Source organism: Eleutherodactylus coqui, chromosome 5 (genome assembly GCF_035609145.1).
Source record: "Eleutherodactylus coqui strain aEleCoq1 chromosome 5, aEleCoq1.hap1, whole genome shotgun sequence".
Lineage (NCBI taxonomy): Eukaryota > Metazoa > Chordata > Amphibia > Anura > Eleutherodactylidae > Eleutherodactylus > Eleutherodactylus coqui.
In genome coordinates, this window is record NC_089841.1 from 7,140,816 (window position 1) to 8,266,606 (window position 1,125,791).

A 1,125,791-nucleotide genomic window follows, 5' to 3' on the forward strand; every position below is an offset into this window, starting at 1 on the left:
CCCCTTTAGCACAGGGTTAGTTGCATGGATTACATTTTGGGTCCCATTTGTACATACTAACATATCATTAGGGCCACAATGGGTACATTTCTGAAAACAATACAAACAGGGGTATCCATTTTGGGGTGTCAGTGCACATGAAAATGATGATTTTTGGTGGAAAAAAAACTTAGAATAGCACATTAGCCGAAATAAAGCCATATTATAATTTTTTTTTTATCATAATTCCATTAATTCCTGAAAATGTGGGATCTAAATACTCCTGACACCACTCAGTGAACACAAAGGGGTGTACTTTGTAAAATAGGGTCATTTTAGGGGGTATGTATTCTGACACCCACGAGCCTTTGCAATCTTGGCTCGGTGGAGGAAAAAGGATTTAGCAAAATGAGGAAAAATGAGGTTCAACTTGAATGTCTCCAAAATGGTTCCAAACAAAGGATGTTTTTGCAAATGTGCGTCTAGAATAAAGTGAACAGATGGAAATATATGTTGGCAAGGATTTGTAGAGTATGCTGCACATATGAGATATAACAGTTGTAAATGTTAAAAAATTACAATGTCTTCAAAACTGTCAATATTAATTTTAATTAATATACACAACTTCTAACTGCCCATTTTTACCGCTTAAACGAAGTACAACAAGGCACAGAAAAAACAATGTAAGAATCACTTCGATTTGCAAACATGCCCATCTTGAAAGCGTCCTACTGAGCCAACATCTAGGACCGTCAGTCTCTCTGCTGCTTCAACCATGATTGTGAGCAAACGCAGTGTGGTAATCTAGAAATACCTTAGATAACCTGTAAAGAAGAAAGAAAAAAGTTTGCAAGAAAATAAATAAAAGCTTAGTCTATCCAAAAATACCCCCCCCCCCCAAAAAAAAAAGGTGAGTCACCGGCAAAAAGCAGTCCATAAAACGAAGGGGTTCAAGATTGCTGAACGTCGAGGGTCTCTTCACTGTCGGACAGCCTTCCCATTCTCAAGGACGTCAGATCTGCAGGAAATGATGAAAAATCAGCAGGTTAACAGTCACATCACACCAGTATGACTGATCCCTAGATCCGCTCCACCCACTTACATTGACCACTACTCCCCCAACCTGGTCAGAAGAATCAAGAATCTTATTTTTATATATTATATATACACACACACACACACACACACACACACACACACACACACACACACACACACGCGTGCGTACATACAGATGCAAGCGAAAACCTGCAAATATGCGCAAAATAAGCACGTATGAGCAGATGCACGCAATGAAAATTTTAGCAGATGCAGCATCTTACCTCGACGAGTTATGTCAGCTTGTGTGCAAGCGAAGCGAAATTCTTCTCAAAACGCGTCCAAACGTCAGGATCCTCTCCACACGCAAGTTTGCAAAAAAGCTCACAAATCTCGGGTGGCCGCGTCTCCACACGTAGTGCACAAATCTGCCAAAAAAGACAGGTTTCGTCAGGTGGCGTCGCGCAAATCTCAGGTAGGTACTCACCACACAGCGCATCAATCCCAGGTAGGTACTCACCACACGTACCACACAGCGCATCAATCCCAGGTAGGTACTCAGCACACGTACCACACAGCGCATCAATCTCAGGTAGGCACACAGCACACAGCGCATCAATCTCAGGTAGGCACTCAGCACACAGCGCATCAATCTCAGGTAGGCACTCAGCACACAGCGCATCAATCTCAGGTAGGCACTCAGCACACAGCGCATCAATCTCAGGTAGGCACTCAGCACACAGCGCATCAATCTCAGGTAGGCACTCAGCACACAGCGCATCAATCTCAGGTAGGCACTCAGCACACAGCGCATCAATCTCAGGTAGGCACTCAGCACACAGCGCATCAATCTCAGGTAGGCACTCAGCACACAGCGCATCAATCTCAGGTAGGCACTCAGCACACAGCGCATCAATCTCAGGTAGGCACTCAGCACACAGCGCATCAATCTCAGGTAGGCACTCAGCACACAGCGCATCAATCTCAGGTAGGCACTCAGCACACAGCGCATCAATCTCAGGTAGGCACTCAGCACACAGCGCATCAATCTCAGGTAGGCACTCAGCACACAGCGCATCAATCTCAGGTAGGCACTCAGCACACAGCGCATCAATCTCAGGTAGGCACTCAGCACACAGCGCATCAATCTCAGGTAGGCACTCAGCACACAGCGCATCAATCTCAGGTAGGCACTCAGCACACAGCGCATCAATCTCAGGTAGGCACTCAGCACACAGCGCATCAATCTCAGGTAGGTACTCAGCACACAGCGCATCAATCTCAGGTAGGTACTCAGCACACAGCGCATCAATCTCAGGTAGGTACTCAGCACACAGCGCATCAATCTCAGGTAGGTACTCAGCACACAGCGCATCAATCTCAGGTAGGTACTCAGCACACAGCGCATCAATCTCAGGTAGGTACTCACCACACGTAGCGCACAGCGCATCAATCTCAGGTAGGTACTCAGCACACAGCGCATCAATCTCAGGTAGGTACTCACCACACAGCGCATCAATCTCAGGTAGGTACTCACCACACAGCGCATCAATCTCAGGTAGGTACTCACCACACAGCGCATCAATCTCAGGTAGGTACTCACCACACAGCGCATCAATCTCAGGTAGGTACTCAGCACACAGCGCATCAATCTCAGGTAGGTACTCAGCACACAGCGCATCAATCTCAGGTAGGTACTCACCACACAGCGCATCAATCTCAGGTAGGTACTCACCACACAGCGCATTAATCTCAGGTAGGTACTCACCACACGTAGCGCACAGCGCATCAATCTCAGGTAGGTACTCAGCACACAGCGCATCAATCTCAGGTAGGTACTCAGCACACAGCGCATCAATCTCAGGTAGGTACTCAGCACACAGCGCATCAATCTCAGGTAGGTACTCAGCACACAGCGCATCAATCTCAGGTAGGTACTCAGCACACAGCGCATCAATCTCAGGTAGGTACTCAGCACACAGCGCATCAATCTCAGGTAGGTACTCAGCACACACCGCATCAATCTCAGGTAGGTACTCAGCACACAGCGCATCAATCTCAGGTAGGTACTCAGCACACAGCGCATCAATCTCAGGTAGGTACTCAGCACACAGCGCATCAATCTCAGGTAGGTACTCACCACACAGCGCATCAATCTCAGGTAGGTACTCAGCACAAAGCGCATCAATCTCAGGTAGGCACTCAGCACACAGCGCATCAATCTCAGGTAGGTACTCAGCACACACCGCATCAATCTCAGGTAGGTACTCAGCACACAGCGCATCAATCTCAGGTAGGTACCCAGCACACAGCGCATCAATCTCAGGTAGGTACTCACCACACAGCGCATTAATCTTCCTCTCCCACGTTGAAAGTAGTATAAAAGGCTCCAACCATCAGCTTCCTCTGTAGATGCCAGCGCTCGGAATTCGCGGGCAAATTCAAGTATCGGTGACGTCACCGGTCACGTGAGGCGCGGGCACAGCTCTCATCGTGCACGGCAGCTGAACTGTACTGCTCGTGCACAATGGGAAGTCACATGGTGCCGATTCCAGCCACCTCATTGGCTGGAATCGGCAGCAGGAATAACTGAAGCGTAAACTACTAATATGCACCCCCTCATGGTCACATGATGATGACATCACCGCAGGTCCGGGTTGGTGGTTGTGCTGTTGTGTTCCGTGATCTCTGGTTCTCTCTGTTATCAGCCAGCAGATCCTCCATTATTGTAGCTTTCCTCTCTCATGTTATTTGTTGGCCATCGTACCGGCCTCCTTACGTGCGGCTCACAAGCTATAAAGCGCGGGGCGCCCCTCTGGCTGGCAAGAATATAAGCCGCATTGCCGCCTCCGGCCAGTAGGTGAGCCGCCGCCGCTGCGATAACTTTGGTTGTGTTTGCTTGTGTTCACATCTTCGTAAACTCCCCATCTTTGGAGGCCGCGGTGAGATCGCACGGATCGGGCGCGCTTCACTGTGACTGGTGTCCGTGTTACATGCGTGTTATCGTACACGGCACACGTATTGCCGGACGTCTCCAGACCGTAAAGTGTCTTTACCGGGGGGCTGTAGCTGAAGGGCTCTGGACGGGCTCATGGGGGCGCACCTTGCTGTGGATTTGGCGCAGATTTTCCCTCCGCATCACAGAGAGGGAAAGTAGCGCTGAAAGTCTGCAGCAACGTGCGACATTGTGAGATCCACCATCTGCACCGCGGGGCCATCTAGATGTGGGACATTGTGTGAGATCCACCGTCTGCACCGCGGGTCCATCTACATGTGGGACATTGTGTGAGATCCACCGTCCGCACCGCGGGGCCATCTACATGTGGGACATTGTGTGAGATCCACCGTCTGCACCGCGGGGCCATCTACATGTGGGACATTGTGTGAGATCCACCGTCTGCACCGCGGGGCCATCTAGATGTGGGACATTGTGTGAGATCCACCATCTGCACCGCGGGGCCATCTAGATGTGGGACATTGTGTGAGATCCACCGTCTGCACCGCGGGGCCATCTAGATGTGCGACATTGTGTGAGATCCACCGTCTGCACCGCGGGGCCATCTAGATGTGGGACATTGTGAGATCCACCGTCTGCACCGCGGGGCCATCCAGATGTGGGACATTGTGTGAGATCCACCGTCCGCACCGCAGGGCCATCTAGATGTGGGACATTGTGTGAGATCCACCGTCTGCACCGCGGGGCCATCTAGATGTGGGACATTGTGTGAGATCCACCGTCCGCACCGCGGGGCCATCTAGATGTGGGACATTGTGTGAGATCCACCGTCTGCACCGCGGGGCCATCTAGATGTGGGACATTGTGTGAGATCCACTGTCTGCACCGCGGGGCCATCTAGATGTGGGACATTGTGTGAGATCCACCGTCCGCACCGCGGGGCCATCTAGATGTGGGACATTGTGTGAGATCCACCGTCCGCACCGCGGGGCCATCTAGATGTGGGACATTGTGTGAGATCCACCGTCTGCACCGCGGGGCCATCTAGATGTGCGACATTGTGTGAGATCCACCGTCTGCACCGCGGGGCCATCTAGATGTGGGACATTGTGAGATCCACCGTCTGCACCGCGGGGCCATCCAGATGTGGGACATTGTGTGAGATCCACCGTCCGCACCGCAGGGCCATCTAGATGTGGGACATTGTGTGAGATCCACCGTCTGCACCGCGGGGCCATCTAGATGTGGGACATTGTGTGAGATCCACCGTCCGCACCGCGGGGCCATCTAGATGTGGGACATTGTGTGAGATCCACCGTCTGCACCGCGGGGCCATCTAGATGTGGGACATTGTGTGAGATCCACTGTCTGCACCGCGGGGCCATCTAGATGTGGGACATTGTGTGAGATCCACCGTCCGCACCGCGGGGCCATCTAGATGTGGGACATTGTGTGAGATCCACCGTCCGCACCGCGGGGCCATCTAGATGTGGGACATTGTGTGAGATCCACCGTCTGCACCGCGGGGCCATCTAGATGTGGGACATTGTGTGAGATCCACCGTCTGCACCGCGGGGCCATCTAGATGTGCGACATTGTGAGATCCACCGTCTGCACCACGGGGCCATCCAGATGTGGGACATTGTGTGAGATCCACCGTCTGCACCGCGGGGCCATCTACATGTGGGACATTGTGTGAGATCCACCGTCTGCACCGCGGGGCCATCTACATGTGGGACATTGTGTGAGATCCACCGTCTGCACCGCGGGGCCATCTACATGTGGGACATTGTGTGAGATCCACCGTCTGCACCGCGGGGCCATCTACATGTGGGACATTGTGTGAGATCCACCGTCTGCACCGCGGGGCCATCCAGATGTGGGACATATCCGCAGAGTGTAGAGGATCAGGTAAGACATCACATCCTGAGAACCTTCTTATGTTACGGCATCACCGCGCGGCATCATAACGGTATTTACATACAGAGCATCACGACTGCAGCGGCTCCAAATGTGCGCAGAGCTTGTATTTCCTAGCCCCAATACATGGCCCCCTCTCCATGTGGAACGGGGGTCAGAGAAGACTCATACTCCTCTCACAGGCACATTCCTGGCATGGGCCTCCAACTATCAGCCATGTGTGGGGCGTCCTGTGAGACCCCCATCTGTCAGCCATGTGTGGGGCATCCTGTGAGACCCCCATCTGTCAGCCATGTGTGGGGCGTCCTGTGAGACCCCCATCTGTCAGCCATGTGTGGGGCGTCCTGTGAGACCCCCATCTGTCAGCCATGTGTGGGGCGTCCTGTGAGACCCCCATCTGTCAGCCATGTGTGGGGCGTCCTGTGAGACCCCCATCTGTCAGCCATGTGTGGGGCGTCCTGTGAGACCCCCATCTGTCAGCCATGTGTGGGGCGTCCTGTGAGACCCCCATCTGTCAGCCATGTGTGGGGCGTCCTGTGAGACCCCCATCTGTCAGCCATGTGTGGGGCGTCCTGTGAGACCCCCATCTGTCAGCCATGTGTGGGGCGTCCTGTGAGACCCCCATCTGTCAGCCATGTGTGGGGCGTCCTGTGAGACCCCCATCTGTCAGCCATGTGTGGGGCGTCCTGTGAGACCCCCATCTGTCAGCCATGTGTGGGGCGTCCTGTGAGACCCCCATCTGTCAGCCATGTGTGGGGCGTCCTGTGAGACCCCCATCTGTCAGCCATGTGTGGGGCGTCCTGTGAGACCCCCATCTGTCAGCCATGTGTGGGGCGTCCTGTGAGACCCCCATCTGTCAGCCATGTGTGGGGCGTCCTGTGAGACCCCCATCTGTCAGCCATGTGTGGGGCGTCCTGTGAGACCCCCATCTGTCAGCCATGTGTGGGGCGTCCTGTGAGACCCCCATCTGTCAGCCATGTGTGGGGCGTCCTGTGAGACCCCCATCTGTCAGCCATGTGTGGGGCGTCCTGTGAGACCCCCATCTGTCAGCCATGTGTGGGGCATCCTGTGAGACCCCCATCTATCAGCCATATGTGGGGCATCCTCTGGATGGGAATCCTCCTCTAATCCATGGGGTGATGGAGAACCTGCGTCTCTCAGCGCTCTATAAGTGACTTCTGTATGTCCCCTATGATGTCCCTGTATGATTACAGCCGCTCCTCTCTTCATAAAGGTTCCCGCACCACCAGATCCTCCACATCAGCCAGTTTTCTCCTGAATGACCCACCAAGGATGGACAAGGAGCGGAATGAGATTACCGAGATCCTACTGAACGCCGCCTTGGAGATCATCTACCTGCTGACCGGAGAGGTGAGCGGCTCTAGATCTCTGCCTCTGTATTGTAGTATGTAATAAGTGATGGGAAGGATCCAGGGTCCTGTATAAGAGCTTCCAAGTGATGGAGAAGATTTGAACAGCAGAAGGCATGGAGATTGTTCATATAATACATAACTGACTGTAAGAAGTTCAATGTGCCAATACTAGTCATGGGGACAGGAGAACAGTAATTAGGCACGTTGTAATCAGGAGGACAACACCAGAAACCTAGAATATGCTGGCAAATGGTCCATCTAGTCTGATATCTATATAGAGACATAGAAGATGACGGCAGGAGGAGAGCACATGGCCCATCTAGTCTGATATCTATATAGAGACATGGAAGATGATGGCAGGAGGAGAGCACATGGTCCACCTAGTCTGATATCTATATAGAGACATAGAAGATGATGGCAGGTGGAGAGCACATGGTCCATGTAGTCTGATATCTATATAGAGACATAGAAGATGATGGCAGGAGGAGAGCACATGGTCCATCTAGTCTGATATCTTTATAGGGACATAGAAGATGATGGTAGGAGGAGAGCACATGGTCCATCTAGTCTGATATCTATATAGAGACATAGATGATGATGGCAGGGGTAGAGCACATGGCCCATCTAGTCTGATATCTATATAGAGACATAGAAGATGATGGCAGGGGGAGAGCACATGGCCCATCTAGTCTGATATCTATATAGAGACATAGAAGATGATGGCAGGAGGAGAGCACATGGTCCATCTAGTCTGATATCTATATAGAGACATAGAAGATGATGGCAGGGGGAGAGCACATGGCCCATCTAGTCTGATATCTATATAGAGACACAGAAGATGATGGCAGGTGGAGGAGAGCACATGGTCCATCTAGTCTGATATCTATATAGAGACATAGAAGATGATGGCAGGAGGAAAGCACATGGTCCATCTAGTCTGAGATCTATATAGAGACATAGAAGATGATGGCAGGAGGAGAGAACATGGTCCATCTAGTCTGATATCTATATAGAGACATAGAAGATGATGGCAGGAGGAGAGAACATGGTCCATCTAGTCTGATATCTATATAGAGACATAGAAGATGACGGCAGGAGGAGAGCACATGGTCCATCTAGTCTGATATCTATATAGAGACAAAGAAGATGACGGCAGGAGGAGACCTCATGGTCCATCTAGTCTGATAGCTATATAGAGACATAGGAGATGATGGCAGGGGGAGAGCACATGGTCCATCTAGTCTGATATCTAGAGACATAGAAGATGATGGAAGGAGGAGAGCACATGGTTCATCTAGTCTGATATCTATATAGAGACATAGAAGATGATGGCAGGAGGAGAACACATGGTCCATCTAGTCTGATATCTATATAGAGACATAGAAGATGATGGCAGGAGGAGACCTCATGGTCCATCTAGTCTGATATCTATATAGAGACATAGGAGATGATGGCAGGGGGAGAGCACATGGTCCATCTAGTCTGATATCTAGAGACATAGAAGATGATGGAAGGAGGAGAGCACATGGTCCATCTAGTCTGATATCTATATAGAGACATAGAAGATGATGGCAGGAGGAGAACACATGGCCCATCTAGTCTGATATCTATATAGAGACATAGAAGATGATGGCAGGAGGAGAGAACATGGTCCATCTAGTCTGATATCTATATAGAGACATAGAAGATGATGGCAGGAGGAGAGCACATGGTCCATCTAGTCTGATATCTATATAGAGACATAGAAGATGATGGCAGGAGGAGAGCACATGCTCCATCTAGTCTGATATCTATATAGAGACATAGAAGATGACTTCAGGGAGAGAGCACGTGGTCCATCTAGTCTGATATCTATATAGAGACATAGAAGATGATGGCAGGAGGAGAGCACATGGTCCATCTCGTCTGATATCTATATAGAGCCATAGAAGATGATGGCAGGAGGAGAGCACATGGTTCATCTAGTCTGATATCTATATAGAGACAAAGAAGATGATGGCAGGGGGAGAGCACATGGCCCATCTAGTCTGATATCTATATAGAGACACAGAAGATGATGGCAGGTGGAGAGCACATGGTCCATCTAGTCTGATATCTATATAGAGACACAGAAGATAATGGCAGGAGGAAAGCACATGGTCCATCTAGTCTGACCTCTATATAGAGACATAGAGGATGATGGCAGGAGGAGAGCACATGGTCCATCTAGTCTGATATCTATATAGAGACATAGAAGATGATGGCAGGTGGAGAGCACATGGTCCATCTAGTCTGATATCTATATAGAGACACAGAAGATAATGGCAGGAGGAAAGCACATGGTCCATCTAGTCTGATATCTATATAAAGACATAGAAGATGATGGCAGGAGGAGAGCACATGGTCCATCTAGTCTGATATCTATATAGAGACATAGAAGATGATGGCAGGAGGAGAGCACATGGTCCATCTAGTCTGATATCTATATAGAGACATAGAAGATGATGGCAGGGGGAGAGCACATGGTCCATCTAGTCTGATATCTATATAGAGACATAGAAGATGATGGCAGGGGGAGAGCACATGGTCCATTTAGTCTGATATCTATATAGAGAAATAGAAGATGATGGCAGGGGGAGAGCACATGGTCCATTTAGTCTGATATCTATATAGAGACATAGAAGATGATGGCAGGGGGAGAGCACATGGTCCATCTAGTCTGATATCTATATAGAGACATAGAAGATGATGGCAGGAGGAGAGCACATGGTCCATCTAGTCTGATATCTATATAGAGACATAGAAGATGATGGCAGGGGGAGAGCACATGGTCCATCTAGTCTGATATCTATATAGAGACATAGAACATGATGGCAGGAGGAGAGCACATGGTCCATCTAGTCTGATATCTATATAGAGACATAGAAGATGATGGCAGGAGGAGAGCACATGGTCCATCTAGTCTGATATCTATATAGAGACATAGAAGATGATGGCAGGAGGAGAGCACATGGTCCATCTAGTCTGATATCTATATAGAGACATAGAAGATGATGGCAGGGGGAGAGCACATGGTCCATCTAGTCTTTTTTCTATATAGAGACATGGCAGATGGTGGCAGGAGGAGAGCACATGGTCCATCTAGTCTGATATCTATATAGAGACATAGAAGATGATGGCAGGAGGAGAGCACATGGTCCATCTAGTCTGATATCTATATAGAGACATAGAAGATGATGGCAGGAGGAGAGCACATGGTCCATCTAGTCTGATATCTATATAGAGACATAGAAGATGATGACAGGAGGAGAGCACATGGTCCATCTAGTCTGATATCTATATAGAGACATAGAAGATGATGGCAGGGGGAGAGCACATGCTCCATCTCGTCTGATATCTATATAGAGACATAGAAGATGATGGCAGGGGGAGAGCACATGCTCCATCTCGTCTGATATCTATATAGAGCCATAGAAGATGATAGCAGGGGGAGAGCACATGGTCCATCTCGTCTGATATCTATATAGAGCCATAGAAGATGATGGCAGGAGGAGAGCACATGGTCCATCTAGTCTGATATCTATATAGAGACATAGAAGATGATGGCAGGAGGAGAGCAAATGGCCCATCTAGTCTGATATCTATATAGAGACATAGAAGATGACGGCAGGAGGAGAGCACATGGCCCATCTAGTCTGATATCTATATAGAGACATGGAAGATGATGGCAGGAGGAGAGCACATGGTCCACCTAGTCTGATATCTATATAGAGACATAGAAGATGATGGCAGGTGGAGAGCACATGGTCCATGTAGTCTGATATCTATATAGAGACATAGAAGATGATGGCAGGAGGAGAGCACATGGTCCATCTAGTCTGATATCTTTATAGGGACATAGAAGATGATGGTAGGAGGAGAGCACATGGTCCATCTAGTCTGATATCTATATAGAGACATAGATGATGATGGCAGGGGTAGAGCACATGGCCCATCTAGTCTGATATCTATATAGAGACATAGAAGATGATGGCAGGGGGAGAGCACATGGCCCATCTAGTCTGATATCTATATAGAGACATAGAAGATGATGGCAGGAGGAGAGCACATGGTCCATCTAGTCTGATATCTATATAGAGACATAGAAGATGATGGCAGGGGGAGAGCACATGGCCCATCTAGTCTGATATCTATATAGAGACACAGAAGATGATGGCAGGTGGAGGAGAGCACATGGTCCATCTAGTCTGATATCTATATAGAGACATAGAAGATGATGGCAGGAGGAAAGCACATGGTCCATCTAGTCTGAGATCTATATAGAGACATAGAAGATGATGGCAGGAGGAGAGAACATGGTCCATCTAGTCTGATATCTATATAGAGACATAGAAGATGATGGCAGGAGGAGAGAACATGGTCCATCTAGTCTGATATCTATATAGAGACATAGAAGATGACGGCAGGAGGAGAGCACATGGTCCATCTAGTCTGATATCTATATAGAGACAAAGAAGATGACGGCAGGAGGAGACCTCATGGTCCATCTAGTCTGATAGCTATATAGAGACATAGGAGATGATGGCAGGGGGAGAGCACATGGTCCATCTAGTCTGATATCTAGAGACATAGAAGATGATGGAAGGAGGAGAGCACATGGTTCATCTAGTCTGATATCTATATAGAGACATAGAAGATGATGGCAGGAGGAGAACACATGGTCCATCTAGTCTGATATCTATATAGAGACATAGAAGATGATGGCAGGAGGAGACCTCATGGTCCATCTAGTCTGATATCTATATAGAGACATAGGAGATGATGGCAGGGGGAGAGCACATGGTCCATCTAGTCTGATATCTAGAGACATAGAAGATGATGGAAGGAGGAGAGCACATGGTCCATCTAGTCTGATATCTATATAGAGACATAGAAGATGATGGCAGGAGGAGAACACATGGTCCATCTAGTCTGATATCTATATAGAGACATAGAAGATGATGGCAGGAGGAGAGCACATGCTCCATCTAGTCTGATATCTATATAGAGACATAGAAGATGACTTCAGGGAGAGAGCACGTGGTCCATCTAGTCTGATATCTATATAGAGACATAGAAGATGATGGCAGGAGGAGAGCACATGGTCCATCTCGTCTGATATCTATATAGAGCCATAGAAGATGATGGCAGGAGGAGAGCACATGGTTCATCTAGTCTGATATCTATATAGAGACATAGAAGATGATGGCAGGGGGAGAGCACATGGCCCATCTAGTCTGATATCTATATAGAGACATAGAAGATGATGGCAGGAGGAAAGCACATGGTCCATCTAGTCTGAGATCTATATAGAGACATAGAAGATGATGGCAGGAGGAGAGAACATGGTCCATCTAGTCTGATATCTATATAGAGACATAGAAGATGATGGCAGGAGGAGAGAACATGGTCCATCTAGTCTGATATCTATATAGAGACATAGAAGATGACGGCAGGAGGAGAGCACATGGTCCACCTAGTCTGATATCTATATAGAGACATAGAAGATGATGGCAGGTGGAGAGCACATGGTCCATGTAGTCTGATATCTATATAGAGACATAGAAGATGATGGCAGGAGGAGAGCACATGGTCCATCTAGTCTGATATCTTTATAGGGACATAGAAGATGATGGTAGGAGGAGAGCACATGGTCCATCTAGTCTGATATCTATATAGAGACATAGATGATGATGGCAGGGGTAGAGCACATGGCCCATCTAGTCTGATATCTATATAGAGACATAGAAGATGATGGCAGGGGGAGAGCACATGGCCCATCTAGTCTGATATCTATATAGAGACATAGAAGATGATGGCAGGAGGAGAGCACATGGTCCATCTAGTCTGATATCTATATAGAGACATAGAAGATGATGGCAGGGGGAGAGCACATGGCCCATCTAGTCTGATATCTATATAGAGACACAGAAGATGATGGCAGGTGGAGGAGAGCACATGGTCCATCTAGTCTGATATCTATATAGAGACATAGAAGATGATGGCAGGAGGAAAGCACATGGTCCATCTAGTCTGAGATCTATATAGAGACATAGAAGATGATGGCAGGAGGAGAGAACATGGTCCATCTAGTCTGATATCTATATAGAGACATAGAAGATGATGGCAGGAGGAGAGAACATGGTCCATCTAGTCTGATATCTATATAGAGACATAGAAGATGACGGCAGGAGGAGAGCACATGGTCCATCTAGTCTGATATCTATATAGAGACAAAGAAGATGACGGCAGGAGGAGACCTCATGGTCCATCTAGTCTGATAGCTATATAGAGACATAGGAGATGATGGCAGGGGGAGAGCACATGGTCCATCTAGTCTGATATCTAGAGACATAGAAGATGATGGAAGGAGGAGAGCACATGGTTCATCTAGTCTGATATCTATATAGAGACATAGAAGATGATGGCAGGAGGAGAACACATGGTCCATCTAGTCTGATATCTATATAGAGACATAGAAGATGATGGCAGGAGGAGACCTCATGGTCCATCTAGTCTGATATCTATATAGAGACATAGGAGATGATGGCAGGGGGAGAGCACATGGTCCATCTAGTCTGATATCTAGAGACATAGAAGATGATGGAAGGAGGAGAGCACATGGTCCATCTAGTCTGATATCTATATAGAGACATAGAAGATGATGGCAGGAGGAGAACACATGGCCCATCTAGTCTGATATCTATATAGAGACATAGAAGATGATGGCAGGAGGAGAGAACATGGTCCATCTAGTCTGATATCTATATAGAGACATAGAAGATGATGGCAGGAGGAGAGCACATGGTCCATCTAGTCTGATATCTATATAGAGACATAGAAGATGATGGCAGGAGGAGAGCACATGCTCCATCTAGTCTGATATCTATATAGAGACATAGAAGATGACTTCAGGGAGAGAGCACGTGGTCCATCTAGTCTGATATCTATATAGAGACATAGAAGATGATGGCAGGAGGAGAGCACATGGTCCATCTCGTCTGATATCTATATAGAGCCATAGAAGATGATGGCAGGAGGAGAGCACATGGTTCATCTAGTCTGATATCTATATAGAGACATAGAAGATGATGGCAGGGGGAGAGCACATGGCCCATCTAGTCTGATATCTATATAGAGACACAGAAGATGATGGCAGGTGGAGAGCACATGGTCCATCTAGTCTGATATCTATATAGAGACACAGAAGATAATGGCAGGAGGAAAGCACATGGTCCATCTAGTCTGACCTCTATATAGAGACATAGAGGATGATGGCAGGAGGAGAGCACATGGTCCATCTAGTCTGATATCTATATAGAGACATAGAAGATGATGGCAGGTGGAGAGCACATGGTCCATCTAGTCTGATATCTATATAGAGACATAGAAGATGATGGCAGGGGGAGAGCACATGGTCCATTTAGTCTGATATCTATATAGAGAAATAGAAGATGATGGCAGGGGGAGAGCACATGGTCCATTTAGTCTGATATCTATATAGAGACATAGAAGATGATGGCAGGGGGAGAGCACATGGTCCATCTAGTCTGATATCTATATAGAGACATAGAAGATGATGGCAGGAGGAGAGCACATGGTCCATCTAGTCTGATATCTATATAGAGACATAGAAGATGATGGCAGGGGGAGAGCACATGGTCCATCTAGTCTGATATCTATATAGAGACATAGAACATGATGGCAGGAGGAGAGCACATGGTCCATCTAGTCTGATATCTATATAGAGACATAGAAGATGATGGCAGGAGGAGAGCACATGGTCCATCTAGTCTGATATCTATATAGAGACATAGAAGATGATGGCAGGAGGAGAGCACATGGTCCATCTAGTCTGATATCTATATAGAGACATAGAAGATGATGGCAGGAGGAGACCTCATGGTCCATCTAGTCTGATATCTATATAGAGACATAGGAGATGATGGCAGGAGGAGAGCACATGGTCCATCTAGTCTGATATCTATATAGAGACATAGAAGATGATGACAGGAGGAGAGCACATGGTCCATCTAGTCTGATATCTATATAGAGACATAGAAGATGATGGCAGGGGGAGAGCACATGCTCCATCTCGTCTGATATCTATATAGAGACATAGAAGATGATGGCAGGGGGAGAGCACATGCTCCATCTCGTCTGATATCTATATAGAGCCATAGAAGATGATAGCAGGGGGAGAGCACATGGTCCATCTCGTCTGATATCTATATAGAGCCATAGAAGATGATGGCAGGAGGAGAGCACATGGTCCATCTAGTCTGATATCTATATAGAGACATAGAAGATGATGGCAGGAGGAGAGCAAATGGTCCATCTAGTCTGATATCTATATAGAGACATAGAAGATGACGGCAGGAGGAGAGCACATGGCCCATCTAGTCTGATATCTATATAGAGACATGGAAGATGATGGCAGGAGGAGAGCACATGGTCCACCTAGTCTGATATCTATATAGAGACATAGAAGATGATGGCAGGTGGAGAGCACATGGTCCATGTAGTCTGATATCTATATAGAGACATAGAAGATGATGGCAGGAGGAGAGCACATGGTCCATCTAGTCTGATATCTTTATAGGGACATAGAAGATGATGGTAGGAGGAGAGCACATGGTCCATCTAGTCTGATATCTATATAGAGACATAGATGATGATGGCAGGGGTAGAGCACATGGCCCATCTAGTCTGATATCTATATAGAGACATAGAAGATGATGGCAGGGGGAGAGCACATGGCCCATCTAGTCTGATATCTATATAGAGACATAGAAGATGATGGCAGGAGGAGAGCACATGGTCCATCTAGTCTGATATCTATATAGAGACATAGAAGATGATGGCAGGGGGAGAGCACATGGCCCATCTAGTCTGATATCTATATAGAGACACAGAAGATGATGGCAGGTGGAGGAGAGCACATGGTCCATCTAGTCTGATATCTATATAGAGACATAGAAGATGATGGCAGGAGGAAAGCACATGGTCCATCTAGTCTGAGATCTATATAGAGACATAGAAGATGATGGCAGGAGGAGAGAACATGGTCCATCTAGTCTGATATCTATATAGAGACATAGAAGATGATGGCAGGAGGAGAGAACATGGTCCATCTAGTCTGATATCTATATAGAGACATAGAAGATGACGGCAGGAGGAGAGCACATGGTCCATCTAGTCTGATATCTATATAGAGACAAAGAAGATGACGGCAGGAGGAGACCTCATGGTCCATCTAGTCTGATAGCTATATAGAGACATAGGAGATGATGGCAGGGGGAGAGCACATGGTCCATCTAGTCTGATATCTAGAGACATAGAAGATGATGGAAGGAGGAGAGCACATGGTTCATCTAGTCTGATATCTATATAGAGACATAGAAGATGATGGCAGGAGGAGAACACATGGTCCATCTAGTCTGATATCTATATAGAGACATAGAAGATGATGGCAGGAGGAGACCTCATGGTCCATCTAGTCTGATATCTATATAGAGACATAGGAGATGATGGCAGGGGGAGAGCACATGGTCCATCTAGTCTGATATCTAGAGACATAGAAGATGATGGAAGGAGGAGAGCACATGGTCCATCTAGTCTGATATCTATATAGAGACATAGAAGATGATGGCAGGAGGAGAACACATGGCCCATCTAGTCTGATATCTATATAGAGACATAGAAGATGATGGCAGGAGGAGAGAACATGGTCCATCTAGTCTGATATCTATATAGAGACATAGAAGATGATGGCAGGAGGAGAGCACATGGTCCATCTAGTCTGATATCTATATAGAGACATAGAAGATGATGGCAGGAGGAGAGCACATGCTCCATCTAGTCTGATATCTATATAGAGACATAGAAGATGACTTCAGGGAGAGAGCACGTGGTCCATCTAGTCTGATATCTATATAGAGACATAGAAGATGATGGCAGGAGGAGAGCACATGGTCCATCTCGTCTGATATCTATATAGAGCCATAGAAGATGATGGCAGGAGGAGAGCACATGGTTCATCTAGTCTGATATCTATATAGAGACATAGAAGATGATGGCAGGGGGAGAGCACATGGCCCATCTAGTCTGATATCTATATAGAGACATAGAAGATGATGGCAGGAGGAAAGCACATGGTCCATCTAGTCTGAGATCTATATAGAGACATAGAAGATGATGGCAGGAGGAGAGAACATGGTCCATCTAGTCTGATATCTATATAGAGACATAGAAGATGATGGCAGGAGGAGAGCACATGGTCCATCTAGTCTGATATCTTTATAGGGACATAGAAGATGATGGTAGGAGGAGAGCACATGGTCCATCTAGTCTGATATCTATATAGAGACATAGATGATGATGGCAGGGGTAGAGCACATGGCCCATCTAGTCTGATATCTATATAGAGACATAGAAGATGATGGCAGGGGGAGAGCACATGGCCCATCTAGTCTGATATCTATATAGAGACATAGAAGATGATGGCAGGAGGAGAGCACATGGTCCATCTAGTCTGATATCTATATAGAGACATAGAAGATGATGGCAGGGGGAGAGCACATGGCCCATCTAGTCTGATATCTATATAGAGACACAGAAGATGATGGCAGGTGGAGGAGAGCACATGGTCCATCTAGTCTGATATCTATATAGAGACATAGAAGATGATGGCAGGAGGAAAGCACATGGTCCATCTAGTCTGAGATCTATATAGAGACATAGAAGATGATGGCAGGAGGAGAGAACATGGTCCATCTAGTCTGATATCTATATAGAGACATAGAAGATGATGGCAGGAGGAGAGAACATGGTCCATCTAGTCTGATATCTATATAGAGACATAGAAGATGACGGCAGGAGGAGAGCACATGGTCCATCTAGTCTGATATCTATATAGAGACAAAGAAGATGACGGCAGGAGGAGACCTCATGGTCCATCTAGTCTGATAGCTATATAGAGACATAGGAGATGATGGCAGGGGGAGAGCACATGGTCCATCTAGTCTGATATCTAGAGACATAGAAGATGATGGAAGGAGGAGAGCACATGGTTCATCTAGTCTGATATCTATATAGAGACATAGAAGATGATGGCAGGAGGAGAACACATGGTCCATCTAGTCTGATATCTATATAGAGACATAGAAGATGATGGCAGGAGGAGACCTCATGGTCCATCTAGTCTGATATCTATATAGAGACATAGGAGATGATGGCAGGGGGAGAGCACATGGTCCATCTAGTCTGATATCTAGAGACATAGAAGATGATGGAAGGAGGAGAGCACATGGTCCATCTAGTCTGATATCTATATAGAGACATAGAAGATGATGGCAGGAGGAGAACACATGGCCCATCTAGTCTGATATCTATATAGAGACATAGAAGATGATGGCAGGAGGAGAGAACATGGTCCATCTAGTCTGATATCTATATAGAGACATAGAAGATGATGGCAGGAGGAGAGCACATGGTCCATCTAGTCTGATATCTATATAGAGACATAGAAGATGATGGCAGGAGGAGAGCACATGCTCCATCTAGTCTGATATCTATATAGAGACATAGAAGATGACTTCAGGGAGAGAGCACGTGGTCCATCTAGTCTGATATCTATATAGAGACATAGAAGATGATGGCAGGAGGAGAGCACATGGTCCATCTCGTCTGATATCTATATAGAGCCATAGAAGATGATGGCAGGAGGAGAGCACATGGTTCATCTAGTCTGATATCTATATAGAGACATAGAAGATGATGGCAGGGGGAGAGCACATGGCCCATCTAGTCTGATATCTATATAGAGACACAGAAGATGATGGCAGGTGGAGAGCACATGGTCCATCTAGTCTGATATCTATATAGAGACACAGAAGATAATGGCAGGAGGAAAGCACATGGTCCATCTAGTCTGACCTCTATATAGAGACATAGAGGATGATGGCAGGAGGAGAGCACATGGTCCATCTAGTCTGATATCTATATAGAGACATAGAAGATGATGGCAGGTGGAGAGCACATGGTCCATCTAGTCTGATATCTATATAGAGACATAGAAGATGATGGCAGGGGGAGAGCACATGGTCCATTTAGTCTGATATCTATATAGAGAAATAGAAGATGATGGCAGGGGGAGAGCACATGGTCCATTTAGTCTGATATCTATATAGAGACATAGAAGATGATGGCAGGGGGAGAGCACATGGTCCATCTAGTCTGATATCTATATAGAGACATAGAAGATGATGGCAGGAGGAGAGCACATGGTCCATCTAGTCTGATATCTATATAGAGACATAGAAGATGATGGCAGGGGGAGAGCACATGGTCCATCTAGTCTGATATCTATATAGAGACATAGAACATGATGGCAGGAGGAGAGCACATGGTCCATCTAGTCTGATATCTATATAGAGACATAGAAGATGATGGCAGGAGGAGAGCACATGGTCCATCTAGTCTGATATCTATATAGAGACATAGAAGATGATGGCAGGAGGAGAGCACATGGTCCATCTAGTCTGATATCTATATAGAGACATAGAAGATGATGGCAGGGGGAGAGCACATGGTCCATCTAGTCTTTTTTCTATATAGAGACATGGCAGATGGTGGCAGGAGGAGAGCACATGGTCCATCTAGTCTGATATCTATATAGAGACATAGAAGATGATGGCAGGAGGAGAGCACATGGTCCATCTAGTCTGATATCTATATAGAGACATAGAAGATGATGGCAGGAGGAGAGCACATGGTCCATCTAGTCTGATATCTATATAGAGACATAGAAGATGATGACAGGAGGAGAGCACATGGTCCATCTAGTCTGATATCTATATAGAGACATAGAAGATGATGGCAGGGGGAGAGCACATGCTCCATCTCGTCTGATATCTATATAGAGACATAGAAGATGATGGCAGGGGGAGAGCACATGCTCCATCTCGTCTGATATCTATATAGAGCCATAGAAGATGATAGCAGGGGGAGAGCACATGGTCCATCTCGTCTGATATCTATATAGAGCCATAGAAGATGATGGCAGGAGGAGAGCACATGGTCCATCTAGTCTGATATCTATATAGAGACATAGAAGATGATGGCAGGAGGAGAGCAAATGGTCCATCTAGTCTGATATCTATATAGAGACATAGAAGATGATGGCAGGGGGAGAGCACATGGTCCATCTCGTCTGATATCTATATAGAGACATAGAAGATGATGGCAGCAGGAGAGCACATGGTCCATCTAGTCTGATATCTATATAGAGACATAGAAGATGATGACAGGAGGAGAGCACATGGTCCATCTCGTCTGATATCTATATAGAGACATAGAAGATGATGGCAGGGGGAGAGCACATGGTCCATCTCGTCTGATATCTATATAGAGCCATAGAAGATGATGGCAGGGGGAGAACACTTGACTGGAGAGGTGAACTTTTCTATCTTTTAGTGTTCTTTCTGCCAGCTGTTTAACCCCTTCCTGCTCCAGGACGTACCGGTATGTCCTGGGGATAGCGTGAGATCACATAAGATCCTGCGCTATCCCGCAGCGGGAGCTGGCTGTCAGTCACAGCCGGCGTCCTGCTGCTACAGCGGGAGGGCATCGGAGATGCGCCCCCCGCTGTCAACCCCTTCCCTGCCGCGATCTAAGTAGATCGCGGCAGGGAAAGAGTTCCCAAAGGGAGCGGACTCCCTCTGTGTCTCCGGCCGGCTCTCACGATGTCCTTGCAAGAGCCCGGCCTGTCACCATAGCAACAGGACGCCAGACACTGGCGTCCTGTATTGCCTGTGCCTATAATCGCTGTGTAAGCGATAAGACATGGCAGAGCAGTAGCTCTGCCATGCCTTATGACAGCGATCATAGGTACAGTGCTGCAAGTCCCTCAGAGGGACTCGAAAAGTGTAAAAAAAGGAAAAATGTAAAGAAAAACCACTTTTTTATGCTTTTTCTAATATTAGCATAAAAAAAGGGGAAAAAAATTAAAACCCCACATATTGGGTATTGACGCGTCCGTAACGACGTGTACAAAAAGTTGAACATGCTTTTTATTTTGTACGACAAAAAGCGTAAAAAAAAACGCTAAAAAAGCTTCCCAAAAAATGCAATAAAAGTGATCAAAAAAGCCGTACATTCCCCAAAATGGTACCAATAAAAACTACAGCTCGTCTCGCAGAAAATAAGCCCTCATAGAGCTCCGTGGATAGAAAAGTAAAAAAGTTACAGGACTTTGAATGCAGCTATAGAGAAAAAAAAATTTCCAAAAAAAAGGGGGTTTTATTGCAAAAAAGTGTAAAAATCTAAAAAAATATAACAATTTTGGTATCGTTGTAACCGTACCGACCCGCGGAAAAAATTTAGTGTGTCATTTATGCTGCATGATTAACGCTGTAAAAAAAAAAAAAATCTATGGCAGAATTGATGCGTTTTCTCTCCCTGTTATCATAAAAAAAAAAAAAAAAAAAAATTTTACGATATAGCCTATGTACCCAAAAGTGGCACCGATAAAAACTACAGATCACCACGCAGAAAACAAGCCCTCACACGGCCGCGTCCACGGAAAAATAAAAAAGTTATGGCTTTTGAAAAATGGAGATGGAAAAATACCAAAAAAGCGCTTGGTCCTCAACGCCAAAATAGGCCGTGTCATTAAGGGGTTAAATATGCCACAACGCTCCTGTTAGTATACACTTTGTCCGGTGACCTCATATTCCTTCATCATGTTGTTGTCAGTTGAATGAGAGTGAATTGCTATATTGGCTGCAGCTGCTAGAGAGTGAATGACACTGTGCCTGGTATACAGAGAAAACTCCACGCCGTATACCTGGTTGGCAGGGATTGCAAACAGCGGACCCACAAATCTGATGTTTATGTCCTGAGAATAGATCATCAATATTCTAGTCCTAGAAATCTCTCATTGACATGCATGAAGGGACGGAGCACCTGTGCAAACTCCAGTCTATTCTCTTGGAGACGAACCGCAGCACCATTCTCAGGATCGTGGGGGTCCTAGCAGTCGGTCTCCCACTGATCTATCAGTTTTCAACTATCCAGTGGATGTTTCTCTGGAACACCCCATTAGGTTTGTTCTGATAAGGATTAGTGTAAAGTAAAGAATGCGCCTTATGAAACAATTATTTTTACCATTGATATGTTACAACAGGGAATGGAAGGGGAATGTAGACTCACCTGGTGCTCAAAGGGTTAACCCTGGCTAGGGACAACCCTCCGGCACCCTTTGTCCAGGATAGCGTGTAGTAATCACTCTTAGTCCGGAATCCACCGTGGTTGTGGAGAGTCGTCTGGGGTATACAAGCTACCTGGATAACCAGGAGCTCGCGATGAAGGGACCACGTATAAAGAAAAAAGAACTCCCCCGCGCTGCAGGGACCGGGAGGGAAGGACTTCTCAGGGTTGGAAAGCAATATAGGTTTATTAAAGCCACGCGTTTCGGCACAATTCAGAATGAGCAGCATGTTGGAGAGAATGAGATTGATGAGGTCAAAGGGCATCATACGATGCCGCTGATGGACGCCTCGCTGTGACTAGTCTTTATGTATATTTATCTGGATATGTTAAATGTATTTTAAGCTGGATAAAGGCACAGAATTGTGCCAAAACGCGTGGCTTTAATAAACCTAGATTGATTTCCAACCCTGAGAAGTCCTTCCCTCCCGGTCTGTGCCGCGCGGGGGAGTTCTTTTTTCTGATAAGGGTTTACGTCATCCTACCTGCTCTGGAGTGTAATGGCACAATGGGGCATATCACATCTTTACCTGTCCATGTGCCAGAAAATCCACTAAATTGAACTAAACTGTAATTCTAGCAATTTCTGAACATTAGCCTAGATTTGTTCACTAAGCTGCGCCCTTTCATTTCCACTTTTCAGAAGTAAGAAGATAAGATAAGTAACATCTTAATACTTTACAAATACAAAAAGGGGACAAAATAGACAAATAGACTTCTTGGTTTTCTAAACTATACTGAATTTGTCTGTCCACTAAGCCCCACCCCTTTTCTTGCAACTTTTTAAAAGTGCGAAAGAAGGTAAAAGTGGCAAATTTCAGTTTTAATCTAGTGGGAAATAAACATTTCAACTTTTATAAACCAGAAAACTGTCATGAACCATCTAAGAACTTTCCCCACTGTGCTCAGTCACCTGATTCTCTCCATCCACAGGATTACACAGTAGTGAAGACATCCGGTGACTCTGTGACTCCCATCACCCATCTCCAGGAGTCAGGAGGATGGAGCCGGACCCCGGGCCCCATCACAGAGCCTCCCCCGCACCTCCTGACCAATAAGGAGAAGATCCTAGAGCTCACCAAGAAGATGACGGAGCTGCTGACCGGAGAGGTGACGCTGCGGGGAATGTGGGGGACATTATACAGTAACAGGAGGGTCTGGGTGATGACTGTATATTGTGTTGTCAGGTTCCTATAAGGTGTCAGGATGTCACCGTCTATTTCTCCATGGAGGAGTGGGAGTATTTAGGAGGACATCGGGATCTGTACAAGGACGCCCTGATGGAGGACCACCGGCTAAGTACATCAGCGGGTGAGAAGAGAGCTCAGTTTATTTCGCATTCTTTTGTGTTACCCCGCTCTCACTCTTTTGCAGTCTTGTTTCTGATTACCGAAAGCTCTTCTCGTTGTATTGAAGCCTTCATATCAGCGTGTGCCTTGTTTATCTTATCTAATATGCATGGGTTATAATGTAAAAAAGAACTCACTAATGTCCTAATACCTGTACATCACTGCTTGTTGCTCAAAAGAAATGGAAGTTGCTGCTTGTCTTTGTGCTGGCAGCAAGCAGTTCCCACATCACTGTGATTGCCCGTTCTGCGCCCGTTACTTCTTGGTATGTTGAGTATGATGGCTCCTGCTTCCAATGATTCTCCAATGAGTGGAAAGCTTTTGTATTTTCTGGCTCATTGACAAGTACTGTCCTCTTCATACTCACTGTCTTTAGACTCAGTATCACTACCACTGGGTAGTGGATCGTAAGATGTTGACGCTGAACCAAGAAGTTTTAGTCTTTTGGATGGGTAAATTGTTTCCTCACTTGCAGCTGGACCTGTTGAGTCCCCACTTCTCCGTTGCTTTCCACTAGTAGATAGTAAAGTTCCTCTTCTTAAGTGGATAACCATTGGCCGTTAACTTTTGTAACATCAAACGTTCCATTGACTACATCATATTTTCCCCTCCAGACACCTTCATGATCAGTCTTCAGCACTTTGTCAAGTTTTGTATTACTTGATCCGACACACGTGGAAAATCCAATTAATTGTGCCATAATTTCTAAACTTCCTTGGATATTTCCACTATTGATTTCTGCTCCAAGAAAATAGTACCATCCAATAATTTGCAATTGGAGTGCCAGTCTGCATTTTTCTTATAGTAATGATTCTTCAAAATGCACACTTCCTCTTCTTCTATGTGACCGCTGATATCTCATAAAATTACTCTTCCAGATATCATAGAATGGTAGAGTTGGATAGGACCTTCCGGGGTCATCAGGACCTCCAGGGTCATCAGGTCCAACCCCCTGCTCAGTGCAGGACCACTAAACCATCCCAGACAGATGTCTGTCCAGCCTTTGTTTTTGAACACTTCCATCGAAGGGGAACTCCCCCACCTCCCGTGGCAACCTCCTCCACTCATATCCTTGTTCTTCTGTACTGTAGTATAACTGATCTTGTGCAACATTATATATTGCTCCTGAAAAAATATAAACAAGTAGGAAGTTGAATTGTTTTCTCAAAATAGTTTTATATACACTTTTGAAAAGTTCTATAAAGCTGAAGCAAGTAATATAAAGCTTCACAAAGTTCTAAAATGTGTTGGGGAGTGACAGATCTTCTGAGTAGTTATCTTACTTAAATTGTGATGCCATTCTTTTTTCTCGGGTCGACGTGTTTTAAAAATTTAGAGGAATTAAGTATTTTTCAGTGTTTTTATACAAAAGTTCATCCATTTATGATACAGGGAATCATTTATTTCAAAAAAGTCAAAAGGTTTTACCCCTAAGGGATACTGTTAAAATAAAAAATAACTAGAACCTTCTAAGCTGTATTGTGACTAACATTAGAAGCCTGACGGAGGAGGGGTTGTAACGCTAGAAGCCTGACCAATCAAGTAGACGAACGGGAAGTAATAATGTCTGAGGAAAACTATGACATGGCGGGAATAACTGAGACCTGGTTGGATGAAAGCTGTGACTGGGAAGTAAATTTACAGAGTTACAGTCTGTTCAGATGGAATCCTAAAACAGGGAATGGGAAGGGGTTTTTCTTTATGTAAAAATCCTGTTTAATGCCCACATTACGGGAAGATATATGTGAGGGAGATGAACATGTGGAGTCTCTATGGGTGGAAATACATGGAGGAAAAAACAGCAATAAAATCCTCCTAGGGTTTTGCTATAGACACCAAGTATAACAGAAGCTGCTGAAAATCTATTACTGAGGCAAATAGATGAAGTAGCAAATCACAACGAGGTAATTATTATGGGGGACTTTAACTATCCGGATATAATATGGGAAGCCGAAACCTGCGGCTCTCATAAAGGTAACAACTTCCTGTCAATAACTAAAGATAATTACCATCCCCAACTTATACAAGACCGACTAGAGGGACGGCCATTGGGGACTTAATATTAGCCAACAGACCTGGCAGAATAACGGGGGTGCAGGGGGAGGGGCATCTGGGAAATAGGGACCAGAATATAATACATTGCAATTTGTCTTTCAAAAGAGAGTTTTATAGGGGAGCTACAAAAATACTTAACTTTAGGGAGGCCGAGTTCCATCAGCTTAGAGATGCTCTTAACCTTATTGACTGGATAATGTCCTCAAAAATAAGAGAATAGGCAATAAATGGGAAACGTTTAAAAACATCCTAATAGCAGTTCATCCCTTACAGGAATAAAATACTTAGTAATAAACAGTAAAAAAAGAAAGCATTTAAACTACTAAAACAGGAAGGCAGCGAAGAAACACTAAAAACCTATAAGGAAAAAAGTAAATTATGTAAAAATCAGATAAAAACAGCAAAAATAGAGACAGAGAGACATATTGTCAAAGAAAGTAAAACTAACCCTAAACTGTTCTTTAACTATGGGAATAGCAAAAAGATTAATACAGAAAGACTTGGCCCTTTAATAAATAATATAGGAAAACCTATAGAGGCTGATGAGGAGAAAACAAATCTATGAAATAGCTTTTGTCCAATGTATTTACAGAACAAAAGGCAGAGTTATAATGTAAGCCCTCCACTAAATGTCACTAGTCCAACTCAGGTAGAGATGCAGAGCGGTCTTAAAAAGATTAAAATAGACTAATCTGGAGGACCTCAAGGAAAATGGACGTATAACTCTGTATCAGCATGGGTTTATAAGGGGTCGCTCCTGTCAAACCAACCTGATCAGCTTCTACGAGGAGGTAAGTTTTAGACTACATCTGGAATATCTGGACTTTTCTAAAGCGTTTGATGTTGTGCCACATATAAAATGAGAATGCTTGGTCTGGGTGAAAATGTCTGTAAGTGGGTAAGTAAATGGTCAGTGATAGAAAGCAGAGGGGGGTTATAAATGGTACATCCTCTGTGTCATTATTACTAGTGGGGTAATAATAATCATCTTTATTTGTAAAGCCCCAACTTATTCCGCAGTGCTTTCGAGGCACATGGGAAACACAAACAATATAAAAACTACAAAAGTTACATGTGGTATTCAATTATTTAGAGACAAAAGGGGTGGGGTAATGCAGAAGGTACGGAGGCAGATGGCAGAGCAAGGGGGAACACAGCAATGCGACAATAATGTGATATACAGTTTTTAGTACACAAACGGGGTGGGGGTAGTACAGGCGGTAAGGGGAGGAAGTGTACATGATAGGCAAAAGTGGAAAGCCCTAAGGGGGGCAGGAGGCATATCGTGGGGGACTAGATCGGGAGGTCTGGTATGCCTCTATGAAGAGGTGCGTCTTTAAAGCGTGTCTGAAGTTCAGTGTGTCAGGAAATCTCTGTAACAGGGCCCCTAACTATAATGCTTTATTCATAGTACTGGACTCCCTAGATGAAGAAGAGAGGCCTTGTGGGCCCCCTAAGGCCCCTGGGCCTGGGTGCAACTGTGTCCCCTATAGTTACGCCCCTGGGTCTGACTTAGGAAGAGTAGAGGGGGATAATGACCTCACGTGATCTAGACTCTATGCTTCTCTTAATACATCCCAGAATTGTGTTTGCCTTTTTGGCTGCTGCATCACATTGTTGACTCATGTTCAGTCTACGATCTATTCGTATACCCAAGTCTTTTTCACATGTGCTGCTGCTTAGACCAATTCCTCCCATTCTGTATGTGCTTTCTTTATTTTTCTTGTCCAGATGTAGGACTTTGCATTTCTCCTTGTTAAATACTATTCTATTACTCGCCGCCCACTGTTTAAGCTTTTCTAGATCTTTTTAAATACTCTCTCTCTCTTCCCTACTGTTAGCTTTCTCCCCTAGCTTTGTGTCGTCGGCAAATTTGATCAGTTTTGCAGCAGTACTGAGATCGCTGCCGGATTAACGTCTGATTAAAGTCTGATGCAGGTTTTAGATTTGGTTCTGCACCTTCTAGCTCAGTAGGCGGGACGTAATGTAGTCACATCTGTGGGTAATTAGCTAGGTATTTATCTGGGCTGATACTGAGCTATGTGCTGTGTATTGTCAGTTGCTCACTGACTGAGCTGGCAGTCAGTAGCTCCCGTGGTCAGTGTGGTGTCCACTGCTCCTTACTATGGACAGCTCAGTGTGCTACAGCTTATTCTACTAAAGCTAAGTGCTGTGTTTTGTTTTGTCCCTTATCAGTTTGCCAAGTAGGGTTACTTAGGTCCCAGGAACGGGTGCAGGCCCGCATCTATCGACGCGATCAGTCTTCCGTGGTAGGCAGGGCTCTCTCCCTCGCTCGTTACGTATTTAGGGAAAGACTTCCTGTTTATTATTTGTCAGTTTGTTTTGGCCGCTTCGCTGTGAGCAATTATTGCGTTTGTCTGCAAGTGCTTGTCCAGCATGTCCTGTGCAGACCTAACAGAATACACATCCGTACTTACTCAGTGGGATATAGTTTACCTTTGTTAAGATGAATCCCATTGAGGTGTTATCTAGTCAGCTAAAGGCGCTGGCATTGGAGGTTGCAGAGAATAAACAGCAACAACCTGTCTTGGAGGCTTATATTAAGGAGCCAGTTTGGTTTTTCCTTTCGGTCTGACCATTTGACTGGGGGTGAAATGCTGAGGATAGATTTACAGTGATGCCCAGGGCTGTGCAAAAGTTCTTCCAAAATTTTGATGTAAACTGTACCCCCCTGTCAGAAACTACATTATCTCTGCTATTCCATGCAGTCTGAAAACTTCTCTGATCACTGGTTTTGCAGTATACGCCGCTGCTGAGATCCCTTTGATGGGGATTAAATAGGCCATCTTAGTAAGCCAGTCTACCACCACTAGAATAGTGGTCATCTCTTTCCCGGTTGATAAGAGACAATAAAGTTGAATCTCAAAAGGAATATGGCCCATCATGCTTGTCTTGCTGATAGTCTCTTGGCAGTATGGAGAAACTCTAGATTTCTACGGTCTGTGAGAACAGCCTCCGGTTGATGAGCTGCCTCCATAAGGTGTCTCCATTCAGAGAAAACCATCTTGATGGATAGAAGTTCCTTATTCCCAATATCCTAGTTTTTTCTGTGGCCGATAAGATGGAAGACAGAAATGCACAAGGATGTAGCAGCATTTTGTCTCCGACTCGTTGTGAGAAGATCACACCTACTGCCGAATTGAATGCGGCAATTTCAATGACAAAAGGCAATTCTGGATTTGGGTGGATCTGTGCTGACGTAAAGATAGTCTTTAATCTTTCAAAGGCATCCTATGCCTCTGGGACCATCAAAATACTTGAGCTTTCTTTGTGAGTGTGGTGATAGGCAGGATGTTTTTTTGAAAAGGCTTTTATGAATTTCCTGTAAAAATTTACAAATCCGACAAAGCATTGAACCTCTTAAGTTCTTGGGAACAACTCAATCTACAACAGCCTTAATCTTGGTAGGGTCCATACTTAAATATTCCTGAATGGCTTTTAATTGAGGTTCCGAAAGACACCCAAAAAGAACAGAAGACCCAGGAAGAGGCTCAATAGGACAATCATATGGCCAATGAGGGGGCAGTTGATCAGTGTTCTTTTTTGCTGCAAACGTTGTTGAATGACTGGTATTGTGATGGCAACTTCTTCTAGGGGAGCATTCATGGGGTCTTGCCCCTGACTAAACATGAGCAGCTTGGGTTGGCAATTCACCTTACAATGAGGGAAAGGTGATAGTTCTTGGTTCCCAGTTTATGACCGGGTTGTGAGTAAAGAACCAAGGGATTCCTATGATGACTGGAAATTTTGGAGGAGAGATTAGATGAAAATTGATTGTCTCATGATGATCTGGGTCTATGTGAATATCCAGGTCACTTGTCTCCTGTGTGACGGGCCCCGAAACCAGAGGGGATCCATCCACCATTTCCATGTCACTGGGTTTGATTTTAGCTCTGGATGCAATATGATTGTCAAGAGCATATTGGCAGTCCATGAAATTCCCTCCTGCTCCTGAGTCCAACATGCTAGTGCTTAGGATGTTGCGGCTCCCCATAGTTATCTTGATAGGGATAAGGAAATGGGGTGATGCCTCTCCTTGTCTTCTCGGGTAACAGATGGAATGGCTGGCAGAGTGAATTATGGTCTTAGCATGTGTGAGGGCGATAGTCCTCTGGAACTTATTAGGACAGTTCGTAGCATAAGGACGGGACCCTCCGCCCCCCTGAGCAGGTTTATATGCGGAGGTACTGAGCACAATAAATCAGTGAGGGTGGAGCTAATCAGGAGCTGGGTTGCAGGAGCCAGGAACTAGGCCAGGTTAATCAGGGAGCTGTCCAGCAGGCTGAATAGCTCAATAGGGAGGGCTACTGCCCAGGGTGCAGGAGGCCGCAGGCTTGAATTTTGAAGGTTTGACTACATTTCCTAGTAGTGGTTGTTATGTATAATCTTGGCAGTAATTGCAGATCTCTGTCTTTGTCTTGGTTTCTTGCATTGTCATGAGATTCGCATGCGAGTGCGATCCATTAATAAAGGATTTTACCACTGGAACCAAGTCTGATTATAATACTCTTGGAATACGATGTAAGTCTGATGTAAATTGCACTTTTTCCAAACAAAAACACATCACACAAGCAGGAAAATCTCAGCGAAATTACAGGTAAAATGGTTAAATTTTCATTAACCCACATCATGCTCTGTAGGTGTGTTTGCAGTTAATAAGAATGTCATATTTTTCCTATTTTGTGGTTAAAGAAGTAACAATCCATTTTTAATTCTAACAGAAAATCGGTTGGAGGGAAACTTCACATTAACTGTAAATAATGAAGTAGAAATTGAAGATACCCTGCAGCTCTCTTCAGGAGAACACCTCATTACCCTTGATGTACCTCTAGGACTTCACAGTACAGATCTGTCCTATAATCCGCTTACCCAAGAGGAACCTTCTCCTGACCAATCACAGATTATTAACCCAAGGAAAAGTCTGAAAGGGGGTGAAAGGTTTCAATGTGGTAAACGATTTACAAACAGCTCAGATCTTACACCTAGAAGAATTCACACAGGGGAGAAGCCATATTTCTGCTCAGAATGTGGGAAGTCCTTTGCAACAAAATCAAGTCTACTTACACATGTGAGAATTCACACAGGAGAGAAGCCATATTCATGTTCACTGTGTGGGAAGTGTTTTACAGATATATCAAATCTTATTGGACATGAAAGAACTCACACGGGGGAGAAGCCATTTACATGTTCAATATGCGGGAAATGCTTTGCACAAAAATCAAATCTTGTTAGACATGAAAGAAGTCATACTGGAGAGAAGCCATATTCATGTTCAGAATGTGGGAAATGTTTCACTACTAATGCAAAACTTAGAGATCATCAAAGAATCCACACAGGAGAGAAGCCGTATTCATGTTCAGAATGCAAGAAATGCTTTATTACTAATGCAAAACTTAGAGATCATCAAAGAATTCACACAGGAGAGAAGCCGTATTCATGTTCAGAATGTGGGAAATGTTTTAAAGAGAAATCGGTTCTGATTACACATGGGAGCCGTCACAGAGGAGAGAAGCCATATTCATGTTCAGAATGTGGGAAGTGCTTTATTAGTAAACCCAAACTTAGGGATCATCAAAGAGTTCACACAGGAGAAAAGCCATTGTTGTGCCCACTGTGTGGGAAGTGCTTTACAAATTATTCAAGTCTTGTTACACATAAGAGAAGTCACACAGGGGAGAAGCCATATTCATGTTCAGACTGTGGAAAATGTTTTTCAAAGAAATCAAGTCTTGTTACACATGAGAGAACTCACACAGGAAGGGAGACATATTCATGTGCCAAATGTGGGAAATGTTTTACCCAGAAATCAAATCTTGTTACACATGAGAGAAGTCACACAGGTTAAAAGTGGCATTCTTGTTCGGAATGTGGGAAGTATTTTAAATGGAAATGAAATATCATTACATATGAGAGAATTCACACAGGGTGAAGACGTATTTATGTTCAGAATGTAGAAAATGTTTTATTTTTATAGCTCATTTTAAATATCAGAGAAATCATTCTGGCATTCAATATGTGGAAAATGTTATTTTAGGAACTCAAATTCTAAAACTCATCAGAAAATTCACACAAAGAACAAATCAGATTGTGTTTGAAATGTTGGCTATGTAATTACAAAGATTAACACATTGGATAATCATAGACAGAATTAACCTTTGTATGGTAAACAGCCAAATTGTATTTCTCAGAGGTCACCTGTGATCGGTATTCATGGAGGAAAAGTATAGAAACCCCAGAAACAAACAGCTCCATCAAAAGGACCTATTTTATTAGTATAAATCAAGTTTAAATTACATGCGATAACAGTCCGCACAAACTGTTGTGCCCATGTATGCAAGTTTCAAAGCACAAGACATCTTGTTGACATCATAGGAAGTTAGGCATCATGGTCAGTATATAAAACAAAAATGGACCAATCCAATGAAATCAACATTGAAGGGGTTGTCTGATTGTAAACTGTTCATGGCCTATCCTCAGCATAAGTCATCAACAGTAGATTAGTAAGGGTTCATTGTCTGGGCCCCCTACCAATCAGCTGTTTGCTGGGCCAGTACAGTCTTGTACTGAACTGAATTCTGCAGAAAGTAGACAACTCTGTACCCATTTTAGAGTTTAGGCTTATTATTGCAGGCTTTGAAATAAATGGGAACTTTGCCTGCAATACCAAGCTTGGCCACTGCAGGGGAAATGGAGCTGTCTGTTTCCTGCAGAAATGATAGCAATGCACAAGTATGCCAGCCTAGTAAATAGGTGAGCGGTGAGGTCCCTATCTTACCAATTTACAATCTTACTATTGATGACTTATCCTGAAGATAGTTTACAACTGGACAACCCTTCAATGAACATCACAATCATATCACATTCTAAACATCAAGAAATATAGAGCAAATCAAAGATGTTTTCCACTCTTTAAAATCCAGTGTGCATCACTATTCAGTACAAATGTCCTCCAGTCCCCTCCGCCTGAAGGTGGGGTAAGGAAACAAAAGTATTAAGGATAAGAAGAGTCTTTGTTATGGTAGCAGTGATGCCAACTTCTTATTACTTCACCCATAAAGTCACCCACACTGCAGGAAAATCCAGAGGAGGGGGGGGGAGTAAGAACACCCCTGTAAACTTTTAGTTTTTAACCCGTTTAGGGCCAGGCACTGTAAATTTATGGAGCCTGGTCCCAGGCTTAAAGCCCAGCCGTATGTAAAATTTATGGTGGGGATTTAAGCCTCCTACTCTGCAATCAATCAAAGACAGGACAGGTTATCAACTGTAAGTGACAGCTGGTAACCCAGAGGAGAAGGCAGGAGGGTTTTTCAACCCTTTCTGTTTTCTCCTTCCCCGAGTACACAGCGCTCAATGAAAGTGGAAGTGTAACTTTCACTATGGGAGCCCGGGGCTCAAGTGACCGCCAGGATTTCCTGCTACAGTAGAGCTACAGAGTCCCAGCAGACCCTGATCACCTCTGCCAGTGACTAATGTCACTACAGGGGATTTTTTTCCCCTGTAACTTGGGCTCCTATGAATGCCCTGCTACAGTGAAAAAATGTCAAATATAAAAAAGCAAAAACCACGTGAATGTCCCCCAGAGGTCTCATATGACGTCACGGGGGACATAAATAGTAAAAAAACATGATTACATACATCAGTAAATAAAAATTACAGAATACAACAACAATACGTACATGAGAAAGAAAATATCCCAAAGCCGACGCCAACCAAAACCGTCGCCGTATGCATTCTGTAAACCAAAACCATTCATACTATGTATCAAAACGTACAAAACAAAATATTTTAGTGTAAATATACAAATTTTCAAAAATTACTAGGAATGTTAAAAAAAATCTTTTTTAGCTTTTTACCCCCAATACAACTAAAAAAATGGGGAAAAAATTTAGTGAAAAAGATATTTAAAAATCACCCTATACGTCACAGGAAAAAAAACGCAGCAAAAATCATTTTGGTAGCTGAAGAAAAAAAATAGAGCAGTAAAACCACCACGTGGGTAACATCCCTAAAAAGTGTCTGGTCCTTAAAGGGGTTGTCCCGCGGCAGCAAGTGGGTCTATACACTTCTGTATGGCCATATTAATGCACTTTGTAATGTACATTGTGCATTAATTATGAGCCATACAGAAGTTATACACTTACCCCCTCCGGTGCTGGTGTCCCCGTCTCCATGGTGCCGACTAACGCTGTCTTCTCCTTCCATTAGACGCGCTTGCGCTGTGCGGTCTTCTGCTCTGTTGAATGGGGCCGCTCCGGCGTGCTCGCGCCGCACATGTCTTCTGCGCATGCGCAGACCAGCTCTCCGGCGTGAGCACGCCGGAGCGGCCCCATTCAACAGAGCAGAAGACCGCACAGCGCAAGCGCGTCTAATGGAAGGAGAAGACAGCGTTAGTCGGTGCCATGGAGACGAGGACGCCAGCACCGGAGCAGGTAAGTGAATAACTTCTGTATGGCTCATATTTAATGCACGATGCATATTACAAAGTGCATTAATATGGCCATACAGAAGTGTATAACCCCACTTGCTGCCGCGGGACAACCCCTTTAAGGTACAAAGCAGCCTGGTTCTTGAGGGGTTAAAGTTTGGGGACCATCATCACCATCAGTTCTTCAGGGACATCGTGTTCCTGCCCTCATAACCGGTTTTGCATATACAGTATAGATGTTGTACCAATAAGCATGAGAATTGGTAATTGCTAATATCACGGACTCATCCCCAGACGTCCCCATTACTGAATATCACTAAAGTTGTGATACGTTGATGTGTTAACCCTTTACGGACGCAGCCCTTTTTTTAATTTACCCATTGCTGTAGCTGTCTGAGGACCGTGATGCTATGCCGTGTACCATATAACATACTGGAATTCTGAGGGGAATGAAATGCGGAAAAAAGGCTATTCTGCCATCCTTGGGGGCGTCTTCTTTCTACAGTGTGGCCAAAATGACGTGACTATATTCTGTGGGTCAGTAGGATTATGATGATACAAAAATGTATCTAGTAGTTATTTGCTATACTCCCAATCACTGAGGAATCCCTAAAACGGAACCTTTATGTGTAAAAAGACAAACTAACATATCCAGTCTTCCATCAAACGTCCCAGACCACTAAAATAACGGCTCCAGGGCAGGAGAAGACAAACAGCCATAATAATGACTAAAAAGGATACATTCGGGCCGGGGTGTCTGATTGGTACATCGGGAACTACGAGGGGATCCGTTCTCAGCCAGACATTAATATAACCTGTATCCAGAAGATAATATCACACGTGCCTCATCCAATCAGATGGAATGAACTTTGTATATGGGCAGTCAGATAACGGTGATAGACTACGGCCACCACCCCACCAGATGGGTAAATAGTAACTCCAAGGAAACTTCGAGACATATATAATCCCCCCCTCACTACTCGGGGCTAAGGATAGAACAGTGGAGAAATAGGACTCCTATAAATGGCCCAACTGGTAGGGCTATACATAGCACAGGTAGAAAACCTCTAATTACCCCTGACTGTCTCAACGCGTTTCAGTAGCCCCAGTTGGTGGCCATATCATCAGGAGTACTCTGGACTAATCTCTAGTCTAAATTGAAAGGGATATCAAAAAGCCCTACTTCAGATAATGAAGTAAAAAAAGATAAGCGTTACGTTGGGGATCCCCATGACCTGCGCGGCTGACATTGGGGAGTCACATGACCTGCCAGTAGAATGACAGTCCAAGTTGCTCATCCATCATCCTGAGTGGGTGATGATAATATAGAAGATCACACAGCTGTTAATGCTTCACTACAAGGCAGTACATCCCTACTTCTATGTTCTGGTTACATTAGAGGCCGCACGTTGGCTCGGCACTTCTTGATCACATTCCAAAAGGTGTACAATCAGACATCCATAACTGCGGGGCAGGCACAGGGCACTTTAATTCCATAAGTGTCATTCCCAGTGAAGGGTGTATACATATCATGTAGATAGAGATTAATACATAAATGTCTCATACATATCTCGCCGCAGACCATGCATCTCCTTTGTACCTTATTAGCCTGACAATTTCATCTAGAAGATCTGGCGCCCTAAACGCGTGGAAAGAGACCACAAAAATGGAGCAAAAGAAAGGATCTTAATAATGCCTTCTGAGTAACAGTTGTCAAGCCTAAATAGCCATGTTACCCCTTTCCAAAGAGCTTATCTGTCACCACCTTGGCCATGGCACCTAATGAGCTCCATGCCCTGAAAGTGCAATAAGGTAGGGTCATTGTTTTAAAATCCCTCATTGTAGGCAAGGATGAGCCAAAGCCCATGGGCATGAGTGGACATGGGCATGTAGGCAGGAAAAGATATATTGGGAAGGACCGTTAATAAAACCCTTGTTCCCATAAATCCTACCAGCTGACAATAGGGGCGCTCCTCTGAATATATTGGCATGCCTTGCAGCCTGAGCATCTGAATGTGCCACTTGACGTATTTGAATGCGACCGCATGTTTGGGTTGATACTGGGGGAAGACGGCTGTGCACTAAACGGTCCCTAAAGTCCTCCCTCTCCTATACACAAACAATATATAAACAAAATATGCTTAATAAAGGCGTCAGTTGACGCAGAAACGCGTTGCTTATCTTCTGAACCCACTTTTATTTTGTTGTATGTCTTTTGGGGAATAAAATGTAGCTTACTATTAACCCCTTAGTGACGGAGCTTTTTTGCTTTTTTCCATTTTTGTTTTTTCCTACTCCCTTTTAAAAAATCGTAGCTCCTTTATTTATCCATCGACGTCGCTGTATGAGGGCTTGTTTTTTGCGGGACGAGTTGTATTTTTCAATGGCACTATTTATTGTACCATATAATTTACTGAAAAACTTTTTAAAAACTCTAAGCGGAGAGAAATGGAGAAAAAACGACATTCCACCATCTTTCGGTGCGTCCTGTTTCTACAGCACACAAACTGCAACAAAAACGACCTGATATTTTTATTCTATGGGTCAGTACGATTACTACGATACCAAACTTGTATAGTATTGTTTTTGCTGTAGTACTTCTATTTTTTTTTTTTTTTAAGATATTTCATTTTTTTCAATTATTTTCTGCGGTCATTTTGTGCGCGCGATAACTTTTTTATTTTTCCGTCGACGTAGTTGAGCAAGGGCTCATTTTTTGCGGGATGTCCTGTAGCTTCCGATAGTATCAATTTGGAATACATACAACTTTTTGATCGCTTTTTATTGCGTTTTTTCTGGGAGACAGGGTAACTTAAAAAAGTGTATTTCTGGCATTCTTTTTTTTTTTTTTCAGACGACGTTCACTGTGCGGGAAAAATAATGCACTACTTTGATAGATCGGACTTTTACGGACGCGGCGATACCAAATACATATTTTTATTTTATGATTTTGATTTTTTAATAATAGATATGGCAAAAGGGGGGTGATTTAAACTTTTATAACTTTTTTTTTTTTTAACAATTAAAAAAACTTTATTGATTATTTTTTTTACATTACTTTGAAGTCCCCCTGGGGGACTTTAACATGCGATGCTTTGATCGCTCCTGCAGTATGACGTAATGCTATAGCATTACGTCATACTGCTTTTTGACAGGCAGTCTATCAAGCCACCCTGTGTGGATGGCTTGATAGGCAGTCTGTTAAGGCAGCCCTGGGGCCATTCATTAGGCCCCCGGCTGCCATGACACCTGCACGGCTCCCCCGATCTCAACGGCATTGACAGTGGCATTTAAAGGGTTAATAGCCGCGAACGGCCGAGCGTGGCTATTGCCCGCGGGTGTCAGCTGTATTAAACAGCTGATGCCCGCGCTGTATGGAGGGAGATAGCGCCGCTACCTCCCTTCATACACGTCCTGCAACAGCAGGACGTAGTTTTACCATAGCGCCGTCACTAAGGGGTTAACAAGTGTTTTTAGTAGCTTATTCCCTATATATCATTGGAGGGTCTGTATTGAAGCGCAGCTGGAAAAAGTTTTTTTCTTTTGTTTATATATTTTTTCGTTAGAACTTTGGGGCACCTTTTCTGGCTGCTGCTCTCCAAAAGGACATGATTGTGTAGTCATCAGATGCACATATATATACGTTTTTTTGGATATTACAGAAGGTCCCTCACTAAAGATACTCCTTAAAGGCTAACTTGGATTCCAGGTGTAGGCGGGACACAAAGGCTTTTTGTTGCCCCGCTTAACACCCGGTAAGTAGTATTACCGGAATTATTCATTGTATTTTTCCATGGACATGGCGCTCTCCCTAAGGCCGCCTGCACACGAACGGAATTTCTAGCGCGTTATTTTAGGCACATTATCTGCCCCAGACCGCAGCCAATATACTCCTATGAGGATCCGCAGTTGTCCCCAGACGGACGGATTTGTATCGCGTTTTTTCACGCGCTTGAAAAAATCTGCGACCTGTTCTAATTTGGGTCGGATTCTGCGCGTGAAGCCTCCAACACAAGTGAATGGGTGCGTTTTTTCACGCAGTACATCCGCAGTGCAGCTGCGGATGGAGTCACTGCTTGCTATGACGACAGGAAGTAGGCATGGTAGGAGGCGTCCCAACACACAGCACAGAGCTTCACAGGCAAATTTCAGCAGCAGCACTGTCCTTCCAGTCACCTAATCCACCAGACAGCAGCCACAAGCCACCAGCCTGCCACAAGCCATCAGCCACCAGGCGTAACGAATAATGATCGACATGGGCAAACTTGTCGCAATGATGCAGGACTTCCCTAGCATATGGGACAGTAACTGCCCAGAGTACTTAAACAAGAATCGAAAGGAACAATCCTGGCTTCAACTCTCCGCTCAGGTTTATGGGGATGCCTGGACGAACGCAATTGAAGCGGAAAAGAAGAACTTGCGTGAGTATTATTCGCTATTGCGTCAAATGTCCTTTTTTTTTCATTTTAACCCCTTAGTGGCCAGGCAGTTTTACTTTTGTTTTTATTGTGCTTTTTTCCATCCCCAGTTTTAACGCTTTAGTGACAGAGCTTTTTTGCTTTTTTCCTTTTTTTCCCCCTACTCCCTAAAAAAAAATCGTAGTTCCTTTATTTATCCATCGACGTCGCTGTATAAGGGCTGTTTTTTTTGCGGGATGAGTTGTATTTTGCAATGGCACTATTTATTGTACCATATAATTTACTGAAAAACCTTTAAAAAATTGTAATCGGAGAGAAAAAAAAAAGACATTCCACCATCTTTCGGTGCGTCCTGTTTCTGCAGCGCGCAAAGTGCAACAAAAACGACCTGATATTTTTATTCTATGGGTCAGTACGATTACTACGATACCAAACTTATATAGTATTTTTTTTGCTGTAGTACTTGTATTTTTTTTTTTTAAGATATTACATTTTTTAAAATTATTTTCTGTGTCCATTTTCTGCGTGCAATAACTTTTTTATTTCTTTGGTGACATAGTTGTGTGAGGGCTCGTTTTGTGCGGTATGTCCTGACGTTTCTGTTGGTACCATTTTTGCGTACAGTTGACTTTTTGATCGCCTTTTATTACATTTTTTCTCGGAAATAGGGTGACCGAAAAAGTGCATTTCGGGCGTAGTTTCTTTATTTTTTGTGACCACATTCACCGTGCAGGGTAAATCATACATTACTTTGATAGATCAGACTTTTACGGATGCAGCGATACCAAAACGGTCACACTGCAGGACGGGCGACTCTCCGCAACTCTGGCAGAAAAGAGCACATGACTGGCTCCATTGCCGGACTTGTGTTCTTTCCTCCAGCTCTGTGGAAAGACGTCCATCCTGCATTGCGGCCGTCTTGTGCCGGAAGACGGGTGCATCAGCCGCCAGGATGCACCCAAGTTACTAAGCCCTCCCTGTTTGTTTTTTGCGGGAACAGTTGTATTTTCCACTGGTGCCACTGAAGCGGCATTTATTGGGTTAATAGCCTTGTTCAGCAGACACCCGCCATGTGTAGAGGGAGATAGGTAGTATTTCTTGCCAATGCAGGATGTAAGAATGCAAAATCTGTAGTAATGAATTCCTCTTGTGAATTTTTTTGCAGTGACTGAAATAAAGTCACGCTGGAGAAGCGCCTGAAAAAAGTTACATGGATCAACCATGCCCACAAAGACATCTGCTCACCGGGCGAAAGCATGTTGGCAGAATAATGTACCGGTGCTCGCACAAGCAAGAGGGACAAAACGGAGTCTGGGTGTTGGTTTTTAAGCTGTTTTCCAAGGAATGGGCAGTTCTCTAGGGGTTGGGTTTACAATAAGGGGTGTCTGCTGGTTTTTCTGCGCGTTTTTTTCCGCAACACATCCGCGTATATCCGCGCGTGATTTTTAACACATCCGCACCTATCCGCAAGCACATTTAGGTACCATACGCGCGTAAAAATCCGCTACCAGAATCCGGAACGCTCGTGTGCAGGCGGCCTAACTTGTGTTTCTATACATAAACAACGGACCTATTGCTAAAACCTGGTCTCTTCACAGAATGTCCCAATATTTTCCAAAAGTCTTACGTATCACACTGGCCTTGGTATCAAATGTACCAATCATCCTGATGTACTACTTATAAAGAATAAAATATCTTGGTGGTCCAGCACAGGAAGAGGACGCCCGCTTCTTTGCTCTGCCATGCAGACCCTGTTTTTTGCTCAAGCAGACGAAAACCCCAACAAGACTGCCAGCATTTCATCCGAGCGTCCACCCAGTCTCTGGAGTACACATCTGGAAGTTTTCGCTGCTGCAGAGAGGGACAAAACCACGGCCCAGCACAACTGTGGGCGCTCGTGACCTGGTCTGACGGGGCCCGCATCCAGAGGCATCCGACGGGATCTTCCTTGGAGGTCCACGCAGGGGAGAGCGGCTTAAGGTAACTCCCCCCCCCCCCCCCCCCCCCCCCCACGTGCTCCAACACCTTTCAGAACTCCCGTCACACTCACCACCGCTGGCAGCCCACAACCCAGTACAGCACATACTCACCAGGGGTGATACCTCCCGCCAGGTCAGGTCCTCAGGCATCAGCTCCATCCTTGCCGCTCTCTGGAGGCAGCGACAGCGGGGCATCGTGGGCAGAGCATGCATCCAGACCAGCGGCAGCTCCTGCTCCTCTATAAGGCAGCAACCATCTTGCTTTTAAAGTGGCAATCCATCTGCTGCAAGCAAGTCAGGACATTTAATACTGCCCTTGGGTTGTACAAGAGAGGGAGCAGCGAGGAACCTACAATAAGCTCCCAGTACCCTCACATATAAACACAGGAGGGGGGAATCTATGTGAAACCCTCATCCCTGCTTTACTGCAGCAGTGATTTTAGCTGAAGCCCACCAAAGGATTGGGATAATCTTTTTAGGCCATTCATGCTACAACTAAGTTCACTGGAGTATCACAGCACCATCTAGTGGCCAAAAACAATGTTGGCACCTGAATCTGTATTCACCCCTTTTTCAGATTATGTTAAATTTGGAAATCCAGTCTTTCCTCCGCAGACAGGGAACGTTCTGGACTTATAAGCCTACCTCTCAAATAGAGGAATACAGCCGCCCTGCTTCCCTCTACAATAAGGACCGTTCGGCTGCAACGGTGGTTTTTTCCACAAAGCAGCTGCTAGATAACACTCTACCAATGTGAACAAAGATTTCCCTCCTCCCAACGGAGTGACATTAGAAAGCAGATCAAATATATAGAAACTTGTAACAAGAAAAATGTCTCACTTTAATATGAAAAACAACTATTTACCCTGCGCACCAAGTTATAAGAGCTTTTAAATCAAAAATCCAAAAAATATATAGATTTTGCAAGATACAAGCATTATGCTTTCTCGGATAAGTGGGGGAAAAGCTTGCAGCCCTAATTAAAACACAGGAAGAAAAAGCTTTCATTCCTAAAAATACATAAAAATGATGTGATCCAAAACAGCAGAGATCGCAACTATTTTCCATGCGTTCTTCTCTGACTTCTATAATATTCAAAACCCCACAGAGTCTATCAATTAAACAGCAAAAGATACCCGACTTCCAAGACTCGGTCAAACTTCCTAGTGCATCTACAACCCCTCCCCGAACCCGTCTCCCCTCGGGTGGTTCAAGGAGGCATCCAGTCAGCCCCGAACGGGAAAAGTCCGGGTCCAGATGGCTTTGGATCCCTATATTTTAAACTTTCAAAGAGTTCCTTACTCCATATCTAGTTAATTGTTTTAACTCCATCACTGCTGGAAACCCTTTCAAAAAGGAGGCATTAACGGCACATATTACATTAATATCCAAGAAAGGAAAAGACTCCTCTCTATGCAGTAGCTATAGACCCATATCCTGAATCAAAATATATGCCAAAATCCTGGCTAACAGAATAAAAGTGATCAACTCTGAGCAAGTGGGCTTTGTACCAAGTAGAGAAGCAAGAGATAACACCTTAAATGACTTAACCTGATACAATACAAGGATCTCTCCCATGATCTGTTTATACCCAGCACTACGACGGTAACAAGAGAGCATCCGCTACGATTAGAGGAAAGCAGGTTTCATCACCAACATAGAAAGGGGTTCTTTACTGTAAGAGCAGTGAGACTGTGGAACTCTCTGCCTGAGGATGTGGTGATGGCAAAATCCATAGAGGAGTTTAAGAGGGACTAGATGTCTTTCTGGAGTGGAAGAATATTACAGGATATAAATCTTAGGTTAATTGTTAATCTGGGTATACAGGCAGGTAGGAACTATTAGGGGTTGATCCAGGAATTAGTCTGATTGCCATTAGGGAGTCGGGAAGGAATTTTTTCCCCAGAAGGGCTAATTGGCTTCTGCTCTTGGGGTTTTTCGCCTTCCTCTGGATCAACAAAACAGGAGGCTAGACAGGCTGGACTAGATGGACATTGTCTTCATTCAGCCTCACGAACTATGTTATGTTACTATGATACATTTTGCTCATCATTAGGCATTTGATGGAGTTGACTGGTTATTTTTGCGAATGTCCCTTTAAAAATTTGGTTTCCCAGAAATCTTCATTGATAGGATCTTGGCCTTGTATTCCTTCTCTTCGGCTAGAATAAAATTAATTCCGATCATTCCTCTACGGTTTGAATTAGTAATAGAACCAGACAGGGCTGCCCTCCATCCCTTCTGTTATTTATTTCAACTATGGAAACCTTTCTGGAAAAAATCAGACAAAATTGCAGGTATGAAATGTGGCTCCAGGGAACAAAAACCGGCCTCATATGTAGACAACATGCTGTTCTTCCTCACAGATCCCAAAACCGCAATCCCCCATATCCTGCAGGATTTCAAGAATTTTGGTCAGATTTCCAACTTTAAATTAAATCTCTCAAAATTGGAATTCCTAAGTATAAACATTAAACATGACTGTCAGAAATTTAAAAAATGTCACCATTCAAAAACTCAAGCAAACAAATGACATATTATGGGGCAAGAATATCTCGGAACAGGGCGGATCTGTACAATTTAAATTTTGTGCCTCTACTTGAGAGACTAGAGAAAGATCTCATTTCCTGGAGCTCTCAGCCGATCTCTTGGTTTGGCAGAAACAACCCAATTAAAATGATTTACCTGCCATAAATACTGTATGTGCTCCAAACACTTCCAATAGAGGTCCTGCAGATCTTCTTTGCCAAACTTAAAAGCCTCGTAGCAAAGTTTATATGGCAGAGAAAGGGACATAGGGTTAATCGTGCAACCCATGCAACCCTTGTCAAAAACAAAAAAAAGATGTGGCGGAATAGGGCTCCCAGATTTTGAACTGTATTGGATCGCATCACACCTGAACCGCATGGTGGACTTGACCCGCCAAACAAGTCCTAAACTCTGGGTGGAATTGGAAGTTCTCTCACTAAACAGAGAAATGATCAGAAATTTTTGCTCCTGTGCCCCCATATAACAAAGTTAAATAGAAGGAAATTAGAGATGAGCGAGCGTACTCGGTAAGGACAGATACTTGAGTATCATCCTTACCGAGTACCTGCCTGCTCGCCCGCAAAGATTCGGGTGCCGGCGGGGAGCAGTGGGGGAGAGAAGGGGAGAATGGGAGGGAGATCTCTCTCTCCCCCCTGCTCCCTCCCGCAACACAGCGCTCACCCACGCCGGCACCCGAATCTTTGTGGGCGAGTAGGCAGGTACTCGGTAAAGATGATACTCGCTCGAGTATCAGTCCTTACCGAGTACGCTCGCTCATCTCTAAAGGAAATCCAAAACCCTTTCGCTCAACTAACCCTAAGTTTATGGCATAAAGCAAACAAGAAGCATAAACTAGTACCTCGGATTAGTACCTCTACTCCTTTTCTCACATTAATCCCTAATAAATTCAGAGCGCTCAAACAGGAAATCATGAGATAGTTCTTTTGAGCCTGGATGCTCCAGGCCTTCTAACTAAATACAAGTCCACTCTCCCGCTTCTCATAAATGCAGCTAAGATTTTAATCCCCAAATACTGGAGAGACCGCACAGCCCCCTCCATCTTGGAATGGTACAAAGAGTTAAACACTATCTGCTCTTCTGAGAGAGTCAGAGCTAGGCGAGTAGGAGACTCAGAGAAGTTCACAAATCTTTGGAACGCCTGGCTCCCCTTCGCACGTGGAGGCCATAGCTCACCCCTACAACTTGTCGTTGCCCTCTAATCGATGCGTTTTTTCTTCCTTTGCCTCCTTATCCGGTCACTCTACACTAGGAACTTCCCTTTACATGTTTAATTTTTTTTAATCGGCTGTTCCTCACCGTATTTTCAACAGAGATGTCATTGTTTCTTTTTTTGTTAAGTACAAGATTGATTGTTTTATTTTGTGATTTATCCACTGATTTTTTTTTTAAACTTTTATTGTAACCCCTCCCCCTTTTTTCACTAATTGAAAAATAAAGAATATATACAAAAAAAAATTATGTTTGAAAAAAATAAAACCATCGTAACATTTTTTTTCATCGGCATAGTTGTGTAAGCGGTCTTTTCTGTGGGACATCCTGTAGTTTCTATCAGTTCCATACAATTTTTTGATAGTTTTTTTATTACCTTTTTTCTTTGAGACAAGGTGACCAAAATGATACAATTATGACATTGTGTATTTTTTTTCTGATGAGTCACTGTGCACAATAATTAATGTGTTTGCTTGATTTAGTGAGCTTTTACCAATGCAACGATAGCAAATATGTTTATTTTTATTTAGATTTATTAAAATTTTAAATATGGATAAAGGGGGGGGGGGGTGTTAAACCTTAAGTACCTTAATTTTTTTTTTAATTAATAAAATCTTGTACTAATTTTAAAATTTTTTTTAGTCGCCACAGATGGCTTGAACGTGCGATGGTTTGATCGCTGCTGCAATATGATGTAACATAGTTTGTAAGGCTGAATGAAGACAATGTCCATCTAGTCCAGCCTGTTTATCCTCATATGTTGTTGATCCAGAGGAAGGCAAAAAAAAACTAAGAGGCAGAAGCCAATTAGCCCTTTTGGGGGAAAATTCCTTCCCGACTCCCTAATGGCAATCAGACTGTTCCCTGGACCAACCCCTAATAGTTCCTACCTGCCTGTATACCCGGATTAACAAATAACCTAAGATTTATATCCTGTAATATCCTTCCGCTCCAGAAAGACATCAAGTCCCTCTTAAACTCCTCTATGGATCCTGCCATCACCACGTCCTCAGGCAGAGAGTTCCACAGTCTAACTGCTCTTACCGTAAAGAACCCTTTTCTGTGTTGGCGATGAAACCTGCTTTCTTCTAAACGTAGCGGATGCCCTCTTGTTACCGTCGCAGTCCTGGGTATAAACAGATCATGGGAGAGATCCTTGTATTGTCCCCTCATGTATTTATACATAGTTATTTGGTCGCCCCTTAGACGTCTTTTTTCTGGGGTGAATAATCCCAGTTTTGGTGCCTCTCTGGGTAGTCCGGTCCCGTCATTCCATGTATTAGTTTAGTTGCTCTTCTTTGTACCCCTCCAGCACTGTGACATCTTTCCTGAGCTCCGGTGACCAGAACTGTACGCAGTATTCCATGTGAGGCCTGACTAGTGCCTTATATAGTGGGAGGATAATGTTCTCATCCCTCGCCCCTATACCTCTTTTAATGCACCCCAAGACTGTATTTGCCTTTGCAGCAGCTGACTGGCATTGGTTACTCCAGTTTAGTCTACAGCCCACTAGTACCCCCAGGTCTTTTCCCTAGCGGTACCCCATTTAGTGTATATTGGTGACATCCGTTTCTCCTGCCCATTTGCATAACCTTACATTTATCAACATTGAACTTCATTTCCCATTTTTCTCCCCGATCCCCCGGCTTATCCAGGTCCGTTTGTAGCCGCACATTGTCCTCCGTTGTATTAATTATATTGTATAATTTTGTGTCATCTGCAAATATTGATATTTTGCTGTGCAGCCCCTCTATCAGGTCACTGATAAATATATTGAACAGAGTGGGGCCTAATACTGAACCCTGTGGCACCCCGCTAGCGACTGTGGTCCAATCAGAGTATGAGCCATTTATTACCACCCTCTGCTTTCTATCTCTGAGCCAATTCTTTACCCAGATACACACGTTTTCACCCAATCAGGTATTAGCTGATGCCACGACACAGACATGTCTTCAGATACAATCTGGTAGCCCTGGCAATCTGGCAAGCAATGGCAGCCTTGGGGACCTTCAATAGGCCCCTGACTACCGTGGAACTGAACAGCACCCCGTGATCTCTTCATGGCAGCTGTTCGGGAACCCAAACTCCAATCAGGGAATTTTACCCATGTGATGGTTTTACTGCCCTATTTCTTCCTTTTAAAGTACTGGACCGGGTTCCTCTATTTGTTTTAGATGTTTTGATATATATTATGTACGGTTTTGGATTACAGGGCGCACTCATCGATGGTTTTGGTTGGCGTCGGCTTTGGGTTATTTTCTTTTTTATGTATATATCGTTATTTTATACTGTAATTTTGTTTTATTTATGTAATTATTATATGTCCCCCATGACATCATATAAGACCTCTGGGGATCCCATCACCCTTTTCCAGTAGATGTGTTTCCTGCAATAAGGCTATATTGGGGCGCAGTTCTTTAAGGTACCATGATGTTTCTTCTGTGAGGGCAGCCTTGTCCCTTGACGTTCCACGACACGACCTGCATTGTTGTGATTTGTTGATTGCTTGCGCATTTTTATGCATATTGTTGCTTTGATGATACCTCTAAGTTTAGTACTTCAAGTGGCTTCCAGGTCCACATATAAAGGGGGAGGGCCAGAATCGGGGCGATATACTGGACTTCCACACAATGCTTGTTATAAGCCGCTATGATGATGCGTGTACGGCTGAGGTTTATTCCAGCAGAAGGTCTCGGTCAATAACTTAGTAACAGGAATAAAACTAGAACAGAACTATTCAAGTAGAGATGTGGCCTGGATTCATCTCTAACTGTTGGTCCGACTCTCTTTATACTGGAGCCTTGAGTTATCTCTGCCACATATACAGTTCTGGGAGTGAGATAAACTAGACTATATATCAGAGCAATGCTCCTAGTATTAGTTATGGGACTTCTGTTTTTCTGGCATGTAGTGCCGCAGTTACCTCGGCCTGCTAATTATGTTAACATTGTAAAATCTGTTTAACCCCTTCCCGCTCCAGGACGTACCGGTACGTCATGGGAGCCTGGTACTTCGCGCAAAATGACGTACCGGTACGTCATCGGGATAGCGCGAGATCATGACTGACCTCGCGCTATCCCGCAGCGGGAGCCGGCTGTCAGTCACAGCCGGCGTCCCGCTGCAACAGAGGGGGGGCATCGGAGATGCGCCCCCGCTGTTAACCCCTTCCCTGCCGCTATCTAAGTAGATCGCGGCAGGGAAAGAGTTCACAGAGGGATCGCGTTCCCTCTGTGTCTCCGGCCGGCTCTCGCGATGTCATCGCGAGAGCCCGGCCTGTCACCATGGCAACAGGACACCAGACACTGGCGTCCTGTATTGCCTATGCCTATGCTCGCTGTATAAGTGATAAGGCATGGCAGAGCAGTAGCTCTGCCATGCCTTATCACAGCGATCATAGGCACAATGCTGCAAGTCCCTCAGAGGGACTCAAATTGTGTAAAAAAAAAGAAAAGAAAAATGTAAAAAAAAAGCCTTTATGCTTTTTCTAATATTAGCATAAAAAAAGTAAAGAAAAATTACCACATATTTGGTATTGACGCGTCCATAATGACGTGTACAAAAAGTTGAACACGCTTTTTATTTTGTACAACAAAAAGCGTTAAAAAAACGCTAAAAAACAGGCAAAATGCTAATTTTTAGCATTTTGCCTCACAAAAAATGCAATAAAAGTGATCAAAAAAGCTGTAAATTCCCCAAAATGGTACCAATAAAAACTACAGCTCGTCTCGCAAAAAATAAGCCCTTATAGAGCTCCGTACATAGAAAAATTAAAAAGTTACAGGACTTTGAATGTAGCGATAGAGAAAAAAAAAAGATTTCCAGAAAAAAGGCTTTTTATTGCAAAAAAGTGTAACCGTATCGACCCGCAGAAAAAATTTAGTGTGTCATGTATGCTGCATGATTAACGCTGTAAAAAAAAAAAAAATCTATGTCAGAATTGTTGCGTTTTCTCTCCCTGTTATCATAAAAAAAATAATAAAAGTTTTACGATATAGTCTGTGTACCCAAATGTGGCACAGATAAAAACTACAGCTCGCCACGCAAAAAACAAGCCCTTATACGGCCGCGTCCACGGAAAAATAAAAAAGTTATGGCTTTTGAAAAATGGAGATGGAAAAATACCAAAAATCGCTTGGTCCTCAACGCCAAAATAGGCCGTGTCATTAAGGGGTTAAAGCATGATCCAACTTGGTAGAATTTTTCCCCTTGAGTTGGGGCTTCCAGGTGAAGTCTGTGGGGTCAGTTCTTGTCATGTAGTAAGTCCCGGTGTGGTGCGTAGGTTGTGTATGCATTGTTGTACACATACTCCGTCCTTCCTTCAGGTCTGGCACGTGGGTGAAGAGCGCTCATCAGGGGGAGTGCGTGTCTCTTGTGACTGCTGTGTAGTGGAGCGCGCTGCGTTCATCGGTCTTGGTTGACTGTTCGCAGTCTTCTCTCCTGCGCTGTTTGTAGGCCGCCGTGGAGGTACACCATCTTGGTGCTGGTATGTCCCCAGTCTGCTTCTGCTGATACAGGTGATCTGTATATCTTGAAGGTGCCGTCATCCTGGAATACTTTGAGGAGCGCTGGGTATTGTAGTTGGAAACATATTTTTTCTGTATAGCATGGTGCAGATATTGCTGAAGGACCGTCTTTTTTTTTTTTGCTACTTTTGCCGAGAAGTCCTCCAACAGCAGGATTTCATGATTTCTGATGTAGATCGGTGGTCTCTGCTTCGAAAGGCTTTTAGGAGAGCTTTTATCATTGAAGTCCAGCAGTCGCATTATTATTTGCCGTGGCCTTTGTTGCGCTGCTTTTTCTTTCGGAGGGACTCTAGTCATTTGCAATTCTGGTCCCACTCTGTGCCCCCGTTCCACCCTGCAGTAATGTTCAATGCCCGGCGCTTATGGGAGCTCCTTCTCGCATATTGTGAATAAATCTGATTGCCGGATGGTTTCGGGCAGTCGGACTAATCTTCCAGGTTATCAATTTTATTGGCCATAGCCTGCGTAGTATCAGCCTGCTCCTGGATCGATTGTTGTAGTGTTTCCACCTTGCTTTGCTGCTCTTTTAAAGGGGTTTTGTCATTTAAAAAAACTATCTAAACTTACCTATTCCTTCCCTGTCTGTCTCCTTATCACATCTTCTCCTGGTTGAGCTTCTCCAGTGCCCCAGGTCAGCTCACATTCAGGCTTGGCCCAGCTTGTTATGAGGGCTGGTTATCACAAATTCCTTCCTGCTGGGTCAGTGAAGGTCACATCCCTGTGCTGTAGCTTCACTGCCTGGGAAGGAATTGTAATCTATTTTAGAGACAGCTCACATGGGCAATCTCTGAAGAAGATAGGCAGTCCCCCTGCTGGCCTGTGAGCTGTGGCATAACATTCATTGGTTGGCAGGCAGAAGACTGCCAACCAGATGTATGTAACCTCACAGGAAGGAGAGGAATCAGGCAGCTGGAGGTGAAGTGAGCCCCCGGACTACAGGAGACAGGAGAAGATAGGGGAGGTGAAGATCTGGTAAGTTGACTGATAGGGGAGGAATAGATAAGTATAGAATTTTTCTTTTTTAGTGACAGAACCCCTTTAATGATTTCTCAGTCTCGTCCATGAGCTTAGCGTGTTATGTCAACTCAGTGTTGATAAATTACAATATCTGGAGAAAGTGACAGCATATCAGGTGCACATAAACAATCCTTCTTTATTCCTCCATTGTTGCGACGTTTCGACCGGCTCGGTGTCTCTGTTAAGCTTGACAAAGACCCCGAATAAAGAAGGATTGTATATGTGCACCCGATATGCTGTCACAGTCTCAGCCTCAGACTCTCTAGTGACGTGCATCTAGGATCTGAATGATGTGGCCATTGAAGCATATGCCAAAGGAGTGCTGTGGTCTAACAATGTTTGAATAGCTCAGCGTGGATATGCATGAGAGAAGCTTGCAGCGCCTGTTCCAGAGTTTTCTGTATATCTGGCATTATGCGCCGAGCTACTTCTGATACAATTTGATGGAAGTCCATAGAAGAACATGTGGGCAGTTTGTCCGTTATTGGTTGTGCTGCTGGCATGTTAGGGTCATGGGCTTGTGGTTCCTGTGTCAGTGATTCTTCAGTAGGACTTTGGAGCGATGGCATTTTGGGTATATGTTCTCGAGTCAGCAGTTGGGGCACAGATGAAGCGGGTTTCTGGGCACTCCGCAATAAATACGGTTCCATAGGGTGCTCCGTTATGGTTTGGGGTGTACTTTATATCTTCATTGCAGTTTTCCTTCTCTATCTGTAGGCAGCCGGGCTCTGTGCAGATGTCCAATGTCTGTGAGTTTATTCTGGCATGGGGTGGTAGTTATCAGTCTCCCTGTCTCCCTGGGAATGATGGGTGTTACAGAGGTGACTTTTCACTGTTCCCGGCTGACTGCACTCTGATGTTCAGTGCTACTTTCAGCAGTTTCTGTGTCCCATTGAGGGCTGATCAGTCCCTCTTGCTGGTTACAACAGCTTTATGATTTTATTGCACTGAAATCTGCCTTTTTAGCAGTGTGCTCCCGTTATTGCTGCCTTGCACTGCAGTCTGCCTTCTAGCAGAGCCTGTGTGCTCTCGTCCTCACTGAGGCAGGGGGCGTGGCTTCACCTCCTGCTATGGCTGGGCTGGTGGCAGAAGCTGGAGATGCAGGGGCTGAGGGCCCGATACCAGCTGTTCTCTCTCCTGTCGGTGAGTCCCTCTGCTGATAGAGGTGCCTATCAAGGTGGGCTGATGGTCAGCTCGGTGTCCGTGCTCAGGCACATGTCGTTTAACCCCCTGCCTTAGTGTCTAAGTGGAGCTGGTGTGAGGAGGCTCCCGATGACTGCACAGACACTTACAGTGGGGCTGGGATGGGTCAGATGGGCGCCCGTTGTGTTATGGGTCGTCCCTGCTCTGTTTGCTGGATGTTGCTCTCTGAGGCCGGGGGTGCAGCAGGAGCTCACCTATCTGCAGCCCTCCATGCTCAGCGCCAGAACTGGAAGTCCATGGCTCTGGAATGTTGGTGGTATCTGCTGGAGGGAGCTTCTCATCTCATTGTAATTTACATAGACTATAACAATCTGACATATCTTTAGACCGCACAGCGGCTTAATCTCCGACACGTTCGGGGGTCCTTGTTTTTTGCACAGTTTGATTTCATTTTATATTTTTGCCCTACCGATCAGAACATTAAGGCTGATGCACTAGTCAGGGCATTTGAATGTAATAACACTGAGGAGATTCCACAATTTATCATCGAAACTGACAAATTCGTAACTATAGCGCCTGTTTGGATTAAGGATATCCTGCCGGGGAAGTAGTTTGTACAAGAGAAAAAGTGTCTTGTCCTGGGGTCATTGTTCCAAATTAGGTGGTCATTCTGGGCAACACAAGACTAGCATGTTAATTCTTCAGGGGTACTGGTAGCTGTCCATGGTGAGGGATATCTGTAATATCATGTCTTCCAAAACTTCCTGTGCCCAGTATAACCCACAGAGACTGAGACCCGCAGGTCTGTTATCCATTACCCATACCTGAGGCTCCATAGCAGCACATTGCCATAGACTTTATTACAGATTTACCTCCGTCCAGAGGTTGTACTGTTATATGGGTAGTAGTGGACCGATTTTCTAAATTGGCCCGTTTTGTGGGTCTGCACAGTTTGCTGTCCACCAGTCAACTTGCTGAGAAATTCATTGATCACATTTTCTGCCCCTATGGCTTTCCTAAGCCCTTTGGTCAGTGCAGCATGGGCATATTGTGTCGAATAGAGGAGTGCAATTTATGTCTACATTTTGGAGATCTCTGTAAATTGATGGATGTATCTTGGACTTGTCCTCGGCCTATCAGCAACAGCATACCAACCAAATCCTGACCGGATACCTTTGTCATTTTACCAATGCCCACCAGGATGATTTGGTCAGCCTCCTACCTTCTTCATAGTATATGGGCCTCAACCTAGAGTTCCCCTGCCAGTCTCCACCACTTCTGAGGTTCCAGCAGCAGCTTGGTCAGCAGACAATTTTGCCAAAATTTGGCAGGAGACCAAGGTATTTCACTTCCATAAAGAGGCTTGCTGATTGTAGGCTTCAGTCCTCTCCGCAGTTTGTCCCAGGGGATAAAGTTTGGCTCTCCTCCAAACATATCGGGCTTGGAGTTCCGTCTTATAAGCTGGCTCCATGTTTTTTGGGCCCGTTAGAGGTTTTGGAGAGAATTAATTCTGTTTGTTACAGGCTGCGACTCCCCCCTCCCTGCGTATCCCAACGCCTTCCATGTCTCCATTGCCACTCGGGTCAATTCAGAAAACATGTTTGGGGTGAAGAATATGCTTGATGTTAAGAAGGTCAGGAACAAAACTTTTTTCCTAGTGGATTGGAAATTTTATGGTCTGGAGGAGAAGTCATGAGAGCCATCTGAAGACATCAACACCCCACGTCGGATTCAGGAATTTCTGCGGAGAACCAGCAAGAGGGGAAGGGAGCATAGGGAGGTTCTGTTGGGTGCACTGTTCAGACCAAACCTCTGCGTCTAGCTGATGCGGGCATCACCCTGCTCTCCCTGTTCCCTGAGCTTATACTTATTCTCTTCCAGCACTCCTGTGGTTAATTGCTTCTGGGTCTCCTGCTCAGCTGATGCACTTTTTCCAATCACTGCCCTATATAGATATCCTGGGCCTTCTATGCATTGCTTCGGTGTTGGTACTTGCTATTTTCCAGTGCTTTGTGTTTTATTGTTCCTCCGTTCGTGTATCCTGCTGTCTGTTATCCTTGTGAATCTGTTCCTCTGTTTATCCTTGTCAGCCTGTTCCTCCTTTGTTTCCGTACTCCCCAGTATTGCTCGGTCTCTTGTTTTATAGGTGGTCTGTCACGTCCACCCAGGACATGTTGGAACCGTAACCTGCAGATCTTGCACATAAACACACAAACTGCCTGAACAGGCAGGCAATTTGCCCTGACATGGACGTACCTGACCCTGTACCTTAGCCCTTAGTTAACCCTATGAGGTATGATTATAAAAACTCAGGTCACCTGATGTTCGCCTCACACGCAGGCTGGATTAGCTGAGGGACAGAGCGGCTGTCAATCAGGGAGAGTGTTAGTGTAGGTTAGAATGAGCGTTTAGGCAGGGATCCATCTTCAAAGAACCCAACAGCCCTTTTAAGGACTACAACTCCACTTTTGTACATCATCAGTTTGGCTGCCTGGGACCAGTAGTGCGCCAAAGCATTCAGAAGCATCCCGGCTGTATACTGCATACTGTTACCGGTTCTATACAGAATACTGCAATGGAGCAGACAGATCTGTGGCTTTCGCCGCTGAACCTCCAATCAGGCATGGTCATGTGTGACAATGGGTGTAACCTGGTGGCAGCTCTGCAGCTTGGCAGACTAACACATGTGCCATGCTTGGCCCACGTGTTCAATCTGGTGGTTCAGTGCTTTCAGGACACTGCAACAGCGCTTCCAGCTGCCAGTTCACCGACTGTTGTGCGACGTGCCCACGTGCTGGAATTCAACTTTGTCCATGTTAGCCTGGCTTTACGAGCAGCATAGAACCATTGTTGAATACCAGCTGCAACATTGCCGTCGGAGTGGTAGTCAGCCTCCGCAGTTATTCACAGAGGAGTGGGCATGGATGTGTGACATCTGTCAGGTGTTAGGAAACTTTGAGGAGTCAAGGCAAATGGTAAGCAGCGATTCCACCATTATCAGCGTAACCATCCTGCTGCTTTGCCTGCTGAGAAAGTCCCTGCTAAGCATTAAGGCCGACGCTTTGCGCATAGAACAGGAGATGGGAAATGACAATACGTCGCTTGATAGCAGACCACCCTCAGGTCTGTTTCTCAGCATGTATTGGAGGAGGAGGAGGGGGAAGAGACTGCTGCCCACACTGCAGAGGGTACACATGCTACTTCCTTCACATCTGTTCAGCGTGTATGGGCTTAAGAGGAGGAGGAGAAGGAGACAGAGTCATCCTCCTAGTGAGGACAGCGATGTGTTGCGTACTAGGACTCTGGCACACATGGCTGACTTCATGTTAATCTGCCTTTCCCGTGACCCTCGCGTTAGACACATTCTGGCCAACACGGATTATTGGGTGTTCACCCTTCTTGACCCTCGGTATAAGGAGAACCTTTCCACTCTCATTCCCAAAGAGGAAAGAAGTACGAGAGTGATGCAATACCACAAGGCCCTGGTGGAGAAGCTGATACTAAACTTCCCATCTGACAAAGCTAGCGGTAGAGGACTTAGTCCAGTGGGCCAACTAGCAGGGGAGACGAGGGGAACAGGCAGCATGTCCAGCGCAGGCAGGGGAACACTCTCCAAGTCCTTTGCTAGTTTTATGGCACCCCAGCCAGACTGTGTCACCAGTCCCCAGTCTAGGCTGAGTAGGAGGAAACAGTGTAAAAAGATGGCGAGGGAGTAAATAGCCAACCGTACCAATGTCCTCCATGATCCCTCTGCTCCATACAACTATTGGGTGTCAAAGCTGGACACGTGGCACGAACTTGCACTGTACGCCTTGGAGGTGCTGGCCTACCCTGCCACTAGTGTGTTATCAAAGAGGGGTATAATGCTGCTGGGGGAATTATCACGGATAAGCGGACCTGCCTGTCAACCGACAGTGCCGACAGGCTTACACTTATTAAGATGAACAAAGCCTGGATTTCCCCAGACTTCTCTTCTCCACTGGTGGAAAGCAGCTTAACATAAAGTATCTTTAAACTGGAACTGGAGAACCATGCACCCTCTATCACCCCCAAAAGGGGAAGAAACAACTTGGTCTATCTTTCTCTGATCTTCCTCCTCCTCCTCCTCCTCCTCCTCCTCCTCCTAAACCAGCATGTCAGCACGCTGAACAGTCAATTTTTCAGAGGGCTGCCTCCATGCTCTGTCAAAACAATTTTTTTCAGAGGGCTGCCTCCAGGCTCTGTCAAAACAATTTTTTCTGAAGGCCGCCTCCAGGTTCTCACCCCCAATTTTGAAGAGGTTCACCACTAGAGTTCAGCAAACGTGCTGGTTCCAGCTTCATACGCCCACAAATGTATCCCAGTGCAGTGTCCAGCTATCTGACATCGAGACAGAATGAATTGTCCTGGTTTGGCCACTCGAATTTCTTCATAGTACATGCTGGCTTTTCCTGGGGCACTGGTTAAAAAGTCCCTCGGGGAGAGGCAGGGGCTGGGACAGGCGGTAGCTTGCCTGTCAGTGGACCACCACCTGGATCCCATTAAGCAAGTACGAGCTCTATGTTAAAAAAAATATTTCAGGGGTTCACCTGCCCTCTGGGTAAACAAATCTTTTAGGGGTTCGCCTATACTCTTGGCAAACAATTACCCTGCACTCTTGCTCAAAAACTCTTTCAGGTTCTCACCTGCAAACTTGGTAACAAAAAATATCTTCTTTTTAAAATGGGTTGTTTTCTTCATGAAAAATCTAGAAGTTAATGAAAAATCTAGAAGGCTAATGAAAAGCTGTGATGGAGGTGGCATGAGATTTGTCAGCTATGAAGCACAATTTTAAAAGGGTCACATGGCGTACGAAAACGTATCCCAGCACGATGTCCATCATTGGCCACTAATTTCTTTACAGTTCATGCAGTCTTTTCCTGGGGCACTGGTTAACAAGCCCCTCGGGCAGAGGCAGAGGCTGGGACAGGCGCTAGCTTGCCTGTCGGTGGACCACCACCTGAATCCCATTAAGCAAGTACGTGCTGTCGCTCAAAAAATCTTTCAGGTTTTTACCTGCACTCTTGGTAAACAAATCCTTTTAGGGGTTCACCTATACTCTTGGTAAACAAATCTTTCAAGGGTTCACCTGCACTCTGGGTAATAAAATCTTTTGTTTTAGAATGGGTTGTTGAATTGTGGAGATGTGTAGAAGTACTGGCAACAGAGTCCCCTTTATGCCCACGTTTGTGGCTCATGAAATTTTGTGACGGAGGTGGCATGGGATTGGAATTATGATCATATGTTAATTTATCAGCAATTCTCATCAGCACTGAGGGCTATCCCTCACAATTTCAAAGAGGGTCGCTGGCAGGCCCTGCCAACCATCTGCAGTGTGTGTCTCCTGTTCCTCCTCATCCAATACGCACTTAAAATAGACATGAGGGTGGTGTGGCTATCAAGCGACCGTGTGACATGAAGACAGCTGGACGCTGTACTGGGGAAAATTTCAGTACGCCATGGACTACTGAATAGGTGAAGGGGTGCGCCTTACCCTGTCTGGGATGTGGACAGCTGGACGCTGCACTGGGAAAAGTTTCAGTACGCTGTGGATGCAGGCTCGTGCCTGCGTCCTGGGGGGTTGGACAGCAATGCCAGCATGTAACCCAGGAGAAGAGGCAGTGGTGTCACCTGCAGGCGGGCATTGTCTTTCGTTGCACCTAGTGTGGTGCTTAGCTAAGATGTGCCAGCGTGTGTGCCTTGCTGATTATGGTCTGGCCCAACTAAATTGTTAGGGAGGTGACCACCAGGCTCTTGCCCACAATTTAGCTTAATAGTGTGACGTGGGAGCCTCAGATGCATCCATGCATGCTCCCCCTGCCGTTCCCCATCCATTTCTGTGGTGTTTTCATCACTTTCTGATGTTTTCAGGTGAATCACACACCTTGAAAAATGCTTCAGTCTCCCATTGACTTCAATGGGGTTCGTTACTCAAAACGAGCTCTCGAGCATTCGAAAAAGCTTGGCTCGAGTAACGAGCACCCGAGCATTTTGGTGCTCGCTCATCTCTAATAGTGACACTTTTTCCTGAACAAATGAGATGGCATGATGATCCCCAGTTCATGAGAACTAACCAGGGGTCACCGAGCCATGTGCAACCATTTTTGGAAATATATTCACATACATAAGCACATTAAAAAAATAGTTTGTATATATTTGTTTTAACACACATATTGTCTCAATTATGTTCTAACATATTATTCTAAACTCATGGTACTATAATCCTAACTTAAAAGACATGCAAAGTCTAGCAGACATTTGATTCTTTCGGATGGAGGCTCACCGCATACAGGGGTTGGCATTGACCCAATTATCTTTTCTTTTCAATTTGACTGAAGTGGCAGTTGTCAACTGGATCTGGTACGGTCCATCAAAACTGCGTTCCAAACCTTTTCCCGACATGTCCTTCTGAGGACAACTCAGTCATCTTACAACACAACTTTAAGTCTGGATCTGGAAATCGAGGAAATCACATTTATGAGCGACAATTGACTCTTATAAAACAATCACATTGGAAGTGAGATTCTCCTGCCAGGACTGGAGTAAAATGTACATGCGATATTGTAGATATGAGACCTTCTAAGGGGTAACAAAAAGAACAAAAGGAACTAGATTCCATACTGTAGAATGAAAAATGCCAAAATTAAAATTCATATACTTCATCTTTGAATTCAGGGTGTCGAAAATTCTATTATGTCATTAACGAAATAATAAATAATCTAAAGCCATTTTTCCTTTTCCTTCCCATAAATACATCAGAAGATATCACCATACCCCAACCAACACCCTATCAGGGATATCAAGAAGCAATAAGAGAGATACTGCAACCTACGGCAGCAGAGAGCGGAGAGTCGCACAAAGGCTCATTGATGAGCTTCATTAGCACACATTCTTCCCCCTTTTTAAATTCTAGCAGAAAGAAGCTGAATTTGGAACTACAGAAATAATTTAATTCTGATGGTTTTATTAATTTAAAAGTGGAAAAGCTATAACAAGGCAAAATAATCCACAAACATCTATCCACATTGGTAATGTGATGTCCTAAGCAAATTCATTATTAATCTGATCCTGCCTGCAATGTCTCATCAGATTTGAGAAAAAACTTTTTTTTGACAGCCCAAGATTCTCACCCCCTCCTTTGCGGACAAGAGAGAGGTGACCCATTATGTATTTTTACATCATCTAGCTCCACCCCTTTGATTCTGGCCAGTTGTCTGCTTCTTCTTGCTCTCATTTAACAGTTACTAGCTCTGTGTTCGCATCTCCTATACAACACATACACTCATACTGCGCATAAGAAAACTTTCCCCCCCGACCCCGGGAGGAATCAACAAATTGTATTCCCATCGCACAGACATTCTAAAACCATCTAATTCATGTCCTCCATTTTCCAATGTCTCACCTCCACAATCCACCCATATAACATGCCTTTTCCTTTGTACTACTGCAGTATCTCCCTGTATGCTGATACTAAATTAGATTAAACCTTTTACATGGCAATGACAGTCTCACCATATACATCACACAAACAGCTCTGTTATTGTGCACACAGTCAAAATACCGCATAGTTCTAAAACCATTTCACTGACTAGACGCCTAAAATAATGAATTTTATTAGATACTAGCTGATATACCTGGCTTCGTCCGAGTTAATTTGGTACTGGTGTTTATCAGGTGTTCACACGGAAATCTTATGAAGTCGTGGTTACTTTAGAGATACTGAGGAAAACCATATGTTCACCATTTGGCATAGTTCTCTGCGTTACCCAGGAAACACCACGTGGAGGTAACCATGCGACGTTTCCTTCATATAAAATGACATCAGGAAGTGAGAGAGTTAGATTACGTACATAAAATTTGGACACGAATTCTTTTGCGCTTAGAATTGAATAATCGAGTTGGGACCCATTAACTTTTCATATTTATGACACAATCAATGCTCGTGCCAAATTTCATGTTTCTATGACATTGGGAAGTGAGAGATTTGGATTATGTACGTAAAATTTGGACGCTAATTCTTTTGCGCATAGAATTGAATAATGGAGTTGGGACCCATAAGCTTTTCCTATTTATGACATAATCAATGCTCGTGCCAAATTTCCCGTTTCTATGACACCGGAAAGTGAGAAAATTACATACCGCACGTAAAATTTGGATGCTAATTCTTTTGCGCATAGAATTGAATAATGGAGTTGGGACCCATTCACTTTTCCTATTTATGACATAATCAATGCTCGTGCCAAATTTCCCGTTTCAATGACACCGGAAAGTGAGAAAATTACATACCGCACGTAAAATTTGGATGCTAATTCTTTTGCGCATAGAATTGAATAATGGAGTTGGGACCCATTCACTTTTCCTATTTATGACATAATCAATGCTGGTGCCAAATTTCACGTTTCTATGACATTGGGAAGTGAGAGAATTACATTCCGTACGTAAAATTTGGACGCTAATTCTTTTGCGCATAGAATTGAATAATCGAGTTGGGACCCATTAGCTTTTCCTATATGACATAATCAATGCTCGTGCCAAATTTCCCGTTTCTATGACACTGGAAAGTAAAGAAATTACATTCCGCATGTAAAATTCAGACGCCAATTCTTTTGCGCTAGAATTGAATAATCGAGTTGGGACCCATTAACTTTTCATATTTATGACACAATCAATGCTCGTGCCAAATTTCATGTTTCTATGACATTGGGAAGTGAGAGATTTGGATTATGTACGTAAAATTCAGACGCCAATTCTTTTGCGCTAGAATTGAATAATCGAGGTGGGACCCATTAACTTTTCATATTTATGACATAATCAATGCTCGTGCCAAATTTCATGTTTCTATGACACCGGAAAGTGAGAAAATTAGATTCTGTACGTAACATTTGGACGATAATTCTTTTGCGCATAGAATTGAATAATCGAGTTGGGACCCATTAGATTTTCCTATATGACATAATCAATGCCCGTGCCAAATTTCCCGTTTCTATGACACCGGAAAGTGAGAAAATTACATTCCGTACGTAAAATTTGGACGCTAATTCTTTTGCGCTAGAATTGAATACTCGAGTTGGGATCCATTAGCTTTTCCTATTTATGTCATAATCAATGCTCGTGCCAAATTTCACGTTTCTATGACATTGGGAAGTGAGTGATTTAGATTATGTATGTTAAATTTCGACGCCAATTCTTTTGCGCTAGAATTGAATAATCGAGTTGGGACCCAATTACTTTTCCTATTTTGGAGATAATCTATGCTTGCGCCAAATTTCATGTTTCTACGACATCGGGAAGTTGGAGAACTTTTGGCGAGTCAGTCAGTCAGTCAGTCAGTCAGTCAGTCAGTCAGTCAGTGAGTCAGTGAGTCAGTCAGTCAGTGAGTCAGTCAGTCAGTCAGTCAGTCAGTCAGTCAGTCAGTCAGTCAGTCAGTCAGTCAGTCAGTCAGTCAGTCAGTCAGTGAGTGAGTCAGTCAGTCAGTCAGTGAGGGCTTTCAGCTTTATATATATAGAAGACTGAAAAGATGGGAATAATGGAAAAATCACCCATCCATGGACGAACAAACATATAAAGCAACCAGAAAAAAAGACCAATGTTATGAACAATGATCCCTATGCATAATTCAGCAATAGAGCCAATATGCCGAAGAGGAAAGAGGAGATGGATAGATTCTCTGTCAGTTAAATAACTGGAACAACCATTAGTGCACTGCTGGGTCTGCGGTACCGGCCAGCAAGGTATTGGACTAGAAAATTCTGGCACTTAGTTTTCCTGTAATTTTGCACAAATTAGGTCCACTATTCATGCCCCCTATATTTTGGGCTGAAGTGGTCCCATCTTGGCTACTAACACTAATGGTCCAACGCGTTTCAATAGAGGTATAATCTTCAGGGACCTAAATACTCTCATACAGTGTTAGAGTAATAGCCTGACCGTGGTAGGTCCCGGATATAAATGGGTATCATACGCCACGATCAGGAAAGATTGTATCACTTAGAGCCCCCTACTTAAAGGAGTTGTCCCGCGGCAGCAAGTGGGGTTATGCACTTCCGTATGGCCATAATAATGCACTTTGTAATATACATCGTGCATTAATTATGAGCCATACAGAAGTTATTCACTTACCTGTTCCGTTGCTGGCGTCCCCGTCTCCATGGCTCCGTCTAATTTCAGCGTCTAATCGCCCGATTAGACACGCTTGCGCAGAAGGGTCTTCTCCCTTCTGGTCAGTCCGGGCACGAGCGGCATTCTGGCTCCGCCCCCTTCTACGCGTCATCGCGTAGCTCCGCCCCATCACGTGTGCCGATTCCAGCCGATCAGGAGGCTGGAATCGGCAATGGACCGCACAGAGCCCACGGTGCACCATGGGAGAAGACCTGCGGTGCATCGTGGGTGAAGATCCCGGCGGCCATCTTGGAGGAAAAGAAGGAAGAAGTTGCAGAGAGGGGATTCGGGTAAGTAAAATGTTTTTTTTTTTTTATTTCAACAAATCCATTGGGTTTGTCCTGCGCTGAATGGGGGGCCTATGCAAAAAAAAAAACGTTTCAGCGCGGTACAACCCCTTTAAATAATAGGTGGACTAACTACCATCTAGATAAAACCCATACTCTCTTTCAGGAGCTTCTAGTGCAATCTTATCAAAAAGAAGCTCTGTATTCTGGCATCAGCAAAATAGTTGCACACAAGATTGTTAAGAGATAAAATATCAGATAGTGCCAAAACAATCAGAAAATAAATCAAATGAAAGATGGTGGATTGTCAGTGCAACTGAGCTGTTCCATTCTGTCTCCTTTTATACCAAAGGTGTAGCCTCCTGAGGGGGTCCCAAGTGGCCAATTGGTGTTACTCTCCATGAGGACATCCCTCCTAGCCACCTCCTCATCATGTGATATGCACATTAGTTGTAGTCATAGAAACTACCTATTTCTACACCCACTACAGTTGTCATAATCCGTTTGTGGGTGACTTACTCAGGTTCATTCTCACCCACAACTATTTCATGTTCGGAGGTCAGTTCTTCCACCAGCTCAGGGGGACTGCGATGGGGAGCCCCTGTGCCTTGTCGTATGCCAACCTGCTCCTGGGCTGGTGGGAGGAGCAACATGTGTTCACTGAGGAAAATTCGGAGTGGGTTGGCAATATCACACTTTGGATAAGGTATATCGATGATATCCTACTGTTGTGGTCTGGAGACAAAGTATCGTTCCAGACTTTTATCGATAGACTTAATATGAATGGTCTAAATCTTAGATTTCCCTCTGAGTCCAGCATGACCAATATTTTGTTCTTGGATATACAAATCAGGAAGGAACATGATGAAGTCAGTAGTCAGCAGCACCCACCAGTGTAAATAAATGCACGCCAGTATCCGCGGACTGGATCCAAATGTCCCGAATCACGGATGAAACCGAGAGGAATGTCAGGCAGCATCCATCCTATTAATTCAGCTCTCCAGAGCCGTCTTTATTGTTGTCCAAACATAAGCACAAAATGACAGCAACGTTTCGATCCTATCAGAGGATCTTTCTCAAGCTACCATTCCACCAAAAACACCAGCATTAAATGCACATTGTAGAAGGTGTACCCCCCCACCATCAGCCAATCCCACATCACGGCTCATTAGATGTAATAGGCAGCTCCATATACTCAGATGTACTTACCCCGGTAATGGGGAATCCTCACAAACAGTGCAGCGTCCTAAGTCGCCCATTACGCATGTCCCAGAGTGTTTTGTCCATATCTGGTCTCCGTACATGTACCGCACATGCGCAGAGCGGCTCAGTTGCCGCGATCACATGACTTTCCCCACTAGTCACATGATCGGTACCTCACATAGGAATGCCATTATCGGCATGTCACTGGGCGTGCGCATAGATATTCTATGCTCTCCGGGGTCCCGGTCATGTGTCCTTGTACTCCGGTCATGTGTCTGTACAAGCCGATCATGTGATAGATCAGTGGCGAGTAGAGAGCACCTCAGTTCAGGTTCTATGTACACACGATACGTGTTGACGTCACGTTGCGCTGACTGCGTCCCGGATGCGCGTGATTTTACGTGATAACGTCACGCGCCTCTGACATGTTGGCTTCATGTCGCGCGACTACTTTGATGGCACATCTATATCTGGATGTACTTAATCGCACATTCATTGTACATCATCTACGCGTTGATGTCATGTTGCACATGCGTGTTGACATCTCGGACCGGCAATTGCCATAATATGAAACAATTGAATTATCATGTGATCCGATAGACCGTGAGCTGCTTGCTGATATGGGGAGTGGTCCCATGAATGGGAGGTCTTGTGGTTGTGACGCCATTGGACGTTTAGTATATAAGCATTTGAGGATCGGTGATGGCGGGCATCCGGATCATGGATCTACTGCTCTGTGTTCTACAGCTAGCGGTATGTATTGTACCTCTTGGTTTTATCTAGTGTTATATGTGATATATGGTATGCATTGTACTTTCTGATTTTATTCTTTGTTATGTGTGATTTATGATGTCTTTTTACTTAATGTATGTTGCCTGGTGTTGTCTATAGGCCTGATGAAGACCTAAATAGTTGAAACGTTGCCTTTTCGTCTACTTATGGAACAATAAAAGCTTTTTTTCTTAAAAAGCTGTCTGCACCATTCATGCTGCCATGCTCCCCACTGTATATATTTGATTAAATGACAAGCAAACACTGGCAGGCTCAGAGAGGACCATACATGATTAACTTCTCAGAATACAAAGATATGTTAATTATAAACAATAAGTGTTTATAGAAACACAGAACAGGGCGCAATTACCCGAGACATTCAATCTAGGGCCTAGGAATGTTCTGATCATCGAGGTCCCTTCCTATTCTTCAATACATTTTAGCAAATCTCATAGAAGGAAAAGTACAAATATCTGACACAGAAGATGGCTATGCATAGGATAGAACATGGAGTCATATTCATTTCACTATCACCCTTCTCTAGTGTTAAGCAGTTCAGTCGAAGCTCATTGGGAGTTTTTATATGTTGTTTCCCGGGCATTGATTGTAGATATTAAAATTGTAATTTGGTTGGAATTTTTTCACCTCAATAGTGACCAGTGTTTAATAAAGACCCGCCCATATAATGCATCTGAAGGCTTCCCGTTGTGTTGGGAGGAGTAGAAAGTCAGAAGAGTGGTGAAGTCGATAATCCAAAATCATACCCTTGATGTCCTAGCCGCACACGGAATCTTGAAAGAGATTATCATTCACCCTCCAGGTCCAGGCCCCAGTAGGAGCCTCAGAAAAGAATTGGGACATGATTGGACCAAAGCGTGTTACCAATGGAGGCCCTGGGGCTTAAGGTTAGGACATGAACTCAGAAAAAATACATCAATACGGTGTGTGTGTGTGTGGTGTGTGGTGGGGGGGTGGGGGGTGGAATAAGCTCTCTCCTGTGGATTTAAGATACGCCAGACATTGATCAACTGGAGTTGCTTAAGGGTCCGATTGAACTGGGAAGAAGGGAGATGACTTCTTTGTCTAGACCAGGGGTGGGCAATTAATTTTCCCATGGGGCCACATGAGAAATTGGAATGGTTTTAGAGGGCCAGACCAACATACGAAGGCTCCATGCACATTGCCTTAATGGGGCCGTATTCCAGCCGCCCGATTTGCGGCCAGAATACGGCCGCCATTGAAAATGAATGGCGCTGTAATATCTAGCAAATCTTCAGATACCCGTGCCCGCTCTGCCTCCGTCAAGTTCTTGTATTTCTCTCCGTGTTTAGTCTCATAATGGCGATGCAAATTGTAATCTTTAAATACAGCTATCTGCTCTCCACAAACTAAACACACAGCTTTACCTTTGGTTTCAGTAAATAGATATTTAGAAGTCCATTCTTTGTTAAAAACTCGGCATTCTGCATCAATTTTTCTTTTTTTAATGTTAGCCGCCATATTTAAGGGTTAACAGCTAACCTCGGAAAATAGATTTTTTTAATACACAGTAGTATGCTCCTAGGAGAGGGCACAGAGAGCTGCCCCAAGAAGAGAGATTAAAAAGGGAATATTATTAGTATTAGGGAAAAGTCCTGACACTTACCAATGACGAGCGTGGAACGATTGTCCTGGCACTCCCCAAGGTCCGCAACGAGCATCCTGGCACTCAGAAGTTACAGTGGCATCACTTACTCAGCATCGGGAAGCAGTGAAACTACAAACTCCGAAGCCTTGTCCATTTTGTTAACTTATGTGCTGTTTAATAAAGTTATTCAAGCCTACGTCATTGGTAGAGGTGCTTGAATAAGTAAGGCCTGAATGACTATTAGCACAGCACAGAAGTGAACAAAATGGACAAGGCTTCGGAGTGCATAGTTTCGCTGCTTCCCGTTGCTGACACCGGACTCATTGGTGAGTCACCAGGACACTCTTTGCGGGCCGGTCCGAGCTATTCAGCGGGCCGGATGTGGCCCGCGGGCCGTGCTTTGCCCAGGTCTGGTCTAGAGCTATCCACAAAGGGATCCAAAGAGAAGTTGAGGTCCCCCACTACAATAATGCCTTCTGCAAATTCTGACAGGGTAAGGAGGAGGGAGCGGTCTGTCTCTATTTGTCCGAGGTTGGGGAGATACCAATTTACCAAAGTGAAAAGCTTATTCCAAGTTCCGAACAGTAAAAGCATATAAGCAACACCCCCACCCCAGGCAATGGAGTGAGTTCAGCAGATGAAGGGCTCATAACTTCGGAAGACTTCCAAACCCTGCAATTACAAGCTCATCTGGGGTGAGGAGAGGTTGGTCCCTGGGAAGGCCAGGTGGTAAGTCCGACCAAAAACAGTTCTTCTTTATTTGTTAATCCATTAAAAGAGCAATCTGCCTGCAAACATTGGATGCGAAAATGCTGAACGCGTTTCGGCCAACTGGCCTTTGTCAACCGCAATAAAAATGTGAAACATACATATAGACCGATTAAACGTCAGAGTGTACCTGTGAGCCGTTGGCTGGACTCCACACAGAATTACCCAACTGCTGTGCAGTAACTCCAGACTCCCATCAGGCAGAACAAGATCATGGCACCATCTCTAACAAAATCCTATGATTTAAGCCACATAGAAATGCAAAAAGATGTTCTTCTAATGAATCCAGATCCAAGATAATACCAGTAATCAGTATAGATATCAATATAATACGGACGTATCAAACAGAAATGACTGAATATATGGTAATATGACAACTTTAGGAGTGTGCATTCTATTACTCTCTATTATCAGCTAACTAGATGAATGTATACTCTATTACTTCCCGTTGTCAGCCCTTTCAGGCCATTGCTTGTCTGACTAGATAAGTAGGCATTCTGTTGTTCTCTGTTAACAGCCCTTTCAGGCTGTTGTTCTTTGTTATCAGCTATTTCTACCTATTACTGGACTATCTAGGCAAGTATATATTTTATTTCTCCCTATCAGTCGTTTCAGACTGTTACTGGGCTGACTAGGTGAGCATGCATACTGTTGCTCTCTATTATCAGCCATACCTGCCATTTTTTTTCTTTGGACTTCAACTACAGCCGATAGCCGATAGCACTTTGAGGATTCAGCTCCCATTGCATGCTTCTCAAACTACCAAGACACTGCAAAAGAGGTAAGCCCATATCTTCATTTTGAATTTTATTACCGGTAAGTCTGATCAATCCTAAATTGCGAGAAGTGGAAGGCCTAAGGCAGATAGGAATCCTGGGAGGTCAACAGGGGATCAAAGTCTATGGACCATGCTGGCATGATGCACCTGCAAGTGAAAAGGGAAACCCCACTTATAGTTCATGTTATGATTTTTAGAGACACGAAGAGGGTCAATAGAGTTGACTCTGAACCACGCTGTGTCCACATCTCTAAGCTTTCGGGAGAGGGCCTGTACATAGCGATGTACGCTGCAGACTACATCTCGGGGTTGGTTAGGATATATCGACCTGGGGCCCAAGGCCCTCTGAGCTTTGTCTAACTCTAAAGGTGTATCCAGTGGGACTCCCAGAACGTTGTTAAAGATGACTTGTAGCGTGTTTAGCAGATCCCTGGGCTCCATCATCTCCGGCAGACCTCGTACTTGAAGGTTAATGCGTCGTCCAGCATACCGCAAGGTAGCAGAGTTGGATTGAGTGGGCGTCTAGGGCTGCCTGGACAGCATCAACTCTGTTGCTGGAGTTTTGGATCTCGGATTCAACAGATTGCACTCTGCGTTCCACCTGTTGAAACTCTGATCAAAGAGTAGATAACTGAAGCATGTAATTAAGGCCCCTTATATCACTACTAAAAGTTGCCTTTAAAAGCATTTATATCCCCAAAAAATGTCCGTGGACGAGTCGCTCATGAGTTTTAAAGGCTGTTTATCATTTTGCCAATTCATTCTCTCGAAACGCGCCAGATATGGCGTCAAGCTGTATAAAATCTGTGAGCGCGACAGGTTATACCTGCAACTTTTTTATTTATGAGGGCTGGGATCAACAATTAAATCCCCCCAACTGTCCTGAAGATATTGGCGTTAACGGGAAAATGGTGTGGAGCTCGTGGGCCCATTTTTAAATAAAGGGTACCACATATATACTGACAATTATTACACCAGCATCCCCCGTTATAGAGCGTTACACGCCGCAGGTACAGGGGCCTGCGGGACTAAAAATAGGGTAGGGTTCCCACAATCCCTTGTATCCAGGCGTGTAGACATGGGCGCGTCTTACGCACTGGCCTATGACCCCTTGCTTGCCGTAAAATGGTGTGACAGAAAGGACGTCTTTACGCTGTCCACCGCGCACGCAGACACCTCCGTTACAGTTAGGGAGGGGGGGGCTGCAGCGGAGAAAACTAAACCGGTCTGCGTCACAGAATATAATAAATTCATGGGGGGCGTCGATCTGTCCAACCAGGCGCTACAGCCCTGGCAAAACGCAAAACAAGAGCTCTATCTGATACAGACCGCTACCTATGACGCACATGTTATTTATAAGTTATCCGGGCGCACGCTGAGCTCCCTCCAGTTTCAGGAGCAGCATGTAGAGAATCTTTTATTTGAGACCGCCGCACCTCAGGATCCATTACAGTCCGGGGAGGTGTGAAGGCTCACAGAGCGCCATTTTCTGCATCCCATTACTGAGACTGCGGGCAACCCCCCCCCCCCCCCCCCCAAAAAAAAAGTGTCGCATCTGCAGTAAGCAAGGGAGGAGGAGGGATACGCGATTTTATTGCCCCACCCAGGCCTTTGTAATTACCCCTGCTGTGAAGCTTACCATACCACTTTACATTATTATTTCACATATAAGAAACACCAAAAAGAGGGTGTGTGTGTGTGGGGAGGGGGTATTTTTAGGGAGTCCATTTTATTTTTATTAGTGCGTCTCTACAGTTTTTCCTGCTTGAAACAAAGAGAACGGTCCTAAAAGGGACAAATTTGGTGAAAAAAAATGAAATCGCACTTATATTTCACTCGCATTATGATTATTAAAAAAAATAAAAAAGGTAGCGTCAGAATGCTCAGTGCACCCCGAGATAAATGAGCTAAGGGGTCTGGATGTCAGAATTGGGTCCCTTGTGAGGGGCGTTCTATTATTTTGGCAGTTTATTGTCTCTACTAGTGGGCAATGGGGCCTGGAATGTATTCAGTTGTGCCCTAAAATCAAAGGGTGTTCCCTCCATTATAGGCCTAGCCATGGGTCCTCTAAGAAGATTGGGGCTACAACAGTATGTTTCTGAGCACAGGACAAACAGGGGTATCCATTTTGGGGTGAAAGTCTTCATTTATATGTGTGCTGTACAAAAAAACTGCTTTTAAAATGACAGAATTACCCAAAAAATGAAAATCATAATTTTTTCCTTCTGCTTGCCTTAGATTTATTAAAAAACTGTGAAGTCAAAAAAGTCGTCATACCCCTAGATAAATTCATTAAGGGGTCTAGTTTTCAAAATGGGGTCACTTGTGGGGGTTCTCCATCGTTTTGGTCACTCAAGGGCTCTACAAGTGTGCAATGGGGACTAAATTTCCTTCAAGCAAAATTTCTGTTCCGAAAGCCACCGGTTGCTCCTTTCATTTTGGGCCCCATTATGCTTACAGATGTAATGCTAGGGCCACAATGGGTATGTTTCTGAGCACAGGACAAACAGGGGAATCCATTTTGGGGTGTTACTCCTTATTCCCATGTATACTATAGAAAAAAATCCTGTCTTTAAAATGACATATTTGCAAAAATATGAAATTTTAGTTTTTCTCTTCTAAATTGCATTGACCCCTGAAAAAAAAACTGTGGGGTTAAAATACTCATGACCCCCCTCAGTGAATACGTTAAGGGGTGTAGTTTTTAAAATGAGGTGACGTGTGTGTATCTATCATTCTGACACCTATGAGCCTTTGCGATCTTGGCTTGGTGTAGGAAAACAAAGTGTTCCTCAAAATGCTGAAAAGTAATGTTAAATTTGTACGTCTCCTAAATCAGTGGTCCCCAACCTTTTTGGCACCAGGGACCAGCTTCAAGCAAGACCATTTTTGCAAGGCCCGGCAGGGTTGGGCGGGACATGGGCGGGGTTTTGGTTATATATATGGGGCGGGGCTCTGAAGGGGGTTGGAGTTTAGTGCATTCTTATTTAATTATGACATTTAGAATGTCCTGGCAGTACACACATAGGGCAGTATAATATATCCCCCCCCCCCCCGCCTGGCAGCACACACATAGGGCAGTATATAACCTGCCTCCCCCTCCCCAGCACACACATAGGGCAGCATATCATTTATCTCCGACAGCCCCCACCCCTCAGTAATAGACAGCCCCCACCCCCCAGTAATGGGCAGCCTTCCCCAGTAATAAGTAGCCCCCACCCCCCTAGTAATAAGAAGCAATCCCCCCAGTAATAAGCAGGTCCCCCCAGTAATAGGCAGCCCCCCCGAGTAATAGGCAGCCCCTCCCCCCAGTAATAGGCAGCCCCTTCCCCTGTAATAAGTAGCCCCCATCCCCCCAGTAATAAGCAGCCACCCCCTTAAGCTTCCCCCCCAGTAATAAGCAGGTCCCCCCGCCCCCAGTAATAGGCAGCCCCTTCCCCTGTAATAAGTAGCCCCCACTCCCCCACCCCCAGTAATAAGCAGCCCCCCCAGTAATAAGCAGCCCCTTCCCCTGTAATAAATAGCCCCCACCCACCCCCCCAGTAATAAGCAGCCGCCCCAGTAAGCAACCCCCCCAGTAGTAAGCAGCCCCCCAACCCATATACTTACCTCCTCCCTGCTGTCAGCGTCTCTCTCTGCCATGACGTCAGTGTGCAGCCCGGAATGCTTCCTCCCCGAGTCCTCTCCTGCGGAACTAATGAGCAGGGGACTCGGAGAGGAAGCGTTCCGGGCTGCACACGTTAGTGTGCGCCGGGATCAGCGCGATTACCAGCGGGGAGCTGCGGCGCCCCCGCTGGTAATCGCTTCAGTGGTGAGCGGCGTCGGCACACCGCGAGCCACATAACACAAGGCAGCGGGCCGGATTTGGCCCGTGGGCCTTGTGTTTAGAGCAAAAGTTCCCGGCGGTGCCGCGGACCGGCGCTAAACACCCAACGGCCCGGTCCGCGACCCGGTGGTTGGGGACCCCTGTCCTAAATGGTTAAAAAAAATGAAAGTTTTTCCAATGTGCGCCCAAAATAAAGTAAACGGGTGGAAATATATATCTTAGCCAAAATTTCTACATTATGTTTGCACATATTTGAGATATTGCAGTTGGAAATGTGAAAAAATGACGATTTTTTCAAAATGTTCCCAATTTTGGCGCTTTTAATAAATGAACACAAATTCTCTCGGTCTATTTTTTCCGCCTAAATGAAGTACAACATGTGGCGAAAAAACAGTCAGAATCGCTTGGATATGCAAAACCTTTCTGGTGTTTTTCCATGTTAAAGTGACACGTGTCAGATTTGCAAAATTTGGTCTGGTCATTAAGGCGCAAACAGGCTTGGTCACTAAGGGGTTAAAGTGTGTGCACATTAATAAGCATTTCATGGAGAATTTCCTATCCGTGATGTAAGAAAATAATTAAAGTGAGATAATGAAGCCTAGCGAGAGTACGTGTAGTCCATCAGCTAAAGATAATGGCGGTACATATGGGGGCAGGGTTACAAGTACGTTCATTGTAAAGTGCTGACTTGTTGCTTTATGAGCTGTGATGAGGAGGAGCATGTAATACAACATCCGGGTGATTTTTACATTTGCGTGCATGTAGCAGAGCTGTGTGTGTTGTGTGCAGTGTGGCAAGGGGGTTTCTCGCTTGCCGGTCCCCAGCCTCTCCATCTGGGAGATGGTGCACATAAGTGTAAGCAGGCTCCAGGAGACTTGAATTTCTTTTAAAATCTGGCACGTGCCTGTTTTTATTGCACACAGCAAACAGCATAGTCCATTTATAATCTTTGGTTCACAACCCACTGCGTCGCCATCACCAACCCCACCCAGGGGTTGGGTCCTCCTCCGTCAAACCAGGTGACGGCCCAAATAGATCCACACAGGATCTCGGGCTAGCAGCCCTTTCAGATCCGCTGAGCTATCACCTCTCCCCCCTGAGTCTGGCAGGAACTGATTTTGATCTAAATCCTGGTAGACCACAGCTGTTAACCCTCTAATTTTCTTTTTTTTACCCTAGTATCAGAATACCTGTCTAGCACCCTCTGCAGGACATTCTGATACTGCAGCATGTATAATTTGTGTGCTGTGCTGTGTATAACGTGAACTTCTTTGCTTGCACCTTTATCTGTTCATCTCATTTTCTATACTAGGGCACCAACGTTAATTGCCAAGTAATACATTTATTGAGGTTGGCCTTACTTAAAAGACACCCTGTATTCCTGTAGTTCTTGCAATGGTACAGAGAAAGCAGCACATATGTGTGCAGGAAAATCAACTTTCCTACAGCTGAAACATGGATAGTCCACAAATTACATGGAGTGATATTGCTTTTCCACCATTGTCCCTCTGGATTCTCCTGCAGTGTGGGTGACTTTATGGGGGCAGTACGAAGAAGAGAGGGTCATAGTGACAATTTAGCATCACTGCTATGATAATAAACAAGGCTCTCCTTATCTTCCTTATATCCACAATACACTTCCTCCAGGGATCCTGATCACAGAGGACCTCAAGTAGAATTTGGCTTCTGTCCAAAAAAAACCCCAAAAACTGTCCTCTTATTGGCTGTGATGTCTGTGAATAACCTGAGTTAAAAAAATTTCTTTGCTCTCATAAGATTTCACACATTACAAAAAACAATCTGATTTCTTCTGTGTAAATTCTGATTAGTTTCAAAATGTAATCAATCTCCTTAGAAAATATTTACCGCATATAGAAGATCACAATGGCTTCTCTCCTTTGTGACTTTTTTGATGAGAACTTAGATAGGCTGCATTAACAAAACATTTCCCACACTCTGTACATGAATACGGCTTCTCCCCTGTATGATTTCTCTCATGTGTAACAAGATTTAATTTCGAAGCAAAACATTTCCCACATTCTGAACATGAATACTGCTTCTCTCCTTTGTGAATTCTCTCATGTAAACGAAGATATGATTTTGAAGCAAGATGTTTCCCACATTCTGTACATGAATACTTCATTCCTGTGTGAATTCTCTCGTGCGTAACAAGATTTGATTTCTGATTAAAACATTTTCCACATTTTGAACATGAGTACGGCTTCTCTCCTGTGTGAATTCTCTCATGTGCAGCAAGATTTCCTTTGTGATTAAAAAGTTTTCCACATGTTGTACATAGAAGCGACTTCTCTCCTGTGTGACGTCCATCATCTGTAATAAGTTCTGTTTTGCAAACAAAAATGTTCCCATATTTTGAGTGCAGTTCAGGATTAAGGTCATCATAGGACAGATCTGTAGTGTGCAGTCCAGGATGTACGCCAAGGGTAATGCCGTTTTCTCCTGGAGAGAGCTGCGGGATATCTTCATCCTCTACTTCATCATTTATAGATAACGTGACATTAACCTCTGAATGATTTTCTGTTAAAAATAATAATAATCATACAATTTGTTATCCTAACACAAAGTAGGAAAAGTTTACATTCTTCTTAAGCTGCAAACACAACTACAGTTTGTGGTACATTTTTTCTTTTAACTAAAGCCAGAAGTGGATCCAGAAAGAGGACAGTGCCAGTCCATGCTCTATACTGTATATTGTAGACTCCAACCCTGCATTTGGGTCACAGCTCTGCATCAGAGACGGTGCGTGTGATGCCGGACTGATGGGGCACATTGATTAGAGGTTATCAATATGAATCTGTAATGGAGCTTCTGATCTTCCCTCAACTAATCACAGATTCTACTCCCTTGTTCTAGTGTTAGACGTCCTAATAAATATACTTCCTTCCTGAACCTTAATTATACCCGTGATTTATAAAAAAAAGGTTTCCATTATGTTCCCCCCATACATCTCTGACCTAATATCCCGATACCCCCACATGTAATCTATATACAACCTGTCCCCCCATACATCTCTGACCTAATATCCTGATACCCCCACATGTAATGTATATACAACCTGCCCCCCCCATACATCTCTGACCTAATATCCTGATCCCCCCACATGTAATCTATATACAACCTGTCCCCCCATACATCTCTGACCTAATATCCCGATACCCTCACATGTAATCTATATACAACCTGTCCCCTCATACATCTGACCTAATATCCTGATACCCCCCCCACATGTAATCTATATACAACCTGTCCCCCCATACATCTGACCTAATATCCTGATACCCCCACATGTAATCTATATACAACCTGTCCCCCCATACATCTCTGACCTAATATCCTGATACCCGCCACATGTAATCTATATACAACCTGTCCCCCCATACATCTCTGACCTAATATCCTGATACCCGCCACATGTAATCTATATACAACCTGCCCCCCATTGATCTCTCACCTAATATCCTGATACCCCCCACATGTAATCTATATACAACCTGTCCCCCCATACATCTCTGACCTAATATCCTGATACCCCCACATGTAATCTATATACAGCCTGTCCCCCCATACATCTCTGACCTAATATCCTGATACCCCCACATGTAATCTATATACAACCTGTCCCCCCATACATCTCTGACCTAATATCCTGATACCCCCACATGTAATCTATATACAGCCTGTCCCCCCATACATCTGACCTAATATCCTGATACCCCCACATGTAATCTATATACAACCTGTCCCCCCATACATCTCTGACCTAATATCCTGATACCCGCCACATGTAATCTATATACAACCTGTCCCCCCATACATCTCTGACCTAATATCCTGATACCCGCCACATGTAATCTATATACAACCTGCCCCCCATTGATCTCTCACCTAATATCCTGATACCCCCCACATGTAATCTATATACAACCTGTCCCTCCATACATCTCTGACCTAATATCCTGATACCCCCACATGTAATCTATATACAGCCTGTCCCCCCATACATCTCTGACCTAATATCCTGATACCCCCACATGTAATCTATATACAACCTGTCCCCTCCATACATCACTGACCTAATATCCTGATACCCCCACATGTAATCTATATACAACCTGTCGCCTCCATACATCTCTGACCTAATATCCTGATACCCCCACATGTAATCTATATACAACCTGTCCCCCCATACATCTGACCTAATATGCTGATATCCCCACATGTAATCTATATACAACCTGCCCCCCATACATCTCTGACCTAATTTCCTGATACCCCCACATGTAATCTATATACAACCTGTCCCCCATACATCTGACCTAATATCCTGATACCCCCACATGTAATCTATATACAACCTGTCGCCTCCATACATCTCTGACCTAATATCCTGATACCCCTACATATAATCTATATACAACCTGTCCCCCATACATCTCTGACCTAATATCCTGATACCCCCCACATGTAATCTATTTACAACCTGTCGCCTCCATACATCTCTGACCTAATATCCTGATACCCCTACATATAATCTATATACAACCTCTACCCCCCCCATACATCTCTGACCTAATATCCTGATACCCCCACATGTAATCTATATACAACCTGTCCCCCATACATCTCTGACCTAATATCCTGATACCCCCCACATATAATCTATATACAACCTGTCCCCCATACATCTCTGACCTAATATCCTGATACCCCCCCCCCATGTAATCTATATACGACCTGTCCCCCCATACATCTGACCTAATATCCTGATACCCCCACATGTAATCTATATACAACCTGTCCCCCATACATCTCTGACCCGATATCCCGATACCCCCCCCATGTAATCTATATACGACCTGTCCCCCCATACATCTGACCTAATATGCTGATACCCCCACATGTAATCTATATACAACCTGTCCCCTCCATACATCTCTAACCTAATATCCTGATACCCCCACATGTAATCTATGTACAAGCTGTCCCCCATACATCTCTGACCTAATATGCTGATACCCCCACATGTAATCTATATACAACCTGTCCCCTCCATACATCTCTGCCCCGATATCCCGATACCCCCACATGTTGCATACCTGTGGTAACATCTACTGGAATTTCTTCCTCCACTTCACTCTTACACAGGTAATCTCCCGTCATCCACTCTTCTTGCTCCATTTTAATAGCGGTGAGATCTTCCCCCTGCTCATATGTAATAATTCAGTACAATAAAACACACAAATCAAACATCACCAGAAGAAGCCACCAAGATCTCTGAGAACATCTGTGACTGCAGGACCCCCGATATACACTATGTTGATAAAATTATTGGGACAAACATAGAAGGTGAAACATATTCCAATATGTTGTTGCACTGCCTTTGGTTTTAATGATTGCAGTAACCCTCCTTCACCGCTTTCCACAAAATTGCAATAGATGTTTGTAGTCCTTTGCCTCCACTCCTATAGGAGCTTCAGATAGTGATGCGGTAGATGATGGGTGTGTTGGGCGCCCGGATCTAGTGGTCTAATTCATCCCAAAGATGCTCAGTAGAAGAATGAGACTAGCGCTCCAATGTGATAAAGCTTGATAAAGGCTGATGTTTCAGCCGAAACGCGTTGCACCCTGTGAATAAAGAACCTTTTCTCGTCATAACTTGGACAAGATTTATTTCTACGAGCTGACCTGGATTTTCAGGGGTGTCAATTGCACTGACACCCCTGCTGAGTAAGTTCTTTCTGCCTTCTCATTTCACCTATCCGATTACTAAAGATGCTCAGTGGGATGGAGGTTCAGACTTTGGGCTGCCCAATAAAGTTTGCAGATGTGGTCCTACTCAAATCTCCACACTGCATGCCGTATGACATGGTGCTCGGCCATGTTGGTGGAGACACTGAGCTGTACCCGAGTATTACCATAGGGAAGTTAATGCCACATTGTCCGGGATGCTTCTGTGCCCATTGGTGTTGAGGGAGGACTTCACAATAACCAATGTCCCTAGACCTTCCCAGCAGAACTCCCCCGCCACCCCCACCCTACACACACACCATAACAGGTCCTCCTCCAAACTTCACTGTTGGGACGATGCCGTCACATAGACATCGCTCTCCAACAACTGAAGTGCTACCATCTGATTGGAAGATGGTGTCCTGTGATTCATCTGTCCACAACATCTGCTTCCACTCACAGTCCTCACCACAGACACGTTAAAGACACTTGTTGTCTGCCTCATCCACTCCCAACTCAACTACTGCAACTCGCTGCTCATTGGCCTTCCCCACTTCAGATTCCCCCCTCTCCAATCCATACTAAATGCAGCAGCTAGACTCATCTTCCTATCCAGCTGTTTCTCATACACCTCCGCAATATACCAGTCGCTGCACTGGCTGCCCATCCGCTGCAGAACTAAATTTAAACTCCTCACCTGCAAAGCTCTCCATGGCACTGCGCCACCGTACATCGCTTCCCTCCTGTCTGTACACTACCCAACCCTCTCACTCCGATCTGCTAACACACTCAGACTAAACACCCGTCTAATACTAGCCTCATATGCTTGCCTCCAGGACTTCTCTAGAGCAGCACCAATCCTCTGGAACGCTCTACACGAAGGCATCCTGACAATCCTCGATGCACAGAACCTCAGACGCACCCTTAAACTGCACCTCTTCAGGGAGGCATACCAAATCTCCTGACCTAGTCCCCCTGCCCCTTTCCATGGCTCCCAACACCTTCCACCCTGCCTATTGCATACAATTTCTACCCATGCACCTCCATACCACCCCCACCCAGTTTCCTTCCTAATAACTGATTTCCACATGTAATTCCCTTACTGCCTGTGTTCCCTTGTGCCTTATCTCCCCACCACCACCACCGTATCTCCTGCATCACCCCCTACCACTATGTTTAAAATTGATAGTATATCTGGTCATTGTTGTATTGCCTGTGTTCTCCCATGCTTGAAAGCACAGCGGAATAATTTGGCGCTACACAAATAAAGATTACTATTAGTACAGTCCGTCGCTCCGAGCCTCATTACAGGCGCCACTGTGCAGTCACTGCTGTGTGCAGCCGCTCGTCCATGGTAATCCTTCACATGCCCTTCCATATGGATTGCTCTGGTGCTAATGGTGTGAGACCTCCTAAGCAAGTGTTTTGGCAGATGTTGTGCATGTTGCCTTCACGGATCACGTTCTGTCAGTTTATGAGGTCTCCCCATACATCGCCGCACTGCACACACCAGACGGTTTCCATTTCCCAATAACTTTGCCAGTAATGGACTTTGGAAGGTCCTAAAGTGTTGTGATGTTCCGTACTGCTTGCTCCGGTGACATCTCCCCACCAGACCCCGCTGAAGGTCTGTCAGTGCTGCACCTCGTGGGATTCTAATGGCTTCTATACTGAGATATGCCTGTGTGATATGCTCCTTTATACCTAAGGCTCACACCTTTGATTTTTAGCTCAGGATTGGTAGAGGTCCCAATAATTTTGTAACAGTGTAGATGAACTACAGGGCTCAGCATCATCTACCTGATGGCTCTCTGGGACATTGAATTCTTCCACTAGACAGTCCTGAGAATACAGAGGATCGGGACGCCTCTCCGGGGAATTTCCTCCAATAAGTGCATCTGCAGAAAACACAGTGATTGAATGGATTGTATGTGATGAGATGATGTGAGCATCTAGCAGACCCTCAATGAAAGCCCCCCCCCCCTTCCTTACACAGATGATCGATTCTTTTGTCCGTCTTTTCTGCCTCATCTTTAAGTTCAATCTTAATATTAATCAGTTTTTCACTCTAAATAAGACAAGAAAAATGTGAAATGTACTTTTGGTTTCATCACTTTATAGTCTTATCCTGATGAGACTTTACAGTCATCTACCTGCTGGTTCTCCAGGACATTGGGGTCTTCCTCTAGACAGTCCTGTGGATACAGATGGGGATGTCTCTCCAGGGGATTTCTCTTATTGGCTCCATCTGTGGAGACACATAGTGATGGAATACATGAGCTCTTGTATCTGTATATCATACACTTCGCTCATCACTTCCAGGGTTATCTATGAGTACCTGATAATGATGTTGTGCTCCTCACCACCAGCCCTGAGGTCCCAGTGCCTCATCACCCACAAGTATCAAGTGCCCTATAGCCCCAAGAGAGAATGGTTGAGCGGAAATCTGACAGCTGCCTGATCTGCTATAATATTCAAATGTATGCGCAATCTAAGGACATGAATATAGGGGACAGCGGGAGAGCAGAGGATGAGGAGGACCCCAATATCCTCCTGAATATATAGATCCGTAACATTAATACCAGTGATAGTGGAATGGAATAATAAGGACTATCTGGTGACAATAGCGCCCTTCAGGATAGGATATATTAGGCAGCACACGATCAGTCAGTTCTGGAAGTTGATGTTGGAAGCAGTAAAAATAGAGACGTGTTAGGATGTGAGCGACTGCAACAAGGGCCAAATTGTGATGTGTAGATGACTGGTCAGAGCCTCTCCAGAACTTGGAGTGTTCCCGGTTTGTAGGGGTTAGTGCCAACCAAATGTGGTCCAAGGATGGAGAAGCAGTCACCTGACAACAGGGTCATGAATACTCAATGCTCATTGATGTGCTTGGGGAACAGAAGAGTCAGACTGTAGACATTCATTAATACTTATCAGTCAATTACCGCTTTATTATAGCACTAAATAGCATTTTTTAATCAGAATGTGAGATCTTGTGCTTAGCTCATGTAATCTCATTGTCACCTTGGAATTACTTGTCTCTCTGTTCTCTCCAAGAGTCACTATTTTAGTCATCAGCACTTCGTGTGTAATGAAACTGCATGGACTGTACCACACAGTCTCTTCATAGAAGGCGAAGGAAACTACTATCACCGACTGGGTTGATCAGGGAAATGCGGTGGATATAGTATATCTTGACCTTAGTAAAGTATTTGACAAAGTATCTCATACCATACTTATTGAAAAAATGACCAAATCTGGGATTGACAAGGCAAATGTTAGGTGGATTCACAACTGGCTGAGTGATCGTACTCCGAGTGGTCATAAATGGCTGCACATCCAAGTGGAAGAATGTATCAAGTGGGGACCACAAGGCTCTGTCCTAGGCCCAGTGTTGGTCAACATTGTTATAAATGATCTGGAGGAGGGAATTGATGGGAAACTGATGAAATTTGTGGACGACACAAAGATAGGAAGCAATTCACTGTGACAGAGGGATGTAAAGTAACCCAAAATTCCTTTCACAGAAAATAGAAATTTCTTATATTTAAAACATAACTTTTAATAATAGTTAAAGCCCCAGGACTAAGAGCCAACACATATATACTTAAACAGACAAAGGCTGTATGTATTAGTCTGTTTCTGTGGAGTAGAAATTATCCCTGCAATAGTGGGATTGGTCCCTACAAATGCACATCTGGGGGTAATCTATCATAAGTATATATGTATTGGCTCTTAGTCCTGGAGTTTTAACAATTAATTATTAAAAGTTATGTTTTAAATATAAGGGATCTCAATTTTCCATAAAAGGAAAGCTAGGAAGTAGATGCAGAGTAGGAAAAATGGTGGAGCAGAAACCCGTATGGTTGGCCGTAGAAGTTCGGATTGTGCAAGATTATAATAGAGGTGCTGCCAACCAGAGGCTGCTCCCCTTAACTTGGTGTGGGTCAATGGAGGGATACAACTAGAAAATGTCATGTGTCAGTGATTTGTGTACACAATTTCTCATATAATTTGGACCAGGCAATGAACACACTAAGAAATCTCTGATGATTTCCCTAACAAACTAGCGCCCGAACAGGGACGAGAGAGAAGGATTTATTTGTCCAACCGCATAGGTTTGAGGCACAGATGATAGAACAATCGGAGAAACTGCAGTGGTGAGGCAAGTCATATGATTCATATGTACTATATACCTCCACTCCATATATTGTTTCTCGTCTATCTTAATAACTTTGGTCAGGTAAGTTGAATCCGTACATGGATTCTTTGTATAATTTATAGCCTCTCTCCCTTAGCAAATAAGAGCCCTAATGTGTTTCATTGTACTGGGGAATGGCTGGGTGCTGTGTTATTTGTATAGCGCCAACTTATTCCGCAGCGCTTTCAGGTAAATATGACTTATTACCCCCCACCAAGCTGGGTTCTCATTTTACCAACCTCGGAAGGATGGAAGACTGAGTCAACCTTGAGCCGGCTACCTGAATCACGCGGGGATCGAACTTGCAACCTTTAGGTCGTAGGCGAGAGCTTACACTCTGCGCCACACGAGGCTCATTTGTATTGTTTGTTTGTCTGGGTTTTCCAGTGTTTGATGAGACACTGATGGTATGCTGAGCGTAGTCTTAAAGGTTTTTATAAAATAGTTATTCCTAGCAAAGTTGCGCGTCTCTGCTGAATAACAAAAATAATCTAGGAGTAGCCCGGTAATTGTGCAGCATATATAGTGTAGTAGTGCAGTACACAGAAGGGCCTGTAGAGGGCCAGAGACAGGACTTCTGGTGCGAGGGTTAACCAAGGGGTGGAGCAGGAACCAGATAAAAAAGCCAGTTCCTACCAAAGAGAGAGAGGAACAGCGCAGCATAGGAAGGTGCTGCAGGCTGGTGGCCTGAAAAGGCAAGAGTCTGACAGGGATGATGCCCCTGGACTCCCACCCAAGTTGGGGTGCTTACTGACATTGTGTGATTTGCTGTGCTGTGATGTGCTGTAAAATAAACGCTGGCAGGAGCCAGACAAAGAGATACACTATTCCTGAGCCGTGCTTACCCGTGTGGTGCACCATTTCTGGTATGAGAGGTCAGCGATCCCGAGGCAAGAGTACCCCCCTTGCTACAACAGGTCTTTAAGTGGATATTGTAGGCAGAAACTGGATGGATGTTGAAAATGTTACACAGCACCACAGATTGTATCTCATATAGAAGAAAAAAAAGAATGTGAACAAGTTGAAGAAGTTTGATATTGATTACAGAATGTAACTCAAGAGGTAAGCTAAACGAGCCTGGAAGAATGTGATGATAGCAGGCAAAAAAAAATTGGCATTGGAATGAAAATGATGGATTCATATCTAGTTATAGTTTCCCGGAGAAGGAGGAGGTGGCTTCTTCCATCTCTATGATGAGAGGTTAAATGGTGACGCTGCCCCCTCTGATGAGGAGGCAGCACATGCTGAACTTGCTCCTATTGCACTGGCCCCACCATATACAAGCCCTCTGGATGGACTTGTTGGCATTGCAAACAAAGAAATAAGGCATGGCGAGATGCTTGCCTGGCTTGATAGTCCTCATAGACACCGCCCCTTTACCAGCATCCAGTCAGGCCATGCTCCTGGTGGCCATTTTAGTGCCAGTCATGGCCTGCGGCCATTTTAAAATCTGCTGTAACAATACCTTTGCCTGCCAACCAAGTCCCATCTTAGCTCCATAGTAGGCACAGTCTGGCTTCTCACCTCCCATAGATGTACCTTTTACCTAAGTAGGTAAACCAACACCAATGATGAGTGCCTTCTCTGAATTGCATAGGAATAGTGAGAACCTCTTCATCCCATGTCCTCTGTGTCTGAATGATATGTTGTTTATCCCAGGTGTGTGCTATAAGATAAGGTCAGTATGATACTGTTGGATACTTAGTCGTAGCAGAGGAATATGTATGGGTTCCTTAAGACAAGTGTCCGGTAGTGTCCGCACTGAGGGGACAGGTTGCTTTGGGTGACAGTAGCACTGACAATGACCAGGGATAGTATGCAGCAGTACAGACTTTTTCAGAGAAAGAAGGGATGATTATGTAATGCAGATAGTCCTGGGACAAGACAGTGAAGGAATAAAAGTTTACAGTAGTATTAAATGAACTTGACAGGCAATGGCTTGATGGGTGCTGGCACTGTGTGGTATGGTTAGCTTACAAATGGTTAAACATTTTTTTTCCATTTGAATGCTTGGTCCTTGTGAAGCTGCGTTCTTCCTTCGCCCCCCTTCCTCCCAGCCTCACAGAATTTGTTGTATATTTGAAACACAGAGAGGGGGGGGGGGCGGAGAGTGTGACTGACCTTGTAATGTAGGAGTCAAGGAGCGGTACTCTGCTTGCGTGAAATGAATGGAGATGTGTAATGAAGATGAACATGATGAAGTGAATTACAGTGTCTTAGTATAAGTTTGTGCAAATAGGAAAGGTACAGAAATCTTAAGGTACATTCTTGCTGTTATTTGGGTAAATGTACGTTAAGTGATTGGTTTGCAGCGAGTTTAATTGTTAAATGTGTTACTGTTGTGTTTTCAGTGTCATAATGTCATGTAAGAGGAAACAAGCTGTTGATAACCTCTATGTGAGACCTGAGTGTTTCTATGGGAAAAATATTACAATGATACTAAGGTTAGCTGTAGGATTCTAAAAAACAGTTAAGTTTTGTTTATTTCTTTTTACCTTCTCTCCCTGATGAGAGGAATTGTTTAGGTTGGGGGATCAAGCGAGTCCGCAGATGAGGGGAATAGTAGTAGTTGCGTGAATGTTTATGCTATGCAGTAAGCATTGTGTGTAGAGAATTATATGGTTATTCATATTTATATGAGAGAGAAAGACTTGACTACACGGATGGTTGACAAGTCTTCAAGCTGTGATTAATGTAAAATGTGTGATGAAGATATTGACTGGGGATAAAAATTTCTAAAAGACTTTACTGGCCACTCAGTGTGGGATGTGAATTTCATCAACATTTTTGTTTTCCATTTTCTAGGCCTTTGCATGTGTATGTGTCACTGTACGCTGCAGTTCTGGCATGATATTCATGAACTCAGAAATTCAGGATTAGCACTAATAAACACCACGCTGAAGTGCACTTCTTTGTAGATGAATGCCTATGCAGTAATTCTTTCTGCTCCACTGACCAAGCATTGCAAGAAGAAAAAAAAACAAGCACTAAATTTTACACACCTTGTAAATTGAGGTCTAGTTTTTTTTATCTCTCAGCCCTGGGAATACCAAGCCTTTTAAATATTGCTTATGGTGCACCCTCTTGTGTTAGAAACAGTAGCAGCAGCTGGAAGAAAAAGTTTTGAGATTGGTTTCAAATTTCCTGTGACCGTATTAGGCCCCATAAAGTCATGGCCAATACTGGCACAGGTTCCGCTCATACTTTGGTTCACCTAACGTCACCTTCGCTTACTGTGCACTCTGTTCATGTCATTCTACATGTCAGTGCTGTAACACCCTCAACCCAGCTACCTTGCTGCATCTGGAAAAGGAGGGAGAGGCATAATTATGTGATAGTTTTCCCTTCAGTCTGATGCACAAGCTAGTGGCCCAGGAGACAGGGGATTCAGTCATGTCGTTGATCGGTCATTAGACAACTCTGATTTTGCACTCTTTGTGGATGGATCGAGGTATGGTATAGAAGGCAGGTTCTACACAGGTTATGTTGTGCTCTCCTTACAGGATGTGGTTAAAGCCGAACCCCTTCCATCTCTCATGTTAGCCCAAGAAGCCAAAATGCGAGCCCTGGAAGAAGAATGCAAGCATGCTCACGAGAACACGGCTAACACATACATGGACTCATGCTATGTCTATGGCATTGCTCAGGACTATAGTCCCATCTGAAGAGCGAGGTCATTCTTCAAAACAAATGAAAAAGCAATTAAAAACAGGAAAGATGTACAGGCACTGATGGAAGCTCTCTTGCTGCCCGAGAGGGTGGCCTGAAAAAATAACAAAAGGCCACTCCAAGGATGGCACGAAACAGGCAACCGTAAATCACCGGCTGATCAGGCTATGAAGACAGCCACACAGAAGCCCAGACTTGATCCTCCAGGGGTTGGGACGGTACAGGTACCCCCTCAGACATCACCCCCGGTGGATTATGACATGTTGATTCAGTTACAAAATCAGGCAATCAAGGGGGAAAAAGGAACAATGGGAACCAGCAGTGGGGCAGAGACACCTGGAGATATATGGATGGAATCCAACAAGCCTTGTCTCCCACAGGCCCCTATCCCGTCATGGCTCCGGCCTCCCATGCAAATACATACCTGTCAAAACCAGCTATGACAATTGTGGTTACTAGTCACTGGTCTGCACCAGGATTTAGCATCACAGCAGCTAAACACACACAGGGCTGCCTGATTTGTGCACAGAACAATGTAGATAGGTCTGTACAGACGCCCATGCAGTGCACCCCTTTTCCAGACTACCCATTCCAGCCTCTTTAAGTAGACTACTTCCAACTGCCAAAGGTGAGCAGGTAAGAGTATGTTTTGGTCTGCCCAGACCTGTTTTCAGGGTGACCAGTCTGGCCTACCTGCTCACAAATGCCACTCCAAGAACTGATCTCTGAGGTAGTATATAGATACAGTGTACCAGAGACAATTGAGAGTGACCGAGGCACTCCCATCATGGGAGAAGTGATGCAGGAAGCAGGGGGCTGGACCAGATGACCATGTGAAGCACTGAGCAGGGGGTTGGACCAGATAACCCTGGAGGTTCCTTCCAAATCTACCATTCTATGATTCTAAGTAATGAAAGTATTGTGGGTAGAACACGCCTTTTATGCTTCGTACCATCCGCAAAGCAGTGGTAGAGCAGAGATTAAATGGTATCTTAGAAACCACGATTCAGAAGCCCATGGCAGAGCTCAAGAGACCATGGACCGAGTGCCCCCCCCCCCCCCCCCGGCACTCTTCTCTTTAAGGTACACACCTAAAATAATAGGTCTCAGTCAACATGAGGTACTTTTTGGGTCAGCCCCAAGGTTGGGATTGTATTTTCCATGATAACTCCAGATGCAGCATCGTAGCTTGACAAACTATATTATTACTGTCAAGAAACGCTTAACTAGAATATATTTTCGAGTGTTTGCTTCCCTTCCAGATCCTTACAGCTTAGAAGGAACTCATTCTGTGCAACTAGGATATTGGGTGGTTACCAAAAGACACATCCGTAACCTAGACGTGATGATCCATAACTCAGACTTGATCGTCCATAACAAATGTTCCTAACTACCACTACAGATGCTTAGCTGGAAGGACAAAATCCAATTGGATACACGTATCTCATAGCAAGAGAGTCTCACCACTATGACAGTATCACAGACTGGGTTGATCATGAAAATATGGTGGATATAGTTCATCTTGACCTTAGTAAAGTATTTGACAAAAGTATCTTAAACTATACTTTTTGAAAAAAATGGCCAAATACAGGATTGACAAGGCAACAGTTAGGTGGATTCACAACTGGCTGAGTGATCGTACTCCGAGTGGTCATAAATGGCTGCACATCTAAGTGGAAGAATATATCAAGTGGGAACCACAAGGCTCTGTCCTAGGCCCAGTGTTGGTCAACATTGTTATAAATGATCTGGAGGAGGGAATTGATAGGAAACTGATCAAATTTGCAGACGAAACAAAGCTAGGAGGGATAGCTAGCAATGGGAGAGAGAGTATTCAAAAAGATCTAGAAAAGCTTGAACAGTGGGCAGCGACTAACAGAATGATATTTAACAAAGAGAAATGCAAAGTCCTACATCTGGGCAAGAAAAATTAAAAAAAGTCCATACAGAATAGAAGGAATTTGGCTAAGCAGCACATGTGAAATAGACTTGGGTATACTAATAGATCATAGACTGAACATGAGTCAACAATGTGATGCAGCAGCCGAAAAGGCAAACACAATTCTGGGATGTATTAGAAGAAGCATAGAGTCTCGATCATGTGAGGTCATTATCCCCTCTACTCTTCCTTAGTCAGACCTCAGCTGGAATACTGGGTCCAGTTCTGGGCATCCCACTTTAAAAAAAAGACAGACAAACTGTAGCAAGTTCAGAGGAGAGTTACCAAGATGGCGAGCGGTCTGCAAATCATGTCCTATGAGGAACGGTTAAAGGATCTGGGAATATTTAACTTGTAAAAAGGAAGGCAGAAGGCTGAGGAGAAGTACTGAAGGGCTGTCACAGTGCAGAGGGATCAGACCTGTTCTCATCTGCACAAGGAAAGACTAGAAGCAATGGGATGAAACTGAAAGGGAGGAGACACAGATTAAATATCAGAAAAAAAACTTTCTGACAGTGAGGGGGATCAATGAGTGGAACAGGTTACCATGGGAGGTGGCGAGTTCTCCTTCAATGGAAGTGTTCAAACAAAGGCTGGACAGACATCTGTCTGGGATGATTTAGTAAATCCTGCACTGAGCAGGGAGTTGGACCCGATGACCCCGGAGGTCCCTTCCAACTCTATGATTCTATGATAGACATATGCTTTCTCCTATGTTGGTCAATCCCTGTTTACAACTATGGTTCCAAAACTAAGACTGAATGGTCTAACTAGCCTCTCTAATGAACTAGTAGCAAATTCTGGCATCTCCAACCCCTTTGGTGACTGGTGGACTGATACTTTCGGATGATGGAGCCACTGGGTTTCATTTCTTTGCTAGAACTTTAGTGACTATTCTTGCTACTATTGCTTTTATTGACTGCTGCACTATTCCGTGCCTTTGAGGATTTATCTCTAAGACTATTGACAAAGCGATCTCTGGTATATATTATGAGGTTTTAGCTACTGACTAAATCTCCATTCCTACAGCCCTATTCCGAGATACTTTGTCTTGTGAGTGCAGGTGGGGCATCAGTCGGGGAATTCGGGGAAGTTGTGTAGGAATTCCGGCTTATGTCACTAGGGCATTTGCAAGTACCTGGCTCGCTGTTTTACTAGCTGCTCTAAGAAACAAAAGGAGGGACTATTATAGTAATAATATACATATTCTATGGTGTATAAATGTTTCTTACATTAGCCTAGGCAAACATGTGTATGTGTGTACATATGTAGATACTGGTATATCATCCTTCTTAGTGGATAACTAGTATCTAAATGTTTAACTCAGTTCATGTTGTACACTGGTATGTAGATGCAGGCTCATAATCCCCTATGTCCTTTTCTTAGCTTAGGAATGTCTAGAGATAGCAGTTTTTAACCCTCTCCATTCATATAGAAACTACTAGAACAGTAAATACAGAATCTAGTTTCAGGTTTCTAGGAATGACGTATTTAGTAATAACACACCTCAAGGCGTTAACATATGTTAAACCATTCGCACCTAGAGCCAATCATGAGTTCTTACGATTACGGGGGGGGGGGGGGGGGGTGCGTGTATTTCTGATGATACGTAAGTGAGCTTATATATACATTGTCTGCCTTGTAATAAACTCAGAAGAGCATCATTGTCAGATGATACAGACTGTGATGTGCCAGTAATTTGTGTACACAACTTCCCATATAATTCAGACCAGGAAATGAAACACGCTAAGAAACCTCTGATGATTTCTCCCAAAAAACTGAAAAGGGAGGACACACAGATTAGATATTAGACAGTGAGGGGATCAATGAGTGGAACACGTTGCCACAGGAGAGAGTGAGTTCTCCCTCAATGGAAGCCTTCAGAGGCAGGACAGACATCTGTCTGGGATGATTTAGTGATCCTGCACTGAGCAGGGGGTCGGACCCGATGACCCTGGTGGTCCCTTCCAACTCTACAATTTTATGATTTAATGACATAACTGATGATGCTTAGAGGCTCCAATCACACAGTTATAAGAAAAGTGATGACAGTTCATCGTCCTGACTAGATACTTGTAGCTTATTTAGGTAAATATAAAGGGTAATAATAATCACACTGTCCTCCCAGCAGACAGAGATGGTACTAGTTCTGGCTAGATGTACTGCATGCAAGCTGAGTATAATGTATATAGGAGACCTCCTGAGTGTGACAGACTATCAGGTGAGGGGGGAGGTAGAAATGGAAAAATGCGTTTTAGCTGGAGCAGCCCTCGAAGGCTTACATAAGTACAATGTTTTATATTTAATTTTTAATTGCACAAGTCTGTCAAAAAATAGTTTTTAAAAGATAGCGCCCCTGACACATTGGCACTGAGGCTTCACAGCTAGAACACTTTGTCCGTATATCTATTGCTAGCATCGCACGTCCGGGGTGAAGCACACGGTGATCCAACCATCTCCTCCAGTCACGTATAACCAGCTGCTGCTTCCAGAGCGACAGGAGACTCCGAGACACGAAGGGAAGAACTACTGGAGGCCGATATGTTGGAGTCTCGCTATGAATAGAAGGATTTGTTCATACCACGTTGATCCTTCATCGGAGGAATGTCAGGAGGGTTTGCCCATGTAGAAGCTCTGATCTCCGCTGATGGCGCTCTACATTCTTAGTCACATACATCGCCCATTGGCTTCCATGCTGAGAAGCATACAGGCCATAGCATTCTTTATAGGGGGACACCTCTGCATAGTATGGGGTCGTCTACTCTACCAGCACAACAGATGCCAATAGGAAACACGTTTAGCATCCGTCATGTGAACGGAGCTCAATGGGAATGTACGGCCTATATGGCAGTCATAGGGCTTTGATGTGATGTGAATGGAGCCTGAAATCAGGGGGCTCCTATATTACATGTCATTGGAGGCACATCTATATACATCGTACATGATGGTATTAAAGCTTCAAAGTGGTTGCCAGTGCTAGAATGAACCTACAGTAAGGGGCAACAAGACTGCTTACAAATATATCAGTCTCTTCTTACCTGCTGATGTCAGTGGCTGGTGGTCGTCCATCATGGCATCCTTGTACAGATCCCGGTGTCCTCCTATATACTCCCACTCCTCCATGGAAAAATAGATGGTGACATCCTGACACCTTATAGGAACCTGACAACACAATATACAGTCATCACCCCGACCCCCCTGTTACTGTATAGTGTCCCCCACATTCCCCGCAGCGTCACCTCTCCGGTCAGCAGCTCCGTCATCTTCTTGGTGAGCTCTAGGATCTTCTCCTTATTGGTCAAGAGGTGTGGGGGAGGCTCTGTGATGGGGCCCGGGGTCTGGCTCCATCCTCCTGACTCCTGGAGATGGATGATGGGAGTCACAGAGTCACCGGACGTCTTCTTCACTGCAGTGTAATCCTGTGGATGGAGAGACATTCAGGAAAAAACTCCTCACCGACTCCAAGTCTAGTAATCAGAATGAATCCTTAAATCAAATCCCATATCTAGTAATTGGTGACAAAACACATAATATTATGACTTCCCTACTACTGTCATTATCCATGTCTCTCTATATATGTCAATATGGATGGACCATGTGCTCTCCCCCTGCCATCATCTTCTATGCCTCTATATAGATATCAGACTAGATGGACCATGTGCTCTCCTCCTGCCATCATCTTCTATATCCCTATATAGATATTACACAAGATGGACCATGTGCTCTCCTCTTGCTGTCATCTTCTATGTCTCTACATATAGATAGACTAGATGGACCATGCACTCTTCTCTTGCCGTCATCTTCTATGTCTCTATATAGATATCAGACTAGATGGACCATGTGCTCTCCTCCTGCCATCATCTTCTATGTCTCTATATAGACATCAGACTAGATGGACCATGTGCTCTCCTCCTGCCGTCATCTTCTATGTCTCTATATAGATATCCGACTAGATGGACCATGCACTCTCCTCTTGCCGTCATCTTCTATGTCTCTATATAGATATCAGACTAGATGGACCATGTGCTCTCCTCCTGCTGTCATCTTCTATGTCTGTATATAGATATCAGACTAGATGGACCATGTGCTCTCCTCCTGCCTCCTCAGCTATTTAGGTCTTCTCCGTCACTTGGAACATCTTATACAGGACGCTGTACCCTTATTACATACTACAATACAGTGATAGAAACCTAGAGACGTTCACCTCTCCGGTCAGCAGGTAGATCATTTCCAAGGCGGCGTTCAGTAGGATCTCGGTAATCTCATTCTGCTCCTTGTCCATCCTTGGTGGGTCATTCAGGAGTAGAAAACTGGCTGATGTGGAGGATCTCGTCCTGTGGGAACCTTTATGAAGAGAGGAGCGGCTGTAATCATACAGGGGACATCATAGGGGACATATAGAAGTCAATTATAGAGCGCTGAGAGACGCAGGTTCTCCATCACCCCATGGCTGACAGATGGAGGTCTCACAGGATGCCCCACACATGGCTGACAGATGGAGGTCTCACAGGGCGCCCCACACATGGCTGACAGATGGAGGTCTCACAGGGCGCCCCACACATGGCTGACAGATGGAGGTCTCACAGGGCGCCCCACACATGGCTGACAGATGGAGGTCTCACAGGGCGCCCCACACATGGCTGACAGATGGAGGTCTCACAGGGCGCCCCACACATGGCTGACAGATGGAGGTCTCACAGGGCGCCCCACACATGGCTGACAGATGGAGGTCTCACAGGGCGCCCCACACATGGCTGACAGATGGAGGTCTCACAGGGCGCCCCACACATGGCTGACAGATAGAGGTCTCACAGGGCGCCCCACACATGGCTGACAGATGGAGGTCTCACAGGATGCTCCACACATGGCTGACAGATGGAGGTCTCACAGGATGCTCCACACATGGCTGACAGATGGAGGTCTCACAGGGCGCCCCACACATGGCTGACAGATGGAGGTCTCACAGGGCGCCCCACACATGGCTGACAGATGGAGGTCTCACAGGATGCTCCACACATGGCTGACAGATGGAGGTCTCACAGGGCGCCCCACACATGGCTGACAGATGGAGGTCTCACAGGGCGCCCCACACATGGCTGACAGATGGAGGTCTCACAGGGCGCCCCACACATGGCTGACAGATGGAGGTCTCACAGGGCGCCCCACACATGGCTGACAGATGGAGGTCTCACAGGATGCTCCACACATGGCTGACAGATGGAGGTCTCACAGGGCGCCCCACACATGGCTGACAGATGGAGGTCTCACAGGGCGCCCCACACATGGCTGACAGATGGAGGTCTCACAGGGCGCCCCACACATGGCTGACAGATGGAGGTCTCACAGGGCGCCCCACACATGGCTGACAGATGGAGGTCTCACAGGGCGCCCCACACATGGCTGACAGATGGAGGTCTCACAGGGCGCCCCACACATGGCTGACAGATGGAGGTCTCACAGGGCGCCCCACACATGGCTGACAGATGGAGGTCTCACAGGGCGCCCCACACATGGCTGACAGATGGAGGTCTCACAGGATGCTCCACACATGGCTGTTAGATGGGGGTCTCACAGAATGCCCCACACATGGCTGACAGATAGGAGTCTCCCCTCTGAGGGGCTCTGCTGTTCCTATAGAAGTGACTGGAGAGCCGCAGACATGTGTTGTCACCTCTAAATGCATGCAGAGACTGAATGACTAGCCCTTCAGTGTAAACAGCAGATGTTCAGTTCTGAATGACTGTCTGCTTAACTGGTCGGCGGACGGTCAGTAAGAATCTCTCCCAGCGTGTGATGTCAGATACAAAGAGGAGCCTGGAGGGCGCTGCACATTTATCCTCCCGTCTGCGCCGCAGGTTTTATGATTTTCAATGTATAAGTCATGTGACATATTTTCGTCAGAATCTACTTCAAAATCCATGTTGGAATCTGCACCATTTTTGTAATGTTACGCAAATCCAGTGTCAGAAAATATTAGCTCGTCATGTAAATCCACATCAGTAAAATGTGACCCCCTCTGTCACTTTACGGCTGAACTCAGACGGTCGTATGTGAGCTGCGTCCGAGAATCCGGGGTGCAACTCACATCGGCAGCGCAGGCACCAGTGCTTGTGGCGTACAATCCGTGCGGACAGCGCACACCGCGCGTCCTACTGTCCTCTGTGATACGGATATAAACAGGACATGTGTGTACCGCCTGATAGTGCGGCCGGCCCAGCGCTCTACATGGATACACCGACAGCACGACCACCAAATATACGGCTGCCTGACTGCGTACCAGGACAGCTAAAGGGGCAGCTGGCGTAGAAGCGATCTGACACCGAGGCCTCGTTCACACGGCGGTTAATGTGGCAGCCGGCGTAGGACCGATCTGACACCGAGGCCTCGTTCACACGGCGGTTAATGTGTCAGCTGGCGTAGGACCGATCTGACACCGAGGCCTCGTTCACACAGCCGTTAATGTGGCAGCTGGCGTAGGGCCGATCTGACACCGAGGCCTCGTTCACACGGCAGTTAATGTGGCAGCCGGCGTAGGACCGATCTGACACCGAGGCCTCGTTCACACGGCGGTTAATGTGGCAGCTGGCGTAGGACCGATCTGACACCGAGGCCTCGTTCACACGGCGGTTAATGTGGCAGCCGGCGTAGGACCGATCTGACACCGAGGCCTCGTTCACACGGCGGTTAATGTGGCAGCTGGCGTAGGACCGATCTGACACCGAGGCCTCGTTCACACGGCGGTTAATGTGGCAGCTGATGTAGGACCGATCTGACACCGAGGCCTCGTTCACAAGGAGGTTAATGTGGCAGCCGGCGTAGGACCGATCTGACACCGAGGCCTCGTTCACACGGCAGTTAATGTGGCAGCTGACGTAGGACCGATCTGACACCGAGGCCTCGTTCACACGAAGGTTAATGTGGCAGCCGGCGTAGGACCGATCTGACACCGAGGCCTCGTTCACACGGCGGTTAATGTGGCAGCCGGCATAGGACCGATCTGACACCGAAGCCCTGTTCACACGACGGTTAATGTGGCAGCGGGCGTAGGACCGATCTGACAGCGAGGCCTTGTTCACACCGCGGTTAATGTGGCAGCTGACGTAGGACCGATCTGACACCGAGGCCTCGTTCACACGGAGGTTAATGTGGCAGCCGGCGTAGGAGCGATCTCACACCGAGGCCTCGTTCACACGGCGGTTAATGTGGCAGCCGGCGTAGGACCGATCTGACACCGAGGCCTCGTTCACACGGCGGTTAATGTGGCAGCCGGCATAGGACCGATCTGACACCGAGGCCTCGTTCACACGGCGGGTAATGTGGCAGCCGGCGTAGGACCGATCTGACACCGAGGCCTCGTTCACACGGCGGTTAATGTGGCAGCCGGCGTAGGAGCGATCTGACACCGAGGCCTCGTTCACACGGCGGGTAATGTGGCAGCCGGCGTAGGACCGATCTGACACCGAGGCCTCGTTCACAGGGCGGTTAATGTGGCAGCTGGAGTAGGACCGATCTGACACTAAGGCCTCGTTCACACGGCGGTTAATGTGGCAGCCGGCGTAGGACCGATCTGACACCGAGGCCTCGTTCACACGGCGGGTAATGTGGCTGCTGGCGTAGGACCGATCTGACACCGAGGCCTCGTTCACACGGCGGTTAATGTGGCAGCCGGCGTAGGACCGATCTGACTCTGAGGCCTCGTTCACACGGCGGTTAATGTGGCAGCTGGAGTAGGACCGATCTGACACTAAGGCCTCGTTCACACGGCGGTTAATGTGGCAGCCGGCGTAGGACCGATCTGACACCGAGGCCTCGTTCACACGGCGGTTAATGTGGCAGCCGGCGTAGGACCGATCTGACACCGAGGCCTCGTTCACACGGTGGTTAATGTGGCAGCTGGCGTAGGACCGATCTGACACCGAGGCCTCGTTCACAGGGCAGTTAAAGTGGCAGCCGGCGTAGGACCGATCTGACACCGAGGCCTCGTTCACACGGAGGTTAATGTGGGAGCCGGCGTAGGAGCGATCTGACACCGAGGCCTCGTTCACACGGCGGTTAATGTGGCAGCCGGCGTAGGACCGATCTGACACCGAGGCCTCGTTCACAGGGCGGTTAATGTGGCAGCTGACGTAGGACCGATCTGACACCGAGGCCTCGTTCACACGGCGGGTAATGTGGCTGCTGGCGTAGGACCGATCTGACACCGAGGCCTCGTTCACACGGCGGTTAATGTGGCAGCCGGCGTAGGACCGATCTGACTCTGAGGCCTCGTTCACACGGCGGTTAATGTGGCAGCTGGCGTAGGACCGATCTGACACCGAGGCCTCGTTCACACGGCGGTTAATGTGGCAGCTGGCGTAGGACCGATCTGACACCGAGGCCTCGTTCACACGGAGGTTAATGTGGCAGCTGGCGGAGGACCGATCTGACACCGAGGCCTCGTTCACACGGCAGTTAATGTGGCAGCCGGCGTAGGACCGATCTGACACCGAGGCCTCGTTCACACGGCGGTTAATGTGGCAGCTGACGTAGGACCGATCTGACACCGAGGCCTCGTTCACACGGAGGTTAATGTGGCAGCTGGCGTAGGACCGATCTGACACCGAGGCCTCGTTCACACGGCGGTTACAGCCGGCGTAGGACCGATCTGACACCGAGGCCTCGTTTACACGGCCATTAATGTGGCAGCTGGCGTACGACCGATCTGACACCGAGGCCTCGTTCACACGGCCGTTAATGTGGCAGCCGGCGTAGGACCGATCTGACACCGAGGCCTCGTTCACACGGCGGTTAATGTGGCAGCCGGCGTAGGACCGATCTGACACCGAGGCCTCGTTCACACGGCGGTTAATGTGGCAGCTGGCGTAGGACCGATCTGACACCGAGGCCTCGTTCACACGGCCATTAATGTGGCAGCCGGCGTAGGACCGATCTGACACCGAGGCCTCGTTCACACGGCCATTAATGTGGCAGCTGGCGTAGGACCGATCTGACACCGAGGCCTCGTTCACACGGAGGTTAATGTGGCAGCCGACGTAGGACCGATCTGACACCGAGGCCTCGTTCACACGGCGGTTAATGTGGCAGCTGGCGTAGGACCGATCTGACACCGAGGCCTCGTTCACACGGCGGTTAATGTGGCAGCTGGCGTAGGACCGATCTGACACCGAGGCCTCGTTCACACGGCCGTTAATGTGGCAGCTGGCATAGGACCGATCTGACACCGAGGCCTCGTTCACACGGAGGTTAATGTGGCAGCTGGCGTAGGACCGATCTGACACCGAGGCCTCGTTCACACGCCGGTTAATGTGGCAGCCGGCGTAGGACCGATCTGACACCGAGGCCTCGTTCACACGGCCGTTAATGTGGCAGCTGATGTAGGACCGATCTGACACCAAGGCCTCGTTCACACGGCGGGTAATGTGGCAGCCGGCGTAGGAGCGATCTGACACCGAGGCCTCGTTCACACGGTGGCTAATGTGGCAGCTGGCGTAGGAGCGATCTGACACCAAGGCCTCGTTCACACGGCGGTTAATGTGGCAGCCGGTGTAGGACCGATCTGACACCGAGGCCTCGTTCACACGGCGGTTAATGTGGCAGCCGGCGTAGGAGCGATCTGACACCGAGGCCTCGTTCACAGGGCAGTTAATGGGGCAGCTGGCGTAGGACCGATCTGACACCGAGGCCTCGTTCACACGGCCGTTAATGTGGCAGCCGGCGTAGGACCGATCTGACACCGAGGCCTCGTTCACACGGCGGTTAATGTGGCAGCCGGCGTAGGACCGATCTGACACCGAGGCCTCGTTCACAGGGCGGTTAATGTGGCAGCCGGCGTAGGACCGATCTGACACCGAGGCCTCGTTCACACGGCGGTTAATGTGGCAGCTGGCGTAGGACCGATCTGACACCGAGGCCTCGTTCACACGGCGGGTAATGTGGCAGCCGGCGTAGGACCGATCTGACACCGAGGCCTCGTTCACATGCGGTTAATGTGGCAGCTGGTGTAGGACCGATCTGACACCGAGGCCTCGTTCACACGGCGGTTAATGTGGCAGCCGGCGTAGGACCGATCTGACACCGAGGCCTCGTTCACACGGCGGTTAATGTGGCAGCCGGCGTAGGACCGATCTGACACCGAGGCCTCGTTCACACGGCCATTAATGTGGCAGCCGGCGTAGGACCGATCTGACACCGAGGCCTCGTTCACACGGCAGTTAATGGGGCAGCCGGCGTAGGACCGATCTGACACCGAGGCCTCGTTCACACTGCGGTTAATGTGGCAGCCGGCGTCGGACCGATCTGACACCGAGGCATCGTTCACACGGCGGTTAATGTGGCAGCCGGCGTAGGACCGATCTGACACCGAGGCCTCGTTCACACGGCCGTTAATGTGGCAGCCGGCGTAGGACCGATCTGACACTGAGGCCTCGTTCACACGGCGGTTAATGTGGCAGCCGGCGTAGGACTGATCTGACACCGAGGCCTCGTTCACAGGGCGGTTAATGTGGCAGCTGGCGTAGGACCGATCTGACACCGAGGCCTCGTTCACACGGCCATTAATGTGGCAGCTGGCGTAGGACCGATCTGACACCGAGGCCTCGTTCACACGGCGGGTAATGTGGCAGCCGGCGTAGGACCGATCTGACACCGAGGCCTCGTTCACACGGCCGTTAATGTGGCAGCCGGCGTAGGACCGATCTGACACCGAGGCCTCGTTCACAGGGCGGTTAATGTGGCAGCTGGCGTAGGACCGATCTGACACCGAGGCCTCGTTCACACGGCCATTAATGTGGCAGCTGGCGTAGGACCGATCTGACACCGAGGCCTCGTTCACACGGCGGGTAATGTGGCAGCCGGCGTAGGACCGATCTGACACCGAGGCCTCGTTCACAGGGCGGTTAATGTGGCAGCCGGCGTAGGACCGATCTGACACCGAGGCCTCGTTCACACGGCGGGTAATGTGGCAGCCGGCGTAGGACCGATCTGACACCGAGGCCTCGTTCACACGGCGGTTAATGTGGCAGCCGGCGTAGGACCGATCTGACACCGAGGCCTCGTTCACAAGGAGGTTAATGTGGCAGCTGGCGTAGGACCGATCTGACACCGAGGCCTCGTTCACACGGCAGTTAATGGGGCAGCCGGCGTACGACCGATCTGACACCGAGGCCTCGTTCACACGGCGGTTAATGTGGCAGCCGGCGTAGGACCGATCTGACACCGAGGCCTCGTTCACACGGCAGTTAATGTGGCAGCTGGCGTAGGACCGATCTGACACCGAGGCCTCGTTCACACGGCGGTTAATGTGGCAGCCGGCGTAGGACCGATCTGACACCGAGGCCTCGTTCACACGGCCATTAATGTGGCAGCCGGCGTAGGACCGATCTGACACCGAGGCCTCGTTCACACGGCAGTTAATGGGGCAGCCGGCGTAGGACCGATCTGACACCGAGGCCTCGTTCACACTGCGGTTAATGTGGCAGCCGGCGTCGGACCGATCTGACACCGAGGCCTCGTTCACACGGCCGTTAATGTGGCAGCCGGCGTAGGACCGATCTGACACTGAGGCCTCGTTCACACGGCGGTTAATGTGGCAGCCGGCGTAGGACTGATCTGACACCGAGGCCTCGTTCACAGGGCGGTTAATGTGGCAGCTGGCGTAGGACCGATCTGACACCGAGGCCTCGTTCACACGGCGGTTAATGTGGCAGCTGGCGTAGGACCGATCTGATACCGAGGCCTCGTTCACAGGGCGGGTAATGTGGCAGCCGGCGTAGGACCGATCTGACACCGAGGCCTCGTTCACACGGCCGTTAATGTGGCAGCCGGCGTAGGACCGATCTGACACCGAGGCCTCGTTCACAGGGCGGTTAACCCCTTAACGACCAGCCCATAGTGTTTTTACGTCCTCCCGAAGTGGGCTCTATTCTCTGAGGACGTAAAAACATGCTTCCTGCAGAGAATAGTGCCTCTCGGGCTGTGGACGTGACAGCTCCATGCTGTCGGTGTCCGCAGGTAGCTGACAGCATGGAGCTGTCATCCCGGGCTGTTCGGAGCCCCCCCCGGCATTGCGATCGGCGCTATGCAATGTATAGCGCCGATCGCAAAAAAAGTAAATAAAAGTACATAAAGGTTAAAGATTCAGCTGCTCTGATGGATCGGATCCATCGGAGCAGCTGAAATTACTCACCCAGGTCCTGCACGCTGCTCCCCGCTCTCCTGCCGCTCCGGGGCCCGAAGCCGGTCTTCTGCGCATGCGCGCCAGGCGGCATTACGTCAGCCGCATGCGCAGAAGGCCCGGCGGCGCGGGAGATTTAAAATCTCCTGGCTCCCGGCTCCTGTAGGTAGCCGGGAGGCAGGAGATGTCAGCGGGGACTGCGGTGAGCGGTCCCCGGTACCGCGATCGCCGTTATCCAATGGTTAGCGGCGATCGCGAAAAAGTTAAAAAAAAGTTTTAAAAAAGTCAGTTTCACCTCCCCTCATGGATCGGATCCATGAGGGGAGGTGAAAATACTCACCCCCAGTCCTCAGCGGTGTCCCGATGTCCCGGGACCCGAATCCCCGTCTGCGCATGCGCGCCCGATGATTGACATCGGGCGCGTGCACAGACGGGCTCGAGCCCCGGGGAATTTAAAATCCCTCTGCTTCTGGCTGCCATGTGTAGCTAGGAGCAGAGAGATTATACCGGGGACATGATCACTGTCATCCAATGGATGACAGTGATCATGTAAAGTGAAAAAAAAGTGTAAAAAAGTAAAAAAAAAAAAAGTAAAAAAAAGTTTTTAAACGTTTAAAAAGCGTACGTTTCATCTCCCCTCATGGATCATATCCGTGAGGGAGGATGAAAGTACGTACCTAAGGCCCCCAGATTTATCCGCGGACCTTACCACAGCTTCTGCACACGCGCCCGTCGCCAAAATGGCGGGCGCATGCGCAAAAGCTGTGGATTGCCAGGATAATTTAAATTCTCCCTGCTCCTGGCTACAAAACGTAGCCAAGAGCATGGAGATTTAATGGGGGTCCGCGGTGAGCGGTTCCTGGTCACGTGTTCGCCATTATCCAATAATGGCGATCACGTAAAAGTAAAAAAAAAAATTTGAAGTTTCATCTCCCCTCACTGATGCGATCGGTGAGAGGAGATGAATCTTTTTACCGGAGGCCTGCGTATTTGAATCCCGACGCGATCCTCCTCCGTGGACCTTCCAGGATTCTGCACATGCGATTGCCGGCAAAAAGCCGGACACATGCGCAGGAGTCGGGGAGCCCAGGAAACTTAAAATCTCCTTGCTCCCAGCGACCAACGGTCGCCGAGAGCCTGGAGCAGTGACGGGTGGCCTCGTTGAGCGGTCCCCGGTCACGTGATAAAAAGGTAGCGATCTACCATAGGCCGGTCTCACATGACCGGATAGGAATGACGGATTCCGCATGCTTCTGATCCGCGGTAATACGCAGATCAATCGCATTGGATTACACAATTCCGCTCACATTAGCGGGTCAGAATTGCGTAATCCACTCGCAGAAAAGAGAACGCAGCAGGTTCTATTTTACTGCGGAATCGGCAACATAGAGCCCATTGTGCTCCATGGTCGCGGATATACCCGCTGCCCATACGCAACTACCTTGTATACGGGCTGCGGGTACCCGTGTCATCGCTAAGCGACGGTGCGGGAAATACAAACAAAGGTGTACTGTGCATGACCGCCTGTGTGAGTAGGCAGTTATGCGCAGTACATTACGCAGCCGTACGCAGGGTCACAGCCGGGCTCACAGATGGGATCCGCCGGGCCCTCCGCAAGCGGATTCCGCCTGCACCCGCGTGAGCCCGGCGTTATTCAGACAGCTACCTGTGATACGTATTTTACAAGAAGCCCCGGGAACGCTCGCTTTCCTGCAGTTCCAGGAGCACCTTGTTGAGCGCCTTCTGTGTGAGACCGCCGCACCTCATCAAGCTTACGGAGACTCACGGAACGCCACTTTTTACACCCCATACCCGCCACTGAGGTCATGAAATACCCCCAAAAAGCATGAGAGGGGGGGGGGGATACCCGGTTTTATTGCCCCATGGGCCCATTCCAACCAGCCTCCGTAATTACCCCTGTCTTCGGAAATACTACACAGTTCACATTTTTACTTTTATCTAAGATTTGCGAACGCCAAAAAGGGCGTGGAGGGGGAGGGGGGGAATTTTTAGGGAGTCAATCTTTATTCTGTACAAATAAGCAATGGGGCCTGGAATGTATTCAGTTGTGCCCTAAAATCCAACGGGTGTTCCGTCCTTTATAGGCCTTGCCATGCGTCCTGTAAGTAGATTAGGGCCACAATGGGTATGTTTCTGAACTCGGGACAAACGGGGGTATCCATTTTGGGGTGAACGTCTTCATTCCTATGTACACTGTACAAAAAAACTGTTTTTAAATTGAAAAAATTGCCAAAAAAATTGAAAATCGTAACTTTTTCCTTCTGCTTTGCTTAGATTCATTCAAATACTGTGGGGTCAAAATACGCAGTACACCCCTAGATGAATTCGTTAAGGGGTCTAGTTTTCAAAATGGGGTCATTTGAGGGGGTTCTTTATAGTTTTGGCCGCTCAATGGCTCGATAAGTGGGCAATGGGGCCTGGAATTTATTCAGTGGTACCCTGAAATCCAACGGGTATTCCTTTCATTGTAGGCCTAGCCATGGGTCCTGTAAGTCTATTAGGGCCACAATGGGTATGTTTCTGAACACGGGACAAACAGGGGTATCCATTTTGGGGTGAAAGCCTTCATTTATATGTGTGCTGTACAAAAAAAACTGTTTTTAAATTGACACAATAGCCCAAAAAATGAAAATCCTATTTTTTTCCTTTTGCTTTGCTTGAATTTATTCAAAAACTGTGGGGTCAAAATATGCAGTACATCCCTAGATAAATTCGTTAAGGGGTCTAGTTTTCAAAATGGGGTCATTTGTGGGGGTTCTATATGGTTTTGGGCGCTCAAGAACTCTACAAGTGGGCAATGGGGCCTAAAAGGACTTCAAGCAAAATCTATGTTCTGAAAGCCACCGATTACTCCTTTTATTTTGGGCCCCGTTGTGCATGCGGACATAAGATTAGGGCCACAATGGGTATATTTCTGAAAACGGCACAAACAGGGGTATCCATTTTGGGGTGTAAGTCTTCCTTCATATGTGTGCTGTACAAAAAAAGCTGTTTTTAAAATGACAAAATTGCCAAAAAAACAAAAATCCAAATTTTTTCCTTTTGCTTTGCTTGAATTTATTCAAAAACTGTGGGGTCAAAATGCGCAGTACACCCCTAGATAAATTCGTTAAGGAGTCTAGTTTTCAAAATGGGGTCATTTGTGGGGGTTCTCTATGGTTTTGGGCGCTCAAGAACTCTACAAGTGGGCAATGGGGCCTAAAAGGACTTCAAGCAAAATTTGTGTTCCGAAAGCCACCGGTCGCTCCTTTCATTTTGGGCTCCGTTGTGTATCCAGACATAAGATTAGGGCCACAATGGGTATGTCTCTGAACACGGGACAAACAGGGGTATCCATTTTTTGGTGCAAGTCTTCCTTCATATGTGTGCTGTACAAAAAAAGCTGTTTTTAAAATGACAGAATTGCCGAAAAAACGAAAATCACAATTTTTTCCTTTTGCTTGATTTGAATTCATTCAAAAACTGTGGGGTCAAAATATGCAGTACACCCCTAGATAAATTCCTTAAGGGGTCTAGTTTTCAAAATGGGGTCATTTGTGGGGGTTTTCTATGGTTTTGGGCGCTCAAGAACTCTACATGTGTGCTATGGGGCCTAAAAGGACTTCAAGCAAAATTTCTGTTTTGAAAGACACTGACTACTCCTTTCATTTTGGGCCCCGTTGTGGACTCAGATATAACAATAGGGCCACAATGGGTATATTTCTGAACACGGGAGAAATAGGGGTATCCATTTTGGGGTGTAAATCCTGATTTTCATGTAAACTATAGGAAAAAAATATGTCTTTAAAATGACAGATTTGCAAAAATATGAAATTTTACTTTTTCTCCTCTAAATTGAATTAATTCCTGAAAAAAAACTGTGGGGTCAAAATACTCATGACACCCCTCAGTGAATACATTAAGGGGTGTAGTTTTTAAAATGAGGTCATTTGGGGGGGTATCTATTATTCTGACACTCATGAGCCTTTCCAATCTCGGCTTGGTATAGGAAAACAAAGTGTTCCTCAAAATGCTAAAAAGTAATGTTAAATTTGTACGTCTCCTAAATAGTTAAAAAAAAACGAAAGTTTTTCCAATGTGCGCCCAAAATAAAGTAAACGGGTGGAAATATAAATCTTAGCAAAAATTTCTATATTATGTTTGCACATATTTAAGATATTGCAGTTGGAAATGTGAAAAAATGACGATTTTTTCAAAATTTTCCCAATTTTGGCGCTTTTAATAAATAAACACAATTTCTATCGGTCTATTTTTTCCGCCTAAATGAAGCACAACATGTGGCGAAAAAACAATGTCAGAATCGCTTGGATATGCAAAACCTTTCTGGTGTTTTTCCATGTTAAAGTGACACATGTCAGATTTGCAAAATTTGGCCTGGTCATTAAGGCGCAAACAGGCTTGGTCACTAAGGGGTTAATGTGGCAGCCGGCGTAGGACCGATCTGACACCGAGGCCTCGTTCACACGGCAGTTAATGGGGCAGCCGGCGTACGACCGATCTGACACCGAGGCCTCGTTCACACGGCGGTTAATGTGGCAGCCGGCGTAGGACCGATCTGACACCGAGGCCTCGTTCACAAGGAGGTTAATGTGGCAGCCGGCGTAGGACCGATCTGACACCGAGGCCTCGTTCACACGGCGGGTAATGTGGCTGCTGGCGTAGGACCGATCTGACACCGAGGCCTCGTTCACACGGCCGTTAATGTGGCAGCCGGCGTAGGACCGATCTGACAACGAGGCCTCGTTCACACGGCGGTTAATGTGGCAGCCGGCGTAGGACCGATCTGACACCGAGGCCTCGTTCACACGGCGGTTAATGTGGCAGCCGGTGTAGGACCGATCTGACACCGAGGCCTCGTTCACAGGGCGGTTAATGTGGCAGCTGGCGTAGGACCGATCTGACACCGAGGCCTCGTTCACACGGCGTTTAATGTGGCAGCCGGCGTAGGACCGATCTGACACCGAGGCCTCGTTCACACGGCGGTTAATGTGGCAGCAGGCGTAGGACCGATCTGACACCGAGGCCTCGTTCACACGCGGATTTACTTAGTGAACTCAGAGGACACCTAAAAACACGGGACCTGCGTGCAGAAAACACGGGCGCAAGAAGACAACAATCTGGGGGGGCTGCGCGGGGGAACCCAACAAGGCCAAAGTCATGGCCGAGCCTCGGAGCTGCGCTGGGGGTCACCCGCTGTCATCGGCTAGATCCACACCTACACCGACTACAAAATCTGCTCCGCATGAAGTGCGAACCTGAGTCATGGAGTGACCTGCAGAACCGCCAGCAGACTCCTCATGAGGAGACCAGCACAGAAATCATCTGCTACTCCCATCTTACCACAGAAAACCAGAAGTCACCCGCTGGCTGATAACAGAGAGAACCAGACAGCTGAAGGAGCTATTTCCAAGGGAGCTAAAGGACCTGTGATGACATCACAGCAATGTGACAGACTCTTAGGCTGTGATGGTTGAAGGACCTGTGATGACGTCACGAGTAAAAGATCCTCACACAAGCTTTAGTCACAACCTATAGCACTGCCGAGCTCCAGGCTCGGTCACATAACAGTGACATCATCACAGGTCCTTCAGTCACAACTTCCATTCTCCACAGCTCAGCTCTGCCCCTCATGGCACATAATTGTGACATCATCCCAGAACCTTCAGCCATCATTTCCCCTCTCCACAGTTAAGCCCCGCCCTATGTGTCACATGACAGTGACATCATCACAGGTCCTTCAGTCACAAGAAAACATTTTTTTCCACATTTTCCACTGTAGTATCTCAGCTCTGAGCGAACATCCGGTACAGATTTTTATATGAAAACATAAATCTTCTGTTTACTTTTTTCTGGAAGCACATTTGAAAAGCTTTAGTTTTTTTTAACCATTTAGGAGACGTATAAATTTAACATTACTAACATTTTGAGAACCACTTTGTTTTCCTGCACCAAACCAAGATTGCAGCGGCTCATGGGTGTCAGAATGGTAGATACCCCCATAAGTGACCCCATTTTGTAAACTACACCCCTTAATATATTCACTGGGGGGGGGGGGGTATTTTGTCCCCACAGTTTGTATTCAGGGGTTAATGTAATCTAGAGGAGAAAAAATAAAATTTCATATTTTTGCAAATATGTCATTTTAACCCCTTCCCGCTGGCATATTAGCCTTTTACTCCCCATTTCTACATGAGCCAACCTAAACAACCAATCACCGGGAATCAGCCAAACCAAACAACCAATCACCGGGAATGAGTAAATCCAAACAACCAATCAGGTTGCGAATGGTGCGGATTTGGTGGGTAATATAGCTATATGCATCCGGCTCTGCAGGGCGTACATTTATGTTCTGGAGCAGCGGGGTATGTATGAAGAGAGGCCCCGGGGCTGTCTTTGCAGACTGCCTATCAAGCTGTCCCAGTGGGATGGCATTACATCATACTGCAGGAGCGATCAAGGCATCACTAGTTGTGGTCCCCTAGGAGGGCTAAAAAATAAAGTAAAAATAATCTCAATAAAGTTTTACTAATTGTGAGGAAATAAAGTAATAAAAGTTTAAATCCCCCCCCCCCCCTTTTGCCATATCTATAATAAAAAAAAACCCCAAAAACAAAAATTCATATTTGGTATCGCCGTGTCTGTAAAGTCCGATCTATGAAAGAAGCGCATTATTTACCGCCACGGTGAACGTCGTCCGGGAAAAAAAATAAAGAACACCACAAATGCTCTTTTTTAGTTACCCTGTCTCCCAGAAAAAATGCAATAAAAAGCGATCAAAAAGTCATATGTATTCCGATGTGGTACCAACGTAAACAACAGGAGGCCCCGCAAAAAATGACCTCAACTACGTCAACGGAAAAATAAAAAGGTATTGCGCACAGAAGATGGCGGCAAAAAATTGTTTTAAAAATTAAATGTCTTTGAAAAAAAAATGAAAAGTAGTGCAGCAAAAACACCTCTACAGGTTTGGTATCGCAGTAATCGCACCGACCCGTAGAATGAAGGTATCAGGTCATGCTTGTTGCAGTTTGTGCGCCGTAGAAACAAGACGCACCGAAAGATGGTGGAATGCCATTTTTTTCATTTTACTCTACTTAGAATTTTTCAAACGTTCTTCAGTCCATTATATGGTACCGTAAATGGCACATTGAAAACTACAAAAACAGCAAGCCCTCCTACAGCGGGGGGGGGGGGGGGATAAAGGAGTTGTGATTTATTAAAAGGGGGAGGAAAAAAGAAAAATGGGGGAAAAAAGGGCCGCTTCATTAAGGGGTTAAATACATTTTTTTTTCTATAGTGCACATGAAAATAAGAATTTACACCCCAAAATAGATCCCCCTGTTTGTCCCGTGTTCAGAAACATACCCATTGTGGCCCTAATCTTATGTCTGAATGCACAACGGGGCCCAAACCAAAAGGAGCAGCCAGTGGCTTTCAGAACAGACATTCTGCATGAAGGTGATTCAGGCCCCATTGCCCACTTGTAGAGCCCTGAGTGGCCAAAACAATGCAGAACCCCCACAAATGACCCCATTTTGAAAACTGGACCCCTTTACACATTTATGTAGGGGTGTGCTGTGTATTTTGTCCCCATAGTTTTTGAATGAATCTAAACAAAGCAGAAGAAAAAAAAAATTACCATTTTCATTTTTTGGGCAATTTTGTCATTTTAAAAACTTTTATTTTTTACAGCACAGATAGGAATGAAGACTTTTACCCCAAAATGCATCCCCCTGTTTGTCCCGAGTTTAGTGACATACACATTGTGGCCCTAATCTTATGCCTGTATGCATAATATGGCCAAAACCAAAAGCAGCACTAAACTTCAACTTTTTTGTAACTTTTACGTGATCGCCATTCGCCATTGGATGCCCGTATGTCCACCATTTTACAAACAGGCACATGTGCCGAAGTTGGGGAAGGGTTCACGGATAAAGATCCCACCAGGGAACATCACCAGAGGCCTTGGGTAAGTAATTTCACCTCGCCTCACGGACCGGATTCGTGACGGGAGGTGAAATATTAACCTTTTTTTACCTCTACGTGATCAGCGTTATCCATTAGATAGCAGCAATCACATGACCAGGGGCCACATACCGCAACCCCCGGTAAAATCTCCAGGATCAAGGTTGCATTTGGTAGCCAGGAGCATGAAGATTTTAAATTACCCTGGCAATCCGCGGCTTTTTCGCATGCAGCCACCATTTTGGTCCATGGATAAACCTGCGGGCTTTAGGTATGTAATTTTGCAGCGTCCCGTAGGGTGATCCCGGATACATGGCACACGCTGATGAGCTGGGAGGGCAAGGTGCTGGCTTGTCATGGCAGCACTTACCATGCTCCCTCTTGGAGGGATGCACGTAGCCAAGGCCAGGGCAGTACTGAGCCTCTTCTGCACACCCCCGGCATGGAGATGCCCAATAAACAGGATAACAGGTGTAGAGGGATTTTTCATAGGCGACACCACTGTTCCAGTACCCCCCGACAAGACCATCAGCAGGGAAAAATAAATGAGCCACAGACAGTTTAAGTACCTCCGGTAGTCGGGAACAGTCAGGGCATGGAAATCACTTTACTCGAAAACTTCAACAATACAAGACACACTTAGAAGAAGAGACAGTGCAGGCAAATTCAATAAACTTGACAGTACTACCTCCACACAGTGATCCAGACTTCAGATCAACCCGTGCGTGACCAAATAAAAACACGTACCGCCACTCATCGGGATTCAGACTTCTATTTGCTTGAGTGTGAAAAATGACAGTAGAGTACCTCCACCAGGCGGTCCCAGACTTCAGGACACGCTGTGTGTAAAACAATTGAGTACCCCTGCATTGGGGCTTGATACGCACTTGCTCACAACTGCTCTTGCTCTCACTCTCCCTCTCTGGGGCACACTTACAATTTATGTAGGTTCTCACACATTGGAAACCTCTCCTCTTCTTCCATCTTCAATACATGAGGGCTGAAGGTGCCCCCATGTGCTTCTGTGGTGTGCCTCCAGATGGGACTTCAAATCCAGGCCCCTTCATGACAGCTTCAGGTTGTCGGCTACCTCTGGGAGCCCACAGCATGGAGCTGTCTAATGCACAGACCCTTCAGAAGTTATAAGCCCCTTCTTGTTATAGAGTGTACATTTACGTCCTGCAGCGTCAGGGTATGTATGATGGGAGATCACGTGGCAATCTCCCATCCTCCACCACGGGTGCCAGCTGTTTCTTACAGCTGACACCAGGTGGCAACAGCTCTGATCAGCCGCAGGGCTAAACAAAGCCATTAACCCTTTAAACGCCGCTGTCACTTCTGACAGCAGCATTTAAATCCCCCAAACAATGAGATCGCAGGGAGCCATGCGGTTGTCATGGCAGCTGGGGGCCTTCTGAAAGGCTTGATAGACTGCCTCACCAATCGCAGTATGATGTAAGGTCATGGCATTACATCATACTGCAAGAGCGATCAAAGCATCACAAGTTGTGGTTCCCTCTGGGGACTAAAAAATAAAGTAAAAGCAAGATCAGTAAAGTTTTGGCAATTATAAAAAAAAAAAGCTCATCCCTGCAATAAAAAGCGATCAAACAGTCACATCTATTCCAAAATTGTGCCAACACAAACTTCAAGATGTCCCGCAAAAAATGAGCCCTCTCACAACTACGTCGATGGAAAAATAAAAAAGTTGTTGCATGCCGAAGATGGCGGCAGAAAATAATATTAAAAAATTAAATGTCTTTGACAAAAAATAAAAGTAGTACAGCAAAAAAAAAAAAACTAACATAAGTTTGGTATCTCAGTAATCGTACTGACCCCCAGAATAACGTTATCAGGTCATTTGTGTTGCAGTTTGTGCGCCATGGAAACAAAATCGCAAGTTTGTGCACCTCAAACCCAATAAAATTGCTCAAATTTCTATAGTACATTATATAAATATAGACCTCCACAAAAGCCATCAGACCCCTACGACTTTCTTAAAAATACACCCCTACTGGTACTCAATAGTGCCCATAGGGAGCAACTTAGCCAGCCTATTACAAGGGAGGAAGTGGAAGACACAATAAAAAATTTAAAGCCAGGTAAAGCCCCTGGCCCGGCCAGATTTACAGCAATATACTACAAAAAATTCATCATCTCCCCGTCCGGTCCATTGACACACTTTAACAACGAGATAAGGGCAGGTAACACGGCTCCTGAGGAATTCCTAAGAGCCCATATTACAATCATCCCTAAAGCCCAACTTCTCCAAAGAATTACCGACCAAAATCCTTATTACACTTGGACTACAACACACTGACAAGTATTTTAGCCAGACGTATTAATAGCTTCCTACCTGCACTTATACATAAAGACCGTTTATCCCCTTCCAACAGGCCCTGGACAATGTGAGAAAAGTCCTTGATACAGATCTCAAAAACACAAAAAACACCACTCGTGGTCTTAGCTTTAGATATAGAAAAGGCCTTTCATAGCCGGTCTTGGGACTATCTCTAGGGAGATGAGGAATAAGAAGAGAGTCTGTGACCGCGCTACGTGCCCTCTATTCTAGCCCCTCAGCCCAGTTGAAAATTCCTTCGTCTGCTCCTAAATCTATAGCCATTCAGAGAGGTACGACGCAGTGATGCCCCTTGTCCCTGGCCTTGTTTGCATAAGCTATGCAACTTTAAGTTTCAAGCCCACCCACACTTCATCACTTATTTAGGGCTCACTTATAAAAAGTGGGAGCAATTTAACTAATCGTGGATTGGATGGATTAATTCGGTTAGGAGGACTTTACTACCCAAATCCTATATTTGTTCAGATGCCTTTCCGTTGATGTCCCCATAGCTGATATGCAAGATCTTCAGCAGACTACTTTCCAATTCATATGGAAAATTAATAGACCTAAAATTAAGCAGAAAATAATATATTACCATAGAAGGGTAGGCGGTCTGTCAGTCCCCAATCTACTGAAATACTAGACAGCTGCCCAATTATCTCAACTTACGCCATTTTTGCAGGAGCCGGAGCACCATAATGGGTTGAGATAGAAGCCACCTTGGTGAAACCAAATTCCCTTAATGCCATTTTTTGGGACAAAAACTTAAATATCGCAAATTCTCAACAAATAGCACTCCTAACATATCACTTAGTTTCAATTTGGAGGAAAAACAAATTCTAATATTCATTAATATCAAATTTAACTCCTCTATTGCCTATTATCCCCAACTCAGCCTTTCCACCAAGCTTACAACAAGGGGGATGCTTCTGGTGGAGAAATATGGGTTATTCTGCAGAGACAGTCTCTCAGGACACGAGGCTTACGCTGAGGAGCTGGGAGGGTAAAGCTGTCACTTGTCATGGAGGCACTTACCAGACTTCTCCTCAGAGGGACACACGCAGCCTCGGCCTCAATATCACTGGGCCTCTTCCTGACACCCCTAGGATAGGGATGGCCTAAATACATGTAGTGGACGTTAGACTTGTCACGCGTGATGCCACCGTTCCTTATTCACCGGAATGAACTGTGGCGATAACAAAGAGAGTCCACATGTCTTAATGTTTAAGTACCTCAGTCCCTGGGAACAGTCAGGGCCTGGTAAAACTTAATTTGAAAAACTTTGACACTTTACAAATTAAGAACACACTGATGCAGGCAAGACAGAATAAGGTGGTCAGGGAGGAACTCAGGATGACATCGGCCCTACAGTCCTTGGTATCTGTATGGTGCCGCTCCTGGAAGGGGAAGGGGCAGACTCTCCACAGACACTCAATTACTGAAATACCTCTGCACAGTGGTCTTGACTTTCTTCACTCTCTCTCTCTCTCTCTCTCTCTCTCTCTCTCTCTCTCTCTCTCTCACTTACTGTCTAATGGATCCTGGTGTTGGGAACTCAGGAAACCATCCTTCCTCTTCACCACATGAGTGTTGAAGGTACCCCCATGTGGCTGGCACTCAACTCTACCATTGAAGATCATGGACTTACTGCCACACCCAAATCACTCATACTTATAGTCACTAGCATTCCATGTGATAGGACATAAATTGATACTTTGATAGACATATCCGAGCCTTATGCAGACATTAACTCTTCATTTGCTGCAGCTGTGCAATACACATAACAAGAGACAAGACACTTTGCACAGTGCATCCACACAAAAGACATTACATGTATGGCATTTATGAAGGGGCCAGGAAGAGGTGTTCTGGGCCACTACAATTCCGTTCTACATCATTTTCTAATACAGAATAGACTCCCCTCACCAAAACAACTCAAAGAAAACCTGTCAGTACCCAATCACTTATGGTAGGAACTAAACTAGATTTTCTCCTTCATACATACCCTAATACCTACTACTCAGACCAGATGCAACACCTTGGCATTTGAGAGAAGAGGTCTATGGAACCAATTACTCCCAGGCACTATTTCCCTTTTATATTCCATAATGAATAGACCCCCAGAAGGTGTCAAATTGCCATTTATGTTGCAATGGGAGGAGGATTTGAATAGGCCACTTTCCATGGAGCGACGGCAGCATTGCTGCAACTTCATATCAAAGGGCAGTCATCAAGTCACTATGGCGGAAACTTCATTCAAACTTTTACACAGAGCCTACCTAGTCCCAGCTAGAACTCGCAAGTTCCACCCAGATACATCCCTTGATTGCTTTAGAGGATGCAACATATTGGGAACAATGTAACACATATGGCGGACATGCCTTACAGCACAGTCCTTCTGGAAGTAGGTGGTGAGGATCATATCTAGAGTGATAGGCAAAACATTTCCTCTATCTGCTATGGCATGGCTGTTGGCCCACAAACCTATAGGGTATAATAACAAGCAACATAAATTGTCCCAGTACATCTGCATGGAGGCCAGAACATATTTGGCCTCACAATGGTTGTCAGCTGCTCTACATATTAGACCAGTCATTGACAGGATCTGTAAGATAATGCTGTATGAAAAGCTTTCAGCAATGAGGGATTATACAATGAAAGGGTTCCTTGGTCTCCATGGTCCAGTTATCTTGACTTGCCAGGACTCCCGTGGTTTAGGGTGACAACAAATTAGAAAGAGGATAGCTTAATAGGAGAGGTACTGGAGGAGGAGGGAACTCCAGCCAGTTTAGACACCAACTACTATCAGCCATTTCTATACTGATACTTGCAGTTTTTCATATTTTCAGTAGCTGTGGATGGCCTATATAACAGTTATTGTTGTTATATGATTGGATATACTAAGACTATATTCTGTTATACCCCATGCGGGGGGAATCACCAGCATAAAAGGCATATGTAATTTCCTTTAAAATAAATAAAAATCCTTTTAAAATTAAAAATAGGGCCCCAAACTACCTCCTTTGGTACCCCATTAGTAATGGTCACCCAATTAGAGTATGCACCATTTAAAACCCCCCTCTGCTTTCTGTCACTGACCAGTTACTTACTCACTTGCACACATTCTCCCCCAGACTAAGCATTCTCATTCTATAGACCAACCTTTTATGTGGCTCAGTATCAAACACTTTGGAAAAGTCCAGATACACAAGATCCAATGATTCCCCGCTCCAGTCTAGAACTTACCTCCTCGTAGAAGCTGATCAGGTTGGTGTGACTGGAGCAAACTCTCACAAACCCATGCTGATACGGAGTTATACAGCTATTTTCCTTGAGGTCCTCCAGGATAGCATCTCTTAGAAACCCTTCAAACTTTTTACCCACAATAGAAGTAAGAATTTCCGGCCTGTGGTTTCCGGGATCACTTTTTGACCCTTTTTTGGAGGGAAGAGATATATGATGTCATAGGCATCGTGGAAACTTGGTGGGATGATACACATGATTGGAATACAAGGCTTGAAGGATACAACTTATTTATAGGAAACAGACCTAATAAAAGGGGAGGAGGTGTTGTGTTGTATGTTAGAAAAACATTCATCTCCATGGAGATTCAAGCTTCAGAGCTGGGAGTTCTGTAGAAACTGTTTCGGTAAGAATACAAGGAGAGAACAACAGAAAGGACACCATTGTAGGCATTTACTATAGGCCGACTGGACAAGCAGAAGATATGGAGGAACCCTTTCTACATCAGATGGCCAAGCTCTCAAAAAAGCCCAACTAGTGATCATGGGAGATTTTAACTATCCAGGCATTTTGGGAATCTCTCAGGTAAAAGTAATGGATCCAACAGATTCTTATCCGCTCTTGCTGACAACTTTATCTTCAGAAGGCAGAAGAGAAAACAAGGGGATCTGCTATCTTGGACCTAATTCTTACCAACAGGGAGGGAATGGTTGAGGTCGTAAGGGTGGCTGGGACCTTAGGAGGCAGTGATCATGATATCCTTGGATGTTGGATAACAAGGGGGGGAGGAAGACCTGAGAAGACTCAGACCTCAAGGTTGGATTTCAGAAAGGCAGATTTTAATGGACTCAGAAAGAGAAGAGGAAGAATCCAATGGCTGGATGTTCTTAAGGACACAAATGTCCAAGAAGGTTGGGAAATATTGTGAAATGAAATTCTCAAAGCACAATCGTTACCAATCCCTAAAAGATGGAAGAATGGGAAGCATTTAAGGAGACCCGGATGGATGAACACAGAACTTGTACACATGTTAAAGAGGAAGAAAATATGTTTATCAAATGGAAAGAGGGGGAATATCTAAAGATATTCAATCATGTGTAGTCAATTACCACCCAATTCCACAGGTGCAATGAACATACAAGTGTTTAAAATACACCCCTAAGTTAGATCGTACCATATATCAGTTGTGATTCCATCTATGAGTGCCCCATCCTCCATTTTATAGCATCTTGTGTGATAACTGTGTGCTCTATAGCTAATAATAAAGCACATCTAACAGCATGCATGGTGCATGCGCGAGATTCTCAAAAGTCTTGCGATAACCTGGTCTCCTGATGTCATTCACAAGCAGATGAACAAAAATATACGGCAGTGCCTGATGTGGACAGCGCGTGCGCGTAGTTTGGAATTCATATTGCGGTATTGTGACCTCCTCTTGTCTAGTGGCATATAGTGTCCTAAATTATAGATGGTGCATTGGCAGGTTATTAAGTCTAAATGTCCCTTCATTACTCTCCTTGCTTCAAAGGTAGCTGAGGGCCTGAAGCTGTCCTCAGGGGCTGCGGTGTGCAGCCCACAGGCAAAATAGTGTACTCATGCACAGAAATCAGGGAGGGCCTGGGAAATGTAAAGTTTTCCTATTTCTGGCAACCAAAGGTAGCGAGAGCTTAGAGCAGTGACCAGAGGTCCCAGTGAGCGTCCCCAGTGAGCAAAGAAGGGAGGAAAATGAGGGGAGAGAGAGGGAGGCAGGGGTAGGGGGTCACTAGATATCTTCATCCTCTTCTCCATCAAGTTATTGTGGTCGCTCTAGGCCATGTGTGTCTGAGATGATCCGATCCCTAAATCTCTGAAATGTTTGCATCTACACCCATGGTTGCCAGGTGGCACAGAACCCAGGATACTTGTTTCCATCTTCAGCTCTCATTTCTTTTTTTTCCAGGGTTCTGTAACATTGGGTTAGGATCCTATAATTAAGCTCCTGTAATCTACAGTATGCCACCACCTTGTGTGACAAGAGGAAGCCCTTATGCCAGAGCTCTCTATATGACTCAGAATAAGAGACCGTACCTGCCTAGAGCAGATGTCCCATCCTGATAAGAACGCATCCAACCCACGATCCTCCGCCACTTACAGTCCCTATCTGGAACAGAAGTATACAACGAAGTAAGTATACAATTACCACCAATAACCACAGTATCCTAGATTGAGATGAGCAGGAAAAAACAAGAGACCAAGATCCAGCTCTGATTCCAACAACCATCAGATGAAGACTGAGAATAATAAGCACAGGTCCATAGCCAAGACAGGAATATAAGCCCTCCATAATTGCTAAGCAGGTGAAACAAGTAGCAGAACACTCCCATAGGCACTCCCACCAGTGCTACAGAAAGTTTAGAGGAAAATCCAAAACAGCACTAGAATAAACCAGACCTTCGTGAACCAAAATCAAAACCTGCCGCAACATAAATAATCACAATCGGCATATTCCTGACAGCAGACCACATAGTCCATGTATTTACTACTTCCCGGTCCTGCACTCATGCAAGATGGAGCCCAAATCACACCATGCACAACTTAGCTTGCCCCAACACACCTTGCTGCCAGCACTAACAGGTAGGTCAGCCACCTCGGTTTTCAGCAGCTCACACACAGCACACTTTGGGGTTTTCAATCACTTAAAGCTTTCAAGAATGACTAAGAAAGTTTTAAGCTTTTTTCTAAAAAGTATTAGCAGTGCTTAGATAAAAATATACAAAATGAGAGATTTACAAAAAGTGTAGGAGCGTACCAATACACACAAACTGTATGGAAACATAAAGGAATAAAATAGAACATGGCAGTCTATGCAGTTGTTACACATAGTCCTGGGGTGAGGAACATGTGGAATGGGGGACAGCACGGGGGATATATGGCTGTGAGGTCACAGCCTTTATTAACAGGTTTTCTGTGGTAGTATTGACTATGGCACCGGCTTCCACAGTAATACTTCTGTCAGAACTAGGCGCTTGACATTGCACTGACTCACTCACCTCAGGTGACTATACCTGGCCTCAGGTTTTTGGGGGCTTTACCTCTCAGTTACAGGCTCACTGTGGACTCTGTCTGGAAGAAGCGCTCCTCCACTTCCTTCCTGCACAGCTGCTCTCTGGCTGTGGGATTTTTCCACTGTCCACTCACCGTCTTCTCCTCACCGCTGCTCTCACTAACTCTCCTCACGCACATCTGCTCTGCTCTCCATGCACTGGCTAATTAGACTCCTCCAATGGACTATTTAACTGACTTCCCATGCAGGACTTTCCCATTGCTCTCTCCTCCAATCACAGGCTCCCTCTCATTTGTCACACAACTGTCTGCTATCTAATCCTAAAATTCTTCTCTTAGTGGAGACTGGCCAATGAGAATCAGGACTGCTGGCTAATGAAAATAGGCTGGTTGCCAGGCAGATTGCGCCTAATCCTGTTACTGGGCACGAACCTGTGCTTAACCATTTATGGTCCAGAAGAGTGTCTGACCTACCTCAAAACAGTGTCACCATTAAGTAGGGCCCTTTTGAGGTCACTACAATAAGCGCTCAGGAGTGTTATACCATCTGCTCGATAGTTTGAAGCTGTTCTCCCAAAAGCGAAAACAACACAAGAGCCCATGTGAGAACATTAGTATGTGCTGTGGTGCACAGTCTGTTGATGACAAACCTAAGGAGGAGAGGAGATAAGGGGATCTGCTCAAACAAGTTCATGATTTTCCTAGACCGAGAGGGATTTCAAACTCAGATAGGGCCTATTACTGCTAAATAAATTCAAGGATCGAGCAAGCAACACTAAAATGTTGAAAAAATGCAATCAGGCCAAGTACCTCTTAGGAAAAAAAGGTAGGTTCATCGGGGATTTTTCTATCTCCAAGAAACTCCTGAACATTATAGGTACGGTGAGTCCAAATACTCTTCAAACCTTTTCCCTTTTTTACATTTTGTTATGTTGTGGCCTTGTGTTTCCCCTCATTCTGTACTTAATACCACATAATGATAGTGACAACAAAATGCTAGAAATCTGTGTTAGTGGAAAACTCTCATTTTACATTGACATAAGAATTGACACCCTTTGGTATGACACTTATAATTTGGCTCTCGCATTTTTCTTGATCATCTGTCAGATGTTTCCACACCATGATTGGAGTCACATGTGGTAAATTCAGCTGATTGGACATAACAGACCTCCCCTCCCCAGTGTCTATATGAGGTTTCACAGCTCACTATGCCAAAACTAAGCCATGAAGAGGAAAGAACTGCCTACAAAGCTCAGAGACAGGATTGTGTGGAGGCATAGATATAGAGAAGGCTACATAAAAATTTCTACTGCACTGAAACTTCCCAAGAACCCAGTGGCCTCCATAATTTTTACATGGAAGAACAACCAGGACTCTTCCTAGAGCTGCCAACCCAACAACTAAGGGGGAGAAGGGCCTTGGTAAGTGACGCGACCAAGAACCCAATGGTCAGTCTGGCTGGGCTCCAAAGATCCTGTGTGCAGATGGGAGAATCTTCCAGGTGGTCAACCATCACTGCAGCTTCCACCAATCTGGGCTTTATGGTGAAGTCAGCAAAAAGAATCCTCTTATCAGTAAGGCACATGAAAACTGCTTGAAGTTTACCAAAAAGCACCAAAAGGACCCTCAGACTGCGAGAAACAAGATTTTCTGCTCTGATGGCACTAAGATGAAAGGTTTTGGCCTCTAAGCGTTTTGTTTGGAGGAAACCAGTACCTAGCTGCTCATCACCTGTCTAATACCATCCCTATAGTGAAGCCTGGTGGTGGCAGCCTTATGCTGGGGGACAGGGTGACCAGTCTGGGTTGATGGAAAGCTGAATGGAGTAAAGTACAGGGATAGTGAAAACCTGATCTAGAGCTCAAGGGATCTACGGAATGGGCAGAAGGTTCACTTTCCAGCAAGACAATGACCCTAAGCAAATAAGGGAGATGGAATAAATCCTCCACAGTGCCACCTACTGAAAGGCAGCATTCCTTCGAGTCAAAGTTGGACTTTTTATACAAGTCTTGCTACAATGACTGGGAATCAAAAGCAAAGCCAGACCCCATGTACATACAGCTGTTTCCGGGTTATTGCCCATCATCAGTGTACAGTAGGAGTCTGGCTTTTGCTAGTGAGAGGCCAGGGACAGTCCCACTTTGACTCGAAGGAATGCTGCCTTTCAGTAGGTGGCACTGTGGAGGATTTATTCCATCTCCCTTATTTGCATATTACCCAGAGGAGCGTGCGTGGCCATTTGAGTCTCCTCACTTATTTATAGTATATAGTTGCTCTCCCTAAGGAGAAAAGAGCGTTTCTGACCCCTGTCCCTGGCCTCTCACTAGCAAAAGCCAGACTCCTACTGTACACTGATGATGGGCAATAACCCGGAAACAGCTGTATGTACATGGGGTCTGGCTTTGCTTTTGATTCCCAGTCATTGTAGCAAGACTTGTATAAAAAGTCCCACTTTGACTCGAAGGAATGCTGCCTTTCAGTAGGTGGCACTGTGGAGGATTTATTCCATCTCCCTTATTTGCATATTACCCAGAGGAGCGTGCGTGGCCATTTGAGTCTCCTCACTTATTTATAGTATATAGTTGCTCTCCCTAAGGAGAAAAGAGCGTTTCTGACCAATGACCCTAAGCACACAGCCAAGACAACACAAGAGTGGTTTAGGTACAACTCTGTGAATGTCCTTGAGTGGCCCAGCCAGAGCCCTAACTTGAACCCCATGGAACATCTCTGAAAAGACCTGAAAATAGCTGTCCACAGACTGCTTCCATGCAACCTAACAGAGGGAAGAAAATCCCCAAATCCAGGGGTGAAAACCTTATGGCATCATAACCAAGAAGACTAGAGACTGGAATCACTGCCAAAGGTGCTGAGTACAGGGTGTGAATACTTATGTCACTGCAAAATGTTAGTTTTTAATTTTTTTTTTAATTTACAAAGATTTATAACATTCTATTGTCACTTTGTCATTATCGGACATTAAAGGGGTTGTCCCGCGGCAGCAAGTGGGTCTATACACTTCTGTATGGCCATATTAATGCACTTTGTAATGTACATTGTGCATTAATTATGAGCCATACAGAAGTTATAAAAAGTTTTTCACTTACCTGCTCCGCTGCTGGCGTCCTCGTCTCCATGGTTGCCGTCTAATTTTCGCCATCTAAAATGGCCTAATGGCCAAATTAGACGCGCTTGCGCAGTCCAGGTCTTCTCCTGTTCTCTATGGGGCTCCGTGTAGCTCCGTGTAGCTCCGCCCCGTCACGTGCCGATTCCAGCCAATCAGGAGGCTGGAATCGGCAATGGACCGCACAGAAGAGCTGCGGTCCACGGAGGTAGAGGATCCCGGCGGCCATCTTCACCGGTAAGTATAGAAGTCACCGGAGCACGGGGATTCAGGTAAGCGCTGTGCTGTTCTTTTTTTCAGTCCCTGCATCGGGGTTGTCTCGCGCCGAACGGGAGGGGGGGGTTGAAAAAAAAAAAAAACGTTTCGGCGCGGGACAACCCCTTTAAGTGCAGAATGAGGGGGAATAACTAGATTTTTTTAAATTTACTCAAGGCCACAACAAAAGAAAATGTAACAAAAAGTGAAAGGGTCTGAAGACATTTTTCGGACCCACTGCACTCATGGAGTCCCATCACACATCATAACCTGGAGTATAAAGTGGGAAGAGTCCCACTGGAAGTACTGGGGACGGACTAAGGGACAAATCAGATGGTTTGGAATTACAAACTTTGTAAGTGCCACTTAACAGTGGGCCGAAATGAGACATTTTATACTATTCATGGTTGGATGGTCTAATATCTCTTAGAAATAACAAACCACACAATTCCTCCACTAGTGTATTTATCTCATGATTCTTAGAGGGAAAGGGCCATTACAGCTTTTTAAGTGGCTAGTGGTATAATAGCGTCAGATGTCATAAAGCCCAAGGCCACCAGTTATCTCTAACAAGAATGCTGTGCACTGTGATTTGTTATGCTTTCAGAGATACTTTGTGAATTAATTGCGTATGGATTTAGAGAAGGACGAGGGAGTGCATTGAGAACCATTTGTAACAGCTACAGAATTTTAGGCAATATGTAACTGTTTAGGAAGATCCTCCTTCCCATCCAGGATATCAATGGCAGATCAAATGTTTTCAATAAGCGATCAATCTCAGTCAACATAGGAGCATAACTGAACCAAAACAAGGCAGGGAGGTTTTTGGTGATGTGAATCCCAGGTACTTGATTGAAACAGTGGTCCAGAGTAAGGGAGAAGAGGCCTGGATATTAGTAAGCTCGGATTCCTTTAATGTTATTTTCAAAATCTCTGATTTACTAAAATTAACTCTGAAGTTGGACAGGCTGGAGATGTGCACAATATGGCAGGGTGGAGAGTGTGGGATGCTATGCACATAAACAATGGTCAGACATTAAGCTGTATGGTGGCTGAATCGGTGTGACTGCTGATGGCGGTTGATGTTGGGTAGCAGGGGTTGCAGTCACTAGGACAGGGAGCATGTCATCAGGTAGAGTACAGAGGGTTTTTTTAAGGGTGTATGGTATGCCTCCCTGAAGAGGTGCGTTTTTAGAGCACGCCTGAAGTTTTGTAAATCAGGGATTGCGTGTATAGTTTTGGGTAGCACGTTCCAGAGGGCCGGTGCTGCTCTGGAGAAGTCTTGCAGGCGGAAATGAGAGGTTCAAATTAATGTGGCACTCAGTCTGATTTCATTAGCAGAGTGTAGGGCCCGGGCTGGGTGATGGATTGAGATGAGGGAGGCAATGTAGGGCGGCGCAATGCTATGGAGAGCTTTATGGATGATGGTGGTGAGTTTAAATTGAATTCTGTGTTTGACGGGCAGCCAGTGCAGTGACCGGCACAGGGCAGAGGCGTCCAAGTAGCGGCTGGAGAGGAAGATGAGCCTGGCTGCTGCATTCAGGATAGATTAGAGGGGGGAGAGTCTGGAGCAGGGGAGGCCAATCAACAGCGAGTTGCAATAATCGAGGCAAGAGTGGATGAGGGCAATAATGAGAATTTTTAGCATGGGCAGATTCTTGCAATGTTCTTGAGGTGCAGCTGATATGTTCAGGCCACAGATTGGATGTGGGGGGTAAAGGAGAGATCAAATACCATATATACCGGCGTATAAGACGACTTTTGAACCCCGAAAAATCTGCTCTGAAGTCGGGGGTCGTCTTATACGCCGGTAATACAAAAAAAAAAATCATTGCTCACCTCCCCCGGCATTCTGTCGCGCTCCGGCAGGCTGTCGCTCCCTCCTGGTCCCCGGCAGAGCATTGCTTTCTGAATGCGGGGCTTGAAATCCCCGCCTCCAGAAAGCTAATGCACACGCCGTCAGCCAATCACACTATTCAATGACATCATTGAATGACTGTGATTGGCTGAAGGCGCACGTGTGTTAGCAATCACACCCATTCAATGATGTCATTGAATAGTGTGATTGGCTGAAGCCACGTCACCCCCACCAAGCTGGGTACTCATTTTACCGACCTCGGAAGGATGGAAGGCTGAGTCGACCTTGAGCCGGCTACCTGAACCATTCAGGGTTTGAACTTGCAACCTTCAGGTCGTGAGTGAGAGCTTACACTCTGCGCCACACGAGAGTAGAATATGACCCCAAGGCAGCGGGCGTGCTCTCTGGGAGTTATGGTGGTGCCACACACTGAGATGGAGATGTTAGGATGAGGTCGATTAGTAGAGGGTGGAAACACCAGTAGGTCAGTTTTTGAGAGGTTTAGTTTTAGGTAGAGAGAGGACATAGTGTTAGAGACAGCGGACAGACAGTTAGTGATGTTTAGTAGGAAAGGTGAAGAGATGTCACGAGAAGAGGTGACAAGGGTAGATGACCTACTGAAAAGAGTAGGTCATTGACTTCTAGATCTACCTGCTTTCAAACCTTTAATAGATAGTAATAGTCTCCATTGATAGAACAAAAAAGGTGGGTGAGAACGGACATCCCTGTCTCGTACCATTGGTGATTGAGAACACTGGGGAAAATGCGACTGTGGTATAAGGATTGATGCAAAATCAATCATCTGCTGTTCAGGACACTAGGAAAGCTGAACTGACATCCTCTCCCTCACAACAGGGGAGGTGTGTTCTGGGGAAACCTTTAAGAACCAGGGGCTCATAGAGAACAAGTTGTCAAACTTCGGAGATACGTTATTGCATAAGGCTTTCACATTTGCTTCCGTGACTCAGCATGAATGAGAAACATGGCGAATATCCCAAATCTTGCATCTTTCTTTATTTTCTCCTTGCTTTATTTTAAAATACTGCCTGTTGTGGATGCTTTTAACCTTATCTCCATTCTAACATCCTTTTCTGTATATTTTTGTATACATATAGATATTTAGCACTGCTAATCTTTTTTTAGAATCAATCTGCAATTTATTAGTCAAGCCCTGTCCGTTTTAAAATGATCCGTAACTTCGATAACTGTGTTCATAATTCATAGTCTGGGTTCCAGCTTACCGGTCACATACAAGCTAATGGTGGAAATGAGTGTATATGGCTATTGTAGAGTGCTGTAGAAATTAGACTGACCAGGAGGTGATTTGAACTGGGAAAGCTGGGTACAAATCCACCTGTATTCTAATGATTCTGTACTTACAACCCCACTAGAGTTATGTTATGGATTGATGCTCTGCTGTGACAATTGGTAGCGGCGAGTGCGCTAAAAGTAGTTGACCTGTGAAAAATCGGTCACAGAGGCGGCATCAGTCGTGGTCCCCCTGCTCTCCCTAACAGTTTAGCATGCGGATGGGCAGATAGAAGAGTCGCACTGACCATGGCAACTACAGGCTTAAACTGAAGAGATCAGAGTTGGATGTTAGTGGAGGAGCCTAGCTGACTTTTGACAGCTGCGTTTCTGCTGGCACAGGACATCTTGCCAGGCTTCTGAGCTGTAAAAAGGCGCATGCATCAGAAGAAAACTCATTAGTGACTGCTATAAAAAGGGTTATTGGTAGTCACTAACAGGTTAAAGGGAACCTGCCAGCTCATATATGCCCCATACACTAAAGTTTTGACTCACAGAATAGAGGGTGCTGGTTCTGGGGGTGTGAGCCTCTGTTGTCAACCCGTAAATCCACCACTCAGTGTATACAGCAGACACTTTCAGCACTTGCGCCAGCATGCTGCATACACCTAGCAGTAGCTTTGCAGCCAGTGAACAGGGAGATAGGCGAATATAAAAAAAAAATCATACCCTTGGACTCTTAAGGGAGTCCGTAACTTTAGCTTATGGTGCTCATAGGAGCTGACAGGTTTCCTTTAGAAAAATGTACCTAACTCTTGCTATTGGCTATTATTATTCATTCAGAAGTATAACAAACAGTAATCAATCACTAGGTGCCAAGTTGCATTCGCTTAAAACATCAATGTATCATAACTTCAATAATAGCCAATAATATTTACTAGCAAAAGTGTGAATGATTCAACAATGTTAGCAATTGACAATTTTCATATTGATTGGTGCAAACAGTGTATTAGCTTGGAGTCAAAGGCCATGCATCTGAACACCAACCAATCGGCAGCCAGTATACATAGCCGGCTCTATTAGTACAGTTGCAAATAAACAAAAAATAAAAATAACTCAGAAGCAAAAGAAAAGCCTGAGCTGTCCAACACTAATAGAAAGTAGATTCCTCTCTACTCTCTGGGGGGCTTCTCTCTGCCCACTTACAAAATAATAACCAGTTTTCTTTGTTCCCTGGGTAGAGCAGCTACTAGCCTGTTTAGCTGCTCCTTATGTATCCATCTACTGGCTTACCTGACTAAATCAGCCAGCAGGCTAGAAGAGATATACCTCCCCTCTATGACCATACCTGTATTGTTTATCATATATAACATATAATATAGTTCTTGGTCCAGTGACAACAGTCTTGTGTATACAAAATACAACCTTCCTGAAGATAAAATAAAGAAATAAATCTTGGTATTTGTATAGCGCCAACTTATTCCACAGCGCTTTCAAGTAATTAAATTATTACCCTCCACCAAGCTGGGTACTTATTTAACCGACCTCAGAAGGATTGAAGTCCGAGTCGACCTTGAGCCGGATACCTGAACCCTGCGAGGATTGAACTCCCAACCTTCAGGTCATGAATGATAGCTTAGGACTGCATTCTGTTTCCTTAGCTCTACACAAGGCTCTCCATGAGGATCAAATGATGATGGTCCACATATTTTAAATGATGAGCATTCATATGGGGTGTCCTTACTTCCCCCTCTATATTCTCCTACAGTGTGAGTGCAGTGTCACTGCTGACACAAATCAGATTTTTATGCTTTAGCAGCCATTGTTCCCTGGTCTGCCTAATTGACACAGGGAACCCACGATTAATGGCTGCTAAAGAATAAAAATCTTACACTTACCTTTTATGCAGGTGTTGTGCAGTGGGGTCATCTACCAGCAGGCTCTTCTTCTTCCTCCGACGTGCCGCCCCCCCCTCCGGCAATCCGCGCGTGCGCAGAAGAGAGGTACCCTCTGACAGGAGTCAGGACAGGCCGTCTCTCCACTGCGCATGCACAGCACTCGGGATTTCAGCTAGGACGGACAGGCCGCCCACAGCAAGCACTGCTTGTGACGTGCTTGCTGTGGGCGGGCCGTCCGTTCACCCCAGAAGTGGCTGATGGACGGAGCAGAGCAGGAAGCGGTCATTTTGACTGCTCCTGCTCTGCTTCAAGAAGCCACAGAAGCGGATCCCGGATGGAGGGGACATGTCTGGCGATCGTTCTTGGCCAGGCAAGGTAAGTAAAAACATTTTTTTCCATGTCAGAACCCCTTTAATAAACATGGCTTTCCTTTTCTTCCTTATCTACAATACTTTTCCTCCGTGGATCTTGATCACAAATGACCTGAGGGAAATAGAATTTGTCTTCTGTCCATAAAATAAGCCCTTTTATTGGCTGTAATGTCTGTGAATAATCATATCTATTAAAAATATTTTTGCTCTTATAACGTTTCCCATGCTTCAAATAAAAATCCAAATTCTTCCGTGTAACTTCTCTCATGACTTTCAAAATTTCAATAAAAAAAAAAAAAAAAAAAGCTTTCACATTTAGAAGATCAGAATTACTTCTCTGCTGTGTGACTATTCTGATAATGACGCTTAAGATTGCCTCTGTGCATAAAACATTTCCCACATTCTGAACATGAATACGGCTTCACTCCTGTGTGAATTTTCTTATGTGTAACAAGAGTTGATTTATACGTAAACCATTTCCCACATTCCGAACATGAATATGGCTTCTCCCCAGTGTGATTTCTATTGTGTATAACAAGACTTGATTTATGAGTGAAATATTTCCCACATTCTGAACATGAATACGGCTTTTCCCCGGTGTGACTTCTCTCGTGTATAACAAGACTTGATTTAAGAGTGAAACATTTCCCACATTCTGAACATGAAAATGGCTTCTCTCCTGTGTGACTGCTCTGATGTTTTGCAAGACTTGATTTTTGAGTGAAACATTTCCCACATTCTGAACATGAATAAGGCTTCTGTCCTGTGTGACTTCTCTGATGTGCAACAAGATTTGATTTTCCTGCAAAGCATTTCCCACATTCTGAACATGAATATGGCTTCTCTCCTGTGTGAATTCTCTCATGAGCAACAAGAAGTGATTTCTCTGTGAAACATTTCCCACATTCTGGACATGAATATGGCTTTTCTCCTGTGTGAAGTCTCTCATGTCTAACAAGAGTTGATTTCACAGCAAAACATTTCCCACATTGTGCACATGAATATGGCTTCTCTCCTGAAGAGAGCTGGGTGATATCTTCATCTTCCAATGATGTGAAGTTTCCCTCGAAGTTATTTTCTGTTAGGATTAAAAATAGATTCAGTGATTTTTTTTTTTACAACAAAGTAACAAATATATAACATTCTTATTAGACTGCAAACACACAGTTTATGATGAAGGTTGAGGTACAGGTATTTTTTGCGTTAAAGTCAGAAATGGATCCAGCAAGAAGGAGCACTGTAAGTCCTTTCTTTATAGTTTGCCTTATTTTTTAATCAATCCTTGATTTTGGCTCAAAAATCTACATCAAAAACTGCATGTGTGATTCCAGACTTATAATAGACGACCTTTAGGATGTACTAGAATAGCCAGAGTGTGAGATTATTGATCAGAATCTGGAATAGAGGTTTCTGGTATGTTTCTGTATCATTTTCACCAATAATTCAGGCTCTTCTAAAGGAGAAGAAGGTCCTATCAAGTAATGAGAAAGTGGAGCTGATGAAGCGGCCTCAGAGTGCAGATATATTTTGAAAAACTTCACTCAATTTATTTTAGTATTGCTTTGTTAGTACCCATAAGGCATTGGATCTTGTGATCACCTGATCTCTTGCACAATATACTTCAGTACTTTAGCAGTATATTGTGCATCTATTAGTGTTAGTGTATTAAAACTTGCATGGGCAGGACTTAATAGTATGCACAGCAGGTTTTTAAAAGGTTTTTAAACATTTCCCATTTATTGTCTGTAGTCTTCTTTCTGAGGGCATTGTTGCAGTCTACAAGGTTAAGAACATCTCTAAGCTAATCAAACTTTGCCTTCTAAAGTTTAGTATTTTCGTAGCTCTCCGATAAAACTCCCCTTTGAAAGACCAGTGAAAATTTATCATATTATGGTCAGTATTATCCAGGTGTCCCCCACCCTGCACCCGTTATTCTGTCAGGTCTGCTGATTAATATTCAATTCAAAATGGCCATCCCTCTAGTCGGTCCTGTACAAGTTGGGTAAGGTAATTATCTTTAGTTATTGACATAAACTTGCTACCATAATGAGATCTGCAGGTTTCAGCTTCCCAGTTTATATCCGGATAGTTAAAGTTCCCCATAATGATGACCTCATTGTAATTTTGCTATTTCATCTATGTTCATCAGTAATAGATTTTCTGTGGCTTCTGTTATTTGGTGGCCTATGGAAAACCATAATGAGGATTTTTTATTTATTTTTTCCTCCAGGTATTTGTACTCAGAGACTCCACAGGTTCATTTCCCTCACATATAATCATCCCCTAGTGTGGGCTTTAAAAAGGATTATTCATAAAGACAACCCTTTCCCCTTTTTCCAGTTTTTACGATCCCTTATGAACTGTAGCCCTGTAGTTTCACCACCCAGTCACAACTTTCATCCAACCAGGTCTCAGTTATTCCCACTATGTCGTAGTTTTCCTCAGACATTATTACTTTCAGTTTGTCAACTTCATTGGTCAGATTTCTAGTATTAGTCATAGAGTTTTATGCAAACCATCAGCCTGCCTATCCCTGATGCCACAAGTGGGAGGTCAGAAATGTGACTGGGACATGGTAATGTAGATCAAAGTTCATGTATTAGAATTCCAGGGGACTGCATGTGGATGCAGGAACTGTCCATTTACCCCCACTTGTCTCCCCGTAACCCAGCTTCAAACTGATGCAATTCATAGGAACTGGTATTTATTTTAATTCCTTTTATTTTCAGAACCATCTTGTGAATATTGCATGTTCCTTTCTTTGTAAGTGATCCTCTTTTTGTAAGCTCTGATACTTGTGGTAATAAGGTTTTATAGGTTTATTAGTCAAGTCCTTGCCCAACAGGCCACGATAAGTGCTCTCATTTTGGCTGCTGGAGAGCCAAAAGGGTCTGCATCCAGTCAGTGAGCAGAGTCTAGGTGGCTGACTTGCCTTGCAGTAAAACAGTTAGTGGTGGCAGCAGATATTTTTGAGGCATGCAGGACTTATGTTCCAATTTGCAATGAATGTAGGAGTGAAGGAGTGGAATAAGTCAATCCCTGTAATTGTTGGATCCTATCTAACATGCCGAGAACGCTGGTGTTCACGATACTGCCATTTTCCTTAAAACCTTAATCCACATCCTCCTAATAAAGTAGAAAAAAGAAGTATGCCTCTCCAGGAATTTAAAGGGAACCTGTTACCTCCGTAAGGCACCATAAAATAAATTCTGGGTGACTGTCAGTCTGTGGCCAGACGGCCCCAACAGGCCACTGAGAAGTCGCTCAGTAACACTTCACCACCACGTACCAGCGGCTTCATGAAGCCATGTCCTAGATATCTATCAATTGGGAACTGAGAGGCATGAGTGGAAGAAAAATCATCCCCTAGTGGTTGAGAACCCCATGGTACAAATGTCTTTGTCCCCAAGCTTTTTCAGGTAGAGGAATTCAACGTATCCGAGATGTATTTTACAAGTCCTGCACTTCTACAACTAATTCATTTACTTGGATCTGACTTTTTGTCCCCAAAGGATGATAATAAGCTTATGAAATTCCGAGATCTGGAAAGCATGCGGAGACAAAGCAGATGCTGCCCCACCGGATTCCCTATTGGCCTGAGTATTACGTAACAACGTTGGTTCTTGGGGTTGGAATCCAATGGTGGAGTGAGCTTTATTCAGATATAGGCAGAGTTTGGTACAAAAGGGATTGCAGATCAGCCACAATCAGTTAGACACAGAATTCAGTACGCAAAGATTGGGGATCAGAATAGGGATGAGCACGATGGATTGGACAAGCCAGAATAATCAGGCACAGGAAGTCCAAGGCTGAGGATGTGAACTGCGCAAAAACAACAGTGATTGACCACAGAATAGGTAGAATCAATAATTAATCCAAGGATGCATGAAGCCATAGGCGTACCGCCAGGAGTCGCAATGGCAACCTGACCCCTTTGCTGAGGGGGCCCAGATGCTGCCCTCCACCCTATACAAGTGAACATGCAGTGCATTCCCGGACAGCCAACCGTATTATTGCTGTAGTGCGGCAGACAGAGCGACCAGCCGAAGAAGGAGGGGGAGGAAGGCAGATGGCACTGCAAGGCAGGGAGCTGAGCAGGGTGGTGTCATCACCCTGCTGCTCTCCTCACACAGAGAAGTGGTCTGGTATGTATCTCTCTCTCTCTCATATCTATCGGTCTCTCTCATCTATCTAAAGCTCTCATCTATATATCTATCTCGCTCATCTACCTATCTATTTATCTGTCTATCTCATCTAGCTCTCTCTCTATCCCATCTATCTCATAACTATTTCTCTCATCTCTCTCTCTGTTTATCTTGCTCTCTCTCATCTATCTCTCTTATCTATATTTCTCTCTCTCATCTAGCTCTCTGTCTTCTATCTATCTCATCTATCTAACTCTCTCATATCTATCTATCTCTCTAATATCCATCCATCTATCAACTATCAGTATGTATATCCATCCATTGCTGGTTTAAGTTCTATATCTCCCTGTATATAATTACACACAATTAAATAATGCATCCAAAACACATGCGGTTTTTAATAGTGTGTGCAGTTTCTTAAAAACGTATCAGGTCTTTGAATATCGCATGCAGTTTTTTCATGTGTTTTTCTTAACTGTGGTTCAAAAGTTCAACAAAAACCATAAACACACCGAGGCCACTCTCATACGTGTTCAGAAATGCAGCTCAAAATCGTGGCATTTTTACTGCAATTTTGAACAGCCGTTTTTGAACATATGGTACAGAGTTTGATAGCACTTTTTAATGCACCCAATCATTGTGATGGGTGGGGAGGTGCATTACAAAAATGCAAAAACGCAAAAATTAAACAGACAGCTCTCAAAAAACGCGGTGTTAGAAACACCACGTATGAGCGCAGGTATGAGTAACCCAATTAAAATCAACAAGAGCGTTGTACCGTGGGTAGTATGGCGATTGGGACGCCACTCTAATAGTGGTAAAAAGCGATGTGTGCGCGAGAGAGTGGCCTACAGGGCTACAAACAAATGTTCATGTAATGCAGTAAATGAGTCATGTTTACAAAGATTACGCCAAGGGGCCAGATCATGTAAATAAATTTGTTTTGCAGCTGTATGCAGTACGGTTTAGGTATGGGTACGGGGGAAGGGGATGGGGGTGGGGGTGACTCGCGCTGAACTTTTGCACCCAGGCCCCTCAGCTTTTAGGTACGCCCCTGCATTAAGCGCACCACTAGAGAACGTGAAGAACTACAAAGCTTTGAGTGCCACGATGGTTACTCAAAGCTTTCACAACGGAACAGATCAGGGTTCAAGTCCCGCCATCTTCGCTTCCTGACACACCCGCTTCAGACATCTAGTGTTTGAGCTCAAAAATGTGCAGCAACCAGAATTGTATCCAGAAAGTGAACGGGACTGAGCAGGACTGAGCGGGACTGAGCAGGACTATCCCAGGCCTCTGCACGGAGCTGTGCTGGTACTAGTGCACAGTGGTTCTGTCATACAGATGTTTGGTGAGGTTCCACATGTTGGACCCCCACCAATTTGATACTTTTAGTCTACTAGGTACTGACCAATCCAACCAGAAGGAAAAGAAAAGAAAGAGATAACATTATTCTAAGTTAATTATTACATACCTGCAGTAACATCTACTGGAGTCTCCTCCTCCACTTCACTCTTACAGGGGTGATCGCCCATCACCCGCTCTTCTGCCTTCATGTTACTATTGGTGTGATCTTCCCTCTGATTTGTCATATGTAATAATTCAGTACAACAGTGCGGAGGGCAAAGAATCTAACAATCACCAAAACAGACCCTCAACATCTATGAAGCAACCTTTTATATATCAGATTTTTACCCTAAAGAGACAAGAAAACGTGAGATGCACTCGGGTGTAATTACTTTAGTCTCATATTCTGGTGAGACTTTACAGCCATCTACCTGCTGGTTCTCCGGGACATCGGGGTCTTCCTCTGGACAGTCCTGTGGATACAGACAGGGTCGTCTCTCCGGGGGATTTCTCCTACTGGCTCCATCTGTGGAGACACACAGTGACGGAACACATGAGCTCCTGTATATATAGGTATCAGAAACTTCTCTCATCACTTCCAGGGTTATCCATCAGGATTAGATGACGTTGTGCTCCTCACCGCCTGCACAAGGGTCCCGGCACCCCGTTGGACGCAGTGGTGACGTGCCCTGTGCCGCTAAGATTGGAGGGGTGGGAGGTTTCTGGTGTGTAGTGATGAGTACCTATGAAAAGTAGCCCAAGGAAGGAGAAGGAGTCGCCTGACAACAGGGTCATGGACACCCAATGCTCGTTGACACGCTTGGGGAACAGAAGAGTCTCGCCATGGACAGTTCTTAATTAGAGATGAGCGAGCGTACTCGGTTCGGGTGTTTTTGAACTCGAGCACCGCTTTTTCTAAGTAACTGACTACTCGGATGAAAAGATTTCGGGGGGCGCCGGGGGTGAGCGGGGGGTTGCAGAGGGGAACAGGGGGGAGCTCTCTCTCTCTCTCCCCCCCACTCCCCTCTGCAACCCCCCGCTCATCCCCGGCACCCCTTAAATCTTTTCATCCGAGTAGTCAGTTACTCGGAAAAAGCGGTGCTCGAGTGCAAAAACACCCGAACCGAGTACGCTCGCTCATCTCTATTATTAATCCCTATCTGTCAGATTCCAGCTGTAGGCGCTCTCACACAAAGTGTTGTTTTGTTCCGTATTACACGCTCATGCAAAGTACGCAGTACCAACCTCTGTTTATGTGAATGGGGCTTCTCACACCAACGTTTTTGCGCTGTATGAACGCACGCACCACTGCCTGCAGCAGCTCCTATTATCGGTGTTTTACTGCAGATTTCATGCACTAAATTGCCTATTGAAATGAATGCGGTGCGTAAACCATAAATCGGCGATTACACGAGTTGTACCGCGCTTTATATGCAGGTTACTATGCCACCGGGAAGGGAAAAACATGTAACATCGCCGTACGTGTCTGCACACAAATACGCAGTGAATCGCAGGCAAATACGCACAGAAGCGCAGCTCTGCACGCAGTAACACACTACGCCTCCATCCGCTGTGTGAGAACGGCCCTATCACAGTAACAGGTACCGCGGTCTTTATATAATCCGGGCGCGGGATCCTGCAGGAATCTGTGAGATCTCCCATCCTGTCCGGAGGATGAAAACCAGAAGTGCCTGCCGGAGTCCCTCAGGAAAGTCGGGGGAGTTAGACAGCAGGATGGGCGGCTTTTAGTAAGTCCGGGTTTGTAAAACGTCGATTCTGGGGTCTCTACAAAATAAACATGTGAACAGGTGGAAGGGACGGGTCCTCTAAAGGGGTTTTCCAAGCGCTTTTATTAATGGCCTCCAGACAGTTGATTACTCAGAACTCTACTGATCAGCTGTTCCGGCACCCGCTGTTACCGATGGGACGCAGAGGGCAGTAGAAGCGGATCGCTGCGCCCCGGTGAACAGGGCTGATAACGGCAGGCGCAGCTCTCACTGATTTTAATGAAAGCTGTGCCTGCAATTACCAGCGCCAGCCACTAGGCAGGGGTCCTAGCGATCTGCTTCGGCTCCCTACCTCAGCGGATTTTACCTGCCTTCCTCCATATTATTGCTGCTATCTATCACCATCATTGTAATGAGATCACCTTGTAGCGGCAGCAAACGTGCACTGGCTTCCTCTGGTAGTCACGACTCTTAAAGGGCCGCTATGCTGATTTTTTTTCCATCACTGTGTAGTTAGCCCCCCAGTGTATATAGGTTGGCTTGTATGACCTTGTTATTTCTCAATATCTGAAACTTTTTGGAATTCTTCTCTTCCGGGGTTCATGGACTTCCCAGATGCTCACAATGAGATCACTTGTCTCTCTGTTCTCTCCAGGAGTCACTAGTTCGGACATCAGCACTTCCTGTGTGATGAAACTGCATGGACTGTACCACACAATCTCTTTATAGGTGGAGAGAAAAACTCCCATCACATTACAGATGATGAAGGCATAAGGAAGATGACGGTTCATCATGATAATCACACTGTCCTCCCAGCAGACAGAGATGGTACTGGTCTGGCGTGAATTGCACAGTAAATCCAGCTTCTCCTCCAGTCACGTATAACATGCTGCTGCTTCCAGAGCAACTGGAGCCCCCGAGACACGAAGGGAAGAACTACTGGAGGCCGATATGTTGGAGTCTCGCTATGAATAGAAGTATTTGTTCATACCACGTCGGAGGAATGTCAGGAGGGTTCCCCCATGTAGAAGCTCTGATCTCCGCTGATGGCGCTCTACATTCTTAGTCACATACATTGCCCATTACCCTCCATGCTGAGAAGCATACAGGCCATAGCATACTGTATTGGGGGACACCTCTGCATAGTATGGGGTCGTCTACTCTACCAGCACAACAGATGCCAATAGGAAACACGTTTAGCATCTGTCATGTGAACGGAGCTCTACGGGAATGTATGACCTACATGGTAGTCATAAGGCTTTGATGTGATGTGAATGGAGCCAGAAATCAGGGAGCTCCTATATTACATGTCATTGCAGGCACATCTATATACATCGTACATGATGGTATTAAAGCTTCAACGTGGCTGCCAGTGCTAGACCGTACCTACAGTAAGGGGCAACAGGACTACTTACAAATATATCAGTCTCTTTTTACCTGCTGATGTACTTTGCCGGTGGTCCTCCATCACGACGTCCTTGTACAGATCCCAGTGTCCTCCTATATACTCCCACTCCTCCATGGAGAAATAGACGGTGACATCCTGACACCTTATAGGAACCTGACAACACAATATACAGTCATCACCCAGACCCTCCTGTTACTGTATAGTGTCCCCCACATTCCCCGCAGCGTCACCTCTCCGGTCAGCAGCTCCGTCATCTTCTTGGTGAGCTCTAGGATCTTCTCCTTATTGGTCAGGAGGTGCGGGGGAGGCTCTGTGATGGGGCTCGGGGTCCGGCTCCATCCTCCTGACTCCTGGAGGTGGATGATGGGAGTCACAGAGTCACTCGATGTCTTCACTGCAGTGTAATCCTGTGGATGATGAGACACTCAGGAGAAAAACTCTTCACCGACTCCAAATCTAGTAATCAGAATAAATCCTTAAATCATCTCCCATAACTAGTAATCGGTGACAAAACACGTAATATTATGACTTCCCTACTACTGTCATTATCTATGTCTCTATATAGAAGTCAATATGGATGGACCATGTGCTCTCCCCCTGCCATCATCTTCTATGTCTCTATATAGATATCAGACTAGATGGACCATGTGCTCTCCCCCTGCCATCATCTTCTATGTCTCTATATAGATATCAGACTAGATGGACCATGTGCTCTCCCCCTGCCATCATCTTCTATGTCTCTATATAGATATCAGACTAGATGGACCATGTGCTCTCCCCCTGCCATCATCTTCTATGTCTCTATATAGATATCAGGCTAGATGGACCATGTGCTCTCCTCCTGCCATCATCTTCTAAGTCTCTATATGGATATCAGACTAGATGGACCATGTGCTCTCCTCCTGCCATCATCCTCTATGTCTCTATATGGATATCAGACTAGATGGACCATGTGCTCTCCCCCTGCCATCATCTTCTATGTCATCTATATAGATATCAGTCTAGATGGACCATGTGCTCTCCTCCTGCCATCATCTTCTATGTCTCTATATAGATATCAGACTAGATGGACCATGTGTTCTCCTCCTGCCATCATCTTCTATGTCTCTATATAGATATCAGACTAGATGGACCATGTGCTCTCCCCCTGCTGTCATCTTCTATGTCTCTATATAGGTATCAGACTAGATGGTCCATGTGCTCTCCACCTGCCATCATCTTCTATTTTCCTGGTCCTTTTCTCCTTATTACAATGTGCCTACTTACCGATAAAAACCTAGAGCCGTTCACCTCTCCGGTCAGCAGGTAGATGATCTCCAAGGCGGCGTTCAGTAGGATCTCGGTAATCTCATTCCGCTCCTTATCCATCCTTGGTGGTCATTCAGTAGGAGACAACAGGATGATGTGGAGGATCTTGTCCTGCGGGAACCTTTATGAAGAGAGGAGCGGCTGTAATCATACAGGGGACATCATAGGGGACATACAGAAGTCACTTATAGAGCGCTGAGAGATGCAGGTTCTCTATCAACCCATGGATTAGAGGAGGATTCCCATCCACAGGATGCCCCACACATGGCTGACAGATGGGGGTCTCACAGGATGCCCCACACATGGCTGATAGATGGGGGTTTCGCCTCTGGGGGGCTCCGCTATTCCTGTAGCTCTTATAGCAGTGACTGGAGAGCCGTGGACGTGTGGTCACCTCTCCATTCATTCTCTGCTGTAATGCAGCAGCTGTTTCCCCCGGCAGTCAGAAGACCTCAGTTCTGTAAAGGGGTACCGGTCCCAGTGGTGGTCCCCATCTATCATACATATACAGTATATCCTGTGGATACGCCCTGGGTGGGAATACCCCTTTATGTTACATCTGTGGTGGAAAACCTTGTGGAAGCGCGGGGTTCTGAACAACTCTTAACGATAATTTTCTCGTGTAAAAGGGCCTTAAGAGCACAGGAGCAAGCTTCACTAGCTTGCTTTGTCTGGCATCGTTTGCCCGACATTTCGTTCCATGTAAAAGGGCCCTTAGAGGGGTTCTCAGACACTTCGCTTAGGATCGCTATGGCTATCTGCTTCCATCACTGTCTGCAGGGATTAGCTGATCAGTGGGGGTGCTGAGTAGTGAACCTCCCCCCGATGATCTACTGATGACCCTGGCTGAACAGAAGTGATGAATAGTGAAAGTCCTGGAGGATCGCTTTTAACCTCTTCCTGAGCTGCACATTTACGATGCTGCTGAAAAGTACTGTGAATGTACGCCACGAGGACGGCGCAGACTCAGGAGCGGTTCCCATGCCGTCCGCAGTGGGCGTGACATACAGCCGGCCTGGCAGGAGATCACAGATGCCGGCAGTTTACCTCCTTCACTACTGTCGGTGGCAGCCGAATGTCTGGGAGGGGCTCCCCAGCTGAGGAGTGCGGTGCGCCGGCGGATCACCAACTTCATCATATACAGAAAGAATTCAATACAAATCCTTCTCCATTATCACTGGTGGCGACAGTCGCTGCGCAGCCCCAGCCTCCTCCACGATCTAACTGGTCAGCTGATGGTCAGTAAGTATAACCCCCAGCGTGTGAGGTCAGATACAAGGAGGAGCCTGGGGGGCGCTGCACATTTATACCGTCTGCATCGGAATATAAAAATCACATGATGTATTTTCAACAGAATCTATTTCGAAAATCCAGTGTCAGGAAAAAATATATTAGCTCCTCATGTAAATCTGCGACAAACGTGTGAGGTTCGGCCTTGGAGTTCGGCAATGCATCAAGTGTCAGATCCACATCAGTAAAATGTGACACCATCTGTCACTTTACGGCTGAACACAGACGGTCGTATGTGAGCTGCGTCCGAGAATCCGGGGTACAACTCACATCGGCAGCGCAGACACCAGTGCTTGTGGCGTACAATCCACGCAGACAGCACACCGCGTGTCCTACTATCCTCTGTGATATGGATATAAACAGGACATGTGTGTACCGCCTGATAGTGCGGCGGGCCCAGCGCTCTACATGGATACACCAACGGCACGACCGCCAAATATACGGCTGCCTGACTGCGTACCAGGGTAGTTAATGTGGCAGCTGGCGTAGGACCGATCTGACACCGAGGCCTCGTTCACACGGCGGTTAATGTGGCAGCCGGCGTAGGACCGATCTGACACCGAGGCCTCGTTCACAGGGCGGTTAATGTGGCAGCCGGCGTAGGACCGATCTGACACCGAGGCCTCGTTCACACGGCGGTTAATGTGGCAGCCGGCGTAGGACCGATCTGACACCGAGGCCTCGTTCACACGGCGGTTACAGCTGGCGTAGGACCGATCTCACACCGAGGCCTCGTTCACACGGCGGTTAATGTGGCAGTCGGCGTAGGACCGATCTGACACCGAGGCCTCGTTCACACGGCGGTTAATGTGGCAGCCGGCGTGGGACCGATCTGACACCGAGGCCTCGTTCACACGGCGGTTAATGTGGCAGCCGGCGTAGGACCGATCTGACACCGAGGCCTCGTTCACCGGGCAGTTAATGTGGCAGCCGGCGTAGGACCGATCTGACACCGAGGCCTTGTTCACATGGAGGTTAATGTGGCAGCCGGCGTGGGACCGATCTGACACCGAGGCCTCGTTCACCGGGCAGTTAATGTGGCAGCCGGCGTAGGACCGATCTGACACCGAGGCCTCGTTCACACGGCGGTTAATGTGGCAGCTGGCGTAGGACCGATCTGACACCGAGGCCTCGTTCACACGGCGGTTAATGTGGCAGCGGGCGGAGGACCGATCTGACACCGAGGCCTCGTTCACACGGCGGTTAATGTGGCAACTGGCGTAGGACCGATCTGACACCGAGGCCTCGTTCACATGGCGGTTAATGTGGCAGCCGGCGTAGGACCGATCTGACACTGAGGCCTCGTTCACACGGCAGTTAATGTGGCAGCCGGCGTAGGACCGATCTGACACCGAGGCCTCGTTCACATGGCGGTTAATGTGGCAGCTGGCGTAGGACCGATCTGACCCCGAGGCCTCGTTCACAGGGCAGTTAATGTGGCAGCTGGCGTAGGACCGATCTGACACTGAGGCCTCGTTCACACGGCGGTTAATGTGGCAGCCGGCGGAGGACCGATCTGACACCGAGGCCTCGTTCACACGGCAGTTAATGTGGCAGCCGGCGTAGGACCGATCTGACACCGAGGCCTCGTTCACACAGCGGTTAATGTGGCAGCTGGCGTAGGACCGATCTGACACCGAGGCCTCGTTCACACGCGGATTTACTTAGTGAACTCCTAATGACACCTAAAAACACCGGACCTGCGTGCAGAAAACACGGGCGCAAGAAGACAACAATCTGGGGGGGAACCCAACAAGGCCACAGTCATGGCTGAGCCTCGGAGCTGCGCTGGGGTCACCCGCTGTCATCGGCTAGATCCACACCTACAACGACTACAAAATCTGATCCGTATGAAGTGCGAACCTGAGCGCCAAATACTGCAGATTCCAACTGGGAGTCATCTAGTGACCGGCGGAACCGCCAGCAGACTCCTCATGAAGAGGCCAGCACAGAAATCATCTGCTACTCCCATCTTACCACAGAAAACCAGAAGTCACCCGCTGGCTGATAACAGAGAGAACCAGACAGCTGAAGGAGCTATTTCCAAGGGAGCTAAAGGACCTGTGATGACATCACACCCATGTGACCAACTCTTAGGCTGTGATGGTTGAAGGACCTGTGATGACATAACCAGTAAAACATCCTCACACAAGCTTTAGCCACAACCTACCTCACTGCCGAGCTCTGGCAGCGGTCGCATAACAGTGACGTCATCACAGGTCCTTCAGTCACAACCTCCACTCTCCACAGCTAAGCTCCGCCCCTCGGGTCACATGACCATCACTGGTTCTCGCTGCTACAGCCTGGTTTCCCGCTCTTTCTGTGGTGAGGTCAGGTGATTTCTGTGAGGATCCGTGTGGAGGTCTCATCCCTCATACTGACTCATGTGCTTGTCTAATGGCGGCCATGTTTCTATTCCTCTTCGTTGCAGTCTCATTCCGGACGCTTCGATCATCCTTTTGACTTCCGGCGTTAGAGATATTAGACTTTGTGTCATTCTCTCCAGCCGCTCTCTTCTCTCATGCGTTTTCTATCATCTTCAGGCCATTTATTAGCCGCCAGTTGCAGCATTTTCCACACCGATTCACAATACAATTGTGTCAGATGTTCACAATGCTTTATCACTGACGGTCCCCTCACCGCGACGCTTTATCACTGACGGTCCCCTCACCGCGACGCTTTATCACTGACGGTCCCCTCACCGCGACGCTTTATCACTGACGGTCCCGTCACCGCGACGCTTTATCACTGACGGTCCCCTCACCGCGACGCTTTATCACTGACGGTCCCCTCACCGCGACGCTTTATCACCGACGGTCCCCTCACCGCGACGCTTTATCACCGACGGTCCCCTCACCGCGACGCTTTATCACCGACGGTCCCCTCACCGCGACGCTTTATCACCGACGGTCCCCTCACCGCGACGCTTTATCACCGACGGTCCCCTCACCGCGACGCTTTATCACCGACGGTCCCCTCACCGCGACGCATTATCACCGACGGTCCCCTCACCGCGACGCTTTATCACTGACGGTCCCCTCACCGCGACGCTTTATCACTGACGGTCCCCTCACCGCGACGCTTTATCACTGACGGTCCCCTCACCGCGACGCTTTATCACTGACGGTCCCCTCACCGCGACGCTTTATCACTGACGGTCCCCTCACCGCGACGCTTTATCACTGACGGTCCCCTCACCGCGACGCTTTATCACCGACGGTCCCCTCACCGCGACGCTTTATCACCGACGGTCCCCTCACCGCGACGCTTTATCACCGACGGTCCCCTCACCGCGACGCTTTATCACCGACGGTCCCCTCACCGCGACGCTTTATCACCGACGGTCCCCTCACCGCGACGCTTTATCACCGACGGTCCCCTCACCGCGACGCTTTATCACCGACGGTCCCCTCACCGCGACGCTTTATCACCGACGGTCCCCTCACTGCGACGCTTTATCACTGACGGTTTCCTTACTGCGAAGCTTAATCACCGACGGTCCCCTTACTGCGACGCTTTATCACTGACGGTCCCCTCACTGCGAAGCTTTATCACCGACGGTCCCCTCACTGCGACGCTTTATCACCGACGGCCCCCTCACTGCGAAGCTTTATCACCGACGGCCCCCTTACTGCGACGCTTTATCACCGACGGTCCCCTCACTGCGAAGCTTTATCACCGACGGCCCCCTCACTGCGAAGCTTTATCACCGACGGCCCCCTTACTGCGACGCTTTATCACCGACGGTCCCCTTACTGCGACGCTTTATCACCGACGGTCCCCTTACTGCGACGCTTTTTCACTGACGGTTTCCTTACCGCGACGCTTTATCACCGACGGTCCCCTTACCGCGACGCTTTATCACCGACGGTCCCCTTACCGCGACGCTTTATCACCGACGGTCCCCTTACCGCGACGCTTTATCACCGACGGTCCCCTCACTGCGACGCTTTATCACCGACGGTCCCCTTACCGCGACGCTTTATCACCGACGGTCCCCTTACCGCGAAGCTTTATCACCGACGGTCCCCTCACTGCGAAGCTTTATCACCGACGATCCCCTCACTGCGAAGCTTTATCACCGACGGTCCCCTCACTGCGAAGCTTTATCACCGACGGTCCCCTCACTGCGACGCTTTATCACCGACGGTCCCCTCACTGCGACGCTTTATCACCGACGGCCCCCTTACTGCGACGCTTTATCACCGACGGTCCCCTCACTGCGACGCTTTATCACCGACGGTCCCCTCACTGCGAAGCTTTATCACCGACGGCCCCCTTACTGCGAAGCTTTATCACCGACGGCCCCCTTACTGCGACGCTTTATCACCGACGGTCCCCTTACTGCGACGCTTTTTCACTGACGGTTTCCTTACCGCGACGCTTTATCACCGACGGTCCCCTTACTGCGACGCTTTATCACCGACGGTCCCCTTACTGCGACGCTTTATCACCGACGGTCCCCTTACTGCGAAGCTTTATCACCGACGGTCTCCTCACTGCGACGCTTTATCACCGACGGTCCCCTTACCGCGATGCTTTATCACCGACGGTCCCCTTACCGCGACGCTTTATCACCGACGGTCCTCTTACCGCGACGCTTTATCACCGACGGTCCTCTTACCGCGACGCTTTATCACCGACGGTTCCCTCACTGCGACGCTTTATCACCGACGGTCCCCTCACTGCGACGCTTTATCACCGACGGTCCCCTCACTGCGACGCTTTATCACCGACGGTCCCCTCACTGCGACGCTTTATCACCGACGGTCCCCTCACTGCGACGCTTTATCTGCGACGGTCCCCTTACTGTGATGCTTTATCACCGACGGTCCCCTTACTGCGACGCTTTATCACCGACAGTCCCCTCACTGCGACGCTTTATCACCGACGGTCCCCTCACTGCGACGCTTTATCACCGATGGTCCCCTCACTGCGACGCTTTATCACCGACGGTCCCCTTACCGCGACGCTTTATCACCGACGGTCCCCTTACCGCGACGCTTTATCACCGACGGTCCCCTTACCGCGACGCTTTATCACCGACGGTCCCCTTACCGCGACGCTTTATCACTGACGGTCTCCTCACTGCGACGCTTTATCACCGACGGTCCCCTTACTGTGACGCTTTATCACCGACGGCCCCCTTACCGTGACGCTTTATCACCGACGGTCCCCTTACCGTGACGCTTTATCACCGACGGTCCCCTTACCGTGACGCTTTATCACCGACGGTCCCCTTACTGTGACGCTTTATCACCGACGGTCCCCTTACTGCGAAGCTTTATCACCGAAGGTCCCCTTACTGCGAAGCTTTATCACCGACGGTCCCCTTACTGCGACGCTTTATCACCGACGGTCCCCTTACTGCGACGCTTTATCACCGACGGTCCCCTTACTGCGACGCTTTATCACCGACGGTCCCCTTACTGCGACGCTTTATCACCGACGGTCCCCTTACTGCGACGCTTTATCACCGACGGTCCCCTTACTGCGAAGCTTTATCACCGACGGTCCCCTTACTGCTGTAGTGGAAACCCAATATATCTATATTCTGGACTGTGGGCCTTTGGTAATGGACAATGAACCTGTTTTTATTCTGTATACTAAATGCCAGTACTTTTCCACTGCGACGCTTTATCACCGACGGTCCCCTTACTGCGACGCTTTATCACCGACGGCCCCCTTACTGCGACGCTTTATCACCGACGGTCCCCTTACTGTGATGCTTTATCACCGACGGTCCCCTTACTGCGACGCTTTATCACCGACGGTCCCCTCACTGCGACGCTTTATCACCGACGGTCCCCTCACTGTGACGCTTTATCACCGACGGTCTCCTCACTGCGACGCTTTATCACCGACGGTCTCCTCACTGCGACGCTTTATCACCGACGGTCTCCTCACTGCGACGCTTTATCACCGACGGTCTCCTCACTGCGACGCTTTATCACCGACGGTCCCCTTACCGCGACGCTTTATCACCGACGGTCCCCTTACCGCGAAGCTTTAGCACCGACGGTCTCCTCACTGCGACGCTTTATCACCGACGGTCTCCTCACTGCGACGCTTTATCACCGACGGTCCCCTTACCGCGACGCTTTATCACCGACGGTCCCCTTACTGCGAAGCTTTAGCACCGACGGTCCCCTCACTGCGACGCTTTATCACCGACGGTCTCCTCACTGCGACGCTTTATCACCGACGGTTCCCTTACTGCGACGCTTTATCTGCGACGGTCCCCTTACTGTGATGCTTTATCACCGACGGTCCCCTTACTGCGACGCTTTATCTGCGACGTTCCCCTTACTGCGAAGCTTTATCACCGACGGTCCCCTTACTGTGACGCTTTATCACCGACGGTCCCCTTACCGCGACGCTTTATCACCGACGGTCTCCTCACTGCGACGCTTTATCACCGACGGTCCCCTTACTGTGACGCTTTATCACCGACGGCCCCCTTACTGCGACGCTTTATCACCGACGGTCCCCTTACTGTGACGCTTTATCACCGACGGTCCCCTTACCGTGACGCTTTATCACCGACGGTCCCCTTACTGTGACGCTTTATCACCGACGGTCCCCTTACTGTGAAACTTTATCACCGAAGGTCCCCTTACTGCGAAGCTTTATCACCGAGGGTCCCCTTACTGCGAAGCTTTATCACCGACGGTCCCCTTACTGCTGTAGTGGAAACCCAATATATCTATATTCTGGACTGTGGGCCTTTGGTAATGGACAATGAACCTGTTTTTATTCTGTATACTAAATGCCAGTACTTTTCCATTACTGTTACAAATATAGATATGCCTTCTTTCATGTATCCAATGTATCTACTTCCTCATATGAAAATATCTGTTCTATAACTGCTGACATGGGGAAGCCAACATGAAACCAATCTATAGATATATCTGTTTGTCCAGCTGCTTGTGCATTTAGAAGAAGTAAAGAGTAGACAGTTAACCGCATTTGAGACAAGGTACTGCTTTCAGATACCGCAATAATTCCCCCAGCAATTTTACTGGAAACAGACGCGAATAACATGGGAGGTCTATGCTATTATTAACTCATGATGTAACATCCAATCATATCGAAGGAACCACACGTGGGTCCAAGACAACCCACTCATCTAATCCACCACCTGATGGCCAATCACAGATGACCGGAGGATGGAAGAATTGCAAGATGCTCATCCAATAATTAAACAATACATTGTATCTATGTAATCTTTTGACCTGCCCATATGTTAAACTCTTAAAAGAGGCTACGCGCCCAACATTAAAGGTAGAATTGAGGAAGCTTATACATGCTGAACCTGTGTCAGTGTGAAAACTTCTTATGCGCATATAATCAATTCAGAATTAATATGGAAGGGTGTAAACATTCCAAATTGATCAAGTCAGTGGACACAAAATGAATTCCACGACAGCTGGTTGCCCGTACGGGGAGTGATCGATAGGTTCCATAGAGCTCGGACAGAAGACACGGACATATGCGACCTTGGACTTGGCGGGCCCAATAAAATCATCAGAACACGGTAAGATAAATTAATTATCTATACCTGTGTGGCTAACTCCAGGCTCGCCTATGTGCCATGTCAAGGCTGAACGATTTGGATTCGCACGACAGGTATTTTTAAGACTCGATAAGAACCTGTCATAAGATATAAAAGGAATGTTTACATGCCTGTTGTCTTGAGAGTACTGGTCGATTGGCGAGGTCAGTGAATTGCCCTAAGGGGGAGGAAGACCCTGTACAGGTGCCCCTTGCTCGGGTCAGGTTTGGTGACGAAAACCTTAGAGTAAGGGACCTGTCGGGGTAGTTTGACTAAGGTGTCCCTGCTCGGGTCAGGTTTGGTGATGAAAACCTTAGAGTCAGGGAACTGTCAAATGTCTGGACAGGCACCGCTGCTCCGGTAGAGTCTGGTAAGAGACCTAGTAGAGAGGGGACTGCCAGACAGCATCCCGAGGGGCAGTTTAGACCAAACCAGCCGTACTGGTGTTCTGTCTATTTGTCTGTCTAGTTGTGTGGGTACACCACCCATGTCTTGCCCAAATTGCCAAAAAGGATTGTTATTGACGATAAGTACCCTCGGATGGGAGATCTGTAGTCAGAATAATCCCTATCCCCCACCCACCAGTGTGGTTATGGTCCACTGCTTGAGGGTGACAATCCATAAAAATTTGTTTATCATTTGAACGTTCATGAGTAGATCCCTCCATCTGAGGGTAGATTACTAAACTGTGTAGCGACAGAAATGCTAGAGACTCTAGGGCGGGACATACTGTGTCCGGCGTCTGAAGAGACTTCTATAATCATGAATCTGGCAGCCATGATTGAAATTGAAAGGCAACAAATATTGTACCAAGGTCAATTCTTACACCCTCCAGAAAAGTGTGGAAGTGGTGGAGAGTCAAGTTATCATTGATTAATCAAGCAATCTTTCTGTGTGTGTCCTACCTGTCTTTTATATAAAGTTAGTGTGGTTGTCTGTTGTGTAGAGCTAATCCTGCTGAGTTGTTATTTAGAAATAGTCTGTTTGTCTATCAAATAGAATTAGTATCAGTCCTACTCAACTGTAAGAAGGGATTGTCGGCAGTGAGAACGCATTGGCTGGGTTATAGCCAAGATTAATACACCGTACACAGCGGCGCGCTGTGAGTTCGGACTTTATAGGTTAGATGTTTATGACTGGATCCCTTCTAGTAAGGCAGACTACTAAACTGTGTCGCCTTTGAATTGTTAAACGTTAAAAGTATAGGCTTGTGCCCGTAAGTGAAAGTATAATTGTTTAGGGAAAGAAAAAAAAAAAAAGGCTACTAACTACATTTAAAAAGAGGAAGTGTGTAACTCTGAATAGAAGCGAAGCAATTCATGTGCTGTAACAAATAACTACTACGGATGTCTTGTTATGTAATCTAATCCTTGTTATACGTCCGTCATACAAATATAAAAAGTTATATGCCACTCACATCCTGAGGGGGCTCTTAAGAATACAAACTGTAACAAACTGCGTAGCCCACCATGCCCACAAGAAAATGCATCTATGTTTGCCAAGTCCCCAACTGGTGCTGATAATGCCAATTGTAACCACATACAATGTTAGGTGGTCACCGCTGTGAAAAGTTACAACATAATGTCAGTAAGAGGAAGAGAAGGTGGGCTGGAATGGCGTCAGTATCAACACATGCCAAGGACGCCAGCGTTCAATATAACAGTTGAGTTGTATAACAGTTCAGTAAATAGGGAGAATTGCAGTACATTACCAATCAGATGGAGATGCCCGGCATCTAAGACTGCATCTGCCCGGTCGCCGGAAGGACGACCAGGAACGAGTCTGGGACAAAAACTGTTGTAAAAGTAAAATTAGCCACGTTCTCCCTTGTAATCCTGTCTCTGGGCTGTCACGGGAGGGAGAGATTGTAAAAAGAGGAAGTTACTAGCCCTGTAGTGCCAGCACCAGTAAAGTACATTCGCAGACAATATAAAATAAATAAATAAATAAACTACAGGGAGTAAGATCTAGGTTAAGCAGAAAAACCGAGGTTGCTGCAGAGAAGCCAAAGAATGGGAAACAAGCAGGTAACGATAAGGCCAGGTATCCACAGGAGGAACGGGGCAGATTGACCCGTAATTTGTAAAATGTAAATTGTGTGATGCATAAGACTTTATCTTTATTGTGTTGTGATGTGTATCCGAGGACTGCCAACGTTGAATGAGAAAATAAGGGAGTAGGTATACAGCCACACTCAGAGGGGTGGAGCTAGATGATGCAAGTATATGTAATGGGACATCCCTTAGATAAGGGAGGGGGGTAAGCCTCATAGATAGCCAGGAAGAAAAAGTTTTGTTTTTTCTCCTGTCTCAAACTCAGCTTTCCACGGTTCCTGACACCCACAAGACAGGCATAAGGAAATTAAATATATACCCACCATGATAATATATACGAGACCCAGATACACACCCCTGGGTCAAACAAAAAAAAAAAAGGGAAAGGGGTGAAGGGTCAGCCACACATGTTAGGTGCTGTGTGCTGATGCTTTGGAAAAACTGCCGACCGGCCACAATTTCACAGTTAATTTCCCTTGTAGAAGGCCTGGAGGCATCCAAAGACTAACCAAGTTCTGCAAAAAAGGTTGTTCTCCTGGCCAGGCCATACCTGTACATACATCAGTTGCCAAATTCGGCACCTTTTTGGGCCTTGTTTCATACTGCCGCCCATACGACAGTATTGACACAAAAGCACGGAGGACAACCACAGCCACTGGGATACTACTCCATGAGGTTAGATCCAGTGACTCGAGGAGCTCCCTCATCTGCTTGTGCGGTGGCAGCAGTACAGGCAATGGTTGACAAATCTTCTAAGTTGGTTATGGACTACCCCCTAGTGGTCCACACCCCAAATGACATCCAGAACATACTCATGCAAGTGCAACCCAAGCACTTATCTCTAGTCTATTAGATCCGGCTACAATGTGCTCTTTCCATGCCTCCCCCAATATTGCTTCCCAATGTTGTAATACCTTGAACCCGGCTACTCTTCTTTTAATCAGGTATTCCGGTTCAAACGGGGGAGGTGAGGCATAGGTGATCTGAGTATGGCAGATCAGATATTTTTTTTAAATTGTTTAACATTCTGTGCAACAAGATTCTGACATTATTGTAGTGATGTACACACTGTTAATGATGCATATTTTGAGTTTTCTTTTGTAGATGGTATCAGGGTGAGGATTGATGACTCCGAACCAGATATGCAGAGGTCACACAACAAGATGTCCTAAACGCAGAAGCTCTGCCTCCGCATGTCTCAGGGCAAGAAGCGGAACCGGAGGCCCTCACTGAGGCGTGTGGAGTGGTAGAAGGTAAGACGGCAACTCTTTACACTGACTTCTGGAATGCATTTGGCATAGCTCATGATTATGGCCCAATATGGAAGGCCAGACAGCTTGTTATCTCAGTAGGACAGCCAATTAAGAATGGTGCAGAGGTGCAGAGTCTCATGGAAACCCTACTACTACTACCTGGCAATGGAGAATTCACACCGATTTCTACAATGGAGAAGCGAGAGATGACACCCTCGCCAACAGCACAGCAAAGGCAGCGGCCCTCAAGCCGTGGAAGAAAGAAGAATAGATACTGACAGCATGCGTCAGTGGCAAAGACTTTGGACTTTGATAAAGACTTTGGACTTTGATAAAGACTTTGGACTTTGATAAAGACTTTGGACTTTGATATGTCAAGGACTTTACAGTTACAAGTCAACGAGGAAGGAAAGCAAATGGGCTAAAAGACGGGAGCAACAGAACAGGACGGCGTATGGCGAACAATCAACAGAACTTGCCTACAGAGGTCCCTGTCCCCCATGATGGCCCAACTGGTACACAGAATCAAAAGCAGCAATGACGTCGACACTGAACAAGAATGGGTGACACCTAGGTTCTCTGTAGCTGCTGCATCATTTGTCCAGTTAGCATGATCTTTGCCATATGCGAGTCGGGACAGAAGTAAGGTGGCCATATAACACTTGCCTGGACCACTCTACCCATTTCAGAGATTGCCAATTTGACCACATTCAGCTCACACCTGTTGGGGAGTATGAATATGTGCTTGTTGTTGCTCGAGTCTTTTTCAGGTTGAAGGTCCACCCTGATACTAAGGTAAATGAGCAGATAACCACACAGAAGCTCATGAATGAGGTAATCTGCAGATACAGGGTACCGGAAGTGAATGAGGTAAACGAAGGTACACACTTCATAGGTGAAATAATGTGACATCATATCTGGAAAGTAATTGGACAGGGGAGTGTGCCTTAGTAAAGCCCTTATGCTCCTCCACATCCTGTCAGACAGCATTGAGGATAATGAGGTTACCCCCAATAGTTAATTTATCTCGATCCAACTCTGCTGTGTTCTGTAGTTATCCTGTCATGTTGGTCTACCCTTGTTTTCTGCATAGGTACGACGGCTCTTTCCAGTCTTGTCACTAGGTAGTGTAGGGTCAGGGTAGGCGGCCTGGACGTGTTCACCATCAGGACTATCTCCAGGAGGGACATTGGTGTGGGTGAAGATCAGGGAGTCCCAATCCGTGCGTACCTGTGCATACTACTAGTATTGTAACAGCACACTAGACTGAGAAGAGAGGCTCCTGGTGATAGTTTTGACCTACACGTGTACATTGACGTCATAAGACAGCCAAGGGGGGTACCTGACGAGTTTTTAAAAAACTTCCCTGATTATTATGGTAAATAAAATGTTGACTGGATTAATTATGTTTATTATAATTAGAAGCAATTTATAAGTTATACTAGAGATGCCTTACAGGGACTAGTCGACCAATAGAACCTACCTCGACTATGACTTTTCAAAATAGAATGGCACTAGGTACGATTTTAGCCAAAAAAGGGAGTGTCTGTAAGATGATAGGGGAGACTTGTACCTACATTCCAAACAAAACGTGACCCGCAGGTAAAGACGCAGTTGCCATTAAGAAGCTGACCGCACTAACTAAAAAGAGCTAACCTTAGTCTGTTTTCCTCAGTAAGGTACCTAACAGGAGAAGGGAAAAATATAGAAAAAATAAGTTTTCAAACATTGTGTATTTAGAACACTGTGATAGGTTTTCGCTAAGATTTTGCTTTATTTTATCTGCAGTGCACTCTGCTTATGTCCACGCAACATACCAGTGTTACAACGCCCCTGGTCCTGTTACCTTGCCGCCTCTGGAAAAGGGAAGTGGGAATAATCACCTTGTAGCTCTTTCCTTCCAGACTAATATATATGATAATGCACTTACTAATGAGACAAAGGTTCAGTCATATTGATCAGTCATTAGATAGTCCTTATTTTGCACTCTTGTTGATGAATCGAGGTAACGTCAAGAAGGCGGGGTTTTACCTGAAATAGTAAAAGCCGCACCTCTCCTAACCTAATGTCTCGAGATCCCAGGTGATAGCCTAGACCTCCACATGTACCAAAGACCCGATTGCCATGAACCCACAACCTTTGAATTAGAACCCACACCTAGGTATCAGAGGGGCATTTGCAGCCTAGGCGACAGTTGTGAAAGACCGCCACTCTACTGAGTTTTCAGGACATTCTACACTAGATTTTATCCTGATAAAGAAGTTATTAATTATATTTGTCACCTTTATAGTCATCCTAATTTCTGTTTGTTGTTGCATACAGTGTATTCCGACCCTGATGACTACCTGGTCCACCTGTCTCACTATGATGTCTAACAAAAAGCCCACTGTCAGCGCAAACGTCGTCATCATGGATCCAGAATACGATGATGTCGAACCATCCTATACCCCCATGGCAGGGGTAGCCCCAGTCGTCTACAACACAATGCGAGTCTAGGGACAGCGGTGGGGGATTGGGGTGGGACGGAGTAGGGTGAGTTTAGTGAAACAGATAGTTTCAAGGGGGGTCTGTAGTGGAAACCCAATATATCTATATTCTGGACTGTGGGCCTTTGGTAATGGACAATGAACCTGTTTTTATTCTGTATACTAAATGCCAGTACTTTTCCATTACTGTTACAAATATAGATATGCCTTCTTTCATGTATCCAATGTATCTACTTCCTCATGTGAAAATATCTGTTCTATAACTCTGCTGACATGGGGAAGCCAACATGAAACCAATCTATAGATATATCTGTTTGTCCAGCTGCTTGTGCATTTAGAAGAAGTAAAGAGTAGACAGTTAACCGCATTTGAGACAAAGTACCGCTTTTAGATACCGCAATAATTCCCCCAGCAATTTTACTGGAAACAGACGCGAATAACATGGGAGGTCTATGCTATTATTAACTCATGATGTAACATCCAATCATATCGAAGGAACCACACGTGGGTCCAAGACAACCCACTCATCTAATCCACCACCTGATGGCCAATCACAGATGACCGGAGGATGGAAGAATTGCAAGATGCTCATCCAATAATTAAACAATACGTTGTATCTATGTAATCTTTTGACCTGCCCATATGTTAAACTCTTAAAAGAGGCTACGCGCCCAACATTAAAGGTAGAATTGAGGAAGCTTATACATGCTGAACCTGTGTCAGTGTGAAAACTTCTTATGCGCATATAATCAATTCAGAATTAATATGGAAGGGTGTAAACATTCCAAATTGATCAAGTCAGTGGACATAAAAGGAATTCCACAACACTGCGACGCTTTATCACCGACGGTCCCCTTACTGCGACGCTTAATCACCGACGGTCCCCTTACTGCGACGCTTTATCACCGACGGTCCCCCACTGCGACGCTGACGGTCCCCTCACTGCGACGCTTTAGCACCGACGGTCCCCTCACTGCGACGCTTTAGCACCGACGGTCCCCTCACTGCGACGCTTTAGCACCGACGGTCCCCTCACTGCGACGCCTTAGCACCGACGGTCCCCTCACTGCGACGCCTTAGCACCGACGGTCCCCTCACTGCGACGCTTTAGCACCGACGGTCCCCTCACTGCGACGCTTTAGCACCGACGGTCCCCTCACTGCGACGCTTTAGCACCGACGGTCCCCTCACTGCGACGCTTTAGCACCGACGGTCCCCTCACTGCGACGCTTTAGCACCGACGGTCCCCTCACTGCGACGCTTTAGCACCGACGGGCCCCTCACTGCGACCCTTTAGCACCGACGGGCCCCTCACTGCGACCCTTTAGCACCGACGGGCCCCTCACTGCGACGCTTTAGCACCGACGGGCCCCTCACTGCGACGCTTTAGCACCGACGGGCCCCTCACTGCGACGCTTTATCACCGACGGTCCCCCACTGCGACGCTGACGGTCCCCTCACTGTGACGCTTTAGCACCGACGGTCCCCTCACTGCGACGCCTTAGCACCGACGGTCCCCTCACTGCGACGCCATAGCACCGACGGTCCCCTCACTGCGACGCCTTAGCACCGACGGTCCCCTCACTGCGACGCCTTAGCACCGACGGTCCCCTCACTGCGACGCTTTAGCACCGACGGTCCCCTCACTGCGACGCTTTAGCACCGACGGTCCCCTCACTGCGACGCTTTAGCACCGACGGTCCCCTCACTGCGACGCTTTAGCACCGACGGTCCCCTCACTGCGACGCTTTAGCACCGACGGTCCCCTCACTGCGACGCTTTAGCACCGACGGTCCCCTCACTGCGACGCTTTAGCACCGACGGTCCCCTCACTGCGACGCTTTAGCACCGACGGTCCCCTCACTGCGACGCTTTAGCACCGACGGTCCCCTCACTGCGACGCTTTAGCACCGACGGTCCCCTCACTGCGACGCTTTAGCACCGACGGTCCCCTCACTGCGACGCTTTAGCACCGACGGTCCCCTCACTGCGACGCTTTAGCACCGACGGTCCCCTCACTGCGACGCTTTAGCACCGACGGTCCCCTCACTGCGACGCTTTAGCACCGACGGTCCCCTCACTGCGACGCTTTAGCACCGACGGTCCCCTCACTGCGACGCTTTAGCACCGACGGGCCCCTCACTGCGACGCTTAAGCACTGACGGCGAGTCCCCCTACTGCGATGCTTCGCCGCACCTATTTTTTAGTTGTACATCACAGTGATTTTAGTATTCCAAGATGGCAGCGCCAGTGCAGCACCCGGTGACGGCAGACTCTTGTTCCTGGTACGTTGGTGCTTCCTGTCGTCCATTTTTTGCAGGTTTTCTTTGGAGGCAAAATTAAAAATGTAATTTTCTTTACAGCGATTGCCGTGCTGGATGCAAGGCATGTCAAATTAATTGTACAGGTCTTAATGAATGCAACGATACCAAAAGTGTGGATTTTTAATCTTTTTCTTAAATACAGAGAAAAAGTCCCCCAAAAAGTTTTTTTATTACTTTTATTTCCCAGGTCGTCTCCACGACAGCACTGTAGTGGAAACCCAATATTTCTATATTTTGGACTTTGATCCTTTGGTAGTGGACATTAGTGAATTTAACATTCTGTATAACCAGATGTCATGTTTGCCTTCTGTTCTTACATTTACGCAATATGCAATACATCCTCTTATGAAACTTCTGTTCTCAAAACGCTGACAAGATAATATATAGTATAAACACGTTACATTTTCCATCTGTTTTGCAACTTTGAAAGACAGTATAACTCAGACATGGACAACCGCAGTCTGAAACAGCTACCGCAGAAATTACCCAAGCAATTTTACTGGAAACGTATGCAAATAACATGGGAGGTCTATGCTATTACTAACTCATGATGTAACCCAATTATATCGAAGGAACCACACGTGGGCCTAAGACAACCCAGTCATTTCATCCACCACCTGATGGCCAATCACAGATGACCGGAGGATGGAAGAATTGCAAGATGCTTATCCAATAATTAAACAATACGTTGTATCTATGTAATCTTTTGACCTGCCCAGATGTTAAACTCTTAAAAGAGGCTACACGCCCAACATTAAAGTTAGAATTGAGGAAGCTATACATGCTGAACCTCGTGTCAGTGTGAAAACTTCTTATGCGCATTATCAATTCAGAATTAATATGGAAGGGTGTAAACATTCCAAATTGAGTAAGCCGTGGTTCCACAAAGGAATTCTACGACAGCACCACCTGAGATCGCCTCCTCCTGATAGGACAGGAACACACCAAGAGTTTAAAATCCCCCCCCCCCGGTCCTCCCCTCCTCAGTGTTTTCCTGTCCTGCCAGGAGGCAGGATCACCGAGAGGGGCTGGCGGAGACGCCAGCCTGAAGATCTCACCGGCGGATCGGAGGGCAGTGGTCCAGCCTGTCCTCCCTTCCTGCAGAGTGACTCCCGGGACGCCACATAGGGTGGTTCCCCCGGGCCAGGTTCCTCCCACGGCGGTCCATGGGGGGTTCAAAGCGGGGCTCCAGCTCTCCTCAGACGCCGGCTTAGGACCGAGCGCGGCGCTTCCTGCTTCTCATTAACGAGAGTGGAGGGGGCCGGGCGCTGCGCCATGTGACTAGCGCGATGACGTCATCGCGGCAGGCTCGGCCGGCGCTTGGAGGGGGTGGAGCTTAAAATTAAAGGCGCCAAATTCAAAAAATTAAAAAAGGAGCCTGAGAGAAGATGGCACAGAGCAAGTAAAGGCCATTCAGTGAGTATTTGGCTTACTGCAACAAGAGTGTCAGCAGCACCCGTAACAAGATATGAGTGCTCCAGCACCAGAGGTTGCGGAATGTTCAGCCGCAGCAGGAACCGTAAGTAGCCAGTGGGGCAAAACAAGTCATGCATATTCGTGTACGTTATTTGTGAATGTTGCATCCTTACACGCAAAAATTTTGTTTATCTGCCAGGGGGATAAAAAGGATGCCCCTCCCAGAACCAAAGCGAAAAAATGCGCAGAATGCGGCGCAAGACTGCCGGTTTCGCATGTGAGGTCATTATGCAAAACATGCATAGCCAAGCTAGTCAACGAGGAATCGGGGTGATTCCTCGAGGACGTCAGGAAGCTAGTCCGAGAGGAGGTGCGGTCAGCCCTGACGACTCCAAAAACGCCACCAACGGGGGCATCAGGGGCGAAACGCCGGAGAAAGGCGTATAGCCCAGAGGAGCACTCAGACTCTGAAGAGAGTTCGGGATCAGAACCAGAAGAGCTGGTGCTCGAGGAGTCCTCAGAAGAAGAGGACTACAAAAAGTACCTCTTCCACAGAGAAGACCTAATGGAACTTATCAAATCCGTTAGAGCCACGCTAAAGATGGAAGAACCCAAGGAACCCCGCACCATACAAGACAATATCTTTGGGGGATTAGGGGAGAGGCGGAAGCATACCTTCCCGGTCCACAACAATATATCCAAGATGATACACAAAGAGTGGAAGAAACCCGACACGGGATCCTTCTCCTCTAGGGGGGTTAAGAGCCGCTATCCGTTTGAGGAGGAGGTATGCGCGAATTGGGAAGAAATACCCAGAGTGGACGTCCCAGTGGCTAAGGTGGCTAAGAGGACAACCTTGCCCTTTGAAGACTCCACACAGCTGAGAGATCCAATGGATTGGAAGGCGGAGGGCCTATTAAGAAGATCCTGGGAGGCAGCCGCCAGTACGCTCAGACCAGGGGTCGCAGCGACGTGTGTTTCTAGAACCCTGGGGGTATGGCTAGAGCAGCTGGAGCTGCATATCTCAAACAAAACACCGAGGGAACAAATCATAGATTCTCTCCCTATACTAAAAATAGCCACCAATTTTTTGGGGGGACACAGCAGCGGAGTCGGTGAAACTCTTGGCGAAAACAACGGCCCTAACCAACTCTGCCAGAAGAGTCCTGTGGCTGAAGTCATGGTCAGGTGACCTGGTATCAAAAAATGCTCGCTCCCTTTTCATGGTCCGTTCCTCTTTGGTCCGGATCTGAACAAGATCCTAGAAAAGGCATCAGATAAAAAGAAAGGATTCCCGGAAGAGAAACAGCGTAAAGGGAAGACCTTCTTCCGGGCCCCAGCACAACAGCCGGAACTGTATAGGGGCAAGGGCAAGACTGGCCGCTGGAGTTACCCCAAGGGGGGCAGAGGGAGGAACTTCCTCTTCAACCCTCACCAGGGGGATCCAGCCAAGCAGAAGCCCTGACGCCATCCCAGTGGGGGCGAGGCTGCAGAGCTTCGCGGATCGATGGGCCTCGGTTTGCAGGAGCCCGTGGATCCCAGAGATCCTGCAGCAGGGATACCGAATCGAGCTGGTGTCCCTCCCCAGGAGAAGATACATTACCACCAGAGGTCCAGTGCAACAACTGCACCCACTCCAGCAGGCGGTTCGGGACCTTCAACGTCTAAAAGCAGTGTCCTTCATGCCACAGAGAGAAGAGACCTGGGGGCATTACTCCAGACTCTTCCTAATAAAAAAAACTGGCGGAGGCTCAAGCATGATAATAAATCTAAAACCCCTGAACATCTTTGTCAAATATCGAAAGTTCAGGATGGAATCAATCACGTCAGCAGTGAGGTTGATCCCCAAGGGAGCCTACATGGCATCGATCGACCTGAAGGATGCCTATTTTCACGTACCAATCCACAAGGACTCACGAAAGTACCTAAGGTTTGCGCTAGAGATGGGCAAGAGGACAAGACATCTCCAATTCAGATGCCTGCCCTTTGGAATCTCCTCAGCACCCCGCATCTTCACAAAAGTCATGGCGGAGGTCGCAGCCTACCTGAGGCAGAGGTCGATTCTGATTAGTCCCCTATTTGGACGACATCTTAATCATAGCCAAGTCCAGAGAACTCCTAGCAGAAAACCTGGCAACGGTGCTCAACCTACTACAGTTTTTAGGATGGATAATAAATTGGGAGAAGTCCAGCCTAGACCCCAGCAGGGAGAATGTGTTTTTTAGGCATAACACTCGATTCAGAAGCTCAATGCTCCTTCCTCCCCGAGTCAAAAGTGCAGAAGATCCGACAGTTAGTAGAATCCTTCCTTCGGAGACGGTCATGCTCAATCCGGGAGGCTATGTCCCTCCTAGGAAGCCTAACATCATGCATCCTAGGGGTAGCATGGGCTCAGGTGCATACCAGACCTCTGCAAGCAGCAGTTCTCTCAGCATGGGGCGGCAAGCAATCCTCACTAGAAAGGAGAATGCAGATAAGGAACTTGGCGAAAATATCTTTGCGCTGGTGGACGTCCCCAGGAAATCTGCGAAGGGGGGTCCACTGGATATTGAATCCGGCCGTGCAGGTCACAACAGACGCAAGCTCCTGAGGGTCTGGGGCGCACATCGGAGACAAGCTCCTACAGGGCCCATGGCCGCTGGGGACAAAACACCAGTCCTCAAACTACAGAGAACTACAGGCGATCTGGAAGGCCCTACAGCACCTGGGGGACACAGTAAAAAACCAGCACATAAGAGTGCTATCAGACAATACCACGGCAGTGGCCCATATTCGGCACCAGGGGGGCACGAGGTTGCCAGCTCTACAGAGCATCACGCAAAGTATCTTTCGCTGGGCGGAGGGCCGCATCCTCTCATTATCAGCAGTACACTTGAAGGGATCCCTGAATCAGAGGGTAGACTTCCTCAGCCGAAGGTGTATAGACCCAGGAGAATGGTCTCTATCCCAGGAAGCATTCCGGATTGTGACGGACAAATGCGGTCTCCCACAACTGGACCTGTTCGCATCCAGACAAAACGCCAAGGTGGAGAACAACTTCTCCCTCAGACGAGAGGACCGGCCAACAGCGGTGGGCGCCCTGAGCCAGGATTGGGGAGGAGAACTGGCGTACGCCTTTCCCCCAATTCCATTAATCCCAAGGGTGTTGCAGCACTTCAGGTCACAGGCATGCACCCTGATCCTGGTGGCTCTCTTTTGGCCAAGGAGGAGCTGGTTCAGCCTTCTAAGAAACCTGAGCATCCAGGAGCCAGTCACCCTTCCGGCTCAAGCGAATCTCCTAACACAGGGGCCCTTGAACTACCCCGACATAAGCAGACTCCATTTAACAGCCTGGTTACTGAAGAATCCATACTGAGGGACAGGGGGTTCTCGGACAAAGTAGTCAGGACGCTAATGTCGAGTAGAAAAGAGACAACCAACCGCATCTACCAAAAAATCTGGAAGAGGTTTATCCCTTGGAGACATGGGAAGGACTCCTCGAGCAGCGGCGCTGACATCCCATTGATCCTGGACTTCATGCAGGAGGGCCTGGATATGGGCCTCTCCCCGAGCACCCTAAGGGTCCAGACAGCAGCCCTTAGTGCCCTATTCGACACTAAGCTAGCAGGGGACAGGTGGATCAGTAGATTCCTGACAGCGGCAGATAGGTTGCGACCTAGATCTACCAACATATGCCCAGACTGGAATCTGAATTTGGTCTTGGGGGCCATGTCAGGGGAACCCTTCGAACCAATTGAGGGGCTCTCAAAAAAATGCTCACAATTAAGACAATCTTCCTAGTGGCCATTTCCTCAGCTAGACGGGTCAGCGAGCTACAAGCCCTATCCATCCGCCACCCGCTCCTTAAGATAACGGACACCAAATTAGTCTTCAAAACGGACCCGACCTTCTTGCCTAAGGTATTGTCCCCATTCCATAGGGCCCAGAACATAGTAATCCCCTCATTCTATAATCACCCAAAAGACGAGAGAGAGCGAGCCCTGAATTGCTTAGATGTCAGGAGAGCGGTCCTGAGGTACATCAACGCCATAGGCCCATGGAGGCAGGACGACAACCTGTTTGTCCAGTTCTCAGGCCCTAACAAGGGGGAAAAAGCAGCTAAAAGCTCTATAGCCAGGTGGATCCGCCTGGCCATTAGCGAATCATATAAGACATTGGGGAAGGAGGCCCCCTCGGCTCTTAAAGCCCATTCCACAAGGGTAATAGCGACTTCATGGGCCGAGCATAGCTCGGCATCCGTAGAGCAGATATGCAAGGCAGCAGTGTGGAAAAAGCCACACACTTTTGTCCAACATTATAGGGTAAAGGTGCAGCTAGACGAGGACATGACCTTCGGTTGTAAGGTCATATCGGCGGCAATCCCACTCCAAAATAACTTTAGTTGATACGTCTCAGGTGGTGCTGTCGTGGAGATGACCTGGGAAAAGGGTGAAATACCTACCCGATAATCGGGTTTCCAGGAGTCTCCACGACAGCACCCGTACATTCCCTCCCTAAAAAAAAAAAAGAGAGAGAAAAGGGAAAAAAAAGAAATACCAGATAGGTAAAAAAGTTTTAGCTAGCTCCTACCCCGGCAGTTTCGTTATAATACACTGAGGAGGGGAGGACGGGGGGGGGGGGGGGGATTTTAACCTCTCAGTGTGTTCCTGTCCTATCAGGAGGAGGCGATCTCAGGTGGTGCTGTCGTGGAGACTCCTGGAAAGGTAGGTATAATCGCCCTTTTTTCTGATATTTTTATGTCCCTGTAGGGGAGTTAAACCTGCAATTCTATGACCGTAATGATAATACATTAAGAGTACATCTGTACTGCAATGTATTATTGCTAATAACAGCGATCCTAGGCCATGGCAACCCATCAGCCCTTCATGATTAAATAGCGAAGGACCGATGGTGTCACAAAGAGAACGCTCACCGTATGTGAACCCTTTACATGCAGTGGTAGGAGGGACAATGACAGCTCAGCGATATATTCAGGACATCCTGCAGCCACATGTGTTCTTCTCATGGCGGCTTCCAAGAGGCAGCAGAATAATGATCTTCCGCACACACAAGGGAGTCAGAGGAAAGCCTTTAATACAAAAAAATGTTGGCAATATAGTCTCTTTAAATCATATAACATCGTATCTTTATAATAGGGTACTGCTAGGGAAAAGTGATATGGAAAAGGATCTGGGGGTATTAGTGGACTGTAGACTTAACTGGAGCAATCGATGCCAGTCAGCTGCTGCAAAAGCAAATAGTCCTGGGGTGCATTAAAAGAGGTATAGGGGCGAGGGACGAGAACATTATTCTTCCACTATATAAGGCACTTGTCAGGCCTCACATGGAATACTGCGTACAGTTCTGGTCACCGGTGCTCAGGAAAGATGTTACAGTGCTGGAGGGGGTTCAAAGAAGGGCAACTAAACTAATAAATGGAATGGGAGGACTGGAATACCCAGAGAGGCACCAAAACTGGGATTATTTACCCTGGAAAACAGACGGCTAAGGGGCGACCAAATAACTATGTACAAATACATGAGGGGACAATACAAGGATCTCTCCTATTATCTGTTTATATCCAGGACTGCGATGGTAACAAGAGGGCATCTGTTGCATCTAGAAGAAAGCAGGTTTCATCGCCAACACAGAAGGGGGTTCTTTACTGTAAGAGCAGTGAGACTGTGGAACTCTCTGCCTGAGGACGTGGTGATGGCAGAATCCATAGAGGAGTTTAAGAGGGACTAGATGTCTTTCTAGAGCGCTATGATATTACAGGATATAGACATTAGGTGACCAGCGGGGTTGTTGATCTTAAATGTTGATCCAGGGATTGCTCTGGCTGCCATTATGGAGTCAGGAAGGATTTTTTTTCCTCCATAGGAGCTAATTGGCTCGCTGTTTTTTTTTCCTCTGGACCAACAAAGGGAAGGTTAAAACAGGCTGAACTAGATGGACATTGTCTTCATTCAGCCTAACACAGTATGTTACAGTAAAGAACCCCCTTCTATGTTGGTGTAGAAACCTTCTTTCCTCTACCGTGTTTCCCCAAAAATAAGACAGTGTCTTATATTAATTTTTGTTCAAAAAGGTTTAACTTTTTTACATGTATAGCTGCCTGGACACTATTTAAATTGACTTTTTTAATTAACTGTTAGCAGGGCTTAATTTTGGAGTATGGCTTATAATTCAAGCATCCTCAAAAAGCCTGAAAAATCATTTTCCATCCTCAAAAATTCTGGAAAATCATGCTATGTCTTATTTTCAAGGAAACATGGTAGATGTAGAGGGTGCCCTGTGCATAACTTTATGTTTATCAGTGTTAAATCTCATTTGCCACTTTTCAGCCTCCAACTTATCCAGATCCTCTTACAACCGCCTTGTGCCCTCTCTTGTTTTAATTTCTGTATATAGTTTTGTATCACTTGCAAATATTGACATTTTACTGCACAATCCTTCTACCAGGTCATTAATAAATATATTAATAATTGGGCCCAAAACTGACGTCTATGATACCCCACTAGTAACGGTAACCCAATCTGAGTATGTACCATTTATAACCACTTTCAGCTTTCTATCCCACTTACTCTGACCAGTTGCTTACCCACTTATACACATTCTCCCCCAGACCAAACATTCTTATTTTATAGACCAACCTTTTATGTGGCACAGTATCAAACACTTTGGAAAAGTCCAGATACATGAGATCCAGTGACTCTCCCAGGTCCAGTCTAGAACTTCTCCTCCTCGAAGTTGATCAGGTTGGTGTGACAGGAGTGATCTCTCATAAACCCATGCTGATACAGAGTTATACAGCTATTTTTGTCGTGGTGCTACAGGTTAGCATCTCTTAGAAACTCTTCAAACATATTACCCACAAGAGAAGTAAGACCTACTGACCTGTAGTTTCCAGGTTTACTTTTTGATCCCTTTTTTGAATATCAACACCACATTCGCTATGCACCAATCCAGATCATAAATAGCTGCACATCCAATTGGAAGAAAGTGTCAAGAGGCGTACCACAAGGCTTTGGGCTCTGTCCAGGGCCCAGTGTTGGTCAACAGGTCTTGGCAAGAAAAATGAAAAAAAAAAGCACATACAGAATAGGAGAAATTGGGCTAAGCAGCAGCACATGTACAAAAGACTTTAGTATAGATCACAGACTGAACATGAGTCAACAATGTGATGCAGCAGAAAAGGCAAACACAATTCCGGGATGTATTAAAAGAAGCACAGAGTCTAAATCATGTGAAGCAACTATTGTCAGGGTAATTCTAAGTACAGCACCAATCGGGCCCACCCCACTTGCCCCGTTGCCGGCGGTAAGAAGAAAACACCACACAGAGGTCTGGTATCATTCCTCACACGGGACATGGCTCTGCGCTGTGCTTTATTACAGATTACATGAGATCTTATACCCTTTGTCCCATCACCAGCAAGGGGTGATGGGCTCATAACCATATATGGGAAGTCCGGATTTCCGGCCTGAGACAGTGAAAACAGTCGATATCTTGCTATGGCGCCTCTGGCTTATGTACAGAAAATCATGTATTCAATTAACTCCAGTGCAAAGAATCACCCACTCAATTCTAAGAAAGCGGCCAAGCATGCATTCTCCATATATGGGAAGTCCGGATTTCCGGCCTGGGACAGTGAAAGTTATGTACATTTGAACATCTTGATATTGCGCTTCTGGGAAAACAGCCAAGTACGCGTCCTTCGTGTCTGGTTCGGTATCATCTCTGAATTTCTGGACACATTTCTCTCTCAGCCTTGCAAAGCCTTGGAATATCTGATGTTAAGGCGACAGATTAAGTTTTTTCTTATTTGGAATTGAATAGAACTTGCATATAGGTATAAAAGTATAAAGAACATATGGCAATATATATATATATACCCTCACAAACCCCCCTAAAAAACTTAATATGGAGATCAAGTACCAGGCCTCGCACTCTTCCTCGGTCGTCTCTCCCTTGCGTCAGGGTTTCTCCACTGCCCGTAAGTCCCTACTCCTAAAAGGGAGGGATCCCTACCTCACCTCAGAAGGAGGCCATGGATTCCCTGGGCTTATTTCCGGGCATCCATACCCTCTATCTGTACGAGTTAACACCCCGCAGGGTGTGCCCTCGCCGGAACCTAAGGTCTTCTGCACTTTCCCTAGGCAAATGGGAAGTCCACTGACAGTACATCTTATGAGACCAGGACAGGCGCAGTACTAGTACATTTCTCCATTCTTCTGGTAACGTATCCGGTTGGCACTATCGGAACTGTCTCTTCATCTTTTTTCAAACAAAGGAAATGTTGGTGTCACATTATCCAGTCCCTTACTCATACTCTTTTATCAAAGGGATAATACACGTACAGGAAGTTACATACCCCACCTCTTTCTGCTAAAATCATATCCAGGGCCACTCTATTTTGGAACGCCATGGATGCAGTGGGCCCTAACTGGTCAGCTAACCCTGGCAAAGCATCTCTGGTGTAGTTTACAAACCTCTGCTGATTGTAATAGATATAATTCATCCAATCTACATTATTATTAACAGTGACAAAAGCAAATAAGGACTCAAAACCTGCTTTAACCTGATCTCTAGAATTAAATTAGTCTGGCACCCCCCTTGGCACTCCTATTACATCTATGTATACATGTGGATCAAAGTTACCACGTGGAGCGTCAACGTCTCTCTTAGCACGATGCGGTGTTGGATTCTCACCCTCAGTGTAGGCTTCATATTGCACATTTGATTGTATTAATTTGTTCTGAAACAGGGGGCTAGTGTACAGTAGTCAAAGGTGTGTGTTAGAGGAATTGTACCACATTATAGCATGTAAAGGATATGCAGGATCATGAGTTTTTTCAGTGCGAAGTGTGGATCCAAGTGGGCTTTCCTTCGAGCTTGACTGCAGTTGGGGTGGTGAGCAACATCTGGTAAGGACCTTTAAACTGGGTTCCTCGCTCAAACTTTTTCACATAGACCCTGTCACCTGGTTTCAGATTGTGACACTCATCTGTAGGACCTGGGAGAAAAGCAGAGACTGCAGAATACATTATTGACAATTCCTTGGAGAGGCCTATGACAAAATTAACAAGAAAATCATTCCCCAAATGCAGCTACTGTGGCATGTATCCTCCTAAGAAAAAGAAAAACTAATGAAAGACACTCAATTCAAGATTTACCTGTTTCCTCTATTGTCTTTTGTATCTACTTTCCCACTACTCCGCGGATGGTAGGGTGTGTGAAAAGCCTGGAATATACCCAAAGCAAACATGATGTGTTGCATTATTTCACCTGTGAAGTTTGTACCTTTGTTTGACTCAATTACTTTCGGTACCCCGTATCTGCGGATTACCTCATTCATGAGCTTCTGTGCGGTTACCTGCTTATTTACTTTAGTAACAGGGTAGGTCTCCAACCTGAAAAACATCAACAACAACAAGCACATATTCATGCTTCCCAACAAGTAGGAGCTGAGTGTAGTCAATTTGCAATCCCTGAAATGGGTAGAGTGGTCTAGGCAAGTGTGATGTGGCAAATTTTACTTCTGCCCTGTTGCTTTACGGCAAAGATCATGCAAAACTGGACAAATGATGCAGCAGCTACAGAAAACCAAGGAGCCACCCGTCCTTGTTCAAGTGTTGACATCATTGCTGCTTTGAGAGGTGCGTCTTTTGGTGTGTCAGCTGGGCCATCATGGGGCACAGGGACCGTGGTGGGCAAGTGCTGTTGACTGTTCACCATATGCCGTCCCTTTTTAGTCCATTTTTCCTTTTCTTCCTTGCTGGCTCGTAACTGTAAAGTCTTTAGCATATCAAAGTCCTTATCAAAGTCCAAGTTCATATCAAAGTCCAAGTTCATATCAAAGTCCAAGTTCATATCAAAGTCCAAGTTTTGTCAAAGACCAAATTTTTATCAAAGTCCAAAGTTATTGTTAAATTCTTCTTTTCTTCCACGGCTTGAGGGCCGCTGCCTTTGCTGTGTGGCCTGTGATCGCGTTGCCTCTCGCTTCTCCGGTGTAGGAATTGGTGTGAGCTTTCCACCTTGTCAGGTAGAAGTAGGGCCTCCATGAGACTCTGCACCGCTGCAACATTCTTAATTGGCTGTCCTGCTGAGGTAAAAAACTGTCTGGCCTTCCATGTTGGGCCGTAATCATGAGCTATGCCAAATGCATACCGGGAGTCAGTGTAAATGTTTACCGTCTTACCTTCTACCACTCCACACGCCTCAGCGAGTGCTTTTAGTTCCGCTTCTTGTACTGCGACATGCAGAGGCATTCTGCTTTTAGGACATCTTGTTGTGTAACCACTGCATATCCAGTGTGGAGTCGTCAATCACCCTGGTACCATCTATAAAAAACAACTCAAAATATGCATTATTAACAAGGGCTTTCAGTAACTTTTTAAAACTTAAATTTTCTTGTTGCATCAATGCTAGACAATCAGGCTGGTATTATATTTCAAAAAGATCAGAATCTTATTGCAAAAAATTAAAAAATGGCTTGCAAAAAATTTAAAAATGGCTGACTTGCAATACCTAGATCACCTATGCCTTCTCCTCCCCCCCTTTGAAACAGGGTACTCAATTGGAACAAGAGTAGCCGGTTTCAAGGTAGTATAACATTGTAAAAAGATTTGATGGATGCAGATAAGGCCTGTAAGATGTTAGCACCTATAACAGAAACATGAGTTACACCGGGGCAGAATAATCTACAAACATCTACTAATATTTGAAATGTGATATCCCTTTAAGTGAATTCATTATTAGTCTGATCCTGCCTGCAATATCTTATCAAATCTGAGACAGGAGAAAAAACAAAACAAAAAACTTTTACTAGCTGCTCAAGCTCCTCACTCCTCCCTTGTGGACAAGAGGGATGAAACATTACGTACTATTACATCATCTAGCTCCCCCCCTTCGATATTGGCTCCGTGCGTCTTTCTTCCCAACTTAATTTCAGCGTAACAGTCTACACGTCCACATCTCAACCAAGCAAAGTCCCATGCATGGGGAGGACTTTTATCCCCAGTCATTACCTGCATCACACATTCCACACAGCCCGAACACGGGTCACTAACTCACATCCATCCATGCGCTCAAGTCTGCTCCGTCACCCCCTTTGAAGGTGTACCAGTACATACAGATGCACAGACAAAAAAAGTTTGACAAACAAACATACATCAGTTGAAAAACATTGAGGTGAGTGCTATAATGTACATGATTCTATTGAGATGAGATTGTGAGCGCTATCTTTAACAAATTATGTGAAAAAAAATTTGCTGAGTGACTGAGACATTCTATATTTCTTATCTACTAAAACTATTATATGCTATATTAAACGCTGAAGTGTTTTAGAATCTGTGGGTATTTTTCAGCCCCCCCTTGTCTCTCTTTCTCTGTATTTGACCCTGAGCTAAGAGTCAAGTCTGAAAGCCCCCACCAATTTTAAAACAAACTGTTATCTCTCTACGAATATGAAACACAGACTGAATTGTTTTAGCGTAAACTATTGCCTGCATTTGAACTCATAATTAACACATATCCTGAAACCTTGCAACATTCATTTTCAACCCCTGTATAAGTAAGAATATAACTTAGAAATTGCTATATTTCTTGCCTACTAAGACAGTATAACTAATTAAATTCATTTCAATTCATTTTAAGCAAGCAGAGATATTTTCCAGGGTCAGTATTTCCTTTTCTCTCGCTTTTATCTTCCGACCTTGAAAAGCTTACACAGACTCGCAGCTACATGTCAACAAACCCTTCTCCCCTAAAAGCAAGCTCAGTTAACTATTTGCACATACAGTATATACATATATACACACATATATATTCATATCTATTATCTATCTTGTATTACACACATTTTCTTCTTTCTTTGCCAACAAATCACATGCATTGTAACTTTCTTCTCGACTTGCTTGTTTCTCATACTTCTCTCCCTTACCTAGCTGCCAATATAACCTTCAATAGACACTCTCCTGACGCCCTCTTGATCACTTACTGTACTTTTCAACATTTCACTTACGGATACTTTCTTAAACAAATAATGTGTACATACGTAACTTTCTCTGACTGTCTCTCTCTCTCTCCTCCTCCTCCAGCACTGTCTAGCAAACCTTGATCTTCCAAGGCACCTCTCAGTCCTAAATACCTCCCTCCCAGACACCATTTTTGTAATCTACCGTGCGGGTCGGTGTCACACATTTTCATAAGTTTTCTTACATTCTACAAATTCATCCACACGGCGGCAGCCCTTGAGGGGCTCTGTCTTCTTTAATAAGATCTTACGCATATTAGAACAACAATAATAATAATAACACGCTCCATAGAATGCATCCCTCTTAATTTTCAAATTGTCAGCCCCTTATATACCGGCAAAACAACCGAGGGTCCCTTCTCCTTATGGAACCAGCCCCATAAAATGCATCTCTCTGAAATCAAATCGTTAGCCCCATATATAAGGCAAAACAACCGAGAGTCCCTTCTCCTATGAAGCCTATCTCACAAAATGCATCCCTCTTAATTTTCAAATTGTTAGTCCCTTATATACTGGAAAAACAACCGAGGGTCCCTTCTCTTGTGAGACTAAATGAAAAGAAAGAGAAAAAAAAACTTCTGCAGATACAACAATCTCCACTATTATTAAAACGTTAAAACTTCAAAGTACAAATAGACTACAGACTAGTTTCTGGGTGACCGATTGGTGCGCATATCACGGTCAGTGGTCCATGACGGCAAACCCGGAGCCCACACGAGTTACCGTGTAGAACTCTTAACCCAACCCGTCCGGTCACAAACCACAGATAGTCAGTCCCGCTGCAAGACTCGCAGTGTAAAACACAACATAAATATATGCTGGCCTTACCTGGAGTTCTGTGAGTTGATCAGGCTCGGTTTGCAGCAGGACGGCTTCCCCGTAGCGTGGATCCGGGTGAATTGCGCTGTAAGCTCCTGGTTTTACCGCCCCACGTTCGAGCGCCATTTGTCAGGGTAATTCTAAGTACAGCACCAATCGGGCCCACCCCACTTGCCCCGTTGCCGGCGGTAAGAAGAAAACACCACACAGAGGTCTGGTATCATTCCTCACACGGGACATGGCTCTGCGCTGTGCTTTATTACAGATTACATGAGATCTTATACCCTTTGTCCCATCACCAGCAAGGGGTGATGGGCTCATAACCATATATGGGAAGTCCGGATTTCCGGCCTGAGACAGTGAAAACAGTCGATATCTTGCTATGGCGCCTCTGGCTTATGTACAGAAAATCACGTATTCAATTAACTCCAGTGCAAAGAATCACCCACTCAATTCTAAGAAAGCGGCCAAGCATGCATTCTCCATATATGGGAAGTCCGGATTTCCGGCCTGGGACAGTGAAAGTTATGTACATTTGAACATCTTGATATTGCGCTTCTGGGAAAACAGCCAAGTACGCGTCCTTCGTGTCTGGTTCGGTATCATCTCTGAATTTCTGGACACATTTCTCTCTCAGCCTTCTAAAGCCTTGGAATATCTGATGTTAAGGCGACAGATTAATTTTTTTCTTATTTGGAATTGAATAGAACTTGCATATAGGTATAAAAGTATAAAGAACATATGGCAATATATATATATACCCTCACACTATCACCCTTTACTCTTCCTTAGGTTGCCTTCACACTTGCAATTGCAATATTGCTGTGTTTTTTAACGCAAATGTCAATAGCGCTTTCTAATGTTTTTAAACACATCGCACAAAAACCACAAGTTTGTGCAATGCGTTTATAACATTAGAAAGTTCTATTGACATTTGCGTTAAAAAAATGCAGCAATATCGCGATTGCAAGTATGAAGGCACGCTTAGTCAGACCTCATCTAGAATACTGTGTCCAGTTCTGGGCTCCAATTTAAAAAAGACATTGACAAACTGGCCCAAGTTCAGAGAAGAGTTACCAAGATGGTGAGCGGTCTGCAAATCATGTCCAATGAGGAACGGTTAAAGGATCTGGGAATGTTTAGCTTGCGGAAGAGAAGGCTGAGAGGAGACTTAATAGCTATCTACAAATATCTGAAGGGCTGTCACAGTGCAGAGGGATCAGCCCTATTCTCATCTGTACAAGGAAAGGCCAGAAGCAATGGGATGAAACTGAAAGGGAGGAGAAACAAATTAGATATTAGACAGTGAGGGGGATCAATAAGTGGAACCGGTTACCACAGGAGGTGGTACTACTTCAATGGAAGTCTTCAAAACAGTGGCTGGACAGACACATGTCTGGGATGATTTAGTGAATCCTGCACTGAGCAGAGGGTTGGACTTGATGACCATGGAGGTCCCTTCTAACTTTACCATTCTAGGATTCTATGACCCTGTCACTATTGAGTCCTTATATATAAGAAACAAGGGTCGGTGTATCACATTACTTAATTCCCTTAAAACCCAGTGATCTGTCTATTTCAATCTTTTTATGACGGCTCTGCATTTCTTCCTGGAGAGTTTACATTATCACTTTGTATCTCGTCTGACATATTTTTTTTTCTTTGAATGCACTGGAGATAAACTATTTAATAGATTTACTTTCTCCTCATCACCCTCTACAATTTCTCCTACATTTATTAAAGGGTTAACTCTTTCAGTATTAATCTTTTTACTATTTATATAGTTGAACGGTTTAGCAGTAGTTTTACTCTCTTTGGCAATCAATCTCTGTGTCTCCGTCTTTGCTGCTTTTATCTGATTTTTACATAATTTACTTTTTTCCTTATAGGTTTTTAGTTCTTCTTCACTGCCTTCATGTTTTAGTAGTTTAAACACTTTCTTTCTGCCAGTTATTGTCCCTTTACATCTTTATTAAGCCACATTGGTTTTATCCTATTATTAAAGGGGTTGTCCCGCGGCAGCAAGTGGGTCTATACACTTCTGTATGGCCATAATAATGCACTTTGTAATGTACATTGTGCATTAATTATGAGCCATACAGAAGTTATAAAAAGTTTTATACTTACCTGCTCCGTTGCTGGCGTCCTCGTTCCCATGGAGCCGACTAATTTTCGCCCTCCGATGGCCAAATTAGCCGCGCTTGCGCAGTCCAGGTCTTCTGCAGTCTTCTATGGGGCCGCTCGTGTAGAATGCCGGCTCCGTGTAGCTCCGCCCCGTCACGTGCCGATTCCAGCCAATCAGGAGGCTGGAATCGGCAATGGACCGCACAGAAGCCCTGCGGTCCACGGAGACAGAGGATCCCGGCGGCCATCTTCAGCAGGTAAGTATGAAGACGCCGGACCGCCGGGATTCAGGTAAGCGCTGTGCGGGTTGTTTTTTTAACCCCTGCATCGGGGTTGTCTCGCGCCGAACGGGGGGGGGGGGGGGGGTTAAAAAAAAAAAAACCCGTTTCAGCGCGGGACAACCCCTTTAAGTGTTTTATTCCTCTAAGGTATGAACCGCTCCCAGTAAGTACTTAGGAGGTTTCTAAATGTTTCCCATTTATTGTGACATTGTCCAGTCAATAAGGTTACGAGCATCTCTAAGCTGATTGAACTTGGCCTTCCTAAAGTTTAGTATTTTTGTAGCTCCCCTCTAAAACTCTCTCATAAAAGACAAGTTGAAGTTTATTATGTTATGGTCACTATTTCCCAGGTGGCCCCCAACGTACACCCCTGTTTCTTAATATTAACCAATAGACCTAACCTGTCAGGTCTGTTGGTTAATATTAAGGCCACAATGGCCGTCCCTCTAGTTAGGTTCTGTACAAGTTGGGTGAGGTTATTATCTTTCGTAACTAACAGAAAGTTGTTACCTTTATGAGATACGCAGGTTTCGGGTTCCCAGTTTATATCCGAACAGTTAAAGTTCTCCAATAATAATGACTGCATTGTGAATTGCTAATTCATCTATTTGCCTCAGTAATAGCAGGTCTCCCAATCCAGCTTGGTGCTACGATCGTGTGGGAAAACTAAGCACGGGGCCCACACAATCGTGACCAAAAAAGAGACAGGTACTCACAAGGTTTCAAGCAACTGGCCCTGTGCTACACGGGATGATGACAAGGCCCTACCTAAAGGGCGGCCCAGCAGTCTTCGGATCTGGGCCCTAGCTGATCCTAGGGACCACGCACCAGGACAGGATACATACACATGCCACATGACAGGGACAGAACAACAGGACATACGGAGAAGAGAACACAACATACAGCAGCCAGAATGCAAACACTAATAGCAGATGATAAGCTGAATATAAATACCAGGTATTAGTTGACATTTTGTACAAAACATGAAAGCTAGCAGGCCACTTCACGGCTCCTGGTTGTACTGCTAGTCCCTACACTAACCAGGAGTCCAGCAGCACCAGACACAGTTCACACAGCAAGCTTGCAATAGGGCAGAACAGGTCACAGATCACATAGCAAGCTTGCAACAGGACAGAACAGAGCACAGGTCACAGATCACACAGCAAGCTTGCAACAGGACAGACAACCAGGGCACGGACTCTACATATAGTGAAAAATCACACAGACTCCACCCAGAGCTCACATGAATACAGATGAAACTCACAGCAAGTCTATGTGTCCTCATACAGGAGGGATAGACAGTCAGCCACCGAGCTGACATAGGGAAGTGTGTCAGGGATCCACCAACTGAGACACAGAGGAAGACATAAGATGTTTGGAAGGCCGCACCTGTACAAGGGAAGGGAAAAGGAAGCTGAATGTACTGCAGACCAGGACTACAGGTGTCCAAACCGTCTCTTGAGGGAAGCAGAGAGACACAGCCGACCTACATGCAACACAGATCTGAGTGGGAACAAGCTGCACAGAACTGCTAAGTTGCACAGCACAGAACAAACAGCAAGTTGAACAGAAGTAACATGACTGCTCACCCTGGAACCCAGACAGACACTGCGAGGAGCTGGGTTTATATGTGAGCTCAGAACCAGGGGATTGGCTAGCAGGAGATCACCACACCCAGCTAGCCCAATTAACCCTCAATCACCAGTAGCTGTGCTGCTAGGAAGCTTAGAACTACAGATCCCAGCAGCACACGTAACCCTTGGTGCTTTACCTGAAACTTTTTTAGTGAAGAGTAAATCTTCAAAATCTCCAGAAAGTTCAAATAACTGCCTGGTAAGAGCGACTCAATGTGACAAAGTTTAATAATTTTGGCTCCTTTAACAATATTATGAACTGTCAAGGAATTGAGTTTTGTCCATGGGTTTATTGTTTTCATCAGCTTGTTAGTCAAGATAGAGGGAACTAGAAATGCAGGTGTCATTGATGCCTATTTGTGTTGCTCACTACCTTCTGCCCTAATGAAGCACATAACTTTGATTGTGCCTCTTATAAATCGGGCTAAGTCCTTGTGTCTTATATTGGGAGTGATTACTGGTTCAAAGGAGGAATTGTCCTTTTTGGACTATTAGGCCGGCTTTTCACGAGCGTGACGGGCTCCGCCGCGGAAGCCCGTCACGGCGCCCCCCAGAGACCCCATACTTACCAGCGGAAGATAGCGTGAAGACGCTTCCCCGCTCACCGTGTCACATGACGCGGCCGGCCGTGTCACGTGGCGCGCCGGCCGCGTCATATGACGCGGCGGCGGTAGGTGGGAAAGCGTTTTCACGCTATCTTCCGCTGTGTTACAGCGGGAGATAGCGTGAACAGACAGCTTCCATTGACTGCAATGGAAGCCGTCAGCGCGTACACCCGCGGCAAATAGAGCATGCCGCGGGTGAGGACGGGAGATTTCACGGTGCGGAATTCCACGGTGGAATTCCGCATCGTGAGCATTGTGCTATTAGGTTCAATAGAACCTAATAGCAGCGGGCAACGCAGTGGATTTTCGCCGCGAATTACGCGGCGTAAATCCGTTCGTGGGAAGGAGGCCTAAGAGTTGTCCCAAAGTTGAGTGAGGGGGATTCCAGTCTATGGTTAACCAAGTTAATCCACCTAGCTATATGGGTCGCTTTACAATACAGGAGTATGTTTGGGAGACCAAAACCTCCATGTGTCTTCTTTTGTGATAAATAAGAAAATGCGAGCCGTGGCTTTTGTTTATTCCAAATGAATTTATGGAAAACCCAATGCAAGCTGGAAAAGAAGTGGCCAGAGACTTCTATTGGGACTGTAAAGTGTATAAAAATGTATGGAAGAACATAGGTAGAAATCAGCTTTTCTCTTCCTAACCATAATAAGAAGGCAGTATTAATATGTTGCAAATGGTTTTGTACTTTTTGGAGGAGAGGGCAACAGTTTGCTTCAAAAAGGAGAGAGGGGTCAGATGTTAGGGTGGCGCCTAAATATTTAATGCTAGATGCAGGCCATTTAAAGGGGAGTTCCTTTTTTATATGCCTAATTGTATTGATTTGTGTTGAACGGTTTAGTGCTTCTGACTTCTCATAATTAACTTTAAAGTTAGAAATTTTGCACTAGTAGGTCATCTGCAAATGCAGCTGCAATAGGCGTAAGATTCCCAATTTTTAACCCCAAGATACTGGGATGTTGTCTAATTCGTTGTAGCAGTAGTTCCATGACCAAAACAAAAAAGGTGGAGGAAAGTGGGCAACCCTGCCTGGTCCCATTCGTGATAAAGAAAGGCTCTGAGAGAGTTCCATTTATATGAATTCTGGCTGTGGGGGTTGAGTACATAGTGAATATGGCCGCTGTGAATTGGTTCGGGAAGCCAAACTTTAGCAGTGCGTTTCTCATAAAATCCCAGCTCACTCTGTCAAAAGCCTTTTCGGCATCTGTTCCCAATGGGACCAGTGGTATTTAATTATATTTAGCATAATGGATGGCATTAATAATGCGGGATGTATTGAGCTTCCCTCCTCTGCCTGTTACAAATCCCACCTGATCTGGGTGAATTAATTTAGGAAATAAAGGTTAAATGCGTTGAGATAAAAGTTTTGCCCGGATTGTAAGATCTGCGTTTACCTAGTTGATAGGTCTGTAGTTGCCTCACTGTTCTGGCTCTTTCCATTTCTTTTGGAATCAGAGTGATAAATGCCTCCAGAGCTTGTTTGGGGAGGTTTTCCCCTGACAGGAGTGAGTTACTTAGATTTGTGAAGACTGGGAGAAGTACTTTAGAGAAAGATTAGTAGTATAGAATTGGTAGACCGTCTGGCCCCGGTCTCTACCCATTGGGAGTGGATTTAAGAATGTTTTCTACCTCGGAGGGAGTAAATGGGATTAATAAGTTATCTTTTTCATCCTCAGGTTAGGTAATTTAAGGGTCTTTATGAAAGCTTACATTATATTGTCAGCATGTTTGTGTCCTTCCTTCTGGGTGTTATTGGGAAATTTGTATAGGTTTTTGTAGAATTTTTCAAATTCCGTGGCAATATTGGCCATGGATTCTACAGCGCTGCCTGATGTGGTTTTTATTTTGTGAATAAATGCCTTTTCTTTTTCTTTCTTAAGGTCCTTTTACACAGGACGAAAGTCAGGCAAACGATGCCCAACACTCGTCCCTGTGTCTCCTCGCTCCTGCACGGGAGCTAGCAGAACAGGCTGGTTCACGGAGTGGCCAGCAGGGGGGCGGGGCAGTGCAGGAGATTTCTCTCCTCTCGCTCCTCTGCCCCCTCCATTCACATAATACAGTTGCCGTTCACTACTGAATGGCGGATGTTTAAACTGCGAGATGAGCTGATCGCCCATCGTTTATGCAGCATGAAAGATCAGCGATTTAAGCTCATTGGGCATTGTGCAGTTAAAACAGCCTCCGCTCAGTAGTGAACAGCCGCTGTATTATGTGAATGGAGGGGGCGGGGGAGCGAGAAGAGAGAAATCTTCTGCGTTGCCCCACCCCTGGCTGGCCGATCCGTGAACCAGCCTGTTCTGCTAGCTCCCGTACAGGAGCGCAGAGACACAGGGATGAGTGTTGGGCATCGTTTGCCCGACATTGATGAGGTTAGGAAGTTTCTTGAGCCTTTATTACCATGCATATATATTTTATATTTGGAGGTAAAGAAGTCTTTGCTGCTTTTATGTTAAGGATATCTTTAAGTTTGTCTCTAAGACTTTTCAATTCCTGGGGTGTATCGCTTAATTAGTGTTTATGAATTTGTTCTAGGCTAGATATCTGTGCTAGCAGGGAATCAATCTCCTTCTCTCTTTGTTTCTTTACCCTCGTACCCCAAGCTATCAGTTCACCGCTGATAAAAGCTGTGTTTGCTTCCCAAAGGATTGACATAGAAATGTCTGGAGTGTCATTTATCTTAAAGAATTCTGTCAATTTTTCCGATAGTGCAGAGTAATGTTGTTTGTTACTTATTAGAGATGAGCGAACGTACTCGTTTTGAGTAATTACTCAATCGAGCACCGCGATTTTCGAGTACTTCAGTACTCGGGTGAAAAGATTCAGGGGGCGCCGGGGGCGGGGGGAGGCATGGCGGCGCAGGGGGTAGCAGCGGGGAACAGGGGGGAGCCCTCTTTCTCTCCCTCCCCCCCCCCCCACTGCAACCCCCACTCACCCACGGCGCCCCCCGAATCTTTTCGCCCGAATACGGAAGTACTCGAAAATCACGGTACTCGGGTGAAAAAGGGGCATGGCCGAGTACGCTCGCTCATCTCTATTACTTATCAATGTGCAATTAAATCGCTGATAGAGAGGCTGTGCAGGGGGATCGAAACCGAGACTGGCACGTGATCTGAGATTGGAGCTCCGTTAGGATGTCCTTTAATCTATGTATGTGCTTGCCAGGAACTGAAGGCACAGTTGATGTGGTGTCTTTGAAAGAATCCAATACTAAATTAAAATCTCCCCTTCCCACTACCAATCCCTCAGCAAAGTCTGTGAATCTTGACAAAGTGTGAATGAGCCACAGGACCCGATTGCGATTTGGGGCGTGAAGATTGGCAAAAGACATCTTGCTGTTAGCGACTGTACCTTTTAGGAAGATGTATCTGCCATAAGGGTCTACTTTCTGAAGCTTTGGGATAAATGGGATACTTTTTCCTATTGTGATAGATACTCCTCTTGAAGCAGAAGAGTATGTGCTATGAAACCATTGGTTGTATGCATGGTTGGGGAGTTTGGCTACATGATTGTGTTTTAAGTGAGTCTCCTGGAGGAACACCACTTCAGATTTTAGTTTTTTTAGAAGGAAAAATATTTGACTTCTTTTTTGAGGAGTATTCATCCCTCTTACATTGAAGGATGTGTACCTAATGTTAGCCATGGTATATTTATGTTACGTTTTTAAGTGTTTAATTCCTACTCGTGATGCTTCAGATATTGGACATCCCAGCTCGCTGACCAAAAAGAAACTATTTACAGGTCTAGTCAGATTATGTGGCGAGATGAACAATTTACGGAAACCCAGGTGGTAGGGGAGCCAGCATACAAAAGATGAATCCCTCGGTGCCTGAACTAAGCCACATCTAATGAAAGCTTGTCTAAGGTGACTGTTCCCACCTGCATGTTTGGGGGGTAGTCGGACGTACTCCATGGGTTTTTAGTAGACCACTGAGACTTTGTGTAGTATGAAGGTTTGTCTCTACTAGAAACGTAGTAGTAGGCAATTTAACGAATGTTACCAAACTTTATCAAACACAGACCAACCATAATTCTTCATGGGTACCCTTATGTATCAGAAACTGACATTATTTCTTTATCAGCCAAGACTGTTTAAACAATATTGACAATATCAGCCTGACAGGATGCCCTGCCCACCTGAATGTGAAAACTTTAGGCTAATTAGTTGTTGAGGGGTTGGATACTTTTATATGATTTAAACTTGGAGCTGATCTTCCAGCCCTTTGGTTTTGTGAGCTGAGATATCAGTCGGTGACTCTGTACTGACAGCCAAGAAGGAATGTCGATTGGAGAGATATCGATCTTCTTCCATGCACTTTTCAGGTCCTTCTAGGGTTCTGATACTAATTTGTTGTCCCTTTTTAAATGTAGCGAGGCCAAAGGGGAATAGCCATTTCATTGTGAGTTTTGTCACCCTCATGGCCTCTGAAAGAGGCCTCAATATGCACCTCTTAGCTAATGTACTTTGTGCAATGTCTTGGAAGAACAGTAATTTGTTGTTTTCAAATAGGATTTCTTTGACTTCTCGCGCTTTTTGAAGGATAGCTGTGGTATCCACATAACTAAGTAGCCCACATATAACATCTCGTGGGGGGAGCTGAGGTAGCAGTTCTGGGGCGAAGAGCTCTATGTATATGATCGATGGTGATATTTCCTAGTCTCTCTTCGCCTAGTAGGGTTTTGAATAATTTGTGCAGCCGCCGACTTAAGGACCTCAGTTGCGTTAGATTCCGGGGGGCCTAATTTTAACATTCTTTCTCCTGCTCCCATGTTCGGCTAATAAGTTGCTCTGTATTGCTTGGCTATGCTGAAATATCTCCTGTTAGGAGTTTTCAAGTTCCTCCACCCTGCGGCCTATGTGCTTGACATCCGTTTTGATATCAGCAAGTTCCTGTAAAACTGGGGAGATTTGGACAGTATTTTTTTGCTGAAAGATTGAGAAATTGGACCTTTGTCTCGGTCAGAGTTCACTGATCCGCAGTCCCTATCAGACTCAACCAGGTCTTGGTCAGGCAGAGTTTCATATGTTGCTTTAGGTTTTTGTGCCGCAGGCGACTGGTATTTCTTCTTTCAGTATTTGTCCATGTCTATTTGGTTTTTATTAAGTGTTGGGGTTTCTGCTGCATCTCTGCTCGTCTCTGTTAGTCTTAACGATCTTGGGTTGGTCTGTGTACTACAATTTGCTGAGGTCTCGATGGTGTCTACGTAATTGTTAGTTAAGCATAATTCTCTTCTGGCAGTGTCTTTGGGAGAATGGCATTGTAAGGATTTTTGGTATAGGAAGGATAGGACATTAGCACTAGTTGTGTGTCTGCTTCAGGACTCTTGTACTAAAAATTGTAATAATTGCTCTGCATGGGTTTGGCAATTTGGGTTTTACTTGTGACTCATATAATCTGAATGCCAAATTACTGAACCTTCTTGCAGCGTCTCTGTGAATATCTCCTGTGCAGTGTTCAGATGGGGGGGGGGGGTCAGAGAACCCATGGAGGGTTCTCCACACAAAGTTCGCGCTTTTTCCTTAAAAAGTAAGCCCCTTATCATAGGGTGAAGCAGTTTAGCCAGGCAATCTCTTTCTGTGACCTAAGTTTAATCATAGGTTTTCTAACAGTCACTTCCCTCCCCTGCCTCCTGTATTCCGTCCTTTTTCTCCCCTCTGTTAATTCCACTCTAACTGTACTAGGGGAATAAGTAGCTGTAATCCTCTCTCCTCCAGCCCTAAAATGGTGCCTCTACAGAGGAAGATGGATGTCTCTATGGGCTCTGGAGGCTGTGTGTTCTGTACTGTGCGACCTGCTAGAGGAGTGTTATGCCTGTGAGCAGGGAGGGCCAGATGGGACAAAGGGGTTACCAGCTGCTGGATGAGTCTATCTGCATTTACAGATGCAGTGCTGTGCACCTGACTGTTGCCGGCAGGCTGATGTGGAGTGTGTCTCCGTGGGTCACGGACTTACCATGGCCCACAGTGTCCAGTTGGAGATAGGGCGCCCTCCACTGTCCTGTGCCATCTTAGGTGGTAAGGGGAGGTGCAGCTGTGCTCCCTTGCAGTCACGGTTTTAGGTGCGCGTGGGTCCCGGACTTACCTAAGCAGCTCGTGGTCAGCAGCATCTGGGCTGAGATGGAGTTCCCCCTGCTGTCCCAGGCGGTGAGGAGAGCTGCAGCTGGGCTCCCCCGCAGTCGCTGACATGGGCACGCTTGGGTCCTGGACTTACCGTGGCTCGCAGTCGGCAGCGTTCGGGTAGTTATGGAGGTGCAGCTGGGCTTTCCAACGGTCACTGTCTTTTTGGGTTCACGGTCCGGCACTTTAGATCGAAGGTGAGGAAGCCGCACTAGGCTGCAATGTCTTTTTTGCTGTATGGAGCACAGAGGCACTCCAAACCACTCCGGGTGCTGTTAATGCTAGCTGGTAGCTGAGAGATGGATGTCTATGTCGTTTAAAAGCTGAAATGCCGCAATTTTAGAGGAACTTTCTGAGGAGCTGTGAAGAGCACGTCCTCGATGTTCACAAGCAAGGCCACGTCCCCACCCAGTCCCTAGTTTAAACACTCCTCCAACCTTCTAGCCATCTTCTCCCTCAGCACAGCTGCACCCTCTCTATTGAGATGTATCCCATTGCTACGGTAGAATGTGTAGCCAACAGCAAAGTCAGACCAGTTCTCCAGGACCCCAAACCCCTCTGTGCTGAACCAACTCTGGAGCCACTTATTTATCTCCATGGTCTTCTACTGCCTTTCTGGGGTGGTACCGGTAGTATTTCAGAAGATATTACTTTGAAAGTCCTTGCTCTAAGCTTACATCCTAGTTCCCTGAAATCATTTTAAGGACCTACCACATACAACTAACTTTGTCTTTAGTGCCAATTTGTACCAAGACCACTGGATCCTCACCAGCCCCTCCCAGTTATCTGTCAATCGGAACCGCGATGTGTTGAACTCTAGTGCCAGGAAGACAATACAATGTTCAACAATCTTGCTCTTTGTGACAGATGGCCCTGTCTGTCCCCCTAATAATTGAGACCCCAGTACTAGGACCCGTCTAGCCTGCCCTGCGCTCCTATTCCCCTTCTTACTGGAGCAGACATCCCCCTAGTAGTCAGAGGGCATGTCATGCTCAGGCAGTGCTGGTCCTGTAATGGCATTCCCCTCATCTGACAACTTTGCAAACTTGTTGGGGTATTCCAGTTCAGGACTAGTCTCCCTGGTTCTCTACCCTCTATCCCTCCCCCTGTCACCCAGCAAGCTGCTGGCTCATACCGCTTTCCCAAACTACCATCCACCCCCACATCTACCCCAGGGAGTGTTTAGTGAGCAGCAAATTCCTTTCCATATTGCCAATGGAGCTCAGTGTCTCCTGTGCAAAACGCTCACTGCTTTTGTACAGCAGTATGCACCCGGCTGTTCAAGGACTGCATAAATGGCACAAGATGACAGCATTGTCAGTCATGGAGTACATTCTAAATGGGGAATCGTACAGATCCCATGATGCTCTTTGCACTGAAGTTTCTTGGGCTGACTCCAAGGTGGCTGCCACTAAGTCAGCCAGTAGGCAAGACCATGGTGCTAAAAAGTCTTCCCCCACCCATCTCAGTGTTATATAAAGTTTCCTACTTATCGCTCCTTTCATTCAAAAGATATTCTGGGTGGCCCCGACCTTTGAATCACTGTGTGCTTACATATATACCATATATACAGGGTGCATATGCTGTATTTTTCTCGGCTATAAGATGCAGTTTTCAACTAAATAAAATGTTGCTGAAAATTGTATTCACCTTACTGTTTAAAGGCAGGAGGGTTTGATAGATCCAGAGCCCCCTGACCATTGCCTTAAATGGATTCTCCCACTACTAGCGGTTCAGCTTCCTATTCTTGGATGTTGCTCCAAGTAATAAATTGTTAAATTATTAAAGTGGGGCTTACTTTAGAGACACCCTGTATATAATAGTAAATACATGCATTCATATACGCAAACACACAAAGTAGTCCTTGCAATGGTACAGAGAAAGCAGCACGTATGTGTACAGGTACATCAACTTTCTGACAAATAAAACACTAATAATCCACATATTAAAAATAAAGGTTTGTGGGGTTGTAGCAGGAATGCAAATTTCCTAGTAAAGATATTATATGGGTCATCTGATACATTTGTGTATCTGCTAGGCTTCTATATACTGACTTCACATGCGCCCTGGAAGAGAGCACCACACTACAAGATTTCAAGGACTAAAAAAAAAAAAACAAAAACAAAAAAAATCTATATTTAAGGACACTATGTAATGAGAGAAATAACACACCTACTATGCTTACTGCATATAATGTTTCATGTTTATTTACCCGTTAGGATTGCGAGAGGTAGGAAGGGGTTTAGAAATGTATGTTTAGGTTTTCAAACAAAAAAGACAAGGCTTTTAATAAAAATCACTTAACTTAAAAAATAAATAAATAAATAAAAAGTTTACATGAGGTGTTCTTACTTTTCCACCTCTGTCCCTCTGGATTCTCCTGCAGTGCGGGTGACTTTAGGACTGCAGTGATAAGTAGTAAGGTTCATGGCAACAGTTCAGCATCACTGCTATGATAATAAACAAGGCTCTTCTCTTCCTCATATCTACAATACTTTTCCTCTGTGGATCCCGATCACAGTGGACGTCGGGGAAGAAGAAATTGGCTTCTGTCCAAAAAGAAATTAGTCCTCTTATTGGCTCTGTTGTCTTTGAATAACCGGATGGGTTATCTTTTTGCTCTAAGAAGATTTCACACATTACAAAAAAATAAAAAAAATCAGATTTCTTCTCTGTATGAATTCTCTGATGAGTTTCAAAATTTTCATCTCATTAGAAAACATTTTCCCTATATAGAAGATCAAAATGGCCTCTCTCCTGAGTGACTTCTTTGATGAGAATTAAGATTGACTGCACTAATAAAACATTTCCCACACTCTGAACATGAATATGGCTTCACTCCTGTGTGAATTCTCTCATGCGTAACAAGATATGACTTCCGAATAAAACATTTCCCACACTCTGTACATGAATATGGCTTCTCTGTTTTATGAATTCTCTCATGTGTAACAAGATGTGATTTCCCAATAAAACATTTCCCACATTCGGAACATGAATACGGCTTCTCTCCTGTGTGAATTCGCTCATGTAAAAGAAGATATGATTTTGAAACAAAATGTTTCCCACATTCTGAACATGAATACGGCTTCACTCCTGTGTGAGATCTCTCGTGCGTAACAAGATTTGATTTCTGATTAAAACATTTTCCACATTCTGAACATGAATACGGTTTCTCTCCTGTGTGAATTCTCTCATGTGCAACAAGATTTCCTTTGTGATTAAAACTTTTTCCACATGTTGTGCATAAATGCAACTTCTTTCCTGTGTGACATCTCCCATGTGTAATAAGTTCTGTTTTGCAAACAAAAATTTTCCCATATTTTGAGTGCAGCTCCAGATTAAGGTCATCATAGGACAGATCTGTACTGTGCAGTCCAGGATGAATGTTAAGGGTAGTGCAGTTTTCTCCTGGAGAGAGCTGTGGGATATCTTCATCCTCTACCTTATCATTTATAGACAACATGAAGTTAACCTCAGAGCGATTTTCTGTTAAAAAAAAATTATCATACAATTTGTTATCCTAATACAAAGTAGGAAAAATTTACATTCTTCTTAAACTGCAAACACAACTAGTTTGTGGTACTTTTTTTTTTTAAAACTAAAGCCAGAAGTGGATCCAGAAAGAGGACAGTGCCAGTCCATGCTTTATACTGTATATTTTTGAATCCAACCCTGCATTTGGCTCACAGCTCTGCATCAGAGACGGTGCGTGTGATGCCAGACTGATAGGGCACATTGATTAGAACAGACAGAATGAGGTCATCAATATGAATCTGTAATGGAGCTTTAAAATAACTTGATTGATCCTTTCCACTAAGAATTTAGAATAAAGGAAAAGAAGGTGCTATCATGTACGAACAATGAGAATGTTACTCTGTGCGGCCACTGACTCACCTCTACTATAAACCTGCAGAGCAGCAGAAAAATGACTTGTTAGGTCATAAAAAACTATGAGCCTTCCTCTTCTCAGTGATGTCGGATTGTGGACCTCTCTTATTTACTTTGTAATAAAATCCCCAAACCTGCTGCTTCTTGATGACTAGCCCTGTATTTAATCACATAACCTTGCTCCTGCTGGACTCTCCTGAACAGAGCGTCGGCAGCTGCTGCAGGTGAGGCAGTAAGAAGGGGCTGAATAAAGCTTGTGCGTAGTAAAACAGTAAACAAAGCAGAAATAGCTTTAGAGCATGAGATACGGTACAGTGTGTAATGATCTGTCTCGGTTCTTTTTCTGAGAACCAAGTCTGGACGCAGTTGTTATCAAAAGAAGCCCTCCCACACCTCCATTCGGAGACTTGGACAAAGGAACTGACTGTACTACAGCCGCCTAAATCACAAAGTGGATACAAGGGAGGACCAGATAACGCTGGGAGAAACAGACACTTGAAGAACATTACATATATATTCTCACACAACGCTGATTGCTGAACAATGCATGATTCTTAATGTTTTTCTAACCCAATGAGATTAACGGCGTGACTAATGATGCATTCCTTTATTAGAAGTATACCAAAGTCAATAAACACTCAGTGTATGGGCCTTAAGCAGAGTGAGCTGTATATCTGCCATGGCTCATCTCTACGTATCTGAGGAAACTGATAACTATCTCAAAGTTTAGTTCTTGGTTTTCCCTGGTGCACCCAGATACGAACTAATTTGGACCTTAAGACTTGAAAGGTTATGTGACCGTGTAGCGGTCCTTAACAACTGGCGTAGTCGTCAGGATTTTTATCAGTCGGGACTATTAACAGACATTGGACGGTGAGGAATTCTTATATCCATTGTGCCAGAATCAAGGACTGATCACCCTTTCATACAGCCCGGTAAGTATCATATTTATAATATGATGTCTGCCGCTGGTCTGTTCTGGCACAGTTGATTGTTGGTCTTTCTGGTCGGTCAGGTGTCTGATGTCCATATTATTAAATCACCGCTGGTAAAGAAGTTGACCTCAGGTCTTGAGTGGGCTATGACACCAGGGGACAGAATCTTTTAGAACGTTATAAATTGTATTGTCGAGCATACTTCTCAGGGACTTCTGATCCCGGTTGAGAGACGGCTTCGAGAGGTTTAGTTTATCGAACATACTTCTCAGGGACTTCAGATCCTGGTTGAGAGACAGCTTCGAGAGGTTTAGTTTATTGAGCATACTTCAAAGGCAGTGATTGAGCAGACGGCATCAGACGTGACAATTGTGATTACGTGATTGAGCATACGGCTTCAGACTCCCGGTTGAGAGACGGCTCAGAGTTTAGTTTTGCAACATGTTTAAATTAAGGTATCTGACAGTTACGTCACCGTGACAGGCGAATATCCCAATTAATAGCAAAACTCAAATCACCGATGGGAATCACTAGAAAATTAAAATATAACTTTTAATGTGTTCATTAAAACATGCGCGATCCACACTATTAAAAATAGTGCCTCTTGTTAGGTAGAATAGCACTGATACATTATGCCTACTGCATTAATATTTGTGTCCTCATATCACCTCTGACACTGGAGATAGTCTTTGTCACACTTGAGTCCCTTCAGGGATCATCTAGTGTATAGTTTAAGTTCCAATTGTGGATTGGTGGTCCCATGCAATGGACACTTAATCTCACACTCCAAGACAAAACACGTGTGTCACTTGATCAATGATCAGTGGTTTTTCGAGATACTCTAATTCAAACACACTGCTATCACACACAGAGACCGTTTTCGCCAGGTCGAGTTTGAAAATATTGGACACTCTAGATCCGGGCACTCTCTGTCATGGGGCTGCGCTATTGATTCAGGTACGGCGCACGATCCCCGTTCTAATATGAGAGTCCACTATTTGTTCATTTAATCCATGATGAACACACACCACTCAGTAGGTTCACAGGGGACAGTGAATGTACATTTCTTTTAGATCCACCCTCTGTTTGTTGAGTGTGAGTCTCTGTCACCATATATCTACTGCATAGGTGTTGATCACCACTCCTCTACAGAGGCTATCTAGATGTTGTGGTGGTCTATGAATATCCACTGACGAACATCTCAGTGCCCCTCAACTTTTTCACCACTGCAGTACAGAGGTCACTCAGTACGATTTATAACATGACCCCTGTGCTGCACTAGGAGCTGGCCTCAGGATTACTGACTAGAGGCTCACAGCTCTTGTCTATCACTGCCGTTATATCCCTGAGAGGGCAGGAAAGGGGCAGGAAAGGAGGGAAAGTGGAACCCCGGTCCGGAGAATATGAAGGGGAAGTGACATTGTGGTACAATTCCTCTAACACACACAAGTAGCCACATACACCTTTGACTACTGTACACTAGCCCCCTGTTTCAGGGATCAGTACAAATTAATACAATCAATAAGACTACACTGAGGGTGAGAACCCAACACTGCATCGTGCTAAGAGAGAAATAGACGCTCCATGTAGCAGTTTTGATCCACATGTATATATAGATGCAATAAGAGTGCCAAGGGGGGGTGCCAGATGATACGCCTATAATACAACAGAGCAATTTGTCCCCCAAATGGAGCTGTCTGAACAGAAGCAGGGGTGACCACTCTAGTTTTCCAGCCATTAGAATAGAATAGCATGTGTGTTGTAGATCCCTTCTGTGTCTACTAGGTCTTCGCGTTTAGTTAGTTAGGATTAATCGGCGGGGAAGGGATTAGCCCTTGAATAGCTGACAAACAATGATAGGTAGGGCATAGATCATAAACTAGAGATAGGGAAAGCAAACCTTACCCCGTCTTGTAGAAGTAATAAAGGTATTGTTTATTTTGAGACAGTTTCTAGGGGGAATTGAGAAGGTACAGGCTCATAATATGGAAGAATCTGTCTCAAAATGGCCGCTAGATACAAAATGGAGCATTATATGATGCGAATAAAGCAGAAATAGCTTTAGAGCATGAGATACGGTACAGTGTGTAATGATTTGTCTCTGTTCTTTTTCTGAGAACCAAGTCTGGACGCAGTTATCAAAAGAAGCCCTCCCACACCTCCATTCGGAGACTTGGACAAAGGAACTGACTGTACTACAGCCGCCTAAATCACAAAGTGAATACAAGGGGGGAGGACCAGATAACGCTGGGAGAAACAGACATTTGAAGAACATTACATATATATTCTCACACTACGCTGATTGCTGAACAATGCATGATTCGTAATGTTTTTCTAACCCAATGAGATTAACGCCGTGACTAATGACGCATTCCTTTCCTGTATTAGAACTATACCAAAGCTGTATATCTGCCATAGCTCATCTCTACGTATCTGAGGAAACTGATAACTATCTCAAAGTTTAGTTCTTGGTTTTCCCTGGTGCACCCAGATACGAACTAATTTGAACATCAAGACTTGAAAGGTTATGTGACCGTGTAGCGGTCTTTAACACTGTATTATCAGATGCCTCACAATGTGTATGTGGAATCTGTTAGCATACATAATGATCCTGGATCAAATTCATTGACTATTATCCTTCAATCACGTCTGCTGGGAGTTTGTTCCAAGGATCTACTACTCTTCCAGCAATGTTATATTTCCTGACATTGCTTCTGATCTTCCCTCAACTAATCACAGATTCTACTCCCTTGTTCTAGTGTTAAGCGTCCTAATAAATATACTTCCTTCCTGCACCTTAATTATACCTGTGATTTATATAAAAGGTTTCCATTATGTCCCCTCCATACATCTCTGCCCTAATATCCTGATACCCCCCACATGTAATCTATATACAACCTGTCCCCCCTCCATACATCTCTGCCCTAATATCCTGATACCCCCACATCTATTCTATATACAACCTGTCCCTCCATACATCTCTGACCTAATATCGTGATACCCCCACATGTAATCTATATACAACCTGTCCCCTCCATACATCTCTGCCCTAATATACTGATACCCCCCACATGTAATCTATATACAACCTGTCCCCTCCACACATCTCTGACCTGATACCCCCAAATATTGCATACCTGTGTTAGCATCTGCTGTAATTTCCTTCTCCGCTTCACTCTTACACAGGTAATCTCCCGTCATCCGCTCTTCTTGCTCCATTTTAATAGCGGTCAGATCTTCCCCCTGCTCATATGTAATAATTCAGTACATTACAACACATGAGAGGGAAAAAAAAATCAAACATCACTGGAAGAGGCCACCAAGATCTCTGAGATCATCTGTGACTGCAGGACCCGCATTGTCTCTGTACTGATTGGTGTTGAGGGTGACTTCACTATAACCAATGGTCCTCGTTCTTCGCAGCAGAACCTCCCTACCCCCATAACACCCAAGAACCGCCATCCGATTGGAAGATGAAGTACTGTGATTCATCTGTCCATAACACTTGCGTCCACTCACTTACAGTCCGTTGCTCCAAGCCCCATCACAGGTGCCCCTGTGCAGTCACTGCTGTGATGTTGTGTGCAGCTGCTCATCTATGGTAACCCTTCACATGCAGTTCCCTGTGGATTATTCTGGTGCTAATGCCTGTGTCAATGGCGTGATACCTCCTGAGTGAGTGTTTCAGCAGAGGAGCATGATGCCTTCATAGCTCATACAAGGCTTTGTTCTCCATGTTCTGTCAGTTTATGAGGTCTCCCCTTACATAGCTGCACCGCACACACCGGTCGGTTTCCATTTCCCAAGGAAATTGACAATAATGTACTTTGGAAGGTCCTAAAGCATTGCGATGTCCCGTACTATACTTGGATATGCCTGTGTGATACCCCCCTTTATACCTAAGGATTGCACATCTGATTTTTGTAACATAGTGTAGAGGAACTACAGGGCTCAGCATCATCTACCTGATGGCTCTCTAGAACAGTGGACTCTTCTTCTAGACAGTCCTGAGAATACAGAGGATGGGGACATCTCTCCAGGGGATTTCTTCCAAGAAGAGCACCTGTAGGAAACACACAGTGATGGAATGGATTGTATGTGATGAGATGATGGGAGTATCTAGGTGACCCTCCATGAAAGCCCCCCTCCTTACACGGGTGATTAATTCTTTTATCTGCCTCTGATGCTTCATCTTTAAATTCAACCTTAACAACTAGTTTTTCACCCTAAGTAAGAAAAAAAAATCCAAATTCATTTGGGTGTAATGTACTTTTGGTTCCATCATTTTATGGGCTTATCCTGGTGAGACTTTATAGCCATCTACCTGCTGGTTCTCTGGGACATCGTGGTCTTCCTCTGGACAGTCCTGTGGATACAGACAGGGTCGCCTCTCCAGGGAATTTATCCTACCGGCTCCATCTGTGGAGACACACAGTGACGGAATACATGAGCTCCTGTATATTACATATCATACACTTCGTTCATCACTTCCAGGGTTATCTATGAGTACCTGATAACGATGTTGTGCTCCTCACCGCCTGCACTGAGGTCCCAGTGCTTCATCGGCCGCAAGTATAAAGTGCCCTATAGCCCCAAGAGAGCAGTTTTACCGTATCATGCCACACTCAGTCACCTGCACCCCAACGCACATTTTGCAATAGCTTCCTCAAGGGAATCTCCCTGTGCAATCACACGGTAAAACTAGTTTATGATGATTGGAGTATGGTCCCAGTGTTCTTTTGATATGTATTTTAATTATTCGATGTTACCTTTATTTGAACATTGTGGATCTCTCACTTCAACATAAAGATTATGGCGAGTGGTTCAGAGGTAATTGCTGAACCAGTTGCCATAATCTTTGAAAATTCCTAAAGAACAGGAGAAGTCCCAGAAGATTGGAAAAGGGCAAATATTGTCCCTATCTTAAAAAAAAGGGAAGAAGGTGGATCCCAGAAACTACAGGCCTGTGAGCCTGACTTCTATACCGGGAAAGATCTCTGAACAAATTATTAAACAGCATGTATGCAAGTACTTGGATAAGAATGGAGTAAATAACCAGACCCACCATGGGTTTATAACAAACAAGTCATGCCAGACTGATCTAATGTTCTTCTATGACAGAATCACTGACTTGGTTGATCAGGGAAATGCGATGGTTATAGTATATCTTGACTTTAGTAAAGCATTTGACAAAGTATCTCATAGCATACTTATTGAAAAAAAATGACCAAATCTGTGATTGACAAGGCAACTGTTAGGTGGATTAATAAACTGGCTGAGTGGTCATACTCAAAGAGTGGTCATAAATGGCTGCACATCCAAGTGGAAGAATGTATGAAGTGGGGTACCACAAGGCTCTGTCCTAGGCCCAGTGTTGGTCAACATTTTTATAAATGATCTGGAGGAGGGAATTAATGGGAAACTGATCAAATTTGCCAACGACACAAAGCTAGGAGGGATAGCTAACACTAGGGAAGAGAGGGCGAATATTCAAAAAGATCTAGAAAAGCTTGAACAGTGGCCCGCGCCTAACAAAATGGTATTTAACAAGGAGAAATGCAAAGCTCTACATCTGGGCAAGAAAAATGAAGAAAGCACATACAGAATGGGAGGAATTGGGCTAAGTAGCACATGTGAAAAAGACTTGGGTATACTAATAGATCATAGACTGAACATGAGTCAACAATGTGATGCAGCAGCCAAATAGGAAAACACAATTCTAGGATGTATTAAGAGAAGCATAGAGTCTAGATCACGTGAGGTCATTATCCCCCTCTACGCTTCTTTAGTCAGACCTCATCTGGAATACTGTGTCCAGTTCTGGGCATCCCACTTTAAAAAGACAGACAAACTGGAACAAGTTCAGAGAAGAGTTACCAACATGGTGAGCGATATGCAAATCATGTCCTATAAGGAACTGTTAAAGGATCTGGCAATGTTTAGCTTGCAGAAGAGAAGGCTGAGAGGCGACTTTATAGCGGTCTACAAGTATCTGAAGGGTGTCACAGTGCAGAGGGATCAGTCCTATTCTCATCTACACAAGGAAAGAATAGAAGCAATGGGATGAAACTGAAAGGCAGGAGACTAGTGATTAGCGAGCGCTAAAATGCTCGGGAGCTCGTTTCAAGTAACAAACCCCATTGGAGTCAATGGGAGACATTTTTCAAGGTGACCGATGCTCTGCATAGGGGAGGGTGTGCGATTCACCTGAAAACATCAGAAAGTGATGGAAACACCACAGAAATGGATAAGGAACAGCAGGGGCAGCATGCATGGATGCATCTGAGGCTCCCAGGTCGCACTATAAAGCCAAATTGTGGGCAAGAGCCTGGTGGTCACCCCCTTAACAATTTAGTTGGGCCAGACCATAATCAGCAAGGCACATGCGCTGGCACATCGTAGCTAAGCACCACACTAGGTGGAACGAAGGCCAATCATCGCCTGCAGGTGACACCACTGCCTCTTCTGTGTTACATGCTGGCATTTCTGTCCAATCCCACCCAGGACACAGGCACGAGCCTGCATCCACAGCGTACTGACATTTTTCCCAGTGCAGTGTCCAGCTGTCCCTATCCAAAACGGGGTAAGGCGCACCCCTTCGCCTACTCAGTAGTTCACAGCGTACTGAAATTTTTACCAGCGCAACGTTCAGCTGTCCTCATGCCACACCACCCTCATGTCTATTTATAAGTGCGTATTGGATAAGGAGGAACAGGAGACACACACTGCAGATGGTTGGCAGGGCCTGCCAGCGACCCTCTTTGAAATTGTGGGCGATAGCGTACAATGTTGATGAGAATTGCTGATAAATAACGTATGATCATAATTCCAATCCCATGCGACCTCCGTCACTAAATTTCATGAGCCACAAACGTGGGCATAAAGGGGACTCAAATGCCAGTACTTCTACACATCTCCACAATTCAACAACCTATTCGAAAACAAAAGATTTTTTTACTCAGAGTGCAGGTGAACCCTTGAAACATTTGTTTACCAAGAGTATAGGCGAACCCCTGAAACAATTGCTCTACCAAGAGTATAGGCGAACCCTTGAAACAATTGCTTTACCAAGAGTATAGGCGAACCCCTGAAACAATTGCTTTACCAAGAGTATAGGCAAACCCCTGAAACATTTGTTTACCAAGAGTATAGGCGAACCCCTGAAACAATTGCTTTACCAAGAGTATAGGCAAACCCCTGAAACATTTGTTTACCAAGAGTATAGGCGAACCCCTGAAACATTTGGTTACCAAGAGTATAGGCGAGCCCCTGAAACATTTGTGTACCAAGAGTATAGGCGAGCCCCTGAAAGATTTGTGTACCAAGAGTATAGGCGAACCCCTGAAAGATTTGTGTACCAAGAGTATAGGCGAATCCCTGAAACATTTGGTTACCAAGAGTATAGGCGAGCCCCTGAAACATTTGTGTACCAAGAGTATAGGCGAGCCCCTGAAAGATTTGTGTACCAAGAGTATAGGCGAACCCCTGAAAGATTTGTGTACCAAGAGTATAGGCGAACCCCTGAAAGATTTGTGTACCAAGAGTATAGGCGAACCCCTGAAAGATTTGTGTACCAAGAGTATAGGCGAACCCCTGAAAGATTTGTGTACCAAGAGTATAGGCGAACCCCTGAAAAATTTGTGTACCAAGAGTATAGGTGTATCCCTGAATGATTTGTTTACCCAGAGTGCAGGTAAACCCCTGAAATATTTTTTTTAACATAGAGCTCGTACTTGCTTAATGGGATCCAGGTGGCGGTCCACAGACAGGCAAGCTACCGCCTGTCCCAGCCCCTGCCACTCCCCGGGGTTTTTTTTAACCAGTGCCCCAGGGAAAGACAGCATGTACTATGAAGAAATTAGAGTGGCCAAACCAGGACAATTCATTCTGTCTCGGTGTCAGATAGCTGGACACTGCACTGGGATACATTTGTGGACTCTGTGGGCATATGAAGCTGGACCAGCAAATTTGCTGAACTCTAGTGGTGAACCTCTTCAAAATTGGGGGTGAGAATCTGGAGGCGGCCCCAGAAAAAATTGTTTTGACAGAGCCTGGAGGCAGCCCTCCGAAAAAAATAGTTTACACAGAGCCTTTTAGCCCTCTGAAGAATTGGCTGCTCAGCGTGCTGACATGCTGGTTTAGGAGGGGGAAGAGGAAGATCAGAGAAGGATAGACCAAGCTACTTCTGCCCTTTTTTAGGGTGATAGAGGGTGCATGGTTCTCCAGTTACAGCTTCAAGATACTTTATGTTAAGCTGCTTTCCACCGGTGGAGAAGAGAAGTCTGGGGAAATCCAGGCTTTGTTCATCTTAATAAGTGTAAGCCTGTCGGCGCTGTCAGTTGACAGGCGGGTACGCTTATCCGTAATAATCTCCCCAGCAGTACTGAACACCCTCTCTGATAACACGCTAGCGGCAGGGCAGGCCAGCACCTCCAAGGCGTACAGCGCAAGTTCGTGCCATGTGTCCAGCTTTGACACCCAATAGTTGTATGGAGCAGAGGGATCACGAAGGATATTGGTACAGTCGGCTATGTACTCCCTTACCATATTTTTACACTGTTCCCTCCTACTCAGCCTAGACTGGAGAGTGGTGACACAGTCTGGCTGGGGTGCCATAAAACTGGCAAAGGCCTTGAAGAGTGTTCCCCTGCTACTAGGCCCTCGGAACTGCGCCTTCTGCCACTAGTGCTGTCAGATGGAAAGTTTAGCATCACTTTGTCCACCAGGGCCCTGTAGTATTGCATCACTCTCATACTCCTTTCCTCATTGGGAATGAGAGTGGAAAGGTTCTCCTTATACCGTGGGTCGAGAAGGGTGAACACTCAGTAATCCATGTTGGCCAGAATCCGTCTAACGTGAGGGTCACGGGAAAGGCAGCTTAACATAAAGTCAGCCATGTGTGCCAGAGTCCCAGTACGCAACATATCGCTGTCCTCACTAGGAGGATGACTCTCAGTCTCCTCCTCCTCCTCTTCAGCCCATACACGCTGAACAAATGTGAAGGAAGTAGGATGAGTACCGTCTGCAAAGTGGGCAGCAGTCTCTTCCGCCTCCTCCAATACGCACTGAGAAACAGACCTGAGGGTGGTCTGGCTATCAAGCGATGTATTGTCATCCCCCATCTCCTGTTCTATCCACAACGCATCGGCCTTAATGCTTAGCAACGACCTTCTTAGCAGGCAAAGCAGCAGGATGGTTACGCTGATAATGACCGCATCGCCGCTCACCATTTGTGTTGACTCCTCAAAGTTTCCCAAGACCCGACAGATGTCACACATCCATGCCCACTCCTCTGTGAAAAAGTGCAGAGGCAGACTACCACTCCGGCGGCCATGTTGCAGCTGGTATTCAACAATGGCTCTACGCTGCTCTTAAACCCTGGCCAACATGTGCAAAGCTGAATTCCAGAGCATGGGCACGTCGCACAACAGTCGGTGCACTGGCACCTGGAAGCGCTGTTGCAGTGTCCTAAGGATGGCAGCATCTGTGGTGGACTTTCTGAAATGTGCACACACACGACGCACCTTGCGGAGCAGCTCAGACAAATTGGGGTAGTTTTTAAGAAAGCGCTAAACCACCAGATTGAACACGTGGGACAGGCATGGCACGTGTGTTAGTCTGCCAAGCTGCAGAGCTGCTATGAGGTTACACCCATTATCACACATGACCATGCCTGGTTGGAGGTTCAGCTGCGAAAGCCAAAGATCAGTCTGCTCCGTCAAACCCTGTAACAGCTTTTGGGCGGTGTGCCTCTTGTCACCTAAGCTCAGTAGTGTCAGCACGGCTTCCCCACGGCAGTGCTGCAGTGCCTCGACCTACCGACTGAAGGCAACGTGCTCACAGATGATAATTGAGAGGTGAAGGAGGAGGAGTGGGGGGGGGGGGGGTGGAGGAGGTGGCATAACAAGCTGGAGAAACCATGACTAAGGTAGGACCCGCAATCCTTGGTGTGGTTAGAACGTGAGCGGACCCAGGGGGGGTCAGACTCGGTCCCAGCCTTCACCAGGTGAACCCAATGTGCCATCAGGGAGACGTAGTGTCCCTGCCCGCCAGCACTTGTCCACGTGTCAGTGGTTAAGTGGACCTTCCCAGTAACCGCGTTGGTGAGGGCACAGTTGATATTCCGTGACACGTGCTGGTGTAGGGCGGGGACGGCACAGCGGGAAAAAATTGTGGCGACTGGGGACCAAGTAGCGAGGGACGGCAGCCAACATGAGGTTGCGGAAAGCCTGTTTCTACCAGCATCTCCAGGCTCAGCATTTTGGAGATATGCAAGTTTAGTGATTGTGCATGCAGGTAGGTGGCTGCATATTTGTGCTTTTGCTCTAATGTTTGTGTTATGGACAGCTGAACGCTGGGACACATTGGTGGAGGCAGTGGAGGACCGTGCAGGTGAAGGGGTGGGTGCAGTGCGGAAGATGCTCGTGCCTGCGTCCTGGGAGGGGGATTGCATCTCAGTGCCAGCATGTGACACACGGGAAGAGGCAGTGGTGTGACTCGCTGGCGGTGAATGGCCTTCGTTCCACCTTGTCAGGTGCTTAGCTATCATATGCTTACACATGCTGGTGGTGTTCAGGCTGGTAGTGGTGGCTCCCCTGCTGATCTTGGGGCAGCACAGGTTGCATACCAGTGTTTTTCGGTCATCCGCGCTCTCATTAAAAAACCTCCAGACCGTCAAACACCTAGCCCTCTGCATGGGAGCTTGCAGTGAGGAGGTGCTGTGGGGAACAGTTGTGGGATTACTTGCTCTGGCCATGCTTCACCCTCTGGCCACCCCACTGCCTCTTCCAGCCTGTTCTTGCGCTGCACTTGCCTCCCCCTCTGAAGCCCTGTCTTCAGTATGCCTACCAACCCAGGTCGGGTCAGTCACCTCATCATCCACCAACTCTTCCTCTGAATCCTCAGTCTGCTCCTCCCTCGGACTTACTGCCCTAACAACAACCTCACTGACAGACAACTGTGTCTCATCATCATCAACAAATACCTCTTAGAAGTCCCCACCCTCATCACGCTGAAACTGTGAAAGTTCCACATTTTGGGCATCGGTCACGACAAACTCCTCAGGTTGCTCATGAACTGTTGTTTGCCACTCAAGAAAGGGACCCGAGAACAGTTCCTGTGAGTATGCCTGTTCTGAATCTCTCTTTTTCGTGGAGTGACCAGGCTGGGGAAGGAGGATCAGCATCAGGATACACAGGTCCAGTCCCTTGGCTAGCGTGAGTGGACTGCATGGAAGACTGGGTGGTGGATAAATTACTGGACGCGTTATCCGCTATCCACGTAATCACCCGATCGCACTGTTGTGGTTTTTATAATGGTGTACCACGCAGACCTGCAAACTATGAGATGAAGCTAGGGAGCGTAGATACACGGCGTTCTACTTCTCCCTCAGCAGCAGGCACTGTTTCATCCCGCCCAGGACCTCTGCCTCTGCCTACACCCTCATTTGGACGCCCACATCCACGTCCTCGACTCTTACCCCTAGCGTTTATCATGTTGTATAATGCACTGCGTCAAAATGCTACGCCAACTGCAAGGTATTTTGCGTATGCTTTAAGCCAAAAATAGACAGTGTAAACTGCGTACAGTCTTGTTATATAGTGTGGATCGACAGGACGCACACAGGGGCATTTGGCGTATGCTTTAAGCCAAAAAGAAATTTAAAAAAATGAAAAATGAGGAGTTTTGTTAGTTCCTATATAGTCTGTGTACACCAGTAGCAGTATACTGTATAGAATCAGTAACTGTATGCAGTATACAGCCGGGATGCTTGCGAATGCTTTGTGCGCACTACTGGTCCGAGCCAGCCAAACTGATGATGTACAAAAGTGGAGTTGTAGTCCTAAAAAGGGCTGTTGGGTTCTTTGCAGATGGTTCCCTGCCTAAATGCTCCTTCTAACCTACACGAACTCTCTCCCTCATTCACAGCAGCTCTGTCCCTCATATAATCCAGCCTCCGTGTGAGGCGAGCATCAGGTGACCTGAGTTTTTATGCTCCTAGGTCACATGTTCTGGTCAGCCAGTCACTGCTATAGACGTGCACAGGGTTGGCACGTCATAGCAGGAGTTTCCAAAGCCTTCCCTGCATGTTTATTGGCTAAAAAGCCGCTAAACATGTGGGGAGGAGAGGGTGAAATTTTCTCGAACACCGCGTGGTGCTCGCTCGAGTAACAAGTACCTTTGAGTATGCTAATGCTCAAACGAGCATCAAGCTCAGACGAGCATGCTCGCTCATCTCTAGAGGAGACAGATTAGATATTAGATAGTGAGGGGGATCAATGAGTGGAACAGGGTGCCACTGGAGGTGAGAAGTTCCCCTTCAATGGATGTCTTCAAACAAAGGCTGGACAGACATCTGTCTGGGATGATTTAGTGATCCTGCATTGAGCAGGGGGTTGGACCCGATGACCCTGGAGGTCCCTTCCAACTATACAATTTTTTGATTTAATGACATAACTGATGATTAGAGACTCCAATCACAGTCATAATCAAAGTGATGACTGTTCATCCTACTGACTGTATACTGTAGCATTATTTAGTAGACCATAGTGGGTAATGATAATCACACTGTCCTCCCAACAGACAGAGATGGTACTGGTTCTAGCTAGTTGCACTTGTTTGGTTCACAAACACCGTGGCTCAGCCAATCACAGCCATCCCTTACTGGAGGGATTTTGATCTTCCAATCCAGGAAGGGCTGACAGAAGACGAGTGTCAGGGAAGGGAAGAAGACATGCTTGAGATGACAGCGCCTCTTAGGTGATGTATTATTTTTAGTTTTTTTAGTGCATCTAGGGCTTATTTTTGATGTAAGGCTTATATTTCAAGCCAACTCCCGAAAAATCTATGCACGTGGTGCTACAGAGTTGTGCGACTTTGTGCCAACATAAAATGGCATTATCGCCACCAGAAAACGCAGCAATATTACACGGACCACCGATGCGATATCTCTGAGATTTTCTCGTGATGAAATCGCATCACCTGTGTGGATGCACCCTAGTATGCATAGTCTGTCACACTCTGGAGGTCTAATATAAGGTGAGGGGGAGGCAGGAATGGAAAAATGTGTTTTAGCTCGAGTAGCCCTTTAGGCTTACATAAGTACAAGGTTTTATATTTAATTTTTAATTGCACAAAGCTGTCAAAATAAGTAAAAGAAAGCTATAAAAAAACAAAAACAAAAAAAACATGAATATAGATAATTTAAAAGAAAGCGCCCCGACATGTTCCTACTTTGTCCGTATATCATTTTGCTAGCATCGCACATCTGGTGTGAAGAGCATACATGTTGCGTCCTATGAACGTGCAACCTCAATAACATAAATCAAAGGCACAATCGTGCATAAAAAACACAAAATAAAAGGGGGAATTCTCTCCCTATACTCCCCTAGCCCGGGAGGGGGCCCTGCCTGCTCGGCAGACCGACCGCACTGATAAGTGCGAGCCTGCACTCGTGCCTGGGCCACTGACCAGTCCCTATCTGAGAGCCCTAGCACAAAACAAAAAGAGAAACAAAAACCAAACCAAACAGCAAAGCACTTAGCTTAAAATGAAGAGCTTCCACCACTCTGTGTTGCACCGTCGCTGTCCAACATAGAACTGAAGTGATTGACCAGCACAGGGGTCAATGCTAGCACAGTTTAAATAGCAGCTGAGCTAGTCAGCACCAGGTGCTGAATGACATTACTCTTCCCACTACCACACCCCTCAGCTCCGGGAGGAGCAAGGGCACACCCAAAACCTGGTCTGGCTTGTAAGCAGGGTGCAGGCCTCAGAACGGCTGCAACAATACAGGCCATAGCATACTTTATTGGGGGACACCTCTGCATAGTATGGGGTCGTCTACTCTACCAGCACAACAGCTGCCAATAGTAAAACACGTTTAGCATCAGTCATGTGAACGGAGCTCCACGGGAATGTCCGACCTACATGGCAGTCATAGGGCTTTGATGTGATGTGAATGGAGCCCGAAATCAGGGGGCTCCTATATTACATGTCATTGCAGGCACATCCATATACATCGTACATGATGGTATTAAAGCTTCAACATGGCTGCCAGTGCTAGACCGTACCTACAGTAAGGGGCAACAAGACTGCCTATAAATATATCAGTCTCTTCTTACCTTGTGATGTGAGCGGCCGGTGGTCCTCCATCATGGCGTCCTTGTACAGATCCCGGTGTCCTCCTATATACTCCCACTCCTCCATGGAGAAATAGACGGTGACATCCTGACACCTTATAGGAACCTGACAACACAACATACAGTCATCACCCAGGCCCTCCTGTTACTGTATAATGTCCCCCACATTCCCCGCAGCGTCACCTCTCCGGTCAGCAGCTCCGTCATCTTCTTGGTGAGCTCTAGGATCTTCTCCTTATTGGTCAGTGGGTGCGGGGGAGGCTCTGTGATGGGGCCCGGGGTCCGGCTCCATCCTCCTGACTCCTGGAGATGGATGATGGGAGTCACAGAGTCACCGGATGTCTTCTTCACTGCAGTGTAATCCTGTGTATGGAGAGATAATCAGGGGAAAAATCCTTCTTCACTCCAAATGTGGTAATCAAAATAAATCATCCATCTTTAGTAATCAGACTAGATGGACCATGTGCTCTCCACCTGCCATCATCTTCTATGTCTCTATATAGGTATCAGACTAAATGAACCATGTGCTCTCCTCCTGCCATCATCTTCTATGTCTCTATATGGATATCAGACTAGATGGACCATGTGCTCTCCCCCTGCCATCATCTTCTATGTCACTATATAGATATCAGTCTAGATGGACCATGTGCTCTCCCCCTGCCATCATCTTCTATGTCTCTATATAGATGTCAGACTGGATGGTCCATGTGCTCTCCCCCTGCCATCATCTTCTATATCACTATATAGATATCAGACTAGATGAACCATGTGCTCTCCTCCTGCCGTCATCTTCTATGTCTCTATATAGACATCAGACTAGATGGTCCATGTGCTCTCCTCTGTACATCATCTTCTATGTCTGTATATAGATATCAGTCTAGATGGACCATGTGCTCTCCTCCTGCCGTCATCTTCTATGTCTCTATATAGATATCAGTCTAGATGGACCATGTGCTCTCCTCCTGCCATCATCTTCTATGTCTCTATATAGATATCAGTCTAGATGGACCATGTGCTCTCCCCCTGCCATCATCTTCTATGTCTCTATATAGATATCAGACTGGATGGTCCATGTGCTCTCCTCCTGCCGTCATCTTCTATGTCACTATATAGATATCAGACTAGATGAACCATGTGCTCTCCTCCTGCCGTCATCTTCTATGTCTCTATATAGATATCAGACTAGATGGACCATGTGCTCTCCCTCCTGCCGTCATCTTCTATGTCTCTATATAGAGGTCAGACTGGACGTACCATCTGCTCTCCCCCTGCCATCATCTTCTATGTCTCTATATAGATATCAGACTAGATGGACCATCTGCTCTCCTCCTGCCATCATCTCCTATGTCTCTATATAGATATCAGACTAGATGAACCATGTGCTCTCCTCCTGTCATCATCTTCTATGTCTCTATATAGATATCAGACTAGATGGACCATGTGCTCTTCTCCTGCCTTCATCTTCTATGTCTCTATATAGATATCAGACTAGATGGACCATGTGCTCTCCTCCTGCCATCATCTTCTATGTCTGTATATAGATATCAGACTAGATGGACCATGTGCTCTCCTCCTGTCATCATCTTCTATGTCTCTATATAGATATCAGACTAGATGGACCACGTGCTCTCCTCCTGCCGTCATCTTCTATGTCTCTATATAGATATCAGACTAGATGGACCATGTGCTCTCCTCCTGCCATCATCTTCTATGTCTCTATATAGATATCAGACTAGATGGACCATATGCTCTCCCCCTGCCATCATCTTCTATGTCTCTATATAGATATCAGACTAGATGGACAATGTGCTCTCCTCCTGCCATCATCTTCTATGTCTCTATATAGATATCAGACTAGATGGACCATGTGCTCTCCTCCTGCCATCATCTTCTATGTCTGTATATAGATATCAGACTAGATGGACCATGTGCTCTCCTCCTGCCATCATCTTCTATGTCTCTATATAGATATCAGACTAGATGAACCATGTGCTCTCCTCCTGCCATCATCTTCTATGTCTCTATATAGATATCAGACTAGATGGACCATGTGCTCTCCTCCTGCCATCATCTTCTATGTCTCTATATAGATATCAGACTAGATGGACCATGTGCTCTCCCCCGGCCATCATCTTCTATGTCTCTATATAGATATCAGACTAGATGGGCCATGTGCTCTCCTCCTGCCATCATCTTCTATCCCTCTATATAGATATCAGACTAGATGAACCATGTGCTCTCCTCCTGCCATCCTCTTCTATGTCTCTATACAGATATCAGACTAGATGGAGCATGTGCTCTCCTCCTGCCATCATCTTCTATGTCTCTATATAGATATCAGACTAGACGGACCGTGTGCTCTCCTCCTGCCATCATCTTCTATGTCTCTATATAGATATCAGACTAGATGGACCATGTGCTCTCCTCCTGCCGTCATCTTCTATGTCTCTATATAGATATCAGACTAGATGGACCATGTGCTCTCCCCCTGTCATCACATTCTACATCTCTGGTCCTTTCCTCCTGGATACAATGTTCCTATTTACGGTTCTACTCTTTGCTATATCACTACTATTGGCACATTGTTCCCATCATACATAACTGACCATATTGCGGCCGATCTCCATGTCTTCTGCTGTTCTGGTCTTCTCTGTTACATGGAAGGTCTGGAAGCTCTTATACAGGACACTGAATTCTTCCCATCACTTATTACATACTACAATACAGAGATAGAGATCTAGAGCCGTTCACCTCTCCGGTCAGCAGGTAGATGATCTCCAAGGCGGCGTTCAGTAGGATCTCGGTAATCTCATTCCGCTCCTTGTCCATCCTGGGTGGTCATTCAGGAGAAAACTGTCTGATGTGGAGGATCTGGTCCTGCGGGAACCTTTATGAAGAGAGGAGTGGCTGTAATCATACAGGGGACATCATAGGGGACATACAGAAGTCACTTATAGAGCGCTGAGAGGCGCAGGTTCTCTGTCACCCCAAGAATTAGAGGAATTCCATTCATGGCTAACAGATGGGGGTCCCACCTCCAGGTGGCATTTCCACTGCTTCTGTAGCTCCTATAGATAGAAGTGACTGGAGAGCCGCGGACATGTGTGGTCACCTCTCCATTCATTCGCTCTGCCTGGATGCAGTGACTTCAGCATGATGGTCGGATGACCCCAGTTCTGTATAGGGATGCAGGTCCTAGTCGTGGTCCCTGTCACGTACAGGAGGGAGAGGAGACGGGACAATAGCTATTGATCTTGCCTCTGTCCCTAATTACTCACGGATCGACTATTCCAAGCGCACTTGCCGCCACCAACCATCATGGCAGCTTAATCACTCTAGCAAGATTGCAAGTTTGAAGTTGTTAGAATACAGGCTGTCTTATATCCAGCTTTCCCGGACTTCTGCAAGCGTACAAAACTGAAGCTCAAACCACGACCTGATCCAATCCAACGCTCTACAGTGCCGCGTATAATACACACGCTGTCACCACCAGCTTGTAACAATATCACCGGTAAGCTGGAACCCCGACTATGAATTATGACACAATCTTCAGAGTTATGATTCATTTTAAAATGAACAAGGTTGAACTAATGAATTGTTGGGGACACGTTTTGAGGGTGTTCTGTTTACCTTGTATGTGTGCATTTTTTTCAGCTGGGCTGCCTGATTCTGAAAGTATATTTCATATCGGGCTGCGACCTTTATAGTCTAGTAATCTTTATTAACCGATTTTCCCTTGTATTTAACTGGCGGGGCCTAAATGGCTGGGATATTCAGCCGTAGATGAAGGAGCTTCCTGAGATTCATTAACAAGAGCACGGTCATACAATATAGTATCTTCATGCAGTGGGGAGAAGAAAGAAAGGGGGTTATTTACATCACAGTCCAGCTCTTGTCCAGGGAAGGGGAGATAATGGCCGTTTCTAAATATGAATATCAACAGGCGGGGGAACTAAGAAGCCTCTATCACTGCATCCCAACTATTCAGGGCCGGCAGGGGATAAAAAAAACTGGATGCTGAATATAGGTCTAAGGCCGGACATACAGACCAACATGGCTGACGGCCTAACAGTCTCTATGTCACAGTCCCCATCTATCAGACATATACAGTATATCCTGTGGATACGCCCTGGGTGGGAATACTCCTTTATGTTACATCTGTGGTGGGAAACCTGCTGCGTCCGGTGAGAACTTCCAACCTAGAATAGTAAAATGAAGAGCTGACAGAAGGCTGACACCAGGGAGACATTGCTGGCATCTCAGAAGGCTAAGATTCAGAATAAGAATAAGTATAGCCCCCAGCGTGTGAGGTCAGATACAAGGAGGAGCCTGGAGGGCGCTGCACATTCATCCTGTCTGCGCCGCAGGGTTCACGATTTCTAATATAAAACTGTCTTTTCGCATGGCGTATTTTAAGCATGAATTCCACCTCCATGTTGGAATCTGCGCCATTTTTGTAACCTTACAGAAATACACAGTATCGGATAAAATAGTTTGGCTCGTCATGTAAATCTGCGACAAACGTGCGAGGTTCAGCCTTGGAGTTCAGCAATGCATCAAGTGTCAGATCCACATCGGTAAAATGTGACCCCCACTGTCACTTTACGGCTGAACACAGACGGTCGTATGTGAGCTGCGTCCGAGAATCCGGGGTACAACTCACATCGGCAGCGCAGACACCAGTGCTTGTGGCGTACAATCCGGGCACAGCGCACCGCGTGTCCTACTGTCCTCTGTGATACGGATATAAACAGGACATGTGTGTACCGCCTGATAGTGCGGCGGGCCCAGCGCTCTACATGGATACACCGACGGCGCGACCGCCAAATATATGGCTGCCTGACTGCGTACCAGGGCAGTTAAAGGGGCAGCTGGGGTAACGACCGATCTGACACCGAGGCCTCGTTCACACGGCGGTTAATGTGGTAGTGAACTTGTCTAAACATGGTGTATTCGTACGATACTCGTGTAATCACTGTGTATTTACACATGAAATCAACGGGACCAGGTGGCGCACGAATAATGGAGAGAATATGTGCACAAAAACCCCACAACCGCAGCCCGGGGCAAAGACCACAGCCAGGGACGGAGAGCACGGAGACCGCAGCAGGGGCGGAGACCGCAGCCAGGGACGGAGAGCGCGGAGACCGCAGCCGGGGCGGAGAGCGCGGAGACCGCAGCCAGGGCGGAGACCGCAGCCAGGGACGGAGAGCGCGGAGACCGCAGCCGGGGCGGAGACCGCAGCCAGGGACGGAGAGCGCGGAGACCGCAGCCGGGGCGGAGAGCGCGGAGACCGCAGCCGGGGCGGAGACCGCAGCCAGGGACGGAGAGCGCGGAGACCGCAGCCGGGGCGGAGACCGCAGCCAGGGGCGGAGAGCGCAGAGACCGCAGCTGGGGCGGAGACCGCAGCCAGGGACGGAGAGCGCGGAGACCGCAGCCGGGGCGGAGAGCGCGGAGACCGCAGCCGGGGCGGAGAGCGCAGAGACCGCAGCCAGGGACGGGAGCGCGGAGACCGCAGCCGGGGCGGAGACCGCAGCCAGGGACGGAGAGCGCGGAGACCGCAGCCGGGGCGGAGACCGCAGCCAGGGGCGGAGAGCGCGGAGACCGCAGCTGGGGCGGAGACCGCAGCCAGGGACGGAGAGCGCGGAGACCGCAGCTGGGGCGGAGACCGCAGCCAGGGACGGAGAGCGCGGAGACCGCAGCCTGGGGCGGAGACCGCAGCCAGGGACGGAGACCGCAGCCAGGGACGGAGACCGCAGCCAGGGATGGAGAGCGCGGAGACCGCAGCCAGGGGCGGAGAGCGCGGAGACCGCAGCCCAGGGCAAAGACCGCAGCCAGGGACGGAGACCGCAGCCAGAGACGGAGAGCGCGGAGACTGCAGCCCGGGGCGGAGAGAGCGGAGACCGCAGCCTGAGGCGGAGACCGCAGCCAGGGACGGAGAGAGCGGAAAGAGCGGAGACCGCAGCCCGGGGCGGAGAGAGCGGAGACCACAGCCCGGGACAAAGACCGCAGCCAGGAACGGAGAGTGCGGAGACCGCAGCCAGGGATGGAGAGCGCGGAGACCGCAGCCAGGAACGGAGAGCGCGGAGACCGCAGCCAGGAACGGAGAGTGCGGAGACCGCAGCCAGGAACGGAGAGTGCGGAGACCGCAGCCAGGAACGGAGAGTGCGGAGACCGCAGCCAGGGATGGAGAGCGCGGAGACCACAGCCAGAAACAGAGAGCGCGGAGACCGCAGCCAGGAACGGAGAGCGCCAAGACCGCAGCCAGGGATGGAGGCGCAGAGAGCGCAGCCAGGGGCGGCTATGCTGGGGATACGCAGAGTTCCGGTTTGTGAGTTCGCTGTGTATTATTGGGCATACACTAACCCCGTGTGAACAGCCCTCAGTCTGCGGTACCACAGTCATGGCCGAGCCTCGGAGCTGCGCTGGGGGTCACCCGCTGTCATCGGCTAGATCCACACCTTCACCGACTACAAAATCTGCTCCGTATGAAGTGCGAACCTGAGCGCCAAATACTGCAGATTCCAACTGGGAGGCATTTAGTGACCTGCAGAACCGCCAGCAGACTCCTCATGAGGAGGCCAGCACAGAAATCATCTGCTACTCCCATCTTACCACAGAAAGCCAGAAGTCACCTGCTGGCTGATAACAGAGAGAACCAGACAGCTGAAGGAGCTATTTCCAAGGGAGCTAAAGGACCTGTGATGACATCACACCCATATGACCAACTCTTAGGCTGTGATGGTTGAAGGACCTGTGATGACGTCACCAGTAAAACATCCTCACACGAGCTTTAGCCACAACCAATCGACAGTGACATCATCGCAGGTCCTTCAGTCACAACTTCCCACTCGCATATATCTATATTACTCCGCAAATCCACATCATTCATAATCTGATTGGTTGTTTAGATTTACTCATTCCCGGTGATTGGTTATTTGGGTTGGCTGATTCATGCTCCAGCTCTTCCCAGCCCAGCTCCTCGTGTCACATGACAATGACATCATCACAGGTCCATCAGTCACCACTTTCACTCTCCGCAGTTAAGCTCCGCCCCTGGTGTCACATGACAGTGAGCAGTTTTGGGGCTCCCCTCCACATTTGAGGGTTTGGAAGGCTTTCCCCTTCTGCCCGTTATCAGTGTCGCTCTGCTGGGAGAGGATGAACCCCGGAGTGATGGCCTCCTGGGTGATTCATGGGTCAGGTTATTCTCTCGGACTGCAGCGAGTCAGATGGTCGGTTTATCTGTTTGAGTTGGGGAGGTGAGCGCCTCCTAATGCTGGGACAGGTTAGTTGTTACGGAGGGAGGTAAGTCACGGGCGCAGGCCACAGTCAGCGCAGGATCTGCTGCTTGGGGTTGTGAAGAGGTAATACATCTGGTTTGCCCCTCTCCTTTAACCCCTTCAGCGGCTGGCAACGTGGAGCGGCTGGTGTGCGGCGGCGTGGGCGTGTCCGCCCGTAGGGCGCCGCCCGCACTCCTCCACCTCTCTTGTGCAGTAGTGGGGGGGCTGGCTCCTCCCACTCTCCGCCCCCTGGGCGGAGTCTTTTAGTTATAAGGTTGGCAGTGACCTGAGCTCACTGCCAGTTATTGGTTCTGCCTGCGTCTAGTTAGTCTGTCTGCAGCCTGTCTCAGCAGCTCCTAGTTTGCCTGTCAGCTTCCTCCAGCCTGTCTTTAGCTCAGTCTTTGTCTGTTGGTCTTTTCCATCTGCCTCTTCTGTCGGCACTCTGTCCCCTTATTAGTTAGATCCATCTTGTCAGTCGCCAGGTCCCTAGCCAGAGTAGGGACCGCCGCCCAGTTGTCCGCCTGGGGTTAGCCAGGGCCGAGGCAAGTAGGCAGGGACAGTGGGGTGCGGGAAGATCAGGGCACCCCACCTGGCGCTCAGGGGGGCAGAGTGCTGTAACAACATACAGATGGGGTGAGGGGGTGGACACCCCGGGGGGCGGGTGAGGGGGTACACCCGGGGGGGGGGGGGGTTGGTTGGCTCGCTCCTCTTGATCTAAATAAATGTCCACACAGAAATTTGAGACTTAAACAAACACCAATCTAACCAAAGACACAGATGCTTAATCAGTCCACTGAGCTGAGGAATGTGACAGTTTTATGATGTCTCTTATCTTTACTTGAACTGCACATGGAAGGAGATGGAAACACTAGCTCTGCAGCACCACCTACTGGATGGCAACATTATTACACTCAACTTCACTGAAGAATTTGGGAGTATAAGTCTATGGCCGTGTTTGATACCCTCAAGAATGGAATGAACCTCAGCCCGGGATTCTTGCATAAGTGGGGAATTTGAAAGATCTGCAGGAGGTCAAGACAGGCGTCCTTTTCCCAACCATCATCTGATTCACTACCAGAAGGAGACTGCTAAAATAATTGAACCGCACAGAGCCAATGTGAGAAGGAAATACAAACCCTCCCCAATAACCCCAGGTGCGCCCCCACAGCAACACTCCAAAAACCACTCCCACCAGAGTATAATGCATAGAAAACCCGAAACCCCAGCATAGTGCCTCACACCCACACAACAGGGGCCTGGAATTTATGCAGTTGTGTTCTAAAAGTCAAAGGGTGTTCCCTCCATTACAAGCCTAGCCCTGTGCCCTGTAAGCAGATTGGGGCAACAGTGGGGGTATTGCTGAACACAGTAGAACTAATGCTATAAAAGTTGGGGTGCGTCTTTCCAATTTTTTCTGCTTGAAACAAAGAAAACCGTCATAAAAGTGACATATTTATGGGGAAAAAAAATTAAATTTTATGTATTTTTCATCGGCTTTATAATTTTTGCAAAAAACTGTGGGGTCAAAATGCTCAGTACAGACCTAGATAAATGGGCTAAGGGGTCCAGATTTCAAAATAGATTCACTTGTGGGGGCCGTTCTATCTTTTGGCAGCTTGATGGCTCTACAAATGAGCAATGGGGCCTGGAATTTATTCCGTTGTGCCCTCAAAGCCAACGGGTGTTCCCTGCATTACAGGCCTTGCCATGTGTCCTGTAAGTAGATTGGGGTCACAATGGGTATGTTTCTGAACACAGGACAAACAGGAGGATCCATTTTTGGGTGAAAGTCTTCATTCACATGTGAGCTGTACAAAAAAAACGTTAAAAGGATACAATTGCCAAAAAAACAAAAATCATAATTTTTTTCCTTCTGCTTTGTTTTGATTCATTCAAAAACTGGGGTAAAAACACACAGTACACCCCTAGAGGAATTTGTTAAGGGGTCTAGTTTTCAAACTATCATTTGTGGGGGTTCTCTATGGTTTTGGCCGCTCAAGGGCTTTACAAGTGGGCAATGGGGCCTAAATTACCTTCATGCTAAATGTCTGTTCTGAAAGCCACCGGCTGCTCCTTTGATTTGGGCCCCGTTGTGCATCTAGACAAAAGATTAGGGCCACAATGGGTATGTTTCCGAACACGGGACAAACAGGGGGATCCATTTTGAGGTGCAAATTCTCATTTTCATTTGAATTATAGAAAAAACAATCTTTAAAATTACATATTTGCAAATAAATGAAATTTTATTTTTTTTCTCCCCTAAATTGCATTAACTCCTAAAAAAAACTGTCATCAAAATCCTCCTGCCCCCCCCCCCTCCCCTCAGTAAATACATTAAGGGGTGTAGTTTTTTTAAATGGGGTCATTTGTGGGAGATCTATCATTCTGACACCTATGAGCCTTCTCAATCTTGGCTTGGTGTAGGCAAATAAAATGTTCCTCCTGTAATTAAATGATATTGGTAGATCGTCTCTCATGGCTGCATGTCAATCTGCCACCTTTCTGGTCTGGGAAACAGTTAGTGGATGTAGGCAGATGTTTAAGTGCATTTCCTGCCAAGCAGAGCTTATTAATATTCATTCAACTGCTTTTCAAACCTACACTGGAGGGGCTTTGATTGAATTAGCCACTTGCAGAAGATCCCATTGTCTCCCTGCACCTTCAATACGCATCCTCCAGACTTCCTGACTGTAATTTCCCTCCACTGAGATGGAACAAAGAAAAAAACTAATAACGGGGATTATGGATCATCCAAAGGACCCAGCCCAGCAGCGGTTATATTTGAGTACCGTGATTGCAGTGCATTTACTCCTGTTCCTTTGCGGTCTCCAGAACCTACAGAATTACACTTCTACTTAGCTAATCATCTGTCGCATATCATGTCAAGAGGAAGGACAGCCGAGATGTGACTTAAAGAACAAAGGGGTTCCCTTTTCGAAATGGTTAAACCCAAGAGTAACATCTAAGTGCCGGTCTGTCCCCCATTCCACACGTTCCTCACCCCCGGACTATGTGTGACAACTGCATAGACTGGCATGTTCTATTTTATTCCTTTCTGTTTCCATACAGTTTGTGTGTATTGGTACACTCACTCCTCCTGTAAATCTCTCATTATGTATATTTTATCTAAGCACTGTTAATCCTTTTTAGAATAAAGCTTAAAACTTTATTAGTCATCCTTGAAAGTTTTAGGTGATTCAAAACCCCAAACTGTGTTGTGTGTGAGCTGCTGGAAACCAAGGTGGCTGATCTACCTGTTAGTGTTGGCAGTGAAGTGTGTTGGGGCATGCTAGGTTGTGAATGGTGTGATTTGGGCTCCATCTTGTATGAGTGCAGTACCCAAGAAATAATAATAATAATCTTAATTTGTCTTCCTGTCTTGGCTGTGGACCTGTGCTGATTATTCTCAGTCTTCATCTGATGGTTGTTGGAATCAGATCAATTGTGTAAACATAGCCCGGGAACTGTTCAGGAGACCGGTTTGGGTACATTCTGGTCAGACAAGACATAATAATCAGCCAATACATTTTCTCTGTAGGATATTATTTAGTTTTTTTCTATGCATCCCATAGACAGATTATCTAACCAGCTTAGAGTACTGGCTGTTAAGGTCACTGAGGTCAAGTGGCAGTGTCTGGTCTAAACGAAATCAGTAAAAGAACCTAAACCCGAGTTACCCGATCTTTTTTCTGGAAAAAGGCAGGAGTTTGTGTCATTTAAAGAGTCCTGTAAATTATATTTTAAAACTGTGACCCATAATCTCGGGAGATCAGTCTCATAAGGTCGAGATGGTTATTTCTAGATTGCAGAAAGATCCTCAGGCCTGGGCCTTTTCCTTTACCAGAAACTACTGAAGCTTTATTTTCTGTGGATAACTTTTTTCTCCATTGGGTTTGATCCATGACCACCCTATGTCCTACTTGTAATACAAATATGCTCTTTGTAGGTGGGACTCGTCTGTCCCCTAAAATATTGAAGGCTGTTTCTCTAGAGTCTTCGGTAACACTTTGGGCCTCTTTACTTGATACCTATATGGCGAAGTCTTTAAAATCCAGTAATGAGGAATTAGGGTTCTGTACAGAAAGCATCTTTAGTTGTCTACACAAGATATTGTTAAAGAAGTCAACAGATCAGGTAAAATGAATAATTAGGAGTCCCATACGACCACACCCTTAACAATAATTCAGACAACACAGATCTGAATTGTATTGCAAGGTGGCAAGCTCTAGCGTGAACTGCCCCTCGTCATCCTCTATAACAGATAAGAGTGGGTGTTACAAAAATGTACTGAAATAGGATGGCTTACAAGTATGACAAAATCAAGCTATAGGACTACATACATTCATGGCAATAAAATAATCTTCCCAAACTAAAGAATGGGACGTGACTGGCGAGAGGAGGAAGCTAAACCTTTGTCACAGCGGCTATTACCAGTAGTTCACAAATAGCAGCGTCTTTAGTGGAGTAAATGGCTAATGATGACTTGTGATGTAATTGTCGTGACGCCAGTACTATACAGCACAATAGTTAGTAGTGACGGGATCATGCAGAAACTGAGAGTGCTAGTAAGGTAACCGAGATGTGAACACTTTACATGGTTTTTAAATGTTTCTCCTTTTTTTTAATTTGCAGCACAAAGGCTTTCTTCACTGTCATACAGGAGTTACACAGATGTCTTAAACAAATGCAGTGAGGTGACAGGATGACTTGGGGATATATAGCAGTGAGGTGACAGGATGACTTGGGGATATATAGCTGTGAGGTGACAGGATGACTTGGGGATATCTGGCTGTGAGGTGACAGGATGACTTGGGGATATCTGGCTGTGAGATGACAGCCTTTGTTAAACAGGTTTTCTGTGGTAGTATTGACTATGGTGCTGGCTTCTACAGTAATACTTCTGTCAGAACTAGGCGCTTGACGTTGCACTGACTCACTCACCTCAGGTGACTATACCTGGCCTCAGGCTCTTTGGGGCTTTACCTCTCGGTTACAGGCTCCTCCACTTCCTTCCTCACAACTGCTCTCCGGCAGGATTTCTGTACTGTTCACTTCTTGCTATGTCTACACTCACCATCTTCCCCTCTTTGCTGCTCTCACTAACTCTCATCACACACATCTGCTCTGCGCTCAATCCACTGGCTAATTAGACTCGTCGAACGGACTATTTAACTGACTTCCCATGCGGGACTTTCCCATTGCTCTCTCCTCCAATCACAGGCTCCTTCTCCTTTGTCACCCAACTGTCTGCTCTCTAATCCTAAAATTCTTCTCTTAGTGGAGACTGGCCAATGAGAATCAGGACTGCTGGCTAATGAAAATAGGCTGGTTGCTAGGCAGATTGCGCCTAATCCTGTTACTGGGCAGGAACCTATGATTAATCATTTATGGTCCAGAAGAGTGTCTGACCTACCTCAAAACAGTGTCACCATTAAGTAGGACCCTTTGAGGTCACCACAATAAGCGCTCAGGAGTGTTATACCATCTGCTCGATAGTTTGAAGCAGTTCTTCCAAAAGCGAAAACACCACAAGAGCCCATGTGAGAACATTAGTATGTGCTGTGGTGCACAGTCTGTTGCTGAAAAACCTAGTTCCAGCAGTGATAAGGTTAATTCCTCCAGAGTTTCTCTACTCAGCTATAGGCTCTTTGTCAATCTCCTTCCTATATAGCTGAGCTGGGACGCCCCACAATTGCTGCAGAGTGTCTGAAGTCCAACTCTCTGGCTCCCAGTTTGCTCTTGTTTGTGGAAGTATCCTATTTGCATTCTGTGTCTTGTGCTTTGCCATCCAATCTGTTTTTGTACTCCTCTGTATATACTTTGCACCTGTTCCTCTGTTTCCTTGCAAGCCTGTCTCTTCGCCAGTCTCTTGATACCTTCTAGTCCTGGTCTGTCTTTTGTCACATAGATGTTCTCTCCTGTCAGAGTCAGGCAGTGTCTAGAGGAAGACCGCAGGGTTGTTCTTATCAGGATGACAGCCCTGCTTACAGGCAAGGTCTTCCCTCTCCTGTCTACTAGTTCAGGGCTAGGTACCTTCCCTAGTATGCATTCCCAGACTGGGCCACAGTCATCTGGTATCTCATCTCTGCAAGCTAGAGGATCAGCTGTCGATCTTGTCAGATCAGGTCATCACATATCGGGTAGGTTGACATAGTGGATCTACTTCCCTAACAGTACTCTGCAGCCATGGATCCCACTGACTTTAACCATGGAGGACTTCCTGAATTGTTTCGGGAGATGGTTCAGCAACGGGAGGGCTATGAGTAAGTCCTGGCATAGCTTTGCAATATGACTACCCACCTAAGCAGCATCCCTTCCGCTGCAGCGGTACCGCAGCCCTCTGCAGTTGCGATACATGATGTAACAGCCCCACTAGCAGTATCCGCTTTTGGGACTGGACCTCGTCTGGCTGCGCAGCTATGCTGCGCCACCACGCTATGAGTGGGACCCCAGACAATGCTGGGGTTTCATAAACCAGTGTACATTACATTTTGAGCTCATCATACCTGTTCCTCTCGGATCGTGTAAAAATTGCTTTTATGATGTCCCACCTCGCTAGTCAGGCCCTGGCATGGATCAATCCTTTCTGAGAACAGAATGACCCACCAGTTAATGATCTTGGTCTGTTCATGCAGACCTTCTGGAGGGTTTTGGACGAACCCAGTCATGCATCCTCAGCTGCCTCTGTTCTCCTAAGCCTCCGCCAGCATAACCTTACAGTGGCCAATACGCTATCCAGTTTTGCATCATAGCTTCAGATCTGGGGTGGAACAATGAAGCTGGGGTAGCAGCATTTTGGGAGGGTCTAGCATCAAGGATGAATTAGCTGGTAGCGAAGTTCTGACTTCTCTGGACGCCTTGATTTCCCTGGCCACAAGAACTAACCTGCAGTTTCAGGAGAGATCCAGGAGATTACGCAAGAGAGGAGATCGCATCTCCTAGCTCCAAGATTCCAGATACCATTGACTCTTCCCATGACCTCCTCTCTCTTAAGCAACCCTGAGACCATGCAGGCGGAATAGCTCTGGCTTTCTGAGGAGGAACACACACACAGGCATGTAAGGAATCTGTGTATGTATTGTGAAATACCAGGTCATCAGGTTCACGCTTGTTCCCACAAACCAGGAAACTCCTCCACCTTGGATCAGTAAGAGGAGCTATCCTAGGTGAGGATTACTCTGCTCCAAGGCTGAACTTACTAGTAACCTTGACTCTTGCCAGTGCCCAAGTCTCCGTGCTGGCCTTCCTGGATTCTGGCACAGCTGGGAACTTCATACAACAAGCCTTGGTGGATTGCCACCCGATTTCTGCCTGGCGCCTCGAGAGATCCCTTGTGGTGACCACGGTCAATGGGAGTTTTCTTTCGGAGACTGTCCAATTTGTCATGGAGCCGTTGGAGCTTAGGAAAGGCACCCTTCATTATGAGATTTCCCTCCTGGCCCTTCCAGGGGCAACCAGCCCTTTACTTCTGGGTTTGCTATGGCTCAATTTACACAACCCTACCCTGGACTGGAGCACGGGTGAGGTTTTAAGTTGGGGTACCGCCTGCTATGTTAAGTGCTTGCATCTAATTTGTCCAGTTCCCCAGGTTATAGTGCCTCAGAACCTTCAAAAGCCTTATCATGAGTTTGTGAAAATATTTGATAAGAAAGAGGGTGAATGTCTGCCTCCACATCGTGCCTACGACTGTCCCATTAAGCTTGTGCATGGTTCCATATCCCCTCAGGGCAGAGTATATTCCTCCGTCTCTACCCAGGACCCAGGCCATGGCCAAGTATGCTAAGGACAACCTGGATAAAGGGTTCATCCATAAATCAGTCTCCCCTGCCAGGGATGGATTTTTCTTTGTTAAAAAGAAGGACGGTTCGCTTCGACCCTGCATCGACTATCAGGGTCTGAATGCGATTACGGTTGTGAAACCTGTCTAAAGAAGTACGCCGGATCAGGTAAAATTAATAAGTATAAGTCACTAGTGACTATGCCCTTAACAGAAACTTAGACAAATGGATCTGAAGTTCAGTCATTGGTGGCAGGCTCTTAACAAACCCACATCCGTTTTTCCTTTAACCCATAACACCTCTGGAATGTATATCCTGTTTCCGTATTATCAATCGGCCAGCCCCCATATCAATCATGAATCTTTGTTTGTTCCCATAGGGAAGCATCAATTCAACACTAGCATGTGGTCCTGGTGTAGGCAGAACAAACAAAGTGGGGCTGCCAATTTACTAGCCTGAATGGGGGGGGGGGGGGGGGAGCTTGGGCCAAACATCTGCATGTATGTCTGACTTCTCTGGGACGAATAATCTCACTTCATGTGCCCCCTCCCTCCACAACCAAAGCACATGACTGCCTTCCTCAGATGCTCCCTCCTTGGCTGTGGATGAGGTGCATGTGTCATAGCCCCTCCCTCTCCTCTAAGCCACCTCACTCCCACCTTGGATTTTCCCTCCTTGGGGTGGGGATATTACAAGTTATGGTGGGGTGGCTACAAGAGTCTGTTTCTGACTTTTTCTTAATTTCTTCTTGTTTAATTTGTCTTCTATGCTTCTGGAAATGACCAAAGTCTGCTCAAGTGGCACATACATACATACATTCTGGTGGCTCATTGGCTGGGTTTGGAAAACTGATGAATTTCCTTATCAGCATATCCCTTCTCACATGTTGTATAAACCTGATACATCTGATGAGAAGGTACACTTTGCTTACACTCACTGGGCCTGGAAAGCAGGTGCAGTTTTGGGTGGAGCCATAAGCATGATGTTCAATACATTGAGAAATACACATATGATAATATCACTGATACCACTGGCCCTGGAATACATCCAAGTGGCGTATCCGCATACCTGGTTATAATTTACATGCCATGTTTGGTGTCGATGAATAGATGACCAGGAATAAGCCGGGCATATATTCCCGATCGGAGAACCTTCTGTAGAGATATTGCCAATATGAGGATTTATCATTTTTCCAGTTAACTACGCCTCTACCCCCACCCTTCCCTGAATAACCTCAGAGAGGGCAGGAGAGGGGTGTTCTGGGGAAACCTTTAAGAACCAGGGGCTCACAGAGACCCAGTTGCCAGACTTCGGAGATATGCTACTACGTAAGGCTTTCCCATTTGCTTCAGTGACTCCACATGAATCAGAGCCTTGGCGAATATCCAAAATCTGGTATCTTTCTTTATTTTCTCCTTGCTATATTTTAAAATACTGCCTGTTGTGTGTGCCTATAAACCTCATCTCCATTGTAACCTCTTTTTATGTATATTTTGCATACCGTATATACCGGCGTATAAGGCGACGGGGCGTATAAGACGACCCCCCAACTGTCACCTTATACGCCGGTATACAGTGGAGAAAAAAAAAAAAAATTCATTACTCACCTCCCCCGGTGTTCTGTCGCGCTCCGGCAGGATGTCGCTCGCTCCGGCAGGATGTCGCTCGCTCCTCGTCCCCGGCGCAGCATAGCTTTCTGAATGCGGGGCTTGAAATCCCCGCTTCCAGAAAGCTAATACACACGCCGGCAGCCATGACATCATTGAATGGCTGTGATTGGCTAAAGCACACGTGGCTTCAGCCAATCACACTATTCAATGACATCATTGAATGGGTGTGATTGCTAACACGTGCGCCTTCAGCCAATCACAGCCATTCAATGCTGTCATGGCTGCCGGCGTGTGTATTAGCTTTCTGGAAGCGGGGATTTAAAGCCCCGCATTCAGAAAGCTATGCTGCGCCGGGGACGAGGAGCGAGCGACAGCCTGCCGGAGCGAGCGACATCCTGCCGGAGCGCGACAGAACGCCGGGGCAGGTGAGTAATGAATTTTTTTTTTTTACACTTTTTTTTTTTTTGTATTACCGGCGCATAAGACGACCCCCGACTGCAGAGCAGATTTTTCGGGGTTCAAAAGTCGTCTTATACGCCGGTATATACGGTACATATAGATATTTAGCATTGCTAGTCATTTTTAGAACAATTCTGCAATTTATTAGTCATGCTTTGTCCGTAATAAAACGAACCACAACTTTGAAAATTGTGTGAAGATCAAATGATGATGGTCCATATATTTTAAGAGTTCACATGGGATGTCCTTACTTTTCCCCCTCTATATTTTCCTGCAGTGTAAGTGACTTTATGAGTACAGTAATAAAAAGCAGGGCTCATGGTGACAATTCAGCATCACTGCTGATAAAAAAAACAAAGCACTCCTTTTCTTCCTTATCTACAATACTTTTACTTCATGAATCTTGATCACAGATGACATGAGGCAAATAGAATTTGGTTTCTGTCCATTAAATAAGCCCTTTACTGGCTGAAATGTCTGTGAATAACCATATATCCAATATTTCAAAAACAAATCTGAATTCTTCTCTGTGTGACGTCTGTGATGACTTTCAAAGCTTAATTTTTTAAAAAACACTTTCATATTTAGAAGATCAGAATTACTTCTTTCCTGTGTGACTTCTCTGATAATGACGCTTAAGATTTGCTCTGTAAATAAAACAATTCCCACATTCTGAACATGAATATGGCTTTTCTCCTGTGTGAATTTTCTTATGTGTAACAAGACTTGATTTCACAGAAAAACATTTCCCACATTCTGAACATGAAAATGGCTTCTCTCTGGTGTGGCTTCTCTCGTGTTTAACCAGATCTGATTTATGTGTAAAACATTTCCCACATATTGAACATGAATATGGCTTCTCCCCCGTGTGACTTCTCTCATGCCTAACAAAACTTGATTTATGAGTGAAACATTTCCCACATTCTGAACATGAAAATGGCTTCTCTTCTGTATGACTGCTCTGATGGTTTACAAGACTCGATTTATGAGAGAAACATTTCCCACATTCTGAACATAAATATGGTTTCTCTCCTGTGTGACTTCTCTGATGTGAAACAAGATTTGATTTTTCTGCAAAACATTTCCCACATTCTAAACATGAATACGGCTTCTCTCCTGTGTGAATTCTCTCATGAGCAACAAGAAGTGATTTCTCAGTAAAACATTTCCCACATTCTGGACATGAATATGGCTTCTCTCCTATGTGAATTTTTGTATGCTTAACAACAGCTGATTTCACCGTAAAACATTTCCCACATTCTGCACATGAATACGGCTTCTCATCTGAGTGGCTTCTACCATGTCTAAAAAGATTTGATTTATCTGATAAGCATTTCACATAATCTGAACATGAATATTGCTTCTCTCCTGTGTGACTTATCTCATGTGCAACAAGAATTGATTTATAGCTAAAGCATTTCCCACATTCTGAGCAGGAGTATGGCTTCTCCCCTGTGTGGCTTCTCTCATGCCTAACAAAACTTGATTTATGATTGAAACATTTTCCACATTCTGAACATGAATATGGCTTCTCTCCTGTGTGACTTCTCTGATGATTTACAAGACTTGATTTCTGAATAAAACATTTCCCACATTCTGAACATGAATACGGCTTCTCTCCTGTGTGACTTCTCTGGTGTGTAACAAGATTTGATTTTTCTGCAAAGCATTTCCCACATTCTGAACATAAATACGGCTTCTCCCCTGTGTGAGTTCTCTCATGAACAACAAGAAGTGATTTCTGAGTAAAACATTTTCCACATTCTGCACAAGAATACGGCTTCTCTCCTGTGTGACTTCTCTCATGTGCAACAAGAATTGATTTATAGCTAAAGCATTTCCCACATTCTGAGCAGCAGTGCGGCTTCTCTCTTGTTTGACTTCCTCTGTGTGTAGCGAGACTTGAGGCTTTTGTAAGTTGTTTTCCATATTCCCCACACTGAAACCTTTCACCCGTTTCCAAACTGGTACTTGGTACAACAATCTGTGGCCGGTGAAACGAAGTTTCCATCTGATTATTGGGATTACAGTACAGATCTGTACTGTGAAGTCCTGATTGCACATCAAGGGTAATGAGATTTTCTTCTAACGAGAGCGGTGGGATATCTTCATCTTCCACTTTATAATTTACCAATGATGTGAAGTTTCCCTCCAAGTGATTTTCTGTTAGGATTAAAAAAGGATTCTGTGATTTTTTTTTAACCAAAAAGTAACACACACACATTTTATATATATATTTTAGACTGCAAAAACACTTAATAGTTTATGATGAAGGTTGAGCTACAGGAATTTTGTTTGTTAAAGCCAGAAATGGTTCCAGCAGGAAGGAGCCATATAAGCCCCTCCTTTATAGTTTACAATTTTTTTTAAATCCATCCTTGGTTTTGGCTCAAAAATCTACAGCAAAAACTGCATGTGTGATTCCAGACTTATAATAGAAGAGCTTTAGGATGTAATAGAATAGCCGAGTGTGAGATTATCGATCAGAATCTGGAATAGAGGTTTCTGGTATGTTTCTGTATCATTTTCACCAATAATTTAGGCTCTTCTAAAGGAGAAGAAAGTCCTATCAAGTAATGAGAAAGTGGAGCTGATGAAGCGGCCTCAGAGTGCAGATACATTTTGAAAAATTTCACAAAATTTATTGAAGATATCAGCACTATCCACTGGCTTTATAGTTTTTAGCTCCGATGCAGAGCGTCTCACAAAACCCTTTACCTGGGGGGGGGGGGGGGGGGGGGTAGCCGCAGTTATCAGCACTATCCACTGGGTTAATAGTTTTCTGCCACTCCATACAGCCTCTCTTATCTACAAGTCTCTGTGAGCGGTAAATTACCCCTAAGTATTAGCGCAAGGCAGCAGTTAAATTTTTTCCGGTCACAGCATAGAGCCTCCGCTATCTACAAGTCTCTGTGTGTGGTGAATTAGCCCCAGTTCTCAGCGCTGTAGAGGGGAGTAATTTATTTGGGCCCTGCTCTATCCTTAATCCGACATGATGAGCAGTAGGGGTAAGCAGCATCCAAGTGAGGGTGTGGGCACAGGCCAAGGTCCTGGGCGGGGTGAATCACAGCCAGCTGCTGAGGGATTAGCAGAGAGCCAAGTCTCTACGCTCCCCAGCTGCATATCAAAATTTGCGGGTCCCTGTGGTAGACCTTTATTACATGCAGAGCAGTGCGAGCAGGTCCTGTCCCAGAGGCAGATAACGCATCCAGCAATGTGTCGAACCCCCTGTCTTCTACGCAGTCACTACTCCCGGCCTAGGGCCTGCACCTCTGAATCCTCTGGCTGCTCCTCCTTCCTCCCAGCCTCCTCACACCATGAAAATGACAGATTCTGAGCAGGCAGACTCCCAGGAACTGTTCTCGGGTCCCTGCCTCTTCTGCTGTGCCACAACCTGCCACACAGATCCAATCCCCCTCACAGGACACAGGCACGAGCGCCTCCCAGCCTGCACCCACACCCTAACGTCCATGGTCCTCCACTCCATCCAGCAGTGTCTCTCAGTGCAGCGTTCAACTGTCACTAACACAAGCGTTGGAGCGAAAGTGGAAATACACCACCCACCCGCATGCACAAGCTTTAAACGTGCACATTGCCAAATTAATCAGCCTGGAGATGCTGCCGTACAGGCTTGTGGAAACAGATACTTTCAAAAACATGATGGCGGCGGGGGTCCAGTGCTACTCGGTCCCCAGTCGCCACTATTTTTCCCGGTGTGCCGTCCCCGCCCTACACCAGCACGTCTCGCACAACTTAAACAGTGTCCTCACCAACGCGGCTACTGGGAAGGTCCACTTAACGATGGACACGTGGACAAGTACTGGTGGGCAGGGAAACTATATCTCCCTGACGGCACATTGGGTGAACTTGGTGGAGGCTGGGACCAAGTCAGAGCCTGGGACCGCTCACGTGCTACCCACACCAAGGATAGTGGGTCCTACCTCGGTAATAGTTTCTGCGGCGTATTATGCCACTTCCTCCAAAGCCCCCCTCCACCTCTCAATTAAGAAGTGTGAGCACGTCACCAGCAGTAGGTAGCGCGCGGCAGCACAGCGGTGGGAAAGCGTCAGCAAGCTGTGCTGAAACTACTCAGCTTAGGTGACAAGAGGCACATGGCCCCCGAGCTGTCACAGAGTCTGACAGAGCAAACTGACCTCTGGCTTTTGCCGCTGAGCCTCCAACCGGGCATGGTCGTGTGTGACAACGGCCGTAACCTAGTGGCGGCTCTGCAGCTTGGCAGCCTCACACACGTGCCATGCCTGGCACACGTCTTCAATCTGGTGGTTCAGCGGTTTCTGAAAAACTACTCCCACTTGTCTGACCTGCTCGGCAAGGTGCGCCGCGTATGTGCACATTTCCGCAAGTCCACCACAGATGCTGCCACCCTCAGGACACTGCAACGTCGGTTTCAGCTGCCAGAGCACGGGCTGCTGTGCGACGTGCCCACATGCTGGAATTCTACGCTGCACATGTTGGTCAGGCTGTATGAGCAGCGTAGAGCAATAGTGGAATACCAACTCCAACATGGGCGGCGTAGTGGTAGTCTCCTCAATTCTTTACCAAGGAGTAGGCCTGGATGGCAGATATCTGCCAGGTCCTCGGAAACTTTGAGGAGTCTACCCAAATTGTGAACGGTGATACGGCCATCACTAGCATTACCATCCCGCTGCTTTGCCTGCTGAGAAGTTTGCTGCTAAGCATAAAGGCCGACGCTTTATATTAGAACAGGAGATGGAGGATGACAGTATGTCGCTTGATAGCCAGACCACCCTCACGTCTATATCTCAGCATGTTTTGGAGAAGGAGGATAGGGAGGGGGAGGAGGAGGGGGAAGAGACTGCTGGCCACACAGCAGAGGGTACCCATGCTGCTTGCCTCTCATCTATTCAGCGTGTTTGGGCTGAAGAGGAGGAGAATCCTGAAAGTCATACTCCTAGTGAGGACAGCAATGTGTTGTGTACTGGGACTCTGGAACACATGGCTGACTTCATGTTAGGCTGCCTTTCCCGTGACCCTCGAGTTAGATGCATTCTGGCCAACACAAATTACTGGGTGCACATCCTTCTCGACCCACGGCATAAGGAGAACCTTTCCACTCTCATTCCTGAAGAGGAAAGGGGTACGAGAGTGATGCAATACCACAGGGACCTGGTGGAAAAAGTGATGCTAAACTTCCCATCTGACAGCGCTAGCAGCAGAAGACGCAGTTCAGAGGGCCAACTAGCAGGGGAGGCGTGGGGATCAGGCAGGCAGGGGAGCACTCTCCAAAGCCTTTGCCAGTTTTATGGCTCCCCAGCAAGACTGTGTCACCACTCCCCAGTCAAGGCTGAGTCGGAGGGAGCACTGTAAAAAGATGGTGAGGGAGTACATAGCCGATCGTACCACTGTCCTTCGTGATGCCTCTGCTCCATACAATTATTGGGTGTCAAAGCGCGACATATGGCATGAACTTGCACTGTACACCCTGGAGGTGCTGGCCTGCCCTGCCACTAGCGTCTTATCAGAGAGGGTGTTTAGTGCTGCTGGGGGGGGGGGCGGGGATCATCACGGATAAGCGTACCCGCCTGTCAAATGACAGCGCAGACATGCTTACACTCATAAAGATGAACAAAGGCTAGACTTCCACAGACTTCTCTTCTCCACCAGTGGAAAGCAGCGGATCCTAAAGATTCTTTTAGCTGCAACAGGAGAAATATGCATCCTCTATCACCCCAAAAAAGGGGAGAAGTAGCTTGGTTTATCCCTCTCAGATATTACTCCTCCTCCTCAAGCAGCAGGTCATCACGCTGAACCGCCAATTTTTCTGCGGGCCAAAAAGGCTCTGTTAAAACCAATGTTTTGGGAGAGCTGCCTTCAGGTTCTGTTACAAATTAAGCAATGAGCTGTATCTTTAAAAAATGTTATGGGTTTCACCTGCCCTCAGGGTTAAGCAATTTTTCAGGGGTACACTTGTACTCTTGGTACATCAATTTTTCCGGCCTTCGCCTACACTCTTGGCAAACAAATTTTTTCAGGTGTTCGCCTATACTCTTGCTACAGAAATGTTTCAGGGGTCCACCAATACACTTGCTACAGAAATGTTTCAGGGGTCCGCCTATACTCTTGCCACAGGAAGGTTTGAGGGGTTCACCTATACTCTTGCTACAGGAAGGTTTGAGGGGTTCGCCTATACACTTGCTACAGGAAGGTTTGAGGGGTTCGCCTATGCTCTTGCTACAGGAAGGTTTGAGGGGGTTCACCTATATTCTTGCTACAGGAAGGTTTGAGGGGTTCGCCTATACTGTGGGTGCACAAAGATTTCCCATAGCGGTGTTTTAGCTATCTGGCACAAATATACTAAATGACTTGGGTAGGGCGCAGAAGGCTTTCCCATTGCGGTGTTCAGCTATCTGACGCATACAAAGAATGAATTGGGCAGAAGTGTGGGCAGAGGCTGAGGTCCTTGATGGGGTGAAACTCTGCTATGTGTGGGCACTCTGATTTCTTCATATTTAATACTGACCCTGGGTTGCAGGGGCTCACCTATGCTGTGGGTGCACAAAGACTTGCAATTGTGGTGTTTTACCTATCTAGCACACGGCTTTCCCATTGCGTTTTTCAGCTATATGACAATTACACAGAATGAATTGTGTGGGGACACATGGATTTCCCATTGCTATGTAACTCACGGCACCTTGGGTCACACAAGGTGGAGACTGGGACCAAGCCTGATCCTGGGCCCGCTCATGTGCTTCCCACGCAGAGTATTGCGGGTCCTACCTCGGTCATGGTTTCTTGGGCTTATTATGCCACCTCCTCCTCCTGCTTTGGGCCTGGGGATCTGCGCTGGTCAACATGTATTTGCTCTCATGCTTCCACAGTTATCTGAGACACTGGTTTGGACCAATCAAAAGAAGCATAACTGAATAAATGAGACCTTCACAGCTGTACTAGCATCCGAGTCTGCCCTATGCCCACGATTGCTGATGATGTGAGCAGAGGCTGAGGTCCTGAGAGGGGATGTCATTGCACCATGTTTGGCCTGTGGAACCTCCAGTCTTTGGAGCGATGAAAGCAATCGTAACTGATTTAGGCGTTTGAGGGGTTCACCTATACACTTGCTACAGAAAGGCTGGAGGGGGTCCGCCTGTACCCTTGCTACAGAAAGGCTGGAGGGGGTCCGCCTGTACCCTTGCTACAGAAAGGCTGGAGGGGGTCCGCCTGTACCCTTGCTACAGAAAGGCTGGAGGGGGTCCGCCTGTACCCTTGCTACAGAAAGGCTGGAGGGGGTCCGCCTGTACCCTTGCTACAGAAAGGCTGGAGGGGGTCCGCCTGTACCCTTGCTACAGAAAGGCTGGAGGGGGTCCGCCTGTACCCTTGCTACAGAAAGGCTGGAGGGGGTCCGCCTGTACCCTTGCTACAGAAAGGCTGGAGGGGGTCCGCCTGTACCCTTGCTACAGAAAGGCTGGAGGGGGTCCGCCTGTACCCTTGCTACAGAAAGGCTGGAGGGGGTCCGCCTGTACCCTTGCTACAGAAAGGCTGGAGGGGGTCCGCCTGTACCCTTGCTACAGAAAGGCTGGAGGGGGTCCGCCTGTACCCTTGCTACAGAAAGGCTGGAGGGGGTCCGCCTGTACCCTTGCTACAGAAAGGCTGGAGGGGGTCCGCCTGTACCCTTGCTACAGAAAGGCTGGAGGGGGTCCGCCTGTACCCTTGCTACAGAAAGGCTGGAGGGGGTCCGCCTGTACCCTTGCTACAGAAAGGCTGGAGGGGGTCCGCCTGTACCCTTGCTACAGAAAGGCTGGAGGGGGTCCGCCTGTACCCTTGCTACAGAAAGGCTGGAGGGGGTCCGCCTGTACCCTTGCTACAGAAAGGCTGGAGGGGGTCCGCCTGTACCCTTGCTACAGAAAGGCTGGAGGGGGTCCGCCTGTACCCTTGCTACAGAAAGGCTGGAGGGGGTCCGCCTGTACCCTTGCTACAGAAAGGCTGGAGGGGGTCCGCCTGTACCCTTGCTACAGAAAGGCTGGAGGGGGTCCGCCTGTACCCTTGCTACAGAAAGGCTGGAGGGGGTCCGCCTGTACCCTTGCTACAGAAAGGCTGGAGGGGGTCCGCCTGTACCCTTGCTACAGAAAGGCTGGAGGGGGTCCGCCTGTACCCTTGCTACAGAAAGGCTGGAGGGGGTCCGCCTGTACCCTTGCTACAGAAAGGCTGGAGGGGGTCTGCCTGTACCCTTGCTACAGAAAGGCTGGAGGGGTCCGCCTGTACCCTTGCTACAGAAAGGCTGGAGGGGTCCGCCTGTACTCTTGCTACAGAAAGGCTGGAGGGGTCCGCCTGTACCCTTGCTACAGAAAGGCTGGAGGGGTCCGCCTGTACTCTTGCTACAGAAAGGCTGGAGGGGTCCGCCTATACTCTTGCTACAGAAAGGCTGGAGGGGTCCGCCTATACTCTTGCTACAGAAAGGCTGGAGGGGGTCCGCCTGTACTGTAGGTGCACAAAGATTTCCCATTGCGGTGTTTTAGCTATCTGGCACATATACACTGAATGACTTGGGTAGGGCGCAGAGTGCACACGGCTTTCCCATTGCGTTGTTCAGCTATCTGATACATACACCGAATGGATTGTGTGGGGACACATGGATTTCCCATTGCTATGTAACTCACGGCACCTTGGGTCAACCAGGTTTAGGCTGGGACCAAGCCTGACCCTGGGCCCGCTCACGTGCTTCCCACTCAGAGCATTGCGGGTCCTACCTCAGTCACGGTTTCTCAGGCTTATTATGCCACCTCCTCCTTGGGGTCTGGGGATCAGCGTTGGTCGGCGTGTATTATCTCTGATGCTACAAATTACCACAGTTATCCGAGATACTGGATTCGAGCGTTCATAGGAAGCGAAATAGATTTCATGAGACTTTCACAGGGTCACTGGATACCTGTGGTGGCTACTTTTGCGACAGCTGCTTCAAACCAATCTTTGGTGTTAGTATGTGCTGCTGCATTGTGGGGATGTGTAGAAGTACTGGCACCTGAGTCCCCTTTATGCCCACGTTTGCGGCTCCTGACAATTTTGTGACAGAGGTGGCACGGGATCGAAATGATGATCGTACGTCAATCTATCATCAATTCTCATCAGCATTGTGGGCTATCGTCCATACTTTCAAGGAGGGTCGCTGTCTGGCCCTGCCAATCCTCTGCAGTGTGTGTCTCCGGTTCCTCATCGCAGACGCAGTTAGAAATTGACATGAGGGTGATGTGGCTATGAAGCGAGCGTGTGGCATGAGGGCAGCTGAACGCTGTGCAGGGAAAATGTTGTGTGCGCTAAGGATGCAAGCTCGTGCGGGGGGTTGGACAGCAATGCCAGCATGTAACCCAGGAGAAGAGGCAATGTTATCACCCGCAGGCGGCGATTGGCCTTGGTTGCAGCTAGTGTGGTGCTTAGCTAAGATGTGTCAGCGCGTGTGCCGTGCTGCTTATGGTCTGTCCCAAGTAAATTGTTAGAGGGGTGACCACCAGGCTCTTGCCCCCAATTTGGCTTAATAGTTGGACCTGGGAGCCTCAGATGCACCCATGCATGCTGCCTCTGCCATTCCCTATCCGTTTCTGTGGTGTTTCCATGACTTTCTGATGTTTTTAGGTGTTTCACACAACCTCCCCCATGCGGAGCATCGGTCAGCTTGAAAAATGCTTGAACCTTCCCTTGACTTTAATGGGGTTAGTTACTCAAAACGAGCTCTCGAGCATTACGAAAAGTTCGACTCTAGTAACGAGCACCCGAGCATTTTGGTATTCGCTCATCTCTCATTTCTACTCATAGGGACTCCATAAGTTCATTTCCCTCACATATATCTTCCCATAGTGTGGGCTTTAAACAGGATTATACATAAAGACAACCCTCTACCCCTTTCCAGTTTTTACGTTCCCTTCTGAACAAACTGTAAACCTGTAAGTTCACCACCCAGTCACAGCTTTCATCCAACCAGGTCTCAGTTATTCCTGCTATGTCGTAGTTTTCCTCAGACATTATTGCTTCTAGTTTGTCAGCCTTATTGATCAGACTTCTAGCATTAGTCCCCTTATTGGTCAGATTTCTAGCATTAGGGCCCATTAAGACGGGACGAATCTCGGGCAAACGATGTCCGACACTCGTCCCCACTAGTACCCACTCACATGCTTTTGCACAGGAGCACAGATCCTTGCTTTACAGCGGGGCGGCTGCAGGAAATTTCTCTCCTCGCACTCCCCCGCCCCTCTCCATTCACTTAACACCGCGACCGTTCAGTACTGAACGGCTGCTATTTAGACTGAACGCTCATTGTTCAGAATTTTATGCAGCTTAAAATTGTGAATGATGAGCGATCCAGGTTAGTCAGTTTATTATTAAGAGGAGGTCCTGCGAAGATATAGGGAGATTAGGAATAAAATTGGGATGAAAATATGGCTTACAAAAAAAGACTCTGCGGAGCAGAGTGATGCTGAAAGCTGCTATAAGCAAATTCTGCAATAGGCAGGAAGTCAACCCAATCATTCTGGAGATAGCTCATGTAACACCAAAAATACTATTCCAAATTTCGTTTGGTACACTCCATCTGATCATCAGACTGGATGGGAAACAGACAATAAGCTCACTTCAATCCTCAAGGAGGCCAAAATCTCTTCCAGAATGAAGACGAAAACTAACACCACCAACAGAAACCACGTTGTCAGGCATGACATGTAAGCAGAAAACTTGCATGGCAGTTCTGCAGCTTCTTCAGCGCTGGTATAAACTGAGCCATCTTGGTAAGATAATCAACTATTACTAAAATAGTGTTCATGTTCTTAGAAGATGGTAGTTCCACGATAAAATCCATAGAAAAAGAATCCCAAGGACAAGAATCAATAAAAAGTGGTTGAAGTAACCCTGAGGGTGAGGTACAGGGGGTCTTGTTTCTAGCACACAAGAAGAAAAAAAACTCTCTCTGTGCACCAATTTAGTATCTTGGCCACCAAAACAAATGAGATAAAAGAAACTTGGTTTTATGTACTCCCATGTAAACTGCAGGTCTAGAGACACGAGGTAGATGTGAAACCTCCAGTAAAGCAATCTGAGGAACATACAGACAATCAGAAAAGGTCCAGACTTAATCTTTGAAAGGTAAATATGTGTCTTTGAAAATATTATTATCTCCATTATAATCAAACATGTTTGATGCGCTGTAGTACATCGTTGGGAAAGGTCGCCCCCCACAAAGTGTTAGGCAAGTAGAATGGCGGTCTCTGATATACAATCTTGTGAGGTCTCCAACAACATCCTAGACAGAGCATCTGCCTTTGCGTTATGTGATCCGGGTCTGTAAGAAATAATAAAATGACATTTTACATAAAATAAAGCCCAAAGTGCCCGTCTGCCCCGAAGTCCATTAGCTGATCTAATAAATTCAGGATTTCAGGTGAGAAGCTCCTTCAAGAAGTCTCCAATCTTTCTTTATCACAAGTAATTCCTTGCTTCCAGTATCATAGTTTGTATAATCTTTGCCAAGAGAAATAGCCAGATGGGTGAAGTAGCTGCTCCTCACTAATGGGACAACACCGCCATCACTGCTGAATCCGATGCATCCACTTCAACAACAAGTAGTAAGTCGGGACTGGGATGAACCAAGCAGCACATTTGGACTAATACTTTTTTAGAAGTTTCTAATATGTGTAGTAGAAATTGGCAAAGCCTACATTTTTTCAAACCTCCTTCACATTATTGGGTCTTGGCCAGTCTAATAATGAAGTTTTCTGGTTGTTCTGGATTCTTTCCATTTGTCTCCTTTAGCACTGGTGGGAGTTGTTGTGGGTGTGTTTTACTGTTGGAGGACACCGGAGGGCATTTAGGGAGCGTTTTTATTACCACCCTGCCTTGGTTCTGTGCCGGTCAATTTATGCCGTCTCCTCCAGCTGGTGAAGGTGAACATTGCTGGATCAGGGTTCTGTGATTCTCCCAGCAACTCATAAGATAAATACTGCCGTTTGTTTTGTAGAGTTTATTGCTCAGCGGTAATCATTTGTTATAGGTTGAAGGGATTGTCCCAGGAATGAGGGTGAATGTGTCCTTATCAGCGCGGGTCATTCACCTTTAGGTAGGGACTGTCATCATCTAGTGGCCAGTAGGGAAATTCTCCTCGTCTTTTGTTTTCTTTACCACCTATAACTAGTTTTCCTGGTCCTGTGGTGTGAACAGTTATAGTACATTTGAAGCGGACGTGACACCAGTGTTCCCCTGTGCCTGTCACTGCGGGAGTTGCTTTTTCCCAACCAGTGATAGGCACCAGAGCGTGCGCGGTCAGCGCTCTATTCATTTCAATCACTAATTCACTGAGGCAGAGGAAACCCAAATGTAAATACGGCTGCTTAGCTTTGTGGGACATTGCTACGAGCACCGCATCAGCCATTGGTAGTAGATGATGGGCGAATATTTCTCCTTAGGTGTTACCGCCCTCCACTCCTATGTGTATATCCCTGATTGGTTGCATGGGAGGTGTGTATTCAGGGTGGGCATTTGATTGTAGGGGCAACCAATAGATGCCTCTGGATTGATAAGTGCCAACAATCATCCAATCTCCTTTGGAGGCAGGATCATTGACATCATCTGATATCCGTCTTTAGGGCTAGACTTTACCTAGCATGGGCTATATAAGACCAGCTATAACACCAGTATTTTTAGGAGGAGGAGATTGTGCCTCCAGGGATCACACTCCTTGTTTTGGGTGGGTAATTCTGAACCTTAATCGCCAGTCCAAAGGGCAGTCTTTTGATATGAAGTATATGATCTTGTAGCAATTGAATCCATCTTTATTAAGACAATTAGGTTCCTGATGAGTTATAGGTCCAACAGAAACGTGCTGAATCCACTTGAACCTCCACATTAAGTTTGTCTTTGGCTCAACCATTTTGAGTCCGGGATTTATTCCTGAACTTCTATCCATTCCTATATAGTGTATTAATTGTGTTTTATCATAATAATTATCTCTGCTTGGATTGGTGTGAGGGTATATGTATATTGCGCCATATGTTTTTTATGCTTTTATACCTGTGTGCAAGTTCTCTGCAATGCTAAAATGAGACTTAATATGTAGACTTAAAAATCTTATCAGATATGCCAAGGCTTTGCAAGGCTGAGAGAGATGTGTCCACAAATTCAGAGATGATACAGAACCGGACGCGAAGGCCGCGTGCTTGGCTGTTTTCCCAGAAGCGCCGTATCTAGATAACGACTGTTTAACTACATATATGACTAACACTGCTTCAGGCGGAACTGCGGACATCACATATATGGTTATGCAGTGAATTTGAGCCAGTGAGACCATTACCCATTCCTAGTGACGTGACCAAAGGGTATAAGACCCCATGTAATCTGTAATAAAGTGCGCAGTTATGTCCCCGTGTGAGGAACTATACCAGACCTCCGTGTGTGGTGTTTCTTCTTTACCGCCGGCAACGGGGCATTGGGGTGGGCCTGATTGAAGCTGTACGCAGAATTTCCATGACATTGGGGTGACTCAATATTCAAGCCGAGTCAATCCACAAAACAGACATTAATAGGGAATTGGAAACACCTGATTTATTCCTACATAAATTCTGGATACTGGCACCTTTGCTTTCAGAATTAACACCAATACCTAGCGCACAGCCACATTCCAGTAGGACACCTCTTTGGCATGAGGGTTAGAGACAATCCAGCCAGGGAGGTCTTTTTGCTTGGGGTTTTCCTCCTATTCCTTGGAGCTATATACTCCCATCTAGGGATCCCTCCATAGGGAAGGTTATGGAGGATGGGTTCTCTAACTGTGATACTTATTTATATGTTGTGCTTTATCTGTTTTATCAGTTAGTCTGTAGCCATTAGTTTTAATTTGATATCAATTAAGGTTCAATTTTAGGGCACTCATCTGTGAATGGGCTATTCATTTCAATGAGGCGGCCAGGCATGCTGCTCAGCTATCTCCACAGTCCCACTGAAAGTGAATGGATAGGGGATAACTAGCCGATCGGTGGGTGTCTCACTGCTAAGACCACAGCTGATCTCAAGAATTACTACACTCCATCCCACCCCTCAGTAAGGAGGAAGGGGGATCTGGGAGTCCTAGTCTACAGATCAGCAGGGGACGGAGTGGTGACACTCCCACCAATCAGCAAGTTATCTTCTATCCTGCAGAAATCTTGTGGATAGGGGATGACTTGTAATCTTGGTACAACCCCTTTAATGATGTATGAAACCCTTAGCTAAATTAACTTTTATAAAATTCATCGAGAGCCTTAAAGGGGTTGTCCCGCGAAAGCAAGTGGGTCTATACACTTCTGTATGGCCATATTAATGCACTTTGTAATGTACATCGTGCATTAATTATGAGCCAAACAGAAGTTATTCACTTACCTGCTCCATTGCTAGCGTCCTCGTTTCCATGGTGCCGTCTAATTTTCAGCGTCTAATCGCCGGATTAGACGCGCTTGCGCAGTCCGGTCGTCTTCTTTTCTGAATGGGGCCGCTCGTGCCGGAGAGCGGCTCCTCGTAGCTCCGCCCCGTCACGTGCCGATTCCAGCCAATCAGGAGGCTGGAATCGGCAATGGACCGCACAGAAGCCCTGCGGTCCACTGAGGGTGAAGATCCCGGCGGCCATCTTCACCGGGTAAGTAAGAAGTCACCGGAGCGCGGGGATTCAGGTAAGCACTACCCGGTTTTCTGTTTTAACCCCTGCATCGGGTTTGTCTCGCGCCGAACGGGGGGGCTATTGAAAAAAAAAAAAAAACGTTTCGGCGCGGGACAACCCCTTTAAGTTCTGACTGAGAAAGATTATTAATTCCAGCTCAATAGCTTCATTAGCAATAGGGCCAAGACTTCAAGGTGATACGTCAACAGTTACTATTTCAACCAGTGAAGATTGTGGACTTGTCTCAACATGATTACCAAGAGCAAATTTAGTAGGGGCAGTCACCAAACACAGGGAATCACCATGGAAACGTGAAGCAGAATCCTGTTTCTGTTCTGTCAACAGCTGACCCTTGTGGTCTAATAGGGAAGGTTAAGAATAAAATATCCAGATTATCTGCAATAAAGGCACAATCTTTTCACAAAGCGTGAACATCTCTCTCTAGTAGAAACTGCTTCCCGGGTTTCATCTACCCGCTTCAGTTTGAGAGGACACTTCGGTTCTAGTGAGTGAGGGAGGGCTCTAAAGCCATAACAAAACTACATTTCTTCCTTCCTTTCCAAAAGTCTTTACTGACTACGAACAGAACGGAATAGAGTCCTCAAGATTTGCAGGAAGATCTGCTTTACAAGCTCATCTTTCATCGGTTCCAAAGGAGCTTCACAGATACTTCATGGAACTCTTCTGCGCTGAAATGGTGTATGAGGAGTCCAGCAGCAAAACTCTGCGGTATATGCAGCGACTAAACGCCTTCCCAGGCGAAAATTATGTAAAGCCCCTCTGCAGGGTCGCAGTTAGGGCCACAAACACTAGATTCATTGCTGCAGTGTAGTTCTTCAAGTCATCCACAATGGCGTGATCTTGTTTCAGATGAGGAGAAGCCCAATCGTGCACATCTATTAAACACGGACCGACAGTCACCCCAGTAATTGCTGTAATGAGCAAAGTTTGGGTGACTGTCAGTCTGTGGCCAGACGGCCCCAACAGTAACACACTACGCCTCCATCCGCTGTGTGAGAACGGCCCTATCACAGTAACAGGTACCGCGGTCTTTATATAATCCGGCCGCGAGATCCTGCAGGAATCTGTGAGATCTCCCATCCTGTCGGGAGGATGAAAACCAGAAGTGCCTGCCGGAGTCCTTCAGGAAAGTCGGGGGAGTTAGACAGCAGGATGGGCGGCTTTTAGTAAGTCCGGGTTTGTAAAACGTCTATTCTGGGGTCTCTACAAAATACACATGTGAACAGGTGGAAGTGACGGGTCCGCAATCCACTTCTATTAACTTACAGCACACTTCTGGATATTTAAACCCGGTAGAAAAGACTAACAAGTCTGTAGAATGCACGCCAAATATAGGGGTCAGAGCCGCCAAAGCCCCAAACAGTATATTCCAATGTCTCAGCAACAGAATGGCAGCATCCCAGACGTATTGCAAAATAGTGATTTATTCCTCCATATAACTGCTACGTTTCGACCCTCTTGGGGTCTTTGTCAAGAGGGTCGAAACATAGCAGTTATATGGAGGAATAAATCACTATTTTGCAATACGTCTGGGATTCTGCCGTTCTGTTGCTGAGACATTGGAAGTGACGGGTCCTCCAAAGGGGTTGTCTAGGCATTTTTTTTAATGGCCTCCAGACAGTTGATCGCTCAGAACTCTACTGATTAGTTGTTCCGGCACCCGCTGTTACCGATGGGACGCAGAGGGCAGTAGAAGCAGATCGCTGCGCCCCGGTGAACAGGGCTGATAACGGCAGGCGCAGCTCTCACCGATTTTAATGGAAGCTGCACCTGCAATTACCAGCGCCAGCCACTAGGCAGGGGTCCTAGCGATCTGTTTCGGCTCCCTACCTCAGCGGATTTTACCTGCCTTCCTCCATATTATTGCTGCTATCTATCACCATCATTGTAATGAGATCACCTTGTAGCAGCAGCAAACGTGCACTGGCTTCCTCTGGTAGTCACGACTTTTAGGCCCCCCGTCCACGGTTGAGGCGGACTAGCGATATTCCGCAGCAGGGGAGGAGAGAGGAGCGCTGACAGGTCTCAGAGATGAGCCTAGCTAATAGATAGGCTCACCGCAGCAATCACAGCGTGCCGCGATTTAAATCCCGTGAGCAGAGAATCGCTATGATTCTCTGCTCATGGACGCCGGCGCTGCGCTTTCCATAGCAATCCTATGGAAAGCTTTACAGAGTGTGATCCGCCCATGGACAGGCAGCCTTAAAGTGCCGCTAGTATGATTTTTTTTCCATCACTGTGTAGTTAGCCCCCCAGTGTATATAGGTCGGCTTGTATGACCTTGTTATTCCACAATATCTGAAACTTTTTGGAATTCTTCTCTTCCGGGGGTTCATGGACTTCCCAGATGCTCACAATGAGATCACTTGTCTCCCTGTTCTCTCCAGGAGTCACTAGTTCGGACATCAGCACTACCTGTGTGCTGAAACTGCATGGACTGTACCACACAATCTCTTTATAGGTGGAGAGAAAAACTCCCATCACATTACAGATGATGAAGGCATAATGAAGATGACGGTTCATCATGATAATCACACTGTCCTCCCAGCAGACAGAGATGGTACTGGTCTGGTGTGAATTGCACAGTAAATCTAGCTTCTCCTCCAGTCACGTATAACATGGTGCTGCTTCCAGAACGACTGGAGACTCCGAGACACGAAGGGAAGAACTACTGGAGGCCGATATGTTGGAGTCTCGCTATGAATAGAAGGATTTGTTCATACCACGTCGGAGGAATGTCAGGAGGGTTCCCCATGTAGAAGCTCTGATCTCCGCTGATGGCGCTCTACATTCTTAGTCACATACATCGCCCATTGGCTTCCATGCTGAGAAGCATACAGGCCATAGCATTCTTTATAGGGGGACACCTCTGCATAGTATAGGGTCGTCTACTCTACCAGCACAACAGATGCCGATAGGAAACACGTTTAGCATCCGTCATGTGAACGGAGCTCAATGGGAATGTACGACCTACATGGCAGTCATAGGGCTTTGATGTGACGTGAATGGAGCCCGAAATCAGGGGGCTCCTATATTACATGTCATTGTAGGCACGTCTATATACATCGTACATGATGGTATTAAAGCTTCAACATGGCTGCCAGTGCTAGAATGAACCTACAGTAAGGGGCAACAAGACTGCTTACAAATATATCAGTCTCTTCTTACCTGCTGATGTGAGGGGCCGGTGGTCCTCCATCATGACGTCCTTGTACAGATCCCGGTGTCCTCCTATATACTCCCACTCCTCCATGGAGAAATAGACGGTGACATCCTGACACCTTATAGGAACCTGACAACACAATATACAGTCATCACCCCGACCCTCCTGTTACTGTATAATGTCCCCCACATTCCCCGCAGCGTCACCTCTCCGGTCAGCAGCTCCGTCATCTTCTTGGTGAGCTCTAGGATCTTCTCCTTATTGGTCAGGAGGTGCGGGGGAGGCTCTGTGATGGGGCCCAGGGTCCGGCTCCATCCTCCTGACTCCTGGAGATGGATGATGGGAGTCACAGAGTCACCGGATGTCTTCAATGTGGTGTAATCCTGCGGATGGGAAGAGACACTCAGGGGAAAAAAATACTTAACAACTCCAAGTCTGGCAGTAAGAATAACTCCTTGAATCATCACTCATCTCTAGTAATCAGTGAAAGTTATTACTCTTGTATGGTGGCCATTATCTATGTCTGTATATACATATCAGAAGATGATGGCAGGAGGAGAGAACATGGTCCATCTAGTCTGATATCTATATAGAGACATAGAAGATGATGGCTGGAGGAGAGCACATGCTCCATCTAGTCTGATATCTATATAGAGACATAGAGGAAGATGGTAGGAGGAGAGCACATGGCCCATCTAGTCTGATATCTATATAGAGACATAGAGGAAGATGGTAGGAGGAGAGCACATGGCCCATCTAGTCTGATATCTATATAGAGACATAGAGGAAGATGGTAGGAGGAGAGCACATGGCCCATCTAGTCTGATATCTATATAGAGACATAGAAGATGATGGTAGGAGGAGAGCACATGGTCCATCTAGTCTGATATCTATATACAGACATAGAAGATGATGGCAGGAGGAGAGCACATGGTTCATCTAGTCTGATATCTATATAGAGACATAGAAGATGATGGCAGGAGGAGAGCACATGGTCCATCTAGTCTGATATCTATATACAGACATAGAAGATGATGGCAGGCGGAGAGCACATGGTCCATCTAGTCTGATATCTATATAGAGACATAGAAGATGATGGTAGGAGGAGAGCACATGGTCCATCTAGTCTGATATCTATATAGAGACATAGAAGATGATGGCAGGAGGAGAGCACATGGTCCATCTAGTCTGATATCTATATAGAGACATAGAAGATGATGGCAGGAGGAGAGCACATGGTCCATCTTGTGTAATATCTATATAAAGACATAGAAGATGATGGCAGGAGGAGAGCACATGATCCATCTAGTCTGATATCTATATAGAGACATAGAAGATGATGGCAGGAGGAGAACACATGGTCCATCTAGTTTGATATCTATATAGAGACATAGAAGATGATGGCAGGAGGAGAGCACATGGTCCATCTTGTCTGATATCTATATAGAGACATAGAAGATGATGGCAGGAGGAGAGTACATGGTCCATCTAGTCTGATATCTATATAGAGACATAGAAGATGATGGTAGGAGGAGAGCACATGGTCCATCTAGTCTGATATCTATATAGAGACATAGAAGATGATGGCAGGAGGAGAGCACATGGTCCATCTAGTCTGATATCTATATAGAGACATAGAAGATGATGGCAGGAGGAGAGCACATGGTCCATCTTGTGTAATATCTATATAAAGACATAGAAGATGATGGCAGGAGGAGAGCACATGATCCATCTAGTCTGATATCTATATAGAGACATAGAAGATGATGGCAGGAGGAGAGCACATGATCCATCTAGTCTGATATCTATATAGAGACATAGAAGATGATGGCAGGAGGAGAACACATGGTCCATCTAGTCTGATATCTATATAGAGACATAGAAGATGAGAGCAGGGGGAGAGCACATGGTCCATCCAGTCTGATATCTATATAGAGACATAGAAGATGATGGCAGGAGGAGAGCACATGGACCATCTACTCTGATATCTATATACAGACATAGATGATGATGGCAGGAGGAGAGCACATGGACCATCTAGTCTGATATCTATATACAGACATAGTTGATGATGGCAGGAGGAGAGCACATGGTCCATATACTCTGACCTCCATATAGAGACATAGAAGATAATTGCAGGGGGAGAGCACATGGTCCATATACTCTGACCTCCATATAGAGACATAGAAGATGACGGCAGGAGGAGAGCACATGGTCCATCTAGTCTGATATCTATATAGGGACATAGAAGATGATGGCAGGAGGAGAGCAAATGGCCCATCCAGTCTGATATCTATATAGAGACATAGAAGATGATGGCAGGAGGAGAGCACATGATCCATCTAGTCTAATGTCTATATAGAGACATAGAAGATGATGGCAGGGGGAGAGCACATGGTCCATCTAGTCTGATATCTATATAGAGACATAGAAGATGATGGCAGGAGGAGAGCACATGATCCATCTAGTCTAATGTCTATATAGAGACATAGAAGATGATGGCAGGGGGAGAGCACATGGTCCATCTAGTCTGATATCTATATAGGGACATAGAAGATGATGGCAGGGGGAGAGCACATGGTCCATATAGTCTGATATCTATATAGAGACATAGAAGATGATGGCAGGAGGAGAGCACATGATCCATCTAGTCTAATGTCTATATAGAGACATAGAAGATAATGGCAGGGGGAGAGCACATGGTTCATCTAGTCTAATATCTATATAGGGACATAGAAGATGACGGCAGGGGGAGAGCACATGGTCCATCTAGTCTGATATCTATATAGAGACATAGAAGATGACGGCAGGAGGAGAGCACATGGTTCATCTAGTCTAATATCTATATAGGGACATAGAAGATGACGGCAGGGGGAGAGCACATGGTCCATCTAGTCTGATATCTTAATAGAGACATACAAGATGATGACAGGAGGAGAGCACATGGTCCATCTAGTCTGATATCTATATACAGACATAGAAGATGATGGCAGGAGGAGAGCACATGGTCCATCTAGTCTGATATCTATATAGAGACATAGAAGATGATGGCAGGAGGAGAGCACATGGTCCATCTAGTCTGATATCTATATAGAGACATAGAAGATGATGGCAGGAGGAGAGCTGCCATCATCTTCTATTTTCCTGGTCCTTTTCTCCTTGTTACAATGTGCCTACTTACCGATAAAAACCTAGAGCCGCTCACCTCTCCGGTCAGCAGGTAGATGATCTCCAAGGCGGCGTTCAGTAGGATCTCGGTAATCTCATTCCGCTCTTTGTCCATCCTTGGTGGGTCATTCAGGAGAAAACTGGCTGATGTGGAGGATCTGGTCCTGCGGGAACCTTTATGAAGAGAGGAGCGGCTGTAATCATACAGGGGACATCATAGGGGACATACAGAAGTCACTTATAGAGCGCTGAGAGACGCAGGTTCTCCATCACTTCATGGATTAGAGGAGGATTCTCATCCACAGGATGCCCCACATATGGCTGACAGATGGGGGTCTCACAGGATGCCCCACACATGGCTGATAGATGGGGGTCTCACAGGATGCCCAACACATGGCTGACAGATGGGGGTCTCACAGGATGCCCCACATATGGCTGACAGATGGGGGTCTCACAGGATGCCCCACACATGGCTGATAGATGGGGGTCTCACAGGATGCCCCACATATGGCTGACAGATGGGGGTCTCACAGGATGCCCCACACATGGCTGACAGATGGGGCTCTCACAGGATGCCCCACACATGGCTGATAGATGGGGCTCTCACAGGATGCCCCACACATGGCTGATAGATGGGGGTCTCACAGGATGCCCCACATATGGCTGACAGATGGGGGTCTCACAGGATGCTCCACACATGGCTGATAGATGGGGGTCTCACAGGATGCCCCACACAGGGCTGATAGATGGGGGGGGGGGTCTCACCTCCAGGCGGGGGCTCTGCTGTTCCTGTAGTCTCTATAGAAGTGGAGAGCCGCAGACATGTGTGGTCACCTATAGATTCATTCTCAGTCTGGATGCAGCGGCTGCTTCCCCAGGACGGTCGGGGGACCCCAGTTCTGTATAGGGGTGCTGCTCCCAGTGGTGGTCCCCAATGTATTAGGCATTAAGGGCTCACTCACCCAGGCACAGCCTCTTTGCTCAGGGAAATACACTACGTAGTTACACGACTGAGTTTTGCTCATTCCAGCGTGTTTTGGATGTTTCTCACATGTAGACCGCAAGAGCTGCAGCTTTCTCCTTCCCGTGTGAATAGGCGTGTATCGCGTATCAACACCCTACAGACCTCGGCTCATAATATAGACCATAACACGCCATGCTGCGAATTGTTTCACGTGTCTGAGAACTGCATGTATGAACGCCCCAATACGAGTCTACGAGGTCCGTGCGTATAGAATATGTGCGCAATACGGACACAGAATACGCCTGCGTGAGACACCGATACAGTATGTCTTGCGGATATGTGCGGGGGGGCACTCTGTACGTTACTTCTGTAGTGGGGAAGCCATGGGACCGGGCTGATGTGTCTGTATAGAGAGGAAAACACCACAGGAAGCGCAAGAAAAGCGAACAGCAGCCATCAGCAGGGCGTCCGCACGGCCCCGGCAGGTGCGACTCACCAGGCATCCGGCGCACGCTGAGGGCTGACAGCTCCATAGGCCTGGATCCCCGTATATAGTGAGAACGTATTCGGCAGCCGTCGCCAACGGCTAAATGTCTCCAAGCAGCGGTCACAGACCGCTAAAAGAAACGTGTCCGTCCCCACAGAATAATATAATAATACCTTATAATGATGTAATATAATACGTTATGATTAGAGATGAGCGAACGTACTCGTAATGAGTACTTACGCACCCGAGTACCGCCATTTTTGAGTACTTCAGTACTCGGGTGAAAAGATTCGGGGGGCGCCGGGGGGCGGGGAGAGGCGTGGCGGTGCGGGGGGGAGCAGCGGGGAACAGGGGGGAGCCCTCTCTCTCTCCCTCTCCCCCCCACTCCCCACTGCTACCCCCCGTGCCCCCACGGCGCCCCCCGAATTTTTTCACCCGAGTACGGAAGTACTCGGAATTCGCGGTATTCGGGTGAAAAAGGGGCGTGGCCGAGCACGTTCGCTCATCTCTAGTTATGATATAATAATACCTTATAATGATATAATATAATAAGTTGTGATGTAATATAATATGTTATGATATAATACTTTATAATGATGTAATATAACATAATGATGTAATAATACGTTATAATGATGTAATATAATACGCTTGTCAATCTCACTAAGACTTCCACAAACGTATGAACAGTCTGCCTGCATCTACACAGTTACAGCCCCGGGTCCGGGCAATGCTACACCGTCATCTGTCTGCAGGAGATACCTGTGCGCTCCACAGGTGAACAGATCAGTGCGGACCGCAGGGAGAACCGGACATCATCCGCTGGCTGATAACAGAAAGAACTAGAGAGCTGTAGCCGCTGGTCACTAGTGAGGTGAAGGACCTGTGATGATGTCATCAGTAGAACTTCCTAACAGGACCTTTAGCCACAACCTATCACAGTCCATCGTGCTGAGCCCCTCCCCCTCATATGACCGGTCACATGAGGATGATGTCATCGCAGGTCCTTCAGTCACCATTTACGCTTTTCACAGCCCATAATGTCACATGACCATCATCTTAATAGTTAAGGAAGTACGGGTGGCTGGGACCTTAGGAGGCGGCGATCATGAAGGGAGTTAGACCTGAGAAGACTCAGACCTCAAGGTTGGATTTCAGAAAGGCAGATTTCAATGAACTCAGAAAGAGGAGAGGAAGAATCCAATGGCCGGATGTTCTTAAGGACAGAAATGTCCAAGAAGGTTGGGAAATATTGTGAAATGAGATTCTCAAAGCCCAATCGTTACCAATCCCTAAAAGAAGGAAGAATGGGAAGCATTTAAAGAGACCAGGATGGATGAACACAGAACTTGTACACATGTTAAGGAGGAAGAAAAATCTGTTTATCAAATGGAAAGAGGGGGAATATCTAAAGAAGAATATAATGGGGTCTGCAGAAACTGTAGGGCAAGTGTCAGAAAAGATAAAGCTGATAATGAACTGAGGCTTGTAAGAGAGGCCAAAAGCAATAAAAAAAGATTTGGGGGTCAAAAGCAAAAGAAAAGTCCAAGATGCTATTGGATGCTTACAAGATGGAAATGGGGAATTGGTTAAGAATGATGTTGAGAAGGACAAACTTTTACATTCCTATTTTCTATCCGTTTTCTCTCAGAAAGTAGATGGAACTGATCTTCCCTGTGCTATTGGGGGAATAAAAGAATGCAGGCTATCTGTAAGCAGAGAGATGGTGAGGGAACACTTAGCTAACTTACATGAATTCAAGTCTCAAGGTCCAGATGAATTACATCCTAGGATACTAAAGGAAGCAGCGGAGGTAGTTGCTGAACCACTCGCCAAAATCTGTGAAAATTCCTAGAGAACAGGAGAAGTCCCAGAAGATTGGAAAGGGCAAATGTTGTCCCTATTTTCAAAAAAGGGAAGAAGGTGGATCCAGGAAACTACAGGCCTGTGAGTCTGACTTCTATACTGGGAAAGATCTGTGAACAAATTATTAAACAGCATGTATGCAAGTACTTGGATGAGAATGGAGTAATTAACCAGAGCCAGCATGGGTTTGTACAAACAAGTCATGTCTGACTAATCTAATGTCCTTCTATGACAGAATCAGTGACTGGGTTGATCAGGGAAATGCGGTGGATATAGTATATCTTGACCTTTAGTAAAGCATTTGACAAAGTATCTCATACCAGACTTATTGAAAAAATGACCAAATCTGGGATTGACGAGGCAAATGTTAGGTGGATTCACAACTGGCTGAGTGATCGTACTCAGAGAGCGGTCATAAATGGCTGCACATCCAAGGGGAAGAATGTATCAAGTGGGGACCACAAGGCTCTGTCCTAGGCCCAGTGTTGGTCACAGTGGAATAGGTTGCCAACAGAAGTGAACAAGCATCTGTCTGGGATGATTTAGTGATCCTGCACTGAGCAGGGGGTTAGATCCGATGACCCTGGAGGTCCGATAACCCTGGAGGTCCCTTCCAACTCTACCATTCTGATTCTAAATCCATATAATTCATGACTTCCATGGATGCTTTTATCTCAAGATATCTAAAACACTCCTTAAGCCATATTATCTTAAAGGAGTTGTCCAGTTGTAAACTATTGATAGCTTATCCTCAGGATAGGTCAGCAATAGTAGATGATGGGGGTCCATCATGCGGGACGCCTGCTGATCATCTATTTACTAGGCCAGTGTCCTTGTGCACAGAGTTGATTTATGCAGGAAGCAGGCAGTGGTGAAGGTTGGTATTGCAGGCATAGTTTCCCTTAACTTCAATTCTTGTAATACCAAGCCTGGCCACTGCAGTGAGAATGGAGCTGTCTGCTTCCTGTAGTAATTAACTCATTATAGGAGCATAGCGGACGGGAGAATGGCTAATCCTAGAGGGTCGCAGGCGGTGGACTCCCCCCAATCTACTATTGATGACTTATCCTGATGAGAAGCTATCAGTAGTTTACAACTGGACAATCCCTTTAAGACCGAATACTTCAGGCATAATTCTACCTAGATACACCAGGGCGGATTTGTTCTCCTGCCTCACCGCTCTCGAACCCCAGGCCCATGGGCCAAATCTGGCCTGACCCGTTATGTTATGTGGCCCGTGATGGCATCTGGACACAGAAAGAGAAGCTCTCCACTTTTCCCGCAGGACACAGCCAGCACATTGCTCGGGGGCCATTTTGGATTCTGAGCTCCAGCGCACGCCTGCATACGACTCTGTTCAGTAACTGGCAGATGGTGGCAGAGCCACCCCACTGCAAATCAATGGTGCTCAATCGGCCGCCATTACATGTGTAAAGATACCTGCATAAAACTTGCATATTCACTGCGTACATATGCAAGAAATTGATGGTTTTTCTTGCAGCTTTTATGCGCATAAATCAAGACAGATGGACTGAAATTCCCAGGCAGTAGGGGATGTTCGGTCTGTAAATACATAGCATATTTATGCAACCAAAAAATGCTTATGCTTGTTCCGGACAGCGAGTGTGATCCCACGGTGCCAACTAACCGGTTTAGCTTTGGGCCAATCCTAAGGGAGTTATCCTGATGGTTCTTCGGTTTTCACCCTTTAACCCCTGTACAGGGATCTGGGCTTCACTGCAGGAAATCAAGCAGGCCACTACCACCTGGAGTAGTCTTGCTGTAGTTGGCACCTGACCCACAGAAGGGAGAGACTCTGGTGCAACGCACCTCAAACAATCTGAACTAAAATCAAAATCCGTTCCACTGTCAGAGCAGGCAGAGTACAATCGTAAGCCAGGTAGTAAGTCCCAGAATCAGGGCTGACACAGGGGTCAGAAGCAGAAGATCTTTGCAAAGCGACTGAGACAAACTCACACCAACACTCAGGCAAAGAGGAGCATCCCTAGCCCAGCTATATAGGAGGGAAATAGCCTATTACCCTGCAGGTGGGCTGAGAACTGGGGAGGAGTAACTCCTACAGTGCTGATGGAAAGTACACAGCTATGAGCCTATTCACATAGGAGGGGCAGACGATAAGATAGATAGAAAATTGCCAGCGCTCCAGTGTGGGTAAATGTAGGGGGCAAGGAATGCAATAATGATTATGATGACCAATCTCCACTTACTTCACAGGGGTGCTGTCTCCGTGGCACCCCTGTGAAGTAAGTGGAGATTGGTCATCATAATCATTATTGCATTCCTTGCCCCCAACATTTACCCACACTGTTGCGCTGGCAATTTTCTATCTCTCTTATCGTCTTCTGTTCCATTCCTGGGTTGTTGTTTTTCACCTTTGGAACTTGCCATGACGCTCTCCTGAGGATGTTGTAACCTGACGGCGTTTTGACATTACATGCAGATTGGAGCTATACGTTGTTCTGGATTGTGATGAACCGGAGCCCCTAAAAAGGCCCGGTGTCATCGGGTGAGTCTATTTCTTGTTACCTTACTTCTATCAAATAAAAATCTTTCCATTTCGTGGAGCGCTGCCCACATTTCACTGTATAGGAGGGGCAGAGCGACACCCGTGTCTGCCTGGAAAAGCAAGAGGGCAGCAGGTCTAAAATTGAATGAGCTCTTAAGGCATGTTAAACCAGCCACACTGCTGCCTTTCAAACTTGGGGTTTTGGTGTGTGTAAGCAATCAGTTTTTATAGGAGCAAGTTCTGTTAACCATGGTTGCTGTTTCACCCAGAAAGCGGATTCGAGAACTCTTCCAGTTTTGTGTTATGACAAACTTAGCGAAGATGCAGGAATCTGAGTCTTCAGATCCCTTTAAATTTTATGTTGTGGACTTGTGTTTCCCCATAATGACAAAGTGACCACAGAATGATAGTTTTTCAAAATGTACAAAGATTTCTAAGATTTTGCATTGATGTATGTATTCCCCTCCCTTGGTATAACAGTTGAAGTTTAGCTCTAGGAGCCTCCCATTTCTCTTCCTAAGTGAAGGAGAAAGCATTTCTTTACGCCAAACCAAGAAGACCTCGCTGTCGCTCTATCGTAACCAGAGTCAGAAACAGATCTGCCAAAGAAGAAGTCTACAGATCAAAAATGTAGGGTGCTTTCACCTCCGGTCAGAGGTTCTGGCACAGATGGGGCTGCAAATATCGGGAAAAATGCGATACTTGCCGCACTTTTTTTCTCACCCCAAAACCGGGCAGCTGGACGGAAAGCAGGCGGACCCCCTTATAGTCAATGGGGTCCACCCATTGCTGTTCGGTTCTTTCCACACACGGAACAGTTTGGCTGTGGGAATTACCCATTCCTGCTCCCTGGAAGGAGTACGAAAGCATAATCCCCACTGCAGGTGTGAAAGCAGCCTTCCACTTATGATGCCAAGCCTACCATACCGACAGTGGAGCCAGGCTTTCCAACTTCTTTCAAATATGGTTTCCTACTTCCTATTGTGATAGACATGATGATTAGTCAGTGTAAAATGTCTATTGATTTGTACTAAACTAGAGGTATTACGCAGCTGTAGTGACTTTAACTCTTAGAGGCTAATGACTGCATAATTTCATTATAGTAATTGCTGGACAATGGTGAAAAGATATGTGTTTTGTGACTTCAGCCTAATGTGGAACTCTGCTGCATAAGGAAAGAGTTAAATCACAGTGTTATATGTTATTGCTTGTGTTCATCTTGAGTGTTTTCCCAGTCCTTTCCCATCCCCCCACACAGAATCTTCTTCAACAAAGAGATACTTACTTTCAGTTTCAGGTTTGAGCACATGTTTGTAAGACAAAGACTTGCTTATACATTGGAGTTGAGAGAAGGTGGGCAGGAAGGAGGGGGGATTCTATATGATCCGACAAATGAGAATCCTATATGTTACTGATGTAATCTGTTGCACGCCCATTAAAGAGCAGGTGTTATGCTTTACAATAAAAGGGGCTGTCTGGGTGTTTCTGCCCAGAGAGCCATTTTGGATATTAGACTGATAGCTTGTGTCTGATCTGGTCGATGATGTGTGCACACTATACAATTTGGAAGCTACAAAATACCCTGAAACCTGCTGGAGAAAACCAATGTCCAGCTCACTATGATACTTTTATCTCTTCCATAATTGAAAAAAAAGTCTTCTTCATGGGACTGGCATCTATCTGCCCAGATCACTTCATCCTAAATACAAGCAAAAATCTTATCTTCATGAAAATAAGGGCACGTCTGACGGAGCGATAACTATAATCATTCAGTGTGAACACGGCCAAAGACTGAACAATGAAAAGACAATTCTTTGCTTATCATTCGGCCATTGTAGGCAGGCAGAGAATCATTGTTGGCTTGTATAATGTAAACGGCGATCGTTCAGTCGATCACATTCACCGATACAATCACTATAACTGAATGGAAATGTAGCAATTTATCAGCACATATAAACTGCCTCCATGAGCGAACTCATCATTGTTCCTTTGTGATAAAGATTTCCAATCAGTGTAAACCAGCCTCAGGCCTCAGGCACACGGGAGGAGTTTTGCTGTGGAATCCGCCTCCAGGTTTTGTAGCAATAACCCTCCATAGCATCCAATGGAAAACGATTCTTCATGCTGACGAGCGGAAGCCAATTTCAGTTTCCGCTCGTGGATGAAATATTGCAGCATGCTCCATTTTCCTGTGGTTCTCGCACAGACTGCTTCCGTTGAATTCAATGGAAGCATTCCAACCTGTGGCCCGTCTGCAATTGACATTGCAGACGGGCCGCGAATTCTGTGGGAAAAGAAGGAGTTTGGGGTAAAAAAAAAATCAGTACTGCGTGTATCCGACGGTGAGCCGCGCAGACCATCAACAGTACAGATGAAGATTCAAGAAAGCAGGTAAGCACGGATGCTGCTGACTGACCTACTTAAATTCTTACACAAGAAAAAGAAGTTCACCATCGAGATGATTTGGTCAGTAGCAAACATTTTCTCCCAGTAATAGATTGGACAGATGCCTATCCTCAGGTTCTGATTCTCTCTGCTCGCAGGAGGTTCCTCAGTTTAGGCATTCGAGCAGACTCCCAGATATCGGCTCCAGTTCTGTCGTCTTCCTTTAGGTCCTCATGTATTAGCCAGTGGTCCTCTTACTAGCCCTCAGGTTAGATATTGTTGTAACCCAAGAACTAGATGGCTGGCCGTTGAAGACCTCATTAGAACCGGAAGTAACTCATCTATTGGCCCTCACAGTTTTCTCATAAACTCCAAGAAATCTCATCTTTAATCAGGGAGAAGAATTTCTGGGGATTTCAAATCCATATCCTATGCATGAATATCCGGCAGAATCCACAACCAAATCCACAGTGTCTCCATCCATATTCCTGAATCTTGAGTAGTGAGGTCTTGCAGTGAGAGTCCTTTGACTTCTCAGATACACGATGGCTGCAGTCTCGTTGTCGACAGCACATTTCTGTCTTCTTCAAAACAACATATTAGCAGCCTGGATGGTTTTATTGAATACGAGACGGGATCTCAGCGGGTGGCTCTCCCCCAGCATCTGAGTGACATTTCTCTCAGTCATCAACATCCAGTAGTTCTGATCTTGGATGCCTCAGACTTAATGGGGTTGTGCAGTTGTAAAGTATTGCTGGCCACCAGTAGTAGATTGGAGGAGATCTGCCTCTGGGAACCGCTTTTCTCAGCTCTTCAGCAGATTAGTGTGTTTTCATACTGTGCCGATTTCTTCCCTGTGAGGAAGACTGACTTACATGAACTTACAAGTGACTATGTGCCGATTTCTAACTGCCACCACAGAAAGCCCCCCGAGGGGGCGTTTATCATAATTTCCATGCTGGGAAATGTGCCACCCACAGCATGCGCCTTCTGAGCAGGCTAGGAGTGGGACTCAGTTGATTTTGCCAGCACAACACAGCGTCCAAAGGAGGAATGACCCAGCAGACTGTGACTGACTGAGATGAGGATATCCCTCGGAAAGAAAGTTTATGTAGGGTGTCCTTACTTTTGCACGTATTACTCCGGATTCTCCTGCAGTGTGGGTGATGTTAGGAACGCCATGATAAGAAGCAAGGTTCATAATGACAATTCATCTTGATTGCTAGATTATAAAGAAGGTTCTCCTTTTCTTCCTTGGGCTAGGGCTATGCCGCAACGTCTGGATGGGATACGGGTCATGCAAGCAAAGATCACTGCGTATACCTGCAACCCTATTGACAGCACAAGGTCCCGGGGCTGCACAGTAAAAAGTCGTCATGCAGTCCTAGTCTCATACCCACAAAACTTTTCCTCTGTAAACCTGATCACAGAGGACCCCAGAGAAAGATACATTTGGCAGATACAAGCTAATTTGACCCAAAAGTAAACACTGCTATTGGCTGTAATGTTTGTGTAGAACCGGATGTGTTAATTCTTTATTACATTTTTTTGCGCTTATAACATTTATCACATTTCAAGAACTTGAATGAGTTTTTCTCTTTATGTGAATTCTCTGATGAGTTTAAAACTTTGACCTTGTATTTACAGTATTTGACACATTTATATTGCATGTACATCACTTGATGTCCCCATTGGGGCTCACAGTCTAAGTTCGCCTTATCGTATTTTTTTTTTGCAGTGTTGGGGAGAAACAGGAATCTTTGGAGGAAACCAATGCAAATACAGGGAGAACATACAAACTCCATGCAGATATTGTCCTACGTGGGATTTGAACCCAGGACCCCAGCGCTGCAAGGCAAGAGTAATGAAAACATTTTCCACATGTAAAATATTATCCTCACTAAGAGGGGAAAATAATCTTGTAGACAGGAGACCTTTTAATGGTTAAAAAAACAAAATCATGCTGCAGCAGCAAGCTTTCAAGACAACTGGCCCTATTTTTCATGTTAAGAACAGGAGACAGCTGAAGAAAAAAATATATATACATACATATTATATATACACACATACATACATACATACATACACACCTTAACACCTGCTTTAGGATGCAGCCCAGGTTTAGAAAAGAGGAAAAACTACAAGATTATTTGGTTTCTCCTGCTGAGAACAATAACATTTTATTCTACTAGCGAACTTTACTGGTACCAAACTTTTTTCTATTTTCCACATACGGAACATGAAAACAGCTCTCCTGTGTGACTTCTTTGATGATCCCCAAGTCTGGCTTTAGTAGTAAAGCACTTCCTACATTCTGAACATGAATACGGTTTCTCCCCGGTGTGATTCCTCTCATGTGAAACAAGATTTGATTTATTTGTAAAAGATTTCCCACATTCTGAACATGAATACGGCTTTTCTCCTGTGTGAATTCTCTCATGCCTAGCAAGGTGGGATTTATCTGTAAAGGACTTCCCACATAGTGAACATGAAAATGGCTTCTCTCCTGTGTGAATTCTCCTATGTTTAACAAGATGTGATTTATCTGTGAAGCACCTGTTACATTGAGAACATGAAAATGGCTTCTCTCCTGTGTGGCTTCGTTCATGTTTAACAAGATGAGATTTGTTCGTAAAACACTTTCCACATTCTGAACATGAATACGGCTTCTCTCCCGTGTGAATTCTCTCATGTCTAACAAGACTGGATTTATCTGCAAAACACTTTCCACACAGAGAACACGAATACGGCCTCTCTCCTGTGTGAACTCTTACATGTATAAGAAGACCTGATTTACCTGTAAAGCACTTCCCACATTCTGGGCAGCAGTACGGCTTCTCTCCTGCATGTCTTCTTCTTGGACCTGAGTTTTTTGTAAACCGTTTAGTATACTGAAACCTTTCACCCACTTCCAGACCTGTACTTGGGGTAACAATCAGTGATCTGTCAGGAGGTTCCTCATGATTAGGGGGATTATAGGACAGATCTGTAGTGTTAAGTCCTGGAGGCACATCAAGGGTAAAGAGGTTTTGTCCTGAAGAGGGCTGCAGAATATCTTCCTCTTTATCATTTGCAGATAACATGAAGTTTCCCTCAAAACGATGTTCTGTTAAGATTAAAAATGAAAATTGTAATTTTTTATTTTTTCAAACCAAAAAGTGGGAAATGTATAACAGTCTGAGCCTGCTGTCACAGGGCAGAGAAAATCACGGGAGATTTATGCGTTGCGATACACACAAATTTTGCACGAATATTGAATGGGATCGCACTTATGAGCGATTTTTTTCCCCCCTGTATTGCATCGCGGTGAGGGGAGAAAAAAATAAATAAATATCGCAGCATGCCCTATCTTTCACCGTTCCCCTGAAACGCGTCACCCATTGTTTTCACTGGGGCTGACAAAGCATTGCGCGATGTGAGAGGTGCATGAGAGTGCTGCGCGATGCAAGTCGCAGTGGAGGATTGCTGCTTCCCTAAAGTGATGTGAGGTGTTTTTGAAACCCCCCAAAAAAGTCTTGGATCCGCAGGAACATCACGCGTTGGCAAGCACAAATTTGGGCCCCATTTTACGACCCCACATGCAAAATTAGCCTAAAGCTTCCTTCACACAGAGCCTTTCTGTGGCTTTTTTTGGACTTTAATAAAAAAATTTAAAAAAAAACTATGAATTTCACACATTTTTTTACGTGGCTTTTTATACACATACACACACACACACACACACACACACACACACACAGTTTTTTCCTATAGACAATTCAGAGAATCCCTGAGTAAAAAATTATTTTAAAAAAAGCCAAAAGTTTGGTGCACTTCGAAGGAAAAAAAAAGGCCAGAAACACAAGACAAGAAACAAATGTCACAAAACAGAGAACATGCAGTGAGTTCAGAACTTACTGTCAACCTACAGCTAATATCTGTTTACCTGAAAATAAGACCTACTCTGAAAATAAGCCCAGCATGATTTTTCTGGAATTTTGAGGATGCTTAAAATATAAGCCCTACTCTAAAAATAAACCATAGTTACAGTTAATTTTTAAAAGTCAATTGAAATAGTATCCAGACAGCTATACATGTGAAAAAGAGTTAAATATTTTTAAGCAAAAAATTAATATAAAAGCCCCTGTCTTATTTTCAGGGTATCTGACTATAATTTTGCTGTGTGGCAGGGTAGTTCACATAAAGGCCTGCTGAGGACATGAACCCAAGCCTTCTAATAATAACAACAATGATCGTCTTAAAGGAGAATAAGCGCCTCAGAAGACTAGCCTAAGCTGAAGCCAATCACAGGGTGTTGCTGGAAGAGCAAGCCGCTCAGTGTGAACAAGGCTAAGAATTGAGAAAAAGAAATAGGAGGGATATCTTCCAAAAGCCCGTGAAGAGATACAAGACCACAGTAGTGCAGTCCGAGATTAGGCTGATTGTAGATTTTGTCTGGAAGTGCAATCTGCGCAGTGTGAACAGGACTTTAAGGAAATGCAAATAAAAGCCCAAGAGTTAGAGATGACAAAGTGTTGCAAGTTAGAAGGAGATTCTACAGACTTACATAATCAAATAGCAGAGTTGCAAACACAAACGGCGGACTTGAAAATGCAGTTGGCTACAGAGAAAGGAGAATGATTACAGCTCGGTCGAAAGTAGAGGAAGTGTCTGCACACCAGACTGTCACTCATAAGAAAATTGGGGAATTGGAGTCTCAGAGAAGTGAACTCCAGGAAAACTTTAAAATGTTTGTCACCAGGCGGAAAAACCAAATAAGGATCCTGGATGATATACCGGACGTCGAAGAGGCGCATGAAAAGCTTAGTAGAAAAAGCGACGGTACATGAAGATCACATCCGGGAGCTTAAATAGCATCTTGCTCTAGTTATAGAGGAACTGTCCAAACAGTTGGGGCAAACTGGGCCGGCTCTGAAAAGGGAGGGCAGGGAGTTGATCAGTGAGATAAAGATACTTCTGCAAGACAAGAGTGACTGAAGACCAGAGGAAAACGGTAGAGACGTGGCTTCAAGAGCTACAAGCAAAAGCTGTAGAAGGCGATGGGTTACAGACAGAGCGGTCTGAGAAGGCAAGCCGACTGCGGGTGGAAATGGAATCACAGATCCAAGACTCTCAGAAATTAGTCAGAAGCTTGACCTTCGTGCACACCTGAGGAGAAGGGAGGATGAGAGACATGTGTTCTTCCAGCAGTTAGAGGGAGATGCAGAAAGAAAGAAAGAAATAACGGTTAATGCAGATTTCAATACTTCAGACTATGGCTGCAGATATGCCAAAGAAAATGGAGGAGAGCCCCGAGTGATGGGTCTCTGCTGAAGAGCAAAACCCTAGAAGAAGTGGAAGCTAGAAATCAACGGCATGAAGAAAACGCAGCCGTCTATGATCAATTAGAGAAATGTAAAACCAGTCTTCAGCAGGAATTAGAAGATATCAGTGTGGAGCGCGGCCACCACCATCAGATGGTGTTACAGACTCCACAATATCCAGAAATAGACAGCACCCCCTAGGGATCCATTCATGTATGACATCCACAGATACATGCAATGTGTGGGACGATGTCCTGCCCCTTCCTTCTCTTGATACTTCTTTTTCAATGCTTTAATTTCCATCTCTCTCTTTTATGCGCTACTTTTCTCCACCCTTATTCTTAATATCTGACCAATCCAGAAGCATATTTACTCTTCATCTTCGCTTCCCTCTCCCCTCCTCTTGCGTTCTATGTCGTGTTCTTCAGTGGAATGCAGTTCCACTTTAGGCCATGTCGCTTCCAGCCATGAGTGATGCACATGGTGTCACTTTCAGTGTGTTGTGACGCGCCTGTAGCAGGCCTCAGTCCCACCTTCTGACTACTGTATTCCCCAGTGGAACGCAACTCAGTTTTGGACCATGTCACTTCCAGTCCCAATAGATGCTTGCTGCGTCGCACCCAGCGTGCTGTGATGGACCCGTAGCCGGCCCAGGTTCTGCCTTCTATTTACAGTGGCTACACCCTTGGGCTCTTGGCTCATGTGAGGCATGTTTTCTCATTGGGTAATTTTGCATTTAAATCCTCTATAATTCAACCCCTAAACCCCAACCCTAACCCTAACCCCAAACCCCCACGGGTCTCGTGAAGTAGTACTGGTGCAGATCTCCAAAGAGGGATGTGTACCCAACAACCAATGAGGTCGCTGGAATCGCTCACCACTACTGAAGTGCGGCTGAAATACAATATATGCGCACAGGACATAAGGTCCCGCCCTGTTGTCTTATGTACCATGCAGCCAGGATGTAAACTTACTTCCTGTATTGTTAAGATGTTAACAAAGCCTAATAAATAAGACTATTAGAAATCCATTTTTAAAATATTTTTTTTAAACACAAAAAAGGTAAAAATGTCTCCAGCACACCGGTCCTATAACCCTAACTTAGCACTGATCAACATTCTCTTCCACTACCCCTAACCATTTCTATGTAATTGCTCCTCTAACCCTAGCTCTACCCTTAAAAGAAAATGAGAGAGAACAGGGGGTTAGTCCTACTTACAGCAGACAAGAATTAATCATCCAGCAACTATCACTTTCTCACTAGTCGCCCTGTTAGTGGCTATGTCTGCAACTGGCATTTATACTTGCTTAGGCAACTATTTGAGTTGACTATAGTTGAGTCTTGTAGAGCCGCCCTACTTACACATTTTAAATTTTATATGAAACAAACACAGCAGATGGCACATGGGTGGAAGGATGTAGGTGGTGTACTGGAGTGATGACAGGAGTGGAAGGACGTAGGTGCTGTACTGAAGCGATGACAGTGGTAGAAGGACATAGGTGGCGTACTGGAGCGATGACAGGAGTGGAAGGATGTAGGTGGTGTACTGGAGCGATGACAGGAGTGGAAGGACGTAGGTGGTGTACTGGAGCGATGACAGGAGTGGAAGGACGTAGGTGGTGTACTGGAGCGATGACAGGAGTGGAAGGACGTAGGTGGTGTACTGAAGCAATGACAGTGGTGGAAGGACATAGGTGGTGTACTGGAGCGATGACAGTGGTGGAAGGACATAGGTGGTGTACTGGAACGATGACAGGGGTGGAAGGACATAGGTGGTGTACTGGAGCGATGACGGGTGGAAGGACATAATAGTGTACTGGAGTGATGACAGGAGTGGAAGGACATAGGTGGTGTACTGGAGCGATGACGGGTGGAAGAATGTAGGTGGTGTACTGGAGTGATGACAAGGGTGGAAGGATGTAGGGGGTGTACTGGAGCGATGACAGTAGTGGAAGGACATAGGTGGTGTACTGGAGCGATGACAAGGGTGGAAGGACATGGGTGGAAGGACGTAGGTGGTGTACTCGAGCGATGATGGGTGGAAGGATGTACCTACCGTTCAAAAGTTTGGGGTCACCCAAACAATTTTGTGTTTTCCATGAAAAGTCACACTTATTCACCACCATGCGTTGTGAAATGAATAGAAAATAGAGTCAAGACATTGACAAGGTTAGAAATAATGATTTGTATTTGAAATAACATTGTTTTTACATCAAACTTTGCTTTCGTGAAAGAATCCTCCTTTTGCAGCAATTACAGCATTGCACACCTTTGACATTCTAGCTGTTAATTTGCTGAGGTAAGCTTGTGAAATTGCACCCCACACTTCTAGAAGCATCTCCCACAAGTTGGATTGGTTGGATGGGCACTTCTGGCGTACCATACGGTCAAGCTGCTCCCACAACAGCTCAATGGGGTTCAGATCTGGTGACTGCGCTGGCCACTCCATTACCGATAGAATACCAGCTGCCTGCTTCTGCTGTAAATAGTTCTTGCACAATTTGGAGGTGTGTTTAGGGTCATTGTCCTGTTGTAGGATGAAATTGGTTCCAATCAAGCGCTGTCCACTGGGTATGGCATGGCGTTGCAAAATGGAGTGATAGCCTTCCTTATTCAGAATCCCTTTTACCCTGTACAAATCTCCCACCTTACCAGCACCAAAGCAACCCCAGACCATCACATTACCTCCACCATGCTTCACAGATGGCGTCAGGCATTCTTCCAGCATCTTTTCATTTGTTCTGCGTCTCACAAACGTTCTTCTTTGTGATCCAAACACCTCAAACTTGGATTCATCCGTCCACAACACTTTTTTCCAGTCTTCCTCTGTCCAATGTCTGTGTTCTTTTGCCCATCTTAATCTTTTTCTTTTATTGGCCAGTCTCAGATATGGCTTTTTCTTTGCCACTCTGCCCTGAAGCCCAAAATCCCGCAGCCGCCTCTTCACTGTAGATGTTGACACTGGTGTTTTGCGGGTACTATTTAATGAAGATGCCAGTTGGGTACCTGTGAGGCGTCTGTTTCTCAAACTAGAGACTCTAATGTGCTTATCTTCTTGCTTAGTTGTGCAACGCGGCCTCCCACTTCTTTTTCTACTCTGGTTAGAGCCTGTTTGTGCTGTCCTCTGAAGGGAGTAGTACACACCGTTGTAGGAAATCTTCAATTTCTTAGCAATTTCTCGCATGGAATAGCCTTCATTTCTAAGAACAAGAATAGACTGTCGAGTTTCAGATGAAAGTTCTCTTTTTCTGGCCATTTTGAGCGTTTAATTGACCCCACAAATGTGATGCTCCAGAAACTCAATCTGCTCACAGGAAGGTCAGTTTTGTAGCTTCTGTAACGAGCTAGACTGTTTTCAGATGTGTGAACATGATTGCACAAGGGTTTTCTAATCATCAATTAGCCTTCTGAGCCAATGAGTAAACACATTGTACCATTAGAACACTGGAGTGATAGTTGCTGGAAATGGGCCTCTATTCACCTTTGTAGATTTTGCACAAAAAACCAGGCATTTGCAGCTAGAATAAACATTTACCACATTAGCAATGTATAGAGTGCATTTGTTTAAAGTTAGGACTAGTTTAAAGTTATCTTCATTGAAAAGTACAGTGCTTTTCCTTCAAAAATAAGGACATTTCAATGTGACCCCAAACTTTTGAACGGTAGTGTAGGTGGTGTACTCGAGTAATGATGGGTGGAAGGATGTAGGTGGTGTACTCGAGCGATGATGGGTGGAAGGACGTAGGTGGTGTACTGGAGCGATGACAGGGGTGGAAGGACATAGGTGGTGTACTGGAGCAATGACGGGAGGAAGCACGTAGGTGGTGTACTGGAGCGATGACAGGGGTGGAAGGATGTAGGGGGTGTACTGGAGCAATGACAAGGGGGGGAAGGAGGTAGTTGGTGTACTGAAGCGATGACAGTGGTGGAATGACATAGGTGGTGTACTGGAGCGATGACAGGGGTGGAATGACATAGGTGGTGTACTGGAGCGATGACAGGGGTGGAATGACATAGGTGGTGTACTGGAGCGATGACAGGGGTGAAAGGACATAGGTGGTGTACTGGAGCGATGACAGGGGTGGAAGGACATAGGTGGTGTACTCGAGCAATGATGGGTGGAAGGACGTAGGTGGTGTACTCGAGCGATGATGGGTGGAAGGACGTAGGTGGTGTACTAGAGCGATGACAGGGGCGGAAGAACATAGGTGGTGTACTAGAGCGATGACAGGGGCGGAAGAACATAGGTGGTGTACTAGAGCGATGACAGGGGCGGAAGAACATAGGTGGTGTACTGGAGCGATGACAGGGGCGGAAGAACATAGGTGGTGTACTGGAGCGATGACAGGGGCGGAAGAACATAGGTGGTGTACTGGAGCGATGACAGGGGCGGAAGAACATAGGTGGTGTACTGGAGCGATGACAGGGGCGGAAGAACATAGGTGGTATACTGGAGCGATGACAGGGGCGGAAGAACATAGGTGGTGTACTGGAGCGATGACAGGGGCGGAAGAACATAGGTGGTGTACTGGAGCGATGGCAGGGGTGGAAGGACATAGGTGGTGTACTCGAGCGATGACGGGTGGAAGGACGTAGGTGGTGTACTGGAGCGATGACAGGGGTGGAAGGACGTAGGTGGTGTACTGGAGCGATGACAGGGGTGGAATGACATAGGTGGTGTACTGGAGCGATGACAGGGGTGGAATGACATAGGTGGTGTACTGGAGCGATGACAGGGGTGAAAGGACATAGGTGGTGTACTGGAGCGATGACAGGGGTGGAAGGACATAGGTGGTGTACTCGAGCAATGATGGGTGGAAGGACGTAGGTGGTGTACTCGAGCGATGATGGGTGGAAGAACATAGGTGGTGTACTAGAGCGATGACAGGGGCGGAAGAACATAGGTGGTGTACTGGAGCGATGACGGGGGCGGAAGAACATAGGTGGTGTACTGGAGCGATGACAGGGGCGGAAGAACATAGGTGGTGTACTGGAGCGATGACAGGGGTGGAATGACATAGGTGGTGTACTGGAGCGATGATGGGTGGAAGGATGTAGGGGGGTGTACTGGAGCAATGACAGGGGTGGAAGGAGGTAGTTGGTGTACTAAAGCGATGACAGTGGTGGAATGACATAGGTGGTGTACTGGAGCGATGACGGGTGGAATGACATAGGTGGTGTACTGGAGCGATGATGGGTGGAAGGACGTAGGTGGTGTACTCGAGCGATGATGGGTGGAAGGACGTAGGTGGTGTACTGGAGCGATGACAGGGGTGGAAGGACATAGGTGGTGTACTGGAGCGATGACAGGGGTGGAAGGACATAGGTGGTGTACTGGAGCGATGACAGGGGCGGAAGAACATAGGTGGTGTACTGGAGCGATGACAGGGGCGGAAGAACATAGGTGGTGTACTGGAGTGATGACAGGGGTGGAAGGAGATAGGTGGTGTACTGGAGCGATGACAGGGGCGGAAGAAAATAGGTGGTGTACTGGAGCGATGACAGGGGCGGAAGAACATAGGTGGTGTACTGGAGCGATGACAGGGGCGGAAGAACATAGGTGGTGTACTGGAGCGATGACAGGGGCGGAAGAACATAGGTGGTGTACTGGAGCGATGACAGGTGCGGAAGAACATAGGTGGTGTACTCGAGTAATGATGGGTGGAAGGACGTAGGTGGTGTACTCGAGCGATGATGGGTGGAAGGACGTAGGTGGTGTACTGGAGCGATGACAGGGGTGGAAGGACATAGGTGGTGTACTGGAGCAATGACGGGCGGAAGAACATAGGTGGTGTACTGGAGTGATGACAGGGGTGGAAGGAGATAGGTGGTGTACTCGAGCGATGACGGGTGGAAGGACGTAGGTGGTGTACTCAAGCGATGACAGGACTGAAAGGAAGTAGGTGGTGTACTGGAGCGATGACGGGAGGAAGGACGCAGGTGGTGTACTGGAGCGATGACAGGGGTGGAAGGATGTAGGGGGTGTACTGGAGCAATGACAGGGGTGGAAGGAGGTAGTTGGTGTACTGAAGCGATGACAGTGGTGGAATGACATAGGTGGTGTACTGGAGCGATGACAGGGGTGGAATGACATAGGTGGTGTACTGGAGCGATGACAGGGGTGGAATGACATAGGTGGTGTACTGGAGCGATGACAGGGGTGAAAGGACATAGGTGGTGTACTCGAGTAATGATGGGTGGAAGGACGTAGGTGGTGTACTCGAGCGATGATGGGTGGAAGGACGTAGGTGGTGTACTGGAGCGATGACAGGGGTGGAAGGACAAAGGTGGTGTACTCGAGCGATGATGGGTGGAAGGACGTAGGTGGAGTACTCGAGCGATGACGGGTGGAAGGACGTAGGTGGTGTACTCGAGCGATGACAGGGGTGGAATGACATAGGTGGTGTACTGGAGCGATGACAGGGGTGGAATGACATAGGTGGTGTACTGGAGCGATGACAGGGGTGAAAGGACATAGGTGGTGTACTCGAGTAATGATGGGTGGAAGGACGTAGGTGGTGTACTGGAGCGATGACGGGTGGAAGGACGTAGGTGGTGTACTGGAGCGATGACAGGGGTGGAAGGACATAGGTGGTGTACTGGAGCGATGACAGGGGCGGAAGAACATAGGTGGTGTACTGGAGCGATGACAGGGGCGGAAGAACATAGGTGGTGTACTGGAGCGATGACAGGGGTGGAAGGAGATAGGTGGTGTACTGGAGCGATGACAGGGGTGGAAGGACATAGGTGGTGTACTCGAGCGATGACGGGTGGAAGGACGTAGGTGGTGTACTCGAGCGATGATGGGTGGAAGGACGTAGGTGGTGTACTGGAGCGATGACAGGGGTGGAAGGACATAGGTGGTGTACTGGAGCGATGACAGGGGCGGAAGAACATAGGTGGTGTACTGGAGCGATGACAGGGGCGGAAGAACATAGGTGGTGTACTCGAGTAATGATGGGTGGAAGGACGTAGGTGGTGTACTCGAGCAATGATGGGTGGAAGGACGTAGGTGGTGTACTGGAGCGATGACAGGGGTGGAAGGACATAGGTGGTGTACTGGAGCAATGACAGGGGCGGAAGAACATAGGTGGTGTACTGGAGCGATGACAGGGGCGGAAGAACATAGGTGGTGTACTGGAGCGATGACAGGGGCGGAAGGACATAGGTGGTGTACTGGAGCGATGACAAGGGTGGAAGGACATAGGTGGTGTACTCGAGTCATGATGGGTGGAAGGACGTAGGTGGTGTACTCGAGCGATGATGGGTGGAAGGACGTAGGTGGTGTACTCGAGTAATGATGGGTGGAAGGATGTAGGTGGTGTACTCGAGCGATGATGGGTGGAAGGACATAGGTGGTGTACTGAAGCGATGACGGGAGGAAGGACGTAGGTGGTGTACTGGAGCGATGACGGGTGGAAGGACGTAGGTGCAGTACTGGAGCGATGACAGGAGCGGAAGGACGTAGGTGGTCTACTGGAGCGATGACAGGGGTGGAAGGACGTAGGTGGTGTACTGGAGCGATGACAGGGGTGGAAGGATGTAGGGGGTGTACTGGAGCGATGACAGGGGTGGAAGGATGTAGGGGGTGTACTGGAGCGATGACAGGGGTAGAAGGACGTAGGTGCAGTACTGGAGCGATGACAGAAGTGGAAGGACGTAGGTGGTGTACTGGAACGATGACAAGGGTGGAAGGACGTAGTTGGTGTACTGGAATAACAACAGGGGTGGAAGGATGTAGGTGCAGGACTGGAGCGATGACGGGTGGAAAGACATAGGTGGTGTACTGGAGTGACGACAGGGGTGAAAGGACGTAGGTGGTGTACTGGAGCGATGACAGGGGAGGAAGGACATAGGTGGTGTACTGGAGCGATGACAAGGTTGGAAGGATGTAGGGGTGTACTGGAGCGATGACAGGGGTGGAAGGACGTAGTTGGTGTACTCGAGCGATGACAGGAGTGGAAAGACATAGGTGGTGTACTGGAGTGATGACAGGGGTAGAAGGACGTAGTTGGTGTTCTGTAGTGACGACAGGGGTGGAAGGATGTAGGTGGTGTACTCGAGCGATGACAGGAGTGGAAGGATGTAGGTGGTGTACTAGGGTGACAACAGGGGTGTCAGTCACACTAGAGCAGACTGATGAGACGGGATCTGTGCAGGCAATTACAGATTTTCTGACAAAATGGCGTCAACAAAAAAATCTAAAATAAACGAGGCTTTGTACAACGATATGGAATGAAAAATAAAAACTGTGGCTAGGAGAAGGTGGTGGCAGAACTCGTTTTTTTTATTGCTGTTCTGCTATTAAAAATATCTTTGAAAAAAATTAATATAAAAATTATTAAAATCCTTGTAATCGTACTGAGACACAGGACAAAGTTATCAGGGCATTTTTGCTGCTGTGTGTATGCCATAGAAACAAGACCCCTTAAAGGAGATGTCCCGAGGCAGCAAGTGGGTCTATACACTTCTGTATGGCCATAATAATGCACTTTGTAATGTACATTGTGCATTAATTATGAGCCATACAGAAGTTATAAGAAGTTTTTTTACTTACCTGCTCCGTTGCTGGCGTCCTCGTCTCCATGGAGCCGACTAATTTTTGGCCTCCGATGGCCAAATTAGCCGCGCTTGCGCAGTCCGGGTCTTCTGCAGTCTTCTATGGGGCTCCGTGTAGCTCCGCCCCGTCACGTGCCGATTCCAGCCAATCAGGAGGCTGGAATCGGCAGTGGACCGCACAGAAGAGCTGCGGTCCACGGAGGAAGAGGCCATCTTCAGCGGTGAGTAGAGAAGTCACCGGAGCGCGGGGATTAAGGTAAGCGCTCCGGTGAGCTTTCTTTACCTCCCTGCATCGGGGTTGTCTCGCGCCGAACGGGGGGGGGGTTGAAAAAAAAAAAAACCCGTTTCGGCGCGGGACAACCCCTTTAACCACCCGCTCCCCAAACACAGTGGAGCTGCACTGACTTTCCTAATTTCACTTAGAAATTTTTAAAACTTTTTTAGTACGTTATATGTACATTAAATAGTGACAAAAAAAAGGAAAAACCCTCTTCTTTCAATCCAAAAATATCCACACAATTATAAATAGTCGTTACTGTGTGACACCAAGTCTATGGCAGACGCGTTTCCAAAGATACTTATTTCTTGATCACCGCTAACCAACTCACACGGTGCCCCGTTATAATCAGTAACGGACCAATCACTGTACTTGTGTGCGCACTCCACGAGCCCGATAGAAATACAGCAAATCATTTGTAAGGTTTAGGTCCGCTGGTAAAAGAGTTCCCAACTTCAATACCCAGAATGCCTCTCTGCTGTGGACAAACCGTCTCCAATCTCCTTTTCTTCAAGGTTTTTTCCTTCTTCAGTACTGCAGGATCGGAATGACTTTAGTGACCCGAATGATGTGCCAAAAAATGGCTGCAACTTCTGAGGCGTTTCTGTTCCCGGTCATCACTTTGCCCCATAATATGGGTTTTTAACCCAAATAGTGCCGCCTGGCACATTTTATTACAATCTGAGCAAATTCTAAACATGGTTACTGTGACAACTGATAGATATTTTACAAATAAACTCTAAAAAATGTCAAAAGTGAAGATGGAAAATGAGTTGTAGTCCCACCTCTACAAGCTGCACATCCAGCGCTATCACATGTAAGAGAGTCCCATCTGGGACAACCAACACCGAGGATTATACCCCGATGGGAAATACCATGGAGATAGCGTGTTTGTTGAAGTTCTATTTCTTTTTGGAACACGTTGCCCTTTCCAATATTTTAGAATTTTGTCCGGTTTCGGATCGGTGGAGACGAGGAACACCGTTTGTTCACAGTTTGTAAAGGTCTACTATAAGCGTTGGAGAATACCCGTCCGTTCTTCACTTGACCATCCAATCCTCATACAAGACCTTCCTGCCCATCTTATTAACCCTTTTTGTAGCTCTCTTCAGCATCCCGTCTTTGTATCCCCGATGGTTTAGTGGCTTGTGCAGATCAGCTTCAGCTTATTTAGGCACACATACGCTTGGATCTAATTAATTCTCCTACCGGTGTCGCGTTAACGGCCTGAGACGGGTGACAACTCTTGGCTTGTAATAATACATATGTGCTCATGCAGTACTGGTGAGAGACATTTTAGTGACACTTACTTGAGGAAGGGGAGGGGTGGTTACTGAAAGCCATTAACATATCTTTTGGGCCGAAGGGAGGGACTCTGCCTTATTTTCCAGCTAAAGGAGATCTCCGCTCCCCCTTCCTCAAGTAAACGTCACTAAAATGTCTCTTACCAGTACCGCATGGGCGCATATGTATTATCCTAACCCATCTTTTTTACCCCCTTTTATTTCCAGTTTGTTTTTTCTCTGTTCTATATGCTGCTCTCCATGCGGGGACACAAGAGGGTCTCCTCGGATTCCCACTGCATCACCATACAGCTGCCCTTCTTGCATCATGGCGCTGTCCTCCACCTGCTGTGGAACATTCGGCTAGTAGAATAGGATTATCTGCATAACATTTCCTAAAAATGGAAGTTTCCACTTTTAAAGTGGTTTTATTCCCATAGAGAGTGAGATGAAGAAAGGCTGCAGTCACATCCTCTGACCGGCTGGTGAACTTCAAGTCATATCGATGATCATTGAGATACTCTACGAAGTCCTGTGCGGTCCCATATAAGAATGATCTCATCTAATATATATATGGGTTAGAATGAGAGTAAATACATAGTTCCTCCCACCAAGCCATCATCACATTAGCCATCGCCGGAGAGAACCTCCACCCCATGGCGCCCCCGTCATCTGTAGGTAAAAATTACCAGCAAACATGAAAAAAAAGTGTTCTAAAAGATTCTGAAAGCTCATTATGATAAACTCTTGTAGCTTCTGACTGTATCCTGTGTTTAAGATGGAACCTAACAGCAACGATGGCTAAATGATGTGGAATACAGGAATATAAACATTCTACATCCCATTAACCACACATACCCATGTGTTTTACCACATCCTTACTATCTCTAATATCCAGGAATGCGCTGAACTAGTGGCTGCCAGGCCCCCAGTTACAGTCCTGGGTATAATAGATGATGGGAGAGATCTCTGTACTGACCCCTGATATATCTATACATAGTTATTAGAGCGCCACCTTGTTACAGTCCTGGGTATAATAGATGATGAGAGAGATCTCTGTACTGACCCCTGATATATCTATACATAGTTATTAGAGCGCCCCCTTGTTACAGTCCTGGTATAATAGATGATGGGAGAGATCTCTGTACTGACCCCTGATATATCTATACATAGTTATTAGAGCGCCCCCTTGTTACAGTCCTTGGTATAATAGATGATGGGAGAGATCTCTGTACTGACCCCTGATATAATATACATAGTTATTAGAGCGCCACCTTGTTACAGTCCTGGGTATAATAGATGATGAGAGAGATCTCTGTACTGACCCCTGATATATCTATACATAGTTATTAGAGCGCCACCTTGTTACAGTCCTGGGTATAATAGATGATGAGAGAGATCTCTGTACTGACCCCTGATATATCTATATATAGTTATTAGAGCGCCACCTTGTTACAGTCCTGGGTATAATAGATGATGGGAGAGATCTCTGTACTGACCCCTGATATATCTATACATAGTTATTAGAGCACCCCCTTGTTACAGTCCTGGGTATAATAGATGATGGGAGAGATCTCTGTACTGACCCCTGATATATCTATACATAGTTATTAGAGCGCCCCCTTGTTACAGTCCTGGGTATAATAGATGATGGGAGAGATCTCTGTACTGACCCCTGATATATCTATACATAGTTATTGGCGCGCCCCCTTGTTACAGTCCTGGGTATAATAGATGATGGGAGAGATCTCTGTACTGACCCCTGATATATCTATACATAGTTATTAGAATGCTCCCATGTTACAGTCCTTGGTATAATAGATGATGGGAGAGATCTCTGTACTGACCCCTGATATAATATACATAGTTATTAGAGTGCCCCCTTGTTACAGTCCTGGTATAATAGATGATGAGAGAGATCTCTGTACTGACCCCTGATATATCTATACATAGTTATTAGAGCGCCACCTTGTTACAGTCCTGGGTATAATAGATGATGGGAGAGATCTCTGTACTGACCCCTGATATATCTATACATAGTTATTAGAGCGCCCCCTTGTTACAGTCCTTGGTATAATAGATGATGGGAGAGATCTCTGTACTGACCCCTGATATAATATACATAGTTATTAGAGTGCCCCCTTGTTACAGTCCTGGTATAATAGATGATGAGAGAGATCTCTGTACTGACCCCTGATATATCTATACATAGTTATTAGAGCGCCCCCTTGTTACAGTCCTGGTATAATAGATGATGGGAGAGATCTCTGTACTGACCCCTGATATATCTATACATAGTTATTAGAGCGCCCCCTTGTTACAGTCCTTGGTATAATAGATGATGGGAGAGATCTCTGTACTGACCCCTGATATAATATACATAGTTATTAGAGCGCCACCTTGTTACAGTCCTGGGTATAATAGATGATGAGAGAGATCTCTGTACTGACCCCTGATATATCTATACATAGTTATTAGAGCGCCACCTTGTTACAGTCCTGGGTATAATAGATGATGAGAGAGATCTCTGTACTGACCCCTGATATATCTATATATAGTTATTAGAGCGCCACCTTGTTACAGTCCTGGGTATAATAGATGATGGGAGAGATCTCTGTACTGACCCCTGATATATCTATACATAGTTATTAGAGCACCCCCTTGTTACAGTCCTGGGTATAATAGATGATGGGAGAGATCTCTGTACTGACCCCTGATATATCTATACATAGTTATTAGAGCGCCCCCTTGTTACAGTCCTGGGTATAATAGATGATGGGAGAGATCTCTGTACTGACCCCTGATATATCTATACATAGTTATTGGCGCGCCCCCTTGTTACAGTCCTGGGTATAATAGATGATGGGAGAGATCTCTGTACTGACCCCTGATATATCTATACATAGTTATTAGAATGCTCCCATGTTACAGTCCTTGGTATAATAGATGATGGGAGAGATCTCTGTACTGACCCCTGATATAATATACATAGTTATTAGAGTGCCCCCTTGTTACAGTCCTGGTATAATAGATGATGGGAGAGATCTCTGTACTGACCCCTGATATAATATACATAGTTATTAGAGCGCCACCTTGTTACAGTCCTGGGTATAATAGATGATGAGAGAGATCTCTGTACTGACCCCTGATATATCTATACATAGTTATTAGAGCGCCACCTTGTTACAGTCCTGGGTATAATAGATGATGAGAGAGATCTCTGTACTAACCCCTGATATATCTATACATAGTTATTAGAGCGCCACCTTGTTACAGTCCTGGGTATAATAGATGATGAGAGAGATCTCTGTACTGACCCCTGATATATCTATATATAGTTATTAGAGCGCCACCTTGTTACAGTCCTGGGTATAATAGATGATGGGAGAGATCTCTGTACTGACCCCTGATATATCTATACATAGTTATTAGAGCGCCCCCTTGTTACAGTCCTGGGTATAATAGATGATGGGAGAGATCTCTGTACTGACCCCTGATATATCTATACATAGTTATTGGAGCGCCCCCTTGTTACAGTCCTGGGTATAATAGATGATGGGAGAGATCTCTGTACTGACCCCTGATATATCTATACATAGTTATTAGAATGCTCCCATGTTACAGTCCTGGGTATAATAGATGATGGGAGAGATCTCTGTACTAACCCCTGATATATTATACATAGTTATTAGAGCGCCCCCTTGTTACAGTCCTGGGTATAATAGATGATGGGAGAGATCTCTGTACTGACCCCTGATATATCTATACATAGTTATTGGAGCACCCCCTTGTTACAGTCCTGGGTATAATAGATGATGGGAGACATCTCTGTACTGACCCCTGATATATCTATACATAGTTATTAGAGCGCCCTCTTGTTACAGTCCTGGTTATAATAGATGATGGGAGAGATCTCTGTACTGACCCCTGATATATCCATACATAGTTATTAGAGCGCCCCCTTGTTACAGTCCTGGTTATAATAGATGATGGGAGAGATCTCTGTACTGACCCCTGATATATCCATACATAGTTATTAGAGCGCCCCCTTGTTACAGTCCTGGTTATAATAGATGATGGGAGAGATCTCTGTACTGACCCCTGATATATCTATACTTAGTTATTAGCGCGCCCCTCAGCTGTCCTTTTCTAAACTAAACAAGCACAATTTTGATAACCTCTCTGGGTATTGTAGTCTGCCCATTCCATTTATTACTTTAGTTGCCTCCTTTGTGCCCGCTCAAACTCTGCTATTTCCTTCTTGAGTACCGGTGCCCAAAACTGTATACAATATTCCATGTGTGGTTTGACCAGTAACTTGTAAAGAGGAAGAACAATGTTCTCATCATGGGCCTCTAGACCTCTCCTGATGCCCCCCATGATCCTATTTGCCTTGGCAGCAGCTGCCTGACACTGGTTGCTCCAGTTAAGCCTACAGTTACCTAAGATCCCCAAGTTGTTACCAGGTCAGTGTTATGGGCCATTTACGTGTAACAATTATCGCTCAAAATTAGTTCAAGTTAACGAATTTGATGGATAATCGCACAGTGTAAATGCCAAGAAAAATGGCTCACTATTAGTTTACTATCGCTGGCTTCTCGTTACGTGTAATTGCTCCCCAATCAGCGCTTTATATAGAATATGAAGCACTGAGTGAGAAGCCTGCGATCCAGCGAGAAGTCGCTCCGTGTGAATGCCTGCAGGAGCGCTGACGACCTTAGTGGTGACATCAGTGCTCATGCAGTCATTTAAACGACTGTTGGCCCATGTGAAAGGCCATTACCCAATAATCTCCCACTTAGTGTGCAATGGTGACATGGATTTCATTTACATTTATTAGTGTTAAACCTCATTTATCACTTTTCTGCAACCTCCTTGCATCCTCTCGTGTCTTTACGTAGTTTTGTATCATCTGCAAATATAGATATTTTACTGTTCAATCCTCCTCCAATACTGCCCCTTGTGGTACTCCACTAGTAACAGTGACTCCTCCAATACTGCCCCTTGTGGTACCCCACTAGTAACGGTGACCCCCTCCCATACTGCCCCTTGTGGTACTCCACTAGTAACGGTGACCCCCTCCAATACTACCCCTTGTGGTACTCCACTAGTAACTGTGACCCCTCCAATACTGCCCCTGTGGTACCCCACTAGTAACAGTGACTCCTCCAATACTGCCCCTTGTGGTACTCCACTAGTAACAGTGACTCCTCCAATACTGCCCCTTGTGGTACCCCACTAGTAACAGTGACCCCCTCCCATACTGCCCCTTGTGGTACTCCACTAGTAACGGTGACCCCCTCCCATACTGCCCCTTGTGGTACTCCACTAGTAACGGTGACCCCCTCCCATACTGCCCCTGGTGGTACTCCACTAGTAACGGTGACCCCCTCCCATACTACCCCTTGTGGTACCCCACTAGTAACAGTGACCCCCTCCCATACTGCCCCTTGTGGTACTCCACTAGTAACGGTGACCCCCTCCAATACTACCCCTTGTGGTACTCCACTAGTAACTGTGACCCCCTCCAATACTGCCCCCGTGGTACCCCATTAGTAATGATGACCCAATCAGGGTATACACCATTTATAACCCGCCTCTCCTTTCTATCACTGACTCATTACTTACCCGCTTACACACATTTTCACCCGGACCGAACATTCTCATTTTATATACCAACCTTTTATGTGGCACAGTATCAAACACTTTGGAAAAGTCCAGATACACAAGATCCAGTGACTCCCCGGGCCAGTCTAGAACTTACCTCCTCATAGAAGCTAATCAGGTTGGTGTGATTGGAGCGACCTCTTATAAACCCATGCTGATACATTGTTATACAGCTATTTTCCTTGAGGTCCTCCAGGTTAGCATCTCTTAGAAACCCTTTCAAACATTCAAGTTCAAGTAAGACTTACCAGCCTGTAGTTTCCAGGTTCAGTTTTTGACTCCTTTTTGAATATCGGCACCATATTGGCTATGCGCCAATCTAGTGAAACTCACCCTGTCACTATAGAGCCCTTAAATGTAAGAAACAAGGGCTTATGTATCACATTACTTAATTACCTTAAAACCCGGAAGTCTATGTCATTGGGAACCAGCGATTTGTCTATTATAATCTTTTTAACACAGCTCTGCACTTCTTCCTGGGTTAGATTGGTGACATTTAGTGGAGAGTTTACTTTATCACCCTGTATCTCATCTGACATTTCATTTTCCTTTGAATACACTGGAGAAAAAGCTATTTAATAGATTTGTTTTCTCCTCATCACCCTATACAATTTTTCCTACATTATTTATTAAACGGCCAACACTTTCAGTATTAATCTTTTTACCATTTATATAGTTGAACAGTTTAGGGTTACTTTTACTTTCTTTGACAATACGGGTCTTTGTCTTCATCTTTGCGGCTTTTATCTGATTTTTACATCATTTATATCTCTCCCCATAGGTTTTTAGTGTTATTTCGCTGCCTTCTTGTTTTAGTAGTTTAAATGCTTCTTTTGCTGTTTATTGTCCCCTTTACATCTTTATTAAAGGGGTTGTCCCGCACCGAAACGGGTTTTGTTTTTTTTCAATAGCCCCCCGTTTGTCGCGAGACAAACCCAATGCATGTGTTAAAAAAAAAAAACGTTTAGTACTTACCCGAATCCCCGCGCTGCGGCGACTTCTTCCTTACCTTAGTAAGATGGCCGCCGGGATCTTCACCCACGATGCACCGCGAGTCTTCTCCCATGGTGCACCGTGGGCTCTGTGCGTTCCATTGCCGATTTCAGCCTCCTGATTGGCTGGAATCGGCACACGTGACGGGGCGGAGCTATGAGGACCAGCTCTCCCGCACGAGCGGCCCCATTCACCAGGGAGAAGACCGGACTGTGCAAGCGCGTCTAATCGGGCGATTAGACGCTGAAATTAGACGGCACCATGGAGACGAGGACGCTAGCAACGGAGCAGGTAAGTGAATAACTTCTGTATGGCTCATATTTAATGCACGATGTACATTACAAAGTGCATTAATATGGCCATACAGAAGTGTATAACCCCACTTGCTTTCGCGGGACAACCCCCGTAAGTCAAACTGGTTTTCTCCTTTTCTTAACCCTTTTTTTCTGTAAAAGTATGAACCTTTCCCAGTAACAATTAAAGATGTTTTTAAACATTTCTCATTTCTTGTCCGTATTATTTTTGAGGACATTGTCCAAGTCAATAAGGTTAAGAGCATCTCTAAGCTGATGGAACTTGGCCATCAGGGAAAAACTGGGAAAAATTTCAGTACGCTGTGGATGCAGGCTCGTGCCTGCGTCCTGGGGGGGATTGCACAGCAATGCCAGCATGTAACACAGGAGAAGAGGCAGTGGTGTCACCCACAGGCGGTGATTGGCCTTCTTTGCACCTAGTGTGGTGCTTAGCTAAGATGTGCCAGAGCGTGTGCCTTGCTGATTATGGTCTGTCCCAAGTGTCAATTTGGCTTAATAGTGCGACCTGGGAGCCTCAGATGCACCCATGCATGCTGCCCCTGCTGTTCCCTATCCATTTCTGTGGTGTTTCCATCACTTTCTCATGTTTTCAGATGTTTCACACAACCTCCCCTATGCGGAGCATTGGTCAGCTTGAAAAATGCTTGAGTCTCCCATTGACTACAATGGGGTTTATTATTCGAAATGAGCTCGCGAGCATTACGAAAAGTTCGACTCGAGCATTTTGGTGCTCGCTCATCTCTTCTTATAAGGTTCTGAAGTAATCCAGCCAAGAGGTAGAGAAAAAAAATATATAATTAATTCAGAATAATGTTATTACATACCTGCGATAACATCTACTGGAATCTCCTCCTCCACTTCACTCTTACACGGGGGATCGCCTGTCATCCAAACTTCTTCCTCCAATTTAATGTCAGTCAGATCTTCCTCCTGATTTGTCACATGTCATAATTCAGTATACATACGGTGGACAGGAGGAAAATCTAACAATCACCAATAGGGAACACCAAGATCTATGAATGCAGGACTGTAGAGGTACTACAGGGCTCAACATCATCTACCTGCTGGTCCTCCGGGACATTGGGGTCTTCCTCTGGACATTTCTCAAGGGGATTTCTTCCTAGAAGTGCATCTGTAGGAAACACAGTGATGGAATACATTGCTCTAGATACAATAGATGATGAGATGATGGGAGGATGTAGGTGACCCTCAAAGAAGACCTCCCCCCCTCCCGTTCTTACACGGATGGTCGGCTCTTATGTCCGTCTCTTCTGCTCCATATTTAACTTCAACCTTAATATTAATCAGATTTTCATCCTAAACAGACAAGAAAAATCTAAAAAATGTGAAATGCTCTGTTGGTTCCATCACTTTATGGAGATATTTTGGTGAGACTTTACTGTCATCTACCTGCTGGCTCTCCGGGACATCGGGGTCTTCCTCTGGACAGTCCTGTGGGTACAGACGGGGTCGTCTCTCCGGGGGATTTCTCCTACTGGCCCCATCTGTGGAGACACACAGTGACGGAATACATGAGCTCCTGTATATATGTATATCATACACTTTGCTCATCACCTGCAGGGTTATCCATCAGGAAATAAAGTACAACATGGCTTTCACCCCCTGTACTGAGGTCCCGGGACCTTGTAGGCTACACGTTTGAAGTTCCTTGTACCCTCACGACTGAATGGAGGAGTGGGAGACAGCGGCTTGCTCCGCCGTAGTAACAAACTATATATATGTGACTTGGGGACGTGAATACAGCGGCAGAGCAGAGGGTGGAGGTGACTCCCAAAATACTCCTGATCAGAGTGTCTCCAGAGCAGCCGGCCTTGTTGGGTGTTCCTGATATGTAGTGGTTAGTAACTACCAAATGTGGTCCAAGGGAGGACAACCAGCGATTAGCGACAGAGTCATGGATACTCAACACTCATTGGGGAGCTTAGAAAACAAAAAACAGGTGAACAGAAAAGTCAGACTGTGGGGATTCATCAATGCTCATCAGTCAACTGCTGCTTTATTAGAGCAGTAAAGGTGCGTTCACACCTGCCTTAAGGTGTTACATTTTGCTGCTCCGTATGGCAGCAGGAAAACAAGATTTTTGTACTTACTGTGGATATAGCTACTGCCAGTAGGAGGCAGACACTAAGCAGAAAAAAGTGTTAGCTCCTCCTACTTCGCTATACCCTTCCTGCAGAGACTATCAGTTTGTATACAAACAATAGGAGGAGGCAAGCAGGCATGCCAACTACAACGCCCCGACGGAAATATATCTTAGAATGGCGCCATGAGCAACAACAAAGGGAATACGCGAACGAGAAGGAAAAGAATGTAAAGGAATTAACAATCTTGGGAGTCTTTTGGGACGTCCCAGAGCAGTCCTCCGGGAGTGGGAACATATATTATAATGTATGTGGTCAGTTTACAGATGCCTATAAAACCCAGCAGCTGAGGGAGGCGTCCACAGATGCTAAAGTATGCACTTGGTAAAACTTTGAAAAGGTGTGCAGAAAAAAAAACATGTAGCGCCTTGGTGCACCGGCATAGCTGAGGCCCCGTTAAATTCTGCCCACAAGGCTCCGACTGCCCAAGTAGAATGTGCCAGAACACGGCATAGAGATGTCCTGCCTCTGGCACGATAGTGTTACGGCACTCTGCCCCCCGAGCGCCAGGTGGGGTGCCCTGATCTTCCCGCACCCCACTGTCCCTGCCTACTTGCCTCGGCCCTGGCTAACCCCAGGCGGACAACTGGGTGGCGGTCCCTGCGCTGGCTAGGGACCTGGCGACTACCTAGATGGAACTACTAACGGGACAGAGTGCCGACAGAAGAGGCAGGTGGAACAGACCAACAGAACTTACAAAGCAGAGTAAGGCTGGAGATGGAGCTCACAGGCAAACTGGAAGGATACTGAGTAGCAACTAGAGCAGACGGAGACAGACCTGACTAGAGGCTAGCAGAACCAATAACTGGCAGTGAGCTCAGGTCACTGCCAGCTTTTTAACTTAAAGCCTCCGCCCAGGGGCGGAGAGTGGGAGAAGCCAACTCTCCCACTGTTGCATATGGAAGGTGGAGGAGAGCGGGCGGCACCCTACGGGCGGACACGCCCACGCCGCTGCACGCTGGCTGCTCCACGCCGCCGGGAGAGCCCCGACAGCAGAGCTCCGGGACGCCGGAGCCGACATCGGAGCGGCGCGCGCCGGCGGTGGGACCCAGCGCCGCCCTGCATGGTAACATTACCCCCCTTCTGACGGGGGACCTCCGGGCCCCCGGAAACTCGACCAGGCTTATCCGGAAAACGACGGTGGAACCGCTGTACCAACACGGGAGCATGAACATCACGTGCGGCCACCCAGGAGTGATCTTCTGGTCGAAACCCCTTCCAGGCCACCAAATATTGTAGGGTTCCTCGACACCAACGAGAATCCAGTATCTCCTGGACCTCGTATTCAACTTCATCCCGGACCAGGGTGGGTGGAGGGGGACCGGAGGTGGGCATCACCGAAGGGACAAAAGGTTTCAATAGCGACTTATGGAATACCCTGTGAACCCTCCATGTGGCTGGCAACCCCAGCTCGTAGGCGAGTGGGTTCACCACACGTGTGATGGCAAACGGCCCCACGTAACGTGGCGCCAGCTTCAAGGACGGGACCCGCAATTTGAGATTTTTAGAAGACAAGTATACCTTCTGTCCCACCCTGTAAGGTTCAGACACAGACAGACTCTTCCCACTACGCAACTGCATACGGGCCCCCGCTGCCTCCAAGTTTCTCTGTACCTCTTTCCATACTCCCCGAAGCGTATCTGTGGCGACATCAGCTGCAGGACAGACCGACGGAGTAGGGACTGCTGTAAGGAAGCGAGGATGCTGACCGTATACACAAAAGAATGGAGACACCCCAGTGGAAGAACAAAGGCGGTTGTTTAGTGCAAACTCTGCCAACGGCAGGAACTCTGCCCACTGATGAGCCTTTTCGCTAGCAAACAACCGTAAATATTGCACTAAATCTTGGTTCTTCCACTCAGTCTGACCATTAGTCTGCGGGTGGAACGCTGAAGAGAAGGAAAGCGACGTTCCCAGGTTTCTGCAGAAGGAACGCCAAAACTGCGACACAAACTGAACCCTGCGATCAGATACAATATTTTGGGGAACCCCATGTAGGCGAATTATTTCCTTTACAAAAATCGTGGCGAATTCTTTTGCCGAGGGTAGCTTTTTTAACGCCACAAAATGTGCCATCTTTGAGAACCGGTCGACCACCACTAAGATAGTGGTGCACTTCTGGGATTCTGGTAGGTCAGTGATGAAATCTACTGATCGGTGCGACCATGGACTGGAAGGAACCGGTAGCGGTCTCAGAGGACCCTCCGGAGGACGCCGCCGACTCATTGCGAGCACAGACCGAGCAACCCCTCACAAAGTTGCGGATCTCCTGAGACATGCCTGGCCACCAGAAGTGTCTGGAACAAAGCTCCAGGGTCCCCTGGAACCCTGGATGCCCGGCGAGAACCGACGAGTGAGAGGCATCCATGACTCTAGGGCGTAGAGTCTCTGGCACAAACCATCTGCCCTCCGGCACCCCCGAAGGAGCGTCCTGCTGAGCATCCTGTAGTTGAGGGACGAAGTTAGACTCTACAGCTGCCACCACCACGCTGGGGGCTAAGATCTTATCGGGAGTCATGGTCTCACTATCCGGTACCCCGAAACTCCGTGACAGGGCGTCCGCCTTCACGTTCTTCTTTCCTGGGATATATGTCACGACGAAATTAAACCTGGCGAAGAACAACGCCCACCTGGCTTGACGAGCTGTGAGTCTTTTCGCATTGGCGAGATATACCAGATTCTTGTGATCAGTATATACGGTAATTGGGTGTCTAGCACCCTCAAGATGGTGTCGCCACTCTTCCAGAGCCCATTTGATAGCCAATAATTCGCGGTTACCCACGTCGTAGTTGCGCTCTGCTGAATTGAACTTCCGCGAAAAGAACGCACATGGGCTATACCCAGACCTCCCACTGACTTCCTGCGACAATACTGCTCCTGTCCCCACTTCAGACGCGTCTACCTCAATAAAAAAGGGTAGTTGTGCGTCCGGCTGTATTAGCACTGGGGCAGTCGTGAATGCCTTTTTTAGACGGCTAAAGGCCTCAAGGGCTGCAGGCGACCACTTACCCAAGTCGGCCCCCTTCTTAGTCACGTCGGTCAGAGGTTGAGCAATAACTGAGTAATTCCCAATGAATTTGCGGTAAAAATTTGCAAAACCTAAGAACCGCTGGAGAGCCTTGAGGTTGTCTGGTCTGACCCATTGGGAGATTTCCGCTACTTTATCAGACTCCATCTGAATCTCCGTGGGTGAGATTACATAACCAAGGAAGGATACTTGTTTAGAACCAAATGTACATTTCTCTAACTTGACAAAAAGTTGATACTCGCGCAAACAGGTCAGGACCAACCTCAGGTGCTGCACATGTGAGTCCCAGTCAGGCGAGTACACAAGAATGTCTTCAAGATAGATGACCAGAAATACCCCCAGGAAGTCGTGGAAGACCGCGTTCATAAAACCCTGAAACACAGCGGGGACATTACAAAGTCCAAAAGGCATGACCAGACATTCAAAATGTCCTAACGGGGTGTTGAATGCCGTCTTCCATTCATCTCCCTCTCTAATGCGAATTAAATTGTAAGCCCCCCGCAAGTCCAGTTTGGAGAACCAGTGGGCCCCTACCACCTGATTCAACAAGTCAGGAATTAGGGGCAAGGAGCACTGGTTCTTCACAGTGATTTTATTCAAGGCCCGATAATCCACACAAGGCCTTAGTGTCCCGTCCTTCTTCTCTACAAAGAAGAGACCTGCCCCGGCAGGGGACCTGGACGGCCGGATATGTCGGTTGGCCAGAGCCTCCAAGACATAGGACTTGAGAGCTTCATGCTCACGGCCTGACAAATTGAAAATGGCTCCCTTAGGGATGGGAATGTCGGGAATCAGATCAATACCACAGTCCCACTCCCTATGCGGAGGCAGAGCCTTAGACAGTTTTTTGGAGAATACATCCTGAAAGTCTGACAAATACTCCAGAATGAGCACCGTATCTGTGGAGCACACAGCTATGGTAGACAGGCGATTATGACAGGATGATCCCCAATGAGTCAATTCCCGGGTGGACCAATCAAATTGGGGATTGTGCAGTGCCAACCAGGGCATACCAAGCACCACATCAACCGACATTTTTTCCATAACCAGGAAAGACAGTTCTTCCGAGTGGAGGATCCCCACCGTGAACTGTAATCTTGGGGTCCTCCATCGTACCAGGCCTGTAGAGAGGGGGGTAGCATCAATACTGGTAAAATGAATTGGCGTCTTCAGCGCCACAAATTCCGCCATCAGGGAACGGACAAAACACAGACTTATCAAGTTGGCGGCTGCTCCGGAATCAATAAACGCCCGCCCTGATCGGGAAAAATCCCGGAATCTAACATGACACGGTACCAAAAGTTTAGGAAGTACCTGAAGTCCTAGGCGATCCTCCCTGCAATCGCCTAGGACTCGGAGTTTTCCGCCGGTTCCGGCTGCGAGCGTTGAGACCTCAGTGGGCAGGTTATCACTCGATGTCCAGCTTTCCCGCAGTAGAGGCAGAGACGGTGCAACAAACGGATCCGGCGTCGCTCTTTGGGGTCCAGCGGATCCACTTCCATCGGCTCGGGCACAGAGACTGGTAAGGAGGAAGAGGGACCAGGGCAACCGAACTCCCTGACTCTACGGGTCTGCCTGTCCTGCTTCCTAGACCTGAGCCTCCTATCTGCCTTCACCGCTAGCTCCATAGCCTCCCTTAAGGACCCGGGAACGGGATGGGAAATTAACAGGTCTTTAACTGCGTCCGAGAGGCCCTGCAGAAAAACGTCTTTCAGCGCGCTATCGTTCCATGTCGTATCCCCCGCATAGCGTCTGAAGTTGGAGCAATAATCCTCCACACAAGACGACCCCTGCCGCAGCGCCAACAACCGCGAAAACCGCCAACCCCGCTCGGTCCGGTTCGTCGAAGATACCCCCGAGTTCCTGAAAAAAGGAGTCCGCAGACTGCAGGCAGGAGGAACCCTCCGGGATGGAAAAGGCCCGCAGCAGGGACATTATCAGCCTGACCCTCTGAGCCTCCGACCCGGAAGAACGGGGACGCATCCGAAAAAACAGGCGACACGCCTGTCGGAAAACAAAAAACTTGTTCCTCTCCCCAGAAAACACCTCGGGAAGAGGGCACTTGGGTTCGGGGCTGGTTGAGGCGTCCGACCCCTGCGACACCCCCCGCTACTCCTGGGCCACCATGCGGGCGGATAAATCCTGGATCACAGGCACCAGGGCTTGCAGCTGGTTCATGAGGGAACTGATTGCCTCCATGACAAATGGTTTTTAATGGCCAGTTATTATGTTACGGCACTCTGCCCCCCGAGCGCCAGGTGGGCTGCCCTGATCTTCCCGCACCCCACTGTCCCTGCCTACTTGCCTCGGCCCTGGCTAACCCCAGGCGGACAACTGGGCGGCGGTCCCTGTACTGGCTAGGGACCTGGCGACTACCTAGATGGAACTACTAACAGGGGACAGAGTGCCGACAGAAGAGGCAGGTGGAACAGACCAACAGAACTACAAAGCAAAGTAAGGCTGGAGATGGAGCTCACAGGCAAACTGACAGGATACTGACGAGCAACTAGAGCAGACTGAGACAGACCTGACTAGAGGCTAGCAGAACCAATAACTGGCAGTGAGCTCAGGTCACTGCCAGCCTTTTAACTTAACGCCTCCGCCCAGGGGCGGAGAGTGGGAGGAGCCGACTCTCCCACTGTTGCATATGGAAGGTGGAGGAGAGCGGGCGGCACCCTACGGGCGGCCACGCCCACGACGCTGCACGCTGGCTGCTCCACGCCGCCGGGAGAGCCCCGACAGCAGAGCTCCGGGACGCCGGAGCCGACATTGGAGCGGCGCGCGCCGGCCGTGGGACCCAGCGCCGCCCTGCATGGTAACAGATAGGCTTCTACCACCGTGGACCGAATCTAGCGGTACTAGAAGGTGAACTTTGGCCCAGGCCAGGACCTTCACCGCTTCCGCCTTGACTCTCAAGCAGTGGGTCCCGCCTTAGTGATTTATGTATGTGACCGTCATTGCATTGTCAGTCTGGACCTGAACTGAATGACCAGTCAGTCAGTTGTGGAGCAAAGTGTTGAAGCATTAAGAGAATGGTCTGAAGTTCCAACACATTTATTGGTAGTGTGGACTCTTGCCTGGCCCAAGAGGCCTTAGAGAGTACCCACCCTACAGCTGGAGAGTCTGGCATCCGTGCTGAGCACCTGTAATTGGAAGGTCAGAAAAGAGCGCCTTACCTGGATCTGTGGGGAATCCAGCCACCAATGAAGGGAGTGTTGAGTCTGCAGAGATACCCGGATCTTACGATCCAAGGAGCTAGGAAACCTGTACCACCTAGAGAGGATGGACCACTGAAGAGGCCAAGTGTGAAATTGGCTGAACAGAATCCCCTTAAAGGAGAACATTAACTCTATAGTGTTGTGCAGTGCCAAATAGACACAGGATTCTGAATGTGCAGAGTGTTTCTGCCTCTGGAGGTAAAGCGGCTCCCCCAGTGCATGGGCCTGAGCCATGTGGAAGGATAGGCGCAGAATAAAAAAAACTGGTTGGAATAGAACCAGGCAAAGAGTTGAGAAGGGGGAACCAGAACAATGACGCCTTGAGAGGGTAGGCTGTGTATTACCAACAGCCGGGAGCACCAGGTTACGTTGTGAAAGTATCCTGCTTTAATTTATAGTGCTTGCTTAGAGGATATACATGGAGCCGGAGTACGGGTTACTGCTCACACAGAGCCTTGGTCACCTCACCGACCCCTCGGTTTACTTCCTTTAAAAACCCTTCTAATGAAAAACCTGAAATTTAAAGGGGTTGTCCCGCGCCAAAACGGGTTTTTGCTTTTTTTCAATAGCCCCCCCGTTCGGCGCGAGACAAACCCGATGCATGTGTTGAAAAAAAAAAAACGGATAGTACTTACCAGAATCCCCGCGCTCCGGTGACTTCTTACTTACCTTGCGAAGATGGCCGCTGGGATCTTCACCCTCGGTGGACCGCAGGTCTTCTGTGCGGTCCATTGCCGATTCCAGCCTCCTGATTGGCTGGAATCGGCACACGTGACGGGGCGGAGCTACGAGGAGCAGCTCTCCAGCACGAGCAGCCCCATTCAACACAGAGAAGACCGGACTGCGCAAGCGCGTGTAATCGGGCGATTAGACGCTGAAAATTAGACGGCACCATGGAGACGAGGACGCTAGCAACGGAGCAGGTAAGTGAATAACTTCTGTATGGCTCATAATTAATGCACAATGTACATTACAAAGTGCATTAATATGGCCATACAGAAGTGCTTACCCCAACTTTGTTTCGCGGGACAACCCCTTTAACTCCTGCATGTTCTACTTGGCAAAGACTGTCTGAGCTGCTTGGCTCCCTCTAGCAAAGCCCCAGTACAACGTGTGCCTTATGTTAGATTGATCTGGACACGGAGCGAGAGCGCTTAATACTGACCTTCATCATTCATTATTCCGACATTAGCCTTAGATTGTTTTAAAATGCCTATTTATAATAACATGTAAATGATTTGTATGTAATACCTATTGTATTTGCTGCTTTCCCTACTTATTTAACCCCTTAATGACGCGGCCCCCTTTTTCTTTTTCCATTTTGGTTTCCCACCCCCCCTTAAAAAAAAACGTAACTCCTTTATTGATCCATCGACGTCACTGTATGAGGGCTTGTTTTTTGCGGGCCGAGTTGTATTTTTCAATGGTGCTATTTAAAGTACCATATAATGTACTGAAAAACTTTTAAAAAATTCTAAATCGAGTAAAATGAAGAAAAAAAACTATATTCCGCCATCTTTTAGTGCGTCTTGTTTCTACGGCGCACAAACTGCAACAAAAGCGACATGATAACTTTATTCTGTGGGTCGGTACGATTACTACGATACCAAACTTGTAGAGGTTTTTCTTACTGTACTATTTTTTTTTTCAAAGACATTAAATTTTTTTCAATTATTTTCTGCGGTCATTTTGTGCGCGCGATGACTTTTATTTTTCTGTTGACGTAGTTGAGCGAGGGCTCATTTTTTGCGGGATGTCCTGTAGTTTCTGATAGTACCAATTCGGAATACCTACGACTTTTTGATCGCTTTTTACTGCGCTTTTTCTGGGAGACAGGGTAACTGAAAAAGTGCATTTCTGGGGTTTTTTTTTTTTTTTTTTGGACAACGTTCACCGTGTGGGAAAAATAATGTGCTACTTTGATAGATCTGACTTTTACGGACGCGGCGATACCAAATATGTATTTTTATTTTAGGATTTAGATTTTTTAATTAGAGATATGGCATAAAAAAAAAACTGATTTTTTTTTTACTTTACTTTAAAGTCCCCCTGGGGGACCACAACCAGTGATGCTTTGATCGCTCCTGCAGTATGACGTAATGCTATAGCATTACGTCATACTGCCATTTAACAGGCAGTCTATCAAGCCATCCCACGGGAATGGCTTGACAGGCAATCTGCTAAAGCAGCCCTGGGGCCCCTGGCTGCCATGACACCTGCACGGCTCCCCTGATCTCACTGCGGGGGGCCATACGGGACCCCTGAACTTCGTTTGGGGGATTTGATTGCCGCTGTCAGAAGTGACAGCGGCATTTAAATGGTTAATAGCCGCAATCGGCCGATAGCGGCTATTGCCCGCGTGTCAGCTGTAATAAACAGCTGACGCCTGCGCTGTATGAAGAGAGGTCGTCCCGCGACCTCTCTTCATACCTACCCCGCTGCTCCATGACGTGCCCTTACGTCCTGGAGTGGGAAGGGGTTAATGCTAATATAGTAATTCATTCTCTGTGTTTATCAATAGTTCTAATAAATACTATTACTTTTATTCTACTCTAAAATCTATTTGGTCGTGCTATTTAGTATGTTTTACATCTAGTTTTTTTTGCTTATGTTCTATTCTCTCATAATTTCTTTATCTGCAATGTATCCTATGAATACTATACGGAACAGTCGATCATAAGTAGCCTTTTAATTCATTTTAACCCATTATTCCATATTTATATTAACGGTTTATTTTTTACTAGATGTTCATTATTTTCTGGAATTGATTCACATGAGCCGATATAGTCACAATGTGCCCCATGAATGCTGTATAGCACCATTTATTGAATACCAGGAATGAGGAGATTTAGTAGATAAACAACAAATCTGTCTTTGTGTTCATTCCTACTGGGAATCTACTATTTAATGTGAGAATCCAGCGAGCTTCTCTTCTGAGAACCATTTCTCTACTTGTCTTACACCTTCTAGAACTCTTCACCTTCTCACTACCAAACAACGCAAAACTTTCACTATTACCTGCATGAACTTCCAAAAAATGTCTGGCTGCACCCAAAACCACTCGGGTCGAAACATTTATCTGTCTCACGTGTTCCGAGATCCGAGTTCTGATCTTTCTCATGGTGCAGCCCACATAGTACTTACCGTGTTTCCCCCGAAAATAAGGCACCCCCTGAAATTTGCAGAAGTCCCAAATATAAGGCACCCCCCGATAGTAAGGCATAGTAAAGTGTGCAGGCAAGTCAAGAGGCCTGTCCCCTGCTGCCATCCCCGTTGTCTCCTACCTCCAGATGTATAGGTAGATCTGCAGAGAGTCTGCTGTTATCCTGTCCCTGCTGTGCTGTACGAGTGTGCTGTTGTGAGCTTGCTGGCTGGAAAAGTCCATACTGTACGTTCTGTTCCTGCTGTACACGTCTGCTGTGATGAGCTCCCCCTGGTGGCCGGAAGCTGCAATACCATCCCTGCTTACAAGTGGTACAGGAACTTCTGTCTGCAGACAGGTACGTTACTTTACAGCCCTTATTTTTTATGGTTCTGTGTGTGAGTCAGGCACCCTGTGTGATTCTTAAGGCTGGGTTCTCACAGAGCGTATTTCTAGCGGAAATCTCGCAATTTGGCCACAGCGATAAACAGCGAGATTTCCACTGGGAAAGCGCTGATTCAAAACCCACGGCACTCAGCCGCTTGTTTTGAAGCGACCTGGCTGCACGCTTTTCCGTTTCTGTGGCCGGTGAATCCGCACCACAACACCGGCTTCTCCCAGCTTTGCTGTGACAGATTTGCTGTACCATGTGGAGATTTCTGAGAAATTTCATCCACAAAACTGGCCAATTGAGGGATTAGCGGCCACAGACTGATTTACCATGGCGAAAAGAGACACCCCCTGAAAATAAGACGTAGCGCATATTTGGGAGCAAAAAGTAATATAAGACCCGTCTTATTTTCGGAAAACCGGTATTACACACAGTGCATGTGATAAGATACACTATGTTCTCAGATAAAATCATTGATCTTAAATTCTCCACCTCCATCACTACCAATGAATTTGTCTTTTTTGTACCCAAATGGCACACACTGCACCAAGACTTTCCACATTTGAAGAAACCCTTGAATGACAACCATGGGTTGTTTTTTTCTTTTGATACTATGAGGGGCTGCTGATAAGTCTTTGGCTGTTACAGTGCGGCGGCTGTGGGTCTTCCCGGGGGGGGGGGGGGGGGCGGGGCGCGCCCCCTCGGCTTGTTGTCCAGCTGCCGGGGGCGCGGGTGGCTGTTCGGAATGGTGCTGTTGGTGCGCGCGCACCTGTAGTCAGCCCCGTGCATTAGCACCTTTTAAATTGGTGCTGTGGGTGTGTGTTTCTCCCTCTCTCTGCCCCTGGGTGGAGGCTTGTGTTTTTAAGGCTGGCAGTGATTTGGTTTCCTTCAGCGTGCTAGCATCCTGCCTCTGTTGGTCTCCAGCATTGTCAGCTTGTTCTGTCATTTCTGTCAGGTTCTCCTATCCGCCTCTGTCTGCTTGTATTTTTCTGCTGGTTGTATCATCTGCCCATCCTGTCGGTATTCTACCTTGTTACATCTTCGTACGCCAGTGTCCCCTCTCGTTCCCTAGTGAAACTAGGGACCACCACCCAGTTGCCCACCTGGGGTTAGCCAGGAGTGGAGGCAAGTAGGCAGGGACAGGGGGTTGCGGGCAAGTTCTAGGGCAACCCGGGCTGGCGTACTGGTGGGTATGATACCGTAACATTGGCTTTACCCTGAAAAAAAAAAAAAAAGAGATAGGAAGATTAAGCTTTATATTTCTTCCACATCCTCTCCACTGATGCCAACACACTTCTTACATCGGAATTCCAAGTTCTCTAAGCCTTGCAAAAAGAAGGATTTCAGTTGTGCCTCAAACCAGTCATCCATAGCAGCCATGGCATCAGGAATGGTGGGACATTTGGTCCCCCTGAGGTGTTTCTTCAGGTTTGTAAACAGATGATAGTCGGAGGGAGCTAGATCTGGTGAATAAGGTGGGTGGTCAACCAGCTGGAAGCCGAGCTCCACCAGTTTTGTCATGATCGCTTGTGCAGTGTGAGCGAAGGCGTTGTCTTGCAGGAACAAGATTCCTTTGGACAGCTTGCCGTGCTTTTTGGCCTTCAGAGCTGCCTTCAATTGGTCCAAAAGTTCAATGCAATACCTTGTATTGATGGTGGAACCATTGTGAAGGTCGTCCACTAGCAGCACGCCCTCCTTATCCCAGAACACAGACGCCATCACCTTAGTTGCTGACCTTCTTTGGGCGAGGAGAACCACTGTGCCTTCACTCTTCTGACTGCTCCTTGGTTTCAAGGTCATACAAATAAATTCAGGTCTCATCCATAGTGACCAGTCGATCCAGGAACGCTGACAAATGGACAGGGAAGTTTTCACTCCATGCTATTCTGATCTGTTGTCAAACATTTGGGGACCTGCTTTGCAGATAGCTTCTTCATGGATAATGACACAAACACTTTCACCAGAAATCCCCATGATGTCGGCTATTCCTGCAGCTGAAATTGGCCCATTCTCCAGTATTAGGTTGTGTGCAGCATCGACGATCTCCGGAACAACAACCTCTCTCGGTCGTCCAGGACGCTCCTCATCATTGGCGTTGAAGTGGCCCCCAGTTCATAACTGTAGAATATGAAGGGCATTGATCCCCCAAGGTCTGCCACATATCACCATGAATATCCTTCGTGGACTTTCCTTGCAGAAACAAGAATTTTATCACTCCTCTGCTCCCATTTGCTGTGAATATCGCCTTAGACTCCACCATTTTGTTTTACTCCGTGCCGAGATCACTGTTGCCATAAGCTACAAACACAACATTTTGAAAACCCATATTAGACACATAAGGCTTTCATGTGATGTAACATTAGTTACCATAGAAACAAAAAAAAGAACACAAAGTCCATCTAGTTCAGAATGTTTCCACCCCCTTGGTTGATCCAGAGGAAGGCAACCTTCCTGACTCTACAATGGCAGCCAGAGTAATCCCTGGAACATTTGAAATCACCAACCCTGCTGGTCTCCTAATGTCTATATCCCGTAATATCATAGCGCTCTAGGAAGACATCTAGTCCCTCTTAAACTCCTCTATGGATCCTGCCATCACCACATCCTCAGGCAGAGTTCCACAGTCTCACTGCTCTTACAGTAAAGAACCCCCTTCTACGTTGGTGATGAAACCTGCTTTCCTCTAGACGTAGCGGATGCCCTCTTGTTACTGTTGCAGTCCTGGGTATAAACAGATCCTGGCAGAGATCCTTGTATCGTCCCCTCATGTATTTATACATAGTTATTTGGTCGCCCCTTAGCCGTCTTTTTCCAGGGTAAATAGTCCCAGTTTTGGTGCCTCTCTGGGTATTCCAGTCCTTCATCCCGTTTATTAGTTTAGTTGCCCTTCTTTGAACCCCCTCCAGCACTGTAACATCTTTCCTGAGCCCCGGTGACCAGAACTGTGCGCAGTATTCCATGTGAGGCCTGACAAGTGCCTTATATAATGGAAGGATAATGTTCTCGTCCCTCGCCCCTATACCTCTTTTAATGCACCCCAAGACTTTATTAGCTTTTGCAGCAGCTGACTAGCATTGGTTGCTCCAGTTAAGTCTATAGTCCACTAGTACCCCCAGGTCTTTTCCCTAGCAGTACCCCATTTAGTGTATATTGGTGACATCCGTTACTCCTGCCCATGTGCAGAACCTTACATTTATCAACACTGAACTTCATTTCTCATTTCCCATTCCCCCCCCCCCCCCCCCCAAGCCCCGGGCTTATCTCGGTCCATTTGTAGCCGCACATTGTCCTCTGTTGCATTAATTATATTGTATAATGTTGTATCATCTGCAAATATTGATATTTTGCTGTGCAGCCCCTCTATCAGGTCGTTGATAAATAAATTGAACAGAATGGGCCCAATACTGAACCCTGTGGCCCCCACTAGTGATGGTGGCTCAATCAGAGTATGAACCTTTTACCACCCCCCTCTGCTTTCTATCTCTGAGCCAATTGTTCACCCAGATACACACGTTTTCACCCAATCCGAGCTTCTCATTTTATATATCAGCCTATTATGTGGCACGGTGTCAAATGCTCTACAGAAGTCCAGATATACGAGATCAACAGACTCTCCCAGGTCCAGCCTAGAGCTTACATTGTCGTAGAAACTGATTAAATTGGTCTGACATGAATGACTCCTCATGCACCCATGCTGATGAGGGGCTATACTGTTGTTTTCCTTGAGGTATTCTAGGATGGCGTCTCTCAGAAACCCCTCGAATATTTTTCCAGTTATTGAAGTGAGACTTACCGGCCTGTAGTTACCAGGCTCTCTTTTTGACCCCTTTTTGTACATTGGAACCACATTGGCAATGCGCCAATCTAGTGGTACAACCCCGGTCTCTATAGTGCCCATAAATATAAGAAATAGCAGTCTAGCTATCACATCACTTATTTCCCTTAGAACCCTTGGGTGTATTCCATCTGGGCCCGGCGATTTATTGATTTTAATCCTCTTTAACTGGTTCTGCGCTTTGTCCTGTGTTAGGCATGCAATATTTAGTGGGGGGTCGTTTTATCCCCCTGCATCTCGTGTGACATTTCTTTTTCATTTGTGAATACACAAATAAAATAGAAACTACTAGATTTGCCTTCCCTCCATCATCTTCAATGATTTCTCCTGCATTATTTGTTAAAGGGCCAGCGCTCTCGGTGCAAATCCTTTTGCTGTTAATATCGCTGAAGAATAGTTTCGGGTTGTTTTTGCTCTCTTTGGCGATCAGTCTTCCTGCCTCCTCCTTGGCAATTTTACACTTTCCTTTACATATTTTGTATTTTTCCCTGTATGATTTTAGCACTTCTTCGCTGCCTTCTTGCTTTAGTAGTTTGAACGCTTTCTTTTTTCATTTATTGCCCCCCTTACAGTCTTGTCGAGCTACATTGGTTTCCTTCTGCTTGTAATTCTTTTTTTTTTTAAGGGTATGAACTGCTCACACGAGGCGATTAGAATGTTTTTAAACTTTTCCCATTTGTCCTCTGTACTGATATTTTTGAGGATGTTGTCCCAATTAATGTTACCGATAGTAGTTCTAAGCTCATCAAATTTTGCTTTACTAAAGTTCAGTTTTTTTGTTGCTCCCTGATAAGGCTTCTTATTGAATAATTAGTTTCCAGCTGTCATATTGTGGTCACTATTTCCCAAGTGTCCCTAAACCTGCACCCTCATGATTCTGACCAGTTTGTTGTTTAATAATAAGTCCAGAGTGGCCCTCCCTCTAGTTGGCTCCTGCACCAGTTGGGTAAGGTAGTTGTCTTTAATTGTTCTTAAGAACTTATCACCCTTGTGAGATTTGCAGGTTTTGTCTTCCCATATTATATACGGCTAATTAAAGTCCCCATAATAATAAGTTCATTGCGGTTTGACACCTCTTCTATTTGCCTTAATAATAAAGTTTCCGTTTCTTCTGTTACTTTTGGTGGTCTATAGAAAACCCCTATCAGGATTTTGTTATTTTTTTCTCCCGGTATTTCTACCCACAGAGATTCCACACTTTTATTTCCTGCACCTATATCTTCTTGTTGGCATTAGGTGTGATTTATTGTACAGACAAACCCCTCCCCCTTTCTGTTCCCCACGGTCTCGTCTGAAGAGATTGTAACCCTGTAAATTCACCGCCCAATCGCACTTATCATGCCATGTTTCCGTTATTCCCACTATGTCGTAGTTTTCATCAGTCATTCTTGCTTCAAACTCAGCCACTTTACCGATCAGACTTCATGCATTCGTGGTCATACAATTTATATGGTTGCTGTTGATTTTTATATTCATTTTGCTACTAATGGTACTATTGGCTGTTCTGTTAGTTCTAACTGTACTAACCCCACCCCCTGCTGGACGCCCATTCCCATTACTTGGTCCCAGGTCGCTGTCTACACTGTCTACCCCCCTACTTCTCTTCCCCCCCCCCCCAGTCCCTAGTTTAAACACTCCTCCAACCTTCTAGCCATCTTATCCCCCAGCACAGCTGCACCCTCCCCATTAAGATGCAGCCCGTCCCTATGGTAGAACTTGTAGCTGACAGCAAAGTCAGCCAAGTTCTCCAGGAACCCAAACCCCTCCTTACAGCATCTCCGGAGCCACTTGTTTACCTTCCTAAGATCCTGCTGCCTTTCTAGTGTGGCTTTAGGTGCAGGCAGTATTTCCGAGAAAACTACCCTGGAGGTCCTCACCCTAAGCTTGGCCCCTAAGTCCCTGAAACCATTTTTGAGGGCCCTCTATTGACCTCTAATTTGTTCATTGGTGCCAACGTGCACCATGACTGCTGGATCCTCACCAGCCCCTCCCAGTAATCTGTCAATCCGATCCGCGATGTGTCGAACTCGAGCGCCAGGAAGATAACACACCGTTCGACGATCCCGGTCTTTATGGCAGATTGCCCTATCTGTCCCCCTTATAATTAAGTCCCCCACCACTAGGACCTGTCTAGCCTGCCCTGCGCTCCCCATCCCCATCTCACTGGAGCAGTCAGATCCCTGGCATTCAGAGGGCATGTCGTGCTGCAGCGGTGCTGGCTCTGTAATGGCATCCCCCTCATTTGCCAACTTTGCAAACTTGTTGGGTTGGGCCAGTTCAGGACTAGCCTCTCTGGCTCTCTTTCCTTTACCCCTTCTGTTACCCAGCTGGCTGCCTGCGCCCCCTTGCTCTTCCATACTACCATCTGCCCCCGCCTCTACCCCAGCGAGTGCCTGCTTAGTGAGCAGCAAACTCCTTTCCATATTGTCAATAGCTCTCAGCGTTGCCAGTCGCTCATCTAGATCCACGATTTGGGCTTCCAAATATGCAACGTGCACGCATCTTGCACAACAGTCTGCACCCTCGATCGGCTGATAAAGGACCGCATACATTGCACAAGTAGTATATGGGATGGCACAGACACTTCCTGACAGGCACACACACAGTATATACACTTATCAGCCAGCAGTAGCAGACTCATCAGCAACAGCAGCAGACTCCTCTTCAGCAGCAGCCGATGACGTCACCCTCAGGTTCCGCGTCGGGACCTCTCTCCGTGCGGCCGCACCTCTGCTCGCTGGACGGATCCTTCAGCGGGCAATCCTCTAGCGGCTCCCTCGGTCTCCTGGCGATGGTTCCTGTGCCGCTCTGATGTCCCCCTTCCGCCCTGATACTTTCTGACACGGCCGCTCAACTAGCAAGTAGCAAGCCCAGGTGATCTCACTGTGATCACCTGGGAATTACCTAACGATCTTTTCTTTCCGGGGATCAATATTTAAGTCACCAGCATTCTTGTATCATGAAATTGCATGGACTGAACCACGCAGGCTCTTCACGGGAAGGCAAACTGCTATCACAGTTACTGCTGAGGATTAGTAGGCTTCTAACATAATTTGAATTGAGCCTCAATTGAGGAGCTCCAATGCAACATGTCATTGCAGGCACATCTATATACACCGTACATAGTATTAAAGCTTCAACATGGCTACCAGTAAGGCACAGCAAGACCCCTTAAAAATATATCTCTCTTCCTACCCAGTGATGTGAGGGGTCGGTGGTCCTCCATCATGCCGTCCTTGAACAGATCCCAGTGTCCTCCTATATACTCCCACTCCTCCATGGAGAAATAGACGGTGACATCCTGACACCTTATAGGAACCTGACAACACAATATACAGTCATCACCCAGACCCTCCTGTTACTGTATAATGTCCCCCACATTCCCCGCAGCGTCACCTCTCCGGTCAGCAGCTCCGTCATCTTCTTGGTGAGCTCTAGGATCTTCTCCTTATTGGTCAGGAGGTGCAGGGGAGGCTCTGTGATGGGGCCCGGGGTCCGGCTCCATCCTCCTGACTCCTGGAGATGGATGATGGGAGTCACAGAGTCACCAGATGTCTTCTTCACTACGGTGTAATCCTGTGTATATAGAGACATAGAAGATGTTGGCAGGAAAAGATGGACAGACACTGAGGGGAAAACAGATCCCTCCTTATTCTGGTAATCAATCACCCACCCTTCTGAGTAATCAAAGATATAAGATGTAACATTATTACACTCCAGGCCCCTCTTTTACTCTATTAAGTAGTTCGCATTCACCACATCCTCAGACAGAGAGTTCCATAGTCTCAATGCTCTTACGGCAAAGAGCCCCTTCTATGTTGTGTAGATCTCCAGAACTGAACAATGTATTCCTACCAACAGAAAGGGGAACATTTTGATCCAACTGGATCCAGTTATAGTAAAACGACATCTGGAATACAAAAGTCCGAAACTACAAAGAGATGCGGATGAAGTTGAACAAATCCAAAGATGAAAGTGGAAAAAAAATGTAGAAAGTCTCAAACACAAAACATATCAGGAAAGACTTAAAGAAATTCCTTTTTATAGCCAGGAGGTAAAAAAAAGAGAAGAGGGGACACGATGGAAACCTTTATATACAGTGAAGGAAGGTGGGGAGATCTCCTTCAATGGAAGTCTTCAGAGGCCGGACAGACATCTGTCTGGGATGATTTAGTGAATCCTGCACTGAGCAGGGGGTTGGACACGATGACCCTGGTGGGCCCGATCACCCTGGAGATCCCTTCCAACTCTACCATTCTAGGACTCCATGAACGGCCACTTTATTAGACCCCTATATAGTAGCATGCTGGACCTCCTTTGGCCTTCAGAACCACAGCAATTTGTCGTGGCATACATTTCACTAGGCCCTTGTAGTTGCTGCAGATTGGATGGCAGTGCTGACATTTTCTGACCAGCTGATAAGATGGGGTAATTAATTCATGGTACTTGTGCCAAATTCTGACCTCCCATCAGCACGGAGCAGAAGGAATCTGGATCCATCTGACCAATCTGATCAATCCCATCATTCCCGATATGCTCTCCACGCCATTGCACAAGAATACCCCACACAGTTGGCGGTGAGGCCCCGAATAGTCTAGCACAGCTGACCAGGCCTCGTTCGGAGCTGCTCAGGCCAATGGAGTTTCCCTTTAATGTGGATTCATAGTGAAACTCATTCACAGAAAACTTTTCACATGAGCTTATGCTGCAGAGGTATAATTTCAATACTGTGGAGCGCCAATCCTGAGAGGGCCAGGGGCTCTAATAAAGGGTCAGAGTATCTTAAAAGTGAAAAAATGCTCAGGATGGAAAAAACTAAAAAGACGACAACAAAGGAGCACAATCTAAAAACGGTTGATGAGAGATTAAAAGCTGTATCCAATAAATCATTTTAAAGAAAATAAAAGTAAAGCACCTGGGAACAAACTTCCAGCAGATGTGGTTGGAAAATCAACTGTAAAGCTGCCGGAATTCAAAATATATATCATAAGACAAAAATATTATAAGGGTAGACAAGATATCACACTAGATGGACCATGTGCTCTCCTCCTGCTGTCATCATCCTTTATGTCTCTATATAGATATCACACTAGATGGCCCATGTGCTCTCCTCCTGCCATCATCTTCTATGTCTCTCTATAGATGTCAGACTAGATGGCCCATGTGCTCTCCTCCTGCCATCATCTTCTATGTCTCTATATAGATATCAGACTAGATGGACCATGTGCTCTCCTCCTGCCGTCATCTTCTATGTCTCTATATAGATATCAGATTGGATGGTCCATGTGCTCTCCTCCTGCCATCATCTTCTATGTCTCTATATAGATATCAGACTAGATGGACCATGTGCTCTCCTCCTGCCGTCATCTTCTATGTCTCTATATAGATATCAGACTAGATGGACCATGCGCTCTCCTCCTGCTGTCATCTTCTATATCCCTATATAGATATCAGACTAGATGGACCATGTGCGCTCCTCCTGCTGTCATCATCCTTTATGTCTCTATATAGATATCAGACTAGATGGACCATGTGCTCTCCTCCTGCCTTCATCTTCTATGTTTCTAAATATATATCAGACTAGATGGACCATGTGCTCTCCTCCTGCCAGCATCCTCTATGTCTCTATATAGATATCAGACTAGATGGACCATGTGCTCTCCTCCTGCCATCATCTTCTATGTCTCTATATAGATATCAGCCTAGATGGACCATGTCCTCTCCTCCTGCCATCATCTTCTATGTCTCTATATAGATATCAGACTAGATGGGCCATGTGCTCTCCACCTGCCATCATCTTCTATGTCTCTATATAGATATCAGACTAGATGGACCATGTGCTCTCCTCCTGCCGTCATCTTCTATATCCCTATATAGATATCAGACTAGATGGACCATGTGCTCTCCTCCTGCCTTCATCTTCTATGTTTCTAAATATATATCAGACTAGATGGACCATGAGCTCTCCTCCTGCTGTCATCTTCTATGTCTCTATATAGATATCAGACTAGATGGACTATGTGCTCTCCTCCTGCCATCATCTTCTATGTCTCTATATAGATATCATACTAGATGGACCATGTGCTCTCCTCCTGCCGTCATCTTCTATGTCTCTATATAGATATCAGACTAGATGGACCATGTGCTCTCCTCCTGCTGTCATCTTCTATGTCTCTATATAGATATCAGACTGGATGGTCCATGTGTTCTCCTGCTGCCGTCATCTTCTATGTCTCTATATAGATATCAGACTAGATGGACCATGTGCTCTCCTCCTGCCGTCATCTTCTATGTCTCTATATAGATATCAGACTAGATGGACCATGTGCTCTCCTCCTGCCAGCATCCTCTATGTCTCTATATAGATATCAGACTAGATGGACTATGTGCTTTCCTCCTGCCAGCATCCTCTATGTCTCTATATAGATATCAGACTAGATGGACCATGTGCTCTCCTCCTGCCAGCATCCTCTATGTCTCTATATAGATATCAGACTAGATGGACCATGTGCTCTCCCCCTGCCATCATCTTCTATGTCTCTATATAGATATCAGACTAGATGGACTATGTGCTTTCCTCCTGCCATCATCTTCTATGTCTCTATATAGATATCAGACTAGATGGACCATGTGCTCTTCTCCTGCCATCATCTTCTATGTCTCTATACAGATATCAGACTAGATGGACCATGTGCTCTCCTCCTGTCATCATCTTCTTTGTCTCTATATAGATATCAGACTAGATGGACCATGTGCTCTCCTCCTGCCGCCATCGTCTATGTCTGTATATAGATATCAGACTAGATGGGCCATGTGCTCTCCTCCTGCCATCATCTTCTATGTCTCTATATAGATATCAGACTAGATGGAGCATGTGCTCTCCTCCTGCCATCATCTTCTATGTCTCTATATAGATATCAGACTCGATGGACCATGTGCTCTCCTCCCTCCTGCCGTCATCTTCTATGTCTCTATATAGATATCAGTCTAGATGGACCATGTGCTCTCCTTCTGCCATCATCTTCTATGTCTCTATATAGATATCAGACTAGATGGTCCATGTGCTCTCCCCCTGCCATCATCTTCTATGTCTCTATATAGATATCAGACTAGATGGTCCATGTGCTCTCCCCCTGCCATCATCTTCTATTTTCATGGTCCTTTTCTCCTTGTTACAATATGCCTACTTACCGATAGAAATCTAGAGCCGCTCACCTCTCCAGTCAGCAGGTAGATGATCTCCAAGGCGGCGTTCAGTAGGATCTCGGTAATCTCATTCCGCTCCTTGTCCATCCCCGGGGGTAATTCAGGAGGAGAAAACTGGCTGATGTGGAGGATCTCGTCCTGCGGGAACCTTTATGAAGAGAAGAGCGGCTGTAATCATACAGGGGACATACAGAAGTCACTTTTAGAACTCTGCGAGATACAGGTTCTTCGTCACCCCATGGATTAGAGGAGGATAACCATCCACAGGATGCCCCACACATGGCTGATAGATGGGGGTCTCACAGGATGCTTCACACATGGCTGATAGATGGGGGTCTCCACTCATAGGGGCTCTGCTGTTCCTGTAGCTCCTATAGAAGCGACTGAAAAGCCGTGGACATGTGTGGTCACCTCTGCATTCATCCTCAGCCTGGATGCAGCGGCCGCTACCCCAGGATGGTCAGTGGACCCCAGTTCTATATAGGGGTGCCGGTCCCAGTGGTGGTCCCCATCTATCAGACATATACAGTTTATCCAATGGATACGTCCTGGGTGGGAATACCCCTTTATGTTACATCTGTGGTGAAAAACTTGGTGCATCCAGTGAAAATTTTCATTTTAAGTTTGTGAAGGTCAATAATACTTAGCAAACCATCGTTAGAACCCTCGTTACCTGATAAATGTCGGAGTAATCAGCGCAGAAACCAACCAATGAACAATGCCCATTAGACAGCCGATCACATCTTTTGTGCGGCCAGAAAACGGATCATTCTCTGCAGTCGACACCCTGAGGGAGTGCGGACAGCCGGCAGATAGGGAACAGGAACAGGGACGAAAGACTGTATGAACGTCATGACTACTCCTCCCCTCACCATATATACAACCCCCGCCATCACCACTAATCCTCCCCTCACCATATATACAAGCCCCATCACAACCACTAGTATTCCCCTGATCACATATACAACCCCCGTCGTTACCACTACTACTCCTCTCATCACATATATAACCCCCGTCACCACTACTACTACTCCCCTCATCACATATACAACCCGTCACCACCACTACTACTACTACTCCCCTCATCACATATACAACCCGTCACCACTACTACTACTCCCCTCATCACATATATAACCCCCGTCACCACCACTACTACTACTCCCCTCATCACATATACAACCCCGTCACCACTACTACTACCGCCCTCATCACATATACAACCCCCATCACCACCACTACTACTACTACTACCCTCATCACATATACAACCTCCGCCACCATTACTACTACTACTCCCCTCATCACATATACAACCCCTCTCACCACCGCCATTACTCTCCTCATCAGATATACAACCGCAGTCACCACTACTACTACTCCCCTTATTATATATAAAACCCCCGTCACCACCACTACTATTACTACTCCCCTCATCACATATACAACCCCCGTCACCATCACTACTACTCCCCTCATCACATATAGAACCAGTCACCATCACTACTACTCCCCTCATCGTATATACAACCCCCGTCACCATCACTACTACTCGCCCATCACATATACAATCCGTCACCACCACTACTACTACTACTACCCCCCTCATCACATATACAACCCCTGTCGCCATCACTACTACTCCCCTCATCACATATACAACCCCGTCACCACCACCACTTACTACTGCCCTCATCATATATACAACCTGTCACCACCCCCACTACTCCCCTCATCAGATATACAACCCCAGTCACCACCACTACTACTCCCCTTATTACATATAAAACCCCCATCACCACCAAGACCACCACTACTATTATTACTACTCCCCTCATCACATATACAACCCCCGTCACCACCACCACTACTACTCCCCTCATCATATATACAACCAATATTACTACTACTACTACTCCTATCATCACATATACAACCCCAGTCACCAACACTACTACTACTCCCAGTATTATATATAAAACCCCCATCACCACACCCACTATTACTACTGCCCTCATCATATATACAACCTGTCACCACCACCACTACTCCCCTCATCAGATATACAACCCCAGTCCCCACCACTACTACTCCCCTTATTACATATAAAACCCCCGTCATCACCACTACTATTATTACTACTCCCCTCATCACATATACAACCCTAGTCACCACCACTACTACTCCCCTCATCACATATACAACCCTAGTCACCACCACTACTACTCCCCTCATCACATATACAACCCCGTCACCATCACTACTACTCCCCTCATCACATATACAACCCTCGTCACCACCACTACTACTACCCCCATCACATATACAACCCCCGTCACCACCACTACTACTACTACTCCCCTCATTACATATACAACCCTCGTCACCACCACTACTACTACCCCCATCACATATACAACCCCCGTCACCACCACCACCACCACTACTCCCCTCATCAGATATACAACTCCAGTCACCAGCATTACTACTCCCCTTACTATATATAAAAATCCCGTCACCACCGCGACCACCACTACTATAACTACTCCCCTCATCACATATACAGCACCCGTCACCACTACTCCCATCATCACATATAAAACCCCAGACACTACCACTACTACTCCCCTTATTATATATAAAACCCCCATCACCACCACTATTACTACTGCCTACATGCCATATACAGCCCCCGTCACCAGTACTACTACTCCTCTCATCACATATACAGCCCCGTTACCACTACTTCTACTACTCCCCTCGTCACATATACAACCCGTCACCACCACCACTACTAGTACCCTCATCACATATACAACCCCCGTCACCACTACTACTACTACTCCCCTCATCACATATACAACCCCTGTCACCACCACTACTACTACTCCCCTCATCACATACACAACCCGTCACCACCACTACTACTACTACCCCCCGCATCACATATACAACCCCCGTCACCACCACTACTACTACTCCCCTCATCACATATACAACCCCTGTCACCACCACCACCAGTACTACTACTCCCCTCATCACATATACAACCCGTCACCAACACCACTACTACTACTCCCCTCATCACATACACAGCCCGTCACCACTACTACTACTACTCCCCTCATCACATATACAACCCCTGTCACCACCACTACTACTACTACTCCCCTCATCACATATACAACCCCTGTCACCACCCCCACTACTACTCCCCTCATCACAGATACAGCCCCCGTCACCAGTACTACTACTACTCCCCTCATCACATATACAATCCCTGTCACCACCACAACTACTACTCCCCTCATCACATATACAACCCCTGTCACCACCACTACTACTACTCCCCTCATCACATATACAACCCCGTCACCACCACTACTACTACTCCCCTCATCACATATACAACCCCCGTCACCACCACTACTACTACTCCCCTCATCACATATACAACCCCCGTCACCACCAGTACTACTACTCCCCTCATCACATATACAACCCCCGTCACCACCACTACTACTACTCCCCTCATCACATATACAACCCCCGTCACCACCACTACTACTACTCCCCTCATCACATATACAACCCCCGTCACCACCACTACTACTACTCCCCTCATCACATATACAACCCCCGTCACCACCACTACTACTACTCCCCTCATCACATATACAACCCGTCACCACCACTACTCCCCTCATCACATATACAGCCCCCGTTACCAGTACTACTACTACTACTACTCCCCTCATCACATATACAACCCGTCACCACCACTACTACTACTCCCCTCATCACATATACAACCCCCGTCACCACCACTACTACTACTCCCCTCATCACATATACAACCCGTCACCACCACCACCACTACTACTCCCCTCATCACAGATACAGCCCCCGTCACCACTACTACTACTACTACTACTCCCCTCATCACATATACAACCCGTCACCACCACCACTACTACTACTCCCCTCATCACATATACAACCCCTGTCAACACCACTACTACTACTACTCCCTGCATCACATATACAACCCCTGTCACCACCACCACTACTACTACTACTCCCCTCATCACATATACAACCCGTCACCACCACCACTACTACTACTCCCCTCATCACATATACAACCCGTCACCAACACCACTACTACTCCCCTCATCACAGATACAGCCCCCGTCACCACTACTACTACTACTACTCCCCTCATCACATATACAACCCGTCACCACCACCACTACTACTACTCCCCTCATCACAGATACAGCCCCCGTCACCACTACTACTACTCCCCTCATCACATATACAACCCCTGTCACCACCACCACTACTACTACTCCCCGCATCACATATACAACCCCTGTCACCACCACCACTACTACTACTACTCCCCTCATCACATATACAACCCCTGTCACCACCACCACTACTACTACTCCCCTCATCACATATACAACCCGTCACCACCACTACTACTACTACTCCCCGCATCACATATACAACCCCTGTCACCAACCCCACTACTACTACTCCCCTCATCACATATACAACCCGTCACCACCACCACTACTACTCCCCTCATCACATATACAACCCCTGTCAACACCACTACTACTACTCCCCTCATCACATATACAACCCCTGTCACCAGTACTACTACTCCCCTCATCACATATGCAGCCCCCGTCACCACTACTACTACTCCCCGCATCACATATACAACCCCCGTCACCACCACCACTACCACTCCCCTCATCACATATACAACCCCCGTCACCACCACCACTACTACTCCCCTCATCACATATACAACCCGTCACCACCACCACTACTACTCCCCTCATCACATATACAACCCGTCACCAACACCACTACTACTCTCCTCATCACATATACAACCCCATCACCACTACTACTACTCCCCTCATCACAGATACAGCCCCCGTCACCACTACTACTACTACTACTCCCCTCATCACATATACAACCCCTGTCACCACCAATACTACTACTACTCCCTGCATCACATATACAACCCCCGTCACCACCACAACTACTCCCCTCATCACAGATACAGCCCCCGTCACCACTACTACTACTACTCCCCTCATCACATATACAACCCCTGTCACCACCAATACTACTACTACTCCCTGCATCACATATACAACCCCTGTCACCACCACCACTACTACTACTCCCCTCATCACATATACAACCCGTCACCACCACTACTACTCCCCTCATCACATATACAACCCCTGTCACCACCACCACTACTACTCCCCTCATCACTTATACAACCCGTCACCACCACCACTACTACTCCCCTCATCACATATACAGCCCCCGTTACCAGTACTACTACTCCCCTCACATATATAGCCCCCGTCACCACCACTACTACTATTCCCCTCATCACATATACAACCCCTGTCACCACCACTACTACTACTCCCCTCATCACATATACAACCCCTGTCACCACCACCACTACTACTCCCCTCATCACATATACAGCCCCCGTTACCAGTACTACTACTCCCCTCACATATATAGCCCCCGTCACCACCACCACTACCACTACTCCCCTCACATATATAGCCCCCGTCACCACCACTACTACTATTCCCCTCATCACATATACAACCCCTGTCACCACCACCACTACTACTCCCCTCATCACATATACAACCCCTGTCACCACCACTACTACTCCCCTCATCACATATACAACCCGTCACCAACACCACTACTACTCCCCTCATCACAGATACAGCCCCCGTCACCAGTACTACTACTACTCCCCTCATCACATATACAATCCCTGTCACCACCACTACTACTACTCCCCTCATCACATATACAACCCGTCACCACCACTACTACTACTCCCCTCATCACATATACAACCCGTCACCACTACTACTACTCCCCTCATCACATATACAACCCCCGTCACCACCACTACTACTACTCCCCACATCACATATACAACCCCTGTCACCACCACTACTACTACTCCCCTCATCACATATACAACCCCCGTCACCACCAATACTACTACTACCCCCCTCATCACATATACAACCCCCGTCACCACCAGTACTACTACTCCCCTCATCACATATACAACCCCCGTCACCACCACTACTACTACTCCCCTCATCACATATACAACCCCCGTCACCACCACTACTACTACTCCCCTCATCACATATACAACCCTCGTCACCACCACTACTACTACTCCCCTCATCACATATACAACCCTCGTCACCACCACTACTACTACTCCCCTCATCACATATACAACCCGTCACCACCACTACTACTACTCCCCTCATCACATATACAACCCGTCACCACTACTACTCCCCTCATCACATATACAGCCCCTGTTACCAGTACTACTACTACTACTACTCCCCTCATCACATATACAACCCCTGTCACCACCACTACTACTACTACTCCCCTCATCACATATACAACCCGTCACCACCACTACTACTACTCCCCTCATCACATATACAACCCGTCACCAACACCACTACTACTCCCCTCATCACAGATACAGCCCCCGTCACCACTACTACTACTACTCCCCTCATCACATATACAACCCGTCACCACCACCACTACTACTACTCCCCTCATCACATATACAACCCCTGTCACCACTACTACTACTACTACTACTCCCCTCATCACAGATACAGCCCCCGTCACCACTACTACTACTACTCCCCTCATCACATATACAACCCGTCACCACCACCACTACTACTCCCCTCATCACATATACAACCCGTCACCATCACCACTACTACTACTCCCCTCATCACAGATACAGCCCCTGTCACCACTACTACTACTCCCCTCATCACATATACAACCCCTGTCACCACCACCACTACTACTACTACTCCCCTCATCACATATACAACCCCTGTCACCACCACCACTACTACTACTCCCCTCATCACATATACAACCCGTCACCACCACCACCACTACTACTACTACTCCCCGCATCACATATACAACCCCTGTCACCACCACCACTACTACTACTACTCCCCTCATCACATATACAACCCGTCACCACCCCCACTACTACTACTACTCCCCTCATCACATATACAGCCCGTCACCACCACTACTACTACTCCCCTCATCACATATACAACCCCTGTCACCACCACCACCACTACTACTACTACTCCCCGCATCACATATACAACCCCTGTCACCACCACCACTACTAATACTCCCCTCATCACATATACAACCGCTGTCACCACCACCACCACTACTACTACTCCCCTCATCACATATACAACCCCCGTCACCACCACTACTACTACTCCCCTCATCACATATACAACCCCCGTCACCACCACTACTACTACTCCCCTCATCACATATACAACCCTCGTCACCACCACTACTACTACTCCCCTCATCACATATACAACCCTCGTCACCACCACTACTACTACTCCCCTCATCACATATACAACCCGTCACCACCACTACTACTACTCCCCTCATCACATATACAACCCGTCACCACTACTACTCCCCTCATCACATATACAGCCCCTGTTACCAGTACTACTACTACTACTACTACTACTCCCCTCATCACATATACAACCCCTGTCACCACCACTACTACTACTACTCCCCTCATCACATATACAACCCGTCACCACCACTACTACTACTCCCCTCATCACATATACAACCCGTCACCAACACCACTACTACTCCCCTCATCACAGATACAGCCCCCGTCACCACTACTACTACTACTCCCCTCATCACATATACAACCCGTCACCACCACCACTACTACTACTCCCCTCATCACATATACAACCCCTGTCACCACTACTACTACTACTACTACTCCCCTCATCACATATACAACCCGTCACCAGTACTACTACTACTCCCCTCATCACAGATACAGCCCCCGTCACCACTACTACTACTACTCCCCTCATCACATATACAACCCGTCACCACCACCACTACTACTCCCCTCATCACATATACAACCCGTCACCACCACCACTACTACTACTCCCCTCATCACAGATACAGCCCCTGTCACCACTACTACTACTCCCCTCATCACATATACAACCCCTGTCACCACCACCACTACTACTACTACTCCCCTCATCACATATACAACCCCTGTCACCACCACCACTACTACTACTCCCCTCATCACATATACAACCCGTCACCACCACCACCACTACTACTACTACTCCCCGCATCACATATACAACCCCTGTCACCACCACCACTACTACTACTACTCCCCTCATCACATATACAACCCCTGTCACCACCCCCACTACTACTACTACTCCCCTCATCACATATACAGCCCGTCACCACCACTACTACTACTCCCCTCATCACATATACAACCCCTGTCACCACCACCACCACTACTACTACTACTCCCCGCATCACATATACAACCCCTGTCACCACCACCACTACTAATACTCCCCTCATCACATATACAACCCCTGTCAACACCACTACTACTACTCCCCTCATCACATATACAACCCCCGTCACCACTACTACTACTTCCCGCATCACATATACAACCCCCGTCACCACTACTACTACTTCCCGCATCACATATACAACCCCTGTCAACACCACTACTACCACTACTACTACTACTACTCCCCGCATCACATATACAACCCCCGTCACCACTACTACTACTCCCCTCATCACATATACAACCCCCGTCACCACTACTACCACTCCCCTCATCACATATACAACCCCCGTCAACACCACCACTACTACTCCCTTCATCACATATACAACCCCCGTCACCACCACCACTACTACTCCCCTCATCACATATACAACCCGTCACCACCACCACAACTACTCCCCTCATCACAGATACAGCCCCCGTCACCACTACTACTACTACTCCCCTCATCGCATATACAACCCCTGTCACCACCACCACTACTACTACTACTCCCTTCATCACATATACAACCCCTGTCAACACCACCACCACTACTCCCCTCATCACATATACAACCCGTCACCACCACTACTACTCCCCTCATCACATATACAACCCCTGTCACCACCACCACTACTACTACTCCCCTCATCACATATACAACCCCTGTCACCACCACCACTACTACTACTACTCCCTTCATCACATATACAACCCCTGTCAACACCACCACCACTACTCCCCTCATCACATATACAACCCCTGTCACCACCACCACTACTACTCCCCGCATCACATATACAACCACTGTCACCACCACCACCACTACTACTACTCCCCGCATCACATATACAACCCCTGTCACCACTACCACTACTACTCCCCTCATCACATATACAACCCCTGTCACCACCACCACTACCACTACTACTCCCCTCATCACATATACAACCCCTGTCACCACCACCACCACTACTACTACTACTACTCCCCGCATCACATATACAACCCCTGTCACCACCAGCACCACTACTACTCCCCTCATCACATATACAACCCCTGTCACCACCACCACCACTACTACTACTCCCCTCATCACATATACAACCCGTCAGCACCACCACTACTACTCCCCTCATCACATATACAGCCCCCGTTACCACTACTACTACTACTACTACTACTCCCCGCATCACATATACAACCCCTGTCAACACCACTACTACTACTACTACTACTCCCCTCATCACATACACATCCCTTGTCACCACCCCCACTACTACTACTACTCCCCTCACATATATAGCCCCCGTCACCACCACCACTACTACTACTCCCCTCATCACATATACAGCCCCCATCACCAGTACTACTACTCCCCTCACATATACAACCCCTGTCACCACCACCACAACTACTCCCCTCATCACAGATACAGCCCCCGTCACCACCACTACTACTACTACTCCCCTCATCGCATATACAACCCCTGTCACCACCACCACTACTACTACTACTCCCCGCATCACATATACAACCCGTCACCACCACCACTACCACTCCCCTCATCACATATACAACCCGTCACCACCACCACTACCACTACTACTCCCCTCATCACATATACAACCCCTGTCACCACCACCACTACTACTACTACTCCCCGCATCACATATACAACCCCTGTCACCACCACCACCACTACTACTCCCCTCATCACATATACAACCCCTGTCACCACCACCACTACTACTACTACTCCCCGCATCACATATACAACCCCTGTCACCACCACCACTACTACTACTACTCCCCGCATCACATATACAACCCCTGTCACCACCACCACTACTACTACTCCCCTCATCACATATACAACCCCTGTCACCACCACCACTACTACTACTACTCCCCTCATCACATATACAACCCCTGTCACCACCACCACTACTACTACTCCCCTCATCACATATACAACCCCTGTCACCACCACCACCACTACTACTACTCCCCTCATCACATATACAACCCGTCAGCACCACCACTACTACTCCCCTCATCACATATACAGCCCCCGTTACCACTACTACTACTACTACTACTCCCCGCATCACATATACAACCCCTGTCAACACCACTACTACTACTACTACTACTACTACTCCCCTCATCACATACACAACCCTTGTCACCACCCCCACTACTACTACTACTCCCCTCACATATGCAGCCCACGTCAGCAGTACTACTACTCCCCTCATCACATACACATCCCTTGTCACCACCCCCACTACTACTACTACTCCCCTCACATATATAGCCCCCGTCACCACCACCACTACTACTACTCCCCTCATCACAGATACAGCCCCCGTCACCACTACTACTACTACTCCCCTCATCGCATATACAACCCCTGTCACCACCACTACTACTACTACTCCCTGCATCACATATACAACACCTGTCACCACCACCACTACTACTACTCCCCTCATCACATATACAACCCGTCACCACCACTACTACTCCCCTCATCACATATACAACCCCTGTCACCACCACCACTACTACTACTACTCCCCTCATCACATATACAACCCGTCACCACCACTACTACTCCCCTCATCACATATACAACCCCTGTCACCACCACCACTACTACTACTACTCCCCTCATCACATATACAACCCCTGTCACCACCACCACTACTACTCCCCGCATCACATATACAACCCCCGTCACCACCACTACTACTACTCCCCTCATCACATATACAACCCCCGTCACCACCACTACTACTACTCCCCTCATCACATATACAACCCGTCACCACCACTACTCCCCTCATCACATATACAAACCCCGTCACCACCACCACTACCACTCCCCTCATCCCATATACAACCCCCGTCAACACCACCACTACTACTACTACTCCCTTCATCACATATACAACCCGTCAACACCACCACCACTACTACTCCCCTCATCACATATACAACCCCTGTCACCACCACCACTACTACTACTACTCCCCGCATCACATATACAACCCGTCACCACCACCACCACTACTACTCCCCGCATCACATATACAACCACTGTCACCACCACTACTACTCCCCTCATCACATATACAACCCCCGTCACCACCACTACTACTACTCCCCTCATCACATATACAGCCCGTCACCACCACCACTACCACTCCCCTCATCACATATACAACCCCTGTCACCACCACCACTACCACTACTACTCCCCGCATCACATATACAACCCCTGTCACCACCACCACCACTACTACTCCCCTCATCACATATACAACCCCTGTCACCACCACCACTACTACTACTACTCCCCTCATCACATATACAACCCCTGTCACCACCACCACTACTACTACTCCCCTCATCACATATACAGCCCGTCACCACCACCACTACCACTACCACTCCCCTCATCACATATACAACCCCTGTCACCACCACCACTACCACTACTACTCCCCGCATCACATATACAACCCCTGTCACCACCACCACCACTACTACTCCCCTCATCACATATACAACCCCTGTCACCACCACCACCACTACTACTACTCCCCTCATCACATATACAACCCCTGTCACCACCACCACCACTACTACTACTCCCCTCATCACATATACAACCCCTGTCAGCACCACTACTACTACTCCCCTCATCACATATACAGCCCCCGTTACCACCACCACTACTACTACTACTACTCCCCTCATCACATACACATCCCTTGTTACCACCCCCACTACTACTACTACTCCCCTCACATATGCAGCCCACGTCAGCAGTACTACTACTCCCCTCATCACATACACATCCCTTGTCACCACCCCCACTACTACTACTACTCCCCTCACATATATAGCCCCCGTCACCACCACCACTACTACTACTCCCCTCATCACATATACAGCCCCCATCACCAGTACTACTACTCCCCTCACATATATAGCCCCCGTCACCACCACCACTACTACCACTACTCCCCTCACATATATAGCCCCCGTCACCACCACTACTACTATTCCCCTCATCACATATACAACCCCTGTCACCACCACTACTACTCCCCTCATCACATACACAACCCCTGTCACCACCACTACTACTCCCCTCATCACATACACAACCCCCGTCACCACCACTACTACTACTCCCCTCATCACATATACAGCCCCCGTCACCACCACTACTACTACTCCCCTCATCACATACACAACCCCCGTCACCACCACTACTACTACTCCCCTCATCACATATACAGCCCCTGTCACCACTACTTCTACTACCCCCCATCACATATACAATCCCCGTCACCAGTACTACTACTACTCCCCTCATCACATACACAACCCCCGTCACCACCACTACTACTACTCCCCTCATCACATATACAGCCCGTCACCACCACTACTACTCCCCCCATCACATACACAACCCCCGTCACCACCACTACTACTACTCCCCCATCACATACACAACCCCCGTCACCACCACTACTACTACTACCCCCCATCACATATACAATCCCCGTCACCAGTGCTACTACTACTCCCCTCATCACATACACAACCCCCGTCACCACCACTACTACTACTCCCCTCATCACATATACAGCCCGTCACCACCACTACTACTGCCCCCATCACATATACAACCCCCGTCACCACCACTACTACTACTCCCCTCATCACATATACAGCCCGTCACCACTACTACTACTACTCCCCTCATCACATATACAACCCGTCACCACCACCACCACTACTACTACTACTACTACTCCCCTCATCACATATACAATCCCCGTCACCACCACTACTACTACTCCCCTCATCACATATACAACCCGTCACCACCACCACTACTACTACTCCCCTCATCACATATACAGCCCGTCACCACCACCACTACTACTACTCCCCTCATCACATATACAACCCCTGTCACCACTACTACTACTACTACTACTACTCCCCTCATCACATATACAGCCCCTGTCACCACTACTTCTACTACCCCCCATCACATATACAATCCCCGTCACCAGTACTACTACTACTCCCCTCATCACATACACAACCCCCGTCACCACCACTACTACTACTCCCCTCATCACATATACAGCCCGTCACCACCACTACTACTCCCCCCATCACATACACAACCCCCGTCACCACCACTACTACTACTCCCCCATCACATACACAACCCCCGTCACCACCACTACTACTACTCCCCTCATCACATATACAGCCCGTCACCACCACCACTACTACTACTCCCCTCATCACATATACAACCCCTGTCACCACTACTACTACTACTACTACTACTCCCCTCATCACATATACAACCCCTGTCACCACTACTACTACTCCCCTCATCACATATACAATCCCCGTCACCAGTACTACTACTACTACCCCCTGCATCACATATACAACCCCTGTCACCACCACTACTACTACTCCCCTCATCACATATACAACCCCCGTCACCACCACTACTACTACTCCCCTCATCACATATACAGCCCGTCACCACTACTACTACTCCCCTCATCACATACACAACCCCCGTCACCACCACTACTACTACTCCCCTCATCACATATACAGCCCGTCACCACCACTACTACTCCCCCCATCACATACACAACCCCCGTCACCACCACTACTACTACTACCCCCCATCACATATACAATCCCCGTCACCAGTGCTACTACTACTCCCCTCATCACATACACAACCCCTGTCACCACCACTACTACTCCCCTCATCACATACACAACCCCTGTCACCACCACTACTACTCCCTTCATCACATATACAACCCCCGTCACCACCACCACTACTACTCCCCTCATCACATATACAACCCGTCACCACCACCACAACTACTCCCCTCATCACAGATACAGCCCCCGTCACCACTACTACTACTACTCCCCTCATCGCATATACAACCCCTGTCACCACCACCACTACTACTACTACTCCCTTCATCACATATACAACCCCTGTCAACACCACCACCACTACTCCCCTCATCACATATACAACCCGTCACCACCACTACTACTCCCCTCATCACATATACAACCCCTGTCACCACCACCACTACTACTACTCCCCTCATCACATATACAACCCCTGTCACCACCACCACTACTACTACTACTCCCTTCATCACATATACAACCCCTGTCAACACCACCACCACTACTCCCCTCATCACATATACAACCCCTGTCACCACCACCACTACTACTCCCCGCATCACATATACAACCACTGTCACCACCACCACCACTACTACTACTCCCCGCATCACATATACAACCCCTGTCACCACTACCACTACTACTCCCCTCATCACATATACAACCCCTGTCACCACCACCACTACCACTACTACTCCCCTCATCACATATACAACCCCTGTCACCACCACCACCACTACTACTACTACTACTCCCCGCATCACATATACAACCCCTGTCACCACCAGCACCACTACTACTCCCCTCATCACATATACAACCCCTGTCACCACCACCACCACTACTACTACTCCCCTCATCACATATACAACCCGTCAGCACCACCACTACTACTCCCCTCATCACATATACAGCCCCCGTTACCACTACTACTACTACTACTACTACTCCCCGCATCACATATACAACCCCTGTCAACACCACTACTACTACTACTACTCCCCTCATCACATACACATCCCTTGTCACCACCCCCACTACTACTACTACTCCCCTCACATATATAGCCCCCGTCACCACCACCACTACTACTACTCCCCTCATCACATATACAGCCCCCATCACCAGTACTACTACTCCCCTCACATATACAACCCCTGTCACCACCACCACAACTACTCCCCTCATCACAGATACAGCCCCCGTCACCACCACTACTACTACTACTCCCCTCATCGCATATACAACCCCTGTCACCACCACCACTACTACTACTACTCCCCGCATCACATATACAACCCGTCACCACCACCACTACCACTCCCCTCATCACATATACAACCCGTCACCACCACCACTACCACTACTACTCCCCTCATCACATATACAACCCCTGTCACCACCACCACTACTACTACTACTCCCCGCATCACATATACAACCCCTGTCACCACCACCACCACTACTACTCCCCTCATCACATATACAACCCCTGTCACCACCACCACTACTACTACTACTCCCCGCATCACATATACAACCCCTGTCACCACCACCACTACTACTACTACTCCCCGCATCACATATACAACCCCTGTCACCACCACCACTACTACTACTCCCCTCATCACATATACAACCCCTGTCACCACCACCACTACTACTACTACTCCCCTCATCACATATACAACCCCTGTCACCACCACCACTACTACTACTCCCCTCATCACATATACAACCCCTGTCACCACCACCACCACTACTACTACTCCCCTCATCACATATACAACCCGTCAGCACCACCACTACTACTCCCCTCATCACATATACAGCCCCCGTTACCACTACTACTACTACTACTACTCCCCGCATCACATATACAACCCCTGTCAACACCACTACTACTACTACTACTACTACTACTCCCCTCATCACATACACAACCCTTGTCACCACCCCCACTACTACTACTACTCCCCTCACATATGCAGCCCACGTCAGCAGTACTACTACTCCCCTCATCACATACACATCCCTTGTCACCACCCCCACTACTACTACTACTCCCCTCACATATATAGCCCCCGTCACCACCACCACTACTACTACTCCCCTCATCACAGATACAGCCCCCGTCACCACTACTACTACTACTCCCCTCATCGCATATACAACCCCTGTCACCACCACTACTACTACTACTCCCTGCATCACATATACAACACCTGTCACCACCACCACTACTACTACTCCCCTCATCACATATACAACCCGTCACCACCACTACTACTCCCCTCATCACATATACAACCCCTGTCACCACCACCACTACTACTACTACTCCCCTCATCACATATACAACCCGTCACCACCACTACTACTCCCCTCATCACATATACAACCCCTGTCACCACCACCACTACTACTACTACTCCCCTCATCACATATACAACCCCTGTCACCACCACCACTACTACTCCCCGCATCACATATACAACCCCCGTCACCACCACTACTACTACTCCCCTCATCACATATACAACCCCCGTCACCACCACTACTACTACTCCCCTCATCACATATACAACCCGTCACCACCACTACTCCCCTCATCACATATACAAACCCCGTCACCACCACCACTACCACTCCCCTCATCCCATATACAACCCCCGTCAACACCACCACTACTACTACTACTCCCTTCATCACATATACAACCCGTCAACACCACCACCACTACTACTCCCCTCATCACATATACAACCCCTGTCACCACCACCACTACTACTACTACTCCCCGCATCACATATACAACCCGTCACCACCACCACCACTACTACTCCCCGCATCACATATACAACCACTGTCACCACCACTACTACTCCCCTCATCACATATACAACCCCCGTCACCACCACTACTACTACTCCCCTCATCACATATACAGCCCGTCACCACCACCACTACCACTCCCCTCATCACATATACAACCCCTGTCACCACCACCACTACCACTACTACTCCCCGCATCACATATACAACCCCTGTCACCACCACCACCACTACTACTCCCCTCATCACATATACAACCCCTGTCACCACCACCACTACTACTACTACTCCCCTCATCACATATACAACCCCTGTCACCACCACCACTACTACTACTCCCCTCATCACATATACAGCCCGTCACCACCACCACTACCACTACCACTCCCCTCATCACATATACAACCCCTGTCACCACCACCACTACCACTACTACTCCCCGCATCACATATACAACCCCTGTCACCACCACCACCACTACTACTCCCCTCATCACATATACAACCCCTGTCACCACCACCACCACTACTACTACTCCCCTCATCACATATACAACCCCTGTCACCACCACCACCACTACTACTACTCCCCTCATCACATATACAACCCCTGTCAGCACCACTACTACTACTCCCCTCATCACATATACAGCCCCCGTTACCACCACCACTACTACTACTACTACTCCCCTCATCACATACACATCCCTTGTTACCACCCCCACTACTACTACTACTCCCCTCACATATGCAGCCCACGTCAGCAGTACTACTACTCCCCTCATCACATACACATCCCTTGTCACCACCCCCACTACTACTACTACTCCCCTCACATATATAGCCCCCGTCACCACCACCACTACTACTACTCCCCTCATCACATATACAGCCCCCATCACCAGTACTACTACTCCCCTCACATATATAGCCCCCGTCACCACCACCACTACTACCACTACTCCCCTCACATATATAGCCCCCGTCACCACCACTACTACTATTCCCCTCATCACATATACAACCCCTGTCACCACCACTACTACTCCCCTCATCACATACACAACCCCTGTCACCACCACTACTACTCCCCTCATCACATACACAACCCCCGTCACCACCACTACTACTACTCCCCTCATCACATATACAGCCCCCGTCACCACCACTACTACTACTCCCCTCATCACATACACAACCCCCGTCACCACCACTACTACTACTCCCCTCATCACATATACAGCCCCTGTCACCACTACTTCTACTACCCCCCATCACATATACAATCCCCGTCACCAGTACTACTACTACTCCCCTCATCACATACACAACCCCCGTCACCACCACTACTACTACTCCCCTCATCACATATACAGCCCGTCACCACCACTACTACTCCCCCCATCACATACACAACCCCCGTCACCACCACTACTACTACTCCCCCATCACATACACAACCCCCGTCACCACCACTACTACTACTACCCCCCATCACATATACAATCCCCGTCACCAGTGCTACTACTACTCCCCTCATCACATACACAACCCCCGTCACCACCACTACTACTACTCCCCTCATCACATATACAGCCCGTCACCACCACTACTACTGCCCCCATCACATATACAACCCCCGTCACCACCACTACTACTACTCCCCTCATCACATATACAGCCCGTCACCACTACTACTACTACTCCCCTCATCACATATACAACCCGTCACCACCACCACCACTACTACTACTACTACTACTCCCCTCATCACATATACAATCCCCGTCACCACCACTACTACTACTCCCCTCATCACATATACAACCCGTCACCACCACCACTACTACTACTCCCCTCATCACATATACAGCCCGTCACCACCACCACTACTACTACTCCCCTCATCACATATACAACCCCTGTCACCACTACTACTACTACTACTACTACTCCCCTCATCACATATACAGCCCCTGTCACCACTACTTCTACTACCCCCCATCACATATACAATCCCCGTCACCAGTACTACTACTACTCCCCTCATCACATACACAACCCCCGTCACCACCACTACTACTACTCCCCTCATCACATATACAGCCCGTCACCACCACTACTACTCCCCCCATCACATACACAACCCCCGTCACCACCACTACTACTACTCCCCCATCACATACACAACCCCCGTCACCACCACTACTACTACTCCCCTCATCACATATACAGCCCGTCACCACCACCACTACTACTACTCCCCTCATCACATATACAACCCCTGTCACCACTACTACTACTACTACTACTACTCCCCTCATCACATATACAACCCCTGTCACCACTACTACTACTCCCCTCATCACATATACAATCCCCGTCACCAGTACTACTACTACTACCCCCTGCATCACATATACAACCCCTGTCACCACCACTACTACTACTCCCCTCATCACATATACAACCCCCGTCACCACCACTACTACTACTCCCCTCATCACATATACAGCCCGTCACCACTACTACTACTCCCCTCATCACATACACAACCCCCGTCACCACCACTACTACTACTCCCCTCATCACATATACAGCCCGTCACCACCACTACTACTCCCCCCATCACATACACAACCCCCGTCACCACCACTACTACTACTACCCCCCATCACATATACAATCCCCGTCACCAGTGCTACTACTACTCCCCTCATCACATACACAACCCCTGTCACCACCACTACTACTCCCCTCATCACATACACAACCCCTGTCACCACCACTACTACTCCCCTCATCACATACACAACCCCCGTCACCACCACTACTACTACTCCCCTCATCACATATACAGCCCCCGTCACCACCACTACTACTACTCCCCTCATCACATACACAACCCCCGTCACCACCACTACTACTACTCCCCTCATCACATATACAGCCCCTGTCACCACTACTTCTACTACCCCCCATCACATATACAATCCCCGTCACCAGTACTACTACTACTCCCCTCATCACATACACAACCCCCGTCACCACCACTACTACTACTCCCCTCATCACATATACAGCCCGTCACCACCACTACTACTCCCCCCATCACATACACAACCCCCGTCACCACCACTACTACTACTCCCCCATCACATACACAACCCCCGTCACCACCACTACTACTACTACCCCCCATCACATATACAATCCCCGTCACCAGTGCTACTACTACTCCCCTCATCACATACACAACCCCCGTCACCACCACTACTACTACTCCCCTCATCACATATACAGCCCGTCACCACCACTACTACTGCCCCCATCACATATACAACCCCCGTCACCACCACTACTACTACTCCCCTCATCACATATACAGCCCGTCACCACTACTACTACTACTCCCCTCATCACATATACAACCCGTCACCACCACCACCACTACTACTACTACTACTACTCCCCTCATCACATATACAATCCCCGTCACCACCACTACTACTACTCCCCTCATCACATATACAACCCGTCACCACCACCACTACTACTACTCCCCTCATCACATATACAGCCCGTCACCACCACCACTACTACTACTCCCCTCATCACATATACAACCCCTGTCACCACTACTACTACTACTACTACTACTCCCCTCATCACATATACAACCCCTGTCACCACCACCACTACTACTACTCCCCTCATCACATATACAACCCCTGTCACCACCACCACCACTACTACTACTCCCCTCATCACATATACAGCCCGTCACCACCACTACTACTGCCCCCATCACATATACAACCCCTGTCACCACTACTACTACTCCCCTCATCACATATACAACCCCCGTCACCACCACTACTACTACTCCCCTCATCACATATACAGCCCGTCACCACCACTACTACTACTACTCCCCTCATCACATATACAATCCCCGTCACCACCACTACTACTACTCCCCTCATCACATATACAACCCGTCACCACCACCACTACTACTACTCCCCTCATCACATATACAACCCCTGTCACCACTACTACTACTACTACTACTCCCCTCATCACATATACAACCCGTCACCACTACTACTACTCCCCTCATCACATATACAATCCCCGTCACCAGTACTACTACTACTACCCCCTGCATCACATATACAACCCCTGTCACCACCACTACTACTACTCCCCTCATCACATATACAACCCCCGTCACCACCACTACTACTACTCCCCTCATCACATATACAGCCCGTCACCACTACCACTACTACTCCCCTCATCACATATACAATCCCCGTCACCAGTACTACTACTACTCCCCTCATCACATACACAACCCCCGTCACCACTACTACTACTACTACCCCCTGCATCACATATACAACCCCTGTCACCACCACTACTACTACTCCCCTCATCACATATACAACCCCCGTCACCACTACTTCTACTACCCCCCATCACATATACAACCCGTCACCACCACTACTCCCCTCATCACATATACAACCCGTCACCACCACCACTACCACTCCCCTCATCACATATACAACCCCTGTCACCACCACCACTACCACTACTACTCCCCTCATCACATATACAACCCCTGTCACCACCACCACTACTACTCCCCGCATCACATATACAACCCCTGTCACCACCACCACCACTACTACTCCCCTCATCACATATACAACCCCTGTCACCACCACCACTACTACTACTACTCCCCTCATCACATATACAACCCCCGTCACCACCACTACTACTACTCCCCTCATCACATACACAACCCCCGTCACCACCACTACTACTACTACCCCCTGCATCACATATACAACCCCTGTCACCACCACTACTACTACTACTCCCCTCATCACATATACAACCCCCGTCACCACTACTTCTACTACCCCCCATCACATATACAACCCGTCACCACCACTACTCCCCTCATCACATATACAACCCGTCACCACCACCACTACCACTCCCCTCATCACATATACAACCCCTGTCACCACCACCACTACCACTACTACTCCCCTCATCACATATACAACCCCTGTCACCACCACCACTACTACTCCCCGCATCACATATACAACCCCTGTCACCACCACCACCACTACTACTCCCCTCATCACATATACAACCCCTGTCACCACCACCACTACTACTACTACTCCCCTCATCACATATACAACCCCTGTCACCACCACCACCACTACTACTACTCCCCTCATCACATATACAACCCCTGTCACCACCACCACCACTACTACTCCCCTCATCACATATACAACCCCTGTCACCACCACCACCAGTACTACTACTCCCCTCATCACATATACAACCCGTCACCACCACCACCACCACTACTACTCCCCTCATCACATATACAACCCCTGTCAGCACCACTACTACTACTCCCCTCATCACATATACAGCCCCCGTTACCACCACCACTACTACTACTACTCCCCTCATCACATACACATCCCTTGTCACCACCCCCACTACTACTACTACTCCCCTCACATATATAGCCCCCGTCACCACCACCACTACTACTACTCCCCTCATCACATATACAGCCCCCATCACCAGTACTACTACTCCCCTCACATATATAGCCCCCGTCACCACCACCACTACCACTACTCCCCTCACATATATAGCCCCCGTCACCACCACTACTACTATTCCCCTCATCACATATACAACCCCTGTCACCACCACTACTACTCCCCTCATCACATACACAACCCCCGTCACCACCACTACTACTCCCCTCATCACATACACAACCCCCGTCACCACCACTACTACTCCCCTCATCACATACACAACCCCCGTCACCACCACTACTACTACTCCCCTCATCGCATATACAGCCCGTCACCACCACTACTACTCCCCTCATCACATACACAACCCCCGTCACCACCACTACTACTACTCCCCTCATCACATATACAGCCCCCGTCACCACCACTACTACTACTCCCCTCATCACATACACAAACCCCGTCACCACCACTACTACTACTCCCCTCATCACATATACAGCCCGTCACCACCACTACTACTCCCCCCATCACATACACAACCCCCGTTAACCACCACTACTACTACTCCCCCCATCACATACACAACCCCCGTCACCACCACTACTACTACTACCCCCCATCACATATACAATCCCCGTCACCACCACCACCACTACTACTCCCTTCATCACATATACAGCCCGTCACCACCACTACTACTGCCCCCATCACATATACAACCCCTGTCACCACTACTACTACTCCCCTCATCACATATACAACCCCCGTCACCACCACTACTACTACTCCCCTCATCACATATACAGCCCGTCACCACTACTACTACTACTCCCCTCATCACATATACAACCCCCGTCACCACCACTACTACTACTCCCCTCATCACATATACAGCCCGTCACCACTACTACTACTCCCCTCATCACATATACAACCCGTCACCACCACCACTACTACTACTCCCCTCATCACATATACAGCCCGTCACCACCACTACTACTACTCCCCTCATCACATATACAGCCCCTGTCACCACCACTACTACTACTCCCCTCATCACATATACAACCCCCGTCACCACCACTACTACTACTCCCCTCATCACATATACAGCCCGTCACCACTACTACTACTCCCCTCATCACATATACAACCCCCGTCACCACCACTACTACTACTCCCCTCATCACATATACAGCCCGTCACCACTACTACTACTCCCCTCATCACATATACAATCCCCGTCACCAGTACTACTACCCCCCATCACATACACAACCCCCGTCACCACCACTACTACTACTCCCCTCATCACATATACAGCCCCCGTCACCACCACTACTACTACTCCCCTCATCACATACACAACCCCCGTCACCACCACTACTACTACTCCCCTCATCACATATACAACCCCTGTCACCACCACCACCACTACTACTCCCCTCATCACATATACAACCCCTGTCACCACCACCACTACTACTACTACTCCCCTCATCACATATACAACCCCTGTCACCACCACCACTACTACTACTCCCCTCATCACATATACAACCCCTGTCACCACCACCACCACTACTACTCCCCTCATCACATATACAACCCGTCACCACCACCACCACTACTACTACTCCCCGCATCACATATACAACCACTGTCACCACCACTACTACTCCCCTCATCACATATACAACCCCCGTCACCACCACTACTACTACTCCCCTCATCACATATACAGCCCGTCACCACCACCACCACTCCCCTCATCACATATACAACCCCTGTCACCACCACCACTACCACTACTACTCCCCGCATCACATATACAACCCCTGTCACCACCACCACCACTACTACTCCCCTCATCACATATACAACCCCTGTCACCACCACCACTACTACTCCCCTCATCACATATACAACCCCTGTCACCACCACCACTACTACTACTCCCCTCATCACATGTACAACCCCTGTCACCACCACCACCACTACTACTCCCCTCATCACATATACAACCCCTGTCACCACCACCACCACTACTACTACTCCCCTCATCACATATACAACCCGTCACCACCACCACCACTACTACTACTCCCCTCATCACATATACAACCCCTGTCAGCACCACTACTACTACTCCCCTCATCACATATACAGCCCCCGTTACCACCACCACTACTACTACTACTACTCCCCTCATCACATACACATCCCTTGTTACCACCCCCACTACTACTACTACTCCCCTCACATATGCAGCCCACGTCAGCAGTACTACTACTCCCCTCATCACATACACATCCCTTGTCACCACCCCCACTACTACTACTACTCCCCTCACATATATAGCCCCCGTCACCACCACCACTACTACTACTCCCCTCATCACATATACAGCCCCCATCACCAGTACTACTACTCCCCTCACATATATAGCCCCCGTCACCACCACCACTACTACCACTACTCCCCTCACATATATAGCCCCCGTCATCACCACTACTACTATTCCCCTCATCACATACACAACCCGTCACCACCACTACTACTCCCCTCATCACATACACAACCCCCGTCACCACCACTACTACTACTCCCCTCATCACATATACAGCCCCCGTCACCACCACTACTACTACTCCCCTCATCACATATACAGCCCCCGTCACCACCACTACTACTACTCCCCTCATCACATACACAACCCCCGTCACCACCACTACTACTACTCCCCTCATCACATATACAACCCCTGTCACCACCACCACCACTACTACTCCCCTCATCACATATACAACCCCTGTCACCACCACCACTACTACTACTACTCCCCTCATCACATATACAACCCCTGTCACCACCACCACTACTACTACTCCCCTCATCACATATACAACCCCTGTCACCACCACCACCACTACTACTCCCCTCATCACATATACAACCCCTGTCACCACCACCACCACTACTACTACTCCCCTCATCACATATACAACCCGTCACCACCACCACCACTACTACTACTCCCCTCATCACATATACAACCCCTGTCAGCACCACTACTACTACTCCCCTCATCACATATACAGCCCCCGTTACCACCACCACTACTACTACTACTACTCCCCTCATCACATACACATCCCTTGTTACCACCCCCACTACTACTACTACTCCCCTCACATATGCAGCCCACGTCAGCAGTACTACTACTCCCCTCATCACATACACATCCCTTGTCACCACCCCCACTACTACTACTACTCCCCTCACATATATAGCCCCCGTCACCACCACCACTACTACTACTCCCCTCATCACATATACAGCCCCCATCACCAGTACTACTACTCCCCTCACATATATAGCCCCCGTCACCACCACCACTACTACCACTACTCCCCTCACATATATAGCCCCCGTCACCACCACTACTACTATTCCCCTCATCACATACACAACCCCCGTCACCACCACTACTACTCCCCTCATCACATACACAACCCCCGTCACCACCACTACTACTACTCCCCTCATCACATATACAGCCCCCGTCACCACCACTACTACTACTCCCCTCATCACATACACAACCCCCGTCACCACCACTACTACTACTCCCCTCATCACATATACAGCCCCTGTCACCACTACTTCTACTACCCCCCATCACATATACAATCCCCGTCACCAGTACTACTACTACTCCCCTCATCACATACACAACCCCCGTCACCACCACTACTACTACTCCCCTCATCACATATACAGCCCGTCACCACCACTACTACTCCCCCCATCACATACACAACCCCCGTCACCACCACTACTACTACTCCCCCATCACATACACAACCCCCGTCACCACCACTACTACTACTACCCCCCATCACATATACAATCCCCGTCACCAGTACTACTACTACTCCCCTCATCACATACACAACCCCCGTCACCACCACTACTACTACTCCCCTCATCACATATACAGCCCGTCACCACCACTACTACTGCCCCCATCACATATACAACCCCTGTCACCACTACTACTACTCCCCTCATCACATATACAACCCCCGTCACCACCACTACTACTACTCCCCTCATCACATATACAGCCCGTCACCACTACTACTACTACTCCCCTCATCACATATACAACCCGTCACCACCACCACCACTACTACTACTACTACTACTACTCCCCTCATCACATATACAATCCCCGTCACCACCACTACTACTACTCCCCTCATCACATATACAACCCGTCACCACCACCACTACTACTACTCCCCTCATCACATATACAGCCCGTCACCACTACTACTACTCCCCTCATCACATATACAATCCCCGTCACCAGTACTACTACTACTACCCCCTGCATCACATATACAACCCCTGTCACCACCACTACTACTACTCCCCTCATCACATATACAACCCCCGTCACCACCACTACTACTACTCCCCTCATCACATATACAGCCCGTCACCACTACCACTACTACTCCCCTCATCACATATACAATACCCGTCACCAGTACTACTACTACTCCCCTCATCACATACACAACCCCCGTCACCACCACTACTACTACTACCCCCTGCATCACATATACAACCCCTGTCACCACCACTACTACTACTCCCCTCATCACATATACAACCCCCGTCACCACTACTTCTACTACCCCCCATCACATATACAACCCGTCACCACCACTACTCCCCTCATCACATATACAACCCGTCACCACCACCACTACCACTCCCCTCATCACATATACAACCCGTCACCACCACCACTACCACTACTACTCCCCTCATCACATATACAACCCCTGTCACCACCACCACTACTACTCCCCGCATCACATATACAACCCCTGTCACCACCACCACCACTACTACTCCCCTCATCACATATACAACCCCTGTCACCACCACCACTACTACTACTACTCTCCTCATCACATATACAACCCCCGTCACCACCACTACTACTACTCCCCTCATCACATATACAATCCCCGTCACCAGTACTACTACTACTCCCCTCATCACATACACAACCCCCGTCACCACCACTACTACTACTACCCCCTGCATCACATATACAACCCCTGTCACCACCACTACTACTACTACTCCCCTCATCACATATACAACCCCCGTCACCACTACTTCTACTACCCCCCATCACATATACAACCCGTCACCACCACTACTCCCCTCATCACATATACAACCCGTCACCACCACCACTACCACTCCCCTCATCACATATACAACCCCTGTCACCACCACCACTACCACTACTACTCCCCTCATCACATATACAACCCCTGTCACCACCACCACCACTACTACTACTACTCCCCGCATCACATATACAACCCCTGTCACCACCACCACTACTACTCCCCGCATCACATATACAACCCCTGTCACCACCACCACCACTACTACTCCCCTCATCACATATACAACCCCTGTCACCACCACCACTACTACTACTACTCCCCTCATCACATATACAACCCCTGTCACCACCACCACCACTACTACTACTCCCCTCATCACATATACAACCCCTGTCACCACCACCACCACTACTACTCCCCTCATCACATATACAACCCCTGTCACCACCACCACCAGTACTACTACTCCCCTCATCACATATACAACCCCTGTCACCACCACCACCACCACTACTACTCCCCTCATCACATATACAACCCCTGTCAGCACCACCACTACTACTACTCCCCTCATCACATATACAATCCCTGTCACCACCACCACCAGTACTACTACTCCCCTCATCACATATACAACCCCTGTCACCACCACTACTACTACTCCCCTCATCACATATACAGCCCCCGTTACCACCACCACTACTACTACTACTCCCCTCATCACATACACATCCCTTGTCACCACCCCCACTACTACTACTACTCCCCTCACATATGCAGCCCACGTCAGCAGTACTACTACTCCCCTCATCACATACACATCCCTTGTCACCACCCCCACTACTACTACTACTCCCCTCACATATATAGCCCCCGTCACCACCACCACTACTACTACTCCCCTCATCACATATACAGCCCCCATCACCAGTACTACTACTCCCCTCACATATATAGCCCCCGTCACCACCACCACTACCACTACTCCCCTCACATATATAGCCCCCGTCACCACCACTACTACTATTCCCCTCATCACATATACAACCCCTGTCACCACCACTACTACTCCCCTCATCACATACACAACCCCTGTCACCACCACTACTACTCCCCTCATCACATACACAACCCCCGTCACCACCACTACTACTCCCCTCATCACATACACAACCCCCGTCACCACCACTACTACTACTCCCCTCATCACATATACAACCCCCGTCACCACCACTACTACTACTCCCCTCATCACATATACAGCCCCCGTCACCACCACTACTACTACTCCCCTCATCACATACACAACCCCCGTCACCACCACTACTACTACTCCCCTCATCACATATACAGCCCCCGTCACCACCACTACTACTACTCCCCTCCATCACATACACAACCCCCGTCACCACCACTACTACTACTCCCCTCATCACATATACAGCCCGTCACCACCACTACTACTCCCCCCATCACATACACAACCCCCGTCACCACCACTACTACTACTCCCCCCATCACATACACAACCCCCGTCACCACCACTACTACTACTCCCCTCATCACATATACAACCCCTGTCACCACCACCACTACCACTACTACTCCCCTCATCACATATACAACCCCTGTCACCACCACCACCACTACTACTACTACTACTCCCCGCATCACATATACAACCCCTGTCACCACCAGCACCACTACTACTCCCCTCATCACATACACATCCCTTGTCACCACCACTACAACTACTACTACTCCCCTCATCACATACACAACCCCCGTCACCACCACTACTACTACTCCCCTCATCACATACACAACCCCCGTCACCACCACTACTACTACTCCCCTCATCACATACACATCCCTTGTCACCACCACTACAACTACTACTACTCCCCTCATCGCATATACAACCCCTGTCACCACCAGTACTACTACTCCCCTCATCGCATATACAGCCCCCATCACCAGTACTACTACTACTCCCCTCATCACATATACAACCCCCGTTACCAATACTTCTACTACTCCCCTCATCACATACACATCCCCTGTGACCACTACTACCCTCTTCATTTTATATACAACCCCCGTCCCCACTACTACCGCCGAGCCTCCATGCACATCATGTCCCCCACCGCACAGCCCCAGCGGAACCTCAGAAACCAGCTGATGTTATCTTACCGCAGGAGGAGTCCGGCTGATAACAGCGACCAGTAGAGATCCCCCAGCAGCAGCGACAAGGACCTGTGGTGATGTCAAGTGACAGGGGGCGGAGATAAGCAGTGGCGAGACTAAAGGACCTGTGATGATGTCACTGTCATGTGACGGGGAGGAGCTCAGCTCTGCGGGGTGTGACTGAAGGTCTTTTGTGACGTATGCATCACATGCTAGTGACGTCATGCAGGTCCTGATCCCTCGTTCTGCCTCCGCAGGCATATTAACTTTTTCTTCCCCACTTCTACCCTAATCAGCAATTCCAGGAACCTGATTGGTTGTTTGGGTTGGCTGATTGACAGTGATTGGTTGTTTGGGTTGGCTGATTGACAGTGATTGGTTGTTTGGGTTGGCTGATTGACAGTGATTGGTTGTTTGGGTTGGCTGGCTGTAGCCGTCAGTGATCGGTTATGCAGTACGTACGGTGTGTTGTGTGGACATGTGTGTATGCAGATATGTGTGTTAGGCCACTGCGTGGTGTTGTGTTAGCGTGTGCTCATGGTGTGTGTGTTGTGTTGGCGTGTGCTCATGGTGTGTGTGTTGTGTTAGCGTGTGCTCATGGTGTATGTGTTGTGTTAGCGTGTGCTCATGGTGTGTGTGTTGTGTTGGCGTGTGCTCATGGTGTGTGTGTTGTGTTGGCGTGTGCTCATGGTGTATGTGTTGTGTTGGCGTGTGCTCATGGTGCACGTGGTGTGTTGGCGTGTGCTCATGGTGTATGTGTTGTGTTGGCGTGTGCTCATGGTGTATGTGTTGTGTTGGCGTGTGCTCATGGTGCACGTGGTGTGTTGGCGTGTGCTCATGGTGCACGTGGTGTGTTGGCGTGTGCTCATGGTGCACGTGGTGTGTTGGCGTGTGCTCATGGTGTATGTGTTGTGTTGGCGTGTGCTCATGGTGCACGTGGTGTGTTGGCGTGTGCTCATGGTGTATGTGTTGTGTTGGCGTGTGCTCATGGTGTATGTGTTGTGTTGGCGTGTGCTCATGGTGCACGTGGTGTGTTGGCGTGTGCTCATGGTGCACGTGGTGTGTTGGCGTGTGCTCATGGTGCACGTGGTGTGTTGGCGTGTGCTCATGGTGCACGTGGTGTGTTGGCGTGTGCTCATGGTGCACGTGGGGTGTTGGCGTGTGCTCATGGTGCACGTGGTGTGTTGGCGTGTGCTCATGGTGCACGTGGGGTGTTGGCGTGTGCTCATGGTGCACGTGGGGTGTTGGCGCGTGCTCATGGTGCACGTGGGGTGTTGGCGCGTGCTCATGGTGCACGTGGGGTGTTGGCGCGTGCTCATGGTGCACGTGGGGTGTTGGCGCGTGCTCATGGTGCACGTGGGGTGTTGGCGCGTGCTCATGGTGCACGTGGGGTGTTGGCGCGTGCTCATGGTGCACGTGGGGTGTTGGCGCGTGCTCATGGTGCACGTGGGGTGTTGGCGCGTGCTCATGGTGCACGTGGGGTGTTGGCGCGTGCTCATGGTGCACGTGGGGTGTTGGCGCGTGCTCATGGTGCACGTGGGGTGTTGGCGCGTGCTCATGGTGCACGTGGGGTGTTGGCGCGTGCTCATGGTGCACGTGGGGTGTTGGCGCGTGCTCATGGTGCACGTGGGGTGTTGGCGCGTGCTCATGGTGCACGTGGGGTGTTGGCGCGTGCTCATGGTGCAAGGAGATATTAAGTTTCCTGGGCTCCCCGACTCCTGCGCATGTGTCCGGTGTTTTGCCGGCGGTCGCATGCGCAGAATACGGGAAAGTTCACGGAAGAAGATTGCGTCGGGGTGCAAATATGGAGGCCTCTGGTAAAAAGTTTTATCTCCTCTCACCGATCGCATCAGTGAGGGGAGATGAACCTTCCCCTTTTTTTAACTTTTACGTGATCGCCATTATTCTTTGGATAACGGCGAACACGTTATCAGGAACCGCTCACCGCGGCCCCCCGTGAAATCTCCAGGCTCTCGGCTAAGTTTTGTAGCCAGGAGCAGGGAGATTTTAAAAAACCACGGCTTTTGCGCATGCGCCTGCCACATTGGCGACGGGCGCGTGCGCAGAAGCTGGGGTGAGGTCCGCGGATAAATCCGCAGGTCTTAGGTACGTCATTTCATCCTCCCTCACGGATATGATCCGTGGGGGGAGATGAAACGCAAGCTTTTTTTAACTTTTTAAAACTTTTTTTTTTACTTTTTGCACTATTTTTTTTTTACCTTTTACCCCCTTTTTTTTTTTTTTTACTTTTTGCACTTTTTTTTTACTTTACATGATCACTGTCATCCAATGGATGACAGTGATCATGTCCCTGGTGACATCCCTCTGCTCTTGGCTACACATGGCAGCCAGGAGCAGAGCAATTTTGAATTCTCCGGGGCTCGAGCCCCTCTGTGCACGCGCCCGATGCGCAGACGGGGATTTCGGGTCCCGGGACATCGCAGAGGACCGGGGGTGAGTATCTTCACCTCCCCTCATGGATCCGATCCATGAGGGGAGGTGAAACTTTACTTTTGTTTTACTTTTTCAACTTTTTCGCGATCACCGCTATCGCAATGGATAGCGGTGATCGCGGGCCCACTCACAGTGGTCCCCGGTAACACCTCCTGGTTCCCGGCTACCTTCAGGAGCCGGGAGCCAGGAGATTTTAAATTTGCCGGGAACACCCGGGCTTCTGCGCGTGCACGTGATGTCATCGGCTGGCACGCATGCGCAGAAGGCCGCCGGCGGGTCCGGGAGGACCAGATCTCCGGGGGACACCGCCGACAAGCCGTGTGAGTATTTTCAGCTGCCGTGATGGATCCGATCCATCATAGCAGCTGAATTACTACTTTTTTTACACTGTTTTATTTACTTTTTTGCAATCGGCGCTATTCATTTTATAGCGCCGATCGCAATACCGGGGGGGGACTGCCCGCATCCTGGGATGACAGCTCCATGCTGTCGCCTACCTGTGGTCACTGACAGCATGGAGCTGTCACGTCCTCAGGCCAGTGGGCATCAATCCAAAGAGGATGCATAAAACTACGTCCTCTAGGATTAAGGCCCACTTTCTGAGGACGTAGTTTCCCGATGGGGCGGTCGTTAAGGGGTTAAACATGTTGCCGTATCTGTATTAGAAGTCATCTCTTGGCTAGTCCGGTGCTGCCAACTACTGACCCGTCTCTAACTTCCCCTTCATCTCCAACCTCCTGGAACATTTGGTCTACTCTCACCTTTAAACCTCTCTCTCAAATTATTCTTTTCTTGACCTTTTACAGTCTGATTTTTGCTTTGTATATTCTACACAAACCACTTTTACTAAAGCATCATACGATCTCCTGATGGCTAATTTGAATGGTGACCATTCTCTACTGAATCTTCTGGATCTCTCTGCGGCGTTCAATACTGTAGATCACCAACTCCTCAATATTCTCTGCTCTGTTGGCGTTAAGAATACTGCACTCCTGGTTTTTCTCCTACTTCTCTGACCGCTCATTCAGTGAATCACTATTGCTGGTTCTACTTTTTTCCTTTTCCCCTTACTGTTGCGGTTCCTCAGAGTTTGACCCTCTTGCTGTTGCAGTTCCTCAAGGTTTGGTCCTCTTCCTCTTTGTCAGGGAGAGAGGAAGGGGACCCCAACCAATCCCGCCTCTGTTGCCGATTTGTGACGGATCGACTAATCTGAGCGCACTCGCTGCTCAGATAATCCCGGGGGTGGTCTGGGACCTTCACACGACTAACTTGAGATGAGCGAGCACCAAAATGCTCGGGTGCTCGAGTCAAGCTTTTCGCAATGCTCGAGAGCTCGTTTCGAGTAACGAACGCCATTGAAGTCAATGGGAGACTCAAGCATTTTTCAAGATGACCCATGCTCCGCATAGGGGAGGTTGTGTGAATCACCTGAAAACATCAGAAAGGGATGGAAACACTACAAAAATGGATAGGGAACAGCAGGGGAAGCATGCATAGATGTATCTGAGGCTCCCAAGTTGCACTATTAAGCCAAATTGTGGGCAAGAGCCTGGTGGTCACCCCCCTAACAATTTACTTGGGACAGACCATAATCAGCAAGGCACACAGGCTGGCACATCTTAGCTTAGCACCACACTAGGTGCAACAAAGGGTGACACCACTGCCTTTTCTCCTGTGTTACATGCTGGCATTGCGGTCCAATCCCCTGCACGAGCCTGCGTCCACAGCGTACTCTTAGTTTTTCCCAGCGCAGGGTTCAGCTGTTCTCATGCCACACACTCGCTAGACACCACCCTCATGTCTATTTATAAGTGTGTATTGGATGAGGAGGAACAGGAGACACACACTGCAGAGGGTTAGCAGGGCTTGCCAACGACCCTCTTTGAAATTGTGGGCGATAGCCCACAATGCTGATGAGAATTGCTAAAAAATTAACGTACAATCATAATTAAAATCCCATGCCACCTTCATCACGAAATTGTCAAGAGCCACAAATGTGGCCATAAAGCGGACCCCGATGCTAGTACTTCTAACCATCTTCACAATTCAGCAACGCATTCTAAATCAAAAGATTTCTTTTAAGCAGGAGGTGTCGCAAAAGATGCCATCACAGGTATACAGTGAAACGGTCAATGTCTCATGAAATCAGTTACGCTTCCTTTGATCACTACAAGGACAGCATAAACAATGAATAAATTTGAGTCTCATGAAATCAGTTACGCTTCCTTTGATCGCTACAAGGACAGCATAAACAATGAATAAACCAGGCACAGTTGCACCCCGCCCAGGCCCTCGTCCTTTGCCCACACCCTAATTCGGGCGCCCACATCCTCTTCCTCGACCCTCACCCCTAGTCTTCATCATGTTGTATAATGCACTCCGTCAAAATGCTACGCAAACTGCGAGGTATACGCTTTCAGCCAAAAATAGACAGTGTAAAATGTGTACAGTCTTGTGTGTCCTCTCGATCTGCACTATATAACCCTTGGGCCTGTTATGCAAACGATTTTAGCCAAAAACAACTAAAAAAATGAAAAATGAGTTTTGTTAGTTTCTATATAGTCTGTGTACACCCGTAGCAGTATACTGTATAGAAGCGGTAACAGTATGCAGTATATAGCCGGGATGCTTGAGAATGTTTTGTGTGCACTACTGGTCCCAGGCAGCCAAACTGATGATGCACACAATGAGAGGAGTTGTAGTCCTAGAAAGGACTGTTGGGTTCCAATAATTCCAATCCCATGCCACCTCCGTCACAAAATTCTCAGGAGCCACAAACGTGGCCATAAAGTAGACTCGGATGCCAGTACTTCTAACCATCTGCACAATTCAGAAACACATTCTAAAACCAAAAGATTGGTTTGAAGCAGGAGGTGCCGCAAAAGTAGCCACCACAGGTATACAGTGACCCTGTGAAAGTCTCATTAAATCAGTTATGCTTTCTGTGAACGCTCCAATCCAGTATCTCGGATAACTGTGGTAAAACGAGAGATAATACATGGCGACTAGCGCTGACCCTCAGACCCCCAGGGATGCGTGCATTTATCAGACCCAAACTAAACCGGCTGTTTACCACTCAGGGTATTTTATGACCGCTTAAATCTATAAATACACAGTGTACAATGAGTTCTGTCTTGCTATCCAGTGCCCAAGCCACTTCCATCACAAAATTGTCAAGAGCCACAAACGTGGCCATAAAGCGGACTCGGATGCTAGTACTTCTAACCATCTGCACAATTCAACAATGCATTCTAAAACAAAAGATTTCTTTTAAGCAGGAGGTGTCAAAAAAGATGCCACCACAGATCTACAGTGAAACTGTCAATGTCTCATTAAATCATATACGCTTCCTTTGATCGCTACAAGGAGAGCATAAACCATGAAGAAATTTGAGTGGCCAAAGCAGGACAATTCATTCTGTCTATGTGTCAGATAGCTGAACACCTCGCTGGGAAACCTTTGTGTACCAAGAGTATAGGCGAACCCGAAAGATTTGTTGACCAAGAGTATAGGCAAACCTCTGATAGATTTGTTGACCAAGAGTATAAGTGAACCCCTGAAACATTTGTGTACCAAGAGTATAGGCAAACCCCTGAAACATTGGTGTACCAAGAGTATAGGCGAACCCCTGAAACATTTGTGGACCAAGAGTATAGGCGAACCCCTGAAACAATTGCTTTACCAAGAGTATAGGCGAACCCCTGAAACATTGGTTTACCAAGAGTAAAGGCAAACTCCTGAAACATTTGTTGACCAAGAGTATAGACGAACCCCTGAAAAATTGGTGTACCAAGAGTATAGGTGAACCCCTGAAACATGTGTACCAAGAGTATTGGCGAACCCCTGAAAAATTGGTGTACCAAGAGTATAGGTGAACCCCTGAAATAATTGCTTTACCAAGAGTATAGGCAAACCCCTGAAACATTTGTTTACCAAGAGTATAGGCGAACCCCTGGAACATTGGTTTAGCAAGAGTATAGGCTAACCCCTGATAGAATTGTTGACCAAGAGTATAGGCGAACCCCTAGAACATTGGTTTACCAAGAGTTTAGGCGAACCCCTGAAATTTTGTGTACCTAGAGTATAGGCAAACCCCTGAAAAATTTGTTTACTAAGAGTATAGTCGAAGCCTGGAAAAAATTTGTGTACCAAGAGTATAAGTGTACCCCTGAAATATTTGTTTACCCGGAGTGCAGGTGGAACTCAGAAAAGTTTTTTTTTTTTAAATACAGCTCGTACTTGCTTAATTTGCTAACAGAGCCTGGAGGCAGCCCTCCGAAAAAATTAGTTTTTACAAAGCCTTTTGGCCCTCCGAAGAATTGGCTGTTCAGCGTGTTGACATGCTGGTTAAGGAGGAGGAGGAAGATCAGAGAAGGACAGACCAAGCTACTTCTACCCTTTTTTGGTGTGATAGAGGGTGCATGGTTCTCCCGTTCCAGCTGAAAGAATCTTTATGTTCCGCTGCTTTCCACCAGTGAAGAGAAGTCAGGGGAAATCCAGGCTTTGTTCATCTTAATAAGTGTAAGTCTGTCGGCGCTGTCAGTTGACAGGTGGGTACGCTTATCCATAATAATCCCCCCAGCAGCACTAAACACCCTCTCTGATAACACGCTAGCAGCAGGGCAGGCCAGCACCTCCAAGGCGCACAGCGCAAGTTCGTGCCACATGTCCAGCTTTGACACCCAATAGTTGTATGTAGCAGAGGGATCACGGAAGATGTTGGTACGGTCGGCTATGTGCTCCCTCACCATCTTTTTACACTGTTCCCTCCTACTCAGCCTAGACTGGGAAGTGGTGACACAGTCTGGCTGGGGAGCCATAAAACTGGCAAAGACCTTGGAGAGTGTTCCCCTGCCTGCGCTGGACATGCTGCCTGTTCCCCGCGTCTTCCCTGCTAGTTGGCCCACTGAAGTACGTCCTCTACCGCGAAAGCATTATCAGATGGGAACTTTAGCATCAGCTTTTCCACCAGGGCCTTGTGGCATTGCATCACTCTTGTACTCCTTTCCTCTTTGGGAATGAGAGTGGAAAGGTTCTCCTTGTTCCGTGGGTCGAGAAGGGTAAACACCCAATAATCTGTGTTGGCCAGAATGCGTCTAACGCGAGGGTCATGGGAAAGGCAGCTTAACAGGAAGTCAGCCATGTGTGCCAGAATCCCAGTACACAACACATCACTGTCCTCACTAGGAGGAAGACTCTCAGTCTCCTCTTCTTCAGCTCATACATGCTGAACAGATGTGAAGAAAGTAGCATGTGTATCCTCTGCAGTATGAGCAGCAGTCTCTTCTGCCCCCTCCTCCTCCTCCTCCAATACACGCTGAGAAACAGACATGAGGGTTGTTTGGCTATCAAGCAACGTATTGTCATCCCCCATTTCCTGTTCTATCCGCAAAGCGTCGGCCTTAATGCTTAGCAGTGACCTTCTCCTCAGGCAAAGCAGCGGGATGGTTACGTTGATAATGGCCGCATCGCCGCTCACCATTTGTGTAGACTTCTCAAAGTTTCCTAAGAACTGACAGATGTCAGACATCCATGCCCACTCCTCTGTGAAGAAGTGCGGAGTCTGACTACCACTCCGCCGGCCATGTTGCAGCTGGTATTCAACAATGGCTCTACACTGCTCATAAAACCTGGCCAACATGTGCAACGTTGAATTCCAGCGCGTGGGCACATCACACAACAGTCGGTGCTCTGGCAGTTGGAAGCCATGTTGCAGTGTTCTGAGGGTAGCAGCATCTGTAGTGGACTTTCTGAAATGTGCACACATGCAACGCACCTTGCTGAGCAGGTCAGACAAATTGGGCCAGATTGAACACGTGGGCCAGGCATGGCACATGCGTTCGTCTGCCAAGATTCAGAGCCGCCACCATGTTACGCCCATTGTTACACATGACCATGCCTGGTTGGAAGTTCATTGGCGAAAGCCACAGATCAGTCTGCTCCATCAAACCCTGTAACAGATCTTGGGCGGTGTGCCTCTTGTCACCTAAGCTCAGGAGTTTCAGCATGGCTACCGACTGAAGGCGACGTGCTCACACATGGTAATTGAGAGGTGGAGGAGGGGGGGGGGTTGTTTGGAGGAGGTAACCTAATAAGCCGGAGAAACCATGACCGAGGTAGGACTCGCAATCCTCAGGGTGGGTAGCATGTGAGCGAACCCAGAGTCAAACTCGGTCCCAGCCTCCACAAGGTTAACCAAATGTGCCATCAGGGAGATGTAGTGTCCCTGACCATCAGCACTTGTTCACTTGTCTACGTGTCGGTGGTTAAGTGGACCTTCCCAGTAACCTCATTGGTCAGGGCACGGTTTAAGTTCCATGAGACGTGCTGGTGTAGGGCGGGGACGGCGCAGCCGAAAAAAAATGGCGGCTAGGGACCAAGTACCGAGGGACCGCCGCCATCAGGTTGTGGATAGATTCAGTTTCTACTAGCCTATACAGCAGCATCTCCAGGCTGAGTAATTTTGAAATATGCGCATTTAAAGATTGTGCATGCGTGTATTTCTGCTTGCGTTCCAATGCTTAGGTTATCGACACATTGGTGGAGGCAATGGAGGACCGTGGAGGTGAGGGTCTGGGTGCAGGCCAGGAGACGCTCGTGCCTGCGTCCTGGGAGGGGGATTGCATCTCTGTGCTAGGATGTGACACGGGAAGTAGCAGTCGTGTAACCTGCAGGCAGGGAATGGTCTTCGTTCCACCTGGTTGAGTGCTTAGCCATCATATGCCTGCGCATGTTGGTGGTGGTCAGGCTGGTAGTGGTGGCTCCCGTGATCTTTGTGCGGCATAGGTTGCACACCACTGTTCGTCGGTCGTCCGTGCTCTCATTGAAAAACCTGCAGACCTTCAAACACCTAGCCCTCTGCACGGGAGCTTGCCGCGAGGAGGTGCTGTGGGGAACAGTTGAGGGATTACTTGCTTTGGCGATTTTTGTGAGTCGATTCAGCACAAGAATAGTAGTCATTTCTTTAGAAGGGGGAAGACCCACAATAAAATCATTGATATGAATTGCCAAGACCTGGATGGGACTGGAAGTGGTTGGAGAAGTCCTAACGGAGGAGATCATGGTGTCTTATTTTGCAAACGTTACACAAGAGGTGACATATTTTGTGACATTGTTTTTACAATTAGGCCAACAAAACAAACAAAGCAATATTTCAACAGCTTTCCTGATTCAAAAATACAAGGTTAGACTCATGGACCAGTTTAAAGTCAAACAGGATGAGGAACAAATAGTCTGTTTTCCTGTATCCAAAACCCCTTTTCTTAACCCTCTGCAATCCAATTTTGGATTCAGGGTTTCCTAGGGAGCTCTCTCTTTCTGCCATTACATCAATCTGCATTGGCTAAAGAACAATTTCAGTCCTTTGCTCGCTGTCTGAAATAATAGGCATGGTGATTCCCAAAAACCCACAGCCTCTCCTTTCGTTCTGTAAATCTCTGATCAATTCGAATACGTAACCGTATAATAAAGTGCTCCAAATTGTCAGGGGTCTCAATTCTGACAAGCTCATCTTTCACTGGCTCTGATAATCCTCTTTGGAACTGACTGTTCTGGGCAGCTAGGTTTCATGTGGTATCAGGCACCCAGCGACAAAATTCTGCCATACATTCGGCAACAGAGCATTGCCCTCGTCTCAGGTTATGTAACCTACCCTCTGCTGTGGCACAGCAATTCAGGTTATCAAAAACTTGATCCATAGTGGTAGTGAAGGCATCTAGATTGTCATAGAGGTTATTATTGGTTTCCACATACAGCGAGGCCCATGCAAGCGCCTCATTTGTGAGGAGGTTGACAATAAATAATACCTTTTTTGCGTCATTGGTAAATGGAGTAAGTTGCATCTGGAAGTAGACACAGCACTAGTTAAGGAACCCTCAATATTGGAGATGATCTATCTTTGTTGTTCAGAAACTTTTCCCTGGTAGGTAGCACAAAACTCTTGGAGCTCAGTAACCGGTTATCTTAGAGTGGCAACAACGGACTCTATTTTCGGAGAGGTTATTTTGTAACCATCTCGTTCTGGGTTGAAGTCTCGTTGCGAGTGGTCAGGGAATGCCAGAAGTCGGTACACAGGTAGTATCAGTTCGCAGTACAAAAGCAGGCAGGTAGTATAGCCAGAGGTTGAGAAGTGGGTAGTTTCGGTTGGCAGTACAAGAGGAGCAGGCAGGTAGCGTAGCCAGAGGTCGGGAAACCGGTAGTATCAGTTCACAATATGGAGGAGTAGGTAGATGGTGAAGCTTAACTATTGGCTCGGTGCACAATAATCTTGCAGTAAGGAAGTGGAAGGGTCATGCTGTTATAAAACTCCAATCAGGAACATGGTGGAACCAAAACCAGGAACTAGACCAAAAGCAAGGAAACATGGACAAGGTGATGAAAGGTGGCTATCCACCTCTCTGAATAGCTCAGCAGGAAGAGCCACCACCGAGAGCACAGGAGCTTCTGGATTAGAGTCCTGATAGATGTTACAATCACTTACTTATATGAATGTTGCAATTACTCATCGAAAGCTTCACTCCATCCAACAACTACTCTAAAGCAAGGGAATGTTTTTGACCGTAAGTGTATACCAGAAATGATGATACAAACATATAAGTTGTCTAGTCTGACAAGTTTGGGTCGAATCATTGTTCGAGAGGACATCATGCATTCCTTCGAAAACTCAGGAGGGAAGGGGAGTAAGTTGTGACCGAATACACGGTGCGGTTATATATCCATACCAGTTGAGCAGTGCAGTCCAGTCATCTCCCCTTCTGTTATTACAGTGTTCTCAGAGGCTACACCAGTCTGATTCTGGCTCTCACAAGCCCAATTTCCTTTCGGTGATTAAATGTTGTGCACGTCTTTTATTCTAATATAGCCAACACAAATCTTCAATCAGTGGGCTTTGAATACAAGCCCCTTAGTTCAAGTACAATTGGACTGGACAGAAAAATTGTTCCATAGAGCATGTGCTACTGACTTTGTGGTCCAATCTTGAATAGAGATCGCAATAAAAAAAAATTCAACAAATGATCTACAATGACAAATTATTTGTTATCTCGTAGGGATTCTTCGCATTGGGATGTGGGTGCATTTATTAACAGTCTTCCCTCAGGCTTAGTCAATCAATGCTCATCTTTATTTTGAGCAAAACAAAAATTGAAAAAGACATCCAGAAAATTAGGTGTTAAATTGGTGCTAACGTAGGTTCAAGTAGCACCACAATGGTCAGCTCACACACTCTGAACTAAAGTTTGTACACTATTAGATCTTCTCCAGGTGCTTTTTAACACAAAATATTCTAGTACCCATAATTCTACAGTCTTAAAGTGAATGTCCAGTTGTACACTACTGATGGCCTACCTGCAGTTTAGGCCATCAATAGTAGACCAGTGGGAGCCTGCCACCCAGGACTCCCTTCGATCAGCTGTTTGCGGAGCTGGTGCCCTCAGTACACTGAGCTGACATCTGCAGGAAGCAGATAGCTCCATATTCCCAATGCAATGGCCAAGCATTGTACTACAGGAAAGATCCCATTGAAGTGAATGGCCTGCCATACCAAGCCTGGCTACTGCAGAGAAAATGTTGTAGTCTGCTTCCTGTAGAAATCAGCTCAGCGTATTGAGTGCGCACTGGCCTGGCGAACAGTCAATCGGAAGAAGAAAATGGGATGGTGGACCGCCGCCAATCTACTATTGACGGTCCATCTTAAGAATAGACCATCAATAGTTTAAAACCCCTATAAAAGGGACACAAATTTTGGGTTGAAAACATAAATGTTACAAACCGTACTATCTCCTATAAAAGTAAAAAGGAGCTTACAATCTTCATACATACCACGAAACAACCAAGTCTTACAAGAAAACAATAGTGGGCAAAGGGAAAGGTTTTCTGGCCAGTAAGTAAAAGATAGCAGAGGGCAACACATATGCACAAACTAATACACTAATCAGCTTACAACAGTACGTCCATTAGAACTAATTGCAAGGGATACGAAGGCTAGATGTTGTCTACTGGCGTCTGCTATTCTCCGGCTCGGTTCAGGATATAACGTTGACAGCTTCCACAGATCTCAAGAGCCGCTCTCTGAAGATGGGGGTGAAAACAGAACTGCTTCAACCTGGCAAACATTTTTAAAGGTCTCTATTGCCTATTCTGCGATCTGCTGATGAGGCTTGGGATTGGCTGCCGTCTGTGAGGTTACGTGTATAGACTAACTGCACCATGTAAACAGAGCGCCATAGGAATACATGGGAGGTGTGGAACAGAAGTTGTGCTGGTCCAGGACCGGTGAGTACATGTTCTTTTAATGACTGTTACCCATGGCCCTCAATTTTTTTTTCTTTATTAACTCTTGAAGTTTTCAGATATTTTTCATGAAGAGGTTTTCTTGGGGAAAAGCAATATTTGTTAAAAAAATCTGTCTTCTATTCTTACGTTTTTATTCTGTTTCTATAAGAGGAGTGTGGTCTAGGTGACGGTTTTGCTCTAGTTTCTGTTACTTTAGCCAAATCCTGTAACCTATATAAAAAGTTTCCATCATGTTCCCCTCTCCCTTCTCTCCTCCTGTAACATATATGAAGGTTTCCATCATGTCCTCCCCTCCCTTCTCTCCTCCTGTAACATATATGAAGGTTTCCATCATGTCCTCCCTCTCCCTTCTCTCCTCTTGTAACATATATGAAGGTTTCCATCATGTCCTCCCTCTCCCTTCTCTCCTCTTGTAACATATATGAAGGTTTCCATCATGTCCCCCTCTCCCTTCTCTCCTCCTGTAACATATATGAAGGTTTCCATCATGTCTCCCTCTCCCTTTTCACCTCTTGTAACATATATAAAGGTTTCCATCATGTCCTCCCTCTCCCTTCTTGTAACATATATGAAGGCTTCCATCATATCCTCCCTCTCCCTTCTCTCCTCTTGTAACATATATGAAGGTTTCCATCATGTCCTCCCTCTCCCTTCTCTCCTCCTGTAACATATATAAAGGTTTCCATCATGTCCCTCCTCTTTCTTCTCTACTCCTGTAACATATATAATGGTTTCCATCATGTCCTCCTCTCCCTTCTCTCCTCCAGTAACATATATAAAGGTTTCCATCATGTCCTCCTCTCCCTTCTCTCCTCCTGTAAAATATATAAAGGTTTCCATCATGTCCTCCTCTCCCTTCTCTCCTCTTGTAACATATATAAAGGTTTCCATCATGTCCTCCCTCTCCCTTCTCTCCTCTTGTAACATATATAAAGGTTTCCATCATGTCCTCCCTCTCCCTTCTCTCCTCTTGTAACATATATAAAGGTTTCCATCATGTCCCTCCTCTCCTCCTGTAACATATATCAGGGTTTCCATTATGTTCCACCCTCTCCCTTCTCTCTTCCAAAGTATGCAAATTAAACAGGTATTCTGGAGGCCAGGCAAATATTCAAAAGGTCCCTAATGTTTCCATTTATTGCCATTATTCCAAAAGTCCATCAAACTAAACTACACTACCTTTTTTGCCAACCTGCACCACCATTGCTTTACACACAGCTTCAGATTTCCACATTGTTATTCAAAATGGCTGCCAGGAAGTACAAAAACGACATCTCCCATAATGCTCCACTGCCAGTTACTGACCAGTGTGCATACAAAACTGTAGAAATATGTCATCATTACAGAATCTGAAGGTACTGAGCATGCCTGACCAGTAAAACAGCAGAGCAACGAGGTCGCAACCACTGGATACCAATGGAGAACTAAGCCGAGGGAAGACCACAGATAAAGGAAGATCTATGCAGCTTTGTAAAACAAGTTCTAAACATTATATTGCAAAATTACAGGTTATGGCCTTATGAAGCATATAACTTTCACTTCAAATAACCAAAATACCCTCAAAGTTCTTTAAATGTTTCCTGCTAAGTTTTTATCTTGAGAGATTCCACAATTTGTGCATCAGTCTTTGAACTCGTTCTTTATCAAAGTCTTTCTGTAGGTCTCCGAACTGAACACAGTATTAAAGATGTGATCTCACCAGAGCTCTAAACCCTGGGATCACAATCTCCCTCTTTCTACTGGATATACCTCTACCTACGCAACAGCACAACCTACTTGCTTTCTCTACTGCTTCATGGCATTGTGCGCTCATTTTGAAGCAGTCAGTAATCACAATATTTAACTGCAATTTTCATTGTTTTGACCATTTATCCAGTAAGGCTGAATTATTCTTCATGGTCAAGACACCAGAAGTAGCATCAACCCTTAAATGACATAAAAATAGTCTTTGGTTTGACCCAGCGGACTAAGTCAGGACAGCAGTGATGGAGACATCTTGAAGCTCGGTCTGCAGTGGTGAGTCTAGCATGTGGCCTGAGAACTGTTGGACCATGGGGACCCTTGCTTTCTCGGTCCTGTCGGATTTGAGGAGCTGTTTTCCAGGTGTTGAAATGTGTGTCATGTTCCGTAGTGTGGAATTACTGGCTAGCACCCTAGACTTAATTTTCATGTTACTGTGGTGGGATATAGTAACCTTAGAAGGTTATGTTTGGACTTGAATGTGCCTGGAAGAGTTTTGTGGAGTCGTTTCCAAGTGAGCTCTTCAAGTTTACTTGATATTGCACCAGTCCCTAACCTGTGTGCTCTCAGTTAATTACTCATAGTAAATACTTCTAATTAAAGTTGTACCTAAATAGCAAGTTATCCCCTTATCCACAGGATAGAGGATAACTGGCTGATCAATAGGGATCTCACTGCTGTGCCCCTCACCAAACTCGAGAAAGAAGATCCCATATCCCTCACCCTCCTCACTGTGGTGTTACTGCACCCCATGCAGTGAGGAGACGACCGAATGGAGTGCTGATCGTATAAGCGCACTAGCACTTCCTTCACTTTGAATGGGACTTTCGTCAGCCCCATTGAAGTGAATGGAGCGTTGACAGGTAGGGTCTGAATAGTTTTAAATTATAAAGTTTCTAGCACCGTACTCTTAAAAAAGTATCATACTTTGTTTCTGGTGTAAAACTGCCTATAAGGTTTGCCAAATGTCTTCTGGTCCTGCGGATAAACAACTGTTTGATTCTTTTTCTAAGTAGATTTTTTCAGAGGTCTTGTTTGCGCAGTTCTTCATGTGTAAACTATTTCGCCCACATGTTTTTCTGGATTGCCAAAGTTTTTTTTTCACACCCCAGAGCAGGTTTAGTTTCTGCAGATAATTGGCAATGGTGTACACCAAGAGTGGTGAAAAGTACTTGTAGGTCCTGTAAATAAACTCTTTCAAGCCTTTGTCTCAGCAAGATGAGCTTGAGAGAAGATTACTGGCTGGGCCTGTTGGCAGCTGTCTGAGACCTCCACTTGTGGATGGGTCTCTGCACAGCTGAATAATTGCTATTGGACCGGTTTGTACATCTTCCCTTCGACAACCTTTTAGTTGGCCTTTTAGAGTCCCCTACATCTAGGCATGGTGACACATCTGATACTTTTGTGATTGTTTTCATACAAAGCGAGGAATGGATTCTAATGGAATGGGAAATATAAGAGAAAGGCTTCTGCTGGTCCTTCCTGCAGGATCCACAAAATGCAAGAAAATACCCTGTTGTCTCCAGCCTAAGGGTAGATTTCACAAAACTGCTTTATTACTGAAATGTTGGCAACTGTGTCCTTCATCAGAATATAGTAGAAGAGGCGCAAAAAAGCTAGGAGTCCGGTGCAAACCACACACGGAAGGCGAAATGAAAGAAGGGAAGATGATGACATGTGAGACTAGCTTTACTTTTAGCCAGCAAGGAACACATTTCGAGGCGATGTGCCTCTTTTACACAGTTGGACATTAATTACTCAACATGCAAGTAATAAATATAAGAAATTAGTAGGAAAAAAAAAGAAGCTAATGATTGGCCTCTGAGCAGCTTGTGGAGCTTTTTTAAATTTATTGACGTGCTTTTTGAGAAATCCTTTGTTTTATTATTAATGCTACTTTTATCATCTGGCCTCGTAAACATTTCTTGTTTTGCTGATACATTTCCACTAAATTGAAGAATATATAGTTTTATTACTAATTTTTATCGCATCTGAATAGTCCTTTGGTATTTTACACAAATTCGTGCTGTCTAGAGATGAGCGAGTATATTCGCTAAGGCACATCACTCGAGCGAGTAGTGCCTTAGCCGAGTATCTCCCCGCTCATTTCTAAAGATTCGGGGACCGGCGCCGGTGACAGGTGAGTTGCGGCGGGGAGCAGGGGGAGAGCGAGATCTCCCCTCTGTTACTCTCCGCTCTTCCCCGCCGGCCCCCGAATCTTTAGGGACGAGCGGGGAGATACTCGGCTAAGGCACTACTCGCTCATCTCTAGTGCTGTCATATGAAATATTGTGTTATCTGCTTTTAATCGTGGTCCATATGTAATAAAAGGGGTGTTCGTATCTTGGGACATAGCAAAATAACGCAGTCACCCCTAACACGGTTATGTACAAATGGCTCCGTTCCCCAGATATTAATTCCTCTGGTTGTTTAATGCCAGTTTCCAGGGAAACAGACCAGATCTTCTATGGAAAGAAATAGCGGACGAGGCCGGTGCTGTGCCACTTCTTTCATCTATATCCGGTGGCTGGGATTTCAGGAGCGCGTGGCCACTAGATTTTGGCTCAGACACCAGCTACCGTTGTGATCTGCTATTTTCTTCCATAGAAGAGGCAACGAACCGTAAACCTCCAGAGGGCAGTGGAATCAATATCTGCAACATCTGGAGAATGGAGCATTTTGGAAAAAATGGGTGAGCACATGGTTCTGTGATTTTGAACCCACTGAAATCAGATTCTTGTGATGGGAACACCTCTTTACTGTAGATTACTGCCCAGCTGCTGGAACAAGAGGCACATCGCCTCGAAACGCATCAATAAAGCCAACTTCACATTTCGTTATCTTTATATTCCGTGAGTGCGATTTGTGCCTAAGGGCTCAGGTCCATGACTGTGTCTCCACGGCGTATCACGCCTGCGTTGCTCACACACAATACATGGTGAATGGAGACAATGAAAGTAAATCAACCAAAGTACGTCACACGAGCGTGTGGACACTGCGTATTGATACGCAAGAGAAATCGCAGCATGCTCTATTCCTCTGTGTATCATATGCAGCCCTTGTATGAGCTGTGTAGGATATGCTGTCCATACACTATATTGTTGTACGGGAAGCGTTTCCAAACACATCCCCGCTCTGAACAAAGCAGGTCATTTAGGGGAAAAAAACCACTGCGCATGTCCGTGACGCGATACGCCGCCATGAGCAGTGCCATACTCAGACCATACGGGGTCTCTGCCGGCAGAGCATATGGGCTGTAATGCGTAAAACGCTGTGGGAGACCCAAGTCCTAGTTTTTTTACACCACTTCTACTACATGTACTTGCCACCACTGTGGCCTATAAGTCACTAGGATGGCAGAAACCTCCTTGAAGTAGCATTCAAGTCACCATCATGGCCGCCTCGCGCAGAGCTCTGCCTAGTCCACTGTCCCTTGGTGGCTTAAAGAATCCCCATCCAGACTTCAGAAACCTCCTCACCCAGAGGAATGAACTTCTGATCCTTTGACCCAAACCAGGAGCTCCCGATTCCAGTTCTCGGTCTTTACTGTAGTGATAAATATTTTTACCTCATTTCCTTTTCCGGAAAAAAAAAAGAACTGTAATTTTTCTTGAATAATTGCCGTTAGTCCACTTGTCAGTTTTTCTTCTGTCTCATCACTTTTATCATTTTATAGTGTTTAAGTTCACAATTAATGTTATGTCCTCATCCACAGGTTAAACTAGAAGTTTACATGATGTGCCCTTACTTCTTCCTCCACCTGTCCCTCTGGATTCTCCTGCAGTGTGGGGGACTTTATGGGTGCAGTACTAAGAAGAGAGGTTCTTGGTGACCTTCAGCATCACTGCTATGATAATAAACAAGGCTCTCCTTATCTTCCTTATATCCACAATACTTTTCCTCCATGGATCCTCATCACAGATCACCGTCAAGTAGAATTTGGGCATTTGGCAGATTCGGGTTACATTATTGGCTGTAATGTCTGTAAATAACCGGATGTGTTAAAATCTTTCCGCCCTTTTAACATTTCCCACATTCCAAGAAATAAATATTTAATTAGTAAAATTTTAATTTATGTGAATCCTCTGATGTTTTTCAAAATTTGATTTCCTTGTAAAATGTTCTCCACGTATCAAACATCAAAACAGCTTCTCCCCTATGTGACTTGTCTGATGATCTCTAAGCTTGCCTTTTGTAATAAAACATTTTCCACATTCTGAACATGAATACGGCTTTTCATCTGTGTGAATCCTCTGATGTATAACAAGACTAGATTTATCTGTAAAACATTTCCCACATTCTGAGCATGAATACGGCTTCTCTCCTGTGTGACTTCTCTCATGTTTAACAAGGCTCGATTTATTTGTAAAAGCTCTGCCGCATAGGGTACATGAATAGGGCTTCTCTCCTGTGTGAATTCTTTGATGCATTACAAGATTTGATTTATCGGCAAAACATTTCCCACATTCCGAACATGAATACGGCTTCTCCCCTGTGTGAATTCTCTGATGTATAACAAGACTTGATTTATCTGTAAAACATTTCCCACATTCTGAACATGAATATGGCTTCTCTCCTTTGTGAATTCTCTGATGTATAACAAAACTTGATCGATCTGTAAAACACTTTCCACACAGTGTACAGGAATACGGCTTCTCTCCTGTGTGAATTCTCACATGTTTAACGAGATGTGATTGATTGGTAAAGCATCTCCCACACAGTGAACATAGAAATGGCTTCTCACCTGTGTGAATTCTCTCATGTCTGATCAGACTTGATTTATCTGAAAAGCACTTCTCACACAGTGAACATGCAAACGGCTTCTCTCCTGTGTGAATTCTCTCATGTCTAACAAGACTTGATTTATCTCTAAAGCATTTGCCACAATCTGAACAGGAGTACGGCTTCACTCCTGAGCGAATTCTTTTGGGTGCAGAAATCCCTGAGTTCTTTGTATATGGATAACCACATTGAGTCATTTTATCCCCTTTCAGAGCTGTACTTGGGGTAACAATCTGTGATTGGTCAGAAGAAGGTTCTCCGGGATTATAGGATACAGCTATACTGTGAAATGCTGGATGCACATTAAATGGAACCAGATTTCTTGCCGAGTTCTTCGTGATTTCTTCATCTTCCACTTTATAATTTAGCAATGATATTAAGTTTTCCTCAGAGATCTTACCAGGAGTTTCTGTGAAGATAGAAATGGAGTTTGGGATTTTGTTTCTCCAAATCAAAGTACAGCAATGCATAACATTCCTATTAGGCTGGAAAACCATGGAGACTTTAATGCAGTTTCAGATTTTTAACCTGTTGGCAGCCCCCCCACAGTAAATTTACGTCGCTGGTGCCTGGGCTCTGTGCAGCAGCTATGTAAATTTAAGTTCTGCTGTCAGCAGGTGATCGCAACCCGCCACAGCTAATAAAACCCAACCTGTGTGGGTGCCGTTATCAGGACCTGGTTGATTCGGGTCCTGATGACGGCATCAGTGTCAGCCAATCACAGCGCTGGCTGGGAAAATGTGATTGAGTAACAAACTCTTCCAGCATGTCAGTGCTTCCCTTCTGCTCTCCCTCTGTTTGAGATAGGAGGAGATAAGGAAAGCATCGGTGTAAAGCATTAACCCCTTCTATTACAATCATTACACTATTCAGTTATTACAGGAAGGTGTACGGGTCAGTTTTAATAATTTAGCCAGAAATAAATCAGCTCTACAAGGGTGCGTTTACACGTAACGGAGTTCGGGGCAGATCTGAAAATAATATATTCTCTTGGTCCAAAAAATGTCTTGGCCAAAAAGATTGAACAAAAAAAAAAAATTTGTCAAAATGTTGTATGTAACCCAAAATGTACCAATAAAAATGGAGCTCGCCCCACAGAAATCGACAGAACAATAATAATGATGGATGTCAAAATGAGGAGACACAAAGCAATTTTCTATTTTAAGAGGTTTTGACATAATTTTTTAAGTAGTAACACATTATAAGGTGCTGTGATCCTGCTGATCCACAGGAGTTCGGGGGGGGGGGGGTGTTCCAAGTTATGTCTTGTTATTATTAAATCCATGTTCTACATCTGTTATTACATACCTGCAGTAACATCTACTGGCATCCCCTCCTCACTCTTACACGGGTGATCGCCCGTCATCCTCTTTCCTCCTCCTACTTCCATTTTAACACCCGTCACACATTTAACCTGATTTGACATACAAAATAATTTAGTACACAGCAGTTGAGGGAAAAATCTATCCGGACCAAAAAGCTTCATTCCGCCCTACATAGATGTACTACACGGCTCAGTGTCAGCTACCTGATGGCTCTCCGGGACATCGGGGTCTTCCTCTGGAGAGTAATGGTAATACAGAGGACGGGAACTCTTTGGGGGATTTCTTCCAATCAGTCGATCTGTAAAACACACAGTGATGGAATAGCTTGTATGTGATGAGATGATTGCAGTAGTATCTAGGTGACCCTCAATGAAAGCCCCCTCCTTACACGGATGATCCGTCTCTACTGCTTCATCTTTAACTTCAACCTTAATCTTAATCAGATTCTCACCCTAAAGAAACAAGAAAACATGAGATGCACTCGGGTGTAATTACTTTAGTCTCATATTCTGGTGAGACTTTACAGCCATCTACCTGCTGGTTCTCCGGGACATCGGGGTCTTCCTCTGGACAGTCCTGTGGATACAGACAGGGTCGTCTCTCCGAGAGATTTCTCCTACCGGCTCCATCTGTGGAGACACACAGTTACGGAATACATGAGCTCCTTCATATATATATCATACACGTCACTCATCATTTCCAGATGTATCCATCAAGGCAGAATATGCAATCTAGTTCTCACCAACTGTACCGAGGTCCCAGCGCCTTGTAGATGTGACGTGCCCTACGGTACATGAGAGTCAATATGTGACCACATGAATAGAGTTGGATGTAGCAGGATGCAGATCTGCCAAGCAAAATTGTACCATGGTATCTCCCCGACCCATTCAGGCAAGAGGAGACACTCGATTATAAGGGAATTCTCAAGAATGGACACCCATAGTGAAGACCTTCATCAATACAAGAAAGTAGTTGCACTAAAGAAAATAACTGCTTCAAGTTTCCTCCCCACCAGGGATAAGTAGGCACTGAGATGTTGGAGAAGTCCACACCACCAGTGTGTACAGAGACATTCTGGACGACGGTAATTACCCATCCTGTGGTAATACTTTGGTACAGCTCCGTGTCTCTACGAACATGACTGAGCGCCATGTCATACAGCATGCAGTGTTATGGCTTGGTCCAAGGAGCAGAATGTCTACAAACGTCATTGGCCGCCCAAAGTCGGGATCTCGATTTCATCGAGCATCTTTAGAGATGAAGTAGAATGTTGTATCTGTGCATGCCCAACACGTCCATCATCCAACACAGTTCTCCTCGAGGAATGGAGGCAAATCCCTGCGTGCATCTAGGAGAATTTGCTGGAAAGCAGCTTAGGAGGGTTACTGCAGTCATTGAGGCCAAGGGCGGCCCAACACCGGATGGAAAACTGAACAAATCCAATTTCATGACCTTCTATGTGCGTCCCAATACTTCTGTCAACATAGTGCATAAGGACAGCAATGCCCCCCTCAATATATACACTGACTAGCCATAAGACTATAATACCACTGACAGGTGAAGGGAATAACAAGGATTACCTGGTGATAATGGCGCCTGTAGGCGAGGATATATTAGGCAGAAGGTAATCAGTCAGTTCTTGAAGTTGATGAGTTGGAAACAGGAACATGTGTAATGATCTGAACAACGGTGATAAGTCGACGATGGGATCAGAGCTGTTCCAGAACAGACAGTCTTGTGGGGTGTTCCCAGGATGTAGTAGTTATTACCTACCAAAAGTGGTCTAAATAAGGACAACCAGTAATCGGGGACAGGGTCATGGATGCCCAAGGTTCACTTATGTGTGGGGAGTGAAGTTACTGCCAGCTAAGATAGAAAAGGTCAGAACACACAGGGAATCGAAGTTCTGTGTGCGGGTTGGCACAGATCAAGGCCAGTTAGAATGGCCATGCTGACCCCTGTCTCCTGCCAAATGTGCCTACATTGGGCATATGAGCATCAGAACTGCACCATGGCATGGAGTAATGAAAGAAGGTACGTGGTCTAATAAATCACATTTTACATCAAGAGGATGGTTGGGAAGGTCACTTACCTGAAGAAGAAATGGAACCAGGATGCATTTTAGGAAGAAGAGCCGGTGAAGAACGTGTGATGAGGAATGTGCTGCTGAGTACTTGGGTACTAGCATCATGTGGACAGCTAGTTGTGACACTAACCTGGAGAAGAAACACTATCTTTTCTCCTCAGGGAGAGCACCTAGATGGTGAGTGAGGAGACTCAAAAGGCCATTCATGCTCCTCTGGGTAATATGCAAATAAGGGAGATGGATAAAATACATCCACAGTGCCAGACTAGCAAAGCCAGACTCCTACTGTACACTGATGAAGGGCAAATACCCTGAAACAGCTGTCTGTGCATGGAGTCTGGCTTTGCTTTGAATTCCCAGTCATTGTTGCAAGACTGGTAAAAAAAATCTGGCTTTGGCTTGAAGGAATGCTGCCTTCCAATAGGTGGCGCTGTGGAGGTATTATTACCTGGAGAAGAGATGGCACCAGGATTGGAAGACAAGCTGGTGGGGCTGGTGTAATGTTCTGCTGGATGCCCGGGTCCTAGCATCATGAAGATGTGACACATACATCTTATCCAATATTGTACAGACAAGTCTCTCCTTAATATCAAAGGGGTTTCCTAATGGCGGTGTAGTCATTTAGTGTGGAGCCTCAGGTGTAGTAGCTGCAGGTCTGAAGAGTAGTCGGGAGGAAGCTGGAGGTGGTCAACAGGTAGTCACGGTTTGCAGTACAAATGGAGGCAGGTAGCGTAGTCAGAAAGGAAGCCAGTAGTCAGCAATGGGAGGTCTAGGTTTGCAGTACAGATGGATGAAGCGGGTAGAGTAGTTGAGAGGGAAGCCAAAAGTCGGTATCAGGAGGTCTTGTAGAAATAGCAGAGGAAGAGGCAAGTGGAGCTGATCCAACAGTGCTGTGGAGCAGAATAATTAGGCCCTTTTATAGGAAGTGCAATCAAGACAGAGGCGGGGTCAGGACAAGGAGGCGAGAACTAGGTAACTGGGATCGTTCAGTAGCGAGACTTCTCCCACATCTCATCTGAACAAGAGAAACCCGTTTGATCCATGGAGGCCGTACCAATGAACGTACAGGATCTGCTGCTAACATCTTGTCCAAATGCCACAAAACACTTCTGGGAAAGCATTAAGATGACCTGTGTTACACTTGTATCCACAACTCCTTGGAATCCGGGAGGGGTGTGAGCATGTCCTGGAGTACATCTATGATCATTACATCCAAATGTTTGTACTTATCAATAATAAGCGTGTGCAAGCCTCATATTCCGAATGATCAAACTGTTCATAATGATGTGATCTTATCGCACTGCAGCGGGGTAACGTCCGGCGTTGTCCAATTTTGATAGGTCTATTATAGAGTCCTTTGTTCAACTTTTTGAAAATAAAAACCCTCTTTCGAAGAAGATCTAATTGCTCCGGGTTGTGTTTTTCCCTGATGCACCGTACAGACAATTGGGCAGGCCTGGTTGATGAGGCTTCGATACCCCTCGAGTATCAACTAAATTAGGCGATTACTCCAATACTTCACAGGTCTTGTGGCGTCCGGCCTCGATGGTTCAGATCTGCTTTGGTGGAAGGAGGGAGACCTTCACTGTAGTAAGTAGGTGGTTTTAATGTTATGGTAATCAGTATCTACTAGATCAGGTTTCTCCAACCTAATCTCATACAAGCCAGATAACCCTTTATGATAGAAGAGACCCAAATTGGCTATTAAGTGGACAACAAATCCTTTCTGATTCCTGCTGGCATTCGGACAGATCCTTGGATCCACACTCTACATACCAGTGACCTGGATATTGTGTTGGACAAGGATGGTATCTAACCATTTCGTCAATCCATCCATGCGATCAGCCATTACCGATCCTCTGGGTCTTCCATAACGTTACTTCGCACAAGATGTGCGGCTTTTGAACTTTGTGATAACATTGCACTTCCTTGGACCGTAAGCAGGAACATCTCATTCTCTGTTGGGTCCACAAAAAGAAGAAGCCTCGAATTCCTGCCGTGGAATACATGGCATAGAATGGCATTTTAGTTTTTATATGGTCATACCCTTAGGAGGATGAAGCGACTCTTTATGTCCCCCTCATAACAGCCCGATGGATGCCAAAAGGGTAGTCTATCAGCATCCATCAGGTGGCTGGAGTTCTCTGGGGGCGCTTCACTTTTACTGCAAAGGTAGGGCTTTAAGATGATGGGAAAAGAACCGAAAACGAGGAGCTTCTCCATTACATCATGATGGTATTAAGGACACACGTGTCACCCTATATTTGTGCACATGTGTGTGTATATGACAGGATGAGGCCATGTCTGGATGCACCTGTTCAACGAGGTGTAGCAATAAGAAAATTCACTTCCAATATATGACAGTATTAAGTGGGAGGGAAGCTGTATTTTTTGGTGGAGGAGAGGTTTTCGGCGGCCATTTTGAACTCCATCATATTGAATTCAGCTCAGCTTATTCACATGGGAGGTGGCTCATGTGACTTATCAATCTTTGCCAGAATTGACTTAGCAGAGTTCAAAACGGCCACTGAAACATTTCCTCCACCAAAAAAATGCAGCCTCTCTCCCAATTAACATTTTCACACATTGGAAGTCAATTTTCTGATTATTATATCTGTTAAACAGGTGTGTCCAGTCTTTTGCCTCACACTGTATATATGTAAAATTTTTCTTACCATGTAAAATTAAAGGCTGGTGGTCCTCCATCATGACGTCCTTGTACAGATCCCGGTGTCCTCCTATATACTCCCACTCCTCCATGGAGAAATAGACGGTGACATCCTGACACCTTATAGGAACCTGACAACACAATATACAGTCATCACCCCGACCCTCCTGTTACTGTATAATGTCCCCCACATTCCCCGCAGCGTCACCTCTCCGGTCAGCAGCTCCGTCATCTTCTTGGTGAGCTCTAGGATCTTCTCCTTATTGGTCAGGAGGTGCGGGGGAGGCTCTGTGATGGGGCCCGGGGTCCGGCTCCATCCTCCTGACTCCTGGAGATGGATGATGGGAGTCACAGAGTCACCGGACGTCTTCACTGCGGTGTAATCCTGTGGATGGAGAGACATTCAGGAAAAAACTCCAAATGTGGTAATCAGAAGAAATTCCCGCATGAAAGACCCATCTCTAGTAATCAGTGATATAACCTGTATATTACACATTAAGCCCCATCTCTAGTAATCAGTGATATAACCTGTATATTACACATTAAGCCCCATCTCTAGTAATCAGTGATATAACCTGTATATTACACATTAAGCACCATCTCTAGTAATCAGTGATATAACCTGTATATTACACATTAAGCACCATCTCTGGTAATCAGTGATATAACCTGTATAATACACATTAAGCACCATCTCTAGTAATCAGTGATATAACCTGTATATTACACATTAAGCACCATCTCTGGTAATCAGTGATATAACCTGTATATTACACATTAAGCCCCATCTCTAGTAATCAGTGATATAACCTGTATATTACACATTAAGCACCATCTCTGGTAATCAGTGATATAACCTGTATATTACACATTAAGCCCCATCTCTAGTAATCAGTGATATAACCTGTATATTACACATTAAGCCCCATCTCTAGTAATCAGTGATATAACCTGTATATTACACATTAAGCACCATCTCTAGTAATCAGTGATATAACCTGTATATTACACATTAAGCACCATCTCTGGTAATCAGTGATATAACCTGTATAATACACATTAAGCACCATCTCTAGTAATCAGTGATATAACCTGTATATTACACATTAAGCACCATCTCTGGTAATCAGTGATATAACCTGTATATTACACATTAAGCACCATCTCTGGTAATCAGTGATATAACCTGTATATTACACATTAAGCCCCATCTCTAGTAATCAGTGATATAACCTGTATATTACACATTAAGCACCATCTCTAGTAATCAGTGATATAACCTGTATATTACACATTAAGCACCATCTCTGGTAATCAGTGATATAACCTGTATATTACACATTAAGCACCATCTCTGGTAATCAATGATATAACCTGTATATTACACATTAAGCACCATCTCTAGTAATCAGTGATATAACCTGTATATTACACATTAAGCACCATCTCTGGTAATCAGTGATATAACCTGTATATTACACATTAAGCCCCATCTCTAGTAATCAGTGATATAACCTGTATATTACACATTAAGCACCATCTCTGGTAATCAATGATATAACCTGTATATTACACATTAAGCACCATCTCTAGTAATCAGTGATATAACCTGTATATTACACATTAAGCACCATCTCTGGTAATCAGTGATATAACCTGTATATTACACATTAAGCCCCATCTCTAGTAATCAGTGATATAACCTGTATATTACACATTAAGCCCCATCTCTAGTAATCAGTGATATAACCTGTATATTACACATTAAGCACCATCTCTGGTAATCAATGATATAACCTGAATATTACGCATTAAGCCCCCTCTCTAGTAATCAGTGATATAACCTGTATATTACACATTAAGCCCCATCTCTAGTAATCAGTGATATAACCTGTATATTACACATTAAGCCCCATCTCTAGTAATCAGTGATATAACCTGTATATTACACATTAAGCCCCATCTCTAGTAATCAGTGATATAACCTGTATATTACACATTAAGCACCATCTCCAGTAATCAGTGATATAACCTGTATATTACACATTAAGCCCCATCTCTGGTAATCAGTGATATAACCTGTATATTACACATTAAGCCCCATCTCTAGTAATCAGTGATATAACCTTTATATTACACATTAAGCCCCATCTCTAGTAATCAGTGATATAACCTGTATATTACACATTAAGCCCCATCTCTAGTAATCAGTGATATAACCTGTATATTACACATTAAGCACCATCTCTGGTAATCAATGATATAACCTGTATATTACACATTAAGCCCCATCTCTAGTAATCAGTGATATAACCTGTATATTACACATTAAGCCCCATCTCTAGTCATCAGTGATATAACCTGTATATTACACATTAAGCTCCATCTCTAGTAATCAGTGATATAACCTGTATATTACACATTAAGCCCCATCTCTAGTAATCAGTGATATAACCTGTATATTACACATTAAGCCCCATCTCTAGTAATCAGTGATATAACCTGTATATTACACATTAAGCACCATCTCCAGTAATCAGTGATATAACCTGTATATTACACATTAAGCCCCATCTCTGGTAATCAGTGATATAACCTGTATATTACACATTAAGCCCCATCTCTAGTAATCAGTGATATAACCTTTATATTACACATTAAGCCCCATCTCTAGTAATCAGTGATATAACCTGTATATTACACATTAAGCCCCATCTCTAGTAATCAGTGATATAACCTGTATATTACACATTAAGCACCATCTCTAGTAATCAATGATATAACCTGTATATTACACATTAAGCTCCATCTCTGGTAATCAGTGATATAACCTGTATATTACACATTAAGCACCATCTCTGGTAATCAGTGATATAACCTGTATATTACACATTAAGCACCATCTCTGGTAATCAGTGATATAACCTGTATATTACACATTAAGCCCCATCTCTAGTAATCAGTGATATAACCTGTATATTACACATTAAGCACCATCTCTGGTAATCAGTGATATAACCTGTATATTACACATTAAGCCCCATCTCTGGTAATCAGTGATATAACCTGTATATTACACATTAAGCCCCATCTCTAGTAATCAGTGATATAACCTGTATATTACACATTAAGCACCATCTCTGGTAATCAGTGATATAACCTGTATATTACACATTAAGCACCATCTCTGGTAATCAATGATATAACCTGTATATTACACATTAAGCACCATCTCTAGTAATCAGTGATATAACCTGTATATTACACATTAAGCACCATCTCTGGTAATCAGTGATATAACCTGTATATTACACATTAAGCCCCATCTCTAGTAATCAGTGATATAACCTGTATATTACACATTAAGCACCATCTCTGGTAATCAATGATATAACCTGTATATTACACATTAAGCACCATCTCTAGTAATCAGTGATATAACCTGTATATTACACATTAAGCACCATCTCTGGTAATCAGTGATATAACCTGTATATTACACATTAAGCCCCATCTCTAGTAATCAGTGATATAACCTGTATATTACACATTAAGCCCCATCTCTAGTAATCAGTGATATAACCTGTATATTACACATTAAGCACCATCTCTGGTAATCAATGATATAACCTGAATATTACGCATTAAGCCCCCTCTCTAGTAATCAGTGATATAACCTGTATATTACACATTAAGCCCCATCTCTAGTAATCAGTGATATAACCTGTATATTACACATTAAGCCCCATCTCTAGTAATCAGTGATATAACCTGTATATTACACATTAAGCCCCATCTCTAGTAATCAGTGATATAACCTGTATATTACACATTAAGCACCATCTCCAGTAATCAGTGATATAACCTGTATATTACACATTAAGCCCCATCTCTGGTAATCAGTGATATAACCTGTATATTACACATTAAGCCCCATCTCTAGTAATCAGTGATATAACCTTTATATTACACATTAAGCCCCATCTCTAGTAATCAGTGATATAACCTGTATATTACACATTAAGCCCCATCTCTAGTAATCAGTGATATAACCTGTATATTACACATTAAGCACCATCTCTGGTAATCAATGATATAACCTGTATATTACACATTAAGCCCCATCTCTAGTAATCAGTGATATAACCTGTATATTACACATTAAGCCCCATCTCTAGTCATCAGTGATATAACCTGTATATTACACATTAAGCTCCATCTCTAGTAATCAGTGATATAACCTGTATATTACACATTAAGCCCCATCTCTAGTAATCAGTGATATAACCTGTATATTACACATTAAGCCCCATCTCTAGTAATCAGTGATATAACCTGTATATTACACATTAAGCACCATCTCCAGTAATCAGTGATATAACCTGTATATTACACATTAAGCCCCATCTCTGGTAATCAGTGATATAACCTGTATATTACACATTAAGCCCCATCTCTAGTAATCAGTGATATAACCTTTATATTACACATTAAGCCCCATCTCTAGTAATCAGTGATATAACCTGTATATTACACATTAAGCCCCATCTCTAGTAATCAGTGATATAACCTGTATATTACACATTAAGCACCATCTCTAGTAATCAATGATATAACCTGTATATTACACATTAAGCTCCATCTCTGGTAATCAGTGATATAACCTGTATATTACACATTAAGCACCATCTCTGGTAATCAGTGATATAACCTGTATATTACACATTAAGCACCATCTCTGGTAATCAGTGATATAACCTGTATATTACACATTAAGCCCCATCTCTAGTAATCAGTGATATAACCTGTATATTACACATTAAGCACCATCTCTGGTAATCAGTGATATAACCTGTATATTACACATTAAGCCCCATCTCTGGTAATCAGTGATATAACCTGTATATTACACATTAAGCCCCATCTCTAGTAATCAGTGATATAACCTGTATATTACACATTTAGGCCTCCTTCCCACGAACGGATTTCCGCCGCATAATTCGCGGCGAAAATCCGCTGCGTTGCCCGCAGCTATTAGGTTCTATTGAACCTAATAGCTCCATGCTCACGATGCGTAATTCCACCGCGGAATTACGCATCGCGATTTCTCCCGTCCTCACCCGCAGCATGCTCTATTTTCTGCGGGTGAGGACGGGCTGTACGCGCTGACGGCTTCCATTGAAGTCAATGGAAGCCGTCCGTTCACGCTATCTCCCGCTGTAACCAGCGGGAGATAGCGTGAAAAAACGCTTTCCCGCCCACCGCCGCGCGTCATATGACGTCATATGACGCGCCCGGCCGCGTCACGTGACACGGCCGGCCGCGGCACGTGACACGGCTGGTGACGTGGCGGCGGTGGGCGGTGACGGGCGGTGACGCGGCGGCGGTGGGCGGGGAAGCGATTTCACGCTATCTCCCGCAGGTAAGTATAGGGTCTCTGGGGGGCGCCGTGACGGGCTTCGCAGCGGAATATTACGCGGCGGAGCCCGTCACGCTCGTGGGAAGGAGGCCTAAGACCCATCTCTAGTAATCAGTGATATAACCTGTATATTACGCATTTAGGCCTCATGTCCACGGGGAAAATCAGATCCGCTGCAGATTCTACATGTAGAATCTGCAGCGGGTCCCTCCTGCCCCGCGGACATGAGTGCTTAAAATAGGAATTTAAAAGCATTTACCTGTCCGTAGCGGGCGCTGAAGCTCTGCTGTTCCTCACGGCCGGATCTTCTTTTTCGGCCGGCGGATGAATTCCTGACGCCGGCGGCACGTCGACGTGCCGCGCGCATGCGCCGGGCACATCTGCCGAGCCGAAGCAAGGGAGATGCGGCCGTGAGGAAGAGCAGAGCTTCAGCGCCCGCTCCGGGTGAGTAATTCTTTTAAATTCCTATTTTAGGTCTCCCGCGGATCCGGACGGCTTCCATAGGCTTCAATAGAAGCCCGCGGGAGCCGTCCCCGCGGGAGACCCGCATGAAAATGGAGCATGGTCCAGATTTTTTCATGCTCCATTTTTTTTTAAATCTCTTTTATTGACGATCCGCGGGTATTTATCTACCCGCGGGTGGTCAATGCATCCCTATGGGGTGCGGATCCGCGCGCGGGAGATCCGCTGCGGATTTTAAATCACATTTTGCCCGTGGACATGAGCCCTAAGCCCCGTCTCTAGTAATCAGTGATATAACCTGTATATTACACATTAAGCCCCATCTCTGGTAATCAGTGATATAACCTGTATATTACACATTAAGCCTCATCTCTAGTAATCAGTGATATAACCTGTATATTACACATTAAGCCCCATCTCTAGTAATCAGTGATATAACCTGTATATTACACATTAAGCCCCATCTCTGGTAATCAGTGATATAACCTGTATATTACACATTAAGCCCCATCTCTGGTAATCAGTGATATAACCTGTATATTACACATTAAGCCCCATCTCTGGTAATCAGTGATATAACCTGTATATTACACATTAAGCCTCATCTCTAGTAATCAGTGATATAACCTGTATATTACACATTAAGCCCCATCTCTAGTAATCAGTGATATAACCTGTATATTACACATTAAGCCCCATCTCTGGTAATCAGTGATATAACCTGTATATTACACATTAAGCCCCATCTCTGGTAATCAGTGATATAACCTGTATATTACACATTAAGCACCATCTCTGGTAATCAATGATATAACCTGTATATTACACATTAAGCCCCATCTCTAGTAATCAGTGATATAACCTGTATATTACACATTAAGCCTCATCTCTAGTAATCAGTGATATAACCTGTATATTACACATTAAGCACCATCTCTAGTAATCAGTGATATAACCTGTATATTACACATTAAGCACCATCTCTAGTAATCAGTGATATAACTTGTATATTACACATTAAGCCCCATCTCTGGTAATCAGTGATATAACCTGTATATTACACATTAAGCCCCATCTCTGGTAATCAGTGATATAACCTGTATATTACACATTAAGCACCATCTCTGGTAATCAGTGATATAACCTGTATATTACACATTAAGCACCATCTCTGGTAATCAATGATATAACCTGAATATTACACATTAAGCACCATCTCTAGTAATCAGTGATATAACCTGTATATTACACATTAAGCCACATCTCTAGTAATCAGTGATATAACCTGTATATTACACATTAAGCACCATCTCTGGTAATCAATGATATAACCTGAATATTACACATTAAGCACCATCTCTGGTAATCAGTGATATAACCTGTATATTACACATTAAGCACCATCTCTGGTAATCAGTGATATAACCTGTATATTACACATTAAGCACCATCTCTAGTAATCAGTGATATAACCTGTATATTACACATTAAGCACCATCTCTAGTAATCAGTGATATAACCTGTATATTACACATTAAGCCCCATCTCTGGTAATCAGTGATATAACCTGTATATTACACATTAAGCACCATCTCCAGTAATCAGTGATATAACCTGTATATTACACATTAAGCACCATCTCTGGTAATCAATGATATAACCTGAATATTACACATTAAGCACCATCTCTAGTAATCAGTGATATAACCTGTATATTACACATTAAGCCCCATCTCTAGTAATCAGTGATATAACCTGTATATTACACATTAAGCACCATCTCTGGTAATCAGTGATATAACCTGTATATTACACATTAAGCTCCATCTCTAGTAATCAGTGATATAACCTGTATATTACACATTAAGCCCCATCTCTGGTAATCAGTGATATAACCTGTATATTACACATTAAGCACCATCTCTAGTAATCAGTGATATAACCTGTATATTACACATTAAGACCCATCTCTGGTAATCAGTGATATAACCTGTATATTACACATTAAGCCCCATCTCTGGTAATCAGTGATATAACCTGTATATTACACATTAAGCCCCATCTCTGGTAATCAGTGATATAACCTGTATATTACACATTAAGCCCCATCTCTGGTAATCAGTGATATAACCTGTATATTACACATTAAGCCCCATCTCTAGTAATCAGTGATATAACCTGTATATTACACATTAAGCCCCATCTCTGGTAATCAGTGATATAACCTGTATATTACACATTAAGCCCCATCTCTAGTAATCAGTGATATAACCTGTATATTACACATTAAGCCCCATCTCTGGTAATCAGTGATATAACCTGTATATTACACATTAAGCTCCATCTCTAGTAATCAGTGATATAACCTGTATATTACACATTAAGCACCATCTCTGGTAATCAGTGATATAACCTGTATATTACACATTAAGCCCCATCTCTAGTAATCAGTGATATAACCTGTATATTACACATTAAGCCCCATCTCTGGTAATCAGTGATATAACCTGTATATTACACATTAAGCACCATCTCCGGTAATCAGTGATATAACCTGTATATTACACATTAAGCACCATCTCTGGTAATCAGTGATATAACCTGTATATTACACATTAAGCCCCATCTCTAGTAATCAGTGATATAACCTGTATATTACACATTAAGCCCCATCTCTAGTCATCAGTGATATAACCTGTATATTACACATTAAGCTCCATCTCTAGTAATCAGTGATATAACCTGTATATTACACATTAAGCCCCATCTCTGGTAATCAGTGATATAACCTGTATATTACACATTAAGCCCCATCTCTGGTAATCAGTGATATAACCTGTATATTACACATTAAGACCCATCTCTGGTAATCAGTGATATAACCTGTATATTACACATTAAGCACCATCTCTGGTAATCAGTGATATAACCTGTATATTACACATTAAGCCCCATCTCTGGTAATCAGTGATATAACCTGTATATTACACATTAAGCTCCATCTCTAGTAATCAGTGATATAACCTGTATATTACACATTAAGCCTCATCTCTGGTAATCTAGTGGCCATACTTCTATTAGTACACTCAAGACAGACATTTGAGACCTTTATTACGCTTTTTAATGAGCTCTGTAGAGAGTCCTGAGCGTTGTGGTTTATTAGGATAGAGACCAGCCACACGTGATGTGCAGATAGGTGTTATGGTCACTAGCCACGGGTGACAGCATCTCTTACCTACTCTTGCCATTGGTCATGGGCATGGCCATGGTCCCAGTGTCACCTGGCGCCGGGTCCCCTTTCCTTGCATCCCAGCTGTTACTCCTGCCTGAAGGGTGCATGCCTACATCTAGCCAATTAGGAACGGTTCCAATCTAAGGCGCCCTACCCCATTGGAGGCTGCCTGAGCAATTGGCCTCCTACTGTGTAAAGGAGCTAAAAGTATTTCCATCTGATCTCCTAGTTTTTGACCCATGCCTGTTCTACTCTGCTATCCTCATTTCGGCTAGATAATGGATGTAACTTCTTCTGCCTGCCATCTTTCCTGACCGCTGTTTGTTCCTCGACTACATCTCCGTTTACACCCTCCAATACCGCGTCACAATATTCCTGACCAAGGGGTTTCAGCTACCACTTAACCAAAGACCAGATCCCAAGTGGTGGGGTTAAAGGGTGAATACCAGGGATGCCCATGGGCAGCCGTCAGATCCAGCTCCATGTCAGATCACCTTAGAGGCGCAGCGGATCTACATCCACTGGAGTGACAGTATTATCGATAGCAAACTCTGGGACTGACCAAATAAGAAGAATTACAATAAGTAATGACAAGAGGTCCCAGAGGAAGACACAATGTCGGAGGTATAAGACACGGCGAGGTCTACAGAATATTCTGGAATCCATTAATATGGCACATTAACAAAAATAATACTGCACCCAGATAGACGTGTCGTATCGCTGTAAAGGATTACAGCGGGGGTCCGATTAGACACCGGCTCTTGCCACCAGGGACCATAGTGCTTCTAAAAAGGCTCTCAGAGGCCACTCTTGTGTAGAGACCCCTGGACTGCTGCAGACTCCAACCGTATCATCTATGGCGAAGATTCAAGGATCTGTTTGAGAGTTGTGTCCGAGTTTGGAGACCTCGGAGTAAGCGCCTCAAGCCTGCCTTTGCTGTGGAGCAGCACGCTGCCCCCTGCTGGTGTGATGATCTAGGCAGCCATCATATTTAACACTAACTGCTCAACTATATATGCCAGAAATCCTGGCATACTTCCTTGGCCTGCCGGTCGGCAGATTTATCACTGATCTAGTATTCATGGGACTAGCCAAGATGCCAGCTTCAGCAGCCTGCAAGGCAGGATCTAGTGGTCCAGCTGTGACATTTGTGGGCAAATGTGCTGCAAGATAACATACGGAGCCTGTGTGCCTTCATATCCCATCTTGTACAGAAGCTAGAGGAGGCCCAACGGGGTACTAGAGCCTTCATAACCACGTATCACATCTTGTATCCAAGATAGAGGTGGCCCAACAAGGTACTAGAGCCTCCATGCCTGCCCAACAGGGTACTAGAGCCTCCATGCCTGCCCAACAGGGTACTAGAGCCTCCATGTCTGCCCAACAGACAGTTTTCCCCAGTAAACTGATGCTTTTGTTGTAAATCACTTCCATATATCATCACTACATTCACAAATATAAAGTTTCATTCGATTCCAACAACTCCTTCTTAGTGCATTACTTTTTTGTCAGTGAGTGTATATAGCGAATACTCCAGAATAATATGAAGCTAGTATAACAAACACGTGCTAAGTATATAGCATCTGTAAATGGGGAACTGGAGATCGTCCTGGTACCTGTTAGATATACAGTGTAATAATAGGGGTGACCGGAGGTGGAGTCATACAGATAAGCCAACACAAAATCAATAATGCACAACGATATCAGCTGTCCACAAGCAGAACTGCCAGATACCGAAATGTGTAAGGAACGGAATAAACACTCTACACTGCCCTGCGCTGACTGCTGTGCAAATGTGGAGGCATAAAGTCTTCACTAAGAGGAAGTGACGCGGGTACTGTTGTATCTAGTCTCCACCAGAAGAATGGGTGGAGACAAGCTGCATGCCCACAACCTGTATGGCTGGGCCGGAGAATCTGCCGTTTTGTGCTCCTAGCCCCGCTGTCATAATTGCCCCGGTAAGGTATGCTTGACAAAGGCACGCTTGTTTTAAGTGCCGAAAAGTGTGCATCAGGAATAAAATTCTACTGGACTCCACCATCATGCACTAGTGCTACTTTTGGCCCCAAGTAGCGCGGCGCCATGTTTTTGCTATAAGTTATATTTAGTGAGCATCTGTTATCATCAGACTGCCCAACGGCTCTGGACGTCTCTACGGACACCACTGGGGTAAAAGACATCTCTACACACTAACCAGGACGTAGGGTGCCGATGGGATACCACTTGCCGGGGTTAACCCACCGTGCGCCGGGTGAGTAATCTCACTATTTGATTCTGATTTGAATCCTCATTATATATTTCTCATAATTCCCCCGGCAACCTTCTTCCCTTTCGGCTTCGGCGGTTTAAGTTTCATCATCCATTGCATTCCCCCGGTGTCAATATTCCCGGGCTCGTAGGTCTGCAGTGATACTTTTCTCGGCGACCTTCCCTGCCAGCGTTGGCGCTGCATTCCCCCCACCCTCCGCTGCATTCCACCGCTGTCACTGCCCCCAGTGCTCTGCCTTCTTCTCCTGTCCCTGCTCTGGCGAAGTTGGTCACCCGCTGTCAGTCTCCTCGCCGGCGTCACATAATCCTTACAATATGTAACGGCATCGAGGAGACCGGCAGAGCAGGATCCCTGAAGGGAAGGAGGGAGAGCGGCGGAGTGTCACTAGCCCCCGGCACTCTGCCTTCTCCTGTCCTTGCTCCGGCGCAGTCTAGTGCAGAAGCTGGTAAGGGCACAAGGCAGAGAGGCCATAGGGTCAGTGGCACAACGAGACAGGAGGGGACATAATGGAAACCCATTCTCCGGCCCAGCCAATGAAGTTGTGGGCGTGCAGCTTGTCTCCACCCATTCTTCTGATACAACAGTACCAGTGATGCGACTCCAGACACTATAGACAGCGCTTGCTATTCCTGTCTGGTCTGACCGTTTAAGCGCCCACTCCCAGAGGTTGCAGCATGTGACTTGCGGTTGCGTGACCAACTGTGTGAGAGAGAATGCAATACAGGTATGACTGGAGGTTCATATGTCAAGGACTGGTAGAGGGTTTGGAGACCAGTGGCTGAAACAATCTGCATGGGTGTTGTCAATGAAGCAAGTGTAGTCAACAGTCTAGGATCAGTACACAGATAACCAGCAGTAAACTGTAGTGTGAGGTAGGAACATAGGGTTATCATCAGGAATTCTCCTGCCGATTCATCATCTTGTCGACTAGCTTGGTGTTTGTGCAGTTGCTATGCAACTGTCCCACAGCAAATAAATTACAGTGAGTCAGCTGACCACACTGCTGCAGTCTAGCCTCTTCTGATTGGTTAGCCTCTCTTTAAATTTTCCTTGCTTCTGCAATGTGTTGCTGGTTATAGTGTAAACCATGTACTTTTATAGCCAGTATTTCTAGTATTTATCTTGTTTTTTGTTAGTGTAGTCTTGTTCCCGTGGTTACTTCAGGTCCAGTTCTTGCTTCTAGCCTTGTAGCTTTTGTTTGTATCACTTCTTAGTTCAGCTCTGCTCAGTTTTGTTGTCTCTGGGTCTTTGTGCGTTCCCATGGTCAGGGTCAGTGTTAAAATAGGGTTTGCATTAGGCAGATCTTCATGGACACTCACATCAGTAGTATCTGGTGTCGGGGTCAGGGATAGATTAGGAAAACATAGGTTGGGGTCAGTTATCTGCTCATTATCCAATCATCGTCTGATCACCATTCTGTCATCTACTGCAGAGCTCCTTGCCTTCATTCTTGTTACCTACTAGTGTTGATCCGCGCCTCAGATTATTGGTCATTTGACTACCCAGTTGGCTTTACTGTAAGTCCTGGGAGTATTTGAAGGGTTTGGAGAGGGCTCCCTTCCACAATGAGATCACGGAGCGCTGATGGTAGCCATAGCGGTAACAGGCTGTACTGATGACCTGACGGTGTCACAGAATGCAGTGTAGTACATATGTACTGCAGTGTATCATCCAAGCCATCAAAGGATCTCATCTTCAAGTCGCCTCGTGAGATGAACAATTATAGGAGAAGCATTAGAAAGTTAGTACCACTTAAAGTGACACGTCAGGAGGGCCAAAAGTGTCCGCAGGGGAAGGGGTTAAATCCTATCCAATCTGGTTAATAATGGAGATCCTACACCTCAATCACCGCATCTTATCAGGACAGTGTGTGATCGTACATTATACATATATAATAATCTCTGCCAGCGATTGATAAAGGTCCTGCCTGAAGCACCACACGTACGGCCCGCGCCCATCATAATCAGCCGATTGTGCAGAGCCCTATGCCTGGATGTAAGGAGTCGGACCCTCCTCCAGCCCCGATGACACTTCAGAGTGTTCCTGGGCCTTGCGCCGCTCCGGGGCCCTACGCCGCGCCGCCGCTCCAGGGCCCTATGCCGCGCCGCCGCTCCAGGGCCCTACGCAGGAGCAATAGTTATTCAGGTGAATGGAATGGTTCCGGCTGCCTCCAGTCACAGTAAACAAATACTACAAGTCCCAGCAGTCACTTGGCTTTTACTAATGCTAAAAACCAAGGAGCTCCGAGAAGTGAGCGATCTGTCGCTGGCGGCCGGAATACGTTGGACAATTAGCACCCAAATTAGCTGTTTCCACCGGGGTAATTATCGCCCCGTGTAAGAGTAGCTCGATGTGACTGCTCCCAGCAAGAGGAAGCAGGTGATCTCCTAGATCTGATACAAACAGGATGTTACCCCTCACAAGGTTCATCCTCACACACAATTATTACTCCTTTGGCACACAGATATTCCTGCAGCTCACCGGGACCGCCGGGCAGTAAAATGGCACCGCAGTATGCCAACCTTGTCAAGGCAAAACTGGAGTGTGACTTTCTGGCCTCCTGCCCCAAGAAACCGCTGGCCTACTTCTGCTACATCGATGACATCATAATCATCTGGATAAACACCAAGCGGGCCGCTAGTCTTCTGCATCCAGCTGTTCCCTGCTCAGAGCGCCCGGCTGTTATACAGAGGATACAGAAGACAAGCGGGGTGGCCCCACTTGTCTTCTGCACGGAGCTCTCAGCTGGTATACAGCCAAGCGAGGTATGGAGTACACAGTCTACATGGCCTTCAGTATCTACTGCTCATCCTGTTCTGGGATTCTTTTAAGTGCCAAGTAATCCCCCCATGTCTGCCTCGTCATATATATATATATATGGGTGTATATTAATTATATGCCTCTTTGGAACCACTTCATGATGGCTGAGGAAGGCCCCCGAGGGGGTGGAAGCCGCTGTAACACCATGTCTTTATGGGGCCAGTAAGATGCATCCTATCTACAGGACCGCCGGGCTGCTCTCACTGACAACCATCACACTTCTCTCACTGACAACCATCACACTTCTCTCACTGACAACCATCACACTTCTCTCACTGACAACCATCACACTTCTCTCACTGACAACCATCACACTTCGCTCTACTGGCCACACCGGGACAAACCATCACACGTCCGGAGCGCCGGAGACCGAACCAACAACAAAAACCGACCGAAGAGGAGATACAGGAGCACCACAATACAGAGGCAGAGATCTAGAGCCGCTCACCTCTCCGGTCAGCAGGTAGATGATCTCCAAGGCGGCCTTCAGTAGGATCTCCGTAATCTCATTCCGCTCCTTGTCCATCCTTGGTGGTCATTCAGGAGAAAACTGGCTGATGTGGAGGATCTCGTCCTGCAGGAACCTTTATGAGGAGAGGAGCGGCTGTAATCATACAGGGGACATCATAGGGGACATACAGAAGTCACTTACTGTAGACTAATAGATCATAGACTGAACATGAGTCAACAATGTGATGCAGCAGCCAAAAAGGCAAACACAATTGTGGGATGTATTAAGAGAAGCATAGAGTCTAGATCATGTGAGGTCATTATCCCCCTCTACTCTTCCTCAGTCAGACCTCATCTGGTATACTGGGTCCAGTTCTGGGCACCCCACTTTAAAAAAAGACACAGACAAACCGGAGCAAGTTCAGAGAAGAGTTACCAAGATGGTGAGCGGTCTGCAAATCATGTCCTATGAGGAACGGTTAAAGGATCTGGGAATGTTTAGCAGAAGAGAAGGCTGAGAGGAGACTTAATAGCTGTCTACAAATATCTGAAGGGCTGTCACAGTGCGGAGGGATCAGCCCTATTCTCATCTGTACAAGGAAAGACCAGAAGCAATGGGATGAAACTGAAAGGGAGGAGACACAGATTAGATATTAGACAGTGAGGGGATCAATGAGTGGAACAGGCTGTCACAGGAGGCGGAGAGTTCTCCTTCAATGGAAGTGTTCAGAGGCTGGACAAATATCGGTCTGGGATGATTTAGTGATCCTGCACTGAGCAGGGGTTGGACCCGATGACCCCTCAGGCTCCACCCCTCTGTGGCTCCTCCCCTCTGTGGCGCAGTGTCTGCTATAGACTGGAGATGTTGATGCAGACTTTGACTTGACATGATCAGTGACTCCACAGCGGATGTCTGAGGACGTGGCGCCCCCTGGAGTCTCTCCGCTGTCAGCGCTCCCCGGTGGTCTGTAGTGAGCGCTGCTGGTCAGGTGATGCATTATGTGACCCCGGGGGAGCGCTGACAGTGTGCGGCCTCCGGGGGGCGCCGTGTCTTCTGACATCCGCTGTGGAGTCACGGATAATTTTGAGGCAAGCTCTGCATCAGCGGCCGATTCTGACTCAGTAGGGCTGATGGTCACCGCGGGGTGTGAGCGCCCCCTGAGGCAGCGCTCCCTCACCTTCAGGCCACAGCCGTGGAGCCCCTCTTCTGGCGGGCTGAGACCCTCGCCTCGTCCTCACTACGTGGCCAGTAAACGGTGTGACAAGGATAGTATGACGTCAGCAGGGTGCCGGGGGCGGTATGACGTCAGGGGGTGATGGGGACAGCCTGACGTCAGCAGGCTGCCGGGGGCGGTGTGACGTCAGGCGGTTGCAGAGGACACTATGACGTCAGGAGGGTGATGGGGACAACGTGACGTCAGCCTGGTGCCGAGGATGGTATGACGTCAGGGGGTTATGGACAGCCTGACGCCAGCCGCAGCCGAGGCCCTACACATGGAGCCGTGCACTCCTGCTGCCCGCAGACACTCCGCACACAAGAGCCGCCGACTGAATGAGCCCCCAGACTCCTCCCCTCTCTGCTCTCTACACTGTGATGATTGAAGGACCTGTGTTGATGTCAGCATCACGTGACCAGCACCGCACACAGGGCCCTCACCTACAACCTATTCCATCTAGAGCTCCGCCCTGTCACGTGACCGTGACATCATCACAGGTCCTTCAGTCACCTGCACTGTTGAGCTCCGCCCCGGTCACCTGACATCACGCAGGTCCTTGTCGGCGGCCGCTGCTGTGTGGGATCTCTAGTTGTCGCTGTTGTCAGCCGGGCTCCTCCACCGGTAAGGGGGCTCTGTTCGGGGAGGCACCGAGAGCCACAGCCGTCTGCCCCATAGAGAGCCGGCGGCCGGTGTTGCTGGGGGGTCCGCGCGCCCCCTGCTGGTCACACACTAGGTCGGCGGCATTGAGATAGTAAATCCCTCTGGCTCCACGCGCCGCGGCCGCTTCTCCCTTCTTGCGGCAATAATTGTGGTTTTCATTCGCGGAGGAAAAATAGCAGCGCTCTCCATGATGGTGCGGATTACAGAGTGTACATAACGTACGGATCCGCGTCCTCACCTGGCGGCGGCGCGGGATACACAAATAGTGCCGCAGATCCGCATCCTCACCTGGCGGCGGCGCAGGATACACAAGTAGTGCCGCAGATCCGCATCCTCACCTGGCGGCGACGAAGGATACACAAGTAGTGCCGCAGATCCGCATCGTCACCTGGCGGCGGCGCGGGATACACAAATAGTGCCGCAGATCCGCATCCTCACCTGGCGGCGGCGCAGGATACACAAGTAGTGCCGCAGATCCGCATCCTCACCTGGCGGCGGCGCAGGATACACAAGTAGTGCCGCAGATCCGCGTCCTCACCTGGCGGCGGCGCAGGATACACAAGTAGTGCCGCAGATCCGCATCCTCACCTGGCGGCGGCGCAGGATACACAAGTAGTGCCGCAGATCCGCGTCCTCACTTGGCGGCGGCGCAGGATACACAAGTAGTGCCGCAGATCCGCATCCTCACCTGGCGGCGGCGCAGGATACACAAGTAGTGCCGCAGATCCGCGTCCTCACCTGGCGGGGGCGCAGGATACACAAGTAGTGCCGCAGATCTATGTCCTCACCTGGCGGCGGTACAGGATACACAAGTAGTGCCGCAGATCCGCGTCCTCACCTGGCGGCGGCGCAGGATACACAAGTAGTGCCGCAGATCCGCGTCCTCACCTGGCGGCGGCGGCGCAGGATACACAAGTAGTGCCGCAGATCCGCATCGTCACCTGGAGGGGGCGCAGGATACACAAGTAGTGCCGCAGATCCATGTCCTCACCTGGCGGCGGCGCAGGATACACAAGTAGTGCCGCAGATCCGCGTCCTCACTTGGCGGCGGCGCAGGATACACAAGTAGTGCCGCAGATCCGCGTCCTCACCTGGCGGCGGCGCAGGATACACAAGTAGTGCCGCAGATCCATGTCCTCACCTGGCGGCGGCGCAGGATACACAAGTAGTGCCGCAGATCCACGTCCTCACCTGGCGGCGGCGCAGGATACACAAGTAGTGCCGCAGATCCGCGTCCTCACCTGGCGGGGGCGCAGGATACCCAAGTAGTGCCGCAGATCCACGTCCTCACCTGGCGGCGGCGCAGGATACACAAGTAGTGCCGCAGAGCCGCATCGTCACCTGGTGGCGGCGCAGGATACATAAGTAGTGCCACAGATCCGCATCGTCACCTGGCGGCGGCGCAGGATACACAAGTAGTGCCGCAGATCCACGTCCTCACCTGGCGGCGGCGCAGGATACACAAGTAGTGCCGCAGATCCGCGTCCTCACCTGGCGGGGGCGCAGGATACACAAGTAGTGCCGCAGATCCCCGTCCTCACCTGGCGGCGGCGCAGGATACACAAGTAGTGCCGCAGATCCACATTGTCACTTGGCGGCGGCGCAGGATACACAAGTAGTGCCGCAGATCCGCGTCCTCACCTGGCGGCGCAGGATACACAAGTAGTGCCACAGAGCCGCATCGTCACCTGGTGGCGGCGCAGGATACACAAGTAGTGCCGCAGATCCGCATCGTCACCTGGCGGCGGCGCAGGATACACAAGTAGTGCCGCAGATCCGCATCGTCACCTGGCGGCGGCGCAGGATACATAAGTAGTGCCGCAGATCCGCGTCCTCACCTGGCGGTGGCGCAGGATACACAAGTAGTGCTGCAGATCCACATTGTCACTTGGCGGCGGCGCAGGATACACAAGTAGTGCCGCAGATCCGCGTCCTCACCTGGCGGCGCAGGATACACAAGTAGTGCCACAGAGCCGCATCGTCACCTGGTGGCGGCGCAGGATACACAAGTAGTGCCGCAGATCCGCATCGTCACCTGGCGGCGGCGCAGGATACACAAGTAGTGCCGCAGATCCGCATCGTCACCTGGCGGCGGCGCAGGATACATAAGTAGTGCCGCAGATCCATGTCCTCACCTGGCGGTGGCGCAGGATACACAAGTAGTGCTGCAGATCCACGTCCTCACCTGGCGGCAGCACAGGATGCGCAAGTAGTGCCGCAGATCCGCGTCCTCACCTGGCGGCAGCACAGGATACACAAGTAGTGCCGCAGATCCATGTCCTCACCTGGCGGCAGCGCAGGATACACAAGTAGTGCCGCAGATCCGCGTCCTCACCTGGCGGCAGCGCAGGATACACAAGTAGTGCCACAGATCCGCGTCCTCACCTGGCGGCAGCACAGGATACACAAGTAGTGCCGCAGATCCGCGTCCTCACCTGGCGGCAGCGCAGGATACTCAAGTAGTGCCGCGGATCCGCGTCCTCACCTGGCGGCAGCGCAGGATACGCAAGTAGTGCCGCGGATCCGCGTCCTCACCTGGCGGCAGCACAGGATACGCAAGTAGTGCCGCGGATCCATGTCCTCACTTGGCGGCGGCGCAGGATACAGAAGTAGTGCCGCAGATGCGCATCCCCACCTGGCGATGGCGCAGGATACACAAGTAGTGCCGCAGAGCCGCATTGTCACCTGGCGGCGGCGCAGGATACACAAGTAGTGCCGCGGATCCGCATCCTCACCTGGCGGCGCGCAGGATACACAAGTAGTGCCGCAGATCCGCATCGTCACCTGGTGGCGGCGCAGGATACACAAGTAGTGCCACAGATCCGCGTCCCCACCTGGTGGCGGCGCAGGATACACAAGTAGTGCCGCGGATCCGCATCGTCACCTGGCGGCGGTGCAGGATACACAAGTAGTGCCGCAGATCCGCGTCCTCACCTGGCGGCGGCGCAGAATACACAAGTAGTGCCGCAGATCCATGTCCTCACCTGGCGGCAGCGCAGGATACACAAGTAGTGCCGCAGATCCGCGTCCTCACCTGGCGGCAGCACAGGATACACAAGTAGTGCCGCAGATCCGCGTCTTCACCTGGCGGCGGCGCAGGATACACAAGTAGTGCCGCAGATCCATGTCCTCACCTGGCGACAGCGCAGGATACACAAGTAGTGCCGCAGAGCCGCATTGTCACCTGGCGGCGGTGCAGGATACACAAGTAGTGCCGCAGATCCGCGTCCTCACCTGGCGGCGGCGCAGGATACACAAGTAGTGCCGCAGATCCATGTCCTCACCTGGCGGCGGCGCAGGATACACAAGTAGTGCCGCAGATCCACGTCCTCACCTGGCGGCGGCGCAGGATACACAAGTAGTGCCGCAGAGCCGCATTGTCACCTGGCGGCGGTGCAGGATACACAAGTAGTGCCGCAGATCCGCGTCCTCACCTGGCGGCGGCGCAGGATACACAAGTAGTGCCGCAGATCCGCGTCCTCACCTGGCGGCGGCGCAGGATACATAAGTAGTGCCGCAGATCCATGTCCTCACCTGGCGGTGGCGCAGGATACACAAGTAGTGCTGCAGATCCACGTCCTCACCTGGCGGCAGCACAGGATGCGCAAGTAGTGCCGCAGATCCGCGTCCTCACCTGGCGGCAGCACAGGATACACAAGTAGTGCCGCAGATCCATGTCCTCACCTGGCGGCGGCGCAGGATACATAAGTAGTGCCGCAGATCCATGTCCTCACCTGGCGGTGGCGCAGGATACACAAGTAGTGCTGCAGATCCACGTCCTCACCTGGCGGCAGCACAGGATGCGCAAGTAGTGCCGCAGATCCGCGTCCTCACCTGGCGGCAGCACAGGATACACAAGTAGTGCCGCAGATCCATGTCCTCACCTGGCGGCAGCGCAGGATACACAAGTAGTGCCGCAGATCCGCGTCCTCACCTGGCGGCAGCGCAGGATACACAAGTAGTGCCACAGATCCGCGTCCTCACCTGGCGGCAGCACAGGATACACAAGTAGTGCCGCAGATCCGCGTCCTCACCTGGCGGCAGCGCAGGATACTCAAGTAGTGCCGCGGATCCGCGTCCTCACGTGGCGGCAGCGCAGGATACGCAAGTAGTGCCGCGGATCCGCGTCCTCACCTGGCGGCAGCACAGGATACGCAAGTAGTGCCGCGGATCCATGTCCTCACTTGGCGGCGGCGCAGGATACAGAAGTAGTGCCGCAGATGCGCATCCCCACCTGGCGATGGCGCAGGATACACAAGTAGTGCCGCAGAGCCGCATTGTCACCTGGCGGCGGCGCAGGATACACAAGTAGTGCCGCAGATCCGCGTCCTCACCTGGTGGCGGCGCAGGATACACAAGTAGTGCCGCAGAGCCGCATTGTCACCTGGCGGCGGCGCAGGATACACAAGTAGTGCCGCAGATCCGCGTCCTCACCTGGTGGCGGCGCAGGATACACAAGTAGTGCCGCGGATACACAAGTAGTGCCGCAGATCCGCATCCCCACCTGGCGATGGCGCAGGATACACAAAACCCTTCTATCACTCAAGTAATGTCATCACAAGTAGCCCCGCCCCCTGGAAACCCTTCTTTCACTCAGCTAATGACATCACAAGTAGCCCCGCCCCCTGGGACCTCCTTCTATCAGGTGACATTCCCTGGTGCCATGGCGTCAGCTTCAGGATGGATGCTGCTCTCCCGGCTTGTGGAGGTGGCCGGCAGTGCTGCTCCCCGGACTCCACCCTGCATCATCCACCCACAGCTTCCTGCTTCTTTTATACCATTTGTATCCGGTCTCCTAGCAACAACTGTGAATCAATGGAGCCGCGGCAAAATGCAGCGTGTTGCGGTTTATCTTCAACTCACAAAATCCGCAATTCCTACCCACAAGTGCGAGCGAAGTGGCCAGAATCCATGCATGTCAATGCGGTCGTATTACCGCGTATCGGCCACACGGACGGCGATCGCAGAACCTGCAATGCAAATCCATTCCTGGGGGCCCGGCCTTACCGGATAGCAGATACATTTAACCTCTTACCTACCAGACATGTTTTAGGATTCCGTTTTTTTGATCCTCCCTTCCAAGAACCTTATGGACCGCCTCTAGCTTGGATACAAGATGTGATACAGACGGGCATGGCGGCTCTAGTACCCTGTAGTACCACCCATAGCTTGGATACAAGATGTGATACGGGGGGCATGGCGGCTCTAGTACCCTGTTGTACCGCCTCTAGCTTGGATACAAGATGTGATACGGGGGGCATGGAGGCTCTAGTACCCTGTTGTACCGCCTCTAGCTTGGATACAAGATGTGATACGGGGGGCATGGAGGCTCTAGTACCCTGTTGTACCGCCTCTAGCTTGCAAAAGTGGAAACTCCTAAACAATCTCCCATTATTGTGGTGGTGATCCTGCAGAACATTTATCTTGTCATTTTTGCTGTATTATATTATAATGTCAGAATTAATGTATTTTTTCTCTCCGCCTCCAAAAGCAAGTTTAAAAGTTATATATTAAATGCAGACAAAAATGATACCAATAAAAGCTTCAGCTCGCCATGCAAAAAAACCAACACGGCCGCGTCGACGGAAAAAGAAAAAAAATGTATTTTAAAAAGTGGAGATGAAAACCTTCAAAATCTGTTGTTTACTGGGGTCCAAAGTAGGCCTGGTCACTGAGGGGTTAAACTATGGGCAGGGCCTAATATGGTGAAGAATATGTCCGCCCTTCGAGTCTTCACAAGGCCCAGGGTGCCATGTCAGCCATTGTCACCCCGTTGCCTGTTGGTCAATCGGCTTAGCTGCCACGGTTAGGGCTGGGAGGAAGCTGTCCAACAGCCGTGAGCGAAGTCAGCGGCAATCAGCTGTTGTGGCGGATGTCATCTGTTTCTACCAGTTGGCTCCAAGTCCGCCTCCTATGCCACGCACTCCGCTGTAGCCTATGTGTACCTCAGGGGGACGGGGCTGACCCGGGCGCTGCCCGTCAGTGTATAAGGGCACAGTATACATTTGGCGTTGCGTCCTCCTCTCTGGCCCGTTTGTTCCCGTGGCGCAGAGATCTTTAAATCCCCAGAAAGGTCTGTTGGTGTATAGCGGTGTATCATCTCCGTGTGCGGACAGTGCAGCCACGGCGCAGCCTGAGGTACCGCAGCTGGATTACCTCTCTGCAAGGAGAGACATGCCTGGCAGGGAAGAGGTTAAACTGCTCCCAACTTTGGGCTATATACTGTACTGATTGGGGCAGGTCTCACCTCTGTAAATATAAACTGGGGTCCCCGACCATCCTGGTGAAGTGGCCGCTGATGGAGAGGTGACCACACATGTCCACGGCTTTCCAGTCACTTCTGTAGGGGCTACAGGAACAGCAGAGACCCCCCCAGAGGGGAGACCCCCATCTATCAGCCACGTGTGGGGCGTCCTGTACGACCCCATCTGTCAGCCATCTGTGGAGCATCCTGTGAGACCCCCATCTGTCAGCCATGTGTGGGGCATCCTGTGAGACCCCCATCTGTCAGCCATGTGTGGGGCGTCCTGTGAGACCCCCGTCTATCAGCCATGTGTGGGGCATCCTGTGAGACCTCCATCTGTCAGCCATGTGTGGGGCGCCCTGTGAGACCCCCATCTGTCAGCCACGTGTGGGGCATCCTGTGAGACCCCCATCTATCAGCCATGTGTGGGGCATCCTGTGAGACCCCCATCTATCAGCCATGTGTGGGACATCCTGTGAGACCCCCATCTATCAGCCATGTGTGGGGCATCCTGTGAGACCCCCATCTATCAGCCATGTGTGGGGCATCCTGTGAGACCCCCATCTATCAGCCATGTGTGGGGCATCTTGTGAGACCCCCATCTATCACCCACGTGTGGGGCGTCCTGTGAGACCCCCATCTGTCAGCCATGTGTGGGGCATCCTGTGAGACCTCCATCTGTCAGCCATGTGTGGGGCGCCCTGTGAGACCCCCATCTGTCAGCCACGTGTGGGGCATCCTGTGAGACCCCCATCAATCAGCCATGTGTGGGGCATCCTGTGAGACCCCCATCTATCAGCCATGTGTGGGGCATCCTGTGAGACCCCCATCTATCAGCCATGTGTGGGGCATCCTGTGAGACCCCCATCTATCAGCCATGTGTGGGGCATCCTGTGAGACCCCCATCTATCAGCCATGTGTGGGGCATCCTGTGAGACCCCCATCTATCAGCCATGTGTGGGGCATCCTGTGAGACCCCCATCTATCAGCCATGTGTGGGGCATCCTGTGAGACCCCCATCTATCAGCCATGTGTGGGGCATCCTGTGAGACCCCCATCTATCAGCCATGTGTGAGGCATCCTGTGAGACCCCCATCTATCAGCCACGTGTGGGGCATCCTGTGAGACCCCCATCTATCAGCCACGTGTGGGGCATCCTGTGAGACCCCCATCTATCAGCCATGTGTGAGGCATCCTGTGAGACCCCCATCTATCAGCCACGTGTGGGGCATCCTGTGAGACCCCCATCTATCAGCCATGTGTGGGGCATCCTGTGAGAGCCCCATCTATCAGCCACATGTGGGGCATCCTGTTCGACCCCCCCCCCATCTATCAGCCATGTGTGGGGCATCCTGTGGGACCCCTATTTATCAGCCAAGTGTGGGGTGTGCTGTGGGACCCCCATTTATCAGCCAAGTGTGGGGCGTGCTGTGGGACCCCCATTTATCAGCCAAGTGTGGGGCGTGCTGTGGGACCCCCATTTATCAGCCAAGTGTGGGGCGTGCTGTGGGACCCCCATTTATCAGCCATGTGTGGGGCGTCCTGTGAGATCCCCATCTGTCAGCCTTGTGTGGGGCGTCCTGTGAGACCCCCATCTATCAGCCATGTGTGGGGCATCCTGTGAGACCCCCATCTATCAGCCACGTGTGGAGCGTCCTGTACGACCCCCATCTATCAGCCACGTGTGGGGCATCCTGTGAGACCCCCATCTATCAGCCATGTGTGGGGCATCCTGTGAGACCCCCATCTATCAGCCACGTGTGGAGCATCCTGTGAGACCCCCATCTATCAGCCATGTGTGGGGCATCCTGTGAGAGCCCCATCTATCAGCCACATGTGGGGCATCCTGTTCGACCCCCCCCCCCATCTATCAGCCATGTGTGGGGCATCCTGTGGGACCCCCATTTATCAGCCAAGTGTGGGGCATGCTGTGGGACCCCCATTTATCAGCCAAGTGTGGGGCGTGCTGTGGGACCCCCATTTATCAGCCAAGTGTAGGGCATGCTGTGGGACCCCCATTTATCAGCCAAGTGTGGGGCGTGCTGTGGGACCCCCATTTATCAGCCAAGTGTGGGGCGTGCTGTGGGACCCCCATTTATCAGCCAAGTGTGGGGCGTGCTGTGGGACCCCCATTTATCAGCCAAGTGTGGGGCGTGCTGTGGGACCCCCATTTATCAGCCAAGTGTGGGACCCCCATTTATCAGCCACGTGTGGGGCGTGCTGTGGGACCCCCATTTATCAGCCACGTGTGGGGCGTCCTGTGAGACCCCCATCTGTCAGCCATGTGTGGGGCGTCCTGTGAGACCCCCATCTGTCAGCCATGTGTGGGGCGTCCTGTGAGACCCCCATCTGTCAGCCATGTGTGGGGCATCCTGTGAGAGCCCCATCTGTCAGCCATGTGTGGGGCATCCCGTGAGACCCCCATCTGTCAGCCATGTGTGGGGCGTCCTCCTCCTCTAATCCATGGGGTGATGGAGAACCTGCATCTCTTAGCTCTCTATAAGTGACTTCTGTATGTCCCCTATGATGTCCCCTGTATGATTACAGCCGCTCCTCTCTTCATAAAGGTTCCCGCAGGACCAGATCCTCCACATCAGCCAGTTTTCTCCTGAATGACCACCAAGGATGGACAAGGAGCGGAATGAGATTACGGAGATCCTACTGAACGCCGCCTTGGAGATCATCTACCTGCTGACCGGAGAGGTGAGCGGCTCTAGATCTCTACCTCTGTATTGTAGTATGTAATAAGTGATGGGAAGGATCTTGTATGCGGGTTTATTTGCGCAGCGTATTATGCAGATGATACAACTCGCTGATCTCAGTGGGTTCTCCCATTGGGCGTATGTCTTTCCCGCGATGTTCGGTTTTGGTGGTTACTATGGACCGCTGTCGGCCATTGAAGTGTATGGGCCAGCGTGGATACAGGGGAGCCCTGCGTATTCACCGGGTATTTGCACCGCAGTATAACGGGCCTTCTGTGTATTGTTGCGCTTGCCTATATACGCAGCATAGTTACGCACACAAGACCCCGCAGGAACGGCCACAATAATTGGGGAGTCTCAGGGCTCCCCCCCCCCCCCCACTGGCGGTAGATTTTCCAGCTTGACATCAATGATTTTCAGTGGTTTCATTCTCATTTGTTTTCACTCCAAGTTGTTATAAAATATATGTGATATCGCTGATTGTTTTCAGTGGGGTCCGCAGCAGCTCCGGCCCCATGGAAATCAATGGGAGAAGATTGTGGGAGAGCCTCAGAATCCCCCATAGTGAGGAGAGAGAGGGGGCGGAGCTACAGGGGATCTCCTACATTGGGATAGGGGGGCAGAGCTAGAGGACTTTCCCAGGGCTTCCCCGAGGCGGCAGAGCTAGAGGACTGATCCCTTTAACCCCACCCCCTCTCTAGCCCCCCCTCCCCCTTCACTCTCGGAGAAGCCCTGATATTACAGACGGCCCCCTGATGTGACCCCTCGTAACTCCATATAATGACACGCAGAGAAAGAAAATTAGTGATCAGTGGAAAGAGAAACTCAAAAAGTCTTGTTGCACCACATTAAAATTGTCCTCGCCCCCAGATCAGTGCTCCCCCTTCACCCCCCAGTGGTGATCGGCGCTCGCCCTCCACCCCCCAGTGGTGATCGGTGCGCCCCCCAAACTGCCACCCTCCCCCCCCCCCCCGCAGGGATCGGTGCTCCCCACCCCCCTTAGCGGTGATTGGCGCTTGCGCCCCCTTCAGCAGTGATCGGTGCGGCCCCCTAGCAGTGTCAGTGTGGCTCCTTTGTCTCTGGACGCACATGGAGCCTGGAGTCGCATTCCTGCCGTACATGTTGTGGATCATGACTGACGGATGCAATGACTTCTGGGAAGCCATCAGTTTGGTGGTCGCCGCTCACTTCTGACTGTCCTGGTGGGATTTCCTGCCCCGACTGCGGCAGAAGCCATATCCGTAGCGTCCAGATATAAAACCCCCGGGATTGTTTCCTCGTGGATGAAGGAGGGGCCGGACGCTTCCTGCAGGTTATAGCGCTAAACACATTGACCGCGGGGGGAGGCGCTCATACGCTCCACGTGGCCAAAAACTGGAAGGCGGCTTCATCAGTAAACAGTAAAGGCGGCGGTTCGCTTGGATCTTTGTCGCTCTGACGGTGGATTTCATGTGATCTTTGCCGGACGCTCCGCTGTTTCCGCGCTTCCTGGCGGCCAGCTTCCTGATTTTCGTTTACACATTGTGCGCCCGCTGGGCGGAGCTTCACCAAGGGGTTGGAAAATGACGTTGCGCAGTAATACCTACTGGTAGATGTGACAATCGGGACACAACGCTCTCCGGTCCTCACTGGCCGCCATGTTGTCTCCTCTCCTCCTGGCGACGACAATAGCAGAAAGAAAACTATTTTCATCTCATTTAAGCTAAACTGTCTGACAACAAGACCGCCCTTCTTGCCCCAGCAACCAATCACAGTGCAGCGTTCATCTTACATCAGCAGGTTGAGAAATTAATGCTGCGCTATGATTGGTTGCTAGGGGCAACAGTGATGTCCTACTGGAGAAAGTTTTGGTAAATGGAACTTTTTTCTGTTTCCATTGACATGTATCTGAGTGCCTTTAGCCGTGAGTTGTGGGGGGGGAGGGGTCACATTGGGGGGGATCACCTGTAATAACCCGGTATATACAGTGCAGTCTCTGAGATCAATCGGTGGGTCTGGACTGACCACTTAGCGTGGCCAACTATCGTCTGGAAGGTGGCTGAAAGTAGCGGTTTTGACCAGTAGTCATCTCATGTGAACACCAACGGGGTGCGGAGGGATCGCTCATTAGTCCCCGGTTGCTTTGCTTCAGCCTCCTGATATGAAGCAACTTCAGCTCTGTGTGAACAGGCAGTCGCTGATACAACTGCCTGTTCACAGGGAATGGAGGCGGGGAGCTGGAAGCCATCTCTGAGACAACTAGCAGTCCTGTGTGAAAGCAAAGGACCGCCATTGGGACCAGCGGGAGGCGTTGCTGCACCCGACAGCCGTTCCATGTAAAGCCACCCGTACTGAGCCATGATCATTCACGGTTCTTGCTGGATCGCCCGATTGGTCCGTGTGAATGCCGGCAGCGACTGAACTGTGAATGATGGCTCATTTGTAGCTCAGTTTCTGCAGGTATAATGATTAACTACGATCGGCCCGTGTAAACAGGTCATCACTCCTCTATGAGCGACTGCCTGTTGACTGTGACTGGAGGTGGGCTGGACCCATCCCTGATGGCTCCGCCCCCATTCACTGATTGATGATAGCTCCTGTGTAAAGGCCATGGGCATTATCTCTGGGTCAGTACCGAGATCTCTCCCATCATCTATTTATACCCAGGACCGTAACAAGGGGGGCGCTCTAATAACTATGTATAGATATATCAGGGGTCAGTACAGAGATCTCTCCCATCATCTATTATACCCAGGACTGTAACAAGGGGGCGCTCTAATAACTATGTATAGATATATCAGGGGTCAGTACAGAGATCTCCCATCATCTAATATACCCAGGACTGTAACAAGGGACGCTCTAATAACTATGTATAGATATATCATGGGACAGTACAGAGATCTCTCCCATCATCTATTATACCCAGGACTGTAACAAGGGACGCTCTAATAACTATGTATAATATATCAGGGGTCAGTACAGAGATCTCTCCCATCATCTATTATACCCAGGACTGTAACAAGGGGGCGCTCTAATAACTATGTATAGATATATCAGGGGTCAGTACAGAGATCTCTCCCATCATCTATTATAACCAGGACTGTAACAAGGGGGTGCTCTAATAACTATGTATAGATATATCAGGGGTCAGTACAGAGATCTCTCCCATCATCTAATATACCCAGGACTGTAACAAGGGGCGCTCTAATAACTATGTATAGATATATCAGGGGTCAGTACAGAGATCTCTCCCATCATCTAATATACCCAGGACTGTAACAAGGGACGCTCTAATAACTATGTATAGATATATCAAGGGTCAGTACAGAGATCTCTCCCATCATCTATTATACCCAGGACTGTAACAAGGGGGCGCTCTAATAACTATGTATAGATATATCAGGGGTCAGTACAGAGATCTCTCCCATCATCTATTATACCCAGGACTGTAACAAGGGACGCTCTAATAACTATGTATAATATATCAGGGGTCAGTACAGAGATCTCTCCCATCATCTATTATACCCAGGACTGTAACAAGGGACGCTCTAATAACTATGTATAGATATATCAGGGGTCAATACAGAGATCTCACCCATCATCTATACCCAGGACTGTAACAGGGGGGCGCTCTAATAACCATGTATAGATATATCAGGGGTCAGTACAGAGATCTCTCCCATCATCTATTATACCCAGGACTGTAACAAGGGGACGCTCTAATAACTATGTATAGATATATCAGGGGTCAGTACAGAGATCTCTCCCATCATCTATTATACCCAGGACTGTAACAAGGGGGCGCTCTAATAACTATGTATAGATATATCAGGGGTCAGTACAGAGATCTCTCCCATCATCTATTATACACTGGACTGTAACAAGGGGGTGCTCTAATAACTATGTACAGATATATCAAGGGTCAGTACAGAGATCTCTCCCATCATCTATTATACCCAGGACTGTAACAAGGGGGCACTCTAATAACTATGTATAGAAATATCAAGGGTCAGTACAGAGATCTCTCCCATCATCTATTATACCCAGGACTGTAACAAGGGGGCGCTCTAATAACTATGTATAGATATATCAGGGGTCAGTACAGAGATCTCTCCCATCATCTATTATACCCTGGACTGTAACAAGGGGGTGCTCTAATAACTATGTATAGATATATCAGGGGTCAGTACAGAGATCTCTCCCATCATCTATTATACCCAGGACTGTAACAAGGGAGGACTCTAATAACTATGTATAGATATATCAGGGGTCAGTACAGAGATCTCTCCTATCATGTATTATACCCAGGACTGTAACAAGAGGGCACTCTAATAACTATGTATAGATATATCAGGGGTCAGTACAGAGATCTCTCCTATCATGTATTATACCCAGGACTGTAACAAGGGGGCGCTCTAATAACTATGTATAGATATATCAGGGGACAGTACAGAGATCTCTCCCATCATCTATTTATACCCAGGACTGTAACAAGGGGGGCGCTCTAATAACTATGTATATATATATATCAGGGGTCAGTACAGAGATCTCTCCCATCATCTATTATACCCAGGACTGTAACAAGGGGGGCGCTCTAATAGCTATGTATATATATATCAGGGGTCAGTACAGAGATATCTCCCATCATCTATTATACCCAGAACTGTAACAAGTGGGCGCTCTAATAACTATGTATAGATATGTCAGGGGTCAGTACAGAGATCTCTCCCATCATCTATTTATACCCAGGACTGTAACAAGGGGGGCGCTCTAATAACTATGTATATATATATCAGGGGTCAGTACAGAGATATCTCCCATCATCTATTATACCCAGAACTGTAACAAGGGGGTGCTCTAATAACTATGTATAAATATATCAAGGGTCAGTACAGAGATATCTCCCATCATCTATTATACCCAGAACTGTAACAAGGGGGCGCTCTAATAACTATGTATAGATATATCAGAGGTCAGTACAGAGATCTCACCCATCATCTTTTTTTATACCCAGAACTGTAACAAGGGGGCGCTCTAATAACTATGTATAAATATATCAAGGGTCTTAACAGAGATCTCTCCCATCATCTATAATACCCAGGACTGTAACAAGGGGGCGCTCTAATAACTATGTATAATATGTCAGAGGTCAGTACAGAGATCTCTCCCATCATCTATAATACCCAGGACTGTAACAAGGGGGCGCTCTAATAACTATGTATAATATGTCAGAGGTCAGTACAGAGATCTCTCCCATCATCTATAATACCCAGGACTGTAACAAGGGGGCGCTCTAATAACTATGTATAATATATCAGTGGACAATACAGAGATCTCTCTCATGATCTGTTAATACCCAGGACTGTAACAAGGGGGCACTCTTTACATTTAGAGGAAGGAAGGTTTCTATTTAACACAGAAGGGGGTTCTTTACTGTAAGAGCAGTGAGACTCTGGAACTCTCTGCCTGAGGACGTGGTGATGGAGCCTGGAGTATAATAATATTATAGGTACCACATTTGTAGTGAAGACATCTGGTGACTCTGTGACTCCCATCATCCATCTCCAGGAGTCAGGAGGATGGAGCCGGACCCCGGGCCCCATCACAGAGCCTCCCCCGCACCTCCTGACCAATAAGGAGAAGATCCTAGAGCTCACCAAGAAGATGACGGAGCTGCTGACCGGAGAGGTGATGCTGCGGGGAATGTGGGGGACATTATACAGTAACAGGAGGGTCTGGGTGATGACTGTATATTGTGTTGTCAGGTTCCTATAAGGTGTCAGGATGTCACCGTCTATTTCTCCATGGAGGAGTGGGAGTATATAGGAGGACACCGGGATCTGTACAAGGAGGCCATGATGGAGGACCACCGGCCGCTGACATCACCAGGTAAGACTGATATGATTTGTAAGTCCTGTTTCCCATCCCTACAGGCACCGGCGGCGGTGTGCAGCCATAATACAGTCATGTACATTGTCAACCACGGGCCTCAGCAGTCTTGTTCCATGCACCGCCACGGCCGGGTTCCCGTGTGTCCAGGCCTCCGTCTTGTTTCCGTCGGCCGCGGGGTTCTCGCACTCTTGTTTTTGCAAATTCAAAGCTTATTATTTTTCAAAACCGAAAATCATGAACCTAAAAGAAGAACAAACCACGGGCAGAGATACGTATAATAGAAGAGAAGACGGCTGGGGGGCTGCAAGCTGTGAAGAACAGTGGAGGAATGGAAGGTGTCCTGAACGAAGACCCCCAACACCATCCAGGGTCTATGAACCGTGGCACCTGGAGAAAGGGGAGGAGGAATAGAAGAAAGGTGAACAACCAAGGGTGGAAGGAAGGGACATGTTGGTACCGTGGAGGAACGGGGGCCCGGTCCAGGTGAAATGAAGCCACAACACTGTTAACAGTAGAGATGGCGGACAGCTCTTATCATAGGTGCACCGATAAAATGAGATAAGGGGCAATGAGCACTACAGGACGGCTGAAGAACCAGATGGAACAATCTAGTCTTTAGCCCAACGGAGTACAGAAAGTATCAGAAACCCTTAAAGCATCCCAGTGTTACCAAGGATTTGCATAGCGAGCGGAAGCTTCTGGGCGATCAGGTACTCCATACTTTGCGTTAATGCTATTTTCGCAAACCAGCCTCCAAGCCCAGGGGATCTCTGGACTTCCATCTATATGGGATTACTGCATGGCATGTAAGAGAGCGCCGATACCTGGATAAGGGCACTGTAAGTATGAAGAGTAAGGCTGCCTCCGGGAGAATGACACCAGTGACCTCATCTATGGTTTTGAGGACAGATCCCTACATTGTTGCAGGGTGGGGCAGTTCCTCTGTATGTGTAACATAGTCCCACCCAGGTCACTGCAACGCCAGCAAACATCCGGGACTGAGGGAAACCACCTGTAAAGGGATGAGGCGACTCGATGCCACCTGTAAAGTAGTGAGGCGACCCGATGCCGCCTGTAAAGGGATGAGGCGACCCGATGCCACCTGTAAAGGGATGAGGCGACCCGATGCCGCCTGTAAAGGGATGAGGCGACTCGATATCGCCTGTAAAGGGATGAGGCGACTCGATATCGCCTGTAAAGGGATGAGGCGACTCGATATCGCCTGTAAAGGGATGAGGCGACCCGATGCCGCCTGTAAAGGGATGAGGCGACTCGATATCGCCTGTAAAGGGATGAGGCGACTCGATATCGCCCGAAAAGGGATGAGGCGACCCGATAACGCCCGTAAAGGGGATGAGGCGGCCCGATAACGCCCGTAAAGGGGATGAGGCGGCCCGATAACGCCCGTAAAGGGGATGAGGCGGCCCGATAACGCCCGTAAAGGGGATGAGGCGGCCCGATATCGCCCGTAAAGGGGATGAGGCGGCCCGATATCGCCCGTAAAGGGGATGAGGCGGCCCGATATCGCCCGTAAAGGGCATGAGGCGGCCCGACATCGCCCGTAAAGGGCATGAGGCGGCCCGACATCGCCCGTAAAGGGCATGAGGCGGCCCGACATCGCCCGTAAAGGGCATGAGGCGGCCCGGCATCGCCCGTAAAGGGCATGAGGCGGCCCGGCATCGCCCGTAAAGGGCATGAGGCGGCCCGGCATCGCCCGTAAAGGGCATGAGGCGGCCCGGCATCGCCCGTAAAGGGCATGAGGCGGCCCGGCATCGCCCGTAAAGGGCATGAGGCGGCCCGGCATCGCCCGTAAAGGGCATGAGGCGGCCCGGCATCGCCCGTAAAGGGCATGAGGCGGCCCGGCATCGCCCGTAAAGGGCATGAGGCGGCCCGACATCGCCCGTAAAGGGCATGAGGCGGCCCGACATCGCCTGCGCAGTATTTTGAAACAGGTCTCTTGAGCCTTAGTGGCAATAACTGCCTTATGGGTAAGGTGAAAGCAGCGAGCCCACTGCGTCTCTGTGGACTGTTTGCTTAACTCCCTCTCCCAAGCCCCGAAATATGAGGGAAAGCTTTAGATACAGTATAAAAGTGCTTGCTTTGGTCAAATTCAAAGATGAGGCGAGTAGAAGGACTGGGGCCAGCACTAACTCTTTAAGTGAAAGCAGGGAAGAAAGTGACAAAACATAAGAGGAGCGTAGAGGATGAGGAGGAATGAGCCGCGCAAGCCAGAAATGGTGCCTGAGGCCAGGAGCCAAGTCCATATTGTCAGTGATGGGGAGGCTTGGTTCCTTGAGGTCTAGAAGGGAGGGCTTCGAACCCGAGGAACGTGTTATTAGCAGTGTGTGATGAACACTGAAGGTGGTCTCGGGCTGTATCATCCCCCATGTCCAGGCCCATGGAGCGAGGTCGGAGTGTGCGAGCCCAGTGTTTGTGCAAGACGAACCCACAGCTTGGAATGAGAATTCTGGACTCTATTCCCTTACTGAACCTGGACAACAAAGGGGGCGTTATTGTGAAAGAATAGGTAATGGTCAGAGGGTATCCTAGTGCCTAAATATGTAATGATGGGGTTGGGGGCAAGCAAATAGAAAGTTGGCTTTAGAGAGGTGACCATCGATTTGGGAAGGGAAATATTAAGATATCCGAGAAGGAAGGGAGACATGTGGGTTAGTGAGGTAGACCGGAGGGTCATCAGCAAAGGCTGAACATTTGTACTACACTCCATTTATGACAATACCTCCTATGTCCTTATCGACACCAGCAGCCTCCCCATCACAAGAACATAGAGGAGAGGGACCGGGCAGCCTTGGCCACTACCATTATGGATGGTGAAAAGGAGTCGTTTACTTTAAGTTGAGCAGGAGGGGATTCATAAAGGACTTGGAGATTGTTGCAATGAAGGAAGGGCCCAATCCGATTTTGTGAAGTGTCCTGATGGGCAGGCCATACTATTCTATCAAAGCAGGGTTCATGTGTGTCATGGGAAACCTGGAAATGGCATGGAATGTATGTTTTTTGTCATGGAGTTTTTTCTGAGTGTTGCTAAGAGTGCAATCGGTGCTTTTTTCACCCAAATCTCTGAGAGATTACTTTTTCTTGTATTTAAGTTAATTGACTGCAGTTCGTTCGCTAAATATGGGGGAACGGCAGAATTAAGGAAGTCGGTTTGTCAAGATATCCCCAGTTTTCTATCTGAGGGTAAAGTCTGTTGAAAAAAACAACTTTTGACAAACGATCTTAATTGAATTTTTTTAATTACATTTAATATAACGTTTAGTTGCCCAAAATGCTTAGTTAGTATAGTTTAATAATAGATTGTCCCTTGGCCGTCCCTCATCCAGAAGCCATCACCAGACCCCATGCCTATTTCAGGAGTGTGGCTCGCTCTTAAAGGGGTTGTCCCGCGCCGAAACGGGTTTTTTTTTTTTCAATAGCCCCCCCGTTTGGCGCGAGACAAACCCGATGCATGTGTTGAAAAAAAAAAACGGATAGTACTTACCCGAATCCCCGCTCTCCGGTGACTTCTTACCTACCTTGCGAAGATGGCCGCCGGGATCTTCACCCTCGGTGGACCGCAGGTCTTCTGTGCGGTCCATTGCCGATTCCAGCCTCCTGATTGGCTGGAATCGGCACACGTGACGGGGCGGAGCTACGAGGAGCAGCTCTCCAGCACGAGCAGCCCCATTCAACACGGAGAAGACCGGACTGCGCAAGCGCGTCTAATCGGGCGATTAGACCCTGAAAATTAGACGGCACCATGGAGACGGGGACGCCAGCAACGGAACAGGTAAGTGAATAACTTCTGTATGGCTCATAATTAATGCACAATGTACATTACAAAGTGCATTAATATGGCCATACAGAAGTGTATAACCCAACTTTGTTTCGCGGGAGAACCCCTTTAATGTTCATTTTATATCTTTCATCTCAGTTGACGGTTTTATCAAAAGCTCATTTTGCAAAAAGAAATCTTATGTTTTATATAATAATAATGATTTTTGAGATTCTTGTGTGTTTTTAGTTCTGTTTGTCCAAAACCGTTTCTTTCTTCCATTACGGTCCAGTCTTGTGTTTAACACTCGAGGCCAAAGGAATACAGAGAATGTTTTGGACAAACAGAACTAAAAACACACAAGAATCTCAATACTCAGTCTTGGGGTGAATGCACACGGGCGGAAATACCCGGCTGAGGAAGGACCGCGATGTGGACCGATGTGGAACCAGGAGGGAAGGGTGTGTCTGTAAGGAGAATTTATGCGTTTATCAAAGAGAAGACCCTCCCAGATCTCATGCAGAAGTCTGGGCCCAGGAGAAATACATATCACACCAGCCTGTGCGGTATCAGATGATTTCTAATTTATTCTAAGGTGTTCGAAGCTTATGTACCATAAATGACATCACAGCAAAAGTATATACCTCCAAGATTAATAAGAATACATAATAGGCTGAAACTAAAATGATTAACATAAGTTACACCTTCTAAGGTGTATCTATTACATACAATAAAACCGTTATGAGTTCAGGAAAAGGAATGCAAGGGAAGGCGTCTTCTAGTCTATACCGTTTCCTGTGTACATTATCTATAAACATGCATACATGGGTGGTCTAGTAGACTGTCTTATCCCTAATCTGTCTTCCTCAGGAAAACATGCAGGCCTATAGAAGGGTTTCGTTTAACCCCTTCACTACTTATACTAGTATCATGCTATATATTCCTAGTCTACAATGCAATATAGAATAATTAACTGATACATTGATCTACAATTTTCTTAACAGTGTCTGCCGATACAGAGTTCAGAGGGTAGAAGGACACGGAATAATTGGTTTGTCAGTCTTGTAGAATGAAGCCGTCTGGTCCGAGGCTCTTCCCCATTGGGAGATCTTTAATCACTTCCAGGAGTTCAGAATCTGTGAACTCCTCCTCCAACCCCGCAGACGTCTTCAATGGTAGACAAGAAAGCTGAGGGAGAGGAGATGGAATGGGGAGCGATGATAAAAACTATGAAAGGGGGCAGAAGTTTCAGTGGTAGCATGTATCCTAGAGCCTGGAGAGGGTTTGATGCACGGGATTGAGGTGATACCAGTTCTAAGGGCTTTGACAAGCTTTCACTTGTTTTATGAGGACCCCCCCCCCCTCCCCCAAAGGACACATTTGAGAGTTTCCCATTGTACAATAGGAGAAGTAGGGTCAAGGCCATGGTCAGAAATAGTGCCCAAGGGTCTGTATCAGATCAGCCACGCAAACGGCATCAAGTCATCGGGATTCGTTGAGTAAGGAAAACGAACTTCAGGTGCAAAACATGGGGCGTCATGAGACCGGAGTATGTTACCGATGTAAGAAGAGGATGCCGAGGGAAGAGCGCTCTGCTGGAGCACGATATAATCCAGGCGACTGGAGGTGCCGCGCGGAGAAGAGTAAAGGCGGTAATCTCTGCACCCGGATGCTCGATACGCCATGCATCACAGGGGTAAAGTTGTGGAAAAAGTGCACCTAACCCATTTGATAGCGCCATAACTCAGAGAAGAGCGACCTGAGGAGTTATCTAAGGTCCGGTCCAGGGTAAGGATAAAGTCCCCACAAAGCATCACAGTCACCCGGATCAAAGGGATGGCCGAGTCAATGAGCCCAAGCAGAAAAGAGACCCTGATTGGGACGTGGGCATCGATCATCGTAAACTCTGGACCCCCTATAGAAAAGGGTAATATAGCGGACCTCGGGGGCAGACGTACACGAATACATTAATGCTACCTGCCTTGTATTGGGCGAGATGTATCTAAGGGGTCTAAAGGATATATCCCTTTCCTTGTTGCCCCTAGCAACAGCTGTGCTAATATGAAAGCTGCTCTGCGATTGGTTGTTAGGGGCACCAAGGACCGTTTTCTTTTACCCCGTGCTGATAATGGAGGCCCCGTGTGTAGGCGTCCCCTACGGTGCACTCATATGTAGCGGAAATAGATGCGGAGCTGTGTGTTTATTCCGCATCGTAAACAGCGCCATTTTGACAGATTCAGGTGCGGATTAGCAGGTGATTTTGTTACCTCACGGACCTAACGGGAGCACATAGACACGCCTACAAATGGCCGCTCACTGCCTGCACATACTGGCCCTCCGAATACTGAGCACTCGCTGCAGCACCATTATTTTCCCGTCGATAGGGTGATGGATAACCCTGGAAGTGATGAGAGAAGTGTGTGATATACACACAGAAGCTCATGTATTCCGTCACTGTGTGTCTCCACAGATGGAGCCGGTAGGAGAAATCCCACGGAGGGACGACCCTGTCTGTATCCACAGGACTGTCCAGAGGAAGACCCCGATGTCCCGGAGAACCAGCAGGTAGATGACCCTGAGACGTGTAGTACATCTATATAGGGGGTCCTGGAGTCACAGGTCTCGGTGGTCTCTGTTGGTGATTGTTAGATTCTCCGCCCTCCGCTGTGTTGTACTGAATTATTACATCTGACAATTCAGGGGGAAGATCTGACCAATATTAAAGCGGCGGGAGAAGAAGAGTGGGTGATGGCCGATCACCCCTGTAAGCGTGAAGTGAAGGAAGAAAGTCCAGTTGATGTTTCCACAGGTATGCAATGATGAACTCTTTGGTTGAGTCCTATTCAAGTGAACGGGACTGAGCTTGCAGTACCAATCTGGGCCACTGTACAGTGTGTGGAGCTGTCTGCTTCCTGCAACAAAGCAGCTACAAGTGGGACAACCCCTTTAAGTCAGGAATGCATGACTGTATTTCAGCTGCATTTTTGCATCTGTAATACTGAAGTCTTCTGACTCAAATGCTGAGCATCTTAGGAATGTACAATGCCTGCAGTTTGTCAGGAGCCCGGTGGTCAGGCCAGCGTATACTGTATACTGTACCGACACAGAAAGGCGGCCGAAATACAGTTGTGTACTTCCATCCTTAAAGGCGTAACTTACTCTCCTCTCCCACCAATTCCTTCATAGGTCCTTCTTTTCTATTTTGCTCCATTTCTGTGATGCCAGCGCTGGTCATGTGACCGCCAGCAGTGCCGTTTTGCCTTTTCCGCCAATGTTGCATACATTCCTGAGCTTTGTTGCCAGCCTGAACGGTGAATGCAATGTCACAGAGCGTACAGCCGCGGCCGTCTGCATTACCTGTCAGGGGTTCCTTGTTTCTTGGATCCAGCGCAGATGGAAATCCCATGTGCAGTTCTGAGCCAGGAGTGAATGCAGAAGCCTTCTAAGTAAACCAGCTCCATAAAAGCAACCAGCTGTTGCGCGGGCACCGAGTCGTGTGGGTACAGCGGGTCTGCAAAGTCTTCAGAGTCTTCAGACCTCTGTTTTTTGTTTTTTTTTACATTTTGTTATATTGTGGCCTTTTGCAAATATCAAAAATTTCAAGTTTTCTTGGCTGTGTCATTGGGCAACATAGCTGAAGACTTTGAGAATCGCTCCAGCCACTAAGCAAAGGATCAGCCTGGATTTTGATGCCATGGCATCTGGCTCTTCCCCTCCAGGGGAGGTAAGTATGAGGGTTCCCACTACACTTATGACCAGCTCCCTTGCAGTCCCAGTGGTAGATGAACTCACGCATGCGGTAACCTTGGAGGTGGCAGGGACGATGTCTTTCTTCTTGCAAGTGGCTTTCCCCGGGCTGCAGCACATTTTTGGAAGTTTCGACCCCTCCATGGGCCCGAAGATCATTCCAATCGCTTCCTGTCACCGTGACTACATAATGAATTTCAGTGGCACGGTGCCCGTGCTTCTCCAATCAACTCCCCTTTTGGCACTTCCGCACTTTTTCGGTTGCTGCCCCTTCTAGTCTGCCCACGCTCTTTCAGTTGCCACCCCCTTTCGGTCTGCCCATACTTCACCTCCCCTCACGGTCTATCTTCGCTGAGTCATGAGGAAGATGCTTTTCCCTTGCATTTGCGCAGAGAATGTGCACGCCAATGATAGGTGCTCAAATTCGGAGACATACTTTTGGGGGTGGGATTTCAGCTACTAGCAATCAGTCCCACCTCCAGTTTCCCACGTCTCTCATTCTGGGCACCATTTCTCTGTGGCTTCTCTGTTCCACAGGTATGGGTGACCACCTTGACCCGGGTAAGACCTGCCCTAGGCAGCTCCTCACAACCCTAGCCCACCTGTAGCTTTCAGCTATCACATCTACACTGTGCACACATTGCAGTTAGGCATTATTTCCTCTGCACATACAACTACAATCTTGGACTTTAGTGGGAAACCCAGTAAACAGAGCACGGTCATTACCACACACTTGCATGCTCCCGTTGTTGCACCAAATTTTCATGCAGTCAGCAGTAGTCCCTTTGCATGAACTTCCTGCTTCTGAGACTATCCAGTGAACCGGTCCCAGGAACGTCCACCACCGTGCCTCACAGGTTCCTGAACCCAAATGGACACGCGCTCTCTCTGTGGTGGTTGTGGACCTTACAAAATCCTCCAGGTCCATTGTGGAGATGCTGGGAAGGGCATCCAGCCAGAGCCTGACTGAAGGGTCAGCTGCTGAGGAATCGTCCCTACTGGAATGCTTGCAGAATCCTTCACCTTCTGACATCCTAGACATTCACGTAAGACATTCCTCACTCGTGTGGTATTTAAGGAGGTCATAGCTAAAGATTAGTCTGCCCCAGATAAGCATTCCTTCAAGTCTAAGCACGTGGACGTTATGTATCCAATCCCTTCGCCCCCTCTTTGCTTCACCCACATTTGCATAGTCTACATTTGATGGCGTGGCTGTTTGAATCTGCAGTCTTGAAACCGTAGGGATTCACATTCTTTGTTGTTTGGCCCATACTTGGGGCCAGGAAACCACCTTTTTCTCACATCTATCATGGGGTGTGGAAGTCCTTCTTCAGATGAGCGAGCAGCATCTTTTTCAACCCATGTATTTTTTCTGTTCCCAGCCATGTAGGAGTCATTACTATACTCCGGTCCCAAACCTGGATAAATGGGGAGGGTTAGGGAACGACCTGGTGACCTACCCTGTAAAAACCTCGCCTTGGAAAGCCTCTGCTCTCCAATGATTCAGTTATGGTATCCGATGGCTGGCCCCCCAGGCCAAAGGATTCTCTAAATGTGACTGGGGAAGAGCGAAGTCTGAATACAAGTAGTCAGGGTTTTCCTCCTGATGCAACTAGGGGAAAGCCCTCAGGAAGCTGCTGATGCGCCTCATGATGGAAGGAAAGAACTGTGCTGTATCAAAGCTTACATACTAGCAACATGGGATGTGCGGGCACGAGGCTAGGGAGATTGGACATTTTGAAACGCGAAAGACTTGAAACTATTGAAGATTTTTGTGCCGACGTCCAGAAAACTAAACAGAGTGCCAAAGAAGGAGATCATTTACATCAATTCCAAAGTTGACAGCCAGCCAGAAGCAACCATCACAGGAAGATTTGGGTTTGGTGAAAGAAATGTAGCCGGTGATCGCCTGGTACAGATCTGCCAAGATAATCGGCTCAGGATAGGAAACGCATAGTTTATGCAACACACACACTGACGGTACACGTGGACATCCCCCCAAATACTGACTGTACACGTGGACATCCCCCCAAACGCTTACTGTACACGTGGGCATCCCCCAAACGTCGACTGTACACGTGGGCATCCCCCAAACGTCGACTGTACACGTGGGCATCCCCCAAACGCCGACTGTACAAGTGGGCATCCCCCAAACGCCGACTGTACACGTGGGCATCTCCCAATGGCCTCCATGAAAATCAGATTGATTACATCCTGTATAATCCTCCTTGGCAAAGTTCAGTCATTGCAGTAAAACCTTTCCTGGCGCTGACAGCAGCACTGATCATGAACTCCTTGCAGCCAAGATCAAGATTAAATTCTGTAGCATTAAGAAAGGTGCTTCATTCAGATAATTCGACATTTCTAAAATCCTTCAATAATACACTCTTGAGGTAGCAAACAGATTCTAACTGCTTGACACATCAGAGACGCATCCAGAGGAGCTACGGCACGATATACAGTCCGCGGTTATGGAAACAGCCAGTGAGCATCTCACCTATAAGAAGCGGGAAATACGACTCTATTGGTTGTCCGAGCAAACCCTCAGAATAGCCGATAACAGAAGAGCAGCAAAGGCGGCCGGCCACAAAGGTGAAGTTCGGCAACTAAATGCCAAATTTCAGCGAGCGGCAAAGAAAGACAAGGAAATGGACTGAAATGAGCGCTGCAAAGCTGGAACTGGAAGCAGAAGTCATGAAAGGCCGTATGTGAGGCCGATTCTCACAGGTCAAGATGGCCCGAAAACCTTTCATGGGACACAACGGCACAATCAAATGCAAAAATGGGAAGGAACTGAATGACCAACAGAGCATCAAGAATAGGTGAAGGGAATACTCAGGGGAACTATATGCCTGCAGCCACATACCTGGACCATTGCATGAGGTGGAGCCGGTGGACTTGGAGCCTCCATTATGGAGTCAGAAGTGGTTATGGCTATTAAACAACTAGCCAACAATAAAGCGCCGCGCATAGATAACATACCGGCAGAGTTATTGCTGCCAGTACCAGTAAAAACTATCACCGCGCTGTGCCAGGCAGTATGGGCATCCACACAATGGCCACAGGACTGGGGAGGATCTGTCTGCATCCCTCTACCCAAGAAAGGTGACTCCCAGAATTATTCCAACTACCAAACAACAGCCCTCATTCCGCATGCAAGCAAGATGCTTCTCAAAGTCATACAGGAGAGGCTGAGATCAGTAGTTGAAGCTGCGCTCCCTGCTGCGCAGGCAGGATCCAGCGAGGACGTGGAACCCGACGCCATATTGTAAACCTGCGATGGACCATGGGAAAACCTCAAGAATACCAAATGAATATCTACATGTGCTTCATCAACTGCATCAAGGCAGGGGCGTAGCAAGGTCAGGTGGTACCCGGGGCGGAAATTTTTTGTCACACCCTCCCCACCTCCCCCAAATTTTGAAATTTATTAAAAGAAGGAAAGACAAGATACTAACAGTTGCAAGTGTCATTTTCTGGCTTATATACATTGTGGGCGTAAACACTTAAAATCCTTTGTCTCCTGACTTAGTTCTCTGAAAATGTTGAAATCGCATCATCAAAATCAATTCCTTTTGCTAGTTTGTTTTGAATTGACAAGATGGCTAAGCCAGAGAGCCAGGCCAGACTCTTCGTGGACCTATGAGAGCCGGGCCGCACTCATCGTGGACCTAAGAGAGCTGGACCGCACTCATCGTGGACCTAAGAGAGCCGGGCCGCACTCATCGTGGACCTAAGAGAGCCGGGCCGCACTCATCGTGGACCTAAGAGAGCCGGGCCGCACTCATCGTGGACCTAAGAGAGCCGGGCCGCACTCATCGTGGACCTAAGAGAGCCGGGCCGCACTCATCGTGGACCTAAGAGAGCCGGGCCGCACTCATCGTGGACCTAAGAGAGCCGGGCCGCACTCATCGTGGACCTAAGAGAGCCGGGCCGCACTCATCGTGGACCTAAGAGAGCCGGGCCGCACTCATCGTGGACCTAAGAGAGCCGGGCCGCACTCATCGTGGACCTAAGAGAGCCGGGCCGCACTCATCGTGGACCTAAGAGAGCCGGGCCGCACTCATCGTGGACCTAAGAGAGCCGGGCCGCACTCATCGTGGACCTAAGAGAGCCGGGCCGCACTCATCGTGGACCTAAGAGAGCCGGGCCGCACTCATCGTGGACCTAAGAGAGACGGGCCGCACTCATCGTGGACCTAAGAGAGCCGGGCCGCACTCATCGTGGACCTAAGAGAGCCGGGCCGCACTCATCGTGGACCTAAAAGAGCCGGGCCGCACTCATCGTGGACCTAAGAGAGCCGGGCCGCACTCATCGTGGACCTAAGAGAGCCGGGCCGCACTCATGGTGGACCTAAGAGAGCCGGGCCGCACTCATCGTGGACCTAAGAGAGCCGGGCCGCACTCATCGTGGACCTAAGAGAGCCGGGCCGCACTCATCGTGGACCTAAGAGAGGACCTACCCAGGTTATACCAGCATGTTCCATATCACTATATGTAGGAGATATACATCCCCTGTATATAGTAATGCTGATATAACCTGGATATGCCCTGTACATAATTATATGTACAGCTGGTATAACGTATACCACCTAAACATACAAGATTACGTGCAGTACATGGTACATACCTCATTGTACCACAATTGCTGCTCTTCTGCTCTCATCCTTGGATCCTGACACTATCACTGCAGGGCTGGCCGGACATCTATCCTGATCTCCAGACATCACACACACAGCTCCGCAACCTCCATCCTGATCCCCAGACATCACACACACAGTTTCACTACATCCATCCTGATCCCCAGCCATCACACACACAGCTCCGCTACATCCATCCTGATCCCCACAGCTCCACTTTATCCATTCATCCTGACCCCCACAGCTCCACTCCATCCATCCTGACTCCCACAGCTTCAACACATACACAGAACACAGCAAAATCCTGCATCCACTGATTTCCCCCATGGTCATGTGATCCCTGACTCCTCCCACACAGGGTATCACATGATGTGACATCACCACAGCTCCTGGAAGCTGCAGCTCTGTGTGTCCCCTCATGTTAGGACTGCCGGAGGAGGATTAACCGGCGCTAGGAGGCAGTGCAGTCTCTGTGAGGGACTTCTAGCAGACTGGGGTGTACGGAGAAGCTCCTCTGCGGCCAGTCAGTCACACGTGGCCCCTAGGTATAGAGCACACACAGGGAGGCCGGCAGGCTCTGGTTCTCCTGTAGCAGCTCTAATAGTAGCTCCTCCAATTGCTGCTGCTGCCCAGTTGTGAGCCAGGACTAGAGCTGACTGGCTGAGCTGTCACCCCCCTCACTCACAGCACCCGAGGCCGTCCGCACCCACCTTGCTACGCCACTGCATCACGGCCTTTGACTGCATTGACCATGACAAGCTATAGCAGCCCCTACAAGAGCTGGGCACATCTAGTTAAGCTGATAAAATCATCTTTTTATACAAATTAAGAAGCCACTGTGAGAACACAGTGTGGGGACACAAATTGGTTTGGGATGGGCAAAGGTGTCCAACAGGGCTGCACCCTCTCGCCCTTCTTGTTTAACTTTGTATACAAACGTGATCATGTGGAAAATGAACTTACACGATTTAAAAACCCGGGTTAGAATAGGTGGAAGAAACATCAACAATCTCCATTATGCAGATGACAACTCTTATCTGCAGAAACAGAAGCCGGTCTGAAGCCACTGATATAAAAGATTAAAACTGAAAGTGAAAAAAATGGGCCTCTACCTGAATGTAAAGAAAACTAAAATTATGGCAACTGCAAAGAATGGCCAAATTAAAATTAAAATTGACAATGAGGTCATAGAATGTGTGCGAGACTTCATCTTCCTCGGTTCGAAAATTGACCAGGATGCAAAATCCATGCCAGAGATAAAATGTAGGATAGCAAAGGCCGAAGCGCGACGCTAAACATGGACAAAATCTGCAAAAGTAAGATATCAGTATAGCAACTAAATGCAGGATAGTGCAAACCACCGTTTTCCCGATAGCCATGTATGGATGTGAAAGCTGGACTGTGAGGGAAGCTGATAGACGGGCGATTCATGTATTTGATCTGCTGGTGAAAGCTACTGTGTATATCCTGGACGGCGAGAGGAACAAACAGAGAAGTCCTGAATCATATAAGACCTGATATTTCACTGGAGGACAAGACGGCCAGACTCAGACTCACGTATTTTGGGCATGTAATGCAAGCAGAGTCGCTGGAAATTTCTATAATGCTTGTACAGATCAGTGGCAAAAGAAGACTCGGCGCCAAAGAACATGATAGCTGATACTGTCAGAACAGATACTGGGAAGGAGATCACAGAATGGAAAGAAGCAGTGCAAAACCGAAAACATGGAGGGAGCTCGCTTTTAGGGTCGCCGAGGGTCGTGAATGACTAACAACATTTGATGGCGTGGCAAGCATTCACATTCTCTGTTGTCTGGCCCATACTTGGAGCTAGGAAACCACCTTCTTCTCACATCTACCATAGGTTGTGAAAGTCCTTCAGTGAGCGAGAAGCATCATTTTCAAGCCATGTATTTTTCTATTCCTTACTTTCCTCCAATCAGACATTGATATGGGCTTGAGCATCAGCTCCTTTATAGGGTCAAGTATCTGCCCTATAAGTCATTTTTCCAACATCCCCTGGCTTCCAAAATCATGTGCGTCCTTTCCTTCAGGGAGTGGTACATACTGCCCCTCCTTACCATCTCCCAACATCAGATTGGGGCCTCAGTTTGGTCTTGGATGCATTACAGTTGTTTACCTATGAGCCAATGCGTGACATTTCCCTTCATCTATTATCTTTGAAGGTCGCCTTCCTGGTAGCTATCACTTGGATCTTCCATGTTTTCTTACAGATCCCCCTTTCTTGTGCTTCATTCGGACAAGGCTGACCTCTTCCCTGTTCCATCCTTTCTTCCCAAAGTGGTCTCGTCCTTCCACATCAACGAGGATATCATGCGGCCCTCCTTCTGGCTGGAGCCTTTACCCCCTTACGGAACGTCGTCTGCACAAACTTGATGTCGTTCATACACTGCAAATCTTTCCTGTACAGAATCCTTCCACTGTTCAGAGTCTCTCTTTCTCATCCCTGACAACCATTGTTGGGGTCTGGCATGCCAAGGGCAGGACAATGCCACTTTGGGTGACTGCTCACTCCACACGCATGGTTGGTGCATCCTGGGTGGTTTCCCCTAACTCTTCCGCTCTCCAGGTTTGCAAGGCTGTGACCTGGTCTTCTTTGCATATGTTCAAAGTTGTACAGTGTACATACCTTTGCATCTTCTGATGCTGTTCTTGGTCACAGGATTCTGCAAAACACATCATTAGTATATTTGGCCCACCCCTAGGGACAGTTTTTGAACAACCCAAAGTCTTCAGCCATGTCCTCAAATGACATAGCTGAAAAACTCCTTTTCTCGGTTGTTCATTGGGGAATACAGCACTCACTCACTGTTCAGGGAGACCAGCTGTTTCTCTATTCTCAGCTCCCCCCTTCATTTCTTTGTATAGTTGTATGTGGTTTTTCAGTTATATAGTCAGTTAGCCTCTTAGGCTGTTGCTCTCTTACTGCTTGTGTACAAACTGATTTAGCTGCTTTGCTATAGGGGGTTATAGCTGGTAGGAGTCAACTCTTCCTTTGCTTAGTGTTGCCTCTTAGTGCCAGGAGCTATACCCAAGGTCTTCACTCCCCCCCCCCCCCCCCACCACCACCACCACACACACACACACACACACACACACACACACACACCAGCACCACCACCAATGAACATGCGATTAAAAAAAAGGATTTTACGGTAAGTAAGAAAAAAATCCATTTTTTCCCCCCTCTTATTCTGCACTTAATAGCCCACAAAGACCCCCACTACCCCAAACTGAAGAGAAAATGTTAGAAATCATTTTGTAAATTCTTTAAAAATTAAAAAACATTTTGAATTGACATAATGATATGAAAAAAACTTTAATGTGCACAAGACCACAACATTAAAAAATGTAAAAAAGAAAGGAAAGAAAAGGGTCTGGAAACTTTTTGGACCCACTGTAAATCGCAATTTTTTTTACGTTTTTTATTGATATGTAATGAAGATGATTCTTTTATGGAGCTGTATTTGTGCCTGCTGGGCCCTATATATCTGTTCACCAAGGAGTCTTCAGCTGGATACTACAGAGTTAATCAAGTCGGTTAGCAGCTATTTTGTTTTTTCTGTGTTATGTGAATTCAGAAGGAATGACTTCTATTACTAAATCCACTTCTAGTTCTGACTCAAACTACAACTCAACTTGCGTCCATTATAATAGGAATGTTATACATTTTTAACTTTGTCGTTTGGGTGGAAAAATTTTTGAAAACCCATTTTTAATCCTAACAGAAAATCACCCGGAGGGAAACTTTACATTATTGATAAATTATAAAGCAGAAGATGAAGATATCCCACCGCTCTCCTCAGGAGAAAACCTCATGACTCTTGATGTACCTCCAGGACTTCACAGTACTGATCTGTCCTGTAATCCCCCTAAGCAGGAGGAACCTTCTCATGACCGATCACAGATTGTTACCCCAAGTACAGGTCTGGAAGGGGGCGAAAGGTTTACATGTGGTAAACAATTCACAAAAAGCTCAGGTCTTAAAAATAGAAGAATCTGTACGGGAGAGAAGCAATACTCCTGTTCCGAATGTGGCAAGTGTTTTATTAAAAAAGCAAGTCTTGTTATACATGAGAGAAGTCACACAGGGGAGAAGCCATATTCATGTTCACTGTGTGGGAAGTGTTTTACAAATAAATCATGTCTTGATAGACATGAGAAAATTCACACGGGAGAGAAGCCATTTTCATGCTTAGATTGTGGAAAATGTTTTGCAGATAAATCAAGCCTTGTTACACATGGAAGAATTCACACAGGGGAGAAGCCATATTCATGTTCTGAATGTGGGAAGTGTTTTACAATGAAATTGAGTCTGGTTATACATGAAAGAATTCACAGAGGAGAAAAGCCATACCCATGTTCAGTGTGTGGGAAGAGCTTTACAAATAAATCAGGTCTTTCTGCACATGGGCGAATTCATACAGGAGAGAAGCCGTATTCATGTCCTGAATGCGGGAAATGCTTTATAAATAAATCAAATCTTGTTATACATGTAAGAATTCACACAGGAGAAAAGCCGTATTCATGTTCCAGATGTAGCAAGTGTTTTACATATAAATCATATCTTGATAAACATGACAGAATTCACACAGGAGAGAAGCCATTTTCATGTTCAGAGTGTGGGAAGTGCTTTAGAAATAAATCAAATCTTGTTACACATGAAAGAAGCCACACAGGAGAGAAACCACATTCATGTTCGGAATGTGGGAAGGGTTTTATTACTAAAGCCAGACTTAGGGGTCATCAGAGAATTCACACAGGAGAGAAGCCATTTTCATGCTTACTATGTGGAAAATGCTTTACAGAGAAATCTACTCTTCTTAGACATAAGAGAATTCATACAGGGAAGAAGCTATTTTTGTGTTCTGAATGAGGGAAATGTTTATTACCAAAGCCAGACCTGGGTATCATCAGAGGAATCACACAGGGGAACAATTTTATTATTCAAGGAATCAAATTTTTAAAATTCGTCAAAGAATTCAGATAGAAGAAATTAATAGTTTTGTTTGGCATGCGGACAATGTTATAAGAGCAGAAAAACATTTTAGTGTATCCAGTTATTCACAGACATTACAGCCAATAGGAATGGTTCGGTTTGGGATGGAATTAGCTAGAATCTGCTAAATGCCAAAATTATACTGACCTGAAGTGATCTGTGATCAGGATCCATGGTGGAAAAATATTGTGGATATAAGGGAGAAAAGAAGAGCTTACTTATGAAAACAATGGCATTGAATTGTCACCAGAAACCTTGCTTCTTATTATATTCATCACGTTACCCACACTGCAGGAAAATCCAGCATGACAGTGGGGAAAAGAATGGATTCCCCATGTAGACCATTTTTTTGCCCTTTCACTCATGGCAGCAGCCTTAGAGAGGACCTCCCACTGCTGGATAGGAAACCAGAGCCGCACCTTTCCACAACTCAGTTCAGCGCATGGGATCCTGCTAGAGGGCTCCTGGAGTCATCCTTAGATTAAAGGATCTACCTGTTTTTGGGCAGTGGTTCCCCTTTTACTTACTGTGGATTTCTGGGATCTCTCCAAAAGGTCTACGCTTCTCTTGACAGCTGCCTTCAATCAGGTGGGAGGTCCCCCTTCTTGGCCATGGCCCTACCTCCCACTGAACAGGTTGCTCCGTGCCAGCTGCAGCACCCCTGTGGGAAAGAGATCTTTCTGTATCCAGTATGTTGCGAAAGGTGAAATGTTGGTGTGGTGTCTGTGGGTACGGTGAGCGTGTAGCACACTACTGTTCTGCCGGTGGTGCTTCTGGTCCCGTAATGCATCAATGTGTGACACGGACATTCCCAGGAAGCAGTGGCCGACATTCCACATGGGAGGACGGGCTTCACAGTTTTCATTAACAGGGAGCCTCCACCAGCTAGTCTACAAACTATTTAGGCTCGAATTACGTATCGGTTCATCTCTCCCTCACACTTTATCATGGCCGCATGTCAGAAGGATCAGGACCCATACATTAGGACTTGACATTCTAATCTGGTACCTAGCACTTAGTGGGGTGATGGTTTTCCGTCAGGTAGGGCGTATCATTTTCTAACCTATTATTACTGTTGTAGAGTTCTATAAAGGTTTCCAAGAAGGCCATCTCTAAAGTCAGCAACAGAGAATGTGCAATCTGTAAAAAAAAGTTTTATACTCTTCGCACCCTAAATTCTTATGTCCCACATGCATTGATAATATAGTTACCGAGTAATCACCTCTTTAGCAGATGCCATTAAACAAATGATTAAGGAACACGTGAAGAACTCTCTTAAAAGCCTTAGAAAAATGTATGAGGATCCAAGCTCCTCTTCTAGATGCACAGGATTATCAGGCTCCTCTAATGAGCATTAGGATCCTCGAGAAGAACTTTTTTCTTTGGATGATACTTCCACAGATGATGATATGGGGGAAAATTACTTATCCAGCAGAAGATCCCAACCAATTAAAGGGGCTATACCAGAATTAACTCTGATAACCTATATGTACGGTAGGATAAATTATAAAAGTTTGATAGGTGGAGACCATGCGATTTGGAGAATGGTGGTCACATGTTCCCTTCTTCTTGCCATTGCGGGGTTGCTTCTCCCACCCGCAGTAATGTCAGATTCAATGGTGCAGTAAACACCCATCCATTTATTCATTCAAAGCTGACAAAAATAGCTTAGGGCTTGTACTTGGCTATCTCCGGCAGTCCTATTGAAAATTAATGGAGCAACACGACGCATGCGCAACCGCTGTTTCATTCAATCTCCTCATCAGTGCAGGAAGTGCAGAGAGCCTGCAGTGAGGAGAAGACAGGGACATGGGACTCCATTCTCGGGAGCGATGAGGATCTCAGGGGTAAGTCTTCCACAAGCCACAGTTTTATCACCTATCATAGGGATAGTTGACAAAAGTCTATTCTGGTACCCCTTTAAGGCTCTCTGTCATTTCCCCATTACTAAAGAAACCATCTCTTGACTTGACCTGTGCTGCCAACTACTGACCGCTCTCTAATCTCCCCTTTGCTTCTAAACATTTTGAACTTCTGGTCTATTCTCACTAGTAAGCCATCTCTCAGATAACTCTATTCTTGACCTCTCATGGTCTGGTTTTCTTACTATACATTCTACAGCCAACTTCCCCTATAAAAGTGGCATACGATGTCTTGACGGCAAAAACTAATGGTCACTACTCTCTATGGATTCTTTTGGATCTCTGCAGCATTTGATGCATTAGATCACCAACTCCTCGGTGTGCTTCTCTCTTTTGGCCCTTTCCTGGTTTTCCTCCTACCTCTGTGACTGCTTGTTCAGAGTATCATTTGCCAGCTTTACTTCAACACCTACTAATCCACCTAAACCGATCTCTTCATCCCCGTCTGTGATGCTACCATATCTCCTAGGCAGCACGCCTGCTGTCTTGGAGCCATTTTTGACTCCTATCTTTTCTTCCCGCCCAATATTCAATCACTTGCATGCTCATGCCATCTGCACCTCAAAAACATCTCCAGAATCCACCCTTTTCGGTTGTTGCCCTGATGCACTCTTGGCTTGACTACTGCTACTCACTATTAATCAGTCTTTCCCTCACTGAAGTCTCCCCTCTCTAATCATTATTGGATGCAGCAGCCGGGTTTATCTTTTTCTCCAGCTGATACACTGATGCCTCCATCTTTTGCCAGTCTCTGCACTGATGCCTCCACCTTGTGCCAGTCTCTGCACTCCATTGGTTGCCTATCTAATATAGAATACAAATTAAACTCCGCACTCTAATCCATAAGGCTCTCCATTGTGCTGTCCCACCCTATATCTATTCCCTCATCTTTGTGAACCACCCTAGTCGTACTTTCAGCTCTGCTAATGACCTTAGACTAAAGGCCCATTTAGACCCAACGTTTCTCGCTCAAAAATCGCTCAAAGCGGTCTTTTGAGTGAGAATCGTTGTGTCTAACTGCACGGACATTGTGTAGTTTTTGGCAGCGAATCTCTGATCATTCTCTTGCAGCATGCTTTCAGCATCAGGAGTTCACAGCGGGATACCGCTGATACTATTGTTTCAGCTGTATCCCGCTCCATGAACACAGCCAGGGTATGAAGAACACAGCGGTCCAGCTGTGTTCTTCATACTCCGCATGGAGCGCACAGCTGTATACCAGCTGAGCGCTCTGTAAACAGCCGGGGTATGAAGAACACAGTGGTCCAGCTGTGTTCTGCATACCCCGCTCAGAGTGCTCAGCTGGTTAACAGCTGAATGCAGAAGACAAGCGGCCCCACTTGTCTTCTGCATACCCTGCTCGGAGCGCAAAGTGATTGCTCAAAACCTGAGCGATCACCTTGTATAAATGCACACAACGATTATCGCTCAAAAGACATCTTTTGAGTGATAATCGTTATGTTCAAACCAGGCATAGGTTCTCATGTCTCCTGAGATTTTTCTCGCGCTGCTTCAGTCCTCAGGAATGCACTACCCCAGTCAATGAGGTTTATTCTCAACACTCACAGTTTTACACGTGCCCTGAAAACACACGTTTTTAGGGCGACCTACTATGTTCCCTAATCTATGGCTTCTCCATTAACTCCGCTTCTATACTTCCTCCTTGGGTATCCCCCATACACCCTAAGGCACTTCATAATTGTATATACGTAGATACGGGCTGGTGACTGGTTCATACAGCCTCCTGTATACAACCCTAGTTTAAAGGTGCCCCTATTTCCGTGTTGTCTGTAAGCTCTTGCAGCAGGACCCTCCCCCCTATTGTTTGAACTGTCTGTTGGCTTAATCCTGTATATAATGTTGTGTTAAGGCTGGTCCCTCGGACTTGTAAAGCGCTGCTAATATGTTAGTACTAAAGAAATAAAATAAAGATGATTACAATACTAAATCTTTTCAGGATACATTTTTTACCTTCTTTCTATCCATGAACATTCGGAGTTGTCTGTACCTTCCTTATGCCCAGTACGTCACTTCATGCCCTCATCTAAAAGGAGTTCCCAAGAATATACATAACCTTACGTTCCATACCTGGCGCAGGCTCAGAAGCTAAGCCCGCATCCTCTACGGCGGGGGACAGCCAACCTCCCAACAGTGGGGAGCGGGGAGAACACCGATCCCTGCTGTTAACCCCTTACATACTGCTATCAATGTTGATTGTGGATTGTAAAATGTTCACAAAGGGAGGATGCGCTCTCTGTGATGTAATCGACCCTGTGCCATGTAAACATGGAAGGCTGATGGGCTGCTAGGGTAACTGGATGCCGAACAGTGATGTCTGGGTCTGCCATGGCCTGTGATCGCTGCTATTAATGATAGTACGTTACAGTACAGAAGTACTGAAGTGTATTATCATAGTATTGCAGGCTCAAGCCCTCTACAGGGAGATAAAACTATTGTAATAAAACTTTTGAGCACTTTCCCCTCTTTGATTAAAAAAATGTATTAACAGCAAACACTGTAAAAAGAAAAAAAAAGGCTTAAAACGGAGACAAAATGCTTTTTTCAATTGTTTTGCCTTGGAAAAAAATAAGGCATGTGTGCCCCTAAATGGTGGCACTAAAAACTACAGCTTGTCACAACAAACAAGCCCCCACAGAGCTGCGTCAAAATGGCCATGTCAATGGAAAATTATAAAAGCAGATGAAGACCCCCTATTAATTGTTGTGTCCTTATGGTCATAGCAGGCCGTGTCACTACGGAGGTATAAGGGAGGGACAGAGAATCCTGCCAGGAGATTGTTCAAGGCTTCCTAAAGTGTTCCTTTGAAGAAAACGCTTTGGGGACAAGGCCCTACAGTAGAAGCTCCTGAGCTCCCGGCTCTTTGGGAAGTTGGGACGTCTTCCAGATCTCGTTGGCCGTAAACATGAGATGCATCTGTGGCTTCATGTGGAGTTCGTTCTCTTAGAGTTTGGCTTAGCCAGTTAGAGGCTAACATTAAAGGGGTTGTCCCGCGCCGAAACGGGTTTTTTTTTTTTTTAACCCCCCCCCCCCCCGTTCGGCGCGAGACAACCCCGATGCAGGGGTTAAAAAAACAACCCACACAGCGCTTACCTGAATCCCGGCGGTCCGGCGTCTTCATACTTACCTGCTGAAGATGGCCGCCGGGATCCTCTGTCTCCGTGGACCGCAGGGCTTCTGTGCGGTCCATTGCCGATTCCAGCCTCCTGATTGGCTGGAATCGGCACGTGACGGGGCGGAGCTACACGGAGCCGGCATTCTACACGAGCGGCCCCATAGAAGACTGCAGAAGACCCGGACTGCGCAAGCGCGGCTAATTTGGCCATCGGAGGGCGAAAATTAGTCGGCTCCATGGGAACGAGGACGCCAGCAACGGAGCAGGTAAGTATAAAACTTTTTATAACTTCTGTATGGCTCATAATTAATGCACAATGTACATTACAAAGTGCATTAATATGGCCATACAGAAGTGTATAGACCCACTTGCTGCCGCGGGACAACCCCTTTAAGGATTAAACTCTCCAAGAGCTGGTGAGAGGCCTGGGGTGTGTGTCAGAAGTGGTGTCATGTCTCTCTAAGGAGAGCACCTAAAAAGTGTGTGGAGACACCTAGGGATGAGTGGGTCGAAGATGGCATAGTCGCTCCCCAAGGAGAGCACCCAAAAGGGGTGTGGGGACACCTAGAAGGTGAGTAAGGAGACTTATAAGGCCATGCTAGCTCCTCTGGGTAATTTATGCAAATTCGGAAGATGGAATTACTTAGGGACCTTTCACACTGGGACGGAATTACACTGCACGATGCAGCCAAATCCGCAACTGCAAATTCCACACGTCTAAATGCGGATTTTGATGCGGACTTGGAGGCACGTTTTAAGCCATTTTCAATTCTGCATCGCAATCTGCAGATAGTCTATGGATTTTGGTGCAGACTTTACTGCAGCTTGTGATGCATCGTGCGGCCTATTCCTTCCCATGTGAGGTGTCCCTTTACCATACGGTCACAGCCATAGGGCTCCGGCACACTTACGATAAGATCGATGAGAGAGTGAATAAAAGCACAGAATCATGAAACTAATGATTTTCAATGGCTTCCTTCACATTTGCGATGTTTTCACTGATGTGACATGGAGTGAAAACTAAAAATCGCAGTATGTCCTATCTTGCTGCATTTTTGCTTTTTTTTATCTCCCATGTTTCACTATGGTGCCTCCTTTTTATTGCATCACAAAGAAGGAACAAGCGATGCATTTTTAACATTAAGAAGGCCTATTAATTTTCGCTCTAAAAAATCATGGCAAAATCGCAATTGGCAGTGATGTTTTTGCGAAAAAGGCACGAAGGAGCCCTAAATGTATGCTGTGACAGCTATGTGACCAATACAGGTTCATGCGGCTGGCTAATGAGTTAAGTGGTGCTTTTAGGCAAACCATATGGCCATTAACAACCTGCAGCTGCTGAACACATCATTCATTGACCTCTTAACGACCACCCACACGTTTCTTCACTGCGGCCATCAAGGGGCTTTATTCTGATAAAAGTAATAACAATAAAAATGGCAAATACCACCTTTTCCCCCCCTTACGATGTAAAAGAAATTTAAAAAAAAAAAAAAAAAAATCACACATGCGTTTGTAATGACTTTATTTAACCCCAAAGCGTTCGCCATGAAGAAGATACAAAAAACATGGCGAAAATATCTGGATTTGCCTATGTTGCAGGGGGAGAGCACATGGTCCATCTAATCTGATATCTATATAGAGACATAGAAGATCATGGCAGGAGGAGAGCCCATGGTCCATCCAGTCTGATACCTATAGAGAGATAGAAGATGATGGCAGGAGGAGAGCACATGGTTCATCTAGTCTGATATCTATATAGAGACATAGAAGATGATGGCAGGAGGAGAGCACATGGTTCATCTAGTCTGATATCTATATAGAGACATAGAAGATGATGGCAGGAGGAGAGCACATGGTCCATCTAGTCTGATATCTATATAGAGACATAGAAGATGACAGCAGGAGGAGAGCACATGGTCCATCTAGTCTGATATCTATATAGAGACATAGAAGATGACAGCAGGAGGAGAGCACATGGTCCATCTAGTCTGATATCTATATAGAGACATAGAAGATGACGGCAGGAGGAGAGCACATGGTCCATCTAGTCTGATATCTATATAGAGACATAGAAGATGACGGCAGGAGGAGAGCACATGGTCCATCTAGTCTGATATCTATATACAGAGACATAGAAGATGATGGCAGGAGGAAAGCACATGGTCCATCTAGTCTGATATCTATATAGAGACATAGAAGATGATGGCAGGAGGAGAGAACATGGTCCATCTAGTCTGATATCTATATAGAGACATAGAAGATGATGGCAGGAGGAGAGAACATGGTCCATCTAGTCTGATATCTATATAGAGACATAGAAGATGATGGCAGGAGGAGAACACATGGTCCATCTAGTCTGATATCTATATAGAGGCATAGAAGATGATGGCAGGATGAGAGCGCATGGTCCATCTAGTCTGATATCTGTATACAGAGACATAGAAGATGATGGCAGGAGGAGAGCACATGGTCCATCTAGTCTGATATCTATATAGAGACATAGAAGATGATGGCAGGAGGAGAGCACATGGTCCATCTAGTCTGATATCTATATAGAGACATAGAAGATGATGGCAGGAGGAGAGCACATGGTCCATCTAGTCTGATATCTATATAGAGACATAGAAGATGATGGCAGGAGGAGAGCACATGGTCCATCTAGTCTGATATCTATATAGAGGCATAGAAGATGATGGCAGGAGGAGAGCACATGGTCCATCTAGTCTGATATCTATATAGAGGCATAGAAGATGATGGCAGGAGGAGAGCACATGGCCCATCTAGTCTGATATCTATATAGAGACATAGAAGATGGCAGCAGGAGGAGAGCACATGGTCCATCTAGTCTGATATCTATATAGAGGCATAAAAGATGACGGCAGGAGGAGAGCACATGGTCCATCTAGTCTGATATCTATATAGAGACATAGAAGATGACGGCAGGAGGAGAGCACATGGTCCATCTAGTCTGATATCTATATAGAGGCATAGAAGATGACGGCAGGAGGAGAGCACATGGTCCATCTAGTCTGATATCTATATATGAGACATAGAAGATGATGGCAGGGGGAGAGCACATGGTCCATCTAGTCTGATATATATAGAGACATAGAAGATGATGGCAGGAGGAGAGCACATGGTCCATCTAGTTTGATATCTATATAGAGACATAGAAGATGACAGCAGGGGGAGAGCACATGGTTCATCTAGTCTGATATCTATATAGTAACATAGTAGATTATGGCAGGAGGAGAGCACATGGACCATCTAGTCTGAAATCTATATAGAGACATAAAAGATGATGGCAGGAGGAGAGCACATGGTCCATCTAGTCTGATATCTATATAGAGACATAGAAGATGACGGCAGGGGGAGAGCACATGGTCCATCTAGTCTGATATCTATATAGAGACATAGAAGATGATGGCAGGGGGAGAGCACATGGTCCATCTAGTCTGATATCTATATATAGACATAGAAGATAATGGCAGGAGGAGAGCACATGGTTCATCTAATCTGATATCTATATAGACACATAGAAGATGATGGCAGGAGGAAAGCACATGGTTCATCTAGTCTGATATCTATATAGTAACATAGTAGATTATGGCAGGAGGAGAGCACATGGTCCATCTAATCTGATATCTATATAGAGACATAGAAGATGATGGCAGGAGGAGAGCACATGATTCATCTAGTTTGATATATATAGAGACATAGAAGATGATGGCAGGAGGAGAGCACATGGTCCATCTAGTCTGATATCTATATATAGACATAGAAGATAATGGCAGGAGGAGAGCACATGGTTCATCTAATCTGATATCTATATAGACACATAGAAGATGATGGCAGGAGGAAAGCACATGGTTCATCTAGTCTGATATCTATATAGTAACATAGTTACTGCCATCCTGCCATCATCTATATAGTAACATAGTAGATTATGGCAGGAGGAGAGCACATGGTTCATCTAGTTTGATATATATAGAGACATAGAAGATGATGGCAGGAGAGCACATGGTCCATCTAGTCAGATATCTATATAGAGACATAGAAGATGAAGGCAGGAGGAGAGCACATGGTCCATCTAGTCTGATATCTATATAGAGACATAGAACATGATGGCAGGAGGAGAACACATGGTCCATCTAGTCTGATATCTATATAGAGACATAGAAGATGATGGCAGGAGGAGAGCACATGGTCCATCTAGTCTGATATCTATATAGAGACATAGAAGATGATGGCAGGAGGAGAGCACATGGCCCATCTAGTCTGATATCTATATAGTAACATAGTAGATTATGGCAGGAGGAGAGCACATGGTCCATCTAATCTGATATCTATATAGAGACATAGAAGATGATGGCAGGAGGAGAGCACATGGTCCATCTAGTTTGATATCTATATAGAGACATAGAAGATGACAGCAGGGGGAGAGCACATGGTTCATCTAGTCTGATATCTATATAGTAACATAGTAGATTATGGCAGGAGGAGAGCACATGGACCATCTAGTCTGATATCTATATAGAGACATAGAAGATGATGGCAGGAGGAGAGCACATGGTCCATCTAGTCTGATATCTATATAGAGACATAGAAGATGACGGCAGGGGGAGAGCACATGGTCCATCTAGTCTGATATCTATATAGAGACATAGAAGATGATGGCAGGGGGAGAGCACATGGTCCATCTAGTCTGATATCTATATAGAGACATAGAAGATGATGGCAGGAGGAGAGCGCATGGTCCATCTAGTCTGATATCTATATAGAGACATAGAAGATGATGGTAGGAGGAGAGCACATGGTCAATCTAGTCTGATATCTATATAGAGACATAGAAGATGATAGCAGGAGGAGAGCACATGGTCCATCTAGTCTGATATCTATATAGAGACATAGAAGATGATGGCAGGAGGGAAGCACATGGTTCATCTAGTCTGATATCTATATAGTAACATAGTAGATTATGGCAGGAGGAGAGCACATGATTCATCTAGTTTGATATCTATATAGAGACATAGAAGATGATGGCAGGAGGAGAGCACATGGTCCATCTAGTCTGATATCTATATATAGACATAGAAGATAATGGCAGGAGGAGAGCACATGGTTCATCTAATCTGATATCTATATAGACACATAGAAGATGATGGCAGAAGGAGAGCACATGGTCCATCTAGTCTGATATCTATATAGAGACATAGAAGATGATGGCAGGAGGAGAGCACATGGTCCATCTAGTCTGATATCTATATAGAGACATAGAAGATGATGGCAGGAGGAGAGCACATGGTCCATCTAGTCTGATATCTATATAGAGACATAGAAGATGACAGCAGGGGGAGAGCACATGGTTCATCTAGTCTGATATCTATATAGTAACATAGTAGATTATGGCAGGAGGAGAGCACATGGACCATCTAGTCTGATATCTATATAGAGACATAGAAGATGATGGCAGGGGGAGAGCACATGGTCCATCTAGTCTGATATCTATATAGAGACATAGAAGATGATGGCAGGGGGAGAGCACATGGTCCATCTAGTCTGATATCTATATAGAGACATAGAAGATGATGGCAGGAGGAGAGCGCATGGTCCATCTAGTCTGATATCTATATAGAGACATAGAAGATGATGGTAGGAGGAGAGCACATGGTCCATCTAGTCTGATATCTATATAGAGACATAGAAGATAATGGCAGGAGGAGAGCACATGGTTCATCTAATCTGATATCTATATAGAGACATAGAAGATGATGGCAGAAGGAAAGCACATGGTTCATCTAGTCTGATATCTATATAGTAACATAGTAGATTATGGCAGGAGGAGAGCACATGATTCATCTAGTTTGATATATATAGAGACATAGAAGATGATGGCACGAGGAGAGCACATGGTTCATCTAATCTGATATCTATATAGAGACATAGAAGATGATGGCAGGAGGAGAGCACATGGTTCATCTAGTCTGATATCTATATAGTAACATAGTAGATTATGGCAGGAGGAGAGCACATGGTCCATCTAATCTGATATCTATATCGAGACATAGAAGATGACGGCAGGAGGAGAACACATGGTCCATCTAGTATGATATCTATATCGAGACATAGAAGATGACGGCAGGAGGAGAACACATGGTCCATCTAGTCTGATATCTTTATAGAGACATAGAAGATGACGGCAGGAGGGGAGCACATGGTCCCTCTAGTCTGATATCTATATAGAGACATAGAAGATGATGGCAGGAGGAGAGCACATGGTCCATCCAGTCTGATATCTATAGAGAGATAGAAGATGATGGCAGGAGGAGAGTGCATGGTCCATCTAGTCTGATATCTATATAGAGACATAGAAGATGATGGCAGGGGGAGAGCACATGGTCCATCGAGTCTGATATCTATAGAGAGATAGAAGATGTTGGCAGGAGGAGAGCACATGGTCCATCTAATCTGATATCTATATAGAGACATAGAAGATGATGGCAGGAGGAGAGCACATGGTTCATCTAGTTTGATATATATAAAGACATAGATGGCAGCAGCAGGAGAGCACATAGTCCATCTAGTCTGATATCTATATAGAGATATAGAAGATGACAGCAGGAGGAGAGCACATGGTCCATCTAGTCTGATATCTATATAGAGACATAGAAGATGATGGCAGGAGGAGAGCACATGGTCCATCCAGTCTGATATCTATAGAGAGATAGAAGATGATGGCAGGAGGAGAGCGCATGGTCCATCTAGTCTGATATCTATATAGAGACATAGGAGATGATGACAGGAGGAGAGCACATGGTCCATCTAATCTGATATCTATATAGAGACATAGAAGATGATGGCAGGAGGAGAGCACATGGTCCATCTAGTATGATATCTATATAGAGACATAGAAGATGACGGCAGGAGGAGAACACATGGTCCATCTAGTGTGATATCTATATAGAGACATAGAAGATGATGGCAGGAGGAGAGCACATTGTCCATCCAGTCTGATATCTATAGAGAGATAGAAGATGGTGGCAGGAGGAGAGTGCATGGTCTATCTAGTCTGATATCTATATAGAGACATAGGAGATGATGGCAGGAGGAGAGCATATGGACCATCTAGTTTGATATCTATATAGAGACATAGAGATGATGGCAGGAGGAGAGCTCATAGTCCATCTAGTCTGATATCTATATAAAGACATAGAAGATGATGGCAGGAGGAAAGCACATGGTTCATCTAGTCTGATATCTATATAGTAACATAGAATATTATGGCAGGAGGAGAGCACATGATTCATCTAGTTTGATATATATAGAGACATAGAAGATGATGGCAGGAGGAGAGCACATGGTCCATCCAGTCTGATATCTATAGAGAGATAGAAGATGGTGGCAGGAGGAGAGTGCATGGTCTATCTAGTCTGATATCTATATAGAGACATAGGAGATGATGGCAGGAGGAGAGCACATGGTCCATCTAGTCTGATATCTATATAGAGACATAGAAGATGATGGCAGGAGGAGAGCACATGGTTCATCTAGTCTGATATCTATATAGAGACATAGAAGATGATGGCAGGAGGAAAGCACATGGTTCATCTAGTCTGATATCTATATAGTAACATAGTAGATTATGGCAGGAGGAGAGCACATGGTTCATCTAGTTTGATATATATAGAGACATAGAAGATGATGGCAGGAGAGCACATGGTCCATCTAGTCAGATATCTATATAGAGACATAGAAGATGAAGGCAGGAGGAGAGCACATGGTCCATCTAGTCTGATATCTATATAGAGACATAGAACATGATGGCAGGAGGAGAACACATGGTCCATCTAGTCTGATATCTATATAGAGACATAGAAGATGATGGCAGGAGGAGAGCACATGGCCCATCTAGTCTGATATCTATATAGTAACATAGTAGATTATGGCAGGAGGAGAGCACATGGTCCATCTAGTTTGATATATATAGAGACATAGAAGATGATGGCAGGAGGAAAGCACATGGTCCATCTAGTCTGATATCTATATAGAGACATAGAAGATGATGGCAGGAGGAGAGCACATGGTTCATCTAGTCTGATATCTATATAGTAACATAGTAGATTATGGCAGGAGGAGAGCACATGGTTCATCTAGTTTGATATATATAGAGACATAGAAGATGATGGCAGGAGAGCACATGGTCCATCTAGTCAGATATCTATATAGAGACATAGAAGATGAAGGCAGGAGGAGAGCACATGGTCCATCTAGTCTGATATCTATATAGAGACATAGAAGATGATGGCAGGAGGAGAGCACATGGTCCATCTCGTCTGATATCTATATAGAGACATAGAAGATGATGGCAGGAGAGCACATGGTGCATCTAGTCTGATATCTATATAGAGACATAGAAGATGACGGCAGGAGGAGAGCACATGGTCCATCTAGTCTGATATCGATATAGAGACATAGAAGATGAAGGCAGGAGGAGAGCACATGGTCCATCTAGTCTGATATCTATATAGAGACATAGAAGATGATGGCAGGAGGAGAGCACATGGTCCATCTCGTCTGATATCTATATAGAGACATAGAAGATGATGGCAGGAGAGCACATGGTCCATCTAGTCTGATATCTATATAGAGACATAGAAGATGATGGCAGGAGGAAAGCACATGGTTCATCTAGTCTGATATCTATATAGTAACATAGTAGATTATGGCAGGAGGAGAGCACATGGTTCATCTAGTTTGATATATATAGAGACATAGAAGATGATGGCAGGAGAGCACATGGTCCATCTAGTCAGATATCTATATAGAGACATAGAAGATGAAGGCAGGAGGAGAACACATGGTCCATCTAGTCTGATATCTATATAGAGACATAGAAGATGATGGCAGGAGGAGAGCACATGGTGCATCTAGTCTGATATCTATATAGAGACATAGAAGATGAAAGCAGGAGAGGCCCATCTAGTCCAGAATCAGCGCCCCGTTGGTCAATAAGTTGGGACTAATATTACATCTCATCCTCTTTTAAATGAATAGAGCTGAACTACAATGCTAAACCCATACAAGAACAGACGTGTTTATGTTACTGGAAAAACATCAGACCCTGCGGCCGCTTATCCCATGATTAGCCAGCCATGTGGACGAGATTTCTCAGAAATCTTGTCCACACGAGACAGCAAATCCGCCGCGGCTAAGCTGGCAGAAGCCGGCACGGATTAGCCGGCCGCAGCATGCTCATTCTTTTTCTTCCTCGGCTGCGGACGCGCTCTCCTCTATGGAAGCATCGGCCGCAGCGGAAGAGTGAGCATCCGGGCCAGTTCAAAACCCGCGGCTAAGTGCGAGATTTCCGCCGGGATTCCGCTGTGTGGGAACCCAGGCTTACTATTCCTGGACAAACCTCTTTAACTTCTTTAAGTTCCTCCTGATAATGAGACTCACATCATCCATCTCCAGGAGTCAGGAGGGTGGAGCCGGACCCCGGGCCCCATCACAGAGCCTCCCCCGCACCTCCTGACCAATAAGGAGAAGATCCTAGAGCTCACCAAGAAGATGACTCATGTTCCAATAAGTTGTCAGGATGTCACTGTCTATTTCTCCATGGAGGAGTGGGAGTATATAGGAGGACACCGGGATCTGTACAAGGACATCATTAAGGGGGACTACCGGCCGCTCACATCTCCAGGTAAGAAGAAATCCCTTCGTGTTTCTCTCTTTTTTTTCTAAGGGTCTTGTTGCCCATCATTGTGGACACTTTTGGCCCCATTGAAGTTTTAATACCATCGGGTGGTCCAGTATATGTTGTACCTTTCTGTGCTGTACAGAACAACTCAGTAGACTGACTACACTATTCTATGCAGGAGCATTCTGTGAAAAAAGTATCATGAAATGGATAAGATGGGCCTCTATCGGCTCCTTCTGTCAAAGGTCCACATGTGGAATCGGTCCTGACAAATACTTTCCAAACAGAGGAGGAGCAGAAGTATTTCAGATAAGAGCTATATAAAAGTATAAGTGAGCGTGCATGACGTCTTCTAAGTGTGCGACTTGGGATTAGTGACTTTGGATTCGGGGACTTTGGAAGAGTCACTTGTATTTCTTTTCTGCTTATCTATTTGAATTTTTACATATATCTTTTTACCTTATCTATTTGCATGATCCCTATTTAGAATATGCTCCATGACTGACAATACTGTCCAGTGTACATCTTATGCCATGTATACAGTCCTGGTACAGCCATTCGAAGGTGCATACTGCGGTACGAGATGTCAGCGTGTTGTGCACTTGGAAGCCCAGATCCTGGATCTAATTGAGCAGCTTGCAACACTGAGATCCATTGGCACCATAGAAAATAGTTTGCTGCTCACTAAGGGTAGATGTGGGGGTGAATGGTAGTATAAGAGTGCAGGATGAGCAGGCAGGTAGCTGGGTGACAGATAGATGGAGGAGTAGAGGGAAGAGAACCAGGGAGGCTAGTCCTGAACTGGCACAACCCAACAAGTGTGCAAAGTTGGTGTCAGGACAGTGTCCGGGATATGGGGGTCCCTGGGATATCCCGCAACCCCTGTCCCTGCCTACTTGCCCCCCTGGGCTAACCCCCAGGGCGACAACTGGGCGACGGTCCCTACCCTCACTAGGGAAGCGGGACACGGGAGACAAACAGACACTGAGACAAGCAACGGTAGAATGGTCAGACAATCCGGGTCGGCAACAAGAGGGTACGCAGTACGGAGGGGTCAGGCAAAAACGTAGTCAAGTCCAAAAGCAGGTGTCAGAAAAGCCGAGGTCACAAGAGCAGTCAGGATAAACGCGGGTGCAGCTGGAGAACCAAACTAACACTGGCGAGGCCTGAGAGGAAAACACACCTATTTAAATGCTGTCAGCGCTCCCGCCCCAGAAGCTGATTGGGGCGGGGAGCCTGACAGCAGCAGGGCTAATCAGGGCGGTGCTGGGGACACGCCCCCAGTCTAGCTGCACAGACAGTTACTAGGGAAGCCAGCCTGGTAGTCAGGACACTAGAAGCACCAGCTGCCTCCCTAGCAACCCGGCGGCGACCAGTCTTACAGCGGCCCGGGGAGATCACAAGAACCGGGGTACCTCTGCGCCGCGCTCCTGCACCCCGGGTGGCCGGACCGGTGGTGCGGGCACGGCGGCCCCGAGAGTTGCCGGTTCTGACAGTACCCCCCCTTCTACGGGGGTACACCGGACCCCCATGGCCAGGTGCGGGCTTAAGCGGGAAAGCCCTGTGGAATGCCTGGACTAGGCGTGGCGCATGAACGTCCCTGGCAGGGACCCACGTCCTATCCTCAGGGCCAAATCCTCTCCAGTGGACCAGGTACTGCAGCCCACCTCTAACCCGTCGGGCATCCACAAGCCTTTCTACTTCATACTCCAGTTCCCCCTGTACCAGAGAGGGAGGAGGCGGGTTCTGGGTGGGGAGAACTGGAGTCACATACTTCTTAAGCAAGTTCTTGTGAAAAACCTTGTGGACCTTCCAGGGGTCAGGAAGTGCCAACTTATATGACACCGGGTTGATAACCTGAGAAACCGTAAATGGGCCAATGAACCGAGGAGCAAGTTTCAGGGAGGGAACCTTAAGTCTCAGATTCTTAGATGATAATAAAACCTGCTCCCCGACCACAAAAGGTGCAGAGATAGTACGTCTTTTATTTGCGTATTTACGCAGTTTCTCTTGGGAACCCTGAAGGTTCTTACGAACCTGGGCCCAAACTGTGCACAGTTCTTCGGCGGATATGTCGGCGGCCGGATTGTTCGAGACCAAAGGAGTAGAAAGCGAGAACCGGGGATGGAACCCATAGTTACAAAAAAAAGGTGACAGTTGGGTCGACGAGTTACCATGGTTGTTAATAGCAAATTCGGCGAGAGGTAAGTAGTTGGCCCACTGATGCTGGTTATCCGAGACAAACAGTCGCAGATACTGGATAAGTTCTTGGTTCATCCGTTCCGTTTGTCCGTTACTCTCGGGATGGAAAGCGGAGGAAAAGGACAAATTAACGTTTAGATTTTTACAGAAGGCTCGCCAGAAGCGAGCGACGAACTGAACCCCTCTATCAGACACAATATCCTCGGGGATCCCATGTAACCGAACAATCTCCTTGATGAACATCTCAGACAAAAGTTTGGCGTTAGGCAACTTGCCAAGTGGAACAAAATGAGACATTTTGGAGAAACGGTCAACTATTACCCAAATGACCGTATTCCCCAGCGAGGATGGCAGATCAGTAATAAAATCCATGGACAACTGGGACCATGGCCTGGACGGAATGGGCAAGGGCAGAAGAGGCCCCTCAGGACGTCTCCTGAGGTTCTTCCCCCTTGCGCAAACCGGGCACGCGGACACAAATACCCGTACATCCTTGGCCATGTGCGGCCACCAATAGAGTCTGGCCGCTAACTCCAGAGTACCCCTGATACCGGGGTGTCCAGCTAGGACTGAAGCATGTGTCTCCTCTAACACTTTCAATCTCAGTGACAACGGGACAAATAATTTGCCTTCCGGAAGGGCTTCAGGAGCAGATTGTTGAGCGGCGTGAATGAGAGGTGAAAGGTCGGAGGAGACAGCAGCGAGGACCACCCCAGGGGAGAGAATGCTCTCAGGCTCGGGCTCGGAAGGTTCCGGAGAACCAAAACTCCTAGACAGGGCATCAGCCTTGACATTCTTAGAACCGGGTCTATAGGTAACAACAAAATTGAACCGAGAGAAAAACAAGGCCCAGCGGGCTTGCCGAGCATTTAACCTCTTAGCGGAATCTAGATAAGTGAGGTTTTTATGGTCAGTGAGTACCGTAATCTGGTGATGGGCTCCTTCCAAAAAATGCCTCCACTCTTCAAAAGCCCACTTAATCGCCAGCAATTCCCGGTTGCCTATATCATAGTTCCGTTCGGTGGACGAAAACTTCCTAGAAAAATAGGCACACGGTCTAAGGTTGGTGAGAGTGGAGGGACCTTGGGACAGTACCGCTCCCACACCAAACTCAGAGGCATCTACCTCCACCACAAAAGGACTGGACAGATCCGGTTGTACTAGGACAGGTGCAGACGAGAACGCCGCCTTTAGGGTATTGAAGGCCCTCAGCGCCTCAGAAGACCAGGTCCTCACATCTGCCCCCTTTCTGGTGAGGTCCGTTAGAGGTTTAGCCACCACGGAGAAGTCTTTAATGAATTTGCGATAGTAGTTGGCGAAGCCGAGGAAGCGTTGAAGGGCTTTCAACGACCCTGGCTGGGCCCACTCCGTGATGGCCTTCACCTTTTCAGGATCCATCTGGAAGTCGCATGGCGTGATGATATACCCCAAAAATGATATCCTTTGTACCCCGAAAACACATTTCTCGAGTTTAGCAAACAGCTTGTTATGTCTGAGTCGAGCTAGCACAGTCTGAACGTGAGTATGGTGACTCGGCAAGTCGGAGGAAAAAATCAAAATGTCGTCTAGATATACAACCACGAACACCCCCATGATATCCTGAAACACTGAGTTCATGTACCCCTGAAAAATGGCGGGGGCGTTACACAATCCAAAAGGCATAACTAGGTATTCAAAATGCCCGAGGGGCGTATTGAAGGCGGTTTTCCACTCATCCCCCTCCCGAATGCGGATGAGGTTGTATGCTCCCCTGAGATCAAGTTTGGAAAACCATCGGGCACCAGCGACCTGGTTGAGGAGGTCAGGAATGAGTGGAAGAGCATACTGGTTTCGGACTGTGATTTTATTTAGCTCTCTATAGTCAATACAGGGCCGGAGACCCCCATCCTTCTTCTCAACGAAGAAAAACCCGGCACCCACCGGGGATTCTGAGGGCCGGATGTGCCCCTTGGCCAGGCTGTCCTGGATGTAGTCCCTCATGGATTCTCTCTCTGGAACCGTAACGTTATAAATGCGGCCCTTAGGAAGTTTGGCCCCAGGAATCAAGTCTATTTTACAGTCCCATTCCCTATGAGGGGGCAGAGCTTCAGATAATTGTTTGGAGAACACGTCAGAAAACTCGGAGAGGTATTCTGGTAGGGGGCTCCCCTCGCAGGTGGAGATTCCCACCTTCACCGCACGAAGGTGGTTGGCACAGCGGGGACCCCACTTTACCAGTTCCAACGTGTCCCAATTTACTACCGGGTTGTGCTCCCGGAGCCAGGGGAGGCCTAGGACGACGTCCACAGACAAATCTCTCATCACTAGAAAGGTGCAGGTTTCCACGTGTAAGGCTCCTATAGTAAACCTTACTTCAGGGGTCACCAGATTAACCACCCCTGCTTGCAAAGGAGTGGAGTCCACTCCTGAAACCAGAATCGGAGTTTCTAAACGTAACAAAACCCCGGACAGTTGAGCAACGAAATTAAAGTTAACGAAATTAGCCGCAGCCCCCGAATCAACAAAGGCTTGCCCAGTACGGTGGAAAGCATGAAATTCTAGGGTGCAAGGCACTAACATTTTGGACAACACAGGGAGTACCTTGGCTCCTAGACAGTCCCCCCGACAACTGCCTAGGAGCGGGAGTTCTTCCTGCCGTGGCTTCTTAGCGCAGGTAGCAATGCGGTGACCCGGCTCCCCACAGTAGAAGCAGAGGTTCTTCTTCAGGCGGTGTTCCCGTCGTTGCTCGGGGTTCACGGCTCCCAGCTCCATGGCCTCGGTGGTGGGAGGGTAACAGGTCGGGTCAGTCGAAGAAGTAGACGTGGGGAGTGGGGTGGTCCGAGCGGCGTGTCTGGCCCTCAAACGTCGGTCGGCTCGAATAGCCAGCGACATGGCTTGCTCCAGGGTTTTAGGCTCTGGGTGGGCCACAAGTAGGTCCTTGAGACCCTCAGACAGACCGGTCAAAAATAAGTCTTTTAGGGCGGCATCGTTCCACCGGGATTCCGTACAATGTTGACGGAATTGGGAACAGTAGTCCTCCGCCATCTTACAACCCTGGCGCAGGGCCAGAAGTTTGGAGACTGCGTAGCCCGCCCGGTCGGGTTCGTCATAAATTTGACCCAGGGCGGAAAAAAAGGCGTCAAGGGATAGTCGGGCTGGAGAGCCAGCTGGTAGCGAGAAAGCCCAATTTTGGGGCTCTCCCCTCAGGCGGGTAATTACGATTCCCACTTTCTGGTATTCCGTACCAGAGGAGTGGGGGCGGAGATCAAAGTAGAGCTTGCAGCTCTCTCTAAATGCAAAAAACTGATCTCTCTCTCCGGAGAAGCAATCCGGAAGCGTGGCTCGAGGTTCTGACATCGTTCCTGGAGCGGACGAGGGCTGCATGGGACCTGCAGCTGCCACTTGTTCCCGTGGCTGCAAGCGGGCTGTTAGGTCCTGGGCAAGGGTCGTAAGGACCTGGACCTGGTTCGCTACAGCCGCCACGGCCTCCATCGAGGGGCTCAAAGTTGCCGGGCGGATGCAAGGGTCTGACCTTAGTTCGGCCAGTGTTACTGTCAGGACAGTGTCCGGGATATGGGGGTCCCTGGGATATCCCGCAACCCCTGTCCCTGCCTACTTGCCCCCCTGGGCTAACCCCCAGGGCGACAACTGGGCGACGGTCCCTACCCTCACTAGGGAAGCGGGACACGGGAGACAAACAGACACTGAGACAAGCAACGGTAGAATGGTCAGACAATCCGGGTCGGCAACAAGAGGGTACGCAGTACGGAGGGGTCAGGCAAAAACGTAGTCAAGTCCAAAAGCAGGTGTCAGAAAAGCCGAGGTCACAAGAGCAGTCAGGATAAACGCGGGTGCAGCTGGAGAACCAAACTAACACTGGCGAGGCCTGAGAGGAAAACACACCTATTTAAATGCTGTCAGCGCTCCCGCCCCAGAAGCTGATTGGGGCGGGGAGCCTGACAGCAGCAGGGCTAATCAGGGCGGTGCTGGGGACACGCCCCCAGTCTAGCTGCACAGACAGTTACTAGGGAAGCCAGCCTGGTAGTCAGGACACTAGAAGCACCAGCTGCCTCCCTAGCAACCCGGCGGCGACCAGTCTTACAGCGGCCCGGGGAGATCACAAGAACCGGGGTACCTCTGCGCCGCGCTCCTGCACCCCGGGTGGCCGGACCGGTGGTGCGGGCACGGCGGCCCCGAGAGTTGCCGGTTCTGACAGTACCCCCCCTTCTACGGGGGTACACCGGACCCCCATGGCCAGGTGCGGGCTTAAGCGGGAAAGCCCTGTGGAATGCCTGGACTAGGCGTGGCGCATGAACGTCCCTGGCAGGGACCCACGTCCTATCCTCAGGGCCAAATCCTCTCCAGTGGACCAGGTACTGCAGCCCACCTCTAACCCGTCGGGCATCCACAAGCCTTTCTACTTCATACTCCAGTTCCCCCTGTACCAGAGAGGGAGGAGGCGGGTTCTGGGTGGGGAGAACTGGAGTCACATACTTCTTAAGCAAGTTCTTGTGAAAAACCTTGTGGACCTTCCAGGGGTCAGGAAGTGCCAACTTATATGACACCGGGTTGATAACCTGAGAAACCGTAAATGGGCCAATGAACCGAGGAGCAAGTTTCAGGGAGGGAACCTTAAGTCTCAGATTCTTAGATGATAATAAAACCTGCTCCCCGACCACAAAAGGTGCAGAGATAGTACGTCTTTTATTTGCGTATTTACGCAGTTTCTCTTGGGAACCCTGAAGGTTCTTACGAACCTGGGCCCAAACTGTGCACAGTTCTTCGGCGGATATGTCGGCGGCCGGATTGTTCGAGACCAAAGGAGTAGAAAGCGAGAACCGGGGATGGAACCCATAGTTACAAAAAAAAGGTGACAGTTGGGTCGACGAGTTACCATGGTTGTTAATAGCAAATTCGGCGAGAGGTAAGTAGTTGGCCCACTGATGCTGGTTATCCGAGACAAACAGTCGCAGATACTGGATAAGTTCTTGGTTCATCCGTTCCGTTTGTCCGTTACTCTCGGGATGGAAAGCGGAGGAAAAGGACAAATTAACGTTTAGATTTTTACAGAAGGCTCGCCAGAAGCGAGCGACGAACTGAACCCCTCTATCAGACACAATATCCTCGGGGATCCCATGTAACCGAACAATCTCCTTGATGAACATCTCAGACAAAAGTTTGGCGTTAGGCAACTTGCCAAGTGGAACAAAATGAGACATTTTGGAGAAACGGTCAACTATTACCCAAATGACCGTATTCCCCAGCGAGGATGGCAGATCAGTAATAAAATCCATGGACAACTGGGACCATGGCCTGGACGGAATGGGCAAGGGCAGAAGAGGCCCCTCAGGACGTCTCCTGAGGTTCTTCCCCCTTGCGCAAACCGGGCACGCGGACACAAATACCCGTACATCCTTGGCCATGTGCGGCCACCAATAGAGTCTGGCCGCTAACTCCAGAGTACCCCTGATACCGGGGTGTCCAGCTAGGACTGAAGCATGTGTCTCCTCTAACACTTTCAATCTCAGTGACAACGGGACAAATAATTTGCCTTCCGGAAGGGCTTCAGGAGCAGATTGTTGAGCGGCGTGAATGAGAGGTGAAAGGTCGGAGGAGACAGCAGCGAGGACCACCCCAGGGGAGAGAATGCTCTCAGGCTCGGGCTCGGAAGGTTCCGGAGAACCAAAACTCCTAGACAGGGCATCAGCCTTGACATTCTTAGAACCGGGTCTATAGGTAACAACAAAATTGAACCGAGAGAAAAACAAGGCCCAGCGGGCTTGCCGAGCATTTAACCTCTTAGCGGAATCTAGATAAGTGAGGTTTTTATGGTCAGTGAGTACCGTAATCTGGTGATGGGCTCCTTCCAAAAAATGCCTCCACTCTTCAAAAGCCCACTTAATCGCCAGCAATTCCCGGTTGCCTATATCATAGTTCCGTTCGGTGGACGAAAACTTCCTAGAAAAATAGGCACACGGTCTAAGGTTGGTGAGAGTGGAGGGACCTTGGGACAGTACCGCTCCCACACCAAACTCAGAGGCATCTACCTCCACCACAAAAGGACTGGACAGATCCGGTTGTACTAGGACAGGTGCAGACGAGAACGCCGCCTTTAGGGTATTGAAGGCCCTCAGCGCCTCAGAAGACCAGGTCCTCACATCTGCCCCCTTTCTGGTGAGGTCCGTTAGAGGTTTAGCCACCACGGAGAAGTCTTTAATGAATTTGCGATAGTAGTTGGCGAAGCCGAGGAAGCGTTGAAGGGCTTTCAACGACCCTGGCTGGGCCCACTCCGTGATGGCCTTCACCTTTTCAGGATCCATCTGGAAGTCGCATGGCGTGATGATATACCCCAAAAATGATATCCTTTGTACCCCGAAAACACATTTCTCGAGTTTAGCAAACAGCTTGTTATGTCTGAGTCGAGCTAGCACAGTCTGAACGTGAGTATGGTGACTCGGCAAGTCGGAGGAAAAAATCAAAATGTCGTCTAGATATACAACCACGAACACCCCCATGATATCCTGAAACACTGAGTTCATGTACCCCTGAAAAATGGCGGGGGCGTTACACAATCCAAAAGGCATAACTAGGTATTCAAAATGCCCGAGGGGCGTATTGAAGGCGGTTTTCCACTCATCCCCCTCCCGAATGCGGATGAGGTTGTATGCTCCCCTGAGATCAAGTTTGGAAAACCATCGGGCACCAGCGACCTGGTTGAGGAGGTCAGGAATGAGTGGAAGAGCATACTGGTTTCGGACTGTGATTTTATTTAGCTCTCTATAGTCAATACAGGGCCGGAGACCCCCATCCTTCTTCTCAACGAAGAAAAACCCGGCACCCACCGGGGATTCTGAGGGCCGGATGTGCCCCTTGGCCAGGCTGTCCTGGATGTAGTCCCTCATGGATTCTCTCTCTGGAACCGTAACGTTATAAATGCGGCCCTTAGGAAGTTTGGCCCCAGGAATCAAGTCTATTTTACAGTCCCATTCCCTATGAGGGGGCAGAGCTTCAGATAATTGTTTGGAGAACACGTCAGAAAACTCGGAGAGGTATTCTGGTAGGGGGCTCCCCTCGCAGGTGGAGATTCCCACCTTCACCGCACGAAGGTGGTTGGCACAGCGGGGACCCCACTTTACCAGTTCCAACGTGTCCCAATTTACTACCGGGTTGTGCTCCCGGAGCCAGGGGAGGCCTAGGACGACGTCCACAGACAAATCTCTCATCACTAGAAAGGTGCAGGTTTCCACGTGTAAGGCTCCTATAGTAAACCTTACTTCAGGGGTCACCAGATTAACCACCCCTGCTTGCAAAGGAGTGGAGTCCACTCCTGAAACCAGAATCGGAGTTTCTAAACGTAACAAAACCCCGGACAGTTGAGCAACGAAATTAAAGTTAACGAAATTAGCCGCAGCCCCCGAATCAACAAAGGCTTGCCCAGTACGGTGGAAAGCATGAAATTCTAGGGTGCAAGGCACTAACATTTTGGACAACACAGGGAGTACCTTGGCTCCTAGACAGTCCCCCCGACAACTGCCTAGGAGCGGGAGTTCTTCCTGCCGTGGCTTCTTAGCGCAGGTAGCAATGCGGTGACCCGGCTCCCCACAGTAGAAGCAGAGGTTCTTCTTCAGGTGGTGTTCCCGTCGTTGCTCGGGGTTCACGGCTCCCAGCTCCATGGCCTCGGTGGTGGGAGGGTAACAGGTCGGGTCAGTCGAAGAAGTAGACGTGGGGAGTGGGGTGGTCCGAGCGGCGTGTCTGGCCCTCAAACGTCGGTCGGCTCGAATAGCCAGCGACATGGCTTGCTCCAGGGTTTTAGGCTCTGGGTGGGCCACAAGTAGGTCCTTGAGACCCTCAGACAGACCGGTCAAAAATAAGTCTTTTAGGGCGGCATCGTTCCACCGGGATTCCGTACAATGTTGACGGAATTGGGAACAGTAGTCCTCCGCCATCTTACAACCCTGGCGCAGGGCCAGAAGTTTGGAGACTGCGTAGCCCGCCCGGTCGGGTTCGTCATAAATTTGACCCAGGGCGGAAAAAAAGGCGTCAAGGGATAGTCGGGCTGGAGAGCCAGCTGGTAGCGAGAAAGCCCAATTTTGGGGCTCTCCCCTCAGGCGGGTAATTACGATTCCCACTTTCTGGTATTCCGTACCAGAGGAGTGGGGGCGGAGATCAAAGTAGAGCTTGCAGCTCTCTCTAAATGCAAAAAACTGATCTCTCTCTCCGGAGAAGCAATCCGGAAGCGTGGCTCGAGGTTCTGACATCGTTCCTGGAGCGGACGAGGGCTGCATGGGACCTGCAGCTGCCACTTGTTCCCGTGGCTGCAAGCGGGCTGTTAGGTCCTGGGCAAGGGTCGTAAGGACCTGGACCTGGTTCGCTACAGCCGCCACGGCCTCCATCGAGGGGCTCAAAGTTGCCGGGCGGATGCAAGGGTCTGACCTTAGTTCGGCCAGTGTTACTGTCAGGACAGTGTCCGGGATATGGGGGTCCCTGGGATATCCCGCAACCCCTGTCCCTGCCTACTTGCCCCCCTGGGCTAACCCCCAGGGCGACAACTGGGCGACGGTCCCTACCCTCACTAGGGAAGCGGGACACGGGAGACAAACAGACACTGAGACAAACAACAGTAGAATGGTCAGACAATCCGGGTCGGCAACAAGAGGGTACGCAGTACGGAGGGGTCAGGCAAAAACGTAGTCAAGTCCAAAAGCAGGTGTCAGAAAAGCCGAGGTCACAAGAGCAGTCAGGATAAACGCGGGTGCAGCTGGAGAACCAAACTAACACTGGCGAGGCCTGAGAGGAAAACACACCTATTTAAATGCTGTCAGCGCTCCCGCCCCAGAAGCTGATTGGGGCGGGGAGCCTGACAGCAGCAGGGCTAATCAGGGCGGTGCTGGGGACACGCCCCCAGTCTAGCTGCACAGACAGTTACTAGGGAAGCCAGCCTGGTAGTCAGGACACTAGAAGCACCAGCTGCCTCCCTAGCAACCCGGCGGCGACCAGTCTTACAGCGGCCCGGGGAGATCACAAGAACCGGGGTACCTCTGCGCCGCGCTCCTGCACCCCGGGTGGCCGGACCGGTGGTGCGGGCACGGCGGCCCCGAGAGTTGCCGGTTCTGACAGTTGGCAGATGAGGGGGATGCCATTACAGAACCAGCACCGCTGCAGCACGACAGGCCCTCTGAACGCCAGGGAGATGACTGCTCCAGTGAGACAGGGATGGGGAGCGTAGGGCAGGCTAGACAGGTACTGGTAGTGGGAGACTCCATTATAAGGGCAATCTGCCACAAAGACCGAGATCAGGTGTGTTGTCTTCCTGGCACTCGAGTTCGACACATCGCGGATCGGGCTGACAGATTACTGGGAGGGGCTGGTGAGGATCCAGCGGTCATGGTGCACGTTGGCACCAATGACAAAGTTAGAGGTAGGTGGAAGGAGCTTAAAATGATATCAGGGAACTGGGATGTAAGCTTAAAGCAAGGACATCCAAAGTAGTATTTTCTGAAATGCTACCTGTACCACGAGCCACAACAGAAAGGCAGCAGGATCTTAGGGAGGTAAACAAATGGCTCAAGTTGGTGCAGAAAGGAGGGATTTGGGTTCCTGGAGAACTGGGCTGACTTTGCTGTCGGCTACAGGCTCTACCGTAGGGACCGGCTGCATCTTAATGGGGAGGGTGCAGCTGTGCTGGGGGAGAAGATGGCTAGAAGGCTGGAGGAGTGTTTAAACTAGGGACTGGGGGGAGGGGAAAAAGAGAGACAAAGAGGAAGATAGTGTAGACAGTGATCAAATAATAAGAGTGGGTGTGGAGTGGTGAGAGGGCTTATTACAGTTAGAACTAGCAGAACAGTAAGTAAGGATAAACTTAAAAAATAACCAAAACCGGATGGTGATTAATGCTGGAAGTCTGATCAATAAGGGAATACTGGACGTATGACCAATAATATGACTAATGCTAGAACTCTTACCAACAAGGGGACCCGTGCCAGACGTCTGACCAACAAGGGGACCCGTGCCAGACGTCTGACCAACAAGGGGACCCCTGCCAGACGTCTGACCAACAAGGGGACCCCTGCCAGACGTCTGACCAACAAGGGGACCCCTGCCAGACGTCTGACCAACAAGGGGGACCAGTGCCAGACGTCTGACCAACAAGGGGACCCCTGCCAGACGTCTGACCAACAAGGGGACCCCTGCCAGACGTCTGACCAACAAGGGGACCCGTGCCAGACGTCTCACAAACAAGGGGACCAGTGCCAGACGTCTCACAAACAAGGGGACCAGTGCCAGACGTCTGACCAACAAGGGGACCCGTGCCAGACGTCTGACCAGCGAGGGGACCCGTGCCAGACGTCTGACCAACAAGGGGACCCCTGCCAGACATCTGACCAACAAGGGGACCCGTGCCAGACGCCTCACAAACAAGGGGACCAGTGCCAGACGTCTGACCAGCAAGGGGACCAGTAGTGTTAGTAGTCTGACCAATAAGGGCACTAATGCTTGAAGTCTGACTAATAACGCTGACGAACTGGAAGTAATAATGTCTGAGGAGAACTACAACACAATGGAAATGACTTAGACCTCATTGGATGAAATCTGTGACCGGGTGGTGAATCTACAGGGTTACAGTATGTTCAGAAGGGATTGTAAAACCATAAAGGGGGAGGGGTTTGTCTTTATGTAAAATCCTGTTTAACCCATTTAGCACCAGACACTGTAACTTTACGGCGCTAAGCCTAGCCGTATGTAAAAATACAGCAGGGCTTTAAACGTCGGGCGTGCGCACACAAGTGCCCGCGAATTCCCGTGCGGCACTGCCCGAGCTGTCATTCCAACTAAAAGGGCGCGTTATGGAGGGAAGCTATAGAAACTTTGTGAAAGTGAGACAGGGTATACCACCGCTTTTAGACTTTATGAGGGTAGGGACAGTAAAATCAGTCCTCCACAGTGTCCCCCTAATCTGTCCATAAGTGGTAAAATTGTCTGTTTTCATGTGTGCTGTCTGAAAAAAAAAGACTTTAAAATGACACATTTGTCAAAAAATTCAAAATCTGAATTTTTTCCAATTGGTTTGGATAAAATCACTCAAAACCAGTGGGGTCAAAATGCTCCCTATTGCCCCAGCTGAATGCGGAAGGTTGTCTAGTTTTCAAAATGGGGTTTGGTCTTGTTTTAGCAGTGCAGCGCCTCTACGAGCGTGCCATGGGGCCTGAAGGATTCCCCAACACAATGTGTGTTCTGAACGCTCCCGGGTGCCGGGTGTCCCCACATAGGATTAGGGCCACAATAGGTAGATTTCTGAGCACTGGAGAAACAGGGGGATCAATTTTGTGGCGTATTCCTCAATTTTCAAGTGCTCTGCACAAAAACAACTGCTTTCAAAAGGACACATTTGTGAAAAGGACATTTTAATATTTTACACATGATTTGCATTAAAGGGGTTGTCTCGCGAAAGCAAGTGGGGTTATACACTTCTGTATGGCCATATTAATGCACTTTGTAATATACATCGTGCATTAAATATGAGCCATACAGAAGTTATTCACTTACCTGCTCCGTTGCTAGCGTCCCCGTTGCCATGGCTGCGTCTAACTTCGGTGTCTTCTTGCTTTTTTAGACGCGCTTGCGCAGATCTATCTTCTCCATTCGGCTCGGCTCGGCATCACCGGCATTTTGGCTCCGCCCCCTTGTACGCGTCATCGCGAAGCTCCGCCCCCGTCACATGTGCCGATTCCAGCCAATCAGAGGCTGGAACCGGCACATGTGACGGGGGCGGAGCTTCGCGATGACGCGTACAAGGGGGGCGGAGCCAAAATGCTGGTGATGCCGAGCCGAATGGAGAAGATAGATCTGCGCAAGCGCGTCTAAAAAAGCAAGAAGACACCGAAGTTAGACGCAGCCATGGCAACGGGGACGCTAGCAACGGAGCAGGTAAGTGAATAACTTCTGTATGGCTCATATTTAATGCACGATGTACATTACAAAGTGCATTAATATGGCCATACAGAAGTGTATAACCCCACTTGCTGCCGCGGGACAACCCCTTTAACCTGCAACCTTCAGGTCGTGAGCAAGAGCTTAGGACTGCATACTGCTGCCTTAACACTGCGTCACACAAGGCCATCTAAAGATGTAAGAGGGACAACAAACAGCAAAAAGAAAGCATTTGAAGTACTAAAACAAGAAGCCAACGAAGAAGCACTAAAAACCTAAAGGGAAAAAATAAATGATGGAAGAAGCAGATAAAAGCAGAAAAAGCTGGACTCATTCCCAGGGATAGTAAAACCAACCCTAACTGGTCTTCAAATATCAATATATATTACACACGCACATATATTAGATGGAATATTTTATATATACCGTTTCCCCGAAAATAAGACGTGTCTTATATTAATTTTTGCTCCCAAATATACGCTACGTCTGTGGCCGCTAATCCCTCAATTGGCCAGCTTTGTGGACAAAATTTCTCAGAAATCTTGTCCACATGGGACAGCGAATCTGTCACGGCAAAGCTGGGAGAAGCCGGTGTTGTGGTGCGGATTCACTGGCCACAGAAACGGAAAAGCGTGCGGCGAGGTAGCTTCAAAACCCGCGGCTAAGTGCCGTGGGTTGTGAAGCAGCGCTTTCCCGGCGGATATCTCGCTGTTTATCGCTGTGGCCAAACTGCGAGATTTCCTCTGGAAATACGCTCTGTGAGAACCCAGCCTTAAGAATCACACAGGGTGCCTGACTCACACACAGAACCATAAAAATATAAGGGCTGTAAAGTAACGTACCTGTCTGCAGACAGAAGTTCCTGTACCACTTGTAATCAGAGATGGTATTGCAGCTTTCGGCCACCAGGGGGAGCTCATCACAGCAGACATGTACAGCAGGAACAGAACGTACAGTATGGACTTTTCCGGCCAGCAGGGGGAGCTTACAACAGCACACTCGTACAGCACAGCAGGGACAGGATAACAGCAGACTGTCTGCAGATCTACCTATACATCTGGCAGTAGGAGACAACGGGGATGGCAACAGGGGACAGGCCTCTTGACATGCCTGCACATTTACAAGTGATGGCCGCGGAAGGGAACATCGGGATCGGTGGCAGGTGACTGTCTTCATGTCCTGTATGCAGCTGCTCTGCAACGGACAGTGAAAGTAGGGGACAGCGGCGGCGGGCTAAAAAGCATCACAGCTGCATGCTCTGGTGTTCTGTTCGGCGGGCGTGCTTACATACAAACACACCTTACTATGCCTTACTATCGGGGGGTGCCTTATATTTGGGACTTCTTCAAATGTCTTACTTTCAGGGGGTGCCCTATTTTCAGGGAAACGGTATATATATATATATATATATATACATATATACACACACACGGACAAAAGTATTTGGACGCTGCATGTTTTTCAGAAGGGTGCTTTATTACTCTATTTAGTAAGGTGTCGGCCCTCCTTTTGCTTGTATTGCAGCGGCAACATGTTGAAGCATATTCTCTGCAAGTCTGGGCAGGACTTGTGCAAGGCTGTGAGAAGAGATTGTTGTGCAGATGGGCGTGGGGGGGTTGTTGTTTCTGAACTAATACTTGGTGTTTTTGAGAACGGCTGGATGTCAGTAGTATGCTCCCCTTTAATGATGTTGGACTGCTATTATTTTGAAACATATTGTATATTGCAATCGAATGGAATTTGCACATGAACACGGCTTGTGTGAACACCCCCTTAGGGCCTGTGTGCTGGATCGGGCGGGCAGCCCAGAAGCACAGACTTAGGCCCAATGTCCACGACACGCACGGATTCTAAGTGCAGCATCCCGTACAGAATCGGGTACCTACCGGTACGGGCCCATTGTAGCGACTCGGCCCTATCAAGTACAAGGCCTGCTCCTGCGGGTACGGGCCCATTGTAGAGACTCTGCCCTATCAAGTACAAGGCCTGCTCCTGCGGGTACAGGCCCATTGTAGCGACTCTGCCCTATCAAGTACAAGGCCTGCTCCTGCGGGTACGGGCCCATTGTAGAGACTCTGCCCTATCAAGTACAAGGCCTGCTCCTGCGGGTACAGGCCCATTGTAGCGACTCTGCCCTATCAAGTACAAGGCCTGCTCCTGCGGGTACGGGCCCATTGTAGCGACTCTGCCCTATCAAGTACAAGGCCTGCTCCTGTGGGTACGGGCCCATTGTAGTGACTCGGCCCTATTAAGTACAAGGCCTGCTCCTGCGGGTACAGGCCCATTGTAGCGACTCGGCCCTATCAAGTACAAGGCCTGCTCCTGCGGGTACGGGCCCATTGTAGTGACTCGGCCCTATTAAGTACAAGGCCTGCTCCTGCGGGTACGGGCCCATTGTAGAGACTCTGCCCTATCAAGTACAAGGCCTGCTCCTGCGGGTACGGGCCCATTGTAGCGACTCGGCCCTATCAAGTACAAGGCCTGCTCCTGCGGTTACGGGCCCATTGTAGAGACTCTGCCCTATCAAAGTACAAGGCCTGCTCCTGCGGGTACGGGCCCATTGTAGCGACTCTGCCCTATCAAGTACAAGGCCTGCTCCTGCGGGTACGGGCCCATTGTAGAGACTCTGCCCTATCAAGTACAAGGCCTGCTCCTGCGGGTACGGGCCCATTGTAGAGACTCTGCCCTATCAAGTACAAGGCCTGCTCCTGCGGGTACGGGCCCATTGTAGAGACTCTGCCCTATCAAGTACAAGGCCTGCTCCTGCGGGTACAGGCCCATTGTAGCGACTCGGCCCTATTAAGTATAACCCTGCATCTGTGAGATCGTTTTTAGAGTCAGGAGATTGACTTTTCAGAATTTAGGAAAATTCCTTTATTTTCTCTGTTCACATTGGATCGCAGCGTTGTATAAAAATATTTACTGACAATAAATTGCTGAAACTTTCCTGAACCTGTAAAATATGCATCCGGACATCAGACATCCCTGGAGGGCAAATAAATGTCATTAAACACATGATAATAACCTCTAACAGTGCAGTTTTCCTCCTCTTCCTCTTGTGGGTTCGGTCACTTTCTCTCATTCTTCCCCAGATATGGTCACCAGGCATTCGCTCATTATACGGTCCTTGGGACCTCCTTTCAGACTCTTTAATGTCTTGGTGGAATCTTTCCCCTGTTCCTCTGAAGATGCACCCATGTTTGACTTGAACACTTCTAGATGTGAGTGGAGAACATGTAACCTGAGGGACATTCTGCATCCCATCTTGTGGTGGTTGTTAAGACGATTCTGAACCACATTTCTGTAATTCTTCACCTTGTGATTGCCCAAAAACCATCTACAACATTGATGAAGCTCTTCCATGCTTTCCTTTCAGTTGGTAGCAGCCTCTCCATGAATTCGTCATCATGCATTCATTTCCTCACCCGTGGGCCCACAAGAATTCCACCTCTGATCTTCGCTTCTGAAGGTTGTGGAAAAACAGTCTTTAGGTGTTGGAAAGCTTCGGACTTCGGGTCTAATGCTGACTAATTGTTTAATGAGCCCCGGTGTTATGTGAAGAGGAGGCACTAAGATCTTCACACTTGTTGTTCTCACCAACCACAAGATCATTCCACTCAAGAGTTTATAGTGCCTGGCAGTATCCCTACCATCCCATAAACATGGATACTTTGTACATCCACCAAGAATGGGGTCATTTTGAAGTCCCCTATGATGAATTGATGTTCCTCGCACTGTAACACCCGAAGGATGGACTGGACATTTCTATAGTCTTCTATCGCCATTATAAAGGAGAACTGCTGTCAAACGTTTGCTAGAACTGTTGATAAAGAGTCGCCAGTCCTTCAGATCATAAGTAGAGATGAGTGAGCATTGCCCTTAGCGAGTACCTGCCCGCTCGGAAGAAAAGATTCGGCTGCCGGGGCGGGGGAGCGGTGAGTTGCAGTAGTGAGCAGGAGGGGGGGGGGGGGGGGGGGGGTGGGAGAGGGAGAGAGAGAGATCTCCCCTGCGTTCCCCCCGCTGCTGCTCACCGCCCGCACCCGAATCTTTTATTCTGAGCGGGCAGGTACTCGCTAAGGGCAATGCTTGCTCATCTCTAATCATAAGGAAACCCAATTTCTCCAGACGAGCTCCTCACATTGTGGCCGCAGCGCCGCTGATCCATAAGAATAAACCGCTGTTTGATGCCGTTTTCGCTGCTTAGATACATTGTAGCTTTTATCCAACAGATCCCATTCCTTCAGCCTTGATGTTAATATCTCTGCGTATGATTGGTTAGTCCAAGTTCTCGGATTAAATCATTTAAGTCTCGTTGATTTGGGAGATAAGGTTGGAATCTGCATCTTCAGAGAACTCATCTTGCACATTTTCACATTCTGAGGAGTCCCTATCATGGTCATTCTGTCTTGGAGCAGAAGGAACAGGAATCTCAAGGCTGTGCAGCAGGCCTTAAGGACGATGGAATGTCTGGATAGTCCAACCTGTGTTCTTCCCTTTTCGGTGAGGAGACCCAGCAATGACACAGTAATAGGGGTTTTTAAGATGATCTGTTGGTTCATGCCAGATACGAGGCACCCCGAACATCATCCGCCAACTCTCTCCTTTATATCATGCCTCAAGATTGGACCTGCAACTACCACAAACTACGTGGGGAGCCTATTTCTTGTCTTGATCCCCCATTGGCATGCTAAAATAGGCCTTGTAGGCTGTACAGAAGTTGGTAGCACCTTTGGTTCTCTGCTTGACTGCTTTGGCACTCAGAAAGACCCCACAGACGTAGCAGAGGGAGTCTGGATCATGCTGCAGGTTGGAAAAGTTACATCACTGAATTAATGAACTCCTGACTGACTGCTACAAATTAACTTCACAGAGAAAGGAAAGAAGCTGCCCTCTCTGTTCCCAGACGGGGGTGGTAAGCCAAGGAACTCGGATGACAAAGCACTTTTCCCCATTGAAATGCATTAAACTAACTGCGAGAAAAAAAAGTCACTCCTCACCGACCGCCGGCGTTCGCCGATGATCTGTGGCGCTGCTGACATCACTGAATGGCTGTGATTGGTTAACCCAGCGCTGGTATTCATTGGCTGATGCGGCGCTGAGTTAACCAATCAGAGCTTAGCTTGCTGGAGGCGGGGCATTCAAGCCTCACATCCAGAAAGCAATGCTCTGTGTCGGTGTGGAGAAGAGAGCGACAGCCTGCAGCAGCACCGCAGACCATCGCGAGGACGAAGCGCCGGCGACTGGTGAGTATAGACCCCCCCCTGAGCCTCAGCTTGTGAGGTTTTTGACTTGTAAGCAGGCTCACACGGCAAGTTTTTGCTCATAAATCAGAGCAAAAATTCGAGACAGAGCCTCCTCGCAAGTCAAAAACCTGGCAAGCGGAGGCGCTGGCGTGCAGAGGTACCGCTGCACCAATACGATATGTAAAGCGAACCTCGCAGTGAGAACGGTTTGGCGCAGGAGTGAAAGCGCAATAAATCAGATCAGATGAACTCCATAAAAACAAAAAACTCCCTTAAACACAAAGTAGTTTTTTGTTGCCAGCGTTATCACGGGGTCCGCTGGAGTCTGCCATGCCCGTCGGCTCGGTCATCTGGAATGTTCTGCGCGAGCCTCTGGCGCCGATGTGAGCAGCCTCTTATGTGTTTACGCCGGGTTCTCACACCATTTCTGGCATCAGACCTAACAGGACGTCACTCGCCCCGCCGGCAGCAGCACAGTCTACGACCGCTGACCCCTTCCCCTGGCATCTGCGTGCGCCACCCTCTATGCAGGGCAGATGCCAAGGGGGAGACTCTGCAGCAACTGCCGGACCAGAGCTCCAGTTGGTGGAATGCCTATAGAAATGCTGCCCAGCCAGAGATCAATAGGGGGGATGCTACTACTACTGGGACAACTATGCGGGGGTCACTATTATTACTGGGGCTACTATAGGGGTCACTAATTACTACTGGGGCCACTATGGGGGTCACTTATTACTGGGGCTACTATAGGGGTCACTAATTACTACTGGAGCCACTATGGGGGTCACTTATTACTGGGGCTACTATAGGGGTCACTAATTACTACTGGGACAACTATGGGGGGTCAGTATTATTACTGGGGCCACTATAGGGGTCACTAATTACTATTTGGGCATACATAGGGGCCAATATTACTACTAGGGCCACCAATTACTACCGGGGCCACTGCTACTACTAGGGCTCCTATAGGGGCCACTGCTATGGGTTGTTCACATGGGTGTAGGTACATGTCATTCCTGCAGATACGCTGCGTATTCACGCACAGACGACCGCAGTCCGGTTAGCCTGAGCGCAGGTTTCCACCCCTCGTGGTGTCTGGAGGGCGGAGTAGTGCGGATCACGTCCTCCAGGACAGACGGGAGCTGCAGCCGTGCGGCGGATGACGGCCAGGATGTTGGGGATTCAGATGGAGCCCCAGGACTGACAGGCACACGGGGGAGCAGCGTGGCCCCCCGCCATACTCTGCTCCGGCACCCACACTGCTGTGGGTTTAACCCCTAATGGCACAGGACACACACCTACCTCCTGCAGTGCCCTCCCCAAAACGTAAGCTTACATCCTATGAATGGCTCAGAAGCCAACCAGCGGCGTCCGCAGCGGCAGTAACCCCTTACATGCCACAGTCAACGATGATTGTAGCACAGGAAGGGTTCACGGAGGTAGGACACGCCCTCCGTGACATCATCGGCCCTCCGTGACATCATCGGCCCTCGACACTGTAATAGTGGAGGGCTGATGGGATGCCACGGCCTGCGGCCGCTACGATCAGTGATAGTACAGTGCAGAGCATTATTACAGTGATCGCAGGTTCAAGTCCCCCCAGTGCCTCCCCCCCCCCCCCCCAGTCCCGGCATATTGAAAAAATAAAATCCCTTTTTTTCACACTTTCCTGTTTGTAACGACCCGTAAAATAACCTGGAGACACGTTTTATCTCGCAGGACGAACGCCGAAGCAGAAATAATAGAATGGAGCCGATGAAAACGAAATAAAAGTGATCAAAAAGCCGTCTGCACCCTAAAACGGAAGCAATACAAACTGCAGCGCGTCACCCCCCCCCAGCATGCAGTCCCATGTAAGAGGATACCCCCTCCTCTTAGCATGCAGTCCCATGTGAGAGGACCCCCCTCCTCTTAGCATGCAGTCCCATGTGAGAGGACAACCCACTCCCAGCATGCAGTTCCATGTAAGAGGACAACCCTCCTCCCAGCATGCAGTCCCATGTAAGAGGACAACCCCCTCCCAGCATGCAGTCCCATCTAAGAGAACACCCCCTCCTCTCAGCATGCAGTCCAATGTAAGACACCCCCTCCTCCCAGCATGCAGTCCCATGTAAGAGGACAACCCCCTCCAGCATGCAGTCCCATGTAAGAGGACAACCCACTCCCCAGCATGTAGTCCCATTTACGGGAACACCCCCCTCCCAGCACGCAGTCCCATGTAAGAGGACCCCCCTCCAAGCACACCGTCACATGTAAGAGAACACCCTCCTCCTCTCAGCATGCAGTCCCATGTAAGAGAACACACATTCTCCAGCATGCAGTCCCGTGTAAGAGAACCCATCCCAGCATGCAGTCCCACATCCAGTCCCCTCTTCTCTCTTGAGCCGCAGCTCCCTGTAGGCCCCGCCCAGCCTGTGACATCACACCTACCAGGAGACACTCCATTCTAGCCCTCTACCTCTGCCAGTGTGTCATGTGACCGGAGAATACCACCTGACCTGTGACGTCACCCCTCCGTCCTGACGCTCCGCCCCCTCTGCGAGGAGTTCTCAGGTTCTCTGTGGAGAATTGTCCCCGCTGCTGCTGGCTCCTCCCACCTGCTCGGGGCTCCTCCTCCTCCTGGCTCCTCCCACCTCCCCAGAGTTTCCCCTTCTCCGTTAGTTGCTGAGGGCTCCTCTGGCGCGCGTATCCCGGCTGCAGGTGAGCGCGGGAGCGGCGGAAGTGTCTGCAGGGTGGGAGTGATGAGTTTACAGTTCAGCCGCTGGGGGCGCTAGACATCTCTTGTGTGGGAGCACGTGCGTCTGTGAGGAGGCTGCAGGTCTGCACGGGGTCCTGCGGCTCATCGCTCCTCTAGATGGTGGAGGCCCGTGGGATGACCTGGTGATCCATCTGGTGGCGGGCAGGGTGACCATGCTGTGGGGGCTCCTGGGGCCCCCGTGCGTGCGGCCGAGCATTAACCTGCTGGAGGAACCCAGGAGGCTGCAGGACGTCCTGAACATATCATCGCGGACCGGTCACTGTACCCCCTAGTGGTGGGAGGAGGGACAGACTGTCGTATGTGATGGCCCCCAGTAGGGGGCAGTGTGCGCACATGACCCCCCCCCCCCCCCCCCAGACCGTCACACCAGTAGGGGGCAGTGTGCACACATGACCCCTCAGACCGTGACACCAGCAGGGGGCAGTGTGAACACATCACCCCCAGACCGTCACACCTGCAGGGGGCAGCGTGCGCACATGACCCCCCAGACCGTGACACCAGCAGGGGGCAGTGTGCGCACATGACCCCCCCCCCAGACCGTCACACCTGCAGGGGGCAGTGTGCGCACATGACCCCCCAGACCGTCACACCAGCAGGGGGCAGTGTGCGCACATGACCCCCCAGACCGTCACACCAGCAGGGGGCAGTGTGCGCACATGACCCCCCAGACCGTCACACCAGCAGGGGGCAGTGTGCGCACATGACCCCCCAGACCGTCACACCAGCAGGGGGCAGTGTGCGCACATGGCCCCCCCAGACCGTCACACCAGCAGGGGGCAGTGTGCGCACATGACCCCCCAGACCGTGACACCAGCAGGGGGCAGTGTGCGCACATGACCCCCCAGACCGTGACACCAGCAGGGGGCAGTGTGCGCACATGACCCCCCAGACCGTCACACCAGCAGGGGGCAGTGTGCGCACATGACCCCCCAGACCGTGACACCTGCAGGGGGCAGTGTGCGCACATGACCCCCCAGACCGTGACACCTGCAGGGGGCAGTGTGCGCACATGACCCCCCAGACCGTGACACCTGCAGGGGGCAGTGTGCGCACATGACCCCCCCAGACCGTGACACCTGCAGGGGGCAGTGTGCCGCTCTAAAGGCAGGACTGAGGCACTCCAGTTTCATCGTCCATGACATGACTGCAAACGGAGGTGATGGTGGGGGTCAGGGGCCGTACATATAATAGGGGCAACTGTGGGGATCAGAGGCCATACATGTAACGGGGCGACGGCGGGGACCAGAGGCCATACATGTAACGGGGCGACGGCGGGGACCAGAGGCCGTACGCGTAGCGGGGGCGACGGCGGGGACCAGAGGCCGTACGCGTAACGGGGGCGACGGCGGGGACCAGAGGCCGTACGCGTAACGGGGGCGACGGCGGGGTCCAGAGGCCGTACGCGTAACGGGGGCGACGGCGGGGTCCAGAGGCCGTACGCGTAACGGGGGCGACGGCGGGGTCCAGAGGCCGTACGCGTAACGGGGGCGACGGCGGGGTCCAGAGGCCGTACGCGTAACGGGGGCGGCGGCGGGGTCCAGAGGCCGTACGCGTAACGGGGGCGGCGGCGGGGTCCAGAGGCCGTACGCGTAACGGGGGCGAAGGCGGGGTCCAGAGGCCGTACGCGTAGCGGGGGCGGCGGCCGGGACCAGAGGCCGTACGCGTAGCGGGGGCGGCGGCCGGGACCAGAGGCCGTACGCGTAGCGGGGGCGGCAGCCGGGACCAGAGGCCGTACGCGTAACGGGGGCGACGGCGGGGTCCAGAGGCCGTACGCGTAACGGGGGCGACGGCGGGGTCCAGAGGCCGTACGCGTAACGGGGGCGACGGCGGGGTCCAGAGGCCGTACGCGTAACGGGGGCGACGGCGGGGTCCAGAGGCCGTACGCGTAACGGGGGCGACGGCGGGGTCCAGAGGCCGTACGCGTAACGGGGGCGACGGCGGGGTCCAGAGGCCGTACGCGTAACGGGGGCGACGGCGGGGTCCAGAGGCCGTACGCGTAACGGGGGCGACGGCGGGGTCCAGAGGCCGTACGCGTAACGGGGGCGACGGCGGGGAGCAGAGGCCGTACGGGGGCGACGGCGGGGGTCACCTTGTGTGCCCTCACATACCCACTAATCCCAGCACCTCCTAATAGTCTGGTCAGACGCTCCTCTCTACTGGTGGTCTGTAGGGGGCGTCCTGAGCCCGGTCACCTTGTGTGCCCCCATCCACTGGTCCCAGCACCTCCTAACAGTCTGGTCAGACGCTCCTTTCTACTGGTGGTCTGTAGGGGGCGTCCTGAGCCCAGTCACCTTGTGTGCCCCCGTCCACTGGCCCAACACCTCCTAACAGTCTGGTCAGAACATTCGGTGGGGGACAATTCATGTATACGACCATCCAGCTTCTCACATCCCAATAATGCGCCCCCCTCTGGTAACGGGGTGAAATCTCTTCTCTGCTTTGTAGAGGCGTCTAGTGACCAACAAGCTCTACAAGTGGAAGAAGAGGTGACTACACACAAGGAGCCTCCGAGAGCCTCTTATAGGCCAAGGGGGGAACCACTAATAGGGCCTCCAGTGACAAGACCGTTCATCTAATCACCACAACTCTCATCATCTACAGATCTGCCTGAGATGGAGCCGCATGTCGGGGTCTACAAAGTTTTATAGTTGAACCTTTTTCCTTCTTTAGACCAGGGTTTCCCAAAAGTGTGCTCTGCGGTTTGAGGGGGCTCTGATGGGGGGTTTAGGTCCTCCCTTCTCATCACTGTAGCAGCGTCTGGATAGTCTGTACCAAGAATATCGGCATATAAGACCTGTGGTCAGCTTGGCAATGTGAGCACATGAGTCGGCTCTGGTCATGTGATCCGCTTTCCATGCCCGCCGCAGGCCCTGCATGCTGATTTCCTCGACACACCGCTACAAGGTTGAGCAGAGCCGGGAGCCAATCCCGTCCACTTGGCTGCTTTACCCCGAAAAAAACAATTATCGGCAGAACTTCTGTGCAGAAAGCCTGCCCCGTGTGACCCCGGCTGAGGAGGATGGGGCGCCCGGGGTCTGCTTATTACTTCTTGCTACTTTTGTTTCAATTTAATTTTAATGCAGCTCTATATAAGGCCTCTTGCAGACGGCCGGGTCGGATGCCCGAAGAGAATTCTCACAGCAGGATCCAACCCGCATGCCTGCAGGGACCAGTGCAGGTCTCACCCGCTCCCATGGCTCCGGCTCTCTGATGTGCCGGCTGCTGCGCAGAGCGGACCCAGTGTGCTGGGAGTGACATAGAGCATGCCGCCACTTGTTTTCCGCGTGCATTTTCACGCATACAAATCGCGGCCGTCTGCCTAGGATTACGTTTTGTAATGCCATCCTAAACAGTGCGGCACGAGCGGAAATTCTGTGGGAAATCCCGCTGCGGAATTTCCGCCCGTGTGCAGGGGGCCTAAGGGGGCTCTTTCTTGTTATGCAGGATGACTTGTTTTTCATTGACATCACTCTTGATAGGGAAATCCTCAGAGGGATCTCATAGTGTTTTATTGCCTGGTCCGAATTATATGAGAAGTTGTGTACCCGAATCACTGATACATGACAGTCTGTATCATCTGACAATGATGCTCTTCTGAGTTTATTACAAGGCAGACAATGTATATACAAGTTCACTTACGTATCATCAGAAATACCCCCCCCCCCCCCGTAATCGTAAGAACTCATGATCGGCTCTAGGTGCCAATGGTTTAACATATCTTCACTCCTTCAGGTGTGTTATTACTAAATACGTCATTCCTAGGAACCAGAGACTAGATTCTGTATTCACTGTTCTAGTAGTTTCTATATAAATGGAGAGGGTTAAAAACTGCTATCTGTAGACATTCTAAGCCGGGGAAGGATATGGGGGAGTATGAGCCGGCATCTAATACATACCAGTGCATAGCAGATACACAAACCTGTATATGCTGACAAGTCACTAAGAAGGTAGATAAGTGAATATATTACACACCCGTGTTTGCCTAGGCTGATGTAATAAACATATACACAATAGTATATCATTACTAGAACACTCTCGTACGCACAGAATCATAAAGAAAGCAGCAATTCTGATGTATTTACATTTTTCACATTTTTCCTTTTGCCGTGTTCCCCACTCCGTGTGCACATCACCAACACGGCAGCAATGCCAAATATTTATAGATCTAATTAGCCCTGACACGTGAGCACCTCTCTGTTCACTGTCTATTTTGGCACGGGGGTCAGAGAACCTACTCCACTCACAAGCAAGTTCCTGGCATGGGCCCCCATCTCTCAGCCATGTGTGGGGCATCCTGTGAGACCCCCATCTGTCAGCCATGTGTGGAGCATCCTGTGAGACCCCCATCTGTCAGCCATGTGTGGAGCATCCTGTGAGACCCCCATCTATCAGCCATGTGTGGGGCGTCCTGTGAGACCCCCATCTGTCAGCCATGTGCGGGGCATCCTGTGAGATCCCCATCTATCAGCCATGTGTGGGGCATCCTGTGAGACCCCCATCTGTCAGCCATGTGTGGGGCGCCCTGTGAGACCCCCACCTGTCAGCCATGTGTGGAGCATCCTGTGAAACCCCCATCTGTCAGCCATGCGCGGGGCATCCCGTGAGACCCCCCATCTGTCAGCCTTGCGCGGGGCATCCCGTGAGACCCCCCATCTGTCAGCCATGCGCGGGGCATCCCGTGAGACCCCCCCCATCTGTCAGCCATGCGCGGGGCATCCCGTGAGACCCCCCCATCTGTCAGCCATGCGCGGGGCATCCTCTAGATGGGAATCTTCCTCTACTCCATGGGGTGATGGAGAACCTGCATCTCTCAGGGCTCTATAAGTGACTTCTGTATGTCCCCTATGATGTCCCCTGTATGATTACAGCCGCTCCTCTCTTCATAAAGGTTCCCGCAGGACGAGATCCTCCACATCAGCCAGTTTTCTCCTGAATGACCACCAAGGATGGACAAGGAGCGGAATGAGATTACCGAGATCCTACTGAACGCCGCCTTGGAGATCATCTACCTGCTGACCGGAGAGGTGAGCGGCTCTAGGTTTCTATCGGTAAGTAGGCACATTGTAACAAGCAAGAAAATAGAAAATGATGATGGCAGGAGGAGAGCCCATAGTCCATCTAGTCTGATATCTATATAGAGACATAGATGATGACGGCAGGAGGAGAGCCCATGGTCCATCTAGTCTGATATCTATATAGAGAGATAGAAGATGATGGCAGGAGGACAGCACGTGGTCCATCTAGTCTGATATCTATATAGAGACATAGAAGATGAGTCAGGAGGAGAGCACATGGTCCATCTAGTCTGATATCTATATAGAGACATAGAAGATGATGGCAGGAGGAGAGCACATGGTCCATCTAGTCTGATATCTATATAGAGACATAGAAGATGATGGCAGGGGGAGAGCACATGGTCCATCTAGTCTGATATCTATATAGAGACAGAGAAGATGATCGCAGGAGGAGAGCACATGGTCCATCTAGTCTGATATCTATATAGAGACAGAGAAGATGATGGCAGGGGGAGAGCACATGGTCCATCTAGTCTGATATCTATATAGAGACATAGAAGATGATGGCAGGGGGAGAGCACATGGTCCATCTAATCTGATATCTATATAGAGACATAGAAGATGATGGCAGGAGGAGAGCACATGGTCCATCTAGTCTGATATCTATATAGAGACATAGAAGATGATGGCAGGAGGAGAGCACATGGTCCATCTAGTCTGATATCTATATAGAGACATAGAAGATGATGGCAGGAGGAGAGCACATGGTCCATCTAGTCTGATATCTATATAGAGACATAGAAGATGATGGCAGGAGGACAGCACGTGGTCCATCTAGTCTGATATCTATATAGAGACATAGAAGATGAGTCAGGAGGAGAGCACATGGTCCATCTAGTCTGATATCTATATAGAGACAGAGAAGATGATGGCAGGGGGAGAGCACATGGTCCATCTAGTCTGATATCTATATAGAGACATAGACGATGATGGCAGGAGGAGAGCATATGGTCCATCTAGTCTGATATCTATATAGAGACATAGAAGATGAGTCAGGAGGAGAGCACATGGTCCATCTAGTCTGATATCTATATAGAGACATAGAAGATGATGGCAGGTGGAGAGTACATGGCCCATCTTGTTCGCCTTGTTTTCCTCTTAGTACAGATATGTTTCTCCCCGATAGGTTTATAGTCACTTACCTTGGATTTCCTAAGAACATTTGCTGAAAGTTTGTTGCAAGTTTTCCCTTCAGTAAAATATTTCCTACCATTGCTCTGATTGTCCTATAGAACAAGGAGCACGAAGTAATTAATGTTTAGATTTCACCTCCTGTAACATATATAAAGACTTCCATCTTGTCCCCCTCGTCCGTCGTTCCTGCAGGCTGCACACATTAAAGGGATTTGTCAAGAAAATAAATGCTTTGTTGTTTATCTAGAATTAGCGCAGTGTCAGTCGTCCATTATTATCAGAAGTGAATCGAGCTGAACTGCAGTCCTATAATCAGCACCTTCAGGGGGTGTGACTGTTATATACCTTCCCTCCTCCATCTTCACTGTGCGTCCGGTCTCACTAGCCAATTAGAATGGCCCCCAGACTGATGGGTTAACGCCCTACAGACAGCCCCCACATCACAGTAACGGCCCGTCAGGCGCAATAATTCTATATCATCAGCTTCTACGTGACCTGTCATGTGATGTTCAGAATTAACGGGCTTGTCTGCTTACTGGAGGACCCCCCCCACTTCAGTAGGACCCCCATGTGAAAATAATAAACAGAGATATGGCAGCCCCCCGGGGTTCGTTGTGATAGATGATGTCACCGGAGATCATGTGACCACCGTAGCGTCTCGTTCTTGAACTCCTGGCGTCATAGCGCTGGTGGCAGCAGAACAGACGGTCACACTGCAGTATATGATTGGCTGCATCGGTCACCTGATTTCCTATGTCATCATCTGTCACAGGAATCCCCAGGGCCGCAGAGGGGCAAGTATGTCTCTGTTTATTATGTTCACATAAGGAGTCCTATTTAACATGAACTACAATACCAATTATTGTATTATAGAGATGCGGCGTTTCTGGAACAACACCAGACCGGTTTTAGTATTCCCGGACAAACCCCTTTAAGCTCTCTTTCTCCCAATGACTGCTGTGCTTCCACCACTTTGTCTCTCGTCTCTCGCCCCGTTCCGTCTGATTGAGGTCTCTGTAAGTTCAGTCTGTATTACAGGTGAGGTGTGACTCGAGCGCTCTAAAGAGACGGATCACAATCTCTCGCTTTCTACTGACTGCGGAATGATGGAAGAGGTTTGATAAGTCTGGCGTTTCCTTTGGCAGCCTTAATCCTACTCGCCCTGGAGTCTGATGGGACGGTTACAGAGAGTCGCACACCCCTTAATAAATCTGTCATGTCTTTAGCTGTCCATTAGCCAGAATATCCCATCCTCTGTGAGCGGGCGTGGATCTGAACTACAATGTCCGCCAGTCTCTGGTTTAGGCTATAGTACATTTGTCTATGCACAGGATCCACGTCCCTCTATTGTGACCCGACCCGTTAATCCCCACTATTCAAAAGTATCTGCACCACATCTTCTACTGTTATACTCCACAGAAGTGACCGATGGTCTAATACCTCCCCCTCCCCATCCCGTATATTAGGCTGTTGTTCCCCACTTCTACACGAGCCAACGTAAACAACCAATCACCGTGTATCGGCCAACTCAAATAACCAATCACCGTGAATGAGTAAATCAAAACAACCAATCAGGTTGCGAATGGTGCAGATTTGGGGAGTAATATAGATATATGCCCCCACCCCACACACACCAACTGTTTTTAAGTCTCCTGAGTGTCTCATCATCCACAGGATTACACCGCAGTGAAGACATCCGGTGACTCTGTGACTCCCATCATCCATCTCCAGGAGTCAGGAGGATGGAGCCGGACCCCGGGCCCCATCACTGAGCCTCCCCCGCACCCCCTGACCAATAAGGAGAAGATCCTAGAGCTCACCAAGAAGATGACGGAGCTGCTGACCGGAGAGGTGACGCTGCGGGGAATGTGGGGGACATTATACAGTAACAGGAGGGTCTGGGTGATGACTATATTTCTCGGTCGTGTCATTGGGGGACACAGCAAAGACTGTGGGATTATAGCTACTGCCACTAGAAGGCGACACTAAGCACAAAAGTGTTAGCTCCGCCTGCTGGCTATATCTCTCCCTGCTGACGCCCTGCTAATCAGTTTTCAGCTTAGTGTCCGTAGGAGGCGGATGGTCTCGCCCGCAAGGGCTGAATGGATGGGCCAGGGCTAACGGGGAGGTTTAACGCTCTCTTTTAACCCAACCGAGGAGGCGAACAGAAGTCGAACAATCCTTCTGTTGTCGGCCTGGAAAAAGGAGGACCACTCGGGTACTCCTGCGTTTGTCCTGCCAGCCATAGAGCACCCCCATTTGTCCGGATCAGCATCCCCTCCCCGCGCAGGGCAGGCAATGTTTGGGGTGAGTGCTCTGCTGGAAGTGATGGCTGGCTGACCCCAAGGGCACTAGGACCCGCCAGCTGCTCTGTCCTGTTCATGGTTGCCTCCTGGGTCACGCTGTTGACAGGCTGTGTATTTATTGCATGGGGTATTTGCCGCCACGCAGTGTGTTGTGTTACGCCTTCACTGGCCGCTTTGGGCCATATTAGAGCTTGCTGATGGGATCTGCTGTGTCTTAGAGGCTCGGCTGGCCGGGTGGGGTTGGTAGGGCTGGCCGGGTGGGGTTGGTAGGGCTGGCCGGGTGGGGTTGGTAGGGCTGGCCGGGTGGGGTTGGTAGGGCTGGCCGGGTGGGGTTGGTAGGGCTGGCCGGGTGGGGTTGGTAGGGCTGGCCGGGTGGGGCTGGTAGGGCTGGCCGGGTGGGGTTGGTAGGGCTGGCCAGGTGGGGTTGGTAGGGCTGGCCAGGTGGGGTTGGTAGGGCTGGCCAGGTGGGGTTGGTAGGGCTGGCCGGGTGGGGTTGGTAGGGCTGGCCGGGTGGGGTTGGTAGGGCTGGCCGGGTGGGGTTGGTAGGGCTGGCCGGGTGGGGTTGGTAGGGCTGGCCGGGTGGGGTTGGTAGGGCTGGCCGGGTGGGGTTGGTAGGGCTGGCCGGGTGGGGTTGGTAGGGCTGGCCGGGTGGGGTTGGTAGGGCTGGCCGGGTGGGGTTGGTAGGGCTGGCCGGGTGGGGTTGGTTGGGCTGGGGCAGCAGTCAGCCAAGGGAGCTCCTTGTCAGTGTGTGCTGGTTCTCCTCCGGGGCAGTCGTATGTAGGTGGCCCGTCTGCACTGTCCTTGCAGGCAGCTTTAGCCCTTTCCTCACTTACAGCAGTAGACACGGGCCGCGCCGCCCGGAGCCGCATACTATGTGCACTCTTGCCGCTAGGTGGGATTGACATCCAGTCAGGATATCTCCTCTTATCTAAGTATAGTGGTAGGCTGGGGGGTTCCTCCTCCAACAGGGGGCCTGGGGGGCGGTAGATCCATCTACCAGCTCCCCTCTGGTCTGCTCTGACATGCTTAATCACTATGGGCCCGGTCCTTCTCCTGGCGGCCTCGCAACCAAACCAGCATCCGTTGCTTTCTAGGAGGACTGGGGCGGCAGGCTCAGGCAGCCGTGTCAATGCGGACGTGGGTCACTCATGTTGAATGAGCCTCGCATTCTCCCTTATTAGGCATGTCAGGGCTGCTGCCGTTGGGAGTAATCTATAGTCAGAGCGGTCTGCGACTTCGCTCCTACAGCATCTCTCCACGTAGCCTTCCTACGCAGGTAAGAGCGCCGTCGGAGAGACAAAGCATTTAATCAGACGGAGTTAGCACGCTGCGATCGTCCTGCACTATTACCTCCTGCGGGATTGTTAGCGGGAGACCGTGAGATGGTATGCACTAATACTGTTTTCAATTCTTAGCACTCGCCCTCCCGACTCCGGAGGATTTTGCGAAAAGACCAGCGGAGCTCACATCCGGTAATTAGGTCACCTGTCCAGGGGCCTCAGCTCTTTAGTTCCATCCCCTCTTTCTGATGGTGCTAATGTCACGTTCGGCTCACCCGTCTGCTCGTCTCTACTAAGCAGGATGCGCTATTGGCGGAGGTTCTTCGGTCTCCCTGGCGCTCCGCTGTTGCTCCTAACACTGATGGAGTCTTGCTGTTCCGTGGTGGTTTCCTCGCACTGGCGCCGCTTCGCAGCAGTGCAGGGTTACTGGGCCACAGACACCATATGTTCAGGCTGTGTTACAGCACATATTTCCAGAAGGAGTGTCTCATTGGAAGCTCTTAGTTGGGAGCCCCCTTTTTCTCGGTGGTGGGCTGGTTCTCGGGCCCTCTTTTTAGCATGCGGGATGCCTAGGCACCTATTTGCGGTTAAAGAGCTGATATCGCTTCTTTACACATGCGGCTTTTTATATATTCCCACCCCTTGGGTACTGCTCTTGAACGTCTCGGGGTCGAAGCCATGTCCTCCAATGATACAGGTGGGAAAGAGATTTTAGGTAAGTTCCTTACAAAATCTGGTGTTTTTGGACCCAGTCATCCAAACGATGTTTAAGGCTAGGAAGCCGTCCTCATCGAGGGTGTATCATCGTATGTGGAGAGCGTTCATCCTTTGGTGTGAGCGGAGGGGTTTTCACCTTTATGCGGTTCTCCTTGACCCGCCTTCTGTCCTTCCTCCAGGAGGGGCTGGTGATGGGGCTCAGCCTCAGTTTCCTCAAGTGACAAATTTCCGCCTTGTCTGTCCTTTTTTAGCGCCCCTTGGCATCCAGGTCGGCTGTGCACACTTTCTTGCTGGGAGTCGCTCCCCCCCCCCCATGTTTCGCTCCTCGTTACCACCTTGGAATTTGAATCTGGTCTTGGACGCTCTACATTCGAACCATTAGCAAGGATACCATGGCGGTTATTGTCCTGGAAGGTAGCCTTCATGCTGGCCGAAGGGTCTCCGAGGTCACGGTGAAGCCACCCTTAAAGTGTTCCACCAGGATGGGGTTGTGTTGCGTCCGCTTCCTTCTTTCGTCTTCAAGGTGGTGTCGTCTTTCCATATCAATTAGGACCTTGTGCTGCCATCGCTCTATCTGGTGGCAGCCCACCCAAGGGGACAGGCTCTGCACGCTTTAGACCTACTTCAAGCTCTGAAGATCTATTTGGAACAGACTTCGTCATTCCGACGCATTTTTTATTCGTGATACCGGGGACTGCTGTGGGACGTCCCATGGTCTTTGCTGTGTCCCCCAATGACATGACCAAGAAAAGAAGATTTTTACTCACCGTAAAATCTCTTTCTCGTCTTGTCATTGGGGGACACAGCACCCACTCTTTCTTCCTTTCTATATGACACCGTGTTTTGTCAAGACCAGGACCCCGGTTCTGTAAGTTGCACATGGTGCTGTGTTTTCATTGCAGTTCGAACCTTTGTGTCATATTGCCAACTATTGTTGTTTTTTCAGTTCCCGCATGGCTGCTCCTACTGCTGGCATACAAACTGATTAGCCGGGCGTCGGTAGGGAGGGATATAGCCAGCGGGGAAGCTAACACTTTTGTGCTTCGTGCCGCCTCCTAGTGGCAGTAGCTATATCCCTCGGTCTTTGCTGTGTCCCCCCTATGACGATACGAGAAAGAGATTTTATGGTGAGTAAAAAATCTTATTCTGTTGTCAGGTTCCTATAAGGTGTCAGGATGTCACCGTCTATTTCTCCATGGAGGAGTGGGAGTATATAGGAGGACACCGGGATCTGTACAAGGACGTCATGATGGACGACCACCGGCCCCTCACATCATCAGGTACTAAGAAATCTCTCTTTCTCACTATTACGATCCAGTTCAGGGTTGGATTCTCTTGTTGTAACCGGTATGGATTGGTAGCGTGGTCAGGGAAAGCCAGAGGTCAGTACGCGGTTAGGTATCAGTTCGTGGTACAGAGGAGCAGGCAGCGTAGTCAGGGAAGCCATAATTCGGTACATAGGTATGTCAGGTATCTGTATGGAGGAGCAGCAGATAAGAGCTTGACTATGGCTGGGAGCACAATAATCACACACTGAGGGAGGTGCAGGGCCAGGTTTATATGAAGTGTCTAATCAGGGTGCGGGGTGGAGCTAATCAGGAGCTGGGTTGCAGGAGCAAGAAACTGGGCAAGGTTGTGCAGGGGAGCTGGCCAGCAGGCCGAACAGCTCACCAGGGAGAGACATTGCCTGGACCATGGGAGTACCCAGCTTTGAGCCCTGACACTCAGCATTTTGTTGCCTATTACCATAGATACCTGCAGCCCTGTAGCAGTTTTAATACCCTTAGATTCGTTAGTTGGTCTTGTAAGTGCAGCGAGATAAAAGTATGTAGCTTCAAAAACTGCAGTAGTTTGAAAGCAGCAGAAGTTTGGTTTTTACAGAGTCCATAGTTCTTACTGATAGGATGTCTTGGTTGGTACACTGCAATACTTGTCCGTCGGCTGTCCCCTTGGAGTTAGGGATGCTGTCCAGTATATAGGTGGCTGTCTGCTTTATATGGTGATCTCTCCAGGCTCCAGACTTCAGTCTGAGGATATAAGGCTATCCCAGACCCTGAGTGCTGTAATCAGCCACCTCTCCATCAAGACATTCGGGAACAGAGGAGAATCTACAAGAGTTGTGGAACATAAAATGCAAATTTTGGGCTATCAGTATATAATTGTTTCTGAGCTTGATGGTGGATGGCAGATGAGCCTCTTGGACCTTCCACTGGTTCTGTATCACACAAAGCTTAAAGGCCATCTCTGCTCCACAACGTGCCGGGGCGGGTCCACCAAAGCTGAGGCTGCCTGCTACTTCATGCCCGGGCAGGTCCACCAGAGCTGAGGCTGCCTGCCACTTCATGCCGGGGCGGCTCCACCAGAGCTGAGGCTGCCTGCCACTTCATGCCGGGACGGCTCCACCAGAGCTGAGGCTGCCTGTCACTTCATGCCGGGGCGGCTCCACCAGAGCTGAGGCTGCCTGTCACTTCATGCCGGGGCGGCTCCACCAGAGCTGAGGCTGCCTGCCACTTCATGCCGGGGCGGCTCCACCAGAGCTGAGGCTGCCTGTCCCTTCATGCCGGGGCGGCTCCACCAGAGCTGAGGCTGCCTGCCACTTCATGCCGGGGCGGCTCCACCAGAGCTGAGGCTGCCTGCCACTTCATGCCGGGACGGCTCCACCAGAGCTGAGGCTGCCTGTCACTTCATGCCGGGGCGGCTCCACCAGAGCTGAGGCTGCCTGTCACTTCATGCCGGGGCGGCTCCACCAGAGCTGAGGCTGCCTGTCACTTCATGCCGGGGCGGCTCCACCAGAGCTGAGGCTGCCTGTCACTTCATGCCGGGGCGGCTCCACCAGAGCTGAGGCTGCCTGTCACTTCATGCCGGGGCGGCTCCACCAGAGCTGAGGCTGCCTGCCACTTAATGCCGGGGCGGCTCCACCAGAGCTGAGGCTGCCTGCCACTTCATGCCGGGGCGGCTCCACCAGAGCTGAGGCTGCCTGTCCCTTCATGCCGGGGCGGCTCCACCAGAGCTGAGGCTGCCTGTCCCTTCATGCCGGGGCGGCTCCACCAGAGCTGAGGCTGCCTGTCCCTTCATGCCGGGGCGGCTCCACCAGAGCTGAGGCTGCCTGCCACTTCATGCTGGGACGGCTCCACCAGAGCTGAGGCTGCCTGTCCCTTCATGCCGGGGCGGCTCCACCAGAGCTGAGGCTGCCTGCCACTTCATGCTGGGACGGCTCCACCAGAGCTGAGGCTGCCTGTCCCTTCATGCCGGGGCGGCTCCACCAGAGCTGAGGCTGCCTGTCACTTCATGCCGGGGCGGCTCCACCAGAGCTGAGGCTGCCTGTCACTTCATGCCGGGGCGGCTCCACCAGAGCTGAGGCTGCCTGTCACTTCATGCCGGGGCGGCTCCACCAGAGCTGAGGCTGCCTGTCACTTCATGCTAGGGCGGCTCCACCAGAGCTGAGGCTGCCTGTCACTTCATGCCGGGGCGGCTCCACCAGAGCTGAGGCTGCCTGTCCCTTCATGCCGGGGCGGCTCCACCAGAGCTGAGGCTGCCTGTCCCTTCAGTTCATTTCCTGGGGTACGTTCACACAGGGCAGAATTGGTGCAGATTTTCCGCTGTGGAAATCTAAGTTACAGTCCACATCAAATACTGCATCAAATACTGCATCAAATAGTGCCGCACTGCTGCTGATTTGGACATGTATTGTGATGCTGATCCACAGTTGAAATTGAAAGGGTGAATCTGTTGTGGAAAAAAAATATGAAGAAACTATAAATGTGCCAACCCCATAGTGGTGGTGATTGACGGATCACAGTTAGCATGGGGTTTATGCTGTATACTGACCACCGGAAAGAAAGGCAATGGGGACATTTTTCTATTCCACCCTCAAAAAAAAAAAAAGTTTAATAAAAGTTTTGGGGAAACAATATACCATGTTTACCCCAAAATAAGACCTACCCCAATAATAATAAACCCTACCCTGATTTTTGGAGGGGATGGGGGCTTGAAATATAAGCTCTCCCCTGAAAATAAGCCCTAGCTATACTACATGAAAAAAAAGCACAGCAATACTCAGCTTTCTGGCGGCATCCCGATGCCTCACACTGGTCTCCGGCGCTGCTGACGGCTGCTGTGTCCTTCACACTGACAGCACTCTCTTCCTGGTGGAATACCCCCCCTCCAGTAGGCAAGTGCTGTGATTGGCTGAGCTAGCAGCGCTTGTTATCCAATCAAAGCTGGCGCTCGATCATTCAGTGAATTACAACATTGAATGGTTGTGATTGACTCATCGAGCGCCAGCTGTGATTGGGTGAGGCTGCAGTCCTGAGCCAATCACAGCATTATCTTGCTGGAGGCGGGGTATTCAACCCATGTTACTAGAAAGAGAATGCTCTGTCACCTCTGAGGATGACAAGGACAGCAGGCACCCGAGTGCACACAGCATGGAGGCAACAGGCACCCGAGAGCACGCAGTTTGGGCAGCATGAATCTGATTAGAGAATCCCTTTTAAGATGCAATAGCAAGCAGATTATTAACTCTACATTATAATCTAGAATTTAAGCTCTCTTGGAATATGTCTTTTCCTGCTTCTAACTGTTTTGTTGCAGGAAGCAGACAGCTCCATACATTGCACAGTGGCCCAGATTGGTACTGCAGGCTGAGTTCTATTCACTTGAACTGGACTCAGCCTACAGTACCAGCCCGGACAACGGCACAATGTGTAGAGCTGCTTGCAGCAAAACAGCTAGAAGTGGGACAATCCCTTTAAAGTGTTACTAAATGTTTTAAAGACTTCTGATATGTCATGATAACCTGTCAGAAGATTTGATTAATGGGGGTCCAGATGCCGAGATCTCCACCGGCCGCTAAAACAAACAGGTAGAAGTGCTGTGCTCATTGGGCTGTCCTCAGCGAGCGGTGTACAGATTCCACAGACTACCTATACACTTCTCTGGACAATGCTGGAAGCAGTTGCATGGGCTCAGTGCTCGGTGAACACGTCTGCCTCCTCGTTTTATCACTTAAGTTTGTTGGAAGTTTTTAAAAACTTTTATAAGGGCCCTTTTACATGGAACGATCTTTCGGGCGCAGATGCTCTACAGGTCGTCCCAGCAATAATCGTTCCAGTACTTCTACACAGGAACAAGCATCACTCAGTGAATGGAGGCGGAGCCAACCGGGGATCATTCCGGGCCGCCCTCCTCCATTCACCGTAAACAGGTAGTCGATCATAATTGATACTGCCTGTTCACACGGGCCAATCCGTCGTTCAGATTTCTACATGTAGAAACTGAACAGCAAACGAGAAGCAAATGAATTATTTTCTGGTTCAGTCGGCGACATTTACATCAACTATAACACGATTTATCGGCCCGGGTAAAAGGGTCCTTAGACTGTGACACCCCCGAACAGTCACATTAAAATTGGAACAACCTTCCCAAAATTGTCATATTTTTATTGTAGAGTTTTAATTTTAATGGAAGTATATCTGGCACAGAACTCGATTAGCCTTATTGCTTTTTTAACCCCTTAATGACGTAACTAACTTTAGCCTTAAGAACCAATAACTCCTTCCCTTTTTTGTGTTCCAGCATACTAGCTGTATTTTTCTGATCAGTGTAGTTATATGGCATCTTGTATGTTGTGGGACAAGTTCAATATATCGAATAACTTTTATTACTTTTTAGCAGAATGGCAGTGGGGGAAAAAAGCTATTTCACCATTGTTTCGGGGGATTTGTTTCTCAATGTGTGACAGTATAACGATTATAACTTTTTTTTAAATTTTACAGGTCATTAAAATAACACCAAATTTAGAGAGGTTTCATGTCTTATTGCATAGCGCTCACTGAACGAAGACGTCAACCTCAACTTGAGGCTGCCTTCAGACGACCGTATATCGGCCGGGTATTCACACCCAGCCGATATACGGCGTCCCTCTCTGCAGGGGGAGGAGGCTGGAAGAGCCAGGAGCAGTGCTCTGAGCTCCCGACTCCTCTCCATCCCTCTGCACTGTTTGCAATGAGAGGAGGCGGGGCAGGGGTGGAGCTAAATTATGTGACTTGGCTCCGCCCCGCCCTTCCCATTGCAAATGGTGGTGAGGGGGTGGGAGCTCAGTGCTCTACTCCCAGCTCTTCCAGCCTCCTCCCTCTGCAGAGAGGGATGCCGTATATCGGCCGAGCGTGAATACCCGGCTGATATACGGTCGTCTGAATGCAGCCTAAAGTAAACAGGCAGTTGTTCATAGATTGATAGCTGCCTGTTTATACCAAGTAACTATGAATTTCTTACATGTGCATAAAAAGAATACGTGAATGATGTATTTTTAATTGTTCTATCTTTGGCCCTGTTTACACTGATCAATTATTAAGTTTCGCACGATTTAACGATTACTTTCACAGTAAGCATTCTGTGTAAAAGGGCCTTGAGGTCTTCATAGGACCTTCTTTTCCCTTAGAGCAGCCTGAATTCACTCTCTATATCCTGAAGACCCGCTGTAATAAGGCTGGACTCACACAAAGCCGGTTTTGATGCAAAGTTTTGAGTGAAAACTAGAGTTGGATTAAAAAAATCATGTAAACTATAAAGGAAGGACTCGTGCTGCTCCCTCCTGCTGGATCCACTTCTGGGTTCATTAAAGGATACCTGCAGCTCAGACTTCCTCATACACTGTAGGTGTGTCTGCAGGCTGATACTGTTATACGTTTCTTATTTTGTGGTTTAGAGAGAAAAAAAATCACAGAATCTGTTCTTAATCCTAACAGAAAATCGCTCCGAGGCAAATGTCAGGCTATTGGTCAATAATGAAGTAAAAGGTGAAGATATCCCGCAGCTCTCTACAAGAGGAAACCTCATTACCCTTGATGTACCTCCAGGACTTCATAGTTCACATTTGTCTTCTAATCTCCCTAATCAGAAGGGACCTTCTCCTCACCGACCACAGATTGTTACCCCAAGTAAAGGTCTGGAAGGGGGCGAAAGGTTTCAGTGTGATTTATGTGGAAATCATTTTACAAGAAAGTCCAGTCTTTTTATACATAAAAGAATTCACACAGGAGAGCGGCCGTTCACCTGCTCAGAATGTGGGAAAAGTTTTAGGTATAAATTATGTCTTCATCAGCATAAGAGAATGCACACCGGAGAGAAGCCCTATTCATGTTCAGAATGTGGGAAATGTTTTACAAGGAAATCAACTCTTTCTATACATGAAAGAATTCACAAAGGAGAGAAGCCGTATTCATGTTCAGAATGTGGGAAATGTTTCGTAAATAAATCAGAACTAGCTAAACATGAGAGACGTCACACAGGAGAGAAGCCGTATTCATGTACAGAATGTGGGAAGTGCTTTAAAGAAAAATCAAATCTTGTTACACATGAGAGAATTCACACAGGAGAGAAGCCGTATTCATGTACACAATGTGGGAAGTGTTTTATTAGTAAAGCCCATCTTACATATCACGTGAAAAGTCACACGCAAGAAAAATCGTTTTGATATTCTATATGTGGAAAATACATTTCGAAACTCATCAGAAAATTCACACAGAAGAAACCAGATTCTGGTTTGGAATGTGGGACATATCATAAGAGCAAAAAAATTAACACATCCTGTTCGTCACAGGAATCACAGCCAATGAGTGGGCTTATTTTATGGACAGAAGCCAAATTTACTTACGTGATATCCTCCATGGCTTTCATCAGAGATGACAAGTATTGTGGATATAAGGAGTCTGGAGGTAGCTGAGTGGGATATGTCAATGGGGATGTTGAAGTTGTCCATGATGATGGTAAGGATATTGGTGGACAGGAAGTGTAAGAGCCTGGGGGTAAAGTGCTTGTGGAAGGCGGTGGCAAGGCCTGGTGGGCGGTAGATGACAGCCACTTGGAGGATAGAGGGAGAGGAGTAGATGCAGACAAGGGAACATCAAAAGAGGGCAGGGGGAAGGAGGGTAATAAAATAATAGGTCCAATAATCAGTACAAAGGTATCAGTGAACAGTCTGGACGCATCTTTTCATTCGATGGTTAGTTTTTTTTAATTCTCCACAATATATTGTAGATTCATATTGAAGACGTAAGAACTATGAAGGAACACACATGGATTTAAGTAGTAAACAAAAAAGTGCTAAATCAAAATATGTTTTATATTGTAAATTCTTAATAGTAGCCCCCTTATGCTTTGATGACCGCTTTGTGCAGTCTTGGCATTCTCTCAGTCGTCTTCATGAGGGCGTCACCTGGACAGGTGTGCATTCTCAAGAATTAATTTGTGGAATTTCCTGCCTTCTTTAATGTTTTTAGATCATCAGTTGTGTTTAGCCCTATTCAACTACTGTTGTAATCCACATAATGGCAAGAACTACTCAACTAAGTAAAGAGAAACGATGGTCCATTATGGATTTAACCCCTTAGTGACTCAGCCAAATTTTGGAAATCTGACATGTCGTTCAACATAGCATAACTCCGTAAAGGCTTTGCATATCCCAGTGACTCTGACATTGTTTTTTTCGCCACATGTTGTACTTCATTTAGGTTGTAAAAATAGACTGATAGAATTTTTGTATATTTATTAAAAGTGACAATATTGGAAATATTTTGGAAAAATTGTCTTTTTTTCACATTTTCAACTGTAATATCTCAAATATGTGTGAACATCCGGTACAGATTTTTGATAGGATATAGATTTCCATCTGTTTACTTTATTCTGGACACACATTTGAAAAACTTTTTTTTTTTTTTTTTTTTTTTTTAACCATTTAGATGACGTACAAAATACTTTCCAGCATTTTGAGGAACACTTTATTTTCCGGCACCAAGCCAAGTTTGCAAAGGCTCGTGAGTGTCAGAATGATAGATACCCCCCAAATGAACCCATTTTAAAAACTACAACCCTTAATGTATTTACTGAGGGGTGTCATTAGTATTTTGACCCCACGTTTTTTTTTTTCAGGAATTAATTCAATTTAGAGGAGAAAAAATAAAATTTCATATTTTTGCAAATATGTAATTTTAAAGACATTATTTTTTCCTATAGTGCACATGAAAATGAGGATTGACACCCCAAAATGGATACCTCTGTTTCTCCCGTGGCCCTAATCTTATATCTGGATGCACAACGGGGCCCAAAACGAAAGGAGTAGTCAGTGTCTTTCAGAACATAAATTTTGCTTGAAGGCCTTTAGGCCCCATAGCACACTTGTAGAGCTCTTGAGCGGCCAAAACCATAGAGAACCCCCACAAATGACCCCATTTTGAAAACTTGACCCCTTAACGAATACATCTAGGGGTGTACTCCCTGTTTTGACCCCCACAGTTTTTGAATGAATTCAAGCAAAGGAAAAAATTGTGATTTTCGGTTTTTTGGCAATTCTGTCATTTTAAAAACAGCTTTTTTTGTACAGCACACACATGAATGAAGACTTGCACCCCAAAATGGATACCCCTGTTTGTCCCGTGTTCAGAGACATCCCCATTGTGGCCCTAATCTTTTGTCTGGATGCACAAAGGGGCCCAAAATGTAAGGAGTAGTTGGTGGCTTTCACAACTGAAATTTAGCATGAAGGTGATTTAGGCCCCATTTCCCACTTGTAGAGCTCTTGAGCGGCCAAAACGACAGAACCCCCACAAATGACCCCATTTTGAAAACTAGACCCCTTAACGTGTTCATCTAGGGGTGTACTGTGTATTTTTACCCTACAATTTTTGAATAAATCTAAGCAAAGCAGAAGGTAAAAATTACAATTTTCATTTTTTGGCAGTTGTGTCAATTTAAAAACTTGGGTTTTTTTTGTACAGCACACAAATGAATGAAGACTTTTACCCCAAAATGGATACCCCTGTTTGTCCCATGTTCAGAGACATACCCCCTGTGGCCCTAATCTACTTATAGGACACATGGCTAGGCCTATAATGGAAGGAGCACCCGTTTGGATTTCAGGGTACAACTAAATAAAGTCCAGGCCCCATTGCCCACTTGTAGAGCCATTGAGCGTCCAAAACGATAAAGAACCCCCACAAATGACCCCATTTTGAAAACTAGACCCCTTAACTAATTCATCTAGGGGTGTACTGCGTATTTTGACCCCACAGTATTTGAATAAATCTAAGCAAAGCAGAAGGAAAATATTACGATTTTCAAATTTTGTCAATTTAAAAACTTTTTTTTGTACAGTGTACATAGGAATGAAGACGTTTACCCCAAAATGGATACCCCCGTTTGTCCCGTGTTCAGAAACATACCCATTGTGGCCCTAATCTACTTACAGGACACACGGCTAGGCCTGTAATGGAGGGACATCCGTTAGATTGCAGGGCACAACGGAATACATTCCAGGCCCCATTGCTGACTTGTATGGAATCAAAATTAACATGTTAAAAAGAGGATGTATGTTTTTACGTCCTCTAGGATTAAAGCCGACTTAGTGAGGACATAAAAAGGCAATGGGGCCATCACTAAGGGGTTAAGACAGGAAAGTCAGTCTGTCCGGAGAATTTCAAGAACTTTGAAGGTATCCTCCCTGGGTATCTTACCAGAACTCTTTTGAGGCTCACAAGCAACACTATCTTTCCTAATGGCCCCATTTCCTCAGGGATCCAATACTAGTGGCTCAGAGGAGGTCCCAACTAACTGGCCATCCAATCCGTCAACCTCATGTCCCAAGAATGAAGCTCTAACTGCTTTGGAGATATCTCTCTGCAGCCATATTGAAAAGATGTTTTGAGGTGAATTACAATCAGCGAGCTGCGAAATTTTTAAGCAAATCTCTCATTTAGGTCAACACTAGAGATGAGCGAACATACTCGGTAAGGGCGATTTCGCAATCGAGCACCGCGATTTTCGAGTACTTCACTACTCGGGTGAAAAGTACTCGGGTGCGCGGGGGGTTGCAGAGGGGAGTGGGGGGGAGAGGGAGAGAGAGAGGGCTCCCCACTGCTACTCCCCGCTCTGCCGCCCCCCCCCCCCCCCCCCGGCGCACCTGAGTACTTTTCACCCAAGTAGTGAAGTACTCGAAAATCGCGGTGCTCGATTGCGAAATCGCCCTTACCGAGTACGTTCGCTCATCTCTAGTCAACACATGACAAACCCTGAATGCAAACAAGTTACTAAGAACAGGCTTGTACTTGCCCCTTCATCCGGGGGTGATATTACTTTTATATAGTTGTATGAAGCAACTTCCGCCTATTGTGAAACTACACTTCATGCAGTGTTGGGAGCGGGACCTCAGTATCTGTCTCTCCTTAGATGCCTTCATTGCTGTACTTTTATATCTGAGGGTAGCTATTAGTTTTCTTTGAGTGAATCCTCTATATTACGTAGAACTTATCTCGCCCCCATGAGAATTTATGACATCCCCGAACTCTCATTATGTATGTTTCCCATTGAAACCTGTTGCACACCCTGTGGGAAGATTATATTGGCATCATAGCCTAACATGTAATGCATAAAACATCCAATAAAATGTTTAATACTAGAAACCAATGAAGGGAGAATTGTAGTGGGAGATATGGAGAAAGCAGATCAATTAAATATTTTTTCTCCACTATATCCAGAGAAGAGAATGAGCTGTCAGGTGACATGCAGGGTGATTAAATCTCTCCAGTCTAACTCAGGAAGAAATGCAGAGATGAAAAAGTACATAAATCACCAAGTCTAGATGGCATAAACCTCAGGGTTCTAAGGGAATTGAGTCATATGTTAGACCATTGTAAAACGAAAAAAAAGTTTTGTACCGTGTTAGCCAGTAGAACAAAATGTGATTGTTCTCAGTAAGGAAAACCAAGTAATCTTGTAGATATGAGACCTTTTAATATGAGAAATCTGGAGCAGAGATAACACGCTGGCCTGGTGACCCCCTAACACCAACTCAGAAACCATAAAACCTTCACATTCCTTATCAGTGCACTAATTAAGTATTTACTGCTCTACTCATTTTGTTCTGGTATTGTTTTAAGTGCAAATTAATCACACCATGTCTGTTCCTTGCCATATATGTGTGTGTGTAATATATCTATATATATAATATATAGTGTGCGTGTATGTATATGTGTATGTGTGTGTGTATATGTATGTATGTGTGTATATATATATATATATATATATATAATATATATAGAGTGTGTGTGTGTATACATACATACATACATACATACACACACTAGCTGATATACCCGGCTTCGCCCGAGTTAATTTGGTACTGGTGTTCACACGGACAATCTTCTGAAGTCGTGGTTACTTTAGAGATACCGGAAAAACATATGTTCACCATTTTGCATAGTTCTCTGCGTTACCCAGGAAACACCACGGGGAGGTAACCATGCGGTTTCCTTTATATAAAATGACATCAGGAAGTGAGAGAGTTAAATTCCATACGTAAAATTTGGACGCTAACTCTTTTGCACTTAGAATTGAATAATCGAGTTGGGACCCATTAACTTTTCCTATTTATGACATAATCAATGCTCGTGCCAAATTTCAAGTTTCTATGACATCGGGAAGTGAGAGAATTAGATTTCGTACGTAAAATGTGGACGCTAATTCTTTTGCGCTTAGAATTGAACAATCGAGGTGGGACCCATTAACTTTTCCTATTTATGACATAATCAATGCTCGTGCCAAATTTCATGTTTCTATGACACCAAGAAGTGAGAAAATTACATTCCGTACGTAAAATTTGGACGCTAATTCGTTTGCGCATAGAATTGAATAATCGAGTTTGGATCCATTAGCTTTTCCTATTTATGACATAATCAATGCTCCTGCCAAATTTCGAGTTTCTATGACACCGGGAAGTGAGAGAATTAGATTCCGTACGTAAAATTTGGATGCTAATTCTTTTGCGCATAGAATTGAATAATTGAGTTGGGACCCATTAACTTTTCCTATTTAGGACATATTCAATGCCCGTGCCAAATTTTAAGTTTCTATGACATTAGGAAGTGAGAGATTTAGATTATGTACGTTAAATTTCGACGCTAATTCTTTTGCGCTAGAATTGAATAATGGAGTTGGGACCCAATTACTTTTCCTATTTTGGAGATAATCTATGCTTGCGCCAAAATTCATGTTTCTACGACATCGGGAAGTTGGAGAACTTTTGGCGAGTCAGTCAGTGAGTCAGTGAGGGCTTTCGTCTTTTTTATATATATATATATATATATATATATATATATATATATATATATATAGATAGATAGATACATAGTGTGTAAAGAAGAACTCTGAGAGGTTGGTAAGCTCGCTATAACATCATGTATTTTTGTTAGCTATTAAAAGGTCTCATATCTACAAGATGACTTGGTTTCTCCTGCTGAGAACAATCACACTATAGACCATTGTTTCATACCTTATAAGGGCTGTATAGTGATGGGGTCTGCTCCACAGGATTGGTGCATAGCAAATGTAGTGCCAATATTGAAAAAGTCAACCTGGAATCTATAACCGGCTTCATACGTCCTGGAAAACCTGGAATTTGATGAAAGTCATGGAAAACCTGGAAATGTCATGGAATTTTTTGATTTGTCACTGAGTTTTTTCTGAGTCTTGCTAAGAGTTGATTCGGTGCTTTTTTCACCCATATGAGAGAAGACTTTTTCTTGTATTCACATTAATTGACTGCAGTTCATGCGCTACAGATGGGAGGACGGTTGGCTGATCGACAGAATCAAAGAAGCCGGTTTGTCAAAATATTCCAAGTTGTTTCTATCTGAGGGTAAAGTCTGTTAAAAAAAACTTTTGCTAATTATCTTAATTTAATTCTGTTGTAAAAATGTAGCAGTTCTGTGGATTTAAGGAGATTTTTTCCAGTCTTCTGATTCGTCTCCAGTGGATTGCCATTAACTATCTTGTGAACGTTTGTAACTTACCTAAAACAGGCAGTTTCATAGTAGTTAATAAGTTTTATACAAGAATCTTTTTTTACTTGTTCTTATTTATTATTCGGTTTTTATTACATTTATTATAATGTTTTATTTTCCCCCAAATATTTAGTTTGTACGGTAAAATTTTTTAAAATAAACTTTGACTTGGCCGTACCTCATCTCAGAACAAGATGTCAATGACCAAACCCTATTGCCTCCCTCACACTTACCGCTTTTAAAATGCAGCGAAGCGCCGCGTTTACAATTGCCGCATTTCACTTGCGTTTTCTACCACAGCGACGCTGCAGCCGACTCCGACTTTTAGGACTCCTTATCATTGATGAGAGCGAACCGCTCCAAAATAGAACATGCACCACTCCAAGATCGAGCGGCCGTCTGAGCAGACCCATTGCAAACAATAGGAGCGTTACACCGTGATTAATCGCGGTACAAAAAAGTCTGTGTGAGTGGGCCTATGTAGTTTAGGTTTCCGCCTAATTTTCATTTTATGTTTTTGTAAAACTCTCGGTTGATGTTTTTGAAAGTTCATTTTGCAAAAAAATATGTTAATAATAATTTCTGAGATTCTTGTGTGTTTTTAGTTCTGTTTGTCCAAAACAGTTTATTTTTTATTCCTTTGGCCTCTAGTGTTAAACACAAGACTGGACCGTAATGGAAGAAAGAAATTGTTTTGGATAAACAGAACCAAAAACACACAAGAATCTCAATACTCAGTCTTAAAAATACAAAAAATTCTTCAGCTTGTAAAGTGTGTTGAAGTTTTGTTCTTAACCGGCCGCTCATGCTTGGGGATTTTTAATATAAAAATAATGATTTAACTGGAAGCAGCCTGACTTGGCGGGGGGGGGGGGGGGGGCGTCGCTTATTATTTTTGTATATAAAACAATAAAAAAAAAACCTTTGTGTGTATTTTGCGTTCCGTGAGCGTCATTGAAAATCAAGATTTTGTCATGGAAATTTTTTTTAAAACCTGCATGAACCCTGTATAAGCATTCCTCCAGTCTCAGCAGCAGCGCTCAAGAAGAGTCAACACTCAAGAAGTGAATCCCCCCCCACAGCTTGAGTGACATCCTGAGGATTACTCCGGACCAATCGTCGTGTTGGGATGCATGACTGGATTCTGTATAATCTTACTGGATAGAAAGGATGCCTGCTTAGAGGAACGGCAATGGCGAGTCACGAATGGATGAATATATGTCCTGGCCTGTGCAGAATCTGCTATGTACTCTGATGTATGGGCTGGCTAGGGGCTGCTCCTAATGAGCCTGAATTAATTAGCTAGCTAGATAGATATATTTGTGATAATTCAGTAAAATTATCAATGGGTGGGAAGTGTGAAAAAATGAAATCTTGTTCTATACTCCATTTTGTAACAAGGTCTAATTCTCCAGTGAAATTCTTTGTTTCCAAAAAGGCAAACCCAATTCTGGGATGTATTAAGAGAAGCACAGAGTCTAGATCACATGAGGTCATTATCCCCTCTACTCTTCCTCAGTCAGACCTCGTCTGGATTACTGTGCCTAGTTCTGGGCACCCCACTTTAAAAAAGACATAGACAAACTGGAGCAAGTGCAGAGAAAAGTTACCAAGATGGTGAGCGGTCTGCAAATCATATCCTATGAGGAACGGTTAAAGGATCTGGGAATGTTTAGCAGAAGAGAAGGCTGAGAGGAGACTTAATAGCGGTCTACAAATATCTGAAGGGCTGTCACAGTGCAGAGGGATCAGCCCTTTTCTCATCTGCACAAGGAAAGACTAGAAGCAATGGGATGAAACTGAAAGGGAGGAGACACAGATTAGATATTAGACAGTGAGGGGGATCAATGAGTGGAACGGGCTGCCACGGGAGGTGGGGAGTTCTCCTTCAATGGAAGTCTTCAGAGGCCGGACAGACATCTGTCTGGGATGATTTAGTGATCCTGCATTGAGCAGGGGGTTGGACCCGATGACCCTGGGGGTCCCTTCCCACTCTACCATTCTATGTAAGAGGATTGTATATAAAGATCAGATGAGCAGTGTGGATCTACATTAGATGGGAAAATCCAATGACCTGAGCAACTTCCAAGGCCTGGCCATCAATGCTAGACTAGCCGGGGACTAACGGCGTGCATCTGAAACCCCGCCCACCAATAGTAGCACGAACTTTCCGATAATACTAGCAAGATAGTGCTGCCATGCGTGGGCAGGGTTTCAGCTGCATGCTGTTACTACATCTTAGGGCCACATCATTCGGGTACAGTTCCACAAAGTAGAATTGCAATGGCGATGAGCCTAAAACCCCTCATGGCGATGTCAGGGTAACACCTCGTACAGCACCAATCAGGCCAACCCTTATGCCCCTTAGCCGGCGGTAAAGAAAAACACCACACACAGAGGTCTGGTATAGCTCCTCACAACGGGAGTTACTGCGCACTTTATTGTAGATTACATGATGTTTTATACCGCTGGTCACGTCACTAGGAATATGTGACTCTCCCATTGGCTCAAATCCATCGCATAACCATATATGTAAGGTCCGCAGTTCCACCTGAAGCAGTGGTAGGCATATAAGCAGTTAAAGAGTCCTCGTCTAGATGAGGCGTCTGGTTCCTAATTTTCTGTGCAAAGAATCACATAGTCCATTCTGGGAAAGCAGCCGTGCGATCTGTGTATCTTGTTCTTCTTTATCATCTCTCAGTTTTTAGACACATCTCTCTCTGCCTTGCAAAGCCTTGGCATAATATGTAATCAAGCTTCAGTAAAGTCCATATTAAGTTTTTTTTGTTTTTTTTTGCATTATAGCATTGCATAGAATTAGCATACGTATAAAAAAGAAAGACATATAGTAATATATATATATATATTCATATTCATATCTGTATTTTCTACTTACATACACATATTTCCCTTTCAAACCCCCCTAAAAACTTAATATGGAGATCAAGCACCAGACCTCGCACTCTCCCTCGGTCTCTCTTCCTTTATGTCAGGGCTTCCCCACTGCCCGCAAGACCCTATTCTTAGAAGGGGAGTTCCCTACCTCAGAAGAAGGCCATGGATTCCCTGGGATCGTCTTCCAGGCATCCATACCCTCACTCTGTACAAGTTGACACACCACAGGGTGCCCTCTCACTGAAACCTATGGTCTTCTACACTATCCCTGGGCAAATGGGAAATGCACTGACGATCCATCTAGGAGACCGGGGCGGGCGCAGTCCTTGTCCATCTCTCGATTCCTTTGATAACGTACTATAGTTGGCATTATCGGGACTGGCTCTTCATCTGTTTCTAACAAAGGAAATGTTGGTGTTACATTGTCCAGTCCCTTACTCATACCCTTTTTGATCAAGGGGATAATACAGGAAATCAGCAGAACTAACAAAACGATGCCCAGAATTATACCCACTTGAATCAGGACTTTCTGCCATCCCTTCAGCCATGAAAAGTATTGGTCCCAGGGATCTGCAACCCCTGAATTCCTTTTAAGTTCTTCTGACAGACTGGTTAATTTTTTGATAGCGACAGTCACTTTACCTGTAGGTCCGGTGTTATCGGAAATGTAAGTGCATCAAGTTTTACCAATCATCTTACATACTCCACCTTTTTCCACTAGGATCATATCCAGGGCCATTCTATTCTGGAACGTCATGGATGCAGTGGGCCCTAACTGGTCAGCTAACCCTTGCAAAGCATCTGTGGTGTAATTTACAAACCTCTGCTGAATATAATACATATAATTTATCCAGTCTACATTCTTGTGAATGGTGACAATAGCAAATAGGGATTCAAAGCCCGCTTTAACCTGATCTCTAGCTATGATTTCATCTGGCAGCCCCCTTGGCACTCCTATTGCATGCATGTGTATATATATATATAATATGTGGATCAAAACTACCCCCTGGAGCGTTAATTTCTCACTTGGTATGATGTGGTGTGAGATTTTTATCTTCAGTATGATCTGCTGGTAGTATGTGTAGGGGCATTATGGCTTTGGCTGTGGCACATGCCCCAGCAATCATCTGTGACACGTATATACATTTCTCCCTGAGTATAGAATTCATATTGCCTATTTGCTTGTATGCGCTTGTCCCGATCCTTGAAACGGGGCTAGAGTACAGTAGTCAAAGGTGTATGTGGCTACGTGTGTTAGAGGAATTATACTACAATGTCACCTCCCCTTCGTATTCCCCAGACCAGGGGTTCCAGTTTCCCCCCTTTCCTGCCCCTGACCGTATGACAGCCACTTCCGCCCAGGCCCCCTACCCTGCGCATAACATGGAAAGGATATGCAGGATCATGAGTTCTGTGCTCCGGGACCCAGGGCCTTTTTGCAGTGCGAAGCATGGATCCAATTGGACTGTCCTTCGAGCTTGACTGCAGTTGGGGTGGTGAGCAACACCTGGTAGGGGTCTTCAAACCGGGTCTCTAGACCTTCTCTCGAACTTTTTCACATAAAACCGGTCACCTGGTTTCAGATCATGACCTTCGTCTGTGGGACCTGGGAGAGAAGCAGAGACTGCAGAATGTGTTACTGACAATTTCTTGGAGAGGCCTATGACAAAATTAACAAGAGAATCATTCCCCAAGCTCAGCTGCTGTGGTATGTACCCTCCTAAGAAAAAAATCTAATGAAAGGCACTCAATCCAAGATTTGCCCGTTTCCTCCATTGCCTTTTGTATCTTAAATTTCAGGATACCGTTCATCCTTTCTAACTTTCCCCTACTCCGTGGATAGTAGGGTGTGTGAAAGGCCTGGGATATACCCAGAGCAGACATGATGTGTTGCATTATTTTACCTGTGAAGTGTGTACCTTTGTTTGACTCAATCACTTCCGATCCCCCATATCTGCGGATTACCTCATTCATGAGCTTCTGTGCGGTTACCTGCTCATTTACCTCAGTTACAGGGTAGGCCTCCAACCTAAAAAGACATTAGCAACAACAAGCACATATCCATACTTCCCAACAAGTAGAAGCTGAATATAGTCAATTTGCAATCTCTGAAATGGGTAGAGTGGCCAGGCAAGTGTTATGTGGCCAATCTACTTCTGCCCTGTTGCCTATGACACAGATCATGCAAAATTGGACAAATGATGCAGCAGCTGCAAAGACCCCAGGTGCCACCCGTCCTCTTTCAAGTGTTGACGTCATTGCTGCTTTTGATAGGTGCGTTTTTCCGTGCATCAGCTGGGCCATCGTATGACACAGGGACCGTGGTAGGCAAGTTCTGTTGACTGTTTGCCATACGCTGACCTGTTGCTTCCATTTTTAATCCATTTTTCCTTTTCTTCCTTGCTGGCTTGTAACTGTAAAGTCCTTAGCATATTAATGTGCAAAGTTTGTCAATGTCCAAAGTTTTTGTCTCTGACTTATGCTGTCAGTCTTTTCTTTTCTTCCATGGCTTGAGGGCCGCTGCCTTTGCTGTGCTCTCTACAATGGTGTTGCCTCTTGCTTCTCCAGTGTAGGAATTGGTGTGAGCTCTTAACTTTGTCAGGTAGAAGTAGGGCCTCCATGAGACTCTGCACCGCTGCACCATTCTTAATTGGTTGTCCTGCTGAGGTAAGAAACTGTCTGGCCTTCCATATTGGGCCGTAATCATAAGCTATGCCAAATGCTTACCAGGAATCAGTGTAAATGTTTGCCGTCTTACCTTCTACACGCCTCAGTGAGGGCCTTCAGTTCTGCTTCTTGTACTGAGACATGCGGAGGCAGAGCTTCTGCTTTTAGGACCTCTTGTTGTGTGACCACTGCATATCTGGTGTGGAGTCGTCCATCCTCACCCTGGTACCATCTATAAAAAATTCAAAATATGCATTGTCAAGAGGGGTTCCAGTTACTATTTTTGAAACCTGAATTTTCTTATTGCATCAATGCTAGACAATCATGCTGATAATAATTTTAAAAGAATTTTAAAAATAGCTGATCTGCAATACCTAGATGACGTATTCCTTCTCCTCCCCCATTTGAACCTGGATACTCAATTGGAAGAAAAGTAGCCGGGTTCAAGATAGTACAACATTGGAAAAATATGCTATGAGGCAAGAAGAGGGCTGGATCTGACAGGCCAGAGATAAGTGCTTGGGTTGCACTTGTGTGCATATGCTCTGGATGTCATGAGGTGGGAGGACCACTAGGGGGTAGTCCAGACCCGTAATCTTGTTCCCTTCGCGGAGGCCATGGACCATGCGGTAGGTATCTATATGGACACCTCTTTGTGTCTTTTCTTGACTAGAAAGAAGGGTCTTTTCTGGAGGGCGTATCTCGCGCAAAACCCCCATTGGAACCAAGTCTCCCGCTTATCCCCCAACAACAATTTTTTGTGGGAAACTAAAGGGATACTGTTTGACTCAGGGGTGTGTATCCTGGCTTCAAACATACCATCATAGGGGGTACATTTAATTTCCCTATGTCTGTCTTGGAAGTGGCCAACAATTTGTCAGGACCTGCGGAAAACTGAGTTTCTGCAGTAGCTGTCAGGACAAACACATGAGCTGGATCCACCAAGCATTTAGTTTACAAAACTTCTGAACTAGCACCTGAGGTCTCAACCCGTACCGATCCATCCGGTGAGAATTTGATGGATGCAGATAAGGCTTGTAAGATGTCAGAGCCAATAACAGAGACATGAATTACAACAAGGCAGAATAATCTACAAACATTTATCCATATTTGAAATGTGATATCCTTTAAGTAAATTCATTATTAATCTGATCTTGCCTGCAATGTCTCATCAAATTTGGGGAAGAAAAAAAAATCTTTTCCTGACTGCCGAAGATTCTTAACCCCCTCCTTTTTGGTCAAGAGAGGCATCACCCATTACGTACTTTTACATCATCTAGCTCCACTCCTTTGATTCTGTACGTTTGAAGACTTCTTCATGCTTTCATTTGAAATTTAGTCTGCATATGTAGAGGGGAGAGAAAAACTTTTATCCTCAGTCAATATTTGTATCACACATTTTACATTCATCACAGCCTGAACACGGGTCATTAACTCTCATCCATCCATGTGGTGAAGTCTGGCTCTCTCATTCAAATGTTAATAACCCTATGATTCGCCCCACACACAATGTTTACTGTTGTTATGGAGTTCAGGAAATTGTGGATACACTGCACTAACCAGACTAGCTGAGGACAGTCCCTGAGTATTAATAGCCGACTCCTCTGATAGATGGACTTTAGACAGGGAAAGTGGAACTGACCCTTGGCTGCAGAGAGAATGGCAGACCCCTACTTATAAGCAGAGTGACCACCCTCATAAGAGTAGCCCTGCGCTGGAACCTCGGGTCTGACTATCCCTAAAGGGGTGAAACTCTGAACTGGTGACCATGCCAGCTCAAAAAGCTGAGTCACATAAGTATGGAATAGTTCACATAGGACACATTAGGATGCACACCGTTCACACCAGGACATAAAGCGTATGTTGCACAGCAGGGCATACAGATATGCCTGAACACAGGGAAGGCTGAGTGTGATAAACAAACATGAATTGAAAGGCATTAAAGTGCATCAGTTCAGCTTAAATAGGGGTGTAATGGCTAATGAACCCCTCAGGTGAGTGTTATAATGTTATAAAGTACATGATTCTATTGAGATAAGATTGTGAATAAGTGCTATTTATGACAAATTATGTGAAAAAGTTTTCTGAGTGACTGAGATATTATTCTATCTCCCTTATTTACTGAAGCTGTTATATGCTATATTAAACGCTGGTGTCCTTAGAATGCGTGGGTGGTCTTTCAGCCCTCTTCTCTCCTCTGTCTGTGACCCTGAACAAAGAGTGAAGTCCGAGAAAGACAGCCCCCACCTTTGCAAAATAATGCTGACTGTTATCTATCTGTGAATATGAAACACAGACTGAACAAAGTTGTTTTAGTTTAACTATTCCCTGCATTTAACCTCATAAAGAATACATATGCTAGGAGCTTCTGACAATGTAACATTTTCTGCATTTTCAACCCTTGTATTCTTAAAAGCCCCCACAGGATGTGAGTGGGGTATAACTTTCTTACATTTGTATGAAAGAGACCAAGACATGTCCATTTGTGACCTCAGACCACAGCAAGAATGTACCTTAAAATTCCTATCTTTCTTGTCTTCTAAAATAGTATAATTCATTGGATTCATTACAAGCTTCTATTCCATTAAAGCAAACAAAGCTACTTTCCAAGGTTAGTATCACATTCCTCTCTCCATTCTTATCTCATGGCCTTGAAAAGAAGAAGACGACAGAGGCAAGGAGGGGGAAGGGCTTGTCTCACCCCGCAGCTTCAAGTAAACAATCTTTATCTCGCTAAAAGCAAGCTCAGTTAACAATTTTGTGTTTGTATATATATATATATACACACGCACACATACATCCATATCTATCTACCTAGTATTATACACCTTTTCCTATATATTGTGAAACAGTGACTGACAAAGTGCTGGAGGGTGGATACGTGCCACCGAGCGGCCTGGGCTCGGTGGAGGAAGCCAGCATTTCTGTGTCAGTAACGCTATGTTACTGACACATAGTTTTTGTAAGTGGCTCCAAGCCGCATAGTCCGGGCCGGCTTTCCGGGAGTGGTCAAAGTGAAGGGTGAGATGGCCACTCCCACGTACCAGGTGAGGCTGGTACCAGGTCTTATAAAGCCTGGGTCTGCAGGTCAGAGAGAGCGCATCTGGCTGAGAGCCAGAGAGGGAGCATCTGGCTGAGGGCCAGAGAGGGAGCATCTGGCTGAGGGCCAGAGAGAGAGCATCTGGCTGAGGGCCAGAGAGAGAGCATCTGGCTGAGGGCCAGAGAGAGAGCATCTGGCTGAGGGCCAGAGAGAGAGCGTCTGGCTGAGGGCCAGAGAGAGAGCGTCTGGCTGAGGGCCAGAGAGAGAGCGTCTGGCTGAGGGCCAGAGAGAGAGCGTCTGGCTGAGAGCCAGAGAGAGGGCTCTGTGGAGCAAGGAGCCCGGCTAGCCCAGCGTGTGGGCTGTGAGAGAGCCAAAGGCGAGGTTGACAGGGTGACGCCCCTAACCTCAACACCCAGGAGGGTGTGGTGAGACCTCCACAGGTCTGAGGACTGGACTGGCTGTGTGCAGCAAGCAAGAAGTATTCTGACAGTGAGTAGTCAGGAACAAGCATATGTATAGTGAGCGCTCAGACGAGCAGGTGTTTATTTCCGTTTTGGTTTTGTTTCTGCTGCAATAAACCCAGGCAAAGCCTGGACTAAAGAACGTTGTTGCCCGGTGTCACTGTCTCTGGCCGCGGATGCCCACGCTGCTACTGCCCCTAAACGCTAATCCCTCACATATGGTGTTTGGATGCGGGCAGCGGTCTTAAAGAGACATACACCAATTAATGGACATTTTGCTGCAGCAGCTGGTGAACCGTTGCTAAGGGCAACCGCCCAAGAGAGATTGACTGGAGAGTGCCATAACCCCATGTCCCGAGTGGACGCTGCAACGGCGCAGCAACCAGATACAGCCAGTATGGAGGAATGGCTGAAGCAATGGATGCCAGAGATAGTGCTGCAACAGGAGACCATAGCTCAGCAGCAGAAAGCACAACAGGAGGCCATGGCTCAGCAGCTTAAAGCCCATGGAGAGGCTATGCGGGTGCAGCAGGAGGACAGGCAATGCCTAATAAAGCAGTTGGCTACACTGACAGAGTCACGCAAGACTACAGGGAATGAGCCCCTTATACGACAAACTGAAACGGATCACACAGCTGTGTTGGGAGAACAAGCCCCTAAGGGTGAAAAGTTGAAAACACAGTTTGAGAAAGAAAGTAGTCTTCAAGAGGTGGAGCAGCTGAAAACAAAAAGTGCAGCTCTCTTAAAGGAGAAGGAGCATTTTGAGAGGTTGGCTAAGGAGGAAGCTGATCGCCGAGTGTTGCTGCAACAGATGAATGTTCAGTATGAACAGCGCTTAAAAGAGATGAGAAGCAAGAAAGACATAGTAGAGATGCAGCTTCAAGAGCTACAAATAAAGATAACGAAAGGTGACAGTGTGCAGACAGCATTGTCTGAGCAGGTGAGCCGGCTGCAGGAGAAGCTGGAAGCTCAGAGTGAAGAGTCTCAGAAGTTACTGCAAGAACAGAAGCAGCAGAAGCTTGGTCTCAGTGCACACCTGAAGGCTATGCAGGATGAGAAAAATGTGCTCCTCAAGCAAGTAGGGGAGGATGCAAAAGCTATCAGAGCAGATTGCAACACTTCAGGCTGAGGTGGTGGATCTGGAAGATAGACTGGAGAAGAGTGCTTTGTGTCTGGTTTCTGTGAAAGAGCAGAAAAGAGAAATACAAGGAGAATTAGAAACTACAAGGCAGCAGTGTAAAGAGAAGACAGCTGCCTGTGATAAGCTCGAGAAGGTTAAAGTACATCTTCAGCAAGAGATAGAAGGTGCTTCTGTGAAGCTTGGTCTCCAAAAGGACCTTGTGTCCAAACTAAGAAAGACGCAGCAACTATGTGAACAGCAGCTTACAGAGGAGAAAATCAGGTCGGCAAGATATGTCACTGAATGTGAGCGCGCTGAAGAAAGGGTCTGTATGAAAGAGACCGAAGTGTTAACTTTAACACACACCCTGAAAATGATCTCAGAGAAGGAAGGAAACTGTATGAGAACCCTGCATGCTGGGTCACGGTTGAAGAGCAAGACAGTGAAATCCTAGAAGTGGAAGCGCTAAATCAGCTGTTTTGTCTTCAAACTGATGTCTATGATGAACTTGAGAAGTTTACAGTGAGTCTTCAGCAGGAAGTAGAAGACATTAGTGTGGAGTTTGGTCACCAATGTCAGGTGGCATCCAACTGGGAGAAGAAACAAAAGATGTGTGAACAGTGGCTTACTGAGGAGAAGTCAGTGCTTCCTAAAGTTGCAAAAGAAAGGCGTAACAAGCTTGTGCGCACTGAAATGCAAGGCTGGACAAGCACCAAGACAGATGCTGAAAAGAGAACCCTGATACGGGGAAAGCTAATCGGTGTGTTCCAACGACCGGTAGCAGAAATGGAGATCCTGCTGGAGAATATTAAGAAAGAGACTGAAGCGCTAACCCTGAAGCGCCCCCTGAAGGTAGTGTCAGGCAAAGCAGAGCTTCAGCAGTTCTCAGAGAAGTTGTGCACGAAGATAAAATGCTGTAAATCAGATAGCCAAGCGGCTGAAAGAAGTGTTCTGAGACCAGACATGTCTAAAACCCAGTTCAGACAGAAAAGAAAAAAGGGGATTTTGTTAAAGAATCTGAAAAAGTTACAAGTAGTAAAGAATGCCAAATTATGTTTACAAAGGGAGACTACTGAAGCTCAGAAGGTCTCACAAGTGGACGCAGAAGTCTTGAAAGAACTGCAGCAAAAGAATAGTGACGTACAAAAGCAAACCCCAAAAGTGAAGAAACTGTTTGTCCAAGTGGTAGAAGCCTATCACAGGGATGCTGGCTCCAAGGACCAGCTCATCAGTGAACTGAATACTACCAAGAAAAAGCCAGAGTCAGAGGTAAAGGAACTGGAAGAACACAGAGACAAGGTTCTTGCACTATAAAGAGGCCCCCGAGCCTTGTGCTTTGACCCTGGAGGGCCAAGAAGAAAAGACTTTGAGCGTGGGACCAAGGCCCAACACCCAGGCCTCGTCAAGGACGCATTTCAGGACAGCTAAGTGTCCGAACCCACGGGCTCGAACAGAGGGGGAGGGTATGTGAGACAGTGACTGACAAAGTGCTGGAGGGTGGATACGTGCCACCGAGCGGCCTGGGCTCGGTGGAGGAAGCCAGCATTTCTGTGTCAGTAACGCTATGTTACTGACACGTTGTAGTTTTTGTAAGTGGCTCCAAGCCGCATAGTCCGGGCTGGCTTTCCGGGAGTGGTCAAAGTGAAGGGTGGGATGGCCACTCCCACGTACCAGGTGAGGCTGGTACCAGGTCTTATAAAGCCTGGGCCTGCAGGTCAGAGAGAGCGCGTCTGGCTGAGAGCCAGAGAGGGAGCATCTGGCTGAGGGCCAGAGAGAGAGAGCGTCTGGCTGAGAGCCAGAGAGAGGGCTCTGTGGAGCAAGGAGCCCGGCTAGCCCAGCGTGTGGGCTGTGAGAGAGCCAAAGGCGAGGTTGACAGGGTGACGCCCCTAACCTCAACACCCAGGAGGGTGTGGTGAGACCTCCACAGGTCTGAGGACTGGATTGGCTGTGTTCAGCAAGCAAGAAGTATTCTGACAGTGAGTAGTCAGGAACAAGCAGATGTATAGTGAGCGCTCAGACGAGCAGGTGTTTATTTCCATTTTGGTTTTGTTTCTGCTGCAATAAACCCAGGCAAAGCCTGGACTAAAGAACGTTGTTGCCCGGTGTCACTGTCTCTGGCTGCGGATGCCTACGCTGCTACTGCCCCTAAACGCTAATCCCTCACAATATCTATTGCACTGTATCCATATCTATTATCACATATTGATCCTGTTACCATGCAGGGCGGCGCTGGGTCCTGCAGCCGGCGCGCACCACTCTGATGTCGGCTTCGGCGTCCCGGAGCTCTGTAGTCGGGGCTCTCCCGGCGGCGTGGGGCAGCCAGCGTGCGGCGGCGTGGGCGTGTCCGCCCGTAGGGTGCCGCCCGCTCTCCCCCACCTTCCTTATGCACAGTGGGAGAGTCGGCTCCTCCCACTCTCCGCCCCCGGGCGGAGGCTTGAAGTTAAAAGGCTGGCAGTGACCTGAGCTCACTGCCAGTTATTGGTTCTGCTAGCCTCTAGTCAGGTCTGTTCCAGTCTGCCCTAGTTGCTTGTCAGTATCCTTTCGTTTGCCTGTGAGCTCCACCTCCAGCCTTGATTTACCTAGTAAGTTTTGTTGGTCTGTTACACCTGCCTCTTCTGTCGGCACTCTGTCCCCCGTTAGTTAGTTCCATCGTGGTAGTCGCCAGGTCCCTAGCCAGTACAGGGACCGCCGCCCAGTTGTCCGCCTGGGGTTAGCCAGGGCCGAGGCAAGTAGGCAGGGACAGTGGGGTGCGGGAAGTTCAGGGCACCCCACCTGGCGCTCGGGGGGCAGAGTGCCGTAACAGATCCTCTCTCTCTGCCACCAAATCACATGCCTTGTAACCTTTCTCTCCACTATGTTTGTTCCCCACCTGACCATCAATGTAACGTTCATCAGACACTCTCCCGATGCCAGGCACAATATATCACATACTGTACTTTCAGCAGCAACACAGTTTAGCAATCTGCCTTTACTAGAAGGGATCCAATAATGCACATTTAACCTATACACTTTGATCTGAGGACAGTCCTCTACCAGTGGGCCAAACCCACAATGAGCGGCTGTCTACGATGCATCAATCTTGGCTATAACCCAACCAATTCGTACTTATTGGCAACAACACTCCCTTCTTACAGTTTTGAGCAGGACATACATACACATGGATGGAGCACTTGTACAATCGGGGGCGTCTCACTGCCAGGCTGGGAGTGATCAGGTTGACTTATTTCAACCCTAACACCATCAGGCAGCACCCTCTATCTCCCCGGAGTCAACTATCGCTCCCCTGGAGCGGCCATTCACTTACAGATACTTTCTTAGGCAAATAATACATGTACATACTTAACTTTCCCTGACTGTCCCTTTGTTCCTCTTCTACCCATCCCTCTTTAGCAATTGCAGCTGCCATTTTCCCACACATTTCAGCACTTTCTAGTAAAACTTTGTCTTTCAAGGCACCCTTTTTGGTCCTAAGGACCTCTTCCCAGCCACTATACTGTAATCTACGGTGCCGGTCCATGTCACACATTTTCATAAGGGTTTTCTTACATTTTACTAACTGGGACCCTTGTCTCTCCGCCACCAATTCATCCGCCCAACAACGGCCCTTAAGGGGTTCCGTCCTTTTGAACACAGACTTAAACATGCTAAAATAACACCTCTCACACAGAATTTCCCTCTAGCCCAAATTATCTGCTCTCCATGGCGAGATAACCGAAGGTCTCTGCTTCTGTGAGACTAACAACCTCTGCAGATATAACAAACCTACTCCCGTTACTGCTAAAGCACAGCAGGCTTCAGAGTACAACAAAACTATAAACTAGGCTCTGGTGGGTTATTGATGCGCTTATCACGGTTGGTGGTCCGTGACAGCAACCCGAAGCCCACGAGTTACCGTGTAGAACTCTTAACCCAACCCGTCTGGTCAAAAAAGCACAGATAGTCCCTCCTGCTGCAAGACTTTAAGCGTAATACTCAACATAAGAAAATATGCTGGTCTTATCTTGAGTTCTGTGAGTTGATCAGACTCGGTTGCAGCAGGACGGCTTCTCTGTGGCGTGGATCCAGGCAGTGCGGGTTGTATGGCTTTGGTTTTGCCGCCCACTCCTGGGACGCCAGTTGTCAGGGTAACACCTCGTACAGCACCAATCAGGCCCACCCTTATGCCCCTTAGCCGGCGGTAAAGAAAAACACCACACACGGAGGTCTGGTATAGCTCCTCACAACGGGAGTTACTGCGCACTTTATTGTAGATTACATGATGTTTTATACCCCTGGTCACGTCACTAGGAATATGTAACTGTCCCATTGGCTCAAATCCATCGCATAACCATATATGTAAGGTCCGCAGTTCCGCCTGAAGCAGTGGTAGGCATATAAGCAGTTAAAGAGTCCTCGTCTAGATGAGGCGTCTGGTTCCTAATTTTCTGTGCAAAGAATCACATAGTCCATTCTGGGAAAGCAGCCGTGCGATCTGTGTATCTTGTTCTTCTTTATCATCTCTCAGTTTTTAGACACATCTCTCTCTGCCTTGCAAAGCTTTGGCATAATATGTAATCAAGCTTCAGTAAAGTCCATATTAAGGTTTTTTTGTTTTTTTTTGCATTATAGCATTGCATAGAATTAGCATACGTATAAAAAAGAAAGACATATAGCAATATATATATATACATATCTGTATTTTCTACCTACATCCACATATATTTCCCTTTCAGCGATACAGGTTCATGCAGCTGGTTAGTGCAGCCGCTAACAACCCACCGCTACTGAACACTCACTACTATCATTTATCGCACGGGTGAATGCTGAGAAGAAAGAAAAGTTCCAGAATTGCCGTTTTTTTCTTCGACTCGACTGCAGAAATCTGATTAAAAAGTTATATTTAGCTCAAAACAATAAAATATGGCGCTTCCTGCAAAAAGCAACAAGTGGTCACACAGCTGTCTGTGTCACGTTTAGGGCTAATTCCCATGGACGGATTTCTGCCGCGTTCCCCGCAGTGGAATAACGCAGCTACTAGGGTCTATTGATCCTAATGGCTCAGTCCTCACATGCGTGGGAAAAAAATCACGGCATGTTCTATTTTACGGATTTTTCCATGGCGGAAGTATCTATTAATATAGTATCAATGGAGACCGCGGAAAAACGTGCGTTTTCCTGTGATCGCCAGTGTGGACTTCTTTGTTAATCCCGCGGGATTTCTGCAGCGTAACAATGCGTGTGTGTCCGGCTCCGTCCGTGGGCAGGAGGCCATAGACGTCATTACTCTCCATACATCGGCGCACAAAAATGTTTAAAAACGTGTGTGTGCGCTCACCGTAACCATTCCGCCCCACAGAATACAGGCAGCGCATTATTTGTGCCACACGATTGGTTATATACATCTAAAAGGGTGGAGCTGAAAATGACGTCTCATCTCACAAACCTCCTACAGATGCTTCAAGAGGGAATGTTAGGAGCAGCTCACTAACCGGAAATACTGCGATTTGCCGAGTGCCCGTCTCCGCGGTGTGCGCGCATACGATGGGCTGCCACCCATAGATAAAAAAACTATCTAAAGTAAAAAATGTATTTTATTAATATACTAAAAATACTACCACGGGAGTCCTGACCACGGCGGGGCTCTGGCAGTATACCTCACCGCCCGCCACCAGTTGTTGGAATATACAACAGTAGCCAATGAGAACATTCACATAAACACACAAAATAACACCCTCATTAGGCTGGGTTCACACAGGGCGGTTTTGCTGCTGCAGATCCGCCCGCGGCAAATTCACCCACGGCCGCTAATCTCGGGATTAGCCAGCCATGTGGATGAGATTTCTCAAAAATCTCGTCCACACGGGACGGCAAATCCGCTGCGGTAAACCTGTCTGAAACCGTGGCTGCGTTTCAAAAGAAGCAGCATGTCTAGTTACCTTTTCTTTTTTGTTTTTTTTTCGTCGCGGCCGCGCTCTCCTCTATGGGAGCGCCGGCCGCAATGGAAAAGCAAGCGGCTGGGCCACTTCTAAACCGCGGCGGTTCTCCCGGCGGAAATCTCACGGTTTTTGCTGCGGCCAAACTGCGAGATTTCCGACGGGAATCCACCCTGTGTGAACCCAGCCTTAAACTGCTGGATTCCATCCGACCCGTCTGCGCCGACCATCTACTTGTGTCACGATAGACCTCCACCACATACCGGCACGCACCCACCGCACACAGATCAGCGTCTTCCCCGGACCCTGTAACTCTGTGTGCCAGTGATGAGTAGGGACTTCAGACAATCACTGTGCGATGTCCGCAGGATCTCCTCCAGCAGATCCACAATAACTCTCTGAAGTCCCTACTCCCCACCAGCGCATGTTGGGAACAGTTGGGTACCCTTCACACCGGACGAAGTGGGCTGCACAACACTCCAGAATCCACGGGCTACGTGACAATTTGAAAATGGCTTTGGGCTTGTTCACGTAAGCAGATTCCATTCGAGGAGCAGTAGAACAGCACCCCTGGCCGAACGGGTCCTTTTCATGATGGAACATAGCAGTGCAGAACGGCTATTGACTACTATGGGGGTCCGTCGATTTCTGGCCGGCAGTCTGGCATTTTGTCAGAGTTTCTAGAACAAAATAGCGCAGCTTGCTGCACTACGCTGACCTGTCTTCTAGCAGAAATCAGTCAGTAGAGGGATTGTTTCTACTTAAGGAGACATCTAGAAGGTGAGTGAGGAGGCTTATAAGGCCATGCAAGCTCCTCTGCGTGATATGTAAATACTCTGTAGCGCCACCTACCGGATGGAGGTGTAAGCCAAGCCAGAATCTATACACAGACAGCTGTTTTGGGGTCTTTGCCCCCCATCAGTCTGCAGTAGGATCTTGGCTTGGCTAGAGAGAGGCGTACAATTCCCAATCATTGCTCTACAGACCTGTATAAAGGGTCAGACATTGATTTGCAGGAATGCTGCTATCCAGTTGGTGGCGCTACAGAGGTATTATTCCATCTTCCTTACTAGCGGACATCGGTGACATGTTTGGAATGAGGGTTTGCTCACATCAGCGTCGGAGGCTTACGGATGTGTTCACAATGCTGCAGAATTACCACAGCAGAAAATTCCACAGCATCCCCCTCCCCCTCCTTCCCCGTGTGAACGCACCCCAAAACCTGCCTGCAATTCATAGTTAGACCTGCAGACTTTGATGTGGACCTCCACTGCTGTGGACTTGGTTCCATGCTGCCATGTAATTCCGTCCCACGTTAAAGTCCCTACAGGTTCCGGGAAGACATCTGCCAGGTGTGATCCGCTATGTTGGGGTTGAGGAGACGCGGAGACAGTGTGACAAGAGTGCTGATCTGTGTGCCACAAGATGTCAGAGGTGCTCGGAGCGGTCGGGGGGTGATGTCATCCAGCAGGGAAAAAAGGAGGAAAATCTTAAGAACAAGGTCATTTTTTGTGTTTATGTGAATGTTCGCATCGTGTACTATTGTGTATTCACACAAGTAGTCCCTGGGGGGCGCTATACTACGATAAGATCTGTAAGGGGGCTGATCGCTGCACTAATGATGTGATCCTCCTGCTGTTTTCAGTGGTGAGGAATCCCTATTTATACTCTGCTGAGCTCCACCCCCTCATGTGACTTATCACATGACAGTGACATCACCGCAGGTCCTTCAGTCACTACCCTCCGCCCCCTCCATCCTGGTCACACAGGTCCTGTGCGGTGGTCCCTGCTGTTGTGTTCCCCCCCTCCCCGCAGACTTGTCCCCCTCCCTCCGGCTCGCTCTCCTCTCCTGTTATTTGTAGGGTCTGACGAGGCTCCGGCCTGCAGGTGAGCTCCCGCCTGACGCTCCTCACCGCTTCTTGTTGTTGTTGTTGGTGGTTTCTTTTTTTTACATCTGTCTGTTTTGGTGAAGCTCCCCTTTTTGGCGGCGGCGGCGGTGTGGAGAGTCCGGGCGGCTCACAGCCCAGGCAGCTCCGCCGTCCTATGACAACGCGTCTTTGTGTGTTTGTGGGGCCGCCGGCCGGTTTCACACGTTTGTGTTCTTTTTTAGATTTGAAGCTAAGTTTGTTTTCCACGTAAAGTTTGTCTGCTGAATAAAGTTTTGTAGTTGAACATTGAGGATACAATTATACGGGGTACGGCTGGCGGCCGCCGCCGCTTCGTGTTTCCTATCGGCTGTTATGGTAAAGAAACAAACCCCTCTGTGCGTTCTTTTTTGCGTGGTGGAAATGGCGCACTTCTGAGTCCTGTTTAACCACTTCTAGTCTACAGCAGGGGCCAAACTCACAATCACCGAGGGCCACATCAGCATTGCGGTTGCCTTCATAGGGGCGTTTATAAGGGCTCCTTCCCACGGGCACATTGGCGCTACGTGTTATCGACATGGATCTAATTGCAGCACGCCCTATTGTGGTCCGTATTAAGGTCAGTGGCATCACATGACTGCTCAGTGTATACGTATCATATACATGGATATTCACCGCGGAGGCGCCAGACATTCTTAGGACCTTCCGTTTTGGTTTTTTTGGACACATGAAAGGACGCAGCGAATACTTCGTTTCGGACCATGAAAACACTGCATATTTATGGACTTAGACTGTATCCACCAGTGTGAATGAGCCCTAAACGTAACCACTCCTTACCGCGGCGGTGGCGCTCTCTGCACTATGTGCGGGTGTCTTCCCTTCCACATCTTTAGCTCTGAGCTTCCTACCTTGGAGGGAGGCTATGGTGCCCAGGTCAGGCTATCAGATGAGCCACCACTAGTGAGCGGCTGCACAGAGTAATGTGGAAGCTACGCCGGTGCCCAGAATGTCAGCTGCCAAGTGTTGGCTGCCTCCTCCAGGGAAAGTGGAGAGATGGGCCCTCTACATTCAGATCTTTGCACAGGCCACCTCTCTTCCTTGGTGCAGAGGTCACCTCAATCCGTGAGACAGGGTCAGGAACACCACATTCCCCACTACTACTGGTTTCTGTGAGACCCCCATCTATCAGCCATGTGTGGGGCATCCTGTGAGACCCCCATCTATCAGCCATGTGTGGGGCATCCTGTGAGACCCCCATCTATCAGCCATGTGTGGGGCGTCCTGTGAGACCCCCCATCTGTCAGCCATGTGTGGGGCGTCCTGTGAGACCCCCCATCTGTCAGCCATGTGTGGGGCGTCCTGTGAGACCCCCCATCTGTCAGCCATGTGTGGGGCGTCCTGTGAGACCCCCATCTGTCAGCCATGTGTGGGGCGTCCTGTGAGACCCCCATCTGTCAGCCATGTGTGGGGCCTCCTGTGAGGCCCCCCATCTGTCAGCCATGTGTGGGGCCTCCTGTGAGACCCCCATCTGTCAGCCATGTGTGGGGCCTCCTGTGAGACCCCCATCTGTCAGCCATGTGTGGGGCCTCCTGTGAGACCCCCATCTGTCAGCCATGTGTGGGGCGTCCTGTGAGACCCCCATCTGTCAGCCATGTGTGGGGCATCCTGTGAGACCCCCATCTATCAGCCATGTGTGGGGCGCCCTGTGAGACCCCCATCTGTCAGCCATGTGTGGGGCCTCCTGTGAGGCCCCCCATCTGTCAGCCATGTGTGGGGCCTCCTGTGAGACCCCCATCTGTCAGCCATGTGTGGGGCCTCCTGTGAGACCCCCATCTGTCAGCCATGTGTGGGGCCTCCTGTGAGACCCCCATCTGTCAGCCATGTGTGGGGCGTCCTGTGAGACCCCCATCTGTCAGCCATGTGTGGGGCATCCTGTGAGACCCCCATCTATCAGCCATGTGTGGAGCATCCTGTGGATGGGAATCCTCCTCTAATCCATGGGGTGATTGAAAACCTGCATCTCTCAGCGCTCTATAAGTGACTTCTGTATGTCCCCTATGATGTCCCCTGTATGATTACAGCCGCTCCTCTCCTCATAAAGGTTCCCGCAGGACGAGATCCTCCACATCATCCAGTTTTCTCCTGAATGACCCACCAAGGATGGACAAGGAGCGGAATGAGATTACGGAGATCCTACTGAACGCCGCCTTGGAGATCATCTACCTGCTGACCGGAGAGGTGAGCGGCTCTAGATCTCTATCTCTGTATTGTAGTATGTAATAAGTGATGGGAAGGATCCAGTGTCCTGTATTAGAGCTTCCAGACCTTCCAAGTAATGGCGAAGACCTGAACAGCAGAAGACATGGAGGTCGGCCGCAGTACAGTCAGTTATGTATGATGGGAACAATGCGGCAATAGAAATTATGTAGGAGACAGGAGAACGGTAAGGCCTCCTGTCCGCAATGTATCGGTAAAACACTGCGGGTCTTACTGATATTTGTAAACAATGGGTCTGTTGGAAGAGACTGCATATACCTGCGAGTGCACTGCACATGCCCGCGTAACACAAGGACATGCGCAGGGGGACTTACTAAAAAAAATTTCATTTCATAACGGGGATGTGTATGAAAACGCCGCAATAGGCATTTCATACTCTGCCTATACCAATCTATAAGGCTCACGCTGCATGGAACACAGAGGAATACAGCATGCTATGATCTATTTCTTGTGCATATTGCTACACAGAGTCGACATGTCCATGGATCAATGAAAGTCCATTGACTCCACTCACCACATATCATGCAGTCCTGCAAAGCACACATAATAAGCGGGGAAAACATGGTAGTGGATATGAGCCCTAAGTAGGCACATTGTAACCAGAAGGAAAATGCCAGGAGACATAGAATATGAGGGCAGGAGGAGAGCACAAGGCCCATCTAATTTGATATATATATAGAGACATAGAAGATAATGGCAGGAGGAGAGCACATGGCCCATCAAATCTGATATCTATATAGAGACATAGAAGATGATGGCAGGAGGAGAGCACATGGCCCATCAAATCTGATATCTATATAGAGACATAGAAGATGACGGCAGGAGGAGAGCACATGGTCCATTTAGTCTGATATCTATATAGAGACATAGAAGATGACGGCAGGAGGAGAGCACATGGTCCATCTAGTCTGATATCTATATAGAGAACTAGCAGATGATGGCAGGGGGAGAGCACATGGTCCATCTAGTCTAATATCTATATAGAGACATAGAAGATGATGGCAGGAGGAGAGCACATGGTCCATCTAGTCTGATATCTATATAGAGACATAAAACATGATGGCAGGAGGAGAGCAGATGGTCCATCTAGTCTGATATCTATATAGAGACATAGAAGATGATGGCAGGAGGAGAACACATGGCCCATCTAGTCTGATATCTATATAGAGACATAGAAGATGATGGCAGGAGGAGAGCACATGGTCCATCTAGTCTGATATCTATATAGAGACATAGAAGATGATGGCAGGAGGAGAGCACATGGTCCATCTAGTCTGATATCTATATAGAGACATAGAAGATGATGGCAGGAGGAGAGCACATGGTCCATCTAGTCTGATATCTATATAGAGACATAGAAGATGATGGCAGGAGGAGAGCACATTGTCCATCTAGTCTGATATCTATATAGAGACATAGAAGATGGCAGCAGGAGGAGAGCACATGGTCCATCTAGTCTGATATCTATATAGAGACATAGAAGATGGCAGCAGGAGGAGAGCACATGGTCCATCTAGTCTGATATCTATATAGAGACATAGAAGATGATGGCAGGGGGAGAGCACATGGTCCATTTAGTCTGATATCTATATAGAGACATAGAAGATGACGGCAGGAGGAGAGCACATGGTCCATCTAGTCTGATATCTATATAGAGAACTAGCAGATGATGGCAGGGGGAGAGCACATGGTCCATCTAGTCTGATATCTATATAGAGACATAGAAGATGATGGCAGGAGGAGAGCAGATGGTCCATCTAGTCTGATATCTATATAGAGACATAGAAGATGATGGCAGGAGGAGAACACATGGCCCATCTAGTCTGATATCTATATAGAGACATAGAAGATGATGGCAGGAGGAGAGCACATGGTCCATCTAGTCTGATATCTATATAGAGACATAGAAGATGATGGCAGGAGGAGAGCACATGGTCCATCTAGTCTGATATCTATATAGAGACATAGAAGATGATGGCAGGAGAAGAGCACATGGTCCATTTAGTCTGATATCTATATAGAGACATAGAAGATGGCAGCAGGAGGAGAGCACATGGTCCATCTAGTCTGATATCTATATAGAGACATAGAAGATGGCAGCAGGGGGAGAGCACATGGTCCATCTAGTCTGATATCTATATAGAGACATAGAAGATGATGGCAGGAGGAGAGCACATGGTCCATCTAGTCTGATATCTATATAGAGACATAGAAGATGATGGCAGGAGGAGAGCACATGGTCCATCTAGTCTGATATCTATATAGAGACATAGAAGATGGCAGCAGGAGGAGAGCACATGGTCCATCTAGTCTGATATCTATATAGAGACATAGAAGATGATGGCAGGAGGAGAGCACATGGTCCATCTAGTCTGATATCTATATAGAGACATAGAAGATGATGGCGGGAGGAGAGCACATGGTCCATCTAGTCTGATATCTATATAGAGATATAGATGATGATGGCAGGAGGAGAGCATATGGTCCATCTAGTCTGACCTTACATTACGTTTTTCTTACGTGTTTTATCTACGGGTTTACAGTCACTTGCTGTGCTTTTTCCAACTATGTCTGCTGGCAGTTTATTCCAAGCACCTACTACTCTTGCATTAAAATATTTAATGCTTGGTTTAAATCTTTCACCCAATTAACTTTACATTAATAATACGGTAGCAATAATCTTTTTTTTATATAGCGCCAACATATTCCACAGTGCTTAAAGACAAGGGGAATAAAAACAAAACCACAGGTACATGAAGTAATCAATTGATGGAAACATTAGGGTTGAGGGCCCTGCTCCAAGGAGCTTCCATACGACAGATAATGGGGTAATACAAACGTGCACGGTATGGCAGGGTTAAGAGTGAGGGAGGCTCTACACATGGACAGTAGTCAAATTGGGGTGTATAGAGGCTGCATCGGTATAACTACAGGGGTTGGTTGATTACATCTAGCAGGGATTGCAACCTTGGGCCCAGTTGTTTTTTTATTCTTTTTAAGATACTTCCCCCATTTAATATAAAAGGTATCCATCATGCCCTCCTCTCCCTTCTCTCCTCCTATAACATATATAAAGGTTTCCAGCATGTCCTCCTCTCCCTTCTCTCCTCCTATAACATATATAGAGGTTTCCATCATGTCCTCCTCTCCCTTCTCTCCTCCTGTAACATATATAAAGGTTTCCATCATGTCCACCTCTCCCTTCTCTCCTCCTGTAACATATATAAAGGTTTCCATCATGTCCCCCTCTCCCTTCTCTTCTCCCGTAACATATATAAAGGTTTCCATCATGTCCCTCCTCTCCCTTCTCTCCTCCTGTAACATATATAAAGGTTTCCATCATGTCCCTCCTCTCCCTTCTCTCCTCCTGTAACATATATAAAGGTTTCTATCATGTCCCCCTCTCCCTTCTCTCCTCCTGTAACATATATAAAGGTTTCCATCATGTCCCCCTCTCCCTTCTCTCCTCCTGTAACATATATAAAGGTTTCCATCATGTCCCTCCTCTCCCTTCTCTCCTCCTGTAACATATATAAAGGTTTCCATCATGTCCTCCCTCTCCTCTTGTAACATATATACAGGTTTCCATCATGTCCTCCTCTCCCTTCTCTTCTCTTTTCCTGTAACATACATAAAGGTTTCTATCATGTCCTCCTCTCCCTTCTCTTCACCTGTAACATATATAAAGGTTTCCATCATGTCCCCCTCTCTCTTCTCTCCCCCTGTAACATATATAAAGGTTACCATCATGTCCCCTCTCCCTTCTCTCCCCCTTTAACATATATAAAGGTTACCATCATGTCCTCCTCTCCCTTCTCTCCCCCTGTAACATATATAAAGGTTACCATCATGTCCTCCTCTCCCTTCTCTCCCCCTGTAACATATATATAAAGGTTTCCATCATGTCCTCCTCTCCCTTCTCTCCTCCTGTAACATAAATAAAGGTTTCCATCATGTCCACCTCTCCCTTCTCTCCCCCTTTAACATATATAAAGGTTACCATCATGTCCTCCTCTCCCTTCTCTCCCCCTGTAACATATATAAAGGTTACCATCATGTCCTCCTCTCCCTTCTCTCCCCCTGTAACATATATATAAAGGTTTCCATCATGTCCTCCTCTCCCTTCTCTCCTCCTGTAACATATATAAAGGTTTCCATCATGTCCTCCTCTCTCTTTTATCCTCCTGTAACATATATAGAGATTTCCATCATGTCCTCCTCTCCCTTCTCTCCTCCTGTAACATATATAAAGGTTTCCATCATGTCCCCCTCTCCCTTCTCTCCTCCTGTAATATATATAAAGGTTACCATCATGTCCTCCTCTCCCTTCTCTCCTCCTGTAACATACATAAAGGTTTCCATCATGTCTCCCTCTCCCTTATCTCCTCTTGTAACATATATAAAGGTTTCCATCATGTCCCTCCTCTCCCTTCTCTCCTCCTGTAACATATATAAAGGTTTCTATCATGTCCCTCCTCTCCCTTCTCTCCTCCTGTAACATATATAAAGGTTTCCATCATGTCCTCCTCTCCCTTTTCTTATCCTGTAACATATATAAAGGTTTATATCATGTTCTCCTCTCCCTTCTCTTCTCCTGTAACATATATAAAGGTTTATATCATGTTCTCCTCTCCCTTCTCTTCTCCTGTAACATATATAAAGGTTTCCATCATGTCCTCCTCTCCCTTCTCTCCTCCTGTAACATATATATAGGTTTCCATCATGTCCTCCTCTCCCTTCTCTCCCCCTGTAACATATATAAAAGTTACCATCATGTCCTCCTCTCCCTTCTCTCCCCCTGTAACATATATATAAAGGTTTCCATCATGTCCTCCTCTCCCTTCTCTCCTCCTGTAACATATATAAAGGTTTCCATCATGTCCTCCCTCTCCCTTCTCTCCTCCTGTAACATATATAAAGGTTTCCATCATGTCCTCCCTCTCCCTTCTCTCCTCCTGTAACATTTATAAAGGTTTCCATCATGTCCCCCTCTCCCTTCTCTCCTCCTGTAACATATATAAAGGTTTCCATCATGTCCTTCTCTCCCTTCTCTCCTCCTGTAACATATATAAATGTTTCCATCATGTCCCCCTTTCCCTTCTCTCCTCCTGTAACATACATAAAGGTTTCCATCATGTCTCCCTCTCCCTTATCTCCTCTTGTAACATATATAAAGGTTTCTATCATGTCCCTCCTCTCCCTTCTCTCCTCCTGTAACATATATAAAGGTTTCCATCATGTCCTCCTCTCCCTTTTCTTCTCCTGTAACATATATAAAGGTTTATATCATGCCCTCCTCTCCCTTCTCTCCTCCTGTAACATATATAAAGGTTTCCATCATGTCCTCCTCTCCCTTCTCTCCTCCTGTAACATATATAAAGGTTTCCATCATGTCCTCCTCTCCCTTCTCTCCTCCTGTAACATATATAAAGGTTTCCATCATGTCCTCCTCTCCCTTCTCTTCTCCTGTAACATATATAAAGGTTCCCATCATGTTCTCCTCTCCCTTCTCTTCTCCTGTAACATATATAAAGGTTTATATCATCATCTCTCCTCCTGTAACATATATATAGGTTTCCATCATGTCCTCCTCTCCCTTCTCTCCTCCTGTAACATATATAAAGGTTTCCATCATGTCCTCCTCTCCCTTCTCTCCTCCTGTAACATATATAAAGGTTTCCATCATGTCCCTCCTCTCCCTTCTCTCCTCCTGTAACACATATAAAGGTTTCCATCATGTCCTTCTCTCCCTTCTCTTCTCCTGTAGCATATATAAAGGTTTCCATCTTGTTCCCCTCTCCCTTCTCTCCTCCTGAAACATATATAAAGGTTTCCATCATATCCCCCCTCTCCCTTCCTCCCTCTGTAACTTATGTAAAGGTTTCCATCATGTCTGTCCTCTCCCTTCTCGCCTCCTGTAACATATATAAAGGTTTCCATCATGTCCCCCTCTCCCTTCTCTCCTCCTGTGACATATATAAAGGTTTCCATCATGTCCTCCTCTCCCTTCTCTCCTCCTGTAACATATATAAAGGTTTCCATCATGTCTGTCCTCTCCCTTCTCGCCTCCTGTAACATATATAATGCTTTCAATCATGTCCTCCTCTCTCTTTTATCCTCCTGTAACATATATAGAGATTTCCATCATGTCCTCCTCTCCCTTCTCTCCTCCTGTAACATATATAAAGGTTTCCATCATGTCCTCCTCTCCCTTCTCTGCTCCTATAACATATATAAAGGTTTCCATCATGTCCTCCCTCTCCTTTCTCTTCTCCTGTAACATATATAAAGGTCTCCATCATGTCCTCCTCTCCCTTCTCTCCTCCTGTAACATATATAAAGGTTTCCATCATGCCCTTCTCTCCCTTCTCTCCTCCTGTAACACATATAAAGGCTTCCATCATGTCCCCTTCTCCCTTCTCTCCTCCTGTAACACATATAAAGGCTTCCATCATGTCCCTCCTGTCCCTTCTCTCCTCCTGTAACATATATAAAGGTTTCCTACATGTCCCTCCTCTCCCTTCTCTTCTCCTGTAACATATATAAAGGTTTCCATCATGTCCCTCCTGTCCCTTCTCTCCTCCTGTAACATATATAAAGGTTTCCTACATGTCCCTCCTCTCTCCTCCTGTAACATATATAAATGTTTCCATCATGTCCTCTTCTCCCTTTTCTCCTCCTGTAACATATATAAAGGTTTCCATCATGTCCCCCTCTCCCTTCTCTCCTCCTGTAATATATATAAAGGTTTCCATCATGTCCCCCTCTCCCTTCTCTTCTCCTGTAATATATATAAAGGTTTCCATCATGTCCTCCTCTCCCTTCTCTCCTCCTGTAACATACATAAAGGTTTCCATCATGTCCTCCTCTCCCTTCTCTCCTCCTGTAACATATATAAAGGTTTCCATCATGTCCTCCTCTCCCTTCTCTTCTCCTGTAACATATATAAAGGTTTCCATCATGTCCTCCTCTCCCTTCTCTTCTCCTGTAACATACATAAAGGTTTCCATCATGTCCTCCTCTCCCTTCTCTTCTCCTGTAACATATATAAAGGTTTCCATCATGTCCTCCTCTCCCTTCTCTTCTCCTGTAACATATATAAAGGTTTCCATCATGTCCTCCTCTCCCTTCTCTCCTCCTGTAACATATATAAAGCTTTCCATCATGTCCCCCTCTCCCTTCTCTCCTCCTGTAACATATATAAAGGTTTCCATCATGTCCTCCTCTCCCTTCTCTCCTCCTGTAACATATATAAAGGTTTCCTACATGTCCCTCCTCTCCCTTCTCTTCTCCTGTAACATATATAAAGGTTACCATCATGTCCTCCTCTCCCTTCTCTCCCCCTGTAACATATATAAAGGTTTCCATCATGTCCCTTCTCTCCCTTCTCTCCTCCTGTAACATATATAAAGGTTTCCATCATGTCCCTCCTCTCCCTTCTCTCCTCCTGTAACATATATGAAGGTTTCCATCATGTTCTCCTCTCCCTTCTCTTCTCCTGTAGCATATATAAAGGTTTCCATCTTGTTCCCCTCTCCCTTCTCTCTTCCTGTAACATATATAAAGGTTTCCATCATGTCCTCCTCTCCCTTCTCTCCTCCTGTAACATATATAAAGGTTTCCTACATGTCCCTCCTCTCCCTTCTCTTCTCCTGTAACATATATAAAGGTTACCATCATGTCCTCCTCTCCCTTCTCTCCCCCTGTAACATATATAAAGGTTTCCATCATGTCCCTTCTCTCCCTTCTCTCCTCCTGTAACATATATAAAGGTTTCCATCATGTCCCTCCTCTCCCTTCTCTCCTCCTGTAACATATATGAAGGTTTCCATCATGTTCTCCTCTCCCTTCTCTTCTCCTGTAGCATATATAAAGGTTTCCATCTTGTTCCCCTCTCCCTTCTCTCTTCCTGTAACATATATAAAGGTTTCCATCATGTCCTCCTCTCCCTTCTCTCCCCCTGTAACATATATAAAGGTTTCCATCATGTCCCTTCTCTCCCTTCTCTCCTCCTGTAACATATATAAAGGTTTCCATCATGTCCCTTCTCTCCCTTCTCTCCTCCTGTAACATATATAAAGGTTTCCATCATGTTCTCCTCTCCCTTCTCTTCTCCTGTAGCATATATAAAGGTTTCCATCTTGTTCCCCTCTCCCTTCTCTCTTCCTGTAACATATATAAAGGTTTCCATCATGTCCTCCTCTCCCTTCTCTCCTCCTGTAACATATATAAAGGTTTCTATCATGTCCCTCCTCTCCCTTCTCTCCTCCTGTAACATATATAAAGGTTTCTATCATGTCCCTCCTCTCCCTTCTCTCCTCCTGTAACATATATAAAGGTTTCTATCATGTCCCTCCTCTCCCTTCTCTCCTCCTGTAACATATATAAAGGTTTCCATCATGTCCTCCTCTCCCTTCTCTCCTCCTGTAACATATATAAAGGTTTCCATCATGTCCTCCCTCTCCTCTTGTAACATATATACAGGTTTCCATCATGTCCTCCTCTCCCTTCTCTTCTCTTTTCCTGTAACATACATAAAGGTTTCTATCATGTCCTCCTCTCCCTTCTCTTCTCCTGTAACATATATAAAGGTTTCCATCATGTCCCCCTCTCTCTTCTCTCCCCCTGTAACATATATAAAGGTTACCATCATGTCCTCCTCTCCCTTCTCTCCCCCTGTAACATATATAAAGGTTACCATCATGTCCTCCTCTCCCTTCTCTCCCCCTGTAACATATATATAAAGGTTTCCATCATGTCCTCCTCTCCCTTCTCTCCTCCTGTAACATATATAAAGGTTTCCATCATGTCCTCCCTCTCCCTTCTCTCCTCCTGTAACATATATAAAGGTTTCCATCATGTCCTCCCTCTCCCTTCTCTCCTCCTGTAACATATATAAAGGTTTCCATCATGTCCTCCCTCTCCCTTCTCTCCTCCTGTAACATATATAAAGGTTTCCATCATGTCCCCCTCTCCCTTCTCTCCTCCTGTGACATATATAAAGGTTTCCATCATGTCCTCCTGTCCCTTCTCTCCTCCTGTAACATATATAAAGGTTTCCATCATGTCCTCCTGTCCCTTCTCTCCTCCTGTAACATATATAAATGTTTCCATCATGTCCTCCTTTCCCTTCTCTCCTCCTGTAACATACATAAAGGTTTCCATCATGTCTCCCTCTCCCTTATCTCCTCTTGTAACATATATAAAGGTTTCTATCATGTCCCTCCTCTCCCTTCTCTCCTCCTGTAACATATATAAAGGTTTCCATCATGTCCCCCTCTCCCTTCTCTCCTCCTGTAACATATATAAAGGTTTCCATCATGTCCTTCTCTCCCTTCTCTTCTCCTGTAGCATATATAAAGGTTTCCATCTTGTTCCCCTCTCCCTTCTCTCCTCCTGAAACATATATAAAGGTTTCCATCATATCCCCCCTCTCCCTTCCTCCCTCTGTAACTTATGTAAAGGTTTCCATCATGTCCTCCTCTCCCTTCTCTGCTCCTATAACATATATAAAGGTTTCCATCATGTCCTCCTCTCCCTTCTCTCCTCCTGTAACATATATAAAGGTTTCCATCATGTCCTCCTCTCCCTTCTCTTCTCCTGTAACATATATAAAGGTTCCCATCATGTTCTCCTCTCCCTTCTCTTCTCCTGTAACATATATAAAGGTTTATATCATCATCTCTCCTCCTGTAACATATATATAGGTTTCCATCATGTCCTCCTCTCCCTTCTCTCCTCCTGTAACATATATAAAGGTTTCCATCATGTCCTCCTCTCCCTTCTCTCCTCCTGTAACATATATAAAGGTTTCCATCATGTCCCTCCTCTCCCTTCTCTCCTCCTGTAACACATATAAAGGTTTCCATCATGTCCTTCTCTCCCTTCTCTTCTCCTGTAGCATATATAAAGGTTTCCATCTTGTTCCCCTCTCCCTTCTCTCCTCCTGAAACATATATAAAGGTTTCCATCATATCCCCCCTCTCCCTTCCTCCCTCTGTAACTTATGTAAAGGTTTCCATCATGTCTGTCCTCTCCCTTCTCGCCTCCTGTAACATATATAAAGGTTTCCATCATGTCCCCCTCTCCCTTCTCTCCTCCTGTGACATATATAAAGGTTTCCATCATGTCCTCCTCTCCCTTCTCTCCTCCTGTAACATATATAAAGGTTTCCATCATGTCTGTCCTCTCCCTTCTCGCCTCCTGTAACATATATAATGCTTTCAATCATGTCCTCCTCTCTCTTTTATCCTCCTGTAACATATATAGAGATTTCCATCATGTCCTCCTCTCCCTTCTCTCCTCCTATAACATATATAAAGGTTTCCATCATGTCCTCCCTCTCCTTTCTCTTCTCCTGTAACATATATAAAGGTCTCCATCATGTCCTCCTCTCCCTTCTCTCCTCCTGTAACATATATAAAGGTTTCCATCATGCCCTTCTCTCCCTTCTCTCCTCCTGTAACACATATAAAGGCTTCCATCATGTCCCCTTCTCCCTTCTCTCCTCCTGTAACACATATAAAGGCTTCCATCATGTCCCTCCTGTCCCTTCTCTCCTCCTGTAACATATATAAAGGTTTCCTACATGTCCCTCCTCTCCCTTCTCTTCTCCTGTAACATATATAAAGGTTTCCATCATGTCCCTCCTGTCCCTTCTCTCCTCCTGTAACATATATAAAGGTTTCCTACATGTCCCTCCTCTCTCCTCCTGTAACATATATAAATGTTTCCATCATGTCCTCTTCTCCCTTTTCTCCTCCTGTAACATATATAAAGGTTTCCATCATGTCCCCCTCTCCCTTCTCTCCTCCTGTAATATATATAAAGGTTTCCATCATGTCCCCCTCTCCCTTCTCTTCTCCTGTAATATATATAAAGGTTTCCATCATGTCCTCCTCTCCCTTCTCTCCTCCTGTAACATACATAAAGGTTTCCATCATGTCCTCCTCTCCCTTCTCTCCTCCTGTAACATATATAAAGGTTTCCATCATGTCCTCCTCTCCCTTCTCTTCTCCTGTAACATATATAAAGGTTTCCATCATGTCCTCCTCTCCCTTCTCTTCTCCTGTAACATACATAAAGGTTTCCATCATGTCCTCCTCTCCCTTCTCTTCTCCTGTAACATATATAAAGGTTTCCATCATGTCCTCCTCTCCCTTCTCTTCTCCTGTAACATATATAAAGGTTTCCATCATGTCCTCCTCTCCCTTCTCTCCTCCTGTAACATATATAAAGCTTTCCATCATGTCCCCCTCTCCCTTCTCTCCTCCTGTAACATATATAAAGGTTTCCATCATGTCCTCCTCTCCCTTCTCTCCTCCTGTAACATATATAAAGGTTTCCTACATGTCCCTCCTCTCCCTTCTCTTCTCCTGTAACATATATAAAGGTTACCATCATGTCCTCCTCTCCCTTCTCTCCCCCTGTAACATATATAAAGGTTTCCATCATGTCCCTTCTCTCCCTTCTCTCCTCCTGTAACATATATAAAGGTTTCCATCATGTCCCTCCTCTCCCTTCTTTCCTCCTGTAACATATATGAAGGTTTCCATCATGTTCTCCTCTCCCTTCTCTTCTCCTGTAGCATATATAAAGGTTTCCATCTTGTTCCCCTCTCCATTCTCTCTTCCTGTAACATATATAAAGGTTTCCATCATGTCCTCCTCTCCCTTCTCTCCTCCTGTAACATATATAAAGGTTTCCTACATGTCCCTCCTCTCCCTTCTCTTCTCCTGTAACATATATAAAGGTTACCATCATGTCCTCCTCTCCCTTCTCTCCCCCTGTAACATATATAAAGGTTTCCATCATGTCCCTTCTCTCCCTTCTCTCCTCCTGTAACATATATAAAGGTTTCCATCATGTCCCTCCTCTCCCTTCTCTCCTCCTGTAACATATATGAAGGTTTCCATCATGTTCTCCTCTCCCTTCTCTTCTCCTGTAGCATATATAAAGGTTTCCATCTTGTTCCCCTCTCCCTTCTCTCTTCCTGTAACATATATAAAGGTTTCCATCATGTCCTCCTCTCCCTTCTCTCCCCCTGTAACATATATAAAGGTTTCCATCATGTCCCTTCTCTCCCTTCTCTCCCCCTGTAACATATATATAAAGGTTTCCATCATGTCCTCCTCTCCCTTCTCTCCTCCTGTAACATAAATAAAGGTTTCCATCATGTCCACCTCTCCCTTCTCTCCCCCTTTAACATATATAAAGGTTACCATCATGTCCTCCTCTCCCTTCTCTCCCCCTGTAACATATATAAAGGTTACCATCATGTCCTCCTCTCCCTTCTCTCCCCCTGTAACATATATATAAAGGTTTCCATCATGTCCTCCTCTCCCTTCTCTCCTCCTGTAACATATATAAAGGTTTCCATCATGTCCTCCTCTCTCTTTTATCCTCCTGTAACATATATAGAGATTTCCATCATGTCCTCCTCTCCCTTCTCTCCTCCTGTAACATATATAAAGGTTTCCATCATGTCCCCCTCTCCCTTCTCTCCTCCTGTAATATATATAAAGGTTACCATCATGTCCTCCTCTCCCTTCTCTCCTCCTGTAACATACATAAAGGTTTCCATCATGTCTCCCTCTCCCTTATCTCCTCTTGTAACATATATAAAGGTTTCCATCATGTCCCTCCTCTCCCTTCTCTCCTCCTGTAACATATATAAAGGTTTCTATCATGTCCCTCCTCTCCCTTCTCTCCTCCTGTAACATATATAAAGGTTTCCATCATGTCCTCCTCTCCCTTTTCTTATCCTGTAACATATATAAAGGTTTATATCATGTTCTCCTCTCCCTTCTCTTCTCCTGTAACATATATAAAGGTTTATATCATGTTCTCCTCTCCCTTCTCTTCTCCTGTAACATATATAAAGGTTTCCATCATGTCCTCCTCTCCCTTCTCTCCTCCTGTAACATATATATAGGTTTCCATCATGTCCTCCTCTCCCTTCTCTCCCCCTGTAACATATATAAAAGTTACCATCATGTCCTCCTCTCCCTTCTCTCCCCCTGTAACATATATATAAAGGTTTCCATCATGTCCTCCTCTCCCTTCTCTCCTCCTGTAACATATATAAAGGTTTCCATCATGTCCTCCCTCTCCCTTCTCTCCTCCTGTAACATATATAAAGGTTTCCATCATGTCCTCCCTCTCCCTTCTCTCCTCCTGTAACATTTATAAAGGTTTCCATCATGTCCCCCTCTCCCTTCTCTCCTCCTGTAACATATATAAAGGTTTCCATCATGTCCTTCTCTCCCTTCTCTCCTCCTGTAACATATATAAATGTTTCCATCATGTCCCCCTTTCCCTTCTCTCCTCCTGTAACATACATAAAGGTTTCCATCATGTCTCCCTCTCCCTTATCTCCTCTTGTAACATATATAAAGGTTTCTATCATGTCCCTCCTCTCCCTTCTCTCCTCCTGTAACATATATAAAGGTTTCCATCATGTCCTCCTCTCCCTTTTCTTCTCCTGTAACATATATAAAGGTTTATATCATGCCCTCCTCTCCCTTCTCTCCTCCTGTAACATATATAAAGGTTTCCATCATGTCCTCCTCTCCCTTCTCTCCTCCTGTAACATATATAAAGGTTTCCATCATGTCCTCCTCTCCCTTCTCTCCTCCTGTAACATATATAAAGGTTTCCATCATGTCCTCCTCTCCCTTCTCTTCTCCTGTAACATATATAAAGGTTCCCATCATGTTCTCCTCTCCCTTCTCTTCTCCTGTAACATATATAAAGGTTTATATCATCATCTCTCCTCCTGTAACATATATATAGGTTTCCATCATGTCCTCCTCTCCCTTCTCTCCTCCTGTAACATATATAAAGGTTTCCATCATGTCCTCCTCTCCCTTCTCTCCTCCTGTAACATATATAAAGGTTTCCATCATGTCCCTCCTCTCCCTTCTCTCCTCCTGTAACACATATAAAGGTTTCCATCATGTCCTTCTCTCCCTTCTCTTCTCCTGTAGCATATATAAAGGTTTCCATCTTGTTCCCCTCTCCCTTCTCTCCTCCTGAAACATATATAAAGGTTTCCATCATATCCCCCCTCTCCCTTCCTCCCTCTGTAACTTATGTAAAGGTTTCCATCATGTCTGTCCTCTCCCTTCTCGCCTCCTGTAACATATATAAAGGTTTCCATCATGTCCCCCTCTCCCTTCTCTCCTCCTGTGACATATATAAAGGTTTCCATCATGTCCTCCTCTCCCTTCTCTCCTCCTGTAACATATATAAAGGTTTCCATCATGTCTGTCCTCTCCCTTCTCGCCTCCTGTAACATATATAATGCTTTCAATCATGTCCTCCTCTCTCTTTTATCCTCCTGTAACATATATAGAGATTTCCATCATGTCCTCCTCTCCCTTCTCTCCTCCTGTAACATATATAAAGGTTTCCATCATGTCCTCCTCTCCCTTCTCTGCTCCTATAACATATATAAAGGTTTCCATCATGTCCTCCCTCTCCTTTCTCTTCTCCTGTAACATATATAAAGGTCTCCATCATGTCCTCCTCTCCCTTCTCTCCTCCTGTAACATATATAAAGGTTTCCATCATGCCCTTCTCTCCCTTCTCTCCTCCTGTAACACATATAAAGGCTTCCATCATGTCCCCTTCTCCCTTCTCTCCTCCTGTAACACATATAAAGGCTTCCATCATGTCCCTCCTGTCCCTTCTCTCCTCCTGTAACATATATAAAGGTTTCCTACATGTCCCTCCTCTCCCTTCTCTTCTCCTGTAACATATATAAAGGTTTCCATCATGTCCCTCCTGTCCCTTCTCTCCTCCTGTAACATATATAAAGGTTTCCTACATGTCCCTCCTCTCTCCTCCTGTAACATATATAAATGTTTCCATCATGTCCTCTTCTCCCTTTTCTCCTCCTGTAACATATATAAAGGTTTCCATCATGTCCCCCTCTCCCTTCTCTCCTCCTGTAATATATATAAAGGTTTCCATCATGTCCCCCTCTCCCTTCTCTTCTCCTGTAATATATATAAAGGTTTCCATCATGTCCTCCTCTCCCTTCTCTCCTCCTGTAACATACATAAAGGTTTCCATCATGTCCTCCTCTCCCTTCTCTCCTCCTGTAACATATATAAAGGTTTCCATCATGTCCTCCTCTCCCTTCTCTTCTCCTGTAACATATATAAAGGTTTCCATCATGTCCTCCTCTCCCTTCTCTTCTCCTGTAACATACATAAAGGTTTCCATCATGTCCTCCTCTCCCTTCTCTTCTCCTGTAACATATATAAAGGTTTCCATCATGTCCTCCTCTCCCTTCTCTTCTCCTGTAACATATATAAAGGTTTCCATCATGTCCTCCTCTCCCTTCTCTCCTCCTGTAACATATATAAAGCTTTCCATCATGTCCCCCTCTCCCTTCTCTCCTCCTGTAACATATATAAAGGTTTCCATCATGTCCTCCTCTCCCTTCTCTCCTCCTGTAACATATATAAAGGTTTCCTACATGTCCCTCCTCTCCCTTCTCTTCTCCTGTAACATATATAAAGGTTACCATCATGTCCTCCTCTCCCTTCTCTCCCCCTGTAACATATATAAAGGTTTCCATCATGTCCCTTCTCTCTCTTCTCTCCTCCTGTAACATATATAAAGGTTTCCATCATGTCCCTCCTCTCCCTTCTCTCCTCCTGTAACATATATGAAGGTTTCCATCATGTTCTCCTCTCCCTTCTCTTCTCCTGTAGCATATATAAAGGTTTCCATCTTGTTCCCCTCTCCCTTCTCTCTTCCTGTAACATATATAAAGGTTTCCATCATGTCCTCCTCTCCCTTCTCTCCTCCTGTAACATATATAAAGGTTTCCTACATGTCCCTCCTCTCCCTTCTCTTCTCCTGTAACATATATAAAGGTTACCATCATGTCCTCCTCTCCCTTCTCTCCCCCTGTAACATATATAAAGGTTTCCATCATGTCCCTTCTCTCCCTTCTCTCCTCCTGTAACATATATAAAGGTTTCCATCATGTCCCTCCTCTCCCTTCTCTCCTCCTGTAACATATATGAAGGTTTCCATCATGTTCTCCTCTCCCTTCTCTTCTCCTGTAGCATATATAAAGGTTTCCATCTTGTTCCCCTCTCCCTTCTCTCTTCCTGTAACATATATAAAGGTTTCCATCATGTCCTCCTCTCCCTTCTCTCCCCCTGTAACATATATAAAGGTTTCCATCATGTCCCTTCTCTCCCTTCTCTCCTCCTGTAACATATATAAAGGTTTCCATCATGTCCCTTCTCTCCCTTCTCTCCTCCTGTAACATATATAAAGGTTTCCATCATGTTCTCCTCTCCCTTCTCTTCTCCTGTAGCATATATAAAGGTTTCCATCTTGTTCCCCTCTCCCTTCTCTCTTCCTGTAACATATATAAAGGTTTCCATCATGTCCTCCTCTCCCTTCTCTCCTCCTGTAACATATATAAAGGTTTCTATCATGTCCCTCCTCTCCCTTCTCTCCTCCTGTAACATATATAAAGGTTTCTATCATGTCCCTCCTCTCCCTTCTCTCCTCCTGTAACATATATAAAGGTTTCTATCATGTCCCTCCTCTCCCTTCTCTCCTCCTGTAACATATATAAAGGTTTCCATCATGTCCTCCTCTCCCTTCTCTCCTCCTGTAACATATATAAAGGTTTCCATCATGTCCTCCCTCTCCTCTTGTAACATATATACAGGTTTCCATCATGTCCTCCTCTCCCTTCTCTTCTCTTTTCCTGTAACATACATAAAGGTTTCTATCATGTCCTCCTCTCCCTTCTCTTCTCCTATAACATATATAAAGGTTTCCATCATGTCCCCCTCTCTCTTCTCTCCCCCTGTAACATATATAAAGGTTACCATCATGTCCTCCTCTCCCTTCTCTCCCCCTGTAACATATATAAAGGTTACCATCATGTCCTCCTCTCCCTTCTCTCCCCCTGTAACATATATATAAAGGTTTCCATCATGTCCTCCTCTCCCTTCTCTCCTCCTGTAACATATATAAAGGTTTCCATCATGTCCTCCCTCTCCCTTCTCTCCTCCTGTAACATATATAAAGGTTTCCATCATGTCCTCCCTCTCCCTTCTCTCCTCCTGTAACATATATAAAGGTTTCCATCATGTCCTCCCTCTCCCTTCTCTCCTCCTGTAACATATATAAAGGTTTCCATCATGTCCCCCTCTCCCTTCTCTCCTCCTGTGACATATATAAAGGTTTCCATCATGTCCTCCTGTCCCTTCTCTCCTCCTGTAACATATATAAAGGTTTCCATCATGTCCTCCTGTCCCTTCTCTCCTCCTGTAACATATATAAATGTTTCCATCATGTCCTCCTTTCCCTTCTCTCCTCCTGTAACATACATAAAGGTTTCCATCATGTCTCCCTCTCCCTTATCTCCTCTTGTAACATATATAAAGGTTTCTATCATGTCCCTCCTCTCCCTTCTCTCCTCCTGTAACATATATAAAGGTTTCCATCATGTCCCCCTCTCCCTTCTCTCCTCCTGTAACATATATAAAGGTTTCCATCATGTCCTTCTCTCCCTTCTCTTCTCCTGTAGCATATATAAAGGTTTCCATCTTGTTCCCCTCTCCCTTCTCTCCTCCTGAAACATATATAAAGGTTTCCATCATATCCCCCCTCTCCCTTCCTCCCTCTGTAACTTATGTAAAGGTTTCCATCATGTCCTCCTCTCCCTTCTCTGCTCCTATAACATATATAAAGGTTTCCATCATGTCCTCCTCTCCCTTCTCTCCTCCTGTAACATATATAAAGGTTTCCATCATGTCCTCCTCTCCCTTCTCTTCTCCTGTAACATATATAAAGGTTCCCATCATGTTCTCCTCTCCCTTCTCTTCTCCTGTAACATATATAAAGGTTTATATCATCATCTCTCCTCCTGTAACATATATATAGGTTTCCATCATGTCCTCCTCTCCCTTCTCTCCTCCTGTAACATATATAAAGGTTTCCATCATGTCCTCCTCTCCCTTCTCTCCTCCTGTAACATATATAAAGGTTTCCATCATGTCCCTCCTCTCCCTTCTCTCCTCCTGTAACACATATAAAGGTTTCCATCATGTCCTTCTCTCCCTTCTCTTCTCCTGTAGCATATATAAAGGTTTCCATCTTGTTCCCCTCTCCCTTCTCTCCTCCTGAAACATATATAAAGGTTTCCATCATATCCCCCCTCTCCCTTCCTCCCTCTGTAACTTATGTAAAGGTTTCCATCATGTCTGTCCTCTCCCTTCTCGCCTCCTGTAACATATATAAAGGTTTCCATCATGTCCCCCTCTCCCTTCTCTCCTCCTGTGACATATATAAAGGTTTCCATCATGTCCTCCTCTCCCTTCTCTCCTCCTGTAACATATATAAAGGTTTCCATCATGTCTGTCCTCTCCCTTCTCGCCTCCTGTAACATATATAATGCTTTCAATCATGTCCTCCTCTCTCTTTTATCCTCCTGTAACATATATAGAGATTTCCATCATGTCCTCCTCTCCCTTCTCTCCTCCTGTAACATATATAAAGGTTTCCATCATGTCCTCCTCTCCCTTCTCTGCTCCTATAACATATATAAAGGTTTCCATCATGTCCTCCCTCTCCTTTCTCTTCTCCTGTAACATATATAAAGGTCTCCATCATGTCCTCCTCTCCCTTCTCTCCTCCTGTAACATATATAAAGGTTTCCATCATGCCCTTCTCTCCCTTCTCTCCTCCTGTAACACATATAAAGGCTTCCATCATGTCCCCTTCTCCCTTCTCTCCTCCTGTAACACATATAAAGGCTTCCATCATGTCCCTCCTGTCCCTTCTCTCCTCCTGTAACATATATAAAGGTTTCCTACATGTCCCTCCTCTCCCTTCTCTTCTCCTGTAACATATATAAAGGTTTCCATCATGTCCCTCCTGTCCCTTCTCTCCTCCTGTAACATATATAAAGGTTTCCTACATGTCCCTCCTCTCTCCTCCTGTAACATATATAAATGTTTCCATCATGTCCTCTTCTCCCTTTTCTCCTCCTGTAACATATATAAAGGTTTCCATCATGTCCCCCTCTCCCTTCTCTCCTCCTGTAATATATATAAAGGTTTCCATCATGTCCCCCTCTCCCTTCTCTTCTCCTGTAATATATATAAAGGTTTCCATCATGTCCTCCTCTCCCTTCTCTCCTCCTGTAACATACATAAAGGTTTCCATCATGTCCTCCTCTCCCTTCTCTCCTCCTGTAACATATATAAAGGTTTCCATCATGTCCTCCTCTCCCTTCTCTTCTCCTGTAACATATATAAAGGTTTCCATCATGTCCTCCTCTCCCTTCTCTTCTCCTGTAACATACATAAAGGTTTCCATCATGTCCTCCTCTCCCTTCTCTTCTCCTGTAACATATATAAAGGTTTCCATCATGTCCTCCTCTCCCTTCTCTTCTCCTGTAACATATATAAAGGTTTCCATCATGTCCTCCTCTCCCTTCTCTCCTCCTGTAACATATATAAAGCTTTCCATCATGTCCCCCTCTCCCTTCTCTCCTCCTGTAACATATATAAAGGTTTCCATCATGTCCTCCTCTCCCTTCTCTCCTCCTGTAACATATATAAAGGTTTCCTACATGTCCCTCCTCTCCCTTCTCTTCTCCTGTAACATATATAAAGGTTACCATCATGTCCTCCTCTCCCTTCTCTCCCCCTGTAACATATATAAAGGTTTCCATCATGTCCCTTCTCTCCCTTCTCTCCTCCTGTAACATATATAAAGGTTTCCATCATGTCCCTCCTCTCCCTTCTCTCCTCCTGTAACATATATGAAGGTTTCCATCATGTTCTCCTCTCCCTTCTCTTCTCCTGTAGCATATATAAAGGTTTCCATCTTGTTCCCCTCTCCATTCTCTCTTCCTGTAACATATATAAAGGTTTCCATCATGTCCTCCTCTCCCTTCTCTCCTCCTGTAACATATATAAAGGTTTCCTACATGTCCCTCCTCTCCCTTCTCTTCTCCTGTAACATATATAAAGGTTACCATCATGTCCTCCTCTCCCTTCTCTCCCCCTGTAACATATATAAAGGTTTCCATCATGTCCCTTCTCTCCCTTCTCTCCTCCTGTAACATATATAAAGGTTTCCATCATGTCCCTCCTCTCCCTTCTCTCCTCCTGTAACATATATGAAGGTTTCCATCATGTTCTCCTCTCCCTTCTCTTCTCCTGTAGCATATATAAAGGTTTCCATCTTGTTCCCCTCTCCCTTCTCTCTTCCTGTAACATATATAAAGGTTTCCATCATGTCCTCCTCTCCCTTCTCTCCCCCTGTAACATATATAAAGGTTTCCATCATGTCCCTTCTCTCCCTTCTCTCCTCCTGTAACATATATAAAGGTTTCCATCATGTCCCTTCTCTCCCTTCTCTCCTCCTGTAACATATATAAAGGTTTCCATCATGTTCTCCTCTCCCTTCTCTTCTCCTGTAGCATATATAAAGGTTTCCATCTTGTTCCCCTCTCCCTTCTCTCTTCCTGTAACATATATAAAGGTTTCCATCATGTCCTCCTCTCCCTTCTCTCCTCCTGTAACATATATAAAGGTTTCTATCATGTCCCTCCTCTCCCTTCTCTCCTCCTGTAACATATATAAAGGTTTCTATCATGTCCCTCCTCTCCCTTCTCTCCTCCTGTAACATATATAAAGGTTTCTATCATGTCCCTCCTCTCCCTTCTCTCCTCCTGTAACATATATAAAGGTTTCCATCATGTCCTCCTCTCCCTTCTCTCCTCCTGTAACATATATAAAGGTTTCCATCATGTCCTCCCTCTCCTCTTGTAACATATATACAGGTTTCCATCATGTCCTCCTCTCCCTTCTCTTCTCTTTTCCTGTAACATACATAAAGGTTTCTATCATGTCCTCCTCTCCCTTCTCTTCTCCTGTAACATATATAAAGGTTTCCATCATGTCCCCCTCTCTCTTCTCTCCCCCTGTAACATATATAAAGGTTACCATCATGTCCTCCTCTCCCTTCTCTCCCCCTGTAACATATATAAAGGTTACCATCATGTCCTCCTCTCCCTTCTCTCCCCCTGTAACATATATATATAAAGGTTTCCATCATGTCCTCCTCTCCCTTCTCTCCTCCTGTAACATATATAAAGGTTTCCATCATGTCCTCCCTCTCCCTTCTCTCCTCCTGTAACATATATAAAGGTTTCCATCATGTCCTCCCTCTCCCTTCTCTCCTCCTGTAACATATATAAAGGTTTCCATCATGTCCTCCCTCTCCCTTCTCTCCTCCTGTAACATATATAAAGGTTTCCATCATGTCCCCCTCTCCCTTCTCTCCTCCTGTGACATATATAAAGGTTTCCATCATGTCCTCCTGTCCCTTCTCTCCTCCTGTAACATATATAAAGGTTTCCATCATGTCCTCCTGTCCCTTCTCTCCTCCTGTAACATATATAAATGTTTCCATCATGTCCTCCTTTCCCTTCTCTCCTCCTGTAACATACATAAAGGTTTCCATCATGTCTCCCTCTCCCTTATCTCCTCTTGTAACATATATAAAGGTTTCTATCATGTCCCTCCTCTCCCTTCTCTCCTCCTGTAACATATATAAAGGTTTCCATCATGTCCCCCTCTCCCTTCTCTCCTCCTGTAACATATATAAAGGTTTCCATCATGTCCCTCCTCTCCCTTCTCTCCTCCTGTAACATATATAAAGGTTTCCATCATGTCCTTCTCTCCCTTCTCTTCTCCTGTAGCATATATAAAGGTTTCCATCATGTCCTTCTCTCCCTTCTCTCCTCCTGTAACATATATAAAGGTTTCCATCATGTCCTTCTCTCCCTTCTCTCCTCCTGCAACATATATAAAGGTTTCCATCATGTCCTCCTCTCCCTTCTCTCCTCCTGTAACATATATAAATGTTTCCATCATGTCCTCCTCTCCCTTCTCTCCTCCTGTAACATATATAAAGGTTCCCATCATGTCCTCCTCTCCCTTCTCTCCTCCTGTAACATATATAAAGGTTTCCATCATGTCCCTCCTCTCCCTTCTCTCCTCCTGTAACATATATAAAGGTTCCCATCATGTCCTCCTCTCCCTTCTCTCCTCCTGTAACATATATAAAGGTTTCCATCATGTCCTCCTCTCCCTTCTCTCCTCCTGTAACATATATAAAGGTTTCCATCTTGTTCCCCTCTCCCTTCTCTCCTCCTGAAACATATATAAAGGTTTCCATCATATCCCCCCTCTCCCTTCCTCCCTCTGTAACTTATGTAAAGGTTTCCATCATGTCCCTCCTCTCCCTTCTCTCCTCCTGTAACATATATAAAGGTTTCCATCATGTCCTCCTCTCCCTTCTCTCCTCCTGTAACATATATAAAGGTTTCCATCATGTCTGTCCTCTCCCTTCTCGCCTCCTGTAACATATATAATGCTTTCAATCATGTCCTCCTCTCTCTTTTATCCTCCTGTAACATATATAGAGATTTCCATCATGTCCTCCTCTCCCTTCTCTCCTCCTGTAACATATATAAAGGTTTCCATCATGTCCTCCTCTCCCTTCTCTGCTCCTATAACATATATAAAGGTTTCCATCATGTCCTCCCTCTCCTTTCCCTTCTCCTGTAACATATATAAAGGTCTCCATCATGTCCTCCTCTCCCTTCTCTGCTCCTATAACATATATAAAGGTTTCCATCATGTCCTCCTCTCCTTTCTCTCCTCCTGTAACATATATAAATGTTTCCATCATGCCCTTCTCTCCCTTCTCTCCTCCTGTAATACATATAAAGGCTTCCATCATGTCCCCTTCTCCCTTCTCTCCTCCTGTAACACATATAAAGGCTTCCATCATGTCCCTCCTGTCCCTTCTCTCCTCCTGTAACATATATAAAGGTTTCCTACATGTCCCTCCTCTCCCTTCTCTTCTCCTGTAACATATATAAAGGTTTCCATCATGTCCCTCCTGTCCCTTCTCTCCTCCTGTAACATATATAAAGGTTTCCTACATGTCCCTCCTCTCCCTTCTCTTCTCCTGTAACATATATAAAGGTTTCCATCATGTCCCTCCTCTCTCCTCTCTCCTCCTGTAACATATATAAAGGTTTCCATCATGTCCTCTTCTCCCTTTTCTCCTCCTGTAACATATATGAAGGTTTCCATCATGTCCTCCCTCTCCCTTCTCTTCTCCTGTAACATATATAAAGGTTTCCATCATGTCCTCCTCTTCCTTCTCTCCTCCTGTAACATATATAAAGGTTTCCATCATGTCCTCCTCTCCCTTCTCTCCTCCTGTAACATATATAAGGGTTTCCATCATGTCCTCTTCTCCCTTTTCTCCTCTTGTAACATATATGAAGGTTTCCATCATGTCCTCCCTCTCCCTTCTCTCCTCCTGTAACATACAGTATATAAAGGTTTCCATCATGTCCTTCTTCTCCCTTCTCTCCTCCTGTAACATATATAAAGGTTTCCATCATGTCCTCTTCTCCCTTTTCTCCTCCTGTAACATATATGAAGGTTTCCATCATGTCCTCCCTCTCCCTTCTCTCCTCCTGTAACATATATAAAGGTTTCCATCATGTCCTCTTCTCCCTTTTCTCCTTCTGTAACATATATGAAGGTTTCCATCATGTCCTCCCTCTCCCTTCTCTCCTCCTGTAACATACATAATGGTTTCCATCATGTCCTCCTCTCTCTTCTATTCTCCTGTAACATATATAAAGGTTTCCATCATGTCCCCCTCTCCCTTCTCTCCTCCGGTAACATATATAAAGGTTTCCATCATGTCCTCCTCTCCCTTCTCTCCTCCTGTAACATATATAAAGGTTTCCATCATGTCCTCCTCTCCCTTCTCTCCTCCTGTAACATATATAAAGGTCTCCATCATGTCCTCCTCTCCCTTCTCTCCTCCTGTAACATATATAAAGGTTTCCATCACGTCCTCCTCTCCCTTCTCTCCTCCTGTAACATATATAAAGGTTTCCATCATGTCCCCCTCTCCCTTCTCTCCTACTGTAACATATATAAAGGTTTCCATCATGTCCTCCTCTCCCTTCTCTCCTCCTGTAACATATATAAAGGTTTCCATCATGTCCTCTCTCCCTTCTCCCATCCTGTAACATATATAAAGGTTTCCATCATGTCCTCCTCTCCCTTCTCTCCTCCTGTAACATATATAAAGGTTTCCATCATGTCCTCCTCTCCCTTCTCTCCTCCTGTAACATATATAAAGGTTTCCATCATGTCCTCTTCTCCCTTTTCTCCTTCTGTAACATATATGAAGTAGAGATGAGCGAATGTACTCGGTAAAGCACTACTCGTCCGAGTAATGTGCTTTATCCGAGTATCGCTCTACTCGTTCTGAAAGATTCGGGAGCTGCCGCTGCTGACAGGTGAGTCGCAGCGGGGAGCAGGGGAGAGCGGGCGGGAGAGAAGGAGAGAAAGATCTCCCCTCCGTTCCTCCCGGCTCTCCCCTGCAGCTCCCCGCTCCGCAGCGCTCCCCGAATCTTTCAGAACGAGTAGAGCGATACTCGGATAAAGCACATTACTCGGACGAGTAGTGCTTTACCGAGTACGTTCGCTCATCTCTAATATGAAGGTTTCCATCATGTCCTCCTCTCCCTTCTCTCCTCCTGTAACATACATAATGGTTTCCATCATGTCCTCCTCTCTCTTCGATTCTCCTATAACGTATATAAAGGTTTCCATCATGTCCTCCTCTCCCTTCTCTCCTCCTGTAACATATATAAAGGTTTCCATCATGTCCTCCTCTCCCTTCTCTCCTCCTGTAACATATATAAAGGTTTCCATCATGTCCTCCTCTCCCTTCTCTCCTCCTGTAACAGATATAAAGGTTTCCATCATGTCCTCCTCTCCCTTCTCTCCTCCTGTAACATATATAAAGGTTTCCATCATGTCCTCTTCTCCCTTTTCTCCTCCTGTAACAGATATAAAGGTTTCCATCATGTCCTCCTCTTCCTTCTCTCCTCCTGTAACATATATAAAGGTTTCCATCATGTCCTCTTCTCCCTTTTCTCCTCCTGTAACATACATAAAGGTTTCCATCATGTCCTCCTCTCCCTTCTCTCCTCCTGTAACATATATAAAGGTTTCCATCATGTCCTCCTCTCCCTTCTCTCCTCCTATAACATATATAAAGGTTTCCATCATGTCCTCCTCTCCCTTCACTCCTCCTATAACATATATAAAGGTTTCCATCATGTCCTCCCTCTCCCTTCTCTCCTCCTGTAACATACATAATGGTTTCCATCATGTCCCTCCTCTCCCTTCTCTCCCCCTTTAACATATATAAAGGTTTCCATCATGTCCCCCTCTCCCTTCTCTCCTCCTGTAACATATATAAAGGTTTCTATCATGTCCTCCCCTCTCCCTTCTCTCCTCCTGTAACATATATAAAGGTTTCCATCATGTCCCCTCTCCCTTCTCTCCTCCTATAACTTATATAAAGGTTTCCATCATGTCCCTCCTCTGCCTTTTCTCCTCCTGTACATATATAAAGGTTTCCATCCTGTCCTCCTCTCCCTTCTCTCCTCCTATATCTTATATAAAGGTTTCCATCATGTCCCTCCTCTGCCTTTTCTCCTCCTGTACATATATAAAGGTTTCCATCATGTCCTCCTCTCCCTTCTCTCCTCCTGTATTATATATACAGGTTTCCATCATGTCCTCCTCTCCTTTCTCTCCTCCTGTAACATATATAAAGGTTTCCATCATGCCCTCCCTCTCTCTTCTCTCCTCCTGTAATATATATAAAGGTTTCCATCATGTCCCTCCTCTCCCTTCTCTCCTCCTATAACATATATAAAAGTTTCCATCATGCCCTCCCTCTTGCTTCTCTCTTCCTGTAACATATATAAAGGTTTCCATCATGCCCTCCCTCTCTCTTCTCTCCTCTTGTAACCTATATAAAGGTTTCCGTCATGTCCTCCCTCTTGCTTCTCTCTTCCTGTAACATATATAAAGGTTTCCATCATGTCCTCCTTTTTCTCCAGTAGCAAAAAAACACTGTACTGTATGATTACTGTATACAGGGAATGCCTGCTCCTCTGTATCAGTGTGGGGATCCTAGACACAGGGGAAGGGGCTTTATACTGGATCAGTGCTGGGATCCTGGTCACAGGGGGAGGGGCTTTATTCTGTTTCAGTGCTGGGATCCCGGTCACAGGGGGAGGGGCTTTATTCTGTTTCAGTGCTGGGCTCCCGGTCACAGGGGGAGGGGCTTCTTTCTCTCCCTTTTAGAGCAGCACACATTGATGACATTACAGACACCATCTGCTCATCAAATTTGAAAGCCTGCGGTGGCGATCGATGACTTTTAGCAGATAAATCTCAAAAACCGATTTTTATTTTGTTAAATTGTAAAACCCCTCTGTGCCCAACGAGATGTTGTAGCCGGAAGCATGACCTCTGAGAATAAAATACAACCGCTACCCGTGGGGATCGACGATGCTGACAATATCTGAACCAATTTCACATAATAAACCGAATCCATCCTCTGTGACTCAGTACTCGCACTGTGCACATGACCTAGTAGCCCTGCTGACAGAAATTCTTGTATTCAAGCTTGCATTAACCCTTTCCTAGGCTTCTTTTCTTCATTATGTTTTACAACTTATAAACCCCTATTATTTATTTGCTGTATATGGCAAAAATGAGATATTGGGTGCGGGAGGTTTTTACATGACCAAAAAAAAATAACACCGGAAAACTGTCACACAGGCAAATGTTCATGAAATGCAACATCAGTGCAACAAAAAGTTAAAAAGTCATAACCCTAATAATGCATCACCAAAGCTGTAACGTTTCTGTCCCTCTTCTTTTCTTCTCTTCCCCTTCCATTATTTAAAGGGGGAGCGCCCCTTATTATTCATCATAGTAATGGCTATTTATGACCCTCCTCCCTCCAAAAAAGGAACAACCTAACCAACTTACTAAACTATTCATATACCTAATTTAAAGATAGATCTCCATCTTTTCAGTACATGTAGGTACCTTGTTACAGAAGAGTTGGTCAATTTACAGTCTTTACTATCAAAGTTACATTTCTAAGTATCTCATGAAGCCGCAGAAAACCGTTTTCATTGTTCAGTTCTACACAACAGAAATGTGGCATAAATGGTCTAATAATCCCCTGAGTGTCTCTCCATCCACAGGATTACACTGCAGTGAAGAAGACATCCGGTGACTCTGTGACTCCCATCATCCACCTCGAGGAGTCAGGAGGATGGAGCCGGACCCTGGGCCCCATCACAGAGCCTCCCCCGCACCTCCTGACCAATAAGGAGAAGATCCTAGAGCTCACCAAGAAGATGACGGAGCTGCTGACCGGAGAGGTGACGCTGCGGGGAATGTGGGGGACATTATACAGTAACAGGAGGGTCTGGGTGATGACTGTATATTGTGTTGTCAGGTTCCTATAAGGTGTCAGGATGTCACCGTCTATTTCTCCATGGAGGAGTGGGAGTATATAGGAGGACACTGGGATCTGTACAAGGACGTCATGATGGAGGACCACCAGCAAAGTACATCACCAGGTACAAAGAAATCTCCCTCTCTTTCTTGCTCTACCATTTTCTTCTAAGGGTCTTGTTGCCCATCACTGTAGACAGTGGCAGTGCTGTTTAAGTTTTACTCCCATCAGATGCATCACTTGGTGTGGTACATGTTGTACCTTTTTTGCTGTATAGAATACAGTAGACTACACTATTCTGTGCAAAGGCATCCTGCAAAAAAGTAAAACAGGATTTTATGGGCTACATGTGCCGCTGCCTTCTGTCAAAGGTCTTTATGAGAAAAAACCCAAGATTTACTTCAGACAAGGCTGAAACAAAATATCAACAGATTCTATATTTCATAGCGAGAGTCTCGGAATCTCTAGTCAAACTGCTAACGATCACTTGTTCGTTAGTATGTATGTGAGTGCTTCTGATGCTCCACCCCTGGTGACGTTATCGCTTCGCTTTTGGTGATGTCATCAAAGGTCCTACAACAGATATAAAACACAGAGCCTGACTGACAGAAGAACACCACAGTTAGGGCTCTTGAAAAGGGGAGGACAAAAATAACAAAATGAGAATACAACAGCTGTTATTATCTCAGATACAACTCAGCGGTCTTGACAGGAGACACCGACCTACCGCCACCACAGAGATTCAGTGGGCTAAAGGACCTGCGGTCATGTCACTGCTGTAGGAGGAGCCATTGTGCAGTTTGGTAGAAACTACTGTATACTGGATAAGCTGACAGCAGCTACCAGGACCTATGATAGCATCACCGTCATGTGATCACCTGTGTGGGTGGAGTCAGGAATCACAAGATTAGGATCTCATCAGCGGTTTGTGTGTAATCTGTGGAGTCAAGATGAATGTAGTAGAGCTGTGTGTGTAATGTGCTGTGTGTGTGGGAATCAGGATGGATGTAGTTTCTATTTTAAAATCATTTACCCCCAATAAAACTAAAAAATGGAAAAAAAGTCAGTGAAAAAGATATAAATGTCACAGGAAAAAAAAACGCAGCAAAAATAATTTTTTGCCAGCTGAAGGGGAAAAAAAGGGCAGTTAAACCACCACATGGGTAAAATCCCTAAAAAGTGTCAGGTCTAGAGATGAGCGAACGTACTCGTTTTGAGTAATTACTCGATCGAGTACCGCCATTTTCGAGTACTTCAGTACTCGAGTGAAAAGTACTCGGGGGCGCCGTGGGTGAGTGGGGGGTAGCAGCGGGGAACAGGGGGGAGCCCTCTCCCCCCCCACTCACCCACAGCGCCACCCGAATTTTTTTCGCCCGAGTACGGAAGTACTCGAAAATCGCGGTACTCGGGCGAAAAAGGGGCGTGGCCGAGCACGGTCGCTCATCTCTAGTCAGGTCCTTAAGGGGTTAAAAAGCCTGAGCTATTGATGAAAATAATTCATAGAGATGCCAGAAAGCTTTATTCTAGATTCTGATTGATATCTGTACTCTCTCTATTCCACTAAAGCCCCTCCATAAGAAAGCTGGAATTGTAAGAGCAGGTCTGATGCAAATCTTTGAGCCAAAGCCAGGGTTGGAGTAAAAAGATAACCTAAAGCCAAGCCTTCTCCTGCTCCTTCCTGCTGGAATACTTGTGCCTCAAACTTCATCCCAAACTGCTGGTGTTTTTGCAGTCTAACAAGAATGTTATAGATTTGTTAATTCAATCCTTTTTTATTCCTAACAGAAAATCACTTGAAGGAAAACTTTGTGTCATCGGTAAATTATAAAGCAGAAGATGAAGATATCCCACCGCTCTCCTCAGGAGAAAACCTCATTACCCTTGATGTACCGCCAGGACTTTACAGTACAGATCTGTCCTATAATCCCCCTAAGCAGGAGGAACCTTCTTATGACCGATCACAGATTGTTACCCCAAGTACAGGTCTGGAAGGGGGCGAAAGGTTGCAATATGATGAATGTGGAAAACCATTTACAAAAACCCCAAGTCTTTTTATACACGGAGGAAAAAGTCATGCAGGAGAGAAGCCGCACTCCTGCTCAGAATGTGGGAAATGTTTTCGCTATAAATCAAATCTTATTACACATGAGAGAAGTCACACAGGAGAGAAACTATATTCATGTTCAGAATGTACGAAATGCTTTGCAGAAAAATCAAATCTTGTTAGACATGATAGAAGCCACACAGGGAAAAGGCCGTATTCATGTGCAGAATGTGGGAAAGGTTTTACTCAGAAATCACATCTTGTTGTTCATAAAAGAATTCACACAGGAGAGAAGCCGTATTCATGTGCAGAATGTGGGAAAGGCTTTGCAGAAAAATCAAGTCTTATTAGACATGAGAGAAGTCACACAGGGGAGAAGCCGTATTCATGTGCAGAATGTGGGAAATGTTTTTCTCTTAAATCAAGTCTCGTTACACATGAGAGAATTCATACAGGAGAGAAGCCGTATTCATGCCCAGAATGTGGGAAATGTTTTGCAGAAAAATCAAATCTTGTTACACATCACAGAAGTCACACAGGAGAAAAGCCATATTCATGTTCAGAATGTGGGAAATGTTTTACTCAGAAATCAGATGTTCTTGCTCATGAGAGAAGCCACACGGGAGAGATGCCGTATTCATGTTCAGAATGTGGGAAACACTTTCCAGAAAAATCAGGTCTTGTGAGACATGAGAGAAGTCACACAGGGAAGAAGCCGTTTTCATGTTCAGAATGTGGGAAATGTTTTACTCGGAAATCGACTCTTGCTACACATGAGAGAATTCACACAGGAGAGAAGCCGTATTCATGTTCAGAATGTGGGAAACGTTTTACTCAGAAATCAACTCTTGCTACACATGAGAGAATTCACACAGGGAAGAAGCCGTATCCATGTTCAGAATGTGGGAAATGTTTTATTAGTAGAGCCCATCTTAAGTGTCATCAGAGAAGTCATTTCGATCTTCTATATGTGGAAAACATTTTCTAAGGAAAATACCTTTAGTAATTCACCAGAGAACTCACACAAAGAAGAAATCAGATTCTTGTTTGGAATGTAGGAAATGTTTTATAAGCGCAAAAAGATTTTTAACACACCGAATTATTCAGACATCACAGCCAATAAGAGTTGAGTTTTTAGACTGCATTGTGTGTGTGAAATGTTTGCACCAATAATTGTGAGACTTGTTAATTGTTAATATTGAACCATTTACAGATGTTACTTTCATTAGTAAATATTGGCTTTTACTAAAGTTATCATTAATTGATGTTTTAAAGGGACGGTATCACCAATTTTTTCATAGTGAAACATTTTTCATTTTCCTAATGTTTTTGTCTTCTGAGTGTAGAATATTTTTACTATGTTGTCTGTACAGGACTATGTTGTCGGCCATCTTGTTTGTACATGACTGTGGGGGTGGCTATCTTTCCTGAGCTATATTTATCAGCTTTTAGAGATATGCTTTATAGGATCCTCATGGGCCATTCACTCAATCAACAGGAGGGGATCCATTGACTTGTATGGGAGACTGTTCTAGACATGCTCTATGACCAATGCCGAGGTCATTGTGCAGGGAGGAGAGTAGATAGTCACAGCTGATCACCAATTGTGATTGATAGACCCTGTGTTATCTATACGTATAGGTGTCCCCTCTCAGTGTAATCCTACCTGTGATGATAAAGAAATGCCTGAAAAGTTCTACAGAACAGGAAGTGTCAGACTATTATTAGGCTTAGTGGTCAGTGTACAGGGAGTAGAGGAGGTGAGCTGTGACTATTGTGAATAGTGGATCCTGTGTTATCTATATATAGATGTCACCTCTCAGTGTAATCCTGCCTGTGATGATAAAGAGATGACGGCTGAGTTTTCTCTACAGAACAGGAAGTGTCGGACTAGTATCGGGCTCTGTTGTCCGTGTGAGGACTGCAGGACTTTAGAATTATTATTTATTATTATTTAATATAAATTGTGAACAAAATTCTCAAAATTCGTAAAGTTCACAGAAAAATATGATTTATGTAATGGGTCATTTTCTGATTACAAATTCACTTACCAAGAATGCACCTTGGCTGATTGGTTACTAATGTTCGTCATACTTCTGAATGAATAATAGTAGCCAATCATAAGATTTTAAGGTGCATCCCTTAACCCCTCCCCCTGCACCCAGTTTTGGCCTTCCTCACCAGGCCCCATGTTTCTAATCTGACTTTGCAATGCTTGTACTTATCCAGCTGATCCTGAGATTGGTTTCCGTGACGAGTTGTACTTTATGTCAGTGGTGAATGTTAATCGATACATTTGGCAGATATATAATCCTAAATTTACAGAAAACTTTGAAAACCCTGTGATCTTCAAACTTAGAATTTTTCTACTTGTAAGACAAATTATCACCCCACGTCAGACAGCTGATCAATACGGTGTACCGCATGAGCGCTGATGTTGGTACCATTTTGCGCAATTTTCTCGCATTTCGACAATGCTACAGATCACATGTATGTTAGGCCCATGCCTTCTTATGGGTTCCTTCACATTAGCGCTGCGGAATAAGTCGGTGCTGTACAAATAAAGATTATTATTAGTGATGTTTTGTAACCTGTGACACTGCGAGTCAAACGCCTCGCGGGCTTCACAATATGGCCACTACTTGCAATGTCAAAGCCCTAAACTAAGCCCTGGCTGCAGGGAAAAAACACATCACCACCTAAGAAGTGCTCTCAGCTCTGCCGCGTCTTCTCCCTAGTCCCCAGCGGTTGTCTTCTGGCCGGGGATTGGCCAGGAGACATGCCTGAAGCCAACTGCCGGGGACCGGGGGAAAGATGCAGCCAAGATGGACAGCGCTTCTTAGGTGATTGTATGGTTGTTTTTTTTTTGTCTGCAGCTAGGACTTAGTTTTGGGGTAGGGCTTATATTTCAAGCCCCAGAAAATCCTCGCACGTGGTGCTGCAAAGTCACACGACTTTGTAGCACCACAAAAATGCTCCATTGCACGGACCTCCGAGGTGATGTTTCTCATGGTGATATCGCGTCCTCCGCGTGCAACAGGACTTCACTTCTTAGGTGTTTGACAGAAACTAAAGCAAAGTGGAGGATAAAGTTGTACATTTTTTTTATTTTTGCAGATTTTCAATAGTAATTTTTTTCTGTAACACAACAGAAGTTACCAGATAAACAAAACTCCATTACTGTGACCCTGAAGGCTTTAGAAATCCCCCAACACGACTCGGACGCCGGCCTCAGCCATCACAGAGCGCCTCGTGGTTCTGGCGCCTCTGCCAGGGTTGGTTTTTGCGGGATGAGCGGAGGTTTTCATTGGTGACATTTTGGGCTTCCGAAGCCTTTGTGATCGGTTTATCCTACTGTGTTAGGAGAGGATCGGCTCTAGACCACCCAGTACTGGCGTTGTATATTGTTTCATCCGTCCGGCGTGCGCTATAACCGGATTCTGCGGAGCAATACCCCATTTATACGTATATATGGGTTTTTTAGTACTTTTGTCCAATAGGAGCCTTTTTCCTAGAATGTCCTTCACATCACCGTATTCGCAGCACATAACTTTTTGCTCCATCGGTGCAGCTGCCTGTGTTTTGCCGGATGCGGTCACCGCTCTGGGGGGGGGCGTGGCTTTGTCATCATTTCATGTGTTTTGGTGTGAATTCTGCCATGTTTTTATTTATTTGCACACGCCGTTGACCTGTAATAAAGTTGAGATGTTGTCCTCATTCTGTGGGTCATTATAATTCCAGCGATACCAAATTTTATCTTTTTTTTTCCAGACTTTGGAACAATAAAAGCATTTTTCATAGAATTTTCACTGCATTCAGAGTCTGAATTTGTCATTGATTCTTCCCGGCGCTGCATGAGGGTTTCTGTGGGATAAGCTGAAGTTCGTGTTTCTCCCATTTTTGGGTGCATCAGACTTGGATCGCTTTTCCTTTTTTATGAGGCAGGATGATCAAACGTGTTTTTTGTTTATATGTTCGCCATACGGGCTAAATAACAATTTTATAGTACCGATCGTTACAAATGAGTCAATACTAGATTCGTGTGGTTTTTTAAAATTTATTTGCATTTTTCTAATGGCTTGAGGCCATTTTCACTCGGTCAAGAAAATCGCGTGAGATTTGTGCATTACGAGACGCGAGAATCTCGCATGAATATGAACCCCACTCTTTTCACATTTTTTTTTTTTTTTGCAACATTGCACTGCGATGCGGGAAACAAATTGTGGCAAGTCCTATTACTCATTGTTCTCAATGGGGCTGGCGGCAGCATCGCACTCTGTGCTGGGTGCAGCCGTGCTGTGCAATGCTTCCTCATTGACAACCGTAGGAGTAACTCCACCATCTTCCCCTGCGCCGGAGGATCGCTACTTCCCCTAAGTGGTGCAAGGCAGTTTTGGGATAAAAATGCCTTGCATCTGCAGGGAAATCCCATGCTAGCACTGACCCTGTGAGACTGGCCTAATCGGGTTATTGGAATCTTTTTTTCTCCTTAACTACATTGGTTTGTCCCACAATTCAACTTGAAGATGCGACTATATAATCGCTTAGATAAAACCCTGTAAAGGCCCATTTGCACACAACGATTATCACTCAAAATTCGTTCAAACAAATGGACTTGCGCGACAATCGTTACATGTAAACGCGAAGCCATCGTGCGCTATTTGTTCACTTGCCGTTTATTGCTGAGTTTCAGCCGGCATAAAAATAGTCGTTTATTCACTTTTCGTTTTGGTTTATATGACATTTGTTCAGTCCCTTTAAAAAAAACTAAACCACTTGCAGGGAGGGGTGATTGTTTGCACTTGTTTACTTATGCCACAGAAGACGATGGCTTTTCTTCACACTCATTAAAAACCTGCTGGCCAGAGATTCCTCGCATAAACACTCACCTGTGCAAACAACAGATACAGGTTTACTTGAGATAAGGAAAGAAGTAGGGAGGACTTCAAATGATTTTCGTGAAGTGTAAATATATGCAAAAAAGTTGTTAATTTGTTTATTCAAATGACAATCCTGTATAAATGGGGCTTAACTGGTCTAGTTGCCTTGGCAATCATCGGTGTCCTATGAACTGTCCATGGGGAGAAAGAGCGAGCCCTCCCCAAACACCATGGACGTCCCTGTCTGCACTGGCATCGGCATCTAAAGGGTTAACTCACTGGGATCTGTACTAAGCTCCATCTAGTAGCTGCAGCGGTGATCCTGCTCGAATTATTGTGTGCTCAGTTTCTGTGCTCCCTGGTAATCAGCGCTGTACGTATATACGGCGCGATACGGGAACTACTGGTGCGCTGTGCTGAACGTGTACAGAGCGTGTTTGCCGTTGTCACTTCAGGCAGACATTGTGGAGGAACAACCTGCTTTACTGGATCCACACGTGTGGAGTCAAAGAGATAAAGTTTACATGGAGGAAGAAGAGGAAGAACCAGCGAGTATACAGCAGTACAGCAAAAACAATTCAATACCCGGGAGACTATATATAAGTATTAGTGACAGCGCCATCTAATGTTCTGTTAATAAACTGCAGTCCCTCCAGCAATGTACATGACGAGCTGAAGCTGTTGTATCTCCAACATCTGCAAGAAGGTAGAGGTAATCTGACAGTTCTGTTAGTCCTATAAGCTAAAGTCATGGACTCCCAGGAGCCGGGACACGGAGTCCGAGGGTGGGAATTTTATATTTGCCTACCTCTCTATTCACTGGCTCCAAAGCTGCTGCGAGGTGTATGCAGCATGTTGGTGCATGTGGGCAATTGAAAGAGCCTACTACATGTACTGAGTGGTGCATTTGCAGGTGAACAACAGGGACTTACACCCCCAGGACCAGCACCCCTCTCTTCTGTAAGTCATAACCTTCATTTATGGGGATCATGGGAGCTGACTGGTTCCCTTAAATCTGACCACCCACACCCCTTTTTCCAGCAGTCATTGGTGTCCCAAGCCAGTGGGTGCCAGTGGGTATAGCAGGGCCTTGATTGTCAAAGGTCTGCTGGGCTCCTGCAGTAACATTCACCAGTGATCCCTGCTGTAGAGGCCGCGGTCAGTGTGACACTTCTATCTGTTCATCCACGTTACACTGAAATTATCCTCAATGTTCTCCGCTACCAATGGTGCGAGTCAGGGATGCCCGCTCTCGCCCACATTTTTTTGTTTTATCAGTGGAGACTCTATTACAATCTACTACAGGTTTAATGTCAGGTAAATCTTAAAGTCATCTGCATTTAAAAATGACCTACTGTTTTTGAGCGCAAACCTGAAGGAGGGCATCCCTCTTCTGACCCAACTATTGGAAAACCTTGACAAACTGTCCAACTTCAAGCTTAATTTTAGTAAATCCTAGATTTTGAATATAACATTAAGGCCCAATGTCCACGAGGAAAATAGATTCATTAAATCCGCATGGGTCCCCCGCGGGCATGATCCACATATAAAATTGCCCATAGGGTATCATTGACCACCGGCGGATAATTAAATAACACCAAAATCATTGTCCCATTGTGCCAAGTCTCTTAAAAGGGCCTTCCCAATTGCTGCCCAAGGTTCAATATTCCTAAATGTTCTGATCATAACCAAAGCACTGTTCACAAATTAGGAAAGGTTTGGTGGTGTAACATAGGATGTTAGGCTGGAAGAAGACAATGTCCATCCAATTCAGACTGCTTTGACCCCCTTGTTGATCCAGGGGAAGGCAAAAAAAAATTGAGGCAGAAGACAATGTAGCCCATTGTGGGGGGAAAAATTCCTTCCTGACTCCATAATGGCAGTCGGAATAACTGACTGCCAAGACATGAATCAACAACCCCTCTGGTTATTTAAGGTCTATATCCTGTAATATCGTAGCCCTCTAAAAAGACATCTAGTCCCTCTTAAACTCCTCTAAGGATTTTGCCATCACCACGTCCTCAGGCAGAGAGTTCCACAGTCTCACTGCTCTTACAGTAAAGAACCCCCTTCTGTGTTGGTGATGAAACCTGCTTTCTTCTAGACGTAGCGGATGTCCTCTTGTTACCGTCGCAGTCCTGGGTATAAACAGATCATGGCAGAGATCCTTGTATCGTCCCCTCATGGATTTATACACAGTTATTTGGTCGCCCCTTAGCCGTCTTTTTTCCGGGGTGAATAATCCCAGTTTTGGTGCCTCTCTGGGTATTCCAGTCCCTTCATTCCATGTATTACTTTAGTTGCTCTTCTTTGAACCCCCTCCAGCACTGTGACATCTTTCCTGAGCACCGGTGACCAGAACTGTGTGCAGTATTCCATGTGAGGCCTGACAAGTGCCTTATATAATGGGAGGATAATGTGATCTCAGATCTGCTTCGGGTTATGGATTCATTTTCTAGTCTCAGTCTATGTGATGCTGTTATATGGATCTAAATGGTGCAATTGATAGTATGAAAAGTAAGCAATTTTTCATTTACTGGTAAGGAGAGAAGAGTGGGATCTCCCAGTTAATCCCACCTTAGAGATCAAGGAGAACCTTTAAATGGCTTATTCCAGATGTTCCAGGTTAATACAACCCCAATTCCCAAAAAGGTGGGTCACTGCGTAAAATGTAGAGAAATGTTAAGAATAAAAGAATGCAATGATTTGGAAATCTCATCTAACCACATTTTCTTCACACTTTTAACATAGAACACGAATCAGACGGGACTGGGGGAGGGGGAAAGACATTTAAACTCATTTAGCAACACATCACACAAATGTTGGGACAGGGCTAACAAAAGGCTGGAAAAGTAAGTGATGCTAATGGAAAACAGCTGGAGGGTCAATTTTCTAAGTCGCAAGACTGTATAGAAAGAGCGGCATGTTAGAGAGGCAGAGTCTCTGAAGCAACGATGGTCAGAGGTCACAGATCTGTGAAAAACTGCGTCTAAAAATTGTGGAACAACTTCAGAAAAATGTTCCTCAATGTAAAATTGCAAAGACTGAATATTCTACCATCTACACTCCATAATATCATCAAGAGATTCAAACATCTGGAGAAATTCATGTGTACAAGGAGCAAGGCTGACGGTCAATATTGGATGCTGGAGGTCTACGGGACCTCAGGCGGCGCTGCATTGAAAGCAGGCATGATTCTGTAATGTAATCATTGCATGGGCTCAGGAATACTGCCAGAAATCACTCTGTGAACACAGTTCACCCTGCAACCACAAATGCAAGTTACAGTGAAATCCTGCAAAGAAGAAGCCATATACCAACACCATCCAGAAATGCCAACATCTTCTATGGGCCAAACCTCATCTAAACTAGACTGAGGCAGAATGGAAAACTGTTCTGTGGTCCAATGAATCACAATTTGAAATTATTTTTGGAAACCATGGACCCAGTGTCCTGTGGGCTCAAGAGGAGCTGGACCATCCAGCTTGTTATCAGCGCTCACTCCTGCATCTCGGATGTTATGGGGTTGCATTAGATGATGTAATACTATATTACATTATACTGCGATCTGACAGGCAATCGATCAAGCCATACCACAAGAATGCTTTGATAGGTAATCTACCATGGTAGCCCTGGGGGCTTTTAGAAGGCCCCTGGCTGCTGTGGCAACTGCACGGCACGCTGTGATCTCATTGCGGGGGGCCGTTCAGGCGCTTCAAATATCGATCGGGGCATTTAGATGCTGCTGTCAGAATTGACAGCAGCATTTAAAGGGTAACAGTTTCCCTCAGCGGCGCTGCTGATTGGAGCTGTTGCAAATGGGTGTCAGCTGTAAGAAATAGCCCCTGCAGTGAGTCGCTGGGCCGATCAGGTGACCGCCGAGTACTTAAAGCGATCCCGCCCGCGACTCGCCTCAGACACACGCTGGCAGAGATTAGGGACAGCGCTGCTGCAGATATAGGGAAAGTGTTAGTGTAGGTCATGTCTTCAAGAACCCCAACGGTCCTTCTCAGGGCCACATCTGACCATGTGTATTACTGTTGTGGCTGGCTGGGAGCAGTAGTGCACCATTTTCTTTTTCATCTCGACCTCTGCAGGCCATTACAGCTAAAGTGTTCTCAGTCTGCAGTGTATTATACAGAGTATAGGGAAGGTGCTGCTGAGATAGGGAAAATGTTAGCATAGGTCCTGTCTTCAAAAACCCCAAAGCTCCTTCGTTGGGCTACATCTGACTGTGTGCATTTTACTTGGGGCCTGCTGGGAGTTGTAGTGCTTTCATTTTTGTATTACGCAGCTAGGCTTGTTTGCAGCCTCTCGTAATATTTTTTTCAGGCTGCAGTACCGTACAATACCGCTCTCACCGTGAAAGTGCACGCAAATAATTCTTAGCCTGCTGCGAACTACCTCATTTATACCGTTCTGTGTCTGCAGTGCATTAGACAGAGGTCTCACCGCTAAACAGTACTGTAATATTTCCCGGGCCACTGCAAAGTATTTCAGCTCAGCCGCTGTGCAGAGCGTCTCACAATACCCTTTCCTTGGTGGGGTTGAGATCGCCGCAGTTACCAGCACTATCCACTGGCTTTAGAGTCTTATCCCCCTCCACACAGCCTCTATTATCTACAAGTCTCTGCGAGCGGTAAATTACCCCTAGGTATCAGCGCAAGACACAAGTCACAGCATAGAGCCTCCGCTATCTACAAGTCTCTGTGTGCGGTGAATTAAGCCACAGTTGTCAGTGCTGTACAGTGGGGTAATTTATTTGGGCCCTGCTCTATTCTTAATCTGCCATGATGAGGAGTAGGGGTAAGGGTCGAGGACGTGGATGTCCAAGTGAGGCTGTGGGCACAGGCCGAGTTCCTGGTCCAGTTGAATCACAGCCGGCTGCTGCGGGATTAGGAGAGAGGCAAGTTTCTGGGGTCCCCAGCTTCATATCCCAATTTACGGGTCCGCGTGGTAGACCTTTATTACAAACAGAGCAGTGTGAGCAGGTCCTGTCGTGGATGGGTGAAAATGCATCCAGCAGTGTATCGACCACCCAGTCTTCTATGCAGTCCACTACTCCCGGACTAAGGACTGCAACTCTGAATCCTCTGGCTGCTGCTCCTCCTTCCTCCCAGCCTCCTCACTCCATGAAAATGACATATTCTGAGCAGGCAGACTCCCAGGAACTGTTCTCGGGTCCCTGCCATGAGTGGGAAAAACTGGTTCCTCTCTCACCTGAGGAGTTTGTCATGACCGATTCCCAACCTTTGGAAAGTTCCCAGAGTCCGGGTGATGAGGCTGGGGACTTCCGGCAACTGTCTCAAGAGCTTTTTGTGCGTGAGGAGGATGATGATGATGAGACACAGTTGTCTGTCAGTGAGGTAGTAGTAAGGGCACTAAGTCCGAGGGAGGAACGCACAGAGGATTCGGAGGAAGAGCAGTTGGCCGATGAGGTGACTGACCCCACCTGGTTTGCTAAGCCTACTGAGGACAGGGCCTCAGAGGGGGAGGCAAGTGAAGCAGCAGGACAGGTTGGAAGAGGCAGTGGGGTGGCTAGGGGGAGAGGCAGGGCCAGAATGAAGAATCCCCCAACTGTTTCCCAAAGCATCACCACGCGGCAAGCCTCTGTGCAGAGGCCTAGGTGTTCAAAGGTGTGGATGTTTTTCAGTGAAAGCGCGGACGACCGACAAACAGTGGTGTGCAACCTGTGTCGCACCAAGATCAGCTGTGGAACCCCCACTACCAGCCTCACCAGCACCAGCATGCGCAGGCATATGATGGCCAAGCACCCCACGAGGTGGGACAAAGGCCGTTCACCGCCTCCGGGTTGCACCACTGCCTCTCCCCCTGTGCCCCAACCTACCACACAGATCCAATCCCCCTCCCAGGACACAGGCACTAACGCCTCCCAGCCTGCACCCACACCCTCACCTCCGCTGTCCTCCACTCCATCCAGCAATGTCTCTCAGCACAGCGTTCAGCTGTCGCTAACACAAGCATTGGAGCAAATACGCCGCCACACACCCGCATGCACAAGCTTTAAACGTGCACATTGCCAAATTAATCAGCCAGGAGATGCTGCCGTACAGGCTTGTGGAAACGGAGGCTTTCAAAAACATGATGGCTGCGGTGGTCCCGCGCTACTCGGTCCCCAGTCGCCACTATTGTTCCCGGTTTGCCGCCCCAGCCCTACACCAGCACATCTCCCGCAACATAAATCGTGCCCTCACCAATGCGGTTACTGGGAAGGTCCACTTAACCACGGACAATTGGACAAGTACTGGCGGGCAGGGCCACTATATCTCCCTGACGGCACATTGGGTGAATTTGGTGGAGGCTGGGACCGAGTCAGAGCCTGGGACCGCTCACATCCTACACACACTCAGAATAGCGGGTCCTACCTCGGTGCTGGTATCTGCGGCGTTTTATGCCACCTCCTCCAAACCCTCTCCCTCCTCCGCCACCTCTACCTCTCAATTAAAAAGTGTGAGCACGTCGCCAGCAGTCAGTATCGCGTGGCAGCACAGCGGTGGGCAAGCGTCAGCAGGCCGTGCTGAAACTACTCAGCTTAGGTGACAAGAGGCACACGGCCCCCAAACTGTTGCAGGGTCTGACAGAGCAGACCAACCTCTGGCTTTCGCCGCTGAGCCTCCAACTGGGCATGGTCGTGTGTGACAACGGCCGTAACCCGGTGGCGGCTCTGCAGCCTCACACACGGACCATGCCTGGCCCACGTCTTCAATCTGGTGGTTCAAAGTTTCTTAAAAGCTACCCCCACTTGTCTGACCTACTCGGCAAGGTGCGCCGCATCTGCGCACATTTCCGCAAGTGCACCATGGACGCTGCCACCCTGAGGACCCTGCAACATCGGTTTAATCTGCCAGAGCACCGACTGCTGTGTGACGTGCCCACTCACTGGAACTCTACACTGCACATGTTGGCCAGGCTCTATGAGCAGCGTAGAGCAATAGTGGAATACCAGCTGCAACATGGGCGGCGTAGTGGGAGTCAGCCTCCCCAATTCTTTACTGAGGAGTGGGCCTGGATGGCAGATATCTGCCAGGTCCTCAGAAACTGAGGAGTCAACCTAGATAGTGAGCGGCGATGCAGCAATCATTAGCATTACCATCCCGCTGCTTTGCCTGCTGAGAAGTTCGCTGCAAAGCATAAAGGCCGACGCTTTGCGGTTGGAACAGGAGACGGGGGGGGATGACAGTATGTCACTTGATAGCCAGACCACCCTCATGTCTATATCTCAGCGCATTTTAGAGGAGGAGGAGGTGGAGGGGCAGGAGGAGGAGGGGGAAGAGAAAGCTGGGCACACTGCAGAGGGTACCCATGCTGCTTGTCTCTCATCTGTTCAGCGTGTATGGGCTGAAGAGGAGGAGGAAGAGGATCCTGAAAGTCATCTTTCTAGTGAGGACAGCGAAGTGTTGCGTACTGGTACCCTGGCACACATGACTGACTTCATGTTAGGCTGCCTTTCTCGTGACCCTCGCGTTAGATGCATTCTGGCCAACACAGATTACTGGGTGTACACCCTTCTCGACCCACGGTATAAGGAAAACCTTTCCACTCTCATTCCCGAAGAGGAAAGGGGTACGAGAGTGATGCAATACCATGGGGCCCTGGTGGGAAAAGTGATGCTAAACTTCCCGTCTGACAGCGCTAGTGGCAGAAGACGCATGCAGTTCCGAGGGCCAACTAGCAGGGGAGGCGCGGGGATCAGGCAGCATGTCCAGCGCAGGAAGGGGAACACTCTCCAGTCAAGGCTGAGTCAGAGGGAGCACTGTAAAAAGATGGTGAAGGAGTACATAGCCGATCGTACCACCGTCCTCCGTGATGCCTCTGCTCCATACAACTAGTGGGTTTCAAAGCTGGACACGTGGCAAGAACTTGCGCTGTACTCCCTGGAGGTGCTGGCCTGCCTGCCACTAGTAACTTGTCAGAGAGGGTGTTTAGTGCAGCTGGGGGGGGATCATCACAGATAAGTGTACCCGTCTGTCAACTGCCAGTGCCGACATGCTTACACTCAAATATTTGTGACCTGGGCGGTTTGTCTTGGCTTACTTCCAGTGATGGACTCGCTGTGCTCGGACTGCCACGCTCACCCCCAGGCGAGCCAAAATCTCAGTTTTTAGCTTGGGGCATCCTGTTGGGGCAAGTCATAATATGCCTGTTGCGGCTCCCCAGTGAGATAGGGGGCTATAACTTCCGCCCATTGTTCTGGTTGCAGTTTTTCCCTTGCTGCCAGGTAAGCTTCTATATCATCCTCTGGGGTCATTTTTTGTAACGACCCCCTTACGGTCTTTAATATGTCCATACTAGTGGATGACTTCTCTTTTTTTTAAATCTCCATTAGGATCGCCATCTGACGAGTCAGAAGTCAATTTGTTTCTTGTTGCATCTGTAATGCTTCTGCATGGTTCTTTTGCTGCTGAAACAATGCTTTCTGCTGCTGTGTGCTAGTTGCCGCTAGCTGTTTTATTAACTCCTCCATGGCTATGGCAACAGTTTGTTTTTCTCAGGGAGTCTACTACTGCCTGCGCATCCTCCACCACTTCTAATGCCACGGGGGTTAATGAGTACGCCAAATAGTCACTTTTACTTCTTTGTTGGCTTATTCATATACGTTTTAGCAGAACATAAACGACTGGGTCTCCAGAGAAATGATAAAGTTTGCAAAAGTCCTTTCAATTTAACCCTCCACAGTCCACAGGGGGAGCAGTTAAGCCCACAGCTGAGGGAAACAGTAATAAGTCAGTTTGTTTTCACAGACCTGTAGTTGTCCAGAGCACAGCTAGTCTTTAAGTCGTAGTGTCTCCAGACCCCAGTCCTAGGGCAGGTGTTCCCCAGGTGTCCTACTGGACAATGTAGCTCTTTGTCCACAGCGTCTCTCTGCTCACAACAGAAGTCAGGTTACAACTAAAGTCTGGTTCTCCCAGACACACACACCTTGTCCTCACTTCCACCTGTCTCCTTACATTGCTTACTTATTTAGGTGTAAGATCTGGCCTGGAGTAAAATTGGACCGATCTACATCACAGAAGCTAACAACCTCTGTGACATATACCTTCCATTCCAGACCACACCTCTCACCCTGTTACAGCACACACATACTTATGACAAGACACGTTGGGATTAATTCACACTCAAAACAATACCAGAACAGGATGAGAAGAGGAGTAAATACTTAGTTAGTCCATTGATAAGGAATGGGAAAGTTTTATGGTCTCCAGATTAGCGTTAGCGGGTCAACAGACCAGCGTGTTATCTATATATATAAAATTGAATGTATGTCTGTATGCGTGCGTGCGTGTCTGTGTGTCTGTCTGTTTGTCCTTTATGCGCTACTACACCATTCATCCGATCGCCATGAAACTTTGGGAAGTTGTTGACTACACTCCTGGGAAGATTATAGGCATAGTACAACTATCCTACAATAAATGGTGCGCGCGCGAGCGTCGTCGAAAGTTACGCCCCCCCCCCCACGTAGATCGTTTGATTTCCATCACTGGATGTCTGACAGTTAAAGCTGCATTGTGATGTCATTAAGGCTCTATTATGACACGTACAGAGCCACGTAGATCGTTCGATTTCCATCATTGCCACTAATTCTCTCACTTCCCGATGTCGTAGAAACATGAAATTTGGCACGAGCATTGACTATGTCATAAATAGGAAAAGGTAATGGGTCCCAACTCCATTATTCAATTCTATGCGCAAAAGAATTAGTGTCCAAATTTTACGTACGGAATCAAATTTTCTCGCTTCCCAATGTCATAGAAACTCAAAATTTGGCACGAGCATTGATTATGTCATAAATAGGAAAAGCTAATGGGTCCCAACTCCATTATTCAATTCTATGCGCAAAAGAATTAGCGTCCAAATTTTACGTACAGAATGTAATTTTCTCACTTTCCGGTGTCATAGAAACGTGAAATTTGGCACGAGCATTGATTATGTCATAAATAGGAAAAGCTAATGGGTCCCAACTCCATTATTCAATTCTATGCGCAAAAGAATTAGCTTCCAAATTTTACGTACGGAATCAAATTTTCTCGCTTCCCAATGTCATAGAAACTCAAAATTTGGCACGAGCATTGATTATGTCATAAATAGGAAAAGCTAATGGGTCCCAACTCGATTATTCAATTCTATGTGCAAAAGAATTAGCGTCCTAATTTTACGTACGGAATCTAATTTTCTCACTTTCCGGTGTCATAGAAACGTGAAATTTGGCACGAGCATTGATTATGTCATAAATAGGAAATGCTAATGGGTCTCAACTCCATTATTCAATTCTATGCGCAAAAGAATTAGCGTCCAAATTTTACGTACGGAATCTAATTTTCTCGCTTCCCAATGTCATAGAAACTTGAAATTTGGCACGAGCATTGATCTATATATATAAAATTGAATGTATGTCTGTATGCGTGCGTGCGTGCGTGTCTGTCTGTCTGTTGGTCTGTCTGTTTGTCCTTTATGCGCTACTACACCATTCATCCGATCGCCATGAAACTTTGGGAAGTTGTTGAGTACACTCCTGGGAAGATTATAGGCATAGTACAACTATCCTACAATAAATGGTGCGCGCGCGAGCGAGCGAGCGTCGTCGAAAGTTACGCCCCCCCCCCCCACGTAGATCGTTTGATTTCCATCACTGGATGTCTGACAGTTAAAGCTGCATTGTGATGTCATTAAGGCTCTATTATGACACGTACAGAGCCACGTAGATCGTTCGATTTCCATCATTGCCACTAATTCTCTCACTTCCCGATGTCATAGAAACATGAAATTTGGCACGAGCATTGACTATGTCATAAATAGGAAAAGCTAATGGGTCCCAACTCGATTATTCAATTCTATGCGCAAAAGAATTAGCGTCCAAATTTTACGTACAGAATCTAATTTTCTCACATAGAAACTTGAAATTTGGCACGGGCATTAAATATGTCACAAATAGGAAACGCTAATGGGTCCCAACTCGATTATTCAATTCTATGTGCAAAATAATTAGCGTCCAAATTTTACGTACGGAATCTAATTTTCTCGCTTCCCAATGTCATAGAAACTCAAAATTTGGCACGAGCATTGATTATGTCATAAATAGGAAACGCTAATGGGTCCCAACTCGATTATTTAATTCTCGGCGCAAAAGAATTGGCGTCCAAATTTTACGTACGGAATCTAATTTTCTCGCTTCCCAATGTCATAGAAACGTGAAATTTGGCACGAGCATTGATTATGCCATAAATAGGAAAAGTTAATGGGAAGTTGCTGAGTACACTCCTGGGAAGATTACTGGCATAGTACATCTATCCTACGATAGGTGGCGCGCGTGCGAGCGTCATCAACAGTTATGCCCCCCAGACAAAGATCGTTTGATTTCCATCTCAAGCACAAAAGCAAAAGGCATTACGAGCAACGGGAGGCGTGTTCAACTACAAAATGATGCATCCGCCGAACGTTTCACAAGACAATTCCTGGATATTGAGAATGCTGAGGTAACATGAAAGCTGTGCTGTGATTGGTTGTTATATATTATACCGCTGAGGTAACATGAAAGCTGCACTGTGATTGGTTGTTATATATTATACTGAGGTAACATGAAAGCTGCACTGTGATTGGCTGTTATATATTATACTGCTGAGGTAACATGAAAGCTGCGCTGTGATTGGTTGCTATATATTATACCGCTGAGGTAAAATGAATGCTGCGCTGTGATTTGTTGCTATTTTTTATATTGCTGAGGCAGAATAAACGTTGCGCTGTGATTGGTTGTTATTTCTCTTACTGCTGAGGTAACATGAAAGCTGTGCTGTGATTGGTTGTTATATATTATACTGAGGTAACATGAAAGCTGCGCTGTGATTGGATGTTATATATTATACTGCTGAGGTAACATGAAAGCTGCGCTGTGATTGGTTGTTATATATTATACTGCTGAGGTAACATGAACGCTGTGCTGTGATTGGGTGTTATATATTATACTGCTGAGGTAACATGAAAGCTGCGCTGTGATTGGGTGTTATATATTATACTGAGGTAACATGAAAGCTGTGATTGGTTGTTATATATTATACTGCTGAGGTAACATGAACGCTGTGCTGTGATTGGGTGTTATATATTATACTGAGGTAACATGAAAGCTGCACTGTGATTGGTTGTTATATATTATACTGCTGAGGTAACATGAAAGCTGCGCTGTGATTGGGTGTTATATATTATACTGAGGTAACATGAAAGCTGCGCTGTGATTGGGTGTTATATATTATACTGAGGTAACATGAAAGCTGCACTGTGATTGGTTGTTATATATTATACTGCTGAGGTAACATGAACGCTGTGCTGTGATTGGGTGTTATATATTATAAAGCTGAGGTAACATGAAAGCTGCGCTGTGATTGGTTGTTATCTAGATAGATAAAAAGAAATGTATGTCTGTCTGTCTGTCCTTTACGCGATACTACACCATTCAACTAATCGCCATGAAACTTTGGGAAGTTGTTGAGTACACTCCTGGGAAGATTACTGGCATAGTACAACTATCCTACGATAGGTGGCGCCCGTGCGAGCGTCGTCGACAGTTATGCCCCCCCCAGACAAAGATCGTTTGATTTCCATCTCAAGCACAAAAACAAAAGGCATTACGACCAACGGGAGGCGTGTTCAACTACAAGATGATGCATCCGCCGAACGTATCACAGGACAATTGCTGGATATTGAGAATGCTGAGGTAAAATGAAAGCTGTGCTGTGATTGGTTGTTATATATTATACTGCTGAGGTAAAATGAAAGCTGCGCTGTGATTGGTTGTTATATATTATACTGCTGAGGTAAAATGAAAGCTGTGCTGTGATTGGTTGCAATTTCTTATACTGCTGAGGTAAAATGAAAGCTGTGCTGTGATTGGTTGCTACTTCTTATACTGCTGAGGTAACATGAAAGCTGTGCTGTGATTGGTTGTTATATATTATACCGCTGAGGTAACATGAACGCTGTGCTGTGATTGGTTGCTATATATTATACTGCTGAGGTAACATGAAAGCTGCGCTGTGATTGGTTGTTACATATTATACTGAGGTAACATGAAAGCTGCACTGTGATTGGTTGTTATATATTATACTGAGGTAACATGAAAGCTGCACTGTGATTGGTTGTTATATATTATACTGAGGTAACATGAAAGCTGCGCTGTGATTGGTTGTTATATATTATACTGAGGTAACATGAAAGCTGTGCTGTGATTGGTTGTTATATATTATACTGCTGAGGTAACATGAAAGCTGCGCTGTGATTGGTTGTTATATATTATACTGCTGAGGTAACATGAAAGCTGCGCTGTGATTGGTTGTTATATATTATACTGCTGAGGTAACATGAAAGCTGCGCTGTGATTGGTTGTTATATATTATACTGCTGAGGTAACATGAAAGCTGCGCTGTTATTGGTTGTTATATATTATACTGCTGAGGTAAAATAAAAGCCGTGCTGTGATTGGTTGTTATATATTATACCGCTGAGGTAACATGAAAGCTGCACTGTGATTGGTTGTTATATATTATACTGAGGTAACATGAAAGCTGCACTGTGATTGGCTGTTATATATTATACTGCTGAGGTAACATGAAAGCTGCGCTGTGATTGGTTGCTATATATTATACCGCTGAGGTAAAATGAATGCTGCGCTGTGATTTGTTGCTATTTTTTATATTGCTGAGGCAGAATAAACGTTGCGCTGTGATTGGTTGTTATTTCTCTTACTGCTGAGGTAACATGAAAGCTGTGCTGTGATTGGTTGTTATATATTATACTGAGGTAACATGAAAGCTGCGCTGTGATTGGATGTTATATATTATACTGCTGAGGTAACATGAAAGCTGCGCTGTGATTGGTTGTTATATATTATACTGCTGAGGTAACATGAACGCTGTGCTGTGATTGGGTGTTATATATTATACTGCTGAGGTAACATGAAAGCTGCGCTGTGATTGGGTGTTATATATTATACTGAGGTAACATGAAAGCTGTGATTGGTTGTTATATATTATACTGCTGAGGTAACATGAACGCTGTGCTGTGATTGGGTGTTATATATTATACTGAGGTAACATGAAAGCTGCACTGTGATTGGTTGTTATATATTATACTGCTGAGGTAACATGAAAGCTGTGCTGTGATTGGGTGTTATATATTATACTGAGGTAACATGAAAGCTGCGCTGTGATTGGGTGTTATATATTATACTGAGGTAACATGAAAGCTGCACTGTGATTGGTTGTTATATATTATACTGCTGAGGTAACATGAACGCTGTGCTGTGATTGGGTGTTATATATTATAAAGCTGAGGTAACATGAAAGCTGCGCTGTGATTGGTTGTTATCTAGATAGATAAAAAGAAATGTATGTCTGTCTGTCTGTCCTTTACGCGATACTACACCATTCAACTAATCGCCATGAAACTTTGGGAAGTTGTTGAGTACACTCCTGGGAAGATTACTGGCATAGTACAACTATCCTACGATAGGTGGCGCCCGTGCGAGCGTCGTCGACAGTTATGCCCCCCCCAGACAAAGATCGTTTGATTTCCATCTCAAGCACAAAAACAAAAGGCATTACGACCAACGGGAGGCGTGTTCAACTACAAGATGATGCATCCGCCGAACGTATCACAGGACAATTGCTGGATATTGAGAATGCTGAGGTAAAATGAAAGCTGTGCTGTGATTGGTTGTTATATATTATACTGCTGAGGTAAAATGAAAGCTGCGCTGTGATTGGTTGTTATATATTATACTGCTGAGGTAAAATGAAAGCTGTGCTGTGATTGGTTGCAATTTCTTATACTGCTGAGGTAAAATGAAAGCTGTGCTGTGATTGGTTGCTACTTCTTATACTGCTGAGGTAACATGAAAGCTGTGCTGTGATTGGTTGTTATATATTATACCGCTGAGGTAACATGAACGCTGTGCTGTGATTGGTTGCTATATATTATACTGCTGAGGTAACATGAAAGCTGCGCTGTGATTGGTTGTTACATATTATACTGAGGTAACATGAAAGCTGCACTGTGATTGGTTGTTATATATTATACTGAGGTAACATGAAAGCTGCACTGTGATTGGTTGTTATATATTATACTGAGGTAACATGAAAGCTGCGCTGTGATTGGTTGTTATATATTATACTGAGGTAACATGAAAGCTGTGCTGTGATTGGTTGTTATATATTATACTGCTGAGGTAACATGAAAGCTGCGCTGTGATTGGTTGTTATATATTATACTGCTGAGGTAACATGAAAGCTGCGCTGTGATTGGTTGTTATATATTATACTGCTGAGGTAACATGAAAGCTGCGCTGTGATTGGTTGTTATATATTATACTGCTGAGGTAACATGAAAGCTGCGCTGTGATTGGTTGTTATATATTATACTGCTGAGGTAACATGAACGCTGCGCTGTGATTGGTTGTTATATATTATACTGAGGTAACATGAAAGCTGCGCTGTGATTGGTTGTTATATAATATACTGAGGTAACATGAAAGCTGCGCTGTGATTGGTTGTTATATATTATACTGAGGTAACATGAAAGCTGCGCTGTGATTGGTTGTTATATATTATACTGCTGAGGTAACATGAAAGCTGCGCTGTGATTGGTTGTTATATATTATACCGCTGAGGTAGCATGAAAGCTGCGCTGTGATTGGTTGTTATATATTATACTGCTGAGGTAACATGAAAGCTGCGCTGTGATTGGTTGTTATATATTATACTGAGGTAACATGAAAGCTGCGCTGTGATTGGTTGTTATATAATATACTGAGGTAACATGAAAGCTGTGCTGTAATTGGTTGTTATATATTATACTGAGGTAACAGGAAAGCTGCGCTGTGATTGGTTGTTATATAATATACTGAGGTAACATGAAAGCTGCGCTGTGATTGGTTGTTATATATTATACTGAGGTAACATGAAAGCTGCGCTGTGATTGGTTGTTATATATTATACTGCTGAGGTAACATGAAAGCTGCGCTGTGATTGGTTGTTATATATTATACCGCTGAGGTAGCATGAAAGCTGCGCTGTGATTGGTTGTTATATATTATACTGCTGAGGTAACATGAAAGCTGCGCTGTGATTGGTTGTTATATATTATACTGAGGTAACATGAAAGCTGCACTGTGATTGGTTGTTATATATTATACTGAGGTAACATGAAAGCTGCGCTGTGATTGGTTGTTATATATTATACTGCTGAGGTAACATGAAAGCTGCGCTGTGATTGGTTGTTATATCTTATACTGCTGAGGTAACATGAAAGCTGCGCTGTGATTGGTTGTTATATATTACACTGCTGAGGTAACATGAACGCTGCGCTGTGATTGGTTGTTATATATTATACTGAGGTAACATGAAAGCTGCGCTGTGATTGGTTGTTATATATTATACCGCTGAGGTAACATGAAAGCTGTGCTGTGATTGGTTGTTATATATTATACCGCTGAGGTAACATGAAAGCTGTGCTCTGATTGGTTGTTATATATTATACCGCTGAGGTAACATGAAAGCTGTGCTGTGATTGGTTGTTATATATTATACTGAGGTAACATGAAAGCTGCGCTGTGATTGGTTGTTATATATTATACTGAGGTAACATGAAAGCTGCGCTGTGATTGGTTGTTATATATTATACTGCTGAGGTAACATGAAAGCTGCGCTCTGATTGGTTGTTATATATTATACCGCTGAGGCAACATGAAAGCTGCGCTGTGATTGGTTGTTATATATTATACTGCTGAGGTAACATGAAAGCTGCGCTGTGATTGGTTGTTACATATTATACTGAGGTAACATGAAAGCTGCACTGTGATTGGTTGTTATATATTATACTGAGGTAACATGAAAGCTGCACTGTGATTGGTTGTTATATATTATACTGAGGTAACATGAAAGCTGCGCTGTGATTGGTTATTATATATTATACTGCTGAGGTAACATGAAAGCTGCGCTGTGATTGGTTGTTATATATTATACCGCTGAGGTAACATGAAAGCTGCGCTGTGATTGGTTGTTATATATTACACTGCTGAGGTAACATGAACGCTGTGCTGTGATTGGTTGTTATATATTATACTGAGGTAACATGAAAGCTGCACTGTGATTGGTTGTTATATATTATACTGAGGTAACATGAAAGCTGCGCTGTGATTGGTTGTTATATCTTATACTGCTGAGGTAACATGAAAGCTGCGCTGTGATTGGTTGTTATATATTACACTGCTGAGGTAACATGAACGCTGCGCTGTGAGTGGTTGTTATATATTATACTGAGGTAACATGAAAGCTGCGCTGTGATTGGTTGTTATATAATATACTGAGGTAACATGAAAGCTGCGCTGTGATTGGTTGTTATATATTATACCGCTGAGGTAACATGAAAGCTGTGCTGTGATTGGTTGTTATATATTATACCGCTGAGGTAACATGAAAGCTGTGCTCTGATTGGTTGTTATATATTATACCGCTGAGGTAACATGAAAGCTGTGCTCTGATTGGTTGTTATATATTATACCGCTGAGGCAACATGAAAGCTGCGCTGTGATTGGTTGTTATATATTATACTGAGGTACCATGAAAGCTGTGCTGTGATTGGTTGTTATATATTATACTGAGGTAACATGAAAGCTGCGCTGTGATTGGTTGTTATATATTATACTGCTGAGGTAACATGAAAGCTGCGCTGTGATTGGTTGTTATATATTATACTGCTGAGGTAACATGAAAGCTGCGTTGTGATTGGTTGTTATATCTTATACTGCTGAGGTAACATGAAAGCTGCGCTGTGATTGGTTGTTATATATTACACTGCTGAGGTAACATGAACGCTGCGCTGTGAGTGGTTGTTATATATTATACTGAGGTAACATGAAAGCTGCGCTGTGATTGGTTGTTATATAATATACTGAGGTAACATGAAAGCTGCACTGTGATTGGTTGTTATATATTATACCGCTGAGGTAACATGAAAGCTGTGCTGTGATTGGTTGTTATATATTATACCGCTGAGGTAACATGAAAGCTGCGCTGTGATTGGTTGTTATATATTATACCGCTGAGGTAACATGAAAGCTGTGCTCTGATTGGTTGTTATATATTATACCGCTGAGGTAACATGAAAGCTGTGCTGTGATTGGTTGTTATATATTATACCGCTGAGGTAACATGAAAGCTGTGCTCTGATTGGTTGTTATATATTATACCGCTGAGGCAACATGAAAGCTGTGCTGTGATTGGTTGTTATATATTATACTGCTGAGGTAACATGAAAGCTGTGCTGTGATTGGTTGTTATATATTATACTGAGGCAACATGAAAGCTGCGCTGTGATTGGTTGTTATATATTATACTGAGGTACCATGAAAGCTGTGCTGTGATTGGTTGTTATATATTATACTGAGGTAACATGAAAGCTGCGCTGTGATTGGTTGTTATATATTATACTGCTGAGGTAACATGAAAGCTGTGCTGTGATTGGTTGTTATATATTATACTGCTGAGGTAACATGAAAGCTGTGCTGTGATTGGTTGTTATATATTATACCGCTGAGGTAACATGAAAGCTGTGCTCTGATTGGTTGTTATATATTATACCGCTGAGGCAACATGAAAGCTGTGCTGTGATTGGTTGTTATATATTATACTGCTGAGGTAACATGAAAGCTGTGCTGTGATTGGTTGTTATATATTATACTGCTGAGGTAACATGAAAGCTGCGCTGTGATTGGTTGTTATATATTATACTGCTGAGGTAACATGAAAGCTGTGCTGTGATTGGTTGTTATATATTATACTGAGGTAACATGAAAGCTGCGCTGTGATTGGTTGTTATATATTATACCGCTGAGGTAACATGAAAGCTGTGCTGTGATTGGTTGTTATATATTATACTGAGGTAACATGAAAGCTGCGCTGTGATTGGTTGTTATATATTATACCGCTGAGGTAACTTGAAAGCTGCTATCTAGATATATAAAAACAAATGTATGTATGTTTGTCTGTCTTCGCAGCAATGCGCGACGGGTACGCTAGTCTCTGCTATAGATTTCTCATATTCTCCAATGATGCCTGAAACCACTTGAGATGTTGATTCCAGTCTGAAGAGTCTCAAAGATGGCTATAAACTTGTGCTCCCATATTCTTCAATGATGTTGAGATTTGAAGTTGCCCTTTAATATAGTAACTTTCATATGTCGTGTTTGACTAGAACAAAGCTCGGCCACAGGGGATTCTGTCTGCCTTTAATTGTGTGGCAGTGAGACGTCATCCTGGCTCTCAGTTTTTGTCCTGTTTCCCCAACATAAAGCCCCCCCAACAGGATTAGGTACACATCAGATAAGGACCATGTGAATGTCCCCGGGATCTTATTGTCCTGCTGTGTGTTGGGGATTTGTATCCTGTCCGCGCTCCTTACATTACAGGCATAAGTTCCTTCTTGTGTGTCGGTGAGATTGCACTTCTGATTATAAGGTTTCTCAAATTAGGAGATTGCCTGTAACACAGAAGGGGAGGGTCTGGGAATATGTTTTTCAGACAGTCATCCTTGTGTAGGTGGAGTTTCTTTGCAGTCCTCCTTAGTACCTCTAGCTGCAGATCGTAGGTCACTACTGGAGGCACACGACCGTTTCCTTCTTTCTCCTTGATTCCTGGGTACCCAGGTGGCTCTGGTGATTCTTGGGTACACCGATCGCTCTGGTGATTCTTGGGTACCCCGGTGGCTCTGGTGATTCCTGGGTACCCTGGTGATTCCTGGGTACCCTGTGGCCCTAGTGATTCCTGGGTACCCCGGTGATTCCTGGGTACCCTGTGGCCCTAGTGATTCCTGGGTACCCCGGTGGCTCTGGCGATTCCTGGGTACCCCGGTGGCTCTGGTGATTTGGTCATCAGTTGAGGTTGGATGATCGCCCATGTTTATAAATGTCCTATAAGATGGTATAGATGTTCTTCTCTGTCTATTGGGTTGGAGCAGATCCAGGTGTATCTGATGGCCTGGCTGTAGACGATGGACGTTTTTTTATGTATTCAGGGTGGTAACTGTCCCATCTCAGGTATGTGGGACGATCAATTGGTTTCCGGTATAGGGATGTCTGTATTGAGTTGTTCGAAATCTTTATGGTGTCCAAAAAGTTGATTTCTTTATCTGAGTAGCTTAACGTCAGGTTTATGGTGGGGTGGAATGCATTGAATCGCTCATGGAATTTTATTAGTTCTTGGTCGGTGTTGGTCCAGATGATCATGATGTCATCAATGTAGTGGAAGTAGGCCAGTGGTTTGCTGGACCAGGAGGCCAAAAAGTTACTCTCGTTTTGCCATGAAAAGGTTGGCATACTGCGGTGCCATTTTACTGCCCATGGAGGTTCCAGTGAGTTGCAGAAATATCTCTTTGCCAAAGGAGAAATAAGTGTGTTTGAGGTTAAATCTCATGAGTAACGCTGATTTAGAGGCAACCCTGTTGGCCTCAAGGTGTTACAACTCCCAAGATTCATCCTCACACACGATTATTATTTCTCCTTTGGCAAAGAGATATATCTGAGACTCCATCATACCCTACACATGGATGACGGTCTGACCACCGTATTCCCGGACCCTCCGCTTCCGTGTTACAGGAACCTCTAAGTCTGAGGAACTTTATAATCAAGAGTGTATTGTCCTCTGACACATAAAAAGGAACTTATCCCTGTAATGTAAGGAGCTGTAAGACCTGCTGACATGTACGGACCGCAGACAGGATACATAACCCCAACACACAGCAGGACTATAAGATCCCTGTAATGTAAGGAGCTGTAAGACCTGCTGACATGTACGGACCGCAGACAGGATACATAACCCCAACACACAGCAGGACTATAAGATCCCTGTAAGGTAAGGAGCTGTAAGACCTGCTGACATGTACGAACCGCAGACAGGATACATAACCCCAACACACTGCAGGACTATAAGATCCCTGTAATGTAAGGAGCTGTAAGACCTGCTGACATGTACGGACCGCAGACAGGATACGGATCCCCAACACACAGCAGGACTATAACATCCCTGTAATGTAAGGAGCTGTAGGACCTGCTGACATGTACGGACCGCAGACAGGATACATAACCCCAACATACAGCAGGACTATAAGGTCCTTGTAATGTAAGGAGCTGTAAGACCTGCTCACATATACTGACTGCGGACAGGATACAGATCCCCAACACACAGCGGGACTATAAGATCCCTGTAATGTAAGGAGCTGTAGGACCTGCTGACATGTACGGACCGCGGACAGGATACAAGTCCCCAACACACAGCAGGACGATAAGATCCCTGTAATGTAAGGAGCTGTAAGACCTGCTGACATGTACGGACCGCGGATAGGATACATAACCCCAACACACAGCAGGACTATAAGATCCCTGTAATGTAAGGAGCTGTAAGACCTGCTGACATGTACGGACCGCAGACAGGATACATAACCCCAACACACTGCAGGACTATAAGATCCCTGTAATGTAAGGAGCTGTAAGACCTGCTGACATGTACGGACCGCAGACAGGATACAGATCCCCAACACACAGCAGGACTATAAGATCCCTGTAATGTAAGGAGCTGTAAGACCTGCTGACATGTACGGACCGCAGACAGGATACATAACCCCAACACACAGCAGGACTATAAGATCCCTGTAATGTAAGGAGCTGTAAGACCTGCTGACATGTACGGACCGCAGACAGGATACATAACCCCAACACACTGCAGGACTATAAGATCCCTGTAAGGTAAGGAGCTGTAAGACCTGCTGACATGTACGGACTGCAGACAGGATACATAACCCCAACACACAGCAGGACTATAAGATCCCTGTAATGTAAGGAGCTGTAAGACCTGCTGACATGTACAGACCGCGGACAGGATACAGATCCCCAACACACAGCAGGACTATAAGATCCCTGTAATGTAAGGAGCCGTAAGACCTGCTGACATGTACGGACCGCAGACAGGATACATAACCCCAACATACAGCAGGACTATAAGATCCCTGTAATGTAAGGAGCTGTAAGACCTGCTGACATGTACAGACCGCGGACAGGATACATAACCCCAACACACAGCAGGACTATAAGATCCCTGTAATGTAAGGAGCTGTAGGACCTGCTGACATGTACGGACCGCGGACAGGATACATAACCCCAACACACAGCAGGACTATAAGATCCCTGTAATGTAAGGAGCTGTAAGACCTGCTGACATGTACGGACCGCGGACAGGATACATAACCCCAACACACAGCAGGACTATAAGATCCCTGTAATGTAAGGAGCTGTAAGACCTGCTGACATGTACAGACCGCAGACAGGATACATAACCCCAACACACAGCAGGACTATAAGATCCCTGTAATGTAAGGAGCTATAAGACCTGCTGACATGTACGGACCGCCGACAGGATACATAACCCCAACACACAGCAGGACTATAAGATCCCTGTAATGTAAGGAGCTGTAAGACCTGCTGACATGTACGGACCGCAGACAGGATACAGATCCCCAACACACAGCAGGACTATAAGATCCCTGGGATATTCACATGTTCCATGTCTGATGCTGTGTACCTGAAACTGTACTGTCAGTGTCCTGTTGGGGGGCTTTATATCAATTTAAACTCACTACCTTGCATCCATAAAGCCTTCCATAGTGCCGCCCTACATCGCCTCCCTCATCTCAATCCATCACCCAGCCCGGGCTGTCTGCTCTGCTAATGAAACCAGACTGAGCCCCTCTTTAATTTGAACCTCCCATTTCTGCCTCCAAGACTTCTCCAGAGCAGCACCGGTCCTCTGGAACGCACTACCAAAGGCTAACCGGGCAATCCAGGACTCGCAGAACTTCAGGCGTGCTCTAAAAGCGCACCTCTACAGGGAGGCATACCATATACCCTAAAGCAAACCCTTCTGCACTCCACCTGTTAGCATGCTCCCTGACTTACTGACTGTAATTCCTGCCTGTCAGCCACCATCAACTGCAGTCATACTGATCCTGCCGTCACACGGCCAAATGTCTGACCATTGTCTGTGTATATCACCCCTCACTCTCCACCTCGCCATACCGTGCACATCTCCACCCCGCCATACCGCGCACATCTCCACCTCTCCATACCGTGCACATCTCCACCCCACCATACCGTGCACATCTCCACCCCGCCATACCGTGCACATCTCCTCCCAGCCATACCGTGCCCATCTCCACCTCGCCACACCGTGCACATCTCCATACCGTGCACATCTCCACCCCTCCATACCGTGCACATCTCCACCCCGCCATACCGTGCACATCTCCACCCCGCCATACCGTGCACATCTCCACCCCGCCATACCGTGCACATCTCCACCTCGCCATACCGTGCACATCTCCACCCCCCCATACCGTGCCCATCTCCACCTCGCCATACCGTGCACATCTCCACCCCTTTACCTTCTGTATCCCCCCATTACTTGTAGTATGTAAGCTCTGTGGAGCAGGACCCGCACCCCTACTGTCTCCATCAGCTGATTACTATGTAACTGTGGTCCTGTAATTTTTGTCTTTCTGTATCCCCCGTCTATGTAAGCGCTGCGGAATATGTTGGCGCTATACAAATAAGGATTATTATTATATCAGAGAAATGGGACAAACACTGAGAGCCAGGATGAGATCTCAGCATCACACGATTACAGAAGGACAGAATTCCCTGCGGCCGAGCATTGCTCCAGTCACGGACACAACATACAACATATGAAAGTTACTATATTAAAAGGCAACTTCAAATCTCGATGTCATAGCAGACTTCAGGAGGCCGGGTTTATAACCATCTTTATAACCCCTCGGAGGGGGCTTCCTCCAGCAGTGGAGAATATGAGAACTCCATAGCAGAGATAACACGCTGGCCTGGTGACCCCCTAACACCAACCTAGAGCCCATAACACCTTCCCATCCTCATCAGTGGACTGTTTACTCCTCTCCTCATCTGGTTCTGCTGTTGTTTCGGTGCACATTCTTCCCACCACGTCTGTCTTGTCATTTTGCTCCACTGCCGACACCAGAACAAAACTTTTTTCATTTTACAGGACACTCCACACATGGATGATAGATGGGGGCCACAACAGTACCTTGCTTGTGAGTGGAGTATGGCCACGTATCATGGAAGACATTGACCGGAGTGGGGTCCGCAGATCGAGGGGAGAGCGGAGGCGGGGTCCGCGGATCAAGCAAGAGCGGAGTCCGTGGATCAAGGTGGAGCGGAGCCGGGGGTCGCGGATCAAGGAGGAGCAGAGCCGGGGGTCCGCGGATCAAGGAGGAGCGGAGCCGGGGGTCCGAGGATCAAGGAGGAGCGAAGCCGGGAGTCCGCGGATCAAGAAGAGTGGAGCCAGCGGTCCGCGGATCAAGGAAGAGCGGAGCCAGGGGTCCGCGGATCAAGGAAGAGCGGAGCCAGGGGTCCGCGGATCAAGGAAGAGCGGAGCCAGGGGTCCGCGGATCAAGGAAGAGCGGAGCCAGGGTCCGCGGATCAAGGAAGAGCGGAGCCAGGGGTCCGCGGATCAAGGAGGAACGGAGGCGGGGTCCGCGGATCAAGCAAGAGCGGAGGCGGGGTCCGTGGATCAAGGTGGAGCGGAGCCGGGGGTCCGCGGATCAAGGAGGAGCAGAGCCGGGGGTCCGCGGATCAAGGAGGAGCGGAGCCGGGGGTCCGAGGATCAAGGAGGAGCGAAGCCGGGAGTCCGCGGATCAAGGAAGAGCGGAGCCAGGGGTCCGCGGATCAAGGAAGAGCGGAGCCAGGGGTCCGCGGATCAAGGAAGAGCGGAGCCAGGGGTCCGCGGATCAAGGAAGAGCGGAGCCAGGGTCCGCGGATCAAGGAAGAGCGGAGCCAGGGGTCCGCGGATCAAGGAAGAGCGGAGCCAGGGGTCCGCGAATCAAGGAGGAACGGAGCCGGGGGTCCGCGGATCAAGGAAGAGCGGAGCCAGGGGTCCGCAGATCAAGGAGGAGCGGAGCCGGGGGTCCGCGGATCAAGGAAGAGCGGAGTCGGGGGTCCGCGGATCAAGGAGGAGCGGAGCCGGGGGTCCGTGGATCAAGGAGGAGCGGAGCCGGGGGTCCGCGGATCAAGGAGGAGCGGAGCCAGGGGCCGCGGATCAAGGAGGAGCGGAGCCAGGGGCCGCGGATCAAGGAGGAGCGGAGCCAGGGGCCGCGGATCAAGGAGGAGCAGAGAAGGGGGCCACAGATCAAGGAGGAGCGGAGAAGGGGGCCACGGATCATGGAGGAGCGGAGAAGGGGGCCACAGATCAAGGAGGAGCGGAGAAGGGGGCCACGGATCAAGGAGGAGCGGAGAAGGGGGCCACGGATCAAGGAGGAGTGGAGAAGGGAGCCACGGATCAAGGAGGAGCGGAGGAGGCCACGGATCATGGAGGAGCGGAGAAGGGGGCCACGGATCAAGGAGGAGCGGAGAAGGGGGCCACGGATCAAGGAGGAGCGGAGAAGAGGGCCACGGATCAAGGAGGAGCGGAGAAGGGGGCCACGGATCAAGGAGGAGCGGAGAAGGGGGCCGCATATCAAGGAGGAGCCGAGAAGGGGGGGTCGCGGATCAAGGAGGAGCGGAGGCGGGGATCCGCGGATCAAGGAGGAGCGGAGGCGGGGATCCGCGGATCAAGGATAAGTACACCTCTGCACATGCTGGCCGCTGCTATGATGATCTCCGGCGCACCACAAGGCTCAGCATTTCACAGCTGGTATCTTTCCTGATCCTTCCATGAACCGCCTGTGGCTGTCAGTAGCGGCTCGTCCGCAGCGCTGCGGGTGAACCTACATTAGCGTAGCGCTGTCGCCAGCGTCACCTGACAGGTTTTAGTTTTTGCGTGTCTCAGCGTGGTGGCAGGAAGGTGACGCAGGTGGTGCGGGGGGCGCCACGTGCTGCAGAGTAGGTACGAGAACCCGCGGAAATAACGGTTTGTATCCCCTCTCCCGCTCTCGGATCATAACCTCCTCTCTTTCTCTGTCACGCTCCCTAACATCTCTCCAGACCCACCTACCTACAGTACCTACAGGAACCTTAAGGCCATTCACACCCAGAACTTTGCTGAGTCCCTACAGTCCTCTCTGTCCCCTATCTCTCTCCTCTCCTGCCCCAACCTGGCTGCCGATCACTACAACACCGCTCTCAAACATGCCCTGGATGAAGCGGTGCCCCCCCCCCCGCCCCCCAGGACCCGAGCCATCCGATGTAGAACGTGCCAACCCTGTCTCACGCCTCAAACGCGCTTCATCCGGCGGTGCTCTAGAAGTGCTGAACGGCTGTGGAGGAAGTCGCAAACGTCCGCAGACTTCCTCCACTACAAATTCATGCTCAGAACCTAAAACCTCGCCCTCCACCATGCCAAACAAGTCTACTTCACCTCTCTCGTCTCCTCATTATCCCACAACCCTAAACGGCTCTTTGATACTTTTCACTCCCTTCTCGGCCCTAAACCGCAGCCCCCGGTGATGGATCTCAGTGCTGTTGAACTGGCTGCCTACTTCAAAAAGAAAATTGATGACATCCGTCAGGAAATAACTTCCCAACCCCAGACTAGCCCTGACCTTAGTCCTGTCAGCACTGCATCTAGCTCCTGCTCACTGTCTGTACTCAGACCAGCGACAGAGAAAGAAGTCTCCAAATTGCTCTTCTCTGCTCGCCCCACCACCTGCGCTAGCGACCCCCTCCCCTCACACCTCCTCCGATCCCTCTCCCCAGTGGTCATCTCCCATCTCACCACTATATTCAACCTCTCTCTGACCTCTGGCATCTTTCCCTCTTCTTTCAAACACGCCATCATATCCCCATTGCTAAAGAAGCCGACTCTGGACGCGACTGATGCTGCCAACTACCGACCCATCTCAAACCTCCCCTTCATCTCCAAACTACTAGAACGCCTGGTTTACTCCCGCCTTGTAAGCTACCTATCAGAGCACTCTCTCCTAGACTCCCTACAGTCTGGCCAGACCTCAACACTCGACAGAAACTGCCCTTACAAGGGTATCAAACGACCAACTAACAGCCAAATCGAGGGGTGATTACTCCCTACTGATCCTCCTCGACCTCTCTGCAGCATTTGACACTGTCAACCACAAACTCCTCCTCAGTATGCTTCGCTCCATCAGCCTAAAGGACACTGCTCTCTCCTGGTTCTCCTCTTACCTATCTGACCGCTCTTTCAGCGTCTCCTTTGCTGGCTCTACCTCCCCTCCCCTTCCCCTTGCTGTTGGGGTCCCCCAGGGCTCGGTCCTTGGCCCCCTTCTCTTCTCTATCTACACAGCCCCTATTGGACAAACCATTAGGAGATTTGGCCTCCAATACCACCTGTATGCTGATGACACCCAGCTATACCCCTCTGCCCGTGACATCTCTGCACCTTTACTCCAAAACATCACTAACTGTCTGTCCGCTGTCTCTAACACCATGTCCTCTCTCTACCTAAAACTAAACCTCTCTAAAACTGACTTATTGGTGTTTCCACCCTCCACTAACCGACCTCATCCTGACATCTCCATCTCAGTGTGTGGCACCATAACTCCCAGCACACCCACTGCCTTGGGGTCATATTCGACTCCGATCTCTCATTTACTATCCAATCTCTTGCCCGAACATGTCAGCTGCACCTCAAGAACATCGCAAGAATCCGCCCCTTTCTCACCACAGACACGCTAAAAACGCTCACTGTCGCCCTCATCCACTCCCGGCTCGATTATTACAACTCGTTGCTGATCGGCCTCCCCTGCACCAGACTCTACCCCCTCCAGTCCATCCTGAACGCGGCAGCCAGGCTCATCTTCCTGTCCAGCCGCTACTCGGACGCCTCTGCCCTGTGCCAGTCACTGCACTGGCTGCCCGTTACATACAGAATACAATTCACACTCACCACCCTCATCCACAAAGCCCTCCACAGCGCAGCGCCCCCCTATATCGCCTCCCTCATCCACAGCGCAGCGCCCCCCTATATCGCCTCCCTCATCTCAATCCATCAACCAGCCCGGGCTCTTCGCTCTGCTAACAAAACCAGACAGAGCGCCCCTTTAATTCGAACTTCTCATTCCTGCCTCCAAGACTTCTCCAGAGCAGCACCGGTCCTCTGGAACGCACTACCAAAGGCTACCCGGGCAATCCAGGACTCGCAGAACTTCAGGCGTGCTCTAAAAACGCACCTCTTCAGGGAGGCATACCGCATTCCCTAAACAAACCCCCTTGTACTCCGCCTGATAACATGCTCCCTGACCTACTGACTGCAATCCCTGCTAGCCATCATAAACCGCTCCTGCAGTCATACTGTTTCTGCTGTCACATGGCTAAATGTCTGACCATTGTCTATGTGTATAGCATCCCTCACTGTCCACCTCACCATACCGTGCACATCTCCACCTCACCATACCGTGCACATCTCCACCCCGCCATACCGTGCACATCTCCACCCCGCCATACCGTGCACATCTCCACCCCGCCATACCGTGCACATCTCCACCTCACCATACCGTGCACATCTCCACCCCGCCATACCGGGCCCATCTCCACCCCGCCATACCGTACACATCTCCACCTCACCATACCGTGCACATCTCCACCTTCCCATACCGTGCACATCTCCACCCCGCCATACCGTACACATCTCCACCTCACCATACCGTGCACATCTCCACCCCGCCATACCGTACACATCTCCACCTTCCCATACCGTGCACATCTCCACCCCGCCATACCGTACACATCTCCATCCCCCATACCGTGCACATCTCCACCCCGCCATACCGTGCACATCTCCACCCCGCCATACCGTACACATCTCCACCCCCCCATACCGTGCACATCTCCACCCCGCCATACCGTACACATCTCCACCTTCCCATACCGTGCACATCTCCACCCCGCCATACCGTACACATCTCCACCCCCCCATACCGTGCACATCTCCACCCCGCCATACCGTGCACATCTCCACCTCGCCATACCGTGCACATCTCCACCCCCCCATACCGTGCACATCTCCACCTCGCCATACCGTGCACATCTCCACCTCGCCATACCGTGCACATCTCCACCCCGCCATACCGTGCACATCTCCAGCCCTTTACCTTCTGTATCACCCCATTACTTGTAGTATGCAAGCTGGTTGGAGCAGGACCCTTCCCTACTGTCTCCATCAGCTGATTACTATGTATCCGTGGTCCTGTAATTTTTGTCTTTCTGTATCCCCCCTGTAAGCGCTGCGGAATATGTTGGCGCTATACAAATAAGGATTATTATTATATCAGAGAAATGGTACAAACACTGAGAGCCAGGATGAGATCTCAGCATCACACGATTACAGAAGGACAGAATTCCCTGCGGCCGAGCATTGCTCCAGTCACGGACACAACATACAACATATGAAAGTTACTATATTAAAAGGCAACTTCAAATCTCGATGTCATAGCAGACTTCAGGAGGCCGGGTTTATAACCATCTTTATAACCCCTCGGAGGGGGCTTCCTCCAGCAGTGGAGAATATGAGAACTCCATAGCAGAGATAACACGCTGGCCTGGTGACCCCCTAACACCAACCTAGAGCCCATAACACCTTCCCATCCTCATCAGTGGACTGTTTACTCCTCTCCTCATCAGTGGACTGTTTACTCCTCTCCTCATCTCCTTCTGCTGTTGTTTTGGGGCACACTCCTCCCACCACGTCTGTCTTGTCATTTTGCTCCACTGCCGACACCAGAACAAAACTTTTTTCATTTTACAGGACACTCCACACATGGATGATAGATGGGGGCCACAACAGTACCTTGCTTGTGAGTGGAGTATGGCCACGTATCATGGAAGACATTGACCGGAGCGGGGTCCGCGGGTCGAGGGGAGAGCGGAGGCGGGGTCAGCGGATCAAGCAAGAGCGGAGGCGGGGTCCGTGGATCAAGGTGGAGCGGAGCCGGGGGTCGCGGATCAAGGAGGAGCGGAGAAGGGGGCCACGGATCAAGGAGGAGTGGAGAAGGGAGCCACGGATCAAGGAGGAGCGGAGGAGGCCACGGATCATGGAGGAGCGGAGAAGGGGGCCACGGATCAAGGAGGAGCGGAGAAGGGGGCCACGGATCAAGGAGGAGCGGAGAAGAGGGCCACGGATCAAGGAGGAGCGGAGAAGGGGGCCACGGATCAAGGAGGAGCGGAGAAGAGGGCCACGGATCAAGGAGGAGCGGAGAAGGGGGCCACGGATCAAGGAGGAGCGGAGAAGGGGGCCGCATATCAAGGAGGAGCCGAGAAGGGGGGGTCGCGGATCAAGGAGGAGCGGAGGCGGGGATCCGCGGATCAAGGAGGAGCGGAGGCGGGGATCCGCGGATCAAGGATAAGTACACCTCTGCACATGCTGGCCGCTGCTATGATGATCTCCGGCGCACCACAAGGCTCAGCATTTCACAGCTGGTATCTTTCCTGATCCTTCCATGAACCGCCTGTGGCTGTCAGTAGCGGCTCGTCCGCAGCGCTGCGGGTGAACCTACATTAGCGTAGCGCTGTCGCCAGCGTCACCTGACAGGTTTTAGTTTTTGCGTGTCTCAGCGTGGTGGCAGGAAGGTGACGCAGGTGGTGCGGGGGGCGCCACGTGCTGCAGAGTAGGTACGAGAACCCGCGGAAATAACGGTTTGTATCCCCTCTCCCGCTCTCGGATCATAACCTCCTCTCTTTCTCTGTCACGCTCCCTAACATCTCTCCAGACCCACCTACCTACAGTACCTACAGGAACCTTAAGGCCATTCACACCCAGAACTTTGCTGAGTCCCTACAGTCCTCTCTGTCCCCCATCTCTCTCCTCTCCTGCCCCAACCTGGCTGCCGATCACTACAACACCGCTCTCAAACATGCCCTGGATGAAGCGGTGCCCCCCCCCCCCGCCCCCCAGGACCCGAGCCATCCGATGTAGAACGTGCCAACCCTGTCTCACGCCTCAAACGCGCTTCATCCGGCGGTGCTCTAGAAGTGCTGAACGGCTGTGGAGGAAGTCGCAAACGTCCGCAGACTTCCTCCACTACAAATTCATGCTCAGAACCTAAAACCTCGCCCTCCACCATGCCAAACAAGTCTACTTCACCTCTCTAGTCTCCTCATTATCCCACAACCCTAAACGGCTCTTTGATACTTTTCACTCCCTTCTCGGCCCTAAACCGCAGCCCCCGGTGATGGATCTCAGTGCTGTTGAACTGGCTGCCTACTTCAAAAAGAAAATTGATGACATCCGTCAGGAAATAACTTCCCAACCCCAGACTAGCCCTGACCTTAGTCCTGTCAGCACTGCATCTAGCTCCTGCTCACTGTCTGTACTCAGACCAGCGACAGAGAAAGAAGTCTCCAAATTGCTCTTCTCTGCTCGCCCCACCACCTGCGCTAGCGACCCCCTCCCCTCACACCTCCTCCGATCCCTCTCCCCAGTGGTCATCTCCCATCTCACCACTATATTCAACCTCTCTCTGACCTCTGGCATCTTTCCCTCTTCTTTCAAACACGCCATCATATCCCCATTGCTAAAGAAGCCGACTCTGGACGCGACTGATGCTGCCAACTACCGACCCATCTCAAACCTCCCCTTCATCTCCAAACTACTAGAACGCCTGGTTTACTCCCGCCTTGTAAGCTACCTATCAGAGCACTCTCTCCTAGACTCCCTACAGTCTGGCCAGACCTCAACACTCGACAGAAACTGCCCTTACAAGGGTATCAAACGACCAACTAACAGCCAAATCGAGGGGTGATTACTCCCTACTGATCCTCCTCGACCTCTCTGCAGCATTTGACACTGTCAACCACAAACTCCTCCTCAGTATGCTTCGCTCCATCAGCCTAAAGGACACTGCTCTCTCCTGGTTCTCCTCTTACCTATCTGACCGCTCTTTCAGCGTCTCCTTTGCTGGCTCTACCTCCCCTCCCCTTCCCCTTGCTGTTGGGGTCCCCCAGGGCTCGGTCCTTGGCCCCCTTCTCTTCTCTATCTACACAGCCCCTATTGGACAAACCATTAGGAGATTTGGCCTCCAATACCACCTGTATGCTGATGACACCCAGCTATACCCCTCTGCCCGTGACATCTCTGCACCTTTACTCCAGAACATCACCGACTGTCTGTCCGCTGTCTCTAACACCATGTCCTCTCTCTACCTAAAACTAACCCTCTCTAAAACTGACCTGCTGGTATTTCCACCCTCCACTAACCGACCTCATCCTGACATCTCCATCTCAGTGTGTGGCACCATAACTCCCAGCACACCCACTGCCTTGGGGTCATATTCGACTCCGATCTCTCATTTACTATCCAATCTCTTGCCCGAACATGTCAGCTGCACCTCAAGAACATCGCAAGAATCCGCCCCTTTCTCACCGCAGACACGCTAAAAACGCTCACTGTCGCCCTCATCCACTCCCGGCTCGATTATTACAACTCGTTGCTGATCGGCCTCCCCTGCACCAGACTCTACCCTCTCCAATCCATCCTGAATGCGGCAGCCAGGCCCATCTTCCTGTCCAGCCGCTACTCGGACGCCTCTGCCCTGTGCCAGTCACTGCACTGGCTGCCCGTTAAATACAGAATTCAACTTAAACTCGCCACCTTCATCCACAAAGCCCTCCACAGCGCAGCGCCCCCCTATATCGCCTCCCTCATCCACAGCGCAGCGCCATCCTATATCGCCTCCCTCATCTCAATCCATCAACCAGCCCGGGCTCTTCGCTCTGCTAACGAAACCAGACAGAGCGCCCCTTTAATTCGAACTTCTCATTCCTGCCTCCAAGACTTCTCCAGAGCAGCACCGGTCCTCTGGAACGCACTACCAAAGGCTACCCGAGCAATCCAGGACTCGCAGAACTTCAGGCGTGCTCTAAAAACGCACCTCTTCAGGGAGGCATACCGCATTCCCTAAACAAACCCCCTTGTACTCCGCCTGATAACATGCTCCCTGACCTACTGACTGCAATCCCTGCTAGCCATCATAAACCGCTCCTGCAGTCATACTGTTTCTGCTGTCACATGGCTAAATGTCTGACCATTGTCTATGTGTATAGCATCCCTCACTGTCCACCTCACCATACCGTGCACATCTCCACCTCACCATACCGTGCACATCTCCACCTCACCATACCGTGCACATCTCCACCCCGCCATACCGTGCACATCTCCACCCCGCCATACCGTGCACATCTCCACCCCGCCATACCGTGCACATCTCCACCTCGCGATACCGTGCACATCTCCACCCCGCCATACCGCGCACATCTCCACCCCGCCATACCGTGCACATCTCCACCCCGCCATACCGTGCACATCTCCACCCCGCCATACCGTGCACATCTCCACCCCCCCATACCGTGCACATCTCCACCCCGCCATACCGTGCACATCTCCACCCCCCCATACCGTGCACATCTCCACCCCGCCATACAGCGCACATCTCCACCCCGCCATACCGTGCACATCTCCACCTCACCATACCGTGCACATCTCCACCCCGCCATACCCTGCACATCTCCACCTTCCCATACCGTGCACATCTCCACCCCGCCATACCGTACACATCTCCACCCCCCCATACCGTGCACATCTCCACCCCGCCATACCGTACACATCTCCACCTTCCCATACCGTGCACATCTCCACCCCGCCATACCGTGCACATCTCCACCCCGCCATACCGTGCACATCTCCACCTCACCATACCGTGCACATCTCCACCCCGCCATACCGGGCCCATCTCCACCCCGCCATACCGTACACATCTCCACCTCACCATACCGTGCACATCTCCACCTTCCCATACCGTGCACATCTCCACCCCGCCATACCGTACACATCTCCACCTCACCATACCGTGCACATCTCCACCCCGCCATACCGTACACATCTCCACCTTCCCATACCGTGCACATCTCCACCCCGCCATACCGTGCACATCTCCACCCCGCCATACCGTACACATCTCCACCTTCCCATACCGTGCACATCTCCACCCCGCCATACCGTACACATCTCCACCTCACCATACCGTGCACATCTCCACCCCGCCATACCGTACACATCTCCACCTTCCCATACCGTGCACATCTCCACCCCGCCATACCGTACACATCTCCATCCCCCATACTGTGCACATCTCCACCCCGCCATACCGTGCACATCTCCACCCCGCCATACCGTACACATCTCCACCCCCCCATACCGTGCACATCTCCACCCCGCCATACCGTACACATCTCCACCTTCCCATACCGTGCACATCTCCACCCCGCCATACCGTACACATCTCCACCCCCCCATACCGTGCACATCTCCACCCCGCCATACCGTGCACATCTCCACCTCGCCATACCGTGCACATCTCCACCCCCCCATACCGTGCACATCTCCACCTCGCCATACCGTGCACATCTTCACCTCGCCATACCGTGCACATCTCCACCCCCCCATACCGTGCACATCTCCACCCCACCATACCGTGCACATCTCCACCCCGCCATACCGTGCACATCTCCAGCCCTTTACCTTCTGTATCACCCCATTACTTGTAGTATGTAAGCTCGTTGGAGCAGGACCCTCACCCCTATTGTCTCCATCAGCTGATTACTATGTAGCCGTGGTTCTGTAATGTTTGTACTTTTGTCTTTCTGTATCCCCCTGTCTATGTAAGCGCTGCGGAATATGTTGGCGCTATACAAATAAGGATTATTATTATATCAGAGAAATGGTACAAACACTGAGAGCCAGGATGAGATCTCAGCATCACACGATTACAGAAGGACAGAATTCCCTGCGGCCGAGCATTGCTCCAGTCACGGACACAACATACAACATATGAAAGTTACTATATTAAAAGGCAACTTCAAATCTCGATGTCATAGCAGACTTCAGGAGGCCGGGTTTATAACCATCTTTATAACCCCTCGGAGGGGGCTTCCTCCAGCAGTGGAGAATATGAGAACTCCATAGCAGAGATAACACGCTGGCCTGGTGACCCCCTAACACCAACCTAGAGCCCATAAACCTTCCCATCCTCATCAGCGGACTGTTTACTCCTCTCCTCATCAGTGGACTGTTTACTCCTCTCCTCATCAGTGGACTATTTACTCCTCTCCTCATCAGTGGACTGTTTACTCCTCTCCTCATCAGTGGACTGTTTACTCCTCTCCTCATCAGTGGACTGTTTACTCCTCTCCTCATCAGTGGACTGTTTACTCCTCTCCTCATCAGTGGACTGTTTACTCCTCTCCTCATCAGTGGACTGTTTACTCCTCTCCTCATCAGTGGACTGTTTACTCCTCTCCTCATCAGTGGACTGTTTACTCCTCTCCTCATCAGCGGACTGTTTACTCCTCATCTGGTTCTGCTGTTGTTTCGGTGCACACTCCTCCCACCACGTCTGTCTTGTCATTTTGCTCCACTGCCGACACCAGAACAAAACTTTTGTCATTTTGCAGGACACTCCACACATGGATGATAGATGGGGGCCACAACAGTACCTTGCTTGTGAGTGGAGTATGGCCACGTATCATGGAAGACATTGACCGGAGTGGGGTCCACAGATCGAGGGGCGGCGGGGTCAGCGGATCGAGGGGCGAACAGAGGCGGGGTCCACGAATCGAGCAGAGGCGGGGTCAGCGGATCGAGCAGAGGCGGGGTCAGCGGATCGAGGGGAGCGGGGTCAGCGGATCGAGGGGAGAGCGGAGGCGGTGTCCATGGGTCGAGGGCCGAGCGGAGGCAGGGTCCTGATCCGTCCATGATCCGCCTGTGGCTGTCAGTAGCGGCTCGTCCGCAGCGCTGCGGGTGAACCTACATTAGCGTAGCGCTGTCGCCGGTGTCACCTGACAGGTTTTAGTTTTTGCGTATCTCAGCGTGCCGGCAGGAAGGTGACGCAGGTGGTGCGGGGGGCGCCGCGTGCTGCAGAGTAGGTACGAGAACCGCGGAAATAACGGTTTGTATTCTCTGCATTACACGCTGCGCAAATCACGTGACCCGGCCGCGTCCTGCTGACATTACAGAGAAAACAACGGGAAACTGCAGAACTTAACAAACATAGAAGAGCGGCGGCGGCCGTGACTACAGGAGCAATGGAGGAGCTGCTGGCTGATAACAGAGAGAACCAGACAGCTCACTGAGGGAAAGCGGAGGAAACCACGGGACAGAGAAGCAGACGTCAGCCGTGGAGACAAGTAGTGACTGAAGGACCTGTGTGATGTCACCGTCACATGACCGGTCACATGAGGGGGAGGAGCTCAGCAGTGCCGAGTGTGATAGGTTGTGGCTGAGGTCCTGGGAGGATGGTTTACTGGTGACGTCATGACAGGTCCTTCAACCATCGCCGCCAAAGAATTTGTCACCTGAGTATGACGTCACGCCAGGTCCTTCAGCTCGCTCGGTCTCTCTGTTATCAGTCAGCGGGTGGGTTCCGGTAAGATGGGAGGATGTCTGAGCGGTTGTCTCCGGTAGTTCCTTCATAGACCGGCTGGTGGCAGCACTGCGGCTCCTCTGCTGCCACAACCGCACCTACAGCTGTTATCAGGCTCGTTCACACAGCCGCGACATCCGTGCAGAAACCGCCGTTATTACGCTGGTTTATTCATGGCGGCGGACTTCTTACGCGACTTCTAGTCAGGAGTGATACTCCGCAGCAGGAGGTGTTGTGGCCCCAACCGTAGAGACGCCGCAGCAGCAGGTGCCGTATTAATGGCGGACTCTCCAGTTGTCGGCACGTAAAGTCGCTGCGTATTTACACACAAAACCCCGCAGAAGGCCGATAACTGCCCGGTTACCGAGGCCCGAGGGTGAGACGAGCCGCGGAGGTTTCTGCGTAGATTTATGCGTGGTTTCCTACGCCGACTCGGCTGTCTTCAGTGGGGCAGATTGCTGGAGCCGGTGCTGGAGATGTGGGGTGTGAGCTGCGGTGCAGGCGGGAGGGGAGCTGCGGCGCAGGCGGGAGGGGAGCTGCGGCGCAGGCGGGAGGGGAGCTGCGGCGCAGGAGGGAGGGGAGCTGCGGCGCAGGCGGGAGGGGAGCTGCGGCGCAGGCGGGGGGAGCTGCGGCGCTGGCGGGAGGGGAGCTGCGGCGCTGGCGGGAGGAGAGCTGCGGGAGGGGAGCTGCGGCGCTGGCGGGAGGGGAGCTGCGGCGCTGGCGAGAGGGGAGCTTCGGCGCTGGCGAGAGGGGAACTGCGCAGCGTCCTCCAGGCTCCTCCTCCATGTCTGACATCACACGCGGGGGCAGACTCGCCGACTACCACTTAGTTGGATCGGGGAAGGACACTTGCGGCCGCCGGTGATGACGACGCAGCGGGTCTGTCGTGGATGCAGCCCCATCAGTGGGTGACTTCTCATGCTGATTTTCCGCCGCGCTTCCACTTGCGCTCTCTTCATCCGTGGGAGGAAGTTACGTTACTTCCGGCTTCTGCACGTTGCCAGGACGGCATCTGCTGGTGGAGCTGCATGGGAGCCGCCGGGTTACAGGCAGATGCCTTGTGGGAAACTCCCCCGCAGAATCCCCCAAAGTGAACGGGCCCTAAAATGGAAGTTCTCACCGGATGCAGCAGGTTTCCCACCACAGATGTAACATAAAGGGGTATTCCCACCCAGGGCGTATCCACAGGATATACTGTATATGTCTGATAGATGGGGACCACCACTGGAACCGGCACCCCTATATAGAACTGGGGTTCCCTGACCATCCTGGGGAAGCGTCCGCTGCATCCAGACTACGAATGAATGGAGAGGTGACCACACATGTCCACGGCTCTCCAGTCACTTTTATAGGAACAGCAGAGCCCCTCAGACGAGAGACTCCATCTATCAGCTATGTTTGGGGCATCCTGTGGGACCCCCATCTATCAGCCACGTGCGGGGCATCCTGTGGGACCCCCCCATCTGTCAGCCACGTGCGGGGCATCCTGTGGGACCCCCCCATCTGTCAGCCACGTGCGGGGCATCCTGTGGGACCCCCCCATCTGTCAGCCACGTGCGGGGCATCCTGTGGGACCCCCCCATCTATCAGCCATGTGTGGGGCGTCCTGTGAGACCCCCATCTGTCAGCCACGTGTGGGGCGTCCTGTGAGATCCCCATCTATCAGCCATGTGTGGGGCGTCCTGTGAGACCCCCATCTGTCAGCCCTGTGTGGAGCATCCTGTGGATGGGAATCCTCCTCTAATCCATGAAGTGATGGAGAACCTGCGTCTCTCAGCGCTCTATAAGTGACTTCTGTATGTCCCCTATGATGTCCCCTGTATGATTACAGCCGCTCCTCTCCTCATAAAGGTTCCTGCAGGACGAGATCCTCCACATCAGCCAGTTTTCTCCTGAATGACCACCAAGGATGGACAAGGAGCGGAATGAGATTACCGAGATCCTACTAAACGCCGCCTTGGAGATCATCTACCTGCTGACCGGAGAGGTGAGCGGCTCTAGATCTCTATCTCTAAGTAAACATAGAAGATAACGGCAGGAGGAGAGCACATGGTCCATCTAGTCTGATATCTATATAGAGACATAGAAGATGATGGCCGGAGGAGAGCACATGGCCCATCTAGTCTGATATCTATATAGAGACATAGAAGATGATGGCAGGAGGAGAGCACATGGTCCATCTAGTCTGATATCTATATAGAGACATAGAAGATGATGGCAGGAGGAGAGCACATGGTCCATCTAGTCTGATATCTATATAGAGAGACATAGAAGATGATGGTAGGAGGAGAGCACATGGTCCATCTCGTCTGATATCTATATAGAGACATAGAAGATGATGGCAGGAGGAGAGCACATGGTCCATCTAGTCTGATATCTGTATAGAGACATAGAAGATGACGGCAGGAGGAGAACACATGGTCCATCTAGTCTGATATCTACTCTATATAGAGACATAGAAGATGGCAGGAGGAGAGCACATGGTCCATCTAGTCTGATATCTATATAGAGACATAGATGATGATGGCAGGAGGAGAGCACATGGTCCATATAGTCTGATATCTATATAGAGACATAGATGATGATGGCAGGGGGAGAGCACATGGTCCATCTAGTCTGATATCTATATAGAGACATAGAAGATGATGGCAGGAGGAGAGCACATGGTCCATCTAGTCTAATATCTATATAGAGACATAGAAGATGATGGTAGGAGGAGAGCACATGGTCCATCTAGTCTGATATCTATATAGAGACATAGAAGATAACGGCAGGAGGAGAGCACATGGTCCATCTAATCTGATATCTATATAGAGACATAGAAGATGATGGCAGGAGGAGAGCACATGGTCCATCTAGTCTGATATCTATATAGAGACATAGAAGATGACGGCAGGAGGAGAGCACATGGTCCATCTAGTCTGATATCTATATAGAGACATAGAAGATGATGGTAGGAGGAGAGCACATGGTCCATCTAGTCTGATATCTATATAGAGACATAGAAGATGGTGGCAGGAGGAGATCACATGGTCCATCTAGTCTGATATCTATATAGAGACATAGAAGATGACGGTAGGAGGAGAGCACATGGTCCATCTAGTCTGATATCTATATAGAGACAGAGAAGATGATGGTAGGAGGAGAGCACATGGTCCATCTAGTCTGATATCTATATAGAGACATAGAAGATGATGGTAGGAGGAGAGCACATGGCCCATCTAGTCTGATATCTATATAGAGACATAGAAGATGACGGCAGGAGGAGAGCACATGGTCCATCTAGTCTGATATCTATATAGAGACATAGAAGATGATGGCAGGAGGAGAGCACATGGTCCATCTAGTCTGATATCTATATAGAGACATAGAAGATGATGGCAGGAGGAGAGCACATGGTCCATCTAGTCTGATATCTATATAGAGAGACATAGAAGATGATGGTAGGAGGAGAGCACATGGTCCATCTCGTCTGATATCTATATAGAGACATAGAAGATGATGGCAGGAGGAGAGCACATGGTCCATCTAGTCTGATATCTGTATAGAGACATAGAAGATGACGGCAGGAGGAGAACACATGGTCCATCTAGTCTGATATCTACTCTATATAGAGACATAGAAGATGGCAGGAGGAGAGCACATGGTCCATCTAGTCTGATATCTATATAGAGACATAGATGATGATGGCAGGAGGAGAGCACATGGTCCATATAGTCTGATATCTATATAGAGACATAAATGATGATGGCAGGGGGAGAGCACATGGTCCATCTAGTCTAATAGCTTATATAGAGACATAGAAGATGATTGCAGGGGGAGAGCACATGGTCCATCTAGTCTGATATCTATATGGAGACATAGGAGATGATGGCAGGAGGAGAGCACATGGTCCATCTAGTCTGATATCTATATGGAGACATAGAAGATGACAGCAGGAGGAGAGCACATGGTCCATCTAGTCTGATATCTATATAGAGACATAGAAGATGATGGCAGGAGGAGAGCACATGGTCCATCTAGTCTAATATCTATATAGAGACATAGAAGATGATGGTAGGAGGAGAGCACATGGTCCATCTAGTCTGATATCTATATAGAGACATAGAAGATAACGGCAGGAGGAGAGCACATGGTCCATCTAATCTGATATCTATATAGAGACATAGAAGATGATGGCAGGAGGAGAGCACATGGTCCATCTAGTCTGATATCTATATAGAGACATAGAAGATGACGGCAGGAGGAGAGCACATGGTCCATCTAGTCTGATATCTATATAGAGACATAGAAGATGATGGTAGGAGGAGAGCACATGGTCCATCTAGTCTGATATCTATATAGAGACATAGAAGATGATGGCAGGAGGAGAGCACATGGTCCATCTAGTCTGATATCTATATAGAGACATAGAAGATGGTGGCAGGAGGAGATCACATGGTCCATCTAGTCTGATATCTATATAGAGACATAGAAGATGACGGCAGAAGGAGAGCACATGGTCCATCTAGTCTGATATCTATATAGAGACATAGAAGATGATGGTAGGAGGAGAGCACATGGTCCATCTAGTCTGATATCTATATAGAGACATAGAAGATGACGGCAGGAGGAGAGCACATGGTCCATCTAGTCTGATATCTATATAGAGACATAGAAGATGATGGTAGGAGGAGAGCACATGGTCCATCAAGTCTGATATCTATATAGAGACATAGAAGATGGTGGCAGGAGGAGAGCACATGGTCCATCTAGTCTGATATCTATATAGAGACATAGAAGATGACGGCAGGAGGAGAGCACATGGTCCATCTAGTCTGATATCTATATAGAGACATAGAAGATGACGGCAGGAGGAGAGCACATGGTCCATCTCGTCTGATATCTATATAGAGACATAGAAGATGACGGCAGGTGGAGAGCACATGGACCATCTAGTCTGATATCTATATAGAGACATAGAAGATGATGGCAGGAGGAGAGCACATGGTCCATCTAGTCTGATATCTATATAGAGATATAGATGATGATGGCAGGAGGAGAGCACATGGTCCATCTAGTCTGATATCTATATAGAGACATAGAAGATGATGGCAGGAGGAGAGCACATGGTCCATCTAGTCTGATATCTATATAGAGACATAGAAGATGATGGCAGGAGGAGAGCACATGGTCCATCTAGTCTGATATCTATATAAACACACAGAAGATGATGGCAGGAGGAGAGCACATGGTCCATCTAGTCTGATATCTATATAGAGACATAGAAGATGATGGTAGGAGGAGAGCACATGGTCCATCTAGTCTGATATCTATATAGAGACATAGATGATGATGGCAGGAGGAGATCACATGGTCCATCTAGTCTGATATCTATATAGAGACATAGAAGATGACGGCAGGAGGAGAGCACATGGTCCATCTAGTCTGATATCTATATAGAGACAGAGAAGATGATGGTAGGAGGAGAGCACATGGTCCATCTAGTCTGATATCTATATAGAGACATAGAAGATGATGGTAGGAGGAGAGCACATGGCCCATCTAGTCTGATATCTATATAGAGACATAGAAGATGACGGCAGGAGGAGAGCACATGGTCCATCTAGTCTGATATCTATATAGAGAAATAGAAGATGATGGCAGGAGGAGAGCACATGGTCCATCTAGTCTGATATCTATATAGAGACATAGAAGATGATGGCAGGAGGAGAGCACATGGTCCATCTCGTCTGATATCTATATAGAGACATAGAAGATGATGGCGGGGGGAGAGTACATGGTCCATCTAGTCTGATATTTATATAGAGACATAGAAGATAACGGCAGGAGGAGAGCACATGGTCCATCTAGTCTGATATCTATATAGAGACATAGAAGATGATGGCAGGAGGAGAGCACATGGTCCATCTAGTCTGATATCTATATAGAGACATAGAAGATGATGGCAGGAGGAGAGCACATGGTCCATCTAGTCTGATATCTATATAGAGACATAGAAGATAATGGCAGGAGGAGAGCACATGGTCCATCTAGTCTGATGTGTATAGAGACATAGAAGATGATGGCAGGAGGAGAGCACATGATCCATCTAGTCTGATATCTATATAGAGACATAGAAGATGATGGCAGGAGGAGAGCACATGGTCCATCTAGTCTGATATCTATATAGAGACATAGAAGATGATGGTAGGAGGAGAGCACATGGTCCATCTAGTCTGATATCTATATAGAGACATAGAAGATGACGGCAGGAGGAAAGCACATGGTCCATCTAGTCTGATATCTATATAGAGACATAGAAGATGACAGCAGGAGGAGAGCACATGGCCCATCTAGTCTGATATCTATATAGAGACATAGAAGATGATGGCAGGAGGAGAGCACATGGTCCATCTAGTCTGATATCTATATAGAGACATAGAAGAGGACGGCAGGAGGAGAGCACATGGTCCATCTAGTCTGATATCTATATAAAGACATAGAAGATGATGGTAGGAGGAGAGCTCATGGTCCATCTAGTCTCATATCTATATAGAGACATAGAAGATGGTGGCAGGAGGAGAGCACATGGTCCATCTAGTCTGATATCTATATAGAGACATAGAAGATGACGGCAGGAGGAGAGCACATGGTCCATCTAGTCTGATATCTATATAGAGACATAGAAGAGGACGGCAGGAGGAGAGCACATGGTCCATCTCGTCTGATATCTATATAGAGACATAGAAGATGACGGCAGGAGGAGAGCACATGGTCCATCTAGTCTGATATCTATATAGAGACATAGAAGATGACGGTAGGAGGAGAGCACATGGTCCATCTAGTCTGATATCTATATAGAGACATAGAAGATGATGGTAGGAGGAGAGCACATGGTCCATCTAGTCTGATATCTATATAGAGACATAGAAGATGGTGGCAGGAGGAGAGCACATGGTCCATCTAGTCTGATATCTATATAGAGACATAGAAGATGACGGCAGGAGGAGAGCACATGGTCCATCTAGTCTGATATCTATATAGAGACATAGAAGATGACGGCAGGAGGAGAGCACATGGTCCATCTCGTCTGATATCTATATAGAGACATAGAAGATGACGGCAGGTGGAGAGCACATGGACCATCTAGTCTGATATCTATATAGAGACATAGAAGATGATGGCAGGAGGAGAGCACATGGTCCATCTAGTCTGATATCTATATAGAGATATAGATGATGATGGCAGGAGGAGAGCACATGGTCCATCTAGTCTGATATCTATATAGAGACATAGAAGATGATGGCAGGAGGAGAGCACATGGTCCATCTAGTCTGATATCTATATAGAGACATAGAAGATGATGGCAGGAGGAGAGCACATGGTCCATCTAGTCTGATATATATATAGAGACATAGAAGATGATGGCAGGAGGAGAGCACATGGTCCATCTAGTCTGATATCTATATAGAGACATAGAAGATGATGGCAGGGGGAGAGCACATGGTTCATCATTAGTTTGATGTGATTGGTGGTAGTAGGATTACGTGATCCTCAACCAGAGTTGGGCATGAGTGTTCTTTCGAGGCATTAGTATTCTGTATTGTAACTAAATAGATAAAATAACAGCAGCTTAAACTGGATCCAACGAAGTCCACAATGTTTTAAATGCTCGACCTTTCCGACTAGCCTTTATATAGTACGCTAGTGATTAGGTGCTGATCCGTACACTGGTAATGTGGGAGTTAGCATAGAGTACTGGTTATGTTGCGGTTAGGTGTGCGGTAATAAGCTCAGAGGCCGTGACTGATCACATGATAGTGACATCACAGGTCCTGTAAGCACACGGCTGCGGTCCGGCTCACACTGTAAGGATATTGTTACAGTCCTACTAGATAAATTTACATGGTGAAACACAGAAAATGAAATATCTTCAAAATGAGAGAGAATAAAAAATTTTCCTGTTCCTATTTGTGTTCAGCCACCAAGGTACTACAGGTTAGGACATTTTTACGTCATTAACAATTTCAGTGTTGACCAGTGATCAGACTTGTAGTAGGGAAGGGAGTTTTTCCCTTAAGTGTCTCTCCATCCACAGGATTACACCGCAGTGAAGACATCCGGGGACTCTGTGACTCCCATCATCCATCTCCAGGAGTCAGGAGGATGGAGCCGGACCCCGGGCCCCATCACAGAGCCTCCCCCGCACCTCCTGACCAATAAGGAGAAGATCCTAGAGCTCACCAAGAAGATGACGGAGCTGCTGACCGGAGAGGTGACGCTGCGGGGAATGTGGGGGACATTATACAGTAACAGGGGGGTCTGGGTGATGACTGTATGTTGTGTTGTCAGGTTCCTATAAGGTGTCAGGATGTCACCGTCTATTTCTCCATGGAGGAGTGGGAGTATATAGGAGGACACCGGGATCTGTACAAGGACGCCATGATGGACGACCACCGGCCACTGACATCAGCAGGTAAGAAGAGACTGATATATTTGTAAGCAGTCTTGTTGCCCCTTACTGTAGGTTCATTCTAGCACTGGCAGCCATGTTGAAGCTTTAATACCATCATGTACGATGTATATAGATGTGCCTGCAATGACATGTAATATAGGAGCCCCCTGATTTCAGGCTCCATTCACATCACATCAAAGCCCTATGGCTGCCATGTAGGCCGTACATTCCCATTGAGCTCCGTTTACATGACGGATGCTAAACGTGTTTCCTATTGGCATCTGTTGTGCTGGTAGAGTAGACGACCCCATACTATGCAGAGGTGTCCCCCCAATAAAGTATGCTATGGCCTGTATGCTTCTCAGCATGGAAGCCAATGGGCGATGTATGTGACTAAGAATGTAGAGCGCCATCAGCGGAGATCAGAGCTTCTACATGGGCAAACCCTCCTGACATTCCTCCGATGAAGGATCAACGTGGTATGAACAAATCCTTCTATTCATAGCGAGACTCCAACATATCGGCCTCCAGTAGTTCTTCCCTTCGTGTCTCGGAGTCTCCTGTCGCTCTGGAAGCAGCAGCTGGTTATACATGACTGTAGGAGATGGTTGGATCACCGTGTGCTTCACCCCGGACGTGCGATGCTAGCAATAGATATACGGACAAAGTGTTCTAGCTGTGAAGCCTCAGTGCCAATGTGCCAGGGGGCCCTTTTTAAACCCAATATTCGGGGATTTTATGTTTTGCTTCAACATTAATGTACAATAAAAAACTAGATACAAAGTATTGTCCTTCTGTGAGCAGTCGGATGTAAAGGGCCTCTCCTCATTTCTCCATCCCTGCCCCCGCAGAGCCCCCAGAATAGAAGTTTTACTAACTGGGTCTTATTTAAAAAAAAGAAGAAAAACACACAGCAGCACCAGACAGTCCCTGAATACGAGATATCACAAATTATTGCAAGAACTCGTGGTCTGATGAAAGAAGTGCTGCTTACTGCTGTAATAAAGCGGTAAATGACTGATGAGCATTAATGAATGTCCACAGCGGGACTCCTCTGTTCCCCAAGCACATCAACGAGCATTTAGTGTCCATGACCCTGTTAGGTGACTGCTTGTCATTCCTTGCACCATGTTTGCTAGATACTAACTACTACATACCGGGGACACCCCACAGGACGGTCTGTCCTTGAAACGCTCTCACTTCGTCATCTACATGTAACACTTTGGTCCTCATCATGGTTTCTTAGATCCTTACATGTCTCCATTTTTCCAATTTCCAACATCAAGTTCAAGAACTGCCTGGTCACCTGCTCTAAATATACCACCCTCGAGGGGCGCTATTGTCACCAGATGATCAGTGTTTTTCACGTCACCTGTCAGTGATATTAGTTAATAAGTGAGATGGAATAATACCTCCACAGCGCCACCTATTGGAAGGCTGCATTCTTTGAAGTCAAAGTTAGACTCTTTATACAAGCCTTGTAGCAATGACCAGGAATTGAAAGCAAAGCTCGACTCCATGTACAGACAGCTGTTTCAGGGTATTTGCTCTTCCTCAGTGTGCAGCAGGGTTTTGGCTTTGCTAGGGAGAATCCTGGGACAGGGGTCAGGAACGCTATCTTTACTCATTAGGGAGAGCACCTAGTCGGTGAGTGAGGAGACTCAAAAGGCCATTCATGCTCCTCTCTGTAATATGCAAATAAGGGAGATGGAATAATACCTCCACAGCGCCACCTATTGGAAGGCAGTATTCCTTGAAGTTAAAGTTAAATTCTTTATACAAGCCTTGTAACAATGCTCCCGAATTGTAAGCAAAACCAGACTCCATGTACAGACAGCTGTTTCAGGGCATTAGTGTTATGGTTGATCTTGGTATAAAGTCAAGAGGATATTGTAGGTCATCTCTATACTCTGCTCTAACACTGCCAACTTTGTTCGTGTCCGTGGGTCACATGTACAATTAAATTCTTGTTAAGTACGTGAAGGGCGCAACTACAATGCTTTGCATGTGCGTCACCAACATGTGTAATATGACACGATAGTGTCCATAATGGACCAACATAATCATGTAACACAAAACATATTACAGTGTCCATAATGCACCAATAGTGGAACAGGATCACTATCCCTAAAATACCTGGCCTGGTGGACCCTGCCTAATAGCAGGACGATCATCCTTGTAAGCACAGCCCCACAAGCCCAGTCCGTCCCTAGATTGACTATAGAGAAGGATAACTAGTGGATGGTAAGCTATCAGAGCTAGGCATAAGTACGTAGCAGGCAGAAGTCCACAGCCACAAACCAGGCATAATTCAGGCATGCAACCACCTTACAGACGGATTGGGGAATAAGACGTCACCCATCTGACGGAGTGGGGGAACCCACAGGATTGCCTCCAGCTCCTGACAGCAAACAATGGGGGAGCAAACCAAACATGACTCAAACAACAGACGAAGCTCCAACCAGCATGTATGGAGACAGCAACAACCACACAGACGGATAGGGGACGAAGGCGTTAAGCATCACCCACAAATGTATGCTCCACACAATATGCCTACACACAGGAAAGGAAAATGACCCATGCCCAAGTCAGGGCTGGAACATATACTCTTACATAATGGCTGATTGGCCGGCCAGGAGCAACGCCTCAGCCAATCAGACTACACCACAGGAGCAGAAGAGATGCATATTGAGGTATTTCCAACATTTCATCTTCAAGAGGTCTTTTGCCGTGATGAGAAACCCTAAGGGGCTATTGACAAATGACACCGAAGGGACCCTCTTCAGTGACATGATTGCGGTTGGCAACCTACAACGATACTATGTGTGTCTCCACAGATGGAGCCAGTAGGAGAAATCCCCCGGAGAGACGACCCCGTCTGTATCCACAGGACTGTCCAGAGGAAGACCCCGATGTCCCGGAGAGCCAGCAGGTAGATGGCAGTAAAGTCTCACCAGAATATCAAAGTTCATTTCACATTTTTTCTTGTCTGTTTAGGGTGAAAATCAGATAAATATTAAGGTTGAAGTTAAAGATGAAGCAGAAGACCCAATAGGTGCTGATGAGCAGTGTAAGGATGGGAGGGGGGCTTTCATTGAGGGTCACCTAGGTGCTCTCATTATCACATGCAATCTTCTATCACTGTGTTTCCTACAGATGGACTCCTAGAAAGAAATCCCCTGGAAGGACGTCTCTGTCTGTATTTACAGGACTGTCCAGAGGAAGACTCCGATGTCCCAGAGAACCAGCAAGTAGGTAGTGAGGAACCCCGTAGTAACTCTATATAGGGGGTCCTGCAGTCATAGATTTTTTTTGACCTCTGCTGCTTATTGTTAGATTTTCGTCCTTTATCTGTATTTTACTTATTAAAATGAGGGGGAAGATCTGACTGATATTAAAGTGGAGGAAGAAGAGCGGATGATGGCCGATCACCTGTATAAGAGTGAAGCGGAGGAAGAAGAGCGAATAGGCGAGCACCTGTATAAGAGTGAAGCGGAGGAAGAAGAGCGGATGATGGCCGATCACCTGTATAAGAGTGAAGCGGAGGAAGAAGAGCGGATGATGGGCGATCACCTGTATAAGAGTGAAGCGGAGGAAGAAGAGCGAATAGGTGATCACCTGTATAAGAGTGAAGTGGAGGAAGAAGAGTGGATGATAGGTGATCACCCGTCTAAGCATGAAGTGGAGGAGCAGAATCCAGTAGATGTTACCGCAGGTATGTAATAATGAATTTGGTGTAATGTTATCTCTTCCTCTTCTCTACCTCTAAGTTGGCTTACTTCAGTACCTTATAGGTCATCGATATCAGATTGGTGGGAGTTCTCCCTTTTGGCACCCTGCAAAATAACTGCCAAAGCTGCTGAGGGTCAGAAACAGTACAGCTCTGTACACTGTGCAGAGGCCCGGGATGGTACTGCAGGCTCAGTCCATTCACTTGCTACATACAACTATTCCGGTTGCTGCACGTTCCTGGGTGTAGGTAAAACATTAGAAATCTGAAATATCAAGTGATCTCCGTTCTTGTCTCTTTAACCACACTTGACTGTTCTATCCATCTTGAGCAGGAACTGAACATGCCAGGACTTGAAGTGCGAATTTGAGAAGTTAGAGATTTAGTTCCTGGGGTTCATACGCTCTCCCAAGGCTTTGCGTATGGACCCCAGCAAAGTTCAAGTTATCATTAGACTGTGAGGGAGGTTTGAAGATTTGTAGGCTTTGCCAATTTCTACCACATATACTAGAAACTTCTCAAGAAGTCTATTAGTCTGGTCACAAAACCAAGTGGTTTTCAAGTGCTGAAGCTATACTTTTCCAATGGCAAACTTGTTCTTTACCGCTGCTCCTATCTTGGTTCATCCCAGTCCCGACTTACTACTTGTTGTTGAAGTGGATGCATCGGATTCAGCAGTGATGGCGGTGTTGTCCCATTAGTGAGGAGCAGCTACTTCACCCATCTGGCTATTTCTCTTGGCAAAGATTATACAAACTATGATACTGGAAGCAAGGAATTACTTGTGATAAAGAAGGATTGGAGACTTCTTGAAGGAGCTTCTCACCTGAAATCCTGAATTTATTAGATCAGCTAATGGACTTCGGGGCAGACGGGCACTTTGGGCTTTATTTTATGTAAAATGTCATTTTATTATTTCTTACAGACCTGGATCACATAACGGAAAGGCAGATGCTCTGTCTAGGATGTTGTTGGAGACCTCACAAGATTGTATATCAGAGACCGCCATTCTACCTGCTAAGTGATATGCTACAGTGCATCAAAGAAGGTTATAAAGGAGAGGCTTTCTTAAAGGGGGTTACACCAGAATTACAAGTTATCCCCTATTCGTAGGGAATAACTGGCTGATTGTTGACAGTCTTACCCCTGAGACCCCAACTGACCCCAAAAACAGGGGTCCCATGTCTCACATTCTCCTCGCTGCAGGGTTACTCTAACCCCTGCAGTGAGGTGGAGAATAAATGAAGCAATGGTAATTTAATCATGCTGTCGCTCCATTCATTTTCATTTGGACTGCAGAGATGCTCGAGCAGCAAGTGCTTGGGTATTTCCATCAACCCCACTGAAATGAATGGAACGCTTATCACACTTGTCCAGTGTGCCATTCACTGTGAAGTCACTGTGGTTGGGAGGAGCATCCCTGCAGTTACAAGCAGAGAGGGGACACAGGATCCCCGTTCTCAGGATTGGTTGGGGTCTCAGTGGTGAGAACCCCGTTGATCAGCAGGTTATCCACTTTTCTGTTTAGCTTTCAAACATGAGTTTGGATCTTCGGTCACTGTCTCTCTGTTCCCGAGATGCTCCATCGGAGGTCTATTTCATGACTGTAGATGTGCAGGTATAAAAATAATAAGGTAGCACAACTCCATAAGAAGTGACCTGGGGTGCTCAGCTAAAAAGACACATTTTCAGTGGTTTTATGCTATGTAGAAATGGAGAGGACGAGCACCCACATATGTCAATGCAGAACAATTGAACTTTATTGTGCAACTGCAGAAGAAAAATTGCAACGATTTTGGTTAACAAACCTTTTTCAAGCTAAATTGTGAAGAGCAAGAGCTTGTTCGGAATAGGGACTCCTGGCGGTCAGTGATCTCTACTGCTCCCACCCGACAGATTCTTCACAATTAAGCTTGAAAAAATACAGCGCTGTGTCGGAGTCATGGCCGCACCTCTTTAGTTTGTTTACACTGATCTTCTATGTAGGCTCAGAGTAAGCCATCATTCCCCTAAACAGCAGCATTTGCAAATCAGAGATGGAGACAGTCAGGTCCACCCAACATGTGCTGGAACCGTAGCCCGCAGATCTCGCACATAAACACACAAACTGTATCAAAACAATAATAAACTAAACCATGGGAACTCTTTCCCTATCTAAATAACCTCAGAAACGGGTACCTGCCTACACGCAGGCAATTCGCCCTGACAAGCACGCACCTGACCCCATACCGCTGCCCTTAGTTAACCCTACGTGGGACGGGAATAACATAAGAAACACACACTTAGCTTGTCGATGCAGCAGGCAAATGATAGGTCCAGGTCCAATCTCTGACTGAGACCACAGTCCGAGCTAGACTGAAGATTTAATGGCAATTTGGTCCAGCCTCAGCCAGATTAAATAGCCGTGACAATTACCCTCAGCATGTCTCACCTAATACCACACTCACCAGGGCCAGAAGATGCAGAACAACCTGCACCAAACTATCAGCATGGAAGCAATCCCAGAACTGCCGCAACAGTACCTCTCCTTTTTAAAGGGGCTCCAGGACCCTTAGGACCAGGTCGATTTAGATTAAGTCTGTGAAAGTTTTTCACAAGCTGATCCGCATGGACAGCAGTAGCCAGTACTCAAGTCCTCTCCTCAGGACCATAACCACGCCAATGTACTAAAGAGTGTAGGGATCTCCTAACTTGAGGAGAGTCCACTATGCGACTTATCTCAAATTGAATATCTCCATCCACTAAAACCGGGGCTGGTGGAGATGAACCATTTCCTGAATCAACACACTTCTTTAAGAGCGATTTGTAAAACACATTAGTTATTTTCATAGAACTAAGAATCTCCAAACGAAATGATGCAGGATTAATTTTTTCAATGGTTATGAAAGGGCCGATAAATCGTGGGCCTAACTTGAAGGCCTTTTAGAGATTTATGTTCTTAGTTGACAACCACACCAAGTCTCCCACCAAGAAATTAGCCCCCTCAGAACGCCTATTATCCGCTACCCGCTTGAAATTTTTAGCCGTCCTCTGAAAGTTCTTCTGAATAACCTCCCATACTGCTTCGATATTAGAGGAAAACTAATTTTCCTCTGGTACTTCTGACACCTTCTTGGAAAAGGGACAAAAACCTTGATGAAACCTATAATTACAAAAGAAAGGTGACGTCACCGTAGATTTCACCGATCGATTGTAAGGTCCAAATTCAGCCAAAGGCAAAAGCCCCGACCGATCCTCCTGCTTCTCTGAGACATAACACCACAAGTACTGTTCCAGACTCTGGTTACATCTCTGTTTGTCCATTAATCTCTGGGTGATATGCCGAGGAAAAAGAGAGCTTAATGCTCAACCGAGAGCAAACAAAACGCCAGAACCTGGAAACAAACTGGACCTCCCGATTGGAGACAATATTTGCTGGTAACCCGTGCAATCTCACAATATGAGTGATGAACAATCTGGACAAGGTTTTAGCATTGGGAAGACCGTGAAGAACAACAAAATGACACATCTTGCTAAAACGATCTCCCACAACCCAGCTGTGACAGTATTACCTTCAGAAAGTGGCAAATATGTAATAAATTCCATTGACAAATTAGTCCAAGGTCTCACTGGTATCTGCAAAGGCATCAACCTCCGGCAGGGGCAGTACAATGCGATTTTTGTTCTGGCACAAACCTCCCCAAGAGACAAAACTGAAAACATCTCATCATAATGACGGCCACAAAAAAGTTATTGTGAGTAATTTTTGGGTGTTATTAATCCCCGGATGACCAGCCAACACAAAACTTTGTACTTCAGACAGGACCTGCAGCCTCAAATGAACAGGGACAAAAAGCTTTAACAGTGGAAAACTTGCTGAGGCTAAATCTTGTGCCTTACAGACCTACTCCTCCAAATCTAGTGAAACTGCTGACACTACAACCAATGGACTTAGGGGGTTTGTCTTAAACCACTGGGACAGAGCTCCTGGAAAGCACATCGGCCTTAACATTTTTACTGCCAGGACAATATGTAGCTATAAAGTCGAAGCGCTTATCTTGGTTTGTCTTTTGGCTGACTCTAAGTAGATCAGGTTCTTGTGGTCCATAAAAACTGTCACCTTAAGCTGAGCTCCTTCTAAGAGGTGCTGCCACTCCTCAAAAGCCCACTTAATAGCCAACAGCTCTCTGTCACCAATATCGCAATTTTGCTCAGCAGTAAAAAAAAATTTGAGGAGAAAAAACACACAAGGATGAAGATCTTGCAACATACTAGTTCCCTGAGATAGCACAATCACAACTTCTGAGGCATCAACCTCCATCATGAAAGGTCTGGAGGAGTTTGATTGCACCAGAAGTGGAGCTGTCCCAAAACATCTTTGTCCCCCTTTTTCAAATTGTCCTGGATATAAACTTTTATAGACTGTCTCTCAGGCGTGGATAGATTGAACATACATCTTTTTGGAAGTTTACAGTCTGGAACAAGGTCAATAGCGCAGTCCCCCTCCCTGTGAGGTGGTAACTTATCTGCCGCCTCCGGAGCAAAAACCTCAGCAAAATTAGCAATCTATTCCTGTAACTCCTCAACTTGCACTGAAGATACCTTACAGAGATACAAACAGAATTACAGTATGGATTCCGTTTAGAGATGTCTCCCAATCTACCACAGGATTACGGAAATGCAACCATGGTAGGCCTAATATTACCTACATTGGAAGGGATTTCATGAGATATACAGTGATGATCTCTGTATGGAATAATGCGATCTTAAAACATATATCTGGAACACAAAATCTCAAGCACTTCTGTGATAATGGAGAGGTGACAATGGCGGACACAAGAATGGGTGGATCCAGAAATGTTTACCTCCAACCCCAAATGTTTGACTGTCTCATGATGGACTAGGTTAATGCCAGCTCCACAATCAAGAAAAACTGTGATTGGGTTGTTATTGCCCTCAATCAGGATTTCAGCGGGTAGAACCAGCCTGGAGGATGCCATCCAAGCAATCAGTGGCCCTTGAGGGACCTTCGCTCCCACCTTCAGGCACCCTAATTCATCAAGGCTGCGAGGCATCGGATAGGCAACCAATAGGTCTTTAATATTAATAGTCAGACCACAGTAAAACTGGCTTTGCAAAGCAGGCTCAATCCACTGAGTCTCTGTTGCCCAACAGTGAAATTTGGTGCAGAAATCCTCAACAGGAGAGTCTCCTAGATACAAACTTCTGATCTTTCCCTCTGCCAGTGACACCCTATCGGGATCATCATAGATTAAACGTAGGGCACAGAAAAAAACTTCACAGAGGATAAGGCTTCAGAGGACAGGGGGATAACATAAGAAACACACATGTACCTTTGCAATGCAGCAGGCAAATGATAGGTCCAGGACCAATCTCTGACTGAGACCACAGTCAGAGCTAGACTGAAGATTTAACGGCAATTCGGTCCAGTACCAGCCAGACTAAATAGCCGTGACAATTACCTTCAGGTGCGGCTAAGCATGTCTCACCTAATACCACACTCACCAGGGCCAGAAGATAGTCTGGTGCAGGTTTTGCAAGTGGTTCTCTTATCAGCATGGCAGCAATCCCAGAACCGCCACAACAGACGTTGGGATGAATATACACACGACCCAAGACAAATCTGTACTCGATGCTTATCGTATGTTCGTGATGACTGCACCAGAGCTCTTCATCATTACCATGCTGATTTAGTATCCACATCTATGAGTTCCAAATCATTTTCCAACTCCAGCCACACCAGTGGGGCACTAGATGGGCTCGGCTGGGACTCCAGTAGCGCTCAACTCGCTTCATGACGCTTGCACGCCTTAACTTTGAATGAGCTCTTTTGGCTTTTCGGTGATTTTAGACTTTTTGTAATTCTTACAAGCTACTCTATCCTCTTGAATGCGTTTTGATGATTTTAAAGATATCAGCTATATGTTGCGACTAGAGTTGAGCGAACGTACTTTGCCGAGCTTGATGCTCATTCGAGTATTAGCGTACTCGATGGTGCTCGTTACTCGAACGAGCATCACGAGAGAGAGAGAGACGGACCCGAGCATTTGGGTGCTCGCTCATCTCTAGTTGCGACATTTTGTGAAATAAATTTTTCGCAACACAAGTTTCTTAAATGTTCACTAACCTGATGCAATGCAATTTTTCTGCTGGAGTTGTGCAATAAAGATCTATTTTCCTGCATTAATATATGTGGGTGCGCACCCTGTTTTATTTCTAGATGTGCAGGTCACATGAGAGTATATCAGACTAAGGAACTTTTTATCTTGTTACCTTTGGTGTGCCTAGATACCAAATCAATGTCCAGATATTGGTTTCTTCTTGCCAAATGTGTGCTAGAAATGAGACACCTTGTACCTCACACTTGGGCCTCTTTCACACGGGCGACAGCTATATCGCCGTGAGGCTCTTCCCACCAGCCCCGGCAGTTGTCTTCTGTCTCCTGGAGGCCGGGGGTTGAAAAATCCCCGCCTGCTGAAAGGGCTGTGTCTGATTGGTTGATTGCTCAGCCAATCACAGGCAGTGCTCAGCCATTCATTGAATGACAGCGGAGCGCTGCTTGTGACTGGTCACAACGCTCAGCCAATCACTGGCAGCGCTCAGCCATTCATATTTCAAGCCCTTCCCCGAAAATCATTGCTGCAGGGGTTGTCTGCAACCCACTGCTTTTAATGGGGCCGCAGCAGCGCCGACTCCATTGAAAGCAATGGGATAGCATTGCGAACTTCTGTCACAGCTATGGCAGAGGATTCATTCATCCCTGCAGTCCCCGCAGGGATGAAGGAATCCCCTGCCACAGCTGTGGCAGAAGTCCGCGATGTACTCCCTGTGTTTTTATTGGAGCCGCTGCTGCTGCCGCCAACTCTATTTAAAACAAGGAGCGATATCGCAGAGTTTTCTTATCCCTGCAAGGCTTGCATTTTCACACACTCTCGCATCGCAAGAAAACATATCGCTATTGGGCAGGCACCCTTAGGGTTACTTTATCGCCTACCTATTGCTTCTTCTCCTTGGGGTTTTATTTTTATGGAATTTATTGTGAACTTGACCAAAGATTGGAGCTCCCGTAAGGTAATTTGCATATTTCCTGTGCATTCTGGGAAGAGTGAAGTCACTGTAAGTGGGATGATTACTCGGTTTAGCTGGGACTAGCTGCTTGGAGGACATCACCAGACCGCGTGCAATAAGGCGCACAAAGTTTTACGCTTAGTAGCAACTTATTGGTTATATTTCATCATAAGAGTTCTTGACTTTTAGAAGTTCAGAAGTGGACATAAATATGGAAGGGGAACTTAGCCGTATGGTGAGCTGCAATGTATGCTATATATTTACAGGACTGCCAGAGGAAAAGTCAAACTTCACCTGCAAGAAATGCAAGCTTGTGTCTCTAGTGGAGGAAAAGGTGCAGAGTCTTCAGGAGAGAATAGCTACATTGTAACTCATTAAAAAGATGAGGATTTCCTTTACTGAGCAGAAATGACTCTTCAGAATATTGAAGAAAATACTTTTTCAGTTTACCTATAGAAGCCAAGGAATGGAAGCATTTGACCCAAAAAAAGCAGGAGGGCCAGGAGGCAGCCAGCACCCATACTACTCAGGAACCAGTACCAGGCTCTCATGGAGAAGAACAATGAAGAGGTACATCAAGAAATGACCACAAAGAACAGTATAGTAAGCACCCAGAATCCTCTTGGATGGAGAAAATGAAATGGTGTTGTGGAGAAGAAAAAGAGTGCTGGTTGTGGGAGATTTCCTATTGAGAGGAACAGTCTGCAGACCTGACACCTCACAAGAGGTGTGCTGTCTTCCAGGTTGAGAAATCAAAGATATGTCTGATAAGCTATCAATACTTCAATCCTATAGAACACTACATATTCCTACTGATACATGTATGGAGAAATGACACTGCACAAAAAGACCTTGCAACTATCTTCAGAGACTTTGAAGACCTCAGCAGAAAAGGGAAGGAAATGGCAGCACAGTTAGTTTTCTCGTCCGTTTTCCCAGTGAATGACCATGGAATAAGGAGCTGGAACAGGATTCTAGATATAAACAACTGGCTAGGTCGATGGTGCCATCGGCAAAGATTTGAATTTCTAGATTATGGAGTGAATTGCCTTTGTGATGGACTCTTTGCTAGAGACCTGGTGGGATGATGCACGTGATTGGAATACAAGGCCTGAAGGATACAACCTGATTATAAGAATCAGATGGCCAAGTTCTCAAAAAAGTATGTCATAGTGATCATGGGAGATATTAACTATCCAGACATTTGTTGGGAATCTCTCAGGTAAAAGTAATGGGTCCAACAAATTCTTATCTGCTCTTGCTGACAACTTTATCTTCCCAAAGGTGGAAGAGAAAACAAGGGGATTTGCTATCTTGGACCTAATTCTTACCAACAGGAAGGGAATGGTTGAGGAAGCAAGGGTGGCTGGGACCTTAGGAGGCAGTGATCATGATATCCTTGGGTGTTGGATAACAAGGGGAGGAAGACCTGAGAAAACTCAGACCTCAAGGTTGGATTTCAGAAAGGCAGATTTTAATGGACTCAGAAAGAAGGTAGGAAGAATCCAATGGCTGGATGTTCTTAAGGACAGAAATGTCCAAGAAGGTTGGGAAATATTGTAAAATGAGATTCTCAAAGCACAGTCGTTACTAATCCCTAAAAGAAGGAAGAATGGGGGGCATTTAAGGAGACCCGGATGGATGAACACAGAACTTGTACACATGTTAAAGAGGAAGAAATATATATTTATCAAATTGGAAGAGGAGGAAATATCTAAGGAGGAATATAATGGGGTCTGCAGAAACTGTAGGGCAAGTGTCAGAAAAGCTAAAGCTGATAATGAATTGAGGCTTGTAAGAGAGGCCAAAAGCAATAAAAAAGGATTTGGGGGTCAAAAGCAAAAGAAAAGTCAAACATGCTATAGGATGTTTACAGGATGACAAATTGGTTAAATTGGTTAAAAATGACATAGTGAAGGTTGAACTGTTAAATTCCTATTTTGCATGTTTTCTCTCAGAAAGTAAATGTAACATCAGCTGATTTTCCTTGTGCTATTGGGGAAATGCAGGCCATCCATAAGCAGAGAGATGAGTGAACACTCTCCAAGTCAAGATGAATTCTATCCTAGGGTACTGAAGAACACATCAAAGGTAATTGCTAAACCACTTGCTGGAATCTGTTATTCTTCCTGGAAAAGTCTGAAAATACTGTTGAAAGGCAAATGTTGCTATCTTTAAAGAAGGGAAGAAGGTGGATTCAAGAAACTACAGGGCTGTGAGTCTGACTTCCTATACTAGAAAGATATTTGAACAAACTATTAAACAGCATGTATGCAAGTACTTGGATGAGAATGGAGTAATTAACCTGAGCTAGCATGGGTTTGTAATAAACAAGTCATGCCAGACTAATCTTGACAGAATCCCAGACTGGGTTGATCAGGAAAATGTGGTGGATATAGTATAAAGCATTTGACAAAGTTTCTAATAACATCCTTATTGGAAAAAAATGACCAAATATGGGATTGGCAAGGCAACTGTTAGGTGGATTTACAATCGGCTGAGTGATCGTACTCAAAGAGTGATTATAAATGGCTGCAAATCCAAGTGGAAGAATGTATCAAGTGGAGTACCACGAGGCTCTGTCCTAGGCCCAGTGGTGTTCAACATTTTTATAAATGATCTGGAGGAGGGATTTGATGGGAAACCGATCAAGTTTGCTGACGACACAAAGCTAGGAGCAATAGCTAACAGTAGGGAAGAGAGAAAGGATTTGAAAAGATCTTGACAAACTTGAACAGTGGACGGCGATTAACAGAATGGTACTTAACAAGGAGAAATACAAAGTACTACATCAGGGCAAGAAAAATGAAGAAAACATATACATAATTGGAGGAATTGGGCTAAGCAGCGGCACATGTGAAAAAGACTTGGTTATACTAATAGATCATAGACTGAACATGAGTCAACAGTGTGATGCAGTAGCAAAGAAGGCAAACACAATTCTGGGGTGTATTAGGAAAAGCATAGTCTTGATCACATGAGGTCATTATCCCCCTCTACTCTTCCTTAGTCAGACCCAACCAGGAATACTGTGCCCAGTTCTGGGCACCTCAATTAAAAAAAGACATTGACAAACTGCAGCTCGTTCATAGAAAGGTTGCCAAGATGGTGAGCGGTCTGCAAATCATGTCCTGCGAGGAATGATTAAAGGATCTGGGAATATTTAGCTTGCAAGAAAAGAAGGCGGAGAGGAGACTTAATAGCGGTCTACAAATATCTGAAGGGCCGTCACAGTCCAGAGGGATTTGGCTCTATTCTCATTTGCACAAGGAAAGACTAGAGGCAATGGGATGAAACTGAAAGGGAGGAGGCACGGATTAGAAATTAGACAGGGTGATCAATGAAAAGAACAGGTTGCCACGAGAGGTGGTGAGTTCTCCTTCAGTGGAAGTCTTCAGAGACCGGACAAACTTCTGTCTGTGATGATTTAAACATTCCTGCATTGAGCAGGGGGTTGAACCACATGATCCTGAAGGTCCCTTTCAACTCCACGATTCTGATTCCACCATCTTCCAAGTATATGAATACTTTCTTAGTAATATTTGATCGTCTTACCAAGATGGCTCTCTTTATACCGCAAAGGAACTGCCTTCCTCTGAAGAGTCTGCAGAATGATTCATCCAGGAATTTCTCTGCTGAGATGGCATGTCTGACAAAGTAGTTTCTGGCGTTGTGTTAAGTTAATTTCTAATTCCTGGAAGAGTTTTTGTTTCTCCTTGAGGATTGCAGTGAATTTATCGTCTGTCCCCTATCTAGTCTAGTAGTCAGATGGAGCATGCCAACCAAGCTTTAGAGCAGTATTTAATGTGTCACATTATCTCCAGGACGATTGGATTGACGTCTTGCTGATTTGCGGAATTTGCTCATAACAGCTCTCAACATTCCTCTACTTCAGTCCTTTTTCTTGCCAATCCCGGTTTTCATTCCAATTCATTCATAATCTCCCTATATTTTCTTCAGTTCTTGCTGTTAATGGCACACGGACTATTCTGCAAACAGGGTTAAGCAAAATTGACCAGCACTCTGCGTGAAGCTCAAGATTGCTGCAAAAGAGCGGCAGATAGAAATTGTAAATCTTGTCCTTATAAGGTAAGAGATAAGATATGGCCCTCCACCAAGCCAAAGTTGGTGGTTCTTAGCCTTGTTTAGCTTTCCTGAGATCAATTATTGATTCCACCTGTTCTGTGAGCAATCGCAGTTGCTTTTGCTGTCTTGGACTTCCTGTGTCTGAGTATTCTGGCATGTTCAGTTCCTTGTGCTGCTCAATATTCTGATCTCTACTTCCTGGGTACAGAACTTTGCTTATATCTGACTATGATTGCCTCTCCCATTTGATTCTAGATCCAAGAACCAACATTGTTACAAGGTGCTAGTTCTCACACTGTGACGGATATATATCCAACATATAGTGGTGATTAAGAGTTGGGACCCCTATGGAATTTTCCACATTTCTACCTACATTTGACCTAAAACTGCATCAAATTTTAACACAAATCTTAAAATTAGATAAAGAGAACCAAATCAAACAGTTGAGTCAAAAATCTTAGACTTGGTCATTAAATTTAAGGAAAATGGTCCAGTATCACGTCTGAGTGGCAAAAGTTTGTGAACCTTTTAGGATTATCAAATAATTTGAAGGTGAAATTAGAGTCAAGTGTTTTCCATCAATGTGATGACAATCAAGTGTGAGCGGGCGACCTGTTCTATCTAAAGAACAGGGATCGATCAGAGTCTGATTTTCACAACACGTTTGTAGAAGTGAAATGTATTCCTTCTCATGGGAACTGTACAACCATCGTCTGCATCATCCATCCCACTTACCTTTGGTTCCTGGTCATTGTCGCCATTCTTCCCTTCTTTCAGTAATGTTTGTCAAACTTTCATTTCCACTTTTTTTTATATTAATTCTTTTGTCCTCATTTCATTTTATGTGCATTCTCATTTAATCTGTTCCTTCCCCTTTTCCTGCACATGAATAGATACATAAACTGTTTTCAGGACATTTCGTGCAATTTTTTTCGTCCAATTCACATTTCGTCCAATTGCTTTCCTCACCAAGTAAAACATTTGACATTTCGCCATTGATACTTTATAACATACTTAATAAAAGAGAGGTGTGTTCTCCTTTTGAACATGTAACATAGTAACATAGTCTGTAAGGCCGATTGAAGACAATGTCCATCTAGGTCAGCCTGTCTAACCTCCTTGTTGATCCAGAGGAAGGCAAGAAACCCCAAAGGAGCAGAAGCCAATTAGCCCTTTTGGGGGAAACATTCCTTCCCAACTCCCTAAGGTAGTCAGACTAATCCCTGGATCAACCTCTAATAGTTCATACCTGTCTGTATACACGGATCAACAACTCGCTGGTCACCTAAAATTTATATCCTGTAATATCCTTCCACTCTAGAAAGACATCAAGTCCCTCTTAAACTCCTCAATGGATTTTGCCATCACCCCATCCTCAGGCAGAGAGTTTAACAGTCTCACATCTCTTACAGTAAAGAACCCCTTTCTATGTTGGTGATGAAACCTGCTTTCCTCTAATCGTAGCGGATGTCCTCTTGTTACCGTCGCAGTCCTGGGTATAAACAGATCATGGCAGAGATCCTTGTATCGTCCCCTCATGTATTTATACACAGTTATTTGGTCGCCCCTTAGCCGTCTTTTTTCCATTGTAAATAATCCCAGTTTTGGTGCCTCTCTGGGTATTCCAGTCCCATCATTCCATGTATTAGTTTAGTTGCCCTTCTTTGAACCCCCTGCAGCACTGTAATATATTTCCTGAGCAACGGTGTCCATAACTGTACACAGTATTCCATGTGGGGCCTGACAAGTGCCTTATATAGTGGGAGGATAATGTTCTCCTCCCTCGCCCCTATACCTCTTTTACTGCACCCCAAGACTTTATTTGGCTTTGCAGCAGCTGACTGGCATCGGTTACTCCAGTTTAGTCTACAGTCCACTAGTACCCCCAGGTCTTTTTCCATATCACTTTTCCCTAGCAGTACCCTATTCAGTGTATATTGGTGACATCCGTTTCTCCTGCCCATGTGCAGAACCTTACATTTATCAATATTGAACTTCATTTGCCATTTTTTTGCCAAAGCCCCCAGCTTATCTAGGTCCGTTTGTAACTGCACACTGTCCTCCGTTGCATTGATTATTGTATAATTATGCGTCATCTGCAAATATTGATATTTTGCTGTGCAGCCCCTCTATCAGGTCGTTGATGATAAATATATTGAACAGAATGGAGCCTAATACTGAGCCCTGTAGCCCCCGCTAGCGACGGTGGCCCAATCTGAGTATGTACCATTTATTACCACCCTCTGCTTCCTATCTCTGAGCCAATTGTTTACTGAGATACACACGTTTTCACCCAATCCGAGCTGCCTCATTTTATATATCAGCCTATTATGCGGCACGGTGTCAAATGCTTTAGAGAAGTCCAGATATATGAGATCAATAGTCCAGATATACGAGACTCTCCCAGGTCCAGCCTAGAACTTACTTAATCGTAGAAGCTGATCAGATTGGTCTGACATGATCGACCCTTCATGAACCCATGCTGGTGAAGAGTTATTCCATTGCTCTCCTTGAGGTATTCTTCGATGGCGTCTCAGAAACCCCTCAAATATTTTTCCAGTTACTGAAGTGAGACTTACCGGCCTATAGCTACCAGGCTTTCTTTTGGACCCCTTTTAGTATATTGGAACTACATTAGCAATTCGCCAATCCAGTGGTACAACCCTGGTCTTGATAGTATCCACAAATATTAGATATAGCGGCCTAGCTATCACATCACTTAGTTCCCTTTAAAACCCTTAGGTGTATTCCATCTGGGCCTATCAATTTTAATTTTCTTTAACTGGTTCCGCACTTCCTCCTGTGTTAAGTATGTAATATTTTGCAAGGGGTTCATTTTATTTCCCTGCATCTCATGTGGCATTTCCTTTTCGTTCGTGAATACACTTGAAAAAAAACTATTTAGTAGATTTGCCTTCCCCTCATCGTCTTCTATGATTTCTCCTGCATTATTTGTTAAAGGGCCAGCACTCTCAGGGCAAATCCTTTTACTGTTAATATAGTTGAAGAATAGTTTCGGGTTGTTTTTGCTCTCTTTGGCGATCAGTCTTTCTGCCTCCTCCTTAGCAATTATGATCTTTCCTTTGCATGTTTTGTTTTTTTCCTTGTACGATTTTAGCACTTCTTCGCTGCCTTCTTGCTTTAGTAGTTAGAATGCTTTCTTTTTTTCGTTTATTGCCCCCCCTTACCTTGTCGAGCCACATTGGTTTCCTTTTACTTGCAGTTCTTTTATTTGTAAAGGGAATGAACTGCTCACATGAGGTGATTAGGATCCTTTTAAACTTCACCCATTGGTCCTCTGTACTGATATTTTTGAGGATGTTGTCCCAATTAATGTTACCGATAGTTCTGAGCTGATCAAATTTTGCTTTACTAAAGTTTATTTTTTTTTGTCACTCCCTGATGAGGCTTCTTATTGAATGACAGCTGGAAGTTGATTATATTGTGGTCACTGTTCCCCAAGTGCCCCTCAACCTGTACCCCCGTTATTCGGTCCGGTTTGTTAATACTAAATCCAAAGTGGCCCTCCCTCTCGTTGGTTCCTGCACAAGTTGGGTAAGGTAGTTATCTTTAATTGTTCTCAAGAATTTATCACCCCTATGAGATTTGCAGGTCTCGTTATCCCATATTATATCTGGATAATTAAAGTCCCCCATGATAATTACTTCATTGCGGTTTGACACCTCTTTTATATGCCTTAGTAGTAAGGTTTCAGTTGTTATCGGACCACACTGGTACCGATCTGATGATCTCATTGCCAGGTGCCAAATTGATAGATATGGAAGCCAGTGATGAGGAGATTTGCTAGCAATTATCTATCAATAGCATGAAATCACTCCATGTTATGTCAAGACATTTCTCCAATGAGAATCTCAATGAAATTCTACTTTATTATCAACATTGCCAACTCTTATACAGAAAGACGAGGGCGTATCCAAATGTTGCTTGGTACACAGATTAGTGTTACGTAGCTTACTGTTACAAAGGTGAAAATACTTATTGATCACAAGACTTATTGACATCTACCAAATAGTTTCAAAGCTCTTAAAGCCCGTCTCAGACATAGAAATTACCTAAATCAGGATATTGCTGTTGCATTAGACAATAGTTCTGCAATAGCTGTGTATCTTCTATGTTAACATAGCTTAGCCTTATTTAATTTGTCTGTTGACTTCTTATCTTAAAATCCTAGTTCCTGACACTACAAAGCATAGGTTTTAGCCTTCTATTTAAGGGCCAATAGTCCAATACAAGGTAAGAAACATACACTTATTGCATTCTGAAACTTAACACTTTATATTCCATGACACAGTTTCTTCTGTTGCTTTTGGTGGTCTATAGAAAACCCCTATCAGGATTTTATTTCTTCCTCCCTGTATTTCTACCCACAGATACTCGACGTGTTCATCTCCTGCACCTATATCCTCCTGTAGCCTCTGCATTAAGTACGATTTAACGTACAGACATACCTCTCCCCTTTTCTGGTTCCTTCGGTCTCTTCTGAAGAGATTGTAACCCTGTAAATTCACCGCCAAATCGCACTTCTCATCAAGCCATGTTTCCGTTATTCCGACTATATTGTAGTTTTCGTCAGTCAGTCTCGCTTCAAGCTCACCCACTTTACCGAGCAGACTTCTTGCATTCGTGGTCATACAATTTATACGGTTGTTTTTGTTCTTTAAATTCATTTTGTTACTAATGGTACTAATGGCTGATCTAAGTGTTCTAACTGTACTAACCCACCCCCTGCCCGACCCCCATTACTTAGACCCAGGTCGCTATCTACACTAACTACCCTCTTATTTCTCATTTTGCCCTTCCCCCCTCCCCAGTCCCTAGTTTAAACACTCCTCCAGCCTTTTAGCCATCTTCTTACCCAGCTCAGCTGCACCCTCCCCATTAAGATGACGCCCGTCCCTATGGTAGAGCCTGTAGCCAACAGCAAAGTCAGCCCAGTTCTCCAGGAACCCAAATCCCTCCTTCTTACACCAACTCCGGAGCCACTTGTTTACCTCCCTAAGATCCTGCTGCCTTTCTAGTGTGGCTTGTGGTGCAGGTAGTATTTTCGAGAAAACTACCCTGGAGGTCCTCGCCCTAAGCTAGGACCCTAAGTCCCTGAAATCATTTTTAGGGCCTTCCATTGACCTCTAATTTGTTCATTGGTGCCAACGTGTACCATGACCGCTGGATCCTCACCAGCCCCTCCCAGTAATTATCCAATCCACGATGTGTCGAAATCGAGCGCCAGGAAGACAACACACTGTTCGACGATCCCGGTCTTTATGGCAGATTGCCCTATCTGTCCCCCTTATAATTGAATCCCCCACCACTAGGACCTGTCTAGCCTGCCCTGCTCTCCCCGTCCCCATCTCACTGGACCAGTCAGCTCCCTGGTGTTCAGAGGGCTTGTAGTGCTGCAGCGGTGCTGGCTTTGCAAACTTGTTGGGTTGTGCCAGTTCAGGACTAGCCTCCCTGGTTCTCTTCCCTCTACCTCTCCTTCTATCGGTCACCCAACTGACATGTAGTCTATATGAAATTGCTTTACAAAGAACGACTTCGGACCGCATCTCCTCTTGACATATGCGATAGATAGGTTGGACATAGTGATATATAGGACAAATTGAGATTGGACAAATTGTCCACCCGGATGAGATTCCTTGGAAAAACTTATGAAATGACAAGAAATCTTGGACCAACTGCCCTCAAACCCATATACTCTCAAAACAATCGAACCCCTAGAAGGAGTTGTGGTTTTGCTGCAAAACTCAACATGCAGTTACATCCCATGCAGATATGCAAATGTTTAGAGTTGTGGCTTGATTTAGATGAACCATCCAGAGACAGGTGGCACCATTGTTATAGACCCTGTTGTCTGTCAGAACCATTTCAAGGTGCTAGGCTGAAGGACATCCGGTCTCACAGTGATCATTACGTGTGCTGCCTTTGACACCCACCATCGCCTTTATTTGCAGTGGTGTCGTAAACAATGAAATTGGACACTACTGAGTGGAACTGGGTTGTCTTCAGCAATGAATCCAGATTTAGTTCAGACGCTGATGACGGCCATGCTGGTGTCTGGAGACCTAGAAGTGAGTGCCTCAGTTCTGCCCCCACTGCTGGTGTCATAGTTTGGGGGCCTACACATCCGACAGTCGGTCACCCCTAGTAGTGATACGAGGGACAATGACAACACAGTGATATGTTCAGGTGTTCCTTGATTAATGAGGCAATTTCCAGCAGGGTAATGCTCAGCTGCACACACAAAAGTGTCATAGGAATGCCTCCACAACATTGCCACACTTCTGTGGCCTGCCAGATTTATCACCAGTAGGATATGCATGGAATCATCTGGAACACCAGTTTCAACAGCCCACAAGTTTGTACAGGATCAGTTACAGCAAATATGGAGCGATATGCCATAGAATACCATACAGAACCTGTATACCTCCATAGGTGCCTATATCACATGTTGTATCCAAGCTAGAGGCGGCCCCAAAAGGTACTAGAGCCTCCTCCTTCCCCCCTGTATCACATCTTGTATCCAAACTAGAGGTGGTACAACAGGGTACTAGAGCCTCCATGTCTGCCTGTATCACATCTTGTATCCAAGCTAGAGGCGGTACAACAGGGTACTGAAGCCTCCATGCCACCTGTATCACATCTTGTATCCAAGCTAGAGAGGGTACAACAGGGTACTAGAGCTTCCATGCCCGCCCGTATTACATCTTGTATCCAAGCTAGAGGAGGTACAACAGGGTACTAGAGCCTCCATGCCTGCCCATATCACATCTTGTATCCAAGTTATAGAGGGTACAACAGGGTACTAGAGCCTCCATGCTCTCCCGTATAACATCTTGTATCCAAGCTAGAGGCCGTACAACAGGGTACTATAGCCTCTATGCCCGACCGTATCACATCTTGTATCCAAGCTAGAGGTGCTACAACAGGGTACTAGAGCCTCCATGCTCCCCCATATCACATCTTGTATCCAAGCTAGAGGCAGCACAACAGGGTACTAGAGCCTCCATGCCCTCTGTATCACATCTTGTATCCAAGGGGTTAGTGCTCCACATCAAATGCTCCTCTTGCTCTGATATTCTAATCACTTATATCAACAATACAATCACACAGAGAAAACTTCATCCCGACAACTTCTAGGGGAGGAATTGGTTTTGACAATCAGAGTATACTCAATCATTCTGCATCCACGCCCATTGATGTGACATCCGGTTGTCACATCCTTTTCCCTATCTAATGTGATGTTATTACTATAATTGTATCATTGTTTTATTGAACTATAACTAAGTAATCTATGGCAGCTGATAAAACCTCATAGCCATCTGCTTGTTACATTCCACCCTTGTGTTACGTTCCTGGTCCTCCTGGCGCCTGTTGATCTTTGCTGTTTCAACTATTTCCTGAGTAGGTTTCCCTCGTCCCTTATTACTATACATATGCAGACATTTGGGTGATGGCTACCTGCACTCAGGGGCCACTTCATTAGCTCCAGCTCCTTATTACTTGATGGGACCCTCTTTTACCTAGAGCAGCCTGAATTCGCAGTGAACATTATAGTAAGATACCAGAAACCTTTATTACAGATTCTGATTGATAACTCTACTTGGATCCCACATAATAAAGATCCTCCATAATGTTGTGTTCATGTTCATAACTTGTGGGAAGACCGTGGATTTGTGGTGGAATCTCTGCAGCAAATCTGCAGGTGAGAGTAACAGTACAGTGCAGTTACACTAGATAATCTACAGCCGTTTCTTCCCCTCTACATGGGAGTGGGATTTGCTTTAATCCCCTTCACTTTAATAGTAAACTTGTCCTGACATGGACGGATGTTAGCTGCAGGTCAGTAGGATGTTATTAACACAATCCACGCTTTTTGTTTTGTGATATGTTTCCTTCTTGTCTTGCGTTTCTTAAACCCAAGCGCACCACGGTCTTAGTGTTGGGTTTTTGTCCTTCTCCTAATGACACACAAAAAACAGTTGTGATAGAAATGCATGAAATTCATGACTTTTTTTTTTACTCAAATTTCCACAGAATGGCTCTGTGTGTAGGAAATTTAGGACTGTTAAATATTTCCTACATTGTAGTCTGAAAATATAGTAAATCACAATTTCATTTTAATCTTCACAGAAAATCGCTCAGAGGAACACTTCATGCTATCTGTAAATGAAAAAGTAGAAGATGAAAATATTCCTCAGCTCTCTACAGGAGATAACATCATTACCCTTGATGTACATCCAGGACTTCACAGTACAGATCTGTCCTATAATCCCCCAAATCAGGAAGAACCTTCTCCCCATCATTCACAGATTGTTGTCCCAAGTACAGGTCTGACGGGGGGTGAACAGATCACCAAAAACTCAGGTCTTATTACACACACGAGAATTCACACAAGGGAGAAACCGTATGCCTGTTCAGAATGTGGGAAGTGCTTCACAGGTAAATCAAGTCTTCTAATACATGTAAGAATTCACACAGGAGAAAAGCCGTATTCATGTTCACTATGTGGGAAATGCTTTACAGATAAGTCAAGTCTTGTTAGACATGAGAGAATTCACACAGGAGAGAAGCCGTATTCATGTTCAGAATGTGGGAAATGTTTTACAAATAAATCCCATGTTGTTAAACATGAACGAAGCCACAGAGGAGAGAAGCCATTTTCATGTTCGCAATGTAGCAGGTGCTTCACAGATAAATCACATCTTATTAAACATGAGCGAATTCACACAGGAGAGAAGCCTTTTTCATGTTCATTATGTGGGAAGTCTTTTTCAGATAAATCAAGTCTCATTACACATGAAAGAAGTCACACAGGAGAGAAGCCATATTCATGTTCAGAATGTGGGAAATGCTTTATAAATAAATCAAATCTGGTTACACATGAGAGAAGTCATAGAGGGGAGAAACCGTATTCATGTTCAGAATGTGGGAAGTGCTTTACTAATAAATCAAATCTTGTTACACATGAGAGAAGCCACACAGGAGAGAAGCCGTATTCATGTTCAGAGTGTGGGAAGTGCTTTACAAATAAATCAAATCTTGTTACACATGAAAGAAGTCACACAGGAGAAAAACCATATTCATGTTCAGAATGTGCGAAGTGCTTTACTACTAAAGCAAGACTTGGGGATCATCAGAGAAGTCACGCGGGGGAGAAGTTATTGTAATGTTTTACATTCGGAAAATGGAATGGAAACTCAACAGAGATGTCACACAGAGAAGAAAACATTTTTGTTTAAAATATAAAAAATGTTCTAAGAGCAAAAAAATACAATAAAGAATTAACACATTAGTTATTCATAGATGTTATAGTCAATACATGTTTATTTTTGGTGAAAATAGCCTGTATCTGCAAAATGCCCAAATTTATATTTTCCTGAGGTCCTCTATAAATGGGAGATATGGAAGAAAAGTATTGTGAATATATCAGGCCTGTTTCACACGGGTGACAAAGTCGCGCGATTTTCCCGCAATGCTATAGTGCTACAAATCGCATGTATGTGAAGCCCATGCTTTCCTATGGGTTCCTTCACATTTTCATTGCGAGTCAAAAACCTTGCGGGTTTAGCAATATGCCCGCCACTTGCGAGGTTTTGTATCCCATGTTTCTCTTTGGAGCCTCTGTTGAATCGCATGAAAATGCATTTTTCGTGTGGTGCCATGCAACTTTGACAGTAGGAAATCCTATTGTCAAAGCCCTAAACTAAGCCCTAGCTGCACAAAAAACACACGACATAGTAAAATAGTATGTTAGGCTGAAGGGAGACAATGTCCATCTAGTTTGTTGAATGGCTGTGATTGGCTGAGCACCATGTGCTCAACCAATTAGAGCCAGCGCTCAATGAACCAATCACAGACAGTGCTTCCTGGCGGCGGGGAGTTTCGAATCCCTGGCCAGAAGAGATACTGAAGACCAGTGCCAGGAATCTGGGAGAAGATGGAGCGGAGCCGGACAGCGCTTCTTAGGTAATGTATGTGTGTTTTGTTGTTTTTTTTTCTGCAGCTAGGGCTTATTTTCAAGGCAGGGCTTATATTTCAAGTACCCAACCCCTTGAAAATCTGGGAGTTTGTAGCAACACGTGCAACTTTGTAGCATCCCAAAATCGCTGCGATATTGCACAGACACCCGATGCGATATCGCTGCAATTTTCTCGTGGCGATAACGTGATGCCAGCGTGAGACAGGCCGAAGACTAGTACTACATGGCAACATTTCACCACTGTGTAGTTCTAGGACCTTGCACTTTCATTGAAATAAACAAGGGCAGCAGTGCCAGGTGCCACAACCACAAGTCGCAAAAAATCCAACTCTGTAGATGTTAGTGCCCCCATCGCTGCAGCATCCTGCAACTCACGCCATTATCTCACTAACGTCAGTGCGAGTGCAATGTCACAGGGCTACACAGTGAGCTTTGGTCGTGCAACCCAAAATCCAAAAGAAGTTGCTGTGAAGTGACTAATAGACATACACCTTTTCATTAAAATGTGTACTAAGAACCACATTCTCTCTTGGTGAAGTAGCACCTATGAAATATTGAAATTATACCTCCCTCATATGAATCTGGAATGATAAAGGCCTTACTAGGGTTCATAACCTCCTGGTCAGTGGTGAAGCCCAGCAGTTTTCGATCAAGAACACCAAATTCCCTCTACAGAAGTCCTAAAGTACTTCTAAGGGGGTGCAGCTATAATGTTATTTCTTTATGGTGTGATATTTGGGTAATGGTGCCTTCTAATATAGATCTGTGGGTGGTCTGCTCTTCCTGTAATCTCTGGTCGGTTACCGGGCAGAGAGCAGATTAAATGGGCTTCAGTTGGGCTTCCGCTGTAGAATGCGGTCTGGACCCGACTAGCACCAAAGCTCCCTTGGGGCATAGAATAGGCAATGCCCCAACTACATTTTGTTTTGGAATGGTCACATCCAAGGGGTCCTCTGACTATCAGCTTGTAGCAGCTGGTACCTGGCTTTAATCTGTAAATTACTAAATGGCATTCGTGAACTTTTACTGTGAGTATCCAGATTGTGATATATGGTAACAAGGGCAGTTCCGCTAAAGAACTTGCAACTTCAGTTACAGTATCTCAGCAAGAGGATTGTTTGTTCAGAAGACCGCAGCGAACACAACCCTGCTGTTATTACTGCGGACCTATAATCATTGCACAGACTAAGAATCTTGTACAACCAGACAGAAAATCAAAGTTGTTAATAGACCGTTCAAGTTTTCGCAAAGATGATATCTGACGACTATTCCGACTCAGAGAACGTTCCCACAGCCCTCGGCCTCCCATGATGTCCCGAGCATAGTTTAGAGATACTAGCCCCAACATAGCAGCATGCCAGTGGCCACAAAGGCCTCCCAGGTGGATGGGGAGTCACCTCGCACCACACCCCAATCAGCGATTCCCTCTTCATACTAGTGATTTAGATACTTAATAATCTTTACTTCTATCTTGCCAACATATTCAGCAGCACTTTATAAATCAGAGGCAGACAAAGTCCGACCTCACATACAGTATTAGACTTTTACCTGTCGGTAAGGAGCCACCTCACAATTCAAAGCAAGGCAGCAACTGTGTGAATCCACTGTTCCAATTTTGGAACACTGGCAGATAAAAGATGAAACTAATAATTTGAAGAATAGGGGTGAGGGCCCTGCTCACAAAGCTCATAGTCTGCGAAGAGGTAGGGGTGATTCAAAACATAGCAGCATTTTTTCTGTACAGTGGTGCAGCCATCTTTTCCTAAATAGGGTAGTATACATAAAGCTGTATGAGCCACTCACCTGGCAGTATCTATATGTACACATAGGAAATGCCTTTGAGTGCATAGAGGTTTTGTGATACTGTTGTATGAAGGGGGTTAAGGATGGCTAAATGGAGAAGAGTTGGATTAGGTAATGTGATAGCTGTCCATAAAGAGATGTGTTTATGAGGCACATTTTAAACTGGGTAGTGGTGATTAATCCGATTGTCCAGGTTAGCACATTCTAGAGAAGTGGTGCAGCTCATGAAAAGTCTTGGACACAGAAGTGGGAGGTTAGGATTATGGGGATGTTAGTCTGAAATCATTAGCAGAACAGGGTACACAGGTAGTTTGAGAGGCAGAGAGGTACAGCCCTGAAGAGAGCTTAATCAATGAGTAGCGTTTCTGGTGCTAGGTTTGAAGCCGCAGGTGTAGCAACTATGCAGGTCCAGGGAGTAGTCAGTGGAGAGACACAGGTCGGTTTTAGGTAGTCTCAGGTTGCGGTACAAAGTAGTAGGCATGTATCATGGTTAGGAGGAAAGTCAGAGTTCGATATCATGTGGTCTCAGTTTGTAGAGAGGCAGGAGAGGAGCTGGACTAAGGCTGTGACACACAATAATCATGCAATGGAAGGAGGGATAAGGACAAATTTTCATAGCAAGTGCAATCAGGACCAGTACAGAGCTAAAACAGGAACTGGTAGGAAGGAGCTGGAACCAGGATAAGGCCCAGCAAGGTAGCTGTCTAGAAGGTTGGGTAGCTCAGCAAGAAGAGCTGCTGACTGGAGTACAGTAGGTTCGATCCCTGAGAGTAGCCCCCTCTTTCTAGGATGGCCTCCGGACATTCTAGTGGAGGTCTTTCCCGGTTACCTGCGATGGAACGACCCTGTGAGTCCGGGTTGTACCCTTTCCATTTCACAAGGCACTGTGAATTTGCATTCTCGAGTCCAAAATTTCATCCACCAAAAACTCTTCCTGCCCTTAGACCCTCACCGGTGGTGGAGGTGGGTGGCTTCTTCCCGAAAAGATGTCCTGAAAGGACATGAAAGACAAGATTTAAATGGAAAGCTACCTTGCTGATCCTCGTCGAGATTTGGAAGGGTCCAATAAATCTATGCCCAAACTTGGGAGAGGGTACTTTACCTTATCACCAACCTAGAAAGTAAGGGACGCTTGGCGGTGTCTGTCTGCCACTTTCTTATAGGCATCCTGGGCTTCTTCAATTTCCTCTGAATTTCAGCTAATGTCGTCGGTCTGATTGACAGTGGAATAAAGACAGGATGTATACCGTAGTTAGCATAAAATGGGCACTGGGTGGTTGAGCTGTGTTGGGCATTGTTGTAGGTAAACTCTGTTGTTGATAAATAATCCACCCAATCGTCCTGGAGATGGGAGATAAAGCAGCGGAGATACTGCTCCAGAATCTGTTTTGTTTTCTCGGTCTGGCTGTTAGACTATGAATGAAAGGCAGGGGAGAGATTCACAGTAGTTCCCAGGGTCATGCAGAAGTGTCTCCAGAACTTTGAGGTGAACTGGACCCCTCTGTCAAAGACCATATCATCAGGTATTTCATGTAGCCGGAAAACTTCCCGGATCATCAACACCAATGCATGCTCGGCAGTCCACAACAACAAGAATGGTGGTCATTCCTTTTGAGGGGGGCAGATCTACTATAAAGTCCACAGATATAGATCCCCATGGCGTGGATGGGACCGGAAGAGATTGTAGGAATCCTAGAGGGCATGCTCTTGGCGTCTTTTTCTGAGCACATACTTTGCAAGAGGTGACATACCTCTTCACATCCCTCCTGCAGTTAGGCCATCAGAAGGAAGGAAGTAGGAGTTCCAAAGTCTTTGTGACCCCAAAGTAACCGGCAAGCTTGGAATCATGGACTAGTTTAAGGATTTCGATTCGACCAGCCTCGGGAACATATAGTTGGTGTTCTCGCCTCCAATGTCCATTTTTGAGAAAGCTTCACATCCTTAGAAGGACGACTCAGGAAGGGTTCATTTTCAAATGCTCCCTTAAACTTTCTTAGAAGGTCTTCAGAGTGCATGATACCCCCAAAGAATTTGGGGTACAGAATTGTGTACTCTGTGTTTGACCCCTGTTTAAGCTCCAAAAATATCCTGTACAAGGCATCTGCCTTGCCATTTCGGGAACCAGGGTCGTAAGATATGATAAAATTGAACCTGGTGAAATACAGTGCCCATTGTGCTTGTCTTGCAGGTAACCTCTTGCCAGCACGGAGAAATTCTAAGTTCTTATGGTCAGTAAGAACCATTACTAGATGATAGGCGCCTTCTAAGAAGTGAAAGCCACCATTTTTCAACATTTGGTGAAAGCCACCTTGATGGCTAGAATCTCCTTGTTGCCAACGTTACAGTTTTTCTCCGTGGCTGATAAGGTGTAGGATAGATATTGCACAAGGATGCAGTTACATCTCATCTCCAACTCATTGCCACAGGATAGCTTTAACTGTGAAGTCGGAGGTGTTCACCTCAACAACAAAAGGCAATTCTGGTCTTGGGTGGACCAGTACTAGTGCTGAAGTGAACAGTCTTTAGGTTCTCCAAAACAATTTGTGCATCTGGGGACCAGGAACATGTGTGTGCTTTCTTTATGAGGGACATGCTGGCTTTCATTTACAGAAAATAAATTTTCCCTCAAAAATTCCAGCTTATGTACATCTGTCATACCCCATACATACCCCACAAACCCCTGAAGTGGCTGTCCTACAGAGCACTCACAGCAACACTTGTCCTGTCCCACCTGTCTATGTGCCATCCATGGACATAGAAGGTGCCTTCTGTGAGAGAGACCCTGTGTCTCCCCGTCTCTCTCCTAAGCCTAGAGCTTAGTCTGATGTCAGCTGGTGTCTTATTGGCTGATAGTCAGCTTCAAACTTACTGGTACAGAGCTCAAGGGTGGGAAAGCTTTTACACAAGTCCTTATGCAGGAGGGGGAGGAGTACAGAAAGCGCGGGAACTGGAAGAGGTGATAAAAGGAAGAGGAAGTGAGCAGTTAGAGAAGTCGTAGTCAGGCGTTGGAGGAGAGAGGTCGTGTTGGAGAGGAGGAGGCACACGCTCTAGAGAGAAAGCCTTTCCAAGGTAGAGCGTGATTCCATTCTGCTTCCCTGGTGATCTACAGCAGACCGGAGAAAGATCTCTCTTAGGTCGGTTTTCTATCAAAACAGTGAGTCTGAAAACTACTTGGTGAACTCAAAACCTGGATTAGTTCAACTTTCACTTCACACTCTGCTGATTCTACACTTGAATCAGTTCACTCATCCTTGCAGAACCACAAGTGGAGAATTGTCTTGTCTAAATCAAGTTCAGTCCAGTGTCAGTGAAATAGTAAAGGAAAGGAGAGAGCGTTAAAGTCTGCTCCTATACAACTAAATAGTACTGCATCCTACATGTTCAGCCTGCATACTGCTGTATATTCCTGTAATTGCTATCAAGAACTGTATTGCAGATTTTACACTGTTCAACTGTTTTCAAAACTTCTGCTTAGTAAATCTGTGCACTCCCAGTTTACTATTACAAGCTACCGGACTGATCTCATTTATTTCTTCGGCATTACATCCCGAGAATTCCGGTTGGAGTGCTGGCATCACCGTGACAAAAACGAGCCTTCCTGTAAGCTTACGATAGTACGTTCCCTGGGTCACTGCACAACCCCCGAGCATAGCACCTTTGGCACCACTATCTAGAGAGACCATAGAGTGACCTGTGACAACCCTTCTGCAACCCTCGTGGTCTCCCTCATTTTGGCGCGCTTAGCCCAGCGGTTGCACCCCAGCGGCCTCAGTTGCTATGGATATAGCAGTACTCAGTCTGGCAGTTTGTAGCTGGTTGTGACACAGCTAGACACCTGTCTGGAGACTCTAATAAATGACACCTCACAAATGTCCACATACATAGCTGGCGGTGCATATTGACCAGAAACATTGAAGCATAGTCCTTCACCACTATCTTCACAGTCTTTTCAGAGGGTTCAACTCCGCCGTGAAGCTAATGCAACTTACATGATACAGCGACGAGCCACGATTTCACCTCAGCGAGCAGCTGAAGTCTGTACATCTCGTGCAGCAGATATGTGAAAGCAACAAGCATACATGTCTCCTCAGCGAGCTGCTGAAGCTCATAAATCACATGCAGTGCACGGAAATATTTTGACCAACTCCAAGCCCTTTCACTATATTATATTAGTAAGAGGCTCACTGCATCACCAGAAGCACTGGTACTAGTAATGTCATATCAATAATGACCAGCATCAGTCTGCATTTTTGTTACTATAGATATTTTTGAAGTTATTATTGTCTGTTTCTCAGTTTCAATTAATGTGATTCATCATTTGTAGGTGTTTTGTATCCTTCATCAATCTGATACAATTATTTAAAGGGGTTGTCCCGCGCCGAAACGGGGTTTTTTTTTTTCAATAGCCCCCCCGTTCGGCACGAGACAAACCCGATGCAGGGGTTAAAAAAACAAACCGTCCAGTACTTACCCAAATCCCCGCGCTCCCGCGACTTCTTACTTACCTTAGTAAGATGGCCGCCGGGATCTTCACCCACGATGCACCGCGGGTCTTCTCCCATGGTGCACCGTGGGCTCTGTGCGCTCCATTGCCTATTCCAGCCTCCTGATTGGCTGGAATCGGCACACGTGACGGGGCGGAGCTACGAGGACCAGCTCTCCGGCACGAGCGGCCCCATTCGGAAGGGAGAAGACCGGACTGCGCAAGCGCGTCTAATCGGGCGATTAGACGCTGAAATTAGACGGCACCATGGAGACGGGGACGCTAGCAACGGAGCAGGTAAGTGAATAACTTCTGTTTGGCTCATAATTAATGCACGATGTACATTACAAAGTGCATTAATATGGCCATACAGAAGTGTATACCCCTGTGAGAGATATCCTATATGTATTTTCTGTATTTTTGTCAACTGTGAAGATGCTATGTTGTGTTTCCGGTCTGGGCCTCTGGGGGAAGGGAACATCACCCCCCCCCCCCCATCTCCACAAGAATTTAGGGAGCAGTGCCTATTGTTCCAATGCTGGTCAAACCGGTTCTAGCTGGCAGGGACTTATCTAGGAATGTTTGTCTTGGACAGCAGAGAGGAGAAACAGGATGTTCTTCTCATGAGACCAAATTCAAGAATGAACTGAGCGTGCTCACGGAAGTTCCTCCCAGATGGATGACATCACAAGCTACCTCACAAATACCTCCCTCTGAGGACAACCAATCAGCACGCTAAATAATGTAACTGTATACTTCCTGTGTTGAAACTTATTTAAGTTTTACCCGCGCTTAATAAAGCGAGAGACTCTTTTGGGAACACATGATGTAGCCGTGTGGTCTTTGAAAGGCTCTCCAGGCCTGCACATATTATCTTAATTTGGAACGCACAGTATATCTGAGATAGCGAATTTTGCGCTAACACCCCCACTTGCTTTCGCGGGACAACCCCTTTAATGATAATGAGATGTGAGACATTCACAATAGATCTGGGTGCCAGTGCAGAGCTACGGCTCGCTCTACATCAGGTAGGAACATATATGGGATTTCTAACCAGTGTAGAAGAGGTTCATTCTTAAGACATCCAGAAACGGGGAGGGTTAAATCGTACATCTCTGTGGGGTTTATGTTATTTTTTACCATCCACACATATTGTGGACCGATTCCTACAAACATGGTGAATGTGGGTGGCAATACGGTCCATTTACATATACTCATAGAGCATTGCAAAAGATATGGCTCATATACAACTGTGCCCTGTCCGCATGCTGAACCATCCAATGTTTTCTCACAGTTTACATCATTATGTGTATAATTTCTACTATCAGTCGTGGACTCTTGAAACCTGGGTAGCCAATACTGATATGGGTATATAGGTGGCCCAAAAATGACCGGCAGAACTACATACATGCACAAAAGGTCAGAACTCTTTATTGTAAAGTATATCAGTTGCCCCATGTAGTAGGTCTTTCGGCATTTCACTTTGTGGACTGGGAGCTATCCAAACATCATTGGGTATAACATGTTCAAAAATATTTCTCCACAGACGCTCATTATTGGTCATTAAGTTAGACTGAGCCTCATCCTATTCATGAAGTATATATATATACACATTCTGTAGTGTTAATAAATCTCCTAATAGCAGCAAGCAAGTTAAATTGTGCAGCAAAGCTAAAATGAAATATTTTCAATAAATCCTCATCATAGGCCAATCACAGAATAGACTATTAGATACAAGGTCACTTTTTATTGATACTTGATTAACCCATTAAGGACCAGGCGCGGTAAATATACGGCGCCTTGTTCTGGGCTTAAAACCCCGCCAATAGTAAAATCACGGCAGCACTTTAAGCCTCCTGTTTCTGCAATCAATAAGAGCCAGGACCGGTTGTCAGCTGTAAGTAATAGCTGATAACCCGGAGGAGAAGGCCTGATTGGCTGATTGGCTGGAATCGGCACACGTGACGGGGCGGAGCTACGAGGACCAGCTCTCCGGCATGAGCGGCTGCATTCACCAGGGAGAAGACCGGACTGTGCAAGCGCGTCTAAAAACGCCAGAAGACAGTGAATTTAGACGGATCCATGGCGACGGGGACGCTAGCAACGGAGCAGGTAAGTGAATAACTTCTGTATGGCCAATATTTAATGCACGATGTATATTACAAAGTGCATTAATATGGCCATACAGAAGTGTATAACCCCACTTGCTTTCGCGGGACAACCCCTTTAAGGTACAAAACAGCCTGGTCCTTAAGGGGTTAAAAAACGCAAACAGGGCTGACAAACAGACGTGCATAAACAAAAACATCTCGGAGGACCCTATATTGGATCGCTAATTTTCCAGATGACACAGTGTGTACCCCACAACTGAAGATACAGATGTGAAAGTACCAAGGGGCCACAATGGAAAGAGAATAATATCACTGATGGTATTAAGGGTCCCTTCTGACTTAAGGGGTCAGAATTAATAGAGTACAGCGCCAAACTGTCCGAGATATAGAGTGACAGCAGGTGGGGGTATATGAACTCTCAACACCAGAAACACACATGTACCTGGTGGATGTAAGTCCGGTATCGATGCACTCCCTATTACCAAGCAGATATAGGGGTTCCCTAAAAGAACCACAGTTCCCACATTACGTGTGTTGCACTAGTTTGCGTGACTTCGTCATTGAGGGTAACTTTATGTTGTCTGTTAGCGTATCAGTTAATACATTCTTTAGAACGTCTCAACGCGTTTCCCTGTCAATATTCAAGACGGTTCCAACCAATGTGCTGTGATGTTTGGGAAGGATTCCCTATAGACGGACAATAAGCTGGATACACATCCGAACCATTAGAATCTAAATGTAGCATGAATCTCAGGGATAACGTCTTCGTTATGTTTATTGACAGGGTAGAGTATTGGCACCATGTGGATGTGGTTCAATGTTATATATTCATCCACTAGGGTGCAGAAAGCTGGCCAATTACAACTTAGTTTGAACCTTTGCATGATGGAACGCATTACGATCATGCTGCGTATCAAAGATTTAGGAGCTACAGCGACAGGTTCTCAGAGTAATGGACCTAGAGGTAGACTCACTAGTCAAGTCAAACTCTGGTTCAGAGAGACTGAAGAATTCTGGATTGTGGTGCTATCTCTAGCTTATGCCTGCTGCAGGGACTAAAACACAGACAATTCCCTCCGGCAGTGTCAGTAGCTGGTTTGTGATATCACAAGTAGCTGGTATGATATGCTGAGCCAATAGGCTAATCTGAATAGGCAAAGTCTCCTGTCTAAGATACAAAGTTGCTGAGATGCCAAAACAAAAGCTAAATCAATAGATCAATACTGCAATAAAGCCCGTGGCCCTGATGCATATATTGTATTTCAGCTGCACTTCAGTAGCGGTAAGCGATTCCAGCGACCTCATTGGTTGTTGGGTACACACACCCCTTTGGAGATCTGCACGAGTGCTACTTCACGAGACCCGCGGGGGTTTCAGGTTTAGGGTTAGCTTTAGCGTTAGGTTTAGGGTTAGGGTTGGGGTCAGTTGCCGACCCTCCTACGGCCCTGCTGCTGCTTATTTAATGGGCCGGCCACTCCTGCAGATCTCCAGAGGGGGGGTGTACCCAACAACCAATCAGGTCGCTGAAATCGCTCACCGCTACTGAAGTGCGGCTGAAATACCAAATATGCGGCCCTGATGATGGACCACAGGATATGAGCTCTGTGGTGTCAGTCACGCTTTATATAGTTCCCCAAGATCCTCCTTAAAAGTGGATACCGGTCAACACAGCCAATAGGAAAAAGCATAGGTGGAGCCAACATTATGGTAAGTGCCTCCCTGTCTGGCTGTGATCCCATTTAATATATATCGTCCCCATCACTCCGATCATTTGTGGGGGAGTCCGATCGTGCAAACTCATATATAGTACCAGTCCAAACAGTAGTCCGTCCCTCACTTGACTCAGGATCCAGCGCGCATGTCATCTGAGGCGCAACTGTCCGACACTCTTCTTCATTGATAGTGTTCTGATGTTAGGCTAGAGAAGGTGACATATCACTAGAGTGGGGTGTAGCCAAAACACTCACAGAGGCGCATGATGAGCCATGTGACAGAAGGAATCATAGGCCAAAACTAACTGTTGAGGGAAGAATATAGATGCCTCCACTGGGCCTGCAGAGTTACTGCCTGAGCCACATCGGCTCCCGTCTGCGATACGTGATTTTTCATTACCTCCATATCAATGGAATTCAGTAATCCCACTGCAGTACCTACTCCTCCCAGTAGGGTATCATACCATTCCCTTTGAACCCTGTTACACTTATATAATATAGGGACTGAGATATTGAAGTGTATCACTGCTCTCTGCGAATTAGTGGACACCTTCTTGCAGGTGGCAGGAATTCTTATCAGTATCTACTGCAGACATTTTTGTCATCAGTATTAAGAACTGAGCAGCATTGTAATAGTATGGGAATGGGGGGGGGGGGGGGGGTGGTACGGTTGTGTAGCAATACAACACACCAAAGTGTGTAGATCCCTCTTAGACTAATAGTGGTATTTCACACATTATGCAAGCAGTGACTAATGGCTTGCTTATAGCCATTTTTAGGCCACTACTATGTATTACTCATAACAGCCTCGTGTGTTTGATCTAACTTGCACTAAAACATGGGGACTTGTGATACTTTTAGGTCAGTTCCATCTATCTGAGTGTATCCTCTTCTGTGCTCCCAGGGACCAATGTCTTCCCTATAAATAGGTCTTATTCATGGGAAAGTGACACTGTAAGATATTCCTGTTGTGTTAGCTGCACACATCCAATTCCAGGATATCGCATACATAATTTAAGGGAACCCCCTCTCTCAGATGTTTTAACTAACACTCCTCCCGGTGTCAATGCATCTCCTTCCTTTGTTTCCATTATTATAGGGATGACCATTACACTTATTTTACAAAGAATATAATGACATGATTACTCTCCTGCCCCGGTCACTCTCTTGCACTGACTACCATGGATCCAGTTTGTTTTCCCTTCAAGCTTCACTGAAGTGGCTGTTATCAGCAGAAGCACCCCGCATATTGTGGTTCCAGAGATTTTCTCACATGTCTTTTAACCCCTTGAGTGGCGGGTTTCCTACCACCCTGTCGTGCCCACCAGGGCAGGTTATTTAAAATGGTCTAATCATTGAATTTCAACTAATTTTGCACTTGCGTCTCAAGAGCCATAACTTTTTCATTTTTCCATTGACATGGCCATATAAGGGCTTGTTTTTTGCGGGACAAGTTGTGATTTTTTAAACAGGGGGGAGGAAAAAAAGAAATGGGGAAAAAAGAAAAAAGGGGCCATGTCATTAAGGGGTTAAATAATGTATTAACTTCCTTCTCTGGGTCATTACGACGCACATGGATACCACATGTGTGATTGTATTTTTGATTTTTTTACAAAGTAAAGGGAGACAAGTGTTTTTTTTAATTTTTTTAATAATTTTTTTACTTTTTTTTTTTTTTGTCCCTTTAGGGGACTTTCACAGGGACCCATCAGGACCCCTGATCACATTCCGGGGGTCCGATGGTGACAGCCCTTTACATGCTGCAGTGACAACCCTTTACATGCTGCAGTCACATAGACTGCAGCATGTAAAGGGTTAACACAGCAGAGATCGGAGGTTTTCTCTGATCTCTGCTGTAAGAGCAGGTACCTAGCTGTCCTCTGACAGCTAACAACCAGCTCTCCCTGCCACAGAGACCATCGGCTTGCTTCTGACAAGCCGATGGTCTCTATGGCAACCTGTAAACAAAGCAGGAGATTGCTGACATATCGGCAATATCTTCTGCTGGTTTTTCAAAGCCCTTGCTTTGTTCTCTGTGGGTCTGTGCAGGCAGAGCACACTGTCACAGCTTGTGGCATTGTGCTCTGCAGCTCCCATAGTGATACATAGCCCGGAAATCTTCCGGGCTATGTTGCTATGAGCAGTGGAGCTCGTCCCGGAAATTTTCCGGGCGTGCCACTCAAGGGGTTAAACCCCCCAGTCTCCCGAGAGTGCGTTTCATGCAGAGTCAGGATCTGGAAGGGAAGCAAATACTTGTTTATACACCAGATTTAAATGTGTTTGCAGGGCCTGGAGGCAGCTGGGAAGGGTATCATGCTGCATCTGTAACCCCTGCGGAAAGTGCAGACCTGTCCTAGGAGCTGATCCAAAGAGGATCTCAAGGGGAGACAATCCTGTCCTATTGGGCATGTACCTGACCGAAAACAATGCCAGGAGAAGGCCCTCAGTCCATGGCTCTCCTGACTTAGCCATTGCTTTCTGTATTTTAAGTTTGAGAGTTCAATACATCCTCTACCTTTCCACTGCTTTGTAGGTGGTAGGGAGGGTGAAAAGCCTGTTGTGTTCCTAAAGATTCCATCATTTCCTTTATGATCTCCCTTGTAAAGTGGGAACCTGTCACTTTATATTGTCACTGGAACCTCATAGTAACATAGTATGTAAGGCTGAATGAAGACAATGTCCATCTAGTCCAGCCTGTTTTATCCTTCTGTGTTTTTGATCCAGAGGAAGGCAAAAACCCCAAGAGGCAGAAGCCAATTAGCCCTTTTGGGGAAAAATTCCTTCCCGACTCCCTAATGGCAATCAGACTGTTCCCTGGACCAACCCCTAATAGTTCCTACCTGCCTGTATACCTGGATTAACAATTAACCTAAGATTTATAACCTGTAATATCCTTCTTCTCCAGAAAGACATCAAGTCCCCTTTTAAACTCCTCTATGGATCCTGCCATCACCACGTCCTCAGGCAGAGAGTTCCACAGTCTCACTGCTCTTACAGTAAAGAACCCCCTTCTATGTTGGTGATGAAACCTGCTTTCCTCTAGACGTAGCGGATGCCCTCTCATTACCGTTGCAGTCCTGGGTATAAACAGATCCTGGCAGAGATCCTTGTATTGTCCCCTCATGTATTTATACATAGTTATTTGGTCCCCCCTTAGCCGTCTTTTTTCCGGGGTGAATAATCGCAGTTTTGATGCCTCTCCGGATATTCCAGTCCTCTCATTCCCTGCATTAGTTTAGTTGCCCTTCTTTGAACCCCCTCCAGCACTGTAACATCTTTCCTGAGTGCCGGTGTCCAGAACTGTACGCAGTATTCCATGTGAGGCCTGACAAGTGCCTTATATAGTGGGAGGATAATGTTCTCGCCCCTCGCCCCTATACCTCTTTTAATGCACCCCAAGACTTTATTAGCTTTTGTAGCAGCTGACTGGCATTGGTTACTCCAGTTTAGTCTACAGTCCACTAGTACCCCCAGGTCTTTTCCCTAGCTGTACCCCATTTAGTGTATATTGGTGACATCCATTTCTCCTGCCCATGTGCATAGTCTTACATTTATCCACATTGAACTTCATTTCCCATTTTCTCCCCGATCTCCCGACTTATCTCGGTCCGTTTGTAGCCGCACATTGTCCTCCGTTGCATTGATTATATTGTTTAATTTTGTGTCATCTGCAAATATTGATATTTTGCTGTGCAGCCCCTCTATCAGGTCATTAATAAATATATTGAACAGAATGGGGCCTAATACTGAACCCTGTGGCACCCCGCTAGCGACTGTGGTCCAAGCAGCAAATTACCTAATTCAACAATTTTTTTGGCTGTTATGCCTTGACCCACCCAGGAATGTCAACGCAGATAAGGGCATACTGATTTATGCCAGTATTTGGAAACAGTACGTAGTCAATTTTCAACCTTTGAAAGGGGTAGAGCGGCCTAGGTGTGTGCCCTTGTGCTGTCTTCACCACTTTCCCTTTGTTATGTAAAGCACAGGTCATACACGGTTCGGTATACCTGACTGTGACCAGGCTGAATCCAGGGGCAATGTTGGGACACAAGGTTACACATATCAGTATTTGACTGATGGGTTTCTCCATGTCCACATTGAGTAGAGGGCACATAAACGGGGGTCTCTTCCTCTCTGACCGGTGTCCGTCTGGCTTGCCCCTGCCCTCGTCCAGCTCTCCATTTCAGACTGTGTAACCTGATTCTGAAGAGACTTCAGCAGATCGAAGCTCACTGGAGGGGCCGGGATTACAGCTTGCACGTTGACCTGCCCTTCTGCCCCAGGTCTTACCACTGGCCTTGGCAGGAATGTCCGTGCATGCATTTCCTTTTGCTTCTAGGCTGTCCTCCTTGGTAAGTGCTTTTACCTTTATTGGCCATAGTTGTGTAGGTAACATAAGAGCTTCCATGAGTTGTTTCACTGTCTAGACATTCTTTAGTGAAGAAAGCTCTTGCCTTCCGTATTGGACCATAGTCGTTTGCTATTCCAAAAGCATACCTGGAATTTGAGTATATGTGTGCTGTCTTACCCTCTGCCGCTCTACACACTTCGGTCAGGGCCTTCACTTCCGCCTCCTGTGCTGACGGATGAGGTGGAAGTGGTTCTGCTTTTGTTACCTCATTCTCCCTGACCACGGACAAGACTCACAACACCGACCTACACTGCACCGCTCTTGGCAGTATCCTGTTGTAATCAGGCAAAACCTGTTGTGCTGGTCCACCTGTATACAACATTAACCCTTTGTTAGTGTGCCATTTCTGGGAAACGAGTGGTGGGGTACCCTTTCTTTTGATCAGCTGCAATTTTTCAAATAGAGCAGAGAGTGCTTAACAATGGTGGCACTGGAAAGTGCAGTCCAGCTCTGCGATCGAACGCGTCTGCGAGGCCCCATCGAAATCAATGGGAGCATTATACCGCGGTGTTTAGAATGCTGCGGTAAAAATCGTATGCATGAGAGCGGCCTGAGTATTATATATAAAGAGCCTAAAATGAGCAAGATTATGTTCCACAACTCGCAAGTGGTTGAGGCTTTTGATGGAGAGGCGGCTGGTTCCAGGGCCACTTGCCAGACCCAAGTGTGTGGGATAGCCTCATAACCTCAGACTGGACTACGGACGTGCCTACTAAGCTTGTCTTTTGTGAACAAAAAGTTTTCATTGGTGCCATTTTGGGGTACATAAGAATTTTTTCATCACTCTTTGTCTTTTGGGAGGTCCATTAAACAACCCCCCCCCCCCCAGTAATTTGGGATTTTATTTTTATGATGTTCAACATACATAATACATATTTGTTTTATTGTACAAGTCAATATGGAGGCGCAGATACCAAAGAAAGATTTACGGCTTGTATGTGACATTTTTTAAACTTTTTTTGCACTGAAATTCCACAACTTAAACAGCATATTAGTGGGCGGGGTTTAACGAGCCCCATTCTGTCAAAGTAGATTCTTGGCAGCGGTAGTATTTTTCAATGCGCTATCAGTTGAGGATATGTCATCGACTGTCACCGCTGATTTCATTCATTGGACTGCAACAAGTAGAATCTGCAGCTATTTCCACACCATTATCACATGTGTAATTGTAGTGCAGATTCCCAGCATACCATGGGGCACCCAGAAGTCGCAGAAATCTTTTTCTGGCAGGCGGGGTATAACTAGTACAGGCTGTTGCTAGGTGAATGTCTGCGGAACTCTTCTGAGGCGGTATGCCAGCCAACATTGTTGGGGAAGGTTGCATTCTGCTCTAGTTATTTTTCTCTTTTCATCAATTTGTTCCGTTTTTCGCCTATTTTGTGATGGTGGATTCGTGCCAACAACGTGCAGCTGTAAAATGTTGTTTCCTTTTCCACTGCTCAAAGCGCTCATAAAGAAAGGTGCATGGGGCGAGATTGGGTGAATACGGAGGATGGGGCGAGGGCGTCATGCCGTTTTTGGTCAAAAATTGCTTAGCACTCAGCGCTGTGCGGGCAGGTGCGTTGTCACGATGGTGTGTACCCCATAAGAAGGGTTCAGCAGACAGTCACCAAGGAAGAGAAGTCTACACTAGTAACGACCTGCCCACCAGAAGAGTCCGGTCTCTTTTGGATACCCCCTCATAAATTTCACATTGTGTCTGAAAGTAGCCTAATAGAAGGTAGGCTCTTCTCCCTCACGGAGGCGTTTTTGTACAGCTTTTAGTTCTGCCTTTTCAGGGCTGCACTAAACGCTGTGAAACGCCCCTATTCATTTCAATCGGGCTGCTCACACAAGCGTCAAAAAGCAGGGACTTCATTGCTGCGCTTTGACAGCGATGCATGTTTTATCTTTGGCCGTTTTCAGCTGAGCGTCACCCATTGAAATGAATGGGCAGCGGTTTCAGTGCTGCTGAAAACGTGGCATAACTTGGTACCACGTTTTTGACAGCGCTAAGACACAAGCACTAGCTACACTACCTAAAAAAAAATCAATACTCCTCCAGCAGGTACCATCCGGGTCCCTCCTACTGTACTTCGGAGCTCTGAGCAGGCGTCCCTGCACTTGGCATCGCCAACGGAGCATCTTTTGCTAGTGACGGGGTTTAAAGACCCCGCCTCCAGCAAGAGATTGCTCTGATTGGTTCATCAAGTGCTGGCTCAGCCAATCACAGCCAGTGCTTGATGAACCAATCACAGCCATTCAATGAATGGCTGTGATTGGTACATCCAGCGCTGGCTGTGATTGGCTGAGTCTGCGAGCTCAGCCAATCAGAGCAATGTCTTGCTGGAGGAGGGGTCTTCAGACCCCATCACTAGCAAAAGATGCACTGCCGTCGATGACGAGTGCACGGAAGCCTGCTTGGAGCTGCGGAGGACAGTGAGAGTGACCCCGACGGCGCCTGCTAGAGGAGTATTGATTTTTTCTTTCTGCTTCCTTGGCTGTGTTTTCAGCAGTGCTGAAAATGCAGCCAAAATATTGTAAAAAGTTATTGACAGCATTGCTGAAACCGCAGTAAGTGCAGCATTGAAAACGCCGGTGTGAGGGCGGCCTGAGGATGTAGTCAGGTAGTGCTGATGCACCAGCAGTACAGCACTCATAACGTCACCTGCTCTGCCAAGGCCTAGTCCCCCACAAGCCTTTACTCCTGGCTGCAGTGAACAAAGACCTCACTGACACAAAGACATGTGACCACTGGAGCAGTCACATGTCCCGCTGTCAGGCTGCTGCACCAGCAGAGGACCAGAACCTGCAGCAGGGGAGCGGATGAGCCGAACATGGCTGCTATCGTATCGGTACATCACACTGAGCAGTTTGTTTTCCTGGAAAACCACATTAAAATCAAATACTGCAGTTTTCACACGTGTTAAACTCTGGATTCTCCTGCCGTGTGGGTGGATTGTAAAATACACGGAAAAGAAGCAAGGTACACGGTAACAGTTTTGCTTCACGACTTTGAAAAGTTCTTCTTTTTCTTCATGGATCCCAATCCCAGTTGATGCCACGTCGATATAATTTGGGCATTTGGCAGATTCAGGTTAATTCCACTCCAAAGACAAAGTCTTGTATTGGCTGCAATGTCTGTGAACGGCCTGTTCCATTAAAATGTTCCAAATTCCAGACACAAATGGAATTGTTTCTTCATACAAATTCAATTTTCTTGCAAAACATCAAACGGCTTCTCTTTTGTGTGAGTTCTCCTATGTCGAATGAGACTAGATATATTTGTAAAGCACACCCAACATACTGAACATGAGTATGGTTTCTCTCCTGTGTGAATTCTCTGATGACCCCTAAGTCTGACTTTAGTAATAAAGCACTTTCCACATTCTGAACATGGATATGGCTTCTCTCCTGTGTGGATTCTTTCATGCGCTATCAGATTTGACTTACATGGAAAACATTTCCCACATTCTAAACACGAATATAACTTCACCCCTGTGTGACGTCTTTCATGCGCAACCAAATTTGAGCTTTGTGCAAAAGATTTCCCACATTCTGAACATGAATACGGCTTCTCCCCTGTGTGACTTCTCTCATGTGTAACAAGAGATGATTTTCGTGTAAAACATTTCCCGCATTCTAAACATGAAAAAGGCTTCTCTCCTGTGTGACATGTCTCATGTGTAAGCAGATTTGCTTTACGCGCAAAAGATTTGCCACATTGTAAACATGAAAATGGCTTCTCTCCTGTGTGAATTCTCTTATGTGTAACAAGTTCTGACCGACTTGTGAAACATTTCCCACATTCTGAACATGAATACGGTTTCTCCCCTGTGTGAATTCGCTCATGTCTAACAAGACTTGATTTATCTTTAAAGCATTTCCCACACAATGAACATGAATATGGCTTCTCTCCGGTGTGAATTCTCTCATGTTTAACGAGACTTAATTTACTTGTAAAACATTTTCCGCATTCTGAACATGAATGCGGTTTCTCTCCTGTGTGTATTCTTTCATGCATTACTAGACTTGATTTATCTGTAAAACATTTCCTACATTCTGAACATGAATACGGTTTCTCTCCTGTGTGAATTCTCTCATGTATAACAAGATGCGATTTAGCTGTAAAGCATTTCCCACATTCTGAGCAACAGTACGGCTTCTCTCTTGTGTGAATTCTTCTGTATGTCAGAACACCTGACCTTTTTGTGAACGGTTTACGTTGTAACCTTTTGCCCCCTTCCAGACTTGTACTTGGGGTAACTATCTGTGACTGGTCAGGAGAAGGTTCCTCCTGATTAGAAGGATTACAGGACAGATCTGTACTGAGAAGTCCTGGATGAACATCAAGAGTAATGAGGTTTTCTCCTGAAGTGAGCTGCAGGTTATCTTCATCTTCTACTTCATCGTTAACTAATACCACAATGTTTCTCTCAGAGCAATTTTCTGTTAGGATAAAAAAAAGAATTTAATAGATTAAAAAAAGCCGAAGCTACAAATGGTTCAAGAAGAGAAGAGTGAAATGCTGTTCCTTTTGAATTCATTCCTGGCTCTGGCTGAAAAAAAAAATGCAAAAAGAATCCACAGTGAAATCCGCACCACTTACGATTATGGATACAGGAGAGAATTCTGCACTGCCACCACCTGCAGAAGAGCGGTGTTTTGCCGAGATGAAATCCCTTAGTGACCGGCGTATTTTGTGAACAAGGATCCAGGAAGGATTGAGCATACCTCGCTGACAGCCAAATGTTTTGTAGAACTTTGATTACATTTTTGGGCAGGAGATGAAAAAGTATCCAGAAATTCGTCTATCGTTCCTGGGTTTTGGTATTATGTCGCTCATCATTCAGTTAAAGGGGTTGTCTCGCGGCAGCAAGTGGGGTATACACTTCTGTATGGCCATATTAATGCACTTTGTAATGTACATCGTGCATTAATTATGAGCCATACAGAAGTTATTCACTTACCTGTTCCGTTGCTGGCGTCCTCGTCTCCATGGTGCCGTCTAATTTCAGCGTCTAATCGCCCGATTAGACACGCTTGCGCAGTCCGGTCTTCTCCCTTCCGAATGGGGCCGCTCGTGCCGGAGAGCTGCTCCTTGTAGCTCCGCCCCGTCACGTGTGCCGATTCCAGCCAATCAGGAGGCTGGAATCGGCAATGGACCGCACAGAGCCCACGGTGCACCATGGGAGAAGACCCGCGGTGCATCGTGGGTGAAGATCCCGGCGGCCATCTTACTAAGGAAAGGAAGAAGTCGCGGGAGCGCAGGGATTCGGGTAAGTACTGGACGTTTTTTTTTTTTACCCCTGCATCGGGTTTGTCTCGCGCCGAACGGGGGGCTATTGAAAAAAAAAAACCCGTTTCGGCGCGGGACAACCCCTTTAAAATAACCCAACACCATTCTTATCTGATCAGATTACTGCGACGCCAGGGTTAGAGATGTTTTTATTTACTACTTTTGCACAATAAAAACACATTTTTTAACAAGTAACAGTTGCCCCATTCTAAGACCCCGAGCAATTTTTGTTTTTCTGGATACCGAGCTTTGTGAATACTTGTTTTTTAATGGGAAGAGCTGTAGTTTTTATTGGTACCAGTTTGAGCTGCATGTGACTTTTGGATTTTATTACTTTTTTGGAAGGCAAATAAAAGGAAAATAGCTATTCTAGAGTTACGTTTTAAAATGACTTTTTGGCGACAAACAACAAAATATTTTCAGTCTGGGTTGGTATAAACGCAGTAATACCTATTATATGTTGATTTTTCACATTTTTGATTCTGCTGAGAAAGGGATTGAACTGACAGGATCTGAGGTTTCTTCTCGCTTGGCAGTTAGAGCAGGAGCCTGACTGTCCGTAGTCAGCCAAGCCACCACCTTGAGGAGTATTGTGTTAACAACGGGGTTAAGTACCAAACTAGGGAAATATTGCAAAATGAGATTCTCAGAGCACAATTGTTACCAATCCCTAAAAGAAGGAAGAATGGGAAGCATTTAAAGAGACCCGGATGGATGAACACAGAACTTGTACACATGTTAAAGAGGAGGAAAAATATGTTTATCAAATGGAAAGAGGGGGAAATATCTAAAGAAGAATATAATGGGGTCTGCAGAAACTGTAGGGCAAGTGTCAGAAAAGCTAAAGCTGATAATGAATGGAGGCTTGTAACAGAGGTCAAAAGCAATAAAAAAGGATTTTATTTTTTTGGAGGGGGGGAGGGGGGTTGTTAAAACCAATAGAAAAGTCAAAGACGCTATAGGATGTTTACAGGATGGAAATGGTGAATTGGTTAAGGATGATGTTGAGAAATACATAATTTTAAACTACTATTTTGTATCTGTTTTCTCTTAGAAAGTAGATGTAACATCAGCTGATCTTCCCTGTGAAACAATTGTAAGTTATGGGAAAACAATTTCAAGAAACCTCCAAATCCACGCTCTATATCCATTATTACATACCTGCGGTGACAGGAATCAACTCCTCCACCTCACTCTTACACAGGCGATCGGCCATCATCAGCTCTTCTTCTACCTCCACTTTAATGATCGTCAGATCTTCCTCCTGATTTGTCATATGTTATAATTCAGTACAACACAATGGAGGAAGTGAAATGTAACAGTCCACCGAGATCTATGACTGCAGGACCCCCTATATAGATGTACTAAACGGCTCAGGGCCACCTACCTGCTGGTTCTCCGGGACATCGGGGTCTTCCTCTGGACAGTCCTGTGGATACAAACAGGGTCGTCTCTCCGGGGGATTTCTCCTACTGGCCCCATCTGTGGAGACACACAGTGATGGAATACATGAGCTTCTGTATATCTACACTGCGTGCACAAAATCTTCACACCCCCTCACTTTCTTACATTTTGTCATGTTGTGGCCTTGTGTCCCCATCATTCTGCACTCAGTGCCCCAAAGTGACGAAGGACAACAGAATGAGAGAAAACTTTGTAAAGCTTTTTAAAAATAAAAAACTAACATTGTGCATTGACATAAGTATTCATGCCCTTTGGTATGACACCGGACATTTAGCCCCGGCGCTCTCCCATTGCTTTTGCTCATCTTTGCCATGACGGATTGCCTTTTAAGGCGTGCCTGTGGCATGGCCTGATAGAATGCCCGTCAGATGGTAGTATAATGCAGGTGTTATTGCATTATACTGTATGAGCGATCAAATGACCGCAAGTTCAAGTGCCCCGTGGAGGCAAAAGAAAAAGCAAAAATGATATAAAAAATTTTGAGCAGAAAAAATAAAAGAAAGTTAAAAAAAAACACCTTTTCTCATATTTATAATAAAGAAATTAAAAGGAACCCCCTAAAAACATATTTAATATCACAGTCTCCGTAAAGGCCCAATCTATAAAAGCTACATGTCATTTATCATATATAACAAACCGAGGATCTGGGAATCCATGCACCCCGCCGCGTACGTTTCACCCTTAGCTTCGTTCAGGGGGTCCTCGGTAACGGGGTAACACTCTATCATGTGCGTGACATTGAGCTTGGATGTGCCTACTGTAGGTCAGTATGAGTAGGATTGTCTTTGGGACCTTCTCATATGTGACCTTGCTGATGGTTTCCCTTGTATTGATGCTGCGTTTCCTTCATCTTCTGTTATTTTAATGCTTTTCTTATATGTGTAATCCTCAATAGACACATTTTATGCTGATCTCTGCAGTCCTGCCGTGGACATTTATGTTTGGGTTTGTTATATCGGTTGACGTATGGGACTGACAGTATTGGTGGGACTATAGTTGTCTTCATATAGCATTCACGATATTTATCATAAATGTCATCAGGCAGAAAGAATCCACCACACCAAAACTAAGCTTTTTAATTCAACTTGTTTCCAAGTAAAAATAATGGAATACAAAGCGATCAAAAAGTCATATGGACTCCACAATGGTACCAATAGAAGCCACAGGACGTCCTGCAAAAAGACAAGCTCTCACACAGACGGAAATGGCTGTGGACCCACTGGAGCAACCAACCGGTTTGGCTTTGGGCTACTCCCAGGGTGGATGGTAGCTGACCCCTGGTGGTCAGATGGGAAATTGAGTCCTTTGCTAGTAAAAGAGATGGGGGTACCCCTACCTATAAGCGGGGTAGGCGTCCTGATAAGAACGGCCCCACTGTCTTCCTCTCAGGCCTCGCTATGCCTAACGGGACACAGGAGGGAAGTACAGGACTGACAGCAGACATCCGTGTGAAGATATGATTATGGACAGGAGATCTCTACTGAATGATTGAGGCAGGATCACACCAGGATAACATGCAAAGTAAGCGAGCAGTAAACATACAAGACAAAGAGCAGACTGGGAAGACAGGAGTAGGGAGGCTATGCAGCATGACAGAGCCAATCACACAAACATGATAAGGTGCAGAGACAGGGAGGCAACCAAGAAATGGAATACAGATACAGGTCAGACAGAAAGGACAGAGATAGGAAGGCAGTGCTGGAAGATAGAGCCAAAACAGGGAGGAAGCAAAGGCAGGATAAGCATAATCAACCCCTTAATGACCGCCGTCACAAAACGTAATGGGGTCAATGGTCGCATGGTAAACTGAAGGCAATATGGAAGCAGAAGAGAGAAACAAAGGCAGCGCTCCAAACTATAAGAAAAATTACCTCAGCACCATCGGCTCCTAAATCGAGAAATTTAGGAGCGCAAATGAAGTTTTTAGGCGCCAAATTTAAATACATAAACAAACAATGCTATAAGAAGAAAGGCTTAATGTGTGCAGCTGCTGCATCTCGCTTCTCCAACCCTCTCTAGAAAAATAACCACATATGGGATTGACAGATGACTTCACCCTAGAATACTAAAAGAAGCAGCGGAGGTAATGGCTGAACCACTCGCCATAATCTGTGAAAATTCCTGGAGAACAGGAGAAGTCCCAGAAGATTGGAAAAGGCAAATGTTGTCCCTATCTTCAAGAAAGGGAAGAAGGTGGATCCAGGAAACTACAGGCCTGTGAGCCTGACTTCTATATCGGGAAAGAGCTTTGAACAAATTATTAAACAGCATGTATGCAAGTACTTGGATGAGAATGGAGTAATTGACCAGAGCCAGCATGGGTTTGTAACAAACAAGTCATGCCAGACTAATCTAATTTCCTTCTGATAGTATCACTGACTGGGTTGATCAGGAAAATGCGGTGGATATATTATATCTTGACTTTAGTAAAGCATGTGACAAAGTAACTCATAGCATACTAATTGAAAAAATGACCAAATCTGGGATTGACAAGGCAACTGTTAGGTGGATTCACAACTGGCTGAGTGATCGTACTCAAAGAGTGGTCATAAATGGCTGCACATCCAAGTGGAAGAATGCATCAAGTGGGGAACCACAAGGCTCTGTCCTGGGCCCAGTGTTGGTCAACATTGTTATAAATGATCTGGAGGAAGGAATTGATGGGGAACTGATCAAATTGACAACAGAAAGCTAGGAGGGATAGCTAACACTAGGGAAGAGAGAGTATTCAAAAAGATCTAGAAAAGCTTGGTCAGTGGTTGGCGACTAACAGAATGCTGTTTAACAAGGAGAAATGCAAAGTCCTACATCTGGGCAAGAAAAATGAAAAAAGCCCATACAGAATGGGAGGAATTGGGCTAAGCAGCAGCACATGTGAAAAAGACTTGGGTATACTAATAGATCATAGACTGAACATGAGTCAACAATGTGATGCAGCATCCAAAAGGCAAACACAATTCTGGGATGTATTAGGAGAAGCATAGAGTCTAGATCACGTGAGGTCATTATCCCCCTCTACTCTTTGTAAGGGTGCATTACACAGAATCACCAGTAAAGGGCAATAGACAGGCATTCTGACACCTGGGAGTGGAGAAATCACCTAAGGGGTATGGCAGGACCTAAATAAAAATCTCAGTTCATGGCAGAGAGGAAGTGACAGCTTACAGCGCTGGAAGGGCTGCAAGCTGGGATCCAGTGAGGACCAATAAAGGTCTTGCGTTTGACAGGGAAAGACGACCTTAAACTCACACCCAGATAGAGTGTTTATCGGCATTCTATGGACTGTGGTATGCGCAATCAATTTGATTTGATGTGCTGTGAAATAAAGCTGGCAGACTTCAGATTTAAAGAATCTTCAGTCTGTTGCAGCCTATTTGCATGAAAGTGGTGACCATTTCCTAACCAAGAGGACGGCGATCCGCAGGCAAGTGATCCCAACTTACCTACATCTTCCTTAGTCAGACCTCATCTGGAATACTGGGTCCAGTTCTGGGTACCCGATTTACAAAAGACAGAGACAAACTGGAGCAAGTTCAGAGAAGAGTTACCAGGATGGTGAGCGGTCTGCAAATCATGTCCTATAAGGAACGGGTAAAGGATCTGGGAATGTTTAGCAGAAGAGAAGGCTGGCAGGAGACTTAATAGCGGTCTACAAATATCTGAAGGGCTGTCACAGTGCAGAGGGATCAGCCCTATTCTCATCTGCACAAGGAAAGACTAGGAGCAATGGGATGAAACTAAAAGGGAGGAGACACAAATTAGATATTAGAAAAATCCTTCTGACAGTGATGAATGGATCACAACGAGGGTTTCAGGTAAGTTAGCTATAAAAAAAGCAATGTACAAACTTTCAATTTGAACTTGAGGGTCTCTTTATATCAATCCACACAATCTGCCGTTACCTAGCCCCATGGGTGTTCCAGAACTGTACATTTTGGACATTTTGGACAGGAAATATGCGCATTGTGAACTTTGTAACAAAACTGAACTTTTTTTCACCTTCACCCTTTAAAGGGGTTGTTCCGCGGCAGAAAGTGGGGTTATACACTTCTGTATGGCCATATTAATGCACTTTGTAATGTACATCGTGCATTAAATATGAGCCAAACAGAAGTTATTCACTTACCTGCTCCGTTGCTGGCGTCCTCGTCTCCATGGTGCCGTCTAATTTCTGTGGCTTCTGGCAGCTTTAGACCCGCTTGCGCTGTAAGGATTCCTCTTCCTACTCCCTCCGGGCTCACGAGCGGCGTCATGGCTCCTCCCTCTTCTCCTCGTCATCGTAGCTCCGCCTCTGTCACGTGCTGCCGATCAGCCAATTAGGTGGCTGTATCGGCAGTGGAACGCAAGGAAGCAGAAGACAATCCATGGTGCACCATGGGAGAAAACCGCAGTGCATCATTGGAAAAGGAGCGGCGGACATCTTTAAAAGAAGAAAAGAAGATGCTGCCCGAACGTGGATGCAAGTAAGCAAATTTTTTTTTTTAAAACAACAAATAGATTGTTTTAAACGGGGCACAATGAGGGGGTATCAAGAAAAAAAAAATTTTGATTTCGCCGCTGGACAACCCCTTTAATACTTTTGGATGTACATATAAGCCCTAAAGCATTGGAGTTTGAATGGAGCAGGAAGGGAGCTACTCCCGCTACATACAAGGCAGGTGTCCATAAATGGGAAACAAATCTCTATATATTTTACTTTAGGTCTCTTCTTACCTGCTGCTGTACTTTGCTGGTGCTCCTCCATCAGGGCGTCCTTGTAGAGATCCCGGTGTCCTCCTATATACTCCCACTCCTCCATGGAGAAATAGACGGTGACATCCTGACACCTTATAGGAACCTGACAACACAATATACAGTCATCACCCAGACCCTCCTGTTACTGTATAATGTCCCCCACATTCCCCGCAGCGTCACCTCTCCGGTCAGCAGCTCCGTCATCTTCTTGGTGAGCTCTAGGATCTTCTCCTTATTGGTCAGGAGGTGCAGGGGAGGCTCTGTGATGGGGCCCGGGGTCCGGCTCCATCCGCCTGACTCCTGGAGATGGGTGATGGTAGTCACAGAGTCACCGGATGTCTTCACTGCGGTGTAATCCTGTGGATGGAGAGAGACACTCAGGGGAAAATTTCCTTTTTACTCCAAATGTGCGAATTAGAGTAAATTTCTGAATTATCTCCCATCTCTAGTAATCAATGATATAACCAGAAATATTATTTCCCTATTGCCCCGATTATCTATATCCCTACATAGATATCAGAGTAGAGTATCATGAGACACTCATCAGAGTATCATGTGCTCTCCTCCTGCCATCATCCTCTATGTTTCTATATAGATATCAGACTAGATGGGCCATGTGCTCTCCTCCTGCCATCATCTTCTATGTCTCTATATAGATATCAGACTAGATGGACCATGTGCTCTCCTCCTGCCATCATCTTCTATGTCTCTATATAGATATCAGACTAGATGGTCCATGTGCTCTCCTCCTGCCATCATCCTCTATGTCTCTATATAGATATCAGACTAGATGGTCCATGTGCTCTCCTCCTGCCATCATCCTCTATGTCTCTATATAGATATCAGACTAGATGGACCATGTGCTCTCCTCCTGCCATCATCTTCTATGTCTCTATATAGATATCAGACTAGATGGACCATGTGCTCTCCTCCTGCCATCATCTTCTATGTCTCTATATAGATATCAGACTAGATGGACCATGTGCTCCCCTCCTGCCATCATCTTCTATGTCTCTATATAGAGATCAGACTAGATGGACCATGTGCTGTCCTCCTGCCATCATCTTCTATGTTTCTATATAGATATCAGTCTAGATGGACCATGTGCTCTCCTCCTGCCATCATCTTCTATGTCTCTATATAGATATCAGACTATATGGACCATGTGCTCTCCTCCTGCCATCATCTTCTATGTCTCTATATAGATAACACTCTAGAGGGACCATGTGCTCTCCTCCTGCCATCATCTTCTATGTCTCAATATAGATATCAGTCTAGATGGACCATGTGCTCTCCTCCTGCCATCATCTTCTATGTCTCTATATAGATATCAGACTAGATGGACCATGTGCTCTCCTCCTGCCATCATCTTCTATGTCTCTATATAGATATCAGACTAGATGGGCCATGTGCTCTCCTCCTGCCATCATCTTCTATGTCTTTATATAGATATCAGACTGGATGGTCCATGTGCTCTCCACCTGCCATCATCTTCTATGTCTCTATACACATATCAGACTAGATGGACCATGTGCTCTCCTCCTGCCATCATCTTCTATGTTCCTATATAGATATCAGACTAGATGGACCATGTGCTCTCCTCCTGCCATCATCTTCTATGTCTCTATATAGATATCAGACTAGATGGACCATGTGCTCTCCTCCTGCCGTCATCTTCTATGTCTCTATATAGATATCAGACTACATGGACCATGTGCTCTTCACCTGCCATCATCTTCTATTTCTCTATATAGATATCAGACTAGATGGACCATGTGCTCTCCTCCTGCCATCATCTTCTATGTCTCTATATAGATATCAGACTAGATGGACCATGTGCTCTCCTCCTGCCATCATCTTCTATGTCTCTCTATATAGATATCAGACTAGATGGACCATGTGCTCTCCCCCTGCCATCATCTTCTATGTTCCTATATAGATATCAGACTAGATGGACCATGTGCTCTCCTCCTGCCATCATCTTCTATGTCTCTATATAGATATCAGACTAGATGGACCATGTGCTCTCCTCCTGCCATCATCTTCTATGTCTCTATATAGATATCAGACTAGAAGGACCATGTGCTCTTCACCTGCCATCATCTTCTATTTCTCTATATAGATATCAGACTAGATGGACCATGTGCTCTCCTCCTGCCATCATCTTCTATGTCTCTATATAGATATCAGACTAGATGGACCATGTGCTCTCCTCCTGCCATCATCTTCTATGTCTCTCTATATAGATATCAGACTAGATGGACCATGTGCTCTCCCCCTGCCATCATCTTCTATGTCTCTATATAGATATCAGACTAGATGGACCATGTGCTCTCCTCCTGCCATCATCTTCTATGTCTCTATTTAGATATCAGTCTAGATGTACCATGTGCTCTCCTCCTGCCATCATCTTCTATGTCTCTATATAGATATCAGACTAGAAGGACCATGTGCTCTCCACCTGCCATCATCTTCTATTTCTCTATATAGATATCAGACTAGATGGACCATGTGCTCTCCTCCTGCCATCATCTTCTATGTCTCTCTATATAGATATCAGACTAGATGGACCATGTGCTCTCCCCCTGCCATCATCTTCTATGTCTCTATATAGATATCAGACTAGATGGACCATGTGCTCCCCTCCTGCCATCATCTTCTATGTCTCTATTTAGATATCAGACTAGATGGACCATGTGCTCTCCTCCTGCCATCATCTTCTATGTCTCTATATAGATATCAGACTAGATGGACCATGTGCTCTCCTCCTGCCGTCATCTTCTATGTCTCTATTTAGATATCAGTCTAGAAGGACCATGTTTTAAGGTGTCCTTGCTCCTCCTATCAGGGGTGTGCTTAGCCCCTCAGCCAATCCGGGGAGGGTAGGGGCGGTTCAGAGACAGATGGTCCAACGTATATGCTGGAAACATGGCCTTATATATGTCAGCAGTGGGGATTATTATCCAAGTGCCTCCTGCAGGGTTATGTGGCCTAGTTCCCGGTATCCGATTTGCTCCTCGGCTCCCTGATCATGCAGTAGGCACCGCACCACCGTGACTTCTGCGTTCCGCGCTGGATCACAAGCTCCGTAGCGTGATGACGTCATCGCGCACCGGAAAGTGCGATTGGTCGATGAGCGGCAAGGGGTGTAAACCTGCAACGCTGTAGGAGCGCAGTGACGTCGTAGCGCATATCAGCGATGGCATCCCTGAGCCTAAGCATACTAATACACTGTGGATTATTATCTTCTCTGAACTCGAAGGCTAATCACTGTAATATCTGCCCCCACAAAATATAAATAAAGGGACGATAACCCTTAGAACTGAGTATCCAAATTCCTTCTACCTGAAAGCATTGGAGGATTGGTGGCCATCAGTGGCCCTCACTTGACGGGCGATACTCTATTTTCTGTCCTGTCACTTTATGTTTGTAAGTGTCTTTGTGGTAGCCCGTAATTTTAATGATTTCTTGAATAAAGTTATCTTTTTTAAGTCTATATCTGCGAAGGGCTTTACATAATATATAGATTAGACATACCACTGTGATTTCTTCTTGTCCAAATCTGGTATGGCCGGTTTCCTTTTGAGGGACCTAACTGCCACTCAGTGGCTATCAGATGCAGGCGCAGTCTTTTTAGAAGGGGAGCTTAGCCGACAAGCCCAAGACTACTCTATTAACACGTGCTTTAAAGAACTGACCACGCAGTACCGGGAATTCACAAGAAACTGGTGGGAGGTACAGGGACTCCAAAAACACGAAGAAACCAAAATTATTCCAAGAGGGTTGAGAAACCCCATTATACCCCCCAAGAGACTACGTAACCCAGACTTTCTCACTAAGTGGGAAAACGAATCCACAGCATCCTCTTTGCGTCTTATCAAATTACTATTGGAGGAGGAGAAATCCACTCTAACTATTAATCAGAAAACTTGAGGATCTGATCGAAAAAGCAAAATCATTTACCTCTGACCCTGACTTCTCTACCAAAGAAAAAACTCTGCAAACCAATATCAAAAAATTTACTGCTCAAATCAAAGAGCGGAAACATACCCAATTTAACCGGGATCTACAAGATTTTAAAGAAAACAGGGCGTACATAGGAAGCAAATCATACTCTGAGACCGACATCAGCTCCTCTGAGCCCGATCACTCTGACAGTGAAAGACAAAACAATAGGAGACCTCCCAGACCACCCAGACGGGGACGATATACACAATACCCCAGAGGACGTGGTACGACACCACAGTCGGCTAGTTTTTTAGAACAGCCCATCTCTCAGTATTTCCTACGGAGAGGCGAGAACATCAGGCACCACTGTGAGGGCAGAGATGCAAACTCTACCATTAACATCGCAGAATTAGTCCACCACCCCTAGTGGTCAAATCGAGTCAGGGAATCCATTGGCTAATAAAGTTCAGGTGATTAACCTATCTGACTACGCTCTGACTGCGAGTGAAAGGCGAGTTTTGGAGAGGGGGCTGTCCTTCGTCCCCACGACCAAATTCGATTCGTTCGTGTGGGCGAAGGACATCTCCCTCTTCACTCGCAAATTACGCTGGCACAAATTTTTCGCGATCAAAAACCGCGAACGTGCCAAAGAGCTGGGACTTGAGGTTATGGACCTACCAAGTCTTGACACTCTACAAGCACTTAAAGATGAGAATGATAGACCTATTGGAGTGGGCTCATTTACAGACCTTAAACCAGCTAACACCTCAAATCCCCCCGCATGTCCCTGCCCTAAACTAGATATTTTTGAGCGTCTGGTTATTGAGGATCTTAAAACAATCAAACCTCAGAAAAGATGTCCAAATCTCTCTCGAGATGAAAGCAAAGCCTTACAACAACTCAAGAATAATGACCAACCGGTCATAAAACCGTCCGACAAGGGCGGCAACGTCGTCATCATGAGTAGAGAACAGTACAAAGTAATGTGTCGCCACCTATTGAACGACACATCTACATATAAGGTATTGACAACTGACCCTACTGCACATTTCCAGATGGACCTTAGGAAAATACTGTGTAGAGCCCTAGAGATGAAATGCATCGATAAAAAAAGAATTCGATTACATGTACCCCCTACATCCCACAGTGGCAACCTTTTATGCTTTAGCAAAAGTCCACAAAGAGACCAGCCCTTTTCGTGGTAGACCAATTGCTTCCGACATCGGGAACCTTACTCAGAACATGAGCATCTACACGGATAAAATTCTCAGACCATTCGTGCTCTCTCTACAATCGTACGTTCGAGATACAATGGACGTTCTAAGGCTCATTGAGGGTATTACAGTCAGTCCGGATACTCTACTTGCCACTCTTGACATCGAATCACTATACAGTTCCATCCCACATAATGGGGGCATCAAAGCTACCCAATTTTTTCTACAATAAAAAGGTTCACATTTTCAACAACACAATCAATGTATCCTTGATTTTTTGCAGTTTATCCTGACTCACAACTTCTTTCTGTTCGATACCCAGTACTTCCACCAGCTCAGGGGGACGGCGATGGGGACATCTTGTGCCCCATCCTACTCCAACCTATACCTGGGCTGGTGGGAGGAAAAGTTCATTTACACCAATGAGGAGTGGTCTGACAACATCATCCTATGGTTACGCTATATAGACGATGTTCTTGTCTTTTGGAGAGGCTCGGAAATGTCCTTTAAAAATTTCGTAGATACGCTGAACACGAACACCCTGAATATAAAGCTCACATCTGAGATCAATCCAACCTCGGTTGCTTTCCTGGATTTGCTCATTTCTAAAAGAACAGATGGCTTTATTGTTTCCACCTTATATCGTAAAACAACAGCAACCAACAGTCTCCTAAAATGGGACAGCCATCCCCCCTTTGCCCTCAAAAGAGGGATTCCAAAGGGTCAATTCCTGAGGATCAAACGCAATTGCTCAGATAGCCATGATTTCCAGAAGGAAGGCCTGGGACTAAGGCAGAGATTCCTCGAGAGAGAGACTACCCGGCAGCCATTATCGATAATGCATTTAAGTATGCTAAGGCACAACAAAGAACAAATTTATTAGTTCCACGTCAGCGTGACACCTCCCAAACCCCCCGCATTATGGGAACTTTCGACACGGATACCCAAGAAGTCAGGAAGATCTTGGCACACTATTGGAGCATTATTGCTAATGACCCTGAAATCACCGACACCATACCTCAATCACCAATGATCACTTTTCGCAGAAGTCACAATCTAAAAGATCACCTTGTGAAAAGCCATTTGGCACCTTCCAAGATGAACGAGAATTGGTTAGGTGCAGCTAAACCATCAGCAACATACCCATGCCATGATTGTGCGGCCTGCCCATTCATATTAAAGAGCAAATCCTTTAAAAGCGCGAGTACCAACAGGACATAGATGGACCATGTGCTCTCCTCCTGCCATCATCTTCTATGTCTCTATATAGATATCAGACTAGATGGACCATGTGCTCTCCTCCTGCCGTCATCTTCTATGTCTCTATATAGATATCAGACTAGATGGACCGTGTGCTCTCCTCCTGCCATCATCTTCTATGTCTCTATATAGATATCAGACTAGATGGACCATGTGCTCTCCTCCTGCCACCATCTTCTATGTCGCTATATAGATATCAGACTAGATGGACCATGTGCTCTCCTCCTGCCATCATCTTCTATGCCTCTATATAGATATCAGCCTAGATGGACCATGTGCTCTCCTCCTGCCGTCATCTTCTATGTCTCTATATAGATATCAGCCTAGATGGACCATGTGCTCTCCTCCCACCGTCATCTTCTATGTCTCTATATAGATATCAGCCTAGATGGACCATGTGCTCTCCTCCTGCCGTCATCTTCTATGTCTCTATATAGATATCAGCTTAGATGGGCCATGTGCTCTCCTCCAGCCATCATCTTCTATGTCTCTATATAGATATCAGCCTAGATGGACCATGTGCTCTCCTCCTGCCGTCATCTTCTATGCCTCTATATAGATATCAGCCTAGATGGTCCATGTGTTCTCCTCCTGCCATCATCTTCTATGTCTCTATATAGATATCAGCCTAGATGGACCATGTGCTCTCCTCCTGCCGTCATCTTCTATGCCTCTATATAGATATCAGCCTAGATGGTCCATGTGTTCTCCTCCTGCCATCATCTTCTATGTCTCTATATAGATATCAGCCTAGATGGACCATGTGCTCTCCCCCTGCCATCATCTTCTATGTCTCTATATAGATATCAGACTAGATGGACCATGTGCTCTCCTCCTGCCGCTATCTTCTATGTCTCTATATAGATATCAGACTAGATGGACCATGTGCTCTCCTCCTGCCGCTATCTTCTATGTCTCTATATAGATATCAGACTAGATGGACCATGTGCTCTCCTCCTGTCATCATCTTCTATGTCTCTATATAGATATCAGACTAGATGGGCCATGTGCTCTCCTCCTGCCGTCATCTTCTATGTCTCTATATAGATATCAGACTAGATGGACCATGTGCTCTCCTCCTGCCATCATCTTCTATGTCTCTATATAGATATCAGACTAGATGGTCCATGTGCTCTCCTCCTGCCATCATCTTCTATGTCTCTATATAGATATCAGACTAGATGGACCATGTGCTCTCCTCCTGCCATCATCTTCTATGTCTCTATATAGATATCAGACTAGATGGACCATGTGCTCTCCTCCTGCCATCATCTTCTATGTCTCTATATAGATATCAGACTAGATGGGCCATGTGCTCTCCTCCTGCCATCATCTTCTATGTCTCTATATAGATATCAGACTAGATGGTCCATGTGCTCTCCTCCTGCCATCATCTTCTATGTCTCTATATAGATATCAGACTAGATGAACCATGTGCTCTCATCCTGCCATCATCTTCTATGTCTCTATATAGATATCAGTCTAGATGGTCCATGTGCTCTCCTCCTGCCATCATCTTCTATGTCTCTATATAGATATCAGACTAGATGGTCCATGTGCTCTCCTCCTGCCATCATCTTCTATGTCTCTATATAGATATCAGACTAGATGGACCATGTTCTCTCCTCCTGCCATCATCTTCTATTTTCCTAGTCCTTTTCTCCTTATTACAATGTGCCTACTTACCGATAGACATCTAGAGCCGCTCACCTCTCCGGTCAGCAGGTAGATGATCTCCAAGGCGGCGTTCAGTAGGATCTCGGTAATCTCATTCCGCTCCTTGTCCATCCTTGGTGGGTCATTCAGTAGGAGACAACAGGATGATGTGGAGGATCTCGTCCTGTGGGAACCTTTATGAAGAGAGGAGCGGCTGTAATCATCATTTATCATATGGAATAACATCACTGTATAGCATCAGTCCTTACAAATGCAGTGATACCAAATGTGTTTTACCTGCATTCTTCCAGTAATATATGGGGTGATTTTCGTACGCTCTTGGGGGTGGGGGTGGGGGTTTACACGTGAAAACATTTTTTCCTATATATATGACAACATTTATTAGACTCACAGTGCTGTGATCAGGTGATGGCTCAGACAATACACTGCACTGCTCATGTACTGCGCTGTATTATCTCTAAGATGTAGCGGAGATGTAGAATCCATGACCTGAGTTGAGGGTGAGATGTGCTGCAGATGTGCTGCAGAAGCTTCCATAAGGTGTGAGCATTCTCAGTGAGTGAATCCATGATGTTACTGCAGCTTGTGACCCTCTCGGTGTCCTTGCTCTGGCATACACTAATTCACAGGAGCAGGTAAGTCTATATATTTTTAGTTATGCCCTTCACAGTTATAGACTAAAATAATACTTTTTATTAAGATCCTTTTAAAAAACACGCATGGGCTATAGGACTAACATAACAAAAAACAAAGGGATGTCACAATATCCCTTCACACACAACAGTTCCGTATTTTTTGAAGTCTTTTTCGGAGTCAAGAGGTCCTGATGGTGAGTATCAAAGACACGGTAGTCGATAGATAAGGACACTCTTTGATCTTGACTTATAGTGTGTCTGATCGGTAAATCTGATCGGAAGCAAAGCACAAGTGAGCTACACAGCTCTTCACTATATTGTGTTTGCTAATGTATATAATCAAGGTAGATTCATTCATAAGATCTACAGAGATATATATCGACTCATGGAACTTCAATCAAATCACTGTTTGTAATCTGAGAAGCACACACGAGTCCATCAATTTGAGCTCAAGTTCAGGCTCAGTTCGAGCTCGACGCGTTTCCCCACAGGTATGTGGTTCATCAGGAGCAGAGCCTATGTTGGACTGGCTACTTGTGTCAGTGTACACACTATGTGATCGCCATTATCCATTGGATCACGGCGATCATGTGATCGGAGACCGCTCACCGCGGCCCCCGATCACCGCAGCCCCAGCTCACCGCAGCCCCAGCTCACCGCGGCCCCCGATCACCGCAGCCCCAGCTCACCGCAGCCCCAGCTCACCGCGGCCCCCGATCACCGCAGCCCCAGCGCACCGCGGCCCCCGATCACCGCAGCCCCAGCGCACCGCGGCCCCTGATCACCGCAGCCCCAGCTCACCACGGCCCCCGATCACCGCGGCCCCCGATCACCGCAGCCCCAGCTCACCGCAGCCCCCGATCACCGCAGCCCCCGATCACCGCAGCCCCAGCGCACCGCGGCCCCCGATCACCGCGGCCCCTGATCACCGCAGCCCCAGCTCACCGCGGCCCCCGATCACCGCGGCCCCCGATCACCGCAGCCCCAGCTCACCGCAGCCCCCGATCACTGTGGCCCCCGATCACCGCGGCCCCAGCTCACCGCAACCCCCAGTCACTGTTCCAGGCCCTCGGCTACCTTTAGTAGCCAGGAGCAAGATTTTATATTTCCCGGGCCCTCCCCAGCTTCTGTTCGCCATCTTGGCGATGGGCGCATGCGCTGAAGCCGGGGACGGGTCCGAGGGTAAAGATCCCATCGGGGGGCATCGCGGGGCCTTAGGTAACGTCACCTGCCCTCACGGCTCGGATCTTTAGCTTCTTTCACTTTAACGTGATCTATTGGATCACGGCGATCAGGTGACCAGTAACCGCGCACCGCGGCCCCCATGAGATCCCCAGGCTTTGGGCTACATGTAGCAGCCCGGTGCGGGGAGATATTAAATGGTCGCAGCAGTCTGCCGCTTTCGCACATGCATCCACCGCTGTGGCGACGGGCGGGTGTGCAGACGCTGGGGTACGGGCCGCTATAAATGCGGGGGCCGCGGGGATCTAAGTCCATCTTCATCACATGGGCCGAGATTAAACAGACTGCTGTTATCCATTGGATAGGAGTGATCATGTGACCGGGACCGCATACAGCGCCTCTCGGTGACAGCTGCCTGCTACTCATACTAGCGGGCATCAGGGAGTTTATACAGTTCTCGGGCCCTCGGGCCCTCTGCACATGATGCATCAGGTCCGGGGAGGAGGTGAACGGCGCCGGACATTGCGGAGGAGCGGGGTGAGTATCCGCAGCTCCCCTATGGATCCGATCTGTAAGGGGAGGGGTGGAGTCCTGCCGCCCGCGGTGACAGCTCCAGGGTAACTGACAGCACAGAGCTGTCATGTCCAGAGCCTGCAGGACTTCAACCCCAGAGGAGGCATGTTTTCACGTCCTCGGGGATTAAAGCCCAGCAGGCCAGGAACGTAAAAACACTACGGGCTGGTCCCTAAGGGGTTAAACCACCTACAGATGATGATGTGGGAGGAGCATGGTGAACCTACTGTGCAGGATATATACAAGGGGCGGGGCGAGCGGCACAGCAGGGAGGGAGGAGCAGAACAGTAAATGTAGTCCAGAGACAGGCCGTGTGCACTGCAGCTAGGGGGCGCCTGTTCCCTCGGCCCACAGCCTCCACTGCTGTAATAACCCCCAGAGGTTCTAGCCAGCAGTCGATGATCAGGATAGGTCTTCCCAAGGCTCCACCCCCGCGGTGCCATCAGTTCCTGCCGCCCGCTGAGCTCCTGCAGCAGGTAGCACTAAGAGCTCGGCGGCTACAACACACGTGAACGGCAGAGGATCCCAAGGGGTCAAGTAGATACATAATATATAGCAGCTCCCAGCGGACCGGACACTAGCAGAGAAATCACCTGCCGCCCTCTTACCGCAGGAACAGCGGGGACCACCGGCCGGGAACGGATAGTCATGTGACAGGGGGCGGAGCTCAGCGGTGGATGGGATAAACGGAGACGGAGGATCCGTGATGACGTCATCACCACGTGACAATACATCAGGGGGAGGAGCTGAGCAGTGCGATAGGTTGTGGCTGCTGGTGACGTCACACAGGTCCTGGTTGCTCACTAGCTGGTACAGGTTGTCGTCGCGCTCTCCTGCAGCGGGTGTCGTGCGGCTCTCTGCGGTAAGTCGGGCGGGGACAGGTGGTCAGCCGCTGTGCTGGGTCTCTGAGGTATTCTCTGCACGAGCAGGCCCGTGGGGGCGGCGGCGGGATGACTGCACGGCTGCGGGTGACGCTTCGGGCCTGCTCTGGCCGCGCGCGGAGGTGTCTGCGGGTTCTGCGCTCCTCCGCCGCTCACAATCCGTGTTTACTATCAGCGTCCCGGGTAAATAACTGCCGTGTGTGCGTACCACGTGACTGCGGCTCCTCGGCCGGCCGGCCGGGCTGCGGGCTCGTTCACACACAGCGGTCCGCATTGTGTCCATTGTGTATTTCATGAGTGCCGAAACAGAATGTAAGCCCGCCACCGGGATACCGCCGCTCCCACGGGCCGCCCCCGCCCCAGCGATACCGCTTCTCCCACGGGCCGCCCCCGCCGCCGGGATATCAGAGGTCCCATCGGGCCGCCCCCCGCCGCCGGGAAGTACCATCGGGCCGCCCCCCGCCGCCGGGATACCGCTGGTCCAACGGGCCGCCCCCGCTGCCGGGAAGTCCCATCGGGCCGCCGCCGGGATACCGCTGGTCCAACGGGCCGCCCCCGTCGCAGGGATATCAGAAGTCCTATAAGCCGCCGCATGGATGTCCTACGGGCCGCCCCCGCCGCCGGGATACCGCTGGTCCCACGGGCCGCCGCCGGGATACCGCTGGTCCCACGGGCCGCCCCCGCCGCCGGGATACCGCTGGTCCCACGGGCCGCCCCCGCCGCCGGGATACCGCTGGTCCCACGGGCCGCCCCCGCCGCCGGGATACCGCTGGTCCCACGGGCCGCCCCCGCCGCCTGGATACCGCCGCTCCCACGGGCCGCCGCCGGGATGTCCCACGGGCCGCCCCCGCCGCCGGGACATCAGAGGTCCCACGGGCTGCCCCCGCCGCCGGGATATCAGAGGTCCCATCGGGCCGCCGCCGGGATATCAGAGGTCCCATCGGGCCGCCCCCGCCGCCGGGATATCAGAGGTCCCATCGGGCCGCCCCCGCCGCCGGGATATCAGAGGTCCCATCGGGCCGCCCCCGCCGCCGGGATATCAGAGGTCCCATCGGGCCGCCCCCGCCGCCGGGATATCAGAGGTCCCATCGGGCCGCCGCATGGATGTCCTACGGTCCCACGGGCCGCCGCCGGGATACCGCTTCTCCCACGGGCCGCCCCCGCCGCCGGGATATCAGAGGTACCATCGGGCCGCCCCCCGCCGCCGGGAAGTACCATCGGGCCGCCCCCCGCCGCCGGGATACCGCTGGTCCAACGGGCCGCCCCCGCTGCCGGGAAGTCCCATCGGGCCGCCGCCGGGATACCGCTGGTCCAACGGGCCGCCCCCGTCGCAGGGATATCAGAAGTCCTATAAGCCGCCGCATGGATGTCCTACGGGCCGCCCCCGCCGCCGGGATACCGCTGGTCCCACGGGCCGCCCCCGCCGCCGGGATACCGCTGGTCCCACGGGCCGCCCCCGCCGCCGGGATACCGCTGGTCCCACGGGCCGCCCCCGCCGCCGGGATACCGCTGGTCCCACGGGCCGCCCCCGCCGCCGGGATACCGCTGGTCCCACGGGCCGCCCCCGCCGCCGGGATACCGCTGGTCCCACGGGCCGCCCCCGCCGCCTGGATACCGCCGCTCCCACGGGCCGCCGCCGGGATGTCCCACGGGCCGCCCCCGCCGCCGGGACATCAGAGGTCCCACGGGCTGCCCCCGCCGCCGGGATATTAGAGGTCCCATCGGGCCGCCGCCGGGATATCAGAGGTCCCATCGGGCCGCCCCCGCCGCCGGGATATCAGAGGTCCCATCGGGCCGCCCCCGCCGCCGGGATATCAGAGGTCCCATCGGGCCGCCCCCGCCGCCGGGATATCAGAGGTCCCATCGGGCCGCCGCATGGATGTCCTACGGTCCCACGGGCCGCCGCCGGGATACCGCTTCTCCCACGGGCCGCCCCCGCCGCCGGGATATCAGAGGTACCATCGGGCCGCCCCCCGCCGCCGGGAAGTACCATCGGGCCGCCCCCCGCCGCCGGGATACCGCTGGTCCAACGGGCCGCCCCCGCTGCCGGGAAGTCCCATCGGGCCGCCGCCGGGATACCGCTGGTCCAACGGGCCGCCCCCGTCGCAGGGATATCAGAAGTCCTATAAGCCGCCGCATGGATGTCCCACGGGCCGCCCCCGCCGCCGGGATACCGCTGGTCCCACGGGCCGCCCCCGCCGCCGGGATACCGCTGGTCCCACGGGCCGCGCCCCCCCGCCGCAGGGATACCGCTGGTCCCACGGCCCGCCGCTGCCGCAGGGATATCACAGTCCTATGGGCCGCCACCGCCCTCATCCTGCATTAAAAAAAAACCGCCCCCATAGCGCTCTATCGTTCAAAAAATAAAATGTTCTGGCTCTTGGAATGCGGCGAAATGGAGGAGTGTTTAAACTAGGGACTGGGGGGGAGGGTAAAATGAGAAATAGAGCGGTAGCCAGTGTAATTAGTGATCTGGGTCCAAGCAAAGGGAATGGGGGTCGAGCAGGGGGTGGGGTTAGTACAGTTAGAACTGATAGATCAGCCATAAGTACGAATAGCAACAAAACAAATTTAAAAAACAAAAAAAATGATATAAATTGTATGACCACGAATGCACGAAGTCTGATCGGTAAAGTGGGTGAGCTTGAAGCGAGAATGACTGATGAAAACTATGATATAGTGGGAATAACGGAAACATGGCTGGACGATAAGTGCGATTGGGCGGTGAATTTGCAGGGGTACAATGTCTTCAGAAGAGACCGAAGGAACCAGAAAGGGGGAGGGGTATGTCTGTACGTCAAATCGAACTTGAAGCCGAGGCTACGGGAGGATATAGGGGTAGGAGACGAACAGGTGGAATCTCTGTGGGTAGAAATACAGGGAGGAAAAAAAAACAAAATCCTGATAGGGGTCTTCTATCGACCACCAAAAGCAACAGAAGAAACTGAAGACCTACTACTAAGGCAGATAGAGGAGGTGTCAAAGCGAAACGAAGTAATTATCATGGGGGACTTTAATTACTCAGATATAACATGGGAGAACGAAACCTGCAAATCTCACAGGGGTGATAAGTTCTTGAGAGTAATTAAAGACAATTACCTGAACCAACTTGTGCAGGAACCAACAAGAGGGAGGGCCATTCTGGACCTAGTACTAACCAACAAACCGGAATGTATAAAGGGGTGCAGGTTGAGGGGCACTTGGGGAACAGTGACCACAATATAATCAACTTACAGCTGGCATTCAATAGGAAGCCTTATCAGGGAGTGACAAAGAAACTAAACTTTAGTAAAGCAAAATTTGATGAGCTTAGAACTACTATCGGTAACATTAATTGGGACAACATCCTCAAAAATATCAGTACGGAGGAAAAATGGGAAACGTTCAAAAGGATCCTAATCGCCTCATGTGAGCAGTTCATTCCCTTTAAAAATGAAAGAAACTCAACTAAAAGGAAACCAATGTGGCTCGACAAGACGGTAAGAGGGGCAATCAACGAAAAAAAGAAAGCGTTCAAACTACTAAAGCAACAAGGCAGCGAAGAAGCGCTAAAATCATACAGGGAAAAAAACAAAATATGCAAAGATACGATCAAAACTGCTAAGGAGGAAGCAGAAAGACGGATCGCAAAAGAGAGCAGAAACAACCCGAAGCTATTTTTCAACTATATTAACAGTAAAAGGATTTGCAGGGAGAGCGCTGGCCCTTTAAAAAACAATGCAGGAGAAATCATTGATGATGACGAAGGGAAAGCAAATCTACTAAACAGTTTCTTCTCAAGTGTATTCACAAAAGAAAAGGAAATGCCACACGAGATGCAGGGGAATAAAACGAACCCCTCACAAAATATCTCATACCTAATGCAGGAGGAGGTGCGGAAGCGTCTAAAGAAAACTAAAATTGATAAATCGCCGGGCCCAGATGGATTACACCCAAGGATACTAAGGGAACTAAGTGACGAGATAGCTAGGCCGCTATACCTAATATTTATGGACACTATCAAGACCGGTGTAGTACCATTGGATTGGCGCATTGCCAACGTGGTTCCAATTTACAAAAAAGGGAGCAAAAGTGAGCCTGGTAACTACAGGCCAGTAAGTCTCACTTCAGTAACGGGAAAAATTTTCGAGGGGATTCTGAGAGACGCCATCGATGAGTACCTCAAGGAGATTAAGGGAATAACTCCTCAGCAGCATGGATTCATGAAGGGTCGCTCATGTCAGACCAATCTGATCAGTTTCTACGATGAAGTAAGCTCTAAGCTGGACCAGGGAGAATCTATTGATCTTGTATATATGGACTTCTCTAAAGCCTTTGACACCGTGCCACATAATAGGCTAATATACAAAATGAGAAGCTCGGACTGGGCGAAAACGTGTGTAAGTGGGTAAAAAATTGGCTCAATGATAGAAAGCAGAGGGTGGTAATAAATGGTTCATACTCTGATTGGACCACAGTCGCTAGCGGGGTGCCACAGGGTTCAGTATTAGGCCCCACTCTGTTCAACATATTTATCAATGACCTGATAGAGGGGCTGCATAGCAAAATATCAATATTTGCAGATGACACAAAATTATACAATATAATTAATGCAACGGAGGACAATGTGCGGCTACAAACGGACCTGGATAAGCCGGGGGCTTGGGGGGAAAAATGGGAAATGAAGTTCAATGTTGAAAAATGTAAGACTATGCACATGGGCAGGAGGAACGGATGTCACCAATATTCACTTAATGGGGTACCGCTGGGGAAAAGTGATATGGAAAAGGATCTGGGGGTATTAGTGGATAATAGACTAAACTGGAGTAACCAATGCCTGTCAGCTGCTGCAAAGGCAAATACAGTCTTGGGGTGCATTAAAAGAGGTATAGGGGCGAGGGACGAGAACGTTATCCTTCCATTATATAAGGCACTTGTCAGACCTCACATGGAATACTGCGTACAATTCTGGTCACCGGTGCTCAGGAAAGATGTTACAGTATTGGAGGGGGTTCAAAGAAGGGCGACTAAACTAATACATGGAATGACGGGACTGGAATACCCAGAGAGGCACCAAAACTGGGATTATTCACCCCGGAAAAAAGACGGCTAAGGGGCGACCAAATAACCATGTATAAGTACATGAGGGGACAACACATGGATCTCTGCCAGGATCTGTTTATACCCAGGACTGCGACGGTAACAAGAGGACATCTGCTACGATTAGAGGAAAGCAGGTTTCATCACCAACATAGAAGGGGATTCTTTACTGTAAGAGCAGTGAGACTGTGGAACTCTCTGCCTGAGGACGTGGTGATGGCAAAATCCATAGAGGAGTTTAGGAGGGACTTGATGTCTTTCTAGAGCAGAAGGATATTACAGGATATAAATCTTAGGTTAATTGTCAATCCGGGTATACAGGCAGGTAGGAACTATTAGGGGTTGGTCCAGGGAACAGTCTAATTGCCATTAGGGAGTTGGGAAGGAATATTCCCCCAAATGGGCTAATTGGTTTCTGCTCTTGGGGTTTTTTGCCTTCCTCTGGATCAACACAGGAGGATAGACAGACTGGACTAGATGGACATTGTCTTCATTCAGCCTTACTTACTATGTTACTATGTTGCCATGACTGCTGAGATGCCAGCAATGACTCTCTGGTATCAGCCATGTGTCACCTTGTTAACAAAATTGTAGATCAGTGTATCAGTTAATTGTTCTGCTATTAGGCCTAATTCCCAAGCGGCGGAAATCCACGGCGCTTCCCCGTAGCTATTAGGCGTCCGCCAAGTGAAAGCACCCGTGGCATGTTCTATTTGCCGTGGGCGTACGGGCGGATGGCTTCCATTGCAGTCAATGGAAGCCGTCCGTCACACTAGCTTCCACTGTAGCAAAGCGGAAGATAGCGTGAAAACGCTTCGCTGCCCACTGACGCCCGCGTCATATGGCATGGGCGATGCGTCATGTGACACTGCCGGCGTGTCGTGCTGTACTGCGCATGCCCCCCTGGCACGGGATACGGCACATCGGGCAGCGGATCCGGAGGGGAGTATGGGGTCTCTGGTGGAGTGCCGTGACAGACTCCGCTGCGGAATTCCGCTTGCGGAGCCTGTTGCTGCAGTGGGCACTAGGCCTTAGATTGTAGACTAGGAAGATATAGCATGCTGTTAGTATAAGTAGTGAAGGGGTTAAAGGAAACCTTTTCTATATACCAGTGCCTGCTATGGATGGGGACAGACAGATAAGTCTCCCAGACCCCCTCCATTGCATTCCTTCCCAATGAAATCCTAACGGTCTCATTGTATGTTATAGTTACACTGTAAGAGGTGTAACTCATGTTAAACATCTTAGTTGTACCCCATCATGTACTGTAATTATTCTTGGAGGTATGTACTCTTCCTGTGATCTCATTTATGGTATATAATCCACATTCACCTTTGAATACATTAGAAATCGTTTGATACCACAACAGGCTGGTGTGATTTGTATTTCTCCTAGAGGCCCAGACTTCTACATGAGATCTGAGATTGTCTTCTCCTCGGTAAACACACAAGTTCTCCTTACACACCTCTTCATTGTATTATTACAAGGTAGATATTCTCACCGAATGCAGCAGGTTTACCACCACAGATGTAACATAAACGGGTATTCCCACCCAGGGCGTATCCACAGGATATACTGTATATGTCTGATAGATGGGGACCACCACTGGGAGCGACACCCCTATACAGAACTGGGGTTCCCTGACCGTCGTGGTGAAGCAGCCGCTATTGGTTAGGTGACCACATATGTCCGCAGCTCTCCAGTCACTTCCATAGGCACTACGGGGCCAGCACAGCCCCTGCCTGGAGATGAGACCCCCATCTGTCAGCCATGTGTGGGGCATCCTGTGAGACCCCCATCTATCAGCCATGTGTGGGGCGTCCTCTGGATGGGAATCCTCCTCTAATCCATGGGGTGACGGAGAACCTGTGTCCCACGCGCTCTATAAGTGACTTCTGTATGTCCCCTATGATGTCCTCTGTATGATTACAGCCGATCCTCTCTTCATAAAGATTCTCGCAGGACCAGATCCTCCACATCAGCCAGTTTTCTCCTGAATGACCACCAAGGATGGACAAGGAGCGGAATGAGATTACCGAGATCCTACTGAACGCCGCCTTGGAGATCATCTTCCTGCTGACCGGAGAGGTGAGCGGCTCTAGATCTCTGCCTCTGTATTGTAGTTTGTAATAAGTGATGGGAAGGGTCCAGGGTCCTGTATTATGAAGGGCTTTTGGTGGTTTCACGCACAACAATTGTCGTTCAAAAAATCACCATGAATGCTGGCAGTATATAGAGGCTATAACATATACCCCATCCAGACAACGACTCTTCAGGGAAGGCCTTGTGTATATCAGCAATACAATGCTGAACCCCATACTGCATCCATCACAACAGCATGGCTTCCAGTAGAAGAGTCCGGGGTGAACCTCCCCGCCTGCAGTCCAGACCTTCCATCATACTACATCCATCACAACTACATGGCTTCCAGTAGGAGTCCGGGGTGAATCGGCCGCCTGCTGTCCGGAGCTTCCACCATATACTACATCCATCACAACAGCTTCACAGGAGAAGAGTCCGGGGTGAACCGACCGCCTACAAGTCCAGAGCTACCACCATATACTGCATCCATCACAACAGCATGGCTTCCAGTAGAAGAGTCCGGGTTGAACCGGCCGCCTGCAGTCCAGAGCTTCCACCATATACTACATCCATCACAACAGCATGGCTTCCAGTAGGAGTCCGGCGATTCCACCATATACTACATCCATCACAACAGCTTCACAGGAGAAGAGTCCGGGGTGAACCGGCCGCCTGCAGCCCGGAGCTTCCACCATATACTACATCCATCACAACAGCATGGCTTCCAGTAGAAGAGTCCGGGGTGAACCGGCCACCTGCAGTCCAGACCTTCCAGCAATAGGAAACATTTGGCGTATTAGAAAACAAAGAATCTGTCCAAGATGACCGAGGACCGTAGATCAGCTGGAATCCTCCATCAGACAAGAAGGGACAACAGTCCTCTCCCAGAACTCCAGCAATTGGTCTCCTTCCTCCTCAGAAGAGGCGATGCTACACAACGGTGGTCACGGCCCGCCCAACCTTGTGAGATGTGTGGCTGCCATTAATTTATAAATGATTTTTTTTGTTTTGTTTTTAATGAAATGGAAACCTGTTTCCCTTTGGCCGGCTGTCCACGGGCGATGCGGTATCCCGCGGCGAAGCTCCGCCCCTCGGGAGCAGGAGCCACCGCCGAATCTCCTCTGGTGAGCCCTATCTAATAGGCTGACTGCGGAGAATCACAATGATTTACCACCGACGAATAAACTGCTGTGGACAGTCTGCGGCCTTTTGCCCTTCTGATGTGTTTTTATGTTCTGTTGAGGATAAAATATGATTAGATGAGATTTCCAAATCATTGCGTTTTTAAAGTTGGGTTTGTACTATACTGGTGAGCGGTTTACACCGAGGGGACACTGGACCTTTCATTCTCTACACAGTCGTAGTGGCTGCATAACTCATATTGGGGCTATTGATTATCATGTAATTTGGGACCATATCCTACCCTCTGGGGTCGTTAGCTACTAATGCTCGTCAAGATGCCTAGTCCCGCATGCTCATGCTGCCCTGACCATCTGTATAAAGCAGTTTCAGGCTTACAACGTGGCCAGCGCGGTCTCAATGTGGCAAATTCTGATTGCCGGATTTGTAGTCAGGAAGGAGTCTATCCCTTAAGTGTCTCTCTCCATCCACAGGATTACACAGCAGTGAAGAAGACGTCCAGTGACTCTGTGACTCCCAGCATCCGTCTCCAGGAGTCAGGAGGATGGAGTCGGACCCCGGGCCCCATCATAGACCCTCCCCCGCACCTCCTGACCAATAAGGAGAAGATCCTAGAGCTCACCAAGAAGATGACGGAGCTGCTGACCGGAGAGGTGACGCTGCGGGGAATGTGGGGGACATTATACAGTAACAGGAGGGTCGGGGTGATGACTGTATGTTGTGTTGTCAGGATGTCACCGTCAGTTTCTCCGTGGAGGAGGCAGAGTATATAGGAGAACACGAGGATCTGTACAAGGATGTAGCGATGGAGGACCCCCAGCCTCGTGTATCACCAGGTAAGAGACCTCTTATTGTTCTGATTGTATCTAAGTCCCAATTATAGACGAGCGCAATGTAACTCATAGCACAGCTGTATGGCTTATGTATTCTGTTGACCGCATTGAAGAACCAGCACGGGAGAGGAAGGAAATGTAAATGAACCTCTGTTAATGGCTTTTCCAAGAGTAAACTGGCAAAAGATGTTTCCAATGAGGAGATGAGATTGAAAGTGCCCATTAAATAAAGCTACACAAAGCCTGGTTACGAACAGACCTGTTCCTCTCAGTGATTGGTTAGTGTGAGACATTCCTCTGTTAGAAACCTCAGAAGATGTGTTAGCTGGAAAAGGCTACAATATCGAAGGACCTGAATGTATTGTGCATCAATTCCGGTTATTAAGTCCTGATGGAGGACACTCGGGACGGTTTTACTCTCCCAAGGCGTGTCCTGTCACTTCAAGAGCACAAAGGGAAGTCATGAAAGTACCTCAGAGGACCCATAGAAGACTCTACAGACTGCAGAAACCTCTGTTCATGTGTCCACTGGTAGGGAAACACTGACCAAGAATGGTGATCACAGAAGGACACCACCAAGAAGAGACACTGCTGACCAAAAATAATGCACTGGGACGTCTCAAGTTTACCGATGGATGTTTCACAATGCTCCTGTGAAATTTTCTGTGGCCGGAGGAGACAAAAGTCAAGCTTTCTGGCACAAATGCATAACTCTATCTTTTGGGAGAATAATACTGCACACAAGCACCAAAACGTCATCCAACTCTGGAGCCAGGTGGGGGGGGGGGGGGGCATCAAGGCTGGGGCTATGGTAAAGAAGGCATCCTGGTTTGGCACTATGGTGAGAGGACTTTATATTTTCGGGCTATGGTGGAGAGAACATCATGGGTGTGGTGGAGGAGGCATCCTGGTTGGGGCTCTTTGCTCCTCAGGGTCTGTACACCTTATGATCATTGAGGGAACAATGAATTGTAAGGTAGATCAGAACATATTACAGGAGGATGTAAGGGCAGCCTTCCAGGACCTCACACTGAAGAGATGTTGGGTATTGCCACAAGACAATGACCTAAAGCTCTCAAGCAATCACCTAAAGAATGGTGGAGATTTGTGTGGCCAATTCAGAGTTCTGACCTATCGAGATGCTGTGGCATGAAGAGGGCTGTGCATGCTAGGCATCCCAGAAATACTGATTAACTGAAACAAATTTGCAGAAAGGAATGGTACAAAAATATACAAATCTTATTTGTAGCTACAGGAAACATTTGGTAGATGGTTGCTGCTTAAGGAAGATCTGCAAGTTATTCAATTTAAGGGTTCACTTACTTTTTCCCCCTGCCTTGTAGATGTTACACAGTAAAAGACATGAACGCTACAGCGGTCTGTGTGATAAGTTAGGCTGCGTTTATCCAAAGTTGTGTCTCTGATACAACCAGACCATATATTATTAGTAATCAATGCAGAGGGTTTACTTGCTTTCTTTCTACCAGCTAGCAGGAAGATGGTAACCTCACACATTTACACTAGATGAGTGTCTCCGCGCTCCCCTGCTCCTGCACAGGAGCTGACAGAGCGGCCAGCAGGGGGGCGGGGCAGTGCAGGAGATTTCTCTCCTCTCGCTCCCCCGCCCCTCTCCATTGAGATAACACAGTGGCTGTTCGCTACTTAACGGCCGCTGTTTAAACTGGTGAGCTTCATTGCTCCTCTCTTATGCAGCATAAAGCTCATCGCTTAGTTTAAACAGCGGCCGTTCAGTAGTGAACGATGGCTGTGTTATGTGAATGGAGAGGGGCGGGGGAGCGAGAGGAGAGAAATTTCCTGCACTGCCCCGCCCCCTGCTGTCCGCTCTGTGACCCAGCCAACTCTGCTAGCTCCTGTGCCTGGAGCGCGGGGATACAGGGACAAGTGTTGGGCATCGTTTGCCCGTCACTTCTCCAGTGTAAATGGGCCTTTAGTCGTCTTCAACTCTTCCAAAGATTTGACAGTCTTCAATTGTTCTCTCTTGCTTAATTCTTGTTTCCCTTCAGGAAGATCTTACCGTAAATGTAAAGCTCCGCATGGTTAAAGGTCTTTAATGTGATGGACGTTTTATGGTAAAATATTACATCCACACGATGCTGGTTCCAGCACAGCCTTGCCCATCACACTAGACCCGCTTGGCTACTTCCCATAGTGCATCCTGGTGCCATCCACCTGATGTAAAGTGGTTAATTGCCTTTTTCTTCCCATTATGATACCCATGCGCTTTGTGATGAAGAGCAGAACTGTCCACATCCTGCCCTAGAGGGTGTGATGCAGCCTGTTGTATCTATAAAAGTTGAGACCTGTAGCAATAGTTTGCATCCAATTTCAAACCACAATTTGCTCTCTGCGCAGCAGAGCAGCCGTCCTTGATGCGTTCCCTGAAAAAAGTCCTTTGAAATTAGTGAGACTATTGTCGCGTTTTCTGATTTTACAGTTTCATAATATTTTTATGTTTTGTAACTTGTGGATCACTTCATATTATTTGCTGGACTGAAACTGTTAATGTAAAAAAAAAAAAAAACCTCAAAAAATTGAGGGGTTTCAAAACTTTTGAATGGTAGTGCATGTTCACATCTTCAGTTCCCATACATGATTGCGTATGATGGTGGATCAGGCAGCTGTCGTCTCCCGCTCCACCATTCACTCATGAGTTTGGTGTATTCCACACCTGCGTCCTCCAAGGTGCTGAGACCTCTGTGCAGTTGGTGAGGAGCAGAACATTATCTAGTCCTGATGGGTAAACCTGGAAATGATGAGAGAAGTGTCTGATTATATAGATATACAGGAGCTCATGTATTCCGTCATTGTGTGTCTCCACAGATGGACGAAGGAGGAGAAATCCCCGAAAGAGACGTTCCCGTCTGTATCCACAGGACTGTCCAGAGGAAGACCCCGATGTCCCGGAGAGCCAGCAGGTAGATGGCTGTAAAGTCTCACCAGGATATGACCATAAAATAATTACACCCAAGTGCATTTCACATCTCTCGCTCATATCATTGGGGACACAATAAAAACTGTGGGTATAGCTACTGCCACGACAAGGCAGCACTAGGCAAAAAAAAAAATGTTAGCTCCTCCTGCTAGCAATACACCCCTGCAGGCACCAAGCTGATCAGTTGTAGCTTAGTGTCCGTAGGAGGCAGATAGTCTGATCAACAGATTTTTTTAAAGAAGGGGAATACAGGGAGGCAGGACTCTCCTTCTTAACCCATCGAGGAGGGCGACTAGGACGGAGTTAACAATCCTGTTATCGGCCCAGTCCTCAGAAAGAAAGGAGGTACATTCAGGCATCAACACAAATGTAACCCGCCAGCCAATAGAGTTCCCCCTTTTTTTGCCGTCACTCCCTTCCTTCAGAAAAAGCAGGTGAGCATGGTACGAACTTTGCCAAATGGACGTTGGTATGGGTGTATAGGTCATCACATATGATGTGGCAACCTGTAGTGTTTTTAGGTCCCCACCGAGCAATCTGTACATTTTTTTTCATGTGGATGGTCGCCTCCGTGTGTCTGTTTTGCTTTTTAGGTCGCCTCCGGCGGCCTGTATGGTATCTGAGTGGCTGGTTTTTTTTTTCTCTCTCCCCATCACGGACCAGTGCGCCAATTGCCCAGCTCCCCAATTGAATGCTACCAACTCTGCTAGGACCTCCCCCTCTTCCTGGCAGCGTGGCTGGGCTCCATTTTGAAGTGCAGCCTTGCTGGGGCTTGTACCTGTGCTACCACTGTTAGACAGCAGCACAAGTGGTGGACCAGCCAGGGAGACTCCAACCTAGATGAGTAACAAGCCTCCAAGCTTTCCTCTATGGTACACAGCCTGATACTAGCAGTAAGGGAGACTTTTCAGCTGTCCGAAGAGCCGCCTTCCATGTTAGTGGAGTCTTTCCTTTACGTGGCCAAAACGGTCTACAGAGACGTTCCTGCTTCACAAAGAGTTTGAGATGGATTATATATATTTTTAAGTCGGGGAATGGAACATTCCCGACAAACGCTTTACGATACGTAAACTGCAAGACGTCATGTACCTCTTTCGTGAGGAGTTAGTAAAGAAATGGTCGTCTTCACCTACCGTTGACCCACCTGTGTCCCGTTTGGCAAAATGCAGCACCCTGCCTATGGCGGATGCCTCATATTCCCCAGGACACCCGTGACGGGAAGATAGAATCACTAGCTAAATTCTCTTTCGAGGTAGTAGGTTCGACCCTCAGGCCTGTGTTTGCCTCGACCTGGGTTGGTAGAGCCACCACGAACTGGGCAAAACAATTGTGTAGAGGCTTTCTCTCTGGCTCTCCCCCAGAAGAATTGGCAGACATTGCACGTCATATAGGCCAGACGGGAAGATTTATCTTCAAAGCTTCCTTAGACGCGGCTAGACTCTTGGCACGTGCTTCGCAGCATCAATAGCCACACGCTGAACTTTGTGGCTTAAATCCTGGGTTTTCATTCCAACCTATTTGTGGTACCCAAGAAGGATGGATCTAAAGAGGTTGAATCATGTGAAGGTCCAGCACTTCCGCATGGACTCTCTGCTTTCAGTCGTTGCTTCCATGGTTCCCGAAAAGTTCCTGTAGTGTATAGACATCAAAGATGCTTATCTTCACATCCCCATTTGTCCTGTGCACCAGCGATTTTCTTCCAGTTCACTAGCCAAGCACCACCAGTTCACAGCGCTGCCGTTCAGATTGGCTACAGTCCCTCGATTCTATACAAAGGTGTAGGCCGCAGTAATGGCTCTCCTTCACTCCAAGGGGAATGTAGCCGTTTCATACTTGGACAATCTCATGATAAAGGCCCCAACACGACGGTCCAACCTGGAGAGTTTCCATATCACGCTGGACACGCTGTCCAGCTTCAGATGGATCATCAACCACCAAAAGTCGTCTCTCACACAGTCACAGCGCCTGGAGTTTCTGGGACTCTGTTTCGAAACGGCTCAGCCCCGGGTATTACTCCCGACATTGAAGCAGTGCCATCTCCAATGACAGGTTCGCTCATTGCAAACCCAGCATCCGGTAACTATTTGCCATTGCATTAGAGTGCTGGGATTGATTGTGTTCACTTTTTTTTTTTGGACACGATTCCGTTCATCCAGTTCCACACTCTGCCCCTCCAGTGGACCATTCTGCCGAGGTGGAACAAAGCCGTGAGTTCTCTTGATCGGAAGATCAGAATCCCACTGAAGACACAGCACTCCCTTCGTTGGTGGCTAGACTTCCCATGGATCTACCTGGTGTGATTGTTTCTGCTCCTTCAATGGCAGGTCCTTACCACAGATGGCAGTCTCTCCGGCTTGTGTGTGTGTTACTCTATGGAACCTGGTGGCACAGGGGACTTGTACAAAACAGGAAGCCAAGTTAACGATCAACGTGTTGGAGCTTCGGGCTATTCTTCGGTCACTCCATCACTTCGCCCATCAGCTGACTGGGTGCCCAGTCTAGGCTCAAACAGGCAACAGCTATCGTCGCATATATAAATAATGAAGGCGGAACTCGCAGCAGAGGAGTCATGGAGGAGGTAGCGGGGATCTTGACCTGGGCCGATGACCATCTTCCGGCACTATTGGCAGTCCACGTTCCGGGTGTGGACAATTGGATAGCCAATTTTTCTCAGCAGGAAAACGGTCGATACAGGAGATTGGGAGTTACATCCCAAAGTCTTTGAAGCAATTTGTCAAAGATGGGGACAGCCAGATGTTCCAATTGACGGCGTCCAGATTCAACCACAAGTGACCGATCTTTGTTGCCAGGTCTCAGGATCCCCAGGCACAAGCGGTGAACGTGCTAGTGACTTCATGGACTGAGTTTCATTTCCACACGCTCCCTCCTTTCCACTGATCCCTTGACTGTTCAAGAGGGTCAGGATGGAAGGCCTTCCAGTGATTCTCATCACTTCAGATTAGCCTCGACGGGCTTGGTACTTGGACCTCATCAAGCTGCTGGCAGATGCTTAGTGGCATCTCCCTCTTTGCGAGGATCTACTCTTACAGGGACCCCTCTTCCACCAGAATTTATCTACGCTACGTATAACGGCATGGCTGTTGGTCTTGAGAGCCCAGGGATTCTCAGAATCAGTGATATAAATGATGATCAAGGCTAGGAAGCTATCCTCGTTGAGGGTTTACCATTGAAGGTGGAAGAGTTTCATCCTTGGGTGCGAACGAAGGAGTTTTCACCCTATGCGCCTCTGTCTTGCCTGGGCCTTAAGTTGCATTTAGACACAAAGATGATCGCTCAAAAGATGGCTTTTGAGCGATAATTTTGCATAAGCTACTAATTAGTACTAATGCCTATTAGTACCAATTAGTAGCGTGTGAACCGCCTGGAGCTGTAGTCATGAAACAGACCACCCGCTGTTCTCTGAATAAATTCCCTTTGTTTTGCCAGGGGTCTGACAGCTAAGACCATGTTATCAGCGCTCTCCGGGAAGAACACAGCGTGCGGTCCTTATTGGCTGTTCTGCCAAACGATGGATTTCATGCCAAACTGAGATCAATTGTTTGGCAGAAAAGTGAAAGATGGGCATATTTACACCCAACGATTATTGGCAGAGTCTCATGTGGTGCAGAGTGTAAGCTCTCGCTCACGACCTGAAGGTTGCAAGTTCAATCCCCGCGTGATTCAGGTAGCTGGCTCAAGGTCAACCTTCCATCCTTCCGAGGTCGGTAAAATGAGTACCCAGCTTGGTGGGGGGTAATAAATAAAAAAATTACCTGAAAGCGCTGCGGAATAAGTTGGCGCTGTACAAGATTTATTTTATTATGGCTCAAAAGATGGCTATTGAGCGATAATCGTCTAAATGGGCCTTCTAGTTCCCTCAAGGGACAGATATGGACGGCATTGTCCATTCTTTCACCGAACACTGGCATCTAGATTGGCTGTGCGTACTTTTCTGCAGGGAGTTGCACATACTGCTCCTCCATACCCCTTGGGACCTGAACCTCGTACTGGATGCATTGCAGTCTCATCCATTCGAGCCGCTACGGGAGGTAGCAGCATGATAGTTGACCTGGAAGGTGGCCTCCCTGGTGGCATTCACCTCCATTGATTGTGTTTCCGAGCTTGCGGTGCTGTCGGCAAAACCAACCTTTACAGTTTTTCAGCAAGATAAGCTTGTCTTGCGTACGGTTCAGTCATCCCTGCCCAAGTTGGTGTCTGCATTCCATCTCAATGAGGGCATTGTGTTGCCGTCAATCTTCCCTTCTGCGGTACACCCAAAAGAACGGGCTCTGCACAGACTAGACCTTGTTTGAGCCTTATGGGCTTACCTAGATCAAACTGTCTTTCCGACGCTCGGACTCTGTTGGTGATCCCTGATTGCCCAAAATGTGGTCTCGTGGCTTCCAATGTGGTCATCTCTAGCTGGATTCATTCGGTGGTGGTAGGGGCCTACGAAGCCAAGGGTAGAGCACCCCCATTTTGTGTTACGGCACAGTCTACTAGGGCAGTGGGGGCTTCGTGGGCGGTAAACAATGGTGCTTTTGCCGCACAAGTATGTAAGACTGCAACATGGACATCTTTGCACACTTTTTCTATCAAGTGCATACTCTTGCTACGGCGGACACCTCTCTCGGTCGAAGAGTTTGACAGACTGCTATAAACTGACCGCATGCCTCCTTGATTTTCCCACCACTGAGGGACCGGTCTTTGCTGGGTCCCCCAATGATACGAGAAAAGAGGATTTTCTACTTGCCGTAAAACCTTTCTCGTTTTGTTCATTGGGAGACCCAGCACCCGCCCATGCTGTGTTGATATGTTGGATTATACGACCCTGGTCGGAAACTTTGTTCTGGCAGTTGCACATGGTGCTGGTGTTCAGTTGCAGTTGTAAACTGTTGTGGTGTTGACTGTTTTGGGGTTTTTTTCTTTTTCGTATCCTGTATGCCTGCACCAACTGCTTGCATATAAATTGATTAGCTTAGTGCCTGCAGGAGGATCTATCAGTTTTTTTGCTTAGTGCCATCTTCTAGTAGCAGTAGCTATACCCACGGTCTTTGCTGTGTCTCCCAATAGACGAGAGATTTTATGATAATTACAAAATCCTTTTCCTTTCCCCCCCCCCCCCCCCTTGTCTGTTTAGGGTGAAAATCTGATTAGTGTTAAGATTGAAGTTAAAGATGAAGCAGACGAGGCGGATATACGAACCAGTCATCTGTGTAAGGAGGGGGGTGTGGGGGTTCCTGGAGGGTCATCTAGATGCTCTCAGCATCTCATCATCCCATACAATCGGTTCCATCATTGTGTTTCCTACAGATGGACCCGATGAGAGAAATTCCCCGGAGAGACGTCCCCGTCTGTATTCCCAGGACTCTCTGGAGGAAGACCCCAATGTCCTGGAGAACGAGCAGGTAGATGACGCTGAACCCTGTAGTGCCTCTATATATGGGGGTCCTGCAGTCAAATATCTTGTGGGTCTTTTCTGGTAATTGTTAGATTCTCCACTGTGTTGTACTGAATTATTACATCTGCCAAATCAGGAAGAAGAGATGACCGCTATTAAAGTGGAGCTAGAGGACGACATGATGGGCGACCACCCGTGTAAGAGTGAAGTGGAGGAGATTCCAGTAGATGCTATTGCAGGTATGTAGTAATGGATGGAGAACATGGATTTGGAGGCTTCTTGGTGGACAACATCCCTTTCCTAGACCTCGCTATTTAATAAACTGAGCTGCTCTCTCCCCTCTTCAGTCCCGCTGCGGTCCTGGCAGAAGCCGGGTAAACGCTGCAGCATCACTGCTCATTCTCCTGGTATCAGCGCTCAAATCCAGAAGATCCGGCATGATGCCAGGAGTTGTAGAACGTGACCCTGCAGCAGAGTACAACAGAGAATAGTATCGCTAGTAGGAATAGAAGAAGGGAATAACTGAAGAAAATACTTTAGGCAGTAGTTCTCGTAGATGTAGAGATGATGCCCTCTTAGTGCTAAACTGGAGAGCACTGAACATGAGGTGAGCGGAAAATAAGTATGCAAGGGGCTACTGCCATCAGAGCAACTACAGGGAGATAGAAGGGACAAACCGGACAAGACAAACTGTTATAGCGGCATGACAGAAACATGGCTGTATTAAACCACCCAGTATGTAAATAAAGAGAGCCGCGCTAATTCATCAGCTGCCAAGCTGCCCGTGCCCCCTTTGTCTTGATTCATCGGCCGCCGAACTGACCGGGCCTCCTTTATCTTGATTCATCAGCTCGCCAGGCCCCCTTTTGTCTTGATTCATCAGCTGCCGAGCTGGCGGTGCCCCCTTTGTCCTGATTCATCGGCTGCCCTTTTTGTCTTGCTTCATTAGCTGCCCGTGCCCCTTTTGTCTTGATTCATCAGCTGCTGAGCTGGCCGGGCCCCCTTTGTCTTGATTCATCGGCTGCCAAGCTGGTCTGGGCCCCCTTTGTCTTGATTCATCGGCTGCCGAGCTGGTCTGGGCCCCCTTTGTCTTGATTCATCGGCTGCCGAGCTGGCGGTGCCCCCTTTGTCCTGATTCATCGGCTGCCCTTTTTGTCTTGCTTCATTAGCTGCCCGTGCCTCTTTTGTCTTGATTCATCAGCTGCTGAGCTGGCCGGGCCCCCTTTGTCTTGATTCATCAGCTGCTGAGCTGGCCGTGCCCCCTTTGTCTTGATTCATCGGCTGCAGAGCTGGCCGTGCCCCCTTTGTCTTGATTCATCGGCTGCAGAGCTGGCCGTGCCCCCTTTGTCTTGATTCGTCGGCTGCAGAGCTGGCCGTGCCCCCTTTGTCTTTATTCGTCGGCTGCCGAGCTGGCCGTGCCCCCTTTGTCTTGCTTCGTCGGCTGCCGAGATGGCCGTGCCCCCTTTGTCTTGCTTCGTCGGCTGCCCTTTTTGTCTTGCTTCATTAGCTGCCCGTGCCCCTTTTGTCTTGATTCATCAGCTGCTGAGCTGGCCGTGCCCCCTTTGTCTTGCTTCATCGGCTGCTGAGCTGGCCGGGCCCCCTTTGTCTTGATTCATCGGCTGCCGAGCTGGTCTGGGCCCCCTTTGTCTTGATTCATCGGCTGCCGAGCTGGTCTGGGCCCCCTTTGTCTTGATTCATCGGCTGCCGAGCTGGTCTGGGCCCCCTTTGTCTTGATTCATCGGCTGCCGAGCTGGCCGTGCCCCCTTTGTCTTGATTCGTCGGCTGCCGAGCTGGCCGTGCCCCCTTTGTCTTGCTTCGTCGGCTGCCGAGCTGGCCGTGCCCCCTTTGTCTTGCTTCGTCGGCTGCCGAGCTGGCCGTGCCCCCTTTGTCTTGCTTCGTCGGCTGCCGAGCTGGCCGTGCCCCCTTTGTCTTGCTTCGTCGGCTGCCGAGCTGGCCGTGCCCCCTTTGTCTTGCTTCGTCGGCTGCCGAGCTGGCCGTGCCCCCTTTGTCTTGCTTCGTCGGCTGCCGAGCTGGCCGTGCCCCCTTTGTCTTGCTTCGTCGGCTGCCGAGCTGGCCGTGCCCCCTTTGTCTTGCTTCGTCGGCTGCCGAGCTGGCCGTGCCCCCTTTGTCTTGCTTCGTCGGCTGCCGAGCTGGCCGTGCCCCCTTTGTCTTGCTTCGTCGGCTGCCGAGCTGGCCGTGCCCCCTTTGTCTTGCTTCGTCGGCTGCCGAGCTGGCCGTGCCCCCTTTGTCTTGCTTCGTCGGCTGCCGAGCTGGCCGTGCCCCCTTTGTCTTGCTTCGTCGGCTGCCGAGCTGGCCGTGCCCCCTTTGTCTTGCTTCGTCGGCTGCCGAGCTGGCCGTGCCCCCTTTGTCTTGCTTCGTCGGCTGCCGAGCTGGCCGTGCCCCCTTTGTCTTGCTTCGTCGGCTGCCGAGCTGGCCGTGCCCCCTTTGTCTTGCTTCGTCGGCTGCCGAGCTGGCCGTGCCCCCTTTGTCTTGCTTCGTCGGCTGCCGAGCTGGCCGTGCCCCCTTTGTCTTGCTTCGTCGGCTGCCGAGCTGGCCGTGCCCCCTTTGTCTTGCTTCGTCGGCTGCCGAGCTGGCCGTGCCCCCTTTGTCTTGCTTCGTCGGCTGCCGAGCTGGCCGTGCCCCCTTTGTCTTGCTTCGTCGGCTGCCGAGCTGGCCGTGCCCCCTTTGTCTTGCTTCGTCGGCTGCCGAGCTGGCCGTGCCCCCTTTGTCTTGCTTCGTCGGCTGCCGAGCTGGCCGTGCCCCCTTTGTCTTGCTTCGTCGGCTGCCGAGCTGGCCGTGCCCCTTTTGTCTCTATTCATCAGCTGCCCGTGCCCCCTTTGTCTTGATTCATCAGCTGTAGAGCTGGCTGTGCCCCTTTTGTCTCTATTCATCAGCTGCCCGTGCCCCCTTTGTCTTGATTCATCGGCTGCCCATGCCCCTTTTGTCTCTATTCATCAGCTGCCCGTGCCCCCTTTGTCTTGATTCATCAGCTGCCAAGCTGCTCGTTACACTTTTGTCTTGATTCATTGGCTTCCGAGCTGGTCTAGGCCCCCTTTGTCTTAAAAGCTTGTTGCATCGCACAGGAAACCCTATCTATCAAAAGAAAGGGGGTAATGGATACAGATTACACCCTGACTACAGACAGCAAACACAACAGAATGGTCCCCAGTGCTTCTGTTTCAGTTTGCTTTCATTGTCCTTTTAGTTTGCCCCTGTGGTTGTTGTCACCAGCCCCATGCCCAGGTACTTTCAGCTTACCTCATGTTCAGTCCTCTCCCGCTCCGCTAGAACCATCTCTCCACCTGCTGATGGTTTCCATCCATCTACAAGGACTGCAGCCTGAAGTAAACCCCCCTGGATTCTTCCTACGAGGATCCTCAGATGTGACGCCGTGAGACTGTCTGTGTGATATCCACTGACGGCAGCCAGTCATGGAGGCAGGAGACATACGGTGGGGGGGGGGGGGAACTCGGGAACCGAATTGTCAATCTTCAGAAACCCGTTAGGTGAAGAAAGAACATTAAAAGTGATTTGATGTTTTTATCTCCTGCTGGCCATTAAAGTCCATTTTAGGACCACTGGTGCCGAGTTCCCTTTATCGCCACCAGATGTAAGCTAACATCCTGGCTGGGAAGCAGTTCCCTCCCCAAGATGAACGTTTGTCCTATGGATGGCATGGGCTCAGAAGTTGAGCTCAAGCCATCTACAACGGCCAGGTATGAATGTTAGCCAGCCCCTCACTGCATCAGCAGGTATCAATGAGAATGCAGATCGTGACATGTAAAGGATTCAGAGGGGAAAGGGCACTTGCTCTCTGTCATCAGCCCTATGCCAGGTAATCGTAGAGGGCCAATGGGTTGCCATGGCAATCGAATGCCAGACAATGGTGTCTGGCATTTGGCTATGCCAATGATTACTATGCTTAGCGATAATACATTGCAGTACAGAGGTACTGCAATGTATTATCGGTGTGGTCATAGTATTGCGGATTCAGGTCCCCTACAGGGATGTCAAGAATGTTTTACTATTAATAATTTTTTTTTTTTTTTTTAAACTTGCGTGATTTTCCTCTGAAGGGGGAAAAACCCCACATGCTTGGTATCACCGCATCCATAAGGGCTTCTTCAATAAATTGAACACACTATTTTCATAGACTGCTATGACCTGACTGCAAACTGTTTAAAAAAAAAGTCAATGGAAAAATAAGAATTTGTGGTATTTTGATCTCCGCAATGCTAAAAAAAAATATTATTGTGCAGAAGTGGAAAAACTTAAAAATAAATTAAATCGCTTTTTGTTATTTTTGTAGTAGTACCGACCTCCACAAAAAAAATTCTAGAAGCTTTACATAAGTACCCAGAGGATGGTATGAATAAAGACTACAGCTCGACACACAAAAAAACAAGCCTGTGCACGGAAAAATAAATGTCATGGCTTTTGGAAAGTGGGGATGAAAATCCCCCAGAGTTGAGTGTTTTTTCATACCAGTTTGAGGTACTGAAGACTTTTGGGTTGCTTTTCATTGCATTTTTTTGGGAGGTGAAGAAAAGGCAATTCTGACATTGGTCTTTATAATGATTCGGACGGCGTTCCCCCTGTGAGATAAATAACAATAGGTTTTCTTTGTCTGGGTCGTTATGAGCGCGATAATATCTATCTGCCACGTCATTAAAACATTTTTTTTGTATTCTATCTTAGTTACGGTTCCTTAAAAAAAAAATCTATAGGAATGCGTTAGTTACGTGAAAAGGGCTGTAAAAACTGCATTTTTACGGCACTTTTTTCAGGCAGGTCCGCCATGACAGTTACCCTGCAGGTTCGGTCCAGGTCCATCCCGCTGCTCTCCAGAGCCACGGCACTGTTCCGTCAGTTCTTGGCTCACTTCCGGGCTACAGGATTCATAAATTCCACAGCTCAGTCAATCAGTACAGCTTTTGAATAACCAATCACAGCCATTGCTTCATGAAGGCGGGATTTATGAATCCCGTACCCTGGAAGTGATCCTGTGTCGGCGGCTGGGGGCTTTGTTGGTGTGTTTGCTGCTCCAAATACGCAGTAAAAACACGCCTAACCATAAGGATTGGAAGTTGGGCTCTCGCACAGATCGGGTCGTCCTGCTGTTGTCCCTCCCGGGATCCTTCTACTGGCATTGGAGCGGTGGGGCTGCAGTGGAAGAAAGGGACCTGACAGGAGTGACGTCGGCGGCACCCGATCTGTATGTGGGAGCCCAGCACTTACCCTTATTTCTTGGGGGGTCTTTTGAGTGTGATTCTTTTGGGGGTGTCTGCTTTTCTTGGTGAAGGGTCTATCCACTATTAAACAGTACTATATGTAAACAGATGAAGCCCCGGACAACATGAGTGCAAAAAGAAAGAGCTATTCCATCGAGTTCAAGAAGGGCATCGTGGAGGACTCCCAGGGCAAAAACCTGACGGCTTTCTGCAAAGAGAAGATGTTGGATGTCCGAATGGTCCGAAAATGGCGAGCTGACTACGATTACCTCAGTCAACAGGTGTGCAAGGGTAATGCTAAGAAGCGCCGGTGTGGGTCAGGTCGGCAGCCATTGTTTCCAGAGCTGGAAGACATTATCTGTGAGTGGATTGCTGACAGGAGAGCGAAGGCTTTGGTTGTGCGCAGGGCTGATATTCAAGAATTTGCTCTTTCAATGGCGCCACAGTTAGCAATATCCCCAGAATTCAAAGCATCACAACACTGGCTGGACAGCTTCCTTCAGCGATGTGAACCCTCTCTTAAGATGATCGACACTGTCCTGGGGGGCGTATATTAAACGTAACCCGGAGCACCAGTCTGACAAAACTTGGATGGAGTAGATGTTAAAATGTGGACTGACACCTCTGAAGAGACTGACTATTGGTGACGAGAGCAATATAGACCCGCGGACCCAAGAGAAAACACAAGTGGACACAGGTAACCTTGCAGAAGCTAGTAGTTTGACAACACTAATGATGGTGGTGACCAGATGTAAAATGTCACTTTGGGACAGCTGAGTTGGGGGATGGTTATATTCTTGGTTAATATATATATGAATGATATTTGGTGACTTTATTATATCTCAACAAGAGTGGAAAAAACAAAAGGGAGGAAGAGGAGCAACGGACCCACTGTCAGGAACTCTTGTAATGGATCATCGAAGGCAGTTGTGCCGAGGAGCAGGACTCCATCATTTCTGAACTCTCTAGCATACACATCCTACACAATGCGGTGGGACATCATGAGAGGAGTGGGGGGTTCTGCAGGGGGAATAGAGTTGGTTAAGTTGTTTAACAGAATGAAAACTTTAATAAAGAGCGTTTAATTTAAGAAGATGGACTAATGTTTAAGCTAGAAGATACTGACGTTATTACACATGTGCTTGCATTTACCTCCTTTGTTGATGGCATTGACTTTTCTAAATACCAACTTTCCAACCTGATTGCTGTAGATTAAATGGGCCAGGGATGTCAAACCACAATCTATCAGCCTCCTCAATCTACATGCCCTCCACCAGTTATTAAAGTGCACGTTACCTGTATTTTGGCAATTCGTCTGGATGGAAATAAAATCCCACCTCTAATTATTGTTAAGGGAAACGAGGATAAGATTGGACGTGTGTTCAGGCATTTATAGTCTCGAAAATAAAAAAAAAAGCCTGGTGCACACAAGCCGTCATAAGGAAATGGGTCGATTTCATAGAATGGTAGAGTTGGAAGGGACCTCCCAAGGTCATCGCGTCCAACCCCCTGCTGAGTGCAGGATTCACTAAATCATCCCAGACAGATGTCTCTCCAGCCTTTATTTGAACACGTCTATTAAAGGAGAACTCCCCACCTCCCGTGGTAACCTGTTCCACTCATAGATCCCCCTCACTGTCTAATATCTAATCTGTGTCTCCTCCCTTTCAGTTTCATCCCATTGCTTATAGTCTTTCCTTTTACAGATGAGAATAGGGCTGATCCCTCTGCACTGTGACAGCCCCTCAGATATTTGTAGACAGCTATTTAAGTCTCCTCTCAGCCTTCTCTTCTGCTAAACATTCCCAGATCCTTTAACCGTTCCTCATAGGACATGATTTGCAGACTGCTCACCATCTTGGTAACTCTTCTCTGAACTTGCTCCAGTTTGTCTATGTTTTTTTTTTTTTTAAAGTGGGGTGCCCAGAACTGGACACAGTATTCCAGATGAGGTCTGACTAAGGAAGAGTAGAGGGGATAATGACCTCACGTGATCTAGACTCTATGCTTCTCCTAATACATCCCAGAATTGTTTGCCTTTTTGGCTGCTGCATCACATTGTTGACTCATGTTCAGTCTATGATCTATTAGTATACCCAAGTCTTTTTCACATGTGCTGCTGTTTAGCTCAATTCCTTCCATTCTGTATTTTTTTTTTTTTTTTCATTTTTCTTGCCCAGATGTAGGACTTTGCAATTCTTCTTGTTAAATATCATTCTGTTAGTTGCTGAATACTGTTCAAGCTTTTCTAGATCTTTTTGAATCCTCTCTCTCTTCCCTAGAGTTAGCTATCCCTCCTAGCTTTGTGTTGTTGGCAAGTTTGCTCAGTTTCCCATCAATTCCCTCCTCCAGATCATTTATAAAAATGTTGAACACCACTGGGCCTAGGACAGAGCCTCGTGGTAACCCACTTGATACATTCTTCCACTTGGATGTGCAGCCATTTATGACCACTCTTTAAATACGATCACTCAGACAGCTGTGAATCCACCTAACAGTTGCCTTGTCAATCCCATATCAGGTCATTTTTTCAGTAAGTATGGTATGAGATACTTTGTCAAATGCTTTACTAAGGTCAGGATGAACTATATCCACCGCATTTCCCTGATCAACCCAGTCGGTGATTCGGTCATGGAAGGAAATTTGATTAGTTTAGCATGACTTGTTTGTTACAAACCCATGCTGGTTAATTACTCCATTTTCATCCAAGTACTTGCATACATGCTCTTTAATAATTTGTTCAAAGATCTTTCCTGGTATAGAAGTCAGACCCTCAGGCCTGTAGTTTCCTGGATCCACCTTCTTCCCTTTTTTGAAGTTGGGGACAACATTTGCCCTTTTCCAATTTTCTGGGACTTCTCCTGTTCTCCAGGAATTTTCAAAGATTATGGCGACTGGTTCAGCAATTACCTCTGCTGCTTCCTTTAGTATCCTAGGATGTAATTCATCTGGACCTTGAGACTTGGATTAATGTAAGTTAGCTAAGTGTTCCCTCACCATCTCTCTGCTTATAGATAGAAAGTAGATGTGCTATTGGGGGAATAAAATAATGCAGGCTGAGAGAAAACAGATACAAAATCAATAATTGGGGCCAATGGTTCTAAAGGAAGTTGAATAACAAGAAATTATTGATGGAAGTCCATTTGGAGAGTTGTTATGATCCAGAATGTGATGACTTGACTAGATTTGAATAAATGTAGATTGTTTTTCATGAAATAATAAGACCATCTCTGAATATATGCTGTAGCGCAGGCTTTGGAGCAAAACATTAATATATGACTGTCTTATTTTTGGGAAAACTAGGTATATAAATTATATATCTTTTAAACTGGACCACAATTTTTAGATGCAGTTTCTCACAGATCGGTGACCTCTGACCATCGTTGCTTCTGAGAGACTCTGCCTCTCTAACATGATCTTTTTATACACTGTCATGTGACCTGGTAATGATGACCCTCCAGCTGCTTTTCATTAGAACCACTTACCTTTCCAACCTTTTGTGAGTTGTGGTATTGCCATCCATTTATAAATAAGTTTGTGTTTTTCTATTTTCATTAAAAAAGCCTCCCTTCCCCTTCTGATATGTTGCGCTTCTAAGAGGGTTAGATGAGACTTCCAAATCCATCATTTTTGATTTATTTAATAATTTGTACCGCTTTGATCTTTCAGGCTGAATGTGTGGAAAAAAAAAAGAAAATAGTGTGTGTGTGTACCCCCCGTTGTGAATTAACCTAACAGTGTACTAAAAAGTCATCAGTCTTCTGTACCACAGAGCAGCACTAATGAAAACCCCAATTAGTTCTGCAAGCAAATGAGCCCTCAGACAGAAAAGTAGGTCTTAGAATTCAGCGATGCTTTTAAAGTTTTTCTTTATTGCGAAACAGTAAAACAAAGAAAAAAATGCTCTGAACATAAGACCATAAATGTGGTCTCTCCAGACTGTACTGAGCCGTAGGATGTCTTCCTGCACTTTGAATTGCACAAACATTTTAAATGTGCAGCTTTTTATTTTTTTAAATTCCCTCAAAGAGATAAGTTTCATAAATAACAAAAAAAAAAAGCCTTCTGCCGTTGGAGCCCTAAATAGGCCTGTCACTCAGGGTGGTTTCACACGAGCGTGTTTTTGTGCGTGCATACGCGGGCAGAATAACGCGCTTCTATTAGAACCAATGCATTCCCTATGGTGTGTTCACATGTCCGCATTTTACAGGTACATGCCTGTAAAGATAGGACATGCGTGCACCCGCGAGGAAAAAGAATTCCTTGCTGCACCTGCCACATTTGTGACAGATGCAGCAGAGGAATTCTTCATCCCTACAGAGAATAAAGAATTTCCTACCACATCTGTCACAGATGACAGCTGCGGTGGGGGATCCAGCTGCTGGCATCCTGTAATTCTTTTTCGGGGAAGGGCTTTAAATATAAGCCCTTCCCTGAAAAACAAGAAAAAATGGTGATCGGAAAAAAAAAAATACTCCCCTTTCTTAAGCTGCCGAGGCTTAGTCGCGTCCAGTCGGCTCTTTTCCTACGCTGCTGTGAGGAGTATTCAGCAGGCGGGGATTTAAAATCCCTGCCTGCTGAATGGGCTGCCTCTGATTTGGCTGAGCACTGTGACCAATCAGCTGAGAGCTGTCACTATTGAATGACAGCGGAGAGCTGCCTCTGGTCCCTGCGCTTAGCCAATCAGAGGCAGCACTCACTCATTCAAGAGGCAGCTCTTAGCTGTCATTTAATAGCTGAGAGCTGCCTCTGATTGTGTTAGGGAATTCCTTTGCTGCATCTGTCACAGATGTGGCAGCAGGGAATTCTTTTTGCTGGTGGGGATGAAGGGAACATCTGGCAGATGTGTTCTTTTCATCCCCGCGGGGACACTGCAGCGCCAGACAGGTACGGGTTTTTTTGGTTTATTTTTTTTAACACTAAAATTCTAGTTTTTCAGGGAAGGGGTTATATGTAAAGCCCTTCCCTGAAAAACAATTCAGGGGTGATGGGCGCAGCCACGGCTCCATTGAAGGCAATGCATGGACCTTCATACACGAGTGTTTTTGCACGTACGTAGTTGCGCACCTATGTACGCACAAAAACGCTCGTGTGAAGCCACCCTCAGGGCTGCAATGCCTATTCTGGTTTCCGGAAGTTTTGTCTGGTTTTCAAGCTCACCAAACTAGTGAAGAGGTGGCTTCGCCATGAGCACATCTTCTCCGTGTATGTCAGTGGGGCTGCCAAAGATAGCCAAGCGTTTGTACTCCCCTCTCCTTCCCAAAAACATTTTAACCCCATAAAATGTTCTCTCTAACTCAGGATGGTACATCTGAAAAGGAAAATCCTGCAGAAAATTCCATAGATGGAGAAATAAAAAACATTCCAGCTCTATGAATATGGGGTTTTGAAAAGCAATTTTCTATAAAAAATGATTTTACTAAAACATTAACCACATTCCAAAAGCCATAGTTTTTTCAAAGTTTTCCATTGACAAGGCCAAATGGGTGCTTGTTTCTTGTGTGGTGGGTTATAATTTTATCTAGTACAATTGTGGAGTAAATTTTTTTTTTTTTTTTTTTTTTTTTTTTACTTTTATTGCTTTTTTAGAGGCGAAAATAACAAAAAAAAAGACAAAATGCTTTTTAATTTTTAAATACGGTTTGTTGTCCAGCATAAAAAGTGTGTTCAATTCATTGCATGGGTCGTTTTCTGATGCAGTAATACCAAATGTGTGTGTTTTTATGTTTTTTTGTTTTGTTTTTTATTTCTCAAATTCTTTTTTTAAATGTTCCTGTATGGGATTTGAACCTGCATTCTAACTTCTCATTGTGCTCACAGGCCATGGTAGACCCAGATGTGATTTGCAAAAAGTGTGCTCAATTTATTGGACTTGTCATTACAGATGTAAATATATCAAACTGTTTTTTTTGGGGGGGGGGGGTTAAATCGGATAATGGGTGCAAAATTTTCATTTATTTATTTTTTTCTTTTTTACATTTATGTCTCGGAATGGGATTTGAACCTGCAATATGATGGCACTAATAACACTGGGGAACACGACTTTTGGTGCTTAGGCTGTTAAAATATTTTTTGGATATTCCTGGGTCAAAGGTTCTGATAATGGCATTCATTTTTGCCTATTAGGTCTCCTTTTCACTACAAACTGTTTTTTTTCAGTATTACAGTATTAGATTATCATTAATGGTATTCTTTAAAAATATACGGTATTGAAAGTGTTATGGGAATAAATCATATTGCAGAAGATTTCACTGGTCTGCTCCAGATTGGTGATAATGAGAAGCTTCATGCATGAATATATGTATTTGAACTCAGGGGTACCTCCCTGTGAGCCCCCACACCCTTCTGGTTTATTGAAAGCAAGTACAATACAGTTATACTGAATATGACGCTGCAATTACATGCATACCCCTCCCAACATCATAACAACTCATGATTGGCCTAGTGTGTAACGACACCAATGATTAACATATGTTTACGCCCAAGGTGTATGTTGCTATGTGAACACATTTCTATATACCCAAGTAGCATAGACTTTATTAATATTCCAATCTGGACCGAAGGAATCCAAGGGATGAGATGGGGAGCAGCTCCCCTATTATGAGCAGTGGGCATCGCAGGTCTTTCTCATGAGAAACTCATCTCAGGACCTTGTTAAGTCTTGGGAATTTGTGTAGGAGTATATTTCAGATACCAGCATAAGAATGAACCAGTTAACCATTTCACTGCTAGCTATTTTCTAATGAAGGTGGATGGATATATATATATATATATATATATATATATATATATATATATATATATATAATTATATTATACTATACACACATATTTGCATAGGCTGCTTTCAGAAACACATTTATAGTATGACTACAACAGTTCCTCCTTTTTGTTTCTTTAGAGCAGCCAAGCGAACATCTATGTCAGGTACTTACAAATGCCCTAATGGCAAGTGCTGGTGTTCCTACACTACTTCCTCGGATCCCCCAACTGACGTTCCCATAGCATGCATAAACAAAAAGTATTATAGGTAGGCACTGCAAGAAAAGAAGGCTGAGTGAAAGCAGATTCAGCTTCAGAGTCCGTAGTCAAAGGCAAAGCATCATCATTAGAGATGAGCGAGCGTACTCAGAAAAGCACTACTCGCTCGAGTAATTTGCTTTATCCGAGTATCACTGTACTCGTCCCTGAAGATTCGGGTGCCAGCACGGAGCGGGGAGCTGCAGGGGAGAGCGGGGAGGAACGGAGGGGAGATCTCTCCCGCCCGCTCTCCCCTGCTCCCCGCTGCGACTCACCTGTCAGCCGCAGCGGCACCCGAATCTTCAGACCCGAGCACAGCGATACTCGGATAAAGCACATTACTCGAGCGAGTAGTGCTTTTCCGAGTACGCTCGCTCATCTCTAATCATCATACATAACAGGGACAGCTTTGTCAATAGTCTTCGGGAAAGTTCCTTGAAGGCACAGAATAAGGCAGTGAATAATAGCAATATCAGTAAGAATAGTCACTAAAGTTCTATTTAAAAAAAATGAAATCCGGTGGCTCCATCTGCCGAAAGTATCAGCCCACCAGTCAGCACAAGGGGTCTGAGATGCCAGAATTAGACCCTTCAGAGCCTTCGTTCTGGAACCATAGCTGTGAGAAAGATGACAGGGATTGAACAACCTAGGAGATGATGTTCATCATGGTGGGGAGACTCTCTTGCAATGAGACACGTGTATCCAATTGGATTTGTCCTTCTAGCTGAACATCTGTAGCGATGGTCAGGAACACTTGTTTTGGACCATCAAGTCTGGGTGCTAGAGCTTTGTGGACGTGTCTTTTAGTAACCACCCAATCTCCTAGTTTCACAGAATGAGTTCCCTCTAAGTTTTCAAAATCTGAAAGGGAAGCAAACACTCGAGAATATACTTTAGTTAGGTGTTTTGTGAGAGCAATAACACAGTTTGTCAGGCTACCATGCTGTATCTGGAGGTATCGCGGTAAATACAATCCTAACTTTGGGGCTGACCCAAAAAGTACCTCATATGGGCTGAGGCCTATTCTGTCAGCTGAGTACCTTAGGGAGAAGCGTAACAAGCGTAGGCACTCGGTCCATGGTCTATTGAGCTCTGCCATGGCCTTCTGGATCGCAGTTTCTAAGGTACCATTTAAACTTTCTGCTCTACCACTGCTTTGAGGATGGTACGGAGCATAAAAGGCCAGTTCTACCCCCAACACTTTCATTTCTCTCTGCATCACTTCTCCCATGGAGAGAGTACCTCGGTCACTCTGTTGTCTCTGGTACTCTGTAACTCTATGCCACCTCAGAGATCAGATTTTGTAGTGGCATTTGTGAGTGGGTATGCCAGACTGGCTACCCTGAGAACAGGTCTAGGATGACCAGAACAAACTCGTACCTGTCCACCCTTGGCAGTTGGAAGTAGTCTACTTGAAGACTTTGGAACAGGTAGTCAGGACGATGGGTGCACTGCATAGGAGCCTATACAGACCTACCCACATTGTTCTGTGCACAAATCGGGCAGCCCTGTGTGTATTTAGCTGCCGTGACGCTAAATCCTGGGGCAGACCAGTGACTAGCAACCACATCTATCATAGCTGTTTTGGACAGATGTGTATTTCCATGGGAGGCCGGAGCCAGGAAGGGATAGGGGCCTGTGGGAGACAAGGCTTGTTGGATGCCATCCATTTATCTCCAGGTGTGTCTTCCCCTCTTCCTGGTTCCCATTGTTCCTCCCCCCCCCCCCCCCCCCCTTAGTTGCCTGCTTTTGTAACTGAATGAACAGGTCATAATCCACCGGTGGTGACGTCTGAGGGGGTACCTGTACTGCCCCAACCCCTGGAGGATCAAGTCTAGGCTTCTGTGTGGCTGTCTTCACAGCCTGATCAGCCGGATGATTTACGGTTGCCTTTTTTTGTGCCATCCTTGGAGTGGCCTTTTGTTTCGTTTTCAGGCCAGTCTCTCCTGGCAGCAAGAGAGCTGACGTCAGTGCTTGTACATTTTTCTGTTTTTTTTATATTGTTTTTTCATTTGCTTTCAAGAATGATCTCTCTCTCCAGATGGGTAAGGAGAGCACTACATAACCTGTATAGAACCTGCCTACTTGACCATACCTCGATCCATCCACAAAGGGTGCAAAATCAGGGTTATCTAATGACTGATCAACATGACTGAATCCCCTATCTCCTGGGCCATTAGCTAGTGCATAGTCATGTGTATCAAGCTGAAAGGCAAAAACTAGCAGGTGATTATTCCCACACTTCTCCTTTTCCAGATGTAGCACGGTAGCTGGACTGGAGCCATTGCAATGCTTACACGTTGAGTGGCATGAGCAGGGTGCACAGTAGGTTGAAGTGACATTTTATGGGACAAAATCTGAGCGAAGACCTATGACAGTGTTCTAAATACTATCATATGTAAGTTGAAAGCTATCGTAGAACTTATTTTTTTTCTTTTCTGCTGCTAGGTCTGTACCTAACTGAGAAAAGAGGTAATTGGAAGGCACTCAGGCCAAGGTTTGCCCATTTCCTTCCATTGCCTTTTGTATTTTTAACTTCAGGGTATCGTTCATCCTTTCTACCTTCCCACTACTCTGTGGATATTAGGGTGTGTGAAAGGCCTGGGATATACCCAGAGCAGATGTGATGTGTTGCATTATTTCACCTGTGAAGTGTGTACCTTTTGTTTGACTCAATCACTTCTGCTACCCTGTATCTGCAGATTATATCATTCATGAGCTTCTGTGCGGTTACCTGCTCATTTACCTTGGTAACGGGGTAGGTCTCCAACCTGAAAAGACATCAACAACAAGCACATATTCATACTTCCCAATCGGTGGGGGCTGAATGTAGTCCATTTGCAATCTCTGAAACGGGTAGAGTGGTCTAGGCAAGTAGTTTTGTGGCAAATTTAGTTCTGCCCTGGGTTGTCTATGGCACAGATCATGCAAGACTGGACAAATGATGCAGTAGCTACAGAGACCCAGGGGCCACCCGTCCTCGTTCAAGCGTCAACATCATTGCTGCTTTTGATACAATGATATGAAATAGTTGCAAGCAGCACTAACTCAATTATGCCTATAAGGCAGGACACAGAAAAATCGATGCATGCTGCAGGAAATTTGGATCCAAAAACTCCAAAAATCTCATCAGAAGAAGTAAGCAGCATATGATGCAAGTGAACAAGCAGACTTTTATTCCTCCATAGTATACGCAGATGCCTATACTATGGAGGAATAAAAGTCTGCTTGTTTACTTGCATCATATGCTGCTGCTTACTACTTCTATTGCTGCTTTTGATAAGTGCATCTTTCCATGGATCAGCTGGGCCATCATGGGATACAAGAACCATGGTAGGCAAGTTCTGTTGACTGTTCGCCATATGCTGTCCTGGCCTGTTGCTCCCATTTTTAGTCCATTTGTCCTTTTCTTCCTTGCGGGCTTGTAACTGTAAAGTCCTTAGTATATCAATGTCCAAAGTTTTTGTCTCTGACTTATGCTGTCAGTATCTTCTTTTTTTCTTTCTTCCACGGCTTGAGGGCCGCTGCCTTTGCTGTGCTTTTTACGATGGCGTTGCCTCTTGCTTCTCCAGTGTAGGAATTGGTGTGAGCTTTCCACTTTGTCAGGTAGAAGTAGGGCCTCCATGAGACTCTGCACCGCTGCACTATTCTTAATTAGTTGTCTTGCTGAGGTAAGAAACTGACCTTCCATATTGGGCCGTAATCATGAGCTATGCCAAATGCATACCGGGAGTCAGTGTAAATGTTTGCCGTCTTACCTTCTGCCACTCTACACGCCTCAGTGAGGGCCTCAGTTCCGCTTCTTGTGCTGAGACATGCGGAGGCAGCGCTTCTGCTTTTGGGACATCTTGTTGTGTGACCATTGCATATCGGGGGTGGAGTTGTTCATCCTCACCCTGGTACCATCTACAAAAAGCTCAAAATATGCATTATCAACTATTTTAAAACCTGAATTTTCTTGTTGCATCAATGCTAGACAATCATGCTGGTATTCTATTTCAAATAGATCAGAATCTTCTTGTAAAAAATTTAAAAATAGCTATTCTGTAATACCTACATCACCTATGCGTCCCCCTCCCCATTTGAACTGGGATACTCGATTGGAAGAAGAAGAGCTGGGTTCAAGGTAGTAAAACGTTGAAAAGAGATGCTAGGAGGCATTAGAAGGGCACATTGTAGCTAGATCTGACAGGCCAGAGCTAAGTGCTTGGGTTGCACTTGCGTGAGTATACTCTGGATGGTATGAGGGGTGAGGACTAGTAGGAGGTAGTCCAGAACCGTAACTTTGTTCCCCTAGCGGAGGTCATGGACGATGCGGTAGGTGTCTGGCTGATGGTTTTCGTGCTTTTTTCCTTGACCGGAAAAAGAGGGATGTTTGATGGAGAACGTATTTCGCGCAAAGCCCCCATCGGAACCAAGTCTCCCACTTGTTCCCCAACAGGATTTTCTTGTGGTAAACTAAAGGGATACTGTTTTACCCCTGTTTGGTCAAGAGAGGGATGGCCCATTACGTACTTTTACATCATGTAGCTCCACCCCTTTGATAGTGGCTGTTCGAAGGCTTCTTCATGCTTTCATTTTAAATTTGCAGTCTGCATATGGAGAGGGCGGAGAAAAACTTTTATCTCCAGTCAATATCTGCATCACACATTTTACATTCATCACAGCCTGAACACTGGTCATTAACTCTCATCCATCCATGTGGTCAAGTGTGTCTCTCTCATACAAATGTTAATAACCCTGTGGTTCTCCACACACAATGTTTACTGCTGTTACGGAGTTCAGGAAATTGTGGATACATTGCACCAACCAGACCAGTTGAGGACAGTCCTTGAGCGGTTAAATGTCAGTCTCTCACCCTACGCCTTTCTGTTGGTTCTCTTATCTATGAGGAAGGGGCCGCACCCACAGCTCCAGCTCCTTGCAGCACACATTCCTTCTCTCACTAAAACTGAAGGGGGGGGGGGGGTTGGTGAGGGGGAACAGAGACAAGGGGGGACTGACAGCTGCGGCTTTACCCAGATCAAGCATTAACCCTTTATACATATATATATATATATATATATATATATATATATATATATATAGATAGATAGATATATACCTAGTGGCCTACATCTTTTCCTATATATCTGTAGGTGACACAATAACACTCTTGCAGTGTGTGTGTGTGTATATATATATCATGTATTGATCCTTTCCCTCTCTGTAAGCTTTCCTACTGCTGTCTGCGCTCCTGGCACCTATAGTGACCTTTCTCCTCAGCACTATCTGAAACTTATCAGAAGACAACACATACAGCAATTAGACAATGTTAGGACATTAAAATATACAGGACAAACGGTACGGTGGTTAATTGTCACATAGTTGTCCACAGCTTCTGCATGAACTTGCTTTATGTCATGACACAGACTATGAAAGGATTCCCTTTTTCCCCCTTTGCATCATAGGGGGACACAGACTATGCAAAATTCAGAAAAGGCACTCATCATTGCAGTGCAAAAACTTGGGATGCCAGGTAAAAACATACATTGATGGGAGATGAGAAGCCAGCTCATTTCTACTGCGGAGCTAAGATGACGCCTGGGCGGTGGCTGATGTCATTGTTACAGCAGATGCTAAGATGGCCACTGGGCCATGGCTGGCACTGAAATGGCCACCAATGGCGTGGCCTGACTGGGCGATGGTGACGGGAGGGTCCAGGAATACTACATACTAGACACGTATCAAGGTATACCGACTGGTATTGGCCCCAATAGCAACACGGCCATCTAGGGGCAGGGAAAAAGAGAGAAAAACATCATCCATGACACGGCCGGGGCGGTGCCCTCAGATGGTGGAGAAGGGCTGCCTTCCTTTTGTCTTCAACTCAAAACACATGAACAAAAGCCATCTTGTAACTGCAATTATCTTACTTCAACTTTACGTCACTTACTGAAACCTTCTTCTCTGCAAACTTGAGCAATCGTCCATCAACCAAAATTCCTTCATTATCAGCTAACACACTTCTCAAACCTTCTCATCTAAACAGTCTGCTTTTGCCATCAATCATTGCCTTTGCAACATATTGCAGTATTTCTTCAGCTGTGAACATTCTAGCGTCCTCATCTTATCTACATCATCAATCTGACCATTAGCGTTACCTATTATTTACGGCAAAACAGCACTTTATTGCCCGGTTTTGACGTACACTACCTAGCACTCCAGCGCCCGAAGTAGTTAAAATTAACCTTGAGACTAAACATTTCTTATCTAAAGATATGATCTCCTTATCTCAAGAACCCATCAAATCTGTCCAGATTTGGAACTAAGATAGCGCTACTAAAGATGATGACACACCTTATCTCATGTCGAAACAACAATTTCACAGCACATAGCAACACAGAACCAGTGAAATCACAAAGCAGGGTTCTTATATAGACGAGTGACCATGTTACAAAAATGAACCCTTTAGGTGGAAATTACTCACCCAAGCCTTGGCAAGCAGAATGACAGACGCACAATGGGGGAGGGGAGAACAGAACTCACCCGTTTGCTGCAGTCTTACCCTATTATGGACGTCCGGAAACTGCACGCCCAGTGGTTGGAGTTGCATTTCCAAAGATCACTCAGCAATTTTTCCAAGTTGGGCGCCAAAATGTTATGGGAATAAATCATATTCCAGAAGATTTCACTGGTCTGCTCCAGATTGGTGATAATGAGAAGCTTCATGCATGAATATATGTATTTGAACTCAGGGTTACCTCCCTGTGAGCCCCCACACGCTTCTTGTTTATTGAAAGCAAGTACAATACAGTTATACTGAATATGACGCTCCAATTACATGCATACCCCTCCCAACATCATAACAACTCATGATTGGCCTAGTGTGTAACGACACCAATGATTAACATATGTTTACGCCCAAGGTGTATGTTGCTATGTGAACACATTTCTATATACCCAAGTAGCATAGACTTTATTAATATTCCAATCTGGACCAAAGGAATCCAAGGGATGAGATAGGGAACAGCTCCCCTATTATGAGTGGTGGGCATCGCAGGTCTTTCTCATGAGAAACTCATCTCAGGGCCTTGTTAACTATTGGGAATTTGTGTAGGAGTATATTTCAGATACCAGCATAAGAATGAACCAATTAACCATTTTACTGCTAGCTATTTTCTATGAAGGTGGATATATATATATATAAATATATTTGTATAGGCTTCTTTAAGAAACACATTTATATTATTATTGCTACAACAGAAGGATATATTCCATGAAGCTTAGAAAACAATTTACAAACAAAGTTTCTTCATTGGGACACATCACTGAACCCTTGTTCCTGTGACTTCCTGCGATCAAGATGTTCCTGCGCATTCGAGATAGATGCGCCAAAAGTAGTCTGCCATCATATGTGTATCCCAATATCCACGGTACTGTTCTTCCATGATCCTTATTTCTAGGTGAAACTGTTTCCTTTGTTCGTCGCTGACCTCACCAAGACACAATAGTGCAACTTGATGCTTATGTTGCAACCAAGTGTACAGAATGCAGTGAGCATATTCTCCACGTGGGCTCTGTAGTTAGGGGCCTCGTTATTTCCAAGAGAATCCTTTCCAACCATACAAAACAATGACCACGCACGGACCTCAATAGTGTTCATAGAATCTCGGAAACGCTGGTCTTTCATGAGTCCCCTGATTTGCGGTCCATCGAATATATCTGCTTTTTAGTTTCTCCATGCTCAGCCCAGGACAAGTTCTATATATGTAAGCAAAACCCGTTCCATCTCTCATGAGAGTCTTGGTAATGGTGGCAATATGATCTTTTCTCCACCAAAGGTTCAGTGATGATATTTTTTTCTCCAGGAACCATGTTTTCTCTCAAAGGCCGCGATCTTCTCACTCAGTGTTGATATTTAGCTCTGCTGTCCCACAGACCTAGAAAACATGGGTACTTCATGTTGCCCGCCTGCTGTCCTAGAAGGAAATCCACACAGATGGTCCATTAGCGATGGCGATACGCTATCTTCTGTAGGTCTCTGGCTGTTGCCTGATCTTCCTGCATACTGACTGACCAATTGGAATTGACCTAAATCTGTTTCCGTTATATAGAAGTACACCTCCTGGGCTGCGTTTGTCGATATCTAAGAACAACCGCCATTCGGTTTCATGAGAAACACTCGCACGTTGCAGAAAACAAAATAATTTTCTTTTGTGAAGAATGGTAAAAATTCTTCTCTGTTGCGGTAAACTGTGATTATTAGTTTCCGGTAACACTAAACTTTTTTTTTCCTGCCAGCCGGGAAGCTGAGAACACGGATGCTTTCTTTGGGAGATTTAGGTCACTAATGAGGTCATTCAGTTCTATTTGATTGAAACCTGATGAAGGGCCTCCGATATCACTAAGTGATCGGCAAAGCTTTCTTTCTCACGAGCTGGTTTATCTGTTTCTTCGGAGAGCTCTGGATGGCTGCTACATGTTGGGACAGCTACATCTTCTAGATGTGGTACACAGCATTTAGCAGAGGCTAAATCCGGATAAGTCCACTTACTCCAGTGTTTCCCATTGATGCCCTATGTATTCACCAAATAAAAGCAGCAGTCATCGCTCTGGTTGCTTTGCTTTGTATCATATTTCATGTACTTTCTTTTCCCGTTCCACCATTGCCGCAGGTGCTCTGTACATGTTTTGCACACAATATGTGGTGCCCAAGGCTTGTCTTGGTCCCCCAGTTTCACACTGAAGTAAGCTAGCTCTTTTCGCAAAGTTCGTTCTAGCTGGTTTTTGCTGAGGGAATGTGTATCCCCACAAATGAAACATCAGGATGATGGACAAGTTTTCTTCTTGACGAAGCCATATCTATGTCTGTAATGGAAACCAAACACCTATCGTTGTGGTAACTGCAATAGGTCATAAGAGAAAAAAAAACAAATTTCAGTTTATTGCACCCTGGTGGTCGATCTGGTGAACTACAACAACTGCAATAGGTTGTATGTCAACAAACCAATGAGAAACCACAAAATTTCCTTTCTACAACCCCCTCAGTTTTGGCCACTGCAAATAGACATGTCAGTCGTATGTTTTGTATTAGTTGGTGCTTCTTGTGTTTCTACTGTTATTACTTCGATTTCCCTGTAAAAATAAGGTTTAAATAATATCCTATTTTCTGCTTTTCTGGAACCTCCTTTTAAATGGATTATTGTTACTTGTGAAGCAATAAACTAAGGCTGTGAACCATACCTAACCTAACTTCACTGACTGTTCAAAATCTTCTTGCGCGGTTTTAAAGTCAACTTTGTCACGTTTGAATCCATTTAATATTAAGAACTAGCCATTTGTGTTGGTGAATAATACTAATAACTGAAATAGACTTTTGAGAACTAAAGCTGGGACTGACCTACGACCTTTTACATTAAGCAACCCAGATCATGAATTTGACATATGACTTATTGCATTTCTGTTGCTGGATAGTTAGAAAGGACATCTACTGGTATCTTTAAATGACAAGATGTTTGGAAGTAGTTGTAGTAGGTACTTTATTATCTCTAGCTCTCTCAAAAAAATTACCCAGATTCCCCTGAGACTCACAATATGTATCGCCATTGAGATTGTCATCACTGTAGCTTGTAAAAACTTTTTTTTCAGAGTCTCAAGCAAACTGTGGACTCTCAGGAACCGATAACACTGTGGACTCATCAGTTGAAGCAGTTCATGTCATGGCGTTATTAGAAAACTTTGGTTCAGAAGGTTTAAATGATTTCGATGGAGATGTGACTCCCCTCTTAGAACCAAGAGCAGAATTATTGCTATGCCAACTTTCAGGAAATGAGGATGTGTCAGTAGTGGAAGGGATGGAAGAAGTGCTTGAAGTACCAGAAGACTACAGGGACCCAGAGCAATCACAAACTGATATAAGTAGTGATTCTGAGCCACCTGCTCGTGTACAAAACTTTTCAGGAGACTCAGAAGAAGCCATTTTCCAGTCTGAAAACTATAAGGAACCTAATATCCTAAAAGTAACTAAAAGAAAATGTAAGAGCCAAAGAAATACTAAAGAGTGGAAGAGGCAAAAAAATGCCATAATGCGCTTACATGGCAAGTCTTATGTAGGATTTGAGAAGAACCTCTGCGGAAAATATAAACAAACCTCTGAAAGAGCAGCTAAGACCCTCGGTCTACGTTGTGGTGGCCACCAGACTGCACGGCCTTCCAAAGGCAGCTCAAGGCAAGCATTTGAGTGTGATGTGATTACAGAAGAAGAGCGTCGTTTGATTTTCACAAAATTTTGGGCCTTACCAAACTGGAATTCAAAAAAAGTATTTGTGAGAGAGAATGTGTTGCTGACAAAGCCCAAGTATCAAAGGGTGCCAGCCTCAAGAAAAAATGTCAGCTTTCGCTTTTATTTAACTGTGAATGAAGCAAATGATGACAGAGCAAAAAAACCAGTCTGCAAAGTAATGTTTCTGCGTACACTCAGCATAGGAGAAAAGCAATTGAGAACATGGACTCTGGACAGCGAACTGATGGCATCAGAAGCCACTACCGCCTCTACTTGACCTGGGAGAGAGATTGTGGACCAACAATCCTTTGTGAAGGACTTGGAGAACTGGCTGTACTCTCTGGCTAAAGTCAAATCGCACTACTGCTGTTCCTTTTTCTGAAAAGCTATGTTTGGAACCACTTTGGGAAAGCTTTAGAGATATGCACCGGAAATATCTGGAAAATGTATCTCTGAAGGGGAAGGTGTCGTGAGCCACTTCAAAAAACAAAAAGGAAATTAAATCTGGACACATTACACTGAACATTTGTGGATGTCTGAGTATAAAAAGTACAAAAACTGGACACTCGAAGAATCATTTAAGCAACATGATGAAAAGAAGAATGAAGCTAATGCAGAAAAAGGGCTGGCAAAATGCTACACAGTAGATCTACAAGCAGCTCTGTTGCCTTGTCTGAATTCTGCTGCAAACTATTCTAAAACCAAGTTGAAGTTGCAATCGGGTTTATTTTAACCTTGCAGCAAAAGATGTCTTGTGTTATGTACGGCATGAGGCAGCTGGAGGATGTGATGTTCTCACCAGCATTGCTACTATGCTCATCTCAAAAGAAATCGCCCAGACACTACCAAAAAAAGTTCTATGGAGTGACTGATGTGGCTATCGGAATAGAAATGCCAAACAAATGCGTTACTGGCCCTCAGCGTAACGCATGAAGTCTTCATAGAACAGAAATACCTGGAAGTTGGCCACACAGACATGGAAATTCATCGATAGAAAAAAAGTCTGATAGCAGAAGACAAGTTGTTTTTTTTCTCACATTTTTATAATTCAAAGTGCCCGAGTTAAGGAGCCAAACCACATGTATTATCTCAGCTAAGATAACCTCCTCCAACTTAATACTCAGTATTACAGTAGTATCAGACCAGGCATGGAAACTGAGAGCTGTTTGTGTTTAACGGCATTGTTGCCCTCCAGCGTACCCCAAAAGCGGTGGCGAATGTCAAATTCTCCTTCAGTGACCAATAGGCACCACTCCCAAGACGTGGCAGGCAATCACTGGTAAATGAGCGCTCAATGCTCTATGATGGACCTTGTCCAATTGAAAGAAGCAACTTTCTTCATTTTCAAGAGTTGAAAGAATGAATACCAGAAGACTAGAGAGAATTTTACACCAACCTGGCATGGAAATAACACGGTGCCCTTAAACATTTCAGTTTAAGCTTTTTATGATGAATTATTGCACTTGTCCTCCTTTGATGGTACAACTTTTCCCTCATTTAATTGGTCTTTATGTTTTGTACGTATTTTAGTACTTTGTATCTAACTGAAAATGTGGCTTATGTCTACAAACCTGGCCCCTACGAGGAGCAAATGGTCGTATGTCAACACCGCTTCCATTAAAAACCTGATGGTAGTATTAATCCAGAGTAAAATCAATATCCTGCATTTAGAAGAGCAGCTAAGATGATGGGCAGTATGTAAAGTTTGATAGATCTGACATAGAACCTGTTGCAGTTACCACGACGATATGCACATCAGCACAATCAAGGATCTAATGTACATGAACAATAACCCCTTCAGTGGCGGGTTTCCTACCACCCTGTCAAACCCACCAGGGCAGGTTTTTTAAAATGGTTTAATCATTGAATTTCAACTAATTTTGCAGTTGCGTCTCAAGAGCCATAACTTTTTCATTTTTCCATTGACATGGCCATATAAGGGCTTGTTTTTTGCGGGACAAGTTGTGATTTTTTTAAACAGGGGGGAGGAAAAAAGGGGCCATGTCATTAAGGGGTTAAATAATGTATTAACTTCCTTCTCTGGGTCATTACGACGCAGGGATACCACATGTGTGATTTGATTTTTGATTTTTTACAAAGTAAAGGGAGACAAGTGTTTTTATTATTTTTTTTAATTTATTTACTTTTGGGGTTTTTTTTGTCCCTTTAGGGGACTTCCACAGGGACCCATCAGGACACCCAGATCACATTCCGGGGGTCCGATGGTGACAGCCCTTTACATGCTGCAGTGACAGCCCTTTACATGCTGCAGTCACATAAACTGCCACATGTAAAGGGTTAACACAGCAGAGATCGGAGGTTTTCTCTGATCTCTGCTGTAAGAGCTGGTACCTAGCTGTCCTCTGACAGCCAAGCACCAGCTCTCCCTGCAACAGAGACCATCGGCTTGCTTCTGACAAGCCGATGGTCTCTATTGCAACCTGTAAACAAAGCAGGAGACTTAGAAGCAGGAGATTGCCGGCAGATCGGCAATAACTTCTGCTGGTTTTTCAAAGCTCTTGATTTGCTCTCTGTGGGACAGTGCAGGCAGAGCACAATGTCACATCTTGTGGCATTGTGCTCTGCAGCTCCCATAGTGATACATAGCCCGGAAATCTTCCGGGCTATATCACTATCGGCAGTGGAGCTCGTCCCGGAAAATTTCCGGGCGTGCCACTCAAGGGGATAAGGCGCTCTCACACCAACGCTTTTTACAGCATTTAGAATGCTGCACTAAATGCCTAAAGCGCCTCCATTGTTTGTTTTTAATGGGGCATCGCAGACTAGCACGTTAAAGCAACAATTTTCAAGCTCTGCCTGCTCTGTTTTACTGCATTTTAGCACTTTTTAACATACCTTATCACCCATTGCTGGGGTGTATTAAATGCTGTCCAACGCATTTGAAAACCGCATTTTAGAGACATAAGTCTTTATAACCTGTCTCCCTGTTTCCCAGTGTAATGCTGCCACCACCAGGCTTCACTGTAGGGATGGTTTTTGGGCAGGTGAAGACCAGTACCTGCTTTTCTCCAGACAGAATCCTTAGAGGCCATAAAGTTCCATCTTAGTGTCATCAGGGCAGAGAATCTTGCTTCTCATAGTTAGAAAGCCATTGGGTTCTTGGTCACCTCTCTTAGCAAGGTCCTTCTCCCTTTTAGTTTGGCGGTTCGTCTGGCTCTAGGAAGAGTCCTGCTTGATCATCTTCTGTGTAAGAATGATGGTGGCTGCTGTGCTCTTGGGAACTTCAATTGCAGCAGAATTGCCTCCACACAATCTTGTCTCCGAACTCTAAAGCCAGTTATTTTTTTCCTCATGGCTTGATTTTGGCCCTGATATGTGTTGTGAGCGGTGAAACCTTAAAACACTTTCCCTGTCTATATATGTCCAATCAGCTGAATTTACCGTAGGTCCAATCAAGGTGTAAAAACATCTCATAGATGATGGAGCTCTCGGCACCTTCTATTTCCAAGTATCATACCAAAGGGTATGAATACTTATGTCAACACAAAATGTTAGAATGTGTTTTTTTTTTTTTTTAAATGTACGCTTTCTGTTTTCACTTTGTCCTTTACGGGGTATTGAGTGCAGAATTACAGGGAAAAACTAGACATTTTTTAATGTGCACTAGGCCACAACATAACACAATGTAAAAAAAAAGTGAAAGGGTCTGAATACTTTGTGGACCCACTATCTATTCTGGATGCTATTTTAGGTTAAGAAATTCTCATGTGGATTAGCACAGTTGAATAGGGTGGATATGAAGCAGAACTTTGAGGCTCACTATTATGAAGTAGACTTTTCTTACGTGAATTTGATATTGTATGAATGAGAGAAAGACTGTTATACATTTTGCCTATTTTGTGTTTTTAAAAGAAAGAAAAATTAAAGTCACCAAATGCGTTTTTAACCCTAACAGAAAATGTTACTTATAAAGTTGAAGATGAAGATATTACACAGCTCTCCTCAGGAGAAAACATCATTACCCTTGAAGTACATCCAGAACGTCACAATACAGATCTGTCCTATAATCCCACTAATCAAGGGGAACCTTCTGACCAGTTACATGTCATAACCATTAATACAGATCGGAAAGTGGGTGAAAAGTTTCAATGTGGTAAACCATTCACAAAAGGCTCGGGTCGTGTTACGCAAGGAAGAATTCACACAGCCAAGAAGCCGTACTCCTGCACAGAATGTGGGAAGTCTTTTATGAATAAATCAAGTCTTGTTATACATGAGAGAATTCACACAGGAGAGAAGCCGTATTCATGTTCACAGTGTGGAAGGTGCTTTAGAGATAAATCAAGTCTTGTTGGACATGAAAGAATTCACACAGGGGAGAAGCCATTTACATGTTCAGTATGTGGGAAATGTTTTGCACGAAAATCAAATTTTGTTATACATGAGAGAAGTCACACAGGAGAGAAGCCGTATTCATGTTCAGAATGTGGGAAATGTTTTACAGATAGATCAATTCTAATTACACATGAACGACGTCACAGAGGAGATAAGCCGCATTCGTGTTCAGAATGTGGGAAGTGTTTTATTACTAAAGCCAAACTTAGAGATCATCATAGAATTCACACAGGAGAGAGGCCGTTTTCATGTCTATTGTGTGGGAAATGTTTTACAGATAACTCAAGTCTTGTTAAACATAAGCGAATTCACACAGGAGAGAAACCATATGCATGTTCAGAATGTGGGAAATGTTTTACATATAAACCACATCTTGTTAGACATCAGAGAATTCACACAGGAGAAAAGCCATTTTCCTGTTCACAATGTGGAAGGTGCTTTACAGATGAATCACATCTTCTTAAACATGAGAGAAGTCACACAGGAGAAAAGCCGTATCTATGTTCAGAATGTGGAAAGTCCTTTACAATTAAATCCCATCTAATTATACATGAGAGAATTCACACAGGAGAAAAGCCGTTTTCATGTTCAGAATGTGGGAAATGTTTTACAGCTAAATCAAATCTTATTACTCATCAGAGAGGTCACACAGGAGAGAAGCCATTTCCATGTCCAGTATGTGGGAAATGTTTTATTACTAAAGCCAGACTTAAGGATCATCAGTTGAAACACACAGAAGAGAAGCCGTATTCATGTTCAGAATGTGGGGCATATTTTACAGCTGAATCAGATCTTGTTATCCATGAGAGAATTCACACAGGGGAGAAGGTGTGTTCATATTCAGAATGTGTGAAGTGCTTTACAAATGAATCAGGTCTTATTATACATGAGATAAGTGACACAGGAGAGAAGTCATTTTCATGTTCAGAATGAGGGAAAAGAAGGGTTATTCACAGACATTAAAGGAAATGTGTGTTTAGTTTTTGGTTGGAAATTAGCCTGAATCTGCCAGATTCCCAAATTATGTTCCCCAGAGGTCTGTGATTGGGATCCTTAGAAGAAAAGTATTGTGGTTGTAAAGAAGAGCCCTGTTTATTATCATAGCAGTGAAGTACAGTGCAGGACAATCCAGAGTGACCCAGGAAAAGTAAGGACACCCTGTGCAAGCTTTTTTTTTGAAGGGGTATTCTCATTTTACTCAGGCAATTATAGCTGATATGGGATTAGCCGCTTGTGCCAAGATTGAAACAGATGAACTGGCTGTTCTACATTATTTCTGTAACTCCTATAGAAGTGAATGCAACTTACAGGTCATCTGTTCCCATAATCTTGGCCACAGAGGTAAGCTAGGTATAGATTCCTAGAGTTGGGATCAACATCTGTCAGACACTTATCAAATTTTCCTTCTATATGCCATAAATGTATTAACTGAGAATAGCCCTTTACCATATGTGGATATATTGATATTGGATCTTTACTGAATGAGTATAACCAGATAGAAGTGATGGAAAAATTAGCAGCAGAGAAAGGAAAGGGGTGGTTCTTTTTCTTCCTTGCTTGCTGCTGTCTTCATGTTTCCCATTCCACTCTGTAGAGATGAGAGGTAACTGCTGGAGGTTGATGGAGAGAATCGCACAGCGATGTGGCTGCAACTTCCAGTAAATTGGATGTGATTGCTACTACAGGGGGATTTACTAATTACATTCAAGGGTTCACTTTTTCTCCTGCACTGTGGATGTTATGCAATGTGCTTAATTAAAGACATGAATGCTACAATGGTGTGTGTGTTTTTATAGTTGCATTATGTTTATCTGCACCCCCAGTTCCAAAGAAGTTGTGATGCTGTGTAAAATGTGGAATGATTTGGCAATATATAACCATATTTTTTTCACAGTAGTACATAAGACACATTAGAAGGGGTAGGGGACAGTTTTTCCATTTTATTAAGAAAAATAAACTCATTTTACAAAAGTTGAGTCAGGGGTAACAAAAGGCTAGAAAAGTAAGTGGTACTAATGAAAAAAAAAACATGGAGGAAGCTCTAAACGGCTGGAAATAATTGTGTTGGTCAGCAGCACTCACCACACTTCTACTCCAAACAGGAAAGGAATGGTGCACACCTTTAAAGGGACTGGATCCCAAATCCCAGAAAGTCAAGATGTAAAGATAGGTGTAAAAGGCAGCACTCAGGTCCAGCGATTATAGTAAAAATGTACTCTTTATTGGACCAATGGTCCTAAGCGTCAGCGACGTGACGTTTCAAGCTTGAAAAAAACCCTGCTGAGGGTTGAAACGTCACGAATGACTAAACGGCTAACAACAACACTAATGAAAAATAGCTGGAGGGTCAATTTTCTAAGTCACATGACCATATAAAAGGAGCATGTTAGAGAGGCAGAGTCTCTTAGAAGCAAAGTTGGTCAGAGGTTCATCAATCTGTGAAAACTGCATCTAAAAAACTTCCTCAGTGTAAAATTGGGAAGACTTTGAATATCCCACCATTTACAGTACATAATATCATCAAAAGATTTAGGGAATCTGCAGAAATTCATGTGCACAAGGGACAAGGCTGACTATCAATATTAGATGCACGAGATCTACTGGCCGTCAGGCGTTACAGCATTAAGAACAGGCATGATTCTGTAATGCAAATCACTGCATGGGCTCAGAAATACTTCTTGGCCCCCCTATATGGAGAGGAGGGGCCTTATGGGCCCCCTAAGGCTCCTGGGCCTGGGTGCAACCGCTTCCCCTATAGTTACGCCAGTGACTCCTTCAATTGGTCTCCTCACTTCCCAGAAGGGGATGCTACACAATGGTAGACACGGCTCCGCCCCAACTTTTGTGAGATGTGTTGCTGTCAATGATTTCCAAATGAGTTGATTTTGTTATTGGAGAAATATCCTGCCCCCCTCTGATATGTGTTCTGTGACTTGGATACAATTGGACTACGCTTTATTTGTAATCTATGCTGAAATCCAGGCATTTTCAAAGGGTTCACTTACATTTTCTTATAACTATACAAAATAATTTGGCTCACTTAATATAAAATTAAAGAGATGATACAGGGACAATTATATTTTTTTATTGCTCCTCATGCTGAGACGTAATACTCCACCCACATCTCTATCATTCCGATTTCCCCAATATCCAGCCCCCTGTTGGTCTTGACTTTTGACTTCTGTACTGTTGACATCCCAACAGCAGGACATGAGCTCGCTGTAGATAATTATCAATTAAAGCGAGTGAGCTGGCTGCAGCCATGTTGCTACAGTTGGTGATGTAATTGCTGGTTTGCTGCACCTGGAAGTGAAGACCAGCGTTGGGGAAGCTGGGATTATGACTATGGCTTTTTTTTCTACAGTATTGTGAGCAATTTTGGAAGAAAAAGTTTTGTCTCCCGGATAACCCCTTTTAAGACAGCTTTCACATGGCTGAGAATCTTGCGCAAAATGTATGCATTGCGAGACTCACAAATCAAGCACGAACTTGAACTTAATTCTTTTGAATGGATCCATATACATGAGTGATGGCAGTTACTGTCTTTTCACGTTCCTTCTAATGCATCGCCCATTGTTTTCAATGGGACAGTAAAACATCGCATGCCATGTGATGTGCACGAGTGCGATGCAAAACAAAGGGAAATACTTGCTGATCATCTAGCTCACCTGAAAGCCACACGGGACGATCGCTACTTCACAGAAGTGATGGGAGGCATTTTTGCCAAAAAAACACCTCGCATCAGCGTGGAAACGCACATTGGTGAGCGCGATACCGAGAAACTCGTCCTGAAATCGATTTTGCCCGTGTGTAGATAGCCTAAAGAAGGAAGATCCACGATTTGACCAACTGAGAAGCTTTCCACAGTGCTAGGTTCTTTAGACATCAAACACACCAAACTGTACAAACAGACATAGGCCGCCCCTCCACATATGATCATCGATCTGTTGCTGCCAAGGAAGAATTATAAACACGACCATGAGAGTCTTAGTGTACATCAGATAGTAAAAGCGTGGCTGCCGCTTCACAGCCACCCCTGCAGCAGAGTTATTGAGCTGCCGGGTCACCCAGGGTTCTTACCTTTCTTAATTGGATAAACGTGCTTCGAGGGGTTACCCTTACAAGGAGCTGAGAAGGCACAATGAGCTCTATCCATCTCCATATGAACACAAGTATTTGCAGTAAATGACCCAACCTTTGGAATATCCATAATACTTTTGGTCTAAAATTGTTTTACACCGGGTTTTCAGGTCTTTAATTTTCACATTGGCAGCTTCTAGTTTTTGCAAATCTGCTACCATTTTAGAGTCCTGGTTAACTTTTAAGACAGTGGTATCCAGCTTCTTGTCCAGTGATTCCAAACATCTCCCTATATCTAATTAGTCTGTTTTAAGATTATTAGTGATTGTTCATGTGGTTTTAGAAATTCAACATGCTAATAAGACCTGAAATGTAATGAAAGTATTGCAGCAGGAGAGAACTGGGCTACAGCAAGAATCATGACCTCCTGAGCTGGTGAGGGGCTGGAATAGCTGAACTGAGCTTCTGAGAGTGTATTAGACCCATCTGAATATAGAGTCCTGGTAGGATGTGTCTTCCCCTAGGCTGAGAGGCTGTTGGGGGAGTTGGGCAAGTGAAGCTCTGAGGAGTTAGGGCTGCCCTGAGATGGAATAGTTAAAACTGCCTACACACCTGCTTGTTATCCTGGTGCTTGTGAAGGTATCTGCACCATCTTGAGAAGCTAATTCATGGGGTAAACATCACCTCTTAGAATCATCTTCACTCTTTTAGCCATTCAAGATGAAGAGGGAATTATGCTCTGATCAATCTTTCAAAAGTGGAATGAGTTTGCTGCCTGTTGCATATTTTAGCTGCCCTGGAATTAACTGGAGTTGTAGAGCTCAGCGCTAACATATCCACCATCATGAGCTATGCACATTCATCTCTAATATATTTGACTACTATTTGGTGATGCAAGTGAACTAGTTTGAGTGGTAAGGCTTCGTATTAGAGGCAAAGTTCCCAGTAATCTGAATAGGAATTCTGCAATGCCAAGCCTGGCCACTACAGTGAAAACGGAGCTGTCTACTTCCTGCAGAAAGAAGCTCAATGCACAACCACACCAGCGCAGTGAACAGCTGATCAGTGGGGAAGGGGTCTTGCCATTGATGACCTATGCTAAGAGTACCCCTTATTCTGAAAGACAGCGATGTGGCTGGTGTCGTATCCCACAAGATTGTATATAACCTTAAAGGAGTCTTCTAGGGTGAGAAACCATCACTGCTTTCTTCTAAGCACAGCACCACCCCTGTATGTGGATTGTGTCTGGTATTGCAGCTCAGCTCCCATTCACATCATTGGAACTAAGCTGCAATACCACTCACAACCCTATGGGAAAGGGTGGCACTGTAAAGAAAGCAGCCAAGTTTTTCTAACCATGGGCAACCTTTTTATCAGTCTAGGCTGTTAGGTCTGAGAATGTCTCGTTCTTGTTTAATACTCTTCTTTAACAAATTCAAGAAAAAATATGAGGGCTGCTGATAAGTCTTTGGCTTTGTGTTCTTTTTTTGTTTCTATGGTAGCGAGTGTTACATCACATGAAAGCCTTATGTGTCTAATATATGTGTTTGTAGCTTCTGGCAACAGTGATCTCGGCACGCGGGAAAACAAAATGGCGGAGTCTAAGGCGATATTCATAGCAAATGAGAGCAGAGGAGTGATAAAGTCGGCGAAGGATATTCATGGTGATATGTGGCAAACATCGGGGGATCAATGCCCTTCATATTCTACAGGTAAGACCTGGGTGGCCACTTCAGCACCAATGATGAGGAACGTCCTGGACGACCGAGAGAGGTTGTTGTTCCGGAGATCGTGGATGCTGCGCACAACCTCATACTGGAGAATCGGCCAATGTCAGCTGCAGGAATAGCCGACATCATGGGGATTTCTGGTGAACGTGTTTGTGTCATTATTAGAGATGAGCGAGCATACTCGCTAAGGGCAATTACTCGATCGAGCATTGTCCTTAGCGAGTACCTGCCCACTCGGAAGAAAAGTTTCGGCGGGGAGCGGTGGGGGAGAGCGGGGAGGAACAGAGGGGAGATCTCTCTCTCCCCCTCCTCAGTGCCGCAACTCAACTCTCACCCGCGCCGGCAGCCAAACCTTTTCTTCCGAGCGGGCAGGTACTCGCTAAGCACAATGCTCGATCGAGTAATTGCCCTTAGCGAGTATGCTTGCTCATCTCTAGTCATTATCCATGAACAGCGGAACATAAAGAAGCGATCTGCAAAGTGGGTCCCCAAATGTTTGACAACAGATCAGAAAAGCATCGAGTGAAAACTTCCCGGTCCATTTGTCAGCGGTTCCACACTGATAAGAACTTCCTGGATCGACTACTCACTATGGATGAGAACCTGGATTTATTTATATGACCCTGAAACCAAGGAGCAGTCAGAGAGTGGAGGCCCAGTGGTTCTCAGCCACTAAGGTGATGGCGTCTGTGTACAGATATATACAGCCACCACTAGGGGGAGCTCACTACATACAGATATATACAGCCACCACTAGGGGGAGCAGTCAGAGAGTGGAGGCCTAGTGGTTCTCAGCCACTAAGGTGATGGCGTCTGTGTACAGATATGTACAGCCACCACTAGGGGGAGCAGTCATAGAGTGGAGGCCTAGTGGTTCTCAGCCACTAAGGTGATGGCGTCTGTGTACAGATATGTACAGCCACCACTAGGGGGAGCAGTCAGAAGAGTGGAGGCACAGTGGTTCTCAGCCACTAAGGTGATGGCGTCTGTGTTCTGGGATAAGGAGGACGTGCTGCTAGTGGACAACCTTCACAATGGTTCCACCATTAATGCAAGGGATTACATTGAACCTTTGGACCAATTGAAGGCAGCTCTGAAGACCAAAAGGCGCGGCAAGCTGTTCAAAGGAATCTTGTTCCTGCAAGACAACGCCTCCGCTCACACTGCACAAATGACCACGGCAAAACTGGTGGAGCTAGGCTTCCCGCTGGTTGATCACCCACCTTATTCACCAGATGTAGCTCCCTATGACTATCATCTGTTTCCAAACCTGAAGAAACACCTCAAGGGGACCAAATGTCACCCCAATTCTGATGCCATGGCTGCTACGGTTGACTGGTTAGAGGCATGACCGAAATCCTTCTTTTTGCAAGGCTTACGGAACTTGGAATCCCGATGTAAGAAGTGTGTTGGCATCAGTGGAGAGGATGTGGAATAAAGTTTCATCTTCCTATCTAGTTTCTTTCTGGGTAAAGCCAAAGACTTATCAGCAGCCCCTCGTATTCCAGCGCAGCAGATGAATGAAATCCACACATTTATTTGCAATTTATGCGAAAACAATTGCAGCAGCGGAGTGTAGGCCAGCGAACCTACGCATTTCGAACTATAAGTTCCCACTCACGGTATATAAGTAATTGTCTGTGCTTGCCAGGCCCTTTTGTCTACCGGTATTTTTTTGTACACATCACAATAAAAATGTGTGGGTCCTATTCATCTCCTGTGCTGGAACACTTTCCTTTGACTTTGCTACATTTACCGCTGGAGTTGGCGTTTGTTCGCTGCACGGAGCCACTTTGAGTGTGATTCACATGGCCAGTTCTGCTGAGTGTATTGTGATATTTCTGTTCACTTCATGGACAGTATCATCTTTACTTATCAGATTATCTGCATAAATTGTTTGCAACACCGAGGATCCACCATCATGTTCCCGGGTACTACCGCCAAACGGACCTCATTTAATCCAAAACAAGATGCTAATGGTAGATATATGAACTTTTTAGTCCTCTCATATACTCAAGTACTGTGCATCCTTATATATTTTTCTTTAAAACTCCAGTAAAAGTTATCTTCCCATCCATAAAGGCGGATGAGGCTCAGCACAAGCTTCTTATTACTGATAGGCGACCATAATTGATCAAGCTAGACACGGGAAAGCCAATACCGTGACCAAGCATTTGTGGGTCGGGATGGGGGGTAACATCACTCCTTAGGGAGAGCACCAAGAAGGTGAGTGAGGAGACTTATGAGGCCATGCATGCTCCTCTGAGTATTATGCAAATAAGGAAGATGGAACAATACCCCTGCAGCGCCACCTATTGGATGGCAGTATTCCTTCAAATCAATGCCTGAACCTTTATACAGGTCTATAGAGCAATGATTGGGAATTGAAGCTCAGCTCCCATTCACATCAAGGGAGGCTGAGCTGCAATACCACACAACCCTATGGGCATTTGTGAATATGGAAAAATTGTTTCCAAACTGTATAGCCGCCGATGCTTTATTATTGCTCATAACTGTCACTGATATCCCTGGGATCACAGCATGGAAACATATAATACTTGCCAAATCTGTTACCCCCTTCAGACTGCCTGAATTACCTTTTACAGGCGATACATTTTATTATCCCAGACATCTCAATAACTGGGTCACTGCAGGGATGATATCAATCTCCGATATCCCGGAAGGTGATTACAAATGTAATTTATTTACGTTTCTGCTAAACTTCACATCTTTAACAAAGATTATTGTAAATTCCTCAAAATGCACCATTTTAATCCTCAAACTCCTAATTTACGTTCTCTTCCCAAAACTACTAGGAGTCATAGCCTGTTACTACTTAAGGGAGTGTCGTCTCACACAGTGGGTATAAGGAACATGGACAGCACACCTTGTTTCTTCTGTTATTTGGCTTGATAAAGACCTCGTGGAGGTTGAAACGTTGCCTTTTTAAACTTTGAAACAATAAAATGTTCCTTTAAAGGGGTTGTCCCGCGCCGAAACGGGGTTTTTTTTTTTTTCAATAGCCCCCCCGTTCGGCGCGAGACAAACCCGATGTAGGGGCTTAAAAAAAAAACGGATAGTACTTACCCGAATCCCCGCGCTCCGGTGACTTCTTACTTACCTTGCGAAGATGGCTGCTGGGATCTTCACCCTCGGTGGACCGCAGGTCTTCTGTGCGGTCCATTGCCGATTCCAGCCTCCTGATTGGCTGGAATCGGCACACGTGACGGGGCGGAGCTACGAGGAGCAGCTCTCCAGCACGAGCGGCCCCATTCACCAGGGAGAAGACCGGACTGCGCAAGCGCGTCTAATCGGGAGATTAGACGCTGAAAATTAGACGGCACCATGGAGACGAGGACGCCAGCAACGGAGCAGGTAAGTGAATAACTTCTGTATGGCTCATAATTAATGCACGATGTACATTACAAAGTGCATTAATATGGCCATACAGAAGTGTATAACCCCACTTTGTTTCGCGGGACAACCCCTTTAACTAAAGAAGTTTTTTTCACTTGCATCATCTTATGCTGACACTTCTCTGCTACTTTTTCTTCCTAAAACTACGTATGAATTAAAGTTCCCTGATTTAAATAAAGTTGCCAAAAGGAATCTCAGGACTTTATACGGTTATTTTGGACAGATCTCTCGGAGAGGCCCCATTGCTTACGTCATTGGGACAGAGACCCCGCTATCTCTATGGAAGACTACAATAAAGCGTTCACATTAGCGAGCTCGCTTTCAGAATGTCCATCCATTTAGGAGGCTTCTCTCTCGTTGGTAGCTCTTCTGCGCTTTGCTGCTATGTATCCTACGAGTTCAGATAAATGGTGGAGATCTTCTGGTGGTAAAGGAACCTGGAAACACATTTCCTGGGATTGTCCAAGTATTAAAGCGGTTGTCTCGCGGAAGCAGTGAAATTTTTTTTTTGCCCAGTCCCCCTAATTAAGCAAACATTACTAAGCCCCCCTGTAAATGACTTTTCTAGCCGGTTTCTACTTACAGTTCCAGCGTTTCAGCAACTTTTAAAAAGTTTCCCTAAGATGGCCGCCGGCTCTTTTCCCGTCGCTTGCTGTAGCCCGACGTGCGCGCTCCCGAGACGCTACCAGCTGTGTCTCCCTGACAACCAGACGCCCCGCAGCCGCCGACCGGACCCCGGGATTGAACGCGGCCGACCAGTCACCCACCGCCAGGCAGCAGGTAACCGGCGCTAGGCCCCGGCTCCCCCGCGCTAGCCCCGGCTCCGCAGCGCTACGCCCCGGCTCCCCAGCGGTAGCCCCGGCTCCCCAGCGGTAGGCTCCGGGGCCCAGCGGTAGGCTCCGGGGCCACAGCGGCAGTCCGTCACACGTCACCCCCGTCAGTCCGTCACCCATCACTTACCTGGGCGGCTGGGCTGGGCGGCTCGGCTGGGCGGCTCTGCACCTTCCTCTAAGAGAGGATGGTAGCAGAATGGCCGCTCCAGCGCGCTCCTGAAAAGATACAGCTCGTCTGCGCATGCGCAGAAGAGCTGTAGCGGCGAGCACACTGAAGCGGCCTGTGCTCAGAGCAGAAGACCGGACTGCGCAAGCGCGTCTAAAAAAGCAAGCAGCCAGCGAATTTAGACGGCTCCATGGAGACGAGGACGCTAGCAACGGAGCAGGTAAGTGTATAACTTCTGTATGGCTCATAATGCACGATGTACATTACAAAGTGCATTAATATGGCCATACAGAAGTGTATAGACCCACTTGGTTTCGCGAGACAACCCCTTTAACTGCATGTGGATTCAAGCTAAAGTCCTTCTTGGAAATACATGAAGTGTTCCTCTAATATGGAGCTGCTCCTCAGCGCTGCTGCATGTAGGCGTTGTAAGTTTAGCCCCTACTGATAAGATTATATTGTCACATGTCCGTTTAGCAGCAAAGGCTTTGATTGTGAAATTTTGAAAAGACTCTGATGGCTGAGGTTACCCCCTGTGTTAGCGAGACTTGTAGATTGGGGATACATTAGCAAGCGTGCATGGCGGAACCATGCAAAGTATATGTTAGTTGGGGGAAGTGGATACATTCACTACTTCGTTCTTCTACCCCGTGCTAATATTACATAAGCTCATTGAGTTCTTAGCTAGAACCTTATTAGAGGTCCTCCATATTTGCTTTCACCTGTTGTCTCGTTATGTTTATGATTTTGCAAGAGGTCTTTTAATATGTAAAATTGTTTAGCAGCTACAATTATCTTTGTAACTTTGTATCATTATTTGAAATGGTGACATTGTATCAATCCTTTCTTCCTCAATAAAATGTATTTAGAAAAAAAATAATTCAAAAATTGCTTACAAAATAAACACATACAGTAGATATCTGATATTTGTAGTTTGTATATATGCTGTCATGCAGCCGGTGCAGATCCAATGTGCCACTGACTGACTGGGCTTTGGCCTACTCCTGAGGGCTGCATCCTAGAAGACCCCTGGTTGTCACCCTTTAACCCCTTTTAAGGAATCTAGTCCTCCCTGCAGGAGCCCCTAGGCTGTTACCCCAAGAGTAGTCTCAGTACAGTGGCATCTGACACAGACAGATCACAAGCACTGTGGCACGATAGCAGAGGTACAGGGAGATTCGATATCACAAGCCGAGGTTTTGCAGGTAGAGTTCTTGCTTACATGAACAGGCGGGCACAAGTCATTAAAGTAGTTCTACCACGTGAAGTCCTATGGTATTTTTCCACAGAACTACAACACATTTGAGTTCTTCTGCTAATCCCCTGTGGCTTCAAGGTATCTTTGGCCAATTCCCTTTACATCTAGAGTATGGAATTCCTAACATCTCATAGTCATATGATAGATGTTTTGATCGATTGGATTGCAAGGTCGTAAACACCCCCTGATCGCTAAAACAGAGGGGCAGGCGAGCTCATCTGAGTGCTGTGTCCAATCGGCTCTGCTTGTAGCCAAATGTATTCAAAAAGGTCCTGTCACTATGACAGGTCGGATTTCTAAGTTCAGTTACCCTTCTATTTTGCTCTATTCCCACATTATTGCCTCTGTATGTTTACCAGATGACATCACACAATATTTTGTGTCTGAGGCAGCCAATCTCCACCATGAGATGTGACATCACATCACTGCCGTATGACCCCTTTGTGGGGTATTGATTGTGAATGAGCATTCATTAGAATGCTTGTTCGCCTGATTGTTGCCCTGTGTAAATGGACAGTGATCAGCTGCTCATTCATCAGATGATTGCATCTTTTCTGCAGCCATAAAAACCCATAGTTTTTGGCAGTATGTCCCAATATGAATGGGGTGTGCACTACCAGAAGCGATGGAAGTGAATGGAGGACAAACGATCATATGATTGTTCATCTCCTTGGAGAGTCTAAAGTAGCTTCTAACATAGGCCAGATAAACAAGGGCTGATCATCATGATCGACACTTCTCAAACAACCATTGGGTTTTTCTTAATTTTTTTCATACAAATAAGAGATAATGAGCAGAAAAGTATTTTTTTGGTTATTTTATTTATTTATACAATACTTTTTTTTTACACTGTTTATGTCCCTGAAGGGGACCTGAGCCATAGCAGCTATGATTGCTACGGTAAGGCATTTCAGTACTTATGTACTAAAACGCCTTATCGTTTGTAATAGCGATCATAGGCAATGGCAAAGCAGGAGGAGCATTGCACAGAGGCGAGGTACTGATGAACAACCACTAGGTGAGTGGTATACTGTGAGTGGCTGTTCATCACTACCTCACACCTGTCAATGCTCCTCCACATAGCAGTTTGGCGGTCTACATTTACCTGCTCTCTTGTATTAGTACATTGGTAAGTACATGGCCATCTGCTGTGATCCTCTTGTTGGTTATGTCCCCTTTTTGTGTTTAAGTTTACAATTAGTCACATGAAAATGTAAGGACACAAAATGTTATTTTCCAACATACAATATGTGGAGACGAGGAGGAATATTTGATCTTTAGTTGAACGGTATATAAAGGTGAGGGAACTGAACGAAAATAGAATTTGCAATAATTTATTAGAAAAAATTCACAGCTGTTATTTCCTTTTGAGACACGAATACCTAGTAACACACTTGGCAAAATGTGCAGACAGATTTAGCCATAGTCCCGGGACAGATCCCATAGGTGGCCAACACTTAAATGGACACCAGTATGGTCTGATAGAAAGTCAGCATAGCAGATTGAGGCCTGCAGGAAATTGTGGACTTACTAGTCTAGGAAAAGCAGTAGAGAGGGAGGGAGATGACCTACCAGGGAACGGGCTGCTGCAGAGAGAGTAGGCCCAATTGGGTATGATCATGTTGGCAGGAAAGGGAAGATATCCAAGGGAGTAAGTGAATAGGGGGTTTGGATGTACCTGTTATGTTCCCACTTGGATCTGTGTTTCCAAGTAGGTCTGTTGTGTCTCTCTGCTTCCCTAAAGGTTTGGACACCTGTAGTCCTAATCTGCAGCGCCCCTTTCCCTTCGCCTGTACAGGTTCGGCCTCCAAACGTCTTATGTCTTGCTCTGTGTGTCAGTTTGTGGATCCCTGACACAGTTCCCTATGTCAACTCGGTGTCTGACTGTCTATTCCCCTGTATGAGGACACATAGACTTGCTGTGAGTTTCATCTGTGTTCATGTGAGCTCTGGGTGGAGTCTGTCTGGTTTCCACTATAGGTAGAGTCTGTGCCAGTAGAGTCCTTGCCCTCGTCTGTCTTGTTGCTGCTTGCTGTGTGATCTGTTTTTTTGCTGGTTCATGTCCGTTTGTACTTTTATTTTCTGTTTTGTGTCAGCTTGCTGTGTGACCTGTAATCTATGTCCTGTCCGGTGCAGCTTGCTGTGTGAACTGTGTCTGGTGCAGCTGGACTCCTGGTTAGTGTAGGGACTAGCGGTATAGCCAGGAGCCGTGAAGTGACCCGCTAGCTTCCATGTTTTGTACAAAATGTCAACTAATACCTGGTATTTATATATATATATATATATATATAGCTTATCATCTGCTATTAGTGTTTGCATTCTGGCTGCTGTATGCTGTGTTCTCTGCTCTGTGTATCCTGTTGTTCTGTCCCTGTTATGTGGCATGTGTATGTCTCCTGTTCTGTGGCGTGGTTCCTAGGATCAGCTAGGGCCCATATCCAAAGACCGCTGGGCCACCCTTTATTGGGGCGATGTCCCCGCTTAGGTAGGGCCATGCCATCCTCCCCGGTAGCACAGGGCCAGTTTGCCTGAATCCCGTGTGTATCCGTCCCCTTCTTGGTCACGATCGTGTGGGCCCTGTGCTTAGTTTGCCCAAAGGATCGTAACACCCAGCAAGCGGAAGGCAAGATAGAACAGGTATGACGGTGGGGGCCGATGAGGGGGCCCCTCCACATCCTCCAAGAGAGGCTCCCACCCTGTTCTCCCTGGGAATAACTGCCAGCTCTCACCTGCCATGCCCTCCATGTCCAGCTTAGAACTACCACCCCCAACCTCCACCATTCCACAGAACAAGACTATGACTGTGGGGGCTAAAGAGGCAACCCCGCCACATGTCTCAAGAGGGGGCTCCCCCCTGGTTTTCCTGGGAATGGTCACCAGATTTTGACAACTCAGACCTCCACATCTGATTCAGAGGGACTACTACCCCAACTTCCAGCACTCCACAGACCAGCAGAATGACTATTGGGGCTGATGAGGGAACCCCTTCATATTCATCAAGAAAGGGCTCCCCCCTCCCTGGTCTTCATGGGAAGGGTCCACAGCTCCCTCCAGCAGTGCACTTTACATATGGCTACCATCATCAACCGCCACCACCTCAGACCATAAGCATGAGCCGTTGGCAGTTCCCATGCAGGCTGCCCCTGCACAGCTGGCACGACAGAGCACGGGACGTACCTCTCTGCCCTGTGAGCAGGTAGTGGGCCTGCATCAATCCCTGCAAGCAATTCATCCTTCGCCCGCCACTCTGATACTGCCATGCTGATCGCCCAGGGCTCGGAGATGCAGCAGGGAGAGGGGCAGCCCTCAGGTGGCATGTGGTATTCTCCACCTTCTTTATCTCAGCAAGTGGGCCAGGACCCTACGATATCTGGATTCCGTGAACTGCGAGCTCAGTTGCGATCTATACCTACTAGAGAGGACAAGGAAGCCTATATATTGTGTTTAGAATCTGCATAGAAGACCGAAATTTGCTCTGTCCGTCAGGATGTCCACCACATCGGTGGAAGTTGATGCACGTTGCATCTCTTGCTGACAAAGTGGAGTATCACGAATTTACTCTGGCTACGTATCTCACAAGCTATACTTCCTGATGGACTCTCTTGACGATGTAGAGAATCGGAGGGGCAGAAATAATGTCCAAATCAGAGGCCTAACTGAAGCTATAGAATCCTCCCAATTGGAAGAAACCGTGCAACAAATTTTCAATGATCTATGAGGAGCCCCCCTTGATGCCCCCTTGGAACTCGATAGATGCCACAAGGCTCTCGGTCTACGTTCCAGAGATCCGGACTGTCCACGTGATATCGTCTGCAGGATCCACCGGTTCCAATTGAAGGAAGCCATTATGAGGGGAGCTCGTGAGCAATGGGCTATACTATATGAAGGGTCACAGCTCTAGATCTTGCCTCATCTCTCCAGATTCACCCTGGCCAAGAGAAGAGCCCTACACCCTCTACTGGAGGAACTCTGCCACCGGGACATGGCATAGAGCTGGGGATTCACCTTTCGCTTGCAGGTTCACCACTGGAAAGTCATGAGTGAGCTGCGACACCCAGATGAAGCTCCAGCCTTCTGCATGGGGCTGGGTATACCTGTGAGGGACATTGTGGGCTGGCCCACTCTACCCACCAACGAATGCCCCCAACAACCACACAGGGGTCCCAGAAGAAGATGGCGACATTGAGAGTGTCAAGGCAATGCACTGTCCCCTACGGGCTCCCCACATGACTGGCCAGCGCAACTTAAAGGAACTGACTATATTTTTCTGTCAAAGTTTTTTATGCTGCTAGAATTATGTTTAGCATGTTTTTTTTCAGTGATTGATTCTTAATAGATGCATTTTAATGCTGCTGTTGTTCTATGGTGACCTGGGAGGCACTTTTTTGGGGGGACATCCTACCTTTGGAAAGCAGGCTCTAGACCGGGTGGATCCGGGAGTGGCTTTTTGGCCATTCCATGGGTAGTTTTCCTTCACTTTCCCCTTTTTCTTTTTTGCGGGGCGCAGGCGTCCCCCTCGCATTTTCTGAGGGGGCTGCGTTTTCATCGATTCGGCTGCTGCCCCACCTGATTTTGGGACCATCCCAAGTAATTTTTTGCCTTTCGTATTATCTGTTGTTCTCTCTTCTATTGTCGGTCTTGGGTAAACCCCGAGTAAGGCCTCTTGCAGTGAGCCGATGCTCATCTCCTCCCGGCATCTTACTCTGCTCTGCACTGGCTGTAGCACAGCCGTGCATGCGCAGACCAAAGCTGGCTCATTACCAGTGACATTCACAGAAATAGGTAATGCAATCCTATGGCAGCGGGCACGGGGCAAAAATTCTGCAGATAATCCTGCCACGGAATTTCCACCTGTGTGCATTTGGCCTGTTTGTTTCTTGGACTGATTGTCATTTTTCTTTTCTTATTGTTTGCCTGTACCCTAATCTGTTTTTTTTATGAACAATAGAGGCCATTCTAATAATGCTCTGCATGTTCGCAGAGAAAGTGTTACTTGTTTTTCTTTTCCACATGCTTTCCGGGTTTCAATCCGGATAAGTGGATTTCCCTTTTTTTCTTTCTGTACCCACCCCAAAATCTATAAATAAAGGATTTATACAAAAAAAAAAAAACATAACCCCAAAGAGATCGCAGAAGCATTTTGGGCTTATTATCACGGACTCTACAATATACAAGGCCAGCTGGCTGACATGCCCCCTGCCAATCAGAAAGCTAAGATTGCTGACTATATACTGAGAACGGCTCTCCCAAGTATTCTGGGAGAAACTAGCGAGGCCTTGGAGATGGATTTCATGACAGAGGAGATCGGTGAGGCCATTAAGGCTTCTCTGACGGGGAAAGCCGCTGCTCCAGATGGGTTTACTTCCAGTTTTTTCAAACAGTTCTGGGAAATCCTTACTCCTATTTTGAAAGAGATGTTCAACCAAATATCATCATCCGCTCCATTCTCTTCTCAGTTGCTCATGGCCCACATTACGGTGTTCCCCAAACCAGGGAAAGATCCAGGGCTATGCCCCAGTTACCGTCCCATTTCACTCATGAATTTAGATGTCAAGTTATTCTCTAAGGTTCTAGTGAACAGGCTGGCTCCCATTCTGCCGGCCCATATACACAATGACCAGGTGGGATTTATAAAATGCTGAGAAGCCAGAGACAATACCAACAAGAGCCTCCTACTGATAAGCCAGGCTCGGCAGTAGTTGCACCAATTTTGCCTCCTCTTGGTGCACGCGGAGAAGGCCTTCGACCGTATTCGCTGGGATATTTGAAGCATAGAATCATAGGGACTTTTTAAGGTCCTCGCTGATGCATTTAGGTCTAGGACCGTGATGGCGAACGTATGACACGCGTATCAGTGCTGACCCGCGTGGCCATGTTAGCTGACACGCGGCCGCATGTAGACGCATACAGAGGATGATGCGGCCGCACGCAGAGAACCGGGATGTTTCATCCTCGGCCCCTGCACGGCCAGGTGCAGTAGCCGAGGATAAAACATTGCGGTGTGTAGACGCTTTGCGCCGGAGGTCTGTAGGCCAAAACCACAGACCTCCGGCACAGAGTGTCTAGTAGTGCCGGGACTTCCGGTTAGGCCACTGACCTCACTTCCGGCCGGCAGACCTTTAAGCCGCGGAGTGCGCAGGGGAAGGGATCTGGAGTCCATCTTAGCAGCAAGCAACAGCAACCAGCAGCATCCACCGTCATCCACCGTGAGAAGGCAGCATCGACCGTGAGCAGCAGTACCAGGGAGCGCCTGTGCAGCACCAGCACCATTACCAGCGCCATTACTGAGATAAGTGAGGGGAGGGCCTGTGCAGCAGCCATTTAAAAAGCCCCATTACCAGCGCCATTACCACGAGCGCCATTACTGAGAAGTGAGGGGAGGGCCTGTCCAGCAGTCATTTAAAAAAGCACCATTACCAGCGCTATTACTACGAGCGCCATTACTGAGAAGTGAGGGGAGGGCCTGTCCAGCAGTCATTTAAAAAAGCACCATTACCAGCGCCATTACTGAGAAGTGAGGGGAGGGCCTGTGCGTCAGCCATTTAAAAAAGCACCATTACCAGTGCCATTACCACCAGCGCCATTACTGAGAAGTGAGGGCAGCGCCTTTGCAGCACCAGCGCCATTACTGAGATAAGTGAGGGGAGGGCCTGTGCAGCAGCAATCTAAAAAAGCACCATTACCACCAGCGCCATTACTGAGAAGTGAGGCGAGGGCCTGTGCAGCAGCCATTTAAAAAAGCACCAATACCAGCGCCATTACCACCAGTGCCCATACTGAGAAGTGAGTAATCTTCTGTCATTGCGATCACTGTCTGATGGAGAACCCAAAAAATAAAAAAACAAGGTTAAGTAAAGGGAGGGGTAGTAGTAGCAATAGCCGACCCTTTCAAGAGACGTGGACCGAGATGTATGGCATTATAGAAAAAAACGGCAGATCATTTTGCGTTCTTTGTACTGAGTCGTAAGCAGAACGTGGAATATAGAGGGACATTGTGAAACTAATCATTCCCAGCTCTTGAAAAAAAGTGAGGATAAAAGGAAGGAATCCATTTCCAGGCAGCTACACCTTTATAGGGGCCAACCTAATTCCATCCTTAAATTTGTAAAAGGCTCTACGAATGTAACATCTGCAAGTCTGACCATCGCTCACTCCATCCTCCATAGCGCAGCATGGAAAAGTACTCAATGAGGGAGAATTTACAGCAAAATACCAACCTTCAATTGAAGATTTAATTTTAGCCAATGAAATTCAGCAACAAAAGTCCCTAATAGGCCGGTTAGTTAAAGAATTCCCCCTCCCCTCACTTATCTCAGTTCACGGCATTCCACACAAGTTAAAGTTTCATATTGGACCGTTAATTAATTTCAAGACCAACAGAAGAAACCGACTGACAGATGGACAAAGAAGTCACTAAGCAGGTAAGTAAAATAATTAGTTTTTGGTTTATTCAATACAGTTATGTTACAAGTATACATTTTTCTTATTTAAACTATTAATATCACAAATTTTGGGGTTTTTTTTCGAAGTGACACACCACCCGAGTTATGCTCGGTTTTTCGGCGAATTTTGACACACCAAGCCAAAAAGGTTGCCCATCACTGGTCTAGGACCTAAGTGTTTGAACTGGATCCTGGCATTGTATGGGAACCCGTTGGCACGGATCCGGGTGAATGGAATTTTGGCTGACCTGGTACCTATTAGGAACAGGACAAGACAGGGTTGCTCTTTGTCCCCTCTTCTCTACGCCATCATTATGAAGCACTTGGCTGTGGCACTGCAGAACATTCCTGATGTGTGCGGCTTGCAGATTGGGACCCAGTCCTGCAAGACGGCCTTATATGCGGATGACCTCCTTTTGTACATCACCCAGCCACGCATTTCATTTCTGTCGGTCCTTCGGGAGGTTTCCAATTTGGGCACTTGAGCAACTTCAAAGTTAATTTGTATAAATCAGAGGCCATGAATATCTCCTACCTGGTGAGGTGGCCCACCTTGAGGACCAATTTCCTTTTAAATGGCATTCAACCTCCATCTAATATCTTGGGGTGCAAATAGCAGAAGAGATGTTTCCTCTATATATCACCTTACCTGTTCCTCTGTTAGAGAGGGTGACACATGAGTTGAACAGCTGAACTGGTTTGGGCGACTAAATGTCTTAAAAAAGGGTGTAGTTGCTCCAAAATTTCTATACCTTTTCCAGACCCTACCAATTAGGCTGCCCGCACATTATTTTAAACAGATTCAACAGGTGTTTCACAGATTTACGTGGGGGGGAGGAATAGGCATATTAGTTATTGGACCATGACATCATTTAATGAGCTACAGGCGTCATGACCATATCAGAAACTGATGTGGGTGGAATATCTCCAGCTGTCTTCATTTTGGAGGACCCAGTTGGGGTCGTGCCCCCTTCAGAACCTCCCTGACCCCTTTGAAGAACTATTTTTGCAAGCTGGTTTTCCGCTCTGGGTTCTCTCTAGGATCTACAGAATCATTTTGAGGAGGTTCACACAGGGTCTTACAGTACATTAGGGGTTGGGAAAGGGACTTGGTAGTGGAGCTGCAGGACTCTGATTGGGAAAGAGCTTTCACGTTTGCTCACAAACTGCCCTTGGCCTGTGTGGTGCAAGAGAAAAATGTTAAGCTTCTCTCTAGGTGGTACAGATGCCCAGACCTGATTCACCACATATTTCCCTCAATCTCAAATGTATGTTGGGGATGTGGGTCCAAGCCTGGTACCATGCTACATATATGGTGGGAATGTTCACTCATTCAACCTTTCTGGGAAAAGGTCTTCGAGTTATATGGGGGGGCATCCCGTGGCACGATGGAAGGTCACTCTGCAGCTGGCACTGCTTTCTGTCATTCCTGGCCTATGCGCCACAACTAAAAAATGTCTATTACGCCATTTCCTCATTTGATCAGCTATATCCTTGCCGCTACTAGGGGGTTTTCCTTCTTTTCGGCGAGCTACTCCCCCACCCACTTTTTTTCTCTCTCACCTTTTACCCAAGATCTATTAATTCTCTTTCTGTTTAACCTCAATTTTTTTATTTTTTCCATTCTATATGGCTGCAGGTGTTTGAAAATAATAATAATCTTGATTTATATAGCGCCAACATATTCCGCAGCGCTTACAAATACAGGGGGACTACAGAAAGACAAAAGTAGAAAAATTACAGAACCACGGTTACATGTAGTAATCAATTTAAGGAAACAGTAGTGGTGGGGGTCCTGCTCCAACGAGCTTATATACTATATACTACAAATAATGGGTTGATATAGAAGATAAAAGGGGCTAGAGATGTGCACAGCATGGCGAGGTGGAGATGAGGGAGGGGGGGCAGTTGATGGTGGCTAGCAGGAACTGCAGTCAGTGGGTCAGGGAGCATGTTATCATGCGGCATCCAGACGGGTTTGGTTTAGGAGATATGGTATGCCTCCCTGAAGAAGTACGTTTCTAGCACACGCCTGAACTGGTGCTGCTCTGGAGAAGTCTTGGAGGCGGGAATGAGGGGTTTGAATTAAAGTGGCACTCGGTCTGATTTCATTAACAGAGCGGATGGCGCAGGCTGGGTGATGGATTGAGATGAGGGAGGCGATATAGGGGGGCGCTGCGGAGAGCTTTATGGATGAATGTAGCGAGTTTAAATTGAATTCTGTATTTGACGGGCAGCCAATGCAGTGATTGGCACAGGGCAGAGTCGTCCGAGTAGCGGCTGGAGAGGAAGAGGAGCCTGGCTGCGCATTCAGGATGGATTGGAGGGGGTAGAGTCTGGTGCAGGGGAGGCCGATCAGCAATGAGTTGCAATAATTGAGGCGAGAGTGGATGAGGGCAACAGTAAGCGTTCTTAGCGAGTCCATGGTGAGAAAAGGGCAGATTTTTGCTATGTTTTTGAGGAGCATCTGACATGTTCGGGCCAGAGATTGGCATTGAATATGACCCCAAGGCAGCGGGCGTGCTGTCTGGGAGTTATGGTAGTGCCACACACTGAGATGGAGATGTCCGGATGAGGTCGGTTTGTAGAGGGCGATAACACCAGGAGGTCAGTTTTTGAGAGGTTCAGTTTTAGGTAGAGAGAGGACATAGTGTTTAAGACAGCAGACAGACAGTCAGTAATGTTTTGGAGGAAAGGTGCAGAGATGTCACGGGTAGAAGTGTGCAGCTAGGTGTCATCAGCGTAGAGGTGGTATTGGAGACCAAATCTCCTGATGGTTTCTCCGATAGGGGCTGTGTAGATGGAGAAGAGGAGGGGGGCAAGGACCAAGGCCTGGGGGACCTCAACAGCAGGGAGAAGAGGAGGAGAGGTGGAGCCAGCAAAGGAGAAGCTGCAGGAGCGGTCATATGGGTAGGAGGAGAACCAGGAGAGAGCAGTGTCCTTTAGGCCAATGGAGTGAAGCATACTGAGGAGGAGATTGTGGTTGACAGTGTCAAATGCTGTGGAGAGGTCGAGGAGGATCAATAGGGAGTAATCGCCCCTGGATTTGGCTGTCAGGAGGTCGTTTGACACCCTTGTAAGGGCAGTTTCTGTTGAGTGAAGGCGTCGGGAGCTGGACTGTACGGGGTCAAGAAGAGAGTTTTCTGATATATAGCTTACAATGCGGGAGTAAACCAGGCAGCATTCCAATAGTTTGGAGATGAACGGGAAATTTGAGATGGGTCTGTAGTTGGCAGCATCAGTCACGTCAAGAGTCTGTTTCTTTAGCAGTGGGGATATGGTGGCATGTTTGAAAGAAGAGGGAAAGATGCCAGAGGTCAGAGAGAGGTTGAATATAGTGGTGAGATAGAAGATAACCACTGGGGAGAGGGAGCGGAGGAGGTGTGAGGGAAGAGGATCACTAGTGCAGGTGGAGGGGCGAGCAGAGGAGAGCAATTTGGAGACTTCTTCCTCTGTCATTGGTCAGAGTACAGGCAGTGAGCAGGAGCCAGATTCAGTATTTATGAGACTAGGGTCAGGGCTACTCTGGGATTGGGAGGTTATTTCCTGAGGGATGTCATTAATTTTCTTTTTGAAGTAGGCAGTCAGCTGTTCAGCACTGAGATCCATACCCGGGGGCTGCGGTTTAGGGCTGAGAAGGGAGTAAAAAATGTATCGGAGACATTTAGGGTTGTGAGATAGTGAGGAGACCAGAGAGGTGAAGTAGACTTGTTTGGCGCGGTGGAGGGTGAGGTTGTAGGTTGAGCATGAATGTGTAGTGGCGAAAGTCAGCGGACGTTTGAGACTTTCTCCATAGCCGTTCAGCGCTTCTCGAGCACTGCCGCATGAAACACGTTTGAGGCGTGAGCAAGGGTTGCCGTGTTCTGCAGCAGATGGCTTGGGTCACGGGGGGGGGGGGGGGGGGTGCAGCTTCATCCAGGGCAAGTTTGAGAGCCATGTTGTACTGTATTGTATTGCAGCCAGGTTGGGGCAGGAGAGGATAGAGATAGGGGACAGAGTGGACTGTAGGGACTCAGCAAAGTCCTGGTTCTGAGCAGCCTGAAGGTTCCTATAATTACGGTAGGTAGGAGGGTCTAGAGAGATGTTGACAGAGAAGGAGAGGAGGTTATGGTCCGAGACCGGGAGAGGGGAGTAAGTGAAGTGGGAAGCAGACCAGAGACAGAGGACGACCAGATCAAGAGTATTACCATCCCTGTGAGTGGGAGAGGCTGTGAGTTGTGAGAGACCAAGTGAGGAGGTGAGCGATAGAAGCTGAGAGGCAGATGGAGAGATGGAGTCATTAGTAAGGATGTTAAAATCACCTAAGAAGAGGGTTGGAATTTTGCAGGAGAGGAAGTGGGGGAGCCAGGAGGCAAAGTGGTCTGGAAACAGGTGAGGAGCACCTGGGGGGGGGGGGGGCGGTAGATAACTGCTAATCGCATGGACAGCGGGCGGAAGAGCCGTAGCATATGTACCTCAAATGATGGGAAAGTGAATGAGGGTACGGGGGATAACCTGGTAGGTACATTTTGGGTAGAAAAGAGCACCTACTCCTCCGCCACACGTTATCTGGCCTTGAGGTATGTGAAAACTGCAGGCAGTTATAAGACAATGTAGCAGGGAAGGTCGTGTCAGACTGCTGTATCCATGTTTCTGTAAGAGCTAGCAGATTGAGAGATCTAGCAGTAAAAAAGTCGTGGATGGTGGGGAGTTTATTGCATGCTGACTGGAAGTTCCAGAGCGCACATTTAAAGGGCTCAGGAGAGGGCGTGCGCTGGCAGTTGGGCTTCAGGGGTGTCTTAGTGAGTTAGGTAGGGGGTAATAGTTAGGAGTAGTGAAGGGTGGGCCAGGATTGGGAGAGATATCCCTAGGTGCTAGTAGCAGCAAGATAGTGAGGGTTAGCAGATGGTTAGGAGTTTTTTGAGGGCGACTGTTATGTTTCTCAGAGGCATTAGGAGGTTTGAGGCTTAGTAAGAAAGTAAAGAGTGCATGCGAGCTGTGCATGGGTGAGGATAGGAGAGAGAGGCTGATGTGAATAGAATGCCCCAGAGGTGGACATTTGAAAAAGGTTCTGAAACTGACAGCAAGGATGAGAACAGAGGTGACAGCATTAGTGATGGCTTTGAAGTGCAAGGCATTTAGGCAGGTTTTGTGGCCTACCTGTCTCCTGCTCTGTCGAACTGCGATGTTAAACTACATTGTTCGAAAGCCGAAGACACTTGTTTCCAGACACTTAGTTCTAGACAAGTATGCGTGCCAACCACATGCGTGCCATAGAAATTACCACTGAATATATAGTTTCAAATAAAGACTACAGCTAGGAGTGGCTGGTTGAGAGCACTAGTCAATCAGCTGACCCCATCCTCAGGAGGCTATTGAACAGGATGTGAGGGGTTATTGGCCTCTTTGAATAAACAAATTGTGTTTAGCAACACTGGATGAAACAGAGGTGGGGGGAAATGCACATGGTAACAAATGGAGCCCAAAACAGGGCAATATGCAGACATAGCATTCACAGTTAAAACATGAAATGTGCATGGAACAGCAATACAGGATATGGCTGGATTCAGACGAACGTATATCGGCTGGGTTTTCACGTCCAGCCGATATATCTTGTCTCTCCCTGCAGGGTGGGGGGGCCTGGAAGAGCCACGAGTAGTGTTCTGAACTCCCGCCCCCTCTCTGCCTCCTCTCCGCCCCTCTGCATGCGCAGAGGAGCGCGGCAGGTCCCCATCACCGGGGGATATCACGGAGGAATGGGGTGAGTATTTTCACCTCCCTTCATGGATCCGATCCATGAGGGGAAGTGAAACTTTAACTTTTTTTCATTTTTCCGTGATCACCGTTATCCGTTGGTGACATCTCCTGCCTCCTGGCTACCTTCAGGAGCCAGGAGATTTCAAATTTGCCAGGGCTCCCAGCCTTCTGCGCATGTGGCTGACGTAATAACGCCTGGCGTGCATGCGCAAAAGGCCGGCGTCAGGTCCTGGAGGACTAGATCACCGCGGGGCAGCACGGGGGACCGGAGTGAGTAATCTGGGAAGCTAGAATTAGGTCGACCCTGCAGTCTGCCCTCTTGGTGTCGTACATCACAAGTTGGTGGCTGTCGAATCTGTAAACCCCCATCCAATCCGTGACAAATTGTTGTAGTGGTCATGGAGAGTGACACGCTCTTTGTAAAATTTCCTCCTTTTCTCTAGAAAAATGGATTCTACAGAGAACCTCTCAGCATGGAGGAATCAAGAGTGTCACTTTGTGAAGCCTATCAATTAGGATCTCCTGTCTGGGGCAGAATTTTGTTGAAATTGGTCGTTACAGTGGTGCGGATGTCAGAGGGAGGTATGGACTCAGGAATTCCACATAGTTTGATGTTTCTGGGGACCCTGTTCTCCCGATTACCAATTTGAAGTAGAATTGCTCTGTTAAAAGGCATATTGAAAGGCTAATGTTTCCTCACTTCTGGTAATGCGTGCGTCCAAAACCAAAGAAGCTTGTTCTGCAGTTGTCATACATCGGGCAATGCAGCAGAGTTCCTTCATATATACTGCAGTGGCCTTTTCCTGCCTGGATTCTACACGTTAAACCATGAATTCTTGATCCGTTTTAGTAGGTAGAGCATGAAAGAGATTCCGCAGGTCTCTGATATCAGATTTGGCCCTGGTAACGCTCGCAGGAGAGGGGTCCTTTTGGAGAGTTAGAGCCCAAAGAGGAGTGAGAGGGTCTGAGAGAAGAGGCATGAGAGCCCAGTCGAACTTCTGTCCCAGTGGTAAGCTCCCAAGACCCTGTGCTGACTGGTTCTCCAATGACAAATGAGTGTGTGGATGCAGCTTGGGTCCATCCCCTCTCAGACTGAGGCGGTCCTTCCTTGGCTAATGGTGATAAGAGGGAAATCCCCAATGCCCCCCTCCATGTATGACTTCTGCAGCCCCCTCACTGGGCACATGTGGTCAGCAGGAGGGGAGCTACCTAATGGCTGCAGATGACAGAGCTCAGTTGGAGCTTAGGCAGCCACTACATTGGTGGTGGAGGAGCTGAGAAAGCAACAAAGTGTGCAGCGATGTGAGCCCAGACATCAGGGCTTATGGGTATTGCTGCCAGTGAGAAGCGTGGTAGTGCCATGTTGGAATCTGCGGCATGTGATAGCAAGGGATGAGGGAAGCACAAATACCTGGAAATACAGCTGTCAGTGGAAGTGGAGGAGAGTCCCTTTTTCCTCTCCATCCTCCCGTGCTGGGGCCAGCCAGCGGTGGTAGCTTCTTCCCAACATCATGCCCGAACCACATCCCCTGACTTTGGTGTCATGTTGAAGCCAAGGATTTGAGCACGTCGATAGCGCTAATAGAACCGTAACTACAACCCTTTAATCCAGAACGCGTTCTGTTTATCCAAAACTGTAAAGTCCTTTTACTGTAGAGCGTACTGAGCTTGTCAAAAACTGCTGGGGTGGGGGGAGTAACAAGGACATAGCTACTCCTCTCTCTTATGACCTGTAACATATCTTTTCCTTCTCAATTTGGATTAATCTGGCTTATACTTACACATAAGTGTTTCTTATAGAAGTTCCTATTATGCTAAATAGGTAATTGTTGGTTGGCTCATTGTCCTCCATACGCTTCAAAACGGCTACTGTAGATAAATAACATGCTGCTGCATAAAAAATGGTTACATTAGCGAAGGAGCTGTCCAAGTAAGTTTATTTTGCTCTTACAAACATTTCCAACATTCCAACCAAAAATCCAGTTTATTGTGTGTGAATTCTCTGATGTTTCAGAACTTGATTTTCTTGCAAAACAATTTCCACATACGGAACTCCAAAATGATCTCTCACCCATGTGACGTCTGTGCTGACCCCCAAATCTGGCTTTAGTAACATTACATCTTCCTCATTCTGAACAGAAATACTTGTTTTGCCATGGTGAGAATTCTCTTATGTCTAACAAGAGTTGACAAAAAAAGAAGAAACAGCTTATTCCCTGTGTGACTTCTATGAAGAGCCCCCTCATTTTGAACATGATCACGGCTTCTCTTGTTTGTGAATTCTTTCATGTTTTACAAGATTTGATTTCCCCGTAAAACATTTCCCACATTCTAAACATGCATACGGTCTCTCTCCTGTGTGAATCCTCTCATGTTTGACAAGATTTGATTTGCCTGAAAAACATCTTCCACACTCTGAGCATGAATACGGCTTCTCACCTGTGTGACTTCTCTCATGTCCAACAAGGTCTGATTTTCGTGCAAAACATTTTTCACATTCTGAACATGAATACGGTTTTTCCCCTGTGTGAGTTCTCTCATGTCTAATTAGATTTGATATATGTGTAAAGCGTTTCCCACATTCTGAACATGAATACGGCTTCTCTCCTGTGTGAATTCGCTCATGTGCAACAAGTTTTAATTTATCTTTAAAACATTTCCCACATTCTGCACATGAATACGGCTTCTCTCCTGTGTGGATTCTCTCATGTATTACAACGTTTGATTTTTGTGAAAAACATTTCCCACATATTGAACATGAATACGGCTTCTCTCCGGTATGACTTCTCTCATGTGTAACTAGATTGGATTTATCTGTAAAGCATTTCCCACATAGTGAACATGAAAATGGCTTCTCCCCTACATGAATTCTCGCATGTTTAACCAAATTTGACTTGCTTGTAAAGCACCTTCTACACACTGAACATGAAAATGGCTTTTTTCCTGTGTGAATTCTCTCATGTGTGGCAAGACTTGATTTACCTGGAAAGCTCTTCCCACATTTAAAGCAGGAGTACGGCTTCTCCCCTGTGTTAATTCTTCTGTGAGTAAGAAGACCTGAGCTTTTTGTGAATCGTTTGCCACATGGAAACCTTTCCCTCCCTGCCTGTGATCGGTCAGAAGGTTCCTCCTGTTGAGGCGGATTATAGGACAGATCTGTACTGTGAAGTCCTGGATGACCATCGAGAGTAATAAGGTTTTCTCCTGAGTAGAACTGTGGGATATCTCCATCTTCTACATCATCACCTACAGATAAGGTGAAGGTTTCTGTTGGAATGTAAAATAGATTTTGTGATTTTCATGGTTTTCAAACCACAAAGTAGGCAAATGTAAAACAGTCTTATTATGCCAATTTTTTGAGCCAAAGCTAGAAGTGGATCCGGCCGCGAGGGAGAAGTAGGAGCCATTTCTGTTAAATTCACTCCTGGCTTTAGTTCAAAACCTCACATGAGATTCTCGCCTTATAAAGCCTTGCTCAGCACTTTAAAATGTATCTAAGGACCGTGGGCTATTTCCACAATCTATCATTTGCTTTCACCTGTGAAGGATAAGCTGCCATATATGTAACCGTGAGAGGGGAACACGGGGAAGGTCTGACCTTAACCACTGGGAGCGTTTGGTACAAACAATGGCTAAACTATCAATATGTCATTAGTGGATGGAACGTCCTGCCTCGGTGGCATATGGTGCCAGCTAGACTGTCAAGCATTGCCGTTATGCTTTAGGAAATGTGGGCATAGGGGAACAATGTATCATATATGGTGGGAGTGCCCAACCGCTCACAGATTCTGGATCTGCATTTGGTATATTATTTAAGGTGTTCTAACAGAACAATGTTTAAAAAAAAGATTGCTGAATCGCTCGAATGTGAAGGCTGATAGTTCAGTGTAAATACAGACAACGCCATCAAACAATGAATGAACTCATTCAAATAATCGTTGGCTCATTCACCAACTGGTTTAAGGACCGACCGTTCAGTCATCCACCTGGGCAGTGAATGTGATTGGCTGAACGATTTACATGCCGGTATAGACAGGAGCGAACGCCGACATCATCCCTCGTGTGACGACAGACTGTTGTGTGTGAAAGAGCCCTTACTTTTAGAAGGAGGTGAAGACCCACATTTTTCCGTGTCTCGCGCCAGGCACACCCCTGTCCTTGATTGGCATGCGTACGGATTTCTTTGCTGTAATGCCTTACTTGCTAAGATTTCAGCAGCGTACCGTGCACGCACCTTGAGGATCGTTGCTCCCACAGTCATCTGACCTCAGACGCAGGAGGAGTAATAATCCTCAAGACGCGGGATTACAGCGAAGAACAAATATCAATATGCGTGCGTGGCATGGTGCTGAGGGACAAAATCTGACTCTTTTCAGCTCATTAGAATATAGCGCGAGAAAATTCCAAAAGCAGATTGTAAAAGGTACCGGAACATGGATGACAGAACCAAAAAGCAATACGGAAATCTCATTAGCAGCGCTGTTAAAGGTTTATTGCGGACTGCACTGAAAAAAAGATTCGATGATAGGTTCCCTTTAAGAAAGATCCAACACAAGTCTTATTGAATGCCCCTGGCCAGGAGCCGGAGAACCAGTACCGTAACATTAGAGCCGGTTAGGAATAAATTAGGGTGGCTGATGGTTAATGATTGGCCAAACAGCAGGGTGCGTGATACCGTATCCAGGTCCGCGTCAGTCTGGTCTCCCTGGATGTCCTACAGGGTGTCAGAACCAGCAATTCTTGGGGCCGCCGTGCCCGCACCACCAGTCCTGCCACCCGGGTTACAGGAGTGCGGCGTAGGGGAGCCCCGGTTCTAGTGATCTCCCCGGGCCGCTGTAAAACTGGTCACTGCCGGGTTACTAGGGAGGCAGCAGGTGTTTCTCGAGTTACCTGACTACCAAGCAGGCTTCCCTGGTAACAGTCTGTTCTGCAAGGCTGGGGCCGTGTCCCCAGCACCTCCTTGATGGGCCCTGCTGCTGTCAGGCTCCCCGCCCCAATCAGCTGCTGGGGCGGGAGCTCTGACAGCATTTAAAAGTGTGTTTTCCTTCCAGCCCTTGCCAGTGTTAGTTTGGTTCTCCAGCTGCACCCGCGTTATTTCTGACTGCTCTTTTGTGACCCCGACTTTCCTGACCTCTGCTTTTGAACCTTGGCTACGTTTTGCCTGACCCCCCTGTACTGCGTACCCTCCTGTTGCCGACCCGGATTGTCTGACCACTCTACCGTTTGTTTGTCTTCAGTGTCTGTTTGTCTTCCCGTGTCCCGCTTCCCTAGTGAGGGTAGGGACCGCCGCCCAGTTGTCGCCCTGGGGGGCAAGTAGGCAGGGACAGGGGTTGCGGGATATCTCAGGGACCCCCATATCCCGGACACTGTCCTGACACAGGGGATATAAAAAAGTCTATGCACCCTGTTAAAATGCCGGGTTTTAGTTATGTAAAAAAACCCAACAAAGATTGATCATTTTAGATTTATTTCCACCTTCTGTTGGAAAGCAAACTGAAATCTGTTTGGGTGGAAAAATGTAAAGAAACTAACATAATGTGGTTGCATAAATCTGCATAATGTATCTCCATGTGCCTCTGCTCACAGCACAAGCACCTGGCAGGCGGTATCCGCTCACCCCGTGGGCTCTCGGCCACACGGTATCCGCTCACCTGATGGGCTCTCGGCCACACGGTATCCGCTCCCCTGACGGGCGCTCAGTTACACAGTATCCGGTCAGAATATTATACACGGGATCCTAGGCTACCAAGAGTCTCCTCCTCCTTGCCATGCAGCCGGCCACTAGATTCCAGGACGCCTCATTTAGCCTCATCATAGGATCCCCTTTTATATGTCGCCTCTCAATCAAACTATTGTTTTAAACCAGTTATCAATTTTATTTAGCAGATAATAATTGTATCAAGATGAGAATAAATGATTTATTGATTCATTTCACATCATTTAATCTCGCCTGGCCTGTTATCATTTTTGATAATTAGCTTTAATTTATCATCAATGATATTTTATTTATTGCATGGTTTATATGAAGTTTTCTGAATACAGAATGAAAGGAATACAGGGAAAGTAATTGTATATTATCACTGATTTATGCATCACAGATAGTTGTGTTTTTTATTGTTCCAGCAGGTCTTGAATATTTTATATTAATTCGTTATTTTTTATTGGCTGTATATTTCGCTTGTTGCAGTAATTATATTATAGGAGTCTGAATACGGCGCCTTATTTCTGCATTCCTTTATGAGCATCCGTTTTTTTAGGCAATTATACTGTGCCGTGCAGGTTTATCAATTATCATGATTACTATCTTTCATAACGGTGATATGCATCCATATATATAATATAACATTTTATTTTTACTATTCTTTCCTCTTTTTTACTACTACGTCATGTCTTACTTTACTTCTGAGGAAGGGGCTGCTCCTGAAACCTGGTAATATCGACTGTCTTTAATTTCCTAATAAAGAAGAACAGGGTATACAACCAGTTGGAATTATTTTTGTGTAAGTGTTGCGCCTCTCAGCTCCACATTTTTTACATTTCTTATAACCCCTACCAAGAAGGCCACCTTTCAGGTCAAAAGGCAAGCTGGCAACTCTCTCCATGGCTCAAATGGATGAGACTGTAGTGCATCCAGTTCAAGATTAAGGCCCCAATGTGGCACAAGAGAATGGTATGAAGGGACAGCATGAGCGATCCCTTGTAGGACTGTACATGCGGCCAACTTTGAGGACAGCGGACATTGGAAAAGTATGGATAGAGCGGATACTTGTCCTTTCAAGGAACTAAGGCTCAAGCCCATATTCAGACCGTTCTGTAGAAAGGATAGGAGGTGTGATAAAGAAAAACGCTTAGGGTGAAAGTTGGGTTGTTCGCACCATAGAAAGAAACTTTTCCAAACACGATAGTAAAGCCTAGATGAGGATGGCTTTCTAGCCTTCACCAAGTTTAAATGACAGGTTCCATAAATCTCCAGGCTCTCAAGACTGCAACTTCAACCGCCATGCCATTAAACGAAGCATGGATAAATTCGGGTGGCCGAAGGGACCCTGTGAGTGAAGATCCTCTGAAAGAGGGAGGCACCACGGGAAGTTGACAAGCAGATCGATGAGATCAGCGTACCATGCCCAGCAGGGTCAATGTGATTTAATGAGAATCACCAGGAAACCTTCCATCTTGACAAGACAAGGGATTAGTGGAAAGGGGGAAAAATATGTACAGAAACCAAAACTCTGTCCATGGAATTACTAATGTGCCCACCAATCAAGCTTGGGAATAATGAGTCACGTCCGTTTGGCCCCACTTTTGATAAAGTGCTCAAAAGACTTTGGGATGTCGCTCCCATTCTCCCGGATCGACTGTCTTCTTCCTGAGGAAGTCAGGTAAATAGTTGTCTAGTCCCAGAATGTGGACCACCAAGAGCACTGGAAGATTTCACAGAGTACCTCATAACCGAAAAGACTGGCGTCCATGGTGAGTACCTGCAATGGTCAGAAATGAGCATCCCAAATGGATCTGTGGGGATCCAGTCACCAACAAAGGGAGTGCTACGTTTTCAGAGGTAATCAGATCTTCTGATCAAGAGAGTCCACAGCTTTGTCCCAATTCAAGAGAATGGTCCACTGGAGAGTCCTAGCGTAAAATTGGCCGAATAGAATCACCTTGAAGGAGGAGACCATCAGTCCCAGCACTCTCATGTAGTGCCGAATGGTCACAGGATTCTGAGTTTGCAGAGAGCGTATTTGCTTCTGAAGGTGTTTTGACGTCGGTAGCATTACACAAGCCTGAACCATGTTGAAGTAGAGGTCCAGGAATTCCAGACATTGTGGCGGTGTGAGAAATGACTTATGATGGTTGATGATCCACCTGAAATGTGTAGACTCTCCAGGTTGGACAACCAAGTTGGTGCTTTTATTATCATGTCGTCTACGTAGGATATTACTACTTCCGTTGGAGTGGAGCCTTCACTGAAGCCAGAACCTTTGTAAGACTTCGGGGGCTGTAGCCAATCCAAATGGAAGCATCTTGAATTGAAAATGATTGGACCGGACAACGAATCGGAGAAATCTCTGATGCGCATGACAGATGGGAACATGCAAAAGGCATCCTTGATGTCAATGGATCACAGGGATTCCTCTGGTTCAATGGATGCAACGACATATTTCAGTGGCTCTGTGCGGAAGTAATGAAGCTTCACCTACTGATTGAACTCCTTCAGGTCCACGACGGGTCTGACAGTGCATCCTCTTTGGGTACCACAAATAAGTTAGAATAGAAACCTGTAGAGCGATGAGATGGAGGAACCGGAACAATCATGCCTTTGCGAAGATAGTTTGTGTATTGCATGAGCAAAGGTGCAGGCTTTTAAATGAAACCTCAGAATTCTGAAGTTGAAGAAGCGATCGGGAAGTCGTACCAAAGATTCTCTGGGGTATCCCTCTGAAACAACCTCCCGTCCCAGGTGCCTGAGACATGGGTTAACCAAGTCTCCCTGAATAGGAAAGGTTGTCCCCCCACGCTGCATAAATTGGGTGGGGGCCGACATTCATGCGGAAGTTTTAGTGAGAGATGACTTAGCAGGTTGTGTCTGTGAGGGCCTTTGTTTTTGTTCTTGCGATGCCTTCTTATTGTCTCAGCACCAAGGGCTGGGATGGCAAAAGGAACAAAGTTGAAGTCTTTTCTTCTGTGGAGATCTTGCACGTTTGGATCTGTTCTGTGGCAGGTGAGAACTTTTTCCACCTGTGGCGTCAAGAGACGATCTTATCTAGTCTGGCACCGAACAGTCGAAGCCGCCAACAAAAGGAATGCTTGTTAAAAGGACTTTCTTAAAGAGGCATTTGCGTCCCAGGGTTTTAGCCATAGGGTCAAGTGTGTAGCTACCGAAGCCATCACGGTGTGAGCTAAGAGCCTAGCCGCGTCCAGGGAAGCTTCACAGATAAACTTTCCACATGGCTTATCTGATGTGCAATATCTGCCAATTCTTCCAGAGGAAAGCGTGGTATTTCGCCAAATGGGACACAGGTGGATCCACTGCTGGTGAAGAGGACTACTGCTGCACCAACTCCTCTGGAAAAGGATACATGAGGTTTAGGCGCTTAGGTGTAGTAAAGTATTTGTCTGGAATGTTCCATTCCCTGGTTAAGACATTCTCAAACTCCTCATGAGGAGGAAACGTCTTTGGAGATCGCTTTGAACGTCTAAAGGAAAAAGATGCCTCCGACTTAGTAGGTGTCTGCTCTGACAGCTATCAGGCTGTACAGGTCGGACTCAGACAGATTGCCCTCTGAGGGACTACTGTGCCTAAAAGCAGACTGTGAGCATGTCCTGGGAAGTGCTGGCAGGGAAGACGATGCAGGAAATCTGGATGAGTGTAGTGAGCGGGAAGGTCCATTCCTCTTTCGTGGTCTACCACGAGGAGTTCTGCCTGATGGAGTCATCTCTGTCAGATACATTCTGAACAGGTGGACCATTAACATGGTCGAATCTGTCTAAAATTGCATGAGACGTTCTGGTAAGGTCTGAGACCACCTGTGGCAGGGAACGAGGCCATTTCGAGTCGGCAGTCGGTGGAGGCAGAGTGGGATGGGGTGTGTGTAGTAGGTCCTAGGGCCGCCTGCTGCAATGGGATACAATTAGGGCAAAATGGCTGGAACTGCCTGCATGTAACTTTTGTTTTGCAGCGAGAACACGCACAGTATGTGGCTCTGGCTGATCCCTGCCTGGAGGCTTACATATGGGTGCCGCAGACAGTATTTTAGAATAACTGATTATAATGGTGTTTTTCAGGTTTCTGTCATACTGTCCATCATCTGAAAGCAGTCCAGGCTATTTGTCTGGCATTTTCTATGGAATCTGTGATGGAGGATCCAAATCAAGAATGAACACACCCTAAGGGACGTTTGTACTTGTCAGGACATGGGCGTTATGTATGAAGCCATCAGCCTGGCACTCATAGGGTCATGACAGTAAAACAAGTGTCAGAGGGAGCCTCTATCAGCACTAAGTGTGGGGTTTAAAGTGGTTGTGCCAAAAACAACTTTGATCACCTATTGGTAAGACAGATGCTAAATGTTGGATTGGTCTCACCACTGAGACTCCCACCATCCTGGGAATGGGGTTCCTCGGCCCCCTCTTTTCCTCACTGTGGGCTTGCTGCACCCACCTGCAACAATGGTCACACATGCATGGTGCAGCTCCATTAATTTTTAATGAGACTGCTGGAGATAGCGCAGCACTTTATGCTTGGCTATTTCCGTCAGCCTCATTGACATGAATGGGACTGCACCAAGCCCGTATGACCATCACTCTATCACCACATCAATGCAAGTGGGTACAGTCAGCCCACAGTAAGGGGAAGAGGGGTATGGGAAGCCTCATTCTCAGGATCGGTGGGTGACTCTGTGAGGAGACCTCGTCAATCAGACATTTACCAAAGTTTTTGGTGCAACCCCTTTAAATAACATAGTAACATAGTTCGTTAGGCTGAATGAAGACAATGTCCATCTAGTCCAGCCTGTTTATCCTCCTGTGTTGATCCAGAGGAAGGCAAAAAACCCCAAGAGGCAGAAGCCAGATAGCCCTTTTGGGGAAAAAATTCCTTCCCGACTCCCTAATGGCAATCAGACTGTTCCCTGGATCAACCCCTAATAGTTCCTACCTGCCTGTAAACCCGGATTAATAATTAACTAAGATTTATATTCTGTAATATCCTTCCCCTCCAGAAAGACATCAAGTTCCCTCTTAAACTCCTCTATGGATTTTGCCATCACCACGTCCTCAGGCAGAGAGTTCCACAGTCTAACTGCTCTTACAGTAAAGAACCCCCTTCTGTGTTGGTGATGAAACCTGCTTTCTTCTAGACGTAGCAGATGCCCTCTTGTTACCGTCACAGTCCTGGGTATAAACAGATCATGGCAGAGATCCTTGTATTGTCCCCTCATGTACTTATACATAGTTATTTGGTCGCCCCTTAGCCGTCTTTTTTCCGGGGTGAATAATCCCAGTTTTGGTGCCTCTCTGGGTATTCCAGTCCCGTCATTCCATGTATTAGTTTAGTTGCCCTTCTTTGAACCCCCTCCAGCACTGTAACCATCTTTCCTGAGCCCCGGTGACCAGAACTGTACACAGTATTCCATGTGGGGCCTGACAAGTGCCTTATATAGTGGGGGGATAATGTTCTCGTCCCTCGCCCCTATACCTCTTTTTATGCACCCCAAGACTCTATTAGCTTTTGCAGCTGACTGGCATTGGTTACTCCAGTTTAGTCTACAATCCACTAGTACCACCAGGTCTTTTTCCATATCACTTTTTCCTAGCGGTACTCCATTAATTGAATATTGGTGACATCCGTTTCTCCTGCCCATGTGCATAGTCTTAGTGATTAGACTCAGTTTTCCGCCGGCCATTAGTGCAGCCAGTGTGCCCCAAAAGGCGGATGCTAAGCCTCATATAGGACAGGATTTACATAAACTGTTGGAAACAACCTCTACATACAATCATTAGCTCCTCAGGGCCTGCACTATACAGAACACTGTGTACGACTTACTGGAGGTGTTACAGTAAGGAGGATCCTCTCACCTTAAAAGAATACTTCTGAATCCATGTTCTACATCCGTATTACATACCTGCGGAAGCATCTTCTAGGATCTCCCCCTCCACTTCACTCTTCCACAGGTAATCGCCCATCATCCACTCCTCCTCCTCTTCCACTTTTATATCCGTCAGATCTTCCCCCTAATTTGTCATATGTAAAAATTCAATCCAACAGAGCGGGCAGGAGGCCAATGTAACAGATCCCCAAAACAGACCCTCAACATCTAGGACTGCAGGCGGCCCCTACAGAGAGGTACTCCAGGGCTCAGCATCATCTACCTGCTGGCTCTCCGAGACATCGGGGTCTTCCTCCACAGAGTCCTGGGAATACAGACAGGGTCGTCTCTCTGGGGGATTTCTCTCATCAGGTCCATCTGGAGAAAAGAGAATATACTGTATGTGAAGATGAGATGATGGGAGTATCAGGCAGACCCTCAATGAAAGTCCCCCCCCCTCCTTACACGGATGATCCGCTCTTATATCCATCTCATCTTCATCGATAACCTTGACCTTAATATCAATCAGACTTTCAGCCTAAACAGAAAAATGTGAGATGCTCTGTTGGTTCCATCACTTTATGATTAGATTCTAGTGATACTTTACAGCCATCTACCTGCTGGTTCTCCGGGACATCGGGGTCTTCCTCTGGACAGTCCTGTGGATACAGACGGGGTCGTCTCTCCGGGGGATTTCTCCTACCCGTTCCATCTGTGGAGACACACAGTGAAGGAATACATGAGCTCCTGTGTATATATATATATATATCATCTTGTAGGCCGCAGGTGTGAAATAGCCTGTGAGAACAAATACCTGGGGATAAGGATAAGCTGTGACCATCTCTCACGGAGCTCCTGGTCTCTCATATCGCACCGCCGGCTGGCAACGGGTGCATCTTCTGTCCTCTTCATCTGCTACTTCTCTGAGGCACCAGAGATAGGAGAGGTGTAAGATCCAGTACCGACGGCATGATATAAGAGAAACCGGGAGCCGTGCCACAGGATCAGCAACCCCCTCGTCACTACAATCTGTCTATTTACGTTACTTTTAGTAGAATGACGCAATTCTCTGAACTCGGCTGTCGGTGATCAGTTGTCTTTGTTAAAGAGACAAAGACGTGAGTCATGTGTTTGTAATCAAAATGGCAGAAATGGCACCACATGTAGGAGCCGGGCTCCCCAAATGAAAAGAGATTACCTCCCTTATATATGAAGTAAAATCATAAAATATGACAAAACCCCTACCCTTCCAGTCCAGGGGCACAACGTGCCCACATGGTAAAGAATGGGGACTTCTCAAAGCCACAAGAAACAATCTGCAGTCTCCATTTCTGTATCCAACTGCTTCTTATCTGCTTTTAAGTAATAATGGTAAAAAAATTTCACACGACAACCACTGCGTCCAGATGTCGCCATCCGCCACCCCCAGTCCAGATGTCCACCACTGCGTCCAGATGTCGCCATCCGCCACCCCAGTCCAGATGTCCACCACTGCGTCCAGATGTCGCCATCCGCCACCCCAGTCCAGATGTCCTCCACCCCCAGTCCAGATGTCCCCATCCGCCACCCCAGTCCAGATGTCCCCATTCACCACCCCAGTCCAGATGTCCTACACCACAGTCCAGATGTCCCCATCCGCCACCTCAGATGTCGCCATCCGCCACCCCCAGTCCAGATGTCCCCATCCGCCACCCCAGTCCAGATGTCCCCATCCGCCACCCCAGTCCAGATGTCCTACACCACAGTCCAGATGTCCCCATCCACCACCCCAGATGTCCCCATCCGCCACCCCAGTCCAGATGTCCTACACCACAGTCCAGATGTCCCCATCCACCACCCCAGATGTCCCCATCCGCCACCCCAGTCCAGATGTCGCCATCCGCCACCCCAGTCCAGATGTCCTCCACCACAGTCCAGATGTCACCATCCCCCACCCCAGATGTCGCCATCCCCCACCCCAGATGTCGCCATCCGCCACCCCCACCCCAGATGTCGCCATCCGCCACCCCCACCCCAGATGTCGCCATCCGCCACCCCCACCCCAGATGTCGCCATCCGCCACCCCCACCCCAGATGACGCCATCCGCCACCCCCACCCCAGATGACGCCATCCGCCACCCCCAGTCCAGATGTCGCCATCCGCCACCCCCACCCCAGATGACGCCATCCGCCACCCCCACCCCAGATGACGCCATCCGCCACCCCCAGTCCAGATGTCCCCATCCGCCACCCCAGTCCAGATGTCCTACACCACAGTCCAGATGTCCCCATCCACCACCCCAGATGTCCCCATCCGCCACCCCAGTCCAGATGTCCCCATCCGCCACCCCAGTCCAGATGTCCTACACCACAGTCCAGATGTCCCCATCCGCCACCCCAGTCCAGATGTCGCCATCCGCCACCCCAGTCCAGATGTCCTCCACCACAGTCCAGATGTCGCCATCCCCCACCCCAGATGTCGCCATCCCCCAGTCCAGATGTCGCCATCCGCCACCCCCAGTCCAGATGTCGCCATCCGCCACCCCCAGTCCAGATGTCGCCATCCGCCACCCCCAGTCCAGATGTCGCCATCCGCCACCCCCACCCCAGATGTCGCCATCCGCCACCCCCACCCCAGATGTCGCCATCCGCCACCCCCACCCCAGATGTCGCCATCCGCCACCCCCACCCCAGATGACGCCATCCGCCACCCCCACCCCAGATGTCGCCATCCGCCACCCCCACCCCAGATGACGCCATCCGCCACCCCCAGTCCAGATGTCGCCATCCGCCACCCCCAGTCCAGATGTCGCCATCCGCCACCCCCAGTCCAGATGTTTCTATAGCGATGCCTCATATTGATGACTGGCAGTAACATCTGGTATGAGTCAACAGCCTCCACAATGAGCGCCATGTCAGAGAATGGGATAATTTGCCCTGCACGAGTAATGCCTGGTTCAGACATGGTGGATGCGCCACAACTAGAAGGTCTCTGACTCGTTGATCGGCTCAGTTTTAACGGTAATTGCAGCAATAAGCACCATAATTGTTAATGGCCAAGCAGTAAACTGAACTAACAGCGCAGCCGTTAACGGTTAACCTGGTTTAGCTTCAGGCAATGTGAAAACAAAGAGGTTGGCAAGTTATTGGGTCAACATGGCACATCAGAAGCGCGCCAATCCTAGAAACGCCCTCAAATGTAGAAGTATAATAATATCCCTCAAATTATAAATGCTGATGTCTGCGGAGGGCTGATTTATAGCACTTCCAGCAGCGCTCCGGAGGGTACGAATACTCGAGCGCCACTAAGGCTCTTGTGATTTACTGATATTTGCTGGACTGACTTCCATGACATCCATCCACGCTGACTATACCATTACACTCAGCACATCAGACAAACAGCCACTCACAGCTCTACTACATTTATGAAGACTGCACACATGACACACACAGCTCCTGCATACAGTGATGAGCCCCTGGTCATGTGATCCCTGACTCCACCCACAAAGGTGATCACATGACGGTGATGTCATCACAGGTCCTGTAGTTCTGTTGGCTTATCCAGTATACAGTACTACCAAACTCCAGAATGGCTCCTCCCACAGCAGTGACGTCACCACAGGTCCTTCAGCCCCCCGGATCTCTGTGGTGACGGTAGGTCAGTGTCTCCTGTCAGGACCGCTAAGTTGTGTCTGACATAATAACAACTTAGTGTGTCAGGACCTGGTGCCAGGGGGCGGAGCTATGATGTTGCCAGGGGGCGGAGCTATGAGACTCACTCACATACAAACAGATAAGTGGTCGTTAGTTTGAGGATACCAATAGAAGCTACAGGGTGTCCTGCAAAAAAACAAGACCTCATAGGGAGGATGGCATCAGTCAGTTTATTCTTTTCCAAAGATATTTTAGTTTTTGAGAGAAGTCCAGCAATAAAAAAAACACTATGTAAATTTGGTTTGTGGTAATCATACTGACCCACCTAATGAAGTTATCATGTCATTTTTGCCACATTGTTTACTTATACACTAAATAATAATCTTTATTTATGTAGCGCCAACATATTCCGCAGTGCTTACAATACAGGGAAATATAACAAGACCACGGTTACATAGTAATCAGCTGATGAGACAGTGGGGGTGCGGGGCTCCAACGAGCTTACATACTACAAGTAATGGGGGGATACAGAAGGTAAAGGGGCTGGAGATGTGCATGGTATGGCGGGGTGGAGATGTGAACGGTATGGCGGGGTGGAGATGTGCACGGTATGGCGGGGTGGAGAGTGAGGGATGCTATACACATAGACAATGGTCAGGCTGTATAGTGCGGAATAGGGATGACTGCAGGGGGGCGGTTGATGGCAGCTGGCAGGGTTTGCAGTCAGTAGTTCAGGAAGCATGTTATTAGGTGGAGTACAGAGGGGTTTGGTTTAGGAGATATGGTATGCCTCCCTGAAGAGGTGCGTTTTTAGAGCACGCCTGAAGTTTAGTGTGTCAGTGATTGCCCGCATAGTTTGGGGTAGCGCGTTCCAGAGGACTGGTGCTGCTCTGAAGAAGTCTGGGAGGCGGGAATGAGAGGTTTGAATTAAAGGGCGCTCAGTCTGGTTTTGTTAGCAGAGCGGAGGGCGCAGGCTGGGTGGTGGATTGAGATGAGGGATACAATGTAGGGCTGCGCTGTGGAGGGCTTTATGGATGAGGGTAGCGAGTGTGAATTGAATTCTGTATTTGACGGGCAGCCAGTGCAGTGACTGGCACAGGGCAAAGGCGTCTGAGTAACGACGGGACAGGAAGATGAGCCTGGCTGCCGCATTCAGGATGCATTAGAGGCGGTAGAGTCCGGAGCAGTGGAGGCCGATCAGCCGGGAGTGGCAATAATCGAGCCGGGAGTGGATGGGGGCAACAGTAAGCGTTTTTAGCGCATCCACGGTGTGAAAAGAGCGGATTCTTGGGATGTTCTTGAGGTGCAGCTGACATGTTCGGGCAAGAGATTGGATGTAGGGAGTAAAGGAGAGATCGGCGTCTGATATAACCCCAACACAGCAGGTGTGCTGGGAGTTATGGTGCCACACACTGATATGGAGACGTCAGGATGAGATCGGTTAGTGGAGGGCGGAAACAGGAGAAGGTCAGTTTTTGAGAGGTTCAGTTTTAGGTAGAGAGGTCATAGTGTTAGAGACAGCGGACAGACAGTCGGTGGTGTTCTGGAGGACCGGCGCTGTTATTTCACAGGAGTAGGTATACAGCTGGGTATCATCAGCATAGAGGTGGTATCGGAGGCCAAATCCTTTGATGGCTTGTCCAATAGGGGCTGTGTAGATGGAGAAAAGAAGGGGGCCAAGGACAGAGCCCTGGGAGACGCCAACAGCAAGGGGAAAAGGAGGGGAGGTAGAGCCAGCAAAGCAGACACTGAAGGAGCGGTCGGATACGTAGAAGGAGAACCAGGAGAGGGCAGTGTCCTATTAGTCCAATGGAGTGAAGCATACTGAGGTGGAGTTTGTGGTCAAAGATTGAGGAGGATCAGTATGGAGTAGTCGCCCCTCAGTTTGGCCGTGAGGAGGTCACTTGACACTTTAGTCAGGGCGGTTTCTGTCGAGTGTAGAGGGTGAAAGCCGGACTGCAGAGGGCCGAGAAGAGAGTTTTCTCAGAGATAGCTTATAAGGCGGGAGTAAACCAGGCGTTCTTGTAGTTTGGAGATGAAGGGGAGGTTGGAGATGGGTTGATAGTTGGCAGCATCAGATGAGTCAAGAGTCGGTTTCTTTAGCAGCAGGGAAATGAAAGCGTGTTTAAATGAGGAGGGGAAAATGCCAGAGGTCAGAGAGAGATTGAATATAGTGGTGAGGTGCGATATGACCACCGGGGAGAAGGTGTGAGGGAAAGGGGTCGCTAGCACAGGTGGTGGGGCGAGCGGAGGAGAGCAGTCTGGACACTTCTTCCTGTCGTTGGTCTGAGTACAGACAGTGAGCAGGAGCTAGATGCAGTACTGAAGAGACTAGAGTCGGTTCTACTCTGGGATTGGGAAGTTATTTCCTGACAGATGTCGTCAATTTTCTTTTTGAAGTAAGCAGCCAGCTCTTCAGCACCGAGATCCGTCACCGGGGGCTGCGGATTTGGGTTGAGAAGGGAGTGGAAAGTGTCAAAGAGTCTTTTAGGGTTGTGCGATAGTGAGGAGATGAGATGTGAAGTAGACTTGTTTGGCACGGTGGAGGGCGAGGTTGGCGGTTCTGAGCATGAATTTGTAGTGGAGGAAGTCTGCGGACTTTTGAGACTTCCTCCACAGTCGTTCAGCACACCTAGAGCACGGCCGGATGAATCGTATTTGAGGCGTGAGCCAGGGTTGCCGTGGTCTATATCGGATGGCTTGGGTTACGGGGGGCGCACTAAATGTAGCATACTAAGATGATGGGAAACAGTCTAACTTGAGAGCTGCTACATTATGTGTCAATACAATCACATGACAGTACTAAGGCCGATAGCGTCAGCCTATGCACTTGCAGCAAAAGCATATACAGTGTGTGCCTATTCTCACCGTGCGACATAAAAAGCTGGTGGTCCTCCATCATGGCCTCCTTGTACAGATCCCGGTGTCCTCCTATATACTCCCACTCCTCCATGGAGAAATAGACGGTGACATCCTGACACCTTACAGGAACCTGACAACACAATATACAGTCATCACCCAGACCCTCCTGTTACTGTATAATGTCCCCCACATTCCCCGCAGCGTCACCTCTCCGGTCAGCAGCTCCGTCATCTTCTTGGTGAGCTCTAGGATCTTCTCCTTATTGGTCAGGAGGTGCGTCGGAGGCTCTGTGATGGGGCCCGGGGTCCGGCTCCATCCTCCTGACTCCTGGAGATGGATGATGGGAGTCACAGAGTCAGCGGATGTCTTCACTGCGGTGTAATCCTGTGGATGATGAGACACTCAGGGAAGAAGTCAGACCAATCAGAACTCGTCACATTGTGATAACGCTAATCCTACAACGGCTTCGTACAGAGCAGCGTGAACTGATGTGGGACTATGTGGCCTGGCAGGCATTAGTAGCCAACAACCTCCGAGTGTATGATATGACTTAAAGGTAACATAATAACCAGAATATTCTATATGCAAGTTATACAGCCACTATAACAGTCTACTTGTAGGAATGAAAGCTCTAGAGTGCCCCCAGGGGTAAAACGGTGAACACTATAAGCATATGAAAGCCAATGCAAAGTAATGGGAGTGGATCTGTCACATAGTAGGTGGGAGGATTACTACTCCCAGGTGTGGGGGAAAGGATTGCTTCTTGACTCGTCCTTCCTTCCTGGATACAATGTGCCTACTTACCGTTCGCCTGTCTCCTACATGGCTACTACTGGCACATTGTGTCACCATACATGACTGACTGTACTGTAAGGAGAATTTGTGTGTTTACCGAGGAGAAGACAATCTCAGATCTCGTGTAGAAGTCTGGGCCTCTAGGAGAAATACCAATCACACCAGCCTGTTGTGGTATCAAAGGATTTCTAATGTATTCTAAGGTGAATGTGGATTATATACCATAAATGAGATCACAGGAAGAGTACATACCTCCAAGAATAATTACAGTACATGACGGGGTACAACTAAGATGTTTAACATGAGTTACACCTCTTACGGTGTAACTATAACATACAATGAGACCGTTAGGATTTCATTGGGAAGGAATGCAATGGAGGGGTCTGGGAGACTTCCTTATCTCTGTGTTATACGCTCACTGGTATATGGAAATGATTACATTTAACCCTTTCACTACTTATACTAGTAGCATGCTATATCTTCCTAGTCTACAATCTAATAGCAAAAGCAATTAAATGATACATTGATTTACAATTTTATTAACATGTACTGCGGCCGATCTCCAGGTCTTCTCTGTGACATGGAAGGTCTGGAAGCTCTTATACAGGACCCTGGACCCTTCCCATCACTTATTACATACTACAATACAGAGATAGAGATCTAGAGCCGCTCACCTCTCCGGTCAGCAGGTAGATGATCTCCAAGGCGGCGTTCAGTAGGATCTCGGTAATCTCATTCCGCTCCTTGTCCATCCTTGGTGGGTCATTCAGGAGGAGAAAACTGGCTGATGTGGAGGATCTCGTCCTGCGGGAACCTTTATGAAGAGAGGAGCGGCTGTAATCATACAGGAGACATCATAGGGGACATACAGAAGTCACTTATAGAGCGCTGAGAGACGCAGGTTCTCCATCACCCCATGGAGTAGAGGAGGATTCCCATCCACAGGATGCCCCACACATGGCTGATAGATAAGAGGTCTTACAGGATGCCCCACACGTGGCTGATAGATGGGGGTCTCACAGGATGCCCCACACATGGCTGATAGATGGGGGTCTCACAGGATGCCCCACACGTCGCAGACAGATGGGGGTCTCACAGGACGCCCCACACATGGCTGACAGATGGGAGTCTCACAGGACGCCCCACACATGGCTGACAGATGGGGGTCTCACAGGATGCCCCACACATGGCTGATAGATGGGGGTCTCACAGGATGCTCCACACATGGCTGATAGATGGGGGGGGGTCTCACAGGATGCCCCACACATGGCTGATAGATGGGGGTCTCACAGGATGCCCCACACATGGCTGATAGATGGGGGTCTCACAGGACGCCCCACACATGGCTGATAGATGGGGGTCTCACAGGATGCTCCACACATGGCTGACAGATGGGGGTCTCACAGGACGCCCCACACGTGGCTGACAGATGGGGGGTCTCACAGGACGCCCCACACGTGGCTGACAGATGGGGGTCTCACAGGATGCCCCACACATGGCTGATAGATGGGGGTCTCACAGGATGCCCCACACATGGCTGATAGATGGGGGTCTCACAGGATGCCCCACACGTCGCAGACAGATGGGGGTCTCACAGGACGCCCCACACATGGCTGACAGATGGGAGTCTCACAGGACGCCCCACACATGGCTGACAGATGGGGGTCTCACAGGATGCCCCACACATGGCTGATAGATGGGGGTCTCACAGGATGCTCCACACATGGCTGATAGATGGGGGGGGGTCTCACAGGATGCCCCACACATGGCTGATAGATGGGGGTCTCACAGGATGCCCCACACATGGCTGATAGATGGGGGTCTCACAGGACGCCCCACACATGGCTGATAGATGGGGGTCTCACAGGATGCTCCACACATGGCTGACAGATGGGGGTCTCACAGGACGCCCCACACATGGCTGATAGATGGGGGTCTCACAGGATGCTCCAAACATGGCTGATAGATGGGGGTCTCACAGGATGCTCCACACATGGCTGATAGATGGGGGTCTCACAGGATGCTCCACACATGGCTGACAGATGGGGGTCTCACAGGATGCCCCACACATGGCTGACAGATGGGGGTCTCACAGGATGCCCCACACATGGCTGATAGATGGGGGTCTCACAGGATGATCCACACATGGCTGATATATGGGGGTCTCACAGGATGATCCACACATGGCTGATAGATGGGGGTCTCACAGAATGCTCCACACATGGCTGACAGATGGGGGTCTCACGGGATGCCCCACACATGGCTGATACATGGGGGTCTCACGGGATGCCCCACACATGGCTGATAGATGGGGGTCTCACAGGATGCCCCACACATGGCTGACAGATGGGGGTCTCACAGGATGCCCCACACATGGCTGACAGATGGGGGTCTCACAGGACACCCCACACATGGCTGACAGATGGGGGTCTCACAGGACGCCCCACACATGGCTGATAGATGGGGGTCTCACAGGACGCCCCACACATGGCTGACAGATGGGGGTCTCACAGGATACCCCACACGTGGCTGACAGATGGGGGTCTCACAGGACGCCCCACACATGGCTGATAGATGGGGGTCTCACAGGATACCCCACACGTGGCTGACAGATGGGGGTCTCACAGGACGCCCCACACATGGCTGATAGATGGGGGTCTCACAGGATGCTCCACACGTGGCTGACAGATGGGGGTCTCACAGGACGCCCCACACATGGCTGACAGATGGAGGTCTCACAGGATGCCCCACACATGGCTGACAGATGGGGGTCTCACAGGATGCCCCACACATGGCTGACAGATGGGGGTCTCACAGGATACCCCACACGTGGCTGACAGATGGGGGTCTCACAGGATGCTCCACACGTGGCTGACAGATGGGGGTCTCACAGGACGCCCCACACATGGCTGACAAATGGGGGTCTCACAGGACGCTCCACACATGGCTGATAGATGGGGGTCTCACAGGATGCCCCGCACATGGCTGATAGATGGGGGTCTATGACTGTGGCGGCGCTCGTCTGACTGCTGCAGCACACGGGGCGGCAGCGCTGGTCTGACTGCGGCGGCACATTAGCAGCGGTGCTTATCTGACTGTGGCGGCACATTAGCAGCGGTGCTTGTCTGACTGCGGCGGCACACGGGGCGCGGCGCTCGTCCGACTGCGGCGGCACACGGGGCGCGGCGCTCGTCCGACTACTGCGGCAAGCGCGGTGGCGCTCGTCCGACTGCTGCGGCACGCGCGGCGGCTGGGGCCCCCGTCCGACTGCTGCGGCACGCGCGGCGGCTGGGGCCCCCGTCCGACTGCTGCGGCACGCGCGGCGGCGGCGGCTGGGGCCCCCGTCCGACTGCTGCGGCACGCGCGGCGGCGGCTGGGGCCCCCGTCCGACTGCTGCGGCACGCGCGGCGGCTGGGGCCCCCGTCCGACTGCTGCGGCACGCGCGGCGGCTGGGGCCCCCGTCCGACTGCTGCGGCACGCGCGGCGGCTGGGGCCCCCGTCCGACTGCGGCGGCACATTAGCGACGGCGCTCGTCCGACTGTGGTGGTACGTTAGCGGCGGTGCTTGTCTGACTGCGGCGGCACACAGGGCGCGGCGCTCGTCCGACTGTGGCGGCACATTAGCAGCGGTGCTTGTCTGACTGCGGCGGCACACGGGGCGCGGCGCTCATCCGACTGTGGTGGCACACGGGCGGCGGCGCTCGTCCGACTGCGGCGGCACGCGTCCGACTGCTGCGGCGGCTGGGGCCCCCGTCCGACGTTGGCGGCGGCGCTCGTCTGACTGCGGCGGTACGTTAGCGGCGGCGCTCGTCTGGCTGCGGCGGCGCTCGTCTGGCTGCGGCGGTACATTAGCGGCGGCGCTCGTCTGGCTGCGGCGGTACATTAGCGGCAGCGCTCGTCTGGCTGCGGCGGTACATTAGCGGCAGCGCTCATCTGACTGTGGCGGTACATTAGCGGCGGCGCTCGTCTGGCTGCGGCGGTACATTAGCGGCGGCGCTCGTCTGGCTGCGGCGGTACGTTAGCGGCGGCGCTCGTCTGGCTGCGGCGGTACATTAGCGGCGGCGCTCGTCTGGCTGCGGCGGTACGTTAGCGGCGGCGCTCGTCTGGCTGCGGCGGTACATTAGCGGCGGCGCTCGTCTGGCTGCGGCGGTACGTTAGCGGCGGCGCTCGTCTGGCTGCGGCGGTACGTTAGCGGCGGCGCTCGTCTGGCTGCGGCGGTACGTTAGCGGCGGCGCTCGTCTGGCTGCGGCGGTACGTTAGCGGCGGCGCTCGTCTGGCTGCGGCGGTACATTAGCGGCGGCGCTCGTCTGACTGCTGCTGGCGTTCTCGCTGTTCCTCGCTTATATTTTCTACATTCTGCATATAATAACCGTATTAACATGTAAGGACGTCGCCGAGAAGAACCGCAGGACTGAGAGGTACCGCTGTAGTCTAGCCCCGCCCACTAGCGGCAGGTGTAGAGGGGCCCCCGGGTCACCCACAGGAGGGCGGGGGTATCACAGCCCGGGCGCCCTTCATCTCCTAACACAGAAACCCCCTGACGTCATCTTACCGCAGGAGCAGCGGGAAACTAGCGGCGGTCATGTGACAGGCGGGGCGGAGCCAGTGAGGAGACCGGGTGACGTCACCAGCAATATATGAGGGTATGTGATCACGTGTTAATGACATCATCACAGGTCCTTCAACCAAACAGATCCCGAGTTTGTAGTCACATGGGCGTGACGTCACCGCAGGTCCTTCACCCGGCAGGACTTGTCACTCACCGTGGAGCTCTCTAGTGGCCGCTGTTCTCAGCCGGGTGTCTGCTGGGGTAAGCTGACGTCAGCTGGTGTCTGTGAGACCCCCGGCACAGAGGAGCTGGGGGCGGGGTGATAGTCCCGGGGCCCCATCAGCCCTCAGCCGCGGTTCTAGAGGCAGAGGCCCGCAGTGTGCCCATTAACCCCTTAGACCCCGCAGCTATCTGTTACATTGTGTTCCCCTCACATCAGCGGGTCGGAATTACGTAATATATGATGGTAACAGAACGTGCCGCGCGTATATACGTGTCATGGCGCCCTCCGCGCGTATATACGTGTCATGGCGCCCTCCGCGCGTATATACGTGTCATGGCGCCCTCCGCGCGTATATACGTGTCATGGCGCCCTCCGCGTGTATATACGTGTCATGGCGCCCGCCGCCGCGCGTATATACGTGTCATGGCGCCCTCCGCGCGTATATACGTGTCATGGCGCCCTCCGCGCGTATATACGTGTCATGGCGCCCTCCGCGCGTATATACGTGTCATGGCGCCCTCCGCGCGTATATACGTGTCATGGCGCCCGCCGCGTGTATATACGTGTCATGGCGCCCTCCGCGCGTATATACGTGTCATGGCGCCCGCCGCCGCGTGTATATACGTGTCATGGCACCCGCCGCGTGTATATACGTGTCATGGCACCCGCCGCGTGTATATACGTGTCATGGCGCCCTCCGCGCGTATATACGTGTCATGGCGCCCGCAGCGTGTATATACGTGTCATGGCGCCCTCCGCGTGTATATACGTGTCATGGCGCCCTCCGCGCGTATATACGTGTCATGGCTCCCTCCGCGCGTATATACGTGTCATGGCACCCGCCGCCGCGTGTATATACGTGTCATGGCGCCCGCCGCGTGTATATACGTGTCATGGCACCCGCCGCGTGTATATACGTGTCATGGCGCCCGCCGCGTGTATATACGTGTCATGGCGCCCTCCGCGCGTATATACGTGTCATGGCGCCCGCCGCCGCGTGTATATACGTGTCATGGCACCCGCCGCGTGTATATACGTGTCATGGCACCCGCCGCGTGTATATACGTGTCATGGCGCCCTCCGCGCGTATATACGTGTCATGGCGCCCGCAGCGTGTATATACGTGTCATGGCGCCCTCCGCGTGTATATACGTGTCATGGCGCCCTCCGCGCGTATATACGTGTCATGGCTCCCTCCGCGCGTATATACGTGTCATGGCACCCGCCGCCGCGTGTATATACGTGTCATGGCACCCGCCGCCGCGTGTATATACGTGTCATGGCACCCGCCGCGTGTATATACGTGTCATGGCACCCGCCGCGTGTATATACGTGTCATGGCGCCCGCCGCCGCGTGTATATACGTGTCATGGCACCCGCCGCCGCGTGTATATACGTGTCATGGCACCCGCCGCGTGTATATACGTGTCATGGCGCCCGCCGCGTGTATATACGTGTCATGGCGCCCGCCGCGTGTATATACGTGTCATGGCACCCGCCGCCGCGTGTATATACGTGTCATGGCACCCGCCGCCGCGTGTATATACGTGTCATGGCACCCGCCGCCGCGTGTATATACGTGTCATGGCGCCCGCAGCGTGTATATACGTGTCATGGCACCCGCCGCCGCGTGTATATACGTGTCATGGCGCCCGCAGCGTGTATATACGTGTCATGGCACCCGCCGCCGCGTGTATATACGTGTCATGGCACCCGCCGCCGCGTGTATATACGTGTCATGGCACCCGCCGCCGCGTGTATATACGTGTCATGGCGCCCGCAGCGTGTATATACGTGTCATGGCACCCGCCGCCGCGTGTATATACGTGTCATGGCACCCGCCGCCGCGTGTATATACGTGTCATGGCACCCGCCGCCGCGTGTATATACGTGTCATGGCGACCGCAGCGTGTATATACGTGTCATGGCGCCCGCCGCGTGTATATACGTGTCATGGCGCCCGCCGCGCGTATATACGTGTCATGGCGCCCGCCGCGCGTATATACGTGTCATGGCACCCGCCGCCGCGTGCATATACGTGTCATGGCACCCGCCGCCGCGCGTATATACGTGTCATGGCGCCCGCCGCGCGTATATACGTGTCATGGCGCCCGCCGCGCGTATATACGTGTCATGGCGCCCTCCGCGCGTATATACGTGTCATGGCGCCCTCCGCGCGTATATACGTGTCATGGCGCCCGCCGCGCGTATATACGTGTCATGGCGCCCTCCGCGCGTATATACGTGTCATGGCGCCCTCCGCGCGTATATACGTGTCATGGCGCCCGCCGCGCGTATATACGTGTCATGGCGCCCTCCGCGCGTATATACGTGTCATGGCGCCCTCCGCGCGTATATACGTGTCATGGCGCCCTCCGCGCGTATATACGTGTCATGGCGCCCGCCGCGCGTATATACGTGTCATGGCGCCCGCCGCGCGTATATACGTGTCATGGCGCCCGCCGCGCGTATATACGTGTCATGGCGCCCTCCGCGCGTATATACGTGTCATGGCTCCCTCCGCGCGTATATACGTGTCATGGCGCCCGCCGCCGCGCGTATATACGTGTCATGGCGCCCGCCGCCGCGCGTATATACGTGTCATGGCACCCGCCGCCGCGTGTATATACGTGTCATGGCACCCGCCGCGTGTATATACGTGTCATGGCGCCCGCCGCGCGTATATACGTGTCATGGCGCCCTCCGCGCGTATATACGTGTCATGGCGCCCGCCGCGCGTATATACGTGTCATGGCGCCCGCCGCCGCGTGTATATACGTGTCATGGCACCCGCCGCCGCGTGTATATACGTGTCATGGCACCCGCCGCGTGTATATACGTGTCATGGCGCCCGCCGCGCGTATATACGTGTCATGGCGCCCTCCGCGCGTATATACGTGTCATGGCGCCCGCCGCCGCGTGTATATACGTGTCATGGCACCCGCCGCCGCGTGTATATACGTGTCATGGCACCCGCCGCGTGTATATACGTGTCATGGCACCCGCCGCGTGTATATACGTGTCATGGCGCCCTCCGCGCGTATATACGTGTCATGGCTCCCTCCGCGCGTATATACGTGTCATGGCACCCGCCGCCGCGTGTATATACGTGTCATGGCACCCGCCGCCGCGTGTATATACGTGTCATGGCACCCGCCGCGTGTATATACGTGTCATGGCACCCGCCGCGTGTATATACGTGTCATGGCGCCCGCCGCCGCGTGTATATACGTGTCATGGCACCCGCCGCCGCGTGTATATACGTGTCATGGCACCCGCCGCGTGTATATACGTGTCATGGCGCCCGCCGCGTGTATATACGTGTCATGGCGCCCGCCGCGTGTATATACGTGTCATGGCACCCGCCGCCGCGTGTATATACGTGTCATGGCACCCGCCGCCGCGTGTATATACGTGTCATGGCACCCGCCGCCGCGTGTATATACGTGTCATGGCGCCCGCAGCGTGTATATACGTGTCATGGCGCCCGCCGCGTGTATATACGTGTCATGGCACCCGCCGCCGCGTGTATATACGTGTCATGGCACCCGCCGCCGCGTGTATATACGTGTCATGGCACCCGCCGCCGCGTGTATATACGTGTCATGGCGACCGCAGCGTGTATATACGTGTCATGGCGCCCGCCGCGTGTATATACGTGTCATGGCGCCCGCCGCCGCGCGTATATACGTGTCATGGCGCCCGCCGCGCGTATATACGTGTCATGGCACCCGCCGCCGCGTGCATATACGTGTCATGGCACCCGCCGCCGCGTGTATATACGTGTCATGGCACCCGCCGCCGCGTGTATATACGTGTCATGGCGCCCTCCGCGCGTATATACGTGTCATGGCGCCCGCCGCGCGTATATACGTGTCATGGCGCCCGCCGCGCGTATATACGTGTCATGGCGCCCTCCGCGCGTATATACGTGTCATGGCGCCCTCCGCGCGTATATACGTGTCATGGCGCCCTCCGCGCGTATATACGTGTCATGGCGCCCGCCGCGCGTATATACGTGTCATGGCGCCCGCCGCGCGTATATACGTGTCATGGCGCCCGCCGCGCGTATATACGTGTCATGGCGCCCGCCGCGCGTATATACGTGTCATGGCGCCCGCCGCGCGTATATACGTGTCATGGCGCCCGCCGCGCGTATATACGTGTCATGGCGCCCGCCGCGCGTATATACGTGTCATGGCGCCCTCCGCGCGTATATACGTGTCATGGCGCCCGCCGCGCGTATATACGTGTCATGGCGCCCGCCGCGCGTATATACGTGTCATGGCGCCCGCCGCGCGTATATACGTGTCATGGCGCCCGCCGCGCGTATATACGTGTCATGGCGCCCGCCGCGCGTATATACGTGTCATGGCGCCCATATACGTGTCATGGCGCCCGCCGCGCGTATATACGTGTCATGGCGCCCTCCGCGCGTATATACGTGTCATGGCGCCCTCCACGCGTATATACGAGTCATGGCGCCCGCCGCGCGTATATACGTGTCATGGCGCCCGCCGCGCGTATATACGTGTCATGGCGCCCGCCGCGCGTATATACGTGTCATGGCGTCCTCCGCGCGTATATACGTGTCATGGCGCCCTCCGCGCGTATATACGTGTCATGGCGCCCTCCACGCGTATATACGAGTCATGGCGCCCGCCGCGCGTATATACGTGTCATGGCGCCCGCCGCGCGTATATACGTGTCATGGCGCCCGCCGCGCGTATATACGTGTCATGGCGCCCGCCGCGCGTATATACGTGTCATGGCGCCCGCCGCGCGTATATACGTGTCATGGCGCCCATATACGTGTCATGGCGCCCGCCGCGCGTATATACGTGTCATGGCGCCCTCCGCGCGTATATACGTGTCATGGCGCCCTCCACGCGTATATATGAGTCATGGCGCCCGCCGCGCGTATATACGTGTCATGGCGCCCGCCGCGCGTATATACGTGTCATGGCGCCCGCCGCGCGTATATACGTGTCATGGCGCCCTCCGCGCGTATATACGTGTCATGGCGCCCTCCGCGCGTATATACGTGTCATGGCGCCCGCCGCGCGTATATACGTGTCATGGCGCCCGCCGCGCGTATATACGTGTCATGGCGCCCGCCGCCGCGTGTATATACGTGTCATGGCGCCCGCCGCCGCGTGTATATACGTGTCATGGCACCCGCCGCCGCGTGTATATACGTGTCATGGCACCCGCCGCGTGTATATACGTGTCATGGCGCCCGCCGCGTGTATATACGTGTCATGGCGCCCGCCGCGTGTATATACGTGTCATGGCGCCCGCCGCGTGTATATACGTGTCATGGCACCCGCCGCCGCGTGTATATACGTGTCATGGCACCCGCCGCCGCGTGTATATACGTGTCATGGCGCCCGCAGCGTGTATATACGTGTCATGGCGCCCGCCGCGTGTATATACGTGTCATGGCGCCCGCCGCGTGTATATACGTGTCATGGCGCCCGCCGCGTGTATATACGTGTCATGGCGCCCGCCGCGTGTATATACGTGTCATGGCGCCCGCCGCGTGTATATACGTGTCATGGCGCCCGCCGCGTGTATATACGTGTCATGGCACCCGCCGCCGCGTGTATATACGTGTCATGGCACCCGCCGCCGCGTGTATATACGTGTCATGGCGCCCGCAGCGTGTATATACGTGTCATGGCGCCCGCCGCGTGTATATACGTGTCATGGCGCCCGCCGCGCGTATATACGTGTCATGGCACCCGCCGCCGCGTGTATATACGTGTCATGGCACCCGCCGCCGCGTGTATATACGTGTCATGGCACCCGCCGCCTGTATATACTTGTCATGGCACCCGCCGTGTATATACGTGTCATGGCGCCCGCAGCGTGTATATACGTGTCATGGCGCCCGCAGCGTGTGTATATACGTGTCATGGCGCCCGCAGCGTGTATATACGTGTCATGGCGCCCGCCGCGTGCATATACGTGTCATGGCGCCACCGCGTGTATATACGTGTCATGGCACCCGCCGCCGTGTGTATATACGTGTCATGGCGCCCGCCGCCGCGTGTATATACGTGTCATGGCGCCTGCCACGGTCTACAGGAGGTACAACCCCCCCCTCTGTGCGTAGCCATAGCTGCAGGACTGAGCGGTCCGCGCTGTACGTTGTGCCGCAGTAGGCGGGGCCCAAGGCTGCAAGTAACACGGCGGATCCCCACAACGTGTGCCGCTCCGTCTGTGTGAGCGCTGTGTACAGGGGGTGTATACACGGGGGGGGCGCTGTGTACAGGGGGTGTATACACGGGGGGTGCGCTGTGTACAGGGGGTGTATACACGGGGGGTGCGCTGTGTACAGGGGGTGTATACACGGGGGGGGCGCTGTGTACAGGGGGTGTATACACGGGGGGGGCGCTGTGTACAGGGGGTGTATACACGGGGGGGCGCTGTGTACAGGGGGTGTATACACGGGGGGGGGCGCTGTGTACAGGGGGTGTATACACGGGGGGGGCGCTGTGTACAGGGGGTGTATACACGGGGGGGGCGCTGTGTACAGGGGGTGTATACACGGGGGGGCGCTGTGTACAGGGGGTGTATACACGGGGGGGCGCTGTGTACAGGGGGTGTATACACGGGGGGGCGCTGTGTACAGGGGGTGTATACACGGGGGGTGCGCTGTGTACAGGGGGTGTATACACGGGGGGTGCGCTGTGTACAGGGGGTGTATACACGGGGGGTGCGCTGTGTACAGGGGGTGTATACACGGGGGGTGCGCTGTGTACAGGGGGTGTATACACGGGGGGTGCGCTGTGTACAGGGGGTGTATACACGGGGGGTGCGCTGTGTACAGGGGGTGTATACACGGGAGGGCGCTGTGTACAGGGGGTGTATACACGGGGGGGCGCTGTGTACAGGGGGTGTATACACGGGGGGTGCTGTGAAGCTTCGCCCGCCATAAGTCATGCCCGCTCCTTGCTCCCCCCCCCCCCACTTAGAGAAAACCTGCACCCTTATTTATCGGATGGCTTCTGCATGGGGGCGGGGTCTGCCAGCGCGATGATGTCATGTACCGGATAACGGATCGAGAACCGTATGGGATGTCTAAGTGGAGTTGGATGAGCTCCGCCGTCCCTGGGGTCTCTAACTGCGGCGGACTCCACCTGGTGAGGTTCTCCTGCGGCGCTCGCGCTGCGGCGGACTCCACCTGGTGAGGTTCTCCTGCGGCGCTCGCGCTGCGGCGGACTCCACCTGATGAGGTTCTCCCGCTGCGCTCGCACTGCGGCGGACTCCACCTGGTGAGGTTCTCCTGCGGCGCTCGCGCTGCGGCGGACTCTACCTGGTGAGGTTCTCCTGCGGCGCTCGCACTGCGGCGGACTCTACCTGATGAGGTTCTCCCGCGGCGCTCGCACTGCGGCGGACTCTACCTGGTGAGGTTCTCCCGCGGCGCTCGCACTGCGGCGGACTCTACCTGGTGAGGTTCTCCCGCGGCGCTCGCACTGCGGCGGACTCTACCTGGTGAGGTTCTCCCGCGGCGCTCGCACTGCGGCGGACTCTACCTGGTGAGGTTCTCCTGCGGCGCTCGCACTGCGGCGGACTCTACCTGGTGAGGTTCTCCTGCGGCGCTCGCACTGCGGCGGACTCTACCTGGTGAGGTTCTCCCGCGGCGCTCGCACTGTGGCGGACTCCACCTGATGAGGTTCTCCTGCGGCGCTCGCACTGCGGCGGACTCTACCTGATGAGGTTCTCCCGCGGCGGACTCCACCTGATAAGGTTCTCCGGCGGCGCTCGCACTGTGGCGGACTCCACCTGGTGAGGTTCTCCTGCGGCGCTCTCACTGCGGCGGACTCTACCTGATGAGGTTCTCCTGCGGCGCTCGCACTGCGGCGGACTCCACCTGATGAGGTTCTCCCGCGGCGCTCGCACTGCGGTGGACTCCACCTGATGAGGTTCTCCTGCGGCGCTCGCACTGCGGCGGACTCTACCTGATGAGGTTCTCCCGCGGCGCTCGCTCTGCGGCGGACTCCACCTGATGAGGTTCTCCCGCGGCGCTCGCACTGCGGCGGACTCTACCTGATGAGGTTCTCCGGCGGCGCTCGCACTGTGGCGGACTCCACCTGGTGAGGTTCTCCTGCGGCGCTCGCACTGCGGCGGACTCCACCTGATGAGGTTCTCCCGCGGCGCTCGCACTGCGGCGGACTCCACCTGATGAGGTTCTCCTGCGGCGCTCGCACTGCGGCGGACTCCACCTGATGAGGTTCTCCTGCGGCGCTCGCACTGCGGCGGACTCCACCTGATGAGGTTCTCCTGCGGCGCTCGCACTGCGGCGGACTCCACCTGGTGAGGTTCTCCTGCGGCGCTCGCACTGCGGCGGACTCCACCTGATGAGATTCTCCTGCGGCGCTCGCACTGCGGTGGACTCTACCTGGTGAGGTTCTCCTGCGGCGCTCGCACTGCGGCGGACTCTACCTGGTGAGGTTCTCCTGCGGCGCTCGCACTGCGGCGGACTCTACCTGGTGAGGTTCTCCTGCGGCGCTCGCACTGCGGCGGACTCTACCTGATGAGGTTCTCCCGCGGCGCTCGCACTGTGGCGGACTCCACCTGATGAGATTCTCCTGCGGCGCTCGCACTGCGGCGGACTTTACCTGATGAGGTTCTCCCGCGGCGGACTCCACCTGATGAGGTTCTCCCGCGGCGCTCGCACTGCGGCGGACTCTACCTGATGAGGTTCTCCGGCGGCGCTCGCACTGTGGCGGACTCCACCTGGTGAGGTTCTCCTGCGGCGCTCGCACTGCGGCGGACTCTACCTGATGAGGTTCTCCCGCGGCGCTCGCACTGCGGCGGACTCCATCTGATGAGGTTCTCCCGCGGCGCTCGCACTGCGGCGGACTCCACCTGATGAGGTTCTCCCGCGGCGCTCGCACTGCGGCGGACTCCACCTGATGAGGTTCTCCCGCGGCGCTCGCACTGCGGCGGACTCCACCTGATGAGATTCTCCCGCGGCGCTCGCACTGCGGCGGACTCCACCTGGTGAGGTTCTCCCGCGGCGCTCGCACTGCGGCGGACTCCACCTGGTGAGGTTCTCCCGCGGCGCTCGCACTGCGGCGGACTCCACCTGGTGAGGTTCTCCCGCGGCGCTCGCACTGCGGCGGACTCCACCTGGTGATGTTCTCCTGCGGCGCTCGCACTGCGGCGGACTCTACCTGATGAGGTTCTCCTGCGGCACTCGCACTGCGGCGGACTCTACCTGATGAGGTTCTCCTGCGGCACTCGCACTGCGGCGGACTCTACCTGATGAGGTTCTTCTGCGGCGCTCGCACTGCGGTGGACCCCACCTGATGAGGTTCTCCTGCGGCGGACTCCACCTGATGAGGTTCTCCTGCGGCGGACTCCACCTGATGAGGTTCTCCTGCGGCGGACTCCACCTGATGAGGTTCTCCTGCGGCGGACTCCACCTGATGAGGTTCTCCTGCGGCGGACTCCACCTGATGAGGTTCTCCTGCGGCGGACTCCACCTGGTGAGGTTCTCCTGCGGCGGACTCCACCTGGTGAGGTTCTCCTGCGGCGGACTCCACCTGGTGAGGTTCTCCTGCGGCGGACTCTACCCGGTGAGGTTCTCCTGCGGCGCGGTACGATTCCTGTGATACCAGATTTATGGAGGGTTTTTGGACGACTCTTAAAAAAAATGTATTTTTGTTAAACCCCTTCCCGCCGCCCCCGCATTCTTATGTTTCCCCCTCTGTAGTTTTGCGCGGCTCGTTTCTTGTGGGACATCCTGTAGTTTCTACTCTTCAGTACCGTCGATCCGCTCCGTGTAACAGCCAACGCCCGGCAGCCACCGGCAGGACCGCTGAGCGGCTGGTAATGCTCTCACAGGCACCGCCGTTCTCAGAGTGCCCTTTAAATGTCCCGGTTGGCATCCTGCGCCCCCCGTGCACGCAGAATGAGGGGTGTCGTTCAGTTGCCATGTAGCCTAAGGCTTCTGAAGGCCCCAGGGCTGCCCTGCTGACTGCCTGTGCTGTGGCCCCATGGACTGCAGTACATTCGTGCTGTGTTAAACTCTAGAAGCGATTACAGCGCCCCCTACAGGCTGAACCTGCAGTCCCACGACACTCGTATAATAACAGTAACTGCAGGGTTGCGCCCGCGCTCCCCCCCCCCCGTTTATCAGCGCTGCACCGAGCCTGCAGCGACTTCAGTGGCGCTGTCCGTGATAGAGCACCCAGGAGGTGAGTGAGGAGACCCATAGGGCCATGCAAATAAGGGAGGTGAAACAAAACCTCTGCAGCGCCACCTATTGGATCGCAGCATTCCTGCAAATCACTGCTTGACCCTGTATACAGGTCTGTGGAGCAAGGATTGGGAATTGTAAGCCAAGCCAGAGCCCGTCTACAGACAGCTCCCCTCCTGGGTGTCTCCCTAAGGCCTCATGTCCACGGGGGGGTCCCTCCTGCCCAGCGGACATAAGCGCTGAAAATAAGAATGACTTACCCGCAGCGGACCGGGCACGTCTTCTCTTCTTCACGGCCGGATCTTCTTTCTTCGGCCGGTGGATGTGCTCAGCACATCGGCGGCGTGTCGCACTCATGCTCCGGGCACATCCGCCGGGCCGAAGAAAGAAGAGCCGGCCGCCAAGAAGAGGAGACGTGCCCGGTCCGCTGCGGGTAAGTTATTCTTATTTTAGGTCTCCCGCGGATCCGGACGGCTTCCATAGGCCTCAATAGAAGCCCGCGGGAGCCGTCCCCAGGGGAGACCCGCACGAAAATGGACCATGTCACATTTTTTTTCATGCTCCATTTTTTAAAATTCCCTTTTATTGACCATCCGCGGGTATTTACCTGCGGGTACCCAATGCATCCCTATGGGGTGCGGATCCGCGGGCGGGTGATCGGCTGCGGATCTAAAACCATATTTTGCCCGTGGCCGTAGGCCTCATGTCCGCGGCATAGTTCTAATTTAAAATCCGCAGTGTTTCTCCCGCAGGCGGATCCGCGCCCCACAGGGATGCATTGGACACCCGCAGGTAGTTAAATACCTGCAGATGTCATTTTTCTCTTCAGGCACGGATCCGCGTACGGGAAAATACCCGCGCCATGCTCCATTTTAGTGCAGGTGTCCCACGGGGGCGGCTCCCGCAGGCTTCTATGGAAGCCGTCCGGATCCGCGGAACACCCGCGCCATAATTAAAACTCACCTCTCCGGATGCTGTGGGTCTTCCCTCCATCGCGGCCGGATCTTCTTTCTTCAGCCCGGTGGATGTGCCCGATGCATGCGCGCGGCAGGCCGCCTGCATGCCAAGAACATCCGCCAGGCTGAAGAAAGAAGATCCGGCGGCGATGGAGGGAAGACCCACAGCATCCGGAGAGGTGAGTTTATTTTTTAGCCTCATGTCCGCGGGGCAGGAGAGACCCGCTATGGATGCTCCATGAAGAATCCGCGGCGGGCCTGATTTCCCCGTGGACATGAGGCCTGAGGAGTGATGTTACCCCTCCCATCACAGGCCTCCCTGCAGCCAAGCCAAGATCCTCCTGCACACTGATGAGGGGCCGAACCCCCCGGACCAGCTCTCTGTGGGTGGGCTCTGGCTTGGCTTACAATTCCCAATCACTGTTTACACTTGTTTAACGGGTCAGACATTGTCTTGCAGGAATGCTGCCGTCCAACAGGTGGCGCTGCAGAGTATTTTCCATCTTCCTTATTTGCATCGCCTTTTCACGCACCGCATCACCCACTGCAACAATGTGTATTGAAAACTCAGTTAAAAGCACAAAGTTTAAAACCCCCTCTGTGTTTGTTACCATGGGAACTCTGTGCATTGTAAGAAGTGCGAACCGAACGCAGAAATAGAACTAACAGACCAATCATCGGCCATCAGATGGCAAGACGGCGTGTCTGTGGGCTCACCGATGCAAGATGCTTCCAAGACACCCTCCATAAAACCTGAAAGAAGCTTGTACATAGGAGCAGTATTATAGTAGTTATATTCTTGTACATAGGAGGCAGTATTATAGTAGTTATATTCTTGTACATAGGGGGCAGTACTATAGTAGTTATATTCTTGTACATAGGGGGCAGTATTATAGTAGTTATATTCTTGTACATAGGGGGCAGTATTATAGTAGTTATATTCTTGTACATAGGGGGCAGTATTATAGTAGTTATATTCTTGTACATAGGAGGACAGTATTATAGTAGTTATATTCTTGTACATAGGGGGCAGTATTATAGTAGTTATATTCTTGTACATAGGAGGACAGTATTATAGTAGTTATATTCTTATACATAGGGGGCAGTATTATAGTAGTTATATTCTTGTACATAGGGGGCAGTATTATAGTAGTTATATTCTTGTACATAGGGAGCAGTATTATAGTAGTTATATTCTTGTACATTGGGGGCAGTATTATAGTAGTTATATTCTTGTACATAGGGGGCAGTATTATAGTAGTTATATTCTTGTACATAGGAGCAGTATTATAGTAGTTATATTCTTGTACATAGGAGGCAGTATTATAGTAGTTATATTCTTGTACATAGGGGGCAGTATTATAGTAGTTATATTCTTGTCCATATGGGCAGTATTATAGTAGTTATATTCTTGTACATAGGGGGCAGTATTATAGTAGTTATATTCTTGTACATGGGGACAGTATTATAGTAGTTATATTCTTGTCCATATGGGCAGTATTATAGTAGTTATATTCTTGTACATAGGAGGCAGTATTATAGTAGTTATATTCTTGTACATAGGGGGCAGTATTATAGTAGTTATATTCTTGTACATAGCAGGCAGTATTATAGTAGTTATATTCTTGTACATAGGGGGCAGTATTATAGTAGTTATATTCCTGTACATTAGGACCAGTATTATAGTAGATATATTCTTGTACATAGGGGGCAGTATTACAGTAGTTATATTCTTGTACATAGGAGGCAGTATTATAGTAGTTATATTCTTGTACATAGGAGCAGTATTATAGTAGTTATATTCTTATACATTGGGGGGCAGTATTATAGTAGTTATATTCTTGTACACAGGGGTCAGTATTATAGTAGTTATATTCTTGTACATAGGGGGCAGTATTATAGTAGTTATATTCTTGTACATAGGGGACAGTATTATAGTAGTTATATTCTTGTACATAGGGGGCAGTATTATAGTAGTTATATTCTTGTACATATGGGGCAGTATTATATTCTTGTACATAGGAGCAGTATTATAGTAGTTATATTCTTGTATATAGGGGGCAGTATTATAGGAGTTATATTCTTGTACATAGGAGCAGTATTATAGTAGTTATATTCTTGTACATAGGTGGCAGTATTATAGTAGTTATATTCTTGTACATAGGAGCAGTATTATAGTAGTTATATTCTTATACATTGGGGGGCAGTATTATAGTAGTTATATTCTTGTACATAGGGAGCAGTATTATAGGAGTTATATTCTTGTACATAGGGAGCAGTATTATAGTAGTTATATTCTTGTACATAGGAGCAGTATTATAGTAGTTATATTCTTGTACATAGGGGGCAGTATTATAGTAGTTATATTCTTGTACATAGGGAGCAGTATTATAGTAGTTATATTCTTGTACATAGGAGGCAGTATTATAGTAGTTATATTCTTGTACATAGGGGGCAGTATTATAGTAGTTATATTCTTGTACATAGAGGGCAGTATTGTAGTAGTTATATTCTTGTACATAGGGGGCAGTATTATAGTAGTTACATCCTTGTACATAGGGAGCAGTATTATAGTAGTTATATTCTTGTACATAGCGGGCAGTATTATAGTAGCTCTTGAACATAGCGGGCGGTGTTATAGTAGCTCTTGAACATAGCGGGCGGTGTTATAGTAGCTCTTGAACATAGCGGGCGGTGTTATAGTAGCTCTTGAACATAGCGGGCGGTGTTATAGTAGCTCTTGAACGTAGCGGGCGGTGTTATAGTAGCTCTTGAACGTAGCGGGCGGTGTTATAGTAGCTCTTGAACGTAGCGGGCGGTGATATAGTAGCTCTTGAATGTAGCGGGCGGTCTTATAGTAGCTCTTGAACGTAGCGGGCGGTGTTATAGTAGCTCTTGAACATAGCGGGCGGTGTTATAGTAGCTCTTGAACATAGCGGGCGGTGTTATAGTAGCTCTTGAACATAGCGGGCGGTGTTATAGTAGCTCTTGAACATAGCGGGCGGTGTTATAGTAGCTCTTGAACATAGCGGGCGGTGTTATAGTAGCTCTTGAACATAGCGGGCGGTGTTATAGTAGCTCTTGAACATAGCGGGCAGTATTATAGTAGCTCTTGAACATAGCGGGCAGTATTATAGTAGCTCTTGAACATAGCGGGCTGTATTATAGTAGCTCTTGAACATAGCGGGCGGTGTTATAGTAGCTCTTGAACATAGCGGGCGGTGTTATAGTAGCTCTTGAACATAGCGGGCGGTGTTATAGTAGCTCTTGAACATAGCGGGCGGTGTTATAGTAGCTCTTGAACATAGCGGGCGGTGTTATAGTAGCTCTTGAACATAGCGGGCGGTGTTATAGTAGCTCTTGAACATAGCGGGCGGTGTTATAGTAGCTCTTGAACATAGCGGGCTGTATTATAGTAGCTCTTGAACATAGCGGGCAGTATTATAGTAGCTCTTGAACATAGCGGGCAGTATTATAGTAGCTCTTGAACATAGCGGGCAGTATTATAGTAGCTCTTGAACATAGCGGGCAGTATTTTAGTAGTTAGATTCTTGTATATACGGCTCTGCTGTGTCTGTCAGCACTATATAAGTGACTTCTGTATGTCCCCTATGATGTCCCCTGTATGATTACAGCCGCTCCTCTCTTCATAAAGGTTCCCGCAGGTCCAGATCCTCCACATCAGCCAGTTTTCTTCTCTGAATGACCACCAAGGATGGACAAGGAGCGGAATGAGATTAGCGAGATCCTACTGAACGCCGCCTTGGAGATCATCTACCTGCTGACCGGAGAGGTGAGCGGCTCTAGATCTCTATCTCTGTATTGTAGTATGTAATAAGTGATGGGAAGGATCCAGGGTCCTGTATAATAGCTTCCAAACCCTTAGAGTGACTGAGAAAGACCCAAACAACAGAAAACGTCGAGACTGGCTGCATTACAGTCCGTTATGTATGATGAGAATAATGTGCCAATAGCAATGATGTAGGAGACAGGAGAACAGTATGTAGGAACATTGTAGCCAGGAGGAAAGGACAAGGATGTAGAAGGGCACACCTCTTCTATGTCTCTTTATAGATATCAGACTAGATGGACCATGTGCTCTCCTCCCGCTGCCGTCATCTTCTATGTCTCTATGTAGATATCAGACTAGATGGACCATGTGCTCTCCTCCTGCCATCATCTTCTATGTCTCTATATAGATATCAGACTAGATGGACCATGTGCTCTCCCCCTGCCATCATCTTCTATGGCTCTATATAGATATCAGACTAGATGGTCCATGTGCTCTCCTCCTGCCATCATCTTCTATGTCTCTATATCGATATCAGACTAGATGGACCATGTGCTCTCCTCCTGCCGTCATCTTCTATGTCTCTATGTAGATATCAGACTAGATGGACCATGTGCTCTCCTCCTGCCATTATCTTCTATGCCTCTATATAGATATCAGACTAGATGAACCATGTGCTCTCCCCCTGCTGTCATCTTCTATGTCTCTATATAGAGATCAGACTAGATGGACCATGTGCTCTCCTCCTGCCATCATCTTCTATGTCTCTATATAGATATCAGACTACATGGACCATGTGCTCTCCTCCTGCCATCATCTTCTATGTCTCTATATAGATATCAGACTAGATGAACCATGTGCTCTCCTCCTTCCATCATCTTCTATGTCTCTATATAGATATCAGACTAGATGAACCATGTGCTCTCCCCCTGCCAGCATCTTCTATGTCATCTATATAGATATCAGACTAGATGTACCATGTGCTCTCCTCCTGCCATCATCTTCTATGTCTCTATATAGATATCAGACTAGATGGACCATGTGCTCTCCTCCTGCCATCATCTTCTATGTCTCTATATAGATATCAGACTAGATGAACCATGTGCTCTCCCCCTGCTGTCATCTTCTATGTCTCTATATAGAGATCAGACTAGATGGACCATGTGCTCTCCTCCTGCCATCATCTTCTGTGTCTCTATATAGATATCAGACTAGATGGACCATGTGCTCTCCCCCTGCCAGCATCTTCTATGTTTCTATATAGATATCAGACTAGATGGACCATATGCCCTCCTCCTGCCGTCATCTTCTATGTCTCTATATAGATATCAGACTAGATGGACCATGTGCTCTCCTCCTGCCATCATCTTCTATGTCTCTATATAGATATCAGACTAGATGGACCATGTGCTCTCCTCCTGCCGTCATCTTCTATGTCTCTATATAGATATCAGACTAGATGGACCATGTGCTCTCCCCCTGCCATCATCTTCTATGTCTCCATATAGATATCAGACTAGATGGACCATGTGCTCTCCTCCTGCCTTCATCTTCTATGTTTCTATATAGATATCAGACTAGATGGACCATATGCCCTCCTCCTGCTGTCATCTTCTATGTCTCTATATAGATATCAGACTACATGGACCATGTGCTCTCCACCTGCCGTCATGCTCTATGTCTCTATATAGATATCAGACTAGATGGACCATGTGCTCTCCTCCTGCCATCATCTTCTATGTCTCTATATAGATATCAGACTAGATGTACCATGTGCTCTCCTCCTGCCATCATCTTCTATGTCTCTATATAGATATCAGACTAGACGGACCATGTGCTCTCCTCCTGCCATCATCTTCTATGTCTCTATATAGATATCAGACTAGATGGGCCATGTGCTCTCCTCCTGCCGTCATCTTCTATGTCTCTATATAGATATCAGACTAGATGGACCATGTGCTCTCCTCCTGCCATCATCCTCTATGTCTCTATATAGATATCAGACTAGATGGACCATGTCCTCTCCTCCTGCCATCATCTTCTATGTCTCTATATAGATATCAGACTAGATGGACCATGTCCTCTCCTCCTGCCATCATCTTCTATGTCTCTATATAGATATCAGACTAGATGGACCATGTGCTCTCCTCCTGATATCATCTTCTATGTCTCTATATAGATATCAGACTAGATGAACCATGTGCTCTCCTCCTGATATCATCTTCTATGTCTCTATATAGATATCAGACTAGATGGACCATGTGCTCTCCTCCTGCCATCATCTTCTATGTCTCTATATAGATATCAGACTAGATGAACCATGTGCTCTCCTCCTGCCATCATCTTCTATGTCTCTATATAGATATCAGACTAGATGGACCATGTGCTCTCCTCCTGCTACCATCTTCTATGTCTCTATATAGATATCAGACTAGATGGACCATGTGCTCTCCTCCTGATATCATCTTCTATGTCTCTATATAGATATCAGACTAGATGAACCATGTGCTCTCCTCCTGATATCATCTTCTATGTCTCTATATAGATATCAGACTAGATGGACCATGTGCTCTCCTCCTGCCATCATCTTCTATGTCTCTATATAGATATCAGACTAGATGGACCATGTGCTCTCCTCCTGATATCATCTTCTATGTCTCTATATAGATATCAGACTAGATGGACCATGTGCTCTCCTCCTGCCATCATCTTCTATGTCTCTATATAGATATCAGACTAGATGGGCCATGTGTTCTCCTCCTGCCATCATCTTCTATGTCTCTATATAGATATCAGACTAGATGGGCCATGTGCTCTCCTCCTGCCATCATCTTCTATGTCTCTATATAGATATCAGACTAGATGGACCATGTGTTCTCCTCCTGCCATCATCTTCTATGTCTCTATATAGATATCAGACTAGATGGGCCATGTGCTCTCCTCCTGCCATCATCTTCTATGTCTCTATATAGATATCAGACTAGATGGGCCATGTGCTCTCCTCCTGCCATCATCTTCTATGTCTCTATATAGATATCAGACTAGATGGACCATGTGTTCTCCTCCTGCTATCATCTTCTATGTCTCTATATAGATATCAGACTAGATGGACCATGTGTTCTCCTCCTGCCATCATCTTCTATGTCTCTATATAGATATCAGACTAGATGGACCATGTGCTCTCCTCCTGCCATCATCTTCTATGTCTCTATATAGATATCAGACTAGATGGACCATGTCCTCTCCTCCTGCCATCATCTTCTATGTCTCTATATAGATATCAGACTAGATGGACCATGTGCTCTCCTCCTGCCGTCATCTTCTATGTCTCTATATAGATATCAGACTAGATGGACCATGTGCTCTCCCCCTGCCATCATCTTCTATGTCTCTCTATAGATATCAGACTAGATGGACCATGTGCTCTCCTCCTGATATCATCTTCTATGTCTCTATATAAATATTTATGTACTGTTTTTTTTTTTTTTTTTGTGGCATAAATGGTCCGTGCCCCTTGTGTTCAATGCCCTAGTGTCTCTCTCATCATCCACAGGATTACACCGTAGTGAAGACATCTGGTGACTCTGTGACTCCCATCATCCATCTCCAGGAGTCAGGAGGATGGAGCCGGACCCTGGGCCCCATCACAGAGCCTCCCCCGCACCTCCTGACCAATAAGGAGAAGATCCTAGAGCTCACCAAGAAGATGACGGAGCTGCTGACCGGAGAGGTGACGCTGCGGGGAATGTGGGGGACATTATACAGTAACAGGAGGGTCGGGGTGATGACTGTATATTGTGTTGTCAGGTTCCTATAAGGTGTCAGGATGTCACCGTCTATTTCTCCATGGAGGAGTGGGAGTATATAGGAGGACACCGGGATCTGTACAAGGACGTCCTGATGGATGACCACCGGCTGCTCACATCACCAGGTAATGCAATATATTGGTCCCTGTGGCTCTGTCCTGGGATCCCTACTCTTCTACATCTACATGTTTTGGCTTGCAAGAGCTCCTGTTGTCCCATGGCTTTCAGTACCACTTTTATACTGATGATACTCAAGTGTCCCTCTCTGGCCCGGATGTTGCCTCTCTGTTATCCACTGCAGCCTGCTTATTCCTGCATTCTACCATTATTCCTCTGCCAATCCCTCCACCAGCTGACTGTCATCCACAGAGTCCAATTCTGTATATTGTCAATGACCTACAAGATCATAAACGACCTATTCCCCCCCCCCACCTATCACCACCCCTCATACATCTCTGACCTAATATCCTGATACCCCCACATGTAATCTATATACAACCTGTCCCCCCATACATCTCTGACCTAATATCCTGATACCCCCACATGTAATCTATATACAACCTGTCCCCTCATACATCTCTGACCTAATATCCTGATACCCCCCCACATGTAATCTATATACAACCTGTCCCTCCATACATCTCTGACCTAATATTCTGATACCCCCCACATGTAATCTATATACAACCTGTCCCCTCCATACATCTCTGACCTAATATTCTGATACCCCCCACATGTAATCTATATACAACCTGTCCCCTCCATACATCTCTGACCTAATATTCTGATACCCCCACATGTAATCTATATACAACCTGTCCCCCATACATCTCTGACCTAATATCCTGATACCCCCCCATCAGATGTAATCTATATACAACCTGTCCCCCATACATCTGTGACCTAATATCCTGATACCCCACACATGTAATCTATATACAACCTGTCCCTCCATACATCACTGACCTAATATTCTGATACCCCCCCCACATGTAATCTATATACAACCTGTCCCCTCCATACATCTCTGACCTAATATCCTGATACCCCCACATGTAATCTATATACAACCTGTCCCCTCATACATCTCTAACCTAATATCCTGATACCCCCACATGTAATCTATATACAACCTGTCCCATCTGTACATCTCTGACCTAATATCCTGATACCCTCCACATATAATCTATATACAACCTGTCCCCCCCCATACATCTCTCTCCTAATATCCCAATACCCCCACATGTAATCTATATACAACCTGTCCCCTCATACATCTGTGCCCTAATATCCTGATACCCCCACATGTAATCTATATACAACCTGCCCCCCCCCATACATCTCTCTCCTAATATCCCAATACCCCCACATGTAATCTATATACAACCTGTCCCCTCATACATCTCTGACCTAATATCCTGATACCCCCCCCCCACATGTAATCTATATACAACCTGTCCCCTCCATACATCTCTGACCTAATATCCTGATACCCCCACATGTAATCTATATACAACCTGTCCCCCGATACATCTCTAACCTAATATCCTGACACCCCCACATGTAATCTATATACAACCTGTCCCATCTGTACATCTCTGACCTAATATCCTGATACCCTCCACATATAATCTATATACAACCTGTCCCCCCCCATACATCTCTCTCCTAATATCCCAATACCCCCACATGTAATCTATATACAACCTGTCCCCTCATACATCTGTGCCCTAATATCCTGATACCCCCACATGTAATCTATATACAACCTGCCCCCCCCATACATCTCTCTCCTAATATCCCAATACCCCCACATGTAATCTATATACAACCTGTCCCCTCATACATCTCTGACCTAATATTCTGATACCCCCACATGTAATCTATATACAACCTGTCCCCTCCATACATCTCTGACCTAATATCCTGATACCCCCACATGTAATCTATATACAACCTGTCCCCCGATACATCTCTAACCTAATATCCTGACACCCCCACATGTAATCTATATACAACCTGTCCCATCTGTACATCTCTGACCTAATATCCCAATACCCCCACATGTAATCTATATACAACCTGTCCCCCCATACATCTCTGACCTAATATTCTGATACCCCCACATGTAATCTATATACAACCTGTCCTCCATACATCTCTGACCTAATATCTTGATACCCCCACATGTAATCTATATACAACCTGTCCCTCCATACAGCTCTGCCCTAATATCCTGATACCCCCACATGTAATCTATATACAACCTGTCCCCCCATACATCTCTGACCTAATATCCTGATACCCCCCCCCCCCCACATGTATGAGGGGACAGGTTGTATATAGATTACATCTCTGACCTAATATCTTGATACCCCCACATGTAATCTATATACAACCTGTCCCCCCATACATCTCTGTCCTAATATCCTGATACCCCCACATGTAATTTATATACAACCTGTCCCTCCATACATCTCTGCCCTAATATCCTGATACCCCCCCCACATGTAATCTATATACAACCTGTCCCCCCATACATCTCTGACCTAATATCCTGATACCCCACGTGTAATCTATATACAACCTGTCCCCTCCATACATCTCTGACCTAATATCCTGATACCCCCCACATGTAATCTATATACAACCTGTTCCCCATACATCTCTGACCTAATATGCTGATACCCTCCACATATAATCTATATACAACCTGTCCCCCCATACATCTCTGACCTAATATCCTGATACCCCCCACATGTAATCTATATACAACCTGTCCCCCCATACATCACTGACCTAATATCCTGATACCCCCACATGTAATCTATATACAATCTGTCCCCCCCATACATCTCTGACCTAATATCCTGATACCCCCACATGTTATCTATATACAACCTGTCCCCCCATACATCTAACCTAATATCCTGATATTCCCACACATGTAATCTATATACAACCTGTCCCCCCTCCATACATCTCTGACCTAATATCCTGATACCCCCACATGTAATCTATATGCAACCTGTCCCCCCATACATCTCTGACCTAATATCTTGATACCCCCACATGTAATCTATATACAACCTGTCCCTCCATACATCTCTGAGCTAATATCCTGATACCCCCCACATGTAATCTATATACAACCTGTCCCTCCATACATCTCTGACCTAATATCCTGATACCCCCCACATGTAATCTATATACAACCTGTTCCCCATACATCTCTGACCTAATATCCTGATACCCCCACATGTAATCTATATACAACCTGTCCCCCCATACATCTGACCTAATATCCTGATACCCCCACATGTAATCTATATACAACCTGTCCCTCCATACATCTCTGACCTAATATGCTGATACCCTCCACATATAATCTATATACAACCTGTCCCCCCATACATGTCTGACCTAATATCCTGATTCCCCCCCACATGTAATCTATATACAACCTGTCCCCCCATACATCTCTGACCTAATATCTTGATACCCCCACATGTAATCTATATACAACCTGTCCCTCCATACATCTCTGCCCTAATATCCTGATACCCCCACATGTAATCTATATACAACCTGTCCCTCCATACATCTCTGACCTAATATTCTGATACCCCCACATGTAATCTATATACAACCTGTCCCCCATACATCTGTGACCTAATATCCTGATACCCCCACATGTAATCTATATAAAACCTGACCCTCCATACATCTCTGACCTAATAACCTGATACCCCCCACATGTAATCTATATACAACCTGCCCCCCCCATACATCTCTGACCTAATATCCTGATACCCCCACATGTAATCTATATACATCCTGTCCCCCCCATACATCTCTGACCTAATATCCTGATACCCCCACATGTAATCTATATACAACCTGTCCCCTCCATACATGTCTGACCTAATATCCTGATACCCCCACATGTAATCTATATACAAGCTGTCCCCCTTACATCTCTGACCTAATATCCTGATACCCCCACATGTAATCTATATACAACCTGTCCCTCCATACATCCCTGATCCAATATCCTGATACCCCCACATGTAATCTATATACAACCTGTCCCTCCATACATCTCTGACCTAATATCCTGATACCGCCCACATGTAATCTATATACAACCTGCCCCCCCCCATACATCTCTGACCTAATATCCTGATACCTACACATGTAATCTATATACAACCTGTCCCCCCCCATAGATCTCTAACCTAATATCCTCATACCCCACGTGTAATCTATATACAACCTATCCACTCCATACATCTCTGATCTAATATCCTGATACCCCACATGTAATCTATATACAACCTGTCCACTCCATACATCTCTGACCTAATATCCTGATACCCCCACATGTAATCTATATACAACCTGTCCACTCCATACATCTCTGACCTAATATCCTGATACCCCCCACATGTAATCTATATACAACCTGTTACCTCCATACATCTCTGACCTAATATCCTGATACCACCACATGTAATCTATATACAACCTGTCCCCTCCATACATCTCTGCCGTAATATCCCGATACCCCCCCCACATGTAATCTATATACAACCTGTCTCTCCATACATCTCTGACCTAATATCCTGATACCCCCCACATGTAATCTATATACATCCTGTCCCCCCCATACATCTCTGACCTAATATCCTGATACCCCCACATGTAATCTATATACAACCTGTCCCCCATACATCTCTGACCTAATATCCTGATACCCCCACATGTGATCTATATACAACCTGTCCCCCCATACATCTCTGACCTAATATCCTGATACCCCCCACATGTAATCTATATACAACCTGCCCCCCCCATACATCTCTGACCTAATATCCTGATACCCCCACATGTAATCTATATACAACCTGTCCCCTCCATACATGTCTGACCTAATATCCTGATACCCCCACATGTAATCTATATACAAGCTGTCCCCCTTACATCTCTGACCTAATATCCTGATACCCCCACATGTAATCTATATACAACCTGTCCCTCCATACATCCCTGATCCAATATCCTGATACCCCCACATGTAATCTATATACAACCTGTCCCTCCATACATCTCTGACCTAATATCCTGATACCGCCCACATGTAATCTATATACAACCTGCCCCCCCCCATACATCTCTGACCTAATATCCTGATACCTACACATGTAATCTATATACAACCTGTCCCCCCCCATAGATCTCTAACCTAATATCCTCATACCCCACGTGTAATCTATATACAACCTATCCACTCCATACATCTCTGATCTAATATCCTGATACCCCACATGTAATCTATATACAACCTGTCCACTCCATACATCTCTGACCTAATATCCTGATACCCCCACATGTAATCTATATACAACCTGTCCACTCCATACATCTCTGACCTAATATCCTGATACCCCCCACATGTAATCTATATACAACCTGTTACCTCCATACATCTCTGACCTAATATCCTGATACCACCACATGTAATCTATATACAACCTGTCCCCTCCATACATCTCTGCCGTAATATCCCGATACCCCCCCCACATGTAATCTATATACAACCTGTCTCTCCATACATCTCTGACCTAATATCCTGATACCCCCCACATGTAATCTATATACAACCTGCCCCCCCCCCCATACATCTCTGACCTAATATCCTGATACCCCCCACATGTAATCTATATACAACCTGCCCCCCCATACATCTCTGACCTAATATCCTTATACCCCCACATGTAATCTATATACAACCTGTCCCCTCCATACATCTCTGACCTAATATTCTGATACCCCCACATGTAATCTATATACAACCTGTCCCTCCATACATCTCTGACCTAATATCCTGATACCTCACATGTAATCTATATACAACCTGTCCCCCCCATACATCTCTGACCTAATATCCTGATACCCCCCATATGTAATCTATATACAACCTGCCCCCCCATACATCTCTGACCTAATATCCTGATACCCCCACATGTAATCTATATACAACCTGTCCCCTCATACATCTCTGACCTAATATCCTGATACCCCCCACATGTAATCTATATACAACCTGTCCCACCATACATCTCTGACCTAATATCCTAATACCCCCCACATGTAATCTATATACAACCTATCCCCACATTCATCTCTGACCTAATATCCTGATACCCCCACATGTAATCTATATACAACCCGCCCCTCCATACATCTCTGACCTAATATCCTGATACCTCCCACATGTAGTCTATATACAACCTGTCCCCTCCATACATCTCTGACCTAATATCCTGATACCCCCACATGTAATCTATATACACCCTGTCCCCTCCATACATCTCTGACCTAATATCCTGATACCTCCCACATGTAGTCTATATACAACCTGTCCCCTCCATACATCTCTGACCTAATATCCTGATACCCCCCACATGTAATCTATATACAACCTGCCCCCCCATACATCTCTGACCTAATATCCTGATACCCCCACATGTAATCTATATACAACCTGTCCCCTCATACATCTCTGACCTAATATCCTTATACCCCCACATGTAATCTATATACAACCTGTCCCCCCATACATCTCTGACCTAATATCCTGATACCCCCCACATGTAATCTATATACAACCTGTCCCACCATACATCTCTGACCTAATATCCTAATACCCCCCACATGTAATCTATATACAACCTATCCCCACATTCATCTCTGACCTAATATCCTGATACCCCCACATGTAATCTATATACAACCCGCCCCTCCATACATCTCTGACCTAATATCCTGATACCTCCCACATGTAGTCTATATACAACCTGTCCCCTCCATACATCTCTGACCTAATATCCTGATACCCCCCACATGTAATCTATATACAACCTGTCACCTCCATACATCTCTGACCTAATATCCTGATACCACCACATGTAATCTATATACAACCTGTCCCCTCCATACATCTCTGCCGTAATATCCTGATACCCCCCACATGTAATCTATATACAACCTGTCTCTCCATACATCTCTGACCTAATATCCTGATACCCCCCACATGTAATCTATATACAACCTGCCCCCCCCCCCATACATCTCTGACCTAATATCCTGATACCCCACATGTAATCTATATACAACCTGCCCCCCCCATACATCTCTGACCTAATATCCTGATACCCCCCACATGTAATCTATATACAACCTGTCCACTCCATACATCTCTGACCTAATATCCTGATACCACCCACTTGTAATTTATATACAACCTGTCCCCTCCATACATCTCTGACCTAATATCCTGATACCCCCCACATGTAATCTATATACAACCTGTCCACTCCATACATCTCTGACCTAATATCCTGATACCCCCCACATGTAATCTATATACAACCTACCCCCCCCCATACATCTCTGATCTAATATCCTGATACCCCACATGTAATCTATATACAACCTGCCCCCCCCCCCATACATCTCTGACCTAATATCCTGATACCCCCCACATGTAATCTATATACAACCTGTCCACTCCATACATCTCTGACCTAATATCCTGATACCCCCCACATGTAATCTATATACAACCTGTCCCCTCCATACATCTCTGCCGTAATATCCCGATACCCCCCCCACATGTAATCTATATACAACCTGTCTCTCCATACATCTCTGACCTAATATCCTGATACCCCCCACATGTAATCTATATACAACCTGCCCCCCCCATACATCTCTGACCTAATATCCTGATACCCCCCACATGTAATCTATATACAACCTGCCCCCCCATACATCTCTGACCTAATATCCTGATACCCCCACATGTAATCTATATACAACCTGTCCCCTCATACATCTCTGACCTAATATCCTGATACCCCCCCCACATGTAATCTATATACAACCTGCCCCCCCATACATCTCTGACCTAATATCCTGATTCCCCCACATGTAATCTATATACAACCCGCCCCTCCATACATCTCTGACCTAATATCCTGATACCTCCCACATGTAATCTATATACAACCTACCCCCCCATACATCTCTGACCTAATATCCTGATACCCCCACATGTAATCTATATACAACCTGTTCCCCCATACATCTCTGACCTAATATCCTGATACCCTCCACATGTAATCTATATACAACCTGTCCTCCCCATACATCCCTGACCTAATATCCTGATACCCTCCACATGTAATCTATATACAACCTGTCCTCCCCATACATCCCTGACCTAATATCCTGATACCCTCCACATGTAATCTATATACAACCTACCCCCCCCCATACATCTCTGACCTAATATCCTGATACCCCCCTTACATGTAATCTATAACCAACCTCTCCCCCCACATACATCTCTGACCTAATATCCTGATAACCCCACATGTAATCTATATACAACCTGCCCCCCCATACATCTCTGACCTAATATCCTGATACCCCCACATGTAATCTATATACAACCTGTCCCCTCATACATCTCTGACCTAATATCCTGATACCCCCCCCACATGTAATCTATATACAACCTGCCCCCCCATACATCTCTGACCTAATATCCTGATTCCCCCACATGTAATCTATATACAACCCGCCCCTCCATACATCTCTGACCTAATATCCTGATACCTCCCACATGTAATCTATATACAACCTGTTCCCCCATACATCTCTGACCTAATATCCTGATACCCCCACATGTAATCTATATACAACCTGTTCCCCCATACATCTCTGACCTAATATCCTGATACCCTCCACATGTAATCTATAACCAACCTCTCCCCCCCCCCATACATCTCTGACCTAATATCCTGATACCCCCACATGTAATCTATATATAACCTGTCCTCCCCATACATCCCTGACCTAATATCCTGATACCCTCCACATGTAATCTATATACAACCTGTCCTCCCCATACATCCCTGACCTAATATCCTGATACCCTCCACATGTAATCTATATACAACCTACCCCCCCCATACATCTCTGACCTAATATCCTGATACCCCCCTTACATGTAATCTATAACCAACCTCTCCCCCCACATACATCTCTGACCTAATATCCTGATAACCCCACATGTAATCTATATACAACCTGTCCCCCATACATCTCTGATCTAATATCCTGATACCCCCCACATGTAATCTATATACAACCTGTCCCCCATACATCTCTGACCTAATATCCTGATAACCCCCCCCCCATGTAATCTATATACAACCTGCCCCCCCCCTTCCCATACATCTCTTACCTAATATCCTGATACCTCCCATATGTTATCTACAGTGGGGAAAACAAGTATTTAGTCAGATCCCAATTGTACAAGTTCTCCTGTAATTGACATCATAGGTAGACCTCAACGATGAGAGGCAACTACCCTGGGGGTACATATATTAGAAGATTTATATGAAGACAATATAATGCCCTCTTACACACAATACAAGAAAGGTTGCAGGGGCCTAAATTTCAACAGGTTAGATATTTCCAATTAAGGCACGCCCTAAATGCCCAATTCCCACCAAACACGGCTAACATTTCTAAAGACCCAATAATGGGAATTCCTAAAAGACAAGGTCCGAGGGGACTGATATCACAACTATATACGCATTTATATTCACTGTGTGTAGCCCCTAAAATAGAACTTTTAATAAATGATTTGTTTAAAAACGTTTGGTTCCTCACATACATAAAGACAAACAAGAAGACAAAGAACGGAACAAAAAGTTCCACACTGAGCCGGAGCCAAAATAATATGATAGTAGCCCCTCAACCGGTTCGTGGGGATACCAAGTTATGGTGTACTTGTAACCGTCAGATAATCGGTGAACATGCAATGGAATATCACCCTTTTTAGATATTTAAATACCATATTTATCAGATGACAGTTATGTTATATCAAGGTTCCTGATGAGTCTATATGTGACAGAAACGCGTTGAACCAATCTTTTGTGAGAACCTAGTATAACTATTGGTGTTCTCCGACCAACATCTGATTAGTCATCATATTTGTCCCTGATCCATGAATCAGGGCTTGAATCTATTTTTTGTGAGAACCTATCATATTTATTGATCGGTGTTCTCCGACCAACATCTGATTAGTCATCTTTTTTGTCCCTAATCTATGAATCAGGGCTTCTACCCGGATTGAATTGAACCAACTTCTGTTGAGAACTCATTAAAACTATTGATCGGTGTTCTCTGACGGACATCTGGCTAGTCGTCATTTTTGTCCCTGATCTATTAATCAGGACTTAAATCCGTATTGAATCCTTCTCCTATTAGGAACCAGTCGGAGCGACTGACCACTGAAGGGTCATTAGCCCCAAACCGTTACGTTTAGAGTGATACAACTGGGCACTCGCCCTCAGTCATATCTAAAAAGGGTGACATTCCATTGCATGTTCACCGATTATCTGACGGTTACAAGTACACCATAACTTGGTACCCCCACGAACCGGTTGAGGGGCTACTATCATATTATTTTGGTTCCGCTTCAGTGTGGGACTTTTTGTTCCGTTCTTTGTCTTCTTGTTTGTCTTTATGTATGTGAGGCACCAAACGTTTTTAAACAAATCATTTATTAAAAGTTCTATTTTAGGGGATACACACAGTGAATGTTTATTAAAGAAGTCCTTTTTCGTATACCCCTGCCTCAGTGAATTGAAAAGGGGTTATGGTCCAATGGAGAGGTCTTGGGAGCCTTCAAATAATCCTAATGTGCCTCTTCTACAAAGGTTCTTGCTAAGAATGGGCAGAAGGAGGGGGCGTAAGGTGGGAAGTACTGTTAGACTGGCTACCCGTATCTGCCACCCTCTTACTATTCTGGGCAGACGCGGGTGTTGCTCTGCTCCTCCTGTATGAATAGACTCTGAAATTCTAATTTCCATCAGCACTGCAGAAGTTAATCCTCCTTAAGTGCTCCCAGCTGCAAAGTAATAGGCTATTGCCCTCCTATTTAAGTTAGCTGGGGATCCTCCTTTTGCCTGAGTGTTGGTGTGTGTTTCTGTCAGGGCTGGTTAGGAATGGGAGACTGGAAGTCCCTACACCACAGGAGGGACGTACTTCTGCAACAAGGGTTTATGTAAGGCTCCATGAATCTTCCCACAGGCGCAGACAGTACAGGATTCCATAAAACTTCTGACATAGTGGGGCATCCGTGGCCACCGGTAGAAACATCTGCATAATTTCAGCGTCCTCCGAAAACCCGGGTGTCCCGCTAAACCGGGAGCATGGACCTTTTTAAATATCTGCCTCCCATCAGCGCTGGGTACAAACCACCACGCTTCAGGTGGGGAAGCCAGGGATTCAGCCTGGCCAGCCAAAACCTGGTTGGATATGTCAGGTGTCAAGGCCGCCAACACCACCCCGGGAGATAAAATTCCTTCGGGTTCGTTTCTCTTTTGGCTCACCGTACTTTGCGATGGAACCCGATAAACACCCGTAGGGACCCAGAGGGTCGGTTTATTTTTGTATACGCTGAGATCAATGCCAAACAATATGTCATTTTGTGCGTATACCACCCCCCATATGATAATGTACATGTATTACAAGCAGCAATTGTATTTGCACATCAATACCCATTAGCAGAAGTCATATGCATGGGAGACTTTAATCAGGTTATGGACCCAACAAAAGATAGGCTTAATACTCAACAAACACCGGCCAACACACAAGATTCTCCAATGAAGCAGATATTTGGTGGAGTGGGATGGGTCGATCTATGGAGGTTTAAACATCCAGACGGAAAGGAATACACATGCCATTCCCCCGGCAGAGGATCACTTTCTCGCATAGATTATATATTTGGGTCTCCAACGCTCACTCCATATCTAACCTCAATAACAAACGATGCCAGGGCGATATCGGACCACAGCCCGATTCCGCTCACCCTGCAGTTTCCAGGACAGTATTTTGTCCCAAATTGGAAACTTAACCCCTTCTGGCTAAAACTAATAGGAGTACATGATCGAATACCAGATCAAATACACATGTTTATACAAACACATGAACAGGAAACACGCGAAACATTAAAATGTACCTCAGGGGATGTTTCAGATCCACTATATCTTACATAAAAAGAACAACCTCGCAAGACGACCTCCAATTAGAACAGCAGATGGCCGAAGCAGAGCAACAATACATTACAAACCCCACAGACACCAACAAGACGCAGTGGCTGGGACTAACCCACCTCTACAAACATCAACTACACGTAAAAACCAGAAGGAAACTCTTCTTCACCAAACAATATTTCTTTGAATTAGGAAACCAGTCCAGTCACCTCCTGGCCAACTTAATTAGACAAAACGGACAATCAAACTCCGTGCTCAAGATTAAAACAACTGATGGCCAAATACTTACAGAGGCCCAATCTATAGTAAACAGATTTAGGGAATACTATACTAACCTATACACCTCCTCAAACAATAAATCAGTACTAGATAATTTAGGGTACCTAGAAGACTTAATATTCCCAACTCTTTCAGCAGAACAGGTAGAATTACTAGAAGCACCAATCACAATAGAAGAAATCCAGCAAGCAATACAGGAAATGGCAATAAATAAGTCCCCAGGCCCGGACGGTATTCCTCTGGAAGTATACCGCAAGTACATAGAACAACTAGCCCCATTACTATATGAAGCCTTGAAATATGGAAACAGAGAAAACTCTCTCCCACCCTCCTTATATGATGCATCCATAATAGTATTACTAAAGCCAGACAAAGATCCGCAAGAATGCGATTCATACAGACCAATATCGTTGCTCAACGTAGACTATAAAATACTAACTAAAATGCTGGCCACTAGGCTAAATACAGTGGTTCTTTCCATAGTTCATAATGAACAAACAGGTTTTATGCCTGGATGATCGACCACAATCAATATACGCAGGACTCGGATAATAACACAACTCGGCAGAAGATATGACAGATCCTGGGCAATAGCCTCACTAGAAACAAAAAAAGCATTCGACTCCTTGGAATGGAACTTTCTGGAAGCTTGTCTGGTCCGCTTTGGATTCGGACCGCAATTTATGAAATGGGTCAGACTGATATACCAATCGCCCATGGCCACTGTAGTGGTTAAGGGCGTGCCCTCGGAGAAATTCCCACTGTCGAGAGGAACGCGTCAAGGGTGCCCCCTGTAACCGACCCTATTTGCAATAGCAATAGAAGCACTAGCCATCAGATTAAGGAGTAATCCCGAAGTGACTGGAGTGCAATGGGGAAACGAGGAGAATAAAGTTGGATTATATGCTGATGATATGGTCCTATATCTTCGTGATCCCGAGTTCTCTTTTCCACGAGCCCTGGAAATAATAGATGGATTCTCTGGACACTCTGGACTGTGTATAAACTGGTCCAAGTCAGCAATAATGTACACAAAAAAAGAACGGGTAGAGATCCCGAGTGTACGCACCAGCGGACTAATAGAGGTAACCAAATTTAGATACCTAGGAGTAAACATAGTACAAGACCATGAAAACACTATAGCCGAAAATATAGATCTCCTATACGACTCAATAAACACCAAAATCAGGAGATGGTCCAGACTACCTCTTTCAGTAGCCGGACGCATAAATTTAATTAAAATGGTAATACAACCAAAATGTCTATACTCCCTACAGCACACACCAGTCAAAGTCCAAGAGAAATACTTTAAAATGTTCAACTCCTTAATCACCTGCTTCATATGGGGAAACTCCAGATCCAAACTAAAGCTTACCACTCTACAAAGATCCAAAAGACAGGCCGGAATGGCACTACAAGACCTCAAATTATACTACCCTGCAGGACAACTGAGAAATCTCCGCTCCTGGTTCTTAGATAAGGAAATGCCATCAACTGAAAAATATTTGGCGGATGAGGTAGCTGGACAAAACCTGAGAGGGTTCCTGGAACATCCAGAACACACTCCTACCTATACATAGACTAGCCTTATCAATATGGCGAGCAACTAAAGAAATCCAACGCTACACTGATATAATGACGGACACTCCTCTGTGGAATAACCCCACATTGGTATCACTGCAAACAATGCAAGACGTCGGATATTGGATCACTATAGGAATACGGACATTAGAAGATATATATGAAGATAATACAATGTTATCTTATACACAATTACAAGAAAAACTGCAAGGGACTAGACTGCAACTTTTCAGATATTTCCAAGTAAGACACGCCCTAAACGCCAAATTCCACCAGATTCTGTAAAAATTTCTAAATACCCAATTATGGGAATCCTTAAAACACAAGGACCAAAAGGACTGATCTCACAACTATACACACATCTATTATCAGCCAAGATGGACCACGACCCACTGACAATATATGATAGATGGGAAGCTAATATACCCACACTGACAATAGAGGAATGGCAGGAGGCAATGGAATCACATTTACTGGTATCACCGGCAATCAACAATAAATTAATACAACTATATATCATACACCAGGCATACCTCACACCAGTCCGTTTGAATAAAATGGGCAGAACCAGTACAACTACTTGTCATAGATGCCACCAAGTAAATGCAGATTTTTGGCATCTAACGTGGGAATGCTACCATGTAAATAAATTTTGGGAAGAGGTCTTCATCTTTCTATCCACACTGCTGTCAGTCCCCTTGACATTGAATCCCAAGGTGGCAATATTTGGGTTATTAGACGAGGAAACATGGAACCACTATGATAAAATATTTATCAGGGAGACACTGTTCTTAGCCCGGAAAGTGATAGCCACGAGATGGATGGCAACGAGATCGCCCTCTGTTACATGCTGGATGAGACTGGTGGACACAATAATCCCATACGAAAAAGTAATCTATCAACATAGGGGATGCCCCAACAAATTCGAAAAGGTGTGGGGACTGTGCACAGGATCGCACATAACATTACAAGCCGAATAAATATAATCTAGACAGTAGAGGAAAAAGAAATAAGACACAGTAAACCAATACATAGGAATGTATGTTTATTTTAATACAAGTTAAACACTTTCAATGTTAAAAGTTAATAAAACAAAACAAGTTTTGACATTTTGATATGATCTACGATGTAAGCAAAGTAATCTTGCAAAGAATTATATGTAATCTCTGTTTATAATCTGCCAATAAACGAAGTAAAAAAAATAATAAAATTCCTTCGGGTTGGGCATCTCCCCAAGTACCTAGGTAGGTCGGAGATCTCACAACTGGAAGAATGCAGTTAGACAGACGTCAAATGATCCCCACATCCAGAACCCCAGCGAATCACCTTGGAGGCTGCCCAATCAATAACCGGGTTGTGTAGGCGCAACGACGGTAATCCCAAGACGACATCCACCAATAATGATTCCACTGAAAATATTAGTTCAGGTGTAACCTTCTTTATCAACCCTGTAGTCAATGGAGTGGAGTCTATTCCAGAGACCTGTATATAAGGTTCCAAATCCCGCAGTTCAGAAGCACATGACCTCACGAACTCGGAATTCAAAAAATTAGCAGCTGCCCCCGAATCAACGAAAGCACGGCCCTTCTTTTGACAAGAGCCCAAGGAAATAGAACAAGGGAGAAACAACTTGGGAATACCCGGAAGTACCTGAGCCCCTAGTTGATCCCTCCGAACCTCGCCTAGGGGCGGAAGCTTTTTCTGCTGCGGCCTCGTGTCACAGGTGATGACACGATGTCCAGGGTTCCCGCAGTAGAAGCACAGTCTGTTCTTCTAACGGAAGGCCCAGCGATCTGGCACTGACAGATAGCAAAGTTCCATCTCCTCAATCTGATCGTTGGAACCAATGAGATACTGCTCCTTTAACACCGGTGTGATACTCTCCGGTTTAGCAACACCCCCCGCCCTCAGGCGCCGATCAGCCCGTACGGCAAGGGTCACGGCTGTCTCTAACGTCTTCGGCTCAGGGTGGCAAAGTAACAAGTTTCTTACGGCCCCCAATAGCCCGGTAAGAAAAAGGTCCTTTAAACCCCGAACATTCCACCCTAAATCTACACAGAACTGCCGGAAATGGGAACAAAATTCCTTGGCCGTCTTCTGGCCCTGACGGAGACCTAGTAACTTAGAAACCGCATAACCCGCACGATCTGGCTCATCGTAAATCTGCCCCAATGCTGCGAAGAAAGAATCCACTGACTGGCGAGGGGGAACATCAGGAGGTAGTGAGAAAGCCCAATTCTGTGGGTCCCCCCTTAGTCTGGATATAACTATACCTACCCTATGGTCCTCAGAGCCAGAGGAGTGTGGGCCCAGACTAAAATAGAGTCTACAGCCTTCGCGGAATGCAAAAAACGCCTTCTGGTCACCAGAAAAGAAGTCAGGTAAAGTCGCCTTGGGTTCACAATTAGGTATGTGCCCCTGCGATACCATTGCCGGGCTCCCTGCCAAAGCCCACTCCTGGTGCAAGAGACGGGTCGACAAGTCCATTACCACCTCAGTCCAATTCTGGAGCTGCTTTATAACTGCTGTAACTGCCTCCATGATGAACGGATTCTCGGGATACACCTTCTACCCCGAATCTTTGTATGGCCAGTGTTTCTGTCAGGGCTGGTTAGGAACGGGAGACTGTAAGTCCGTACAACGAACCCTCTCCCCTGTCCCTACCTACTTGCCCCCCTGGGCTAAACCCCAGGGCGACAGCTGGGCGGCGGTCCCTGCACTGAAGGAACCCCAGGGACAGGAGAGACCAACTAACCAGCAGACTGAATATAGCAAAATCCAGATCAGAACTAGAAAGCCAAAGCCAGCAAGGAATTATCAAGTAACAAAGGGACAGGCAAGATCAAGATCAGAGCAAACCAGGTCAGTAGACTGGAATGAGCAACCTGAGCGGGTGTTAGCTGGAGAACCATAGCAAACACGGGCAGGGACTGACAGTGTCCACGGAGCTAAATACCCCAAACCCCGTCTAAGTCGGAGCGGAGCCTGATGATACGCCGGCAGGTAATGCATAAAGTCTGGCCCTCCTCCGGCCGCGCCCCCTAACAGGGGAACTCCGAGCCCAGCTGCGCAGCGGACCCCACGCCGCAAGCCGACCCGGCCGCCGAATGGCAGAGGGACGCAGAGCAGCGTCCTCACGGCAGCCGACAGAACCGCCAAGCCGGCGCCGCGCACCACCACAGCCCCGAGTAAGTCTCCTCCTAACCGTTTCCCTCAGTCACGCAGCATAGGTCTCCTTTCTCTGACACCTGTGTATGCTCTGATCCCTGTGCTTTTACATGGATGGTTGTTCTCTGCCTGCTCCTACTTTGCACCAGTTTCTGTTTACGGTCCTGCCTGTTTCACAGTGCTTTGCATCGGTGCCTCTCACCCTTGTGGGCCAGCTACCAACCACATCGACCTGCTCTGTTTTCCACAGTGAAGTTCAGATGAAAGTTGTTTCAATTAAGGATGTGAGATTTGTCAGCGCAGGATTCACAGGTGCTTTGCCCATTAAATAAAGGTGCATGCAGCCTGGTCACTGACAGATCTGTTCTCCTCGGTAAACGGTTTGTGTGAGCCGTGCCTCGATGTAAGTAAATTTCAGAAGATGTGTTCTACAAACACATATACTTGGAAAGGGTTACAAAAGCTGAAACCCTGGTTGCTCATCAGTTCACAGTTGGACATATTATATTGGGGCAGATTTACACAAATTGTGCCTAAAAACTTGACGTTTCAAACACATATGCACAATACTATGTCTGGAAGAAGAACCCTGCTCACCAACGCCTCAGCCAACTGTGAAGCTTGGTGGAGAGGGTCGTGGTTGGGGCTTTTTGCTTCTCAGAACCTGGATCCCTTGTGGTCTTTGAGGGATTAATGAATTCTCAGGTGGATCAGAACATCTTGAAGGAGGATGTAAATGCCATCCAGGACCTCATGCTGAAGAGACGTTGGGTGATGCAACAAGACAACGAAATAAAGTACTCCTCCAAGGAACGACTGCAGAAAAAACAAAAGATTTGTGTTTTAGAATGGACGACTCAGTTTCCTGATGTTAAGGGAGATCTTCAACCATCCGATGATCACCTGTCTGCTCCCAGCCTGCAGCATCAGACAGAATTGCTCCCATATGAACTTACTTTGTGGCCCACTGTGTCTTCTAGGCCCCCTACCCAGGTGTATGAAGCCTCTGTCGTACTGGCCACCTTCCTTCTGGGACATGTACCTGCTTTCACAAGATGTGGGCTCCAGACATTCCACCCAACTACAGGTGTAGTGGCCCAGAGTTAGGGCCCCTATAGCACTTAGACATTCCACATAAGGTAAATGAATATGTGGGTATGTCTGGTGTGAGTGTTTTCTAACTTGTATCGGTCTGTACCCCTGTCACCCTAACCTACTGTGTGTCTTGTGAATTGTCCATGTCTGGGATAGGATTAGTCAGGGGGTGGAGTTATGTTTAGTCAGGCTAGAGAGAAGTGAGGGGTAAGAAAAATGTAGTCTGAGAGGAAGGACGGACGTGGGAAGCCAAGCTTGGGCTCAGACCAGCCAGTGTTTAGATTGGGATACCTCTGAGGAGAAGAGTGAAAGACAAGACGTGGAGACAGCCGCTAGAGTCTTGTTTTTTTTTTTCTCCCTGCCTAATGGTGGAAACAAGCCAGGGCAGAGGCTGTGGATCCTGGAAGGAGGACAGACCTAGAGTGAGCGTGTCTAAGGAAGAAAGTGAGAGAACGTTTGCTTTCTCTCCATTCCTCCATGAACAACCGTCCAAAGCAACCACCAGATCACTTAGACTGGTGGTTGCATCTTCCCTAACGGAGAGAGAGTTAAGGAGTCAATGCCTACGTGTTACCAGCAAAACTGTTGAAGTTGTCTGTAACATCTGCAACGTGTGAACTGTTAATTGATCTTTCAAGTACAGAGTAATCCATGTGCCTCCAGTTTTACCAAAGCTCATCGTGTCTGGACTCTTTATTTCATCATTAATTGATACTCGGAGGCACTGGCGTCACAGGAAATTTTTAACCGCAGAGCAGCCACCGCCGTGACTAGTCCTGAGATGGGAATAAACCACTCGCGTTACATCTGCGAACTCCATTAAGCTGCACTTCAGTCCTCATTGTTGGAGCAGCAGGCAAGTATGGCTTATAGGACCTGAGAAGTGCTGAGGTCTTCTGCACATGCAGCGATGAGTCCGGGGTGACCGCGCATGCACGGTTAACTACTAGGCAAGTTCTTTGCATACTATAATAAAGAATACGGACATACTGCGTGTGCTCGATCTCTGAACATGGAACTACTCAGTAATATCTTGGATGGCAGCAAAAGTAAATAAAAGGTTGAGATGGAACATTTCTGCTGCATAGAAGTCCAGATTGGTGCACCTTTTGTAAATGGAGTGTGTTACATACTGAGCCACCAATGTGAGCTTGGGAATACTGCTCTAATCCTAGGAGATGCTGCGGCATGACCTGAAGAGGGCTGGGCACACAAGGCTTCCCAGGTGTACTGATGCAGGTAGGGGATGGGAAAGTGCCTCCACAGCACCACCTATTGGAAGGTGACTTGCCTATAAGTCTGTGTCTAAGTATACAATAGCCGTTGCACATGACTAAGAATATAAGCCAAGTGAATGACCTCTCCAGACCGGCTGCTTCGGGGTGTTCATCTCCTTGAAGTACGGAAGCAGCCACTTGTTAAAAGTGACTGGAAGAGAACACGGGAGCGCCGTGTACTCCAAACTGGATGTGCGCTTCTAGCAATAGAAGATAAAACAATGCCTGTATGGCGCCACCTATTGGAAGGCAGCATTCCTGCAAACCTTTTAACAAACCTTGTAATAGTGGCTGGGAATATGAGCCAAAGCTGGAGTCTTCTCCAGAAGGAAAGCCTCACCACGTGCAGACTGACTGGGGGTTTTGCTTCTCTTCGGTGTGCAGCAGGTTTCTGGCTTGGCTGGTGCGAGGCCTGTATATGGGTATGGAGGTCTGAGGAGACTTATAAGGTAATGCATGCTCCTCTCTGAAATTTATAAAGATAGGGAGCCACCCAACCTACTGCACACTGATGAGGGGCAAAAACCCTGAAACAGGTAATTGTGGATGGTTATCTCCTCCTTCTGGAGAAGACTCTGGCTTTGGTTCATATTCCCATTCATTGTTACAAGGCTTGTAAAAAAAAAAAAAGTTTGACTGACTTGCAGGAATTCTGCCTTCCAGTAGGTGGCGCTGCCTTACACAGGATGAGCAGTCGGGCAGTCTATGCCCAACACTCGTCCTAGTGATGATCGCTGGCATTGCTCACAGCGTTCCTGACTTTGCCTACATCATCCCCCGGACAGTGAAGAAGCTGATGTGCGGAGGAGCCTGTTATAAAATGGCAAAACAGACTGCACAAGCACTGGCCCCACTGTGACGGCTGGGACATCAGCGTCTTCAATGGCATGTGGATCATGTCAATCAAAGTGAGATAGGCTGTCCACCATCTTGGCCACTATGTGGCTGGAGTGCCCTTCTGCAGTAGATGCTCCTCTTCATTCAACAAACGGGACACGGGCCATACTTGTGGGCCTTCTGTGCCATCACTGGCAGACGGCAACATCTTGGACCGCAGTTACAGCCGGACTTCCATGTGGAGCCGTGGCCTGGATTGGTGGCTGTGTGGCAACCTCGCCATCCACATCCAGCAGGAGGCATCCAGTCTGTGCGCTCTCACCACGCCGCCTGGGAATACATCAGCACAGTCCTCTTAGCTGAGGTTTCTGGTGATGCTGGGTTGAGGCGTGAACCCCTAGAGGAACTATAACCCGAGGGGAACGCTTGTGTCCGCTCTCTGCAGTTGTATCATGATTTAGATGTCTATGATCTACAGGAGCTCATGTGTTCCGTCACTGTGTGTCTCCACAGATGGACCTGATGAGAGAAATACCCCGGAGGGACGACCCTGTCTGTATCCACAGGACTGTCCAGAGGAAGACCCCGATGTCCCGGAGAACCAGCAGGTAGATGGCTGTAAAGTCTCACCAGAGTCACCATAGAGTAATTACACCTGAGTGCATCTCACGTTTTCTTGTCTGTTTAGGGTGAGAATCTGATTAAGATTAAGGTTGAAGTTAAAGATGAAGCGGAAGAGGTGGATGTACGAACCAGTCATCTGTGTAAGGAGGGGGCGGCTTTCATTGAGGGTCACTTAGACACTCCTGTCATCGCATCCTCTATTCCATCTAAAACAATCTATTCCATCACTGTGTTTCCTACAGATGCACTTATTGGCAGAAATCCCCCGGAGGGACGTCCCAATCTGTATCCACAGGACCGTCCAGCAGAAGATCCCAGTATTCTGGAGGGCCATCAGGTAGACTATGCTGAGCCGTGTAGTTCATCTATATAGGCGGTCCTGCAGTCATAAAAGTTGATGATTTATTCTGTTCATTTATTAACATTCTGACTGGTGTCTTTGGGGGACGTCATGCACCATAAGGGTATGTGCTACTACCACTAGGAGGCAGGCTCTAAGCCAAAAAAAGTGTTGGCGCCTCACACAGACCCTGGTCTAATTGATTGTAGCTTGTCTGGTGAGACGGACCTCTGGGCTTCTGCAGGTTTTCTTTGCTTTTAGAATTTGTTTTATATCTTCGTTTTTTTCCCTTTTAAGTGGAAAATAGGGGAACGTGCTCTCCCTGATTGTCCCCAAAAGAGGAGGGCAACAGTGCTGACCTGTCATACTGACAATATGGAGCAGCCCAGCTCCCTTCCCCACCAGGCATGGGGTCACCCTGCGTTCCTGCCTGCCCCTCCCAATCCAGTCAACTTTCACAACTGGTTGTAAAAATACTGAAGGGGTGAGGGACGCTTAAAGGGGTTGTACCAAAATTTCAAGTTCTCCCCAATCCACAGGATAGGGGATAACTTGCTGATCTCAAGAACGCTGGTCCTGTGACCCCCATCTTCCTCACTGCAGTCTTACTGCACCCCCCACAGTGAGGAGAAGACTGAATAAAGCAAGCGCTCCATTGCTCCATTCAGTCTTAGTTAGACTGCCGAGAGACTAGAGAGGCACTCACTCGGGTATTTCCATCGGCCCCATTGAAATGAATGGTGCACTGACCACGTAAATGTGCCCAGCGCTCCATTCAGAGTGACGTCACTGCGAGGGAAGAAGTGACCATGTAGGAAGAGGCGAGAGGCCAAGGGACCCCTGTTCTCAAAATCGGCAGACCCCTACCAATCAGCAAGTTATCCCTTATTCTGTGGAAAGGGGGTAAATTGAAATTGTGGTCCAACCCCTTTAAAGGCGTATTCCCATTTTGGTAACCATTTCCAATGTGCTGCAAATACGAAACTAAAGCCCTCGCCAATCACGTCTCTTCCAAAAATGCCCCATTTTCTTGAAAATCTGTAGTCTTCTTTGCAGTTGTGTACGGCTTGTTGCGAGGGGAACCGACTATCTCCGCTCCATAGTGCAGATATCTAGCACTTGTGTTCTGCTATCTCCGTGTGTAATGATCTAGTGGGTGGCTGGGATCTCTGGAGCGCATGAGCAGCAGCCCCCGGCCTTCAGCTACCGCTGCTCTCTGCTGTTTCTGTGCGTAGAAGAGCTTCTCAGTAGCACAAAAAATGAGGGCTTGGGTTTCTCCCCTGACATGTAGATTTTTGTTCAGGGGGTCACTCATCGGGTTTCTTGTATTGTTACCTCTTTGAGTTCATCCGGCTTAAGCCTCTGCTTGAGGTCTCTTAGGCTTCTTGGTAGGTAGACTCTTAATGGCTGTCACCGCCATCCTGTGCACACATGAGTTGGCAGTCCTTTCTTTCGTTCTCTGTCCTGCTCCTTCCTGCCATAAGTAGTTTTTCCCATCCTAAGAGTGCTCTTCACCTCCTCTCACGTGGCTGTGAGTTTTCAGACTTTCCTCCTTGGTCCGCTACTTTTTCGCAGACAGCACCCAGGCGACTTGCAATTGTTTTTTGGCTTGGGGTCCCCATTCATGCAGACCGTTGTGTACAACACAGAGTGTCCGACTTGCAGTTCATTCCACTAAACCTGTGGGGGCCCTTTAGTGCCATCGGGGCCCTGCCTTCCAGGTGTGTAAAGCTGCTGCCAGCTCCTGCCTCCACACCTTGGGCACTTCTATTGTTCTCAGACTTCAGCATCCTTGGATGTATTTCGTGGTCACATGGCTCTGCGGGCAGCAGTGGACTTGACGACTGGATGTGCTATGTTTTGTTCCCGCCCCCGAGGAGTGCTGTAATACGTCCCACAGTAGTTTTCTTTCTCATATTTTTGAAAAAGAATGACATTTAAATGTATTTTCAGCAGCTTTTCCTTAAATCCTGAAAAAAACTGTGGATTTAAATAACTACACCCATAGATGAATACCATGGCGGGTCAAGTTTTCAAAATGGTGTCCTGTGTATGAAGCTTTCTTTATTTGGGTATCAATGCCTCTATGACAAGTGTCACACTCCAGGCCCCAGCATCGTTTTATGTAGCGTAAAATGAGGTCCAGATGCAAAGCAAGCGGTTCTCATCTTTTCCTGAGGGATACGGCTGGCACTTGGGTGAGGGGGTGGGGCCAGCACAGGCAGCAGATGCCATCTTGGATTCTGAGTTCCGGCGCACCCCCACCCCGCTCTGTTTAGCAACTCTTCAGCACAGCTCTAACAGCCTTACCTCCCTCCAAGGTAGGAAGCTCAGAGCTAAAGAGGTAGAAGGAAAGAAACCCCATCGTAGTGCATAGAGCTCTGCCGCCATGGCAGGAGTGGTTCTATTTAGTGCTATGTACATAAAATACTCGTGTATCTCAACACTTTAATGCATTAATTCCTGCAAAAAAATATCTGGCGTCCCTCAACGAACACCTCGGGATGTAGTATTCAAAGCGGGGGCATTTCTTGGCGCGCTCTATGATTATGTGAGCCACTACGGACGTGGCGCAGGAAAACGAAATATACTAAGACGTTTTTAAAATTAGATGGAACCCATCCCCAGATCCCTGCTGTCCTGACCATCGGCTGCGTGAGGGCGGGACACGTATGTACGGTGCGCACGTATGTGTGCGCTGCTTCACAGTAAGCCTACTTGAGGGTCAAAACGGAGCTCCGAGTCTAAAATGTACAAAGGTTTCAAAATAAAGACTGTGTATCTGATGAACGTGTGCCATACATACATACATACATACATACACACGTATGTGTGACGCACTGCAGTAGGGAATATGAAAAAAAAAATGACAATTTGTCTCCATTTTCCTCAACTTTGGAGTTCTTAATATGCACAAAGCTGATCGATCTACTAAAAGCCCAAAATATGACCAAAGAAGCAATGCCACGATGACTCGGATGTGTATGACGTTGGGCCAGTGCCCCCGGAGCCTCCTGGTTATACACATCCATGTAAGGCAGAATGCGTTTGTGTGAATCTGGAGTCATTAGTTTAAAGCCACACACACTACATTGGTCATTAAGGCGCAAACCAAACTGCCTCTGAGAGGGTTGTTGGGTTCCTATTGTGCTGGCTTCTCCGGTTGCTCTTACTGCTTATGTACAAACTGATTGGCCAGTGGCTGCAGCAGGGGTGGAGCCAGGGGGAGGAGCTAGCAATCTTGTTGATTAGGCCGCGTTCACAAGGACATATTTATGCAGTGAATAAAGCCCGTTGATTTCTATAAGTTTATCCACATTTGCGTATTTATACAGAAAACTTCATGTTAAAAAAAATTACAATAATAGCCCATAAAATGGTCAACTGCCCATTGAATTAGGAGCATTCTTGCATCTTTTCTTGCATGCTCAAAAGAAAACAATATTTCAGGAAATATGCCTATTTTGGTCATGTCAATACGGCCATGTGAATGAACGCTCCTAGTGTAGCAGGTATAACTATAAGCAAAGATATTGTATGTCCCCAAGAAAAGGAATCTTACAGGGGAGTAAAACAAGCCTCATCGCCCCCCCCCCCCCTCCCCCATTGCTTCACTGGACTGACTTGATACATATCTTAAATCAGGGGGAAGATCAGACTGAGACTAAAGTGAAGGTAGAAGAGAGGATGATGGGTGATGATCACCTGTGTAAGAAAGAAGTGGAGGAGGAGATTCCAGTAAATGTTATCACAGGTATGTAATAATGGATGTAGAACATGAACATAGAACATTCTGAAGGGGGTTGTCCACGTTCTCCAGTTTCTACTTATTGTGTTATGTAATAGAAAATCGTACAGTTTTCTAATATACGTGTGTTTAACCTTCTGCTTCCATCTTTCTTTTATCAGTATGGCCCCTATTTGTACATTAGAGGGGTTTATCCCATGGACTGGTGTGTCCCTCATAATGTATGTCAGTCATGTGACCCACAAAACATGTCATGTGACCCCAGTTATTCTGCTGACACTGACCAGGCATTTCGGAGGTGAATAGAAGTTTATGGGGGATCATAGATACTGTATGACTAAAGCAGCGTCTCCCCATATCTGTCAGTGTCTGTGGAGGAGCCGCTCTTATATTCTTCTGTCTCCTCATGTCTGTCAGTGTCTGTGGAGGAGCCGCTCTTATATTCTTCTCTCTCTCTCCTCATGTCTGTCAGTGTCTGTGGAGGAGCCGCTCTTATATTCTTCTGTCTCCTCATGTCTGTCAGTGTCTGTGGAGGAGCAGCTCTTATATTCTTCTGTCTCCTCATGTCTGTCAGTGTCTGTGGAGGAGCCGCTCTTATATTCTTCTGTCTCCTCATGTCTGTCAGTGTCTGTGGAGGAGCCGCTCTTATATTCTTCTGTCTCCTCATGTCTGTCAGTGTCTGTGGAGGAGCAGCTCTTATATTCTTCTCTCTCTCTCCTCATGTCTGTCAGTGTCTGTGGAGGAGCCGCTCTTATATTCTTCTGTCTCCTCATGTCTGTCAGTGTCTGTGGAGGAGCCGCTCTTATATTCTTCTGTCTCCTCATGTCTGTCAGTGTCTGTGGAGGAGCAGCTCTTATATTCTTCTCTCTGTCTCCTCATGTCTGTCAGTGTCTGTGGAGGAGCCGCTCTTATATTCTTCTCTCTGTCTCCTCATGTCTGTCAGTGTCTGTGGAGGAGCCGCTCTTATATTCTTCTGTCTCCTCATGTCTGTCAGTGTCTGTGGAGGAGCAGCTCTTATATTCTTCTCTCTGTCTCCTCATGTCTGTCAGTGTTTGTGGAGGAGCCGCTCTTATATCCTTCTGTCTCCTCATGTCTGTCAGTGTCTGTGGAGGAGCCGCTCTTATATTCTTCTGTCTCCTCATGTCTGTCAGTGTCTGTGGAGGAGCCGCTCTTATATTCTTCTGTCTCCTCATGTCTATCAGTGTCTGTGGAGGAGCCGCTCTTATATTCTTCTGTCTCCTCATGTCTGTCAGTGTCTGTGGAGGAGCAGCTCTTATATTCTTCTGTCTCCTCATGTCTGTCAGTGTCTGTGGAGGAGCCGCTCTTATATTCTTCTGTCTCCTCATGTCTGTCAGTGTCTGTGGAGGAGCTGCTCTTATATTCTTCTCTCTGTCTCCTCATGTCTGTCAGTGTCTGTGGAGGAGCCGCTCTTATATTCTTCTGTCTCCTCATGTCTGTCAGTGTCTGTGAAGGAGCAGCTCTTATATTCTTCTGTCTCCTCATGTCTGTCAGTGTCTGTGGAGGAGCTGCTCTTATATTCTTCTCTCTGTCTCCTCATGTCTGTCAGTGTCTGTGGAGGAGCAGCTCTTATATTCTTCTGTCTCCTCATGGCTGTCAGTGTCTGTGGAGGAGCCGCTCTTATATTCTTCTGTCTCCTCATGTCTGTCAGTGTCTGTGGAGGAGCCGCTCTTATATTCTTCTGTCTCCTCATGTCTGTCAGTGTCTGTGGAGGAGCCGCTCTTATATTCTTCTGTCTCCTCATGTCTGTCAGTGTCTGTGGAGGAGCAGCTCTTATATTCTTCGGTCTCCTCATGTCTGTCAGTGTCTGTGGAGGAGCCGCTCTTATATTCTCCTGTCTCCTCATGTCTGTCAGTGTCTGTGGAGGAGCCGCTCTTATATTCTTCTGTCTCCTCATGTCTGTCAGTGTCTGTGGAGGAGCCGCTCTTATATTCTTCTGTCTCCTCATGTCTGTCAGTGTCTATGGAGGAGCCGCTCTTATATTCTTCTCTCTGTCTCCCCATGTCTGTCAGTGTCTGTGAAGGAGCAGCTCTTATATTCTTCTGTCTCCTCATGTCTGTCAGTGTCTGTGGAGGAGCTGCTCTTATATTCTTCTCTCTGTCTCCTCATGTCTGTCAGTGTCTGTGGAGGAGCCGCTCTTATATTCTTCTGTCTCCTCATGTCTATCAGTGTCTGTGGAGGAGCCGCTCTTATATTCTTCTGTCTCCTCATGTCTGTCCGTGTCTGTGGAGGAGCGGCTCTTATATTCTTCTGTCTCCTCATGTCTGTCAGTGTCTGTGGAGGAGCAGCTCTTATATTCTTCTGTCTCCTCATGTCTGTCAGTGTCTGTGGAGGAGCCGCTCTTATATTCTTCTCTTTGTCTCCTCATGTCTATCAGTGTCTGTGGAGGAGCCGCTCTTATATTCTTCTGTCTCCTCATGTCTGTCAGTGTCTGTGGAGGCGCCGCTCTTATATTCTTCTGTCTCCTCATGTCTGTCAGTGTCTGTGGAGGAGCAGCTCTTATATTCTTCTGTCTCCTCATGTCTGTCAGTGTCTGTGGAGGAGCCGCTCTTATATTCTTCTCTTTGTCTCCTCATGTCTATCAGTGTCTGTGGAGGAGCCGCTCTTATATTCTTCTGTCTCCTCATGTCTGTCCGTGTCTGTGGAGGAGCAGCTCTTATATCCTTCTCTCTGTCTCCTCATGTCTGTCAGTGTCTGTGGAGGAGCCGCTCTTATATTCTTCTCTTTGTCTCCTCATGTCTATCAGTGTCTGTGGAGGAGCCGCTCTTATATTCTTCTGTCTCCTCATGTCTGTCCGTGTCTGTGGAGGAGCAGCTCTTATATCCTTCTGTCTCCTCATGTCTGTCAGTGTCTGTGGAGGAGCCGCTCTTATATTCTTCTGTCTCCTCATGTCTGTCAGTGTCTGTGGAGGAGCTGCTCTTATATTCTTCTCTCTGTCTCCTCATGTCTGTCAGTGTCTGTGGAGGAGCAGCTCTTATATTCTTCTGTCTCCTCATGTCTATCAGTGTCTGTGGAGGAGCCGCTCTTATATTCTTCTGTCTCCTCATGTCTGTCAGTGTCTGTGGAGGAGCCGCTCTTATATTCTTCTGTCTCCTCATGTCTGTCAGTGTCTGTGGAGGAGCCGCTCTTATATTCTTCTGTCTCCTCATGTCTGTCAGTGTCTGTGGAGGAGCCGCTCTTATACTCTTCTGTCTCCTCATGTCTGTCAGTGTCTGTGGAGGAGCAGCTCTTATATTCTTCTCTTTGTCTCCTCATGTCTGTCAGTGTCTGTGGAGGAGCCGCTCTTATATTCTTCTGACTCCTCATGTCTGTCAGTGTCTGTGGAGGAGCTGCTCTTATATTCTTCTGTCTCCTCATGTCTGTCAGTGTCTGTGGAGGAACCGCTCTTATATTCTTCTGTCTGTCTCCTCATGTCTGTCAGTGTCTGTGGAGGAGCAGCTCTTATATCCTTCTCTCTGTCTCCTCATGTCTGTCAGTGTCTGTGGAGGAGCCGCTCTTATATTCTTCTCTTTGTCTCCTCATGTCTGTCAGTGTCTGTGGAGGAGCCGCTCTTATATTCTTCTGACTCCTCATGTCTGTCAGTGTCTGTAGAGGAGCCGCTCTTATATTCTTCTGTCTCCCCATGTCTGTCAGTGTCTGTGGAGGAACCGCTCTTATATTCTTCTGTCTGTCTCCTCATGTCTGTCAGTGTCTGTGGAGGAGCAGCTCTTATATTCTTCTGTCTCCTCATGTCTGTCAGTGTCTGTGGAGGAGCAGCTCTTATATTCTTCTCTCTGTCTCCTCATGTCTGTCAGTGTCTGTGGAGGAGCAGCTCTTATATTCTTCTCTCTCTCTCCTTATGTCTGTCAGTGTCTGTGGAGGAGCAGCTCTTATATTCTTCTGTCTCCTCATGTCTGTCAGTGTCTGTGGAGGAGCCGCTCTTATATTCTTCTGTCTCCTCATGTCTGTCAGTGTCTGTGGAGGAGCAGCTCTTATATTCTTCTGTCTCCTCATGTCTCTCAGTGTCTGTGGAGGAGCAGCTCTTATATTCTTCTGTCTCCTCATGTCTGTCAGTGTCTGTGGAGGAGCCGCTCTTATATTCTTCTCTCTCTCTCCTCATGTCTGTCAGTGTCTGTGGAGGAGCCGCTCTTATATTCTTCTGTCTCCTCATGTCTGTCAGTGTCTGTGGAGGAGCCGCTCTTATATTCTTCTGTCTCCTCATGTCTGTCAGTGTCTGTGGAGGAGCAGCTCTTATATTCTTCTCTCTCCTCATGTCTGTCAGTGTCTGTGGAGGAGCCGCTCTTATATTCTTCTCTCTGTCTCCCCATGTCTGTCAGTGTCTGTGGAGGAGCAGCTCTTATATTCTTCTGTCTCCTCATGTCTGTCAGTGTCTGTGGAGGAGCAGCTCTTATATTCTTCTCTCTCTCTCTCCTCATGTCTGTCAGTGTCTGTGGAGGAGCAGCTCTTATATTCTTCTCTTTGTCTCCTCATGTCTGTCAGTGTCTGTGGAGGAGCCGCTCTTATATTCTTCTGTCTCCTCATGTCTATCAGTGTCTGTGGAGGAGCCGCTCTTATATTCTTCTGTCTCCTCATGTCTGTCCGTGTCTGTGGAGGAGCAGCTCTTATATCCTTCTGTCTCCTCATGTCTGTCAGTGTCTGTGGAGGAGCCGCTCTTATATTCTTCTGTCTCCTCATGTCTGTCAGTGTCTGTGGAGGAGCAGCTCTTATATTCTTCTGTCTCCTCATGTCTGTCAGTGTCTGTGGAGGAGCAGCTCTTATATTCTTCTCTCTCTCTCTCCTCATGTCTGTCAGTGTCTGTGGAGGAGCAGCTCTTATATTCTTCTCTTTGTCTCCTCATGTCTGTCAGTGTCTGTGGAGGAGCCGCTCTTATATTCTTCTGTCTCCTCATGTCTATCAGTGTCTGTGGAGGAGCCGCTCTTATATTCTTCTGTCTCCTCATGTCTATCAGTGTCTGTGGAGGAGCCGCTCTTATATTCTTCTGTCTCCTCATGTCTATCAGTGTCTGTGGAGGAGCCGCTCTTATATTCTTCTGTCTCCTCATGTCTGTCCGTGTCTGTGGAGGAGCAGCTCTTATATCCTTCTGTCTCCTCATGTCTGTCAGTGTCTGTGGAGGAGCCGCTCTTATATTCTTCTGTCTCCTCATGTCTGTCAGTGTCTGTGGAGGAGCTGCTCTTATATTCTTCTCTCTGTCTCCTCATGTCTGTCAGTGTCTGTGGAGGAGCAGCTCTTATATTCTTCTGTCTCCTCATGTCTATCAGTGTCTGTGGAGGAGCAGCTCTTATATTCTTCTGTCTCCTCATGTCTGTCAGTGTCTGTGGAGGAGCAGCTCTTATATTCTTCTCTCTCTCTCTCCTCATGTCTGTCAGTGTCTGTGGAGGAGCAGCTCTTATATTCTTCTCTTTGTCTCCTCATGTCTGTCAGTGTCTGTGGAGGAGCCGCTCTTATATTCTTCTGTCTCCTCATGTCTATCAGTGTCTGTGGAGGAGCCGCTCTTATATTCTTCTGTCTCCTCATGTCTGTCAGTGTCTGTGGAGGAGCTGCTCTTATATTCTTCTCTCTGTCTCCTCATGTCTGTCAGTGTCTGTGGAGGAGCCGCTCTTATATTCTTCTGTCTCCTCATGTCTGTCAGTGTCTGTGATGGAGCAGCTCTTATATTCTTCTGTCTCCTCATGTCTGTCAGTGTCTGTGGAGGAGCCGCTCTTATATTCTTCTGTCTCCTCATGTCTATTAGTGTCTGTGGAGGAGCCGCTCTTATATTCTTCTGTCTCCTCATGTCTGTCAGTGTCTGTGGAGGAGCAGCTCTTATATTCTTCTGTCTCCTGATGTCTGTCAGTGTCTGTGGAGGAGCCGCTCTTATATTCTTCTGTCTCCTCATGTCTATCAGTGTCTGTGGAGGAGCAGCTCTTATATTCTTCTGTCTCCTCATGTCTGTCAGTGTCTGTGGAGGAGCAGCTCTTATATTCTTCTGTCTCCTCCTCATGTCTGTCAGTGTCTGTGGAGGAGCAGCTCTTATATTCTTCTCTCTGTCTCCTCATGTCTGTCGGTGTCTGTGGGGGAGCCGCTCTTATATACTTCTGTCTCCTCATGTCTGTCGGTGTCTGTGGAGGAGCAGCTCTTATATTCTTCTGTCTCCTTATGTCTCTCAGTGTCTGTGGAGGAGCAGCTCTTATATTCTTCTCTCTCCTCATGTCTGTCAGTGTCTGTGGAGGAGCCGCTCTTATATTCTTCTGTCTCCTCATGTCTGTCAGTGTCTGTGGAGGAGCCGCTCTTATATTCTTCTCTCTGTCTCCTCATGTCTGTCAGTGTCTGTGGAGGAGCCGCTCTTATATTCTTCTGTCTCCTCATGTCTGTCAGTGTCTGTGGAGGAGCCGCTCTTATATTCTTCTCTCTCTCTCTCGTCATGTCTGTCAGTGTCTGTGGAGGAGCAGCTCTTATATTCTTCTCTCTGTCTCCTCATGTCTGTCAGTGTCTGTGGAGGAGCTGCTCTTATATTCTTCTGTCTCCTCATGTCTGTCAGTGTCTGTGCAGGAGCAGCTCTTATATTCTTCTCTCTGTCTCCTCATGTCTGTCAGTGTCTGTGGAGGAGCAGCTCTTATATTCTTCTCTCTGTCTCCTCATGTCTGTCAGTGTCTGTGGAGGAGCCGCTCTTATATTCTTCTGTCCCCTCATGTCTGTCAGTGTCTGTGGAGCAGCAGCTCTTATATTCTTCTGTCTCCTTATGTCTCTCAGTGTCTGTGGAGGAGCCGCTCTTATATTCTTCTGTCTCCTCATGTCTGTCAGTGTCTGTGGAGGAGCCGCTCTTATATCCTTCTCTCTCTCTCCTCATGTCTGTCAGTGTCTGTGGAGGAGTCGCTCTTATATTCGTCTGTCTCCTCATGTCTGTCAGTGTCTGTGGAGCAGCCGCTCTTATATTCTTCTCTCTGTCTCCTCATGTCTGTCAGTGTCTGTGGAGGAGCCGCTCTTATATTCTTCTCTCTGTCTCCTCATGTCTGTCAGTGTCTGTGGAGGAGCAGCTCTTATATTCTTCTTTCTGTCTCCTCATGTCTGTCAGTGTCTGTGGAGGAGCCGCTCTTATATTCTTCTCTCTCCTCATGTCTGTCAGTGTCTGTGGAGGAGCAGCTCTTATATTCTTCTGTCTCCTCATATCTGTCAGTGTCTGTGGAGGAGCAGCTCTTATATTCTTCTGTCTCATCATGTCTGCCAGTGTCTGTGGAGGAGCCGCTCTTATATTCTTCTGTCTCCTCATGTCTGTGGAGGAGCAGCTCTTATATTCTTCTGTCTCCCCATGTCTGTCAGTGTCTGTGGAGGAGCCGCTCTTATATTCTTCTGTCTCCTCATGTCTGTCAGTGTCTGTGGAGGAGCAGCTCTTATATTCTTCTGTCTCCTCATGTCTGTCAGTGTCTGTGGGGAGCAGCTCTTATATTCTTCTGTCTCCTCATGTCTGTCAGTGTCTGTGAAGGAGCCGTTCTTATATTCTTCTGTCTCCTCGTGTCTGTCAGTGTCTGTGGAGGAGCAGCTCTTATATTCTTCTGTCTCCTCATGTCTGTCAGTGTCTGTGGAGGAGCTGCTCTTATATTCTTCTGTCTCCTCATGTCTGTCAGTGTCTGTGCAGGAGCAGCTCTTATATTCTTCTGTCTCCTCATGTCTGTCAGTGTCTGTGGAGGAGCAGCTCTTATATTCTTCTCTCTCCTCATGTCTGTCAGTGTCTGTGGAGGAGCCGCTCTTATATTCTTCTGTCTCCTTATGTCTGTCAGTGTCTGTGGAGGAGCCGCTCTTATATTCTTCTGTCTCCTCATGTCTGTCAGTGTCTGTGGAGGAGCCGCTCTTATATTCTTCTGTCTCCTCATGTCTGTCAGTGTCTGTGGAGCAGCAGCTCTTATATTCTTCTGTCTCCTTATGTCTCTCAGTGTCTGTGGAGGAGCCGCTCTTATATTCTTCTGTCTCCTCATGTCTGTCAGTGTCTGTGCAGGAGCAGCTCTTATATTCTTCTGTCTCCTCATGCCTGTCAGTGTCTGTGGAGGAGCCGCTCTTATATTCTTCTGTCTCCTCATGTCTGTCACTCTCTGTGGAGGAGCAGCTCTTATATTCTTCTGTCTCCTCATGTCTGTCAGTGTCTGTGGAGGAGCAGCTCTTATATTCTTCTGTCTCCTCATGTCTGTCAGTGTCTGTGGAGGAGCAGCTCTTATATTCTTCTCTCTGTCTCCTCACGTCTGTCAGTGTCTGTGGGGAGCAGCTCTTATATTCTTCTGTCTCCTCATGTCTGTCAGTGTCTGTGAAGGAGCCGTTCTTATATTCTTCTGTCTCCTCGTGTCTGTCAGTGTCTGTGGAGGAGCAGCTCTTATATTCTTCTGTCTCCTCATGTCTGTCAGTGTCTGTGGAGGAGCCGCTCTTATATTCTTCTGTCCCCTCATGTCTGTCAGTGTCTGTGGAGCAGCAGCTCTTATATTCTTCTGTCTGTCTCCTCATGTCTGTCAGTGTCTGTGGAGGAGCAGCTCTTATATTCTTCTGTCTCCTCATGTCTGTCAGTGTCTGTGGAGGAGCCGCTCTTATATTCTTCTCTCTGTCTCCTCATGTCTGTCAGTGTCTGTGGAGGAGCAGCTCTTATATTCTTCTCTCTGTCTCCTCATGTCTGTCAGTGTCTGTGGAGGAGCAGCTCTTATATTCTTCTCTCTGTCTCCTCATGTCTGTCAGTGTCTGTGGAGGAGCCGCTCTTATATTCTTCTGTCTCCTCATGTCTGTCAGTGTCTGTGCAGGAGCAGCTCTTATATTCTTCTGTCTCCTCATGTCTGTCAGTGTCTGTGGAGGAGCCGCTCTTATATTCTTCTCTCTCCTCATGTCTGTCAGTGTCTGTGGAGGAGCCGCTCTTATATTCTTCTGTCTCCTCATGTCTGTCAGTGTCTGTGGAGGAGCCGCTCTTATATTCTTCTGTCTCCTCATGTCTGTCAGTGTCTATGGAGGAGCCGCTCTTATATCCTTCTGTCTCCTCATGTCTGTCAGTGTCTGTGGAGGAGCCGCTCTTATATTCTTCTGTCTCCTCATGTCTGTCAGTGTCTGTGGAGGAGCCGCTCTTATATTCTTCTGTCTCCTCATGTCTGTCAGTGTCTGTGGAGGAGCAGCTCTTATATTCTTCTGTCTCCTCATGTCTGTCAGTGTCTGTGGAGGAGCCGCTCTTATATTCTTCTCTCTGTCTCCCCATGTCTGTCAGTGTCTGTGGAGGAGCAGCTCTTATATTCTTCTCTCTGTCTCCTCATGTCTGTCAGTGTCTGTGGAGGAGCAGCTCTTATATTCTTCTCTCTCCTCATGTCTGTCAGTGTCTGTGGAGGAGCAGCTCTTATATTCTTCTGTCTCCTCATATCTGTCAGTGTCTGTGGAGGAGCAGCTCTTATATTCTTCTGTCTCATCATGTCTGCCAGTGTCTGTGGAGGAGCCGCTCTTATATTCTTCTGTCTCCTCATGTCTGTGGAGGAGCAGCTCTTATATTCTTCTGTCTCCCCATGTCTGTCAGTGTCTGTGGAGGAGCCGCTCTTATATTCTTCTGTCTCCTCATGTCTGTCAGTGTCTGTGGAGGAGCAGCTCTTATATTCTTCTGTCTCCTCATGTCTGTCAGTGTCTGTGGAGGAGCCGCTCTTATATTCTTCTGTCTGAAGTACTGTAGATATTGATTTTTTTGACTGTTCTAAAATGGTGTATAAGTGAAATATATGCAGATTTTTTTTAAAGTTTCTTTTGTACTTATTAAGCCAACTCAATTGTCATCCAAATACCCTAATAAGAGCTGAGAACAAAACTCCTCAGTTTCAGTTCTCTAACTGTTATGAGTCTGAGACAAGCCTGAAGGAACACAAGTCACAAGAGGGGCACGTTGTCTTCAGGATATTTTATAGCACAACTTCACACTGCAATGCTAGAAAATCACATCTCCACCGTAATCTTATATATTCTCAATTGCTCTCCTAAAGCCTGTCTTCTACCAGATCTCCTATTAGGGGTTTACAGTGAATATAAAAAGTCTACACACCTCTGTTTGTCATGTTAAAGATCTGCTGAAGATGAATCATTTCAGATTTATTTCCACCCGATATCTGCACAATTCCATCGAAAAACAAACTGAAGTCCTTTAGGGGCAAAAAAAAATGTGGTTGCATAAATATGCACACCCCAAAACCAATACTTTTGTCTATGTACTCTTTTTGTCTTTATGACAGCAGTCAGTTTTTTGTGTCTTTTTCTCATCTTGACTTGGCAGTCTTTTTTCCCACTCTTCCTTGGAAAAGAGCTTGAAATCTGTCAGATAGCAAGGGCATCTCATATTTAGCGCCCTCTTCAGGTTATCTACCAATCTTCAATGAGATTCAGGTCTGGGCTCTGGCTGGGCCATTTCAAAACTTTGATCTTCTCATAAAGCCGTTCTCTTGGTAATTTGGAAGTCTGCTTTGAGTCGTTGTGTTGACATGTGAAATTCCTTTTCATCTTTTCAGCTGAGGCTGGAAGGTTTTGAGCCAAAATGGACCGATATTTGGAACTGTTCATAATTCTCTCCCCTTGCCTAAAGCTGCAATTCCATCAGCAGAACAGCCCCCCACATCATGCTGCCCCCAACATCATCACTGCGGCTCTGGGGGTCTTCTGGTGATGGTGGTGTTGGCTTTACACCAAACATCCCTTCTGGCATTCTGGCCAACACATTCCACATCAGACCGAACACATTCCCCACAGTCTCATCAGACGGAACACATTCCCCACAGTCTCATCAGACGGAACACATTCCCCACAGTCTCATCAGACGGAACACATTCCCCACAGTCTCATCAGACGGAACACATTCCCCACAGTCTCATCAGACGGAACACATTCCCCACAGTCTCATCAGACGGAACACATTCCCCACAGTCTCATCAGACGGAACACATTCCCCACAGTCTCATCAGACGGAACACATTCCCCACAGTCTCATCAGACGGAACACATTCCCCACAGTCTCATCAGACGGAACACATTCCCCACAGTCTCATCAGACGGAACACATTCCCCACAGTCTCATCAGACGGAACACATTCCCCACAGTCTCATCAGACGGAACACATTCCCCACAGTCTCATCAGACGGAACACATTCCCCACAGTCTCATCAGACGGAACACATTCCCCACAGTCTCATCAGACGGAACACATTCCCCACAGTCTCATCAGACGGAACACATTCCCCACAGTCTCATCAGACGGAACACATTCCCCACAGTCTCATCAGACGGAACACATTCCCCACAGTCTCATCAGACGGAACACATTCCCCACAGTCTCATCAGACGGAACACATTCCCCACAGTCTCATCAGACGGAACACATTCCCCACAGTCTCATCAGACGGAACACATTCCCCACAGTCTCATCAGACGGAACACATTCCCCACAGTCTTCTGGCAGACAGGATGGAGGTTTTGGCAAAACCTAGCCGGGCTTGGATGTTTTTCTTTTGTTAGAAAATTCTTCCATCTTGCACCCCTCCCCTACAGCCCAGACATGTTGAAAACACGGTAGATGATTGTCACCTGACTACACCACCAATACTTGCCAGAAACTCCTGCAGCTCCTTTAATGTTGATGTCGGCCTCTTGGCCTCCCGAAACAATTGGTCTTCGGCTCTTTTCATCAAAATCTGAGGCACATCCAGTTCTTGGTCATTTCACTGTTGTGCCATTAATCCCCTTCTTGATGACGTCTTCACTGTGTCCCATAATATTCTCGTATGTAATGCCCTGGAGATGTTTCGGCCCCTTCTACCGACTGACACCTTATACCAATTAGACCCATTTGATGTCCTGTAAGATCTTTACCGACCAACTAGGCAAATGTCAGGAAAATCCTCCTAGAAGAGCCGAACCTTATATGGGGACCCAGAATCACTCTAGATAATGGCAGCAGAGTACTGACTGCTGTCTATCAGGAGGTTACATGCGATTGGCTAATTCTGAGCACCAGATAGAAGAGGGTGTGAACACTTATGCAACCACATTTTATTTGAGTTTTGTCTTTATTTTTTTTTTCTAATGTGGTCACATGGAAGGTGGAAATAAATCTGAACTCCTTCATCTTTGTCGGAGTTCTGAACATGACAAAAACCTGGAACTGTAAGGGCTTTTCACCCAGTAGCGTTTTTTTTTCCTTCGCTGCAAATGTCAATGGGACTTCCTAATGTTAAAATCGCGTCGCACAAAAATTACAAGTTTGCGTTGTTGCGATTTTTATGCGATTTTAAGATTAGAAAGTCCCATTGACATTTGGGGGGGAAAAAGGCAGCGAAAAAAAGCTGCTAGCGGGTAAAAACCCTTACGGGGGTGTATTCACTGTATTTACGTGGGGGTATGTGTGTTGTGCCTAAGAACCTTGGCCTGAATTGACATCGGAGATGAGAACACTTACCTGTGTGCTGTCTAACCTCATGGCCGACGCGCAATGTGTGTTCCATTCTAGCCTCTGAAAACACAAGTAGATGAGTGGCAGGGCTTTTTTTTTTTTTTTTTTCCTGTTCACATGGAAAGTCTGTCTTTGTGACAAAATGGAGTGTAAACCACCATACTGCTGATGTGACGGGACGCAACCTTCCAAAAAGCAAGAGGATTGTGTCATCCGTATTGTTTATAGAGCACAAAAGTCTTCACATCCAGCAAATTAAGGACTTATTCACAGGACTGTATATCGGACGCCATTTTCACAGTCGGACGATATACGCCACCATCTGAGCTGTCTATTCCCTTCCCTCCCCTCGCCGGCTCTCTGCCTCTCTCCTCCCCTCTGGTTGTTTGCAATGGGGGGGCGGAGCTAAGCTCCCGTTCCTTGACCGCAGCCAGCAATTGCAAGAAATCCAGTACCAAACGTCCTTCAGGTTCATACACATTAAGGTTCGCCTTGACGTGGCGGATGGGCATACATGGATTTGATCAAATCGTGCACTAAGACCTGTTAGTACAATAAAGCACTATGCCTTTGTTTGCCGATATTAGGTGTGTCGGGTTCTGAGGCCCATGTCTGTCACTGTAGTTCTTGCAGCCATGGCTTGTTGTGCAGCTTCCCCATTTATTTGTTGGATGTGCAGACTTTTGTTTTCCATATGCAATGCATTTGTCAGGAGTGGCGGCCTGCAGTCCATTTTCCCATCTGTCCCGGTGGTTCAGTGATCACATAAATGGGAAAGCTAGAAACCGGGTTTATATATGAAGGCAGTTTAGCCTAAAGAGATTTGTCTACTGAGCTGGGTACTCATCCAACTGACGTTCTCCTTGCCGTGGCGGATGGGCATACATTGTCTTGATCAAAGCGTGCACTAAGAACTTGACATTTTTCTGCGGTTAGTAGACAAAACATAACCACTATGCATTTGCATATATGAAGTGTGTATGAGTGCTGAGACACATGTTTGTTACTAGTATTGTTTAGACTCTCCATAATTGTTCACGCCCGCCCTGTGGAGCTGTCCTCTGGCTGGCAGCACCTCCACACCATCTCAAGCATTCTTCACGTCCACAGCCCTGTTTATGATGCTAGGTCTCCTCTGCCCTATGGCTTTGTTCCACCCATTCTCCTGTTCTGCGTGTACCTTTAAGCGATTCACATGCCCATTTTGTCACACAAAGGCTGTTATGGGGTTGTGTTCCAAAATAAAGGAGAGCAGCACACTGGAGTCTTCAGCTAAAGTCCACACAATGATCAGCGACGTTTGACCACGGCTGTGGTCTCTGTCAAGCAAAATACAGACTAAAAGCACCAAACATATAAATGACCTCCCGCCCAATCAGAACACTGAACATTTACATATATCCCTTATCATAATATCAACAAGCTGGTCGCAATGGAGAATACCTGGCGTTTGAACCGCACATGACAGTGTCAGAACATGCGTCGGCTGAAATACGTCATTATTTGGCACCACGTAGTACACACCACGCCTGCGTGAATCGCGTTGTCTTGCGAAGTTAGATCCGCCTTAGTGCCGACAATGTCGCAATGTGATGTCACACAGCGTGCACTGCGCCTGCGCGAATTGTGTCAGGTATCACATGTCTGGTCCGTCCTGGTACCAGCACCCTAAGCTAGATGGTAATCACAAAACTTGGCCAAAGTAGAAATCCAGAAACCCTACCATTGATACAACGCCACCAATTCTTAGAGATCCTAATAAAACGTTGCTGATCATTGTGTGGAGATACCATAAAGTAGGCATCCATGAGGCAGAGGATTTTATCTGAAGAGTCCTGTGTGCTGCTCTCCTTCCTCATTTTGGCATCCATATTTGGATTGGTGCATTCTGGATCCATTACGGCTGTCCTATGAATTGGCTTATGGCCGTGCTGCTGGTATCCTTCTGATTGGATGGGGTTGTACACATCAATACACATTCAGCACACAACGCGGGTATTTAGAATTTTAAATGGCTAAAACCGTGATGTAATTTGAAGAAAATAAAAATCATGCAATCCTTTTTTTTACTCCTAACAGAAAATCGCTCCAAGGGAAACTTCACATGTTATGTAAGTGATAAAGTAGGCGATGAAGATATCCCACCGCTCTCCTCAGGAGAAAACCTCATTACCCTCGATGTTCACCCAGGACTTCACACTACAGATCTATCCTATAATCCCCATAATCAGGAGGAACCTTCTGACCGATCACAGATTGTTGCCCCAAGTACAGGTCTGGAAGGGGGCGAAAGGTTTCAGTGTGGTAAACAGTTCATAAAAAGTCCAGGTCTTGTTACACATGGAACAATTCACACAGAGGGGAAGTTTTACTCCTGTTCAGAATGTGGGAAGTGCTTTACAGCTCATTCACATCTCGTTATACATGAGCGAATACATACCGGACTAAAACCATTTTCATGTTCATTGTGTCAAAGGAGCTTTACAAACAAATCAAATTTTGTCAAACATGAGCGAATTCACACAGGCGAGAAACCATTTTCATGTTTACTATGTGGGAAATGCTTTACAGATAGATCAAATCTTGTTACACATGAGAGAACGCACACAGGAGAGAAGCCGTATTCATGTGCAGAATGTGGGAAATGTTTTACTCAGAAATCTAATCTAATTACACATGAGAGAATCCACACAGGAGAAAAACTGTATTCATGTGCAGAATGTGGGAAATGTTTTTCAGATCAATCACATCTGGTTACACATGAAAGAATTCACACAGGTGAAAAACCGTATTTGTGTTCAGAATGTGGAGAGTGCTTTATTACTAAAGCCAGACTTAGGGGTCATCAGAGAATGCACACAGGAGAGAAGCCATATTCATGTTCACCATGTGGGAAGTACTTTACAGATAAATCAAGTCTTGTTAGACATGAGAAAATTCACACAGGGGAAAAGCCATATTCATGTTCTGAATGTGGGAAATCTTTTATAAATAAATCAGATTTGGTTATACATGAGAGAATTCACACTGGGGAGAAACCATATTCATGTTTAGAGTGTGGGAAATGTTTTACAGATAAATTAAAACTGGTTGCACATGAGAAAATTCACACAGGAGAGAAGTCCTATTCATGTTCATTATGTGGAAAGTTTTTTACAGATAAATCAAATCTTCTTACACATGAGAGAACGCATACGGGGGAGAAGCCATATTCATGTTCGGAGTGTGGGAAATGTTTTGTACGAAAACCAGATCTGATTACACATGAGAGAAGTCACACGGGAGAGAAGCCATATTCATGTTCAGAATGTGGGAAATGTTTTGCACGAAAACCAGATCTGATTACACATGAGCGAAGTCACACAGGAGAGAGGCCATATTCATGTTCAGAATGTGGGAAATGTTTTACGGGTAAATCAAATCTGGTTACACATGAGAGAATTCACACAGGAGAGAAACCATATTCATGTTCAGAATGTGGGAAATGTTTTCGAGGTAAATCCAATCTAGTTGCACATGAGAGAATTCACACAGGAGAGAAGCCTTATTCATGTTCAGAATGTGGGAAGCCTTTTATTACTAAAGCTAGACTTAGGCACCATCAAAGAACCCATACAGGAGAGAAGCCATTTGCATGTTCAAAATGCAGAATGTGCTTTACAAATAAATCAAGTCTTGTTAGACATGAGAGAAGTCACACAGGTGAAAAGCCATATTCATGTTCAGAATGTGGCAAATGCTTTATACATAAATCAGATCTCACTAAACATAAGAGAAGTCACACAGGAGAAAGGCTGTTTTCATGTTCAGAATGTGGGAAGTGTTTTGCAGATAAAACACATCTAGTTACACATGAAAGAATTCACACAGGAGAGAAACCATATTCGTGTTCAGAATGTGGGGAGTGCTTTATTACTAAAGCCAGACTTAGAGTTCATCAGAGAATTCACACAGGAGAGAAGCCATTTTCATGTTCACTATGTGGGAAGTACTTTACAGATAAATCAAGTCTTGTTAGACATGATAGAATTCACACAGGTGAGAAGCCGTATTCTCATGTAGACAGTGGGAAATGCTTTACAGTTAAATCAACTCTTCTTAGACATGAGATAATTCACACAATGCCGAATGAGTATTTATGCTCAGAATGAAGTAACTGTTCAAATACTAAAGCCAAGCTGGATGTCAGCCGTGAAGTCACATGGGTGAAAACTCATGTTGTTCTTATATAATATATGGAAAATGTTTTACTAGGAACTCAAATTTTGCAATGTATCAGAGAATTCACACAGAGAAGAAAATTCTTGTTTGTAGTGCGAACAATAAAAGCAAAAATAAAGGTTATTTACAGATATTACAGTCAATAAGTGCTTATTTGTGGGGGTAGTATTAGCCTGAATCGGCAAGATGCCCAAATTGTATTTCACTGAGGTCATCAGGATCCATTGAGGAAAAGTATCATAAAGAAAATGCTTGTTTACCAACATAGTGTTAGAATCAGCAGATGTGAACCCACTGTGCCACAAACTGGTTTGACTTTGGGTTTACTCAAGTGTTGTCTCTAGGTTAGGCTCCGTCTTCAACCTTTCATCCCACCAGTCAGAATCTGGGCTTTGCCGTTTGGTCCCTAGGCAATATATACTAGGTGAAGTCCTAGTTATGTGTGCGATAACTGAACATGTGAACAGAGGAATCTGGGATCAAGGCAGACAGCGTAAATTTTAAGATAGTCCAGAGATCAAGACATATGGAGTAGGTTCAACATGGTCAAACAGGACAGGCAAAAGGCAAAAATGGTCAATACAGCAAGTTGAGGTCAGGAGTGGAGAATACAGAGTAGTCAGGCTATATGGCCAGAATCGGTAACCAGAAAACCAGCACAAATAGCATTTTCAGGTGAACAAGGTGAATAAAAGCTCAAGCACCTTTTTTTAGCGGAAACCAGAAAAGAGCAGCAGCACGCACATCAATCCAAAAAATGGCGGAGTGTGGACAATTGCACGTCTGAGCGGAGGGTTTGATCCAAAACCCCAAATCCCAATAGAAAAACAAATGAAGCTCTGACAGCATAGACAGTACAGATTCAATCCCAGTGGGATGCCTTCATTTCATCTGAAAACGAATGCCAACAGTCAGGCAGCCGCCTGTTGGCGTTCATTTTTGGATGAAATACAGGCGTCCCAGTCAGGATTGAATTTGCACCCTCTATGCTGTCAGAGCTTCACTTGTTCTTTTGAGCGGAAAGGTGCCTTACAGAACCGGAGATACTTCATGATTGGCAGAGAATAGAATTACAGGACAAAGACTGCAAAGACAGCGATGAAAGGCCAGTGCAGGATGTCTGCAGCAGGTTGAGAAACAAGGACAGGTGAGGCAAGATGACCGCCATGAATTGTAACAGTACCCCTCATACCTCATCTTTTTTGTCCCAGATAGTTGCTGAAACGTCTTTAGAAGCTTGGGAAAGAAGTTTTCAAGAGATTTCCATGATCTCCTGAACCCAGTTGCCTTGTGTGCATGCTCTTACACATTCACTGATTCCAACACCTAACAATCTGGTCAGAACAGCCCATATGGTGGGCAGTTTGTCGATACGACCATACAGCTTCTTGCACTACATAGCCTCAGCATTAAGTAGGATTTAACATGGAGGCATAATTCCCCTCCCCTCTTTCTGCTGGTTCCATAGGTGTCTTCTGAAGAAATTGTAACCCTGGGTAAGTTCACCGCCAAATCGCATTTGTCATCAAGCCATGTTTCCGTTATTCCTACTATATCGTAGTTTTCCCCAGACATTCATGCTTCAAGTTCATCCATTTTACTGACCAGACTTCCTGCATTTGTAGCTATACAATTTATATGGTTGTGGTTACTCTTTGTATTTATTATGCTACTTACAGTCCTATTTGCTGCCCCGTCGGTTCTATCTGTACAACCTTCCCCCTCATAAAATCTCCCATGATCACTATGTCGGGCTTCTTTGAGAGCTTGGCCATCTGATGTAGAAAGAGTTCCTCCATATCTTCTGCTTGTCCAGGCAGTCTATAGTAAATGCCTACAATGGGGTCCTTTCTGTTGTTCTCTCCTTGTATTCTTACCCAAACAGTTTCTACAGAACTCCCAGCTCTGAAGCTTGAATCTCGGTGAAGATGAATGTTCTCCTAACATACAACACAACATCTCCTCCCCTTTTATAACGTCTGTTTCTTATAAATACGTTGTATCCTTCAAGCCTTGTATTCCCATCATGTGTATCATCCCACCAAGCGTCCGTGATGCCGATGACATCATATTTCTGTGTCAGGGGCTCCAATTTTCCTTGTTTGTTTCCCATGCTCTGGGCATTTTTTTAAAGGAACGTTTATTAGGTATTTTATAAAAAACGATACCCTATTGTTTTTTTTTGTTTTTTTTTTTATAATTATCTTTGAACTACCCCAGGAAGGGAACCAAGAATTCCAGCCTGGGGAATTGCAACAAAGTAAAACAAAACTATACCCACAGCATGGCCGCCAATATAGTGAGCAACCAGCAGCCATGTAAATATGAATGGGTCGGAGAGAAGATACATTCACAATTCCCAAATAAAAGGAGTTTGTTAGATATTTTTAGTGCAGTATTAGGGCAATCAACACACCGACCCCATATTTTGGTAAATTTAGTAGGGCAGCCTCGAGCCATGTATGTCAATTTGTATATAGGGATACCACCATTTATTCCTCGCAGCCATGCAGCTCTAGTAGGTCTTTTAGGATGTTTCCAGTTATAGCAGTTTATATGGAGTATGTGTAGTCAGCTCAACCGGAATGTCTTCCACAAGGCCGCAGAAGCAAATTTTAGGATGTAGAATACGTGGGGGCTCCTAGATGTGCCTCCATAAACTCAAATATATACCTCGCCAATAGGTCTGTAAGACATGACATTCCCAAACATTGCATGATTGTGCTCATATTCATCAAACATCTTAGACAATCTGACCCCCTTTTTCTTGTCCACAGGTAGACAAAGAATTTCCAGTTTAACTCTCGGGGATGAGCCTCACCATAGTATGTGAAGGAGTATTTTATGGAGAGTTGTAAAGAAACGTTTAGGGGTGTCCTAAAAACATATATAAAATGATGGTAGTAATTTTATTGTAATTATGTTTATAGAACCTACTAGCGTCAGTGGAAGTGAAGCACATCGAGTTTCCATATCTCTTGCCTATTCCACAAGTGGGGTAAGATTGTAAAAAGATGGTCAGTAGACTTCGTACCACTATCCCCAAATAAGTAACACTATCTGTCCACCTCAAGGGAAGGATAGAGAGGTCACAGGAGCATCAACCATCAGCAGACCAGTCTTATGCCAAATGACTCTCACTCCGGAGTATGGTATCCAAATGGAAAGCATTGAGGTTAAAGAAGATTCTGGGTCTTGCAGGAATGAAAGAGTATTGTCTGCATACAAATAGCATCTTCAACTGAACAAGGAGAATAGAAGCTCAAGCACCTTTTTTAGCGGAAATAAGAAAAGAGCAGCAGCACTCACCTCAATTCAAAAAAATGGCGGAGTGTGGACAAATGCACGTCTGAGTAGAGGGTTTGATCCAAAACCCCAAATCAGTTGGGAGCTCTTCATGAACTGGAACCCTATAACCACCATTGACATTCAAGTCTGAATTGCGAGTGGCTCGATTGCAGTAGCAAAAAGTTCTGGGGACAGAGGGCAGCCCTGGCGCCTTCCCCGAGCAAGGAAAAACTGCTCAGATATAGAGATGTTCGTCCATATCTGGGAAGTGGTATAGTTCTTGTACCCATTTGATAAAGATTGTCCCAAACGCAAAATGAGCCATCAACGCCCATAAATATCTGCACTCCACTGAGTCAAGGACTGTAGCTTAATCAATAAAGACGAGAGTACATTTTCCTAGGTTGGAATGTGACAGCGTAAGGTTGGTGAAGAGTCGCCTGACATTCATAGCTGTAGTCTTGCCTGGCATAAATCCTGACTAATCCGCATGAATGATGTAATTGAGGGCCTTATTAACACCTATTTTGATATTGTTATGGAGAAGGGAGATAGGCGGGTACGAGCCACAGTCCCCTGGTTTGGGAATTAAGAGTATCAAAGCTTTGTGCGTAGTCACCGGCAAAATCCCTTCCCAGGTGATATACTATTGTATAACATGAGTTTCGAGGCCATGAATACTGCGTTGTTTTTGTACCATCCCATAGGAAGCCCATTAGGGCCTGGATAAGGGCCTGGATATTTCCTGTTTGGGAAAGACTGGATAGCCTCCACAATCTCCTCCCTTTCCAAGTCACCACCTCCCATAGTCACAATACTATGGGGTAATGTCTGGAAGGCAACAGTATCAAGATAGGCATTTAGGGTTTCCTTGGGGCAAGTGAGTCTAGAGGTATACAAAGTTGTGTAACAATTGTCGAATTCATTATTTATGAGCTCAGGGTCCGTAACCATGGCCCCTGATATGTCCCGGACTGCCACAATTGAAGGTATAATGCTATCCTCACTAGCAAGATTCACCAACAGGTGGCCATTCTTATCCTCTTGATCAAAAACTCGATGCTTAGAGCTCAAGAGCTTTTCACTGGTGCAATCAAGTAAAAGTAATGTATATTCTCTCCACAAACTATTAGGTTGGGTTCACACAAAACGGATTTGTCGCGGTTTTGCTGCGGGTTTGCCGCAGAAGACCGCTTCCTCGGCAAAACCACTTCAAAGGTTCTTTTTGGCTGGCGGATTTTGGACGCTTTCTCGGCTCAGAAAATCCGCAAGCGTTTTTTTTTCCGCTGCGCTTTTTTACTGTTGCGGCGTATTTAAGTGCGTATTTTGCTGCGTCCATGGAGGCTATGGGCAAAAAAGCGCTGCGGAAAATCCAAAAGAATTGACATGCTGCATCTTCTAAAACCGCACCGCAGCTGCCTTTCTGCACTGCGGCAGGGCGGAAAAATTCCACCCTCAGAGAACAGCTTTTTGGTCAAATACATTTGCACTGTAAACACAGCGGTTTTATCGCAGTGCGGATATGCAACGGCAAACCGCAGCAAAACTGTAGCAAATCCACACCGTGTGAACACAGCCTTAAGGACAGAGTGATTAGCTTCAGTGGGATTTGTAATGTAGCAGGCTTCCTTCCACCTCCGAGAGACAGCGCTCCAAGTCAAGCCTATCTTGTTATAGGGACTTTCTATAAACAGAGATGGCTAAAGTAAAGGAACCTCTACTGAAGGCCTCCCAGACCATGGACTCGAAGCATTAACTCCCCAATAGGTCTCCACCTCCTGCTTGGTATAGGTGCAGACCTCCTGCTGATCAAGCCATAGAGGATTAAGTCTCCACAGAGGACGAGATCCCCTGCCCCACTCAAATTGAGAACTAACTGAAGTGCTGAGTGGTCAAAGATGCCTTGGGGGGGGGGGGGGGGGGCATGGCCTAATCTGCAGAAAGAGCAGCTGATTAGCCAGAATATAAAGACCTGTTGGCATAGGTGACACCAAGCCCTCAGGAAGACGGCTCAGTATTGCCAACACATCACCTGCAGGAAGACATACAAAAAGAAGGTTTCCGCAGCTTTTTAGCGTTGCGGCCTACTGCCATGAGTGAAGCCAAGAACCAAATCTTCAGAAAGGCCCAGAAGATTGTGCCACAGGAGGGATTCGGAGGCTGCAAAGTAGATAAAAACACCAGCGGCCTCCCTTTCAAGTGGCAGACTTGGGCCAGAAGTGGGGAACCCCTCATCAAGCAAGAAACCATGTTTTCAGTTCATGAGTCAGTCCAATGTTATAAGATGTATTGCCTTATATAATATGTGAGCTTGTGGGTGGTGTGTGTGCGGGGCGGGTTCCGGGGGTCTTGCAGTAGCAGCTGCACCCCAGGGCCCAGGCTGTGGCATGTTGCCGGAGTATGAGGAGACAGTGGGGACGTCGTGTTGGGCATTGTAGGTTCTCTGGGAGACCGAATGAGAAATCAGCCCCCTGGGGACCTCTGCCTGACACACTGTCCAAATTTTGCTTAGGTTATCTCAAACTGAGAGAAAGCATTAATTATAGTAAAATGGTGCTGATTCACGGGACTGGTGCTGTGTCTCCTTCAGGAAGGTGGGGGGATATAGAGTCCCTGGATGTTGGGGCTCCCCCTCTTGGGGTGACAAATGACTCCACAGTAGCTTGAGTGGCTCATGGGTGAGAGCGAGGTTATCTTGAAAACTTTGGAACTGTTCAATTGGTGGCAGACTGATGGTTCTGTAACCATTTAGAGAGGTGATAAGGCATTATAGTATGACGTAATACAATGGCCAAACAAGTCACTTTTTTTAAAGTTGGTTATTATCTGTGAGAATGACAATTCTATACGTGTATAGGGGATTTCTAAATATTTAGTGGCCTGGCCAGGGCCTCCTTCGTATCTTTATAGGGAAACTGGAGTGGGGAAGAAGGTAAAGGGGAGGTATCTATACCCTAATTCTTAATTACTTTATACCACTCTCCTGAGTCCGTCCAGTTCTACCCCAGCCCTACCACACCCCCGTGCATCCCTTCCAAACATATGACAACCCTCCTCACATACCCATACCCCCTCGAATAGAAAGAACGACATCTACCACTTTTAATACAAAATGTCTTACCTCACCTAATAAACGACAGCATGTAATCTGGCTAGTGAAGGTACTAAGGTAGCCTTCCTCCGGGTGACACACTTCAAAAGTGACAAAATCCCTACCCTCCCAAGAAATGACTTCTCACAATGGTATCATAGCTGCAAGCCAATGTCAGCATCCAAGGGAGTCTCTATAGCCTTTTACAAGGGTCTACCATTCTGTTATGAGCAGCAATTCATAGATGCAAAGGGGAGGTTCATTTTTGTAAGAGGCACAATCCCTGGGGTACATTACACTTTAGCAAATATATATGCCCCCAATACACATCAAACCAAATGGTTGATTGAAACACTCAGTAGGTTGAAACCTTTTGCAGTAGGCCATGTAATATTAGGAGGGGACTTCAATGTAGCAATAAACCCTTTTATGGATTCGTTGAGAGGCAGGTCCCAGGTCTCGCTGGTAGCCTTGAGGAAAATACACAGAGCAATACAAGATCTAAAATTAGTGGATACCTGGCATAGCATGAACCCTACGACGACAGACTACACCTTCTATTCATCAGTCCACTCCTCCATGCGAAGACGGGACTATTTGTTCACATCAGCCAAGTTACTCAGATCTGTAATACCAACACAAATGGACCATATCACGGTGTCAGATCACGCCCAAATACACGCTATTATAAATAATCCACCAAGTAGCCCTGGAGAGTGGAGACGGCGTATGAAGGATTCCGTTCTGAGAGAGGAGACCCGGTCCGAGATAAACTCAAGGCTAGAAATTAACTCTAGAGATAACGAAACTTTCCCCATCATATGAGGAACACATAATATGTCAGAGGGATCTTTATCTCTGTTGGATCCAAATAAAAACTGATAACATTCTCACCCAGATATCTGCTCTGGAACGGAAGGGAAAGCTTTCAGTTCTTGACAAGGAGCAGCAAGCGTTAAATGCCTTGAGAGAAAAACTAAAAGCCTGAAACATACCAGATCGCATCTCTTCCACAAATATGCACTTTATGTGAATGGTGATAAAGGTGGCAAACGAATGTCCGCATTAATGAAAAAGGCGAGGAAAAAAACGGCATCAAAGAAATTAGAAAGGATTCAGGGGGCCGACCGCATCATCCTCCGATGGAGCAACAGTCTTCCAATCCTATTACACCAGATTGTATAACCTAAATGAAGGAACGGCCGACTGACTTCAGATAACAAACTCGGAGAAATAAACCAAGTAAATTAAATCTACCATTATGGAGTTCAGAGAAGCAGAAAATCATCTTACACCGATCATCCAAGAAAAACTCTGCGCATGGCTCCATTGTGACATTCTGGTACCGAGTCTACATAATACAGCTAGGGCTCTGTACTCACCATGAGGGCACATAGTAGGTGCTAGCGATATATCACAATGTCAACTAGGGAACATTATGTATGAGGTTCCCGATGAAACGCTGATATTTCACGTAGACACGCGTCAAACCTCCGAACCTCTTTCATTTTTCGGGCTCTGTGCTTCTGTTGTGTCACAGCACTCTGGCCTGATTTAGTCATTAATCGTTGCTCAATAACTGCATTTGCACGCATGATCTAGTAACACAGACTGTGTCAGCCCGTCCTCTTTGGGTCCAGTAGTGGAATTTGGACACTGCCATTTATGTATCTGAGCTATAGTAATCATATGGTAGACCGATTGTTGTTGTGCCTACTAGTTCTCAGTAGGACTTACTTTACGGCTCGTGCCATTTTACAGTGAGTCTCCTCTACTGAGACTTCACTATACTGACTCACATACATGAGGCCGGACTTTCTATTTTTTGTTTACTGAAGCCTATTGCAAATATGATCCAGTAACAATAAGAAATTGTGTGTTTTGTTTATGTGAAGCCCCAGTCTAATTTTAATTTAATCCTAATAAATATCATTATTTTAATGTGTCTCTAACTGTGAAGGGTCACCCATCTACTAAGAGCATTAAAAGGGTTAAATACAGTGTCACGGGAGAGGACCCCTTTAAAATATAACCTTTTGGATGAAATAGCCCGGATGGAGAAACTGAGGCTAACCGACGACCCACAGGGGTATGACAATTTCTACAGGACCTGGGCATTGGGGTTAGACATTCGGGATGCACCCCCATTCACGAGATGGCTGCAAACTGGCTCTTGCTCATAAAACATACCGACCAAAGCCAGCGTCAATACTACTGAACCCAGTGCCTGCAATCGTGTATAGAGATTGCACGACTCCTGTTAGGTGTGAGGTTTTTCAGTGCTTGAATAGGGGCATTAGAGGTCTGATACATAACCCCTTTTCTTTAAAAATGAGTTCAGGACTGGGTATACCGACAGGAGTGTCAGCATATGAAACGACCTAAAGTGGTTTAACCCCTAGTCTGAGGAACCAATTCCAGATAGAGATACGGAAATAGTCCGGATGGCGAATCGAATTCTGGTTCAAACTCAAACTAGGTATTTAATTCAATGAGTTGGACCAATGAGTTGGACCAAGGGTCTTCTGGCTTCTGTTCGGTCCGGCACGAGCGGCGTTCTGGCTCCGCCCCCTTCTATGCATCATCGCGTAGCTCCGCCCCGTCACGTGTGCCGATTCCAGCCTCCTGATTGGCTGGAATTGGCACACGTGATGGGGCGGAGCTACGCAATGACGCGTAGAAGGGGCAGAGCCAGAACGCCGCTGCTGCCGGACAGACCCGAAGGCAGAAGACCCTTCTGCGCAAGCGCGTCTAATCGGGCGATTAGACGCTGAAGTTAGACGGAGCCATGGAGACGGGGACGCCAGCGCAGGGAAGGTAAGTGAATAACTTCTGTATGGCTCATATTTAATGCTCGATGTATATTACAAAGTGCATTAATATGGCCATACAGAAGTGTATACCCCCACTTGCTTTCGCGAGACAACCCCTTTAATCACTCTCCACTATGCTGTCCCTGTCTGTCTGGGTGGAAAACTGGCTTGTTGAAGCTCAGATATCTAGTGAACAATCTCGCCAAGGCTAGGAAAAATTCCCAATCCCCCAAGAAAAATCACAAACAAGGACACAGATATAGTCTCCAGCCTTAATGGTAGACTGGAGCGTAATGAGAGACCAGCCCCAATGCTCCAGTTATATAGTCCCTGCCTGGTCCAGCCCACAGGAGGGTATGTATCTCATTATCCAATCAAAAGGTGGGCGTGTAAATTTGTAGCGCCCCTAATGATGTGCTGATGGTATGTAGGGAAATCCTCATAGTGAAAAGAAAAGGGCCTAAAGAAAGACTTGGCCTAATCAGATGGCAGCCTCTGGGCTTGCAGAGGCAAAGAGCACACAGGATCGTGGACACGCATTGGAAACCCTGCTGATGCTAGGGGACCACCTCTGGAGATCGGTGATCATGTGACCGTCATGTGATGTAGTGCCATGGAAACCATGTACTTGTTAGAGGAAGGAGGAGTGTCCCATACTATAAATTCAGAAAAACCTTATTTTTTCTTTTTGTATATCTTACCCCTAATTAAAAAAATGAAAAACAATTTGGCGAAAAAAGGGATAATAAAATAGCTCCATAAGTCTTGAAGAAAAAACAGCAAAACTAATTTTGGCAGGTCAGAAAAAAAAAATAGGGCCATAAAGCCACCACATGGGTAAAATTTCAGACACTTTTTAGGCGGTTAACATCCCATTTTTGAGGATTCTGATGGAACTCTCAGGCAGAAATTTAACGCCATCTGAACGCAATCTGATTATTTTCCTATACTGTGTATCGTACATACAGGTACATATATACACTCTGTATACAGGATGTCCACAGAAATATCTGCCCATGGAAAAAAGAGATGTTTCCAGCATTGTAGGAGGGTCTGTGAGGGGAGCGGCTTGTTTCAGCACTAAAATAATCAAAGGGAATCAATTTAAGACAAAGTAGCTCAATAATGCATTTATTCATTCATGGCAATTGGGATTCGGGGTGAGCAGCTACTTGGAGGCGTTTTTATTTACGGCACCCTGACTGATATCTGAGCATTCTAAATGCAACTGTAGATGAATGGCTCAATGGCTTGCCATCGGCACAACCTCAATGGGTTTGGTACCAGAATGATGGCCCTCCACCTCATTCCCAGAGAGATGTGTGGTAGTGGCTTGCAGCTTGGTTTGAAAGTCACTGGACTGGACAATACAGCCCTGGTTCTTGACCACCACATTCCCCACACCTGAACCCTCTGGATTGCTTCATGTGGGGTGACCTTAAGGAAGCGGTTTTCATCAGACAGCGAGAAGCATCTCAGCATCTCGTGATACTGGTGAACGGGAGTGATGTATATGAGTGACCTGTGAAATGCTACATGCTATCCATTCCACCACACTTAAGGTTTACATTGGACGAATGTTTGGCAAACGATGCCCGACACTCGTCCTTGTGTTCCCTCGCTCCCATGCTCCCGCATGGGAGCTAGTATCACTGGCTCGCTCACAGAGTGGCCAGCAGGGGGACGGGGCAGTGCAGGAGATTTCTCTCCTCTTGCTCCTCCGCCACTCTCCATTGAGATAACACAGCGGCCGTTCACTACTGAATGGCCGCTGTTTAAACTGCACGATGAGCTTCATCGCTGATCTTTTATGCTGCATAAACTATGGACAATCAGCTCATCACTCATCTTTCAGTTTAAACAGCAGCCATTCAGTAGCGAGTGGCCGCCGTGGTAGCCCAATGGAGACAGATGGGGGAGCAAGAGGAGAGAAATCTCCTGCACTGCCCTGCCCCCCTGCTGGCCGCTCCGTGAGCGAGCCAGCTCTGCTAGCTTCCGTGCAGGAGCATGCGAGCAAGGAAACACAGGGACGAGTGTCGGCCATCGTTTGCCCCACCATTCGTCCTGTGTAAATGAAGACTGTCTGACACACGTAATAGTTTATAAGTAAAATGAAATGAAAAACAGCCTGAGGAAGGAACCTGAGTAGGTTGGAAAGCTCGCTATAACATCATGTCTTTTTGTCAACCATTAAAAGGTATCATATCTACAAGATTACTTGGTTTCTCTTGCTGAGAACAAACACAGTTTATAAGTAAAATCCTGTAAGGTGAGGGGGGACCAGCCTTCCTTCCTCTGCCCTATCTGCCTAGGGAATACCTCATGGGGTCCCTGTTTGCCCCTAGTGTTCCCCTCCCACATTGTGGGTTATCTTGTGCTCTCCCCTCCAGGCTGGAACTGCTGAGAGAGCCGGAGGAGTGTCTTGTTTACTTTAGTAGCAGTGCTCATGGAGGACCACTGGCCATGCATGGAGGACCACTGACCATGCATGGAGGAAAGAGATTTCCTCCAGACATCAGTTGAAAGGAACTTCTTTGTTAAGCAATACAGGACTGATGAGTCAAGAAAAGTGGCACTGGATGGGGCTTTAAATGGGTTTTGTGCTAAGAAAAACTTTTAACGGCAAGTGATAAAATGAACAAAAGACATTATACTCCCTGCCCTTGGTTCCTGGGACCCAGCTGAGCTGTTTCTGTTGCCCCATCCTTGGTCTCGGCTGGCTGACAGAAGTTAGGTAACCGCTGTGGCCAATCAGAGGCGGCAGAAAATTCTTGGCATCATGGCACCCAGAATGTGAACAATGATGCCAGGAGTTTGAATGGTGACACTGCAGCCTCTGATTGGCCACAGCGGTCACCTGATTTCTGGCACCCGTCCGTAGGCAGCGGAGCTGGGGACCGAGGATAAGTAAACAGTTTTTTTTATTCTATCACCTACTTGTCTGTTACATTTTTTTCTTATCACAGAACCCTTTTTAGGAGGAAGAGACTTGGATGGAATGGCTGGAGCTGCTAAAGAAATGGCCTTGGTTCTACTGTCCAGATGGGTGGTAGATTATTATATGGGCCTTCAGGCAGCTGTTGGCCCTCTCAGGCACTGGTATAATCCAATACTGGTATATCCAGGCTATGGGTATATTCCACAAATGTGTTTGCATTCATGTGAATATATTCAATATTCTGATTATTTGTCTGAAATCTAGAGATCCCGATTCTAATTCCAGGTCTTAACATATTTTATGACATTTCCTTCTCTTAAATAAAGGATCTATTAGGCCCATCTCTTTAATTAATCTAGACATAAAACTCTGGGCCAACCTTCTCACGAAACGAATAGAATCTTTCAGCCCAAACTTGATAAACAGAGAGCAGGCGGGCTTTGTAAGAGGCAGAGAGGGAAGAGACAATTGTGCACGCATCCTCCACGCAATGTACCATGCCCAATCGAAAGGACTACCCCTGGCCTTAGTAAGCACAGATGCTGAAAAGGCCTTCGACAGGGTTGATTGGCAATACATGAACTCTGTTCTCTTCCACTTCAACTTTCCTCCTGCCTTTGTCACAGCTATCTTTTCATTATATTCCGAACCCTACGCCAGACTGAAAATCAATAATGCCCTATCACCGCCATTCGATATAAAGAATGGCACACGCCAGGGCTGTCCTCTCTCCCCCACCCTCTATTCTAGCCTTGGAACCCCTGCTCCAGTGTATTAGGTTGGACCAGGAGATACGAGGCCTCTCAGTAGGGAGTCATGAACTGTCGACAGCAGCATTTGCGGATGACATCATATTCCTTATTACCAATCCTGAGAAGGGTCTTCCAAAGCTCACCCGCAGCTTGGAACAGTTTGGGACCCTGTCTAATTTTAAAATTAATTTTAACAAATCGACGGTGTTCAATGTCTCTATCCCTACTATACGCTGTAAAAACTGGATGACGGGTTCTCCATTCTCCTGGTCCAATTCTGCAATAGACTTCCTTGGGATAAAGCTCACAAAGAAAACTGGGGATTTGTATCTCTTCAATTTTCCTCCGCTTATTACTAAAATAAAGACCCTCTTACAGAGCTATGACCACCCATATATCTCGTGGTTCGGAAGGAAAAACATACTAAAATCCTATATCTTCCCAATAATCCTGTACCAGATCCGAACCCTTCCGATCTATCTTCCCCCCATTTTCTTCCATACCCTTCACTCATTATTCACTAATTTCATATGGAGATTGAGAAGACCAAGGTTAGCGTATAGCCTTATGATATGGAGAAGAGAAGAAGGGGGGGTTGGCCTGCCTAGCATCCACGATTTCTACTTAGCATCTCACCTCAGCTACTGGCTGGAGTTGACCACTCCTACAAGAGACCCACTTCTGCAGCACTTAGTCGGTGAGACCTACGGAGCTTCCCTGGCGGAGGATCTGTGGTTCCCTAGGAAAAATCTCTACAGAAATAAGAAATTCAACCCCCTCCTGCGGGGGCCATGAGAGACTTGGGATCTATGAAGGGAGACGTTGGCTCCAACGCCCTCCCCGATCGTTCCCCTGCGCGTGCTGCCTAGCCTTATGGGGACCCCTTCAGACCCATGCCTCAGTAAGATTTGGGCTAAATTCAAGAACAGACCCATTAGGGAGTTACAGGCTATGGCCCACCTGGGCCTGAGTGAAACTGTGCGTTCCCTTCTGCCCGACCAGCCTATGTCATTCTTACATTTAGCACACGTAAGAGGAATAATTGGGGACTTTCTTAAGACACATCCTTCCACAAGACCTCTCACTGCTTTTGAGAAAACAGTGGATGAGAACAAACCTAACCACAGGAAAATAGCTTTCCTTCGGAAGCACTTTATTTCACCCTCTCTAACTTTGAAGCCAGCATAACCTCTGCTCTTGGGAGAAGGAACTACATATCACTTTATCTCCCTCTGACATCCAATTAATCTTGAAGTTGGCCTATGGCCTGTCCCAATGCATTCTCTCACAGGAGGCCCATTACAAACTACTTGTTAGATGGTACAGGACACCCCAGTGGCTCTCTAACCACAAACTAACTACATGCGATAAATGCTGGAGATGTGGGACGGGCACAGGCTCTTACTTACACATTTGGTGGGAATGCCAGATCTTGATGCCCTTCTGGCACGAAGTGGAGAGAAATCTTAGGAAGCTAGCACGTAATTTTACACTGACCCCGGAGATTATCTTTCTATGGAGACCATCTGGGTGCTTTCACCCTTTAAAGCAGAAACTATTGGCACAGGCAATTGACGCAGCAAAGGCACTTATCCCTTCTTTATGGATGCAAAAACTACCTCCCTCAATATCTCAAGGGAGAGATAGAATGGATTTGTCCTGCAACTTGGAGGAACTCTCTAGCTGGTCCAAAGGTAACCATGACAAATTCCTGGAACTATGGGGCCCTTGGCGTAGATTGCGCCTTGAGCTGTAGTCCTATCATTGTCTTGTCCGGGAGAGACGGACGAGGCGGTTACGCCCAGTCTGTGCTTGGAGTGGGACGAGGCGGAGACCGAGCACCCCAGCCTGGCGTTACTCACACACTGATCAGAAGCGCTAACTTATAGGATTTTGCTTACTGTATGAATCCATTAGCTATCCGCCTCCCTCCCCCCTCTCTTCCTCCCCCCAACCTGTACGTCTTGTCTGTGAGTCACCCCAACCATGTTTAACAAGTTCACGGTTAAGCTTATTAGCAGGACTACTCGGCTTCGACCTGACATGTTGAACTAGTAGTCCCTTTTCATCTGACCGAGTTGTTTTGTATTGCTTTCATGTATTACATGTCTGTCATATATTGGAAATTATCAATAAAAACGGATGCAAAAAAAAATAAAAAAATAAAGGATCTATGAACGTATTTTAAATAAATTGTAGCAAAGTGTTTTATGGCGAATTCCAGAGCGAGAATAAATGGGTTCACATACAGACCAAATAGGAATCAAGTTTACTTAAAAGTGATAAAGAGTAGAAATCCATAAAGACATCAAGATAAGATCAAAGAATACAAACAAATATACAAATAAGATATCAGCAAGATACGGAAAAGTAAGACAATAATAAAGGTGACATCCAGATTTGGCAAATCAATCTGGGAGGAGTTGATGTTAAGAGTAGACTTCACCAACACAATTCCATGATGGACTCCCTCCTCTACTGTCTGCAGTGAGCTTATAAACCATGGAGGACGCTACAGATCTCTACACGATACCATGAGACATTTTACTGTCAGCCGTAGCAAGGTAGAGATTTCCTCTTATCTGTTAGAGGCATTGCACAGCTCAGAATATTTTACGTTCGTTAACTCCTTCCCGCTCCTGGACGTACCCGGTACGTCATGGCAGCCTGGTACTTCCCGCAACATGACGTACCTGGTACGTCCTGGAGATAGCACGGGATCACATAAGATGCGCCCCCCGCTGTTAACCCCTTCCCTGCCGCGATCTAAGTAGATCGCGGCAGGGAAAGAGTTCACAGAGGGATCGCGATCCCTGTGTGTCTCCGGCCGGAACTCGCGATGTCATCGCGAGAGCCCGGCCTGTCACCATGGCAACAGGACGCCAGACACTGGCGTCCTGTATTGCCTGTGCCTATAATCGCTGTACAAGCGATAAGGCATGGCAGAGCAGTAGCTTTGCCATGCCTTATGACAGCGATCATAGGCACAGTGATGTAAGTCCCTCAGAGGGACTCAAATAGTATAAAAAAAAGAAAAGAAAAGTGTAAAAAAAAGAAAAATGTAAAAAAAAAAAATGTAAAAAACCCCTTTTTTATGCTTTTTCTAATATTAGCATAAAAAAAGGGAAAAAAAACTAAAACCCCACATATTGGATATTGACGCGTCCGTAACGACGTGTACAAAAAGTTGAACACGCTTTTTATTTTGTACGACAAAAAGCGTAAAAAAAACCGCTAAAAAACAGAGGCAAAATGCTAATTTTTAGCATTTTGCCTCACAAAAAATGCAATAAAAGTGATCAAAAAAGCCGTACATTTCCCAAAATGGTACCAATAAAAACTACAGCTCGTCTCGCAAAAAATAAGCCCTTAAAGAGCTCCGTACATAGAAAAATAAAAAAGTTACATGACTTTGAATGCAGCTATAGAGAAAAAAAAAAGATTTCCAAAAAAAGGGGGTTTTATTGCAAAAAAGTGTAAAAACCTAAAAAAAATATAACAATTTTGGTATCGTTGTTACCGTACCGACCCACAGAAAAAATTTAGTGTGTCATTTATGCTGCATGATTAACGCTGTAAAAAAAAATAAAAAAATCTATGGCAGAATTGATGTGTTTTCTCTCCCTGTTATCATTAAAAAAAAAAAAAAAAATTTTACGATATTGTCTATATACCCAAAAGTGGCACCGATAAAAACTACAGATCGCCACGCAAAAAACAAGCCCTTATATGGCCACGTCCACGGAAAAATAAAAAAGTTATGGCTTTTGAAAAATGGAGATGGAAAAATACCAAAAAAATCGCTTGGTCCTCAACGCCAAAATAGGCCGTGTCATTAAGGGGTTAAGGAATGCAAGCTGTGTCCGACTAAACTGGCAATACATGGATACCAGGTCAACCTGTAGTTTCCAGGCCTTCTTGCAAACAGATGTGTGCAGTGTGTATATCCTTAAACATCGTGATTAAGGAATGGTTTGAAGTGCTAACCAGTGCTGGGTGTAAAGATAAGGGCTTTCCAAAGTACGAGTATATACTATGTTGACAAAAGTATTGGGACGCACATAGATGATGACATTTTTGAATGCAGTGTTGGGCCGCCTTTGGCCTCAATGACTGCAGTAATCCTCCAAAGCATACCTTCCACTAAATTCCCATATATACAGGCAGGGATTTGCCTGCATTCCTCAAGGACAGCTTCAGATGGTGATGCAGGGGATGATGGGCAGGTTTGTCATGCACAGATATGGCATTAGAGTTCACCCCAAAAACACTTGATGGCATTGAGATCTGAACTTCGGGCTGGCCAATGAAGTTTGCACTCATTCTGCTCCTCAAACCAAGCCTCCACACGGTGGCCGGTCATGTTGGTAGAAACAAAGAGCTGTACCAAAGTATTGCCACAGTGTAGGTAACATTGTGCAAAATGTCTCTGTACCCATTAGCATTGCGGGTGGACTTCACTATAACCAATGGCCCTAGTAATACTCAGCAGAGACACCCCTACTCATAAAAGAACCTCCTCTAAACTTTACTGATGGGTGTTGTGGTTGCCTGGTGAGCAGTTTTTATGTGACTGCATCCTCCCAAGTGTGGGCATCCAATCAGAAGGCAATCCTTGCCTTTACTCATTTACAGTCTAATGCTCCAAGCACCATCACAAGCAACTCTGTGCATTCACTGTTGTGATGTTGTGCAGCTGCTCATCCATAGTAACCCTTCGCATGCAGTTCTCTACAGATGTTTCTGGTGCTACCTCCTGAATAAGTGTTTTGGCAGACGATATACGTTATGCCTTCGTTGTCATGCTAGGCTTCATTGTCCACTTTCTGTGTTTACGAGGCCTCCGTCATCTGGTCTAACCCCCTGCTCAATGCAAGATTCACTAAATGATCCCAGACAGATATTTGTAGACAGCTATTAAGTCTCCTCTCAGCCTTCTCTTCTGCTAAACATTCCCAGATCCTTTACCCGTTCCTCATAGGACAAGATTTGCAGACCGCTCACCATCTTGGTAACTCTTCTCTGAACTTGCTCCAGTTTGTCTATGTCTTAAAGTGGGGTGCCCAGAACTGGACCCAGTATTCCAGATGAGGTCTGACTAAGGAAGAGTAGAGGGGATAATGACCTCATGTGATCTAGACTCTATGCTTCTCTTAATACATCCCAGAATTGTGTTTGCCTTTTTGGCTGCTGCATCACATTGTTGACTCATGTTCAGTCTATCTATTAGTATACCCAAGTCTATTTCACATGTGCTGCTTAGCCCAATTCCTTCCATTCTGTATGTGCTTTTTTCAGTTTTCTTGCCCAGATGTAGGACTTTGCATTTCTCCTAGTTAAATACCATTCTGTTAGTCACCGCCCACTGTTCAAGCTTTTCTAGATCTTTTTCAATTCTCTCTCTCTTCCCTAGTGTTAGCTATCCCTCCTAGCTTTGTGTCGTCAGAAAATTTGATCAGTTTCTCATCAATTCCCTCCTCCAGATCATTTATAACAATGTTGACCCACACTGTGCCCAGGACAGAGCCTTGTGGTCCCCACTTGATACATTCTTCCACTTGGATGTGCAGCCATTTATGACCACTCTTTGAGTACGATCACTCAGACAGTTGTGAATCCACCTCACAGTTGTCTTGTCAATCCCAGATTTGGTCATTTTTTCAATAAGTATGGTATGAGATACTTTGTCACATGCTTTACTAAAGTCAAGATATACTATATCCACCGCATTTCCCTGATCAACCCAGTCGGCGATTCTGTCATAGAAGGAAATTAGATGCGTCTGGCATGACTTGTTTGTTACAAACCCATGCTGGCTCTGGTTAATTACTCCATTTTTATTCAAGTACTTGCATACATGCTAGTTAACAATTTGTTCAAAGATTTTGCCTGGCATGGAAGTCAGGCTCATGGTGACCACTTCCCAATAACATGGCCAACATCGGAAGGTCAAAAAGCTCAGCATTTTCCATACTGGTTGGCTGGTGACATTCCACCACCAGAGCCCATTGTCAGCTCTACACCTGGTGGCATTCTGATGGTTTGTGTGCTGGGATATACCTGTGTGATACTCTCTTTTATACATAATGCTCACATATCACCTGACAGCACAGGATTAGTTGGGGGGGGGGGGGGGGGGGAGTCAATACTTTTGTCAACATAAAAAATCTATTTAATACAGTTATTAGTTCAATTCCATCAACTTTATCTTTTATCCTGTTTGAATGAAGATCAAATATTGATTATCCAAATAGGTTGAAAAACTAAAATGTTTACATAGGTGCCCTTACTCTTCCCTAGGTGCCCTTACTCTTCCCTAGGCCCCTCAGGATTCTCCAGCAGTGTGGGTGGATTAGTACAGAATTAAGAAGCGAGGCTTATGGTCACAATTCAGCATCACTGCTTTGATAATTAAACCCTTCTTGTCTTACTTGTATCCATAATACTTTTCCTTCATGTGTAATGATCACAGATAACCTCAGTGAATTTTATAATTTGGGCATTTGGACAATTAAAAGCTAATTGCACCCCAAAAATAAAGAAACACTCTTATTGGCTGGAATGTCTGTAAATAACTTTTATTTTTGCCCTTATAAAATTTTCTCCATTTCTAAACAAGAATCTGGTTTAGGGCCGCCTCACCCAACCATATGGTAATTATGTATCATGTGCATGCAGGTTTTACATGCGTAATACGCTGTACCAACATTGCATAGGCGGCCTTGTTATCGCTCACACAAATGGTGTATATTCTATTGCAGCATGTTCTATCTTGGCGTGCATACATGCCAAGATAGTACACTACGATGGGCGACCTGCAGCCCGTATGTAATGTCATTGTGTAATATCTGGTTGCCTGATGCACAGATATATCTCACAGTACGCATGCTGCAAGATATACTCGTGTGAGCCCGGCCTTATTCTTTGTTTGAATTCTCTGTTGAGTTTCCAAATCTGAAATGTGGAAAATGTTTTACATCAAAATGGTTTCTGATCCACGCGAGTTCACTGATGACCCCCAAGTTTGGCTTTAGTAATATATAACATTTTCCTCACTCTTCGCTATTGTGTGACTTCGCTCATGTTTAATAAGAGTTGATTTATCTGAAAAACAATCTCCACATTCTGGACAGGAAAACGGCTTCTCTCCTGTGTGAATTCTGTTATGTCTAACAGCTGCTGATTTATCTGTAAAGCATTTCTCACAATGTGGACAAGAATATGGCTTCTCTCCTGTGTGAATTCTTGTGTGTTTAGTTAAATCTGAATTATTTCTGAAGCATTTCCCACATTCTGAACATGAATACGGCTTCTCTTCTGTGTGACTTCGCTCATGTCTAACAAGACTTGATTTATCTGAAAAGCATATTCCACATATTGAACATGAATACGGCTTCTCTCCTGTGTGACTTCGCGCATGTCTAACAAGATTTGATTTATCTGTAAAGCAAATTCCACATTTTGAACATGAAAACGGCTTTTCTCCTGTGTGAATTCTTTGGTGATCCCCAAGTCTGGCTTTAGTAATAAAGCACTTTCCACATTCTGAACATGAATACGCCTTCTCTCCCGTGTGAATTCTCTCATGTCTGATAAGATTTGATTTATTGGCAAAACATCTCCCACATTCTGAACATGAATACGGCTTCTCCCCTGTGTGAATTCTCTCATGTCTAATTAGACTTGATCGATCTGTAAAGCACGTTCCACAGTTTGAACATGAAAATGGCTTTTCCCCTGTGTGAATTCTTTGATGATCTGTAAGTCTGGATTTAGTAACAAAGCACTTGCCACATTCTGAACAAGGAAACGGTTTCTCTCCTGTGTGAATTCTCCTATGTCTAATAAGACTTGATACATTTCTAAAGCACATTCCACATTTGGAACATGAAAATGGCTTCTCTCCAGTGTGAATTCTTTGATGCTCCTTAAGTCTGGCTTCAGTAAAACAGCACTTCCCACATACTAAACATGAATGTAGCTTCTCTGCTGTGTGAAATCTCTCATGTTTAACAAGACTTGACTTATCTGTGAAGGACTTTCCACATAGTGAGCATGCAAATGATTTCTCTCCTGTGTGAGTTCTTTTCTGTGTAAGAAGACTTGTTTTTTTTGTAAACTGTTTACCACACTGAAACCTTTCGCCCCCTTCCAGACCTGTACTTGGGGTAACAATCTGTGATTGGTCAGGAGAAGGTCCCGCCTCGTTAGGGGGATTATAGGACAGATCTGTACTGTGAAGTCCTGGATGTACATCAAGGGTAATGAGGTTTTCTCTTGGGGAGAGCGGTGGGATATCTTCATCTTCCACTTTATCATTTACTGATAACATGAAGCTTCCCTCCGAGCGATTATCTGTTAGGATTAAAAATGGATTGCATGATTGTTTTTTCCTTCACACCAAAACAGTAAAAGCTTTTTAAAGACTTTAGGGCTTATTCACACAGGTGTATATTTGTGTTGTCATTGTATTCCATGGACAGCACACAGCACTATAATTGCATACGAAACTAGTCACGTGATTGTTTTTTCATACGCGCTGACGGGGTGGGGAGTGTCCATGTGTACAAATATGTCTCCACGTCCTATTCTCATCATGGAAGAGAATTGAACATACAATGTGCATGGTCCATGCAAGTTTCTCAGATGCAATACACCATTGTAGATAAGCCATCAGCCCCTTAAAGGGGTTCTGACATGAAAAAAAAATAATTGTACTCACCTTGCCTGGCCTGGCTCGATCGCCAGGCATGTCCCCTCCAGCCGGCATCTTCTTCTGTGCCTTTAAAGCAGAGCAGGAGCCGTCAAAAAGACAGCTTCCTGCTCTGGTCCGTCCGTCAGGCACTTCCGAGGTCAACGGACGGACCGCCACAGCAAGCACGTCACAAGCAGTGCTTGCTGTGGGCGGCCCGTCCGTCCTGGCTGAACTCCGGAGTGCTGAGCATGCGCAGTGGAGACGCGGCCCGTCCTGACTCCTGTCAGAGGGCACCTCTCCACTGCGCATGCGCGCGATCCCGGAGCGGCGCGGCTGCTGGAGGAAGAAGACTGCCTGCCGGGAGGCATACTAGCACTTTCTGCTTAGGTTAAGCAGCGCTGCTGATTAGAGCCACCTGATTGGCTCTTCGGCACCACGTGACTGCACAGCGTGCACCAATCAGGTGGCTCTAGTCAGACTGCTTAACCTAAGCAGAAAGTGCTAATATGCTGCCGGGAGATGACCCCCCGATGTCAACAACAACAGGAGAACAGGTAAGTATAAGATTTTTATGCTTTAGCAGCCATTAACCCATGGGTTCCCTGGGTCCATTAGGCAGACCAGGGAACAATGGCTGCTAAAGCATAAAAAAATTATTTGTGTCAGAACCCCTTTAATGATGAGACCCTTTTTTTCCATTTCTGTTTTTTCCTACTGCATTATCTATATCAGCACTGATACAACATTCGCTTAGATTGCATTATGAACACTTGATGACAAATTTCCTTTAGAGCAGACAGATATTTTTAGGTTTTTTTCATCGTGTCATTGGGAGAGTGAAGTTTGTTATTTGTCTCCAATGTAGTTGTATGAGAGCTGATTTTCTGGGCGAGGATGTATTTCCTCACTTGCCCCATTGTGGAGTATATATAAAAGTAAAATTAGTCATATTTCACTGACCCCCCCAATCATTTCTGATCTCATACTTCCCGGTCTCTATTGACAAGAACATGTGACTGTTGCAGCCAATCACTGCCTACAGTAGTGACCTGCTACAGCCAGTCACATGTGATCAGAGCAGGGATCAGAGTGGGAGCGATGGAGGATCGGGGAGGCTATTGTTTTAGAGCATTCAGAGTGGCCAGACAACCTCCTAAAGTTTAGTTCAGGACGGGATTCATAGAAGACCTTGGAGGGAATCTCTAGGTCATTCATTACTCCATCAGGTCCTGCACTATGCATAACACTGTGTATCACATTTACTGAAAGTGTTACTTTAACCCATCAAGCTTTCATCCCGCACCATAGTAAAAATACATCACTGGTTTAAAGCTCCTGAAATCTAGCAGGAACAGGTCAGGGCCGCAGTTGTAAGAGACAGCCGAGGACCTAAAAAAGACAGAAGAGGTTTTTAACAGTTTCTGTCTTTACAGGCTACATGGTACTCGAGGAGTGCAGAAAGTGACCCCTGCCATGTCCATGCAGCAGGGTCCTAGCAGACCCCTGACTAGCTCGGACAGTGACTACTGTCAAATTAGTGGGATGTTTTCTGCCTGTTAGTCCCTGCGGGGATGAGGGTTCTCTTAATCTCAGCAGGGACCAACAGGAATTTACAAATGGACTTTTAAAATGTGCTTCTGGGCAGCAGGTTTTAAATGTCCTGCTGTAAGCAGTGGGGTGTTGCTCCTGCCCCCCTGCTGGGCAATTCCCCAGCAGCGGGGGACAGTAGGGGACTCCCTCCACCTTGCTCCCCAAGGAAATTCCCTATAGTGGGGAGAGAGAGGGGGTGGGGTTACAGGGCTTTCCCCGAGAGCATGGGAGGAGGGATCCACCCTCTAGCAATGCCCTTCTAGCCCAGCCCCACCTATATTTACTATGGGCAAATCTCTGTGAGCAGCTATATATAGCCCCGTCCATTATCTGCGCTATGGCGATATCCCTCGGGGTCCCCAGAGCAGGGAGAGAGAGGAGAGCTATGTTGGATTTCCCCATAGCAGGGAGAGAGAGCGGAGCTATGGGGGATTCATCCATAGCCCCGCTCCATCTCTCCTTGCTTTGGATTAATCCCCCATTGCTCCGCTCTCTCCCCCTGCGGGGCTTCTTCTCGCTCTCCTCCTGGAGCAGCTGTGCTTAGAGGCCTAAAGGAGTTGTCTGCTTTCAACTATTTTTACTTATTTCATTATAGAATAGGAAAGCAGACAATTTATGTATCGATTATTATATCTAATATATGTGCATTTAACATTTTGCTTACATTCCTTTTTTTTTACATCAGTGTGGCCCCTAATCGCACAGTAGAAGGGGGAAGAGACCTGTTATTTGTATAGCGCCAACTTATTCCGCAGAGCTTTCAGCTAATTTATTTATTACCCCACTCCCCCCCCTCCCCCCCCCCAGCAAGCTGGGAGCTCATTTTACTGACCTCGGAAGGATGGAAGGCCGAGTCAACCTTAAGCCGGCTACCTGAACCACGCAGGGATTGAACCGGAAACCTTCAGGTCATGAGTGAGAGCTTAGAACTGCATTCTGCTGCTTTCCATCTATTATAATGCACATAAGTCATGTGACCCACCAAACATGTCACGTGACCCCTGGTGTTACACTCACACTGATCAGGTATCTAAATAGATGAATAGTAGATTATTGAGCGGCCCCACACAGTATGACTACAGCAGCATCTCTTCATGTCTATCAGTGTCTGCGGAGAAACAGCTGTTATATACTTCTCCATGTCTCCTCTGTGTCGAATCTTTTCCAGTCAAGTTTATTAACACTTTCCCTCTCTGACGCACATGTACATCACAGAGATACATGGCGGGGAGGAAGTGGGCTCACATCACGGCTTTTTGACCATTTACAAGCATGCTCAATCCTGACCAAGGCACATAAACTGTCAACCAGAGGTGGGGAATGTTCCCCCGACTCACCATTGGCCCCCGTGATGCAATCGTTGGTTGCCATAGCAGCACTGGAATTAGTGGAGGCTCCCTGGGCTCCCAGGTATTTAGCTACATAAAGCCCTGCTTATAGCAAGGGTTAATATCGGAATGTGAAAAATACAATATACTGCAATAATGAAGTACTGCAGTATATTGTAGTAGCGACCAAATGAGCGCAGGTTCATGTCCACTAAGGAAACTAAAAAGAAAAACAAAATGTAAAATATAGATTCGTTAAAAAAAGGAACATTTAAAAAAAAATAAAAACTATCAAAACAAAAAAAAAATTTGAATCACCTTGCCAAAAAAACCTAAAACTAGGTATTACTTTATCTCTCACGGTGAACGCAGTAAGAAAAATAAAAACCATAAAGTCTGAACTGCGTCTACATGTTCACCCCATCCCCCAACAAAAATAAATAAAAAGTGATCAACAAGTCGTTGGACTAAAAATGCTAGTAATAAAAACTTCAGCTCGCTCCATGAAAAACAAGCGGTCATAAGGAGACAGAGAGAAGAATATAAGAGCGGCTCCTCCACAGACACTGACAGACATGAGGAGAGAGAGAGAAGAATATAAGAGCGGCTCCTCCACAGACACGGACAGACATGAGGAGACAGAAGAATATAAGAGCTGCTCCTCCACAGACACTGACAGACATGAGGAGACAGAAGAATATAAGAGCGGCTCCTCCACAGACACGGACAGACATGGGGAGACAGAGAGAAGGATATAAGAGCGGCTCCTCCACAGACACGGACAGACATGGGGAGAGAGAAGAATATAAGAGCGGCTCCTCCACAGACACCGACAGACATGGGGAGACAGAAGAATATAAGAGCTGCTCCTCCACAGACACTGACAGACATGAGGAGACAGAAGAATATAAGAGCGGCTCCTCCACAGACACTGAGAGACATGAGGAGACAGAAGAATATAAGAGCGGCTCCTCCACAGACACTGACAGACATGAGGAGACAGAGAAAAGAATATAAGAGCTGCTCCTCCACAGACACCGACAGACATGAGGAAACAGAAGAATATAAGAGCGGCTCCTCCACAGACACTGACAGACATGAGGAGACAGAAGAATATAAGAGCGGCTCCTCCACAGACACTGACAGACATGAGGAGACAGAAGAATATAAGAGCTGCTCCTCCACAGACACTGACAGACATGGGGAGACAGAAGAATATAAGAGCGGCTCCTCCACAGACACCGACAGACATGAGGAGAGAGAAGAATATAAGAGCTGCTCCTCCACAGACACTGACAGACATGAGGAGACAGAGAGAAGAATATAAGAGCGGCTCCTCCACAGACACTGACAGACATGAGGAGAGAGAAGAATATAAGAGCTGCTCCCCCACAGACACTGACAGACATGAGGAGACAGAAGAATATAAGAGCGGCTCCTCCACAGACACTGACAGACATGAGGAGACAGAAGAATATAAGAGCGGCTCCTCCACAGACATGAGGAGACAGAAGAATGTAAGAGCTGCTCCTCCACAGACACTGACAGACATGAGGAGACAGAGAGAAGAATATAAGAGCTGCTCCTCCACAGACACTGACAGACATGAGGAGACAGAAGAATATAAGAGCGGCTCCTCCACAGACACTGACAGACATGAGGAGACAGAAGAATATAAGAGCGGCTCCTCCACAGACACTGACAGACATGAGGAGACAGAAGAATATAAGAGCGGCTCCTCCACAGACATGAGGAGACAGAAGAATGTAAGAGCTGCTCCTCCACAGACACTGACAGACATGAGGAGACAGAAGAATATAAGAGCGGCTCCTCCACAGACACTGACAGACATGAGGAGACAGAAGAATATAAGAGCAGCTCCTCCATAGACACTGACAGACATGAGGAGACAGAAGAATATAAGAGCGGCTCCTCCACAGACACTGACAGACATGAGGAGACAGAAGAATATAAGAGCGGCTCCTCCACAGACACTGACAGACATGTGGAGACAGAAGAATATAAGAGCGGCTCCTCCACAGACACTGACAGACATGTGGAGACAGAAGAATATAAGAGCGGCTCCTCCATAGACACTGACAGACATGAGGAGACAGAAGAATATAAGAGCTGCTCCTCCACAGACACTGACAGACATGAGGACACAGAAGAATATAAGAGCTGCTCCTCCACAGACACTGACAGACATGAGGAGACAGAAGAATATAAGAGCGGCTCCTCCACAGACACTGACAGACATGAGGAGACAGAAGAATATAAGAGCGGCTCCTCCACAGACACCGACAGACATGGGGAGACAGAAGAATATAAGAGCTGCTCCTCCATAGACACTGACAGACATGAGGAGACAGAAGAATATAAGAGCTGCTCCTCCACAGACACTGACAGACATGAGGAGACAGAAGAATATAAGAGCTGCTCCTCCACAGACACTGACAGACATGAGGAGACAGAAGAATATAAGAGCGGCTCCTCCACAGACACTGACAGACATGAGGAGACAGAAGAATATAAGAGCGGCCCCTCCACAGACACTGACAGACATGAGGAGACAGAAGAATATGAGAGCTGCTCCTCCACAGACACTGACAGACATGAGGAGACAGAAGAATATAAGAGCGGCTCCTCCACAGACACCGACAGACATGGGGAGACAGAAGAATATAAGAGCGGCTCCTCCACAGACACTGACAGACATGAGGAGACAGAAGAATATAAGAGCGGCTCCTCCACAGACACTGACAGACATGAGGAGACAGAAGAATATAAGAGCGGCTCCTCCACAGACACTGAGAGACATGAGGAGACAGAAGAATATAAGAGCGGCTCCTCCACAGACACTGACAGACATGAGGAGACAGAGAAAAGAATATAAGAGCTGCTCCTCCACAGACACCGACAGACATGAGGAAACAGAAGAATATAAGAGCGGCTCCTCCACAGACACTGACAGACATGAGGAGACAGAAGAATATAAGAGCGGCTCCTCCACAGACACTGACAGACATGAGGAGACAGAGAGAAGAATATAAGAGCTGCTCCTCCACAGACACTGACAGACATGAGGAGACAGAAGAATATAAGAGCGGCTCCTCCACAGAGACTGACAGACATGAGGAGACAGAAGAATATAAGAGCGGCTCCTCCACAGACACCGACAGACATGAGGAGACAGAAGAATATAATAGCGGCTCCTCCACAGACACTGACAGACATGAGGAGACAGAGAGAAGAATATAAGAGCAGCTCCTCCACAGACACTGACAGACATGAGGAGACAGAAGAATATAAGAGCTGCTCCTCCACAGACACTGACAGACATGAGGAGACAGAAGAATATAAGAGCGGCTCCTCCACAGACACTGACAGACATGAGGAGACAGAAGAATATAAGAGCGGCTCCTCCACAGACACTGACAGACATGAGGAGACAGAAGAATGTAAGAGCTGCTCCTCCACAGACACTGACAGACATGAGGAGACAGAAGAATATAAGAGCGGCTCCTCCACAGACACTGACAGACATGAGGAGACAGAAGAATATAAGAGCAGCTCCTCCATAGACACTGACAGACATGAGGAGACAGAAGAATATAAGAGCGGCTCCTCCACAGACACTGACAGACATGAGGAGACAGAAGAATATAAGAGCGGCTCCTCCACAGACACTGACAGACATGTGGAGACAGAAGAATATAAGAGCGGCTCCTCCATAGACACTGACAGACATGAGGAGACAGAAGAATATAAGAGCTGCTCCTCCACAGACACTGACAGACATGAGGAGACAGAAGAATATGAGAGCTGCTCCTCCACAGACACTGACAGACATGAGGAGACAGAAGAATATAAGAGCGGCTCCTCCACAGACACCGACAGACATGGGGAGACAGAAGAATATAAGAGCGGCTCCTCCACAGACACTGACAGACATGAGGAGACAGAAGAATATAAGAGCGGCTCCTCCACAGACACTGACAGACATGAGGAGACAGAAGAATATAAGAGCGGCTCCTCCACAGACATGAGGAGACAGAAGAATATAAGAGCTGCTCCTCCACAGACACCGACAGACATGAGGAGACAGAAGAATATAAGAGCGGCTCCTCCACAGACACAGACAGACATGGGGAGACAGAAGAATATAAGAGCGGCTCCTCCACAGACACTGACAGACATGGGGAGACAGAAGAATATAAGAGCGGCTCCTCCACAGACACTGACAGACATGAGGAGACAGAGAGAAGAATATAAGAGCGGCTCCTCCACAGACACTGACAGACATGAGGAGACAGAGAGAAGAATATAAGAGCGGCTCCTCCACAGACACTGACAGACATGAGGAGACAGAAGAATATAAGAGCGGCTCCTCCACAGACACTGACAGACATGAGGAGACAGAAGAATATAAGAGCGGCTCCTCCACAGACACTGACAGACATGAGGAGACAGAAGAATATAAGAGCGGCTCCTCCACAGACACTGACAGACATGAGGAGACAGAAGAATATAAGAGCGGCTCCTCCACAGACACTGACAGACATGAGGAGACAGAAGAATATAAGAGCGGCTCCTCCACAGACACTGACAGACATGAGGAGACAGAAGAATATAAGAGCTGCTCCTCCACAGACACTGACAGACATGAGGAGAGAGAAGAATGTAAGAGCGGCTCCTCCACAGACACTGACAGACATGAGGAGACAGAAGAATATAAGAGCGGCTCCTCCACAGACACTGACAGACATGAGGAGACAGAAGAATATAAGAGCGGCTCCTCCACAGACACCGACAGACATGGGGAGACAGAAGAATATAAGAGCGGCTCCTCCACAGACACTGACAGACATGAGGAGACAGAAGAATATAAGAGCGGCTCCTCCACAGACACTGACAGACATGAGGAGACAGAGAGAAGAATATAAGAGCGGCTCCTCCACAGACACTGACAGACATGAGGAGACAGAAGAATATAAGAGCTGCTCCCCCACAGACACTGACAGACATGAGGAGACAGAGAGAAGGATATAAGAGCGGCTCCTCCACAGACACTGACAGACATGAGGAGACAGAAGAATATAAGAGCGGCTCCTCCACAGACACTGACAGACATGAGGAGACAGAAGAATATAAGAGCGGCTCCTCCACAGACACTGACAGACATGAGGAGACAGAAGAATATAAGAGCTGCTCCTCCACAGACACTGACAGACATGAGGAGACAGAAGAATATAAGAGCGGCTCCTCCACAGACACTGACAGACATGAGGAGACAGAAGAATATAAGAGCGGCTCCTCCACAGACACTGACAGACATGAGGAGACAGAAGAATATAAGAGCGGCTCCTCCACAGACACTGACAGACATGAGGAGACAGAAGAATATAAGAGCGGCTCCTCCACAGACACTGACAGACATGAGGAGACAGAGAGAAGAATATAAGAGCGGCTCCCCCACAGACACTGACAGACATGAGGAGACAGAAGAATATAAGAGTGGCTCCTCCACAGACACTGACAGACATGGGGAGACAGAAGAATATAAGAGCTGCTCCTCCACAGACACTGACAGACATGAGGAGAGAGAAGAATATAAGAGCGGCTCCTCCACAGACACTGACAGACATGAGGAGACAGAAGAATATAAGAGCTGCTCCTCCACAGACACCGACAGACATGAGGAGACAGAAGAATATAAGAGCTGCTCCTCCACAGACACCGACAGACATGAGGAGAGAGAGAGAAGGATATAAGAGCTGCTCCTCCACAGACACTGACAGACATGAGGAGACAGAGAGAAGAATATAAGAGCTGCTCCTCCACAGACACTGACAGACATGAGGAGACAGAAGGATATAAGAGCGGCTCCTCCACAGACACTGACAGACATGAGGAGACAGAAGAATATAAGAGCGGCTCCTCCACAGACACCGACAGACATGAGGAGAGAGAGAGAAGAATATAAGAGCGGCTCCTCCACAGACACGGACAGACATGGGGAGAGAGAAGAATATAAGAGCGGCTCCTCCACAGACATGAGGAGAGAGAGAGAAGAATATAAGAGCGGCTGCTCCACAGACACTGACAGACATGAGGAGACAGAAGAATATAAGAGCGGCTCCTCCACAGACACTGACAGACATGAGGAGACAGAAGAATATAAGAGCTGCTGCTCCACAGACACTGACAGACATGAGGAGACAGAAGAATATAAGAGCGGCTCCTCCACAGACACTGACAGACATGAGGAGACAGAAGAATATAAGAGCTGCTCCTCCACAGACACCGACAGACATGAGGAGACAGAAGAATATAAGAGCTGCTCCTCCACAGACACCGACAGACATGAGGAGAGAGAGAGAAGGATATAAGAGCTGCTCCTCCACAGACACTGACAGACATGAGGAGACAGAAGGATATAAGAGCGGCTCCTCCACAGACACTGACAGACATGAGGAGACAGAAGAATATAAGAGCGGCTCCTCCACAGACACCGACAGACATGAGGAGAGAGAGAGAAGAATATAAGAGCGGCTCCTCCACAGACACTGACAGACATGAGGAGACAGAGAGAAGAATATAAGAGCGGCTCCTCCACAGACACTGACAGACATGAGGAGACAGAAGGATATAAGAGCTGCTCCTCCACAGACACCGACAGACATGAGGAGACAGAAGAATATATGAGCGGCTCCTCCACAGAGACAGAGATCAGATGCTGCTTTAGTAATACTGTGTTGCCTGCTCCTCAACAAACTTCCATGCTCCTCTGAGATGCCTGTCTCGGCACAATACCAGGGGTCACATGACATGTTTGGTTTGTCACATGATTGTCATCCATTACGACGGACAGACCAGTCCATGGGCTAAACCATTCTATTGTACAAATAAAGGCCACATTGATAAAAGAAAGGAATATGAGCAGAATTTTAAATACACGGATCTTAGAAAATTGTAGGGTTTCCTATTACATAAGAAAATAAGTAGAACCAGTAGAAAGTGGACAACTCCTTTAAGAAAGTTTTGTATTCATGTTCTTCGTCCATTATGACATACCTGTGATAACATTTACTGGAATCTCCTGCTCCACCTCACTCCCGCACAGGTGATCACCCATCATCCTCTCTTCTTCTACTTCCACTTTAATATCAGTCAGATCTTCTCCCTGATTTGAAATATGTATTAATTTAGTTCAACACAGCGGCCGGGGAACTGCCTGAGTGCATTGGGGGGGCACAGAACACCGTGAGGTATAACTGCTGAACCAGGAGACGGACACTCAGCTTTGTTAGCTCCCCCTACAGGCTACAACACACCTGCATCCACTGGGACAATCACATTGTACACGAGCAGAAAAGGGAACAAGGAGAAGCCAACAAAATAGGTAAGAAATAAAACTGAAAACATCTAATGGTCTGGAACCAAGAATAAGAAGTACCCATTAACCCTTTCAAGATCAGTTTGTACCTTAATGACCAAAGCCAAATTTGGGAAAACTGGAGACAGTATTCCATGTTCCATGGTGCTGTCAAATGTGAAGACTGGCAAGCATTGAAAGTGAGGGAGTAGAGGAAAGCAGCACCCCAACAGAAATGCTGTGCCCAGCGCCAGCGACCAAGGTCGAGTAGAATAAGACTACGCTATGCGGATTTGTAACAGGATGTATTGGATGGCAACATTATTACAAGTTAATAGGTGGTGCTGCATCTCCTTCCATGTACAGGTTGAAGGAGAGATAAGACACATCATAAACCTGTCCTGAGCTCAGTGGACTGATGTAGGATTTATGTCTCAGCTCAGTTTGTCTGTTGTTTAAACTTTAGAGTGCAAAGCAGTCTCAAATTTCCGTGTGTGAACATCAGTATTTCAATCAAGAGGGGCGTCCTCTCTGCATTTGTATATTATATATCTGCTCCATCCAAACCAGTTCCATTTTAGCCTGATGAAGGATTGATAGACGATCCGAAAGCTTGCTATAGCATCATGTATTTTTGTTGGCCAGTAGAAGGTATCATATCTACAAGATCACACTATGAGGCAGAGAAGAGGGCCGTCAAGCTGAAGGAGAAAGAGGCCTGTGGGAGAGCTACCTAATGTCAGGAGGAGGGATAACCCATCCTGCGAAGGATTTCCATGGAAGACAAGAGGAGGATGGGAGGAAACACTGAGGAAGGCAGTGAGGGAAATCATACAGTGCCATACTGGCACCCACCTACAGCATCTCTACTCCTCTCCCGAACAGCCGGTAGCTGATGTTTAAGAACCTACCTTCACATTCAGATTCAACTGCATGGCTGCACACATTTTACTAAGAAAGATACAGTGTCCTGGTTGGGATGTGATCTACGAGCAGGGAGACTTAGTGCAATCTCTGGGCACCGCAGGGGGTATGGCCAGTAAGGCCTTGATTGAAGACTAAAGGGGTACTATATAAACAGCTGGAAATGGTCTAAATATTATTCCGGGACTTCGACGTACCGCGGGAGCACTTCTATTAATGATTAACAGCTTGTTGTGGACTCACTTGTTATTGTACCATTAATAAAAGCACCAAGCATCTGAGATGAGTCACGAGTCTGCATACATAGCACGGCCGGCAGATTCAACGCCTTTGGCCCCCCTGGTGACAAAAAGGAAATACCCCAACAACCTCCTCAGCCATCCCCTTCACAGACACCCAGATAAAATTGATTAGGTGAGTGCCTATGGGAAGACTTTTTTTGGCTTAGTGTCCAGCTCCTAGTGGCAGCAGAATAAAGCTTCATGGTCTTCTGTGTCCCCCCAACAGAAATCCATTAGATCAACAAAAGAAACCACCAAAATCTATGAGAACATCTATGACTGCAGGACCCCCTATATAGATTAGTTATAGGGCTCAGCATCCTCTACCTGATGGACCTCTGGGACATTGTGACACTTTTCTGGACAGTCCTTAGAATAGAGAGGAAGGGGACGTCTCTCCGGTGGATTTCTTTCTACAGTTCCATCTGTAGGAAACACAGTGATGGAATAGATTGTATGTGATGAGATGATGGGAGTATCTAGGTGACCCTCTTACACCCAGTAGAAGTCCACCCGCCTTACATTGATGATTAGCTCTTATGTCCGTCTCTTCTGCTTCATCTTTAACTTCAACTTTAATATTAACCAGATTTTCTCTCTAAACAGACAAGAAAAAAATGCTAAATAAACTTGGGTGCAATTACTTTAGTGTCATATCCTGGTGAGACTTTAGTGTCATCTACCTGCTGGTTCTCCGGGACATCAGGGTCTTCCTCTGTATAGTCTTGGGAATACAGATGGGGACGTCTCTCCGGGGGATTTCTCCTACTGGCTCCATCTGTGGAGACACAGACACACGCGGATAGACGACCTCTTGTATATCTGGCCATATAATCACACTTTCAAAAAGTGTAATATACAGTTCCAGTCAAAAGTTTGGACACACCTTTTTATTCAGTTTTTTTTTTTACATTGCAGATTCATATTGAAGACATTAAATCTATGAATAAATACATATCGAACAAAAAAGTTTTTAAAAGAACCTGAATATATTTTATATTTTACATTCCTCATAGTAGTCCCCTTTTGCATTGATGACAGCTTTGCACACTCTGGGCATTCTCTCAATCAGCTTTGTGAGGTCTTCACCTGGAACGGTTTTCTAACAGTCTTGAAGGAGTCCCCAGAGGTGCTGAGTTCTTTATGGCTGCTTATCTACCACTGTGCGGTCCAACTCACCCCAAGCCATTGCCATTGGGTTTAGATCAGGTGATTGTGGAGACCATGTTACCCGACACAGCACTCCATTACTCTCCTCCTTGGCTAAGTATCCTTTACATACCTGGAGGTGCATTTGGGGTCATTATTGTCCTGTTCAAAAATGTCTATTCTTGTTTCTCTGCCCAAACAAATCTCTTGTTGATGGTCCTCGGTACTGGCTTCTTTGCAGCGATTCCACCATGAAAGTCTGATTCTCGCAGCTTCCTCTGAACAGTTGATGCTGAGAAGTCTGGTATTTGATCTCTGTAGATCCCTTATGTGGGCTCTAATCAGAGGTGCTGGTAATTTAGTTTATAATGAACCTCTCTGCAGCAGAGCTAACTCCTGGTTTTCCATATCTGGGGCGGTCCGCAGGACAGCCAGTTTGGTGGTTTTCATGACTCTACTAGAGAATACCTTTAAAAGACCTTGACATTTTCCAAACTGACTGACCTTTCTTTAAGTGATGGATGGTTGCTTCTCTTTACTTGGTTGAGTAGCTCTTGCCATAATGGGGATTACAATAGTAGATGAATGGGCTAAACACTATATAGGACTATGTACCTACTCTACTCCTGCACAACTCAACTGATGGTCTCAAGCACATTAAGAAGGCTAGAAATCCCAAAATGTAACACTTGACAACATATAACTGTTGATCGAAAACCATTCCCGGTGACGACCTCATGAAGCTGATTGAGAGAATACCCAGAGTGTACAGAGCGGTCATCAAAGCAAAATAGGAGCTACTTTTATGTTTACTTCTTAATTCCATATATGTCCTTCATAGTTTCCATGTCTTCAATATGAATCTACAATGACATGAACAGGTGTGCCCAAACATTTGACTGGTACTATAGCTGCAGAAAGCAGGGAGAGCGCACGAGACTCCTCAAAGTGAGGTTCTCCAAGTTCTCAGACCTCAACACAATGTTGCTAAAACTTCAGCTAAGACGACAGTACTAATATCCCAAGTTGCCTGTTGTACAACACACAGGCTGGTGCGTTGGATATGTAATGCTAGGGTTTGCACACAGACACCAATCCAGGCCGCGGCTCCACCTGGAAACCAGGTCTCAACTCAGTGATGGTGCGAAAGGTCCATAACTATGGAAGGTATCTACTGCGGATGGCCATTCAAGCAGCACTTTGATTGCCAAGGATGACCTTCCCTACATCATCTACATGGCAGTGAAGAGACTGATATCCCTGAGGTCAGAGTGTGGCCAGCACTTGTGCAGTCTGTCTTGCCCTACTGTGGGCACATATACCAGGCTCCTCTGTGCCAGTCCAGCTCTGAATTCCAGGACATCGGTATCTCCACTGTCCTGTGGATGATGGTCATCCATATTTGAAATACAGCAAGGGAGTTTTAACCCTTTCATGTCCCATAACGTACATTTACATCCTGGCCGAGTATAGTTTGACAGCTGACACCCGCCTGCATGAACGATCGCAGGTTTTAACCCTTTAAATGCTGCTTTCAATTCTGCCAACAGCATTTAAATGCCCGTATCGGTACTCGGGTATTCCGAATGTTCCCACCCACGATGAAATCTTGAGGTGCCATTAGGTTGTCATGGCAGCCTGGGGTCTTCTGAATGCATACACGGGACACTACTCGGACGAGTGAGGGGACATCCTACTCGTTGATTTAGTTTCCTGGAGAAAATCTCTCTGTCTTGGTGCCGTTTGAAAGTGGGCTTTGTGAAGAACATGTCTATGGACTTTCTGTTTGCCATGTAAAGATGGATCTATGGCTCCTTGAACAACCCATCCTCACAGGCTTCTCCGGCTGCTGTTTCACATGTCCCCCTATATCTATATATAGTTATTAAGGCGCCCCCTTGTTACAGTCCTGGGTATAATAGATGATGGGAGAGATCTCTGTACTGACCCCTGATATATCTATACATAGTTATTGGAGCACCCCTTGTTACAGTCCTGGGTATAATAGATGATGGGAGAGATCTCTGTACTGACCGCTGATATATTATACATAGTTATTAGAGCGCTCCCTTGTTACAGTCCTGGGTATAATAGATGATGGGAGAGATCTCTGTACTGATCCCTGATATATCTATACATAGTTATTAGAGCGCCCTCTTGTTACAGTCCTGGGTATAATAGATGATGGGAGAGATCTCTGTACTGACCCCTGATATATTATACATAGCTATTAGAGCGCCCCCTTGTTACACTCCTGGGTATAATAGATGATGGGAGAGATCTCTGTACTGACCCCTGATATATCTATACATAGTTATTAGAGCGCCCCCTTGTTACAGTCCTGGGTATAGTAGATGATGGGAGAGATCTCTGTACTGACCCCTGATATATTATACATAGTTATTAGAGCGCCCCCTTGTTACAGTCCTGGGTATAATACATGATGGAGAGATCTCTGTACTGACCCCTGATATATCTATACATAGTTATTAGAGCGCCTCCTTGTTACAGTCCTGGGTATAATAGAGGATGGGAGAGATCTCTGTACTGACCCCTGATATATCTATACATAGTTATTAGAGCACCCCCTTGTTACAGTCCTGGGTATAATAGATGATGCGAGAGATCTCTGTACTGACCCCTGATATATTGTACATAGTTATTAGAGCGCCCCCTTGTTACAGTCCTGGGTATAATAGATGATGGGAGAGATCTCTGTACTGACCCCTGATATATCTATACATAGTTATTAGGTCGCCCACTTGTTACAGTCCTGGGTATAGTAGATGATGGGAGAGATCTCTGTACTGACTCCCTGATATATTATACATAGTTATTAGAGCACCCCCTTGTTACACTCCTGGGTATAATAGATGATGGGAGAGATCTCTGTACTGACTCCCTGATATATTATACATAATTATTAGAGCGCCCCCTTGTTACAGTCCTGGATATAATAGATGATGGGAGAGATCTCTGTACTGACCCCTGACATATTATACATAGTTATTAGAGTGCCCCCTTGTTACAGTCCTCGGTATAATAGATGATGGGAGAGATCTCTGTATTGTTCCCCTGGTATATTATACATAGTTATTAAAGCGCCCTCTTGTTACAGTCCTGGGTATAATAGATGATGGGAGAGATCTCTGTACTGACCCCTGATATATTATACATAGTTATTAGAGCGCCCCCTTGTTACAGTCCTCGGTATAATAGATGATGGGAGAGATCTCTGTACTGACCTCTGATGTATTTTACATAGTTATTAGAGCGCCCCCTTGTTACTGTCCTGGGTATAATAGATGATGGGAGAGATCTCTGTACTGACCCCTGATATATCTATACATAGTTATTAGAGCGCCCCCTTGTTACAGTCCTTGGTATAATAGATGATGGGAGAGATCTCTGTACTGACCCCTGATATATTATACATAGTTATTAGGTCGCCCACTTGTTACAGTCCTGGGTATAATAGATGATGGGAGATATCTCTGTACTGACCCTGATATATCTATACATAGTTATTAGAGTGCCCCCTTGTTACAGTCCTGGGTATAATAGATGATGGGAGAGATCTCTGTACTGACCCCTGATATATTATACATAGTTATTAGAGCGCCCCCTTGTTACAGTCCTGGGTATAAATAGATTATGGGAAACTCTGTGCGCCATGTGTTATTACAGTACTGTAACAATGACTTTCTATCCTCCTATACATGTATTTTAGTGCAGACATCTACTTGTAGGCATTGGGAGAGGCACGGGCGTGCCTGTTAGGCCATGTCCATATCATGCCTGGAGCCTACATTTGGCATATACACTGGGACATGTTCCTGGGTAACATAGACATAACACTTCAGCTACCCAACAGAGGCCTGAAGTGTGCTCTCTTGTCCTCCGCCGGACTGTGAAGGTTCGCTATACCATTTTGATGTGGTGTTGAAAAGTGTAGTAGATTACAGTATTCCATATGAAGGTATATAGGAAAAACAGGGCGTGCCCAGAGCTCTATATACTCTGCCCACATGTCATAGCAACTGTGTGTCTAGGGAATGTTTTGAAGGGAGGCTCTAGTACCCAGTTGTACCACCTCTAGCTTGGATACAAGATGTGATACAGGTGGGCATGGAGGCTCTAGTACCCTGTTGTACTGCCTCTAGCTTGGATACAAGATGTGATACAGGCAGGCATGGAGGCTCTAGTACCCTGTTGTACTGCCTCTAGCTTGGATACAAGATGTGATACGGGTGGGCATGGAGGCTCTAGTACCCTGCTGTACCGCCTGTAGTTTGGATACAAGATGTGATACAGGTGGGCATGGAGGCTCTAGTACCCTGTTGTACCACCTCAAGCTTGGATATAAGATGTGATACGGCGGGCACGGAGGCTCAAGTACCCTGTTGTACTACCTCCAGCTTGGATACAAGATGTCATACGGTGGGCATGGAGGCTCTAGTACCCTGTTGTACCGCCTCTAGCTTGGATACAAGATGTGATACGGGCAGGCATGGAGGCTCTAGTACCCTGTTGTACTGCCTCTAGGTTGGTTACAATATGTGATATGGGGGCATGGAGGCTCTAGTGCCCTGTTGTACCACCTCTAGCTTGGATATAAGATGTGATACGGCGGGCACGGAGGCTCAAGTACCCTGTTGTACTACCTCAAGCTTGGATACACGATGTGAAAGGGGGGGGGCATGGAGGCTCTAGTACCCTGTTGTACCACCTCAAGCTTGGATACACGATGTGAAAGCGGGGGGCATGGAGGCTCTAGTACCCTGTTGTACTGCCTCTAGCTTGGATACAAGATGTGATACAGGTGGGCATGGAGGCTCTAAGACCCAGTTGTACCACCTCAAGCTTGGATACAAGATGTGATACGGCGGGCATGGAGGCTCAAGTACCCTGTTGTACCACCTCAAGCTTGGATACAAGATGTGATATGGCGGGCATGGAGGCTCAAGTACCCTGTTGTACCGCCTCTAGGTTGGTTACAATATGTTATATGGGGGCATGGAGGCTCTGGTACCCTGTTGTACCGCCTCTAGGTTGGTTACAATATGTTATATGGGGGCATGGAGGCTCTGGTACCCTGTTGGGCCACCTCTAGCTTGAATACAAGATGTGATACAGGCGGACCTGCAGGCATTCATGTCCGCCTGTATGGAATCCTATGGCATACTGTTCCACGTCTGCTGTAATTGAGACTCTAGATCATGCATACTTGAAGGCTGTAAAAGTTGGCATTCAAGATGGTCTCTCATTATCTGTTAATGATAAATCTGGTGACCGGGCAGCCATGGCAGTGTGACAATGTTGTGGGGGCTTCCTGTGACCCCCTTGTGTGTGCGGCCGAGTATTATCCTGCTGGAAGCCCCCATGAGAGGAACACATGTGGCTGCAGGATGTCCTGAACATATCGCTGAGCTGTCATTGTCCCTCGTACCACTACTAGGGGAGACCGACTGTCCGATGCGATGCCCCCCATCACATCCTCAGGCAGAGAGTTCCACAGCCTCACTGCTCTTACAGTAAAGAACCCTCTTCGGTGTAGAAACCTCCTTTTCTCTAGATATATATGCAGCATAAAAGATCAGCGATGAAGCTCATCGCTCATTGTTTAGTTTAAACAGCGGCCGTTCAGTAATGTTATATCAATGGAGAGGGGCAGGGGAGCGAGCCAGCTCTGCCAGCTCCCGCACAGGAGCGAGGAAACACAGGCACGGGTGTTGGGCATTGTTTGCCCGACAGTCGTCCCATGTAAATGGACCTTTAGAGTGCTAGGAAGTGATATGAGCGAGCATAAAGTCCTAACAGCCGTGGTGCATGGCTGCTGGGCTAAGATAAAGCAGTTCCTAGTACCCTTAATCTAGGATAGGGGATAACATGCTGCTAAGTGAGGGCCTCCACCAGGATCCCCACCAATCTTGAGAATCGGGGTCCCATGGCCCCCATTGTCCTCACTGCATGCTTTCTGCACCCCCCACATTAAAGAGGAGAATGAATGAAGCAACTGCTGTATTTCTGGGCGCAACTTGTATCGGACAGCACACAGAAGGGGTACTGAAAGCCATAGGACTACATGAGCTCTTGCAAGCCAAGGTGTAGAAGTAGAGGAGTAGGGGGCCCAGGACAGAGCCATGGAGAACTCCAATATGTCGTCTTACCTGGTGATGCGATGAGCTGAAAGTCCTCCATCATGACGTCCTTGTACAGATCCCGGTGTCCTCCTATATACTCCCACTCCTCCATGGAGAAATAGACGGTGACATCCTGACACCTTATAGGAACCTGACAACACAACATACAGTCATCACCCAGACCCTCCTGTTACTGTATAATGTCCCCCACATTCCCCACAGCGTCACCTCTCCGGTCAGCAGCTCCGTCATCTTCTTGGTGAGCTCTAGGATCTTCTCCTTATTGGTCAGGAGGTGCGGGGGAGGCTCTGTGATGGGGCCTGGGGTCCGGCTCCATCCTCCTGACTCCTGGAGATGGATGATGGGAGTCATAGAGTCACCGGATGTATTCACTACGGCGTAATCCTGTGTATGGGGAGAGACACTCAGGGAACTAAACACAATGGGGAGAAACCATTTACACCACAAAAGGCTGACGGCAGGAGAAGAGCACATGGTCCATCTAGTCTGATATCTATATAGAGACATAGCAGATGACTGCAGGGAGAGAGCACATGGTCCATCTAGTCTGATATCTATATAGAGACATAGAAGATGATGGCAAGTGGCGAGCACATGGTTCATCTAGTCTGATATCTATATAGAGACATAGAAGATGATGGCAGGAGGAGAGAACATGGTCCATCTTGTCTGATATCTATATAGAGACAGAGAAGATGACGGCAGGGGGAGAGCACATGGTCCATCTAGTCTGATATCTATACAAAGACATAGAAGATGACAGCAGGAAGAGAGCACATGGTCCATCTAGTCTGATATCTATATAGAGACATAGAAGATGATGGCAGGGGGAGAGCACATGGTCCATCTAGTCTGATATCTATATAGAGACATAGAAGATGATGGCAGGAGGAGAGCACATGGACCATCTAGTCTGATATCTATATAGAGACATAGAAGATGATGGCAAGTGGCGAGCACATGGTCCATCTAGTCTGATATCTATATAGAGACATAGGAGATGACAGCAGGAGGAGAGAACATGGTCCATCTAGTCTGATATCTATATAGAGAAAGAGAAGATGACGGCAGGGGGAGAGCACATGGTCCATCTAGTCTGATATCTATACAAAGACATAGAAGATGACAGCAGGAAGAGAGCACATGGTCCATCTAGTCTGATATCTATATAGAGACATAGATGATGATGGCAGGAAGAAAGCACATGGTCCATCTAGTCTGATATCTATATAGAGACATAGAAGATGACGACAGGGGGAGAGCACATGGTCCATCTAGTCTGATATCTATATAGAGACATAGAAGATGATGGCAGGAGGAGAGCACATGGTCCATCTAGTCTGATAGCTATATAGAGACAGAGAAGATGACGGCCGGGGGAGAGCACATGGTCCATCTAGTCTGATATCTATACAAAGACATAGAAGATGACAGCAGGAAGAGATCACATGGTCCATCTAGTCTGATATCTATATAGAGACATAGATGATGACGGCAGGAGGAAAGCACATGGACCATCTAGTCTGATATCTATATAGAGACATAGAAGATGATGGCAGGAGGAAAGCACATGGTCCATCTAGTCAGATATCTATATAGAGACATAGAAGATGATGGCAGGAGGAGAGCACATGGACCATCTAGTCTGATATCTATATAGAGACATAGAAGATGATGGCAGGAGGAGAGCACATGGACCATCTAGTCTGATATCTATATAGAGACATAGAAGATGATGGCGGGAGGAGAGCACATGGTCCATCTAGTCTGATATCTATATAGAGACATAGAAGATGATGGCAGGAGGAGAGCACATGGTCCATCTAGTCTGATATCTATATAGAGACATAGAAGATGATGGCAGGAGGAGAGCACATGGTCCATCTAGTCTGATATCTATATAGAGGCATAGAAGATGATGGCAGGAGGAGAGCACATGGCCCATCTAGTCTGATATCTATATAGAGACATAGAAGATAGGGGCAGGTGGAGAGCACATGGACCATCTAGTCAACCCTTCTATGTCCTTGCTGGTTACAATGTGCCTTCTTACCGTCCTCCTGTCTTTTCCATCATTACTAGAGGTGAGCGAGCACGCTCGTTTTATGCTGCTGACGAGAGATCTCTCCCCTCCCTCACATGCTGCTCTGGCGAGTACACAGTCACTCGATAAGACTACTACTCGATCGAGCAGCAGTCTTAAACGAACGTGTTCGCTCATCTCTAATCCTTACTTTAGGCCCATTGTTCCCATCATACATAACTGACTGTACTGCGGCCGATCTCCATGTCTTCTGTTGTTCTCCATCACTTGGAAGCTCTTATACAGGACCCTGGATCCTTCCCATCACTTATTACATACTACAATACAGAGATAGAGATCTAGAGCCGCTCACCTCTCCGGTCAGCAGGTAGATGATCTCCAAGGCGGCGTTCAGTAGGATCTCCGTAATCTCATTTCGCTCCTTGTCCATCCTTGGTGGTCATTCAGGAGAAAACTGGCTGATGTGGAGGATCTCGTCCTGCAGGAATCTTTATGAAGAGAGGAGCGGCTGTAATCATACAGGGGACATCATAGGGGACATACAGAAGTCACTTATAGAGCGCTGAGAGATGCAGGTTCTCCATCACCCCATAGATTAAAGGAGGATTCCGATCTACAGGATGCCCCACATATGGCTGACAGATGGGGGTCTCACAGGATGCCCCACACATGGCTGATAGATGGGGGTCTCACAGGATGCCCCACACATGGCTGATAGGTGGGGATCTCACAGGATGCTCCACACATGGCTGACAGATGGGGGTCTCACAGGATGCTCCACACATGGCTGACAGATGGGAGTCTCACAGGATGCCCCACACACGGCTGATAGATGGGGTTCTCACAGGATGCCCCACACGTGGCTGATAGATGGGGGTCTCACAGGATGCTCCACACGTGGCTGACAGATGGGGGGTCTCACAGGACACCCCACACGTGGCTGATAGATGGGGGGTCTCACAGGACGCCCCACATGTGGCTGATAGATGGAGGTCTCACAGGACACCCTACACGTGGCTGACAGATGGGGGGCTCACAGGATGACCCACACGTGGCTGACAGATGGGGGTCTCACAGGACGCCCTACACGTGGCTGACAGATGGGGGTCTCATAGGATGACCCACACGTGGCTGACAGATGGGGGTCTCACAGGACGCCCCACACGTGGCTGACAGATGGGAGTCTCACAGGACGCCCCACACGTGGCTGATAGATGGGAGTCTCACAGGACGCCCCACACGTGGCTGATAGATGGGAGTCTCACAGGACGCCCCACACATGGCTGATAGATGGGGGTCTCACAGGATGCCCCACACGTGGCTGATAGATGGGGCTCTCACAGGACGCCCCACACGTGGCTGACAGATGGGGGTCTCACAGGATGCCCCACACATGGCTGACAGATGGGGGTCTCACAGGATGCTCCACACATGGCTGATAGATGGGGGTCTCACAGGATGCTCCACACATGGCTGCTAGATGGAGGTCTCACAGGATGCTCCACACATGGCTGATAGATGGGGGTCTCACAGGATGCTCCATACATGGCTGATAGATGGGGGTCTCACCTCGAGGTGGGGGGGCTACACTGTTCCTGTAGTTCCTATAAAAGTGACAGGAGAGCCGCAGACATGTGTGGTCACCCCTCCAGTCATTCTCAGTTTGGATGCAGCGGCTACTTCCCCAGGACGATTGGGGAACCCCAGTTCTGTATAGGGGTGTCGCTCCCAGTGGTGGTCACAATCTATCAGACATATACAGGATATCCTGTGGATACGTCCTGGGTGGTTTCACTCATTTGTGTTACATCTGTGGTGGGAAACCTGCTGCATCCGCTGAGAATTTCCACCGTAGAATAGTAAGAAGAGCTGACAGATGGCTGATACCAGAGAGAAATTGCTGTATCTCAGTAGATAGAGTGCTGCAGAATACATACAATCACCGAAGAGCTGGTGGCGTAGCTAGAGGCCACAGCTGTGGTCAGGCTCGTATGCCGGGGGCCACACTGAGTGCGGAGCCTCACAGTAAGGGCCCCCACACACTTGCGTTTGCGTTTTTTACATTAGAAAGTCCCATTGACAATCGCGTTAACAAAAAACGCAAACGCAAGTGTGTGGGAGCCCTAATACTTCCCTAGGTCCGCCCACAGCGGTGTGTCATCCTTGTCTCTCTCGCGGCAGCGGAGAAAACAGCAGAGGACAACACATTGCACTTTGTGACGGGGGGCCGCGGACCCCTTAGGCCCAATGCCCACGGCCGTATCTGCACTGCGGGATACAGAGCAGGCGTTCGCCTTCGCATCCGGCAGCAAATAGCGCCCATAGTATATACAAGGAATGCTTTTGCCTGCCACTGAGCGGAAATTAACTGCGATGGCAGCATGTCCTATTCTAGTGCGAGGCTCGCATGGTACAGGTACGCGGGGGTCACTGCCAGAGAAAAGGGGCTGATTGACAGGTACGCGGGGGTCACCGCCAGGGCACAGGTGCTGATTGACAGCTATGCGGGTGATAGGGGTTAATCATATTTTTAATAACCTAACATAAGAAAGATAAGGAAACAGTGTAATAAATGTGACATTAGTTATTTGGTTGTATAATGTTATGTATTATGGAAATGAAAAATATGTAAAACATTCCGGAAGTTGCTAATAGAACTTGGATATAGAATCATATGTCAAAAGGTATATTCAAGCGTTTATTTGGATGATGATATTAAAATACTAAATGTATGATTAATTAGATTTCATTCAGCCATTTTGATCACAATTCTGAACTCTTGATCAGAATGTACTGAATACTAAGTAGGTGGCTAAAACCAGTTCTATGTGTTTAACTAGAACCAATGCCCCCTCTTTGATGTGCAAATTGTTGATGGACTTTTAAGATTGCATTCTGGTCTGGGAAGAGGTGTAATTAAGTACGTACTCAGACAGTATGGAGCCATCTGTATGTAACTGTTTGATGTCCACTTCACACAGTTTTGCTGATACCTTTTGTTTAGAAGGCTTTTGATTTACAGCCATATTGTAATCTGTTGGAATGAGGACTTGGTCAGCAAAGTAGATTGAAACTTGGTATCAGGTAACATTTGGAAACGCCTTCTTTTCATCTTGCATAAAAACTAGCAAATGTTCAACAATAAACTAGAACTCATTCTGATTCACTAGACTGTGTGTGTAGTGGCTTATTATGGTTCTCACCTATGATAATTCTCCTTTGAATTTGGACTCAGGCAACATTCGCAATGGTCGATGTTGACAGACCCCCAACAGTTTATTTGGCGCCCGAATGTGGGGCAGAGGCTAACTCCTTACCTGCAGCCGATACCTGACGACACTACCTGCCGACCAGCCGGACCAGAGGCCACGGGACCCCAGATCTACAAAACACCGGTGTACGGTAAGCCCTTGACTTGCCACTCCAGCTCTGAGCTCTCCTGACTTCCGTCCCGTGTTGACAGGAGGTGAGTTGCTGCATGTTATATAGGACGCTTCTGCCTGTTATTTACGGTGTTCTTAGTAACCGTGCTAGACGGAAGAACCCTTGTGTGTATATTGCCATGTTGCCTGTAGTAATTGTTGAAATCTGTACGTTGATAGTCTGTGTCATGTTAGCCATAATTTGCTTTTACTGAATCTGTTATAATATCACCAGAAGTTCCCTTAGAAGAGAGGTCTGGTCTCCCCTAAACCCCCCTAAGTAGTCTAAGAGACTGCTGTTGTAGTTCCGTAAAACTATTCCAGGACCAGGGACCAGGGGTCCTTAGTGTACTGTGTGATATAAGGTCCTGTATACTTAGTGATGAATAGTGGGAAATAAAAGGTCTGTGTGACAAATAAAAGGTCTGTGTGACAAATAAAAGGTCTGTGTGACAAATAAGGGGTCTGTGTGACAAATAAGGGGTCTGTGTGACAAATAGGGGTCTGTGTGACAAATAAAAGGTCTGTGTGACCGCCAGATTTACCAGAGGAAGCTGTGTGCAAAGCTGTGTGCAAAGCTGTGTGCATCCTCAATACTGTGTGGTAGTGGTAAATCAAGAGGTAAGTCCATAAGCTGTGTGAGAAAGGGAAGGGGGAGACGTATGCAGACAAGCGTATAAAATATAGAAAGATAGGACTTAGAAAAGCGGGAACCTTTAACTATGAGTTCTGGTAACAGTACAGGAAAAAGCATATGAAAGATATCAGAGACGCCGGTTTAGATAAAGGAACAGACAATATGGGAAGCGTACAGGGCAAGGAGTATGCCTATATGGAAATCAGCTAGAGAAATAGTAAAAGACAAAGAAGGCACGTTAGCTGTGGGAAGAAGAATGTAGTAAGGTGTTTAGAATTTTGGGAGTCTTAGACCAGCAAGCTTGGGAAAGATTCAGAGATAGTCAAAAGGTTGGATAAAAGTATGTAAACTAATATCTTTGTTGTACGTCTTAGTTTTTTGTTTTTTTTTCATATAAATGTAAGAAAGTTGTACCCCATTTACATCTGTGGGGGCTTTTAAGGATATAAGGGTTAAAAAGGCAGAAAATGTTGCGCTGTTAGAAGCGCTTAGCAGGTTTTCTTTTCTATGTGTTTAACTATTTGTATCCTCAGAGAAATATACCTCTTGTCATTACTAATGATTAATGTTGTTTAAAGTCTGAATGTTCTGACTACTTATTAATATCTTAGCTATTGTTCTGTTTCATAGAGAGATAAAATTCAGTGTCATAGAAAGGAAGGCAGACGCTGATGAAATAAGAAACTTGTAATGAATTATGTGAATTATACGGTCTTAAAAATAGAGAATATAGGGATTTTAAGGTATATTTTTGCTTTTTGGGTAAATGTCAGTTCTGTGATTGGTTGGACTTCTGTATCACTGCTAAATGCTGTTAGTATTGTACTGTCGCTGAGAGAATGTTCTGTAGGAGAGACATGCAAACGACCAGTATCGAAGGGGTGGAGCTAGATGATGTAAAAGTATGTAATGTTTCATCCCTCTTTTGTCTACAAAGCAGGGGGGTGAGGAGCTTGGGCAGTTAGGAAAAGTTTTTTTTTTCTCAAATTTGAGGAGACCTTGCAGGCAGGATCAGATTAACAATGAATTTGCTTAAAGAATATCATATTCCGATGTGGCTAGATGTTTGTGGATTATTCTGCCTTGTTGTAATTCATGTCTCTGTTATTTGTACTAATATCTTACAAGCCTTATCTGCATCCATCAAATTCTCACCGGATGGATCGGTACGGGTTGAGACCTCAAGTGACAGTTCAGAAAAGGTTTGTAAACTAACTGCTCTCTTGGTAGATCCAGCTCATGTATTTTGTGTTGATAGCTACTGCAGAAACTCAGCTTTCCGCAGGTCCTGACAAATAGTAAGCCACCTCCAAGACAAACTCCAATTCTGCAAAACAAAGGTTGTTTTCCTGGGTCATTGCTTAGCCCAAGGAACTGGACATCTGACATAGGTGATCCAGGTATTGCAGGTCAGCAATTTTTAATTTTTTTTTTTTATAAGGTTCTGATCTATTTTAAATAGAATACCAGCCTGATTGTCTAGCGGTAATCGGTGCAAGGGGTTTCAGGAGTGCCGATTCAGCTGGCAGAAACTGAACCGCTAGAGGTAATGTTTAAAGGGTCGTGATGCCTCACTCGCTTCCTTGTGCTGGAAAGTCCTGAAAGCATATTGGGAACCGACGTGATGGGACCCTTGGGATGTTGTATCGAACTTCACCCGTCCGGTGAGGCTCGTATACACCCCAGGTCTAAAAGTCACCCGACCTTCTGTCGGATGGCAGCAGACCTAGCGACACCTCTCCCTGTCTTCACTCTAACGCACGCAGAGAAACAAGTTCTTAGTGTTGTTCCTTCGAGCCTTTGGGCTACCAGTCAGACGGACCTCGACAGACTGTCAGTATTTGTTTGCATTTACTTTCAGAGGAAAGCAGTACTGTTGGACAGTGCTGCCACAAGGGGCTCAGTATAGCCCAAAACCAGTTCACCAGATGCATGAAGCTGGTATCAGACACCTGGCCAATTCCCGAGGGCACCTCCCTCTTGTAATATGTTGATGATTAATTTTTATTTTCTTTTATGTACTGCTGACACAAACAGTTACCTCAATGCATCACTAAGCCTTTTGTGTTTCCTCCATCAGAGTAGAACGGCTGCAAAGCCAGCAAAGAGAAACTTCTTAGATCACACCATGGTGATCTACACCCCACATGACATACATGGAATCCTGACACAGGTAAGCCGTAGACATCTGTCCCTTGCTAGACAGATCAAAATGGAACTTGCAGTACACTCTTCATCCAATGTCTCATTTCAACGTTGCACCACTTTGAATCCGGCCACCTTATTACCATTAGGTGACACTGATTCAAATGGGGGAGTAAGTACAGAGGACCAGCTCTTTGCAAATTCTCTGACTGATGAGGAGGAGGAGGCCTTTGACGCAGAACACCAGCATGATTGTGCAGCGCTCATGGAGCAGGAGACAGCTGGGTTCACACATGTCACTGACAAACCTCTCCTAAACCCCCACCTTGAAATGTTTGTGGATGGATCTAGATACCTGAATGACGAAGGAAGGTTTGCAACAGGTTTTGAAGTAGTCACACTGAATGAGATGCTTGTACAAAAGCCAATGCCGCCATACATGTCAGCGCAGGAACTGAGGCCTGTACGATTGAAAAAGATACCACTACTAACATCTACACTGATTCCAGGTACGCCTTTGGTACTGCACACGATTATGGACCCATCTGGCGGTCCAGGAGCTTTCTCACGGCACAAGGCAAGCCCATTAAGATTAAATGCAGGCTATCATGTTGCCAGAACAAGTGGCCATAATAAAGGTTAAAGCACACACCCAGCGGCAGTCACCAGAGAGCAAGGGAAACGACATTGCGGATAGGGCAGCCAAGGCTGCAGCTCTCCTGGACAGGACGCAAGACCCCTTGTGCTGTAAGTTGGATCTTGGTCCCACCACTCTTGTTGATTTGGGATTTGGCGTCCTACGGGACGTAGATGATGTACCAGCGGCCGCCTACCCCCACCTCGCTGTCCTAGCTCACGGGAAAGTGCATGCCTCTCGGAATGCCATGGTTTCTGTTATGGACAAGGTATGGTATGCTCCAGGGTTCGACAGGTTGGCGAAGGCATATGTGAAGTGCACACCCAGACCATTGTACCCCTTTCAGAGATTGCAAATCGACTACATCCAGCTTCCCAAATCAGGCAGGTATGAGTATGTCCTTGTGTGCGTGGACCTGTTCAAAGCCACCACACAATGTACAGTGACTAAACTTGTGTCAGAACTTGTATGTAGATTTGAGGTACTAGAGACAATTAAGAGTGACAGAGGTACACAATTTACAGGTGAAGTGATGCGAGAGGTGATGTCAGCCTTGGGGTGGAACAAGCCTTCCATACTCCATACCACCCGCAGAGTTTAGACAAAGTTGAAAGAACTAAAATGGTACGCATAAGTTAAAAGAAGTGTTGTTTGGCTCTATGCCAAGATTAGGCCTGTACCATCCACAGGCCCTACAGCAGGGGTGTGATAAGGTTATTGAATATGTACAAGAACTATGTCGTAAACTGAAAATAACACACGGTCTAGCGTTTTCTCCAATCCCAGACCCTGACGACCTAGAGGGGACTCACTTTTTGCAGCTTGGAAACTGGGTGGTCGCAAAAAGACACGTAAGAAAGGCCTTGGACCCAAGGTTTGACAGACCATACCAAGTTCTGTTGACAACACCTACTTCGGTAAAAGTAGAAGGGAGAGCTACCTGGATACACGCCTCCCACTGCAAGAAAGTTCCCGAGCCAGAGGAAAAGTGATGGGTGGGATCCCGGCGTTGTTTGGGAGGGGGAGGGGTACTGGGCATTTTGACTTTGACATCTACATTTTGTCTTATTGGACTGTCCTCTTATTGGGGAACACCACTACAAACGATCCACATTGAGAAGCGATGGACTGGATGGGCAAATATTTCCCACATGTGTATGCCCAACCTCAGGAGTGGAGAGGACATTTTGCGGACTTGTCTATTATCTGTCCCCACTCCTGTAGAGACTCTTCGAGACATATACTCAAATGTACACAATGATATTGATGTAGTACATGACAATGTTGTTCAGGAAAACACCTTCCTTAATATATATGAATATTGTACCCATTGCGATACCGTTGAACATAAACATTGGACGAATATGACTCGGTTTTAGGTGAGAAATGTTGCGTTGGCTGAAGAGTGTTATAATTTTACTGGTGACCCTAATGAAATCGAGAAATGTTAACAAATTAAGGTCATAAATGCCATAAAGGTAGCTAAATGTACTGAATGCCTATTTTTCTGCCCACATTTAAATGTCTTGATATCCTAGATGGACACAGAGTGCACCCTTCCTACCTGGGGACCCGGCTGAAGCCGGCACCAACGTGTGACAGGACCAGGAGATAATGGTGGCTCTGATGTCCAAATGGGGGATTGATAGGGGTTAATCATATTTTTAATTACCTAACATAAGAAAGATAAGGAAACATTGTAATAAATGTGGTAATAGTTATTTGGTTGTATAATGTTATGTATTATGGAAATGAAAAATATGTAAAACATTCCGGAAGTTGCTAGTAGAATTTGGATATAGAATCATATGTAAAAAGGTATATTCAAGCGTTTATTTGGATGATGATTTTAAAATACTAAATGTATGATTAATTAGATTTCATTCAGCCATTTTGATCACAATTCTGAACTCTTGATCAGAATGTACTGAATACTAAGTAGGTGGCTGAACCAGTTCTATGTGTAAACTAGAAACAATGCCCCCTCTTTGATGTGCAAATTGTTGATGGACTTTTAAGATTACATTCTGGTCTGGGAAGAAGTGTAATTAAGAATGTACTCAGACAGTATGGAGTCATCTTTACGATCATATGTAACTGTTTGATGTCCACTTCACACAGTTTTGCTGATACCTTTTGTTTAGAAGGCTTTTGATTTACAGCCATATTGTAATCTGTTGGAATGAGGACTTGGTCAGCAAAGTGGATTGAAACTAAGTATCAGGTAACATTTGGAAACGCCTTCTTTTCATCTTGCATAAAAACTAGCAAATGTTCAACAATAAACTAGAACTCATTCTGATACACTAGACTGTGTGTGTAGTGGCTTATTATGGTTCTCACCTATGATAATTCTCCTTTGAATTTGGACTCAGGCAACATTCGCAATGGTCGACGTTGACAGACCCCCAACACGGGGGTCACCACTAGGTCAGAGGGGCTGGTTGACAGGTGCGTGGGGGTCACCTCTGGGCACGGGGGCTGATTAATAGGTACGGGGGTCACCACCGGGTCACAGGTGCTGATTGACAGGTGCTGGGGTCACCACCGGGTCAAAGGTGCTAATTGACAGGTGCTGTTGTCACCGCCGCGGCACAGGGGCTGTTTGACAGGTGCTGGGGTCACTGCCGGCGCACGGGGTTGATTGACAGGTGTGGGGGTCACCACCGGGGCACAGGGGCTGTTTGACAGGTGTGGGGGTCACCGCCAGTGCACAGGGGCTGATTGACAGGTGTGGGGGTCACCGCCGAGGCTGGGGGGCTGATTGACAGGTGCGGGGGTCACCGCTAGTGCACGTAGGCTGTTTGACAGGTACGCAGGGGTCATCCCAGGAGCACATTGGCTGATTGACAGGTGTGGGGGTCACCGCCATGGCACGGAGGCTGATTGACAGGTGCTGGGGTCACTGCCGGGGAACAAGGGCTAATTGACAGGTGCGGGGGTCACAGCCAAGGCACAGGGGCTGTTTGACAGCTGCGGGGGTCACAAGCACTGATTGACAGGTATGTGGGGCTCACCGCAGGGGCTCTGGGGCTGTTTGACAGGTGCGCGGGCCCTTGCCGGAGTACAGGGGCTAATTGACAGGTGCTGGGGTCACTGGCAGGGCACAAGGGCTGATAGGCACGTGCGGGGGTCACGGCCGGGGCACGGGGGCTGTTTGACAGGTGCGGGTGTCACCGCTAGTGCATGTGGGCTGTTTGACAGGTGCGGGGGTCACCGCCATGGCACGGGGGCCGATTGACAGATGTGGGGGTCACCGCCGGGGCACATGGGCTGTTTGACAGGTGCGTGGGTCACCTCCGGAGTACAAGGGCTAATTGACAGGTGCTGGGGTCACCGGCGGGGCACAAGGGCTGATTGACAGGTGCGGGGGTCACGGCCGGGGCACGGGGGCTGTTTGACAGGTGCGGGGGTCACCGCTGGGTCACAAGGACTGATTGACAGGTACGCAGGGGTCACCGCTGGGTCACAAGGACTGATTGACAGGTACGCAGGGGTCACCGCCGGGTCACAAGGACTGATTGACAGGCACGCAGGGGTCACCGCCAGGTCACAAGGACTGATTGACAGGTACACGGGGGTCACCGCCGGGGCACGGGAGCTGATTGACAGGTACACGGGGGGGCCACCACCAGGGAACGGGGGCTGATTGACAGATGTGGGGCTCACCGCCAGGCACAGGGGGCATTTGACAGGTGAGCGGGTCAATGCTGGAGCTCAAGGGCTAATTGACAGGTGCTGGAGTCACGGCCGGGACACGGGGGCTGATTGACAGATGTGGGGCTCACCGCCAGGCACAGGGGCCATTTGACAGGTGAGCGGGTCAATGCTGGAGCTCAAGGGCTAATTGACAGGTGCTGGAGTCACGGCCGGGACACGGGGGCTGATTGACAGGTACGCAGGGGTCACCGCCAGGGCACCAGGGCTGATTGACAGGTCCTGGAGTCACCGCCAGGGCACGGGGGCTGATTGACAGGTACACGGGGGTCACCGCTACTGCACAGAAGCTGTTAGACAGGTGTGGGCGTCACCGCCGGGGCACGGGGGCTAATTCGCAGGTGATGGAGTCACCGCCGAGGCTCGGGGGCTGATTGACAGGTACGCAGGGGTCATCCCAGGAGCACGCTGGCAGATTGACAGCTGCAGGGGGTCACTGCCAGTGCACCGGGGCTGTTTGACAGGTGTGGAGGTCACCGCCGGGGCACGTAGGGCTGTTTGACAGGTGCTGGAGTCACTGCCGGGGCACAGGGACAGATTGACAGGTGCAGGGGTCACTGCCAGTGCACGGGGGCTGATTGACAGGTGCAGGGGTCACCGATAGTGCACGGGCGCTGTTTGACAGGTGTGGGGGTCACCACCAGGGCACGGGGGCTGATTAACAGGTAGGCAGGGGTCATCCCAGGAGCACGCTGGCTGATTGATAGGTGTAGGGGTCACTGCCGTGGCACGGGGGCTGTTTGACATGTGCAGGGATCACTGCCAGTGCACAGAGCCTGATTGACAGGTACGCGGGGGTCACAGCCGGGGGAAAGGGGGCTGATTGACAGGTGCTAAAGTCAGCGCCGGGGCTCGGGGCAGATTGACAGGTGCGCAGGGGTCACCGCTAGGGCACGGGGGCTGTTTGACAGGTGTGGGGGTCACCGCCAGGGCACAAGGGTTTTTTGACAGGTGTGGGGGTCACCGCCGGGTCACGGAGGCTGATTGACAGGTGCGGGGGTCACCGCCGGGGCATGGAGGCTGATTGACAGGTGCGGGGGTCACTGCCGGGGCATGGGGGCTGTTCTCGCAGTCGGAATCAGACCCGGCTGTGGACATTTAGCCTTACTGGACCTGCTGGGTAACCCCGCCCACTACCAGCAGGTGAAGCATGGCCCGGGTCACCTGCAGGGGGCGGTAACCTCACAGCCGCAGCTCCTCTGTGCCGGGGATCTCACAGACACCAGCTGACGTCAACTTACCGCAGCGTAAACCCGGCTGATAACAGCACAGCCACGGTGGGTGAAGGACCTGCGGTGACGTCACGCCCATGTGACCAGACATGTGACCTCCAGAGTGGGAGGAGCCAGGATGGAGCTGAAGAGGTGGTTGGTTTCTTGAAAGAGCGTCAGTTGGAGGAGAGGAGACTGTGGGGGCTCTGGGGGTGTGATGCTCTGCAGTACTGGGGGTCCTCTCCTCCTACAGGTGTAATACTCTGCAGTACTGGGGGTCTCTCCCCCTACAGGTGTAATACTCTGCAGTACTGGGGGTCCTCTCCTCCTACAGGTATAATACTGTGCAGTACTGGGGTCCTCTTCCCCTACAGGTGTAATACTCTGCAGTACTGGGGTTCCTCTCCTCCTACAGGTGTAATACTCTGCAGTACTGGGGGTCCTCTCCTCCTACAGTGTAATACTCTGCAGTACTGGGGGTCCTCTCCTCCTACAGTGTAATACTCTGCAGTACTGGGGTCCTCTCCTCCTACAGTGTAATACTCTGCAGTACTGGGGGTCTCTCCTCCTACAGGTGTAATACTCTGCAGTACTGGGGGTCCTCCCCTCCTACAGGTGTAATACTCTGCAGTACTGGGGGCCTCTCCTCCTACAGGTGTAATACTCTGCAGTACTGGGGGTCCTCTCCTCCTACAGGTGTAATACTCTGCAGTACTGGGGGTCCTCTCCTCCTACAGGTGTAATACTCTGCAGTACTGGGGGTCCTCTCCTCCTACAGGTGTAATACTCTGCAGTACTGGGGGTCCTCTCCTCCTACTGGTGTAATACTCTGCAGTACTGAGGGTCCTCTCCTACAGGTGTAATACTCTGCAGTACTGGGGGTCCTCTCCTCCTACAGGTGTAATACTCTGCAGTACTGGGGGTCCTCCCCTCCTACAGGTGTAATACTCTGCAGTACTGGGGGTCTCTCCTCCTACAGGTGTAATACTCTGCAGTACTGGGGTCCTCTCCTCCTACAGGTGTAATACTCTGCAGTACTGGGGGTCCTCTCCTCCTACAGGTGTAATACTCTGCAGTACTGGGGGTCCTCTCCTCCTACAGGTGTAATACTCTGCAGTACTGGGGTCCTCTCCCCCTACAGGTGTAATACTCTGCAGTACTGGGGGTCCTCTCCTCCTACAGGTGTAATACTCTGCAGTACTGGGGGCCTCTCCTCCTACAGGTGTAATACTCTGCAGTACTGGGGGCCCCTCCACCTACAGGTGTAATACTCTGCAGTACTGGGGCTCCTCTCCTACAGGTGTAATACTCTGCAGTACTGGGGGTCCTCTCCCCCTACAGGTGTAATACTCTGCAGTACTGGGGTCCTCTCCCCCTACAGGTGTAATACTCTGCAGTACTGGGGGTCCTCTTCACCTACAGGTGTAATACTCTGCAGTACTGGGGGTCCTCTCCTCCTACAGGTGTAATACTCTGCAGTACTGGGGTCCTCTCCTCCTACAGGTGTAATACTCTGCAGTACTGGGGGTCCTCTCCTCCTACAGGTGTAATACTCTGCAGTACTGGGGGTCCTCTCCTCCTACAGGTGTAATACTCTGCAGTACTGGGGTCCTCTCCCCTTACAGGTGTAATACTCTGCAGTACTGGGGGTCCTCTTCACCTACAGGTGTAATACTCTGCAGTACTGGGGGTCCTCTCCTCCTACAGGTGTAATACTCTGCAGTACTGGGGGCCTTTCCTCCTATAGGTGTAATACTCTGCAGTACTGGGGGCCTCTCCCCCTACAGGTGTAATACTCTGCAGTACTGGGGATCCTCCCCTCCTACAGGTGTAATACTCTGCAGTACTGGGGGTCCTCTGCTCCTACAGGTGTAATACTCTGCAGTACTGGGGTCCTCTCCCCCTACAGGTGTAATACTCTGCAGTACTGGGGGTCCTCTCCTCCTACAGGTGTAATACTCTGCAGTACTGGGGGTCCTCTCCTCCTACAGGTGTAATACTCTGCAGCACTGGGGGCATCTCCCCCTACAGGTGTAATACTCTGCAGTACTGGGGGTCCTCTCCTCCTACAGGTGTAATACTCTGCAGTACTGGGGGTCCTCTCCTACAGGTGTAATACTCTGCAGTACTGGGGGCCTCTCCTCCTACAGGTGTAATACTCTGCAGTACTGGGGGTCCTCTCCTCCTACAGGTGTAATACTCTGCAGTACTGGGGGTCCTCTCCTACAGGTGTAATACTCTGCAGTACTGGGGGCCTCTCCTCCTACAGGTGTAATACTCTGCAGTACTGGGGTCCTCTGCTCCTACAGGTGTAATACTCTGCAGTACTGGGGGTCCTCTCCTCCTACAGGTGTAATACTCTGCAGTACTGGGGGTCCTCTCCCCCTACAGGTGTAATACTCTGCAGTACTGGGGCTCCTCCCCTCCTACAGGTGTAATACTCTGCAGTACTGGGGCTCCTCTGCTCCTACAGGTGTAATACTCTGCAGTATGGGGGCTCCTCTGCTCCTACAGGTGTAATACTTTGCAGTACTGGGGTCCTGTACTCCTACAGGTGTAATACTCTGCAGTACTGGGGGCTTCTCCTCCTACAGGTGTAATACTCTGCAGTACTGGGGTCCTCTCCTCCTACAGGTGTAATACTCTGCAGTACTGGGGTCCTCTGCTCCTACAGGTGTGATACTCTGCAGTACTGGGGGCCCTCTGCTCCTACAGGTGTGATACTCTGCAGTACTGGGGTCCTCTGCTCCTACAGGTGTGATACTCTGCAGTACTGGGGTCCTCTGCTCCTACAGGTGTGATACTCTGCAGTACTGGGGCCCTCTGCTCCTACAGGTGTAATACTCTGCAGTACTGGGGTCTTCTGCTCCTACAGGTGTGATACTCTGCAGTACTGGGGGCCTCTCCTCCTACAGGTGTGATACTCTGCAGTACTGGGGGCCTCTCCTCCTACAGGTGTGATACTCTGCAGTACTGGGGGTCCCTCCTCCTACAGGTGTAATACTCTGCAGTACTGGGGGCCTCTCCCCCTACAGGTGTAATACTCTGCAGTACTGGGGCTCCTCTGCTCCTACAGGTGTAATACTTTGCAGTACTGGGGGCCTCTGCTCCTACAGGTGTAATACTCTGCAGTACTGGGGGTCCTCTCCCCCTACAGGTGTAATACTCTGCAGTACTGATGGCCCTCTCCCCCTATGGGTGTAATACTCTGCAGCACTGGGGGTCCTCTCCTACAGGTGTAATACTCTGCATTACTGGGGTCTTCTGCTCCTACAGGTGTGATACTCTGCATTACTGGGGTCCTCTGCTCCTACAGGTGTGATACTCTGCAGTACTGGGGGCCCTCTCCTCCTACAGGTGTAATACTCTGCAGTACTGGGGCTCCTCTCCTCCTACAGGTGTAATACTCTGCAGTACTGGGGCTCCTCTCCTACAGGTGTAATACTCTGCAGTACTGGTCGTCCTCTCCCCCTACAGGTGTAATACTCTGCAGTACTGGGGCCCTCTTCTCCTACAGGTGTAATACTCTGCAGTACTGGGGGCCTCTCCTACAGGTGTAATGCTCTGCAGTGCTGATGGCCCTCTCCCCCTACAGGTGTAATACCCTGCAGTACTGGGGGCCTCTCCTACAGGTGTAATACCCTGCAGTACTGGGGGCCTCTCCTCCTACAGGTGTAATACTCTGCAGTACTGGGGGCCCTCTCCCCCTACAGGTGTAATACTCTGCAGTACTGGGGGTCCTCTCCTCCTACAGGTGTGATACTCTGCAGTACTGGGGTCCTCTCCCCCTACAGGTGTAATACTCTGCAGTAATGGGGGCCTCTCCTCCTACAGGTGTAATACCCTGCAGTACTGGGGGCCTCTCCTCCTACAGGTGTAATACTCTGCAGTACTGGGGGCCTCTCCTACAGGTGTAATACTCTGCAGTACTGGGGTCCTCTCCCCCTACAGGTGTAATACTCTGTAATTAGGGTGGTTGCAAGATATAGCAGGAAAAAATGTTTTTGTTGTATCTTTGATGGAAACCCTAAAAAAGTTGCCAATTGGTGTAAAAATGAGATTATAGAACTGAGCTGAAACTTTCCCAATGTCGGCTCCCATCACCCCTAAGGAATTCCAAAACAGCTATTATAAGTGTTGTCCGCTATAAGATGTGATCGGTTTTCTGCTTGAAACGTGTGGTTTTCCAGTTTAGTGCAGAAGATTCCTGGCTTCATTTCCCACAACTTGTTTGACAAACATACAAATCAGAAGATATTTGGCTTTTTTGTGGCCCGGACCTGGAAAATCGACTTTTTCAAAAAGATGTAAAGATTTGCTCTAAATGTGATAACGTTACTTTCCATGAGTCCATCCTGACAGCACACATGGAGGCTGCTCCGCCTGTGATCCTTGGGACAGGAAGAGGAGTTCTTTAAAAGGCACCTCCCACCGCTTGACTCCAGTGTCTTCCTGTCCCAAACGGACACAGGAGGGAGTTCTCTGTGCTGTGGATGGAGGCTGCGGGCTGCAGAGCGCTACTCACCGGGGCGCGGGGTATCCAGCCAGGGGAGGAAGTTCTGCGGCGTGATCCAGACGTCGGCACCTTCAGTGGGGAGGGAGCGGCAGGTGCGGCTGCTCTGCGCTCCTGTTCCTCGGCGTCTAGCGGCGGCTGGCTTCCGGGTATGGGGCGGTACCGCGTCGTGCGCGATGATCTCAGATGTTGGAGGGGTTACGTCAGACGCAGCGCTGGCGCTTAAAGGCACCAAATTCAAAATTCCATTTGGGAAAAATCCTTCATGTTCCCAGGCTCCTTTTTCTGCTGACAGGTGCCATGGACAGCACTGAGGGAGAAAAAGGGATTGTGCCAACCGTAAGTAGTCCACTTGGACAAAAAAATGGGAACGTTTTTGTGAGTAAGGCTTTCACACCTGGTATTAGTAATGGCTTCTCCTTATAAGAGGAAGCATTAATAACTAAACAGAAAGAAAAGAGGATAAAAAGCTGCGTGTTATGCGCCAAAAAAGTGGACGATAACGCCAAGAGACCCATTTGCTCGGACTGCGCTACAAAAATAGTAAAAAACGAGCAGCAAAACCTGCTACAAGGTATTCGGGAGGTGGTTCGTGAAGAAGTGCAGGTGCTAAAAGAACAAACCTTTGACTCCCTGCCGGGGCCATCCAGGAAAAGGGCCCGCAGCAGGGATTACGGGGTCTCTTCACCTGAGCACTCCGAGAGGGAATTTTCAGACGATTCATCGGAAGTGTCAACCTCTACTCCAGAAGGGGACAAAAAATATTATTTCTGAAATCTGGACCTGGAGGAACTAATTTCCACGGTACGCAATACTATGGAAGTGCCAGATACACCGCAAGTTAGATTAGTACAGGACGAAATGTTTGGGGGCCTCAGAACCCGCCATAAGAAAAGCTTTCCAATCAATGAAAATTTGCGAAACATGATTCTGGATGAGTGGCACAAACCCAGATGGGTCTCCATCATCCAGAAAGACTTTAGAGCGAGACTCTCTTTTACCACAGAAGATGCCTCTCTATGGCGTACTCTCTTAAAAGTGAACGTACCGGTCGCAAAATTAACCAAGAAAACTGCGCTCCCATTTGAGGATTGTTCCCAACTAAAAGACCCAATGGAGCGAAAAATGCAAGGGTTTTTAAAGGGAGTATGGGAGTAAGCTACTACAGTTATAGAGACCAACATCGCGGCCACGTCTGTGGCTAGATCTCTATACCTGTGGCTCGACCAACTAGATTGCCACCTGCACTTAAAGACCCCTAGGGAAGAGCTCCTCAAGTGCCTGCTCCTGATTTAAAAAGCGACGTCCTTCTTAGTGGATGTATCAGGGGAGTCCGTTAGGTTCGCTGCAAGAAGTGCAGGACTTGGGAACTCTGCTAGACGGGCTTTATGGCTCAGATCGTGGGCAGGAGACCAAACGTCCAAATCCAGATTGTGTATGATTCCTCTCGTGGGCGAATGCCTCTTCGGACCAACTCTGGATAAAATTTTGGAGAAAGCGGCGGACAAAAAACTAGGCTTCCCAACCGATTACCTGCCCAAGAAAACCATACCCTTCAGAAGAGAATATATCCCAAGGGGAAGTCGGGTAGGTGGTCCTACCCGAAAGGGGGTAGAGGGAAAACTTCGGGGTTTCCCTCTAGGCCCGACCCAAGATAGTTACTGTGGGGGGTAGACTTCTTCAGTATTCAGAGAATTGGCTGCAGATTTCAAAAAGTCCCTGGGTACTGAAGATTAGTCTCTTCAGGTTATAAAACAGGATTAAACTCAACCCCAGCCCCCCCCCCCCCCCCCGAATAATTTCTGCATAACACCTCTGCAGCCCTCCGACCTCCAAGCACGTTTGGAGGAGAGGGTATTTAATTTAATCAATATAGGAGCTGTTCTTCCTGTCCCTGCGGCAGAACAGGGCCGGGGTTATTATTCCCATTTATTTTTAGTTCCAAAACCAAGCGGTGCTTTTAGAGTTATTTTGAACCTCAAAAATGTAAATGCGTCCGTGAATAACCATACATTCAAGATGGAAACGATACGCTCGACGGTCCCACTAATAGATCGGGATAATGTGATGTGCACAATAGATTTAAAAGATGCGTATTTTCATATCCCCATTCATGCGACATCTCAAAAACTTCTAAGGTTTGCGGTTTACATAAATAGCATTATTCACCATTTTCAATTTATCTGCCTACCGTTCGGTATCTCCTCAGCTCCGAGAATATTTACAAAGGTCATGATAGAACCAGTTAGTTTCCTTCGGGAACAGAATATCAAAATTATCCCTTATTTAGAAGATCTTCTGTTAATCGCGAGCAACAAAAAAAAACATGAGGTCCCATTTAGAGCAGACGCTAGGTCTACTCGAAAAGCTGGGCTGGATTATTAATTACGAGAAATCTAGTCTTGTTCCAGAGCCCAGGAAGATATTTCTGGGGATCCTCCTGGATTCAAGTAAAAATCGATCCTTTTTACCCGAACCAAAAATTTTCCACATCTTGAAGGAAATACAAAAATTTAAAAAGAAAGAAGATGTGTCAGTAAGGGAAACAATGCACATCCTAGGCCTAATGACGGCCTGTCTTCCAGCAGTACCCTGGTCTCAATTTCACTCCAGGTCCCTGCAACAAAAATTGTTGGCAACCTGGGATCGTTCCCAGGAGTCCCTGGAGGAGAAATTCAAGTTACCACTATGGGTAAAAAAATCCCTAGTTTGGTGGCTTGTACCATCAAATCTGAGAAAAGGAGTCCAGTGGTCACTCTCTCCGTGCGTCACAGTAAATACGGACGCCAGCAGTACAGGATGGGGAGCCCAAGTGGCAGGTGAAGCCTTGCAGGGTTCATGGTCTAGGTTCACCAGTACCCACTCCTCAAACTTCAGAGAACTAAGCAGTTTGGGAGGCCCTGATTAGATCGGAAGACATATTGCGAAACAAACACGTAAAAGTATTGTCAGGTAATATGACTATGGTTTCCTTTCTCCGTCACCAGGGAGGCACCCGGCATCCTCGCTTACAGCATATGGCGAACAAAATACTAACGTGGGCAGAGGTCAACACTGCATCCCTCTCGGCAGTTCATCTAAAAGGCACTCAAAATCAGGTGGCGGACTTTTTGAGCAGGGAAAGACTGGATCCGGGAAACAGGTCCCTCAACCCAGAAGTATTCCGATATCTTACGGACCAGTGGGGTCTACCATAAGTGGACCTATTCGCATCAAGGAAAAATGCAAAATGCCGGGACTTCTTCTCCCTAGATCCTGCGGACCAGCCACTATCATTAGACGCACTATCCCAGGAATGGGAAATGCCCCTGGCCTATGCGTTCCCTCCTTTACCGCTGAGAGCCAGATGCCTACAAAAAATCTCACGCAGTCGGACCACAGTAATATTCATCGCCCCGGCATGGCCGAAAAGGCCGTGGTATCCAATGTTAAAATGGTTTGCCATACAATCCCCGATAGCGCTACCTCTCAGAGAGGATCTTCTATCCCTGGGCCCAGTATTGTTTCAGAAAAACCACTGGCTAAAACTGACGGCCTGGCTGCTGAAAGGCAGAGGGTAAAGAAACAGGGGCTTTCCGACAAGGTGATTGATACGTTGTTCAAAGGTCGGAAGTTAGTTACTTCAAAAATCTATTACAGAATATGGGAAGTATTTTGTACCTGGTATAAACCAGAGAGTCCGGATATAGATTGCCCAGATTTCATTAAAATCTTTGACTTTTTTTGCAAGCAGGACTAGACAAAGGCCACAGCCCCAGAATATTGCGGGTACAGACGGCAGCTCTTAGCGCCTTGTTTGATATTAAACTTATGGAAAATAAATGGAGAAAAAGGTTCCTGAAAGGGGCAGATAGGTCAAAACCCTTTGTGAGGGGACTGCTACCCTCATGGGATCTTAATGTAGTCCTGGAAGGCCTCTGTGATTCCCCCATTCGAACCCATTAACCAAATTTCGGTTAGACATTTATCCATGAAAGTCGCCTTTTTGATCGCTATCACATCGGTTAGGAGAATCGGCGCGTTACAAGCCTTATCAAGTAGAGAACCCTACTTAAAGAGTCCTAGAAGATCGTGTAATATTTAAAAATACCCCAGACTTTTTACCAAAAGTCGTGTCTCCTTTTCATATAAATCAACAGATATTGCCCTCCTTTTGTCAAAATTTTAGTAACGCTAAAGAAGAGCGACTACATAGTCTAGATGTCCGTAGAGCGGTAAAAACTTACCTGCAAATTACTCAAACCTTCCGAAAATCTGAAAATGTTTTTCTACAGTTCCAAGGTACCAATAAGGGCTGATCAGCTTCAAAAGATACACTAGCTAGATGGATCAAATTAGCGATCCAGGAGACCTACGAGACCAAAGGTCTGGTGGCTCCGGAGGGGATGAGGGCCCACTCCACCAGGGCTCTTGCCAACTCCTGGGCGGAACACGCAGGGGGGCCTCGATAGATCAGATTTGCAAAGCAGGAACCTGGTCTAACATAAATACATTTGCAAGACATTATAGATTAGATCTTAGATCTCCACTCAGAGAACTGGCCTTTGGCCGAAAAGTGCTCCAGGCAGTAGTTCCCCCCCCCCCCCCCCCCCTAAAAAGATCTGATGATTTGGCATACCTCCATGTGTGCTGTCAGGATGGACGTGATGGAAAGACAATAATTATTTCTTACCGATAATTCCTTTTCCATGAGTCCATCCTGACAGCACATGCGTTCCCACCCTTGTACGATTTATAATGCATGTACATACAATTAATGTCTTTCAGTGCTAATAAACAAACTGTTGGACCTCGTATCCGTTGTGATGATTTGGAAGTCACTGGAGTCAAGCGGTGGGAGGTGGCCTTTTAAAGAACTCCTCTTCCTGTCCCAAGGATCACAGGCGGAGCAACCTCCATGTGTGCTGTCAGGATGGACTCATGGAAAAGGAATTATCGGTAAGAATCATTCTTGTCTTTTTAACCTACTGCTGTTGTTTGTTGAAGTATTTGCATTCAAACACAAAGTAATGTTTCGATAGAGGTTGGTCACGTTTTACACAGTTCTTCATTCTTCTGCTCGTAGGCATTTTACATCGACTCCTCCCATGCAGCCAGTGCATCCCTTTTGTCTCTGGAGAAGCAATAACTGTCTGGCTTCTTCATTTGTGCTCTTCAGCGCCTCCTGCTGTGCAGCATCAAACAGGTCATTAAAGGCATGCCTTAAGCTTCTACTTTCTTACTTTGAGCTTGACATGGGCCTCCTGTCCACAGACGATTTTTCACTGTTTATACTCTGATTAGATCACAGTTACTAGTGGGGTACCACAGGGGGCAGTATTGGAGGGGTCACTGTTACTAGTGGGGTACCACAAGGGGCAGTATTGGAGGGGTTCACAGTTACTAGTAGAGTACCACAGGGGCAGTATTGGAGGGGTTCACAGTTACTAGTAGAGTACCACAGGGGCAGTATTGCAGGGGGTCACAGTTACTAGTGGGGTACCACAGGGGCAGTATTGGAGGGGTCACAGTTACTAGTGGAGTACCACGGGCAGTATTGGAGGGGTCACAATTACTAGTAGAGTACCACAGGGGGCAGTATTGGAGGGGTCACAGTTACTAGTGGGGTACCACAGGGGCAGTATTGGAGGGGTCACAGTTACTAGTAGAGTACCACAGGGGCAGTATTGGAGGGGGTCACAGTTACTAGTGGAGTACCACAAGGGTCAGTATTGGAGCGGTCACTGTTACTAGTGGAGTACCACCAGGGGCAGTATTGGAGGGGGTCACCGTTACTAGTGGAGTACCACCAGGGGCAGTATTGGAGGGGGTCACCGTTAATAGTGGGGTACCACCGGGGTTGGTTTTAGCCCCTATTCTTTAATATATTTATTAATGACCTGGTCGGAGGACTGAACAGTAAAATATCTATATTTGCAGATGATACAAAACTACATAAAGACACGAGAGGATGCAAGGAGGTTGCAGAAAAGTGACAAATGAGGTTTAACACTATTAAACATAATGTTCTGCACACGAGCAGGAGATACATGTCACCATTACACACTAAATGGGAAACCACTGGGGAACACCGAAATGGAAAAGGATTTGGGGTTTTTAATTAACTGTAAACTTAACTGGAGCAACCAGTGTCAGGCAGCTGCTGCCAAGGCAAATAGGACCATGGGGTATATCAGAAGAAGTCTAGGGGTGCATGATGAGAAGATTGTTCTTGCTCTTTAAAAGTCAGTGGTCAAACCACACATGAAATATTGTGGACAGTTTTGGGCATCAATACTCAAGGACACATCAGCGCTTGAGCGGGTACAAAGGCGGGCAACTAAAGTAATAAATAGAATGGGTAGACTACAATACCCAGAGGTGATCAAAATTGGGGTTGTTTTGATTAGAAAAAAGATGGCTGAGGGGCGACCTAATAACTATGTATAGATATATCAGGGGTCAGTACAGAGATCTCTACCATCATCTATTATACCCAGGACTGTAACAAGGGGGCGCTATAATAACTATGTATAGATATATCGGTGGTCAGTACAGAGATCTCCCCCATCAGCTATTATACCCAGGACTGTAACAAGGGGGCGCTCTAATAACTATCTATAGATATATCGGGTCAGTACAGAGATCTCTACCATCATCTATTATACCCAGGACTGTAACAAGGGGACGCTCTAATAACTATGTATAGACATATCAGGGGTCAGTACAGAGATCTCTCCCATCATCTATTATACCCAGGACTGTAACAAGGGGGCGCTCTAATAACTCTGTATGGATATATCAGGAGTCAGTACAGAGATCTCTCCCATCATCTATTATATGCAGGACTGTAACAAGGGGGTGCTCTAATAACTATGTATAGATATATCGGTGGTCAGTACAGAGATCTCCCATTATCTATTATAACCAGGACTGTAACAAGGGGGCGCTCTAATAACTATGTATAATATATTGGGGATCAGTACAGAGATCTCTCCCATCATCTATTATACCCAGGACTGTAACAAGGGGCCGCTCTAATAACTATGTATAGATATATCAGGGGTCAGTACAGAGATCTCTGCCATCATCTATTCTACCCAGGACTGTAACAAGGCGTGCTCTAATAACTATGTGTAGCTATATCAGGGGTCAGTACAGAGATCTCTCCCATCATCTATTATACCCAGGACTGTAACAAGGGGGCGCTCTAATAACTATGTATAGCTATATCAGGGGTCAGTACAGAGATCTCTCCCATCATCTATTATAACCAGGACTGTAACAAGGGGGCGCTCTAATAACTATGTATAATATATTGGGGATCAGTACAGAGATCTCTCTCATCATCTATTATACCCAGGACTGTAACAAGGGGCCGCTCTAATAACTATGTATAGATATATCAGGGGTCAGTACAGAGATCTCTGCCATCATCTATTCTACCCAGGACTGTAACAAGGGGGTGCTCTTATAACTATGTATAGATATATCAGGGGTCAGTACAGAGATCTCCCCCATCATCTATTTATACCCGGGACTGTAACAAGAGGGCGCTCTAATAAGTATAGATATATCAGGGGTCAGTACAGAGATCTCTCCCATCATCTATTATAACCAGGACTGTAACAAGAGGGCGCTCTAATAAGTATAGATATATCAGGGGTCAGTACAGAGATCTCTCCCATCATCTATTATACCCAGGACTATAACAAAGGGACGCTCTAATAACTATGTATAGATATATCCGGTGTCAGTACAGAGATCTCTCCCATCATCTTTTATACCCAGGACTGTAACAAGAGGGTGCTCTAATAAAGATGCATAGATATATCAGGGATCAGTACAGAGATCTCTCCCATCATCTATTATACCCAGGACTGTAACAAGGGGGCGCTCTAATAACTATGTACAGATATATCAGGGGTCAGTACAGAGATCTCTCCCATTATTTATTATACCCAGGACTGTAACAAGGGGGCGCTCTAATAACTATGTACAGATATATCAGGGGTCAGTACAGAGATCTCTCCCATCATCTATTATACCCAGGACTGTAACAAGGGGGTGCTCTAATAACTATAGATATATCAGAGGTCAGTACAGGGGTTCTTTGCTGTAAGAACAGTGAGAATATAGAACTCTCTGCCTGAAGAGATGGTGATGGCAAATTCAATCAAGTACAAGAGCAGCCTGGATGCTTTTCTTGAGCAATACGATATTATATGTTATAATTAGAGATGAGCGAACGTACTCGTTTCGAGTAATTACTCGATCGAGCACCGCGATTTTCGAGTACTTCAGTACTCGGGTGAAAAGATTCTGGGGGCACCGGGGGGGTGGGGTGAGGCGTGGAGGCGAGGGGGGTAGCAGCGGGGAACAGGGGGGAGCCCTCTCTCTCTCACTCCCCCCCCCCCCCCACTCTCCGCTGCAACCCCCCCACTCACCCATGGCGCCCCTCGAATCTTTTCGCCCGAGTTCGGAAGTACTCGAAAATCGCAGCGCTCAGGTGAAAAAGGGGCGTGGTCGAGTACGCTCGCTCATCTCTAGTTATAATCATTAATAACTTCAGAAGGGGCGGTGATCTGGGGATTATTCCAATTGCCAGATTTCCCTTAAATGGGGAAAATTGGCTTCTATTTCATTAGGTCTTATTTTGATTTCCTCTGGATCACCATTGGTGTGTAAAAGGCTGAACTGGATGGACATACGTCTTTTTTCAGCATTATATCCTCTGTTAGTATGTCTCAGAAATCCCTCCCCTCAGCTCACCATTCTTTGCTCCATCAGTGCACCCTTTCACATGATACCTGGCGCTCTCTAGTGAGCTAGTCAGGTACATACACGGCAGTCAAGAACACAGTGTGTGACTTGGTGACTTCATCATCCAAGCTGTTGGGAGCATGGAGCAGGACCCCGGGCCCCATCACAGAGCAAAAAGCAGATCTCACTAAGAAGATGGCGGAGCTGCTGACGAGAGGTGACACTGCAGGTAATATGGGACATTATACCGTAACAATAGGGGTCAGGGTGACAAAGATGCTTTGAGTTTAAAATGTAGCACTTAGAAAATGTATGCCAGGGAGAAATAAAATCACTTGAACTTTTTGCACATTATGCATGCTGCCGCTTACTCTTCTTCTATGGACTATATTGTGTGGTCAGGTTCTTAGGTGTCAGAATGTCACCATCTATTTCTCCATGGAGGAGTGGCAGTATATAGGAGGACACCAGGATCTGTATAAGGATGTCATAAAGAAGGACCCCCCAGCCCCTCACACCACAAGGCAAGAAGATATGTTGGTTTCCGCCTTTGTCTTGGACCTCCTGGTCGTCTTCAATATCTTTGGCTTGTGACTGTTCTTAAAATCCCATGGCTTTCAGTACCATTTTTATGCAGATGATACTCAAATCTACCTCTCTGGCCCAGATGTCACCTCTCTGCTGCTTAGCTCTTGCTTTCTAAAACGTAATGTGGAGAAAACTGAATTCATCATGTTTCTCTCATCACCCCACCAGACTTCTCAATCACCATGAATGGCTGGGCACTCTCCCCAGTCTCCTGTCTCAGGATAACCTTTGATTCATCCTCTCCTTCAAATTTCACATCCAGGTCCTCACCATCTTCTGCTGTGTCGGACTCAAAAACATCTGACCACGCTCCTTCCTCATGCCTAGACTACTGTAGTGTCCTACTCTAAGGCCTCCAATCCATCCTACACTCTGCTTCAAGTTAATAAGTCTCTTCCATCATTACTCTCCTGCCTCTTCCCTCTGCCATGCCATTCTCGATTTGCCCGTCAGAGAATCCAATCCAAGCTACTATTAATGACATACAAGACTGTCCACAATCTGACCCCTCCAAATATCTCTGACCTAATATCCTGATACCCGCCACATGTAATCTATATACAACCTGCCCCCCCATACATCTCTGACCTAATATCCTGATACCTTCTCACACTTAATCTTCAGTCCTCCCAAGACATTGTACTTTGCTGTCTTTTTGTCTACTCCTCTGACAAGTGTATCCCAGGTTTCTCCCGAGCATCATCTATATTCTGGAACACGCTGCCTTTGGAAAGGAACCTGAAAACCCACCTCTTCAGAGAAGCCTACAATATCCCTCCTACCACCTCCTATTGTATCCTTCCTCTGTACACTGGAGCAGTGTCCTCTCTCCCTCCATTTCAATTTGTAATACTGCATTTAGACAGAACAATAATCATTGCAAAAATCATTCAAACCAATGAAAATGAATATTTGTTCCGTTTAAACATGAGCCAATGACCAACGAGAAGCAGGCACTTCTTGGTCATCATTCAGTTTCAGCCAGCATGAAAACCATTGTTGGCTCGCTGACATCTCGTTGTTTAAACACTGATTGTTCAATGTTTCACACAGGAATGTGAAACGCTGAACGAGACGTTAACGAGAAGATCATGATTCCCAACAGAAATTAGCCTGTGTAAGTAGGCTCCATGAGGGTGAACAATCTGGTGATGGTCAGCAGCTCATTGGTTCAGCCAAACGAGAATTGTGAGGTTCTTGTTTGGGGTAAAAGGACCATGGTGACCGTTCAGCATCACTGCTATGATAATAAATAGGGCTTTTCTTATCTTCTATCTACAATACTTTTCTTCCATGTATAATGATCATAGAGGACCTCACAGAAATATACCGTATATACTCGAATATTAGCCGACCCGCGTATAAGCCGAGTCAACAAATTTTACCACAAAAAACTGGGAAAACTTATTGACTCGAGTATAAGCCGAGCTATACTCGAGTATATACTGGGTAAAAAAAAACCCTCCATACTCACCTCCCAGCTGGTGTCTGTGTCTGTGCAGCAAGCTGCTTGAATTCTCCCCGCTGTCATCTCCATGCTCGACTTTCAAATCCCCCGCCATCAGCGCTGTGATTGGATTGAGCGCCAGCCAATCATAGCCGGGCCTCGATCATTCACAGCCAATCAGTAAATGTCATTCATTGATTGGCTGTGAATGATTGAGTGCCAGCTGTGATTCGCTGGTGCTCGATCCAATCACAGCGTTGACGGCAGTAGATGACAGAGCCGAGCAGAGAGGACGCTGGGGAATGACAGCGGGGAGAATTCAAGCAGCTTGCCACATCGCCACCGGGAACACAGGAATTCAAGCAGCTTGCCGCACCACCGCTGGGAACACAGACGCCAACTGGGAGGTGACTATAAAGTTTTTTTTTTGTTTTTTTTAACCCTTCCCTGACTCGAGTATAAGCCGAGTGGGGCTTTTTCAGCACATAAAAATGTGCTGAAAAACTAGGCTTCTACTCGAGTATATATGGTAATTTGGGTATTTGGCAGATTCAGGCTAATTCCACTCCAAGAAACAAACGCTCTGGCTCTAATGTCTGTAATTGTCTTTTATTTTTGCTCTTATAATATTTCCTACATTTCAAACAAGAATCTGGTTTATTCTCAGTGTGAATTCTGTTGAGTTTCTAAATTTCGTATGTGGAAAATGGTTTACAGATGCCTTCTCCTCTGTGTGACTTCTCTGATAACCCCTAACCCCCCCACCTCCCCAAGTCTGGCTTTAGTAATATGTATTTTCCTCATTGTGAGCATACATACAGCTTCGCTATTGTGTGACTTCTTTCGTGTTTAACAAGAGTTGATAAATCTGTAAAACATTTTCCACATTCTGGACAGGAATACGGCTTTTCTCCTGTGTGAATTCGCTTATGTCTAACAACAGCAGATTTATCTGTAAAGCATTTCCCACAATCTGGACAAGAATATGGCTTTTCTCCTGTGTGAACTCTTGTATGTTTAGCTAAATCCGATTTATTTATAAAGCATTTCCCACATTCTGAACATGAATACGGCTTCTCTCCCGTGTGAATTCTTTCATGCCTAAGTAGACTTGATTTATCTGTAAAGCACATTCCACATTCTGGACATGGAAATGGCTTCTCTCCTGTGTGAAATCTTTGATGATCCCTAAGTCTGGCTTTAGTAATAAAGCACTTCTCACATTCTGAACATGAAAACGGCTTCTCTCCCCTGTGAATTCTTTCATGATCCCTAAATCCGGTTTCAGTAGTAAAGCACTTCCCACATTCTGAACATGAATATGGCTTCTCTCCTGTGTGAACTCTCTCATGTCTACCAAGATTTGCTTTTCGTGCAAAACATTTGCCACATTCTGAACACGAATATGGCTTCTCTCCTGTGTGAATTCTCTCATGTCTAAGACGACTTGATAGATTCGTAAAGCACATTCCACATTTTGAACATGAAAATGGCTTCTCTCCTGTGTGAATTCTTTCATGATCCCTAAGTCTTGCTTTAGTAATAAAGCACTTCTCACATTCTGAACATGAAAACGGCTTTGCTCCTGTGTGGATACTTTGATGATCCCCAAGTCTGGCTTTAGTAATAAAGCACCTCCCACACTCTGAGCATGAATACTGCTTCTTTCCTGTGTGAATTCTCTCATGTTTAACCAGATTTGATTCATCTGTAAAGCACTTCCCACATCGCGAACATGAAAATGGCTTTTCTTCAGGGTTGTGTGAAAGAAGTCTTGAGCTTTTTGTAAACTGTTTACCACCCCCTTTCACACCTGTAATTGTAGTCACCATCCGTGATTGTTCAGGAAAAGGTTCCTCCTGATTAGGGGGATTATAGGACAGGTCTGGACTGTGAAGTTCTGGATGTACATCAAGGGTTGTAAGGCTTTCTCCTGAAGAGAGATGTGGGATATCTTCATCATCTTCTATTTCATGTACAAATACTATGACATTTTCTTTGGAGCAATTTTCTGTGAGGATAAAAAACATATATTTCATAATTTCACTTTCTTCAAACTACACCATCTTTAAAGCTGTTTTAAAAGCTTTTTGAAGACCCTTAGGACTTATTCACATGGGCGCATATTCGTGTTGTGTGTTATTACATTCCATGGACAGCACATATTGCCATAATAGCCTATAAAGTGATTCACATGCCCATTTTTGCACGGGCGGGAGGTGGGGGGGCCTTTATGAAAAAATATTGCTAAATGTCCTATTCTCATCTGTTTTAACAGGCTGTGTACACCGGTGCTCTCCGGCGTGCAGCCCATTCATGCTAACAGCCTTTAACCCTTTCCAATCCACTGTCTGACGTCTGAAGACATTATGATTTTAGGCTGTACAGCTCCGATGTTGGAACACGTCCGTTGGGGTTCTCTTACTCTATATTGCCAGCCTCTCTGCAGTTTGGAGCCTATCCAATGTGTCACCTCATGCACTACTGGCTTTAGTCAGCATATAGTGCTGTTTAACGGCAGAAAAAGAGTAAGCCCCCTAGGAAAACCAGGATCAAATTGGATTGGAAAGGGTTAAGGACGCTGTCCCAGTGAATACTTTTCATTAACCCCCTTATTACATGAGTTTCTACCATCAGTCCTTACAATAAATCTCTATATCAAATGCTGAAAATGCTTTCTCCTGGACATAGCATTGCCAAAAGGTAAAATTAAACATTTTTGATTGTCTTGAATATATACTGCGTAATCTATAAAGTTTTTAATTAGATTGCTATTATCCCCTCCCCTTTGTATTAGAGCAATGTCTTGCCATACCTATTTACACATCTCTTTGTGTCAGTATATGTCATGCTTGATAAAGGCGATGGAGGGTCGCCAAAACGCGTTGCATTTTTTGTCTTCTCTGCATGCAATACATTTTTCAACCTTAAGCCCTCTCTTCTGTTAAACGGCTTTTCCATACCTTCAAGGAGGGGGTCTCTAGAGATAGATTCCCTTCTTAGTAAATTTTCATTAATATATGTATTTCTTATGAGAGCGGCTATTTTTGTACTTCACTATTTTATTTTACTACCGAAATTTGCCATTTGGGATTTATTCTGCTGCTCTGCGGTGCTGGATGCCAACGTGCATAGGAAACACCTGCCAACTAGGACTTTGGGTGTGATGACGGACTATTTCCTTCGGTTTGTCGTCCATGCCAGGTGAGTCCTTTCTTATTAATTTTTCATTCATCTACTATTACTGTTATTTATACAAGGTGCTATCCCCATTGTGTTTTCATCTGTTTTAACGGAAGAGGATAGAACATACAATATGCGTGGTCCATGCATGTCAGACCGCACATTAAGTTTTTTAGGTGCAATATGCCTGTTTAAATAAGAGACCAACCAGAAGACGTTAACATAAGAGTAATTTAGTGCATATTAGATTACAGTGCAGATCTGATTGGGTGATACTGCGGCCTAAGGTTGTACTATGGAAATATCCTGAAGACATACGGAAACCAGAGGGTTGTATTTAACCCTTTCCAATCCAATTTTGGATTCAAGGTTTCCCAAAAAGCTTTCTCTTTTTGCTGTTATACAATGGTGCCATCTACTAGCTAAAACCAGTCTGCGCGCCAGAGAGGCTCCAACAATAAAGTAGCTGGCAATAGACAGTAAGAATACCCTGTCGGATGTCTTCTGACATTGAAGCTGTACAAGCTTCAATCAGAATGTAGGAAGACATCAGTAAGTGGATTGGAAAGGGTTAAGAAAGCTCTGTATTCACGTTCTACATCCACTATTACATACCTGTGGCAATATCTACTGGCATCTCCTCCTCCACTTCACTTTTACATGAGTTATTGCCCATCATCCTCTCTTCCCCCTCAACTTCACTGTTGCACAGGTGATCGCCCACAGTCTTCTCTTCTTCTACCTCCCCTTTAATATCAATCAGATCTTCCTCCTGATTAGAGATATAATATTAATTCAGTATGACACAGCAGTCGGGACGGGGATTTGGGGAGGGGGCGGAAGGAGTTTTTACTTGTTACTTGTAGGATTATTTTCTTCCCGTATTCATTGGGGGGGGGGGGAGGGGGGCATAGAATACCTTGGGGTATAGCTACTGCAATAGGAAGTGGACACCAAGCCACAAGATTGTTGGCTCCTCCTACAGAGCAGTGAGAAGCCAACACAATAGTTAAACAGTGAAAACCAAGAACAGGAACCCATTAACCATTGACCAATCCTGTTTGTACCTTAATGGCCAAAGCCAAATTTTGGAAATCTAGTATCTCATTTTAACAAATATCTTTGTAAAGGTTTTACACATTCAGATCACCTTGACTTCTTTCACCACACTTTGTACTTTATGTAGGCGGTAAACGTAGATAGAGAAGATTTCTGTATATAAAAAGACACCAATTCTAAGGAAAAAGTTTAACCTGTTTTTAATATTTTCCACTGCTTTATATGACATATCTACCTCCATACTGTACACATTGTTATCAAATATATATTTCCATCTGTGTATTTTGGAAGCAAATTCAAATATTTTGGAGCAATTAAAGAAACTTAAAAATTTAACATTAATTAAAAAAAAAAGTCTTGACATGTATTTTGTTTTCCTGCACCGAGCCAGTTTGCAGAGGCTCATAGGTATCAGAATGATAGAAAGTTCCCGGACGTGACCCCATTTTAAAAACGACACCTCTTAAAGTTTTCACTGAGCGGTGACCGATTTTAATCGCACAATTTTCTTTTGCAGGAATTATTGCAAAACAGATGAAAATAAAATTGTATTTCTTTCACAGATGTAATTTTAAAGGTTTTTTTGTACATTGATCATGAAAATAAGGCATGCACTCTGAAATTATTCCATCATTTCTCCAGTGTTCAGAAACATGCTCAATGCAGCCCTAATCTTATGTTTAGGCACGAAGTACGGCCCAAAATAAGAGGCACATCCCGAGTCATTAAGAACCCAAATGGTGCTCGAAAATGTTTCAGTCCCCATCCAACACTTGAAGATGCTGCTGCCAAAACACTAAAAAAATGTCCAAATGATTAATATGGGTCAGTATAGATCCAAAGACATATAGTTAAACGTAACCATTGAGCATAGATCAAGCAAGATGAGCTTAGTACAAAATTCATTTTGAAATCATTTTTGACCCGAATATTTTTGCATCAGATCTGAATCATTTCTCCACAAACGTGGAATCCCAAAAGGATTTGTGGAATATATGCCACATACCCACTACTCATAAAGGCTTCAAAACAGTTGTTATGCTTGCTAAAACAAAGTCCAACGGCATACTTCTCGCCTTGCACATATGAGAAACTGCCTTTACAACTTTGTTGGCGGGATGTGCACACTTGGACCTTTTTCTTTCTTTGGATCTGCTCCCCAATTGTCTCAGATGGACGGCCACATTTAGGTGTAATCTTCTTTGCAACCTGGCAAAAAGATTTGAAGAAATACCTTAATGGAAATCTTTCACGGACACTTTTAAGGGCTCTATTGCAGATGTGGATAGCAAAACAGGAATGGGTGGAGCAGTGGCGGTCTCATTGCATTGATTTGCAGAATATGCATCACCTGTCAAAAAATATTGCGTTATTGTATTAAGTTCCAATTGAATTGATGGCCATGCTTCAGGTCTGCCACGCCTTCGGATGTGCTACCACTCCCGGATGGCTAGGTTGTTGAAAGTGATCTTGCTTTTGAACTCTTCTGTAAAGCAACAACAGATTGACTATGGTGACATTGAACCGGTGATAACATTTTTTGAAGCACCATTTCCTAGATTTCATCGAGTTTCCTTAATGGCCCGGATAACTTAAGAAGGTCGCACCACCCATGTGATTATTACAGTGCTTCATTACATCTGGACATTCAGCTCCAACCGTTTGCTTGATCTTCCTGTCAAAAGCAAAGAATTTCTCCCAATCGCAGTTGGCCACAGAATGTTGATGCCAGTGTGACCTTTTTTTTTGTCTTTCAAGAGTTAAAAAAAATATTCTATGTTAATGTCATCAAGGGTTGTTACAAATTTTTCAGCTTACCCTCAAAGCTTTGGTTGCAATTACTTTTCAGAAGCCACTTTGGAGCTGGGAATAGGATTTTGTATGGCTCCCATGCTGAGAATAACTTTTTTAGCCAAGTGTGCCAGCAATGAAGTGAAATAGTTGTCAAAACACAACTTATGAGTCACTGTAGATGGAATGTACTGAGAGGGGCAAACAACAATAGTTCTAGCTGCCCCTGGTTCTGATTAATTTGGAAGCAGTTTCTCTGCTTTGTTTTGTTAGCCATATAAATCTTAAAATCATACCCATCCGTGGCCCCACATAAGACAAAGAAAATACGAGACATATTTGTAAGGCTTCATTGGGAAATAGTGTTTCAGGTCACTTCTACTGTTTGTGGGGAACATTTGCTCATCAATTGAAAGGGTCTTTTCCATAGGAAATGACCTGAACAGTTTTTTTTGCAAATGGTCTATAATTGGTCTCAGGCCTTAGTTCTCCCTTTGGAATAATTTTTTCAATACCATTGAAATGTAGAGCTGCTCGAATGTTCTCAAATTTCTTGACACTCATTGTCTTTCGTATCAGTTCATTGCCTATAACAGGAGGCAAATAGTCCCTCACTGAAGGCATATGAACAAGTGACATTAGGGCACATATTCCCAGGTAATTCATTAGTTCATCTGGTACCAAAGTAAAACCCTCCATACTTCACAAATACATACTCATGGACAAGTTTCAGGATTTCATCTGACAAACTGGTATGGAGCTTACAAATTCATGAAATGGCGAGTACGGTTGAGTTTCCACTTAAGGCAATACCATCTCCGCCTGCTTTTTTAGATGTCTTCTCTTCTATTGTACAGTCTTCACTCCAACAGTGAGACGTTGTTGCATGGCAGCTCTTTGGTTGATGTTCCAGTCTGTTTACTGGCAGTAGAAACTGGCACAAAATTATCTTCAGCCTCCTCATCCGATTCCTTGCTCTCTTATAATATGAGAATGGCTTGATTTAGGTCAAAATCAGGATCAAAATCACTGCCGCCAAGGACCAATTCATCATCTTCAGAATACGCAATATGCATAATCCTGTTCTCCATTGCAAATTTTGGTCTGCTTCATCCATGTGTATATTGTAGTCAATGATTGGCATAGGCTTTTGTTTTAGGGCAGTAAGAAGCACTGATTAGGATTAATAATCTGTTTCCCCTAACCACAACACAACCAAGGGGGTTAATTACACCCCTGTCGGCAATTAAAACAGATGGAATTTTAAATGAATCAAATTAAACTAGAGCCCTCTGACCCTATAAGGAGGATGTTTAGCCCCTTTGACTCTGTGATTATTATAAAGTAACCGTATATCATTAGGAGATATTGCTTGTGCTGTTGTAAGGACAAAGGGAAAACAGATAATCAATGCTTCCCTTATGTCTTATAGCAGCACAACCAACAGGTGTTAGCAAGAAGATACCCCTATAGGAAGGGCCCTTATGCATGTTGAAACTCGAAATTGACCGGCCCAAGAGCAGCAGTCTCCTCCGAGACCCAAAATTTTAACTTCTAATAGTCAATAAATAGGTGCAGTAAGCTTCAAGCTGAACAGCAAATCTCATTCCAGCTGGATCAGACCTTAATCACCCCAAGATGTAGACACTGCTCCAGTAATTAACCCCCTTGGTTGTGCTGCTGTGGGACACAAGGGAACTCAGTTCTACAACGGTTGGTGTGGCACCTGTGTGGACTGAACCGAGGACACTATCTTTTTTTATCCTTATACATAAAGGCAAGCAGCTCTCTACTGCAAACCCCATCCGACTCCCCTGCATACTTTAAATTCACTAGGGATTGTGGATACCCCTACTGGGTTTACAGACTGATCCCACAAACCCCCGTGTTACTTCCAAGCAAACTTGTTAAAAGAGGTATATCTACATATGGAATGTAGCCTTTTTGGAGTAACAGGCAGACCCGCTCCCAAACAACTTGTCCCTCTACAGTGAGGGCATCCTCGTGGCTTAGGTTTGCTGCCTTTTCCTTGATAAACACATTAAGCCCATATGGGAGGGTTCAATAAGCTGCACATTTTATAGATTTTTGTTACAATTCTTGCCCTTTTAGATAATAGAATTCTATATGAAGTCTTCCTTTGATTTCTACAAGGTTCTCATCAATGATCAGGTTTAGGATGGGTTAATAAAGCCTTAACAATAATTCTGACAGCTCTTTGACTATGGGTCTAATTTAGTATAATCTGACATTTTGGGGTATTTTTAGGGGGGCGCTGGCTGTTATTATACCAAAATCTCATCAGCATTTCATATTGTGTTCTTGGAAGAATCGCAGAGAAGCCGTTAGTGATTAGAAAAGTGGTTGGACCTTTAAAAGCATGTACTTGTATTGTTTTTAACAAGCCTGTGGCAAAAATGAGGCCTGAAGATTATTTCAGTTCCTGAGGATTTGTAGGCGTCCATGTTTTCTCTAGCACAATAGGAGGAGTCTAGACTTTTTGTGATAAATTAAGTGGCATATAAGTCTGTCTGTGAGGTGAAATGTTCTAAGAAGCCATTCATGATGACCCAGTTAAAAAAATAAAGGACAGGTACAACACTGTCCACATTTACACCTGGAATAGCATTATATCAGCCACAGGATAGATGATAACTTGCTGGTGGAGGTCTCATTGCCGAGACCCCCACCAATCTCAAGAACAGGAGTCCCATGTCCCCCATCCTCCTCACTGTGGGCTTACTGTACCAGAGCTCTATTCCCTTTGAATGGGACTGCTACGGTACCCGTTTAGGGATTTCCGTCAGCCCCACTGAAATGGAGCATTGACCGCGCATGTGACGTCACTGCAGGGGGAGCAGTGACCACCATGGATTAGCAAGTTTTCTGGTTGTTGCAGTTAGCCGTTCGCGACCCTAAATTATGTTACAATTCCTTTAAAGGCAGAGGCAAATGGAGTAACAACATTTGTAGACTCCCATCTTGGAAATGGTACATCCAATTGCATATTCCCTTGTTGACTAGAGGGGACACCTTCACTCGTACTAGGCATGTGGCTTGTACTTGCTATCTCACTTGTACAGGACAGAGGACTTGGATTTGTAGAGGATTCTTGAACAGCCCTGTCTCCCCCATACTAGTCCTTGTGAGTGAAAGAAATGAAAAAGGAGGGTGGAGCAAGACCCAGTGAGGGGGGTGGAATATTTATGGAGTACAAAGAGTTTTCAATGATTGAGTATTTTGAATGGTGGAGGTGCTGCCAACCAGATGACGCTCCACCAGTGTGGGCGTAAGTGTAGCAAAAAGGATGTGAAAAGAACTGGTATGGAGGAGCAACCCTCTAAGCTACTAGAAGATGTAGATCAAAGTCCAATGTGTGATGGTGAAAGCACTTCTTTTTTATTATTTTTTCAGAAATTATTTTTTCTCCCCTGTCCTCCTGCACACAGGACCTCCGACACATCCAATACATCTTTGGAATCGTGTCACCCCTAGGCATCCTGTTGTCCTATCCAGCCGAACTGACGAAGGGGTTCTTCCCCGAAACGCGTATTCCATACTAGTCCTTGACATTCTTTGAGTATGGACTGGAATGACCTTTTGAGTGGTCACTTTCGCTGAGTGCAAGTCTCGCAAAATTGTCACCATCTGACATAACACATGCCTCCTCCGCCGTGTACAACTGATGGGCAATTGTTTTAGGTTTGTTTAATCCTAAGTGAAATTAAAAGCACTATGAAAAATATAAAGGGTGGGTTCACATCTGCGTTGGAACTGCCGGTCGAAGGTTACGCCGCATATCAAGCCAGCTGGGCAGCTGAGAGAAAATTGAACAGACCCCATTACAGACTGCCCCCTACTTACAAACCGGTTCCGTTCCAGGAAGCTGTTTGTATGTCCGAACAAATGCCTGCATGGAGGGAGATTGCAGGTGGATCCCGCGCCATACAACATTGGGTGCAGGCTGATTCTTACAGCCAACACCTGGCTGCAGCAGCTCCGACAAGCCGCGCCGCTCATTGGAGCTGTTAACGCTTTAAATGCCGCTGTCAGAATTGCAGAGTGCCTATAGCATGGCTTGATAGAAGCCTGTCCGATCGCTGCACAGTATGATGTAATGCTATAGCATTACATCAGACTGCAAGACAGGCTTGTTTGTATCTTGTGAAGTTTGTAACTCAAACATTCACAAGTAGGGGACTATCTTTATAGGCAGTGGGTTCCGTTCCGTCATAAGATGGAGCCGTTCGGCCACGGGGATTCCCCTTTCCTGCTCCCCTCAGGTGTAGGCATGAAACCACCCAAAGTAATGTCTATATAAATGTGTTGCAGGAATGAATAGATTAGAAAATATGGATCAAGTGAAGATTATGTCCCCCTAAAGAGCTTAGGACTTAAACTTCACTTGACACCAATGTTGAATTTATTTATAAACATGAACATAAACAAACAATCATACTGCATAATCCTAAACAGGAAACTGCTCTGCAATATGCAGAAGCAGAGTGTTAAATGCTTCTTTGCCAAACCGATCTCGCCACATGAATTCCCTAAGATATATTGGGAGCAAATCACGAAGTACTCCCCTTTTCATCTTGATATGAGCCTTACATTTATTCCAGTAAGACTCTATATGTTGTGTCTGGGAACTAGTTGGAGAAACAAATCGAAAGTTTGGATCAGTGTGATTGTCCCCTTCATGACTGAAGTTCAGTGCTGGTTGCATATTGTTGTAGGCAGCCCAGGAATCGCTGTGCACCGTTGAACCGGGCCGCACCACACGTCGAATAATAGGAAGGAGGGTTTCAATGCTTCTGTCAGGAACAACTTCCATATACCCAACAGCTGGCGTTGTTGATGTGTCCACAATCCCAAAGACCCAGATTTCGTGATCCGGGGCACGACCGCGATGGCACTTTATTTTAGGACTAAAATAAGACTCATCAACGTGAACATAATGACCGGGGCCACCGAGCAAAACGGGGCTAGTACGAAAATAGACACTACACACTTCACAAAAATAGTTATAAACGTCAACGATGGTGCGTTCGGATATTCCGGTCAGTTGTGCCGCTTGTTTTTCTGAGGTTTCCGCACACCACAGGTAAGACACGTGCAGCCACTTCTTCAGAGAGATGTGTGATTTTTCAAAGAAGGAGCCTTTTCTGAGGGACACCCACGATGAGGCACAGTTCTTGTTAATACACTTCCAAGAATATCCGTCAGAACACTGGCGCCGAGCGAGCCAACGCAGAGCTTGATGGCACTTTTCGCAGGCCAGGTTGGCAGCCAGTAACGAGCGCTGTTTCATGAACTTGATGACATCGGTGTTACTCGTACCAGCTAGAATACCCTGGAGCGTCTTCTCAAAGAAATGTCCATCCATTTTAATTGGAGGGCAAGAAAAAAAATTGGCAATTTACGCGGGTTGGAACTTTAATAGCGAAAACACTGCTGTAGATATACCATGCAACGCAACCAGAGAATGGAGAGTCATCAAACTTACAGTAAGATAGTCCTTTGTTGCCCATAACAGCCAAACCGAGATTAACTTTCATTTTACCTGAGCTCATTAATAGACAAAGGCTAAGCGCTGATTGGCTGCAATGGGCAACAAGGAACATACTTACTATAAGATAGTTTGCTAAATCTTCCCCACAGTCATTGAGGAAGCAGGGGGACATAATCTTCACTTGATAAAAAAAATGCTATATATATATATATCTCATTTGCGCAAACTTTCATGCTACACCGAATGTATCCAATTAATGCAAGTAGCAATAAAATGAGGTGTATTAAAATTCTAAAACATCTGATGAACTGTTGCAGCACTCCCTCACGCCCTACAGAAATATGTAAGTGTAAGGCCTCCTGTCCACGGGGAAAATCAGGCCCGCTATGGATTCTTCATGGAGAATCCGCAGCGGGTCCCTCCTGCCCCGCGGACATAAGCGCTGAAAATAAGAATAACTCACCTGCAGAGGGCCATGCATGTCTTCCCTTCTTCGCGGCCGGATCTTCTCTCCTGGGCCTAGCGGATGTGCTTGGCACGCCGGCTGCGTGACGCGCGCATGCGCCAGGCACATCCACCGGCTGCGAAGGAAGAAAGACACGCATCACCCGGAGCAGGTGAGTTTAACTCAGGCACGGGTCTCCTGCGGATCCGGACGGCTTCCATAGGCTTCAATAGAAGCACCTAAATGGAGCATGTCCGGATTTTTTCCTGCACGCGGGACCCGCGCCTGCACGGAAAAATGACATCCGCAGGTATTTAACTACCTGCGGGTGTCTAATGCATCCCTATGGAGCGCGGCTCCGCGTGCAGAAAAAACGCTGCGGATTTAAACTTTTAATTTGCTCGTTGACATGAGGCCTTAAAGAGAACTAATATATTTAACTAGTATAAAGAGATGAATTGATATAAATTGGTGAAGTGATACAAAACAATAAGTGATACTGACAGTGTAAGTAATGTATTCACCAATTGATGTAATAACTTTGCGCTCCAGTAAATAAAAAAAAAAAAAAGAAAACCAACCCTAAACAATCACTTATACCACCTAAATCCCACCCACCTAGGTATTAACTACGGATATTTACTTGATTAGGTGAATTAATGTGCCATTTGAACAGTATGTGCGGCTTCTGCCTCCTCCGATCTCACACTGACCAGAGGCAGTGCAGAGAGAAAGTTTTAAAGAATTAGAATGTCAGGAAAGTTTGTTACTACAGTAAACTTTCCTTTGGAGTGTCAATCACATCATCAGAAGCTGAGCCAATCATGTCCCAATCAGTGCACCGCGACCAAAGACTGATAGCAACAGATCATTTTGGGTACTGGACCCACTCTGGGGCAACGATTTTTGGCAGAAGAAAGGACATACATTTACATGGCTGCTGCATGGAGCCTGGGAGACACAGTGGACTATGTGAGGCTTTCTAAAGCAGTCCTCGGGGGAGGGAACAAGATGACATAGCACAGCTAGTCCTCTAATCTACTGCTGCCTGCAGAGCCATGTGACCACGAGGATGCAGATGTGTCTGAACAACAGAACCTCATAAGGTGTGGAGAAACGAGACGGAAGAAGCGTTACACACCTGGAAGGCAGAGGCTCGATGGCGCTAAAGGGCCCGCTACAGGTCTGATGAACTGAGCTGTGAGTCGGATAGGAAATGCTCTGTGCAAATGGGGACCCTGATCCAAGAAACAACAGAAAGCAGCCTCGGATGCTGTCAAGGACAACAAAGCATTGAACCAAGGAGGAAACCGGTGAAGAGATAGACATATCCGAAGACCTTCAGACAGGTTATAAAATGCGAAGCGCATTCCTAGAATGAGAAAGACCGCCAACGGCAGGAAAGATGGAGCCGGATAGAGAACTGCAGAAGGAATAGCCAACTTGTAAGTGCATTGGATGGAGGCAACGGCCATAAAAAGGAAATTCATGAAGAAGCCAAAAAGAGCTCGAATGGAGGCTCAAAAGAAGATGACTAATTACTGCAAGACCAGAACGAAGTTACATAGAATTGTGGTAATTATGATAAAGAGAGCCTCATTGAGAAAAACCCACAAGCCAGGGAGGAAACTGAAGTTTTTCATGAGCCGACAAATTGTTTAGATTCCAGCAATCCGCAAGAATCTAAACAACGGTAGTTCAGTGTAAAAGCATGCAGACAATTTGTTCGGCGTTCGGTTTATGCATAGCTAAAGAGCTCCCAGCCCTATCCGCCCCCATTCACTGAGCGGTAATCGTTCATGTGTAAAAGCACTGGAGCAATTATTGCTGGAATGTCTGGTGAGCATCTCCCCCAGAGAGGTCGTCCCGTCCAACAGGACCCTAAACCCATCCCCAGAGGCAATGAAAATATCTTGTACAAGGGGGAAAAAAATAGGAGGAGGGATGTGTCATTTACACCTCCTTCACATTGGAAAAATGACTTCTAAAACCTCTGACAGACATGAGATGGGTAAGACCTCTGTCCATTGGCATGGACGCCATGACTCATTTGGAATAACCAAGGCATTCCAGGACTGTGGTTTTAAGAGTCATTCAAAATGAAGGAAATCTAAAGAGAGCTGGCGAAAGAATGAACCCCGAGAGAGAAAGGTCATTCCCCGGAGGCTAATGCTTGATGAGATCAGCAGAACAGAAATGACGGGGGTGTATTATGCCTGATGAATCCAGATCAGTAGGAAGGGAATTATGGGTAGTCCTTTACCTTGATCTCTCTGAAAATGGTGGAAAGCAGCAGCAGAAACATGAGGACACAAATTAGTATGAACTGAGCACAAGGACCGACCACAGCATTCACTGTCAGAGGATAAAGAGGCTACCTGCATAGGAAGGTCCACTATTCAGTAACCTAGTATGTAAGGCTGAAAAAAGACATTGTCCATCCACTTCAGACTATTACCCCCACCAATGTAGATCCAGAGAAAGGCAAAAAACCCCAATGAGGTAGACACCAATTTTCCTCATCTAAGGAAAAAATAAAATCCTTCCGGGCTCCAATCTGGCAATCGGAATAATTCCCGGATCACCGACCCTTCTGAGTAATCAGTTATATAATATTATTACACTCCAGGCCCCTCTTATACTCTTCTATCGAATTCCCCATCAGCATGTCATCAATCACAGAGTTCGACAGTCTCACTGCTCTTACAGTGAAGAACCCCCATCTATGCCGTGTAGAAATCTTTCCTGTAGACGTAGAGGGCGCCCTCTTGTTACAGTCATAGTCCTGGGTATAATAGATGATCGGAGAGATCTGTGATATATCTATACATAGTTATTAGGTTGCCCCTTAGGCCGGCTGCACATGGCCATGACGGGCTCCACCGCGGAATATTCCGCGGCGAAGCCCGTCACGGCGCCCCCCTGAGACCCCATACTTACAAGCGGTTCCGGCGTCCTGGGTCCCGCATGATGCTTCGGCGTGACGCGACACGACGGCTACGTCACATGACGCGCCCGGCCGTGTCATATGACACGCCAGCCACGTCATATGACGCGGCGGCGATAGGCGGAGAGACGATTTCACGCTATCTTTCGCTGTGCTACAGCGGAAGATAGCGTGAACGGACGGCTTCCCTTGACTGCAATGGAAGCCGGACACGCGTACACCCGCGGCAAATAGAGCATGCCGCGGGTGAGGACGGGAGATTTCACGGTGCGGGATTCCACGATGGAATTCCGCACCATGAGCACTGAGCTATTAGGTTCAATAGAACCTAATAGCTGCGGGCAACGAGGCGGATTTTCGCCGCGTATTACGCGGCGGATATCCGTCCGTGGGAAGGAGGCCTTAGTCGTCTTTTTTCCAAAGTGAATAACCCCATTTTTGATAAGCTCTCTGGGTATTGTAGTCCACCCATTCCATTTATTACCATAGTTTCTCGTCTTTGTACCCGCTGAAGCTCTGATATGTCCTTCTTGAGTACCGGTGCCCAAAACGGTCTACAATATTCTATGTGTGGTCTGATCATTGACTTGTAAAGAGGAAGAACAATGTTCTCAACCTTCCCCCCCCTAGACTTTTTCTGATACACCCAATGAGCCTATTTGCCTTGGTAGCAGCTGCCTGACACTGGTTGCTCCAATTAAGCTTATCATTAACTAAGACCCTCAACTCCTTTTCCATGTTGGTGTCCCCAGTGGTTTCCAATTTAGTATGTAATATTGACATGTATTTCCTGCCCGTGTGCAGAACTTTATATACAACTTATCCAGATTCTCTTGCAACAGCATTCTGTCCTCTTGTGTTAATGTCTTTACATAGCTTTGTATCATCTGAAAATATTGCTATTTCACTGTGTAAACCTTCTGCCAGGTCATTGATAAACGTATTAAAAAGAACAGGGCCCAATGCTGTCCCCTATGGTACCCCACTAGTAATGGTGACCCTTCCAGTACTGCCCCCTGTGGTACCCCACTAATAACGGTGATCCAATTAGAGTATGTACCATTTATACCCCCCCTCTGCTGTCTATCACTGAGCAGTTACCCCCTTACACACATTCTCATTTTATATACCAACCTTTTATGTGGAACAGTCCAGATACACAAGATCCAGCGACTCCCCGATCCAGTCTAGAACTTACCTCTTCATAGACGCTGATTAGGTTGGTTTGACAGGAGCAACCCTTTATAAACCCATGCTGATACAGAGTTATTCGGCTATTTTCCTTGAGGTACTCCAGGTTAGCATCTCTTAGAAACCCTTCAAACTTTTTACCCACAATAGAAGTAAGATTTACCGGCCTGTAATTTCCAGATTCACTTGTTCACACCTTTTTGAATATTGGCACATCGGCCAATCCAGTGGAACAGACCCTGTCACTATAGAGACCTTAAATATAAGAAACAAGAGTCTGTGTATCACATTACTTAGTTCCCTTAGAGCCCAGGGGTGTGTGCCATCAGGACCCGGTGATTTGTCCATTTTAATCTTTCCAAGACGGCTCTGCACCCCTCCCTTAGTTAGACTGGTGACATTTTGCAGAGAGTTTACTTTATCACTCTGCATCGCATCTGACTTTTTCTCTTTGAAGATACTGGGAAATAAACTATTTAATAGATTTGCTTTCTCCTTATCGCTCTCTACAATTTCTCTTACATTATTTATCAAAGGGCCAGCACTTTCAGTATTAATCTTTTTACTATTTATATAGTTAGAGAAGGTTAAAGTTAGTTTTACTCTCTTTGGCAATAAGTGTCTGTCTCCATCTTTGCTGCTTTTTGCGTCATTTATTTCTTCTTATAGGCTTTTAGCGTTTCTTCGCTGCCTTCTTGTTTTATTAGTTTAAATGCTTTTTGCTGTTTATTGCCCCATTTACATCTTTATTGAACCACATTGGTTTTCTTCTATTCCTAACCCTTTTATTCCTGAAAGGTATGAGCCGCTCCCAGTAAGTAATTAGGATGTTTTTAAACATTTCCATTTATTGTCTGTATTCTTGTTTTTAAGGACATTATCCCAGTCAATACAGTTAAGAGCATCACTAAGCTGATCGAACTTTGCCTTTCTAAAGTTTAGTATTTTTGTGGCACCCGTATAAAATTGCCCCCGATCTGCACCCGTTATTCTGCCAGGTCTGTTGGCTAATATTAAGTCCACAATAGCTGTCCCTCTAGTCGGCTCCTATACAAGTTGGGTAAGGTAGTTACCTTTAGTAATCGACAGAAAGTTGTTACCTTTATGAGATCCGCAGGTTTCAGCTTCCCAGTTTATATCCGGTATTTTAAAGTCCCCCATAATAATTACCTCGTTGTGATTTGCTGCTTCCTCTATTTTCCTCAGTAATAGATTTTCAGTGACTTCTGTTATATTTAGTGTTTTTAGAAAACCCTATGAGGATTTTATTATTGTTTTCACCTCCATGTATTTCTATCCATAGACATCCCCGTTTAGCTCCGTCCCATATATCTTCCTGTAATGTGGGCTTTAAACAGGATTTTACATAAAGATAAACCCCTCCCCATTTCAGTTTTATGATCCCTTCTGAAGAAACTGTAACCCTATAAGTTCACCACCCCGTCTGAGTTTTCATCCAGAGAAGTCTCAGTTATTCCTGCTATGTCGTAGTTTTCTTCAGACATTATTAGTTCCAGTTCGTCTACTTTGTCGGTCAGACCCCTGGCATTAGTGCCCTTCTCCGGCAGACCCCTGGCATTAGTGCCCTTCTCCGGCAGACGCCTGGCATTAGTGCCCTTCTAGTTTTGGTTATTTAAGTGTATCCCTACTAACTGTTCTGCCAGTTCTAAGTTCTACTAACCCCTCCCACCTCTCCACCCCCATTTCCATAGGACAATTATCGCTCAAAATTCATTTAACCGACAAAAATTGAGTGATAATTGTTCAGTGTAAATGCAAAAACATTTTTTACTATTTGTTCACTAGCTGTTATCGCTGATTTTCAGTCAGTATAAAAGCCATCGCTGGATTGCGAGTTTGTCGCTCAATGTTAACCCTACCCGATCAGCGCTTCACGTTGAAGGTGAAGCACTGAGCAAGAAGCCCACGATCCAGCGGTGAAATCTGCCTGTCCAAATGCTTTGCATGATTGCCAATGCTGTTAGTGGTGATGTCAGTGCTCGTGCAGTCGTTTAGACGACTGCTGTCCTGTGTAAAAGGGATATTGGTCCCAGGTACCTGTCTACACTATCTTCTCGTTTATCTCTCTGGTTCCCCTTTCCTCCAGTCCCTAGTTTAAACACTCTTCCAACCTTCTAGCCATCTTTCAGGTGAACCCTGGTTGAGAATACAAGGACGCCGGTAGACAGTCGGAGACCGTATTCTTGCTGTCATAGTGTTGTGGATGTGAAGACTGGCAAGCATGAAAAGTGAGGCATAAAACAAGGAAGCAGCATCGCAACAGAAGTGTTGTGCCCAATGCCAATGCCAGCGCCAAGGGAGAAGGTTGGGTAGAATAAGCCCGTGCTGTGCGGAAAAAGACCTGCCCCTACACCAAAGCCAGGCTGAACTGGGAGTCTGCATTGTAGATTACGTAAAGCTCAGGAATCTTCATGATCTGTGCTAGTGCAGCTTAGTACCATGTGAGGAGGCCGCTATTAGAGTAGGCTGGAGACATTTGTCACCTGGAGTGTGGAGGCCAGAAATAGAGGAAAGACTTGTTGGGGGGAAAAAGACGCCTGCAAGACACCTGAAAAGAAAGTAGGAAGGAGAAGCTTGGTGATGCAGGTTGGGAAGCTGCTGGCTAAATTTGAAGCAATGCCCGGGAAAAATAGAGTGAGCCTGATTAGAACAAAAATAAGGAAAGCGTTCATAAGAGAGGGACTGTGCAAGGAGGTGGTGGGTTGGACCCCACAATGGAGGGCTCGGGGCAGCGGTGAGACAGGCAGGAGGAGAGGCAGGCTGGGGGAGAGCTACCCAAGGTCAGGAGAACCCTTTCTGGGAAGGATTACTATGCAAGACATGGGAGAAGTAGGGAACATTGGGGGTGGCAGAGGGGGAAATCGAGTGGCCTAATCTTGAAATACCCCATAGTCATCCTTTTAGCTTGAGCTTCCCTCAGGAACCAGCAGGGTCATTCAGCATTTTAAACCTAGTTGCGAGTTTGCAGGGGGGCAGCAAGGATTACAGGGAAACCCTATGGTTGTTGGGAGACAGGGGTGCTCGGCTGCTTTGCTTCACTTTGTCTTATAGGTGAAAAGACTAACAGTGTGACAATTCAGCACTTTTTGCCCTCCCCTTTTGGGGACAATCAAGGAGACCATGTCCAGTCTATTTCCCACCTAGAAGGGAGAAAAAGCAAAAGTAAAACAAAATTATAAAAAGGTAAAAAAAAAAAAAACTGTGAAAGCAAGGAGGTCCATCTCCTACAAACAATGGGCTACAATAGATTGGCTCAGGGTCTGTAGGCGTGCTAACACTTTTTCAAAGTAGTGTTTGCATCCTAGTGGCAGCAGCCTATACCCTCATGTTCTTCTGTGTCCCCTAAAGACATGAGTCAAAAATCTAACAGATCAACAAAAGAAACCACCAGAATCTATGAGAAGATCTATGACTGCACAACACCACTATGTAGATATGGTATAGGGCTCAGCATCATCTACCTGATGGCTCTCCGGGACATTGGGGTCTTCCTCTGGAGAGTCTTGGGAATACAGAAGAGGGGGATGTCTCTCCCGGGAATTTCTCTCATTAGATCCATCTGTAGGAAACACAATGATGGAACAGATTGTATGGCATGATGAGATGATGGGAGTATCTAGGTGACCCTCCATGAAACTTCTCCTCCTTACACTGATAACCGGCTCTTATATCCGTCTCTTCTGCTTCATCTTTAACTTCAACCTTAATATTAATCAGACTTTCATCCTAAACAGACAGGAAAAAAAATGTGAAATGCTCTGTTGGTTCCATCACTTTATGGAGATAGTCTGGTGAGACTTTACAGCCATCTACCTGCTGGTTCTCCGGGACATTAGGGTCTTCCTCTGGACAGTCCTGTGGATACAGACGGGGACGTCTCTCCGGAGGATTTCGCTCTTCAGATCCATCTGTAGGAAACACAGTGACGGAATAGATTGTATGTGAGGAGACGATGGAAGTATCCAGCAGACCCTCCATAAAAGCCCCCCTCCTTACACGGATGTTCGGCTTCTATATCCATTTCATCTTCATCGATAACCTCGATCTTAATACCAATCAGATTTTCATCCTAAACAAACAAGAAAAATGTAAAATAATCTTTTTGGGTCCGTCACTTAATGGTGACTCTGGTGAGACTTTAGGGTCATCTACCTGCTGCTTGTCTGGCACATTGGGGTCTTCCTCTGGACAGTCCTGGAAATACAGTGGACAGGGTCGTCTCTTTTGTGGATTTCTCCTACTGGGTCCATCTGTAGAGACATAGACACACAATGATGGAATACATGCTGTCTTCTATAATTGTCTATATCATAATACAACTGCAGCGAGCAGAGAGCGGACACAAGGGTTCTCATCAGGTTATAGTTCCTCCAGGGGTTTACTCCTCAACCCAGCATCGTCAGAAACCTCAGCTAAGAGGACTGTGCTGATGTATTCCCAGGCGGCGTGGTGAGAGCGCACAGACTGGATGCCTCCTGCTGGATGTGGATGGCGAGGTTGCCACACAGCCACCAATCCAGGCCGCGGCTCCAGATGGAAGTCCGGCTGTAATTGCGATCCAGTCTGCCAGTAATGGCACAGAAGGCCCACAAGTATGGCCGGTGTCCCATTTGTTGGATGAAGAGGACCATCTACTGCAGATGGGGACTCCAGCCACAAAGTTGCCAAGATGGTGGACAGCCCCTCTCACATCTAATTCAGGAAGGTTTAGTAAACAAAATAAACTATAAAAGATAAAATGTGAAACACACCATATATCCAGCAGCCATTACACCTTGTTCTAAATACTGTATGGACATAATGAAACAAAGGAAAAACAAAAAAAAACAAAAAAAAAAAAGATACTGTGTCCATGTAATTCCTGTAAAGACTAGACAAGACATACAAAAATAGCTAAATGCATGGGAAATACTCCAAAATACTATAGGCCTGCAGTAGAGGCCCCCTCCCCTCCCTCCATCCCCCCCCCCCCCCCACAAAAAACGAATCTTTCAGGTGACGTCAAGTTGATCATACAAGGATGCTGTAAGACAGACAGAGCAATATAAGGGTGACCGAACCCCAAGGTTACCAGCAGATACATAATAAAGAAAGAAAAAAAAGTTAGGAGACTGAAAAATACCAAATAGCTCACAGCGTAAGGCATCCAACTACTAGTGGTGCCAGAAGAGCAACAAGAGCACACAAGTGGCATTTTTCTAAGGAAGTAACTGTATGAAGTAGGTGTATATCCCATCAGATGAGCAAGAACAGATACGTAGCCTTGTCTAACACACACAAGGGTGAAGTTCGAGTGCACAAAGCAGCCCAAACCAGTGCCCTCCCCACCATCCTCCCCAAACCACCGTGTCCCCCTCCACCATCGTCCAAAAACCCACAATGTCCCCCTCCACCATCGTCCAAAAACCCACAATGTCCCCCTCCACCATCGTCCAAAAACCCACAATGTCCCCCTCCACCATCGTCCAAAAACCCACAATGTCCCCCTCCACCATCGTCCAAAAACCCACAATGTCCCCCTCCACCATCGTCCAAAAACCCACAATGTCCCCCTCCACCATCGTCCCAAAACCCACAATTTCCCCTCCACCATAGTCCCAAACCAGTGTCCCCCTTCGCCATAGCCCCAAACAACAATGTCCCCTCCACCAAGCTTCACCGTTGTATGAGGGTTTTGTTGTGCAGTATTCTTCTTTCTTCAAACACCGCATAGTAAATTTGTGCTAAATAGTTCCACCCTTTCTCAGCTATCCATAGCATATTGTCTCAAAAGCGTTATGGAACATCCAGGTGGTCTCAGGTAACCTTGAGACAGGCCAGCACGTTTTTTGAAACAGCAGAAGCTTCCTTCATGGTGTCTTTCCATGATCACCATTCTTGGTCAGGACATATGAACAGAGGTTGCTGCAGTCTGTAGAGTCTTCTGCCATTTTTATTGGGTTCTCTCATCTCTTTTAGGATTGCTCTTATAGTGATCTTAAAGCAACCCTGCAGTACTGGACAGGAAGAAAACATGGCTCAACCACTTCCCTGACTACCTGCCTAGTTAGGGCAGCACATAGTGTCTTAGACTACTGATGCATATATCAATAGACAGTTTGCATCAGGGAGTCGGAAAAGCAGTTCGCCATCTTTGTTTGTCCAGGACCAGAGGGTCACTTTAACAGGACCCCAACTGAGGTGTCCACCATTTGTAGACAGTGGGGCAGATGTACTAATACTATCAAATAATAAGACAGCCTTAAAACGCGCCGGGGTTTATCACAGTGGCTCAGGGTGGATGATGCATCTGGTATGTCTTTAGACTAACGTTAGGATTACCAATTGGTTTAGTTTACATCAAATTTTGTGCCAAAACACTGAAAGTTTTTGGCACATGGTGGTACATTTAGACCATACCATACAGTTTTCATGAAGTCCTGCCCATTTTTGGGCAAAACAAAAAGCTTTTGAAAGTATCTGAAAACACATTAATATGGTGTGAAGCAAGTAAAAACTATTTTCTAGCACCTTTTGTATAAATCTGCCCAGTATGGCTAAACATTGACAGATCTACATCCAGAGTTCCAGCTTTTGCGGCCTTTTCCAGGTTCATAAATCCCATTCACTGACAGCTACTTGCATCAAGGCATGGTTCACACTAACCAGTTTCTCTGGAGCAGTAGACATTTGTCAGTAACCAGGCTTTGTATCTCTTTATTTAATGGGCTAAGCTCCTGTGAATCCTACACTTCTATCTCATCTGCTTAATTGAAACACCTTTCCCACTCAGCTCTTGGAGAAAATATTAAAGCCACAGTCAGACATTGGTATGCAAGTTGCACCTTGATCGTGTGCTGTCCGACGTGCAGGGAAAATGCACATAGCACGCATATAGAGTACAGTTGTGGTATCATGATATGAGGTCATAGATATATGGGGGACAGGATGTATATAGATTACATGTGAGGTATCAGGATATTAGGTCAGAGATGTATGGGGGGGGGCAGGTTGTATATAGATTACATGTGGGGGTATCAGGATATTAGGTCAGAGATGTATGGGGGGACAGGTGGTATATAGATTACATGTTGGGGGTATCAGGATATTAGGTCAGAGATGTATGGGGGGACAGAATGTATATAGATTACATGTGGGTGAATCAGGATATTAGGTCAGAGATGTATGGGGGGACAGAATGTATATAGATTACATGTGGGTGAATCAGGATATTAGGTCAGAGATGTATGGGGGGGGAGAGGTTGGTTATAGATTACATGTGGGGGTATCAGGATATTAGGTCAGGGATGTATGGGGAGGACAGGTTGTATATAGATTACATGTGGGGGGGTATCAGGATATTAGGTCAGAGATGTATGGGGGACAGGTTGTATATAGATTACATGTGGGGGTATCAGGATATTAGGTCAGAGATGTATGGGGACAGGTTGTATATAGATTACATGTGGGGGGTATCAGGATATTAGGACAGAGATGTATGGAGGGGACAGGTTGTATATAGATTACATGTGGGGGTATCAGGATATTAGGTCAGAGATGTATGGGGACAGGTTGTATATAGATTACATGAGGGGGGGGGGTATCAGGATATTAGGACAGAGATGTATGGAGGGGACAGGTTGTATATAGATTACATGCGGGGGTATTAGGATATTAGGTCAGAGATGTATGGGGGGACAGGTTGTATATAGAGGATGTGGGGGGGGGGGATATGAGGATATTAGATCGGAGATGTATGGAGGGGACAGGTTGTATATAGATTACATGTGGGGGGGTATCAGAATATTAGGTCAGAGATGTATAGAGGGGACAGGTTGTATATAGATTACATGTGGGGAATCAAGATATTAGGTCAGAGATGTATGGGAGACAGGTTGTATATAGATTACACGTGGAGGTATCAGGATATTAGGTCAGAGATGTATAGGGGACAGGTTGTATATAGATTACATGTGATGGTGGGTATCAGGATATTAGGTCAGGGATGTATAGAGGGGACAGCTTGTATATAGATTACATGTGGGGGGTATCAGGATATTAGGGGGCAGAGCTGTATGGAGCGGACAGGTTATATATAGATTACATGTGGGGGGTATCAGGATAATAGGTCAGAGATGTATGGGGTACAGCTTGTATATAGATTACATGTGGGGGTATCAGGATATTAGGTCAGAGATGTATGGGGGGACAGGATGTATATAGATTACATGTGGGGGGCATCAGGATATTAGGTCAGACATGTATGGAGGGGACAGGTTGTATATAGATTACATGTGGGGGGCATCAGGATATTAGGTCAGACATGTATGGAGGGGACAGGTTGTATATAGATTACATGTGGGGGGTATCAGGATATTAGGGCAGAGATGTATGGAGGGGACAGGTTGTATATAGATTACATGTGGGGGTATCAGGATATTAGGACAGATGTATGGAGGGGACAGGTTGTATATAGATTACATGTGGGGGTATCAGGATATTAGGTCAGAGATGTATGGGGGACAGCTTGTATATAGATTACATGTGGGGGTATCAGGATATTAGAGGAGAGATGTATGGGGGGGACAGGTTGTATATAGAATACATTTGATGGGGGTATCAGGATATTATGTCACAGATGTATTGGGGGGGAGACAGGTTGTATATAAATTATATGTGGGAGGTATCAAGATATTACGTCAGACATGTATGCGGAGGGACAGGTTGTTTATAGATTACATGTGGGGTATCAGGATATTAGGTCAGAGATGTATGGGGGAACCGGATGTATATAGATTACATGTGGGGGTATCAGGATATTAGCACAGAGATATCTGGGGGGGACAGGTTGTATATAGATTACATGTGGGGGGTATCAGGATATAAGGTTAGAGATGTATGGAGGGGACAGGTTGTATATAGATTACATGTGGGGGTATCAGAATATTAAATCAGAGATGTATAGAGGGGACAGGTTGTATATAGATTACATGTGGGGGTATCAGGATATTAGGTCAGAGATGTATAGAGGGGACAGGTTGTATATAGATTACATGTGGGGGTATCAGGATATTAGCTCAGAAATGTATGGGGGCAGCTTGTATATAGATTACATCTGATGGGGGGTATCAGGATATTAGGTCAGAGATGTATGGAGGGGACAGGTTGTATATAGATCACATGTGGGGGTATCAGGATATTAGGTCAGAGATGCATGGAGGGGACAGGCTGTATATAGATTACATGTGGGGGTATCAGGATATTAGCTCAGAAATGTATGGGGGACAGCTTGTATATAGATTACATCTGATGGGGGGTATCAGGATATTAGGTCAGAGATGTATGGAGGGGACAGGTTGTATATAGATCACATGTGGGGGTATCAGGATATTAGGTCAGACATGTATGAAGGGTACAGGTTGTATATAGATTACATGTGGGGGTATCAGGATATTAGGTCAGAGATGTATGGGGGACAGCTTGTACATAGATTACATGTGGGGGTATCAGGATATTAGATGAGAGATGTATGGTCGGGGGGACAGGTGGTATATAGACTTTATGTGATGGGGGTATCAGGATATTATGTCAGAGATGTATGGGGAGACAGGTTACATATAAATTATATGTGGGGGGTATCAGGATATTAGGTTAGATGTATGGAGGGACAGCGTGTATATAGATTACATGGGGGGGAGGGTCTCAGGATATTAGGTCAGAGATGTATGGTGGGAAAGGTTGTATATAGATTACATGTGGGGGGTATCAGGATATTAGGTCAGACATGTATGAAGGGTACAGGTTGTATATAGATTACATGTGAGGGTATCAGGATATTAGGTCAGAGATGTAAGGAGGGACAGGTTGTATATAGATTACATGTGGGAGGTATCAGGATATTAGGTCAGAGATGTAAGGAGGGACAGGTTGTATATAGATTACATGTGGGCAGTATCAGGATATTAAGGCAGAGATGTATGGAGGGGACAGGTTGTATATAGATTACATGTGGGGGTATCAGGATATTGGGAGAGAGATGTATGGAGGGGACAGGTTGTATATAGATTACATGTGGGGGTATCAGGATATTGGGAGAGAGATGTATGGAGGGGACAGGTTGTATATAGATTACATGTGGGGGTATCAGGATATTGGGACAGATATGTATGGGGGGGACATGTTGTATATAGATTACATGTGGGGGGTATCAGGATATTAGGTCAGAGATGTATGAAGGGGACAGGTTGTATATAGATTACAAGTGGGGGTATCAGAATATTAGGTCAGAGATGTATGAAGGGGACAGGTTGTATATAGATTACAAGTGGGGGTATCAGAATATTAGGTCAGAGATGTATGGAGGGACAGGTTATATATAGATTACACGTGGGGGGTATCAGGATATTGGATCAGAGATGTCTGGCGGGACAGCTTGTATATAGATTACATGTGGAGGTATCAGGATATTAGGTCAGAGATGTATGGGGGACAGCTTGTATATAGATTACATGTGGGGGTATTAGGATATTAGGTTAGAGATGTATGAAGTCGACGGCTTGTATATAGATTACATGTGATGGGGGTATCAGGATATTAGGTCAGAGATGTATGGAGGGGACAGGTTGTATATAGATTACATGTCGGGGTATCAGAATATTAAGTCAGAGATGTATGGAGGGGAGGGACAGGTTGTATATAGATTACATGTGGGGGTATCAGGATATTAGATGAGAGATGTATGGTCGGGGGGACAGGTTGTATATAGACTTTATGTGATGGGGGGGTATCAGGATATTATGTCAGAGATGTATGGGGAGACAGGTTACATATAAATTATATGTGGGGGGTATCAGGATATTAGGTTAGATGTATGGAGGGACAGCGTGTATATAGATTACATGGGGGGGGGTCTCAGGATATTAGGTCAGACATCTATGAAGGGTACAGGTTGTATATAGATTACATGTGGGGGTATCAGGATATTAAGTCAGAGATGTATGGAGGGGACAGGTTGTATATAGATTACATGTGGGAGGTATCAGGATATTAGGTCAGAGATGTATGGAGGGGACAGGTTGTATATAGATTACATGTGGGGGTATCAGGATATTAGATGTGGGCTGTATGGGGGGGCTGGTTGTATATAAACTACACGTGATGGGGGGTATCAAGATATTATGTCAGAGATATATGGGGAGACAGGTTGTATATAAATTATATGTGGGGGGGTATCAGAATATTAGGTCAGAGATGTATGGAGGGGACAGGTTGTATATAGATTACATGTGGGGGTATCAGGATATTGGGACAGAGATGTATGGGGGGACAGGTTGTATATAGATTACATATTGGGGTATCAGGAGATTAGGTCAGGGATGTATGGGGGGGGAGAGGTTGTATATAGATTATATGCAGGGGGTATCAGGATATTAGGTCAGAGATGTATGGAGGGGACAGGTTGTATATAGATTACAAGTGGGGGTATCAGAATAGTAGGTCAGAGATGTATGGATGGGGACAGGTTGTATATAGATTACATGTGGGGGGCTTTGGGATATTAGGTCAGAGATGTATGGAGGGACAGATTATATATAGATTACACGTGGGGGGTATCAGGATATTGGATCAGAGATGTATGGAGGGGACAGGTTGTATATAGATTACATGTGTGGGTATCAGAATATTAGGTCAGAGATGTCTGGGGAGACAGCTAGTATATAGATTACATGTGGAGGTATCAGGATATTAGGTCAGAGATGTATGGGGGACAGCTTGTATATAGATTACATGTGGGGGTATAAGGGTATTAGGTTAGAGATGTATGGAGGCGACAGGTTGTATATAGATTACATGTGGGGGTATCAGGATATTGGGACAGAGATGTATGGAGGGGACAGGTTGTATATAGATTACAAGTGGGGGTATCAGGATATTAGATGAGAGATGTATGGGGGGGGGGAACAGGTTGTATATAGACTATATGTGATGGGGGATATCAGGATATTATGTTAGAGATGTATGGGGAGACAGGTTGTATATCAATTACATGTGGGGGGTATCAGGATATTAGGTTAGATGTATGCAGGGGACAGGTTGTATATAGATTACATGTGGGCGTATCAGGATATTAGGTCAGACATGTATGAAGGGTACAGGTTGTATATAGATTACATGTGGGAGGTTTCAGGATATTAGGTCAGAGATGTAAGGAGGGACAGGTTGTACATAAATTACATGTGGGGGTATCAAGATATTAGGTCAGTGATGTATGGGGGGACAGGTTGTATATTGATTACATGTGAGGGTGTCGGGATATTAGGGCAGAGATGTATGGGGGGACAGGTTGTATATAGATTACATGTGGGCGGTATCAGGATATTAGGGCAGAGATGTATGGGGGGGACAGGTTGTATATAGATGACATGTGGGGGGGTATCAGGATATTAGATCAGAGATGTATGGGGGACAGCTTGTATATAGATTACATGTGGGGGTATCAGGACATTAGGTCAGAGATGTATGGAGGGGACAGGTTGTATATAGATTACATGTGGGGGGTATCAGGATATTAGCTCAGAAATGTATGGGGGACAGCTTGTATATAGATTACATCTGATGGGGGGGGTATCAGGATATTAGGTCAGAGATGTATGGAGGGGACAGGTTGTATATAGATTACGTGGGGGCATCAGGATATTAGATGAGAGATGTATGGTCGGGGGGACAGGTTGTATATAGACTTTATGTGATGGGGGGGTATCAGGATATTATGTCAGAGATGTATGGGGAGACAGGTTACATATAAATTATATGTGGGGGGGTATCAGGATATTAGGTTAGATGTATGGAGGGACAGCGTGTATATAGATTACATGGGGGGGGGGGGGTCTCAGGATATTAGGTCAGACATGTATGAAGGGTACAGGTTGTATATAGATTACATGTGGGGGTATCAGGATATTAAGTCAGAGATGTATGGAGGGGACAGGTTGTATATAGATTACATGTGGGAGGTATCAGGATATTAGGTCAGAGATGTATGGAGGGGACAGGTTGTATATAGATTACATGTGGGAGGTATCAGGACATTAGGTCAGAGATGTAAGGAGGGACAGGTTGTATATAGATTACATGTGGGGGTATCAGGATATTAGGTCAGTGATGTATGGGGGGACAGGTTGTATATAGATTACATGTGGGGGTTTCAGGATATTAGGGCAGAGATGTATGCGGGGACAGGTTGTATATAGATTACATGTGGGTGGTATCAGGATATTAAGGCAGAGATGTATGGAGGACAGCTTGTATATAGATTACATGTGGGGGTATCAGGTATTAGATGAGAGATGTATGGCCAGGGGGGGACAGGTTGTATATAGAGTACATGTGATGGGGGTTATCAGGATATTATGTCAGAGATGTATGGGGAGACAGGTTGTATATAAATTATATGTGGGGGGTATCAGGATATTAGGTTAGATGTATGGAGGGATAGCTTGTATATAGATTATATGTGGGGGGTATCAGGATATTAGGTCAGAGATGTATGGGGGGAACAGGTTGTATATAGATTACATGTGGGGGTATCAGGATATTAGGTTAGATGTATGGAGGGATAGCTTGTATATAGATTATATGTGGGGGGTATCAGGATATTAGGTCAGAGATGTATGGAGGGATAGCTTGTATATAGATTACATGGGGGGGTTATCAGGATATTAGGTCAGAAATGTATAGGGGGACAGGTTGTATATAGATTACATGTGGGATATCAGGATATTAGGTCAGAGATGTATGGGGGGACAGGTTGTATATAGATTACATGTGGGGGTATCAGGATATTAGGTCAGAGATGTATGGAGGGGACAGTTTGTATACAGATTACATGTGAGGGTATCAGGATTATAGGACAGAGATGTATGGGGGACAGGTTGTATATAGATTACATGTGGGGAATCAAGATATTAGGTCAGAGATGTATGGGGGACAGGTTGTATATAGATTACATGTGGAGATATCAATATATTAGATGAGAGAATTATGGCGGGGGGGGGCACAGGTTGCATATAGACTACATGTGATGGGGGTATCAGGATATTAAATCAGAGATGTACAGCGGGGACAGGTTGTATATAGATTACATGTGGGGGTATCAGGATATTAGGTCAGAGATGTATGGGGGGACAGGTTACATATAGATTAGATGTGGGGGGTATCAGGATATTAGGGCACAGATGTATGGGGGGACAGTTTGTATATAGATTACATGTGGGAAGGTATCAGGATATTAGGTCAGACATGTATGGAGGAACAGGTTGTATATAGAATACATGTGGGGGTATCAGGATATTAGGTCAGAGATGTATGGGGGGACAGGTTGTATATAGATTACATGTGGGGGTATCAGGATATTAGGTCAGAGATGTATGGAGGGGACAGGTTGTATATAGATTACATGTGGGGGATATGAGGATATTAGGTCTGAGATGTACAGGGGGGGGGGGGGACAGCTTGTATATAGATTACACGTGGGGGGGTATCAGGATATTAGGTTAGAGATGTACGGGGGGGGGGGGGGGGGGACGGACGGACGGACACAGGAATGGTCCTGTCTTGAGTAACTATAGGTTCATTCACAATATTTGGCATCCCTACTTCCAGAGCTTCACGTTTCGGCCACTCCTTCTGTGTCCACTGTATCTCCCGAGCTCGGCTGTCCCACAAACACAGAAGGCAAGGATACTTTGTGAAACCTCTCTGTTGTCCAAGGAGGACGTTTACCATTTTAAGACCCACACAAATGATCCAGCTCTGCTCCTGATACTTCAGTAAGTCGAGGACAATGTTTCTGTCATTATAATCTTCTCACTGATGAACTGATTGGCCAATTGGAGCCGCTGCATAAACATTCCTGTTGTGTAAGAGGACACATTTCAGACTCTATTTAGAGCCAAGAAAGAGCAGCCATTCTGTTGGACTGTAAGTGGTAACACCTAACTGGCTGAGAAGACGACTGATATCATGACAGGAAACAAAGTGTTTGTCTTTGGAAAAGAAGTCCAAAAAAATTGTTCACGTTTCCTGAAATGGGACATTCTTTTCTTTTCTTGAAGCCTGGAGGCTAATAACTCAGCTGCTTTCTTTGATAAGCCCAAATCCCTTACTAAGCCATTCAATTCCGGTTGGCCAAACTGCTGAGGGGTTAATGACCCCTTGGCATCAGAAGAAGATCCCTCAGATTCTACAATCATTTCCTCATGCATCTTCTCAAAATCCCCTTGATCACCATTTCACTTTCTTCGTCCATAGAAGAGAAACCATAAAAATTGGAACCGGGATTGTCAGAGTGTGGGATCGGTCATATTGCTGAAGGAATATTAGGATATGTGATCACATGCTGTTGTTTCTTGCAGATGCCTTCTGTATTGGTCAGGCAGAAATAACAGTCACTGCCGTGGTCCTTTGGTTCACGCCACACCACGGGAATACCAGGCATGCCTTTACATCTTCCTTTTGTCCAGTCACGAAGCATTTCCTCACAATATAAGGAGCCCAGTTCTTGTCTTGATCACCAAGAGGAACTTGAAAATAGGCAATATATGCAAATGATGAAATATTGCGCGACGTTGATATGTGTAGCAGCCACATATATAACAGAAGGTTCAGGACTGTTCTTGCATTTATGCCGACTCGAAGAAGCCATGATTCAATATAAAAAAAATAAATAAATAAATTACAAGGTTTTTAATCAGATAATTTTTTACATTGAAAAACTACAATTATGTAAAGTGATGCTTGTAAAACATTAATTACCTGGTAGTGATGTTCAATCTAAGCGTCGTTGCCCTTTAACTCCAATTTAAAAACCAATGAGTGCCATTAACAGTAACAAAAAGAAATTAAAATGGCATGAAAACAAGATCATGTACAAAAAACGGATTTCAGATTTGGAATCAGCGATGCAGAAATATACAGAAATAGTTCTAAAACCTCATGCAGCCGGAAAAAAAAAACTGTTCCCCAGAATAATTTGAAATGTATTCTCTGGATGATGGGCAGTCTGTGAAGGGACTGACAGAGGGGAGAGGTAGATAAGCTAGGCAGCTGGAGAATGGATCGGAGGGGTACAAGAGTATTGTATGGAGGCCCCAAAATAGGACAGTGCAGTAGCATAGGTTTGGGATGATGAGAGCACACACCAGCATTTGTGTTGCCTTGAAGGTTAAGATGCATATTCGAGAGATGTTCTTGAGTTGGACGCGGCTAGAGGTGAGAAGGGTAAAAATCTGGTGGGGTCTTAAGTGAGACAGGGATAAAGATGGGGAGTTTAGTTTTCTCCATGTTGAGCTTAGAAAACAGGAGGAGAAGGAGGATGTGATCGATAGACATTCGGGGATTCTGGATAACGGAGAGGTGACATCCGGGCCAGAGAGATAGATTTGAGTTTCATCAGCATAGAAGGGGTACTGGAAGTGATAGGCTTCTACAAACTGCAAGCAAAAAGGTGTAACTGTAGAAGAGTAGGGGGCCCAGGACAGAGCCATGGGGAACACCGATATATCGTCTTACCCGGTGATGTGAGGGGCTGGTGGTTCTCCATCAGGACGTCATTGTACAGCTCTTGGTGTCCTCCTATATTTTTCCATGCAGGAGTGAGATTATCGACTGTGATATCCCGACACCTTATAGGAACCTGACAAAACGATATACTGTCATCACCCAGACCCTCCTATTACTGTATAATGTCCCCCACATTCCCCGCAGCGTCACCTCTCCAGTCAGCAGCTCCATCATCTTCTTGGTGAGCTCTAGGATCTTCTTACTTGTCAGGGGGTGCGGGAGAGGCTCTGTGGTGGGGCCCGGGGTCCGGCTCCATCCTTTTGACTCCTGGAAATGGATGATGGGAGTCACAGAGACACCGGTTGTCTTCTTCACTACTGTGTAATCCTGTGGATGGAAGGAGACACTAGGGCACTGAACACAATGGCAACGGACCATTTTTGACACAAAAAACTGATGACGGGGAGATTATATAGATATCAGACTAGATGGACCATGTAGAGACATAGGAGATGACGGCAGGGAGAGAGCACATGGTCCATCTAGTCTGACCTCTTTATAGAGAGACATAGAAGATGATGGCAGGGGGAGAGCACAGGGTCCATCTAGTCTGATATCTATATAGAGACATAGAAGATGATGGCAGGAGGAGAGCACATGGTCCATCTAGTCTGATATCTATATAGAGACATAGAAGATGGTGGCAGGAGGAGAGCACATGGACCATCTAGTCTGATATCTGTATAGAGACATAGAAGATGATGGCGGCAGGAGGAGAGCACATGGTCCATCTAGTCTGATATCTATATAGGAGACATAGAAGATGATGACAGGAGGAGAGCACCTGGGCCACCTAGGCAGCTTTTCTACATCTTTGCCCTGTTCTCCTGGCTACAGCGTTCCTATTTACTGTTCGCCTGACTCCCATATCACTACTATTGGCACATTGTTCCCATCATACATAACTGACTGTACTGCGGCCGATCTCCATGTCTTCTGTTGTTCTCCATCACTTGGAAGCTCTTATACAGATCCTTCCCATCACTTATTACATACTACAATACAGAGATAGAGATCTAGAGCCGCTCACCTCTCCGGTCAGCAGGTAGATGATCTCCAAGGCGGCGTTCAGTAGGATCTCGGTAATCTCATTCCGCTCCTTGTCCATCCTTGGTGGGTCATTCAGGAGGAGAAAAATGGCTGATGTGGAGGATCTGGTCCTGCGGGAACCTTTATGAAGAGAGGAGCGACTGTAATCATACAGGGGACATCATAGGGGACATACAGAAGTCACTTATAGAGCGCTGAGAGACGCAGGTTCTCCATCACCCCATGGATTACAGGAGGATTCCCATCCACAGGACGCCCCACACATGGCTGACAGATGGGGGGGGTCTCACAGAACGCCCCACGTGGCTGACAGATGGGGGGGGTCTCACAGGACGCCCCACACGTTGCTGACAGATGGGGGGGGTCTCACAGGACGCCCCACACGTGGCTGACAGATGGGGGGGGTCTCACAGGACGCCCCACACGTGGCTGACAGATGGGGGGGGGGGGGGGTCTCACAGGACGCCCCCCACGTGGCTGACAGATGGGGGGGGGGGGTGTCTCACAGGACGCCCCACACGTGGCTGACAGATGGGGGGGGGGGGTGTCTCACAGGACGCCCCACACGTGGCTGACAGATGGGGGGGGGGGGTGTCTCACAGGACGCCCCACACGTGGCTGACAGATGGGGGGGGGGGTGTCTCACAGGACGCCCCACACGTGGCTGACAGATGGGGGGGGGGGTGTCTCACAGGACGCCCCACACGTGGCTGACAGATGGGGGGGGTGTCTCACAGGACGCCCCACACGTGGCTGACAGATGGGGGGGTCTCACAGGATGCCCCACACGTGGCTGACAGATGGGGGGGGGTCTCACAGGACGCCCCACACGTGGCTGACAGATGGGGGGGGTCTCACAGGACGCCCCACACGTGGCTGACAGATGGGGGGGTCTCACAGGATGCCCCACACGTGGCTGACAGATGGGGGTCTCACAGGACGCCCCACACGTGGCTGACAGATGGGGGGTCTCACAGGACGCTCTACACGTGGCTGACAGATGGGGGTCTCACAGGACACCCCACACGTGGCTGACAGATGGGGGTCTCACAGGACCCCAGTTCTCTATACATGTAATGCATGTCTAAATTGTAGGGATCTATAAATATGGGTACACGGCAGTTCATACCTGGGGTATTAAACGTATACAAGTCTCCCAATGTCTGTATACCACAATGTGCGTCCTGCAGGGAGTGCAAGTCCAGGATTCTGCCATAGGGACATAGTGACCATAATAGCAGAGAAGTTCTAGGCCCCCAGCGGCCTACCAGATAGAGGCGATGGAGCCTCCAATACCGGCCAGAGGCTAGGCGTGTTCAGGAGATGCACCAGATGGGCCTCTGTATTAGGGAGGGATCACATCCAGGCCAACAGCCCAAGTCAAGGAGATGACTAGCCACATACGAACAGATCTGGGAGCGCAGCCCCTGCGGACGGCCTTGGTCTTGGAACGGTAGAGACTACCCCAAATAAAGTAGGACATAATAAGAGTCCACAGAGAAGCAGCGCGGGGGGGGGGGGGGGGGGGGGGGGATGTTGTAATGTATGAAGACATTCAGGTAGACTATCCTTTATAAGGTTGGTACGACCGGCCCCTGAGCGTAGCAGAGACCCCAGGTCTTATATTTTGATTTCAAGTGATCTACTAGAGGATCTACTTTAAGATCCAGGGAACGCTTGATCTAGAGGAAACTTAGAGTCCTAGATAACTAAATGAGTGGTTAAGCTGAAGGCCACACAGTGAGCCAGCATGGCACAGGTGACGAGCAGACGGGCATGAGGGCAGACTTGGCCCAACTAACACGGAGTCCTGAGAAAAGAACTAGCATGAGATCATCAGCATGTAGCGCCCCTCGGACCTCCCCCATGACTATGCCCCTATACGATGGGCTCCCCCTGAGCATAATAGTCAACGGTTCAATGGCCAGTGCGAATATTAGGGGGCATCCCTGTCTCGTATCTATGTAGGGGGGAGGAGGTACATGAACCACTGAGACCGCCGTTAGTGCTGATTTATATATTAGGGACCCCCATGTGATGAAGACTTCACCAAAGCCAAATGTTTGCACAACATACAGCAGAAAGGGCCATTCAGTAGAGTCAAAGTGGGCTAGAGCCCAGTCTGCCCGTTGTGGTGCCCACCTGAGCCCCCTGATATTCTCACGTGTAGGACTAGGGGGGCTCTGATGGCTCAGTCAGGGTATAAGGGGATCCACTAAGGTTGGGCCGGGGTGAGACAGGAAGGGAATGAGATCATTTAATTCATGAGGGTGGGGCAATTCAGTGATACTGCCAAAATCACATGACCGCTGCAGCCAATAGGAGGCCGGCAGAGGGGTCATTACCCCCGTGAGCCTGCCTCAGGGCCGCTACATGAGGCAACGTGGCAGCTTTACAGGACGCCACTGGGCCTTGTCGGGGCCGGCGGACCACCGTTAGCCACGGGGGGCTCATAACTAGGTAAAATAACTTGGAGACCATCTTTAACCCCTTCATGCCTCAGTATGTGGAGGTGCGGGACTGGGAGCCGATCCTGCTCCAACCCGATCAGCGTGAACGCTGACTGCAGCCGCCGGCCCTTTATATGCCCCGATCAGTATTCAGAGGTCCCGGACCGCTCACCCGCTACAACATCACATGGTGCCGCTCTGCATTATACTGTATGAGCCATCAAATAATCGCAAGTTCAAGTCCCCTGAGGGGACTAAATACAAAAAAAAAAAAAGTAAAGATGCGTAAAAACATAACATAATAGTTTTAATACCAGAAAAAAAACGTACCGGTAATAAACGTCCTCCCGCCTTTATAAGATGTCAGGTCCCTCCGCGCCGCAGGCGTCCGCCCACCACAGTGACGCCTTGTTATGGTGAACAGGCACGTTGTCACAGGGTCAGATTTGCGCCCGTTGGCCCCGCCTCCAAGGAAAAGAAAAATAGGAAAAAAAGTGATCAAAAAACATTTATGAACTCCAAAATGGAGGCGACACAAACTACAGGGCGTCCCGCAAAAACCGAGCCGCGCACAACCGCGTCCGCGGGGAAACAAACCGCAGTCGGGCCGACGGAAAATGGAATATTATTCCAAAGGATTTTATTTTTTAAAATATTACAGCAGAAATAAACCCTTCTAAACCCAGACGGGCCGAGCGGAGGAGGGCGAGGCCATCTAAACCCGGACGGGCCGAGCGGAGGGCGAGGTCATCTAAACCCGGACGGGCCGAGCGGAGGGCGAGGTCATCTAAACCCGGACGGGCCGAGCGGAGGGCGAGGTCATCTAAACACGGACGGGCCGAGCGGAGGGCGGGGTCATCTAAACCCGGACGGGCCGAGCGGAGGGCGGGGTCATCTAAACCCGGAGGGGGGCGGCAGTCGGGCCGAGCGGAGGGCGGGGTCATCTAAACCCGGAGGGGGGCGGCAGTCGGGCCGAGCGGAGGGCGAGGTCATCTAAACCCGGACGGGCGGCAGTCGGGCCGAGCGGAGGGCGAGATCATCTAGACCCGGACGGGCGGCAGTCGGGCCGAGCGGAGGGCGAGGCCATCTCAACCCGGACGGGCGGCAGTCGGGCCGAGCGGAAGGCGAGGCCATCTCAACCCGGACGGGCGGCAGTCGGGCCGAGCGGAGGGCGAGGCCATCTCAACCCGGACAGGCGGCAGTCAGGCCGAGCGGAGGGCGAGGCCATCTCAACCCGGACGGGCGGCAGTCGGGCCGAGCGGAGAGCGAGGCCATCTCAACCCGGACGGGCGGCAGTCGGGCCGAGCGGAGGGCGAGGCCATCTAACCCCGGAGGGGCGGCAGTCGGGCCGAGCGAAGGGCGAGGCCATCTAAACCCGGACGGGCGGCAGTCAGGCCGAGCGGAGGGCGAGGCCATCTAAACCCGGACGGGCGGCAGTCGGGCCGAGCGGAGGGCGAGGTCATCTCAACCCGGACGGGCGGCAGTCGGGCCGAGCGGAGGGCGAGGTCATCTCAACCCGGACGGGCGGCAGTCGGGCCGAGCGGAGGGCGAGGTCATCTCAACCCGGACGGACGGCAGTCGGGCCGAGCGGAGGGCGAGGTCATCTCAACCCGGACGGACGGCAGTCGGGCCGAGCGGAGGGCGAGGTCATCTCAACCCGGACGGGCGGCAGTCGGGCCGAGCGGAGGGCGAGGTCATCTCAACCCGGACGGGCGGCAGTCGGGCCGAGCGGAGGGCGAGGTCATCTCAACCCGGACGGGCGGCAGTCGGGCCGAGCGGAGGGCGAGGCCATCTAAACCCGGACGGGCGGCAGTCGGGCCGAGCGGAGGGCGAGGCCATCTCAACCCGGACGGGCGGCAGTCGGGCCGAGCGGAGGGCGAGGCCATCTAAACCCGGACGGGCGGCAGTCGGGCCGAGCGGAGGGCGAGGCCATCTAAACCGGGACGGGCGGCAGTCGGGCCGAGCGGAGGGCGAGGTCATCTAAACCCGGACGGGCGGCAGTCGGGCCGAGCGGAGGGCGAGGCCATCTAAACCCGGACGGGCGGCAGTCGGGCCGAGCGGAGGGCGAGGTCATCTCAACCCGGACGGGCGGCAGTCGGGCCGAGCGGAGGGCGAGACCATCTAAACCCGGACCGGCCGAGCGGAGGGCGAGGTCATCTAAACCCGGACGGGCCGAGCGGAGGGCGAGGTCATCTAAACCCGGACGGGCGGCAGTCGGGCCGAGCGGAGGGCGAGGTCATCTCAACCCGGACGGGCGGCAGTCGGGCCGAGCGGAGGGCGAGGTCATCTCAACCCGGACGGGCGGCAGTCGGGCCGAGCGGAGGGCGAGACCATCTAAACCCGGACCGGCCGAGCGGAGGGCGAGGTCATCTAAACCCGGACGGGCCGAGCGGAGGGCGAGGTCATCTAAACCCGGACGGGCGGCAGTCGGGCCGAGCGGAGGGCGAGACCATCTAAACCCGGACGGGCCGAGCGGAGGGCGAGGTCATCTAAACCCGGACGGGCGGCAGTCGGGCCGAGCGGAGGGCGAGGCCATCTGGTCAGCTCTGCCGCAGCGCCGTAGTTACAGGACCCAAAGATGGCGGCATTGTGTATATGTTCCGATTCCCCTGGACGCGGTCACACAGGCTGCGGCGCCATGAACAATCTGCAGCAGGTGGTGGTCCCCAGCCTCGTCCGCACAGACCAGCGTGCGCAATACGATCCCAGGGGGCGGGTCTACCACCGCAGCGTCCGGCGCTCCTCGGGGCCCGGAGAACACGGCACACAGATACTAAACCCCAACCGGCGCCGTGTGAACGCGGCCCAACAGGAACTACAACCGCCATCCTCCAGGGCAACCGTGTCTCCAGCCCATCATACAGCTCCCGCTACAGGGGCTCCTCCCCCACACAGCTCCCCGTCTGACGCCACACACTGGACGGAGATGGTACTACAGTAGGGTCCTCTTACCGCAGGGGAAACCCGGCTGATAACAGCGACAATTAGAGATCCCACACAGCGACGGCGACCGGGACCTGCGTGACGTCATGTGACGGGGGCGGAGCTCAGCTGGAGAGCTAGTATCTGAAGGTCTTGTGGTGACGTCACAGCAGTGTGAAGTCTAATAGGCTGTGGCTGCGAGTCACGTGATGGTGATGTCATCGCAGGTCCTCCAACTACCGCAGCAGTAATTTATGCAGAGCGTTCGTCACGTGGTCATGACGTCATCCAGGCTCCAGTAGTCCCCGCTGCTGTGTGGGGTCGCTAGTGCTCTCTGTTGTCAGCCAGGTGCTTCCTGCGGTAAGATGACGGCGGGGTCTCTGTGGTATTTCCTTGGGGGGGGCAGCAGGCTGAGGGCTCGTCCACCAGTGTCATTGATCTCTATGGGCCTGTTCACATTTGCGTATTTCGGTGCGCACACCGCCGCCTGCGCTCTCTGCGTGTTTACGGACCGCAGCCTATGGAGGACAGACCGCACAGACGGACACGTAAACGCTGCGCTCACAGACCGCACACCCGCTGCTGTGTAAGGGCCAGTGCCCACGGGCGGAGTTATAGCGCAGCTCCCGTGGCATAAATCAGCGGGCGTACCCCGCTCCGTCCGTGGGCATGAGCCCTAACTGCCACGGCGGATATCAGCGGCGTATCACGCAGCTATTAGGTTCTATTGAATGGGATGGCGCAATGCCCACGGTGCGGAGATCCACCCGTACCCCCCTGTAATCACCCGTGGCCCCCCTGTAATCACCCGTGGCCCCCCTGTAATCACCCGTGGCCCCCCTGTAATCACCCGTACCCCCCTGTAATCAACCGTACCCGCCTGTAATCACCTATACTCACCCTTACTCTCCTGTGATCCCCTGTAATCACCCGTGCCCGCCTGTAATCACCCGTACCCGCCTGTAATCACCCGTACCCGCCTGTAATCACCCGTGCCCCCCTGTAATCACCCGTACCCGCCTGTAATCACCTATACTCACCCGTGCCCCCCTGTAATCACCCGTGCCCCCCTGTAATCACCCGTGATCGCCTGTAATTACCCGCACCCACCTATAATCACCCGTACCCACCTGTACTCACCCGTGATCGCCTATAATCACCCGTACCCACCTGTACTCACCCGTACTCCCCTGTAATCACCCGTACCCGCCTGTAATCACCTATACTCACCCGTGCCCCCCTGTAATCACCCGTGCCCCCCTGTAATCACCCGTACCCGCCTGTAATCACCCGTACTCACCCGTGATCGCCTGTAATTACCCGCACCCACCTATAATCACCCGTACCCACCTGTACTCACCCGTACTCCCCTGTAATTACCCGTGGCATGATCCATTGCAGTCAATGGAAGCCGTCCGTCACTCTGTTCTCCCACTGTAGCACAGCGGGAAATAGCGTGAAAACGCTTCCCCGCCCGCCGACGCCTGCGTCAAGCGCTGTACTGCGCCGGAGTGTCATGCGGGACGTCGGGCGGCTGATCCGGAGGTGAGTTTGGGGTCTCTGGGGGCGCCATGACGAACTCCGCTGCGGAACTCCGCTTGTAGAGGCCGTCACTGTCGTGGGCACTAGGCCTTAGAACGACGTGTCCGGGGCCTCCGCCTCGTCCGTGTCCCGCCGGGTCAGAGCCGGATTCCGCTGCGGCCCCACATGTAGACTCCGCCTCGTCCGTGGGCCGCCGGGTCAGAGCTGTATTCCTCCGTGGCCCCACATGTAGACTCCGCCTCGTCCGTGTCCCGCTGGGTCAGAGCCGTATTCCGCCGCGGCCCCACATGTAGACTCCGCCTCGTCCGTGGGCCGCCGGGTCAGAGCCGTATTCCGCCGCGGCCCCACATGTAGACTCCGCCTCGTCCGTGGGCCGCCGGGTCAGAGCCGTATTCCTCCGGGGCCCCACATGTAGACTCCGCCTCGTCCGTGGGCCGCCGGGTCAGAGCCGGATTCCGCTGCGGCCCCACATGTAGACTCCGCCTCGTCCGTGTCCCGCCAGGTCGGAGTTGTATTCCTCCGTGGCCCCACATGTAGACTCCGCCTCGTCCGTGTCCCGCCGGGTCAGAGCCGGATTCCGCTGCGGCCCCACATGTAGACTCCGCCTCGTCCGTGGGCCGCCAGGTCAGAGCCGTATTCCGCCGCGGCCCCACATGTAGACTCCGCCTCGTCCGTGGGCCGCCGGGTCAGAGCCGTATTCCTCCGTGGCCCCACATGTAGACTCCGCCTCGTCCGTGGGCCGCCGGGTCAGAGCCGGATTCCGCTGCGGCCCCACATGTAGACTCCGCCTCGTCCGTGTCCCGCTGGGTCAGAGCCGTATTCCGCCGCGGCCCCACATGTAGACTCCGCCTCCTCCGTGTCCCGCCGGGTCAGAGCCGGATTCCGCTGCGGCCCCACATGTAGACTCCGCCTCGTCCGTGGGCCGCCAGGTCAGAGCCGTATTCCGCCGCGGCCCCACATGTAGACTCCGCCTCGTCCGTGGGCCGCCGGGTCAGAGCCGTATTCCTCCGGGGCCCCACATGTAGACTCCGCCTCGTCCGTGGGCCGCCGGGTCAGAGCCGGATTCCGCTGCGGCCCCACATGTAGACTCCGCCTCGTCCGTGGGCCGCCAGGTCAGAGCCATATTCCGCTGCGGCCCCACATGTAGACTCCGCCTCGTCCGTGGGCCGCCGGGTCAGAGCCGTATTCCTCCGGGGCCCCACATGTAGACTCCGCCTCGTCCGTGTCCCGCCGGGTCAGAGCCGGATTCCGCTGCGGCCCCACATGTAGACTCCGCCTCGTCCGTGGGCCGCCGGGTCAGAGCCGTATTCCGCTGCGGCCCCACATGTAGACTCCGCCTCGTCCCTGGGCCGCCGGGTCAGAGCCGTATTCCTCCGTGGCCCCACATGTAGACTCCGCCTCGTCCGTGGGCCGCCGGGTCAGAGCCGTATTCCTCCGTGGCCCCACATGTAGACTCCACCTCGTCCGTGGCATAAATCAGCGGGCGTACCCCGCTCCGTCCGTGGGCATGAGCCCTAACTGCCACGGCGGATATCAGCGGCGTATCACGCAGCTATTAGGTTCTATTGAATGGGATGGCGCAATGCCCACGGTGCGGAGATCCACCCGTACCCCCCTGTAATCAGCCGTACCCCCCTGTAATCAGCCGTACCCCCCTGTAATCAGCCGTACCCCCCTGTAATCAGCCGTACCCCCCTGTAATCAGCCGTACCCCCCTGTAATCGCCCGTACCCCCCTGTAATCAACCGTACCCGCCTGTAATCACCTATACTCACCCTTACTCTCCTGTGATCCCCTGTAATCACCCGTGCCCGCCTGTAATCACCCGTGCCCGCCTGTAATCACCCGTACCCGCCTGTAATCACCCGTACCCGCCTGTAATCACCCGTGCCCCCCTGTAATCACCCGTACCCGCCTGTAATCACCTATACTCACCCGTGCCCCCCTGTAATCACCCGTGCCCCCCTGTAATCACCCGTACCCGCCTGTAATCACCCGTACTCACCCGTGATCGCCTGTAATTACCCGCACCCACCTATAATCACCCGTACCCATCTGTACTCACCCGTACTCCCCTGTAATTACCCGTGGCATGATCCATTGCAGTCAATGGAAGCCGTCCGTCACTCTGTTCTCCCACTGTAGCACAGCGGGAAATAGCGTGAAAACGCTTCCCCGCCCGCCGACGCCTGCGTCAAGCGCTGTACTGCGCCGGAGTGTCATGCGGGACGTCGGGCGGCTGATCCGGAGGTGAGTTTGGGGTCTCTGGGGGCGCCATGACGAACTCCGCTGCGGAACTCCGCTTGTAGAGGCCGTCACTGTCGTGGGCACTAGGCCTTAGAACGACGTGTCCGGGGCCTCCGCCTCGTCCGTGTCCCGCCGGGTCAGAGCCGGATTCCGCTGCGGCCCCACATGTAGACTCCGCCTCGTCCGTGGGCCGCCGGGTCAGAGCTGTATTCCTCCGTGGCCCCACATGTAGACTCCGCCTCGTCCGTGGGCCGCCGGGTCAGAGCCGGATTCCGCTGCGGCCCCACATGTAGACTCCGCCTCGTCCGTGTCCCGCTGGGTCAGAGCCGTATTCCGCCGCGGCCCCACATGTAGACTCCGCCTCGTCCGTGGGCCGCCAGGTCAGAGCCGTATTCCGCCGCGGCCCCACATGTAGACTCCGCCTCGTCCGTGGGCCGCCGGGTCAGAGCCGTATTCCTCCGGGGCCCCACATGTAGACTCCGCCTCGTCCGTGGGCCGCCGGGTCAGAGCCGGATTCCGCTGCGGCCCCACATGTAGACTCCGCCTCGTCCGTGGGCCGCCAGGTCAGAGCCATATTCCGCTGCGGCCCCACATGTAGACTCCGCCTCGTCCGTGGGCCGCCGGGTCAGAGCCGTATTCCTCCGGGGCCCCACATGTAGACTCCGCCTCGTCCGTGTCCCGCCGGGTCAGAGCCGGATTCCGCTGCGGCCCCACATGTAGACTCCGCCTCGTCCGTGGGCCGCCGGGTCAGAGCCGTATTCCTCCGTGGCCCCACATGTAGACTCCGCCTTGTCCGTGGGCCGCCGGGTCAGAGCCGGATTCCGCTGCGGCCCCACATGTAGACTCCGCCTCGTCCGTGTCCCGCTGGGTCAGAGCCGTATTCCGCCGCGGCCCCACATGTAGACTCCGCCTCGTCCGTGGGCCGCCGGGTCAGAGCCGGATTCCGCTGCGGCCCCACATGTAGACTCCGCCTCGTCCGTGGGCCGCCGGGTCAGAGCCGGATTCCTCCGTGGCCCCACATGTAGACTCCGCCTCGTCCGTGGGCCGCCGGGTCAGAGCCGGATTCCTCCGCGGCCCCACATGTAGACTCCGCCTTGTCCGTGTCCCGCCGGGTCAGAGCCGTATTCCGCCGCGGCCCCACATGTAGACTCCGCCTCGCCCGTGTCCCGCCGGGTCAGAGCCGTATTCCGCTGCGGCCCCATATGTAGACTCCGCCTCGTCCGTGGGCCGCCGGGTCAGAGCCGGATTCCTCCGTGGCCCCACATGTAGACTCCGCCTCGTCCGTGGGCCGCCGGGTCAGAGCCGGATTCCTCCGCGGCCCCACATGTAGACTCCGCCTTGTCCGTGTCCCGCCGGGTCAGAGCCGTATTCCGCCGCGGCCCCACATGTAGACTCCGCCTCGCCCGTGTCCCGCCGGGTCAGAGCCGTATTCCGCTGCGGCCCCATATGTAGACTCCGCCTCGTCCGTGTCCCGCCGGGTCAGAGCCGTATTCCTCCGCGGCCCCACATGTAGACTCCGCCTCGTCCGTGTCCCGCCGGGTCAGAGCCGGATTCCTCCGTGGCCACACATGTAGACTCCGCCTCGTCTGTGGGCCGCCGGGTCAGAGCCGGATTCCGCCGCGGCCCCACATGTAGACTCCGCCTCGTCTGTGGGCCGCCGGGTCAGAGCCGGATTCCGCTGCGGTCCCATATGTAGACTCCGCCTCGTCCGTGTCCCGCCGGGTCAGAGCCGTATTCCTCCGCGGCCCCACATGTAGACTCCGCCTCGTCCGTGTCCTGCCGGGTCAGAGCCGGATTCCGCCGCGGCCCCACATGTAGACTCCGCCTCGTCCGTGTCCCGCCGGGTCAGAGCCGGATTCCTCCGTGGCCCCACATGTAGACTCCGCCTCGTCTGTGGGCTGCCGGGTCAGAGCCGGATTCCGCCGCGGCCCCACATGTAGACTCCGCCTCGTCCGTGGGCTGCCGGCGGTTTTTTTTGCGCTGCAAAAGCAAATGAAAACACTCGGCTCGCAGCGCAAAAAAACCCACAATATCACAAATGCTTCCCCTGGGGCGGCTGTCACTGAGCGCTCAGCCACTCATAGTAACATAGTCTGTAAGGCCGGATGAAGACAATGCCCATCCAGTCCAGCCTGTCATCCTCCTGTGTTGTGGATCCAGAGGGTTTTTGAATCCCCTGCTGAAAGTGCTGGACAGCCGTGCAGGGGAGCCGGAGGACGCGGCTGAGTGGCGGAGAGGGGGGGGGAAAGATGTTTTTGGGTTTTTTTTTTCACCAGCTGGGGATGATTTTCAGGGAAGCGCTTATATTTCAAGCCCTTCCCCGAAAATCATGCTGCAGGGTTGCCACAAACCACTGCTCTGTATGGGGCCGGAGGCAGCGCCAACCCCATTGAAAGCAATGGGATAGCATGGTAGACTCCTGTGGCAGAGGATTCCTTCATCCCTGCAGTCCTCGCTGGATGTGTCACAGCTGCGGCAGAAGTCCGCGGTACACTCCCTATGTTTGCACTGGAGCTGCGCTGCTGCCGCCGGCCCCATTGAAGACACTGAGCGATATCTCAGATTTCTTCTCTGCGATGCGAAGCTCTACTGAAACATCACAAAGGAGTATGAAAACACTGAAAATCATCGCTGTCGCATCGCAGGGAGAAAAATCGCAAGTGGGTGTGAGCCCTCAGTGTTACAAAGTCCTGATTGAAAGGAATGGGAAGATTGGCTACAATACCAGTCCTGGCCACTGCAGTAAGAACGGAGCTGTCTGCTTCCTGTAGAAATGAGCTTGGTGCACAGCAGACAACTGATGAGCAGGGGTCCGGGGCAGCGGATGCCCACCAGTCTGCTATTGATGACTTGTACTGAGGACCGGCCGTCGGCAGTCTACAGCTAGACCCCCCCCCCCCCCCCCCACACACACACACACACACGCGCACCTCCCCCTCTAGCCCTCTTCCGGCGACATTAACCATTTGGGATGCATACCGTGGTGTCTTGCTGGATCGCCCCTCTGTGGACGCGGCCGGAACAAATGTGTTTTTGTTTTTAATTTTTATTGTAAATACGGCAAAAGGGATTTTTTTTACAATAATAAACCTTATTTTGCTTTATTTTCGTCTTGTGATTGTTTGATGGCTTGTAGCGTGCACCGCAGTACTTCAGTATTGCAGTATATGGCACTCTATCAGGACCGGGTGCAGAAATACATGGGGGTCCTGCACTGTCATGGCAACCAGTTGTGGGGGACATTCAGGACCCTTTAGCAACATTTAAAGGGTTAACAGCCGCAATCGCCATGAACGCTGATCGGGCTGCTGCGGACGGGTGTCGGCATTGGGCTCAATACGGAGAGCGTACATATACGCCCTTCAGGTGAGGTCACGCTCGCTGGCGGACACTTGGTTTTTCTGTTGCGCAGACAGGCGATGCATACAATGTGATGCTCGCCGCCTCTTACTTTGGCGCACGGACGTCTCAGGGCCGGCTTACATCCCGCTGTTGGCTTCTTCTGTGTGTATGTGCGCCGTCCTGTTCTCTTCTATGCATGATGTGCACAAAAATAGGACTGAAAGTAATGTGAAAAATAGGTTTATCTGAATCGGCAAATATAAATACCCAGTGAGTTATGTGCGAATGAGCCCTGAGGGGGGCAGCAAAGGGCGGCGCTGTCCTGAGGCATGTGAGCCCTGAGGGGGGCGGCGCTGTCCTGAGGCATATGAGCCCTGAAGGGGGCGGCAAAGGGCGGCGCTGTCCTGAGGCGTATGAGCCCTGAGGGGGGCGGCAAAGGGCGGCGCTGTCCTGAGGCGTATGAGCCCTGAGGGGGGCGGCAAAGGGCGGCGCTGTCCTGAGGCGTATGAGCCCTGAGGGGGGCGGCAAAGGGCGGCGCTGTCCTGAGGCGTATGAGCCCTGAGGGGGGCGGCAAAGGGCGGCGCTGTCCTGAGGCGTATGAGCCCTGAGGGGGGCGGCAAAGGGCGGCGCTGTCCTGACGCGTATGAGCCCTGAGGGGGGCGGCAAAGGGCGGCGCTGTCCTGAGGCGTATGAGCCCTGAGGGGGGCGGCAAAGGGCGGCGCTGTCCTGAGGCGTATGAGCCCTGAGGGGGGCGGCAAAGGGCAGCGCTGTCCTGAGGCATGTGAGCCCTGAGGGGGGCGGCAAAGGGCGGCGCTGTCCTGAGGCATGTGAGCCCTGAGGAGGGCGGCGCTGTCCTGAGGCATGTGAGCCCTGAGGGGGGCGGCAAAGGGCGGCGCTGTCCTGAGGCATGTGAGCCCTGAGGGGGGCGGCAAAGGGCGGCGCTGTCCTGAGGCGTATGAGCCCTGAGGGGGGCGGCAAAGGGCGGCGCTGTCCTGAGGCGTATGAGCCCTGAGGGGGGCGGCAAAGGGCGGCGCTGTCCAGAGGCATATGAGCCCTGAGGGGGGCGGCAAAGGGCGGCGCTGTCCAGAGGCATATGAGCCCTGAGGGGGGCGGCAAAGGGCGGCGCTGTCCAGAGGCATATGAGCCCTGAGGGGGGCGGCAAAGGGCGGCGCTGTCCAGAGGCATATGAGCCCTGAGGGGGGCGCTGTCCTGAGGGGCATGGGGCCTGAGGTGGGGGGGGGGCCGCCGACCTGAGTAGTTACTGAATAGAGAGAATGTAAGTGTTATGTGAACACGGCCACCAACTGGGTGATGAGCGATAAATGAGCGCACGCTTTTCTTTTCTTTTCCGGCCCCCTCTAAATAGTCGCTGGTTAACCCCTTAGTGACCGCCCATATGTGTTTGCACGTCCTGGGTGTCTGGGCTTTATTCCACAGGGCTGTAAAAACACTCCGACCCTGTAGAGTAAAGCCGCGGGGTCTGTGAGGGTGACGGGTACCGGAGGTAGGTAATAGTGGGGGGCAGCGTGGGGCTGTCGTGGGGGGCAGCGTGGGGCTGTCGTGGGGGGCAGCGTGGGGCTGTCGTGGGGGGCAGCGTGGAGCCCCCCCCCAGTCATGTGATCGCGGTTATCCAATGTATAACGGAGATCACATAAACGTTTAAAAAAAAAAAAAAAAGTTAGATGAGGTTAAAGTTTCATCTCCCCGCAGCTTGCATCCATGAGGGGCGCTACAACTCCTCAGCTCTGCCCTCCGACGGCCCGCAGGGACCGGACACCGCCTTCTGCGTATGCCAGATGTAAAATGTCGCACGCTTGTGTAAAAGGAGTGTGAAATTTAACATCTCCCTGCTCCTGGATGCCAAACATAGCCGAGAGCGGGGAGATCTGAACAGGAGGCCGCGGGGCGCAGTCCTTGGTCATGTGATCACTGTTATCCAATGGCTACTGGTGATCATGTAAAAATTAAAAAGTTTAGGTTTCGCCTCCCGTCACGGATCTGATCCCTGAGGGGAGGGGAAATTACTTACCTAAGGCCTCTGGCGATGTACCCCGACGGCATCTTTATCTGCGGACCTTCCCCTGTTGGCAAAATGGCGGACGCAAGTGCAGATTCTGGGGAGGGCCCGGAAAATGTCAAATCTGCTTGCTGCTAAGGATAGCCAACAGCCTGGAGCAGTGGCCGAGGGGCCGCGGGGAGCAGTGGCCGAGGGGCCGCGGGGAGCAGTGGCCGAGGGGCCGCGGGGAGCAGTGGCCGAGGGGCCGCGGGGAGCAGTGGCCGAGGGGCCGCGGGGAGCAGTGGCCGAGGGGCCGCGGGGAGCAGTGGCCGCGGGGAGCTGTCTCCTGTCACATGATCGCTGTTAGCCAATGGAAAGGTTAAAACAAGCTTTTTGAGCCGTCCTCTTACCGGGGTCGCACCCTACCAGACTGGAGCTCTCCGCCATAAAAAAGTCAAACACTGAAGTTGATGAGTCGTGACGGGGTCCGCACCTGGTATTCAAGTTATGTTTAACCCCTTGTGTCCCCTTTGGTCTGCACCCTTCCAACATCAAGGGTCGTCCCGCATCAACACAAACCTCCCGCGAAGGGCTTATTCAGACGGGTGTATATATCGAACGGGTTTTCACGCCCGGCCAATATACGCTGTCCCTCTCTGCAGGGGGAGGAGGCTGGCCGGGCGCAGTGCCCTCAGCTCCCACCCCCTCTCCGCAGCTCGCCACTGTTTGTAATAGGAGGGGTGGGACAGGGCGGAGCCAAGTTCCACCCTGTCCCGCCTCCTACAGAGAGGGACAGCGTATATCGGCCGGGCGTGAAAACCCCACCGATAAACGCCCGTCTGAAAAAGCCCTAAAACTGTTAGCTGACAGACTTAAAAAACACTAGTTACAAAACAATTGGAACTGGGTCCTCGAGGGCCCCCTGGGGTCGTTAGTAAATCGTTATGCATCTCCGTGGTGGTTTGTAACAGGTTGGTCTACGTGGTTTGTTCCTTTATATATGCCCATGGTGAGCAGATTTTTAGGACAGAGGGTCTCCAGTCCCTCACATCTATATAACTGATGCCTTATATCCCCCATTGTGACGCTGTAGGTGTTTGTATATCCCTCCAGAGAAGCGGTAGAAGAAGTTCGTTGCGGCTTACCAGATGGTAGGGGGGCGTTGTTTTGAGGGCTTCCGGAGTTTCACCTTTTTGGGAGAGAATAAGGCCTAATTCCCACCGGCGGATTTCCGCCGCGTATCACGGAGCATAAATCCACGGCGTTGCCCCACAGCTAATGGGTGTTATTGAATCTAATAGCACAATGCTGACGGTGCGGAATTCCGCCCTGTCAAATCGCCCGTCCTCACCCCCGGCATGTTCTATTCTCCGTGGGCGTACGCGCGGACGGCTTCCATTGCAGTCAATAGAAGCCGTCCGTCACGCCACGCGTGAAAACGCTTCCCCGCCCACCGCCGCCGCATCATATGATGCGGCCAGCGTGTCATGTGACGCTGTAGAGAATCCATGGGAGCCGTTTAACCCTCTCCTGGTGTCTTCTTTGAGTGTGACCCCCTAGTTCCCTCTCCCACACCCTGAGGAGCCACGGTTTGTCAGAGGAAGCCTTCAGCAATAAGCCTCTGTAGAGGAGCGTCATGAGCTTCCGTGGCCCCTCGGGGAGGGAGAGGTCGGCTTCGCACCACAATGGGTCCCCCAAACCAGCTCGGTATTTTACTTGAATTTTTTGAGTGAAGAGTAGATTTGCATTGGTTCTAACAATGGAGGGAGCTGCCAGGTGGTAGCGGTTCAATGGTGTCCCCTCTAACGATGTCACGGATCGTTAGGGAGTTTGGTCCAGGGGGTCATAGTTCAGTGGTTTGTTAGCCCAAATGAGGGAAGGAACGAGGCCGGGGTTATTGTGATAGTTTGTTGGTCACGGCCTTCTGCCATAATGGAGCTTACTACGGACTGTGCCTCTCATTGTCGGGCTGAGTCCTTGGGCTCTATAGAAGGAATGCTTACTGGTCCAATGGGCGTATTGGCCTGTCGGGTATATCATCGCTCGCTTTAGGTTGAATGAGGGTGAATCCAGTCTGTGGTCGACTGAGGACATCCATCTGGACTGCTTTACAGTACAAGAGGATGCTTGGAAGGCCGAAGTCTCCTCGTGGCTTCTTGTGTTTAGTAGGAGAATGCTAGCCGTGGCTTGTGTGTTCCATATGAATGCCCTAACTAACGGCTGGTGAAGCCGTGGCCAGGGACCTCTGTTGGGACTGTGGAGTGTAGAAGATGTATGGAAGGATATAGGTGGCTATCAGAGTTCTCCTTCCCAACCAGGATAGGAGGGGAGTGTTCATGTGTTGGGGCTGGTTTTGTACCTTTTTGAGCAGGAGAGGGGGGTCAGATGTTCCGGTGGTCCCGAAGCATTTAATGCCAGATGCAGGCCATTTAAAGGGAACTCTTGTTTTATACTGTTACCTCCATTGATTTGGGCTGATATATATTTGGTGCTTCTGATGTCTCATCGTTGACATTTTCCCAAATGGTTCACAGAGCTCCAGGACGGCAGGGAGGCCTCTCTTGGGTTGGCCATGAGTACTAGTGGGTCATCTGCGAATGCCGCTGTAGAATGTGTGAAATGTCCGATCTTTAGTCCCCGTATTCGTTGTAGCAATGTCTCCATGACCAAAACAAAAAGAGTGGGGTAAAGTGTGCGCCCCTGTCTAGTCCCACTGGAGATAGGGAAGGGGTCTGGGAGGGGGCCATTTATATGGATTCTGGCAGGGGGTTTGTATATAGAGTAAATATGGCTGTTATAAATTGGGTGGGGAAGCCAAACTTTAAGAGTGTTTTTGATAAACCCCAGCTCGCCCTGTGAAGCCTTTTCGGCATCTGTTCCCAGAAGGACCGGCAGTATGTTATATTTAGCATATTGAATACGTTTATAATGCCCGATGTGTTGATGTTAAAACAAGCTGATATATAATCTCCGATGCGATCGGTGAGAGGAGATGAAACTTCTTACCAGAGGCCTCCGTATTTGAATCCCGACGCGATCCTCCTCCATGGACTTTCCTCAGCTTCTGCGCATGCGACAGACGGCAAAATGTCAGACACATGCACAGGAGCCGGGGGGCCCGGGAAATGTAAAATCTCCTTGCTCCCGGCGACCAACGGTCCCTGAGGGCCTGGAGCGGTGAGCAGTGGCCTCGTTGAGTGGTCCCCGGTCACGTGAGGGGAGGTGAAAGTACTTACCTAAGGCCTCCGGCAATGTCCCCCGCTCTCTAGAGCGTCTCTCAGCGCTCTATAAGTGACTTCTGTATGTCCCCTATGATGTCCCCTGTATGATTACAGCCGCTCCTCTCTTCATAAAGGTTCCTGCAGGACCAGATCCTCCACATCATCCAGTTTTCTCCTCCTGAATGACCCACCAAGGATGGACAAGGAGCGGAATGAGATTACCGAGATCCTACTGAACTTCACCTTGGAGATCATCTACCTGCTGACCGGAGAGGTGAGCAGCTCTAGGTTTCTGTCATCTTTATTGTAGCGTTCAGCAAGTGGCACAGGAGGAACCAAAAATATGTAGTAGAAGGGTACTTGAGGGCTTTGAGTCGTCGGACAGCCCAACGTCCTTCAGCTTAAAGGGAGTTCTATTACCCGCTGCCTGTTCTCTTCTCTCTGTGGCCACTGTTCATTTTCCCATCATAGCTGTGGTGCTCGTATCACTACTTGATGTACGCTGTATATCTGTGGTCTAAAGGTCAGCAGCGTTGATGTGAGCTAGAGCTGGTAATCTTAAAGGGGTTGTCCCGAGGCAGCAAGTGGGTCTGTACACTTCTGCATGGCCATAATAATGCACTTTGTAATGTACATTGTGCATTAATTATGAGCCATGCAGAAGTTATAAAAAGTTTTATACTTACCTGTTCCGTTGCTGGCGTCCTCGTCTCCATGGTGCCGACTAATTTTCGCCCTCCGATGGCCAAATTAGCCGCGCTTGCGCAGTCCGGGTCTTCTGCAGTCTTCTATGGGGCTCCGTGTAGCTCCGTGTAGCTCCGCCCCGTCACGTGCCGATTCCAGCCAATCAGGAGGCTGGAATCGGCAGTGGACCGCACAGAAGAGCTGCGGTCCACGGAGGAAGAGGCCATCTTCAGCGGTGAGTAGAGAAGTCACCGGAGCGCGGGGATTCAGGTAAGCGCTCCGGTGAGCTTTCTTTACCTCCCTGCATCGGGGTTGTCTCGCGCCGAACGGGGGGGGGGTTGAAAAAAAAAAAACCCCGTTTCGGCGCGGGACAACCCCTTTAAGGTTCACTGCGGCCATGTGGGAAAAGTAAAGAAGTACCTCAGAAAGCAGAGAATTGGTGATGGGTAACATAACTCTCCAACACCTGGACAAATATTGTCTTGAGACCAGAGCGTTACTATAAGATCAAGTGAGAGTTTTTAGCTTAACCATATAGAAATGCTGTGGCATGACCTCAAGAGGGTTGAGCACACAAGGCATACCAGAAATATTCATGAAATGAAAAACATATTTGGGGTGAAAGGTTCAAACTGATAGTGAGCAACGGAGGTATTTTTTTTTTAAACTCCTAATCTCTCATCTCCCTCTCTCCTTTTGTAATATATAAAACTAGCTGATATACCCGGCTTCGCCCGAGTTAATTTGGTCCTGGTGTTTATGTGGTGTTCACACGGACAATCTTATGAAGTCGTGGTTACTTTAGAGATACTGAGGAAAAAATATGTTCACCATTTTGCATAGTTCTTTGCGTTACCCAGGAAACACCCGGTGGAGGTAACCATGCAACGCTTCCTTTATATAAAATGACATCAGAAAGTGAGAGAATTAGATTACGTACATAAAATTTGGACGCCAATTCTTTTGCGCTTAGAATTGAATAATGGAGTTGGGACCCATTAGCTTTTCCTATTTATGACATAATCAATGCTCGTGCCAAATTTCAAGTTTTTATGACATCAGGAAGTTAGAGAATTAGATTCCGTACGTAAAATTTGGGCGCTAATTCTTTTGCACTTAAAATTGAATAATCGAGTTGGGACCAATTAGCTTTTCCTATTTATGACATAAATCTATAATCAATGTCCATGCCAAATTTCATGTTTCTACGACATCGGAAAGTTGGAGAATTAGTGGCGAGTCAGTGAGGGCTTTCGTGTGAATATATTTCCATCATGTCCTCCCTCTCCCTTCTCTCCTCTTGTAACATATATGAAGGTTTCCATCATCTTCTTTTCACTTTTCCTCCAGGTCATACAAATTAAAGAGGTATTCCAGCTCTGAGGATTGAGGACTTATCCTCAGGGTAGGTCAGTAATATAGCTCATCAGCTGGGGTCTGCTTTCCTGGACACCCACCAGTGCACTGCTCACCATGCCCTCTATCTCAGTGCATGGAGCTGAAGGCACACAACCCCATACACTCTGCAGTGGCTCAGCCTGGTACTGCAACTGCAGACACTATTTATCCTGAGTGAGAGAGATCCAGTATTTCAGATGGGCTCTCACTGGAGTTTTGTATGGCGAGCTTACAATCACCCTCTTTCTGCTGGAATGAACTTTGTGTTCACTTCTGGAAATCTAGTTTCTATACAACATAGAAGCGGGTTCTTTACTGTAAGAGCAGCGACACTATAGAACTCTCCGCCTGGCGAATTCACTAGGAGAGTACAAGAAGGAACTGGAGTGTAATAATAATAATATAGGTTATATCGCTGATTACTAGAGATGGGAGATGATTCGGGACTTTTCATTACCAGATTTGTATTCGGGAAGGACTGTATCCCCCTAAGTGTGTGTCTCCATCCACAGGATTACACAGTAGTGAAGAAGACATCCGGGGACTCTGTGACTCCCATCATCTATCTTCAGGAGTCAGGAGGATGGAGCCGGACCTCGGGCCCCATCACAGAGCCTCCCCCGTACCCCCAGACCAATAAGGAGAAGATCCTAGAGCTCACCAAGAAGATGACGGAGCTGCTGACCGGAGAGGTGACGCCGCGGGGAATGTGGGGGGCATTATACAGTAACAGGAGGGTCTGGGTGATGACTGTATGTTGTGTTGTCAGGTTCCTATAAGGTGTCAGGATGTCACCGTCTATTTCTCCATGGAGGAGTGGGAGTATATAGGAGGACATCGAAATCTGTACAAGGACATCGTGATGGAGGACCACCAGCAAAGTGCATCAGCAGGTAAGAAAATTGTGTTTAAATCCCCCAAGATTTTGAACTACTCCTTTCCATCTACTTCGCTGGCCTTTTGAAGCTTATGAAGTCCAGGGCTTTCAGTACCATCTTTACACTGATGATACTCAAATCTTCTCTGGCTTGGTTGCTACCTCTCATCTCCAGAACTGGAGAGTGCCTATCCTCTTTCTCTTCCCTATTGTTAAGCCGTTTTCTCCATGTTGAGTTTTATCTTTGTTCCCCTCACTCATCACCCCCACCAGACCTATGAATCTCCATACTTCGATGGCTCCATACTTTCACCAGTCTCAAAAGTCCAGTGTCTTGGGTATAACATTCAATTTTGGCCTTCAACATCTCCTGCCACCTCAACTCAAAAATATCTCTTAGCTATAATGTTTCCTCAACTACAAGTTACCAAAAAACGCTAGTAGTGCCCTCATTTCCCGTTTAGGCTATTGTAGCATCCCTCTCTATGGTCTCCTATTCAGCCCTCTTGTGCCACTTCAATCAATCCTTAGCTGTACTGACCGACTAATCTGCTTCTCTGCCCTGCCAAGCCCTTTACAGGCTGTCCATTGTCTGGAGAATCCAATTCGAGATATTATCGATGACCTACATAACGGTCCACAGCCTGTCCCCTCCATACATGTGATGTAATCTCCTAAATACAACCTATCCCCTCCATACATCTGACTCAGTAGAGCCTCCCCCAGGCCCTTCATGTTTTCCTGAGACCACCTGGGTGTTCCAGATGTTTGTGGGAAATATTCTATAGACAGTTGAGATTAAAGTAGAAGTTTTTAGCACATATCCATAATGCTGGTGGAAGAACAACACGGCACCAAAACCTCATCCAACTGTAGATCCTGGTGGAGGGCATCATGGTTTGAAGCTTTGTGCTCCTCAGGGCCTGGACAGCTTGTGATAATTAAAGGAACAATAAATTCTAAGGTGGATCAGAACATCTTATAGGAGGAGGCAAGGGCGGCCATCCAGAACTTCAAGCTGAAGAGACATTGGCTGGTGCAACAAGACAATGACCCAAAACACACAAAGAATTAACTAAAAAATGGCAGAGAAAAAGACTTGTGTTTTCGAATGGCCAAGTCAGAGTCCTGACTTTAACTCTATGAGGATGTTGTGACATGACCTGCAGAGGGCTGTGCATACAAGGCATCCCAGAAATACTGATGAACCAAAAAACATTTGCAGGGAGGAAAGGTTCAGCCTTGTGCAAATCATATTTGCAGCTACAGGGAACATTTGGTGGATGTTATTTCTACAGGTTATTAAATAAAAAGGATTCTGTCATAATCCTTATCTATTCCTCCCCATGAGTCTTCTTACCGCATCTTCTTGCCGATCTTCTCCTGGCTCCTGCAGTTCCCCTGGCTCCTGCAGTTCCCCGGGTCATGTCGCCTCCAGCCGGCCAGATCCTCTTCTTCCTGTGACGAAGCGTATATTCACAGGAAGTCTCCCCCCTGCAGGTCAGTGTATGCTACGCCACTAGTGACGTGACGTTCACAGTCTAGTAGCTGCCTCACGACAATAGCATGTGAACACTTGTGGCGAGACAGCGTGCATGGCTGTAGGGAAAGCAGATTTACTGAGCGTTTGCAAGTGTTGAGTGAACCAAAAACTGTGTAACCCTGACTCAGGTTGAACTTTGACAAAAGTTCTGTTTGACATGAATCTTGGGCAGTTCGTCTCTACCGATCCCACTACAATGGCTTGCTCTTCGTCATCCGTCCTTTTCTCTTTGTCTTAATTAACTTTGCTTTAAAGACCACTCCAAAGTACTTGGATACACTCCTCGTTGATTTAAGAGTGTTATACCGGCCTTTTATGGCTCTTAGTCAGTGCTATAAATTAGTATTGGGTATGTTGGGGAAGGTCCAGTTCAGACTGAACTGAACTGTTGGTCAAGATTCAGTGAACCCGCCGAGCCGAACTTTTGAAAAGATTGATCATCACTAATGGTCACCCTAAAGGAAGTGATGTCTGCACTGGGACTTGGGATCCAATTAATTCCAGCAGTGAGGGCCCAGAAGAGCCCTCCAGATCCTAAGAATCTGGGATGAAGCCCTTTTCTTGCTAGACCTTGCCCTATCCCTTATTCTCTTGGGTTGTAGCTTTCCTAGATTGGTGGACTGATTCTCTCAAACTGTTTGAGATTCCCTTTGCCCATGGCTCCTCTGCTTTCTTCATAGTGGCTACCACAGATACAGGCCCATGAGGCTGGGCAGCTCACTTGGCGTCTTTCCCACCTCGGGCGTGATGGGATACGGCCCCAAAGAAGGAGTCTTAATAGCAAGGGACTTGTGGAATTTTCTCTTGTTGATTCATCAACCGTTGCCTGTCGACTGACAAGGAGAGACCGGCTTCTGGGACTGGTGGAGACTTACATTCTTTGATGCCTAGACAAGTCTAACATTTAACTGGAATTTCTGTAGCCGATTTATAAGGTCTCTAAACCCAGAGGTGGTCGTCTCTGTCACCAGATGAAGAAGAGAAGCGTCATGGCTACCCAGGCTGATGGGTAAGATAAGGAAGGAATAAGTCAAGGTCCTTCTAATGAGGTTTTATTGTTGGTCCCAGAGGCTCTTCCTGGTCTGATATAGCAGTGTCTCTGTCAGACTTTTGTTTCTACCGAGCACTGAGGACCTGCTATCCCCGAGCACTGAGGACCTGCTATCCCTGGGCCCTTAAGGACCTGCTATCCCCGAGCACTGAGGACCTGCTATCCCCGAGCACTGAGGACCTGCTATCCCCGAGCACTGAGGACCTGCTATCCCTGGGCCCTTAAGTCATCTCTGAATTCGGCCGTTTTCAACTACATTCACCTCTTCAGGTTGCATAGGCAATTGAATACTATAAGATAGCCGTTGCTCCAGCCTTGCCAATTCACTCTCTGCAGGGCACTTCAGGTTGGAGCCCTACAAGGCACTGCGTACGTGGCTGAGGTGGCAGGCACCACAACATTACTTTTTAGGCCCTAAGAAACATAGAATCAATGGTGCTGATAGAAGTGTCTAATACACATATATACAGGAGCTCATGTATTCCGTCACTGTGTGTCTCCACAGATGGAGCCGGTAGGAGAAATCCCCCGGAGAGACGACCCTGTCTGTATCCACAGGACTGTCCAGAGGAAGACCCCGATGTCCCGGAGAACCAGCAGGTAGATGACAGGGAGGCCTAGACCAAATCTACACTGGTGCCTTTTATTCGAATCCCCAACCGTCTCACGATTGGTGCTTCCCTGTGGAAATTCTCCCCGTGACCCCGGAGTGCGGCATAAAATCACGTGACAAGTTTTCCACGGATCAGTTTCGATGTGAATCCACATTAGATGGGAAAATCCAGCGATCGGAGCGACTTCCAATGAGGCCGGTCATCGGTGCTAGACTAGCCGGGGTCTCACTGCCAACCATGGGGGGGTTTCTGTGTAACGATGTGGAGAGTATACCGATCGATGTCCTCACCGAGTGGGATCTATGCCATGACGAATTGCTGCGGTTCTGAAGGACAAAGGAGGTTCAGTGTGCTACTAGATGGGGTCTCTAATCCAGTGGCCATTCGGGGTATATGGCGCTCATTGGTCTTACATCTCTAGATGTTCTCCTAGATCGTAGGGTGCTTAGACACAGGATGCCGACCGGTCATGCCAGTGATTAGCGTTCCTGTGCTTGTACACAGGGATGATCATCACTAGTGAATAGATCGGGGATCATTCTGGCCACCTGTCTCCACCGTAAGCAGGCAGCTGATCATAGGTCCACGACTGCTGTTTACACGGCCGATCGTTCGGTTTTCTGCATGAAGATACTGACCAGTTTCTCGTTTCTTGTTAAGTCGGTGCATGTATTTACACTAAGTGATTATCGGCCCGTATGAAAGCCCCTTTTGCGGTCTGTTTATGGTGATTTTTAGAGTCTCCGCCCTCCGCTGTGTTGTACTGAATTATTACATATGATGAATCAGGGGGAAGATCTGACCGATATTAAAGCGGAGGTAGAAGGAAAGAGGATGACGAGTGATCAACTGCATGTGAGTGAAGTGGAGGAGAGTCCAATAGATGTTACCGCAGGTATGTAATAATTTAAATAGTTCATTCAGAGGTTTTTGCAGGGTTTTTACATGGCTGCTCTGGAAATCACAGGCTCCAACGGTGATGCTGCCGCGATTAATAGAACAGTCGTTACTACATGCTGACTCTGCAACTTTTGAAGAGTCCTGGTGGGGTGATACGATGCCATCCCCCTACCCATTCGCCCCCACAGGTAATCTCCACACACCCCTTGGGTCGCTCGACTTAAGGAAACCCCTCCCGACCTCCTTCAGACATTTCATATTCTCCATCGATACAAGGACCCCGCTCCGAGGTTCATTCCATTCTTGAGGGTATCAAACATGGGCATAAATATATACTCCCAATCTTTCACTGAATTGCTGTGATTGGCCAATCAGAAGCAGAGCTTCCTGGAGGCATTTTTTTTTTTTTTTAAGGCAGCTAGGCTTGTTTTCGGGCCTTTACGGTAGACTTTCCTCCAAAACCTTGCAAATCGCGGTAATATTTAGCAACCTGTGATATATATTGTTTTTTTCCCTCGCGATGTCCCAGGCTACAGAACATCGCTAATGTGAAGGAATCCATTGGAAAGCTTGGGCTTCACATACATGCAATTTGTAGTGCCGTCACGTCGTCAGAAAATTGTACTTTTTTTTTTTTTTCTCCACCCGTGTGAAATATGTGGACCTTTTTCATATGTGGACACTTGTACACATTTCTTTCATTATGCCTGAGGAAGAATACTGAAGGGGTTTGAAAGCTTGCTAAAAGATCATGTATGATAGTCATGAAAAGGTCTCCTCTCTGCAAGATTACTTGTGATTGTTCTCATAAGACAAGCCATTTTGTGTATATAATTTACACAGTCATTGTCAGTACCTCACCCGGGGGGGAGGGGAAGGGGGTGAGTTACTGAGGGTGAGTTACTGACCATGACTGTGTAAACTATGTAGAAGTTGTCGGGATGAAGTTTTCTCTGTGTGATTGTAACGCTGATATAACTGATTACAATATCAGAGCAAAAGCATCATCTTTTTTGTGGAAAACCAACGCCTTGTAGGGAGGCTCTAGTACCCTGCTGTACCGCCTCTAGCTTGGATACAAGATGTGATACATGTGGGCATGGAGGCTCTAGTACCCTTTTGTACCGCCTCTAGCTTGGATACAAGATGTGATACGGGGGGGCATGGAGGCTCTACTACCCTGTTGTACCGCCTCTAGCTTGGATACAAGATGTGATACTGGGGGAATGGAGGCTCTAGTATCCTGTTGTACTGCCTCTAGCTTGGATACAAGATGTGATACGGGGGGCATGGAGGCTCTAGTACCCTGTTGTACCGCCTCTAGCTTGGATACAAGATGTGATACAGGGGGAATGGAGGCTCTAGTATCCTGTTGTACTGCTTCTAGCTTGGATACAAGATGTGATACTGGGGGCAGGGAGGCTCTAGTACCCTGTTGTACCACCTCTAGCTTGGATACAAGATATCATACAGGTGGCATGGAGGTTCTAGTACCCTGTTGTACCACCTCTAGCTTGGATACAAGATGTGATGCAGGGAGGCTCTAGTACCCTGTTGTACCACCCCTAGCTTGGATACAAGATATCATACAGGAGGCATGGAGGCTCTAGTACCCTGTTCTACCGCATCTAGCTTGGATACAAGATGTGATACATGTGGGCATGGAGGCTCTAGTAATCTGTTGTACCGCATCTAGCTTTGATACAAAATGTGATACATGGAGGCTCTACTACCCTGTTGTACAGCCTCGAGCTGGCATTCAAGTTGCTTTGTGTCTTTAGCAAATTTGATCGGTTTCCCATCAATTCCCTCCTCCAGATCATTTATAACAATGTTGACCAACACTGGGCCCAGGACAGAGCCTTGTGGTCCCCACTTGATGCATTCTTCCACTTGGTTGTGCAGCCATTTATGACCACTCTGAGTACGATCACTCAGCCAGTTGTGAATCCACCTAGCAGTTGCCTTGTCAATCCCAGATTTGGTAATTTTTTTTTTTCAAGATGCTTTGTCACATGCTTTTTTGAAGTGGAGATATACTAGATGTACTTGCCCATATGTAGAACTTGCAAAGTCCTACATCTTTGCAAGAAAAAGGAAAAAAAACACAGAATGGGAGGAATTGGGCTAAGCAGCAGCACGTGTGTATTTGGGTATACTAATAGATCATAGACTGAACATGAGTCAACAATGTGATGCAGCAGCCAAAAAGGCAAACACAATTCTGGGATGTATTAAGAGAAGCATAGAGTCTAGATCATGTGAGGTCATTATCCCCCTCTACTCGTCCTTGGACCAACCTCATCTGGAATACTGGGTCCAGTTTGGGGCACCCCAATTTAAAAAAACACATCAACAAACTGGAGCAAGTTCAGAGAACAGTTGCCAAGATGGTGAGCGGTCTGCAAATCATGTCTTAAGAGGAACGGGTAAAGGATCTGGGAATGTTTAGCTTGCAAAAAAGAAGGCTGAGAGGAATCTTAATAGCTGTCTACAAATATCTGAAGGGCTGTCACAGTGCAGAGGGATCAGCCCTATTCTCATCTGCACAAGGAAAAACTAGAAGCAATGGGATGAAACTGAAAGGGAGGAGACACAGATTAGATATTAGACAGTCAGGGGGATCAATGAGTGGAACAGGTTACCACAGGAGGTGGGGAGTTCTCCTTCAATGGAAGTCTTCAGGGCTGGACACATATCTGTCTAGGATGTTTTAGTGATCCTGCAGTGAGCAGGGGATTGGACCCAATGACCCTGGAGGTCCCTTCCAACTCTGCTATTCTGTGTTCACCGCATTTCCCTTATCAACCCAGTTGGTGATTCTGTCATAGAAGGAAATTAGATTAGTCTGGCATGACTTGTTTGTTACACACCCATGATGGCTCTGAACAAATTATTAAACCGCATGTAGGCAAGTATTTGGATGAAAATTGAATAATTAACCAAAGATCTTCCCTAGTATAGAAGTCAGGCTCACAGGCCTGTAGTTTCCTGGGTCCACATTCTTCCTTTCTTTGAATATAGGGACAACATTTGCCTTTCCTCAATCTTCTGGGACTTCTCCTGTTCTCCAGGAATTTTCAAAGATTACGCTGAGTGGTTCAGCAATTACCTCCGCTGCTTCCTTCTGCTTCCTAAGATATTCTATTGGCTATAAATCTGGTGACCGGGCAGCTACAAAAGTGTGACAGTGTTGTGGAGGATGGGGGGGTAGGAGGTGTGGGGGGGGGGGGGGGGGAGTATTGTAGAGCGCTGGAGACGTTAGACCGACCAGGGGGTGGCTTGAGCTTTCGTTCTGCATGCATGCAGGAGCCTGGGAAAGCTGGTTACAAATCTGCCTCTGTTCTAATGACACCACGTTTGCAATTTCACTAGAGTAGTGCTCCCCAACCTTTTTTGCACCAAGGACTGACTTCAAGCAAGACCATTTTTCCTTGGCCCATCAGGGTGGGGTGGGTCAGGGGTGTGGCTTTGGTCATATGGGGCGGGGTTAGGGAGGGGGTTGGAGTTTAGTGCATACTTATCATTATGACATTTATAATGTGAAAGTGACTCAACTCACCATAGGTTCAGAATCAGTGGGAGCATCGGGCTTGTTTCTCTAGATCAGTGGGAGCAATGGGCTAGTTTTTCTGCAAAAAGATGTTCCCAAAATCCCAGATTTTGACTGCTTTTTAGATGTGGAAATTTCCGTAGCGGACATTCAGCAGCAGCATTTCTGCCATGTGTAAACATACCCCAGGGGTAAGTGACATCCCCCAGCGGTAACAGGGACATCCCGCAGCAGCCTCCAGTGGTAACAGTGACCTTCCACAGTGGCTTCAGTAGTAAAGCTATTACTACTGGGGCTGATAGAGGGGACACTATTGCTAATAGTGTTTCCTTTATCAGCCCCAGTAGTAATAGCAACCCCCTCTCGCGACCCATATACTTACCTCCTCCTCCTCATGGAAGCCCTTTTGCTCCTCTGCCCAGCACGCCGCTAGCAGCGCTGATCCAGGTGCACACTATGACGTCAGTGTGCTGCCAGACGCCTTCTCCCCCTGCTCTCGTGGAACTAAGTAATAGGAGTCATTAGTGGAGGAAGATCCTGGCTGCACACTGACGTCAGTGTGGCCAGGATCAGCGCTACTAGTAGCGCTGCTTAGTGAATATCGGCAGGGGAGCCACGGCCCCTGCTGCTATTCACTACAAACGTGCTGAGCCGCCGGCTCCAGGTAAACCCCCGACTCTCCATGACCAACATCTGCAACAAATCGACAACATGTGACCAGACTCTAAGGTGGAAATCACATGTTCAGTTTTGTGGTGCTTTTTTTTGAGCCAGAGCACAAATTCAACTCAAAAGGAACAGCTTCTACCTCTTCCTGCTGGATCCACTTCTAGCTTGGGCTAAAAAAAACTGCACCCCAACCTGCGTCCATCTTAATAACCTCATGAGATTGTTCTATGTTTCCTACTTTGTGGTTGGAATTGCAAAATTAATTTTTATGATTATTTCAAACAGAAAAGCACTTGGAGGGAAACTTCACGTTATCAGCAAATTATAAAGGAGAAGATGAAGATATCCTGCAGCTCTCTTCAAGAGAAAACCTCTTTACCCTTGATGTACCGCCAGGACTTCTCAGTACAGAACTGTCCTATAATCCCCCTAATCAGGAGGAACCTTTTCCTGACTGCTCACGGACTCTTGCCCCAAATACAGTTCTGGAAGGGGGCGAAAGGTTTCAATGTTTTAAACAATACAGAAATAGCTCAGGTTTTGCATATAGAAGGATTCACCCAATGGAAAGGCCATACTCCTGCTCTGAATGCGGCAAATGTTTTTCAAATAAATCAAGTCTTCTTATACATGTGAGAATTCACACAGGAGAGAAGCCATATTCATGTTCACTCTGTGGGAAATGCTTTACAGATAAGTCAAGTCTTGTTATACACGAGAGAATTCACAAAGGAGAAAAACCATTTTCATGTTCACTGTGTGGGAAATGTTTTACAGATAGGTCTAGTCTTGTTAGACATAAGAGAATTCACACAGGGGAGAAGCCGTATTCATGTTCAGATTGTGGGAAACGGTTTACAAATAAATCACATCTTGTTAAACATGAGAGAATTCATACAGGAGAGAAGCCGTATTCATGTTCCCGGTGTAGAAGGTGCTTTACAGATAAGTCACATCTTGTGAAACATGAGAGAAGTCACACAGGGGAGAAACCATTTTCATGTTCACTATGTGGGAAGTACTTTACAGATAAATCAAGTCTCGTTAGACATGAGAAAAGTCACACGGGAGAGAAGCAATATCCATGTTCACTATGTGGAAAATGTTTTGCACAAAAATCAAATCTCGTTACACATGAGAGAAGTCACACAGGAGAAAAGCCGTATTCATGTTCAGAATGTGGTAAATGTTTTATAAATAAATCAAATCTGGTTACACATGAGCGAAGCCACACGGGAGAGAAACCGTATTCATGTTCAGAATGTGGAAAATGTTTTACAGATAAATCAAATTTGGTTACACATAAACGAATTCACACAGGAGAGAAGCCGTATTCATGTTTAGAATGTGGGAAGTGCTTTATTACTAAAGCTAGACTTAGGGGTCACCAGAGAATTCACACAGGGGAGAAGCCCTTTTCATGTTCAGAATGTGGGAAATGTTTTACCAATAAATCTAATCTTGTTAAACATGAGAGAAGCCACACAGGAGAGAAGCCGTTCCCATGTATAGAATGTGGGAAATGTTTTATTACTAAAGCCAGACTTGGAGATCATCAGAGAAGTCACACAGGGGAGTTGTTTTGTTGATGTAGCTATGCAAAATGTTTTATAAGGAAATAAAATGATGAAACTCTGAGTATATTTTGAGTGGAAGTAGCCAGAATCTGCCAAATGCCCAAATTATGCTCCGAAAACAGGCTACCTGAGGATTTTGATGCAGAATTTAAAATTGCCTAAGGCCTCATGTCCACGGGGAAAATCAGGCCCGCTACGGATTCTCTATGGAGAATCTGCAGCGGGTCCCTCCTGCCCCGCGGACATGAGGCATAAAAATAAGAATTTACTCACCTCTCGCCCGCTCTGGATCTTCTCTTCGCCGCGGCTTCATCTTCCCTCCATCGCGGCCGGATCTTCTTTCTTCGGCACGTCGGTTGCGTGCCCCGCGCATGGGCCGGCCCGAAGAAAAAAAGATCCGGCCGCGACGGAGAGCATATTAGCACTTTCTGCTTAGGTTAAGCAGCGCTGCTGATTAGAGCCACCTGATTGGCTCTTCGGCACCACGTGACTACGCAGCGTGCACGTAGATTGTAGTCACGTGGTGCCGAAGAGCCAATCAGGTGGCTCTAATCAGCAGCGCTGCTTAACCAAGCAGAAAGTGCTAATATGCCGACGGAGAGAAGAAGCCGCGGCGAAGGGAAGATCCGGAGCAGGTGAGTAAATTCCCATTTTTGTCTCCCGCAGATCCGGACGGCTTCCATAGGCTTCGATAGAAGCCTGCGGGAGACCCGCACAAAATGGAGCATGGTCCAGATTTTTTCATTCTCCATTTTTTTTTTAAATCACTTTTATTGACCATCCGCGGGCATTTTTCTACCCGCGGGTGGTCAATGCATCCCTATGGGGTGCGGATCCGCGGGCAGGAGAAGAGTTAAAATCCGCTGCGGATTTTAATTCTTATTTTGCCCGTGGACATGAGGCCTAAAACCTGCCTGCAGTTCCGCAGGAAAATCCACAGTTTGACCTGCAGATTTTGGTTTGGAATTCCGCAGCTTTGCATTGTGGCTGCGTCCCGCGGCGTAAGTCTGTCCTGTGTGAAAGGTACCTGAGGTTAACGTATTGTAGTTATAATAAAGACCTTTTATCATAGCAGTGATGCTGAATTGTAATCCTGATCCTCTCTTATTATTACTGCACTCAGTTACCCAGGCTGCAGGAGATGCACAGGGGGAGAAGTAAGGCCGCCTTCACCCAGGAGGTAGATGCTGTGGAAGTTCTTCCAGCAGACTCGTTTACAGAAGAAGGCAAATCTGCAGACGTAGTGAAAACCTTCTGCTGTGGATATGCAAGAAATGTGAAAAACACTACAAATTATGAATCCGCAACCCATCTATTTATGTTGCAGAAATCCAGCAGATTGTCATGTGATGGAGAACATAAAAACTGCACCAGCATCCACAAAAAACACTTGTGTGTTTGTTGGTTTTCCGCTGCAGAAACCCACGGAATCTGCTAGAAGATCTGCGTCGGCTGGTGTGACCTCCGGGCAGGAGATGCAGCTACCAGATCACAAAAACATCACAGTCTGCAGCAGAAAATCCACAACACAGAAATGTAACTTTGTATACAAAATCTGCAACAAAAATCAGCCTCTAGCTGGCACACAAGATGTGTTACAGGTGGGCATGGAGGCATACAGGTTCCGTATAGTATCCTGGCGCATATCACTGAGCCTCGAGATTGTGTAAACCCGTAGGCTTTCAGATGGTCCCATCCATGATCTATTGGTGATAAATCTGGCAACTGGGCAGCCACAGAAGTGTGACAATGTTGTGGGGCTCCTGTGACACCCTTATGGGTGCAACTGAACATTATCCTGCTTGGAAGCTGCCACGAGAGGAACACGTGGCTGCAGGATATCCTGAAGATATTGCTGAGCTGTCTGTTAGTACAACAGATCCGAGCCAGGACAACCTATGGTTTCCAGCAGCACAAGCCCATGATTGTGCTGGCTGGGTGTGGTGATCTCCTGCTAGCCAATCTTCTAGGTCTTTGCTCACATATTAACCCAGCTCTTGTCAGTGTCTGTTTGGTGTCCAGAGTGAGCAGTCATGTATCCTTGTCCATTGCAGCTTGCTGTGAGTTTGTTGGTTTATGTCTGTTTGTACGTTTATTTTCTGTTAGTTTGTTCTGATGAGTTTGTTTGCTATGTTTGTGCTAGGGTGGCCCTTAGGGTCCTCTAGTAGATGTGTCTTGCTAGTGTAGGGACCACAAGACACGGGGAGTCTTGCCGTGGCCTTGCAGCTTAAGTTCATTGGCCAATGTATGAACCAATACCTCATACTTTTATAGCTATATCATCTGCTTATGTGTACAGGTATGCATGGAGAGAGTTGTGGTCATTTGTCAGTCCCTACGTTGTGTCTGTCCATCAGTCCAGTCCACAGCATGCAGTGCTCTGTTCTGTTGGTGTTTCCGTCACCATGTTTAGTCTGAATTCCGTTTTAGGTTCCCTTGTTTGTGTTATACCCTTCTCTTGGGCATGTTCGTGTGGGCCCGGTGCTTATTTGCCCTCATGAACGTAACACTGTCATTGTCCCTTGTACCACTCCTAAAGGTGACTGACTGTCTTGTATGCTGGCCCCTCAGACCAGCACACCAGAAGTGGGGGAAGTGTGCCACTACACAGCAAAGTCTGGAATGAGATGCTCATCTCTAGGTCTCCAAACACCGCCATTGTCAGTGCCCAAACTAAACCTGGATTAGTTGGTGAAAACAACCTAGTTCCACACTGTAGTGATCCAGTTTCATCATTCGCGATACAACTGCAAACGGAGGCGATAGTGCACCCATGTCGAATGTAGTACATGTAATGGATTACATGAGGCCAAATGTTCTTCAGCCAATGGAAATGTTTCCGACAGACACAGGGGTGTAACGATGGTGCCAAATGATTATGGATGGCAGACAACAAAACAGTTGGAGCTGCCTGGTCTTGTCACACGGTCCTCTCCACTGGTGGTCTGTCGAGGGCAGCCTGAATCCGGTCGCCTTGAGTGCCCTTATGCATCCAGCAGTCCCAATACCTCCTAACAGTTTGGTCAGAATGGCCTAGGTGGTGGCTCTTAATCAGAAGAGTTGGCACAGATGGCTAATGTTCTGAAGCCGCTCTCCTGTTTCTATAGGCAGCTGACGCGTAGTCTTGCTTCACTGGGAGACAGGGCCCTTGAAAAATGAGGCTTGGATATACCGGACCTGGACTCGGATGACTGGAGAGGCCTTTTGGCAGGCTCTGGGTCTCCCTTAATAAGTACTTGAGACATGCTCCTACAAATCAAGTTCCTTCATAGAGTCTATTATACTCCTAGCCATCTAAACGCTATGGGCTTATCTCCTAGTTCAGACTGCCCAAGGTGCTTGATGGATACAGGCACAACTATGCATATGTTCTGGGAGTTTCATGGTTTACAAGCTTATTGGAGGGATGTTCTTGAGTTTATGGAGACACATCTGGGAGCACCACGTATCCTACACCCTCAGGTCTGTCTCTTTGGCCTTGTTGAAGACCTTCCGGTCGATGCGGCAGCACACACCCTGTACAAGTTGCTTTTTTTCTATGCTAAAAAGGTAATATTACTTAATTGGAAGCATCCCAAAAAAACCACTAGGGCAGCCTGGCTGCGTGAGTTAAACAGTGTTGCCCCTCTATATAAATTGACATATATGGCCAAAGTTGTTTATAATACTCCAGCTTTTTTAAACTCTGAAGGGAGTGAGAAAACTGTAATGTTCTAATTTTGTCAAGTATTATTTAGGACCCGCCCTTGTCATTGTTCCTTAAAAAAAAAAAAAAAATTAAAGGGCCACTCAGGCTAAGACCCCTTTTCTCATGCCTGCCCCCTCACCTGTGTATTCCAGCCATTTCCATGCAGTGCTTCCCCCTGTCTGATGCTTATCAAGCATCATCTTGATGCTGAGATTTTTTATTTTCAATTTCAAATCAATCCCATAATGCATCAGTGCAGCATTAGCTAGAGGCTATAATATTTCATCCTGCTGGAAGGACAGTTTAATTATCATTACCTTCTATATCCACCTAAATAAGCTACAGGCTCTAACTATACAGTCAGGAGGATGAGCTGTGATCTCCTCTATTATACCTGTGTGATCTTCATCAGTAACTGCGATGGGAGTGTCTGCGCCCCCTCTAGGCAGTTTCTGTGGTAGAAAATAATATAATTGTTATTTGTATAGCGCCAGCTTATTCTGCAGATCCATGTGATAACATCACACAGACTGAGATTAGAAAAGGAATTAATTACACCAAGTAGATCATGTGATCTCAATTCTGACCAGCTCTGATCATCTGTGGAGAAGGAAGCCAGGAGTTTTAGAAAGAAATGGAGGAAGGAATTCTGTAACAGTCCTGGCAGAGCCTGAATTGGTAGGTGCAGACAGAAGCAATGGTCCCCGGGCTCTCCTGAACGGACACCCTGAGATTTGTTTCTGGGGGTCTGTGAAGCGATCTAAATGGCGCTCATATTCAAAACATTTCAGAGAAAATCATGCCGGTTGTTGAATCAATGAATCCGGATATTCTTGGTCTGTTGGAGCAGGAAGGGAAATAGATGTTTGCCAAACCACCAATGGAGTCCATTAGAACGTTGCTGAAGGTACTAGCAGCACTTTAGTGAGGAAAGGCGCCTGCACACGGGATTATTGTCCATGCATGCGATACGCAGAAAAGAGAAGGCATCGATTTCAATGGGATTGTTCACATTCACACAGGAAAAAAGCCAGCATGCTCCACGTGTGTGCTCCAAAGGTCCAGACTCTGGGAGTCTATGGGGGAGGTGCGCAAATGCGCATGCAAAACTCAAGGGGCTGCGCAATTCCATTTGAACATCTCCCACACATTATATGTCCCCCAGAGTGCGGCCAATAACATCTCCAACACATTATATGTCCCCCGGAGTGCCGCCAGTAACATCTCCAACACATTATATGTCCCCCCAGTGTGCGGCCAGTAACATCTCCAACACATTATATGTCCCCCAGAGTGCGGCCAGTAACATCTCCAACACATTATATGTCCCCCAGAGTGCGGCCAGTAACATCTCCAACACATTATATGTCCCCCAGAGTGCGGCCAGTAACATCTCCAACACATTATATGTCCCCCAGAGTGCATCCAGTAACATCTCCAATACATTATATGTCCCCCAGAGTGCAGCCAGTAACATCTCCAACACATTATATGTCCCCCAGAGTGCAGCCAGTAACATCTCCAACACATTATATGTCCCCCAGAGTGCGGCCAGTAACATCTCCAACACATTATATGTCCCCCAGAGTGCAGCCGGTAACATCTCCAACACATTATGTGTCCCCCAGAGTGCGACCAGTAACATCTCCTACACATTATATGTCCCCCAGAGTGTGGCCAGTAACATCTCCAACACATTATATGTCCCCCAGAGTGCGATAACATCTCCAACACATTATATGTCCCCCAGAGCTGCCGGTAACATCTCCAACACATTATATGTCCTCCAGAGTGCAGCCAGTAACATCTACAACACATCATATGTCCTCCAGAGTGCGGCCAGTAACATCTCCAACACTTTATATGTCCCCCAGAGTGCGGCCAGTAACATCTCCAACACATTATATGTGCCCCAGACTGCGACCAGTAACATCTCCAACACATTATATGTCCCCCAGAGTGCGACCAGTAACATTTCCAACACATTATATGTCCTCCAGTGCGGCCAGTAACAGCTCTAATAAATTATATGTCCCCAGAGTGCGACCAGTAACATCTCCTACACATTATATGTCCCCTAGAGTGCAGCCAGTAACATCTCCTACACATTATATGTCTCCCAGAGTGCAGTCAGTGACATCTCCAACACATTATATGTCCCGCAGAGTGCGGACAGTAACATCTCCAACACATTATATGTCCCCTAGAGTGCAGCCAGTAACATCTCCATCCCATTATATGTCCCGCAGAGTGCGGCCAGTAACATCTCCAACACATTATATGTCCCCCAGAGTGCGGCCAGTAACATCTCCAACACATTATATGTCCCCCAGAGTGCGGCCAGTAACATCTCCAACACATTATATGTCCCCGAGACTGCGACCAGTAACATCTCCAACACATTATATGTCCTCCAGAGTGCGGCCAGTAACATCTCCAACACATTATATGTCCTCCAGAGTGCAAGCAGTAACATCTCCAACACATCATATGTCCTCCAGAGTGCGGCCAGTAACATCTCCAACACATTATGTGTCCCCCAGAGTGCGACCAGTAACATCTCCAACACATTATATGTCCCCTAGAGTGCAGCCAGTAACATCTCCATCCCATTATATGTCCCCCAGAGTGCGGCCAGTAACATCTCCAACACATTATATGTCCCCCAGAGTGCGGCCAGTAACATCTCGAACACATTATATGTCCTCCAGAGTGCGGCCAGTAATATCTCCAACACATTATATGTCCTCCAGAGTGCAGCCAGTAACATCTTCAACACATTATATGTCCCCCAGAGTGCCGCCAGTAACATCTCCAACACATTATATGTCCCCCAGAGTGCAGCCAGTAACATCTACAACACATCATATGTCCCCAAAACTGCGACTAGTAACATCTCCAACACATATGTCCCCCAGAGTGCGGCCAGTAACCTCTTCACAACATTATATGTCCTCCAGAGTGCGGCCAATAACATCTCTAATAAATTATATGTCTCCTACACATTATATGTCCCCCAGAGTGCAGTCAGTGACATCTCCAACACATTATATGTCCCGCAGAGTGCGGACAGTAACATCTCCTACACATTATATGTCCCCCAGAGTGCAGTCAGTGACATCTCCAACACATTATATGTCCCGCCCAGTGCGGACAGTAACATCTCCAACACATTATATGTCCCCTAGAGTGCAGCCAGTAACATCTCCATCCCATTATACGTCCCGCAGAGTGCGGCCAGTAACATCTCCAACACATTATATGTCCCCCAGAGTGCAGCCAGTAACATCTCCAACACATTATATGTCCCCCAGAGCGCAGCCAATAACATCTACAACACATTATATGTCCCCCAGAGCTGCCGGTAACATCTCCAACACATTATATGTCCTCCAGAGTGCCACCAGTAACATCTCCACCACATTATATGTCCCCCTGAGTGCGGCCAGTAACATCTCCAACACATTATAGGTCCTCTAGAGTGCAGCCAGTAACATCTCCAACACATTATATGTGCCCCAGACTGCGACCAGTAACATCTCCAACACATTATATGTCCCCCAGAGTGCAGCCAGTAACCTCTCCACCACATTATATGTCCCCCAGAGTGCAGTCAGTGACATCTCCAACACATTATATGTCCCGCAGAGTGCGGACAGTAACATCTCCTACACATTATATGTCCCCCAGAGTGCAGCCAGTAACCTCTCCACCACATTATATGTCCCCCAGAGTGCAGTCAGTGACATCTCCAACACATTATATGTCCCGCAGAGTGCGGACAGTAACATCTCCAACACATTATATGTCACCTAGAGTGCAGCCAGTAACATCTCCATCCCATTATATGTCCCGCAGAGTGCAGCCAGTAACATCTCCAACACATCATATGTCCCCAAAACTGCGACTAGTAACATCTCCAACACATATGTCCCCCAGAGTGCGGCCAGTAACCTCTCCACAACATTATATGTCCTCCAGAGTGCGGCCAATAACATCTCTAATAAATTATATGTCTCCTACACATTATATGTCCCCCAGAGTGCAGTCAGTGACATCTCCAACACATTATATGTCCCGCAGAGTGCGGACAGTAACATCTCCTACACATTATATGTCCCCCAGAGTGCAGTCAGTGACATCTCCAACACATTATATGTCCCGCCCAGTGCGGACAGTAACATCTCCAACACATTATATGTCCCCTAGAGTGCAGCCAGTAACATCTCCATCCCATTATACGTCCCGCAGAGTGCGGCCAGTAACATCTCCAACACATTATATGTCCCCCAGAGTGCAGCCAGTAACATCTCCAACACATTATATGTCCCCCAGAGCGCAGCCAATAACATCTACAACACATTATATGTCCCCCAGAGCTGCCGGTAACATCTCCAACACATTATATGTCCTCCAGAGTGCCGCCAGTAACATCTCCACCACATTATATGTCCCCCAGAGTGCGGCCAGTAACATCTCCAACACATTATAGGTCCTCTAGAGTGCAGCCAGTAACATCTCCAACACATTATATGTCCTCCAGAGTGCAGCCAGTAACATCTCCAACACATTATATGTCCCCCAGAGTGCAGCCAGTAACCTCTCCACCACATTATATGTCCCCCAGAGTGCAGTCAGTGACATCTCCAACACATTATATGTCCCGCAGAGTGCGGACAGTAACATCTCCTACACATTATATGTCCCCCAGAGTGCAGCCAGTAACCTCTCCACCACATTATATGTCCCCCAGAGTGCAGTCAGTGACATCTCCAACACATTATATGTCCCGCAGAGTGCGGACAGTAACATCTCCAACACATTATATGTCACCTAGAGTGCAGCCAGTAACATCTCCATCCCATTATATGTCCCGCAGAGTGCAGCCAGTAACATCTCCAACACATCATATGTCCCCAAAACTGCGACTAGTAACATCTCCAACACATATGTCCCCCAGAGTGCGGCCAGTAACCTCTCCACAACATTATATGTCCTCCAGAGTGCGGCCAGTAACATCTCTAATAAATTATATGTCCCCTAGAGTGAGACCAGTAACATCTCCAACACATTATATGTCCCCCAGAGTGCAGTCAGTGACATCTCCAACACATTATATGTCCCCCACAGTGCGGACAGTAACATCTCCATCCCATTATATGTCCCCCAGAGTGCGGCCAGTAACATCTCCAACACATTATATGTGCCCCAGACTGCGGCCAGTAACATCTCCAACCCATTATAGTCCCCCAGAGTGCGGCCAGTAACATCTCCAACACATTATATGTCCCCCAGAGTGTGGCCAGTAACATCTCCAACACATTATATGTCCCCCAGAGTGCAGCCAGTAACCTCTCCACCACATTATATGTCCCCCAGACTGCGACCAGTAACATTTCCAACACATTATATGTCCTCCAGAGTGCAAGCAGTAACATCTACAACACATCATATGTCCTCCAGAGTGCGGCCAGTAACATCTCCAACACATTATGTGTCCCCCAGAGTGCGACCAGTAACATCTCCAACACATTATATGTCCCCTAGAGTGCAGCCAGTAACATCTCCATCCCATTATATGTCCCCCAGAGTGCGGCCAGTAACATCTCCAACACATTATATGTCCTCCAGAGTGCGTCCAGTAACACCTCGAACACATTATATGTCCCCCAGAGTGCAGCCAGTAACCTCTCCACCACATTATATGTCCCCCAGACTGCGACCAGTAACATTTCCAACACATTATATGTCCTCCAGTGCGGCCAGTAACAGCTCTAATAAATTATATGTCCCCAGAGTGCGACCAGTAACATCTCCAACACATTATATGTCCCCCAGAGTGCGGACAGTAACATCTCCTACACATTATATGTCCCCCAGAGTGCAGTCAGTGACATGTCCAACACATTATATGTCCCGCAGAGTGCGGACAGTAACATCTCCAACACATTATATGTCCCCCAGAGTGCAGTCAGTGACATCTCCAACACATTATATGTCCCGCCCAGTGCGGACAGTAACATCTCCAACACATTATATGTCCCCTAGAGTGCAGCCAGTAACATCTCCATCCCATTATACGTCCCGCAGAGTGCGGCCAGTAACATCTCCAACACATTATATGTCCCCCAGAGTGCAGCCAGTAACATCTCCAACACATTATAGGTGCCCCAGACTGCGACCAGTAACATCTCCAACACATTATATGTCCCCCAGAGTGCGGCCAGTAACATCTCCAACACATTATATGTCCCCCAGAGAGCGGCCAGTAACATCTCCAACACATTATATGTCCCCCAGAGTGCGGCCAGTAACATCTCCAACACATTATAGGTGCCCCAGACTGCGACCAGTAACATCTCCAACACATTATATGTCCCCCAGAGTGCGGCCAGTAACATCTCCAACACATTATATGTCCCCCAGAGAGCGGCCAGTAACATCTCAAACACATTATATGTCCTCCAGAGTGCAAGCAGTAACATCTACAACACATCATATGTCCTCCAGAGTGCGGCCAGTAACATCTCCAACACATTATGTGTCCCCCAGAGTGCGACCAGTAACATCTCCAACACATTATATGTCCCCTAGAGTGCAGCCAGTAACATCTCCATCCCATTATATGTCCCCCAGAGTGCGGCCAGTAACATCTCCAACACATTATATGTCCTCCAGAGTGCGTCCAGTAACACCTCGAACACATTATATGTCCTCCAGAGTGCCGCCAGTAACATCTCCAACACATTATATGTCCCCCAAAGTGCAGCCAGTAACATCTACAACACATCATATGTCCCCAAAACTGCGACTAGTAACATCTCCAACACATTATATGTCCCCCAGAGTGCGGCCAGTAACCTCTCCACCACATTATATGTCCTCCAGAGTGGGGCCAGTAACATCTCTAATAAATTATATGTCCCCAGAGTGAGACCAGTAACATCTCCAACACATTATATGTCCCCCAAAGTGCAGTCAGTGACATCTCCAACACATTATATGTCCCCCACAGTGCGGACAGTAACATCTCCAACACATTATATGCCCCCTAGAGTGCAGCCAGTAACATCTCCATCCCATTATATGTCCCCCAGAGTGCGGCCAGTAACATCTACAACACATTATATGTCCCCCAGAGTGCAGCCAGTAACATCTCCAAAACATTATATGTGCCCCAGACTGTGACCAGTAACATCTCCAACACATTATATGTCCCCCAGAGTGCAGTCAGTGACATCTCCAACACATTATATGTGCCCCAGACTGTGACCAGTAACATCTCCAACACATTATATGTCCCCCAGAGTGCGGCCAGTAACATCTCCAACCCATTATAGTCCCCCAGAGTGCGGCCAGTAACATCTCCAACACATTATATGTCCCCCAGAGTGCGGCCAGTAACATCTCCAACACATTATATGTCCCCCAGAGTGCAGCCAGTAACATCTACAACACATTATATGTCCCCCAGAGCGCAGCCAATAACATCTACAACACATTATATGTCCCCCAGAGCTGCCGGTAACATCTCCAACACATTATATGTCCTCCAGAGTGCCGCCAGTAACATCTCCACCACATTATATGTCCCCCAGATTGCGGCCAGTAACATCTCCAACACATTATATGTGCCCCAGACTGCGACCAGTAACATCTCCAACACATTATATGTCCCCCAGAGTGCAGCCAGTAACCTCTCCACCACATTACGTCCCCCAGAGTGCAGTCAGTGACATCTCCAACACATTATATGTCCCGCAGAGTGCGGACAGTAACATCTCCTACACATTATATGTCCCCCAGAGTGCAGTCAGTGACATCTCCAACACATTATATGTCCCGCAGAGTGCGGACAGTAACATCTCCAACACATTATATGTCACCTAGAGTGCAGCCAGTAACATCTCCATCCCATTATATGTCCCGCAGAGTGCAGCCAGTAACATCTCCAACACATTATATGTCCCCCAGAGTGCAGCCAGTAACATCTCCAACACATTATATGTCCCCCAGACTGCGACCAGTAACATCTCCAACACATTATATGTCCCCCAGAGTGCGGCCAGTAACATCTGCAACACATTATATGTCCCCCAGAGTGCGGCCAGTAACATCTCCAACACATTATATGTCCCCCAGAGTGCCGCCAGTAACATCTCCTACACATTATATGTCCCCCAGAGTGCAGTCAGTGACATCTCCAACACATTATGTCCCGCAGAGTGCGGACAGTAACATCTCCTACACATTATATGTCCCCCAGAGTGCAGTCAGTGACATTTCCAACACATTATATGTCCCGCAGAGTGCGGACAGTAACATCTCCAACACATTATATGTCCACTAGAGTGCAGCCAGTAACATCTCCAACACATTATATGTCCCGCAGAGTGCGGCCAGTAACATCTCCAACACATTATATGTCCCCCAGAGTGCAGCCAGTAACATCTCCAACACATTATATGTCCTGCAGACTGCGACCAGTAACATCTCCAACACATTATATGTCCCCCAGAGTGCGGCCAGTAACATCTACAACACATTATAGGTGCCCCAGACTGCGACCAGTAACATCTCCAACACATTATATGTCCCCCAGAGTGCGGCCAGTAACATCTACAACACATTATATGTCCCCCAGAGCTGCCGGTAACATCTCCAACACATTATATGTCCTCCAGAGTGCAAGCAGTAACATCTACAACACATCATATGTCCTCCAGAGTGCGGCCAGTAACATCTCGAACACATTATATGTCCCCCAGAGTGCAGCCAGTAACATCTCCATCCCATTATATGTCCCCCAGAGTGCAGCCAGTAACATCTCCAACCCATTATAGTCCCCCAGAGTGCGGCCAGTAACATCTCCAACACATTATATGTCCCCCAGAGTGCAGCCAGTAACATCTCCAACACATTATATGTCCCCCAGAGTGCAGCCAGTAACATCTCCAACATATATATCCCCCAGAGTGTAGCCAGTAACATCTCCAACACATTATATGTGCCCCAGACTGCGGCCAGTAACATCTCCAACACATTATATGTCCCCCAGAGTGCGGCCAGTAACATCTACAACACATTATATGTCCCCCAGAGTGCAGCCAGTAACATCTCCAACACATTATACGTCCCCCAGAGTGCGGCCAGTAACATCTATAACACATTATATGTCCCCCAGAGTGCAGCCAGTAACATCTCCAACACATTATATGTCCCCAGAGAGCGGCCAGTAACATCTCCAACACATGTATTTTTTACTGGCAACACTCTGAGGTATATAGCATGCAGAGGGGTTGATTCTCCTCAGTATATACACATAGAGGGGAGGTAGATTCTTCTCAGAATATACACATAGAGGGGAGGTAGATTCTCCTCAGTATATACACATAGAGGGGAGGTAGATTCTCCTCAGTATATACACATAGAGGTGAGGTAGATTCTCCTCAGTATATACACACACACAGAGGTGAAGCAGATTCTCCTCAGTATATACACACAGGGGTGATGCAGATTCTCCTCGGTATATACACACAGGGGTGATGCAGATTCTCCTCTGTATATACACATAGAGGTGAGGTAGATTCTCCTCAGTATATACACATAGAGGTGAAGTAGATACTCCTCAGTACATACACATAGAGGGGAGGTAGATTCTCCTCAGTATATACACATAGAGGTTAGGTAGATTTTCCTCAGTATATACACACATAGAGGGGAGGTAGATTCTCCTCAGTACATACACATAGAGGGGAGGTAGATTCTCCTCAGTATATACACATAGAGGTTAGGTAGATTTTCCTCAGTATATACACATAGAGGTGAGGTAGATTCCCCTCAGTATATACACATAGAGGGGAGGTAGATTCTCCTCAGTATACACACATAGAGGGGAGGTAGATTCTCCTCAGTATATACACATAGAGGGGAGGTAGATTCTCCTCAGTATATACACAGAGAGGTGAGGTAGATTCTCCTCAGTATATACACATAGAGGCGAGGTAGATTTTCCTATGTATATATACATAGAGGTGAGGTAGATTCTCCTCAGTATATACACATAGAGGTGAAGTAGATACTCCTCAGTATATACACATAGAGGTGAGGTAGATTCTCCTCAGTATATACACAGAGAGGTGAGGTAGATTCTCCTCAGTATATACACAGAGAGGTGAGGTAGATTCTCCTCAGTATATACACATAGAGGTGAGGTAGATTTTCCTATGTATATATACATAGAGGTGAGGTAGATTCTCCTCAGTATATACACATAGAGGGGAGGTAGATTCTCCTCAGTATATACACATAGAGGTGAGGTAGATTCTCCTCAGTATATACACATAGAGGTGAGGTAGATTCTTCTCAGTATATACACACAGAGGTGAGGTAGATTCTCCTCAGTATATACACATACAGATGTGGTAGATTCTCCTCAGTATATACACATGTGGGTGAGGTAGATTCTCCTCAGTATATACACATGTGGGTGAGGTAGATTCTCCTCAGTATATACACATGTGCGTGAGGTAGATTCTCCTCAGTATATACACATGTGGGTGAGGTAGATTCTCCTCAGTATATACACATGTGGGTGAGGTAGATTCTCCTCAGTATATACACATGTGGGTGAGGTAGATTCTCCTCAGTATATACACATAGAGGGGAGGTAGATTCTCCTCAGTATATACACACAGAGGTGAGGTAGATGCTCCTCAGTATATACACATAGAGGTGTGAGGTAGATTCTCCTCAGTATATATACATAGAGGGGAGGCTGATTTTCCTCAGTATATACACACATAGAGGTGAGGTAGATTCTCCTCAGTATATACACATAGAGGTGAGGTAGATTCTCCTCAGTATATACACACATAGAGGTGAGGTAGATTCTCCTCAGTATATACACACATAGAGGTGAGGTAGATTCTCCTCAGTATATACACATAGAGGTGAGGTAGATTCTCCTCAGTATATACACATAGAGATGAGGTAGATTCTCCTCAGTATATACACATAGAGATGAGGTAGATTCTCCTCAATATATACACATAGAGATGAGGTAGATTCTCCTCAGTATATACACAGAGAGGTGAGGTAGATTCTCCTCAGTATATACACATAGAGGTGATGTAGATTCTCCTCAGCATATACACATAGAGGGGAGGTAGATTCTCCTCAGTATATACACATAGAGGGGAGGTAGATTCTCCACAGTATATACACATAGAGGTGAGGTAGATTCTCCTCTTTATATACACACTGAGGTGAGGTAGATTCTCCTCAGTATATACACAAAGAGGTGAGGTAGATTCTCCTCAGTATATACATATAGAGATGAGGTAGATTCTCCTCAGTATATACACAGAGAGGTGAGGTAGATTCTCCTCAGTATACACACATAGAGGTGAGGTAGATTCTCCTCAGTATATACACATAGAGGGGAGGTAGATTCTCCTCAGTATATACACATAGAGGGGAGGTAGATTCTCCTCAGTATATACACATAGAGGGGAGGTAGATTCTCCTCAGTATATACAAATAGAAGTGAGGTAGATTCTCCTCAGTATATACACATAGAGGTGAGGTAGATTCTCCTCAGTATATACACATAGAGGTGAGGTTGATTCTCCTCAGTATAGACACATAGAGGTGATGTAGATTCTCCTCAGTATAGACACATAGAGGTGATGTAGATTCTCCTCAGTATATACACATAGAGATGAGGTAGATGCTCCTCAGTATATACACATAGAGGTGTGAGGTAGATTCTCCTCAGTATATATACATAGAGGGGAGGCTGATTTTCCTCAGTATATACACACATAGAGGTGAGGTAGATTCTCCTCAGTATATACACATAGAGGTGAGGTAGATTCTCCTCAGTATATACACACATAGAGGTGAGGTAGATTCTCCTCAGTATATACACACATAGAGGTGAGGTAGATTCTCCTCAGTATATACACATAGAGGTGAGGTAGATTCTCCTCAGTATATACACATAGAGATGAGGTAGATTCTCCTCAGTATATACACATAGAGATGAGGTAGATTCTCCTCAGTATATACACATAGAGATGAGGTAGATTCTCCTCAGTATATACACAGAGAGGTGAGGTAGATTCTCCTCAGTATATACACATAGAGGTGATGTAGATTCTCCTCAGTATATACACATAGAGGGGAGGTAGATTCTCCTCAGTATATACACATAGAGGGGAGGTAGATTCTCCACAGTATATACACATAGAGGTGAGGTAGATTCTCCTCTTTATATACACACTGAGGTGAGGTAGATTCTCCTCAGTATATACACAAAGAGGTGAGGTAGATTCTCCTCAGTATATACATATAGAGATGAGGTAGATTCTCCTCAGTATATACACAGAGAGGTGAGGTAGATTCTCCTCAGTATACACACATAGAGGTGAGGTAGATTCTCCTCAGTATATACACATAGAGGGGAGGTAGATTCTCCTCAGTATATACACATAGAGGGGAGGTAGATTCTCCTCAGTATATACACATAGAGGGGAGGTAGATTCTCCTCAGTATATACACATAGAGGGGAGGTAGATTCTCCTCAGTATATACACATAGAGGGGAGGTAGATTCTCCTCAGTATATACAAATAGAAGTGAGGTAGATTCTCCTCAGTATATACACATAGAGGTGAGGTAGATTCTCCTCAGTATATACACATAGAGGAGAGGTAGATTCTCCTCAGTACACAAATCATTTCCCTAAGCTTAATGGTTTTTATGTGAATTTTCAGTTTTTCCCGCTTAGAATTGAATATTGAAGTTGTGACCCCTTTTCTTTTTCTATTTAGTACATACTGTGGATGATGGGTGGTACAGCTGTGTTATTAGTTACATTACATAGGGGGTCACTTACTTTCCCCCTGTACTGTGGATGATGGGCGGTACAGCTGTGTGTTATTGGTTACCTTACATAGGGGGTCACTTACTTTCCTCCTGCACTGTGGATGATGGGCGATACAGCTACCGTATGTGTTATTAGTTACATTTCATAGGGGGTCACTTACTTTCCCCCTGTACTGTGGATGATGGGCAGTACAGCTGTGTGTTATCAGTTACATTACAGGAGGGGGTCACTTACTTTCCTCCTGCACTGTGGATGATGGGCGGTACAGCTGGGTGTTATTAGTTACCTTACATAGGGGGTCACTTACTTTTCTCCTGTACTGTGGATGATGGGCGGTACAGCTGTGTGTTATTAGTTACATTACAAAGGGGTTCACTTACTTTCTTAATTAGAATTGAATAATCAAGTTTTGACTCCTTTACTTTTCCTACTTACAATCTAAAGAATGGTCGTGCCAAATTTCAAGTTTGTGCGGTACAGATGTGTGTTATTAGTTACATTACATAGGGGTGCTAATACTTTTGCAATTAGCATTGAGTTGTCCCTTTACTTTTCATATTTAGGTCCTAAAGAATGCTGCCAAATTTCACGTTTGTACGACACCGGGAAGTTGAAGAATTGGTGTCGAGTCAGTCACATCAAGCATTTTCCGATCGATCGATCGATAGATAGTAATTATTAGGAAATTATAGTACTAGTGTTTCTGGTGGTGCAATTCGCCACACAGCTCTGCTACATGCACGTCACACACTCTGATCTACTATGTTGCTTTTGCATATGAACTGCACGTGTTTTATGAACTTTAGCTGGTGGCTGAGGTGACATTGCGGCTTGTCGCTTGTCCTGTAAGCTGCATTAGCTTCACGGCGGCGTTGAACCCTCTGTGGTGACCTGTTTGCCCGGCAGCGATGGTTTGTTCCAACATTGGCCAACGGTTGAGGATTAGATGAAGGCTGGACTGGTGTTGGCGGAATTAGCACTTGAGATGACATGATATCACATTCAAGTAATGTGAAGATAGTGAGGAAGGTGCAGCAATGTTGTTGGTCAGTATGCACCGCCAGCCACATATGGGGACATTTGTGAGGTTTTATTTATTGGAGTCTCCACACCGGTGTCCAGCTGTCTCACAAGCAGGTACAAACTGCCAGACTAAGTACTGCTGTATCCATAGCAACTGAGGCGACGGGGGTTTGTTAGGGATGTAATCCACCCATAATCTCTCATTCAATGCACAAGGAGAATAAAGGACTTGCAATGCTGTCACCATCATATGATCAGGGGGTGGAGCTAAGAGATGGTAACTAACATCACAGATGCAGTCAGGCTCTGCATGTAACTCACACAGCACACACAGATGGACAAATGGGCATTAGCACATTCCAGGACTGAAACCTTAAAGGGGTTGTCCCGCGCCGAAACGGGTTTTTTTCAATAGCCCCCCCGTTTGGCGCGAGACAAACCCGATGCAGGGGTTAAAAAAGAAAACCGGATAGTGCTTACCTGAATCCCCGCGCTCTGGTGACTTCTTACTTACCTGGTGAAGATGGCCGCCGGGATCTTCTCCCTCGGTGGACCGCAGGTCTTCTGTGCGGTCCATTGCCGATTCCAGCCTCCTGATTGGCTGGAATCGGCACGTGACGGGGCGGAGCTACGAGGAGCCGCTCTCCGGCACGAGCGGCCCCATTCAGAAAAGAAGAAGACCGGACTGCGCAAGCGCGTCTAATCCGGCGATTAGACGCTGAAAATTAGACGGCACCATGGAGACGGGGACGCCAGCAACGGAGCAGGTAAGTGAATAACTTCTGTATGGCTCATATTTAATGCACGATGTATATTACAAAGTGCATTAATATGGCCATACAGAAGTGTATACCCCCACTTTGTTTCGCGGGACAACCCCTTTAACTTCTTTATGTCCTGGGAGCCGATTCCACTCCATAGAAGGCGGGTGCTGGTTGTCTGACAGCTGATACTCACCTGGAATAGCCGTGATCAGCATGAGCATTGATCTTGGTTGTTAACTCTTTACATGCCTCTATGTATTCTGACCACAATTCAAAAATTTCTTCTGATGTGAAGGAAGGTGGTCTGATTTCTGAAAGTTTGTTGTCTAGCACAACCTTTGCAGCAGCTCTTGGATCAGCTCCAGTTGTGGAGGATGATTGAGAACAGATTTTGCCGCCAGCAGGAAGACATCCAAGTAAGGAAAGAGGCTTACCTTCTTTTCCTTGAGAAAGGCCACCATTTCTATTATGAACTTCAAAAAGACCCTAGGGGCTGCGGGAATTCTAAATGGATGGCATCAGAACTGAAAATGTAAAATGCTGTCCTTTATCATAACTGCAAACCTCAGAGACGGCTGGTGGCCGGGGTGTATAGGCACGCAGTAACATGCATCCTCTAAGTCTACTGAGCACATACTGACTCCTGCAGAATGAGAGTAATGATGGATTTTGATGCCCTCCTGAACTTCCTGTAGATAACCCATTGATTTAGTTTCTCTTGGTTTACAATTTTTCTCAATGCTTTTTAATTTTTTTTTTGAGCGGTGACCTGTTCCTAGTTGATCTTGTGGAGCTGGAATGATTGTTCCTATAGATGGAAGTACTATATCAATAGACAGAAAAAGAAACAGCGCTACTTGTCTGGGGTGCCTAGTCCTCGAAACAGTGAACGGAGAGGTAATTAAGACCTGATATGTTTTTATATACATGTGTGCTTTTTGGAATGTGTTTTTATGCTTGACAAAGGCTTATTTAAAAGCCGAAACGCGTTTCATCTGTCCAATAAATACTTATTTCTGTGACTTTGGAACATCTCCTGCAATTTGGCTTTACTACATGCATTCTGGGATTGAGGGGTGCCGAGGACTAGGCACCCCAGCCAAGTAAGTCTATCTGAATCCATACCAATACCGCTGGAGCGCTGTTTTTTTTTTGTCTATTGATATAGTACTTCCTCCTTTTGTTCTCTGGTATGCACATACCTAGAGCTAGCCCATGATGCTCTACTGATGGGATGTCAATAGGACCAGTGTTATTCTATTGGATACCCAGCTGGATACCACCATTGGAATATCCATTTGAGTATACCTGCTAACTTGGATTTTTGACTTACCGGGACCACCCTTAGAGGGTCCGGTAACATCTGGGTGAGTCCGCATTTACTTTATATCTGCTGAATCCTATTTTCTCCTCTCACCACTGGAGCGCTATTTTGTGAATCTTGTTCCTATAGATAGTAGATCTTTAAGGACCTTCCCGTAGTTGTTGCTTCAGACTTTTTGATTGTAAACAATCTGAAATTTTCCTGAAGCGATTTAAAATCCATTTTGTATCTGGACTCTATGATTTGAAGCACCAATGATTTTTGGGTCAGGACATCCAAACCAGGGGTGAGAGGGGGCGCCTGTGCCTAAGGCTTGTTTCTCCAAGTCTCGGGAAAAGGGAAGACGGCACTTGGTATTTGCGTTTCACACACACAAATCTATTTTGGGTACCCCCTATTTGTCCCGAGTAGGCTAAACACTTCGGGATGGAGTCCCCACTCTCCTGCATCCACTTTCTTTCTGTTTAGAAAGTCTGCGGCTGAATTCTCAGCTCCTTTTATGTGGAATGCTGACAGTGACCTGGTTGAGAGTTTCGCCCATTGAAGGAACCTTCCCGCCAAATGCTGAAGTAGAGGATTCCTGGTGGTACCCTGCTGGCGAGTGAGTGGCACTGCCATCGTGATATCGGAAAATATCCTCACATGCTTCATCCCTAAACGGTTTGCAAGCTACATAGGATTTCCCAAACCTCATTAAGCTCTCTAAAATTAGATAACCTGGATCTCTCATGAGGGTCCTATGTACCCTGTATATGGCCACCTTCAAAGTGGACCACTCACCCTTTTGCGCTGGCATCAGTTATTATCGCAGGGTCCAAATTCCATTCGGATACCCTTGAAAGGTTGTCTGAGGACAACCACCAGTGGAGTTAGGATCTAGCCCTAGTGGAAATAGGGATTGTCCTGTCAAGTGAAGACTGATTTGTCCCAATTCTGGAGGATACGTGTCTGGAGATCACAGCTGTGGAACTGGGCCCAGGGAACCACTCCAATGCATGGGGACATTAGCCCCAGGATCCGCATCGCCTCTCTTATTGAAATTGTAGATTTTTTATATAGAGCAGAACATTCTTTAGAATGAGCTGTTTCCTTAGAGGAGGAAGGGACGAAAATTGGACGCGAGAATCCAAAATGACTCCCAGGAATTTTTTCCCGGTTTCCGGTTCCATGTTGGATTTTAGATCATTAATGATCCAGCTCAAACCCTTAGATAGCTGAGGCGGCCTAGTGAGACCTCAGAATAGTGAGGGAATCTGCCACCAGCAGGGAACCATCCACTGAGCTATGCCCCCTTCTAGATGGGGGAACGATAATAATCCCACGATTGCGCAGAATTTCAATTACCACTTTGGAAAAGATCCGAGGAGCAGAGGAGATTCCAAAGGGAAGGCGCCATTCTCAGCGCAAATTTAGGAACCTTTGTGAGTTGACATAATTCGGGATGTGATAATACTCATCCTTTACATCAATCATAGCCATAACGTTATCCCTACCAATCAGGGGGGTTGTGGTTCTGATAGTCTCCATCGGTGGGAGCCATCTGGTTTGGAAACCAGAAAGAGAGGGGAGTAAAACCCTTTCCCCCCATTCCCTCTTAGGGATGGGGATAACTGCACCGAGATCCAGTATGATCTGTTCACCCTTAAGTAGAGTCTGCTCTAGGGTTGGTGCCTGGATGACGGTCGCGGTGGAACCGGAAGCCCGTACTTGGACCCAGGCCCACGCAGTCCCCCCCAGGCCTGCGCTTGTGGGATCAATTCCTGTACTTAGGATCGTTTCCCAGCGTGTGGTAGGCCTTGTCAGTAGTTATGTTTCTCAAACTAGTGCACAAATGAACTAATCTTCTGCCCGCCGGGCATGAAGATGCAGGCTGAGGGACAACAGTAAGAGCCTTAGCCCTTCCTCCGCTCTTTCCTTTCCCCGCGTACGTTGTAGACGAGGGACGTGGATAGAAGGGGCTTTTGCGGGGTCTGATGCTCTGAAGCAGACCGTCTCCGTAGAAGCTGATCCAGTCAAACCGCCATAGTGCGAGCCACCGAAGTGGCCGCAATATTAGCTTTATAAGGAGACTGGACATGGACCAAGCCTTACGCATGGTCATGTCTACTTTGTTGTGCATAGAGTCCTTTAAGTGGGACGTATCCTCAGATGGTAGCCCAGTTCTTCTAGACACCATAGAGATAGCTGTGTCAACCTTTGGTGTCTCCTCAAGGATAGCCACTTCATTGTCCGCAAATAAAAGACACTCCCAAATTTTATTTTTTTTTAGAAATTAACGTTGCTTGATCCACACAATTCCACTCTCAATTGTTTAAGTGTGGCATTTACAGGGAATGTAGATTTAAGTTGTGGAAACAGACCTGCAAACATGACATGACTGCACAGTGTGAGGTTTCCCTGTTAGTGTTTTTCGAGGGGAAAAAAAAAGATTTTTTTTTTCTCTTTTATCGACACTTCCCCAAGATGTTTAAGATCAAGTTCTTCTGCCATGTCAAAGTCGGACTCTAACACTGCCGGAGAAGACCTTCTTGGAGGTCCGAAAGAGAGGACTGCGTTTCTTCCCGGACTGGATTTCAGACATGAGGGAAGATTTTCGCTGAGCAGGAAGCGCATAATGTTTTAGTATGGAAGTCGTCAAGTTTTGCTAAGCATGCTGGACACTTTTTACTTCTCTTAGCCTCCCTAGGTTTTTGAGTATCCCTGTCGTAAAATGACAAGGGAGACCTCTGTTAGTAAGGGAAGTGTAGTGCAGGTGTCTGTAGGTTGGCTCACAGGACCACTTACAGTTTGGAGATTCTCTGGGTAATCTCTGGCCGACATCCTGCGCTTGTGGAATCCATTCCTGTCCTTAGTATCGATTCCATGAAAAAAAAGCACCAGCCGACTTCTCCTGGTGCAGGGAGCTTTAAATTTTGAATCTGGTGCCAAGCCGCGCCTTTGTGTGCTCCGTCGAGGCCACGCCCCCTTGCGCAGCATCTGGCGTCACACTCCCTGTGCTCCGCCGAGGCCATGCCCCCTTGTGAAGCGCCGCTACAGCCGGGACTCAGAGATGGCAGCCGCTGCCTGGTTGACAGCCGCGGTGGTGCCAGATAGTCCGTCCTTGGACCCAGGCCCACGCAGTCCCCGGTTAGCACCCAGATGAGGTACTTTCCACTGGGGCAACTGGGGCTGCCAGCATGACGGCCGCGGTGGTGCCGGAAAGCCGTCCTTGGACCCAGGCCCACGCAGTCCCCAGTTAGCACCCAGTACTTCCCACTGGGACAACCGGGGCTACCAGAAGAGAGATGCTGCCACTCACTGGTAAGCCCTGGAACTCCCGGCATAGGACAGCATCGCTGGAACTCTACCACTGCTGTCATGAAGGGACAGGAAAAGCACTGGTGTTGGTGCAGGGGAGGTGCCTTTTATGTTCTGCCTCTTCCTGTCCCATCAGGTCAGCAGGTGAGCAACCTCCAGGTGTATGCTGTCATGATATCGGAGGGAAAAAGGACTTATTCACTGTCCGCAGAGCTGGTTATTTTCTACGAGCTACAAGTTTTTCCCTGACGATGCGGGATCTGGACTGTATGGACGTGCACAGAGGTGGTGAGCTGGTTGCCTCTCTTCTAACTATAAAACATGCTGGACAATAGAAAAAGTTCAGGGCTGACTCAGGTTGCGGAACTGCCCCTCAGTTCATGAAGCAAATCTCTGGGTTAGGATTAGGCAGGTGGATAAGGGACAAATACTAAAGAATGTTAAACACTCCATGGTCCTGTACTCCCCTTCACTAGAATGGGTGATGTTCACCTTGGACAAACGGTCCAACTGCCTTTACTTTTCTTTGAGACTCATTCAATTAATATCCAGCTTCCTCTGGAACCAGTTGAGCCAGCTTAAGGTGCAAATGTGTCACTCTTTACCAAGGATGAGAGCAACTTCCCACCCCCTTTCAAGAGTGCCTTCATGCAATTAAGGCTCTTGAACCAAAGAGCGCACACGACACGCCCCATATATACAGTCATCATACATTTCCATCACGTTGTCTTTCCAAAATGTTTTTTTTTCCTGGCTTTCTCTTTGGGAAAGCCCTTTTTCTTGTCCACAGTTCAGTCGGAGTTAGAGAAGAGCCTGGAAAAAACATTTCTCATGGAAACCTATGAAAAAATGAAAGGCTTGTTCTTGAATAAATTATCCCCAGACCAGAGCTTCAACCACAAGACTGTGCAGGTCAAGACAGTAAGGACTTCAATCCTACTGCTACTACTGAGGCATCGAAAGAATGAAAAACACAGATCTTCCACGCTAGTGTTGTCGGTACCTTGATGCTGTAATTAATCCCTCGGGATCCGTTTCCCAGTTTCCAAAAAAATTTATTAAAAGTCCAAATTGACAAATAAAAGTAACAAAGACGGTAACGCAGACAGACATGCGACGCGTTTCGGCGTTCAAAATGACGCCCTTCTCAAGCATATAGTGTAATCCCAATGTTGTCATATATATCATAGCTTACCTTGTGGAGCTGATGACAGGACGTCATGGCGCTGAACGCTGGTCGACCATGAACTGAGGCATCGATCAGCGTCAAGCCTTCCGGCTTGCCGTATTCAGGGCTGTAATGCGCATGTGCCCAAAATAGTGGAACGCACTTGCGTGTCACCTATCCAGGGCATGCGTTGTTTGTCATCAATCCCCACAGACTAGGCCTCGGAAATAGCTTAACTGAGCATGCAGATTGAGATCCAGAGGACTTAACCGTGTCCCAAACAGACTCCATGTTTCCTATATACGTCATATAATAACTGTTTAATTCAGCTCCCGTTCTATGTAATGAATACCATATCCAACCTATATACTACATTTTACTGTAAACATCAACACATTTCATTAAATTCCCATCCTCTTCAGTAAATGAATACAATATAAAAGCCCTACAGATAAATACCTTAATGACTAATATATTCATTACCAACTAAATCAATATCATGCACCATAAAATGCAAATATTAAAAACCAATAACTGGGTATCAAAAAGGCTGATTTAATAAATGTATAAAAATAGATGACCTGGGAAAAAAGAATTTTTTTTACAACGAAATGGGCTAAAATAAATCTATCTTTCAGTGTCCTCCCTACCCACGAAAAATGAATGCGGAATAACACTGAGGCATCGGTGAGGGATCCTGTGAGAATTGGCTAAATTACTTGTCCTCTAGATGCCTTTGATCGTAGGCGGCTCTCCAGTTGATTCACCCAGAGAACAGGCCACAGATGTTTACAGAAGCCTCCCAGAATGTTTAATAGTTGTTTTTATTTATATAGCACCAACATATTCTACCACATTGTACAATTCTGAGGAAATGTACAAAGTCAGGCATTCCATAATTAAACTATTAACAATCTGAACAATAAGATTGATGGCCCTGCTCACCAGAGCTTACAATCTAAGAAGAAATAAGGGTGACGTAAGAGTTTGTTTAGTCTATGAGGCATTAGGGAGGAAGGGGCATTAGGGTTAGGCGGCAGAGCTTAAATCAACGAGGAGTTAAGGGTTACACAAGATGTATAAAACTACTTGCTCTGTACAATGGATCCACCATATATTTAATAAATATGGTAGCATACGTAAAGCTGTATGTGCCGATCACCAGCCAGTCTCTATGTACAATTTTATAGTGCGTTTGGGGGGGGTGGATACTGTGCTGAGAGAGGGTGTAGTAATGGGATAAATGGGAAAGAATATGGAATAAAATATGCCTCCCCTAAAGAGATGGGTTTTTAAAATTATGGATAGTGGTGATTAACCTGATAGTCTGGGGTAGCGCATTCCAGGGAACGGATGCAGCTCAGGTAAAGCCTTAGCGACAGCAGTGGGAGGTTTGAACTATGGTGGAACTTAATCTATTAGTCATTAGCAGAACAAAAAACACGGCCAAGTGTTGAACAGAGATGATGGAGCAGATATAGGGCAGCACCGTGGAGAGCTTTATGGATGACAGTGATCAGTTTAATTTGTATTCTAAAGGACCATTAACATGTAACGATTATCGCTCAAAGTTCGTTAAAACAAATTAATCTGAGTGATTATCATTCAGGGTAATAGCAGGGAATTTTTTTTTTAAATCGCCCACTTGTTTGCGCTTGTTTAAGATAACTGAGAGGTCAGCTGAAAAAAAAAAAAACCTCGCTGGGTTCTCATGCAGTGTAAATGGTCCCCGCTTGGCACTTCCCAAAGGAGGTGAAGCACGGAAGGAGAAATGGACGAGAAGCCCACGGCAAGTCTTTTAGTTTGAATGCTCTGCGCGAGTGACATCAGAACTTGAGCAGTCATTTAAAAGACTGTCAGCCCACGTAAAAAGGCTCTAAAGCAGAGAGGCAATCGATGCGGTGGCTCACAAAAAGAGAAGTCTGGCTGCTGCATCCAGGATGAATTGGAGAGGGGAGCATTTAGGGGATAAGCAATCAGTAGTGGATGACAGTAGTCAAGGTGAGAATGGATCAGGGCAACAATAACTTTTGCTGCATCTACACAAAGAAAAGGTCTGCTTCTGGGGAGGTTTTTGAGGTGCAGGTGACATATAGTCTGTATTTCTATTCATAGGGTCAAGTTGGACACCATTAGCCTCTTCTTTGCTTTCTTCCACCCATCTAGAACCAACTCGTTGAGACTGGAATTTATCAAGAACACTTTTTTCTGTGCTTTGAGTTCTGAAACATGTCATCCTGGATGGATCTTGGTTTCTTCACCTCCTTTACATCCATGGCACTACGAACCGCTTTAAGCAGTAAGCAACATTCCTGGTGACACATTCAGCCTCACCCCTTTGATAATAAAGCTCTTTTTTCCCCTACAACCAAAATACTTTTCCTCTATGGATATCAATCACAGATGACCTCAGGGAAGTATAATTTAGCAGATTGACGCTAATTTTACCAAAACAAAACCCCCAACACGCTTATTGACTGTTACGGCTATAAGTAACCTTTATTTTTCCACTTGTAACATTTGCTACATTCCAACCAAAAATGTGGTTTATTAGGCGTGTAAATTCTGCGTGGAATGGCAAAATTTTACTTTGTTGTAAAACATTTTTCCACATATAGTTCATCAAAATATCTGTTCCCCTGTGTGAATTCTCTGATGATCCCAAAGTCTGGCTTTATGGAGAACTCATTTCCCATGTTATGAACCTGAATGGGACTTCGCTCCTGTGTGAGTTTTCTGATGTTTACCAAGAGTTGATCTTTGAGCAAAACACTTCCCACATTCTGAACATGAATACGGCTTTTCTCCTGTGTGAATTCTCTCATGAGTAACAAGATTTGATTTCTTTATAAAGCATCTCCCACACAGCGTACACGAAAATGGCTTCTCCCCTGTGTGACTTTTCTGATGATTTCTAAGTCTAGCTTTAGTAACAAAGCATTTCCCACATTCTGAACATGAATATGGTTTCTCCCCTGTGTGACTTCTCTGATGTTTAACAAGATCTGATTGATATATAAAACATTTCCCACATTCTGAACATGAATATGGCTTCTCCCCTGTGTGACTTCTCTGATGTTTAACAAGATCTGACTGATGGGTAAAACACTTTCCACATTCTGAACATAAAAACGGCTTCTCTCCAGTGTGAATTCTCTGATGTTTAACCAGACTTGATTTTTCCGTAAAGCACTTTTTACATTCTGAACAGGAATACGGCTTTTCCCCTGTGTGAATTCTCTGATGTTTCACAAGATCTGATTGATGTGTGAAGCATTTCCCACATTCTGAACATGAATACAATTTCTCTCCTGTGTGGGTTCTCTCATGTCTGACTAGACTTGAATTATCTGTAAAGCACTTCCCACATAGCGAACATGAAAATGGTTTTTCTCCTGTGTGAATTCGGTCATGTCTAGCAAGACTTGATTTATCTATAAAACACTTCCCACATAGGAAACAGGAAAATGCTTTCTCTTCTGTGTGAGTTCTCTCATGTCTAACCATACTAGATTTATCTGTAAAGCACTTTCCACATTCTGAGCAGGAGTACGGCTTCTCCCCTGTGTGAACTCTGTGTGCAAAAGGCCCAGAGAATTTTTTGAGCTGTTTATCACCAGGACCGCTTTCAGCCCCTGTCAAACTTGTACTTGTAGTCACAATATGTGATCGATTAGAAGATTCTGCATCAATAGGATATGACCGATCTGTACTGTGAACGTGTGGATGTACATCAACAAGGTTTGCTCCTAAGGTGGGCTGTGGAATATCTTCATAAATTTCTGACAACCTGAAGTTTCCCATGGAGCGAGTTTCTGTTATAGAAGTACAAAAAACATTGATATTAGTAATTTTTTTTTTAAGCCACAGACAAATTTAACATTCGCATTAGACTGAAGGAAACATGCAGTCTTAACTGTAGTTTCGGGTCCAGTTTTTTGAGCCAAAAGAAGTAGTACACTATAAGCCGTGGCTTTTGAATCCACTGCTGGTTGAGGCTCTAAGTAAACGCCACCAAAAACTGCAAGTTAAAGGGGTTGTCTCGAGGAAGCAGTGATTTTTTTTTTTTTGCCCAGTCCCCCTTATTAAGCATACATTACTAAGCCCCCCTGTAAATGACTTTTCTAGCTGGTTTGTACTTACAGTTCCAGCAACTTATAAAAATTTTCCCAAGATGGCCGCCGGCTTTTTTCCCATCGCTTGCTGTAGCCCGACGTCCGCGCTCCTGAGACGCTACCAGCTGTGTCTCCCTGACAACCAGACGCCCCGCAGCCGCCAACCGGACCCCTGGATTGAACGCGGCCGACCACGGCACACAGTCACCCACCGCCAGGCAGCAGGTAACCGGCGCTAGACCCCTGACAACAGACAAAGGCCCCCCCGGCCCAGCGGCAGCCCCCCCCCGGCCCATCACTTACCTGGGCGGCAGGACGGCGGGACAGCTGGGCGGCTTCTCGGGACAGCTGGGCGGCTCAAGTTTCTGCACCTTCCTCTAAGAGAGGATGGTAGCAGAATGGCCGCTCCAGCGCGCTCCCGAGAAGTGACAGCTCGTCTGCGCATGCGCAGAAGAGCTGTAGCGGCTAGCAGGCTGAAGCAGCTCGTGCTGAGAGCAGAAGACCGGACTGCGCAAGCGCGTCTAAAAAAGCAAGCTGCCAGCGAATTTAGACGGAACCATGGAGACGAGGACGCTAGCAACGGAGCAGGTAAGTGAATAACTTCTGTATGGCTCATATTTAATGCACGATGTACATTACAAAGTGCATTAATATGGCCATACAGAAGTGTATAGACCCACTTGCTGCCGCGAGACAACCCCTTTAATTCCTTCTTCAGCACATTACATTTTAGCAGTAACAAAGCCTAGGCTTGTGGTCTACACCAAGACAATACTTGGATTACATAAACTTAACTTGAAAAAACATGAAAAAAAATATTGACCACCACAAGTTCGTTTAGCAATTATGCCCATCCTCTGCCAACATATCTGGAATAGTAATTAAGAGATACGAGCTATCAGCTGGTAGCTGCCAGCTAAATGAGAGGTATGAAACTTGTTCAGTGAAAGGCTGTTTTCTGATAGGAAACATCTGCAATAGAAAATCACAGCAGCCGCGAGGTTATCAGATTCCTCTCTGGTGGCCTGAAGGTGCCAACAACAGAATTTGGATGTTCTAAGAGGAGTTTTCAGCTGGAAGGCCCCTGCTCTAGGACTATAAACACTAAGGTGCGTTAAAGGGATTGTCCAGTTGTAAACTATTTACGGCATATTAGAATTAGTAAACAGTAGTAGGAGTGGAGGGGGAATGGACTATTATTTTTAAGGTTGTCCCAATTAATGTTACCGATAGTAGTTCTAAGATGATCAAATTTTGCTTTACTAAAGTTTAGTTTATTCGTCGCTCCCTGATAAGGCTTCCTATTGAATGACAGCTGGAAGTTGATTATATTGTGGTCACTGTTCCCCAAGTGCCCCCCAACCTGTACCCCCTTTATTTGGTCCGGTTTGTTAGTTAGTACTAAGTCCAGAATGGCCCTCCCTCTCGTTGGCTCCTGCACAAGTTGGGTAAGGTAGTTATCGTTAATGGTTTTCAAGAACTTATCACCCCTATGAGATTTGCAGGTTTCGTTTTCCCATATTATATCTGGATAATTAAAGTCCCCCATGATAATTACTTTGTTGCGGTTTGACACCTCTTCTATCTGCCTTAATAAAGTTTCTGTTTCTTCTGTTGCTTTTGGTGGTCTATAGAAAAACCCCATCAAGATTTTATTTTTCCCTCCCTGTATTTCTACCCACAGAGATTCCACCTGTTCGTTTCCTACTCCTATATCCTCCCGTAGCCTCGGCTTCAAGTTCGATTTAACGTACAGACATACCCCTTCCCCTTTTTGTTCTCCACGGTCTCTTCTGAAGAGGTTGTAACCCTGTGAATTCACCGCCCAATCGCACTTATCATCAAGCCAGGTTTCCGTTATTCCGACTATATCATAGTTTTCATCGGTCATTCTCGCTTCAAGCTCACCCACTTTACTGATCAGACTTCTTGCATTCGTTGCCATACAATTTATACGGTTGCTGTTGATCTTTATATTCATTTTGCTAATAATGGTACTATTGGCGGCGGTTCTGTTAGTTCTAACTGTACTAACCCCACCCCCTGCTCGACCCCCATCCCCATTGCTTAGACCCAGGTCGCTAGCTACACTGACTACTTGCCCCCCCCCCCCCCAGTCTCTAGTTTAAACACTCCTCCAGCCTTCTAGCCATCTTCTCCCCCAGCACAGCTGCACCCTCCCCATTGAGATGCAGCCCATCCCTATGGTAGAGCCTGTAGCCGACAGCAAAGTCAGCCCCGTTCTCCAGGAACCCAAACCCATCTTTTTTACACCAACTCCGGAGCCACTTGTTTACCTCTCTGAGATCCTGCTGCCTTTCTGGACCCCAATGAGGTTTTATGGCTTTTATGACAATCCTGAAATTGCTTTAGTATTGGATAGGGCACCTCCTAATATCCAAACAATGAAACCCATCTTCTGTAGAATGTTTGGGGCGTGGGCAAAAGGAAGGCAACTGCTATGAAAGTAACTGCTTAGAAAAAAAATTAGAAAAGCCAATCTAAACCTTAAAGGGTTATTCTGGAAGGATGAAGTTATTCCCTATCTTCGGGATGGGGAAGAATTAGTCGACTGGTGGGGTCCAACTACTGGGACCGGACAGATTCTGAGAAGGGTCCGCTCAGTTCCCAAAGGAATGTAGCAAGGCTGTGCATGTGCGCCGCCGCTTCAATCATTTCAATGAGAGCACTGGAAATTGCAAACAATTTGAGCTCTGCAATTTCTGGTGCTGCCCTTGAAATGAATAGTGTGGCAGTGCATGACCTCTGCTCCATTTACTTGGAGACCAACCAGACCCCAGTTCTGGGGGATTAGTGGGGGTCCCAGTGGTTGGATACCCACCAGCAAGTTATTCCCTATCCTGCGGATAGGGAATAACAACGTCATCCTCCTGGAACAGCCCATGAAATTAGTTTTCCCGTTAAGTGGCAAATCTTTATTTTTTATTTTGAAAAACCGATTTGAGGAGGTTTATATTGTCTAGAACAGCATTTACCTGAATGTAGAAACAATTCTGACATTCACCGCTCCTAATATTTACTGTCCTATAAATAGGAGGCTGCCCCCTAATGTGCAAGGATTGTATGAATCACAGGTCTATCGTTTAACCCCTTGAGTGGCACGCCCGGAAAATTTCCGGGCTATGTATCACTATGGGAGCTGCAGAGCACAATGCCACAAGCTGTGACATTGTGCTCTGCCTGCACAGTCCCACAGAGAACAAAGCAAGGGCTTTGAAAAACCAGCAGAAGATATTGCCGACATGTCGGCAATGTCCTGCTTTGTTTACAGGTTGCCATAGAGACCATCGGCTTGTCAGAAGCAAGCCGATGGTCTCTGTGGCAGGGAGAGCTTGGTGCTTGGCTGTCAGAGGACAGCTAGGTACCTGCTCTTACAGCAGAGATCAGAGAAAACCTCCGATCTCTGCTGTGTTAACCCTTTACATGCTGCAGTCTATGTGACTGCAGCATGTAAAGGGTTGTCACTGCAGCATGTAAAGGGCTGTCACCATCAGAACCCCGGAATGTGATCAGGGGTCCTGATGGGTCCCTGTGGAAGTCCCCTAAAGGGAGAAAAAATAAATAAATTTTTTTTAAAATTAAAAAAAAAAAAGTAAAAAAATTATTAAAAAAATAAAAACAACACTTGTCTCCCTTTACTTTGTAAAAAATCAAAAATACAATCACACATGTGGTATCCGTGTGCGTCGTAATGACCCAGAGAAGGAAGTTAATACATTATTTAACCCCTTAATGACATGGCCCCTTTTTTTCTTTTTTCCCCATTTCTTTTTTTCCTCCCCCCTGTTTAAAAAAATCACAACTTGTCCCGCAAAAAACAAGCCCTCATACGGCCATGTCAATGGAAAAATGAAAAAGTTATGGCTCTTGAGACGCAACTGCAAAACTAGTTGAAATTCAATGATTAGACCATTTTAAAAAACCTGCTCTGGTGGGTCTGACAGGGTGGTAGGAAACCCGCCACTCAAGGGGTTAAGACAATATTACACTTATATATATTCAAAAATAGACAGATAAAGAAACTTACTAATATACAATATTAATCAGACAGTAATTACTTATAAACTTCGGGAAACATTGTGTGCATAAGGTAACACCACAGTTTGTACAGAAAGTCAGAGGTTTGCCTTTGCAGTTAGCGAACCAACACCTTCTTTGCTTTTCTCTTTTTCCAGTAAAGTGTCCTTCTCCATCTAACCTCCCACTATCTAATGTTTTTACCCTAGAAGATTGTGTGGTCATTGGCCGACCAATACTGCGTCGCGCATTGACTCCAAGTTTGAGGTAGGCGACGGCGATATATCGTCTGAAATCTTTGACACTTTTCTTCTTAGTTGACACCTTATTGTAGATGGTAACGGCACGGACCACAGCCATATCCATAATTCTAGTGAAGATAGGCCAATACTATTTCTTTCCCCGTATAGCTTTACAATGCTTTTCTAATATCCAGTCATGCCTAGCAACTCCTCCCATTGTCTCTTTGTCCCCTGCCATGCCTTGACACGGATGCCAACGGTTCAATAGTACCACAATTAGATGCCACTGAACTCATCTGTTGTCTTTCCACTGTAGAATCGCTATCAAAATAAAAATGGTAATAGCCTGTCCTCCATTATTTCATTAGATACAAGGGGACAGTAAGCAGTACGGTTTTCCCTAATTGTCCCACTTGTTCGAATGCCTAAATTTGTCAAGTTAACTAACAAATCATAGCTGGTGAAAAAAGTTATCAAAAACTATTTTGTGGCTGTTGTGATCTTGGACGGGCAGTAGCATTTTTTTGACCACTTGAGACCCTAGACTATCTTTAGGAGTCGCATCATTTTGGCTGGGTACTTCTTCACCACAAAGGTCGAAATTGTAGTAAAAGCCATCGGTGCCACATAATGCCCGAAACTTGTATCCAAATCGTACTGGCTTTCCTTTGATAAATTGCTTTAGGGAAGAGCGCCCATAATATCTCACTATCATCTCAGCAATTGACAAACTTTCATCAAAGATGCTGTCTTTCTGAAAACTGTGGTTCACTTTTGTTATGAGCTTCCGTATCCTGAATACTCGATCATTCTGGTTAGCGTTAGCTTCACTGTTATCGGCAAAATGTAACATAGCTTTCCCTTGAAGATATGTTTTTTTGTGTCATCGGATTTTTGACCAAAGGATCCATCAAATCTTCTTCTGAGCAGTCATCTTTTTGGCTGGGTAGAGTGTGATAACCAGAAAATATAAGAAACCCAATAAATATTCGCAAATCACCCATTGAAAGATAAAAGGCAGGATTATTTTGCCATTGAGGGGGGCATACTTTCCAGTTTCATCAGCAATAAACTCAAGTGGATCAAGTGAAATGAACTCAAAAAGCCTTACTGGCGTAAAATCCTGAACTTTTTCTGAAAGTTTTTCAAAAATACTGTTTCCATAATTTACCTATCCTTCCCGAATAACACATATTTGCCTTGCTTCAGGAAGCTCTGTCCTTTTTAGACTTTTTTTTGCTGACTTTTTGATTGGTTTTGGACATTTAGTAGTTTGTCTCCCAGATGAGGAGCTATGAATTGCATCTGGGGGAATCTACTCTTCATCAGAGCTTGTAAGGCCCTCCTTGCTACCAGCAGAGTGTTAGTTAGGCCATTTTCACACGGTGATATCGCAGCTTTCTTCACGCAATTTTTGAGCGTCAGCAATGCTTTTTTTCGTGTGCAAAATCATGCATCGCTGCTGCCTGCAGAATTTTATCAAGAGAAGGTCAATAGGAGCTTCTAATGTTAAAAATGTATCACGTCGCTCAAAACAATCGTAAGTTTGTGCTTTGCGATGTGATAAACAAGGAGGCTCCAGAGGGAAACGTGAGGTACAAAATAGCACAAAGATAGAGCGGCCACGATTTTTTTCTCACAACATTGCATTAGTGAAAACATTGCTAATGTGAAGGAAACCATTGAAAGCCACGGGTTTCACAAATGTGTTTTCGTACGCGATCGCATTGCTGAAAAATTGCGCGATTGTGTCACCCATGTGAAGCCTGCCTTACTCTTAGATCCTGAGAGCCCCTAAAGAGAATAGTATTAAAGATGAAAAACATGTGACACTTCTGTGCTGCCCGGGCACAAGATTTATTGCCAATATAACCTGTATGGGACCATCTGGGACGCCAACTTTTATAGCCTACGAGTTTGCATCCATGTCCTCCTGTATCACATCTTGTATCCAGGCTAGAGGCAGTGCAACAGGGTACTGGAGCCTCCATGCCCACCCGTATCCCATCTTGTATCCAAGCTAGAGGTGGGACAAAAGAATACTAGAGCCTCCATGCCCGCATGTATGACATCTTGTATCCAGGATAGAGGCGGTACAACAGGGTACTAGAGCCTCCATGCCCGCCCGTATCACATCTTGTATCCAAGCTAGAGGTGGTACAACAGGTTACTAGAGCCTCCATGCCTGCCTGTATCACGTCTTGTATCCAAGCTAGAGGCGGTACATCAGGGTACTAGAGCCTCCATGCCCCCCGTATCACATCTTGTATCCAAGCTAGATGTGGTACAACAGGGTACTAGAGCCTCCATGTCCGCCCGTATCACATCTTGTATCCAAGCTAGAGGTGGTACAACAGGGTACTAGAGCCTCCATGCCTGCCCCTATCACATCTTGTATCCAAGCTAGAGGTGGTACAACAGGGTACTGGAGCCTCCATGCGCACCTGTATCACATCTTGTAGCCAAGCTAGAGGCGGTACATCAGGGTAGTAGAGCCTCCCTACAAGGGGTCAGTTTTCCACAATAAATAATCCTTTTGCTCTGATATTGTAATCATTTACATCAATGTTACAAATCACAGAGAGAAAGTTTCATCCATCCGACAACTTCTAGGTGAGGAATGTTACTGACAATGAGCGTGTATAATATTACATACACACATTATATTATATATGCGCTCGCACCAAATTTCAGGCTTGTACGACACCGGAAAGTTACATTACATAGGGGTGCAATTAGCATTAAATAATCAGGCTGTGACCCCTTTACGTTTCCCATTTAGGACCTAAAGAATGCTCCTGCCGAAATTTCATGTTTGTTTGACATCGGGAAGTTAGAGAATTAGTGGTGAGTCAGTGAAACGAAAAGAGGGCGCGTCATTACTGGGTACAGAAAAAAACCCAAAAAACGTTGGAAACCTCTCTTAGAATATCGGTAGAGGGGGTTGGGACCTGAGGGGGGAGGAGCAGAGCGCCTTAGGATACTTTGAGCAATTATTCTGGCCATTATTGACTCTTGGAAAACTAGCAATTATCAGTATATTTCTTCCCGTGTGCACATGGGGCCCGAAGGAGCAAGAATCGCTCACTTGTTGGGCTGCTGTTGGGTGCTTCAGCGCTCGACAATCGTTCTGTATAGAGGGACCTTAACACCACATGGTTTTTCCTTGCCAGCCTGAAAGGAACACGCAGTTTGGGGTTAGGCTCTACCTGCCTCCACCACCCATGGCCTCCCTCCTTCAGGTCTCATCAGCCCGATGAGTTACATTCTAAGACTGGTTTCTCACAGGTTACACTGACAGCGGCCATTTTTATTAATTTTCTAGACAGGCCCTTTAAGAAAGCTCTTCATTGACGTTCTCCATCCATTACTACATACCTGTGGTACGATTTACTGGAATCTCCTCCATTTCACTCTGACGGGGGTGATCGGCCATCATCATCACTTCTTCTACCTCCACTTTAATAATGGTCAGATCTTCCTCCTGATTTGACATATGGAGTCATTCAGTACAACATAACAGATTACGGTACATTACCGCTCATTAGTGTCAATACAACCTGCTGATTTCTCTGTAGTTGGATGAACATGGATTGTTTTACATTCACACACATCGTATACAAGTGATTCCTGGGGTTGTATGCGCCTACTTCGTATACGGCTGCAGTGGCGGTAATGCAGATCCCGGACATTAACCCACTTCTCACCGCAGCATTTAAATGGCCCATCTGAGGGAGGGAACATCCTCTGCCTCTCAAATGCTCCCCCGTGGAAGGAGATGGTGCGGTGCCATTCAGCTGTCATGGCATCCTGGCGCGTTGTGAAGACCCCCAAGACTGCCATGTATTTCTGCCTGCCATAAAAATCCAATCTAGGAACACATTATTCATGCTGCATGATGAACTAAAAATTATAGTTTCAGAATTGCTCTTTTTTTGGTCAGTCTCCAAGAAAGAAACCTAACAGAAAAAAAATGATCAAAAGCTCATCTGTACCCCAAAATGGTACCAACAGAAATTACAGCTGCCCCCCCAAAATAAAAGCCTTCACACAAGCCCATTGATAGATAAATAAAGTTATGGTGGTCGGAAGACGGCAAACAGAAAGGTTTTTTTTTTTGAAGTAGCATAACTACCGTATATACTAGAATATAAGCCGAGGCACCTAAGTTTACCATAAAAAAACTGGGAAAACTTAGGTGCCTCGAGTATAAGCCAGCACCCGCAGTGATTTTCAGAGAAGGGCTTTAAATATAAGCCCTTCTGTGAAAATCATCCCAAGTTGTAGTAAAAAATCTATACTTACCTCTCCACCACTGCCGGGGCTCAGGCGCGTCTAGCCGCTTGAATGAATTCAAGGAATGGCCGAGCACTGCTTGTGATTGGCTGAGCACTGTGACCAATCACAGGCAGTGCTCAGCCAATGAGACGCAGCTCTATCAGCAGCCAGGGATTTTAAATCTCCACCTGCTGAAAGAACTTCATTACAGGGACGGGACCCAAGCGGCCAGACGCACTGAGCCCCTGGCAGCAGTGGAGAGGTAAGTATAGATTTTTAAATATTTTTCAAGAACCTCACTTGAGCATAAAAAAAATGTGCTGAAAAAGTCGGCTTATACGCCAGTATATACGGTATATATTTGTTGTCACAGTACTGACCCATAGAATAGAGTTAGGGCATCTTGTTGCACCAAAAACACAAATTTTTGAATGTTTTTCAGCACATTATATTGTACATGAAATGGCGCCGCTGGAAAATACAACTCATTCCCACCTCAAATAAGCCCTCAGTAAGCTACATAAACAAAAAAAAAATATTTAAAAAGTTCAGATTTTTTGAGAGTGGGGAGAAAACAAAAAATATCCACGTCGTCAAGAGATTAACTTGTTCTCCCATCATGTGTCCACCTTTAGAAACAATCACAGCAGTGCGAACTGTCGCCCAACTTATCTAGTTCCATCTCTGATTGTATTTCACGTCCCTTTAGTAATTCCCAAATGGGATTTTGGCTCATAGCTTCCACATCTTGAACACCCTTGTCCAGATGATCTCACAGTAGTTCAAGTGCATTTAGGACTCTTGCGTCATCAAGCCACGTTCTTCAGTCCTTTTGACTGAACATCCTTTTTGCACAGATGGGAGGTAAGTTCTGGTGTTTTGGGTCATTCTCTTGCTGTAGTGTGAAGTTACAACCACTAAACCAGTTGCTGGTAGGCATGGCACGGCACCAAGATGCTGTGGCAGAACTGAACAGTCTACAACTTCAATTGTTAGCGAGTCATAAACCACATTGCCTCCAAAGCATCCCCAGACTACATTGGAGCCTCCTTCATGCTAGACTGTGAGCTTCATGTAAGCATGAAGCTGCCACCGGTCATACCAGGAATGAACTTGTGCCTCCAAGACCCAAACATCGATTAGTCTGTGGAAAGATCAGTCTTCCACCGACTAGTGGTGCAGCTCATTTCCTCAATTTTTTGCCCTGAATAGCCTCTTCTTTTTCTTAAATGGGTTTCGGCAATGGTTTTCGGGGAGCAACCCAATCCATTCAAGCCCCTGGCTAGAAAATGCCATTTGACGGTCACAGCGCGCACACTTTTCCTTCTTTTTTTCATTGGAGCAGTACGGATCCGATGAGCCGTTCATGAATTTGCTCCATGTGCAACACTCTGATAGATGTGTCCTGCTGTTCGATGAAGTCGAGGGTCGATCCTGAATATTCTTGGAGGTACACTGCGCGCTACCAGAACAATCCTCCTCTAGGCGAGTCTCCAGGTCTCTTTACACACGCTATACTCTGCGTTTCTCTAAAACACTAAGACAGATCGCCGTTTCATGACTAACCCTCAGCTGTGGACGGCATTGTTACACTTCCGTGGACGTGGGGTCTCAGTCTCCCATATATTGTGGTTGTCTTTTTTCGCAATGATGAACTGGATGTTTACAATAACTGGTTTATTAATTAAACACGTAGAAATAATAACTCTTTATTTACATGTTAGTAATGTTAACTAATAAAGAACTGTAGGAACTTTAGTCCTTGGCCTCATGCCCATGGCCAGGTGGGATCCCGACTGCGAAATCAGACCTGATGCCCCCCAGAGACCCTATGCTCACCAATCCGGTTTCAGTGGCGTCTTGGGCAGCGCGTATGCACAGTGCAGGATGCTGCCGTGGCGCCAGCGATAACGTGAGTTCACAGCGATTTAAAAATTGACATTTTGGATTCGCCTTCCTTTAGATGGCTTCCAATGACTGCAATGTAAGCCGTCCATGCGAGTTTCCACACAAAATAGAGCATGCTGCATTTTTTTCCCCCCCGCGACTGGGCAGGGGAGAATCTTTTAACATGGCTGGTCTATGGACAGACATTGCTGCAGAGTTCGCGGTGGGCGTCTGGCTGTGAATTCTGCAGCGATAATCTGTCCGTGGGCACTGGGCCTGAACTGACTTGATATCCCTTTGAGCAACTTGTTAAAGGGGTTGTCCCGCGAAAGCAAGTGGGGGTATACACTTCTGTATGGCCATATTAATGCACTTTGTAATGTACATTGTGCATTAATTATGAGCCATACAGAAGTTATTCACTTACCTGTTCTGTTGCTAGCGTCCCCGTCTCCATGGTGCCGTCTAATTTCAGCGTCTAATCGCCCGATTAGACGCGCTTGCGCAGTCCGGTCTTCTCCCTTCCGAATGGGGCCGCTCGTGCCGGAGAGCTGCTCCTTGTAGCTCCGCCCCGTCACATGCGCCGATTCCAGCCAATCAGGAGGCTGGAATCGGCAATGGAGCGCACAGAGCCCACGGTGCACCATGGGAGAAGACCCGCGGTGCATCGCGGGTGAAGATCCCGGCGGCCATCTTACTAAGGTAAGTAAGAAGTCGCGGGAGCGCGGGGATTCGGGTAAGTACTGGACGGTTTTTTTTTTTTACCCCTGCATCGGGTTTGTCTCGCGCCGAACGGGGGGGGCTATTGAAAAAAAAAAAAAAAACGTTTCGGCGCAGGACAACCCCTTTAAATCTAAGCCAAGTCCTTTTGTTCTAGTAACACTCTTCTGTTAACCCTAGATCCCTCTAACATATTACAGTTACACGGTTACTACATAGTAACAAAATAAAATGTAAATATTTTATATATTGTATTTATTAGTGAAAAAGTAACTTCTGTGAAAGGAAACTGATAGATTTTAGGGAAACTGGAACAGTGTGGTCGCCATAAATGGCCGTGCTGCAGTCATGGCATGAGAACTTGGTTACCATGTGCTTCCGGTATGGACAAAATGCGACAATGTTGCATTTGTTTGGTTGTGCTTGAGAACTTCTTGCCACAACACTCTCAATTTTAAAATATCTTTGATACTTCTTTAATATCCCTCCTTAAAGTCACAGTATCGAAGCGTTCCCCAACCACGGCTCAGTGAGAGGATCTACCAAACGTTGCACAAACGCTCTACCTTTCAATGGCTTTCGTTGTCTCACCATGTTAGACACATGAATTAGGTAAGGTGTTGATCATGCAGATTCAGGAGGTTATAAAATATGCCTGGAGGCCATCTATTTGTTTGGCGGTGGCAACTCGTGGCTGAGCTCATCTGGCCGACCGTATCTACAGCCCCTTTGGTGATAGAAATGGATCATTTCAGCCTTTTTCGTAGTGGGGTTGATGTCCGGCTGATCGTAAACAGTGGAAAGCAGAAAAACCACTTTGTTAGACTTCTGCTTATACGACACCAGAGTCTTCTTGGTGTCATAAACATACATTTAGGTGCCGATATTTCTAGTTTTTGAATTGTCCATCTCTGGGGGGGATCGCTCATTTATTGCGGTGTAACGTGCCGACGATTGATTCCTTGTAAGGAGGCTGCAGCTGTCCGTGGTTATGTTTGTTTGTTCCGTGGACAGGCTCACAGAGTTGCTTCACAGAATATGTGGCTAGAGGCATGTTTCCACAGTTTGTCCCTTTATCTAAATATGGCGTAGCATTACAAACATATCTAGAGTTTGAGTCAGTGACTATGGCAATCTTGATACCATATTTGTGAGGCTTGTTGGGTTTCTACATGCGAAATGGGCAGCGACCTCGTAAGCCAACTAATTGTTCATCGACTGTCAGATAGGAACTTCTTCAAAAACTAAAATGTATCCGATGCTGCCCCCTCTTATCTGGTGGCTCCATCGTCAAGCCGACAGCATCAGAGCAGGAAGCCGAATCTCTCAGCACTCCTAGACACCCTGTAAACATGGCCGTTTCAAGTCGAAGAAAATTGTAGGAGGCAAATGGTGACTTTTTATAGCCGCTGATTGAAGGAGAAGACTAAACAATGCTTTCATTTCATTCGCCGATGTACAAGAACTAGTAGGCAACAACTCCTTATACTTCTTGTTCTTCAAATAGACTTCAGCATCGGTGTATACTACAACCTGGTCAATCATTTCATCAGATGTAAACAGATGAAATAATGGAATTGGATCAACCGTATCTCTTGCTTCATTTAAAGGTCCAGGTATAAAATGGACAACGTTACGAGCGGATGTACGAGTTCTTGTGCTGCGTGGCTTGGTTGTCCTTCCCGTGATGTATCACCAGGTTTTGATGTGAAGATACAGATAGGGATTGCTGGGAAAGCTGGGAAGAGTCATCATTACGGTCTATGATCAAATTTCTGTTTCGGTTGCGCCCGACAACATTCATCTCTTCATCAGAAGAGACCGACAATGATTCTTCACCTTCATCCGTTGTTTATGTGCTGGTCTTCCCCCTAGCTGTCATCACATTCAGGGTCTGAAGTCCACCAGATTGGTGCATCAGTAGTACTTCATCATCGTCCTTATTGGATTCATTCAAAATCTGCAATATTCTCTCTTGGTCACTTATCAAATCCATCAAAAACAATAAAAGCAGCCTTTACAAATGTTCAAATACATAAATATATATGTATATATATCCACCCATTACATATTTATTATGGTACAAAGATAATTCAATTAATTGAAATCTATTTATAATTACTTTACATGATCAATAATCAGAATAATTCGGAACATGGCCCGAGTCACTTCTCACACGTAAATCACTAAATATTAGTCAGGGAAACTAACATTTCATGGAATCTCCGGAGGTGGCGTGCGCACGAGATGCATACATTCGGGTCACTAATTTGCTCAATTAAGAAGGTGGGGAAGTAGCGGGAACACACCTAGACACCGAACGCGTCGGGGGTCTGTAGTCTAGGGTTAGGATCACCACACAAATTCCAGTTGTGCTTCAAGTATTCAAGGCGGTTCAACAGAAGTTGTGTGTTCTCATATGAACGGCTCGTCTGATGGGTATAGAAGGGTAGATATTGTGCAGCAAAACAGCCTTCAAGCTCAAGTCTGAGGAGTCAATAGACAATCGCCATTCTGTTGGGCCGCGCTTGCATCGAAGAGCACAAAACAATCCACCGATGTCACAGCAAAAGGTCAGACTGTCCGCTTTGGTAAAATACTTTGTCAAATCTTCATCACGGTGCCGAAATATTGAAATTTTCGTACTGGATGACAAAAGAATCCATCCTGACATCCTAGATCCAAGCAGCTCTGCCGGACTCTGCCGGAGATATTAAATGAGGATCGCTGGATGCTGATGGCACAAAGTCAGGATCAGCTTCCGTCTGCATCTGATCGCCATCATCGCCTGCCTCCTCATCCTCTAGTGTCCATGCCTAACAGGAAGGCTGTCATCATGTGGCACTGGGCCTCATTGCCGATGGAAGGTTCGGGGACTCAATAAGCTTCCTGGTTTTTGATGAATATCCGGACACATTCGTCATGCAGAAGCAACAATCAGTCACATGAACTTTCTGCTCCCTCCGTATCATTGGAATGGCAAACTGCATAGATGGTTGCACACAGACTGCTGGCGCAAGATGCACAACATACATGATATATATAGGAGCCTGTTCTTTGTCCAGGTCACCAATTTTGCAAGTAGAAATTGCATGCCGTCTTGATGAGTGCAGTGGTTCGCCTTTTCTGTGCATTCCGAGTAAACTCGCCACATATGTAACAAAATGTGTCACAACTATTGCGACATTTCAGAAAACTATATACCCACTCCATATACCCACTGTCTTTAGACTCAACAGTTTTGGAGATATGAAATGCTAATTCACACAGACGATTACATTAAAGGGGTTGTCCCGCGCCGAAACGTTTTGTTTTTTTTCCCAACCCCCCCCCGTTCGGCGCGAGACAACCCCGATGCAGGGACTTAAAAAAAAAACCGCACAGCGCTTACCTGAATCCCTGCGCTCCGGTGACTTCTTACTTACCGGTTGAAGATGGCCGCCGGGATCTTCTCCCTCGGTGGACCGCAGGGCTTCTGTGCGGTCCATTGCCGATTCCAGCCTCCTGATTGGCTGGAATCGGCACGTGACGGGGCGGAGCTACACGGAGCCGGCATCCTGCACGAGCGGCCCCATTGAGAAACGAAGAAGACCCGGACTGCGCAAGCGCGTCTAATTTGGCCATTAGACGCCGAAAATTAGACGGGCTCCATGGAAACGAGGACGCCAGCAACGGAGCAGGTAAGTGAAAAACTTCTTATAACTTCTGTATGGCTCATAATTAATGCACAATGTACATTACAAAGTGCATTAATATGGCCATACAGAAGTGTATAGACCCACTTGCTGCTGCGGGACAACCCCTTTAAGCCGTGTTGTCATGGAAACAAGCTAAAATCTTGCAGCCGTGTTTGGGCTTGCTTGGGCATGTCAGAGCAGGTTTCTCCACGATCAGGCATTTATTCTTGTGGCATTATAACACTCAGCCTCTGTTACATGGTCAGATATGAGCAATCTAAAAAATCATGCAAGTTAAGAACAGTTTTCAAAACGTCGCAATAATTGTAAAACAAAATGATGCTTTTCTCAAAAACCTTGCGTGATGCGACAATATCGCAGCTACTTATGTGATCAGCATCACCAAATCCATCCGGTACAAAAGAATTGTAACGGAAACAAAATACTTGTAAATCAGTGTAATGTATGAATACGAGGCAGCAAGCGCTAATACGGACTCCGTGTACAAAACATGCATCACGCTCATCCTTTACAGAGAGATCAACAGATCGGGGGGCTACATTGACATTAATGTGCAATAGTGTAACAGCCCACCAAACTCTATGAGAACATCTATGACCCTCGATATAGATGTACTACAGGGCTCAGCTACCTGATGGCTCTCCGGGACATCGGGGTCTTCCTCTGGAGAGTAATGGTAATACAGATGGGGACGTCTCTCCGGGGAATTTCTTTCTACGAGTCCATCTGAGGGAAACACACAGTATCTGATGTTGGGATGATGGGACTATCTTGGTGACCCCTCTTACATCTAATGCAAATCCCCCCTCCTTACACTGATAACCGGCTCTTATATCTGACTCTTCGGCTTCATCTTTAACTTCAACCTTAATATTAATCAAATTTTCACCCTAAAAAGACAAGAATATGTGAGATGCACTCGGGTGTAATTACTTTAAGGTGACTCTGGTGAGACTTCAGTGTCATCTACCTGCTGGTTCTCCGGGACATCGGGGTCTTCCTCTGGAAAGTCCTGAGTATACAGAGGATGAGAACGTCTCTCTGGGGGATTACTCTCATCAGGTCCATCTGAAGGAGACACAGTGATGGAATAGATTGTATGGGATGATAGGCGTATCTAGCTGACGCTCCATGAAAGCCCCCTCCCTCCTTACCGGGATAATCCATCTCTTCTGCATCATCCATAACTTCAACTTTAATATCAATCAGATTCTCACCCTAAATAGACAAGAAAAATGTGAGATGCACTCGGGTGTAATTACTTTATGGAGATATTGTGGTGAGACTTTACTGTCATCTACCTGCTGGTTCTCCGGGACATCGGGGTCTTCCTCAGGACAGTCCTGTGGGTACAGACGGGGACGTCTCTCCGGGGCATTTCTTCCAAGAGCACCTGTAGGAAACACACAGTGATGGAATAGGTTGTATGTGATGAGATGATGGGAGTATCTAGGTGACCCTCCATGAAAGCCCCCCTTCTTACATGGATGATTAATTCTTTTATCCGTCTCTACTGCTTCATCTTTAAATTCAACTTTAAACTTAAGCAGATTTTCACCCTTAAAAGACAAGAAAACGTGAGATGCACTCGGGTGTAATTAGTTTATGGTGACTATGGTGAGACTTTACAGCCATCTACCTGCTGGTTCTCCAGGACATCGGGGTCTTCCTCTGGACAGTCCTCTGGACTTCTCCTACCGGCTCCATCTGTGGAGACACACAGTGACGGAATACATGAGCTCGTGTGTGTATATATATATATATGTATTATATATAAAACCTCGAGTCACTTCCACTACAGAGACATCAATCTATCCAGTTAGAGTGCAGAAGTAATTGAGAATCAATTTCATCTGCTTTGCTGCAAATGAAAACAGGAGAGGCAACAGAAAGATACCCCAAAAGAAGGACTGGAGACCATCCCCATACCATGTCCTCTTCACAGGTGAGCAGCTTCACACTCAGCATACATGATGGACATGAATGGAGATGGGTCACTGATGGTCTGGGGAGGCATATCCTTGGAGGATCCGACAAACCTCCACCCAATAGCCAACAGTACCCCGACTGCTGATAGGTACCAAAATTATATGCTCAGAGCAATTGTCAAATTTCACGCAGGTGCAATGGGTCCTGGGTTTTTCCTGGTGTGGGACGATGTCTGACGATGTGGCCATAGTATGTAGATAGTTCCTGGGTGAGGAGCACATTGATGCCTTGGGCTGGTCCTCACGTTCCTCCAAGACCTGAATCCAATTGAGAATCTCTGGGACATTATTTATAGGTGCATCCAACGCCGCTCATTAGCGCCACCAACTGTCCAGGAGCTCATGGATGCAGGTCTAGGAGGAGATTCCCCAGGACACCATCCATCCAGGAGCTGGCCAGACGGGAGGGTATGCAGGCATGTGGGGGCCGCACACACGCTACTCAATCACAATATGAGCTGCCGTAATGAACCTCATGCAAACTGCTATCCTGTCCGATTTGGAGACCAGTCCTCAGTTGATGACTTTGGTTTCCCCTCACCACTGATGCCTCATTTGGATCTCTGCACATTACACAATTTATATCAGTAAAGATTTTCTACTTGACTCTTTCGTTCATTGAGATCCGATGTGCGATTGAAGAGGTCCTTCCTTTATGTGAGCAGCGTACCGCACACGGACCATAAACTCTTATCTCCGTCAGTTCTAGCTTTACTTATGAAGGCCAAAATGGGAAAGACGGCCTCCAGAAGAGGAAACTAACCTCAAGGGTCGCCTTAACCCCTTCACGCCTTAGGGCGCACATTTACCCTCTGGGCGTGTTATTGCATTAGACTCTATATACGCTCGCAAGTTAAAGTCCCTATGGGGGACTTAAAAAGTCGTGCTAATTACAATGGACAACAAAAATGCACTTTCTTTCCTTTCTCAAAATATTTAGACTGCCCTAATTGTGGGTGGAGAAACGAGAATATGACATCACATTGTTTATTAGCTCTGGTTTAACATATACTAATCTCAAATCAAAATACTAAAAATACATTTAAGTTATTTTTTTCCCTCAGAATAGCTGAACTCCCGTGATTTTGGGTCGAGGGCAATGAGTGACGATATATGTTGGTTAGTCGGCCCAATGCTGCTTCTATAGAAACACGAACTTCAAATAAAGTGCTTGTCCTCATCTAACTGGATACCCAAATATTGGCGACACGCGGTCTTTATGATTGGCCTAATTCAATATTTCTGGGCAGAAAATGTCACCTCACCACACGGAACAAAGTTTCAGTAGAGTTTTTACAATTACGGGGCCTTCAGGATTCTAACCCGAAATTACGAAAAAAACTGTTTGGAGAAAACTTAATTGCATTTTTTATGGTTCTGTATAGAAATCAGTTCTAAGAGTTAAGCATTATGGGAGGGATCCCCAACTCCAGCCCTCAGGGACCACCAACAGGTCATGTTTTCAGGATATCCTATGGTGAGAACCCCTGTGGCAATGTCTGAGGACTGACAATAATTACATCACCTGTACAACACTGAGGAAATCCTGAAAACATGACCTGTTGGGGGTCCTGGAGGACTGGAGTTGGGGAACACTGGTCTAGACTTCTGTTTCTTTAATGTTTTCCCTCCTCGAACCTTGTGGACCTGAACAAAGGCACATATACTGGTACATATACGTAACCTAAAGGACCACGTCTGGAGCCGAGAGTGAAGTCTAAGCTCTCTGTCATTTTCATTTCTCCCATGATGAAATGATTAAGAAATACCTCGTTACCAGTGGGAACGATTTCCACTGACCAGCGTTATTAGATAAAAGGTAATAAAGTTTAAAACTTCCTGTTCCCACATTTATGATATAGAATTTGCATCCGTAAAAGTTCGATGCATCAAAGTAACGCATTTATCCTGCAGGGGGAACGTCTTCAGGGGAAGAAAAAATACACAAAACCAGCCTTAAAGGGGTTGTCTCGAGGAAGCAGTGAATTTTTTTTTGCCCAGTCCCCCTAATTAAGCATACATTACTAAGCCCCCCTGTAAATGACTTTTCCAGCTGGTTTGTACTTACAGTTCCAGCGTTTCAGCAACTTATAACATTTTCCCAAGATGGCCGCCGGCTCTTTTCCCATCGCTTGCTGTAGCCCGACGTGCGCGCTCCCGAGACGCTACCAGCTGTGTCTCCCTGACAACCAGACGCCCCGCAGCCGCCGACCGGACCCCTGGATTGAACGCGGCCGACCACGGCACACAGTCACCCACCGCCAGGCAGCAGGTAACCGGCGCTAGACCCCTGACAACAGACGAAGGCCCCCCCCGGCCCAGCAGCAGCCCCCCCCTGGCCCAGCGGCAGCCCCCCCCCCGGCCCATCACTTACCTGGGCGGCAGGACGGCAGGACAGCTGGGCGGCTTCTCGGGACAGCTGGGCGGCTCAAGTTTCTGCACCTTCCTCTAAGAGAGGAAGGTACAGAATGGCCGCTCCAGCGCGCTCCCGAGAAGTGACAGCTCGTCTGCGCATGCGCAGAAGAGCTGTAGCGGCGAGCAGGCTGAAGCGGCTCGTGCTGAGAGCAGAAGACCGGACTGTGCAAGCGCGTCTAAAAAAGCAAGCCGCCAGCGAATTTAGACGGCACCATGGAGACGAGGACGCTAGCAACGGAGCAGGTAAGTGAATAACTTCTGTATGGCTCATAATTAATGCACGATGTATATTACAAAGTGCATTAATATGGCCATACAGAAGTGTATACCCCCACTTGATTTCGCGAGACAACCCCTTTAAGTATTTTTAGTCAACCAGTCTCCAAGAAAAAAAAAAACATAATAAGGAGCGATAAAAATGTATGGTCCCACAGAAACGACAGGACGTCCCACAAAAATCGAGCACAACTATCCCGACAGAAAAACAATCCCATGGCTGCCAGAAGATTTTTGTCCCTCAAAGATATTTTATTTTTTAAGACTAGTACAGGAAAAAAAAACAACACTAATTAAATTTAGTATCAACATAAATCGCACAAACCATAATATTACAATTTTTGGTGCAGTGCGTAAAGACAATCTCGTCCACAAGCTGCAGATATAATCCTGGGTAGAGGAGAGTGCGGAACAGGCGACAGGCCGGCATTAGATGCCACTCCTGGGTCTGGCCATGGGGGGCTGGGGGAAGATCCCCCATTGTTCTAAAGCCTCTGAGTCACATCTCTGCTAACGACCTTTACAAATCATCGATAGGCTGGCTGAGTGTATGTGCAGATCTTCCGCGCAGACCCCAATTTTGGCCATATTTCCTAGGGAGGCCCTCCAATAGGCAAGCTACGGCCGCCATGTTTCATATCTTGAATTTAACTACATATGGATACTAAACATGATGTGTCAGATGATGAGCTTCACCGCTATGTGATTCTGTGGGTTCCGGGGGGGGTTGTGTATTGGGCGCAGGATGGGAAACGATGGAGGGATATAAATAGTTGCCAATCCCTTGTAATTCAGTAACTTTGATCACCACAACAAAGGGCTTCCTTGCTGGTCCCAAAAGGACACCAAAGTCCCCCCTAGTCCAGGTGTGAAAGGCAGTGGAGTGATTATTATTCAGCTCTGCCAATTGGTAATTAGTTAAACATCTGCCTACATCAACTCAATTTCCCCCAGACCAGAAAGGTGGCAGATTGGTCAACTGACAAGGAAAGATGGTCAACAATCATTTCATCACACTCCTCCTGAGCCGAAGCACATCTTCCTGAAGTAGGAAAGACGCAAAGTGAGCTCACAGCTCTCATGGACCCATAATCTGTCCACCAACCCATAGAAGCTACAAGACAAGATGTTAGAGGTACTTAGGATCTTCATCTGGAAAGCTCTTGAGCACTGAGCCGACCTGACTGAATGGGGCTGATCCGCAGCCGGATGCTGCTAATAAAATGCAAGTTTCTTCCAAACTCCTGCACAGATACACATGGGAGTGTCACTGCCTCAGAGAGGGGTGGAAAAAGAATTTGTTCACATGTTTAACCCTTTCCAATCCACTGTCTGACCTCTGAAGACATTATGATTTAAAGTTGTACAGCTGTGATGTTGGAAGACGTCCGTCGGGGTTCTCTTACTGTAAATTGCCAGCCTCTCTGCTGTCGGAGCCTATCCAATGTATCACCTCATGCAGTACTGGCTTTAGCCAGCAGATAGCGCCGTTGTATAACAGCAGAAAAAGAGTAAGCCCCCTAGGAAAACCAGGATACAAATTGGATTGGAAAGGGTTAATTCTTCAGTTGGAGGTCTGTCGGGAGAGTTTCCCCAATGTATGTTGCCGGCAAGTATCAGCTGTAAGATAAAGCAAGCACCCGCATTCTACGGAGCAGAATTGGCTCCCAATATCCCTCCAAAAATTCCCGAACACACAGAGCATAACTGTATGTTCTGTGTTGTTAAGGGGTTAACGTTGCCGTTGCATCCACTGCCCTGGTTTGCTTTCCCTAATGTATACATCTGACAGTATGGCACTACATAGCTATAAAGGTGGCATATGTTGCCCATAATCTTCCATGTATAGGGCGCAGCACGCTCTTTCTGGGATGTCTCTCAATAGAGCGGTACAGTCTGCTATATCAGCCGAACACGACACCGAAAGAAAACTCTTCTGGGATCGGATGGGTGAATGGACCCTGTGGGGCTCCCACAGGATATGAAGAGTATTGGACTCACCGGTTATCTGGTTTATTGACCGCATATTTGAGATCGCCTCGTCCTGAAAAGGCACGAAAGAAAAAAAAAAACACAAGTTAAAAATCCTCGCCTTCTCCGTATTGAAATCACACACAAAAAAAAGGGTAATCACAAAAACAAATACTTTACAGAACAAACTCGAAATTGTAATGGGTGGGAATGTCCGGCTGCAGTCATGAGACGAAATTTCAAGAAACCGGATTACCGGCGAATCCATTGCCTCATTCCCTGAGTCACCTCAATAACACACACAACATACAGTCATCACCCCGACCCTCCTGTTACTGTATAATGTCCCCCACATTCCCCGCAGCGTCACCTCTCCGGTCAGCAGCTCCGTCATCTTTTTGGTGAGCTCTAGGATCTTCTCCTTATTGGTCAGGAGGTGCGGGGGAGGCTCTGTGATGGGGCCCGGGGTTCGGCTCCATCCTCCTGACTCCTAGAGATGGATGATGGGAGTCAGAGTCACCGGATGTATTCACTGCTGTGTAATCCTGTGTATATAGAGAGACATAGAAGATGTTGGCAGGAAAAGATGGATGATGGGAGTCAAGAGTCACCGGATGTCTTCTTCACTGCGGTGTAATCCTGTGGATGGAGAGAGACACTCAGGAGAAAAAAATACTGACTACAAATCTGGTAAATCAGAACAAATCCCCAAAACCCACCTGTTTTTTTATCACTACACTCAACTCCCTCAAACAACATAATCTCACTGCTCTTACCCCCCTCCCCCCTATTATAGTTACAGTACAACATGTCCCCTTTTGCCTTCTTTCTACACAAATAGTTCTTATTTGGTTCTCCCACCATTTTTGCAGCCAACTTTGGAGTTGCTATGCTTCATCAATAGATAAAGGGAGAGTGACCCCGCTATATAGAGCTCCAAAGAAAGGGAGAGTGACCTCGCTATATAGAGCTCCAAAGAAAGGGAGAGTGACCTCGCTATATAGAGCTCCAAAGAAAGGGAGAGTGACCTCGCTATATAGAGCTCCAAAGAAAGGGAGAGTGACCTCGCTATATAGAGCTCCAAAGAAACGGAGAGTGACCTCGCTATATAGAGCTCCAAAGAAACGGAGAGTGACCCCGCTATATAGAGCTCCAAAGAAAGGGAGCATGACCCCGCTATATAGAGCTCCAAAGAAAGGGAGAGTGACCCCGCTATATAGAGCTCCAAAGAAAGGGAGAGTGACCCCGCTATATAGAGCTCCAAAGAAAGGGGAGAGTGACCCCGCTATATAGAGCTCCAAAGAAAGGGAGAGTGACCCCGCTATATAGAGCTCCAAAGAAAGGGAGAGTGACCCCGCTATATAGAGCTCCAAAGAAAGGGAGAGTGACCCCGCTATATAGAGCTCCAAAGAAAGGGAGAGTGACCCCGCTATATAGAGCTCCAAAGAAAGGGAGAGTGACCCCGCTATATAGAGCTCCAAAGAGACTCTTGAATACTGAAGACTAAACCCATTAAAATGTACAAAACAAAATTCCCTAAGCTAAACAAGGTCTCATTACATTAAACTTCAAATTGCCAGAGATTCTCGGATATATGATGGTTGCGAGGTACAAAGGGGCGCAGGACTCTGTCTATATAGATATGTTCTATGACGGACACGATGGGTCTTCCTTCGTAAGGGATAGTCCCTTTGATGAATTTTTGGTAACATATAGGGGGTAGCCCCCCTCGGATGGCTGGTAGTATATATTGATACTCGGCTGCACTGACACACACTGATTCTTTAGCTGAAGACACAAAAAGGAGTAACGAGGACATAACTTGAGTACACACTTTGTGATTGCTTTATTTGGTATGCAGTGCGATATAATTTGATGGGGCTGTTTCTTCTGCACTGCGCGTCATTTTGAATCCTGGGCACATATGGATTAGATCGGAACGCTTTGTGTTATCCCTATGAGGGACGTTGCTAGGGGCTTGTCACTCCCGCTGTGACACGTGGTGCACTTCTATTAGGAAGGCATTCATAGCAGGGATTCCCCAGAAGATGGAAGAATAGAAACTAATGCCATTGGTAAGAGCGCTGCCACTAAAAGTTTACTGGATCGGAACAGTTACCATCCATTGATGTTAAAAAGAGGCAGCCCTACTGGACAATGTACAAGAGCAAGGAGAAACTGCTCCAACCATGATGAGTTCCGGAAGGAATGGGACTCGTTTTTCAAAAAAGTGAGGAAACGTGGATATCCAGAAGAGGTTTTTAAAAAAGGCAAATGATAGCAAAATCAGAAAATTGCAAAACATTCCCAAGAAATTATGGCTGTCCTCCCGCCGGGGACACATACTTAGGTAACAAGCGATGGCTGTCCTCCGGCCGGGGATACACAGATTAGGTAACAAGCGATGGCTGTCCTCCGGCCGTGGATACACAGATTAGGTAACAAGTGATGGCGGACCTCCGGCCGGGGATACACAGGTTAGGTAACAAGTGATGGCTGTCCTCCCGCCGGGGATACACAGATTAGGTAACAAGTGATGGCGGACCTCCGGCCGGGGATACACAGATTAGGTAACAAGTGATGGCTGTCCTCCGGCCGGGGATACACAGATTAGGTAACAAGCGATGGCTGTCCTCCGGCCGGGGATACACAGATTAGGTAACAAGTGATGGCTGTCCTCCCGCCGGGGACACACAGATTAGGTAACAAGTGATGGCTGTCCTCCGGCCGGGGATACACAGATTAGGTAACAAGTGATGGCTGTCCTCCCGCCGGGGACACACAGATTAGGTAACAAGTGATGGCTGTCCTCCGGCCGGGGATACACAGATTAGGTAACAAGCCATGGCGGACCTCCGGCCGGGAATACACAGATTAGGTAACAAGCCATGGCGGACCTCCGGCCGGGAATACACAGATTAGGTAACAAGCCATGGCGGACCTCCGGCCGGGGATACACAGATTAGGTAACAAGCCATGGCGGACCTCCGGCCGGGGATACACAGATTAGGTAACAAGCCATGGCGGACCTCCGGCCGGGGATACACAGGTTAGGTAACAAGCCATGGCGGACCTCCGGCCGGGGATACACAGATTAGGTAACAAGCCATGGCGGACCTCCGGCCGGGGATACACAGATTAGGTAACAAGTGATGGCTGACCTCCGGCTGGGGATACACAGATTAGGTAACAAGCGATGGCTGACCTCCGGCTGGGGATACACAGATTAGGTAACAAGCGATGGCTGACCTCCGGCTGGGGATACACAGATTAGGTAACAAGTGATGGCTGACCTCCGGCCGGGGACACACAGATTAGGTAACAAGTGATGGCTGTCCTCCCGCCGGGGATACACAGATTAGGTAACAAGTGATGGCGGACCTCCGGCTGGGGATACACAGATTAGGTAACAAGTGATGGCTGACCTCCGGCCGGGGACACACAGATTAGGTAACAAGTGATGGCTGTCCTCCCGCCGGGGATACACAGATTAGGTAACAAGTGATGGCTGACCTCCGGCTGGGGACACACAGATTAGGTAACAAGTGATGGGGGACCTCCGGCCGGGGATACACAGATTAGGTAACAAGTGATGGCGGACCTCCGGCTGGGGATACACAGATTAGGTAACAAGTGATGGCTGACCTCCGGCCGGGGACACACAGATTAGGTAACAAGTGATGGCTGACCTCCGGCTGGGGACACACAGATTAGGTAACAAGTGATGGCTGTCCTCCCGCCGGGGACACACAGACTAGGTAACAAGTGATGGCTGTCCTCCGGCCGGGGATACACAGATTAGGTAACAAGTGATGGCTGACCTCCGGCCGGGGATACACAGATTAAGTAACAAGTGATGGCTGTCTTCCTGCTGGGGATACACAGATTAAGTAACAAGTGATGGCTGTCTTCCTGCCAGGGATACACAGATTAAGTAACAAGTGATGGCTGTCCTCCGGCCGGGGACACACAGATTAGGTAACAAGTGATGGCTGTCTTCCTGCCGGGGATACACAGATTAAGTAACAAGTAGAGATGAGGGAGCTTTTCGTAATGCTCGAGAGCTCATTTTAAGTAACGATCCCCATGGAAGTCAATGGGAGACTCGAGCATTTTTCAAAGTGACCCATGCTCCGCATAGGGGAGGGTGTGTGATTCACCTGAAAACATCAGAAAGTGATGGAACCACCACAAAAATGGATAGGGAACAGCAGGGGCAGCATGCATGGATGCATCTGAGGCTCCCAGGTCACACTATTAAGCCAAAATTGTGGGCAAGAGCCTGGTGGTCACCCCCTAACAATTTAGTTGGGCCAGAGCATAATCAGCAAGGCACACGCGCTGGCACATCTTAGCTAAACACCACACTAGGTGCAACCAGGGCCAATCACTGCCTGCAGATAACACCACTGCCTCTTCTCCTGTGTTACATGCTGGCATTGCTGTCCAATGCCCCCCAGGACACAGGCACGAGCCTGCATCCACAGCGTACTGAAATTTTTTCCAGCGCAGCTTCCAGCTGTGCCCATCCCAGAGGGGGTAAGGCGCACCCCTTCGCCTACTCAGTAGGCCACAGCGTACTGAAATTTTTCCCAGAGCAGCGTTCAGCTACCCTCATGCCACACGGTCGCTTAATAGCCACACCACCCTCATGTCTATTTATGAGTGCATATTGGAGGAGGAATAGGGGACACACACTGCAGAGGGTTGGCAGGGCCTGGCAGCGATTCTCCTTGAAATTGTTGCCCACAATGCTGATGAGAATTGCTGATAAACTAATGTGCGATCATAATTCCAATCCCATGCCACCTCCGTCACAAAATTTCATGAACCACAAACGTGGGCATAAAGGGGACTCAAAGATTTTTTGAGCGAGAGTGCAGGGTATTTGTTTACCAAGAGTATAGGAGAACGAACCCGACAGATTTGTGTTCCAAGAGTATAGGTTTACCCTTGAAACATTTGTTTACCCAGAGTGCAGGTGAACCCCTGAAATATTTTTTTTGATATAGAGATCCTACTTGCTTAATGGGATCCAGGTGGCGGTCCACTGACAGGCAAGCTACTGCCTGTCCCAGCCCCTGCCTCTCCTTGAGGGGCTTTTTAATCAGTGTCCAGGGAAAGACAGCATGCACTATGAAGAAATTAGAGTAGCCAAACCAGAACAATTCATTCTGTCTCTGTGTCAGATAGCTGGACACTGCACTGGGATACATTTGTAGACTCTGTAGGCGTATGAAGCTGGAACCAGCACGTTTGCTGAACTCTAGTGGTGAACCTCTTTAAAATTAGGGGCAAGAACCTGAAGGCGGCCTTCAGAAAAAAATTGTTTTGACAGAGCCTGGAGGCAGCCCTCTGAAAAAAATGTTTTTTACAGAGGCATTTGACCCTCTGAAGAATTGGCTGTTCAGTGTGAAGACCTGGTGGTTTAGGAGGAGGACGATCACAGGATAGACCAAGCTACTTCTACCCTTTTTTGGGGTGATAGAGGGTGCATGGTTCTCCGGTTCCAGCTTAAAGATACTTTGTTAAGCTGCTTTCCACCGGTGGAGAAGAGAACTCTGGGGAAATCCATACTTTGTTCATCTTAGTAAGTGTAAGCCTGTTGGCACTGTCGGTTGACAGGTGGGTACACTTATCTGTGATAAATGCCCCAGCAGCACTAAACACCCTCTCTGATAACACGCCAGCACCTCCAACGCATACAGTGCAAGTTCGTGCCACATGTCCAACTTTGGCACCCAATAGTTGTATGGAGCAGAGGGATCACAGAGGACGTTGGTACGATTGGCTGTGTACTCCCTCACCATCTTTTTAAACTGTTCCCTCCTACTCAGCCTAGACTGGGGAGCGGTGACACAGTGTGGCTGGGGTGCCATAAAACTGGCAAAGGTCTTGGAGAGTGTTCCCCTGCCTGTGCTGGACATGCTGCCTGTTCCCCTCATCGCCCCGGTTAGTTGGCACACCGAACTACGTCTTCTACCGCTAGCGTTGTCAGATGGGAAGTTTCGTATCATCTCTTCCACCAGGGCCTTGTGGTATTGCATCACTCTCGTACTCCTTTCCTCTTTGGGAATGAGAGTGGAAAGGTTCTCCTTATACCGAGGGTCAAGAAGGGTGAACACCCAATAATCCATGTTAGCCAGAATGCGTCTAACACGAGGGTCACAGGAAAGGCAGCTTAACATGAAGTCAGCCTTGTGTGCCAGTCCCAGTACGCAACACATTGCTGTCCTCACTAGGATGACTCTTCGTCTCCTCCTCCTCTTCAGCCCATAAACACTGAACAGATGTGAAGGAAGGAGCATGGGTACCCTCTGCAGTGTGGGCAGTCTCTTCCCCCTCCTCCTCCAATACGTGCTGACAAACAGACCGCAGGGTGGTCTGGCTATCAAGCGCCATATTGTCATCCCCCATCTCCTGTTCTATCTGCAAAGCATTGGCCTTAATGCTTAGCAGCGACCTTCTCAGCAGGCAAAGCAGCAGGATGGTTATGCTGATAATGGTGGAATCGCTGCTCACCATTTGTGTTGTCGCCTCAAAGTTTCATAACACCTGACAGATGTCAGAGATCCATGCCGACTCACCTGTGAAGAAGTGCGGAGGCTGACTACCACTCCGAGGGGCATGTTGCAGCTGGTATTCCACTATGGCTCAACACTGCTCGTAAACCCTGGCCAACATGTGCAAAATTGAATTCCAGCGCGTGGGCACGTCGCACAACAGTGGGTGAACTGGAAGCGTTGTTGCAGTGTCCTGAGGGTGGCAGCATCTGTGGTGGACTTTGTGAAATGTGCACACACGTGATACACCTTGCTGAGTAGCTCAGATAAATTGGGGTGGTTTATAAGAAAGTGCTGAACCACCAGACAAATTGGGGTGGTGTATAAGGAAGCACTGAATCACCAGATTGCCTGTGTTAGTCTGCCAAGGTGCAGAGCCACCACCAGCTTACGCCCATTGTCTCACACAACCATGCCTGTTTGGAGGTTCAGCGGTGAAAGCCACAGATCTGTCTGCTCCGTCAAACCCTGCAACAGCTCTTGGGCAGTGTGCCTCTTGTCACCTAAGCTCAGGAGTTTCAGCACGGCCTGTTGACGCTTCCCCACGGCAGTGCTGCAGCGCCTTGAGCTACCGACTGAAGGCGATGTGCTCACAGATAGTCATAGTTTCTCCAGCTTATTATGCCACCTCCTCCACCTCTCAATTACCGAGGTAGGACCCCCAATCCTCGGTGTGGGTAGCACATGAGCGGACCCAAGGTCAGACTCGGTCCCAGCTTCCACAAGGTTAACCCAATGTGCCGTCAGGGAGAAGTAGTGTGCCTGCCCGCCAGCACTTGTCCATCATTAAGTAGACCTTCCCAGTAACTGCATTGGTGAGGGCACGGTTGATATTCCGCGACACGTGCTGATGAAGGAAGGCGGGGGCGGCAGAGCGGGAAAAATAGTGGCGACTGGGGACCGAGTAGCAAGGGACGGCCACCGCCATGAGGTTGTGGAAAGCCTCAGTTTCTACCAGCCTATATGGCAGCATCTCCAGGCTCAGCAATTTGGAAATATGCACGTTTAGCGATTGTGCATGCGGGTGGGGTGGCTGCATATTTGCACTCTAATGTTTGTGTTACGGACACATTGGTGGAGGCAGTGGAGGTGAAGGGGTGGGTGCAGGCTGCGAGACGCTTGTGCCTGCGTCCTGGGAGGTGGATTGCACCTCAGTACCACCATGTGACACAGGGGAAGAGGCAGTGGTGTGACCCGCAGGCGGTGAATGGCTTTCGTTCCACCTTGTCGGATGCTTAGCTATAATATGCCTGCGCATGCAGGTAGTGGGGACTCACCTGCTGATCTTGGTGTGGTACAGGTTGCACAGCACTGTTGGTTGGTCGTCCGCGCTCATATTAAAAAACCTCCAGACCTTCGAACACCTAGCCCTCTGCACGGGAGCTTGCCGTGAGGTGCTTTGGGGAACAGTTGGGGGATTACTTGCTCTGCCCTTGCTTTTCCCTCTGGCCACCTCACTGCCTCTTCCAACCTGTTCTGGTGCTGCACTTGCCCCCCCTCTGAAGCGCTGTCTTCAGTAGGCTTACCAACCCCGGTAAGTCACATCATCCACCAGCTCTTTCTATGAAACCTCAGTCTGCTCCTCCCTCAGACTTACTGCCCTAACAACAACCTCACTAACAGACAACTGTGTCTCATCCTCATCATCTTCTTCAACAAATACCTCTTGAGACACTACTTGGAAGTCCCCACCCTCATCAACCTGAGACTGTGAAAGGTCCAAATTTTGGGCATCGGTCATGACGAATTCCTCAGGTGGCTCATGAATCATTGTTTGCGACTCAGGAAAGGGACTGCGTGAAAGACTGGGTGGTGGATAAATTACTAGACGTGTTATCCGCTATCCACGTCATTACCTCATCACACGGTTGTGGTTTTTATAATGGTGTACCACGCGGACCTGCAAACTGTGAGATGAAGCTATGGAGCGTAGATACGCGGCGTTTTACTTCTCCCTCAGCAGCAGACACTTTCACCCCGCCCAGGACCTCTGTCTCTGCCCACATCCTCGACCCTTACCCCTAGTGTTGATCATGTTGTATAATGCACTGGGTCAAAATGGTACGCAAACTGCGAGGTATTGTGCGTATGCTTTAAGCAGTGTGAAATGAGTACAGTCTTGTTATATAGAGCGGATTGACAGATCACACACTAAGGGTATTTTATGTATGCTTTAAGCATAAAATAGACAATGTAAAATGAATGCAGTCTTGTTATATAGTGTGGATCGACAGGACACACACTTGGTCCTATTATGCAAATGCTTTCAGCCAAAAACAACTAAAAAAAATTAGTTTTGTTAGTTCCTATATAGTCTGTGTACACCAGTAGCAGTATACTGTATAGAACCAGTAACTGTATGCAGTATACAGCCAGGATGCTTGCGAATGCTTTGTGCGCACTACTGGTCCGAGCCAGCCAAACTGATGATATACAAAAGTGGAGTTGTAGTCCTAAAAAGGACTGTTCCCTGCCTAAACGCTCCTTCTAACCTTCACTAACGCTCTCCCTCATTCACAGCTCGGTCCCTAATCTAATCCAGCCTCCGTGTGAGGCGAGCATCAGGTGACTTGAGTTTTTATGATCCTAGGTCACCTGATCCGGCCAGCCAATCACTGCTATAGACGTGCACAGGGTTGGCACGTCATAGCAGGAGATGTCAAAGCCTTCCCTGCATGTTCATCGGCTAAAAAAGCCGCAACACATGTGCAGAGGAGAGGGCGAAATTTTCTCGAACACCGCGTGGTGCTCGCTCGAGTAACGAGTACTTTCGAGTATGCTAATGCTCGAACGAGCATCAAGCTCAGAGGAGCATGCTCGCACATCTCTAGTAACAAGTGAAAGCTGTCCTCACACCAAGGACACACAGACTAGGTAAAAAGTGATGGCTAACCTCAAATCGGGGACACATAGATTAGGTAACAAGTGATGGCTGTCCTCCCGCCGGGGATACACAGATTAGGTAACAAGTGATGGCTAACCTCCCGCCGGGGACACACAGGCTAGGTAACAAGTGATGGCTGTCTTCCGGCCGGGGATACAAAGATTAGGTTACAAGTGATGGCTGTCCTCCCACCAGGGACACACAGACTAGGTAACAAGCGATGGCTGTCCTCCCGCCAGGGACACACAGGCTAGGTAACAAGCGATGGCTGTCCTCCCGCCGGGGACACACAGGCTAGGTAACAAGCGATGGCTGTCCTCCGGCCGGGGATACACAGGTTAGGTAACAAGTGATGGCTGACCTCCGGCCGGGGACACACAGGCTAGGTAACAAGTGATGGCTGTCTTCCGGCCGGGGATACAAAGATTAGGTTACAAGTGATGGCTGTCCTCCCACCAGGGACACACAGACTAGGTAACAAGCGATGGCTGTCCTCCCGCCAGGGACACACAGGCTAGGTAACAAGCGATGGCTGTCCTCCCGCCGGGGACACACAGGCTAGGTAACAAGCGATGGCTGTCCTCCGGCCGGGGATACACAGGTTAGGTAACAAGTGATGGCTGACCTCCGGCCGGGGACACACAGGCTAGGTAACAAGTGATGGCTGACCTCCGGCCGGGGATACACAGGCTAGGTAACAAGCGATGGCTGACCTCCGGCCGGGGATACACAGGCTAGGTAACAAGCGATGGCTGACCTCCGGCCGGGGATACACAGGCTAGGTAACAAGCGATGGCTGTCCTCCCGCCAGGGACACACAGGCTAGGTAACAAGCGATGGCTGTCCTCCCGCCGGGGACACACAGGCTAGGTAACAAGCGATGGCTGTCCTCCGGCCGGGGACACACAGGTTAGGTAACAAGTGATGGCTGACCTCCGGCCGGGGACACACAGGCTAGGTAACAAGCGATGGCTGACCTCCGGCCGGGGATACACAGGCTAGGTAACAAGCGATGGCTGACCTCCGGCCGGGGATACACAGGCTAGGTAACAAGCGATGGCTGTCCTCCCGCCGGGGACACACAGATTAGGTAACAAGCGATGGCAGTCCTCCCGTCGGGGACACACAGATTAGGTAACAAGTGATGGCAGTCCTCCCGTCGGGGACACACAGATTAGGTAACAAGTGATGGCAGTCCTCCCGTCGGGGACACACAGATTAGGTAACAAGTGATGGCAGTCCTCCCGTCGGGGACACACAGATTAGGTAACAAGTGATGGCAGTCCTCCCGTCGGGGACACACAGATTAGGTAACAAGTGATGGCAGTCCTCCCGTCGGGGACACACAGATTAGGTAACAAGTGATGGCAGTCCTCCCGTCGGGGACACACAGATTAGGTAACAAGTGATGGCAGTCCTCCCGTCGGGGACACACAGATTAGGTAACAAGTGATGGCAGTCCTCCCGTCGGGGACACACAGATTAGGTAACAAGTGATGGCAGTCCTCCCGTCGGGGACACACAGATTAGGTAACAAGTGATGGCAGTCCTCCCGTCGGGGACACACAGATTAGGTAACAAGTGATGGCAGTCCTCCCGTCGGGGACACACAGATTAGGTAACAAGTGATGGCAGTCCTCCCGTCGGGGACACACAGATTAGGTAACAAGTGATGGCAGTCCTCCCGTCGGGGACACACAGATTAGGTAACAAGTGATGGCAGTCCTCCCGTCGGGGACACACAGATTAGGTAACAAGTGATGGCAGTCCTCCCGTCGGGGACACACAGATTAGGTAACAAGTGATGGCAGTCCTCCCGTCGGGGACACACAGATTAGGTAACAAGTGATGGCAGTCCTCCCGTCGGGGACACACAGATTAGGTAACAAGTGATGGCAGTCCTCCCGTCGGGGACACACAGATTAGGTAACAAGTGATGGCAGTCCTCCCGTCGGGGACACACAGATTAGGTAACAAGTGATGGCAGTCCTCCCGTCGGGGACACACAGATTAGGTAACAAGTGATGGCAGTCCTCCCGTCGGGGACACACAGATTAGGTAACAAGTGATGGCAGTCCTCCCGTCGGGGACACACAGATTAGGTAACAAGTGATGGCAGTCCTCCCGTCGGGGACACACAGATTAGGTAACAAGTGATGGCAGTCCTCCCGTCGGGGACACACAGATTAGGTAACAAGTGATGGCAGTCCTCCCGTCGGGGACACACAGATTAGGTAACAAGTGATGGCAGTCCTCCCGTCGGGGACACACAGATTAGGTAACAAGTGATGGCAGTCCTCCCGTCGGGGACACACAGATTAGGTAACAAGTGATGGCAGTCCTCCCGTCGGGGACACACAGATTAGGTAACAAGTGATGGCAGTCCTCCCGTCGGGGACACACAGATTAGGTAACAAGTGATGGCAGTCCTCCCGTCGGGGACACACAGATTAGGTAACAAGTGATGGCAGTCCTCCCGTCGGGGACACACAGATTAGGTAACAAGTGATGGCAGTCCTCCCGTCGGGGACACACAGATTAGGTAACAAGTGATGGCAGTCCTCCCGTCGGGGACACACAGATTAGGTAACAAGTGATGGCAGTCCTCCCGTCGGGGACACACAGATTAGGTAACAAGTGATGGCAGTCCTCCCGTCGGGGACACACAGATTAGGTAACAAGTGATGGCAGTCCTCCCGTCGGGGACACACAGATTAGGTAACAAGTGATGGCAGTCCTCCCGTCGGGGACACACAGATTAGGTAACAAGTGATGGCAGTCCTCCCGTCGGGGACACACAGATTAGGTAACAAGTGATGGCAGTCCTCCCGTCGGGGACACACAGATTAGGTAACAAGTGATGGCAGTCCTCCCGTCGGGGACACACAGATTAGGTAACAAGTGATGGCAGTCCTCCCGTCGGGGACACACAGATTAGGTAACAAGTGATGGCAGTCCTCCCGTCGGGGACACACAGATTAGGTAACAAGTGATGGCAGTCCTCCCGTCGGGGACACACAGATTAGGTAACAAGTGATGGCAGTCCTCCCGTCGGGGACACACAGATTAGGTAACAAGTGATGGCAGTCCTCCCGTCGGGGACACACAGATTAGGTAACAAGTGATGGCAGTCCTCCCGTCGGGGACACACAGATTAGGTAACAAGTGATGGCAGTCCTCCCGTCGGGGACACACAGATTAGGTAACAAGTGATGGCAGTCCTCCCGTCGGGGACACACAGATTAGGTAACAAGTGATGGCAGTCCTCCCGTCGGGGACACACAGATTAGGTAACAAGTGATGGCAGTCCTCCCGTCGGGGACACACAGATTAGGTAACAAGTGATGGCAGTCCTCCCGTCGGGGACACACAGATTAGGTAACAAGTGATGGCAGTCCTCCCGTCGGGGACACACAGATTAGGTAACAAGTGATGGCAGTCCTCCCGTCGGGGACACACAGATTAGGTAACAAGTGATGGCAGTCCTCCCGTCGGGGACACACAGATTAGGTAACAAGTGATGGCAGTCCTCCCGTCGGGGACACACAGATTAGGTAACAAGTGATGGCAGTCCTCCCGTCGGGGACACACAGATTAGGTAACAAGTGATGGCAGTCCTCCCGTCGGGGACACACAGATTAGGTAACAAGTGATGGCAGTCCTCCCGTCGGGGACACACAGATTAGGTAACAAGTGATGGCAGTCCTCCCGTCGGGGACACACAGATTAGGTAACAAGTGATGGCAGTCCTCCCGTCGGGGACACACAGATTAGGTAACAAGTGATGGCAGTCCTCCCGTCGGGGACACACAGATTAGGTAACAAGTGATGGCAGTCCTCCCGTCGGGGACACACAGATTAGGTAACAAGTGATGGCTGTCCTCCCGTCGGGGACACACAGGCTAGGTAACAAGTGATGGCTGTCCTCCCACCGGGGACACACAGATTAGGTAACAAGCGATTGTTGTCCTCCTACCGGGAATACACAGGCTAGGTAACAAGTGATGGCAGTCCTCCCGTCGGGGACACACAGATTAGGTAACAAGTGATGGCAGTCCTCCCGTCGGGGACACACAGATTAGGTAACAAGTGATGGCTGTCCTCCCGTCGGGGACACACAGGCTAGGTAACAAGTGATGGCTGTCCTCCCACCGGGGACACACAGATTAGGTAACAAGCGATTGTTGTCCTCCTACCGGGAACACATAGATTAGGTTAATTGGAAGTTTTGATGGACAGGAACTACGCATTTAAATTTCTGGAAAACCCTTGGTCAATACTCCATTTACATGATGTGCTTAGTGAACGTCTGTCTGTCAACTTCTGTAACGAAGCAAACTTATTAGAAGCAACCATGATAAAGCTGATCCATCGGCAACTATTTAACCCATTAAGAACCAGGCGTGCTAAATATATGGCGCCTTGTCCTGGGCTTAAAACCCCACCAATAGTAAAATTACGGAGGTACTTTAAACCTCCTGGCTCTGCAATCAATAAGAGCCAGGACTGGTTGTCAGCTGTTAGTAATAGATGATAACCCGGAGGAGAAGGCAGGAGGGGTTTTTAACCCTTTTGGGCTTTTCCTCTGCAGAGTACACAGCACTCATTGAGCACTGTGTACTCAAAGTGAAAGTGGAAGGGAGTTCCCTGGGGCTCCCTGCTACAGCAAAGCTGGAGGCTCATACTAGACCCTGGCCAGCTCTGCCAGTGACTACTGTCACTACATGGGTTGTTTCCCCTGTAACTGGGGCTCCTATACAGGTGGCTCCTATGGATGCCCCAGCTACAGTGGGAAAGTGTCAAAAACAAAACAAAAAAAGAGAATGTCCCCCAGAGGTCTTATATGATGTGACTGGGGACATAAATAGTAAAAAACATGATTACATACATGAGTAGAAAAATATTACAGAATAACACAATATATACATAAGAAAAAAAACAAACCACAAAGCCGACGCCAAGAAAAACCGCCGCCGTACATACTATATATCAAAATGTCCGAAACAAATAGAGGAGCCCGGTCATGTACTTCATCATAGCATAAAGATACTAAATAAAAAAGAGAGATTTAAAAAAGAACGCCCTATAGGTCACAGAAAAAAACCGCAGTAACAGTAATTTTGGTAGCTGAAGGAAACAAACGGGAATTGAGGAACAGGGAGAGCCGGAAGCAAGGAGGATGGAGTAGCGAAACAGAGGACCGCCCGAAGTGAGCGCCATCTTAGTCATATGACAGCACTCGCGCAGATTAGTAGCAGACACAAGTCACACACTTCAGTGTGCGTCCCGCGCCAAACTTTTACTTTTTCACACCACTTTTGATAAAAGTACTGCGAAGGGGTGTGGCTGGAAGGGCGGGGCCTACTGCAGCCAATCACGTTGAGGGTTGGGTTACCCGGCTTTATATATACAGGGAGCGGCTGACGACAGGCGTCTTATTCACTGTGGAGGATTTGTTCATCGGCAGGAGGCTCGCGGTCCGTGAATACTCTGCGCTCACACAGGCGCGGTTTGTTACAGACGGCCGGTCCGTCCGCAGGAGGCTCGCGGTCCGTGAATACTCTGCGCTCACACAGGGGCGGTTTGTTACAGACGGCCGGTCCGTCCGCAGGAGGCTCGCGGTCCGTGAATACTCTGCGCTCACACAGGCGCGGTTTGTTACAGACGGCCGGTCCGTCCGCAGGAGGCTCGCGGTCCGTGAATACTCTGCGCTCACACAGGCGCGGTTTGTTACAGACGGCCGGTCCGTCCGCAGGAGGCTCGCGGTCCGTGAATACTCTGCGCTCACACAGGCGCGGTTTGTTACAGACGGCCGGTCCGTCCGCAGGAGGCTCGCGGTCCGTGAATACTCTGCGCTCACACAGGCGCGGTTTGTTACAGACGGCCGGTCCGTCCGCAGGAGGCTCGCGGTCCGTGAATACTCTGCGCTCACACAGGCGCGGTTTGTTACAGACGGCCGGTCCGTCCGCAGGAGGCTCGCGGTCCGTGAATACTCTGCGCTCACACAGGCGCGGTTTGTTACAGACGGCCGGTCCGTCCGCAGGAGGCTCGCGGTCCGTGAATACTCTGCGCTCACACAGGCGCGGTTTGTTACAGACGGCCGGTCCGTCCGCAGGAGGCTCGCGGTCCGTGAATACTCTGCGCTCACACAGGCGCGGTTTGTTACAGACGGCCGGTCCGTCCGCAGGAGGCTCGCGGTCCGTGAATACTCCGCGCTCACACAGGCGCGGTTTGTTACAGACGGTCGGCTCGTCCGCAGGAGGCTCGCGGTCCGTGAATACTCCGCGTTCACACAGGCGCGGTTTATTACAGACGGCCGGTCCGTCCGCAGGAGGCTCGCGGTCCGTGAATACTCCGCGCTCACACAGGCGCGGTTTTGTTACAGACGGCCGGTCCATCCGCAGGAGGCTCGCGGTCCGTGAATACTCTGCGCTCACACAGGCGCGGTTTGTTACAGACGGCCGGTCCGTCCGCAGGAGGCTCGCGGTCCGTGAATACTCTGCGCTCACACAGGCGCGGTTTGTTACAGACGGCCGGTCCGTCCGCAGGAGGCTCGCGGTCCGTGAATACTCTGCGCTCACACAGGGGCGGTTTGTTACAGACGGCCGGTCCGTCCGCAGGAGGCTCGCGGTCCGTGAATACTCTGCGCTCACACAGGCGCGGTTACAGACGGCCGGCTCGTCCGCAGGAGGCTCGCGGTCCGTGAATACTCTGCGCTCACACAGGGGCGGTTTGTTACAGACAGCCGGTCCGTCCGCAGAAGGCTCGCGGTCCGTGAATACTCTGCGCTCACACAGGCGCGGTTTGTTACAGACGGCCGGCTCGTCCGCAGGAGGCTCGCGGTCCGTGAATACTCTGCGGTCACACAGCGCGGTTTGTTACAGACGGCCGGTCCGTCCGCAGGAGGCTCGCGGTCCGTGAATACTCTGCGCTCACACAGGCGCGGTTTGTTACAGACGGCCGGTCCGTCCGCAGGAGGCTCGCGGTCCGTGAATACTCTGCGCTCACACAGGCGCGGTTTGTTACAGACGGCCGGTCCGTCCGCAGGAGGCTCGCGGTCCGTGAATACTCTGCGCTCACACAGGGGCGGTTTGTTACAGACGGCCGGTCCGTCCGCAGGGGGCTCGCGGTCCGTGAATACTCTGCGCTCACACAGGGGCGGTTTGTTACAGACGGCCGGTCCGTCCGCAGGAGGCTCGCGGTCCGTGAATACTCTGCGCTCACACAGGGGCGGTTTGTTACAGACGGCCGGTCTCTCCGCAGGAGGCTCGCGGTCCGTGAATACTCTGCGCTCACACAGGGGCGGTTTGTTACAGACGGCCGGTCTCTCCGCAGGAGGCTCGCGGTCCGTGAATACTCTGCGCTCACACAGGCGCGGTTTGTTACAGACGGCCGGTCCGTCCGCAGGAGGCTCGCGGTCCGTGAATACTCTGCGCTCACACAGGTGCGGTTTGTTACAGACGGCCGGTCCGTCCGCAGGAGGCTCGCGGTCCGTGAATACTCTGCGCTCACACAGGCGCGGTTTGTTACAGACGGCCGGTCCGTCCGCAGGAGGCTCGCGGTCCGTGAATACTCTGCGCTCACACAGGGGCGGTTTGTTACAGACGGTCGGTCCGTCCGCAGGAGGCTCGCGGTCCGTGAATACTCTGCGCTCACACAGCGCGGTTTGTTACAGACGGCCGGTCCGTCCGCAGGAGGCTCGCGGTCCGTGAATACTCTGCGCTCACACAGGGGCGGTTTGTTACAGACGGCCGGTCCGTCCGCAGGAGGCTCGCGGTCCGTGAATACTCTGCGCTCACACAGCGCGGTTTGTTACAGACGGCCGGTCCGTCCGCAGGAGGCTCGCGGTCCGTGAATACTCTGCGCTCACACAGCGCGGTTTGTTACAGACGGCCGGTCCGTCCGCAGGAGGCTCGCGGTCCGTGAATACTCTGCGCTCACACAGGCGCGGTTTGTTACAGACGGCCGGTCCGTCCGCAGGAGGCTAGCGGTCCGTGAATACTCTGCGCTCACACAGGCGCGGTTTGTTACAGACGGTCGGTCCGTCCGCAGGAGGCTCGCGGTCCGTGAATACTCTGCGCTCACACAGCGCGGTTTGTTACAGACGGCCGGCTCGTCCGCAGGAGGCTCGCGGTCCGTGAATACTCTGCGCTCACACAGGCGCGGTTTGTTACAGACGGTCGGTCCGTTCGCAGGAGGCTCGCGGTCCGTGAATACTCTGCGCTCACACAGGCGCGGTTTGTTACAGACGGCCGGTCCGTCCGCAGGAGGCTCGCGGTCCGTGAATACTCTGCGCTCACACAGGCGCGGTTTGTTACAGACGGCCGGTCCGTCCGCAGGAGGCTAGCGGTCCGTGAATACTCTGCGCTCACACAGGCGCGGTTTGTTACAGACGGCCGGTCCGTCCGCAGGAGGCTCGCGGTCCGTGAATACTCTGCGCTCACACAGGCGCGGTTTGTTACAGACGGCCGGTCCGTCCGCAGGAGGCTAGCGGTCCGTGAATACTCTGCGCTCACACAGTGCGGTTTGTTACAGACGGCCGGTCCGTCCGCAGGAGGCTCGCGGTCCGTGAATACTCTGCGCTCACACAGCGCGGTTTGTTACAGACGGCCGGACCGTCCGCAGGAGGCTCGCGGTCCGTGAATACTCTGCGCTCACACAGGCGCGGTTTGTTGCAGACGGCCGGCTCATCCGCAGGAGGCTCGCGGTCCGTGAATACTCTGCGCTCACACAGGCGCGGTTTGTTACAGACGGCCGGTCGGTCCGCAGGAGGCTCGCGGTCCGTGAATACTCTGCGCTCACACAGGCGCGGTTTGTTACAGACGGCCGGTCCGTCCGCAGGAGGCTCGCGGTCCGTGAATACTCTGCGCTCACACAGCGCGGTTTGTTACAGACGGCCGGTCCGTCCGCAGGAGGCTCGCGGTCCGTGAATACTCTGCGCTCACACAGCGCGGTTTGTTACAGACGGCCGGTCCGTCCGCAGGAGGCTCGCGGTCCGTGAATACTCTGCGCTCACACAGGCGCGGTTTGTTACAGACGGCCGGCTCATCCGCAGGAGGCTCGCGGTCCGTGAATACTCTGCGCTCACACTGGGGCGGTTTGTTACAGACGGCCGGTCTGTCCGCAGGAGGCTCGCGGTCCGTGAATACTCTGCGCTCACACAGGCGCGGTTTGTTACAGACGGCCGGTCCGTCCGCAGGAGGCTCGCGGTCCGTGAATACTCTGCGCTCACACAGGGGCGGTTTGTTACAGACGGCCGGTCCGTCCGCAGGAGGCTCGCGGTCCGTGAATACTCTGCGCTCACACAGGCGCGGTTTGTTACAGACGGCCGGTCCGTCCGCAGGAGGCTCGCGGTCCGTGAATACTCTGCGCTCACACAGGCGCGGTTTGTTACAGACGGCCGGTCCGCAGGGGGCTCGCGGTCCGTGAATACTCTGCGCTCACACAGGCGCGGTTTGTTACAGACGGCCGGTCCGTCCGCAGGAGGCTCGCGGTCCGTGAATACTCTGCGCTCACACAGGGCGGTTTGTTACAGACGGCCGGACCGTCCGCAGGAGGCTCGCGGTCCGTGAATACTCTGCGCTCACACAGGCGCGGTTTGTTACAGACGGCCGGTCCGTCCGCAGGAGGCTCGCGGTCCGTGAATACTCTGCGCTCACACAGGGGCGGTTTGTTACAGACGGTCGGTCCGTCCGCAGGAGGCTTGCGGTCCGTGAATACTCTGCGCTCACACAGGGGCGGTTTGTTACAGACGGTCGGTCCGTCCGCAGGAGGCTCGCGGTCCGTGAATACTCTGCGCTCACACAGGCGCGGTTTGTTACAGACGGCCGGTCCGTCCGCAGGAGGCTCGCGGTCCGTGAATACGCAGCGCTCACACAGGCGCGGTTTGTTACAGACGGCCGGTCCGTCCGCAGGAGGCTCGCGGTCCGTGAATACTCTGCGCTCACACAGTGCGGTTTGTTACAGACGGCCGGTCCGTCCGCAGGAGGCTCGCGGTCCGTGAATACTCTGCGCTCACACAGGGGCGGTTTGTTACAGACGGCCGGTCCGGCCGCAGGAGGCTCGCGGTCCGTGAATACTCTGCGCTCACACAGGGGCGGTTTGTTACAGACGGCCGGTCCGTCCGCAGGAGGCTCGCGGTCCGTGAATACTCTGCGCTCACACAGGGGCGGTTTGTTACAGACGGCCGGTTTGTCCGCAGGAGGCTCGCAGTGCGTGAATACTCTGCGCTCACACAGGCGCGGTTTGTTACAGACGGCCGGTCCGTCCGCAGGAGGCTCGCGGTCCGTGAATACTCTGCGCTCACACAGCGCGGTTTGTTACAGACGGCCGGTCCGTCCGCAGGAGGCTCGCGGTCCGTGAATACTCTGCGCTCACACAGGGGCGGTTTGTTACAGACGGCCGGTCCGTCCGCAGGAGGCTCGCGGTCCGTGAATACTCTGCGCTCACACAGGCGCGGTTTGTTACAGACGGCCGGCTCATCCGCAGGAGGCTCGCGGTCCGTGAATACTCTGCGCTCACACAGGCGCGGTTTGTTACAGACGGCCGGTCTGTCCGCAGGAGGCTCGCGGTCCGTGAATACTCTGCGCTCACACAGGCGCGGTTTGTTACAGACGGCCGGTCGGTCCGCAGGAGGCTCGCGGTCCGTGAATACTCTGCGCTCACACAGGGGCGGTTTTGTTACAGACGGCCGGTCCGTCCGCAGGAGGCTCGCGGTCCGTGAATACTCTGCGCTCACACAGGCGCGGTTTGTTACAGACGGCCGGTCCGTCCGCAGGAGGCTCGCGGTCCGTGAATACTCTGCGCTCACACAGGCGCGGTTTGTTACAGACGGCTGGTCCGTCCGCAGGAGGCTCGCGGTCCGTGAATACTCTGCACTCACACAGGCGCGGTTTGTTACAGACGGCCGGTCCGTCCGCAGGAGGCTCGCGGTCCGTGAATACTCTGCGCTCACACAGGGGCGGTTTGTTACAGACGGCCGGTCCGTCCGCAGGAGGCTCGCGGTCCGTGAATACTCTGCGCTCACACAGGGGCGGTTTGTTACAGACGGCCGGTCCGTCCGCAGGAGGCTCGCGGTCCGTGAATACTCTGCGCTCACACAGGGGCGGTTTGTTACAGACGGCCGGTCCGTCCGCAGGAGGCTCGCGGTCCGTGAATACTCTGCGCTCACACAGGGGCGGTTTGTTACAGACGGCCGGTCCGTCCGCAGGAGGCTCGCGGTCCGTGAATACTCTGCGCTCACACAGCGCGGTTTGTTACATGACGGCCGGTCCGTCCGCAGGAGGCTCGCGGTCCGTGAATACTCTGCGCTCACACAGGCGCGGTTTGTTACAGACGGCCGGTCCGTCCGCAGGAGGCTCGCGGTCCGTGAATACTCTGCACTCACACAGGCGCGGTTTGTTACAGACGGCCGGTCCGTCCGCAGGAGGCTCGCGGTCCGTGAATACTCTGCGCTCACACAGGCGCGGTTTGTTACAGACGGCCGGTCCGTCCGCAGGAGGCTCGCGGTCCGTGAATACTCTGCGCTCACACAGCGCGGTTTGTTACAGACGGCCGGTCCGTCCGCAGGAGGCTCGCGGTCCGTGAATACTCTGTGCTCACACAGCGCGGTTTGTTACAGACAGCCGGTCCGTCCGCAGGAGGCTCGCGGTCCGTGAATACTCTGCGCTCACACAGCGCGGTTTGTTACAGACGGCCGGTCCGTCCGCAGGAGGCTCGCGGTCCGTGAATACTCTGCGCTCACACAGTGCGGTTTGTTACAGACGGCCGGTCCGTCCGCAGGAGGCTCGCGGTCCGTGAATACTCTGCGCTCACACAGGCGCGGTTTGTTACAGACGGCCGGTCCGTCCGCAGGAGGCTCGCGGTCCGTGAATACTCTGCGCTCACACAGGGGCGGTTTGTTACAGACGGCCGGTCCGTCCGCAGGAGGCTCGCGGTCCGTGAATACTCTGCGTTCACACAGGCGCGGTTTGTTACAGACGGCCGGTCCGTCCGCAGGAGGCTCGCGGTCCGTGAATACTCTGCGCTCACACAGGCGCGGTTTGTTACAGACGGCCGGCTCGTCCGCAGGAGGCTCGCGGTCCGTGAATACTCTGCGCTCACACAGCGCGGTTTGTTACAGACGGCCGGTCCGTCCGCAGGAGGCTCGCGGTCCGTGAATACTCTGCGCTCACACAGGCGCGGTTTGTTACAGACGGCCGGTCCGTCCGCAGGAGGCTCGCGGTCCGTGAATACTCTGCGCTCACACAGGCGCGGTTTGTTACAGACGGCCGGTCCGTCCGCAGGAGGCTCGCGGTCCGTGAATACTCTGCGCTCACACAGGGCGGTTTGTTACAGACGGCCGGTCCGTCCGCAGGAGGCTCGCGGTCCGTGAATACTCTGCGCTCACACAGGTGCGGTTTGTTACAGACGGCCGGACCGTCCGCAGGAGGCTCGCGGTCCGTGAATACTCTGCGCTCACACAGGCGCGGTTTGTTACAGACGGCCGGTCCGTCCGCAGGAGGCTCGCGGTCCGTGAATACTCTGCGCTCACACAGGGGCGGTTTGTTACAGACGGCCGGTCCGTCCGCAGGAGGCTCGCGGTCCGTGAATACTCTGCGCTCACACAGGCGCGGTTTGTTACAGACGGTCCGTCCGCAGGAGGCTCGCGGTCCGTGAATACTCTGCGCTCACACAGGGGCGGTTTGTTACAGACGGCCGGTCCGTCCGCAGGAGGCTCGCGGTCCGTGAATACTCTGCGCTCACACAGGGGCGGTTTGTTACAGACGGCCGGTCCGTCCGCAGGAGGCTCGCGGTCCGTGAATACTCTGCGCTCACACAGGGGCGGTTTGTTACAGACGGCCGGTCCGTCCGCAGGAGGCTCGCGGTCCGTGAATACTCTGCGCTCACACAGGGGCGGTTTGTTACAGACGGCCGGTCCGTCCGCAGGAGGCTCGCGGTCCGTGAATACTCTGCGCTCACACAGCGCGGTTTGTTACATGACGGCCGGTCCGTCCGCAGGAGGCTCACGGTCCGTGAATACTCTGCGCTCACACAGGCGCGGTTTGTTACAGACGGCCGGTCCGTCCGCAGGAGGCTCGCGGTCCGTGAATACTCTGCACTCACACAGGCGCGGTTTGTTACAGACGGCCGGTCCGTCCGCAGGAGGCTCGCGGTCCGTGAATACTCTGCGCTCACACAGGTGCGGTTTGTTACAGACGGCCGGTCCGTCCGCAGGAGGCTCGCGGTCCGTGAATACTCTGCGCTCACACAGCGCGGTTTGTTACAGACGGCCGGTCCGTCCGCAGGAGGCTCGCGGTCCGTGAATACTCTGTGCTCACACAGCGCGGTTTGTTACAGACGGCCGGTCCGTCCGCAGGAGGCTCGCGGTCCGTGAATACTCTGCGCTCACACAGGCGCGGTTTGTTACAGACGGCCGGCTCGTCCGCAGGAGGCTCGCGGTCCGTGAATACTCTGCGCTCACGCAGGCGCGGTTTGTTACAGACGGCCGGTCCGTCCGCAGGAGGCTCGCGGTCCGTGAATACTCTGCGCTCACGCAGGCGCGGTTTGTTACAGACGGCCGGTCCGTCCGCAGGAGGCTCGCGGTCCGTGAATACTCTGCGCTCACACAGGCGCGGTTTGTTACAGACGGCCGGTCCGTCCGCAGGAGGCTCGCGGTCCGTGAATACTCTGCGCTCACACAGGGGCGGTTTGTTACAGACGGCCGGTCCGTCCGCAGGAGGCTCGCGGTCCGTGAATACTCTGCGCTCACACAGTGCGGTTTGTTACAGACGGCCGGTCCGTCCGCAGGAGGCTCGCGGTCCGTGAATACTCTGCGCTCACACAGGGGCGGTTTGTTACAGACGGCTGGTCCGTCCGCAGGAGGCTCGCGGTCCGTGAATACTCTGCGCTCACACAGTGCGGTTTGTTACAGACGGCCGGTCCGTCCGCAGGAGGCTCGCGGTCCGTGAATACTCTGCGCTCACACAGACGCGGTTTGTTACAGACGGCCGGTCCGTCCGCAGGAGGCTCGCGGTCCGTGAATACTCTGCGCTCACACAGGTGCGGTTTGTTACAGACGGCCGGTCCGTCCGCAGGAGGCTCGTGGTCCGTGAATACTCTGCGCTCACACAGCGCGGTTTGTTACAGACGGCCGGTCCGTCCGCAGGAGGCTCGCGGTCCGTGAATACTCTGCGCTCACACAGACGCGGTTTGTTACAGACGGCCGGTCCGTCCGCAGGAGGCTCGCGGTCCGTGAATACTCTGCGCGGTTTTTCCGGCACGCAGGGCGGTTTGCGCTCCGGGATTTGCAGCAGACCTCCGATTAGCGCCCGTAGTCTGTGATGGAGGGACAGGAGAATATCCCAGCATGCTCTAGTATTACGCGGATGCCTTGAAGTCTATGGAAGCCGTCCGCGGTCATCACTGCAGAGAGGCTGCGGTGCCGCTAACACCCGCCGGTGTGCACGGGGCCTTCAGACCGCCAACTACTGCTGCTGCCCGCGGGACCCGCCGTGTGCACGAGACATATGACGGGAGCTAAACACCGGCCGACGGAAACACAGGAAGCCCCCGCAGACACCACGGCCGCGCTGCGGGGCACAGGCCCCCGGAGGGAGTCTCTCTGCATCGGTGAGGAGGCGACAACATGCGGAGAGCCCGCCGGGGGGCGCCACTGACATCAACTTACCACAGGAGACACTGGCTGATAACAGCCGAAACACCGCGACCAACCGGAAGCTGCAGGACCTGCGGTGACGTCACACCCTGCCATCAGTCACGTGAGAGGCGGTACTCCGAAGTCAGAGGAGTCAGTGAGGATGGTAGGCGGAGCTACTGCGCGGTGCATGGGAAGGGGCGGAGTCATTGTAATAGGCTGGTAATGTGTGATGAACTGGGGGGACACAAGAGCTTACAGTCTATGGGGAGGAAATAGGGGGACACAAGAGCTTACAGTCTATGGGGAGGAAATAGGGGGACACAAGAGCTTACAGTCTATGAGGAGGAACTAGGGGGGACACAAGAGCTTACAGTCTACGGGGAGGAAATAGGGGGACACAAGAGCTTACAGTCTATGGGGAGGAAATAGGGGGACACAAGAGCTTACAGTCTATGGGGAGGGAATAGGGGGACACAAGAGCTTACAGTCTATGGGGAGGAAATAGGGGAGACACAAGAGCTTACAGTCTATGAGGAGGGAATAGGGGGACACAAGAGCTTACAGTCTATGGGGAGGGAATAGGGGGACACAAGAGCTTACAGTCTATGGGGAGGAAATAGGGGGGCACAAGAGCTTACAGTCTATGGGGAGGGAATAGGGGGACACAAGAGCTTACAGTCTATGGGGAGGAAATAGGGGGGCACAAGAGCTTACAGTCTATGGGGAGGGAATAGGGGGGACACAAGAGCTTACAGTCTATGGGGAGGAACTAGCGGGGACACAAGAGCTTACAGTCTATGAGGAAATAGGGGGACACAAGAGCTTACAGTCTATGGGGAGGGAATAGGGGGACACAAGAGCTTACAGTCTATGGGGAGGGAATAGGGGGACACAAGAGCTTACAGTCTATGGGGAGGAAATAGGGGGGCACAAGAGCTTACAGTCTATGGGGAGGGAATAGGGGGGACACAAGAGCTTACAGTCTATGGGGAGGAACTAGCGGGGACACAAGAGCTTACAGTCTATGAGGAAATAGGGGGACACAAGAGCTTACAGTCTATGAGGAGGAAATAGGGGGACACAAGAGCTTACAGTCTATGGGGAAATAGGGGGACACAAGAGCTTACAGTCTATGGGGAGGAAATAGGAGGACACAAGAGCTTACAGTCTATGAGGAAATAGGGGGACACAAGAGCTTACAGTCTATGAGGAGGAACTAGGGGGGGACACAAGAGCTTACAGTCTATGAGGAGGAAATATGGGGGACACAAGAGCTTACAGTCTATAAGGGAATAGGGGGACACAGGAGCTTACAGTCTATAAGGAGGAAATAGGGGGACACAAGAGCTTACAGTCTATAAGGAGGAAATAGGGGGGCACAAGAGCTTACAGTCTATGAGGAAATAGGGGGACACAAGAGCTTACAGTCTATGAGGAAATAGGGGGACACAAGAGCTTACAGTCTGAGGAGGAAATAGGGGGACACAAGAGCTTACAGTCTATGAGGAGGAAATAGGGGGACACAAGAGCTTACAGTCTATGAGGAGGAACTAGGGGGGGACACAAGAGCTTACAGTCTATGAGGAGGAAATAGGGGGACACAAGAGTTTACAGTCTATGAGGAAATAGGGGGGACACAAGAGCTTACAGTCTATGAGGAGAGAATAGGGGGGACACAAGAGCTTACAGTCTATGGGGAGGGAATAGGGGGACACAAGAGCTTACAGTCTATGGGAAGGAAATAGGAGGACACAAGAGCTTACAGTCTATGAGGAGGAAATAGGGGGACACAAGAGCTTACAGTCTATGAGGAGGAAATAGGGGGGACACAAGAGCTTACAGTCTATGAGGAGGAAATAGGGGGAACACAAGAGCTTACAGTCTATGAGGAGGAAATAGGGGGGCACAAGAGCTTACAGTCTATGGGGAGGGAATAGGGGGACACAAGAGCTTACAGTCTATGAGGAGGAAATGGGGGGACACGAGAGCTTACAGTCTATGAGGAAATAGGGGGACACAAGAGCTTACAGTCTATGAGGAAATAGGGGGGACACAAGAGCTTACAGTCTATGAGGAGGAAATAGGGGGGACACAAGAGTTTACAGTCTATGAGGAGGAAATAGGGGGACACAAGAGCTTACAGTCTATGAGGAAATAGGGGGACACAAGAGCTTACAGTCTATGGGGAGGGAATAGGGGGGACACAAGAGCTTACAGTCTATGAGGAAATGGGACACAAGAGCTTACAGTCTATGAGGAGGGAATAGGGGGGACACAAGAGCTTACAGTCTATGAGGAAATAGGAGGGACACAAGAGCTTACAGTCTATGAGGAGGGAATAGGAGGACACAAGAGCTTACAGTCTATGAGGGGGAAATAGGGGGGACACAAGAGCTTACAGTCTATGAGGAAATAGGAGGACACAAGAGCTTACAGTCTATGAGGAGGGAAATAGGGGGACACAAGAGCTTACAGTCTATGAGGAGGAACTAGGGGGACACAAGAGCTTACAGTCTATGAGGAGGAAATGGGGGGGGGGGACACAAGAGCTTACAGTCTATGAGGAGGAAATAGGGGGGGGACACAAGAGCTTACAGTCTATGGGGAGGGAATAGGGGGGGGGGACACAAGAGCTTACAGTCTATGGGGAGGGAATAGGAGGGACACGAGCTTACAGTCTATGGGAAGGAAATAGGGGGACACAAGAGCTTACAGTCTATGAGGAAATAGGAGGACACAAGAGCTTACAGTCTATGAGGAGGGAATAGGGGGGGGGGGACACAAGAGCTTACAGTCTATGGGGAGGGAATAGGGAGACACAAGAGCTTACAGTCTATGGGGAGGGAATAGGAGGGCACAAGAGCTTACAGTCTATGAGGGGGAAATAGGGGGGCACAAGAGCTTACAGTCTATGAGGGGGAAATAGGGGGACACAAGAGCTTACAGTCTATGAGGAACTAGGGGGGACACAAGAGCTTACAGTCTATGAGGAGGAAATAGGGGGACACAAGAGCTTACAGTCTATGAGGAAATAGGAGGGCCACAAGAGCTTACAGTCTATGAGGAAATAGGGGGACACAAGAGCTTACAGTCTATGGGGAGGGAAATAGGGGGACACAAGAGCTTACAGTCTATGGGAAGGAAATAGGGGGACACAAGAGCTTACAGTCTATGGGGAGGGAATAGGGGGGGGGACACAAGAGCTTACAGTCTATGGGGAGGGAATAGGGAGACACAAGAGCTTACAGTCTATGGGGAGGGAATAGGAGGGGGGGACACAAGAGCTTACAGTCTATGGGGAGGGAATAGGGAGACACAAGAGCTTACAGTCTATGGGGAGGGAATAAGAGGGCACAAGAGCTTACAGTCTATGGGGAGGGAATAGGAGGGCACAAGAGCTTACAGTCTATGAGGGGGAAATAGGGGGACACAAGAGCTTACAGTCTATGAGGAACTAGGGGGGACACAAGAGCTTACAGTCTATGAGGAGGAAATAGGGGGAGACAAGAGCTTACAGTCTATGAGGAAATAGGGGGACACAAGAGCTTACAGTCTATGGGGAGGGAATAGGAGGGCACAAGAGCTTACAGTCTATGAGGGGGAAATAGGGGGACACAAGAGCTTACAGTCTATGAGGAGGGAAATAGGGGGACACAAGAGCTTACAGTCTATGAGGGGGGAATAGGGAGACACAAGAGCTTACAGTCTATGGGGAGGGAATAGGAGGGCACAAGAGCTTACAGTCTATGAGGGGGAAATAGGGGGACACAAGAGCTTACAGTCTATGGGGAGGGAATAGGGGGGGGGGGACACAAGAGCTTACAGTCTATGGGGAGGGAATAGGGAGACACAAGAGCTTACAGTCTATGGGGAGGGAATAGGAGGGCACAAGAGCTTACAGTCTATGAGGGGGAAATAGGGGGACACAAGAGCTTACAGTCTATGAGGAACTAGGGGGGACACAAGAGCTTACAGTCTATGAGGAGGAAATAGGGGGACACAAGAGCTTACAGTCTATGAGGAGGGAAATAGGGGGACACAAGAGCTTACAGTCTATGAGGAGGGAAATAGGGGGACACAAGAGCTTACAGTCTATGAGGAGGGAAATAGGGGGACACAAGAGCTTACAGTCTATGAGGGGGAAATAGGGGGACACAAGAGCTTACAGTCTATGAGGAGGAAATAGGGGGACACAAGAGCTTACAGTCTATGAGGAGGAACTAGGGGGACACAAGAGCTTACAGTCTATGAGGAAATAGGGGGGACACAAGAGCTTACAGTCTATGAGGAGGGAAATAGGGGGACACAAGAGCTTACAGTCTATGAGGAGGGAAATAGGGGGACACAAGAGCTTACAGTCTATGGGGAGGAACTAGGGGGACACAAGAGCTTACAGTCTATGAGGAGGAACTAGGGGGACACAAGAGCTTACAGTCTATGAGGGGGAAATAGGGGGACACAAGAGCTTACAGACTATGAGGAAATAGGGGGACACAAGAGCTTACAGTCTATGAGGATGGAATAGGAGGACACAAGAGCTTACAGTCTATGGGGAGGGAATAGGAGGACACAAGAGCTTACAGTCTATGAGGAAATAGGGGGACACAAGAGCTTACAGTCTATGAGGAGGAAATAGGGGGACATAAGAGCTTACAGTCTATGAGGAGGGAATAGGGGGACACAAGAGCTTACAGTCTATGAGGAGGAAATAGGGGGGACCCAAGACCTTACAGTCTATGAGGAAATAGGAGGACACAAGAGCTTACAGTCTATGGGGAGGAAATAGGAGGACACAAGAGCTTACAGTCTATGAGGAATAGGGGGACACAAGAGCTTACAGTCTATGGGGAGGAAATAGGAGGACACAAGAGCTTACAGTCTATGAGGAATAGGGGGACACAAGAGCTTACAGTCTATGGGGAGGAACTAGGGGGGACACAAGAGCTTACAGTCTATGAGGGGGAAATAGGGGGACACAAGAGCTTACAGTCTATGAGGGGGAAATAGGGGGACACAAGAGCTTACAGTCTATGAGGGGGAAATAGGGGGGCATAAGAGCTTACAGTCTATGAGGAGGAAATAGGGGGACACAAGAGCTTACAGTCTATGGGGAGGAAATGGGGGGATACAAGAGCTTACAGTCTATGAGGAATAGGGGGACACAAGAGCTTACAGTCTATAGGGAGGAACTAGGGGGACACAAGAGCTTACAGTCTATGAGGAGGAACTAGGAGGACACAAGAGCTTACAGTCTATGAGGAGGGAATAGGAGGACATGAACTTACAGTCTATGAGGAGGAACTAGGAGGACATGAGCTTACAGTCTATGAGGAGGAAATAGGGGGACACAAGAGCTTACAGTCTATGAGGAGGAAATAGGGGGACACAAGAGCTTACAGTCTATGAGGGGGAAATAGGAGGACACAAGAGCTTACAGTCTATGAGGAGGGAATAGGAGGACATGAGCTTACAGTCTATGAGGGGGAAATAGGAGGACACAAGAGCTTACAGTCTATGAGGAGGAAATAGGGGGACACGAGCTTACAGTCTATGAGGAGGAAATAGGAGGACACAAGAGCTTACAGTCTATGAGGAGGAACTAGGGGGGACACAAGAGCTTACAGTCTATGAGGGAATAGGCGGACACAAGAGCTTACAGCCTATGAGGGAATAGGCGGACACAAGAGCTTACAGTCTATGGGGAGGAAATAGGGGGGACACAAGAGCTTACAGTCTATGAGGAGCAAATAGGGGGGACACAAGAGCTTACAGTCTATGAGGAGGAAATAGGGGGACACAAGAGCTTACAGTCTATGAGGAGGAACTAGGGGGACACAAGAGCTTACAGTCTATGAGGAGGAACTAGGGGGACACAAGAGCTTACAGTCTATAAGGAACTAGGGGGGACACAAGAGCTTACCGTCTATGAGGAACTAGGGGGGACACAAGAGCTTACAGTCTATGAGGAGGAACTAGGGGGGACACAAGAGCTTACAGTCTGAGGAGGAAATAGGGGGGACACAAGAGCTTGCAGTTTATGAGGAGGGAATAGGGGGGGACACAAGAGCCTACAGTCTATGAGGAGGAACTAGGGGGGACACAAGAGCTTACAGTCTATGAGGAGGAAATAGGGGGGACACAAGAGCTTACAGTCTATGAGGAGGGAATAGGGGGGGGGGGGGACACAAGAGCTTACAGTCTATGAGGAGGAAATAGGGGGGACACAAGAGCTTACAGTCTATGAGGAGGAACTAGGGGGACACAAGAGCTTACAGTCTATGAGGAGGAAATAGGGGGACACAAGAGCTTACAGTCTAAGAGGAGGAGATAGGAGGACACAAGAGCTTACAGTCTATGAGGAGGGAATAGGGGGGGCACAAGAGCTTACAGTCTCTAAGGAGGAAATAGGGGGGGCACAAGAGCTTATAGTCTATGAGGAGGAAATAAGGGGGCACAAGAGCTTACAGTCTATGAGGAGGGAATAGGGGGAACACAAGAGCTTACAGTCTATGAGGAGGGAATAGGGGGAACACAAGAGCTTACAGTCTATGAGGAGGAAATAGGGGGGACACAAGAGCTTACAGTTTATGAGGAGGGAATAGGGGGACACAAGAGCTTACAGTCTATGAGGAGGAACTAGGAGGACACAAGAGCTTACAGTCTATGAGGAGGAACTAGGGGGACACAAGAGCTTACAGTCTATGAGGAGGAACTAGGGAGACACAAGAGCTTACAGTCTATGAGGAGGAACTAGGGGGACATGAGCTTACAGTCTATGAGGAGGAACTAGGAGGACACAAGAGCTTACAGTCTATGGGGAGGAACTAGGAGGACATGAGCTTACAGTCTATGAGGAACTAGGGGGGCTCAAGAGCTTACAGTCTACGGGGAGGAAATAGGGGAGACAAGAGCTTACAGTCTATGAGGAGTTAATAGGGGGACACAAGAGCTTACAGTCTATGAGAAGGAAATAGGGGGGCACAAGAGCTTACAGTCTATGAGGAGGAAATAGGGGGACACAACAGTTTACAGTCTATGAGGGGGAACTAGGGGACACAAGAGCTTACAGTCTATGAGGAGAAACTGGGGGGGACACAAGAGCTTACAGTCCCATGAGGAGGAACTTGGGGTGACACAAGAGCTTAGCTCGATGAGGAGGAACTTGGGGTGACACAAGAGCTTAGCTCGATGAGGAGGAACTAGGGGGGACACGAGCTTACAGTCTATGGGGAGGAACTAGGAGGACATGAGCTTACAGTCTATGAGGAGGAACTAGGGGGGACAGAAGGGCTTACAGTCTATGAGGAGGAACTAGGGGGGACAGAAGGGCTTACTGTCTATGAGGAGGAACTAGGGGGGACAGAAGGGCTTACTGTCTATGAGGAGGAACTAGGGGGACACAAGAGCTCACAGTCTATGAGGAGGAACTGGGGGGACACAAGAGCTTACAGTCTATGGGGAGGAACTAGGAGGACATGAGCTTACAGTCTATGAGGAGGAACTAGGGAGGACAGAAGGGCTTACAGTCTATGAGGAGGAACTAGGGGGGACAGAAGGGCTTACAGTCTATGAGGAGGAACCAGGGGGACACAAGAGCTTACAGTCTATGAGGAGGAACTAGGGGGACATGAGCTTATAGTCTATGGAGAGGAACTAGGAGGACATGAGCTTACAGTCTATGAGGAGGAACTAGGGGGGACAGAAGGGCTTACAGTCTATGAGGAGGAACTAGGGGGGACAGAAGGGCTTACAGTCTATGAGGAGGAACTAGGGGGACACAAGAGCTCACAGTCTATGAGGAGGGAATAGGGGGGACACAAGAGCTTACAGTCTATGAGGAGGAACTAGGACGACAAGAGCTTACAGTCTATGGGGAGGAACTAGGAGGACATGAGCTTACAGTCTATGAGGAACTAGGGTGGCTCAAGAGCTTACAGTCTACGGGGAGGAAATAGGGGAGACAAGAGCTTACAGTCTATGAGGAGTTAATAGGGGGACACAAGAGCTTACAGTCTATGAGAAGGAAATAGGGGGGCACAAGAGCTTACAGTCTATGAGGAGGAAATAGGGGGACACAACAGTTTACAGTCTATGAGGGGGAACTAGGGGACACAAGAGCTTACAGTCTATGAGGAGAAACTGGGGGGGGACACAAGAGCTTACAGTCCCATGAGGAGGAACTTGGGGTGACACAAGAGCTTAACTCGATGAGGAGGAACTAGGGGGGACACAAGAGCTTACAGTCAATGGGGAGGACATGAGCTTACAGTCTATGAAGAGGAACTAGGGGGGACAGAAGGGCTTACAGTCTATGAGGAGGAACTAGGGGGGACAGAAGGGCTTACAGTCTATGAGGAGGAACTAGGGGGACACAAGAGCTCACAGTCTATGAGGAGGAACTGGGGGGTGGGGGTGGGACACGAGCTTACAGTCTATGGGGAGGAACTAGGAGGACACAAGAGCTTACAGTCTATGAGGAGGAACTGGGGGGTGGGACACAAGAGCTTACAGTCTATGGGGAGAAACTAGGAGAACACGAGCTTACAGTCTATGAGGAGGAACTAGGCGCACACGAGAGGTTACAGTCTATGAGGAGAAAGTAGGGGGACACGAGAGCTTACAATCTGAGGAGGAACTAGGGCGGACATGATAGCTTACAGTCTATGAGGACGAACTAGGGGGACACACAAGGTTACAGTCTATGAGGACGAACTAGGGAGACGAGAGCTTAAAGTCTATGAGGAGGAACTAGGGGGGACACAAGAGCTTACTGTCTCTGAGGAGGAACTAGGGGGGACACAAGAGCTTACAGTCTATGAGGAGGAACTAGTGGGGACACAAGAGCTTACAATCTCTGAGGAGGAACTAGGGGGGACACAAGAGCTTACAGTCTATGAGGAGGAGATAGGGGGACACAAGAGCTTACAGTCTATGAGGAGGAACTAGGGGGGACAGAAGGGCTTACAGTCTATGAGGAGGAACTAGGGGGGACAGAAGGGCTTACAGTCTATGAGGAGGAACTAGGGGGACACAAGAGCTCACAGTCTATGAGGAGGGAATAGGGGGGACACAAGAGCTTACAGTCTATGAGGAGGAACTAGGACGACAAGAGCTTACAGTCTATGGGGAGGAACTAGGAGGACATGAGCTTACAGTCTATGAGGAACTAGGGTGGCTCAAGAGCTTACAGTCTACGGGGAGGAAATAGGGGAGACAAGAGCTTACAGTCTATGAGGAGTTAATAGGGGGACACAAGAGCTTACAGTCTATGAGAAGGAAATAGGGGGGCACAAGAGCTTACAGTCTATGAGGAGGAAATAGGGGGACACAACAGTTTACAGTCTATGAGGGGGAACTAGGGGACACAAGAGCTTACAGTCTATGAGGAGAAACTGGGGGGGGACACAAGAGCTTACAGTCCCATGAGGAGGAACTTGGGGTGACACAAGAGCTTAACTCGATGAGGAGGAACTAGGGGGGACACAAGAGCTTACAGTCAATGGGGAGGACATGAGCTTACAGTCTATGAAGAGGAACTAGGGGGGACAGAAGGGCTTACAGTCTATGAGGAGGAACTAGGGGGGACAGAAGGGCTTACAGTCTATGAGGAGGAACTAGGGGGACACAAGAGCTCACAGTCTATGAGGAGGAACTGGGGGGTGGGGGTGGGACACGAGCTTACAGTCTATGGGGAGGAACTAGGAGGACACAAGAGCTTACAGTCTATGAGGAGGAACTGGGGGGTGGGACACAAGAGCTTACAGTCTATGGGGAGAAACTAGGAGAACACGAGCTTACAGTCTATGAGGAGGAACTAGGCGCACACGAGAGGTTACAGTCTATGAGGAGAAAGTAGGGGGACACGAGAGCTTACAATCTGAGGAGGAACTAGGGCGGACATGATAGCTTACAGTCTATGAGGACGAACTAGGGGGACACACAAGGTTACAGTCTATGAGGACGAACTAGGGAGACGAGAGCTTAAAGTCTATGAGGAGGAACTAGGGGGGACACAAGAGCTTACTGTCTCTGAGGAGGAACTAGGGGGAACAAGAGCTTACAGTCTATGAGGAGGAACTAGGGGGGACACAAGAGCTTACTGTCTCTGAGGAGGAACTAGGGGGGACACAAGAGCTTACAGTCTATGAGGAGGAACTAGTGGGGACACAAGAGCTTACAGTCTATGAGGAGGAACTAGTGGGGACACAAGAGCTTACAATCTCTGAGGAGGAACTAGGGGGGACACAAGAGCTTACAGTCTATGAGGAGGAGATAGGGGGACACAAGAGCTTACAGTCTATGAGGAGGAGATAGGGTCACACAAGAGCTTACAGTCTTGGTGTTGTGTGCCCTAGAATGACCGCCCACTTTGGTATCCTAGCAGTCTCTGTTTGCATTTAGCCACAGGAACAACATTTTTGCCTGGTGGTTTATCTTTTATTTGCCATGGGACAGTTCAAGAGGCATCAATGATATGGTGAGGGTTCCACTTCTTGTCTGACGGATTGAGGGGCGCACAACTGCTTTTACATTTTTGACGGCCAATCAAAAATCTTGAAGTTGGAGCAGGCGAAGAAAAGGGTCCTTCTAGCCTGTTGTGGGTTCAGGCGTTGAGCGGATTGTTTGTGCATAAAATCTTTATGGTCAATTCAAATAGTCATTAAATGGCTGCGCCTTCTAGTAGATCCTGCTGCTCCTCAAAGGTGAGAAGATACTGCTCTATGCAGAAGAAACGGCCTTGGAGAAGAACCTACAGGTCAGACTCTTGTTCTCAAGAGAGCTCTGAAGACGAGAACGGCTCTAACCCCTGATGAAGATGATCAACCTCCAGATGGAAGGCTTGAAAGCAACTGGGCTATTAACTGGGGAATGTTGAAGAAAAAGCTTGAGTTGCTGGAAAGCGGATTCAGCCCATGGAGGCCACTCTACATAAACTGTCTGAAGTAATGGCTGAATCACTGTAATACCTTGAAGACAAGAGCAGTTAAGCACTATGGACAACTTGTCAGGATCCATCTGAAGACCAGTATTGGACATATAATAATAATCATCATCATTATTTCTATAGCGCCAACATATTCCACAGCGCTTACATAGACAGGGGAATACAGAAAGACAAAATACAAACATTATAGAACCACGGTTACATAGTAATCAGCTGATGGAGACAGTAGGGGTGCGGGTCCTGCTCCAACGAGCTTACATACTACAAGTAGTGGGGTGATACAGAAGGTAAAGGGGCTGGAGATGTGCACGGTATGGGGGGGGAGTGAGGGATGCTATACACAAACAATGGTCAGACTTCAGCCACGTGACGGCAGGATCAGTAGGACTGCAGGGGCAGTTGATGTTGGCTAGCAGAAATTGCAGCCAGTAGGTCAGGGAACATGTTATCAGGCGGAGTACAGAAGGGTTTGGTTTAGGGGATGTGGTATGCCTCCCTGAAGAGGTACGTTTTTAGAGGACGCCTGACGTTTTGTGAGTCTTGGATTGCCCGGATAGCCTTTGGTAGTACGTTCCAGAGGACCGGTGCTGCTCTGGAGAAGTCTTGGAGGCGGGAATGAGAGGTTCGAATTAAAAGGGTGCTCAGTCTGGTTTCGTTAGCGGAGTGGAGGGTGCGGGCTGGGTGATGAATTGAGATGAGGGAGGCAATGTAGGGTGGCGCATTGCTGTGGAGGGCCTTGTGGATGAAGGTAGTGAGTTTAAATTGAATTATGTATTTGATGGGCAGCCAGTGCAGTGACCAACACAGGGCATAGGTGTCCAAGTAGCGGTGGGACAGGAAAATGAGCCTGGCTGCCGCATTCAGGATGGATTGGAGAGGGTAGAGTCTGTTGTGGGGGAGGCTGATTAGCAACGAGTTGCAATAATTGAGGTGGGAGTGGATGAGGGCAACAGTGAGTGTTTTTAGCGTGTCCACAGTGAGAAAAGAGCAAAAGAGCTTTTTCTTGCGATGTTCTTGAGGTGCAGCTGACATGCATGCAGAGATTGGTTGTAGGGGGTAAAGGAGAGATCGACGTCGAATATGACCCCAAGACAGCGGGCATGCTAGCTGGGAGTTATGGTGGCGTCACACACTGAGATGGAGATGTGCGGATGAGGCCGGAAACACCAGCAGGTTAGTTTTAGAGAGGTTTAGTTTTAGGTAGAGAGAGGACATAGTGTTAGAGACAGCGGACAGACAGTCGATGTTTTGGAGGAAAGGTTCAGAGATGTCATGGGAAGAGGTGTATAGTTGGGTGTTGTCAGTGTAGAGGTGGTATTGAAGGCCAAATCTCCTGATGGTTTGTCCAATAGGGGCTGTGTAGATGGAGAAAAGGAGGGGGCCAAGGACCGAGCCCTGGGGGACCCCAACAGCAAGGGGAAGAGGAGGGGAGGTAGAGCCAGCAAAGGAGATGCTGAAGGAGTGGTCCTATAGGAAGGAGGAGAACCAGGAGAGAGCAGTGTCCTTTAGGCCGATGGAGCGAAGCATACTGAGGAGGAGTAGTGGTCAACAGTGTTGAATGCTGCGGTCGGGGAGAGGTCGGGGAGGATCAGTAGTGAGTAATCGCCCCTCGATTTGGCTGGCAGAAGGTCGTTTGACACCCTTGTAAGGCAGTTTCAGTTGAGTGTAGTGGTCGGAAGCCGGACTGTAAGAGGTCGAGAAAAGCGTTCTCAGATAGGTACCTTACAAGGCGGGAGTAAACCAGGCGTTGCAATTGTTTGGAGATGAAGGGGAAATTAGAGATGGGTCAGTAGTTGGCAGCATCAGTCACGTCAAGAGTCAGATTCTTTAGCAGTGGGGATATGATGGCGTTTGAAAGAAGACGGAAGATGCCAGAGGTCAGAGAGAGGTTGAATATAGTGAATAGATGGGAGATAACCACTGGGTAGAGGGACCAGAGGAGGTGGAAGGGGAGAGGCTCGCTAGTGCAGGTTGTGGGGCGAACAGAGGAGAGCAGTCTGGAGACTTCTTCCTCTGTCCTTGGTCTGAGTACAGGCAGTGAGCAGGAGCTAGATGCAGTATTGATGTGACTAGGGTCGGGGCTGGTCTGGGATTGGGAAGTTATTTCCTGATGGATGTCATTGATTTTCTGTTTGAAGTTAGCATTCAGCACTGAGATCCGTCACCGGGGGCTGTGGTTTAGGGCTGAGAAGGGAGTGAAAAGTGTCAGAGTCGTGTAGGGTTGTGCGATAGTGAGGAGACGAGAGACGTGAAGTAAACTCGTTTGGCATGGTGGAGGGCGAGTTTGTAGGTTCTGAGCATGAATTTGTAGTGGAGAAAGTCCGCGGACGTTTGCAACTTTCTCCACAGCTGTTCAGCGCTTCTAGAGTACCGCCGGATGAAACATGTTTGAGGCGTGAGCCAGGGTTGCCGTGGTCTGCAGCAGATGGCTTGGGTCACGGGGGGGCGCGCTTCATCCAGGGCATGTGTTGAGAGCGGTCTTGTAAAGTACAGCAGCCAGGTTGGGGCAAGAGCAGATAAGAGATAGGGGACAGAGAGGACTGTAGGGACTCAGCAAAGTCCTGGGTGTGAATGGCCCGAAGGTTCCTGTATGTACGGTAGGTAGGTGGGTCTGGAGAGATGTTAGGGAGCATGACAGAGAAAGAGAGGAGGTTATGGTCCAAGAGCAGAAGAGTGGAGTTAGTGAAGTGGGAAGCAGAGCAGAGACGGAGGAAGTCCAGATCGAGAGTATTGTCATCCTGGTGAGTGGGAAAGACTAAGGGAGGAAGGGAGCGATAGAAGGCTGATGGGGAGAGGGGGTCATTAGTGAGGATGTTAAAATCACCAAGGATGAGGGTTGAAATTTTCCATGATAGGAAGTGGGGGAGCCAGGCAGCAAAGTGGTCCAGAAACAGGTGGGGAGCACCTGGGGGCGGTATATAACTACTACTCGCATGAACAGCAGGCAGAAAAGCCATAGCATATGTACCTCAAATGACAGAAAGGTGAGTGAGGAGGACATGGTAGGTAAAATTGCAGAGAGAGAAGAGCACCTACTCCACCACACCTGTCATCTGGTCTTGGCGTATGGGAGAACTGTGCAGAACCTTATATTTATCAATATTGAACTTCATTTGTCATTTTTCTGCCCAAGCCCCCAGCTTGTCTAGGTCCTTTTGCAGCCGTATATTGTCCTCCGTTGTATTGTTTTGTTGTTGATGAATATATTAAACAGAATGGGGCCTAATACTGAGCCCTGCGGCACCCCACTAGCGACGGTGGCCCAATCAGAGTATGAACTACTTATTAGCCCCCGCTGCTTTCTATCCAGCCAGTTCTTTACCCAGACACACACGTTTTCGCCCAGTCCGAGCTGCCTCATTTTATATATCAGCCTATTATACGGCATGGTGTCAAATGCTTTAGAGAAATCCAGATATGAGGTCAATAGACTCTCCCAGGTCCAGCCTAGAGCTTACTTCATCGTAGAAGCTGATCAGATTGGTCTGACGTGATCGACCCCTCATGAACCCATGCTGGTAAGGAGTTATTCTGTTGTTCTCCTTATTTTTCCAGTTATTGAAGTGAGACTTACCAGCTTGTAGTTACCAGGCTTACTTTTGGACCCCTTTTTATATATTGGAACCACATTGGCAATGCGCCAATCCAGTGGTACAACGCCGATCTTGATAGTGTCCATAGATATAAGAAATAGAGGTCTAGCTATTGCATCACTTAGTTCCCTTAAAACCCTTGGAAGTATTCTATCTGGGCCCATCGATTTTAATCGGCTCTGTACTTCCTGCTGTGTCAGGCAGGTTATATTTATTTGTGGGGGTTCATTTTATTCCCCTACATCTCATGACATTTCCTTTTCATTCGTGAAAGCGCTTAAAAAGAAACCATTTAATAGATTTGCCTTTCCCCCATCGTCTTCTATGATTTCTCCTGCATTATGCAGCGCTCTCAGTGCAAATCCTTTTACTGTTAATATAGTTGAAGAATAGTTTAGGGTGATTTTTGCTCTCTTTGGCGATCAGTCTTTCTGCCTCCCCCTTTTGATCTTTTCTTTACATATTTTGTTTTTTCCCGGTATGATTTTAGCGCTTTACGCTGCCCTCTTGTTTTAGTAGTTTAAACGCTTTTTCCCTCCGACATCATGACAACATCAGTGCTTTTCCTGTCCCTCCAGGACAGCAGCAGCAGAGCTCCAGCGATGCTGTCCTATGCCGGAAGTTCCAGGACTTACCAGTGGGCGGCGGCATCTCTTCTGGCAGCCCCGGTTGCCCAAGTGGGAAGTACCTCATCTGGGTGCTAACTGAGGACTGCGTGGGCCTGGGTCCGAGGACGGGCTTTCCGGCACCACTGTGAGTCATTCAGGCGGCTGCCATCTCTGGGTCCAGGCTGAGCAGCGGCGCTTCTCAAGGGGGCGTGGCCTCAGCGGAGCGCAGGGAGTGATGTGGTGACGTCAGATGCTCTGTAAGGGGGCGTGGCCTCGGTGGAGTGCGTGAAGGGGGCGTGGCCTGGCGCTGGATTCAATATTTAAAGCTCCCCTACACCAGGTGAATATGGCTGGTGCTTTCTTCACGCCATAAATCGATCCTAAGTACAGGAGTTGATCCCACAAGTGCAGAATGTCGGCCAGAGAGGACCCAGAGAAACTGTAAGTGGTCCAGTGGACCAACCTACAGACACCTGCACTACATAACACTTCCTTACTAACAGAGTTCTCCCTTGTCATTTCAGGACAGGGATACTCAAAAACCTAGGGAGGCTAGGAGGAGAAGTAAAAAGTGTCCAGTGTGCTTAGCCAAACTTGAAGACTCCTACCGCCAAAACATTATGTGCTTCCTGTTCAGCAAAAATTCTGCAAGAGGAATAATCTTCCCTCATGTCCGAAATTCGGTCAGTCATCCGGGAAGAAGTTCAGTCCTCCCTCTCAGACCTCCAACCTGGGCCCTCAGGGGTTACAAGAAGGTCTGCTCCGACTGTGTCAGAGTCCGACTCTGACATGGCGAAAGATTTGGAGTTTAATGATCTTGGGGGAGGGGGAGAAAAAATACCTTTTTTCCACCACTGACATGGATTAACCTTTAAAAGCTGTACACAGAACCATGCAGGTGGAGGAAGAAGTGCAGCAACCCCGCACAGCACAGGACGACATGTTTGCAGGATTGCTTCCACAGTAGAAATCTTCATTTTCCGTAGACGCCACACTGAAACAATTAATCCTGAACGAATGGGATTGTGTGGATCAAGTTCCGCTAATTTCTAGAGAATTCAAGGAGCGCCTTTTATTTGCAGGAGATGAGGTGGCTTTTCTGGATGAAATGCCGAAAGTAGATGCAGCTATCGCTATGGTGTCTAAGAAATCTGGGACACCATTTGAACATACGTCCCACTTAAAGGACTCCATGGACAACAAAGTGGACATGACCATGCGTAAGGCCTGGTCCACGTCCAGTCTTATTATAAAATCCAACATTGCGGCCACTTCTGTGGCTCGCTCCATGGTGGTCTGGCTGGATCAGCTTGCATCCCTAATTGAGCAGAAAGCCTCCAGGGAAGAGTTTGCGGACGGCATCCCTCTGCTACAGATGGCAACGAGATTTCTGGCGGATGCCTCTATGGAGACGGTCTGCTTCGGAGCCCGCATGGCAGCCCTATCCAACACCGCCAGAAGGGCAGTTTGAGTAAAAGAGTGGTCGGGGGACTTAACCTCCAAAAATAAGCTGTGTGCCCTGCCTTTCCGGGGTGCACGCATCTTTGGACCGGACCTGGATCGCCTGCTGGAAAAAGCAGCTGACAAGAACCAGGGACTGCCAGCCATCAGACCGCCCAAAAGACCCTTCCCTCCATGTCCCTCATCTACAACAAACGTTGGGAAAGGAAAGACCGGAAGGTGGTCTTATCCGAAGGGTGGAAGGGGTAAGACTCTTATCGTTGTCCCTCAGCCCGCATCTTCGTGCCCGGTGAGCGGTAGACTGGCTCGTTTTTCCACTAATTGGCTTAACATAACGTCTAATGAATGGGTTCAACACCTGGTGGTGGAGGGGTGCAAGATTGAACTAGAATCTCGCCCCCCTGACAGATTTATTTTAACCTCGATCCAGTCTCCAGTCCTAGAGCAGGCTCTGTTGAAAGGTGTACAGAACCTGCTGGAAGGGATTTTATTCCCCCCCTTTTCTGGTTCCCAAACCAGATGGCTCCCACCGCACAATAATTAACCTCAAAGAACTGAATAAATTCATTGAGTATAGGAAATTTAAAATGGAGACTATCAGAACTGCAACTCCCCTAATTGCTAGGGATAATGTAATGGCTACGATTGACTTAAATGATGCTTATTTTCACATCCCCATTTATGTCAACTCGCAAAAGTTCCTGAGGTTTGCGTTGAGAATGGAAGGGGAAATCTGTCACTTTTATTTTGTTTGCCTCCCATTTGGAATCTCCTCTGCTCCACGGATTTTTTCCAAAGTGGTGATAGAAATGGTAGCCTTTTTGTGCAATCGTGGGATTATTATCGTCCCCTTCCTGGATGATTTTCTGTTGGTGGCAGATTCCCCCACTATTCTGAGGTCAAACTTGGGTTCCACGCTTCAACTGTTTAAGGACCTGGGTTGGATTATTAATGATCTGAAATCCAACATGGAATCAGAAACCAGGAAAAAATTCCTGGGAGTCATTCTGGATTCCCGTCTCCAAAGTTTGCCCCTTCCTCCTCTAAGGAAACAACTCATTTTAGAGGAATGTTCCACTCTATATAAAAAATCTAGAGTAACAATAAGAGAGGCAATGCGGATCCTGGGGCTAATGACTTCATGTATTGGTGTGGTTCCCTGGGCTCAGTTCCATAGTCGCGGTCTCCAGTCACTGATCCTTCAGAATTGGGACAAGTTACAGTCCTCACTTGACCAGACAATCTCTATTTCTGCTAAAGCCAGAACTTCACTCCGCTGGTGGTTGTCATCAGACAACCTTTCACGGGCATCCGAATGGAACTTGGACCCTGCAATATTACAATGGATGCCAGCACCAAAGGGTGGGGGGCCCACTTTGATGGCGGTCATATACAGGGTACATGGGACCCTCATGAGAGATCTGGTTCATCTAACTTTAGAGAACTTAATGCGGTGTGGAAATCCCTATGTAGTCTGCAATCGCTCTTAGGGATGAAGCATGTGTGGATCTTTTCAGATAATATGTCACTCATTCGCCACCAGAAATCCTCTACTGCAGCAGCTGGCGGGAAGCATCCTTCAGTGGGCGGAACTCACAACCAAGTCACTGTCGGCCTTCCACATAGAAGGAGCCGGGAATTCAGCCGTGGACTTTCTAAGCAGGAAGAAAGTGGACCCAGGAGAGAGGGAACTCCATCCCGAGGTGTTCAGCCTGCTTGTGACAAAATGGGGGGTACCTGAAATAGACCTATTTGCGTCAAGCACAAATACCAAGTGCCGGCTTTTCTTTTCCCGAGGCTCGGAGAAACAAGCCTTGGGCATGGACGCCCTCTCTCACCCCTGGGTTTGGGACTTAGCGTACGCTTTTCCCTCTTTACCATTGATTCCGTTCCTACTAAGGAAATTACTGTGGTCAAGCCTGTCAGTAATTCTGGTAGCGCCTTATTGGCCCAAAAGACCTTGGTTTCCTCTCCTGAGATCTCTGTCAGTGGGAGAGCCTTTCTACCTTCTGCCAAGACCGGACCTATTGCTGCAGGGCCCTCTTCTTTACCCGGAGGTTCACAAGTTCAGGCTTACGGCCTGGATCTTGAAAGGGTAAAATTCTTAGGAAAGGGTCTTTTTCCCAATGTAATTTCTACAATTAGCGAGAGCCCTCGACAAAAAAGATTTATTCCAAAGTCTGGAAAAAATTCTCAGAGTGGATGGGCCAGGACATCCAGCAGTTAGATCAGCCAGACATCCGTAAAATTCTAGATTTTCTCCAGGTGGGCCTGGATAAAGGGTTGAGTCCGAATACCCTCAAAGTCCAAGTGGCGGCTTTGGGGGCATTCTTTGATCTCGCGCTTGCTGAGCACAGGTGGATTAGGAGATTTCTTAGAGGGGCGAGTAAATTACATCCATTTACAAGGCTTACGGCACCCCCCTGGGATCTGACCATAGTCCTTCAGGCCTTCTGCGATCCCCCATTTAAACCCATTAGAGATCTATCCATCGCCTTGCTGACGTATAAGGTAGCCCTCCTTGTGGCAGTCACGTCGGCTAGACAAGTGGGTGAAATCCAGGCCCTCTCACGAAGGGCCCCATATATGACGCAGACAAAATTGTATTTTCTTTAGACCCTTCCTTTCAGCCTAAAGTCTTGTCAGATTTCCATAGAGGCCAGCCAATAGTCATTCCAGCCTTCTGCCAAAATTTCAAAAACGAAAAGGAGCAGAGGCTCCATAATCTCGACGTCAAAAGGGCTGTACTAGCGTACCTTGAGGCGACGGAAAGTTTCAGAAAGACTGATAAACTTTTCGTTCATTTTCAGGGTCAGGCCAAAGGAAGGGCCGCTTCTAAAGATGCGATCGCCCGGTGGCTCAGGAGAGCCATCCAGGAGGCTTACAAGGCCAAGGGCATTCCTCCCCCAGAAGGATTAAAGGCCCACTCTGCTCGGGCGGTGGTATCTTCCTGGGCAGAAAAAGCGCACGCCTCAATTGAGCAGATTTGTAACGCAGCCACGTGGACTTCTGGCCATACCTTTATTAAACACTACAGGCTGCACATTAAAATCTAGTGAGGATGCAACCTTCGGGAGGAAGGTGCTTCAAGCAGTAATCCCTCCCTAAAAAAGCCCATGCCAGTTATCTGGTATTCCTCCAGTGTATGCTGTCATGATGTCGGAGGGAAAACGGGAATTTTTCTTACCGATGATTCCCTTTCTTGAAGGCATCATGACAGCATACGGGCTTTTCCCCCCCCCCTAGGCCGCCTGCACACAAGCGGAAATTCCGCAATGGGATTTCCCACAGGAGTTCCACCGCTGGAAGCCTGCATAGGGTTGCGTTAACAAACGCAATTCTATGCAGACGGCCGCGGCATGTTCTATTTCTGTGTGGGCCTCGCAGAGCCCCGCACAGAAACGTTACTCACCGGCTCTGGTCTGCGCATGCGCCGGCAAGCCGGCACATCAAACAGCCGGAGCCGCGGGTGAGTACGCGCTGGTCCCTGCAGGTGCTCCGGTCGGGTCCCACGGCGAGAATCCTCGCCGCTGGATCCGACCCGCCCATCTGCAGGCGGCCCTACCGACATGGTTACCTTGTTTTGTCTAACACATGAGGTAATGTGTATGCTTATGTTTCTTTGTCTGAGGTGTGTGATGACAATAAAAACACACCTTCTGGTTAAGTATTCTGTCACTGTGGTTATTGGGAACACACTGGTGTTTGGTGGAGGGGAGGTTCCTTTTATGCTCTGCCTTTTCCTATCCCATCAGGTGAGCGACCTCCAGGTGTATGCTGTCATGATGCCTTTAAAGAAAGGGAATTATTGGTAAGAAAAATTCCCTTTTTTTTTAATTGCCCCCTTTACAGACTTGTCATAAGGCTGCATTCCCACGAACGTATATTGGCTCGGTTTTCACGCCGAGCCGATATACGTTGTCTCTCTCTGCAGGGGAGGGGTGGAAGAGCCAGGAGCAGGAACTGAGCTCCCGCCCCCTCTCTGCCCCTCGCCACTATTTGCAATAGGGAGAGGCGGGGCGGAGCTAATTGCAGTTTATTAATTGAGTCCAGCACTTTAGGTGTTAATGTCCAGCTGTTTTTTTCTGATTGTAAGTATACTTCCTATAAGAGGGAAGCACTTTTAGCACTCAGGTGATCAAGGCTCTATTTAATGGCTGAAACCGGTCCTCTGGGTGCATTCCCACGAACGTATATCGGCTCGGTTTTCACGCCTAGCCGATATACGTCGTCTCTCTCTGCAGGGGGAGAGGATGGAAGAGCCAGGAGCTCTTTGCAATGGGTGGAGGCGGGACGGGGGCAGGGCTAATTCTCAGAACTTAGCCCCACCCCCGTCCCACCTCCTCTCATTGCAAATAGTGCAGAGGGGCGGAGAGGTGGCAGGAGAGGGGGGCGGGAGCACAGTTCCTGCCCCTGGCTCTTCCAGGCTCCCCCCTGCAGATGAAGAGGACGTAGATCGGCTCGGTTTTCACGCCGTTTTCTTGTGAACGCACCCTCTGGCTGTATTTTAATGTGGACATGTAATGGCACGGATTAAATAAGGAGCAGCAGGTCCTTCTTATCACACATCGGCTTCATGATCTTTTGAAGAATAAGAGCAGATTCATGCTGTGTTTGTATTGCCGTTTGGGTCTGAACGGTGAAGCTGCAGAAGTATACCCACTGAAGGTGGAGAGGACCATTGCTGGAGCTCAGACGTGTAGCAGGATTCAAACGGCAAGTCACATTTATATATTTTTTTCTGATGCATTACAGTTGTGGCTGGCTGGGAGCAGTAGTGCACCAATTTTTTTTTAAGCATCTATCCCTCTGCAGAGCATTACAGCTATAGCATTCTCAGTCTGCAGTGCATTAGGCAGAGTTTAGGGACAGAGCTGCTGAGATGGGGAAAGTTTTACAGTCGGGATACTCTCTACAAGTCTTTCTTAGGGCTACTCCTCACCGTGTGCATTATAGTTGTGGCTGGCTGGGAGCAGTAGTGCACCCTTTTTTAAAAAAAAAAAAGCACTTAGGCCTGTGTAGAGCCTTTCAGTTATACCGCTCTCAGTCTGCAAAGCATTAGACTGAGGTCTCAACGTGAAACAGTACTGTAATATTTTCTGGACCACTGCAAAGTATTTCAGCTCTGCTGCTGTGCAGAGCGTCTCACAATACCCTTTCCTTGGTGGGGATGAGATAGCTGCAGTTACCAGCACTATCCACTGGCTTTAGAGTCTTCTCCCCTCCACACAGCCTCTATTATCTACAAGTCTCTGCGAGCGGTAAATTACCCCTAGGTATCAGCGCAAGACACAAGTCACAGCATAGAGCCTCCGCTATCTACAAGTCTCTGTGTGCAGTGAATTAAGGCCCAGTTGTCAGTGCTGTACAGTGGGGTAATTTATTTGGCCCCTGCTCTATTCTTAATCCGCCATGATGAGGAGTAGGGGTAAGGGTCGAGGACGTGGACGTCCAAGTGAGGGTGTGGGCACAGGCCGAGTTCCTGGTCCAGGTGACTCACAGCCGGTGGCTGCGGGGTTAGGAGAGAGGCAAGTTTCTGGGCTCCCCAGCTTCATATCACAATTTACGGGTCCGCGTGGTAGACCTTTATTACAAAGAGCAGTGTGAGCAGGTCCTGTCGTGGATGGCAGAAAACACGTCCAGCAATGTATCGACCACCCAGTCTTCAGTGGGGGAGGCAAGTGCAGCAGCAGGACAGGTTGGAAGAGGCAGTGGGGTGGCCAGGGGGAGAGGCAGGCCCAGAGCCAAGAATTCCCCAACTGTTTCACACAGCACCCCCCTTGCGGCAAGCCACCTTGCAGAGGGCTAGGTGTTCAAAGGTGTGGATGTTTTTTAGCGATCGTACGGACGACCAACAAAAAGTGGTGTGTAACCTATGCCGCACCAAGATTAGCCGGGGAGCCACCACTCCTAGCCTCACCAGCATGCGCAGGCATATGATGGCCAAGCACCCCACAAGGTGGGACAAAGGCCATTCACCGTCTCCAGCCCACACCACTGACTTTTCCTCTGTGCCCCAACCTGCCACACAGATCCTCGTGGTTGAGCAATTTTTCAGGGGTACAGTTGTACTCTTGGTACACCAATTTTTCCGGCCTTCGCCTATACTCTTGCTACTGAAATGTTACTGGGGTCCGCCTATACCCTTGCTACTGAAATGTTACTGGGGTCCGCCTATACCCTTGCTACTGAAATGTTACTGGGGTCCGCCTATACCCTTGCTACTGAAATGTTACTGGGGTCCGCCTATACCCTTGCTACTGAAATGTTACTGGGGTCCGCCTATACCCTTGCTAATGAAATGCTACTGGGGTCCGCCTATACCCTTGCTAATGAAATGCTACTGGGGTCCGCCTATACCCTTGCTACTGAAATGTTACTGGGGTCCGCCTATACCTTCTCTACTGAATGGTGTGAAGGGTTCGCCTATACTCTTGCTACTGAAATGTTACTGGGGTCCGCCTATACTTTTGCTACGGAAATGTTACTGGGGTCCGCCTATACTTCTGCTACAGAAATGTTACTGGGGTCCGCCTATACACTCGCTACTAAAAGGTTTGAGGGATTCTCCTATACTCTTGCAACAGAAAAGTTTCAGGAGTCTGCCTATACTGTGGGTGCACAAAGGTTTCCCTTAGCAGTGTTCACCTGCCTGACACGTACACAGAATGACTTGTGTGGGGACACATGGATTTCCCATTGCTATGTAATTCCGGCACCCTGGGTCACACAAGGTGGAGGCTGGGACAGAGCCTGACCCTGGGCCTGCTTATGTACTTCCCACACAGAGTATTGCATTACTGCCTCGGTCATGGTTTTTTGGCCTTATTATGCCACCTTCTCCTCCTGCTTGGGGCCTGGGGATTTGCGTTGGTCGGCATGTATTATCTCTCGTGCTACAAATTACCACAGTTATCCGAGATACAGGATTGGAGCGTTCACAGGAAGCGTTAGTGATTTCATAAGGCTTGCACAGGGTCACTTTAAACCTGTGGTGGTTACTTTTGCGACACCTCCGGCTTCAAACCAATCTTTGGTGTTAGTATGCGCTGCTGCATTGTGGAGATGTGTAGAAGTGCTGGCACCTGAGTCCTCTTTATGCCCATGTTTGCGGCTCCTGACAATTTTGTTACGGCGGTGGCACGGGATTGGAATGATCGTACGTCAATCTATCATCAATTGTCATCAGCATTGTGGGCTATCGCCCACAATTTCAAAGAGGGTCGCGGCCTGGTCCTGCCAACCCTCTGCAGTGTGTGCCTCCGGTTCCTCCTCATCGCAGACGCACTTATAAATAGACATGAGGGTGGTGTGGCTATGAAGCGAGCGTGTGGCATGAAGCCAGCTGAACGCTGCACAGCGAAAATTGTGTGCGCTGTGGACACGGTCGTGCGGGGGGGTTGGGCAGCATGTAACCCAGGAGAAGAGGCAGCGGTGTCACCCGCAGGCAGTGCTTGGTTGGAGGTAGTGTGGTACTTAGCTAAGATGGGCCAGTGTGTGTGCCTTGCTAATGAGGGTTTGTCCAAAGTAACTTGTTTGGGGGGTGACCGCCATGGCCTTTCCCCTCATTTTGGCTTAATAGTGGGACCTGGGAGCCTCAGATGTAGCCATGCAGGCTGCACCTGCCCTTCCCTATCTGTTCCTGTGGTGTTTCCATGATTTTCTGATGTTTTCTGGTGTTTGACACGTCATCACCTATGCGGAGCATCGGTCCCATACAACACATGCTCGAGTCGCCCATTGACTTCAATGGGGTTCGTTACTCGAAACGAGCTCTCGAGCATTACGAAAAGTTCGACTCGAGCACCCAAGCTTTTTTGTGCTCGCTCATCTCTAGTACTTACCTATCCACAGCACCCACAATACAGCACTGCGATTTCATCATTCTCTGACATTGAAAATCACATGCCTGCTGCCTGCCAGAGGCTGCAGCTTACTGCCCATTCTTCTGGCATCAGCACTCATACCCTGGACTTTATGATGCCAAGAATTTGAAAGAGTAATGCTGCTGCCTCTTATTGGCAGGCAGTGGTCACCTGACTTCCACTGTCAAAGACTGAAGGAGTCACGTAGCTGTAGCGCTGGAGCACAGGCCCCGAGGATGTGCAAGTACCCTTTTAAGTCATTTTAAAGTAGCACTTTGTAACCAGACGACCCTTTTTAACGGTTTAATGTAAGCAGATGTAGGTTCTGCCTTAAGGCCAATTTACATAACGATTATCGTTCAGAATTCACTCAAAAGTCGTCATTTGAACGATAATCATTGTGTCTAAATGTGCCCATCTTTCGCTGTTTTGCCGAACAACAGTTTTCAGCTCTGCTTGAGAACTGCCTGGGGAACGCTGATTACAACTGATAACATTGTCACAGCTGTTCTCAGCTCCACCAGCAGAGTAGCTGATAAGCAGGACCGCACGCTGTGCTCTGTCCACAGAGAGCTGATTACATTGTTACAGCTGTTCTCATCTCTCAGCCCTACTGGCAGAACAGCTGATAAGCAGGACCACAGGCAGTGTCTGCTGTTAATGGTGCTGAATTCTCCACGGGGAGCCCGTGGCCTTAACAATGGAGCTAATTACAGATCTCAGACCTCCAGCTGAGTTCTGCAACAGCTCCCAGAAGCTCATTTGCATGCAAATAAGGCTAATAAAGTACTGATGGCAATTAGTGTCTCTTAAGGCCCATTTACACGAAACGATTACCGCTCAAAAGATGTCTTTTGAGCAACAATCGTCATTTACAGCGCAAGATGATCGCTCAAGATAAGCAATCATCTTGTGCTGCGAGCAGAGGATGCAGAAGACAAGCGGCGTATTCCCGCTTGTCTTCTGCATCCAGCTGTTCTACACTCCGAGCGCCCTGCTGTTATACAGAAGCACTCGGAGCGGAGGATGCAGAAGACAAGTGGGGTGTCCCAGTTTGTCTTCTGCATCCAGCTGTTTTCTGTACTGAGCGCCTGGCTGTTATACAAGCGGTGTGTCCCCACTTGTCTTCTGCATCCAGCTGTTCCACACTCCAAGTGCACTGCTGTTATATAGCCAAGCGCTAGGAGCAGAAGATGCAGTGCATTAGAAAGAGGTCCATCGCAAAACAGTACTGTAATATTTCCTAGGCCACTGCAAACCATTTCAGTTAATCCAATTCTCAGTGCATTACGCAGAGTTTAGGGACAGCGCTGCTGAGATAGGGAAACTGTTAGTCGGGATCCTCTCTACAAGAACCCCAACAGCCCTTCTTAGGGCTACTCCTCACCGCTCTGTTCTTCATACCCAGCCTGTGATCAGGGAGCGGGATACAGCTGAAATAATAGTATCAGCTGTATCCCGCTGTGAATCCCTGATAAGCCTCATCCTCAGTACGCTGAAAGACAACGATGAGCGACAACTTAACGAAAACTGCAGTGTCAGTGCAGTTACACACGATTATTGCTCAAAAGATGGCTTTTGAGCGATAATCGTGTCTAAATGGGACTTTAGTACTTTATGGACTTTATGCTTTTGAAAGATTATCTGAGTGTGTAAATGGGCCTTTAGGGAGAGACAATGGGTATAAGTGACCCTGTTAGTATCAGATTAATAGGGCAGCCATAAGGCCTGTAAAGGGTCTGCTTCCTTTTTACTGAAAACATTAACGTAGTGGTCTAGTAGGTCAAACAGTACTTCAAAACAGGTCTCACTGAAGACCAGCAATGATAGTTACACAATGGGTCCCAATAAGTGACTTGTCCATAACTGCTACTGAACACTGGCGAATGCTTACACAGGAGGGGCGGCCCCAGGAGCAGGGGATCGAGTGACTTTGGCAGGATGTAGAGGGTGATCTCCTCTGTATGCAGAACTTTGACTTGGATTATCAGAGGAGTGGTAATAAACTAGATTAAATCACAAGAAACCTGCTGTCCATTCTGGTAGGCAATAGACAGCAAATTCTTTAAACAAACTGTGGGAATATGATACTGGTCAACCTTGACCTGGAAATTCACTGCAGACCCAAAGTCCAGATAGTCAGTGAAGCTGACGTTACTGTAAGTAATAAACACTGGTAAACTTCAGAGGAGTTTCCCATGCCAAGGGTAACCCCTCCAACTGACCCTACACATTGAAGTTTCTCTGCTTGGCCAGACAAGGAAGTACATAGTGTCCCTAACCACTACAGTGCAGACACAAATTGCCAGTACATAGTCTTTAACGCTTCTCTGGAGACCTCATTCTCTCAATCTGCATGGACTTCTTGGTGGATACTGGAGTAGAAGGTTAGAGGAGTCTCTAGAAAGATGGGACTAGATGATGGAGTATTCTTTCATACCATGATTCCTTCAATCGCTGCCAGAATTAAATGTATATGTGTGAACAGAGGTTGATCAAATAGTCTAGACAGGTCGAGGGATCATCGCTGACAAGCTCATCTGTATTATGGCCAGACTGCGATGTAAACAATGCAGTGGGAGAAGCATGCTGATGTACCCCAACGTGTGGAGATGTGCTGCATCATCTGGTCCAAGGGTGCACACTTCAGTGCCAATTTCTCAGCCACATCTTTACTCTCAGGCAAGAGGACACCAGTGGGGTCCATGGTCTGAGCAAACTGTCCAGCAATGGGTGTAAACACAAGGATCGATTTGACTTTAGACTACTCCTTAGGTGCATAACTAGGAGACCCCTGCTTTTCACTTTAACCCCTTAAATTGGGATCTGATCATAGCGTCAGGGGCTCCCAAGCCATTCCAAGAGTAGTTATAGTTCGAGGAGAGCTCACATGAAAGATTATAAGCACCATGGGATGGTACCGGAGGTACCAAGAACAAGATCAGGATCAGGATAAGTGGAGTTCTTGTGTAACAGTGAGACAGAGACGGACTCAGGACAGTAAGCAGATAGACGTGTCATTTGACAACAATCTAAGGACAGGTGAAGATGGGAAAGTTGGCTGAAATATCATTGCTGCAACCATATTTACCTATATGCTAATACAAAGATGTACAAGGCCAGGTACAGATGCTGATGAACCACGACCTGCATATCTACCACATATTGGGCGGGGGGCTGCTTAGTACTATACTTGTAAAGGGTGCCAAGTAACACTGATACATGTAGTGCACCATGTAGGGTTATCATCGATTTAATGATGCCATACACAATTAAGCCCAGGAAAAGAGTAGCTCTAGGACTAAACCCTAAAGAACTTCAACAGCAAGAGGAAGAAGAGAAGAAATAAAGCTGGCAAATGATACACGGAACAAGCAATCCGAGAGGTAGGAAGAAACCAAGAGTCCCTTAAACCCTCCGTCGGGCGCAACTGGCCTCACAGGCGCAGCTCAGATGATTTGGTGGCGGGTCTGAAATTTTAGTATCTTTCATTTCAGTACTTTTATAGCTAATAAATATATTTTTTTCATCAATCTTCGTATATTCTCTTTTTATACATCTCTATGAAAGTCAGGGATTACTTTTAGATCACTAAAATTGAGGAAAAAAAAATATTATTGGCTATTTTCTAACCTGCGCCTGATGGAGGATTTTAAAAGGGACTTGGAAATCCTATTACAGTGTGTTCAAAACCGCAAAATAATGCACTCACCTTTAAGATCAAGGTTGAGCAAACTTGAAAACTGCGGTTCGGCCGGCTCACTGAATTCATTCAAACTGAAACGTTACAAATACCCCTAAAAATTAGTGAACAACATGGATGATGATGGTGGTGGTGGTAGACAAAGGAAGGAGAAGCATGATGGCTCAGTAGGTAGCTCTGTTGCCTTGCAGTGCTGGACAGTCCTGTATTCAAATCTGACCACATCAGTGAGACAGAAGATATCAAGTGATGTAAAGCGCTGTGTAATATGTATGTGCTGTATATATGAAAACTAGCGTACCCGTCGCGCGTTGCTGCGAAGACAGACAGACATACATACATACATTCGTTTTTATATATCTAGATGACGGCAGCAGCGACCACTGAGGTTTTGTAGGCCGCTGCTTCCCCCTTGCAGGCTGAATAAAATAGCCGTTGTGTGGAACATCCAATTTATCCGGCTGCTGTGGCTTCTTGGGAAGATAGCCTAGTACTTGTTTGCCCACTTCCAACTCCAATGGAGACTGACTGTAAATGGCTGGCGTGCTCTAGTATTTATGGTTCCAAGCTGTACGTGTCATTGCATACAGTCTGTCTATCTATCTATCTATCTGGGTTATTGCATACAGTCTATCTATCTATCTATCTATCTATCTATGACATCAGGAAATGAGAGAATTAGATTCCGTACGTAAAATTTGAACGCTAATTCTTTGGCGCTTTGAATTGAATAATCGAGTTGGGACCCATTAACTTTTCCTATTTATGACATAATCAATGCTCGAGCCAAATTTCAAGTTTCTATGACATTGGGAAATGAGAGAATTAAATTCCGTACATAAAATTTGGACGCTAATTCTTTTGCGCTTAGAATTGAATAATCGAGTTGGGATGAGACATAAGGCCTTGCCCATAAGCATTCCCCAACCTCCAAGAACTGAACCTACCTACCTGAATGAGATTTTGTAGGCCGCTGCTTCCCCCTTGCGGGCTGAATAAAATAGCCGTTGGGTGGAACATACAATTTATCCGGCTGCTGTGGCTTCTTAGGAAGATATCCTAGTACTTGTTTACCCACTTCCAACTCCAATGGTAATTGGCTGGCGTGCTCTAGTGGTTCCAAGCTGTACGTGTCATAATAGAGCCTTAATGACATCACAATGCAGCTTATGAGAACATGTTGGGGCATGTTCGCGCGTTGCTGCGAAGACAGACATACATACATACTACGTTTTTATATATCTAGATGACGGCAGCAGCGACCACTGAGGTTTACCGCTGGGGTATGTCACTCTTATTACTAATGGGGGGAGTGTCACTATTATTACTGCTGTGGGATGTCACTATTATCGCTGGGGTGAAGGTGTCACTATTACCGCTGGGGTATGTGTACATGTGGCAGAAATGGGCAGGGCTCTTTCAGAATAGACCGGGTGCAGATTTTGACTGCTTTTTAGATGCGGAAATGCTGCAGAATTTTCCACAGAAATCTCCGCTGAGGACATTCTGCAGTATTTCCGCGTCCAAAAAGCAGTCAGAATCTGCACCCGGTCTATTCTGAAACAGCCTTGTCCTTTTTAGAACGACGGGGGTAAAATCATACGTTGTGATAAGCCCCGCCCCCTGACGTGTTGGCACTTTGCGATACATAAGTGGGTTTTGGGTTGTAGTTTGGGCACTCGGTCCCTAAAAGGTTCGCCATCACTGCCCTAGTACATGTTTGCCCACTTCCAACTTCAATGGAGACTGACTGTAAATGGCTGGCGTGCTCTAGTATTTATGGTTTCAAGCTGTACGTGTCATTGCATACAGTCTATCTATCTATCTATCTATCTATCTATCTATCTATCTATCTATGACATCAGGAAATGAGAGAATTAGATTTTGTAGGCCGCTGCTTCCCCCTTGCGGGCTGAATAAAATAGCCGTTGGGTGGAACATACAATTTATCCGGCTGCTGTGGCTTCTTAGGAAGATATCCTAGTACTTGTTTACCCACTTCCAACTCCAATGGTAATTGGCTGGCGTGCTCTAGTGGTTCCAAGCTGTACGTGTCATAATAGAGCCTTAATGACATCACAATGCAGCTTTATAGAACATGTTGGGGCATGTTCAAGGGCGTCCGATGTTGATGACATCAGTGATGACATCACAATAGCAGGTGGCTTACTTATTCGATCTACGTGGGGGGGGGGGCGTAACTTTCGACGACGCTCGCGCGCCATTTATCGTAGGATATTTGTACTATGCCTATAATCTTCCCAGGAGTGTACTCAACAACTTCCCAAAGTTTCATGGCGATCGGATGAATGGTGTAGTAGCGCATAAAGGACAAACACGCACGCACGCACACAGACAGACATACATTCAATTTTATATATATAGATAAAGATTATGAAACAGAGGGAGAACATACATACTCTAAGCAGATGTTCTCCTTGGTCAGATTTGAATCTAGAACCCCAGCATTGTAACGCAACAGTGCTAACGACTGAGCAAGTGCCTCTACCTTTTCCAGACATGAAGAAGTGTGCCTGTGTACAAGGACTGTTTAGTTGTGTCCAGTTTCAGCCAAGTTATAGGGTCAAGGCTGAGTGTCCAGGATGCATTATACCCTGAGAAGAAAAAGTGTGGTGTTGTTGGATGGAGTGGAATTGCCTGTGTTACTTTATTCAAGAAGGGAAAGACAAAGTGTAGATCTAAGATGGCGCCCAAGCTGCTTCTTCCATTGCCCTCACAGAACCCACTAAACTTTCCCGACACTTAGTTCCCACTATGGCTGAGGGAAAAGTAGGGGGGGTCAAAAATGGTAAAAAATGCTGTCAACGCACCTTCTGCCTTTCATCAGGGAATATGGAGACAGAATTTTTTCTTTCACTTTTGTTGATGAGCAGTGGGAACGTCCAAGTGGATCCCCATGGGTTGTCCCAGCTACCATGCCCAGGAGAGACTTGTGCATGCCCAGTGGATTGCTTCTAGTACATTGCCTGTTCCGGAGTGCATAGCCGTTGGAAGCCTGCACAGTAAAAGACTCCTGATATTGTGGATTCTTCTGCACCGCGGCAGCAGTTCACAGACTGTTCTAAGCCATTGGAGGACAGTACTTCAGAGGACCGTAAAGCAAGTACTTTCTTACATGCCAATCCTTCACGGTGTTCCTCAATTCGAATCCATTCATGGAGCAGTAATGTCTTGCCGACTGGGTTTTCTACAGGATCAGAGTCGGAGGAACCCACCAGGCCACCATTTGTGAAAAAGGTGACATGATGTTAAGAGACTTCAACTGTGTTGGACCCTTATTTGTTTGGACTCTCTTCCAGGGACTCCTGTCCAAAAAAGACTCTTATTTATGTTCCCCTAGCATACTTATAATGCAAATATGTTTTATGTTGCTGAAGTTTAAAAATGCATATAAGATGATCGCTCAAAAGATGGCTTTTGAGCGATAATTTTGCATAAACCTTCTAATTGGTACTAATGCCTATTAGTACCAATTAGTAGCCTGTGAGCTGCTGGGAGCTGTATTCAGGGAACAGACCACCCGGTGTTCCCTGATTGCATTCCTTTTGATCTGCCATGGGGCCGACAGCTGAGACAATGTAATCAGCAGTGATCAGCGGTCCCTGGGCAGAATACGGCATGTGGTCTTGCTTATCAGCTGTGCTACCGAATTATGCATTTTATGCAGAGCTGAAATCCATTGCTCAGCAGAAAAGTGAAAAATGAGCACATTTACACACAACGATTATCGCACAAAAGATGGCTTTTGAGCAAATTTTGAGCGATAATAGTTGTCTAAATGAGCCTATAATTGCAAAGGTTAATTGCATAATGTTGAAATGTAACATTGATAATGTTTAAGTTAATGTGCAAGCGGGAGTATGAGAAGTAAAACTGCTTGCATTTCACTGCTTGAGTTTGGGTGATGTCTGAATGAGTTAAAGAATATTTAAACAACTAATATCTCTCAAAATTCGCTCAAAACCCATCTTTTGAGCGATAATTGTGTGTAAATGTGCCCATCTTTGAAAACAATCGTTCAGCAGAACGGCATGCTGTGTTCTGCCTGGGAAGAGCTGATTACAGCTGATTGCAGTCTCTCAGCTGTTAGCCCTGCTGGCAGAACAAAGGGAATGTAATCAGGGAACAGTGGGTGGTGTGTTCCCTGAATACAGCTCCCGGCAGCTCACACAACATCTTTTGAGTGATCATCTTTGCAGTGTAAATGCACCTTAAGGAGGCTTGGATGCTATGCCGTACTAATCCACTTAAGCACACCAGTGTCTGCCTGTTATCTTGCCTGTCTCAGAATATACAACATCCTTATTTTTCATTAGTCAGCTCAGGTGGGGGAAGGGAAGTTCATTCCACTTACCCCCGTTTCTTCTAAACCTGCCTGTCACTCTTTTAATATTTTGTCTAGCTGCAGTGATGTAGTTTTCTCTTTAGTCTTTGGGAAGAAGAGTTATTTAAGTGCCCCATAGTAATGTTAGTGCATCCTGGATTCCGTCCAGCCTAACAGTGGTTTCCTATGGTTATAGTCATACCACTTTGTATACACGCTGTCATATATTACGGCTTTACAAGGAAAGTGATGTCTTAGTCTGAGTACACTGGGATGGGTAAACTGAGTAGTAACCAAAGGGGGAGTATGTGTTTACAGGTTTTGCCTTGCACACTCCATGACTGTGCAGATGGTTCTGTAAAATGGTAAATTAATAGAACACTGAGGAAGAACAGCTCCGGAATAGTCACTCTGTTTTCAGAGGTGCCAGGGTCGGCTTATTCTAAGTAGGGGGGACTGTAGTTACCCAGAGTTAACAGGGCCCACTCCACCTCTGCAGCACTGAATGGGTTAACATATGGGTTATGTCTGGAAAATGTATCCTATTGTATGTCATGTGACTGTTTATGTTGGTGAGGATGTTGGCGTGGAGAGAACATTCCAGTTAACAAGTGAAAACGCCATGTGTGAGCCACACAGATACTGTTTGGTTTGTGTGGTCCAGAATGGAAGAGGCTAAGAGACATTCCTCAGCTTGGCCTGGAACTGCTTCACCCAGGATGTGCCAGTGCAGCCATCAGCACTGAGAGCGAGAGAGAGGACGACACCAGAAGAGTGAGTATTGATTGGTAGAGAGTTGGAGAGAGAGAGTGTGGCCAGGAGCAGAATCACATAGATAACTAGGACTGTGGATTGTCTGGATTACCTCAAAGTCCTCCTTGTCACACCACCTTCTGAGAGTGTCACAAGTGGCAACAGACTTTAAGGTAACTGCTAGTTAGGCTTTCCCTGTGACCTCCCCCAGCAGTAACTTGAATGGATTCCAAGCTACCGTCGGGGAAGGAGATGGTAGAGGCACCGTGACAGAAACCTTTATCTACCCTGCGAGCTGTAGACCTGCTCCTCGGATGCTGCCTTATGATTTACTGTAAAATGCATATTGTAATTTGATTGGATGCTGAAGGGGCGAGGTGATCATGTGATCAACCTATTTCAGATTTGCTATATAAGATGTATTCAATAACCGTGCTTCAGAAGAGAAGCCTGAGACTATACTGTATCATGTGTTTCTTTCTCTGATGCATTGCAATAATAATTAGGCATACGTCAGAGTAATCACTTAATTTAGGCATACCTAACTTCATTATGACTAATGACATACTCGCCACATATCAAACCTGGAATTTAGAGGAGCACTTGATTATATGGAAGGTTCATCAATGCACTGAAAATAAAAACATGGAAGCATTCCCTATAAATCTACAACATTAAAAGGGGAAAACATTAAAGGGGTTTTCCAGTTAAATACCATTGAGGATGGGAATAAGTCATGAATAGTTGTTCGGGATTCCTGACAATCAGCTTATCACCTGGCTTGCTATCAGTGTAGCAAGCTTGGATGTGGTCATCGGGGGGGCGGAAGCAGAAGCATCGTAGAGCGCTTCACTCCCATTGAAATCAATGGGATAGTTGGTGCATAGGATAGGTGATAAAGTCTGATCATGGGGGTTACAGGGTTGAGACTCCTACTGATCTGTAGAACAAGGATCTGTCCCCCTTTTTACTGCAGGCTCTGTATGTATAAGTAGTTTTAGGAAACATCAATGCATGACAAGCCTAGGAGCCTTCGCTAGTCTCTGGGCTGCCATGGGCTGCCATGGTAACCTATCAGCATCCTGCAACTGTGTCACAGGGGGCCAATGAGGCAACAGAAGGGTCTCCCATCTAATGGCTTAATTGACTGCAGCATCAAAGTGATTAAATCATGGTAGTTAGTAACATAGTACGTAAGGCTGAAAGAAGACAATGTCCATCTAGTCCAGCCTGTTTTAACCTCCTTGTTGATCCAGAGGAAGGCAAAAAACTCCAAAAGGCAGAAACCAATTAGCCCATTTGAGGAAAAAAATTCCTTCCCGACTCCATAATGGCAGTCAGAATAATCCCTGGATCAACCTTTGATAGTTCCTACCTAAATGTAAAACCCAGAACAACCACCCACTGGTCATCTAATATCTATGTTCTCTGATATTCTTGCATTCTAGAAAGACATCTAGTCCCTCTTAAACTCTTCCATGGATTTTGCCATCACCACATCCTCAGGCAGAGAGTTCCACAGTCTCACTGCTCTTACAGTTAAGAACTCCCTTCTGTGTTGTTGATGAAACCTGTTTTCTTCTAGACGTTATTATTGAGGTATTGATGAGATTATATCTGTAACCTATGATATCAAGCTACGATGGATCCCCCCCACCTGTTTTCTTCTAGACGTAGCGGATGCCCTCTCATTACCGTCGCAGTCCTGGGTATAAACAGATCATGCTCGACCCCCATTCCCATTACTTGGTCCCAGGCTGCTATCTACACTGTCTATCGCCCAGTTTCTCTTTTTGTCCTCCCCTCCCTAGTTTAAACCCTCCTCCAGCCTTCTAGCCATCTTCTCCCCCAGTACAGCTGCACCCTCCCCATTGAGATGCAGCCCGTCCCTACGGTAGAGCCTGTAGCCGACAGCAAAGTCAGCCCAGTTCTCCAGGAACCCGAACCCTTCCTTCTTACACCAACTCCAGAGCCACTTGTTTACTTTTTTAAGATCCTGCTGCCTTTCTGGTATGGCTTTTGGTGCAGATAGTATTTCCGACAAAAATTACCCTGGAGGTCCTTACCCTAAGCTTGGATCCTAGGTTCCTGAAATCATTTTTGAGGGCTGTCCATTGACTTCTAATTTGTTCATTGGTGCGAATGTGCACCATGATCGCTGGATCCTCACCAGCCCCTCCCAGTAATCTGTCAATGCGATCCACCAGATGTCGAACTCGAGCGCCAAAAAAACAACACACTGTTCGACAGTCCTCAGCCTTTATGGCAGATTGCCCTATCTGTTCCCCTTATAATGGAGTCCCCCACCACTAGGACCTGTCTAGTCTGCCCTGCGCTCCCTGTCCCCTTGTCACTGGAGCAGTCATCCCCTTGGCGTTCAGAGGGCATGTTGTGATGCAGTGGTGCTGGTTCTGTAATTGCATTCCCCTCATCTTCCAACTTTGCAAACTCGTTGGGTTGTGCCAGGTCAGGACTAGCCTCCTTGATTCTCTTCCCTCTACCGCTCCTTCTGTCACCCAGTTGGCTGCCTGCTCCCCCTGCTCTTCCATACTACCATCCGCCTCGCCTCTTCGCCAGCGAGTGCCTGCTCAGGGAGCAGCAAACTCCTTTCCATGATGCTAATTGATCTCCGTGTTGCCAGTCGTTCATTTAGAGCCAAGATTTGGGCTTCCAAATATGTGACAAGCACGCATCTTGTGCAACTGTATGCACCTTCGATCGGCTGATCAAGGACCGCATACATTGAACAAGTAGCACACTGGACAACATTGTGAGGCATGGAGCTCATCCTAATGGGAAACTACAATTAATTTATGCAAGTAGTGAAGATTGACTAAATCACACTCCAAACAGGTCCTCCGCCCGTGTGCAACCGCTCACACTCCGCTCCGTGCCCACTTTTTTTTTTTTTTTTTAAACGCTCACACGCTTACTACTTGCTTTTTGCTCTATCACTGAATTCTGCCTCACTTACACCTTACACACAGACACTTACTACTGTTTTCACTTCTCTTACACACTTACACCCCCTCCCTTAGTCAGACACACTAGACTCACACACACTAGACTCACACACACTAGACTCACACACACTAGACTCACACACACTAGACTCACACACACTAGACTCACACACACTAGACTCACACACACTAGTCTCACACACTAGTCTCACACACTAGACTCACACACTAGACTCACACACTAGACTCACACACTAGACTCACACACTAGACTCACACACTAGACTCACACACTAGACTCACACACTAGACTCACACAGAATATACTTATCCTCTCCTGTCAGCAGCTTCTCTGCAGCTCCGATGAGGTCACCTGCAGGCTCATACCTCTCTCCTGGCGACCGCGCTCTCTGGCCTCCTGCTGCTCTGGTCCTGCTTCACTCCTCTTCAGCCACTGGACGTATCTTTCCAGCGCTTCTCCTGGTCTTGCGGCTCTGGTGCCACTGCGGCGTTCTCTCACTCCCGTTCTCTGCTCCCCGGGCTCCCGCTGATGTCACTTCTGGTACGTCGCTTAAAGGATTGTGGCGGGTGTCCTCTGTTTCAAACACCCACTAGCAATGGAGCGGTCCTGGTTTCCAAGCCTGCTCTGTTGCCTTCTACCATAACCAGTGATGAATGTATCCATAATTGGTCATTAGGGATTAAGTGAAGCTTGGATGCCTAAGATTTGGATGCAAAAACCTGGCCTAGTGCCATAATGATGACACGTTACATAGAATCCATCTCTACTGCAGTGTAATGTTGAGGTGCGTTCACACTAGCGTTGGCCATCTAGCACGTTTTCATTTTTGTGTTCCATCTTTTCTTGCACAAATAAATGCTTTTCCTCTTATGCTACATTTATTTCTGTTTCTCCTTTTACTAAAGATGGAACACAAAAATAGAAATCTGCTGGATTGATAATGCTAGTGGGAATGCTCACTTACCTAATGGCATTTTCTATTGTTTTATTACTTTGACTATCAAACTGCTTCTAGAAATTGAGAACTTGCATTTCTTCCAAGACAGCTTTCATACTTGCCTAACATGCAGGATGTACATGTGTGTAATTTCCTTCTTACCTCTTCTATTGGGTGGGAATACATTTAGAGGATCTCTACCTCAGCTCCAATTGTATGGCAGGCCATCTCCAGATCAGGCGGAATGCAGAATGTGCTGCTTGATGTGTCTCCAGTGTTAACATCATATAGCGTACTTGTTAGCGGTAGGAGGCTGGAATTCCTTGTGTACTCTGAATGGACCTCCAATTTCCATGGCAGGCAAATATATTTGAGTACATCCATAGCCGAGCACCTGTCAGAGGGACTGAGTGCCAACAACTCCCAAAACATTTCTCTGGCTCCAGCTGAGATTTTCTTCCACATTTCTGGAGTGTTCGACAGATCCTTTCTCAACTGCCACCAGGCAAACTCCTTATACCTTTCATCACGTCGCAGTGCTCCATTCCAAGGGAAGAATCCAGTAAGTGCGATGTAGACTAGAACGCCAAAAGCCCAAATGTCAAGACTGGGATGGAGTAAGAGATGTTCTTCTTTTTTTAGAGCACAAAGTTCAGGAGCCATGTAAGGAATGTACCAGGACATAGAAGGGACACTGGTGCCCTGAAGCCGGGTGAGTCCAAAGTCTGCCAGTTTTACGCTGTGACACTCCTCATCCATCAGTAGAATGTTATCCAGCTTGATATCCCGATGGACCAAGCCTTTGCTGTGCATGAAGCCTAGAGCACTGGCTATCTGGGGGACACATCGCTTCAACATGTCCTCCTGCATCCCGACCTGATCAGAAGACAACACAAGAGATCATATAGGTGAACTACTGGTAGGGCACTCATATACAAAAGGGTTTGACTTATGCATTTTACACAATTATGTACAGTTCCTAATGTCGTCATTTTTTGAAGATTCTATTCAACTGTCCATTCGTTCTAGTACAAGGGGTTGTCAGGCAATAGCCCATAACAGCTCAGAGATGAGACCCAGCTCAACAGCTTCTTGTGTGGTGAATCTGCCTAGTGGTGTCACTATGGTGTCATCATGGACATATTTTAGAACTCTACTGCATGATCTATTGAAATGGTGATAGTGGCCACCAGCCTTCCCAAAAACATTTACAGCTTCATAAAAGTAGAAAATTGAGGGATATGATCTCACCTTAGCTTTGACGATGGACAGAAGATTTCCTGCCGGTGCCACTTCCTGTACAAAGATGAAATCCTTACTGGTGTGGAATACAATCTCATGAGTCCGGATGATATGCGGGTGACAGCTGAGGGTGAGAGAAATGCCGTATTCCAGGAGGAAGTTATCCAATGGGGTTTTATCCTTCGCCAACATTTTGACAGCCACCATCTCATCTGTGAGTATGAAATTATGATTATTTATGTCACCATCAGACTTTACAAACCATCCGGAAAACTGATTAATAACCTTACACTGGTGGAATCAGAAGATTAGAATGCAAAGGTAGACACTGAATGGAAGTTACATGAAGTGAGGTAAAACTGGGAGCGTAGGTAGATGGAGACCTACCAGGTGCCAACAGGCTACTTGTAATCAGATGTAGGGTGAGTGCAGCTAGCTTAGCTTTTTTCCCCAGGTGAGGGAGCCTAGTTGTGGTTATGGGTAAAGCCCCTATGGCTTTACAATTTAAACACCTTTTAAACATTTACCATAATGGTGAAACTTTGATTGCTTTGGCCAGGAGTCAGGTAGAAGTAATATATGAATGATCACTTGGGATTCCTGACATCCAATAGATATCTTTGCACAATAGGGCCACTATTTCATAATGAAGACTTTGGAGCATCACATTGGAGGTGATAGAAATAAGCATTTCTGTCACCTCCAAATCAGGACAGACTTTCTACTTGAAATGTAAAATTAACAAATTGAAGCTTCATCTTATCCATCTCATTAAGAATGACAGTTAATCCTAGAATAAAAACCTGAAGATCCAACCTAGGGCATTCTGTAGACAAGCTATCTATATGGACAGGAAGAGCCCAAACGGGCTTGATGGTAGTGTCACCACCATCATAGTAATCATCCTCTTACCTGAATGTTTGTGTTTGCCCATGAAGACCTCTCCATAGGATCCTTTACCAAGTTCCTCCAGGAGTTCAAAATGGTCGGTCACTTCCATCATCCTCAGGTTCTCAGAGGTCTCCGAGATCAGATGCAGAAGGTTTTTCGCCAAGTTCTTCTTCACTTCCATGTTAGTGGCCATTCTGAATGGAATGTAGACATATAGCCATTACTTTACTGTAACAGAAGCTATTGAGGTTTTAAAGACGAAAAAAAAGAACAGGTATGGTTTTGAACAGGTAGTCCGTGTCACAAATAATGAAAGAGTGTACTACAGACTCCACAGAACAGGTGTCTTAAAAAAGGAGTCACATTTTTAGAAAACCCATTGAATCAATGCGCCTCACTACTGGAATGTAAGATCAGAGAAAAAACAGTGGATCAAAAAAAAAAATAATATTTTTCCCTGCAAGCACCTGCAGAAAACCCCTTTGGAAAACACTCATCCGGTGAGTTTCAAGCTTCAAGTAGCCAATGATATAGGTGGTATATTTCACCGGGAAGCAATCTTCCAAATGGCACCTACACTAAGTAAAAGCAAAGCCTATTGCAGAATCCTTTTTAATCAATTTTATTATGAATTTTTGGCAATTCTACTCATAAAGGAACCATAAGAAAGCACATAAACAGTATAGGTCAGCCTGCGGCAAACATGGAGTCACATTCACCGCCTGACCCAGGGTTTGCCGAAAGGCTTCTTACAGCAGGTAGTGGCCAGTAAAAGCAAACCCATGGTCAGTGTGGCTCCATGTTTGTTGCATGCCTGCTATACTGTTCATGCACTTGGTTACTGTTTTCTTTATGAGTATAATTGCCAAAAATTCATGATGAAAGGATTTAAAGGGGTACTTTTTACTTTGTGTAGGTGCCATTTGGGAAATTTCTTCTCAGTAGAATATTCCCTCCATATCATCAGCTACAGTGAAGACATCTTCAGATTTCAATAGGACATTCCATAAAATCTGTCTTTTGGGGAATTCTTGAATTTATGGACTTTTGTTCTCCATTCTCTTTAACCCCTTAATGCTACAGAACTTACAGTTATGTCCTGCAGCTTCGGGCTAGGTTTGCTAGGAGATCGTGGGTCATTTCCGCTGCATACAATGCGGCCCTGGCCTGCAACAGCTCCAAATCACTGGTTCTTCTCGTTCCGTCTAAAGTAGAGATGAGCGAAGGTACTCGGTTCGGGCGTTTTTGCACTCGAGCACCGCTTTTTCCGAGTGACTACTCGGACGAAAAGATTAAGGGGGCGGGGGGAGAGAGAGCTCCCCCTGTTCCCCACTGCTACCCCCGTGGCCCCGCGCCCCCCAAATCTTTTCGTCTGAGTAGTCAGTTACTCAGAAAAAGTGGTGCTCGAGTGCAAAAACGCCCGAAAAGAGTATGTTCGCTCATCTCTAGTCTAAACGCTCCCTGCCCAGTATATACACAGGAATATGAGTGCTGAGCGAAAAGAGATTGAGTGATTCTCAGCGATGGACTGCCTAACTAAAGATTCTGTGTTAACTAGTGGGTGACGTCACGCACTCATTCACATGAGAATCGTCCCGTGTAAAAGGGGCACACCATTCAGCACATTCAGGGCCACTCTCCTCTCTTACAGACCGGTTTCTGACCATCGGGACAGGGAGATGTCGGGAGCCAATTACAACATCTCTCCGTTTCCATCGCTGACCGATTCTGGAAGAGCATTATTGTGGCTGCTGGTGGGCAGAGGCCAAATATATAACCGGAGCAATCCACTTTATAACAGCCATGTTGTTGGATAACAAGTCATGCCAACTTGTAATACCTAAATATACTGACAATATGCTAACAAGGCCGCACACCTCCAAAAAAGAAAAAAGTAGGTAAAAATTGAGAGTAGACAAGACTTCTGGCCCTTTTACATGGGATGATTATCGTTCAGGCTCGTGGGAATCTAGACCATAATCTTCCGATGTAAATGCAAGCAGCGAATGAACGAGAATTGTTCAGTTTGCGTAGGCAGAAAACTGAATGACGCGCCATTCAGTGTAAACAGCACTTCTGAATGACGGCTTACAGTGAATGGAAGCGGCCAAGGGAGAACACTTTCCATCTCACCCCACCTCCATTTTAGCAGCACTCTGAGGGATGCCAGTGATACTCACTCCTGTGTAACAGTACAAGAATGTCACCCCACCATTACCTGCATTGAGCTACTCGTATACAGAAATCAACTTATTGGACACCCCCATAAAAATTGTAAACCACTCAATACAAACATCCCTATACCGAGCCAACAATGATTGCATCCTTGTGTAAAATTAACGATAAGCAAATGAATAATCATTATGTGACTTCAGTTTTATCCAATACGGGGAAAATGGAACACTTCATAATGAGTACAACTATTCATAACCAAATTTACCCAGAGCAGTCCATGATCTGAGACGCCTCTACAGTCCTACAAAGGGGATTGCCATCCTAGTCCTAAGTGCAGTAGTTACATATGAGAAAACCTTATGGGCAGCATAATACATACTGTATATATTTTCTTCCTTCTGGATATACACTATGGTGACCAAAGTATTGAGACACCCACAAATCCTGCGCCGTCAGGCATATGTAAAATCAGATGGGAAGGACTAGGGCCATTGGTTATAGTTAAGTCCACCCTCAGCGCCAATGGGTACAGAGACACTTTGGACAGTGTGATATTACCTCCCCTTTGGCTATACTTGGTACAGTTATGTGTCTCCCCAGCATGAGTGAGTGCCATGTTGAATAGTATGCAGGGTGGAGGAACAGAATGTCCGCAAACTTCATTGGCCAGCCCAAAGTCCGGATCTCAATCCTGTCAAGCTGGGCAAACTAGAACGTTTATCCAAGGTGCGCCCAACACCCCCACGCATCACTATCTGAAGCTCCTCCAGGAATGGAGGCAAATCCCTCTACACATCTATGGGAATCTGGTGGGAAGCGGCTGCGGAGGGGGACTGTAGTCATTGAGACCGAAGGCGGCCCAACACTGGATGGGAAAATGTGAATAAAATTGAAATTTCAGTCACTTTCCATGTGCCCCACTACAGCTGCCAGATTTGTGTAGACGGCCCTTTACATCAGCTCCAATAATATCATCCTGTTCTTTTAAATAAAATGCAAGGTGTATTGGAAACAAAAACATAACCTAAAAGCATAAACCCCCAGGACACCACCTCTCCCTGGAAGGATCATCATCATCCAGTCACCTCTGTACTTCGTATATTAGGATTGCATTAAAGAAATTACCAACCGTTCTCTAGGTGGGGGATGGTATTTCTTTCAGACAATGACCTTTATTTCTAGTTTTACTGAAAGGCAAATTACTGCTTTATTGATACTCCCAAGCTTTCCCTCTTTTCAGCCCGTTCATTACCTGCACAATTAGGGTCACCATAAATATCAACGGGCATCAACACAGTCCAATGAAAATTAACCAAGATCTATAATAAAAAGTAGTGTGGAATATACAGGAACACCAGATGAGTGCGCCTCCCCCAAGTCACACACTGAGGACACATCTGCCCTTTGAGCCACTTCCCCCAAGTCACACACTGAGGACACATCTGCCCTTTGAGCCACTTCCCCCAAGTCACACACTGAGGACACATCTGCCCTTTGAGCCACTTCCCCCAAGTCACACACTGAGGACACATCTGCCCTTTGAGCCACTTCCCCCAAGCCACACACTGAGGACACATCTGCCCTTTGAGCCACTTCCCCCAAGTCACACACTGAGGACACATCTGCCCTTTGAGCCACTTCCCCCAAGTCACACACTGAGGCCACATCTGCCCTTTGAGCCACTTCCCCCAAGTCACACACTGAGGACACATCTGCTCTTTGAGCCACTTCCCCCAAGTCACACACTGAGGCCACATCTGCCCTTTGAGCCACTTCCCCCAAGTCACACACTGAGGACACATCTGCCCTTTGAGCCACTTCCCCCAAGTCACACACTGAGGACACATCTGCCCTTTGAGCCACTTCCCCCAAGTCACACACTGAGGACACATCTGCTCTTTGAGCCACTTCCCCCAAGTCACACACTGAGGCCACATCTGCCCTTTGAGCCACTTCCCCCAAGTCACACACTGAGGACACATCTGCCCTTTGAGCCACTTCCCCCAAGTCACACACGAGGGACACATAACTGCCCTTGGGGTCAATTTTTCCCAACATGTCTCTGAAATGTTCTGGTGTGATGTATCACAAGACTAACACCTCCAGCATCATTAGATCAGGTCATATGGGACTACAAGACATTTATCAAACTAGACCTGGTTAGTATCTACAAATAAATCCTAAAACCCATAAATGTTAAGGCAACCCTCTGGTTTCAGGACAAATCTCCATCCCAGGACTGGAGAAGGGTTACATGTCCTGCTGCTGCCCTACTCTGCCAACGTCCCTCCGATCTTCTGTTTTGGGATCCTGTTTTTAGCTATCCAAGATGGCAGCTTAAATTTGTATCCAGAATCCAGATGGTTGCTTTAAATTTCACACCAAGCCCTCTGGTCTCCCACACCCATTGCCTTAACCAGCTACCATTCTTAATAAGTGAACTTTCCAAAGCTGAACTAGGAGGAGAAGTAAAATAAACATAAAAGGGAAAAAATGGGGAGCTAAAAAGGTCACAAAACCAAAATATTGCATTGCTAAAACCTTCCTCACATCTACTGCACATAAATCAGTCAGACAAACCATATTGAAAAGTCGATAAAGCAAGAAAGAGAAAAGTAAAAGAGACCGAGCTGTTATTACATGTTGTAATACCTAGTACCACAATCACTTACCTTACTGATGAAGACGTCCGCTGCTCCTCAAAGAGATGCTAATGATGAACTAGTCCTGGAGACTAAGAAGTCTACAATCAGCTGCTCCTCAGTGGCAGATCCTGACAGCAAGTAATCTGCAGGGTGGGATAGACATCTCTGAGAGGAGGAAACCCTTTATATCTGGAAGAGGCCTGAGGTGGCTCATTAATGGGACAGTGTCACTGGCCAACAGGTCATTTCCATATGAATGAGCACTGATGAGTCTTTGGAGGGCGGGTGATGGGGCCTGTGGGTGCGGCTCATGTATTGTACACTATGGGGCTCTCTGTGATAAACTAGATTGGACAATACCAACCAGATCCTAACTAAGGGCTCATTCACATAGGCATACTTGGTTTTGGTCTCGGAGATACGCATTTTCATGGACTGTAACTGCACTTTTTTTTGTGCCTAATGACTTTTATGCATACAAAAACGTGAGAAGGCCCATTGATTATATGTATTAGGCAGTAAATACGGATATATCATATGTATTCACTGCGTATTTATGGGATCCCATTGACTTTAATGGGTTATTTCGATCTGTGATACATTTTTTTAGGGTCAATCTTTGATCGCAGATCCAGTGTCCTTGGTTTTGTAAATCTTAGATCCAGAGGTTTTGGTACAGATTGGGTTGCTTAGGCCTCATTCACACGAGCGCTGTGGGCACGCAGTATAGGCACCAGTGGTGTGCTATAGAAGCCTTCACATGAAGGAATGTTGGACTGCTGAATTCGCACACCTAACCAAGATGGGACATGTGACTGGAAGCTCGCATCTAATCTCCGTGGTGCGCTAAGATAGGACGTGTCCTATTTTTGCTGCCTGTTTTCCATAGACCCCGGACCGCGTGAATGGGCTACGTCAAGTAGCTGGAGTTTACCTGTTGACGCGATCTTTAGTGCAGTATACCTGCGATCTTTGCACGCGGCTATACTGTGCGCAGACAGCGCCCGTGTGAACGAGCCCTTAAGCAGATTTGAACAGTTGATCGCAGTTTAGCTAAACCGGAAGCAATAGCGCGGTTGGTGCAATCCACCCGAGGAGGAGGAAGCGGCTGATAAGATGGCGTATAGCTGTCACAGGAGACAAGCCATTATTATTGGGGTCATGTTCATACGATGTTGTAGAGCCGAGCACGAACCGTTCTGTCATCATAGGAGAGACCAGTACAGTCCCTACACCATCCCGTCCTGCACGGCACAATATCAGATGCCTTTTGGATCCCTTCGTCCATTCCACGTGGTCCGCTCCAATTGTAAAGCATTACAGAATACGTTGGCGCTATATGAAGATTATTACCCGTTTAGTATAATGAACAGGCGGTGGGATTCTGGGGTAACTGCAGCATTTGGCCGTGCTATAATACTAATGATATCCCAATATGCGCTCAGTGCTTCCCATTGGACATCAAATCTGTGGAATGATCCAACTTCCCTGCGTTATCACAGTGACATCATAACCTGTAAATAACACTTTCAGCTCTGCTACATGTGGAGATAATAGAGCTTATGTATACCTATTCTAAAAATGAGTCTGCTCATAGTGAATCAGTGATCATACTTGATGCCAAATATACGTGACTGCGCCATTTATCTATTGCTTCCATGCTCCCTGTCTGTATCTCCCCTAGGGGCCCTTTGACAAGCGCCAATAGATCATTCAGATTCCAACATTCAGCACGGCCCCTCAACATGGACCTAATATAGGGTATAAATACACATTGGAGCTAATATAGGGTATAAATACACATTGGAGCTAACATAGTGTATAAATACATATTAGACCTGATATAGCATATAAATACACATTAGACCTAATATATAGGGTATAAATACATATTAGACCTAATATAGCATATAAATACACATTAGACCTAATACAGGGTATAAATACACATTAGACCTAATATATAGGGTATAAATACATATTAGACCTGATCTAGTGTATAAATACATATTAGGCCTAATATAGTATATAAATACACATTGGACCTAATATAGCGTATAAATAAATACACATTAGACCTGATATAGTGTATAAATACACATTGGACCTAATATAGTATAAAAATACACATTAGACCTGATAAAGTGTATAAATACATATTAGACCTGATATAGTGTATAAATACATATTAGACCTGATATAGTGTATAAATACATATTACACCTAATATAGTGTATAAATACATATTAGACCTAATATAGTGTATAAATACATATTAGACCTGATATAGTGTATAAATACATATTAGACCTGATATAGTGTATAAATACATATTACACCTAATATAGTGTATAAATACATATTAGACCTAATAGTGTATAAATACATATTAGACCTAATATAGTGTATAAATACATATTAGACCTAATATAGTGTATAAATACATATTAGACCTAATATAGTGTATAAATACATATTAGACCTAATATAGTGTATAAATACATATTAGACCTGATCTAGTGTATAAATACATATTAGGCCTAATATAGTATATAAATACACATTGGACCTAATATAGCGTATAAATAAATACACATTAGACCTGATATAGTGTATAAATACACATTGGACCTAATATAGTATAAAAATACACATTAGACCTAATATAGCGTATAAATAAATACACATTAGACCTGATAAAGTGTATAAATACATATTAGACCTGATATAGTGTATAAATACATATTAGACCTGATATAGTGTATAAATACATATTACACCTAATATAGTGTATAAATACATATTAGACCTAATAGTGTATAAATACATATTAGACCTAATATAGTGTATAAATACATATTAGACCTAATATAGTGTATAAATACATATTAGACCTAATATAGTGTATAAATACATATTAGACCTAATATAGTGTATAAATACATATTAGACCTAATATAGTGTATAAATACATATTAGACCTAATATAGTGTATAAATACATATTAGACCTGATAGTGTATAAATACATATTACACCTAATATAGTGTATAAATACATATTAGACCTGATAGTGTATAAATACATATTACACCTAATATAGTGTATAAATACATATTAGACCTGATAGTGTATAAATACATATTACACCTAATATAGTGTATAAATACATATTAGACCTGATATATAGGGTATAAATACATATTAGACCTGATATAGTGTATAAATACATATTAGACCTGATATAGTGTATAAATACATATTAGACCTGATATAGGGTATAAATAAATACATATTAGACCTAATATAGGGTATAAATACATATTAGACCTGATATAGTATAAAAATACACATTGGACCTAATATAAGGTATACATACATCTCGTGAGAGCGGATTTATAGTACTTATTTTGGCCTTCTGTTACCCAACCAAACTGGGGTTTGCACTCTTCATATCTAGCTGCTCCAGCAGGCAGGAGTTGTCGTCCCTCCGTCGCCGGCCCCTATCACAGCCGTGTACGATGCCGGACAGAGGCTGCAGCTCATCCAATTTGGGGCATTTAGATACTACATCCCGGACCCCCGGGGTAATAAGAGGGTCAGAACATGGACTAGACTAGCAGTGTCCATCCTTCAGTACAGACATAGGGCTTATTCACAGGAACGAGAATCACACACAAGTTTTGTGCAATGTGCGTCCTACAACGACTTGCCCCGATACCGGATCCGTTCCTTTACATGGATTTATTCCCACCAGTTTAGTGTTGCTGCCTATAAAAAGAATCGCAGCAGATCCCATATTTGGAGGTTTCCTTGGAACGTGTTTCCCATTACTTTCAATGAAACCGGAAAGAAATCCGATGCCATGCGATATTTTTCCATTGACGTCAATAGGAAGCCCCGCCATCTTTACATGCACAGCCATGTGAATTTTAAGCAAAAAAACATCGCCCCCGGTGAAAACCAGAGGTTGGCGAGTCGGTATTGGGTATTGGCCAGGCTTCTCATCACAAGATCGCACTCCCCCGTGTGAATGTAGCCGGCAGAGCGCTCTCTGCTCTCCAGTCTTATGTTGTTACTGAAGAGGACTAAGGGACCTCCCACGCGGAACGGAGGAGTCCGCAGGACGAGCACAGATGCAGATTGGGAATTGTGTTGGGTTTTTAATTACATCTTCTGTATGTTAGAAATCCGCCTCGAAAATGTCTCCAATTGCCCCTAATTCTGCAACAGGAAGCTCTTCTACTGTGGAAATTAATCTTGCAGTTTTAAAGCAAAGACCTGTAGATTTTAAAAGGTGCGGAATTCAAGACCCATAGGGATAACATTGTGACAAAGAAATGTCCGTGCGGACGAACTCCGCGCCGTGAAAGTTCCCTAAGGCCTCATGTCCACGGGGAAAATCAGGCCCACTATGGATTCTCCATGGAGAATCTGCAGCGGGTCCCTCCTGCCCCGCAGACATGAGGGCTGAAAATAAGAATTACTCATCTCTCCGGACGCTCCGGATCTTCCCTTCTTCGCGATCTGATCTTTTCTCCGTCGCGGCCGGATCCTCTTTCTTCGGCCCGACGGATGTGCTCGGCACGTTGGCTGCATGCCACGCGCATGCACCGGGCACATCCGCCGGGCCAAAGAAAGAAGATCCGGCCGCGAAGAAGGGAAGACCCGTGCCGCCCGGAGCAGGTGAGTTTAATTCAGGCGCGGATACGGATGGCTTCCATAGGCTTCAATAGAAGCCTGCGGGAGCCGTCCCCGCGGGAGACCCGCACGAAAATGGAGCATGTCCAGAGTTTTTCCTGCACACAGGACCCGCGCCTGACGGGAAAAATGACATCCGCAGATATTTAACTACCTGCGGGTGTCTAATGCATCCCTACGGGGCGCGGATCCGCGTGCAGGGAAAACGCTGCGGATTTTAATTCTTATTTTGCCCGTGGACATGAGGCCTAAGGGAGAGGCAGCCTGAAGGCACCCATGTATATTCAGCACCTGGTATGATCACTGCTGCACTTTGAGCCGACTCGTTTTTAGGAGAAGTGTCAATAAGTTATGTTTTAATTCCAGATCTATCAATGAAGCAGACAATTCTGTGAGTGCGATCTATAAGAGACATTAAATCTTATGACTAGTGATGGATATACAGAGAGCTCCCTGTAGTGGTGAGGAGTCGGTGGAGGAGGGAAAGCTCCTGCAGAGACAATAGAAGCCTGAGGGGTGTTATTACTGAGACTCCCTCTGATAACCCCATTACAGCAGCACAATGGCAGGCGGTTAGGACAACACAAGGCTGAAGGGCTCGGTTATGGGTATTCAATGCTAACTTAGTTTCATTAAGCCACAAGGAGAACCAGCCCATTGATGGAAGAGGTTAGGGGCTTCAATGATAAAGGATCCCTGCTCCTGTCTACAGACGAGCTGTTACAACACAATTGGTTTACCATTAATGGTGAGTTTATTGTAAACAAGGTGAATCTATGGGTGTAAAGTTTTAGCCTTGGGTGAGTATTCATAAACTAATCCGCCCACCATGCCTCCATGGCACCACAGTACACCCACACCAATCCTGATGTGTGGGGAGGGGGTGATAGAAAAGAAAATATAGAGTTAAAAGACCTTTATGAAAGAGACGTGGAACTTGCATGTAATGGTGAATGTAAGTAGTATGCCAGTGGAGATTGGGCATATCACTGGATCGCCGATCCTGGACAAAACATGACAAACCACAGTGACTTTTTTTTACCTGTTTGTGTTTTGTCCGCTGTTGGCAGTCCTATGTACAGTAACTACAATCCCAGTTTCTACTTCACATGATAAACTTATCAGTTTGTGTATGTATTAATAATAGAGATGAGCAAGCCTACTCGGCCACGCCCCTTTTTCGCCCAAGCGCCGCGATTTTCGAGTACTTCTATACTCGGGCGAAAAGATTTGGGGGGCACCGTGGGTGAGTGGGGGGTTGCAGCAGGGAGTGGGGGGGGAGAGGGAGAGAGAGAGGGCTCCCCTCTGTTCTCCACTGCTACCGTTGCTCCGCCAGGCCTCCCCCTGCCCCCCGAATCTTTTCACCCGAGTACAGAAGTACTTGAAAATTGTGGTGCTCGATCGAGTAATTACTCGAAACGAGTAGGTTTGCTCATCTCTAATTAATAAGTGTCCCTGCTGGAGTGCCTGCTTGTTCTATTATACAAGTATATGAGTCATACTGAAAGTAATGTAAAAGCCATGACTTCTGTATTACCTGATGCAGATGGTTTAGATGCACATGCTTCATTAAAAGCGATGCATGTGCGCCATTGTTGAATCCAACTCTTAAATCCTCTTTGAAACACTCAGGTGTGCCCCGTCATATCCACCTCTTCACAGCCACTTTCACCTTGTCTAAGTTATCAAATCGTTGTCCCCGAAGACTGTCCTTCATTGGACTGAAAAAGTAGAAGTCGGAGGGTACCAGATCCGGAGTGTACGGTGGATGGGGACCATAGGGCAGCCCAATTTGCCAGTCCCCCAATTTGTTGACAAAGAGGTGTGCAGTCGTGCCTCGTCATGGTGAATGTGGATCGCTTTCAGATACTCCTGCAGTCTCTTCCTCCTAATGGCTGAGCTACCCTGCGTAGTTTGTCTTCAATTCTTGTTTTCCTTTCAGTAAACTTCTTCATCCACCTATGATCATTGCTCTTGTCAATGGTGTCATCTCTGTACACATTCAGTGACCTCCTGTAGATGTCAGACAGCCGGCACCACTCCATCAAGAACTCAATGACCGCACGCTGCTTCTGCTTGGAATCCATTCTTCACCTGCAAGGAAGAAAGAGATTCTGAAACACCGAATAGAGGAAGAGTAACTCCGACTACAAGTGCAAGGGGAACAATCCACATCAGGTAATAAAGAAGTTAGGACCAGTTGTGCATTACTTTTGGTACAGCCATATACATACATACACACACACACACACACACACACACACACACACACATACATATACATATACATACATACACACATGCATACGGTTTACTTAAAGTACTGAGTTCTACTTCTTTTGAATAGTATTGGATTATGATGCTAAAATGAGGTCATTGTGCACTTTATAAGTTCATTAGTAGAGATGAGCGAACGTACTCGGTAAGGCCGATTTCGCAATCGAGCACCGCGATTTTCGAGTACTTCACTACTCGGATGAAAAGTACTCGGGGACGCTGTGGGTGAGCGGGGGGTTGCAGAGGGAGAGAGAGAGAGCTCCCACCTGTTCCCCGCTGCTACCCCCCACTCCCCTCTGCAACCCCCCGCCCCACAGCGCCCCCGAGTACTTTTCACCCGAGTAGTGAAGTACTCGAAAATCGCGGTGCTCGATTGCGAAATCGCCCTTACCGAGTACGTTCGCTCATCTCTATTCATTAGTCAAATTAATAACAAGATTTCTACTTAAAGTTTGTTACATTTTAAAAAAATCAGTAGACTTTGATGCCGGAGTCCTGCCCAGGCAACTTAGCACAGACATGCTTACAACGATATGAGCAGCAATTGATTGTTCCTCAAACTGTATTAGGGTTACTAGTCCCTTAACCCCTTAGTGACGACCTCATCGGGATTCTACGTCCTCAGTAAGTGGGCTTTAATCCTAGAGGACGTAGAAACATGCGTCCTCTTAGGATTAATGCCCACTTGGCTGAGGACGTGACAGCTCCATGCTGTTGGTGCCCACAGGTAGCCGACAGCATGGAGCTGTCATCCTGAGCTGCGGGCAGTCCCCCCCGGCATTGCGATCGGCGCTATCCAATGGATAGCACATGCGGCGTGCCGGATATATGAGATCACGCGCATGTGCTGAAGGCTGGGAGCCCCAGCAAATTCAAAATCTCCTGGCTCCCAGCTCCTGAAGGTAGTCGGAAACCAGGAGAGGTTACCGGGGACCGCGGTGAGTTCAAAAAAGTTAAAAAAAAAAAAGTACAAGTTTCACCTCCCCTCATGGATCCGATTAAGCTTACGGAGACTCACAGAGAGCCACTTTTTACACCCCATACCCGTCACGAAATACCCCCTCCAAAAAGCATGAGAGGAGGGGGGATACCCGGTTTTATTGCCCCATGTACCCATCCCAACCAGCCTCCATAATTACTCCTGTCTTTGGAAATACTACACAGTTCACATTATTACTTTTATCTAAGATTTGGGGAACGCCAAAAAGGGTGCGGTGTGTGTGTGTGGGGGGGCGGAGGGATATTTTTAAGGTGTCAATTTTTATTCCGCACAAGTGGGCAATGGGGCCTGGAATGTATTCCGTTGTGCCCTGCAATCCAACGGGTGTTTCCTCCATTACAGGCCCTGCCATGTGTCCTTTAAGTAGATTAGGGCCACTAGGGGTATGTTTTTGAACACGGGTCAAACAGGGGGATCCATTTTGTGGTGAAAGTCTTCATTCCTATGTACACTGTACAAAAAAAACCTGTTTTTAAATTGACAAAATTGCCAAAAAAATGAAAATCGTAATTTTTTCCTTCTGCTTTGCTTAGATTCATTCAAATACTGCGGGGTCAAAATGCGCAATACACCCTTAGATGAATTTGATAAGAGGTCTAGTTTTCAAAATGGGGTCATTTGTGAGGGTTCATTATCGTTTTGGATGCTCGAAGGCTCTATAAGTGGGCAATGAGGCCTGGAATTTATTCTGTTGTACCCTGAAATCCAACGGGTGCTCTTTCCATTATAGGCCTAGCCATGTGTCCTTTAAGTAGATTAGGGCCACAAGGGGTATGGTTCTGAACACGGGACAAAAGGGGGGATCCATTTTGGGGTGACAGTCTTCATTCTTTTGTGTGCCGTACAAAAAAAAAAGTTTTTAAATTGATACAACTGCCAAAAAAATTAAAATTGTAATTTTTTTCCTTCTGATTTGCTTAGATTTATTCAAAAATTGTAGGGTAAAAATACACAGCACACCCCTAGATGAATTCGTTAAGGGGTCTAGTTTTCAAAATGGGATCATTTGTTGGCTTTCTCTGTCGTTTTGGCCGCTCAAAGGCTCTACAAGTGGGCAATGGGGCCTAAAACACCGTTATGCTAAATTTCAGTTCTGAAAGCCACCGACTACTCCTTACATTTTGGGCCCCGTTGTGCATCCAGACAGAAGATTAGGGTCACAATGGGTATGTCTCTGAACACGGGACAAACAGGGGTATCCATTTTGGGGTGCAAGTCTTCATTCATATGTGTGCTGTACAAAAAAAGCTGTTTTTAAAATGACAGAATTGCCAAAAAACAAAAAATCACATTTTTTCCTTTTGCTTTGCCTGAATTCATTCAAAAACTGTGGGGTCAAAATGGGCAGTACACCCCTAGATAAATTCGTTAAGGGGTCTAGTTTTCAAAATGGGGTCATTTGTGGGGGTTCTCTTTGGTTTTGGCCGCTCAAGAGCTCTACAAAAGTGCTATAGGGCCTAAAGGCCTTCAAGCAAAATTTATGTTCTGAAAACCACTGACTGCTCCTTTGATTTTGGGCCCCTTTGTGCATCCAGACATAAGATTAGGGCCACAATGGGTATGTCTCTGAACACGGAAGAAACAGGGGTATCTATTTTGGGGTGCAAAGCTTCATTTATGCGTGTGCTGTACAAAAAAAAGCAGTTTTTAAAATTACAGAAATGACAAAAAAACGAAAATCACAATTTTTTTTCCTTTTGCTTTGCTTGAATTCATTCAAAAACTGAAGTTCAGAACTTCACTAATAGATATGAATACTGTTCTGGGTGCCTCAAGGTGGAACACACACAAGGACAAATAGGTGGCCTTGGCAGAGGTTTGTTACTGGTTAACATGTAAAACTTTAGAGATCGGAAACCGTCAGCAGATACAAGGTGGTATTAGTAAGAATCCAATGATTGTGTGATCGGACAACATGTCAACATGTAACAAATATGACCTACAGCCGTACCATGCTAAGCCCCAGGCACATTAGCCATGTTAAGTTGCCAACGGGTTGAGTCTTCTCTTGCAGGAATACTACATATACGTATATCCCCAACAATGTGACTGGGGGCCGTGCGCTGTCGTCGCCTGAGGGTTTGTAATTTTAGACAGAAAAAGGGATACAATGGTGTTAAATGGAGACTGTAGTCGCCCTTCTACAGTCCTGAGCAACACAGAAGTTAGAGCCTTATAAGGGCCAATGTGAGAGTTTGGGTTCTGGCATATATAATGGTTGGGTAATAAACGGAATAGCATCTAATACGGCAAAAGTTTTAAATGCCACCTCCAGGGTGTTGGTCTACTTGGATGGATAATTCAGAATCTATGCATAAAAATATCCAGGTTATTAGGAAAGCCGTGCAAGCCCTCCCGCGAGGGATGAAGGGGGGTTGACTGGCTTTTTGGCCCATGGTTTAGCATGTTCTGGCTCCAGCATGTCATGGGAATTGTGTATGGATATTCTCATATATTAGAAATGGCATTCTTCTGTAAATAGGCTTGTGCTTTAGTCTGAATCTGCTTATGTCAGCAAGTATCTCCCACATACAATGAGAGAAACTGATCCTATCAGCACAAGACACCAATGAGGAGTCTTCAAAGGACAAGAATAAACAAACGTTCCTCAGACTAATTGAATTAGCAGACTGGACCAAAGACAAGTCAACAGAAACTGAACATTTACACCACAAAAGGAAAACCAGTTTTGAACCCAATGAGTCATGTAACGAACGTTCAGCCTTCTAACAACCCTTTTCCATTTCTCCTCCATAGATTTTGGTCTATAGAACGCTGTGTGAGTTTACAATAAGCAGTAGATCTCTGGGTAACATCCCCCAGGGTTGTGGAAGAGCATTTTCTCCGAGCTCCTACCAACCATATCCAATATGGCGCTGCAGTATATCTGAGCGCCTTTGTGCCAACAGTGACATTATTGATAGTGTGTAAATCCTCGGATTTACTTCTCTCCGGGATCCATCACCGTATTAACTTTAGGTTTTATAGAATAAACTTTATTTCTGTTGGTGAAAACTTAAAGATTTGTTTTTGAAGGTTTTTCTTTGGGATTTCAAATGAGTTTGTTTATAGCCGAGCACAAAACCGAGGTGACTGAAATGTATCCATCTGTCTTTAATCAATTAGCATGCAGCCATGTATATGGAGGCTCATGCCTCACTCATAATAATTAGAATTCATTCATTACCATTGGCTTATAAAACTAAACACGAACATTAATATGCATGATAGACTTAACATCGGAATCGCCAAACAGACTCCGGGTGGAGCAGGACCGTGCACGATAGACTTCTGCCAGGTGGAGCGTCACCGTACACCATAGACTTCTGCCAGGTGGAGCGGCACCGCACACCATAGACTTCTGCCAGGTGGAGCGGCACCGTACACCATAGACTTCTGCCAGGTGGAGCGGCACCGTACACCATAGACTTCTGCCAGGTGGAGCGGGACCGTACACGATAGACTTCTGCCAGGCGGAGTGCCACCGTACACGATAGACTTCTGCCAGGTGGAGCTCCACCATACATGAGACATCTGCCAGGTAGAGCGGGACTGTACACGATAGACTTCTGCCAGGTGGATTGCCACCGTACACGATAGACTTCTGCCAGGTGGAGCGCCACCATACATGAGACATCTGCCAGGTAGAGCGGGACCGTACACGATAGACTTCTGCCAGGTGGAGCGGGACCGTACACGATAGACTTCTGCCAGGTGGAGCGGGACCGTACACGATAGACTTCTGCCAGGTGGAGCGCGACCGTACACGATAGACTTCTGCCAGGTGGAGCGCCACCGTACACCATAGACTTCTGCCAGGTGGAGCGGGACCGTACACCATAGACTTTTGCCAGGTGGAGCGCCACCGTACACGATAGACTTCTGCCAGGTGGAGCGCCACCATACATGAGACTTCTGCCAGGTGGAGCGGGACCGTACACGATAGACTTCTGCCAGGTGGAGCGCCACCGTACACGATAGACTTCTCAGAGCAAGAGTACAGGAATGTATAACAATAAGATGTTTAGGAACAAATATGAACAGGCTGTTTCGACCCTCGGTCTCCAAGTTGCAGTGGACATACACAATATCTATACTTCAGTCTTCCAATGACAAGTGGACATACACTCTCCATCTGTAGTGGACCAACACTTTCCTATATCCCATACACCCTCCTATATACCTATGACAGTATTTTTCCATCCCTTGTTTACTTGCACATACATATCTTTTTATATCTTTATATACCCACTTCCTCATACAAGAATATACAGTGAAACTCTTTCACAATTCCTAGCAGACTTTAGCAGAAGAAGCCAGATACACGAAACCACAGTCTTAACATTACCGCTTTTAGCAAACGCACTAATCAGCATAAACAGTTCCAGCAAAACACATGCAAATACCCCATGCACTAAGTTGTAACCTTCGGTCATATTTGACTATCCACACGTGGTACCCAAGCGTCGTTTGACAACAACTCGCTCATTACGTCTTTGCCCCCTCCATCGAGCTCTTCCAATATGTCTCTCATTTCCTGTCTGATACCATGTGATGGACCACGCCGAAAACAACGGATGACCGGATGCAGGAAGAACCTTAAAAAGCTTATCCAATTGTCTATCCATACATTTTATCTATGCAATCTTTGGCCTGCCCATAAAGGGCAGATATGGTAAACTCTATAAAAGAGGCTACGTGCCCACTAATAAAGCAGAAATGAGGAAGTTTTCATACGCTGATCTGTGTCGTGTGAGATCTTCTTGTGCGCACAAAACCTTTAAGATTAATTTGGAAGGGTGCAAACATTCCCACTGATCACTCCATGGACCCCCAAAAGCTCATCCACGACAGAGTCTGCTTTCTCATTCGTTTCTTTGGAGCGTTCTAAGCCATCAAGGTTCTTTTTTTATTTCTTAGCACATTTCCGCATATTCTTCTTAAAAGGAAAAATCTACAAGAACATGACAAACATAACATGGAAGAAGCATACAAAGATGGATAGAAAAGGGAGTCATATTCACTTCACTAACATTTCTGAAGTGCCAACATATTCCGCAGCACTTTACACGTCAGAGGCAACCTTCATAAAATAAGACAAGATATACTAATAAATACACAGTTTGCACAATAGGAATGACGGCCCTGCTCACAAGAGCTTACAGTCTATGAGGAGGATTTAGGGGGGCCGCCAGAGCTTACAGTCTATGAGGAGGATTTAGGGGGGCCGCCAGAGCTTACAGTCTATGAGGAGGATTTAGGGGGGCCGCCAGAGCTTACAGTCTATGAGGAGGAAATAGGGGGGCACAAGAGCTTACAGTCTATGAGGAGGATTTAGGGGGGCCGCAAGAGGCACAAAGGCAGATTCTATGTAATAGTCCACCTATCTTTTGTATATATGGTATCCCATTTATAAAACGATATGAAGCAGCCAGTATCTATGTATATACAGATATGAAATGCATTAAGGTATATGGTGTGTGGGGGATACAGTGGGGAGAAGGGGGGCAGGTTTCTGAAGGAGACTATAGAAGGATAGTTGAAGTAGAGTTTAGTTTTAGAATTTGGTCAGACTTCTTAAGAAAAGAGATTCCAAGTTGTACTTTTGCTACACCAACCACAGCTAATGAACCCTGTATAGAACCTTCTCATGCTCTTCAAGTCATAATCATTCCAGACTGGGTTTGAGGTCCAGGGAGGCTAGTCCTGATCTGGCACTCACCAACAAGTTTACACAAGTTGGCAGATGAGGGAAATGTCATTACAGGGTTAGCACTGCTGCAGCACAACATGGCCTATGACCGCCAGGGGGATGTGTGCTCCAGTACGAAGGGGAAGGAGAGTGCAGGTGGGCTTCATTATTAGGGGGACAGACAGGGCAAACTGCCAAAGACCAGGATCATCGAATGGTATTTTGTCTTCCTGGCGCTAGAGTTCGACACATCGCGGATTGGATTGACAGATTACTGGGAGGGGCTGGTGAGGATCCAGCGGTCATGGTACACACTGGCACCAATGACAAAAAGTTAGAGGTAGATTCCTTAAAAATGATTTCAGGGAACTAGGATTTAAGTTTAGGACCTCCAAAGTAGTAGTTTCTGAAATAATACCTGTGCCACACCAGAGAGGCAGTGGGAGATTAGGGAGGTGAATAAGTGGCTTAAGACTTGGTGTAGGAAGGAGGGGTTTGGGTTCCTGGAGAACTGGGCTGACTTTTCTGTTGGCTTCAGGTTCTACCATAGGGATGGGCTGCAGCTGTGCTGGGGAAGATGACTAGAAGGTTGGAGGGCAATCACAGAGATAAAGGGGTAGTTAGTATAGACAGTGACTTGGGACTAAGTAATGTGAATGGGGATTGAGCGGTGGAAGGGGTTAATACAGTTAGAACTGGCAGAACAGTATAGAGAACAGTTTTTTCTGACAAGAATGAAAATTGGATCTCTGATTATGCTCTGGCTTTGTAATATTGATGATATTCTTATCCTTTGGTCTGGTTCAGTATGGTCCTTCTCACCACTGGTAATTATTTCAATGATAACACTTTTGGTCTCATATTTACATCTGAAATTCATGAATCCCCCATCACGTTCCTCGACTTGACCATCAGAAGAGGTGTGGGGGAGGTTATAGAAACAACGTTTGGGAAACATATAAAACTAATAGCCTTTTGAAATGGCAGAGTTTTCACCGGAGGCCCCAAAAGTAAGGGATTCCAAAAAGGGTCAATTTTTGCGGTTGAGAAAAAATCTTCACTAATGACGATCCATTTGAGGTAGAGGCATGGTGTATGAAGGGAAGGCTTCTGCAGCGCTGCTTCCCTATGGGGGTTATTAATCAGGTGTATGCTCCTACACGCAGCCAGAAGAGGGATGGGGGATTACTGGTGCTACAGGTCTGACCACCAAGCAATAACAAAATAAGGTCGATAGGTACTTTTGATTCAAAATCAAAGAATGTATATAGAATCTTTGGACGGTATTGGGGCATTCTTCAGAGTGATGGTGACCTTCTGGATGTTCTGACATCTAAACCATCAGTAACTTACAGAAAGAGTAGGAATCTAAAAAGGACAGGCCTGTCCATAGCCATCTTGGACCTGTTGTCAATCAAGAGATTGGTTGTGACAAAGTGAAAGCAGCTTTCAAATGTGTTGATTTCAGAGCCGGTCAGTTTATATGGAAAAGTAATGAACAGGTAAAAAAATACCATAACAGGGAGTTTATTAATTGGAAATCTGAAATGGTGTATTTAGGAATTACCCCCCCCCCCCCCCCCTTAACACACTCACAACTCCCTTCTCCCTCCTTCTGTTATGTAGACAAAACAGTGCAACAGTTTAGGAGATAAATCCCCATTATGGTGCAAGGATGCAAGTCTGTTGAGATTTCAAGGAATTGAGTAAATCTGGCATAATGGGAGACGCGGTGATCTCAATAGACTTTTACAAAAAGAATCTAATTGGATTTTTAGTACTGATTTCACCAAAGGAGAAAAAAAAAACCCACAGAAAGTGGCCATATACTTATTAATATACTGATACAAGAGGGTCGGTATAAACCCCACATCCCCAACAGGCAGACTACCAAACTGGTATATGGAGGAGCCACCGCTCAGGTGAAGGTGCTGATGAACAACTCACACAACTCATTACCGACCCTCTGGTATCAGAATATCAGTAAGTATATAGCCGCTTTCTGTGATTTTACTGCCAAGGGGACGTAACCTTCCAGTGTGTTTAGCTTAAATTGCCTGACCCACCGTATTAAACCTAGACCATGCGTCTACCTATAATTTAGGGAAAGACAGTATCTTTAAGGGTCTAGGCTTTAGAGGAACCATTGCCTATCGTAAATCAGTTGGGTCTATGAAAATATAACACCGAACCCCGGTTAAGGGAGCCATCAAAGTGTACACAATTTACTAGTCCTCAATTATAGTCCTTATATGCTTATGTCTGAGTGTGTACCGAATTTGTCATTGTTTACCGGCCCTGTTGATGAACCCCCTGGTTTTCTCCCTCATTGAGGGGGCCCCCTAGGGTCTGTCTGTGCCCTTATGTGTGTTTTTAATCGTATTTAAAAATAATTTTAGTACTAGTCCACTCTGTGACGGCCTCTCTTACAATGGGTACCTGGGACAACATCCATTACTGCCCTGGGTGTCTCCCCAGCCCGTCCATGGCTGCAATCTTTATGCATTTTCCTTCCTTTAGATATGCCTCTCTTTCTGAGTCACATGACAGTCTATCCACATGTTCATAGTGTACAGGAATAAAAGGGTTAAGAGGAGCAGAAAACCAATGTGGCTCAATAAAAATCATCAATACACACAATCTCGCTAGGGAATGTGTATCGGTTCCTCAAGCCGGCCCTCAGGAGGACGGTATTACAAGGGTTATTGGGAACTATGACCCGAGGATGAAGATCTAACTAGGATGTTGCCAACACTCCCGCCTATTACTTTTAGAAGAATCTGCTCGATAGATTGGTGCACCGCCATCTGTTTACGAATCCAGCCACCGAATGTTGAATAAATCGGACTGCGGTAAAAGGGACCTTTCTGCGCTCCACATGCCAGGCCTGTCAATATGTCTGTAAGAGCCGCCTTCTGTTAATGCCATGAAACGATAGAATAGAGAATTTATACATTTTAAGATGCAAAATGTTTTTACTTGTCCATGTCCTCGTAATTATGTGGGCAAAACACAGCAGCTCATGTGGGAAGCCTCATATGTGAGGAACCCCCTCTACTTGCACAACACGAAGTCCTGCCATAACAGTTTATCAATGTTGAACTTTCAGGACATTGAAGTAATACGCCCTAATAGTATAAAGGAGGGAGCTAGATCAAACTAATACAACAAGGAGGCTTAATGGATGTCCAGGTTGGACAGTTGCCGGCCTAGAGTCACCGGGGCAGTAATTCTTCAAATATTATAAAGAAGATTCACCGACGAAGAATCTGTTAAAATGTACTAACTTTAATAATAACTAGACAGAACTAAACATATAATGGATCCTGAGGGATCTTGATGAAAGAAAGATATGTTATTCCTTGGCGTCTCAAATTGTGTAAACCATCTCTTAGATATGCCTGCTATTCCATGGGTGACGGGCAGTTCAAACCACTTAAGAGGTATTTATGGTATGTGTGGGATGATTGCCACCATTGACTCAGTCAGGGTTGCAGGGATGGGTAAGGCAGCGCCTTTTTGTCACAATTCTTAAAGAATTCTTAAATTGTGGCAAAAAAATGGATCCACCTGTTTGTCCCGTGCTCAGAAACATACCCATTGTGGCCCTAGTACTATGTCTATATGCACAATGGGGCCCAAAATGAAAAGAGCAACCGGTGGCTTTCGGAACAGAAATTTTGCTTGAAGGAGATTTAGTCCCCATTGCCCACTTGTAGAGCCATTGAGTGACCAAAACGATGGAGAACCCCCACAAGTGACCCCATTTTGAAAAGTAGACCCCTTAACGAGTTTATCTAGGGGTACGATGACTTTTTTGACTTCACAGTTTTTGAATGAATCTAAGCCAAGCAGAAGAAAAAAATTATGATTTTCATTTTTTTGGTAATTCTGTCATATTAACCACTTCCCTCCCCAGGACGTATCGGTACGTCCTGGGAGCCTGGTACTTCCTGGTACTGTCAGTCACAGCCGGTGTCCCGCTGCAACAGCAGGGGGGCATCGGAGATGCGCCCCCCGCTGTTAACCCCTTCCCTGCCACAATTTAAGTAGATCGCGGCAGGGAAAGAGTTCACAGAGGGAGCGCGCTCCCTCTGTGTCTCCGGCCGGCTCTCGCGATGTCATCACGAGAGCACGGCCTGTCACCATGGCAACAGGACGCCAGACACTGGCGTCCTGTATTGCCTATGCCTATGATCGCTGTATAAGCGATAAGGCATGGCAGAGCAGTAGCTCTGCCATGCCTTATCACAGTGATTATAGGTACAATGCTGCAAGTCCCTCAGAGGGACTCAAATTGTGTAAATAAAAGAATATAAAAATGTAAAAAAAAGAAAAAATGTAAAAAAAAAAAAAGGAAAATAAACCCCTTTTTAATGCTTTTTCTAATATTAGCATAAAAAGGTAAAAAAAATTAAAACCCCACATACTGGGTATTGACGCATCCGTAACAACGTGTACAAAAAGTTGAACATGCCTTTTATTTTGTACGGCAAAAAGGGTAACAAAAAACGCTAAAAAACAGAGGCAAAATGCTAATTTTTAGCATTTTGCCTCCCAAAAATGCAATAAAAGTGATCAAAAAAGCCGTACATTCCCCAAAATGGTACTAATAAAAACTACAGCTCATCTCACAAAAAATAAGCCCCTATAGAGCTCTGTCTATGGAAAGGTAAAAAAGTTACAGGACTTTGAATGCAGCTATAGAGAAAAAAAGATTTCAAAAAAAAAAAAAAGGGTTTTTATTGCAAAAAAGTGTAAAAACCTAAAAAAAAATATAAGAATTTTGGTATCGTTGTAACCGTACCGACCCGCAGAAAAAATTTAGTGCGTCATGTATTCTGCATGATTAACGCTGTAGAAAGAAAAAAAAAATCTATGTCAGAATTGATGCGTTTTCTCTCCCTGTTATCATAAAAAAAAACTAAAAGTTTTACGATATAGTCTATGTACCCAAAAGTGGCACCAATAAAAACTAAAGCTCGCCACGCAGAAAACAAGCCCTTATACGGCCGCATCGACGGAAAAATAAAAAAGTTATGGCTTTTGAAAAATGGAGATGGAAAAATACCAAAAATAGCTTGGTCCTCAACGCCAAAATAGGCCATGTCATTAAGGGGTTAAAAGTAGGGTTTTTTTTTGTACAGCACATATATGAATGAAGACTTTCACCCCAAAATGGGTACCCCCGTTTGTCCTGTGCTCAGAAACATACTGTTGTAGCCCCAATCTTCTTAGAGGACCCATGGCTAGGCCTATAATGGAGGGAACACCCTTTGATTTTAGGGCACAACTGAATACATTCCAGGCCCCATTGCACACTAGTAGAGACAATAAACTGCCAAAATAATAGAACGCCCCTCACAAGGGACCCAATTTTGACATCCAGACCCCTTAGCTTATTTATCTCGGGGTGCACTGAGCATTCTGACGCCGCATTTTAAATTTTTTTTAATAATCATAATGCGAGTGAAATATAAGTGCGATTTCATTTTTTTTCACCAAATTTGTCCCTTTTAGGACCGTTCTCTTTGTTTCAATCAGGAAAAACTTGGGAGACACACTAAAAAAAAATAAAATGGACTCCCTAAAAAGACCCCCCCCCCACACCCCCTTTTGGCGTTTCTTATATGTGAAATAATCTTAATGTAAAGCGGTATGGTAAGTTTCACAGCAGGGGTAATTACTAAGGCCAGGGTGGGATGGGCACAGGGGGCAATAAAATCGCGTATCCCTTTTCCTCCCTTGCTTGCTGCAGACGCGACACTTTTTTTTGCCCGCAGTCTCAGGGATGGGATGCAGAAAATGGCGCTCTGTGAGCCTTCGCACCTCCTCAGATTGCAATGCAGCCCGGGATGACAGCTCCATGGTGTCAGCTACCTGTGGGCACCGACAGCATGAAGCTGTCACGTCCAGTGCCCACGTGGCTTTATTCTCTGCAGGACACGTTTTTACGTCCTCGGGGAATAAAGCAGGACGTAAAAAGGCAATGGGCTGGTCACTAAGGGGTTAATATACACTATGCATAATCTTTTATTGTGGGGGATATATGATCTCCATTGGTCTAGTAATTTGTATGAAATATTTTTTTTATTTTTTCTTTATGAGCTCTATAAGATTTTTGTGGTCCATTTTTAAATGGCTTTTTAATGAGGTTTTGTAATGATCATTTATCATGTAGATCACATAATGTGTTCATTCATATGACTTTAAATGGTCTTTTTAGAATTTTTATATGACTTTTCAGGGCCGATTCAATGAATAGATAGCCAATGATGTTTATATAGTATGCCATTATGAATATTCTACATTTTGCATATGAGAACGGCCTCCATCTCTAAATGAGGTGCGGCTGGTATGCAATCCCTACAGATTAAGGGACTGGGGAGACACGAGATGATATGCCTCTTGTCCGCACACCCCTCTCAAACGGGGCCTTGTTACTGTATGGAGCACGCCATGCATTCCACAGACATCAGGTGGAACGCGGCGTGCGTTCCGCTTGTTATCTGGAGCAACGAGAAAGAACGTCTGGTGGAACGTGGTGTGCATTCCGCCCACTATTGGAGTAGGGACATGTGTACGGGATGACGTCACGCTGTGATGAGCCGCCCAGGGTTCCCTCCTACCTAGTAACAGTAGGACACTGAATCACATGGAAGATAACTATTTCTATATAAGTGCGGTTCTTTATGTATGTATTTGGCTTCAGATAGGTGCCTGTGTGCACCGAAACGCGTTGCAATCTTCTTGATATTAAAGAGTTCCTAACACCCTGGTCAGGGGACTCCATCGTTACTGCGGAACCTGCATGAGAGATTACTACTAGGAGGGAGCTTCTGTGACACATATCCCCCTCCTTCAACGTAAGTGTCACAAGCATCTACAGGTTTCACCTGGCAATATAGTTTCTTAACTTTATTACAGTCATCCCGGGAACGCAGAATAAGCAGTTTTTCTTTGTCGCTTATCTTACACACTGGGGAGTGACCCTCTGCCCAGAGATCCTCCCAGTATCCATGAAGCTCTCCTCTTAAGTGGATGCGTAGCCCATGATAAGACCAACTGGACTTTTACCGAAGGACCACAAGTGAGGCACCTGGAGACCCTTACGGTCCAGAAGCTCACACAAGTTGAGAACAGACCATTGTTCATGGAGGTGCTTTCCATACACTTTCTATCTTTATGGGTTAAACCTAGGAAGAAGTGCAGAGCCATCTTAAAAAGATTGAAATGGACAAAATCGCCAGGTCCCAATGGTGTACTCCCCTGGGCTCTAAGGAAATTAAGTAATGTGATAGACCTTGTGTTTCTTATATTTAAGGACTTTGTAGTGATGGGGTCTGTTTCACTGGACTGGTGCATCGCCAACGTGGTGCCAATATTCAAAAAGTGAACCTGGAAACTACAGGCCGGCAAGTCTTAAGTCTATTGTGGATAAAATATTTGGCGGGTTTCTAAAAGATGCTATCCTGGAGTACCTCAAGGAAAATAGCTGTACATGACACATGACAAGAACTTTGTTCTTCCTCTTTACAAGTCACTGGTCAGACCACACATGGAATATTGTAGACAGGTTTGGGCACCGGTACTCAAGAAGGACACATCAGAGCTTGAGTGGGTTCAGAGGTGGACAACTAAAGTAAGAAATTTAATTGGCGGACTAGAATACCCAGAGAAGTTATCAAAATTAGGGTTAGTTTAGGAAAAAAAAACAGCTGAGGGGTGAACTAATAACAATGTACAGATATCAGGGGACAATACAGAGATCTCTCCCATCTATTATACCCAGGACTGTAACAAGGGGAAGCTCTAATAACTATATAGATACATCAGAGATCTATTGTAGGCATTTACTATAGGCCACCTGGAAAAGCAGAAGATATTGATGAACTCTTTCTACATCAGATGGCCAAGCTCTCAAAACAGCATGACAGTGATCATGGGAGATTTTACCGATCCAGACATTTGTTGGGAATCTCTCAGGTAAAAGTAATGGATTCAGCAAATTCTTTTCCACTCTTGCTTACAACTTTATCTTCCAGAAGGTAGAAGAGAAAACAAAAGGGATCTGCTATCTTGGATCTAATTCTTACCAACAGGGAGGGAATAGTTGAGGAAGTAAGGGAGACAGTGATCATGCTATCCTTGGATGTTGGATAAAAAGCGGATGAAGACCTGAGAAGACTTAGACCTCAAGGTTGGATTTCAGAAAGGCAGAATTTAATGAACTCAGAAGGAGGAGAGGAAGAATCCAATGGCTGGATGTTCTTAAGGACAGAAATTCCCAAGAAGGTTGGGAATGCACAGTTGTTAACAATCCCTAAAAGAAGAAAGAATAGGAAGCATTTAAAGAGACCAGGATGGATGAACACAGAACTTGCACACATGTTAAAAACAAAGAAAAGTATGTTTATCAAATGGAAGGAGGGGGGGGGGGGGTATCTAAAGAAAAATATAATGGGGTCTGCAGAAACTGTAGGGCAAGTGTCAGAAAAGCTAAAGCTAATAATGAATTGAGGCTTGCAACAGAGGCCAAAAGCAATAAGAAGGGATTTGGGGGATATGTCAAAAGCAAAAGAAAAAAAAGTCAAAGATGCTATTGGATGCTTACAAGGTGAAAATGGTGAATTGGTTAAGAATAATGTTGAGAAGGCCGAACTTTTAAATTCCTATTTTGTATCTGTTTTCTCTCAGAAAGTAGATGTAACATCAACTGATCTTCCCTGTGCTATTGGGGTAAAAGAATGCAGGCCATCTGTAAGCAGAGAGATGGTGAGGGAACACTTAGCTAACTTAAATGCATTCAAGTCTCCAGGTCCAGAGGAATTACATCCTAGGATACTATAGGAAGCAGCAGAGGTAATTGCTGAACCACTCGTCATAATCTGTGAAAATTCCTAGAAAACAGGAGAAGTCCCGGTGGATTGTAAAAGGGCAAATATTGTCCCCATCTACAAAAAAGGGAAGACGGTGGATCCAGGAAACTGCAGGCCTGTGAGCCTGACTTCTATACCAGGAAAGATCTGTGAACAAATTATTAAACAGCATGTATGCAAGTACTTTGATGAAAATAGAGTAATTAACCAGAGCCAGCATGGGTTTGTAGCAAACATGTCATGCCAGACTAATCTAATTTCCTTCTATGACAGAATCACCTACGGGGTTGATCTGGGAAAACGTGGTGCATATAGTATATTTTGACTTTAGTAAAGCATGTGACAAAGTATCTCATACCATACTTATTGAAAAAAATCACCAAATATGAGATTGACAAGGCAAGTGTGGATTCACAACTGGCTGAGTGATCGTACTCAAAGAGTGGTCATAAATGGCTGCACATCCAAGTGGAAGAATATATCAAGCGGGTTACCACAAGGCTCTGTCCGAGGCCCAGTGTTGGTCAACATTTTTATAAATGATCTGGAGGAAGGAATTGATGGGAAACTGATCAAATTTGCCAACGACACAAAGCTAGGAGGGATAGCTAACACTAGGAAAGGGAGAGAGAGGATTCAAGAAGATCTGGAAAAGCTTGAACAGTGGTCGGTGACTAACAGAATGGTATTTAACAAGGAAAATTGCAAAGTCCTACATCTGGGCAAGAAAAATTAAAAGAGCACGTACAGATTGGGAGGAATTGGGCTAAGCAGCACATGTGAAAAAGACTTGGGTATACTGATAGATCATAGACTGAACATGAGTCAACAATGTGATGCAGCAGCCAAAAGGCAAACACAATTCTGGGATGTACTAAGAGAAACAGAGTCTAGATCATGTGAGGTCATTATCCCCCTCTACTCTTCCTTAGTCAGACCTCATCTGGAATACTGTGTCCAGTTCTGGTCACCCCACTTTAAAAAAGACAAACTGGAGCAAGTTCAGAGAAGAGTTACTAAGATAATGATGAGCGGTCGGCAAATCATGTCCTATGAGGAATGGTTAAAGCATCTGGGAATGTTTAGCTTGCAGAAGAGAAGGCTGAGAGGAGACTTAATAGCGGTCTACAAATATCTGAAGGGGTGTCACAGTGCAGACGGATCAGCCCTATTCTCATTTGCACAAGGAAAGACTAGAAGCAATGGGATGAAACTGAAAGGGAGGAGACACAGATTAGATATTAGACAGTGAGGGGGATGAATGAGTGGAACAGGTTGCCATGGGAGCTGGGGAGTTCTCCTTCAATGGAAGTGTTCAAACAAAGGCTGGACAGACATCTGTCTGGGATGATTTAGTGATCCTGCACTGAGCAGGGGGTTGGACCCGATGACCCTGGAGGTCCCTTCCAACTCTACCATTCTATGATTCTATGAACTATGACCAATTTTGAAAGTAAAGAACAGGATTGGAGTCCATTGTTGATCCCAGGAAAGAAATCAAGTGAGGATGTGGCTATAAATTAATGAGACATTCATTGAGGCGGCTGCAAATGTGAGAGCTGCTAGAGAACTGCTGGCAGACGAATGAGGGTTATTTTTTTCCCAAAAACATGACAGCAGAATAATTAAGTCATGACTTTTGAAAATTGGAACCCCGCCCCCCCAATACTGTATTTGACATGTGCTACAATCTGCTCCATCATTAAGGGGTTAAAGTTACAGTACAGTATAACCTTTAATACATCTAAACACAATCTATTCTCTGTTGAGCCATAAGACTCAGTAAGGGCATGTTCACACCATTCACGTCCATCCAGTAAGGAATTGACTCACTGCATTCCAAAGACTTCCTCCCTCTTTAGCCCTGAACTGCAGTCACCTATGATGGATGTCTGATGGGGACATAAGTAGAGATGAGCCAGCATACTCGCTAAGGACAATTACTTGATTGAGCATTGTCCTTAGCGAGTATCTCCCCGCTCGGAAGAAAAGGGTCGGCTGCCGGCGCGGGTGACAGGTGAGTTGCGGCAGTGAGCAGGGGGGGGGGGGGGGAGTGGGGAGATCTCTCCTCCGTTCCTCCCCGCTCTCCCTAGCTGCGCCCCGCCCGCCGCCGGCAGCCAAATCTTTTCTTCCGAGCGGGCAGGTACTCGCTAAGGGCAATGCTCTCTCGAGTAATTGCCCTTAGCAAGTATGCTCACTCATCTCTAGATATAAATAATGCCTATTAACCGGTGAGATGGTGTCTGTAAAAATGTTGGCAGACGAGTAAGCCCCAGCCGATAACTTGCTCCTGGAATACGGCATCTCAGTCACCCTCAGCTGTCACCCGCACATCATCCGGACTCACGAGATTACTCCATACCAGTAAGGGCTTCATTTTTGTTCAGCAATTGGCACCAGCAGGAAATCTTCTGGCCATTGTTAATCCTAAACTGAGATCATACCCTCTAATTTTCAAGCATCTAGAAGCTGTAAATGTTGTTCCTTGGAAGACTGGTGGCCACCATTACAGTTCTGAGAGACGATATCAAAATTATGTAGAGTTATTGGCCAGAAATAAGTCCAGAGAGAATACTGACCCGCACAACTAAGCAGGTTCACCACATAGGATATGGGGCACGCTGGGTGTCACCTCCAATGTAACATAGTAAAAGGATTTTTCAACTAAAATCCATCATAATAACCTCTAGCTGAACAGAATTTAAGAACTTGTCAAAAATGGCACGAGGAATTTTATATAATGGTGTAAAATAAATACAAGCCGTCAGATCATTTCTATATAAGACTCATGCCTGCTGTTCTAAAATGTGATGTTGTGTTGCCTTCTGCTGAGGTCGGGATGCATGAGGACGTGGTGAAGCGATGTGTCCCTCAGGTAGCCAGTGCTCTGGACTTCATGCACAGCAGAGGGTTGGTCCATCGGGATATCAAACGGAATTATGTTTTTCTGATAAACAGAATGCCGCCTTGAACTGGCACCAATGTCCCTTCTATGTCCTGGTACATTCCATACATGGGTCCGGAACTTCACAGGAGTGTTGCCTGGTGTCAGCTGAAGAAGAGGAGTATGTACAACACTGCAGGGAGGTGAAAGAAAATCTCATCTTAAGTAAAAAGGAATGTTCGTGAAGTTGTTGGCACTAAATGCCTCTAAGAGGCGCTCAACCTGAGACATCCTGAATATGATCATCTTTCATGGAAATCAGATAAATAGGAATACCAACATTCAACAGGTGATCTTATGATGCTCATGCGGGAGCCATGCCCATTTACACAATCCATATGCTCCCTGATCAGAAGACGACCTCCCATACTACTGGAGCCGAGGTAGAAGTCACCTAGATGTACCCCAGTGCAATACTAGACGGAACCTAGTGGATGCATGGCTTACAATCTATACATCCACTGGGATTTAATGAACACCTCTCTCTGTTTTTAAAGTATGTACCTGTTGTGGGTATAAATAGTGACGGTTTTGTGGTGATAAATTGATTCTGAACATCTAATGGTGTTCAATGTGTATATTACCCAATAGCTGTATACCCAGTGAGGTATCCGGGGTGGGGAGATATCGCGCCATGCAAGTAATTCTGAGATCTGAAGCATTTGGGATGACTTTGGAGAATGTTCCAGTCACACCTTCTCACATTTATATTTCCAAAGTTGTAGAGACGTGACTGGTTTATCCAATAATTAGGGGTCTCGATGGAGTACCAAATGAGTGACTACTGCTTGAGACTGTTCCCGGGGCCCTCAGTCGGTGGCTCTCAGCAGCTCGTAGTTTGCAGCACAAGTTCATTTGCCAGGTGACAATAAGAATTTGCTTGGACAATTGAGAATGAATGTATCGATGACAATTGGAACTTCATATAGTCACCACTCCTTTAATAAAACAGAAACGATTCGGTTTCTTCTTGGTCTTATGTAAGAAGTCAGTCGAGGATGTCAGCTATTATAATGGCATCTCTAGGAGTTGGGGAGATGCATCTAGGAAAGCAGCTAAGATGATCTTTTCACATGACCGTGAGAGAGACCGGTACTCTAGCATGACAAAGGCAAACCGCTGAAGCTACCAATGAAGGAGGTGGAGTTCAGCCACATCACAGCCTTGAGAAAGACCTCCAGGGGTCGAAACGTTGCCTGTATGGAGGAATACAGAAAGACAATGTGTTTTGCGCCTTATATGCCGTCACGGATGTTTTGTATACCACATCACAGCCTGATGCCAGGGAAGACACTGCTGCTGCCCCACTAGAAAATGGAAGACTAACATCCTATATGGACAGTTCAGGCGTATTCATAGGAACTCTACATCCATCCAGATGTTCAGTGCACAGTATGAAATACTTAAAATCTTTTTTAACCCCTTCATGATGCAGCCCTTTTTTTCTTCCATTTTCGTTTTTTCCTCCCCCCTTCAAAAAAATCGTAACTCCTTTATTTATCCATCGGCGTCGCTGTATGAGGGCTTGTTTTTTGCGGGCCGAGTTGTATTTTTCAATGGTGCTATTTACCATATAATGTACTGAAAAACTTTTGAAACATTCAAAGTGGAGTAAAATGAAAAAAGAAAAACTACATTCCGCCATCTTTTCTGGGAGACAGGGTGACTGAAAAAGTGCATTTCTGGCGTTCTTTTTTTTTTTTTTAAGGGCGATGTTCACCACATGGGGTAAATAATGTGCTACTTTGATAGATCGGACTTTTACATATGAGGCGATACCATATATGTATTTTTATTGTATGATTTAGATTTTTTAATAATAATAGATATGGCAAAAGGGGGGGATTTAAAATCATTTTTTTTCTTACAATAAATTAAACTTTATTGCTCTGATTTACACTTTTCTTTTAAGCCCCCCGGGGGGACTACGACATGCAATGCTTTGATCGCTCCTGCAGTATGACATGCGATTTGACAGGCAGTCTATCAAGCTACCCGACTGGGATGGCTTGATAGGCAGTCTGCTAAGGCAGCCCTGGGGCCTTTCAGAAGGACCTTGGCTGCCATAACTGCACAGCTCCCACAATCTCACTGCGGGGTGGAGGGTAGGGGGGGGGGGGCGGCGTATGCGGCCCCCTGAACATCTTTCGGGGCATTTAAAGGGTTAGTAGCGGCTATTGCCCACAGGTGTCAGCTGTAATAAACAGCTGACGCCTGCGCTGTATGAAGAGAGGTCGCCCCGCAACTTCTTTATACATACCCTGATGCTCCAGGACGTACCCTTACGTCCTTGGTCATTAAAGGGTTAAAAGAAAGGATATCCTAAGACCCCCATTGTCTATAGGAGGGGTTTTAAAAACAATTCTAAGAAAGCATTGGGAAATCCTCAAGGGGAATCCATTTCTTGGTCGGGGCATTTCCGAAACACCTAAGGATAATTTTCTGCAGCAACAAGACCCCTAACCTCCATCCCCGCTCCCTCTTGTCCTCGGATTGTCCCTTCTGTAACTCCTGCCATGAACATTCCTTCTAGCAGCCCCGGGGATGTGGATCCAGAAGATGCAAACTCTGCCGAGTGATTCAACACGGGATAAAAGTTTTCTATCACCCCAGGAGGCCGCCAGCAGACAGACATGGTCTTCCTTGTAACTTCATCTGTCTTGGAGGGTCCTTGTCACCTCAGATACATTGCCAGAACTACCGATGCTCCGAGGGCAAGAAGGAAGAAAACACTTCATATTTTAGATGGTTACCTTAAACCGGGTTTCCAGGCATTTTTCATTTTCATGGTAAGGATGCCACGGCCCGGAGTCACCCCAGTGGAGCAGGCAGCACTTGGCCATTTTTCTCACCTCCATTAAAAGGGCAATCTTTTGGATTTCTCATCAGAATTCTCTTATTCCTCACAGTCTTAATGACTTTTTAGAAAACAATCTCGTATTATATCTTTAGATACTTTGTCTTATTTATGGTATAGATCGTGGGTCGACTTCAATCAGATTTCAGGTTTCTAATCTTTTACTTGCATTAAATTTTTTTTTTGCAATTTTTTAGTACTTTTAAAGTTCTTTGTTTTTAGACTTGTTCACATTTTGTTGCACATCACTTGTATTTCTGGCCCCTCAGATTACGTTCGCTCTACGTTGGTATAGTTTTTATGATATCCTCTTGTGGTCTTTATCCCCTTATTTCTACTTATTTTTAGTTTTGAAGTCTTTTCTTAGAGGTCATTTTGACACTTAAGATGTTCCTTTTGTCCAACAACTCCTTTCTTATTTCTAATTGTTCATTTTGATACATTTTCAATATCCTTAGTATTTGTGATACACTTTATGTTTTTGTTTTCTTTGTTCTACTAGTCCTATTTTTGTGTTCCCCACCCCCTCTCTATCCTTCATCATGGGTTGACATCCTATTGTGCACAACACATTTTTCCTGAAGTTTACTGCAGGCTTACATGCGTCTTGCTGTTCAGCGCTGGTCCTCGGACGCCGTATGACATCACCCGGGGGGCGTGCCCCTTTCAGGACGTTGCTCAGACATCTGGTGTCATTTGGAATGCATGTGATGACTGGAGCACGGCGCTCGCCCTCTGATGCTGGGTGACTTCACCCGGGTGCGTGGATCCTGGGATACGTCATCCAGATGTGACCAATAAGGGAATGGCTGTCTATACTTGCTATATAGTGTTCCTCTATAAACCTGTTGAAAAAGGGGTCACTTTAACCCTTAAATGCATTGCACATACCCTGCTGTACTGTGGGCATCATCCTGCTGTTTACGTGTGATCCAATAAAACATCAGAAATGTTCCTATCTACTGGCTGCTTAGCTTCATACCAGGGGTGGACCAAAGGACATGAGACCACCTACCCCCCCCTTAAGTAAATTACTTTTAATTTATTTTCATTCACCATTTCCTTATGAGCGATATTTTTACATTTTTTTCTCTGTAGCTGAAGGATTTTAGAATCTTTGGGAGATTTTCAGAAAGAGCTCGCAGCAGTTTCTATACCCACCATAGCTACACTTAGTCAAGATTACTCGAATTGGGACCCTTGAATAGAAACTTAGTGTCAACATAGTGAATCATATGCATTTAAAAACTGCATACATAATGCTTGGAAACATATATTAGATCATGTCTTTCTCAATATTTACAAAACTAACAATCTTTCACCAAGAGGGCTGAGAGTGGGAATAAAACCTGCTTTTCCAGATGAAGAATTTTTGGGACAATGGTGTTTAATGTTTGGCACATTTTCATCTTTAATGTTGGATAAACTTATAGAAAAAAGGTACAAATTAGCCCAAAAAAAGGGGTTCAAGTTTAGGAGAGACCAGTCATAGAGAAGAAATAATACATGTCATCGATTCAATATATAGAATGGAAAAGGATATCCTACTTAGGAAAATTAAAAAATTAATTAGAGATCATGAGGATTTTAAAGCCAAAAGCCTATTTCCAACAGAATGCAAAAGGAAAAAAAGACCCCTACAACATCAGAGACCAAATATAGAATCCTCTATATACAATAATAGGGTTAATAATAGAGTAAGAAATCAAGAACAGAGTATTCCTAGGAGGAGAATATGGACAGGTGAAACTAGGGTGTTTACCAACTATGCTAGAAATTCCCATTACAATGGGAGAGTTCCAGCCAACGAAAGTGATAGAGCAGCTAGTCATCAAGCAAGTTTAAATCCCCTTACCAATCCACCATTTGAACCCACCCTATTACACCCAGAGAACAATACTTTCCATAAAAATGGCCCCCAGAATTATAGGTTTGAAAAATACCCATCCAATTCCAACCACGATAGACCTCCTTATAGGAGACAGTTTAACCATCAGAATTGGATTAGACCGCAAAACAATCGTGTTGTATCTCAGCGTAGAGACAACAACACGCAGACAGAACTGAGTTACTCTAAGATCTCTATCACCAATAATAATGATATTAATCCTATATTAGAGCCCACTACAGCGCAATACTTGGACAATGTCAGCTCTCTGGTTATTATTGATTCTGCAGAATGTAGTGTACTTTCCAAACCTCACTCCCCTGTACATCATGGTGCATGTAATTTAACTAACACACCCATGACTACACAAGAATTTATGCTTTTCAACCCAGAATTAATCTCTCAAGAGGTGGAAAAGACGTTACTTAATAATATTATGGCAGACTCCCCACCTGACATTTTAGACCTATGCATATCCAATACTGACCGATCAGTTTTTTTAGGGACCCCGCTCCCCAATCCCTATCCACCAGGGGCGATTTCCACCCCGACTCAGATCAGAATAAATTCCAGTCCCTCCAATCCCCCTCCCTCCCCCATGATACAGAACAAAGAAAAAGAAAAAGAAAAATCCCCCCCAGGGATCAAATCCAAGATCACTCAATTTTACCCCAGGATTCTGCCAAAGGGGAACACGTACACACTGAAACCACCAAGAGGAAGAGACTGGGGAAGAGAGGAGGGAAACATACTACGAAGAACACCAGGAATAAAAGACAAGAACATTCCACAGAGGAAGATCTAATGGATTTTGAGCAGGCTAAAGCACATGGGATTTTTAACATATCCAAACACATACTTAAAAGAAATGAGGTAGAACCTCTAACCAAAGAGCTATCCTTTTGTCCAACAAGAGGATCAAATTTATTTGACCTATTTGTTGATTTGAATCAGTTCATCAAAAAGTTAACCTTAAATAATATGTATTACATCATAGAGGATAAAGAAGGTAAACCACCAGTAGAGTCTGAAACCCAGAAGGATACCTTTTCTCTCAACGATCCCATCCCTACTGACTTAAAATTAAAAAATAAATTTTATCCAACAGAGTAAAGGAGAATTTGTAGAACTCTTATCATAATGTCTTAAAAGATGCTCCAGTGAAATCCAACTTAACCAAATCACAGAAAGTCATTCTGAAACAATTACATAAAAGAGAAGATATAGTTATCAGAACGGCCGATAAAGGGGGGGGGGGGGGGTGGTGGAGATTGTGGTACTTGACTATGATCAATATCATTCAGAGTCTCTAAGAATATTAGATAAAAGATATTATGTAAAATTAACTAGGGACCCTACTAATGATATTTCCATTGAATTTCGAAAATTGATGAAAGAGGCACATTTGTCTAACAGTCTCACAACCGCCGAATATAAATACATCTGCGAAATATCATATGATAGTCCTTACTTCTACCACATCCCAAAGATCCACAAAAACATATTCCACCCTCCAGGACGCCCGATCATAGCCGGGATGGGGTCGATAACCAACCGACTGTCAGAATATATAGACATCCAACTCCAGAAATATGTCACCACATTACCATCGTACGTGAGTGACTCAGGTGACATACTGGAAATTTTACAAGAAATCACGTGGGACTCTGACCATTTATGGTGCCCATTGGATGTAGAGTCGCTATAGTCAAATATTGATCATCAACAAGGAACTGAAGCCGTGCGAACCATCCTTGAAGAAGGCCCGTTAATGCCCATTCAACAAAAAGAGTTCCTCACTAAGGCCATTATGTTCATATTACGTAATAATTATTTTTTATACAATTCATATTATTTACAGATCCTGGGGACCGCTATGGGCACAAAATGTGCCCCTTCATTTGCAAATCTAGTCATGGGGGTGTTACCATGCAGGGCGGCACGGGGTCCCGCGGTCGGCACGCGTCACTCCGGCAGCCTGGAGCTCTGTGTCGGGGTTCTCCCAGCGGCTTGGGGTGGCCGGTGGGCGGCGGCGCGGGCGTGTCTGCCCGTAGGGTGCCGCACGCACTCCTCTTTCCTTCTTATACAGCTGTGGGAGGAGTTGCCTCCTCCCACTCTCCGCCCCTGGGCAGAGCCTTGTGGTTAAAAGACTGGCAGTGAATTGAGTTCACGGCCAGTTATTGGTTCTGCTTTCATCTAGTCAGTCTGTCTGCAGTTACCCTCAGCCAGTCCCTAGTTGCCTGTCAGCTCCTTCTAGTTACCTATTGCTCCGTCTTGTTCCTGTTGGTTCTGTTAGCCTCTAGTCAGGTCTGTCTCAGTCTGCTCTAGTTGCTCGTCAGTATCCTGTCAGTTTGCCTGTGAGCTTCATCTCCAGCCTTACTCTGCCTTGTAAGTTTTGTTGGTCTGTTCCACCTGCCTCTTCTGTCGGCACTCTGTCCCCCATTAGTAATTCCATCTAGGTAGTCGCCAGGTCCCTAGCCAGAGCAGGGACCGCCGCCCAGTTGTCCACCTGGGGTTAGCCAGGGCCGAGGCAAGTAGGCAGGGACAGTGGGGTGCGGGAAGTTCAGGGCACCCCACCTGGCGCTCGGGGGGCAGAGTGCCGTAACATAATAACTGGCCCTTTAAACAGTTTTTTTTTCCATGGAGGCGATCAGCTCCCTCACAACCCAGCTGCAAGACCTGGTGCCTGTGATCCAGGATTTATCCGCTCGCATGGTGGCCCAGGAGCAGTGGGCGTTGTCGCAGGGGCGGGACGCCTCAACCAGTCCCGTACCCAAGTGCCCTCTTCCCGAGGTGTTCTCTGGGGAGAGGAACAAGTTTTTTGTTTTTCAACAGGCGTGTCGGTTGTTTTTTCGGATGCGTCCCCGTTCTTCCGGGTCGGAGGCCCAGAGGGTCGGGCTTATAATGTCCCTGCTGCGGGGCTCTGCCCAGACCTGGGCTTTTTCCATTCCCGAGGGTTCCCCTGCCCTGCAGTCGGTGGACTCCTTTTTCCAGGAACTCGGGGGTATCTTCGATGAACCGGACAGAGTGGGGTTGGCGGTTTCTCGGCTGTTGGCGTTGCATCAGGGGTCACTTTGTGTGGAGGATTATTGCTCCAATTTCAGACGCTATGCGGGTGATACTGCATGGAACGATAGCGCTCTGAAAGACGTTTTTCTGCAGGGCCTCTCGGACTCGGTTAAAGAACTGTTGATTTCCCATCCTGTTCCCGGGTCCTTAAAGGAGGCTATGGAACTAGCGGTGAAGGCAGATAGGAGGCTCAGGGCTGGGAAGCAGGATAGACAGTCTCAGAGTAAGGGAGGTCGTTTGTCCTGTTCCCTCCTCTTCCGTGCCAGTCTCTGTTCCCGCGCCTATGGAGGTGGACCCGCTGGACCCCCAGGAGCGACGCCGGATTCGTTTATTGCATCGTCTCTGCCTCTACTGCGGGGAAGCTGGACATCGGGTGATAACCTGCCCTCTGAGGCCTCAGAGCTCACAGTCTGAACCGGCGGAAGAGCTCCAAGTCCTAGGCGATTGCAGGGAGGATCGCCTAGGACTACAGGTACCTCCTAAACTTCTGGTTCCTTGTCAGGTTAGATTCCGGAACTTTTCCTGCCCAGGGCAGGCGTTTATTGATTCCGGAGCAGCCGCTAACCTGATAAGCATGCATTTCGTTAGACCCTTGATGGCTGAATTTGTGGCGCTGAAGACGCCAATTCGTTTTACTAGCATTGACGCTACCCCTCTTACCACGGGCTTGGTATGATGGAAGACCCCAGTGTTACAGTTCACGGTGGGGAGTTCCCACTCGGAAGAACTATCATTCCTGGTGATGGAGAAAATGTCGGTAGACATGGTACTAGGGATGCCGTGGCTGGCGTTGCACAACCCCCAATTCGATTGGGCCACTGGGGAGCTGACCCAGTGGGGACCATCCTGCCATAGCCATCTTGCTCCCCTTCCTCTCTGCTCAGTTGATACCGTGCTCAGTCCCCGTGGTCTGACTTACCTTCCTACCCCGTCTGCCTGTCCTGCTGCTGATGTCGCCACCGATGTGCTGCAGGGGGGATGGAGGGAAGTGCAAGAGAATCTAGAAGTAGTGGGGTCTCGTATGCAGTTGTCTAGTGGGAAGAGTCTGTCTGTATCTGAGCCGTACAGGGCGGGAGAGAAGGTGGACCGGCCCTCTGGAAATCGCAAAAGAAGGATTCGCAGGGCGCTCCATAAGTCTTTATCGAAACCTGTTGTCCCTTCGGTGATGCTATTCACTATCCTTTTAGTTTGCCTGTGAGCTCCATCTCCAGCCTTACTCTGCTTTGTAAGTTCTGTTGGTCTGTTCCACCTGCCCCTTCTGTCAGCACTCTGTCCCCCGTTAGTAGTTCCATCTAGGTAGTCGCCAGGTCCCTAGCCAGAGCAGGGACCGCCGCCCAGTTGTCCGCCTGGGGTTAGCCAGGGCTGAGGCAAGTAGGCAGGGACAGTGGGGTGCGGGAAGTTCAGGGCACCCCACCTGGTGCTCAGGGGGGCAGAGTGCCGTAACAGGGGGTCTTTGAGAGGACAAGATTTAATGATCCTTGTATAAAATTGTTTAAAAGGTATATCGATGATAACCTCATCATCTGGAGAGGCAGCAAAGAAGATCTGCCCAATTATATTAACCAACTGAATGAGAATGAGTTCCATCTTAAGTTTACGGATCACATTAGTGATAAGAGTGTTGTCTTCTTAGATTTAGAATTATCCATTGAAAATAATACACATATAATTACCAAGAGACATTTCAAACACGTAGATACCAATAGTTATCTAAAAACTTTCATAGTTGCCATTACAAGAAATGGAAAATCAACGTTCCATATGGCCAATACAAAAGAGTAAGAAGAAACTGTACTAAAGATAGTGATTTCGTGGAACAAGCAAAAACTATCACAACAAGATTCCACGAAAAAGGATATCCCAAACCGATCATCCATTCAGCCTGTGAAAAAGTTAAAAATGACACAAAGTAATAAAATTGGTAAACCTAAAACATCTGGGGTTAAACAGTCATCTAATACGGAGTACAAAACTGCCTTTATTACGAAGTATAGTTCCTATCATGGTTCCATCAAAAATATACTTCAAAAAAATTGGTCCATCCTAAGGGAGGATCCTTTTTTAAAAATCAATCTACTTAAAAATCCAATGTGTATCTTTCGCAGGAATAAAACGTTAAAAAATTTGGTAACACCTTCACGCCCCAATAGAGAAAAGAGAAAATGCTATGAAAAAGTTTCAGGACATAAGAAAGGGATCTTCAGATGTGGCAATAAAAAGTGCAAATGTTGCTTGAACATACTACAGGATACTAAATCAGCGAGGGAGAACAGTTTAAAATCAAACAGAGGCTTACTTGTAATACTTCGTCATATATTTGCTACAATGTCGATGCAACAAACGTTAGGTTGGGCGCACAAGTAACGCATAAGGAACACGAGTTTCCCAACATAAATGCAATATCAAAAAGGGGAACTCTAAACATAGTGTCTCCCGACATTTGTATATTTCGCATAATTGTGATCCCTCGGGTTTAAAGGTTATTAATTAGAGATGAGCGAACACCAAAATGTTCGGGTGTTCGTTATTCGGAACGAACTTCCCGCGATGCTCGAGGGTTCGTTTCGAACAACGAACCCCATTGAAGTCAATGGGCGACCAGAGCATTTTTGTATTTCGCCGATGCTCGCTAAGGTTTTCATGTGTGAAAATCTGGGCAATTCAAGAAAGTGATGGGAATGACACAGCAACGGATAGGGCAGGCGAGGGGCTACATGTTGGGCTGCATCTCAAGTTCACAGGTCCCACTATTAAGCCACAATACCGGCAAGAGTGGGCCCACCCCCTCCCAACAACTTTTACTTCTGAAAAGCCCTCATTAGCAATGCATACCTTAGCTAAGCACCACACTACCTCCAACAAAGCACAATCACTGCCTGCATGACACTCCGCTGCCACTTCTCCTGGGTTACATGCTGCCCAACCACCCCCCTCCCCCCCACAGCGCACACCAAAGTGTCCCTGCGCAGCCTTCAGCTGCCCTCATGCCACGCCACACTCATGTCTATTTAGAAGTGCGTCTGCCATGAGGAGGAACCGCAGGCACACACTGCAGAGGGTTGGCATGGCTAGGCAGCGGCCCTCTTTAAAAGGGGCGGGGCGATAGCCCACAATGCTGTACAGAAGCAATGAGAAATAGAATCCTGTGCCACCGCCATCAGGAGCTGCACACGTAGGCATAGCAATGGGGAACCTATGTGCCACACACTATTCATTCTGTCAAGGTGTCTGCATGCCCCAGTTAGACCGGGCTTTTTAATTCATAGACACAGGCAGGTACAACTCCCTATTGTGAAGTCCCTGTCGACCCACAGCATGGGTGGGTGCCAGGAAGCCACCGGCGGTACATAGAAATATCCCATTGCATTGCCCAACACAGCTGAGGTAGTAATGTCGTGCGTAATACAGGTGGGCTTCGGCCCACACTGCATGCCCCAGTCTGACCGGGGTTCTTTACAAGTGGACACATGTAGGTTACACTCCGTGTGCACCTACAGCATGGGTGGCTCCCTGGAACCCACCGGCGGTACATAAAAATATCCCATTGCATTGCCCAACACAGCTGAGGTAGTAATGTCGTGCTTAATGCAGGTGGGCTTCGGCCCACACTGCATGCCCCAGTCAGACTGGGGTTCTTTACAAGTGGACACATGTAGGTTACACTCCGTGTGCACCTACAGCATGGGTGGCTCCCTGGAACCCACCGGCAGTACATAAATATATCCCATTGCAGTGCCCAGCACAGCTGAGGTAACGTCAGCTGTAATGCAGGTGGGCTAAAAATTAATTTGATTACACTGTAGGCGAGGGCCCACAAAAATTGCTGTATCAACAGTACTAATGTACATCCCAAAAATTGGCCATGGCCAGCCAAGAGGGCAGGTGAAACCCATTAATCGCTTTGGTTAATGTGGCTTAAGTGGTAACTAGGCCTGGAGGCAGCCCAGTTTAACGAAAAATTGGTTCAAGTTAAAGTTCCAACGCTTTTAAGCGCATTGAAACATATAAAAATTGTTCAGAAAAATTATTTGAGTGAGCCTTGTGGCCCTAAGAAAAATTGCCCGTTCAGCGTGATTACGTGAGGTTTCAGGAGGAGGAGCAGGAGGAGGAGGAGGAATATTAGACACAGATTGATGAAGCAGAAATGTCCCCGTTTTGGATGGTGAGAGAGAACGATGCTTCCATCCGCGGGTGCAGCCTATGTATTGCTTACGTATCCTTGCTGTCCGCTGGTGGAGAACAGAAGTCTGGGGAAATCCAGCCTTTGTTCATCTTGATGAGTGTAAGCCTGTCGGCACTGTTGGTTGACAGGCGGGTACGCTTATCTGTGATGATTCCCCCAGCCGCACTAAACACCCTCTCCGACAAGACGCTAGCCGCAGGACAAGCAAGCACCTCCAGGGCATACAGCGCTAGTTCAGGCCACGTGTCCAGCTTCGACACCCAGTAGTTGTAGGGGGCAGAGGCGTCACCAAGGATGGTCGTGCGATCCGCTACGTACTCCCTCACCATCCTTTTACAGTGCTCCCGCCGACTCAGCCGTGACTGGGGAGCGGTGACACAGTCTTGGTGGGGAGCCATAAAGCTGGCCAGGCCCTTAAAGACTGTTGCACTGCCTGGGATGTACATGCTGCTCGATCCCTGCACCTCCCCTGCTACCTTGCCCTCGGTACTGCGCCTTCTGCCACTAGCACTGTCGGATGGGAATTTTACCATCAGCTTGTCCGCAAGGGTCCTGTGGTATAGCAACACTCTCGAACCCCTTTCCTCTTCGGGAATCAGAGTGGGCAGGTTCTCCTTATACCGTGGATCGAGCAGTGTGTACACCTAGTAATCCGTCGTGGCCAGAATGCGTGCAACGCGAGGGTCACGAGAAAGGCATCCTAACATGAAGTCAGCCATGTGTGCCAGGGTACCTGTACGCAACACATGGCTGTCTTCACTAGGAAGATCACTTTCAGGATCCTCCTCCTCCTCCTCCGGCCATACACGCTGAAAGGATGACAGGCAATCTGCCGGTGTACCGTCAGCAGCGGCCCAAGCTGTCTCTTCCCCCTCCTCCTCATCCTCCTCATGCTCCTCCTCCTCCTCCTGTACGCGCTGAGAAATAGACAGGAGGGTGCCCTGACTATCCAGCGACATACTGTCTTCCCCCGCCTCCGTTTCCGAGCGCAAAGCAGCTGCCTTTATGGTTTGCAGGGAATTTCTCAAGATGCATAGCAGAGGAATGGTGACGCTAATGATTGTAGCATCGCCGCTCACCACCTGGGTAGACTCCTCAAAATTACCAAGGACATGGCAGATGTCTGCCAACCAGGCCCACTCTTCTGAAAGGAATTGAGGAGGCTGACTCCCACTGCGCCGTCCATGTTGGAGTTGGAATTCGACTATAGCTCTACGCTGTTCATAGAGCCTGGCCAACATGTGGAGCGTAGAGTTCCACCGTGTGGGCACGTCGCACAGCAGTCGGTGCACTGGCAGCTTAAAGTGATGTTGCAGGGTGCGCAGGGTGGCAGCGTCCGTGTGGGACTTGCGAAAATGTGCGCAGAGCCGGCGCGCCTTTACGAGCAGGTCTGACAAGCGTGGGTAGCTTTTCAGAAAGCGCTGAACCACCAAATTAAAGACGTGGGCCAGGCATGGCACGTGCGTGAGGCTGCCGAGCTGCAGAGCCGCCACCAGGTTACGGCCGTTGTCACACACGACCATGCCCGGTTGGAGGCTCAGCGGCGCAAGCCAGCGGTCGGTCTGCTGTGTCAGACCCTGCAGCAGTTCGTGGGCCGTCTGCCTCTTATCGCCTAAGCTGAGTAGTTTCAGCACGGCCTGCTGACGCTTGCCCACCGCTGTGCTGCCACACCGCGCGACACCGACTGCTGGCGACATGCTGCTGCTAACACATCTTGATTGCGAGACAGGAGGAGGAGGAGGAGGAGGAGGGTGCTTTAGTGGAGGAAGCATACACCTCCGCAGATACCACCACCGAGCTGGGGCCCGCAATTCTGGGGGTGGGTAGGACGTGAGCGGTCCTAGGCTCTGACTCTGTCCCAGCCTCCACTAAATTCACCCAATGTGCCGTCAGGGAGATGTAGTGGCCCTGCCCGCCTGTGCTTGTCCACGTGTCCGTAGTTAAGTGGACCGTGGCAGTAACCGCGTTGGTGAGGGCGCGTACAATGTTGCGGGAGACGTGGTCGTGCAGGGCTGGGACGGCACATCGGGAAAAGTAGTGGCGACTGGGAACTGAGTAGCGCGGGGCCGCCGCCTCCATGATACTTTTGAAGGACTCCGTTTCCACAACCCTATACGGCAGCATCTCAAGGCTGATGAATTTTGCTATGCGGACGGTTAACGTTTGAGCGTGCGGTTGCGTGGCGGCATACTTGCGCTTGCGCTCCAACAGTTGCGCAAGCGACGGCTGGACGGTGCGCTGAACTACACTGCTGGATGGGGCCGAGGACAGCGGAGGTGAGGGTGTGGGTGCAGGCCAGGAGACGGTAGTGCCTGTGTCCTGAGAGGGGGGTTGCATCTCAGTGGCAGGTTGGGGCACAGGGGGAGAGGCAGGGGTGCAAACCGGAGGCGCTGAACGGCCTTCGTTCCACCTTGCGGGGTGCTTGGCCATCATATGTCTGCGCATGGTGGTGGTGGTGAGGCTGTTGGTGTTGGCTCCCCGGCTGAGCTTTGCGCGACAAAGGTTGCACACCACTGTTCGTCGGTCGTCAGGCGTCTCTGTGAAAAACTGCCAGACCTTAGAGCACCTCGGCCTCTGCAGGGTGGCATGGCGCGAGGGGGCGCTTTGGGAAACACTTGGTGGATTATTCGGTCTGGCCCTGCCTCTACCCCTGGCCACCGCACTGCCTCTTGCAACCTGCCCTGCTGATGCCCTTGACTCCCCCTCTGAAGACCTGTCCTCCTGAGTAAGCGTTGCACACCAGGTGGGGTCAGTCACCTCATCGTCCTGCTGCTCTTCCTCCGAATCCTCTGTGCGCTGCTCCCTCGGACTTACTGCCCTTACTACTACCTCACTGCAAGACAACTGTGTCTGATCGTCATCGTCCTCCTCACAAACAGAAAGTTGTTGAGACAGTTGGCGGAAGTCCCCAGCCTCTTCCCCCGGACCCCGGGAACTTTCGAATGGTTGGGCATCAGTGACGATAAACTCCTCTGGTGGGAGAGGAACCGCTGCTGCCCAATCTAAGCAGGGGCCCGAGAACAGTTCCTGGGAGTGTTCCCGCTCCTGAGCAGGTGTCATTGTAGTGGAGTGAGGAGGCTGGGAGGAAGGAGGAGCAGCAGACAGAGGATTCGGATTTGCAGCAGTGGACGGCGCAGAACTGCGGGTAGACGATAGGTTGCTCGAAGCACTTTCTGCCATCCAGGACTGGACCTGCTCACACTGCTCATTTTCTAATAACCGTCTCCCGCGTGGACCCATTAATTGGGCGATGAATGTGGGGACGCCAGAAACGTGCCTCTCTCCTAATCGCGCAGCAGTCGGCTGCGACACACCTGGATCAGGAGCTCGGCCTGTGCCCACACCCTGACTTGGCCCTCCGCGTCCTCGGCCGCGTCCACGTCCTCTAGGCCTACCCCTACCCCTCAGCATGCTGTATTACCAGTGATTTGATTTCACAGGCAGCTAATAAATTGGCGCAAGACTGCAGGCCAAATATAATTTTTTCCCTTTTTTGAAAACGAAAGGCCCCACTGCCTCTAGTGAATGTATAATCTAAGTTTAATAACTGTGCTGTTTTCCTGCTAATGTGTCACAGAACGTGAGGGTAGCAGAGTTATTAACTCTGGCAGAGCAGGTATTTTTTTTCCCAATTAAGGAAAGCAAATGGCGAAGCCAGGAGTAAAACGTAGCTGGGTGCGTCTGATTTTTACAGGTTGCACACGCAGCCGACACGTGTCCACCGCCCTTAGGACGGACAGAGGCAGGACAAATAGAATTATTTTCACCTGTTTTACAAGCAAAAGGCAGCACTGCGTATATTCAATGAATAATAACTGTGTTGTGGCCCTGCCTACACAATTCTTTCCCTGCAGTATCAATGGAGGGTGCAATGCTCTGCAGAGGCGATTTTGAGAAGCAAAAAAAAAATGCAGCACAGCTAACAGCAGCCAGCACAGTACTGCACACGGTTAAATATGGCCCTAGAAAGGACCGTTGAGGTTCTTGAAGGCTACACTCACTCCTAACACTCTCCCTGCCTATGCAGCACTTCTGTCCCTAATGCCGGGTGCAACGCTCTGCAGAGCCGATTTTGAGAAAAAAAAAAATTGCCACTGCTAACAGCAGCCAACACACAGCTATCAGTGGCCCTAATAAGGACCTTTGGGGGTCTTGAAGCCTACACTAACTACCAATTCTTTCCCTACAGCAGCTCCGGTACAAACAGCACTGTCCCTCATCTAACTCACACCGCATCTGAGGCGAGCCGCGGGAGGGGCCGACTTTTATATTCGGGTGACACCTGATCTCCCCAGCCACTCACTGCAGGGGGGTGGTATAGGGCTTGAACGTCACAGGGGGAAGTTGTAATGCCTTCCCTGTCTTTCAATTGGCCAGAAAAGCGCGCTAACGTCTCAGGGAAGGAAGTGAAAGTAACCCGAACACTGCATGGTGTTCGTTACGAATAACGAACATCCCGAACACCCTAATATTCGCACGAATATCAAGCTCGGACGAGTACGTTCGCTCATCTCTATTATTAATTCCACTTGAATGCATCTCTAATAGATCCATTCCAGAATTAAGGAAAAGAGATGTTTTGGATTTTCAAATAAATACATTGACCCCGTCTGGATTAAATGAGATTCTGGAAAAAATTTAGAGAAAAAACTTAATCAAAAGAATAAAATCCATAATATACTACTGCCCTACCGTATTATACAGTTGTATCACATACCTTTTTCAAGGCCTCATCTTTTTGATAATTATGCATAAGTATTAGAGATGAGCGAACCTACTCGGCCACGCCCCTTTTTCGCCTAAGCGCCGCGATATTCGAGTACTTCCGTACTCGGGCGAAAAGATTCGGGGGGCGCCGTGGGTGAGTGGGGGGTTGCAGCGGGGAGTGGGGGGGAGAGAAAGAGAGAGAGGGCTCCCCTCTGTTCCCCACTGCTACCCCCCTGCTCTGCCATGGCTCCCCCCGCCCCCAGCGCCCCCCGAATCTTTTCACCCGAGTACGGAAGTACTCGAAAATCGTGGTGCTCGATCGAGTAATTACTCGAACCGAGTAGGTTCGCTCATCTCTAATAAGTATGCATATTTTAGTTACATGTGTGTATTGTCTTACACTTTTAAAATTGAGGTTTGCACTGCCAACTATGGTTTATATAGTTTTATAATGAATTTTCTTGATTATATTTTATTCATAACCCGTTTATAATTTTAACATCTATAACATATTTCCATGAACAATGGTTATGTGGTCCTAAAGACCATATAATAATATATAACAGAAATGGTGACCTCGGGATTATTGAGAGTGCCGCTATAGATTATCGATGTGGGGCTGATCTGTAGGAGGACGCTATTAAACGTTCCCCCCTTGTTTCATCCTTATAGTGGCCATGTAGCCATACATCTAATTCATTGACAGTTAATCTTGTGACGCGGTGCCCGTGACTCTGGATCCATGGTAACAGCAATCACAAATAGCCAATTTATCACAGCACCCGCTGTATAAAAAATTTGCCTCTAGGGGCTATCCACATGATTTGTTACGTGAACAGGTGGACAGAGTTAAGCAGGTGGATCGTGCGTCTACTCTGAATCCCTCCACCAAAACGGCGGTGACTACGAGCCATATTCCATTTGTTTCTACCTATGGGTCGGAGAGTAATGAGATTCGGCACATTTTGAGGAAGCATTGGCACGTTCTAACTAGTTGCCATCCTGGGATTGCTGAGTTTGCTTCTCCGCCCATCATGGCATATAGACGTGCACGTAATCTGAAGGACCTTCTGGTCCATACGTCGTGTTCTCCACATAGTGGGTCTGTGCAAAGAACATTAGCTCCGGTTAAAACCGGCAATTTCCCATGCCTTGGATGTGCGGCCTGCCATAACATGACCAAGGGCGATAGCTTTTTCCATCCCAGATCAGGCAAACGCTTTACCGTACGTGGATGGTACAGCTGTTGGTCCTCATTTGTCATATACCTTATTAGCTGTCCGTGCGGCCTCCAGTATGTTGGTGAAACCACTACTGAGGTTCGCAAGCGGATAGCTAATCACAAAAGTAATGTAAGGACAAAGAAACGGGATCTACCTACTCCAAAACATTTTGAGGACCATAATCCTTCTGTCAGCCAATTACGGTTCATGGTTATTGATTCAGTTGATAGGGATGTTAGGGGCGGTGATAGGGAACGAAGGTTAAAATTACTTGAAGCACAATGGCCTTAATTTGGAATACAATCCATTGCTGTATCTAACTTGATAGAGTGCTACTAGGATTTTCTCATGTATTCCTATGTAGTTATGAGAGGTGCTTTTTCATGTTTGATTCCCATTTGCTATTGGAGGATTGATTTTAATTTTCTTGTATATTTCTTTTTTTCTAGATGGCCCGGGGTGACAGTGATAATATACGCAGTCTACAAGTTTTCTAAATTGGACCTATATAGGTTATTTTTCTGTATACAATCAATTTGAATAAATTTATCAGCAATGCAAACTATGATGTGCTTATGTGTCATACTTACTGACGGTGCTATGTGCAAGCGATTTTGGTAAAACACTCAGGAGTTGCTCTTATGGGTGTTTTATGGCTTATCCGGTCTTATAGAATGATCCATTGGTGCTTTTTGTGTAAAGTTATGTATTAAACCAGTCATGGTCTCTCTCACTGGGGATATATCTATTTACATGCTAATATACTGTGGATGGACAGGCAATTGCTGTGAGTCTGTTTCCCAAACGCTAACCAGTATTGGGGGCATATAATTTTATGAGCAGTTCATCCTAGTGATGGTATATGTGGATAATTTTCACAGTGTGAGATAATATATTACTGTTTGTCTCACGCTGTGACAATGTAGAGTGCCATAATGAGCCGATGGTATTGAGACATATTGATACGCTAGCCGTACATTTGTTACGCTGTTGGCGTTCGTATGCGCGATTTACATTGCGGGAAGGTGATGAGTCACGAGAGAACTATAAACCCTCACACATGCGCAGTAGCCGCGGTATGTTATAGCGTTGAAGGCTCATCATATGGGCATGTCGGCTTTGCATTCATTATGCTGCTGACGTATGCATATGATGGTTTCGCTCTTGGGGTGTTATGAAGTACATGAAAACAACGGAGTTTCGCGCATGCGCTGTCGCTGCGCATTGGGACTTAGTCCGGAACATCAGATTCTGCAATATACTCGTGATATCGCGAGATCCTTAATGGGATCTCGCTTGATGAGGATGATGACGTCATCAGCATGCGACACTATCGGTTGGGATGCTAACAGGTTTTCAGCACAGTGTATGACACCAAAGCATTGAGGTAATCAATTATGCATTGCTCACCTGCGATATATGCACTGAGTCACCCTATTGTATGTGGTCTATTTTAATGGGCTTATGATGTAGTGTTCTGTGATTGGTGGAGGTGTGGCTATTGGTGCTATTTAATGTTGTGTGTCTGTATACATTACTCAGAACTTGACAAAGACCCTTGGAAGTAGGGTCGAAACGTTGTTTGTGTTTCATGGGCAGAATAAAGATATCATTATATAATCTTTTTACTATTTGGTGCTAAATATGGGCACCTTTTATTATTTCATTATCGTACACCAGATGATAGTGATGTCAATACGTACTAACTCCTCCCCATCTGAAACTCCACCCCAAGATGGCGCCCGCCATGTGAGACCAATCAGACACACCAGTAGTAAGTTATAATTTTAATCTTTCTATATAAACCATATAGCTTTAATATGTTGTATGCTTGATAAAGGTCCTATAAGGGCTGAAACGCGTTGCAATAAATTTCATAACTGAATATTCATCGAGTGGATCCACCTTTTTATCCCGGGAAGCGCTTGGATCATTTTTTTCTTTTTTCCTTTGGAATCTTTGATAAGGATGTCAGAAGGTGTAAAAGTGCCTGTTCTGTAGAATGATGGGGTAACTAGGGCAGAACACAAAGCTGCATGGTTTGGCTCTAGAAACAGACAGAATCCTCGTGCACGAGAGGACATGCAAAAACTGATCCTCAAGTGGCCACTGAAGATTCCCCATCCCCAATAAAAGCTGGGGGGGGGGGGGGTGTCGATATGCTTTTTGGGAACAGTTCTTTATTGGGGTAGGAAGGCCACAGTAAACAGAGTCTGGCAGGTCAATACTTAAAGATATCCAGTTGGAGGAAGATCTAGACGGCTCTGTAATATCTGTCATCTTAAGGAAATCAGATCTTATTTAACTCAATGCATTCAATCCTGACCGTGTGGCGAGAAAAGCTCCGCTTCATTGTAAATACAGGAATTGTATCAACTGGACAGTTACTTCTACAAATATCTAAGTGTTGATTATTTCTGAAGGAGGAATTAACATCCTGGTCTCCTTGTGGCCAAACCTGAAGTGAGCAGAAGGACGGAACATGATAGTACGTGTCAGCTCCTGCAACTGAAGTCCCCCCCCCCCCCACTGCTTCATCTCTGCTTAACCTGCACCACTGCTATTTTCTTGCATCTTCTCACTGTTATGTCTATGGGACGTGTTTCTTGCCTAGCTTGACTACTGGCCATATTTGTGCATCCCCCCCATATAGTCTCATCCCCCACTTCTATGTCCAGCTTTTAGTGTGGAGGTGTTATTTATGTAAGCGAGCCATAAACCCTCAGGGTGGGTCACTAGCCAGCTGCTTAACGAATCTAATTGAACTAGTCCCTCCCAGGTGTTGGCTGTTGCTTGGTTTTAAAAGTAGTATCCCTTCATTGACACGCATGTGGCCGTTCCCTGTGATGAAGTGTGACTTCTATGCAGTTTAACAGGGCAAGAGACAGGTATGCCGCAATAATTGTGCTAATCTCCTGTACTCACCGCTACTGTAGTCTCTATTCTTATCTTTACTGTTTCTATCAAACCTACCTCCAGCGCCCCCCTCTGGTGCATTCTACCCATATCAGCTCCCCTCTCCTTTCTTCACCCATGCACAGCTCACACTAACTCTTTACTTTCCTTAAACGTCTCAATCTCCCTGAAGCCACAAGGAAACATAACTTAAACATCCATAACTATCGCCTTCATAAATCCCCTAACCATCTGCGCACCCTCGCTATACTGCTGCTAATAGCAGCAGGGGACATCTCTCCCAATCCTGGCTCACCCTCTAGTACAGGGGTCCCCAACTCCAGTCCTCAGGGACCACCAACAGGTCATGTTTTCAGGATATCCTATGGTAAGAACACCTGCAGCAATGTCTGAGGACCGACAATAATTACATCACCTGTACAACACTGAGGAAATCCTGAAAACATGACCTGTTGCCGTTCCCTGAGGACTGGAGCTGGGGAACACTGCACTAGTGCCCCTAACTATGGGTGCCTGTCCACGGGCGTGAATCACGCCGGCCAATACTTTCCGTAGCATTGCTATGGAAAGCGCCAGCATCTGTGCACGAGCAGAGAATCATTGCGCGGCGGCATTGCCCGTGGACAGGGGGCCTATTACTCCCCACCTGCCCCACAGAGACACCCTTCTAGTCCAATCACTAGCCCCTGCATATCCTCCCCAGCTTCCTTTCAATGTGCGCTCTGGAACTGCCAGTCAGCATGCAACAAACTCCCCACCATCTATGACTTTCACTGCTAAATCCCTAAACCTGCTCGCTCTAACAGAAACGTGGATACAGGAGTCTGACACGGCCTCCTCTGCTGCACTGGCTTACAATGGCCTGCAGTTCTCTCACACCCTAAGACGGGATGATAGGCGAGAGAGAAGAGTGGGTGCGCTTCTCTCCTCACAATACACTTTCTAGGTCATCCCCCCCCCGTTGCCTCACTTACTTTCCCATCATTCCAGGTACATGCCCTACGGCTTTTCCGTCCGCTGTCCATACGAGTAGCAGTTATCTACCGCCCCCAGGTGCTCCTTGCTTGTTTCTGGACCATTTTGCCGCCTGGCTCCCCCACTTTCTCTCCTGCGAAATCCTAACCCTCATCCTAGTAGACTTTAACATCCCCCTCAATGACCCCATCTCTCCATCTGCCTCTCAGCTTCTTTCACTCACCTCTTCCCTTGGTCTCTCACAACTCACAGCATCCTCCACTCACAGGGATGGTAATACTCTGGATCTGGTCTTCCTCCGTCTCTGCTCTGCTTCCAACTTCACTAACTCCCCTCTCCCGTTCTCGGATCATAACCTCCTCTCTTTCTCTGTCACGCTCCCTAACATTTCTCCAGACCCTTCTACCTCCGGTATGTACAGGAATTTTCAGTCCGTTCACACCAAATATTTTGTTGAGTCTCTACAGTCCTCTCTATCCCCTATTTCTCTCCTCTCCTGCCCCAACCTGGCTGCCGCTCACTACAACACCGCTCTCAAATATGCCCTGGATGAAGCGGCGCCCTCCCTAACCCGAGCCATCTGATATAGACCGTGGCAACCCTGGCTCACACCTCAAACGTAATTCATCCGGCGGTGCTGTAGGTGTCCTGAACGGCTGTAGAGAAAGTCTTACAAGCCCGCAGACTTTCTCCACTTTAAATTCATGCTCAGAACATACAACCTTGTCCTCAACTATGCCAAACAAGTCTACTTCATCTCTCTCGTCTCCTCACTATCCCATAACTATAAAAGACTGCCCCTTCCCACTGCCTTCTCAGCCCTAAACCGCAGCCACCGGTGACAGATCTCGGTGCTGAAGAGCTGGCTGCATACTTTAAAAAGAAAATCAATGACATCTGGCAGGAAATAACTTCCCAACCCCAGACTAGCCCTGACCCTAGTCTCATCAGTACTGCATCTAGCTCCTGTTCACTCTCTGTACTTAGACCAACAGAGGAAGAAGTCTCTAGACTGCTCTCCTCCGCTCGCCCCACCACCCATGCTAGCGACCTTTTTCCCCTCACACCTCCTGCACTCCCTCTCCCCGATGGTAATCTCCCACCTCACCACTATATTCAATCTTTCTCTGACCTCTGGCATTTTCCCCTCCTCATTCAAACACTAACATTTCCTCGTTGCTAAAGAAACAGACTCTTGACTCGACTGATGCTGCCAACTATCGACCCATCTCAAACCTCCCCTTCATCTCCAATCTACTAGAATGCCTGGTTTTCTCTCTCCTTATACGCTCTCTCTCAGAAAACTCTCTTATTGACCCTCTACAGTCTGGCTTCTGCCCACTACACTCGACAGAAACAGCCCTGACTAAAGTGTCAAACGACCTCCTGACTGCCAAATCGAGGGGCGACTACTCCCTGCTGATCGTCCTCGATCTCTCTGCAGCATTCGACACTGTCGACCACAAACTCCTCCTCAGTATGCTTCGCTCCATTGGACTAAAGGACACTACTCTCTCCTGGTTCTCCTCCTACCTATTCGACTGCTAATTCAGTGTCTGCTTTGCTTTCTCTACCTCCCCTCCTCTTCCCCTTGCTGTTGGGGTCCCCCAACATTACTCTTTTCATGTTAAACGTCAGCATTGTGATATTTTAGCAAAGCTTTTCATTGACAATATTGTTTGTGCAACATTTCTGCTTTGCAACATATTACACCTCCATGCCAGGGAGCTGACAATTATCCACACAGGAACGCCTCTTACCTGGATTCCTTGGACTAAAGCTTAGCCTACGAGCACAGCAGATTAAAAACCTTGTAATACATATTGAAAGCGGACTCTCCAATCCATTTCCAGGGCGTTTGGAAGCAGTTGCAGTTCTATCAAATCAATCCAATACTTGGGTCCAGTCCACCTACCACATGGGATATAGAACACCAAGAAAGCCTATTTAAAAAGGAACAGAATGGGATTATTCCATTCACAAGGGATGCTCTTTCAGTCAGTCATGAAACGGGGCGGTGAGCAAACCTTACATTAAAGCAAACAGAAAAGTCCCTGGAACTTCATCTCTAAAGCGAGGACCATGCCCAACACTAGACGAGATTGTAGCTCACATTTTAGCCTGGGGCAAGATTAAATGCTGGAGGTCAGATATTATGGTGTTCAATTATACCATCTCTAGAGGTCTTTTAGTTTTAACCAATTTTTTCGGAGTGCTGCCTCCAGGCTCTGTTACAAATTATGCAACAACGAGCTGTCTCTTTAAAAAATGTTTATGGGTTTCACCTGCCCTCGTGGTTCAGCAATTTTTCAGGGGTGCACTTGTACTCTTGGTACATTAATTTTTCTAGCCCTCGCCTATACTGTTAACAGACTAATTTTTCCGGCCTTCGCCTACACTCTTGGTAACCAAATGTTTTCAGGTGATTGCCTGTACTCTGGGTACACCAATGTTTCAGGAGTTCGCATATACTCTTGGTACACCAATGTTTCAGGGGTTCGCCTATACTCTTGCTATAGAAATGTTACTGGGGTCCGCCTATACACTTGCTACTGAAAGGTTTGAGGGGTTCGCCTATACACTTGCAACTGAAAGGTTTGAGGGGTTCACCTATACTCTTGCAACAGAAAAGTTTCAGGGGTCCGCCTATACTGGGGGTGCACAAAGGTTTCCCATAGCGTTGTTCAGCTATCTGATATATACAATGAATGAATTGGGACCGAGCTTGACCCAGGGCCCACTCACGTACTTCCCACACAGTATTGCGGGTCCTACCTCGGTCATGGTTTCTCGGCCTTATTATGCCACCTCCTCCTCCTGCTTGGGGTCTGGGGATCAGCGCTGGGCAACATGTATTTGCTCTCGTGTTACCACAGTTATCTGAGACACTGGTCTGGACCGAACAAAAAGAAGCGTAACTGAATTAAGGAGACGTTCACAGCTGTACTAGCACCAGAGTCCGCTTTATGCCCACGAATACTGAGGGTGTGGGCAGAGGTCGAGGTCCTGGGTGGAGTGAAACTCTGCAATGTTTGGGCACTGATTTCTTTATATGTAATACCGTCTGAGTTTCATGGGTCGAATATGCTGTGGGTGCACAAAGACTTCCCATTGCGGTGTTTTACCTATCTGGCACAAATACACAGAATGACTCGGGCAAAAGTGTGAGCTGAGGTCCTGGGCAGGGTGAAACTCTGCCATGTTTGGGCACTCTTTTCTTCCCGTTTAATACTGTCCCTGGGTTGTAGGGGCTTGCCTATGCTGTGGGTGCACAAAGATTTTCAATTGCGGTGTTTTAGCTATCTGGCACAAATACACTGAATGACTTGGGTTGGGCGCAGAAGGTTTCCCATAGCGGTGTTCAGCTATCTGATACCTACACAGAAAGAAGTGTGTGGGGACACATGAATTTCCCATAGCTATGTAACTCACAGCACCTTGGGTCACACAAGGTTGGAGGCTGGGACCGAGCCTGACCCTGGGCCTACTGACGTGCTTCCCACACAGAGTATTGTGGGTCCGGCCTCGGTCATGGTTTCTCAGGCTTATTATGCCACCACCTCCTCCTGCTTGGGGATCTGCTTTGGTCAGCATGTATTTCTCGTGCTACAAATTACCACAGTTATCCGAGGTACTGATTGGAGCGTTCACAGGAAGCAAAACGGATTTCATGAAACTTTCACAGGGTCACTGTATACCTGTGGTGGCTACTTTTGTGACACCTCCGGCTTTAAACCAATCTTTGGTGTTAGTATGCGCTGCTGTATTGTGGAGATGTGTAGAAGTGCTGGCACCTGAGTCCCCTTTATGCCCACGTTTGCAGCTCCTGACAATTTTGAGATGGAAGTGGCACAGGATTGTCCACTTCCCTTTTCCCTTTGTCCTGTCACTATATGTTTGTAAGTGTTTTTAGGTTTGCCCTTGGTTTTTAAAGTAATTCTAAAAAAAATTAATTTTAAGTCTATATCTGTGAAGGGCCTTGAGTTTTGATATATATAGATTAAAACATACCACTGTGATTCCTTAGTACTTTCAACTGGTATGGCAGGTTTCCTCTCAAGGGACCTGAATGCCACCCAGTGGCTTAATGACGCAGGCGCCGTATTTTCGGACGGGGAACTTAATAGACAAACTCACGAATATTCCATTAACACGTTTCAAACAACTTACAACTCAATATCGTGAATACACCAGAAATTGGTGGAAAGTGCAAGGGTTGCAAAAGTATGAGGAATTCAAAATTATTCCAAGGGGTCTGAGAAATCCTATACTACCCCAAGGAGATTACGGAATTTCTCTCGAAATGGGAGAATGAGTGCACCGCATCCTCCTTACGATTAATTAAACTTTTATTGGAGGAAGAAAAAGCAACTGTGTATCAATCAGAAGAAACTAGAACTGACTGAAAAAACAAAAACATTTGTAACAGACCCGGACTTCCACACCAAGGAGAAAAAACTTTGCAAAGTAACATTGAAAAATTTACAACAGAAATTAAAGAATGAAAACACTCCCAATTGAATAGGGACTTACAAGACTTCAATGAGAATCGTGTGTATACAGGAAACAAAACCTTCTCAGAGACGGATATTAGTTCTTCCGACCTAGACCATTCTGACAGTGAAAGACTGAATAATAGGAGACCTCAGAGGACTCAGAGACGTGGACGATACACCCAACATCCAAGAGGGCGGGGGAGAACAGGACAGTCTTAATTTTTCAGAACAACCAATTTCTCAGTACTTCCTCCGAGGAAGACGAGACCACCAAACACCATTATGATGAGTGAGGTATCAGTCTCCCCACACTCACCCAAAGATCGGCTCACTACCTCAAGAGCAACCAATACAGCAGAGGACATTGGAGAAGATAGATTGACCACCTGGAGTTTATCAGACCACACCCTGACTGAGGGAGAACAGCGAGTCTTGGAGAGGGGGCTGTCCTTCGTCCCCACGACCAATTTTGACCCGTTCGTGTGGGCGAAGGACATCTCCCTCTTCACTCGCAAATTACCCTGGCACAAGTTCTTTGCAATAAAAAATCGTAAACGTGCAAGGGAGCTGGGCCTTGATGTCTCAGATCTACCAGGCCTTGTAGCCTTACAAGCATTAGAAGAGGAAAACGATAGTCCGATCGGGCTGGGCCCATTAACAGATCTAAAACCGACAAATACATCTAACCCTCCTGCATGCCCCTGCCCTGAACTGGACATATTCGAACGTCTGGTCATTAACGATCTCAAACTGACTAAACCACAGAAATCATACCCCAATCTCTCGCAAATTGAAAGTTTAGCCCTGGAACAATTGAAAACCAATGACCACCTGATTATAAAACCAGCCGACAAAGGTGGTAACGTTGTCGTTACGAATAGGGATCAGTATAGAGGAATGTGCCACCAATTACTAAGTGACACTGCAACATACAAAATACTAACATCCGATCCAACTCTTCAATTTCAGAGGGAGAGGAGAAAGCTTCTTTGTAAAGCCCTGGAAACAGGGTGCATCAATAACAAAGTTTGGATTTATGCTCCCTACTAGAGATGAGTGAATATACTCGTTTCGAGTAATAACTCGATCGAGCACCGCGATTTTCGAGTACTTCCGTACTCGGATGAAAAGATTCGGGGGGCGCCGTGGGTGAGTGGGGGATTGCAGGGGGGAGAGGGAGAGAGAGAGGGCTCCCCCCTGTTGCCCGCTGCTACCCCCCGCTCCGCCACGCCTCCCCCATATACTGCTGCTAGTGATATGTTACTGGGGCCTGTCTAGACTGCAACTACTACTGAAATGGAACTAAGACTGTGCTCCCCCTATACTGCTGCTAGTGATATGTTACTGGGGCCTGTCCAGACTGCTACTACTACTGAAATGGAACTAATACTGTGCTCCCCCTATACTGCTGCTAGTGATATGTTACTGGGGCCTGTCTAGACTGCAACTACTACTGAAATGGAACTAATACTGTGCTCCCCCTATACTGCTGCTTTGGAATTGTTACTGGGGCCTGTCTTGACTGCTACTATTACTGAAATGGGCGGTTGGGCAGCATGTTACCCAGGAGAAGTGGCAGCGGAGTGTCATGCAGGCAGTGATTGTGCTTTGTTAGAGGTAGTGTGGTGCTTAGCTAAGGTATGCCTTGCTAATTAGGGTTCTTCAGAAGTAAAAATTGTTGGGGGGGGGGCACTCTTGCCGCTATTGTGGCTTAATAGTGGGACCTGGGAACTTGAGATGCAGCCCAACATGTAGCCCCTCGCCTGCCCTATCCGTTTCTGTGTCGTTCCCATCACTTTCTTGAATTTCCCAGATTTTCACAAATGAAAACCTTACGAGCATCGGCGATATACAAAAATGCTCGAGTCGCCCATTGACTTCAATGGGGTTCATTACTGGAAACGAACCCTCGAGCATCGCGAAAAGTTCGTCTCGAGTAACGAGCACCCGAGCATTTTGGTGCTCGCTCATCTCTAGCTAGCAACTTTAAACCTTGTAACTCCAAGTGAAACTGGTCATCAGTAATTGCTAAAAACCGAACTGGAGAATAGAATAGAAAGTCAATAGCCATTTAAAAAAAAAAAAGCTATTTTTTTTTTGCTAAACAGGCTGTCGCAGAATGGTGATATTACAGCCTGGAATGATAAAGATGAGTTCATCTACAAGGGGAGTGCCATCCACAGCTGTAACATATTGGATTTGATTAGTCATGCCACACAGAGCCATAGTGCTACCAAGAAGCCTCTGGATTTGGACACATTTATGCGCTCAGTGGCCAAGATTAATATACCTTCTATGGTCATTGGCAATCACAGTACTAGAAAAATTCTCCAGATGCTAAAAAGAGGTTTGAACCCCAGTTCCATACAATATGAGTCTGAAATAAGTATTGTGCAACGATTCGCTCCAACACCAGCATGCAAGAAAAGTGCAGCGCAATTGTTGGCCAAACTGCTTAATCAATGCCTTATTACCTGGAACTCTAAAGATAAACTGGTTTACAAGGATACTGTAATACCGTGATCAAGTGTACCGGCATTGGAATCTAGGAATCTTTAACGCAAAGGAGGCTGCATATTTGTGCCCAGAAAATCCCTCTATGGTCATGTTTCACGGCCTCCCAAAAAAGGTTCACAAGGGAGTTTTTTCCCAGCCTCTTAGACCTATAGTTGCAGGGATCGGTTCACCCTGTGAACGCCTCAGTGTGTGGGTGGACCGATCCCTGCAACCTATAGTTAGAAGAATGCCAGGCTATCTTATAGATAGCAAACATACTACATGGTTAATGGATAGTGTCCATTAGTGTTTGGGAAGCAGAACATAGATGGCTACTATGTCATGTCCAGAGCTTGTATTCATGTATTCCGCACCATGTGGCCATGGAGGCCATTCAACATCATTTATGCAAATATAGTCAATACGATCCTAATTTAATTTTATTCATTTTGGATAGCACATTTTTTCTATTGAAACAATTTTTTTTCCTTTTGATGGGAATTATTTGCAGATAAGTGGAGCCCCCATGGGTTCCAGATCTTCTCACACCATTTCTAATTTATTTATGCAAGAAATGGTATAGAAACAGCACTTCTCCTCACAACCAGTAAGGTGGGACCTGCAGTAATTTATTTATGAGTTGGTGGGAAGTGTTTATTTTTTCTATGTCCAATCCATTCTATGGCCACATGGTGCGGTATCAGATACATAGACGATATTATTATTTGGAGAGATACAGATTCTGACACCGCTGGAAAAACACTGGACTCATTTAAGATGTACATCAAAATAGTTGTAATGTGCGTTTTATAGTAAGCACAGATAAAATCCATGCTTATCCATTTCTGGATCTCACTTTAACAGGAAATATCATCACAGGGAAAGCTGTAATAGATATGTATAGGAAACCCATCGCTGGCAATTTAATTTTACATGCCCCAAGTGCTCATCCGAGACACGATAGTGGCGGTTCCAGTAGGCGACATGATGAGGGTTAAAAGAATTTGCTCTAATGAACAAGACTTCATATCTCAGAAATGAAATCTGCGATAGACTGTCTAAACGGGGATACAATAAACGTATATTGAATAGAGCGATATCAAAAGGTAACAAGAGTAGAAACTCTTAAATATAAGATCTAAAAAAAAAAATCACATGCAATATGGGAATCAAGTAATATTCTCCACGGAGTATAGAAGGGATTTTTATTCAATCAAACGGATAATATCTAAGAAGCTCCCGATATTGCGTCAGGATAACCTGATAGATACGATCTTAAGTAGAGGACTACACTGTGCTGCTCGTAGAAACAGCTGTATTGGCAACACATTATCTCCAAGTGTATTCAAACCTGAGACTCTCTCTCAATCTAATTGGTTAGAACAGAAGGGTTTTTCCATTGCGGTAAACCCAAATGCGGTATCTGCATAAAAGTCAAAAGCAAACGGGATTTTTCTGATCATCAAGGGTTAACAGTTTTCTATAGAATATATAAATTGTGATAGCAATGTAGGGGGGTCTAAACAGACCGTTCAGCTGATGCTGTCTGCCTCCCAATCAGTCTTAGATATGAGTACTCATGGACGACGCAAATGGACAGCCACATGCACCATGGGATTGCCAAAAGCAAAGTAGAAGTTTATTTGCAAAGTACAGAATATATATAGAAAGGTTGCTTGTGTAAGATTTAATCACTGCGCATGTCCAAGGTCGCTGGACATCTGGGAGGAACAATTAACAATACTCCATTCAAAGACACCTGGTTTCCCAGGACAGTACATCAACATATGATCAGTTTATCAAAGTAAAAGGTATTCAAGGATACTTTCCCAGAAGGGAAGAAAAAGGGAGGATAGATAAGAACTCGTATGAAAGAATGGGGAGGATAGATAAGAACTCGTATGAGAGAATGGGGAGGATAGATAAGAACTCGTATGAGAGAATGGGGAGGATAGATAAGAACTCGTATGAGAGAATGGGGAGGATAGATAAGAACTCGTATGAGAGAATGGGGAGGATAGATAAGAACTCGTATGAGAGAAAAGGGAGGATAGATAAGAACTCGTATGAGAGAATGTGGAGGATAGATAAGAACTCGTATGAGAGAAAAGGGAGGATAGATAAGAACTCGTATGAGAGAATGGGGAGGATAGATAAGAACTCGTATGAGAGAATGGGGAGGATAGATAAGAACTCGTATGAGAGAAAAGGGAGGATAGATAAGAACTCGTATGAGAGAATGGGGAGGATAGATAAGAACTCGTATGAGAGAATGGGGAGGATAGATAAGAACTCGTATGAGAGAATGGGGAGGATAGATAAGAACTCGTATGAGAGAAAAGGGAGGATAGATAAGAACTCGTATGAGAGAAAAGGGAGGATAGATAAGAACTGTATGAGAGAAAAGGGAGGATAGATAAGAACTGTATGAGAGAAAAGGGAGGATAGATAAGAACTCGTATGAGAGAATGGGGAGGATAGATAAGAACTCGTATGAGAGAATGGGGAGGATAGATAAGAACTCGTATGAGAGAATGGGGAGGATAGCTAAGAACTCGTATGAGAGAATGGGGAGGATAGCTAAGAACTCGTATGAGAGAATGGGGAGGATAGCTAAGAACTCGTATGAGAGAATGGGGAGGATAGATAAGAACTCGTATGAGAGAATGGGGAGGATAGATAAGAACTCGTATGAGAGAATGGGGAGGATAGATAAGAACTCGTATGAGAGAATGGGGAGGATGGATAAGAACTCGTATGAGAGAATGGGGAGGATAGATAAGAACTCGTATGAGAGAAAAGGGAGGATAGATAAGAACTCGTATGAGAGAATGGGGAGGATAGATAAGAACTCGTATGAGAGAAAAGGGAGGATAGATAAGAACTCGTATGAGAGAATGTGGAGGATAGATAAGAACTCGTATGAGAGAATGTGGAGGATAGATAAGAACTCGTATGAGAGAAAAGGGAGGATAGATAAGAACTCGTATGAGAGAAAAGGGAGGATAGATAAGAACTCGTATGAGAGAATGGGGAGGATGGATAACAAGAACAGAAAGAAATACAGAAAGATAATATTTCAGACAGAGAAATTAAAGCTTATTTTTTTCTATTTTATTTGAGACAGGAGAAAATCTAGAATTAACCCCTCACAGCACCAATGTAATATATATAATCAAATGCGTTAGCTGCAACATGAAGTATATGGGGCGTACTGGAAGAAAACTTACAACACGGATACAAGAACATTTAAGATGCATTAAAAATCAAAAGTTCAGGTGCTGCTAAACAGTTTGTTACGGTATTGAGATAGTTAAGAAAGGCAGAAGACTACGAGTAGATCATAATGCATCACTTAGAGAGGCTTATTGGATCTTGAAGTTGGGCACCAGGTTCCATAACGCTCTCAGCTTCAGATCGGATTTGCTATATATTTATTAATGTTTTTTTTTTTCTTTGCCATATTATAATTTAGGAATTCGTACATTATATTTATTTAAGACTAGCTGATATACCCGGCTTCACCCGAGTTAATTTGGTACTGGTGTTTATCTGGTCTTCACACGGAAAATCTTATGAAGGCGTGGTTACTTTAGAGATACTGAGGAAAAACATATGTTCACCATTTTGCATGGTTCTTTGTGTTACCGAGGAAACACCACGTGGAGGTAACTATGCGACGTTTCCTTTATATAAAATGACATCAGGAAGTGAGAGAATTAGATTCCGTACATAAAATTTGGACGATAATTCTTTTGCGCTAGAATTGAATAATCGAGTTGGGACCCAGCCGTCTATTTTGCCATCATCCTTGCCAATTGAGGTGCAATTTCGCCGCAAGAGGCAAGAGCACTCACGTGAGCGGCCAATTCGGGGTCAGGCTGGAGCATTGCAGAGGGAACGGGCTCAAGGGGCTTAGTCTAGGAGCAGGCGGCAGAACTCGCCCGGACCGAGCAGGAGTCAACAAAAAAAGGTATTTATGTGGATATTTAGTTATTATTGTCGGTTGACCATATGACGGTAGACAGTGCTTTTCCGAACGTGGGGCGGATAAAAAAACCTAAAGTCGCTAAAATGTTTGGGAACTGGCTCCAGGCTTTTTTAGTGTTGGCGCACACGATGTGTCAGCACCAACCTAGCAAAGATCCGGAATTGATGGTGTAAATGGTATTTAAGTAAAGCGCATACAAGCTGCACGGAGATTCAGCTTGGTGGCGATATGATGAGGACTTCAGATGACGGGTTTCAGGTACTGGATATATTAATTGGGCTTCCAAGGCTATCGATGTATAGATCCAACTAATTCTGGCACAGCGTCCGCAAGAGACGTCCTTTCCAGGGGGAGCCGCAGCGGCTGGGCAACAAAGTCCATGGCCTCCTCTCGGACAAATGGCTTGTTTGCTTTACAATGGGGGCCATTGCAGATTCTTCATGACATGCAAGTTCCGACACGAGTGTTCGATATGCGGAGGTAAGCATGCTGCGATCTGTTGCTTCGCAGACAGAGTCCCTGCCTCTGTGGGCACTGCCAACAGCGCGTCGAAACCCGGTGAAAAGCAGTTACCTGCAACAGTGGTTCGACAGGCACCACATGAGGTGGGAGGCAAACCTATGAAAGCCCTCCGTGGATTTCCACCCACTCGAAGATAGATTGTTGGTGTCTCTCTTGGACGCAGCAAAGCCCCTAATACCTCTCTGGGGGCTTCAGAAGTCCCCACCTACTGTGTCCCAATGGAAAATGAAAGTAGATCTAATTCACAATCTTGAAGAGTTTTCTAGTTGGAGTGGGGGTGCACGATCGATTTATTGAGATTTGGGGCCCCTGGAGACAAATTGTCCAAAGTTCGCCTTCTGTGAAAAAAGCATAACTCTAGATCTTATGATAGATGTGGAGAGCTCACTTCTTTCTTCGTAAGCAGTTTGCCATTGCACCTATCTACACTCAGGAAAAGATGATTTAGTAAGAGAGCCTCAGACTTGGATGTGAGTTGAGTATGGATGATAAGCAAACCTTAGGTGATGTCCCACGGGATTTGGAGGAGGGGTGTTTAATATGGGAAATTTCAATAAAAATCTGATTAAGGCCGCATGCACATGGGAGGAAATTCCGCGGCAGGATTTCCGCTGCTGGAAACCTGCATAGGATGGCGTTAAACGCAATCCTAGGCAGACGGCCGCGGTTTGGCCGCGCGAAATCTCGCGCGGCATGTCCTATTCCTGTGCACAGAAACGTCACTCACCCGCTGCCGGATCCGGTCTACGCATGCGCCGGCATATGAAAGAGCTGGAGCTGCAGTACGCGCTGGTCCCTGCAGGTGCTCAGGTCAGGTCCCGCAGTGAGAATTCTCGCCGACGGATCCGACCCGCCCGTCTGCAGGCGGGCTTAAAAAAAAAAAAATTGTTATGGATCATGAACGAGTAGCCATTAGATTGAAACAATGTATGCACTGTGGGTCAAATATTTATTTCTTAGAATTTCCATGCGGTTTGAAGCATGTCGGACGGACAATAAACACACTGAACACATAAATAAGCACAGGTATAACATCCTGAATGGTTACACCAAGATGATTCGAAACTACGTGTAACTTCATAAGGCTAGGTTCTCACAGGGTGGATTCTCGGCGGAAATTTAGCGGTTTGGCCACAGCAAAAAACCGCGAGATCTCCGCCGGGAGAACTGCCGCTGCAAAACCCGCGGCGGCTCTTCCGCTGCGGCCAACACTCCCTAAGAGGAGAGCGCGGCCACAGCGGAAAAAAAAAAAATTAACATGCTGCGGCCGGCAAATCCGTGCTGCAGCAGCGGCTTCTGCCGGCTTAGCCACAGCGGATTTGCCTTCCCGTGTGGACGACATTTCTGAGAACTCTCGTCCACATGGCTGGCTAATCCCGGGATTAGCGGCCGCATGCGGATTTGCTGCGGCGAAATTCTGCACAGAATTTCTGCGGCAAATCCGCCCTGTGCGAACCCAGCCTTAGAGTGTGCTGACTCAAAGTCCTTTATATGACTAAAGTCCAAATAAATGCTTGGGATATTTCGGCTAAATCCCCTCATCCCTGGTGGACTGAATGAAGGTCTGCAAAAAATGTAATTTGTTAATCTGTAGGTTTATCTCATTTTAATTTTTCTTCAAGTTATTTTAATATCCCAGAGATCGCTTTGAACAGAGAAGCTACAGATCGTCAGCATGAGGCTGCATTCACACGAACCTTGGTGTTTTTGCGCTCGCTCGAGTGCGACGTAAATACGCAGTTTTGGGCATATATGTCTCAGTTTTCCCGTAGATTTGGCCGTACACATGGGCGTCGTAGCGTTTGCGAAAACACGTCGAACGTTTCTTGTCCGGCACAGGCAGCTTCTCATTTTGGGCTACTTTGTTTTTCTCTCCGCCCATAGGCTTTGACGCCTTATTAAATGCGCAGCTGTCTATTTGCTTTGCAGATACTGCTGCTGTGAGCTGTCAGCGGTACCGAAACATGTTTCCAGTTTCACGAGATGGAGCTGCCATTACATGGTTATTGCAATGCCCAGAGCTTAGGCTATTTCGAGAAGCTAGTTGGAGGTTTGAGGCGCTACCCCGAACAATTCCAATTGTTCTGCAGGCTAAGCATAGCCGAATTTGATGCTTTGCTGGAAGGCTTACTCCCTGCGCTGACTAGACAAGATACTGCAATGCGCGATTGCGTCGCACCGGCTGAAAGGCTATTGGTAACGCTACGGTAAGCCACGAGGGTAGCAAGGTTTTAACAACGCAGGTTTGTAGATAGCAAATGGTCGGAGTTTTGTGTCTATTCTTGTTGCAATTTAAAAAAAGTATCAAAGATCGTTATCGTCAAAGGTGTTTGGCATTTACCGCATGCATAGTCGCAAACATAAGCCTCTGCGGCGGTCAGGGCTACAGTGCATGCTATTGAAGCAATAGTAATGTTTGCCGCAAGTGTGAAGCCCTTATCTTTGACCAGCTACTCACTGCTCCTGCCAAACGGAGTTACATTGGAGAGCCAATATAAAGCACATGGGCTACCTTTCATGTCAGTTGACTGAAGTTTTGGATCGCTATTGATTGCTGCACTTGCATCCCATATAGGAGAAGTGGGAGATGGGGGTGATCTACAAACCTGAACAGTTGTTTGACTCATCCAGGCGGCACAGCACAGTACTGCCTGACCATGAATGACTATTCCATAGTCGTGGGCTTGCTGTTGGCCTGTCAAGTGACTAGTTGACTAGCGTGTACGAGCCACTGGCTGTCCTAAGTTTGGCAGGAGGGTATGTATATGTATCTTGGCAAAAACAGTGTTCCTATTGTTAGCGCAAATTTTCGCTATTTCAGATATACTGTGCGTTTCCAAATTAAATAATATGTGTACAGGCCTGGAGAGCCTTCAAAGACCACACGGCCTACATCATGTGCCCCCAAAGAATCTCCAGCTTTATTAAGCGCGGGTAAAACTTAGATCAGTTTCAACACAGGAAGTTTACAGTTACATCATTTAGTGTGCTGATTGGTCGTTCATAGAGGGAGGTATTTATGAGGTAGCTTGTGATGTCATCCATCTGGGAGGAACTTCAGTGAGCACGCTCAGTTCATTCTTGAATTTGGTCTCATGAGAAGAACATCCTGTTTCTCCTCTCTGCTTGACCAAGATAAAGACAATCCTAGATAGGTTTTTGCCAGTTAGAACCGGTTTGACCAGTATTAAGACAATAGGCACTGCTCCTTAAATTCTTGTGGAGGGGGGGGGGGGCGATGTTTCCGGTCTGAACCTCTGGGGGAAGGGAACACAACATAGCATCTTCACAGTTGACAAAAATACAGAAAATACATATAGGATATCTCCCACACTATTGGAAGGAAAGTTGGTACAATTGTGGCAGCGTTGACAGTGCTACTAAGTTGTAAACTGTTTAAGAACTGGTTTTTGAAGCCCACATCGATGGTCTCATTTTTAATGTATTTTCTCACATTTTTGTGACAGGTATTTGGCCACTGAACACACTTATGCATCACTAAAGTTTGCGTTTCAACATGGAGGATCAATTATTGCATGCATTGTTCCAGAGACATGCAACCTAACATGGGAATTCTTAGTTGGAACGGTCATGGCCCCTCCATCACGCGACAGAGAACCGATGGGTAATTGGCCACAAACCACAGAATCATTAAAGATTTGCTTACGTGTATTGGCCTGGCGCATCGCATTCTCTTCGCTGCGGCTACAGCGGCGAACAGATTCTAGAGGTGAAATTGCACACGCTATTGATGGCTTCCGCCGTCGCCGGGCCATGCCTTCAAAGCGTCAGCAATGTGAACGAATTTTTGCGCCAAATTTTTTTCGGCGGAAAACTCTGCTTGCGCAATACGCCACCATTTTGCAGAGACCTCTGAAAAAAAAAAACACGTCACGCCGAACTGCTCCTCTAGGCCGCTGTGAGGTTCAAACCTTAGTTCGGATAAAATAGTGTCTGCTTTGCAGACCTTCAGGTATTGTATTTTTGGCTTTTTCTTTGAATAATGTCTTTTTTTCCCCCTCACCTCTGTGATTTTATGTAATTTATAGTGAGTTAGCGTAGGTACTGATGGAAGCGGTGTGACCTCGGCGCGGCCCGTCAGCCTATGCGTTTTGGCCAAAATGCAGTACCAATACCCGCATTTTATCAGTATGCATTAGTATTTTTGTATGTAGTTTGCTAGTTGGTGGGGGAGCCCAAGATGTCAGCCAGTGTGGCCCACCTGGAGATACAGGGCAACCCGCTGTTATATCAGTGAGGGTTGATATCCTGTATGGTGGGTCACCACCCATCTATGGCTGACATCTTTGGTATCGTTCACATGTGCAGGCTATTATTATATACAGTCACTCCTCCCCAATCTGGGCTGGGTTGAGTGGGTGACTGCATATTAGCCTGCCAAGAACAAGCTGCTCCTCCTTATTGTCTGGCTGACTGCACATCTCCAGGGCTTACGGCCATTGCGCCTGTCCTACGGCGATCGTGCCTATGGCGACCGTGTCTGCTTTGCAGATTATCAGGTACTACATTTTTGGCTTTTTTGTGAATGTCTTTGTTTTCCTCACCTCTGTGATTTTAGTTCCGATAATGGATTGCCGGGACTATGATGGCCTGAAAGCGCCTTATCTCCATCAGCACAAACGGAGTATAATCCGCGAGGTCGCCCGGACGTTGGAGAACAGTCAGGACCCGGGAGCAGCTCCAGAAGAAATGGAGTGACCTCAAGGCTAAAGACCCTGGCGGTTTGCGTGCGATTAGGAGGCGCATCTGACTGAGGGAGCGAGGTAGGACTGCAAATCTATTGACTGTCAGGGCTTTATGAATGTGCAGCAGCAAGCGATGCACGCAAAATGTTCGCTCGCATGTTTCTTTTCAAACTGCTGGTGGACATTACTGTGAAACGTTGCGGATAATTGGCGAACGGCGCTGTTTGTAAAAAAAAAAAAAAAAAAGGGGAAAAATAACATTGTTGCGCAGCATTAATGAATATTCAGTGCAAAATAGGCAAACACAAAGTATCTCCTGCTCTGCCCCCACTAGCAACTATGCCACTTTATTCTTAAATCTGAGCAACCATTTAGCGGGGTAACAGCTTATGTCACCCGCTATGCCGCATCATCCATCTTCATGTCGGACAGTAATTCCACTAATACCGAAACGTATACTACATGGCAACGGCGAAGTAGATCAGAGCCCACAGAACTACCTTGTGTAGATTATAACCTCAAAGAGACATAATCACAGGCAATATGCCAGCAAGTTCAGACATTTCCAAGGCTGTTAAGGAGCAAACTACGATTTCTTCGCAAAAAACTATTTTAGACTTTGCTGCAGCGGCAGTGACTGACGAGAGGGCGATTCTAAAGCACAACATGAAATGATTGGGGATATCTAGGATAGTTTGGGATCTTCCACATGAACACTGACACCCTATGGTCTGAATGAGGTTTTAGAAAAAAGTTTAGTTGCAGTGTTTTAGAATTTATAGAATAAAATATCTATGCTGCTTTATTTTAAAAGATTTTTTTTATCTGACATGCAAGATTTTATGAATTTCATATTTATATATTTATTATAGGAATTACCTTTATGCTTTTCTAATCCTTTCTCCATCACGATGGATTCCGTTATCAACGTGGGTGTCTAATAGGAGGTAATCAAGGTTTATAATTTATATTATAAGTAATGGGGTAAGAAACACGGTAAAATGTTTTTTTGTTTTTCTATACGTTTCATACATGTATTTAATGATACAGCATAGGCTTACACAGATTGCACACAATATATAAAGAGCCTTGCCTGCGGAGGAAAGTGAATCCAAGGCGCATGCGCTGCATCACACGTACGCTCCTGGGGCACACATGCACAGTTCAGTTTGTTGGCTGAGTTACTGACGCTCAGGGATGACGTCAGTATGTAATCGACCGGCGTCCTGCACGATGCGCCTGGATCACCGGACTCCTACAGGTGAGTACTTCTATTTAAGGGGATTCAGTAAGGAATATATTATGCTTGAGGAGGGCGTCTTACAGTACGCCGAAACGCGTTGCATCTGTTCAATGGTTCTTTTTTTTTTGACTACATGGCAATGTCAGTTATTGCCGTATGTTAAATAAACGTCTCTTTTGGGAATTGATCTGAGAGACTTTATGGGATCATATTTCCCCTGACTACAGCAGGAGCGCGGACACTCACTCTTTCTTTTACTTCTGGTTAGGATAGTAAGGTGGGAAGACTCCCATTCTTCTTTCTTGCACCTACAATGTTCGGCCTTTAATAGTTAACAACTTTCTCAGGTAAATCCAAATGTGCAACAAAGTCAATTCTGCTGAAGTCTCTCTTAAACATGAATGTACTATCTGCAACTGCAGCCGGTCGTGTGAGGAAGCAAATGTTTGAGGATTCCTGTTTATAAGGAAAAAGAAACGTATTCTTCATTTCCTCCCTCTCCAACAGCACAGGCGCGGGCCAGTCACACAGCTGTAGCAACAAATACGGCTTCAAACCCCACTGTGCCGCGCACCCAAACCCATAACAGGCAGCGCGTCGGATTGCCTGTGGCAGCAGGTAAGCAGCTATAGCATGGCACAATGAAGAGTCGACCATGGTATTATATTTAAACGTTAACATTGATGTTTTCGTTGTCCAGACATACCCTCTGCTCTACGCTCACCGCAGTTGCAAGTGCTTGGACAATGGCCAAATACACCATCACCCCATGCCCCCCCCCCACCCAATGCCCAGCAATGCTGCGTCTGCGGCGGATCCAATGCTGCCAGATGTCCCTGGTGAGGATGTAAACCGAAGTAGTATATTTTTCCCGGCGTCATCCTGACGGCAGACATGGAGGTTGCACCTTGACCTTGTAGGGACAGGAAGCAAGAGACTTCAAAAGGCTCCTCCTGCCTCCCATTCACACCGGGATTGACGGTCCACGGGGCCGCTTCCCTTCTCACCTTCTTCCAAAAGGAATCTGCTGACAGCGGGGCGGACGGTCCACAGGGCTGCTTCCCCGCTCACCTCCCCTCCGGAGAGTCAGCACAGTCCGGGAGCACGGCGGGCCACAGGTCTGACCGCCTGGGGTTCACCACCGCAAAGTGCATCGGAGCGGCAGACCAGAGGTCCCTGAGTCCACTCCTGCATCGTGCACGGGGCTTCCGTGCAGCGTCTTCCAGCCGGGGAGAGCGGTGGGCCATAGGCTCAGATGCCTCTCTCCTCCAAGCACACCGGTGCGGCCGCGCGCAATGTCGGGGGGCGGAGCCAATGATGCGGCGTGACAGACGCCGTCAGCTGACCCGGACAGCGGGAGATTTAAAAATGGAGACCCCCCCCCGGCAAGCTTCCACTGACAGCATACCTTCAGAGAAGGATTTATCTGTCTGCCTGATCCTGTCTACACTTCTGGCAAGTATGACTATAAAGGAATCAGAGATGGAAGCCCTGCAAACCGTAAGTGTGACTTGCTGCAGGAATGTTATGCCCAGGGATTAACATTGTGTAGGGGTTTTTCCCTTATGTGCATGCATGTGTCTTTTGCAGGACAGGGAATCCACCCGGTCTAAGCAGGACCTTAGGAAAAAGTACAAGAAATGCGCCCTGTGCCTCAAAAAATTTGATGAGGCGTACAAAAAACCGCTATGCCAGGACTGTACTTCCAAGATCCTTACGGATGAACAGGCCGCATTTAGGGAGGATATTAGATCCCTAGTCAGGGAGGAGGTCCGGACATCGATCTCCAGTCTCCCCCCAGCCCAGCGGGAAAGAAGGGCCACTAAAAGAGCGAGCCACATACTGCTGTCGAGCTCAGACTCTGAGCAATCCCTGGGCGACCTGTCAGACGACGAACTCTTGGACCGTCCCTCTGACACCAAGGATGAGAATAAGTAGTATTATTTCTCATCCGGGGACCTGGATGACCTGATCAGAGCCGTCAGGGATACAATGAAGCTAGAGGATGTGGTCGAGCCGAGGTCCGTACAGGACGACATGTTCGGCAGGCTCAGGCCAAGGAATCGCATCGTGTTCCCAGTCAATGATACTTTGAAAAAAGTAATCATGCATGAATGGGCTAGTGCGGACAGACATCTCTACCTGTCCCGTGAGTACAAAGAAAGACTCCGCTTCGCGGAGGAAGATGTGAGTGTCTACGGAGAGGTCCCCAAGGTGGACGCACAAGTGGCCAGAATGGCAAAAAAGACAGCCCTGCCATTTGAGGACTCCTCACATCTTAAAGACCCGATGGACAACAGGGTTGATGCATTGATGAAACGGGCCTGGCAAACGACGGCCACACGCTGGAGTCCAACATCGCTGCGACTTCTGTGGCGAGGTCAATGTTCCTCTGGTTAGGGGAACTAGACGACCAAATTAAGCAGAAGGCCCCCAGAGAGGCATTACTGGAATGTATGCCTTTACTAAAATCCGCTTGGCGCGGATTTGGAGGAGATCCTAAAAAGAGCCACAGACAAAACCCACAGTTTCCCGGATCAAGCCAGAACGGGATTTCCCTACAAACGCCAGCCATCCTTCAAGCCATACCGGGGCAAAGGAAAGACGGGGCGCTGGTCCTACCCCAAAGGAGGCAGGGGTAAGATAAAAACAACCCCTACCCCTATAGAAGAGTACCAGGTGGGGGGCAGACTATTGAACTTTTCCCAAGAATGGCAAGAGATTACAGATAACCCGTGGGTCCTGCAGCTCATAGCCCAGGGGTACAGGATAGAATTCTTCACCCGGCCCCCCAATTTCTTCAGAATCACCCCCACACAATCCCCTGCCATGCAGGACATCTTTAAAGATGAAATCTCTAAGCTGCTGCAAATGGGGGCGGTAGTTCGGGTCCCCACAGTAGAGCCGGGCCAGGGATTCTACTCGCCTCTATTTTTGATAAAAAAAAGCCAAACGGCAGTTTTCGGATGATTCTTAATCTGAAGAGCCTGAATAAATTTATTACCTACAAAAGGTTTAAAATGGAGACAGTCCGGTCAGCGGTAACCCTGATCGAAAGAGGAGACTTTATGAGTACCGTCGACCTAAAAGACGCGTAACTACCACGTCCCAGTCCTGCCAGAACACCATAAATACCTGAGGTTTGCCATCAGAATAGGGAGTCGGATACGCCATTTTCAGTTTCAGTGCCTACCCTTTGGCATCTCTACAGCACCCCGAATATTCTCTAAAATAGTGGCAGAGATGATGGCGCATCTCCATGTAGCAGGTATAAATATCATCCCGTACCTGGACGACTTCCTGGTGATCGCCTCCTCATCCAAGATCCTCAGAGACAATACCAGCAGAGTCCTCTCTGTTTCAGAGATTGGGGTGGATAGTCAACTTCCCCAAGTCTAGTCTTCTCCCCGAGACACGGAAAACCTTCCTGGGGGTGCAGATAGACTCAGTATCTCAGACCTTGTCTTTGCCTCCACCCAGACAGGAAAGTCTTAGATTGGCAGCACAGGAGGGCGGCCAGAAAAAGCAAATGGCAATTAGGGACGCAATGAGGCTCCTGGGCCTCATGACCTCCTGCATTGGCATTATCCCTTGGGCCCAGGCGCACTCCAGAACACTACAGAGAGCCATCCTGGGTAACTGGGATGGGACACCCATCTCCCTGGATAGGAGTATGCCCATGTCATCATCTGTCTTAAGGTCCCTCCGCTGGTGGCGGTCAACCGACACTCTAGAAGCTGAGTCCCCATGGGTGGCAGAACCCTTCATCACTATAGTAACCGATGCGAGCCAGTCTGGCTGGGGAGCGCAAGTGGGGCAGCGCCTGCTCCAGGGCGAGTGAGGACCGACGCTGCGTGCCCAGACATCGAATTTCAGAGAACTTAGGGCCATCTGGGAAGCGCTTCACAGATCCCAGGATATCCTAAAGAAGAGACACATAAAAGTCTTCTCTGATAATGTGACCGCCGTTTCACTTATTCGCCACCAGGGGGGCACCAGAAATGTTCATCTACTGAAACTAACAGCCCGGATCTTCAGATGGGCCGAGACCATGGTACAATCCCTGACAGCGGTCCACATCAAAGGGTCCCAGAACCAGACAGCCGACTTCCTCAGTCGAAAACGCCTGGACCCCGGAGAATGGTCGCTGAATCAAGAGGAGTTCCGTCTTCTTGCAGAAACCTGGGGCAGTCCACAGGTGGACCTGTTCGCGACCAGAAAAAACTCAAAATGCCCCGCCTTTTCCCTAGAACTGAGGGACAGGGCCGAGGGGTTAGACGCCTTTTCCCAGAGTTGGGATTTCAGTCTGGCATACGCCTTTCCCCCCATACCCCTGATCCCGAGGATTCTTCAGAAGGTCCAGCAGAGCAACATCACGCTGATCCTAATCGCTCCACACTGGGAAAAAAGGGCATGGTTTCCGGTACTCCTAAAACTCGCCATCACGGAACCAATCCGCCTTCCACCCAGGAAGGATCTTCTAACGCAGGGCCCAGTTCTGTGCCCCAACTTAGAGAGACTGAACCTCGCGGTCTGGATATTGAGGAACAGACGCTACTAAGACAAGGTCTGTCCTCTAGGGTCATCGCGACGTTACGCCAGTCCCGAAAACCCGTGACCTCAGCTATCTATAATAAAATCTGGAAAAGATTCTCCTCCTGGAGGGGGTTGGAAGTCTCCAATCTCGACACTTCAGTGGCGGAGATTTTGGATTTCCTCCAGGAGGGTCTAGACAAAAACCTGAGACCGGGAACCCTGAAAGTGCAGGTATCAGCACTCTCGGCCATTCTAGATCAGCCCCTAGCGGATCATAGACTAATCCGCAGGTTTATGAAAGCGGCAGAGAGAATGAGGCCAGTTAGCCGCAGTATGGTCCCCCCATGGGACCTAAACTTAGTCCTCCAAAACCTGTGCAAAGATCCCTTTGAGCCTATCGAGCAGATACCAATTAGGTTCCTCACTTTTAAAACTGTGTTCTTGGTAGCTATCACAATGGCAAGGCGCGTGAGCGAGCTCCAGGCCCTATCTTGTAAGACACCTTACCTATTAAGCCAGGACGATAGGGTCATACTAAAAACAGACCCCTTCTTTCTCCCAAAGGTAGCCTCAAAATTCCATAGACAGCAAGAAATTATTCTCCCATCCTTCTGTCAAAATCCCCAAAACGATAGGGAAAGAGACTACCATACCCTGGACGTAAGGAGGGCCATTTTATGCTACTTAGAGCAGACCTCATCCTTCAGGAAGGCTGATTGTCTTTTTGTCCAATTCCAGGGGCCGGGCAGAGGAAGAGCGGCTTCTAGAAGATCCATTAGCCGCTGGATAAAATCCACCATCCAGCAGGCCTACTCTTCCTGCAACAGCACTATCCCGGAAGGACTCAAGGCCCATTCTACCAGGGCAGTATCCTGCTCCTGGGCAGAGAGGGCTATGGCGACGCCGGACCAAATTTGTAAGGCAGCCACATGGTCCAACCTGCACACCTTCGCAAAACACTACAGGCTGAATACGGACCTCTCCTCCGATCTCTCTTTCGGGAGAAAGGTCCTGCAAGCAGTGGTCCCTCCCTAGAGAGTTAATCTGGTATACTCCATGTCTGCCATCAGGGTGACGCCGGGAAAAGGGAGTGAATTTCTTACCGAAAATTCCTTTTTTCCGAGTCATCCTGACGGCACGTATTTCCCTCCCAAAAATTCACACGATTATATCTACGTCTATGCGGGCACGAACCAGTAGCCCAGAGGCTCTTATGGTGGACATTTCTGTTTATGCGGTAAATTTGTGCATATTTCCTTTGTTTAATCCGGGTAAGCTACCCTCTTATTGTTTATGTTCAAATAGAACTAACCATGTTAATTTTGTCTCAGAGCAATAAAAATCTTCCTTGGTTAACCACGACATGTCCATGTAAGTAAGTTAGAAGACACTGGTGAATGGGAGGCAGGAGGAGCCTTTTGAAGTCTCTTGCTTCCTGTCCCTACAAGGTCAAGGTGCAACCTCCATGTCTGCCGTCAGGATGACTCGGAAAAAAGGAATTTTCGGTAAGAAATTCACTCCCTTCCGGAATGCGCAATGCTTACAGCGTGTAATGCGTGCTCTTATGTATGTTAGGCCAGACATTAATGTAAAAGGTTTTCCCATTGCCAAGTTAACAGACAGCCCAGAGAGTTTGCAGCGCACCATAAACAGCGTTAGTTAAACTTATGTTCAATTGGAGGGTATATTATTTGCTGCAAGGGCTTAGCTATAAGCAGGCGGTGTGGTCCATAGTCCCTAAAAATGAGCAACCTTAAAAGCCCACTGCGCCACCCTCAATATGATGTCTGCAGCGCTGCCTTGATAGCTTCTGCCATGCCTTGATAGCTTCTGCCATGCCTTGATAGCTTCTGCCATGCCTTGATAGCTTCTGCCAGGCCTTGATAGCTTCTGCCAGGCCTTGATAGCTTCTGCCAGGCCTTGATAGCTTCTGCCAGGCCTTGATAGCTTCTGCCAGGCCTTGATAGCTTCTGCCAGGCCTTGATAGCTTCTGCCAGGCCTTGATAGCTTCTGCCAGGCCTTGATAGCTTCTGCCAGGCCTTGATAGCTTCTCCCATGCCTTGATAGCTTCTCCCATGCCTTGATAGCTTCTCCCATGCCTTGATAGCTTCTCCCATGCCTTGATAGCTTCTCCCATGCCTTACACTTTGATATGTTAATCTCAAAGAATTTACAACTATGCTTGGCACTTGCAGTTAAACCTTCTGTCTTTCTGCGTATAAGTGGCAGAGTTGTAAAACCACCGCGACTTCTTAGCATTGCCCATTAAAATGCGTGTCCCTTACCTGAGCTGCAGCCGCTGCTCACACTACTTTTAGCATGCGTTCTGCGTATTATTCATGCTCTGCACTTAGAGGCCCAGTCTTACGAGAATTCATGTAGACTTGTAGACGTTGCGTATTCAATACAGTTACTGATGCCCACTGCTTTGTTTGCTGCAATTGGGAAAGCTGCACTGCAGTTGCATACCCCATTAACAGTTATGGAAAGAGCAAATGTTTTACTATGTCTGTGTCTCACTCTCTCCTTTGTTGGCATCACTGTCTGTCTCACTCTCTCTCCTTTGTTGGCATCACTGTCTGTGTCTCACTCTCTCCTTGGTTGGCATCACTGTCTGTCTCACTCTCTCTCCTTTGTTGGCATCACTGTCTGTGTCTCACTCTCTCCTTGGTTGGCATCACTGTCTGTGTCTCACTCTCTCTTTGGTTGGCATCACTGTCTGTGTCTCACTCTCTCTTTGGTTGGCATCACTGTCTGTGTCTCGCTCTCTCTTTGGTTGGCATCACTGTCTGTGTCTCGCTCTCTCCTTGGTTGGCATCACTGTCTGTGTCTCGCTCTCTCCTTGGTTGGCATCACTGTCTGTGTCTCACTCTCTCTTTGGTTGGCATCACTGTCTGTGTCTCACACTCTCTCTCTGTATATATATGTTTTTCTCTTTCCCCCATGCCTCACAAACTTCCAATGGGACATCGGGTCGCGCAGCAGCGGCAATGGGTATGGGCTCAACTGGGGCTTAATTTATAGAACACTGCCGCAAATTGTCAAGGATATTAGTCACAATAGGTGCAGCAACCCGAACTGTAATGACCACACCAGCTAAAAGGTCTGCATAGCATGTTTGCTGCACTCTAGGTGGTTGCAATACATTCTGGCCAGAGCACAATTGCCAAAGTAGATGCTGAAGCTTGGCATATTTCTCTGCGTTGCCAATGCCATTTTAACTCTAAGACGTTAGGAAGGAGTTAGGAAGGAGCCTTAGGATCAGTCCATAGTAACGCTTTGCCCATTTCATTGTTTTGTGCATGCCAATCCAGCACATTTTGCCACCAGCAGCTGTACCCTTCACCCCTGCATTATACTCCACCTACATTGTAATGTATAAACCTTTCAATCTTGTTAATTGCCTTGCGCCGGCACATGACCCTAGCAGGATCTCACATATGCCACTTTAACTACTGCCTTGATACTACTTTTTGTTTTTTCCCTTGACAATGACCACCTCTTTCCTGGCAGCAGCGCTACCAACTTAAAGGGTAAACGTCACAGCCATTAAAGGGGCCCATGTTTGGGGTGACAGTAATGGTATGTGTCTCTGAATTGAAAATGAGTTACGCCTACTTTAACTTGACCCTTTCCCATCTTTTTGCAGCCTTGGACTGGTACCCAAGGGGCGAGAACACCGACGAGCTGCGGAGCACATTGCAGCGTGCACAGCTCTAATGCTTGCCCAACAGAGGCTGATTAGCGAGACTGGTTGGCCGAGCTGGAAGAGTGGCGGCAAGTTAATGTCGGGACGCGGCTCTGAGGCATCCGGCAGGCCTTATTCGATAAGTTTTACAATTGGATGTCTGGCACTTGTTTCATAATGTTTTAAACTGCGTGTGTTCTGTATAGTTTAATGCGTTTGCTATTGTTTAGGCAAACCTCATTCTTAATGTTTTGTATGTAATTATTGTGCCTTTCTGCACGTTGTCCATTTGCAGAGTGCCACATATTACTGCTGCAGTTTATGCTGCCATCATCTTTTCTCCATAGTCAGCCTGCACCTATAACTTGGACATTATGGATGAATTGATTCTGGAGAGCGGTGGTCCAGAACCCTCTCAAGCAGTATGGTTTTCGGACGCTGACACTGCTAGGATATTAGCTGGAACAAGTTTTGAGAGTACTTTCCTAAGTACTCCCTCATTGGAGGGTTAACAGCGCAAATGGGAGAACGAAAAGAAACGCTATATCATTAAATTTGCATATGGTCACGCTGTCGGAGTATTACAAGGTTAAGCGGATACCACAGGGTTTACGCTCGCATCTAAGACCAACTTTACTGCCAGATAATCCTCTGTTTTGTCAAAAATTTGAGAACTTCTCCAACAGATTCTCGTTGGACATCATGTTATTGAATGTGGAGTATTTACAAATCGAAGCAGCGGCATGCCTTTCGTGTATTAAAGATATTGAGGACCAAATTAAGGAGTGCAATGCATTCCATGAGCGCTCCGTGGACAGACAAGTGATAAATAAATCACCCTAATTGAAAAAAAAACACGCCCCTAGATGATTGGGGAGTGAGCCTCACATACATGTTATCCCACACTATATAAGGCAGCATATATGACAATGTCTGTATGAACTTGAAAAAGACACATCGTGTCGAAACGCGTTGTTTTAACAATAAATAAAAAAACATTGCTTTTCTGCCAAGGCGCGGGATAGTTTTTATTTTTATTTCTATACTCCGTGATCCAGCCCGACCGTGCTTACAAACACGGTGAAAGGATATCCCCGGACGCCGCTCCAAAAGGAAACATGGAGAAGCAAGAAACCTGCTGAAGGCAAACGTGGACAACAGGTGCAGAGGGGTTGATTCCTTCACCACCGGATTAACCCTTCTGGCACCGGGTAAGTCCACCTCTCATTTAACTATAAAAGCACCTAAACTGCTAGTGAGGCGCATTTTAAAGTACATTTTCTACTGTGATTTCTGTTAGTACAATGTTTCTATCTGACGAAGTGATCTTGGAGATTAGCGATATAGTCGTGGAGCGCTCGGTGCGATCCACCAAGTGCGCATGCGCTTCGTAACTGGTGTACTCTGCGAGACTTCGGGCGGTGCCGCAAAGCATCTTGGGTGATGCGCAGTCGCAGTACATGGATCAGGATGCCCGGATGGTACAGAGCAACGCCATGACCGCAATCACACATGGTGGGTGTGTGCGGAGGAGGAGAGACCCCACAGCAAAAGGTTTTGATTTGTTATGTAATGATGTGATATTGTGTATATATATATATGTGGGTCTTATGGGGTCTTATGGGGTCTTTGTATACTTGATACAACGTTTCGACACACGTCTAACTGTTTGGAGCAATAAAGGAATGCCCTTTGGAAATAAGCGCCATTTATGCTGCCATCATCTTTTCTCTATGCTACTGAAGGGTACATTGTTACGGTTTTTTTTTTTGCGGTTTTTTAATTAGTTTGCCGTGTGACAGCCGGACGGTCGGCACCTGTACTGCAACAAATGTTTGTAATTCCTGTTTAATACTAGTTTCAGAAGGACCATGCCGGCCGACATCACTAATGATCGCAGTCCAGTACACAGCCAGTGTTTTACAACTACACTCTTGGCCTTCCTTTTTTACAAACACTCATGCGGTGGCGGGGTTAGCCTAGTGGCGGGGTTAGCCTAGTGGCGGGGTTAGCCTAGTGGCCGGGTTAGCCTAGTGGCCGGGTTAGCCTAGTGGCCGGGTTAGCCTAGTGGCCGGGTTAGCCTAGTGGCCGGGTTAGCCTAGTGGCCGGGTTAGCCTAGTGGCCGGGTTAGCCTAGTGGCCGGGTTAGCCTAGTGGCCGGGTTAGCCTAGTGGCCGGGTTAGCCTAGTGGCCGGGTTAGCCTAGTGGCCGGGTTAGCCTAGTGGCCGGGTTAGCCTAGTGGTCGGGTTAGCCTAGTGGTCGGGTTAGCCTAGTGGTCGGGTTAGCCTAGTGGTCGGGTTAGCCTAGTGGCCGGGTTAGCCTAGTGGTCGGGTTAGCCTAGTGGTCGGGTTAGCCTAGTGGCCGGGTTAGCCTAGTGGCCGGGTTAGCCTAGGGGTTAGCCTAGTGGCGGGGTTAGCCTAGTGGCGGGTTAGCCTAGTGCAGCGCTGAGGGCGGTTAGGCCTGCATTAGGATATACAGAAGTAAACCAGCGTACGCGCCCAACCGATTGCTTCTGAACATTACCAAAACCCCGCACAACAATTCACCATCTTAGCAAAAGCAAATCTGGAACCGACGTTTACGGGCACAATGCCAATTTGAGTAGCCTTTATAAATTCTTTGCCCAACGACAGTCTATGTTGCTTACATGCGATGCTAACCTGCGTTTTCATGTATGCCAACTAGAGATGAGCGAACGTACTCGTCCGAGCTTGATACTCGTTCGAGTATTAGCGTGTTCGAGATGCTCGTTACTCGTGACGAGTACCACGCGATGTTCGGGTTACTTTCACTTTCATCTCTGAGACATTAGCACATTTTTCTGGCCAATAGAAAGACAGGGAAGGCATTACAACTTCCCCCTGTGACGTTCAAGCCCTATACCACCCCCCTGCAGTGAGTGGCGGGCGAGATCAGGTGTCACCCGAGTATATAAATCGGCCCCTCCCGCGGCTCGCCACAGATGCATTCTGACAGAGATCAGGGACAGTGCTATAGTGTTGGAGCTGCTGTAGGGAGAGCGTTAGAAGTATTTTAGGCTTCAAGAACCCCAACGGTCCTTCTTAGGGCCACATCTAACCGTGTGCAGTAGTGTGGAGGCTGCTTTTTGCAGTGTTGCACTTTTTTTTTTGTATATCGGCCATGCAGAGCATTGCGCCCTGCAGTAATTATACATAGTCCAGGGCCAGTAGTGGTGGTGAGGCAGGAACAGAAGACATATATTTATTGAATATAGGCAGTGGGCCTTTCCAAAAACATTTGGGAAAAAAAATCTATTTGGGCTGGCTGTGACTGTCCTCAGTGTTCTGGGTCTCTGCTGGGGGTAGTTGTCCTCCTAATTCATACGCAGCCAGCTAAGTGTTACAGCAGGCTTGCGCAAAATTTTTTCCTGGCTCTGTGTTGGCTGTTACATCACCGCTGTATTCCAGTCCACAGTGCAACAGTCTGCAGTTATTTTACATACTCCAGGGCCAGTAGTGGTGACGCAGAGAGAGAAGACATATACAGTGTATATAGGCAGTGGGCCTTTCCAAAAACATTTGGGAAAAAAAATCTATTTGGGCTGGCTGTGACTGTCCTCAGTGTTCTGGGTCTCTGCTGGGGGTAGTTGTCCTCCTAATTCATACGCAGCCAGCTAAGTGTTACAGCAGGCTTGCGCAAAATTTTTTCCTGGCTCTGTGTTGGCTGTTACATCACCGCTGTATTCCAGTCCACAGTGCAACAGTCTGCAGTTATTTTACATACTCCAGGGCCAGTAGTGGTGACGCAGAGAGAGAAGACATATACAGTGTATATAGGCAGTGGGCCTTTCCAAAAACATTTGGGAAAAAAAATCTATTTGGGCTGCCTGTGACTGTCCTCAGTGTACTGGGTCTGTGCTGGGGGTAGTTGTCCTAATTCATACGCAGCCAGCTAAGTGTTACAGCAGGCTTGCGCAAAATTATTTCCTAGCTCTGCTGTGCGTTCCGTAAGCGAAGTCAGCCTCCAACCACAGGCCAATAAGCGGCACATTTAATTACAGCATTCTGTTTCTGCACTACTGGTAATACACCATGCTGAGGCGTAGGGGTAGGCCTAGAGGACGTGGACGCGGGCGAGGACGCGGAGGCCCAAGTCAGGGTGTGGGCACAGGCCGAGCTCCTGATCCAGGTGTATCGCAGCCGACTGCTGCGGGTTTAGGAGAGAGGCACGTTTCTGGCGCCCCACATTCATCTCACAATTAATGGGTCCACGCGGTAGACCTTTATTAGAAAGTGAGCAGGTCCTGTCGTGGATGGCAGAAAGTGCATCCAGCAATCTATCGAACACCCCGAGTTCTGCGCCGTCCACTGCTGCAACTCTGAATCCTCTGGCTGCTGCTCCTCCTTCCTCCCAGCCTCCTCACTCCATTACAATGACACATTCTGAGGAGCAGGCAGACTCCCAGGAACTGTTCCCGGGCCCCTGCCCAGAATGGGCAGCAAGGGTTCCGAATCCTCTCCCACTGGAGGAGTTTGTCGTGACCAATGCCCAACCTTTGGAAAGTTCCCGGGGTCCGGGGGATGAGGCTGGGGACTTCCTGCAACTGTCTCAAGACCTTCCAGTGGGTGAGGACGACGATGACGATGAGACACAGTTGTCTATCAGTGAGGTAATAGTAAGGGCAGTAAGTCCGAGGGAGGAGCGCACAGAGGATTCGTAGCAGCTGGACGATGAGGTGACTGACCCCACCTGGTTTGCTACGCCTACTGAGGACAGGTCTTCAGAGGGGGAGGCAAGGGCAGCAGGGCAGGTTGCAAGAGGCAGTGCGGTGGCCAGGGGTAGAGGCAGGGCCAGACCGAATAATCCACCAACTGTTTCCCAAAGCGCCCCCTCGCGCCATGCCACCCTGCAGAGGCCGAGGTGCTCAAAAGGTCTGGCAGTTTTTCCACTGAGAGTGCAGACGACCGACGAACAGTGGTGTGCAACCTGTGTCGCGCCAAGATCAGCCGGGGAGCCACCAGCCTCACCACCACCAGCATGCGAAGACATATGATGGCCAAGCACCCCCACAAGGTGGGACGAAGGCCGTTCACCGCCTCCGGTTTGCACCGCTGCCTCTCCCCCTGTGCCCCAACCTGCCACTGAGATCCAACCCCCCTCTCAGGACACAGGCACTACCGTCTCCTGGCCTGCACCCACACCCTCACCTCCGCTGTCCTCGGCCTTATCCAGCAATGTCTCTCAGCCCATTGTCCAGCCGTCGCTAGCGCAAGTGTTGGAGCGGAAGCGCAAGTACGCCGCCACGCACGCTCAAGCGTTAAACGTGCACATAGCCAAATTTATCAGCCTGGAGATGCTGCCGTATAGGGTTGTGCAAACGGAGGCTTTCAAAAGTATGATGGCGGCGGCGGCCCGGCGCTACTCAGTTCCCAGTCGCCACTACTTTTCCCGATGTGCCGTCCCAGCCCTGCACGACCACGTCTCCCGCAACATTGTACGCATCCTCACCAACGCGGTTACTGCCAAGGTCCACTTAACAACAGACACGTGGACAAGCACAGGCGGGCAGGGCCACTATATCTCCCTGACGGCACATTGGGTGAATTTAGTGGAGGCTGGGACAGAGTCAGAGCCTGGGACCACTCACGTCCTACCCACCCCCAGAATTGCGGGCATCAGCTCGGTGGTGGTATCTGCGGCGGTGTATGCTTCCTCCCCTAAACCACCCTCCTCCTCCTCCTCCGCAACCTCTGTCTCGCAATCAAGATGTGTCAGCAGCAGCACATCGGCAGCAGTCGGTGTTGCGCGGCGTGGCAGCACAGCGGTGGGCAAGCGTCAGCAGGCCGTGCTGAAACTACTCAGCTTAGGAGATAAGAGGCACACGGCCCACGAACTGCTGCAGGGTCTGACAGAGCAGACTGACTGCTGGCTTGCGCCGCTGAGCCTCCAACCGGGCATGGTCGTGTGTGACAACGGCCGTAACCTGGTGGCGGCTCTGCAGCTCGGCAGCCTCACGCACGTGCCATGCCTGTCCCACGTCTTTAATTTGGTGGTTCAGCGCTTTCTGAAAAGCTACCCACGCTTGTCAGACCTGCTCGGAAAGGTGCGCCGGCTCTGCGCACATTTCCGCAAGTCCCACACGGACGCTGCCACCCTGCGCACCCTGCAACATCGGTTTCATCTGCCAGTGCACCGACTGCTGTGCGACGTGCCCACACGGTGGAACTCTACGCTCCACATGTTGGCCAGGCTCTATGAGCAGCGTAGAGCTATAGTGGAATACCAACTCCAACATGTGCGGCGCAGTGGGAGTCAGCCTCCTCAATTCTTTACAGAAGAGTGGGCCTGGTTGGCAGACATCTGCCAGGTCCTTGGAAACTTTGAGGAGTCTACCCAGATGGTGAGCGGCGATGCTGCAATCATTAGCGTCACCATTCCTCTGCTATGCCTCTTGAGAAGTTCCCTGCAAAGCATAAAGGCAGACGCTTTGCGCTCGGAAACAGAGCCGGGGGAAGACAGTATGTCGCTGGATAGTCAGAGCACCCTCCTGTCTATATCTCAGCGCATTGAGGAGGAGGAGGAGCATGAGGAAGATGAGGAGGAGGGAGAAGAGACAGCTTGGCCCACTGCTGAGGGTACCCATGCTGCTTGCCTGTCATCCTTTCAGCGTGTATGGCCGGAGGAGGAGGAGGAGGAGGATCGTGAAAGTGATCTTCCTAGTGAGGACAGCCATGTGTTGCGTACAGGTACCCTGGCACACATGGCTGACTTCATGTTGGGATGCCTTTCTCGTGACCCTCGCGTTACACGCATTCTGGCCACTACGGATTACTGGGTGTACACATTGCTCGACCCCCGGTATAAGGAGAACCTTTGCACTCTCATACCCCTAGAGGAAAGGGGTTCGAGAATGATGCTATACCACAGGACCCTGGCAGACAAACTGATGGTAAAATTCCCATCCGACAGCGCTAGTGGCCGAAGGCGCAGTTCCGAGGGCCAGGTAGCAGGGGAGGCGCAGAGATCAGGCAGCATGTACAGCACAGGCGGGGGAACACTCTCCAAGGCCTTTGACAGCTTTCTGGCTCCCCAGCAAGACTGTGTCCCCGCTCCCCAGTCAAGGCTGAGTCGGTGGGAGCACTGTAAAAGGATGGTGAGGGAGTACGTAGCCGATCGCACGACCGTCCTCCGTGACGCCTCTGCCCCCTACAACTACTGGGTGTCGAAGCTGGACACGTGGCCTGAACTCGCGCTGTATGCCCTGGAGGTGCTTGCTTGTCCTGCGGCTAGCGTCTTGTCAGAGAGGGTGTTTAGTGCGGCTGGGGGAATCATCACGGATAAGCGTACCCGCCTGTCAACTGACAGTGCCGACAGGCTAACACTCATCAAGATGAACAAAGCCTGGATTTCCCCAGACTTCTCTTCTCCACCAGCGGACAGCAGCTGTACCTAAACAATACGTAGGCTGCACCCGCGGATGGTAGCATTGTTCTCTATCACCATCAAAAATGTGGACCTTTTAGCTTCCTCAATCTGTGTATAATATTCCTCCTCCTCCTCCTGCTCCTCCTCCTGAAACCTCACATAATCACGCCGAACGGGTAATTTTTCTTAGGCCCACAAGGCTCAGTCATATAATTTTTGTAAACAATTTTTATACGTTTCAATGCTCATTAAAGCGTTGAAACTTTCACCTGAACCAATTTTTATTTTAACTGGGCTGCCTCCAGGCCTAGTTACAAATTAAGCCACATTAACCAAAGCGATTAATGGGTTTCACCTGCCCTCTTGGTTGGCCATGGGCAATTTTTCTGAGGTACATTAGTACTGTTGGTACACCAATTTTTGTGGGCCCTCGCCTACAGTGTAATCCAATTAATTTTTTGCCCACCTGCATTAAAGCTGACGTTACATCAGCTGTGCTGGGCACTGCAATGGGATATATTTATGTACCGCCGGTGGCTTCCTGGCACCCACCCATGCTGTGGGTCCACAGGGAGTTGTAACTGCATGTGTCTACTTCTAAAGAACCCCAGTCTGACTGGGGCATGCAGTGTGGGCCGAAGCCCACCTGCATTTAATCGGACGTTACCTCAGCTGTGTTGGGCACTGCAATGGGATACATTTATGTACAGCCGGTGGGTTCCAGGGAGCCACCCATGCTGTGGGTGCACACGGAATTTCCATTGCGGAGTTGTACCTGCCTGTGACTATTTATAAAAAAACGCGGTCTGACTGGGGCATGCAGACACCTTGACAGAATGAGTAGTGTGTGGCACATAGGTTCCCCATTGCTATGCCCACGTGTGCAGCTCCTGATGGCGGTGGCACAGGATTGGATTTCTCATTGCTTCTGTACAGCATTGTGGGCTATCGCCCCGCCCCTTTTAAAGAGGGTCGCTGCCTAGCCGTGCCAACCCTCTGCAGTGTGTGCCTGCGGTTCCTCTGGCAGACGCACTTATAAATAGACATGAGGGTGGTGTGGCATGAGGGCAGCTGAAGGCTGCGCAGGGACAATTTGGTGTATGCTGTGGGCACTGGGTCGTGCGGGGGGGGGGGGGGGGGTTGGGCAGCATGTAACCCAGGAGAAGTGGCAGCGGAGTGTCATGCAGGCAGTGATTGTGCTTTGTTGGAGGTAGTGTGGTGCTTAGCTAAGGTATGCCATGCTAATGAGGGCTTTTCAGAAGTAAAAGTTGTTGGGGGGGGGGGCACTCTTGCCGCTATTGTGGCTTAATAGTGGGACCTGGGAACTTGAGATGCAGCCCAACATGTAGCCCCTCGCCTGCCGTGTCGTTCCCATCACTTTCTTGAATTGCTGTGGGGCACTCTAATCAGGGTAGGCTGGCATACTAAGTGGGGTAAGCGGTACAGTTATAGGTTTAAAAATGGCCTTTAAAGTACCCCAAATTACACGGATGCAATTATAAACTACATACCTAATGCTGCGCGCTCCAGTGCTGAAGCAGCACGCCAATCTGCCATGTGGACATGCTGTGCCACCTCCCGCTCCAGTGCTGAAGCAGCACGCCAATCTGCCATGTGGACATGCTGTGCCACCTCCCGCTCCAGTGCTGAAGCAGCACGCCACTTTGCCATGTGGACATGCTGTGCCACCTCCCGCTCCAGTGCTGAAGCAGCACGCCACTTTGCCATGTGGACATGCTGTGCCACCTCCCGCTCCAGTGCTGAAGCAGCACGCCAATCTGCCATGTGGACATGCTGTGCCACCTCCCGCTCCAGTGCTAAAGCAGCACGCCACTCTGCCATGTGGACATGCTGTGCCACCTCTGGCTCCAGTGCTGAAGCAGCACGCCACTTTGCCATGTGGACATGCTGTGCCACCTCCCGCTCCAGTGCTGAAGCAGCACGCCCCTCTGCCATGTGGACATGCTGTGCCACCTCCCGCTCCAGTGCTAAAGCAGCACGCCCCTCTGCCATGTGGACATGCTGTGCCACCTCTCCCGCCAATACGTCCTTTCTGCTCACATTGCGGTAATGTCGATGGCGTGTGTCCCACAGTGCAGGCCCAGCTTCAACGGCTGGGATGAGGCGGCTCATGGTCTTCAGGGGTTCTGCCAAAATACAGCAGCAGCCCACAGCAGAATTCAACAGCAGAACTTTTATTGCCTGCGCCCACCTATGTACAGGTGGCAGCATAATTACTGGGTAAATGCCTCCGCTAGGCTGGCAAAAGCGCAACGAAAAAAACCACACCTGCGCCAATCACTGCACTCAACAAAAAACAGATGATTCTCGGCGTGTGGCACACACGCCCAAACGCCGGCCGAAATGTTTTGACATACGACCACATCGTATAGACGTTACCTTTCTGCTAGATTGTTTGCGACGATTCTACACGCCGTATTTTCGCTCGTGAGTACATTACAAATAATGAGCTACGACTGTCGCGTATATACGCTCGGGCGTTTTTATGCGCCGTATATTCGCTCGCGTGAATGCAGCGTGAGGCGTATATGTAAATTATGTTGGTTATGCAAATGTATTTATAAAGTTATACATACATCAGTGTTGGATGATTAATTCCTGAAGCCCAAAATCGGCCCTACAAAGGCTTCTGTTACAACTGGTTTTCGGGCAGAGCGAACCAGAACCAAGAGGCTGGAAACAGAAAGGCTCACCCTTATGGGGAGACTACTCAAAGCTACAAGCAGAGATTTGGGCAAGAGACGCAATACCCTAAAACTCTTCTTTCACCCAATTTGAGACAAATTGGGGATTTGACAACTGATGACCACTCCAATATTGAAGAGCATTCCAAATAGGACTTAAAAGGATTGCATGGGCACATTGTGGCGCCGCGCCCTAGACTGGTTTTATCCATCTACAGAAAGACAATAACATGGCCCCTAGTGGACTTGGAATATCAATAAAAAGGCATTTCCAAATGATGCATCTTTTCCAGAGGATGGAATCTGATGCTTAGGACTTTTTTCTAATCTATTGTGGGGTAAACTAATCAAAAAACTGAAAAATCTGACAAATTCCTTAAGAAATTAGGCCTTCAGGAGGCAGTAACTATGATCTGCTGTTCCTTTTGAACCATATCAACCATATTGAATCAGATATCCTATTTAGAAAAATTAAGAAGGTCCAGAGGGATCTCAATGATGTCCAGGGCACAGACTGTTTCCTTAGGGATGTAAAAACAAAAATACCTTTCCCCAGAAGCAGACTAAACTGACCATTCTTGGAGCTGGAACCCGGAAGAGAAATACCTCCAGTTCTTATACAGTTCCAAAACAGCAAGGTTATACCAAAACCTAAATAGTTATAAATCCAACCCAGCAAACCCAATCGCTTCACCTTCTGTACCCTCCTCCTCAGGCTTACACACCAAATACACAAAATTAGGATGGCGCTCCTGAAGTTACGGCCAAATTATATAAAAAAATTATTTTGTAGTGTGACTCAGCACTTCAAGCATATGATAGATGGCACTTACCCGGTGTATAGCAGAGGCCTCTGTATAAAGATCCCCACTAACACCCCATATCCAGATAAGCCTATGAGATAATCCACCGGAGGTCCCGTTGAATCCTGCTGGGCTAGACAGGAGAGCAGTGCGTATCCTCCGTCTCTCCAAACCTGAGAGGCGCTATAAAAGAGTCTGTAGAAGGGGAGATAGGAGGGAACTAGATACGTATCATAGGAGATACAATCAGTACCATAACACTAGATATAAACCTCATAACATTAATTATAACCCCCAGAGGAATTTTAGAGGGGTAGCAGTAGATCGGGAGAGAAGATTTAGAGATGAGGGGAATAGATATAATAAGAATATATAAAGACCCGGATATGGTAACAGGAAAGAATGGTATGGTGTACGAAGCCCTCCCCCCCCCACTTTATAGGTGATATGACAGTAATATGAGAGAAATACAAACACATATAAAAATAAGATAAATAACCAAAGAGGTAGGGAAGATATACGTGTAGTGGATAACAATACACAGACTGATACCCGTGTATCCACTAGGGATCGGGGACCTAATATATCCAACCAGACCCCGATCCGTCCTAGAATGACCATGGGCCAGTTTTTAGATGAACAGTGGATCATTATATACAGTTGATTCCACTATATGCAGGGTTTCCGGTACTACACCAACTCAGAAACGTCAGGATAATATGTGCTCTCAACAAGAGAGAAGAAAGTCAGGGGAACTTACATAAGTCAGGATTGACTACACCCAAACTAGTCCCATGTGAAGTGAAAAGCATACTCTGAGTTCTCCAATGGCAAATTCTCCCCCCGACATGAATGACATTTTAGATCTTAGTATAAGGGGGAGACTAGATCTAAACAAAAGGAGGGACAAATAGGTGTTCAATGGATAACAATACCTTAGTGGTTCCTTTTTTGGGGGGGAGAGGACCTCTAACGCCCAAAGAACCGGGATTAACATCGACACCTGTCAATCGGGATATAACAAATATGAGAACAATGACACAGAAAAACAATTCGGTGATTCAATCAAACAGAAAGACTACAATATTAGGGGCAAAATCCAAGATACACCAATTCTATCAACCAATAAAAACAACATCTACAAAGCAAAAACTAATAAGAGTAGGAGGGGCAAGAGGGGGGGTCCCGCCTCTCCAAAAGCAATAGGAGGACAGAGTCATCAAGGGAGGAGATAGTGAGCTTTGAGGAGGCGAAGGACAAGGGAATATTTAATATATCACAATATACTTTAAAGAGAGGAGAGATGGAGGTCCTCTCCAAAGGCCTGTCCTTCAGCCCAACGAGGGGGTGCAATTTATTTGACTTGTTTGCAGACCTCAACTCCTTTGTGCGTAACACTTAACAGGTATTTTAATATACAGGAGATGAAAAACTTGGGAGTTCAGACGATAGATGAATTGAAAGAGAATTTAATCTAGATGAGCCCATAATTACTGATTTAAGGCCAAAAAGTAAATTCTACCCCATAGAAGCGAGAAGGGAGTATTTGGATTTATTCTATAATAGGACAATGAAGGATTTTACCAAAATGTGTAAAGAGAATAGACCCACCCATCATAATTTAACAAAACAGAGAAATATTCTCAAAAAACTCATGGAAGTCACAATTGGGATAAGGAATGCGGATAAAGGGAGAGCCATCATAATGATGGGCTATGAACAATATCACACAGAGGCTTTGAGAATTCTAGGGGATAGGAGATATTATGAAGAATTGAGAGGGGACTAGAGATGAGCGAATATACTCGTTTTGAGTAATTACTCGATCGAGCACTGCGATTTTCGAGTACTTCCGTACTCGGGTGAAAAGATTCGGGGGGGGGGAGGCGTGGCGGAGCGGGGGGTAGCAGCGGGGAACAGGAGGGAGCCCTCTCTCTTTCCCTCTCGCCCGCACTCCCCGCTGCAACCCCCACTCACCCACGGCGCCCCCCGAATCTTTTCGCCCGAGTACGGAAGTACTCAAAAATCGCGGCGCTCGGGCGAAAAAGGGGCGTGGCCGAGTAGGTTCGGGAGATATTACAAAATAATTTTATTCTCTCTTGCAGACAGTATATGGGAAGAATAGCATGTCTAAAATGGAATACAATTACTTGAAAGAGACACCCATAGGGGTCCCCTACTTTTATCATGTACCGAAGGTGCACAAAGACCTACATAACCCCCCAGGAAGACCAATAGTTGCGGGTATGCAAGCTATAACACACAGGCTATCCGAGTACGTTGACCATCAGCTTCAAAAATATGTGGTAAACCTCCCCTCCCATATTAGGGACTCGGAACATTTATTGGAGTTAGTTAAGGACATCAAATGGCAATCATCATTTCTATGGTGTACTATTGACGTGGAATCGCTATACTCAAATATAGGTCACTACAGTGGAGTGGATGCGGTCAAAAAAATACTTATTGAAGACCCATTAATGCCAGCCCACCAGAGGGAGCATTCATTCTGGAAAATACATTCATCTATAACGGCGGCTTTTACCGACAGCGCACCGGGACGGCGATGGGTACAAAGTGCGCACCCAGTTTCGCCAACTTGGTAATGGGGGTATTTGAGAGGGATAGGTTTAATGATACTAGAATAATAATGTACAAAAGATTCATAGATGACTTACTCCTAATATGGAATGGTGGACAGGAGGAGTTGACCAGATTTGTGGAGGGCCTGTCTGATCAGGAGTTCCAGTTTAGATTCACGCATATTATCAGTTCTAAAAAAGCGGTGTATTTAGATTTGGAGTTAGAGGGTGAGGACAGTAAAATAGTTTCCCGTACGCATTTTAAAGTGGTAGACACTAACAGCTATCTAAATTATCATAGTTGTCACCACGAAAATTGGAGGAATAGTATTCCATTTGGACAATTCCAATGAATAAAAAGAAATTGTACCGAAGAGAGTGACTTTACATCCTAATCTAAAATCATAGAGAAACGTTTCCTAGAGAAAGGATCCCCCAAAGGGTTAATAGATGCGGCATACGATAAAGTGTTCAAGCAAAATGTGAGACAAAAAAGGAAAAAAAAGAGACCAATGCAAGGCCGATGAGGAAAAATATTGCACTGCATGTGTGACAAAATTTAGTACCCAATCGGGTATCATTAGTCGCATTCTAAAGAAAAACTGGACTATTTTAACCCTTTCCAATCCACTGTCTGACGTCTGAAGACATTCTGAGTGAAGGCTGTACAGCTTCCGATGTCGAAAGATGTCCGGCAGGGTATTCTTACTGTAATATTACTGTCTGCTCTGTTGTCGGGGGCCTCTCCAGCATGTCCCATACCGCAGTACTGGCTCTAGCCGGCAGATGGCGCCATTGTATATTGGCAGAAAGTGAAAGCCCCCTAGGAAACCCTGAATCGAAAACTGGATTGCAAAGGGTTAATGGAGGATCCTTTTTTGGATAAAAAAAAATCTTCCTACAGTGTATATTTAGGAGAAAGAGGACTCTTAAAAATTTAATTGCACCCTCATGTCCGAAAAAAGACATGAAAATAATAAAAAAAACAGAATACTAGAGAGGGAGAAGGGGGGGGGGGGGTATACAGGTGCAAGGAAAAAAGGTGCAAGTTTGTTTAAACATTAATCATGGAGTGAAAAATATAGAATTATCCAATGGTGTAAACAGCAGATGTCATGTGATGTAAAAGGGGTTATTTACATGCTAGAGTGCCCCTGCAGGGTATGTGGGAAGAACAGCAAACACACTTAGGCCGCCTGCACACGGGCGGAAATCCCACAGCGGGATTATCCGCGGGATTTCCGCCACTGAAAGCCTGCATAGGAGTGCATTACAATACGCACTCCTATGCAGACGGCCACGCGAAATCTCGCGTGGCAAACAAACCGCGGCTTGTCCTATTTCTATGCGGGGCTCGCAGAGCCTTGCACAGAAACATCACTCACCCGGCCGCTGGCTCCGGTCTGCGCATGCACCGGCTGCCTGGCAGTCGGCACATGAAAGAGCCGGGGCCGCCAGGCGCGGGTGAGTACGCACTCCTCCCTGCGGGCGCTGGGGTCGGGTCCCACGGCGAGAATTCTCGCCACCGGATCCGACCCGCCCGTCTGCAGGCGGCCTAAGAGAGACTTAACCAGCACCGCAGTAACAGACGTAAAGGGTACATGAAGCACAGCATATCTCGTCACTTCTCTATAACCCATGCGAAAGATTTTTCGGGCCTACGTGTCACCCCTATTGAACATATCCAGGACAGGTCCACACAAAAACTGAGAAAAAGAGATGTTCTGGATTTAGAATTAACACGTTAGTCCACAAAGGACTAATGTGTTAGGTCAGGTCCCCCCGGAGACTGCATCCTCCCGTGAAGACCTGGGTAGGTCAGCAGCAGCCGAAAAAACACACACACCTAGCCAATGGTGGGCAGAACTCTAGGGCAAAAGCCATGAGCAGTGTCAAGCCCAGCTGCAGTCATGCGCAGGGATGGAGGGGTGAGCATAGTCAAGCCCGAAAATGAAGCCATGAGTAGTGCTGAGTCCAGGAGTGGAGCAGCGAGTGGAGTGGTGTCCGTGGGTGGTTCTATGCCCAGCCTTAATACAGGTGATATCGGAAGAGCAGCAGGTAATGCCAGAGTGATATATGCAGGATTACAATTTCTAGGATCGATGCAGGAAGTGGAAGAAGAGTGGTGGGGGAGTTGTTTACGCCATGTGAGGAGGGGAGGCTAGACACTATCCACAGGAGCCGGGCTTTACTGCCTGGCCGGCAGACTAATTAAGTATCTATGGAAGAGGAGCAGATATGCACAAAGAGGAGGCACTCTCGAATGCTGCCAGCCTTTGTTTTGCTGGCGATATACCAGCTGAGGACTGGGGGTCAAGAAGACGAGCCACAGTCCCAGCATGGTCCAGCATGAAGTTCGCAGGTTTGTGCCTTTTGCAGAGAACGGTCCTGCCAATGAGCTAAAGAAGAGTGGTCTGCAGTGGGTGCCGGCAGACACAGGTATGGGGTCCCCCTGTGGTTGCTGGCCCATCTGGGGATCAGGTGGTCTCAAAAGGTAGTTGTGTTGCAGTACCCTGCCCGCCAGTTCCTGCACCCAGGAGATTGCAGGGTATTAGTGTGAATGGTATGTCTAAAGTAGTGACTGGAGATATGCATAAAGAAAGTGGAGGTGTAAGCTAATGTGGAAGTGGTTATGTATGGTGTGTTGAGGGAGTGCAGCAGTGCCTGTGACAGGTCCATCTGTTCCTCCAGTGTCCCCTGGTAATCATAGCTATGCTGGGGCGGTCGCTGGGGGGGCTGTGGGTCCCTTGTCTGGTGGCACTGGGAATACGAATTTGAAGCGTCAACTCCTGGCAGAGTTACAGCGAGGAGAGACATCAGTCAAAGACCAAACATGACACCAGGAAGAAGAATAGAAGGCCCTCAAAAGAAACCATCAACCTCCCTAGTAAGAACACAACAAGATCCACCTCATCCGATGAGTCCAAGGACCACAGTCACACCATGAAAACAAAACCCATCCCAGTCCCAAGGACGAAAATAACGCAGTTTTACAACCCAACGAAAATACCCCTGACCAACCAAAGAAGATTGTCAAAAGGAGAAGGGGCAGAAGAGGCGGGAAGAAACTGCACAAGAAAACAGAAAACCAGCTCCATGATCAAATAGTACGTCCGGAAGAAGAAATATCGAAAGGCATTTTTAACATTTCCAACTACATTCTAAAAAGAAAAGAACTTGAAGCCTTAGCTGATGGTCTATCATTCAGTCCGCCCACAAGTGCCAACATGTTTGTGGACCTAAACGCCTTCCTTAGGAAATTAACCATAACGCGCCACTTTGAAATTAAAAAATGTGCGACTAATGAAACACCAACCAATCCAACGGTACCCGAAAACTCCACCCTGGAGCTAATAAGGACGGACCTTAAGCCTAAGAGCTGATTCTACCCGCTAGAAAATAAGGGCTGCTTTATTGAAACGTTCTACCAGAAGACTATAAAAGATCTTACCCACATGTGTGACACAGGTATTTCAGGCCCAAATTACACAAAAAATAGGAAACAGAAAAACATATTACTAGGTTTAACCAAGAACAACCAGATCGTCATAAAAAGAGCGGACAAAGGAGGCGCTACTGTAATTATGAATAGAGAATACTACGAAATGGAAGCAACAAGAATTTTAGGGGATGTTGAATATTACAGAGTTAAAAGAAAACCCCCTTAAGAAAGTTTCAACAGAGCTTTATGAGATGGACGAAGCCCTAGCAAATAACTCTATAACAAAAGAAGAAAAAAAAAACTATATTTGCGTTAGAGAGCCGGAAACACCATACTTCTATTTTTTACCGAAGATACATAAAAATCGACAAACCTCCAGGTCGTCCGATTATCGCGGGCATGAATTCGATAACATGTGCTCTTTTGGAGTACATAGACCGTCAATTACAGCGACTAGTAACCGGCCTACCAGCTTATCTGAAAGATACAAAAGATTTCTTAGCTAATCTTAAAAAGGTCAACTGGCAACAAAATTATATCCTCTGTACACTTGACGTAACGTCTTTATACTCCAATATTCCGCATGATAAAGGAATTGCTGCAGTTGACCATTTTTTAACAAACGACCCGTTAATGCCAGATAACCGAAAGAGCTTTATCCTCCCCGCCATCAGGTTAATCCTTAATAACAATTACTTCACATACGTTAATAAAATTTATAAACAAAGCAAAGGGACCGCAATGGGGACAAAATTTGCGCCGGTTTATGCAAATCTCTTTATGGGGGCATTAGAAGAGCAAATTCAAGAACCAAGAATCAAGCTCTACCGACGTTTCATTGACGACATATTTTTTCATATGGGAAGGGGAAGAAGACGACCTAAAAGAATTCATTCATGAGATGAACCACAGAGTTTGGGGCCTTGAGTTTACGGGTACTTTTTGTAGAGATCGAGCTGTTTTTCTTGACATCGAAATCTTCATAGAAAATGAAAGAATCCATACAGATACTTTTTTCAAACCAACAGACACCAACAGCTATCACGCAAAAGGGTGGAAGAACAATATCCCGTATGGGCAGTTCATCCGAAGGAACTGCACAAAGATTGAAGATTTGCAAAGTCAATCTACAACAAAAGGAAAAGAAATATCCTGTTCCCCTGATTGATTTTGCTTATAATAAAGTGTTAATGACCGATGGACATCCGACGGATCGAATAATGAATAACGGAGACAACATTGAAAGAGAGAAGAAAGATACGGACTCATTCAAATCGAGTTTTATTACGAAGTACAACACACAGCATGCTGGTATACGCAAAATATTACAAAAACATTGGAACATCCTACAAGAAGACCCGTTTCTAAGAAACAAAATTTCAGATAAACCACCTATAATTTTTCAGAAAAATAAAACTATTAAAGACCTAGTGGCCCCATCTCGCCCCAAGAACCATGAAAAAAACTGCGACAAAACCAAAAATAGTTTCTTGACACCTACTCCTATAAATGTGGACTGCCGAGATGTAAATGCTGCAAATCAATTACAAACGGCAGGAAAGAAATTCCCCCCCTACCTCAAAGCAGTAAAAACCATGGATTGAAATCCCTAATGACGTGCGGCACAAAGTACGTGATTTATTTACTGGAATGCTCTTGCGGCTTGAAATATATAGGTCGCACAATAAATGCACTAAGGATAAGTCCGAACAAACACAGAAATAATATTAAAGGTTTTGACAAACAGCATCTCACGACACTTCAAAGTAATGCATAATAAAGACCCAACAGGACCCAAAATAACGCCCCTCGGACAGATCCAACCAGGCCTCTTCTCTGTATTAAAGAGAAGAGAGATGTATTGGATTTCTATCATGCACTCATTCCGCAAGGTCCTAATAAAGTGCTTGAGAAAAACTTAATATTTATTCGGACGATGTATTCCTTTTATCATGTTTTAACGGGTTGTACAGCATTCCTTTTTATGAGATTATTAATTTAGATGAACTAATATATGATTGCTTATTTAATTATTTTATAACCTTGAAATAGCATTCTAAGTAATGTTAAATGTTTTAGACAATATGCTAATTTTTTAATGTGTTAATAGATTCAAATGAGATATAATAGAGGATCATTAATCTAATTTATTAATTCAAAACAGCATGTTTTTAATAATGTTGTATGCCTTTTAGATATTATGCCAACTTTTAAGTATGTGAATGGAAGAACATGGGTGACGCAGATCCTCATTGAACAGCATGCTAACCACCCTCATGTGATGAGACTAGAATCCATCTGACAAACTGAATCGAAACTGCACATTGTAACCCTGCCCCTCTGATGATGCGGCACACCCGGACAGCGCGACCGCGTCACCGGGGATGTCACATGATCCCTGACGTGACGCGGCACGCATGGACTGCGCAACCGCGTCACTAGGTTAGTCACACGTTACCAGGAAAGTCACATGACCTTTAGGATGACGCTACAAACAACATGTCAGGGAGGCGCTACCTGTGTTGGCTTGGAGCTGTAAAATCTCTATATAATCAAACTCAATGCGAGTTTGAATGCTGAGAAAATAAATCAATAGATTAGACTCACCCGGTGTCTGGCGAGTGCCCCTTTACAGAGGTCTCACCAGCACCTCCACTTCCTCGTCGGCTTTTAAATCCTCTGGTATGTCCGTTCGGCAGCTGGGCTTCTGTGTCCTGCTGGCTAGCAGGACCCACTCGAAGTATATTCGTATATAAACTTAAAAAATGGAAATGCCCGCGCTCTTTAGGACCTAAACACCAGGGTCGGGCTACAGGCACCACTTGCTTCAAACTTTTATTCTTAATATCCTCTGTGCAACGCGTTTCGTCGTCCTACACGACGACTTTCTCAAGCACAATAATTACAGCTTTACATTTACACTTAATATATAGTTGACTCACTTTTTGGCGGCAGCATCCCATTCGTTGCGCGGTTTTCGGGTGTAGGCGTCCTGAGCGTCTGTCAGATGCAAGGCGCCATGTCAGGAGTGAGTATCGGCATGGTACTTCCGGGTAGGGTGACGTATGCCGGGTCTGGGTGGAGCTAAGTGCCCTGAACGTTCTATCTCCTAGCTCATTGGTCCCTGAAATATGTCAATCAACATGTGAGTAATCTCTACGCTATCTGCGTTAGCTACGCTAGTATAGTGTGTAAGTGCAGCGTGTCTGTTGTAATTAGTCCTATCGCTTGCCGTGTATAGGCTATATCCTAGGCAACCGGGGGAAGTTACACTGGCCGGTTGTTTTAGAGCGATGTTGCGATCCTGACTTCTATCAAAATATCCGGATGAGAGATTTCATGTTGTTTGGTTTTAATTGTTCTGTATCCATCAGAAACAAAGGGCAGAATATGTTTGGTGCAGTGTTGAACCTCACTACATTATGGAAATATATTAATATATACGGATGTTTTTTTGCTTGCTTCATATATAAAATGAATTATTGTATGTACGCTCATGTAACCTGAATGAGCTAATATAGGTGTATGTTAATATGGTTAAAACAGAAGAAAAAATGGACCGGAGGGGAGCTGGGGGGGGGGGGGGGGGGAGGGGGACGTGTATATTCTGGAAAGAATACCTGGGAAAATAATAATAATAATGGTAATATGGTTGGTTTGGAAATTTGAGAATTTGAGTAGGGATGCTGCCACTAACAAAGGAGAATCGATACATATATGTGTGTATAAAATCCTTACTAAAATACATTTTCAATAAATCTCACATAATTTTCACATAATTTTCATAAAATCGTTGGACTTAAATAAAAATACTGTTTATAGCATTGGGTAGTATATGTTATACATGATTATTCATATATATAAAATAGAATAAGGATCAAATAATAAATAAATAATGATCATGATCAGTTCTACCCTTAATTTGTGGCATCTATGTATATCTTTATATCAGTACAGTTGTATGCTAGCATGCCTATCAATGCTTGCTTATAAATACAGTTATAATAAAACTTTATGTAAAATTAAAATGTAGAATATATATTAAAAAAAAATTACTAATATATATGTATGTAGCTTATATAGCATAATGTATATATATGTATATAAAAAAAGTTCAATACAAATTATTCAATAAAAATTGTGTTAATAAAATTATTGAATTTGATATGGTGCCTCAGATTTTTTCTAGTGCCTCATTTAAGCCGTTTGGTGTGAGTGTGTTGAGTCTAAAAATCCAGTACATTTCTTTTTGTCTGAGTTCCTGTACTGATTTGGAGTCTGTGTTCTAAAGGGGTGATTCTCAGAACGGTATGATCTCTGTTATGTTCGTTTGAGAAATGTCTGGAGACACTATGTTTTGAGAACCCGTTTTTAATGTTGCTGCGGTGTTTACTCATTCGGTCTCTTAATGCATTAATTGTTCTCCCCACATATCTAAGATGACAAGGACACTCCAGCATGTAAACTACTGCTTCCGTTTTACACGTTAGTCGTTGTCTAATCTCTATAGATCCTCCTTCTCTTAGTTCAATTTCTATTCTTCCGTTAGATATGTTTTCACAGCATTTGCATTTTGTGTCACCGCACTTGTAGACTCCTTTCGGTCCTCTTTGTACTTTCTCCCGCTCCCGTTTCTTGTTCTTTTTTGGACACGAGGGTGCTAGCATATTTTTCAGGGTTTTGTTCCTCCTGAAGGTACATAATGGCCTGTCCGGTATGATTTTATGTAAAAATGGGTCGTCTTGTAATAATGACCAGTTGTTTTTCATGATTTTCTTTGTTACCAAACTCTTTGCTGTATTTTGTTGTAAATGTTATTCTGAATCTATTACTGGACTCCTCTTTTCTTTCTATATTCCTCTTAGATCCTTCCTTGTCCTGTTCATAGTTAATCTTTTGTTTTTCCGTCACTTTCTCATAAGCTGAGTTGATTATGGTAGTTGGATATCCTTTATCACGGAATCTCTTTTTGATTATCTTGGCTTGATCTTCGAAATCCTCTAGAGTGGTACAGTTTCTTCTCACCCTTTTCAATTGTCCATAGGGGACATTTACCTTCCATTGCTTGTGATGGCAGCTGTGAAAATTCAAGTAGCTGTTGGTATCCACAGCTTTAAAGTGAGTACGGGTGATGATCTCCTGTTCTTTTGCTGATAACTCTAAATCTAGGTATACAATTTTGTTTGGATCTATGATGTGCGTAAATTTGAAACCGAACTCATTTTCCATTAGATTTTTGATAAATACCTCCAGTTCTTCCTCTTCACCGTCCCAGATTATTATAAGGTCATCTATATATCTTTTGTATAGAATGATCCTGTTGTCCAAAAAACGACCTTTTTCGAAGACCCCCATGATGCAATTTGCATAACTTGGGGCACAAATCGTGCCCATTGCAGTCCCCCTTATCTGCCTATAGAAACTCCCATTATACGTGAAAAAATTATTATTTAGTATAAAGGAAATAGCTTGTAGTAGAAATTCTCTCTGATTTTCTGGCATGAGAGGGTCATCTCTCAGTGTTTCATTTATAGCTGAAATGCCTGCCTTGTGGTCAATGTTTGTATACAATGCTTCCACGTCCATTGTACACCACTTGTATGAATTTTTCCAGGGAATCTGTTTGATGATGTCCAGTAGATGACCTGTGTCTTTAAGATATGATGGCAAGTTCTTCACGTATTTTTGGAATTGCACATCAATATATTCGGACAGCCGATTACTTATAGCCTGCATGCCAGCAATGATAGGTCGGCCCGGGGGGTTAAAAACATCTTTATGTATTTTGGGCACATAATAAAAATAGGGCATGCCTATTGGTGTTTCCAGCAGATATTTATATTTAGGTTTCAGAATACATCTATCCCTATATCCTTCCTTAAGTAGTTGATGAAATTTCACTCTGGTTATTTCTGTGGGGTCTCTGCTTAGTTTTTCATAATATTTTGTATCCTGGAGTATCCTAGTTGCTTCATGATCGTATTGTGCCCCCAAACGGGTTCAAACCTCTAGTTCAGGAAAGAACAAGGATTATAATCCATCTAAGGAGTGCGTTCAAGAACTTATGTTATTCACACCACAATTAACCTCACAGGAGATGGAAAGTGCGCTATTAAGATCACCCATGGCAGATTCGCTGACAGACATATTGGATCTCTGCATTTCAAATACGGAGAGCAGAAGAACAAGTAACAGAGGGGGACAAGTCTCCAAACTAACGGAAGAAAATCGGGCTTTTTTAGACAAAGCAAGAGATCATATGCCCCACATAACATCGAGAAATGTGCAAAGTACGATACCAAAGAAGAACACAATCTCCCACAGAAACAGCGTAACTCAGAGACCCAGTGTGAATTCAACAGTAAAATCAAAAATAAATCAGTTTTACCTCCCAATGAAACCAACAAACAGGACAGAAAAAGAAAGACTAGAAGGGGGAAGAGGGGGGGCAGAAGGAGGAATAAGAACAAAAGGGACCCCCCAAATGAAGAAATAGTGTCCTTTGAAGAGGCCAGGAGTCAGGGCATATTCAACATATCTAGTTATATGTTAAGACGGAAAGAAGTCGAAATCCTAGCCAAGGGGCTTTCGTTTAGCCCCACAACTAACTCCAACCTGTTTTACCTGTTTGTGGATTTGAACAGCTTCATACGAAAATTAACCCTTAATAGATATTTCGTGATCCAAGAAATGAATGGGAAGGACAGGCAAACCAATGGGGGACAAATTGAACAAACATTTAACATTGAGGACCCCATAGCGACTGACCTCAAACCCGCAAGTAGATTTTACCCAGTGGAAGTAAAAGGGGAATACATTCAGCTCTTTTACAACAAAGTGATGAAAGAATTCAAACAGATGTGCCAGAAAGATATAAAAACGCAACAAAGGACAGATAATCTCACGAGGAACCAGAGAGTCACCTTAAACAACCTGATGAAACAAGAAAATATAGTTATCAAAAATGCAGATAAGGGGGGGGGGGGATAGTTATCCTTGATTATGCACAATACGATCATGAAGCAACTAGGATACTCCAGGATACAAAATATTATGAAAAACTAAGCAGAGACCCCACAGAAATAACCAGAGTGAAATTTCATCAACTACTTAAGGAAGGATATAGGGATAGATGTATTCTGAAACCTAAATATAAATATCTGCTGGAAACACCAATAGGCATGCCCTATTTTTATTATGTGCCCAAAATACATAGATGTTTTTAACCCCCCGGGCCGACCTATCATTGCTGGCATGCAGGCTATAAGTAATCGGCTGTCCGAATATATTGATGTGCAATTGCAAAAATACGTGAAGAACTTGCCATCATATCTTAAAGACACAGGTCATCTACTGGACATCATCAAACAGATTCCCTGGAAAAATTCATACAAGTGGTGTACAATGGACGTGGAAGCATTGTATACAAACATTGACCACAAGGCAGGCATTTCAGCTATAAATGAAACACTGAGAGATGACCCGCTCATGCCAGAAAATCAGAGAGAATTTCTACTACAAGCTATTTCCTTTATACTAAATAATAATTTTTTCACGTATAATGGGAGTTTCTATAGGCAGATAAGGGGGACTGCAATGGGCATGATTTGTGCCCCAAGTTATGCAAATTGCATCATGGGGGTCTTCGAAAAAGGTCGTTTTTTGGACAACAGGATCATTCTATACAAAAGATATATAGATGACCTTATAATAATCTGGGACGGTGAAGAGGAAGAACTGGAGGTATTCATCAAAAATCTAATGAAAAATGAGTTCGGTTTCAAATTTACGCACATCATAGATCCAAACAAAATTGTATACCTAGATTTAGAGTTATCAGCAAAAGAACAGGAGATCATCACCCGTACTCACTTTAAAGCTGTGGATACCAACAGCTACTTGAATTTTCACAGCTGCCATCACAAGCAATGGAAGGTAAACGTCCCCTATGGACAATTGAAAAGGGTGAGAAGAAACTGTACCACTCTAGAGGATTTCGAAGATCAAGCCAAGATAATCAAAAAGAGATTCCGTGATAAAGGATATCCAACTACCATAATCAACTCAGCTTATGAGAAAGTGACGGAAAAACAAAAGATTAACTATGAACAGGACAAGGAAGGATCTAAGAGGAATATAGAAAGAAAAGAGGAGTCCAGTAATAGATTCAGAATAACATTTACAACAAAATACAGCAAACAGTTTGGTAACATAAAGAAAATCATGAAAAACTGGTCATTATTACAAGACGACCCATTTTTACATAAAATCATACCGGACAGGCCATTATGTACCTTCAGGAGGAACAAAACCCTGAAAAATATGCTAGCACCCTCGTGTCCAAAAAAGAACAAGAAACGGGAGCGGGAGAAAGTACAAAGAGGACCGAAAGGAGTCTACAAGTGCGGTGACAAAAAATGCAAATGCTGTGAAAACATATCTAACGGAAGAATAGAAATTGAACTAAGAGAAGGAGGATCTATAGAGATTAGACAACGACTAACGTGTAAAACGGAAGCAGTAGTTTACATGCTGGAGTGTCCTTGTCATCTTAGATATGTGGGGAGAACAATTAATGCATTAAGAGACCGAATGAGTAAACACCGCAGCAACATTAAAAACGGGTTCTCAAAACATAGTGTCTCCAGACATTTCTCAAACGAACATAACAGAGATCATACCGTTCTGAGAATCACCCCTTTAGAACACAGACTCCAAATCAGTACAGGAACTCAGACAAAAAGAAATGTACTGGATTTTTAGACTCAACACACTCACACCAAACGGCTTAAATGAGGCACTAGAAAAAATCTGAGGCACCATATCAAATTCAGTAATTTTATTAACACAATTTTTATTGAATAATTTGTATTGAACTTTTTTTATATACATATATATACACATTATGCTATATAAGCTACATACATATATATATTAGTAATTTTTTTTTTTAATATATATTCTACATTTTAATTTTACATAAAGTTTTATTATAACTGTATTTATAAGCAAGCATTGATAGGCATGCTAGCATACAACTGTACTGATATAAAGATACACATAGATGCCACAAATTAAGGGTAGAACTGATCATGATCATTATTTATTTATTATTTGATCCTTATTCTATTTTATATATATGAATAATCATGTATAACATATACTACCCAATGCTATAAACAGTATTTTTATTTAAGTCCAACGATTTTATGAAAATTATGTGAGATTTATTGAAAATGTATTTTAGTAAGGATTTTATACACACATATATGTATCGATTCTCCTTTGTTAGTGGCAGCATCCCTACTCAAATTCTCAAATACTCAAATTTCCAAACCAACCATATTACCATTATTATTATTATTATTTTCCCAGGTATTCTTTCCAGAATATACACGTCCCGTCCCCCCCCCTCCCCTCCGGTCCATTTTTTCTTCTGTTTTAACCATATTAACATACACCTATATTAGCTCATTCAGGTTACATGAGCGTACATACAATAATTCATTTTATATATGAAGCAAGCAAAAAAACACATCCGTATATATTAATATATTTACATAATGTAGTGAGGTTCAACACTACACCAAACATATTCTGCCCTTTGTTTCTGATGGATACAGAACAATTAAAACCAAACAACATGAAATCTCTCATCCGGATATTTTGATAGAAGTCAGGATCGCAACATCGCTCTAAAACAACCGGCCATTGTAACTTCCCCCGGTTGCCTAGGATATAGCCTATACACGGCAAGCGATAGGACTAATTACAACAGACACGCTGCACTTACACACTATACTAGCGTAGCTAACGCAGATAGCGTAGAGATTACTCACATGTTGATTGACATATTTCAGGGACCAATGAGCTAGGAGATAGAACGTTCAGGGCACTTAGCTCCACCCAGACCCGGCATACGTCACCCTACCCGGAAGTACCATGCCGATACTCACTCCTGACATGGCGCCTTGCATCTGACAGACGCTCAGGACGCCTACACCTGAAAACCGCGCAACGAATGGGATGCTGCCACCAAAAAGTGAGTCAACTATATATTAAGTGTAAATGTAAAGCTGTAATTATTGTGCTTGAGAAAGTCGTCGTGTAGGACGACGAAACGCGTTGCACAGAGGATATTAAGAATAAAAGTTTGAAGCAAGTGGTGCCTGTAGCCCGACCCTGGTGTTTAGGTCCTAAAGAGCGCGGGCATTTCCATTTTTTAAGTTTATATACGAATATACTTTAGGATGACACGGCGCGTACAGACAACGCGACCATGTCACGTGATCCATGACGTGGCACCTAGGAGGAGCGTGATGACGCTACTCATCATGGAATACCACCCACCCTCCTCTCTCCCCTCTCCTCAGTGTAACGATCTAAAACTATTTCGTCCCCTAAATACGGTGCCTGAATAGCTTTCACTCTCCGGCCCTCTATGATGTAAATATACTGATGTAAGAATGTTGGGCCGGCTGCCTTGTGCCGTTAGCCCCTCCCCTTATTAGGATACAGTGGGCTGATCTTGATAACTCCGCCCACAAAGATGGGGTCACCCATGGAATCGAAAGTGATACATGCTTCCCCATAAATGTATGTTTTGTATGATTTTGTATGATTTTTTAATGTACTGGCTTGAGAAAGGTGTCTTTATACACCGAAACACGTTGCCAACATTATCCAATAATAAAAACAAAGATTTAATCCGACTGTTGCAGTAATATCCGCGACTGGGAGGTCTTTGAGGAGTAGACACTTCAAGGAGGGGGCTTCTTGTTTTATACACCCCCCTCCTCCTAAGTGCCATCCTTATTTCTTTTTCACCGGATTGATGACTGATTTGGGCTATCTTCTTTCATTTTTCACGAGCGCAAACTTTTATCTTAAAATTTGTTTGCTTTTCCCTGGCACTATCTGAACTGCTGTGATCTTTAATATCAGCCATGATAGGGAGTGAGCAGGTTGATTTAGACTTTTGGATACAGAGCCATTGTCTATCATCCTTCCGAGAGCAAACAGGGAACTGGTCACTCCCTAGAAGCGGGCAAAACAGTGGATGGAGGAATGTGGTTCATCTTACTTGGAAAGGTGACAAGATTTGTCCTGCGAGAGGGGGGGGGGGGGGGGTGGAGACAATGTTGTTGAACTGCTCCTTGAGATGGGTTTCAGGGTAGATAACATCTTTGCCCTGATACAACCTCACAACACCAGGTGTTGGTAAAGAACCAGCCCACCTGACGGGTCTTTAAGGTTGATGTGGTCTCCCGCCAGAAGGATGTTAAGAAGGTAACCCATTCTGACCCGTAATGAGTCTTTCTAGTTATAACATCGCCACCTGGATCTCCTGTTATGGGATGGTACAGGGTTGGCTGACCAAAATAAGATTCATATGGCATCTGGTCTGCGGGCTTGGTCATTTATGGTGAAGTTAAGTTGATCATGTCTCTGTCACAGACATTCCCTCATATCTGGGGAGGGATAGGATCCTGGCCTTTTACTAGGAATGACCAAGTCTGTCATTGGTGTGGTGATCCTACCCACTTTAGCATGGCCTACACCCAGCTAATCTGTTTTTGTTGTGGAGGGGTGGGCCATGTGGCCACAGTGTGTCGGATCATTAGGTGTCACCTGTGTGGTGAGGAAGGTCACCCCTCTGTAGTTACTGCCCCAGGACCTATGCCGCTGCTGGCCCAGACCCGGTGGAAGCCAAGAAGGAGAAGGGCGAGGTCTCTGCTGGGGAAGGGACGAGCAGGGGTGTGGAAAAGGAGGGTCCAGGGAAGAAGAGCAGACTCATGACAGCGAGCCTCACATAGTGCGGCAGTCTGGGAGGATGCAGGGGCCCCCTAGACCAGGAAAAATGTCCCTAGGCACCGCATGCCCTGGTCACACTGCTTCTGGGGCTCCTAAAGAGCCACCTATGGAGGGCGAACTAGAGGAAGAGGTCAGGAGACTGCAGGACTCCATTTCCGTGGGTTCCCATCCAGAAGACAGTCTGGATGAGGACAAATCAGGAGTGGTTAGAGAAAGAGAAAAAACGGTGGCAAGAAGCGCTGTTAGAAAGACAGAGCCTCTCTGCCTTCACCAGGCCAGGTGCCAAAGGAAGGCTTGATCAGCTACCCCCTGGTTGTGTGCTCAAATCATTACAAGCTCCTTGGCAATTACATAGTTTCATCCTTGCTCCCCCAAGGGGGAGGATGAGCTGCGTCCTGTGTTAGTGGAACACAATAAGGGATTGGGGTGAGGTCTCCCTATCTTCAGGGGGAAGGTCAGTCCCCACTGAGGAGGGTGGAGAACGTGTGCCTCAAGACAATGCTTACTCAGTAGTAGAAGGTGGGCAGGCGATACCCAATTAGGTGGTCCATAGCGAGGAGATGGACCAGTCTGTGTGCCTCAAGTGGGGTGTGGAGGGAGGAGTTGAGGGTACAGGCACTGAAAGGTGGTGGTGGGGGGGTAGATAACCATTTAATTTAATCACCTGGGCTCACCCTGTTGATACTGGCAAGTATTTAAGCTGGCATTTTAATTTTTCAAGAAACCAGGCTAACGGATTTGGGGTTAATCCACAAGACTAAGGAGGAGTGGAGGTATGGACCATCTTATTTGTCTCTTGCAACCGAGCCATAGAGCAGGGTGGCAGTTTTTCTTTTAAGACTGCAAATGTTGCATGCCGACGGGTGATCGAATTAGAAATGGGTAGATTTTTGATAATGTATGTCCTTGTGCAGGGGCAGGAGCTCCGGCTGATTAACATTTATGTTCCTCAAAGTTTGAAAGGAAGGAAATTTTCACAAGGAATAAACCCTATCTTTTTTCAGGGAAGGCTGGTGGTTTTTGGTGGGGACTTCAACAATGTCATGAAGTCTTTTGACAAGGGAGGTGCCAGAGACAGGTTGGCCTATAATTGCATTGCATTAATCAGCATAGTTAGTGAGGCCTGCCTGGAGGATGTCCATGTTTGGAATTCAGGTGGCACAGAGTTCAATTATTATAGAGGTAGCAGAGGGTCCAGAATAGATAGCTTCCTCCTTAACCTAAAACCTGTCTCGTCACACCTCAAGTTTATTGTGGTGGAGTTCTCTGACCACTGAGTTTTCTCTGAATATTTCAGAAACCCCTCAGATGGGAAGAGGTCTGTGGAAGTTGAATCTGGCACTCCTAGAAGAGGTGGAAAGACAGTCCTTTGAGGATTTCATTCAGAGCCAGATTCGACTAATGGGCCTCTTCAACAGTAAGTCAAAGTGGTGGGAGATCTTCAAAAAAACGGCGGCAAAGTATTTCTGTGAGCTATACAGCCTCAGATCCCTGACCACTGAGTGAAGTCACTGCTCAAAAGTTGCCAGTTTGATAGAAACACGTCTTTGGTTCTTGAGAGCGATTTCGGGAAATTCTACTCGTCTGACCCCTACAGGAGCTGTAAGATGTCAGTTAGAAGTAAGTTGGTCACTGGACTGATAAGATAGTACAGGTTCTCTGAAGAGGCCCAGTTCAGAGATCTTGGAGTTTGTTAGGTCTTTCTACTCAAACCTTTTGACAGAGAGGTATTTGGATAGAGGTGGGATTTCAATCTTCCTGACCGAAACCATCCCCGAGGGGAAGGCAGGGGGGTGTCCCCGTGCTTCATGCTTTGAAGAGCCTATCAAGGAAGAGGAAGCGAGACCGGCCTTTGATGGGATCCGGCTCAAGAAAACGCCAGGTCCGGATGGCTTAACATCTGAATTCTACAAGACTTTCAAGGAGCATTTGGACCCCTCTTGGCCGAGGTATATTTGTGTCTCTCCTCGGGCACTCTGCTGGAGTCAATGAGGATCTTAGCTAAAGATTCGTCCTGTATTGAGAATTGGCAGATAGCACTTCTCAATACAGGCCGAAAGGTTTTGGCAAAGACACTTTTCAAACTGGTTGGTGCTTTTTGCACCGGATCTCCTTTCAGGGCACCAGCATTGCTGAGTTCCTAGCCAAAGCACTTTTAGTGCTGTGCATGCGTGAGGCTGTGGAACAAGGTAAGGCTGGGGACTAAAGGGGATTCCTACTGTTCCTGGATAAAAGAAAGGCTTTTGACAAGGTTAATCACGAGTATCTTTTGGCGGTCCTTCTGGGCTTATGGTCTGCTGAGGGGTTTTGTGGATTGGCTAAAGAAATTGTATAGCGGGGCTGAGTGTTTCCCGCTTGTGAACGGTTTGGTTGTGTGTCCCTTCTTGGTGGGTTCTGGTGTCTGTCAGGGTTGTCCTTTAAGCCCCTTGCTCTTTGTGTTTGCGACAGACCCCTTTTTGAGGCGGGCAGATTGTGGGCCGTTGGTAGGGGTTGGGCCTTGAGGGTGGTGGCCTGTGCCGACGATGTCACAGTTCTGATCTTTTCTCAGGAGGCGGCGGGATGGGTGATGTAGGTAGTTAGGTATTTGGAGGCTCCCAGATCTCGTCAACTGGGATAAGTTTAAGTCTCTGGGGAGCTCCCAATTTTGGTCTCCCAGTCGCCTTCCCAGCTCCCCAAGTGTGTGCGAAAATTTTGGGCATCCTATTTGATCAGGGTGATTACCCCACAAAAAAATTGGGAAAGCAGACTGAAGGTCGACCAATGGAACGGGTTGTCCTTATCCATGAGGGAAAGGGTGAGCCTTGCCAAAAAACTTTCTTGCTCCCATTGTTAATTTATCTGAGCAGTGTTTTGTATCTTGCCAGAACCTCTTTGGACATGGGTCTACAGACTGTTTTTCCAACTGTTATGGGAAAACAGGTTGAAGCTAGTCAGGTGTGAGGTCACATACTGACCAAGGAGACTAGAGGGTTTGACTATGGTAAACTCTGATGTTTCTAGTAAACACGTTTATTAAGGTCAACATAGCCAACTTCTGGTGCACAGGAAGGGTTCCTTGGTGGGTAATCTTTGCCAAGGAATGGTTTAGGTCGTTCTTCCAGAAATGAGAGACTGGAGGGCATGTGAAAGACTTCCGCATGTCACATGGACATCTCTGGGTTTATTGTTGCTCCTTATTGAAACTGATCCGTCGGTAGGGTCTGGGTGTGGGGGAGATCACATACCTGTTGAGGCGTTCTCAATGGGATGGTCTTGGTCGCCCATTTCCAGAAACCTCTGGCCCTCAGAGACTGCCCAAGCCAGGACCTGGAGGGTGGGTTACGTTTATTGAACTCTGAGGGTCCCACTAAAATTTTGGGATTTGGCCTGGCACTCTTTCCATGGTAAGCTGTATGTAAGGGACAATTTGAAGTATAGGAACACGGATGACAGATTCTGTCCCCCGTGAGGAGTGTGGCTCCACCGTGGAGACCATGGAGCATTTCCTACTTCATTTTACCTTTAATACAGAGGTGTACAAGCAGGTGGGAGCTTCCATCGGCTGGCTGCTATTCTGAATAAGCGCATCGCGCATTCAGACATCTGGATGGCAGGAATCACTGCATGTTATACCTAGTTAGCTTAGTGGTTAGGTATTACACGTGGCATGCGAGAGGTTTAGTGTCGATGAGTCAGAAAATCCGCCCAGTTTTGTTGTATGTAGGGACATCCTGGGGGACCTGGTGAAGGTGCGCTCTTGGGATTGTGGTGGTCAGGGTGCATCGGATGGGAGGTGGAGGGCTTCCTGTTCCGTGTGCCCTAGGCTTCTGCCTCTCTTCCTGGTGGTGGGCTGTATATTCCCTTTTATGCCCTGCAGTTTTTTGTTTTTCCTTAGTATGAACAGGAAATAGGGTTTGTGGACATCAGCCTGGGCTCAAACATAAGGTAGTCAAGTATAGTTTTTGGGTTATGTTTATGGCATTGTGATATCATATATGTATTTCGATGGGTTTTTTTTTAATGTCCTTTAGATATGGGGTAATACTCTAAGGATACATTCTTTTTGCTGTTTAGAAATTTTAGCTGTGTTTTGGAGTGGGGGTAATGCCATTCTGGTGAGCCCCTAACAGCATTTAGTAGCAGGATAAATAAATTTACAAAGGATTACGAGCTCTGCAGCAATGGATTGAAAAAACTGCAAGCAGAATAAAATGAGCTAGAGCCAAGGCAGATGCCAGCTTCAAGTGGAGGAGACCAGAGTATTCAGAGGAGGTGAAAAGGTTAAAGGAAATAAAGAAAATGCCGGCAAATAAAAAGGTGATCCTCCTGTATGGGAGTCTCTTTCCTGAAAGGCTAAAGAACCAGAAGTGGTTTGACACCCCGAAAAATGTGTCAGGTTGGGGTTGCAGAAATCCTCTATTCTAGGACAGCAATACTGAGAATATGCACAATAGCGAAAATGAGAGGGGAGGTTGTGGGGGGCGGGGGCGGGAGGTGTGCCGCTGTGTGCTTTCCACGTGGGACGACGAGCAGTGGAGAATGGCAATCCCAATCCAGCCTCCCAGCCAGGCAGCAGGAGGCGGTGTCGTCCTCTGGGTCTTCCATGGAGGAGGGCAGTGCAGACACCAGTGGAGGAGATATCAGCAGTGAGAAGAGTCTGGACAGCTGTGAGGGATGGGGGGGGGGGGGGTTGTTACCTCCTGTCAGAAAACTGCTAGGCGGGGCCCCTCATGTACTTTTCCAGATTTACCTTTGGAGAAAAAAAAGCCAGGGGAGAGGTTAGAGGAAGGGAAAAAAAACATGAAAAAGAAAAAGCTTGTCGAGATGGTGAGCACCCGCTTTGTCTCATTTTCATGCACGGAGTCTGCAGTCTTGATAAACCCGGTATTGGTCCGCAGCCAACTAACGATTAGCATACACCCACATTGGGTGCATGTATCATGACATCCCCAGCTGCTCCGATTTGTACAAGCAGTGGTGGTGTCTGAAGGGCAAATTGGCAGGGGGGCAATAGCAGAGGAAACAGCGGTGCGCACAAAAAAGCGGTGGGAGTGCACAAAAAAAATAGACCCCAGGGCCCATATCGTTTCAACAGTGGTAGCTGTGCCAGCTTCTAGGCACAAGGTGGACAGTGATGCAAGTTGTGGCTTGTTGTTCCCCTCCCCGATAGATGCAGTGTTGGTGTCTGAAAAGGTGGGAAGCAATGATGAGGCGATTGACTGTATGCCCGCGGTGAGCATGCATACAGAGGTAAACCCTAGTGATTGTGCAGCTCCAACACCGGCGGTGGTGTCGGCACCTGGGGGTGGGGGGGGGGGGGGCAGCAAAAGAAAGCTGTGGTGTTTGTGTTCCCTGTCCTCCCAGTTCAAACCGGTGCGGCACTGGTGTCCGAGAGTGGGGGTAAGAGTAGAAAGAATATAGAGCATGCACCTGTGGTAGATGTGCAGAAAGTCCTGGTGGCAGGCAGCAGTGGGTGCAGTAAGAGTAGGTGACAGTGGTATGCCAGTGAAAGGTAAAATAAAGATTCTTGTGGTAAAGTTGCAGCCAAAGTGTTTAAGACTTCCGTGGAGGGGGCTGATGGCCCTAAAAAGGTCAGTGCTGCTGTTTTGACTGAAGAGGCAGTGGCTAGGACTAGTGGTACAGAGC

General features: G+C 47.1%; 17 protein-coding genes, 1 long non-coding RNA gene and 1 pseudogene across 29 annotated transcripts; 7 read left to right on the forward strand and 12 right to left on the reverse strand.

The window, feature by feature from the left end:
• Positions 1-564: 564 nt before the first annotated feature.
• On the reverse strand, positions 565-1,440 carry LOC136627303 (uncharacterized). Its single transcript, XR_010792769.1, has 3 exons — positions 1,302-1,440; positions 899-997; positions 565-803 (listed from the first exon to the last, which is right to left on the reverse strand). It is a non-coding gene; the product is annotated as an uncharacterized lncRNA (long non-coding RNA).
• A 4,361-nt stretch (positions 1,441-5,801) lies between these two features.
• On the forward strand, positions 5,802-31,966 carry LOC136627289 (oocyte zinc finger protein XlCOF22-like). The gene is made up of 5 exons (XM_066602277.1): positions 5,802-5,884; positions 7,128-7,264; positions 23,488-23,664; positions 23,742-23,865; positions 30,701-31,966. The coding sequence occupies exons 1-5, from the start codon at positions 5,851-5,853 to the stop codon at positions 31,822-31,824; spliced, it is 1,596 nt and encodes a 531-aa protein (XP_066458374.1). The 5' UTR covers positions 5,802-5,850; the 3' UTR covers positions 31,825-31,966.
• Positions 31,967-71,559: 39,593 nt separating this feature from the next.
• LOC136627291 (oocyte zinc finger protein XlCOF7.2-like) lies at positions 71,560-98,461 on the reverse strand. The gene is made up of 9 exons (XM_066602279.1): positions 98,424-98,461; positions 90,444-90,583; positions 89,479-89,658; positions 89,278-89,401; positions 78,581-78,675; positions 78,420-78,495; positions 78,228-78,325; positions 75,797-75,905; positions 71,560-73,217 (listed from the first exon to the last, which is right to left on the reverse strand). Exons 2-9 carry the CDS (start codon positions 90,519-90,521, stop codon positions 72,559-72,561), a joined length of 1,419 nt encoding a protein of 472 aa, XP_066458376.1. The 5' UTR covers positions 90,522-90,583; positions 98,424-98,461; the 3' UTR covers positions 71,560-72,558.
• A 24,105-nt stretch (positions 98,462-122,566) lies between these two features.
• Positions 122,567-132,559, reverse strand: LOC136627296 (zinc finger protein OZF-like). Its single transcript, XM_066602286.1, has 4 exons — positions 132,431-132,559; positions 129,659-129,792; positions 129,394-129,499; positions 122,567-124,852 (listed from the first exon to the last, which is right to left on the reverse strand). The coding sequence occupies exons 1-4, from the start codon at positions 132,513-132,515 to the stop codon at positions 124,104-124,106; spliced, it is 1,074 nt and encodes a 357-aa protein (XP_066458383.1). The 5' UTR covers positions 132,516-132,559; the 3' UTR covers positions 122,567-124,103.
• Positions 132,560-179,007: 46,448 nt separating this feature from the next.
• On the reverse strand, positions 179,008-194,775 carry LOC136627297 (oocyte zinc finger protein XlCOF7.1-like). Its single transcript, XM_066602287.1, has 5 exons — positions 194,637-194,775; positions 184,838-184,932; positions 184,667-184,739; positions 184,479-184,576; positions 179,008-179,176 (listed from the first exon to the last, which is right to left on the reverse strand). Exons 1-5 carry the CDS (start codon positions 194,773-194,775, stop codon positions 179,141-179,143), a joined length of 441 nt encoding a protein of 146 aa, XP_066458384.1. The 3' UTR covers positions 179,008-179,140.
• Positions 194,776-212,203: 17,428 nt separating this feature from the next.
• Positions 212,204-316,646, reverse strand: LOC136627298 (zinc finger protein 585A-like). The gene is made up of 10 exons (XM_066602288.1): positions 316,555-316,646; positions 286,374-286,536; positions 282,579-282,758; positions 282,378-282,501; positions 264,817-264,911; positions 264,648-264,723; positions 264,468-264,538; positions 264,231-264,336; positions 243,257-244,115; positions 212,204-213,664 (listed from the first exon to the last, which is right to left on the reverse strand). The coding sequence occupies exons 2-10, from the start codon at positions 286,473-286,475 to the stop codon at positions 212,383-212,385; spliced, it is 2,895 nt and encodes a 964-aa protein (XP_066458385.1). The 5' UTR covers positions 286,476-286,536; positions 316,555-316,646; the 3' UTR covers positions 212,204-212,382.
• A 15,923-nt stretch (positions 316,647-332,569) lies between these two features.
• LOC136627290 (oocyte zinc finger protein XlCOF22-like) lies at positions 332,570-356,678 on the reverse strand. The gene is made up of 7 exons (XM_066602278.1): positions 356,547-356,678; positions 341,904-342,281; positions 337,677-337,771; positions 337,531-337,594; positions 337,346-337,440; positions 337,126-337,231; positions 332,570-336,226 (listed from the first exon to the last, which is right to left on the reverse strand). The coding sequence occupies exons 2-7, from the start codon at positions 341,986-341,988 to the stop codon at positions 335,175-335,177; spliced, it is 1,497 nt and encodes a 498-aa protein (XP_066458375.1). The 5' UTR covers positions 341,989-342,281; positions 356,547-356,678; the 3' UTR covers positions 332,570-335,174.
• Positions 356,679-357,728: 1,050 nt separating this feature from the next.
• On the reverse strand, positions 357,729-613,831 carry LOC136628679 (uncharacterized). Its single transcript, XM_066604785.1, has 5 exons — positions 613,753-613,831; positions 613,111-613,359; positions 610,146-610,285; positions 602,194-602,370; positions 357,729-357,782 (listed from the first exon to the last, which is right to left on the reverse strand). The coding sequence occupies exons 1-5, from the start codon at positions 613,829-613,831 to the stop codon at positions 357,729-357,731; spliced, it is 699 nt and encodes a 232-aa protein (XP_066460882.1).
• Positions 367,295-394,257, forward strand: LOC136627143 (oocyte zinc finger protein XlCOF22-like). The gene is made up of 6 exons (XM_066602081.1): positions 367,295-367,406; positions 372,875-373,038; positions 373,116-373,239; positions 379,488-379,582; positions 379,718-379,826; positions 389,153-394,257. Exons 1-6 carry the CDS (start codon positions 367,295-367,297, stop codon positions 390,298-390,300), a joined length of 1,752 nt encoding a protein of 583 aa, XP_066458178.1. The 3' UTR covers positions 390,301-394,257.
• LOC136627295 (zinc finger protein OZF-like) lies at positions 427,163-446,327 on the forward strand. Of its 2 annotated transcripts, none has more exons than XM_066602284.1 (5): positions 427,163-427,230; positions 432,177-432,336; positions 435,172-435,348; positions 438,957-439,080; positions 444,550-446,327. In XM_066602284.1, exons 2-5 carry the CDS (start codon positions 432,235-432,237, stop codon positions 445,275-445,277), a joined length of 1,131 nt encoding a protein of 376 aa, XP_066458381.1. In that variant the 5' UTR covers positions 427,163-427,230; positions 432,177-432,234; the 3' UTR covers positions 445,278-446,327. The 2 variants fall into 2 exon arrangements, with proteins under 2 accessions (XP_066458381.1, XP_066458382.1); XM_066602285.1 differs by having other exon boundaries at positions 432,177-432,312.
• Positions 469,494-575,339, forward strand: LOC136627277 (oocyte zinc finger protein XlCOF22-like). 5 transcript variants are annotated; one of them, XM_066602255.1, is made up of 9 exons: positions 469,501-469,617; positions 544,545-544,680; positions 550,774-550,950; positions 551,028-551,151; positions 553,968-554,062; positions 554,128-554,200; positions 554,287-554,381; positions 554,506-554,845; positions 574,166-575,339. In XM_066602255.1, the coding sequence occupies exons 2-9, from the start codon at positions 544,603-544,605 to the stop codon at positions 575,200-575,202; spliced, it is 2,019 nt and encodes a 672-aa protein (XP_066458352.1). In that variant the 5' UTR covers positions 469,501-469,617; positions 544,545-544,602; the 3' UTR covers positions 575,203-575,339. The 5 variants fall into 5 exon arrangements, with proteins under 5 accessions (XP_066458353.1, XP_066458352.1, XP_066458349.1 ...); XM_066602252.1 differs by lacking the exon at positions 469,501-469,617 and adding an exon at positions 542,634-542,696; XM_066602253.1 differs by lacking the exon at positions 469,501-469,617 and adding an exon at positions 542,643-542,686.
• Positions 542,642-900,495, forward strand: LOC136627280 (oocyte zinc finger protein XlCOF22-like). 4 transcript variants are annotated; one of them, XM_066602262.1, is made up of 7 exons: positions 542,642-542,696; positions 887,700-887,839; positions 890,160-890,339; positions 890,417-890,540; positions 893,624-893,718; positions 894,471-894,627; positions 899,140-900,495. In XM_066602262.1, exons 2-7 carry the CDS (start codon positions 887,762-887,764, stop codon positions 900,441-900,443), a joined length of 1,938 nt encoding a protein of 645 aa, XP_066458359.1. In that variant the 5' UTR covers positions 542,642-542,696; positions 887,700-887,761; the 3' UTR covers positions 900,444-900,495. The 4 variants fall into 4 exon arrangements, with proteins under 4 accessions (XP_066458359.1, XP_066458358.1, XP_066458360.1 ...); XM_066602261.1 differs by lacking the exon at positions 542,642-542,696 and adding an exon at positions 875,493-875,577; XM_066602263.1 differs by lacking the exon at positions 542,642-542,696 and adding an exon at positions 875,493-875,577 and having other exon boundaries at positions 894,522-894,627.
• LOC136627294 (zinc finger protein 300-like) lies at positions 592,843-597,294 on the reverse strand. Of its 2 annotated transcripts, XM_066602282.1 has the most exons (3): positions 597,203-597,294; positions 596,977-597,079; positions 592,843-594,965 (listed from the first exon to the last, which is right to left on the reverse strand). In XM_066602282.1, exons 2-3 carry the CDS (start codon positions 597,032-597,034, stop codon positions 593,728-593,730), a joined length of 1,296 nt encoding a protein of 431 aa, XP_066458379.1. In that variant the 5' UTR covers positions 597,035-597,079; positions 597,203-597,294; the 3' UTR covers positions 592,843-593,727. The 2 variants fall into 2 exon arrangements, with proteins under 2 accessions (XP_066458379.1, XP_066458378.1); XM_066602281.1 differs by lacking the exon at positions 597,203-597,294 and having other exon boundaries at positions 596,977-597,091.
• On the forward strand, positions 613,283-659,512 carry LOC136627276 (zinc finger protein 345-like). 2 transcript variants are annotated; one of them, XM_066602249.1, is made up of 9 exons: positions 613,283-613,364; positions 620,415-620,550; positions 622,158-622,337; positions 622,415-622,520; positions 625,359-625,453; positions 630,611-630,686; positions 630,784-630,878; positions 631,008-631,110; positions 657,303-659,512. In XM_066602249.1, the coding sequence occupies exons 2-9, from the start codon at positions 620,473-620,475 to the stop codon at positions 658,673-658,675; spliced, it is 2,106 nt and encodes a 701-aa protein (XP_066458346.1). In that variant the 5' UTR covers positions 613,283-613,364; positions 620,415-620,472; the 3' UTR covers positions 658,676-659,512. The 2 variants fall into 2 exon arrangements, with proteins under 2 accessions (XP_066458346.1, XP_066458348.1); XM_066602251.1 differs by having other exon boundaries at positions 613,335-613,364; positions 620,395-620,550.
• On the reverse strand, positions 684,078-705,878 carry LOC136627282 (zinc finger protein 436-like). Its single transcript, XM_066602267.1, has 9 exons — positions 705,831-705,878; positions 701,954-702,093; positions 700,692-700,868; positions 700,491-700,614; positions 694,607-694,701; positions 694,455-694,527; positions 694,273-694,367; positions 694,026-694,134; positions 684,078-685,671 (listed from the first exon to the last, which is right to left on the reverse strand). Exons 2-9 carry the CDS (start codon positions 702,029-702,031, stop codon positions 684,662-684,664), a joined length of 1,761 nt encoding a protein of 586 aa, XP_066458364.1. The 5' UTR covers positions 702,032-702,093; positions 705,831-705,878; the 3' UTR covers positions 684,078-684,661.
• LOC136627274 (zinc finger protein 585A-like) lies at positions 706,010-766,655 on the forward strand. The gene is made up of 9 exons (XM_066602247.1): positions 706,010-706,088; positions 720,875-721,012; positions 724,563-724,739; positions 724,817-724,940; positions 745,703-745,797; positions 745,878-745,953; positions 746,056-746,150; positions 749,799-749,907; positions 764,412-766,655. Exons 2-9 carry the CDS (start codon positions 720,935-720,937, stop codon positions 766,481-766,483), a joined length of 2,826 nt encoding a protein of 941 aa, XP_066458344.1. The 5' UTR covers positions 706,010-706,088; positions 720,875-720,934; the 3' UTR covers positions 766,484-766,655.
• LOC136628680 (zinc finger protein 729-like) lies at positions 785,258-875,366 on the reverse strand (annotated as a pseudogene).
• A 24,896-nt stretch (positions 900,496-925,391) lies between the features above and the next one.
• Positions 925,392-974,417, reverse strand: LOC136627281 (oocyte zinc finger protein XlCOF22-like). 2 transcript variants are annotated; one of them, XM_066602265.1, is made up of 12 exons: positions 974,330-974,417; positions 950,585-950,853; positions 950,245-950,287; positions 945,204-945,271; positions 945,048-945,123; positions 944,866-944,957; positions 944,719-944,782; positions 944,535-944,632; positions 944,379-944,454; positions 944,196-944,290; positions 936,360-936,465; positions 925,392-928,401 (listed from the first exon to the last, which is right to left on the reverse strand). In XM_066602265.1, the coding sequence occupies exons 2-12, from the start codon at positions 950,606-950,608 to the stop codon at positions 927,284-927,286; spliced, it is 1,860 nt and encodes a 619-aa protein (XP_066458362.1). In that variant the 5' UTR covers positions 950,609-950,853; positions 974,330-974,417; the 3' UTR covers positions 925,392-927,283. The 2 variants fall into 2 exon arrangements, with proteins under 2 accessions (XP_066458362.1, XP_066458363.1); XM_066602266.1 differs by lacking the exons at positions 944,535-944,632; positions 944,719-944,782; positions 944,866-944,957; positions 945,048-945,123 and having other exon boundaries at positions 974,330-974,416.
• Positions 974,418-1,011,680: 37,263 nt separating this feature from the next.
• LOC136628681 (serine/threonine-protein kinase SBK1-like) lies at positions 1,011,681-1,013,820 on the reverse strand. The gene is made up of 3 exons (XM_066604786.1): positions 1,013,649-1,013,820; positions 1,012,746-1,012,948; positions 1,011,681-1,012,370 (listed from the first exon to the last, which is right to left on the reverse strand). The coding sequence occupies exons 1-3, from the start codon at positions 1,013,818-1,013,820 to the stop codon at positions 1,011,681-1,011,683; spliced, it is 1,065 nt and encodes a 354-aa protein (XP_066460883.1).
• Between the last annotated feature and the right edge of the window lie 111,971 nt (positions 1,013,821-1,125,791).

What these genes read in the sequence shown, in the direction of transcription:
- LOC136627280 (XM_066602262.1), top strand. Translation starts at nt 887,762, where the DNA reads ATGGACAAGGAGCGGAATGAGATTACCGAGATCCTACTGAACTTCACC. An exon ending in TCTACCTGCTGACCGGAGAG is followed by an intron (nt 887,840 to 890,159) that starts GTGAGCAGCTCT and finishes CTCCATCCACAG; the next exon opens with GATTACACAGTAGTGAAGAA. An exon ending in ATGTCCCGGAGAACCAGCAG is followed by an intron (nt 893,719 to 894,470) that starts GTAGATGACAGG and finishes GGTGATTTTTAG; the next exon opens with AGTCTCCGCCCTCCGCTGTG.
- LOC136627282 (XM_066602267.1), bottom strand. Translation starts at nt 702,031, where the DNA reads ATGGACAAGGAGCGGAATGAGATTACCGAGATCCTACTGAACGCCGCC. An exon ending in CCAGCTTTTTATGTCGCACG is followed by an intron (nt 694,702 to 700,490) that starts GTGAGAATAGGC and finishes GTGTCTCCACAG; the next exon opens with ATGGAACGGGTAGGAGAAAT. An exon ending in TATAAGAGCGGATCATCCGT is followed by an intron (nt 694,368 to 694,454) that starts GTAAGGAGGGGG and finishes TCTTTTCTCCAG; the next exon opens with ATGGACCTGATGAGAGAAAT.
- LOC136627290 (XM_066602278.1), bottom strand. Translation starts at nt 341,988, where the DNA reads ATGGAGGAGTGGGAGTATATAGGAGGACACCGGGATCTGTACAAGGAC. An exon ending in AGTAGAGACGGATCATCCGT is followed by an intron (nt 337,441 to 337,530) that starts GTAAGGAGGGGG and finishes TGTGTTTTACAG; the next exon opens with ATCGACTGATTGGAAGAAAT. An exon ending in ATGTCCCGGAGAGCCATCAG is followed by an intron (nt 337,232 to 337,345) that starts GTAGCTGACACT and finishes ATGTCAAATCAG; the next exon opens with GTTAAATGTGTGACGGGTGT.
- LOC136628681 (XM_066604786.1), bottom strand. Translation starts at nt 1,013,820, where the DNA reads ATGGCCACTAACATGGAAGTGAAGAAGAACTTGGCGAAAAACCTTCTG. An exon ending in GGGCAAACACAAACATTCAG is followed by an intron (nt 1,012,949 to 1,013,648) that starts GTAAGAGGATGA and finishes TCATACTCACAG; the next exon opens with ATGAGATGGTGGCTGTCAAA. An exon ending in TGTCCATCGTCAAAGCTAAG is followed by an intron (nt 1,012,371 to 1,012,745) that starts GTGAGATCATAT and finishes TCTTCTGATCAG; the next exon opens with GTCGGGATGCAGGAGGACAT.
- LOC136627281 (XM_066602265.1), bottom strand. Translation starts at nt 950,608, where the DNA reads ATGACGGAGCTGCTGACCGGAGAG. An exon ending in TATAAGAGCCGGTTATCAGT is followed by an intron (nt 944,291 to 944,378) that starts GTAAGGAGGGGG and finishes TGTTTCCCTCAG; the next exon opens with ATGGACTCGTAGAAAGAAAT. An exon ending in ATGTCCCGGAGAGCCATCAG is followed by an intron (nt 936,466 to 944,195) that starts GTAGCTGAGCCC and finishes ATGTCAAATCAG; the next exon opens with GAGGAAGATCTGACCATTAT.
- LOC136627295 (XM_066602284.1), top strand. Translation starts at nt 432,235, where the DNA reads ATGGACAAGGAGCGGAATGAGATTACCGAGATCCTACTGAACGCCGCC. An exon ending in GCGGCTCTAGGTTTCTATCG is followed by an intron (nt 432,337 to 435,171) that starts GTAAGTAGGCAC and finishes CATCATCCACAG; the next exon opens with GATTACACCGCAGTGAAGAC. An exon ending in CGGAGCTGCTGACCGGAGAG is followed by an intron (nt 435,349 to 438,956) that starts GTGACGCTGCGG and finishes TTCTGTTGTCAG; the next exon opens with GTTCCTATAAGGTGTCAGGA.
- LOC136627298 (XM_066602288.1), bottom strand. Translation starts at nt 286,475, where the DNA reads ATGGACAAGGAGCGGAATGAGATTACCGAGATCCTACTGAACGCCGCC. An exon ending in CCGACCCCTCACATCACTGG is followed by an intron (nt 264,912 to 282,377) that starts GTAGGAAGAGAG and finishes GTGTCTCCACAG; the next exon opens with ATGGGGCCAGTAGGAGAAAT. An exon ending in CATAAGAGCCGACCATCCGT is followed by an intron (nt 264,539 to 264,647) that starts GTAAGAACGGGA and finishes TGTTTCCTACAG; the next exon opens with ATGCACTTCTAGGAAGAAAT.
- LOC136627294 (XM_066602281.1), bottom strand. Translation starts at nt 597,091, where the DNA reads ATGACAAATCAGGAGGAAGATCTGACGATCATTAAAGTGGAGGTAGAA. An exon ending in GTTGATTCCTGTCACCGCAG is followed by an intron (nt 594,966 to 596,976) that starts GTATGTAATAAT and finishes TTATCCTAACAG; the next exon opens with AAAATTGCTCTGAGAGAAAC.
- LOC136627143 (XM_066602081.1), top strand. Translation starts at nt 367,295, where the DNA reads ATGGACAAGGAGCGGAATGAGATTACGGAGATCCTACTGAACGCCGCC. An exon ending in CGGAGCTGCTGACCGGAGAG is followed by an intron (nt 373,039 to 373,115) that starts GTGATGCTGCGG and finishes TTGTGTTGTCAG; the next exon opens with GTTCCTATAAGGTGTCAGGA. An exon ending in ATGTCCCGGAGAACCAGCAG is followed by an intron (nt 379,583 to 379,717) that starts GTAGATGACCCT and finishes CTGACAATTCAG; the next exon opens with GGGGAAGATCTGACCAATAT.
- LOC136627276 (XM_066602249.1), top strand. Translation starts at nt 620,473, where the DNA reads ATGGACAAGGAGCGGAATGAGATTACCGAGATCCTACTGAACGCCGCC. An exon ending in ATGTCCTGGAGAACGAGCAG is followed by an intron (nt 630,879 to 631,007) that starts GTAGATGACGCT and finishes CTGCCAAATCAG; the next exon opens with GAAGAAGAGATGACCGCTAT. An exon ending in TCCAGTAGATGCTATTGCAG is followed by an intron (nt 631,111 to 657,302) that starts GTATGTAGTAAT and finishes TAACCCTAACAG; the next exon opens with AAAATGTTACTTATAAAGTT.
- LOC136627297 (XM_066602287.1), bottom strand. Translation starts at nt 194,775, where the DNA reads ATGTTGTGTTGTCAGGTTCCTATAAGGTGTCAGGATGTCACCGTCTAT. An exon ending in ATGTCCCAGAGAACCAGCAG is followed by an intron (nt 184,740 to 184,837) that starts GTAGATGGCTAT and finishes TTTCTTACTTAG; the next exon opens with GGTGAAAAACTAGTTGTTAA. An exon ending in CTGTTCTAGAGAGCCATCAG is followed by an intron (nt 179,177 to 184,478) that starts GTAGATGATGCT and finishes TTTTTTTAACAG; the next exon opens with AAAATCGCTCTGAGGTTAAC.
- LOC136627291 (XM_066602279.1), bottom strand. Translation starts at nt 90,521, where the DNA reads ATGGACAAGGAGCAGAATGAGATTACCGAGATCCTACTGAACGCCGCC. An exon ending in CCAGCCACTGACATCAGCAG is followed by an intron (nt 78,676 to 89,277) that starts GTAAGAAGAGAC and finishes GTGTCTCCACAG; the next exon opens with ATGGAGCCAATAAGAGAAAT. An exon ending in TCCAGTAGATGTTACCACAG is followed by an intron (nt 73,218 to 75,796) that starts GTATGCAACATG and finishes TATTTTTAACAG; the next exon opens with AAAATCATTCAGAGGTTAAT.
- LOC136628679 (XM_066604785.1), bottom strand. Translation starts at nt 613,831, where the DNA reads ATGGTACTTCCCGGCGGCGGGGGGCGGCCCGATGGGACCTCTGATATC. An exon ending in TCTACCTGCTGACCGGAGAG is followed by an intron (nt 602,371 to 610,145) that starts GTGAGCGGCTCT and finishes CTCCATCCACAG; the next exon opens with GATTACACCGCAGTGAAGAC. An exon ending in CGGAGCTGCTGACCGGAGAG is followed by an intron (nt 357,783 to 602,193) that starts GTGACGCTGCGG and finishes CCACGTAGTGAG; the next exon opens with GACGAGGCGAGGGTCTCAGC.
- LOC136627274 (XM_066602247.1), top strand. Translation starts at nt 720,935, where the DNA reads ATGGACAAGGAGCGGAATGAGATTAGCGAGATCCTACTGAACGCCGCC. An exon ending in CGGAGCTGCTGACCGGAGAG is followed by an intron (nt 724,740 to 724,816) that starts GTGACGCTGCGG and finishes TTGTGTTGTCAG; the next exon opens with GTTCCTATAAGGTGTCAGGA. An exon ending in TCCAGTAAATGTTATCACAG is followed by an intron (nt 749,908 to 764,411) that starts GTATGTAATAAT and finishes TACTCCTAACAG; the next exon opens with AAAATCGCTCCAAGGGAAAC.
- LOC136627296 (XM_066602286.1), bottom strand. Translation starts at nt 132,515, where the DNA reads ATGGAGGAGTGGGAGTATATAGGAGGACACTGGGATCTGTACAAGGAC. An exon ending in CACCAGAATATGAGACTAAA is followed by an intron (nt 129,500 to 129,658) that starts GTAATTACACCC and finishes ATGACAAATCAG; the next exon opens with AGGGAAGATCACACCAATAG. An exon ending in TCCAGTAGATGTTACTGCAG is followed by an intron (nt 124,853 to 129,393) that starts GTATGTAATAAT and finishes TAATCCTAACAG; the next exon opens with AAAATAACTTCGAGGGAAAC.
- LOC136627289 (XM_066602277.1), top strand. Translation starts at nt 5,851, where the DNA reads ATGTGGGACATATCCGCAGAGTGTAGAGGATCAG. An exon ending in TCTACCTGCTGACCGGAGAG is followed by an intron (nt 7,265 to 23,487) that starts GTGAGCGGCTCT and finishes CTCCATCCACAG; the next exon opens with GATTACACAGTAGTGAAGAC. An exon ending in CCGGCTAAGTACATCAGCGG is followed by an intron (nt 23,866 to 30,700) that starts GTGAGAAGAGAG and finishes TAATTCTAACAG; the next exon opens with AAAATCGGTTGGAGGGAAAC.
- LOC136627277 (XM_066602255.1), top strand. Translation starts at nt 544,603, where the DNA reads ATGGACAAGGAGCGGAATGAGATTACCGAGATCCTACTAAACGCCGCC. An exon ending in AATAGGTGCTGATGAGCAGT is followed by an intron (nt 554,201 to 554,286) that starts GTAAGGATGGGA and finishes TGTTTCCTACAG; the next exon opens with ATGGACTCCTAGAAAGAAAT. An exon ending in ATGTCCCAGAGAACCAGCAA is followed by an intron (nt 554,382 to 554,505) that starts GTAGGTAGTGAG and finishes TATTAAAATGAG; the next exon opens with GGGGAAGATCTGACTGATAT.